The sequence below is a fragment of the Misgurnus anguillicaudatus genome, chromosome 7, assembly GCF_027580225.2.
Source record: "Misgurnus anguillicaudatus chromosome 7, ASM2758022v2, whole genome shotgun sequence".
Classification (NCBI taxonomy): Eukaryota; Metazoa; Chordata; class Actinopteri; order Cypriniformes; family Cobitidae; genus Misgurnus; species Misgurnus anguillicaudatus.
The window spans coordinates 36,570,316-37,511,346 of NC_073343.2; the positions used below are offsets into that span (position 1 = coordinate 36,570,316).

At 36.8% G+C, this 941,031-nt stretch overlaps 50 protein-coding genes and 4 long non-coding RNA genes across 94 annotated transcripts; 27 read left to right on the top strand and 27 right to left on the bottom strand.

The window, feature by feature from the left end:
• Window positions 1–4,002: 4,002 nt before the first annotated feature.
• LOC129416938 (uncharacterized) lies at window positions 4,003–17,910 on the top strand. Of its 2 annotated transcripts, XM_073869852.1 has the most exons (17): window positions 4,010–4,169; window positions 4,334–4,402; window positions 4,498–4,590; window positions 5,842–5,964; window positions 9,222–9,320; window positions 9,665–9,754; window positions 10,820–10,877; window positions 10,952–11,120; window positions 11,203–11,343; window positions 13,053–13,162; window positions 13,247–13,284; window positions 13,369–13,466; window positions 13,974–14,095; window positions 16,371–16,636; window positions 16,707–16,785; window positions 16,866–17,149; window positions 17,487–17,910. In XM_073869852.1, the coding sequence occupies exons 1-17, from the start codon at window positions 4,112–4,114 to the stop codon at window positions 17,624–17,626; spliced, it is 2,037 nt and encodes a 678-aa protein (XP_073725953.1). In that variant the 5' UTR covers window positions 4,010–4,111; the 3' UTR covers window positions 17,627–17,910. The 2 variants fall into 2 exon arrangements, with proteins under 2 accessions (XP_073725952.1, XP_073725953.1); XM_073869851.1 differs by having other exon boundaries at window positions 4,003–4,169; window positions 9,665–10,877.
• Window positions 17,911–33,069: 15,159 nt separating this feature from the next.
• On the top strand, window positions 33,070–36,393 carry LOC129417645 (cytochrome P450 1B1). Its single transcript, XM_055172465.2, has one exon. The coding sequence runs from the start codon at window positions 33,298–33,300 to the stop codon at window positions 34,891–34,893; it is 1,596 nt and encodes a 531-aa protein (XP_055028440.2). The 5' UTR covers window positions 33,070–33,297; the 3' UTR covers window positions 34,894–36,393.
• A 2,070-nt stretch (window positions 36,394–38,463) lies between these two features.
• Window positions 38,464–42,313, top strand: LOC129418098 (cytochrome P450 1B1-like). Its single transcript, XM_055173021.2, has 2 exons — window positions 38,464–39,981; window positions 41,576–42,313. Exons 1-2 carry the CDS (start codon window positions 38,857–38,859, stop codon window positions 41,996–41,998), a joined length of 1,548 nt encoding a protein of 515 aa, XP_055028996.2. The 5' UTR covers window positions 38,464–38,856; the 3' UTR covers window positions 41,999–42,313.
• Window positions 42,314–59,921: 17,608 nt separating this feature from the next.
• Window positions 59,922–62,807, top strand: gchfr (GTP cyclohydrolase I feedback regulator). Its single transcript, XM_055172852.2, has 3 exons — window positions 59,922–60,081; window positions 61,198–61,292; window positions 62,127–62,807. The coding sequence occupies exons 1-3, from the start codon at window positions 60,037–60,039 to the stop codon at window positions 62,263–62,265; spliced, it is 279 nt and encodes a 92-aa protein (XP_055028827.1). The 5' UTR covers window positions 59,922–60,036; the 3' UTR covers window positions 62,266–62,807.
• A 2,030-nt stretch (window positions 62,808–64,837) lies between these two features.
• dnajc17 (DnaJ (Hsp40) homolog, subfamily C, member 17) lies at window positions 64,838–100,365 on the bottom strand. The gene is made up of 11 exons (XM_055172951.2): window positions 100,169–100,365; window positions 97,679–97,748; window positions 92,726–92,784; window positions 92,545–92,632; window positions 92,369–92,445; window positions 89,731–89,824; window positions 89,284–89,333; window positions 88,561–88,638; window positions 87,069–87,149; window positions 86,128–86,250; window positions 64,838–65,151 (listed from the first exon to the last, which is right to left on the bottom strand). The coding sequence occupies exons 1-11, from the start codon at window positions 100,244–100,246 to the stop codon at window positions 65,035–65,037; spliced, it is 915 nt and encodes a 304-aa protein (XP_055028926.1). The 5' UTR covers window positions 100,247–100,365; the 3' UTR covers window positions 64,838–65,034.
• Window positions 76,247–79,745, top strand: LOC129418040 (cdc42 effector protein 3). Of its 4 annotated transcripts, none has more exons than XM_055172952.2 (3): window positions 76,248–76,679; window positions 76,894–77,063; window positions 78,514–79,745. In XM_055172952.2, the coding sequence occupies exon 3, from the start codon at window positions 78,564–78,566 to the stop codon at window positions 79,137–79,139; it is 576 nt and encodes a 191-aa protein (XP_055028927.2). In that variant the 5' UTR covers window positions 76,248–76,679; window positions 76,894–77,063; window positions 78,514–78,563; the 3' UTR covers window positions 79,140–79,745. The 4 variants fall into 4 exon arrangements, with proteins under 4 accessions (XP_055028930.2, XP_055028927.2, XP_055028928.2 ...); XM_055172953.2 differs by having other exon boundaries at window positions 76,977–77,063; XM_055172954.2 differs by having other exon boundaries at window positions 76,981–77,063.
• Window positions 100,366–102,377: 2,012 nt separating the features above from the next.
• inf2 (inverted formin 2) lies at window positions 102,378–123,948 on the top strand. Of its 6 annotated transcripts, XM_055172934.2 has the most exons (23): window positions 102,378–102,536; window positions 108,868–109,289; window positions 109,654–109,769; window positions 110,149–110,308; window positions 111,896–111,929; window positions 112,089–112,230; window positions 112,318–112,450; window positions 113,249–113,884; window positions 114,216–114,358; window positions 114,720–114,781; window positions 114,865–114,967; window positions 116,344–116,429; window positions 116,523–116,623; window positions 116,879–116,949; window positions 117,115–117,222; window positions 117,309–117,379; window positions 117,529–117,649; window positions 117,941–118,105; window positions 118,877–118,979; window positions 119,089–119,241; window positions 120,950–121,645; window positions 122,467–122,520; window positions 123,286–123,948. In XM_055172934.2, exons 1-22 carry the CDS (start codon window positions 102,400–102,402, stop codon window positions 122,517–122,519), a joined length of 3,816 nt encoding a protein of 1,271 aa, XP_055028909.2. In that variant the 5' UTR covers window positions 102,378–102,399; the 3' UTR covers window position 122,520; window positions 123,286–123,948. The 6 variants fall into 6 exon arrangements, with proteins under 6 accessions (XP_055028909.2, XP_055028910.2, XP_055028913.2 ...); XM_055172935.2 differs by lacking the exon at window positions 122,467–122,520; XM_055172938.2 differs by lacking the exons at window positions 120,950–121,645; window positions 122,467–122,520.
• Window positions 123,949–124,471: 523 nt separating this feature from the next.
• adss1 (adenylosuccinate synthase 1) lies at window positions 124,472–132,177 on the top strand. Its single transcript, XM_073869854.1, has 12 exons — window positions 124,472–124,776; window positions 125,407–125,509; window positions 127,073–127,135; window positions 127,380–127,430; window positions 128,711–128,777; window positions 128,862–128,969; window positions 129,318–129,399; window positions 129,478–129,604; window positions 129,688–129,842; window positions 130,279–130,403; window positions 131,151–131,248; window positions 131,373–132,177. The coding sequence occupies exons 1-12, from the start codon at window positions 124,594–124,596 to the stop codon at window positions 131,597–131,599; spliced, it is 1,389 nt and encodes a 462-aa protein (XP_073725955.1). The 5' UTR covers window positions 124,472–124,593; the 3' UTR covers window positions 131,600–132,177.
• Window positions 132,178–132,971: 794 nt separating this feature from the next.
• siva1 (SIVA1, apoptosis-inducing factor) lies at window positions 132,972–135,165 on the top strand. The gene is made up of 4 exons (XM_055172956.2): window positions 132,972–133,198; window positions 133,959–134,159; window positions 134,681–134,834; window positions 134,926–135,165. The coding sequence occupies exons 1-4, from the start codon at window positions 133,078–133,080 to the stop codon at window positions 134,972–134,974; spliced, it is 525 nt and encodes a 174-aa protein (XP_055028931.2). The 5' UTR covers window positions 132,972–133,077; the 3' UTR covers window positions 134,975–135,165.
• Window positions 135,166–139,793: 4,628 nt separating this feature from the next.
• Window positions 139,794–144,084, bottom strand: zbtb42 (zinc finger and BTB domain containing 42). 6 transcript variants are annotated; one of them, XM_073869855.1, is made up of 3 exons: window positions 143,202–143,876; window positions 142,941–143,017; window positions 139,794–142,721 (listed from the first exon to the last, which is right to left on the bottom strand). In XM_073869855.1, exon 3 carries the CDS (start codon window positions 142,705–142,707, stop codon window positions 141,157–141,159), a length of 1,551 nt encoding a protein of 516 aa, XP_073725956.1. In that variant the 5' UTR covers window positions 142,708–142,721; window positions 142,941–143,017; window positions 143,202–143,876; the 3' UTR covers window positions 139,794–141,156. The 6 variants fall into 6 exon arrangements, with proteins under 6 accessions (XP_073725956.1, XP_055028920.2, XP_055028916.2 ...); XM_055172945.2 differs by having other exon boundaries at window positions 139,794–142,724; XM_055172941.2 differs by lacking the exons at window positions 142,941–143,017; window positions 143,202–143,876 and adding an exon at window positions 143,926–144,084 and having other exon boundaries at window positions 139,794–142,724.
• Window positions 144,085–148,522: 4,438 nt separating this feature from the next.
• akt1 (v-akt murine thymoma viral oncogene homolog 1) lies at window positions 148,523–186,132 on the top strand. 2 transcript variants are annotated; one of them, XM_055172949.2, is made up of 14 exons: window positions 148,523–148,718; window positions 152,203–152,319; window positions 170,977–171,105; window positions 172,440–172,551; window positions 173,863–173,986; window positions 174,170–174,301; window positions 174,952–175,017; window positions 175,481–175,549; window positions 175,638–175,763; window positions 177,799–177,927; window positions 181,948–182,162; window positions 182,509–182,596; window positions 182,707–182,809; window positions 184,002–186,132. In XM_055172949.2, the coding sequence occupies exons 2-14, from the start codon at window positions 152,268–152,270 to the stop codon at window positions 184,079–184,081; spliced, it is 1,425 nt and encodes a 474-aa protein (XP_055028924.1). In that variant the 5' UTR covers window positions 148,523–148,718; window positions 152,203–152,267; the 3' UTR covers window positions 184,082–186,132. The 2 variants fall into 2 exon arrangements, with proteins under 2 accessions (XP_055028924.1, XP_055028923.1); XM_055172948.2 differs by having other exon boundaries at window positions 148,524–148,718; window positions 152,200–152,319.
• A 2,195-nt stretch (window positions 186,133–188,327) lies between these two features.
• Window positions 188,328–206,906, top strand: cep170ba (centrosomal protein 170Ba). 5 transcript variants are annotated; one of them, XM_055172932.2, is made up of 19 exons: window positions 188,328–188,587; window positions 189,754–189,887; window positions 191,809–191,898; window positions 192,807–192,885; window positions 193,200–193,258; window positions 193,400–193,517; window positions 196,437–196,550; window positions 197,940–198,392; window positions 198,470–199,299; window positions 199,481–199,645; window positions 199,941–200,073; window positions 200,176–201,726; window positions 202,940–203,072; window positions 203,166–203,295; window positions 204,086–204,217; window positions 204,638–204,726; window positions 205,737–205,830; window positions 206,021–206,072; window positions 206,305–206,906. In XM_055172932.2, exons 2-19 carry the CDS (start codon window positions 189,783–189,785, stop codon window positions 206,499–206,501), a joined length of 4,524 nt encoding a protein of 1,507 aa, XP_055028907.2. In that variant the 5' UTR covers window positions 188,328–188,587; window positions 189,754–189,782; the 3' UTR covers window positions 206,502–206,906. The 5 variants fall into 5 exon arrangements, with proteins under 5 accessions (XP_055028907.2, XP_055028905.2, XP_055028904.2 ...); XM_055172930.2 differs by having other exon boundaries at window positions 198,488–199,299; window positions 202,838–203,072; XM_055172929.2 differs by having other exon boundaries at window positions 188,329–188,587; window positions 202,838–203,072.
• Window positions 206,907–207,298: 392 nt separating this feature from the next.
• On the top strand, window positions 207,299–211,878 carry LOC129418035 (5'-3' exonuclease PLD4). Its single transcript, XM_055172946.2, has 12 exons — window positions 207,299–207,513; window positions 207,648–207,688; window positions 207,836–207,911; window positions 207,992–208,164; window positions 209,972–210,155; window positions 210,243–210,363; window positions 210,489–210,616; window positions 210,685–210,885; window positions 210,983–211,122; window positions 211,209–211,374; window positions 211,458–211,554; window positions 211,649–211,878. Exons 2-12 carry the CDS (start codon window positions 207,681–207,683, stop codon window positions 211,855–211,857), a joined length of 1,503 nt encoding a protein of 500 aa, XP_055028921.1. The 5' UTR covers window positions 207,299–207,513; window positions 207,648–207,680; the 3' UTR covers window positions 211,858–211,878.
• Window positions 211,879–212,598: 720 nt separating this feature from the next.
• On the top strand, window positions 212,599–215,498 carry srp14 (signal recognition particle 14). The gene is made up of 5 exons (XM_073869858.1): window positions 212,599–212,755; window positions 213,313–213,385; window positions 213,504–213,616; window positions 214,631–214,653; window positions 214,862–215,498. The coding sequence occupies exons 1-5, from the start codon at window positions 212,732–212,734 to the stop codon at window positions 214,959–214,961; spliced, it is 333 nt and encodes a 110-aa protein (XP_073725959.1). The 5' UTR covers window positions 212,599–212,731; the 3' UTR covers window positions 214,962–215,498.
• xgb (x globin) lies at window positions 215,292–224,180 on the bottom strand. Its single transcript, XM_055172983.2, has 5 exons — window positions 223,831–224,180; window positions 218,094–218,201; window positions 216,757–216,877; window positions 216,289–216,369; window positions 215,292–215,985 (listed from the first exon to the last, which is right to left on the bottom strand). Exons 1-5 carry the CDS (start codon window positions 223,998–224,000, stop codon window positions 215,863–215,865), a joined length of 603 nt encoding a protein of 200 aa, XP_055028958.2. The 5' UTR covers window positions 224,001–224,180; the 3' UTR covers window positions 215,292–215,862.
• Window positions 224,181–224,450: 270 nt separating this feature from the next.
• On the bottom strand, window positions 224,451–256,869 carry LOC129418043 (pleckstrin homology domain-containing family G member 3). Its single transcript, XM_073869178.1, has 19 exons — window positions 256,391–256,869; window positions 256,265–256,313; window positions 244,448–244,851; window positions 240,762–240,862; window positions 239,696–239,765; window positions 239,389–239,435; window positions 237,790–237,940; window positions 237,259–237,390; window positions 236,781–236,963; window positions 236,394–236,486; window positions 236,225–236,311; window positions 234,790–234,823; window positions 234,550–234,651; window positions 234,437–234,470; window positions 232,664–232,673; window positions 230,264–230,686; window positions 229,264–229,404; window positions 227,098–228,430; window positions 224,451–226,055 (listed from the first exon to the last, which is right to left on the bottom strand). Exons 1-19 carry the CDS (start codon window positions 256,391–256,393, stop codon window positions 225,358–225,360), a joined length of 4,095 nt encoding a protein of 1,364 aa, XP_073725279.1. The 5' UTR covers window positions 256,394–256,869; the 3' UTR covers window positions 224,451–225,357.
• A 10,273-nt stretch (window positions 256,870–267,142) lies between these two features.
• On the bottom strand, window positions 267,143–278,299 carry spint1a (serine peptidase inhibitor, Kunitz type 1 a). 2 transcript variants are annotated; one of them, XM_055172972.2, is made up of 12 exons: window positions 278,159–278,299; window positions 276,740–276,880; window positions 275,956–276,410; window positions 274,593–274,750; window positions 273,861–274,002; window positions 270,075–270,245; window positions 269,759–269,794; window positions 269,505–269,636; window positions 268,569–268,619; window positions 268,303–268,473; window positions 268,152–268,211; window positions 267,143–268,053 (listed from the first exon to the last, which is right to left on the bottom strand). In XM_055172972.2, exons 3-12 carry the CDS (start codon window positions 276,365–276,367, stop codon window positions 267,869–267,871), a joined length of 1,518 nt encoding a protein of 505 aa, XP_055028947.2. In that variant the 5' UTR covers window positions 276,368–276,410; window positions 276,740–276,880; window positions 278,159–278,299; the 3' UTR covers window positions 267,143–267,868. The 2 variants fall into 2 exon arrangements, with proteins under 2 accessions (XP_055028947.2, XP_055028948.2); XM_055172973.2 differs by lacking the exon at window positions 276,740–276,880 and having other exon boundaries at window positions 278,159–278,246.
• Window positions 278,300–281,293: 2,994 nt separating this feature from the next.
• On the top strand, window positions 281,294–290,351 carry ppp1r14d (protein phosphatase 1 regulatory inhibitor subunit 14D). Its single transcript, XM_055172984.2, has 4 exons — window positions 281,294–281,693; window positions 288,584–288,664; window positions 288,962–288,994; window positions 289,827–290,351. Exons 1-4 carry the CDS (start codon window positions 281,520–281,522, stop codon window positions 289,893–289,895), a joined length of 357 nt encoding a protein of 118 aa, XP_055028959.1. The 5' UTR covers window positions 281,294–281,519; the 3' UTR covers window positions 289,896–290,351.
• Window positions 290,352–293,143: 2,792 nt separating this feature from the next.
• Window positions 293,144–316,778, bottom strand: zfyve19 (zinc finger, FYVE domain containing 19). Of its 3 annotated transcripts, none has more exons than XM_055172976.2 (12): window positions 316,723–316,778; window positions 296,810–296,874; window positions 296,611–296,732; window positions 296,474–296,530; window positions 296,235–296,398; window positions 296,006–296,148; window positions 295,818–295,923; window positions 295,401–295,613; window positions 294,423–294,499; window positions 293,989–294,090; window positions 293,733–293,905; window positions 293,144–293,503 (listed from the first exon to the last, which is right to left on the bottom strand). In XM_055172976.2, exons 2-12 carry the CDS (start codon window positions 296,861–296,863, stop codon window positions 293,422–293,424), a joined length of 1,293 nt encoding a protein of 430 aa, XP_055028951.2. In that variant the 5' UTR covers window positions 296,864–296,874; window positions 316,723–316,778; the 3' UTR covers window positions 293,144–293,421. The 3 variants fall into 3 exon arrangements, with proteins under 3 accessions (XP_055028951.2, XP_055028953.2, XP_055028954.2); XM_055172978.2 differs by lacking the exon at window positions 316,723–316,778 and adding an exon at window positions 297,036–297,102; XM_055172979.2 differs by lacking the exon at window positions 316,723–316,778 and having other exon boundaries at window positions 296,474–296,527; window positions 296,810–297,149.
• Window positions 297,753–301,542, top strand: bub1bb (BUB1 mitotic checkpoint serine/threonine kinase Bb). Its single transcript, XM_055172981.2, has 9 exons — window positions 297,753–297,912; window positions 298,190–298,350; window positions 298,427–298,486; window positions 298,587–298,731; window positions 298,807–299,003; window positions 299,473–299,648; window positions 299,797–299,981; window positions 300,159–300,256; window positions 301,020–301,542. Exons 2-9 carry the CDS (start codon window positions 298,211–298,213, stop codon window positions 301,264–301,266), a joined length of 1,248 nt encoding a protein of 415 aa, XP_055028956.1. The 5' UTR covers window positions 297,753–297,912; window positions 298,190–298,210; the 3' UTR covers window positions 301,267–301,542.
• On the top strand, window positions 306,219–327,679 carry LOC129418047 (serine/threonine-protein kinase PAK 6). Of its 4 annotated transcripts, none has more exons than XM_055172968.2 (9): window positions 306,219–306,630; window positions 316,643–316,855; window positions 320,050–320,715; window positions 321,219–321,746; window positions 323,732–323,865; window positions 324,595–324,721; window positions 325,928–326,053; window positions 326,129–326,263; window positions 326,342–327,679. In XM_055172968.2, exons 2-9 carry the CDS (start codon window positions 316,652–316,654, stop codon window positions 326,507–326,509), a joined length of 2,088 nt encoding a protein of 695 aa, XP_055028943.2. In that variant the 5' UTR covers window positions 306,219–306,630; window positions 316,643–316,651; the 3' UTR covers window positions 326,510–327,679. The 4 variants fall into 4 exon arrangements, with proteins under 4 accessions (XP_055028943.2, XP_055028942.2, XP_055028945.2 ...); XM_055172967.2 differs by having other exon boundaries at window positions 306,221–306,630; window positions 316,630–316,855; XM_055172970.2 differs by lacking the exons at window positions 306,219–306,630; window positions 316,643–316,855 and adding an exon at window positions 317,640–317,761.
• Window positions 327,680–328,219: 540 nt separating this feature from the next.
• On the bottom strand, window positions 328,220–330,552 carry LOC129418051 (uncharacterized). Its single transcript, XM_055172974.2, has one exon. It carries the CDS (start codon window positions 330,131–330,133, stop codon window positions 328,637–328,639), a length of 1,497 nt encoding a protein of 498 aa, XP_055028949.2. The 5' UTR covers window positions 330,134–330,552; the 3' UTR covers window positions 328,220–328,636.
• Window positions 330,553–344,778: 14,226 nt separating this feature from the next.
• Window positions 344,779–365,935, bottom strand: plcb2 (phospholipase C, beta 2). 3 transcript variants are annotated; one of them, XM_055172965.2, is made up of 34 exons: window positions 365,796–365,935; window positions 364,526–364,714; window positions 362,282–362,338; window positions 361,703–361,780; window positions 360,905–360,973; window positions 360,006–360,143; window positions 359,075–359,154; window positions 358,925–358,978; window positions 358,739–358,814; window positions 358,565–358,665; window positions 358,325–358,488; window positions 358,045–358,191; window positions 357,782–357,939; window positions 356,470–356,552; window positions 356,289–356,373; window positions 355,978–356,146; window positions 355,719–355,795; window positions 355,378–355,474; window positions 355,129–355,213; window positions 352,956–353,080; window positions 352,718–352,869; window positions 352,465–352,629; window positions 352,275–352,374; window positions 352,009–352,113; window positions 351,860–351,915; window positions 351,541–351,610; window positions 350,351–350,713; window positions 350,070–350,247; window positions 349,840–349,966; window positions 349,112–349,176; window positions 348,901–348,927; window positions 348,430–348,472; window positions 346,152–346,235; window positions 344,779–345,920 (listed from the first exon to the last, which is right to left on the bottom strand). In XM_055172965.2, the coding sequence occupies exons 4-34, from the start codon at window positions 361,745–361,747 to the stop codon at window positions 345,750–345,752; spliced, it is 3,459 nt and encodes a 1,152-aa protein (XP_055028940.2). In that variant the 5' UTR covers window positions 361,748–361,780; window positions 362,282–362,338; window positions 364,526–364,714; window positions 365,796–365,935; the 3' UTR covers window positions 344,779–345,749. The 3 variants fall into 3 exon arrangements, with proteins under 3 accessions (XP_055028940.2, XP_055028941.2, XP_055028939.2); XM_055172966.2 differs by lacking the exon at window positions 362,282–362,338; XM_055172964.2 differs by lacking the exons at window positions 364,526–364,714; window positions 365,796–365,935 and having other exon boundaries at window positions 362,282–362,547.
• Window positions 365,936–366,092: 157 nt separating this feature from the next.
• Window positions 366,093–367,484, top strand: LOC129418056 (uncharacterized). The gene has a single exon (XM_055172982.2). The coding sequence runs from the start codon at window positions 366,093–366,095 to the stop codon at window positions 366,816–366,818; it is 726 nt and encodes a 241-aa protein (XP_055028957.2). The 3' UTR covers window positions 366,819–367,484.
• Window positions 367,485–370,742: 3,258 nt separating this feature from the next.
• Window positions 370,743–395,270, bottom strand: ccdc9b (coiled-coil domain containing 9B). 5 transcript variants are annotated; one of them, XM_073869861.1, is made up of 15 exons: window positions 395,204–395,270; window positions 394,560–394,612; window positions 385,910–386,023; window positions 384,677–384,781; window positions 384,378–384,533; window positions 384,187–384,309; window positions 380,952–381,008; window positions 379,327–379,511; window positions 377,685–377,734; window positions 377,503–377,550; window positions 377,173–377,263; window positions 374,871–374,895; window positions 374,062–374,674; window positions 373,831–373,890; window positions 370,743–371,752 (listed from the first exon to the last, which is right to left on the bottom strand). In XM_073869861.1, exons 3-14 carry the CDS (start codon window positions 386,009–386,011, stop codon window positions 373,853–373,855), a joined length of 1,593 nt encoding a protein of 530 aa, XP_073725962.1. In that variant the 5' UTR covers window positions 386,012–386,023; window positions 394,560–394,612; window positions 395,204–395,270; the 3' UTR covers window positions 370,743–371,752; window positions 373,831–373,852. The 5 variants fall into 5 exon arrangements, with proteins under 5 accessions (XP_073725962.1, XP_073725965.1, XP_073725961.1 ...); XM_073869864.1 differs by lacking the exons at window positions 394,560–394,612; window positions 395,204–395,270 and adding an exon at window positions 390,761–390,984 and having other exon boundaries at window positions 374,062–374,350; window positions 374,441–374,674; XM_073869860.1 differs by lacking the exons at window positions 394,560–394,612; window positions 395,204–395,270 and adding an exon at window positions 390,761–390,985.
• Window positions 395,271–399,660: 4,390 nt separating this feature from the next.
• LOC141365198 (uncharacterized) lies at window positions 399,661–401,334 on the top strand. Its single transcript, XR_012370375.1, has 5 exons — window positions 399,661–399,838; window positions 400,045–400,090; window positions 400,191–400,323; window positions 400,659–400,682; window positions 401,054–401,334. It is a non-coding gene; the product is annotated as an uncharacterized lncRNA (long non-coding RNA).
• A 2,178-nt stretch (window positions 401,335–403,512) lies between these two features.
• LOC129418053 (zona pellucida sperm-binding protein 3) lies at window positions 403,513–405,368 on the bottom strand. The gene is made up of 8 exons (XM_055172980.2): window positions 404,782–405,368; window positions 404,594–404,712; window positions 404,413–404,516; window positions 404,167–404,344; window positions 403,976–404,093; window positions 403,816–403,901; window positions 403,674–403,750; window positions 403,513–403,606 (listed from the first exon to the last, which is right to left on the bottom strand). Exons 1-8 carry the CDS (start codon window positions 405,328–405,330, stop codon window positions 403,548–403,550), a joined length of 1,290 nt encoding a protein of 429 aa, XP_055028955.2. The 5' UTR covers window positions 405,331–405,368; the 3' UTR covers window positions 403,513–403,547.
• Window positions 405,369–407,376: 2,008 nt separating this feature from the next.
• ptpn21 (protein tyrosine phosphatase non-receptor type 21) lies at window positions 407,377–443,990 on the bottom strand. 2 transcript variants are annotated; one of them, XM_073869866.1, is made up of 21 exons: window positions 443,816–443,990; window positions 441,283–441,580; window positions 440,502–440,671; window positions 440,323–440,420; window positions 434,246–434,313; window positions 434,087–434,157; window positions 433,367–433,454; window positions 431,335–431,423; window positions 431,122–431,210; window positions 428,955–429,033; window positions 428,767–428,874; window positions 426,935–426,995; window positions 424,527–424,605; window positions 423,548–424,431; window positions 422,036–422,566; window positions 416,541–416,678; window positions 414,900–415,118; window positions 414,596–414,724; window positions 414,275–414,509; window positions 411,734–411,894; window positions 407,377–411,598 (listed from the first exon to the last, which is right to left on the bottom strand). In XM_073869866.1, the coding sequence occupies exons 2-21, from the start codon at window positions 441,460–441,462 to the stop codon at window positions 411,470–411,472; spliced, it is 3,606 nt and encodes a 1,201-aa protein (XP_073725967.1). In that variant the 5' UTR covers window positions 441,463–441,580; window positions 443,816–443,990; the 3' UTR covers window positions 407,377–411,469. The 2 variants fall into 2 exon arrangements, with proteins under 2 accessions (XP_073725967.1, XP_073725968.1); XM_073869867.1 differs by lacking the exon at window positions 428,767–428,874 and having other exon boundaries at window positions 443,816–443,989.
• LOC129418154 (calpain-14) lies at window positions 427,565–570,364 on the top strand. The gene is made up of 23 exons (XM_073869868.1): window positions 427,565–427,637; window positions 561,229–561,287; window positions 561,573–561,822; window positions 562,068–562,137; window positions 562,967–563,085; window positions 563,161–563,294; window positions 563,373–563,547; window positions 563,830–563,904; window positions 566,245–566,330; window positions 566,430–566,501; window positions 566,599–566,759; window positions 566,848–567,011; window positions 567,098–567,109; window positions 567,193–567,401; window positions 567,503–567,536; window positions 567,616–567,672; window positions 567,921–567,978; window positions 568,111–568,154; window positions 568,289–568,357; window positions 568,441–568,519; window positions 568,600–568,716; window positions 569,940–569,995; window positions 570,080–570,364. Exons 1-23 carry the CDS (start codon window positions 427,614–427,616, stop codon window positions 570,104–570,106), a joined length of 2,151 nt encoding a protein of 716 aa, XP_073725969.1. The 5' UTR covers window positions 427,565–427,613; the 3' UTR covers window positions 570,107–570,364.
• spata7 (spermatogenesis associated 7) lies at window positions 444,742–450,002 on the bottom strand. Of its 2 annotated transcripts, none has more exons than XM_055173211.2 (11): window positions 449,748–450,002; window positions 449,039–449,131; window positions 448,903–448,950; window positions 447,994–448,109; window positions 447,456–447,901; window positions 447,316–447,361; window positions 446,822–446,910; window positions 446,678–446,728; window positions 446,486–446,563; window positions 446,067–446,124; window positions 444,742–445,893 (listed from the first exon to the last, which is right to left on the bottom strand). In XM_055173211.2, the coding sequence occupies exons 1-11, from the start codon at window positions 449,788–449,790 to the stop codon at window positions 445,375–445,377; spliced, it is 1,587 nt and encodes a 528-aa protein (XP_055029186.2). In that variant the 5' UTR covers window positions 449,791–450,002; the 3' UTR covers window positions 444,742–445,374. The 2 variants fall into 2 exon arrangements, with proteins under 2 accessions (XP_055029186.2, XP_055029185.2); XM_055173210.2 differs by having other exon boundaries at window positions 447,444–447,901.
• kcnk10b (potassium channel, subfamily K, member 10b) lies at window positions 451,259–460,758 on the top strand. 2 transcript variants are annotated; one of them, XM_055173270.2, is made up of 7 exons: window positions 451,259–451,754; window positions 453,605–454,014; window positions 458,151–458,268; window positions 458,560–458,720; window positions 458,937–459,126; window positions 459,240–459,382; window positions 459,461–460,758. In XM_055173270.2, exons 1-7 carry the CDS (start codon window positions 451,700–451,702, stop codon window positions 460,100–460,102), a joined length of 1,719 nt encoding a protein of 572 aa, XP_055029245.1. In that variant the 5' UTR covers window positions 451,259–451,699; the 3' UTR covers window positions 460,103–460,758. The 2 variants fall into 2 exon arrangements, with proteins under 2 accessions (XP_055029245.1, XP_055029244.1); XM_055173269.2 differs by having other exon boundaries at window positions 451,261–451,754; window positions 458,934–459,126; window positions 459,461–460,754.
• gpr65 (G protein-coupled receptor 65) lies at window positions 470,362–474,942 on the bottom strand. Its single transcript, XM_055173288.2, has 2 exons — window positions 474,797–474,942; window positions 470,362–472,489 (listed from the first exon to the last, which is right to left on the bottom strand). Exon 2 carries the CDS (start codon window positions 472,477–472,479, stop codon window positions 471,484–471,486), a length of 996 nt encoding a protein of 331 aa, XP_055029263.2. The 5' UTR covers window positions 472,480–472,489; window positions 474,797–474,942; the 3' UTR covers window positions 470,362–471,483.
• LOC129418186 (ovarian cancer G-protein coupled receptor 1) lies at window positions 475,118–477,716 on the bottom strand. Its single transcript, XM_055173128.2, has one exon. The coding sequence runs from the start codon at window positions 477,396–477,398 to the stop codon at window positions 476,448–476,450; it is 951 nt and encodes a 316-aa protein (XP_055029103.2). The 5' UTR covers window positions 477,399–477,716; the 3' UTR covers window positions 475,118–476,447.
• On the bottom strand, window positions 482,547–485,634 carry bdkrb1 (bradykinin receptor B1). 2 transcript variants are annotated; one of them, XM_055172604.2, is made up of 2 exons: window positions 485,444–485,634; window positions 482,547–484,727 (listed from the first exon to the last, which is right to left on the bottom strand). In XM_055172604.2, exon 2 carries the CDS (start codon window positions 484,708–484,710, stop codon window positions 483,628–483,630), a length of 1,083 nt encoding a protein of 360 aa, XP_055028579.2. In that variant the 5' UTR covers window positions 484,711–484,727; window positions 485,444–485,634; the 3' UTR covers window positions 482,547–483,627. The 2 variants fall into 2 exon arrangements, with proteins under 2 accessions (XP_055028579.2, XP_055028578.2); XM_055172603.2 differs by having other exon boundaries at window positions 482,547–484,711; window positions 485,444–485,633.
• Window positions 487,909–495,038, bottom strand: bdkrb2 (bradykinin receptor B2). Its single transcript, XM_055172574.2, has 2 exons — window positions 494,902–495,038; window positions 487,909–492,327 (listed from the first exon to the last, which is right to left on the bottom strand). The coding sequence occupies exon 2, from the start codon at window positions 492,311–492,313 to the stop codon at window positions 491,237–491,239; it is 1,077 nt and encodes a 358-aa protein (XP_055028549.2). The 5' UTR covers window positions 492,314–492,327; window positions 494,902–495,038; the 3' UTR covers window positions 487,909–491,236.
• On the bottom strand, window positions 498,115–521,242 carry LOC129418018 (uncharacterized protein C14orf132). Its single transcript, XM_055172924.2, has 2 exons — window positions 521,000–521,242; window positions 498,115–501,051 (listed from the first exon to the last, which is right to left on the bottom strand). The coding sequence occupies exons 1-2, from the start codon at window positions 521,024–521,026 to the stop codon at window positions 500,818–500,820; spliced, it is 261 nt and encodes an 86-aa protein (XP_055028899.2). The 5' UTR covers window positions 521,027–521,242; the 3' UTR covers window positions 498,115–500,817.
• tunar (TCL1 upstream neural differentiation-associated RNA) lies at window positions 535,485–544,192 on the bottom strand. The gene is made up of 2 exons (XM_055173271.2): window positions 543,401–544,192; window positions 535,485–537,188 (listed from the first exon to the last, which is right to left on the bottom strand). The coding sequence occupies exons 1-2, from the start codon at window positions 543,470–543,472 to the stop codon at window positions 537,003–537,005; spliced, it is 258 nt and encodes an 85-aa protein (XP_055029246.1). The 5' UTR covers window positions 543,473–544,192; the 3' UTR covers window positions 535,485–537,002.
• A 936-nt stretch (window positions 570,365–571,300) lies between the features above and the next one.
• Window positions 571,301–573,930, top strand: LOC141365388 (uncharacterized). Its single transcript, XR_012370625.1, has 2 exons — window positions 571,301–571,792; window positions 573,830–573,930. It is a non-coding gene; the product is annotated as an uncharacterized lncRNA (long non-coding RNA).
• An 82-nt stretch (window positions 573,931–574,012) lies between these two features.
• On the top strand, window positions 574,013–575,289 carry LOC129417859 (erythroid membrane-associated protein). Its single transcript, XM_055172727.2, has 4 exons — window positions 574,013–574,234; window positions 574,309–574,402; window positions 574,489–574,518; window positions 574,655–575,289. The coding sequence occupies exons 1-4, from the start codon at window positions 574,013–574,015 to the stop codon at window positions 575,206–575,208; spliced, it is 900 nt and encodes a 299-aa protein (XP_055028702.2). The 3' UTR covers window positions 575,209–575,289.
• Window positions 575,290–577,718: 2,429 nt separating this feature from the next.
• On the bottom strand, window positions 577,719–581,915 carry tmem151bb (transmembrane protein 151Bb). Its single transcript, XM_055173261.2, has 2 exons — window positions 581,262–581,915; window positions 577,719–580,362 (listed from the first exon to the last, which is right to left on the bottom strand). Exons 1-2 carry the CDS (start codon window positions 581,343–581,345, stop codon window positions 578,980–578,982), a joined length of 1,467 nt encoding a protein of 488 aa, XP_055029236.1. The 5' UTR covers window positions 581,346–581,915; the 3' UTR covers window positions 577,719–578,979.
• A 3,404-nt stretch (window positions 581,916–585,319) lies between these two features.
• napba (N-ethylmaleimide-sensitive factor attachment protein, beta a) lies at window positions 585,320–591,290 on the bottom strand. The gene is made up of 11 exons (XM_055172783.2): window positions 591,071–591,290; window positions 590,690–590,769; window positions 590,242–590,358; window positions 590,042–590,088; window positions 589,873–589,950; window positions 589,712–589,767; window positions 589,487–589,571; window positions 588,060–588,164; window positions 587,918–587,986; window positions 587,754–587,804; window positions 585,320–586,345 (listed from the first exon to the last, which is right to left on the bottom strand). The coding sequence occupies exons 1-11, from the start codon at window positions 591,166–591,168 to the stop codon at window positions 586,244–586,246; spliced, it is 888 nt and encodes a 295-aa protein (XP_055028758.2). The 5' UTR covers window positions 591,169–591,290; the 3' UTR covers window positions 585,320–586,243.
• An 854-nt stretch (window positions 591,291–592,144) lies between these two features.
• Window positions 592,145–599,481, top strand: mcm8 (minichromosome maintenance 8 homologous recombination repair factor). 3 transcript variants are annotated; one of them, XM_055172784.2, is made up of 19 exons: window positions 592,145–592,191; window positions 592,430–592,710; window positions 592,796–592,894; window positions 592,981–593,063; window positions 593,473–593,622; window positions 593,774–593,877; window positions 593,956–594,154; window positions 594,300–594,385; window positions 594,518–594,666; window positions 595,156–595,354; window positions 595,510–595,540; window positions 596,967–597,107; window positions 597,221–597,362; window positions 597,577–597,772; window positions 598,027–598,246; window positions 598,404–598,613; window positions 598,715–598,791; window positions 598,879–599,068; window positions 599,149–599,481. In XM_055172784.2, exons 2-19 carry the CDS (start codon window positions 592,458–592,460, stop codon window positions 599,239–599,241), a joined length of 2,622 nt encoding a protein of 873 aa, XP_055028759.2. In that variant the 5' UTR covers window positions 592,145–592,191; window positions 592,430–592,457; the 3' UTR covers window positions 599,242–599,481. The 3 variants fall into 3 exon arrangements, with proteins under 3 accessions (XP_055028759.2, XP_055028760.2, XP_073725971.1); XM_055172785.2 differs by lacking the exon at window positions 592,145–592,191 and having other exon boundaries at window positions 592,248–592,536; window positions 592,594–592,710; XM_073869870.1 differs by lacking the exon at window positions 592,145–592,191 and having other exon boundaries at window positions 592,248–592,710.
• Window positions 599,482–600,490: 1,009 nt separating this feature from the next.
• Window positions 600,491–603,814, top strand: crls1 (cardiolipin synthase 1). Its single transcript, XM_055173020.2, has 7 exons — window positions 600,491–601,141; window positions 601,415–601,552; window positions 601,682–601,811; window positions 602,623–602,708; window positions 602,957–603,025; window positions 603,293–603,384; window positions 603,469–603,814. The coding sequence occupies exons 1-7, from the start codon at window positions 600,683–600,685 to the stop codon at window positions 603,557–603,559; spliced, it is 1,065 nt and encodes a 354-aa protein (XP_055028995.2). The 5' UTR covers window positions 600,491–600,682; the 3' UTR covers window positions 603,560–603,814.
• Window positions 603,815–619,643: 15,829 nt separating this feature from the next.
• gdf3 (growth differentiation factor 3) lies at window positions 619,644–621,553 on the top strand. Of its 2 annotated transcripts, none has more exons than XM_055172538.2 (2): window positions 619,644–619,970; window positions 620,456–621,553. In XM_055172538.2, exons 1-2 carry the CDS (start codon window positions 619,703–619,705, stop codon window positions 621,286–621,288), a joined length of 1,101 nt encoding a protein of 366 aa, XP_055028513.2. In that variant the 5' UTR covers window positions 619,644–619,702; the 3' UTR covers window positions 621,289–621,553. The 2 variants fall into 2 exon arrangements, with proteins under 2 accessions (XP_055028513.2, XP_073725972.1); XM_073869871.1 differs by having other exon boundaries at window positions 619,769–619,970; window positions 620,460–621,553.
• A 343-nt stretch (window positions 621,554–621,896) lies between these two features.
• Window positions 621,897–624,532, top strand: bmp2a (bone morphogenetic protein 2a). Its single transcript, XM_055172823.2, has 2 exons — window positions 621,897–623,026; window positions 623,552–624,532. Exons 1-2 carry the CDS (start codon window positions 622,696–622,698, stop codon window positions 624,382–624,384), a joined length of 1,164 nt encoding a protein of 387 aa, XP_055028798.2. The 5' UTR covers window positions 621,897–622,695; the 3' UTR covers window positions 624,385–624,532.
• A 40,075-nt stretch (window positions 624,533–664,607) lies between these two features.
• Window positions 664,608–674,858, bottom strand: hao1 (hydroxyacid oxidase (glycolate oxidase) 1). The gene is made up of 8 exons (XM_073869872.1): window positions 674,674–674,858; window positions 671,915–672,066; window positions 670,944–671,199; window positions 667,930–668,109; window positions 665,853–665,940; window positions 665,259–665,417; window positions 664,934–665,003; window positions 664,608–664,786 (listed from the first exon to the last, which is right to left on the bottom strand). The coding sequence occupies exons 1-8, from the start codon at window positions 674,808–674,810 to the stop codon at window positions 664,719–664,721; spliced, it is 1,110 nt and encodes a 369-aa protein (XP_073725973.1). The 5' UTR covers window positions 674,811–674,858; the 3' UTR covers window positions 664,608–664,718.
• An 802-nt stretch (window positions 674,859–675,660) lies between these two features.
• Window positions 675,661–685,117, bottom strand: tmx4 (thioredoxin-related transmembrane protein 4). Its single transcript, XM_055172578.2, has 8 exons — window positions 684,914–685,117; window positions 684,357–684,472; window positions 682,152–682,197; window positions 681,472–681,600; window positions 679,743–679,788; window positions 679,481–679,582; window positions 679,026–679,089; window positions 675,661–677,502 (listed from the first exon to the last, which is right to left on the bottom strand). Exons 1-8 carry the CDS (start codon window positions 685,105–685,107, stop codon window positions 677,261–677,263), a joined length of 939 nt encoding a protein of 312 aa, XP_055028553.2. The 5' UTR covers window positions 685,108–685,117; the 3' UTR covers window positions 675,661–677,260.
• A 1,312-nt stretch (window positions 685,118–686,429) lies between these two features.
• On the top strand, window positions 686,430–747,455 carry plcb1 (phospholipase C beta 1). Of its 2 annotated transcripts, XM_055171445.2 has the most exons (34): window positions 686,430–686,863; window positions 688,787–688,864; window positions 699,015–699,083; window positions 700,793–700,817; window positions 701,869–701,882; window positions 713,853–713,993; window positions 714,389–714,468; window positions 716,374–716,427; window positions 716,509–716,584; window positions 717,397–717,497; window positions 719,281–719,456; window positions 723,166–723,312; window positions 726,961–727,118; window positions 727,526–727,608; window positions 728,178–728,262; window positions 728,339–728,525; window positions 731,091–731,167; window positions 731,451–731,547; window positions 731,638–731,722; window positions 733,019–733,143; window positions 733,223–733,377; window positions 733,910–734,074; window positions 734,167–734,266; window positions 734,350–734,454; window positions 735,690–735,805; window positions 736,586–736,721; window positions 737,590–737,643; window positions 738,089–738,308; window positions 738,405–738,585; window positions 739,230–739,306; window positions 739,382–739,471; window positions 741,285–741,342; window positions 741,435–741,521; window positions 744,967–747,455. In XM_055171445.2, exons 1-34 carry the CDS (start codon window positions 686,765–686,767, stop codon window positions 745,174–745,176), a joined length of 3,711 nt encoding a protein of 1,236 aa, XP_055027420.1. In that variant the 5' UTR covers window positions 686,430–686,764; the 3' UTR covers window positions 745,177–747,455. The 2 variants fall into 2 exon arrangements, with proteins under 2 accessions (XP_055027420.1, XP_055027421.1); XM_055171446.2 differs by lacking the exons at window positions 700,793–700,817; window positions 701,869–701,882 and having other exon boundaries at window positions 686,431–686,863.
• A 2,890-nt stretch (window positions 747,456–750,345) lies between these two features.
• Window positions 750,346–780,868, top strand: plcb4a (phospholipase C, beta 4a). Its single transcript, XM_055172539.2, is given in 36 exon segments — window positions 750,346–750,518; window positions 751,417–751,497; window positions 751,851–751,910; window positions 752,147–752,284; window positions 755,399–755,478; window positions 756,144–756,197; window positions 756,306–756,387; window positions 756,737–756,837; window positions 757,832–757,889; window positions 758,986–759,094; window positions 759,256–759,466; window positions 759,579–759,672; window positions 760,016–760,095; window positions 760,187–760,271; window positions 760,358–760,448; window positions 760,533–760,628; window positions 760,925–761,016; window positions 762,328–762,472; window positions 762,566–762,650; window positions 763,172–763,296; window positions 765,845–765,896; window positions 766,701–766,803; window positions 768,102–768,266; window positions 770,981–771,185; window positions 771,295–771,383; window positions 771,620–771,743; window positions 772,073–772,125; window positions 772,199–772,264; window positions 772,400–772,515; window positions 775,759–775,834; window positions 775,915–776,090; window positions 777,818–777,919; window positions 778,064–778,121; window positions 778,205–778,291; window positions 779,000–779,036; window positions 780,613–780,868. Coding segments are annotated over 36 exon segments (3,540 nt in total). The 5' UTR covers window positions 750,346–750,434; the 3' UTR covers window positions 780,693–780,868.
• A 5,453-nt stretch (window positions 780,869–786,321) lies between these two features.
• LOC129424491 (uncharacterized) lies at window positions 786,322–787,507 on the bottom strand. The gene is made up of 2 exons (XR_012370376.1): window positions 787,221–787,507; window positions 786,322–786,471 (listed from the first exon to the last, which is right to left on the bottom strand). It is a non-coding gene; the product is annotated as an uncharacterized lncRNA (long non-coding RNA).
• Window positions 787,508–800,635: 13,128 nt separating this feature from the next.
• On the bottom strand, window positions 800,636–829,295 carry tpo (thyroid peroxidase). The gene is made up of 12 exons (XM_055171448.2): window positions 828,939–829,295; window positions 827,380–827,478; window positions 826,234–826,318; window positions 823,953–824,116; window positions 823,340–823,463; window positions 819,426–819,555; window positions 816,471–816,677; window positions 811,847–812,350; window positions 804,870–805,128; window positions 803,965–804,135; window positions 802,818–803,055; window positions 800,636–801,011 (listed from the first exon to the last, which is right to left on the bottom strand). Exons 2-12 carry the CDS (start codon window positions 827,453–827,455, stop codon window positions 800,792–800,794), a joined length of 2,178 nt encoding a protein of 725 aa, XP_055027423.2. The 5' UTR covers window positions 827,456–827,478; window positions 828,939–829,295; the 3' UTR covers window positions 800,636–800,791.
• Window positions 829,296–831,582: 2,287 nt separating this feature from the next.
• sntg2 (syntrophin, gamma 2) lies at window positions 831,583–891,043 on the bottom strand. Its single transcript, XM_055172744.2, has 19 exons — window positions 890,762–891,043; window positions 890,461–890,654; window positions 889,171–889,605; window positions 881,195–881,332; window positions 879,682–879,738; window positions 879,432–879,489; window positions 878,258–878,301; window positions 877,762–877,803; window positions 873,656–873,743; window positions 864,604–864,695; window positions 858,815–858,942; window positions 851,329–851,458; window positions 850,381–850,419; window positions 850,000–850,116; window positions 846,468–846,539; window positions 845,656–845,853; window positions 837,121–837,213; window positions 832,390–832,500; window positions 831,583–832,281 (listed from the first exon to the last, which is right to left on the bottom strand). Exons 3-19 carry the CDS (start codon window positions 889,234–889,236, stop codon window positions 832,150–832,152), a joined length of 1,605 nt encoding a protein of 534 aa, XP_055028719.2. The 5' UTR covers window positions 889,237–889,605; window positions 890,461–890,654; window positions 890,762–891,043; the 3' UTR covers window positions 831,583–832,149.
• Window positions 891,044–915,367: 24,324 nt separating this feature from the next.
• Window positions 915,368–928,231, bottom strand: LOC129417048 (uncharacterized). The gene is made up of 12 exons (XM_055171480.2): window positions 927,943–928,231; window positions 923,616–923,786; window positions 922,683–922,811; window positions 918,965–919,804; window positions 917,640–917,759; window positions 917,380–917,480; window positions 917,228–917,275; window positions 916,762–917,149; window positions 916,503–916,625; window positions 916,041–916,288; window positions 915,717–915,759; window positions 915,368–915,545 (listed from the first exon to the last, which is right to left on the bottom strand). Exons 1-10 carry the CDS (start codon window positions 928,073–928,075, stop codon window positions 916,155–916,157), a joined length of 2,187 nt encoding a protein of 728 aa, XP_055027455.2. The 5' UTR covers window positions 928,076–928,231; the 3' UTR covers window positions 915,368–915,545; window positions 915,717–915,759; window positions 916,041–916,154.
• Window positions 928,232–929,590: 1,359 nt separating this feature from the next.
• On the bottom strand, window positions 929,591–932,463 carry LOC141365392 (uncharacterized). 2 transcript variants are annotated; one of them, XR_012370630.1, is made up of 5 exons: window positions 931,766–932,463; window positions 931,275–931,358; window positions 931,117–931,188; window positions 930,877–930,950; window positions 929,591–929,794 (listed from the first exon to the last, which is right to left on the bottom strand). It is a non-coding gene; the product is annotated as an uncharacterized lncRNA (long non-coding RNA). The 2 variants fall into 2 exon arrangements; XR_012370629.1 differs by having other exon boundaries at window positions 930,877–930,960.
• Window positions 932,464–941,031: the final 8,568 nt, after the last annotated feature.

The following is a 941,031-nucleotide window of genomic DNA, read 5'->3' on the forward strand; positions in this document are numbered from 1 at the left end:
ATGTGTGGTGTCAGCGTGGTGCATTAGCATTTCAATAGAGCAGATTATCAGAACAGGTTAAAGGTGACGGGACTCCTGTGGAGATGAGCAAGCGCCTAATGCACAGGTGTCAGAACACACACACACACACACACACACACACACACACACACACACACACACACACACACACACACACACACACACACACACACACACACACACACACACACACACACACACACACACACACACATATTGGCAGTCTTTAATCTATGAAAAAGTAACATTTATGTTTTTTAAAGCCGTTCAGTTTACGGGGACACTTCACTTACTATAGTATAAGAAACATGTCATTATACACTATTCATCTGAGATCTTAGTTAACCAGTTGTTTAATTAGTTTAATTTAATATTTTGCTTTAACTTTTATTAACTTTGTGTTTTTTCCTAATGTTGTGAAGTGTGGAAAACGCTCAGTTTTTTCCAACATATCAATAATGTTTATAAACTGTTTATCATATAACAGTGCACATGTGTGTCATCAGGACAAAATTAAACTTTCTTTCATTTGAGTGCTTTTATAAAGTTAGTGAAAGTGAATTGTCACACTTCTGGTTGGTTGGTTGTTTGTTTGTTTAAAGAGAAGCAGGATTGTAAGGTGCCACACTGTGACCTGGTTAAAGAAACCCAGTAAAATATTAATGTAAGAAACATGAGCACTCATTTAAAAGCTCCTGGACTATTTTCACTCAGTTTCTCTGCTTCTTGGGCTTTATGACAGTGATATAAAAAAGTATTATGGCCAAGTTCAAATTAAAGGTCATAATTTTTAAGATTAACATGACTGGAGTGATGTGAGTATTAATGAAATTAGAGACACACAGTCGGAGCAGCAGAGCTCAACATTATTATTCATGATTCATTATTTAAATAAAGTAATAACAACCTGTTTCATTCTAGAGAGAAATCCTAGGGTTTCTGGATCACTTAATAAAGCTACAAACCTTCTATGTAGATATCAGATAACAATTTAACAGATGATATCAATGCATTCTTTGGCACCTTTAAGCGTATTTGAATAACAATGATTCAAAAGGACTCCAGATGGAATAAACATTATTATAAATCTGCATGTTATTCATGATTCAGTTTTACTGAGACTGAAGACAGATTGATTTATTACAGACAGAGTTAGATGAGTGTTTGTTGACCTGTACAAAACTGATTTCCTCAAAACTCTGTTATTCATTTAATAAACAATGATGTATATATTACAGAGTCTTTCCTCAATTGCTTAAACACATTTCTATGCCTCATATTCTCAAAACTGTTTCAGTTTTTTTGTAGCCGTCAACTCAAACTTTACATTTTCAAAACAGTTAACACACAGACCTAAACATTGGCACTCGTGGTCAAAACGACACATTTTGTTTGCAAAAGTCTCTAACCATGCTAAAACATTTAAAATATGCAACAAAAGATAAATCTGCATTCAAACAACACAACTTGCACACAAGTATACACTGTAAAACATTAGCGGTAATTATGCAGCTGGTTGCCAGTAACTTACTGTAGAAGATAAATGTTTCATGTTCATTTAACTTTGAACAAACTGTTGCCAGTAAATAACATCAATGTAAAATCTACAGTAAGTTACTGGCAGCTAGTTGCCAGTAATATCCAGTAATGCCGTCATTTCTACAGAATTATTTTTTACAGTATTGAGCTCTTTCAGTCAATCATTGCACAATAGACAACAAAATACAGAACTCTACTGCTTCTCATTGTAGCCTTTTTGGCAAAGAACTGGATTCAGAATAAGAAAAGGTTTGATGCATTTTTATTGATTCAGTGACATTCATTTTTGTCAAACCGTGTCTGAAAATTGAAATACTGTAAATATTACAGAGAATACATCTAAACCAAAACACAGTAAAATCTATTGGAGTATAAAGCATAGCATTGATCTCTTCTGTCTTGACGATGGGCCACATGGCCTCATCCACATCACATTCAATATCCTCTCTTGCAATGCACCTATAGGGAAAAATCTTCTTGCATGTCTTATCCAACCTTGACATTCATATGCACAGAAGAACTCCTCTATAGCAGTGGTTTTCAAACTGGGGGCCGCGAGATGGTGCAGGGGGGCCCAGTTTTATGACATTTTATGAAATACATTAATTTATCATGAATTCTGTGTAATTAAACCTAAAAAATAAGGCTACTAACCAAAAGCACCACTTCTTTTATAATTTAATGTTTTTTTTTATTAAAAAGTTGAGTTTTAGAACAGTTTTTGTCAGAAATTTTCTTTGGGGGGCCGCGAAGGAATGCACCGTACACAAGGGGGGCCACACGCTGAAAAAGTTTGGGAACCACTGCTCTATAGGATTCAAAAATGAAAAAATGCTGGGAGGAACAGCATCATCATACGAGGGTATACCCCAAACCACTCAATGACAAGGCAAGATCGGTGGAATGTGTTAGACCTCCATCCTAAAAACAATTTAGGTTTCTGTTTGGTTAACATAACTAAAACAATAGAGTTTGCTTGAATGACATGCATCCGTGTTAACTGTTTTGCAAAAGGGTAAGAAAAATGTGTCAATCCAATGAGAAAGAGTTTTAACACATTTGTATGACGTGTCTTCTGCTTTGCTGAGATAGTGATGATGAAAACTGAGTGGATTGTTTCTTTAACCAGGTCAAAGTAATTAAATAAAAAACTGTAAATGAATACCATAGAAGAGGCCAATAGTAAAAGCAATGGCACTGTTGATTGATCATTGATCAGATCTCAATCAATATCTTGTTTACTGTACGGTGAAGTTTAATGTAATATTGTACACATGTGAACACATGGCAGGTGTTTGCTAATGGTTTTAGTTTAACACTATCATTTGGTGATCCTGTTTAAATCAGCTTACTGTTAACAAGCAAACCTTAATTTTGTCTTAGCATGTTCAGGGTTTACAGTATGTGTAATGATCATTTAATATAGCAAGAGGGCGCTGTTGGTTTATATTACAGTAGCTCATGATTCATGAAGAAGTGTGAATTAAACTACTAACAGTCTCCTGTCACAACGTTTGATCTTATGTGAGTTATTTTTATGTGTTATTGCACACAGTGATGTTGTGTGCTGAAAATGTGGATATTTTTGTAAAGTTACAGTAACAGCTTTCCAAACCATATTTAAGTATTACAGTAAACGTCAACTTTAAAAAAAACTGTTGAGTAACATACAGTAAAATGCTGTACTCTAATGTGGCAGTCTATCATTCATTATTTTATATGTATAAGAAATATAATGAAATACAAAATATACAGATATAATTCGCTCAGGTGTGCGTGCGTGTGTGTGGTTGTATTTATTCTGTGTACTTCTTTGTTCTGCTGCTTTGTTTGTATAGTGAGTTCCTGTTAAACTTGATAAAGTCAGTGAAACACTTCATCTATAGACTTTATCTCTAAAAAAACTATTTTACTTATTTAAGGGTCTTAGTTTTGCCTAATTCAGTTTGTTTGACATGATCATTAATGATGAAAATGATGAAAAATCCAAGAAAACTCTTGAACACAGAAAGCAAAGTGTCAGATATGGATTTGAAAGCCTGGACCAGAATTTTTTTTTTACTGAAACCAAAGATAGATCCTCTTTTAGGAAACAAATTTGCATTTTACCACAGAATTTTCTGATGTCAATAGAGTCCTTAGAATTTGCATGCATGTTTAATGTGTCAGCGCTCAGTCTAACTGTTGCACACGAACACACAATGTGCTACATATTTGCTTATAGAAAACAGATAATGCAAAATATTTTATGAATATTTTAAAAAAATGACTTTTATGTTTCTCAAATCTACAGAATCTGTGCTAAATGTCATCTTTTATTCACTGATAAAGGTTGGATTGTCATCTATAAACTCTTGTTGCAGTGTTCTGGTCATTGTGTTTATGTGGGAAGTGATGAAGAGGAGTGCGTGTAACTAAATGAAACTTGATTTGCATTTCTGAAAAGTAATTTGACTGTTTTGACTCGACACATATCACTGTGGAGGTGAAAATCATCTCTTTATAAACTTCAGCGTCTGATGTCTCTGACAGGTCGCTGTCATTGAGCACAATGTCCTGGCAGAAACAGACTTTTCTCTGGCTCATCTTCTGTGCTACATCTCAGATGAGTATGTTACTTTATAACTATTTAAAAGAAACAGAAAGTACTAGTAATGAATATGTGCTGTTTGCTTAAATTAGATCCTTTAGATCACATTTACATTAGGATATTTTGATCCAGTAAATGTACAAACATATTTACAGTCTTATAATGTAATGTGTTTTTGTGCAGCCACCTCTGATGGGACGGTTGTTTATAATATGTCTATTCAGATAAACGGCACAGGTTGTCCAGGTCCAGGTAAATGTCCACGCTCATGTTAGCTGAACTGTATATCTGAATTTATTTGATACCTGAATGTACATGTCAACTTCATAAAGGTTTTTTTGTTACAGCTATAAACATGATGCCTCTACCATACCAACCAACTTATATACTGACAGAGAATTCTTGCATTACTATATTCAAAAACAATACATTCCCCATAGGTAAAAGATATTATATTTCCTGCATTTAATATGTGACCTTGCAAACAGTCATACAGGTCAATTGTTTGAAGATTGAGATTTATACATTGTCCAAAGGTTAAATGGATACGCTTTCCATTGATGTATGGTTTGTTAGGATAGGACAATATTTGGCCGAGATACAACTATTTGAAAATCTGAAATCTGATTTAAAGATGTTCAAATGAAGTCCTCAGGAACACAAATTACTAATTGTACATTTGGATTTGATGTATTCAATAGGTAATTTACAAAATATCTTCATGGAAATTATCTTTACTTACAGTTTTTTTCGATTGCTAAACGACAGTGGGCACAACTGGAGTCACGTGTACAAAACTCTAACTACAGTCTGCACAGCAGCAGTTCATGTGGACCAAACTTTAGTTCATTTTTCATTGCTTGAACACAGTTTTCAAAACTCTACACACTTATCCCGTGACTTTAAACACAACCTGCAAGACTGTGAATTTACAGCACTTTGTTCAAATGCTAACACACTGCTGTCAAAACTGTCAACCACACATTCAAAACAGAATTGATTTCAGCCTTGTGCCTTTCAAACACTGCTGATTGCAATTTCTTATAAATTCCAATTTCATATATATATAATATTACCTTTCATGTACTTTTAGTTTCTACCTTTTTTTCTCATTACTGTAATTCTGTAAATTACTCCAGACTATTGAAGCAAACTGCTAATTTTCATTTACCTCAAAGAATTATGATGTTCTTAAAAAAATAATAAGTCATGTGATAAATCATTCTTTGAAGAAAACATTACTTTGTATGAAGTCACTGAAATTGTTGAAACTGTAAAGATAAAAAGTTAGTATTTTGTGTATTGGTGTTTGATGTTAGTGTTTTTGTTGTGAGTGACAGTGTGTGTTATCTCAGTGAGGGTTGTGTTTAGCTGTTTTGAGTCATGTGTTAAGAGTTGTGCTCACGTGACTTTTGGTAGTGCAGACTGTAGTTAGAGTTTTGGACATGTAGCTCTAGTTGTACTCACTGTCGTTTAGCATTTGAAAAAAACTGTAATATCCTAATGATTTTTGGCATAAAATATAGTTAATTCTGACCCATTAAATGTATTGTTGGCTATTGCTACATATATAGCCGTGCGACTTATGACTGATTTTGTAGTCCAGGGTCACATATGCAGTTTTTATTTAAATACATTAAACACATTGTAAGCAAATGTAAAAAGTTAAAAATTATCTTTTTGATTTTCAGGACTTTGCAGAACAAACGCTGGAAACGAAACATTCATTTTCAACAAAAATGAATTAGGAGCGAACCAGACATTATACATAAAGGACATCCAACCATTACAGCCATCAAATGCCAGTTCAGCAGGTCTGTGTGTGTGTGTGTGTGTGTGTGTGTGTGTGTGTGTGTGTGTGTGTGTGTGTGTGTGTGTGTGTGTGGGAGTGTTTTTTAGGAACGGCATTTTCCAAACTGTGACTCGTGGAGAAAAGCAACTTGGATTTCCGCTGCTGAAATATGTGACGCGGATTCTAAAAAAGTTTCCCCTTGAACAACAAACGTTGGAAACCTTGACAACGTCTACCATCGCAGACTGGATTGAGACGCAACTGCGTTTTATCCGCGATGTGATTCAACCACAGCTAGGACCCATCACAGCCCATAAACGTCAGAAACGAGTGAGTAGAAATAAGCTTGCTTATTTGTGGCAGCATAGGAAATCAAAGGCGATTCAGATCATCCTGAATAGTAGTGAGTATATTGAGCCACTCACCTGTCCTTGTGATACTACATTGATAACGAGTTACTATAAAAATAAATGTTTAAGGCAAACATCAAGCAACGACCCTCTTCCATCTCCACCTTGGAATAATAGTTTGCAATATGTAAGTCCCACTGACTTTCCAAACTCAATGTACTTTTCAACAACTGAAGTAGAGACTGTTCTACATAGTTTACCAAACAACAAGGCATGTGGTATAGATGGAGTTACATATGAAAACCTAAAAACTGCACAAATTTGTAACACATTAACATCCATTTTTAATGTCTGCCTGGAAAATAGGAGAGTGCCTGAGTCCTGGAAAGGAGCAATGATTTATCGTATTCCAAAAAAAGACAATATACCTAAGGATCCATCAACATGGAGGGATATTTCTCTCTTACCTACAATCTATAAAGTGTTCATGAAGTGTGTCCTGTCTCGCGTGCTTCCCTGGCTGGTTAATAATAGCATCTTGTCACCAAAACAGAAAGCCTATATTAATAGACAAGGAATGAATGAACATGTATTTTGTCTTAAAACTGGAATAGACGATTTTAAACATGAATCTTGTAAATTTTATTCTGTCTTTTTGGATTTTCGTGATGCTTTTGGAACTTTAAATCACAATGTTATGACTAAGGCTCTTGAGGAAATCCAACTACCTCAGGTGTTCATTGAAATAGTAAAGGATGTATATAGTTCATCCTTTATACAGGTTATCTGTGGAAAACAGCTAACAGATCCAATACCTCTCCAAGTCGGCATAAAAACAGGCTGCCCATGGAGTGCTGTGAATTTTGTACTCGCCACTAATGGGTGGATTAAGTGGTTGTGTGATTGTGCTCCACCCAACGTGTTTTCCCCTAACCCTGTACAAGCCTATGCTGATGACATCCAATTGGCCTCTCGGGAAGAGAGTGTTATTAAGAACATGCTTGTCAGAACAGACTTATTTACGAACTGGTCAGGTCTGCAAATTAAGCATTCAAAATGTGCTGTTTTCTACCAGAGACGAAGCGGGGGAAACCGTTGGTACAAATCCAAAGCTGATCGAATACCTGAGTTTACTATCAACACAGAACCGATTCGTGTGTATGACCTGCATGAGACGTACACCTATTTGGGTCATAAATTTAATATAGCAGGGGAGTGGAAGGAGCAGGTTGAGTACATTGTTACTGAGTATATTTCCAGGATGGACTTAATTGATGCCTCACCACTTCCTTTGCTCATGAAGCTGGAGGCCATTAGACAGATTGCTCTGTCTAGAATACAACATCTCTTTGCCAATGTCCACCTTATGAGTAAGACCCTGAGTCAATTGAATGATAAAACGGTTTCTTTAGTAAGAAAGTGGTTTGGATTGAACACTCATACTACTAGAGACATAATTTTCCAGTCTAAACAAGACGGTGGTCTTGGTGTTCCAAATGTGGAGTGGATATACAATGCAACAAGATTGTCACATCTTATTAAAATGTTAAACAATGATGACAATACTGTCAGAGAGCTTGCTAGATCCTCTCTGCTTCTGGACATGAAAAGACGCAAAGTCCCTTTGGCAGGAGAGGGAGAGTCAAGCTTTCTGGGTTTTAAGAGAAAATCTAATTGTAAGATGGAGACACATAGTGCTGGTTTCGGGGTCTGGTCAGATTGGCCTGACCTTAATGACCTTTGTGTAAAACTTGGAGTATCCCTGGACTGGGTGAAACCTGATATAGACACCATAATTGTTTCTGAAGATCTTATAACCGATCGTTTAACCTCAGCAAGGGCTATTGTTGTGGATACAGGATTTCACCTATCACCAGACAATGCACGAAGGTACCTTGTAAGGCTACAACAACAACGACAGCAGCAACACTGGATTGGTCTTAAACTACAGGGAAAGATTGCTTGTATTCTTACTGCAGACCATTCTGTTTCTCACTCAATACTCAGAAACTCTGCGGTTGATGAAGACATAATGACTTTTGCAATCAAAGCCAGATTGCAAGTCCTTCCAACTAGACTCAATCTTTCCCTTTGGTACCCTAATTCATTCTCTTCACACTGTTTGCACCATGATAACCAGTTAATCATTGAATCCCTGTCTCATGTTTTGAATGGATGTTATGCATATAAGGGAATGTATGTTGCCAGACATGACAGAATCGTTGACTTACTGGTTGAAAATATAATTCCATGTGTTTCACAGTCTACAAAAATCTATAAGAATGTATGTGTCTCACCTTGCATGTTCAAACTCTGTAATAGTGTAAATAATGTGTTTTCAAATGTTACTGCAAAAAAACCAGATGTTGTTGTTGTTGATGAGAACAGCAGAGAAGTGACCATTCTTGAAGTAGGTTGTACATTTGATTACAGTCTGGAAGAAGCCTACCTTACTAAGCTCTTAAAATACCAGCCACTTAAAGACATTGTTGCGCAGCTGGGGTACAAATGTAAGTTTTTGGTATATATATTTGGAAGCTTAGGTAATGTCCACAGACAAGTGGTCAGAGGTCTGCAAATTGCTGGTCTCCCTAAGCCAAGAGCAAAAGCTCTTGCAAAATTTTGTTCAATTTCAGCAATAATTGGTAGTCGGCACATATGGAGAAGGCGTTGCTATTTGTACCCATAAACTGAGACCAGAGGCAATGATTATTGGATTACAATGCTTGTATCTAAGATTGTTTGTGTTCAATGAAATTTATTGTAAAATGTGAACACAAATAAAATATTAAAATGTGTTACATAATGATGTTATCTTGGTACATTGGAACATGCAAAGTGTATTTCTTTGTTGGATATGTTTTAGATAAATAGTTAATTATGAGCACAGGTTTCTATCTGGAAACTAAAATAATGATTTTTTTAACAGCTTGCTCATGCCCCTCTTTTATCAACTTTACAAGATTCTCTCCTGATGACCTTGAGCAGATCTGTAATGTGACGGCTCAGTATGGATCTTTCTGCAACGGTAAATCTGTATCTTATTATAACATGCTCTCATGAGAAGTGTCACTTTTATCTCGCACCACCAAAAATGTCTTTCTGGTACTGTGCTGTATTCAGGTTAAATGTTTCTGTCATCAAGTTATATTGCTTCATGTTATGATGTATGATGATAACCCTGTTATTACTTACATGGGTTTATGTGGAACTATTTACATTTATTTAGCTTTGGTTTGTTTAATAAACTAAGGCAGAGACTTTCAGTAATAATAATCACAAACTTACAGATTTTCTGAGTTGTGTGGATACAGCAAAACAATGTTTCAATGAAAGATTAAATCTCTTTAAATCTGTTTTCATGAACTACAGGGAATAATGTGAGCTACTACGCTTTAAACCTAACCGTGACTCCAGTGACGTGCTGCATTAAACCAACTGATGCAACCTACACAACTCTCAGTACGACAACACCTGCTTTAAACTACACAAATCATAGTACAACAACACCTGCTTCAACTTACACAACTAAAAGTACGACAACACCTGATTCAAACAACACAATTTATAGTATGACTACACTTACTTCAACTTACACAACTAATAGTACGACAACACCTGATTCAAACAACACAATTTATAGTATGACTACACTTACTTCAACTTACACAACTAATAGTACGACAACACCTGATTCAAACAACACAATTTATAGTATGACTACACCTACTTCAACTTACACAACTAATAGTACGACAACACCTGATTCAAACAACACAACTCTCAGTACAACAACACCTACTTCAACTTACACAACTAATAGTACGACAACACCTGATTCAAACAACACAATTTATAGTATGACTACACTTACTTCAACTTACACAACTAATAGTACGACAACACCTGATTCAAACAACACAATTTATAGTATGACAACACCTACTTCAACTTACACAACTAATAGTACGACAACACCTGATTCAAACAACACAATTTATAGTATGACTACACTTACTTCAACTTACACAACTAATAGTACGACAACACCTGATTCAAACAACACAATTTATAGTATGACTACACTTACTTCAACTTACACAACTAATAGTACGACAACACCTGATTCAAACAACACAATTTATAGTATGACAACACCTACTTCAACTTACACAACTAATAGTACGACAACACCTGATTCAAACAACACAACTCTCAGTACAACAACACCTACTTCAACTTACACAACTAATAGTACGACAACACCTGATTCAAACAACACAATTTATAGTATGACTACACTTACTTCAACTTACACAACTAATAGTACGACAACACCTGATTCAAACAACACAATTTATAGTATGACAACACCTACTTCAACTTACACAACTAATAGTATGACAACACCTGATTCAAACAACACAACTTATAGTACGACAACACCTGATTCAAACAACACAATTTATAGTACGACAACACCTGATTCAAACAACACAACTCTCAGTACAACTACACCTGTTTCAGGAACCACAACTCCCAGTATGACGACAGTGTCAGAAGGAATGACTGCTTCAAAAGCCTTGTAAGTCACTCGTCATCATCATTTACTTGTTTAATCTGCTGCAGAGCATTAAGTGATTTTAAATCATGTTTCAGACAAATGATGGACGAACTCGAGGAGAAAATCCACAATATGACACAAGAGAATAAAACTACTGAAGCGATCATCAAAGATAATGTTAAAGGTCTTATCTACATACAGGACCCAAAGAAAGAGCCAGAAGATATGGGCATGGTGTGTTCATCAGATCAGGATAATCTAACTGTAAGAATTCAGCACCATGAACACCTCTTAAACATCTGTTCTGAGATTTATCATTTATTTGTAGCATTTTTTTCTTTTACAGATTAACGAGAATCAAAATATCTTGCAGACAAAGTTTTCCTGGTATGTTAAAATATCCAAGGAGGCCTTCAATAAATCCAGTTTGGAGAACAACGGAAGCACATTTGTCGGAATTCTACAGTTCAAAAACATGAATATCAATGTAATCCTACACATTTCTTTCTACACGAATCACTTGTTGTTTCTGTTTTTCTTCTTCATCATGTTCCTCTGGCTGATGTTTATGAATCAGATGCTAAACTTTGGTTCATCCATGAGAGCAGATCTTTAATATCTACCAAACTAAAAACTGGCCTGTTTCCTCAAACGTAAACTGAAATGGTTTAGAAATAAAATTAAAATGTTATTGATCTTCATGTAAAGCGACTATTTGATATTTCATAACTTCATCAGATTACGACTCAACTAAATGTATTACTAGATGTTAATTAAACTCCTCCAAGATCTTTTACTGGATAATTTCTTAATATCTGTTTAATATTACTTTGCTTCCTTAAATCTTTTAGTTTAAAGCTCACGTTCTTTCTGTGTTTATGAAGCTTTGATTGTGTTTACAGTGCGCAATGTGTTCATGTTTCACTTCTATGAAGTTTCTCCTTCAGAAATACATATCGAGTTCTGATTGTGTCGTTTGTTTAGTGTGTTGTGATTTGATAGCAGCTTAGCATGTCATTAGCTTAGCTGGCGACTGACATATTCCTGTGGGCGGAGTTTAGTCAAAAACAGTCAAAAGACGTCATTAAAGCAGGAAGTAGAGGACTGTAGTCCAATCCGGCTGTTTGCTGTAGGCTTAGAAAGACGAATTCTGTTAAAGAAAATAAATCGTCTGGCGGTGAACTTTGAGCTTTATCATTTTACAGCTATTATTTATGCTATTAAAGCAAAATGACACACTCACTAGGGTTTAAAAAATGGGATCAGAAAGAACTCAAAGTTACAAGTCATTTTAAATTACTATTATTTATCTTGACTAGAGTTGATTTGTTTTAATCTATAAAATATAGTCAAAATCAGTCAACTTCATTTTATAACTTATAACAACTCATCTCAGTTGATTAAAGGGATTGTTCATCCCCCCAAAAAACTGTCAATTTACTCACGCTCATGTTGTTACAAACCGATTATGAGCCCCATTCACTTCCATAGTAAGATAAAGAATACTTGGGCTCATGAACAGTTTGGTTACAAACATTCCTCAAAATATCTTTTTTGTGTTCATCAAAACAAAGAGATTTATACAGGTGAGAAAATGATGACAGAATTTTTATGTTAGGCAGCAACGTTTTTTTTACGGGCATGTTTAATATTGTAAACTGAGTGTATCGCACACCTCGCCAACATTTGAACAAAGTGTCCGTTCTACTACTGAAAGTGCTGTAACTGGTCCACTAGACCCCCACCCCTTAAAAACACAAAACAAAAGTTGCTGTCTGTTTACCTTCATCACTGCTGGTCTTCTTAAATCGTATGATTCTTCTTCATTTGTTGGGTTTACTGGCCAAGCTGCTTCTTCTTTTGCTCTTTTATTGTTATTGTGAGTCACATGCGTGCATACAGCGGTCTCCATGTGTGATTGCACGTCGACGCAGATGTTTATGTGAAAACCGATGCGTAGCCTACGGCGTTAAAGCTACATCGTAGGAACTACGCACAACTACAATGAGCCCTTAAAACATCAGTAAACAGAAAACTTATCTTCATCTCAGCAGTTAGTGGTGAAAGTTTCTTATTAATGTGCTTTCGTGTTGTATAGATGTGTTTCTAAATGATCATTCTGCTGTTTAAAGATGTTATCATCAGAGCTGTTTCATTTAAAGATGTTTGAATGTGATTGTATGATTTCTGTTTCAGGTGACAGATAAACATACTCTTTTGAAAAATGAAATGTATGGAATAACTATGGGAGCAAATATCTCAAATCTTACGGACAATATTGAAATATTAATTCGATCAGAAATTGTGAGTAATGAAAGTTTTTATTGCGATACCCATTATGAATGAAAAACATAACATGGTGATCACATGAAAATAAACGTCTTCTTACAGAGTAGTAATGCAACCTGCAATTCCTGGAGTGGCAAAGGTAAATACAGTTTTAAATCATTGCATTACACAATTCATTTACACCAAATCTCTCTCTTTCATCTTTATTTTCTTTACTGATCAGGAGAAGTGAAATGGACGACATTCGGCTGTGACACAAAAATAGTGAACAACCTCATCCAATGCTCATGTTCACATCTGACGTTCTTCGCTGTGCTGATGGTAAGATATTTCCCAGAAGACAAACATTCAACATTTCATAGCTCTCTCCTTTATGTTTTATTAATTATAGCTCAGATGTTTCTCTTGAGGAGTAAAGAAAACAAACAAAGTGGACTGCAGTAAGAGTGTAGAGAGATGTAAAGAACTGAGGTCAGATCAGTTTTTAACATAAAATGTTTGTGGTCATATATCAAGATCTTAGCAAATCTGAACTGTGTGTCATCATTGCTGAGATCTCTGATGTGAAACTTCAGCAAAGATCTGCATTTGCTCTTTATTGTCTGATCTCAGTCCAGTCATGGGAAAAACAACAGAGATATCAAAAGATCACATTTCTATTTTCTTTTGGAGTGTGATGTTGTAGTTATGTGTTTGTATTCCTGTTTCTCCAAACCAAATGTAAAATATAATTAATCAAGTCATGAATATTGGATAATATTGGATGTATTCTTGTGTAAAATATCATTCAGCTGATTGATGTCTGACTATCTGTTCTGTTATCTTCAGTCAATGCCTGATTCAAACATCACAGCACCTTACGTGGGGTCATTGACGTACATCACGTATATCGGCTGTGGTTTATCCATGTTTTTTCTGGGCATCGCTCTGTTCATGCACTTTCTGTTACGGTAAAGTATCACAGATATTACAGTTATAACACATTAGCGGGTTAATTAAGTCAGCTCTTACTATTTTGTCTTTTAAATCTGTCTGATCTTTACTGCAACTCATCCTCTGCACAAACATGACTGCAGATGTAATCACATCCAATCATATTTCTCAAGTCATTAGTTAGTAGGATTTTTACCTGCTGGAAAATACTAAATAAAAATAGAATTAAAATAAACCCATCAGATCTAACACTTACATGTGGGGCCTTTTGACTTGAAAAGCAGACAAGTTGATTCAACTTAAAAAATCCACTGAGAGGCGAGCGAGTTGGGAAGCCAAGTGCAGTTTATTAACATAAAAGAAGAACAAACACTAAAGCATGACATGACATTAAACCACCAGTAGATACATCACATTTACAAAGAAAGCTTAACAAAGAACAAAGTGAACGTGAGGGCTATATATAGGGACAGGGAACCAATCAGAACATGACACATCAAGGAATGAGGAAACAAGAGACAACCATGACAATGAAGACTTTCAAAATAAAAGACATAAAACAGAACTACATAATAAAAGACATGAATGATAAACATAACAAGACCACGAGACAAAACTGTGAAAAGCAGCCTGATTTCACAAGAAATCGTACATATTTTACCAGTTGGCTAATTCGTATCAATTCATATGAAGTTTATTGTGCAAAATCGTATGATTCTCATGAAAAACAACAAAACCGAACCCCTAACCCCATGCATAACCCCAACATCACAGGGGTCAAGGCAAATCGTACACTGTAAAAAAATACGTAGAAATTACAATGTTATTGCAGCTGGGCTGCCAGTAATCCACCGCAGATTCAAATGCATGCCATTTACAGTGGCGGCTGGTGACTTATTTTTTTGAAGCTCACGATGCGAAGTTCGTCACAACATGTATGTAGCTTGTCGTGTGTGTGGTTCATCATTTCAAAACATGTGTTCTGCGCTCTGAGAGATCGTGTGTGCATCACGTGTCATGCCAAAATAACTGCCTGCTGCCTTGAACTTGAACTTGAAAGGAAACGCTCGCGTGTGCCAGATCTCATGCGTAATCAGAGATTACTTTTAAGGGAGCGTCTTGCGTGTATTTAGGGAACGCGAACGTCTCTTTGATCATAAACGGTTTTGATGCGTCTCCAGCAGGCACTTATTTTGACAAAACACGTGATGCACACAGGATCTCTCCAGACGCCTGACACACACTTTGGAAAAGGGAACCACACACGTGACAATCCGAACACTTATTATGAATTAGCGCATCCTTGGAAGTGCATTCACAAGCCACCACTTTGCCACACTGTAAAAAATACTTTGCTGCCTTAAAATTTTGGTTAAATCAACTCAGATTTACAAGTCATGTCAATAAAGATGAGTTGTCACAACTTATAAAATATAGTTGAGAAATGTCAACTTAATTTAATAAGTTATAACAACTCACCTGTAGTTATAACAACTCATCTCTAGTCAAGATAAATAATAGTAAGTTGAAATGACTTGTAAATCTGAGCTGATTCAACAAAAAACCTTAAGGCAGCAAAGTATTTTACAGTGCAAAATTGACGAATGTGATCGTATGAATTATTACGAATTAGCCAACTCGCAAAATATGTACAAATTCTCATGAGATAGCATTGGACAAAGGGTAACTCGTTGCCCTAAAATGATAATTTTGCCTTGTTAATCAAACAAGTAGCCTAATTTTAAGTTAAATCTGCTTAAGATTGCTGAACAGGCAATTAAAAATTTTCGTTCACTGAACCAGCAATATATTCTTGTTAGATTAACTAAACATTTCCTCTTCTACAAATAGTCAGTTATGAGTTACAATATGAATAAACATCTTATTTTAACATAGTTTATAAAACTTGTAAAGTTAAGAGAACTCACACAGAGACCTCAACACACAAGTCTCAATAATGGTGACAGTAATCAAACTCTTAACTTCACAACAAAAATAATAAACAACAATCATAACAGCTGCAGTTATATAAATAAATACAACGAACAACAAAACAACACTCATATAACACAGTAGCATGAATACCGTGATGGGTAAAACTTTCAAAATTGATTCAACTTAAAATGTCTTGTTGAATGAGTGAAATCATGCAATTTGTACATTGAACTGAAACACTTGAGTAATGGAGGACATTTTTTTAAGATTTAGGTTAAGTGTACTTGATTTATTTGGGTAAAACAAAATGAGGGTTAACAGTCTGATTACTTATTGTGTCTTTTTTTGATTTAATAGGAAAAACAGATCCAACCACGCAACGAAGATCCTGATCAATATGTTTGTGGCTTTATTTCTACTGAATTTATCATTTTTGTCCAATGAGAATATCGCAAACACACAAAACAAGTCTTCGTGTGTTTTCATAGCATTGATCATGCATTACTCTATGCTGGCAACATTCACCTGGTTCTTCCTTCAAGCTCTTCATATGTATTTATGGCTCATCAGACAAACCGTCAAAATTAAAAACTACATGAGAAAGATCACAGTGTCAGCATGGGGTGAGTTTACATCTTAGTCAAATCTGTCTGTCTGTCATGAAAACACACAAACTATTGAATTTGTTTTCAGTGTTTCCGTCTCCAGTCGTGATCATCATCGCGTCTATAGGAGAGTATAAATCAATAAAGATCAGCTCAACATCACAAATGTAAGTTTGGTTTAAAGTGTGCTGAAAATAACAAAATGTTTAACTTTGACCTTCAACAGTTTCATACTTTCTGATTACAGGTGCTGGATTGAAAATATCTACATTCACTACATCGTAAACATCGGCTACTATTCCATCGTCTTCTGCTTTACTTCAGGAATCTTCATTATGATCGTCACCAAAATTATCCAAGCAAGAAACGTGAAAGTGGGTGACGTGAAGAGATTGACATTCAAGAAACAGATGTTGATGATCTTGAGTCTATTCTTACTCTTTGGTTTGACGTGGGGTGTTGCTTTCTTCAGTTATGGAAACATGATCATCCCGTCTTATTATATCTTCACTGTGTTGAACTCATTTCAGGGTAAGAAACTCTCTCTTCTTCATTACAGGTGACTGATATGTTGGGTTATTTTCTGTATATGTGAGTAGAGAATAATCCACATCAAGAAACTTCTGCAGATCTGAATTCTTGAATCAATTTTTATTTTCTTAAATCAATGTCAAAAATACCGAGCCCCTAAGGTAACATTGGAGTAAAAAATCTATACTTTAGTTCATGTGCTCACGCGAAACCTTCCTGTGCAGAATTTTTTTTAAGTTTAGAAACTAAACTTTATTGAATTTTTTCTCCATGTCCTCTTAGGGGCTCCGTACAAAAATATAAGAGTGATGTAATTGATTGTTTTGGTGTCCATCAGGTTTTTTCCTCTTTCTGTATTATTATCACATTCGTAATGATTTTGAAGATGGTTTTTCTGAAGATCCAGACCGATCCAGCTCCACTGCCACCATTACTCAATCCACCATAAGCACCGCAGAAGATAATCTTTACAGTTAAATGAGTTCAAGTAAAAGATTTCACTACTTTCACTTTAACTGCATTATCTCTATTTGTTAGTTGATAGTTAACATGAATGACAGAAACTGGTATACTTACTATAAAGGATTTTATTTCATCTGTATGGTTGCGGGTAATCTGTTCTGAAATCATTTTATTTAAGTATGAAAACATTTATCAATGTATTTTGTTTTAACTCTTTACTAATCATTATAATCTGTAGACCTCTGCAAACGTATTATTGATTGTAAAAATATGAATTAGTGCCATTAAAGAAAACTACATAGACCTGAGTTTGATTTGTTCTTTACAATTACTAACACTTTATTTGATTTCACATACAGTATGATTAGTTTAAGTGTCTTTTATATTGTTTTCTCAGTGTTAATTAATGTTACCTTAGGCACAAAATATAGATTATATTTTAAAAGAAAATGGAAATATGTAAGCGATGATGGGTGAGTAGACAAAGATGGACAAACGGATAGATAGATAGATAGATAGATAGATAGATAGATAGATAGATAGATAGATAGATAGATAGATAGACAGACAGACAGACAGACAGACAGACAGACAGACAGACAGACAGACAGACAGATAGATAGATAGATAGATAGATCCACAAGAGGGCGCTGTTTGATTTCAGATTTTGTTGTATAAATGTGAATGAAGCTCATGAATGAATCTCAGTGTGATGTCATTTGAAGTTGAGAGACATTAATGAGACACAGATTCAGTGTCTGTAAATCCTTTATTCATTCATTCATTCATTCATGACACTTTCAACCCTAGATATTGACTGCATGAGTGAATGAGTGAATCATTCAGTTTGTTGATGAATTCTGTGCTGATTTCAATTTGGTTTTTATTCAGTGGCTGGCAGCCGATGACTTCTTTTTCGAGGGCGCATGATGTGAAGCTCGTCACAACATGTATTTAGCCTGTTGAGTGTGTGACTCGTCATGTCAAAATATGTTTTGCGGTGAGTCATGTGCATCATGTGTCATCATGTCAAAATACATGCCTGCTGCAAACCCGTCGAAGGGGTTTATAATAAAAGACGCTCTTTGAGATTCTTACTTAATCTCATGTGTAATCAGAGTTTAGTGTTTTGCGAGTATTTTGTGAACATGAGCGTCTCTTTTATCATAAACCCAGTTTAGATGCATGTGCAGCAGGCATTTATTTTGACATGACGCATGATGCATAGATTCACATGACGCTCTGAACACATATTTTGAAATGACGAGCAACATGCGAGACGCTCTGAGTCTGAACACATATTTTCGTGCCCCTCAGAAGAGAAGTCACCGGCCGCCACTGTGTGGTATTAATGATGTAATCTCTATAGTGCCATCATTAGGTTGATGAGTAAAGATGAAAATCATCTTGTGTGGCTGGAGATGCTTCCCTCGAAATCATTTCTTTGGCGACAGACAAGGACCAGGAAATGCACTGCGGTCAATGAGAGATGTTTACACGGATCAGATGTGGTGAATGTGGAATAGGATGAGGAAATCTGCGGGAAAGTCATTGTCCGTGATGCGTCTGTTGAGCAACAGGCAGTGATGCAGGAGTCAGAGCTGGACATTAAACATGAGGGATACACACACAGAATGACAAATGTTTGTTTATGTACAGATGATGAACAGTCTGAAAATTCTCAGTGCCAAACCACAAGCTGAAGAAATGACTGCCATACAGGATTTCTTCTTTCAGTTAACAGTACGACATGTCTGACTATAAAACAAAAGACTATTAAAGCAAACAGTCTGCAGCTTTTCTACAAAAATGCAATACTAAAAAAAATCTGAAAACTTTTAATAAAAGTTTTGAAGGAAGTTTTCCGGACAGGCTTTAGATTTAGCCAGGATAAGGCACTAGTTATGTTAGGACATTTAAATAGTTTACCTTACAAAAAAACATTACATGCATCATGAGACAAAACAATGACACTAATATATTTTAATATAGTTTTTCAGACTGATCAAACGTGCATTATAGTCTGAAACTAAAATAGCCTTAAATCAACTGTGCAGTCTAAAAAAACAATATATTTACTGGAAATATTGAAAGAAACATTTTAGCAACTTTTCTTGAATTAGGTGTTTAAGATAAAAGTTAAAGATTTTTTTCTTACACCACTGGCAGATGTTTTGGCTTGTTTTATGAACAAATTCACTTAAATTGTATCTATAAACTAGACTTATTTTTTTGTCATTTTGCTCATCAAGAAAATGCATCTTCATTTAAGAATTTTTAGATATTTGTACTGAAAACAAGACAAAAATACTAAGTATAAATACTTTGCAGTGTGCCTGAAGAGATCGCTGAAGATTCACAGTTCGATCTAATCAGTAAATGAGTCTAGATGACTAAAGCAGTTTGTAATCGTAATTGAAATGTGATTTTTCACATCATGATCATTTATCATTTATGACCTTCTCTTGTTAAACATTTTATTATTTATGTTCATTATTCAAATAAATTCTTGTGTTAGTTATGTGCCCAAAGAAAGATTACGGGAACAGCATTGTGAGGGTGATGACTAGCAGGTGATGATGACGACAGGTGAGGGAGCATGGAGGATTATGGGAAATGGAGTTCCTATGGAGATGACTGGAGAAAACAAAGGGAAACAGGCAGGCAGATCAGATCAGTGGATGGCCCTGTCCCAAATGGCGCACTTTATGTGTACTTTCGGTCTTGTGGCCTTTAATTGCGCATGCTCGCTTAGTCTACGAGTCCGTAGGGTGTCCCATCTGTCATTTTTACACTTTAAAGTGTGCTCATCAGCGCCTCCTTTGCCCCCTTGATGCGGTCTTCAGTGAAGTCCGCACTGCAGCAGCCTTCGCGCACTTTACCAACCCAGAAGTCCTTGCGAAAGAGCAATCAGACCAATCAGACGACGGAAGGGAGGAGTTCACACTGACGGGCAACTTCTCTACCTATTTCTGACGTCTGTCCCAAAATAAGACTCCGGTGCAACCACGTGGACTCGCATCAAGGGTCCCTAAAGTCTGCACTGCATGATGTCATCAAAGTGTGGACTCTGAGGAGGACCACAAGTCCAGAGTGTGCCATTTGGGACAGGGCCATAGATGTCTATCTGTGTATGCAGCAATGCCTTGAATCTGTGGTCTGGACGGCCCAACACTATTTCAATGCTGGTGACCAGTAGTAGAGTCCATTTCATCCTTCTTTCATGAAAGAGAAAATGACTTGCAATGCATATAGACATTTATATTAAATATATAACATTAATGTATCTGAAGAAGACACAACGCTGATTTTATTGCATGTAGAAAAGTAATATCACACGCTCTTTAACAAATGCATGATCTGGGGGTTGATTCGTACATTTCTGCAGCACAGGCACAATGATATATCCCTACTAAAGTTAAACACTAAGCATCAGAAGTTTGTTTAAATCACAGACACTAACCTTTGCATCACTAACACATTGTTTAACATTCTGACCTACAGGGACACTCATCTAAAATCTAATACTTTACAGAAGCACTGCAGAAATGAAGATGACCAAGCACCTAACTAACCAGTCGTTCTGTCTGTCTGTCTGTGCACCAGTCCACCTCAAGATAAAAGAGATGCATTGGGGTGAAAGGTCAGAGCTTTACACAGTCAGAAGATCTGATGATCCTCACATTCGTTCTTCGTCAGTCTTCATCATCACTTGAGTTTCCTGATGTGAGATCAGCGGGGGGTTTGTGTAGGAACCTGTTAAAGTCTTCAGACCTCTGTGATCTCCTGCTGTTCTTCTCACGACAGAAGATACATCTGAGGATATCCATGATATGAGGATACCAACCAAAGTAAACTTTTAAAACACATGCGCACACACACACAGTATATAATAGAGTATTTATTTCTGTCTGTGTCTGTGTGTGTAGTGTTTCTGTATCATCAGGGTTATGGATCTGTTTCTAGTTTGTGCTGCTGCAGTGTGTTATGTCTGTACATTTGGCTCATATACCATCATCTTTATTGATCTTTTACACAATTAAGCACAGATTTCCGATACATAAGCCTGCATTTTCTGTTCTGGAAGATCGTGGGATTCTTTATCAGCTGTGTCCTAATACACATCTGTTGTATTCAGAGCTCTCATTATACGACCACCCGTTTGTTCCTGGGAGGAAAAATGAATTGGGAATGGGAGATTTGAAGAACAATTCTCATTTGTATTGTAGGTTTGTCTTTCGGATGTGGTCGGCTGGGCCTGCGGGGTATCGTGGCAAAACAATAATGTGGCTCTATTGAAATCATCATCAGGCAAACCACATTATCTGTGCTCGCCGATGGCTTTGTGTGCCCGAAATCACTCTGACATCATCACATTCTTAATTCACTCATTATATAAACTCATACGTGCCCTTCAGCTCCTCTTGTTGGATGATCATTTGCATAATTAAAGGGACAGCTCACTTCAAACTAACCTGAAAAGTCACTCCGCTTATAAAGGTGCTGTAATGTAAACTGTATTTATAGATGATTAATAAGAGTTGTGTACAAAATGACATATCAAGAGCCTCAAACACAATTGTTTCCTCCTTCTTATGTTAACCTCATGTATGCAAAAGATCGCTGGAAAATAGACCAATCACAACATAACACCAACTGTGACGTTAATTACAATGTTGTTACAATGTTATAAACAAAGTTGTGACTGCTGAGTTAATGCTATATGCTACTTAATGTTATATGCTAGCGTTTAGGCTGAAGTTCTACTATTGATGTTACAGTTATGTTTTGCAGGTCCATACTAAAAAAAACCACAAACTTACCACTCAGAAACGTCCATTAACAATCTCCAAACAATTAATTATTCCTCAAAATCTGATACAGACTCAAACGTAAGATCTGTTTACACACACACAGAGCTACTGAAGGAGAAACAGCCAATCAGAGCAGAGCTCAACATTATTATTCATGACCCTTTCAAGGTAATAATAGATCATTTCATGTGAAAGGGAAATCCTAGGGTTGTAAATGGACATGTAAAACTGACTCTGGATCATTTTTGCACTTAATAAAGCCACAAACCTTCAATGTAGATATCAGAGAACAATTGAACAGATTATTACAATGCATTCTTCTGCACCTTTAATACACAGATCATAGAGAAATGAACTTGTGCATATAAATGCAGTCAATTCTGAACAATCTGTAATTATGTGTTAAATATTCTGATGAACTCTTTTTGCTTCCATGTGATGAATTAATTAATGTGGCTTTATAATAAAAACAGAAAAGTCTTTGATTGACACATGCACATGTGGACTGCACGTATGCTCATATATGTTCTGCTGAATCCAGCCGCTCGCGTGCGGTTCAGAGGAAGTAAAGAAAGGTGGGGGGTCAAAGGTTAATCCACAACACACTGTTTAAAGTGCCAGACATTTCATCAAAGCGTCACAATTCATGTGATTTATTACTCTTCGCTTCTGGTTTCCAGTGTCTGTCCAGTTTAAAAGATTAAATTACACAACACACATAAATCTACATTTACATTTAAACGTGATTAGCGCTGAGGAACACAATAAAGCCATAAACATCGGTTAAATCTCTCTATTTAACAAATCATAACAAAAGCTATTCTCTTCAAATGAAAAAGGTTTATTTACATGTATTTATATGTTATACACTAAGACCTGCTATAAAGCTTCTTGTTGTAACTCTGATCAGACATTTCACAATAAAAAGTGGCTGGTAATTGAAATTATGTAATTACAAACGTGTGCATTCATGCTCTTGTGTACAGTGGAGAGAAGTTTAAATGATGAAACACTTCAATAACAATGATGACATTACTGCTAAACTCCAGAAACTACGACATGTCATATAAAGACTGGAAAATCTCAAATGAAAAGATGAAACTCATCGTCAGTGTGAGAAGATCTCAAGATGTTTAGTGCAAACGGTGCCTTACCAGTTCAGTTCTTTTGTGCATAAGTTATTCACCAAACTGACCTTCCTGTAATCAATATTTATACTTCTCATTTTCCACTGGAGGAGATTCAGGCAAAGAAGCCAAACTCAAATTCCCATCCAAGCCATCGTCCTGCTAGAAATGAGGCTGTTTTCAGACAATCACTGACCAATTCACGACTAACTACTTAACATTCATTACAGTACATCAAATTAATCTTCTCTTTCAGTTCTTGGCAAAGACCTTCGGTAATTATTTGATTTATAGGTTATGAAAGACTGACAATTATTCACTTTAATTTGACTTTCTTTTCCATTTTCTATCCAGAACACATCTTCATCACAGTTAAACAGACAATCATCACTCATTTCTTTATTTGAAGAATATCAGTAAAAAGGCATGAAGTAAAAAACTGAAGCACAACCCTGAATGTTAAAACAATGATGCATGTTAGGCTAATCTAACAATGTTATTGTAAATAATACTGCACATGACACTGCAAAGTGAATTTTTTTTAGAAAAATTCTGTGAAATACAAACAATCTCTGTAACTACACTGTTCAGCAATCATGAACGGCTTACAGTCAGGATTATGAAGCGTTTCTTCTAATATTATTATTAATTAATGTAACTATTTATTAAACATCTGTGTCTTTTATCATATTGCTGTTGCAGGTGGGCAATGCAAATGTCAACCTTATTTTGAAAAGTAAAGTTTTTAATCAAAATTTTTAACCATACTGATATCTCAGATGCAAATATTTGGGGGTAAATATCCATGCAAAGTTAAAGTTTTTAAAGTAATTTTAATTACTTTAATAATTTAAAAAATATTTTTTAGAGTTAAGTGCAAATTCATCTGGAATTGTGAACGCTGAACTCAAGTGTATTATAAAAGTAATAAATAATTTGCCTGTTGTTTAACCGAGGTAAAAATCAGTGCTTGCCACAGCACTATGTTTTATGACTGAGAACAAAAACATCATTAGACAGTTTTGGAAAAAAAACTAAATAAATTGGAAAGAATGAATATCTCAGTTAATGTGTGTGTTCTTGTTAATTCTTGTGAACTGAAACACTCACACATGAAAACTCTCAGCCGTCTGTCCTACATTCACTTTCTGCAGCCTTGAATTCATTTCACAGCGCTGCCTGAACACAGTGTGCTCTTCACACGGGCGACAGGCCAAAATAAGCAGTGTGTTGCCTAACTATATGAAAGTGACCCAAAGAGAAGCTGTACAGCAACGGTCAAGAGGTGAGAGACGGGTAAAACATGATCACGCAAACGAAAACTGAAGCCAGGATTGTCACATAAGAGTCCTCTTTACTCCGGTTTCATCCCATTACTCAGTTCTCACCATGAATATAGTCATGCTGGAATGGTGTGAAGAAGAAAGAAAGAAAGAAAGAAAGAAAGAAAGGACAGATCTGAGCCCTCTTCACACAGAGATTTCAGAAATAACACTGAAAATGTATCTGGGATCGTTTGATTTTTGGTTCATTCACACTGCCAATGATTTCCTGAAATGTGCGTGCATTTATACACATACTGTAAAGATCCCATAAAGAAATGTGACATATTTAAAGTAATGGGTTTTTTCCACAGTGTCTGAAGTTTGCTACTTATCCGTAATTTCTCTCTGGAGAAAACCACACGCATGCATTTAGGTTTCTGATAAGATTATAAAGGACCGCGTGATGCTCTGTTCTGTAATGCTGGTGAATGATCTCTGATAGTGATGAGCTACCTGATCTCAGTCCAGTTTGCCAACATTTCTCATTGTGAATGTTGATCTGTGTTTAAATCGCTGTGTCAAAGAGCTGAACCATAACTTCTTTTTGCAATGACACACGCATCCCACTACGGCACGCCCTTTACGGCATTTTTTCTGTCTCTGATTCATACAAAATGCTTTCTGTGAATGCTACAGCAATGTTACTACTATTACGAGAGCAATCCCAGAACATTTACAAGACGTGTTTGTGTTCACACAAAAGCCTCTCTGACAATTTTACAGAAATTTTCTGTGACCAAAGTGCCGTGTGAATGCGGTCATGGACTAAATGAGCGGAACTAAGAGTTTTTCTTACAGTATAGAGATCAAGACTGTAATGTCACACTTCATTTCAACACAAACACTGCTTTGTATCAGTTGAGAAAACCTCCGTTTAGAGACTTCAGATGAACAGATTGAGGAACACTGAAGTCATCTAAGTGAACATTTAAAGTAATTCTGTTTAAATGGTGATATTTAAACTAACATTTAAGTTGTTCCATTGACTTTGGAAAGATGTACACACCTTTCTCCATCACCTCATGATCTTTCCACATGTAAGTGAATGAGAGCAGACGAGAGCATGATGTTTAATACACTGGGATGAGTTTAGGATGAGCGATCATTGACCCGGCAGCACAGAGCATTCAGATCAAACCTTTTATTCTGGAAAGTTTTCCACAGACAGGAAAGAGACAAATGGAAAATTGGACAAATAAAGAACACCAGTGAGGACTGATGACAAATACAGCAATGTGACTTTTTTAGACAGGAGTTTGCAGCTATTCTTAAATACAAATGAGCATTATGATGTTGAGGTGGATTGTGGGATTGATGGTGGTGGCATTGGGCAGATGTTTTTTTGTTGCTGTGCAATAGACGATACAATAATCCCAGACGTGACAGAGAATGTAAAGAGTTATTACTGAATGACAACTAAATACATGAGCTTATTTCTCAATGTTTCTTATTTATATTTACAATCTGAAATTAGTTGACTTTACTACAAAATTGCGTGGAAACCTGTTGCAAGAAATCATTTTAGTTTTTACACAGGGTGTCAGAACTGTGAAGAGGAACACAAAATGTGCTGAACATGTAAACAGTGACTTCACAAATGTATCATTTACAACAAAACAACATCAATAATATACGTAAACCTTAAATGAACCTTAAATTAACAAATATTTAAGTAGTTAAAGTTCTTATCGGTTCTTATAATTTGATAAAGTTTGTCATTTTTGAGTAAAGAATATCTGGGTTAACAGTGTATGCAGATCAAACTAACCTTAAAATGATCACACTGACTCATGTTGGTTTCCTTTTGAAACAGTGGGTTTAAAGTCAAAACTAAAGTAAAAACATTTAACTTGTGCAAGGATGAGTTCATTCTTATGTCTATATGTGTTTCATTGAAATGCAGAATAAAGAGTCAATCCCTCGTTTTATAGTAAAGTGAAGCATGTAAAGGCAGATCTATTAAAACCATGAGCCCAGGATTTATTCACCAGACTAAATGGCTTATACATCTTCTGAACAGTCTGTGGAAACAATAAATTGGTCAAATAATAAATGAAAATAAAACGTTATTCCAAAGCACTTTGGGACTGATATTAATGATGTCATGATCCCAGCGATCCAATGAACAGGAGGACGGAGAAACTGAGAGCGCTGATACTGACACAAAGTCTTAACCACATGTTGGGCAACGCTGCAGAAAGCTTTTGTCTAAAGGAAATGGTTCATTATGTGAAGTGTCCCAGAGAGTTATTTAATTACAGTATAATAATGTCTGACTTTCTCAACCATCTGTCACAATCTCCCTCAGGAATTACAAACAGCTCAACAGGACAGAAGCAGGAGTCAAAGTCGGCTCAATGTTTGTGGAAATCAGAGTCGGAGCCAAAAAGATTTGTGAAACTCGCGCTATTCTGCATCTCATTGATGAAAAAACATTTCAGTACAGCCTTCAGTACAGAAAATTCTGTTCTCATTCTTACAAGCTGTTACTGTCCCTGCCACATCACTGCCACTTGATGATCACAACATTTATAGCCCATAAACAAGATTTGAAACAGACAAACCGCCGGTCGGTTAAGCAGACGTTTACTGCACACTTTCATCCCAGAATAAAATTCAGATGCCGGGATTAAGCGAGAGTGATGCTGGAATACTGTAGTGGATAATGAACTTTAATTACTGCATGTGTACATGGTTACATGTAAATGAATGTGGTTCATCAGTGTGATATTCATCATTAAAGATATAATCCACTGCAAAGACCACCCACAGTTACTGTCCCTGATCAAACCACAAATCCCATGATTCTCTGGGAGATTCAGTCCCAGTGGGTTCAGTGGAATAAATGAACACGATCCTTTTAGCTGTTAGTAAAACCTCTTAAAAGACACAACAAGGCAAGAGTCACATGACCATTACAAACTGAGCCAAGACTTAAACACATACAGGTGAAAATCACTCAGAGTTAAGTAAGAGTAAAGTCCAGTCAGTCAGCAGTAAATGTGTGATTCAATCATGATAATAACACAAACCCAACAACAAAAGAACACAAATTAAACTCTTTTACCTGTATGTTAAACACATTTATTTCTTATTACAACAGACTAACAGAACACTTTTTCGCTTTTTAGAAAATAAAAGAAATATACTTGTATAATGTTTTTATAAATAGAAAGAGGACATCACAAATAAAAATTAAGGAAAGGCTGTCACACACACACACACAAACACACACGCACACAAACACACACACACACACACACACACAAACACACACACACACAAATATAATAATGCATCCAGATTCATCATCATTAGCATGAACAATACAGCAGTCACATGAGTACCATGAAAGTTTAGTGGAGACAAACAAACCAAACACATAAAATTGTGGAGGTGATGGTGGAATAAAGTTAAATCTACTGTAAATATTTTATTATTTAAAAAAATATTAGTGTGTGTGTGCGTGTGTGTGTCAAATACACATGAGCTCACCCGGCTCAGATCATCTGGGGTCATCTGGAAGTCATTTCTCGCCCTATTTTTTACTTTCTCCATCTCATTTTAATCTCCTCCTCCTCCCAGGGGAGGTCGGCCCGGTGACCGGGATCTGTGCACGCTAGGTCGTTGTGGCACGCAACTCGTCCTCTCACGCAGATTCATTCTGCAGGATAAACCACAACACGCTGCACGCACAGACTCACTCATAAAGGAAAAAAAGTCATTCTCAACAGAAATGTGAAAAATCTCATTAATATTTTACAGTCAGTTTGAATGTGCTTAAGTTCAATATCATTTCCCATCTATCAGTCAATATTACCTCAGTTACAGCAACCTAAAAATAACCACATGCTTTAGTTACCTCATTGTTTTATCTGCTGAGGACAAACAAACAAACTGCTCTGAATGACAAGACAAGAAAGAAGACGGTGTGCTGTGCAATGCAATCTTTTTAAGAAACTCAAATTCATTGTAAGGTGCAAAAGTCTGGAAGGCGTTAAAATGTGGAATTCAACATTAAGAAATAAAACGTTTGGGGATTTTTAACAAAATGTAAAGAAGTGTTTTAATAAAGAATGAATTGACTTTGCACAAAAGGTCTGATTACGATTATAACATGACGGATCATCAGATTTGTCTGTGTTAAATATGATGATGTCACTTTATTGGTTGACTCTATCACTGTGGTATCATGTTATAGTAACTGATCATGTCCATCTGCTCACTACTGATTGGAGGACATACTCGCTTCTGCATTCTGATTGGCTCTTGGACCTTAAGTCAATTAAGCAGAGGTCACAGTAAGTAGAGATGATGGTTTAAGGTACCTGGCCAATTGCAGTTGGTCAGTAAAATCTTTGTGCACAATTCTTCCTTCAGGCAACTTTCTCTGGTTTAGTCCTGACCTCAATAATTCAATAAAGTTACCCGATTGAGTTATAGATAACTTGTGTTTTGGAATCATGAGAAAAGATTTGTATAATAAGAACAAAATGTTCATGCATATCAAAAATATGTCATCCGTACTGAATATTGGCCTCGTACACTTAGTAGTGCTTGTAAAATTAGAAATCACTGCTGTTGTTCATACAGCAGTAAAAATAAACCCTGCATTTGTGCTTAAATGATCATCATGTTATATTTTTAAACACCATAACAACCACAAAGCAATCCCTAAGACAAACCATTTCATCACACCTGAATCAGCATCAGCAATTTTAATAAACTCCATCTTCTCTTAACTTGGTCAAGATGGCATCGATGAGTCAAGAACACTTAGTTTGTGTCCTGCAGCGAGAGAGAGATTATAGATTTTATTTCCGTATGTGCATTTAATAGTGTAAGTCGTAGCTGGCACCGCAGATGTTTTATATTCTGGTTCATTGCTGGTGTCTGATCAATATTCACACTCTTACTGTTCGTTTCAGCTCATTCTTTTCCATTGGCTCCTAAACAACCCGCCGGACCCCTCCACCCTCCCGGGGCCGTGCGTGACAGTAGCTCACTGAAAAGTGGAAATGAGTGTAGTAAACAGTGATTAGCTCCAGACCGGGATAGGCCCCTGTCCACTGCGGCTGCCAAGACTTTGACCTTCCTCACCCGACACCCCCGTCCCCCCCTCAGAGTCGGCCTGGGGTCACGGCCAGCCTTTCACAGCCAGGTTAAAGAGAATAATCGCAGGCAAACACGCCAACCTCACGCAAAGACACACACACACACACACACCAGCTCACCGCAAAGCTGGCTCTTATTAGTGTGCATGTGTGTGTGTGTGCACAGGGGAGATATATAATCATGACATTCAGTATATCACATCACATGTGTAGTAAATAATGTCATTACACCATTTTTAAGCTAAAAAAAAATGTGTCTTCAAAATAACACTTGCACGCTAGTTTTTGCATCAATCCAAGATTTTTGATTTTTTAATAAAAAAAAAGATTATGGCATATTAAATTGGAAATATTGCGTAAAAGGCCTGCTTTATGTTGCAGTGATTTATTATTAAGTAAAACAAAATCTTCTCGTGAGCTTTTAATGCCCATGAATTCACATTTTATTAGTAAGATCTTAAACAATTTCTACTCGATATTAACCTTCATATAGCCAGTCCAAAGGGCTTTATAGTATAAAAAACAGGTTAGGTCTTATGATCTATTAGTGCCAGAAAAATGTTTTGCTCCTCACCAAAACATAAAAACAAATCTGGTTTACGATTACGCCGTATTATCGATAAAGAGAAAGTACGACTTTAACTTAATTATTGTGAAAATCATTTTATATATAAACAGAATCTCGTTTCTGAAGATAAGAAAAAAAATTATCTCCTGGTGATCAAACACACCAGAGACCCATACAGTCAATTCAAAGCAGACTGAAACTGATTATATTTGGCTGCATTTCTTTTCTCTCCTCACGGAGAATCTCATTGGATAACACACAGAAAAAAGTCAAGCTATCATCAAGAAATCAATGCTACTGTCTGTAGAGGTCTGGAAACACTACAGTGCTGCTATTAGAGTCATTAGATCCCTGCACAAATAAACTCCTCCTGCTGAGGAAACCTGGATCCTGACATACTGCCTGCCTGCCTGCCTGTGAGAAACCAGAATCCTTTTACATCAGGAACATTTACTTCTACAGCTTATATCATAATTGAATCAGTACTACTGAGATTTCAGAGATTTAACCCTTTATTGTTAATATAGATCACAGTAAATATGTGCAAGAACACGCGAACACGATCATATAAATAAAATATCCATCTTATATTTACATTATATACATTTTAAAGTAAGATGTTTTGAGACTTTTTAGTGTAGTGCATAAAACTCAGATCAGTGGAGGAGACAGAGGGGTGGCACTATGACGCGTTTATTTTGCACATAATATTGCTAATACTACACGATTTTAGTGTATAGCTAAATTAATAATGTGGATAAAAGCGTCAGCTAAATTAAGTACTGGAAGTGTGTATAGTACCTATATGTCTTTCTGTGGACTTAATAAAGTCTAGGAATGTCCTTTCTTTTTCTGTTTGCAGTGATTTTCCATCCAACGCTGTGTCTTTTTTTTTGAAATGATGTTTATAAGCTACTGTATGATTATTATTTGGACTGGATTGCCACCTTGAACTTGAAAACGCGCCGCGCATCAACCATCGGCAGCGCGCGTGCACAGCTATAGCTTTAACGAGTTCAGGTCTTTTTGGCTTAAACGGACAAATGCTCATATGCCAAAATAGCTGTCTTAGTGATTGTCATAGTAAACAATTGGTTAATGAATGTCTTAAACAGTTGAATGCCTGTTGAAGTCATTAAAGTTAATTAAATAATAAAAGAAGAAGAGAAAATCACTCACTGCTCCTGACTGACAAAGATTAATGCATATTTACTTTTAAATACATTTCTAAAAATCCTTTGTGAGTTGCTGTTTAAAGTACGTTTAAGTTTATGGAGTTTTGTTTCCAGAACAAATTTACGAAGGTTACTGCAGTTAACATATTTGGCTTCATTAACAGAAAGTAAATCAGATGTGAGAAATTGAAAAGTTTAAAATTCACCCTTACATGTTTACATCTAATGCATGCATTAAGGAATATTTATCTAATGTAGGGTAATGTGCAGTAGGCCTAATCAGTGATCATGAGATTCATTCATGCGTTTTGATACATTACACATCGTCTTCTAAAGTAGCTTTGGCAAAAATATAATAGTTCCAGCGCTTCTCACAATATGTAACTTTATGCAGCAGGTCACAAAACAAATGCTAAATTAATGCATTACATGAGCTATGAATATTTTCTATAACACATGACATGCAAGTTTTAATGATCTATCCAGCAGAATAAAGTTTCTGTAATCGTGTATTTGACATTATATAGGAAAGCATGCTTGCAATTAAGAAATCTCTCAATGCCCCCCAAAATACACATGTGAAGAATTATCTTGAATCTGTGTGGGAAGAATATAGAGACCTTGGCACGTTTTTTTGATGAGACTAGAGACCACAGAACGGTATGTAACATCTACATATACTGAATGTTAATTCACAAAATATATGTGAATTCCCTATCTGTTGTAGGAATGCTGACATGTGCAAAAATTAACTGCTTATACTTGGAAACAGCATTAATAAATACGCTATGGTTGACGAATAAATGATGTATAGATGCAGATATGCATCATAAAATGCATGTTGTAACCAATGATATAAATTAAATAAAGTCCAGTGTCTGTGAAACAGGGCGCCTGTCTGTTAAAAAACAAGTTTGTGCTCTTGGATGATTTCTTGCATCACGCTTATTATAAGAGTTTCATAACGCTTACTGAACAGACGTTTGCAGTTATTTCTCCGCGCAGAGAAAAAGCGCGCACTCGTCCAACAGAACCACCGACGCTCCCGCGCAGATGAATCGCACGATACGAATAACAATTGATAGTCGCATATACTCATATGGGCATTAAAGCGCAAAGTTTTGCACAGTAACATGACATAGCCCGAGCGCGTACGCAACGATTTTACGCGTAATTCTCACGGCAGGTAAGGTTTGTGTCTATCTTAAAACAGAAGTTGCGCTGCTGGATCTCTGCGTTCGGCTGCAGGTTCGGCTGCGATCTCTCAATGGGAGGAGTGATTTATCTCGGGTCCGGCCCCCCGTGTTACAAACATATATAAAAGACACTGAAGAAACAAACCAGCTCAGAGACGCATGTGAGCTTAAAACTGGAAACTTTAAACTGTGTCCTCTTCATGATCTTTACAAGCTGATGCTCCATGTGAGATGGAAGAAGTTGCATTGTGATTTTTGCCAGGGGAATATTAGATGATCCCTCTGAACAGGTTTTGTGTTTTTCTCTGTTTGGCTTTTAAAAGCTTCATCTAAGCATTAGTTGGCGTTTATAATCTTGCAAGAATTGATGAGAATGTCTCTGACGGACGCTGAGTTTGGACTCCAGGCGAGCAGCAGCATCACGAAGGAGTGGAGCGGTCAGGTCCAGCCGGCTCTGATAGCATCATTCATCATCCTCTTCCTCATGGAGGCGTGGCTGTGGATGAGAAACCTGACGTTCAAGAGGAGGCTGCCTGGACCGTTCGCCTGGCCCGTGGTGGGCAACGCCATGCAGCTGGGTCAGATGCCACACATCACCTTCTCCAAGTTGGCAAAGAAGTACGGCAACGTCTTCCAGATCCGACTGGGCTGCAGCGACATCGTGGTGCTGAACGGGGACGCGGCCATACGGCAGGCGCTCGTGCAGCAGGGCGCGGAGTTCGCCGGGCGACCGAACTTCGTGTCGTTTCAGTTTATATCAGGTGGACGAAGCATGGCGTTCAGTAATTACAGTAAACGCTGGAAGATGCACCGGAAAGTCGCGCAGTCCACGCTGAGAGCGTTCTCGTCGGCCAACAGCAAAACCAAAAAAAACTTCGAGCAGCACGTGACTGGGGAAGCCACGGACCTGGTTCAGATGTTCCTCAGGCTCAGCGCGGACGGGCGCTATTTCAACCCTTCTCACGAGCTGACGGTCGCCGCCGCGAACGTCCTTTGCGCGCTCTGCTTCGGGAAGCGCTACGGACACGACGACCCCGAGTTCCGGACGCTGCTAAGTCGCGTGGATAAGTTCGGAGAGACGGTGGGCGCAGGTAGCCTGGTTGACGTCATGCCGTGGCTACAGTCCTTCCCCAACCCGGTGCGCAGCGTCTACCAGAACTTTAAGATGCTCAACGAGGAGTTTTTCGCGTACGTCAAGGACAAGGTCGTGCAGCACCGTGACACATACGACCCGTGCGTGACCCGGGACATCAGCGACGCCATCATCGGCGTGATCGAGCACGGCAAAGACGGCGCGTCAACGCTGAGCAAAGACTACGTGGAGGGAACGGTCACGGATCTCATCGGAGCGGGACAGGACACCGTCTCCACGGCAATGCAGTGGATTCTCCTGCTGCTGGTCAAATTTCCGTCGATCCAGAGCAAACTCCAGGAGCAGATCGATAAAGTGGTGGGTCGTGACAGACTCCCCTCGATAGAAGACAAGAGCGAACTGGCTTACCTGGACGCGTTCATCTACGAAACCATGCGCTACACCAGCTTCGTGCCGGTCACCATACCCCACTCGACCACCTCAGACGTGACCATCGAGGGTCTTCGCATCCCCAAAGACACCGTGGTGTTCATCAATCAGTGGTCTGTCAACCACGACCCTCAGAAGTGGCGAGACCCTCACATCTTCAACCCGTCCAGGTTCTTGGATGAGAACGGAGATCTGGATAAGGACTTGACCAACAACGTGATGATTTTCTCCACAGGCAAGAGGAGGTGCATTGGAGAGCAAATTGCCAAGGTGGAGATCTTTCTGTTCTCCTCCATCCTGCTGCATCAGTGCTCGTTTGAGAGCAACGCGCCGCAGGATCTATCCATGGACTGCTCGTACGGTTTAGCGCTGAAGCCACTTCATTACGCAATCTCAGCAAAACTCAGAGGAAAACTTCTTGGCTTGGTTTCTCCGGCATGAGCAAAAGCATTACATCATCATCATCATCATCACCACAGTGCTTGTGTTGTGACTGAATGCCAGAACATAATGCAAAAACGTATATCCCTATAACAACGAGTATTGGTTTTAAGCTGCACTGAATGCTGTATTATTATGATTAATATTTAACAAATATTTACATTTTATATACGGTATGTTTGCATTGATCAAATGAATTGATTTAATCACATCCATAGAATGTGCTGTCAGGTAACTGAATAAGTTTAGCAGGGCTGCTTTCATTTAGTTTTTGTATGAAGTAACACACAATAGCCAATGTATCAGTGATTGTTATATCATATCATGTAATGGTTTGTTTGTGAAATTCAGAAGAACAGCTGTCAGATGTTTCTCTTCTTCTCATCAGCTTGGTTCATGTCTATGCAAAATTTGCACAGTAGTGCATATAATTCTGCTTATGAGAAATAAGCACAGTTATACAGTCTGATTATGAGCTTCAGGTAATTGACATATTAGACATTTATATTTATACCTACTACACAATTAGTCTCTATAAACATTAGTCTGTGTAAATTGATGCATTGTATGTGTTGAATGAGATTGTGTTGATTGAATCTGTGCAATAAGAGTGTTGATTGTGAAGATCTGCTATGGCCACTTGCATAGACTAGTCTTAAAAGTTAGTCATTTTTCTTTTCAAGACTGATCATAACAGTTTTAAGTGTTACATAAAGAGGTAGATCTCATTTGAATCCAAAAAGTAAGACTGATTAGCCCTAACTAATTGCTAGTTGGTCAGACACAGTCTTAACTTCACGGCTGTGTTTATGCAACCGGTCACTGATGAGATCTCAAATAGTGATGTTTACACTGAATGTTGTACAAGTTTTTAAAGTTGAAGTGCATGTCTTCAGGAAATAATACAATATTTTAAGATTTTATATATATAATTATATATATTTTCTCAAGGTAAATAAGCTATGTCTGGACTAAAAAAAGTACTGTTTTAACATGAAAATGTAATCTATGTCTTTGTTACTACCCCAAAATGTTTTTTTATATTAAAGGTGATCTAATATTTTACATCTCTCTCATGATCTCTCTCACATGCACAAAGTCTAAAATGGCTGTCCAAACTCATATTGTCAAGATTTATTTTTGCATTTAGTCAGAAACATATTTAATGTACAATAATATTTATTTTATAAAATCCATCAACATCCCTTTCATGCTAAATCCACACTGTTATACTACAGATTTAACTTCTGAAACATCATCATTAAACCTTCAACATTCATGAGTTGCCAACTGTTTTGTCACCTGTGATCATATTTTTTAAAAATCTAATTAATTTGGCAGAATTAGAGAATCTTTGTGAATGTACTGCCAAATAAATTTGACTTGAATAGACCAGGGGCGTAGCCACGAGGGGGCCTGGGTGGGCCTTGGCCCCCTCATTTACATGTCTGCCCCCTCAGATTTCCAATTGCTTAAAATAAAATAAATAAAATAAGAAAATGTTGATTTCTTAGTCTGATTGACAGCTGTTTTCAAACTTGATAGGATTAACTCATGCCACGTGTTGTTGTGCGTAACCTATGCTGTCATATTTGCATGAGAGTTCATTAATATTTGGTGACAATGGCAGCTGACGCGCAAAGTACAATATTACTCTTTTTCAAAAAAACAAGGAAAGATGAGCGAGAAGAAGAAAATGTGATTCAATCAGTGGTGGACAGTAACGAAGTAAATGTAATTCGTTACTGTACTTAAGTAGTTTTTTTGCGTATCTGTACTTTACTCAATTACTTTTATTTTGGGAGAATTTTACTTTTACTTTACTACATTTTAAAGTCAAATATCTTACTTTTTACTCCACTACATTTTAAAAAATCGGTCGTTCCTTTTTATTTATCAGTGAATAAAAAACGTAACTGGGCAAACTAAAGCTGCACAAAAAAACTAAGATGCAAACGTGATGCGTCAAACCACCAATCAGGGTACAGCATGCGCTTAGTTTCGAACTTGTTTTGGTTGCCGCGCTGTTTCACGTAAGCTACGCGAGTCACGCGAGTGCAGCCAGCCAATGCATCGTTTGGAGAATGAAACTGCATTCAAAAACAACGGAGGAGATAACAACAACAATGGCCTTATTTACGCGCGTTTTTAAGTCCTTGAATAAAAGAACGAGTCCTTCGTGTCTTCTCTGCCTGCCTTGAAACTGTGCTATTTCGTTTAAAAAAAATACTCTTTCAAATCTAAGGAAACGCGTAGAGGTAAGCCATTTTTATTCTGCTTATATTTTTAAATGAGCAATCTTAACAGTAGCTTGCAGAAAACTGTTAATAGTGTTGCTAAAATATATACGACGTTATCATGAATGAACTTTAAGCTATGCAGGCTGAAGCTATTTTTAACCGTATAGTTAGCTGTTTCACTTAAGTTCATTGTATTTGAAGCTCAGTGCTCTGTTATTTTGAAATGACAATTAATCACTATCAACACTGTTGTAAAATATAAATGACATTTTGACTAGCCATGCAGTGTATGATGCTTAAACAGGCTGGTGGATTTGAGTGCTCCCTATTAACTGAGATTGTTATTAATATTTTCAAAAGTTTTGCTTCCAAAATATATACATTTAATTATGTATTACAATATATGACATGCTTAAGCACATAAAACGTTTCTGAAATTATATTCTGTAAGGCTTGTTTTATTTGTCAAAGAAAGGGAGACTGATTTCTAGATAACGTTATGTATTTAATGTTTTGAAAACTATTGTGAACCTGTGCTTAAGTCAAGTTTTTATTACTGATAAATTATTTAACAAATAAATCTTGAAATGAGACTTACTGCTATCAAATCCTGTTATTTCATTTGATGCTAAAGGAAATTTTTTGTTTTTAAGGTTTTAGGCTTATGATAATTTTAATAGACATCAGTGTCTGATTTATTAATGTCCTTCTATTAATTGATTGGTTAGCCAAGAGAGTTATTTCACATAATTTGAATTTTGTGACAAAAATGATACGGCCATAATAAATCACAGTACTTTTGTACTTAAGTACATTTTGAGGCAGATACTTTTGTACTTTTACTCAAGTAAAAATTTTAAGCAAGTACTTCTACTTTTACTTGAGTAATATTTTACCCTGGGTATCTTTACTTTTACTCAAGTACACGATTTGTGTAATTCGTCCACCACTGGATTCCATACCATCTGAGTCTACTTCATGTTGTGCTGAAACGATGAAGTAAATATGCTGTTTTAAATGTGTACAGGTGTTAAACTGTTTTATTTATAGGTGTAAGCTATATATATATAGAGAGAGAGAGAGAGTTGCCCCCTCATTTTAAGATGGGACCCCCCAAAAATAAAATTATAGCTACACCCCTGGAATAGACAACTCTCACAAAAAACACAAAAAGCGTCAGCCATTATTATGAGCTGACTGAACTTGATGTCTTCTGAACCTGACCCTTCACAGCCAAAGTAATGACAGGTGTAGATGATGACATTAACTAGCAGATTAATGACAGGTGTAGATGATGACATTAACTAGCAGATTAATGACAGGTGTAGATAATCACATGAGCTTCAGCCGTGTTCATCTGCTCTTAAATGAGTTATATGTGTGTTCAGACATCTCCAGTTTTAATGGGAGGAGAGAAAGAGAGCTAGACGTAAAGTAAAGTACTCCTTTCGCTTAAACTCCTCCTATACTCTTGAGATATATAACAGTGTCAAGACTGAAACTCTGCACTCGTCTAATCTGGTGAAATACTGTCGAGTGTTTCTGTGATCCCGCAGTCGAAGAGGACAAACCACAGCAGGCCACTCAAGTCCTCACATTCTTCTGTGATTTCCCATTCTCAACCCTTCAGAATGAAAGAGATTTACTAATCCACACAAATTTCTTTCTTTTCTTAAAGACCCATCGGAGCTTCAGAATATCACAGAACCCTCAGACGTTTGACATGCAGGGCAGCAAGAACATCGAGGGATGGAGCTCACAAATCCATCCTGCTCTCCTTGCATCCTTCATCTTCCTCTGCTGTCTGGAGGCTTGTTTCTGGTTCAGGAATCAAAGAGTAAGGAAGAGGCTTCCAGGGCCCTTTGCTTGGCCGCTCGTTGGTAACGCCATGCAACTCGGCCCAATGCCCCACATCACCTTCTCCAAACTGGCTGAGACGTACGGAAACGTTTATCAGATCAGACTGGGAAACAGCGACGTTGTGGTCCTGAACGGTGAAGCGGTCATACGTGAAGCGCTGCTACAACACGCCGCAGAGTTTGCCGGCAGACCGAACTTTGTGTCTTTTCGCTCAGTATCTGGAGGAAATGGGATGACGTTCAACAGTTACAGCAAACGGTGGAAGATCCACCGTAAAATAGCTCAGTCCACCATCCGTGCCTTTTCTTCAGCAAATAGTCAAACGAAAAAAGCCTTTGAGATGAACATCACCGCTGAGGCTGTGGAATTGATTCAGACGTTTTTGAAACTGAGTTTAAAGAACCAATATTTCAATCCCTCTAACGAACTGATCATTGCAGCTGCTAACATCATTTGCGCTCTTTGTTTTGGGAAACGTTACGGACACGATGACCAAGAGTTTAAAGCTCTCCTGTGCAGAGTAAATAAATTTAGCGAGACGGTAGGTGCTGGAAGTTTGGTAGATGTTATGCCCTGGCTGCAGTCTTTTCCCAATCCTGTTAGGAATGTTTTTCAGACCTTTAAAGACCTCAACAAAGACTACTTTTCTTTCGTCAGAAGAAAAGTCATGGAACACAGGCAAACCTATGACCCCAAAGTCACCAGGGACATGAGCGATGCCATTATTGGTGCGATGGATCATGCGGACGCAGAGACCGGTTTGACCGAAGCCCACACTGAGGCGACTGTGGCTGATCTCATCGGAGCGGGTCTGGAGACCGTCTCCACCACGCTGCACTGGATGCTGCTTCTGCTGGTCAAATATCCGTCGATCCAGAGCAAACTCCAAGAGGAGATCGATAAAGCGGTGGGTCGTGACAGACTCCCCTCGATTGAAGACAGAAGTAACCTGATCTATCTGGACGCGTTCATCTACGAAACCATGCGCTACACTGTAAAAAAAGTCTGTATTTTTATGGGAAATAGTGTGTATATTTTACAGTTTCTTTCTGTTTTTGTGGAAAACAGTATTGTTTTGATAATAGTACAGAAATGTACTGTGGAATTAGATTTGTAATATAAAATTACAGGAAAAAACTGTTAATGTAAGTAATCATGATTTTCCGTTTTTTCAAAGAAAATGTCCTTTATTTCATAGAAAATGTCCTTTATTTCATATGAAAACACTGTTAAAATACAGGGGCCCAAAACATATTTTATTTACAGTTTGGGGAAATTAATTTTACAATGTTTTCTCTGTTTTTTTACATGACAGAAAACGTGTGTTCAAATCACAAGAATATACTGTTTAATAAAATGTGTAACATGATTTTACAAAGAAATTCTGTATAAATGTACTACACAAAATATCAGTTTTTAAACAGATTCTAAATGATTTTAACAAAGTAATCATAAAAATACAGTTTCAATTATGAAAAATTAACTGTAAAGTGAAGTTTACTCATTTGTTAATTTTACTTTTGGAAATAAGGCACAAGACCTTCATGACTATTGATTTGAGGGCAACTTGATGATAGTCATTTAGGCAAGACGGTTTATTGTTATTGGGTATATTATACATAACTTTGCTATAAGGTTGTTTTTCTTCCTCTGCTTTTCTCTTTTTCTCTTCAGCTAGGGTAAGGAACCATTTTGATGCCATAGTTTACTTAAGCCTACCACCGCAACATCACTAAAATAAGTCTTGTTTTTATCTTTATTGAAAGTAACATGAACATTACGTTGCTATACGATACTACATTACCCATAATCCCAAACGTTTCATTTCAAAGCATGCGCAATGAGACGTATTTGACGCACCTCTGCAAGCGCGTCATTAACATTATGCAAATGAGCCCACTCTGCTCCTATTTTGTAATGTTTTCTGTCTTTATTTATACTGATGTTTTGTATTTATTGTCACTTTACTGTCGATTTTGGTGTGGAGAGTTTATCCTGCTATTAAATCCCTGTATTTTTTTCACTCACCGTCTTTGTGATGCTTATGTTAATCAGTAAGGTCCCTGAGCATGCAGCGTGTGTACGCGCTTAGACCATAACAGACATATACATATGTTCGGAAGGTCTTGGCTTGTTCTGAAAGCTAGGCAATTGCCTGTGCTTCCTGATTGGATGAGGTTGATTTTAGTGTTTTGCATATAGTTTAAAAGCAAGTATTATTACAAGTAAATATCATTAATTAAACATTAAATGGCTGCATTATAGCAGCGTTTACCCGTATTTATAGTTTTTTTTATTGTTTTATACAAGTAAATATCATTAATTAAACATGAAAAGGCTGCATTGTCGCCGCGTTTACCCGTATTTATAGGTGTTTTGACTGTTTTTATACAAGTAAATATCATTCATTACACATTTAAAGGCTGTACAAATACACAAAAAAAACTGTTTTTGTACATTCGTTATTATACAGTCAAAATCTGTATTTTTACGTCACAGTTTTTCCCTGATATTTGAAAGTAATTATCTTGCGCCACTGCTGCCAGAAAATAACCGTTTTTTTAAGAGATTTTTTTACAGTGTACACCAGCCTTGTGCCGGTCACCATACCTCACTCGACCACCTCAGACGTGACCATCGAGGGTCTTCGCATCCCCAAAGACACCGTGGTGTTCATCAATCAGTGGTCGGTCAATCACGACCCTCAGAAGTGGCGAGACCCTCACATCTTCAATCCGTCACGGTTCTTGGATGAGAACGGAGATCTGGATAAGGACTTGACCAACAACGTGATGATTTTCTCTGTTGGGAAGAGAAGATGCATTGGAGAGCAGATCGCCAAAGTAGAAGTTTTCCTGATTGTTGCCACATTACTGCATCAGTTGAGTTTTGAGCGTGACCCTGCACAGGATTTGACTTTAAACTGCTCTTATGGTTTAACATTGAAGCCTTATTTTTATCAAATTTCTGTCAAGCCCAGAGGAAGTTTATTACCAGAGGTGTGAAAAAATTGTAAGGTTTATATCTATCTATCACTCCTTTCAGCATATAAACTCATGACAGGAGCTGTTTTATATACATTTCTATTTGGAAATGCCAAGAACAATCAAAGTGTATCTTAAGGGTTGTTTGTAAGAATGAAACTCAAATGTACATCATTTTTAGAAACTAGTATTCTGTTGTAAATACAAATGATTTTTAAATGGTGAAGCTGACAAAATGCATTTTCTTTTTAAATAAACATTGTCTTTTATATAATAAAATCTTTATATTTACACCCGTAATAATGTTATTTGCAAAAATAAATATGGTGTTAAGTTTATGCTTTTGCCTGCTGTGTCTGTTTGGCTAAAACACACATTGACAGAATGTGACAGACAAACAAACAGACAAGAGACAAAAGAGACAGACCAAGAGACAGACAAGAGACAGAAGAGACAGACCAAGAGACATACAAGAGACAGAAGACCTACAGACAGACAGACAAGAGACAGACAAGAGACAGATAGACAGACAGGCAGACAGACAGACAAGAGACAGAAGAGACAGATAAACAGACAGGCAGACAGACAACAGACAGACAACAGACAGACAGGCAGACAAACAGACAGACAAGAGACAGAAGAGACAGACCAAGAGACATACAAGAGACAGAAGACCTACAGACAGACAGACAGACAGACAGACAGACAAGAGACAGACAAGAGACAGAAGAGACAGATAGACAGACAGGCAGACAGACAGACAAGAGACAGAAGAGACAGATAAACAGACAGGCAGACAGACAACAGACAGACAGGCAGACAGACAGACAAGAGACAGAAGAGAGACAGACAGACAGACAGACATACAGACAGACAACAGACAGACAGGCAGACAGACAGACAAGAGACAGAAGAGAGACAGACAGACAGACAGACAAGAGACAGAAGAGCGACAGACAGATAGACAGACAACAGACAGACAGACAAGAGACAGACAAGAGACAGAAGAGACAGATAGACAGACAGGCAGACAGACAGACAAGAGACAGAAGAGACAGATAAACAGACAGGCAGACAGACAACAGACAGACAACAGACAGACAGGCAGACAGACAGACAAGAGACAGAAGAGAGACAGACAGACAGACAGACAGACATACATACAGACAGACAACAGACAGACAGGCAGACAGACAGACAGACAGACAAGAGACAGAAGAGAGACAGACAGACAGACAGACAAGAGACAGAAGAGAGACAGACAGACAGACAGACAAGAGACAGAAGAGAGAGATAGACAGACAGACAGGCAGACAGACAGACAGACAAGAGACAGAAGAGCGACAGACAGACATACAGACAGACAGACAGACAGACAGACAGACAGACAGACAGACAGACAGACAAGAGACAGAAGAGACAGATAGACAGACAACAGACAGACAAGAGACAGAAGAGAGACAGACAGACAGACAAGAGACAGAAGAGAGACAGACAGACAGACAGACAGACAAGAGACAGAAGAGCGACAGACAGACATACAGACAGACAGACAGACAGACAAGAGACAGAAGAGACAGATAGACAGACAACAGACAGACAAGAGACAGAAGAGAGACAGACAGACAGACAAGAGACAGAAAAGAGAGATAGACAGACAGGCAGACAGACAGACAGGCAGGCAGACAGAAAAGAGACAGAAGGGACAAAAGAGACAGATAGACAGACAGACAGACAGGAAACAGAAGAGACAGACTGGAGAGACAGACAGACAGGCAGACAGACAGACACTTCTTGAATACTTTTCCAGGATTACAAACAACTCATCAAGACTTTTTTATTGTGTTGCTCATTTGCTTTTAATCTCATATGCAAAGCAGCTTTATCTGTCATTTCAGATATTCAACACAACATCAACACCAGGAAGCAGTTAAGCAACAATCTTAAACTCAGACCATAGTTACAGGCACAGTCAGGAACAATTAACTAGTCGATTAGTTAAACACGGAGTGTATCTAGTGTCCTGATTGGCTGATGGGACAACACACACAAACCTTTATTAATGACAGCAAAAAATGGTCATGAATGGAGTGAGATCATTGTGTGTGTGTGTGTGTGTGTGTGTGTGTGCGTGTGTGCGTGCGTGCGTGCGTGCGTGCGTGCGCGTGCGCGTGTGTGCGTGTTTTTCTGTGTTTGTGTGTCTGTGTGTGTTTTGTGAATGAAAAGCTTTGAATTACTGTGGCAATAAAGCACATTGCTTTAAGCAGTCTGTGTGAGTCACAGTTTAGAGATGTCCCTCTGACTGGACTGTTCCTGGAACTGTGATTTAACTCATCTGGAAAAGTGAAAAGTCAAATGTGTCTGGATTTACATGGAATAGAAAATAATTCCTCACCGCATGATTACATCATCATGTGATAAACAAGAAAACACGTTAATTATATGAAAATGTGTTTGGAAATAGGAAACAGGGAAATGTGTTGTCTGACATCAATATTCAACAATAAAATCCCACATCATAAAATAAAATCAAATACATGTTTGATTACAGATACTGTGAATGTTTTCCTGAACAGTGTTCAGTTTATATCTGATGATATTGTAATGATTCTGAACGTGTGTCACTGATATTCATGTGCTGTTGATGTTATAGTGTATATATTCACACCTGCTCTAAACACCTTCACACAGATCACATCTCTGATGAGTAACTAATCTGATTTTCTGCAGAAATGTGTTAATGATTTTAAAAGATAAACTATTGGTCAAGTCAAAAGTTGATGACTGAACAGAACAGATCAGTGTAAAAACATCACAGAGTTACAGTGATTTACTCTTTATTTAAACTATCAGTGATCTCTAAATATTAAAACAACTTTGTACACTTGGATACTTTGCTTTTGATTTCCAAGACTTAATGTTCATATCAAGGTATCCTGAACTTAACCAATAGTCAATTATAGTCTATCCAGCAGTCTGGTGAATATTCATCATCATTATTTGACTGTAATTGTAAACTATATTAAACTTGCTTAAAACATTTAACTGTCTACGTGGAAAACATTACAGTCTATTCTTATTCTCTCTTAGCACGTGATACAAACAGAGGTAAGTCGTATTAAATCAAATATTTATTCAGTGTGATTCTTGGCCAGACTGAAGACAACATCAATCAATTTTGATCTGTCAATAATGTAGCCTAAATCTGCATTATTTCTTTATTTAGTCTGATAGTTTTGTGCAGCACATGAGGCGGTCGAGTCGAGCGTCACACAGAAGCTCAGGAAATTTGTTAAAGGTTTCTGAAGATCCCAAACGGAGGAAGGGTAAAACCTAACAGCATGATGGAGATTATAGGAATGACCTAACATACGCTGTGTGCTGGATACAAGGTTTACACAGCCAGAAACAATTACACACTACTGAAGAAACTTCAGCAGCCCACAATCTGTGACTTTCTCAAGTTAACAGTTCATCAGGTCTTATACAGAGAGTTTATTATCAACATTTGAATCTTTTCATGGGTAAATTACAGCCAGTAAAGTTGACAAATAGGATCATCTTTCCACTTCTGCTTGTACTGAATCCTCAGAAAGCTTTGATAAATATCGTCACACCTTCTGGTTTTAAATGAGATATAATGACATGCTTACCGTCTTCATTTTAATGTGAATGTTGAGATTTTAGGACCATCAGTCTCTTCATGTTGGACTGCTACACAGCTCAGAACTGCTACCTGCCAAAAAGAAAGATTTACCAAGGACTTATAAAAGTTCATTTCTCATTCAGATCTCACACACACGCAAGCACGTCCAAAAAAGCAAAGAAAATATGACTTTACAATCTCACATTCTCTTAGACAATAAGACAAAATTTGGCTTCTTAATGTACTGTAACGTCTAAAACTTGTGAAGAGATCTCAATAAAAACTTAAACATTTCTCATTAGACATTTTTCATCTCATGTATGCCCGATCTTACAGGAATTTGTACGTATTTTAAGATTTGGTTATAAATTCGTAAGAAGTGAATCACACAAAAACCATACATTTATCATAAAAAACAATAATGAAACCCCACCAGTATGTCACAGGGGCGAAGCAAATTGTACAAAAAATGTACAGGTGCGGATGTGCAAATTAATATGAATTAATATATGCACCGTTATTTCCTGGTTGTCGAAAAGCCAGCTCAGGATTTTCCGGTGAATTGTCCGCTATAAAACTCGCTGCATTTAAAAAAAGTTACGACTATTTACCTAATTAGACTCTGATTATAAACTAAGTATCACACTATTGATGCTACCTCCATATATTTAAGATATCATATCAACACACCAATGAAGTTTTCCAGCTGTTTTTTATTACTGCACGTGCTCCTGCATACTGTATAATCAATTAGCCACCTCATCAAAAACTTTTAATCAATTTGAAAATTTGCTATAAATCATAAAAATAAAGTAAAAATAAGTTCAAGCTCATGGTAATTCATACACAGTAAAAAAAACTTTCTAAGTTTAATCAACTTGAATTTACAATTAATTTAAACTTTCTTGACCAGTGAGGAGTTGCAAAATAAAAAAATAGTTTAAAAAATAATTGAAACAAAATCATTCAAGCTAACCTCAGCTAATTCAACTTTATTTTTATCATTTATAATATTTCTCACTGGTCAAGGAAGTTGAATTGATTAAACTTGTAAATGTAAAGATTTTTACTGTGTACGAATTGCCATGAGATTGCATTGGTCCATCTTTATGAAACTTAAGTAAAACAAAGCTGAACTGAGACTCCTGAGGTCTGAAATAGCAACCATTGAGCAATAAATGTATATTAATCTAAGATGTCATTGTGTTAACTAAGTCCAGTCTTTAAAAATCCCATCAAATCTCATTTAGTTGACTTCTAGTGGTTTAAATGTGAAATAAATGAAAGCAATGAAAGTCATGATGAGGGCAGGTGGCTGAGACGACGGCAGTTCTTCTTCTTTTCTGTGGAGACCGAGTGTCTGTGCTACAATCCTGAGACCATTAACAGAGCCTTGCACTTTGGCTGACTCGCCAAAAGTCCAGACCTCTTTTCCCCATCAAATCTCTTTCCAAATGAGGTTTTGGGGGGTTAAGATCTCCCCCCAGGTAGTGCTCGGTCATGCTGCCAGAACAAATAAACAGCGTCTGTTCCCTCCCATCAATACCAGCTTGAATCCCAGAACAGAGACTGTAGAGAATAATGTGCTGTGGCAAAGCTACAATCATGTTTGGTTGTTAGTAAAGGTTAAATGCTGTACTTATGGGTTTATTTATGTAGCCAAACAGGTTTGAGGGAAAAGTACACAAGAATCTGAGAGCAGACGTTAGGACAGACGTATACTGATGCATTTATTATACAATACAAACAACATGATCTGTTAAGAGAAGACCAGAAACACAGACGCCACGATCCTGGTGCAAGGGGGCGATAGAGTTGCCTTCAAATCTCTGTGTTATTATCCAGTGTTGCTCTGGCACTTCACAGTTCTTCACATCCAAGAGAAAACTAACCAGAGATGACACCTGTGCATATATACACTACATACACTGCATTATAAACTTAAATTAAAACAGTGAAAACAGTTGCGCTACACTGCAAAAAAATGACTTTTTTACACATATTGTGGACTTTCTTTTCCGTGGCATTCTCACGGATTGGTTACTCAACTGCTTTTTCCTATTTTCAAACCATTGGTGCTTCGGTTTAGGGTTAGATTTGGTGTTTGCGTTAGTATGTCACTTTAAGAAAGTCCGAAATATGTGGAGATCCGTGAGAATGCCACGGAAAAATGAGCAAAAAATTCCGTGACTATGCCACAGAAATTTGTGAGATCAGGTTGAAAAAAACCCACAAATCAAAGTAAATCAGATCAGTTTTAATCAGAGAGATAGCTCTGGTGTGTTATACAAAATTATTCATTCAATTTACTAAATTTTTTAAGGTAAGTGGTTGCAATCAATTTATTTAAGCTACATTTACAAAAAAATAGTAAAATAAAATTGAGTAAATTGAATGAAACATTTTGTTCAGTAATTGACACTGACTGTGTTCTCCAGCATGACCTTGTTCTCCTGGATTTATTCCAATGCAAATTAGTTTTGTTCAAATAAAATGAATAATTTTTTTGTCTTTTATGCATTATCAGCCTCTTGTTCTTATCTTTACCTAATGTAAAAATATACAAAGAAAGAAACACCTACCTTTAGTATATTATTTATTTTGACCACATGGTTTAAATGTAATTAAAGACCCTCTGTGACATTTCTCTGTAAAATGAGCAATGAGTGATTATAGTAAAAATTTGTTTTATCTCTATTATTAAATTTTTTTTTTTTTAAAGTGTTAAACTCAGTCAATCTTACAGCATCAAACTTTAAATACAAATCTCACAGACACTCAGATATCACCTGCCTTATTCATCCTATCAACTATCAATAATCATATTTTAAACAGATAGAAAATAAAGAAATGTTTTATTGTGCTGCAGTATCAAGACTTTCAATTGGTAGTCAATTTTAGTCGAATGTGCTTGAAGCTTTAGACAGACATTAGATGTGAGTTTTACAATGAATATAGTATTCAAAACTTGACATTTGACAAAATTTTGAGGTACATCACATATGTTATATTTATAGTGTACAAAAATAATGAAGAAACATTTTTGTCCTGCTGTAAAATTTTCAGTTGTATTTTCATGAAGAGTTAGTGGAGAGTTAACAGTGCTGTCTGATTATTTACACATGTAAGTAGAACAATAATCGAACTATCCAATTTTCAGGATAATTTTCCCATTGGAGCACAACAAATCAGACTGTAGTAAAAGGTTCATTTGCAAAGAGACAGAGAGCGAGTGAGCGAGAGAGAGAGAGAGATACATCATTACACCAGACTGCAGTTCACTTATACTGTCACCATTATGAGCATATAGTCTGTGTCAGATATACTATCCCACAATGCATTGTGCCCATTCTTTGACTTTTCACTTCTGACAACAAATGAACTGTTAACAACATTAGCTGTGATTTTAAGCCTTTTGGAAAAATGTTGAGTTAAAAGTGCAAAATAAGCAGATCTTTAGGATGATAACAGCACACCACACGCCAATGAAACACATAATACCCAAAACTTTCCAACTGAGCTCATGTCACAGAAATGTAGTACACTACCGTTTCAAACGTTTATCGTTGCGTTTCATTGCATACTCATTTATGTAGTAACAAACAGATAGCAGAAAATAATAAGACGGAGCTGTCAGTAAAACACTCAATGGTTCTGTCTGTAGCTCAAGGCAAACAGTTTTCTCTCTAGAGAAGAACCAGACGCCAATTCAAACAGTGCCGTTTCCAAAGGTGAACAAGGCTCCGGCGCTGGGAGTGATGTTATGCTGGAGAGCAGCTCTCTACAGGCTCAGGTCACCAACACCATTATATGACTTTACGAGATCCAGTTATTGAGAAATATGCCGAGAAAAATCCCAGCCCGAATCCAGTTTCATTCTCTCATGCTGACACCTGCGAGATGTCCAAAATGATGCTTTGCAATTTGGGTCTCTGGCCAATTCATACAGTCTGAGGAACATGGAGGTCCAGAGGTTTTTCCCAAGAGCTATAGGGGTACGTGACTGAACACATGTGGCGGTCATGGGAGGAGAACGGAGGACTCCTTGAGTTACGGCAAACGCAGATTGAGTAACATCATCTCTACACCAGACAATAAGTGCTCTGTGAAAGAGTCGTCTCATGTGTCTACTACACACACAGCTGTATGAGTTTCAGGAATGAATCATCTCCTCTTACCATAAAATACTGTAGGTCCGGTCAACCATGATTGAGCAAAATTCATCTCATCTGATAAAAAATGCAATTTGACTAACTACAGGATGAGAAAATAAACTAGAAAAGTTATGTAATGTGGAAATTCAGTTTACCTTTACTTTTACATTAAATTCATTTTTATGCATTTTTCTCACAAATGAACATCAACTATTACTGAACTTCTGTAACTTTCTGCTCTGTGTGTAAATCCTAGAAACCACTTTAAATAAACGACTCCTTTCAACATCTGACATCAGACTGCTGTGGATCTGTGAGCCATTAACTCACCACAGTCCATAACCTCACGCACGCACGCACGCACGCTTATCTATCTAAATGAGATGGTTGTTTAAATAGAGCACTAGTTAAAGAGCTCAGATGCGAAAGCCACCTCCATTAAACATGAGATAATGACATTAACCCAATGCTTTCAGCACGTATTATACCTTCATCAAATACTTTCGCTCCAAATCTACTTAATCTCTAGACCATCAGAAGTAGCCTACTGGTACTGGTTTTGCACAACGATTTTTCAGCAAAGTCCTCTATAAGTGCACAGAAGAATAATTTCATGAATGACAGCAGGAGTCTTATTTCATTTGTTGAGCTTTTATTACTTGGTTAAAGGAGGTTTACCAGATTAGGAGGACGGTGACTCCTTACGACTCCTTGGATAGAGAGAAGATGCACATGGATCAAATATGACTGGATTTATATACTTTGTTATGATGGTTACATTACAAATAATAATAATAAAATAAACACATTTTAAACACAGCAACATAACATTTTAAATATGCTAGTTTTAATCTTCATTTTAATGTTATTAAAGGGATAGTTCACTTTAAAATGAAAATTCTGTCATCATTTACTCATCCTCATGTTGTTCTAATATTTTGAGAAATGATGGTAAACACGCAGCAGTAAGTGACCATAGACTTCCATAGTAGGAAAAAATATTTTGGAAATATTGTGATAAATGATGAAGAAAATATTTTGATAACTGATGGTAAGCACACAATTGACGGTACCCATTAAATTCCATCATGTTTTTTTATTCCTACTATGAAAGTCTATGGTCACTATCTGCTGTGTGTTTACCATCATTTCTCAAAATATCTTCTATTGTGTTCATAAGAAAAAAGAAATTCATACAGGTTTAGAACAACATGAGGATGAGTACATGATGACAGAATTTTCATTTTAAAGTAAACTTTAATAGCCTAATAATGCCTTTTGTTTGATGCCTGACTTCACTTTTCCTAAAAAAAAGTTTGAATTCAAAGTAAACAATATTTGGAGGAACGCCAGTAATACCACAACGGACCCCCTGTTGAAGAAACTGTATTTGGATATTGACTGAATTTTGAGCTTTTACCTTTATTCAGAAAGGATCATTTTCAAACTTGGGTTCCTTGTGAGTATTTGGACCTGAATAAAATCTGAATGTGTGACTTCAGTTTCTTCATTTTTACCTTTTGAATTCTGACTTTCATCATTTGCAAACAATTATGGACTATATATTTATAGCGTTAACAAATGAGGACATCCCCAAAGAGAGGTTTTGCTCAGGTTTCTCAGGTTTTGCTCACTGATATAACCTTCATCAGTACAGCATCTCCTTCTCTGAAATTTAAACACGCAGTCACAATATTTACAAATATCTTTCACATAATAAAATGATTTGTCGGCACTGACAGCATCTTATATCATATCTTTAATGCTGGTCACTTTTATGTGTATTTTTCATCATTTCAGCTGTCTGATCACCTGATAAGATTGGAGAGACGTCTTACAAGATGTGATGGCTGTTCTGTGGCCCGAAGAGAAACTAAATATTAGCTCTGAAACAGCATCTTCATGTATTGTGTGTGGTCTCTCAGAGGAGAGATTCAGTTTCAGTAAAAACACAGATGAACATATTTTTGATGAGAACTGGTTAAAGGTAACGTCTGCGATTAGATCACGTTTTTTCACACAGCAAAATGAGTGACGTGTTCATAAACATCATGCTTTCAAAGAACTGTAACAGGCAGGATCTTAACTCCACACCTCCTCTACATGTGGTCTTCTGCAAGCCATGACCTCCAACAATCCCGTTAAACACACACAAGACGACACACGAGAGACGACACAACAGCTCCAGACAGATCCGTACGGTCACGTTCTGCAGTTCTGGCTTTGATTTATGAGTATGAGGGAGCGAGAACTTCACAGGCCCTTACAGACATATGGTTCTCCTTTAAAGCAGTAGTGCTGTTACATCATAGCCTCTTAACACAGACTGTCATCTTATCTGTCTGCTTTACCTCACCAATCCTGTGAGAAAACATCCGTGACCCATCAGAAGAGAAACCCATCAGATACGACAAGTGTTTCCATTAGGCCATTTTTAATGATCATTAGAAAACATCTTTACTGGTACACAAATGCTTATCTGCAATCACAACCAATGAAAGCTAACAAGACATGTCAAGTCTCTACCTTTACAAAAATTAACCATGTTTTTTGTGGTAAAAGTGTAGTAACCGTGTTTTTTTGGTGTATTGATTACTATTAGCAAAGCCATGTTTTTTGTGGTAACCATCAGTAATAAGAAAAATAAAAAGATATTAAAATAATGAGTGTGTGCCGTCATTTAAGATGAATAGCTGGAGGTCAATGCTATTCTTCAGACAGATGAGAAACCTCACAAGAGTCTCCATCCGTGTGTCAGTGTCACCATAACAATGACGTATTTCACCTTCTTACATAAACTGAGTCTCTGTTCATCTGCACCAATTCATCCAGTTATCTGTCGGTCTGTTCAATGTTATACTGAAGAGATTACAGACCCGTGTTGATTGTAAAACACATGATGTAAACCTGACTGAAGACTGAACACAGCCAACATCATTCATCAATATTAACACACAGATCTCCTTCATCAAATTAAAAGCACAATAACCTTTACAACATGTTGAAACAACAGCTACTGTATGTACGACATGTGCTGAGAATAAAGTCATCCATCTAAACCTTATAACGTGATTATGAGATGGAGTCATTTCCTGTCGGCTCTGATTCTATTGACTGTCACACAGATTCACGCTGATCCAGGAACAGAATCTCCATTTAATGAAGCTCAGTATGAGATGGCAGTTTGCCTGTAGCATCTGTATCTTCTCATCCGCCCTTAAAACACGCGCACACACACTTAAAGATGCAGATGTCTTCATCTCCTCGTGGCTCTGGTCCAGTGCAGATACAACTTACAAAAAAAAACTTCCCAAAAGGAAGGAAAATGAAAGATAAGATTGATTACAGATGATGTGTGGTGTACTGACATGCACATCATACACGTGTGGCTTGGATGCTTTCAGATGCGAGTTTGGAGACGAGCTACAATCATTGCAATCTCACTTATTGAGGAACATTACAGGAACATTATATATAAAATCTGAATTTTTAAGACACAAAGATGAGCAACCGTTCTCTTCAATTATAACAAAGCATTTGTTATTGGTCATCTTCACCTTTGCAAGAAAATAAAAGTATAAAACTAATACACTTACTGTACTCACTGCAAGGAAACAGCACAGATCTATAGATAGTGTCTCGATCTGCTAACAATAAACCTGATGTGCTGTCTTCACTTCCTTCATTAAGACAGGATTTCCTTTATAAATCTTTCAAAAGTCACAATATAAAAAGTGTGATTTCCTTTCACCATATATTTTACCAACTGTATTTATGAGTATAGTCCTACTGATGTACAACAAAATGAAAGAATAAAGCCAACATTAAAGTTAATAATTAACGTTTTATAAAAACATGCATGTGTGTGTATTTTAATAAACAAAAGAATTACACACAGTGCACACATATATATTATGCAAAAACAAACCTTTATTTTGTATGCGATAATTTGCATTAATCAGTATTAACACACAGATCTCCTTCATCAAATTAAAAGCACAATCGCGATTAATCGCATACAAAATAAAAGTTTGTTTATGCATAATATATGTGTGTGCACTGTGTGTAATTATTTTGTTTATTAAAATACACACACACACACATGCATGTTTTTATAAAACATTTACATGAATATTTACTTAGATTTGTATATATTTTGTATTATATACAAATAAAAAATATACATAAACATGCATTTTCTTAAATGTATGCATATATGTGTGTATTTGTGTAAATAATATTTACACACAATACACACACAAATATAATATGCAAATACAAACTTTTATTTTGCATGCAATTAATCGCGATTAATCTTTTGACAGCCCGAAGCAGTGCAGTAACAACAGAAATTCAGGGGGACATGTAGCACTACATACTAATACTGCAAATATATACATTTCTTTGGGCAAAAATCTGTTTCAAATATATTTTTGAATTTGTAAATATATTTACTTTTAACCTTCATATATTAACACATATTTTAAAATGTATCTCATTATATATATATAAAAGTTTTCATAAAATGTATGAAGTATAAAAGGTATAAAATATTAAATTATAAGTATATCTTTTAGGTTGAGCAGGTTAAATTAAATTTTAACCTTTTCAAACATGTTATGTTTACAGGTTTGTAACATACAAAGTCTTTCTTTCAATGCAATGTTGATATAAATGCTTTAAAATATTTCAAAATATACAAACAATTGCCAAACAACTTAAGAAACATTTTTGTTAACATATTTTAAAACATATTTCAGAAAATATATTTTTTGGCCATTTCATGTATATTTTAAAACATATTTAAAAATGTTTTTGCTGTATGGGTATCAGAAGAACCTGGGCTGTGTGAATTAAATTGATCACAATAAAACTCTATTAAACAACACATGGAAAAATCATAGTGTGAAAGGACGGACTTGACCTTTCCTCTAAATGTAAAGTGTTTCCTCCGGGCAGCCCATGGGAACAGACCTGAGATCAGCTCAACTGCAGTGATAGTGACCAGGCAGGAAGGAACTGTATAGGACACAAAGGAAGTTGGTAGCACTCCAGGAACATATTCTGGCACAACAATAACAACCCAAAAATTATTCTGGACTGAAGCTATAAAGCTATAAAGCTCTCCAGTTTCCTGTTTCCTTTATAAAATATTAAGAAGCACCAAAAAAACTTGAATATATTTGCCATCTATTTACAGACACAAGAAATCCAGATTCCAAAAGACATCAACTTGATGCACACATGCAAAAATTAAAGATTCGAAACTAAACATATCAAGACGGCTGCTCAGTCGCCATACAAGAACCAAAAAAATAGTAGTCAAGATGTCAGACTCTCCTCTTAACAAAAATATAAAGATCATTGAAGAAAGATCATATCATGATGAAAGTCTGTCATATAAGGCAACTCTCACCAGATACATCCACTTGTTTGTTTTACAGTTATTGTATGTAGTTCAGTATGTAAACCGTGCAAAGTATGTAAATCTATTGTGTGTACAGCACACCCGTATGGCAAACATTTGCCAAAATGTGCAGTATACAGCAAAGTACATTCACTGTGAAGAATAAATTATTCTACAATGCATTGCAACTGTCCTGATCTTCATCATTACTTTAAAGTACAAATGCGAAAATGTAAGAAAGCATAATCAGATGTTTACAGTGTTCACATACTCTAACTCGTATCTTCCTCATTTAATTGTTCATACATTTGAATGCCAATATAATAAAGTGTTGAATTGATATGTTAAAATGGGTTTTCAGGATTATTATTGTTAGTCAAGCACTGCATAAATACAGCACAGACAAAAGGTTTGATCTTATTGATGATGTTTATCAAGCTTACACTGTTTTTTAATGAGATGCTTTCATTTCCTCTGTGCTCCAGTAGATTATAAGCTCATATTAAAATGATAAAAGCTGCTTTCAGAAAGAAATAACCCATTTTAAACATTTAACCATAATACTCAAAGAACAAATTCTTAATCAAATAAATGTGAAACTTATTAAAAACTTGTTTGGGATCAGGAGTATTTTGGAACATAATGATTTAAATCATTCCCACCAACATGTCGCCACTATGAGATGTATCAGTAAATGTCCAATCAATTTGACAGCACAAACAAAAGCAGTAAAAGTGCATTGACTCTATGAGACCCTGGGATCAAACCCATGACCTTTGAATTCTTAAAAAAAAAGTGAGCTACAGTTCACCATTTTATTGATCTGTCTGTTATATATAGATATTTACTCTGACTGCACATTTATGCATATATTCATATTATTCTTGAAACATGTTACTTCATCTATTCTATTATATAATATTACCTTAATATACTTCATATATTACACATCCATTTTCTCATTTTCAGAAACAAGTTTCAGGCAATGAGTGCTATAAAACATAACAAACATTCAGAAATATGCTCTTAATCTTTAACTTTTCATTAAAGTTTAACCTTTAACACAATGTTAACAAAATCAACAGGATCATTTAAATAAATTATAAATAAAAACAGTGAAAGTTGACAGAATAGTGCAGAATGGTAAAATCATAGACACAACCACATAAACAAAACATAACACAAGAAATAAAATAAAAAGATAAATAATTAATAATAAAAAAGGGCCGTCACCTGAACATGATCAGACAAAGAGATCAAAGGTAGAGCAAATCCTAAGAGAGTCCTTAAAGGTTTCCATATTAGTAGATAATGAGATTACATTCAAGTCATTTTCCACATCTTTCAGGAAGACAGAGAAGACAGACAGGTTTAGAGTTGGAGAATTTACATTTGTGAATAATAAATAGATTGATAACTAAGCAAACATTATCTTTTGTGGGGTCTGCATCGTAAAAACCAAATCTTTATACGTACTTAGAATCCTGACAAAATCTTTCACTTGACAAACACACCAATATCTTTCCATATTGACAAAAATACAAGTTTGTATAACACTTATATGTATGCATGTATGTATGTATAAAATATTATATAATTATATAAGTGTATTTGTGTCAAACATGAAAACAAAAGTTTTTCCTATGCAAATGTAAATATAAATGCTTTAAAATATATTTTTGGGGGATTTAAGAATATATTTAAAATTAAATTTACTCGAATTGAGTCTCGAAGTGCATTATGGGTAACGTTATTCTGTAGCGTACACATGAGCCGTCCGCTTTGGTCTTAAACACCGCTACAAAATTATTATTATTTTTTTCAAATAGTGCAGGTATATGGAGCGAGATATGCGTCTTTATTACATGCGATAAATTAAATGATCTGAGAGAAATAAAACAATTTGAAAGAAAAAGTTATCACACTGATAGCAAAGAAGCATTTCATGAGAAAAAAAAGAATATTTGAGAGAAAACGTTTTTTTATACCAATAGCAAAAAATAATAATATTTGAGACTAAAAAAAGTGTTGAGAGAAAGTATTTTCTCATGATAGAACATAAAAAATATAAATTTGAAATTTTTAAAATTATTTCTGAGAAAAAAAATCTCTCAAGTATATGTTTTTTGCTATTAGTGTGAAAACATTTTCTCTAAAAAAAAAAGTGTTTCTATCAAAACGCTTTTCTTTGCTCTCGATGCAATTTCTTGCTCTCGTGTCAGGATTTTGCTTTCTCTGTGAAAATTGTGTCATGGGCGGGGCCACGTTCCTATTGGCCAGTCGGGTGAGCATCGTCTTGTCTTGGGAATCGCACTGAATCATTACACCGTTGTTCGGTTCACCAGATAGATGCCGTCTCTGCTTTTAGTTGAGCACGGACACTAATGTTTAAGTAAGATGATGACACACTCGATGGATAGCTGGCTGAGCAAGTTCACAGCACTGAAGATTAAACATTAAAAAATGAAATGGTACTCTTATTCATGAATGAATGTGTATTATATTGTTAGCTTGCTAATCGCTAATTAGCCATCATGCTAGGTAAACTTGCAAATGCCAAATAAATGTTTTGATTCATTCCTTATTTAGTGAGTAGTGATCTAGTTTCTACCTTTGCACTTGCTAGCCTCAAAGCACCTGAAGAGTAACTGCTTGTTCATCATATACAACCTCCTGTATAACTTTCAACCAACGCTAGTGTGCATGGAGGAAGTACAGGCCTAGCTGCCGCAGCGCGGGGGGCCACACACGTCGGGGCTAAGATGACCACAGTCTCGATGTCGTACGTGCCAGTGGTGGTATATCATAACTTAAATGTGTTTTTTTGTTTTCATAAAAATATTAACATTGATACCATTATAATAAGATAGCTGCTGTTGCAATCAGTGTGAACAGATGCACTCAGTCTCTCAATATCACAACTATGGTCATATTGAATACACAGCTATGACAATAAATAGGGCAACAAAGTAATAATAATAATAATTTGTTACACTTATTTAGCGCTTTTCTGCAACACTCAAAGCGCTTTACATATAAAAGGGAGAATAATAATAATTTGTTACACTTATTTAGCGCTTTTTTGCAACACTCAAAGCGCTTTACATATAAAAGGAAGAATACGGTAATAATAATTTGTTACACTTATTTAGCGCTTTTCTGCAACACTCAAAGCGCTTTACATATAAAAGGAAGAATCTCCTCAGCCACCACCACAAAAAATAAGCTTTGGAGGAACTTGTGAGATGTGAACCATATTTTTATTAACTTATTAAATTAAAAGATCCATAACTTAGTAATTATAGATTAAACATATGCTTTGATACTCAAAATAGTATTGGGGAAAAAATACTCGAGTCTCACGCATTCACAGTGAATAATTATTCACAGAAATAATAATTATTATTTTAACACATTGTTTTGTGTTAAACTATTCAACACATTATGTGTTATTTCGTATTGATTTTGAGTTCATGTAAATAAAACACTAGATGTGTTGTCCTTATAAGAAAGATGTCTCAATTTAACACATTCTTTTTAAGAGTGTATGTAAAATACGGGACAAATCGCGTCCCGTATTGATTTGATACGCGTCATTTTGCCTGTAAATACGGGATGATTCCGTGTTTCACGGGACAGGTGGCATTGCCACCTTCCATGCACAATAACGCTGGTTGAAAGTTAAACAGGAGGTTGCACATGATGAACAAGCAGCCACCCCCCAGGCGCCCCGAGGCCAGCAAGTGCAAAGGCAGAAACCAGACCACCACTCACCAAACAAGGAGCGACCCAAAACATCCACCTGGCACCCGCAAGCTCACCCAGCACGATGGCCAACCAGCGATTAGCAAGCCAACAACACAACACACATTCATTCATGAATAAGAGCACCATTTCACCCTTCAATGTCCAATCTTCAGTGCTGTGAACTTGCTCAGCCAGCTATCCATCGAGTTGTGTGTCATCATCTTACTCAAACATTAGAGTGTCCGTGCTCAACTAAAAGCAGAGACGGCATCTATCTGGTGAACCGAACAACGGTGCAACGACCCAGCCCGACCCCCAAGACAAGACGATGCCTTCCCGACTGGCCAACAGGAACGCGGCCCCGCCCACGACACAACCCCCACAGAGAAAGCAAAATCCCGACACGAGAGCAAGAAACCGCATCGAGAGCAAAGAAAAGCGTTTTGATAGAAACACTTTTTTTTTGGAGAGAATGTTTTCACACTAATAGCAAAAAACATATACTTGAGAGATTTTTTTTCTCAGAAATAATTTTAAAAATTTCAAATTTATATTTGTTATGTTCTATCATGAGAAAATACTTTCTCTCAAAACATTTTTTTGGTCTCAAATGTTATTGTTTTTTGCGGTTGGTATGGGAACTTTTTCTCTCAAATGTTCTTTTTTTTCTCATGGGGTGCTTCTTTGCTGTCGGTGTGGTGGCTTTTTCTTTCAGGTGGTTTTGTTTCTCTCAGATCATTTGGTTTGTCGCATGTGGTGAAGACGCATATCTCGCTCCATACAGGTAACTTAGAGGCTAACTAAGCACTAGTAGTTAAAGTGATTATAAAAGACAAACAGCATTGACATTGAGTAAAAATATTTATATGTAATATATAAATCTATATGTCAAAGTAAAACAATATTATAATACCTTATATTCATAAAATTCACTATGAAACCGTCTGATTTGCAAGACGCTGATTGGTGGAGAGCGATGGGCGTTTTCGCATTCCTCCGGGAGCGCGCGAGCGCGTGCACACGTACAGCACAGCGTGGACATCAGAAGCGACGCGGCGTTTGAGAGATCCTCGTCTTTATTCCGCTGGAAAGTTAGGTTTGGTGAATGAGAAGAATGCCGTATCTCCTCATCAGTACACAGATCCGACTGGTGTGTATGAGACCTGAATGATCATCTTTGTGATTATGATGATGTTGTTATGATAAATACACTCGAGGATAATACGTTAAATACTCAAGATGTTATATAAGTAACCTACATCTACATCTGATTGTATTTGTTATCACTGCGTGTTATTATCCCACGTGATCTGTCTGTCATTCATCACAAATGTTTTTAAATCAACAAATGTAGTTTGTAATACATTGTGATATTGTAGTAAGCTGTCATGTTCTGTAAGTTTACCTTTGGACCTTTAAACACAACAAAATGAAAATGAATTCATGTGTTTATAGATTCAAACTTTAGCATGCACACTAAGACAAGAACACATAAGTATATACTGTAAGAATTTACTCCTTTTTTCCTTCTTTACATTTTAATGTAGTTTTGTCTTGAAAGACGGCAGATGATCTCACAGATAAGCATCGTCACTGACGGATCATACTGTACTGTACCTTATGTTTCCTTAATGTTTATAAACCTGTTAGCTAAATATAAACAGCAGCTTTAGTAAGTGGTGATGAATTCACTTGTAGCATTTATTTAAAAGATAGGACACACACACACACACAGATAGGACATGCACAGTTTTAGGAAAAACACCTGACAGAAGTAATACAGTAGTCCATCATCCCTTGCCGCTTAATAGGAATTTTTGGAGTAACTTCTGTTTCATATAAACTTACTAAAAAACAAACTCATTGTTTGCCTTTATTATGCTCTTAGCACAAAAAATTATACTGATGAGGTGAAAGGATCAGAGACCACATCTCCTAAACAATGGATTTATGATTTCCTCTCTTTCCTAAAGTAAAAAATAGAAACTCCTTGAGAAGCAATTTAATACCATAATTAGTTCATCTTTCAGCTTCTTTTATTTTTTCCTTTTTATTTTTCTCAATTATTTCAGTTGTTATCAATTATATGTATTAAAATTGTGTATTTCTTTGTTAAAAAAAAATACTTGTTACTAGATTTTAAACATATCTTCAGTTGTGTTGTTTCAAACAAAGTCCATCATGTCAAAGGTTTCTTTCTTCACAATAAACATCACATTACATTTCCTGATTATTGTTAACTTCTTAAAAATCTTCTTGTTTTCAGGAGACGGGGCCAACCACGGTCGGGGACGAGTATTCCGATCCCGCTGTCATGAATTACCTCGGAGCCCGGAAAACCACCATGCTGGGAAACAACTTGTAAGTGTTAAACTTCTACTTTGGCCTTTGTGATCCTCACTGGAATTCTCCACACCAGTTCATGTTCAGCTTATATAACACATCTGACACACATCAGATCAATTTTTTTTTTTTGAAAATATGCAGTGCTATGAGTCTCTGAGTAAATGGACAAAAGCGTTTGGTAGCCTGATGTTGTCAGGTCTCATTTTCATCTCACACACATATAGGGTTGCAAAATTACGGGAACAAGGCTGGAAACCTTCCATGGGAATTAACGGAAATATATGGGAATAAGCTGGAAATTTTGCCTATAACAGGGAACATAAATGTAGTTTTTAAAAACAAATCTTGCATCATCATTTTCTTTAACACAACCAGATTTAATGCAATTTCAGTTGAATTTTTACCCTGCACCTGCTTACTGAAGGGACATTGAGGCCACACCCCCTGCATGTACTTGCATTCATCCATAATATGCATGATCATTTCTTGAAGCCAGTACACAAAATAATGTATGATATGTAAAATCAAATATTTAAATGTAAGCTAGCACTATTCTTATAATTATAATAATGTTTATGATGCTTTTGTGTTACTCAATAAAAGTATCATTTAAATCGGTCAAGTCGTCATTTAAATTTTTTTTTACCTTGCATGCATGTCTGCTTATGACCAATGGAAACTTTCCACTTGTGTTTCTGTCTGTTAGTATCAGGAATGCAGGCTAACAGCATGATTCTGTAACAAATAAAGTGCACGCTAGATAAGCTTGTTATATTTAGTCGGATTACATTAAGAACTAAACTGCTCGTTAAAATCATGATTGAGTAATTGTGTTTTTTTTACTCACAGCTCAGAGTACCACGTTGATGAACCTCCACGACTCGTCTTAGACAAACTAGAGAAGATCGGCTACAGGGTTGTTAACATGACAGGCGTGGGCCAGACGCTGATTTGGTGTCTTCATAAAGAGACAAGTGACACTTTGTGATTCTGTGTGTGTGTGAGGTAAACATGGTTAAGGTCTTTTAAGATGAGTTTGAGCCGAGGTTGCTGTACGGAGGTCTCGTGACTTCTGTGTGAATCTGAGATGCAGTTAAACTTACTGGCATCTCATGAGAAGTCTTATTGCCTTGCAAAAAACCTGGAGATGGAGAACTGACAGGTTTACAGAGTCATTGTGATTTTATGTATAACTAATACATCTGATCCATGGTCTTTAAATTCATTTAGAGACATTCTGTATATACTGTATGCTTATGTAAGTACATTGGGTTTGGGGTACATTATTATTGTTGTTGTTGTATGTTGTATAAAATTTCTCTATATATATTTACAACTTTGAATTGTAAGTTCAATTTGTTTTTTTCCCTTATTTTTTTATTTTTGCTTAAAATCATTTGATTATAAAAATATAAGAACATTCCAAATTTTTGTATTGTAAAGATGAAAATTGATGTACATCGCAGTAGATCTTGGTATATATTGTTTGTTTATGTGAGAATAAGTGTAATAAACAATATTTGAACTGGATTTTTAAAAGTATTCATGGGTTACATTGAAAATTCTGGGCATTTTCAAGGCTGGAAACTTTAATGGGAATTTCAATTTTTGAGCCCAAGGACTACATCAAATCAAGTAAGTTTTGATGATAAAACTTAAAGGGGCAGTTTCCCGGACCAGGATTAGCTTAATCCAGGACTAGGCCTTAGTTTATTTAGGAAATATAACTAGTTAGAACAAACATGCCTTACTAAAAACATTACCTGTGTGCATTTTGAGGTAAAACAAAGGGCACTGATGTATTTTAAGATATGTCAGTGCAAATTGTTTTCAGTTTGGACAGCTCTTAAAAGTGTTTTAGTCCAGGACTAGTCTAATCCCTGTCCGGGAAACTGCCCCAAATAGATATATTCGATCTATATTATAATAGTTGGTTACACTTTATTTTGATAGTCCACTTTAGACATTCTACTAACTATAAATACATTTGCAACTATACGTCAACTAACTGTCATTAGTGTATTAGTAGACTGTACGGGTTGGGGTTAGGGAAGAGGTTTGGGTTAGTGGAATAAATTGACATGCACCTGCTAAGATACTTACAGACAGTTGAATATCTGTTGAGATATCACAATAAAGTGTTAGTAGATATTAAGCAGACAGTCTACTAATTCTCTAAAGATTGGTAAATGATAAACTTATAATTAGTAAAATGTCTAACGTGGACTATCGAAATAAAGCGTTACCTAATAGTTTAACTAGCAAATGACAAAATATGTTTATACAGTAGCTAGCAAAAAGGTAAATCAGATATCTATCTAAATGTAAGCTAGCACTATTTCATTGAACATTTATTCTTCTTCTACATTCTGCCAGCCAGTTTTCTGTTATCATACAGAATTACTGTATACCATCCAAAAGTTTGGACCCGTTACTACTTTTAATGTTTTTGAAAGAAGTCTCTTATGCTCAGTAAGCCTGCATTTATTTGATCAAACATCCTTCAGAAATCATTTATATTAGAATGGGAATGGGCTTGATGAGCGGAAGTATCAGGAATCTTCAAAATATCTATAACTTGTATGAATGTCTGATTATGACCAAAGAAAATGTTTATTAATATTTGTATATGATATAGTTTATATAAAATTCCCTAAATTTCAAAAGAATTACCGTGAATTCCTGTTAAATTTCCAATTTGGAATATTTCTAAAATCCGTTAGATTAAGTTCCCATGAAACCTTCCACCCCAGTTACATGTGACGTCACATAATGGTGTGTTGGCCATTGTAGAGCGAAACTGCAACATGCTTCCATGCGGTTTTAAAATGAAAAGTCAGTCACTAATATAAACTTTTATATCTTTAGTGCGTGGATGTTTGTCCCCGTCACAACTGGGGATATACGCTGGGTTTGACACCCAACCTTTCATCTTCATTAATGATCCTCCTGTGATGTTCATGGTGAGTGCTGGAGATCTCTATGTTATACCTTTTCCAGGAATACCAAAGAACCGTGTAATGGCCACTTTGTGTCGTGAAAAGAGGAAATAGAGAGGATGATAGAGCAGAATGAATGTGTGGACCACAGATTGAAGTTCTGCTGATGCGAAGACGTCTGGAGGAGAGACTGCTTGGCTTTTTGATGGTGTGTAGACCACATGATAAAAGAATCAAAGATGATAAATACACTGCTCATGAATGGAGATCAACATAGAGCAACAAACATGAATGTTTCTTATGAACACAAATGTACAACACAGAAGGTAAACAGAACAGAAAGTCCCATCCACTGCAGCTGATTCTGGTCAAGGTCTTATAGAAACCATCTGACCTCCAGCAACTAACCAAAGTTTGTGTGATTTTTACATGTGTGTTTATCTGAAATACACACATATGACAGAATAGCTTTTACAAACGGTTAAGAAACGTGCACTGAATTTCTCCATCTGAAGACTAAAGCAAAACATCACAACCACAGACTTCTGTCGTTTAGCTGAAGGCTTCAGATATATGAAAAAAAAGACTGAAGCCACTGCAGGTATTACAGTGAGATCTGAGTCTCGTGTCATTCAATACTTTATCCAAAATGTAGTTTGAAAGCATTCACAAATCTGTCACAGCATTAAATAACAAAATATCAAAATGTTTGAATGTACATGCAAACTTTAAGCAAAACATAGAAACTGTGTTTAAAATTAAGACAAAAAAAGTTTTATTGATCTCTGGATGTTAAATGTAAAAAGATGTGTTTATGGTCACACCGTCTCCTCATCCTCTCTCTTCATCTCTTCTATCAATCTCTTTCTCTCTTCAGCCTGTCTCAGTCTCATCAGGACCACGCTCTCATAATCACGCTCATTGCGTAAAGGACCCTACACACAAAAAAACATATACGTCAAACAAACAAATGAAGTTATTGTAAATCACACATAATGAAATTACATTCAGCAGTACACATTTAAACATTTATACAAATAAAACTTCTGGTGTAAAGCCACAGCAAAAGGTAAATGCATTTTGTAACACCTGAAAAAAAGTTATTTAAAGAAGTTGTTTTAGATATGGTTCAGGTTATTGATCTGGAAAACAATCACAAGTGAAGCATGAAAAGGGTTATTTCATATCTATAATGTTCACTTTAGAAACACCACTGATAACAAACAACATTCACAGTCTTGTAGTATTATTGTAAAAATGTCCGAATCAATCACGGTGAGTTGTGTAAAAAAGAAGTTCATCTCTAGCCAGAAACTCTCCGTTTAATCTCTCAGCGGTTGCTGAGCAGAAATACAAATAGAGAAGTGGTTTGGTACGGTTTGTTTATACTCGTGGTCCTGCTTGACTGGCCTGTTTTAAATCACGCAAGAGCCTTTCAGAGAATCTGAGGTCACAATCCTGACTCAGGCATTCTGATGGACGCGTGTGAAGCTTTACTGGACTGTTTTGGCTCGCTGTTGCATAATTCAGAGTATTAGATCACAGACAGACACTCATAGTATTTTCTTCATTGATCCGTCGAGCCCTGAAGCAGAAAACATCACGGCTCACTGGAGTACAGTACTGATACAGTAATACTCAAACCTCACACAGACTCAATTGACTCGGTTTATAATATTGCATCATAGCCGTGGGATTACAGGAAATGTACCGAAACCTTGAAATATCGGTCAACAATTCTTTAGCATAATGTGTGTCATTTCTGTGAGTCATTTTTATCAAAAACGACTGAAAAAAATGAATTAGATGAAATATCTACTGCTTTGTTATTAAAACTGATCTGTAGTTAAGATCGATTATATAATACACATTTTGCACCGTAAGTGCATTAGCTATGAAACTAATTTAATCTACTTGTTTATTTTGCTTGTTATCAGAAATAAACTACTTTAAAACATTGTTATTGATTCTTTGTGGAGTACATTTTTGGTACATTTGTTCCACGAAAGCCATTTGTTTATGTTGTTACTGCTGAGACTGTCATTTCGGATACAATTGTCTGTCGAATGCATAAATGTATTGTAAAAATAATGACTGCTGACCGATGACAAAAAAAACGTTTGGACAAAATCCTGTAAAAAAACAGTAACATTCTCATAGCGCCACATTATTCTTTAAATGGTTTACTGCATATTAAACTAATATATGAGAAAGTAAATAATGTTTAAATATGCAGAATAAAATATATTTAGGATAATAGCTGTTGTATAAAGTCATCTGATGATATCAAGTGTCCTTTGAATTGACCTGATTTTCTTTCTGCTGGATTACGTGCAGCGTTCAGAGTTAAAAGAAGAACAGAGATTTTTCATCCGCGCTGAACTATAAATAAATAAAAACACAGCACGGCCGTTCTGCAAAACAAACGTGTTGTTAAGGTTTTAAAGCCAGAGATGAATCCGTCCAAAGGAACTCGTGTCTGGATTTGAGCATGTGCGTGTCTATGAAAACTAGGAATACCGAGAGAGAAAGTGATTGTGCATCTGGAAGAGATGAATGGGGTCTCTCACTTTAACCACTGTACAATGAATAAAGCAAGGAGAAAGAGAGAGAGAGAGAGAGAGAGAGACAGGGAAGCGTAGCATTCCGGAAGCAGGGCTGCCATTAGCATTCCAATGCCATGATCTCAGGCCTCCATCAAGCACCTAACCACCAAATATCACGCAAACTCAATGAAGAAAATAAACAACCTCTGCATCTTCAATAAACCAAACAACAGAGATAAAACGAGTCATGTCTTAACAGAGCGACTTTCCGAAGGGCACTTTGTTGAATCCAGGCCCAGAATGAGACGAAATGGCCCAGTTTTGTTTTATTGTCACGAGAGATAAGCAGAATCAGACGTGATATTCTCACGTGATAGTGTGTGCAGGTCTCTTCTGTAAGCAGGAATAAACAATGATACATCCAAATGAGATTCTTATCGGATTTGTTAGAAGAAACTTAAATGAAGCACATGTTGCGTGACATCCTCGAATACCACGAATGAAGCAATGCAAGGTCAAAAAAATATATAACCCAAACATAAATACGGGTTCACTAGCGGAGAGGACAAACATGTGAATTACTGTCTGCCAAGAACATGAAACCACTGAAATTCAACAACGTCAACGACAATTAGAAAGCAAACACTCGAGCTACATTAAAACTGCTTTTGCTTGGATTTATGCCCTACGTGATCAGTTTAGTCAAATCTTTTGAACGTTTGGATTTTATGCACATTCTTGTATGCAAAACGGTTTTGGCAACGTCACAAATTCCCAGGAGATTTTCTTTAAGCCATGATTTTCAGGCATTTCAATTAAAGAATGATGAAAGAAGTGAATTTGAGTATTTTAACATTATAGAACGCAACAAAGACATTGAGCTGATCTACTGAATAAAGCATAAAACTGGATTTTCTGTCTGTCAGGAGGAGCACAATAAAATACGACTAATGCAGTAATTTTACATCACATCTTTATGTAGAAAAGCCAAACGTTTGCAGGAGACAGCACTTCTGTTGAGTGTTTAGCCAAGATTTAGGTCTCAAGAGAAGATAAACGTGAAGACCACAGAGCATAAACTCTCTCTCTCTCTCTCTCTCTCTCTCTCTCTCTCTCTCTCTGCTGCCAGGTCGACTAATGCAACAGCACTGATGTCATATCTGAGCTCCAGGGCTTTCCTGTTTGCAGTCAGGAGGAGAAACCAATAGCAGCTTTGGCGATGACATCACTGTCAGCGTTCTTGTGCATTGAATCAGCCTGGGACTCAGATTCTTCCTTTACGCTTCTGACATTGTTGCGTGTAAAACTGTGAGTCACAAGCACCAAACGTATATCATCAGACCTCAGAGCAGCAGGAGCACCATCAACTGTCATCAAAACCTTTCTGGTGACTAATTGAACACATACTGTACAAGGGTTTGATTCCCAGCAGGACCCATGAAAGGTTTTGTGTTGTAGTGGTTTCAGCTTAGTTCACCTCTCATTTGCATAACCATCACCATACTGAACCTGAAGCTCAGGTGACTACAAACAGACTGTACTCAATCTGTGACAAAGAAATCTTACTGTTTCTAAATGTTCTTATATACAGAAATCTCACATGTAACAGACACAAACTAAGAGCAACAAAATTTCAATTATGATACAATTTAATTATTCTCTTGTATTGAGACATCTAAAGCAGAACAATGACGTTCATGCTTTCCATTAGTAAACCAGATCTTACAGCCACACCATCATTATTTACAGCACACACTAAAACGACATGTGCATTAATAACATATAAATCAATTTCATAATGCAAAACCTTTAGAAAGGATCACAGCGCCTGCATCTGGTAGCCATCACATCACAGTTTTCCCCCAAGGCCAGACAAACACAAGACACCCAAGACGTCTGGAGATAACTGGAGAATGTGAGAAGACTAAAAGGAATGACTGACAACCAGAAGATCTCACACTCATTCAAGTTAACATGAAAGGCATTGGATCTCTGGGAGAGTGTGAAGGAACCCAGCACATGGATGTTCTCAAACACGCTGAGGTACGAGTGCTGAAAACCCAAGAGCATTACACAGAGAGATGTTTCTTTCAACAACGTCCATAAGAGGTGGTCTGCTCACAGTCTGCTAAAGAAAAAACGTTCAGAAGTTATTTTTTCTTTTACCCTCATCCATATCTGTCGACAGACTGTGGTTAGCTTGATAAATGATAGCCCAACACTTTTTTAGAGGTTAAGGGACATGTGTGTCCAGCCCTTTACATTATCACAAAAACAAAATTGCAGCAATGATGATTACGAACACAAAAACAAAGAGCAACAGAGAGAGAAATGAGATTATAAAAAACAGATCATATGACCGCAGAGATAACAGAACAGTGTGACAATGTGACAAAAAACTTCCAAGATTTGTGTAACGACTAAGCTCCTTTCGCCAGCAAACACAAGCCCAACATTATAAGCCCATGCACGGACAACGCAGAGACAATGCAGAGACAACAACAGAGACAACACACGGACAACACAGAGACAACACAGAGACAACACAGGGACAAAACAGGGACAACACCAGGATAACAACAGGGACAACACCAGGATAACAACAGGGACAACACCAGGACAACAACAGAGACAACACATGGGACAACGCAGAGACAACAACACAGACAACAACAGAGACAACACATGGGACAACGCAGAGACAACAACACAGACAACAACAGAGAAAACACAGGGACAACACAGGGACAACACAGGGACAACAACAGAAACAACACAGGGACAACATAGGTACAACACAGAGACAACATAGGGACAACACAGAAACAATGCAGGGACAACACAGGGACAACACAGACACAACACAGAGAAAACACAGAGACAACAACAAAGACAACACAGGGACGACAACATAGACAACAACAGAGACAACACAGGGACAACACAGAGACAACAACAGGGACAACACAGGGACAACGCAGAGACAACACAGGGACAACATAGGGACAACACAGAAACAACGCAGAGACAATGCAGGGACAACACAGAGACAACACTGGGACAACACAGAGACAACACAGGGACAACACAGAGACAACACAGGGACAACACAGGGAGAACACAGGGACAACAACAGAGACAACAACAGAGACAACAACAGAGACAACACAGGGACAACACAGGGAGAACACAGGGACAACAACAGGGACAACAACAGAGACAACAACAGAGACAACGCATGGGACAACGCAGAGACAACAACAGAGACAACACAGAGACAACAACAGAGACAACACAGTGACAACACAGTGACAACACAGTGACAACACAGAGACAACAACAGGGACAACACAGAGACAACACAGAGACAACACAGGGACAACATAGGGACAACGCAGAAACAATGCAGAGACAATGCAGGGACAACGCAGAGACAACACAGGGACAACACCTGGACAACACTTGGACAATACAGAGACAACACCAGGACAACAACAGAAACAACAACAGAGACAACACAGGGACAACACAGGGACAACAGAGACAACAACAGAGACAACAACAGAGACAACACAGAGACAACACCAGGACAACAACAGAAACAACAACAGAGACAACACAGAGACAACACAGAGACAACACAGGGACAACACAGGGACAACACAGAGATAACACCAGGACAACAACAGAAACAACAACAGGGACAACACAGGGACAACAACAGAGACAACACAGAGACAACACCAGGACAACAACAGAAACAACAACAGAGACACCACTGGGACAACACCTGGACAACACCAGGACAACAACAGAAACGACAACAGAGACAACACAGGGACAACACAGGGACAACACAGGGACAACACAGGGACAACACAGGGACAACACCTAGCAAACCATCACAATAAACAATTCTTTCTTCAAGTAACTAACTGCAGGCTTTTATACAAATCATTTAATAGAGTATTATCTGTACATACAACGCTAAATACTAAATCTGCTCGTGAAAAAAGAAACCAGCAGCTTTGAGTCTTCACTTTGTTATTGTGTTGATTTACGCTTGATATAAAGAACTAAGAGATCAGACTGTAATGTCTTTTTGTGGACAAGCTGGTCATCATTCACTGTCTCTGATTGTTTTCAAAACATGCACGACTTTCTTTCATCCTCGACACGTTCATGGGATAAACTGCACAAATAGTTTCCAAACAGAAATGAACAAATAGTTTCATGACCCAGATTAAGCAAGGATGTGTTTATAAAGCCAACATTACCGCTTCTGTCGTGATCACACGGAGGAGAGCTGGGGTAAATTTACATGAAATATCATATGGACATAATTATATGATATTCCTTATAATTACATGGATAAAAGGAAGTATGTACATTTTTCAAAAAATACTCTGTTATGTCATGTGGGTTTGGAAGAAAGTGAAGCCAATGATGCCAATTTTCATTTTTTAATAATCAAAAATGTGATCTCCCCAGAATATTGTCTCCATGAACACACACAAAGTCAAAAGAGCAGAGAGAACATTGTCAATCTTCAATATAATAACTTCTGGATTTGAACCTTTAGCGCTGCTGTGGAACGGCTCCACATCATGTCCAGAAAGGCCAGCCAACAGCTACACGAGACAGATGCTTTGAAATATTCACTAGATCATATAATCGCATACTGATTTTTGATCCTAGCTCATTTATTTAAACCCTCAATGGCATGTCACATATAATGCAGTAGAATGGATCTATATACGGCCGCTATTATCCATTTAAACCTGGCACTGCTGTGAGGAATCACATGAAATAACCTTGACATCTCATCCCATTCATGCGCAATGAACAAACTGTGTATGAACATGAAGCCCAAATATTGTTATATCTTCTGCACGACTCCAAGAAAATCCAAACAGTACATTCTTGAATTTAATAATCACATATAATAGAGTGCCAGGAGATGTGGGAAGGCATACACACACACACACACACACACACACACACACACCCCACTATAAAAAGAGATTTCTAACGTTAACCTGATGTGAAATTAAAGAAATAAAGATTAGCAGTGCCAGTTGCCTATCTAGACAGGACTCACAGATGCCCTCTTGACACAAAGGCTAAAAGATAGTGAAGAAAAAGCAATCCCAGAATGCACTGCAATGAGAATCCACTCAAGATATATTCTTGACTTTTTCTACATTTTTTAACACAGTATTTTATGCTTTTTAGAGCAGGGGTTTTCAAACTTGACCTAAGTACATATAACTTTAAGTACATATAATTTAATAAGACATTTATTGTTTATTGTTGTTATTGGACCTTCATCTGGTTTTTTGCATATGGGTTCTCAGTTTTCTGATATAAGAGTCACATGACTTGCAAATTAAACAAATAAAATATATATTTTGTTAGCAAATGTTTTATTTAAAAAAAAAATAATTTTACATTTTATGATTTAATACATTTATTTATTTGTAATTTAATCAACCGTGTTTCATCAACACGCATCCCCCTGCAATTCCCTTACGAACATGCCGTGTTCAAAATATCGATACGGCGATACATCATCATGAACTCCTGATGATCGTCATGAACTTGTGCATCGATGCAGCACCTTTTGTATCGATTCTGATGCACTTTTAAAGGTAGAGTAACGAATCGCAGTTGATCAGTGATCCTATAGAAAGGACGCATGAGACTTGCATAGTACATAAATGAAAAGGTAACAGGTGTATACTTGACTTGGTTGGCGTGTTTCATTCTCTTTTAAAGATCGGATGGGGGGCCCCATAGATACTTTCGCCTTGGGCCCCCAATTTGCTAAATCCTCAACTGTGGGTAGCATACTTATGTTGCAATAGTTATGGCGCTTTTCCATTGCATAGTACCCCACGGTTTGGTTTAGTTTGGGTCAGGTCAGCTTACTTTTGGGAGCTTTTCCATTAGGTGCACAACGTGGTACCCGATACGTTTTTTCGTACCACCTCGGTTGGGGTTCCAAGCGACCTGAGCTGATACCAAACGTGACGTGAAAACACTGTAGATCACTGATTGGTCTGACAGAATCGTCACTACAGCGTCATCACTATATGTAAAGTTTAGCTTTACCTCAGTGTAATAGCTTGCGCTGTCTCGAGCAAACATGTTGTCTTCTGTGCTCTGCTAAGTTTCCAAACTCCATTTTAGCGATAAAAACATCCACAGAATCAGAGAATCAGGGACACCATAACAGTTTATTTCCATTCTTGCAGTTTGTGGCGGAACATTCGCGACGCGCACATTCGCATAGATGCTTAAATGCAACTATGAGGCTCAGCGGAGCGCCCACTGGTGTTTGAACAGAAACTGTCATATGAGACAGAGGTAGTGATAAACGCGATGTGCAAACATCTATTTGTGGGGGCATATTTTAATTGTGTGGCGGACTGAGAAATAAAGAATGTATGGGAATGTACAACAACGCTCTTACTTGTATGATGTCACAGCAGTAGGCAGCACAAATATAACGACATGCCTATTATCCCAACTATTGCGAAGTGATACTAAACTTGATGGAAAAGCTTACCACGCCAAAGTGAGGTGAGCTGACCCGACCCAAACTAAACTAAACCGTGGGGTACTATGCAATGGAAAAGCGCCATTAGCCAGTCTGGAACCGAGCTGATTTAAACCACATCTCTGTGTGACACTTGCATTACATGTGAACGGCCCCTACGCTAATTGGATTTTGTCTCTCTCCATGTCTCGTCCTCGACCTTGAGGACAATGAAACAAACAGACAAGTTCTGGTAAATGTGAAGGTCGGCACACCTCTGATCTACTGGCCGTCCTTCAACGTGATACCCAGCTGATGCCTGACCAACGACCACTGGCAGAACCCGCTTAATCTCCTTATTCGTTTACATTTTATATATATAAAATGTAAACGAATAAGGAGATTAAGCGGATTAATCTCCCAAGGGTTTTTTCCTCCTAGGACTTTTCCCCTGGCTAAAAAGTCAGGTTTTTCTCCTAGGGGGTTTTTCAACCCGGGGAGTCAGCCGTCATTGGCTTAACTTAGCACCCTCTTCTATACATTATATTATTAATACGCTCACTTATAATGTTGATTTATAGATGCATCAAATTCTGCTGCTTATGCTATCTGTATAATGTTATGCTATCTGTCGATTTTGTCTATGCTTTTCCCTGCTTCTATTAATGTAAAGCTGCTTTGAAACAATTACCTATTGTGAAAAGCCCTATATAAATAAAATTGAATTGAACTTTCCGTGTCCGTCTTGGGCATGCACATGTCTGCACATATTGCCTAACGCCACCTGCTCTCTCTGTAAAATTAGTATAAAAGCACAGACATCTTAACCTAAACTGCTGCAAAAAATTGCACATCGTCTCGTAAGATCTATTGGGCACATTTAAAATCAATAAAGCCCGCACTGCTTTATTAGTCGCTCTCTTATAATACAGTAAAGCATTTGGGAAGAAAGATGACAAAAAGTGTGTCTCTAAGAGAAGAGATATAGAGCTACTACAGCTATCACATTAATAATCTGATTTCTATAGAGAAATAGTATTTAGTCTGACTGTGTATATATATATTCATAGATATAGAGGAATGATATGAGAGAAGACTATAATGCCTAGTAAGGTACTATCTTTGTAAAATGCTCTAAAGCAATGTAAATTAAGTACTGTAGCTCTGAAATTGTATGTCTTTCTATGAGTTCCCCAAAAGCTAATAAATGAATGGCAAAATCACAACTGTCACAACACTGCTTATTCAATGTAAAATTAACAGACAATAATGTTACTAAATTAAATTCTGAACAAAAATGTCATTTAATATTGTGATGCACATCGTATAGTGGCCTTGTATCGGGATATGTATCGTATGGGGAAATTGTTGACGATACACGGCCCTACGAACTTAAGAGACAGTTTTAAAGTATTGTGTTAGCTTAGCAACAAAATGGGGCCTTGGAGGTCAGCTTGGTTTCAAAGCTGATGATTCTTGATTTTATGCGACTCAACAAGTCCAAAAAGTCAAACCTGTAGAATCAACATGAGATGGTTTTTATATAATCTCGAATTTAGGAACTGTTTAGGTGTTTATAGATGAACCCTTAAAAACTATATACAAAAAAGAACATCAACAATTCAAAAAGCACTCAAAGTTTTGATCTGCCAGCATTTCCCAGCAGCAAGAAAAACACTGTGCATTAAAAGGTACAAGAAGTAAAAACACTCAAGAGTCTGGATCAAACTCAAACTTATGATTCTCAATAATAAAGCCAAAGTAATCAAGCACTTCTCCAAATGCATTCCAGAAATAACATGAACATTTTTTTTTACCTTGAACTTCTGCCGCTTCTGCTGTGGACGTTTGGCCCGAGACAGCGAAACCCACTTCAGATACTGTATTGATTATCTGTTTGCATGAAAGCGTTTCATGTCGAAGGCAGGGAGGAGTCACCAGCTTGTTGAAATTCACAGTTCCAGTTCTGCATAAATGTTATGATGAAGAGCTGATGTTTTGTTTATGTGAATGATTGCATGCGTGGAGAAAGACCTGGTTCTTCTGAAGCTGATGAAGGCAGGACGGCTGTTTGTTTACTGGACGCGTTTTAAAGGACTCTGACCGAAAAGCAATTATGAGAAGAAAACTGCCACAAGATTAAAACTCTGAATCTGGCCTTCATCCGGAAACCGACCGGGAGCCATTTCATAAACTTGTTTAGAACAAAGAAATACAAAAAAATATATAATTATTACTTGAAGGTTCCTGTAACCAAGCCTCTTTATTTGTACAAGATTTTAGTGAACACAAAGAGAGCACTTGACAAACTGAGTCAGAAGAGCAGGTTACAGCCTCTCTCTCAGACTCATATTTCATCACTGGACATTGCACCATTTGGAAACAACATTGAGATGGGCAAAGTTAATGACAAATTTCCTAAATAGACTGAAAACGGCTGTTCACAGATGCAGACTGCACAAAAAAATTGAAATCAAATGCTCCAACACTGACCTATTATACAATATCAATAAAAAGATATTCTTTAACATCCAGTTTAGGATTAATCCACAGCTAAACATCACACTAACTACCTGCCATTATTTTACAAGTTAAAACGAGTGTCCTGAATTTGGCTGTGATAAGCTGCATTGTAAGTTAATGGTCTGAAGTTTGTCCGGGTGTATTTGAGAAGATCATCTGTGACTTTCGTTGCAAAACATTCCAGACATTTCCAACCATCAGCATGAGAAACTCCCTTTAAATGTCAGACAAAAATGACATGTTATCGATTCTACTAGGAAAAACAACAATAGTAACTCTTGAGACAAAAGAAATAGTATTGCATGTAACAGCGTGGGTGTGCGGGCTGAAATAACTTCATGTCAACAGAAATTGTGCAACACTGGGCGGCCTGTACATACATGTCCCAGAGCCATAAACCTCTTTCATTTTAACTTAATGCTGAAAGAGCTTAAACAAAGTCTACAGGGAACAGCAGAGAGACACAATGACATAAACATTAATGATCACAGACAGTCTCTTTAATCCTACAGCCTGTGCCTTTATCTCCTGTGAGGTGAGAAATCAGAGAGCAAGACAGCACAGGTGAGACGGCGCAGGTGAGACAGCGCAGGTGAGACAACACTTCCTCTAAAGACTGTTGCCAGGTGTGACATCACTGCAGATCAAACAAACAGCGAGGAAAGAGGAAGGTCTGGAGGCAGGACAAACTCTACCTCACCTGTAACTCATTCATTATGACTTCACCTGAATGACACAACAATCTCCCGACAATCTGTCTCTCTGGACTTTAACATCGGGATCGAAACAGGAATAAGCACCTGGTGCCATGAACACAAGAAGATTTCTTCCAGTAAAGAGATTTTGAGTTACGGTAAGAGAAATCTCCATTTGCCTGGAGTAACATTTCGTTTACTTCCACTATCTCACTTCCACCATCATAACACGCAATAAAAGTCTGTATTAATACGCGATTGTTCATATTCTAAAAAGATTTCATTATTTACTGGGATGACGTGTTAATGTTACTAGTTTTATATTTCAGCCAAACCAGTTTATCTTAACAATGCTTGATTGAATTATTTCAGGATGATTTAATGAGGTTTGTTGCGGTAGTGATTAAAGACTCAGATTCGGATTATAGTCTTTACAAGTCTGGTCCTGTTGGCAGAAAGGCATCAGGCGATCGCAGGTTTCAGTGTCTTGACATTTAGATGTGGGTGTGAGAACTTCACATTATACCTGCACACCTTTCCAGGTAAGACATTTCAGACAATTCCAGATAGAAAAAAAACGATAGATTCTTGATATGTGGATAATTCTTACCAAACTATAACTAATATAGACAAGTGAGTGTTTTCTCTATAATAGGTGTTTTTATGGTGGCAGTCCGTGATGAAGTTGTTTTAAGGCTTTATTAGTTAAAATACTACATTTCCTTCCAAAACAATCAAGCGTTTTCCTCCCTGCCGTGTGTTGCATGTTTCTAAAGGAATGTCATTATGTTCGGACTCCTCGTCTCCTGCTGATACTAAAGAGCAGATTAAACCTTTATTGGCCAACAAAACATGTTTCTGTAGTGCCGTACAGATTTAAAGAGCGAAGCCTGCGAGTCACGCACGCTGATCTAATGTGTGAGGAAGCGTAAAACGCATAAAACAGAGGTGTGACCGTCCGCTGCCAAATTCATACGTACTCTAGCAAAACAAATGGGACTCATTAACCTGTATATATGAAAATATGGATATGTTTAAACTTCACGTGTTTTATGAGAAGACTAGAACAAAAATATCATAACTTTACAAAGAAACACTTTAAAATTATTTATATGAAAACAAGACACTGAAGAATATAAATGACCTGTGGCTGGAGTACAGTGTGGTTCTGGTACCTGCGCTCAATTCTTGATTAAATCAAAACTTCATTCCTGTGCTGGTTTGGCAACTCTTTCCTGTTTCAATCCCACTCCTGGATCAAATCAAAACAAGTTCATGTTGGGAAGAAATACGAGGTTTCTTTTTAAAGCAGTCTGTCCCAAAATCAAAGGTCAATAATATCCCGCAGGCTGACAGCAATGATTGTTTGAGGAAATCTACAGAAAGTATTTAAATATATGGTGGAGTATTTTAAACGGGGCTGAGGGTACCGCTAGTAGCCGTCAGACATTTATTCAAAGCACATTTTTGGCTGTGCAGAAATCGTATGTGACCTTTACATAATACAAACACAACCAGGTTTCCAGCAACACGCATGTCTGTTTAAAATAAAAGAGAAATGTTGCACAATTATAATGGGATATATAGAGTAATAATCAAATGTGTGGCTTGAGAATCAAACCCATGATCTTTACACTGCTAGCACAGTGCAAGAGGAACACTGTTTGCTCTTTAACAGAAATGTCTTTGATGTGGTTTCAAGCGATTAGCACAAAATCTAGATTTATAGAAGAGATCGTTTGTTTTATTACTAGTTGGTTTATTGTGTCATGCTGGGTTAAGATGTAGTGTAATTGTTCACACTAAAAAGCTTATTGTCGTCGGAGCATGGGCAGTGGTGCAGATGCACTTTTCCCAACACGAGTTCGAGGCCCGGCTTGAGGTCCTTTGCCGATCTCGTACCATACTGTCTATCTAATAAAGCCAAAAAACAAAACTTAAAAAAAGCTTATTGTTAGTTCTGATAAGAATTCTGTTCTTCTGTTATTTCAGAATCAACATTTCTATCTTCAATGTTCTCAAACTACTAAAGAAAGATCTGAATGATTAAGATGCCACTGAGGACATCACTACACCGCAAACCAGAGTCTGGTAAATGGACAAGGAGATGGTCAAAGCGAAAAGAGGTTCTGTCAGTAAACATGATCAGTCTTCCTCTGGGAGACTTCAGACACCTCTCGCACATCAGTTCTGACAGCGGGGTGGACAGAAGCTTTGGAGATCTCTCTTTCTTACAGGCGGGTCACAGTCTGCTCCTCAAGAGCTCTCAAAGCGAGCAGAACCTCTTCCTGGCCTGCGCTCCGCCACCGAAGCCTCCCCGTCTGAACCCGGAGGAGGAACGCCGCAGTCCCGTATGGGAGGACGCACCTGTCGTTCAAAAGCAGAAATGCAGCTCGATGCCACTTCTGGACAGCGAGGAGGTGGAGGAGCAACATTTACACCGAGAGCCAGCAAACAGTCCCGGTCGTGGAAGTCTCAGTTCTGGAAGAGATTCCATGCAAACAAACTCGGAGGAATCACAGCCGGATGAGACGGATACGGGGTTCACTTTCAATCTGGATCTGGGACCCTCGATTTTGGACGCTGTCCTGGAAGTAATGGACGATCTCCACCATTAGAAGCGTGATGGAGTATGAACTGTGAACACTGTAGGACACATCTGATCCCGGGACAATAATAACAATGACACTGAACATTTGCTTCATATTGCACAACTAAGAATTTCTTCCAGGAAATGTATGACTAGAAAAGTGTTTTTCAGACTGAAATGGGCTTTTTCTCCAAACCCCACACCCTTTTTTTTAATATGCCCTTGAAATCTGGTTTGTGCTGTTATATAAAGTTGTGTAAGAGTTTGCTGACCGTCTCTACTGAAGTCATTTTTCATTGCAGATAGAGATATATTCCTGATACAGCATTAGTTAATGTGTGATGAAATCTAGCTAATAATTAACCAGATTTTATTTCACCAATTCAAATGTAAACTAGGTGTCTGTATTTGCTTCCCAAGCACCGCACCTTTACATAACCACACGATACTGTACTGTATGTCAAAAACACTGTAAAGATTTTAAAAATTGTGAAATTCAACCTGGATGGTAATAAGAATCTAATGTCTATATACTGTACTGTACTGTATATCATGCTTATCAGCTTGCCAATGGTTTTATTGCTTCAATAATTCAACAGAAGTCTAAAGGCCAAATAAAACACGCTTCATTTTATAGCCAGCAATCACTGCATGTAAGGGTGAGCAAGGCACAAACTAACGCAGGGTTAATTTTAACATGGCTACTTTATATATTTCTGAGAAATCTTTGGTCTTTTTGAGGATCTCCTGTGAATTTGTGAAAAGTTTTGATGTGTTTAAGTTAAGATATTCAACAAAGAGTGTTTTGGAGGCATACAAGTAAATTTCTTCATGTTATGGTTTTAATTTCTGAGTTGGGTGTGCAAGTCACCAAATCCAACCTTATATTATTTTAATCACTGTCTTGTTATCTAAAACATAACACCAATTTAAAACATGTCAACAACTCCTGAATGGATGAATGTGTGGAAATCTATCTATTATAGGCCGATGTAGAAACAATATCCATCTTTACTATATAGACAGAATCTGATTGAATTATTTGTGTTTAAACTACATTTTCTAGCAGGTGTAACAACAAACCCTCCGTTTCTTACAATGAACCTCACCTATGGGGTAACGTTTGCACTCCTGACACTTTCGGTGTAATTGTACGATAACGGTAGATCACACAAACAAACTTTAAGTGTTCATTTGTAGCAGAGATGTGTGTGTTGAATGTGTAAAAAATGATTCATCCAAATTAAATATTTTTTGAATAATAGAGACAGTCAAAATCAAAAAGCGTTACTCCTCCACATGTTAATATTTCTCAGCACTCCTCAGTTTCCTACATATGCAAGATGTTAAGAAGAGATTATCTGACACGTCTACCACCTGGCTGAAATGAATGTTTTGTCTGTGTCACCACCACAATAATAAAAGATTTTATCCATAGACTCTTTATACAAAACAATTGTGCAATCCAGAGACCAACTACATGATGCCATTTCTATAGCAGAATAACCTCCAGACTAAAGCATTAAGTAAATCTGAGTGATATCTTCAGATGTTTAAGGTGTTGTTCTGGAGACATCAGTAAACCTCATGATGAGGATCTGAACAAACACATCAGACTTCACATCATCATTAAACTTTCCTTCTTTTTTCTTTTTCTGCTTAACCACAGTTTTTTTCTGTAAATACAATGTAAAGTTATTATGAAATAAATACAATGTTTACTTGTAGATAAAGACATCACCATACAGTATTTGAAATCTGCTCTGCAGGAAAATAAGTTAAGAGCTGCCTGCTGTGACCTTCATGCATTAAAGGTAGGGTAACAGATTTGATCCTGAAACATTTTTAGTAATGCTGGTTAAAAGTCTCCTTACATCCTGATAGTAATCACTGTGTTAAGTTGTTTAAATGTATTTGTAGAAATTTATATTATCTGTGAAAGGCGTAGGACCAAAAAATGTTCAACAAATCATAGATTTCGGTCCGAACGGACGTTTCCATTTTTGTCCCTCATACGTAAGCGTAATTTGAATGCCAACCGCCCAGCGAGTCCACGCAGACACCATACGTCATCGGCGCGTTCACGTGCGCTCACCTCCTGCCTGTAAACAGTGAGAACAGCAAACTTTTCTGCTAAATTGACAACCTACACAGGAGGCACAAAACTAAAGGCATCTTTTATAACAACAACAGCAAAAACTGCCTGGATCAGCAAGAGCAAAAACCGAAATGAACATCGGTAACTTTACTGCTTTACCACGAGATGCAACAGCTGCAGGAGCTGCAAAGGGTCTGAAAGAGTCGTTGCACTGTTTATTTTGGTAAGGTAGGTACGCGATATGTTTGTATTGAGATGGATTCAGATATTCTACTTTGATGAAACATTGTGTTGCTTATGAAATTTGTGTTAGTTTACGGATTAGCGTAACGATATAGTTACTACGTCTACACAACCGAACGTGTGCTTAAACTAATTCTGATGTAAACCAGTTGTTTGGTTATTTTGGCAGTGTTATTCACTTTGTACTGCAAAGTTTTCTCACTGCTGAATGAGACATGAGATGTGACCTTCTGATTGTGCGTGTTCATGTGTTTTGAAAGAGGCGTGACTTTGGATGGCGATTTGACTTGAGGGTGGGATCGGGATTTCATTGCTAGGCGGCTACCATTAGCATTTTTCAAAATGTGTTACCCTACCTTTAATATTGCATGAGAACATGATGTACTTTTGAGGTACGAGTTATATTTTTCTTTGTGATTTATGTTTCTTGAGCACAGAAAAGCTCAAATCAATCAATCAATGGGTAAGAAGAATCGATAGAAAAATAAACTTTGAAAGAATCTGAAACTAAAGTCAAGAGGAACTGAAAAGCGATAACAGACCGCAGACAGGAGCAGCCGCTGTACTTCTTTACTACTGACATTAAAACAATGAACATCATGCAATAACCAGCAAAGGCCATTACTGAATTTGACCCGATCCCAAAAACCTCTCAGAAGCATAACACACGCTACGTGCTGTTCATCATCAAAACCAGGCCGTTTCCAGCAGAAACCCAACAGACTATGACATGCAAGATCCTCCACCGCTTACAAACCCAAACCCAAAACACGCGATGCAGTCGCACCACACGCATGGAACACAACACGACCCCTCGCGTGCTGATCACCTAACACCACATACAAATCATTATGAGATTCAACTTTAGCTTCTGCACGTCAATATACATCAACCTAAACATAGACAATATTTTCATTTCATGAAAAAAACTGTTTGCACATAAAGAGCCTGCCAGAGATCATGTTCACAACTAGACCATCAATTTCACAATTACAGCTGCATCATTTCATAACTTACTTATCTGATACTCTGGCTCGCGTCAAAATTTATTACCAACATACAAACTTTTGGATCCGCTCACATTTATCATATCTACAAGTTTTATAGTTTTAAAATATATAAAAATATAGCGTGGTATAACCTCACAGATTAATACAGTCAGTGAATAAAATCCAGAGAAAGCAGAGAAACACACAGATATGAATCTTTGTTTCTTCATTGAAGCGCTCAAGCATCGCCACTGTCCATCGCTGCTCAGTCCAAAACATTATTTAAACCACCACAAAAGCCAAACTAACCAGCGACCGCTAACACAAGGTCAATGACCGCGTTATTATTCCCAGAAACTTCTCTTGGATCTCAACGTAGGGAACGAGAACCAAACTTGGTTTCGGCCAAGTGCAAATCAGGACCCACAGCAGACAGTGAGGATTTATTTTGGGCAGAATTGTGTGACTGTAAAAGGAAAAGTGCTCAAATCCTTCTGCTTCATGTCATTCCTGGCAAAAATCTCGACGCTTTTGACAGGAAATAAAAACAGAGACAAAACATTAAAACAATAAACATACTGAGATCACAATCTCAATGCACAGATTCGCGGTTTTACACATCGGATTTTGTGATCTTGGTGGACGCTGTTCAAGATCTTCATATCAACCCAACATTTCAAATCTCTAAAAGACTAAAAAGTATTTTGTGTGTAAGTAACGCTGCTGCTAACCTATGGCTTGATAAAAACTGGGCTTCAAATGGTTTGGCTAATCAAGAACACTGCTGTTCGCCTACAAATGCTATAAGCATTCATTTAAGAAAATAAACAAAAATCCCAAAACCTCTTATTAGTCATTTATATCAGCGTCCAAGAAATTTCTCAAGCGTCCATAATTCACACATCACACACGCGCCTTGAGAAGCACAGCGCGGAGGAGTGATACAAAATACAGACAACTGCAGGGGTGAAACTAAATCCAATCCAAATAATGTAGATTTATTATCAAAGCCGTGCACAGGGAACAATTACACGTTACACAGACGCCATTAATTCAAGCTCAACTCGACAGGAGAACCAGAAAATCTCGCCGGAGGCTCCGACGTGGCTGCAGACGTTCAGTGTAAGAGACATACGAGAAGTGATTTACCTCAGATGTTAAATATCAAAATTTATTGACTTTCATGCTGGGATTATTTCTACATACTTACATCAGAACACTTAACCAAAAAAAACCTTAAAGGCACAGTATGTAAGATTTTAGCATTAAAACATCTGAAAATCAATAGCACAGCGGTAAATATTTTGTTAACATGGATAACTTTCATTATCCAAAATGTTTAAATCCAGAAAACTTGCAGCTCGTAGGGTCACTGTTGTTAAGGGTGTCATGTCCTTGTTTTTGATGTGACTGGACGTGGAACTGCGCAGACTTCTGAGACATCATGTTCATTTGACATGTGCCTCACAGTGAACTGGTAGCAGTTAGCCATTAAGATGCATTGTGGTGCATTATGGGTAGTGATTGACAATACAGATTTTTTTAATAACCGAAAGCGATACCAAATATTTGGTTGCTTATGTGCCCGATAACCAATATGCTGAACCGGTTTTTATTTCCTGTTATACTTCTTTTTGACACAATTACTCCAACACTACTGATTCTCAACAAACCCTAATAATAATAATAATAACAACAACAATCACTGCCTCTTAGCATACAACGTAATAAATAGAGGCGTCTGAAAGAGTGAAGATAATATTAATTTAATAAATAATATTACTGGAATAATACATTTTCAGGAAAGTAACAAACAAAACAACTTTTATGAATTTCTTAACTGGTATTTTATGTCAAAATAATTAATATTTTGATGTTATATTTTATGAAATGGTTGTTGACAAAGCGCTGTTTATTTATGCATTTACTCACGCATTAACTGTATTAAACTGACTGATCAGTTTACTTTCTTAGCCAAGCTGCATACATTGCGTATCAGGCATTTATAATGCATCTCATCTGTGCATTAATGTCTGTTATGTTAAATAAGTTGATTAATTAAAGCAAAGTAAGTATACGCAAAGTTCTTTTAATGAAGTCACACCACCATCATATTTGCTGTACACGCTGTTATTATTGTTGTAGTCTGCTCTCCTCAGACGCTGTGATGAAATGATAGACCTCTAACCGGGATCACATATTGTGCCTTTAAATGAGCTATTAAAGTGAATAAATGTGAAACCATATAGACAACCAGCTCCTCTAAAACCCTGCTGCCTTGCCAGAAGTCTGCTCTTGCTGACAGAAGAAGTTTCTCTATGTGTCTATGCCACTTCTCCAGAAACTTGGGGTTACATGGATTCTCTGCCAGACCCTTGAAACGCTTTCAGTTGACCTTGGCCAGCATGTAGAATGTAATCACAAACGCTCGCCTCTCCGTTCAGTGACACGACTCTTTCGCTGTGAGCTAATGTGAAAATGACCCCATTATAATCATGTTTTTCTTCACTAGCCTCTAGAAAGCCAAAAACTGATGAAGCGGTCTGAATATCGGCAACAAGAAATCAGTTTGCCATAATAGCGTTCGTGCATGCATGCATATTGTTCTGGGAAGTCCCAAAGATTGGACCACGACCCCAATCCAACCCCAAACAAATACGGACTATTAAAACATCTCAAAAGGGGAGATTATTAAAAGACAAATGGATTGAATTTTTTGATGTGCAGAGAATCTCCAGTGCTTGTGAAAAATCCTTAAGAACAAATGAAAATCTGGTTTACTGGCCGTAACACAGGCCCAAGACTAACAACACTCAGTTCATAAGGTTGAATTCTGGATTCACAATGCAACATTCATTTAGTGAAGCCATTTTCCATTAGGCTCCATATCTGCTAGTTTATTGGACATTATTAGAGGTCTGGAGGACTCCTGTCATGAGATCAGATCTTGAGATCTGTCCCAGTAAGTCGACTGACTCTAAAGACTGAGAAACGTGTGGAGGTACAAGGAGAGAAAACACGAGAGAGAGAGAGGCGGTATAAAGGAGAAGGGGGTTCAGGAGCCCTTCGGGGGCTTTTGGGGGGGTAAGATCTCGTGCCAGTCACACATTACACATGGCACTCCACCCCTCCCCTCCTCTCCCTCCTTCCTGCCGAGCGTTCAGTCGGAGTCTGGCGGGTCAGACATTAATGAGACGCGTGCTGGGGGTCCGGAGAGCCGCTCGCGTGCGTACAGCGTGAGCTCCAAGTCAAACAAACCCACCAAACACATTGTTCAAGGAAACTCACGGTCAGAGAACGAGAACGGTGGACATATTTGCACAGCAATATGAAAGCAAGACCTTGAATGTTTACATACTTTCCTTTGACAGATATATGAAATATGCTATTCAGCTTGAGCGCCAAATCCACGGGATCATATGGATGGCGGCAGTAACGTTACACTTTTAATACAATTTGTAAGACAGACACAGAAAGCCTCACGCACAGAAGCACGACCACCACATTTACGTGCACATTATTTTCCCATTAAGCCGTTTGTTCGGTTCAAGCCTGTATTTATGTAGTTAGGTTTGTAGCACAGTTCCACTGATATACAACATTTATCATCAGTTCTTCTTCTAACAGCATATGAATATTGTGCTTGTAAAGGTGGTAAATGATTGACAGGTAAACTGGTAAAATACCTGTGAGGAGGAGAAAACATCTGATGGTGTGTTAAGATGTGATGCTGGGTCAGGTTGACCCTCCAGCCATGTGATCTTCAGAGGATTTCCAGTCAGACCGCTCTCATTTCTGAACGCCAGATCCTGCAAATTAAAACATTCATTACATAAAACACTCTTCCTGTAAATTGAGGGTTTTTATCACCTAAAACTGAACTAGACAACCAAAACAAGATACATTAGTTACACACTTTTAAAGATATTGTGAGTGAGCATCAGATAATGAAAGTAAAAAGAGTAAAGATTTTAATGAATCAGTAGCCCCTATTTTTCTGATTAAAAAAATGATCCAATCTCTAACTGGAAAAACATTGTATGATCCAAACTTTGAGTTTTGTGACACATTAAACCACTATTAAATGGAGAATATATCCAGTGTGGAGATGAGCATGAATAGTTATCTTTTTTGTTTGTTAAAAAAACAACAGCATTAAAAACAAAACGACGAATAGCAGAGCAAACATTCTGGTCAGTGACCCTATAGGCTTTGTATTGGCAAAATTTGGCCCGTGGTGAAAACTAATTGAGTGTCCTTAACGTTGAGTGCCATTGTCTAATGTGATCTAAATAATATTTCAGAATCTGAACTTTATTGAAATTTCAGTTCAGTTAAAAGCAAATATTTGTGTTAATGATTGTAATTTCATTATTTTATGTATTATTTGTGTTTTGATGGATGTTTTGTCTCAATATTCTACATTAAAAGTAATGTCTTTTTTTATTCTGGCTACTTGCATTCATTTCAGGCTACCAAAAACGTGTGCCTGCCCCGAAGGTATTACAGTACTCAGAAAAATGGTAAGAGGGATTTGAGGGAAACAAACTTAAAGTCATTTGAAATACAATTTAGGCATGTTATTATGACATGAAACCAATATTGAACAATATGGAGAAATACTTACAGCCGATTTAACTGTGGCAAACTCAATGACAGCGCTACCGTTCTTCTTACTGGAGATTAAAATGTTCAACACGTCTCCATACTACAAAACAAATCATACAACACAACAGTTCACTAAAAACTACCATCAGTAGATATATTTAAGAAACATTTTTTCCCATCAGCCATAAGAGCATCTCTGTTTTTGTGTTCAGGGCCATGAGAAACCCTGGACCTGATGAGAATGTGTTCAAAAACCAGTCAGTATGTTTGAGTAATGTTTTGCTAATGGCGAGACTTTGTGTTTACTGTACTCCTGACAGAGAGCGAGAACATCCAGCAGGGTGGATGGGACTGAAATCAGCCGTTCTTCATCTTCAGATGCCTGCCAGAATGATTTCACATTAGGAATTCAGTATTTGACCTTCAACCCTCAGAGAGAAGAATGAAGTTCAGACTGACCAAACTCCTTTAAAACATCATAACAACGACCCGATACATTCTGTTCCTTCTTCTGAGAAACATGCGGGGGAGTCCATGATGGCAAGATTTTGAGGTGAACCGTTCATTTAATCCATTAGCATTTAGTTGGAAAAGACATTTCTGAGAATTTGAGGTCCCTGAGAATCTGTTTTATCGCTGTCTGGGAATGTATTTGACATTCAGAAGTAGTATGACGTGCCAACGGTGACACAGCAGCCAGAGAGTCCCGATGGATGCCTATTTCATATATCCAAACATTTCCAAAGCTTTCTTAGGCCTTGACCCGTGTTGGCAAAAGGCCGTACGCAGTAGACGTAAGACTCGAGGAGGCCAAAACACACACGGTTCAGCTCTCGCCGGAGTCTTTACATCAACTGTACTTGACATTTCCAATCGTTCGCTTAACGTGATATTTAGCGCCCACTTCGCTTCCATAACAGCACTATATTTTTACGAGTTGTTTACGCTGATGCCGACCAATAGATATGTGCGTGTAGAGGGACAATTGAATCAAACGAGAGACCTGACGTCATTAACGCCCTGGTTGGAGAGGGGGCGTCGGCGTACGGGGTGTGCAAGTGCGTGCCATCGGTTGCATGTGAAGAGCAGATTTCCTCGCAGATCTCCTGACGGTACTAAATGTGTCCGTGAAGCAGGGCAGTAACGGTGGCCTGCGCCGCTTTAAGAGGGCACTGCGCGGCCCGCGGCGTTTTGCTCTGCTACAAAACTTAATGGGGCTCACACACGGGGGGGAAATAAAAACTTTTTAATAGCTGACGTCATGCCAAGCCGAGACCCGCGGCGCTGGACACCAGACTGCTCTCATTAAGAACACAAAACTGTTTATTCACACACGAGGTCACTTTCTCACACCACTTTAAAACAACCTAACCTGGACTGGATAGACCTCCATGATGGCTCAGATTAAACCTCACGACCTTTAATCCGACCGGGACAGAAACACTTTTTTTTTAAACTGTGGCTATAAAACCAAATCTCCTGCAAACTAATGAATGTAAAAACTTTCTCACCTTCTGAAAGAGGTTTTGAAGACACTCTTGAGAATATCCTGCATTGCTTGCATCGTCTTTTTTACATTTCCACTTTAACTGAGAAATAAACAGAAAGCGAGAAAATCCGATTTGAATAAAATGATTGTTTAGCTCTGAATAAAAGCACAAATAAAACGAAAGATGAAATCTTACTGTGAGTAAAACCATCCTAAAAAATTCACATCCTGTAAAAAGATTTTTACTACAATAACTTAATTTCCCCCCTTGTCTTTCTGGGGTGAAATGCAATCCTGATTCAGTCTCCTTTGGCATCAAATTTAGTATGAACAAGATCTAATGAGAAACAGCAGAGAATCAGAGCTTTCATCTGAGCGTCTCCTATGAGAGTTAAGAAATAAAAACAATCATCTATAGATACGTCTGAAGCACAGATCTCTAAAGACAAACGCTGATGTAACACACCGTACATCAGCACAGAACTTATACCGGTGTTTATAGTTTCTAAAAGAGCAGACAAAGGTGAAGTGAATTCATCAGACGTGTTTAGATTTGTGTGAAATACATGAATGAGATTAAATACACTAACACATTAGCTAATGTCTTTTATTAAGATTTACTTAAGAGAACGAGTCCAGAAACATCTCATAAGACACCTGGATGTATACAGTGCAGTACGTTCACATTATCTCATTAAGTATTTAATATGAGATAATTGTGATTCATTATCAGTTAATCTTATACCTTCAGTTTAGGAGTCACATTACTGCTGTTCTTCCACCCCGATGACGAGTCTGCGAAGACAGAATAAAGAATATAAAGAAAGAGATGAGTTCAATCTAACAGGACACTCGTCTTCTCAGTTCAGGTATAAGACAGACAGACAGACAGACAGACGGCTGTCAGAGTTCATTCAGCACACACAGATACGGTCACTGTCGCTTTCTATTCAAGTTAAGAGTAGAAGAGAGATTGTTTCCAGCACGTCTCCTCACCGCAGACATTCTGACGGACCCCTGAGGGCCCCACTAGCGTGCAAACGCTCCAGTCTGAAAGAGGTGAGCCTGGTTTCACAGCTCACGCCAAGACCTCCCTCATTCTCACGCACACACAATCATTCACTTCTACTTCATTCTATATATATATATATATCATCCTGCATGTGTGTGTGTGTGTGTGTGTATAAATTACCTGTGTGTGTGTTTGTCTCTCTCTGGATCTGCTCTCGCACGAGTCTCTGTTGTTCTTGAAGTTCTCTTGAACCTTCTTCCCTCAGACGTGCGATCTAGAACAGACAAACAATCACACAACTTATACTCAATGAATCATGATCTCTAAATCAACCACATGATACGTAAGGAATAATTAATAATGGGCCGTTGAATTATCCGTCGTGCCGCATTACCACCTTGGCTGTGCATTATTTTCGAATAATTCAACGGCCCGTCAATTATTCAATTAGGAAAAGAGTTAATTGTTTACCACAAAAAAACATTTCTCTGGTGGTTATTTTAAGACATTTGATAGCTCAGGTGTGTGCTTATAGAAAAATAATGCATACCCGTACAACATTTCTCAACCAGAATCAGAACAAAGCATTCAACAGTTTGTGGTATAATCTAAAATAACTGTGTTGAGCTGTTTCACCAACAGTTTTTTCTTTATTAACACAGGGTTCCCACACCTTAGTTAACTTCAAATTCAAGGACCATTCAAGGACTTTCCAGGTCCAATACCCTCAAATTCAAGGACTAAATGTGGGGACACATTTCAAGTGAGATCAAGGTTACATTGGGTTTTCTTTTAAGATACATTGTTACAGTTCCCTTTCGAGGAACTCGCGCTGCGTCACTGAGGTGACACTTTGGGGACGCCTCCAGGGGTAAGTGTGTCTGAATGTGTATATCAAATTCAACCAATGATGAGGCTTAATGACAAAGACAGGGTGACGCAGGAGCCAGGAAGTATATCGCTATCTGAAATATTGCCAAAGACGGCGTTACAGGGATGCAGAAAGTATGGCAAGGGAGACGCAGCGTCTCGTTCCCTTCTCAGGGAACAACAGTTACATACGTAACCCGAGACGTTTTCATGTGTCAAACACAACTATGTAAAAAACATTTTGGTATGAATCAACATTCGCATACAGAAGATATAAGCATTTAAAGTGAACAGTTTAGCACGTGTGCTTAAAAAGTCAAAAATTTTATGATATTATCCTACACCAGTGGTTCTCAAACTTTTTCAGCGAGCGGCCCCTTGTGTACGGCGCATTCCTTCACGCCCCCCCCCCCCAAAGAAAATTTATGACAAGAAACTGTTTTAAAACTCAACTTTTGATTAAACAAAACATATGAAATGATATGAAGTAGTGCTGTTTTTTTAGTAGTGTTATTTTTTTAGGTTTAATTGCACAGAATTCATAATAAATTTATTTATTTTATAAAATGTCATAAAACTGGGGCCCCTCTGGCACCATCTCGCGGCCCCCAGTTTGAGAACCACTGTCCTACACTACACAGGGAATTATATGGATCTTTTTCCAGAAAACTTTTTGCATAAAATAGATTTAAGCACTTTCAATGACCTGTATCTGTGTATGTAGATTTTCAAAAACTTCCCAGGATCTTAATTATTTCCCCCAGATTCACAAACTCTCAAGGATTTCAAGGACCCGTGGGAACCCTGTGGCTATATTTATGGCGTGAGCTGGTTAATCTTTACACAAGTTAGGGGAGGACAATTTGGCATCTCCAATTCACCTAACCGGCATGTTTTTGGACTGTGGGAGTCCCTGGAGTAAACTCACAGTAAGAACACGCAACCTTCACATAGAAAGACCTCCTGACCCGGCTGAGACTCAAACTGGGAAACTTCATCCTGCAACAGTGTTACTCAAAGCAACTTACAAATGAGATCAACAGTATGAGCTTGATTAATACACAAAAACATAAGCAGAAAATCATTCATTTTAAAGATATATGGTGAGATATATTGTGTTTGTGAATGAGGTCAGTGTTTAGGGGTCACACACCGGACGAGAAGCGAAGCGTCTAGGACAAATCTGAGGTATCGTACACCGGACGTACACATTAAATAGCGCAAACTTAGTCAATGCAAAATATACGTTATCGCTAATGATTTGGGACAAATATGATGTTATTTAATGTTCAATTATGTGGCGCAGCAGGGATTTGAGCAGCGTCCAGAATCACAGTAAACAGCTGCTGTCAGGCGCCGCCGGTGTGCGTACATTCATAGAAAATAATGTGTTCTGTTTTTAGATTCGTGGCACGACGCAGTGTTTTTCGTCCGGTGTACGACCCCCTTCAGATATGCACACAAACTCTACACATCAAACATCGACCGGCTGAGATCACAACAACTCAATGTGTTGATGTTACTGCAGTTTTAGGACAGAAGTGCAGACACGTTCCAAGTAAATGAACTTATAAACAACATTTATCAACATCATTATTAAATATCACAAGAAGCTGAACGCTTCACAGAGTCAGAAACCAAATTCAGGAAATGTAATCTTTCCACATGAAAAGAGCAGCAAGTGAATAGTAATGAACTTCTTTAGTTCTGCTGGTAGAGCATGACGCAAGCAACAGTAAGGTCATGGGCTCGAGTCCCAGACAATACACAGAAAACTGGCACCGCAAATAGCGTTGAATAAGTCACCTCAAAAATCAGCGAAACACAGACGGAGAGATGTAATATTCTTAATATGAAACACGGCTCTGGACTCAAACCTGAACATTAATGTGCAAGTAGCCCATAACTTCTGATTGCTTCCAGTTAACAGTTATGAAAAGCATCTTTCCTCCTCTTCTAACGTACGGCTAATTTTGACTTCTTCGCTTTTCTGAGTCTCTGCCTGTTTCTCACGTGTCTCCAAATCTACACACAACGCAAACACAGACGACACAAATGTTACGTGATATGATGGACCGTGTGTGAGGTCATCGCTGTGAAGCAGAATGAGGAAGAGCAGCTGACCGAGTTTGATCTTCTTCCTCTTGTCATCTAGTTTTCGGTTTCTTTCCTCAGCTTGTTTTTTAGCAGCGCAGATCTTGTCGTAGGCAGCCTGAGAGAACAGAAATGATGAAGGTGTCGGTGAATGAGATGCAGATGAACGTGACAGTAAATGATGTATGGATAAATGAAATGTGATTCTTACCCTGGCAGCAGCGTCTGTCAAAACCTCCAAAGCCTGAGAGAGCTGATGAAAGAGTTCAGCTGTACAAGACAAATAAACAAACTCATTTTACTCAAACAGCTACAGCAAGAAAAATGTCTACCTCACCACTAACTAATCCACCAGCTAGTCAATTTAGCATTCTAACAGTGACATCAACGCTGCAAAAAAAAAACTTTCTTACCTGGTATGTTTGTCTTGTTTTCAGTACAAACAGCTAGAAAATGTTAAATTAAGATGCATGTTAAATTTTCTTTGAGAAAAATTACCCAAGAAATCAAGTCTAGTTTATAGACACAAAAACATAAAATTTAAGTCAATTTGTGCTTAACACAAGCAAAAAAATCTGCCAATAAGGTAAGAAAAAAAATGTTTGAATAAATTTTTTTTACCCCATTGGCAGATTTTTTTGTTTGTTTGTTTTAAGCCAAATTCACTTAAATGTTATGTTTTTGTACCTAAAACTAGACTTCTTTTCTTAGGTCATTTTGCTCATCAAAACAATACATCTTGATTCAATAATTTTTAGATATTTGTTATGAAAACAAGACAAACATACCAAGTATAAAAGTAATTTTTGCAGTGAAGCTAGAAATATTGAAAGCGTTCTTAAGCATTTTTAATCAGACTCTTATGTTTAGGTTATGTTTAGGTTATGTTTAGGTTATGGTTAGGTTAGTAATTTCACTTTAATGGCAGTGAAAAGGTTCATCAGTAATTAAAATGTCCTATTTTTACAAATGTCACCTTGATAGTCATTTCATTGCTATTTAACAAATTTGACTGTATTTCGCTGCAAAAGTGCAAGCAAAACCTCCACTTCTAAAAGGAAATCCACTTCTTTGAGCAAGACATAGTAAACAAGTGACTAAAGATACAACTAGAAACATTGCAAATGATGAACGGCAGAAACTTTAGCACACATTACGGGGCGCTGTGATCTGACACATTCAGGTCCATGTTAGGTCTGGGCCTGTATAAGATGTACCAGTATGATAACATTTAGCAAAAATACCACGCTTTCACAGTGCTGCAGTATTGCCATTGCAACACTAAAATGTGTTATTTTTAAATGTCAGGTAAAAAAAAACTTTAAATTATAATATGCTTTCAAAAAATATATAATATTTTCGTAATGTATATTGAATGTAAACATCAAATCATACATCAAATAATGAATTTTGTATAAACACAGCTCATAGCTTGGAGACAGTATCACAGAACATTTTAGTGGTTTTGAAACCTTGACTGTTTAAAACCTCAGTATACCTTGAAACCGGTAACCAGCCCATGCCTAGTCTATGTACTCACGAGCAGTGTTGGGTGTAACTAGTTACTTAATAATTAGTTACTGTGATTACATTTCTTTTCCCTTGATAAAGTACAGTAAAGGATTACTCAGTAATTTAATGACAGTAACTTCTGATGTAATTGAAGTAAATCCTGTGTATGGACTGTAGATCAATAATATATAACACAATAGTGGACATAACATTTAAAGTGTAAGATTAAAATTAGGGATGCACCGAAATGAAAATTCTTGGCCGAAACCGAAAACCGAATAAAGGAAACCATGGCCGAAAAACCAAAACCGAAACACTGGAAGAAATTATTATGCCAATTATTAGTACAATTGCATTTATGACTATCACTGTGTACTAACTTTACTAGGGGTGTGTGATGGATAAAAAAAAAGTTTTTGAGCACAGATCAGATTATTTTTCGGATCAATAAAAAGCGGGTGGGAAAAATCTAATAAACAATAAAGAAATTGCAAACATTTATAAAAAGAACAAAGTTGTACATTAATAAGGTCTGAAATTAGCATTAGGTACAGAAATCAAATTAAATGAATCATAACACAATAAATTAAATATATTATTATTTTTAGAGCTATTTGTCTCTTTGTCATGGGTTGTTTGATCAACATTAATGACACAGACTTAAGTAGGTTAATCTGACTGTACTCTATACATACACTTAAAGGCGGAGTCCATGATGTTTGAAAGCCAATGTTGATATTTGAAATCACCTAAACAAACACGCCCCTACCCCAATAGAATCTGGACCTTCTGTTGATAGACCCGCCCCACACATACGCAACCCGGCATTTGATTTGATTTGATTGGCTATAAGTGTGTTTTGGTAGTCGGCCCGTCTCCTTTTCCAACGCGTTTTTCAAACATCGTGGACTCCGCCTTTAAGACATAAACAAATGTTTTTATTAGAAAAAGAATACTGTCGAGATAATTTTGTTTATATGTGCCCTGTCAGTAACAGAGAGATGTTTGCTTGGTTTTTTTTTAAACGCGTCTCTCTCGTATGTGCACTATTGAGGGCACTTAAACGAGCGCGCACACAGAGAGAGGAGGGTGAATCCCAAACAGCACAACAGTCTCTCCACATAAAAATGTTACATTGTGTTTCGTTGCTTTATTCGCCAAATGTATGTTAATGGACTACAGTATGAGACACATTAGCGCGACTCTCTCTAAATCTTTGCAGACGCGTGCAAACAGCTTGAAACCTGCTTGAGCACGAAAGGGAGGGGTGGGTGACGACTGATCACCGTGAGTGAAACCCAAACACTAGCGCATTTTCGGCCGAAATTTTTGGTGACCGAAATTTCGGTGCACCCCTAGTTAAAATGCATGTATCCTTTTCACTTTAAATACTTTGGTGATTTAATAAGAGTAATGGTAACACACTACTAGTGTAGTTTACAATTCTCACTATTAACAAGTTGGTTATTAGCATTAATATATAATATATTAATCCTGATTCTGCAAAACCAGCTTGTCTGTTAAGAAAATGTAAGCATTGTGGAAATGTGTTTACTGACTGCATATTGTGTGAAAACAACATGAAATGTGTCAATTGTATGGGCACAAAAGACCGATGCTGTGCTATTTGTGTTTAGAGTTCTGAAACTGTTTGGACAAACGCTTGTGAGCGACTGAAAAAACTGTAATAAGCAGTAATTAGGAGCATATTGAGGCAAAAGTAGTGACCAGAAATTGTTTTTGTACTTTTATATGATTTATTCGAGCCATCTTTATATCATTTACTAAATAGGATTTAAAAAGTAAAGAGTAAGCTAATAAGTAATTAAATACTTTTAAGAGAGTAATTCATTATACAGTAATCTAATCACACGATTGAAGATGTAAACTCGACAACTGAAATCTGATATACGCGTGCTGACTTTCCTGAAAAATTGTTTAACGGATTCTGCCAATTCTGGGTATAATCAGATTTGAAGCTAAAATATTTGATGAACGTATCATATGTGCCAATATCATCTTTTCTTTGGTGGAGGTGCCGTTTAGTGCTTTATTTTCAGTGTGTGTGATCCCTGTGATCAAACCAATGCTGTATTAACCAAACTACATGACTACATGTGGGCAGCACATAAACCCTCTTGTTCTTCAATTTCAAAAGCTCAAGGAAAGTCTTTACCCAGGTATATTTTTCTAATGTTTCTCTCCTCTCTATCCTGTTAGCGAACACATTTCCTGAATTAAAGCAGGGTGCCAGCAGTCTCACGAAAGCCGTTCCCACTAATGATACCCTGCTGATTTCCTCCATGTAAACTTGGGGGTCCCCTGCTGCACCCCCACAGGACCACATGAGCAATCAAAGCAATCACACACTGTGGACCTCTAATGACTCACGGATGGCTGAAGAGCTCCTGCTCTCCGCTAACAAGCTTCTGCAAGCTCCGCTTTCACCCCCAAAGGAACCCAAGTTCAGGGTCCTGATGGGGGCTCCGGTTTCACGCTACCTGCGTGATTATAACAGAGCTCGTGTGTGAACGCCGGGCAGCTCGCTGGTTCGTCACGCGAGCAGGTTTCGTGACCCGGGACGTTGGCCTCCGTCTCACCCCCCGTGCAGACTTCAGCTCTTGCGAGGGAATAAACGGGCGCATGTGCGTCTGCATATCCCGCAGTCGTCTCCTCTTTCATTTCACGGGAGGCGAAGCTTCTCCGCTATTCCTTGTTTCCCATTTTTGACTAAATCAGGAATTGTGAAATTCATCCAGAGACCGCAGAAAAAAATTCCCTTTCAAAACACATGCAACTCTCTCCTAAGGTGCACGCTGTGTTTGTCCTGACACGGGCTGATTTTCCCAGCATTGATTATGTACATGTTTCTGTGTAGACCTTAAGAAAAGCCACATGCTGGAGTTTGTAGGATTTGTCGAGCGCTGTAGCCCTGAGCGTTTGTGAAACGTTGGCCAGGTCAAACACAACAGCTTGGCTTTACTTGTTGTCACACTGGATTTCATAGTGAGGGGAGATCAAGTTGTCAAACTGCCCTGCGTCTGTCTGTCTGTCTTGTGACTTCTCTCAGAAGAATACAATGGTGACATTGTCCAAAGACCAGAGATCAGTCTTTAATAACTGAGGAAGACTTTATTTTTTGTGGTAAATATCTGTATAAACATTTCTGATGGGTCATATAATGGAAATGTCTTTGCTCTTTTGAAATGAAAAGTTCTGATCAGAAAAATTCTCACATTATGCATTTGAAGTTAACTTGTAAAACAGTTATGGTTATTATGACACAAACATCAAAACATGTTCACTATTCAGTGTGAACTTAACCACTAAGCTCAGCCAATCATAACAGAGATCATTTGCAAGGACGTTAAGCAAAACCGACTGTTTGATTGTAAAAGGAGAGGGTGGCAGTGGTTCAAATATTTAATGCAAGCACCTTCATTAACATTATAAGTGGTTCAATATTCATGCAGAGCATACAGCAGATACTTTTAGCCAACTTCTGCGTTACAAGTATGCATTTTTAATGAGTATGTGTGTTTCCCTGGGTTCGAACCCATGACCTTACACACTGAGCTATACAGGAGCACAATGCATGAACTGTTAATGCATACAAGAAGTAAATTATACACAAAGATGAAACTTCACTGACCAGCTTTGGGATTGTCTGGGTTTTTGTCCGGGTGACATGATAACGCTCTCTGTCTGTACGCTTTCTTGATCTGTAAAACAGCAACAGCAAAAAAAATCACGTTTTGAGTTTCGTGCACACATCACCGCAAATAAAACATCAGGACCTTTAAATCCAAGTTTATTTTATTATCAAATGCTTTTTGACGCCGTGCCCAAGCCACTGTGTGTTTCTTTGCATTTTTATCTCTTTAATATTTCCGATTCTCTGTTGTATTTGGTGCAGTTATTACATAAAAAGTTATTGCACAAACTTTTACACAACCCAAGACAAAGCAAAGCGGGACCCACTGTTTCCTGGAAAGCATAACCCATTGCGGATGTTTTATAACAATAGATGGTGGTAACGTTCACCGCAAGTCCCACGAGACGTCCGGGCCAAGTGCTCGTCTTAAATCACAGCGCACACATTACTGTCAAACTGCACACGCATCATCCGGCACAAAACTAAAACCTGCATCTGCCAGCAAATTTCAAACATGACTTGCATTTTAGAATAACACGCACTGGAGTATGTGTACATTCTGTACGAGACCTCGGTCAGAAATCTGTTTTCACCATAAACTCCCAGGAGTCTTTGAGAATGTGGGCCGCAAGTCTCGTTGGCCGAGTTCACGACTGTGTTTTTCATTAGTCGATGTCTACTGCTGCTGACAGACGTCTCACAGGAGACAAAGACTCAAACTTGCTTTGGCATCATCTCACTAATACCTTACTAAAGCCTCAGTCAGCTGGGTTCTGCCAGTGCACTTTCACGCCTTTACGCATCAACAGTATTATTATTATTAACCCTGACAATGGTGATAAATTGATCTCTACAGAAGATGGTATGAAATCATCAGGAGCACAGCTGACAAATGTTTGTTTTAGAGACACTGTGAACACTTTAAATAAAACAACAAACACAAGAATGAGTCCTAAAAACATCTTCAGATGTGTGATTGCACATTGCTGAATTGCTGGCAGATACAGTAGGGGTGAGCAGGGCACAAACTAACACAGGGTTAAATCATTTAACACAGCTACTTTACATCTTTTTACAGGGCTAAGTAATCTGTGCTTTTGGTCTTTTTCCTCTTACTGTCAGAAGATCTCCTGTGAATTTCAATGTGTTCTGGAGGCATGAAAGTAAATTTCTTCATCTTATGTTTTTTTTATTTCTAAGTTGGGTGTGTAAGTCACCAAATCCAACCTTATATTATTTTAATCACTGTCTTGTTACCTAAAACATAACAGCGGGGTTAGTTGTTGTCACACAGCCTCAGGTATACAATGATAATAAAATGAAAACAATGTAAATACTATTCATTAAAATAATAACTATTAATACAATATCAGAGGAAATAACTCACTATATACTCACTATTATGATTTATTTATATGCATTGCTGCATAATACAATGATGTTTAGATGAAGGATGATGGATGGATGAATGTGTGGATATCTACAGATATATAAACAATATCCACCTTTAGTATATAGACAGAATTTAATTGAATTATTTGTGTTTATCTAATTGTTCTAGCAGGTGTTACAACAAACCTCCTGTTTGTTACAATGAACCCCACCTATGGAGTAACGTTTGCACTTCTGTCACTTTAAGTGTAATTGTACGATAAATTGTGTAAAAAATGATTCATATAATTAAAATATTTTTTGAATGATAGAGCCAAAGCCAAAAAATGTTACTTTTTTCCCTGCTCTCCCCTAATGACTTGTTTCTTCATTTGTAAGTCGCTTTGAATAAGCGTGTCTGCTAAATGAATAAATGTAAATGTATTTTAGCCTTTTATTTATTATTATAGTATATTATTTAACTTCATACCATAGCAAATGAAAAGCTATTTGAGTGCAAAAGACAAAATTACAAGCTCTCTGCTCCAACATGAGATTCCTGTAATGTAAACTCATCACCATTTCTTTGGCAGCAACGCCACCTACTGGTCATGAACTCCATTACAACACTGTATTTCCAGTAGATTATTTACAGATAATATAATGTGTTAGAAAAAATGTGTTGATTAAATCAAAACACAGCAATTTAGTACCGTAATTACGTCATTTATTGGTCTTACTAAAACAACTATTGTTTATTGGCTAACATCAGTCACTAGATCAGATGATGATACTGTTAGTTAATGTTAATCAATAGACTATAACAATCCTTAAAACAGATAAAAGTGAAAACATGCTCTTATTATGAGCATGTTATACAAAATTTTAAACTCTTTCCATTAAATAGACGAACCAGAAGTGCGTTCATTTAAAGAGATTCTGTGACATCTATTACGCTACATAAACTGTAATATAGATTATCAAATTTATAACAGGAAACATCCCCTCTTTCACCTGAACTTGTTATAAAGGTGAGATTAAAGTAATGTGTCCTTGAAAGGCATTAATGAGATAAAAATGATTATGAATACTGTGATATGTGCAGCTGAGACGCACCTGTTTCTGTGTAGCTGCAGATTCAACACCCAATAACGCGTAAAGATCCATCTGTAAAAGCTCTTTTGTTGACGCCATGCTTTTATTTGGTTGTGAAAATAAAACTATGACGATAATAAAGCTCTTGAGATGTTTAGCACGGGTTTGTGAACTTCTTCAGTGTAATTTTAAAGCAACAGATATCAACACATTACAACTGCACAGCGCCACCTGCAGTCTCGGATGATTTGATGAACTCGCTGTCATGGCATTATACGTTACATAACACTATTATACACATAAATATAAAATAACCAAAAGCACGTATTAGGTTTGATATTATAGATTGATTGTTAAAATAAAGACGTGTGCATATTAGGGTCAATTGCAGAACACTCTTTACGAATGCTTTTCAGTGTATCACTATAAAGATGCACTAAAATATTTAAGCTAAGTGCACTTACTAGATTGTTTGCTCTGTTGGCAGTTGCCAATGAATGCATTAGAAATGTAATTTACAGTAGGTGATACTGTAGCCATTTTTACAGTGAAGCAGATTAAAAAAATAGTAACAATACTTCAGTTATCTGTTCAATAACTTTTATTACATTGTTATATGCTGGTCTCACTCTGATCATCATGTTTTTCTGCAGGTGGGCTGTTTAAACTTGGTATTAAGATGTGTTTTCATCGATCGGATCACAAGTGGACGAGAGAGACACATTACGTTTACACCTGGTATTTAAATCCGTCTCTTTTGTCCACTTTCGACCGCTTCTGTGCTGAATACTATGAGGGGGTGGTCTGTGAGACGGTGGTGGGCGAGTCTCTCTGCTGTCATTCAAACCCGAGCGGGAGTAATTATGAGTTTATATGGACGCAAACTAATATAATGTCGGAGTGCACTGCTTGTTTAGCAAGTAAACATGCTGCACAGTGTTTTTTACATGAGTATGTAAGAGCTTTTGATGAAATTTCAGCGCAATTGATGAAATAGGATCGCGCAACTTTCACACGCTTTCAAAACGAAACTACGAGATCAGCCGCTTAGTTTTATCAATGAAAGGCTAAAAATAGCGCTGTTCACCGAATGTTCACGCCAGAAGTAAAAAAAGACGTAAAACTTGTGTTTAATGCCTCAGATTAGATAAATGGGCGGAGAGAAGGCGGTCGCGTGTGGCTGTTCGAACGCATTCAACCACATCTGCGTAAGTGGTTTCGACCACCTCTGGATGTGGTTGAAACTGAAAGTGGTCGAAAGTCGACTAGCTCAAAACGTATTGAACACCGTTTACACCTGGCATTAACGTCGTTCACTTGTGATCCGATCGACGAAAACACATGTTAATACCAAGTGTAAACAGCTGAACCTCATGCATGACACATAAAGGTCTCAATACACGTGCAACAGCATTCTTAAATGCAAAAGTTATTATCATGTACATTGACAACATTACTTTCTGTCAAAATTAAGGAGATTATGCTCTGTGATATTAGACTTTTGAAGTTTTTTGGAGTGTTGAAATATTTTTAAAGTTTTAGATATTTAGTATTAGTTATTCATTTAATATTGAGCATATATTTTTTATTGAACCTATACTGAATTAATAATTGGAAATATCTCTGAAATATTTATTGTTGCATAATGCCTCTGTTTTATACCATTTAAATATCAAGTATATACTGTGCAGAATAACATTAAGTAAGCCACAGTATTTGTATTATGATGATTCCCTACTGAAAAAAACTCAGAGTAACATTTTATCTTCTATTTCTTAATACATTATGTGACTTTTTGTGTCGAAATTAGACAATTTAGACAACAACAACAAATTTATGAAATGTGCAAAATAATATTTAGAATTTCTCAGACGGTGACGACTAGACAGCACTTAATGTTTGTAAGTTAATATCAGAGTATAAAGAGTGCAGAATCCTATTGAAAAATAAGCTGGTGAGCTGGTTTTAGCTGGGCTCCCAGCTTGGCTTTAACTGGTTTTGCTGGTGTAGCAACCTGGTCTAGCTGTGTTTTGGTCACTTTTTAGGATGGTAAAGCGAAACTGCATAACCAGTTGGCCCACCAGGTTTGCCAGTCTGGGGAGGATCAGATTAAATCAGCTACTGCCACCCTAAACTAACTACAACCAGCTACCAGTTTATTTGTGCTGGTCTTAGCTGAATTTTTCAGTGGTGTTGTAGTTTGATTGTTGAGTTGGACACGCCCACTATGGGGGGGAGGGGCGGAGTCAGGCATGTGTAGACACAGCAACATTTCACTCTCATCCAGCTCACGCCGAGTGTTACAAACTATCTGGAGAGACATCAGGAATGTGTTTCCTTACATCAGACCTCCAGCTTCACATCCTCAAGGACATTCAGTAGATTTCAGGTAACGTCCTCATGTTTACAACTCTAATGCATTTAGGCAAATAACGTGATTTATTAAAGCAAGACTTTTTGTCATAGAGCAAAAATCTGCTGTTTCTGAGTCAGTGGTTATGTGTATGTGGCGCTGTGGAGGAAAACTCGCCTCCATGTTTAGGAGAAGATGAGAAGATGAAGGCTTGAATTGACTGTCGGTGAAGAAACAAATGATCTTTCAGAGTATTTATTCAATAATAATCGCGTTCATGCCCCTTAAACTATTGATTATTGATCACAACATTACATAAACATGCCAAATACAATCACGTCTGTCATCTAAATCCTAACAGCTATGTATCAGATTAAACATGGCTGTGTTTTTGCGTTGAGATCGTTTATATCTCGATATAATGTAAATATAATATTTGTGCATAAGTTTGGTGTTAAATGACAGCTCATCACATGTAGAAGCAAATTATTTAAATTCAGACTAAAAGTTACTGTATCATATCTGAAAGATGATGCTATTGTAACAGAATGTAGACAACAGTTTACTTCTATGAGTGTTGAAATGGCGTTATATGGTAATGTTTACAGTAATGTAAATCAGATTTGTTTGTCATAGGCTGTGATTGTTTTAATATTGTTGGTCCGTGTGGGTGTTATAGAGAGAAAGAACAGCTGCTTGTGATCAGATGCAGAGAAAGTGTTTTTCTGTCCTTGATGTTAAGCAGATGTTGTGAGTGTCTCTGCTGCAGGACACAGCTTTATTTACTGCACCTCTTTCATTATTAAGTACATTGAAAAGCAGGATCTTGCATTCACACCCGTCTGATTTTGCTGAGTACGGATCGATATCTTCTTGATTTGTTAGAAATAGACTAAATAAAATTAGACTGAAAGTAGTTTTCTTTGCTAAATGCATGCCTGTGAAAAGTTACTGATGCAGTGCTAAGGTGCAGTGCATGGTTGGTTGCTATGACGTTGCAAGATGGTTGTTAGGGTTTGTGTGTAGTTGCTAGGTTAGCATGATATTCAGTCTTCGGTTCGGTAAACTTTTTCTCCACCAGATGCTTTGGAAAGTAACATCTTCACAATCTGAGCATCATTTATGTCTGAAGCTCACAGATACAAACAGTTACACAAGGTGTTTGTGTTAAACCTGTGACTGTAGCTCGGTAAACACTGTTAATGTGGTAATAGTTCATGTTTAAGGTGCCTGCAGAGATGCATATTTCATTTCCAAACATTATGTTTTGCTCACGTTATTTAGTTTCTGATTTTTTTTTAAAATGTGTAATTATGTGGTAATAAATAATAATAATAATGGATATAATAAAGGATGATTGAGGAGCACAAGAGAGGATTATTAATAACAGACTGTTTTCATTTTGGCACGATTCCTATTATGTTAGTTGATATTGTTTGTCAAGAGCGGTTATCAAAGGGCTGCATTTGCATCGGATGGGAAGCTGCTGTTGTTTGTCCCGTTAGATTGTGTCAAAAAAGCCTGATGCTCGGAAAATGAGGAAACTGTCGGACAGATCTGCTGAAGCTTGTAAATCAAGCATTCCTGTTACAGTAACACCCTAATGTTTGCACAACTCTTAATACATGAAATGTTTTATTGGTTTTTCATTGAAGGATTGCCAAGAATCTTTCAGCCGAAAGGAATGCAAAATCATTGTGAGATTGATTTGATGTTTACAAGAACATTGATTCTGTTGTTCAACCACAAGACTTTTACCCTTACAGGCATGTGAGACATTTGGCAGAGAAGACCACTATCACCCATTCTTCTGTTTGTTTAAAGCAAAACTAATCTCGTTGTGCGCATTAAGATGGTACAAATGTTGAATGCTCTGTTGTTTGTATTAGTTATTGGTTTCAAGGTATATCGAGGTTTTAAACAGTCAAGGTTTCAAAACCACTTAAATGTTCTGTGATACTGATGTCTCCAAGGTATGAACAAGTTTAAGTTTTCCTTCCTGTGCTGAACTCCTTCATAAACGTAATCTGTAGGAGACATAGAGGTGGAATGTGTCCAGGAAATTCCAAGCATACGGTGTAAAATTCCTTCTTGCATGAATATTTGCCTTTTCTGAGATTGTTTACAGGGCACACATGTGACTTTGTGATCGTTTTACTGAACAATATCATCATTGTGTGTTTTATGAGATTTTATACACCAAGTAAAGTTCTTCATTAAAATGTAATTTGTTATTAGGTATGTTTACATGCAACCAAATAATCCGTTTGTAATTGTATTATTGGCTCAATCGGATTGAAAAGCCTTCATGTAAACACCTTATTCAATAGGATTGAGGTCGATCCGATAAAAATTCAATCGTATTGAAAGTGGTGGCGTAGTCCGATCTGTGATCCGATCAGCAGGAGAAAAGTACTCGTGTAAACGTGTGAATCGTAAGATCATCTACAGCTTTTTATCTTCACTTTACCAGGCAGTAACTGGCATCCAAAGACGAAACGTTCATGTAACTGGAATTTCTGGAACGTTCCCAAACCTCCCAGAACAAACACATCCATAACTAAAATATCTTTTCTGTGAGGATGTTACATTTTCCTGTAGTCAAAATGTAGAAATAAATCTGATAGCACGGTTTGACATTTTGTTTCGATTTGTTCAGGTGTAAACCTTTATTGTGTAGACAGTATGGCAGTGATAATCTGTTGTGTTAAAGTGAATCAGATGGCTGATGTGTGTGTGAAGTATTTTGTTGTGTTTGTGTCTTTATATTGTGAGAAGTATTAGATAATCGGTGTGATGTTTGGAGCAGTGGAGGCTTTCGGTTTTTCGATTAAATGAACACTAAAACATAACAGTGTTACAGTACACAACAATATGAGTAGTTTGTTTGATGACCAGGACCGGATGTTTACCTTCCAGGCAGAAAGAAGGGTGAGGTTTGCCTTTCGACTTTATTAACAAAGGTTGATGCTTTCTAGTTAGTGATCACTATCTTTCAGTGAAATGTTAGTAAACCTGGTGAATAAAACATCAGGTGAATGTTTTATTGTAGATGGTGACTTTCATCTTCCCAGAAAAGTTCTAAAATTCTTCCTTCTGCTTCACATATGAGGAGGACAGACCGCTACAGATCAGCCACTCCTGGACAAACCCAAACCTGTCTGAAAACAAACACTGACTGAACGCTGACCTCACACACATTCACATCTCACTCTTCATCTGTATATGAGAGAGATTTCTGTACTGTTGGATGCAAGGTTGTGTTCTTGCACCTTAAGTCTGTGTTTACTTCATCATTTGTGCATGAAATGAGGTCTGTGTTCCAGCATGAGCGCTGACACATCTCTTGTAAAGCCGCTCCTGCCAACACTTGATGTTGAAAGTTTCTGCATGGCTGAAAATGTCAGCAGATCTCCCGGATGATTAAAAATAAGTATGAAGCAACCATCATATTTGTTTCTCACATTTGATCCTGCATGGAGAAATGTTGAAATGTGTTTGCTTTTGCAAGTCTGGACTGTTCGGTGTTTCTGCTCAGTGTGATGGTGGGTGCAGTTTCCTTCTGTTCCTCTCTTCTCGTTTCCTCTCAACGTGACCCCTTCTGATAGAGGTTATGTCCTTCCTTATGACAAATCGTATTGTATTTTTGTTCAATGACATCCTCCTTTTTCTATCCTTCATCCTCTTTATTCTATTTGAATGTGTCCCACTTTTATTATAAGGTGTGAATTTCACAAAAACACACCTAGGCATTGCAAAAGTTCTTATTGTTCGTAAAAAAGTAAATAGTAAAATGTATTTCTAATGAAAATGTGAATATGGTTTTGTGTGGTTAAAGACATACCATTTGGTTTAGTTGTGATACAGTATTGTCTATGTAGTGTTTAGCAGGGGTGAAGTCTACGGTTTAATCTCATCTGAACTAATGAGCAGACGGTTAATGGTTGCTATTATTAGACTCAACACTGTAAGCCCAGACATGTTCATTCAACTTAAAAAAGTATACTCCCTGCCCTAAACATTTGACTTTTGCTTTGCTAAACAAACAAAGTAACTTCACCTTAAATGTACTAAGATTGTTGAACAGTCAATTAAAATTTTCGTTCACTGAACGTAAAATGTCTCAACTCAGTAATACATTTTCTGTTCTACAAATAGTCCTTTAAAGGTGCCGTAAAATATAAAACTGTATTTATGTAGGCATAGATGAATAATAAAAGTTCTGTACATGGTAAAGACATATCATGAGCCTCAAACATGATTGTAAAAGAGCGCTAGAAAACAGACCAATCTCAACATAACACCAACTGTGACGTTACAGTCGAGATGTACACCCCAACATTAAATTCAGCACAATGTTCTTACAATGATAAAAACAAAGTTGTGACTGCTGAGTTAGCATTACATGCTAGTTAATGCTATAAGCTAGTTAGTGCTATACGCAGGCCCGGATTAACACAGAGTGAAGTGCCCAGGGTGACCACATTTCAAGTGCCCCCTCCCAAAAAAATTATACATTATATTCTATATATATATATATATATATATATATATATATATATATATATATATATATATATATATATATATATATATATATATATATATATATATATTATTGAACTCTAGTCATTCAGGGCTCCAGACTAACTTTTTTTATTAGGAGCACTGTAGCCCAAGACTGAAAATTTTAGGAGTGCCAGCAAAAAATTTAGGGCACACCTTAAATCAGCCTGCAATGCAATTATTCACATTTTTTCCAAAATAACTACATTACTGAAAAATACTAAATAGACTTACTTAACTCTGTGCAGTTGCTGCACATGTCATTATGCACAATTGATGAAACTTTTAGAATAGGAACTTATGAACCAAATAATCATACAACCCCCTTCACTAGGCATAAGATACATACATATACAATAAGTTATATATCCAGACAGCATACTGTAAAGAAATGAGTGGCAGGGCAATCTACATACGTTTCTCATCTTTTATCTGGTTTTCCTTAACTGGGCACTGATGTCTGAAACCTTTATTCTCATCTATAATGTTATTGGTGTTAATGTAGGCAAAAAGTTTTCCCGCTCTCTTTGTCTCTCATCTCTGCAATGTTTCATTTTAAATCTGCACCAGCGCGTCTCTTCGCGGTTCTGAGTGAGATGTGTTGACTTTACCCGGGCTGCGTAGACCCAACGGTACAATCAACTGAGCGCATGGTGACATAAAACGATATACGCGTCATGCAAATGAGCGTTTAAAACCCGATCGCGCATTCCGTCTTTTTGTCACGCACTTGTACAAGTACCTGTAAAAAAAGCATTTTGCCCGCAGTCTGGAGCCCTTGCTGCCCCCCATTGCCTGGTGCCCCAGGGCACTCGCCCAATCCCGTCTATGGATAATCCGGCCCTGGCTATATGCTAGTTAATGCTATATGCTAGCGTCTAGGCTGAAATTCTACTATTGACGTTATAGTTACGTTTTGCAGGTCCATACTGAAAAAAACACAAACTTACCACTCAGAAACGTCCATTAACAATCTCCAAACAACTGATTATTCCTCAAAATCTGTATCTTTATCTGATAAACATAAGATCTGTTTACACACACACACACACAGAGCTACTGAAGGAGCTGCTCTGAGAACGGCCAATCAGAGCAGAGCTCAACATTATTATTCATGACCCTTTCAAATAAGGTAATAATAGACCATTTCTTTCTAAGACAAATCCTAGGGTTGTAAATGGACTCTGGATCATTTTTGCACAGATTTAATTTAACAGATTATAACAAAGAGGCCACCTTGCAAAGCAAATGTAACTCCAAGTAAAGCAAAGCCATCAAATTATTGTTATCACACAGAGACCTCAACACTTTACACAGAAATCTCAATGACGTGACAGTAATCAAATCTCGCAATGAGCTCTTAACTTCACCACAAAAATAATAACCAACAATCATAATAAAAACAGCTGCAGTAGTATGAATAAAAACAGCAAAAACAACCCTCATATAACAGTAGCAGTATAATTTATGCACGCTGCAATCCATCATGGCTGAAATGTTCAAATCCACAGATTTAAATAAGCTAAAATAAGTTAATTCAACTTAAAAAGTCTTGTTGAATGAAAGAAATCATGCATTAAACTAAAACTCTTGTGTAATGGAGGGTATATTTCATGTACTTATTCATTTGGGTTAAAACAAAATCAGGGTTAACATGGCAACCATTGTGCTCTTGATCAAGACCCTCAGTTTGCTGTAACTACTTGTGTAATGTACACCGCCCTCAAAGTTGTGACAACGACTTGTTTTACCAAATAAAAGTATTTCATTATAACCCTTCTCTCTGTTTCTAACTTCACAGAATCTTCCTCATCTTCATCATCATGTCTGTAAAGACAGACGTAACCCCTAATAAATGGGCGATGGTGAGAGGTCGACTCGGCTCGTCTCAAGACTCCGACACTTCGCAGGATGCCAACCTGGAGAACGCAGACGCAGAACTCTGCATCCGTCTGCTGCAGGTGCCCTCCGTGGTCAACTACTCCGGTCTGAAGAAACGTTTGGAGAGGAGCGACCAGGTCTGGATGGTGCAGTTTCTGGAGCTCTCCGGACTGGACCTGCTCCTGGAGGCTCTGGACCGGCTGTCGGGTCGAGGCTGCTCTCGAATCTCAGACGCTCTGCTGCAGCTGACCTGCGTTAACTGCGTGAAAGCCGTCATGAACTCCTCAGCTGGGATTCACTTCATCATTGACAATGAGGGTTACGTGCGCAAACTATCTCAGGGTAAATCCACTCTTTATGTCCTTTAGAATCAAGATGCAGAACTACAAGAAAAGATTTTGATTTGATGATATGGTGAGTAAATAGTGAAAGATATGCAATATCCAAAGCCGTTTACTTTTCTTAGACTAAGAGGTCAGGATAGATTTGAGAACGCACATTCCCGTTGAGCAGAGCAGCGGTCATGGTATCTGCATTGCTCAACATTGTTCACACCTATCACATGCTTAGCTGTTTTTTTAGCCATGAGAAGTACAAAGTTCACATTACGTCCCCCAAAATCCTAACACATCCCATCAGTAAAGACGGAGGAAACGCATGGAGGAAAAAGCTAACAATGCGGTGGTACCTTTCCTCTTTCTTCCAGCTCTGGACACCTCCAACACGATGGTGAAGAAGCAGGTATTTGAGCTGCTGGCGGCCCTCAGCATGTTCTCTTCAGAAGGACACAGACTGGCTCTGGATGCCCTCGAACATTACAAGGCAAGTGTCTCTTAAACATACCGTACACAAGTGTGCACAGTTACTGTTTATGCACATTTAAGGGCTTCTGTGAATCTAAAGTTATTGATTTTAAGTCACAAAGCAGCAAATTTGAACCTTTAAACTTTATTGAAATATACTCAGTGAGTTGTTGTTTTGGTGAAGTGTGCCTTTTTTCTGTATTACATGACTTCATATCATCTCAGCTTGAGTCAAAAAGAGATTTATGGCCTGATTTTTCCCAAAAACATAAACACTGATTTTATGTCATGAGTTTGTTGGATTATTTGTTAGATCAGTGAGAGGTGTTTGAAAGCAGATATTTTGATGATGTTCAGATGACAACATTACTGATGATGTGAGTTGTTTTCTCTTAAAGTCTGTAAAGATTCAACAGTATCGCTTCAGTGTGGTTATGAATGAGCTCCAGACTACAGATAATGTGCCTTATATGGTGACTCTTCTGAGCGTCATCAACGCCTTCATCTTCAGCATCGATGACCTGCGTCAGAGAGACAAGATGCGCAAGGAGTTTATTGGTATGTTCAAATAAACAGAAATCTTTTGGGTGGCTACACTTGACATATACTATATATATTTAACATGTATTGTACCACGGGCAGTGGCAGCCGGTGACTTCTTTTTTCAAGGGCGCTCGATTAGCCCTTAATTTGTGTGGTACATAATTTCAAAAAACTTGTTCTGCGCATCGAGAGATCGTGTGTGCATCATGTGTCTTGTCAAAATAAGTGCCTGCTGCACATGCATCTAAAGGGTTTATTACCAGATACTCACAGAAGCCGTTTCTCAATACCAAGTACGCCAAACTCGGACTTGTGTCCTTCGTAGTTCGAATTTGCAAGTTCAGACTCGGAAGAACGAACTTCTGACGCGAAATGCATTCTGGTAAACTTCGCTGTCATAAGTCCACACAAGTCTCCTCTGATGCATCCTCGATAAAATGGGCGGATCAAGAACACATCCGGGGATTTTATGTGAACTTGGGCTTGATGCGAACTTTGAATTGGAACAGTACTTGGGCCGCGACTGATGACGTTTCACAAGTCCACAAGAACACAAGTACAGACAAGAACGCATATTGAGAAACGGCTATAATCTCATGCCTAATCAGAGTTTAGTGTTAAGGGAGTGTCTTTTGTGTATTTTGTAAACTTAAGCGTCTCTTTTATCATAAACGGTTTTGAGACGTGTGCAGCAGACACTTATTTTGCAAAACACGTGCTGCACATCACACAGCAAACATATATTTTGAAACCACAAGCAACACACATGACACTCCAAAGACATATTTTGAATTTGCGCACCTCGGATGAGCAGTCACGAGCTGCCACTGAGCACGGAGCTGTTGAATGCTTTATTCTGATTGGTTGAGAAATGTTCCACAGGTATGCATTATTTTTTGACAAACGCACACCTGACCTTTAAGATGTCTAAAAATAACCATCAGAGCAATTTCTAAGAGGAATAATTGACTCCAGTCCTTTAAATTGTTTCAAAATAATCCTCTTTTCATCGTGCCGCATTACCACCTTGGTTGTGCATTATTTTACAATAATTAAACAGCCCGTCATCAGTTATTAATTATGTAAACTACATTGTTTTACATATTGTCAGATAATCCCTCATGTATTTGACTGGTAGTATATATCAAAAATATTCACATTGTAAGTCAGTTAAGTTCTCAGAAAATTAATAGAATTACTTTCATTTTGTCATTTTTGCTCCAGTTTTGTTTAAAAATCTAAAAATGACTGGAAAAACAATATTTATGAAATAAAGTGGTGACATAAATGATTTGTAGTTCATGTGGTTACACACAGAAGATAAACAGAAGGTTAAGTTTATGTTTGCATGGTGGGATATATCATACAGACATTATACAGAAAAATCACACCTGTGTGCATACTATATAATGTAAAAGTAGTATGCATAGTATGCCAGTGTGCTATTCCAGACACAGCCACTGGAGTGATGATCATGTCTTAACTGTGTTCACCTGTGCTGTCAAGTTACCTGTGTTATGTCTAATCTGAGCTTTCTAACGCACAGTAGTGGAATAGTTTGTGTCTTAATTCATGGATATTAAATTAATTTTTCTCCACCAGGATTACAGCTGCTTCAGCTACTGCCAAAGCTAAGGTAATCTTAATTTGAATTCATTTAAGTGTGAAATATTATCTCCCGAAGAACTGCAAACTAACAAAGAAATGAATTTGACAATTTTACTGAAGGACAAATATCTGTGTGTTGTTCTTCACAAGTAGTGTGTGTGTATGTGTTTGTGTGTGTGTGTGTTAGGGAAGAGGATGATGAAGACTTGATCATTCAGTGTGAGGCGTTTGAAGAAGCCATGTCTGACGATGAGGAGGAGCTCCTGAGGGTTTATGGTGGGATTGACATGAGTGACCCTCAGGAGGTTTTTACATCACTCTTCAATAAAGTGAGTGTTGTATACTGTCACTCATCTCTGGAGATCGTTGTTTTTGAGGATATATGACCTACAGTTTCTCATCTCATGTGTTTGTAGGTTAGCAGTTTCCCATCATCCCTACAGCTGTTGTCTATATTACAAGCATTACTGCTGTTGGATCCTGAGCGAGTGGATATCTGGCAGGCTCTGGAGATTCTTAGTAACCGAGCCATTATGATAGCACAGACCTCTGAGTTCTTCTTCATTGATCACTTTGTCCTTTAGTATGAGGATCAGCTACAGTATGGGCTTACCAAAGCTTGGTAATGTCATTTACCATGTGTCCAGGGTAAATAAAGAGTAAAATGTTATGATTCCATCACTGAACCATCACATCAAATGAGATTGAATAAAGTACCAGAGTTTATCTAATCCAGTTTTTGGCAGCTTAGTTAAGACTTAAGTTGAGAAAAAATGTTCAGTTTGGTGTTTAATTAAGAAATGTGATGCTATAGTAGTCTGAATGTCTTACTTTGTTAAATCTTTAGACCACATTTCTCTACGAGAACTTCAGCTTTCAACCACAGAGCTGAAGCATCAATAAGTTCATGATGCTCTTCTGTGGAAACATTCAAAAGTTTCCATTGATCTGGTTGTTTTGTGGTTAAATTAATAAATAGTAGTGATTGAAATTAGTTTTTCAGAATTTTGTCCTGTAAGACAACTTGTGTGTTGCCAAACTGCTCATGAGAATGTGAACCTTGACAGAAAAATCACTTTTTTAAATTGCTTTTATTTTAAGTGTCTGCTAAAGTGTTTGTGTGATACATTTTTAATTTTTTCAGTTGGTTAACAATTACATTTTATACTCTTGCATTTGGTAGACGCTTTTAACATGCAGTGCATTCAGATGTGTTGATCAGTACATGTTCCCAGTTTTGGTAATATGTTGGGTTGCCATCTGAAGTCCATTAATGAATCTGAAGTTAATAATCACCACTTCTAAGATTCCAATAACTGAATTTATTCTTTGATGTATTTGTTTTAGCTGAGATGGAATCATGTGAGAAGATACTGAAGCGCCTCGTCTTTGCAAAGGAATCGTCCAACAGTTCTTTTGAGGTTGATAATCGTGTGCACCGCAAAAAGAATCAAGCCATTCAGACTGAGATGAATGATGAAAAACTACAATGTTCCTGCAGATCAACCAGTCAGGAACCACCAAGCAAGATTTCAACACCACCAACCTCTCTACCCAGTGTGGGTTCTGCTGTCATCTCAACAGTGCCTTTAAAAACAGGAGCTGTGCCACCACCACCACCACCACCACCACCTCCTCCTCTTCCAGGAATGGGTTCAGGAGTTCCTCCTCCGCCACCACCTCCTCCTCTTCCAGGGATGAGCTTTGGAGGTCCTCCCCCTCCTCCTCCTCTTCCAGGGATGGGTACAGGAGGTCCTCCTCCACCTCCTCCACTGCCTGGATTAGGATGTCCACCCCCACCACCTCCACCAGGTTCTGGTCCACCGTGCCCTCCTCCTCCTCCAGGTATGGGGGATGTGATTGTTGCAAAGAATTTCCAGGCTCTTGGGCATTGTTACAGCATGCCTGTGAAGAGTGGGCCCTATCCAACCCTACGAATGAAGAAACTCAACTGGCAGAAACTGAATTCCAGAGCGGTTACGGGTGAGATATCGCACTTATCAAAACCAAACAGCATGTAAGGGCATCTTAGACAAAACCAGTGAAGCAGTTTATTATCTGACGTGTGTATAATCAATCCTCTATCTTCTATGATGATCACCTTTTTTTTTATCTACTTCAAATCTCTTCCTGCATGTTAACATAGCTTTTTAGACATTGCTTACTGTTGGCTCTTTATGAGTAATGCTTTCTCATTTGGATAAATAGTCTGCTAAATGAGGTAATGTAGGTGTGTCTGATAGAATCAAAGTTCATATGAGGATTAAAGGTTGTAAGTGACCCATCTCACATAATTGTTGTGGTTGTTTTATAGATGGTGCTTCGATGTGGTCATCGGTTCCAGCTGATTCTCCGTTAGAGCCGAATTACAGCAGCATTGAACAGCTCTTCTGTCTGCCGGTGTCTGAACCCAAAGACAAGAGCACTGTCGCTCCAACCAGAAAAGAAACCAAAGAGGTTTAATAATCTTTATATAAATATATCCTGCAAATCGACTTTCTTTTTAAATGGAGCCCAGTTGAATTCTTTAATGGGTGTCTGGATTAATGCGGATGTTTGCGTGATGGGACTTGATTTAGCTATTTGGGAAGGTCTGTAACTGGGAATTGTTTAAGGATTTGTATGACAGTTGAAATTAAAGAGATTTATAATGACAGCCAGATAAAAGGAAAAGCTTTAGGTGGAGCAGGTTACTCAAAATGAATAACACATTCTGATGAAAAGCTTATTTCTTAAGAACTACATGCAGGTGTGATTTGTAGAATACACCATAAAGATTTATTGAAATATGATTCAAGCTTAACTTTCTTTTTTTCAGATATCCTTTATTGATGCCAAAAAGAATTTGAATCTGAATATATTCCTTAAACAGTTCAAGTGGTAAGATCCTGAACAAAAAAAAAAACTTCAAAACGTAATATTTTAACTGGACCTTCATAGATGTTTGGTTGTCTTCTGAACAGCTCTCATGAAGACTTTGTGATGATGGTGCAGAAAGGCGATTGCTCTAAATTTGATGTGGAATCCCTGAAACAGCTTCTCAAACTACTTCCAGAAAAACATGAGGTTTGTTTTCAGCTCTGAGTGTGTCATTCATGCACCACTAGGTAGGGATGCACCAAATGTACGGAAACCGAAATGATTTGGCCGAAAATAGCAAAAAACAAATTTTTGGTGTTCGGCCGAACAAGTGAAAAGACAGAATAAATTGTACCGAACAATGAGGTCTTTGACGACGAGTAGACCATTTCAAAAGATGTAAACAATACTGGTCCAGAAGCACTTCCTGTTTCAGTTTTTTAACATTAGATAAACGTTGGGATAAAAAACAACCAACAGAACATATAGAACTGAATCAAAAAATTAAATGAACATCTTAAAGATAATGAAATATGTGAAATAAAAAACAGTCACAAACTAAAACAGGAAGTATTTCTGGACCAGTAGTGTTTACATCTTCTGAAATGGTCTATAGCAACTAGCGGAGAATGACAGACGCAAATGCAGCAAACATGTTGGTAAAAGCATATCAAAGTGTCTGAGAAAGATGCAAAAACATACAGCATTACAAGTTTTATTTATCATTTAAAAGCAAGACATCCTGAACAGCATGAAGCGTATGAGAAAGACACAGCAGCGGTGATCCTGGGTATCTGCTGAATGCACAAGCACAGAAAACAAGAGACTTTAGACTCTCGTCATAGAACAACAAAGAGTGTCAGCAGTATGTAATAAAAAATTCCTTAAATCAGTAAAGTGCTACAATGACAAACACGCTTTTATTAAACAAAAAATAAAACAAAATTAATTAATTAAAAACTTCCTCTGTCATGCTCCTGTCAACTTTGCAGCCATCTCTCTCTCTCTTTGCTCGTGCTTGACCGTGCAAGCAGGTTCGCGTCTGCTGCTTAACATACAGTGCTATATAAGCATTGTTGCAAGTTTCTTAAGGCAGAGTAATGAATTGGTTGTTTGCATTTTGTGCAGGGATGAAGATCAGATTAATATCCGTTTAGCTAAGACTCATTTATGTGGTTGAATGTAAATTTTTAACAAGTCTAACTATATAGCTATCTGATCAGAGTGACCAGATGTAAAAGGCCTATAATAACTGCTGGAATGTTAAAATTTCAGTGTTAAATAATGTGAAATAAATGTAAGAAGGACATGAAAATGTAACTTGTGCAATGGTGAAATGGAGAAAATTGGCAAAATAATTCAATTGTGTTTGATTGTTCGGTCTTCGGCCAAGAATTTTCCTTTCGGTGCATCCCTACTACTAGAGTCAACGAACACAATCTGATCTTTATTCAGTCTAGGCAGGCCGGACGGATTAACAGATCTGTGTGTTTGAAATCATCAGTCTGACCCTTATACTGTGGTTAAACTGAGATTTAATAAAGTACTTTAACATCTAACACCTTTTAATTATATTTCTCTAGATCGACAACTTGAAGTCATTTCAAGGAGATCTAGACAAGCTGGCCAGTGTTGACCGGTTTTACCTCTTACTTTTGGCTGTACCATGGTAATATTACATGTGACCTGTTGAAGTATTTTAAAGTCATGAAGATGTGATGATATACTGATGAACGTGTGTTGTGTTTGTGTTTGTGATCAGTTATCAGCTGAGAATTGAATGCATGTTATTGTGTGAAGAGACTCAATCTACACTGGAGATCCTGAAGCCTAAAGTTCAGCTGTTGGAGTCGGGCTGTGAGAGTGAGTTTATGTCTGATCTGATCTCTAATCTGTCAGCTGGTTCCTGTACAACCTGAAGTCAACTACATCAACATAATGCTGTTATTGTGAATGACTCATTTTTAATAAGTATTTTGAAAGATCTTTCTTCATTGTGTTTATATTCATGACCATCCATGCAGAGTAGTCATTGAATGTGTTAATATAACTCTGTCTCTGTTACAATGTTTACCACAGTAAATGAATGAATGTTGAAGATGTGCGTTTCTCCTGTAGGTCTCAGACAAAGCTCTCTGCTGCCCAGTTTCTGTAAGCTTATCCTTGATGTCGGAAACTTTCTCAATTATGTAAGACGCTCAACGATCATACTCTTTATTATTGCTCAGTTGAAATGATTTAATTTGGTAACATTGGGATCAGTGGTTTGCTGGTCAGTTTGTGAGTGTTTGGTAATTTTGGCCAGCTTGACACTGAATTAGTTCCTCATCTAATAAACTTTTCCTTTTTTTCAGGGAAGTCACACAGGAAATGCTGAAGGATTCAAGATTGGTTCCCTATTGAAACTCACTGAAACTAAAGCAAACAAGAGTCGCATCACTCTCTTACATCACATACTGGAGGTGCTGACTGTGACATCACTGTTTTAACATTCATCCTTTCATCTTCTCATTATAAACGAGGAAGATAACATTGCTGTGTTTTTTAGGAAGCAGAATTAAACCACCCAGAGCTGCTGAATCTTCCAGATGATATTGAGGCCTGTGAGAGAGCTGCTGGGTAAATACAATTCAACACGCTGTTGTTGTGTACTGTGAATAGTTGTTTCATAAGAGAGTGTGTGTGTCACAAGATTAGCTTTGTCATTTTCAGTCTGAACTGGTTCTGTGTTTTCTCTCTTTCTCTCTCTCTCTCTCTCTCACTCTCAGTATAAATCTGGACTCAATCCAGGCCGAGACATCTGGGCTTCTGAAACGGTTGAGAGATGCTGAGAAGAAAGTTTCCTCTTCAGTTGATGATGTCAGAGATCAGTTCACAGGACTCATTCAGGTACAAACATTCAGAATTCAACCTTCATGTGTGAAGGTATAAGAGACCGAACGGCCACATCTGACCTCATTTCTGATCGCCAACGCATGTGAGAGTGAATCAGAAAGTGTTTGTGGAGTAAATGTGTGCATGATGATGTGATAGGCTGATGCTCATCTTCAGTAAAACATGCTACTTTATTTAATTCAGTGTTTGACCGGTGACTGAATGATAAATATGCATGAGGTCAGAAAGTTGTGTATGTGTAGAATTGAGTCTAAATGACTTGATGTTCTTGTGATGTTCCTGCAGAAGAACCTGATAGCGTGTGAAGCTCTTGAGGAGCGTTTTACTCGTCTAGAAAAGAGGAAGAGTGATCTGGCTCAGTATTTCTGTGAAGATGCTTCTCAGCTCTCGCTTGAGGAACTCTTCAGTAACATCAAGATTTTCCGTGTGCTCTTCGTCAAAGCACTGAAGGTCAGTCATCTGCTTCAACCCAAAATTAACTTAATAACGCCAAGATTGCTTCTGATATAAATACACTTGTGCTGGATAGTAGTCAGTACTAGGGATCAACAAATCAATATCTTTGTACATACCAGGGATTTGCAAATAGAGCAATGATTTGCAATAACTGACCATTTTACAGAATAACTCTACTTTCATAAAAATCCAGATAATTTACTCACCTCCATCTCATCCAAGATGTTTGTCTTTTTTGTTTAGTTGAGAAGATATTAAGTTGTTTGAGTAAAACATTCCAGGATTTTTCTCCATATAGTGGACTTTAGTGGACCTCAACAGTTTACAGTTTCAATGCGGCTTCAAAGGACTGTAAACGATCCCAACCAAGACATAAGGGTCTTATCTAGCAAAACGATTGTCATTTTTTTTGCAAAAAACCATAAAAAGTAAAGTAAACCTTTTAAAGTACAATTTCTCGTCTTGCACTAGCAGTGTGATGTGCCAGCATGACCTTACGTATTACCTAATCATGTGGTAAGGGCGTATGACCCCTGTATTAATTTAATTTTAACGTGAAGCATTATCATATCACATTGCATTTTTAGCAAGTTTTTATTTATTGTCTTTTTTTGTTTTAAATCAACCAATCTTAACCTTACGGTGCACTCTGTATACCCTAGCAAGCACATAGCAACGGTTCATCAGCATCCCCCAATGTTAAAATCTATCTGATTATCATGAACAGAGTTACTGTGACTGATGTTATTTTGTTTCTTCTTGTAGGAAAACAAGATTCGAAAAGAACAAGCTGCTAAAGCGGAGAAGCGCAAACAGCAGCTGGCGGAGGAGGATTCTAAGAGACAGAAAGGAGAAGATGGAAAGATTAGTGAGTTATTTCATTAACCAATCATGTGTCTGCGCTTCCTCAGAAGAAAAACAAATCAATCTTCAGTTATTAAAGCGCACAAGTGAGTGTTATATTTCTGTACCTCCAGTCAAACGAGGACCTCCGCCTCCGGAGGACGGCTGTATCATTGACCAGCTGTTGGCGGATATAAGAAAGGGTTTCCATCTGAGAAAGACTCGTCCCAGGTGCGAAATGGAAAGTGCGTCTTCTAGTGAAATTCATAGGGATACGGGAGAGCCTGGTAAGACATGAGGCTGTCAGACTCTCCACAGAAGTCTCAAACGCATCCGTTTCCTCCGGCTGTGTTGAGGTCATATCAATCCTGTTACTCTTCAATCTTTCAAATTAGAGTTCAATATATTATAAAAGTAAAAATGTTTGACACACATACAGATCATAAATTGATGCATCACAGCACAGTTTCACACTGATCAGAAGATGATTTCTGTCTGATGACAATATAATACAGTTCTATAGAGAGAGAGAGTAAAGTGTGGGATAGTTTAAACTACTAAACCCCCCACAGCAAACCTATTTAACTAAAATTAACTCAACAGAGCTGTCAATCATTCCACATGTCAGGAAGACATTTACTGTTGTCAGTATTTAAACTTTCATTATAAATCAAGATGACACAGAATGATATGACCCCTTTAAAGAGCGACTGTGTTGTCGTCCACTCACATTTAAAATCATTGCTGGACATGAAAAGGAGCGTTTGAACTTCTGGGGTTTGAGCCTGTTTGTTCACTTCCTGCCTGCTGGACCAATAGGAGGCTTTGCTGCTCACGACTCATCTACGTGTTAAAGCTTTTCAGCAAAGTCTGAAACCGCAAACGTGCATGTAAATAAATATAAATTAGTAGGGGTGTCCCCGAATAAAGATTTAAATATTCGAATCAGGATTGTCGAATCTTGCCTATGGTCGACTGATAGTCGGATCATCTGTGTGTGTGCATGGGTTGGGGACCAGACAAGGTAGTCAACAAATGGATAACTTTTATTTCTTTCAAAGTAATCATGACCAAAAAACAACAACAAATGACATACAATTCGGGATTGGTACAGTAAATGATTCCTTAAACGTTAACTTGATGGTCACTACTGATTCTTATATCATTTGTTTCAGGAATAATTTGAAAGTGAACATTTACCATAATATTAAATCACGAGAGACAATCCTGTCAGGCATAAATAGATATCATACCTATAAAAATACATATAAAAACATATAAAGATTTTTGTATCATCACTTAAATTCCAGGAACAGCTTACCTGTTGTGTAGCTCAACTTCTGACCACCCTGTTTTAAATACATTTAAAAAAATACATATGCTTGTCAAAAAAATTATCCTAAATAAAATCTTAAATGATACGCATTCGGCTAAATTGCATGTGCCAGCACGCAACAGCGCAACATCAATACATTGAAAAGCAATCCAACATTTACAGACTTAAATTAGATTAGAATTTACCTTAATAATAAAGAAATAAATAAAAAAGTCAGAATCAAGTAAGGTGCAGAACATGTGCAAAATGCCTTAAGTGCAGGGGGACAAAACACAAGCCACAAATAGTTAAATCGAAGATAAAAATATTTATTGAAAGCTACTTTTTTACACATTATTTAATATCAGATAATATGCACCCTTATATTGCCAAAACTGAATGATCCTCATTTCTGCGACGATTCCACCGTGAAACATTGAATCTTCGGCTATTCGCGGTCACCCCTATTAATTAGAAACATGAAAACATTATTGCTCATCACTCATCGCAGAGCATTTCATTGTAGAAAAGTGATTTTTTTTTTATTGGTACAAAAAGTGGTGGTTTTGTTAAGCATAATGCTTCTGCGCTTTTGCTGCTTGCTGTCATGTCCATTTCTCAACTCAACTCAAAAGTATAGCGTTGATGAAACAAATCGATTTCTTCTCGTTCTGATGCAGCAAGTGTCATGTCTGTAGAAGAAGCTGGCTCATCTGCCCTCGGAGCATCTCCAACAGTACAAGATTCTACTCAAGAAGATCCGGTCAAAGATTTCGTCTTCAGTCCCAGAGGTGAACACATATCGCCGGGTGACGGTGAGTCAGAGACTTGCTCCAGAGACGTACGGGAGATCCAGTCACCTGAAATCACGACCACAGACATCAACACACAGCACAACCCCTCTGTGAGCACTCAATCTGAGGAAAACACTTCATCATCATCATCATCAGCTCAGGACAATACCAATGTAAATCAGACTGATCCATTACCCAGGTGCCTTACGCCAAAAAATACAGATCAACCAGATGAAAACCATAATGGGAATAATATCCGAGCAACAGGAGAGGATTTAAATGCAAATCCAATAAAGACGCCTGACCCTTTAAATTCAGCTGCTTATGTGGACTCATGTCTTAATGGCGGCTGTGAAAATAATGACTCTATAAAAGAAAATAATGAAGAGCAAGTGGATGAAGCACTGCAGTCCCGTGATGATCGTGTAGACTGCAATGGAAACGAGTCGACTGAAATCACTGTTGAAACGCAGCGGTCGCATGATGAACTAGATGGAGAGCGCTCACAAACTCCGCCCAGTCCTGCTGTGAAAGCTGAAAATAATAAACGTTTCTTTCAAAGAAACAAAAAAAGCAGTGAAGGTAATCCATTTCTATATCTAATAAAAGTCGTATTGTTCAGCACTGGTGTTTGAAACCCAAAGTGTCTTTTTCTTTAAAAACACTAAATATAGTAATAAATACATTAAATATGTCCAGATGAACTGCTGGGATGTTTCTGGAAAACATGTTCAGGTCATATTTTACCCTACATCAAGGGCTGGTTTTCCAGACAGGGCTTATCCTAAATTAGTCCCAGACTAAAATGCATGTTTGAGCTGCCTTAATTTAAAAACACCTTGCATTGACGCGTCTTATCAATGCCATTGTTTTGTCTCAAAATGCAAAACAGTAAAGTTATTTTTTTCTAAGTTATGTTTGTAAAAACTACTTAAAAACTTTCTAGTTCTAGTTCTGCATTAATCTAAACCATGTCTGGGAAACTGCTCCCAGAAGAAATAAACATTTTCCTTAAAGTATGACAACTTTTTTAATATAATTTTATTCATTTTTTAAGATTTTTTTGTCGAGTTGTGGCATCATAGATGAAGAAAATCTTATTGGTCTTAATTTTCTATTTCTGTGGTGTTTTGGGTGAAATATGACAGACATGTTCATGAGAGGTTTTAAAACCATTCATCCCATACGCATCTCCTCATCAAGTTAATGGATCGTCATTCTTCACTTTTTATGACGGTCCCATTCAACTTTTAATTATCGTCAATACGAACAAGAGTTTGTCTTCATTGCTGTCATATATCTGTGTGAGGTTAACATCAACCTTGCACTGATGTCATGTTCTGCAGACCCATTAAATGTCAATGGTTCCTTTAGCGTTTGTCTTTTTCTTTAACCCTTTAAAGTGGAGGGTAACAGAAGGAATGGCCGCAGTAAAAAGGCGTGTGTTTTACAGTAAGGTAGGTCAACATCTCGCTGCCAAACTAACAGAGCGTCCGTTTAAACCCGTCTAAGTCATGTCTACTGTAACTAGACCTTTCTGCTCACCAACATGTTCATGACTTGTGACATAAACTTCTAAACGTTGGGATTTTATTGGATTTGGGGCATTCATTTTTGTAAACTACATTAAATCATGTTTACATGTTCAGTGTCTTTAACATATTAATCATTTCATGTCTTGATCATAACTGATTCAGATCTAACAAATGTCTTTATGGTCTTACAAAATGTTGCCTGTTTGTGATTTTAACCTGCTTCTCGTCAATGATCTCTGTCCTGAATTATATTGATATGATTTGTAATGATTTTCTTATGAAGTTCAATTCAGCAGTGAAACTATAATGAAACAGTGAGTTGTTTCTGACTGTATGTAAGGCAGTTGATGAATGTAAAGATCTGAAGGATGCTGCTGTTATGACCTTTGACCTTTGTGTCTGACATTCCTGTGTCTTCTGTATCGTGACTTTAATCTGTATGTCTGAAGAATGAAAGATAAGCAAAGTAAATATTTGTGTAATGGGTCAGAATGAAAACTTGTCATGCTCATCTTGTGGTAACAAAAAACTTCCTGTAAGTTGTTTTTTGAGCTGATGAGTGTCATGATGCTTTATCTCCCTAATGATGCCTGAACTGAAGGCTTTCTTAAAATTTCTTCATGATATCCGGGTTTCAGTCTAAAGATTGGTTTGTAGTTTAATTGTTTTTTTTTTCTCACACTGCAGGAAAATTGAGGAAAAAGAAGCTCAAAGGCAGAAGGAAATGTTGAGCGTGTTCCTCCAGTGATTCTTCTTTAAATCTCCGGAAGCCAACAGACTGACCTGAGATCAGCACACCACACACACACACACAATCTGCACTTTATACAGTGGAGGACCAATTTATGGCGTGCTTACGAGAAATACACATTGTGTATTTGTGTTTGGTTTAACAAAATGTGTATTTTTAAATGCAAATTTTGACCTAACTTTATTTTAAATATTTGCACACCATAAGATAAGTTTGATACACAAGAATTGTTTACATGCATTACAGTATTTAGGATTGTAAAGAGTTGAATGTAGAGAATAATCATTAATAATCATGGATTATAGCTGTGTTTTTACAAAACCTTTAACATGCTTTGCTACTGTACTGTTTACTAATAATATTGCTCTGAATGTAAACTTTATACGTTATGAATATTTTGGTATTACCAATTAAAGTATTAGTTTGTATAAGTTCTAAAATATTAATGTAATAAAAATGTCTAACAAACATTATTAGGATTTCTGGTGGATTATAAAACCAGTCTTGTGTGAGTTTCTTATGGATGTCATTGTGTATTTCATGCCTAACAAGAATATGCTCAATTTATAAATTATATAAATAAAAACGTGCAAATGATATTGGTTGAGGTTTGTGTTCGTGCATGTTGTTGATTTTAACATTGAAATTGAAGTTTATACAGTACAGAAGCACAAGATGTATCGTGCTGGTATAAATTAAGAGATTTGTAATGCAATACAGTTCATCTCCTGTGGGGGGCGCTTGATTTATTTCCTTTTATGGCGTATTAAAATATCGAAACACTTTTTGTTTTACTGTAGATCTAGAAGCCTCATTTTATATATATAACAGTGCCAATGATCCGTTAAGTCCATACTAATATAAAAACTATTAACAACAATCTTTAATTATTTTAAATGAATGCCTCGTTCACTAATCGCAAACTACTGCTGATTGGACAGCTCTCATCAGCGCGGAGAAAAGTAACAGGGATCACGTGATTAATGACGTATGACACTTATTTACTTGGATAATAAAACTGAAACTTTATTATACCGAGTGAGTTGGAAAAAACGCAGCAATGAGTTGAAACATGAAAATAATTTAAATTAAAGTGATTTAGACTTAAATTAGGTGACCATTACTTCCGTTTGACGTTGGGAGGTGTGACGATGGAAGAGCGCGTGTGCTTCTCGAGATCTCCTCAGACACTCCTCAGATGACAGCTGCTGTCAGGAGAAAGAGGAGGATTCATAATCTTCATCATGAGCTGGTCAGGAAACGACCACAAGAGCTACACGAACCCGACCTCAGCCGCCACTAAACGGCCAAGAAACGACAACGGGAACAAAGTGACGGTCGTGTTGGGAGCGCAATGGGGAGATGAAGGCAAAGGAAAAGTTGTCGATTTACTGGCTACAGAGTCTGACATTGTGTGCAGGTGTCAGGTAATAATAACAGACTCATATCATATTTTATATAATCATTTAAACGTATGCAGTGATTTCTCTGTGTAAATCATCAATGCTAGTCTAATGATGATGATTTTAGGCAAACTTATGCTGTCTTATGTCATAATTGTAATATACGGTATGTCTGTAAGCATGCATTTACAGTGCATTCAAATTATACGTTTTCATCAGTATGTGCGTGCTCTGGGATCGAAGCCATGACTTTGGTGTTGCTGACGATAAATAAATAACTTTAATGGTGTGCATGTAATGTATGCAGAAGAGGTTAAATATATCATATTCATAAAACTTTTGGTGTGAGAGTGAATGAATGTTGACAGACGTCATGTCTGTGGTCGGGTCACATTCTCCGCGTTTCTGGACATGTGAGAAGGCCAACAGGACACAGCACACAAACCCGGGTTAAAATAGGCGCCCTATCAGCAGATCTGCTCGAGTAAAGGGCAAACCAGTCAGCTAGCTCATATTTCCATCATGTTTCCATACTGAAGAAGAAAATACCCCAGTGAATTTAAACAGGGTTATTATAGAGATGTCCAGTTGCTCTCACGGTCATTTCCTCGATGATCTTTGGTGACGTCACTGACGTGTGTTTTTCTGTCACAGGGTGGAAATAATGCAGGTCACACTGTGGTGGTGGATGAGAAGGAATATGACTTTCATCTTCTCCCCAGTGGAATCATCAGCACGAAATGCACATCATTCATTGGTGAGATAGATACAGATCAGCTTTAGAAATCTTAAATTAGAGCACTTTTTACACTGTTGCTGCGTTGTTTAAATCAGGTTTACATCAAAGACAAAGAAAAGAAACCACAGAAAATGGGAAAACGAATAGAATACAGTATTAGGGGTGTGACGAAACACTGAGACCAGACGAGAAACGATATTGGGTTCACGGGAACGAGACGAGATTTTTACATTTTTTTTTAGAAATCCTCAATGATAAAATATATGATTGGGAAACTGAAATCACATTATTTTGAAATGTTTTAACTAATCTATGACTGTCCCTACTCCCTAACAATTATTCTGGTAATTGATAATAAAGATTGTTTGTAATAAAATAGACTCAAGTTAGCAGTAACCATTAAAATTGGATTAAATAAAGTATGAAAACCAAATGAACACATGGTTTATTAAACATTAAAAGTGCTGTGTGTAATTTTTAGAAGGATCTCTTGACAGAAATGCAAAATAATTTGCAAAACTATATTATATCAGGGGTGTATAAAGACCTTTTTTATAATGAACCCTTATGTTTTTATTACCTTAGAATGAGACGTTTTTATCTACATGCACAGAGGGTCCCCTCACGTAGAAATCGCCATGTTTTTTACAGAAGCCCTTAACGGACAAACTTTTTTTTTATTAAGTTGTCTCTGACGATGACATGTTTTTCCGGTGGCGGCTACTGTAGCTTCTCTATGCGTTTGAAAAGCGAGAGTTGAGCAGTGAACTGAGCCGTTAGTTGCAATTCGCAACCTCACCACTAGATGCTGCTAAAATTTACACACTGCACCTTTAATATGTAATAAAAACTAGCATTATGTGTTATAAAAAATTCCTGTAGAGGGCTCTAGTGGACTCGTGGATGTTATCTCTACTTTCATTTTAGATTGAGAAAATGCTTACTTGTAGCCAAACAATTTTTTTATTAATTTAAATCTTTAATATTTGTCCTATTCTTTACCATATAAATGATACAGCCACTAATATTTTTGAGCAAGAACATGCAGACATTAAATCATGTTAGGGTTTAATCTGCTGAGACATCTGACACTGATCAACAGACTCACATAAAGCGTCTCTGACTTTATATGAGTTCCCAAACAAACATTATTGGAAACCCAAACAAAAAAAGCACACACAGTAAAAGACAGAATATAATGCATGCACAGTAAAGATTTTGCCACAAACTCAACTTTATGCTGATATCAGGAGACAGCATTTGACCCCCACCAGAAATCTGCTGACATTATTAATCTTGCGAGACTTCAGCCCCCTCTATATAGTATTATTGCAAATTTTGTGTAGAGAAATTGAACATTAGCGTACCTATTTTAAGTATGATCAGATATGATGTTTGGAGTAGCATGCTACTCTTATTTTTTCTGTGTACTTTTGCAAATGTGAAGAATGCAAATTTTCTTTTTGCATGAAATGACCTACTGTATTTTCCAGAGCACATCAAACACCATGTTTCACAATGCAATGCTGTCAGCATGTTTGTAAGCTGGACAATGCATATGAATCTCTGTGTCATCTCCAGGTAATGGTGTCGTGATTCACCTTCCAGGATTATTTGAGGAGATTGACAAGAATGAGAAGAAAGGTAAAAATCACTCCCCTGTATTATGCAAGACCTGTTTATAAATCACATTTAAAAAGAAAAAAATCTCACAAACACATTCATACAAACCATAAGAACACAATTAATACTGCTTTAGAAGTTTTTACATTCCAACAATAATAAATGATCATGAGATCATATAATTCCTTTCATCAGATACAGTATGTACTTGTGCATGTGATATACTGTATGTTATATACAAAATAATTTTTTCTTTCACGAAAAGGTCTGAGAGGTTGGGAGAAAAGACTTGTCATATCTGATCGGGCTCATATTGGTAAATATAAAAATCACAGATTTGGGGCTGCATAACAATTAATCACAACTAATCATTTGCAGAATCATTTGTTTACATCATATGTGTGTGTACTGTGTATAATAATTATTTATATATAAATACACACACATACATGTATATATTTAAGAACAAAAAATATTATAAATTATATATAAAAATGTATATACACATGTAAACATGTATTAAATATATACTGTACATGTATCTATGTGTGTGTATTCATATATACCATATTTTTCAGTCTATAAACCACGTTTTTTTTCCATATCTTGGCTGGTGCTGCGTCTTATAGTCAGATGCGCCTTGTAAGTCAGTATGAATTAATTTGGACATTTATGAGGCAAGAGACAACATTACCGTCTACAATTGCGAGAGTCCGCCATATGCTGCTTCTGTATTTATGTAATTCAATGGATTCATTGATGTGGAATGACGAGTATGCGAACTTCACGTTAGTTGGCTTATCCGGTTAATTTAGACTATTCAACCTTCCTGTTAAGTTCTGTATGCTATGGTTTATCGTTTAAATAACTGATAATATTACTTTAAAGCAACACTATGTAGTTTCCATGTAAAAATGACTTACAGCTCCCCCATGTGGTTGAAAAGTGCAACAGTGACTGGTATCAGACACTCTTCTGCAGGCAGGGGGAGGGGCGGGGCTGTGTGCTCTACCCTCCACTGCCACTTTCAGCGTGTGCTTGTAGCAGCTAGGAGGCTGCTCAGGTTGCAGCAACATTACAATTTGTCCAGTTAAAAGTTGTTCTATCACTGAAATAATTTTAGAGGCATTATTTAAAGGTAAAAAAACTACATAGTGTTGCTTTAACGTACAGACATCTATTCAGCCTGCTGTTCTGTCTGCTATTGTTTAGTTAAATAACTTGCCTTTCCAGATTAAATGTCTGTTCTTCGTCTTGGATTTTGTGAAATCATTTTCTAAATAAATGCGACGTTTAGTCCACTGTGACTTATACATGTTATTTTGTCTTAATGACACATTTTTGAATGATTGTACTCCGGTGCGGCTTATAGTCCGGAAAGTACGGTACATAATTATTATACACAGTACACATACATACATATATATATATATATATATATATATATATATATATATATGATAAAAAAGTTTTATTCTGCAAACGATTAGTTGCGATTGATGGTTATGCAACCCAACAAAGATTTCTGAACTCTAAATACTGTTGTGATGTAAATATGATTGTGTGTGATCTCATGAGTCCATGGTTGTGTGTCAGTGTTTGATTTTCATCAGGCGGTTGATGGACTTCAGGAAGTTCAGAGACAAGCTCAAGAGGGCAAAAAGTAAGAACATGAGGACACCAACATGAACCAGGATGATTATACTGTAGCTAGACTCCTGTTATTTCTCTCTTTGTTTGTTTACAGCATAGGAACAACTAAGAAAGGCATTGGACCCACTTATGCATGTAAAGCCTCTCGTACTGGACTTCGCATTTGTGACCTAATGGCAGATTTCAATGACTTTTCTACAAGGTTAGACAATCATTCTGAAGAAATAATCGTATAATTATAATCATAATATAATTAGGGCTGTCAAAAGATTAATCGCGATTAATCAAATACAAAATAAAAGTTTTTTTTGCATAATATATGTGTGTGCACTGTGGGAAATTATTTTGTATACATAAACACACACACATGCATGTATATAATTAAGAAACAATTACATGTATATATATTTAGATTTTGATATATAGTATATTTTATATAATTTAAATTTATTTTAAGTGTATATTTGACTCTGTGTCATGTTGTTACAGTAGTTATATTATTTCAGTGATATATATTAAATGTACAACTCCCTGTTTTTACTCCTACAAGAGTCAAACACCTGGTGAAGCAGTATCAGTCCATGTATCCGACTCTTAAGGTGGATGCTGAGAGTGAACTGAAGAAGCTAAAGGTGTGAAGAAAGTCAAAATGAGCTCAGTATGTATCTTACTGTGTCTGTGTCTTAACTTCACGCTCCTTTCATTTGTAGGAGTATGCAGAGAGGATCAGACCTCTGGTCAGAGATGGTGTCTATTTCATGTATGATGCAATTCACGGATCGCCAAAGAAAATTCTGGTCGAGGGGGCCAACGCCGCTCTCCTGGACATTGACTTCGGTGAGGACGCTTCGGATCAGATGCTTCACAGTATGTAAACTTGGAAAGATGTCAGGTTTAAAGATTGTGCGTCTTGCGTCTAGGAACGTACCCGTTTGTGACATCATCCAACTGCACGGTGGGCGGCGTCTGCACGGGTCTCGGCATCCCTCCCGCGAACATAGGAGAGGTGTATGGAGTGTCAAAAGCGTACACCACCCGAGTGGGAATTGGGGCCTTTCCAACAGAACAACTCAATGTAAGACTCTGACCACACCATCATCTGCTATGAAGACACCACTGATTGGTGGATGTAATTTTACAGATAGATCTGCACTTTAAGACATGGTAATATCATCTCTTGTTTGTTAGAGTTATATATAGATCATGTAACTTTCACTCGTACGGTCATTTGGATGGAAAGGATTAGCTCTGTGAACCAGTTGTTCCCTACTGTTAACTACATGTGATTAAACAGCATCACCATTAGATAAATTTAGTCTCAGATACAGAGCTCCAGATAGATTCACCTACAGGACTCTTCATCTATTAATGTGGTTATCTGTCAACATGCATGTGTGTGTTTCATCTTAATTATTTAATCTATTTGATGCACAAAGTAAGTGAGACTGATGTTCACCTGATAATATTAACATTATGAATATAATTAGATATGTTTTTGTGTTTTTTCACAGGCTGTAGGTGAACTATTGCAGACCAGAGGTCATGAGGTGGGCGTGACTACAGGCCGAAAGAGACGCTGCGGTTGGCTGGATTTGGTCATCCTTAAATATGCGCATATGATCAACGGCTTCACTGCGTGAGTTTCTGATGCTTTATGAGCGCATGAATGTGTTCAGAGTAGCTTCACTGTGCTTTCACACAAAACATTGACATGTTTAACACTGATTATGTAATGTCAGATGTATCACATGACTGATTAGAGTCCTGGACTGAACACATCTACATGCCTATATCTACAGAAGCCAATAAATTGTGCTTTTCGCACGTTGTCCCTCGCTTCATTTGCATGTAAAATTCAGGCATGAATACACTAAATTTACCTGCTTTAGCTAGCTTGTAGACCTCCTCACTTACTTTTTTTTGAGCAAGATCCTTTTTGTTCCTGTTTTTATAAAAGTATGAAGATGTGTCGTCCACATACAACGACAATGATTTTAGTTTAGTATTTCTGCTTCCGCTCAGTACATTGTAATCACGTCACTTCTAAAGCAAGCTCCGGATTGGTTAACTCTGTGCAAATATCTGTTCAGATTTTTCAACTCGCACAATTCCCGCAAATCCCATGTTACGTGCATGAAACGCCTGAACGCTCAATTCACACCGCCTCATTTGCACACCACGTGATGTTTATTGCGGTTTTGCATTGACTTAACATGTAAATCACTTGTGCTTAAAGCTTCATTCACGTCTGGTGTGAACACAACATTACACTGTGTAAAACTTTTTAAGTGTGATATGATGTGCAGCAGTAAAATGTTTTAAACACTATATCACTGATGAAGGTGCGTTACTGCTTACAGCGTTTGTTTTCTCTTTTCTGTAGCATTGCTTTGACTAAACTGGACATTCTTGATGTTTTGGATGAAATTAAAGTTGGTGTGGCCTATAAGATCAACGGCAAACGGATTCCATATTTCCCAGGTGAAATTCACATTTAGATTTTAGATCAGTTGTATTGAGTCACATTCAGTCCTGTGTAAATATATGCAGAAGCAGATTTCAGTTTAACATCTTTCACCTGCTCTCTCTCTGTCTGTACGTTCAGCTAACTTGGAGGTCCTGCAGAAGGTAGAAGTGGAATATGAAACTTTTCCCGGATGGAAGACGGACACTTCAGCCACCAGGAAGTGGAACGATCTTCCTCCTAAAGCTCAGAACTACATTCGCTTTGTGGAGAATCACATCGGCGTTCCCATTAAGTCATTCAGACGGTTAACTGAAAAACATGATTGTAGCACAGTAAGAAACTTGAATGAAACCTCATGTTTGTAATCTCTTCACAGTTAAGTGGGTTGGTGTTGGGAAATCCAGAGAAAGTATGATACAGATGTTCTAGAGACCATAAGACATCACTTCAGCAGTCTGACCACATCGTGTTTCCTGACAAATAAATTCACTTCAAGACGCACATCTTCCAGTTCTGTCCATCTGCAGATGACCAGCGCACTAGGTCTCCTGGTTTACTGACTGCTCATTTAAAATCTTTAATAAATAATAAACTTGGTATTTATATTCAGGCATTAATATTGTGTATCTGTCAACTATATTTTATTGATTGATTGATTGATTGATTGTGTTTGATCAACAGAAGAAAGCTTTATATAACTGTTTGAAGTTCTTGTTTATTACAGTGGTATTACATTGTGTTCTTTAGAATTCAACTCCATTATTTTCAATGTTTATAAACTTTAAACGCTTAACTTTGCAAAGGGTTTTGTTTGTTTCATATTTTGTTGCAAGTTGTCAAAGCATGTCATTTTTCCAGTTTAGTTGCTGCAGCATAAGATAAAGTTTTTGCTCTTCACAGAATCTTTATCCATTAAAACAAGTTATTTTTCTTTTGTGCTAAATTGTTTTAGCAGATTTATTAATAAGATGAATGTTTCTCAGTGTTTTGTCTGCTGTCAGATATAATTAGATTATACAGAACATTATCTGCTTCAGAAATAGACACAGAGAACATTCAGTTCCTTTCATTTGTGTCAACATGATCCCATCTTATCAGTGCCAAAAACAACCCAGACAGAACCTGAACTGACCTTAGATCTCTGCAGAAATACCCATACGACAAAAATATATATTTTCAAAAATAATTTTCATATATTTCAATGGTCAAAAAATATATTTGCTGAAATATATTTTGAAATATGAAAATAAGTATAAAAAGCATTTATATTAACTTTTATGGGAACTTTATTTTTTTTACAAACCTGTAAACATAACAGGTTTGAAAAGGTTGAAATAAATATATTTTTGACTGCAAACATTATATTTTACACACAATTTATAAATATTTTGACCAGAAAAATATATTTTTGGCTGTATGGTTTGAAAATAAGAAATGTATTTGTTGCCCCTGAAATTCATTTTAAAATATATGTTAATATATGAAGGTTAAAACTAAATATATTTTCAAATCCCAAAATACTTTTAATTATGCTTTACTTTCTACAAAATGCATTTAGCATATATTTAAAACAGATTTTTTGTCCAGAGAATTTTTTTCACACATAAGTCAAACTTTTATTTTGAAGAGAAACTGCGGCGTCCTGTGGAGATGTAATTCTCACTCTTAGCAGCAGGTGGCGATGAGCGCGTTCACTGGACTGAGAGCGCGCACTCCTCGTCATGCTGAAGAAGAAGCGACTTCCTTAAAGCGTGAGCGCGCGTGTGTGATTTCCCGCTGTTTGTTTTGTTAAGTTTGTTTATTTGCTTTAAGTCGCGTTTTAAAGTCTCTGTGTTTTATTAAAATGCCGAAGCGCTCTTATCCGTTCAGTGAAACCTTTTCTTCTCAATATAAAGTTCATGTTGGTCAGAAGCAAATGAACCAATGCGGAGTTTTTGGCCTCAAATACAGACAAGAGGTTTACGGTAAGATGTCAAACATTAGCTGTAACTATAACATTTATAAACTTTATTTAGTAACTTTAGTCGCTATTTACTGCTCTTTTATGCTCGATGTTATAGCATTATAAATATGTTTACTAAATTTGGTCAATCACAGGTGAGTCGAGTTATCTAACGTTAACCATTAATCATCATCGATCTTCGGTTTATTTGTTTTAAGAGCTCATTTCTGTAATCCAGATATTTAATATCATATGATGTGAAAAGGATACTTCACCCAAAAATTGTCATTTTCTAATTCTCATGTTGACTTAAACCTGTATGAGTTTATTATTTTGATGAACACAAAATATTTTGATCAGCACACATCATTGACTTCCATAGTAGGAAACCACAAATACTATAGAATTCTGTCAGCTCATACACAATACATGACGATGTCTGATGATCTATACATGCATGTTTACTGTTAAATGAAGAAGAAAATGTGACATGCTGAGTGCCGTCAACTGTGTGCTTGCCATCATTTATCAAAATATCTTTGTGTTCATCAAAATAATAAACTCATACAGGTTTAGATCAACATGAGGAGGAGAATTTTTTTTGTGTGCTTTGGTTGTGATTTTTGGCGTTCTCGCTTATCAAAATATTAAACTTTGGTTTTTAATATTTACACATTAAAAGTGGTTACGAAACGCATCAGGTGATTCCTTTAAAATGTGAGATGTAGAAATCTGAATATGGATGATCTTTTTAACCCTTAATTGTTTTTTTGTTTATTCAGAGAAGACCAAAAATCTGCTCTTCAATGGCACCAAAGCAGTGATGGGTCGACTCTGGAAGGCAGATGGAGAGGAGAAGCTGACGGATGTCTCTGTGTCTGATGTGACTTCTGTATCCTCAACACCTGCACATCAAACTCTTCTGAAAGGACAAACGCTCATCGGCACAGACGGCAGATTAAAGAAAGCAAACAGTGTTCCAGGTCAATAATTATACAGTTTAAATGATGGCAATAATCAGATTTTGTATAACAGGGGGGTTTATAAAAGAGATCAATGCAAAGTCATTCTGAACTTCCTCTTAAGAGTGCGATACACTGCTCAATTTTTATTTGCTTTCCCAGACGAAAGGTTCCTATCGTGAAACAATCATGGTGATTTCTGTGATCATGGCTCCTCATCTTTGGTCTCGTGTATATAAATAAATGGAAGAAAATCACACATGTTTACAATGTCTATTATCAGCAACAACAAGTGCTAAAGCACAATAATCTCACATCCCTTTGACAACATGTAGATATTTTAACATTTTTGGAATCTCATCATTTGAGTTGTGCATGTGTGATGTTGGAACAAGTACATTAAAGTAGATTGTGGTGAACTGTTCATGAATCAGGATTGAATAATTTCTTTGTGTTCTTGCCATATGTACACACATCTATAGTCACACTGTTTTGAGATGTCACTTTGAGGAGGTATTCTGTTCTAATAACTGTGTTTTCAGGTTGTGCGTCAGGTCCAGCGGTGTGTTGTGTATGTCAGAGGGTCTCTGTGTCGAGGCAGTCCTGTGCGCAGTGCGATCGATCTGCGTGTCCTGCGTGCACCCAGCAATGCAACAGCTGCTCCAGTCACTGCTGCAACCTCTGCGCTGTTACCGAGTGAGTGAGCGAAGAGTTAACAGCTGCTGTTGTGTTCATCTCTAATGTTTGTGTTGTGTTGATCATCTTTCTGAAACTCTCTTTATTGCAGTTACAGCGAGCGCTACGACCGCGTCCTGTGTGTCAGCTGTTCATCCTGATCACAAAGCTCATCGAACACAGACCGATGGATACGTGCTCGGATGACACTGAGAATTATGAAATGATTTTACTGCATTACTGATGAAATGTAAATGAGATGACTATTTTATATACTACTGTTACTCCTGTCCTTCCTTTACTTGTGTAAATACTCCTGTGATTATTCAAATAAATACTTGACTTTCCTAAATATGACTTCTGATGGTTTTTAAAATGGAAGTTTTCTGTTTACAACTAAACTTTTTGTTTTAGTTACTGTTCTGTGTTTAGTCTAAAGCAGGAGTGCCTAAAATCCGTGTGCTCGTCAATATATGAATCTTAAGTTATCGCCTGATTCTCTGTGTGGTGTTGAAGAGATTTGAAGAATGGCATTAAACGGGTTGTTCACAATTTCGTCACGCTCATGTTTTAAACCTGTATGAAATTCTTTTTTATGGTGGATATTTTGATAAATGATGGTGAGCACACAGTTGACTAAAACACAATGGAAGTCAAATGTGTACCACAAATTGTGTGCTTGCTATCATTTATAAAAATATATTTAATAAAAGTAACTTGTACAAGTTTACAAGAACATGAGGGTGAAGAAGTGATGACTTTTTTGGGTGAACTGTCCCTTTAAGTCTTGCATTAATACTGTGGTGGTGTTCTCAGTTTTAGCCACTAGAGGGCAGCATTTTAATAGAAATCATGAATGGTCCAGAGGTGTGTGTGTGTGTGTGTGTGTGTGTGTGTGTGTGTGAACTTTCATTTCTCACTATCAGAGTTAAAGGTGCTTTTATTCTCATGCTTTTCTTTAGACTGAAAGGACCTAAATAGTGCAAATAAACCAAATGTTATCAAATGTCTGATGAAAAATGTTTCCTTATGCTAAGTGAATGTGTAGTCTTTGCTCTGTAGGCCTGTTTCACTCAAAAGTACCATGATAGCATTAAAGTCTGTCAATTTTATTATCTGCTAGCATTGCTGTACCATAGTACTGCTACAGTAGGTGTCTATTGTGAAGTTTTATTTTACTGTTGAGCAGTTTTTCAGCTGTTTTAACAGTAAACCTTTATGTGAAGTTGATTATGTATGATGTATGACGGTGAAATGTGTTTTATTTAATAGTTTGTAACATGCTGTCCACATTTAACATTGAGCACTTAAAGGAATAGCTCACCACTTTTCATCCAAAAAATATGTCCGTACATATAAGCCAGTTTAAAATTTTTATGAATTTCTTCCATTGACCTTAAAATTTTGATTTTTCTATTAAAATCCTTTAATGTTCTGATGGTGAATAAGTCAAATAATTATGTAGAATTCATTCATTGAGATCTCTTACTTCATCATATATATAGAAGATGAAGTCAAAAGCAAGTCCTCACCATACTCTCCTCACGTGTATGCGGTTTGTTGTTTGTGTTCAGCTGTTCTTCTCAACATCGTGAGTGTTTTACTGTAAAAGGTCAGAGCTGTGACTTCCTATGCGTCTCGTCTTTCTTTGTGTCACATGCCAGAGACCCCTGAAATCCTCCCGGGCCCTGCTGACTCCTGGATGGACTTAAGTCCAGGCGTGTGGCTCCGTATCCACCTCCCATTTGTGTAGGAACAGCTGTGCACAAACACACAGTCCTGTCTTACTGATGTCGTTCCTATAAATATGTGTGTGTGTGAAGGAGTGACAGCTGTGCGGATGGTCGACAGCTCCTCTGTCAGCTCATACACAATACATGACGATGTCTGATGATCTATACATGCATGTTTACTGTTAAATGAAGAAGAAAATTCTAATGTTGAGATTGTTGATAAGATATTTGAGAGTTGTAGTTCACTGCTATGTGGTTAAGTGATATTTTTCTCACCTAGCAGATTCAAATCTAATGATCACACCTGACCTCAACAATTCATTTATTTAGCAGATGCTTTTTACCATTTTGCTCTAAAAGCTGCATGATGGGCACACGTACGGGTTTAATACTGAAGGTTTTGTTTAAATCCAAACTGCTGGCATCTAATAAGAAAATACACTGTGGTATGTTATTATGTGCAATAGTAAAATACCTGAACACAGTAATACTATTGTATACATCAAAGTACCGTGACATTGTATGATAATGCCACATGCAGCACACACAGGACGAAATGTTTTGAAGTTAATTATATAAGACACAAAGGTCTCGTCTCTGACAGAGGGCCGCTTACTTTCTTGTTTTATGTGCATGAATGTGTGTGTGCGCGCGTGTGACCACCTGTCTTTTGTTATGAGGTAGGTAAATAAATAAATAAACCTGACCAGGCACCAGATGTCCCTGCTCGACCCATCACAGGTCAAGGTCTCCCACCGCTGGCCTTGTGAGGTGAAGACATCCAAGTTTCAACTTCACTTCTCCTACAAAGACTCGCTGTCGTCTGGGGAATACATGCAAATGTGCTAGCTGTGGTCAAATGGAAATTACATGAAGGTTTTTTGAGAAGCGAGGGCAAAACACACATCTAATTATAAAGTCAAAAGAAAGACAGCATGTTTATCAAAGAGGAAAATTAGTCACAGGCCGCTTCTTTCTTATTTGCTGGCTGTTTTGCTTTAGGAGCATCGATGGACGACCCGACACAAATAGTCCTTTAAATCAAACATTGATAACTGCCTGACTACTGTGCAAAAATCAACATTGACTAAATAGGGAAAAAAATCTTGTTTTTGCATTGTTTGTGAACATCCACACTTCAAGTGTCCAGGCCTGAATTTGTTTTTATCAAGTGACAGAAGAATTTGTGCAACAGCAATATAGTCTGATATTCTCTTTTTAAAGTTAAGCAAATGTGTCATCATCTGGTTAAATATCCTGAGGTTGAGTGACCCACCAGTTGCTACAATAATTAAATCATAATCCATTAGACCCCATAGTTAAAATTCTAGTATTTCTCAGCTATTCATCACACAAACACCTTCATTTACATGAGCTCCAGAGTCTACAGCAGTTAACTGAGCAGAATTTGAGACGTAAGGAGAACAATAGAGACGCTGAACTACCAACTCCAGACAAAAGAGTCAGTGGGATGGGACCGGGGGTATTTGGGAGCAGTTTTCTCTCCGAGCGTGTGGTCTCTTTGGGGGCAGGGTCATGGGAATCCCATCGCAAGGCAGCTGGATTTCTTTAGATGTGCAGTGGAAGAATAATTAGGATCTCATTCGGTAAGAGAACGACTCTGAGATTCCAGATTAGCTGTGGACTTCAGTTCTTCCGACCGGACCGATGGTTTGATCAGAATGCAAATGAGGATCCAGCGTGAGAGTTTCTCATGAAAGAAACATTCAGTGTAGAAATAAAGGCACAGTTACGTGCATGTGGGTGATTCATTGTTATTTATTGAATTTATCTTCAATTTAAAGAAATTTACAAACATTTTGGTGTAAACCTGTTTATTTGTCAGTCTCTATTCAAATGACGATCAAACATAATATAGTTATATAGAAATATATAGATTGATGAGATCCATAATTCATCATCTAGAAGCAGGAGTGTTTTCTGCACTGTAAAAAATGCAGCATGAAGTTAAAACTACTTGGTTTTGCAAGTCAATTCAAGCTACTATTTTAATTTTGACCTGTGATAAGTTGACATAACTTATAAAATCGAGTTGAAATTGTTTAACTTCATTTTTCAAAAGTTAAATATATTTTTACAGTGTACACAAAAACTGTCACACATTGGACACTGAATGTCATTGTTCCTCACGCTCACAAACCTTCTTACCAATGAATCAATTTCCTTGTTAGTGTGTAAGGATTTATTTTTATCATTTTATACAAACTGAAATTTACTAAAGAAATCTTGAAGAGCTGAACATAACTACAATCATGTATATGACTTCCCGTGACTTTTAATCATTCAAAATTAAGATGCTGTTATCAATCTTTTTAATGATCGGGGTTCAAAATATAGGAATGAGACACAAATCAAACACACTGATTTCACAGAAAATGCTGTTTAATCTAAGCTTAATCGAAATAAAGTTTGACATAAAGATTGTCATTTAACACACACATACACACATACGCACACACACGCAGGCTCACATCTCTAGTGTGCCCAATAATAAGAAAAAAAAAAAACACACAAAAAATGCCAGAAAATAAATTAAAGAATTCCAAGCAAGCTCAAATCAAACAGATTGTCATCTACATTCACTAAAGGATTTACAATGAAGCAACTCTTTCCTATAAAATATGTTTTTTGTTTTATAAAAAAAATTATATTACATCTAATGGCACTTCTACACGCTCTATGAAAAAGTCCTCAACTTAGTAACATCTCATATTTTACAAGTCAAAATTCTGAGATACAGTCAAAATTTGCACAAGAAACAAATCAATAAATATTACTTTTACTGTATGATTAAACAATTTCACAGTCTGAAAATGTAGAAGACAATAATCCAGTATTAATGTACAAAGACTGTATTGAGAAATTCATGTGACGTGTTTTTGAACACATTTTCTCTTATTGCATTAATCCATCAGTTTTCCTGATGTTATGATCTGTCATTACGACAGGTGCGCTTCATCCACAATTTAACAGCACATACTGTTTGAGTAAATACATTAAACAAACATTCAAGAAACGTTTTTTATATTTCAGTATGTTTTGTGGAAAGCACGAAAAACAAAGAAATACATCAGCAAGAATCAAATTCATCAGAATAACCAGCATGTGAAATCTCATGGATTTGTTTGCACACAAATTCCAGTGAAACCATTTGAAATATACACACAGACCTTAAAGTACAAAGATAGAGAGAGAGAGATGTGCATTAAATGTGCAAAAAGAAAAACCGAGTTCATTGCTTTATTCAACAGCAGATAAAGATGCACACTTGCTTTCATCTGAAGAAACAGCTTCATTAATGTGAGTCTTTCCCAGGTAGATTCTTAGTCTCCGGATCAATCGGATGTTTGTGCTTGTAAACCAATAGTATCTCTGATATTTAACAGATGTCAAAAACAGGGCTTTTAATCCCGGAAGACTCGAATCAATGTCAAATATTGCAGCTTTTCTGAGAAGTTTCAGTCGTACTTGACTCCAAATGAAATGTGACATAATGATTTCATCAAATACAATAATCTACAATAAATATACAGTTAGAAATAGCAGCCTAGAGTATATCAGTGTTGTAACTATAAGGTGAATGTGTACGCTGAAGAGAAGTGCTTATAAGTCAAACCTCATTTAACAGAGACAATGAAACCAGGTACCACATACAGCAATTCATCAATAATCCTATAATGTTAAAGAAAACGTACCGACACCATCTATAGATTCTACGTTAAACCCTGAACCAAAACAACTAATAAATAAACTACTCAAGTTTTCTCAGGACCGATGAAATATACAGCAGAACTTGGATTTGTTTAGTGCACACTACTGTTACTATATAACCATAAACACTTCACCGTCATATTCAATCAAAATAATGACAAGTCAACAAATCAATCGCTTCATTCAATCAGCAAATAAGAAAGACAAATCTGGAAGAATGAAGAGAAACTCTGTAGATATTAGAAGAAGACAGTACTGTAAAGTAAGATCAACCTGTCCTTCATTTAAACGGATCATCTGAAAAATGTCTTCAGTAGGTCACGATGACACAATCTCAAAAAAGAAAACAACCAACAAAGCAGACAGTAGCTTTCAATGTCTATTATAACATTGGCAAGTGCAGAAACTTCAGTAATAGATTTCAGTCGACCCTTTCAGTAGATTCACACAAAAACAAAGATCTCTAAAAATGATAAGTGAATAAATACAAATCTGGATGCAGTGAAAAACTTCTCTGTCATGGTGGTCAATCACATTTCATGACGTCTCCATCAATAAATTATAGCTGCAAAAGCAAATCCTCAAACCTCAGATCTCAAGGTTCATGAGCGATGGTTTAAATACATTACACAAACACACACACACACACACACGAGAGGTCAGCATCCAAGTGCATCAAACTTGTCAAAATGATTGCTGGGGTATTCTTGTCACCAATGAACAAACTGACTTCCCCCTGCAAAATACTGGATAACATTAGTAATATATTCATGTCACAACTTGGACACGTTTGTAAAAGTGACAATGAGTTTGTTGTTTTTATACAAAAGCGTGTGCCGCTAGTGTAGAGATGAAGTGATTGTGACACACAGGAGCTTTTATCCGATAGGAAGAGTTTTCACAAGGCCGCAGTGAAACTTGCGAATGTGTCGGTACAGATCGCCCGACTGAGTGAAGCGTCGTTCGCACCACTTGCAAGCGTGCGGCTTCTCCCGCGTGTGCACCACGGCGTGCCGGCTCAGGTTGTGGGAATACTGGAAGCTCTTTCCGCACTGGCCGCACGTGTAGGGCTTCTCGCCGGAGTGCGTGCGCTCGTGCCGCTTCAACGTGTACATGCACGAGAAGGTCTTGCCGCACTGCGAGCAGGTCGGCACGGAACCGTCGGGCGACAGTTTGGACCGCACGCCGTCTTTCTCCCGGAAGTGAGAGCTGAGGTGCAGCTGCAACACGTGGGGGCTCGGGAAGACTTTGCTGCACAGCGGACAGACGCACACCTGCCGACCCCCGACGGGTAACAGAACCCCGCTGGACGTGGAGATGTCCGAAGAGGCCAGGTCGTCCTCCTCTTCTCCCTCGCTGTCCCCGAGCAGGCGGCCGCCCCCCTCGCCCGGACGACGGTGAACCTCCACCCCCATCCCGTCCCCCTCGCCCTCCCCCTCCATCAGGTCATCGTCCGGGGGGAGCAGGGCGGCCGAGGTCGGCCCGCCGTTGCCGGGGAAGAGGGCGGCGAACCCTGTCACCACTGAGTTCCTGGTGCTATTCCCAAAGCGCCGGCTCTCGGGGCTCACGGGTTCGCTGTCGCCCTGCTCTGACAGAAAGTCATGTTCGTCTTTAACAAGTGGCTCAGTGCCCTGCTGCTGGCTGTCGAGGGCCAGCTGTCCCGAGACGAAGGAGGGGTGGAAGGCATCTCGGCTCGACAGAGGCTTGAAAGACAAATCCAGAGCGCAGTCCGTGTCATCCGACGCCCGGGACCTCTGGGACACGAGGACGGCCGAACCGCTGACATCGGCTTTTGTTTTTCCAGCTGTTTGGACGCGGGGCTCGGCCTCGGCTGACACATAATTGACACCTACATGGTCCGGGGACCCGTCAGGGTGACCGTTCGCCTTCTGCCTGACCGGCGTGAGCTTTTCGCAATGCGCGAGGGCGCTCGTGTCACAGTCGTCTGGCGTGTGGGCTCTCGGGGGGGCGTGCGTCGCCGACCCCCCCGCCCTGTCGGAAGAGATCTCCCTGTCCGAAGTGCCCGAAATCATGCCGTCTCCGATCCTGTCGTCCAGGGAGCACAGTTCCTTATCCTTTAACTTTCCTTTGCACACTTTCACGATGTCGTACATGTGCAGGTAGCTGGCGGCGGCCAGGACGTCCTCCACGGGCAGCGCTCCGAACTCAAGTTTTCCCTCGTACATAAATTCGAGGAGCAGGCCGAAAGCGGGGGCCGTGACGATGTCGCTGTTCAGATGCACCACCTCCCTTTTGTCCAGCTGGTCTCTGTAGAAGAGGTGAAAGTACATGCTGCACGAGGCCAGCACGGCTCTGTGCGCCTTGAAGCGAGCGTCTCCGACGAGCACGGTGCAGTCGCAGAGGAAACCCTGGAGCCTCTGCTGACTCAGGCACTGCAGTAACTGCCGGCTGTGGTCTGGGAACTCCATTCTTCTTCCGTAACCTGCTGGAAAACAGGAAAAACTGGATGTTAAACAAACGCCGGGTAGCCATTCACAACACGCAGACCTGACGACGCATCTACAGGCCAGTGGAGACAAACAAAAGTGCACCCAACCCACTGAGCGATGCATTAAAAATGAGAAAAAAAGGCAGACAATGCAGACAGAACTATTCAAATGAGCGCTTACAATGAAATCGTAGAGTTTCAATGAAAACCTACCACAACTTTCATCTCACAGAGAAACGTAGCACTCTTCAATCAGACTGCTGAAGAGAAACTCCAGCTCAATGTCATAACTATGTGTAAAAGCAGAAATGATACACGTACAGTTTTTGCTATAAATCAAATGTGCAGCTAAAGCCTGTCTACTGTCCAAATGTGCTCGATAGTTAAATCAGTTACGGTAGAACAAAGTCAGAGACTAAAGAAACCTCCTTAAACAGTTTATAAAGAAATAAATGAAACAGAGAAGAAACATACCGTCCTGTAGCAGAGCTTACAGAGGTTGATCGAGAGTTAGAACAGTGAATGAGAGAAATCCAGCCATGAGCAAACACCTCTCACATCTCCAAACACTTCACAAACATGAAGAACATCAGCAAACTAAACGCGTGAGAGCAGCAGACGCCTGAACGCGACTCTCTATCTCGCGTCCATGTGAGCAACTGAGTGTGTGAGCTCTGTGTGTGTGTGTGCGCGTGCATGAGTGGTGTGTGTGTGTGTGTGTAACTGGTAGAGTCAGCTGCTCTGACATCAGTCTCAAACCTCCAGCTGTGTTTTTATGCCATATGTTCTTTCGAGCCACAAACTTCTCTCACTTTACACATTTAACACTGTTATCATATAACATGAGACTTTATAAGTTTTGAAAACACTCATAACCAGATACTTTTAGTTGAAAACTAACTTATTTAAGGCGATTGAACGAGATTACATCACTCGACACCGTACACGGACTTTTCATTAAAATTATTTAACGCGTCTCTGTTCCTCTTTCATTTAGATGAAACATTAGGGAAACTCATAAATTCCACATTAAATCGATCAAATATAAAGTTGAGATATCGCGCAGTGTGATGTGAAGAACAGATGATCGCGTCACACAAACTCCAACAGTGTCGCGGATCAAACGCGCCCGCGCCGCGCCGATACAATGTATCACGCGTTCCGTTTACAATAACTTTACATCAAAGCAAATACTCACAGAGACACGAGACTGGTGCGGACTCAAATGTTCAGATCTTCTCTCATGACTCTCTGTCCAGATGTTTAAAGTCTCTCTCTCTCTCTTTCTTGTCCTCGAGTCCGGTGCGATCGCGCGCGCGCGTGTGTTTGTCAGGCAGGTTGTTAAAGGTCCAGTCTCGCGATAACACAGAGTGTACATTACTGCACACTCAAACTGACCCAGTAAGCAGCAGTGTTCACTTACAGGACACCTGGGCACTCTGTTTAGATTTATTGAAGAGAATTAAGAAATGTTTATTGTGCCTTTGAGTTAAAAATACACTCTTTTAAAATATAATATAAAAGTGGAATCTCAAGAAATGAGTATTTATTTATTTCTTCTGAACATAGTTTGTATAATAAAGTTTCTTTCATGTGCCAGGTGTGCCTTTTTAAAACATGTTTGTTGAACACAATGCTAGAGAAGTGCAGAGACATTTTCAAATACATGAAGAGGAACTTATAAGAGCATCAATATAAGAGAAAATTGGCTTTTTTCAGAAAACTAAGTGCTATTTTTTTGGAAAGGCCTCTGTGGGTGCTTAAGCTGAGAAAGTTATTCTGAATTATCACAATCCCATCCAGTCTAAATGCATTCCACTCATTCAATACATTTAAGTGTATAATTAGAGCTCTTTTGAGACACTTCCCCCTCCTTCTGTGGTCATTGTTGAGAGCGCTGATGTGTTGTGTGCTCCCAGTTTTCTGGGATCTAATCGAAGCTAATCCTGCTCTGAACTGGAATGTCTTGGCACTAACTTCTGTTGAAAATCTCTTTAAAGTTATTCTGGTTTAGATTGTTCATGTGGTCACAGCTGTATTGAGTGTTACATTAGGCACAAATCAATTATTTTAACTATTAGTTTTCAATGCTCTTCAGCTGCTTTAAATTGATCTTTTTTATTCTAAATACAAGTTTCTGGTTAAATATAAAAATGAGTGTTGTAGGCAAATATGAAAATAATGTTTTTAAATAAGTGCATTATGACATTTTTTGGCACACTTAGAAGAAGCTCCAAAATAGGATAAAATGCAAAAACACTTAACACATAATTTTTATATTCTGAAAGGTAGAAAATGTTTATAACATATGAATGAAAAAGCATATCCACACATTTAGGTGTGTGCATTATAACAATTGTTTTGAATGCCGTATATTACTTCTACATCTCTCCCTCATTGTTACTCTCAAACTTTTCAAGTGTTTCTGTTTTTCCAAGATGATTCGTTCTTGTGCTGGCAATCCTCATTTGTTTCTCCATAAGTTGGATTGTATAGAAGCATCTGCTAAATGAATAATGTAAATGTGATTCCAATAAAACTATCCACCAAAGATATTACAGCATCATGCAGCCGTCACACAGCAGCGCTATAATTCACAGAACCGCTACAGAACCACATAGTAACAGGGCTATTTTGGGATTTGTGATCTATATGAACGCTCAAACTGTTGTTGATCCTGTAGGCGCAGTGAAGACGTGAGCAGGGAGTTGCAGCTGCTAAGCTTTTGCCCTCTGCAACTGTTTGGGTCACCTTTTGCCCAAACTCCAGCTGTCCAACGCTTTGAAAGGGCCATTTAAAGAGTCTCAGAAGGGCTGTTTAAGAAGAATGTCCTTTACAATACTGTATTTCTCTTCTACTAGTGGTTAATGTGTAGATTTGGGTAGACAGAGGACTGCTCTTTCACAAAAGATGCCCCCCAAAAAGTTTTGCTCTTATACATTTTAGTAGAGAATTGGGCTTGTTGTCTTAAGTGTTCTTAAGTGAACTTTGTATATGAAGTTTATTGTCTCAATTTTATTTTAATAAATGTACAATATAAAGTTTTTCAAAGATGAATAATTAATTAAAAGGTTTGGTGGGTTTAAAAGTGCTGCTTTGGAACAAAATGAAAAACGCTCAGTGATTTAAAACGACGTCTTAAAATGAAATTTTGAGGGTTTTTGATTTATATGCGATTTTCTCCAAAGTTGACAAAAGTGATTCATTTAGCAGATGTAAGTTTAAAATGTATAACATGAATATACGGATCATCTTTCACACATGGCCAGCTGGGTTTATTATCATCTGCCTCTGACAGCAATAGGAACAAAAGAAAAAAAAACTGCATCCACAAACAATTTCATCTTTTTTGTAGTCTTTTATAGACTACCAAAATGTACTGTTGAATCAATAAATCTTTAATTCATTAAATTCACTAATTAAATGTTTATCAATGTAATCAGAGGGACTGTACATGTCAAAGTACACAAAAAGAGCAAATAACAGAATCAACATTAAGTCATTGACGGTTAAGCTGCTCTGTCTGAATTCTGTCTGAGTTTTTCACAAAACTTCTCTGAAGACTGATGGAAATGCAGCACTGTTGCTGTGAGCAGGAATGTCGGGCCCCTGCGTTTCATTCATCCGTCCAGAGAGAGAGAGAGAAAGAGAGAGAGAGAGAGAGAGAGGGAGTTTGGTTGTAGTTTGTGGACAGTGTGTTTACGGGTTACACAATGCTGTTGTTGTGTATCCAGAGCAGCTCCAAATGACAGCTCGAGGTTCTCACAGGACAGATGAAGGGAGGGGGACTCATTTTTTTCTCTCTCTTTTCTCATCAATGGCATTCCGATCCGACCCTCTCTTTCCTCTTCCCTGACAAAAGCATCACATTCCTCCAGTGTTCTCTGGCCCGGCCCATCTACAATCTCTCTGGGTCATTCACAAACACACACAGACAGACAATCTGCTTCTCAGCACTGAATATCTACTGGGAATTCACCCATCAAACAGTACAGATCCCAACTCGGTGCAGGATGCCATTCCACTCCTTAACCAAACTGATTATTATAAAACCACTCATTCATATTAGCACAAGAGCAAAATGTTTTAAGTGATATATAAAGCTTTGTTACTCACTGAAAGTCCTCATCCAGTAAAATCAAATACACAATTTTCAACCCATCGTTGGGTCAAAAAGGGACAAACCCAAACCAATGGGTTAAATTAACCCCAAAAAGTTTTATATTTTGGTTAAACAACGCAGCATTTGTTAAATTACAACGCAACGGGCTGGGTTCAGAAAATGACCCAACATTTTTCAGAGTGACACCCTTTCACTTTAATTGAAACCAATGTTTAAATTCATTGATGTTGAACCTCTGATGAATTTACTGCAATGCTTTTAAAAGATTTTTGTTAAAATATACTTTATTGATTTATTATATTTGTAAAATTTTATGGAAAAAAGTAAATATGCGTCAGAAAAAAATCTTTGCTCTTTTAATGATTACTTCACTTTGTCTGTCCAGAGGAGAATTTTATTGCTGAGAGTTTTCTCTTTTTTGATTCACGAGCCTTCGATGGATTTCACACCTCTGTCTCAGATGTTTCTGGAAATAAAGTCAATTGTTTAATGTAAAGTAAGAGTCTAAAGCTCTTTAGTTTCGCTTCCTTGGGTTATAAAATAATTTGATAAGAAGTTAATGTTTATGTGAGATTTTATTTAAATTATATTGAAGACATTTGGGTAGTTTCGATATTTGAGTCTTCATTTGCTCTCCATTTATTTTCATTACTGTCTTGAATTTTTTTTTTAATTTCTGTAGATTTTCACTCCACAAAATGAGTAATCTAGTAAGATTTAGCAAATACTGAATGTATACGTGATGTTATGCAGAATCAGTCTGTAAACAAGTCAAACAGAGGTAATATATTGAGATCTGCATTTTTTTTCTGCTCATAAGATCTGAAATAAATGTGATGCTACTATAAGGCCATTTTCAGCTCATGTCCATCTGCATCACATTATAAAAGCAGAGATCATTTGAACGAAAGGAGATCTTTGCTGTCGTTTCATTATGAACACATAGAGGCCACATAAAGACACAGCATACAGAATTATATATAAGAACATAATGATGAGCTTTAGACAGACACACAAAAGATAATATATTTAATGGGCTCTCATCTGGACAGACCCAATAGTGAATAAAGCCTTTAGACATTTACAGCATGAAAATGATAGATGCTCAGCAGAAGAGATGAGCCATAACTCTTTACAGCCAAGATTATATGTTATCATATAAAATAATGCCTTTGACCCCCTGAAATGTAAAAAGAATATAGGAAAAATGAAACATTATCATGAAACTAACCAAAACGTGTCCGAATGTAATGTTATTTCTTTGCTTTATCAAGCTCATGCAAATATTTCTAAAGCTAATGTACTATTAAAAATAGTTTTAGTCGAATGTGTTAAATATATATCTACTGTCAGACAGTATTTAATCTGTGAAGTAGAAATCACACTTCATGTTTGGGCTGTTAGAACAATACTCCAATAAACTATACTCTAATTAAACTCTAATAATTTACTCAAACTTTGAATGATGTTTCTTCTGTTTGATCTAAAACGTATTTTTTGTAAAGTTGCTTTGCAACAATGCAAAATGATGAAAAGCGCCTTAGAAATTGAACTGAAACTTGTATTTTGTATTTTATTTTCAGCCTGATGAATTGCTCATCTCTGCACTAGTCTACTGTACTGTCATCTGGTGTGTCAGTAATAGGGTGTGCTTTAGGACCCCGCGCGCTCTTCTCTCCGCGGACGCGCGCCTCGCGCTGTGGGCAGCTGTTGTGTTGTGGAGTGAAGGCGAAGACGCGCTCGTGCTCATGAAAACACTCGTGTCTGTTTCCCGTGGAAATAAATCAGGCAGCAGATCCGCGAGCTCATCCACAGACATGATCCGTGCTCACCTGTGATCCATCAGTCTGATCTCTCTCCTCTGCCACGTGAGTTATTAACAGACAGACACACACACACCGTGCAGGACTGATGCGCTTATTTCTCCCTCACAGGCCCCACTCAAACCTTTAACTCTCAAATTAAACTCGTTAGCTGCTGGTTAAACTTGTTAACATTAGTGTTGTGTTTAGGTGTCTTGGTTGTTATTGTGTATCACTTCAGAGCGCGTGCACGCGCAGGCCCAGTGTTACATTGTTTCTTTTTCTTCACTGTAACTTTGTACAGACTTGATAAAAACCGGATTTTCAGTTTCCTGAGAGTAGTACAGTGTTTACAAACTACATGTGTTGTAAAGTGGAAAAGTACTGTAACATTTCTTGCTTACAGAAGAGATTTGTACTACACTGTTTCTTCAACATGATGTATTATTTGAAGTTTCTTGTAGTGCCATGTAGAAAGAATGCTTCCTGTAGCTCTTAAAGAGATGCTAAATGATAACAGGGTTCACCTGTGTTCTTCACCTTGATGTGCACCGTAAATCACATTGAATAAAAGTGGTTGAAATGGTACATAAATTGTGATAGTACTTTGGTTCCATGATGTTATTGTATTTATTATGTATACATATAACCTAACCCTAATCACTATGTGACCATCATTCAGCCAAACTCTTGCACGCACAGTTACCAGCTCATTTACACATACACAAACAGGAACTGGTTTAGGTGATGTGTTTAGTTCTGTGTGTTGTGACTTCATTTGCTCACAATGGATCGTGTTACTTCTGCTTTGATTGATTGATTATTATTGAATATAGTTTATGTGGAGCAGGATTTTTGAATCTGATTTCATTCAGATTGCTTTCTTGATAAAGATAAGGTCTTGGTCTATTTCAGTGCACATTCACTGCCACCTGATGTGAGTCAGACAAAAGTGAGCAAGTAGAAAAAAACTTTTGTTAAATGTAAGTTCAATTTGTAAACATGGTTTGTGGTGACTAGTGTGGTGAGTTATTGGCTGTCTAAAGTATGAAACCAAGAAGTCAAAGGTGAATGACGATGTACAACTAAAAGTCAATTTTGCTTGAGTGCTCTCATGCATTTCTATATTAAATTTTAAGAATTTTTTTTTGCCTTTCTTTTATACAGCATCCTTGTGGATTCAGTTTAAGAACGAGAGCCTTTATAAGCTGCAGGTACAACGATTTCATGAGTATATACATTAAAAGTGAGTTATTCTGTATGACAAGAGTGCATTCCAAGTTTAATGAGGAATTTAAAATATAAATTCGCTTGTAGACTGAATGCATCACAGAAACAATATGATCATTTATCCACTATCAGTCTTATATGCAGAAGCATTGGTTTAATAGCCTTTTTAATATCTAAAATGTCTTTTTTCCTTTGCTGTTTTTATATTACATGTTCTTACTGATTTATTACGGCTGTATTTATTTGCCATTGTTGTATTCTAATGGACCTGGAGTCTGGAAAAAGTATTTATTCATTCATTTACTCTTCCATCTTCCGTTGTAAAATATCAGTAAGTATACTGTCTGTCTGTCCTCAGAAATGTGACATGAACGGCTGGATGATGGATGGCTGTAACTGCTTTTTGGCTAGCAGATGTAAAGTGAAGGTTTCCTTGTTGGAGTTTTTTTGGGTAGCGCTGATGCTAATGTGGCACCAGTAGTCATGCAGAATGTCAGGAATGCTGTTGGAAAAGTGCTTAGACACAGTAAGATGTGTTGTGTGCATTAGTGGTTAGGGAGACAGACTGTGACGCAAAACGGCATCATCTGACCGGCCTTGCCTCTTTGTTTGGGGAGAAAACACTTGTACTCGCTCTGAGGTTGATCTCACAAACGTTGCAGTGTAGACAGAACACAGAGCAGGTTGTGACTGTGAGTTATCTAGTTCTGGTTCAGTCTACTACAGAAATATATTACTGTGTATTATTATTATTATCAAAACATGTTTACAAACATCACGGTTATTGTTACTCTTACTTCAGCGTGTAAGTCGTCATTGACAAAAATGAGACCTTAAATTGTGCTGAGCTGCAAGAGGTCAGATTCAGCTGGTGCATTATAAAGTTTCAGCATATACAGTACGGTATGACCTGAGACTCTTCTGGAGAAAATATAATGCTAACCAGTTAGAGCTGAGAGATATTGAACAAATTCATATACATTTGTGTCTGTGCGTCATGTGAGATGTCACAAATACGTTTATTAAGACAGCGTATAACGAAAATCAAATTCAAAGAGAGAGAGTTTTATCTTCCTGTTGGAAAATATACAGCTGCAGTTTGTCGATGTTACGTTCAAGTACTCGAGTATTCATTCCCATCTCTACACTCCACCTTAGTTGCTATTTGATCGCATTAGGGGGCCACATAACAACTAATCGCAACTAATCGTTTGCAGAATAAAAGTTTTAGTTTACATTATATATGTGTGCATGGAGTATAATAATTATGTGTATATATAAAACACATGCATATTATATATATGTTTAAGAAATATTTACATGTAAAATACATGTATTTATTTATAATTGATATTATTAATAAATATGAATACTTAATATATATACAATTCTTTTTTTATTATTTGTGTGTATTACACACATATTATTGTGTACACAATACACAAACACAAATATGATGTTAACCGAAACTTTTATTTTGCAAATGATTAGATTCGATTAGTTGTTATGCAGCTTTAGATCGCGTCATCAAAAGCGTTACTGTTTTGTCTTTTTACTTATTTGGCCAAAATAAGTGCTATTTTTAATAATAAAATGCTATGTTGTTATTTTCAGATAAATAATTTTGGTTGCCGAATGTTCGATCCATCCCTGATTATGAATAAACTTTAATATTACTCATGATTCATAAAATACTAAAAAAAGAGTCTGTCAGACTCTGTATTCCTACTCATGGTTGCTGTCTATGTAGGCAGTTAACATCTGACTGTGAGTGAGGTCTTTCCTTAATGTTTCTACACATTTGCTTTATGTCTGTGCCCATTTTGGTACATTGTTGCCCATTTTAAATGAATGATTTAGTGTGAAAGGGTCAGACAATAGTCAACACATTTAGTGTCTATTTATAATGTTATCTTTCTTAAGCACAGGAAGTGTGAGTGATGACTGTAGATCTGCAATGAAACGTTTGTTTGTCTGTGTCTGATAGTGATTGTTATGTTGTCAATCATCGTGCATTAACTCATAGTGAGATACTGTAAGTTTGTGTAGCACATGAATTACTTCATGAGAGACAAAGATGAAATGTCTCATACAAGGTTAAAATGTGTTTAATTAAAAAAAAAAGTTTACTATAAATTCTGTTCATTACATTTATTTGACTGCTTTTGTGTTAAATTCCTTACTAGTTTATACAGACAGTTATTAACGATTGTTATATTTTTGTAACACACAAACAGTATATGACATATGTTATAAATATGAGATTTTAGGCATCAAGTGTTTTGGGAGCTGATATTTCTTGTATGATGTTCTCCAGCAGGTGCTCAGTGAGGAGGAGGAGGAGGAGGTGTTGTGCTGGAGATCTCATACGCTGGATAGGAGATCATGACGACAGCAGGTGTGGTGATTGTGAAGGAGGGATGGCTCCACAAGCGAGGTCTGTGCTTTGACTTCTCTGATCTGTATATCACGTGTGTTAATGCTGACATACGTCAAGATTCAGCTGCCGGTTCATACTGACACCTGCTTACTGATGGCTTATTTAATGTTAAGAATATATTACCATTGAAAGTGTTCAGGTGTTACATAATGGCTACTTGTAAAACAATTACTTCTATTATGGAGGACGAAATAGTGTAAATATATCAATAAATACATAAATGCATAAATACATTTGATAAATGTATAAATACAGAAATAAATAAATATATTTTTAGCTCTATTTATTATAAAATACAGCTATGACTGAAATACTGATATGTGGTATATAACGTTTGTGTTGAGTGAGGTAACCGTTTTATAAAAACAATAAGGTACTTGAGACAAGTGCTGTCTTGTGAATAAGTTTGAAGTGGCCCTTCAGCCACGAGTATCTTTGAGTGTATATTTATTACCAAATTTACTTCCCAAAAATGAAGGAAGTGATGAGCAATTTATCATTAAATCTGAGCAGTGTGACCAGAACAAACCTAAATGTAGAATTGTCTGTTTACACCACAGCTGTTTCCATTAAAGTCCTGTGGTGGTCAGTGATGAACGTTACATTACAGTCACACTGTTGAAAAGCTTAACAAACAGAAACATAACACAACATTTGTTAGTGAGCGATGTGAAGCTGCTTTTGCACTGATCTATCAAGTGTATCATTTATTTGTTATGAATAATCTTATAATCTGGTGTTCATCATGTCCCAAATAAAGAAGAAAATAATCACATATTAAAATGCTTTATTGATAATTTTTTTAGCTAGATTTAATTTGAACATTGTGATGGTTGAAGTGTCACATCACTGTATAAAGATAAGAAAGTTGTAGAATTACACCCCTGTGTGTTAAAATTCATCACAATTGCTCATACGCTTCACCTGCAAACAGATTTTTTTGCATACTCGCTGGTAAATATGGCTTTAAAGTTGAATCCTGAGCATTGAGTGACTTTGATTAAATGGGTCATGACATTAGGAATTAAAGTTGTCTTGATCTTTTGACGTATAACAGCTAGTTAATATATTCTGCATGTTTTATAGCTTAAAAGGCCCTCCTTAACAATAACAAAAGCATTTATGTAACCATTCTCCAAAAAAAATTTTAAATGTAAAATTTCTGGATTAGTGATGTAGATGTGTAGATTGTCCCAGAGAAAGACTCAGCACATCATTGTGTATATCCATAAAAAAATTAAACAATCTATCTATCCATATCTCTGTAAGGTCACTGAATGTACTGTCATATCAGCGTTGACCTGTATGTGCCTTTTGTTTTGGACTAAACAAGAATCCTGCAAACTCTGAGTAACGTACTTCATTTAAGTACAATTTTGCAACCAGTAACGACCCGTTTATCTGTGAGTTTTGAATTACATCGTGCAAGACAGAAGCTGGAGATCTGATATCATTATCTGTACACGAGAGCATATGGACTACAAAACTAATCATAAGGGTACATTTTTTGAAATTATTATTTATCATCTGAAGGAGGTTGAATAAATAACCATTGATGTGTTTGTTATATTTGTCTGAGATACAACTATATGAAAATCTGGAGGGTGCAAAAAATTGTGAGAAAATTGCCATTTAAAGGTGTGCAAATGCAGCAACACATATTACTAATGATAATCAATGAGTTTTGATATTTATGGTAGGAAATTTACAAAATATTTTCATTGAACACAATCTTGACTTAATATTCTAATGATTTTTTTGCTATTCAAATTTTTTAATTCTGACCCATACAATGTATTGTTGCTACTGCTACAAATATACTTGTGCCACTTTAACTGGTTTTGTGGTCCACGGTCACGCATGTTAAAAACACGCTGGTATTGTATTGGTTAACTGTGCTCATAGTTGGTGCGCATTATTCAAGCTGTCAATCATAGAAGTAGGCGGGACAACGAGCCAGGCCGAAGTTCTGCCGGAAAACACACAAATCAGACTGTTTAAGTCAGAGGAAAAATTTTAATAAATTATTTAAATGTCTCTTTTTTTCTTGCAAAAAACTTTAGTAATATTATAAGTACACCTCAGGGTACATAATAAAAAAAATTAAAAACCACATCATGACCCCTTTAAGATTCAAAGATGAGGAGTTAATCTGATCTCTGCTGTTGTCTTGTACGATGTTGTTTGAATTTTGTGAATTTTCCAACACTTTATGGACTTTACAACAAACTCATAACACATCTACTAAGCAGAACTTCGAGTCAGAGATGTCGGTCTAGTGATGGTTTTAGCTGAAGGTACTGTACAGTCCACTGTGACGTCAGGCGTCTGTCTGGTTAACCAGAACAGGAAATTGTGAAGAAACCGTTATTTCCATCTCAGCCTGATCTCAGAGAAAATATGAATGGATGCTTAGCAGACACAGGAACTGTGTTTTACATCACTGAACACATGAAAAATAATGTCTGCTTAAATGATCTGACGAAAACCTTTGAACATTTATGAAGTTTTAAACTATACTACCCTAGAAATATTTGGTTCAATGGCAGCATAATAGCATCGATTTACTAATAAATGTACAAATGCTGGGTTGAGTTTTAGCTTCAGTCAATTTCTAAAGCTATAAGGTTAATGTTTGGTCTCTTTATGTGCTGCATTATGAAGCTGTTTACTACAGTATATAATATATTTTAGCATCGCTGTAGCGTTGTATTGATCAGTTAGCATCTGATCTTACTGTATATTTCTTATTTGTAGCGTACTGTGCTCCGACACATGAGTTCACCGTTCACCTCTCTCCCCCGTCCTCTCCTTACTGTACTGTCAATTAAAAAGGCAAAAAAATCTCATATTTAACAGTTCACTGTTAAAATCTTGCAGGTTATTTGTCAGATTGAGCTTGCATGACCTTGGCTGTTGTTTATTTACATGTACTTAAAATATTCTGCATACGTTTAATTTGTGAAATTCTTGTCCGCGCACACACATCTCCATCTCTCTCATTTGTGTGTTTGGCAGGCGTGCTGTCATAGGTCCAGAAACTGCACTTAGTTAAATGTCACAGGAGTCTTTGTGTGCTTGGATTGGACAGCGTTCGTCCTCTCGGCGTTCTGGTAGATAGGTGAAGATGTCACGTCACTGTCATTTCACCTTTGCCACAGTCAGGCATGAGACAGACGGTGTGTTTAGTGTGTTTGACCTGCTCTCACAGCTCACTGTCCAGCGCCGTATCACACAGACACCAATGCTCTCGGACTTTCATGCATCACTGTGGAATCTGACAGCTTCACATCAGCGAGAAGATCTTAGTGTTCATCTGATGACTTCAGACTCGCTGATTTGAGCTCTTTTGCTTTCATGAGCAGACACACGCGCTTATGTAGATTTTTGTGCAGGATTTGAAGAAAGCTCTGCAGATTTTTGCTTTATAGATGGTAAATGTGTAATACAGAGCTATCAATGTTATTACACTTGAAAGCCCTATTTGGACAGTAATTGTTTCTCATGGAGACGTAAGGTATTTTCATCATTTACACGGGTAGTCTGTGATCTTATTGCCATCCGAATCCAGAATGTCTGTGTTTTTGTCCGACCACCCACATAAAAAATTCTGGCTTAATTATCTGTTTTTTGACGAACACCAAGGTTTCGTGTTTATTCTGCACCAGAAATGCATCTTTCTTTGCGAGTGTTTTAAACATTGACATCTTCATAACTGAAATGACAACAGTATATTCACACGGGGCGTAAGCATTAACGTTTGATGAAAGGTGTGTCTGAAGCGTGGCCAACAGCCAATCACAGTAGCTCCAACACATGCTCCTCTGTTCTCCAGTCTTGCATAAATGTAATTGGCTGGCTCTGCACTAATTCTGATTCTGAGGTGATCTGATTGGCTGACACATGTGTTGGTGCTTGAAACGTTTAGAAATGTTGAACTTCTACTGCAAGCAACGACAGTGACGCGACGGCGATGGATCCACAATTCAGTTCGGCCACACATGACGTCACCCATTTAAAGTAAATAAGAAGTGTTAATGCTTGGGCCCCTTGTGAATGTACCGTGAGAAACGTTTAAAATGTCTATTATCAGCAGTAACAAGTGCTATATACATTTTTTTAAATGTATTAAAGCTGCTCTGTGCATTTTCGACATTTTTGTCAAACAGCGACCCCTAGAGTCGCTGGAGAATACTTGCACCTGTCGTAATTTCCCACTAGTACACCTCTGAAGATAATGACCAGGTAATGTTTCACAATTTCCTACAAATATTAGGCTACTGCTTAGTCTACTAAACTACAGATGATGGTAATAGGATAATAAGAAGTTTATTCCAAGTGTAGAGTGCATATAATAATAATGTACCGTGTTTGCTGGCTTATAACATTTTTACATGATTGCAGCTAAATCACAAGTAAACAGTCTATAGTCTATGTCTACTGTATCATTTCATTTCTGTTCTTTTATTGTAATGTAAACATTACAAAATGCCATGACAAAGTTAATTGTGTACGTTGCATTATCTCATAACATTGTTCGTTATAATGTCACTATACATGATTATTGCTGTTGTTTATCATAATAGTTTGCAAATTGTGCATGTTTACACTATTTACAACCTCTAGGCTTATTTATGTGCTGATAATTATGTGAGATATTGACAGTCATGATAATCGCATGACATACTACAAGCAAGCGCAACAACATACAACATAGATCTCAAACAAGTTTACAAATGAGAGATTTACTTACTAGTCCATCAACAAGATTGCCAGATCAGCATCCCATCCAGTGCTGTCTTTTAGCCAACGAGTAAAAACCTGACCGAGTGGGACTCTTGTCCGGTTCCTAACGCGGTCAGATTCTCTTTTCCTTCTCTCTTCCAAACGCGCTTTCTTAACTTTTAAATCGTTTAGCCTCACGTCTCAAATTCGCGTGTGCAGTTGTTGTTATAGGCTTGATCGGCTTCATGCGGCACTGCAAGAACCGATAGCCGGATGACGTCAAAGTGCCGTCTCGGATCATTCTCGCGGTACTTTGGCGTCATCCGGCGGTCGGTTCTTGCGGCGCCGCACGGAGTCGAACAAGCCTGACGTGTGTGACGTCGTTGCCGTAAAGCAAGTTGTGATTCTCACAAGATTTGTCAGGGGCGATCCTCTCAAGCTTGCATTGCTGGTTTTTCTAGCAGCGTCCTCCTCGAGCTTTAACAGGAGGATGATTTGCCTTATTATGACTTTGTTTACCACCTAAATAACTTTGAAGCTGTTATATTAAGGTCAAATAACTGCATAGTGTGTCTTTAAATTACACAACTGTAGCTGTCCTAAATACATTATCAAGTATCTGGTTCATGTGAATGGTCATGTAATAAACCACTTTTAACCACCATTTTCAGGTGTTTTGAATTATAAACTCACACATCCACCGCAAATGTATCTTCATCCGAATGCATGAGTTTTATCGCGGAGGAGGCATGCAAATCCTGGCATGACATCCTCATAAGAAACAATTACCGTCCGAATAGTGCATTAGGGGAAGGACCTAATGAAGTCTGATCTCACAGGAATTCATATGAATTATTAATTCATACGACGTGAAAATGTATGATTATTAGAACAAAACAATAATAAAACCCCACCCTGGCTGAAACCCATTGTCACATGGTTGAAAACAAATCTTACAAAAACGTACAGATTTGGTTATAGAAATTCATACGAATTAGTAAAATATGTACGAATAGCTGTGAGAATGTGTTTGATCTGTTTTAGTTAGGTGTGAATATGTTGATAAGATGTGTTTGTGTGTACTTGTAGATCAGAGAGTTTGGACATCATGATGAGATTTGTTGGAGTACAGTGACCGATTGTGTCTGTGATATATTTAAAAGTGTGGCTTTTCATCTTGAATGAATCCAGGTCATTTTGTCTATAAATATTATTGCACCAGTCGAGGGATTTTGTTCATGTTATAAAGAGAATGTGAAGTTTGTTATAGTCACAGTCCAAAAAGAAGATTGCATTGACCTCCTGTTTCAGCTTTATATAACCTATCATCAGTCTCTCATTGATTTATCATGTGATCACATACTGTACATGAATCTGGGCATATTTCGTTTGGGAAATTTCTTATGAGAACAGCAGTAGGTTGTAGATTTTATCGCTGATTGAGTTGACTTACCTTAAAAGCACTTAGGCCCAGTTTCACAGACAAGACCTAAAGCACAGTCCCAGACACAAATACATCCTGCTCTGTCATATCTTCAAATATACTGCTGTTCAGAGATTCATGCATGTCTGTGCACTAAAGTGTCATATTTAAAAAATGCAAACAAAGGGTTTATTGTGTGTCTGTTTGATGTACAGCGTGTGTCTCATGTATAGTCAGGGTGACGCGTGTCATTAATGATCATCATGTGTTAAGAGATCACCTGAGGGGCTGGTGGTCTTTTCTGGGTGTGTCTGTATACAGTATGCATGCATGGGTGTGTCTCAAACTGAAATTTACACTCATCATCTATCTGTATTAAATTTCCATTCTGGTTGTAGTAAAAAATTGATGCCTGAAGCTTTGAATCTTTTCTGTAACTTACTATTCTTTAAATTCTGTCATGTGTTTGTTGCTCTGAAACACCTCTGTTAGTTAAAGCAGGTTTGTGACCGGCTACAGTTAAGACAGCAGGGTTCTTGTTCTCTCTCTCTCTTGTTTAATCTCTACCTCGTTCGCCCAGTATGAATTCATTCATCAATGCCTGCTTGTCAAGGAATGTGTTGAATTATTTTTCTGAATAGTTATTGATAAGTGTGTTTATTCTGACCTTGTGTTTTAATGTGCTGTAGCTCGTGCATCTTATAAGTTTTGTTTTCTGTTCAGTTGTCATGATGGTAAAGAGTTGGCACATGCAGGCCTTCAGCATCTTTACACTTCTTTTGACTCTACAGAGCCCTGGTGCATCTCACCACTGTCATCAATATTACTGTGATTCAACAATGAAGCGCTGTCAGATTTCTGGTATGTTTGTAATGATTGGTCTGTGCACATGCGTCAGACATTCCTCTGAAAGATGCGTCATGTCCATTCAAACGGTTATTCACTTCACTCTGAGATTTGTTATTTTAATCCCATGCTTTATTCTGGACCCAATAAATTATACAAATCCAGACGCAACAGAACAGCGCTGGTGCCATCATTGTGCCCAGTCGTGAACACGTTGCTCATGGTGCTTCATTTTGTTATCTGATCAAATTTAAAAAACACCATCACAAATGCTCGCAACACATTCAGCAGCATCTGCACTGTTTAGTTTACTCTACTTGTGTTTAAATATAATAGGTCAAAGTCCATTTCTCAATGTTTATATCTAGATTTACCCCTAGAGGGGGTGTTGAATCACATCTTCATGTGCGGGAAAATATGATGCAAAATACATTCCTCTAATAATTCTATATAAATATTTTGGCTAGTTCAAATGCTTTCAATGCAATTAAATTGAAATGTGAAAATAAACGAAAGCATTACATTAAGATCGACTTATATGCATCAAAGGTTTCTTTTTATTCTATTTTTGCAGTGTTGATTATTACAGCCAATCACAGACTTGACTGATAAGTAGTGTTGGGAAAGTTACTTTTGAAAGTAATGCATTACAATATTAAGTTACTCCCCAAAAAAGTAACAAATTGGGTTACTTAGTTACTTTTCATGTAGAAGTAATACTTACATTACTTTTAAGTTACTTTTGCATTACTTTTTCTTACTTGGCTGAGGTCAGATCTCTTTTAGGCCTTGCAGGTGTTTTTTATGACTGAGAAGAAGCTTTGCATTAAAAAAAAAAGCATTTTCCATTGCAAAAATGCGTAATGCTGTAATGTTCAGTTTAATTTAGTACATAATTTATTTTAAATCAAATTAATTAAACTGAAAAGTAACTTGCGTTACTTTTTTAAAAAAGTAACTCAAATATTAATTGTGTACATAAAGTAACGCATCACTTTACTCGTTACTTTAGACAAGTAATATTATTACATAATGCACATTACTTGTAATGTGTTACCCCCAACAATGCCGATAAGCACATCAATGTAACGTTTAAATGAGTTGTCGGTGTTAAAGAGTGTTTTTTTCTTTCAGTTTTTCAAATAATGTGTCAAATGGCAAATAAGTAAACTCCTCCTAAACGCTTCTTACCTTTTTGTTTGTGTAGTCGATGAGGCCTATAAAAGGTTTGAAAAGTATTATTTTAATAGACGTTAATAATTAAGATTACAGAATGAAGTGTGCACATTGGTGCATTAATATGCGTGAAAAAAGATTTTAAACTTTTTAAAATATTTTTGTTACTATATACTTGTACGCCCCAAAATGAAACCTTATATAAGAGAAGAGAGCGTTGTGTAAATAACTTCACACCCGTTAGACAGACATGTTTTGAGCGTTTTCAGATTGTACAAAGACAAAAGCAGTAAAATTTTTAAAAACACGTCTTTTGCATCCAGTTGTGTGTGGACACCATAATATCTGTTGCACCCTTTAAAGATTTCTTGAACGTCCCTCTTTGTTTTCTTAGACCCATCTCATCCTGCTGTCATGAATGACTCTCACGTTTCCATGCATTTCGGTCTCTCTTCATCACTGTCCAACCATGACAGCTGAGCGCTGTCATCAGAAGTGCTGCTTTGGCTTTAAGGTTCTGCAGCGGCGCTGGGTTCTCGGGTGGAGCGCGCTCAGTCTGCTGTCTGGAGGCCAGCAGGTCTCAGTGCTCCGGGTGATGCCATACAGACTCCTGCTAAATGTGCTGGGAGATGTAAATTGCCAGGGTGCAGCTGTCAGAAGGGAGGGCGATTAGATGAGTGTGTGTCTGTGCGTGATTTTGTGTGCACCAGCAGGGTCTTTTGCGGCAGCAGCGCGCCCGCTGTGTGCTTACTTTTCTGTGATGAAACCTCCTGCTCTATGATTGGGCTGCTCGTCCGGTTCATTTTTCTGCTGTTTTATTTTCCTCCATCAGCTTTAATCTCTCTGTTTTCCTCTTCTGGTCTCGAGCGCTCTCGGTTGTGCGCCGTCCTCCACACGTCTGCTCTGCGTTCCCCGCTGACTGCGCAGAGCGTCTGCGCGGGTGTGTTTCAGATTGCTGTGGGTCTTCTTATCACTGATATCCATCATGAGCAGAGATTTTCTGCTGTTAAGTCACTTTAAATTCAGAGAGGAAAGTGAGACGAGAGTTACTCTATTAGTTTCGGCTGTAGATTGCACACCTAAGTTCCCCAAAGTTGAAAGCAGGATGCCACAGTGAGCACTTTTGAGGAACAAATAGTTTTATGTTGTTCATGGCATCAAATCTTAGGTACATTCTAGAAATGTTTTCTTATGCTTATTATAAGAGATTATTCATTATCTGTAGTCTTAATATCAAGCTTGAACGTGTGTAAGTATATCTAGAAAACTACATCCTAACAAAGATAAGTTAACAATTTCACAGGGCTGGACTTTCACTTTATGCAATCAATTCAAAAGGACGTTCTGTTGGAGTTCACTCATGCATCTGTACCGATCGCTGGAAATTTTCATTCCTGTTTGTTTGTTTTCTTTGCCCTATCCCAGTAAACTAATCCATGGAGCGCTTGTTTACCGGAACGAAAGGGGGGGTGTCGGAATCTACAACACAAAAAGCAGCGGAGGGGGAAAAACTTCCCACTGTGTCTCTATGGTAATCAGCAGGTGCCACTGGCTGCTGAGAAGAAGTGGAGTCTTTCTTACGAGCGTGAGAAAGCACGGTCAAACCCGCACCTCCTCCCCGCGCCTCCGCTCGCCCCCTTTTCTCTCGTAGCGGTGGTAATACCCACCCCAGCGGCAACAGTGGTGCCTGCCAACCGCTCTGTCTGATCCAGCTGCAATGAAAACCAGACCAACAAAAGAGCAGAAGAAAAAAAGAGGAAGATGAAGTGACTGCGGAAGAGTTTAAGCTCCTGGTTGGTAATGCCAGGATGCAGGATATGGTGGTCACTGTGTCACTTATAGACTTTTATATTAAGTGGTGATATTTTATTTTCATCATCAGGCTTAATTAAAAATTTTAAGTAAGTTTCAAGAGTAACAGGCGAGTTAAAATGATTTAATCTAATTAAAACAGTTGCACAATTAACATTATATACAAGATAAAAACAAAAGAATTATGAATTATAAATGTGATATCAAATTTAAAAAGTCTTAGAACTTAAGATAGGAATTTACTATTACTGTATGGCGTCACTTTACTTTTTAATATCTGGGTGATTTTTGTCACTTCGGATGGCATTTGAATCCTTATTTCTGACCCCTCCGTTGGGCCTCCTTTGGACCGCTGGCAGACCGCTGGCTCATTGATATGCAGAGGACAGGCCGACAGGCACAGCTGCAGGATACTCGCTCACAGGGGCTCCACGGGGAAAGGGGGGCAACCCGGGAAAACCAACAAAAGAGCCCCCACCCCCCATTCCCGGTTTCCAAAGATTTTAATTCCCTAAATCCTCAACATCACCTAAATGTCTCCTTTCTGCACTCACACAGCCTGTCAGGCGTCTTCCTGTCCCTCCACTCGCCCTGATCCATGAATGCAGACACAGATCCTGCAGAAAGTCTCAGGCAGTCTCAAAATGGTCTTAAGCTGTCTCGGGCAGTCTCAGGATGTCTCGGGCAGTCTCAGGATGTCTCGGGCAGTCTCGGGCAGTCTCGGGCAGTCTCAAGATGATCTTAAGCAGTCTCGGGCAGTCTCAAGATGGTCTTAAGCAGTCTTGGGCAGTCTCAGGATGTCTCGGGCAGTCTCAAGATGGTCTTAAGCAGTCTTGGGCAGTCTCAGGATGTCTCAGGCAGTCTCGAGCAGTTTTGGGGAGTCTCGGGCAGTCTCGGGCAGTCTCGGGCAGTCTCGGGCAGTCTCGGGCTGTCTCGGGATGTCTCGGGATGTCTCGGGATGTCTCGGGATGTCTCGGGATGTCTCGGGATGTCTCGGGATGTCTCGGGATGTCTCGGGCAGATTTGGGCAGTCTCAAGATGGTCTTAAGCAGTCTTGGGCAGTCTCAGAAAGTCTCAGGATGTCTCGGGCAGTCTCAAGATGGTCTTAAGCAGTCTTGGGCAGTCTTAGGATGTCTCGGCAGTCTCAAGATGGTCTTAAGCAGTCTTGGGCAGTCTCAGGATGTCTCGGGCAGTCTCGGGCAGTCTCGCTGTCTCGGGATGTCTCAGGCAGACTTGGGCAGTCTCAAGATGGTCTTAAGCAGTCTTGGGCAGTCTAAGGATGTCTCGGGATGTCTCAGGATGATCTTGGGCAGGTCTCAGGATGGTCTCAGACAGTCTTAGCATGGTCTTAGGCAGTCTCAGAATCTCTTAGTTAATCTCGCAAAGTGCGCACAGATTAAGAATGTAATTTGGTCATATCAACTGATCATGCCCAGTCTTTTTCAGTTGTTCTTAGTCTTTGTTTACAGTAACAAAAAACAATCCTTAAATCTGTTGTGTCCAGTCTTAGAAAGTTTTAGAAACTTCATAGGGTTGTCCCCAGCTTTAGGCAGTCTCAGGAGTCTTGGGGTGTCTTAGGCAGTCTCAAAATGTCTCAGATGTCTTAAGCGGTCTCAGGTTGCCTCGTTTAGCTTCCTGATGGTCTCAGACAGTCTCAGGCAGTCTTTTGCTTGAGTTTTGTTGGATTTAAATGTTTTTTTTCTGTAATCAGACTCGGTCAATGATGGTGAGATCAGATCTCTATGTGACAGTATAGTGCCTGTCTTAGTTCAAACAAAAATGTCACAGTTATTGACTATTCGGTAATCTTTTTTTTCACTGACACACAAAAAAATCATACATTCAACTTTGTCCACACGGGGCAACTATTTAGAAAGAAACATAAGAAAACTTTACAGTGTTATAAGTAGCAATGTTTTTCTATAGTTTGTCAGACTGTTTCAGTAAAAAATCTAAAGAAAGTCAGTGCTGAGTGTGTTTACTGATCTATTGATTTTAGTCATTTATTTTAAGATTATCTCTTCATCTCAGATCTGATGTAGTTGCTTTTAGAGGTGATTTAACAAAACTCTAGTGTTTCTTCATGAGGTTTGATTGAGATGTTGGCTCTTGTGTGTGCGTGTGCGTGTGTGCGTGTGCGCATGTGTGCGCGTGCGTGCGTGCGTGCGTGTGTGTGCGTGTCTGTCTGCGGTCTGAAACAAACTGTTTCTGTGTGGCAGAGTTTGACAATTTAGTTTTTTTAGTGTTGCATGAACTCTCTCACACATACAGTTGACACATAAACCAGAACAGAGACATAACAACAGTAAACAAACCGTTCAAGAGACCGACATGCAGAAATCTATATGGAAATATTTTTGTCTTACAGACAATGCAAGCGTCCCTGTGATAACACTGTCTGTCTAACAGCTTCCTGTTTCTTCAGAATCTAATTTGGTTAGGACGGCCACAGAAACACACAAACATCTAGAGAAACAAAGATCAATCTGATATCAGTGTGCCACAGGTGATCGGAGTGCTGCATGCAGTTTACATCATTTATACAACATAACACAAAACTAAACGCACAGGTGTTTGTTTGTTTGTTTGTTTCTATGTGAGATTGTCATCACGAATCAGACCAGAAAACCAGAAAAGTGGAAGTGTTAAATGTGAGAAAGAGGAAGAAGAGTGCGAAGAAAAAGCTGTAGAATAGAAAGGTGTGTGCGCGTGTGTGTGTGCGTGTGTGTGTGCGTGTGTGCACATGAATGAATAGTCAGACAGCGGTTGTGTACCCACAATGCTTTGTGTTGCCATTTAAAAAAACAGGAAATTGGTTCTGATCGCTGAAACAGATGATTTATTTTGATTGCACTGTTCCTTTGTCATTGTTGAACATATTGCACATGTCTGATACAGAGCAAGAACAGATGATTTTGGGTTTTTTTTGTTTTTTCATGGCGTATTTGATAAACCTGTGTTTCAAAAGAAAATTATTATTTTACTCATAAAAATGATTTTAATGATTTTTTTAAAGGGTTAATGACTGAAATAGACATAAATAACTTGAGAGAAAATAAATGAATTGTTTAGCCAAAATACAGGACAAAACACAAAATATGTATTCATTTCTGATTTCAGCACACTCACGGGACATCACTGTGTGTGTTTGTGCATTGGAAACACTATTGAAGCCACTTTTTGGATGTATTTTAGTGTATGATGATGGGTGTGATTGGTGGTCTTGCCCATAATCAGTGTACGACCTGTTCTAAACCTGGGTGGGCAGCATGCATCAGTGAAGCTGGCATGAAAACTCTGGACTCTGTATCTTTCTTGGTTATATTACATATGCACACACACAAATGTGAAATGCAAAAAATAAAGTACTGATGCAAACAGAATTTAAAATTGATTTTACATGTAACTGCACGTGTGTTTGCAGAAACATCAAATAAATAACATTTACATTAATCATGGCACTTTTGGGGCCATGAGATAAATGTTCATCTAGTTTTAATAAAAAACAAGTCAGATTTTCATATAAAAACAGGATAAATCCGCAAGTCTCTGTGCATGTGTTGTGACTGTGAGAAATCAGGTGAACTTTATGACCCAGGAGTAAAACTTCACAGCAATCACTGAAGAAACAAACAGAGATTTAAACTCATCACATCACATCATTTCATGGAAAATTAATAGAAAAGATGGATCTGTTTAAAAGATCTTAAAAGACAAGTAAACATGTGTCAACTAGATTTCTCTAAATTGATTTTTTTTATTTTATTTAAATTCAGTCGGTGAAGCAAACACATTGGCACAGATATGAATGAATGTGTTATTGCTTATATTGGTTGATGCTGGACAGGAGTTTGAGAGCCGTGACACTGGCACAGTTAGACGGTAATGAAAAATGAGGCGGTAATACTAACCGTTGGACATTTTTATCACGGTTAACCATTAAACCGGTAATCATTACATCTCTAGTGACATTACATCTGTCTGTACCAATCAGGTCTGTGGTTTAATGCAGCTTCCTATTCAAGCAAGAGCCGTCTGTCAGTTTGAAACACTTTCACGTTAGTAAACACACCGTAATAAATGTGCCATTCACAAAGCTGCCTTAATCTATAAAATAATCAGATTGTGTTTTTGGTGCATTTTTCAATTGAAGCTGAAGACATCCCTAATATAAAAGTGCTGAGATACTTTGCGTGCGTGCGTGCGTGTATGTGTGCGTGTGTTCATGCATGTGTGCGGGCGTGTGTGTGGTTGTGTGTGCGTGCGTGCGTGTGTGTGGTTGTGTGTGTGTTTTTGTGTTATAAGATGCGCTGCGTTGTGGACATCCGCTCAGTTTTCGAGATGGAGTAAGAGACAGACAGGTGTTTGGCCAGGACTCTGTTGGTTAAATTTGTGGGCCGGCTTTTTCCTGCAGTACTGGCTGATGTTTACACCTCCCTGCTGACCTCAGAACAGTTATGGGTTTCTTTTTAATGGATGTGGTCTGGAAATGGGAACTGAAGTGCTTCTGGCATCACAGAAACCAGCTGTGTGAAACAGATATTAGGAGTTAAGTGTTAATCTCCATGTTTTTAAGTAATATTGTGTGTTTTTCAACTAGAGATGAAACGATTACCGGTTTAATGGTTAACCACAATAAAAATGTCCAAAGGTTAGTATTACCGTGTAGTATTTTAATTACCATTTAACCGTGCCAGTGTTAACCCCTGTCCAGCATCAACCAATTTAAGCAATAACATGAGGATTTACAGAAATCTAGTTGTACTGACACATGTTTACAGACAGATTCATCTTTTCTATTTATAATCCATTAAATGATGTGATGTGATGTGATGAGTTTGTTTCTTCTGTGAGCACAGGTGTTGTTGTGCTGCTTTACTCCTGGGTCATAAAGTTCACCTGATTTCTCATAACATACACAGACAGACTTGCTGATTTATCTTGTGAAAATCTGATTTACTCACTTTTGTTTTATTTAAACTAGATGCACATTTATCTGTTGACCCCAAATGATGCCATGATTAATGTTAATGTTATTTATTTGATGATTATGTGAACACACATGCACTCACATTAGGTATGTTGCTAAAAATATCAAAATGGTTAAATGCTAAAACTAGTTGTTCAGATAGAAAGAGCTTGAAGAAAGAAAGCATGTTTATGGGTTCACGAATAACAGAATACTGGCCATTTGAAACTCGAAAATCATCACTTTATTTTGTCCCGTGTTTTCCATTAAAATTCAAGAAAATGTGTGACCGAATCATGAAAATTATAAAGTTTTTTTTGCTATAACTTTTTTAATTTTTGAGATATTGATCTGAATCTTTCAGGATAAGCTGTTTGCCTTATCCTCTACATATTCAATTCTGAAAAGTCAGATATATAAAAAAACAAACCACTAATTACACCAAATAACACTCTTTATTCAGAATATCATTAATATATCCCCAAGATTGGCTCCAAGATCTCATTTGTTTTTAACCAAAGGGTTTCGTATCTAAACTCCTTTACAAGTTTTAGATTAAAAACAAAAATATTCAATTTTATTGTTTTACATTACATTTCGCACACATTCTAATATATACAGACATCTACTACATGGCTATACGTCTGCTTCACATTCTTTGTCCATTCAAGCAGATTTTGGGGGTGGTAAATCTCCCGTGGTCGTCATTCAAATTTATTAATATTTCGTTCACTTGTAGTTTAGCAATTAAACTAAATGTCTTTACAATACCAAGAATGTCTTTACTCAACTTCAGCAAAAACAATGACGATTTTACAAACAACAGACTTTGGCGAGCTTGCACGTCCAGTAGTTAAACATGAAAGGTGGTTACTGAAAATGTGAAGGTACCTATGCTTCTTCTGGTGGTGTTAACAATATAAACTCAGAAATTTCGCCATCAACAAACCAACAGAAGCATTATTTTCAAGAACAGCGCACACTGCCTGAGGAAATCTTGAGTTTCGTTGAGCGGAACCAAAAAGTCAGCCGCGACAGCGGAGTTAGCACCATATGCTAAATCAATTTTACATTTGGTTTGCATCAGTATTTTTATTACATTCGTAAAAAATGTTCACAAAACCATGATAATATTGATAATCGTGGTGATTTTGGTCACTAAAACCGTGATGCAAAATGTTCATACAATTTTTTTAGCACACTTTTTCATTGATATCCATCAGATTTTTGTTTACTATTATAAACATGTTAACAGTAGTACTGATATTCTAGTGAAAGACTCCTTTACTATGTGTGTTTTAATTGCTAAAAGGTCTTAACGTGCAGAACAGGTCTGTGTGTTCTCGTACTGTCACGCCACGATGAAAAATGGCACCAGCCGTTTAAACATATTGGGCATCTGGTGTGAATGAGAGTTTTAAGTAGACAGATGTTCTCTCGGCTGTGTCTCCATCCCAGTTGTTATGAATCAGGTGAAGTCATTTGTAATGCTTTATCTTTAGTGAAGTGCTTTAGTTTGAAGCCTGCAACCAGGATCTGAACACATTCAACACCATTGAGTTTTCACAATATCAGACTATTACTACAATTATTGTTTCGCCCCTCCAAAAAAAACTTGTGCTAATGGTATTAGTGCAATATCCATTTAATTGTAAGTAAATAAATACATAAAAATATAATCTTTAATTTTTTTAATTCATTTTTGGCCAATATAATATTTAATCAAAAGACAAGAATAGGGAGGAAGAAAAACCGTTTGTTACCACTGCGTATCTTAATGGGAAAATTTTCAATGGGCTGCTCAATTATGTACAATATGATCAAATGAGTAGTAGGGCTGGGCAAAAAAAATCGATTTTTCGATTAATCTGTTTTTTTACTTGGTCGATTCAAAATCGATTCTCAAAGGCCACGAATCGATTTTTTTTCCCCCATATTTATTTTCTCAAACATTGAACGTAAGATCAACTCTTCTCCATTAGATTTCACCGTTTTTTTTTGCTTTGCGCGATGTTACCAAGGAGCGAGAGGCAAGTATTCTAATCTATCTATATATATATATATTATTTTTTTTTTCCCCTCTATATTCATTGAGATTGAATCAAGAATCGAGTATAAAAATTGTCATGAGAATCTGAATCGAAAATTTAACCGATTTGTTAGCTTGTGAATTGAAATCGAATCAATCTGGAACATCTGAATCGATACCCAGCCCTAATGTGTAGTATTGACACAATATCGACAATGTTTTTTTTCTTGCAGTATTGTGACGATCTGAGCCGCATGTCTCAGTGACTAAATACAAACTTGAACTACTCTTTTCTGAATAAACAAATTAATTTATTATCATTTTTCAATGAAGACAACAGTGTGTTTGTAAGATTCGTATCCTTAAAATCAATCAAGTTTGATATGGTTAGTAGTAATGAGATGACATCTGTTGTTACGTGTGATGTCAGAGCGTCACATGACTGGTGTCGGTGTAAAGAATCGTGACACACATCACATTAAAGGTCCTGAGCGCTTAACCTCAATACTGACCCTCACTTCTGTATGTGACAATAAAGAAACATCTTCTCCTGAAAGTAAATGACAAAGTTTAAAAGTTGAAGTTGCTGTATGTTTGTACCTTTTCATGAAGTAAGATGATGACTTTATATGATGTATGTATCTGTAGTTTGCTGTGTTACGTGCCAATCTCTGCTCCTCTGGTCTGTCACAGTTGAAATGAGCCAAAAGCCGATAAATATGAGCGAGACAGACGTTTGCCGTGACAGATCCACACTTTAGCGATTGAGGAAATGGGCCAATTAGGGACAGCTTGCTCAGACCCTGCATGGGGTTAATATTCAACTCCCGTAATTAAAAATAAATTACACTTTTCCTGGATAACTATTCAAAGTGTCTCTGTCTTTCTGACGTGCTCCAGACACTATACGACTGCGTCTCTTTGCCTTTATTCATTTCCAATTCCGCAACATCTGGTGCCGCGATTCGGAGCAGAACTTCATTTCACTTCCAGAATCTGACAGTAGTTTTTGTTTTCCGCTGCCTTTCTCTCTCTCTCTCTCTCTCTCGTGCTGTTTTAGGAAAAAAGGGAATTTTTCCCAGGACTTCTGTTTTAAACTCAAACTATTATTATTTTTATTATTATGCAGGTTTTGCTTCCCAAGTTAATGCTTTTATCTGTAACAAAACCTTAAAGTATCATTACTCATCATCAGTCAATTGTCTTTAAGAAGATGCTTAGTTGTGATTAATTGCATACAAAATTAAAGTTTGTGTTTGCATAATGTGTGTGTACTGTGTGTAATTATGATGAATAAATAAATTAAAAAAACATTCATTTATATATATTTAAGAAACATTTACATTCTTATATATATATATAATTTATTTATACATCATAATTACACACAGTACACACACATTATGCAAACACAAACTTTAATTTTATATATATAAAATTTTTCTTAAATGTATGTGTTTATTTATTTATATATACATAATAATTACACACAGTACACATACATACATACATACATACATACATACATACATACATACATACATACATACATACATACATACACACACACATATATATATATTATGGAAACACAAATGTTTATTTTGTTTGTCTACATTAAATGAAACCTCTTCACTTTCTCTCTGTGTGTCTGTCTGTGTCTCTCGCCCACAGGAGAATACATAAAGACGTGGCGGCCGCGGTATTTTCTGCTGAAGAGCGACGGTACATTTATCGGCTATAAGGAGCGGCCGCAGGATGTCGATCAGCTGGAAACACCATTAAATAATTTCTCAGTGGCCCAGTGAGTGTTTTCCTGAACTTTTCCTGAAGTTAACTTGAAAATAAGCTAAAAAGAAATACTAATACACTGTAAAAGTTATAAATAAACTTATTATTTTAAAGATCTGTACAAGTTTATCTAAATGACGTACAATCCAGTTTTGTATGGCATTGTGACATTAAAATATTGAGAGTCAAGGATAGAGATTTCTTTTGCGTCTTCATTACGAGTACATTGGTCATCATGACTGGAGCCGATTAAACGATCTCTCTGACCTCAGTCATCGAAACAAACAGTGTTTTTGTTTCCTGGAGGGATGTGCAAAAACATAAGAAACAACACAGATTTGGACCATCTTCTCAAGTCATACCTCAGCAGAATTTCACGCTGCCACCCTGTGAAACTCGCTGAAATGATTGAACAGACTAATTAGACAGCCATAATGTTTGTTCATGAGAATGCTTCCTGTCTGACACTTGTGAAATATAGTGGTTATTAAGTGGCTGATCCTCATTATTTATCTCGGCGCTGACGGAGGGTCTGTTCCAAACGTTCTGGGCTGCTGATGATCCGCTCGGATCACAGTGGTGGTCTCACCTCGCTCCTCCATCTACTCGACAGGCCGATGGTGTCGTGTCTTCTCTGACACATGTCTCCTCCGCTGTCTCTCCTCGACATATGTTTGCGGGAAAATGCTGGTGGAAACGCTGCTGGATATGCGAAGGGGATTCTGCTTTGTGGCGCTGAACGCAGAAGTTTTCCTCTTTGAGTGAGCACTTTCGAAGGGAAAGAACACAGACGCAGCTTATTTTACTTGCCCCGAAAAGACGCCAGTTTGAGTTTTTTGCAAATGATGACACGCTTTTCTTGTTTGTGTCGGATGCAGTCATTGCACATTCATAGTGTCGGTGTGTAAAACAACAAGAATATCCGATCATCATCATCGCAGCTTTAATAAGGATCACTAGCATTTGAGAGTTTGTTAGTAGCTCGTGTTAGTATTGTGTTTTTTTGGCATCTTTGTTCATGACTCTCTTCGACCCAAAATTGTGTTTGCAGTAACGCACTCACAACAGAAGTAATGACTTTATTTTTTTATAAATGCCAAATTGTACACGACACAGATGTGAATTGGGTTTGTTCTAAACAGAGATTTTTAGATATCAGATGTTGCCTCCACTCACAAGCGGTTTAATCTGAAGTGAATGAATGAGTAAAATATGAATGTGTAATTGGAAGCGCACCTGTTCATTCCCAGCGTGACCGCTGCTCTTCCCTACTGAGTGTGCTGGAGAAACACAGAGATCAAGATAAATGATAGTAAAAGTGTCTGTTTCTTTCTGGATGTGTCAAGAGTGTCAGCTGATGAAGACAGAACGACCCAAAGCCAATACATTCATCATACGCTGCCTACAGTGGACCACTGTCATCGAACGCACCTTCCATGTAGAGAGGCCTGAGGAACGGTCAGAGACACACACACACACACACACACACACACGCATACTCTTATACTTGCTCTTTATTTACAGTATAAAATGTGAACTAATGTGTAAGGGTATGTTGAACTTCATATGTCCACAGCAACAGTCTGTTCATTGTTCATCACACACACTGTAAACAATCATTTGTTAGTTCCACTTAAAAAAGATGTTGGTTACCTGGTTGCCATAACATTTTGACTTAATTCAACTTAAAAATGTATTAGTTGTATCAACTAATATTTGTAAGTTGATTTATCTCAAAATTTTAAGGCAATAAATTACCCTCACTTTTTTTTTACAGTATACACATTGATTCGTATGTGGGAAATACTCAAGTATTTTTACTTTATTATTTATACTTTATTTTATTAAGTTTCTGTACTTTATCAGAATGTTCTTCTTCACTACATTGTAAAGCATAATATCATATTTTTGCATCCACACCATTTCATATTAAAATTTAATTTTATACTTGATTACATAAAATATCTAGTACTTAAATAGTTCTAGTTTACTCAAATAAATGTAATTAAAAGTTACACTTTAGCACTAATATGAAAGTACCACATTTTTAATGTACTTGAGTATTGAAGGTAAAAAACAGCTTATATGAAATGTAGTGGAGTGAAAAAAATAATAATATGCATTTGAATAAAGAGAAGTAAGAGTTTACCAAACAAAACACTCTGATAAAGTAAAGATAGTTGAGTATTGATTAATAATACTTCACTAATTTACACCTCTGTAACTTCTGCTTTTGGAGATTTACATTAAAAATTATATTTTTTTTCTCTGCAAAATCCCTAAAATCAATGTTTTGATGTTTCAACACAGAAGTATTTGAATATTCCAGCATTACAAACAGTATAATACCGCTCAGACGTTTGGAAACGCTTGATAGAAATATATGAATTGGAAGTTGTGTTTAAATTTTTTATTTACTTTTGTAGAAAAAAATCTAGTTGTGCCAAACATATACATGTCTTTCATTAGAAGACACTTTCTCAACTTAAGGAAAAGTGAACAGAGGTTGTTATTTTTTTGACAATATAAAGTTTTGATTTATTTTGGATGCTTTTAGTGACAACATATTTCCCAGTTATATTTGTTATTCCCTAGTTTGGTTGACTTTATTCTATAATGTGGAAAAATGTGTAAATAAAGAATAAGTGTTTTTAAACTTTTGACCACTGCTGTTTGTTGGAATGAAAAACACAATTTTACTTAAAAATGAACACACTTGTTGTATTTCTGATGATGAATTTAATCTGAGGGTTGTGTCTGTGTCTTTAGGGAGGAGTGGACCAAAGCCATCCAGGCTGTGGCCGAAAGTCTCCAGAAAGAGGAGGAGATGATGGACTCGTCTCCTGATCCCATGGACATGGAAATGTATTTGACCAAACCTCGACAGAAAGTGGTACGTGTCTTCTGTATTGTTGTTTTTTAAATATGAATTATGCACACTCTTAGATTTAATGGAAGAGTACACAAGAAACCAAGTTTTGTGTTGCCTCACCGCTCACGGTTCTGTCAGTGATCTGGTGGACTGATGCTGTATATCTTCTGCTGTAAATGTTGTGTCCGTGTTTCTCTGTTTCAGACTATGAATGATTTTGAATACCTCAAGCTCTTGGGAAAAGGCACTTTTGGGAAGGTGATTCTGGTGAAGGAGAAAGCGACTGGAAGATATTACGCCATGAAGATCCTTAAAAAAGAAGTGATTGTAGCCAAAGTGAGTCACAGCTGGAAACATCTGAATGAACGGAGAAATATTTCGTGTTAAATGTCTGACCAGCACTTCTGTGTCTACCACACTTACAAAAATCTAAGAAAACCAATTATAGTTTACATAAAGACTAATAAAAACTTTCTTTCATCATATTTTAATAATTGTATTAAATACAACTGCCTTTTATACTTCCCATATTATCATCACACACAATATGAATCCAGATGTTTCAGGTCACAGGATAATGAAATTAAATCATTTAATCATCAAATCATTTAAATCAAGTCATTTTATTTCCTAGACTCCAATGAGAATTATCATTCAGTAATTATTTATTTGATTTAAAACAAGCATGCATTTGTGTTAATTACAAAATGACTACTATGATTTTCAAACAGTTGAAGTAATTGATCATTGTTTTACATTACAATAATGAGAATTGGGGGAAATATTATCATAATGTTAATATTGTAAAGGTCAAAAAATAGATAGAATTACAGAATGAAACCAAATAATATTTTATATTTCATTCTTTTGACTTTGTGTTAAAATATAATTTTTTGTGAGATTCACGTGGTTGTGTCTTTGTCTGCATTTGTGTGTGTATGATTTTTTTTCATTGCACACACACTTTATATTATGTGCTTTTTAAGGATGAAGTGGCTCACACGCTCGCTGAAAACCGCGTCCTCCAAAACTCTAAACACCCGTTTCTGACGGTGAGCAACACACACACACAGACACACACAGACACACACACACACACACACACAGACACAGACACAGATACACAGAGATCACTTCTAGATCAGATCACTCTGTTCATGGACTAATCTATTTCACAGAAGCTATCAGTTTCTCTTTACATGATCATCTGTTGAAAAGGATACAGGTGTAATATATCATAAATATAATGTGTCATGTCTCAGTTTCATATTGATAGTCACTTCAATGAAACTGAAAAGCATAAATGTGACGCTGTACGTTTAAAAAAAAAAAAGTATTTTGTCAGCTTCTCAATCAAACAGTTTTTGGAGAAGGTCTCTCTGGAAACATCTGTATTAGTTTCACCCTCACTGGCACTGTTTTCTTGATGAGCTGTTTGTGCAGATGTATTTTTGGTCATGAGTATATTTATAATGCAATGTTTGTCTTTTGTATTTCTTTGAATGAAATGTTTAGGGTCTGAAGTATTCATTTCAAACTCATGACCGCTTGTGTTTTGTCATGGAGTATGCCAACGGAGGAGAGGTGAGATGTCCACACTACAGGTTTATCAAATGATGGATTCCCTGTAATGTGAAGCTCAAAATCTTCATGTATTTATTTCTTCCTGAAGCTTTTCTTCCACTTGTCCCGGGATCGAGTTTTCTCAGAGGAGCGAGCGAGGTTTTATGGGGCAGAGATCGTGTCTGCGCTGGATTACCTGCATTCAGAGAAAAACGTGGTCTACAGAGATCTGAAGGTCAGAGGCTTTATATGACGGATAAATCAAATGAATAAATTAAAAAAGTCTGGAAAAAAATAACATGTCTGTTTATGACCATTAAGATTTTTTCATTTCCCATCTACCCCCAATTAAATGTCAAATTAAACCCAGAAATGTTCTGACTTGTTTTGTGAGATTAAGAAGATAAACTCTTACCTGTAGAAACATCATTTTAATCCATCAGGACTGGTTTATTGCCTTAATAAGTAATACATTAAATTAAAGATAAATTAAAGTGTATTATCATTTATATCACGGGCTGTTGAATGCTTAATTCTGGTTGATTGAGAAATGTTCAACGGGTATGCATTATTATTTGATAAAAGAACACCTGACCTGTCAAATGTCTTTAAATAACCACCAGATTAATGTCAGTGCTATAAGAGGAATAATTGAATTATTTGAAAATACTCCGCTTTGTGTCTTGTCGCATTACCACCTCGGGTATGCATTATTTTTGAATAATTAAAAGGCACGGGTCAGTTCTTTGTGAAATAGTCTAATTGTAAGTGATATTTTAACACTGTAGACAGTTGATGCACATTCACCGGTACAGTTTATAAAAGCATAAGAAGAGCTGCAAAATGATTCATCGCAACTAATTGTTTGCAGAATAAAAGTTTTGTTTATGTGTCTGTGTGTGTACTGTGTATAGTATTTATGCATTTATAAATACACAAATGCATGTATTATTTAAAAATATATATTTACATATTAAGTATTTCTAATGATATATAATATAAATTATATAGAAATATAAAAAGTTAATATACTAGTGGTCAACCGATATGTTTTTTATGGCCAATACCAATATAACGAGGCCAATATAACACGCGTGTTTACAGTAAATAAGAGGCAAACTGAAAAATTGGTGAAACTACATAAACATTTTTAATGCATAACATTTAGAAATATACCCTTTTAAAGTACTTAAAACATATTTACATAATAAATAATTTACATAATAAGACATAATTAATGTGGATCGAACATCTCATGGTACTGTTTGAATAAATGTGTTGAACTAGTGTTGTGTTGTGTGTAAACAGCAAAACGTTGTGTTAAAAAGTGAATAATGATTGATTGATTGATCAAAAAAAATCTAAATGGCCTATCACTAATATAAACCTGAAAAATTCTTAAATATATACATATGTTTGTGTGTGTGTGTGTGTGTGTGTGTGTGTGTGTGTGTGTGTGTGTGTGTGTATCCATATACATTTATTTATATATATATATATATATATATAAATATATAAGTACATATATATCAGTATGCATAATTATTATACACGTTACACACCCACATATATGATGTAAACAATTAGTTGTAATAAATCATTTGCCGCCCTATTTCTAAGTCATCTTTAATACTGAAGATTGTTGTAAGAGAGACGAATCAAGACACATAAGCTTGATGACCATCCAGCAGATAATGATGATGATACTGTACATCTGCACAACAACCACTACAGTTTTCTCTCTCTCTCTATCTCTCTCTCTCTCTCTCTCTCTCTCTCTCTCTCTCTCTCTCTCTGAGCGCTGAGGATGCTCAGGTTGGTGGTTAAATGCGTTGCAATACGAGTGATTGTGCTGACTGCTGCTCTTGTGCCTCTGGCCACGTGTGAGATGCAGCTGCCAGGTGACTTTCAGCAGAGAGAGAGAGAGAGAGAGAGAGGACATGCTGATATTAAACTCCTGAAACGCACACAAACACTCGTTCAATTTGTGACACCCTGTATGACGCCTGAATTAAAAATAATGTACATAGTGAAAGTTTTCTACAATGCTGCTTTAGATGTACCACAGAGGTTGTTATATATGCAGTTATTTACAGTTTTGTTTAGATCTTATTTCAAAAGTTATTTTTCATCTATTCACTTGTTGTTATGTTATGATTGACCCCCTAAGATACTCGTCTTAGTTTATTACTGGAAAGCCTCAATGTTAATGAAGAAAATGAATCAAATGCTAGTGTACTATTAAAACTGAATCTCATTATTCCTCTCAGCTGGAGAATCTGATGCTGGATAAAGATGGACACATAAAGATCACTGACTTCGGCTTGTGTAAAGAGGGAATCACTGATGGAGCCACCATGAAGACTTTCTGTGGAACTCCAGAGTATCTCGCACCCGAGGTGATCAAACCTTACACAAACACAAGATACATCAGATCTGAAACATTCATCTTTTATACGTTTATTGTTAGTTAGAGGTTATATTTCTGTATAAACTTTTGATGAAGTCAAAAACGAATGCATGACTGATAAACTACGTTCTCACAGCACTTTGGTCCCAGAAAATGTCTGTAAAATTGTCAGAGAGGCTTCAGTGTGAACACAAACACGTCCAGTAAATGTTCTGCGATTGCTCCCGTAAAGAGGATCTAGTAACACTGCCGTAACATTCTTTCTGTGTGAACAAAAGGCAGAAACAATGCAATGGGGGGTGTGCTGTAGTGAGGATGCGTGTGTCATCACAACAAGAAGTTATAGTTCAGCTGTTTGACACAGCAATTTAAACACAGATCAACATTCATGATGAGAAATGATGGAAGCAGAGATCAGGGAGATCATCACTATCAGCGCTGAACCCGACATCAACTAAAATGCACGCTGTGAATAACTTACCAAGTGCAGGACTTTGACATCTTACTGTACTGCGTCATTCATTTAAGATGACCACCTTTAAAAAAACCATCACTGTGCTGCTGCTTTAAACAAACATAAAGAACAATGTGAGAAGTTTGTGTCAGACAGGTGTGCGTGCGTGCGTGTGTGTGTGTGCGTGCGTGTGTGTGTGTGTGTGTGCATGCAGTCTGAGGAAGAAGAGCTGCTCATGTTGACACAGTTGTGAGCTCATTGTTTTTAGCCCACCGTTTTGGAATTTGCTGTGAAAGAGGCTTGGCCGAGCTGCAGGAAACATGAGCTGTAACAGCTGCACAACACACTGAACGATACTCTGCCCTCTTGTGGGGAACGTGTGTGTTTGCATGTCTGTATGTGTATGTGCATGGGTAATTGTGTGTGCGTGTGTGCATCTGCATGAATAAGTATGTGTGTGTTAACTCAATCCATCTATTCTTTCATTGTTTTACTTTTCTTTCAGTCCAATCTAATGTTCAGTTTTGAGTGAACTGTTCCTTATTAATCATGTGAGAACTTTGTGTCACCTGTCTCTCTCTCTCTCTCACCCCATCCCGGCGGTTTCAGTTCAGTCCTTGTGTTGACATGACGACACGGTCTGGGTACGAGTGATTTCGGGAGGGGGTGTTGTCATGGAGACGTGTGGCCTCTCTGGAGTTTGGCCCAGGCAGTGTTACAGGTTGTTCTGCTGTAAACAATGACCTTGTTGTGTGTTTGCAGCTCTGGAATGCTGAACGTCTGGAAGTCTTCCACACAGAGAAAGTGAGAGAGAGTGAATGAATGAAAAAGTAAAATCAGGGAGCGAGTGGGAAAGAGAGAGAGCTGGGGTGGGTATGAGAATGAAAAAGAGGTGAATAGAAGAGAGAAAGTTGGATAAATGGGCATGACAAAGTGATTCCAGACATCAGCTGACAGAATGAATGTGATGATAGAGATGTGTGATGTGGGATTGATATTGATGTCTATAGAGGCAGTTGTTTGGCATGGTCACAAAAGATTTAGCATTTTACAGTAAACTTTGTGTCCAGACCTAAGATCAGCTGTCAGATGTAACCCCACAGTGAACTTTGAGATGTTATAGCTGGATTTTATACTAGAATGTGTTTCTGTAGATGTGGTAATACAGGGAGATATAAAGCTGCTATGTGAGACCTTTAGGAAGATCTCACCCCTCTGTTTCTGATGTCTTTGGACTCGGGTGTAACCGTACGCCCGGCTTGGGTCTGCTTACGTGGGTGAGAGCTCAGCTTTGGCTCCTCGGTTCCTGGCAGCTTCACAGCTGTGCTGATCTTCTACATATATGGGGCAGCTGCAAACCCAGCTGTCTCACTCTCAGCGAGCCACGCGACAGCAGCTCTGGAAATAGACAGCGGTCGGTAATTCAAGGAGTTCAGTGGCATCAGCTTTCCACTGAGAGCATGGACTGAGTCATTCTGACCCGAAGCCCTGTTCTCACACACACACGCACACATGCACGCACCACTTGATGGTCAGGGTCACAAACACATCACATCTCTTATGTACACAAAGCTGGGACACACTTGACTGAATTTATGATTCTCAAGATCTTAAAAAACCTTTCATCTAAATCTAAAGCTGTGATCAAGTTTGAAGAAGCAGAAATATGAAAGTTTTTTCAAGTGTATGCAGTTTTTATCAACTCTTTCCCCGCCAGCATTTAAAAAAATTGCCATGATTTTTACAAAAGTTTAATGCCTTCCAGAAAATTTCATTCAAAATTTATATAAACATACAATATATCAAAACAAAAAAGCAAAAAAAACAAAACATTTAATGATATATTGATTTGTTCTCTGTTTATCACCTCTTAAAAATGGGTAAAAATACAAAAATTTGAGCAAAAAGCTGAGATAATGGAATTTTTGTAAAGGACAAAACACAGGGTTTTTTTTACTGTTTTTGGATCAGTAGATGCTGACGTGTTTTATAAGTTGGGTAAGAATGTCACCTAGTGGATAATAGTGAAAATACAGATTACCAGAAAAACTTGTCAGAGAAGCGTTATTGGCAGGGGAAGTGTTTTCTCTTAATTGACAAGATAACTTGTCAATGGCAGAGAAAGAGTTAAACAACATCTTAAGCATCCATTTGTATTATTTTAAACTTCTGGGGCTGTTTTTCCGGACAGAGATTATCTTAAGCCAGGACTTGGCCTCAGTTTAATTATGAAATATAACTAGTTTTAACAAACATGCCTTAAACATGACTTGTGTACATTTTTGAGGCAAAAACAAAGGGAACTGATGTATTTTAAGATATGTCAGTGTAAGTAGTTTTAAGTTTGGACAGCTCTTACATTTATTTTAGTCTAGGACTAGTCTTATCCCTGTCCGGGAAATCGCCCCCTGATGTTTTTAGGGTAACTATTTTCCATATTTTAAACTAAAGATTGAGTAGGTGAGTATGCTGCGTCTGTTTAACAAAGAATAGTGAAATAATGTGTTTATATTAAGTGAATTTTTTTAATACAAAACCATAAATAACGTCAATCAACTCAAGATAAGCCTAATTGTGAAATCTATCTGGGGTTGGAATCTACTTTTGTCTCTCTGACTCCACACACATGTTTGTCTTCCAGTGTATGTTGTTATATGTTTGAATTCATCACATTCATGTCTCTGTCGAGTCTTTTAAAGTCCATCATTAAATCTAAGAGCCTCTCAGCTGCTCATAGAGTTATTTTAGGAGCGATCGGTCACTTCATCTCATTTAAAGCATTAGTTCACTTCATTCATGCTGTTAAACAGTTTCAACCTCATGTTGTCATATCAACATTATATTTACAGTATATGAGCAATTACAGCATTATGGATTTGACATTTTTAGTGAAAAATTCTAATATAATTTCTTAGAGAAAGCATTTATTACCAAAATGTTGAAATCTGTTTATATTTTCCTGAACCCTTGATTATAGAATCCAGACTTTAGAAAAATATCAAATATAAATGTGACAAAAAATATACACGTTTTTGGGAGACCAAATTCTTTGTAGGAATTCTGTGAATTAAAATGCAAAAACCAGAAGCAATAATGCTCAACATATGGAAAAAGGGCGCCTCTTCAAAGAACAAATCATATTTATTTTAGAAACAACATTATGGATGTGAAAAATCTGAAAGCTGCACTTCCCTAACTATGGAAAACACATCTTAAACCAAGACCTTGCATTGGTGTTTAAGCCACCAAATATTGACATGACAGATATCAGTATGACTGAAACATTTGGTAAAATCCTTATTTTTTTCATAGAAAATTTTCTTTTGCATTAAATTATAAAATATACATTTATATTTGACTATCATTTTATTATGATGTCTTGACGTGTTCAAACTTCACTTGACGTGTTCAGGACTAATTCTAAATGTCTACTTTTCAGGTCTTGGTGTGAACCTTTGGAAGTGTATTTATTTCATATGCAGTTATTGAGCACTATAAAGAAATGTGTTTTTTTTTTCAGTGGTTATTGATGAATCTGCATGTGTGTGTCTACAGGTTCTGGAGGATAATGATTATGGTCGTGCGGTGGACTGGTGGGGTTTGGGTGTGGTCATGTATGAGATGATGTGTGGACGGCTGCCCTTCTATAATCAGGACCATGAGCGTTTGTTTGAGCTCATCCTCATGGAGGACATTCGCTTTCCTCGCACGCTCGCTCCGGAGGCTAAATCTCTCTTGTCCGGCCTGCTCAAGAAAGACCCGAAGTATAGGTCCGTTTCACTACTCGTACTGTATCCCACAATGCACTGCACACATGCCTTTATATTTTCACTGTGACAAATGAATCAGCTGCTTATCTACAAATATTACTGTAATATTACATGTTTATAGTTACATATAGCAGACCCTATGACTGTAATCTTTTTGTGTATTACATGAAACACATAACGTCTGTTTAAAATGATCATTTTGGGTTCAAATTATACTCGTGTGAGTGTCTGAAAGCTTTTCCATGTTTACAGTCATATTTACAATTATGTACATTTCATGTGACTTTTTTGTGTGATTTATGTTTGTGTAATTTAACAGTAATTGTGTATGTTGTGTGTGTTTCAGGTTAGGCGGTGGCCCTGAGGACGCTAAAGAGATCATGCAGCACAAATTCTTCACTGGAATAGTGTGGCAAGATGTTTATGAAAGGAAGGTAAAGAATCGCCATTTGCACATCCATTATGTTGTTATTATATTATCCGTTTTTTAACAGCCTCTCTCTCTCTCTCTCTCTTTCTTTTTCTCTCTCTCTCTCTCTTTCAGTTGATTCCCCCATTTAAACCGCAGGTGACCTCAGAAACAGACACCAGATATTTTGATGAAGAGTTCACAGGACAGACCATCACCATCACACCACCTGGACAAGGTTCTCATTCATTTCACCTCATCCAGAGAAGTGACCAGCTGTCTGCTCTTACAGTTTGGAAATGGCTCAAATGTTTTGGGAATATTTATTTCCAGTGTTGGGTGTAACTGGTTACTAAGTATTTATTTACAGTAGTGATGACGTTTTCCTTGATAAAGTAAAGTGAGGGATTACTCAGTAATTTAATAACAGGAACTTCTGATGTAATTAAAGTAAATCCTGTGTATGGACTGTAGATCAATAATATTTAATACAGTAGTGGATTTAATATCAACATTTAAATGTTAAAATGCATATTTTTATGTATCCTTCTCACTTTAAATACTTTGGTGAGTTAATAAAATTATGGTAACATTACTAGTGTAGTTTACAATTCTCACTATTAGCTAATTGGTTATTAGCATTAATATTACTGAGATATTGGCTGTTTATTAACACTTATTAAGCACATATTAATGCCTGATTCTCCAAAACCTTATTCTGCATCATTAATCCTACACAATTTCTACCAATACTTTAACTTAACAACTACTTTACTAAGTATTAATAAGCAGTAATTAGGAGTATATTGAGGCAAAAGTAGTTAATAGTTAGTTTATAGTGAGAACTGGACCTTAAAAGTGTGACCAGAAAAATGTTTTTAATTAATAAGTAATTAAATATTTTTTGGAGAGAGTAATTCATACATTAATCTAATTAAATGATTCAAGATGTCATTAGTAACTTGTAATTAATTACTTTTTTGAGTAACTTATCCAACACTGTTTATTACATGAATACTTACTGGAAACCATCCTTGATAAAAAAAATTTAAGAATCAATTAATTTAGATTCTTTAAAGGCTGCAAACTATTTAAGACCCCCAAATCCAGTTTAACCAGTTGCTGTTTGCTCTTGTGCTGCGACATGCCCATTTAAAGTCTTAAAGTTCTTTTAAATCCTCATTAGATTCATTCACAGAAGTTAACACTGTTTGTGAAAGAGCTCAATCACAACAGTAGAGTGATACTGTACATTTATCACATGAGCGCTAAAACATCACAGATATCACATCCAGATATCAGAGCTATCATTGCAGTTCATTCATGAATGAAATATGCTCTAGAATTTTCAGAATTGATATCACTTCAGTGAAGTTGTTCATATGGATCTGTACGGATATTCAGATTTGGATGATATTTTCTCCTCACAGGTGACAGCATGGAGGTGTTCGACAGTGAGAGGAGGCCACACTTCCCACAGTTCTCCTACTCTGCCAGTGGAACATCATGAAGCGTCACGTCGTCTTCCTCTGGTCCTTCATCTCTCATCAGTCACTTTATGTAGATGTTGCATCTATTTTACTGATGCTAAATTCATGTTAAACCATCAGCAAAGGAACAGCAGAACTGTTCTGAGGTCAGTGGAAGGGAGAATATTTACCAGTCCGCACAATCGGTTCGTCTTTCATACATGTTTGTCTCCTCTGTGGCCTTTTTGTCTTATTCATGTTCTTCTGAGGATTTGCGAGGGAACACTAAATACATTTCCACTTCAACTGCCAAATGAATTGGTGTTAAAATACAGAATTAAAATATATTGTGTAGCACTATCATACATCTCTAAATATTTAGATGTAAAAAATAATGTAAATTTGACCATTTAAGAAACATTACAGACCTCTCAACAGCTTTGTGTAAAAAAATATATTTTTAATTCTCTGATTTTATGACATCAAAAAAGGACTGAATCTTTATTCCCAAAGTACCTTTATTGTGAAATGTCTCTTTTTAATCAATTGCATTGAAAGTGCAATACTGTATGAAAGGAAATGTAGATAAATATTTTTTTAATTATTCAAATGAATGATGACTAAACTCCTACAAATTAACTTTTTAAATTTTCAGCAAACATTAAAGTAGTGTTTGTTTCTAATGAAACTGAAAGCATTTCCAGGTCCAAGAAATCACATTTTATTTTGTGTAAAAAAGAGCAACAAGCTAACTTTATTTTAATAAAATATATTGTATTATATCATTTTAATGACAGTTAAGAACACCCCCTACATACTCACTGTCATTATTATTATTATTATGTTCAATTGTAATTTTCTAATCATAATGATCTTATAATTTATTATACCACGTGTCTGTTGAATGCTTTATTCTGATTGGCTGAGAAATGTTCAATGGGTGTTGATTATTTTTCTGTAAATCGCACACCTAACCTTTTAAATGTCTTAAAAATAGGCACCAGAGCAAAGTTTGTGTTATAAGAGGAATAATTGACTCCAGTCCTTTGAATTATTTGAACATAACACACACACCCGCGGTGTAACTCCGCTTTGTGCCACATTACCATCTTGGGTGTGCATTATTTTCTTATAATTCAACGTCTCGCCGTCAATTATTGTATCCTGCAGCTCAACGAGTAAAGCATGGTGCTAGAAACACTGAGATTATGTACCTTGAATGAAGTGTAAGTCACTTTGTATAAAGGCATCTGCTTTATATTTGTTATCAAAATATTCAGACAAACAGAAGAGTCTTGTATTGAATTATTCATTTCTGATATTCCTCTTTTTTTTAAAGCGCCTGCCAGTTAATTTTTATCTCATCATTTCATTTCTCCATCTTAAAGATCCTCTTGCTGTTTTCTTCTCCGTTTTTTTTTTGTGTGTGTGTGTGTGTGTGTTGTATATGTCAGCGAACAGTTTCATGGGACCACAGAGGTGAAGTAAATCTTACATCTATTTGAAATTACTTTTTTATTTGTTTATTATTTATATTTTAACCATGATGAGATTGGAGTGGTTTAACTGTGCAGGGTAAATTTTTTTGTTTTGTTTTACTCAAACCACATAAAGCATTTATACATGTCAGCTTTATGATACACATGACGTTTTTTGAAGGTTATTTAAAAGCATTTCTGAACATTGACTGAATCTGTGTAAATCCGATCTTTATACAGATATGAGAGTTTGGTGCAGTGTAATAATTGGTTTTATTTGGATTATTATTGTGAAATGCCACACAAATGTTGGTCAGTGTACATGAATGAATGTAAAGTCTTATCTCATTCATTTCTACTTTTTTATTTTATATGCAAGACATGTTTTGTTCCAATGATTTTTAATTTCAATGATGCTCTTTCATACCTGCTATCTTTTTTAATGGGAAAATATTTAAATTTTTTATCCTTCGACTTTTTCTAACAATGAACTAAAGAACGATGCAGCTTTAGGATACAACTTATATAACATTTTATATACTGTTAAACCGTTTTTATGGGTTAGACATTTTCATTGAATTGATCAAATAAAGTTTTGGCTTAAAAAAATAAAACTTTGTGTGATTCTCTAGCTCTGACAGTTTATAAGACATAGATCACATAGCTCATTTCTGCTGATAAAGTGATGACATCTGAGGTAAAGTCATGTCAATAACACAGACGGCAGCAGTATACAAGTTACTTTTAGGTTTTAATATCGTGTTTTTTAGGCAGGGAAACATATTAACAGATAATAACACCTTATAATCAGAAACATCTTTATAATTGGAGTAATTGGTGGGTAAAATGTGTGGAAACTCTTACAATTACATGGCATAATTTAATTTTTATTCTTGGCGTTTAGTCAATTTTAAAACCCAAGCTTTGAACAATAGTAAGAGAGTTTCTTATCTTGGTTTATGACGGTGATGCTGCCTATGCAGTCGCTCAGATGTGTAGTGAGGATTTTCTTCTTCTGGTTGGCAGCAGATGGTTGATTTTGTGGGCCAGATGTTGATTACAAACCCTCACAGCTGGATGGTGTGTATGACATCACCCTGAGGAAACTTTATCCTCACACCACACACCTGACAGCTTGCTGAAGTGCAGATAAATCACATACAGTTCAACAGAATTATACTGTCAGCTTTTTACACCACACTCACCTGACACACAAAGATCATGATTCATGTTTGTTTCGGCTTCCTGAATTGCAACACGATTAAACACCAAACACAAAGTTGCTGTTTATAAAAATTAGTGTAATTATAAACGTTCATGCCTTTGTTCTGCAGCAGGTTCTCAGAATAGACGTGAGTTTAATGTGCATGCTAGAATTTGGAAATAATGACATTTAAAGTTCATTGTGGGCTAGAAGGCATTTTTGTTACAAAACAAATCACAAATATTCTTTTATTATATGTTTTTATAATATATGATCTTTGGACCAAGTGATTTTTATGATCGTGGTATTTTTTATCTAGTTTTTATGTTACTCCGTGCACTAAAACCTTGGCTTTTAATTGATTCAGGACTTCGGTTTGATGAACAGATCAATTCTGTGGTCTAATCATGCTTTTTTCATCTAGGCCTACACCAGCTAAAGTTAAACCTTTTCTTTATCTTAAGAATTTTAAAACTGTTATTCATGCATTTATTACCAAACATCTTGACTACTGCAATTCACTTTATTATGGAGCTAATAATTTATCTGTTGGGCGTTTACAACTTGGCAGCAAAAAATACAATCACATTATTCCCATATTGACGTCTCTGTGTTGGCTTCCAGTTAAATTCAGAATAGAGGACAAAATATTAGTTTTTGTGTATAAAGGTCTACATGGCCTTGCTCCAAACTACCTCTCTGTTTAAGTGCACCCTCATAACCCGACTAAGTCACTTAGGTCTGGTGATCTTGGATTACTCTCTGTTAGCCGGTCTAAGCTAAAACATAAAGGCCCCAAACTATTAAACAGTTTCTATTCGAATGGTACCATCCCTTTCCACGTTTAAATTTAAGCTTAAATCTTATTTTTTTATTTATAGTGTTTAATAACTAATTTATTTTTACTGTGTGTATATTATTCTGCTGTTTACTCTTAAATGTTGTTTTTTTAATGTACAGCACTTTGGTCAACCTTGTGGTTGTTTTTATATGTGCTTTATAAATAAATGTACTACTACATAGTATTATAATAGCTTTTGAGTAAACAGGTGAATATAATGAAACCACATTGCTTAAAACAAAGTTGAACTGAAAGATTGAACTGTAGCCTACTCTTGTGTGTGTCAGACAACAGCGCCATCTATCGGAAACAAAAACAAAACTACAGACATCATTTGTAGTTTTATTGGTACACATGCAATTACTTTTTATCTCTATATTTGTAATGATTTACTATTATTATTGTATTATGTACAACACATTATTTATTAGAGTTCGCTTTCCACCGGTATATCCTTAATTCCTCTGCCAATTTTTACAGACTCTCAGATATTACTTGTGCACATACATTATTACTTTATTTCCTGAAAACTATTTAATTCTGAGAGAGACTCTAGAGTGATTTTTAGAATAAATTCATATTAATATAATGGATCATGCACAATAATGCATTCAACAAGTGATAATTTAGGCACAAAGCATTTTAACAGCAGATGTGGCGAACTGGCTTTTATTAAGCGAGTCAGTAAATTAAATTATTTTGTGCGTTTAATTTAAAGTGTTTGATTTTGTGTTGATCTTGTTTTTCAGGTAGAGGCGCTGCGGCGGCTGTGACGTCACCGGCCTGACCAAGCGTCACTCTCGTGAGGATTAACGTCCGTCTCTCTCTCTTCATCGGGACAAACAGCTGCTAACTCAGGATTTGGGATGTTGAGCTCGTGTTTCCTCATGCAATCGAGTGTTTGACTGTTTTAAAGCTCGAATCTGAGCATTATAAAGTTCTCGTGGATGTGTTCGGGAATGTCGGGAATGATGAAGTCACTTCCTGTTCAGCTGTAGAAGTCGCGAGCACTTTTACCTTAAAGGTGTGTGCGTTTACCTGTATGTCTTCTGTGTCAGAGCTTCACACCGGACTGATGTCGCCATTAAAACATTACATTCGTGTTATTTTCGTCAACATTGTGTCTTGTCGGTTGCGTCGCGTTTAGTTGTGAAAGAGTTTTGAGGCGTTGGGAGTCGCGCGACGGGACGCTGAGGTGACAGCTCGCGCTGTTAGTTTTTGTCTGGTATGTTTTTGTGTTTTAAAGTATTCCGATTTGATTTAATTTTTGTTGTCATGTTGTAAATGTGACCCAGGACACTTGAGGATTTGATTCTCATGCATCAGTTTGTCATACATGGACTTTTATTATATTATTATTGAGGTTTATTTGAGATGGTAGTGTGTTGTGTCTTCTGTGATGTGGATGTAAAGTTTGAGTTCACCTGTAGCTTCTGGTTTGTGCTGTATTCAGAAGGATGGGGGATTAAGTTTAGACATTAAACCAGGTGACAGTGACTTAAGTCCTGGATTCAGAACAAATCAATCAAATGTGTTGCCTGTAAAAAGAGTCAATTATTTTAATCTTGTCTGTTTCAATTGAAGCCATGAAATCTGAGCTTTTGTAGACATACTTGCTTTTGTAAGTGACTTTAAAAGTGCAACATGTGTCTGTCATAACTAATTATTCTCTATAATAGTTTTTTTTTTTTGTTAATTTGTCTCAGACTGTCCATTGAAGTCTTATGGTGGGGACACACTAAAGGACTTACTGAAACATTATAAGACTGAACTCAACACACTTAAAGAGTCTTTTTTGCGTGAATGATTTTTATAAACAAAGACTGTAAGAGATTAGGCATGATCAGTCGTTATGATCATATTACATTCATCTATCTATGCCTAAATCATTAGGTGTGTCTTCCACTTTAGACTCAAGTTTGTACCCCACTGTACGTTATTTGTAAGGGAAAATATAGATGCTTTCAATGCTGTAGCTGATTACCACATTCATCATTTAAAATATCGGATGTTTTGTTGTAGAATCTAAAGTGTTGTGACATTAATTTTCAAAGCTCATATTTTTATTGTCATCTCTCATTTAATATTGAGCATGTTCAGTGTTGTTCGTGTGTAAAATACTTTAAGAAGAATGAATATTCTGTGTATAGATAACAGGAATTGATTGTTTTTCTCCTCTGTCTGATGTAGGATGCTGAAGGAGTTTTGATGGTGTAAAAATGAGCGTGACATCGTGGTTCCTCGTGAGCAGCTCTGGCACACGCCACCGACTGCCACGAGAGATGATCTTTGTTGGACGAGAAGACTGTGAACTGATGCTACAGGTGACACACACACACACACACACACACACACACACACACACACACACACACACACACACACACTGGCATATGTGGTTTATGGGGGCATTTCCATAGACGCAATGCATTTTCTACTGTACAAACTGTATATTCTATTCCCCTAACCTACCCAAGTCCCAAACCCCAATGTTACAAAAACATGTTGGCAGTCTTTAATCTATGAAAAACTACCATTTAGTATGTTTTTTTAGCTGTTTAGTTCAAACCGTGTTTATAGCATAGTAAACATGTCATTATAGGCAATGCAAGGCCTATACACTTTTTCTAGTTTATACTCTTTTAAAATTAAAGGTGCTTGAAAGGTTTCAACTATTTCTTTCATACCTTTTTTAAATCTAAAGAACATTTATTCACATACAAATAACCTTTTGTGTAACAAAGTTCTTCAGATGTTAAAGGTGCTTTATGGATCCATTTACACAAAAATGGTTCTTTAGTGTCGTTGTGAAGCACCTTTAAGATTTGAATGTAATAGCACTTTGATGTTTTATCAGTCGACAGATGTTTTCATATAGATCTTATATTCAGCACTGAGCTCAGACACAGGGAATAAAGATAACAGACCGCTACAGGTCATCATTTCACTGTCATATAACTCCATAAGTCATATATGTTAGTGAATATTAGACAAACTCAAATCAAACCTACTTTGGCAATGTGACGCGAGTCTGAAAAAAATCTCTCTGTGTCTCTTTGTTCTGCTGACACCAGAATGCTGCTTTTCAAACTGTTTATACGTTTCTCTTCATCTGTGGTTAGTTTAGATCGACCCACTCACCACAACAGTCAAAAGACCCATCCTGTGTATTCACGTGGCCAAACATCAACCTCTCCTGGCCTGCTCAAACACATTATCTCATGTCACATTTCACAGTCACATTGTTTACAGGAAATGTTTTTGACTAAAATATGTTAGCTTTAAAATGATACAACTGTTGATATTGTGTTTATAATGAAGATAAACCGTATTGTGACAATCTGTGATTTAAACAGTTAGTGTAACATGTTCATAATAAATGTTATAATGTGCTACTTTTCTAAAACATCCATGTGAACTAAACCACTGACTTTAAAGCAGATATAAATAATGCAATGACAATCATCTTTTTTTTAAAGTATATTTTTGTGCCTTTATTTAGACAGAATAGTGGAAAGTAGACCGAAAAGTATTGCATGAAGGTAGGGGAGCGGGAGCGGCAAATGACCATGGGATGGGAAAGATGGGAAATGAGCACATTGGTGCTAAATTTTGGCGCACTAACCACAGAGCTATCAGAGCCAACGACAATCATCTATTTAAGAATTACTTAACATTTTGGGCTACAGTATTTTTTAATCTTGTTTTCAAAGTGCATTTAAACAAATGATGTCAGTATAAGCAGACACATGCGTGTATTAAAAGCATGGAGTAAAACAGAAGCCATAATGAAATGTTATAGTCTGTACTGACTGACCTCAGTTCAGTTGAGATGAGTACTGCTGATCACTAATGAGGCAGTAAATGAATGTGGTCAGATCTTACTGAAGCGTGAGGAATGCTGAATGTGTACACTGGGTCATCGCCAGGCTTTCCTGCGGTCGAATGTTTACTTGTTTATCTGTAAGTTTACTGATAAATTTCTTTCATGGAAACATCTTAAGGGCTTTTCTGTTTGACCGGCTCACACAGATAATGTAGCCACACGGTGTCTGGTCATAGTTCTGTTCCTCTGGATTAAACCTGCAGACGGGTCAATGTTCTTACAGCTGATCTCTGTCAATATCCCAGCAGACGTTTAAGGCTTAAGATTGTGTTCTGCTCCTTTATGTCTGTATTAGATTTGAGTTTATTTAATGATAAGGCTTTTCTCATGTTGCTAAGCATCTTCATGTACCCTCACAGTCTCGCAGTGTGGACAAACAGCATGCTGTCATTAACTATGACGTCTCCACAGATGAACATCTGGTCAAAGATTTGGGCAGTCTCAATGGGGTGAGTTTTGGTGCTTTTCAATTGCATGGTACCCGGCTGGTTGGGTTGGATCACGTAGTACCCAATACTTTTTTAGTACCACCTATTTAGCTGATACTAAAACGTGATGTGAAAACACTGTAGAAAGTCTGAGAGAATCTTCACTAGCAGGTCATTTCAAAATTAGCTTTACCCTGGTGCGTGCGCTGTCTCCAGCATGTTGTCATCATCGGTGCTTTGTTGTAAGTTCCCAAACTCCCTTTTAGCGATGAAAAACATCCACAGGATGAGAATCAGCAACACCAAACCAGTGTTTCCACAGACTTCCAGTTTTTGGCAGCCACGCGAACGTCTGCATGGCATTTTTGCAACTTAAATGAGGCTCAGTGGAGCGCGATGACTAATGCCATGTACGACTGAGGTATAGTGATAAATGCAATGTGCAAACATCTATTTGTGGTGGTCAATTTAGATTTTTTAGGCTGAATGTTTGGGAAGCACTGAATTCCAGTGATGCTCCCTCGCTCCCAATTTTTGTATGATGTCACTGCAGGCATTGCAAATATAACGACACGCCTATAATCTCTCCCACGCTGAAGCGTTACTCAACCCAGTGGAAAATCAAACCGAGCCCAAGTAAGGCAAGACGTGTCGAGCTGCATGGTACCAATCCAGTCAGTGGAAAAGTGGCTTTTGTGAATTTTACACCTCAAATGCCCCTTAGTTGCAAGAGTGGCTTTTGTTCACCAAATTGTTCACCATTATGTCAATGTTCTCTCACATCTTCCTTAAAAATGTCAATCTTATTGCCTGATTGTTCTTTTAAAAATATCAGTTCTTGGTGAAGCTTTAATGTTCTTCAGCACAAACTAGGAGATCCAGTTCAACATCTTGTTTTGTTTAATTGTGTTTTGTTTGTGTGTCTACAGACCTTCGTGAATGACCTCAGGATCCCTGATCAAACATACATCAGTCTAAAGCTCTCTGATGTCATTCGCTTTGGATATGATATCCTTCCTCAAACGATAATGAACAGAATATAATTCAAGTCTAAATCCTTTGTGGTTTGTGTCAGGAGTTTTAATCGCACCTTCGAAACCTCCCGGAAAAAAACTATATCCATGCAGAAATTCATTTGGTTATGAGCAGAAAGCAGATTTCTTGTTAATAGGACAGATTTGTTCAGGACGATGTTGTATCAGCTCATTAGAAATGATGGTACAAGCAGTTTGAAAGAAACTCGTTGATCTTGAGGTTTTGTCCTGCTGCTGTATCGTTCATCTGTTAGATTATTTTTGTGAGTTTTTCTTGACGTCTGGCACATTCACACATATATATTCTGGAGAGAAGTCAACACAAAGTGCCTGAAGAAGCCCTCAAGGTAAATTAGATTTATTCATAGTTTTTGTCATTTTTATATAGTGTCCCTAGCAATGCAAAGGAATATTCTGTATTGTGTTTCACTGTATTACATTGTGTGTTTGTTGAGCGATCACTCATTTGTTTGTTTTCTTAATATTAGCATGAAAAATACACAAGTCAGCTTCAGTTCAGTCAGGATCCACTGGAATCCAAGAAACACATCCAGACAGATGAGAGACAGATTAAACCAGACAAAACTGAACGAAAAAACATCACAGGTAACATGTTTAAAACTGATCCTCTTTATATTAACACATAACTCACCAACTCTTATTATTCTTTTACAAACAATCCTATTGTGTCTTTCATCAGAATTGGTTTCCTTGTTTTACTCCACTCTCATCAGATTACATGTGTAAAATATCTCACATCTACTGTATTTGAATACTGAAGTCTGATTGGTTGTCTCTCTTGAATCATCTCTGGTCACTGTTACATTTAGAAACAGACATACATGTGTTCATATTTGATGTGCAGAAAACAAAACGTGCTGTTTGTCATGACATCAGAGAAGCGCCTCTTAAGAAACGAAATCCTAAACTAACCACAACATTAACTACTATTTTACTATTGTGCTCTCATTTCTTTCAGGAAATGCAAATCTAGTTTGAATATTGCTGATGACTTCATCTGCCACTTATTAACATGATGGTTAAGTTATCTGTTAGTGTAATATTAACTCAAGCTTTGGTCGGAAGACACAGATGGTTGATTTGCTGTGGCTCCAGAAGTGTTTAATCTGTTTTACTTTGGCATGAACCTGTCGCAGGTGACTGCAGTGTCTAAACATACGACATGATGAGATTACGGCACGAGTTAAAGCCAGACTACTGTCACACTAGCTTGTCTGGAGCTCATCTGTGCTTCTCATTGGGAGATGTGCTTGCGTATTCATGTGAACGTGAAGGCTAAAGTAAAGCAGTTAGTGAAACAGGCTTTTTATTCGGTGCAACTCAGTTTTTCCATAAATATATAAAAAAGCATAATTTTGTAAAGCATTCATTGAGCAGAAACATGGAATAGAGTTGCTAAGGGAAAAAATGAGATGTTTCATCACTGACTAAACTAAAAGGTTTGAATCAGAACTGAGTTCTAGTTGCATCCGCTGTGTTTATAGGGAGTTTTATAAAGTTAAACAAACTCATTCAGATCAATGCAGTACATTTTGGATAATGTATTTATTTTTGCATATACAATTTTAGTATTACTAGTGTACATTAAAGTCTTCGTAAACAGGAAGTTGCGACCGAGTGAAACAGAATAGCACATGAGGAAAATAGTGGGTGTGGCTTGTGTTTTTCACTGTGAATTGATTGGATATAAAATAGACGTTTACGGATGCTCCGCCTAAAGCCGTCAAGCTGATGTCATCAGATAAGGGTCGAAATTAGATTTTCAGATTTTTGATTAAAGTTTATGAGGACACATTAATAAAAAAAACACATGGGTAAATTATTTATGATCACTGCAATATTCCCCAAATAAGAATTGTCAGTTTTGATTTCATGGGGACTAAAAATTCAGTCATCATTTACTCACCAGAGTTGGTGAACACAAAGGAAAATATTTGTAATCACCTTGAAACAGGAGCACCATTGACTTTCATAGGAGGAAAGAAATATACTATGAAGTCAGTGCTGCTCAGAGACTTTTTGCTTACAAACATTGCTCAAAATATCTTCTTATGTGTTCAGCAAAACAAAAAACATTATACAGGTTTGTAACAACATGAGAGTGAGTAAATCATTCATTACAGTTTTTATTTTTATCCATAAATGTCTTTGTCATAATGGGGTGAAGTTTATTTACATCAGCATTAACACAATTAAGTCTTTAATTTGCTGTAGAAACGTTTGTGTTTTCATTATTTGTATGAACTTCCTGTGTGGTTTGTAACCTGGTCCTGCCCAGCTGACTCATGATGGGATTAAATCCTGATGAGTCACTTTCACCTGCTTGTTTCCTTTTACACTTTCTTTACTTCATACTGTAACACATTTGACATTCTAATGTACAACAAGTAAAGACTCTCACTACAGTTTTAAATGTCAGTTTTTTGTGTTTGTATAAAGGCGCAGCTTTTACCTTCCTGTCAGTTTTGTGCGTTTGCTGTAGATGTTATAATGATCTGTTACAGACCTCAGTGACAGTTTAAACATATTATCAACACACAAACTTTTTTTTCCCTATTAAAGTGGCTCAAACTTAACATCAATAACATGGGGCAGGATTTTAGAAATATTTTGTATACTAATGTCTCTCTATCTTGTAGTGAAACTGGTGTTGTGTTCTTGTTGGTTTTGTTTTACTCTCTGTTGATACGTCACACTTTTAACATGACAACAATGTCAATGCTGTCGTATGACTGTTATCAGTGCTGACACTAAGCAAATAAATAACACAACAACTGACAGTTTAGATGGTTTTGATCAAACATGTCTCATTGGGTGGAGTCGAGACCGGCGCCTTTCTCTATGAGTTTGCAGCCAGACAGAGTTTTTTAAGCTGGTCAATTTACCATACATCCATTTGATTTGCAGTAATGTAGAATTTATTAAATGGAAGTTATCTATTGAAGCAGTTTTTAAAAGCAGAAATGTTCTACTGAGGTCTGCTGCAAAGCACTTGCATGAAAATGATAAATGAGATATAATATAGAGGCGTCTAATTCATCCTTTTACCAGGTGCACTACTTTTCAAGGCAGATAAACTTTACTAAAATCAATTTAGTGTTCCTATAGCTTGACTGGTAGTGAATTGTGTTAGCAGTGCAAAAGGTGAAAGGTTCAATCCCATTGTACACACATACTGATAAAATGTTGCTTTGGAGAAAAGCCAAATGCATAAATGTAAATGTGATGTAAATTTTGTGGGTGGAGTTCTGTGCTCTGTGTAAACTCTGTGTGTTTAATGAGTACTTGTGTTATTGTAATGTAAATATTGTAAAACTGGGTCTAACAAAGGTTAGTAAACAATTCTCTGAGACAAAGTTTTACTGTATGCATGACTTTACTTGCTTAACCTGCGGGACGATTCAAAAAGATTTTTTGTGGTAATCCCCTCAAAGTCTGTTCACGAGCTTAACTTGTATTAAACCTGAAATAGTCGAATAACGAGCTTCTCTTTCTCTCTCTCAGATCCATCTATCTCCAGACCCACTCCTCTATACGGCCAGCCGTCCTGGTGGGGTGATGCTGATGAGGATATTAAAGGTCAGCGTCGTGACCCAAGTGGTCATGAGCATCACTCAGGTCTGAAACTTTGTCTCCTGCTCCTGTGTTGCAACCTATGAAATATTTAAAGAGATTACAAAAACATTTATTGTTGTCAAAATGGTCATAGCCTGGCTCACACCAAGTTGACGGTCGGCAGTCAGGCAGTTCTTGAGCATCGTCTGACAAATTTTTTTGATGTTTCCACACCATCACTAAAGTCAGTCACTGTCGTCTTTGATTTGGCAAAACATCAAATCGGTGGTGGCGCTTGTCCGGAAGTCAAATCAGTCTGATTGGCTGTTCGGCATATCCAGTGCACAAGAAAAAGACAGAAGTGACGAAGCAAGCAAACAATGACATCTTTGGCCATCACACAGTTACAAAGTATTTCATACAAGTAATTTAATGAAAGTGACCACTGATTTTTCTCTTTTTGTAAGTAGGAATTAATTTACAACTCTTTTAAATGACAGCATGTAACAGAGATCTCATTCAGCTACGAAAAGTGAGAGCAGAAAATCTCATTCGGTGGGATTCAGTACTAAACTCTACATTGGCATGAGCTTTACAACATGTCAGAGTAACAAGTCCAGCCTTGTGATAGATTAGCAGTCGGCTTAGCCAAAAGCCTCATGAGAAGGTCACTGTTTTTCCCTCGTGTCTCAAGTGTCCTTTTTAAAGTTTTAGCAGAGATTAAAGGGTGACTACAGCAACTTTTTCCCCATTTCAGTTTTTTTCAGGTTTATGTTTTAGGCACATTTGGTGGCTTAGCCGTAGATTTAATATTATAGTCTGAATGTCAGTGTTTGACCACTTTTTCTTGATGTTGTTTATTTTTGGACCAGGTCTCTTTCATAAACACTCACCTTGTCCTAACCAGCGGTAACACAGCACAGAAACATTGACGTAAAGCATTGAATCTTAAGTTAATGGGTTAGTTTACTGGAAATTTGTTGTTGATTTACTTGCCCTCGGTCCGGCCATACGATATTTTGGTGACATTGTTTCTTTAGTAAAACAGTAAAGATTTTTAGCTGTGGTCCTTGGCGAGTCATAAAATGAAAGTCAAACCTCAATATATTGTCAGGTATGGTGAGGATTATTTTTGTGTTGCATGCTATAGCTTGTGTGTCTCTCAGACAACTTTAGCACTCGATTACTCCCATTTTTATGAATCACCAAGGACTACGGTTTAAGCTAAAAATCTTTACTGTTATACTGAAGAAACACTTTTATTGTCTTGTTCTGCTTTTGACTTGTGGACAGAATATGACACCTGGTTAACACTTTGTGAAAAATATTCATACAATTCTCTTACTAAGGTTCTTTCACAGTAGGTGTAAGGTAAGTATTTAAGTAGCTTTCCTACTCTTATCTGCGTCAACATGTAGTATTAACAAACTTAACTTTAATGTCCTTTTATAGAAAACCAAAGAGAAGGTACTGAATCGGCCTCTCCAGATGAACTTCAAGATGGGCAGGGGAAATCCTTTTACCGAAAAGAACCAAGGTACTTTGAGATCCCCACAAAGGAGATCCAGTCCAAACCCAAAACTGGAACGCTGGAGGTTCAGGAGATACCCACAAAAGACACAAACAGCAAAGCCCCTACTACACCATCAGTAGTGCAGGGTCATGCCTCCTTCACCATTGAGTTTGATGATCAAACCCCTGGAAAGATGAAAATCAGAGACCACGTCACAAAGTTCTCCGTTCGTCAACGCAAGAATCCCAGCAAGGAGTCGATAGCCACGCTTCCAGAAGTGCTGTCCGCAGAAAACAAAGTGGCTGATTGGTTGGTGCACAGTGATACAAGCATGCTGGACAATCGAGAAGTTCAGTCTGGGTCAGGGGACCACTTCAGTAAATCCTTCAAAGGTAAAGGCAGCTATCATTTTTGTAGTCAGAAGATAATCTTTGTTTAAATGTTGACGTTTTATTTGTGTTATTTTTAGATGGCTACCACCACAAAGATGATTTAGAAGATCCACATTCTGTCACCCCTCCGGATGAAGATGATTATCCTGTTAACTACACACGAGAGTCCAAAAGCCAAGAGAAACAAGACCCTCAGCAAGCATATGTGATCGATTTTTTTGAAGAGAATCAACAAAAGCGGCGTTCGCAGTCTTTCACCAATAACATAGCTTCTCCCGACTTCCAATCTGTCCTTAAAAACAAGTTGGATAAACGAAAAGGTACGACTACATCTAATAATCCACCTACGCAGCAGTTCACCGTTCCTCTCAAAGACTGTGATGGTTCTCCGAAGGCTGGGTCACTCCGACGAGAGAAGAGCGAAATCCGTATGAGTACCACTGATTTTCCTTCCCGGTCAGCGGGAAAACCATTCAGAAGCGTCGGACGCAAGTCTAAACTGGCACAGGACTTTGCGAGGGAGTTGCAGAGAATGTCAAAAACAAGTTCTGCCTCAACACGGGAGCAAAACTCTAGTAGATCGAACGACACATGGGTGAAAACTTCATCCTCCTCATCTGGGACATCCCCACCAAACGCACACAATGATTCCTCTGTAACACATCAGAGTCTTCCTGCCACATCATCTTATTTAGATACTCTGAATCAGACACTTTCCTCATCAATTTACCAACAGTCAAGACCTTCAAACTCTTCATCTGTGCCCTTGGAAGACGACAGCATGGAAGTCAAAGCTGCAGGTCCCAAGCAGGAGGAGGAGGACAGTTTAAGTGATGCAGGTACCTACACCATTGAGGGAGAGGGACCTGAAAAAGAGGCTGTGGATGCACGAACCATGATCGATCAGGTACAGTCCCTTCATTTAAGTATGAATTCAACACTTGAGAGCCAGTAAAAGTGCTGTAAAACTGATTCCTAAATAACATTATTAGGTTAAATTGAGAAGGTTATTATTTAAGTTGCAAAGTTCCAGTTGGTTGGGTAGACATAAAAGCCCCCTGTATTCATGGATGCTTTATCATTAACAGGTGTTTGGTGTTGCTGACGGCAGCCAAACCTCAGCAACCGAATTTAAGACTGTAGTTGGTCTCAGTGAGGGCCATGATAGCCTTCTACTTAGTGAAAATAGTTCAACCCCAAAACTGGGCCTATACCCAACAGACCATAGTGACACAGCCAAGGGTCCTGTACAGGTAACCTCTCACCTTAGTTAAAATGTTAGCTGGGCTCACTTAGGCTCATGGGAAGCAATCAGTCAATCTGTTCATCACTCTCACAGCAATTGATACGCCAACAATCAGATGTATTTTTCACCCACTGTCATTTTATCTGTGATCTTGGTGGGCTTCTTAAAGGCCATTTTTGTGTGTCTTGTCTCTTTTCTGCTTCATAAAGGGTGATTCAAATAATTAAAAGGTCTGGTCCCTGTTTGGATAAATTTACATTTTGTTTGTTCTTGTTCTTTTGGATTCTTCTGTACACATACAGTCGATGACGACATTGACACCTGGAGGCAATAGGTGGGTTTCTCGCTGGGCTAGTTTGGCTGATAGCTATTCAGATTCTGGTCCTTCATCAGGACTGTTTGATATCCCAGCACAGCCTGATCTTGTCAGCAGAGGTATAGATTACAGATCATTTTCTCTACGAGCGCTGTACCTATTTTTCTTTGTCTGGACAATTTCGATGCATCCCTAATCAGATTTTTGACATGCCTTTTTAGCTACTGGAAACCATCAAGTTATGCTTAACCAAAGTGCTGAGTCCTCAGAAGCAGTCCAAAGCACCAGAGCAAGACGAGTTCTGCCTCCAGTCCCTTCAGACAAGACTGAGACCCCACCACCTACAATACTCATCCAGTCCGACTCTTATCTTACTGCTGCCGAAAGGAGTTCACAAGTTCAAAAGCAAAAGTGGGATCCCCAAAAACTTGGTGTCCAAGAGGATCTGGACCCAGACAGCCTAAGTGATGCCAGTAAATCTGACGACGGTTCTGTAGTTGAGCAGTGTAGAGGAACTCCTGGCAGAATTCAAAAGGTGGAGAACCAGTCTTGCAAGACGCCAGCAAATGAAGAAGGTGACTCCAAGACTGCAAGAGACCAAGATTCATCTCCCAAATTCTCCACAGCTACTGTCACAAGACAGTACGCCAAGCTTAGCAAGAACAACCTTTCACCACCCAACATTGATCAGCAAAACAAGGTTATTTATGATGGTACGGATAACTCGGTTTCCTTTCTCAGACAGGAAAGTTACACCAAAGAAAGGGCCAGTGATAACATCCAGTTGTCCAGATTGCCCAAAATATCCAGTCAACCCCCTTTCAAGGAAAACGAAACAGCAGAAGCTTTTAAAGGTGTAGACACCCAGTCTTACCTCAAAGATACTGAGGATGTTTTAGCTGTTATGGAGGCCAAGCTTCTTGAGCAGCAACATGTAGACAATGCTCGTACACACGTGGATGATTCGATCTCTGGTGATTCAGATGTAGACACCTCTAGTACGATCAGTGGCAAAAATGCTCCAAATTCTGTAACTAAGAAACCAGTGGTCCTCAGAGGGCTCTTAAGAGATAAAACAGCCCCCATTCAGTATCCTAGTCGAGAACATAAGACTTCCGATGACACCTTGTCCAATAAGAGCCAGTCCAGTCTAAAGGACAATGATGAGCCAAGCAAACGTTTTCAGCTTCGACGGAACCTCACTTCTTCGGACTTTGGGTTGGATCATCAACGTTACACTACACCTCACAGACCTGATACAATGTCAGACCAGGAATCAAGCTCCTTACCTTACAAGAAGTCCACTATGCCCCTTCAAAGGAACAACTCCAGCAAGTCCAAAAGCACTGTAAACCAAGCACTAGCTCGCTCTAACAGCGTCTCTACTCCAAGACCCACAAGGGCTTCAATGCTTCGACGTGCACGTTTGGGAGAAGCATCTGACAATGAAGGTACAGAAACTGACCGTATGTCTCAGAACTCAGACGCCAACCCCTCTGCCAACCGAGTCACCCAGGAAAGCAAGAAGCTTTCACGACTGGACATTTTAGCATTACCTAGAAAAAGGACAGGCTCCTTCACTACACCCAGTGACACAGAGTCTTCAGCAGGTCGGACAGGCTTTTCAAATCGTAGTATAGAGGCGAGTAACTCTGTGCGGAAAGCTTCGGTGCCGGACCCAAAGGCTCTTCTGCGGAAGATTTCAGCACCCACAAACAAACCAATCATCCGAGGACGCTCAAGCAGTGCCAAATATGCCAGCAGTACTGCCAGTGAGTATGATACTGTGACAAATATGTTTTGTGATGTTGATGATATTAACTGTATTTGTACGTGACCAGTCGGTAAATTCTGTATTTGTCTTCATTATGAGATATTTACAAAAGATTGTATACTTATATGGTGGGTGGTTTTGGTTTTGTACCAATTTATCTGAGCGCTGAGCTTTCCAAATGTAAATAATCTTAATCCATTTTGGTGTCTGTAATTGACCACTGATTTTAATCATTGACTCGGTGATGTGTGTCCTACTGTTTATATCACCAACCCGGGTCAATGACTATACAAAATGTAACTAACATGCAGTTGGCCATGTATTTGGCCAATTTTTGTTTACTAATATTTTGGTTTTTAGACAACTGTATCACCACACTAAAACTCATTGGTTATGATAATCAAGATTATTCTATGAATTATTTTTCTCAGGGATTAACAATCAGTGTTGGGAAGGTTACTTTGGAAATGTATTATGTTACCGATTACAAGTTACTCTATTTTACTCTAAATTATGGCTGTTTCTCAATATGCGTTCTTCAGCCATCTTGGGTCCTTGTGTTCTCGATCTACGTCATCATTAACCATCGAAGTTCAATTCCAATTCTCAAGAATGCAAGTATAGAGGACGCATGAAAATACCAGAATGTGTTCTTGATATCGAGGATGAATCGAGTGCAGACTTGTGCTCTGAAATTGCTTGATGCCCCAGAAGTCATTGCGGCAAACCAATGGCGAAGCTCAGGTGACCAAGAGGAAGATCGCACATATCTCAATTCTCACAAGTGTGTTTTGTGTTCTCGCAAGCTTCTGAGTTCGTTCTTCCAAGGTCGTCTGGCAAGACCAATCTCCACAAGAATTCTCTTGTTCTTTGCGTATTTGGAATTGAGAAACAGCCTTTGTATTCTGTTACATGTAACTAGTTACTCCCCAACACTGTTAACAATTAAATACTTTTGGGCAACTGAAAATCAGTTCATGAATGGGAAGTGGTAGTTGGTTTTTGGTGTCTTTCTTACTTCTATCTTTCTGTCTTTCTTTTCCTACTTTAAATTTTCTCTGACAACGCGGTGTACCAAACTCCCATCATTCCCGATTACCTGGGCCAAGGCTCCAGGAGACGTCAGAAGGGTTCAGATTACGCCTCCACCTCAGATGATGAGTACGAGTCTAACCACAGTATCCCTAAACACAAACGCTCCCATCATTCAGGAGCCCAGCAGAACCCCAGACTTCATCCGTCAGGTCCGGTACGAGCCGGTCCCAGACAGAGAGACTCTGAAGGTGAAGGACATGAGAGTGACGCGTTCCAGAACTGGACATCTCACAGTGCTGAGATCGCTAGGTGCCAGTTTGCATCATTTTTACTTTCTCTTGATGTTTGGTAGTTTTTGTCTCCCTTTATCTTCGTTTAAGTGTTTTTAACACTTTCTGCTAGATTGAGTCAGGACCTTGCTAAAGATTTGGCCATTCTGGCTCAAGAGATTCATGATGTTGCTGGAGACACTGAACCTCAGAGTTCTGGTTCTGTGGAGATAATGGCACCTGCAATATCTGCCCATGAAGAGGTACTTCAGCTCTTATACACATTATTCAATACTTACTGTCTGCTGCTATCAGGCTGCTGGTGTACCGTTTTCATGTTACTTTATTAATACTAAACAACTGATCACTTTGTTGTTATTAAATGGGTTTGCATTATTTAAAGGTCACCTAATATGGCAATTATTCAAGATGTAATATTAGTCTCAGGTGTCTCCAGAATGTGTCTGTGAAGTCTCTTTCTGTGAAGGTATTTATTATAACATGTTAAAGGAGTAGTCCACTTTAGAGATGGGGTCCATTGACTTTTTATAGTAGGAAAAAAAATACTATGGTAAGTCAATGGGCCCCATCTATAAAGTGGACTACTCCTTTAAAGGCCCATTTTAGGTGTGCAGAAAAAAGTGCTGTTTTTGTGTGTGTGTCTCTTTAAATGCAAATGAGCTGCTGCTTCCCTCCCAGTTTATTGTTATCTATACTGAAAGCATACACCGTTCAATCACCTTACTTTATTGAATGTGCGGTAATGAATTATGTAATGAATAATGATCTAACTTTGGGCGTTTGTGGGCGGGGCTTGCACAAAGTGATGTCAGTTTGCTCAGCTTGTCCCATGACACTCTTGAGGTTTTATGGGATTAAACAGGAGTTGAGTTTTGTCATTACAGGGTGGTTGTGTACACAAAGGCGTTCAAATATAAAAGTGAATTTCTCATATTAGGTGACCTTTATATCTCACACATCTAAAGGTCTAAAGGTAATCGTTCTCCTGTTTAATATCCATTATGAGTAATCTGTTGTTTTGATTGGTTTTAGTTGCGGCATCAGATTCCCGAGGTTAGTCTGAATTTCCCTAAAGAGTCTTCAGGTTCTGTGCTGGTTGATGAATCTGACCAGACTGTGAGTTATCATCAAGAGGTCAGACAGCAGAATTTAAGACATGATGAGGTAACAAACTAACGTTTACTTCAGCTGGTATTTTATGTTTGTATGTTGTTATTTATTAAATGTCAGTACTGTATATCTTGTAGGAATAGGGTATTGTTAAATTTCTTTGTACAGTGTTGGTCCTGCTTCAATGACCGCTGGGATAAAGTGTTTATGTTTATTAAAGGTGGAAGTGTAACATAGAGCAATAGTCACCGTTTAACATTCATAACCCAGCTACTGTCTGTGTAACCAGACCTTATACTTGCTAACAAATGGCTTTTAAACAATGGACTGACCTCCTACTGGACAGCTTACAATAGACAGGATTAAAGGGTTTAAACGTACACAGTTACATCTGAAGAACATTAACAATATGAACACATCAGACTACATATGAGGTTAAAATCTTCACTAATGCATTGTTTTACTATCTCTCAGGTTTCTTTGAACAATGTGATGTTAAATCCAGTGTCACAACTTTCACTCGCTATTCGACAGAACACAGAGCAACTTACAGACAAAATCAAGTAAGACTTCTAATACATTTTTATTGATAATGTACACATGGGTATTTGATTGGTCCACTCACATACAGGTTTGATTCTCAGAGGTCTTGATCCTCGTGTCCAGTTTGTTTTTCATCACAGTCTCCACCTGCTCTCTAGAGGTCTTCACGGGTCCACTTACATCCCAAAACTCAAGGTCTGACCCGAGACCCAAGCCGATTTGGGTGTAAAAGGTTCATGTGTGCCTTGGACTTGGGTCGGTTATAATATTTGCAGCATCAGGTCTCGGGTAATTTAAAATTAATATGTTTTTGCCGAATGGACCTGGTTAGACCCAAACTATCTTGCATGTGTGCATCGAGTCCTTTTCCAGTCCCTCCTCTTTTTGCCATGAGCACTTTGTGTTGTGTTGCTGGTGTTAGGTTAATTTTCGTTGAGACACACCTGTCAATCAGTTTTGAATGCACATTAAAGCACTTACCTTGGTGTCTTCGTCAGATAACAAATGGAAAATAAATGTAATAAATAAAAGTAGTGGGCCAAATTGGTTGCAAGGGCAACCGGGGCTGCAGCCTGCACACACATCAGTGCCATTTACATTTGGGTCCAAATTTGCTGTTTACATTTGGGTCCAATGTTTTATGCACTTCATTTTGCAGTCCCTCCAGAAAAACGTGATTATGTGATCACATAATTCAATGCATAATCAGCCAAAGTCCTGTTGCCATGGGAACGTTATGAAGTGACGTGATTATGTGACCTGAACATCATTGAAAAGCTGCAAATAGTTTTTGCAAGTTCCTGCAATATCATCGCATAAAATTGCATAAATATCCCGCATATTCCATCGCAGTTTTATACAAAAACATGCCGCAAGTTCAAGGATTTCAGCCCGCAACAATCACAAAAAAAACTCTGGAAGGACTGATTTTGAGTCGGGTACATTTCTTTGGACCCAAGAAGACTTCTTCACTGCTCCTTCTGTATGTACACGTATGTGTTGGTGTCATACTATGATGTATTTTTTCCAGGGCTTTGTTTCATAATAAGACTGATGTTTTGGGAGAGATTGAGGCAAGAATCAATGCTGCTGATGATTCACCACCATTAAAAACCTCAAACAAGGTTTGTTACATCACTTCACTATTACACGCTTGATTCACATTTGCTCTGTATTTACACAAATCCTTTAATGGCATTAACTCATATTGTAGATGTAATGTTTTTAAAGCTCAGGTGAGTTAGGGGTCTAAAGAACACAACAGGTGAAACGAGTGTGTTTTCCAGTCTGAAGTAAATTTTCTCTTTCTTGTAGGAAATTGCATCAATTCTCAAAGAGCTGAGACGAGTGCAGAAACAACTAGAAGGTCAGTCAGTATATTAATATAAATGTGTTGGTAAAGACTGTTGTAGGATCCTTTCATTTACCACCTGCACCACGAAATCAGCTTGTGTTATTTGCTATGTACTAAAATCTGTGTTTCAATACAGTTTCAAGTAATGATCCTTTAACTGACTGCATGTCTCTGATATAATGTACTGAAGTGTATGTAGTCCGTGACAATAATCATGTGAATGATCTCTCCTGCTTCTCTTAAGTTATCAACATGGTCATAGATCCACGAGGGAACCCAGATGTGAGTAAGACTTTATCTGCAGGAGTCTCTTCTTCAGCTGTAGTCCGGAGCTCCAGATCTTCATTGAGGGATTTAAGATCATCTCAGCGTGGAGGTGGACCCACACCGAGCGCTCGACACACATTTAGAAGCTCAGACAGAAACGGTTCAATGGTATGACAGCCGGTGACATCATCACTAGTCACTTTCATGTTTGTTTTAAATCTTTTGGCACATTAATGTAAATCTGCATCAACACTTAGGTAGAAGGACAAACGTATGTCTAGATCAATCGCTGGTTGTGTTTATTTGTTCCAAACAAAGCGCTATCTTTATCATACAGACCTCAACAACATATGGCATTGACAATGAACTACGGCATTCAAATGACTATTGTGTTTTCATGAATGTTATTGACTGTAAATACACTGTTATTGATTAACTTTGTTGTTTTTTGATTGTTGATATGAATATATGGTTAAATAATTGACATCATTATTTAAATCACTTTTTGTTCTGTGTATTGATATGAATAGATATTTGTATACTGTATGTTAAGAATCATTAAAGGATTATTCAAAGTAACTTTTTTTGTTATCGTTTTACTTTAAGCAGATTTGAAGCTGTGGAAATCCTTCAGTTTAATAATCTCTGGGTTTTTGACCACGATCCTACAAATCAGATGGTGTGATGCTTAAAGATGTCTGAATGAATCTGTTTTTGTTTTGTTGTTTATTTTCTCTTGAGGACTTTAATGTTGTAGTTGTAATCTGATATCAGGTGGTGTTTGAAGGTTTTTAGTTTCTTTGAACAGATAAAAGCACTTAGATTCACAATGTAGTTGCAGTTATTCATGTATTTTTAATTTCGGAGAAAACACATGAAAATTGGATGTTTGTAACATAACCTAAATATATATATATAGTGTTTATATAAGCATGTGTGTCTGGTCATAGTTGTGTTTCTGGAGAAATGAAAGTGAAACTATAAATGAGAAAAATCAGGGAATTTCTCCTCCAGTGATATTTTAACACACTGAATGATAACGTAATAGATGAATACAGTAAATACATAAAACTCAATCTATTTACAATGCATGTTAATGCACTAAATGACATCAATTCCTGATTGAGGATGTTATGCCGGGATAACTCTGACTGTGTTTGGATGGTCATATACATCTGGCTTGAAGGTGAGTAAGCTTTATTTTGGGGTGTACTATTCCTTTAAAGCTTTAGATGTCTGTTTATAGCAACATAAAAAACAGAAATGAAATGAGAAAGAGGAAGTAATGAGAAGATATTTGTGATTGTTTCTCTCTGTCAGGACATAACGCAGAAGTTTCTCTCCTGGTTCATCATGGCTCTGTAAGTAAACATTAACTTATCATTTACGCTGTTTTCATGTTGATCCTTGACCAGAATAAATTACTTTCTGTAAATGAATTGAGTTGTCATGCTGTAATTCTTCTCTAACAGTTTGTCGATATGAAACATGTTTGCCATCTCCTTTAGATCCTCACAATTACAGGACACAGAGTTGACATCTCCATACAAGAGTTTACATGATAATTATGTGTCCCGTAAAAGAGTAAGTTCTGATTTGAATGTATATTCAACACAATATAACAACACTGATGTTTAATATCTAAAGTGTTTTGATCTTTTCAGGACTCAAAGTGTCCCACCACCGCACTGGCGGCCACTGGAGGTTTGATTGTGTTGGGTGTTTTATTGGCCATTACAGTAATCGAGAGATTAAATTATGAAGATGAGATTCGTGAGGCTTTAAATCCTCATCCGACTGTGACCGTCTCTAAACATCAGAGTCTCGAGCAGAGCAGGTGCATGAACTTCTCTTTCTTTATTTCACTTCTATATCAGTTCTGACGTTTAATGATGTTGATCTCAGGTCAGCAGTCCTGAAACACAATGATGTAAGTGCTTATAACACAGCAAACATTTCTTAAAGGGATAGTTCACCCAAAAATAAAAAAATAAATAAACACAAAAGAATATATTTTAATAGATGATATATCGCACACAAAACAAATATGATGATATTCAATGAGTACTGTCAACTGTGTGCTTATACCATCATTTCTCAAAATCTTCTTTTGTGTTCAACAGAAAACAGAAATTCATAGATTTAGAATGAGGATGAAAAAATGATGACAGAATTTAATTTTTGGCTGAATTATCCCTTTAAGTTCTGCTTACACTTTCATTTAAAGGTCATATAAACATTGAAAGATAAACTTTGCAAAGATGCAACTTAAGATTCCAAAAAAGAAGTTAATATAATAATGTAATAAGGACACAAGTGTATTTAAATGTGCGGTTTATTTGATGTTTAGAGCATTATGTTTTGGAGTGAATTAGTGCCTTTTGGCTATATGGGATTAAGAAGATTTAGAAAAACAAACAGCAGTGCACAAAACTGAAAGTGATTTCAGAAAATATCAGTATGATCATTTTTAAATCTGTGAAATTCAATTCAATAAACACTTTTTTTTTGTTGAAATTTCTTTATTAGTCTTGCATCCCATAGTGTTTTCTGTCTTACAATAATTCACATTAACAACAATAACAATATAATCACACATCCAAACACATTCCCTTTCAATCACTCATCAGGCCTAAACTGCAAAAAATGACTTTCTTATTGAGTATTTTTATCTTGTTTTTTTGGTACAAATATCTACAAATTCTTAAATTTTTTCTTGATGAGCAAAATGACCTAAGACAATAAGTCTAGTTTAGACAAAATATTTAATATATAGTTATATTTACACAATTAAATTTAGGTTTAGACAAAATGTAAGTAAAATTTGTGCTTAAAACAAGCAAATAAATCTGCCAAAAGGGTAAGGGTATTTTTTTCTTAAAAGTGAGATATCATGAAAATCAGACTTTTTCCACGTTTAAGTGCTATAATTGTGTCAACCTAGAAAATGTGAAAAAGATTAACCCAGTAACTTAGTTTTAGTAAACCATTCTGTGCAACCATGTGAAAAAATAGCTCATTGAAATTTGTCTCCCCTTGTGATGTCAGAAGGGGATCCTATTATAATAATTCCGCCTCTTAATCTGCACTATCCAATCACAACACTGCCATTTAGTGCAGAGATCAGCTCATTTGCATTTTAAAGAACACACCCAAAAACACCACATTTTTGCTCAAACCTACAAAGTATCAATTTAAAAATGTTATAATAAATGATCTGTGGGGTATTTTGAGCTAAAACTTCACATGTGTACTCCATTGGCACCATTAGCCCGGCCCTTGTGGTTAGTGGCCTGACACACAGCACCAGTTTGCTCACAGTGACCCGAGTTCGATTCCCGTCTCTAAGGTCCTTTGCCGATCCTGCTCCGCTATCTCCACCCAACACTTTCCTGTTTATGCTCCACTGTACTGTCTAAATAAAGGCCAAAAAAAATCTTCTAAAAGATCACAATTTAAACACTAAATTCAAGAAATGTGTCTTACCCCTTTGACAGATTTATTTGCTTGTTTTAAGCACAAGAAACAGTTCTAGTTGTATATAAGATTTGTAGAAACCATGAAAAGTTTGTTTTCATCTCTTACAGACACACCAGAAGATGTGTTCAGATAATCTGACTGGTTTCTTCTGTTTCTGTTGACAGGATTGTTTTGGTTGAGAGTATTCCTCTCTCTGTGGATTATGGGATGAATGTGACCTTTGGAAAAAGTCTGTATGAAGCCTGGAAAGATCTTCTGTCTTTGGCCACAGAGGAGATTGATGTTGCATCTTTCTACTGGTCTCTTACTGGTGAAGACATAAACGTCAACTCGTCTACAGACACATCTGTATGTGTTTACATCTTCACGTAATTTATTATGTCACGTTCATCTTACAAATAAAGTCAAGTCACGTCTGTTGTTTCTCTATGACAGGGTAGAGATATATTAGAAGAGTTCAAAGCTTTACCATCCAGAAATGTGTCTGTACGTGTGGTGACCAGCATTCCCACCCTGGCTTACAACTCAACAGACTTAAAGATCCTTAAAGAAAACGGTCAGACACTCTTTAATTATTTATGATGAATTCAGTCTAATACAATATAAACTTGAATATAAACTAGTAGCCTTCATTTACTTAGTTTTTCTATAAATTTCCAAACCGTGTATGTTTCAATGCAGGTGCACAGATAAGAAGAGTAAACTTTGGGCGTTTGACTAAAGGAATACTTCATACCAAATTCTGGATTGTGGACAGGAGACACATTTACATTGGCAGCGCCAACATGGACTGGCGAGCTTTAACGCAGGTGAAGATAAAGAGAAAGATTTGCATGATCTACCCGTCAGATGTTCACCGTCTGATGAATGTCTTTAGGTTAAGGAACTGGGTGTGGTGATTTATAACTCCAGCAGTTTGGCTACAGACCTGCAGAAAATCTTTCAGTCGTATTGGGTGATGGGTCGCTCCAACTCCTCCATCCCTGACCGCTGGCCGTCCACCTATGACACCAATATTAATGAAGAGCATCCGCTGCTGGTCGACCTCGAGGGAATAGCCAGTAAAGTCTTTATAACGGTGATTTGACCTTCATTAAACAAATCATTGACATGATCATTCATTCAGTGTGAAAGTTATTATTCAGTTTGTGTTGTCATCTCTCTCATGTTGTCAGGCGTCTCCACCTGCGTTCTGTCCGGACTCTCGCACTCGTGACCTTGATGCCATTCTGTCAGCTATCAGAGATGCCCAAGAGTTCATACACGTGTCTGTCATGGAGTATTATCCGGCTTCAAAGTTCTTTCATCGTCACGGGTGAAGCTCAGTGTGTCAGGATTAAATCACAGTGTTTTGGGCTGACGAGTACAGTGATGTTTTTTGTTTTGTATTTGTGGACACAGATATTGGCCGACCATTGAAAACGCTCTGAAGCATTCTGCCTTCGAGAAGAACATCTCTGTGTGTCTGTTGTTCAGCTGCGGTCTTGATACCGACCCGTCTGTGTTTCCCTTCCTCAGATCATTAGATGCTCTTTATTCCCCGTCAGACCGCCTCAACATTCAAGTGGTAAATCAGATGAAGTGAAATATAACTGTATTCCATATCAACTGTAAAATGACATTGTTCAAGTATTTGTTTTATTCTGTCAGAGGTTATACGTTATTCCAGTTGGGAATCAGTCACACATCCCATATGCCAGAGTCAATCACAATAAATATATGGTGACAGATAAAGTGGCTTATATAGGTGAGTTATAGACTAATCAATGTATTGTTTTCTAATGTATGAATATAATTCAAATTTTTAATCCTCTTGTTTTGTATTGTTTGTTATGTCACAGGGACGTCTAATTGGTCAGCGGATTACTTCAACACGACTGCTGGTGTGGGTTTGATGATTTCCCAGAATGCTTTGCGTTCTGCGTTACCAGAAAACTCATTTCATAGGCAGATGAGTTTGGTGTTTGACAGAGACTGGAATTCACAATTTGCAGTTCCACTTTCTGAACTCAATCAAAACCATGATTGTGTCTTTTCTAAATCCACATAATAGATCATAATTTATTAAAAATAGTTTAAAAATAAACTTGAATACAAGTGTTCATGTCAAATTTATCTGACAGTATTTGTAAAAAAAACCAGGATGAAACGATTAATGTGCATTTTAATCCTGAAATATTATTACATTTCATTAAAAACATCTTATGCAATAAAATAACTTTTGAAAATTGTCTTGTTCTTGGTCATCAATAAAATCTCATATATTTGAATCACCATGTCATTTTTTGATATAAGGATTTTATGATTATTTATCAGACTTTGAGATTTACAACTAAATTCATTAAATGGTTTTATTTTGTGCAAACTTTCCTGTTTTAAAGTTTGTGCTTTTATTGTGGCAAATATTTAGAGATAGTGTTATTTCATAAAATCATTGCCAGAATCATTTATGAATATTTTTGCTTTGGTTATGTTTTTGGTAGACACTTTTATCCAAAGCATTGCATTCAAGCTATACACTGTTTCTCTTGGGAATTTCATGGGAAATCCAAATGTGCCTTTATTGGTGTATTTTATATTTTTATTCATTATTTTAATCTTGACTTTATAGTTTTATATATTTATTGACTTTTAAATTAATTGTCATTATGTTCGCTGTCTTACAAACCCAAACTCTTGCATGCAAACTCTTGTGTCTCATATCAAACTATATTTATACTCAAGTTTCAGTAGTTTATAAAATCTGCGTAGTTTTCCTGACAGAATTAAACGTGCAAACACACTTTTCCCCGCTAGAGGGCAGTAGTGACGTCATGTGACGCTGTTGCGACCCGCGTGAAGAAGCGCATAAGGGGGCGGAGCTTTAGCGCAGCTGAGAGCGACGTGTTCTTACCATCAATGTGCTAATACTTCATTCACAAAACATGGTGTTGTTAGAAAACGACGCGGTAAGTTTCATTTCTTTTACAGATTTTGTGTTTAACAGCTGCAGAAATACACGAGCTGCACACGAGACTCTGAATGTTGAGGTTTTAAAGAGCGCGTGAAGTTAAAACATGTTAGCAAGCTAATAAGCTCACAAACATTTCAGACTCATTTTTGTTTATTTAAATAACTCAAGATGATTCTTTATTAGTTTTTAACCTTAATAAAACACAACTAATGTTAACCCTTCATTATTGTAGTTTCTTAAACTGTGTTTGTCGTGTTAGACTCGTTAAATCTGTACAGATGTGTCTGTGTTTGTTTGATAGAAACAAATCAGGGTATTGAACTTATTTGCGGATCATATTGAATGTTAATGTTATTGATCTTTATAAAAGTTCCTCTCAGACTGCTGGAGCTCATGAGTAGATGATAAACTGTAGATATGCAGGAGCTTAACTGTTCACAGATGTTAATGCAGTTTAATATTGTGTCATTATATATATTAGACTGTAATGGATAATGAAGGGAAAGTGATGTCAGTAATAATCTCAGTTTCTCATTTTCTTTCTCTCTGCAGTTTCTTACTGAACTCACGAGACTCTTCCAGAAATGTCGGACGAGTGGAAGTGTGGTCATCACTTTAAAGAAATGTATGTTCAGATATTCAAACCAAATCCCTCAACATGCCTAAATAATCATTCATCATTTCATGAAACTGTTTCATTAAATGTTTTTTGTTTGATATTTTTGATGTTGTTTTATTTTTAGATGATGGGAGAACAAAGCCGGTCCCCAGGAAAGGAAATCCAGAGACCTTTGAGCCAACTGACAACAAATGTCTCCTCAGAGCTTCAGACGGCAAGAAAAAGATAAGCACAGTGGTGAGAAGATTTGTGGGATTCATTTGCATATGCAGTCAGTCTATTAATATTCAAGTAAAATCTGTTAACTCAACAGACTTATAGGGGCGGTTTCCCAGACAGGGATTAGACTAGTCCTAAACTAAAATCAATGTAAGAGCTGTCCAAACTGAAAACAACTTACACTGACATATCTTAAAATCCATCAGTGCCCTTTGTTTTGCCTTAAAATGCACACAAGTAATGTTGTTAGTAAAGCATGGTTGTTAAAACTAGTTATATTTCCTAATTAAACTGAGGCCTGGTCCTGGCTAATCCCTGTCCGTGAAACCACTCCTAAGTGTATTAGATTTCGCTAACAGTTTACAATAAGGTTTCATTAGTAAACATTTGTAAATGCATTAACTAACATGAACAAACAATGAACAATATAGTTTTTCAACATTTATTAAGTAAGTTATAATTGAAGACGGCCCTTGAATTTTATTCAAAATGATGGTCACCCAAGGTGGTTATGCAGCACGATGTGGGTGTACGTTATTTTCAAGTAATTCAAAGGACCGGACTCAAATATTTCTCTTATAACACGGTTATCACAAACATTGCTCTGATGGTTATTTTAAGAAGTTTGACAAAGACGTTTGTTCATCTATAAAATTATCAACACACATGGAACATTAATAATAATAATAAGGTTTAATTTCTATACTGCCTTTCCCATGCTCAAGGACACTTTACAAAAACAGTTAGAGTACAACAAACATTATGAAAGAGTACAAAGAAATGGATAGTAGTCATTTGCTAGAGTCAAACATAAACGATTGCAGTTGCACATCCCAAGAGTTCAGATATTTATATACATTAGAATAAAGCATTCATCAGCCCTCTGGTAAAAATCTTGTTACTGTTACTTAATGTCAATACAGTTATTTATGTTAGTTTTATGTTAGCTTTATGTTGTAAAGCACTGTACATCATGTGTGGCTTTAGATGGAAGTGCTTGTGTAAAACTTCAACTTGTTGTGTTTCTTTCAGATTACCACCAAAGAAGTAATAAAATTTCAAATGGTAAGTCATATTATTTCTTATGTTGATGATGTAGCTCTTTCATTTGTCTGCGTTTGACGTGTGGTTCTTTGATATCAATCTCTTTAAAGCTTTTTAATACAAAACATTTTTTTGAATGAAATTGACATTTAGATTATTGTTCACGCTTCATTTGCCCGTGTACAGATGTCGTCCGTGACTCTGATCTGTTTTTGTTTGATTTCAAATGGCATATTCTAATTTGGTGAGAGCGCACATGGACGGGCTGAAGAAGAAAGATAAAAAGAGTAAAAGCAAGAAAACTAAAGCCACACAGTAAAAGACATGGAGAGAACTAATGGAGAGAGAGAGAACGAGCGAGAGAGGTGCGCTGTTAATATAACCTCTCCATGACATCAAACACTCACCTGTGCCACTCCATCTTCCCATCAGCCACTGCAGCGTTACAATCACAGACACCCGTATGAAACATCTGCTCCGGTACTGATGGGAAATCTGATATATTCATTATGTGTGGCGCTTCTCAGAGGACGAATGATCAGGAATAACCTGAAACCTGCCAACGTTTGATGTCTGCTCTTCAAACCAGATTTCATTTCGCTGTTATTGGACTGATGAAAAGATTTTGTTAATTTACATCATCTTAAAGTTTTTTTTTTAAGATGCTGAGGGTTTAATTGGGTAAAAACGAGTCTGAGTTTTGTTGGTAAAGTAATTTATGATTTAAAGTCATGTTTGGATTGCAGAAATGTTGCCTGTATGTGAAGTATCAGACGGTGTCTTAAGTTTATTTCATTGTTTTTAGGTTTAAAATCCCCCTTTAATAAAAGTTGCTCCTGTTATTGTGTTACCTGAATCACAACACTCATCTGCTGGTTTTGGTTTTCACAGTGGAGTCTCTACACAATGATGACTTTATTGAAAACATTTTCTTTGTCAGAAATGAAACAACTTTTGTAATTCATAATTTGACTTTGCAATGTTGCGTTTATTGCATTTGACGTGACAAACATTGGTTTCATACTGAGGGAGTCCCAAAAGTTTGAAGCCGCGAATTAAATTCGGCTTAATCAAGATAATGGACTTCTGTTTTCTGTTCTTCTACACGTACACACTTTTAAATAACATCTTGAAATAGCACTGATCAAATGAACAAGAAAAAACTATTTAAAGAAATAAATACACTATGTACACAACGTATGTTCAAAGGAGAGAAGGCGTTAAATGGCCGTGTGTTTCTTGTCTGGTCTTTCTTTGGTGGACGGCACTGTGGTGTTATGTTTGGTTTTCTCTTCTTCCAGATAGCCGTCCTTCATTATGTGGATGATGTACTGAAACAGCGCCTACAGAGAAAACACAATCACTTTGTTTTCCTCAACTTCTCCAGTACATCTAACAGCTTCTTATTGCTAAAATCCAAATGAAACCAAAATCTGAATCTTGTTTAGAGTTTATACAGAATGAGCTCTACTATCAAATTCTAATAAAAACACATATTTTAAATCAAAAGTCTATCTGGAAACTGAAGCAATGAAAATATATTATTGTTAGCTGATGCATTTTCTAACATTAGAACTAAGTGTTAGCATTGCTGTTTTTATTGGTTGATACTAATACTTAAAAATGATTTCTCTCTCTGTTTGTACCTTCCAGGCATCTTCCAGTTCATTTGTCCATTTGTCTTTTAGTATCGGCTGCACAGCACAAATAAACTCTGTTCCTACATACTGGAAACAAAACACAAAGATTTCACTTCTACAGCACTTATACATGCATAATAATTTAATAAGCATGCAGTGTAACAGATCTTCATAGCTCATACATTATTTGTACACTGTGAAAACTAAAAATAAAATGCCAATGACCAATGAAAAAAATGTAATAAAGTTTCAATTTTTACATTTAAACTCAATTTTAAAGTACAAGACACAACTCATCCAGTCATTATATTTACAACAAAGCTTTAAAGTTATCAAAATTGGTCATGGACATGCAGTAGGTAAAAATAAAATAAAGTGTGAGTTTCCCCCCAAAAAACATAAAGGACTTATGACTGTTATAGACAGACGAGAATCATGCTACACTTTTACAGACACACAAGGAAATGTTTTTACCCCATAATACTTTGGAGAGGCGTTATAGCGATAATGACTTCTGCCCAGTTCCAGCACAAGAGTCTGTAAGCGATCGGACTGATCGAGTCTCGCCACACTCTTCTCAATGAAAGACATCACACTGTACAACAAAATCAAACCGATTATTAACACAGAAAACATATAGAGTGTGTTTTAAAGGGGTTTATTAAATCAATAAAGGGTCATATCATGTGACCTTCACTTTACAAAGCTTGACCTTCACTTCACAAACACAACATACTTACAAAAGAAGCAATATTTACTAAAGTCCCCAGTGTGTGAACCTTCTGACCTAACTCATGACCTCACAGCAGAGGAGCAACAAACACATGAAATACACAGAAATGTCCCATATGGCCAAAAAAATATTTTTTTCAAATATAATTTTAAATATATTTCCAAATACATATGGCCAAAAATATATGTGCTGAAAAATATTTTGAAATATGTTTACAAAAATGTATTTTACCAATATATTTTTTTTTGTATATTTTGAAATATAGTTTAAAGCATTTAAATTCACATCACATTGCAATAAAAACTTTGTATGTTACCTGTAAACATAACAGGTTTGTAAAGCAACCAATCACATTTCAGCTTTGTTTCTAGACGGACGATTAAACACCACGACACAGACGATGACTTCACAACAGGTCACATGTCTGACATCTGAATGTCTTGACAAACGCCACTAATGATTCATTTTACACATCTAACACACTGATCGTAATGGAAAATATGAGCCTAAATATATTTCAGTGTTGAATGAGCATCATGATGATGTTATGAGGATACATCATGTAGATGAAAATCATTGTATGAAAATGACACTTCATCATCAGACACTTAAACGGACGTCCCCTTGTGTTTCTCTGTTGATATCAGACAGTTAAAGGGGCTAAATTGGGCGCAGCGGCCCGCGGGCAGGTCAGTGTGTTTGCTTGCCGCTGTGAAGAGTCGTGCAGAGACACAAGCTCATTATAAACACAAACACAACACAAACCCACTGAGACCTGCAGTCACGGACACAAACCCACAGAGTCTCAACAGCTGATGTCCATGAGTGCCGCTCGACAGACACTTACTTGGTCTTTTATGCCTGATGGAGAGCGACGCTGTACACACACGGAGCACACAGCTCCAAATCTAACATTAATCTCTCTAATTAAAGCTCATCCTCCACATTCATTCCTGTTATGGGTATTTAAGAGTTAATGCACTTAAAGGCACAGCAGCAAACACGTATGAATTAGTTTAACGTGTGGGTGTGTTATCAGATTCTTTGTTATTGAATGATGATGATGGTGAATACTGACCGGAGGCCGTGGGCACGGAGTTCCCTACTGGTCCGTAATCTCTCCAGATCCTCCACATCCCGAAAGAGGAAAAACACATCCTTACACTCCGGATGAGTCTCAAATAACCTGTTACCAAGACAACAGACGGTCAACATCTAGGATAACAAATTATCCTTCAACTATTAAAGGGGCCATGGCACAAGACTTTTTTAAGATGTCAAATAAATCTTTGGTGTCCCCAGAGCACATATGTGAAGTTTTAGCTGAAAATATCATATAAATAATTTATTATAACATGTTAAAACTGCCACTTTGTAGGTGTGTGCAAAAATGTGTCGTTTTGGGTGTGTCCTTTAAAATGCAAATGAGCGGATGAAGTCCAAACACTGATCACAATGATGGTGGTTTGTTGCAATTGAAACTCAATTGTGCTGTCAATTATTTTCTCTCTGCACTAAATGTCAGTGCTGTGGTTGTAAAGTGCAGATTAAGGGGTGCTATTATTATAATAAGAGACATCAATAATAATATGACATCATAAGGAGAGCAAAATTTCAACTACCTATTTTTTCATGTGCTTGTAGAGAAACTAAGTTACTGGGTCGATCTTTTTCAAATGTTCTAGGTTAATAGCAGCACTAGGGACCCAATAGCACTTAAACATGGAAAAAGACAGATTTTCATGCCATGGCCCCTTTAACGTGTTTTGAAACAGTTAAACCTCTCTGAGACACGGCCTGTAAATTCTTCCCGCAGATGAGTTTGACATCACATCTCAAGGAGGAGTTTAGATTTAAACATATAAGACACACACAGAAAGGGGATAAAGACCCTCCTCCCAAAAAAAAGGGTCTGTGGTGTTAATGTGGTGCTCAGTAAAGGAGATGAATAGTTTTACTGCTACATACATTGGTTAGTTTGTCTGGTATGAATCTTGTATAAGAGTTAAGATGGGGGATGGATCTTTCTGATTGTTACGCTGTATAAACATCAGATAACCTTCTTCATAGACCTAGTGATGTCTACTATAACTATAAACATAACTTACCTATAAAGTCTCCACCAGTAACATTCAACTTTACCCCTACACTGTAAAAATACTTTGCTGCCTTAATTTTTTTGCTAAATCAACTCAGACCCACAAGTCATGTCAACAGAGATGAGTTGTCACAACTTACAAAATACAGTTGAGAAAAGGCAACTTAATTTTATAAGTTATAACAACTCATCTCTAGTCAAGATAAATAATAGTAAGTTGAAATGACTCGCAAATCCGAGTTGATTCAACAAAATTTTTAAGGCAGCAAAGTTGTAATGTTTATCCATCATACAGTACATTACAGTATGTTTGGACATCAGCAGAAGATCACTGAGACACATTAATGAGAATCAGAGATGGGATGAAGACGCTGCTGAGATGATGAAGTCTGTAGAAGGAGTGAGATGTTATGAGAGGACACTGATAGTTGAGGGTTAAACCGATCGTCAAAATCAACCACACATTTGATCGACATTAAAAATAACTTCAGTACTGAGCTTGGCTTGTTAAACCAAAATGTTATGAATAATATGTTTATTATAAATGACAGATTGTTTTTGCTCTTTTTGGCAAGATGTATGAAATGATTTTGACTCAGTTGATTGATTTAAAGCCTGATGTTTTATTCGGGAGGAACACGTGCCAATAATCATGTAATTGTGAGCAGCAGTCAGTCAGTCAGTGTATTCATCTGATCATCATAAGTGGAGTCTGTCTGTATAGATACCTCACCTGTGCTCCTACACAGTTTTTACCGTCCCTTCCCTATACAACCCTGTCACCTCATACTTGCTTACTTTACGAACCAAAAAGAAGGGGCCAAAAAACACATGGACCATTCCACTGAATCAGTGCCATATGCATGTTATAACTCGTCAAAATTAAAAGTTCATTTTGATCTTTTTTAACACTAAATCCATTAACACACACATTTTACTTTTAAAAATGAGTATTGGTCAATCTCAGATAACTAGTTTATTTTTTAACCTGGAGGATGGAGGCATTTTGGTAACATGACTGAAAGTAACATGACTGAGTTTTTATAGATTTAGCAAATACCTGAAATATATCTGCATTAAATATCCACTAATAGCATGAAGATGCTCAGCAAATTCTAATGATTTAACAATTTTTTATTTTAAAATAAACCGATAACTGATCATAGAAATAATATAGGTACAGAACTGAACATTAAAATTGACATTCACATGTGACACTTGAAATATTTCTACATTTTCAGACCAGGTCGTGTTGGGTAACGGGACTGAGTGAAATTCTGGGGATGCGCATCTAAAACAATATGACTTTTTCATTTGTGAAAATATTTAAAGCAAAGATGGAATTATGGACCCACACAAAATGCAAAAAAAAATCTGAAGAATTTTAAGCTTTATATTTTAAAGGGTCTCAGGTATCCTCTGTAAAGTTTCAGCTCAAAATACACCACAGATCTTTTATTATACGATGTTGTGGCACCAATAAAAATGTGCTGTTTTTGTGTGTGTCTCTTTAAATTTAAAGAAATTTAGTTTTCTCCTCCCCGTATGTAAAGTATGGGGTAGAGCCCTTACACGTGTGCTTCAGACTTCATCAAAACACGTGTCTCTGGCTGAAGGTTAAACTACACGCTCATAAGGCAGAGTCTGACACCGATCATGGGTGGGAAGTAATCAATGTGACATCACATTGATATAGAGGATCCCTAACAGTGTGACTGTTGTGGTTTAAAGGAGAATACACAAAGAAGAAGAGATGGATTTGTATAATAAAAGGATGTTTCTGCACACACACACACTGGCCACTCATTTTCTGATTAAAAGTGCATTTTTTAGGTTGGGGGGCTGTAAGGTAAAGTATATGTTTTTCAGTGTTTTATGCCGTTTTTATTAATTTTTACATTTGGTGTTAGATTGACATACAGGACCCTTTGTTTAATAATCAAATGTATTTTACAGTTAATTTTCTTGCATTTTAAATCATATAATGTCATTGAAATGGCATTGATTCGGTATAATGGCCCCTTATATCATTCACTCTTTCTGACTTATTTGTAAGTGTGAACTCGTGACAGCACACAACAGACACTGACACTGATATGACTCCTAAATGCTTTGAAATGATTTTCTGAGAAATATCCACAACAGACTACAGACAAATTATTTCTCCATTAAGATAAATCAATACAAGAAATCAATCAAAGATGGGAGCTGATGATACACAAGTGTTTCTTTTACAGTCTCTGAGCTTTAAGTTTGGTGTCATCATCTTATATTCCCACATCTCACTCTTGAGCTAAAATCAAAAAAGCCCAATAATAATAATAATAAAATGAAAATATACAGGACACTTAGTTGCCACAAGATACTCTGAAACTATATAAGAGTTTTCAGTCAGTGCAATCTACTGCAAATGTCTTTAATTAGAATTTTTTTATTCTTTCCTCCAAACCAAAGTTTCAGTAATCTACATATTCTATAACAGCTGTTAACTGCATGATAAAGATATATAGAAGACTGATTTTTACCTGAATCAGTTTAACTCAGCTTTATATCATTCTTATGATTTACATCTTTCTACAGAGCCAAGTAATCTGTGCTTTTAATCTTTTTCTCTTACTGTCAGAAGATCTCCTGTGAATTTATGAAAAGTTTTGATGTGTTTTGGTTAAGATATTGAACAAAGAGTGTGCATGGAAGTAAATTTCTTATGTTTTTTTTTCTATTTGTTTGTTGGGTAAGTCACCAAATCCAACCTTATATTATTTTAACTAAAACATAACAGCATTTTGAAACATGTCAACTAGTAACAGATTGAAAACAGTTTTACACAGCGGGGTAAGTTGTCACACAGCCTCAGGTATACAATGATAATAAAATGAAAACAATGTAAATATTATTCATCAAAATGATAACTGTTAAAGCAATAACATATTATTTTCTTAAATCTATTTCTATTCAATGCTGCATAATATAAGGATGGTTAGATGAAGGATGATGGATGGATGAATGTGTGTATATCTATCTATTATAGGCAGATATATAAACAATATCCACCTTTAGTATATAGACAGAATTTAATTGAATTATTTGTGTTTAAACTCAATTTTCTAGCAGGTGTAACAACAAACTCTCTGTTTGTTACAATGAACCCCACATATGGGGTAACGTTTGCACTCCTGTCACTTTCAGTGTAATTGTAAGACCCTGCTCAAAAAACAATAAAAAACCATTACAGAAAATTCGAATGGTTTCCATTAAAATACCAATAGAAACCATTAGCTTTCACCATTAAAACCACTGCACTGTAGTGTGTTTTGGGCCATATTCCATTACAACCAATAACATTCCCAATAAAACCATTAGAATTGTCTGTAATGGTTTTATTGTTTCTTTCAGCAGGGAAACGGTAGGTCCCACAAACACACTTTAAGTGTTCATTTGTAGCAGAGATGTTTGTGTTGACTGTTAAAAAAAAGATGAAAACTGAAATGTTTTTTGAATATAGAGACAAAGGCAAAAAGCGTTTTTCCCCCCGATCTCCTCATGAATTATTGGGTGATTCTCACGAAACCATTGAAACACCACGGCACTAATGATTTTAGCTTTAAAATGTGTAATATAGTAACATTAAAAAGCATCAGAATTAACACAATACTGTGTTCTACCTTGCACATTGTGTGATTTCAACATAAGAATTTATAATTGTAAATTTTATCTCATTTTCTGCTGAAATTCTCATTACCGCAATGTGTCCGGCTGTGTTTGAACATGCGTTATGTTGTAATTTAATCAAATTAACACAAAAATATTAAGAAAAAAATTTATGGATGTTTTGCTAGACTACTTTAGATGACAGAAAAAATATTTACTGAATATTCCGCAACACACTTTGAGAACAGTTTAAGCACACATACAGAATTTTAATAAAGTTTGATTTTGAGTGACCAAGCACATGGACCAGTTACTTCAAGATGGCTACCAGGTAAGATCATTTTTTTACAGTTCATTTGAAATATTGTCTTGTCAGAATGCTTACACGACATTTTGATTATCATTACCGCAACAGATGCTTATTAAATGTTAATTTAATTAATAGAAGCATAATACTTTGATTTTAAATGCATGTGCAGAATCTCCAAATTATGTTCTTTCAGGTTTGTCATGTCATTTTGAAAATATGTCAGTGTTGATGTTTTCTGTTGCGGTAATGAGATTTTTTAGGACTAATTTTTTAAATTATGTTACAAAAAGTGTTAAATGATAAGTAAAAGTTTTTAAATTAATGTTCCCATTTACTCCAGACTTTGTTTTTCAATGTCTGGTGGGAAAAAAGTAAATTTAAGCAATTTTTACATTTTCATGCTTGACATTTTTAAAACCAAGTTTTCGTGAGAATCACCCTATTCTTTTTTTACATTTATTGTTACCATTTAATCGAGCCATTAACTTGAGTTTAAATACACGTTTATATAATACGCTGTATAGTATTTAATTTTACACACATGTACTCATATTAGTAGGTGTCCAATGTGACAACATGCCCCGCTACATACATACATACAGTACATGATGATGAGGTGTAAAGAGTGTGACAACTAGCCCCGGTCTCGCCTGCACTGTTGTTGCTTCTGGTTTGTATTGTCCGATGATAAATCAATTACGTATTAGTCTAAAATAAGTAGTATATGTGAGCTTTATAAAAGGAGAAATGATTTACCTGACAAACATGATGATTCCCACTTTAGCGATGTCCTCCTGAATGACTCTCCATGAATCTCTGATGATCTCAATCTGATGTTCATTCACATAAACTGCTGGAGTTTCATCTCTCATCTCTTGTGCTTTAGATCTCGATGTCAAATCTGAACCAGAGATCGCACAACCCATCCTTACCGCGACTACTGGGCGAGTGCTGGTTTAGTTAGTTATCACACAGCTGGTTTGAGTTGTCCGTGTCTCTCTAGTTGTCGCTGTTTGTCATCACGAGACCTTCAGTAAGAGATTCACAACCTGAAAGCTGCTCATCATCATGATGAGGGGAGGAGCCAATCATCATCATCATCATCATCATCATCATTACCACACTATAACACACAAAATCATCTTTAAATATTTTTTTCACAACCAATGATTTTACCCAGTAGTTATTATAACTTACTTTATATTGAAATGGTTAGGGTTCATTTATTTTTAATCCAGGATGAAATTCTTGCTGTTTTTCTACTCAACAATTATCATATTAACACTAATCATTATGTAAACTGCTTTTGTTACTGTGGTCTAGAACTGAGTCTTCAAAAATCAGGAAAAAAAGGACTTCAGAAGATATATTGATGATTAGTTTGAAAAAAATATTTTATTGTACATGTTTTATACAACAGAAACAAAACAAAAATTATTTTTACAAAAAGTCATAGCTGACAGAGGCACTGTGCATATTCACATCTTGTCAAATAAATAAGAATAAATATATACAATAACAGTGACATTAAGCCTAAACATCAACACACCCCATTATAATATGCAGAACATAGCTTATAATAATAATAATAATAAAAACTCCCAATATGAACGATTATTCACCTGAACACAGTGACGCCTCTTTTATAGCATTCAAATCTATAAAGTTTAACACAAATACAGACATTCAATATGGACATGAAACAAACTACAAGTGAACATGAAGAGAGACACAGCACACATGTACTACTGCCATCAATAATCCAGTTTAATTTGATTATAATCATCCAGTTTTCTTCTCATTAGTGTAAAATGACTTTAATAAGATGAAGTTGTTTCCTGCGGTCAGTGTTCAGATACAGAGACGACACATCTTTAAACAAACACACTTCATAACTGTGCTCCTCTGATAATCTGAAGGATTTTGTTTATTGTAATTCATTACTTCTGGCTTTTCATATCAATAAAGAAAAATGCACAATTAACCAAATCAAAATATAAAAGAGAATAAGTTACCGTAATCTGTTTAAACTGCAGCTAACACCTTTAAACAAATGCTTATATTCTGGTGAGAAGCACACAAATTAATGTAACAAAAATTCCAATGTACATAAATTTACATGACAAGTTTATAAATATATACTCTCCACAGGTTTGGTCAACTGAATGCATGCTTTATAAAAATGTAAAAATGCTCCAACCTGCCGGAGACAGGCTTTCCTTTTAATACAGGAACTAAATGTCTTTATACATTGAAATAGTTTGTCTTTGTACTAACTAAACCTCACGTGTAAGAACTCTGAATTTTTTCCCTCAGGTTTTTAACCAAACTAAGTTGACCGATCTCGGTTTCCTTCAGCGAGCAGGGTGGATCAAGAGCAAACATCAAGTCTTGTTCTTTGGTGTTTATCATTGCACGTTCACATTGTTTCCATCTTAATCGACTCTCACCGTCATCTTCTCTTTCGTTTTCCATGCCAGTTTCTTCTTGTTTCACCATACAGATCTTCTCAACCATAATAAAGTTCTCAGTGGGTGAGTTTTGATGAGCGGTGTGATAACAGCTATCCTGCTGTCCAAACGTGTGCTGTGTTTCAAAAGAGTTTACTTTACAAAGGTTCATGTTGGAAGACGTTGATGTTGAATCTGTGTTAGCAGGTCTGTACATTGTGAAACTGCAGGGGGATGAAGAACGTGAAGCTTTGGACCTCTCCGGTTCTGGACAGGAGATACTACGTCCCACTGGGAGAAGATGAGAGACAGTGATCTTCTGATCTTGGTTGTTATATTTGGAGCACAACTCCTTCACGTCTGGCCAGATGAAGCTTTCGCTTTGCACTGGGCTTTGTGATCTCTGGATGTTTAGTCTACACAAGTAAGGACTGCCTGGAGAACAGAGACTGGAGGATGAACTACTGGTCTTCGAGTCCTGCATAAGGTCCTGCTCGTTCAAATTCAGCGATAGACACCTGTCAGGAAACCCTATTGACAAAAGAGTACAAGTCAAATAAAGATGCTAACAACACAATAATGATGGTGTTCACACCAGACGCAAATGAAGCATTAAGCGCAAGTGATTTACAAGTGAAGACAATGCAAAGATTCAATAGACATCGAATGAATGAGGCGGCACGAACTGAGCGTTTAGTGCGTTTGATGCTCAAAATATGGCGAATACTTGCACCATGTTAACCAATCAGGAGCTTGCTTTAGTAGTGATGTAATTATGACGTAGCGAGCCGAGGCAGAAATACGAAACAACAATGAAGGAAAAATCATTGTCGCTGTATGCAGGGTTCCCACACCTTGGTAAACTTCAAATTCAAGGACCTTTCAAGAACTTTCCAGGTCCAATACCATCAAATTTAAACACATCATTTGGGGACAGCAAGCTTACATTGTGTAACCTTGTAAGATACATTGTTACAGTTTTCATGTGTCAAACACGACTATGCAAAAAAACATTTTGGTACTATGGATAAACATTTAAAACTAAGAGTTTAGCACGTTCCCTAAAAAAGTCTAGAGTATTTATGAAGTCATACACTACACAGGGAATAATATGGATTTTTTCCAAATAAATCGATATTTCTTGCACAACATAGACTCAAGCACTTTCAATGACTTAAATCTATTTATGTTTCTTTTAAAAACTTTCCAGGTCCTTGAATTTTTCCACCCAGACTCACAAACTTTCAAGAATTTCAAGGACCCGTGGGAACCCTGTGTATGTGGACACCCAAAGCTATACAGCACATTTTCGTACTTTTATAGAAACAGGAATAAAAAGGACCTTGCCTGGAAGAAAGTAAGTGAGGAGGTCGAAAAAAACGCTCTTTACTCAACTTGAGTTATATATATACTTTGCAAATTAATGACGCAAATAAAATCAAAGCGTTCACGCATCCAACTACGTGCAAATAGCGCCATTTATTCGCTTCATTCGCATCTGGTGTGAACGCACAGTTGGACTCCTATAATCCTGAAATCATCACTTACCCTTGAGAAACACATGTAATCTCACCTTTTTCTTTTCCCAAAGGTTTCTCCTCCATGACAGAAGAGAGATTATTGGGTATGAAGAGGTTTTCTGAGATTTTAGGTCTCTGTTTTACTACAGGTCTGTTATTTTTGATCCGCTGACTGTATTGTCTGGCCAGGTGGAAAACTTTCTTTTTCATCTTCTCCATATCTTGTAAGATCAGGTCATGTTCATTGGCAGACTTCAAGGAGATGATTCTGGGAAGAGGACTGTGGTTGATTTTGTGATGCTCTTGTTGGATTTGAAACTCGTGGCTGTTGTCCTTTTCCAAGCTGCTGTTGTTTTGGGAAGGTGTAGAAGTTTCATCAGACTCTTCCAGTATTAGTAAAGGTTCACCAAGTCCGCTATCAGAACTCGTCTTGCTGATCTCCGCGTTCTTCTCCTGATCAGGTGAAGCCATTATGGAATTCTCGATGCTTTCCAAAGAGTCCTGAGGTTCTCCGAGTGTCTTTACCTCCATCTCTTGCCACACCTCAACCATGTCAGATGCAGGCTGGAATTCCTCATCTTTCCTAAAAATTTCATCTTCAGTCTGAGTCTTGGAGTCAGAGCTGCACACTTTGGAAGTCTCGCTGTCCAAGCCCGGCAGATTAAAAACATCCCATGATGTTGGCCGTGTCACCTTCTTGCGTAATGCCGAATCATCATCTGACGTCCGGTCATTGAGCTGTTGACTAAGATTACGGACGAGGCCTGCAGGAATGTACGAAAGGCTTTCTCTACGCTTAATGGCAAAGCTGGCATCATGATGCTCGGCGTGTTCGTAGTATCTTTTAATCTTACGTATGAGCAATCGATCTTTTTTGGAAAGAGTCTCTGGTTTTCTTTGGTCTGGTTTGAACGGGGTCTCCTTTACTGGTTCTGGAGTGGATCTTCTGAAGTCTTTGTCGGGGGTCTCAGTATTACAGCTCAACAAACTGCTTCTCCGGCTTTCTGAACGAGATGAAGGGTCCAACTCACAAGACCCATCTGCTTCTAGACTGCTCCTGCGAGAGACTCTGTCTGTAAGCTGCTGTGAGATATCACCGGTCTGATCCAGGACAGATGAAGGCTGGAGGCTATCATGTGCTGTAATATCCATCTCAATGTCTTCCAAGAGGTGTCTGTTCGACGGAGTCATTTCTTTCATTTCATCTTCTTGTGTGGATAAGAAATGGACGCCGTTCTCCAAATCCTCTTCAACTTCTTGTCCTCCATTGCAGAGATTGTCTATCTCCAAATCTGTGGTGCATCTTAGATCTACTGTCCTACATGTCTCTGGATAAATGCGATCCTCAGGGATCTTCTGTGAACTTCTGTGTTCCTCAGAGGAGCTCTAGAAAGTCAACAGACAGCACAGATTTATTGTATCAAAAGATAACTTACAGGATGTGAAGATACAGAAATCATAACTAATATTCAATGGGTATGTATAAGTGTCGGATTCCTGCATGAATCACATTTAACTCTTTCCCCGCCATTGACAAGTTATCTCGTCAATTAAGAGAAAACTCTTCCCTGCCAATGACAAGTTTTTACAGCAATCCACATTTCCGATATTATCCACTAGGTGTCGCTTTTACCCAACTTATAAAACACTGAAATATCCACTGATCCAAAAACAATAAAAACTCTGTGTATGTTTTGATCATCGCTCTGAATCTGATGTCTAACAAAAGTCCTTTACAAAAACGCAATTATCTTAGCTTTTTGCTCAAAATTTGGTATTTTTGAAGAAACCTACCCATATTAGAGAGGTTTAAAAAGAGAAAAAAATTAAGATAGGATGGAACTTTTTTTGTGTAAAAGCAGACGGTATTTTCTTTCATTTGACATATTGTATGTTTATATATTTAAGGAAGAAAATCTGAAAGGCATTAAAGTTTTGTGGAAAAAATGCTGGCACTGGCTTGCAACTTGGGGCAAGAGTTAAAAAACATTAAACAGTCACGTTTAATTCACCGAGATGATTTACTTAAAAACTTCAACAACATTTAAAGGTAATCCTGATTTTCTCTGTGAGATTTGAAAATGCAATGCCCGACCACTGCAGAAAACGTTTCCCATTTACAATATGACGAGCTTATCTGTCCAATAACAGACATGAGACGTCCCCTTAAACTTTTAAAGCAGTAAATCTCTTAAAGCAGTTCACAGGTAAAATCTTACATATTCAGCACTTTTGCAGGAGTTTGCCAGCTTAGAAACACTCAGACTATCCAGGATCTGCTCAGATTTTCCTTCAAGAGATGTTTGATGGCTGTTGTCTGTTGGTCTGTTCTCTTGACTAACACAACGTCCATCTGTGTCCTACAAGAGCACAATACAGACAAATATAGTAAGAGATCTGCGCTTACAGATGTCATTTATTCTTCATTTGCAATTCATTTAAAAGAATCAATGCATTTCAATGTTTCTCCACAGACAACTGACCTTCTGAAATTGCTTTTGTGCACCATCAAACAAAAACACAATAAAACGGCAACCTTTTGTTTCATTTAATTACGGAATGTAAGCCATCCGACCTCCACCCCCGAAATTTGACAGTTAAATTTCCCTTTGAAGTTGAACTTCAATCAAGAAATCCCATTGTGCCTCTGCGTGCAAAAAACACTTTGAGATGCCCCGTGTCTTTTTTTACTATGCATGTGAACCATGATAGTGTAACTTTCTTATTATAGCGTCACTGTCAGTGATTCAATACAGCAAAAAACAACAACAACAACGATTTAGCCAGCGAGCACAGATACTGTAACACATTTATGCACATGAAAAGATTTGCTTTTAAACATTTATACAGCATGACAACATCCTACTTAGACAATAACATCCTACATTAGAAAAAAAAGAAACTTCAAACTTCAAACATTCAAAACAAATACATAAATCTTGAAGCACGTTTTTGTTTCAGGATCAATGCTAAATGTTTTAGAAGACGGCTGTATTAAAGCAAAAACATGTAGTGCACACTTAAAAGGGTTTTAATAAGACAGACTGATGGTTATATTAGTGATTAGTGACCATGCATGCATGCAGAAGTGTCCACAGATGAAAGGTTTCATGCAGATCAGTAGAATGTGAGATATATGAGAAGCATTGCTTGTTGTGTTTGTTAGATGAAGATCACAGAAGTGGATGCAGGAACCAGAAAGCCCAGACAGAGTCTCACCGTTGTGATCGGATGTGAAAGCAAAGCCTTGGCCCTATACCGCAGACATGAGAGAGCAGCCAGAACTGAACTGGTAAAGTCGACTACCTGCTCGTCCTCCATCAGAACCTCTTCCTCTCCTTCAATCCCATCATCATCATCTGCGTTCTGCGGTTCCCCTTCGTGAATTCGTTCCTCAGCGTCGTCCAGTGAGCCCGTACTGGACTCCAGATCGTGATCGATCCGCATCAGTTCAGGTACGACGCTCATCAGCTCTGGTGTAGATCTCAAGGCATTGGGTGGAAGTGAACGGCGATCTTTCTCTACTAATAGAGCACTTTCACTGTCTGCATGCTGGATGACACAAACACCTGTGGTGTGAAAACGCTTGTGCATTTTCATAGAAACCAGACTGGACCTGTAAAGGTACCACTGAACTGATTTCTACCTGGTTTTAGAATCAAATGTGTGATATGAGAGGTCCTTATATGTGTAATTTAGCTACAGACATGTAGCTTTATGTACTAAGATGTATTTTTCGAAATGGTATCGCCTCAATGACAGCTTTTGTACATTTTGTTCTAAGTGTGTCATTATTACCAATGAGAGATTCAAGATCATGACGCTGACTTTTTAGGGTGTGATTGTGTCAAAGGCTGCATTTACACTTCAAATCTTAATGCACAGATCCGATCTTTTGACCATATCAGATTTTTTTGTCCTGCCTGTTTACACATACTTTAGACACGTCTCATACCTGATGTCCGTGTTAACATTTAACACTGCAAACAATTATTTTCAAGAAAAAAAATCTTAGTATTTTTGTCTTGTTTTCAGTAAAAATATCAAAAAATTCTTAAATGAAGATGCTTTTTCTTGTTGAGCAAAACGACCCAAGAAAATAAGTCTAGTTTTTAGACCAAAAATATCAATTTTAAGTGATTTTGTGCATAAACAAGCAAAAAAATCTGCCAAAGGGGTAAGCAAATTTTTCTTGAATTTTGTGTTTAAGAAAAATTTTCAAAAAATTTTTTGCTTACCCCATTGGCAGACTTTTTTGCATGTTTTATGCACAAAATCATTTAAATTTGATATTTTTGGTCTAAAAACTAGACTTATTTTCTTGGGTCATTTTGCTCATCAAGAACAAGCATCTTAATTTAAGAATTTTTTGATATTTTTACTGAAAACCAGACAAAAATACTAAGATAAATGTTATCTTGAAAATCATGTTATGCAGTGAACTGCCCAGACAAAATGCTACCTTAACTGGTTATAGTGTTGGCTCTCTAAGGTTAATATTATCTTCACTTATTTAACATAATGGCCATTGTTAATGATTACCTTCGGCATCATCATCATCATCTACACTGCAAAAAAATGATTTAAAAAAAAAATTTCTTAGTATTTGTGTCGTCAGTAAAAATATCAAAAAATTCCCAAGTTAAGATGCTTCTTCTTGACGAGCAAAACGACCCAAGAAAACAAGTCCAGTTTTTACACAAAAAACAAAGCAAAAAAATCTGCCAATGGGGTCAGCAAAAAAAATAATTTTTCTTAATCACTAAATACAAGAAAAATGTGCTTACCCCATTGGCAGATTTTTTGCTTTATGCACAAAATCACTAAAATGTGATATTTTTGGTCTAAAAACTAGACTTTTATTTTCTTGGGACTTTTTGCTCGTATAAAAGCATCTTAATTTAAGAATTTTTTGATATTTTTATCGCCCAAGGTGTATTAGGTGTAAAGTGATGACTGTCAGTGCAAAATGTCATACAATACTGATGTCATAATCAAGCTGAATCGGATATGCCTGTTTAGACGCAGTTTGGATGTCTGGATATCAAAGATGTATCCACATAAAAATCCACATTTGGAAGTGGCTCAGATTGGATAAAAATCGGATCTCGGTACGCTTTTTGTGTTTATACACGTGCAGCAATAAATGTGTAAATGCAGCCAAACAGTTATAGATGAAGCAAATACACTTCATTCAGTTTACAGGTTTGTTGATAGGTGAAATAAACCAAAAGAATATGAAATTAAGTCCAAAATTTATACATATTCACAAATCATGTCATATTTATGAATTCCAAACAAGCAAGAAGAAACATTCAAGGAGGACTTAAAGGGACCGTATGCAAATGAAGCCCTTATATTTCTTCACATCTGTGGCACAACACAAATCAAGATTGAAGTGAGTGATACTTCTCTCTTCTCCCGATTGTGATTTCTATGCCGTGTCAGTCTAAGCACAATATTGGAAAATATTCGGTTTAGATGATCAAACCTCGCAACCACACAAATCTAATTGTAATCTGATTGATGCTTCTTAACATCCAGTACTTCATACTCATATAAACACTTGACAAACTAATGTGAGATGTGAAAGGCTTGAAGTGAAGAAACAAATCTTACCTTAAGACTTCATGAATGACATCCAACCATGAATAACATCATGCAAAAACAGAAAACACATGTCATGTTATTAATATGACAACATATCTTTGTTTACAATACAAAATCGAGTACAAAGTATGCAAGTTAAATCAAAATGGAGAAACAAGAAAGTCAGAGTTAGAAGTGACAGATTCATTAGATAGGATGTAAAAGTGCATGACAGAAAAAAAGAAACAATTAAGATTAAACTGCTCCGGTTTTCCTTTCATATCTGCAAATTAATATGCATAATGGACGAGAGCCAAAAATGGATTTGCCGTGGCACACAAAAAGCCCCTCACTGATGGGGTTCATTATTAGCATCATTATGTGTACGGGTGGAGAATAGGGGCTACGGCCTTTGATCTGACGCAGGAGGACCGAGTCCAGACTTAGAAACAAAGCTTTGATGCTAAAGCGGGCACAGGGGTGACCCACATAAACAAAACACAAATATGATGCACCTGTCATCAATCCATCATAAAGATCTGACTGGAAACTTTCTTCCTTAATCAACTGCATCTCTGATCTTTTGTTTATTAGCGGCTCTTTATTCAGTAGAGTCAAGTAGCTTTCTGGGTTATTTGGGTGATAAATAATATAAATTATGTCATAAGTGTTAACTTAAATTAATTAAACAGTTTTAGCATTTTTGACAATTTTTGCATACACATGACAATGCTGATGTAAAGTTTTGCATTTGATCTGCGTTGACAACTAAAAACCAGGCCAGTAGATGGCGATGTTATGTTGTAAAGAAACGCTAGAGACCTGCACACAAATGCATTCTTTTACAGAGTGCGATAACTACAAACAATCAAGACGACTGTTTAGATGAATGATAAGGTTTATTACTAGTGACCCTGGACTATAAAACGCCAAAATTTTGTAAACTTTGCTGGAGAAGTGTCAATAATTTCAGTAAGCCATTGTTGTTTTGGTTACACTCGTGCATGCCTGTAGACTAATAAACACATGCGCATGACATCACCGTTATTACAGATTATTTGTGGTTACATACTTTACACAGAGATGACAAAGGATTTTTTTTTTAAAAACGTGCACTTGAAACCTTGAAGTTTAATGAAAAAAGAAACGTCTATACTACCATGCACATGAACTCTTAAGGCATATTTCCACTGTATGCGACAAACACAAAAAGGTCACTCATCTTCTATGGAGATTCACCAAGGGGCTGCGTGAGGTGGCGACCGTCTGCGGATGCATACTTTTCAGATTCGTTTTGATTGTTGTATTTGTTAAAACTGTTTTACTTCTGCGTCTACACTACACCACAGGTGATATTCCAACCGGAAGTGATTTTTTTGTGTGTTTTCCAAACAAAAACTTTGTGTGAAATGAAAATGATTAATGCTTTTTAGTTTAACTTTATCAGTAACATCTGAATCCTTTAAAACCTATTTAATACTGATAAGTAATAAAATTAATAATTTAATATTTACAAGTTTTTTTTATCTTGTCTCAATATGTTCTCTCCAAAAATATTTTAGTCATATGCGTAGCTATTTATTGTTTTATTTGTAAATTGAAGGTCTTGCGCTAGAATGAGCTTCCCTCCCATGTTGGCACGGATTTACAATTAAACTAACATTTCACAATGACTGCCACTAGGGGGCAAACTCTGACAGTCGTGTCCAAATGTTGTGTACATTGGAAAGGCGGTTTTGAGTTTTCAGTGATTTCTTACACATGCGTATATGACACAGATGTTTTTGTAGACTGATCCATTTACCTTTGGAGCTTCGTGTGATCTGTTTTCCCGGTTCTATCAAACCAAACAGAGAAGAAGATGAGAAACAGAAGAGTTTTGGATTGGAAAGTGAACTTTAAACAGCACCACATACCAGATCTTCTCCGTTCCTGCAAAGCACCTGAAGAGAAATCATCACTCCGTCGGGATGACATTTTCTTCATTTTGTCTGGACTGTAGCGATGCTTTACCATACCTGTAAAAGAGACAGAGAGAGAAAAACACAGCAAAATACAGTAAAAGATTACCATTAGTGCTTGTGTGTTAATTAACAAGAACCATTAAAATCAGCCTGTCATGAGGTTAGATCTCAGAACCCAGACACACGACTCACATGTTGGATCCATGTCCAGTATAGCATCTCTGGCCTGAAAATAACATGAAAGCAGAGATAAATAACACACAGCTGATGGAGTGTAATATTCAGGCATGATCATCCAAACCGCGACTGAGGGATGGACGTCCAGAGCGGGTGCTTTAAACCTGTCGTTTATACATCGATTTCCACATTTCCACAGGACAAAGAACCTCAGAAAACAGCGATTGGTAAAAGTGAGAAGCGACATATGACCCCGTAAGAAAACCCATACCGCAAAAAAAAAAAACATTTCTATGGCCAAAAGTATGTTTTAAATATATGCTAAATACATCTTGTAGAGAGTAAAGCTTAATTACATATATTTTTGAATTTGAAAAAAAAAAGGGTTTTACCTTTTATATATGAGAATATATTTTAAAGTATATTTCAGGAGCAACAAAAAGTATAACATATAAAAAAAATATAAAATTGTAAGTATATTTTTGCAGTTGAAAATATATTTCATTTGAACCTTTTTATGTTTTTTACAGGTTTGTAACATACAAAGTTTTTCTTTCAATGTGACATGAATAGAAATGCTTAAAAATATATTTCAAAATATACAAAAAAAGGCAAAAAAAATTGTATTTTGAAATATATTGAAAATTATTTTTGAAAATATATATTTTTCCATATGGGTAGCACATTGTGTACATGATATCTGTTTTGGATATTAGCTTGTTGGGAATCACTAATTTCTCATGTTGTAAGCATGTTTACTTTTCTTTATAACACCAATATAGTGCAAAAATACAATATTTTAAGTATACATCTCCAGTGTGTATAGATCATAAGAGTATGTCTCGTGTATTTTCTCTGTTATGTTTTTTTTTACTGGAAAACGTGTGATTGACTTGATAACAACCTATTTACATTTGTTGAGCAAGTTTTGTTAGAGGTTAAACCCCATATGAACCCCTAAAGTTGTGTACAAATGTTATTTAGTTAGAAATGAAACCTGCATCTGTTGATTCGGTCTATGTACTTAATGTGCTCACCGGAAAAAAAGTTTTTAACATATTCATGGCTTGTATTTTTAGTAATCTGTATGAATTAGAGATATTTACTGGGTTATAGGGCTATACTAGTGTTTTAAAGTAAACATTAGAAATGAATGATTAGCCAACAGGCTAATAACAAAACAGATTTTGTGTGTACATTGCGCTTCTCTTTTCTGAAAATTAGCTCATGTGTCCCTTCTCATTTTAACAATACATGATTTCTGAAGTTCTTTGTTCTGTGGAAATTTGTAAATTGATGTATTTTCTGTGTTTTGATGGCTGAATAACAGCATCCTGATACAAAACAATAGCTGTAAAGCTCTGTATGTCCATCCCTCACAGCCTCAGTTTGAAATCAACATGGTGGTGGATTGAATAAGATGTACAGTATATACTGGATGTTTACTTACTTTCTGTGGAATAATAGCGTGATGATTCTCCAGAATGAGTCTCTTTATGTGATGAGCCCAGAGTTTCTTTTCCTCCACAGTTCTGGCCTGAGAAAGAGACAAAGAGATGAAACTCAGAGCAACATTCATGATGGTATGAGGGTCATGTGACCTACGATATCTCACACACCTGAACCGTATGAGGCTGTTTGGGGTGTTTGTAATGGGTCACACTGAAGCGCAGAGAGTCTTTGGCACTTTCGATCAACATTAATGTGGAACACTGAAAACAAACACAAGATTAAAAAACCGCATGAAGATTTACTGATGCTCTCCGTTTCTGTGCCAACGTCTTTCATTTCTCAGCTGAAACATTAAAGGTGCCAAAGAATACATTGTAATATTCTGTTAAATTGTTTTCTAATATCTACACAGAAGGTTTAGGTTTTATATTCTACGGCACCTTTAAAGCCATGAGAGACATGCATTAAATATGAACACAAGTTAGATTGTTTATATAATATTTATGCTGTTTATAATATCTATGATAGAAGTCCACTCAGCAAACAGCATGTACCGATATATGAGTCTTGTAGACATAATGTTCCCCTCGTTTCTTGGTAATGAGCATCATCTTATCGAACAGGAAGAGGGTTCTCTCGTTCTTGGCTCGGTGGACGTGGAACGTTCCCTCCAGAACCAACTCGCCATAGGTGGTGAGATCCGGACCCTTCCAGTTGATGAGCAGAGATTGAATCTCCTGTGGGCAGATGAGCACAACATGAATAAAAAGATCATCAAACACCATGACTTCGTTGATAATGAATCAAAGCTATGTTAATGTGTTAGCGTGAAGCTCATTAACCATGCAAATTAAATCCAATCATATTTCATTATTTGAGCTACTTTAGAGATCACTTGTTACTATGGTCATCCATTAGTACTACATTATGATGTGTCCTACACCCTCAGAAAAGAGCATCAATAAAGCTTTCACTGTAGCTTAAGCAATAAAACAAAAGGTGATGGGTCTTCATTCCTGTATAAATGCAGACCTGAACTCTGACAGCGTGCTCGTGTTTTCTCTTCATGTCATTGATGTACCAGGCGACTCCTGTCATGGTGTCTATGGCCTCGATCACCACATCATAACCGTCTTCATCAGGGTCAAAGTGTTTGGCTATTTCCTGCAAACACAGCCAGAGGAAATATATTTATATGTTGTGCAAGGATTATCAGACCGTGACTGTTACAGACTGTTACATAGTGACGTTCAATATTACTTCTAAAAAACCAAAACTATAGGCAAAAAAAAAAAGTGATGCTTGACCTAAATATATGATTCATAAAATTCAAGATGGTTGATAATAAAAGATATTTGTTCTGAGAAAATAAACAGTGCTTCAATGAAAAAGCTGAACACATTTATTAATAAACTTTAATGTTATTACAATAAATGATATTAGCCCTTTATTGACAAGACAACAACGCAGAAAGACCAAATGAATTTGTAATTGTTACTTGTAACACCTCATCAGGTGTGACGTGTTTCAGATGGAGCTGAAGGTTTGTTAAGAGGTCAATACCTGAAGCAGCAGGTGATATTTAAGGATCCTCTGAACGGGTTTAAGCAGATAAGAACCGAGAGGAAGAGACCGCTTGAGAGACGCCTGACGATCCCTTAAAAACTTAGCCAGAGTTTTATTCCTTAAACTATCTGTAAGTACTGCCACTGAACTAAACACACAGAGAGAAAGAAAGAGGGGGAAGAAAAGGTTATAAATTAATGTTTGTAAATGGACACACGGTTTCTGTAGGTCACAAATGAAAAATTACAAAATGATTTGCTTTGCACATTATTAGGGATGCACCGACACATCGACCTATAATCGGTAGTGGCAGATAAAAGTAAATTTCCAAAAATCAGACAATACCCATGATCAGGTCAAATTATATCCTGCCAATACAAATGCATCATAACTCTTACTGTGTGATTATTATGAATGGGGTCACAATGATGAGTAGATGTCTTTGTAAGTAATCAAATAATGTTTTGTATCGGTGCACTGCAAAAAAATGACTTTTTTACTTAAGATTTTTGTCTTGTTTTCAGTACAAATATCTTAAATTCTTATGCATTTTCCTAATGAGCAAACTGACCTAATTTATGTCTAGTTTTTAATTAAAAATGTAAAAAAATTAACTAAATTTGTGCTTAAAACAAAAAAAAATCTGCCAATGGGGTAAGAAAAAAATCTTGCATTTTTTTTCTTAAAAACTTAATTGAAGAAAATTTGTCTTACCCCATTGGCAGACTTTTCGCCTTGTTTTAAGCACAAATTCACTTAAATTGTATGTTTTTTGTGTCCTTTTTCTTAGGCTCATGAAGAAAATTCATCTTGATTTAAAAATGTTTAGATATTTGCACTGAAAACAAGACGAAAAAACTTCATAAGAAAGTAATTTTTGCTGCATGCATCCCTACACATTATGTCTAATCACAATAAACGAATTAACCCTTACATTCATGATACAGTTATGATGAAGTTATATCAGATATTAAGCAGCTGACTTTTACAGAGATCCACATGAGAACCACAAATCAAAGCTTAAACAACACATGAAGAAGAGAAACGTGTTGTGATGTGTGTTGTGTGTGTCTGATAGCAGTGAGTCTCATAGAGATGATGTCACTCAGCAGTCTCATGTCACTCAAACTGTCTGTCTGATCTTATATTTGAAGGTCAATATTGTCTTAAAGGTGCAGTGTGTATATTTTAGTGTCATCTAGTGGTGAGGTTGCGCATTGCAACCAACAGCTTAGTCCACTGCTCACCCCTCGCTTTTGAAACGTATAAAGAAAATACATTAGCCGCCACCGGTCAAACATGTCATTGTTGGAGACAACTTAGTAAAAAAAGTTTCTGTAGAAACATGGTGGCACCGAATGGCGACTTCCATGTAAGGGGACCCGCGGTGTATTTATGTAAAAACATCAAATTCTAAGGTAATAAAAACATAACGGTTAATAATGAAAGGTCTTTATACACCCCTGATCATATAGTTTTGTATATTATTTTGCATTTCTGTCAAGAGAGCCTTCAAAAAATTACACGCTGCACCTTTAAAGAAACAATCTGACGAGATGATCGCACCGGAGATCAAAATAGATGTTTTATACTTACTTAGGGTAGTTTGTACAGTACTGCGTGTAGATCTCAAAATACTCGCTCTAAAAAATTATGTAAACATAAAAATCAGTCAATACTTTAAAGTGGAAACAAAACATTCTTACAAATAAAACACATTTAATATTATCAGATGATGCTTAAATAAGTGTATATGGCAGAGTACTCATAATCACATTTCTATACTATAGTATTTAAAGTATATGCTTCATTAAATACCACGGTAATACAAAGATAACAGATTCATGTTATTACACCGGATGACAGTTATTGTATTTTAAAGACACATTTATGTATTTAATACCTTGTCTACAAAGCAGCGTGCGATGGCCACAGGATCATTGGCACAGGTGTCTAAACAGTGTAACAATTCACTAAACACAAAACACACAATAATATCATCAAACTTCAATACTTCAGTTACACAGGAGATGAAATGAAAAACAAAGTCTGTGATTAGATCACATTATCATTCTGATGTTGTTTAGTCACTGAAATGGGATCAACAAACACTAACAGTGCTGTGATTAAAGGAAATGTTTTGCATTAAATAAGCCGATAATCTACAAGTCAATGGAGAGAGGAGTGTGTGTAACTCCTTTAACCGTGTAGTAAAATCATGTTCAGACTGAATGTGAGAGTCACAATGACTATGAGATAATGACCAACACATCAGTTTACATTAGCCTACAGTCACATACTGTAAAGACACAACACACCTTCAATGCAAATATCACACTAACTCACTGTACAGCCAAACAAACACACACCTTACATTTAAAGACAAATATTTCATTACTTAAAGCAAACACTGTGACACTAAAACTGACATAGAGACAGAAAACCACAAACATGGAGCTTTATGCAAACGTATGCAAATTAGCATTCATAATAGATTTAGACTAGTTCTTCATTACCTTATTTACTATTTCAATATACATTTGTTTTTAATAAATGTTTGAATAGATGAACGTGAGAAAAGAATCGACAGAATCTCTCTACTGACATTGACTGACAAGAGTAACAATGACAGGATTAGACCCAATTTATTAAATAAAGGGTTAAAAACGAATCTTATCTTCTAATATTAGTTCAAATGTGATCTTGGTTTGCTGTCAAACACGTTTACAAGCGTTAAAGAAAATCGGATCGAACAGTTCGTCTCTGAAGCCCTCGGGTCGGGTGAAGCATCTTCTTCTTAAAAAAACCCAAGAAGGAGTTTATTTACATCACACATCTGAGACCAAACATCATCTCAGCTGCCCTGCGTGAATCTGATATTTCAATGTTTTATCTGATCATTAAACATCACATGTAATATCATGATTCTGATTTTCTGAACACGATAGTTAAATGATGCACAATCTTACCTGTTGAACTCGTATATCTGTTCAATATTCCCAAATAATGAGCACACTTGTTCTGGCTTGATGGGCAGATCCCTCGTGTCTATGACGTGTACAAGATAGTCCTGAAAAATTGACAAAAAGATATTAAAGCCAACTAATATCAAACAATTATTTGAACTCCTGACATGTAATACATTTAACTGATCAGTAGATGGCGATAGAGGAACACAGTGAACTGGACCTTAATGCACTATTCTACAATACTAGAAATAATTATTTAAGTAAATTCTGTTTCTCTTTTGATTAAGAGGCAAGCCTAAATGTCTTTTGATATATTATCTTACAAACACAGTGAACATTTGAATAAGGTAAAACATATTACTTGTAATGCATAATATCTTTTAAACTTTACTTCATTAAATCACCATACTTAAATAATCAAAACATCATTTCAGCATATAAAAGATGAAAAGAAACTCTGCTGTGCTGTTATGATGAAAAACACGTTTATTATCATGTTTTTATCAACTACACCAGTGTTTCACAACCACAACCAAAGAGTTTCTAAATGACTTAAAATCATCTACAATATGACATAAAAAGCATTAAAACAAGTAAAATATTTAGTGGATGGTTATACTGAATACACATCTTTATATCTAGCCAAGCTCAAGAATGTTTTATTAGGTATAAACTGTGAGGGGGACTTGTATTTAAAAAGGTGTACATTTATACATAGATATCATAATACTATTCTTGTATAATAAAGATGTAAAATAAAGAAATGAAAGATCTTTCACTGGTTTTATAATCAAATGAAAGCACACTGATGACTTTATACATCTTCATTCCTCAATGATAAAAGTCACTGAAGATTAAATTGCACTCAGTGAAGCAGACCAGATCAATGGTCACATGATTTTCTCATTTTGCAAATTTTGAAAGCTGCTTTACATGAACCTAAACCAGACTGGGTCGAGGTAAAGTCTCACTGGCAATGTCATAGCACACCACACAGACACACAAAGACACACAGACACACAACACACAGACACACCAGCTAATGGTCTTATTAGGAAATGAGATTCGGAGCGCTGTGTCTCTATGGGAGGAGTTCATTCAGTAGAGATGATCCAGAGATTTTCTTTATGTCATGACTGAAGTTCAGCTTCATGAGAAGATGCAAATAAAACCTCTGAGTGTTAGAAACTACTGGTTTAAAGTAAGTTTTAGATGTCACGATGCTCAGTTTAGGGAAGTTAGGTCTGGGTGTGGAGTGAAAAACTTTAACACTTTGTTGTGAGACCCATAATCCTTTGCGAGTGTTTGTGTTTATTTAACTCGGTTAACTGTTCTGCTTTGGTAAACACACAGCAAACCAGATCCCCATTCACACAACACTTTAGTCCCAGAACATTTCTGTGAAATTAGGTTTCTGTGTGAACACAAACATCTGGGATCATTCCTGTAAAGAGGACCTACAGTAACATTGCCGTAACATTCACAGAAAGCAAATCTGTGTGAACAAGAGGCAGAAACAATGCCGTAAGGGGTGCGATGTAGTGAGGACGCAGGTCTTCGACACAGGCATTTAAACCCAAATCAACATTCACAACGAGAAATGTCTGCAAACTGGACTGAAGCAAAGATCAGGGAGCTCCTCACTATCAGCACTGAAGCTGAGATCATTCATCACACGCTCATTATCATCTCATCAGAAACTATAATGCACATGCGTGGTTTTCCCAGAGAGAAATCACGGATAATTAGCAAACTTCAGACGCTGTGGAAAAAAACTACCAAGTGCCGAACTTTAAATACATTATGTGCCTTTACAGAAAATCATTGGCAGTGTGAATAAACCAAAAATCAAAATAATCCCGAACAAATCCCAGACGCATTTTCCGTGTATTTTCCGTAATCTCTGTATGAAAAGGGCTCAGGTAAAGTATCATATTTGAGCATTTAGTGTAGTTCACACAAGCCAACACCAAAATGTCAAGATCATGAGGGAGTATTAAGTCTTAAGAAAACCTGTTAGATTATCCAGGAAAATTAAAAGAAATCCATTTGAAGCCAAATTCCCAGAAAGTCAATATAACACGACTTCAGTTAAAGACTTACTGTGTCCGACACAGCTGTGAAAATACAATACTTCCTATGTTTAAGAGCCTCTTACATCTGTAAAACACCTCAGACCAAATTCAAAACCCCTACTTAAGCTTCTTTCTATTGCAATGCATTGTGGGATTGTCTCTATTACAAAAAATACATACAGTGCCTTTGATTTTGTCCATAAGATGACATCTTAAGACACTATAATTACACTGCCTACCTTCTGGAGCCGATCTGTCTATGATATATTAAAACACAGAGAGTATTTATAATCTGGGTGTGAAGGAGACGTAATATTTCTCAATGGAAAATCCACAATAAAAATGAGCAGGTCTGGGAAGGCATTCCTGCCTGGGGAGGGACACACCTGTGAAAACCTCCAAACTAAAAAAATCCCCAAACTCAGCAGAAACATCCTGCTGACATCACATTTTTACCAGACTAAAGCTACATCTGTCTGCGTACTAAACTAAAATAACAGTAACTAGTGAAAATGCTCACTGTTGAGTGTAGTTTATTGTGTTTGTAATCTCTGTGTGTTCTGCAGAAGTGTTACAAACAACATTTGTCTGTCGCGCCTGCTGAAGGTTTGTGCTGGATGGAAATGAACATTAACTTCCGAGACAAAACAGCAGGTTTATGAAATTTTTATCATTATATCAGATACACTATATTAACATCAAAGATACTATACTAACTAACTAACTAACTACAATACAAGAGTACAAAAAACCCAACTCACATAAAAAAATAAAAAGTCAACCCCCTGGTATGTAGTTGGTTAATACATTTTTTGGGCCATTTATTTCAAGAAGTAAATGAATTTACTTTCAACTTCAAAGACTAAATGTAGGGACACATTTGAAGTGTTACCTTTTAAGATACATTGTTACAGTTCCCTTTCGAGGGAACTCGCGCTGCGTCACTGCACTGGCACTTTGGGGACGCCTCCAGGGGTAAGTGCGTCTGAATGTGTATATCAAATTCAACCAATGGTGAGGCTTAATGACAAAGACAGGGTGACGCGGGAGAAAGGAAGTATATCGCTATCTGAAATATTGCCAAAGACGACGTTACAGGGATGCATAAAGTATGGCAAGAGACGCAGCGTCTCGTTCCCTTCTCAGGGTATAACAGTTACATACATAACCCGAGACGTTTTCATGCAACTATGCAAAAAAACATTTTGGTATGAATCAACATTCACATACAGAAGATATAAGCATTTAAAGCGCACATGTGCTTAAAAAGTCTCGAATTTTTATGATATCATCCTACACTACACAGAGAATAATATGGATTTTTTTCCAGAAAACTTCTTGCATAAAATAGATTTAAGCACTTTCAATGACCTGTATCTATGTAGGTATATTTTCAAAAACTTCCCAAGGCCTTGAATTATTTCCCCCCAGAATCACAAACTTTCAAGGATTTCAAGGACACGTGGATGGGAACCCTGCTTATGACTACTAAAAGTGTGAGGTTTGTGTGACCTGTACGATATCCCAGTCAAGAGTTGAGTTTGTATTATTGTGATTTAGTTAGATTTACACAATTATAACCTGCAGCTGTGAAACATCATCATGGCTCACCTCCACAATACTGCGCAGATCTCTGACGTACATTCTCTCCGTCTCTATAATCTCCATCACCACACGATCCACATAGCTAAGCTTTGGGTTGGGTGCCATGGTGCTGGCCGCAAATGGCGAGGGAGGGTCTTTGCAGTGCTCTGATGATGTAATCACCGGTTCTGATGTGGTCCACTCCAGTTCTAAATGGTCTAAGGGTCTCTCTGAAGGACTGAGCTCCAGGTCGATGTCACCTGATGATGGTGAGGGTCTCTGAGGGCTGCTGATCGTCTCTACAGAAGAACAAGAGGAGACTGAAGACACCAAACTGATGGGCCGACGGTCTTCGGTGCGCTCAGTACCGGAGATGGAGTGCGTGTCATGGCTGCCCGCGGACGAGCCCGTCGATAAACGATGACATTCTGCTAAAGACAAACACAGAATTAGATTGATTATTATAAGGTTTATATTTAGTGCCATTATAATGTTAATCAATAGATTTCTATAGTTGCACCAATAGAAAAATGTTTCATAAATCAGCTATTTTTGTAGTTTAGTTTCAATAAATATTTTTTTCCTTGTCAGCATCCCAGTATTTCTACTCGGGTAATACGTAATGCAAAAAAGCATTTCAAGCGTGCACACATTTATTTTAAGACAGAGTTTGTAGTTTAATATGACTGTTAAAATAGCATGTCTCAATTTCTTAAAATGTAAATCCGGCCGTGTTTATTCCTGTCATGGAATGATGTCGGATGGGAACACGAGTCTGGCAGGAAATAAAGCGCAAACTATGTGAGAAAGACTGATAAGAAGGATTTGGGGGTCACAGGTTGACGTCATATCAAACACACACATAACACAGGGAAACTATCCGACTTACAAAACACATGAAAACTGAGACATTGACACATTAGTAGAGGTTATTTATTTACTTGGAGAAATTGGATCTCATATTCTTATATGAAAGGTTTATGGCTAAAAATCAATAATTCAAATACTGCAAGCAAATGAATTTATGTACAATCTAGATTAATACATTGATAGACAAACAGTAGCTGGTTTGCTTAAATGAAAAGTCTAGAAGAGCTTAATTCCTGAAATGTCAATGGGACAGATCATTCATTATCAGGAATCAGGATCACATAAAAATAATCAAGTCATTAAAATAAATGGCTAGAAAAATATTTTGAAAGATGTACATGTTTCTAAGCCAATGGTAAGCTGTCATTACAAGATCTTTCCATGTCTTACGGCTCTCAAAACGTCTTTGTGGACTTGTAGACGCTTGATAAGAGTGAAGTCACAATGAAATCCAAACACAAGCCTACACATGAGCCGTACGACCCAATCTCATCTTTCCATCGGCTCTCCTGACTCACAGATGATATCACAACGTCTCTGATAAAAGAGAAATCTTTATGACATCTATGAACACACATTAAGTCTGTGGAAGGGAAGGGTGCTGTGACTAAAACCTTTCATCACCCCAGGAAAGTTTTTCAGTTTCCCACAGCTTCATACGAGTAATTTTATATCATTTTACACCTCATATAGTAAATGATTCAATTTAATGGCTATAAACTAAATTATTATTAAGAGTAAAAAACAGATGAGTCTGACATCAGTGCAAAAACAGCCTTACATTAAATCTAACATCTCAGTTGAAAACGAAATGCTCAAAACAATAAAACAAATCGTATTGTATTGTACCGGGCAGCTCTGTTCTGAAGGTTCTTTGGTTTGTGTTGTTTTGAAATCTTCTGGTTTTCAGTAAGTGTAAACTTTTGTTTCCTTCCTGTGTTTGGTAAGACTGTAGACTCATCATAAGTGTTTTAATAAAGTCAGTCACTGTATCATCTCACACACTTCTGGTGTTCAAGTCAAGATTTAAAACATTAGACAAAGAGTTTGGCTAAAATGAGGGCCACTCGTAAAGTGAATGAGTGAAAAATGAAGGAGAAATCTGTCAAGAGCGTTTAGATGTTTAATCCAGAGGTCCAGCTACTTAAACAAAACAACATGTTTGGCTAATACGAAAAGTTAAAACTAAAGGCAAACCCCCATATTCGCTATCATCTGGATAAAATCAAATAAAAATTCAGTTCTGAACTGGTACTTTGTCCAAACTCATGGTCACTCTTTTGTAAGAGCTTCATCAAGATCTCAACAGTGTTTTATCTCAACCATCTGCTTCAGAAAACAGAAACAAACTCTGGTTGTTAGAAAGTAGCTAATGTTTAAACTGTGTGACATCCATCCACACAGACAGACAGACACATTCCTTCAGATTATTAATGGAAACACACCTGAAGAGACATTTACATTCCTACACCTGATCTTCAGATATTTGTTTGACCTCTTCAATGATATTATCCTTCACTCAATAATATATCAAGTGTGAAAATATTCTCATGTGATGTGTGATCTTATCACAGAGCTAAAAACATATCGTCTGAAAACCATCTACATCACCTTTCATGACATAACATAAAAAACAGTGAGATTTAAAACAAGACTTTCCAAGCGACAAAGTATTACAAAATTCTGGATTAAGGAAACACAAAACATTTCAGCTTTATGAGTTTGTTTTAAACAATGAACCAATGTATACACAAGCAGTGACCCATACACATTTCCATTGGACTGTGAGAGTTTTACCAGAGTTTCTTATAATGATTAACTCACATCAAGGTGAGTATAGTATTTATCTGTACAAAACACATTCAACGACCAAAACACCTGGATATAATGATGAATCTAAGATCATAAGAAAATATTTGTGCTGCACATTAACCTTCTTTATACAGATTTCATCATGTTAACCTGATTTTTGTCTGAATTAATGAGATAGTTCACCCCAAAATTTTACTTCTGTCATCATTTATTATCATGTTGTTAAAAACGTGCATGAAAACAAACCTTTCTTCTGATATTTTGAGGAATGTTTGATCAGAATCCCCATTGACTTCCATAGTAGAAAAAAAGAATACTATGGAAGTCAATGGGGTTTCTGATCAAACATTCCTCAAAATACAAACTTATTTTATGTACTTGCCTTTTTTACTCATTTAAATTTGTCTGGGTTGTTAATAACACATTTTTGTGTGGTGTGACAAACACATGAGAAGACATTTAACAAACTTTACTAAACGTCTATGGTTTGGATTCCATGAATGTTTAAGCACACAAACCCTTAATTTGCATTGTTTGAATTCCTGAATCGTCATATATAACAGAGACTGTAAGGATATGTTAAAACACACAAACACAGGTTCCTGTTCACCTTATCATCTGTTAAAGTAGAAAAATGCAAATCATACAATGACATAGAGGTCACATTTAAAAAAACAGAGGAAAACAGACAACAGCTCAAATTATACAGATTCATGTCCAAAGACTTGAACACAATTTAAACGCGTCTCAAAACTTAAATAGTCATTCAGTATCACAAAACTGTGAAATATCTCACATCAGGTCAGGTGTTAGGGATTCAAGTTTTTAAATAAATGGCACAATGATCTCCAAACACTTTTTAACTAAATTACGCTGTAAAACATCAGACAGAGCTGATTCACAAACAAACCAGACTGATGTCAGATAGGCCTTCTTGTTCTTTTATAAATGCCATTTATCTATTATCTAATATCATCATTTAGGCCTGCACGAACTAACATTGCAGTGTTTTGTTTTTCTGTGATGCACGCTGTGATATGCAAAATACTGCATGACTTCACCAGATGACAAGAATGGTTTTATTGACAGAGCCTCTCTCAAAATTACACTTTTTCCTTTTGAAATAAATGTTTTGGATGTTCTGCACGCATTGCAGAGTCGCACATTGCAGTGTCGGTGCATAAACAATATATTGTGCAGCCCGATCATTGTTTTTCAGAAATGTTATTAGCGCATGTACTGTATAAATGCATGTAAAACAGGCTTACTAGTTTCCACCTTCATGTTTCCTCTGGGAAGCTATAGACTTCTGTAAAACTCTACTAACATCTGATGCACATGATCACATTAAACATTAAAACACATCACATCATATTTTTAAACCGGCGTCTATACAGTCAAACTTGTGACATCTAACATAAAAATACATCCACTGCTACTCTCTGACCAATGCAAATGACCCTCATAGATTTACATTTTATAACACGCTACCAGGAAACTAACATTTGTCATTACAGAACATCATAAACAATAACATAAAACATGAATTATATAAATCTATGAAGAATTTATAGAGAAGTCCGGAAACTTCACCTATCTGCTAATATTGCTCACCTGAGGGATGAAGAATTGCTGATATTAGTAAGCGTGTCTCAAACCTCAGACAGCATACAAGTGAGATCAGATGATATATGATTCATGTGTGAGTCTGACACTCCTTCACAGGTGAGACACTCCCTTTACAACATCATAACCAGGGTGGGATTTCCTGGGAAGAATGAGGGGGATTTTCCCCCCTCAGGTCTTTACTGTATATCCCTGCCTCTGATGAATTATTTTTATCCCCAATGGGGCCAAATTTATTCCCCCCATGATTAATGGTCATCAAACAGCTATAAAGATGGCCTGAAATAAAGACAATTTAATTTTTAAGAAGTAAAAACGCTGCCAAGCTATAGCGCAGACAACAGTAAAATCAGAAATGGAGTATTACTGTCAGCACTTCTGCTCCTGTGCCAATAGGTTATGTCATGATACTTCTTTTACTCCATGCCCGGATTTTCCAATATGTTTTCCATAAAGCCTATTTATTATTATATTGTATGTTGCGCATTGCGTTTTTTACTATTACAGGTGAAAATTTCACAAGACTTTTTTTAATTTAAAATAATTTTTGGTGTCTCCACAGTATGTATGTGAAGTTTTAGCACAAAATACCCCTCAAATAATTTATTATAACATGTTAAAATTGCCACTTTGTAGGTGTGAGCAAAAATGTGCCATTTTGGGTGTTTCATGTTAGATACAAATGAGCTGCTCTCTGCACTAAATGTCAGTGCTGTGGTCGGATAGTGCAGATTAAGAGTTGGTATTATTATAATAATAATAATAAGATCCCCTTCTGACATCAAAAGGGGAGCCCAATTTCAAATGAACTATTATTTCACATGCTTGCAGAGAATGGTTTACCAAAACTAAGTTACTGGGTTGATCTTTTTAGCATTTTCTAGGTTTATAGAAGCAACGGGGACCCAATTATAGCACTTATGGGAAAAGTCTGACTTTTTATGACATGTCTTAAATATTATGATTATAAATAAGTGTTTTTGCATGTCTGGCGTAAAGCATAAAGAAGAAATGCATTCTGGGATGTACAGTTCAGGTTCAGTAATTGCTTTATTAAGTTTCTGTAATGTAGGGCAGCTAGTCAGTAGTAGGACTGGTTACATTTCTATACATATTTTGTTTCAACAGTTATAAGAAATAGCTTAATAATCAATTAAGCTCATGGTTTATAATTTATTTTCTTAAATAAAAATATTTGAAAAACATCCCCCCACTATGAATTTTTACAAATTGCACCCTAATCATAACACACATGAAACTCTTTGCTCAAGATATTTGGCCACAATAACTTAAAAGCAACTGGTGTCAAGGTGAAGTGGAATGAACAAAGTGTATGCACTTATTGAGAGAAAGAGACAAGATTACTTCTGACAAGATTACTCGCGAGTGAAACATCAAATGACCACATCGGCTCTGAGTAAAGATCTTGAATAGATTTAATCTTCAGAGATATTCAGTGACTCAACACATCACAGTTTCACATAAACATGACACAACAGTTTGCATCTCACTTGCTAGATTCATGAGTTTGCAACCAAGCATCTTTGATATATCCATTGTAGTTCCTCTCCAGCAATGTCCTTTAACCCAAAGTCATAAGTTCAGAGCGTCAACTCAACCTGTGCATCATTTCTCTGCGTCTAACCGTATAATTTCATATGATTACAGGCTTTCTGTAGTGTCAGACTGCAGATAATCACAGAGAGAACACAAAAATATTTACATTCTGATAAGAGAAAGCATTTCTGTTCAAAATGAGCACTGATATACAGAAAGGCTTTGATACAGGATAAATCCAGTTTATCTGAAAATACAAACAGCTCACCCAAAAATGATAATCATCTTACTGGCGCTTGCATTCAAGACAGGTTTGATGTTTAAAGGTTTCTACTGAGACTCTTGACTGATCTGAAGTCAGAGATTTTCTCTACAGACACAGTCAGAGGCAATAAAGCCAATTAACCCAACAATCACTACACAAAACCCCTGAAGAGTCTCATTCAGAGCTCATTTCATCTGAACAACTCAAGCCATCTGTGCACGGAGATTTCTATAGTGTGACTCTATTGTGATGTTTAACACAGAAAGAGCTTTGATGCTGCCCACTACAAGACCCCTGCACAACGTGCAGCCTGTTTTTTGGCTCTAAAAATAAATTAAAGGGACACTCTTTGAGTTTTACCGGTCTGGCTTTTAGCATAGCTTAGCATAATCCATTGAATCTGATTAGACCATTAGCATCGTTCTCAAAAAAGAGTTTCGCAGTGCCCGAAAATAGTCCCTTGCTATTGAAAGTTACCAAGGAGACTATTTCAGGTGCTGTCTAATATCACTATGCTGCTGCAGCCATGTTACGGCAGCAAAGTCCTTGATTATTACACCAGAATGAGTGTATAGTTCCTAGCCACATCGGCCTAGAAAATCACAACTTTTTCGTCATTCTTAGTACACGATGTAACTGCAGAAGAGTCAAGTTTTAAATAGAAAAATGTAAACTCTTTGGTCATTTTTAGAGCGATGCTAATGGTCTAATCAGATTCAATGGATTATGCTAAGCTATGCTAAAAGTGGTAGCGCCAGACCCGGAGATCAGCTGAATGGATTCCAAAACAGTGTTCAACTCCAGCGGAAAAAGTGGCCATTTAGTTAGACATGCAAGGATTGCAATTTTCTTTGGCGATACAGATTTTTAAATTAAAAATCAGTATTGCCAAACCTTTTTTGTGATTCATTGTTTTCAACATAAACTCATCCTGCATAATATGAAGGCTATTCTGTACTGAAAATATTATCTTAATATCTTTAACTGACTGAGTAAGATTATTTCACAGATTGAAATCAATAAATGAAATCAAACTTTAATGCTCTTAATCTCATCATAAGGGATGTCCTCACATCCCTTTTCAAAAAACCCTTGTGCAAATTATTTTATATAGCACATATAATAAACAGGTAAGTTACATTGAAATTAAACCAGAAAAGTAAAAAAAATTGCCTTTAAATCATGAGAATGATGCCTTTATTTACTATAACAAAGGGCCGAAGGTTAACGGCAGGGTCAGTTTGAGTCTTTTGTTATTATAATTAGCTTAATGTAAAAACAACAGAAGTCAATGAAAAGTTGTCATTTATATCACTAGGTCTGTCTGTGTGTGTGCGCAAGTTAAAAAATGCCAAGGTTTTTAGGGGTTTAGTTAGGGGAAGGGGACAGAAATGATCATTGGCTCAGTAAAAACCATTACACCTATGGAATTTCCCTGTAAGCCTCACATGTCAATGTAAGAGGAATTTTCCTGTGATTCCTGTGCAGGACAAATTTCTCCACTTATCCAGAAGACAAATCTCCATGAACGGCTCATTAAACTAATGCCTCTCTATCTCTCTTTCTTCAGACAGATTATCAATTATTCTGTTCCTACAAAAGAGGTTACACAGCCAGGACAGAACGGATGGATCCCGCTAATCCGCTGAAAAGGAACGCCATTGTGAAAGGCAATAAAAATAATTCACTGAGGAAATAATGAGTTTTCTTAAAGGGACTGAAATCTGCAACCAAACCGTAAAACACCATAAATTTCCTAAACTTGAAGCCGTCTCTTTTCTCCCCGGGTAGATGTATTCATGCGTGAGAAATGCTTTGCAATGCTGCTGTTTGATTAAAGACAATGATGACCCAAAGGCCATCTTGCGGTGAATAAACACAACATTTATGCTTTATTTAGGAGAGGTATGATCACAATCAGACTTTTCATCTGAAGATAGTGCCATCGATGACTTGATAATCAACAATGACAACAGTGTTTAACTAATATCATTATTGACTAGTTTAGTCTGTGATGTCACCACATGAGCAGCACAGTTATAAAGTCAGACAAAGAGAAAGTCACTTATAATGTATGTTATAAAAAGGTTAATTTCTTTGTTTAAAAAGCACCTATTTTTAACTTTATTTTGTGTATTTGGTATCATACATTGTTTGCATGGTTTATGGTTAAAAAAACATTTTGTGTTACGTTTATTTTCCCCTATTCAAACTGTTCAAGCTGCAAACTAGGTGCGGTAGACGTGATTTTGACGCCTGAAATGCGGTTGGTGTAAACGCAGCATTAGAGACGATAACTCACGTCATGGTTTACTTTGGGATTTGTACCTTTTGCATCATCATATTAAGTAAGAGATAAGTAAGTGTGATCAGGACCCGAAGCGAAGCGCAGTGCTGTTACACCGCAGGTGTGCATTATTTTCCCGATAACTACCGGCTGCCTCTACATTATCCCGCTTATACCACGGTTACCACAAACATTGCTCTGGTGCCTATTTTTAAGACATTTGAAAAATTAGGTGTGCGGTTTACAGAAAAATAATCAACACCCATAGAACATTTCTTAGCCAATCAGAATGCAGCATTCAACAGACCCGTGGTATAACATGAACTAATACACACTTACACACCAAAGGAAATGTAAAATCGTGAATCGGACAATAGGTGCTCTTTAATATCTTGTGTCTGTGCCATTGTCCTGTCAATCATCACGCTGTCTCACATCATCATGTAACTCCAGCAGCTCTGTATTTGTATGATGTATGGAGCAGATGCACCTGACTTTATAACTGCGCAGCTCGAGCTGTTGCAATGAGCATGTGATGTCACAGACCAAACTAATCGATAATGAAGAGGCTAGTCTCATTGGTGAATTCATGAGCTTTTAAAGTCAACATCTCTGCACAAGATTCCTTTAAAGCTCAAATTCATCCATTTTCATTTGGGTAAGATTTACTCAGGAATGTTTCACACACACACACACACACACACACACACACACACACACACACACACACACACACCAAAACCAAACCATAACAGACCAAGACTGGGAAAGGTTTCTGATAAATCTGTGACACCATCTCTCTATAAAACAAAAGACTTCTTGTATATCAGTAACAGATACAAATCAAAGAAAAACAGAAAATACAAAACAATGATTGAAATCTTATGGATTCATAAATAAAAACACATCCAGGTAGAAATAAACGGAGGAACACATACTGTATAATATTTCTAAACAAATGAATCTACTCAAATACTGACAACCCTTTTGAACATTGGTCTCTGTTTGATGTTTAGATATGAACAGCACACACGGCCTGTGGAACGTCACAATCCCAATCCCACTCATCCGTATGCCAACAGACAAACATCATCACTCTCCAAAACTTCCAAAATAGGTCAAGAGAGAGTCCAGTTCACTCCTGAAGGACTACAACACAGGATTTGTTCAAGGAAAACCGAGCAAAGAGGGAGAGAGAGAGACAGAAGATGGCGTTTCTCCTCTCTTGGGCTCTTGTTTACAGCGTTTAGGATCTGTGCCAGGACCTGGAGCCAAACTGGCACACAAGTCTATTTTTCAGATTTGCAATATGACGTCCCAAAACTACATTTCTCCATTACACAACATTTCCACACTGACTGTTCTGCCACACTAGAGCCGACGAATCACATTCATCCGACTCTGTTCACAGACATTCCTGCTGTCGTTTTGGCAGAGCAGAGGACGGATGGAGGCCAAACTTGAGCTCACCGCCCAAAACGGAGAGCAGAAACCAAATACATATCTAATGTAAAAAGAATTTAAAAAAAATGGGGTGGGACTCTATTGATAAGATCCAGTAATCAACCATCTACAGTAGAATACCCTAGCAACCACACAGACACCGCATAGCAACGGCATGACAACCATCCAGAGCAAGAGATCTGAACAGGTAAATAACTCTCACAGTAAAAGTAGATACCTAGCCTTGGCCGATCTTTTCCATAGATCTCCAAGATCACCTATACAGATCATTGGGGGCGGGGCAAACGTTTGCTTATTTATTTCCTAATGTATCAATGACAAGCCACTGGATTGAGTGAAAAAACAGAAAGGGTTTTACTTTTATGGCAAACATAGCTAGAAAATACTTGTGTGACCACAACGAGCAATCCGTCAGCAAGCAACATCAACATAGTTACTCTCAATTCAAACCTTAAAACAGTAAAATAAACTATTGATGTAATTCGAATTCACTCATTGAAGCCCATGTGTTGTAAACTGCGCACAAAAAAAAAAACGAAAACTAAAATCTCGTGCGTGAGGAAAAATTGAGCTTTTTCTTGCATGAGAAAAGTTTAGGTTATGCGCTAATGTAGATGTGAAACTATGATGAGCACATTATAATGATAATATACCAGGGCTGTCAATCGATTAAAATATTTAATCTAGATTACTCACGTCATTGCCATGAGTTAAGTCTTGATTAATTCTTGATAAATTGCAACTTTAACACTTTGGCTTTTTTTAAATTCAGCTCTATTTTTTTACATTTTTGATTAAAAAAGTATTGCAATGTATCGCAACATGCAATGTATTGTATTGTATCGTGACGCATGTATCGTATCATGGCCCATGTATCATGATATGTATTGTATCGTAAGGCCCTAACCAATATATGTTAAACTTTTTTCTTTCTTTTATTGTTTGATTGACATTAAGACAAAACGTTTTAAGATCTACTGTAATTCTTGTCAAAACAGTTCATTTTAAAACGGTAATTCTGTCTATGTTTGCATATATCGGGGTCGCGCACCAGTGTGCCAGCATCAGATGTGTCAGTCAGCAGGAGGAAGATCGTTTTCAAGTCTTGTCGCTCTTAATAACTCTTTTAACATCAAGCAAGTCATGCACTTTATTTTCTAATTCCTGCGAGTTTTAAAACCGAAACCAAAATCTTGTGGAAGTGGATGCACGCATCATTTGTATTAGTTAAGCATTTAGGACAGTACACCTCTAAGAAAACGCACAAATAAAGTTAATTTTAGGCGTTTGATAACTATTTACTGTTAAGGCTGCATCTCAATTCATCCAACAACATGTTAGGCCAAGGGTCAAACCAATCGTTAAAATCAATTTAAGTTAATGTGTTATTAACATTTTAATTTTGACAGCCCTATAATAATTTAAAAACATTCATGGGCAAACAAGACAAATACTGTCAATAGCATGGTCTAAGGTTATCAGCGACCAGCAAATGTCTGACTTATTGTGAAATATGAGCAAAGAAAGCTGTAAAAAAACTGTTTTTCTGTTGAGCTTTATAAAATAAACAAAAATACACTTAAAGTGAAATAAAAGTTTTTTCTCTACACATGCCCTAGAACTGTTTATGAGTAAAAAATCTCTGAAGTATATTCCCATTGATATTAACATTTTCTGAGCACACCAAGCTGACTAGAAACATGATGTTGATTAGTCATAACTTCCAGTTACACGGGAGGATAAATATGAAGTAACAAAAAGCCCAAAATCCCCCTAATCATTCATCACAATGAATAAAACCAAAGACTATAGTTCTGTTGAGCTACACGAAATAGAAAGTGGCTTTAAGGAAATAGTTCAACAATAGAAACATCTATATGATCCACAATCAGGGCAATAATGCAGACGTTTGAATTGACTGGAGAGGCTAAAAGGCTGAACTGGTATTGACGGATGTTCTTACCTTCTCCCATTAGGCTTCTGTTGGAGTCTCCTCTCATCCCCTTCACACACTGAAACACAACACACACCTCATGAATACACAACTCACACAAACACTTTGAATACATTATAACATTGCTTTACTAACCATCACTGTGCCTTAAATAAATATTGTGTTAGGATGATTGATCCTGTGTCAGTTCAACAGCGAGATAAATGTGAGACTTCAGCTTTACTGCTGCCCTCGGATTTGCCCTCTGCATCCAGCCGAACAGTTGTTGAGTCTTATCAGTCAGACGGAGGAAAATTCCAACCATTCCGTTGGAAATCCTGAATCAGTCTTCTGTACTGGATCGTGCCAGTCGCTCGCCAACGTAACATCAGATATGAGACACCAGCAGACTTATCTAAACTAAAGCTCCTCTATTTACCTTCTAAAACCATAAAAGCCCTGGCCTAAATCCAACAGGAACTGAGTAAAACACAACACATAAGACAACACACAGACATGACAAATGTATTTATCAGCCCTACAAGTGCCTGTCTTTTGAAGACATTTCACCTTCGGCTTATAAAGTCCTGCTAACTCTCACATAACCAGAGCTTCAGACTGATGGCAGAACGTCTGGACTCCATAGTCTGAAGACCACCTAAGAGCTGAGATGTAAAGCAATCAATCACAGTTCAGCATGACACACACACACACACACACACACCTCTCTGAAAACACTCACAACTCAACCAATCAGATGAAGACTTTGAAACTCATGAAGTGTTTTTTTAGTTTGTCTTATGCAGCGGACATTCAACCAACAATCCACAAAAGTAGTGTCTCAGGTTAAGATTAGATTAACTAAGTCAATGTTACAGATGTTTATGCGTCTCATGTTGACATAATGAGATACTATAGCGGTTAAACAGTGTTTTTTACAGTATTGTAAGTTCCTATCTCAGCTCCTCACATTAACAGCGGCTTAAAACGGAGAACTAATTCATTAATCCTGAACAAATCTGATTCTGTCATTGAGAAACAGGATCAGAGATCAAAGCAAGATTCTTCCAAGATTAACAGAGACAAAGTCAAGATCACAGTCATGGGAAATCCAGAAAACATTACATATGAATGAATGGATTTACTACAGACGAACTGAAGAAACATCACAATCTCTTTCATTTTTAAACACAACAACAAAAAAAATGTTTTCCCAGTGAAATTATAACTAACTTAACTTATTTTGTGTTATTTTGGCTAAACGTTGTGGTAGGCAATAATGAAGACATTGGACTGGAAATATTTAGAATTTAACTTCTTGTATATTGACCATGTCTATGTACAGTCCCATATAGTGGATACGTAAGAAATAATTGACGACGGGCCATTTCATTTTAAGAAAATAATTGCCAAAGTGGTAATGCGGCACAACGCGAAGTGGAGTTCCAAATAATTCAAAGGACCGGAGTCAATTATTCCTCTTATACCACAAACATTGCTCTGGTGCCTATTTTTAAGATATTTGACAAGTTAGGTGTGCAGTTATCAAAAAATAATGCATTTCTTAACCAGTCAGAATACAGCATTGAACAGACCCGTGGTATAAGATTGTATTAAAGTGTGTGTACACTGAATGTAAAAGCCATTAAGTGTGCTGGTATGTAAATGTCCATTTGTTTAAGAATGAGTCCAACGCCTATGTGAGGAACTTTTGTTCTCACAGCTGATAAAACGTGCCGGCTGAAATCTGACCCTTAAAGTGAACTCCTGTAATTGAGCACAGATGGAGCGGTGTAACACGGACATTAGATTTAACCACACGGATCATTTCTGCTCATTTCCTAGTTTGTGTTCTTAATTTACGCCTGATGATTCCCTGCATGATCTGAGAACAGCTTGTGAGATTACAGAGGTCTTGGGTTTGTTAACACATTTGCTTACATTTTATTTGCGTTTTAGGAAGAATATTTCTTATTTTAGAAAGAAAGCATTTGGCAATGATTACTGAAAGATCTTTTTGCCTTCATAACTTCACAAGACTGATATAAAACCAAATAGCAGATTTTTATCTGATATTAAGAGGTATACACAACAAACAGTTAATTGGAAATTGTTTATGCATTTTGGCTGCTCATTTACACAACAACAGTGGTTTAGGGTCCTGAAAACGCAAACTTTTGAACACGAGGTTTAAAGTGCAAGTTTTTGAGAATGATACCTTGTCGTCTCATAGCATAATAATAATAATTATAGCATAATAATGCAATTCTAAGAACACAACTTTTAATTTTTAAGAATATTAAGACATTGAAATGTAATATAATGTTATAAGTAAGAAAAAGAAATTCTAAATAATTCAAAGATAAATAAATATTATAAAAGGTATAGTACCAGTCATTGGTTGAGCTGCTTTTCAGAGACAGACAGAAATGGCAGAATCAATTGCCATCGACTAAAACGCTAATGACATTAATTTTTATTCAAACAAACACACATGTAAACTCATGTAAAAATATATAAAAAACACCAAGGTCAAGTTCAAAATAATTACTGCGACAGGCCTACGTATGTGTGTAAAAAATATGCAGCATTTTAGTCAAATCAACACAAATTGTTACTTTAATTTAAAAAAATTAAGTTAAACAATTTCAATTTTTTGAATTTATAAGTTAGGTTAACTATTTAAACCAAAACTGAAATAGTAAGTTGGGTTGACTTGCAAAACCAAGTTTAACTTTGTGCTGCATTTTTTTACAGTGTGTGTAGTGTTTCTTTACAGGTAACATCGCCACCTACTGACCTGACACATGTCATTACGGCGTATAAGTCATCTTCGCAGATCGATGTAAACTAGTTGTCATATGTACAAGAAAAATCTCAAAAGCATAATCGAAAAACATTTCTGTTTTTTACTACATCGTTGTCGTGTAAACATAGCCTTAAGCTGAAAGTACACTAGGGAAGTCCGCGTAGGGATCGGCTACTTTTCTTCACCTATCCTAATGTTTTTATGTACTGTAAATGTCACCAAATCAGTGCTGCCCTGACGGCCTGCTAGAGTAATAATTTGAATAAGAAATATTTGTATTGCGTATAGTGTTGATTCGAACGCGGCCATCTGTGTTTAGCCGCAGGAGTATCATTGGAAAGCTGCGCGGACGCGTGTGCGAGCCAGATGCAGACGCAGAAAAAAGTTATACCCCGGCCTTTACAGATTGAAAAAATGTTTATAACCACTAGCTACGAATGAGCAAACTTCGCTGTGGTTCATCAGAGATTTATTTGTCAGAGGATTTCATGCCATCTCGACATAAATGTTTAGGGTTGGGACGATTTATCGTGCGACTTTACTTACTATGTTTTTTAATAAACAATGGTGAAATGCCGCTATACATCCAAAGAGGGCGCTCGTGCAGACACTCAATATGCGCCGCAGAAGAACCGGTTTACATACACAGCTTGCTTTTTATGTATATCGCTGTTCTTCAAACTTTTTCAGATATTTTCATGATAATAAAGAATATTTATAATGATTATTTTTGACGAGTGTTGCTTTTTCAAATGCATGTTATAAACGACTCGAACTCACAGTGATTTTCCTACTGATCAAAGAGTCGTAGTGCATAAAAGAGCTGTGCAAACATCGCCTTTGCTATTCAGAATCAATTTCAGACAGCTATTATTAGTATGAATCATCCCAGCCTTATAAATTCCTTGGGAACAATTTATCCTCATTGGAATTTTCATTCATAAACTTAAGGCTCAATCTAGTGGAATTATCCGCACTTAAAAACAACACACACAATTTGTGATTATCACTCAGTGTTTATCCTTAAGACTTGTCAAGGGGTGTCAAGCACACAGAAACTCCTCCCTCGTGGTTCCCACACACAGTTAAAACACAAGGCGACGATTACATCCTCAATTAAAACACATCCGACAGTCAAATACTCCCTGCGCTCCAACAACCCTAAATAAACCCCAATGACCCCACGGCCTGAAACCGCTGTCTAACTAAACCCGTGGGAGAACCGGAGTGATACGCTCAGACCCGATCCGACCACCACGGCCAAAACCAGACTCCACAAACACACAGAGCTGGAAATAAAGCGCAAACGCTTAATTGACAGACGAGCACAGTGTACCGCGGTACCTTACTGCAGACAGAGACTTTATTATTTCAGCAGTACGCTCTCTGTTTATCTTGGCTGACCTCGTTTAGAGTCTCACTAATCAAACACTCGCCCCTTTCAAGAGACTTTCCCAGAGAGAGAAATAATCAGACTAACAAAACATTTACCCACTAGTACTGGAGGAAAATATATCGAATCATTTGCATTGTCAGGATAACTGTATATGCTGCACAAATTAAACACGCAACATAAATAAACGCATAGGTGTATTTCATTCTGAACACGCCTCAACTATTCTTTTCAAAGCCGCACAACGACAAAATTGAATCGACGGGCCGTTTTCATGACAACACTTTCAAGCGAAACCTGTAAAGTTTTTATGCGCAATATGTGGTTTAGCTGTTTGTTTATATGATAACTCTGAAGACAGTTTTTGATAACATTGCGTTTTCTCTGTGTAAATTACATTAACGCAAATTTGTAATAATAGTGATGTCATGCACATGCATTCGTTCAGTCTGAAGACATGTTTGAGTACAAACTTCTCCAAGAAAGTTTACAAAATTTTGCAGCTTTACAGTCCAGGGTCACTTAATCTACCCTATCGTCCATATAAACAAAACTGCTTGATGTTTAGCTGTCTTGATTGTTTATATTTATCACTTACGTATCAAGTATGTGCACAGGCATGTGGTGTTTCTTTACAAAGTAACATCGCCATCTACCGGCCTGGCATGCATAATATTAGTTAGATCTGTGTAAACGTGGTTCCAGCTTTTTTTTTAAATCCTAACATACATCTAAGCATAAAGCGTCTGACCCAGTAACACAAATACTAGATAAACCAATAAGACAACTTTTCATTTGAACAACCATCAAACTCTATAAATAAAGTTTATACATGCGCACATCACATGGACGTCGTCTGTATTACTCAATAATCATTTCCTGAAGAAAAGCAGAAACACACAACACTATTAAACTTCTCTCTAAATACACAAACTGGCATGCTCCTGCATTTAACCAAACCCTTTAAATCATAATCAACTCATAACAGAGAGATTCACAAACTGAAGAAAAGGATTAAAACTTCACTAACAATCTCTATTAATACTGAGCTCTTCATATTAGCCAGATGTTAATAAACAGACTTTTCTTTAAAGGGAAACTTCACCCATTTGCATTAAGCTTTGTACCGTTAGAACCCCAGTCATGTTTTTGAATGGTCGTGCACCATTCCCTCAGTTTCCCCTGAGAGGGGAGAAATACTGATTTCAGTGAGGCACTTCCTTCTTTCAATGATGTAAAAATCGTCATTTTGCGTCATTGAAAGAAGGAAATCCTGTATCTCTATTGAGTGTGAAAGACTACAGACACTCATTCCTCATTTTTCCAAGGTGGGGGCTATGGGTGGGACCCACTCACGCTTCAGACCAATTACAGATAAGTGGGTGGGACTTATGAAAATATACGAACACAGACCGAAAAAAAACGACCAGCCGCCATCTTTATGCTAAGCTAAGCTAAACAGAAGTTGTGGAGCGAGCCAGAATTCATGTTACAATAACAGTGGAAGTTTATCAATATTACATGGAAGAGGGTGATTTTACAAGCGTGATGCTCTAATCCGCTGTTCATTGCACCTTTATGAGCCACAATACTGCAAAGAGCTGAGGCAGATGTAGGAACAGAAGCCCGAGGAGTAGGCCGGAGCCTGGGCGTCGGCTGGGTAGAGGAGCCCGGTGAAGAAGCAGCAACCATCGGCCTCTGCTGCGTAGAGAAGCTTGCCTGTTCTCTCGCTGTGTGGCTTCTTTATAACATTTCTGCATCAGATAAGGATATGGACGTTTGTTTGGTGAAGGTTTCTATGCAAGAGAGGAACTTTGCGCGCGTTTGGAACGTTTATTTCACGGACATGTTTCGGTTTACGAGCAGACGCGCTGCGGAGTATATAAGCTTGGACGGACTCGCGCCGTTTGCTTTCGGTTGAACATTTCTGGATCAGATAAGGATATGGACGTTTGTTTTGTGAATGTTTCTGGTCGCGTGCTTATTTCAAAGACGTGTTTCGGTTTACGAGCACAAGCTCCAAGAGCTGAGGCAGCGCGTCTGTGGAGAGACATTATGCAGGGGACGCGTTTGTGTGGAGGATGCAGGGATAAACGGACGTCTGACTAAAGTGAGTGTTTATATTTTCTTTGTTATTCTAAGGTGGCATTTATATACACAATAGCATATCTGAGCGGTGTTTTATATGTCTATATTGTGAGAGCAGTGAGGCCAATAATAACACAAATGTAATTACAGTAAACAAGAGACAAAAAGAAAATTGGTAAAACTAAATAAACATTTAAAATGCATACACTTTTTTTAAGTACTTGGAAAGACATTTGTACTGTGGATCTGAAACCGCACGTTACTGTTTGAATAAGACTTTGCTACACACCAGGCCAGAGTGTTATTGTGTGTACCACAATGAACATCACGTTTAAAAGTAAATCATGATTGGTGTCTGTCAGACACAGTGGTGGTGGCTATTTTCTTTGTTTTACTAACGTGGCATTTATGTACATAATAGCATGTCTGAGCCGTGTTCCGATTAATGGGAGTGGCTTGCAGAGCTGTGCATTGTGGTGCATAGTGGCAGTTGTAGTTTTTCATACAAATGTGCTCTAAAGTCACATTTTGTCTTTTCTCTGTCAAATAGGCACAAAATTCTACATTTATGTTACATTTTGACTACAAATATGACTCACTTTCCATAAAGATTAATGTTCCTATCGGTGAAATGGCCCTTTAAGTAATAGATAATGTATAGGCTGTAGAAATAAGCCCCGACAGCGTGATAAGTTGTATCAGACTGAAGGGACTTATAAGGACCCAATTCTTACACAACTATTTACCCCATAAGTAAGGTAAGAAATATTAATTAAATATTCATTTGAAATAATTTTTAACAAATGCAGACCTTCGGAGAGGAAAACGGTTTATTATTGATAAAGATAAGACGTTCAAATGTCGAACACACTATTTGGTTTAATAATTTGTAAATCTAATATCATAAACAGGGCTCAACATAAAGGACTGCCCGATGGCCCGGGGCCACCATGAGAGACGCTCGGGCCACTAAACAGTATAACTAAAATATATTTTCTGCCTGTGGTCATTTGTCTGTATGTATTCTTATGCAATGTTACCATCGAGACTCATTTCAAGTGTTGGGAACGTTAAGTTCTCGGCAATGTCATGAGGTTTCTCTTACCTTATTGGTTGTTGTGGACACTGTTGCATGTGTTTCAGAAGTAGAGTTTACATTTAAAATTGACAATTGTCTTAACAAATGATGAATAAAATGTATATGTATACAATTATATTTGACTTTTAAATCATTATTTTAAATACGTGACACTAAAATCTTTTTGTTTTGGTGGGGTCAGTGAAAACCTGAACCACTGGCTCGACTGGGAGCAGTATAAAAGTTATTAAAAGACATATTTACATTTTTTTTGCGTGTAATATTATTAAACTGTACCTATCAAAATGATTCGCAGCATCTGTGTTATCGCATGTTATTCGTTTTCAGTGGTTGTTATCTGTGAATAAAAATCCTGCAAATGCCGCGAAATGGCCAATCAGAATCCAGCCGTGTAATAAAAAGAAATAAACATGCTATTCTGGAAGTATTGTGAAGCATTTATAAATAAAACAGATTTTCCACAGACTTGTTGATATTACGGATAAAACTAAGAGACAAAAATCACACCACAGTGTTTTATAAACTAAAGCTCATCTGAGTATCATTGAAGTACATTTGGTAAAATGTACATATTTAAAAAAACAAACAAACATTGGCATCGTTTCCAAATAACATTATAAAAACAAATAACATAGTTGTGATGTTTTATAAGTTCACTTTGGATAAAGTGGCCTTAAAAATCCCCCTCAGTTTTACTCCTCGTCTTTGTCTTTGTATTTCATCTTAAAGATCCATAAATCTCTTGGTTCAGGATTGGGTTTAGCTGTTAAACTTTTACAAATGTGAATGCTGACTTTCAAACTCTTGACCTCTAACCCAGACAAGGTCAAAGTAAAGCAGTGACCCGTCCAAACATCTACTGTGTCTCAGACTGAAGCTAAACTAAACTAAATTAACTAAACTAAACTAAAAACTAAACTAAACTAAACTAAACTAAACTAAACTAAACTAAACTAAACTAAACTAAAAACTAAACTAAAAACTAAACTAAAAACTAAACTAAACGCTCAGAGAGAATGAGAGCATGTGAACACCATCAAAGATGATAATTACCACACAAATATCATCTCATAAACAGACAAACATATTTAAAACTCTTATGTTGCTACAGAACAAGAGTTTTGTTATTAATCCCGGTCAAGTCTTTCACTATTCATCAATCAAATCAATTTAAAATAAATTCCCTTATGAATCACTCAGAACAATTAAAGAAAAGAACAACACTTACTCATCATACAAATAAATCTTGCAGATAAAGAGATACGTGCATGTTTCTAACTGATTCAATCTGACATTACAGCACAACTTCAACACACACACACACACACACACACACACACACACACACACACACACACACACACACACACACACACACACACACACACACACACGATATTATTTATATAACACATCTTCTTTACATTTCAACTAAATGTTTTACAGCATCTGCTTAATGAGATTTGTGATGACTGAATATTTCAACAAAAGTCAATCAAAGTCACCATTTTAATAAAACACACAAGTTTCACTAAGGTTACATCTCATTTGATGGCAATGTGTTTTCAAACCTGATCAAAGTTCAGATGCTCTGGACAAATATATCCTCTTTACTGAGTACACAACTTTATCAGAGACACAACATTCAGTAAACTTCATGTCAGGAATCCAGAACATTTCTAACTTATACTCATCTCAGAGAAATTCGTTTTACAACCTTTATAACATTTATAACAAGCTTTTCATTGTGTTGTTTTTTAAGACAATCATCCAGATACTGAAACATTAAAGAAGCAAAAAGTATTCACCAGAAACCCATCCTCATAAATAAACCTTTCACTTATTTGATGCAAAGCATCACGATGTTTTTAGTCAGATCATCGTTACGTGTTAATATAAATCAATCAGTATTGTTTTCAATCTGTATTTGCACTGACACATTCACAAATGTCATTAAAACAAACTTGAGAATTCACATTTAAACTTCTTCAAATCTTTCGTAACTCTGCGCATCCAACACAAATCACAAACAAAACTTTTCAGCGTGAAAAAAATCCTCACAGAAAAACCCTTAACTTACCAGTGGAGTCTCCGGTTAATTTAACTAGTTTAAAGTCCCGTCACACATTGGCAGAAGTTTATTTTCAGCGGCTGCAGTTCCGACAGACACACGCGCGAAGAGTAAAATCATTTCAACTGCACGAGCTCGCCTCACAGAAATAACACACGCGCGTGGAAGGGAGGAAACTTATGTGATGTAATGCCCTAATGGGCGGGGACTGTGGCCCGGAAGTTGATGCTGATTGGCAGGAAGCGGCAGATCCGCTCTCTTCACATACAAATTTCAAGTTACGTTTTTCTCAGTCGCTTTGGAGCATTTCTCAGATAAGAAAATATTTTTTGAAAACACTTTGTTTAACATTAATATCATCAACATTGTGCACAACATTAAAGCAAAATCTAATAGTTTTGGACAAATTGCAAATGCTTGGTAGTATCCAGATGATTATGTCAAATTCGTCTGCTGTTTGCTACATTTTCAGTTGCTTATGTCATTTTCATCAAAATACATTACTCAGTTTAGTCATACACGTCAAAACATTTAGGATTTAGTTAGAATTTAAATTAATAAGTCATGTCATGCAAAATGGTATATAAGCATGTTTTCTATAGTTTTATTGTTTTTTTGCAAATGTGAGCTAAACTTTTATCATCTTTTACAGTGTACAGTGAACCTTTCTAATTTTGTATTTTTTATTTGTACTGTAAAATGTGATTTTCCATTAAAACATTAATAGCTTGATTATTTATTTAGACATCGCTGATAATCTACAGCCTCATTCTCAGCTGTTACATTTTTTAGCACTGTTGGAATGGACCAATCACAATGGTTTGTAGTAAGACATTTATGTTTTATCGTTTGTTAAGTTTGTATGTAATTGTTTGCATGTATATGCATTTAATAAAAAGAGGTTAAATGTTTTAATTATGTTTCATTGTTAAATTAAACGTTTAATCTTAGACACATCATTATTTTACTGTCTGTACATTTCTGATAACGTTGGTGTATGTAACTAAACTCATCAATTCCCATTTAAAGGGATAGTTCACCACCCCCCCCCCCCCAAAAAAAAAAACCTGTATGATATTTTGATGAATGATGGTACGCAAACAGCTGATTGTAACCATTGACTTCCATAGTAGGAAAAATAAATACTTTGATATTCAATGGGTACCGTCAGCTGTGTGCTTACCATCAAAATATATTCCTCATCATTTATCACAATACTTCCATAATATTTGTTTTTCCTACTATGGAACTCAATGGTTTCAATCAGCTGTGTGCTTACCATCATTTATCAAAATATCTTCTTTGGTGTTTATATATCAGTAACTCTTCTAGCTGATGTCTAGAAAACATGATTTTTGTGGGATTGTGATTCAATAGCGCCCTCTGTGGACAATAAATCCGTACAACTTCATAGATTATTTATAACATTAACACGTCCACTCCACACATCTGTACACTTTAGTTTTATTTAGACTTTCAAACATCAGTAGTCCATCATGCACGTTACAGAAACACAAAATAAAAACTATGTACAAACTTGCGTTGTGGGGATAAGATTAGGCTAGATTTCATACAGTTCTGAGCATTACTGATGCATTTAGAATGACTGCCTACTAAAAATAAAACTAAATAAAACAATTTAAAAAGAAAAATGTTTCTTCTAACGTAGCTGGAGTTTACAAACATAACAATAAAGAAAGCATCATCTCAGATCTACAACCTGATAAAATCTCTCACTGCTTTAATGCAGTTTACATATCTGTAAGCTTGAATGTTAAAAGGCAGCATTAGAGATTTTCACTAAAACACATATTGCTAATCTAAAAAAAAACAAAAAAAAAAACATTAAAATAACAGTTTATCCTTCAAATGTGTGTTTCCCAAAGTAAAAGTTTTGTTAATTTTTATGGTCACATTTTTGATTTTGAAAACTAAGATCAAAATGTATTTGCTATTTCAATACATATTTACCCATGAGCACAATTCAACATGCTAAATATAAGCTAAACAAAGACTATATAGTACTCTGAAAAATGATTAAATACATAGAAAAAAACGAATCAAACCGTTGCTTGATAGTTCTCAATCTATCCACTGAAAACAAAAATTATAGCATATACACGTAGATTATTCACCTTACACACCAGCAGCATCATATAGACACTGAACTGAATTCAAATGGGTTTAGTGGTGCTGTTGTACACGAGTTTCTCAGAATAATCATAAGTGTGACCGCCGTTCACAGCGACAGTCTGATGTTTGTTTCGACCCTTCTTCTTGCCTTTCAGGAGGCAACATACAAGAACAATCAGCAAGATCGCAATGCCAATGCCCAGTAAGACCGCAATGATAATGGCAACTGGTTAGAGACAGGAAGAGAAACAGGTCATGTTACATCATTGTTACATATGGGTAGATTATTTAGTTTCCTGTTGTGTTGATAATGTTTTGTTATACCTTTATCACTGGTGCCTTCCAGTCTCTCAAACTCAGCCTTTCTTGCAAACACATCAGATTCTGAAATACAAAGATGATGTGATGATTTTACAGAAGATAAATAAAACAGAGAAACTCAAAATAACATTAAGTAAAGAGACAGTTAACTCACCGGTCACTGAGCGACATGACTCCATGCATTCTTCCTCTGTGTCAAAGTTATTTTTATTTCCAACACAACCACTAAAGGTAAAGCGTTTACAGCTGCGTTCATATGGATTATAGTACCACTTAGTGTAACTGTTAGGACAGGTTCCTGTTACTGGGGGCTCAACGCAGTGAGCTGCAAGACGTAAACATTACTTGTTAAATCAGCAGAGAAAGAAAACACTGATGAATTTATAACAGACACACATCATAAAGAAAAATATCAATCACCTTTAGAAGTATCCAAAGGAACCTGTATTAATCGAGTGAACTTATTATTTACTGTACAGGAAGAGAAGAAAACAAACAAAACACAATTTAGGGTCACAACTTTAATATGTTGTTGTGTAACTATAACACAAATGATGTTTACTTGAATGTCCTATAAACTTATTCACACTTATAAGAATCGATTAAAACGCAGAAATCTGTCACAAAGAAGCATTGACTTCACAGATAAGATTTGAGCTACAGAGGATTTAACTCTTTCTCTGCCACTGATGAATTATCTCGTTAATTAAGAGAAAACGCTTCCCTGCCAATGACGGCAATCCATATTTCCGCTATTATCCACCAGGTGGGGCTCTTACCCAACTTATAAAACACTGAAGCATTCACTGATCTAAAAACAGTAAAAACTGTTTGTTTTGATCATCGTTCTGAATCTGATGTCTAACAAAAGTCATTTACAAAAATGCAATTATCTCAATATTTGATATTTTTAAAGAAACCCAACCATGTACGAGGTGATATAAAGAGAACAAATGAAGATAGGATGAAACGTTTTTCTTTTGTTTGAAAGCAGGGGTATGTTCTTTCATTTGATATATTGTATGTTTATATATTTAAAGAAGAAGATTTTCTGGAAGGCATTAAACTTTTGTGAAAATCATAAAAAATTCTGCTGCTGTGTGGGGGGGAAAGAGTTCAAATGCACATATGATAATGGTTTTAAAAAAACAACTTTTGCAGTTTCTCACAAGCTATTGTATGACTTTTGTGTTGGGGATTTTTATTTTATTTCAACTTTAATGACCTTCATTATCTCTCAGATTTCCAGAAACAAGCAAAATGATTTTACTTAAAAACGCTGGGTTTCACAGAAAATACTCTTATCGGCTTGATGTTTACGGTATGAATGTATAGATGAATGTTTAATATTCTTACAGCTGGAGCACTGAGCCTCATCTGATCCATCACTGCACTGTGTTTCTCCATCACATTCAAGATCTTTATCAATACAGCAGTTATTTGAACACATGAACTGCTCTGAATCACAGTCCTCATTACACTTTTCACCTGTCGTCAGAAAAAAAACATACAGATAAAACACACAAATGAGAAGTTCTTCACAAACAAACAATCTCCGAATAGCTCTGAAACACAAACATGTCATTAAATAAAACCTCACGAGAACTCACCAGGGATTGGACCCAATCTACCAGAATGTGTAGAATCTGTTGGAAAATAATGAATGAAACTAAATAAAACAAAACAAAACAAAAACAGAAGTTGTTTAGTCCAAGTATGATTCTGGCAAAATCATACGTCATATATCCAATAAAAATGTGTCTTCTCATTATGAATGAATATTTGGTTCGCTTCTGTTTTCCTCAGCAAGTTTCTTCTGTGTCATACTTATACTGACATTTTTCGTCATTCACCAATTAGCATTTACCATAAAGTTTGCACATCTTATTACATTCATTTGCAAACACGATCATAAAAGCTTAATACCTGAAACTTTGTCACAAGCGTTCTGGCATTCGTTGAGCGTCAGGTAGTTATTGCGATTCGGTTTGCAGCCTCCAAATTTGAACACCTGACACTTCTTAGAAGCTGCGTTGTAATGCCAGCGTTGGAACGACCCTCGGCACGGACCCTCTTTCTTAGGCACGAGACAGTGATCTGAACAGGAGAAAATAGATTAAAATTGCATTAGCAATGACAACGACCCATGTTTTTGTGTGTACTATCCCTTACATCAGGGGTCTCCAACGTGGTGTTAACATTTTAAACAATACTAAAACATATCAACAAGAAAAATAAAATAAAATCAACAAGTAAAACAAAAAAGTTTTGAGTAGACTATATCAAAAAGTAGCACTCCAGAATGTTTTATCCATTGTGGTAGACCTTGCTCACAAAAAGGTTGGAGACCCCTCCCTTACATAGACAATAACATCACAATAAAATGAATTTATTGTTAATGAAAATTTGAATGAAGGAAGTCAACATATCAGAGACTTTATCTAATATCACAGCCTGGAGATCACAGTGATCTTCTGAAAACTAACAGATGCACGCGCTTGAATGCCACACTTCAGATAAATATCATGAAATATTTACATCAGCGTCCTGAAGATTGTGTGATTGTTGACACTGAACGCAGGCTGATGTTCTCTCATTTTTGTTTTATGTCTCTTATATGCTGTATTCTGATTTGAGAAATGATTTACAGGTTTGCATTATTTTTCAATAACCACACACCTGACCTGACAAATGTCTTAAAATAACCACCAGTGCAAAGTCTGAATCTGTGGTAACCGTGGTATAAGCCGAATGATTGACGACTACGGTCCTTTAAATTATTTGAAACAGCCGGGGTGTAACGTTGTGTGCCCCATTAACAACTTAGGTGTAATTTATTAAGACTTTTTAAGAAATAAGCTAAACAATTTCAACTTGTTTTTATAAGTTGTGTCAACTTATCTCAGCTAAAAACTTAAATACTATGTTCAATTGTTTTAACTTCATGCCATATTTGTTTTACAATGTACTACTTATAATATGAAAGATATAAGATGATGATGATCTGTTTGTGATATGTTTGTATTCCTCAAACTGATACTGAATGTCAAAAGCCTCTTTTATACAGTTATTGTTAAATGATCATGCATTTACTAGAATTACTTTATCAGTAAATATAACATGTGTTGTTTAAACACGCAACAATGTTACCAGTAAGATATTATTGACACATCAGAACCAAAATATCTGTAAACTCTGTCAGAGAGCAGAAGTGGGTTATGTCTTTATATCTGCGGTCTGTATTTTTGTTGTTTCTACTTCTGTGGCAAACACTGACAGACAGTCGTGCACAGACCAAACAAGATAACTTCAAACTGAACTGTACAGAGAAAAGTCACAACACGCAACTAACACATCAGAAAGTAATGTTTGAACATAAGACAAATAGACAGTAAACAGTTTTAAACAACTGTGATGAAGAGATTTAACCGATTAAGCACTTAATGTGTGTTTGACTTCAAACAGCGTCTGGAGAGAAACTTTGGTACGGGAGATAAACACATCATCTGTGTCAGAGTGTTATGATTGGCCCTAACCCGTCAGCGCGTTCACGCATAGCATCGTACCAGTACATTAATCTTACAACCTCTCTTACTGGTAAATTGGCTGGTCTGATTTACCAGTATTTAAAAAAAGACTGTATGTGTGAAAGAGACTAAAGTTAAAGCAGTTTAAGACAGATCACATATACATGAGGCTTTCCTGCGTGCTTGTATTTTCTAGTTTAAACCTGTCAGTCACCATTATTGTGTAACCACACAGAATGTGAAATATGCATCATTACTTAAACAGAAAAACTATCGCTTGTAATAAAAACAATAAAATGACTTTCTGAGGTAAATACAAACTGTATACCTAAAACATCTGCTGTCAAATTACCACGGAAAACACATACAAAGAAACATTAAACAATGGACGTCTAAGGAATTTATGATTTATTAATGAAGTATGATTGACATGCATTCAAACATGTTTCTCTACTCTTGTAAAATGCACGGAATGATTAAGACAACAGTTAAATAAACACCAAACAAATAAATCATCTTTAAACCAAAATAAGTCTGAACAGAATTTATTTGTATATTTATCAGGTTTAAAATTTGCAAAAAGATCTTAACATCTTTAAATTCTGTGTTAAAACTCAAAACCAGTCACGCCAGTTTCACAAACCCTCAAAAGAGAAAACAGACCGATTACAACAATTTCCTGTTTCAACTGAAACAAATCACACAATCTGCCACAAACCCAAATTAGACACGCGATGATGCTTCTTCACACTTCCAAAAAAGCAAAGATTAAATGATGTGCAATTTATTTTAATACAAAGGAAAGACTAATCTGATTCTGTTACATACAACAGAAACATTTCTGTGCAGTAGAAGAAACCCTCAATGTATGCTAGACCAATAAATATTAGCTAATGACTAATCCATGTTTTCCTTCATTTTAAGGTAGTTTCAAAGCCTGTTAACAGTAGGCAAAAATGCATGACTATTTTCTTATATTTTTAAGTATAGTAAATGACTTAAAAATTTAATTTAGTTGCTAATGACCACATGTTTTATTTGAATATAATTTAGGGATGCACCGATAAATCGGACGATAATCTGTATCGGCAATTTTTCTGACTGAAAGTTTAAAAACAGCAGATGATCAGGTCAGATGATTATATCCCAGTAATCAAAAGGGCAGAAAAACCCATCAGAACTTAAATATTGTGATTATTTTGAATTGGGTCACAATGACAACAGAATTGCAGTTTGTACATTTTGCAAATTTAAGACTTCAAAACATCTTAATTTCAAAGGAGTAGAAAGCAAAACTATCGGTATCTATTAGGGCTGTCACAATTATGACATTTGGATAACAGTTAATTAATTGTGCCAATTATGACGATTAATTGCCTGTTTTAGGGCTTTGACGTTTAATTTTCATAGATTTTTTGTTTGTTCATGAAATAATTTGTACACATTGTTGTGATTATTTAAATTAAATGTTTACCTGTCAGTAAATATTAATACACATAACAAATATTTAAAAGTAATTATTTAATGAATATATCTTATAAAAACTGAAAATTCTTCAGAAGAAATCAACACTATAAAGTCTCTGAAAAGTAACTGAAAATAAAAATGAACGGACTATACCAGAACAGGCCTTAAATAGTAGGCAATCCTACTAAGGTCATAAGTACTGGACCACATGTCTGTAGTGGCTGCACAAAAATCAATTACTTACAGATTCTTTAAGAATAACATCCTTCACATCCCTAAATTTGCAATTGCTGTTTTGTAAATGTATGTTTTACCTGTCAGTTCATACTGCTTATCAAAGTTTTGCAGCATTTCTTTAAATGCATTTTTTTTCCACTGCATTAAATGGCTTTGCAATGTATCGTGTTACACTGTCAGTCAAGGAGCGCCATCTGATACTGTCTCGTTTATACAGGCGCTGCAGCTCCCCCTTGTGTTTTTTAAAGAGATGTGCAATCATTGCGGCGATCTGAAATTACCGCAATGAGGTCAAACAACTGCGACCAGACGATTATTTAATAATTGTGACAGCCCTATGGGTCATTCGAAGTAATCGAATGTCGATATAGGCACAGAAATGTTGTAACTGTGCATCCCTAATAAAAATATAGCCCATAAGAACACGACAGTGTGGTAATGATGTTAAAATATACGAGACAAAACAAACAAATGTACTCACGGAGGGACTGTTCTGGGGTCAGTACTAACACAGAAATGTCTGCTGAGTCCGTCTGTCCGGCCCCATCAGTAACAGTAAGTCTGAACTTGAACATCCCGGGAGAAAGATTTGAGATCGTCACTGCGTCCGGAAAAGTTGTTTTCTGAGAAAAGATTTTAAAGAAAGAAAAAAGATTATAGATCATGAAGTGCATTCTGGGATGTTTCTAAAGAGCATTAAAAGAGTTTTTCTTTACCATCAACATTTAACCCTTAGGGTTTGTAATGAATTTCTTTAAAACTCATTTTAAGAATTTAAACCTATAGATCAAAGGAGCGGTTTCCCAGACAGGGTTTAGACTAGTCCTAGCCGTCCAAACAAACAAAAAAACATTAACATATCTTAAAATACATCAGTGCCCTTTGTTTTGCCTCAAAATGCACACAGGTAATGTTGTTAGTAAGGCATGTTTGTTCAAACTAGTTATATTTCCTAATTAAACTGAGGCCTAGTCCTGGTTTAAACTAATCCCTGTCCGGGAAACCACCCCATGGTGTCTGAATATTTGTCTGGTTGTGTTTTAGTCTCTATCTGAATATTTGCTAATCTTCTTGTGTTCCACATAAAAATAAACATTATAAAGCTATATATCTATATTAAGACAAAACAAAGATAAAACAGGCACCAAATGGCCATGCAATCCAACACATTATGTTGATGAAGCATTAAACATCTTAATAGATCATCACATACCGTCATGACTACTGATGGGTCTTCAAACAGCATCTCCCACTCATACTTCTCAATCTTCTTATCATCATGACTCTCAATGCCGTTCAGTGTCACATCTTCTTGAGGTTGAACAACTCTGTCCTGTCCAACAACTGCGACTGGAGGTTTGTCCTCATCATCTGAAACAAAACAAACACCATCGAGTCAAAAAACATTATGCAATATCAAATAATGAGACGCCGACAGTGATGAAGTGATAAAGCAAAGCAGATCTTATGAGAGCACAATACAAGACAGATCTTGAGCTGAACTATCAGGTCATGCAGAGGAAATGAAAACCACAGACAGCACAAGAGACATTTAGACTGAAATTGGGTTACATAATGACACTGTTGACATCAGCATTATACTTTTTAACCCACATTGTAAAAAATACACAGCATTTTTGTCAAATCAACATTTATTTTGATGTTACTTTAACTTAACAAATTAAGTTGAACACTTTTAACTTATCAAAAGGCAAAACTTAAAGTAGTAGGTTAAAGTGACTTCCAAAACCAAGTTTTAACTTCATGCTGCATATTTTTACCAATGCAAAGAAAAAAAATCTTAATTTTATAAAGCCTCACACTTTAAAGGCCTCAATAAAATGAAGATGTGGTTTTTATTCAATATCTGTTAGCTTTAAGGTCATCTATAAGACACTGTGACATGACAAACTCATTTAACATCAACACACACTTTATTTTTTTCAGCACCTTTAAGGCCAGGAAGTGCCTGCCCAAAGTTTTCGTCATTTCCGAGGACAGCCATTTAACATGACATAACTTCGACATTAATATTTAACAAGACTTAACTTTAACAAAAAATAAATAATTAATAGATGTTAAAAACAATGAAAAAGTATTGCACGACTGATTCACTCGTTCCTGATGTCCTGACAAACGTCCGTCTTTAATAAGATATATTTTTCACACATCAACTGTCAATCATTTCATCGGGTCTTTAATGTGTCCCCATCTATTTTCGAATGGTTTCTGTGGTTATACGACATGCGAAATGACACACTTCTGAAGATTTTCAACAGGCCCTGACACGCAGGAGTAATTCATGCACGTGAGTCAAATAGTTTCAAACACTACATACTAAACCCTAGACATCTATACATCCTTACCTGGCACCTGTTGCTCAAGGAAATCTTAAAAAACAGACGTAAAAACATAGCCATCAACTCAACTATAATATAACATAAGCAGATGTTTTTCTTAGATCATTAAATAATCCAAGATACTATTTATTCTCGTACTATTTAATTGATTTCATTATGAAGATTAATAACATTTAAATACGCACACGTATGAACATGTACAGTTTATTTTCTTACCTGAACCTTCTTGTTCAAGGTAATCTCCAAAAACAGATTTCAAAAGATAGTTGCTGTATCTGGGCTTCTTCACAAACTGACAGACCCTCTTCTGTTTGTACAGGCAGTTGAAGATAAAGCACGAGTTGATGGTTGAGGAGTCTTCTGCCTCCTCCATCAGGGCCAGATTACAGTTTGGTTCTTTACAGCAGGCCATAATGCAATCCTCCGGCCGGGTCACTTGTGGAGAACCCAAAAATGTGGCTCCGTCCTCTACGGATTTGTTCGTCATCAACACGAAATCATCTTTTCCGTGGACGAATTTACTCATACATGTGTTCTTATCTTCAACCTGAGCCTCTGATGGACCTCCATAGAGAAACAACACCAGAACCACAGAGGGCCAGAAGATACTGAGGCGAAACAAAGTCATTCTCCAAAAACAACAACAGGCAAATCCTTTTATATACAGAGACCTGAAAAAAATTCAATTAAAACCATAAACACTCAAAAAACACTTGATAGATACAGATAGATAGACAGATATATAGATAGACTGATATATAGATAGATAGACAGACAGATAGACAGATAAATTACTTTCTTTAAACACTCCTAGTTCTGTAAAATGTAAAAATGTTTGACACAATATTAAAAATGTATGAACAATATCACGTTGAAAAGATCTTGACATTTAATCCGGTGAAACGAAGAATAAACAACAAAGGCCGCCGGGGGAAAACGCAGCACATTTTTTTGTTTTTTCCCGGACAGTAAAATGCTCATTTTAATCTTAACTTCTTACCTCTCAATCAGATATAAATGTTCCTCTTCTCCAAAGTGCTGCTATTCGTCATTGGACAAAAGTTAAAGCCGTTTAAAGTAAGTTTCGGTGAACTGGGTCGTGAAGTGTTTATTACAAGAATCCGCAGGTGTGTCCCGATACCTGCGAGAGCAGGAAGTGAAATTCAACACGTCACTGTGTAAATCCCGCCCACTAACACTGACCGCGGCCGAATCCCCGCCCCCTGGCGGTACCTTTCAGCGTAACAACAAAAACAAACAGCTTTCGTGGAACAAAACGGAACTTCCGGTAAACTATTAAAGATTTAATAACAGAAGAGTCCATTTAGAGGAGTTTATTTCTGATAACAAGTAAAATAAACAATAGGTAGACAGGTTACCTTAGTTCAAATCATAGCTAAAGTGCATCAAAGAGCTAACATCAAATATGGCAAAATATATATTTTTAAATATATTTAAAAATATATAAGAAATGGCCAAAAAAGATATTTGCGGAATATATTTACAAAATATATTTTTGGCCATTTGAAATATATATAAAGAAAATACATTTTAAAGCATTAAAAATATCTTTAGCCCCTCAATATATTTCAATCCAAGGAATATATTCACATCGCATTGGAAGAAAAACGTTGTTTATCTTATGAACCTGTAAACATAACGGGCGGTTTCCAGACAGGGATTTGCTTAAGCCAGGACTAGGCCTTAGTTTAATTAGGAAATATAACTAGTTTTAACAAATATGCCTTACTAAAAACATTTTTTGTGTGAATTTTAAGGCAAGACAAAGGGCACTGATGTATTTTAGATATGTCAGTGCAAGAAGTTTAAGTTTTGGACATGTCTTACATTTTTTTTTAGTCTAGGACTAGTCTAATCCCTGTCCGGGAAACCGCACCTACAGGTTTGAAAAGGTTAAAATTAAATATATTTTTAATTTAAAATATATACTGCATAAAATGAACTTGTATTTAGCATATATTTAAAATATTTTTGCCAAAGAAAACACATATTTTCCAAATGGAATGTAAAATTAAAAATTCATTTGAAATACATTTTAAAATATAGGTTGATATATGAAATAAAATAAATTTCCAAATTTAAAATATATATTTAATTGAGCATTACTATATACAAAATGTATGATTTTTGGCCAGAGAAATTCTTTTTTTTACAATCTTAACTATGGGCTGCCAAAGATCCCTTCACATAGCGGTGATCCATGATCGGTGTGTTTCCTCTTCTTTAGGAAACCAAAACATTTGATATTTCCAATGAGATATTTCTCACAAAGTTCAGTTTATCCTCTAGCCAGCCCAGACCATTAAACAAACAGAGCCGGATGTTAAGTTCTGTCCAGACACATAAATGACGCACATCCTATAAAACTGTATAAACATATAACTGTTTAGAAACGTACCTGTTGATGGAGCTGAGTGATGTATCAGACTTGTCTCTGTCTGATGTGTCTGACAAGACAAAACGCAGTGTCGTCTCGTGTAGGAAATCAGACTGACACGTGATGTCATGAGGTTTTTGTGGGTTTTTTGAGACTAACAAAAATGTAAACTATACAGACCTAATACTGAGCTCATTGTGTTAGATGGGTAAGAGCCGGATGTGTTTAAGGTGATAATGTTGTGTTTAATGAATGTATTTCACTTGAAACAGGATCGTGTTAATGATAAATATCGATGGGAACTTCCATTGCATGCAGTGAAATGCATCATTCACCACAAAAAGAGACCTTTGAAAGTTGCCATTTCAATATGTTTCATTTCCTTATCTCATTACCTTATTTTCTAAGAAAGAACTCACTTCACTCTTGGAAAGGTGCGAAGTTTGCATTATAATCTGCAGTATTACTAGTAAATCCTGTGTATGGACTGTAGATCAATGATATATAATACAATAGTGGATTTAACATCAACATTTAAAATCTATGGTTAAAATTCATGTTTTTTATGAATCCTTCTCATTTACATTTATGCATTAAGCAGACGCTTTTGTCCAAAGCAACTTACAAAACTTAGGAAACAGAAGCGGTGTGTCATAGGAAGGCAATAGTACAAAAGGTGCTTATAACAAGACAACAAGAAGTTTTCACTATTCCTAAACAATACCTGTTTGAGAGAAAAGAAAGAGTTAGTAAAGTCTTGAAGATAAAACGTCCCCCCGTGACAGACTCTTCACAGTTTGGTTTAGGGAGAGTTTGGTTTGGTTTCTCACTTTAAATACCTTGGTGAGTTAATACGAATAATGATTAAACAGTACTAGTGTAGTTTACAATTCTCACCACTAACTGGTTGGTTTTTAGCATTAATATTTCTGAGATATTGGCTGTTTATTAACACTTATAAAGCACACATTAATGCCTGATTCTGCATCCTTAATCCTTTCCGATTCCTACCAATAACTTAACACCTATTTTATAAGCCGTATAATTAGGAGTATATTGTGGGAAAAGTAGTTAATATTTAGTTAATATTGAGAATTGATCCTTGAAAGTGTGACCAGAATAATTTATAAATTATAATTTATATGATGTATTTGAGCCGTGTCAATCTGTGTATCAATAGAATTTATAAAGTGATTATTAGTAATAAGTAATTAAATACTTTTGTAGAGAATAATTCATACAGTAATCTAATCACATGATTGAAGATGTCATTAGTAACTATTTAATTTTTTTTTAAATAACTTACCCAACACTGATTAATACCAATGTATACATATCTGTATTTAAATGTAGGAGTGTTATAAGTACTCGACAACGAATGCCACAGGAGGGCAGTCACACATCATGTAAGACAAACTGATCAGTGAGATTGATAACACAGCCGACACTCGATGACTCACATGAATGCTTTCACATACTTTACCATCTGATCTGTTTTTCTTTTCAAAGCACTGATGTGTGATCAAGTTGATGGTTCCACCCATCAACCACCTAGCAACGACATCAACACCTTGGTAACCACCCAAACGACATCATCAACACCCACCCATAACCCCTCCTCTCATTCGGCTCTGACAGGCCGGGCCTATTTTGGCTGGAGTGAATGAATTTGTTGGCTGTGAAAGTTGAGCTGCTGTTGTTGAATAATTTAGAGTTTGTAACAGACGGCACATCGACAGGCGAACCAGCAGAGCTGCACTTGACTGATATAACCTGGCAAAACAAAGGGGAAATGAGGCGGCCTTTGTTTTTTATCGAAATCGGATCTTGGGATTATCCGAAGCTTGCCTTTTGTCTGGTCTCGTGCACGCTTTGACATGGGAATACACCCCACGATTCAGTTTAGACAGACTGACGGGTGATTCGATGCACAATAAATGTATTTCCCACATATCGAGTTTTGTTCTGTCAAAACGACTACAGGCCGCTTCGTCTCATTGTTACGTCCGCTCGTGCATTATTTATTAAGGTGCGTCCATTTAGTTCAGGCTTTATTGGTCACACACCTGATAATGGGGTCTATAAAAGCCAGGATTGGTTAGTGATGCACGTTTGGAGCATTTCTGGACACCCATGAGCACGATACTGACAAAAGATAAACACTTACACATTACACGTAAGGAATAATTGACGACGGGCCATTGAATTATAAGAAAATAATGCACACCAAGGTGGTAATGCGGCACGACGCGAAGCGGAGGTGTGCATTATTTTCAAATAATTTAAAGGACCGGAGTCAATGATTCTGCTTATACCACGGTTACCACAAACTTTGCTCTCTTGCCTATTTTTAAGACATTTGACAGGTGTGCAGTTTACAGAAAAATAATCAACACCCATAGAACATTTCTCAGCCAATCAGAATGCAGCATTCAACAGACCCGTGGTATAATCTCTGATAATCTCTAGATATGACCTGCATGGGTATACCCTACTATCATCTTAATATCCTGGAAATTACCCATTTCATTGACCTGGCTGATGTTTCTAGGAAAATGGTAGGAAACCTCTCACGATCTGCTCAACAATTGCAATGACAAATGAGTAACCAGTCAGATAAGTGAAAAAGATTTTGACACACGGGCCTCTTTGCGGGTCCTCGTTTAATCGAAACAGAGCAAAGTCGCATCCATTACTCTCAATTTCCTCTGGCACAGCAGAGGAAACTTGCAGTGAAAGCACCATTACCTCAGATAATGGACCAAAGGGTCTAAAGGGTCAACTAAAACCCTGCGTATAAATGATCATTTAGGTGAATGGTAAGCAACAAAGCAGGTCATAAACATTCAGATAGAGACGCACCAACAACATCCAAACAACTGAATAACAATGATGTAGCATCCGCAAAATGCATAAATTATATAACAAATCCAAACACAAATGCATCAAGACTTCATCAGAAATTCTTCATTTGGAGATTAATGAATCTATAAATAACTACATATGCCTTAAAAACAATGCTATCAGTGCATGTTATCAGTCTTGAGTTGAACTATGTTCTTCCTCAGTGCACACACACACAACAATTACACAAGTGTTTCATTACAGAGAGAGAGAGAGAGAGAGAGAGAGAGAGAGAGAAATAGAGAGAGAGAGAGAGAGAGAGAGAGAGACAGACAGTGTTAGTAGAGCACAGACAGAAGACAGCAGCTAAAGAAAGTGTTGGACTGAAGGAACACAAGGATGAATCAGAAACACACAGCAGCATAAAGAGAGATAAATAAACACAGGACAGACATCAAGAGGAAGACTCTGGACTTAGTGCTTCTGTTCCGATAGAAAGAGAGACGTCTCTCGTCCTCCGTCCGTGGTTGTGCCAGGCATGGCGTCGGAACCGGGCGCTCAGTCCAGAGTGATGTTTCAGACCAAAGAGGAGGTGCCTGCCCAAAGGAAACTGGGCAAACTAACGGTCAAATACAACCGCAAAGATCTCCAGAGGAGACTGGACATTGAGGAATGGATAGATGACCAACTGCACGTGCTGTATGACTGTGAGGTGAGACACAACATCACACTTTCCTCATGTCACATTGAGTTGAATAATAACACGAGACACACGTGTATAAAAGTTGATGAGTAATATCTAGTTGTTGCACATGATCATACAATGGCACATGGGAGTATCATGGAAATACAATGAGTTATCATCTTCAGCATCAATGGTTCATATTTATTTTTCAGAGGTTATAGAGATTGACTCTTTGATAGGGACTTGTAAAACTTCTTTTGAGGATATTGTTGATAGTAGGAGTAAAGGAGTCTTAATATCTTAAAATCTGGCTTTGTTGTCTTTTTATTCATTGTCATATTTCTTGTGTTTTGGAGCATATCTGTTTTTAGCATGATAAACATTTTATTACTGTTTTATTGTAGGGCTTCTTGCTGTTTTTTACTGCCTTTGCTCCACTTCACAGCTATAATACTAGATTCTGTTAACCATAAGCCATTTTATAGCTGAAAGCCTTGAAACTTTTAAAAATGTTTTACTCATTAAAGAGTTTGGTTCAAACACAGACCGCCCAACTGTGTTGAAAATACCAGCACAAGATGAGATAAAGATTAAAATACTGATTCTTTTGCATAAAGCATAAAGGTCTGAATTGGGTTCAGGTGCTGGACAACGAATAATAAATCACAAAAAGGCAGACTGATTAAAATGCTGCAAATATCATTTAATCGTGCAATTGACCTTCATCTCTTTGGTGTGCGGGCTTCTTTGTTGTTTTTTCTGTTTTGAAAACAGTGAACTTTACATGTGTAAAGATGACACAAGTGTGATCAAAATGATATATTTCACTGAGTATCGACTCTAATCTGCATCTCTACTGACGTCATGTATTGTGTAAAGTGATGAATACGCACAACATCTGTTGTGTTACATCACTGATGCTGTATCCGTGCTTCATTCTGGGAAACCATGGCAACAGGATTCTGGTTGGTTGAGGAGGCAGAGCAGTGAGCTGTGTTGTGATGATGTGAGCGTGATATTTATCTCCACCTGTTTTCATTGGAGAGAGAATGTGATGATGTTTCTGCACAAACCCGGTTAAAGTGATGTGTTTATTTCCCACGTTCACTCTCTGAGATTAAACCTCAAGAGTAGAATCCATCACATCTCACATTACATTGTGCTAAGTGCTGATTATAACCCCTCAACGCAAAACAAACCACTCGAAATCTGTGATCATTCATCTGCAACAATCTTAAAAACGAAAGGCTGAAATAAAAAGGTTTTTAGTGGAAAAAGATCCTATAATGATAAGAAAGAAATGGTTGTTTTACAGACCTTTGACTTGAAGTTCTCGGGAGAACCAGAAATGCTTTTTTCCCGTCTGGCATCACTGCAAAAAACCCTGAGTGCATTTCAGAGCTGATTTTAGGTTTTAACAGGGACCTCAGAGACTACAGACAGACATCACTCCGTGCAAAACAATATTATTAAATAGAACAAACATCAAGAAATAATATCTGTGACAAACCCTCATAAATGTCTGACCAGGTGCTGACCTTAAAGGAACAGATACAGTAGTATCAGATAATAATCACAAGTGTGTGTGTGTTTACTGTACAGCAGATAACATATTACCAGAAGTGTTTTATGATAATGTAAGGACATGAATAAAGATAGCTCCTCCCCAAAGGAGACTGCATGGGGGAAAAGTGAGTTCCCGGGAAAACAACTCTCTACGATTCACAGTGCACTTCCTAACGTTACTGAGACCATTTGGTTTTCAAAGATCATATATCTGTACTCTCATTATCTCTCAAAGCAAACTGTATATGAAATGCCACATTCTACATGCACAAAGAATCTGAAGCTGATCTTATTTGTTTTTCATTGAAATAACTCATTGCAAGTGGTTACAATGGTCTTACTCTTAGAATTCAATGTTAAAGTGTTAGGAAACTTCACTCAATGTTGATAGACACCTCCCATCTTAGACATAAACCAATCACCACCTGTATGCAAATTAAGGACAGCCCTGAGTTTTACAATAACCAATCAGTACCAAATTCCTATATGCTTTGTTCTTTGGTTATTTAAGGAGATGTGTAAAATTATCTAGAAATGCACCCTCATGATGTTGTTTCTTTGATATAGTATCATGTATTTCATTTTACTTTGAGGAATCTGTAAACAGATCTTCATCATTTGCCAGCTATGCAATATTCTCTTAATTGGATTGTGAATTGACTTTGAATTATGACCTTCCTACCTGGTTAATAAATTGTGTTTGGATTATTCTGTGTTGCTACGAAAGTTATTAACATAAACTTCAATGTATCCTTGTTACCACAATGGCTGAAATCATGCTAGTAACGGACTTAAATCCCAGACTAGATGGCATAGTAGTACATCAGCGGAGGATTTTGGAGATCCGACTAGCACTTGGTGTTAGTGTAAGTTAAATTAGATGCGTGGAGGCTAACAGATGTTGTCTGACCATTCTAAATCAGATGAGCTTCAAACTCTGGTTATTTCAATATTAAAGTGGCAATAAGAAGGATTTACCCCCATCTAGTGGTGAAATTGTATTTTGCATTCAAACGAACAGTGCTGTCTAGCGCCTCGCTTTTCCAAATGCGTGTTGCAACTATGGTAGCCGTTATGTAATCACTGATCTCCTTGTCCGTTGCTACTGGCTCCGAATGAAAACGCATTGTGGAAACGCGTTGGGCTAGTGCTTTTTGTCCCTCTCTGCTATTATAGTTTATCAATACGGCGAAACGATATGGATGCCTCCTTGGACTTACCCTAAAGAGGAGAAATTTTAAGCTTAGAAAAGTCAGATCACTGACAGAAGTCATTTGACACCAACGAGGACATATTTATGAATAAAGACATTGATTTTGATTAATAAAACACTTATAGTCCTACTTACAGTCCTTTAATCTATCTAAGTTGCATATTAAATTTTGACACGATTATACAAAGCTATCATTGGAGAAGTTTTGTTTTATGATAGTGGTCGTGAACCTCTGGTTAGAAATAACTACCTCTATGGGGACTAAATAAAGTATGTTCAGAGATGAGCACACATAAAAGGCGGCCTTCTGAACATACGGTCTAACCTCTAGCAGCGACCAAGCCTGATTCGATTGTGATCGTGGGCCCGCATGATTATTAAATATTAATAAACGGCCGGTGCGTGAGTCCAAAGCGACATGAGTAGCCGAATGAACGGACGCAATAACAAGTAGGGCTAAACCAGAATAACCAAACATCCACCCAAATTCTGCAACTGTTAAAAGTAATTAAAAATCCGATTTATATTAACTTTATAAGAGTCAGATAATAATACCAAATTGCGTAATGCCAAAACGTCATCTACAAGTGGCGGAAAAGACCAAACGCGCTAGAATCCTTCACTATTCCGTTAGTTACCACCATTGGGCCTACAGATGGATGGGGATTATAATGTTCCCCTTACAAAAAACACACAGAGAAACAGTTTTCTCTCCTAAGTAACTTTCTCTTATTTATTTTGAGCAGGATTTAAAGTGAAGATGTTTGTTGATGTTCATGTTTGATGTTACAGTTTTTGAGCCGTTCTCTGTTGTGTCCATGTAATTAACACTGTATAGCGGACAAGTTAAATTTACTTGACAAAAAATGAGAAAAGCTCTTGACAAAGCTGATAAATATCACATTATTTCATCATCGTTTCGCACATGTAGGTCCAGAAAGCTGTTTTTAACCATGATAAGTAAATTCCTAAAGCGGTCATTTTTTCTTATAACGTGTTTCAGGTGTTACTGATCAATCTACAGGTTATTTAGTGCTCTAACAGATCCTCAAGTTTGACTTCTCTGAGTTTTTTCAATCAAAAGTAAATCGTGTTTAAATGTCAATTCAGAGTTCTTGTTGGGATGAAAGAAACACTTGTTACTTTTGTCCCGCTGCATTAATACTGTGGCATTATGTTGAAAAAAAATTTATTCTAATTTTCTTTAATTTAATTTTAGTGTTCAAACTGTTGAAAAAAGTTTTATTCTCAACAGTTTAAGTTTGTAATGTCAGGTTGCTGTTGAAACATTTGATAAAACTGACATTTTATATGAAAATGTAATTTCATTATTTTTTGCAAAGATAAAAAACTAAATCTGTTTGCAGTTACATATAAACAAGGTCATAGTGTATATTTCCTAAAAATAAGTGTAACACAAAACTTTATCTTGTTCTGTTGTGTTACTTTTAACCCAGCTGAAGGGGTCAAGAGTAACAATGCGCTACAGTTATTCCACCTGGTATTGATAAAGCACACGTGTGAGCTATCGACCGCAGCAAAAATATATCTCTGACAAATACATTATTAACTGAAAAATGTTACTTTCGCCCCTGCTCTCCCCTAACTTTAACTTAACATTTCTAGTAATTCCAATATAATTCAGCAAGTGTATTTAACTTAATTTTATAAGTTGATTTAACTTGAAATAATTTGTTATATAATTTTCTTTGTCTAACATCTCCACTTAGTTAACAGTGTTCAATGATTTTTTTATTGTTAATTCATTGTATTACTTTTACTGTTATAACACGATGACTTCACAAAATTATCTTTTACAACAAAACAATATTAATAACATAAGAGCTTAAACCTTTTATGAACAACTATTTAAGTAGTTAAAGTTCTTATCAGTTCTTATTCTGTGAAAAAGCTTAAATAATTGAAATATTCAGGCACAAAGGATTATGGATATTCCTCACAACATGAACTGATCATTTTAAGTTCATTACACTTGAATGTTTTAGTTTAATGGATTTTATACGCTTAAAAGCAAAATGAACTCAGATATTTTAAGTCCAAAAATCTAAATATTAAGCGATGTTTACGTCATTGTTTAAGTAAAGACAATATCTGGGTTAACAGTGAATGTTTTATAATCAGTGTAAATGATTGAATGGGTCTTTGTATCTCATCCAATATCATTTGTGGCAGTATGCGGTACTTACATGCGTTTACATTATTTTGATGATAAAGTTTATAAGATGTTTTTCTTCCGTTTTGAACTCAGTATTGTCTATTTGAGATTGTTTAAAGCACTATTAGCCTACATAGATGGTTTTCCAGACAACTACAAAATAAAAGTTAAACATTTCTCATATGGCAGCAGTGTGATTGATCGCTGTAGTTTAAGGATTGGCTGTGAGTTTGTTCCACATTGGTAAAGAAGATTAATTTTGCATGAGCCACTGCGGGATCTCTGACGTTTCCTGTGGAAGTATCTGTAAGCCCCGCCCACTCTATCAACAGATGCATTATTCATGAGCACCTGTAATGAGTGAACTCATGGAGTTACTCTGTCCAGCCCTAACATTAAAATGCACACTTATGGCCTTTCTTAATAAAAATCATTCATGTCTAGGTTTGGGTAGAGGTACAGAAGGTCAGAAAAAAATGGTACAAAATATAGTCCTAAACTGTCACTGGGCAGTACCCTTTAAAAAGGCCCTAATATGTACCATATAGGTACAGAAATGTTCACATTTGGTACCAATATGTACCTCTGAGGTACTTATATGAACTCTTTAGGTATAAAAGTGTACTTTTTGAAGAGGTATCACCCCAGTGTCAGCTAGGGACCATTTTTCTGACAATGTAACAACACTTATAGTCAAGCTTGCTTTAGAAAACATCATTAATAAAATAATACAATAAATACACTACATTTAAAATTACCCAATGCTGGGTTGTTCTTTCAACCCAACTGCTGGGTTATTATTACAACCTGTGGCTGGGTAACAACAACCTAGCATTGGATAATTTTTAACCCAGCAGTGGCATGCGTTCTGTCCAATATTCATCCAGCATCTTAGCTGGATATGTGATCTTCTATCATGCTGAACCTTCGTATAACATTTTAATGAAAGTGGTGGTTAATCACATTTTTATTGCAATAACTGTGGTGTTTTGATATAAACTAGGATTACTGCGCTAAATGTTTGGCCTTAATTTATGGTTTGATACTGCAGTGTTCTTGTTTGCTGTCTCTACATTATGTAATAAATGTATTGTAATGTTAATGTACATCAGAAAGCTCATATTGAAGAAGATTTCCACAGTTTTGAAAAGATTTGATTGGCTCAGAGCCTGCAGCAGGAAAAAAGTGAAGATAGATTAGATTAGCAGTGGATTCCTGTTAGGAAATAAAACCTCGCCTGTCGTCCTGCATGTAATCTCATTCAAACCCAACAAACACAAACTGATCAGCTTCAGTCACTGAGACCAACAAACTTTCATTAACCATAAATTATACATTGCAATTGTTTGCATGTAGATACAGATACAGTATAGTTTTCGGCATCATAATGATACACATGTGACATGTGTGAGGAGGACGGCATCAGTAATGGCATCTGCCCTTGTGAAGTAATGATCATCCAGCTAACTGTGCAGTTTCATCTCTGGATTCCTCTAATATTCATGTGTGCAGCTATTAGTGCTGTGAGGTTAAAGTCAATCACGGGGTTTTAAAAGTGCTGTCACTCCGAGAGCCGTAATTTCTCTTTTCAGCTTGATGTGTGATGCTTTTAAGAGCGGATATCATTAAAAGCATCCAGCAGAGATGTAATGCTTCAGATTCTTCACAGACCTTTTAAAAGGACAATTAGGAACTTCACAGAAAGTAGATCACACATGACATTTCTAAATGATGAAATGGCTCCAGTGCACTCGTTTGATTGGACGATTGCTCTTCCCAGATTGATTGGTGGATTGATGACATCATCAGCGATGTCTTGTGTTCTGGATCAATGACTTTAGTAATTATGAATTGATTTGTTAATGCAATTAAAGGGAGCGTAATTAATGACATTATTATATGCAAAGTGCATCATTGGCTTCTGCTGAAGAGGACATTTTATTGATGTTGTTTGACTGTGAGGAGGAAGACATCCCTGAACTAGAGATTGACATTGATGAACTTCTAGAGCTTCCAGATGAAGAACAGAGATCAAGACTGCATGTATGTTCATCATCTGCTTGCTTAAGAAAGTGTTGGGATTGTGTCTATTGCTGCAAACTGTAAAAAGTTGGATCCACTTAAAAAAATGTATTCAATTAACAATTTTTTTTTAACTAAAACTTTCTCACTTTGAAAATTTTACATTGAAAATAAATGAAAATAAAATAAGTTGAAAATATATATTTTTTAAGTTGATTGAACTTTTTTACTTTATACAGTGCATGCATTTGATTGTATCCATATGCATCCTAAAAACAGGCATTAATGGATGGTGCTCATATTTGTTCTTTTTAACAGGAGCTTTTGCAAGAATGTGGAAAGCCAAAAGAGGTAAAACTGAAGTTTTTAAAGACCCATGACATCATAAACATTATATAGATCTTAAAAGGACTGTTGTCTTCTTGATGAAGAGACACTTTTTATGCTTTAAGCCTCTAATGATGATGATCTGCATTGTAAACACACATAAAAATATCAAACTACATAATACTGTAAAAAAAATTACAGTAGTTTCACTGTAAAAAAATAGCTGTAATTATGCAGCTGGTTGCCAGTAACTTACTGTAGATTTTACATTTATGTTATTTACTGGCAACAGTTTGTTCAAAGTTAAATGAACATGAAACATTTTCAGTCTCTATCTTTTACAGTAAGTTACTGGCAACCAGCTGCATAATTACAGCTATTTTTTTTACAGTGAAACTATATTAATTGCTCAACTTACTTAACTTACCAAATAAGTGGAAAGTGTATATAACGCAACAGTGTGTGTTTTTTGTTAATATTGTATGTTTAAGTTGCATAATTGTTTTACATTATGATCTACTTTATGGTGAAAAAATATTAACAAGATGCTACACGCTTTTAGCAAAAAGCTGCAAAAATATTGTCTATGTGTGGATTTTGCAAGTAGAAAGCAATTTTTATTTTAGAAATTACCTCATAAATCACATAAAATACTAGAGAAAAGTTTTGTAGTTCATAAAGTATATTGAGATTAGATTATTTATCATGATATGGTTATAAACTATAACATCTCTATAACATGTCTCAAATGTTGTTAATGTATTTTTACTGTAATAGTAACAAGATTTTTGGAAAGAGTTTTATGATCGTTCATGATCTCTCTCTCTCTTTCTTTCTTTTGTTTTCATGAGCACAGGACTTTATTAATGGGCTGCTTTATCGGATGAAGGGACTGCGCAAGATGTCTGGATCTCTGAAGAAATAGGATAGGTCAAAGTCTGGATTGTTCAAGATAATGTGAACTTTTCTGCTCCGCCCCCTCCCCATTCCGGCTGTAGCTCCGCCCCCTTTACCTCCCTGTATGTAGAGTCTGTGAGGACTATTATAATTCACCACACACACACAAACACACACACACACACACACACACACACACACACACACACACACACACACACACACACACACACACACACACACACACACACACACACACACACACACACACACACACGGGTCATTGATGGGAGCTTCTCTAAAAAGTGTTTTGCCCACTAATGTACAGTTTTAACATCCATCCAGCAGACGCAGGTTCACATCGCAGATCAAATGTATCGCCGACTACTTAAATGATTTTTTTGTGATGTACATTTGGTTGTCTATTTATATGTTTTCATTTTGACAAGTGTTGTATTTAACAATAAACCATTTCTTTTCAAGATTTAAGATTCAGACTCAACATTCAAAACATTTATTAGTTATAATTCATAAATTAAGAGGATTTCTTTCTTAGGTTTTTCTGGTTTCAGTTTGCAGATATGTGGGAATTGCTTGCCATCCACTTAACACAATGCAGGTGTTTTTAGTAATAAAATTAGAAAAATTGTCATTGGGAGAAACTTAAACAATGCTTAAAAAATGCCAACATCATATGCCAAGCCCTGAATAAACTGCATAAAATTTATGATAAAAAATAAATTTGTGATGTGCCATCAGTTGTGGTCTTGACCGGTCTTGAAATAAAATTCTGAGTCCTCTTGGTCTGAGACCAAGACCTTTAAAAAGACCGGTCTCGAGAACTACAAGACAAGTAAGAAAGAATAAAGATAATTGTTGATGGTTAACTTTTATATATTTTCTAGTTTAGTCATTAACTCTTGAAGTTCCTGAAGGGGTAAAACATCAGCTCAGGTTTAACCAGTGATGGTTAGTCTCATTTTCATGAGATTAAAAGCTCTTTCTGCAGTTTTAAACTGATGGGTAGATTGATGTTTTCTTTACTGTATAAATGAGACTCTGATAACAGCACAGATGTTATGAGATTTCTCCTAAATCTCTGAGGTGTCGTCTTTATACAGTTGTGTTCAAAATTATTCAACCCCAACTGAAATTGATTGTTTTGGCCGGTTTGACATTGATTTTGATCATTCAGTCATCCTGCTTACAATTACATCAAAGAGGCATGTGTAGGTCAGACAAATATAACATAACATTTATAATGAAATAACCACAAATGTCTTTTCTGTGCTCACATCATTATCAGTTTTATTCAACCCCCAAGTGACATTCAATCTAAGTACTTAGTACAACATCCTTTTACAGTTAAAACAGCTTTTAAACGTGAAGCATAGCTTGACACAAGTGTCTTGCAGCGATCTACGGGTATCTTCGCCCATTCATCATGGGCAAAAGCCTCCAGTTCAGTCACATTCTTAGGCTTGCGCACTGCAACTGCTTTCTTTAAGTCCCACCAGAGGTTCTCAATCGGATTTAAGTCTGGTGACTGCGATGGCCACTTCAAAATGTTCCAGCCTTTTTTCTGCAACCATGCTCTAGTGGATTTGGAGGTATGCTTGGGATCATTGTCCTGTTGAAAGGTCCAACGTCTCCCAAGCCTTAGGTTTGTGACGGACTGCAACACATTGTCATCCAATATCTCCTGGTACTGAAGAGAATTCATGGTACCTTGCACACGCTGAAGTTTCCCTGTACCTGCAGAAGCAAAACAGCCCCAAAGCATGATTGACCCCCCACCATGCTTCACAGTAGGCAAGGTGTTCTTTTCTTCATAGGCCTTGTTTTTCCTCCTCCAAACATAGCGTTGATCCATGGGCCCAAACAGTTCTAATTTTCCACAGAACACTATCCCAACACTTCTGTGGTTTGTCCACATGACTTTTGGCATACTGCAGTCGACTCTTCTTATTCTTTGGAGACAGCAAGGGGGTGCGCCTGGGAGTTCTGGCATGGAGGCCTTCAGTACGCAGGGTGCGCCGTATTGTCTGAGCAGAAACTTCAGTACCCACATCTGACAAATCTTTTCTCAGTTCCTCAGCAGTCACACGGGGACTTTTTTCCACTCTACGCTTCAGATCGCAGTTAGCATCTTTTTTCTGCCACGACCAGGAAGCGTTTCAACAGTGCCCTTTGCCTTGAATTTGCGAATGATGCTTCCTATGGTGTCTCTTGGTATGTTTAACATCTTTGCAATCTTCTTATAGCCATTGCCCTTCCTGTGAAGATTAATCACCTCTTCTCTTGTCTTCCTGGACCATTCTTTTGACTTCACCATGTTTGTAACCACACCAGTAAATGTTTAGAAGGAGTTGAGTATCACAGTCATTTTAAAGCTGCCTAATTGGTGCTTATTAGGCTTTATTGCTGTTCCCTGACATCCACATGTGTTTTTAGTACCTGATTGAAAACACTTCAATGAACCTCTGTTCTTCAGAGTGGTAGTTCTTTAAGGGGTTGAATAATTGTGTCAATGAAGAATTCACAAAAGAAACATTTACTACTATATTACAAAACCAATTGATGTCATTTTAGTTGCATATGGTTCTTTAAGAAGTCATTGTAGGATTTCATTCTGAATACAATTACAAATGTACACTAAATTCCCTAAAACCCTTAACAGCATTGGGGGGTTGAATAATTTTGAACACAACTGTATATGTATATCCACCAAAACATTATTTTGACAAAATATATGTATCAGCTCTATAGTTTGCTTTAAAACAAACTTGAAATGTATAAAATATATTTGCTTATTTGGCAACCTAAACTCCAGCTTCTGCGTCTACAAAAGGTACCAAGTAGTGTCAGGAAGCTTTCTGTAGCATCTTTAAATAATAAACATCTCCCCAGAGTTTATAAGTATTGTCTGCTCATATTGCACTAATGCATTCAACTTCCCAACATATCTCGATGTCGGTATGTGACAAACTTGCTTTCCATTCTGTCCATTTAATTATTTATAAGAACAGGAAACAGCAGCCGAATATAAACACAATGTATATGACTGTTCAAACTCCAACAACCTACAAAATGAAACCATAATCGTCCAATGAGTAAGAACAGCAGCTGTGTTTTAAAAAATTAATCTCAGATCAGATGTTTATATGGCTAAAGACCTAAATGTTTATAAGTGTCACACAAACAAATCAATACAACAAATTAATATAATTCACATGTGTCCATTTGTGCAAAAACCAATCAAGTGAAATTCATATATCACATGACCTGCTTCACTTAAAGTCTTTATTGACATTTTAAACATCCAGTTTTGATTATTGACCAATGAGAGTCTAAACTAAAGCTGTATGAGCACTTATTTCTGTTAGACTTTTAGTATTTTCAGATTATTTTGACTTTAAAGTCCTGTTTGACACGGTCTCATAAATTAGAGATATATTTTTAGGTAACATACAGTATTTTCTGTCTTTTTTTCAGAGTTTCCTACAGTAGTTTTGTAAATAACATAGTCATCTTAAATATACATTCATTAAAAATCATGTTTTTCTCTTGGCTTTCTGAGGTGCAGTATACGTAGATCTGTGATGATCTTTTCTGTCATATTCGTCATGACCTTCCCTATGGTTTAATAAAGGAATAAATTACAATAATAAATATTACTTTTTGTATGAAATACATGTAAAAAACTCAGTGAAAAACACACTGTTGGTTCACACACACACACTGTAATTTTATACATTTATATAATGTTATACAGGTTTCATACTTCACTACAAGTGCCACAAACAGCAACTGAGCAAACAACATTAATAACAGCAAGAGAAAAATGACTCTGATGTAAACGTACCTGAAGCAGCGTGTGCAGTACAGATCTCCATCACATGTGTGGCATCGGAGGGTGGCATCATGGTTACAGATGCAGCACCATGGCAACTCTTCATCATCTTCATCTTCATCATTTAAGAGCAGAGACTGTGAGGCTGCAGTGCGTGGTTTGGGTTTAGATGACTGCAATGAACTCTGGGACAGATGTAAATAAAGAACGCATCATTTAGCAACGGTTAATGCTGAATATGAAACGTGTGTGTTTGTAGACGTGTTACCGGTTTCCTGTTAGACGGGTTGTTCTCTGTGTTTGTCGGGCCCGTCAGTTCAGGTGGGATGTTGTAACCGCTGGCCTCATCAAGAGCTGCTTCCTCTGACATCTAAATGTATGAAGCACAAAACTGTTGATAAACAGCCATACAGCGGCCTCTTGTGGTTTGTGTGGGAATTACAGAAAGGTTACTCATTATACTCAAGTAAAGGAAACTATAAAATGACACAAAAATTAAAAAATGTTGTTACAAATGTGATCACACATTTTGCTGGCATTTGATAACCAATAATCAGAAATTTGGAAATTTGGAAATCCAACTCACATGTTGTATGTGTTTTAACCTGTAAAACCTATGTCATCAGAAACGTACATACATTCAGTCCAGATATTTGTCTATAATGGCTTGTTGGACAAACGTATCATTTGTATGTCTCATACCCTTTTCAGGACTCTGTTGATGGCCTCTTCCTCATTCTCCTCATCACTTTCTGCCTGCTGGAGGTCTGCCATTCGGACTGAACATACACAGACAATCTTGTGATGTTAGGAATCACGCAAAACACAAACAACTTTATATTCAATATAATGATATTCGATACACATTATGTAGGGGTGAGCGGTGCACAAACTAACACGGGGTTAATCGTAACACGGCTACTTTACATATTTCTACAGGGCCGATCAATCTGCTTTTGGTTAGGATGTTTAGATAAAGGATGATGGATGGATGAATGTGTGGATATCTATCTATTATAGGCAAATATATAAACAATATCCACCTTTAGTATATAGACAGAATTTGATTGAATTATTTGTGTTTAAACTAAATTTTCTAGCAGGTGTAACAACAAACTCTCTGTTTCTTACAATGAACCTCACTTCACTTATGGGGTAAGTTGTCACATTTGCACTCCTGTCACCTACGATGTAATTGTATGATAACGGTAGATCACACAAACAAACTTTAAGTGTTCATTTGTAGCAGAGATGTGTGTGTTGATTGTGTAAATAAATGATTAATCAAACTTAAATATTTTTTGCATGATAGAGCCTTTGTGCTGCGCTCTCCTATACTGCATTGTATGAAACTCAATAATATTCAGTTTGAAATTATGTAGCGTGGGATTTCATTCAATCATGAAAAATGGGCACGTTGTATTCTTGGTTAATTTTATTTTCCCCAAACCCATGGCCTAGATTTCTTCAGCAAAAAGAAAAATGGTTTCATAGGCAAAGAAAGTTATACGTTTTTTGATGAACGTTTATGAGATTTTTTTAATAATGTGAACTGATGATTAATGTACACCAAGACCAGGAACTTTTTTATTATAGATGTAGGAAAGAATGCTGAACTCATATCAGTGTGGTTGTAATTAAACAATGATCAGAGCAGCAGTGTTTGTGTGTCTATATTACCCTGATCTGGGTCTCGTCCCTGCAGTACAGCGAGTCTCTTAGCCATCTCAAGCATCTGATCCTGGTTCTGTTTATCTCTCTGTAGTTCCTTCACGGCTTCCTCCAGCATGCGAGTTTTCTCCGCCTCCAACTGTTTGACTGACAGCTCCGCGTCATCTACATTCTCATTCATGTTCCAGCCCTCTTGCTTATTAAGGTCATTTAAGGGTTCATCTGTGATAAGCAAAATATTTTAAGACTTCACCATTATTTCATCTCGGACAGCTGCAAGTGTCTTATTTAAAAGACCATAATAAACCAATTACACAAATGAAACAAAAACGTTCATTCACATACTGTATATTAATGTAGAAATAAAATCAGGTATTAAACTCACTCAAGTAAAAGAACATTTAGCCAATATATCTATGAAAGTACCGTCTGAAGGCTGATGCTGGTTGTCAATAGCAACTTCATCTGTCATCTGTTTGAATAAATCATTGGCCTGTTCTGTCTGAGTTCTGCTGTCAGGCGGCTGATGGACCTACAAACATCCACATCATCTACAGTGAAATTCATGACCAATCTCATAAGAAATATTTCAAGTAAAGATGATTTTGGATTACAGGACGTGGGGTTTGAGAGGGTGCTGCTCGGCCCTGTAAGGCAGCCAGACGGTCCTCCATCTCTTGAGCAGATGGCACGGGCTGAACCGGCACTTTTAACGCTGCGAGACGAGACTCCAGCTCTTTGTCTGATGGTATGGATTCTGCCAGGACATACAGATGATCTCTATTGCTATCATTGTAATTCATTAGCATGTATACATTGACGTTCAGTTCAAGCAGTTCTTACTGGGTTTGGTTTCTTCTTTCAGCTTTTGAAGTCTTTGTGCAATGACCAGGTCCTCTTTACTGAGACCTTGGGTTGAAATAAGACCTACAGGAGTCACCTTAACACTTCCGGGTCTGGACGTCGGCTTCTGTTGAGTCTGTTTGGCTTCAAAAGCAGCTACACGTCTGTATTACACAACATTGAAATGTTATTCCGGTATACACAAGTGCATTTCTCATGTGATGGTTACATGTTCTTACTTTTTATAGTTTTCTGGTGGGGACCATTTGCCGGCATCACTCTGGTTACTTGTACTGCTGTAAGTTACACACAAATAATGAGCTGTGATTGTGAAGTGATTATATGAACAGTGTTGAGTTGTGTTTGGCTTTCAGACCTTGTTAAGTTTCCATAACACTTTTTGCAGACCTTCTGCTGGATGTTTCCACATTTTGGCACTGAAGCGTTGAAGGTCAGACATCCAGAGCAGAAAGAATGACCACAGTTCTTACAACCCAACTGCAAACATGATACAAAACCGAGTCAAACACGTTCATTTCAAATAGTTCACGTAAACAATATTTAAAGGAGCAAACCTCTTTTCTGAAGAGAGTAAATTTTGAGGCACAGCCGTAACAACGATGATCCATGATGAAATTCTCTAGGAAACAGATGATGTTCGCCTAAATGCACTTTTATGTGTCCACGATTTAAGATTAAATATATTTATTTCCTAATATCATAAATTAGTAACGTCTTATAACTCGACACTCTATTTGTTTTATACACATGGTTGTTATAATCATATAAAAGCAGATTTACTCTATGTTGACAGTTCAGATACACTCCATTCAAGTTTATCATCAAAAACATCTAAACACCGGAAACACGGCGAGAAGTGGGATTGTGGGAAATGTAGTCGTTACGCATAGAGTTTGAAAAAAGTATTTTGAGTCGATCGATGCAAGGTGTATATAGTGTAATTACAGATGCCTATTAAAAGAAAAAAATGCTTTTTTAAATAAATAATGATAAACAAATGCTAAATATTAAATGCGTATAATTGCAACGCAATAGAAAAACTTAATCTCCCAGCATGCATCACGGCACGGGTATATGCTCACGCTGTCACTAAATAAAAAATAAATAAAATGTAAAAATATTTTAATTATGCCTTAAGTAACACAGAAACAGTTATGCATGTAAAAACAATAATAAATACAATAATAATTATATTTTTTTTTGCCGTTTCTCAATCCGAACACTGCAGCCTTCGAATGTCGCATTTGCAGGCTGCATACGTCATCGAGACTGTCTTATTTCAGACTATTAACAATTATAACGTTGACTATTAATTTTAATAAATTGTTGTAATATGTTTACAATTTGCGAATGTATGTTCAGTTATCTTAAATAAATAAACCAGGTTTGATGACGTATGCCACCTCCGGAGGCTGCAGCCTTTGGATTGAGCAACGGCTATTGGGTCACGTGAATGTCTCATCCAATAGGAATCGCTTTGGCGCGCTTCCGGTTTATGTTTAAACGTATCGAGCTGCGCACCAACAAGATCAACAGACAAGAGAATCGTTCCCAGACGCGTATTTTTTTGTTATAAAATTAACTCCGTTTTGTACATTTATACTCTGTATAAAGTCAGCCACTGTCGGCAATACTCGCCTAGCACCTGTGGGTAAAAGTAAGTTGTAACTTAAAGTTTTCTTTGTAACTTACTTTAAGTACCGCGTGTTGTGTTTTGCAGATTGTTAAGGTTGCTCATGCATGTGTTTCTGTCACTAACAGTGCATTTAAATTACAGTAGTGTTTTAAACTGGACCTAAAGGACTTCAATGTGTTAAATTTTTAATTTATTTAAATGTCTATCAAAAAGTGGCATTGTATTCTTTGAAGTGCTTTGATGACGTAAACAGCGATTCTCCCAAGCATGATTCTGATTGTGTTCCTTCTCTGATTAGATCTGATCAGCAACAGCAGGTATGGCAGAGTGCGATGCTGAATGGGAATTATGTAAGGAAAACATTCAGCCCCTCAGACAGGGTCGGGCAATATCTGCCCTGCATCAGGCTCTGTCTCAACAACAAGAGGGGAACAACACATCCCTCAATCAGAAGAAACAGTGAGTGACGTTTCATCTCAACACACCCACATTACAACATTATATATATTTAATAATGTTTTCTTTTCTGTTTCAGAGCATTTGAGTCTGAGCTGCGTCTGTATGATGGCGAGGACCCTCTTGATGTCTGGGTCAGGTGAGGATGCAGCATAAAATCAAAGTGGTTTATTTACTTACTAGTCTCTCATTACTCCTACAGTGAACATAAAAATATAAATGTTGTCATTTTTTTACAGGTACATAAAATGGACGCAACAGACGTACCCTCAGGGAGGCAAAGAGAGTAATTTCTCTGTACTTCTTGAAAGAGCGGTGATGCGTTTCACAGATGACAAAAAATATCACAATGATATTCGCTATGTGGAACTCTGGATTGAATTTGTGAGTGATAATCCTGTTATATCTGCACACATATTAATATACTTAAATTAATAATGTTCGTTTCCATGTTTTTAGGCAGAGGGTTGCTCTGATCCGATGGACGTCTACCGCTACATGCAAGCTCAAGGAATTGGAACGATGCAGGCCGCTCTTTACATCGCTTGGTCTGAAGAGTACGAGAAGAGGGGAAATGTAAAGATGGCTGATAGCATCTTTCAGAACGGTCTCAGATGTGGCGCCGAACCTTTAGATAAACTCCAAGCATTTCACAGGTGTAAGATCTATCCAATGAATCATGAATTTGTCTTACATGCGCCACCTTGAACATGACATCATCACTAATCCCTTTTCTTCAATGACCACATTTACATGCACCCTCATAATGCGATTATAATAGGATTTTGTAAATATTGCAATTATATTTTACCTCATGTGAACATAATACTTATATGAAAATAATGCGATTAAGCTCATAATCAAGCAAGCAAGTATAATTGTATTAAAACAGGTGGCGTACGCCATTATTAATCGCAGTATGCAACTATGTTAACATTTTAGTTGCATTAACTGAAGTGTGCGTGTGTCAAGCACCTAATAATCTGGTTATTGGTGTACATGTAAATGTAGTCAGTGTCTTTCCTCTAACCACTAGTCAAACTATTATTCACAATCCAAACAATAACCGATGCATAAAATTAGCATTTTGGAGGTCACATAATAAAAATGTTTGTTGATCTCCAGAGCTCTGCAGGCCCGTGTGTGCAGACAGATGATGTCATCCATGACTGACCCGCAGAAGGATGATGATGATGATGAAGCAACTGCAGAACCTCAGCGATCATCACTGACTGAGCTGAAGGCCAGAGGAAAGAAGAAAGCAGTCGTTCCCATCAATAGAGTCAACGCCTCTGTTGGTTGTGAGTATAAACCAATTACAACTTTGAACTGTTTTGATCCACTTCAAATGTTGACTGGTGTATTGAATGCGTATCTCAAAAGACCTCATGAAGTCATGAGTGGAGATGGAGGAATATAAAATAAAATACTCTTTGCTTTGTGACGCAGATGCACGCGGGTTGCAGTTAAAACAGCCGTTGGCTCCAAAACAGAACAGTCGTCTGGCGATATTTGATGAGAACAAAACTCAAGAACCTGAAGCACAAGAACCTAAACTAGAGATCTGGACAGCGCCACCTAAAGCCAGAGCCAAAGAAAACGAACAGAAGCCTGAGAAATGGACCAATGTAAAGGTACGAGTCTGCCTTCAGTAGTCAAAAACTTGTTTAACCTGTTGGTCCAACTCGTTTAAAGAGAGTGTCTTGGGGCAGTTTAAGGAGAACTGAAACCACAACACAAGCGTGAAGCAGTTATCTATCAGATCAACATTTGTTGTTGTGTGGTAAATACTGTTGTGTCTTTAATTCCAGTTTCCCCTGAAGTCGAGATCTGGGCTCAGTGTTGCGGTTCCACCTCCCGTCCCGACATTCCAGCCGTTTGTGGAGGAGGACGATCAGCCGCCCGCTGTGTGAGTTTCATCACTATTGCCCTTGTATAATCTTTTCTCTAATAAATGTCCCGCTGTACAGATTTCTATCATTTGCTTCATTTTTTTTACTTTTGTAATGTGACATTTTCTGGTTCATGTGAATCATCAGGTGGAGAAATGAAGCTTCTCAACGAATCAATTGAACCAATTGCTTTGAAAAATGATTCAGTGTTTCGAAGTGCATGAACGCATACATATGGCACCATCTGCTGGTGAAAACGTTGCAACAAGATCTCAGTCCAAACATTTTACACTTTTTTACAAAAATGTTTTTTAAGAAAAAAATTTTTTCAACTTAATTTAGCCATTAAGTAAAATTGTATTCAGTTTATTTAGGGCAAACAGATCATTAAACTCTTAACTTTCTTTTTAATTTTATGCACATGTTTGTCATTAAATCTGTTGACAAAGAAAAATTAGGAAAATGGTAGTTTTATTAGTCAGAAGGATGAATGTTATGAACTTGCATAATAAAACTGACCCAAGTTCACCTAACCATAAGACACTGGTCAATGGGTTCACTTTGTGATCAACTCCCCCTAGTGGTGAACCACCAAATTTTCAAAACGCTTTGAAACAACGTAATAAAGCCTCATTTGCTTAAAGTTTGAAACACGCCACTGATTCAAGCAAAAGATTTATAAATGTTTCGAGAAGCAGTGTTTTGAAATGGCTCATTGGGTGCTCTCGTGAATTCAGTGTGTGCTCGCTTTTCTCACTTCTTCATTTGTCTGTTTTCCAGAACCCCGTGTAAGATCAACCCGGCGGTGAACTCGGTGCTGTCGGCCCGTAAGCCCTGTAAAGTGGCGCAGACGCCTCTTAAGATGCTGCAGGAGAGGCCGCGGCCTGCGCAGACGGAGGAAGGAAAGAGCTGTGAACAGAGTATGTACTGCAAAGAGCTGCTGTACAGCGGAGTGACTGAGTTCTGCTTCGAGGAGCTGCGTGCTGAGAGATACAGACAAAAACTAAAACACACAGGAACAGACTAGTTAAAATACCCAATGCTATGTCTAGGTAGGCAGCTAGAATGGTTTTAAAATAAAGTCAGTATTTGTTTTAGATGTTTACTGTTACTGTTTTTGTAAATACTTTTTTTATGCACGTGTTTTGTAACATCTGATCACTTTTTTATCAGTCTGAGCATGCAGTGGACCTTAATCACTCCCTTTCGTTTTTTATTAGGAAGAAAAGCATTTGTAAATATTGTGATTTGCATATTAGGTTTGTTGAATCAATCTTCAATAAATGCAGCTCATTTCATCATGTTTAGTGATGTAGTTTCTTGTATTTGCATGTCACATAACATCACATCACTTGATAGGGAGTTTAATTGCACTACGTCACAAGATTCAACAGCAGGAATATCTCATCATGTGAGGAGGAGACAGGTCGATGTATGGATTCAATGATTTTCACATGATTATCAGTTTATGATAAGCATTCTCTAGGTTATCTGAGAAAAAAGAAATGCACAAATTGAAAATGTGTTGTTTAGATTCACTCAAGTTAGGTTTGTCAACAAACTCCTCTTCAGTATTTTTGTTGCCTGCTTCATGAATGGTCAGGCCAAATTTATAAATGTGATCATTAAAAAGTGATTTGTCAATCTACTTAAAGTTTATTTATTATTAGTCATTTGTCAAAACTTCACTCGTAGGAGAGTTGAACAATTCTTTGCTCAAAGATATGAGTATTTGGAGGAACTCCCACTCCTTCCAATGCAACTCATACATGCAATGAGTTTTAACCCACATAATAAATTACATGACACCCCCCCCCCACGGTCACATGACGTTCACTTAACACTGCTCCTACAACGCTATTTTCTCCATCACAAGCCATGAGTGACAATGTAAAAATTCAAGGACTGGTGTAGTGCGTTTACAGACCAGCAGGTGATTCAGATGAGTTTAAAGGTGGTCATCTCTAAAAGCCAAACTTTGCTGATTTATTATCTACTTTGGTTCAGTTTATAGACGTGCAGACTCTCATGTGATGAGTTTCTAAGTTTTAAATGACTTTAAAAAGTAAACCCCAGAGAAACTTAAAGCCAAAGAAATCGTAAGATTCTGTAAGTTTATAAAACAAAAGAATAATGAGCTTCTATAATTTAATAATTGATCTTAAAATGTTGAGCCGTCCTTATTTAAAAACACCTTATACTAACGTATCTTAACCTCTCCCTACATAATTTATTTTATAAAACACTGTTGAAACGTCTATTCTGGAGGCTTAGACTTTTCCAACGATATATAGTTTGTAGTGATAGATTAAACTTTATATCAACAATATTGATGCAAACTTAACACACTCTTGTTTTCTTGTAAGGTATGTTTGTAAAAACTACTTAAAGGGATACCCTACTGAAAAATCCAGCGAAGACCAGCATACGCTTGTAGCTGGTTTTAGCTGGTTTAAAGGTGGCAGTAGCTGGTCCTCCTAGCAAAACTGGTCAAGCTGGTGGGTCATCTGGTCTTCCAGCCTGACGAGCTAAGTCCAGCTAGACCAGCTTAAAAAGTGACCAAAACACAGCTAGACCAGCAAAAACCAAGCTGGGAGACCTCACAAGCTTATGCTAGTTTTAGCTGTTTTTTCACCCCAAAATGAAAATTTAGTCACATTTTTTTGATCCTCGTTTTTCTAAACCTGCATGAATTTCTTTTTTCTGATGAACAAACAAGAAGATATTTTAATAAATGATTGGCTTCCATAGTAAGAATAACAAATATATTCATCATTTATCACAAGACTTCCAAAATATTTGTTTTCCTACTATGAAAGTCAATGGTTACAATCAGCTGTGTGTTTACCATCATTTCTCAAACGATCTTCTTGTGTTCAAAAGATCTTTTGTGTTCATTAAAATAAAAAACTCATAAAGGTTTAGAACAACACGAGGATGAGAAAATGATGACAGAATCTCTTTAAAGCGCCACTATGTAAGACTGGCTCATGGCTCCCCTGTGTGGTTAAAAAGCACAATTATCTGTTATTATCGGTGTTGGAAATCTGGTGTTTTATAGGTAGGGCAATACATGTGAATTTGGTGAATGCAGATCCATGTTAAGCGAACAGGTAAAGTAGCCCGTAAGCAGGGGCGTTGCACAAGATCTCGGGCCCTATGCATAGACAGTCCTGATGGGCCCCCATGCCCCACCCCTATAATATATTCCAGACTTTCAAGGGCCCTCTCTTTCTTTGGGGCCCTGGTAATCAGAACTGGTTTTACCCCCAGTCCGACACCCCTGCCCGTAAGTTAAGTAGCGGGTCTGTGTGCTCCTATCTGAAAACACAACTTACAGAGTTTGCTTGTAGCCGCTTGGGTTGCGTTAGCAGAACTTGTCCAGTTACGAGATGTATATGAGCTACCACTGAAATCATTAAAATAAAATATTATGGGGCGGTTTCCCAGACAGGGTTTAGGTTAATCCAGGACTAGGCCGTATTTATATTAGGTCATTTAAGAAGTTTTTACAAACAAACAAAAAACACTACAGGTGTGCATCTTGAGACAAAACAATGTCACAGCTATATGTTAAAATTAGTTTTTAAATTAAAGCAGCTCAAACATGCATTTTAGTTTGGGACTAACATTATTTTAAGGTCAAAAAAGTGTTGCTTTAAATGTCCTAATATAACTGAGGCCTAGTTCTGGATCAACCTAAACCAGTAGCAGGTGCTTCAAAAGGGTTTATGATAAAAGAGACGCTCACGTTTACAAAATACTTGCAAGACATTCACTTAACAGTAAACTCTGATAACACGAGAGATTAAGTGCTAAAAAGCCCCGAAATGAAACTAATAATAAAATAATGTTTTGCTTCTTGCAACAGACTAAAAGACTTAAACATTTCCAGGCTATAACTCTATTGTCATTGTAAGCTCAGACTCATGTTTTTTTGCTTTGAAATCAGATTTCTGCATGATGAAGCCAAAATTCTGCACAGATGCCAGATCAGCTGAAAGCTTGAGTTTAGTGTTTCAGTGAATGCAGGACATCGTTGACTTCTGTTAATATGCTAAAGACAAACTCAAAAGCCAACTGGAGGGACATTGTTGTGAAACAAACGTACAACTCCTCCCAGTTCTGATGTCTTTGTTTCTAAGTGCTTATAATTCAGAATAACAAAAGCTTTGATGGAGGATAATTCAGATTCAACACAGAGACAGCCGAGGAACTGACTGGAGTTCAGTGGGTTTATGTGGGCCAATTTTCTATGTAATTTAGGCAAACATACACAGAAGGTATAAACACACGGGAGGTCATCTGCTTTAGTCTTTATAACGCATTGAAATGCAAATGTTCTTAAATTAAAATGCCACGTGGTTAAGATGAATGACTCTGAAGTATTGATTATTATTGTTGGCTTCTTGATTTGACTGTGAAAAAATAACATGGTAGATAGTTTAGCACACTTACTCCTGTAGCTGAATTAATAAGATTATTGTGTTTGCTTCATGTAGGTTTTGTGTTTGCTTCATACTGATGATGTACTGTAAACCACCTTGGCTTAAACACATGAATAAATGTCTTTAAAAAAAAACTGTTTTCTTCAAATGTACATGCATTTCAAATCCAAACAAAAAACATAAATTAATAGATCAATTTAAAACAGAAAACTACTCATGGAAACCTAAAAAATGACTTTCTTACTTAATATTTTTCTCTTGCTTTAAAGGGGCCATGGCATGAAAATCTGACTTTTTCTATGATTGTGCTATATGCTATGATTGGGTCCCCAGTGCTCCTATCAACCTAGAAAATGTTAAAAAGATCAACCCAATAACTTAGTTTTGGTAAACCATTCTCTACAAGCGCATGAAAAAGTAGGTTGTTGAAATTTGGCTCTCCTTGTGATGTCATAAGGAGCTCTTATTATAATAATACCACCCCTTAATCTGCACTATCCAACCACAACACTGACATTTAGTGCAGAGAAAAGCACAATTCAGTTTTAATTGCAACAAACCACCATCATTGTGATCAGTGTTTGAATTTCATCAGCTCATTTGCATTTTAAAGGACACACCCAAAACGGCACATTTTTGCACACACCTACAAAGTGGCAATTTTAACATGTTATAAAAAATTATTTATATGGTATTTTGAGCTAAAACTTCACATATGTGCTCTGGGGACACCAAAGATTTATTTGACATCTGAAAAAAGTCTTGTGCCATGGCCCCCTTAAGTAGAAATATCTAAAAATGATCTAGTTTTTAGACACAAAATGTAAGTGAATTGTTTGCATAAAACAAACAAAAAAATCTGCCAATGGGGTAACCAAAAATCTTAAACTTTTTTACTAAACATTGAATATTTATTTATTTATTTTTTGCTCATTTTATGCAGAAATTCACTTAATTTTTTTGTCTAAAAACTAGACTTATTTTCTTAGGTCATTTTTCTCATCAAGAAAATACATTAAGATGTTTAGATATTTGTGTTTAAAACAAGATAAAAATACTAAGAATTTTTTTGCAGTGAAGTTATAGGTGCATTTGTAAGTTACTTTGGACAAGAAAATAAATAAATGTAAGTTTAATGTAAATATAGTATACATTAACATCACAAATATAACAGTTAAATGTTAGTAAAACAATAGTAAAACGATAGTGAAGAAACCATGAACAATGGGCAAGATATTTGATGATGTGTACAGTGACTGCTGTTATTTCAGGGCTCATAGTTTACCTGCCTATAATGTCATCATCTCATTAATTATTCATGAACTGACCAGTTTATCAGCGCATGACACCTCACGGCCGATACCTGCCGTCTCAGATCACTTGCTCACGTGGAAACACTTCACCACGGCGACAGAGGGGGTGTGAACCGTCTCCTAGGTGATGCCTTCCTTTGCCATTTCTCTGATACACAACACACACACCTCGTGCTCAAAGTGTCTCTGCAAAGACAACCCACAGGAGAGAGAGAGCGAGAGAGAGAGAGAGAGAGAGAGAGAGAGAGAGAGAGAGAGAGAGAGAGAGAGAGAGAGAGTCATATACACACACACAGAAGGGAAGGGGAGGGCATCAGTCTGTTCTCATCTCCTCTAGATGTGGATTGTATCTTGTTTTCAACATGGCATCACAGCAGCATGGATATCAAGCTCTTCTGGGAGATCAGATGGGCTTTAAGCAGAACGTGTCATCTTCATCAAAGCACCTCTGAGATGGCCGTGCATGCGTGCAGCTGCAGGCAAAAATGCATCAGGCTCTCTCAAGCAAACGGCAGCCTGCAGTGGGAGGTTGATTGAGTGTGTATGTGTGCATGTGTGTGCGCGCTCGTGTGTGTGTGTTAATTCAGACCCACAAAGCCCGGCAGGAGAGGATCGCCACACAACGGCAAGGTAAGAAAATCTACATTTTGCGGCGTGCATGCAATCGATGCTCCCCCGCTTTAATGGTTACTAGGGAGGATGGCAGATAGAAGCAGATAATGAGGCTGATGTCCTGATGGGCTGCTTGGCTTTGTGTTGCATTAGGAGAGAGAGAGAGAGATGGTGGGTGATGGGGGAAAACTGATGCACAGAGAGCACAATAACACAGAATGAAAAGGCAGATGAAAAGGTAAAACCTTTGAAGGACTGCGGTGATGTGGAAACGCTTTACTTTCCCCCACCCAACCCCACCTCTCTCTCTCTCTCTCTCCACCCATCTTTATTGAGGCCACGTTAAGGTGAGACATCAGATCCTGGAGGTTGGATGAAGCACCTCTCATGGTAAATGTTTTGATGTGAACGTCCACATGGGTTATCTTCAGTTTAGATCTGGGTCGGTTGTCTCTGACACACTGTGTTTGTCTCTGGTCATATGCACACATTCATGTGAATGGATCGTATAAGACAGCTTTGCAAATGACAGAAACATCTAAAGTCATGTTGCAGACGTGTCTACAGATATCTTTTCTAAAGATGGTGTTTGTCTAGGTGAGCATTACTGTGATTTATGGTGTTTTAAGTGTTTGTTTTGATGTTAAACCTCGAGGAATACAATTGTGGTGTGGATGCATCTGTACTATTGACTTACATGATACTTGAAATAACAGGAGAAGTTAACTTTACTATGACTACCCTAGCAACACCGTGGCAACCATGCAAATACCCTAGAAACCACATACGACACCCTGACAAACAGCTATTAGAGCCCAACGACTTCTGCACTTTAAAACATTCAATTTTCTTAAAATAATGTGAAATAGTTTGCTCCCCTCATTTATCACAGGCTTATTTATATGTCAGAGACACATTTGCTGTGATAGTAAAAATTTCTTTGATAAAACTGCAATGGTCAGTGAGTCCACTCCACACATTGTCTTAATATATAATAAAAGTATGTAATAGTATGCATGGTTGTCACATGATGCATTATGCATTTCCAAATCAGTAAGTGCTGTCATTCAATTTTGTCATCGTGAGATGAAATAATGCATCAAGAGTATTCATACTACATAATTAAGTAGTAAGCAAGCGATACTAAACAGCCATACTATTCAACCACAAGTCTTATTTTCTGCACTTGAAAACATTACATTTTCTTAAAATAATGTGAAATAGTTTGCTTTCCTCATTCATCACAGGTTTATTTATATGTCAGAGACAAGTTTGCTGTGATAGTACAAATGTCTGAGTAATTTATGTGAGTCACATTTGCATGCAAAACTAGTTGTCAGGCATCAAAGTTGCTTGTTATAACAAGGTCAAGAACATTGTGCTTAAAGAAGCTGTTTATTAAACTAAACCAACAGCTAATATTACAATTTTCCACTCAGTTAAAAATCCAAATAGGAGTTTCTGATAAAGAGCTAAATATTATGAGCTAAAACATTTCTCTGACAACAAACGATCTCTAAGCTCTAAGCTAATACTATAGTGCTAAAAGACAACCTTGACTAAACTAGCATGATCTCTTATGCTAACACAGCATCTACATACAATAATACTCTGTAAGGATTGAGAGTTTTAGTAATTTTCAAGTCTTTCACATCACTCATGCTCACAGATATGACAAATGATCCTGTTTTTTACACGCTAAACATGAACAGGGAAAAGGGGTTTTGTTATGGGACAAAATCCAAACAATCCAAAGGGAATAAGGTGGTAGAAAGAAATAAAAACAAAGAACGACATGCACATTAAGGGCTAGAGATGGCAAACAGCCACATAATATATCATGATTTGGATTTTGGCACAAGCAAAAACCAGATTCCCAACTGGAGCTATGCATCTTTAAGCAGATTTACTGACTGTGAAATGATTTGACCATTTATGCCCTAATGCAATGCATGAAATTAAGTCTTTACTTCTGTAATGTGACATTTTAAAGCAAAGCAGGTCATTGATTTTATCTATCATCTGTGCAATAAAACTGGACATGATTTATATATTAACGTATTGACAGTCTGGATTAAATATTTAGTTATTATTAAGAATTTGATCAGAACTCTAATGTTTGCTTTAGCATCCACCTTACACCATCACTGAACATAACACATACAGGTACTTGCTTTTGGCTATAAACTATATTCGGAGACATCTAGAAACACATCAATGCTGAGAATTCTTGTTTTTTAAATTATTAAATTGATGCAAGTCTAACAATGTGGTAACACATAAAGCCATACAGGGCAAATGTTGAAACTTTGTAGCTGATGGGGTTAGGTAAAAAAATGTAATCATGGCCCCTTCATAGGAAAGTGATGTTTAGCCTCTTAAGATGCTAAGCACATCAACAGATCAAACCCCAGAGAGTCTTAGTGCTTTGCATGTTTATCTGCTGAGAGTTAAAGAGTATTTAAGACAGAAGCCCTCAACGTCTTTGATTAAACTTCAATGGGCTGTGAGTCCAACAGAGCAATATGTCTGAATAAATACATTAGCTTAATATATAATAATAGTCAAATGTAATAGTATGCAATGCATTGTTGTCACATGACCTCACTATAGCATGATGCATTTCTAAATCAGCAAGTGCTGTCATTCAATTTTATCATCGTGAGATGATATAAAGTATCAAGAGTATACATACTACATACTTCAATAGTAAGCAAGCGATACTAAACAGCCATACCCTTCTTCAAACATGAGTGTTATTTTCTGCAAAACAGATTTACCCCTAATGCCACTGTATTAACACCACAAATATTTGTGTAAATGCTGGGATAAAAATATATGAATTTACAAAGACATGCAATAAAATATTAATTTAGTCCGCTTTACAACCATCTACACAGAACATGGCAAACTGATTGTGTTTATAGTTGGATATCTGTATTGCTGCAATGATATCTATGTTAACACAAACATTATAACTTAGTTTATTTAATAAGAAAAAAGAATGAATCCTTAAACACAAATCTCACATTTAATAATGACTTCAATATCAAACTCAAAGTCAATTTTAAGATGATTTACATGCAAGAGATATCAAATCCAAGTTTGAGAGGTCAGACAACCTTCACTCCATGATTACAAAAGTACTCGTGATTGATGTGCTTGGTTTGGACTTTTCATCCCTCACACTTAACAAGATGTGTGATGTTGAGGGAGTAATAATTGTTAATGACAACATGACTCATTATTTAGCAGTCAGATGTCAAAATGTGATCAAAATAAAGCTGTCAATGAAAGAGATTAACAACAATTCTCTATGTGGATAGTTTGCACAAAATGAATGTGAAAGGATTCATCAATATCGCTTGCTGACAGACAGATGGTGGTGATTCTAACGCTTTAATAAATTATTAAACATTTATCAAGTAAAGCTATTATCCTGCCCGCTCATCCAGTGTATGTTATAATGAGATATTGTGTGACAGACATTAAATGATCGCTCTCTTTAGGTGCTTAAACAAGCAGAGCATCTTTATACAGTTTATAATCTAAAACTATAGCTGCTGATCTCTGGAGATTCTGTCATGTTCAGTAATTATATTACAGAGTTTGCCAAACTGCCTGCGGATTGCAAGGTGAATATGCATTTCTCAGAAGCAAAGATTGATGTGTAGATACCATCTATAGTCTACAAGCAACCTAATCTAGTGTCAGTGTTGAATAAATCAGATATCAAGAGTCAAAAAGGCAAAAAGTAAACACACAGGTAATATAATAGTAGGGTTGAGTCGGCACAAACTAACACGGGGTTAATTATAACACAGCTACTTTATATATTTTTACAGGGCTGAGCAATTTGTGCTTTTGGTCTTTTTCTCTTACTTTCAGAAGATAAAGATGAAAAGTTTGGATGTGTTTTGGTTAAGATATTGAACAACAAGCTTTTGGAGGCATGAAAGTAAATTTCTTCATCTTATGTTTTTTTTTATTTCTGAGTTGGGTGTGTAAGTACGGAGCCCCTAAGGGGAAATGGAGCAAAACTTAAATAAAGTTTAGTTTCGCGTGCGCATGTGAAACTATCGCGTTTATATTCGCCCACGCACGTGAAACTATCGCACACGCATGCACATGAAACTATCGTGCGCGTACGTGAAACTATCGCGAGCGCACGTGAAAGCAAAAGTTTCATGTGCGCACGCGAAAGTTTCACGTGAGCACGCGAAACTTAACTTAAAAAAAAAATTCTGCACATGAAGGTTTCATGTGAGCATATGAAACTAAACATTAGATTTTTTTACTCCAATGTCACTCATTGGCTCAGTAGTGTCCTGCTCTTCCCTATATATGTTCATAAAATACTTCCAATTCAAATCTGCTTAATCCTGGCCTCAGGTCATTCAAAGATACCAAATTGTTGGCAGAATCAATTAAAATTCTAATAAAAAAAATTGCAGTTTTGCATCTGCAGTTTATACATTTCGAATTGCGCTATTTTGTTCAAGAAATATAATCCTAAATATATATACTTGTTACATACATAAAAACAACCCATATTTGTAAAGCCCTCATGAGTGTGTCAAACATCATTCTTGTGTTTTTAGTCCTCAAAGCCTAAATCTGATAAACTAAAAATGTTGGGTTGTTTTAACTCATGGGTGAATATTGGACCAACCTTTGGGTCATGAATAAACTTTTGTAAGGTTGTTGTTGTTACCCAACCCATAGAATATAAATCTAAGTGTGTTGAAACTGCCCAACATAGATTTATAACCATGGTTGGATCTTTCCAATACTTACCCAACCATGGATTAAACCAACCCAGCATTTTTAGAGCATATGGCATTAGCAGATACTTTCATCACACACATTCAGTCTGCGCATGATTTTCTTCGTTCTTTTCTGACAGAGAGGATTAGCTCGAGTGCCGGCCCCACAGAGAAGCGCCTGACACAAATATTGCATAAATTGTGAGCGCTCGTCCAAAATTGGATCAGTGAAGAGGCGTGTTTTCAGTTGAGAGCTGTATGTAACACTGTTTACATAAATTAATAAAATACTCCTCCAAAACCAACAGCAGCGCTGCTGATACCATAAACCTGAAATTATGTACACACACAACCCTTCTGCAATTGACTGACATTTACTCCTGAGTCAAAGTAAGAATATGCAGCTCTATGTTGATAATATGATGCAATATGTTTGGACAAATTTGACACAAAGTTTGAGTCAAAAACAGGAGAATGCATCATATCTCTTTATTTTATATTGGGTACAAAAAAGCCCTGTGGTCATAATGTGTCCTCACAGAAAGCTTATCAACATAACTATAGGAGTTATCTTCATGATAATGGATTATTTTACCTGAGGGCAACACAAATGGACCAATAATGGACCCTTGTGGAACACTTCAGGTTTCCTGTTCTCGCAAGCACAAACTCCAGTATGAAATGTTTCCCTGCATGGCAGCAAGTAAAACCCAAATCCAAAGTTCTTTTAAGACAAAAATGTGACTTACAAAAATGTTGCCATTGTTTTGATTCAGTGAATATATATGCATTAAAGATACTGCCTTTAGTTAATACGTTGTGCAGTAGAGATGCTTCGATCGATCGCCTGCCGATCACCGCATGTATTGACTTTTGTCATCATAGGGCTCCTGAATGCAGGTGCAATTTGAGAGATTTTTACACAGTGCAAGCAACCCATTGCTCATGTGCATCCTGCAGATTTGGATTTCTCTCTTTGCCTTTACAGAGATATGTGTATTTTCTGAGAGGACGTGCTCCAGTCCTAACATGCAGCATGACACATCTTCACATCCCCATCAAACAGCATACAGCACATTTATCACAAACATTGCATCTGCATGCTGAAACTTTGTTATTTGCATGCATTACATTTTTTTGACAGTTTAAATATTTATTTTACTCGCAGCTGCTCTTGTCCGCGGCATGTACACTCGATGCACGAACACAGACACAGCCTGTCATTCAGTACGAGTACAGAGAAAAGATCTCTCTCAGGTCTTAAAGCTACAGTAACCTAATCTCTCAATAATATTAAAGAGAAAATCCCTCTCTGCTCATGACTGAAGAACTGTTATACTTTATAAGAATGCATCTATATTTCCTTCATACAATGAAGACTGTGCAGGGTTTGATTTTTTCATAACTTTTAACAGGCATAAGCCTTTTTAAAGACATATTAAATTGCTCTTTGTAGAATGAATATTTGTTGTGCTTATTTATTTGATTCTCTAATAAAACAATAATATACCTGGTTAAATAACATAAAGGCAACATCTGTGCTATTACTTTCTAGAAAAAAAAAGAGTTAACACTTACAGTCATTAAAGAGTGCACATATTAGCTTGAAGAATCAGTAGCGAGCATTGGTATTGGCCGATCATGACGACAAGAAACTGGCACTTGGTATCGGCTGCAAAAATCCTGATCTGAGCTTCCTATTGTGCATCATTCAAACGGAAATTTCCTTTAAATGAAAGTTTAGTCGAGGTCAGTGTCAGTGCAAACGATGCTCGTATCAAATGCTGTCATCGTATCAAATCTAGATTAAATGCTGTGACAGTGAAAACAGATTAGTCTTTTTGAAAGCTGATATTGCAGTATTTAAATGGATTATGATCCTCATGGGATAAATGTCCTGGAGAACCTTAAAATAGATAAATAAATGCAGATATTTTTGTAGCGGAGATTAACAGATGATGGTAGGTTTACAACTTTAACAAATACGGTTAAGAAGTAGATCAATACTGAAATCCAATTTCCCATTAACACCACAGCATGTTTTTAAGGCTAAATAAGATTACAGCTCATAAGAGTTTTACAGGTCAGGAATGTCAAGATGAAGATGTGTGTGTGTGTGTTTTCGAAATTCATTCATCAATACTTTGACATTGATGTACATATATTCATTTAAAATTCAGTCCATTTATATCCAAGAATTATAATAATACAAATCAACCAAAGATAAGAAATCTGTCAAAAGCTGATAACTCAAAAATGTGATGCTGGCCAAGGTTTAGGAGAGACAGTTTTGCTTCGGTTACGTGACCATGTCCTTAAAAAACTCAAATCAACAGAGACCCACTGTAATCTGCCATGTTGCATAAATCATGATATGATGTTGAAGATTCGTGACATGCCTGTTTTAAAGATCAGTCTGATAGATGAAGGTTCTGGGTTCAGTAACACACACAGATCAATAGTTTCCTCAGCATGAAAACAGAAACAGATACTCGTGTCGTCTACAGAAGGCTTTACTCCCAAAGGACAGCTAGTTGAGAAGGTATTTATTGTTCTTGTCAGTTTGTTATTGTTCATGTAATTGAAGGACTGTGACTGCAAGTCCTATATACTAACAGACAGAGATGAAGTGGAAAACAAAGATCAGATCTCTTTAGTCTTGGGAGAATTATTAAGGTGATTTGTTGGAGTTTATTTGACTTATGCATATCTGAACAGAATCTGATCTCATCTAAAACATAAAGATCTCTTTTAAACATGAAGCAGAAATGGTCTCTATTAATGCTTATTGATAGGAGATTCAACAAAGATCTTGTTCATTTCCGTCTATGGAAAAATCTAATTCAGTGCCATAAATATTTGGGAAAAAATTAATTTGCAAAAATAAATATGCAAAAAATATTCATTTGAAAAAAAAAATTAAAGAAAAAGGAGAGCATTGATATGGTCATAACGTATATTGAGTTATGCCATGATGTCTCTGTCAGATGCAATCGAAGAGTTCAGATGCAAAATCCTCTAAGTGCGTCTGATATGTTTTCATGTAAATCACATTTTTTATCAGACTCTTAATGCATTCTGCCAACAAAATGGTATTTCTGAATGGCCTGAGGCCGGATTTAAGCGGATTTGAAACGAAGATATTTCATGAACGTATTTAAATATGTGCCAAGAGCATCCGGTTAATCCCATACAGCAAAAAATACATTTCTCTGGTCAATTTTTTTTTTTTAATATATGCTAAATACATTTTGTAGAAAGAAAAGCTTGAGTAAATATATTTTTGAATTCAAAAATATATTAAGTTTTAACCTTCATATATGAGAATATATTAAAAAACATATTTCAGTGGCAACAAATACATTCCTCATTTTACAACCAATACAGCAAAATATATAAGTTTATATAAAATGTATAAAGTATAAGTATGAAATCATAGGTATGTATAAAATATAAAATTATAAGTAAGTTTTTGCAGGTGAAAATATATTTAAGTTTAATCTTTTGTGATGTTTACAAAGTTTTTCTTCCAATACGACAAATATTTTTTGGCCATATTTTGTATATTTGAAATATATTTAAAATTATATTTAAAAATATATATATATATACTTTTGCTGTACTCTCATTTTTGACGAAGGTGGCGTTTAGTGGCTTTTGCAGACTTATTGTGAGCCCTTTGAGATTCATTTTGGTTTACTTAAACAGGGTATGGTTTTGGTTTTGAAGAGAACTTTTGTGTGAGAGAAGTCAAACGTATGGCCCATTTCTTCACCCACAACAAGACAAGAAAATAAATGTTCTCTCTCTCTCTCTGTCTCTTCTGCCTGTACTGATATTCTTTTGTGGTAAAGTTGTTTTGCATTAAATTGAACTACTGATTTAGATTGAACAGGGCTGTTATCTAACTATAGACCGTCAGAGGACTTTTGACATTGGCTGAGACAGAGAAAACTGGAGGTTGAAAAAGTTTTCTTGATCTTTTAAAATAACTGAGTTTAAAGTACAAGGAAACTATTCAGATTTGAGAATACAGATCATTTTTTATTTGACATGAAGACTCAGAGAGATTGGGAGAGAGTTCATTGTGTGTTATTAGCAGATTGATGGGGGTGAGTGTTTTTTTGGGTCTTTTATCAAGCTAATGCACTTTGACCTAAAGGCACGAGCCACAAGCATTCAGTGTTCACTGTCTGTCATTTAAAGGGCAGACAGAATGAGTAAGCTGTAATTGAGCAGAGATACTTCACTTTACACAGAGGCATCTGAAAGCCTGCCGACAGCGATGCTCTCAAGCTTTAAACAGTCTTCAATGCTTGTAAAAGAAAGATCAGACCAAAGATGTCAAAGAGAAACAATGCTTTCTTCTGATTAAAAACGCTGACAGTAAGCCAGTAGATAAATGTGCAGGATTTTCTATTTTTAGAACAAAGATGACGTGATTTCCCCATTGCACTGAAGCGGCCAGGTTTAGTTAAATTTAGTGTAACTGAATCACAGAAAGGACAACAAAAGTAAAACAATAAACCTGCTGACTCAACTTGAATTAAATCATCCTGTTGCTTTAAAGGAGTTAAGTTTTATTAACACAAAGTGTCAAGTTAAATGCAAAAATAAGTCTTTAGGGATTAAAATGTTGCGATGCAAAACTCATCCGTGACTCCCAGAATGCATTGCATCATGAATATATTATACAGCTGAACTGTCATATTCTCTGTTTTTATTTTTGCTGCTGCTTTTGTTGTGCATTTTTAGTAGCTTGTTTTGTTCAGTTGTTTTCTGAATGGATTGTTGATTGTCATCACTGTTAAGTTTTGTATGATGATTGTTGACATGTGTGTTAGTAAAAACTAAAAGCTTTACCTTATCCCAGTACTTATCATGCATTGAAGTGATCAAAATAACAACTGCATTTGCTTTTAACAGACCAACATTTATCCAAATCATTTATTTCTCACTATTACTCGCTCCCTGTCACATCTTGATTTTATTACAGCCAGTTGAGTGTCACAAAAGCAGACAACTTCATTAATTAATGACAGTATTTTATCCCCATTTGTATCCATATTCTTTGAAATACATTGGAATACCAAAAATTATATGGTATATGAAAATGATTATCATTCAAATCTATCTGATAACATCACCACCACACTGCTTTTTGTCGTATGCAGAATTATGGCATATAATGGAATAATGTATAAATTCCTATCTATATCTCCTTTAAAATAATTTCTCATGTGTTTTTAAGGTCCCTGCTGTAGAATCTGACAATGTTTCGCAAGAAGAAGAAAAAGAGGCCGGAAATTTCAGCACCGAAAAACTTTGAGCATCGTGTTCATACCTCTTTTGATGCCAAGCGAGGGGTCTTTGTCGGCCTTCCTACACAATGGCAGAGTTTAATAGAGAACCTCCGCAGACCCAAACCGATGGTGGACCCATCCCGAATAACACCAGTGGAGCTCAAACCAAAGAAGGTACCAACTGCACACATCATGACACTGATGGATCCATCTCTGAAATGGAGAACATCATATATGAGGCTATACGATTTACACTGCATTCAAGTTATACACTTTTTTAGCCACTTGAATGAGTTAATGGCTCTCAGAAGCACTGTCACATTGTTTTTTTTAACAAAGGAAGCAAAGATTTATAACCCCAAACAGCAACATTTAAAAATGGCGCATGCAAGCCCAACATCACTGTGAGACCTGAAGATGTAAGAATTTAAAAGACTTGTTTCGGACAGTTATGTGAATTATTTTCAAAGAAATCAACATATATAATTGCAAAATCAACAAAATCTTTAAATTGTCTGAAAAATGTGAGAGCCTCTTGCCTTTGTAATCGTGATCACATGATGCTTGGCTCTGCCGCTGGCTGCTAGGGTGTTGTGGGTAATTTCGGGAATCATGACGGTCCTATATCTTATATGTCTCTCCTTAACTGGAAGTTTTAATGTAGATTAGGGTATAAAGATGTTCACTCACGATAGACATTCGCCCAAAGTTTGACACCGTTTTCTCTTTGTTGTTTGACTTAACCGACGTTTCCTCACAAGGTGTGTTCGGTCCGGCTTCATGCGGCGCCGCAAGAACTGACAGACGGATGACGTCAAAGTACTGCGAGAGCGAGTCGAAATATGATTTCTCAAATAACTCTCGCGGTACTTTGACGTCATCATGAAGTCTAACAAGCCTTCAGAATTTGTAGCGCCACCAGTGGAGCGGATTATGGGATCGACAGTGGGTAGGAGGTCTAAATAAATGCCTGGCTGTGTCCGAATTCAATCAATTATGCCCCGCAATACGAGTATACAACCGATTTACCTTTACAGCTAGCAGCGGCTACTCATCCATCCGTCCACTCTGTTGTTCTTAGTAAGTTACTGCAAGTGGACTATGTAGTGGACTAATGTTAGGGAGGTAGAACAAATGATTTTGTTTACTGAGCAGTGAGCACTCCACTCGGTTTATCTATTATATTATCATAATATTATCTATTATGAATTAATGACGATCGCTTTAATCGGCACAGACATAGATGCTGACGTCTGCACGGGTAGGCTACTCAAGTTTTTATTATATTATTTATAATAATAATATGTGTATATAGTGTAATAGTTCACATTATAATATACCTATGGCATTATATACACGTGTAGTTATTATTGTAGTGTTTATTTTCTCTCTCTCTCTCTCTCTCTCTCTCTCTCTCTCTCTCTCTCTCTCTCTCTCTCTCTCTCTCTCTCTCTCTTCTGAGCTTGTCTGAAACATGTTTCACATTCACATTAAGTGATTTGTACCTTGTGTGACTTCAATCAAAGCCACAGAGAAGATAGCATACGACAGCTGTCAGTATCCTTATAAAACCTGCAGATATAAAATGTTTCTGTGAGCTGCAAAGGTCATGGGTTTGATTCTCAGTGAACACACATACCAAAAATGCACTCTATTCATTTTGGATAAAAGCGTCTGTCAAATGCATAAAACCATAATTGATAAAAAAGTTAATTGATAAGAAATTCAGTGTGGTTTGGTCAAAATGATTTCAGGTCATTCCCAAGTGATTGTGCTATCTGTGGCTGAACATTAAACCATTAAAACATTTTTTGTTACATACAGCAAACATCTCCTCACTATCTGCTTGCTGCCTGTCCGCTGATCAAACTGTAAAAAAGACAGCTCAGGCTCGACAAACGGCAATATCAACATAGTGGCCAAACCTAGCACAACAAAACATAACAAAGTGTTCCAGCCAATAAACGAAAAGAAGGATTTGGGGGTGGGGGTTGGGCGCGTTCATGAAAGCACGGACGGGAGAGGGAGGGGGAGGCGTTAGCTACACTCCGTTTGTTTGAAAACATTTCAAACATCAACAGGAAGTGACGTCGCACATTATTCGCTTAGAGAGCCTTTAAATGGAGAGTAAGTAGGTTTTACCCCCATCTAGTGGTGAAATGCGTGTTGCAACTACAGTAGCCGTTATGTAATTACTGATCTTCTTGTCCGTTTCAGCTGGTTCACGTGTTCTGAACGAAACCGCTTTGCGGTAGGCTAGTGCTATTTGTCCCTCTCTGCTATTATACAGCAGAACGACATGGAAGCCTCCTTGGACTTACACATTCAATGTAAATAAAGAGAATAAATTCTAAGCTTACAAAGAAAAGTCAGAGGTCATTTGACACCAATGAGGACATATTTATAAATAAAGACATTTATTTTGACTAATAAAATACTTAAACTACACATTGTCCCTTTAAAGTGGTCATATTATGAGATTTTTTTAAGATGTAAAATAAATCTTTGGTGTCCCTAGAGTACATATGTAAAGTGTTAGCTTAAAATACCCCACAGATAATTTATTTTAGCATGTTAAAATTGACACTTTGTAGGTGCAAGCCAAAATGTGCCATTTTGGGTGTGTCCTTTAAAATGCTAATGAGCTGATCACATGCAAACACTGATCACCATAATGATGGTTTGTTGTAATTGAAACTCAATTGTGCTGTCAATTATTTCTGTCTCTCTCTTTATCAGCGCACTAACTGATAGTTGGATAGTGCAGATAAAGGGGCGGTAATATTGTAATAAGACTTCACCTAGATCACAAAACAGACGCAATCTGAATTAGCTATTTTTTCACATACTTGCAGAGAATGGTTTACCAAAACTAAGTTACTGGGTTGTTCTTTTTCATATTTTCTAGGTTGATAGAAGCACTGGGGACCCAATTATGGCACTTAGACATGAAAAAGTCACGCTATGACCCCTTTAAACTAAGTCACAGTTTGTTTGCATATTTTATGTAGTTTAATCAAATCCAAATTGACCATAATTACACTACTTACACATTGAGTCTTATTGTTTATACATTATTCTAAAAAACATGAACCTATGAACTTAATACTGAAAATGTTATCACCAATAGTAAGCAAGCAAATCACAGCCTCTTTATTTTCCTTTGTTTTTGTATGCAAGAAAAGAAATGCTTTGATATCAGACCAACCATTCTTCTGTTTTTAAACACACCATCAGCCAGAAATAGCCTCCTTAGAGAAACGTGTGATTTTGAGTTTATCCACACTCAGGTGAATTCACACGTGCTTTAAATAGCACTAGATTTCAGTGCTTATCATTAATCACAATCTTCTCCTCATCCTCCACAGACCATCGTACGAGGCAGTATGATCGGCCACGGGGATTACATCTCCGCCATGCTGTCAGACATGAGCCGCCTGTCCGTCACCAGCTCCAACTCTCTGCGCAAGAGCAGCCCGTCGGCACGCAAGAGAGCTCAGTCGCTGGGTCGCCTGGGTGAGGTGAACGAAGGCGAGGGGTATCAGTACGAAGGTCTGGAGCCCTCCCAGGATGAGCCGGAATCCGTCTGGGCCGACAGGTCACGGAACATCCACAGCGAGAGTGGAACGCCGTACATGGGTCTGAAGAGAAGCATCACGCTCCAGCCCAACGGTGTGCTGCCCAGAGCCAAGTCCACTTATGAGGTCAGCACGAGCTTCTTGGAGGGACCTCCGCCTCCTCCGTCTCTTCCGGCCCCTCCGCCACCCCCGATCCAAATCCCACAGCCTCCCAGATCTGTGTATCTTGGTGGAGATGTGGGAAGTCCGACAGAGAGACTCATGATGAGAAGAGAGTTTCCCATTGTGTTCTCCCACAACCACAGACCCATTTCATGTTTCTATAGCCCTACAATGCCCATGCATCAACCTCATGGAGACAGCGGGGGTCTTACTCCTGATATGAGGACTTCTAACAGGTTACTGGTACACCCTCAAAACAGCCCTGGAAGACCGTTCTCCTCATATGACCTGAAGGTAAATAAAACTGGAATTGTGACTTGCGGTTCTTCTATGGTTGACCAGTGTATCTTGTCAGCATTCCAGCATCTGACTTTTTGCCCAAATGTGACTCATATTTGATTTTCTTATACAAATCAGACCGTGGCCACTTTCATATATGGCCATAAATCGGATACATATCTGATGTATTGCAATTAAGGTTGCAAAGTTTGGGAATTATTTCAAGTTGGAAAATGTAAGGAATTAAAGAAAATTATTTGGAAATTTGGGGTTATTTATACAAGATGTATCACATACAAATTAGCTTCCATGACATCTGACTCATCTTCATCTGTGTATCACAATTCCCATAAATTCCTGTGTGAAAGTTTCCAAAATTCCCAAACTTTGCAACTCTAATTTCAATATCAAAAATAAAATAAAAATGTATTAAAAGAATAATAATTAGACACAGCCTGATTTTCTGTGTCAAATTTCAAAGCATTTACTTTTTTTAATCACCCACTCCAATAATACAGGCAGATGCAGCCATGAGACATCAAGTGGGATATTTGCACAGCGGAACCAGCAGTCCACTCGTGAGAGGTCACAAAACCGTCCGCTCCTCCTCCAGCTACACCATCGGACTCTCACCCAACATCAGTTATCGGCCCACGGGTCCAGACCCATTTATGAGACACTCGGGTTGCCCGAACCCAGGACTCTACCCCAGACAGGACAGCCCTTCCCAACCCAGACCATCACCCACCGGTTCCCTCGCCAACAGCCCTCCGGGAACCTGTTCCCCCGCGTTCAGACCCCCTCTGCACCCTTCACCGCGGCCCCCGCCCGATCCTCCTAAAGTCACCCACGAGCAGTTCAAGGCAGCTCTGCAGATGGTTGTAGATAAAGGAGACCCTCGGTCATACCTGGAGAACTTTGTGAAGATTGGAGAAGGCTCGACGGGTGTGGTGTGCATCGCCCGTGAGAAACACAGCGGTCGGGTGGTGGCCGTCAAGATGATGGACCTTAGGAGACAACAGCGACGGGAACTTCTGTTCAATGAGGTAAAACGGCATGTTAAACAAGAAGACACATCGGTTCATTAGAGTTATTCGGGTGTTACTTGAACAAGTCCAGATTGAAAAGATAAAACATCCTAGTTTAAATCCTACAGTAGGAGAAATACATAAACGGACGACTTATAAACATTACAATAAATATAAGACATTGGAGTTAACAACCTGTCTAAATTAAAAGAGTTTGGGAGTGTCACGCTTTTATTTGTGATCCTGTCTGTGAAATTTAGTTTAAGTCTGAGATCAGTTGGCGTTCCCAAAGTGTCAGCTTTGTGACGCAGTGTAGAGTTCCCTTCTTAGGGAACAGAGGTTACATACGTGACCTAGAGATGATTTCAATCATTGATTTCACATGACATGACTTTACTCAGATAATATTAAAGATATCAAGATGATATTTTTACGGGATGTTCTTCTTTTTGTAGAAAACAGTAAATCACAAAATGGCAGGCAGGGTCACATAGGGCCATTTCATCGAATCGATGCCATTTGCATGCCATTTACTTGTCAAAATTTAAGTCCATTTTGTATATTTTTTAACACTAAATCTAATAACACACATATTTTACTGTTCAAAATGAGTATTGGTCAATCTCAGGTAAGTAGTTTATTTTTAACATGGTTTCTTGATGGAGGATGGAGGACTGAAAGTAACAGGACTGAGTTTTTAGCATAGATTTAGCAAATACACGAAATATAGATGCATTAAATATGTGCTGATAGCATGAAAATATTGAGCAAATTCTAGTAATTTACCATTTTAAAATAAACCAATAACATCAAAGAAATAATATAGGCAACAGGACTGAACATTAAGATTGACATCCATACTCATAGCATCAATATCATAAAATATACAGAAAAGCAAATGAGAAAAGTAACTTTTGATCTTCGAATGGCTTTCAGAAGATCCAGATGATGTCACTTCCTCTTGAAAATGTAAACTGTGAAATATTTCTAGATTTTCAAAGGGTGGAATGTATGAAAGTAAAATCCTGGGAACATGACCAAAATGTGCATTTGATCTAAAATATTATGACCTTTTCCAATGGTAAAAAATATGGACCCACACAAAAATGTAAAAAATTAAGAATTTAATGCTATATATTTTTCTATGTGGTTTTATTAATGTTTTTAATTATATAGTTTAAATTTGGGGTTAGATTAACATAAAGGACACTTTGCTTAATCTCTGGACAGAAATGGCACCGATTCGACGTAGGGCTGTCACAATGATTAAATAATCATCTCATCGCGATGATTTCAGATCACCGCAATGATTGTACGTCTCTCTAAAAAAACATAAGGGGGAGCTGCAGCGCCTGTATAAACGAGACCTTATCAGATTACTTTTAAATATGTGTTATGTGTATTAATATTTACTGCCAGGTAAACCTTGCAAAAGATTTATTTAAATAATCACAACAATGTGTGAAAATTATTTCATGAACAAATAAAAAAGTATAAGAATTAAGAATGTCAAAGAAACAAAACAGACAATTAATTGTCATAACCATCAAAGCCCTAAAACAGGCAATTAATCGTAATAATTGACAAAAGTTATTAGACAATTAACTGTCAGCCATATCTCATAATCGTGACAGCTCTAATTCGATGGAATGGCCCGATATCTGATATAATGTTTTCCATCTGCATATTGAAGCAAAATGTGTCCTGATATGGTTTTAATGTTTGTATATTTTCTTGGCTACAGTTCTGATACCTGAGGTGTGAAAATATGATTTCTTGAAACGTTAAGCAGTTTCCTGAGAACAACTCTTTCTGTACATTTGCTTGCATTTTATACACTTGGCAGAGCCACAAAAGCATCTTACATTGCATTTAATCTATGCATTTTTGCAGAATTGTGTTCTCTGGGGGATCAAACCCATGACCTTTGCGCAGCTAACACAATGCTCATCCAGCTGAGTTACAGGAATAGTTGATGTAATTCTGCTGGTGTCTCTACACAGGTGGTGATCATGAGAGACTATCAGCACAGGAACGTGGTGGAGATGTTTAAGAGTTTTCTTGTTGAGGAGGAACTCTGGGTCATCATGGAGTATCTGCAGGGAGGAGCTTTAACAAACATCGTTTCTGAAACCAGGTATGAAGAACATTTACATTAACCTCAGACATGTAGTTTACATGTACAGAATGTATCTAGAGAAAGGATTTATTTAAAAGTGAATATATATGAACTGGACATTTAAGTTTTGAAAAATATTTTGCCCTTTGATTTCCACTGTGAGTGCAGTACTGTGAACATAAATTGTTTCTGTATTTTCAAGCATTTTGTATAGAAATCAACAATATTTTAAAGAAACATGTCTTGAATCTCTTTGTGTTGGGGTAGTATTTTATTCACACCACCAGATGGTGATACATGTGAGTGAATGAGTGAGATGATGCATTCAGCGTCTTTATTGACATTTCTTATCCTTTTATTTTATTAAACGATCAGATTAGCAAATTTTGTGATGAGATTTGATCACAATTAAATTTGTGATGGAGTTTCATATACTTTGGTTTTTAGTTGAAGTTCAATGATAGATTTTGACTGGAGATAGTCAAAATAATCCCTCCAGTTAAGTAAAAAGATTTCAAAAACAATCACAAGGTTTTTGGTTAGGTTTGTCGCTGTAGTTATTATTAATATATCATAAGATGTAATTGTTTATTGATCATTGCTGTCTGTTATGATATACTGTGGGCGTTTTGTACTGTCTGTGTTACAGCGATTTGAGAGTTAAAAAGCCTTATAGAAGTACTGATCCGTTATTGATTAGATATTGATTTAATTTTTTGATTTAATATTTTATTGTTTTACATTTAGACTGAATGAAGAGCAGATCGCTACAGTATGTGAAGCCGTCCTGCAGGCGCTGGCTTATCTTCATTCACAGGGCGTCATCCACAGAGACATCAAGAGTGATTCAATCCTGCTTTCACTGGACGGCAGGGTGAGTACATCTGTCTGTCTGTCTGTCTGTCTCTTAAAGGTGCAGTATGTACATTTTAGTGCATCTAGCAGTCTGGTTGCAAATTGCAACCAACGTTTCAGTCCCCTGTTCACCGAAATGGATAGAGAAGCTATGATAGCCACCACCGGACAACCATGTCATCGTTGCAGACAACTTAATAAAAATTTTTTTGTCCGTTTGTCTGTGGAAACTTGGCGGCACAAAATGGCCACTTCCGTTTTAGGGGTACCCTCTGTGTATGTAGATAAATAGTCTCATTCTAATGTAATAAAAACATAACAGTTAATTATAAAAGGTCTTTATACACCCCTGATAATATAGTTTTGTTTTGTATTTCTGTCAAGAGATCCTTATAAAAGTTACACACTGCACCTTTAACACTTTCCCCAATATGGCATTCTTGATATTTCAAAATATTATTACAAAGCAAAATGCATTCTTCATGTAAACATTACAAAGTTTCTGCCAGGGTCTAAAGGTCACGTGCACCATAAACATATCAGGGAATTTTAAAGTGGTATTTTCCCATATTTGTGCAAAACTCCAGACATTTGCAATGTTTCCTCCAGACGGATCCGGAATTTTGGGAGCCTGAATCTGCTATTTTTTATACCGGATCCCAGAGTGGATAAATCTAAAACCAATCCATACATTTCAGCCCTATTTCTCACACAGATTACAGAAAAAATACAGGGAAAATGTGTAAATGTATGTAAAAGTTTTTTTCTCTCAGGAGAAACTACGCACATGCATTTATTTTCTGATCTGATCATGAAGCTGGCGATCGATCTCAGTTTTAGCACGGATAGTGAGGAGCTCCTGATCTCTGCATTATTCCAGTTTGCACACATTTCTCGTCGTGAATGTTGATCTGTATTTTAAACCCTTGTGTCAAAGAGCTGAACAGTAACTTGTTCTGATGACATACTCGTCCTCACTATGACACGCCCCTTAAGGCGTTGTTTCTGGCATTTGTTCACACCTTACACATTTTTAGGGATGACTCCGAAGGGAAAACAGATTGGATTAAAAAAAGATTGGATAGGGGGAAGCATTGCCTTCTTGTGGATGTGGCCTTAGGAATAAAACTGCAATAAAAAATAATGAAACAATTTGACAGCTGTGAGTAACAGGATGTGTTTTTAAATATTAACTTGAACCCTGCTGCTGTGTTTTTGTCTTTAGATCAAACTATCCGACTTTGGATTTTGTGCCCAGATCAGTAAGGATATCCCGAAGAGGAAGTCATTGGTGGGAACGCCATACTGGATGGCTCCTGAGGTCATCTCCAAGTCACCGTACGGCACTGAGGTCAGAGCTCAAAACACAATGAACACTGAGATCATGAAAGTCATGCAGGTCATCATCTCTTGTGTTTAATCTGAGGTGGATGTTTGGTCTCTGGGGATCATGGTGGTGGAGATGGTGGATGGAGAACCTCCGTACTTCAGTGAAACCCCGGTGGCTGCGATGAAGAGGCTGAGAGATGAGCTGGCACCCAGCGTACGCAACGTTCATCAGGTACGAGCGCACACCAAAAAACATCGACTCTAGATTTCAGTAATGGACACATTTTGTTAACGACTCATATCTACGCAGGTGTCCCCTGTGCTGAAGGATTTCCTGGACCGGATGTTGACCCGAGATCCATTAGAGAGAGCCAGCGCCACAGATCTTCTGGAGCATCCGTTTCTTCTTCAGGCCAGCTCTCCACAGTGTCTGGTGCCTCTAGTGGAGCAATACCGCAAACGCATGTCTCGCTGCTGAAGTTTCAGCGCCGGCTCATTCGCATGAAGTCCCCTGAGGGACCCTGACAGTGGAAAATAAACAGATGTGGCAAAGCAGAGGGCATTTCCAGCTTAATGTGAAAAACACTTTTTTCCCCAAAGGGGTCAGAAGTTTAAGGAATGAAATGTTCCTTCTCCTTGAGGACGTCTTATTGGTGCTTAAACGGCAGCCATTTTAGGAGGAAATTGATCAGTTGTGTGTTTATTGAGAAGAGTCACTGGTTTTATTTGATGCTGCTCATATTTGATGTGAATCTGTGTCTACAGAGCCACAAAGACGTGAACAATCTTCATCCTCTGCCCTCAAATGAGCACTCTGATTATATATTCAGATTTTTGTTGGAAAGGTGTGTTGTATCTTTTACAGTAGGCACCTGTATTTTTACCAGAATAAGCTGATGGTTATTTAAGACTGGATTGCATGTGCAAACAGTGGCACTCAAAGCTTGAATCTTCATGTAAAGAAATCAAATTAGTTTTCATAAAAGACCGCAACAGTGAAATGATGTCACGAATTGTCAGTACCGACAGGTGCAAATGTTTTTAATGAGCCATTGTACATATTTTAATGACCTATTTATTATTTTTTCAATGGATGGACTTGAGCGCCTGCTTTTCAAAAAGGTGTTGTGAATGGTTTGTAAACTGTGTAAGTATTGCATCTGAGTTTAAAAGCTTATTTCTTAAACTTCTGATTTTAAACTACTAACCGTGTCCGAGGAACTAATAATGTACATAATCATAACTAAAAAGAAACCATATTTGCATTTGTTTAAGCGATGAAGGAAAGTTTTTTCTGACGTGTGCGTGTTTACAGTTTGGATGCAATGTTCATTGTGGATTTTTTGCATCCAGTTGTTTTGTGATGAGAGAGAGAGAGAGAGAGATTGAATGTTGTTTAGCTCATACAGAATGAGTCTGTGCCATTTTCCCTACGAAAATTAACCATGGTTTTACTACAGTGAATACCAAAAAAACATGGTTACAGTAGTAAAACCACTGCATTGCTGATTTTAATCAATACACCCAAAAAACATGGTTACTACACTTTTACCAGACAAAACCTGGATAATTTTTGTAAGGGTTTTGTTGTTTATGTGCACATTTTTAAAAGACAGATTTGGCCGGAGTGTCACATTTCATTTTTTTTTTTTAAAGAATAATTCACCCAAAAATTTGTATTGAGTCATTAACTAACCCTTTCAACAGTTTAATAATTCCTTTGTGATATTTTGTCCTTTCTTGAAGTTATTTTGACCGGTTGTTGTCCTGAAGTTCCTGCACAAGTTCTGCTTTCTCATAGAGTCACTGTACTGAGATCAGTGCACCTGGATTTAAGAGTTTAGGTGGACAGATCTGTGTGTGTGCATGCATGTGTGTGTGTGTGTGTATGCGTGTATGTATGTGCATCTGTGTGTGTACGTGCGCATGTATGTGCGTTTGTGTGTGTTTGTGTGTGAGACGCTGATGTGAAGCACCAGGCAGCTCAAAACGCTCAACTCCCTGATTTTCTTCACGTTTTATGTGGTGGTGTTTGTTTGAAAACAGAGAGACATTAAAGGTTTTTTAAATGAATAAATCATGCATATTAAAAATCTCACTGATAACGTTTTCTTTTTTCACATGCACACACACAGATTCAATGTGTTTTATTAATTTGATTGTCTTCTCATGCAAAGAAAACAAAATACACATTTTTTTCACCCAAACATGTTTTTCATGTATATTTGTTTTATTAATATATGTGTTTATCAAAAGACAAAACAAATGATTTACATTTTACATCTACAAAAAGCACATTTAAACAATGTATATAATGTTCTTTAGTTTTAAAGATAACACACACTTATAAAAATATAACATGATGAAAGCACTATATACTGATCACGGTGAAATAATCAAATCTGTTCATTAGAAGCAACATGAGCTCATCTACAGAGACAATAACAGCAGTTACAATTCTCAAGAGAGCAAAGCTTTTATATTCATTCAGTATAAAATATTAAACAACTGTGATTTGACATTTATATTTCTGATCATTCTAAACAGCCATAAATTAGGCTGAATATAATGCATTTATATATCTGTGATGATGATGATCTCTGGATTAGGAATGAAATGCAGCCGAATTATTTTCAAACTCACATCTCACGGCACTGATGCTGTCTACACTGGGTTGACTGTTGACTCTCTGATGTGTGTATGATAACGGAAAGGTTTCAGAGCGAGACATCTTGACTTTACTGTGACCCGCGTCGCTCGGAGAGTCTCGGATGTGTCTCATGAATTCTGGAGCTGTGAATCTGCGCAGTAATCTGGTTCCTAATCCGGTGAGACCCGAAGAATGAGATTTGAGCCTCTCGGGTTCCACTTCTGCTCGATTGAAGAGAAGTTTGTGCTGTCTGCCCGTTTTGGGAATCCCACCACAATTGTGAGCATCTTTGACACATTTCTCATCAACCCCTTCGAGATTTTCTGACTTGTTGGCATCGTTTTTATTGGTGTTGAGTTGGCAATAAAACTTTGCCACGAGAGGTTTCTCGTCCTGAAGAGATGCTCTTTTGAATTTACTGGCAGATCTGATTTCCTGAACGTCACCTTGATACGATTGTTTTCTGTTGCTCCTGAGGTCCAGGTTGAAGGATTTGGCTTTTCCCCAGAGAGGCGTCTCATCGCTCTCGTGCTTAACTGTTTGGCAGCGCTCTGAAGCGAAATCCATCTTTCTGGCGCTGCCGGTTTCTTTGAGGAGCGAGTTGTGAATTTGTTTCGAGGTAAATAACAGATCCTGTCCGTCTTCGGCCGGACATCTCTCCGGCATTCTGTTTATGGCTTGGCAATGGCCTGAAACCATGCTGTCCGGGGAATGGGGTGACCGTCGAAAGCGAATTCGCAGACCGTTGCTGTCTCCTACGCGCAGCTGTCTCTGAAACAAGGCAGGGAGCAGGTCTTCATTTTTGTTTTGAATTTTCACTCTTGTGAATTTCTCTAAAACCTGCTTGGGAAGGCGATTAGGCCACCTGAGATCTTCCGCCGGTTCTCCCGTGCTGTCAGTAGGACTGACAACCTTCTTTCCACCACCGTTAAGGGCTTGGACGCATTGGTTGTGGCCGAAAAAGTCTGCCACTTGGACTGCAGAATGGCCTGCGTGGTTCGTGCGATCCACCCGTAGGCCTAATTTCTTAAACGCCCTGACCAGGAACTCCAAAATGTGGTTGTGTCCTCCGCAGGCCGCGTACATTAAGGCGCTGTTGCCCCACGTGTCAGCGAGTTCAGGGTCAGCGTTGAACTGGACCAGGAGCTTAACGGCATCCAAGTGTCCTAGTTCACAGGCGAGACTCAAGCTCGTGCGGCCTTGCTCGTCGCGGATATTCACATCTGCACCTTTCTCCAAAAGCAAGTGGGTGAATTTTGACCTGGTCCCGTTATCCTGAATGCACACCGCGTGCATTAGTAGCGTACGCCCGCCGTCGGCCTTGGAGTTGATAATGCGTCCATCCAAAGCATCCAGCACGAAGCGAGCGAGGTGAACTTTGCCGCTCTGCATGGCTTCCAGAAAAGTTTTTGTGCCAGAGCCCTGACACAAATCTTTTGGCCTCAGCATCATCGGTCAGGACTCAAATGTTTGAGGGATTTGGATCTGAATGAGTTTGTAGTGGTTACCGGCAGGCTGCTCAGAGTTTCTGAGTCTCGTCTAAAGAAACAGCGTGTGTTTTATATCACAGCGTTCGCACAGCCTCCATGTGTTGCTATGGAAACAGCCATCTGAGAGCAGCTATGCTGCTATGGCGTCCATTCACAATCGCCTCCTCTTTCTGTGTCGGGCGGGGACAGATACACTAATTCAATGAAGAATTACTCAGAGATAAAAACATGGGCTTGTTTTATACTGCTGGTTAAAAGAAACGTTGAATATAAAAGAGCACATAAAACAGTCAGAATTAATGGCCATTTCTTCTAAAAAAACATGTAAGATGTGACTCTTTATTTACAGTAGAGATTCAAACATGTCATGCATTAATAAAGGTGTACAGTGTAGAGTCATGCTTTGTTTACGAACCTGCAGTGAAACTTTATTATGTCTGATGTTTATGCAAATTAATTTAAAAAGACCAATCTGATCTATTGAGAAAAAAGTTTTCACTATTTAATATTCATCTCTTTTATAGTTTTTAGTAAATTTCTCTGCTTCTTAAGGCCTTCATCACTTAAACTCATGAGGACAAATGTACTGTTAGTTTTATGCATTGTGCATTTGACTAAACACATGATTTTAAAAAAGACTTAGAAGTCTTAGCGTGTTGACAAATACACAACCTTAAAGATCCAGGTGACAAAAGTCTAAACTCTTGTTTTGTATGTCAGGTCACTTTGATCATTGCCAGTCAGCCAGATTCAGGTTATTACATTTCCCATAACCAGGACAACCTGTTGCTCAGATGTATGTGATTTTATCAATATAAATGACACACATGGCTGGAAAGGACTCTGTTTCGGAGAAACACTGCTGACTAATTCAATTCATGATCAAAATAATCCCCACTTTAAAATCTCTCCTGAAAAGAAGCTGGAGCTCTTGAGATGATCCGTGTATGAGGCCCTGAGCTTTCAGATTATTAAAACTGTGCAGCACAAGACTCCAGGAGCTTTCAGGTTATTTCTGAGAATAAATCAAAGAGATCAAATAAGATCATTACAAACTAAATAAACGCTTTGTGTCGTTTAAAATTACAGCTTGAAATATAACGGAAAGACTTCTTTATATTTGTTTATTAAAGGAATGGTTTAATTAAATACATACTAGTAATATTTACAGAATAGTATACTAAAAATACTTTATATTATATAAAAGTATATTACAGTATACAGTATAGATATCATATATTATATTTTGTATAATGCAAACAAATAACAGATATGATAACACAAACAAAAAACTCATAGGTGAGTATTAATTTATTTCTCTTCTTTAAAATGTGTTTTAATATCTTGTTTTAACACTAGCAGGTTTCATACATGCTCACACTACACATACTGTATATTATAAACATCATTAAATGAAATCTTATGGGTTGAAGTGTTTTACACACAATCTCAGGCAAAATTCAGAGAAAATTTACATTAATGTCTATAATTCTCTTACTTATCTTTGCTAAATTATACATAATTCTGAATTTTTGCACTTTGTGAAAATTATTTATTAATATGTAACTGTGCTGGATGCTGAAAAATCCACATTGATCACAATGTAAGATTGGAGATTTGTCATTTTGTTGGATGCATTTGACAGCATTCTTTAAAGCATATTTACTTTATATTTCATCCTTTTGCTCCCCCCCAAAATAAATAAATAAAATACTTCAAATATTTGCTGGGGGTCTCTGAGCTTCAAATGATTTAATGTTTTGTTTCAGTGCTAATCTAATGTTGGACTGTGCTGGACCATAAAGTTACTGTTAATTTGGGGGCTACAATTCAGATCTGTAAAATATTATGATGTATTGAATCAAACTTATCAGATCATTCTAAGAAAAAAAATCTCCTAAACAAAATCTATTTTGCTCTTACAACAATTATGTCTGATGTGTCTGTAAGGTGCCTTACATTAATATGTAAGGAGGTCTAAAGAAATAATATATAATCCAGTTTATATATCATAGGAACAGATGTCAATGTAGATGATTGTGTTAAAACTGTTTGAATTTAGTCGAGGTCATCAATATTTACAACATCAAACACCCACAAGAGCTCCATTCAAGAATTTTCTGTTCTCTATTTGGTGGTGAAGTGAGGCCATGCAAATCAGGATTTATAAATAAATGTCCTATTATAAGAACATCTATAGTTGGGTTGCAATGGTTTCATATAATTGGGCAGATGGATGCAGAAGACAGACACATCCAAATAAATCCCCAGTTTGTCATTCCTCGCTCGCACCGTACCTACGGCCCGCCGTTCTGAATCGATGATTAGAAATTAACATTAATTTTGAGTTAATGACTGATCGTCCATCAGGATTTACTCACTTTGTCACCACACATGGAGGTTTCTGCATAAAAGTTTCATTCAAGAGCATCTTCATATAAAACACAGAGTTGTAAAGTGACACGGTAGAAATTATTTCTCACTGGAAATGTTTGACATTTTGTATTTTAAGGGAGAAATGATCATGGTATGATTTTGTTAAAATAGGCCAAAGCTTGTGCGGCTCGGGCTGGGATCTTTTTCTCCATATTTTAATATATATAAATCATTCAGAAAAGATCCCTCGAACATCGTGTGATTTTAGGAATCATTCATTACGGGACAAAATAAAGGTAAAAGTTTGACATCTCTACCTGCTCATTCAGTTTCATATATTTTCTTCTGTCATTCACAGCAGTGCTACCCCTTCATATAGAGAATGATGCTTTTTTAAGGTTTTCAATCAATACTCCTAATTCAAGTTGTAGAGACACATCATGTTATCACGTTACAAACATCCACACGGCTCAGAACAGAAACTGCAAGTTCACAGCATTCGTAAAGAGCGCCGTACACCAGACAGATGAATGTGGCCTATTATGAAATCTCACATTCATTTCTAAAACATTGACGGTACATCTGGGCCGTTCTTTAGCAACATATGTTCTTCAGACACTTTTTATTCGATTCACAGCATGTGGCTGTTTGAAAACAGTTTGAGATGTGTGTTAGTGTACTGCAGCTGACAGACATCATCACATTCACATTATCTGCCTATAATGTCCTCTGATTTGATACAAGGACACATAACAGCTTGGCTTCAGTGGATTTTTCACAGTTTGTCATGTTGAATGCGAACAGGCAGCTGGGTTATCGTCACAGTTAGTCGGCCGTGTGTTCTCACGGGATGTCGTGAAAGGCCAGAGGACCAAAAACCCTTTAATCAACCCAACTTCATCCGTTCCCATTATCAGTACAGGTCAACTAGAGATCTCAGCTTTATCATACGAATGGTTACAGGGATTATGTGCATCAAACACAAAAAGCTGATCATGTCTACAAACATTTCTTCTGACCGCAGTGTTTTCTGGATTTTAATTCTCTCTTTTTAATTACGGTGAAGGTGTGACACCAATACAGCTCAGATCAAAGCCAAAAAATTAAAGTTCACTTAAACTCAGGATTCATCTCATGATCCATCTGTTGGGAACAAAGTTTTTGTGCTTTCCAAACAAAGTAATCCTCATCCAAAACAAACAAACGTGCCAAAGGAGACATGTTGTGACCACAACAGACAAAATAGGCATAAAATAAGATCATAAAATTAAACTGATGACCTTCTCATGCCACAGATCATCTAATGAAACATCTACCACACTAAAAGCTCAGCTTATAGTCATTTTATTAATGACACAGTGATTATTAGAAACTCTCTCTCATTGGTCAATGAAGCAGGTGTGTGCCTCACACTTAGGCCCTGTCCACACACCTTACTGAAAAATCCAGAAAAGACCAGCATAAGCTGGTAGCTGGTTTAAGGTGGTCCTCCCACCCTGGCAAAGCTGGTGGGCTCTTCCAGCATGACCATCTAAGTCCAGCTAGACCAGCTTAAAAAGTGACCAAAACACTAGACCAGCTTGCTACACCAGCAATACCAGCTAAAACCAACCTGGGAGACCAGCTAAAACCAGCTCTCCATCTTAAGCTAGTCTTAGCTGGATTTTTTTGTAGGGCATACACAGGATTTTTTAAAGCCGTACCTTTATCTATGCGGTTTGGCTGTCCATGCAAACGGAGTATCAGCCGACTGAAACCGAACTTTGTGTGAAGATTTTTAGAAATCCAGGTTGCTGTGTTGTTGTGTAGCCGGTGAAGCTGGAGTTGGGGCTGAGCGGGAACTCTGCAATGGCTTCTGATTGGCCATCGCGGCTTTACGGTTAGAAACATATCGCCATCTGTTGGTTTGGGATGCCCTTGACAGCTCTACATACCGAGTTTTTGTGTTTTTTTAAGTAGGATGAAAAACTCTGTTTATAAAAATGCCCGTGTATGTGTGGACTAGGCCTTACACTATGATTGCTTCTCTCATTTACCGCTCTATTTTTGCTGACGTATTACTGTGCACAGTATGTGAATTTATTAAAGATCAACCCAGTAACTTAGTTTTAGTAAACCATTCTCTGCAACCATGTGAAAAAATAGCTCATTGAAATTTGGCTCTCCTTATGTTGTCATAGGAGATCGTATTATAATAATACCACCCCTTAATCTGCACTATCCAATCACGGCACTGACATTTAGTGCAGAGAAAAAGAGAGAGAAAATAATTCACAGCGCAATTGACTTTCAATTGCAACAAACCACCATTATGGCAATCAGTGTTTGAATTTCATCAGCTCATTTACATTTAAAAGGAAACACCCAAAAATTTCACATTTTTGCTCACACCTACAAAGTGTCAATGTTAACATGTTATAATAAAATATCTATATGATATTTTGAGCTAAAACTTCACATGTGTACTCTGAGGACACCAAGGATGTATTTTACATCTTAAAAAGTCTTGTGACATGGCCCCTTTAATGTCTTTGTGTCAGTTTATAGTTAAAACGGTGTGTGTTTCACATATAAAATGCATGATTACATAATCTGTAAGGTCATGCTGGCACGTCACACATCTAATGCAAGAGTTGTGGTTTTTGGTGAAAATGACGATGTTTTGACGAAAATGACGAAGACTCATATGCCTTGTTGAAATCATTTAGATTCCTTTGAAGCTGCGTTGAAACTGCAATTTTAAACTGAATTGAAACTGAATGATTGAGGTCCAATAAAGTTCATAAAATTGAGAAAAATTCTGGAATGTTTTCCACAAAAAACTTAATTTCTTCTCAACATTTTGGATGACATGGGGGGATTTTTTTATGAAAGTGGAGTAATCCTTAACATAATAACATACTGAAGCATGTATGTGTGTGTATATTTGTTCACCAATAATGCATCAGCTGAAAGCATCCAAAAATCTTTCAACTATCTAAACTAACAATCTAAACTTGAGTCCATAGTGTTATCCCAGCAGGGAGACGATCGACTGAATTAGAGGGAAAAGATGCCAAGTTAAAAGATCTGTCAGTCACAGAGAGAGCAGACGTGTTATTGGCCTTAGAAGAGTCACATTTCCATATAACAGCCGTCTATTATAAACTCCCACAGTCAGGAGAACGGGCACGATGTCTCATTACTGATAACTTACAGACCATCAGGTTTATTGCAGAACATCTCAGCTGTTTATTTCATCTGTGTAAAGATTTTCTCGTCGTCGTCGTTGAGAATGTAAAGTCTTTCAAATATCACACATGGCGTGTTTAGATACAATTGCTAGTTTGTAATTGTGCTCTGTAAAATAAACTGCTATTGGCTTTTGAGACCAAAAAGTTATTATGAACTGAAAACAAACAAACCTACAAATAAAATAAAAGTAACAGATGTGGCAAGAATAGTAAGTAAAGAACAAACATAATAAACCACATAAGAAGTGAAACATCCCAGATAGCAGACGACTCTGAGCCGGATCTGCGCCGAACTCAGCAGCTCCGGTGTTGATTCGGCCCAGAGTCGTCTGCTGTCTGGGATTGTTTTTTAATGAATTTAATGTTGTCATCACATAAACTCGGTCATGACAGGTTGAATGAATCACATGACATTTCCATAAGACACACTTACACGCTAGCTCCATGTCTCTCATTGGTCTCCAGCTGTGTTTGAACTCTTTCTGCTGTTTATAGTTACATAACATGAACTATAATTGGGCATCAGGCCACAGAGGGCAGTTACGACTCGCTGCTTTGTTCTTCTGTGAAACCATCGGGGACACTTAATTGTTTTTAAGGAAAATGCAGATGGGGTGATGCAAGTGGAAACGGGATGAGAGCTCCACATGGAGCCAGAGATCAACAGGTGCGTTCAAGTGAACAACATAATAAAGGCATCTTATCCAGATCTTCACAACAGGTGGAATTCAGAGAATAAATCAACATACACAACAAACACACACTCAATGTGACTTCTGAAAAACAGCTTTTACCATAAACATGTCTAATGTTCATCTTCACTAACCGCTTGAGGAAAAATAACCTAGGAAATATCTAACCCTTTAGATGCAAGGGTTTTTATCACATTATTACCGAGAAGTGCAAAACATAACAACAAATTAAAACCACAAATGCAAATCTAAAAACAAAATGCCAACAACAAATCCATTGACAAAATAGCAAATCAGAAAACAAAATAACAAATCAGAAAACAAAATAACAAATCAGAAAACAAAATACCAAGTCAGAAAACACAACAATAAATTTACAAATATAATGCGTGAATGTAATTGTTACCGCTGATTGGACGACACCTCTGTCTCTGCATTTTTTTATTTGCATTTGTGGTTTTAATTTGATGTTTTGCACTTCTTGGCCACCGTAAATTTACCTTCTTATATTTGTCTCCCCATATGGCACACACACACACACACACACATTCATATATTCAAATATAATATAACATAAATATGTTTCAAGATATACAAAATGGCCAAAATATATGTACTAAAAATGTGTTTACAAAATATTTTTTGTCCTTTTTGTTGTACATTTTGAAATATATTTTAAAAATAAATATTTTTTAAATCATTTATATTCACATTGCATTGGAAGAAAAACTAAGCATGTTACAAACCTGTAAATACAATATTTAATTAAAATTAAACTGCAAAAAATATACTTTTTCACATACTTTATACATTTTGTACAAACTTTTATATTTTGGCAGGCATGTAAAAATAGAAATGTATTTGTTGCCCAACTTGCCGCTGAAATACATTTTAAAACCAAAAATGTGATGATTATTTCATCTTATATTCCAATAAAACTGTCTAATAACCATCCATGTGTGCCTAATGGGATCCCAGAAGCTGCATAAAGCCATACAATCAGTTTCAATGATTTCTTCATATATTACTCAAAATGTGAGTCATTATAATAGTGCTGTTTCTATAACACACACCTTTAATAACGACTGCATATAGCTGTGATAAAGATTTACATAAAACACAAGCAAAACCTTGAGGGAAAAATATGATTTTTAGGTCAGTCAGTATCAATACAGGCATGGTGTTGTCATGGTGAATTATATTGGATGTTTTTTGTGCAGATGTATTTTTGACATCAGGTACTGTGACCACAGCTCAACTCCAGCAGTTTGGGCACAAAAGAAGTCACTTTTTATAGCTCCAGTACAAAAAACTGAAGGTTTGTTCATTTATCTGACCTTCTTATCTTCACTTCTTTCAGAGGACACAAGAGATCGAACAATTTGTTTGACAGACACAGGGTTAGTTCTTGAGGTTTTGTAGATATCCGTCTCTGGTTCTGAGAATAGCTCACTTTATTAAGCTCAGAGAAGTCCAGCAACATACCGACAGACATCAGACATTAATCTCTGTGCTCTCTAAAAAAGGGCATGTATGCAATTTTAGTGCTTAATGTTTCCTTGGCTTACAAATGGAGTGAAAATTCAGTTATTTTGGACCCATCGCTAGGCAACACAGAGACCAGATGGCACATGGGCGGAAGAAGAGGGCAGCTCTGATGGAAGAGGCAAACCCATCCTGACAGAGCGGCCGGACAAAATCGGAGTCACAGGAGAAGCCTTGATGATGTGTACAGGCCTGGAAGACACAACGCTCGTAGGAGGTAGGACAGAATCTGAACAGGTGCCTGGAGGATCAACAGATCCCTTGTGTTTACAGGGGAAACTGAGTCAGCGTCCTATCGCAAAATGAAAACCATTAATGGTGAAGTGGAGAAGAACAGCACAGAGCTCTGGTTATTGAACAATAAGGACATTTAAAAGTGTGTTACTACTTACTTGTTTAAGCATAAATCAGGCACAGACATTTTTTTAATGCTCTGCAAATGTACATTCATGATAAATCATTCTGACACATGATCATGTTGTTGTTGCTGAACTGAAGAGATGATGAGTCACATCCAGATGGAAGATGTGCGGACCATCGCTGCTCTCTGTGTTTATCAGTGTGTGTGTGTGTGCGTTTCTGTGTGTGTTTGTGTGTGTGTGTGGTGTTGTGGGTGGGTGGGTTGACTGCTCACATTAACATGTTCATTAGTTCACGACAGAATTCACCCGTCTGTAGATGTGAATATTAGTGTTCAGAGCCCAGACACAGAAACCATTTGATATCACACACATACCAGCACATTATTAACTATTTCTCAAACACACACACAGTTGCATTTACACAAAAACACATATATACAATCATAATACATGGACCATTCTTTGACATAAATGCCATTGAGTGAGGCCATCTAACAAAAATAGCCCAGTGGTCTCCAACATGGGCACCAGATTGCCCGCACGAAGTCTGTGAGTTGCCATCCAAAGCACATTCTATTAATAACCTCAATATTAATATTTAGTTATTACATATTTTTTTTATATTAGCTTGGTTTCTTTTATGTATGTTAACATTTTAAACAATGATAAAACATACACTCTAACTCAATAAAATTAAGGCAAAATTTTCCAACTACTTTTTGTAAGTTTAGTGAACTTACTGATATTTTGAGTAAGGACAACTTAATAATATGGATTAATATGGATTCAATGAATGCGAAAATATTAAGTAGCATTTTAAGAAAAAGCAAATAAATTAAGGACTACCAAATATGTACTTAAAACCAAATATGTAATGTAAAAAATATTATCATATTATACACAGACTTAAATAAAATAGGTAACATTTAAATGAAAAAATAGCAGTTAATGTCTTCTGATTTCCTAATTAATTTTATTATTATTATATTATTTATGGTTTGTTGTCATTGTTTTATTCCGTTTGATGAGGGCACGTAGCGTTTATTCAATCAATGCACCCACTTAGTTTTGTTTGGGCAGCTTTAAAGCACAACATACTCCAGTATGCAGTCTATGCACAAGCACCAGTCTTCTGAACGATGGTAACTACAAAACTCAAAAGAAGAAACAGAAACTCTTCCAGATCTCGAAGATAAATGAACATTAAACACTAAAAAGTCTATCTTTGTTGTTAAAAACACATAAAATAGAGTTTCAATTCATATTATACTCTCCAAATGCAGTCCCATGCAAAGCATGCTGGGTACTACGAGTCCACTGCCTAGTTAGTTATGTTTAATAATAAAATCATTCATTTCAACACAAAATTATTAAGTTAATTTCCTTCTTACAAATTTAAGTGGATTATACATGATAAATTGAAGTTGAATTTACTCAATGATGTGTTCATTTAGAATTACTCAAATTATTCAAATTATTATGTTATTTTAACTCATATTTTAAATAAAAAATAAGAATTTAAAAATTTAAACACAGTTTAATTTAAACTCATTTTATTTTTGTTAAATCTAGCAAGGGCTCCTTCGCAAAAGAGACTTGTTCTCAAAGGATTTCCCTGGTTAAATAAAGGTTAAATAAATTAAATAAAACACACTTTTTACAGTGCTACAGGTCTCAAAATAGTTGGGACAGGGCATGTTTACCATGGTGTAGCATCTCCTTTTCTTTTCAAAACAGTTTGAAGACGTCTGGGCTGCGTTCCCCGAAACCTTCCTAGCTCTACGTCGTTCTTAAGTTGTACCTTAAGCTGTACCTTATCGTTAATACGTGTTTCCCGAAACGTTCTTAGTTACGTATCTCTTCTGTAAGTCGTTCGTTCGGAAGGTTGGTCTGGAGCACTCTTAGCTATACCTTATCCCACTTGACTCCGCTAGGGGCCATGACTGTGATAAAAGCTTGTGTAGATTGCAGTTTATATAACTAAATATCTGTTTAAAAAAAGTTGAAGTACACTCCGTGTTAAATTAGGCATTTTTTATTTATTTAAAGAATAAAACATTCACATAATTAGACATTATTACACTGATGGTTGTTAGATTTTTTATATTTTTTCCAAAGGAACATCAGCTGTGAACTATTATTACAGGCTAAAGAAACTATTAAAAAAAGATTTTGGGTGGCGGAGTTGGTAAAACTATGGCAGGCAGCTATACAGCGAATCTTACTATTTTATTTGTGCATTTCATATCCGTTAAATCTTTAGTTTACCGGCTATTTTAGCTGCAAATAAAACAAATCAAGTTAAAAAATTGCATGCCACGGGAGCACATTCATCACGAAATCATAATTGTTGATTTTCCTAAATATTATTATTGATGTTAATTCGACTTTGCATCGAAGTTTTCTTAATGTTTTATAACTTTGAGGCAACTGCATGCCATATTCTTTATAAACATTAAAAAGAAAATGCTCCACTTGATAATTGCTTGTATAAGGTCAACAAATTTTTCACATTAAAACTAATCAAAGCTTAAACCTAAAACAATCATACTATATATTTATATATCATATAATATATATTTTATGTTATATTTAAGGTAAACAGACAGGCGCGGCTCCAGAAATGCGTCCATTAAGCGTTATCCGCATTGTAAACGCGCTGCTTGCGCAGTGTCCAAACACATAAACGCGTGAACTAATGAACAACAATTTGTTTTTCTATATTTTAAGTGTAATGCCAAGCCAGGTGACTTGCACGACCCACCTTATTTCCCCGTGCAATGCATTTATTGGGAACCCCTAAAATAAATTATCCTTTAAAGTGAATGAATAATGGATGAATTGGAGCAGTTTATGCATTATACTTTTGGACATGAAGTTGCGAGTTTTGCACAGGTTTGATATAAAATAAAATATACAAGGTTTATATTTTAGTTGTTTGCAATTTGAAATATTTTTACCAGATATTCCTAATAAATGTAACTTGAACTATTTCTGAAATGTTTCTTTAATAAATAACACCGCTCTCTGATAAAGCAGCGAAGTACCTATTACATAAAGTGAACAATTGATTGTCGAGCAATCGATATCAACCTATTCAGCACCATCGCCATGGACAGCACCTGGTAACGTCGTACGTAAGAAAGTATACCTTAAGAAACCCGCTAAGGTACAGTTCGGGAAACACGCCTAGAAAAGGTAAACCTGTAGTGAAGGTTTAACTTAAGAGTCTTCGTAGCGCGCTAAGAGTCAACGTTATCGGGAAACGCAGCCCTGGGCATTAAGGCTATGAGTTGCTGGAGTTTTGGTGTTGGAATTTGGTCCCATTCTTAACCTCAATGCCCAGACGTCTTCAAACTGTTTTGAAAAGAAAAAGAGATGCTACACCATGGTAAACATGCCCTGTCCCAACTATTTTGAGACCTGTAGCAGAAATCTAATTTGAAATTAGCTCATTTTGTGCATACCATTGTAAAATTTCTCAGTTTAAACATTTGCTATGTTTTCTATGATCTGTTGTGAATAAAATATTGACTCATATAGATTTCCAGCTGCTGAAGAGTTTGTGGTCTTCTTTGACGTATTTTTGGTTTAATGATGCGCCAAATGTTCTCTATAGGTGAAAGCAGGCAGGCCAGTTCAGCACCCGGACTCTCTACGACGAAGCCATGCTGTTGTAATAGCTGCAGTATGTGGTTTTGCATTGTGCTGCTGAAATTTACAAGGCCTTCCCTGAAATAGACGTCGTTTGGAGGGCAGCATATGATGCTTTAAAACCTTTATATACACACTTCTCAGCATTTACAGAGCCTTCCAAAACATGCAAGCTGCCCATACTGTATGCACTTATGCACCCCCATACCATCAGAGATGCTGGCTTTTGAACTGAACGCTGATAACATGCTGGAAGGTCTTCCTCCTCTTTAGCCCGGAGGACACGGCGTCCGTGATTTCCAACAAGAATGTCAAATTTGTACTCGTCTGACCATAGAACACTATTCCACTTTGAAATAGTCAGTTTTAAATGAGCCTTGGCCCACAAAACATGACGGCGCTTCTAGACCATGTTCACATATGGCTTCCTTTTTGCATGATAGAGCTTTAGTTGGCATCTGCTGATGGCACGGTGGATTGTGTTTATCGACAGTGGTTTCTGGAAGTATTCCTGGGCCCATTTAGTAATGTCATTGATACAATCATGCCGATGAGTGATGCAATGTCGTCTGAGGGCCCGAAAACCACGGGCATCCAATAAAGGTCTCCGGCCTTGTCCTTTACGCACAGAGATTTCTTCAGTTTCTCTGAATCTTTTGATGATGTTATGCACTGTAGATGATGAGATTTGCAACGCCTTTGCAATTTGACGTTGAGGAACATTGTTTTTAAAGTATTCCACAATCTTTTTATGCAGTCTTTCACAGATTGGAGAGCCTCTGCCATCTTTACTTCTGAGAGACTCTGCTTCTCTAAGACATACCTTTTATAGCTAATCATGTTACAGACTTGATATCAATTAACTTAGATGTTCTCTCAGCTGAATCTTTTCAAAACTGCTTGCTTTTTAGCCATTTGTTGCCCCCGTGCCAACTTTTTTGAGACCTGTAGCAGGCATTAAATTTGAAATTAGCTAATTAAGTGCATAAAAGTGTTACATTTCTCAGTTTAAACATTTGCTATGTTATCTATGTTCTATTGTGAATAAAAAATTGGCTCATGTGATTTGAAATTCTTTTAATTTTCATTTTATTCAAATTTAAAAAACGTCCCAACTTTTCCGGAATTCGGGTTGTATATCAAAAAAGTAGCCCTCCAGATCATTTAACCCATTGTGGTACCCCTTGCTCAAAAAAAGGTTGGAGACCCCTGATCTTGAGTATAAATACTGTGTTAAATGTTTAGTTTAACATACTAGACACTATTTTACACTTGGAAAAGTAGTAGGCGATATGTAGAGTAGTATTTTGTTCATCTCTCTTCAATCTAAAGTCATGCACTGGAGAGTATTCATCAGATCTGACTCAAGATCTCACAGTCAGTGTGAATGTGTCAGGACATTTTAATCACACATCAATGTTCTTCTCAGAAACAGGCAACACAAAGACAAACCACATGATCTTTTCATTCACAGCCGTCATTTGTGCAAAAGTTAGAAAATTAAAGATAGACATTTAAAACAGATAGTTTCCCGGACAGGGCTTGGGTCTAGTCCCAGACTACAATGTATGTTTGAGCTGTCTTAAATGAAAATATTTGAACATATATCAGTGCCAAAAACAACAGTTGTCAAAAAACAACTTAAATGCCCTATTTTAAGGCCTAATCTTAGTTAACCGGAAATACAAATACAACCGGAAATCATTTTTTACTTATCTTACCTTTTGTCTGACAAAAAATGCCCATACTTCCAATAAAACTTTTAAATAATAATAATTCTTGAATTTACAGTTTAACTTTCCCAACCTTCATCACCTAAAGTTGTGTTTATTGGCTGTATCCTTTTTATTTTTTATAGTTCAGAGACAGAATCATTTCACAGAATCATTTTTGGGTCTCTAACAATCTTTTCTTTTTAAATCTCCTGTTCCAGCGCAGCTATTTAAAGACAGAAACCATTTTGACAATTGAAATCTTTACAGCAGCACTTCAGTCATTGTGTGTGAAATGATGTGAGAGCATCTCAGCAGAGCTTCTGTTTAAAGTGATCATCTCTTAAAGGACACACATTATGCCCATTTTTACAAGATGTTATATCTCAGGTGTGCATAATATGTGTCTGTACAGTTTATTTATTATAACACGTCCAAAAAGTGCTGTTTTCATGTCTGTACATTTAAATGCAAATGAGCTTCTGCTTTTCAATTTTTGGTTAAAAATAGATCTGATTTCTGTGAATATAGTCTGGGACAATAATATCTTTAGTCGCATTAGGGCTACAATGTCCTAACAAACACATATAGGAAAGGTTTGGGTAAAATTAACCAGTCAGTCAGTGCTGTGGGCGGGGCTTTATCAGTGTGATGTCACATTAACAAATGGATCAAAACAGCATCTAATGAGACTGCTTTGGTTTAATGGGGATTAAAAAAAGTGTGGGTGGATTTTTTCATTATAGGATGGTTGTGTTCACACACATTTATGTCCAAACAAAAATGATTTTGCATAATAGGTGCCCTTTAAATGCTCTGAGAACTTAGCATTGTTGTTCGATAAAAGACCAACATCCATATGATTTTCATACTGATGAGCTGCTTATCATATCAGTTATATAACATTTACTCAGTGATGGCCGGTGACTTTTTCGAGGGCGCACGATGCGAAGCTCATCACAACATGTATGTAACCTGTCATGTGTTTGGTTTGACGAGAGTGATTGATCAATTAATTTAAAAAAGAGCGAGACCAAAATGAAATCTTTTAATTGTTTTTAAGTGTACATATTTTATTAAGAGTATCTTACAATTTACTGATTGCCTACTTAAAAAAACTTTCTACCAAAATACTATAGTTACACTTATTTTTTGCTACTGTAAAATGACAATAAATTACACTTGGATCTCTTCTTACAGTGTATTCAGATTTAGCAGTTTTATTGTAGTGTTGTAACAATATGTATATTACAGAGAGAGAGAGAGAGTAGATAATAGACTAGAGGCTTTAAAAATACTACATCAAGTAACTTACACAAATAGTGAACTATGGTATTTTGGTGTATTTTTATCATAAAGTAAAACAGTCAAGGGAATGCATAAAATAAAACCTAACAACACCTAAAAATAATTATAAGAGCATGTTTGAATCTGTCATCTTTTATCTGAGATACAGGTCATCTGTTACCAGTAAAGGGTTAATGCTCTAGAGATCCAGATCCATTAAAATGTACCTGAGATTCTGTGCTGCATGAGAATGCATGACATGCGTTTATTATATCACCTCCACCATGATAAACCCAATTTAATATAATAAAGTCTTTTTTACAAAGTGCATTTATCATATAGATTTAACATTTCATGTGAATGTTACGAAAGTCCAAATCATATTGCACCCCAAAAATGATTAAAGGTTAAAAATCTAGTAATGTCTTTTCAGGACCATTCTAAATAAATGTGGGGGATTTGCCAAATTGTCATTAAACAATGTTTGTTTGTTTGTTTTATTAAATTTAGGGTGAACTATGATTCAGACAGTTTTCATACTGTAATTTAACCCTTTTATATACGCTTTCATTCAGTGATTGTTAATAAAAGGGTTCAGAGTGTCTCATTAAACTAACAGTATATACTGAATTATGAACAAGTGTGAAAGAAATGACATGTTAAAGATCAATCTATACTTTCTTTTAACGTAAAGGCCTTAAACTCATGTTATGGTCTTCATCCTACAAAAACTTGACTGAACTGTCCTCCAGATTCTGCACTTTTTTCTGCGGCCTTCTCCAGATGATCGGGGTAATGAGGTTTGATGCAGGAGTTTACACCCTCGGTCAGTTCGGTGGGCAGTGACCACATCTTCTTAGCGTGCTCAGAGACGGCATCTTTATTGAGCTGAAACCAAGATTAAAACTAATGAACTTCATATTCATCTAAAGCATTCATCTCATCGGTTTCTTTTTAAATTCACAACAGGTGCCATTAAAATGTGTGGCAGATATTAATGCACTATAATAATATCAATGTTATTAAGATATCTGGTGGATGGTTGAGATTTGTGTTTTCACTTTTCTGAATTGTGCACAATAAGACCAAGAAAGTATTTCTGCAGGAGTGAAGGTTTACCTGACTGATGAGATCTCTGATTTTACCAAGCGTAGCGGCCTGTCTTCTCTTCAGACTCTGTTCCTGAGGTGAACCCTCATCTGACTGAAAGATGAAGAATAAAACACATTATCATCACAGCAGTCACATGGACGTACATTCACTAAATGTGCATGAATATGCCGCTGGAAGCTGAGGACAGACGTGTAATTTCACTTCACTTTAGATCATGTGGATGAACATGTGTCGATGAGCACCAGCGTGTGCACGAGAGCATGCTCACAATCCATGTGCTGCTATTGTATAGTGTGGATCACGTTGAGCTGACAGACTCATCTGTTTGTACAGTTTTTGACGAGACTTTTCAGTTTCAATCTGTTTTGTGTCGATAACGTTTATAAAAGGTAAACCATGTGCAAAGTAACAGAAAAATTACTTTATATACATTTTTATTTACCTTATATAGGTTCATTTGTAACAGTTTCCATGTTTGATTATATTTAACTGTTTATTGTCAACATTGCTATGTTGCATTACATTATTAAATAATGTTCATCTTTGCTCATTGAAGGGTGAAACTCTGATTCTTTTTGTTCTTTCTGTTTTAATGTAAGGAGTTTTGTAAGGTGATTAAATACATATTTGCTTTGTAAATCTTCCACTTTCTTGCTACTGAGAACATTAAAACAGATTTTCTGTGACCTTTGTATGTTTAATGTAAAAGAGACGTTGTGTAGAGATTTTAAATTCATGTGCCGCGAGCAGAAATGTGAATGGATTTTGATTAGCTAACATAAGAAGAGTGAGTCAGATCAGATGTGTGTGCATGTGTTCATCTTTAACTGCACTAAACAGCACAAGTGTGTTAGTCAGGATGACCTGATCTCTCTCTCTCTCTCTCTCTCTCTCTCTGTCTGTCTGCTTAAAACACAGTGTTGTGTCCAACTGTTGCTATGGTTACTCGCTCTCATCTCCACTGCACTCTTTCATTCAGTTTTCAGCTCTCTAGTTTACCATGTCTGCTCAGTATATTCACTTACATGTTCATTCACTCACTCACCTGTTCACTCACTCACTCACTCACTCACTCACCTGTTCACTCTTTCATCTGTTCATTCACCCCTTCACTCTCACACTTAATCTTCTTTATATTTCTTTACTGATTCACTTGTTCATTCTATTGCTCACTCTCTCTATCACTTCACTCTCTGTTGCTCGCTCACTCTATCTCACTCTTTCACTCTCTCGCTCACTCACTCACTTTTTCACTCTATCTCTCTCACTCTATCTCACTCTTTCACTCTATCTATCTCACTCTATCTCACTCTTTCACTCTATCTCTCTCACTCTATCTTGCTCACTCACTCACTCACTCACTCACTCTATCTCTCTCACTCCATCTCTCTCTATCTCACTCACTCTATCTCACTCTTTCACTCTATCTCTTTCACTTTATCTCGCTCACTCTATGGCACTCTATCTCACTCTTTCACTCCATCTCACTCACTCACTGACTCACTCACTCTATCCCGCTCACTCTTTCTCACTCATTCACTCCATCTCACTCTTTCACTCTATCTCACTCACTCTATTGCACTCTATCTCACTCTATCTAACTCTTTCACTCTATCTTTCTCACTCACTCACTGACTCACTCACTCTTTCACTCTATCCCGCTCACTCTACTCTTTCATATCTCACTCTTTCACTCTATTTCACTTACTCTATCGCACTCTATCTCACTCTTTCACTTTATCTCACTCTTTCACTCTATCTTGCTCCCTCACTGACTCACTCACTCTTTCACTCTATCCCGCTCACTCTATCTCACTCTTTCACTTTATCTCACTCTTTCACTCTATTTCACTTACTCTATCTCACTCTATCTCACTCTATCTCACTCTTTCACTCTATCTTGCTCCCTCACTGACTCACTCACTCTTTCACTCTATCTCGCTCACTCTCTCGCACTCTATCTCACTCTATCTCACTCTTTCACTTTATCTCACTCTTTCACTCTATCTCACTCACTCACTCTATCGCACTCTATCGCACTCTATCGCACTCTTTCACTCTATCTCGCTCACTCACTCTATCGCACTCTATCTCGCTCTAACTCGCTCTAACTCACTCTTTTACTCTATATCGCTCACTCTATTGCACTCTATCTCACTCTTTCACTTTATCTCACTCTATCTTGTTCACTCACTGACTCACTCACTGACTCACTCACTCCACTCTGTCTTGCTTGCTCGCTCTCTCTCCACGCTCTTTCTCACTCACTCACTCACTCACTCACCTTATCATTGTCAAGCTGATCAGTACTTTTGCTTTTCTTCATTCTGAAATAGAAAATTACAATTATTCAAGAAATAATATAATTATAAAAACAATACAGTATTTATTACACAAACACAAGCTAAATCTAAAAATAGTGTGGATGGTCTGTTGGCAATTTAAAATTTGACACAATAAACTTTTAACATGTTTGCATTTGTAATGTATTGTCTTCTTTGATCATAATGTATGTTCATCTTCTGCCAAGTAAATCTGTTTTAATACAGAAAGTAAATAAATCTAACAATATTTTTCTTTGAATAATATTCTTTGCACCTTTTTTATTTGTAAAAACTCAGATTTTTTTTTTTCGTGATTATATTATATTTATTTAGTATACAAAAACTCTCTCCCTGTTTGTGTGTGTGTGTGTGTGTGTGTGTGTGTGTGTGTGTGTGTGTGTGTGTGTGTGTGTGTGTGTGTGTGAACTCACTTGTCCTTGTCTTTCTTCTTCATCTCACTAAAAGAGAAAAACACAAACAGTGTTGAGCCAAACTTTCTCATAATCATAAATATGCACGCAACAGACACTGCCAAATAAAGTTCTTGTTGATTAGCATTAATAGTCACATTTGTATTTTTTTAATATCAGCTGCTACATCCGGATAATCATTACATTCAATAAAGAAAAACACCTCCTTCACCTGTTGAGTGCCTTCAGTTCACTGCTGTGTTTCTCTGTGGCGATCTCCAGGAGTTTGGTCAAACGCTGTCACACAGGAAATAAAAGAGAGGGAACAGGAACTCACACTTACAAAACAAATCATCATCAGCAGAAAAGAAAAGAAAACACCAGCTGGAGTTTACAGCCGATCTGTGCTACCGCAAAATCCAAACACTTTACTGTCATATCCAATAAAACATTTTTGAATCATCATTAGTACTTTATTCACATTAACATATGATTTTTTAAAACATAATTACACAGAATAAATCTTAATACATATACTGTGCAATAAAGTGTTTACTTTACTGATGATGCAAACTTTACAGGCAGTACTGGGACAAAAGCTCAAAGCTATTATTGTGGTAATATGTAAGCACTGGCGTAATTTAGTTTAAAATCAACTGGCTAGGTCAGGTTGTAAAGTGACAGTAGTCAAGACAAGATTGACCTCTGATCCACACAGATCAACTTACTACACACAAACACTGAGGAATGATGGGTAATCCATATCTCAATTCTGTCTCCCAGACAATAAACAGATGCACTCAACACAGTGAGAATCAATTAAATGAGTCTGCTGTGTGTGTTTCTTAAAAGATTTATTTGATCATCAGTGTCAGATTTGCAGGACAGCGCAGGCCCGTTTCTCTGTAAAGTAAAACTACATTGAATGTAACGTTGGTTTATCAGATTTGAGATGTTTACCTCAGTGTTCTGTTGTTCTTTCTTAGTCTTCGTCTGATCGTATTGCTCGACCATCACAGCTCTGAGATCAGACTGAAGATTCTGCTTGATCTCATTGATCTGCTCAGTTGGGTCTGAAGCTTCTGACCTGAAGAAGAACCAGATGTCAACAATAAGACCAAAGGAGAAGCAGTGAAGCGAAGAGCTGAATGTAGGTTATTATTGTGAAAACAGTGTAATTAAACATTTACTTTTTAGCCGTGCTCTTCTTCTTCAAAGCTTTGAGCTGCTCAATGTATTTCTGAGACACATCGTCACGTTTCTTCTGATATTTTTTCTCCATGTCTTTAAGGTCTTTCTCTTGTTTCTTGACGACCTTCAGGAAGTTCTTGTGCTGCTGCAGTTCATCAGCGGTGACGGTGGGTGGATCTGAAATTGAATTTTATGGTGAGCAATAATGAGATCAGACTACATATGAACAGCTATATCAGTCATGGGTCTAGTATCAGATTCAGACGGGTCCAGGTCTCACCTGATGGGTCAGAAGGAGGTTCTTCAGCAGGGCTTGATTCTTTGGTTTCTGGCTCTACAGCGACCTCAGCATCTGCTTGTGGTTCAGGTTCTGCTTCTGGTTTTTCTTCTGCTTTTGGTTCAGGGTCTGGTTCTGGTTCAGGAACTGGTTCTGGTTCGGGAACAGGTTCTGGTTTTGGTTCGGGAACCGGTTCTGGTTCAGGAACTGGTTCAGGTTCGGGAACAGGTTCTGGTTTTGGTTCAGGGACAGGTTCAGGTACTGGTTCAGGAACTGGTTCTGATTTTGGTTCAGGGGCTGGTTCACTGGGAGCTTCAGTTGAAGGTTCAGCGCTGCCCTCTGCTGGAGTCTCGGAGGCCTTTGGTTCTGATATTATAACAGACAGCAGAGGATCATTTCAGATAAATCCAAAAAGTAAAGTGATGTATCAGATGGTACTGTAATAACACGGTATTTACATATTATGGTATTTACAATACTGTGGTATCACCATCATATGTGTGGTGACCAATGAGCTGCAGTCTGGTACTATTTAGTTAAAGATGTAATTAAATAATAATAATAATAATAATAATAATAATAATAATAATAATAATAATAATAATAATAAACCATATACACTGACACAGAAGTTTTGATTGGGTGAGTTATTTGTGTTATTAATACTATTATTACTATTGTTATTACATCATCATCATTATTATTACCGTTATTATTATTGAGATTACTGTCATCCCAACATATTATTATCATCACCATCTTTTAGTATGACATTGTAGTTGTTGTTATTATTACTGTTATTATTATTATTGACATTACTATTGTTATAATCATCATAGTTAGTATTACTTTTAGCATTGCAATTATTACTGTTATTATTGTTGTTATTATTATTATTATTATTGCTGTTTTTGCCATTACAAAATATTCCTGTGATCATAACTATCTTTAGAATTATTGTTGATGTTGTTATTATTATTATTATAATTTTTATGATCATCATCATCATTATTATCATTTTTATTATTATTATCATCATTATTATTATTATTATTATTATTTTGGCTTATTATCAATGATAATAATAATGTCATTATAATTTTTTGTGTTCTGTTTAATTGTATGTTGTATGTTTTGCACTTCTAATAAAAAAAGAGAGATATGGTAGCATTGAGTGTTGTATGAACACACACCTGCAGCGATGGCAGCGGCCGCAGCTCCTTCAGCGACAGGTAACTCATATTCACTCACGTATGTTAAACTCTAAAAAAGAGATCAGAAGGAAAACTTTCAGACACAAGACTTACATTTAAACATCTATAACAGCAGATGGACACAGTATGATAAAGATGGTACATAAATATACAATAATATATTGTACAGTATAACTAAATGAATAAAAGAATGTGAAATATCAACTAAATGATGAAATAAAGAAAAATGAATTAAGACAATAAAGAGTTAATAAGGAAATCTACAAATTAATCTCTTAATAACATTTTTTTATTCTACCTCTAACTTGGGAGGCTTGGTAGTCTTCACAGGATTGAAAAGTGCATCAGTGAAATCTAAAGGAAACAAGAGAGCATGAGACAAAAACTTCTCAGATGTCACGTTAACTCAAATGCAATGTACTTTAGGTTTATAGACAGTGAGTTTACCAGCGAATGCAGCAGGAATATATTCCTTTAAATCAATGTGAACAAACAGAGATGGAAGTGTGAGAGGCATATTACTCTCAGTGCGTAAACATATGTGCTGAAAACCTGCAAACACAAACACAGAGAGATGATTTCATTCACAACCACATTACTACAATAATTTCTCATGAGAGCAACAATAAATGTAGATGCTAGAGAAGGAGGGAAATGCGTGCGTCAAGTGAATCTTTTTTCCTATAAAGAAGCATTGAAGAAGCTCATCTGACCTGTTTGAAGAGCGTCCAGTGGGATGATCCTGTGACCTATGAACTTCCCGCTGTCCTCTTGAGCCACGATCCTGAGGTAAGCCATCTCCTGCAGCAGGATCTGTTGAACACAAAGACCTTCAAACTCTGACCATCACGTGTCATAAAGTCTAATAGATATCATCACAGAAAACAGCAGTGGATCACGGACCTTCTCAAAGACGAAAGGCTCTTCGTTCCACTCTGGGTTGATGGCGTTGGCCGTCGCCGACCATTTGGTACGAAACTTTTTCTTGGGGTCTTTCGGCAAACCGATGAGTTCGCACTCGACCCCTGTTTTCACGTTCTTTTCTGACAGGAACTGACCCGAGTAGATCTAAAATTAAAGACCACAGCTGTCAAGCACACAACAGAAAGTATCATAAATTCCTTCTGAAGAATCCTGCATGATGTTAACCATTGACCTTAATGGTGAGTGTGCAGGCAATGATGGTGTCGAATCTGTCGGTGAAGGGATCGAACTTCTTGTCGCTTTTGCGGAGCATCTCGTGTTTGAGCAAGTAACCCGTCCTCCCATTGAATTCAAACAGAGCCATGTTCAGCTGCATGGGGAGATCTGGACACACGCAATCATACAGTACGTTACACAAATCACATACATATTACAAGTACACAAACAAAAGTTTTGAAAGTGTCTCTCACCCATAGTTTGGTAGTTGAGAGCCACAAACTGGCAGCCTGCGGTCCAGAAGGGTTGAGGCATGTAGTTTGATGAGTCCACACGGGTTCCTTTAGGGTAGATTCGACTCATCTGTCTCTTATTATATCTACAGGCATCACTATAGGAAAACACTGACATCCATATATTAACCTACTACAGTATATCATCTGATCTCATCTCATCTATTACAGTACACTGTAAAAACTTTGCTGTAGTTATGCAGCTGTTACAGTAACTTACTGTAGATTTGAATTGATGTTATTTATCTTTACAGAATAAAACTAAAATAACAGCCTTGTGCAAAGCATTGTGGGAAGCAGAAATCCTCATCATATCAAAAGTGTCTAAAGGTGTTAGATCCTTTTCCTACTTAGTCCCTAAGCTCTGGAATGATTTGCCAACTGATGTCTGAGAATCAGACACAGTCGATCACTTTAAATCTAAACTTAAGACTTTTCTCTTTAAAGAAGCATTCACATAATTTGTCTAGTAAATGCACTTATCTCGTAATAGTTAGCCTCTACGGAACAAAGTATTCACATAACTCGTCTGGGTAATATACTAATGCTGCAATAGCTAGCCTGTCTGGAACCGAGCATATATTAAAACACAACACTGTGTGACACTTACATAACATGCGAACGGCCCTTGTTTCTATCTCCCTGTCTCGTCCTCGATCCTGAGGACATTTAGACAGACCCTGTTCCGGCTGCAGTGGAGGTTACAGTCAATATATATATCTCCCAAGGGTTTTCTTCCTCCTAGGACTTTTTTCCCTCCTGGCTAACCCCGGGGAGTCAGCCGACGTTGGCTTAACTTAGCACCCTCTTCTATACGATACATTATTAACATGCTCGCTTGTAAAGTTTATTCATAGCCGCTGTATTTTTCTGCTTATGTTGTCTGTCGATTTTTGCTTCGTTTAATGTAAAGCTGCTTTGAAACCATTACCAATTGTAAAAAGCGCTATATAAATATAATTGAATTGAATTGAATTGAATCAACCTTTTCAGTTTTTTCCCTTTAGATTTTGTTTCCCAGAATGCTTTGCACGAGGCTGACATCTTATAGTTTTATTCTGTAAAGATAAAGACTTGTTCATGTTTAATGTTCAGTAAATACACTGCAAAATAAAATAAAATAAAATAAATGTCTTACTTAGTGTTTTTGTCCTGTTTTCCAGCACAAATACCCGAAAACTCCTAAATCAAGACACATTTACCTGATAAGCAAAGTGGCTTAAGATACTAAAGTCTTGTTTATTGAAAAAAAGTATTGTTTATACCAGTGTTTCCCAACCCTGGTCCTCGGGCACCCCCTCCCAGAAAGTTTTAGATGTCTCCTTATTTAAAACACCTGATTTAACTCATGAGCTTGTTAGGGACACATGTTTACCATTTTGGAAGGAGGCTGATGAGTCGAATCAGGTGTTTTAAATAAGGAGACATCTAAAACTTTCTGGGAGGGGGTGCCCGAGGACCAGGGTTGGGAAACACTGGTTTATACTATCTGCCAGTGGGGTAAGAAAAATAAACTTAATTCCAGTTTCAACTTAATTCAATATTCAATTCAACAAAACTCAATTTAAGTTTATCTTTCTTACCCCACTGCCAGATAGTTTTACTTTAAGCCTTTGCATATTAGATTTCATAATTTAGTTCAGTAAACAAGACTTAAAGTCCTAACCCACTTTGCCCATCAAACAAATGCACCTCAACTGAAGAATTCCCAGATACCTCCACTGGAAAACAAGACAAAAATACAAAGTAAGACATTCACTTTTGCAGTGTAACATACATTTAAATCTACAGTAATTTACTGGCAAACAGCTGCCAATAATACTGTAATTTTTAACAGTGTATATAATCTGATGTATACTATTTCAACTGATCCCATCCCCTATAAGAGCAATTCCAGCGTTATGGATGTGACAATTTTGAAAGCTGCACTTACCTTACTATGAAAATTATTTGAAAACTTAAACAGAGACCTCCATATGAAAAATCAATATGCTTAAAAACATTGGTAAAAACTTTTTATTATTTGCATGGAGTCATTTATATATGATCTACTAATCTGATCGGATCCAATATATGATCAGATCTGATCTGTTTGAAGATTATATTTATTTATAGTTGAGATAGTGAAGGATACTCAACCCAATCTACAGCGTTCTTAGCGATCAAACTCTCTCCTTTGGTTTCCACGAATGAAGAGATGACAAAACTCTTGTTTTTTTCTATATTTGGACAAAAGTAGACAACATGAAACATTTAGTTAAGTCGACAAGGCATAAAATAGTGTTTATTATTAATGTCATTTCAAGCATTAAGAGAAAGAAGAAGATTTAAGTATTGGACATTCATTTATCTGACAGATCAGAGACTCATCAGTTTGACTCACTGGCTGCGTTCTCAAAAGAGATGAATTTGTTGGGCTGAACGTAGTTGACTAAAGCCGACATCTCTTCAAAGGCTGTGACCTCCTGACCGGCCGTTCCCTGAGAAGAGAAACAAAATAACACAAGCTCAAGCAGCTGAAAAATCAAGAAATCACACAACATCCAGATTTATTCTTTATTACTTCAGTTCAGTTCAAAGCAATGTCAAGTTTATCTTTATGTTACAGAGAAAATCTCACTGATGTAAGCATCATAAATCCCTGTCTGAGGTTTAAACCTAATTATTAGATAACCAGCCATGAGTGAAAGGACCCTCAATCGAGTTACATGTACAGGACTTCACCTCATCAGAGTTCTTCATCTTCTCCTCATCTTGTTCATCATGGTCATCGTGTTCTTCAATCTGCTCCTCATGGGTCTCTGAGAAACACAACATCAGCTTGTTCAAGTTTTTTTGTCAGCAAATTATTCCAAGTATTCTGAGACGTTACATTCATAAAAACACCTCAACCTTGCTTTGATATGCTTTTGATACTGTACAGTATATCCTATAAACAGAAGTGTCCATGCTTATGGATCAGATCAAGAGGTGACTTCTTTACCTGGACTGTTTGGGTCAGCTGCAGGAGTCTCAGATCCTTCTCCTGGTGTCGCCTCTTGAGGTTTCTTTGCATTGTCTTGTTTGTTGGCAGGCGTGCTGCTTTTCTTATTCTTGATGAGAATTTTACACATCAGCTCGGATGGACTCGGGATTTGCTGGCCTACTTTAAGCTGAAAACCAAACACACACAGGCCAATTATGAACCAGCTGCCACAGGTGAATGATACCAATACTGATGGGAATGTTGATGGAAATGCTAATGGGAAAGGGAATGTTAATGGGAATGCTGGTGGAAACGGGAATGTTACTCACTGGATATTTGTCCAGCAGGTCTATGAGCAGCTTATCTCCAAATATAGTCCTGCAGTGCTGAGCCATCTTCTCCTGTTGCTTTACTCTGAAGAAATATCACCATAAAAACACATCAGACATCATGAGCTGTGATGATTAATATAAGCTGATTTATGCTTTAAACGTTAATAATGTGTTTTACGTGTCGACGTGGTTCTCAAATGAAAGGACGACTGGGTACTTTGAGGTTTTGAAGGCACTCTCAGCGATAGCTTCAATGACATCCTGTCATAAAGACAACATCATTCAAGAGATGAAGGATTTCTCTTTAATAGCTCATTGTCATTTAAGTATTCATTTTCTTTCAGATTTTCTTGGGTCAAATGTTGACATAAAGTGCAGTACAGTGCAACCGTTTAATAAAACCATTCAATACATGTTCATAGCACAGCGGGCAATCTGGCTTTTAGAAGAATTTTCTGAGAAATGTTTGAGTTCAAAATGAGATCTTTCACTTTTGACCTGAGACTTTAATATCTCATCAAATCTGAGTATTGAAAGTTTAAAAGAGTGTAAGATTTCTAGATTTTTTAACCGCCACAAAGAAAGAAAGATCTCACTTTTGCACTGCAAAAAATAACTTTCTTACTTAGCATTTTTGTTTTGTTTTTAGTACAAATATCAAAAAATTCTTAAATCAAGATGAATTTTCTTGATGAGCAAAATGACCTAAGAAAATAACTCTTGTTTTTAGACCAAAAACATAAAATGTAAGTAAATGTGTGCTTCAAACAACAAAAAATCTGCCAGTGTAGGGCAAAAAATTATTTAGTATTTTTGTCTTTTTTACAGTAAAAATTTGCCAATGGGGTAAGCAAATTTTTCTTGAATTTTTCTTGAATTTAGTGTTTAAGAAAAATTTTCAAGATTTTTTTTTTTGCTTACCCCATTGGCAGATTGTTTTGCATGTTTTATGCACAAAATCATTTACATTTTTTTTGGTCTAAAATACCAAACTAGAATTATTTTCTTGCTCATAAAGAAAAGCATCTTAATTTAAGAATTTTTTGATATTTTTACTGAAAACAAGACAAAAATACTAAGAATTTTTTCTTGAAAATCATTTTTTGCAGTGTGGGTTAAAACAAACTTTTCATTTTTAAACATTTAATTCAAGAAACATTTTTAAATTTTTTGCTTGTTTTAAGCACAAATTCACTTAAATTCTATGTTTTGTCTAAAAACTAGACTTATTTTCTTAGGCCGTTTTGGTAAACAATAAAATGCATCTTAATTTAAGAATTTGTAGACATTTGTACTGAAAACAAGACAAAAATACTAAGTAAGAAAGTCATTTTTGCAGTGTGGAGACACAACTTAAATTGTATAATATATAATTGTGAAGGTTATGATTCTCACAAACTGACTCAAATTTAGCATCTTCTCAACAAGCCTGACTTCTCCTCGGACATCCCATAATGACTGACAAATGAGTTCTGATTGGACAAACAGACCTTAAAGAGGATCTCAGTTGTCATGGTGAAGCCGTGGGTGATGATTGGTTCTTCATCTGGAGGTTTGCCTTTCCAGCAGTCGAGCTCCAGACAGCGACACCCGGCGAGCAGACACTGACGGTACATCTCAGGAGAAGAGACGCCTGTCAGCTGACCCGCTGCGCAAACACAACAACATCACATTATCAGAATTATTTCATGTTTGTCTTTTTAATGGCTGATGACAAAATCTGTGTAAGTAGCGTGATGATGATATGCTGTACCTGTGAGATATGTGTTGTGAGATGATTTGACAAAGTAATGTGGGATAGGCTGTGTCATGTCGTGACTCTGTGCCAGTTTGTCCAAGTTCACCACAGATGTTTCACTGCCCATCAAATAAAACATCAAACCCTCTGGAGATATCTGACCTGCAGTAGCACAAAACTTCTCATCAGTCTTCACTTAAATGTTCACTAAACAAACTTTTTAAAACCGTTTTCTCTTAAGATTTAAATGTTCAAAATTGTTTTCCAAACACAGAATAGCATTGTGGATTCTCACCACGACTGGCATTGGAGGAGCTCGGCTCATATTTGTCAATGAGAGTCTTCATCTGATCGGGTCTGGCGGGTGGAAACAGCTCCTGATTGAGACGTGGATCTCTCTGTTTCTCATTTAGGAACTTGGCCAGCATCTCTTTTGTCATGAAACCTTTGCCCTTGGTGCTACGGGTGCCATAAGAAAACATTAAATGAATAATAATAATTCATATGAATTGATATTTTTAAGACGTGAACTCACAAGGATGTGAAGATTTCATTGATTTCTGGTCTGGGACAGAGATGCATCAGAAAAGTTTTAAACGCCGCCTCGGTGAACACATCCAACTTGATTGAGTCAAACTACACAACACAAGATACTTGGTCAGAAAATATACACAAAGCAATACACAACTACACACAAACACACACACACCTTTCCTTTTGGTAGATTGGCTGCTGACAACGCTGTTTCAACTCTTTTCTTATCAGCAGGAAACATCTTTAAGATACTGAGATAAATGAATAAGATCATTATCATAAACACAATAAACATTCATCTGATATTACTGAGATCATTATAGTTGATCAAAGAAGGCTGACATTTATATTGATTTCTTACTTTTTAACAGGGATTTTTCCATCTTTGTTGGTCTGCAGTGTGAGCCGAACATACCTGTACATCACATTAAAACAAGATATATAACATGGTATAGAAAACCATATTTGTATACATTAAAGTTTTATTTAAAAAAAAGTAAAAATTCCTCACACTTTCTCCAAATAGACTTGTCGGCAGGCGTTTGCTCTCATTGTGTTATATGCAATAGCGAGGATGTCATCGGCCCATTGCTGCACCGGAGTAAAATTAAGGTTAGATGAAAAAAAGCATGAGAGATTTTGGTTTTAGAGATGTTCAATTTCTATTTTATCTATGTCATCATCATTTTGTTTTAAAATATACCACAGTAGGTGTTATTTTCATGGTATAGACGGTTTCAGCAGTAACAACATAAACAAGCGGTCGTGGTCCGCACGTAACTTCCGGTGAACTCCGCTAAGAATAAATAACAACAAAGTTCTTAAAACGTAGTTTATTTATATAACAAGCAAAAAACAACACAGATTACCTAGGACACCAAAACATTTGCTATTTTCGACGAGGCATTTGTTCAAGAGATCAGTGTAGCAACTAGTCAAACCATTAAAAAAAAAGTGAAACCGGAAGTAAATTTCGGTTCCAGACGTGTATCGCGTCACCGCACGTGCGTCCGATGAAACCGTCTATACTCCAGAAAAGCACTGTATTACCATTGTTGTGCTGTCCATTGAATAAAACATTGTCCTTTCTGTGTTTTGATACAAATGTACAAATATGTTTTCTATACACAAACAACACTAACATTAAATTCAGACTTCATTTCTTTAGTGACAGTGTAATTAAAACAATCCAGAACTGAATGTGACGTACAGTGAAGGTTATTAGTGGCAGGATATGAAAATCATCAACTCCATTACCAAACCACAAAGACCAGAGGCTGCTTTCAATAAAACATTAGGCTTCATGATGTGCGGCTGATCTCAGACTCATATGAGATTAGAAAAACGCTTTCCTTTTAGTCTGAGACTTCACATTTGACTGTTTTTTACATTTGTAGTCTGATTAGTACAGGGTTATTTTTGAAATATGGACAGCTTCATACCTGGGCGACTTCTTTTGAGGCAAAGAAGTTATGATATGTGAGATTGACCATGTCAGTGCCGGTGACGATGGTGAGCACTTTGGCCAGATGATGACTGTCAGGAAAATCCATGTTGAAGACATTGCGGACTTTTGGGTGCTGTAAAAACATTCAATTATATTCAATTATATATGATTTTAAAACAAGTGCATTAAAAATGCTGCCAGACAGACAAAAATGCAGACAAACAAACAGGCAAACAGACAGACATTTATCAATTACATGACAATAGATTTATAAAATGATAATATGATATCAGTATACACAAAGTTCTAGGTTAAATATCTCATGCATGACTTCTGCTTTCCATACATAACCCATCAACACGAACAACTCAGACTGGCAAACAAATCCAGATTCATGCAAATGTGCAAAGGTCAACAGCTGTGTGTGTGTGTGTGTGTGTGTGTGATGGAGAGACATTGAGAGTAAGATGAAGATAAAAGAGAAAAAAATTCCCCATATATTTACACAAACAGAAAACATTTCACTATAATTGAGGTTTCAAAAGGTATTTCAACTTTTCAAACTAGCAGCTTCAGTTTAAAATGTAAGAAGATTGATTTAAAAATCAGGGAAGAGATGCTTTTTATTTATTGTTTTAAAACGTGTAATGTGTGTAAATGTGTAAAAGAACAAAGTGAAAATTCGAGACACATCATGATTCTGGCTCATGCTGTGTAAATACATTATGACGGTACATTGGATGTTGCGTTTGCAAGGCAAATTCACACAAATACCCAAAAGCAACACTCCATTCAAACACTGACACTCAGTCTTAAGGCCAACAGGTTTGTTCAATCGTGAATTAACATAGTTATGCAATAGAAGCACATTATATAACACAGACTCGCACATACTTTAGGGAGTTTGGCATATTTTCCTGATCTTGTGTCTCTGATGGTCGCAACATCCAGAAATTCAGTTTCCTACAACAAAACAGACATGACGGTATGATATGACATACAGGATACCAAAGATGTATAAGCTAATTATATAATATCCTTTTTAAATATTGGTTATTGATTAAATCTGCTAAAACATGTTAAATAAGTGGTTCGTCCAAAGCAAGGACAAAAATTGTGTTTGTGCGTGTACTGAATCATAAAAACAGCAACTTTTGTGTGTGTATGAGCAAACATTTATGTGCACCTAAGTAAGGAGTCTCATGTTAATGTGCACCCTTGTGTCTCTGCCCACAGAAGCTTCTGGCTAAAAACCTCAATGAATGCAATTCTAAAACACTTTAAACCCACACCAGTACAAATCAATAGAGAGAGAGAGAGAGAGAGAGAGAGAGAGAGAGAGAGAGAGAGAGAGAGAGAGAGAGAGAGAGAAATAATTCCTTTATGAATATGATGTTTAAAGGTCTAGGATTAATCTGTTTTTTATTTAAAAGATTATTTAAAGGACATAATTCCTAAACTAAACAGACAGATTGAAAACAATAATGACCATGATATTGTTAAACATCTTTGATTATGCAAATCTTGTGGTACATGAATATGGTAATCATTCATTTGCATATGATATAAATAAACGGCATGAATATTCAGGATCATCGGTATACTATGGTTCTGCCAGCATTATTTTTGGTAAAATGCTTTAAATAATTTAGTGCAGGGATTGAGCTGTCAGGTTCAGTGTAAATCTCTTACCTTACTCTGATTGGTCCAGTAAAGGAAAAATCCTTTTGGATCCATCTTCAGGGTGACCGGTGAAGTTTTTTTGGAGTCCTGTTAGGGTTAGAGAAACTATTAAACCTTACACACACAACAACAATTATTATTATCAAATTCAACTTTGACATCAGGTGACGGTTTCCGGGACATGGCTTATCCTAGTCCCAGACTTAAATGCATTTTTTTTAAAACACCTTGCCTTGAATAATTTTAACATATATCTGTGACATTGTTTTGTATCAAGATGCACAACTGTACGGGTTTTTTAAGGTTTGTTGTGTAAAACCTTCTTAAATGTCTTAATATAAATAAGGCCTAAGCCTGGAATAACATAAACCCTGTCCTGCCCCCATATCATTAAAAAGTAACATCAAATAGTCCACATGTATATTCTTTAATGTCAATTATTGTTTTACTTCCGATAATCGTTTTCTTCTTTTACAAGACACAAGACAAGAATTCAATCTTTATATGTTACATAATTAATTTGAATGGGAATAGTGTGAAAAGTTTCGTTTTATTGACTAATTTAATTTAATTAAATTTCCAACATACCTCCTTCCATTTTGTAAATCTGTCTCCCTTCACAAGATATTCTTTGACATCCGGTTCCTGTAGCGAATATCGATTTTTACTCATTTTGGACAGATTACCACACAATGCTGTGGTCTAACACTTTCATCCTAAAGTCATAGTGCCGGGTTATACTGAAGGATTTCGGAAAACTCCCCAGAAATCGGTTTGTAAAAGGTCCAGCCTTTAATATGCATTGCAAATGAGGATTCTGAGCCAGTGGGGCCCAACCCTGCTCAGGTTTACAGTATTTACAGTACATACACGATCATTAAATAACTTTAAAGATCTAAGCATACAAGAGATTGCCTGTATTGGAATGTATATATATGTGTATGTATTATTATTGTTAATTACAATATCACAAAACAGTTTACAATTATAATGATGACAAGAATAGTTATACTGTAGTAAGACTATTACATTTCAAATAAATGAAAACAGGCATGAAATGATTGGTTATAAAAGTATATACACTAGAGAGATATCTCAAATCTATCACAGTGAGGGTTTTGTATTAAAGGGTGTGTCACAGAGTTGTGTGAGAGAAGATGTTTCATAAATATACAAATTAAATAAACACCAATAAGAGTTTTAGCTCATGTATTTATTTACAAAAGTGCTTGTGGTAATATTGCCACATTAAAGAGATTAAACTAGACTAAAATGTGAGGTGAATTAGAAGACTGTGGTCAATGATGATGTGCATATAGTTTGGCTAATAGTCAAATCTCCAGAGCAGACAGATGTAAATCATTGTAAAGGACAATACCATGGTAACACACAAACTACATAATATCTCAAATATTCAACATACAAAATAAATATAGGCAAAATCATTTTCATAAACGAGAATACCAGGAACTATCTTTAAATATCACACTGACAGTATAATATTTCTGTGGGTATTTTGTTAGAAACAATGATATTTTATTATTGAATATTAATGAAGATCTTACATAGATTGTATTACATGATTGCGTCTAATTTAACATTACCTACCTACCCCACCAATAAACCAAACCCTCACACAAACCTATTAACATTTTTACATTTAAATCTAAATATAGTAGGGCTGGGCAAAAAAAATGATTTTTCGAATAATCGGGGTTTTTTTTAAACGTGGTCGATTCAAAATCGATTTTTAAAGAGCATAATCGATTTTTCTTTATTTATTTCGGCAAACATTGATTGTAAGATTAACTTTAATCTAATAACTAGTCTTCTTCACTAGATGTCACCCTCTTTTTTGCCTTGCATGATGTTACCAAGGAGCGAGAGGTGAGCCTGTCATTCATTCATTCAATACTTAAAATAGCAGTTTTAGGTGCTTCATTGACGTTGATGCCACCTTCACATAAAAAGTAAGAGGCATTAGATTTCGCAAGCAAGACAACAACAACATTTCTTTTTATTAATTACCCACTTGTAACCTGCTGTTCACTGTTCTTTTTATTAATATAGTATTTGTATTAAATCTAGATTCATTGAGTTGAATCGAGAATCGAGTATAAAAAACGACCCGAGAACCAGAATCAAAAATTGAATCAAGAATCGAAATCGAATCGATTTGATAGTGTGTGAATCGAAATCGAATCAATCTGGAACATCTGAATTAATACCCAGCCCTAAAATATACTGTGACTGATTTACAAGCTTTTTAAAATAATATTCATTTGTGTCAAATATTCACAACATTTTATTACACATGTTGTTTTCTATAATGTAGCATATTTGAGACTTATATATCCTTGTTTTGGACACACCCAACCACGCACGCACGCACGCACACACGCACGCACACACACACACACACACACACACACACACACACACACACACACACACACACACACACACACACACACACACACACACACACACACACACACACACACACACACACACACACACACACACGCACACACACACACACGCGCACACACACACGCACACACACACGCGCACACACACACACTCTGGTTTCCATGTTTTGTGCGGACTTCCGTATACGTAATGGTTTTTATACCGTACAAACTGTATATTCCATTCCCTTCCCATCAAAATGTCCCCACAAGGTCAGGAAAATCCTGGTATTCCTATCTTTGTGGGGATATTTGGTCCCAGCTACGTGATAATTTCCAGGTACACACACACACAGAGCAAATGGTAAAAACACAATGGTGTGTTTTTTAATTCAAACATATACTTCAGTGTTAAACTGACCTGAATCTCACAGTGAAGGTGTGCCCATCAGGGCTGAAAGTCACAGTGTGATTGGTTCTTGCCACTCATCCAATCATAGCTAGACATCATGATGCAAGACTGCAAAGCCTCTTTATCTGATTGGTTCACCAAACAACAACACAGCTGACTGCAGGAACATTCCAGCCAACACTGCGTCATTCCAATGAGCTGTCCAATCAGATGAAAGGATTACATGAACAACATGTATTTGAGAAAGTCAAATTATGTGGAAAACATACATTGTACAAAACTGTGCATGTGTTAAATCAAACAAAATGATGTGTTTTATTAATGCATGTGTTCTGGTGAGATAGTGTTTGATTGACAGTTGTGTTTAGATTGTAACTCTCCATGGTGCTGAATTCATCACAGCTCGTGACACTTTAAAAATCTTCATCAAAACAATTCAAGACATAAAGAGTAGGCATATTACCCTTTAATAACTTTTATGTAAATGATATTATTTGTATTTTATAAATTACCTGTTTTCTATCATTTTGTTTTTTCTTATCCTTGTTATGTCTTAGCCTACATTCTGTAAATAAACATATATAAAAGTGTGGAGATCTTAAAGGTGCCATAGAATACATTGTAATAATCTGTTAAATTATTCTCTGATATCTACACAGAAGGTTTGTGGCTTTATTAAGTGCACAAATGATCCAGAGTCAGTTGTACATGTCCATTTACAACCCTAGGATTTGTCTTTAGAATAAAATGATCTATTATTACCTTACTTAAAGGGTCATGAATAATTATGTTGAGCTCTGCTCTGATTGGCTGTTTCTCCTTCAGTAGCTCTGTGTGTGTGTAAACAGATCTTATGTTTGAGTCTGTATCAGATTTTGAGGAATGATCAATTGTTTGGAGATTGTTAATGGACGTTTCTGAGTGGTAAGTTTGTGTTTTTTTCAGTATGGACCTGCAAAACGTAACTGTAACGTCAATAGTAGAACTTCAGCCTAAACGCTAGCATATAGCATTAACTAGCATATAGCATTAACTAGCATATAACACTAACTCAGCAGTCACAACTTTGTTTTAGCATTGTAACAACATTGTACTTAATTTAATGTTGGGGTACATCTGGACTGTAACGTCACAGTTGGTGTTATGATGAGATTGGTCTGTTTCGCAGCGGTCTTTTGCATGCTAAAGGTTTACATAAGAAACTCATGATATGTCATTACCATGTACACAACTCTTATTATTCATCTGTACATAAATACAGTTTTGCATTTTACTGCACCTTTAAATGAGCTGAAGAGTTGTGCTGGCCCTTTAAGAGCCCCTCCGCTCCTGTATTTTTAGCTGATCAAGCCTCTTCTTCAGCTGAATAACACTCACACGCACACACATACTCACAGACCTCTCTCATCATCCTCAAACCTCTCTAATCCATCCCATGATATTTGATTCAGAAACATTGCTGTCTTTAGAGAGAAAGGCTGCTCTGGATGAGGGAAAACACCAGAAGGTTCATCATCATTCGCCTCGAGGTGCATCATCATCTTAATGGATCTTTAAGACATTTCAAGTGCCACGGATGAAAGGAGATCAATGTAACCGCAAACCAAACCCGATTCAAGGCGAATCCACTCTTATCTCTGCGCAATCTGACCATCAACATCTTTCCAAGACGGACGGGCTCGTGGAGCATCGAGGCAAAAACCGGGCCAATCGGGACAGGGACTTCATGCCCAACATGGAGAGGGGGAAACCAGCCACCTATACGGGCGACAAGAAGGCAAAGATGGCTGCGAAGACCAATAAGAAGTGGGTAAGACTGGCCACCGTGTTTGCCTATGTTTTATCCGTATCACTGGCGGCGATCATACTAGCCATCTATTACAGTCTCTTATGGCAACCGACCAAAAAGGAAACCGATTCCCAATCCAACATCACCACCACCACCCTAAGCAATCTGGAAACGAGCAACGGGACTGAAATCAACGGCACACAGGCGGTTCTGTTCAGTGTCAACAGTACGGGACTCAATGCGTCTCAGGCGCATCAGAGGAAAGCCCGGTCCCTCTCCGAAAGTGCGCACTCCGAATCCGCGGATCTTTACAAATACACACTTGTCCACAACTCAGACGGACAGACTGATGTTAAAACCCAGAAAGATCAGACCCTCTCCACTAAAGATGTTCACGAGGAGGTCAAGAATGCGCGCTGGGATGCCCAAGACGAGGACGAGCCATCTTTTGAGGACGCTTCTCGATCGAGAAGACAGAATCAGTTTGGGTCTAATACAAATAACCAGCAATAGGACCATTAAGCAGGGCTTTTGTTTATCCACATCAGTGATGTTGGACAGTGCTGCGGGTCCAGCAGGAGACAGGCCGCCGTCCGGAGCGCACGGAGACGCGGAGGCCGCAGCGGGTGCATGGACACCAACTTTACACCATAGCAAAGAAAATAGTGTTTAACCCTTTCAAATGTTCGTATAAATTCACATATAATCATAATAACTTGATTGTTTTGCCTTAATCTGGCATGGTGGACATTTGCAAAGTTAATAGGCTTTATCTTTTGGAGCATCGTAGTCCAGAATCACCCGCTGGCCTGCATGCCTGTTAATCGCACATTTATAAGAAACTTTCATTCAAACCGAAGACTGACCATTCTTCACAATGCCTTTATTTAAACAGCCATTTTTGGGCAAGCTTTAAAAAAAACTATAACTCTAAAAGCTTGCATGAATTTCAGCTACTGTATCTTTACCAAGTAATCAGGATTCTTATGTTAGAGGAACCTGTGTCAATGCTCAGGTATGTGCAAATATTCATGTAAATCTACTCTGGTTTAGTAATGTACATACTTGCTCAGATTATGATGGAAACTTTTAGCACTACTAGATCATTTTTACAACATTATTGTACCATAGGTGTAGAATATATCACCGTAATGGTAAATAAACTACCTTATAAAAATACATGGTAAGCTTGCATGTTTTGTGACATAAATATAAGGAGGGCTTGACATTTTTTCTTTATTTACAAAAGGCAGAAAACTGTTCTAAAGATAGAATGGGAACACTGGAATTTGGGGTATTTTGATGGCCCTTACTATTTATAAACATAGAAAAATGAAGGGCTGAACAAAAACAAACCAAAATACGCACATAAAAGTCTAAACTGGGCAGCACACCCATCACTAGATTAAAACACTGTTTATATCACAATGAAGTTAAGCATAGATTAACCCCCTTAAAATCAGATATTAAAATGTCTTTATATTGACCTCAAATGCTTCATATAGGATGAGTTATGTTAAAATACAACATGGAAACAAATCAATATGCTAAATTGTTCATTAATCCAGTTTTATTCAAGTCAAGTAAGTTATTCATAAAAAATCTGATTACATTTTAATAGGTTAAACCAATAAAAGATCAGACAACGGCACATTTTCTCCCGGTCTACATTGTATTTTGGCCTTGCAGTGACCTGCATGCACACTTGTATCTTATCAGCTTTATCTGTTATCTAATACAGTCCTACTGTCAGATATTAGTGATTTGCTCTAGCACACTACAGCGAATGATGAAGAATTATTGATTTACTCAAGTCAAGAGCAGGACTTACACAACGCTGCTCTATTTTCAGCAGTGCCTCTGTGGCCCAGTTTAGTGTTTGCTTGTGCAAATGTTGATGTGATGTTGTTAAAGCGTAGTGGTTGATGCAAGGGCTTATGGTTGCTAAGGAGTTCTGGGTGGTTGCTATGGTGTTGCCAAGATGCCCAAGTCAAAAGGGCACACGTCTCTATGATAATCTGGTCTCCGGACACGCTCAGGACCCTCCCTTAATGTAAAAAGAAATCTTGAGTAAATCTGTCAAATCTTTCACTGGAATTTAGATTCATGAATCCATTCACCTGGTGCACGATGAAGGTTAGGGGGTTAAACCCAGTATAGATGATTAGTGACACATAGCTTAACAAACACAACTATTAAACTGTAAAGCTATTGACGTCAGAACCTTTAACTTAGTAGCAGCGTCCTGTAAACAAGATGTTTTGATGAAGACTTCTGAATCGATTCAACAGCAGTGCAGCTACAAATCAATGCTGACCATTAAGAGCGTTTAATAGTTGAACCTGAACTTTATCTGCATCTCCATATGTGCTAAACATATCAGAATTAGCACCTTAATTACTGCTGAATAAACTGTTGGTTATTGAAACAGTAAAAACGTACAATTTAAAGAATGAGCTCATAATGGGATGAAGGATTTACAGCGCATGGACCTGACAGAGAAACATTATTAATCAAACAAACAGGAGGAGAGAGGGAAAGAGGTCACTGCGGTACAAGAGTGCTGTAACCCAACCCGTATATCCCATCATTCACTTAATAACTGATCCTCATTTCCCCTCAGTGATGAAGAACGACAGCACGAGCGTCTCTCAAGCGTTTCTCTGCTGATGGTCTGAGCTCACAGCGGTTGCAGGTGCACATAATGTTATCAAATATATATGCCAGGACATCTGGGGAGCCATTTTCAACCACACTGCAGTACCAAACACACTGCCAAAAACAAACCTGTACTCAAACCAAATGAATTTGAGGATGCTTTTTGTCTTATTTACTAATATATGACTGCTGATATAAACACAAGAACCTTGTTTACTTCATGTTAAATGTTCATTATTTTACTACAAACAGAAACGCTGCAAAAAATGGTTTTCAAGAAAAAAAATCCTAGCATATTTGTCTTGTTTTCAGCAAAAACATCCAAAAAAATTCAAATTAAGATGCCTTTTCTTGATGAGCAAAACGACCCAAGAAAACAAGTCCAGTTTTTAGAGCAAAAATATCAAGTTTAAGTGATTTTGTGCATAAAACAAGCCAAAAAATCTGCCAATGGGGTAAGCAAAAAATCTTGAACATTTTTCTTAAACACTAAATTTTTGCTTACCCCATTGGCAGACTTTTTTGCTTGTTTTATGCACAAAATCAATTAAATTTGATATTTTTGGTCTAAAAACTAGACTTATTTTCTTGGGTCGTGTTGCTCATTAAGAAAAAGCATCTTGATTTAAGCTTTTTTAGATATTTTTACTGAAAACAAGACGAAATGCATACGCTGAAACACTGAAACTCATCGAACAATGAAACAAATATACTGTATATATTACGTACACTGTTATGTCTGTAGAAATTACTGTCAGCTGTTTGCCAATAACTTACTGAAGATTTAAAATGATGTTATTTACACTGAAAAAAAGATTCATTCAGTTTACTCAAATTTTTTAAGGTAAGTGGTTGCAATCACTTTATTTAAGCTACATTTAAACAAAAAAATTAGTAAAATAAAAGTTTTTTTTATTTTACTATTTTTTTTGTTTAAATGTAGCTTAAATAAAGTGATTGCATCCACTTACCTTAAAAAATTTAGTAAATTTAATGAATATTTTTTTTCAGTTTGTTCAAAGTTAAACGAACATTAAACATTAAAAAGTCTTTATCTTTACAAAATAAAACTATAAAATAATTGTCTCATGCAAAGCATTCTGGGAACCAAAATCTGAAAGAAAAAGGTTGATGAGGATTTTTGGTTCCCAGAATGCTTTGCATGTTGCTGTTATTTTATAATTTTATTCTGTAAAGACAAAGATTTGTTAATGTTTAATGTTAATTTTAAGTAAATAACATACATTTAAATCTACAGTAAGTTACTGGCAAAAGCTTTTTTTGTGCATTTAATAAGTGAATCAATCAAATAAGATAATAAAAACAATAAAACCATTTGCTTTTGAAACCATAAACAGCACAAATTAAACAAAGCTAAATTAATTAAATAAAAAAAACCAATCAACTAATACTGACAGCATAAGCTGTTAGTGAGAGCCAAACCGAAGGATCATCATAAATCATGTGATCAGGGCCCCGCTGAGGACCCCGGGGACGATGCTGTCCCTGAACACGCCTGCTGAGGAGAGAGTAATTAAAAGAGTAACAGAAGAGAACAGTATGTTTGAAGAGGACAGGGAGAGATTTCCAGAGCAACAGTCCAATGGGATGCTTTTAATATAATAAGACACAAATCCCATCTGATCCACAAACCTCCTTCACTTACAAAACAACTTCACACGAGTGCTTCACAAGTGTTTTAATTGTTACTTTTTTAGCTTGATTATTTTCAATTAAAGTGTCTACATCACTGAACTCATAATGAGTATGAAAACTAGGAAAAGTTTTCATGTTTTTATTTTAATATGTATTTTTTAACATTCCTTTCAAAAACAAAGAAACACAAAATGCTTAGTGACAAAGTAACAAAAAACAATAAATTCCAACCTCGGTCACCTACAACCAATCCTCGCGTGCCTTTTCATCTTCCTACATCAAATAAACGTCCAACTCATTTGGACTCATAAATACTGAAACATCATCAGTACAATCATCATTTACTGTAACACAGTACAGTGAACAATAACAATAGCAGTAACTTACTGTATATCAGCTTAACATACAAGAAAACTTTCCCTGTCTGTTACCGTAAGAATTGTAAACAATTAATTCTGTCAAAGTGTTGTAGTTTTCTGGTAATGCTTCATATATAACATTCAAAAAAGATAAAGTGCTAGGTAACAAACTCTAACAGTCTTGTGAACTTTCAAACTTCCACACAACCTTCAAAAAACCAATAACTAATGTGCGTATATGAGTGGAGATATTAAATATATATCTGTCTTTAACAGCATCCAAAAGTCCTCTGGCGGGTTACGTTTGATTTTATAGACGTATCTCTGTTGAAGAGTCGTACTGTATAAGACTTTCATTCTCAGGTTAGTTATTGTAAATAATATTGCTGCTATCTTATCTAAGTTAAACATTCAAGTAGCTTTGTAGTGCTTTAGCTAATATTAAACGTCCTCCACCAAACCATCAGCAAAGATCTGAAGAACGTCTGAACTCTGGGTTTGGCAGCTTTAGTGCATTATAGTGTCTGTGAGAAAACAGATTAACTATCTGAACAATCACAATCTCACTTTCAGTCATAAAATATACAATGCTTCATTCTTAATAATAAAATATACTTCAAATACAAAGTCATAACAACTCATATTAGCAACTTTGTACCGTCAGTAAGAAACTCTCTGTAGGCTAATGACATTTTTTGTTTTGGTTTCAGTGTCCATTTTGCTTAAGATGCAAACATCATTTCCCATCCGAACAACTTTCCTATTTTCTTTTGCCTAGGCGGGGAAAAAAGAGAGATGAATCAATCATTTATCATTAACATCTTATTTAATTATTTTATTCTTACAAAGTTTACTATGGTATAGTCTTACTGAAGAATCACACATTCATCAAACATCATTTTTCTGCAGTTCAAATAGATGATTAGATTATAACACAGCATGTGAAGATACACTACAGCAGTTCATATATTTAGATGTTTTAAACTGAGGATTGATGATGGTAAAGAGGAACAGATTCAGTTTTACTTTATTTTAAGGATAAATGTCTGCAGACTGAAATCATTTCATTATTTTATTCAATAGATGCAACACAAGATGAATAAAGTCTGGAGTGATAAGATCAACATCTTTCTTCATGATTCTCAGAGCATAAAAATGCCAAAGGCAATGAAGGATTGGATGTTTAAAGTGTACAGTAAGAGTGCTGAGGTGAATATGTGGCCTGATTATAAATATAGAGGCACTTTTCTAGGTACTTCTACAGCTCTGTGATGGAGCTTCAGTGGGCCGCTAAACACGGTGAGGTGCGAGACTTTAAATCTGGAAGTCAAATGAGAAACTCAAACTCTAATGCAACACACGGGAAATCAATTCACCTGCAATACACACAACATAACACACACACACACACACAACAGAACTATAGTGCTGCAATCACAGAGACTACATAGATGCATGCATGCACACACACACGAGCGCGTGCACACACACACACACACACACACACACACACACACACACACACACACAACAGAACAGAACTATAGCGCTCCAATCACTGAGACTACACACATGCACGCACATGCATGCACACACACACACACACACACACACACACACACACACACACACACGCGCGTGCACGCACTCACGCACACGCACACACAACAGAATTATAGTGCTCCAATCACTGAGACTACACAAAAAAGCATGCATGCACACACACACACACACACGAGCGAGCGTGCGCGCGCGCGCACACACACACACACGACAGAATTATAGTGCTCCAATCACTGAGACTACACACATGCACGCACATGCATGCACACACACGAGCGAGCGTGCGCGCGCACACACACACACAACAGAATTATAGTGCTCTAATCACTGAGACTACACACATGCACGCACATGCATGCATGCACACACACACATGCGCATGCCACGCACACAGACACACACACACACACACACACACGACAGAATTATAGTGCTCCAATCACTGAGACTACACACATGCACGCACATGCATGCACACACACACACACACACACACACACACACACACACACGAGCGAGCGTGCGCGCGCACACACACACACGACAGAATTATAGTGCTCCAATCACTGAGACTACACACATGCACGCACATGCATGCACACACACACACACACACACACACACACACACGTGCACGCACTCACGCACACGCACACACAACAGAATTATAGTGCTCCAATCACTGAGACTACACAAAAAAGCATGCATGCACACACACACACACACACGAGCGAGCGTGCGCGCGCGCGCACACACACACACACGACAGAATTATAGTGCTCCAATCACTGAGACTACACACATGCACGCACATGCATGCACACACACACACACACACACACACACACACACGCGCACACAGACACACACACACAGACACACACAGACACACACACACAGACACACAAGCGCACACACTCACAAACACACAACAGAATTATAGCGCTGCAATCACAGAGACTACACGCACACAGACACGCACAAGCACGGGCACACACACACAACAGAACTACAGTGCTCCAACCACTGAGACTACACACACACGCGCATGCCACGCACACAGACACACACACACACACTCACACAACAGAACTATAGTGCTGCAATCACAGAAACTACACACATGCACACAGACACACACCCACAAGCAAACTTACATACAACACATATCAAAACTAGGGCTTTGGTTAACAAAACTCATCAGGGTCCAGATTTACCCAAAACTCACATTACACAAACAACACACAAACTAACACAACACAACACAACACAACACAACACACACTTACCATATCAGAACTGGTGCTGCAGTTACTGAGGAGACTCATCAGACTTCAGATTCAGTTCTTCTGTAAACACACACATGTACACACATGCACACAGTGTTTCAATCAGTCATCATTCACATAAGTGTGTTTGTTTGTGTGTGTGTGTGTGTGTGTGTGTGTGTGTGTGTGTGTGTGTGTGTGTGTGTGTGTGTGTGTGTGTGTGTGTGTGTTATCGTGTGCATGTTCTCATACCAGTTCCTCTTGAAGAGCAGCTCTCCTCCACAGTCACTTCTGTTAGTAGACAAACATCTTCTCCATTAACTGAAGTGCTGGTGGAACACAACGCTTTACTGGACTCATCTTTAGTTCCTTCAGTTATCAGAGATGATCCTGAGAGTTTCTTCTCACACACGTTCTTATCTACTGAAGGATCATTCATCTCCACACTCGTCTGGGTCTCGTTTGCTATCTTCTCTTTATCTTCTTCTGTCTTTTGTCTTTGTGCGGTTTGTCTTTCATCATGTACGGAGTCGCTCTGAACCTGTGAAGATGATTTTAGTGAGCTGGTTTCTGTGGTGACACTGTTGAAGATCTTGTGAGCTCGGTCATGAAGCTCTTCTGAGAAACAAACCTTCTTCTTTGCGATCTTCTGAGCCAACATCTCTAAAGAAATTTCTGCGTTCTCGTTTTTCTCCTTGTCAGAGGTCACGTCACTGATGGCTTCCTCCGAGTTTAATGGCACTTCAGATGTTGTGTTGAGGACATCATCATGGTTTTTAGTCTCTGGATTGATGTTTTTCTCCTCAGGAGCACAAAGAGCATCCAGTTCCTCCAGGAACTCCTTTAGACTGCTCTCTGGATAAGCCTTCAGATATTAACAAACTGATCAATAACATCACAAATACATGACAATTTAAAGAAACAGTTTGTCTAAAAAATGAAAATCCTCCGTTTATACACAATGTTTCTTTCTGTGGGACACAACAGGATTGAATTGAAGTTTGAAATGATATGAAGGCAAGGATACGATGACATTATTCTCATTTCTGGGTGATTCTTACCTTTAAATGTTCCTCCTGTTCTTTAGCATCCCATCTGTAAACAGAAGAAGATCATTATACTATCAATTCATCAGTTATCATGTAAATACACGACACATAAAGACCTTTTAAAGATTTTCATGGTTAATATTAATTAAACATGGTAAGCATGCCCAAAATGTTCTGTCATCTCACCTACAACCATTTACTACTTATTTTTATTAAATATAAATAATACTACAGCTATTATAAAACACGTACTTTATGCAGAAAAGCTGTTTTTATTTATAAATGTAATAATTTATAACACACAGATGTGACTGTGTGCTTTAAAAAGCATTAAGATTTACAAAAAATTTTCTAATATACATTAGAAACAAATAGCAATGTGGATAAGCATTTATTTCAACCTATGTGGTGTTTTTAATATGGTTTAATGTGCAAATTCATCACATTCTCAACACCAGTATAGTGGGTCGTATCGTAGGCTGTATGACTAAACTATGATTAACTGCTAGTGGTAAAAGTTTTACATTTATATGACTGAACGCATGCACAACACTTAGCAGAGGTCCTTCCATAATTCAACCTGAAGGGGGCGTTTTAATGCTGATTCATTTGTTTTTAAGCCCTTTCAGGCAAAAAAGCTTAAAAAGACACAAATCCACGCGTCCCCATAAGAAGAATGAAAATGTGAGGATGGAAAATAAAACATTTTATTCCGTTTAGCACAACCAGACAGCCAAAGCTTTATGTCATCCCACGGCCCTTTAAATGCCCTATTGAACGACCATTGGTTGTTCGGCTGTTGCACATTATTTTTTAAATCTGTCTTGTCAGGGCAAAGTTGTCTGATATAAATTTTCTTATTAACTCATTCACCGCCAGCCTTTTTGAGAAAAGTTGGCCACCTGCATTTTTCTGATTTTAACAAAAGTTTCACAAAATTCCTTGCAGGAAAATTTTTCTTTTATAAATATATAAACATACAAATTATATCAAATTAAAGAACACACCCTCTGCTTTCAAACAAACAATAAACAAACAAACAAAATGGGGAAAAAAACTTTCATTATATATTTACTTTTTCCACTTAATTTAACAACTGAAATATGGATATTTCTCTTCAAAAATACAACATTTTGAGCAAAAAGCTTAAAAAATTGCATTTTTGTAAAGGAATTTATGTTAGAGATCAAACTCAGAATGACTATCAAACATAAAGGCAGTTAAAATAAATCATTAAATCTTTTTAACTTCCGTTTTTGATATATTCGGTTTGGTTTATCTAGTGGATAAAAGTGGTATTACACTTTCACTTTAAAATTCGTCCAGAAAGGCATATTTATTAGTTAAATATTAACTCATAATTGACGAGATAACTCGTCAATGGCGGTGAATGAGTTAACTGACAATATTTCAGATGAATTCTGTAATAAAACTCTTACAGAATAACTACATGATTACAATCGGGTTAATTTGTACCACTCGTCTCGCACACAATTCAATTCAATTCAATTCAATTTTATTTATATAGCGCTTTTCACAAGTGTTAATTGTTGCAAAGCAGCTTTACATGAGAAGATGTAGAGGAGAACACAGAAAATCAATAGATAATATAAGAAGTAGAGATAGCGGTTAAACCGTACAAGCGAGCATATTAATAATGTAACGTATACAGTAAAGTGCTAAATTAAGCCAAAGTTGGCTGACTCTCCCTGGGACAAAAAAAACCCCTAGGAAAAAACCCAATGGGAAAAACTCCTAGAAGGACAAAAACCCTTGGGAGGAATTAATATATATTTATATATATATATAGATACGGTAGGGATAGGAGGCGGGTAAGCGAATTAAACTGGTTTAGCCGGTGGTCGTTGGTCGGGCATCGGCTGGTCATCACGTTGAATGACAGCCAGTGGATCAGTGGTGCGATGATGCGATATTTGCCTGAAGAATCAAAGCCGTACTAACACTGTCACGCAGACTCTGATATGCACTTTGCTTACTACGTTCACGTAACGTAAAAGCTATAGGGGCAGATTCAAATCTGCTCGTATGACTCTCTATTAGGGCTTGCTGTATTTTCATTTTTCACCACAAATTTACATGGGAAAAATGTGGGGAGCTGTGGAGCTTGATGGGGCAGAGGCAGCATCTGCCCCTCTTAGCTCGATCATTACATACAGTAGCCAAACGAGCAAAACCATACAACTTTATTAGTATGTGTGTTCACTAGGAAATGAACCAATAACCTTTTGTGCTGCTTATGTAAAATTACGCATGTTCGCTTAAAGACACATTAAGCAGTTAATGGAGATGATGTGCATCCCATCGTCTGGCTCGGCCCGTCAGACGCTCTTTACCCTTCGCTTTACTGCTCACCACTGGAAGACTTTTCCTCTTTTTCTCTCGTGCTTGATATCAATGGAGAGAAGACAGAAATAAATCAACACACAAAACACAACTTCAATGACTGAATCATGTTAAGCAACACAGATAATACAACACAACATTATCAATGTGTTATGAAGCTCATAATGTACCTGTTACAGTAAATGTGGACATTTATCATCTTAATTCCCTAAACTCATTAAAGATCATTATTCTGAGCTTTCATTCTTGTGCTGGCTGTTTTAGGGTTCAAGTTTCTCACCTTTGGACTCTTCTGATCTTAAATTTCCTCTTTTGCTGTTTCTAATCCCTAACAATCAAACACAATTTCATGTGTAAGACACAAAATACAACCACAAACACGATCATCTGATGACCTTCACTGTTATACTTTACACCATCAGCTACATGAAAAAGTCCTAAAGTAAAGAGTTTGTGACTCACCTGTGTTCTGCGTGTCTCTGTCTGGCCCTTCATGAACTTTGTCAGAAAACCTACAGATGTTTAAAATGTTACAAACACACAGCTACTAAATACACAACAAGCCTTCAGAATATCAGGAATACCTGTGCAGGTGCTCCAGTCATGCAAATCAACATTGCTGTGTTATCAAACATTTAAATGAGCTTGTGCATTACTGACAGAATTAGTTGAAGAGCTGTGCTTTTCAAAAACGGCAGCAGCTAGTGGGTTTTTATCTGCGGCGCTCATTGTTTTTCCACACCAAAAGTTGAACAATCACAGTGGAGGAGGAGCGGGACAAATATCACAAATATTATGTTGCATTGTGATAAACTGATAAACAAAGCAGAAGTGTCAAAGCAACCAAAGCACTCAACTAAAAAAAGCTGGCAAGCACCCAGAGTCTGCGTCTGCCTGGCATTTTCAGACGCATTTAAACACTTTGGTGTGCACGCCCCCTAATGGTTTAGTGCTAGTCCAGGTTGATTTATACTTGGTAAATGCTTTAAAGGTGACATAGAATGGTTGAACGGAGTATTTATCCTTGTTCTGTGATGTGACATGTAGACAAAAAATTTTGTTTGGGTCTGTAATGGCTTAGAAGCTTCCTAAAAACCTCTCTCAGATAGCTCTATTAGGGTGGGGGATTTTAAACAAGTAGTTTTGCACCTATTTGGCTCCCCCTACTGGCTTAACTTGCAATCTCATTACTGATTGGCTGACTTTGCTGCCACTCAAAAAAATGTAGCCAATTATTTTAAAGTGGAGGGGCAGTTAGATGCCTGTGATGTCATAAGCATCAGTTTTTCAGATTGGGCTGTTTTCTGGCTGACATTTCCAAAAAATTGAATTTCTGTGAGACTGAGATGTTTAGCACTTTTTGTATGTTTGTGAATGTGGGTAGACTACCATTATTCAACAAAGACAAGGTAAAAATGTTTTTTCATTCTCTGTCCCCTTTAAGCTGGTTGACCAAGTCTTATTGGTTAAATGAACATACAGAATATTCATACCGTATTCTACAGAAAGTCCTTTAAACATTCATAACCATCAATCCTCAGATATGTGGTTTTATTTAAGGAATGAGAGTTTCTGATGTACTGAATGTTCAGTCCTCGACTCTTATTATTCAGAAAACGTTGGGGTTGACGCATCCAGCTGCCCAGGATAATCTCTGGTGTTCACAAACGCTGCCAAATAAGGCAAGGCATTTATACAACCCTAAAAATATCCTCCAGTGCACTCAATAGTGCTCACAGGGGAAGGTTATTTATTCCTGAAGAAAGCACCTCAAACGCTGAAGACTTCCAGACGCCGATTAATGTCTGAACTGAAGTCGTGTTTGTGAACAGTACGTTCAGATCTACGAATGACGTCTTTATTAAGTCTTATTACAATACAGAAATTAAGATCAGATTAAATGAGTACAATTTTCATTTCAAGTGACTTAAAGGTCTACAAACACAGAACGTATAGAAAACATGTAAGAGATTATTAATAAATCAAAACAACACTGATGACTTCAGAAAGTCTGTGAGGACTTTTCAAGAAGCTTTTGAACACGCAAGTGAATATTTATCCTCTTAAAAATAAGAAGTTAATCTAAAAGTGAATGTGTACTTACATCAGATCAGGTTTCTCCACATCCCAGGCTCTCCTCCATTGGCCTTTAGCGTTTTTGTGTCGGGCCACTCGTTCTCTGTCGATCTCCTCTCGTTCTTTCTTCCAGCGCAGGTACTCCATTTCGTCTTCTTTGGATGTTAGGTCGTTCATGTCGTTGACATCCGGCGGTTGTGAGATCTCCGTGCCCTACAAGAGAGAGATAGATGATCTGAATTTACACACAAAAACACATTTACATCATCATCTATTTAGTCTATTGAAAGCTTGATCTGATCTGATGGATGACATGCTGATGTTAACCAATCATAACAGCGCTTATTCGAACAACTACAGTAAATGAATGGTAAGGGTCAGTAATAGAGAGATATCTACTAGAGTATGATTACAATAATGACATGAAACCAAGAGTAACATGTTACAGGGGACATATCATGAAAATCTGACTTTTTCCATGTTTAAATGCTTTAATTAAAGTGCTTCTATCAACCTAGAAAATGTGATAAGGATCAACCCAGTAACTTAGTTTTAGTAAACCATTCTCTGCAAGCATGTGAAAAAATAGCTCATTGAAATGTGGCTCCCCTTGTGATGTCAGAAGGGGATCTAAATAAGTTTTTATAAGCTGTCGAGCCATAAAACCCAGCCTTTAAGGAGAAAAAAAGTGGATCGCGGACTACGTTTCCTTCTAGTGGGCGCAGTTCTATCTATAGTAGTACTATGACAAGTTGCCTTTTTACACTTTTGTGTCTTTAAACGCTCGTTTTCTGGGGTCGACAGCTTATAAAAACTTATTTCTGGGTTTTTTGGCTTGTTAGCTGTACATATTGTCACACAGCAGCTTTTGGGCATTATTCTCTTTTTGTTATAAGCCAGAAATGAGAAGGAGGCGGCCTCTCGCAATACAAAGTCAATGGAGACGGATGGATTGTTTCCCCCCGGTGGGCCTGGTTTTCAGGTTATGACGCCTTGCGCTCTGTCTCTTTCCAAACGCAGCACTGTCATTTAGAGACGGTGCTCATTTGCATTTTAAAGGACACACCCAATGTCACATTTTTGCTCACACCTACAAAATGTCAGACATGTTATAATACGTTATTTTGAGCTAAAACTTTGCAAATGTACTCTGGGGACACCAAAGATTTATTTGACATCTTAAAATGTCTTGTGAAATGTCCCCTTTAAACACAAAAGTGTAATATCTTATATATACGGAGGATTAGGGCCAAATTAAAATAAAAATACCTTGAGATTCAAGTCATCATAATGCAAGATTTAACTAGTAGTTCTTTGAGAAAAAAGTCAAAATAAGTCAAATAAAGTTGTAATATTGCGAGAACAAATATAACACACTGAATATAAAGGCGTAGGGTTTCGGGAATAAAGTTGTTATATTTTGAGTATAATGTCATACATTACAATTAACGTGTTTGAGTGATGTAAACAAGCAGATCTGGAAAGCAGACACCAAATTACATACCTGCATTATTAATAAAACAATACAAGTAAGATTAAAAACGCATCACGTGTGTCTTGCTTCTTTGAAATTGTCCCCGTAAACCACATATGCCAACATGTGTGTGTGATGACAGATAAACACACACAGTAAAAGAGACAAAACATTCTGACCTGATCACACTGTGAATCTTTACATATGATCTTAACATCTTGTTTTCCTGTGTCCTCCTACACAAAGAGAGAGAAAGAGAAAGAGAGACTTGTTTTTCATATCATTTAAATGCAGGATTTCCCTTCTGAGACTGGAAAACTCAAATTTTGCACAGATGGGAGGTTTCCCGGACAGAGTTGATCCTAGTCCCAGACTAAAATACATGTTTGATCTGTCTTAATTTAAAATCATCTTGCACTGATGTATCTTAACATATATTAATGCCATTGTTTTGTCCCAAGATACACACCGGTATTGTTTTTTATAAGGTTTGTTTAAAACTACTTAAATGTCCTATTATAGTAAAATAATTGATTTTAAATAACCCCACCCGTAAATGTTATGTAAATACCAAATAAATTGTGGTTGGCTGTCAGAAGGTCTGTTCCTGTTAAGATGGGCGGTTCTTGGTCAACTGTCAACTGCTTGTCAAGATGAATTATTTTTGTTAAAATATTACTTTTGTATAACAATATTTTGCACATTTGTCAAAATGAACAAGTAATAAATCTGTTAAAGTAAAAAAAACTTGAACAAACCCTGAAAACCACACAGAAAAGGAATAAACATGAAATCAATATAAAGACATTGGTGTGACTTTAGCGTCCTCGTGTGGACAAACTTTAGTACACTTGCTGTAGTGACGTCATTGAGTACAGCTGTCACTGTAATAGCATCCAAACTCACAAAAATAAAAATTCGTATCTGGTAAAGATATATTTTTATATTATAAAAGTAACGGAAGGAGGAAGACTTATTGATCAACTTAAAAATGGGCAGATAACAAACCTAACAGCATATTATTCAGAACAGAACTAAGGCATTATGTTGAGACTTTTAAAAACCTTAGAAATAAAAAACAAAATAAATGTACAATATTTTTTAAACCTTTTCTTTTACTAATTCATTGTAAAACATGGGTCTTCAACAGGGGGTCCTCCAAATATGGGTTGAATGCAAAATATATTAGTTTTGAAAAAATAAAATTAGGCATAAAACATAAATAGGTCAAAATTACGCAATAAATAAACAAATAAATAAAAACAAAATGCTCAAAAAAGAGTAATAAAAATATTTTTTTAAATAAAATTTTCACAATAACATCTATTTAGTTAATTTATAATGTTTTGTAGTATGAAAGTAATTATTATTTGAATATTTTTGTAACATAACCATCATATGTAAATCAATACATAATATGTACTGGGAGTCTCTGCTCCTCCTTAATATCAATTTAAAGGATCATTGGTCCGAAAAAGGTTGAAGACCTCTACTGTAAAATATCCCCATGTTGTTGTTTTTATTCTTTTTTATTCTTCTTTTGATTTAATTAAAATTTGTAGACATTTTGAATGTAATATTAAGCACATTGTGATCCTCTTTATATGCATTCAATGTTTTTGTTCTATAACAATAAAATAAAACATTTAAATACAAATCATCTTGTATATATCATATCATACTGTACAGCTTTATTTAATAATTCAGGGATGAAAACATTAGAAAACAAATTCAATATAAGATCACTAAAAGAATAATCTGATCTTGAAAAGATTTTTTTAATGACCTAATATCTGTAACGTTTAAAACTGCATCACTATCAAAAGTGTAGCACAAGCTTTGACAGGTTAGGTGACGTGCTCTCATTCTCATATAAAAAACACTGAAAATTATTATTAAATTAGTATTATAATTTGGATGAAAATACATTTCGACATGTATTGTAAAATGAGCCACTGCTTCAAAGCACAACATGCATACAAAATGCACGCACGCACGCACGCACGCACGCACGCACGCACGCACGCACGCACGCACGCACGCACGCACGCACGCACGCACGCACGCACGCACACACACACACACACACACACACACACACACACACACACACACACACACAAAAGAGTCATTCAGACACCAAACTGCAGTCCCATCAGCTGCATAATAAACCCATTCAGGACAAATGTTAATTACATTAAATCATACAGCTTATTATGAGCACAAACAATGAACCGGGAGAGAGAAAGAGAGAACAAGAGAGAGTGAGAGAGAGAGAGAGAGAGAGAGAGAGAGATTTTCATTGCTTAGTGCAGTCGACTCTGTCTGATGTTCACATTTTGTCCTCATGTGAGTGTCTATGCTGATCAGTCAAAGCCACACAGATGACAGAGAGTCGTCTCGTCGTGTTGTGTCTCACACACAATAGTGTGTATTATGTGGGGCTTGGCTTGACGTGTTTGTCAGACAGACAGAAACAGACGGTTCAACCCCGCTGGGTGTAAACACGCCCTGAAATTCTTAATCAGCGATGAGAATTACAGCAGATACACACACAGATATAACTTCAGCTGTCGTGCATGACAGGGAAACAGAAAGTGTCTGTATTAAATCATAATCATATCCTGAAAAGCACGTAAGTGATTCTTGACTATGACATGGGATGGTTTACAGGCTATAGCTATGTGGTTGCTAAGGTATTTTAGGGTATTCTGGGTGATCGTCACAAGAGTGACTCTATGCTATTCTGGTTTGTAGATGTAGCTCGTGCATCCACAATAAAAGTTTTCATGCATTTGATTGCACACCAGAAATTCTAAGTTTCGATATTATTTAGAAATTTAACGATAAACTTCTCAACAAGCTGTATGATTCAAGTTACAGTATTTTAACATTTAAGATGTATTCTAAATTTAAAGCTTAAATCACTAAAAAAGGCTGGATATCAAATGTGTGAGAAAGCTTTATAGAGAAAATAGCCCTGATGAATATTCACAAAGTCTCTCCTGAGGTCTTTATGATCAGAGGAGGCGTGACCCATAAAATCTGACGTCTATTTAAAGCATTGAGATTTGAGACGAGAAGGAGTGACACACAGCAGAGGAACGCTGTTAAAGAAACAGCATCACGGGAAATCTGACCAGAAACTGTTCGACTGAAACAAATTAACCTAATCAAATCTGAAAACAAAGAAAGATAGACATGCTTTATCAGCACATAAGTCATCTTTATCAGGCAATAATTTGTGACCCTGTTTGTGAAATCCAGACTAAAAATGAGATTAAGAGAATCAAAGTTTGATTTCAATCTTTGACATGATCTTCTTTGGTCAATATTATTAAAGATGTCAAGATTAGATTTCATGATCATTTAAAAAAAACATATTATAAAGAGGATTTCTTTAAAAACATTTACCTGTATTTCTATGATTGTCTTTGTTGATGAAGTTGTCTCCTGTTCTTCCTCAATAGAGACTTTCACCCTCGCTGGACTAACAGGACGGTTTCTGTCCTTTCTTTCACCAAACACCTTTTTACCCTGAAACAAAAATCAGGGTTGAAATGTTGTAACTTTGATATTATTGCCATTCACTATGTCAGTCTTGCCTTTATATTTCCAGGTGTTGTGATGAGCAGCTGTCTTCTCTTTCCTCTCCCAACACAGAGAGTGGATCTGGATCCAGGATCACATGAATTCTGCTCCTGATCAGATTTGGGGTTAGACACTCTCGGCACTGACTTCTTAGTAACAACACGCTGCTCCTGAAACACCAAAAACAAACATTTTCATCTCCATGTAAAAATACTTTTTTTTTTAACAGTGTCATTCTGATATATGACACGTTGATGACATCATCAGTGTGGGAGTCACTACTGTTTGTGTGTAAAGGAATCGAGCGGCTCACATTGGAAGATTTGTTGAAAGTGATGGTGAGATCATCAGGTTTCCCTTTCCTGCTGGGTAATGACATGCCTTCCTGCTCTGCCCGCTTCTTATCCTCCTCAACTTCCTAAAAAATACAAATAACATGACCATTACTAACTCATAGACCAACTAAAACGAGTGAAAAAAGGTCAGCTTAAACCAGCGTAGGTCAGCCTTACCTAGCCCAGGTCAACCTAAACAAGTGCAGACCAGCCTTAAATAGTCCAGGTCAGCTTAAACCAGTGCATGCCAGCATTAACTAGTCCAGGTCAGCCTAAACCAGTGCAGGCCAGCCAAAACCAGCGCAGGTCAGCCTTAACTAGTCCAGGTCAGCCTAAACCAGCGCAGGCCAGCCTTAACTAGTCCAGGTGAGCCTAAACCAGTCCAGGTGAGCCTAAACCAGCGGAGGTCAGCATTAACTAGTCCAGGTGAGCCTAAACCAGTGCAGGCCAGCATTAACTAGTCCAGATGAGCCTAAACCAGTGCAGGCTAGCATTAACTAGTCCAGGTGATCTTAAACCAGTGCAGGCCAGCATTTACTAGTCCAGGTCATCCTAAACCAGTGTAGGCCAGCCTTATCTAATCCAGGTCAACCTAAACCAGCGCAGGCCAGCCTTAACTAGTCCAGGTCAACCTAAACCAGCGCAGGCCAGCCTTAACTAGTCCAGGTCAACCTAAACCAGCGCAGGCCAGCCTTAACTGGTCCAGGTCAGCCTAAACCAATGCAGGTCAGCCTAACCCAGCGCAGGTCAGTCTAACCCAACGCAGGTCAGCCTTAACTAGTCCAGGTGAGCCTAATCCAGCGCAGGCCAGCATTAACTAGTGCAGGTGAGCCTAAACCAGTGCAGGCCAGCCTAAACCAGCGCAGGTCAGCCTAAACCAGCGCAGGCCAGCCTTTTACCAGCGCAGGCCAGCCTTAACCAGCGCAGGCCAGCCTTAACCAGCGCAGGTCAGTCTAACCCAACGCAGGTCAGCCTTAACTAGTGCAGGTGAGCCTAAACCAGTGCAGGCCAGCCTAAACCAGCGCAGGTCAGCCTAAACCAGCGCAGGCCAGCCTTAACCAGCGCAGGTCAGCCTAAACCAGCGCAGGTCAGCCTTAACCAGCACAGGCCAGCTTTAACAAGCGGAGGTCAGCCTAAACCAGTGCAGGTCAGCCTTAACTAGTCCAGGTCAGCCTAAACCAGCACAGGCGGTTACTGTATGTTCTCCTCACCTGATAGCGTTTCATAAGAGCTTCATTTTTCTTTCGTAAAGCTTCAATCTTTTTGTCGAGTTCAGCGTCTTTCTGCATCTTCATCATCATCACGCTCGTCATCTCTGCTGGACTCTAAACACACAACAACACAATCACTTTGATTTACTGCTGAACTCTAAATTTACACAATATCACAAACCCGTTAGTACTCATGAAATTACACAACATAAATATCATCAAATCAGCTGCTAATAATCCATACATCAATACAAACACTGAGCAAATGTGACACTGCATTTCAGATCAAATGAACACAATGTGTCTGTGTGTGTGTGTGTGTGTGTGTGTGTGTGTGTGTGTGTGTGCGTGCGCGCGTTGGGTTGGTTGTAATTTTTGATGAACAGGAGATTTATCATCTTCATGTGTGTGTTTGTGTGTAGTTGTGTGTGTCGGTCTGACTGTAACATTATTAGCATCAGCTGCTGTAACAGCAACCTGACCCCGGCCCATGCATTAAACCCGCAGTATAATCTCTGAAGGACGGGTTTGTTTAAATCACTAACCAGTATGACTACTAAATACTGTGCACGTGTGGATTGCAACACTAACAACTACATAAACACACTGTTAGCACTATCTAAACACACATCTCTAAGTATCACAGTTTTTTAACACGACATACAGCTGCACATTTAAGTTCACAAGATTTGCTTTATTTCTCCTGATCTGTCTGTATGAGGATAAATTCACGCTGAAGTTACTCAAACAGGCAAATTCTGGATATGCCAGCAAATAGCCACTGAAGAGAAAAACGCTGCTGGCGGCATTTTTAAGTTTTTGCTGGTGTGACAGCGTGAAGCTCCTGCTGTCTATAGTACTAACAGACCTCAGATCAGTGTGATTCAAGTCACAGCTCATTGAAAAACAGCTCAATCGACCCAACCGACCGCAGATCAGCAGTACTCCTACACAAACTATTTCTGCAGTAATATGTGAGCTGCTGATGAAATCTCTCGAGCTTTGAAGAGAGAGAAACTCATCAAACCTCACACAGCAACATGCAGATGACATTACACTAAAGAAGAAGTTTTGGTAAACCATTCCGTGCAAGCATTTGGAAAAATAGGTCATTAAAATTGGTCTCCCCTTGTGATGTCAGAAGGGGATCTTATTATAATAATACCGCCCCTTAATCTGCACTATCCAACCACGGCACTGCCATTTATTGCTGAGATCAGCTCATTTGCATTTTAAAGGACACGGCACACTTTTGCTCACATCTACAAAGAGTAAATTTTAACATGTTATAATAAATTATCTAGATCATATTATGAGCTAAAATTTCACATACGTACTCTGGAGACATTAAAAGATTTATTTGACATCTTAAAAAGGTCTTGTGAAATGACCCCTTTAAAGAAGCTAACAAAACGTACTAATAAAATTATGTCTGACCAACTTCATGTCTGTAATCATATTGGCCTTCAATCCATCACAACGCCCTATATATGATGTTTAAAATTTGGTCTGTCTTTCGTAATGATTAAATGAAATAGAAACTAAACATAAACAACATTTTATATTTTAATATTTTAAAAAAACATTTAAAAAACAAATAAAACAAAAATATAAAACAGACATGTTCTCTATTAGAACATATGTTGAAAACAATCTGATATAGCGTTTATAATAGTTGGTTGCACTATGTTTATTATTTTGTGCAAAACCTCTGTTGCAAACCTCAAATAAACTGAATAAAATCACTTTCACTTGACAAATAATGCACTCACTGTCACGTCTACGTTCCTCTACACTGCAGCGGAGATCTCAAACTAAAACAGGGTCTTGCTGTATTTACCAACGACTCCGTTTATGAGGGTCAAAAACGCTGGAGTAGTCTGGATGAAAGGCGTAAATGTGGCAAAAGTATAATGCGTTTTAAAAGATAAAAGTGTTACCACTAAGTTCACCCCAAAATGAAATTAAGCCAAATATCACTCCCCCTCAATCCATCCTACGTGTATATGACTCTCATCTTTCAGTCAAACACAGTCAGAGTTATATTAAATAAAATCCTGTTGGCTTTATAATGCTCCATTTTTAAATCTACAAAAAGCATCCAAACATTAAAAACTAATCCATACAGTTCGTAAATATCTTCTGAGGTTTTTGAAACATGGGGTCAGAGGTCAAACCTTCACCTAACCTCAACTTTTTCATGAACATTTGTACGGCTGTAGTTTATAAAGTTATCTTACAAAACACCTCAGAAGACATTTAACAACTGTAGGTATTAGTTTTTGATAAATGGATTCACTTTATAGAGATTTAAAAATGGGGCACTATCCAATGTCATTACAAAAGAGTCAAGATATTATTTAATGTCTTTTGTGGAAAGAAGAAAGTCATTTACACATACGATGGTTGGAGGGTGAGTAATATATGACCTAATTTTCATTTTGGGGTGAACTACTCCTTTAAGTTAATAACGCAGAATATTGCTTGTTTGGTAAACATCTGATTTTATCTCATAAAAATATTTAAAACTCTGTAATCGCAGATGTGGATTTCATCTACAGACACAGACTAAAGTAGAAGAAGATAAAACCAACAATGACTCGACATTCATATAAACCCACTTAAACACTGACAGTCGGCACACGACAATCAACTATTAACATCCTACAGCTCCATATTATATAAAAAAAACAAGACATTTTCTGCTTTTCACAAATAACAGAGTAAAGTCAGCAGGGATCATTTACAGACAACTTTGCAAAAAACTTTAAGATTCCCAGAATTCCTGCAAGTTTGAGAACACAATGAGACACAATGACATTATTAAGCATATTATGAGGGTCTAGACTGTGATGTGATGTCTACTTGGTCTCAGCTGAAGACACATTGAGTTCACACTATTAAAGTGTCTTACTAAATCATGCCAGTCCTTAAAGGGACAGCTGACCCAAAAATAAAACTCCTCATTCACTTGTGCTCATACAAAACCTGTATGACTTTCTTCTGTCAAACACTTAAAGTCCACATGCAGTCAATCATTGTATCATTTACAATTCATCTTTGAGCATACTTTAAAAGTTTCACCTGTCCCGGTCATCTCTTTATGCTTTAAAACAGCTTGAATGTAACTCTACACCCTTGTTTCATTTAGTATACTATGATTAATGAATATGCAAATTAGTCCCCACCTTCACTCTTTCGCACCAACCCGGGCCATATTTATGTATGTAAATAGATGCTTCATTCGGCAGTTTCAGTGCATATGCAACATCCATACATGATATATCTATGGCTCAAACTACTGATCCATGCATTTAACTGATGATGTAACTGGTGACATGTTTGTGATGTAGGAAGCTGAGGAAATTTAAAACTGCAGGAATGAGAATGCATATTTGAGCATATTTAAAACACCACTTCACCATATAAACAACAATAAAAAAATTAAATGTGGGACTTTAAAGGCAGGGTGCATGATTTTTGAAAAACACTTTGGAAAAGTGAGTCAGGCCGACTACCAAAACACACTTGTAGCCAATCAGCAGTAAGGGGCGTGTCTACTAACCGTCATCGTTGCCATGTGTGGGGCGTGTCTATCAAAAGAAGGTCCAGATTCTCTTGGGGTAGGGGCGTGTTTGTTTAGGTGATTTCAAATATCAACATTGACTTTCAGAGATCATGCACCCCGCCTTTAAGTAGCCATTTTGTAAATGTCCAGGTTGCAGTTTGGACAACGTAAAGCAGTAAATTCCAAGACATTAAAATATAAATGCAACTGGCTGTTGTGTGTCATGTGACTGATGACATCACAAATTGTAATGCTTTACTTAATCAACTTTTTGCAGTTTGCATGAGATTTTATTTCTTTATCTTTTTTTAAAGTCATGCCAGCTTCCATAGGTACTGTATGATCATGGTAAAAATTTCATTTTTTTAAAGAATAAAACAAATAAGTTGTTTAAGAATTTTTTTTCCTAAAAACTCCAAAACTATATCTGGATTTACTTGGTAAAGACTTTTTCAAAAGTATCAACATAATGAAAAGCTCCTCACAGAGGTAGAAGTAGATGAGTGGTTCCCACCTTGGGACACCTCAACGTACATATACAAAAATCTGAGCACCAAACGCAACCCTCCACATCCTTTTGCTTTTGCATTGATAAGCATGTGAGATGATGCGAGCAAAATTAAAATAATTATTTCACATGAGAAAATTATTCACAGATCTTATCTTGGCATTGTAAGCATACAGTTTTTTTTTACTTTTAACAATATTTTATATAAAGTTGTTAGTTGAACATTTCATGCATATCATTATTAACTGTTGAAGTATTTCAGATCCCACGCCCCCCTCTGAACTCTGAGGACCCCAGGTTTGGGAATGACTGTTCATCTTAAGATTTCTTCAAAACATTTTCGCTAAGGAAAATCATACGACATGAGAGGAAGACAGCATTCATTACTTGTGAACTTTCTATTTAAAGATCATTTACAGTAAACTATTACACTAACAGTAAGTGTGGTTGTCAGGGTACCAAAACAAAACCTTGAAGAGAATAAAGACACACAAATCCAATGAGACGGGAGAGCCAAAATGACTCATCAATGGTGTTGAAGGACCGGGAATATTCCAGCGTTCCTGTCTCATATTTACAGATCACATGTCACACACAGCAGATCAGACTATAAACTGCAGTCACACAGAGGCCTGGATCAGCTCCTGCGCACGCGGGGTCGCAAGATAATCTGACAGCAAGCTACCATCTCATACACAAAAAAAGGAAAACTCAAGAGAAGAGAAATAAGTGACAGACCGAGAGTAAGAATAAGAAAAGCTTGAGAGAGACTCACAGCGTTGTGCATGTCAACAGGGAAATGCGAATTCCTTCCAAACGGCAGACAGCCGACGCAGCTCAGGGAAACGCACGGAGTGCCGGATCATGCCTTGATTACAAAAACGCCAGTCGGGCCGCGAGCCAAGTCAACCAGCAAACGCAGAGAAAAACCCTGCTAGCGGATCTTACAGCTACCGCCTGCTCGCCCGCGGTGCAGTCTCTCTCTCTCTCTCTCTCTCCCTCCCTCTCTCTCGCTCATAGTTAATTTTACCCCTCGCTCCCCACCCTCGCTCTGCTGTCATACCCTCTAAAACTCTTTAGACACGTCTGATGCATACTATGAATCAAATCACTCGTTTTATTTTATTAGGTTTTACTAAATCTGTAAGAGTCTGTGGGACACAGAAGGAGAAATTCTCGAGTATGTTTGGGTCTTTTATTGGTAATGAATTAGGGCAGAGGCCTCTAAAGGATTTAAAAGCCCTCAATGAAAGCAGCATTATATAAAGCAGTGATGAGCTTCTGAAAACACAGAGAAACATGCAAATTTATCATTATTCACTTCTAATCTCACACTCCAGGGGCCTCATGTATAAAACTGTGCGTGGGATTCTTACTAAAACTCTACGTACGCACAAAAGCCAAAAATGGCATACACCAAAAATTATGAAGACTTATAAAACAAAGCAATGTTCCCTTTATAAATCACAGATCACATGCAAGTGTGTGTACATGAATCATCCTAATATCCCACCCTGCAAGCCCATTCTCCCATCAAGTTTGTTTTTTTTATAAATCACAACCTTTGCGTGGGAACTGGCGTACGCACGTTTCCAGCCCTGTTTTGTGCGTACGCATGCTTTATACATGAGGCCCCAGATGCCTGTTAAACGATGTAACCGGATCATGAGATTAAAAAAAAATCATTCAGATCAGTCTGAGAAAGTTTTGTTTAAGAAACAGACGTCTCACAACTTCAATATTGCTCTGTGTTTCTCAGACTTGGAATTTATAAAAGTATTCGTTAAACTCTGGTGGATTTTTGCAGTCTGAAAGTTTCAATCATTGTGACTGCTTGAAAACAGCGTTTCCCCTGTGGTGAAAATCTGGTTTTATTGTTGTTTATATGTGTCTGTAATGTTTTTGATACGCTTTAAGACAAACCATGTGCAAATTAATTATTAAAATACCATTGCTGAGAATTTTCTCCATACAATTGGAGACAGATTCATTCCCGCGGTTTACATCACCATGGTGTCCTACGTCACAAGCATGTAACCAATCACATTATCACAGCTGAACAATAGGGCTGGGTATTGGCAAGGGCCTCCCGATACGATACGTATTCCGATACATGGGTCATGATACGATACGTATCACGATACAATATGATGCGATAGTTAGCTGTATCGATATTTTTGCACAGCCCTATTGAACAATATTATGCATGGATGCACGCTGAAACGATCACAGCACTGCTGCTTCAGCTTTATCTATCCTGTTAACATTAACAATAAAAACATAAGTGCTGCAAATGTGCAGTTATGTGTCTGCCAAATTTATTGCATCTATTTACATTTACGAGTAGGGGTGTCCTGGCCAAACTTGCCCATTGGCCTACTAATCATCCCCATATATACTAATTGGCTATATCACTCGGCCTCTTCTCCACTAATAAGCGGGTGTGTGGTGGGCGTTCTGGCGCAATATGGCTGCCGTCACATCATCCAGCTGGATGCTGCACATTGGTGGTGGTTGAGGAGATTCCCCCGTTCATATGTAAAGCACTTTGAGGTCTGCAGAAAAAGCGCTATATAAATTTAACAAATTATTATTATTAATTATTACTACATTTATATCTATGGTCCAAAGTGGTGCGAAAGAGTGGATGTGGGGACTATTCACAGATCCACATACAGTATGTGAGGCAAGGCTGTAGTGTTATATTCAAGCTGTTTTAAAGCATGAAGAAGTTACTGTGATAGGTTAAACTTTTATAAATGCTATTATGATGCACAAAGATGCGATTTAAGTGATAAAATTATTGAGTACAGGGGGACTTTTCCTCTTATGGTGCGTTCACACCACACCAAATGAAGCGTTAAACGCCAGTGATTTACATGTTAAGTCAATGCAAAGACGCGATAGACATCCTGCGGCACTAATGACGCAATGCAATTTGACATTTAGGGCATTTGACGTCGAAAAATCTGAACTTTGATGAATATTTGCACTGTGTTAACCAATCAGGAGCTTGCTCTAATAGGGATGTAATTACAATGTAGCAAGCTGACGCAGAAATACGAAATAATAATAGAGAAAAAAATCATTGTTGCTGTATGACACATATTCATACTCTTTTATAGAAACAGGAATAAAAAGGATCTTAGAAGAAAGTGAGTGAGGAGGTCAGACAATCAGGTAAGTTGTAAAAACCGCTCTTTACTCAATTTGAGCTTATATAGAGAGAGAGAGACTACAAGCGAAAGCCAGCATATTGAGCGTATTGGCGTCTGAATTTCAGAGGCGAATAACGTGAATTAAACGCACGAATGACGCGAATTTCACTCAAAATGTTCATGCGTCCAACTATGCATGAATAGGGCAATTTATTCGCTTCACTTGCATCTCGTGTGAACACACGGTAAAGTGTTTCACAGGAAAAAAGTTATACAAGTTCGGATCAACAGACAACCTGATAAACATTTCACATGAAATGAAAACTCAAGACTCTTGCTATGAGTAGGTTGGTATTAAATGAACATGTCAATAAAGTTAATAATTATAATGAACAAAAATTTACCATGAAAAAGAGATTTATACAGATAATTTTTTCTGTAAGCAAATATTATGTTCCACAATTTAGCTTTAAAATGCCAATTTAATTTATTGCATTATTTAATTTATATTAAGATATTATTAACTAATTTTAAAACACTGATAGTAGTGATAGCGGTGCATAATTAATACCTACAGTGAAAAGTCTATGAGAGTCACCTGTGCTTTACAATTAAAGGCGGGGTGCATGATTTTTGAGAAACGCTCTGGAAAAGTGTGTCAGGCCGACTACCAAAAGTAAGTGGCGTGTCTACTAACCGACATCATTGCCTTGGTTGTGTATGTGTGGGGCGTGTCTATCAAAAGAAGGTCCAGATTCTATTGGAGTAGGGGTGTGTTTGTTTAGGTGATTTCAAATATCAACATTGATTTTCAGAGATCATGCACCCCGCCTTTAACAATTTAAAAGCTCCTTAATAAGACATGTAATATCAATATCAAAGGTGACGTTCGTTTTAACATTTAAGCTTATATAACTACACATGCTTTTGTTTAGCCTGATGTAAATGTGTTACCCATTAGACATTTGTGCAGATATACTGTAAAACACATGGCATTTTATTACATATTACACATCAGATTTATACAGTGGGCTTATGTATCATATAAACATAATGTTGTGAATATTCAGTACTTTATATCGAGGGTTTTCAAACTTTATGATGCAGGAGCCCCAGATATGATAAACTGTTTCTGAGGAATCACAATATCATTTAGATATTTTTTTATGAGTGAATATAATTGGGTACACTTAGAGTAATGCTTGATGTATAAACCTGACGAGAAACTGTAAAGAACCGATTCTTGGAAACGACTCTTTTGAATCAATCTTTAAAAAATTGGAATCAAACAGCCCAGATAGACTGAAGGCAAAAGAGCAGCCAATCACAGAGTGAAACGTCACTGCTGTGTAACGCTATGCATTGCGGGAGTTGTAGTTCTGTATTATAGATCTATATAAAAGCTTTGAAACTCACATGATGATCATGATATGATGTTCATGAGCAGGATAAGATGATCCACATTCACACTGTAAATACAAACAGATACTGTCAAAAACAACATCATGCACAATTAATATCTAACACATTTATTTAATATGCTCACTTACACACATAACGTTACTTTAACACAACGGTGCACACTATACTAGACTGGTTCATCAGATAGACACCACAACTAACGTTAACCATTATCTAACCAACAAAAAGTCAAATGTATCATCAGTAACAGTTTAACCAGCAATAACCACCACTGACAAGCATAACCAAACACTCACGGTACGGATATTCATAATGAGAAAATGAACGAACGACTCTCAAGAACGCGTGCTGCGTGCATGACACGTGTAAACTTCAAAAGTTGTATATTTCATATACTTTATTTGCTATACAAAAAGTAAAAACTTTTTATCATCGCCTAACATCACAGAGTTTCTCTTCATTTGTATTGAAATAGATTTGTGATTTCTGTATATTTGTAGCGGATGAAAACCACCTGCACCCTGTCAACAAAACCGCTTTATATTGTTCAGATTTTAAAATCAAATTTAACTCAAGTAGATAAGGGATCTACATAAAGTGGTATTCTGGTGTGAATGATGTGTGGGTGTTGACCTTACCAACAAACCAGGTAAACGATGCGGTAACCACCGGAAACCACCAGCCTTCTGAAACGCTCGGTACACTTATTCAGGATCTGGCGACACCCGGTGGTCAGTGGAAGAATTACAACCAAAAGTGTATTACAGTCAAGCCACACAGAAACTCTGAATTTATCACTGTATTTGATAAAAACAAATCATGCTAAGGCTCTATATCATAGTTTCTCACCCAACAATGTTTTTAATTAAATGGGGAGATATTTTTATGTGTTGACTCTGTCATGTGAATCATTTGTGTCTGCTGAGAGATAAATCTAAGAGAATCTCTCACACTAAACATGAGCAATACTAACAGTGAATCTTAACTTAACTACATGCAACATACATAAAACAAAAGAATAAACAACACAGTTAAAAAAATTAGTAGGTTATCTATAGGAATAGCAGTGTCAGTTTAGTCACTTAGCAGTGAAACAGATATATGCAGACATCTAATTTTTTCAGTCTCTGTGTGGTTTATTGGGCGCACCTAAATCATTCAGCGACAACCACACCTGCTGCTCGAGGGGAAAACTAACTAGTACTTTGTTGAATGAGATGAGTTACATTCATAAAGCATGTTTCTGTAGTACACTACACGTGTCATATTACTCTACAGTGAACTTTGTACATTTATTTCTGTGGTATGAATGCTGTGTAGTAAAAAAAATAATTTCTCACATAATAATCCATTAACTTGCATTAACCAGAACCATGAATATATCTGTAGATACTTGAATTGTGTTCAGAAGTAATGAAATTTCTGCTGCTGTATAATATAGATATGGCACGTTTAGCCTACATTATGTAATGTCATATTGTGTTTGGTTAAATGTTCTGTATTATCTTAAATCAAATGCAAACATTTACCAGTGGGTTAAAAGACATTTAACAAAGCTTTAAAACTAGTGTAAACAGTAGTAAGTACTGCATGCTTATTTAGGTGTGGATCAAAATCTTTAAACCGGTAAATATGTGGTACAACGAGTTTTTAAGAAACTTAAAACTTATAGTTTGCTGTACACTGTAAGCCCAACGCTTAAAATAATGATCAGGTTTACTGCTGGTCTGATTAATGGGATATGTTTACCGGAGTATTAAGTGTTTTAGAAATAAATCTGCACTTTCACTGTCATGTTGGTTACATAACTACAAAACAGCTTGGCCCTGTTGCGTTGCACCATTCAAACTCTGTAACTTTAAGATAAATGAATGTGCTGGTGTTGTGAAGATGAATTGTAAAAATTTCAAAAGGCAAAAGACTTTCAGCAGTATGATCAGTTCAATCATAGACACTTCACCTTTATTTATTCAAACTTGATTATTTACACAAAGACAAAATAAACACGATGCATAGCCGGATGAAAATGCAGAGCTGATTTTCGTGATCTCACAATATAACACACAATGAGACCTGACAGAGAAACACCGGCTATTGTTGCCTCACATCAAAGTTTTAAGCTCTGGGGCCTTTCTGTGGGAGTCTGCAGGATTTTCCCATGTTGTCATTTGTTTTATTTGCAGTCCAAACACATACAGGTCAGATGAACTAGTGCCTGTAAAATAAATGTATGAATGTATGAAATGTGCATTAAAGGACACCTATTAAAAGATTTAATATAAGTCTCAGGTGTGCGCCCAAAATATATATGTGACGTTTCAGTTCAAATTACCCCACAGGTCATTTATTATAACATGTTCAAAATACCCCCATTTTGGGAAAATGTGCTCTCCCCACACACACATGCATGCACAAACACAATAGTCTTCATTTTTCTTATGCAAAATATAATTTTTTTTTGTGAAATATGGCCCAGGCATGTTTTGGTTCGATTCACCTCTGGTTCCCCTTAAGCTGACTGCATGAGTTAGCATAATCAAATCATTTGATGTGTCATCTCTAATAGCTTTGTATTTTCACAAAACCAGGCATGCATAATAATCGATGAGTGTGGATTTACATGATCTTTTAATAAGTATTGCATGTATAATATAATGATAATTCCTTATTTTTTATAATCGTGGTCTGGTGAAGTGATGTTGCATTCATACACCCTTCTTTAGAAACCATGAGCGAGTTAGTCAACATTCAGAAATACACCCATAATGCTTTATATTTACACAGAACAAACAAATAACAACAATTCAATAAACACACCGTCAGTTTACAGTCACTTACCCGTAGATCCTTAATTCTTACTTTAGTTTTGAAATGATACACAGCAAATAAATATTTCCATTCACTCTCACGTATATTTAAGTTATTGTAGCAGCATGTTTTTTTATTGGTAACTTGTGGGTAACTATGGTAACCAGAATCTGTTTTACCTTACAGGCGGGCGGAGGCTGCTGTAGATTGTATCTATACTATAGACTACTGTTTTTATATTGCCTTGTTATTTAACAATATCAGCAATGATTCATCTCAATTATAGTGAAGACGAATCCCATCTCAAAAGACACTGCGGATTATTGCAACACCCATCTGACAAACTGCCAACCAACACCATTAAGTTTCTCTGTTTACATACCTCATACACAACATAACAACTTTTTCCTTCTGGTGTCTTCAATGTAAGGTAGCTTCCTGAATCTTTGCAAAGTTTTATGAGCTTCAACACTTAACTCTAAACGGGTCAGACTTGTAACACAGCTAGTCGATCATTCAAAACCCACTATTGTACTTCATTAAAACAGTAGCCTGAATGTTTCTTTTCACACAGCATACACTAATAAGAAGTTTTTGGCTTAAACTGTAAAACATTAAACAATTTTGTAAAATGTTTGTAATGTGTGATCAGTCAATAAAGATCTGACTATGAGCAGGTTAATGTAATGTTATTGCTGTAAATGATACTGTAAAATGTCATAACAGTAATCTACACAGTTTACTGCTCTTAACTGTAATTTCTACAGTTACTTACCACAAAATGCCCAGTAAAATACAATCATTGTCCTTTCCAGTTCATTACTGTTATATGCATTGGATTATGGGTATTAACCTTTAATTTACAGTGATTTACTGTATGTTTTGAATTTGCGGTAGACTGCTGTAAAACAACAGCAGTAGTGCTACTGTAGTTGAATAAAATAGTGTTATAAAAGCATATAAAATGGAAAAATAAAATATATCTATTTGTTATGCTTTTAACAGTGAAGCAAATTTCAAAATGTGAATTGTTTTTCAGCTGTGTAAATAATTTATTGAGAATTGTAGATAGAAACAAGAAAGGGGATAAATGCTTGACCGTCAGATTTGAATTTGACCTCAAGACTTCAAAACGCAAGTGACACCAAGATTTCGCTCCTCTGAGTGTCTGGAGAGTGACAGAAGAGGCTACTTGGGGAGTGTAGCGAGTAACTTCTATTAAATGACTCTGTGGCACTGTGATATGGACCTGTGACACAGATGACACGGGTTTGATTCCCCTTCAAGATAATATTTTTTAAACTAGGTTACAGTAAGAGTATTATACCATAAAATGGAACTGCTGTAAATGTATCATACTGTAAAAAACATGTACAGTTATGGTACTGTAATGGGGCAGTTACAGTAAGTTACCGCATATATACAATAAAAAGCCTAATAGTGTTGCATGCACGCACGCTATATGTACATGGTAAACCATTTTGCTTACCTTGTGAGATAAAATGACAATACTGTGAAATGAATGAATTATGTTTGGTGATCTTATTTCAATCGAAATGATTTATTGCATTTAAATGAAAGTTAAGTTCAGGTGAAAAACCAACTTTATGCTCTTTGCATATTGCACATACACTGTAAAAAGTGAACGTTAAACACTTAAAGTGAAAATGTTAAGTTGAAAAAGCTTCATTTTTTTAGGTGTTACCAACTGAGGTAGCCTATATATTTTTAAGCAGATCCAACTTTCACTCTTTACAGTGTGCAAAATACAAGTTTAATGATCTGTCAAACGCTTCATCTGCAGCAATGAAATCTATTCCACAATGTTTGGACTTAGCTGACACCTGAGATGATCTTTTCCTTGTAGGACTTTGGTGGATTTTCTGGTTTTGCAAACAAAGGACACCCCAGCCATAGTAACATTTCTTCTAACTGTCTGTTTCTGTTCTGTCTCTTACCTGCCAAAATATTTTGGGTGTTCCATGATTTTATCAAAGGTACAGTTTTCCACATGACTGAAAGGGGAATATATAGTCCATTAACATTTATAATCCTTTAGGCTACTGATCAGAGATATAAACCCTGTTTATAATTTTCAAAACAAATAATTCCATTGTTTTATATTTCACTACATGTTCATTACAGTGCACCAGCCAATAGTAATCTTAATACAATGTTAATGAAGTTATAAAGACTCGAGAGATAATTGTTTACATCTATTTGTACGTCTGTTGTAGCCTGCTGCTATTTTAATGTGTAAACACACAAACACACGCGCGCGCGCCCGCACACACACACACACGCGCGCACACAGACCTGACCTTACATGCACACCTGTTTATCCAGTGTAGGGTGTGGACGGGCAGGTATGTGTATGTATCACCTGAGGGAGGATCTAATATAGACCTATAAATACAGATATGAAAACAAATATTTCACATTGAGAAGCAAGACAAAGACACAAGGTAAGAATATTTTCCATCGCAAACATTTCTCAGTGCGCATGTGTCAAATAAATGATAAAAAGAACCTTTATAAATGACAAGGATTTCCTTTCGATGTGGTGCTTGATGTAAACACTAATAAAAATAAATACAATTGTATAAAATAAAAATGTTGAATGTATGTACGCATTTGCTAAAGTGCTCATGGGATTTTTTTCATTGCGCAGTTTTATTGCATCATCACATCTGATAATCTCAACATGAGTGACGAAAGTAAGTATGATATTTTATAGAAATAAACATTGAAGATATCTTTAACGCGTACATTATACCAATTAATTATATTATTTCCTTTCTTAATTTTTTTTCATAGAACCAAAGGTAAGATATTGTTATTTGCTTGCAAATATAAAAACTGCACATCAATGATTCATTCACAAAACTCATTGCTTCATTCTCTTGTATGTAAACAGTGTGATAAAGTTCATTCAAGCTCTGGATCAGAGGTGAGAAGAAGATTATCATCTTTATTTACTGCACACATATATCTGCATAAATGAAATGAAAATGGCTTAATGATATCATTTTTGTGCATGCATATATTTTTTTAATATTTTATAAATCATAACAAACAGAGATAGAGTCTTAAAAACAGATTTATAATGTAAAAGCTGGAAGTACCAAACAAATGTTTGAAGTACTTCACCCAATAATATCATTTCTTATTCAGAAAGTGCTGCTTTCTACACATTTCTATACAAAAATAAATAGTCTGATACTTATAGATTCACTTGAACTGTGACATTGTGTGCTAAACATATACTGTAATGTTTCCTCATAGGGCTCAGGAGATGAAACAGGAAAGGTAAAACCAATGCATATCTCTATTAGATTTACCTGTTCCAATGATGGCCATTAGGCTTCACTAAGCTCCGCCCACCCAGCTTACATCACAGACGCCCTACAGAAATGATGTTGAGATCATGTGCTCATGCAGTTGTAATAAGAGATTATTCTCAAATAAGAACAAATGTGGATGTCCTTGATGTGATATGTTTTGTGATATGGAAATAAGGGCTGATTTTGTAAAAGAGCACAATAATTAAATGCATATTTGGATAAAATGTACTTTAAAATGATTAAAAAGTAAAATCTTTGAAAAAGTTGAGATTGGTCAGCAACATTTAAGGTGGAGCTTTGCAGTCCATTACTCATTTTACTTTTTTTTATTGATAGAAAAAGGGAAAGGGAAAACATGGAAAGGGACATGAAAAGGGATGTGAAAAGGGAAAAGAGCACGGAAAAGGTCACGGTCATGGACATGGACAGGGTGAAGGTCAATGTCATGGTAAAAGTGAGCATAAAGGAAAGAAATAGGAGTCGTATGGTGCTAAACACGGAGGAATCCTGCACTGAACATCGCTGGATATCTAGTGCTCTGTTTTAAAAAATGAAAAGTTCTGTAAACAATTTCTGTTTTTGATTATGTTGAAAATAAACTTGCTTATGTGAATAAACTTGCTTTAGTCAAAATTATTGAATCCACACTGAAGTGTTCATATTAATAAAATGAATACAGACTTACAGTCCTCCAGTGAGTGTTAAAATTCTTTTATAGACAAAACCAGACAGATTTAAGATTGTATCTGGGGTGTTGTCTTTATAACACGCCCGAACAAAACCAATCAAATAAATCATGTGAAGACACGTATTGGTGACAGATCACAATGTGTGCAGCCAGACCGAGATGCTCGTGTACTCTATAGTTACAGCTCATCACTTCCTCACCCAACAAGACAGCTTTCAGTTAAAATAGATAAAATTCCGGTGGCTGTGGGCAGTGCTTTATCAGTGTGATGTCACATCAACAAGAAAATAAAAAAAGCAACTTGACATCAAATGTATCATAGATTAAGCTCAATTTGCACTAAAAACAGGCTTTTAAGGTCATTTCAGCTGCTGGGCACGTGCACAGGTTTTCAAGCACATCACATGACTCTGTACAATCACCATAGTAGACTGCGCTTAACCCTGATTTATCTTTGTTCTAAACCCTGCATTAACCCTGGGTTAAGGACCGTTTCACACTTGTAATTTAGAAGCGGGGTTATCCCTGAAATTAACAAGCTCTCATTCTCACGAATAAGGCTGCATCGTTATTTTTGTTCTATTATCAACACATATCCAACAATCGGTGAATGAATAATGAGGTAAAAAGGGTCCATTCACAGCATTTTCTTTGGTTGTGTGCATGAATTATTCCTTGCTATTTATTGTATGTGCAAAACAAAAGTATTTTTATATGAAAAAAATTTTTCACACCCTTCAGTAAAATAAGAATAACTTTTGAAGTCGACATGCTAAAGAGATCCTTCATTTTTGTGTGTTTACTGTCTGCTGCTGGTAACAAACAGAACTGTCTGCAGTCTGCTAGAGCACACAGAACCAGAGTTATACACTATCAAAGACAGTGTTTACAATCATATGAAAAACAAAATATTTGTTACAAACAGCAGCTTTTTATGTAACTTCAAAGGGTTTTCTGTAAAAAGATATTAAGATATTGCATTTATTCCACTGTATGTGGTTATGGGGACACTTCAAATGTTTTAAGGCAGAAATTGAATACAAAAAGGGCATTGCTCCTCCCTTCAGTTGGAGTAAAATTACTTTTGCATACATTGATGTATAGAGAAAAAAATCCTTTTCCTCTGCAAGCTGAAAACAAAAACTGTCTGCAGGTTTCGTTACACCCAGGTCCAAAGTTATACACTCTTAAACTTTCAACAGTGTTTTATGTATGTTCAAAGGCTTTCCTGTAAAATGATACCAAACTTTAACCTCTGCATGTGGGTATGGGAATTGAAATTGGGTAGGCCAAATCCAGGCCGAAATCCCCAAAATAGCCTCAGGGTGTAAGAAATTAAAAATATTGCAAAGCTTTTGTTATATTCAAATAAAGACTTTACAATCCAAGTCAGGATTCAAACAAATGCTCAGTTAATAGTTAGTATTTTACACATCTGTATCCCAAAGATCAGACATATGACTACAAACCACCTTTAATGAACAGAATCATGGCTGACAGAAAGACATGCAAGGAAAGGAAAACCAGACTGGATTCATGGACATGAGGACTGCCAGAACAGACACTTTTAGGACTGTTTGGGATTTCTTTTTGATGACGTAAGAGTGACTTGAGAAAATAAGCAGAGGCACATTTGTCCTTAATGACTCTTGGCTTCACTTGCATTTATTGCTTAAAACTGAGGTCTCAACTGTGCAAAGAGGTTTTTAGGAAACTTTCCAAGAGATCTTAAACTCCAGCCCCAAATTCCTAATGGAGATGGCTTGAGCTGGACAAGCACTATGAGATTATCCAGCAAATAACAAAGACAGTAAAATGACTGGCTAACTAGACCCAATATAGTCTGGCTATAAGTAACCCACCTCTACCATAAGCTTGAATTTGGTTATATGCCACTTTTTGGCAAAAAAGCCCTAATGAGATAAGATATCCCATCATGTAAGTAAAGTCAAGAGTTCAAGATGTTTGCTCTTATTGTTTAAGCTCATCTGTTCTTGGGCTATGGTTAGATGTCAATTAGACTTTTACTGCAGCCCAAATTTTGCCTTAAGCCAGAACTGCTTTCTGGGTAGAATCACAAACAAGGAAAATGAAACCAAAGACAGAATAGTGCTAACTTTTCAACTTTTATTGAGAACCAAACTATTGTTGTCCCTTAACCATGAGGGGACCAACAGATGCCTTGCCTTCCCACTGAACATCTAAAAAACAAACAAAATAAAGTCAGTCACATACATTTAAAAAGAAAACCATGATAATACGACCTACCTGCAGATGTTGTCTGAGGGCCACATGTAGCGTCACAGCAAGCACAAACCTGGTCATTACCATCAGCAGCAAACCACCTACAAAAACACCACATGAGATCCAAAACTCTCAGAGAACACAAGTCAGACTGACAGAAACTGACCTATTGCCAATGTAAGAACAAGACTTATGCTGGGCGTCGGTGGAAGCGACGGCAGCAGTGGCCCTCAGGAGACACGTGATGTAAATCTGGAAGAGGAAAAATAAGTCAAAGCAAATGTAATAATGTTGGGAGGGACCAAGAACATCACATCATTACGTACAGATGGACTGGTATGCTGCTGGAACATGAACGCCTCCAACTGAAACTGGATTGCATCGGTCCGAGTGCGAGGCAGAAAATGAGAACTGGACCCGGTGTTCTTAGCATCCACAAAACACCTAAAAAAAAAAAAAAAAGGGTTAAGCTACCCATCACAATACCCACAAAGACATCATACAAAAGGATTCATACCCATTATTCTCAATGAACGAGTATTGGGGAGAAACTCTGGGATCAGGCACTTGAGTGGCCACACATCCATCCACAAACACTCGCAGAGGAACGTGATTATAAACCTTCACAGAAGCTTCAATGTTAATGATGTCACCCAGGTAGTACTGTGCAGAAGGCCTCTGATACAACCAGTCATCTGAAAGAAAAACTAAGAGTTACAGCAAAGTTCACATATCTGAGGTTGTCTTGAGAAACCATACAGACCGGTCATGAGCTTCAGGGAGAAGAGCAGAACTTCCTCTCCAACCTCGGTTGTGTAGTAAGGGACCCATGCAGGATTCAAAACATTACTGCTCACGTTGTAATGTCTGCAGGTTATAAATAAAAGCACAAGTTTTAATCACACCCCTCAAACTCAGTCAAAGTGTACCCAAAAAAACGTTACCTTTGATAGTGACACTGAATGCCAACCGAAGCACCATCGGCTCTGTTGATTGACGTGCCAGCGAGAAGCTGAGGGGTGTACGTGAGCACAAACATGTAGACGAGCTCATCTTCAGTCATCTGAAACCAGTTTCAGTAGTTAATCGCCAGTTGAGAAACATCAAGCAAGCATTTGTTCACAATACTTACCATCAGTACGCTACCACAGTCCTGGAGCGCATATTCAAAGATGAGGATCTTTGAGTCAAAGTCCTGAGCAACTGGAGAACATCCACCCAAATGAAGACCTGATGGATCGATCAGGTGGCCGTTACTAAACAGATCTTGCTTCACCTCCACGAGTATCGAACCCTCTCCACACTGGATGGCAACGCTGTTGGGCGTCACAGGCTGTTTCTGCTGAAAGTCCACTGCCACGTTGGCCTGGATTTCTGGAACCACAGGATACCTCCAGTCCAGAGGCTCCACAACAGCCTGCAACACCTGCTTAGACTGAACACCAAGAGGGTCTTGTGCCAATTTTTTGGTGTTAGAGCTCAATGGACCAGGATACTGAAAAGATGTTTGTGAAGGGTTCCAAAGCCCCAGAGGCGATGGCACCGGCCCTCGGGATACAGATGAGAGAGGACCTGTCTTCGGTTGCATACTCCAGGGACTTCGACGCTGCCTCAAATTTCCCCAAGCATCACACAAACCAAGCACAACAAGGGTAACAATCACAACTTGATTAAGCTCCATAATTACAAACCTTCACAAGAAACCACAATAACACGATGGCTTTGTTTGGTCATTTATACAGCTGTGAATTAGGGTTTGGGTTGCTCCTCCCCTTTCTGATTATTCATTAACTTAATGTGCCACCAGACCTGTAGAGTTTAGGTGTTTAAATGACGTCTCATCATAAAGGGTCTGCAAACTTTTAGCTAGTGATAATCAATTGAACCAATTGCTTCGTAAATTGATTCAGTTTTTCGAATCGTTCGAAACACCATACACACTGGCGACACCTGCTCGTCAAAATAGTGTAAAAGCAGCAAGAGCTGTCCAAATATTTTACACTTTTTACAAAATAATACCAAGATTGTTCTAAAAATATGTTTTTAAGAAAAAATAATTATTTAATTTAATTAAGACATAATTAAAAATGTATTATGTGTTTTTAGTTTTATTTATGGGAAACAAATCATTAAAACGAACTCCTTTTTTTATTATGCACATTTTTGTAATTAAATCTGTCTATAAACAATAAGTAAACAAAATGGTAGTGTTATGAGTCAGAAGGATGAATGTTTAATAAACTTTTACAATAAAACTGACCCGAGTTCAAATACACTGGTCATTTGTGATCAACTCCCCCTAGTGGTGAATCGCTAAAATCACGTGACTTTGGCCAGTTTGAAACAAGCTCCGAACCAATGATTCAAAACAAAAGATTCGTAAATGTTTCGAAGCCTCATGAAGCGTGCTTCGAAATCGTCCATCACTACTTTTAGCGAACATTTCAATTTGTGATGACTATATGTAGGCTATTTGATGTTTTTATAAACACTTTTATTAAGAAGAATTACGAATGAAGTTTAATTAAACGCAATGTGTATGCTACAAACATGTAATGTGAAAAAAAAACAGGCCTCAAGTTTTTATTTTACTGCAGAGTTTAGTTCAAACCCTAAACAATCTCACCTTAAATTCAAGATTACTAGACAAGGTACAGGCAGGCGAAGTTGATCATTATTTGTATGATTTTTTTCTGCATGCTGCAATAATTGTCACGTTATATTTATATGTGTTACTGAAAAAACTTCATGTGGCAGGCGGATGACGTCATAGGACCGCGAGAGCGATTCGAAATTAGCTTTCTTCGGATGATTTCTCGCAGTGCTCTCGCGGTACTATGACGTCATGAAACAGTGTTACGGCGCGGCATGAAGTCGAACACATCTAAACTCTACAATTCACAGTCATAAATATTTAAGTACTGTTTAAAATACTCGCTAAGGTTCACTATGTCACGTCTAATACAAGTCATGTGAATAAAACAAGATCTGAAATAATAAGAAGCGTACAGCGTCCACTGGAGGAAGACTGAAGTAAACACAGTTTAAACTAAAACCTCTATATAAATCCTCTAACCTCGAATATGTTAGAAAGACGATCTGCTCTTCTGACACAGAGTTAATAGCTTTGATTCAAGTTTAAACATATCCAAAACCTTTTCAGAAATTCTTAGTATTCATATCATTTTAAATCCCTTTTATCCGATGAATAGAGTCATGGCGCCCTCTTGTGGTATGGGCACGTTTGGATATCAGAAAAATAACAATTCTGTCATATTTACTTTACTTTTAAACCTGTATAAGTGCACAAATAAAGATATTTTGAAAAAGGTAAAAACTAATCAGATCTGGGTCACCATTCACTTCCATAGAATTATTTTCTCCTACTGTGGAGGTTAATGGTGCCCCAGATCTGCTTGATTACAAACAGTCTTTAAAATATCTTTACACCCTTTAACTTGTATGTACACAGAATGGGTTCTAATCTAAGAACTGTCAAAAATAATAATCTTATGTTTTTATGACAGATATATCATGTTGTACTAGAGATGTGGGTAATGTAGTATGAAATAAAGGCCATGGAATCATTGTTTACCATAATATACCTTCAATATACTTCTTTGGAGAGGAAGTCTGTCAATGCATTCATTTTCAGCTTGCTTTCTACCAGCAAGTTTCTTCTAGTCATATATAATATGTAATAAACAGAAACGGAGCAATACCTGAATCATTTAAAATATTTATTTTCTGAATGAAAAATATAGCTGTTTACAAAGGGATATAATTTAGCTCTTCTGATACCGGCACATCAGCTGAGATCTCAAACCACACAACCAAACCTGATGAGATTTCATTTAACCTCAAACTTAACATGGTTAAAGTTAATAACACACTCATTATCAGCAGTATAAACAGTATTGTCTATTAATGTACATGTAACACTCTGGAAAGGGTTTGTAAAGTCCAGTCAGCTCATAAAATGTCTATAAATTTAATTATTTTTTTATTTCCAGTTCAAATAAAGACTAATGAATGCTATAACCTTACACATCACAACAGTTTCACCATTTCATTGTGCTTTTATTTTAAAACACTTCAAAGATTTTCAACTCAATGTAATGAAGGATAAATGCCAAGAGAAGCCATCGTCAATATAATAACTGTTAATATGTTTATAATTGTGCTTTTAAATGCTATTTATGTCTCTTTTCAAATTCCATTAAACTTCATGATATGCAGAAACCAGATGCACCGTATAGTGTGTTAAACAAAATGATTGTCCTTCACAAAAAGAAAACACTTCTATATTATAGCATTTAACCCAACAAGGACACACTGTAGGCACTATTCAGAACAAAAAATATGGTTTGTGGGTAAATTTCAGAAAGAAATACTTGGGTCATATCTCAAAACAGAAAATTCAAATAAGCATGTAAGAATCTGAAGTCTATGCATTATGTTATTAACCAGTGTGAAAATGTAACATTTCAGTCTTAAAGGGATAGTGCACCAAAAGTGAAAATTCTGTCATCATTCACTCGCCCTCATGTTATTCTCAACCTGTGTGAGTTTCTTTATTTTGATAAATGATGATAAGCACACAGTTGACAGCAACTATAGACTTCCATAGTAGGAAAAACAAATAATATGGAAGTCAATGGGTACCATCAACTGTGGCTTACGTTACTTATCAACATCATATAGGTTTAAAACAAAATAAGGGCGAGTGAATGATAGAATTTTCATTTTCGGGTGAACTATCCCTTTACAGTAATGAAAATCAAATCATCCTGCAACAAACAATGTTGGTACTGTCATGATGTATATTTGCAATTGTACTTCACAATTTAAATACATATTTATTTCACACTAAACACTTCTTAATCATGATTATCAGGTGAAATATGACCCAGATATTTTAGGATCGAAGTAATAGAAGAAACACTATTCATATTCTGGCTCCAAACAAATTTATATTACATTTTAAAGGGGACATTTTTACGATGTCAAATAAATCTTTGGTGTCCCCAGAGTACATGTGTGATGTTTTAGTTCAAAATACCCCACAGATCATTTATTATGACATGTTAAAATTGCCACGTTGTAGATGTGAACATGTGGCGTATTTGGGTGTGTCCTTTAAATGCAAATGAGCTGATAATAATGCAAACACTGATCGCCATAATGGTGGTTTGTTGAAATTGAAACTCAATTGTGCTGTCAATTATTTTATCTCTCTCTTTCACTTTCTTTCTCTCTGCACTTAATGGCAGTGTCTGGTTTGATAGTGCAGATTAAGGGGCGGTATTATAAAAAGATCCCCATCTGACATCACACGGGGAGTCAAATTTTAATTAGCTATTTTTTACATGCTTGCAGCAAATGGTTTACCAAAACTAAGTTACTGGGTTGATCTGTCTCACATTTTCTAGATTGATAGAAGCACTGACGACCCAATTATAGCACTTAAACAAGGAAAAGTCAGATTTTCATGCTATGTCCTCTTTAAACCAATATTATATGTGTTACATTATGTCCCGTCACATCTGCTGATGGAATGTAGCTTATGTTTGCATCACTTAAGTGTCATTAAAAATGATAAGACCTAATTGTCATTTTAAATACATTTACATACGAGCATTTAAACTTTAACTATGGCACTACTTAATCCTTCAAAAAATTAATTCTTTTTGTTCCTCTTACAAACAGGATTTATGTAATTTCACAGTGTTTTAAGACTTTAAGTAAAAACATGATAGGATGAATATTCTTTGGTAAACTATCTTCATGTTTAATGTGGTGAGCTCAACAATAAACCGGCCGTAGTCGCGTGCGTGACGCTCTTTGGTGTGTTGGGTTCGAGAAAGCTGGTGGAAGCTGCAGATATACAAAAACATCCCTAATGCAAAAAGAAAGCCTTTCTGATTATATGAGTTTCACATACAATTTGAATACATAATATAGTAAATGATTTAAAGGTTGTGTCTGCTATCACAAGTAAACTGTCCCGTCTTTGGCTTGAGACTCAGTAAACCATACCGAATCATACAATCAGAGTAAAATCTCACAAGCTTCAACACGCCATATAACACTGCATGTGATACTTCATTTCAGGAAACCGTCACACTCCTGGTACACGGGTATCAAGATTCACTAAAAAAGTAAATCTCACGAAATCTGCTATGAACTCGTCTGGGTCACATTTCACCCCACAATTAAAACACAGAAAAAAAATTATATTTTGCTTAAAAACCTTGAAAACGGTAAACATTTTGTGCATTGTGACTTTTCATGACAATTTAACTTCATAATATAATATAAAATAATATAATATAACTCTAAGCCATAATGTTATTAAACTTTAAAGGACTTATACGTCATTATTTGATGTATTGCATTAAATTAAGATTAATTATAAAAAAAATCAAATTACAGAATCATTGGAAAAATTGAGAATTACATAAACAAACAATTAATTTGTTTTTTATAAAAGTGAATAATTGTCATGAAAATATCCCAATGTCAAAAACAGGAGGTTGCACACCGGGCAACAAGCGCATCGCCATGTATCCAAAAATAAAACACATTATTTACAATAAATGTACACGCACTGGTGTCATCTGACGGTGACTGTCCGCTGTTGCTCTAGACACCCTACCGCTCGAATAATAGTTTAACGTTAAATAACATCATATTTTTCCAAAGCGTTAGAGATTAACATAGGTTGCTAACGCATAGTTTTAGGGGTGTAGCGATTAATCGCGATGCACACTAATAATGCTTGTCTGATATCGATTCTGAATGACAAAGGCGATAATATGCACAGCTCTTTGATGTACTACAGAAGTACTTTTCAATCTAAAATCACTAGCTGCGCTTCCATTACCCTTCAAATTGCGCAAATTTACACTGCGAATTAAAAATACAGCCAATAGAAATTTTCGTCGCAATGTCAATTTACGCAATTTAAAGGGCAATGGAAGCGCAGCTACTGTGAGTCGCTTATAACATCAAACATAATCATTATAAATATTCTTTATTATCATGAAAATACCTGAAAAGGTTTGATGAACAGAAATATAAATATGCGTATAACCATTTCCTGAAAATGGGCGTGTAAATGGTACTTCTTCTGCGGGCGCATATTAAGTTTCTGCACGAGAGCGCCCTCTGGCTTTTGGATGTAGCGGCATTTCACCGTAATTCATTGAGAAGCACAGCAAGCAAACCGCACGATTTATGGTTACACCCCTACACATTTTGCATTTGGAAGTCAACTCTGTGTGATTAAGCTCGCGCTATTGTACGTGCACGTCCGGTGTGCGATAACTACGAGTTGTCCTTCACGCAGCGCTTCTTGCCCGGTGGTGTGTGACCTCATTAATGCTACTAAACCAGGGTTTATGCTACATTTTGTATGTTGTATTCGTGAGATTCACCTTAAACTTCCCACCTGTAACCTTCACAACCGCTACACCTTCATGTAAAAATGATTTGATATTTTGAGTAACCCAGTAAAGAGGAAAAAACGTCGTATGATGTAACAGTTGCAGCAGTTTGCTATATACAGCTAAATAAAAAGTGCCGAGCCCACACGTGTAATCGAGTGAAGCCCACGGTAAAATCCTTGTATAATACTGGTAATAGTGAGCGAGTCCACTGCGTGTGCGCAGAATCCTTCATACTTGCCCCGGCTCAAGTCCAGGCCCTTCACTAATACTGTGAGCGAGCGAAGCAAAGGACGCTGCCGGTCTGAACATCCCACAATCCCATTTACAACAGCGGGATGAGAGACAGAGATCACGGTGCCATCGCTGAACTCAGATCAGTCTGGAGTTTTTCAGGAACTGAATGAGGACTTTGTAAATAAAGGTGTACTGCGAAAGCGTCTGTACCATCATCATACGCTGATGACGTAGCAGGTTCAGAACTGTTGGGACGTCCAGCATCTGTCAGGAGACAAAAACAATCATTGAGACATCAGATTACTGCGGTGGTCAAAAGCACCAGAGACCGGCCATACTCTCTCTCTCTCATAAGAATGTGTGCTTCCACTTTACTCTGGTAACACAGGACATATGTACCTCATTATGTTCCAGACATGCTATCATGATCTCAGACAGAATGACCACACCAGTGCGTCCCACCCCAGCGCTGCAGTGCACCAGAACCGGCAGATTTGTGTTCTTTGGATCGCTGGAGCTGTTTGTGTGTCGTCTCACTGACTGGATCTCCTCCAGATACGCTAGCACACAGAAATAAAAAACATTTAACACAACCACACACACAATGAAGATCAGAAGTATACACTTAAAAGACTTGGAAGTCAATAACTTCAAAAATTATTTTTCTTCACTGTTTTGATCCATCTGTGCAGTCCCCCATACTGGAGGTCTTTACGGGTCCACTTAAAGCGCTTTTCCATCACATGGTACCCCACGGTTTGGTTTGGTGCCATATCAGGTCACCTCACTTTGGCTTGGTTAGCTTTTCCATCGAGTTTAGTAACACTTCGCAGTGGGAGGGATTCTAGGCGTGTCGTTATATTTGCGCTGCCTGCTGTGACATCATACAAGTGAGAGCGTCCTTGTACATTCCCATACATTCATTCATTTATCAATCCGCCACAAAATTAAAATTGGCCATCACAAATAGATGTTTGCACATCGCGCTTATCACTACCGACAGTTTTTGTGCCATCAGTCAATGCGCTTCGCTAAGCCTTATTCAAGTTGCATTTTAGCATATATGCGGACGTGCGCATCGCGAATGTGCCACAAGTCTGGAAAAAAACTGTTATGGTGTTCCTTGTTCTCAACCTGTGGATGTTTTTCATCACTGAAAGGGAGTTTGGGAATTTATAGCAGAGCACAGATGACAACAGGCTTGCTCGAGACAGCGCAAGCTAGCAGGTAAAGCTAATCTACATGATAGTGATGACGCTGTAGTGACGATTCTCTCAGACCAATCAGTGATCTACAGTGTTTTCGTGTCACATTTTGGTATCAGCTCGGGGCGCTAGGAACCCCGACCGAGGTGGTACTAAAAAAAAGTATCGAGTACTACCTAGTACGTACTGTATCCAGTGGAAAAGCTCACAAAAGTAAGCTGACCCAAACCGACCCAAACCAAACCGTGGGGTACTATGCAATGGAAAAGCGTCATTAGATACCAAAACACGAGGTCCTACCCCAGCGGGTTCAGGTGTAATGCTGCCTTTACACCAACAGCGGTAGAGGCGTGAAGCGATTTCAATGTTAAGTCAATGTGAAGACACGTTGACGCGCGTCAGGAGGTCCCGCGGCGCGGAAGAGGCATTTGGCGCGGAAGACCCATTTCCGCCTCATTCACACGTGAAGCTTGCGCAAAAGGCGAGGATTGAGCGCTGTGCGCGGTACGCGCGAATGGTGCTTTTTGTGCATTTTGCGGTTCACGCGAATTTGCGGCTGACGCCCGAGTTGAACAATTTGAACTTTGGCGGATTTTCACGCCGCGTTAACCAATCAGGAGCCTGCCTGCTTGCTGCTGTGGTGGCAGCCCCGCCCAGAGTCACTCATTCAACCAACGCTTGCTTGATATTGTCCATAAGCAGTCACCCGGAGCTATACGACACAAGTTCTTATTTCTATAGAGACAGGAATAAAAAGGACCTCGCTTCGAAGAGTGTCAGTGATGACATTGGGCAACCTGGTAAGTTGTAATACACATTTCACTTTTGAGTCACATGACATTTATTGACCCAAGCCGTTTATTTTCCCCCTATAGTAAGGTTACCAAATACAAGCTGGATCAGATAACAAATTAAAATAAATGGAGCAGCGAAACAAATTGGTTGCAACGGCACCCGTCTGCGTGCAGGGCTGCAGACTGTACACACATCAGTGCCGTTTACATTCGGGTCCAGTCGGGTTAAAACAAATTGCCACTGTGTCGGACTCTGGTCTAATTTTCTCAGGTTTGTCTTGGGTCAAGTCTTCAAAAAAAAAAAAAAAAGATTTATGCACGTCGGATTCGGATAAAAAGTGATTCGTCATTTCTAGGGCTGTCACAATGATTAAATAATCGTCTCATCGCAATTGTTTGACCTCATCGCGATGATTTCCGATCACCGCAATGATTGCACATCTCTCTAAAAAACACAAGGGGGAGCTGCAGCGCCTGTATAAACGATACAGTATCAGATTACTTTTAAATATGTGTTATAATATTTACTGCCAGATAAACCTTGCAAAAGATTTAATTTAAATAATCAAAACAATGTGTGAAAATAATTTCATGAACAAACAAAAAAATGTATAAGAATTAATATGTCAAAGCAACAACAAAAAAAAGTCAATAAATCATCATAACCGTCAAAGCCCTAAAACAGGCAATTAATCGTAATAATCATCACAATTTCTTAGACAATTAAACGTCAGCCAAATTTCATAATCGTGATAGCTCTAGTCATTTCGGGTCGGGTACATTTCTTTGTACATGAAAACACCTCTACCCCATACAACATTAAACCAAAAGTTATTTTGTTAAACTACATACATTCACTTTCTTCTTTGAAGAAACAAATTCCATATTTTTGGAGTAATCTGGTTGAAAGGTTAAAAAAAGCAGAAAAGTTTTGTACTAACAGAGAAACCCTTTGAAATCCTCTGGGCAGCCGTGGTCGGGCCAGTCTGTGTACTGGAGATGCCAGACTGTTCGCTCTTGCCCCGTCTGAATATTTTTGATCTTCAGGCCCGTCGTGGCGTAACATCCAGAGTCTGTGCGGAATCGTGTGGTGATCTTATAGCGTCCGTAAGTAACTGTGTTGTGGCGAGAGCCCAGACGAGGCCAATAGCGGCAACTCTTTTCCCGACCTCCTTCCTGCAGACAAGAAAACGAGGTGCTTTAACTAGGTAGAGAAAGACTAGTCAACTCAAGCCAAGTGTGGCAACCAGTTTAACAATCACCTCTTCTGCTGTAACCATGCCGATGATGGCGACTCCTTGTTCCCAAACCATTTGCCAGAAGTCTTGGCAGGTGTTGGAGAGAGGACCCTGAGATGCGATGTAACTCCATTCCTTACCTTGAACCGTAATCTGAATACAGAGACAGACAACACATCACATTAAGACACGCCGGTTAACTGAAACCACATCAGACTACAAAACATTGGATTTGGGACAAAAAGTTTAGTGTTTTTGGCAGTGTCAAGATTGATTTAATGTTAATTGCAGTTAATGGTTTTAAACTGGTTTTTAAACTGGAGTTTACCCTGATGTGAGATGCATTGATGTATCCCGTGTTGTTCTCTTTAGTGGGCACGAGCTCCACACGCGTGTCATCGTAAGGCAGAACGTCCTGGAAACGGTTCCTTTCGCTGTTCTCCTGCATCAGAGCAATGCTGCACACACAGTTCGCCCGTTTCTTGGGTATCTGCTCGTACTCTGTGAAGACCAACTTCTGCTCCACGCGATGCTCCAACATCTTACACTGCACACAAAACACACACTTAATCCAAAATGACCAACACAACAAACCAACAGACAAAACACACACTTAATCCAAAATGACCAACACAAAACACCAACAGACACAACACACATCACACATCATGACCACCAAAAACACACTACCACACACACAACATACACAAACCAAACACTTAATCCATCACGACACACACGCAAGCACTTGCATGCACGCGCAAACACACGCGCTTGCATGCGCGCGCACACACAAGCGCGTGCATGCGCGCGCGGGCACACACAAGCGCTTGCATGCATGCACGCGGGCGCGTCACACAAGCACTTGCATGCATGCACACGCGCGCGTCACACACTTCAACAAACATGACTACCAAAACCACACAAACACACACAACATACACAAACCAAACACTCTATCCATAACAATCCAGTATGACATGCACGCACAAGCGCACTCGCATGCACACACTTCACCCATCATGATTACCCAAACCACACACACAACATACATAAACAACACAATCCAATCAATAGATTATGACACGCACACGCAAGCGCACGCACACAAGCATATGGACACACACAAAGGCATGCACACAAGCATACGGACACACACAAGCGCATGCACACATGCACAAATGCACACACACACTTCACCCATCATGACTAGCAAAACCACACAAACATACACACAACATACACAAACCAAACACTTAATCCACTATGACAAGCACACTCACAGCCGCACACACTTTAGCCATCATGACTAGCAAAACCACACAAACACCCACACACAACATACACAAACCACACACTTAATCCACTATTACACGCACACACAAGCGTACACACACACACACGCACACACACACACACACACACACACACACACACACACACACACAATCCACTATGACACGCACACACACACAATACATATTTCATCCATCATGACCACCACAAAAGACACAACACAATCCATTATGACTACCACACTGCACACAAACCACACACATTGCAACTACCACAAAACACACAAACCAAAACTTAAATCTATTATGACAACCACATGAACAACACACTACACACATCAAGACCACCACAAAACAAGCACAAACAAGCACACATGAGCGAACACACGCGAGCGAACACACGCGGGCGAACACACGCGGGCAAACACACGCGGGCAAACACACGCGGGCAAACACACGCGGGCAAACACACGCGGGCAAACACACGCGGGCAAACACACGCGGGCACACACACGCGAGCACACACACGCGAGCACACACACGCGAGCACACACAAGCGAACACACGCGAACACACACACAAGCGCACACACACAAGCGAACACACACAAGCGAACACACACAAGCGAACACACACACACACACTTCAGCCATCGTGATGATTTCATGTCTCACCCGTTCATCATTGGATGTGTTCTCTGAATCGTCTTTAGTGTCATCAGGTAAAGGTAATCTGGCCACGGTCAGGCCATTCAGAGCCGCCAGTTTCATGGGGCCGACCTTCTTTACATCTGAACGTCCCTTCTTCATACCCTGATGTGAGATGATAAGTGACGGAGAGAAAAAGAAAACAGAGGATCTGAGAAGAGTAAAGATAGACAGCGTTTAGTCGCAATCTTCACAGGAATGCGGCTGTCAGGTCTGAACGGCTCGTTCAGCAGCATTCTTCAGTTGACATGTGCAACGTGTTTGGATCCACCCAGAATACAAAAGACTCGACGTGCACTTAATACAAGATGAAAACTAAAATAGCAACACTTCATGTTACAGCAGCAGCTGGATTGTGTTCAATCTAAATTAATCATCTAACAAATTAACCTTAATGATCATCATCATCATCATCATCATATCTGAATCATTCAACAGACAGATGAACTGGTTCTCAAAACATTCATGCACTGTGTGTGCATCAAAACAATATTGACTACATTTAAAATAATAAACAGAGAGACAACATTACTCATTCATGGGATGAGAAGGAAGCATTAAGTTCCTGCTAATTTTGGATTCACGCCAGTGAACTTCACAGAAAGTATAATTTTAACTTTGTGGGTGGCAACACACAGTGTTTTTATGTTGATTGTATTCATCTATACTTTACATTACAACAAAGGCATCAAGTAACCTAAATACCACAGTCGTAACAAGATTAAACAAAGACTCAACAACCAGGAAACAAATGAACTTAAAGATGATGATGTGTAATGTAAAGCATCAGCTACATCTACTGTATACAGATCAATCTAAAGTAAAACTTCTTTCTTAAATTTATGTCAACAAATCTACATAATAAAGACTACTGTTACCTACAACAAAACACAAGTAGCTCTACACAAGTAGTTTGGACATACATGTGTGTTGGCAGTAGGGTTGGGCGATATGACCAAAATCTTATATCAAGATAGGATTTATTTTATATCATGATACATCATACAATATGTATCACGGTAGAGTTTTCTTTTAATAAGGTTTTTTATAGTATTAAAATCTTTAACGCAACAGAATTTTCATAATTCTCACAAAAAAACACGTATACATAAAAAAGAAGACAAAAACAAACAAAACTCAATCTCACTAAAGATAAACAGTCAGTGATGAAATATAGGCTGCAGTGTGCGCACGCAGCGGAAATTGAGGAAAATTAAAATTTAAAAGCTCAAAACTTTAAAATGCGTGCAAATAATAAACTTTCGGCATGAGGATGCAATTTTCTGCAATAGATATGTGTTGTATATGCTGTTTGATGGGCCTGTGAAGATGCATTGCGCTGTTGACCGATCAATGCCGATCTCCACTAATAATACGTGGCCGATCACTATTCTGAATCGGACATCCGATCTTATTACAGCTATTTCATGTACTACGGCTTTTGATCAGTAAGTCCTTATCGATCTAAAATCACTGTTAGTTTGAGTCATTTATAACATGCATTTGAAAAAGCAAAACTCATCAAACATAATTATTAAACATATTCTTTATTATCATGAAAATACCTAAAAAGGTTTGAAGAACAGCAATATAAATATATCCTTCAGCCATTTCATGTCATCACAGTTGCGTGTGTATTGTTTTTCGTCTACAGCGCATTTTGAGTTTCTGCACGAGAGCGCCCCCTGGCTTTTGGATGTAGCGTCATTTCACCGTAATTCATTGAGTAACATAGCAAGCATTATCGGCCAATCGATTGGAGCATCCCTACTCATAGACAATACACACATCTCTGTAAAGGCAGAGAGAGAAATACAAATCTGCACGTCCCACATGAGCGACGGCTTATAAAAATGCTCGCACTACGTAAAAAGTGGTCTCTAATTGCAGCCGCATTCAGGATCCCTGTAGTGACAAAAGTAAACAGAAAGATCGGTTCACGAGATCTGGAAATTTAGCAAGTACCGATCGAGTCATTTAAAGCCATTATCGGCTGATACCGATCGGCGGACGATCTTTTGGAGCATCCCCAACAATGTGACGAGGGTGCAAAACTTTCGATAGAGACGACAGTCCAAAATCTCTACTGGTTGACTAATTTCTACCGTTTTATCATACCAGCGTTTTGATCATACATCATGCCGTTTTGATTCTCTTGTTAATGTGACATCACACTGATAAAGCCCCACCCACAGCTACTGACTGACAGTCCTGCATTACCCTAGTTTCCGCCCTCAGTAAGTTGTACGCTGTCTGCCATTTATCAATAGTAAGATACTATTGTCTCAGGCTGCGTCCGAAACCGCCTACATCCATACTATATAGCCAGTGTTGGGGGTAACGAGTTACAAAGTAACGGATTACAGTAACTACATTACTTTTTTGGGTAACGAAGTAAAGTAACGCATTACACTAATAATATTGGTAACTACACTACTTTACTAGACTATAGGAACGCGCTTTCCTGCGTTACCCAAGCAGTGTTTGCCTGGGTGTAAAGTTCTGTCTGTTTAAGTGGTGCGTGCATGCGTGTCCCTGTACGTGTGCCGTTGCCATAGACATTGATTTGACGTAGCTGCTGGTGCAAAGGGGAGCGGGAAATGAAGACGGAGGGTTTCAGCCACTGGGGCGATATTCACATTACTTTCAGCGTATTGCTCGAAAGGACAAAAATATTCGTGTGAAATGCACACTATGCCCACACGACAAGTGTCTTTCAACTGCTGACAACGCGATGAGCAACCTGTCTGAGCATTTGTAAGCCCAGCATGGCAATACAACCCTTGTGGCGAAAGATCCTGTTAACTTACCGGTCAGGGCTCGAGAGGTCCGATCCCGAAGACGGAATTAGGTAATGAACCTCAATCGAGTCAGAGCCAGAGCATAATTCTTTTGAAGGAAATTATTTGAACGTAACCCGAACAGCAATGTCGCGTGCGCTCAATTTATAGAAAAAAGCCAGGAGTCAGGACCGCTGTTTTCTTCATAATCTTACTTCCAAATCTAATCCTATAAACTTTTCGGTGTTTGATGTATCACTGTTACCGCCCTGCCAGACTGTCTTAAATAGAGAAATAAGTTAATTCCTTGATTTGCGTTGTTGATTCATTTATAAATAATTCCCCCCAAGGGTTTAGTTTATGCGCAAAAAGCATTAAAATGAATAGAACGTGATGATTATTACGTCTTTCTTTGGTGCAAAAAATAATAAAATAAATAAGCCTATATGAAATGTGTTTCCCTTAAATAATTAGCAAATTAACAAAACGAATTCAAAAGTAGCCTATACTGTATGAGTTTATTTATTGTGTGACGCGCTCCCAAACCGATGCAGCAAAAAACACTTTTTACCTATTTAAAAAAGCACAATGTTTTGTTATTATTGCGAGTGTAACTTTACATAAATAAATTTACACATTACAGTTTTGAATGTTGTTTTACTTTTATTTGTATGACCATAATTTAAGGTAATTTAAGGTAATGCAAAATGCAAGCTCCTCACGCGTTTCATGCCATCACCCGCGTGGGTTTACACAGGGCAGCGAGAAAGAGACATTAAACTTTAAACATTTAACATTCTACTTGAGTTTTTTTGGACATCCCTTTGGAATCACTGCAATCATATCATCAATTTATAAGGTAATAATAAATATAAGCGCAGCGCTTATGAGTGTTCAAACACTGCTGTCCGCTCAGCTGTCAATCAGCCGACCCTCACAAAGTTTCACATTAAATGATAATATATTTGAACAAGCATGGTCCTGTGCTTATTTCTGTCAATGTTCTGCATGAAGATCTTTAAAGGTTTCTACTTACATCACGATTTGCCGTGCGGCCGGTCGCAGTCTTTATGTAAAACGGGTATGAAATAAATTGATGCTGATGTCGGATAACGGGTCAACTGTTATTTTAATCGCGCGGATGCGGGTTATCAAACAGGACTGTGCATGACTCGTATAAGGAAAATGGAATGACAACATGAAAATTATAAAATAGCCTACATGTTTATATTCTGTATGAAACCAACATGGGCGCTAAACTTGCGGTGTTAAAGGGACAGTTCACCCAAAAATAAATTATACATTTTGTTACAAACCTGTATAAATATCTTTGTTCTGATAAACACGAAGCAACATATTTTGAGAAATGTTAATAACCAAACCAAGCATGAGCCCCATTCACTTCTATAGTAGGAAAAAATAATACTATGGAAGTGAATGGGGCTCATGAATGGTTTGGTTACAAACATTCCTCAAAATATTTTCATTCATGTTCACCAGAACAAAGACATTTATACAGGTTTGTAACAACATGAGAGTTACAAACCTGATTTACAAATAAATTATACAGAATTTTAATTTTTGGGCGAACTATAAATCCGATGGGGTCAAAAATTAGGGTGCACCTAACTTTTGTGCTGGTGCACCTAACAAAAAATGTTAGGCGCACCAGTGCAACCAGTGCAAAAAGTTAGTCTAGAGGCCTGGCCGGTCATTTAAAGTAGTCACTCATCATCAGCCGACCCCACCTAAACCATGTCCATGTATCTATGTGGTAAATTAAGAAAAAGGAAAGTAAAGTAATAAGTAGTGAAGTTACTTTTCAAATGCAGTAACTAGTAAAGTAATCTCATTACAATTTTAAGAAGTAACTAGTAACTAGTAACTAATTACATTTTTTGAGTAACTACCCCAACACTGTATATAGCAGGCGAAAAGCAGTAGGCGAGATGAGTATTATTTCCGAATTTATAGTATTCCAAAAACAGTGGGCGAAAAGTACCCGGATGACGTACTACTTCCGGCAAGATCCTGAAGTGTTCATTCAATGGACCCTTTACCATCCCATGATCACCCAGGAGAGAAGTTATCCAATAAGAAAAAGACGGAGGGGCGTTGTTTAGTTAAAAAATATCCAAAAGCCGTAACGCAGCTTTATTCAAATGCAAATACATCTATTAAACAGCTGTCCTTTGTGGTTAAGTTGCGCTAGTTTAAAATCATTCCAGTTAATGAGTAACTTGTGGTTATGACAACGTATGTCACATGATGCATCAACATGCCGAATGTAGTACGTCCGAATTAATTAATACGATCCATTCATACTATATAGTACCTACTGTTTTAACAGTACTTTAACTATTTCAGTACCTACTGTCCCAGTATGCAATTTCGGACACAGCCTCAGATTCTATTCACATTTAAAGGTACAGACACGAAAACAATGCAATTTTGGTACCACCCAAATGTGGGCATTTTGGACAACATGCTATAATAAATGATCAATGGGGTGTTTTTTTAAGCTAAAACTTCACAGAAACATTTTGTGCACACCTGAGATTTAAATTGACATCTTGTAAAAAAAGTCATAATAGGTGCTCTTTAACCAATAGCCTGTACAGCCCTGGTGAAGTCAGCCAAAAAAAAGTAAACAGGCTCAATTGTAAATACTGGTGAACTTACCGGTGGTGGAAGACCTTCAATGTTTCTTCTCCCAGATGGCACATCAGAGACAGGTCTTTTAAACATGTCCCTCTTGTATTTCGACCGTCCCGGTCCGCTCAGATCTCCTTCAGATACGGAGGGCACCATGTGTCCAGGCTCTGGAAGAGCGGGCAGAGGACTGAGAGAATGGGGCTGGTATGAGAGAGGGCCCGTCAGGACCGTGTCCATGCTGTGGCTGAAAGGGTAAGCGGGCGGATCTACGAGGGATCGACCGATGGGTGGGAGGTGATGCTCAGGTCCGCCCACAGCATCCTGAGACTGCGGTGTGTGTCGCCCGCTGTCGTCTTCAAACTCCTCTTCCTCACCGCTGCTGTGCACCAACATCGTGGCATCGGACAACGACTTTTTGTGGCCGTAGCACACGTCTTCCTTGATGGTGGCCTCCTCTGGCTTTGTAACCTCAAGAACGATGTTGATATCAGAGTTGGGCGTGGTGGGGGACATCGGCTGGGGGACGGGAGGCGAAGTCTCGGCCGCAGACGCCGATACCTGTTAATGGTTGAAGATTTGATGTTAAAATGTGTAGATGCTAAATGCAGCAAAAAGTCACTGCTTACGTTTCAAGCACTTTTACGCCAACTTTGATTTTATTATTATTATTTCAATTGTCATGCAATGTGATGAATATTTAAAAATTAAGATAAATTCATGAAAACTGCATAGATAAAACATATGCTATCATCGGGAAAATGCAGTGCAGTAGATTTAAATAATGCTGCATGCCATAGACAAATCAGAGACATTTTAGGACAGTTTTTCCACTGGGTGGTACGACGCAAATCAAAAATTACTCGCTTTACTTTAGATTTTTGTCTGCCATTTTATTATTTGGAGGGATCACACGGCAGTATAAATGAAAATATAATGCAAAACCATTGCACAATAAAAACATGCACATTTGACTTGATTTAATACCAGGGTTCCCACACCTTAGTTAACTTCAAATTCAAGGACCTTTCAAGGACCTTCCAGGTCCAATACCCTCAAATTCAAGGACTAAATGTGGGGACACATATTTCAAGTGAGAGCAAGGTTACATCGTGTTACCTTTAAAGATACATTGTTACAGTTCCCTTTTGAGGGAACTCCCGCTGCGTCACTGCGGTGAAGCCTCCATGGGTAAGTGCGTCTGAATGTGTATATCAAATTCAACCAATGATGAGGCTTAACGACACAGACAGGGTGACGCGAGAGCCAGGAAGTATATTGATATCTGAAATGTTGCCAAAGATGCTTTACAGGGACGCAGGAAGTATGGCAAGGGAGACGCAGCGTCTCGTTCCCTTCTTAGGGAACAACAGTTACATACGTAACTCGAGACGTTTTCATGTGTCAAACACATCTATGCAAAAAAGCATTTTGGTATAAATCAACATTTGCATACAGAAGATATAAGAATTTAAAGTGAACAGTTTAGCAGTTGTGCTTAAAAAATTTCTAGAAAAAAAGTCCAGAAAAAAGTCTGCTCACCTTTCTCTCTTTGAGCCTCATGTTCTCCAGACCGTATGCCAATCCGGCGATCTCGATGGAGTTCCTTTTGTTTATGTGCGGGCGTCGTGTGGTGATCAGGGGCTCGCTCACCTCCTGCAGCGAGTGTGCGACAGGCAGACTGTCTTCCTGGAAGGTCTGCACCGAGTGGTGAACGCGCCGCGTGATCAGGTCCGGGTTACTGCTGCTCACGTACAGGTGACGGGACAGATCCGGAGTGCTGTTGGCGGGTCGAGGGTGAGGGTATGGATAAGGGGGCGGAGGCCAGTACACCTGATTCCTAATGATGTTGGGTGGCGGGTATTCTTGGGCCTGCTGGAGTTGGACGTTCGTGAGCTCCGGGACGCTAACGGCACCCACTACCGGGCGTCTCTCGGTGGGGTACGGGTACGGAGAGGGACTGTGGAAGCTGTAGTTGAGGTGGAACGGGTACTGTCCCGCCCCGTGCTCGCGGATCTCGGGCTGGCTGTACACGAGCGGATCGGGTCGACTGTAGGCGTAAGAGTTGCCGATGTTGAGGTTCCGCATGGAATGGCTTTGACGCTCGGCAGGCGGTACCATTCCGATGTTCTTCTGCCTCATGACAGTCTCGTAGTCGGGCGTGGCGCGGTAGGAGGGCGGGATCAGAGCGCTGTGGCGGTGGGATGGCACATAGTCGGGCCGCATGAGGTCACTTCCTGTGATGCTGGGGTTGGAAGACATAGGTGACGGTTGCAGGTAGTGCTGCGGGTTGTTGAGAGAGCTGGTGCTCTGGGCGCTGTACACGCTGCCGTTACGAATCCTTCCGTTGTACTCGTGCGGCGAGCGGTCCAGACTGGTCTGAGAATGGTAGTAGAAACCGTTCTGATTGTTGACGTAAAGGTTATCTGTAGGAAATCAAGCAAATGTTTGGTATAACATGAGCAAGACTATTTTCACTGTCTTGTAAATATGGTGAAGCTGGTTGTGGGAGTTGTTTTACCTTGTGAGGATGTGTATGGTTCATTATAATGACCATTAAAGTGCATCTGTGGTGGCAACATGTACGGTTGAGGTTTGGGCTGCACAAAACATGAGCAAAGCATTATTCAGTTGTTTGATACCTTAACTAAAAATCAGACCGTTTAAGACGTCACAGGCACGTTCCTGTCCTAAACAGCACGGTAACCACGCTACTAAGATTTAGAGGTAAATTTCAAAGCAGAATTGGATGTATGCTTTGCAGAGAAAGCAATCCCAGAATGCACTGCAACACATTTTACTGCATCTCTGATATATGGCACAGAAACTAAACTGCAGCTTTTACACTGAGAAGTTGAACATCCTTAACTCTTTCCCTGCAATTGCAGTTATCTCGTCAATTAGAAAAAAAATCCCTGCCAATGATGAATTTTTACAGCAATCCATATTTCCACAATTATCCACCAGGTGGCGCTTACAAAACACTGAAGAATCCACTGATCCAAAACAGTTCAAACTTTGTGTATGTTTTGATCATCGCTCTGAAACTGATCACTAACAAAAGTTTTACAAAAATGCAATTATTGTATTAAAATTTTGTATTTTTGAAGAAACCTACCCATATTTGTAAGGTGATAAAAACAACAAATGAAGATCTGATGAAAGTTTTTTCAGCAGAGGGTCTGTTCTTTCATATAAGTTTCAAGTTTATTGATTTATATAGCACATTTAAAACAACGCACATGCTGACCCAAAGTGCTGTACAGAAATGCATAAAAAAAGAAAAGGCAAAAATAAGAACAATACTAAAAAGAGTATTATAATATTATTATGTTACAATATTAATATAATATTTTATGTTTGGTAATGCTTTACCATACGAATTCCAGAAAAGTTGGGATGTTTTTTTTTTATTTGAATAAAATGAAAACTAAAAGGAATTTCAAATCACATGAGCCAACACTTTATTCACAACAGAACACAGACAACACAGCAAATGTTTAAACTGAGAAATTCTTCGTCGTAGAAGAGTCTGGGTGCTGAACTGGCCTGCCTGCTTTCACCTATAGAGAACATTTGGCGCTAGCCTGGTCCAACCAGACTCTTGTACATTCATTTCATTTGTACAGAGAGTCTGGTCACGCTCCATTGCAAAGCGTTACTTCCGTTAAGGAGGGTCCTCTGTTAAAGTTTAAAACTATTGGATCTGCCCAGAGTCACTCAGGATCTGCCATAACCAATCACTAATGTTTGGTCGTTACGTATGTCATGCGCCGAAACCGGCCGGAAACAACAAGTCAGAATGATCAGACCAACAAAACTTAGCAAACATTGTTCTTGCTCCGGCTTTAACTTCTATATATTCGGCAGTTTTGGACCGAATAGCTTTTCTCATGTCTTTCTCCGCTGCCATTACTGAACTACAACTCAAACTGACGTCAACGTCATCGTTCTTAGCCAACCCCATCTGTTCGCTGATTGGTCCTGCAGGTTTTTGCAGAAGAAAACGAAACTCTACACAGCAGTCCCAGACGTAGTACTGAAGCGAAATGAAAATTAAGCGGAAGCATGTAGGAGGGCGCAGCCAGGTTAATTTGGCGCATCATTAAACGAAAAATACGTCAAAGACGACCACAAACTCTTCAGCAGCTGGAAATCTATATAAGGCGAGAATGGGACAAAATTCCAACACCAAAACTCCAGCAACTCATAGCCTTAATGCCCAGACGTCTTCAAACTGTTTTGAAAAGAAAAAGAGATGCGACGCCATGGTAAACATGCCCCATCCCAACTACCTTGAGACCTGTAGCAGAAATCAAATCTGAAATGAGCCCATTTTGTGCCCAGAATTGCAAAATTTCTCAGTTTAAACATTTGACATGTTATCCATGTTCCGCCGTGAACAAAACACCGGCTCAAGTGACCTGAAAGTATTTTAGTTTTCATTTTATTAAACGTCCCAACTTTTATGGAATTCGGGTTGTACTTGAAGGGGAGTTCATAAGACTGACATGACAGCTTCATAATCATGACATGACACAGTTCATAAACATGAAGGAGATTTTATGACAATCACTCAATTATGTCAAGTTGTCATGACAAAGACATCTCAAACAATGTCATCTTTGCATTAAAATCACATAATTGAGCATAATGACACTTAATGACAGTTGTCATAAATGTGCATAAAATCTCCTTCATGTTCGTGACAAGTGTCATGTCATGATTATGAATGCGTCATGTCAGTCTTATGAACACCCCTTAAAGTAAAGTGTTACCGAATGTTTATATATTAAAAGAAGAACATTTTCTGGAAGGCATTAAACTTTTGTGTAAATGTTTTTAAGATCGCTGGCTGGTAAAGAGTTAAGGACCATCTGCAATGTAAAACTGATTTACAGTCACTTAAATGATGAGGTATATGCTGACCAGAGACATCCTTGTAGAGGATCGTCTCCTCACCGGGTTCACTGGAGCAGGCTGGGTTTGTCTGGAAAAAACCCACAATAAAAGAAATGTTTGAAATAAACTCATATTGTTTCTGACAAAAGGGCTGTACATTCTGATTTCAAAGTGAAATATAATCATGAGGCATGGGCTGGTTACTGGTTTCAAGGTCTACCGAAATGTTAAAGGAATAGTCTACTCATTTTCAATATTAAAATATGTTATTACCTTAACTAAGAATTGTTGATACATCCCTCTATCATCTGTGTGCGTGCACATAAGCGCTGGAACTATATTTTATGGCGTAATAGCACTTTTGGGAGTACTTCGACTCGCCTGAAAAATCCGCTCCCCTTCTCCCTTTCATAATGGGAGAGGGAGGGTGTTACTGCGCCGAGTCGAAGTACTCCCAAAAGTGCTATTACGCCATAAAATGTAGCTCCTCTTTTAAATCAGCTTAGAAAAGCGCTACCTTTTATTTTGTACCACCAAACATGCTTGTATAACTACTCGTCTTAAATAGAAAAAAACGTTGATGTGTTTGGTCACTTCTAACTTTATCTCTAAATGGTACCATTGAATGAATGGGGCTAAGCTAAATGCTATCGAAGCGTCGCAGCGCGCTCCAGCGCTTACGTGCACGCACACAGATGATAGAGGGATGTATCAACAATTCTTAGTTAAGGTAATAACATATTTTAATATTGAAAATGAGTAGACTATTCCTTTAAAGCAGGAGTGGGGAACCCTGGGTCCTGGAGGGCCACTGTCCTGCATAGTTTAGTTCCAACCCTAAGCAAACACACCTGAATTTAATTTCCAAGTGATCCTAAAGACTTTAATTATATTTTTCAGGTGTGTTTAATTAGGGTTGGAACAAAACTTTGCAGGACAGTGGCCCTCCAGGACCAGGGTTCCCCACCCCTGCTTTAAAGAGTCAAGGTTTCAAAACTTCTAAAATTTTCTGTGATACTGTTTCCAAGTAATGAGCTGCGTTTACACAAAATTCATTAAATATTAAGGACCCGTTTCCCGGACAGGGAGTAGCTTAAGCCAGTGGCCGGTTGCATAAAACTTAAAGACTAGTCTTAAAAGTTAGTCATGAATTTTTTTTCTTCAAGACTGATCATAACTGTTTTAAGTATGTTACATAGAAAGGTAGATTGGTCTAATTTAAATCTAAATAATAAGACTGATTAGCCCTAACTAATTGCTAGTTAGTCAGAATCATTCTTAAGACGCAGTCTTAATGTCACGGCTATGTTTTTGCAACCGGCCCCTGGTCTATGCCTTAGTTAAATTAGGATATTTAAGTCATTTTTAAAAGCATAATTTATAAATAAACATTACTGGTGTGGATCTTCAGACACAACACTCACACTGACATATTTTAAGATATGTCAAAGCGAGTTGTTTTTGGTCAAGACAACACTAACATTTAAGTTAGTCTTGGACTAGGCTTAAGCCCTGTCTGGAAAACCGCCCCTAAGTCATGTAACTGATTTGATGTATACATCTAATATACACCAAATATATATATATATATATATATATATATATATATATATATATATATATATATATATATATATCTGAAAGAATATTACAATTTAAAGGCTTTATTTTACCTGGCATATTTCTATGTTGCTTAAAAAATAAAATGTATTGTGTCAAGCTGAAAAGTGTTGCAGACATTTGTAAATAACACATTTTAGTGTTGCAATGGCAATAGTGCAACACATTGATATTTTTTGCTTTGTACAGCCCGTGAGGCTCTGTGTGTTCATCATGAGCCCTCATACAGTCCTGCTCACCCCTTGTTAGAAGGAAGAGAGGGACGCAGGAGCGTCGGAAAGCGAGGAAATGAAAGAGTAAGAATGGACCTCTGGGAGCCGTCAGAGGACGGACCGTCAGACGGCTCTCTGCAGAGAGTAAAGAGACAGGAGTGAAACCACAAAGACACACAAACACTACACAAAACCAATCACACACAGTAACTCACAGACTGCTGTTGTTAATCTTGTAAAACTTGTGCCGCGCCAGCCACATTCTGCAGACGTATTTCGATGTCTCCATGTCCTCGGTCTGAAACAGAGCAGGAACATTTTAACGCAATCGAATCAGTCTGACTGGAGTCAGGAACACAGGCTTGAGTTTTTCAGGGAATAAATGCGTAAAGTTTGGCCACACTGACGCATCAATTTCTGCCAACAATTATTTACCTGTGATTACAAGATAAGATTTTAAATCATGCGGGTTTTTTTTCTGATTTGATAACGAATCATTTAAAAGATTTGTGTCATTTAAAATGACGTGATGGCAAACCTGACATTACTGCGGCCTGCAACCAAGTTTCTCTAACAGAAGAGAAATATATGAGATATAGGCCTCATACACACTTCATTTAAATTCAATTGTCACTTAATCTTTTAGTGCTTAACACAAACATTTAATAATTTACGGGACTGGCAACTGCATTTGACAACCAAATTAACTCCTGCAAAATGCAGGTAGTGACAACCACATTTACAGGAATTGTAGTGTGTGCACATAACCGAACTGAACAACTAGTTGTTAATGAAGTATTTAAAATTTGCATGATGCATGAGGATCTTGCATGAAAAATACAGCAAACAAGAAAAATCCAAATGCTTTACCTTAAAGATCAAAATATTGGGACAGGCAGCTTCTCACTTTAATAACACCAAAAACTTGATCACTACATGAGCAAAAAGCCATTAACGGTTAAGCGCCACAACAGTATGTAAGCGCAAAAAAAGACGAGGACCTGGCAACACTGCAAGACAGCGCTGAGAGAAGAAGCCTCACAAAATCGTACGACGCACAATGCCAAGACAGAGGTTTATTGTGATACATAACGCTGTAATATTATTTTGGTTAAAGCTGTGAATGATAACCACACGAGACGGCAAAACGTTGCTATGTTTGCAATTAGGGGTGTAATAATACATGGATATGTCCTCATTCCTTGACGTCATGACCATCTTCGTATTTCCGCCAAAGTGAGCATTTTCGTGTGTTAGTATCAAGTAAGTGAATGAGCCCACAGCTAGTTAGTGTTTAAAAATCATATCACGCTGTGTTTTCAGTTTGTGTTGTTTTCACTACCAAAGAATGAAGATATATGAAGAATCTGTGGTTAAAATTACTTTTTCATGGAGGGATTTACTAGACGTTTGGCAATAAAAGATGGTTCAGTACCCACTTTATTTGGAACAACATGCGTCTCCTAACCACAACCTGTAAGTATGATTATAGCTACATACTTGCTTAAATGAGTGTAAAAATGTTAATGTCTGTCGTCGTTTTTATTACCTGGATTAATGATGTGAATTGATGTTGTTTTTTATACTCTTAATATACTGTCAGAGAGTCATGTTAGCAAGCGGCAACGCATGCTCACGGTTTTGGGATCTCTAAGAAATGGGGTAATTTTAAATTTATATTTTGAGAAAATGACAGTGTATTTTGACCTTTCATGCATTTAAACCTGTTGTCCGGGACTTATAAACAGTGATAGGACGCTTAAAATTGGCACCTTACTGGCCCTTTAAAAATTCTTAGTTTGTTGTTGTAAATGTCCCAATTGGGGCGGAAATTGTGCCCTTTTTAAAGAGTTTAATTAAAGGTTCATGTTATATATTTTGGTTGCATTCGTGAGTTATTAAAAATGTAACTGCTTAACTAGGCACGTATTATTAAAGTATCGATAAATGACTCAAATCGAATCATAATTGCATCGAAGAAAAGTTTGGATGCATTGCCAAATATTGCATCGCTAGTGGAGATAACATAATCTTTATCGAATCACAATAGACTGTCTGAGTTTTTATTTTTTAATCGCATTTTCAAGATTGAGTCTGTACAGAACAAGACATTGAACGATCATTTAGGAGATTCACTCTTGAATGTTTGCAGCGTGTACAGGACCATAATTATGATTTAATTTCAAAGATTCGTTTAGGTCTGTAAAGCACTATTTTAAAACTCCCCAGGCCTCCATGACCCTGAGAGACCTGTGTCCATTAATATAAACAGACATACACATGGACATATGTGATGGCACAACTCCAGACACATTTAGTCTCTGATCTATTTTAGGCACAGAGAAGCATGTGAAGTATCTGAGACGAGGCGGAGTGGACTTACGGTCTGAAACTGGACGGTCTCTTCTTTGTTGGCGAGCTCCAGGGCAAAGAAAGACTTATTATGAGTCATGTTATTAATGTCATTCCACCTGCAGAAACAATAATGGTTTCCAGTCAAACATACACAAGATGAATCCAGAAATAAAAAACAAATATGAAATAAGCACGCAACAGTCCGAGTCATCTCACACAGACAGAATGAAACAAACATACCGAAAAATGAGGGGAGGTTTTCCATTTTTGTGTTTCACAAGGATCCCATCCAGAGATGAACCAATAATCACATCTGTGCTCTGACCGTCCTGTTTTCATGTAAGAATAAAAATCACAAAAACTTTGTAAAATTACAAGAACAATGCATGAATTTTTTAAAACAGTAATTAATCTAGGGCTGCAACTAACTTTTCATAACCGATTAATCGGGTGATTTTTTTTAATTAATCGACTAATCGTATAAAACCTAAATATTTACTTAATTTGATGTAAATTTATATTGCTGTTCACTTATTACAGCTAAATAAGACACTACATTAGGGTATTCACATGTAGAAGTGTACATTTAAAAGTGCAAAGTTACACACTACTACAGTTTTACTAATCGAATCATTTTGATTTTGATATGTTAAGCCTTAAATAAAAAAGTTTGTGCAGGTTTTAATTAGTAAAACATCTTTAAATGTGTTGGTGAATAAATGTAGCCACAGATTAATAAACTCATTTTAATCTAGGACAGCAACTTACGATTATTTTGATAATCGATTAATTGACGATTATTTTCGATTAATCAACTAATCAGATAAAATATAAATATTCACTTAATTAGATGTTTTCACATATTATAGCGAAATAAGGCACTAAATTGTACTTTTAAACGTGCAAAAGCCACACACTACTACAGTTTTACTTAGGAGTGTAACAATTAACCGTGCAAATGCGCGTTTTCTCAATGAATGAATTTTAATGAATCCAAAAGCCAGGGGGCGCTCTCGTGCAGAAACTCCCTTTGTGCCACAGAAGAAGCAGCATTACAAACGCTATTCCAGGAAATGTTTACAGGAATATTTATATATTTATATATCAGATTGTTTCAGGTATTTTCATGATAATAAAGAATATTTTGAATGATTTTGTTTAACGAGTGTTGCTTTTTTAAATGCACGTTATAAACGACTCTGACTCATAATGATTTTAGATTGATAAGGACTTCCTATTGACCAAATGCCGTAGTACACACACAAGTTGTGCATGAAACAATGAATTGCAGCCTTGTGATTCAGAATCGATTTCAGACACGATTAATCGTTACAGCCCTAGTTTTACTTATATAAATATTTTAAGCCTTAAATAAAAAAAGTTTGTGCAGCTTTTAAATAGTAAAACATCTTTAAATGTCAAAATATCAATTAACAAACTGAATTGAGTCTTTAGGGATGTGCTGAGAATTTTTCCACAGATTAATAAACTAATTTTAATCTTCAGCTTTAGACCTTGATGAATATAAGATTAAGATTATTTGTTATTGACAAAATAAATAAGCCATTATGATATGAAAGTGGTGATACACATGCGTTGTTACAGTAATAAAAACCTGGATTTCCCCCTTACTATAAAACAGATGCTTGTGGTTCATTGCTATTTTTATGAAAACCCAACAACAATTAATACAAACAAATACAAACTCACTTATATTAAAGGACAAAATTAATCTTTATTAACCAGCTTTTGTTTGCGCTTTTGCTTCAGTCATTGTCCTGTCTGGGTTGCCAGATCAGCCTAACCAATCCAGCCCAAAGGCCATTCAAAATTAGTCCAAAAGCTTCTCAATGACAATTCACAGCCCAAATACCAGCAACTAATGAACCAAATCATTCCTGTATAAGCTGACAAGTGTTTACGCTGGTCACAGACCAACTAACCTATCATTATCAATTTTATTGATTAGTTGTTGCAGTGTTAAATTTATCTCATAATAATTTTGGATGTGCAAGTTTTTGATGTGCCATTCTTATCATTTATCTTGTGAGAACCCAAGCATATTTTAAGCACGTGTTAGATTTTCCCACATTACAGTTTCTGTTTCCGACAGCAGGTTTGTAGTTAAAATCTCTTATCTTAAAGGTCACCCTTATAATGCTTGAATTTTGCATTTGGCAATGGCCACAAGCTTTCACTATGAACTCAATGTTTGAGTTTCACACAAAACAAGATGAAGCTTGTTTTCCGGTGATGGATTTGAGTGGCGTACCTTTGCTTGGATGCTTTCCTCTGCGTACCCCTCCATCTTTTCAACCTCTTGCATATAAAGGAGTTCGGCCTCCGGAGCAGACAGACCTCTGTAATAAACATACACATACATCAGAACTGATCTGAACCACTAGAGCACAAAGGTCACAATCAACACATTTAACAGTGTGTTTGATATCTGATCTAAACTATCAGTCTTATCATGAAATGAACGAGACTGCATACTTTCATTTATATGCACCAACATAACAATCCATTAGATAGAAACCACAATATTTACTGCATATGTGCTTATGCACATACCTTAACAAAAACATTTAGTTTAATTAAGAATGCCACATAATCACTAATGGATATGAACCAAATTTATCCACAAACGTACTAACAACGTTTGACAAGAAACACGAAACTAAGCTATGGACCTGTCTTTAAAAAAATGATTGACCTAATAGAGTAAATTCGAAACATCAATATACTCAAAATAAAGTAGCCAAGCTCACGCATACCTTATCGAAAGGCCCATGTGAACCTTCCACATGAACGGAAAACATTCTAAGAGCCAAAACCAGTGGATATACTTTCAGTCTTAGGTAGTAAATTATGTGTGACAGCAGCTCTTGAAATGTGGCCATCTAATAGAAACCATCTGAACGTCTGATAACTATGAAGAATCGTCTGTAAACCTTAATGGAAAAATAAGCTGACGTTCAGGCTCTCTCACCTGTAGTTTTGATAAAGCATGGTGACTTTCTGAGTGGCTTCCTCCACAACCCTCTCATCCTGGATCCATGGCTAAGAAAAGCACAGAAATAACAGGCGTATCGATATCTTGCAGTCTATGACAGTGAACGCTAGATGAACAGGTTCAAGGTTTACTCACCATTGGAAAAAGCACGATTTTTTGAAGGAATTCCTGAGAGTCAATTCCTCTGAAGTCTCCGAGATCAGCTGCAACCAACCACAAAAAGCAAGGTCAGATTTAGATTAAAGAGACATAAAATGCTAAATCAGCAGTGATATTGAGTTTATCATTTTTTTTATATTACTTCAACATTTAATTCATTATGTAAAGAATGGTGCGATTCTTGCTGTCACAATTCTGGGATGCTGTAAATCTTTGGAAGGGCATTGCACTGGTTGCTATAATGTTCTGAGCATCTTTTAGCCAGTTGCTATGCAGTTGCTAAGGCAGGGGTACCCAAACTCGGTCCTGGAGTGCTGGTGTCCTGCAGAGTTAACCTTTAACTTGCCTCAGCACACCTGCCTGGAAGTTTCAAGTATGCTTAGCAAGACCTTTTTTAGCTACTTCAGGTGTGTTTATAATGAGGGTTGGAGCTAAACTTTGGCTGCGTCCAAATACCCACATTTGCACTTACTTGACCACTGACTACTTACCTGACATATTTCCTGTATTTGCCCAAGTGTTTTATTGAGCATGAAGATCCCAATTGTGCATGTAAATTTATTCACCCGATGGGACAAAAATATCAATCCAGGTAGTGGCAGCAAAATGTATTTGTTATTTATTTAGGCAACTTAGAATTAGAGCTGGGCATAGATGAATCTAGATTAATCTCATACAAAATAAAAGTACTTTTTTTGCATAATATATGAGTTTGTGCTGTGTGTAATTATTATGTATATATAAATACACACACATTCATGTATGTATTTAAGAAACATTTACAGGTGAATATAGATTTATTCATATTTTTATATATTCTATATTATATATAAATAAAACATTTCTTAAATGTATATATATGTGTGTGTGTGTGTGTGTGTGTGTGTGTGTGTGTGTGTGTGTGTTTACATATACATATACATAATATTTGCACACAGCACAAACTCATATATTATGCAAAAAATGACTTTGGTATGAGATTAATCTAGATTACTCTATACCCAGCTCTACTTAGAATATATATTTTTAAGTTTCAATAAAACGAACATATAAACACTCATAAACATAAAGGTTTATTATCTTCACTTCAGAAGCTTAATTCTTTGCACAAAAAACCTCTTCATGTTGTGCATGCAGCATTATTAAAGTTTATTGTTTACTCCCTGAAGAAACACAACAAAAATAACATTGTTTCTAATTATGTGATAAAAGTAGTTGCAGATGCTTCACAAAATACATGGCACCAATGAAATGTGCAACACTTTCCGTTTTACGACCAAAGTATGTAACTTACAATTAAAGGTTTCTGCAACATCTCGCGAGGTCTGGGCAAAAATCTCATGATTTACATTCAGAAAATGATGCTTGATGGGATACGCTTAGCTTTGAATACTGCTTCTAAGTGATATTCAAGATGGTGTGGGTGTAATGTGCATTAAGGGCACTGGACTTTGCCAGTAATGGCTGCATCCAAATACCCACGTCTGTGTCTTTGCACTTGACCACTTGACTACTTACATGACGTATTTACTGTATTTTGCCCAAGTAGCCAAAAATTATTTACACGATGGGACACACTTAGCAAGTGTAAAAATGTCAATCCGGGTAATAGCAGCAATTTGCACCAAAACGTATTCGGTTTTTATTTAGGCTACTTAAAATATATATTTATAAGGTTTTCTTTAAATAATATGAACGCGCAATCACTCTGTCTGAAATGAACATTTGCTAAATTTAAAAGATTTTCTACACTTATCTGAATCTTTCAGAAGCAGAACTCTTTGCACCTGTAAAAAACTCTTAATTTTGTACATGCAGCTTTATGAAAGTTAATTGTTTATGTAGTAGTCCCTAAATAAACGGCACCCATAATGTTGTTTTAATGCTATAAAAGCAGTTACAGATGTTTTACAAAATACATAATGTTTGCACCAATAAAATGTGGAACACTTTCTGTTTTACTACCAAAATATGCAATATCCATTCATAAACTTACAATTAAAAGTTTCTGCGACATCTCGCAAGGTCTGGGCAAAAATCTCACGATTTACATCCAGAACATAATGCATGATGGGATACGCTTAGCTTTGAATACAGCTCCGAATCGGTATTCCAGATAGTGTGGGTTTAGTGTTGGTTAAGGGCACTGCACTTTGCCGGGTTTAAGATAGTCTTGTGCGTGTAATTCCTGTCGTGTGCACGCACTCTCCCGTGGCCAAGACCTCAAGTGCGAGTATTTGGACGCAGCCTACGCAGGACACCAATCCTCAAGAAGCGAGCTTGGGCACCCCTGTGCTGGGGTACTCTTGGTGATTTGCAGCCTGCTATGTCTTGCTAGCGTTTTCTAGGTAGTTGGCAGGTGGTCCCTTACTGGCCCAGGTCAAACATGCTCATCAAAGTCTCTGTGATATTCTGGTCATTTAGAGCAATTGCACATCTAAATTTAGAAAACACTTCTCTTATGAAAGGAATCGATTTAGCCTTTGTAACCGTAGTAGTTCAACATTAACAGCATTCCTATCCGGGCCGTTAGAAATGTTTGGAGCTATGCCGACAATCTCAAGCATTAGCATCGCGTGAAACTTACATACGCAGCAATGCTGGTACACAGAAATAACTTTAGCCGAGATGAAAAAGAGATCTTTCATGGTGAAAACATGAGCATACGTGATTTCCTTGTGCGTGACACAGTTTCAAGTGAGTGATGTCAGATCTGATACTGTATGTTAACAACGGTCCTGTAACTAGTACAGCTAGATTTATCTTTCCCAGCAGCGTATGAGATTCTTCTAAAGCCGGATGAGTCGAGTCTGATTAATGTTGCTCTCATTTTCTGGACTTATGACCTATAGTCAAATCATTCCACTGCATGATGAAATTTCATAACCCTTGCACCAATAACCCAGCAGCTGTCTAAGTGTCATCTCAGGAATGTTCAAAACAAATGTTCAGGTTAAAATATCCTATACGAGTTAGTTGATGAATATGAAAATTAAATTTCTCTTTACTTGCATGTGTCACTCCAAACACATATGATCTTTATCTTAAAACATAGGGTTCAACTAAATATGACCAGCACTAAAATAACAACAACAAATAACACCATACAAGTGGAATTTAAAAAATCTAATTCAGGTATTTTTCCAGCGAGTTACAGGATGAGACACTGCGTCTGTATCAGTATGATCTCATCTGACCCTTCTTCTTTGCAACAGAAGCTCTGCCAGAAATGTACACGGAGGTCAGACGTCAGCTTTCCAACCAGCTCACATGTTGTGCAGCTGTATATTTTAAAAAAAGGAGTCTTTTAATTTATTTATTTTTATATAAAAGTGACATTTGTGTGACATCTCACATGAGGCTTTGCCTTGCATTTATACTCTACTTTTGTAGAAAATACCCAAATATTTATCGCGCATTGCAATCCATCCACAAACTTCCGAGATATGAAGTTTGGTCAATATTGTCCTGCCCTATGTTTCACTAAAGAAAAATCACACAGGTTTTAGAGCAACGTAAACGGCAACTCTTCCTTTTATGGGCGGTACAACATATTTGTTATTATTTCAAATATTTGTTAATAATCAAACATGAAAACCGTGTTCAACGAATGTCACCACCGATCAGTTATCGATCTGTGACATCACTTGCCCACCTCTACATCACAACAGCGAGGGCTCCTTGTTTATACAGCATGCTGTACAGAGCATGCCGACATGAGACTGCGTGATGATGATTGACAGGACCATGGTGGAGGCAAAAGGGCAACTGTGTTAAAAAAAAAAAGTTTATTTTACTGCTTAATATTTGTAACTTTGTCTTTGTTTGGAGCAGATGCACCTAGGGCTGTCACAATGATTAAATAATCATCTCATCGCAATTGTTTGACCTCATCGCGATGATTTCCAATGACCGCAATGATTGCACATCTCTCTAAAAAACACAAGGGGGAGCTCCAGCGACTGTATAAACGATACAGTATCAGATTACTTTTAAATATGTGTTATAATATTTACTGCCAGATAAACCTCGCAAATGATTTAATTTAAATAATCAAAACAATGTGTAAAAATTATTTCATGAACAAACAAAAAAATTATAAGAATTAAATGTCAAAGCAAAAAAAAAAAGTCAATTAATCATCATAACCGTCAAAGCCCTAAAACAGGCAATTAATCGTAATAATCATCACAATTTCTTAGACAATTAAACGTCAGCCAAATTTCATAATCGTGATAGCTCTAGATGCACCTGACTTTATTCAGGTCAGCAAGTGACATCACAGAGCAAACTAAACAATAATGACATATGTTGAACACTATTTTCATGATCAATTATTATTGATTATACCACGGCCCTCATGAATGCATTATTCTGATTGATTAAGAAATGTTCCACAGGTATGCATTATTTTAACTACCAGATAACTACCAGAGCAATGTCTGTGGTATAAGCGGAATAATTGACTTAATTTAAATTATTATTTGAAAATAATGCATTACCTTGGGTGTAGTGATAAGGGCTGGGAAAAAAATTGATTTGATTTCAAAATCGAGTTGGTAGGTCACATCGATTCATATTTAAAAAAAAAAAAAGATTTTTGTTAGATCCCCCCCCCCTCTGCAGTATAGCGCAGTACATACATTTTGCATTCGCCAAATCTTCCTACAGGGTTACCGTAGCACGCTCCCTGCGGCGCAGATATCGGACCGATTTTTGCGAGTTTTATGTGTCGGACGATATGTGGCTGCTGTGTTTGCCGATAGTTTTTTCCGGTATTATTTACAGACAGAGTGCTGGAAGCCGCAAGCGATTGCAGGTCATGTGACTAAGACAACCAACCTTTCCATGACAACATTGAAAGCTCAGCCTAACAGCTGATCATAGCTGGACAAAGCGGAGTTTTATTTCTCATCTCTATATATATTTGTAGTAGTAAAGTGCTAGAAATCAAAATCCTTTGCTGATAGTTCATGGTTCCATATCACCCTCACCTGTTTTTACTATTTGTTAAAGGTGCAGTGTGTAAATTTTAGGCATCTAGTGGTGAGGTTGCAAACTGCAACCAACAGCTCAGTTCACAGCTTACCCCTTGCTTTTGAAATGCAAAGAGAAGCTACGGTAGCCGACACAGGACAAATATGTCATTGTTGGAGACAACTAAGTAAAAAAAGTTAAGAGTCCGTTAAGAGCTTCTGTAGAAACATGGCGGCACAAAATGGCGTCTTCCATGTAAGGGGACTCTCTAGACGTTTCTCAATACCAAGTACGCCAAACTCGGACTTGTGTCCTTCGTAGTTCGAACTTGCAAGTTCAGACTCGGAAGAACGAACTCCTGACGCGAAATGCATTCTGGGAAACTTCGCTGTCATAAGTCCACACAAGTCTCCTCTGATGCATCCTCGATAAAATGGGCGGATCAAGAACACATCCGGGGATTTTATGTGAACTTGGGCTTGATGCGAACTTTGATTTGGAACAGTACTTGGTCCGCGACTGATGACGTTTCACAAGTCCACAAGAACGCAAGTATAGACAAGAACGCATATTGAGAAACGGCCTCAGTGTATGTAGATAAAAACGTCTCATTCTAGGGTAATAAACACATAACCATTCATTATGAAAGGTCTTTATACATCCCTGATAATATAGTTTTAATATTTTGAATTTCTGTCAAGAGATCCTTCTAAAACTTACACACTGCACCTTTAAATATAGTTTTTGTTTTGTTCAATAAATGTTACTTTTTTAAATGGAGATTTGTAACATTTGGCATTATCATTGTGTCATTTTTATGATGTAAATTGAGTGAGCAAAAGCAGTATCGGCTACAAATACTGGCTCAAGAAAATCGGCAGCCTGTATCGGTAATCGGCTAAGGCTGATAAAACAAAAATTGGTATCGGCACAAAAAAAAAATGCATGTCGGTCGATCCCTACTTGAGTTTGCATTATTTTTTAATAATTTAATACCCCATTGTCAATTATTCCTTACTTAGTAGCAACTATTTGATAAGCTCTATTCAGAATCTATGAAGAAACATTGAAAATACCTTGCACCGCCAAGCTGGCCAGATGAATGGCTTGTTCGATTGAGCAAGGAATCTTTCCCTCCAAAACATCTTTCTTCAGTTGAAGATAATACTGATATCTGTATAGAAGAAAAACAAGTGAATTAATGGCCTTCAACAACCACTGGAGGGAATCAATGTGAAGAGTATCTGTCATTAACCTGGTGATCTCTTGTTGTAACTGGGTAACAGATGACACGTAGAAAACCACTCCAAAGTAAACAGTGGACTCCAGTGCATACTTGTCAAGCTGTTTCTTCAGTGGCTTCTCTAAATCAATCCATCTCTGCTGGTTTTGTTTGTTGCAGTACCAGAGACTGAAATATGTTATCTGAAGAATGAACAGAATTTTACTCATGAGACAGAACAGGGCTCTTTAAAATGTACGATACAGCATATATCATTTCAGGAAATCTTGATGGTCAACAGAAATTTTACGGGCATAACATCTGTCAACAACATTTGTATTGGTTTTGCGACTATAAGCACACTTCTACTACTGCTGAATAAATCATAAAAACTTTACGAAAGCCACATAAGCCGCATGTGAGTGCTGATTGAAATAAAATGAATCAGTGAGACTCATATGATGGGTTTAGAGAAATTAGATGGTTAAGGATGAGATGTCTAAACTCCATGAACCTCTTTGGTTTGATCCTGGGAATGATAATTAGAAACTGATGGTGAGAAAATCTGATTTTAAGGTAAAATACTCAACTGAGCTGACTGCAATAAAATGAACAGCGCATATTTCAGGCTTAATTCTTGGCACACAATGCATTTGACAGCAGTTTGGTTGCAGTCCTAGAATAGCCGAGACTCCGGACGGTGCCACCAGGCTAAAACAAACACACGCCCATGGTGCTTTCTGCAGTGATTCCGACCCGATTAAACCAAGTTTATGTCTCAGCAACAAGAAAACAACAACAACAGGCAGCCCACCTCTCGTAACTCCAGTCTCTGAGCGACCGCCTCCAGACATTCCTGTCCTGTGCTCTCCACCGACAGCGTAAACTCAACATATTCACCGTTCAGCAGCTGTATACGGGTCACCAGGCAGCTCTTGCTGGATACGGTGTATCTCCTGGTTCGCTTGAGTTTTAATCCGAACGGAAGGGGCATGTTTCGATCGTGCCGTGACCTTCCTTCAGCAGAATGACTTGATTCAGCTTTTCTCTACTGGTAATCCATGGAGAGAAGCTGGATTATACAGAGCCCCACAACACACACACATGAGTCCCTGATAAAGACAAACCAGATTACATATGAGGTTTACACACACAAACAGCATAACATTCACATGTCATGATATTATTATCCTCATTTCAAACACAAAACATGCTGAATACAAATATTAATATAACAATCACATGCTCCTGAATAGAAAAATATAGCCTTATAAAAGAGATGACAAATCACTTGTAACCGTGCGTTCACACCAGACGCGAATGAACCATTAAGTGTGAGTGATTAAAGTCAATGCAAAAACATAATAGACATCCGGCGGCACGAACTGAGTGTTTCGGGTGTATGACGCCTGTTGCACGTGATTCAGGCGAGTTTAAAAATCTGAACTTTGGTGAATATTCGTGCTGCATTAACCAATCAAAAGCTTTACCGTCGTCACCGACCGTATTCGTCACCCGGAGCTGTACGACAGATTTTCATACTTTTATAGAGAAAGGGAGAATGGGACTGCAGATGAAAATAGCTCTTTAGCTAACTCTGGCGCATTTACATTTTGAGTGCAAACAAAAAATGTTAATTGATGTGCATTGTCCCTTTGAAATAAATAAAGGGAAAAAAAGAATAAAAAGGATCTTGCTTTGTAGAAAGTGAATGAGGTCAGATAAACCTGTAAGTTATAAAAAATGCTCTTTATTCATTTTGAGCTACATTTATACATAATGAGACTACAAGTAGTTAGCTAAAGCCGGCAAATTGAGTGCAATCGCTTTCAATTATTTTCAAGCGCAAATGGCGCACATTTCATGCGTGAATGAAGCGAGTTAATTCAAATGTTCAAAAAAAAAGGTGATTTATTCACTTCATTCGTTTCTGTTTCTGTGAACGCACAGTAAGGATGCACCGATATTCAATTACTTGGACTGTTATCTACCGATAAATACCCATAGTTTTAATTTTTACTCCTTGCTTCAAAATATTATGTCGTAAAATAATCACACAGTTTCAGTTCTGATGTGTCCCCCCCTTTTGATTGCTAGGACATAATCTGACCTAAACATAATCTGTTTTAAACAATCAGAAAATGTCTTTTATCTGCTGATACAGATTATGGGCCAATATATCGGTGCATGCATGTAACTAATATATTTGGTTGTTGATATCTACACATCTAATTGAATACCAGTGCAATGTTTAGTGTAAATTCATTTGGCATACAGGTTAATACTATAACTTTTATACCCACTATTGTTATAACTATTGCATGTTCAATTATATAATAAATCAGACTTTCTGTTACTTATAAATTCACAACACTGTCAGAAATTGCTTGACCGGACTATATTATGTTAATATTGATACATTTCCAGGGCTCCAGATTGCCACCAAAATTTCAGAGTGTGCCACTGAATTTTACATCCAGTCGCACATGTGCGACCAGTAAATTTGATCATTTTTTGTGATGTGACAATGAATTTCAAACAACACATTGTACTTTCTGCATCTATCATTAAAGTATTTATTAGTAATAGAGTGAAAATTTGTAGAAATGTGAATATTTGGTTAGTATGTTGACTTACGATCATGTGTGCCCCTAAATTTTCTGGTTGCACCCCTAAAATTTTCAGTTGGGGGCCACTATGCTCCTAGTGAAAAAAGTTAGTCTGGAGCCCTGATTTCATTGGATGTTTTAAGAATGTTAAGGTAATTTTGGTACAAAAAATAATAATTGTGGTACTGTGTTAAATCTCCACATGATGTCAAAGTAAAATCGCTGGATTAATGCATCATTGTATACTGTGTATTTATAATTGAATATAACACATTTTATACAAATTATTTCGCACACATCAACGCACATTTAGAGCTCTGATTATAATGATGCGAGATGAAAACAATGACACATTTAGACAAAGACAGACAATTTAAAGTCACCTAAAGCGTACTAATGAGCATTTAAAAGCCAGATAAACTCTTAATATGCTTTAACTATCAGAACAAACAGATTTCTGTTACTTACTAGACATAAACAAAAACAGAAAGTGTCTGACTGACTTCTGAAGCAACAAGTGATCACAAACGCCCATAAAACTAGCACATATAAACACTGAATTCATTTAAACTCAAGTCTCTTTAAACATAGGGTTAAACGTAAAAAATAAATGAGTAGTTTAAACAGATCGTTGTGTTTTATTACACTAAGTTTTAAGAGCGCGCGACCGCTAACTCTGCTAACACTTTTGAGAAAAAATCTGGAAAAGTGTCATTTAAACAGCTCGCACGCGCTTACCTGATAAACTACACTGTTCGCCGTATCCTTGATCTAAAACATGAAGGTTTTTGATGCAGAGACGAAAGTTTACCACAATAATAATCCGACATTTGTTGAAGTTTGTTTTTCTCGGGATTGACGCATGTTTGAGGTTCTTTAGGTCACACTCCTGCTGCTGCGTCACTTCCGTTTGGAATACCAAAGGAAAGGGGAACCGGACGATCGGGACGGTAACCATCCGCGGATCTATTTTCTCACTACACGCTGTTTTCTCTTTTACCAGAGTCCTAAAGTAGGGACGACAGTAGCGATGTTCGGAGAAGCAAATCATGAGTAAATATGATAGCAGATTGTAATGAAAATAATAAACTGAACAACTGAGTTGATGTCGACCGCGCTCGTGAGCACATTACGTCAGAGTTTTGGAATGCGTGGAATGAGCGCAGCTGCTCTAAAGCCACGTGAATATAGATTTACATTTATTTATTAGATTAGTACGTAATTACTACAGTAAAGCCACGTCAATATAGTTTTACATTTATTCATTAGATCTGTACATTATTACTACAGTAAAGCCTCGTGAATATAGTTTACATTTGAAGAGTTTCGTTGCAAAACAAGATAACTCCGTTTTTTTATTAGTCAGAAATCTTGTTTTTTGGTTGTGCATTTCAATTTATATATCAACTGCAATTGGTTTGTTTTGATTAAACCTTCATAACTTAAAAAATACAGCTAAGTAACACCATAAAAAATAATAACATAATAATAAACATGCATTTGACAAAAATGTTAAAAACGGAGTTTTGCAACGAAACCCTTCATTTATTCATTAGATCTGTTCTGTACATTATTGCTACAGTCAATCTGGTGTTTTAAATCCCAAAGACTTAATAATGCACAAAAATAATTCAAAATATCAACAAATGTTTCATATTGTTTTTTTATTTCTATTCCGTATCATGAAACAAAGATGCATTTTTTCCAAGTAATTTAAAACACACACAAAAAAGTTCCCTTTAGCTCTTAGTAGTTAGTGTTAAATCAGCATTTGATTCACCTCTCATCAGTTGAATGGTTTTGAAAGAGATCCTAATAGTTTAATAAAATAATAAAGTAAATACACATATCAGAAAGGTAAACTCTTCTTTTACAATACTTAGTGGGCAATAAAGCAGAAGGTGCAAAAGTAAATATTAATGTTAAAATTTTCATCGTTAATCCTCTGCGATATGACCATATTAATACTGCAACTGTCTTTGTCATGTGCTTTACTAACTAAAACATAAAAAGAAAATTCACATTATAAACATAACACCTTTAAAATAATATATGCATGGCATTTGATTCATATATTCTGACTACATAACCCCCCCCAAAAAAATGCCCAAATTAAGAGCAGCAAACTTCCGAAATGTAATAATGCCTCGTATAATAACTTAACCACGATACAGCAGATAACAGTGTTGAAAAATACTAGAAAAAATCTTTATGAAAATAAAATTCTAGAAAGTTAAATATTTTGTTAACAGTACAAAAAAACTAAATTTGCACAAAAAAAAAGATCACTGAACAGTTTAAAACTCATCATCACTGTGTATCTCCGTTATCTGCTCCTCCTCCGACTGATTCCTCTGAGTCTCTGACACATTTAACAACTCTGTCATGTTTTTTCCAAGTTTATCTACCTGTTCCAACAGATCATTATCATCTGCAGCGTTGCTGAGATGTTCTTCAGCACATGTGAGATGTTCATTATCATTCAGAGAGATTTCACAGCCTGTGTTATGGTTAAGCGTCTCGTTTTCAACTTCTTCCAAAAGAAGTCGACTGGAGCTTCTCAGCAGGCTGGTGTTTACTGGTGTGGACGTTAGGGAAGGTGTGATGTTCTCTCTCTGACGTCTGGTCTTATCAAAAACTGTATGAGCATTAATATCAACATCGGTCAATGACGACAGATCTTGTCTAAAGTTTGAAGAATTATCCTTCAGTTTTAAGGGATCATCAGATTCATTAACACTCAGGAATGAGATTGAGGCATCAGGGGGGTTTTGCAGATCATTATGTAGGTTGTCCAGAAGGTGGCGCATTTTATTCTGTTGGAAATATTAAAAAGACGTCTTGGAGTTAATACCTGGTGATCTAAAAAATATTGTCAGAGCATTAACAGTGTAAATTCAATACAACGTAATTTACCTGTTTGACTTAATATTATATTATTTGCATTAAAGCTGAATCAATAAAAATAGATAAAACAGATAATTTTCACCTCATCTAGTCGATGTTTGTTCATATCAATGTGACGTTCAAATAGTCTCTTCAGGACCCTGTTACACAAGACCCTTCATTTAGATTCACAAGAAAAACATATAGACAAACTGCACAAAATAAAAAACTTTGAAAGGTTTCATGAACTGCATTTTTAAAAAGTTCTCTAAAGTTTACTTAGATCCAATTTAAGCAAAATGTTTACATCAAAAGAATGACATCATTACTTAGAATAGGCAATTTCCAATCCTGTTTCTGACCCTCTCTTTGAAATACACCATTGTGATATCACATTCAAGACTTGAAATTCAAGGGACACTTTAACTTCTATGTTAAGCTAACAGTTTTGCAGGTTATTTCACAAGTTCCCATTAAAAAATCTAATTTATGACCACTTCAAAATGAAGTAAACTCACTCACCTGTCAGAGTAAAGACCCTGTGCTAAGATCTCATTGGTGACGTCTGTAATGAACTCCAAGTACATTAATTCTTCTTCCCTGGTAAAAACAAAACAAAACAAAACATGTAATGGTAACATGAATGACCTTAATGCCACTGTAATTTCTCATGATTACATATCAGAGATGTAAAACAAATAAAATAAAACTCACTCTGCTGTAACTTTTTTCATTATGGGAGACCTCATGCCTTCTGGTGAAACCCTGCAACAGACATCATAGTGTAATATTTGTAATGCCAATATAGGAACATGTGACATTCTTCTGACATACACAGTAAACTGCTGGAGTCTTTACCTGGAGGACGACAGAGGAAAATCTGCTGTCCGGTGACGTCTAATTGAACCTGATTCTTCATCTGACCACTCGTGATCAACACTAAATGTCTGTCAAAAAATAAAGACGCACTTAAGATATGTACTTTTAGTTTACATTATACACCACCAGTCAAAAGTTTAGACTTACACATCCTATATATACTTGACTATTAAATAGTAGTATCATGTAGTGACCAAATATTTTACACAAAAACATTTACTTACATTAAAAAATGTGTTATAATTTCCTTAAGATTTTATGGATTTTTATCTTAGTAACATTTATTCATGTAAACATTTAAGTCTTCATAAATGCAGTCAGGCATGTAACTGCCCACTGAGCCATTTTGAATGACATGTAAAGCGACCAATCAAAGATTGTTTTACATTATGCATGATTGAAGGCTTTCTGACTTTTGACTGATACTGTGTAGATGATATTATCATTGAGAAAAAGAAATGATGATGACTTGCCTGTGGCGATTGTAACTGTGGAGAAAATCCTCGCTTGGACTGTGTGCTGCATGCAACAGAATAAACAAAACATTAACAAACTGAATTTATTGTAACTAATTCCAGTATCAGTAGTTATGTGTCTATACCTCCTCTGGTACATCTCTTGTCGAGTCATCTGTAACGAGGAAGATCTCTCATCTTTATCTTTTCTCCGTGGTGGTGTGTAATAGCGATATTGTAAAAGTGTGGACTTGTGATCTGACTTCAGGGTTCTTGGTGTGAAGGGTTTCTCCTGCGTGAAGCGATGAGCGTGTTTCAACAGCACATCACCGCTGTAAGTCTTCTGTGTTGGATCCTGAAAGCTTTTGTATCCTCTCTGACTACCTGATGATAAATGTCCCGTATGTTCCCATGAGAGGTTTGGACTTCTGTATCCCTGTAAGTCCGAGGAAGATCGGAAATGATTAGCAGCGCTGCCAGATGTATAAGCGGTTTGAGACGGATGCACAATTTGCTTGGAATGAAATGAGGTGCTGATTCCAGGTGATGACATCACTGATTGGTTCAGGTAATGATAGGTATCATCTTGAACGGACGGTTGACTCTAAAAAACAGATCAATTACAAAGAGATTTTGTGTCTGGATATCAAACATTTTAGCACTGTCATGTGATATAAAGATCTTTACACTTCTTACATTCTTAGAAGAACAGGAGGCTCTTGAGTTTATCCTGGTGCTCCTCTGTGAATCCGATCTTCCAGATTGACTCAGTGTGCCTTTTTTCAACTTCTCACGCCGTTTTTGATCAACATCTACGGTCATAAATATAATCCCAAAGTCAAATGGAAATCTGAGCACATGCACCGTGATTCTGATTCTGCAGTTAGGGTTGCAAAGAGGAGGAAAGTTTCCAGTAAATTTCTGGTAAAAATACCCCCAAAACTTTCTATAGGAACTTAATTTGGGGAATCTTGGAAATATTCCAAATAACGGGAATTTATGGGAATTATATGGAAATGTAGGAATATCTATATAAACTAACTATATCATATACAAACCTAAATAAACATTTTGTTTGGTCATACGCAGACATGCATGCAAGATAATACAAATTTTAAAAAAATGACGTCTTGACTAATTTAATTGTAAGTAGAACTTTAATTGACTGAGTAACACAAAATCTCACCCAAATATTTTCTAAGTCAGTGTATTTTTGATATAATGTTCACAATGCGATAATGTTGTTGCACACAGCACAATGATGTTTTAAACAAATTTATGTAATTTACCTAAATACATGAAAGATGGACATTTTGACATATTTTTTTTGTGCATGATTTGGAAGAATGCAAGTACATGCAGGGGGTGTGGCCTAAATGACCCTTCAGGAACGAGTGTGCAGGTGACTGAAGAATGTGCAAGGTAGAAATTTAACTGAAATTATGCTGCAAGAAAGTTTTTAAATTACATTTAAGTTCCCTGTTATATATTCATTCCCATATATTCCCGTTAATTCCCATGAAACATTTCCAGCTTTGAAAATTCCTAGAATTTTGCAACCCTATCTGCAATACATCCAGGAACCTCTTGAAAAGCAAAACTTACATTTGACATTACACTGCATGCTTTTAGGCACAGAGCAGTCAACCGCAGCTAGAAGAAAACAAAGCATATAGACATAAAAAACATGATCAGGTAATACTTTCTAATAATGAGTGCCTATTTTTAAAAAAAGATTTACCTTTCGCTGAATACAACTTTTTATAATGCGACAGCATATGATCTTTAATCATGTATTGAGTCATCAGTTTACCAGATGAGCCATAACAAAAGCCTGAAAGAAAAATATTACACCCATAATAATAACTTTAGTGATAAATTAATAATGCAAAAGTACCACATATTATTTATACATATCTATACTGTTTGTACGAATAAGTATTCACTAAAGCTGCTTTATTACGGGGCAAAATTTTTAAATGTGCTATACAAATAAATTTGAATTAAACAATCAATGATCATCAGACATACAATAACAAATAATATCAATAAAAAACTCACATAATCTACATATATCTCAATCAGTTATAAATAACGACAAATAATTATTATAAAACCATTATACGGTACAGTATTGTACAGTATATGATGGCATTACTATAGTAATATATGTAATTTGCAATGGTACTGAATGATTACTATGTCCACAGCCACTTAAAATACACCTAAAGAAAATTTAAAAGAAACCTAAAGAATATCACTGTATTAGCATGATATATACTCTGTGTAAATAAATCATGGTAATACCATAGTATGCGTCTAAATACCACGTTATTTGTTAGTGTTGTAAAGGAACATGACTTGACGTATTTAGCTCTTAAATTCAAACTAGTCTAAACTAGTTTTAAACAAATGATTACAGTTTAATAATGTAAGTTAACATCGTTTACCTGGTTTTGTATCCATGGTGAGAAACTTATAAGAGAGTCCCATTCTCAGAGCGCTCGTGTTTTACAATAAATCAACATTTTCAACATTTATAAAGACCTGAGGTGTTGCAGTGACCGTAACAATTATGCTAATTAAATAAACATTTCAGTGTTATTTTACTGATTTCATAGTATCATCTTTCAGCCCTCGCTACAATGAAGCTTCTCCGCCGCCATGATGGTTGCTATGCGTGCGTCTGACGTCACTTTGGCTGGTCACGCAATCACGCACAGGCTTCAGCCACAATAAAACAAAACAAAAATTATATTTTTAAATAATGTTATACAATAAATAAAATGCAATATATAACAAACCACAGTTATTATACCCTTAATTATTAAAAAATAATGTGAATATAAAATTAACTACAAATAATGTGCATTACAAAACACAAGAGGAGCAGACGCTTGTATTGTAACCAAGTTAAAACGCACTTTTGGGTTTCAATCTTCACACCTCAGCAACACTTTTAAATATAAAAATGCTAACATAATTTTTACAGCCATACCATACAGTAGTATAATTTTTTTTTTTTGGTTGAAACTGTTAAAGAGTGTATAACACATGCATATATAAACCTTAAACATTACATTGATGGACTTGTGAAATATCTTATGTTACTTGTGTTCATATAATGGGTTAATGGTATTGTGAAATATTTTTTGCCTACATTCTTTATCAAAAGAGACCACATAAGAATAAACAGGTTTATTTACAATATTTGGTTTGGTTATGATTTTATTCTGCAGTGCCATTTTATGACTAATCGATGTTGAGTCTTAAGGAACAGCTGTACAGTTTCATTCATAATTAATGAGGAAACTCTTGGTGGTTACAGCTCAATACATGCACCACAAACCTAGCCTACATTATAAGGGATGAATATGATTCTTTACTGTAAATCTGTATTAAAATAAATTAAAGTGTGAGAAAGCAGATAATTATGCTAATAATATCCCAGCAGCATAGCACATTTTTTTTCTTTCTAATTAATAACCAATATACTTAACTAGCAATAAACATCAAATTATTAAACATTTCACATAAATATACTGTTATCTATATGTGAATTTATAATACAGGAGAAAATAAGTAGCCTACACTCAGTAGGCTAAAATGTTTATAATTAAGGTTATGTTATTATTATTAATATAGAATATAATAGGCTACTAAATATTACAAATATTATTGTTATTCAATTACTATTTTAAAAAGTACAAATAAATAAATATTAAGGATCTAGCTATATTTTTGTACTTCGCTCGTTGACTTACTGTGCGGTCATTGCGCGCAGTCTCTTTCTGTGCACCTGCTCTCCATGTGCCAACCACACCGGCACTTCAGCCGCTTCTGTACACGGCATAAAGGCGATGATCAGTAAGTAACACTATTTTTAAACCTTACACGACATTACACCATCTTGTTTCTATTATAACGACTACCAAAATTTACTGAAATCTCCTGTATAACTAAATGCGTAAAGGATGCCTGAAACAAAGGATGAGACACTGAAACAAAGGAAACTGATTTACGCGCAATGCTGACGCGCACTTCCAGATTTTGTATTGTGTTAACGTTTGTTTATTTTTTCTTGGTGTATTGGGTTTGTGTAAAGTGCTGTGTGTGTGTGTGTGTGTGTGTGTGTGTGTGTGTGTGTGTGTGTGTGTGTGTTTGATGGGTTGGGTGATATTGGGTTAGGCTATATGGAGAGAGTGAGGCGTGATCTCTCATCAGTACCACTGAACACAATGCGCTCTTGCGTTTTCCTCAGCATCTTGCATGTTCCAAAGGATTGGATAAGCCAAAAGACGCGAGAATGTACAGTCATTTGGACTCGTGGATTTGTGCGAATGTTTGGATAGGTTTATTGTCTTATTAATTACCGGAACTCTTAAAGTGCGACGTGACCATCATGAAATTCCCTTTAGAAAATCCAAAGAAACAGGTGAACTGGGATCCGGAACAAGGTCTGTTAAATATCATTATTTGTTTAAAGTTATGTATTAATTTTTAACTGGTTTGATGAGGGAGAGAATAATTTAATCAGCAGAGAGTTTACATTTGGTCTAAGGTTATTGCTCATGTCGTAAATTTTCCACATGTAACCTCAAGTATAACCTCATGTTCATGCACTTTAACTGTATGGTTTTAAGAATTGGTTTAGTCAAATAATAAGACACTAATTAGGTTTGTAGAAAACATGTGAAATGGATTAGGTCTATATATTAATAAACAAGTAGGCTATTATATATTATACATTAATATGATTGTATAATATTGTATGTTATTAATTGTATAATATCATATAAAATTATTAATATAGTCATAATAAAGCATCATGGTTAACATTACATTTGCTATAGTTTCTCTAAATGCAGTTTCTCAGATAAACAGTAACATTTTATAAAGTCTTTACACTTAAAGTTTCTGTAAAGTCTAAAATGTTGTCATTACTGTAATTAGCATGTTTCATAAATCATCAAGCGAAACAAACAAGCGTTGTTAAAGTCTTTAAATAGTTCTGGTTGAATGCTCATGGGAATGATTCAAATATTTGTTAGCGACTTTATTAGATATCGATTGGAATAGGGTGTAAATCGTGATGTCAGTTCTCTGGCCGTCCTTTAGTGACTCAAAGTCAAAATTTATTGTTGTCCAAGTGTATGTATTGATTATTGGGCCATGCATTGCTGTAAAATTCACACATACATATGTGTAGATCTGCTCAACAACAGATACTGACATTAAAACAAGCAAGTTTATTGAAAAACACCACTCAAAAATAGCTTTTCTATTTAGTTTTATAAACAGAAAGGTAGAATCTGCTGAAACATGGTAAAGGGTGGGGTTTGCATAAATAATGGGGTGGGATTACATCATTCTGACTCACAGGCCCCACCCCCTGTCCCCCACAAAGACAGCAGGGGTTTTTCTTTATACAGGGGTGACTGCACACAGCTGCGCTGCATGTTGTGAATATATAAACGATTCTTGATCTAGACCCTTCCTTGACTCTACTCTGAATTCATACTATACGCTCTTAAAATCTAATTATACAATCCATTTGTCTACTAATGTGTCTGAGTGGGTTATCATCTCTTAAATGTCCTTCAGATGTCTGTTCGTGAGAATGAATCATTGGGTCAAATTCACCCCATTTACAATCAACAAGGAATTTAACTTGGTGGGTTGCCATTTATTATTTAACATCACAAATAAGTACTTTGTGTTCAATGTTGTATACACAGAAGAGGGGTACAGATGTCTATGACAGAGTAAAACTTTAGGACAGAAACAGATCATGCTGAGATAACATAATGATCAGGATCAAAATTGTTATTTTTCATTTCATCCACTTAGCCAAATTGCCATTCAATGCATTGTAATTTGCCTAACCTCAATGATATTTTTGTGTCTAAGATAAACCTAATAAAATGTTTAAGGTCATCATGTGGGAGAATTGGCAAAAATAAGAAAAGAAAAGCTAAGTTTCTTCTATATATTTATATTAAACGAAGATCAAATAGAGACTTCAGTCAAAAATCAAATCAGGCCATCAAACACCAAAAGGATTAAAGTGAGAAGGGTCGATATTAACTCGATGATCTCTCATCACATACTTTCAAGACCAGATGATCTAAGCTCTACTCTCCACATCCATTGTATAGATCTGTTCTCCTAATGCATGTCTATGACACCTGAAGGAAATCGAGATCTCCCCGAGTCTTCTGAGCTACTAAAATGTTTGTCATATGACCCCTGTAGTTTATATCTTCCAACATTATACAGTATGTTTTTTTTTTCTGTGTCTCTCCAGTGGCTGTTCAAACAAACATAATCCCACCAAAGAAGGTCCAGGCCGGTGGAGTTCAGTCCAGCTTGGTTCAAGCCAGCGTGGCTACCATGCAGAACCCTATGGGCTGTGAAATTAAAACGAACGGCCACTGTCCCCTACCACGTCTCTCCATCACCTCTCGTTCGGCCAGCGTGGTCGCAGGTATGGACTCCGGAGGGGACGGATCGACTCTTCATTCTGTCATGAAATGGAAAACGGTCCTGGCTGTATTTGTGGTGGTAGTGGTCTATCTAGTGTGCGGTGGTCTGGCTTTTCGTGCAATGGAGCAACCTTTCGAGAGTAACAAGAAAGACACCATCGCTCAAGAGAAAGCTTCGTTTCTGCAGAGGAACCCGTGTGTTTCCACAGCAGAGCTTGAAGATCTTATTAAGGTAAGATCAGACTGTATGATATTCAATTCTATCTATGAGTGACAAATGCTTGTTCTTTTAATTTTTTTTATTTAAATAATTTGGAAATAGACTGTAATGTATTCTGGTGATGCAGTATTATATGTAAAGCACTTTTAGTTTCAAAAGGTTTTTCTGGTCACGTATAAGTGCCGTCAGTGCTGAATATCTAAAACTTTCCAATGGTGCGTGTCACGAACATCATTCCCACAGTCTCTTTAACCGAATGACTCTTCTGCTGTTCCCTCAGCAAGCGTGCGCCTCTAATCGATCAGTAAATGTCACTCCAAGACAGACATGAACTCCTTCTGGCATCTCACAGGATTATTGGCTGTGATTGTGCCAGTTCTCATTTTAAGCAACATTTTGTGTTATGTGATCCACCAGCACGACTCAGTAAGGGGGTGTGCACACCAAAGCGTGCAGACGTCCTGTCAACATACGTGCCTGCTGCACGCACGTCTAAAGGGTTTATGATAAAAGAGACACTCACGTACACAAAATACTTACAAGACACTAACTTAACACTAAACTATGATTACACATGAGATTAAGCGAGTATCTGGCAAACGCGAGCGTCACTTTTATCATAAACCCTTTAGCAGCACATATTTTGACAAGATGCATGATGCACATGGTTCCCATGACGCAACACATATTTTGACATGACGAGCCACACACATGACGGACTAAATACATGTTGTGACGAGCTCGCATCGTGCGCCCTCGAAAAAGAAGTTACCAGCCGCCGGTGCTCAGTGTGGACAAAACCCGCCAGCTGCTGGCATTTTTAAAAAGCTGCGCTTTCATTGGAAACATTTGAAAACATACACCGCATAAGGTGTGCACGCTAACTAAGACTCATATCTCATATAAAAAGAAATGAAAATGTGTTGCCGTCAATTAAAGCTTTGCATTGATTTCTCACAGAGCATCCTACATACCGTACATCGGCAAAGAAATTACAGGAAGGGTGTATGATATGATAAGACATATTTCCATTCTATAATATAATCTGGAACAGCATCAGATACTTAAATAAGATGTAAATGTCCAGGGATCTTAGATGTCAGGAAAGCAGATGGCCACTTGAGAGATCAATAACTATGTTCAGAATGGATTACAATACTGTGTATTGACTACTAGCCTACTATACACAGAATCATCTGAATAATAAAAGTCTATTAGCCAAAGATAGTGTTTAATGTTAAATGTTTAAACTTGCCTTATCCATTAACATTGTAGTAGATATTTATTTAAAGTGATTTACAGTAGACTTAAGCTATGCCATTTATCAGTCCCTGCTTTCCCCAGGACTCAAACCCAAGACCTTGGCACTGTTACTGTAGTAGATTAACATTCATCATGAAAAAAAGAGTTTATTTACAACAAAATCACACAAATTATTCATAATTTACCTGGAAACATGCTAACTGTGACCGCTCAATAAAGAGTTTTAGTTAGCAAAGCTGACATTCATGCCTAAGCAGACAGATGATGTCTGTGATCACATGCTTCATTTTATAAAGCTTCCATTCATGCAAGCATCTAACAGAAACCTCCATATCTGCTAATTACATTTCCAAAAATCAATTGAGGTGATGTAAAACCTCAATCAAAAATGAGACAATGATAGGCTATATTAACCAAATGCTCTCTGCATGTAATATTCAACAAATGCTTTGCTTTAAATCCGCATAATTTCAGCCTCAGATGAATTAGAAATACAGATTTGTTGTCAGAATCCATTAAGAGTCTGATTAAAAAAATGCTTATTTACAAGAAAACATGTTAGTCCCCTTTACTCTCAGAAAAAAGGTTTACAAGTTGGCACTTGGACTTTTTAAAAGCTCCATTTTGGTACAGATATGTATCTTTGAGATAGTATGCACATTTTAGGTACACAATTGATAACTTTTGTACCTTCTTGTACCTTTTTTGACATGGTGTTTTTGGGAAAAGGCTTCACATACATTTGTTATTGTTTGTCCCATTAAATGGCATAGACCCTCAAGAATAAAACCCCACTGAAAAGTCAACATGACACATGCTGAAACTGTGTCTCGATGGACCATTAGGATTAATGTCATAGCATCGACAGAATTCATACAATGTAATTTACATACTGTATTTATGTTTTTGTTGTTATTGCATGTAAGCAAAAAATGTTGTTTCTGTAATCTTTCAATAAACTGTATTTACTTAAGTTATTGAAATTCTCAGTTAATATTCTAAAGCAATTTTATATCCAAAGCAAAGGACCAAAACAAAGATGAGACCTTATTTGTGAAATAGTTTCAAAGATTTTTAATACATTTCTCTCCAGAATTAGATGTATATAATGTCAGACATGTTGTTGATGTCATGAGTGACAGCAGGCTGTGTGTTGTTGTTCTTGGCTATGAACAGACTGACTCAAACTCATTTTTCCATCAGGACACTTGGCTATTTCTATCTGAAATGGAGAAAGATTAATCAGAGAAAATGGCTTTCTCAATTACAACAATTTTACTGTAAAAAAATAACTTGTTAAAACAATTTGGTTTTGCAAGTCAATTCAAACTTTTATTTTAAATTTTGGCTTAAAAAGTTGACATAACTTATAAATTCAATTTGAAATTGTTTAAAGTAACATAAAAATACATGTTAATTTAACAAAAAAATGCTGCATATTTTTTACAGTGTTGTTTTATTGAATATTGCTTTAATCTTTTATATGATATGATTTATGTTTCGCAATAGTTTGCATGGAGTGGCCATTATTTGCTACTATAATAAACAGAAATGGTCAGACCACATTTATATCTTATAGTGATGCCAAAAGAGCGATAAGATTTAGGGGAATATTATAAACATACCAAAGCTGGCGAGCATGCTCAGACAGAACATACCGATATATTGAATTTACTCATCATTAAAGAGTAACTAAATCCTAAACCAACTTTATTTAGTTAATGATCTGTAAGAATGATCCTTTATTAGTGCTGTTCATTGATTTTAGTAAGTTTTTTGACATTAAGATATACAGTGTTTCAATACTGCAATATATGGTGTAAAAACGTCTGAGTGCTGCCCTCTTCAGGTTGAACAGTGGCTACTGCAGTTGAATTTTCCTATTGGATGTTGGGTCCAAAAAATGACTCGTGACGTAAGCAGGTTCAAGCTCACCACGCCCTTGTTACGATCTCACCACACACTTGGTATGAGCTTAGTTCCTCCCCTCTATCTCCGTTGGGATCTGCCCACTTTTCTTGCATTTTTCAAATATTGCCAGTGGGTGGAGTCAGGCTTTGACCAGGGGTTTAGTTACGCTTTAATAATGGAAATAATGGAAAACCCATAATTTTATTAGGAGGAAAGAAACAAAACCCTTTAAGAGAGAACCAGACATAGAGGATATAATATATATTAGATACTACATTATACAATTTTTGGTAATTAAAACATTTTGCCCCTTAAAGACCTCCATTTATTATCCTAAATTAGATGCACCTGTTTAAGCTGCATAAAGACACCTGTCCACCCCATACAATCAGTAAGAATCCATATATATATATAGTTATAGTTATAGTTATAGTTATATAGTAGATTAAATGGGAAGCGGTCAGTGGTTGCTGGCCAGACATCTGCTGGGAGTCATGTTGAAGCGAGGCCAGTAGATAAGGGGTGTAATGAGGTTCACGGAAGCAGGAACTAGGTCTGTTAATCTCAGTGTCCTCGGGTTCAGGGACCAGACACATTTATCCTTTTATTCCTAAACAAGTTTGAAAAGAATCACACAACCTGATCTAATTATAAAAGACAAAGAGCACATTGATCTTCAGTACAGAGACACAGAGCATCTTTGCCACTGAAGCACAATAACTTCACCGATGTGACCTGAAGCTTTAAGAATAATGATGCTATTGTGCAGAGGAATAATCGATCACCGAGTCCATCCACTCAATTCACAGCCCTGGAAATGACTTATGAAATATAGCAAACACTGGGATTAGAGTCTTGTAAAACACAACCTTGTTTCCAGAGCTCTGATATAAATCATGACCGCTTGATATCTTGTAATCTAGTAATCTAGCTTTTAAATGTAAGCCTGAATTTGTTTCTGTATCTTGACCCAGCATGCTGTAGATGCGGTCAGCGCCGGAGTGAGTCCGATTGGAGAAACATCTTATAATTCCAGTCACTGGGATCTCTCCAGTGCCTTCTTCTTCGCTGGAACCGTCATTACCACTATAGGTACAAATAACACTTATCATTATTTACCATTCCTCATCATCTTCAATGTAGGTAAAGTCTTGATGGATTTGTCTAGATGCTGAGATTTGCTCACCGAAATAAAGGCAAATTTTAAACAGTTTACACCTGTCAGACTGAAAATGTCTTGAGTTTGTCTTTAGTTAAAGCATCTATAATTACTGCCATGTTCTCTCAGCCCAACCCAACAATTGTCTTGTTGTGTGTCTGTGTCTCGCTGGTTTGCTGTAGATGTGTTAAATAACCTCTTGTCTTTAACACCCACGTCGTCAGGCTACGGAAACATCGCTCCAAGCACCGAGGGCGGAAAGATTTTCTGTATTCTCTATGCCATATTTGGCATCCCTTTGTTCGGCTTCCTGCTGGCTGGGATCGGCGATCAACTAGGGACCATGTTTATAAAGAGCATCTTAAAAGTGGAAAAGATTTTCAGGGTAAGCTGAACTTATTTAAAAATATTCAGCCAAGTATTCTCTGCTGCTTTTTCAGCAAACGTGAAACATAAAATCAATATTGACTTTCCAGGCACACATCAATACGTCATTCTAAAGAATAAAAATGTCTGTCTTTGCAAATTTTCATTGAAGCTTAATTGGCTTATGTTTAACCTTGTTTTAAATGTATTCTGTGTTATCGATCCTCTACAGCAGAAACACAAACAGATCAGTCAGACTAAAATCCGCGTCACCTCGACCATTCTCTTCATCCTGGCAGGCTGTATCGTGTTTGTCACCATACCAGCGTTTATCTTCAAACACATCGAGGGTTGGAGTACTTTAGAGGCGATATACTTTGTGGTTATAACTCTTACGACTGTTGGCATTGGAGACTACGTTGCAGGTATGTGGACAGATGAAAAGAAGTGATTTGAAGTTTTGTTGACGTTCATGTCTTATTTATATTGATGGATTTAATCAATGTTGTAATCAATACCGTACCACATTGATATGCAGGTGGGGATCGTAAAATCGAATACATGAAATGGTACAAACCTCTGGTCTGGTTTTGGATTTTGGTGGGTCTGGCGTATTTTGCAGCGGTTCTGAGTATGATCGGAGACTGGCTCAGGGTTCTGTCCAAGAAAACTAAAGAGGAGGTATGATTATGTATCGTATGATCTGTGCATTATAACATCGTATATGAATCACACATATAAATATGATCTTTATCGCAGGTGGGAGGGTTTAAAGCACATGCAGCCGAATGGAAAGCGAACGTTCGGGCGGAGTTACGAGAAACACGCAGGCGTCTGAGCGGCGAGATCCACGACAAACTGCAGCGTGCCGCCACCATCCGCAGCATGGAGCGCAGACGTCTGGGACTGGAGCAGCGCGCTCACTCGCTCGACATGCTGTCGCCTGAAAAAAGAGCCGTCTTCGCCAGCCTGGACACCGGGCGTTTCAAGACCTCCTCGCATGAGAGCATCGACACCAAACTGAACAACCTCCGTCTCAAAGCCGAGAACAGCGGACAGCAGATGTCCTCGGAGGAAAACATCTTCAACCGTTTCGGCTCGCTCAACAAACTGGCCAAACGCAACAGGGTTAAAGATCTCAGCAGGAATATCCCAGAAGACACGAGCAAAGCCGACGAGGTTCTCAGCAGTAACAGCAGTAACGTCACACTCGGAGATGACAGAAAAGAAGATGAAGAGGAGGAGGTAGAGGAGGAGAGGATGGGAAAGGAGGTGAACACTAGCTTCACGTGTTTGCCTCACTATCCTGAAGAATCGAAACAGCAAAACGGTTTTGCACCGGCTCAGGCCAGAGAACAAGAGAGGAACAAAAGACTCGAGCAGAAAGAACATCAACCCTAGAAAGACAGAAAATAGCAGTAGGCAAAGGGTTAAAGGATTCATTCACCCCAGAACCCACATGACCTTAAAATAACAACAGATTAAGGGAATGGACACTAGGAAACTTCAAGATTCAGCTACAGGTGTTTTCATTTCTTAAGCCGTATGAACCGCTATGTGTGGAGCAAAACAACATTTAAATGGAAATTCACTGAAAACTTTTCCCTTTGTGTCCAAAACTTTTTGTGCTCTTTAGATATAAAGTCATGTGGGTTTGGAACGAGGATGAAGACAATATTTTTAGTTCAGGGAGAATTATATCTTTAACTGATGTCAGAAAATGTGCCTTTCTGTTTGGTAAGCTGTTACTTGACCGAAAACGATGAACTGCTGTTGCTTTACTTTTTTCTCAAATGATCATTTTCAAATTGCCAAAAATGGACACACAGAGAGGTCAAAGAACACACTGACATCACTTAAAAAAACTGTCTACATTTTTTCTACAATATGAGAAATAAGTACTCATCAAATGGTAACAAAGACTTATATGGACCATTTTGATTCTGGTTTTGTAAACAGAATTAAAAACCTGCATGAGTATCTACTGACTCGCTGCTTAGATAACTCTATGTATCAGACGAATGTGTGTATCAGACAAATGTGTGTATCAGACGAATGCATGTATTAGATGAACGTGTGTATCAGACGAATGTGTAAATCAAATTAATCTATGAATAAGATGAATGTGTGAGTAAGACGAATGTGTGAATCAGACAAATGTGTGAATCAGACGAATCTGTGAATCAAATGAATCTGTGAATCAGATGAATCTGTGAATCAGATGAATGTGTGAGTCAGATCAATGTGTGAATCAGATGAATGTGTGAATCAAATGAATCTGTGAATAAGATGAATGTGTGTATCAGACGAATGTGTGAATCAAATTAATCTGTGAATAAGATGAATGTGTGAATCAGACAAATGTGTGTATCAGACGAATGCATGTATTAGATGAGCGTGTGTATCAGACGAATGTGTGAATCAAATTAATCTATGAATAAGATGAATGTGTGAGTAAGACGAATGTGTGAATCAGACGAATGGGTGAATCAGATGAATCTGTGAAACAGATGAATCTGTGAATCAGATGACCTGTGAATTAGATGAATGTGTGAATCAGACGAATGTGTGAATCAGACGAATGTGTGTATCACACAAATGTGTGAATCAGACGAATCTGTGAATCAAATGAATCTGTGAAGCAGATGAATCAGTGAATGAGATGAATCAGTGAATCAGATGAATCGGTGAATCAGATGAATCTGTGAATCAGATGAATGTGTGAATCAGATGAATGTGTGAGTCAGATGAATGTGTGAATCAGATGAATGTGTGAATCAGATGAATCTTTGAATAAGATGAATGCGTGTATCAGATGAATGTGTGAATCAAATTAATCTGTGAATAAGATGAATCAGACAAATGTGTATATCAGACAAATGTGTGTATCAGACAAACGTGTGAATCAAATGAATCTGTGAGTAAGACGAATGTGTGAATCAGACGAATGTGTGAATCAGATGAATGTGTGAATCAGACGAATGTGTGTATCAGATGAATGTGTGAATCAGATGAATCTGTGAATCAAATGAATCTGTGAATCAGATGAATGTGTGAGTAAGACGAATGTGTGAGTCAGATGAATGTGTGAATCAGATGAATGTGTGAATCAAATGAATCTGTGAATAAGATGAATGCGTGTATCAGACAAATGTGTGAATCAAATTAATCTGTGAATAAGATGAATCAGACAAATGTGTATATCAGATGAATGTGTGTATCAGACAAACGTGTGAATCAAATAAATCTGTGAATAAGACGAATGTGTGAATCAGACGAATGTGTGAATCAGACGAATGTGTGTATCAGATGAATGTGTGAATCAGATGAATCTGTGAATCAGATGAATCTGTGAATAAGATAACGTGTGAATCAGACGAATGTGTGAATCAGATGAATGTGTAAATCAGATGAATCTGTGAATCAGATGAATGCGTGTATCAGACGAATGTGTATATCAGATGAATGTGTGTATCAGACAAACGTGTGAATCAAATGAATCTGTGAATAAGACGAATGGGTGAATCAGACGAATGGGTGAATCAGACGAATGTGTGTATCAGACGAATGTGTGTATCAGACAAATGTGTGAATCAGACGAATGTGTGAATCAGACGAATGTGTGAATCAGACGAATGTGTGAATCAAATGAATCTGTGAATAAGATGAATGCGTGTATCAGACGAATGTGTATATCAGATGAATGTGTGTATCAGACGAACGTGTGAATCAAATGAATCTGTGAATCAGACGAATGGGTGAATCAGATGAATCTGTGAATCAGACGAATGTGTGTATCAGACGAATGTGTGAATCAAATGAATCTGTGAACCAGATGAATCCATGAATCTGTGAATCAGATGAATCTGTGAATTAGATGAATGTGTGAATCAGATGAATGTGTAAATCAGATGAATCTGTGAATCAGATGAATCTGTGAATAAGATAACGTGTGAATCAGACGAATGTGTGAATCAGATGAATGTGTAAATCAGATGAATCTGTAAATCAGATGAATCTGTGAATAAGATAACGTGTGAATCAGACGAATGTGTGAATCAGATGAATGTGTGAATCAGATAAATCTGTGAATCAGATGAATGTGTGAATCTGTGATAAATGTGTGAATCAGATGAATGTGTGAATCAGATGAATGTGTGAATCAGATGAATCTGTGATCTATAAAGGATGTTTAAGCAGGCAAATTTCAAAAACAGTGATAGATTTGGGGAAGTGAGGGATTGATTATGTTCATGAGTGTGCTTGTGTCTTAAATGAGTTTTGTTTAAGGCTTGTCAAACTATATCAACAGCATGACTATTATTACCACACAACATAATTTCAAATCTTTGGTTGCATATCAACAAATGCGTAAACATATTAACCCAAATGTCTTGTACATAAACAAGTTATACTGATGAAAACACTGATGAATGAAAGCTCTTTCTCCTAAGGTTAATACCATGGGTGAGTGTATGCACGCTGTAAAACAGACATCAGGGAAACAATATAAAGATGCACCACTTAAACAGAGATTTTAATAATATTACTTTATACAGAGTAGTTCATTCAAAAACCCATCATTAAGTCAAGACATCAATATTTGCATTAAGGACAGATTTAATTTATCACCTTTTATCTAAAGTAAACGTTAAAACATTATCTGAACCATTTTTGTGACAGTGAAGTTGACATATCAGCAACCAGCCAAAGTGCTCGGTATGGCTTAAATGTATGTTTATGGTAGCAAATGTGTTCATATAGACTTGAATGTGGTCTCTTTTAAATTGGCCCAATAAGCAATACATTTTGCTCAGACGAAAACTGCACAAAAACATATTTTTGCTACACTTAACAAAGTCCTTTTCTTGTAAAATTAAAAACCTGATCACATTTTTCTTTATTATGTAAAATTTTATGGGTACTTAACAAAAATATGTAATAAAAAAAAAAATAATTTGGCTTCAATAGACCATATTTTTTATATATATATTTAAATAAAAAGTGATAAGAAACGTATATTATATATATATATATATATATTAGGAGGAAGCATTACAGTTTCTACTAATATACTATTTGCTCTGTTTAAACATTTATGCAACATTTACTGCTAAAACGAATGCAGTGTTGTTGTAAAGCAGATCAGATGTGTGAATATAAAGCTCAAGTGTGAAGTAAAAGTGAGACAGCAGGAAATAGAAAGAGTGATATTTTCTGTGATCTTCAGGTGAGATGTCACACTGTGCATGCTAAGATTGCAATGTCTCACAGTCAGTTCTCATTGTGTTTAGGAATATAAGATGAACTGAATGGCAAGTACAGATGTTCACAGAGAGCTTTGGTTTCACCATTCGCTATGTCTGAAACATCTCTTTTTTCGGTAGAATCAAAGAAAAGCGACCAATTGAAAGCAGAAGGTGGATTTGTTCAAGGTTAAAGGAACCTTGATTTTATCTGTCTGTAATAGATCATGTTTGTGTCCTGGTTTAGATCATTTCATGGCTGAGGTTTTATTGGCTCATTTTCAGCAGACGGTTGGGGTGTTAAATGTGGTGTCATAGAATCGGTAGCAGCGCTCATGAAAATAAATGGCACCGCACAGGTGATAATTTACTGCATTGAAAGGCCTCGGCCGTTTCCAGTCCACTATAACCTGACATGACATTTGTTTGGATAAGCAAATGCTATACAAGCTCAGTTTCACAGTCAGAATGTGGGATTAGAATCTGAATTTTTATTTTGAGAAATCCTCTTTCTAATTCCAGAAGGAGGATCTCAAATGTAAGCTAAACCATCTAGGCTGCATGTTTGAAGTGACTCAATTCAGATTTTTTCCTCACCGGATATGGCGCACAAAGGTTTAAGCAGAAAAAAGTGCATAGATTGCAATACTCTTTGATCCGTTTCAGGCCTCAATCATTTGTGGAAATAAATCGAATATGAATCGGATACATGCATTTGCGTACGCAATGTAAGTGGACGAATCGGAAATTCCCATCTCAAGATGTGTCATGCGTCATTGAAAATGCAATGATGGCAAATGACGTCAACTCAGGTGGACACCACCTGCATCACATCATCGCAATGGAGGACGACGACTACCCTTAGTGGAGTAATGTTGAAGTTTTATGTCTTGTATAAAGCCCTATAATCTTGTACAATCATCTTGTCTGTGTCCATTGCATATTGCGACATTTTACTTCCTTTGTGGTTTAAGCTGTTCTAGGTCAGTATGTTTACCTTGAATTGTTTTGCCAAGTATTTTGTGCAAATGCAGATATCAGATACAAGTCACTTTTACCAGATGATGTAAGCGGGTCGTCCAAAAAATCAGATACAGGCAACAAATTGGAATTGGGTATAAATCCAGCCCAAGTGTTATGGAGGAACAACCATTTCAGCAGCCTGATTTTAAAGAATTAGTCTTCTGAGATTATTTCTGTGCTTTCGCTTAGTCTAACTGACTTGAGCTATTTTAGTGACTAGTTCACATGCAAACTCAACCATGAGATCTGCTGCTGATTTCCATGTGTGCATGTCAATGACTATGGATCTGGTCTTTGAAAGCTTGCTGAAAAGGGTTTTGTGAGCTTTGTAAAACACGAAAGACGCACAATATTTATGTGGAGACGTTCCCATGGAAACCATCATTTATTTTAGGTTTGCCAAAACACATTTGTCATACACTGAAGAGACTGACAGACTTTCATGAGCCAGACAAACTGTAAAACCACATTAAAGTCTACTTGAAAAATCATCCAAGGTCTTAACTTATATGTAAGTGTACAATGATAAAAACTATTAGCATAACTAGAACATGCTCTTGTGTGCATTCAGTCATCACAGGGTTAAGTGCACTCGACTGTGTACCTTGGCAATTTAATTGGCCAAACATATTTGCATATTCATTATTTTATTTTCAAATCTCTGTAATATTTACATTTTCTGTAGCAGTCTTGCAAACCTGCTTATTTTTAGTAGACTAACTGCAGTGCTTAAGAAAATGAATAAAATAGTAACTAGTTAAATGCTTTGTAATTTTGCACAGTCCACATTTGACCAGGCTGCTGTGTTTGTGCTTAAATTGACAATTTATTTGTTGGTCCTAGAATAACTTCCCTGTCAAAAAATATGCAGTTCATGCCATGACCACCTGCCTAATATCTTGCAGTCCCTGCTTTAGCCTGAAAAACAGCAGCTATGAGGCGAAGCATTGATTTGACAAGGTGCCAATAGGTTTCCTGTGGTATCTACCACAAAGTCAAGAATAGCAGGTCCTCCATTTCCTGTATATCGCAGGGTGGCGGTGATGTAGCGCAAACATGTTTTCCCAAGTCAAACCACTAATGTTCAATTTGGTTCATGTCAGATGAATTTAGAGGCCAATGCATTAACAGAAATTCACCATTATGTTCTTTAAACCAACCCTTGACGATTCTGGCAGTGTGGCATAGTGGATTATCCTGTTGGTAATTGCCATCAGCTGCAGGGAACACAGTTGCCATGAATGGGTGCAATTGGTCCACAACAATGTTCAGATACCTGGCAGCTGACCAGGATGGTGCAAATGTGTCTGAAAGTGTCCTCAGAAAATATTGCACAGCCTCCATTTAACAGTTCATCCTGGTGCCATAGCCTCTGATGGTAATTGCCGTATCTGCGCTCGACCATCAGTGTGATGCACCAGGAATCTTAAGTTGTCAGATGAGGCCACTTTCCTTCAAACATCCATCACAATGATCTTGGGTCCATTTCATGCATTATTGGGGTGCAGTTAGCATGGGGACCCATACGCAGAGGTTTGCAATGAACTGTGTGCTGTGACACATTGCCCTGGTCGTCACTGTTGTAGATGTTAGTGATTTGTCAAACTATGGTCCTGCTGGCATCAATGAGCTTCATACGACACGCTGGATGCCAATGTACTCACTATGTAAAGCTGGTGCTTGGGTAATATACAGTTGTGCTCAAAATTATTCAACCCCAACTGAAATTGATTGTTTTGGCCGGTTTGACATTGATTTTGATCATTCAGTCATCCTGCTTACAATTACATCAAAGAGGCATGTGTAGGTCAGACAAATATAACATAACATTTATAATGAAATAACCACAAATGTCTTTTCTGTGCTCACATCATTATCAGTTTTATTCAACCCCCAAGTGACATTCAATCTTAGTACTTAGTACAACATCCTTTTACAGTTAAAACAGCTTTTAAACGTGAAGCATAGCTTGACACAAGTGTCTTGCAGCGATCTACGGGTATCTTCGCCCATTCATCATGGGCAAAAGCCTCCAGTTCAGTCACATTCTTAGGCTTGCGCACTGCAACTGCTTTCTTTAAGTCCCACCAGAGGTTCTCAATCGGTTGTAAGTCTGGTGACTGCGATGGCCACTTCAAAATGTTCCAGCCTTTTTTCTGCAACCATGCTCTAGTGGATTTGGAGGTATGCTTGGGATCATTGTCCTGTTGAAAGGTCCAACGTCTCCCAAGCCTCAGGTTTGTGACGGACTGCAACACATTGTCATCCAATATGTCCTGGTACTGAAGAGAATTCATGGTACCTTGCACACGCTGAAGTTTCCCTGTACCTGCAGAAGCAAAACAGCCCCAAAGCATGATTGACCCCCCACCATGCTTCACAGTAGGCAAGGTGTTCTTTTCTTCATAGGCCTTGTTTTTCCTCCTCCAAACATAGCGTTGATCCATGGGCCCAAACAGTTCTAATTTTCCACAGAACACTATCCCAAAACTTCTGTGGTTTGTCCACATGACTTTTGGCATACTGCAGTCGACTCTTCTTATTCTTTGGAGACAGCAAGGAGGTGTGCCCGGGAGTTCTGGCATGGAGGCCTTCAGTACGCAGGGTGCGCCGTATTGTCTGAGCAGAAACTTCAGTACCCACATCTGACAAATCTTTTCTCAGTTCCTCAGCAGTCACACAGGGACTTTTTTCCACTCTACGCTTCAGATCGCAGTTAGCATCTTTTTTCTGCCACGACCAGGAAGCGTTTCAACAGTGCCCTTTGCCTTGAATTTGCGAATGATGCTTCCTATGGTGTCTCTTGGTATGTTTAACATCTTTGCAATCTTCTTATAGCCATTGCCCTTCCTGTGAAGATTAATCACCTCTTCTCTTGTCTTCCTGGACCATTCTTTTGACTTCACCATGTTTGTAACCACACCAGTAAATGTTTAGAAGGAGTTGAGTATCACAGTCATTTTAAAGCTGCCTAATTGGTGCTTATTAGGCTTTATTGCTGTTCCCTGACATCCACAGGTGTTTTCAATACCTGATTGAAAACACTTCAATGAACCTCTGTTCTTCAGAGTGGTAGTTCTTTAAGGGGTTGAATAATTGTGTCAATGAAGAATTCACAAAAGAAACATTTACTACTATATTACAAAACCAATTGATGTAATTTTAGTTGCATATGGTTCTTTAAGAAGTCATTGTAGGATTTCATTCTGAATACAATTACAAATGTACACTAAATTCCCTAAAACCCTTAACAGCATTGGGGGGTTGAATAATTTTGAACACAACTGTATATATTCTGCTCTATGAAGTCACCTGTGCCAATTGGTTGCCGGGTCTGCCGTTGATGGGTGTGGTCATAATTTAATGGCTCATCGGTGTTGTCCTTAGCTAAACCCTTTTCGGATGTCTTGATTCACGTGTGAACCAGTGTTTTAGGCTGATGGATGTTATGGATTCTGTACAGGGTTTGTAACCTCACAGCATAAGGACATATGAGACTGTATTTAAAGGCCTACATGTAATGTAATGATGACTCAAAGAACTGAAAGTTTTATCCAGCAAATGAGAAAATCAATAAATCAATAAAAGCACATATAGGGGCAGTTTTCCAGACAGGGCTTATCCTAATCCCAGACTAAAATGTATGTTTGTGCTGTCTTCAAATATCAGTGCCATTGTTTTGTCTCAAGAAGCACATCAGTATTTTTTTGTAAGCCTACAAAAACTATACTAATGTCCCAATATAATTATGCTTAGTCCTGGATTAATCTAAACCCTGTCCGGGAAACCGCCTCATAGTGAACTCAAGGACCTTTAACATCATAGATCAGTGGTCTCAAACTCCCGGCCCGCGGGCCATTTGTGGCCCGCCCTCCCCCTCTCTGCGGCCCGCGTCACCCTTCAACAATATAACGTAATCTGGCCCGCAGAAAGATTTTTATTTAAATTCGTTTTTTATTTAAACGTTTAAGGGTCCGGTCACATGTCGCGTCTAACAACGCGAGTTAAAACGAGTCGAGGCGTTTCTTAAAGTTTGTTTACTTTTCAAAGTGCTTGCTTGGGAGCGGAGGTTGCGCAGCGTGGGGTCGCGTCATTCGTTGCTACGCAGCCACGAGCGCGCGCTCCGTGATGGCGAGGGTAACGGAATGCGTGATCGGATTTTAATTCCTCTCGCGTCAATCATATCATTGTCACAATGCGATCAGTTCATCTGATCGCGACTTTGTAGTGTTTGTCCAGAGAAGATTTGTTACTTCCGGGTGGATACTCTGTTACTCAGAGAAGAGCTGCTGTGGGGTTATTACCGTAGTTCACATCAAGTCACAGCTTCTAATGGAGACACCGCAGTGAGATGTAGTGCAACAGTTTAATATTAAACTACGGATGAGAAAATGACCCATCAAAGTGCCCAGGTTAGGAAAAGAGGAAAGATGAGGAGAAATTACAGAGGATACAAGTACTTCTATATGAAATATATATGAAGTATAATACATTATTATCTTGCTTGCTTATACATAGAGCAGTATTATTTATTTTTACTGTCCAAGCTTATGTAACATTGACTACCCATCCAAATGTTTTAGGATCACTTTCACTTATTAATATTTTTCTAAATATAATAGCAAATTCATTAAAACGGTGGAATAACAAAAAGGAACATAATAAAGTCAATACTATGACTGAAAACAGTCAAAAATAAATAAAAACAGAAACACTTACTGTTGGTACATTTTTTATAATAGTTTATAAATGTATAGGAATTAAATTTGTTAGTTTTAATAGGCCTTAGTTAATAATTCAAAGCCTAATAAGGTTAAAAAAATTACTTACTTTTATAAAATAATGTATATTAATAAATAAAAAACACTGTTTATATATTTTCAAGTATTATTATACATAAAAAAATATTTTAAAGAAATATTGTACTTTTTTGAACGTTAAAATAGCTCTGCGGCCCTCTGATGAAATGTCAGTCTCAGAAATGGCCCCAAGCCAGTTTGAGTTTGAGACCCCTGTCATAGATGAAGCTCACCATGCATCCCTATATCATGTTTCCCATCCCGTGTGTTTGATTGATGAGGCTGTCCGGAGTGAAGTCGAAGGTGTGGGCGCTCGATTAAAAGCCAGTGGATTCTCATAATGAAATCTTCCAGTATGAGTAAGCTGATGTTCTGATTAATATTAAAACAAGAATGTGACTCATTCAGATCAGTCATTTACAGTAAGATGCTGCGTAGGTTATGGTGAACTCACAAACAGCAAATCAAATCTTTGAATTTTGGCAGGACATCGCTGTATAGTTGCTGATGTGTTATGATCAAACAGATTTAAGATAACCTTTACAATAAAGAGAAAGAGCAAGGTAACTAAAACACAAAAATACAGCTTTATTCTGTAAATGGATGACAGCAAGTTTAACAATGAAGCATTACATTTCAAATCTGGTGAGAAATATTTGGTGCCTAGATTTATATAAGCGTTCAATACAAAGTTTAGTGCAAATTTAAAATAGTTAAAAATGCAATTTTGAGAAAGCCACTTTAAAACAATTTTAGCGAAACTGCCATCAAGAGTTTGAAAAGAAACATTAGCTTATGACTGAAGCAACTTATGGTAACATTATTTGGCTGACATAAAAATAGAAATCCACACATGAATTACAATGGAATGTAACACTTGTAACAGGGACAATTATCTTCAAGCAGAAGTCATTTTTATGTCACTAGTGCCACCAAGTGGAATTATATGAACATTGATCTCATGGCTTTATAATATAGTGCAAGGTGTATGAACTGACCTTCATTGTGCTTTTGTGTCGGTCCTCATTCACTTAAAGATGCCGTAGAATAAAACTGTATTTATGTAGATGAACAATAAGAGTTGTGTACATGGTTATGACATATCGTGAGCCTCAAACAAGATTGTTTCCTCCTTCTTATATAAACCTTGTGCATGCAAAAGACCGCTGGAAAACAGACCAATATCAACATAACACAAACTGTGACGATACAGTCGAGATGTACGCCCCTAACATTAAATTAAGTACACTGTTGTTACAATGCTATAAATAAAGTTGTGACTGCTAAGTTAGCGCTATATGCTAACATTTAGCCTGAAGTTCAAGTATTGACGTTACGTTTTGCAGGTCCATACTGAAAAAAACCCCACAAACTTTCCACTCAGAAACGTCTTACAAACAATCTTCAAACAAATGATTATTCCTCAAAATCTGTCTCTTCATCTGATACAGACTCAAACAGAAGATCTGTTTACACACACACACATAGAGCTACTGAAGGAGCTGCTCTGAGAAACAGCCAATCAGAGCAGAGCTCAACATTATTATTCATGACCCTTCCAAATAAGTTGTTGAAATAATAGACCATTTAATTCTAAAGACATATCCTAGGGTTGTAAATGGACATCTCTGGATAATGTCTGTAGATATCAGAGAACTATTTAACAGATTATTTCAATGTATGCGCTGGCACCTTTATTTACAACATAAACAGTCTACAAAATAGTTTCACCCATTAAACCATTTGAATGAACAATTCCTTTCTGTTTTTCCGTCTTCCGTGTTCTCCTGAGAACGATTAAAGCATTTAAAGCGCTCGCCTGACCCATTCGGCTGCTGAAGCAGTAAAGCAGCGGGTCAGCCAGGCAGTTTAGTGTAGACAAGGCTATGGTAATCTTAAAGCCAATATAGAGCCAGCTGGGAGAGGAACATACTTCCAGTAGACTTCTCAAAACCAACATGATGTGAAAAGGCCCGAAACAAAGGTAGAGAGTTAACAGAATGCTTCCCAAAAGCTTAAAGACGTGCCGACGTTCCGCCACCTCAATCGATTGGCTCTTCTTCACGGCAAGATAGATTCGCCAATAACAAAATCCCACGATCACGGCGGGAACGAAGAAGCCGACAATGAAGCGAGCATAATTCCCCCGTCTTTGTCTATCTTGCAAAGGAAATACGTCCAAGCAGATAAAATTCTTTGCATCATAAATTTCGTCTGAATCGACAGTAATCGCGTTAAAAATGACTGTAAATATCCAAGCTGCGATGCTGACGATGACGGCCGTTCTTCGCTTTCTAAAGGCTGAAAACTTGAGAGGATGAACCACGGCTAAGTAGCGATCCACGGCGATGCAGCTGAGCAGCACTGTGCTCGTGTAGAAGTTTGTGTAGAGCAAGAAGACGCAGACGGCGCACGCGATCTTGCTGTAGGGCCATTCGTCATTGAGCATGAACTCAATCCATACTGGCAAACACATGATGTACAAGAGGTCAGAGAGAGCCAGGTTAAACAGATAGACGCCCAACTCGTTCTTCTGACGGATGTGCTGGCACGACACAAACAAGAAGAAGGCGTTGGCTGGAATGCCGAGCAGAATCACGACCAGGTGAAGGCCCAGGAAGAAGTTATTCTCAAACTGTATACTTGGATAGCAATCTTCTGAATCATTTTGGCTAGGTGTGGTCATCCAATTCACTGTGGTTATGTTCATCTTGAGGCAGCTGGGTTAAAGAGAAGAGAAAACATCAGTGTTTATGGCATGATATCATTTTTTTTGTTGATGTGTTCCTTTAGCTTGATTGGTTAAACATTGTGTTCGCAGCCCTCTGAAAAGACAAGCTAGGTGGTTAGCTGGTTTAAGCTGATCTTTCAGCCTGATTTTAGGTGGTTAAGCTGGTGTAGCAAGCTGGTTTGAAATAGGTTTTGACCACTTTGGTCTTAGCTCAGGTTGGGACACCACCTGACTCCCCAGCTTAACAATCTTAACCAGCTTTAACCATATTAACCATGTTTATTGGGGGTAAAAGTGTAGTAGTCACCATTGTTTTTTTGGAGTATTGATTCCTATTAGCAAAACCAATTTTTTCTACACTAACCATGTTTTTGTTTTAACTGTAGTAAAACCATGGTTAATTTTTGTAAGGGTTGCCAGGCTGGGAGGACCATCTTAAACCAGCTACTTCCATTGTAAACCAGCTAAAACCAACCAGCTTAGCCAAGCTGGCTTAGCTTCCAGCATGGTCAAGGTGGTTTAAGCTAAAATACCAGCTAAAGTGTCCAAAACCCCTCTAAAACCAGACTGCTATTAACTAAAACCAGCCAACCACACTCTTAGAACGAATGTGTTAAAAACAGAGACAACACACTAAATGCGTTGTCCCAGAATCCACCTATCTCTGTGTTATTATTGAAACAACACATTTTGTGTTCCTTTAACACAACTTGTGTTATATTTGAACACAAAATCAACACAAAATTACACCTAATGTGTTAAAAACTTAATGCAAAAAATTAAGACATCCTATCTAAGAGTGCAGTTTAGGCTGGTTTTTGCTGGTCTTTTCTATAGGGGAACAAAAAGATTCTGGGTTCAATCCACTGATCTATATAAATGACTGGATTGCGCATAGAACGCTTAACGTAACAGCGTGAGGTGAAGCCAGCGCAGAGTTCGAGCCGCCATCTTGGTATACCCAACCGGCAGACGGCGTCATTGAATTTCCATTCAAAATCATGTTTTAAATTCACCCGCTTTACAGCGTATCAGTCACGCAAGATTATTTTTAGGATATGTGTACGTAAATTATCTGTTAATTCTGGTGTTATTTGCAATGTTTATGCTTTAATCGGGCAGGAAAATGGATTTATAAAAAACCGTTAAGGTGAGTGTCTGCTGCGTTCTGTTAATGACACGGGTATAAATAAAGTTTTTTTGACATTCAGCTACACGGTCAGCGTTATTTCTCTAAATAAGTTGAGGTAACTTGTAAGTTTAGATAACATAAAACCAGCTAATTATTGCATGCACATACGGTACAAAGTATGATTATTTATTTAGATTTCAGAATGAGCACGTTTGTCATTAATACTAAATATGTTGCGGTCTGTCTGCTGATCTGATACTGTAATAAAGATGAATGTATAATAACTGATTAAAAACTAAAATGTACAACTTTCAGTAAATAACTATGTACATGCTTAGGACGTTTGTGTTGTAATAATGTACAGGGTAACTTCAGATATAAAAACGAAGACTAGTAAAGTGATGTTTTATCATTAAAATCTGAACACGTCCATTGATTTAATAGAATGTTTGGGTATACCAACATGGCGGCGCGGTGGCTTCACAGTTGTGACGTCATGCGCAATCCAGTCATTTATATAGATCAGTGGTTCAATCCCAGATAACATGCATACAAAAAATGTTTATCTTGAAAGAAATGTGCGTTACTTTGAATAAAATCATATGCCGAATGCATAAATGTACACTCAATGTGTTAATTTTTAACACATTGGTTTGTCTTATCCTATTTAAAACATTATGTGTCCTTTCGTGTTGACTTTGTGTTCAAATAAATAAAAGGGACAACACAAGATGTGTTAAAACAACACAAAATGTGTTGTTTAAAAAATAACACAGAGATGTGTCAAGTTAAGAACAACACATTCGATGTAATTTTAACACACTTGTTTTAAGAGTGTAGCGGGAAACAGTTCACCCAAAAATAAATACTGACATCTACCGAACTGTCATGTGTCCTTCTGCTTCTAAACTACTTCTACTTCTTTTTTTTAATAAATTCATACATACAAAAACACTCTGACACAAGTCAAGTTAGGGTGATATTGAGTTTAAACGTTTGTAAATAATTGCAGCATTAGTACTAAACAGTGTTTGCTGAGACATATACTGTAAATGTACACATCACTTTTGCAAGAAATCATCCGGACTCAAGACATGAAATGTTTTTTTGAATAACAAAACCACTGAATAATAAATCAGCATGTGTGCTTATTAGTCAACATACCTGATGAAGATTTCATAAAAGTCACCATAAGAGCAGATGATTCAGGTTCCTGTGTGTTGGATGTGAAAAACGTTAAAATATCGACAGTCACAAATAGAGGAACTACTGCAGATTTCTAAAAACTACCCCAGATGAGAGGAAGCGTGTAGGAGACATCACTTCCTTATTGGTTTTCTTGATGCACTTGAACCTCAGACAACAAACCAAAAGGTATTATCAGATAACGGCATGCGTGTCTGTATATCTGTGGGTGTGTGCATAATAATGAGTTTTACAGACATGAATGTGTCATGCAAACATAAGCTTTATGTGCACAAACACCAAAAATACATTATATATTACTGTTAAAAAGTATATAGAAAATTACACAAGAATGTATTTGCACTAATATTTTATAAAAAATGTACATGAAAAAGCATATTTGTTGTGGTGTCCTAGCTTAGATAATTAAAGTACTCCTCCCTCCTTAACTGGGAAAGATATACCAGAAGAGAGTAAGAGGATGTGGTGGAGGGGGGCAGCCATATATAGAGAACTCTTTGTGCTGATTGGTTGGTTGACATGACCACGCTCCTCCCAAACTTGGTTCACAGCAGTATTTTTGTCTCATGATTTGCATGTTTGTTGTTTGTCCTGATGCTTAGATAACAGATTTGCATGCATGTCACATCTAATATACTTTCAAAAAGGTACCTTTGTACCCAAAAAGTGCATATTAGTACTCCAAAGGTACATATTGGCAGTTCAAAAAAATACATATTTGTACCTAAATGGTGCACTCAAAAAAAAAAAAATTAATTGGTTTAACTCAATAAAATTGTGAACAGGATTTCCATCCAATATGAATGTGTACCCCTAACTCATAAAAAACTGCTTTACACAATACAAATATATTGAGTTAGTCCAACTCAATTTAAAGTAAATGGCAATACTCAATTAGTTGCCTCAACTCAATTTAGTGTAGTCTGAATAACTCAATTCTGTTATTTTAGCCAAAATATTGGACACATCTACTCATTTATTTAGATATTTATATTTTTTTCACATGCTGTGAAATTATAATAAGGTCATCTAAACAATAAAATATCCTGGACCACAAAACCAGTCATAAGTAAAACATATTTCCAATTAAGATTAATAAATAAGCTTACTGATGTTTGGTTTGTTAGGATGGACACCATTTGGCTGAGATATATGAAAATCTGGAATCTGAAGGTGTAAAAAAATCGAAATATTGAGTAAATGCATCGCTATCTCATGGCAATTCGAATGTATTTTATGAGACGGCAAACTTGTAGTAATTTGTACGACCACATTCGTACATTTTAGTATGTGCTGGACATTTTTATCAAAAGCATTTTGTTTAAAAACAAAACTGGGTTACACTTTATTTTACGGCGTCACTGTTACAGTGTATATATTTAAGTACTAAGTAATAATAATTAACAACAACATGTACTTACTATAAGGTTGGGGTTAGGATTAGGGTTTGGTTTAGGATTAGTTGCATGTAATTATGCACAATTAACTGTTTTCACTATAATAATTACAAGTAACATGTGTAACAAAGACACCGTAAAATAAAGTGTTACCCAAAACTGATATGTAGGCACAGAGTATCAATATCAAAGCTTTCACTGTTTCTGTAATCTCAGGGTTTAATTATTGACATGGACATCCTGCTTATTTGTTTCTTACAGTTTAAAAAAAGTTTTCTCATTTCCATTTTGGCACTTTCACTTATGAGGCAGTAAATGATGGGATCTAAAACGCTATTAATTGTTGTCGTTGCCACAAACACCATGTAAAGGTCCCTCATATTTTTTGCAGCGCTGCAGTTGCCGGGTTCCTTCAGTCCCCTGAGGAACATCACCACCTGGAACGGCGTAAAAGACACCAGATAAATAAAGAGGAGAGACAGGAGAAGAAACCAAATCTTCATGCGTTCACTGACAACGGTAGATGTGCTTTTGCGGAGCGCCCTGATAATCTCCAGGAAACAGAAAGTCATAATGAGAACAGGAATCAGGAAACCTGTGACCGCTCGGATTATGGCCTCGTGACCGGCGTTTCTGCTCATTGGAATCGGCGCATCACAAATGCGATGGCTACAAAAATGCAGGATGTCACCTGTGTAAGCCCGAAGGCTGAAATGAAGCACGATCTCCAGCAGCCACACGACAGCGCTCACCTGCGCAGCAGTTCTCACCTCTCGCACCTTGACGAAATATAGTGGAAATGCTATTGCTAAATATCGGTCCATAGAAATGCAGCACAGAAACCCCGAACCCACATAGAAGCTGTTGTACATAATAACCGCAATAATGCTGCACAGACAGTCGTTCACTGGGTATCCGAGTGCCATAATGATCCAGACAGGTAAAGTTAAGATATACAGAAGATCTCCGACAGTCAGATTGATGAGATACATCGCCACACTGTTGCCTTTCCTCATAAGTATCCAGGCCACGTACAGCGACAGACAGTTTGCTGGAAATCCAACTATGAAAAACAAAGAATAAAGCGTTGGGTACGCGTATCGCTCCACTGTGTTGGGATGTGTGCAATCCGTCGAGTTTGACGACACGTTGTCAGCCATCATATCTCTCGTAGAGGTCTCATTGTTCTGAACAGTCTGTATGCTCTCACCTCTTATTTAATTTCACATGCAAATCATGTTTTGTAAACATCACACAGAGTTTTTGTGAATTTCCAATTAACTGTCCAGGAAGATGATACTGGAGAATGAAATGTAGTCCTCCGTGCTAACAAAATATATGTCTCAGGTTCAAAACAAGTTTAAGTCTATGCCAGTATGCCATGCTGTCAAGTACCGCAGCAATAGAGAACCAAAAGGATGACATAATTTTGGAGGCAAAAACAGGAAGTGAGAGAGTATTTTAACACTTCTGCTTCCACTGCCATGAATGTTTGAGTTTTTTATGGGGTTTTGGTTGAACGCCTTAAATAAGATCTTGGGTTAACATATTTCTGTGAAATAAAACACATCAGTAGTACCCTCACTTTTTTAAAAGTGTCTTTAAAAAGGCAATGCTTCATAGGGACTACATGATGTTGTCGTGTTCGGGGACTTTAAACATCAAGCATGAAGATCTCAAAACGAAAGCAAAATTTTCCATAATTCCCAACAAACATTCATCCTTTGAGTATTTCTTTATCAGGAAACATGTTTTTGAACATTAAAGGCTCTCTAAGCGAATCTGCGAGACGTTAGTTATTGTTGACGTTTGAAACTGTTGTCAAACAGTTAGCTAACTCCTCCCCCTCCCCCTCCCTTCCGTGCTTTCATGAACGCGCCCAGCCCCCACCCCCAAATCCTTTTTGTCGTTTATTGGCTGGAATACTTTGTTTTGCTTTGTGATGCTAGGTTTGGCCACTTGTTGATATTGCCGTTTGTGAAGCCTGGGCTGTCTACAGAGATTGCGTTTTTTTACAGTTTGATCAGCGGACAGGCAGCAAGCAGATAGTGAGGAGATGTTTCCGGTATGTAACAAAAAAATGTTTTATGGTCTAAAACGCTTCAATTCGCTTTGAGCACCTTTAAAAGAGCTTTCAAAGGCTTGGTGGTAATGATGTTGATGTCGAGAGACATGTAGATTAAGGTTAGCTTTGATTTCTATTAAATGCATTTAGACTTTCATAAAAGTTCATAAAAGTTGTGTTCATCTGTGAAGATTATCTAGTTGGACAAAATGCATAAGTGTCAATTTTTTATTAAGAACAGAGCTTATTATTTACAATAATCAAGTCTATTGGCAAAGTCAATGGGCTTTTTGGCGAGGGAATCAGTGTCCGCTTACTTCTGGGTTGGCTTTCGAAAACATGTCATCACTGTGGCACTTTATAACATGAACCACAACAAGAGACATAATCAAACCCAGGTCAACCATGTCGTAGGTCCGTAACATTACCACAGAGTCACTTGGTAAAAGTTATTTGCTACACTCACCAAGTAGCCTCTTCTGTCACTCTCCAGACACTCAGAGGAGCGATATCTTGGCGTCACTTGTGTTTTAATGTCTTGAGGTCAAATTCAAATCTGATAATCCCTGCTTGTTTCTATCTACAATTCTCAATAAATTATTTACACTGCTGAAAAACAATTCACATTTTGAAATTTGCCTGCTAAAAGCATAACAAATAAAATTTTCATTAGATATATATATATATTTTATTTTCCATTTTATATGCTTTTATAACACTGTTTTATTCAACTACAGTAGCACTACTGCTATTGTTTTACAGCAGTCTACCGCAAATTCAAAATATACAGTAAATCACTGTAAATTAAATGTTAATACCCATAATGCAATGCATATTACAGTAATGAACTGGAAAATAAAATCACTATGCTATTTTACTGGGCATTTTGTGGTAAGTAACTGTAGAAATTACAGTTAAGTCTAACAGTGTGCGTTGTGCCGCAGTACCACATTGGGTGTGCATTTATTTTAAATAATTTAATTATTTTTTACTAATTTAATTACTTATAATTTAATTTATTTTTTTCACTTTTTTACTCGAGTTAATACTCAAGCTCTACCTACTGCAATACAATATCTTCAATGCCCTCCCACATATTTTGCTATTATAACTGCGCTTATTCCCGTCATTGGTATAAGTAGCAGACGTGTGGTTATTGGCAAGAAATACACAGTTTTACATCATCTTGCTGGTAAATATATATATACAGCTTGAACATGTGTGAATCCACCTTTAAACTATCAACTTCCTCCTTTCACAGAGTGAGAAGTTGTGGTCGTCCTCCTCGACAAACTAAAAAGTTTTTTAGAAGATGTTCAAGACATGTTTTTTTAATAGACAGTTTGCATCAGTATGAAACACTTTTTACTTTGCCCACATCTAGACATGAGTGAGGGTCAGAATAATCAATTTATAATTCAATTCAAATGGCGTTTTGTAATCAGACGTCATTTTTTAATCACCAAAGTAAATGACAGTGGTCGTGGCAATATTAGATTGTTGTATGCATACTTTATAATTCACATTCAGGCACCTTTAGCACCTGGTCTGTTATACTGAACTGATATACAAACCAGAAACCAGGATATTTTCTTCTAAACACTGCACAGTTGAGGTGTGAGTTGCTTTTGAAACTACTTTATTTATATTGATAGATGTAAAGATATTCAAGCCTGGATGTGGTTTGAGAACAAGAAGGCGTTTATTTCACTTCACCGCTGTTGATTTAGTGTAAATATTATCTTTAAAAGTGCTTTTTGCCATATTTGGTTTATTTCTGCAGTTAATCTTGAGTAGACCAGATCACAAACTTCAACAAAGTTTACAAACAAATGCACAAATGTATGTTGGTTTGATTTTGCTCAAAGAAGTAAAAGCTTTCATCATGTCTTGATCTGTAAACATCCTGTTCAGCTGCTGATTTTACATCTAAACTATTCATTATTTCATGCAAACACCTTTAAACAGGATATCAAAAAAACTTCAACAGGATACGATTCACAAAATGAAACTCGTATTTATCTTTATCTCTTTGCTCTAGACAACATCTTACCTCAATATCTCTCAATCTACCATTGAGGTTTCTGACTGCAGTTGCCAAATTGTGAATAAGAAAACTATTTAGCATTTCATCTAACAGGCATCTGAACCCAACCTTGTCAAACATTCACCTATAATAAATGTAATTCTGCTTACTGTTTTCAAACACCAATTCACTGTGCAAGGCACCTACAGTCAGTGAATAGCAAAACATAAATCTAACTTGAGATGAAACATAAGTGAAACATTCGCAGGACATGTTTACTTCACACATACTTCAGATAAAGAACTCATACCACATAGACAGCATAGCAAGGCATCATAGCCCTTATAAAAACCTTAACATGATGCTGCCTTCTAAGGCTAAAATATTTATCCTTCATAACAGTTTTATAACAGTTAGGGTGTTGCCCTAGAAGTGAACTGCATATGCAGACAGCAAGGCGTCTCATTGGGATTTGACACACAGCAGTAGTACTGTATGTCCAAACATGTTTTACATATTTCCAGCAATATTTGAAGAGCTCAGATGCAAAAGCCTTTAAGTGCATCTGACATGTTTTCTTGTAAATAATACAACCCAGTATTACGAAACTGCGTGACCACTTCACGCATGGACCAGCGCGACAATGTCACGCCCCGCCGCGGTTGAGCGCGAGCATGTCACACTTTCTGTTTGTGTCACTGTCACGTATTGGTTACTCAACTTTTTTGTCCTAATTTCTTACCATTGTCGCTTGGGTTTAGGGTCAGATTTACATAAAATGACACCCTTACCTAAACAAACTCTAACCCCAACGTCAGGTGACAATTGGTTAAAGTTTAGAAAATATGAAAGAATAAGTATTGTATCTTTTTTATAAACCAATACTTAAAGTGACAAATACTTAAAGTGACATATAACGCAAGCACCAAATCTAACCCTAAACCGAAGCGACAATGGTTTGAAAATAGGACAAAAAAGTTGAGTAACCAATACGTGACAGTGACACAAACAGAAAAGCGTGAGATGCTCAAAACGTGACATTGTCACGCTGGTCCATGCGTGAAATAGTCATGCAATTTCGTGATATAGGGTTGAAATAATAAGTATTTTATATCAGGCTTTAATAATTTGACTTAAATGCCAATAGGCTTTATGCCCAGCCGCACCACTTCCCGAACCTCAGCCAGCTCCTTGTTTCCTGTCTGCCATTATTGGACAAACTGATTATTCCAGGTGTGTCTGATTATTGTTGTTGTGACTATTGAGGTCAGGCTGGATTAATCAGTTTGTCCAATAATGGCAGACAGGAAACAAGAAGCTGGCTGAAGTTCAGGAAGTAGTGCAGCTGTGCATAGAGCCTATTAACTCATTCCCTGCCAGCCATTTTTTTTAAATTTGCCCCCCAGCATTTTTTGTGGTTTTCACAAAATGCCTTCCAGGAAAAAAATCTTCTAAAAATATATAAACATACACATATATCAAATGAAAGAACATACCCTCTGCTTTCAAACAAACAATTAACAAACAAACAAACAAAACAGGAAAAAATGTTTTATCCTATCTATATTATTTCTCTGCTCATAAACTCTTAAATATGAGTATTTTTCTTCAAAAATATTTTTTATAGCAAAAAGCTGAAATTATTACATTTTTTTAAAGCAAATTTGTTAGAGATCAGATTCACAACGTTTATCAAAACATACGCAGAGTTTAAAATTAGTGAATACTTTTTTTGGCATTCAGTTTTTTTATAAATTGGGTAAGTACATCAGGAACACCTTTTTTAAATTTTTAAAGGTTTTCTCTTAATTAATTGCCGAGATAACTTGTCAATGGCGGGGAAAGAGTTAAGAGGTTATCAGATCGCATTATGCAAAAAACTTAGTGCACAGCCAGCCAATAAGGTTTATGCAAGAGGAGCATGTGTTGAGGCCACTGTGATTGGCTGTTGGCTACGCTTCAGACACGCGTACGCCACGTGTGAATGTATCGTTAAGGGCCTTTTTATTCCTGGTATTAAGATGCATTTTGGTCAATCGGATCACAAGTGTACATTCAGTAAGACATTCAGTCCGCTGCTTGTGTTATAAGTGCTGCACAGTGTTTTGTACATGTTTATGTAAGAGCTTTCTCAGATATTGATGAAATAAACTTGCGCCACTTTCACACGCTTGCAAAATGAAACAAATGAAAGAGGTTTCAGTTTCATCAAAGAAGGTCACGCTAAACACTGTGGGATTGCACTAGTAATCATGTCTTATGCAAAAACATTGTGCTTGTACATTACATTAGATCGATAGGCAGAAAGTAGATGGTCTTTTGTTGCAGCTCGAACACTTTTGACCAAAGGCGTCATCCCCATTCAAACTGAGGGGGCACGTGCCCCCTTGTTTTTTTTTTTTTGCCAAATGGATTTTGCATGCAACCTAAAAATCAAAGAAGCGTCCATTAATATGTTATTTTTCTTTTAAATGTGCTCTAAGCCAATTCATGCGTTTTAGACCATAAAACATTTTTTGTTACATATACAGCAATCATCTCTTCACGATCTGCTTGTGCCTGTCCGCCGATTAAACTGTAAAAAAACGCGATCTCGGTAGACAGTCTAGGCTCAACAAATTTCAATATAAACACAGTGGCCAAACCTAGCACAACGAAACAAAACAAAATATTGTAAGACATGTCTGTGCTCTGTGCACACTGTGCCCCCTTAAAAAAATTGATGCATGACGCCCCTGCTTTCGACCACATGGTCTACACCACAAAAGCATTCTGGTTGAATGTGTTTTTGACTGCCTCTGAATGTGGTCGAAAGTGGACGAGCTCAAAACCTCATCATTTACACCTGTCTTTAGCATCATCCGCTTGTAATCCAAATCGACCTAAACCCATCTTAGTATCAGGTGTAAACAGCCATGCAAAAAACTTCAAAAAAGTCTTCAGTCACTCTTCACTGTCCTTTCTGAATAAAGGAAAAAAGACTCAAAAGTTCGGTCAATATCCTAATATATTTGTCAATTGGGTAAAAGCGTATGCACGCCATTGTGCAATTCTTTTTCCGTGCATTTAGAGGACTTTTTTGAAAACTCAACAAACTAAATGACCTGAAACCAGTATTAAACGGATTTGAAGTGAAAATATTAGATGAACGTATAATACGAGCCGAGAGCTTTTGGTTAATATCATTTATCTCATTTTTTTAGCAGCTTTTGCTGTTCTTCATTTAGTATTTAGCAATAATACAAATTTCAGCAAGTTACTGATGGTGGTAAAAAATCTTTACTGGTTTCTAAATAAAACACTAGACTTTCTCATATAACACAACAGGTTTGATTTGATTGGTGGTGGTTGTGCTTGTTAAAAGTGTCCGCTGCATTGCAGTAACATCCGATGCGTTGGATTGTTTTCTTCGATTATAGATGCTGCTCACTTTTCTCCTGAAATAATTCCCCGAGCAAACGTACAACACCGGATTCAGGCAACTGTTTGAAAAGGCCAAGTAGACGGAAAACTGATTTCCGATTTCCAGGACATCAAGCCACTCCTCCTTATCCAAAACATGGAAATCAGAGAGTATATCTAGGAAAGTGAAGATGTGAAATGGACCCCAACAGATGAGGAACAACAGCGTGACCGTACACACCAGTACAGTGGCTTTCTTGTCGTTTCTATCCTCCCAGTAATTGTCTCGACGTCGCTTTAGGGCCAGAAGAATATTGACACAACAGAATGTGATGGCCAGGAGAGGCAAAGCAAAACCCAACACAATCAGTTGGATGTGATGGGCAATCTTCCAGGAGTCACTGGGATAATGCAGGATGCACTGGAACGCTTGGTGACCGGGGATGCCTTCCAATGTTCGGAAAATGCCGGTCGGAACGCCCATTCCCAAACCGAAGAGCCAGAAGGAAACGCTGATGGCTTTAGCGTAACGTTTGCGCCTAAGCCATCTGGCCTTCATGGTCAGGACGAGGGCGAGGTAGCGGTCCACGTTCACCATCACCAGCATGTAGATGCTGGTGTACATGTTGACGAGGATGGAGAGATTGACCACCTTGCACATGAACTCTCCATACGGCCACATGAAATACTCGAGGATGTTCATGGCCCAGAACGGGAGACAGATGAGCATGATGAGGTCGGCCAGCGCGAGGTTACCCAGGTAGATCTCAGGTACGGTCCATCGGTTTCTCTGCAGCAAGAACACCAACAATACAAATGAGTTACCCAGAATCCCTGTCAAACACACCATGAAGATGTACGGTGGGATGATGGAGTAAACGAGCTGCCAGTCTGTTGTGTTGAAATAATCCAGATATGACATCGTTACGTTTGTTTCTGAAGGTTGAAGCGTCGCCGATAACATGAGCTCTTCCAATTGCATCCTACAAGAAAAAAAGTCTTCAACATACAGATGTTATGTCATTTTATGTTATATTTTTATATTTCGGTGTCATATTAATGTTTCTCAATTACAAATATCCTATATATATTTTTTGTATTTTTTCATCCGAATATATTTAGTTTATATTTTATGTATTTCTGTACATTGTAAAGTTTTTATTTACTGTATGCATGTCTGTACATTTTGTATCTTTTATATTGTATTATATTGTAACATATCAACATTTGGTCACACTTTATTTTACGGCATCACTGTTACAGTGTAATTATACATTTAAGTTCTAAGTAATAATCATTAACAACATGTACTTACTATAGGGTTAGGATTAAGTTAACCCTAAGTTAGTTGCATGCAATTATGCATAATTAACTGTTATTACTATAATAATTACATGTAACATGTGAAACAAAGATACTGTAAAATAAAGTGTTACGCAACATTTTAAAGAAGTAAAGAAACATTTCTGAAAGTTTCTTATATGTTTTTAATAGAAATATGATTGTCATGTGTTAGATAATGTTACATGTATTTTAGAAAAAGTACAGTAATTAAAAACATCTCAGAAAAGTGAATTTAGCTCCGAGAGAAGATCAAACATTATTTGTTTGCAGATTACACTTTGATATTTTAGATATTCAGACATGTGTGACTTTAGTATCTAAACACATTTTGGGTTATTATAAACTGTATAAAAGAATAAAACATTGCTTACCTTACAGGCGAAGTCTTTTACAGTTTATTTTAGAAGAGATTTTGTCTCTGATATTCCTCACTTGTTTTTGAACAAAGAGATGGTGAATAGTTTTGTCTACATGAGCACTTTCTCCACCCACAAGCCGATGATTTAAAATCTGTTTATATTTCAGACGTGAGCTTCTCAAGGTTACCATTTAAATCTCTGAACAGAGACAAATGAGACTTTAATTCTGCTTGTCATGTGTAATTGTTTTCTCAAAATGTTTGACTTTTAGACCTCATTGTATGTATTACCTTTGCATTAGATATACTTTAAATTGTTCTATTACATTGAAGGAAAAATAAACTTTGTGAAGGTTCATAAATGTCTCTCACTTAAAGCTTTAAATGTTCTGTTTTTACATATGAAACACATGCATGCACACACACACAAAATAAATATTTATAAAAGGGCTATATAAAATATTTAAAAGCAAAATGTCAAATACAAAAATATCTGGAAAAGTGTATGATTTTGATGAGCATTTAAATGTTTAAAGACTTCTGCCACAAGCCATTTAGATTCAACTGTAATGTGAAGCATCTACCAGCAGAGGTCGACCTGATTCATCAAAGCTGTGGTCACCAACCCAAACCTTAAAACTAAAAGCTGTGATGTAAAGGTGCTTTTGTATATCAGCTAATGGTTTAAGGAGCAGAAATAAGCAGATGGTTGATATCTGACACACATTGATATATCACACATGTGCTCTGCTAAATACTAACAATAAAGATATTTTACCTGTGATAACATCTTGTTTTTACCTGCTATTTATACCACAGGCTCATTGAATGCTTTATTCTGATTGGCTGAGAAATGTTCCACAGGAATGCATTATTTTTCGATAACCGCACACCTAACTTGTCAAATGTCTTAAAAATAGGCACCAGAGCAATGTTTGTGGTAGCCGTGGTATAAGCGGAGTAATTGAATCCGGTCCTTTAAATTATTTGAAAATAATGCACACCTGCTAGTTAATGCTATATGCTAGCTTTTAGAATAAAGTTCTACTCAGTGGCGGTTCTACACGGAGGCCAAGGGTGGCCCGTACCTCGGTAGACATGTCCCTGGCCACCCCGTGCTGACCAAATAAAAAAGTATAAATTCATTTTGATTTTACACGCACCTAATCACTGTAACCGCCTGCGGGTGCTGCTCGGCGAGTGTCTCAATTCGTTACCAATCTCCCGATGTTGAGAATGTGTACGCAGGTTTGGGCACTGGTAAGGACTCTAGCTGACTTGACATTGGGACACTGTTCACTTGTTCTCCTGTGACCTGGCTGCATAAGCGCGTTGTGATCATTCACAGCGGTTACTCATCAACAACCGGCAAAAACAATACATCTCGCTAAGTTTTTAAAGTTTACACATTGTAAAAAGCGCTGTAATTATGTTCTTACATATACATGCATAAAATTAAAGGAATATAATTAAATGTTACATATAAAAATGTTCACAATTTAAAATAAATATTATTTTAAGTACTGATTAGATTGTGGTCCCTTACTGTCTAGCAATATGTATTTATATGTAAACTTAAACAAACGTTTTTCTTTATAAAAGTTTGCATTTCATAAAGTTTATTGAGTAGGCTCGCATGATTTTCAGTTGGGGGTCTTTAGAAAAGAGCCAAGCTCCCCTTTTGCACCTGCACTCACTCTTGTATTAAATAAATATTTATATGATTGTAAAGTAAAATAAAGTTTATGGGGCAGTTTCCTGGAAAGGGATTAGACTAGTAAAATAAATGTAAGAGCTGACCAAACTGAAAACAACTTGCAATACCATATCCTAAAATACACCAGTGCCCTTTGTTTTGCTTTAAAATGCACACAAGTAATGTATTTAAGGCATGTTTGTTAAAACTAGTTATATTTCCTAATTAAACTAAGGCCTAGTCCTGTATTAAACTAATTCCTGTAACCAACCGTATAATCTTTAAATATAATTTCTTGCCATTTTTAATGTGCCCCTTTGGTAAAACACTGGCCCCTCCTTGGCCCCCCTAGTGAAATTTGTCTAGAACCACCACTGGTTCTACTATTGACGTTACAGTTACATTTTGCAGGTCCATACTGAAAAAACACAAACTTATCACTCAGAAACATCCATTAACAATCTCCAAACAATTGATTATTCCTCAAAATCTGTATCTTCATCTGATACAGACTCAAACAAAGATCTGTTTACACACACACAGAGCTACTGAAGGAGAAACAGCCAATCAGAGCAGAGCTCAACATTATTATTCATGACCCTCCAAATAAGGTAATAATTGACTGTTTCATTCTAAAGGCAAATTCAAGGGTTGTAAATGGACATGAAAAACACTTTTTGCACTTTATAAAGTCACAAACCTTCAATGCATTTTATGGCACCTTTAACGTCAGTTTATTTATAATGTCAAATGCAGGTGTCTTGTGAATTATTTACATCTACTTTGGTGTTTTTATTGATAAGATTTTATATTGAACAGACATAATAGTTTACCTTAATAATTAATTTAAATTGATTTGCATGATCAAGGTATTTGACAGAAATAGATGATGTGTGAATGGGAAAAATGTGTTTAATTACAGTGTGGGAAATCATAGCCTTAAATAAAATGAAACAGCTTTTAAAATGCTTACAGACACTGAAACATTATATTTATAAGTGTAGTGTTTAAAAGAGAAATATCTGGTTAATGTGGAGGAGTTACAGAACTCACACATAGTTCATAAAATCATCACTTAGCTGTCCAGCATTATAAACCACAGTCCTCTTTAAAACCAGTCAGACTCCAGAGGTATTACTGGAAAAACACACTTTAGGAGTTTGTTATTCACAACCACACAAAGACTGACTGCTGGAAAGTCTGTAACACATTCATTCATTTAACCAACAAGCTCATTTCTTTTTACTTTAAACACACGGCAATATCATGTTTTTAAAGAAAACTATGATAATATGCTTTAATTTACTGTATACAAACATGTTAATCATTTAGAGTAAAACATTACACACATTTATTCAAAAAGACATACAAAATATTAACAAGAAAATGAATACAATCATGAAAATGAAGAAAATGCTTTCAAGGGTCCAGCGCCATAAAAAACCTCTTCAGACAAAAAAAATTTAAAGACAGAGACATGATGTGTTGTATAACACTACAGACATTAAATCTTCAGACAAACTAGAACATACATGTTATTTATAAATAAATAGTAAATAAATGCTTTCAGCAATTCTGCTATTTTGACAAAATGTCAAATATATGTGAGCAATTCCAGCATTTGCAGTCAAAACTTGTAATATAGTTTCTCAGAGAATGCATTTTTTATTATAACCTTAATTATATCAGGAGATAACACATACAATAGGTGTGTTCGACTTCATGCGGCGCTGCGCAGACCGATCGGCGGCTGACTTGAAGCAGTGCATTCCGGTTAGTATTTTTGTCCGACTTCAGCTGGCGCTGCAGGCACGTGACTGTGTCATATGGTTTTTAAGTACCGCGAGAGCGATTCGAGATCGGCCGCCAGAGTTAGCCAGCGCAGTTCGCGAAGAGGAGCTGCACGGGCTGTAATGACGACACAGCTGTTTCACCATTGGTCGGATTCACCACATGACAACAATCACGTGTATTTCGTGCTTATTTTCACGCTCTCAGTTCCACAAATGCTCACAAATCTGTTTTTTTATAACAGTTAAAGCTCTTTTTTTATGTAGTCGCGATGTTATATTGTGTCATCTTCATCAAAATAAAATGGAAATAGAAATGAAAAAACGTAGACCCCACTACATTGGTATTTAAATAATATATGCTAAACATTCCTGTAAAAACAGATGCTGTAAGCCTCTTCAGTTCCACTCATGCTCATACACGGACATCCAAAACAGTATAATTCACTTTTTATGTAGTTTACATCTTACAAATCATGTTTATTGCGATAAAGCAAGCAAACGGCACGTGATCAGGCATGCCTGACGTAAATGCTGCAAACTACGGGAAGCACAGCGCGTCCGACTTCACGTCTCCGTTTTCAGCGCCTCCCCGCCTGCACGCGGCTAATCTCGCCGATCGGTTACATCCAGCCACAGCCGATGTCGAACACACCTAATGCCTTTCCCCCAACTCAGTGTGCACTAATGGAACAGATACAAATAAAAGGTCCTGTGAGTACCTGAAAATAATAAGACTAAGAAGATAAGATAGCACTGAAAGCTAAATGGATTTATAAATAAAAACATGCCAGTAATATAGCCTATGGATGGATAAAGCAAGCATAAAATAATAAAATACACAATGATCAGTCTGAATCTTAAGGCACCGTGATAAACAACATGAAGAGCAGACAGACACACTGTGAAGAAGCTTGATGTCACAATAATCAAGTACGGACATGAAGGTGCCATAAAAAGCCTCTCTTTAGGACAGACTTAATTCTAAAATAAAAACACAACTTTACTTTCAATCTTTTCACCAGTTGCTGAACATGAGGGACAAAAGAAAGTCATCTATTAAAAATCTGTTTATATTTTTCTAAACATCTCTGATGAACGACACCAGAAAAATCTATTTACAAGTTTTCTATTTTAGATGAGGGAAACATGCATGCATTATGGATATGACAAAAAACACACAGGATTAATAGCAATAATACCTAAAGGATATGGCTCTTCAAAAAACATTTTATATTTATTTTAATTTAAGTTTTTTTTATGCACATTTATGAGGAAGAACAGCGTTATGGATTTAAAATTGCACTTACTTAAGTATAAAAAATAATAAAAAATGTTGTAAATACTGTACAGACTTTTCACAGGTATTTACATAAATATTGACTAAGATCTAAGATATCAGTATGGTTAAAAAGTTAACTTTTTATGATAAGGTTGACTTGGAACTGCACATGCATGGTTATATTTACTGCCAAATTGCTGTACACACACTGTAAACCCGGATAAGTTGAGTTTACTTAAAAAATGAAGGTAACTTGTTGCCCTAAAAAACATAAAAAATTTAAGTAATTATTACTTAAAAACTTTAAGTGAAGTTAACTTAAACATATAAGTTGTTCTAACAACAATTTTAAATTGAATAGACTTAATGTTTTAATTTCTTCCAATACTTCCAATAGTTGACATTACTAGAAATTTATGTTAGTTTTTATCACTTTATATTACTTTTGATGTTATAAATGGTATTATAACACAAAATTAATGAATGATTTTAAGTCAATCATTGAATTAATGTGATTATTGAGAGAAATACAATAAAATGTTCTGAACATGTACGGAAACACTGATCACCTGAACGGTGACTTCACAAAATTATAATTTAAAACAAAACAACATCAATAATATAAGAGCTTGAACCTATATGACATTTTATTAACAAATATTTGAGTAGAGAAAGTTCTTATCAGTTCTTATTCTGTTAAAAAGCAGAAAATAATCAAAATATTCAGGCGCAAAGGATTATGGGTATTGCTCACAACATGAACTAGTTCATTTTACTCGAATGTTTTAGTTTAATGGATTTTGTAAGCTTAAAAGTTAAATCAACTAAACTTTTTAAGCTTTGGCTTCAAAACAGAAAATATTAAGTGATGTTTACTTGTTTGTTTAAGTAAAGACAATATCTGGGTTAACAGTGGACGGTTTGTAATTGTAATCATAATGCATCGCTGTATGTTTCAGCCAACTCCATATCATTTAAGTTATAATTATTTCTGAATTGTAAATATGTGCCTGTAAACTTTATTCACACTTTGTGTTGTTAAAGTGTTGTGAGGGTCTTTACGGTTGATATGGTTTGTGATCGTGTCGATCCTCCAATATCTTTTCTCTTTTCTGTGAGTTGCTTTGCTAATTCTTTGACCTTCTTCCTGAAGTTCTTACCAACAATCACATACAGTATCGGGTTCAACACGCTGTTGCTTAAAGCCAAGTATGTGCTTATTTGATTAGAGATGTCAATGGCCGATCCCACGTCGCATCCGGCCAAAGCCCCGACCCGGAACAGAATATCCAGCAGGGTCACCACGTGGAACGGCACCCAACACAGCAGAAATGCTATCAGCACGACCAGGACAAGAAACGTGGCCTTGCGCTCCGTGTTCTCAGCGTTGAAGCGGTCTATAATCTGCACGTGAAGAGCTCGGATGATCTTAATCGTGCAGTAGGAAATCACAATCATTGGCACTATGAAACCTAGCAAAATGAGTACAACGTCACAAACGAGGCCCACCTTTGGAGTCGGGTACTTCAAAATGCAAGCCGTGATGTTGAACTCGGGCATGTATTGGGTATCTCTGAAATGAAGCGTTGGGATGTTCAGGAGCAACCCTAGACCCCAGACAGCCATGCAGCTGAGCTTGGCACAGCGAGGTCGCCTCATTCTCCCGCGGGACATGGCGTGCACCAGCGCGATGAAGCGATCGCCGCTCACCAGCACCAGTAGATAAATACTGCAGAACATGTTCATTCTGATGCCCGTGTTGACCAGACGGCACATCAGCGAGCCGAACTGCCAGTCGAAGCCGTTGGCTATGTTGAGGGCCCAGAAGGGCAGGCACGAGACCAACAGAAGGTCCGCGGCGGCCAAATTTCCCAAATAGATCTCGGCCACGGTGCACGCTTTCTTATGGAGGCCGAAAACCAACAGGACAAAGACGTTGCCGAGGATTCCCAAGACAAATATGATGAACATGTAAGCGGGCTGCATGATGTACAACCAGTCCCATATTTCCCAGTGTGGACACTGAGTATCATTGGTCAGGTTGTTACCGGAGATGCCCGTAGAAAGTGTAGCAAAGATTGATGGTGTTGTTACTGGATTGTTTTCCGCCTCCATATTTCTAGGAATGGCTGTAAAAAATGTATTTGAAAAATTAATAAAGTCTTACCCATTTTATATAATTTTATTATTATATATATATATATCATATCAACATTAATTTTATGTTAGTTTAACTTAACAAATTAAGTAAAACAATTTCAACTTGTTTTTCTAAGTTATGTCAACTTAAGTCAAAATTTAAAAATAGGTTGAATTGACTTGCATAATTAAGTTGTTTAAACTTCATTTTGCATTTTTTTACAGTGTTCTTACGTGTCTGCAGAGCTGTATAGATTACTTATGAATTGTAATTTGTTACTGATTACAAATTACATGACAAAATTTGTAGTCAGTAATATAATCTCTTAGATTACACATCGTTGGTAACGTAATCTGACTACTTTTGGATTACATTTAGATTACTTTTGACATCTTATTTGATTTCAAATATATAAAGAGGGGAAAATATATTCTATTTCACCAACAAGAGCCTTTAAAACTATTTTTTAAAGTGCAATGTACAGACAATTAATATTTTGCTATCAGTGTCAACTGATAGTAACACACTGAATAAAACAAAATCACTCTTTATGAATTTAAAACATATTTGCTGAATTTTAAGTAAATTAAAACAAAACAGCTACATTGCAAAAAACTTTATTTAATTTCAAAAAAAGAACCGCAACAACACTGCTAGGGCTAAAATTTTACCTCACAAATAAAACTGAAGTGTTGCTTTAAAGGTGCAGTGTGTAAATTCTAGTGACATCTAGTGGTGATGTTTGCGAATTGCAACAAACCGCTCAACCCGCTGCTCACCCCTCGCTTTTGAAACGCCTAGAAAAGCTACAGTAGCCGCCACCGGAAAAATATTTTATCGTTGGAGACAACTTAGTAAAAAAGTTAGTCCATTAAGGGCTTCTGTAGAAACATGGCGGCACAAAATGGCGACTTCCACGTAAGAAGACCCTCTGTGTATGTAGATAAAAACGTCTCATTCTAAGGTAATAAAAACATAACGGTTAATAATAAAAAGGTCTTTATACACCCATGAAAATATAGTTTTGTATATTATTTTTCATTTCTGTCAAGAGATGCTTTAAAAAAATACACACTGCACCTTTAAAAATCTATAAAAATGAAATGGTTTCTATACATCCAATAGGTTTGATTTTGACATTGATGGGGAAATAAATAAACATTGTGTCACACTGTCATAAAGGTTTATCGCTGTTTACTTGAACAATAGTTAAAATCGTATTTTTGTTATCATAATTTTATTTTTTAAGGTTACAGGCCAAAAACAACAAATATACAATATTCTATTTTATGTATTATTTTTGATTAATTTTAACTTTTTTGTGATCCCAGTAAACATTCTGGCATGGCAAGTTAAAAACTGAACCAAAATATTTCCCCAAGATCTGCTTTATTTTAAATAATATAAGTTATACATAAAAAACAGACATCAGTGGTTATCATTGTTTGGTCGAAATTATTGCTAGGGACAATTCAGTGTTCCCTGGATATTGGTAGGGACATGTCCCATCCCTGTCGAAATCAGCGCATTTGCATCCAGTGAACAAACGCTGAGTACTGCTCTATTCTGCATCATGTCTAACGTAAGCGGTACGTAAATTTATTATGAAAAATAAGACATTTACAAAATTGTGAACATCATACATGCCATCATGTGATTAATATGTAATCATGTTATCCATAAAAAAGTAACAGTAGTGTGATTGCGAGTTTTTTAAAATGTAGTTTAATCCAATTACAAGTACTTGATTTTTGGAATCTGATTACGTAATCCAGATTACATCTAACCCAGCTCTGCGTGTCTGTATCTTAAAGATTTGCCAAAAAACTTGCCTAACATCAATGTTCAGTGATGCTAACAGAAGTAACTCTGTACTGTAAGTCTGTCTTGGAAATTCCTGGATATGAGTGCATCATCATATGAGTTGCATACTATTAGATGATATCAGTTTGACTTGAGGAAATTGTCTGGCAGGCGGCTGACATGGAAAAAATAAATGGCAAGAGACGGAAATAAATCAGTGCATGGTTCAAGTGGTACCATGATGTCCAAATACATTTTAAATATCACAATACACTGTAAAAAGTTAACTTCAGTTGGCAACACTGAGTTTATTAAACCTAATGTGAAACTTACGTGAAATTTTAAGTTAAATAAACTTGATATTTCTCTTTTTAAGTTGAATTAAAAAAAATTAGGTGTTACCAATTTAAGTAATTTTGTAAGTTGATCCAACTTTTCACTTTTTACAGACAAAGAAAGAAACACAAATCAATATATAAATGTAAGCATTCACTGATTGACAGAATTTTTTATTGATATCTTACCGAACAGCTCGATTTCCAAAAATACGTACAACAACAATAAATCACTAAAACTAAACTTTTTTCTCACAGTGGACATCCATCCATGCATCAATGAAATATTTTGCTATAATTTTCACATTTGAAGAAGAATATGAAGAAAGCACATTCTTTATCAGTTATCTTATCCTGATCAAAAGCATTACAGAAATGTTTTTATGTTTTACTTGTAAGAACATTTAGTTTAAAATGACACTTACATGTGAAACTGGAGCAGTTGCATAAACCTCTTTCCTCGCTGAGCCTCTAAAAGCAAATCCAGATGTGTTATTTTTTCTCCGGATGTTCAGCTCGCCTGCGCCGTGAGCTTTAGTGAACACTCGGCTCGGCCTGTCTCGCTTAAAAAGAGCTGAAGTGATGTCATTCTGTGATCTCCTCCTGCCTGCCTCCCTTTCCTTCATTTTTTTTAATTTGAATTTATATTATATTGTTATGCTATATTTACTCATTGCTTTTAGTGAGATACAAGCATTGCTACCAACTTGCTTATATGTTGCCTAACCATTTATTTGTGACTTTAATGATGACACGACCTTTAAAAAAGTGTTTGGAAATTCATCCAGCTGATGTTTAGTTACTTATGTGCTTGAAAGCAGAAATGTGAGTATTTGGCTTGAGTTTTATCATTATTAGTTTAGGTAGTGTTTTGAAATATTATTATGAAGGTGTGGAGTCTCTTTTGAATTTAACATTAATAATTCACCATAATTGGTCAAAATGATCAATTTTGGTGGGAATATTTTGCTTTGCTTTTAGAGTTTGATTGAAGTAAAGCATAAGATGAAGACTTTTCATTTCCCTAAGATCCAAGACAGTATTTATTTGAATACATAATGAAACCATTAGTGATTACTTCAGAGACCACCGTCTGCATCAATATGAGACCCTGCTTTTAGCACTTGTCCAATATTTACTGTATACTGTACTATAAGTGGTTTGATTTCTCTGTTGGGAATAATAAAAGCACAATGCAACAGCCGGCAGCTGTGAAACACTGCAAATATTAATCCAAAGTATGTGGACAGACACCCATTTTAATGATCAAGTTTGGTCAGAACCTCGAATCCCCCGAATCCCTAAAATGATCATAATGTGTTAATAATACAGTCACATTCTTTCAAACATATGACTTCAATCTTGTCTTATTTCAGACCGGCCTGCACAGAATCACAGATTACACAACTCACTGATAGTCACTTCTTCACATTCAAACATCAAATAAAAAATCTTATCAGAAGAAAGGAATCTGTATAACAGAAAGTAATGATATCTACTGGTTTTGGCATGAAACATTTAACAGACACATATGTATGTTTGGCCATATAATGGTGGTGAATGAGTTTATTTTGGGTGTGTCTTTAAACAGATGTTCATTTATTTCCATGCTTCAGTTTTAAAAAAATTCCCTAAAAAAGAAAAACTCACAAAATAGCTTTGACTGGATAATGGTGTAGTAAAAAATGTCTGTATAGAAATGACAGAATTACTGCATCTGTTTGCCAGTAACTTACTGTAGATTAAACTTTATTTTATTTACTGGCACCAGTTTGTTTAAAGTTAAATGAACATGAAACATTAACAAGTCTTTATCTTTAACTAAAATAACACCCGCATGCAAAGCATTCTGGGAACCAAAATCTGAAGAAATAAACAGAAAAAGGTTGATGAGGATTTTTGATTCCCATAAAGATGAAGACTTGTTGATGTTTAATGTTCATTTAACTTTAAACAAACTGTTGCCAGTAAATAACATCAATACATCTACACTAAGTTACTGTAACAACTGCATAACTACAGCAATGTTTTACAGTTTGTGTTGTGGTTTAAATAAAGTTTAATCACAGTTATCAGTATTTCTGATGTAACTGTGTTGGATCACATTGAGAGGTTTGTTTCTTAATGTGTTTGTTTCAGCTGGATTTAAACACAAATGATGTTAAGATGACCGAGGGTTAATTGTCAATGAAGTATCTCATTGGATCATTACGACATTAAAGTGTTCAGCCTTTCAAACCATCAGCATTAGATTTATTCACATAATATATGTGTTAAACATGACAGCAGATTTACCAAACTAATCAAAGTTATTACAATTTAAATGCCCTGTGGATCTCATTCACATGCTTTTCATGCTATATGTATCTGAAAACAGCACAGACAAATGATCTAAAACTGATGATTTAAGATTTCACTCAACATTACAAAACAACTAACAGGGATTCTGTTTTGTCAGCTTAAAGTATTTTGAATAATACATGTAGTATATCTTGGCCAAAAAGAGAAAATGTTGAAATATGTTATATGTAAGTTTCATGTCAACTTACAGTCTGGGAGATATTTTTAAATGGTCATTAAAGCAGATTTTTTAAAAACAGTCACATAAAGACTCTTGAGTTTTGGAAAGTTTTGAAACCCAGACATCCAGTTGACACGTTCAGACATTAAACAAACACAACATGTACAGTACAGTTAACAAACCGGTGACACACAACAACACAGATCATTTATTAAAGAAGCCTCATAGAAATATTCAGATAAAATACATAAAGAATATAAATCAAAATCTAGACAAAAACATAGACCAAAAACACCTCTGTCTTTTTCCAGCAGTGCCACATTTAACCCAGCAGACAAACCCACAAACTCCAGCCAAATACAGCGTCTGAAATTCATAATTATGGGTGTGACTAACAAAACTGTTCTTGTCTGGATGGCATGGAAACATGGAAAGCTTGTCTGTCCATCGTAAGGATTTCATATATCTGCTGTCTCTGACTAAACCGCTGTTAACATAGTAAACTTCTGCTTTACCCACAATGCACTGTGGATCTCTGCCAACCCGACCTCAACACCCAGACAAACACACATTTACATTCAACACTGGATTTCTCTCACACTCATACATGAAAATCACATTTTCCTGGCTAACTCAAGTGGCGTGGTATTGAGTTTAATTTAAACATATTGCATTTTTTATTGTTGCAAAGCAGAAAATAATTTTTTTGCAACAAAAAAAGACAAGATTTTTTTTTTTAAATGCATAAGATATACTTTAACAATATTTTTTAATATAGTATTACCACAGCATTGTTTTTTGACATGTACACCTTGCTATTGTAAAATTGTAACTATTACCAATTCAACACCATGTCAAAATACTACAGTATTACCCTTATTTTACTACGATATAGTCGCACTAAGTGAAGTGGCCTCTAGTTTTCCTTTAAACATAAATGTTGTGTTTTCTAACATTTTACGCTGTGTACACTGACTAAGCACAAAGTTATGTGAGTGTTTATAAACAGAAGATGATGATGTGATGGAAAATCCCAACTCTTCCTGTAAAGTGTAATCAATGATATTTGTTGAATCATGCCATCATGCAGCAGGTCATTTGATTGTATTTTTGGTTTATTCAAAGTAAATTTATTGTACAACAAATATGAGAGCATCTTTATTCATAAGTGCCCTCTTCTGGAGGACTGCATGTGCACATTAAAGATTTCTGTTTGTGTACAAAAGCATTTCAACACTGAAGTCACATTTCTCAAATTATATACAAAAAATACATATACAAAAATGGCCAAAATATATATTTGCTCAAGTATATTTTGGAATATGCTTACAAAAATATCCAAGCAAATATATTCACGTTACATTGAAAGAAAAAGTTTATTATATAGCCTACCTGTAAAGATAAAAGATTTGAAAATCTTCAAATTAAATATATTACAGAAATATACTTTTAAAATGAACTTCACTGTTAATAAAATGTTTTTAGTGTATATAAAATATGCTTTGGCCTGGAAAAGTGGCCATTTACTAAATAGTAATGTTTTCTTATACAGTCCAAAAATGTTATTGTTGAATAAAAAGGCTAATTTGTATTTTTTCTGAAATTGGCCAACAAAACCAGACACAAACAGTCATCCCAAAATGAACTTTATCATCATTATTTACTAATTACCTCATGTCATCTCAAATGATTTACTTTCTTCATTAGAACAGAATCAGAGATATATTCAATAATATCATTTGCTTTGTTGTGGATTTAAATGTGGTTCAACATTGTAAAGCTTCAAAAAGCTAAAGAAAGTCATAAACACCTGAGATCATGGCATGATGTTGTGTAAATAATGAGATCATTTACATTTTGGCGTGAAGTGTTTTGGTCTGACGGCACAGGTGCATTTTGTGACATCCAGACTTCAAGTTACAAGCAATCCATAATGCATGCGTTATACTCGAGAGGAAATATTTCTGAGGATTCATCATCTCATCTGTGAATAACTTCAATTTTACAGTTTATTAGTATGAAACTGACAGATCTAACACAGTCTTTATGATTTTATTACCTAGAGAAATAGTCTAACTCTCAATATGTATTCATTATCAGACTATGAGGTTGATACTCCATCCAGCTGAGCTCAATTAAAATATCATCAATGTTAATGCAGCACAAACTCTATATACTCCAGATACAACAGCAATCATATTTACATCATTGTTTATTTTAAAGTACTAAACTGGGAAATACAATGATATTGACTATTAAAATTAGAAAAGTAAACTTCCCTTCCCAAAACACCATTGATAAACTCTTTAAATAAACATACTAAACAGTTTTCATAATATTATACTGTAACAAGATCTACATATTGATTTTCTGTCATAATCAAAGAATATTTTTTTGACTTCAAACATCTGTGCAAAGATATCTGTTAGTCACATGAGCTTTATAATGAAATCTATAATCATTTTATATAAAATGTATTTCTGTTCAGATAAATTTTGTACATTATTTTTAATATGGGTCTGAATGTTTAAACACATTTATTATTGTTTTGAATATTGCAGACTTTATGAAGGACCTTTGCATCTCTTTAATACTTAACTGTACTGGGCGTGCATGCCAAGACCCTATAAACTGGATAGTAAATGCATGAATACTGCATACTGAATTTCTTCAATGGAAGTGCACTTTTAAATATGAAGTTACTTCAAGACAATATCCTGATTCTCAATTCTTAACGTGAGGACCTGCCAGTGTCCCAGATTCGTGGTCCCCATGGAAACAAGAAAACTTTATGCAGTTATGGCAACTTGAGTTCATATCATCACTGTTGTATTCAAAGAGAGTAAATAACGAGACATCATATCAGCATCACATGAAGAGTCAGTTCATTAAAATGGTTTTATCACCACGGCAACAGCTTCCACTGGACCACAGGTGATCAAAACCAATTTACACCGCAGGAACTGTTTCAGTCAAACAGAATAATACTGAAGAAAAACATTAACATTTTCATTTAAAGTGACTTGAAAGTGTATCTTTCAAATAAAAGATACAACAAAGTGAATCATCCTTGGAGGCGATTATATGAGAAGTGTTACAATACAACATTTGAAACAATTGTTAAAAAGAGAAAAAAAAGTACTGTAGAAGAGAAAAGAGATATCAAATGATATTTTATATTATTATGTCTATTGTAACAAAGAAAAATCAGTAATCACAAGACTACATACCAAATAAATAACTGGAGATCATATAGTTGAGTGTATTATGTCAGAAGAAGAATGTGGAGTGATGCTTTAAACTAGCACAGATGACAGTCAATTATACAGTATAGTGACATCAGAAAACATTGCATTCACCAATCAGATTCAAGTTTTTCTGATCACTGACGTTTCATTTTGTGGCAGTGCGGGTACTGTAGTCCTATTACTAGGAAGAAATAGATATACAAATAGAGTCACTCGAGTAAAGGAAGTCCCGCCTTCCAGTCAGAACAACCAATCAACTGGTACAGTTTGATTTATGGTGCTGTTGATGTCACTGTTGGTCTGAAATATTGCTTTATTGTGACTTTGGCCTACGATCCTTTAAGATTAATACCGGTCATCCCCTATTTAGTAAGGATTTGATCTTGAATGATGCACAGTAGTGTTTCAAATATGGCTGGTAAGAGCAGACGCTTTCCTAAAAGATCTTTTGATCCAAATGTGTCATCTTCTTACAGGGAGTGAGACCTGCAGGTCAATAAATCCAGTGAAACGCTGCATCTGTTTGTGACATTTGGAATCAACACCTACAAAAAAGTCACTTTGCCAAAGTGTCAGAAAGTAAAAGCGTAAACCACACCGACCACCACAATGTTTCCGATGGTGGCAAAAATTGCGATCCAGAGCCAGACTGCGTCGCTGGACACGCGCTGCTGATCTTCCTGTTGCGCCTGCGATGCGGTGAGAGGAGGAGCGTTGACGCTGGCGGATGAATTAAACAGAGAATGATCAGTGCTGCAGTCATCCGCAGGTGATGCGTCCATAAACGCCCCGCTCATCACAGGGAGCTGAAAAATAAAGAGAGAGATGAGCAGTGAGCTCAAATGAGCAAAATGTATGCTTTGTAATGCCTTGAATAAAAGCATGACAAAATGCATAAATATTGAACACTATCTTGACATGATGTCATCAACAGACACCTCAAACAAACACAAATATTGTGCCGACTGCTGATGTAATTATAAGGCAAGATGTTTCAGCAGAAGCATGCATTATTTATTGGCAAAAACAATGTTAGATAACAGTCTGAACTCATGGAGACCTTATATTACAAGTATGGAAAAAAATCCACATTAAAACAATATGAAGAATAGCAGATGATATGATGATATTTTTAACATTAATTTGGCAAACTTGCACAGATACCGAAGTGTTCTTAACAAAATCATATTTAAAGTCATATGAAATTAAGATCTTTTAAGGGCGCCCTGACATTTGAGTCCTTTCTAATGTAACTTAAAAAGCATTCAGCTTCATTCATTTTAATGCTTGTAGACCTTTCCAAAAGAAATGCCCTACTTCTGTCTCGTATAAAACTCCTCGAGTGGAAAATTCAGAAAGAAAGTTTGGCTCTTAAGTCTCACTGAAACATATCTGAGTACCCTGCATTAAAAAATAAAAACTTTTCAAGCCAAACATTTTACCGTTGTCCAATGACTTTATCATTTCTATATAAATGTTGGAGTAGAAACAGTAGGAATGTCCCTGTATGTCCCAATGCATCATTCTAGCTGTTTAGCATGTTTATATTTTGCATAAATATAGTAAAACTTTACATATGAATAAGATCAGGAGACTTTCTTTTTTTTGGTTCTAGCCTGAGATTTTATAAATAAGAGGAAGAAACTTCCTCCTCTGGGATAAAGATGGACTCTCCGCACATCCTCTGTGTCCTGAGCAACTCATGTCATGTTTAAGGTGTATCAGATCTTGTTTCAGGGTAAACAGGGTCCTTTAAGGATCACATAGCACAAACAGTGTGTGAAGTTCGCTCTATAGGGTTACAGCTTTGCATTAAAGGGATACTTCACCGATTTAGCATTCAGCTTTGTATCTGTAGAAACCCGGCAGTATTACTGAATGACCATGTTTCCCTCCCTCATTTCCCCCTGAGAGGAGAGATATCTGCATTTTGGTTCTGCAAAAAAGTCCTCCGATGATGTAATATGACGATTTTTGCATCATCGGAGGACTTTTTTGCAGAACCAAAATGCAGATATCTCTCCTCTCAGGGGGAAATGATGGAGGGAAACATGGTCATTCAGTAATACTGCTGGGTTTCTACAGATACAAAGCTGAATACTAAATCGGTGAAGTATCCCTTTAAGGGGAAATATCATGAAAATCTGGGTCCCAGTGCTTCTATCAACCTAGAAAACATGAAAACGATCAACCCAGTAACTTAGTTTTGGTAAACCATTCTCTGCAAACATGTGTAAAAATAGGTTATTGAAATTTGGCTCCCCTTATGATGTCAAAAGGGGATCTTATTATAATAATACCGCCCCTTAATCTAACCACAGCACTGCCATTTAGTGCAGAGATCAGCTCATTTGCATGTTAAAGGAAACACACAAAAACATCACATTTTTGCTCACACCTACAAAGTGGCAATATTAACATGTTATAATAAATTATATGGTATTTGGAGCTAAAACTTCATGTACGTACGTCATGTAAGATTTCTATTTCGAGGGCCGTGAATTCAAAATATGTGTTCGGTGCGTCATCATGTAAACAATATAAAAATAAGTGCCTGCTGCACACGCATCGAAAAGGTTTATGATAAAAGAGATGCTCGCGTTTACAAAATACTCGCAAGACAACGAGGCTGAATCTAGCTTCTTATTCGCAGCTTCTTATTGACGCTTTTCGTTCCACCTTAAAAGACGCGACGCTTCCGCGTTAGCAGTTTCTTTTTCACGCACAGCTTAGGGACCGTAGCGCATTATTTCTTATTCGTGCTGTTTTGAGTGATTATGTTTATTTTGTTACTTTGAGAGTAATATACATTTGAAAATAAACAGAATAACAGAGTTATGAAAGAAAATATAGTGTCACTAAATATGTTCATGTAAAATTAAATTGTTAAACGTGTCATCTTTGTATTGCATTAATGAATGATCCCAATATGTATGTCTTTGTGATGTTTGCGTGTGTGAGTGTGTGTGTGTGTGTGTGTGTGCGCGCGAGTGTGTGTGTATGTGTGCGGGCGCACGCGTGTGTGCTTGCGTGTGTGTGTGCGCGCGAGTGTGTGTGTATGTGTGCGGGCGCACGGGTGAGTGTGTGCTTGCGTGTGTGAGTGAGTGAGTGTGTGTGTGTGTGTGTGTGTGTGTGTGTGTGTGTGTGTGTGTGCGCGCGCGCGAGTGTGCGTGTATGTGTGCGCGCGCGCGAGTGTGTGTGTATGTGTGCGGGCGCACGCGTGTGTGCTTGCGTGTGTGTGTGCGCGCGAGTGTGTGTGTATGTGTGCGGGCGCACGGGTGAGTGTGTGCTTGCGTGTGTGAGTGAGTGAGTGTGTGTGTGTGTGTGTGTGTGTGTGTGTGTGCGCGCGCGCGAGTGTGCGTGTATGTGTGCGCGCGCGCGAGTGTGCGTGTATGTGTGCGCGCGCGCGAGTGTGCGTGTGTGCTTGCTTGCGTGTGTGCGTGCGTGCGTGTGTGTGTGTGTGTGTGTGTGTGTGTGTGTGTGCGCGCGCGCACGTGTGTGTGTGTGTGTGTGTGTGTGTGTGTGTGTGTGTTTGTTTGATGTTTGCAGATGACTCTAGAAATGATGAATCTACTACAGAAGTGAGGCTGGCTGCTCGAAACTGTGGAGATGAGGGTAGATTTCTGGAGGAGCCCCGGCCCTCACTTCCTCTCACCATTCTCAAATGTACTCTGCCAGAGCAGTTTTTCCACCAAGACATCTTCACCTTAAGCAGTTATAGTAGCACATTTGCTCCAATCTTGCTGTTATAAAGTATTGAATATTACAATATCCCATAGGGTTTAACAGGGTAACTCTGTAAATACATTTTGTATAATGTACATTATATGCAGTTTTATAGACAGTACTTCTGTAAATAGATATCTGTATGTTAGATATCTGTAAATAACTCTCTCACTTGCTTCTTATCTATATTATTGTTTTAATTTTTAATTTTACATGAAATTTTGCTTTTTTGCCATTTAAGTTTACTGTATGTCTGTAAGTGCGAAACTAAAATGAATTTCTTGTGCATGTGTGAATAATTGGCAAATAAAGCTAATTTTGATTCTGATACTTCTTATAGCTGTTTATACTTTACCAGAAGTTATGACACAACAACACACTCTGTTTTTAATGTCCATTCATTATACAAATTATTGCTTATACTTAGCACTCTCAATTTATTTTAAAGACTCAGTTCTAGGCACTATATCTGAGCTGATTTTTGCGGTGCGTTTAAACTTTCACTGAATGGTCACACTCAGTGCTCTTTGACTATCCTCATGAAAAAATCTTAAAGTTATGGTCCCATAAACTTGCCATTTTTGACAATACAGATACGGACATTGCATTTTAACCATATTTGAGGTGCTATATCTCAGTTGTCCTCTTGGGTGCGTATAATATTACACTAAAGGGTCACAGTCAGTGCCCCTGTCTATCACCATGCCAAACATCAGACTTATTTACAGCAGCATTTTAATGTTATGGTCCTATAAACTTAGAATTTTTGACAATAGTTACAAACACTGCATTTTAACCAAAATTGAGCTGCTATATCCCAGTTGACCTCTGGGGTGCGTTTAATATTTCAATGCAGGGTCACACTCAGTGCTCCTGTCGATCACCATGCCAAACATCAGACTTATTTACAGCAGCATTTTAAAGTTATGGTCCCATAAACTTGGCATTTTTGACAATACAGTTAATAGACATTGCATTTTAACCATATTTGAGGTGCTATATCTCAGTTGCCCTCTGGGGTGCGTTTAATATTTCAAAGCAGAGTCACAGTCAGTGCTCCTGTCTATCACCATGCCAAAAATCACACTTATTTACTGCAGCATTTTAAAGTTATGGTCCCATAAACTTGGCATTTTTGACAATACAGTTAATAGACATTGCACATTTACCATTTTTGAGCTGCTATATCTCAGTTGCCCTCTGGGGTGCGTTTAATATTTCAATGCAGCCTCACCCTAAGTCCCCCCGTCTATCACCACCCCAAAAATCAGCCCTATTTACTGCAGCATTTTAAAGTAATGGTCACATAAACTTGCCATTTTTTGACAATACAGTTACAGACAGTGCATTTTAACCATATTTGTGGTGCTATATCTCAGTTGTCCTCTGGGGTGCGTTTAATATTTTAATGCAGGGTCACAGTCAGTGCTCCTGTCTATCACCATGCCAAACATCAGACTTATTTACAGCAGCATTTTAAAGTTATGGTCCCATAAACTTGGCATTTTTGACAATACAGTTAATAGACATTGCATTTTAACCATATTTGAGGTGCTATATCTCAGTTGCACTCTGGGGTGCGTTTAATATTTCAATGCAGCGTCACACTAAGTCCCCCCGTCTATCACCACGCCAAAAATCCGACCTATTTACTTCAGAATTTTAAAGTTATGGTCACATAAACTTGCCATTTTTGACAATACAGTTACAAACATTGCATTTTAACCATATTTGTGGTGCTATATCTCAGTTGCCCTCTGGGGTGCGTTAAATATTTCAATGCAGGGTCACAGTCAGTGCTCCTGTCTATCACCATGCCAAACATCAGACTTATTTACAGCAGCATTTTAAAGTTATGGCCCCATAAACTTGGCATTTTTGACAATACAGTTAATAGACATTGCATTTAACCATATTTGAGGTGCTATATCTCAGTTGCCCTCTGGGGTGCGTTTAATATTTCAATGCAGGGTCACAGTCAGTGCTCCTGTCTATCACCACCCCAAAAATCAGCCCTATTTACAGCAGCATTTTAAAGTTATGGTCCCATAAACTTGGCATTTTTGACAATACAGTTAATAGACATTGCACATTTACCATTTTTGAGCTGCTATATCTCAGTTGCCCTCTGGGGTGCGTTTAATATTTCAATGCAGCCTCACACTAAGTCCCCCCGTCTATCACTACCCCAAAAATCAGCCCTATTTACTGCAGGATTTTAAAGTTATGGTCACATAAACTTGCCATTTTTTGACAATACAGTTACAGACAGTGCATTTAACCAAATTTGTGGTGCTATATCTCAGTTGTCCTCTAGGGTGCGTTTAATATTTCAATGCAGGGTCACAGTCAGTGCTTCTGTCTATCACCATACCAAAAATCACACTTATTTACAGCAGCATTTTAAAGTTATGATCACATAAACTTGGCATTTTTGACAATACAGTTAATAGACATTGCATTTTAACCATATTTGAGGTGCTATATCTCAGTTGCCCTCTGGGGTGCGTTTAATATTTCAATGCAGCGTCACACTAAGTCCCCCCGTCTATCACCACGCCAAAAATCCGACCTATTTACTTCAGCATTTTAAAGTTATGGTCACATAAACTTGCCATTTTTGACAATACAGTTATAGACAGTGCATTTTAACCATATTTGTGGTGCTATATCTCAGTTGTCCTCTGGGGTGCGTTTAATATTTCAATGCAGCCTCACCCTAAGTCCCCCCGTCTATCACCACCCCAAAAATCAGCCCTATTTACTGCAGCATTTTAAAGTTATGGTCACATAAACTTGCCATTTTTTGACAATACAGTTACAGACAGTGCATTTTAACCATATTTGTGGTGCTATATCTCAGTTGTCCTCTGGGGTGCGTTTAATATTTCAATGCAGCGTCACAATCAGTGCTCCTGTCTATCAATATACCAAAAATCAGAATAATTTACCACAGCATTTTAAAGTTATGGTCCCATAAACTTGGCATTTTTGACAATACAGATACAGACACTGCATTTTAACCATATTTGATGTGCAATATCTCAGTTGGCCTCTGGGGTGCGTTTAATAACTAAATGCAGGGTCACCCTCAGTGCTCCTGCCTATCAACATAGCAAAAATCAGACTTATTTACAGCAGCATTTTAAAGTGATGGTCAGATAAACTTGGCAATTTTGACAATACAGTTAATAGACATTGCATATTTACCATTTTTGAGCTGCTATATCTCAGTTGCCCTCTGGGGTGCGTTTAATTTTTCAATGCAGCGTCACAATCAGTGCTCCTGTCTATCAATATACCAAAAATCAGAATAATTTACCACAGCATTTTAAAGTTATGGTCCCATAAACTTGGGCATTTTTGACAATACAGTTACAGACATTGCATTTTAACCATATTTGATGTGCTATATCTCAGTTGTGCTCTGGGGTGCGTTTAATATTTCAATACAGGGTCACAGTCAGTGCTCCTGTCTATCACCATGCCAAACATCAGCCCTATTTACTGCAGCATTTTAAAGTTATGGTCACATAAACTTGCCATTTTTTGACAATACAGTTACAGACAGTGCATTTTAACCATATTTGTGGTGCTATATCTCAGTTGTCCTCTGGGGTGCGTTTAATATTTCAATGCAGGGTCACAGTCAGTGCTCCTGTCTATCACCATGCCAAACATCAGACTTATTTACAGCAGCATTTTAAAGTTATGGTCCCATAAACTTGGCATTTTTGACAATACAGTTAATAGACATTGCACATTTACCATATTTGAGCTGCTATATCTCAGTTGCCCTCTGGGGTGCGTTTAATATTTCAATGCAGCCTCACCCTAAGTCCCCCCGTCTATCACCACCCCAAAAATCAGCCCTATTTACTTCAGCATTTTAAAGTTATGGTCACATAAACTTGCCATTTTTGACAATACAGTTACAGACATTGCATTTTAACCATATTTGTGGTGCTATATCTCAGTTGTCCTCTGGGGTGCGTTTAATATTTCAATGCAGCGTCACAATCAGTGCTCCTGTCTATCAATATACCAAAAATCAGAATAATTTACCACAGCATTTTAAAGTTATGGTCCCATAAACTTGGCATTTTTGACAATACAGATACAGACACTGCATTTTAACCATATTTGATGTGCAATATCTCAGTTGGCCTCTGGGGTGCGTTTAATAACTAAATGCAGGGTCACCCTCAGTGCTCCTGCCTATCAACATAGCAAAAATCAGACTTATTTACAGCAGCATTTTAAAGTGATGGTCAGATAAACTTGGCAATTTTGACAATACAGTTAATAGACATTGCATATTTACCATTTTTGAGCTGCTATATCTCAGTTGCCCTCTGGGGTGCGTTTAATTTTTCAATGCAGCGTCACAATCAGTGCTCCTGTCTATCAATATACCAAAAATCAGAATAATTTACCACAGCATTTTAAAGTTATGGTCCCATAAACTTGGGCATTTTTGACAATACAGTTACAGACATTGCATTTTAACCATATTTGATGTGCTATATCTCAGTTGTGCTCTGGGGTGCGTTTAATATTTCAATACAGGGTCACAGTCAGTGCTCCTGTCTATCACCATGCCAAACATCAGCCCTATTTACTGCAGCATTTTAAAGTTATGGTCACATAAACTTGCCATTTTTTGACAATACAGTTACAGACAGTGCATTTTAACCATATTTGTGGTGCTATATCTCAGTTGTCCTCTGGGGTGCGTTTAATATTTCAATGCAGGGTCACAGTCAGTGCTCCTGTCTATCACCATGCCAAACATCAGACTTATTTACAGCAGCATTTTAAAGTTATGGTCCCATAAACTTGGCATTTTTGACAATACAGTTAATAGACATTGCACATTTACCATATTTGAGCTGCTATATCTCAGTTGCCCTCTGGGGTGCGTTTAATATTTCAATGCAGCCTCACCCTAAGTCCCCCCGTCTATCACCACCCCAAAAATCAGCCCTATTTACTTCAGCATTTTAAAGTTATGGTCACATAAACTTGCCATTTTTGACAATACAGTTACAGACATTGCATTTTAACCATATTTGTGGTGCTATATCTCAGTTGTCCTCTGGGGTGCGTTTAATATTTCAATGCAGCGTCACAATCAGTGCTCCTGTCTATCAATATACCAAAAATCAGAATAATTTACCACAGCATTTTAAAGTTATGGTCCCATAAACTTGGCATTTTTGACAATACAGATACAGACACTGCATTTTAACCATATTTGATGTGCAATATCTCAGTTGGCCTCTGGGGTGCGTTTAATAACTAAATGCAGGGTCACCCTCAGTGCTCCTGCCTATCAACATAGCAAAAATCAGACTTATTTACAGCAGCATTTTAAAGTGATGGTCAGATAAACTTGGCAATTTTGACAATACAGTTAATAGACATTGCATATTTACCATTTTTGAGCTGCTATATCTCAGTTGCCCTCTGGGGTGCGTTAAATTTTTCAATGCAGCGTCACAATCAGTGCTCCTGTCTATCAATATACCAAAAATCAGAATAATTTACCACAGCATTTTAAAGTTATGGTCCCATAAACTTGGGCATTTTTGACAATACAGTTACAGACATTGCATTTTAACCATATTTGATGTGCTATATCTCAGTTGTGCTCTGGGGTGCGTTTAATATTTCAATACAGGGTCACAGTCAGTGCTCCTGTCTATCACCATGCCAAACATCAGCCCTATTTACTGCAGCATTTTAAAGTTATGGTCAAATAAACTTGCCATTTTTTGACAATACAGTTACAGACAGTGCATTTTAACCATATTTGTGGTGCTATATCTCAGTTGTCCTCTGGGGTGCGTTTAATATTTCAATGCAGGGTCACAGTCAGTGCTCCTGTCTATCACCATGCCAAACATCACACTTATTTACAGCAGAATTTTAAAGTTATGGTCCCATAAACTTGGCATTTTTGACAATACAGTTAATAGACATTGCACATTTACCATTTTTGAGCTGCTATATCTCAGTTGCCCTCTGGGGTGCGTTTAATATTTCAATGCAGCCTCACCCTAAGTTCCCCCGTCTATCACCACCCCAAAAATCAGCCATATCTACCGCAGCACTTCAAAGCCATGGTCACACAAACCTGCCAATCCCTGACAATACAGTTACAGACAGTGCATTTTAACCATATTTGTGGTGCTATATCTCAGTTGTCCTCTGGGGTGCGTTTAATATTTCAATGCAGGGTCACAGTCAGTGCTCCTGTCTATCACCATGCCAAACATCAGACTTATTTACAGCAGCATTTTAAAGTTATGGTCACATAAACTTGGCATTTTTGACAATACAGTTAATAGACATTGCATTTTAACCATATTTGAGGTGCTATATCTCAGTTGCCCTCTGGGGTGCGTTTAATATTTCAATGCAGCGTCACACTAAGTCCCCCCGTCTATCACCACGCCAAAAATCCGACCTATTTACTTCAGCATTTTAAAGTTATGGTCACATAAACTTGCCATTTTTGACAATACAGTTACAGACATTGCATTTTAACCATATTTGTGGTGCTATATCTCAGTTGTCCTCTGGGGTGCGTTTAATATTTAAATATTTTAATATTTTAATATTTCAATGCAGCGTCACATATTTTAACCATATTTGAGGTGCTATATCTCAGTTGCCCTTTGGGGTGCGTTTAATATTTCAAAGCAGGGTCACAGTCAGTGCTCCTGTCTATCACCATGCCAAAAATCACACTTATTTACAGCAGAATTTTAAAGTTATGGTCCCATAAACTTGGCATTTTTGACAATACAGTTAATAGACATTGCACATTTACCATTTTTGAGCTGCTATATCTCAGTTGCCCTCTGGGGTGCGTTTAATATTTCAATGCAGCGTCACACTAAGTCCCCCCGTCTATCACCACGCCAAAAATCCGACCTATTTACTTCAGCATTTTAAAGTTATGGTCACATAAACTTGCCATTTTTGACAATACAGTTACAGACATTGCATTTTAACCATATTTGTGGTGCTATATCTCAGTTGTCCTCTGGGGTGCGTTTAATATTTCAATATTTTAATATTTTAATATTTCAATGCAGCGTCACATATTTTAACCATATTTGAGGTGCTATATCTCAGTTGCCCTCTGGGGTGCGTTTAATATTTCAAAGCAGGGTCACAGTCAGTGCTCCTGTCTATCACCATGCCAAAAATCACACTTATTTACAGCAGAATTTTAAAGTTATGGTCCCATAAACTTGGCATTTTTGACAATACAGTTAATAGACATTGCACATTTACCATTTTTGAGCTGCTATATCTCAGTTGCCCTCTGGGGTGCGTTTAATATTTCTATGCAGCGTCACACTAAGTCCCCCCGTCTTTCACCACGCCAAAAATCCGACCTATTTACTTCAGCATTTTAAAGTTATGGTCACATAAACTTGCCATTTTTGACAATACAGTTACAGACATTGCATTTTAACCATATTTGTGGTGCTATATCTCAGTTGCCCTCTGGGGTGCGTTAAATATTTCAATGCAGGGTCACAGTCAGTGCTCCTGTCTATCAATATACCAAAAATCTGAATAATTTACCACAGCATTTTGAAGTTGTGGTCCCGTGGACTTGGGCATTTTTGGCAATACAGTTGCAGACATTGCATTTTAACCATATTTGTGGTGCTATATCTCAGTTGTCCTCTGGGGTGCGTTTAATATTTCAATGCGGGGTCACAGTCAGTGCTCCTGTCTATCACCATGCCAAAAATCACATTTATTTACAGCAGAATTTTAAAGTTATGGTCCCATAAACTTGGCATTTTTGACAATACAGTTAATAGACATTGCACATTTACCATTTTTGAGCTGCTATATCTCAGTTGCCCTCTGGGGTGCGTTTAATATTTCAATGCAGCCTCACCCTAAGTCCCCCCGTCTATCACCACCCCAAAAATCAGCCCTATTTACTGCAGCATTTTAAAGTAATGGTCACATAAACTTGCCATTTTTTGACAATACAGTTACAGACACTGCACTTCAACCATATTTGTGGCGCTACATCTCAGTTGTCCTCCGGGGCGCGTTCAATACCCCAATGCAGGGTCACAGTCAGTGCTCCCGTCTATCACCATGCCAAACATCAGACTTATTTACAGCAGCATTTTAAAGTTATGGTCCCATAAACGTGGCATTTTTGACAATACAGTTAATAGACATTGCATTTTAACCATATTTGAGGTGCTATATCTCAGTTGCACTCTGGGGTGCGTTTAATATTTCAATGCAGCGTCACACTAAGTCCCCCCGTCTATCACCACGCCAAAAATCCGACCTATTTACTTCAGCATTTTAAAGTTATGGTCACATAAACTTGCCATTTTTGACAATACAGTTACAGACATTGCATTTTAACCATATTTGTGGTGCTATATCTCAGTTGCCCTCTGGGGTGCGTTAAATATTTCAATGCAGGGTCACAGTCAGTGCTCCTGTCTATCAATATACCAAAAATCTGAATAATTTACCACAGCATTTTAAAGTTATGGTCCCATAAACTTGGGCATTTTTGGCAATACAGTTGCAGACATTGCATTTTAACCATATTTGTGGTGCTATATCTCAGTTGTCCTCTGGGGTGCGTTTAATATTTCAATGCGGGGTCACAGTCAGTGCTCCTGTCTATCACCATGCCAAACATCAGACTTATTTACAGCAGCATTTTAAAGTTATGGTCCCATAAACTTGGCATTTTTGACAATACAGTTAATAGACATTGCATTTAACCATATCCGAGGTGCTATATCCCAGTTGCCCTCTGGGGTGCGTCCAACACTTCAATGGAGGGTCACAGCCAGTGCTCCTGTCCATCACCATACCAAAAATCAGCCCTATTTACAGCAGCATTTTAAAGTTATGGTCCCATAAACTTGGCATTTTTGACAATACAGTTAATAGACATTGCACATTTACCATTTTTGAGCTGCTATATCTCAGTTGCCCACTGGGGTGCGTTTAATATTTGAATGCAGCCTCACACTAAGTCCCCCCGTCTATCACCACCCCAAAAATCAGCCCTATTTACTGCAGCATTTTAAAGTTATGGTCACATAAACTTGCCATTTTTTGACAATACAGTTACAGACAGTGCATTTTAACCATATTTGTGGTGCTATATCTCAGTTGTGCTCTGGGGTGCGTTTAATATTTCAATACAGGGTCACAGTCAGTGCTCCTGTCTATCACCATGCCAAACATCAGACTTATTTATAGCAGCATTTTAAAGTTATTGTCCCATAAACTTGGCATTTTTGACAATACAGTTAATAGACATTGCATTTAACCATATTTGAGGTGCTATATCTCAGTTGCCCTCTGGGGTGCGTTTAATATTTCAATGCAGGGTCACAGTCAGTGCTCCTGTCTATCACCATACCAAAAATCACACTTATTTACAGCAGCATTTTAAAGTTATGGTCCCATAAACTTGTCATTTTTGACAATACAGTTAATAGACATTGCACATTTACAATTTTTGAGCTGCTATATCTCAGTTTCCCTCTGGGGTGCGTTTAATATTTTAATGCAGCGTCACACTAAGTCTCCCCGTCTATCAACACGCCAAAAATCAGACTTATTTACAGCAGCATTTTAAAGTTATGGTCCCATAAACTTGCATTGAAATATTAAACGCACCCCAGAGGACAACTGAGATATAGCACCTCAAATTTGGTTAAAATGCAATGCCTGTAACTGTATTGTCAAAAATGGCAAGTTTATGGGACCATAACTTTAAAATGCTGCTGTAAATAAGTCTGATGTTTGGCATGGTGATAGACAGGGGCATTGAGTGTGACACTGCAGTGAAATATTAAACGCACCCCAGAGGACAACTGAGATATAGCGCCTCAAATATGGTTAAAATGCAATGTCTGTAACTGTATTGTCAAAAATGGCAAGTTTATGGGACCATAACTTTAAAATGCTGCTGTAAATAAGTCTGATTTGTCCTATGGTGAAAGGCAGTAGCACTGAGTGTGACCCTGCATTGAGATATTAAACGCATCCCAGAGGCCAACTGAGATATTGCACCTCAAATATGGTTAAAATGCAGTGTCTGTAACTTTATTCTCAAAAATGCCAAGTTTATGGGACCATAACTTTAAAATGCTGCTGTAAATTATTTTGATTTTTGCTATGCTGATAGGCAGTAGCACTGAGTGTGACTCTGCATTGAATTATTAAACGCACCCCAGAGGCCAACTGAGATATTGCACCGCTAATTTGGTTATAATGCAGTGTCTGTAACTGTCTTGTCAAAAATGGCAAGTTTACGGGACCATAACTTTAAAATGCTGCTGTAAATTATTCTGATTTTTCCTATGGTGATAGACAGGAGCACTGAGTTGACTCTGCATTGAATTATTAAACGCACCCCAGAGGCCAACTGAGATATTGCACCGCTAATTTGGTTATAATGCAGTGTCTGTAACTGTCTTGTCAAAAATGGCAAGTTTATGGGACCATTACTTTAAAATGCTGCTGTAAATAAGTCAGATTTTTCCTATGGTGATAGGCAGGAGCACTGCGTGTGACCCTGCATTGAGATATTAAACGCACCCTAGAGGCCAACTGAGATATTGCACCTCAAATATGGCTAAAATGCAGTGTCTGCAACTGTATTGTAAAAAAATGACAAGTTTATGGGACCATAACTTTAAAATGCTGCTGTGAATTATTCTGATTTTTGCTATGGTGATGGGCAGGAGCACTGGGTGTGGCGCTGCATTGAGATATTAAACGCACCCCAGAGGCCAATTGAGATATTGCACCTCAAATATGGTTAAAATGCAGTGTCTGTAACTGTATTCTCAAAAATGCCAAGTTTATGGGACCATAACTTTAAAATGCTGCTGTAAATTATTCTGATTTTTGCTATGGTGATAGGCAGTAGCACTTTGTGTGACCCTGCATTGAGATATTAAACGCACCCCAGAGGCCAACTGAGATATTGCACCTCAAATATGGTTAAAATGCAGTGTCTGTAACTGTATTGTCAAAAATGCCAAGTTTATGGGACCATAACTTTAAAATGCTGCTGTAAATTATTCTGATTTTTGCTATGGTGATAGGCAGGAGCACTGAGTGTGACGCTGCATTGAGATATTAAACGCACCCCAGAGGCCAACTGAGATATTGCACCTCAAATATGGCTAAAATGCAGTGTCTGCAACTGTATTGTAAAAAAATGACAAGTTTATGGGACCATAACTTTAAAATGCTGCTGTAAATAAGTGTGATTTTTGGCGTGGTGATAGGCAGGCTGAGTGTGACCCTGCATTGAAATATTAAACGCACCCCAGAGGGCAACTGAGATATAGCACCATAAATTTGGTTAAAATGCAGTGTCTGTTACTGTATTGTGAAAAATGCCAAGATTATGGGACCATAACTTTAAAATTCTGCTGTAAATAAGTCTGATGTTTGGCATGGTGATAGAAAGGGGCACTGAGTGTGGCCCTGCATTGAAATATTAAACGCACCCCAGAGGGCAACTGGGATATAGCACCTCAAATATGGTTTAATGCTATGTAATAAGAAATAATTTGTATAATAAATGCACATTGAGTTTGATGTTGTGTCATTACGTCTTGTAAAGTATAAACAGCTACAATAAGTTTCAGAACCAGAATCAAAATAAGCTTTATTTGCCAATTGTGCACACTTGCACAAGAAATGTATTTTAGTTTGGTACTTACAGACAAACAGTATATAGATAAACCGCAAATAGCAACATTTAATGTAAAATTAGAAATTAAAACAAATAATATAGATAAGAAGCAAGTGAGAGAGTTATTTACAAATATCTATAAGTACTGTATATAAAACTGTATATAATGTATATCGTACTGTATATTTACACAGTTAACCCTATTAAACCCTAGTGTGGGATATTGCACTATACAATACTGCATTTTAAAACAGCAAGGTCGGAGCAAATGTGCTACTGTAACTGCTTAAGGTGAAGATGTCTTGTGGAAAAAAAAATCTGGCACAGTAAATTTGAAAATGTTGAGAGGGAGTGATAGGGGCTCTTCAGAAAATCTACTCTCATCTCCACAGTTTGAAGCAACAGGCTCTCTAAGCTTCTGTATGTATAGATTCATCATTTCTAGAGTCATCTGCAAACTTCAAACAAACACGCATTAGCAAGCACGCACCCGCGCACACACACTCGCACACGCGTGCGCGCGCACACACACACACACACACACACACACACACTCCCAAGCAAGCACGCACACACTCGCAAGCATGCACGCACACACACCCGCCTGTTCGCTCGCTCACACACACACACACACACACACACACACACGCACGCGCACACACGCACACACACACACGCGCGCAAACACGCCCGCGCACACGCAGGGCCCGCGCGGCCCCACACACATACACACCCTCGCGCACTCTCTCTCTCTTTCTCTCTCTCTCTCTCTCTCTCACACACACACACACACACACACCCGCGTGCTCACACACACACAAATGCACGCACCCGCGCGCACACACACACACACACACAGACGCACATCCACACACACGCAAGCACCCACACAAACATCACAAAGACATATATATTAAGATGATCCATTAATGCAATCCAAAGATGACACGTACAATGTAAATTTACAACATATTTAGTGTATCTTTACATTCTGACTATCCGTTTTCTTTCATAACTCTGTTATTCTGTTTATTTTCAAATGTATATTACTCTCACAGTAACAAAAGAAACATGATCACTCAAAACAGCACGAATAAGAGATATTGCGCTACGGTCCCTAAGCTGTGCGTGAAAAAGAAACTGCAAACGCGGAAGGGTCGCGTCTTTTAAGGTGGAACGAAAAGCGTCAATAAGAAGCTGCGAATAAGAAGCTAGATTCAGCCTCGTCGCAAGACACTCATTTAAACTCTGAACTCTGATTACACGTGAGATTAATCAAGTATCTGGCAAACACAAGCATCTTTTTTATCAAACCCTTTAGATGTGTGTGCAGCAGGCACTTTTTTGACAAGAAGCATGATGCACATGCGGTTCACATGACTTGAGTCACACATGACGGGCTAAATACATATTGTGACGAGCTTTGCATCATGCACCCTTGAAAAAGAAGTCACCGGCCGCCACAATCTTAAAAAGCTCTTGTTAAATGTACCCTTTAATTCCAATAATAAAATTATATAATATTATCTCAGAAAATACCACTTAAATTAGACCTGCAATACAATTAGGACTTCCAGAAAAGTTTGCACATTGCACATTACTATTTTTCTAAAAATATAAAGACTCCTTAAAAAATAGAAAAAAATAGATGTAAGATATTTTTCCTGTCAGACTATCATGAGTTTCCTACACGTGTCATTTAAAGCTTTATGCTTTATTCTCTTTAGCAATAGATTTCAGAATAAAGATGGGGCTCTGTAAGGTGTTGATTTGCTTTTACATTAACGGTGAAGTTTAGCGTCATTTCATCAATAATAAATCATCAGTGAGACGTTTAATGTTTGTGACTACAGCAGAATGAAGTAAACATGATGAAGAGTGATGAAAACAGACCTTAAGCAACCCAATGACCGACTTCCATTAGAAAAAAGACAAAAGGTTGGAGGGCAATAATGATATTTACTTTAATACATCAGTACGTCACAGCGAGACGTCTGTCTGATATTGCAAAGGGCAGAAACATCTCCAGCTACAGAGACATAACATGTTTCAAATGTTTCATTTATATCCAATGCCATTGATTAGAGATGATGTTTTTGACATAATTTTGACTCTAAACCAAAGAGACTGTAAATGAATTTTCCAATCATTATTCAGACGTGTCAATGAATGGAGTATGACATGTTGATTCAGTTAGTGATGGTTCAGTCTGTTGGGAAGAAAATGTTTTGTTCTTCAGATTGACTCAAGAGGACTCTCTGAGATTCAATTAAGTGAAGTATGACATGAATGAGAAAATAAGCCATCACTGTTCTCTACAGTCTGTCATTACAGTCATATGAAGAGATGCTGTGGTGCCAGCAGGCAATCTGCCTTTCAAAGAAACACAAAAGGCATCTTTAGTGCTTCACTGCTGGTACTGTATAGCAAAATGAACCAAGAGAAATGACAGAATAAATCTCCTTAAAAGGTAAACAGATGGAGTTTCCTTTCAGAAACAGACTGTATGTCTCCTTAAGAAGAGATCTCAACAACGCCACAGATTTGTGAAAAGGTGTTTATTTATCAGGCTGCACTAGAAGTGTTATATGAATGAATAGTTACATCAACTGATGTACAGATATTCCGGTAGCACTTTATTTTACAGTACGTGTACTTACCTTGTACATATATGGTAAATATGTTGTACTTACAGACAAATGTGTTGTACTTACTTTTGAGTATCTACATGGTAATCATTACTGTACTTACCAGTGTTATATACTTGGAAGTTATTATGTAACTCTAGATAAGTACTGGGTGATACCAGATACATACTAACAAGAAACACTACTGTACTTACAAATGAATGTACAATATAAGTTATACACAACAATGCATCATATTTAATGCATAATGCATTATTGAATTATGGTTTTACTAGTTAATATAACTCCCAGCTGGCGTATGTATACTATGGTTTATCTTAGGTGGTAGTTCCTATGTTAAAAACGGTGCAGCACTTTATTTTACAGTCCTGTTTTCATGCAGGTACTATGGACCTACTAGTAAATGTACCCAGTAGTTAATGTGTACGGTATGTAATGGTTGGGGTTGCCTCACAGTGGCATATGTACAGTATATTATGCTAAAACTTAGGTGGTAGGTCCTATGTAATAACTGTGTTATATGCAGCACTTTATTTTACAGTCCTGTTTCCATGCATTTACTATGGACATACTAGTAAATGTACCTAGTAGGTAATGGGCATGGTATTTAATGCCTGGGTTTAAAGGGTACAATAAAGGACAAAGATATTGAGTACAAAAATGCCACATCAGTAATGTTTGTTATTAGTTATCATATACATACACTATAAGTACCTTTCATTTACTTACACTGACCTGTAAGTACTACACACTATGTATATAGAATTTGTAAGTACAGTAATGTTTCTCGTTAGTTAAGTATACACTATATGTGCTGGTCATTAATGTACACTTGCCTGTATGTACTACACACACTTACCATATACATACAATTTGTAAGTACAGTAGTGTTTGTTATTAATGTTATTATCATATATGTACACTATAAGTACCTGTCATTAACACACACTTACATGTAAATTTTTATGGTATATTCATTTGTAAGTACAGTAGTGTTTCTTGTTAGTTACAGTATACATACACTATAAGTATGTATCTGGTATTACCCAGTACTTATCTAAAGTTACATAATAACTACCAAGTATGTACCACTGGTAAGTACAGTAATGATACCATTTAATTACCATGTAGATACTCAAAAGTAAGCACCAACCATTTGTCTGTAAGTACAACATATTTACCATATACAGTATGTACAAGGTAAGTACACGTACTGTAAAATAAAGTGCTACTGATATTCCTCTTGAAGACAACACAGAAAACACAACCCTGATGAAAAATACCGTTTACCCCACCACTACCATGTAAAATAGTCTGTTACAAAGAAATTCAGATTGTTTGTATGATTTTTTATAGCTTATGCAAACTTTATTATTACCATCTAAAATTAAATTAAACATTTTTGATGTTTAAAGCATGAGATGTAACCCACGTTCCCATTAAAGAGAGATGTAATTGTTTTGACTGCGCTCTCAGCTGTTTTATAAGACATCAGGTCAGGGTGTCACACAGTGTGAGATATCACCGCTAAAGGTCACATCTGACCACACACATCGTAGAGAAATAAAAATATGAAGATCCACAGAGACACAATAGTATGTCTAAACCATCACAATAACACATCTGGTGGAATGCAAAAGACAACAAAATCTGCATTTATTCAGCCTCTTCATGCTGGCAGCAATAAACAAAACAGTGAAGAAACTCATGCAGGGATATCTCTGATGAAGATTCATTTCTTTAACTTCATACATAAACTTCTGATTATTCACCATCTGATGTTAAGTTGTGTTGTTGTTGTTGTTGTTTTTATGATGACAGTAGATGCAGAATTGAAGACGTCACATTTATTAATGTAGATGTTCATGATTGACAAATTATCACAGACTGAAATATATTTCTTCAAGCAGGTTAATGGAGGGCATTGTGTTCATTTGTAATCGCTCAGTCTTTAAATGACAAACAGATGCATTTGTTTGCAGACATGCGTCTTAAAGATCACCAACTAGATGATAAACAGTCAATCTTATCCTGATAAAACATCTCTCAGTGAGTCTGTAAATGTCTGTTTTCGGCTTCATTGATGTGTTCATAAATTCTGTCTTAACTGTGATCAATGCTCCATCATATTTCTGTCCTGATGAAAAATTATTGGTGTCTATCAAACCAGACATAACTGCTTCATCTTTAAAATAATAAATCTGTTGATTTAGTGTTTGCGTAAAGAAGTGAGTTGACTTTCTTTGAAGAAACTTTAAGATTATTAAACAGCTGATGATTTTACGATAACATAAACATGTTTCACTGATGTAAAAAAAACAAAAACTAGTGATCTTGTTTTGTGTTATCAGTTTTCTGTTAAATGATAAAATTTGTTTCTTTTAGAAAACTAAATGAATAGTTTTAAGAGAATCCGAAAGAAACAAATAAGAAGCAAACCAAACATTTTTACAGAGCTATGAAATGAAATATGTAAGCTATACAAATGTTTTTAAGAAATCTGCAGATATAGTGAATGCTGTCAAAACTCAAACATTTACAGATCTTTGAGCTGTGACTCTCACATGTTGCATCTCTTCAAAGTAAAGGAGATTTGTGTCTAAAGCAGCAGGAATAAAATACAAAAATGAAACCATCTCATACCTGTACAGCCATAAATGAAAGATCCATGATGATAAACTCTGAATGTTTTTTTCAGTTTTACATGAGATCTTCACAGCAGATGTTGAGACAAACAATCCTGATGTTCTCACACGTCATTGATGAAGACTTTAAATGATCCTTTAACTGCACAGATTCATCATTTAAACACAGAAAGCAAAAACGAGAGAACAAGAGAAAGAGAGAACAGGAACAGACCAGCAGCATAGACAGTGATGAGTGTTGTGACTCTCTCTCTCTCTCTCTCTCTCTCTCTCTCTCTCTCTCTCTCTCTCTCTCTCTCTCTCAGTCTCTCTCTCTCTCTGTGTGTGCTGTATAACATGTATGATTGATGCACCATATGCCTCAAAGGCTGAAAGCTGGAGCTATTACAGAGCACTCTGATGCAAGATTACATTAGATTGTAGATGTCTGATGTTGACTTTTTCAAGACCCTCGCAGGCTTCAAATAGGCAATTATTACTTTTTACTAACAGCACTTCACTTACAACCCAGAGGGGAACTTTCATAACTCTTAATGGAATTAATGGAATTCTCTCCAAATATTCCTTTAGGAGAAATGAAAATATTAATGCACATTTAAAACATTCCTCAACTGCTTTGTCTCGAATGAATCCTGACATTTTAATTCAAAATATAAGTTATTAGCTTATATTATATTATAGCTTAGTTATTACTGTAAGTCTCTTATATTCAATCAAAAAAGGCATGATCACGATCTCTGTTTAAATCTCTTTTCATCTGCCTCAAAATCAGTTTTAAATCATATAAAATCTCTATAATTCAATGCTTCATTTTAACCAAAAGTGCAGCTGTAGCATCGCCGTCTCGGCTAAGTCTGGTTTCTCACAAGGTTTTTTTCTCCATAAGTTTTGGGTACCTGCTGCTGTCGCCCTCACTGTTGGGGAAAGTTACTTTTAAAAGTAATGCATTACAATATTAAGTTACTCCCGAAAAAAGTAACTAATTGCGTTACTTAGTTACTTTTCATGGAAAGTAATACTTATGTTACTTTTAAGTTACTTTTTCACTACTTTTTCCTACTTGGCTGATATTTTTCAGGCATTGCAGGTGTTTTTTTATGACTGAGAAGTTTTGCATTCAGAAATTGCATATTTACATTGCAAAAATGTTAAGCTCTTGCCTGCCATATCCGTTTCCGACTCAAACTGTTCCCACTCAGGCGTGCATGGGCAGAATGCATAATTCTACTACATTCAGTTTAATTCAGTACATTATTTTTTTTATCAAATTAATAAAACTGAAAAGAAACTCATATGACTTTTTTAAAAAACTATAAAAAAACTGTTATTACTACTCAAAAATTACAGGCAGAGTATCTGAAAAATATATATGAAAAACGCTTTGGAAAGAGGCAGGCCGACTACCAAACACACTTGTAGCCAATCAGCAGTAAGGGGCGTGTCTACTAAATGAGATCATGGACCCTGCCTTTAATGTGTACGCTGCTACCCAGTCTCACGAGGTTTCGTGATATAGTCACATAATTTTTAATTCTTTTTTCGTGATATTATCACGAATTTCCGCGTTTTTCGTGATCGTATAACGAATTCCTGTTTTTGAGTGATTATCATGTATTGGTTACTCAACTGCTTTTTCCTATTTTTAAACCATTGTGGCTTCGGTTTAGGGTTAGATTTGGTGCTTGCATTTGAATGTCACTTTATGTATTGGTTTATACTATTTTTTCTGATTAATTTTTTTTATATGTCGCCTGGCGTTAGGGTTAGAGTTGGGTTAGGGTAAGGATGTCATTTTATGCAAATCTAACCATAAACCGAAGCGATAATGGTAAGAAAATAGGACAAAACAGTTGAGTAATCAATACGCAATAATCACATGAAAACAGAAATTCGTTATACGATCACAAAAAAAATCAGAAATTCGTGATAATATCACGAAAAAAGAATCAAAAAATTCCGTGACTATATAACGAAATTTTGTGAGACTGGGCTGATACATTTATAAAGTAATGCTCTACTTTATTTGTTACTTGAGAAAAGTAATATTATTATGAAATGCAGGTTACTTGTAATGTGTTACCTCCAACAGTGGTCCCAATGATGGCTTGCTTACAGAGAGAATGCTGATTAGATTAGATAAGGTTTGGGTTTTGTATATTTTATAAGTACAGCTTTTCTTGTAATAATCTGGCTATACAATCTCAGTAACTCTTTTAGTTCTGTAGGTGTGTGCACTTAATATTGTCGCTATCATTTGTTTCTACAATTGGGTCAAAAAGGGATGAGCCCAGCCCGCTAGGTTGTAATTAAACCCATGGTGGGTTGTTTCAACCCAAAATATTGGGTTGTTTTAACCCATTGTTGGGTTAAACATAAACATTTTCAACCCAGCTGCTGGGCTCATCCCTTATTGTTGTAACGCTGGATTGAAAATAACCCAGCATTTTTACATATTCTTTATGTCATTTATTTTCTTCTTCTTTCATGTTAAGTTGTGTTGAAACAATGTAACATTGTAAAAAAGCACTATATAGATAAATTTGACGTGACTTGAAGGTCAGCTGATCATTATGTTGGGTATCTCCATCAGCATCCAGCTCATGTCCTCCTCCAGCAAGCACTGCAGGTTTAACCGTTCGCTCTCTGACCGCCGATGCTCTCCAGTGTCATTTATCATCATTCTAAAAAAGGCCGTCGTGTGCTGAGAAGTCGGCCAAAGGCGCAGCTGATAAAGTCACATATCTGTCATAGTTTTCTGTTGACAGATCACCTTTGCATCTACTGCATCTCGTGACTCCTCAGGGCCGTATAGGAAGAAATTCACGCTCTGGCAGATGTGCCCCGCACGCTGCAAACGGTGACTCACACGTCGAGATGATTTCACGACTCAACGGTTTCATTGTTAATATGACACTGCTAGATCTTCATGTTATCTCATCAGTTTTTCATTATTTTTTATCTTCCGTTTAATCTTATAACATCAGCTTGTTGATGATGGGTTGATATTTTCATGGATGAAAACATTATAAAAGTGATAAGAGATGAACAGATGCAATTATGTTCTTAATAAATGATACATAGCAAATTAGGCATTTTTCTCTTATTATATATTTAATTTGTAGGCGATAACCATCAGATGATTTGTGAAGGTCTTCATCATAAATGGGAATTGCATCTTAAGCTTTGTTTAGAAACATGTTATCTGGTTTGTATCTGGTTTAAGCATGAACTTAAGACAATAAGTAATAATCACTACTATAAGTAATAACTGATGACGGACATTAAATTGTGTGCATTATTTACAAATAATTCAAAGGACAAAGTCAATTATTCTGCTTTCCACATCTGACAGGTCAGGTGTGCGTTTATCAAAAAATAATGCATATCTGTGAAACATTTCCCAACCAATCAGAATAAAGCATTCAACAGTATTAATGATACCGTATTTTTCGGTATTTTGGTATTTTCCGTATTTTTTTCATAACTTGGCTGGTGCTGCGTCTTATAGTCAGGTGCGCCTTGTAAGTCAGTATAAATTAATTTCGACATTTATGAGGCAAGAGACATCATTACCGTCTACAGCCGCAAGAGTCCGCCATATGCTGCTCCTGTATTTATGTAATTCAATGGATTCAGTGATGCGGAATGACGAGTATGCGAACTTCACGCTAGTTGGCTTGTTGGGTTAATTTAGACTATTCAACCTTTCAGGTATGTTCTGTATGCTATGGTTTAAATAACTGATTATATTACTTTAACGTACAGACATCTATTCAGCCTGCTGTTCTGTCTGCTATTGTTTAGTTGAATAACTGCCTTTCCAGATTAAATGTCTGTTCTTCAGCTTGGATTTTGTGAAATAATTTTCTAAATAAACGCAATGTATAGTCTACTGTGACTTATATATGTTATTTCTGTCAGGAACTGGATGAACCCAAATGCAATCAATGTTGGGGAGAACAGAAAAACACTTTATTTGACAAACATAAAACAAAAACCCACGAGGGGGTACACAACATGAAACACGGTATATAATTAGAAAACACTAAACTTTGACAAGATGACTGGGCTAGACCCACATAAACATGAAAACAAATACAAAATGAAGCAGCACAGGGCCATGGATACAAAGGGATTAAATAGGAAAAACTAAACAAGATAACAAGGAAAAACAGGTGAGGGGAATGAACGAATGATTACAATGAATGGAGATCATGCGCCTTCACATAGAACATGGGACTGCCAGAACCCTGCCATCATAACAAGACATAATATAAAACAAGACTCTATGGCAGGATCCTGACAATTTTTGACTTAAAGGGACTGTAAGTAAGATTAAATTTTTTTTTTTAATCAAAATCAATGTCTTTATTCATAAATATGTCCTTGTTGGTGTCAAATGACCTCTGCCAGTGATCTGACTTTTCTTTGTAAGATTTGTAAGATTTCTTCTCTTTACTTACATTAAACAGGTAAGTCCAAGGAGGGTTCCATATCATTCCGCCGTATTGATAAACTATAATAGCAGAGAGGGATAAAAAGCACTTGTTGCCTACCAATGCGTTTTCATTCAGAACACGTGAACCAGCTGCAACGGACAAGGAGATCAGCGATTACATAATGGCTACTGTAGTTGCAACACGCATTTGGAAAGGGGAGGCGCTAGAGAGCAGTGTTCGTTTGAATGCAAAATACAATTCCACCACTAGAGGGGGGTAAATCCTACTTATTGCCCCTTTAATGACACATTTTTAAATAATGCGGCTTATACTCCCATGCAGCTTATAGTCAGGAAAGTATGATAATAATAAACATTTAAATTGATGTAAACACCCACAGTTGATTCATTGTTTGAAAATACCCTACTTGTTTTTATTTCAGTCATAAACCCAGCAGGGAAATGATTTTATTGATGATGAATGGAAAATAATCTTGATGTGTAAAGTTTAATGCTGCTGAAGATTTTCCATCTGAGATTTCGGATTGAAGCTATATGAGCCTACAGTACATCTCTCATCATTAGGCCCTTTTTGATATTTGTCTGGATTTTGTGCTGCAGGATCTGTGCAGGTCCCATGAGCAGCTGACACATGACACCCTGTATGCGCAGTCAGCCGTGACCCACCTTTCACATCAGATACAGCGACTACAGTTCAACTCCACCTCATGTGCTCACTACAGTACACATGAACATGTTTTCATGACATGTTACAACTTTACATTCGGTTGCAATTTTCCGTGTCCAAATCCATGGTTGGACATGACAGGAATAACATGTAGAGACAGATGTGGTTAATTTCTCTAAGGATGTTGAATTTAAACTCATTTGTGAGAGAAAATGCCTGAATGAGGGAAAGATGAATCACCAGAAGAAGCTTATTACTTGGTTAGTGATTTAAAACAATTTCCTTACATCACTAATGAGCAATAGTGTTGCTCACATCTGCAAAAAAGCATATAAAGAATATAAAGACATAACAACCAGTGCATGTTCATTTTAATCGCATGCTTCCCTTTGTCTTTAGACTTAAATGATGATGCTCATTGTTCTTGGGACAAATCTTGTTTTGATAATGATATTAATGAATGTCTGATTATGAGCCTCCTCTCATTTAGATGCAAATGTGTTCACAACACTTCATCAAAATAAAACATGACTTTTCATCTTACCTCATCAAATAATGGACAATGTCTTCATTTTTAATGTGGCGAGCATCATTACGGCAGCTCTCAGCATGCTGTATGCACTTTTTGTGTTTCTTGCAGTGGTGCATAAAGCATGTTGACAGATGACGACGGCCAGGCACTCACAGAAAACGAACACATCTCTTTTGAAACAATCTGCGCTTCTGTTACCAGTGGATCTGCTGCCATGTGGGAAAGCCAAACTATATGAACGCCTCCAAAACACATTAGTTCATCTCACTTTGACCTTATATAAATGTTCTGTGTGAGCAGTTTAATACCCAAGAGATGATACTGCTGATATGCTGTTCATTACCATAGTAAATCTTTTTTACAAGTACTGTAAAGTCTATGGGATGATTAAGTTTGTAAGGTTAGTAGGTAGCCATTATTATACAATAAAAAAGATACTGGGTTATTTTCATTGGATCAAAAAGGGATTGGATCAAATCTAAAAAAATCAGGGTTTGGGCTACCCAATGCTGGGGTAAAAATGTTTTTAGTTGTTTATAAGGCTTGTCAATATTGTGCATTATTGTAATCTTGATTTTTGATTTTGAAGGATGATGGATATGAATGGAAAACGCGTCACAGATTGTCAATGTGAAGTTTTGAACTTGAATAATTTCTTTAACAAATACAGATTTGTTAAGGACTCCTCAGATCTTCTGATGCGGCACCAGGTTACGGTTCACAATCACTCAACCACAATCAACATGAATTCAAAGAGTTAAATATTTATATCTTTCTCTTTTTATTGATCAAATACTTAGACAGGTCATGCACAGATAACATTGCACTTCAGATGTCACCAATTGAAAGTTCAAATCCACTTCAAACTTTAGCTCATTCTCAAAGATTTCTCATCAAACTCTTTCAGAATCAAATTATCTGAGCTTTGCTATTCACCAACAACATTAGGCTACATTTATAGGTAGAAATAATTTTAAGAGAAACATTTGAGACAAAGCTGACACTTTAAAAACATCACTGTCTTATTTATCAAATCTGTACTAACATGTAAAAACATTAGTGTTTTATTGTTGATAAATTAATTTGAACTTTGGGAAAACACTGCATCTTTTTTTGATAATTTGATCATGTTTTCACCATTTCAATTTTCAGTAAATAAATGCAAATTAAAACATATTTTTTATTAAGAATCTATTTATATATATATAGATATTATATACTGACTTTTTATTTTTCACAGTATTTGATTTAGCCACGTCATTATTTATTAACACGTTGTAAACATGTTTACATGAAACTGTTAGAGTGTAATAAATACTGTGAAGTGAATTCTGTGCTGCTGTCACAGATTTGCCACTAGATGTCAGAGATACTTTATTCATCTTTGTGTGTTTGCAGCTCTTATTCTCCCTCATTTGGATAAAAAAATTTTTTTGTTAAATAAATAAATGTAAATGTTGACACGCTTCACGTGCAGCTTCTGTACTGTGGGTCTATGTGGATTGCAAGCAAAGGCTATACAGAAACTTTGTTGGATACTATGTTTTTGAAAGCGCACGTATGCATTAAATAATAGACCATTGAATTGATTTATTTATTTTATAATAAAAAAGTTTATTATAAAATTGTATTTGATACTCATTCAAGCTAAACACGTTGCATTAGTAGCATTACATAAAGCTAAAATATGAGTGAACCGAGGAGACAGGTGGAGCTGCTCAAACTGATTTTGCCAAGTGGTTGATGTCCTCAAATAAAACCTAAACCCACCCAAAACCCCAACCCAAACCATAACCAAACCCTAAAATCAGAGGTACATGATAAGTGAAAAACAATTGTCTAGAAACAGCTAATCCTGGTTGTAAGCTTAACCTTAAAACAAACTATAAACTAAGTTCTGAAATCTGATTGGTTGATTGAAATGTTGTCCCAGGGTCAACATAATAATGCCCTGAGGACATCAACCACTTGGCAAAATCAAAAGAGCCAGGTGGAGCTCGAGTGAAAGTTTTCCAGCAGAGGACGCTGTGTTTCAGGACTCGTGTGTTTCAAACAGAGGAGACAATATTTACAAAACTGTGAAAACTGGGTTTCTTCTATGAAATCAAAGTGACACATCAAAGAAAGTCTCTCTCATCCTCATCTCTTTTTAAAATCTGACTCATGGTATGAGCCCAATCTGTTCAATAGAGCCACTATAAACCCTGCTGACATCTGATGAGAGAATCAGGCTTCTTTGGTCCCTGATGACCTCATTACAAAGTGGCTTGCAGCCAGGGACGAATGTCATTTTTATTTACTGCTTCATATCACAAAGTAAATGTGACTGGACGCGTTACGTGCAATTTCTGTGTACCTTATTTCCACCCAAACTATTTTTATAAAGATGTTCAATTCATTCAGTTAAATGGATCCTGATTAGCTGTCTGTTTTTGGGGAAGATTCTCTGGAGGTTATTTTCATTATCTGTCATCAAGGACTTTTTTTATATAATGGCTTTTTCAATCTGCCCTCCATTTTGGATGACATCACAAAACATTCATATTTTTCAGCCCCTCAATTCCCGGCCACGCCTCTCACAAGATTTTGTTTACGAATGTCATCACACATGATGTGCGGTGATAAATTAGCTTGAATTAAGACTAGGTTAAATCGGTTTGACATGCTATCGTTGTAGTTTTTGCCATGGATATATTGCCTTAACATTACATTTCCTCATATTAAATTTCAATCCATGTTTATTTTGACCATGATTAGCGACATTTGCGGTCCTGATGCTACTGCGCCGACGCGATGCTTTGAATAAATGTAAAAAAAGTGCTGCTTTTATACTGCCCTCCAAAGGCTAAGTGCAGTATCTACGCAAACACTGAAACTGAGAAAAATGGCTTTAAAGTTTTTTACACCAGCCAGTCAAACATGTTACTGCAATTTTGGCACACACATTTCTCTGAAATGGGACAAAATTTAACCAGGAGACTTTGTCACAAGACACAACAGATCTCACAAAGCCCATTTTAACCCTTAACTCAATTTTGACCAAATGCGTAGTTACTGCGCTTTCGCTTTGTAGGGCAGTATATTTACTTGATTATTATATATGTTATGTTTTTTATAATACCTTCTCTTCTCCTCCATATTATAGAAGTTTTGTATTTTTGTATTTTTGTTATTGAATAAATTAAAGAGTTTGTGAATTTCTGTCACTATGTAATATTTCTTCAAATGTACAGATTTTTACACTTTACATTATACCACCTCTTAACCCAACCTATAAGTTTCACTACAAACTTTATACTAGGGCTGCAAAATGATTAATCACAACTAATCGCTTAAAGAATAAAAGTTTTTGTTTACATCATATATAATAATTATGTATATATAAACACACACGCACGCACGCACGCATGCACACACACACACACACACACATATACAACCCCAAAACAGAAAAAGTTGGGACACAGTAGAAATTGTGAGTAAAAAAGGAATGGAATAATTTACAAATCTCATAAACTTATATTTTATTCACAGTGAATATAGATAACATATCAAATGTTGAAAGTAAGATATTTTGAAATGTCATGCCAAATATTGGCTAATTTTGCATTTCATGAGAGCTACACATTCCAAAAAAAGTTGGGACAGGTAGCAATAAGATGCCAGAAAAGTTAAATGTACATATAAGGAACAGCTGGAGGAGGACCAATGTTTAGGAATAGGAATGTTGTCCCATTCTTGTCTAATACAGACTTCTAGTTGCTCAACGGTCTTAGGTCTTCTTTGTCGCATCTTCCTCTGTATGATGCGCCGAATGTTTTCTATGGGGTAAAGATCTGGACTGCAGGCTGGCCATTTCAGTACCCGGATCCTTCTTCTACACAGTCTTGATGTTGTTATTGATGCAGTATGTGGTCTGGCATTGTCATGTTGGAAAATGCAAGGTCTTCCCTGAAAGAGACGACGTCTGAATGGGATCATATGTATCTAGAACTTGGATAAACCTTTCAGCATTGATGATGCCTTTCCAGATGTGTAAGCTGCCCATGCCACACGCACTCATGCAACCCTAAACCATCAGAGATGCAGGCTTCTGAAAAGAGCACTAATAACAACTTGGGTTGTCATTATCCTCTTTAGTCCAGATGAAATGGCATCCCAGTTTTTCAAAAAGAACTTCAAATTTTGATTCGTTGGACCACAGAACAGTTTTTCACTTTGCCACGGTCCATTTTAAATGATCCTTGCCCAGGGAAAACGCCTGTGCTTCTGGATCATGTTTAGATATGGCTTCTTTTTTGACCTATAGAGTTTTAGCTGGCAACAGCGAATGACACGGTGTATTGTGTTCACTGACAATGTTTTCTGGAAGTATTCCTGAGCCCATGTTATGATTTCCATTACAGTAGCATTCCTGTATGTGAGGCATTGCCGTCTAAGGGCCCGAAGATCACGGGCATCCGGTATGGTTTTCCGGTCTTGACCCTTATGCACAGAGATTGTTCCAGATTCTCTGAATCTTTGGATGATATTATGCACTGTAGATGATGATAACTTCAATCTCATTGCAATTTTTCTCTGAGAAACTCAGAAAACTATTTTTCGCTGCAGCATTGGGGGAATTGGTGATTCTCTGCCCATCTTGACCTCTGAGAAACACTTCCACTCTGAGAGGCTCTTTTTATACCCAATCATGTTGCCAATTGACCTAATAAGTTGCAAATTGGTCTTTCAACTGTTCCTTATATGTACATTTAAATTTTCTGACCTCTTATTGCTACCTGTCCCAACTTTTTTTGGAATGTGTAGCTCTCATGAAATCCAAAATGAGCCAATATTTGGCACGACATTTCAAAATATCTTACTTTCAACATTTGATATGTTATCTAAATTCACTGTGAATAAAATATAAGCTTATGAGATTTGTAAATTATTCCATTCCTTTTTTACTCACAATTTCTACAGTGTCCCAACTTTTTCTGTTTTGGGGTTGTATATGCATGTATAATTTTAAGAAAAATAATCTATTTATATATTAAGTATGTAATGATATATAATATACATTATCTATAAAAAAAATTATATACACATGTACATATTTCCTTATATATACCTGCATCTGTGTGTATATACATAATCATTACACCGTAGTACAAACACATATATGATGTAAAAAACAAAAACTTTTATTCTGTAAGCGATTAGTTGCGATTAATCGTTTTGCTCTACTTTATACCATCTAGTAACTCGTTTTCGGGATCATATTTATCATATTTAATACCACAAATATAGGTTACTGTATTTCAGAATAATGTTTAGTTTGTAATGAAAGCTTTTGTCACAAGTTTGTTTATGTTTATCAGAGTACTGTTCTTAATTAGTACTCATTTAATTTTAGGGTTCTAGCACATAATGAAGAAGATCTGTTTAGATAAAAGCAAAAGTGTGAACTGAGTAAAAATCAAACCAATCCTGTGTAGCTTGTGTGAATAAATATTAACATAATTAATTATCATCAAGTCCATAGTCAAACATAACAAAAGAGCTCCCGTACGATTTCATATCCGCCTTCAATCCGCCCCTCCTGTACTGAAAGTGTCAAACTTTAATTTAGTCAAAGTGATCAGATCTGTGTTTACAGTTATAAATGTTGTGTTCAGTAAATTTGTGTCTAAGCTTTTAACTGCTCTCTAGACGATTTACTGTATGTTTGCATCCTGCATTTATTCGTTTTGCAGATGCTTTTATCTTAAAACAATTTAGATTTTGTTATGGTTAATAAACGTAGACTGTAAAGATTTAGGGATGCCAATTATTCATCCCATATTCACGCTGAACACATTGAGATGCTGTTAGTTTTTTTTTTTTACATACTTTCAACTCTTTTCTATCTTTTTCCTTCTTATTCAGATTTCCTTGATCCTTCTGTCTTTTTTTCTGGTTTATGTTAGATTTTGGATTTGTCACGGGTATCAGCATCGCTGGTTTAGATCAGGATTTTTATCAATGCTTGAAGAAGTTTTGAGAGGAACGAGAGCAGATGAGATGTGTGCGGTCTGCATGAAATTTATGTAAGACACCGAGCTCTCCGCAAATCCATTTCACTCGACTAACACAGCCAGATAGATCCACTGGTGACCTGTAATGTTCTTCTGATTAAACCAGAACCTCCATCACCTCACAGGTGTGACATAACCCAACCCGTTCAGATGAGCTTTCAGTGCATTACCAAAGATTTTCAATATGCACACATACAAGATATGAACCAAACAAGATGGATTACATTTAACATTCATTATACAGACACTTAGAAATGAGAGAACATTTAAACATTTTGTTTAAGGAAAACTGTAATACTACATGGCCACAAATACTTCATGCATTTAAAAGACAATGTGCAATCTGTTTACGATTTCAATGTTATGACAGTTTTGCTCTTACTTTGTTCCAAAGCCATAACCTTAGAAATTAATCTTAGAAAAACAGGTACAAAATTGTCACTTAGACGATACCTTTTAAAAAGGTCCTAATATTTACCATTTAGGTACAGATATGTATCTTTGAGGTACCAATACAGGTATGTACCATTTAGGTACAAAAATCTACTTTTTAGGTACAAAAGCAACGAGAGTGTATCCCAGTGACAACTTGCGTTATACTTTAGAAACACAAAACTGAAGTGATATAATCTGATGTGCAGTCTTCATCTGATTTGGTTTGTTAACTAAAGAAATTGGTCAATAGTCTCCCCTCAGTCAGTTTTCTGTAGTTTGTTCATTTATGTGTTAAGCATCTGGATGCTTGTAATTCAGGTAAAACAACAAGAGAGAGAAAAAGGCTCCTGGGCTCATTTGAGTTTCTGCAGCTGTGAATCTTCAGATGACATTAATCGCTTGAATGAATCATTTCACAGAGTCGAAGAGTTAAGCTGTTTTTACTTCTCTTACACTTTCTTCATCTCAGGATTTTATTAAAAAATGTTTAACCCTCATATATCCAAAGTCATGCAGTTAAAGAAATCATTTTTTTTTATATTCTTTTCTTTATATTTTACTGTCGACATACAGTGACGTGGGTGGCGTTTTTAATGCATTAAATGTCTCACTCATCTCACTTTTAGTTTAAATATTAAAACTCCACCCATCAGTCAGTTTCCTGACTTTAGAAATACTGAATACTACGGAGCCCGTAAAGGGACATGGAGAAAAAATTAAATAAAGTTTAGTTTCATGTGCACACGCAAAATTAAACTTTAAAAAAATTCTGCACATGAATGTTTCGCGTGAGCACATGAAAGTTTTCCCTAACCTTAACATGAAACTAAACGTAAGATTTTTTTTACTCCAATGTCACCTTATGGATGGTTAATTTGTTTCTTATAGACCTTTTGCGTGTTTGCAAACAGAGATGATGTTTTTTGTGGGCGGAGCCCAACTGGTGGCAGAAAGTGAATGCTTCTCAATAGCTGTGAGAAGTGTTTTGGCGTTAAACTGTGATTTTTATGGATCCGGTGTTCTGTAGAAGTCTGTTTCCCCTATATTTCTCTTAAGTGTAATGTTTCTTATAACGTTTTCACCAAGTTACGTTTATTTTTAAATAAATTAAAAGTTTAAATGGCTTGGCTACTGATATGTGTGCATGTATGTAATGTATATGTATTGTTCTTTATTGGTAAATAAATTATTTTTACAGTATGAATCGCTGAAGTACTTATAAGAGCAATACTATCATGTATTCTGTATAATATCATTTATTAAATATTTCATAATTTTCCTTTTTCAATTTCTTCCTTATATTTTTAGCCTATACGTGTTTGATCTAAAACTATTGTTTACATACAAATTAATTTGTATAGCCCTGTTTATATATTATTAACACTTTACATCGTGTGTGTGTGTGTGTGTGTGTGTGTGTGTGTGTGTGTGTGTGTGTGTGTGTGTGTGTGTGTGTGTGTGTGTGTGTGTGTGTGTGTGTGCTATGTTTATATATTTATTAGTTATTTAGAATAAACAGGAAGAAGACATAGGCTAAGATAGAAGGTAAAAGGAAGTAGATAGGAAAAAAAATAGGAAAACTTTAATAAATGGTGATATTATTGATATTATGAACTCATTCAAATCTTTAATCTTTCGAAATAAATTATAAACGTAACATGATGAAAACGTTATAAGAGACACATAGAGGGAACAGACTTCGACAGAACACCGGATATCTTCTCAAATTATTTTCTATTGTAATTATTAAAAGATTTCCAGATGATTTCATCACTCCAGTCTGTCCGCTTGAGGGCTTTTATTGCAACCATAAACACCTACGTTTATCTTCAAATGGTGTCTTCGACGACAGTATACTATAAAAATGAAGGTCATTTATTTTGTCATTCCTATTCTGACACTCAACAGCACAAGAAGACATTTTCTAGTGAGTTATATTGTTCGTTCCACTCGTGTCTTATTCAATTCCACTGTTTTTCTGCCACCACATGCCCGCGTGACGTAACTGTGACATCGACTCGCAAAAGGTCTATTTGGAAAATGGCATGTCTAAAATTTTGGAGATTGCTAAGTTAACTATGAGTTGCTAGGCAACTGTGCATTACATCGATATCATAGTTAAAATAAAATTAGCCACAGCCTCTTCACAAGTGTTAAGTTTGGTCATTTTTAAGTGTATAATAAAAAGAAAATAAAAAAAATTACAGGTTGTCTTAACCCTTACTGTACAAATAAAGCAATTTTCCCTCACGTGCATTTACTAGAACAACAACAGGTTTCTGCAAAGGTATGGGAACCACTCAACATAAAAAAGAAATGAGCAAGTCAATGTATTTTACCAAGAAAGTTTCATTTAGTTTTCAGCAAGTCGTATCAATATTTACAAAATCTGCAGTAGGAAGTAAAAGTGTAACATGAAATACATAAAAAGAGTTTCGGACAAGATTCCCCCATTACGAAGGAGTATTCACCTTTCTGTCTGCAAATATACAGTAGTAATAAATAGTAACCAATTAAATTCAACCATATGTCATATTAATATTATTTCAAATGATTGAACATTAAACTGAACATTAAAGCCAATTAAAGACATGAAAGATTAACACTGATGATAGTTTTAAATACATTCTCATCATTTCTGTTCTCATTATGTTTATAATTTAATACATACGCTGCAATGAAGAAAATCCTGGTTAAAGTTTTTATACATTTTGAATATTTATTGAAAGATTATCTTAACTGGAGGAATATTTTGCAAACAACAGGCACTTTATGCATTTCGCAGCTGGATGTCATATCAGAAATATATTTTATATGATGTACATTCATTTCTTCTGCTAATATTCCTGCAGCTCTTGTGCTTTTATGTTAATACAAGTTTCACGTTGGCATTAGGAAAAATTTAGGAGAATCTAGGACAAATTACAAATTCTATACATAAAGCAGATTTACTGTACCACAAATTTTCCTCCATTTGCAAAAGGATATTTTATAAATGTTTTGTCTGAAATGGCCCATTTTTATATTGAGGGCTCTCTCATAAGGCAGTTCAGCTTATATTTATGCTAAACTATCTGTCTGCTTAACCCTTTTAATCCCGAGGATTTTAATTTTGAAAAGAAGTCGTATATTTTACAGATACAAGATATACGATTCTTTAAAGGAGAATGACTATAAAACTAAGTTTCAATACATGATATACTGCACCATCAATACTAAAGAAACTACTAAACAAACTTTATATAGGTAAAAGGTCAATGCATGGGTTTAAACTAGGTAAAACTTTTTCTAATAACACCAAATCTACTTTTAATTAGTTTTACAACACATTTTGAGCCAAACCACTGAATGACATACAAAGAATATAAATGGCATTACAGATAAATATGTATTATTTAAGGGTATATTAAAACATTATTAATGACAAAAACATCTACAGTAGATGGATGCTCAGGTCTAATAAGGTATTTAGGGAGGAAGATATACACTGTGAACAAAAACATTATAAATTCTGAAAGATGAAGTACTGTAATAGTTGTCTGAAGATGTTCGACTCTCGAGTAAGAAATGTCAGTGATTAATTCCAATTAAAAGTTGAAATGAAAAGTGCATCATGCATAAAAACCATCCTGATCTTCTGGAAATATGTTGAGTTTAATATGCATATTTACAGTTGAATGTTTTCTGTGTTTGACGGGAAGCCATGAGGGATCTGTGCCACCGAGTGCTGGGACACAGACACACATCCCTGTGCTCTCCCGGTGGACCGGACGGGTTTTTCCATGCCAGCATCTCTCATGAAATATATTCCAGTATCTCTGAGGAAAGTGAGTCCTTGTGTTCAGGATGTTACAGAGTTGTGTAGATATACACAAAGATGATGACGACAAGATTAAGGATAGTCCCGATGATTCCCAGCATGGCCAGAATGGATTCCTCTTTGCTTTCCTTGTCTTGAATTCTCTTTTCTTCCTCACTTACAGCAGTGTTTAACATTTTCCTTGGAGAAGTCTGCAGTTTGTCTTTCACACCAATCTGGTAAAACACACAAACTGGATATCAGGAGATATGGAAGATGTGACTTTAATAACATGTTGTTTAAAGGAATTAAAAGAGGAACAGTCCTTCCCAAACTGGAAGTATCAAAACCTGTTTATTAGAAGACAACATTGCGTATAATGCATAACCTGTGACTTATATAACCTTCCTGCGGTTGTACTGTAATATATATGCAGTGTAAAATAAACCTAATGAAATCAGGATCGTTTTTCATTACAGTATGCACACAAATGCCTGTGCAGCATCTTATTGCTCGGTTGGTTTTCCTCAAGCTTTTATAAAGTTATGATTTATTAAGGGCCATGAAAGAGATTTGTCATCAAAAATATATTCATTTCTATCATCCCCTAAATAAAACAGTAACCACTAGAAAATGAGCTTAACTCATGGAAAATATGTTATATGTGCATGTATTTGTAAAACGCTGTTGCCTTTCCTACTTAGCATTTATGCCATCTAATTATTAATGGCTATGATGAAACATCAAAAGTAAACTGAGAGGAAATGTTTTATACTTTCATTAGGAAGTTAAACTGATGCGGTCAGTCTGATCTTCAGATCCTCTGACAATCATTGATGTTGTAGATTTGTGATGAGTGTGACTCTTTATCTACTTTGACATTCAGTCCACATGAGTAGAGCAAAAACCTGCCCTTCGGTTTCTTATACGTGTTATAAATAGATAGTAAAACCCCACCCTGTGTTTTCCTTAATAGATCATATGTCAACAGATCTTGTAGAAATGAAAATTGATCTAGCAGGACTTCTTTTAATTCCAATGCAAAATGAGTTGCAATGCGCACCGTATAAATTTGAGCAAGAGGCAAAAGTATAAATGAAGAGTTTCGTTGCAAAACGAGATAACTCCGTTTTTTTATTTGTTCAGAAATCAAATTTTTTGGTTGTGCATTCCAATTAATATCAATTCAACTGCAGTTGGTTTGTTTTGATTTAAACCTTCATAACTTAAAAAAATACAGCTAAGTAGCACCATTAAACAAAATAATAATATAATAATAAACGGGTTTCGACAAAATTTTTTAAAAATGGATTTATCTCGTTTTGCAACGAAACTCTTCAAATGTTGATTTTGGTCGAAATTGAGGTTTTTCATGAAAATAAAAGTATTAAAGGGCCGCTAACTTACTGTAGGTGTTTTCAGCAATATAAAAATAGTCTCTGGTATCCACAGACTGTGTCAATAAAGTTTTGCTTAAAATACACCACAGATCTTTCATTGTACGATGTTGAACATTTGTGGCTGCAATGAAACAGGTTGTGTTTCTTTAAATGCAAATATAGCTTCTGTTTCCCTCCCCGTATGTAAAGTAGGGTGTAGAGAGCTTACATATGTGCTTTGGGCTACATCAAAACATGTGTCTATGGCAGAAGATTGAACTACATGCTCATAAGGCGGAGTCTGTGATGGTCATGGGTGGGGCTTAATCAATGTGACATCACATTAATAGGGGATCCAAACAGCCTGTTTTGTGTGACTGTTGTGGTTTAAAGGAGATCGCACAAAGAAGAAGAGATGAATTTGGGATGTTTTTGCACACGCACACGTAACTCATTTTCTGATAAAAGTGCATTTTTTAGATTAGGGAGGCTTTAAGTCTTGTCTAGTGATCCTATAATGGCCTAAATGGCCATTAAACATCTAAAATGATTTTTATTTGTATGTTTTCTGAGAGGTGTACCATCCTAAATGCTTAATCTAATACAAAGATGTGTCTCCATCCATATGCACATTTGACATTTTGGTTTCGGTTGCAGGAATTAGAAAATAAAGTGCAGGACTTGCTTGATGTTAAATAGCTATTAAGAGAGATAAAGTTTGGGACTGATTGATGTTTAAAGAGACATTAAGAGAGATAAGACATGTAAACAGATCTGAAGCATGCACAGACGTGCAAGCACGCTACACTGATATATAGACATCTAAACAGAATTACAGTTTTAAGAATTATGTCTTAAGTGGTATTGGGAAAAGTATTTGATGTTTAAGATTATATTAGATCCTTGCATTTCAGTAGATCTTGTCTGTCTCCATGTCAATCAAACAATAAAAAAGAGAAAAGTTGAACATATTGATTTTTTTACTTTGTGTTGCCGAATCATTGCTGAATGCAGTGATTTTGCTTTTGAATCTTCAAGATCTTTAACTCAAAATTAGCTTTGCTGCCGCTGTCAACTTCAAACAGGGTTTTTGACAGATTTCAATAAATCATACATTGTTTTAAAGTTGTTGTGAGAATGTCAAAATATAAATGACTCATTCTTGAAAATTTGTTCATTCCGACTCATCTTGCCAGCACGGGTCTCATTTGATGTTTTTAATACATATAAACCTGAATGTTTTGGTCCCCCGCAATCTTTAAGGTGTGGTTACGGCCTTGTATGGTCGATAATAATTCTTGAAAACTTTTGCATTAACAAGATATTTTAAGAGTAAGCAGAATAAATCGTTGCACAAAGAGTTATATGTAAGGAATAATTGATGACGGGCCATTGAATTATAAGAAAATAATGCACACCAAGGTGTTACACCGCAGGTGTGCATTATTTTCAAATAATTCAAAGGACCGGAGTCAATTATTCCTCTTATACCACGGTTACCACAAACATTGCTCTGGTGCCTATTTTTAAGACATTTGAAAAGTTAGGTGTGCGGTTTACAGAAAAATAATCAACACCCATAGAACATTTCTCAGCCAATCAGAATGCAGCATTCAACAGACCCGTGGTATAAAAAAATATATATGATTCTCAATGCAAACATTTTTAAACATGTTTAACATTTAACATGCATTTCATTTGTTCATCATATTACCTGCAGAAACACACAGGTTATCTTCTGCAGTTTTTTGTGATTCACTTTAATGTTTAGGTTCTCCAGGTTTATATGCAAGATGCAAATGAAAGCTTTTCAGGGCTGTTAGACTTCACAGCTCGTATTTCATACAGAAATTAAGCTTATCATGACATTTTTACTCACGCATTTTATTTTTTTCTAAATACTAAACACAAAATGTAAGATACATTTCAAATGTAATGTTATTTTTTTGCATAAAATGCACGTTAATCCTTGAACTGTCTGTGATTGTTGTTTTGTGTGAATCTCTATCTGTCTGTAACGTGTCACCTCTGCGAGATAAACAGGGCTTCCCTTATATTCAACCATCCTGTTGTATACTAGATGTGCACTCATGCATGTGGACAACTGCTCTGTACTGATAGAAGACACGCTTTCGGGAAAGATACCGAGCATCACACTTGCCAAAATGGGGGTTCTGGAAAGGGCTTCACTAGAAGGAGCAGCTGCTCTGTGTTCAGACACTAACTGGAGGATTTCCAGCAGTGTTTTACCAGCAGGCCAGTTGGGTCGAATCCACAGTCAGTCAGCCAAACTGTCAGACATAAGTCCAAGAACATTGTGCACGGGGATGTCAAGTCAAATCCCTCGAAACAAGACTTCAGAATTAACAGCCAACCATCAGTACAATTATTAAAGGTGATGTCAGTTTTATGTGTTTATATATCTCATAGAAAACTGTAAAGATTGTGGTCATTGTAAAAGCTTTGATCTGTTTCTTTATTAACCAAAACACATCAACATTGGCTTAACCAATAGCGTGAGTATGGGGCGGGGCCACTGTATTATCATACATCCGCCGCAATGCGCGACTCAAGTCTTTTTTGCTAGTTTCAGTCCGACACAGTTATCATATTTATGCTCAGTGCCAGGTTGTTTAAATAGCAAACACATTTGCGCCCATGGGTGTTCTGGTCTGAAAATGAGGTGGAAATTCGTGACAGTATCACGAAAAAGAATAAAAAAATTATGTGACTATAGGTACGTAATGTCGTGAGACTGGGTAGTGTGTTTAGGCGCATTGTTGGCGCATTGCTATTTTGAGGCGACTGCGCCATTGACCAACTAAAACCTGCTCTAAAGTCTAAAGTCAATGGTGTAATATTGTTTTTGTTATTTAATGAGCACGTTAGTAACATGTGGACATACAACGTGTGTTTGCTTATCACACGAATGCGCAGCAGCACACAAACATTTTTAGGTATGAAAAATTAAAGGGTTAAAATGTAAAAGATTATTATTGAGTCTCTTGAACATAAATGAGGACGGACTAAGAGACGTTAAAGGCGTAATGAGATGCTTCACCTGTAGCCTGGTAAGTAGTTAAATGTTTTGCTTTAAACAAATGCAAAAATTGCATTTATTTTAAATGTTTTTTTAAATGCTGTGTTTGCAAATTCTTTATCTCCTGTTTGTTACCAATGAAGTATTTTTAGAGTGCAAAGCTTTTCTTGCATATTTGTAAATTATTCTTTGAGATTTCACTGATCATAAGGGCTATCCATAAATTTACATCAATTAAAAGCCTGCTATTTTACTTTTAAAGACAATCAAGGTTTTAATACAAAAAATAACAATTTCAATGAAAATACAAACAACACAATTTTTTAACATCGTTCTTAAACTGGTGATCTTCTTCCTTAGTTTTTCAGTTTACAAGTTCCACCATCTAAATAAGGAATCGGCATGGCATGAGCACAACTGGCATTTAAAGGGGATGAGAGCTGAGACTCTCATTGGTTTTTTTGCACATTATGCCCAAAACACACCCATTACTCATTACAAAAATAGGAACAACCCTTTTAGACTGTGTGCTAGGCGCACAAACCATTTTTCCTGTCGTTAAATTAGCAAAAGTGGATTCGAACACGCCCGTATAGACAGTGCACCGTGTGCTTTAGACATGCGCTTAGATTGTTAAAATAGGACCCTTAATCTTTAAAGTGCATTAATATGTCAATCTTGAGGGTCACTGTTTAGGTTTAGCACAGGTTCAAATGTATGTGACAGACGTTTTAAAAAAGCTGTAACGTTTTATTGATAATCAAAAGTAAAAATGACTTTAGTTTGTATATATGAAGAGTTTCGTTGCCAAACGAGATAAATCCATTTTTTTTACATTTTTGTCAAAACATGTTTATTATTATGTTATCATGTTATTATTTTGTTTTATGGTGCTACTTAGCTGTATTTTTTAAGTTATGAAGGTTTAAATCAAAACAAACCAACTGCAGTTGAAATGAATTGGAATGCACAACCAAAAAACGAGATTTCTGAACAATTAAAAAAACGGTGGTTCTCTCGTTTTGCAACGAAACTCTTCATATATATATAATAATTTATTATTTTTTATTAATTTTTATGTTGTTGCCAAAATTGATAAACGTTACATGTACCACAAGGAACCAAACATAACCAGACCAAAGACAAGTTTCCAGTCAATGAAAGACAAATATTAAGGTTTAAGGTGCGATACATATACTCTTTTGCTTTTAGTGTTTTGGGATTATATTTTGGTAGGGGTGTTGAAGACATCACAGTAAAAACATCAGTCTTGACTTCACTTGCAGTATTTGCAGAGAAGAATTAACCCCTCACATTGGTGAATGGTAAAATCTTTTCCACATGAATTATTTCTGGCATAAAACTATTTGAAGATAATGTCTTCTGACAGACAGTAATGCTTTAGGTGTTGTTTTAAATACAGTTCAAATGAACAAACCCTCATACATACAAACAAACAAACAAACAGATCACCCCTGAGCAAATACATCTTCAATGAAAACAAAGCCCACCGGCCAATGTCTCTGTGTTTGTTCATCTATGTCGACTCGTGTTATTCATGTCTGTGTACAAAAGAATTAATGATGATCCGTAGCTACTAAAAGTACAATGACTTTGTTATAACACACAAATAAATCTGATATCAATGTGGTATGAAGTATAAACACAAATTTAAACTATTTATTTTAATATGTCACTGAATAAAACATCCTCTATGTGTATCATAAAAGTTTAATTGATTTCACTATTATACAACATATTTACCTCTACCTCTTAATATTTACCAATATAAGATCTTTAATGAAAATATATAATATGTGCAGAATATTCCTTAAATATGTCAAAAGTTAACTGAAGTAGAAACTTATCGCATTAGTTTTAAATATTGATATGATTATGCTCTTTAATGCACTTGTCAAAAGCCACAATGTAATGTATAAAATGATCTTTTCTCAATAAAATCTTTTGTTTTACAGACAGGAATCCGGATCATCTGGATTGGACGCCTGACAGACGGGATTTGTCTTACCTTGCACAGCATCAGGAAGAACATAGCATTGGACATGATGAGATGGATGGGCTTTCCGAAGCACACTGACATCCGTGGAAACTGATCGAGAAGTCGAATCCCCACATCCTTTAGCTCAGAGGGAATTCCAGAATTACGGAGCGTGCTTCAGCTTTCCAGCCGTCTGACGTTTCTCGTTTCCCTAATGTTTTCTTGCCCGCGTTCATCTCACTTGTTCCCGAGTTCAGCTGCTTGTGAAAAATGCTCTGTCTCTTTTCTTTTCAGTTCTGCTTGCTCTTTCTCTTGTGAGACAAAAATGAACAAAAGAGTGAAGGTGGTGAGATCAAGTGTTAAGTTTTATCTTCCTCTTTTTAATTAGGCAGAGATCCAGTAACAAACTAGATGACCTTTATTCCTGTGGAAGACCGAAGGATGAATTCTGTGTCTTAAACTTCAATCATAAATCTTGCCAAAGAGTTGCTGGCCTTGTTCTGAATCTCGAAAACGATAAAAATATCGTGCCTGAGAGGAAGACGGCAGGAAAAGTGAGATGAAAAATCTGCTGTTGTTGATGTGAAGTCTCGACCGCGCTTGTATTCGGTGGGTCGTTGTGAGGGGGAGTCGTACCGCTCGACGTGATGCTCCAGAGGCAGGCGGCATCCCCTGATTCCCTCTCTCTTGCATTTCAATGCAGAGCGGGTTGCCTGGCAACCGTCTCAGGACCGCTACAGGAATGCCTCACGACAAGAAGCGTTTATGACAGCGGCCTTAATGAGGGGGATGGTCTCAGACAGTCGAATCTCTCCGCTTTTAATTTTTCTATCGTGTGGTGTGAGATGTCGTTACGAGAGGTTTTTGGGGGGGTGGGATTGTGGCACCCGTGACACACACTTGGGGTGCGCCACAGTCTCTTTCTATGCATTCCCTGCTCATCAAAGGCAAGTTAATAATGGGTTGAATTCCTCTTGAGGGCACATGAGAACCCTTAACCGGGTCGACACCCCAGAGGGTCATCTGATGTTCATTCCTGCCAGTTTTATATAGCAGACACAAAACTCTGGAGTGAAGCTTGTGTTAGAATTTAAAAGCAATGACACCTAAATTAAACCTGGCACAGCAGTCGCACACAACCTGTCAGATTCAATTAGTGAAGGCTAATAGCTTCAGTGAATGCTCTAAAACATCCCTTTAAAACACAATGAATGAGGTACAGAAACATGCCTCCTCTTCTTACATTTATGCATTTGGCAGATGCTTTTATCCAAAGTGACTTACAGTGCACTACAAGATATACATTTTTTTATTACCACTCCGAACCCTTGAATATTTGCGCTGCTTACGCAATGCTCTACGATTTAACTGTTATAAATGTATAAATAATGTATCGTGTGTGTGTAGAAATCCAGCTTCAGGTGAGCTCAGGCGTCTAAACTACTGGATAAACACACAACCATCCCTCTGAACCATTTCTCATGTTTGTATTTTTGTTAGAAAGAGTTAAAATTATAAGTAAAAGATAGCAGAAGTGTCATATTTCTTTAAGGAACTTGAATGTGTTTTTTAACCTTGTTGTATAGTACAGTCAAGTTTCTGCTTCATAAAGTTAATACAAATTAGACAACAAACTCGGTGATCCCTGATGTGATTAGATTTGCGCCTGTACGGCCAACATTTTTAAATGCACAGTAATTGATGTGGCCGGGATATTAAATAGGAAGTTCAACATCCAGAAAAATCAAAACAAATTGGTTTTAAGCTTGCGTTGTGTCGCCTGTGCAATGTCACGGCAATAAAAATGGAAATGCAAAGGAAACATTTGCTGGACTAAAATCACTAGCAGGCATAATTTTATTGCTTACACCGTGTCCTGTCTCAGATCAGCTTACTTTGAACGTCCAGGTTCACGGGTATAACAATTAATCAAACCAGACAGAATTCTGTTGAGTAAACCTCTCAAGAGTTTTGCTGTTTTAATCACAACACAGATTGATTTAGAAATGCAGGTCAGTCAAATTTCATGCGAGCAGCATTCCTGTAATATAAAAAAATAAATAATTCTCACGCATTTTCATCCTCAGCCCAGTGCCGTGGGACTCACCTGCCCGAGATCGCCTGGACCCACGCAGCAGAAAGAAGTTTGCATGTGTTTGCAGAATAAAGACAACAAGACCTTGAAGTGGCCCAGAGCAATGCGATTAAACCTTTCATCCTAAGTGTTTCTGACCAAGTTGAAAAGGGCATCGCCGACATTAGTTCAGGATGGAGGGGGAAGGCTTTAGTTTTACCACATCCAGCACAATTTTCACTTGGTCAAAGATTAAAACACTGACCTTGCTGTAAGACCGAAAAAAACCCTACCATAGACGTTTCAGGGCCATTTCCCTAAGATGGTAGTGGGAACAGTTCTAGAAAGCCTGAAACTGCAGGAATAATATCATTCTTTAAAGCTGTCAGTCAGCTTTTGCTAGCAATTCAATTTATAATGTCAAATAAACTTTATTTAATTTAGTCTTAAGTTATATTTCTGTTTGTTTTTTGAACCGGTTTATGTTTGCAGTTGCATCATTTAATCAAACAGATCTTCAATAGATGAATCTTCTGTAAAATACTGAAGAGTTTGATTTGAGGCACTGCGATTGACCTCAACAACAATTTTTTCGTTCTTGATTTATTCCCAATCTTAAAAACACATTTAACTGTTATTATTCTCATCTTTATTTAGTAATATTTCTTTATAATATTGCATTCCTTTACTTCTCTAGTCTGGTTTATTTCTTTAAGCTTTAGTTACATTGTTGAAGTTCTGTATCGTCTTGTGAAGATCAACTTTATTGGAAATGTATTGATAAGAAAGTAAAGTGTTGGATGTGTCTAGTTGTAGTTGAATAATCTGGAGAGCAAATATTATAAAACCTGAATCTGTCATATAGCAGGATTAGTGAAAATTTTGAGAAATTTTTGAGAAACTAAAAAAGGAATGTCAGGCCTTCAGGATCATTCAAAGGGATTAACACTTATCCATGTGAGATCCGATCAGGGGTGTGTTTCCCGAACAACGAGGCAACTCGCTGCTGAACCAACATGGTATGATGCATAGTTGGAGAAACAAACTACCTTGTCACGACTGTTTCCCGAAAGCATAGTAACTTTGTCGCATATTCATCGTTTGAACCATGTTGGTTTAACAACATAGCTGATGATGTCACGTGGGAGGTGATGAGTACTAATTTAATCTGTGCAAATTGATTTAATGTCAGATTATTGCTGTAAATAACATATATTGCATCAGAAGACTTATTTTAGTTATCTGTTGTTTATTTTCAAGATATTTAATTCACGTGCAAGTTCCCTCATACGTCACTCCTCCCAGGGATTCCCCAGGGTCTTAAAGCTCGTAGTTCACAGCCTGTAAGTGATCTATGTTTTCCTATTTAAAGAATTTACTGAACAAACCATGAATCAAACTCAAGTTTTGTGCAGTGTAGAGTAACGCTTGTTGTTTGTCATTTCATCACAACTGCAGACATGGTTTTAATGTTTTAGTATCCTTACCATATCAATCTGTTACGTTTTGCTCAAGCCACGCTGGTAAAGTCTCTTCTAGAACTTTAAACGAAACACCTGTGAGATTACTGGTGACTTATAGACACCACTGAGCAACGCAAAAGTCTCCATATGTTAGGGACAGCTAAATTACTGAAGGTCTGTGGATCTCGTGTTGATGGTCAGATCTTTCAAAAGCACATCAAAGCAGATGAGCGACTGACTTACAGCAGTGAAATATGCAGCGCTGCATTTGATTCTGATAGAAAACTCAAGCGCAGTCAGCACATAGGAGCGCCTGTGAGATGAACACAGAGAAACGTTTACTGCGGCACAACCTCCTCACACTCGTATACATATTCACTTAAACATGCTGGAGTTCAACATGATCTCACAAAGTTCCGTGGGATAGTCACAGAATTTTTTGCTCATTTTCTGTGGCATTCTCACGGATTGGTTACTCAACAGCTTTTTCCTATTTTCAAACCATTGTTGTTTCGGTTTAGGGTTAGATTTGGTGTTTGCATTAGTATGTCACTTTAAGTATTGGTTTATACTATTTTTTCTGATTTATTCTTTTATATTTTCTTAACTTTAAACAATTGTCACCTGGCGTTGGGGTTTGAGTTGGGTTTGGATAAGGATGTCATTTTATGTAAATTTAACCCTGAACCGAAGCGACAATGGTAAGAAAATAGGCCAAAACAGTTGAGTAACCAATACGTGACAATGACATGGAAAAAGACAGTCCGTGGCTGGGCCAAGGAAAAATGCAGAGATCCGTGAGAATGCCACGGAAAAAATGGTAATTTCAACTATCCTGAACTGTTTCAGACACTACTTTACTTACGTCTGTGAACTTTAGTGTTGTGGTCTGTAAGTGCTGAGAGAAAGCAGGACGTTGATGTGATCAGCAGCAGATTCTTCTCAACGTAATTACACATTGAATAAAGCTTTAGGATTTACGCTGAATGTGCTCAGCAGCTGAGTTAAAGCTTCAAGAGAAATGTGATTACCTGGAAAAAAACACACAAAGAAACAATCAGACTCTGTGTTTTTTCTTCTTACACACTTGATGATTCATGCTTTAGCAACTTCTGAATGAGACATTATGTGACATACAGGGATTAAAAGATGCTGATCAATTAACCATTTTGATTTGATTTCAGATTGAAAGTGAAATCACTGGCCTCAGAAAAAGAAGTTTTTCTTTTGCATGCAATGCGAGTTTGTTTGTGTGTTTGTGCGTGTTTGTGTATATGTGTGTGTCTATCTTCAGTGTTTTAATGAAGTCCTCTGACAGCAGATAATAATGAGCAGGAGTTTTGAATATGTCACACTGAATTTCAGGTAAACAGCCACTGAGCTTTATTTTAGACCGAGTCCTTATCCATAATTTATCAAGAGTCTGTATCAGCGCTAACAGCTGCCTCCTTCATTAATATTCATTGTGAGAATTTTTATGCTACATTATTTGGCCACTATCAATCATTCACAACATTTGGTGACTGTTTTCAAATGAACAACACATTCAGCATTGGGTTATTAAAAATAAGCCATATCTCATTGAGTTAGATGATAAAAGACTGACGTATATAAGACAGCAGGTTTATCACAGCAACAAATGATCAATGTTCAGTCTGTCCTGGATGTTCATGAAAAAGTCTGAATATTCTTTAATTTCTGTAACAGTGAAGACTTTGAAAAACTGAAACTTCTTTCATCAGCACATTTTTAAAGAATTCATTAAAGGTCTGTAATCATCCATATTTGTCAAATAAATATTCAAGGAATAGTTGTGAATAATTTTAATGTTTGTGACCCTGTCTGTGAAATCTAAAGTCTCATGATAAGATTATACATTGATTTCAATCTTTACTCGGTCAATATAAAAGATATCAAGATTAGATTTTCACAGTATGAACTTTACATTATGTAGGATGAATTTGGTATCTGTAGGTTTCTCAAATGGAAACATGCAAAGTTTATATAAGTAGAGAAGGAATTGCAGACACTTTTGTTTATCATAGTGTGTTGAGATCACATATCACAGCATACAAATAAGACTCTTGAAACAATTTCTCAAGGGTTTGTTCATTTCAGCTATAAATTGAAATGTGACTGACACAATTATTTCAGACGTTTTTCATTGAAGGTCTGGTCTGTCTAATGAAGAGGTGACTATTAGCTCAACTCCACCGAGGATTTGAAGTTCATGTAGAAGAGGAGAGAAATCGACAGCAGACGGGCACGTCGCTCAATAACACTAAGCCAATTAAAATCACTCTTCATTTAGGCTGTGATCTCTATTGATCCGCCTCTCAATTCTCATCCATCAGAGCCACTGGACTCACCTGAGAGGACTTCTGTGATTTCATCTGAAAGTGCTCACCAGTACCAGACCAAGTTTATTTCTTAAGGTTGTTTGGAGGTGGTTTAAAGTTGCATGCTGTTGTTTAAGATCAATTGTAGTTTACTGACTTTAACCAGTTCAATTTGTTTGAGTTCAACAACCATAGTTAGCTAACAATGCTTTTGGGAAACATACAGAATCAACGTGATCTTACAAAGTTCCGTGGGATAGTCACAGGATTTTTTGCTCATTTTCCGTGGCATTCTCACGGATTGGTTACTCAACTGAGCAAAAAAAATAGCAAAAAAATTCTGTGACTGTCCCACAGAGGTTCGTGAGATCGGGCTGTGTTATTTTCTTGTGGCTGCACCGTGTGTGTGTTGATTTGTTTAGCTGGCTATAACCACCTACAGTTAAACTAACTTTAACCAACCAGAAGCTCTGCTACTTTGTCATTTGATCTAAAAGAGAAAACTGATAATCGATGTACATCAATGCACAGTGGCGGCCGGTGACTTCTCTTCTGAGGGGCGTCAATTCAAAATATGTGTTCGGAGTGTTGTGTGAACCCATGTGCATCATGTCAAAATACGTGCCTGCTGCACACGCGTCACAAGGGTTTATGATATATCTGTGAAACGTGAGTGTCTTTTTTATCATGAACCTTTCAAAGCATTTAAAGGAACAGTATATGTAAGAAATTTATATCAATTAATCATAAAATGTCCCTGATATTTCACTAGACATTAAGAATATTTTTTCATTTCAAATACTTGTGGAGTTGCAGCCCTCAACTGATGTTTATGTTGTCATGTAGTGTTTTGGCCACCCGTTGTGTGATTGCAGTACCAGTTTTAGCCACAAGTTTTGTGATTGCCTTTAAAAGTTTATTTGACAAGACACATGATGCACATACTGTAGATTCACATGATGCACAAACACAAATTTTGACATGACGAGCCACACACATGACGTGCTAAAAAGCAGTGGCAGCCGGTGACTTCTTTTTTCGTGGGTGCACGATGCGAAGTTTGTCACAACATATATGTAGCCCATAATTTGTGTGGTTCGTAATTTCAAACTATGTGTTCTGCGCTTTGAGAGATCGTGTGCATCACGTGTCTTGTCAAAATAAGAGCCTGCTGCAGATGCGTCTAAAGGGTTTATGAAAAAAGAAAAGACGCTCACGTATGTCAGATACTCACATAATCTCATGCGTTATAAGAGTTTACTGTTAAGGGAATGTCTTGCGTGTATTTTGTGAACGCGAGCATCTCTTTTGTCGTTGACGGTTTTGGCGCGTGTGCTGCAGGCACAAAACACATGATGCACATGGTTCACATCACGCAACAAACATATATTTTGAAAACACAAACAACACACATGACACTCCGAACACTTAATTTGAATTTGCGCCCCTCAGATGACCAGTCACGAGCCACCACTGCTAAAGACATGTTTTGACAAGCTTCGCATTGTACGCCCTCGAAAAAAAAAACAGGCTTCCACTGTCAATGCACGGATCACGGAGAATGTTCCTGGTTTATTCAAATTCAACACAGGTGTCTCTGATATCAAACTTATGAAAAGATTATTGGGTGGTGAATTATTATTGACTGTCATGAGAAATTATCCAGATGTTGACTTTAGAGAGTTTAAATCAGATTCATGCATACAGCATCACGATTTACAGCACTGCCTTCTTTTCTCTCAGCTTACAGTTTTTAATACTTTGCACCTGAACGTTACGTTAATGATCATTTTTTGCCGACTGCAAGGTCTCAGACTGTCAGTATCTTTCCCTTCAGGAGCAAAAGCAAGGTTCTGCTTCAGTAGGTCTGATTATAATCTGACCTCATCTGGTTTGGTTAGCTGTAAGTTCACAGTCGCGATGGGTTTGTCATTTTACAATTTTACAGATATCACACATGTGAACCGTAAAACACATTTAAGGTTGCTAAAATATCAAACTCTGTGAGTTTTCTTTAAAAAAAAAATCATTTATGTCAAACAACGTGCAGGATCTGATCATTTATTACACGCAAACTAGAAGAATGTGTTGACATATTTTGATATCACAGTTGCACAGAGAGTAAAGCATTTTATTGCTGCATTTCTCTATGGATGTGAATTGTGACCTAATAAAAACATTTGCCCAAACATTCACATTGCAACCATATACAGTTTCCATCCTGGAAAGATCTGCATTAGCCTTGCAACATGTGGGTGGTTTTTGGGAAAGCAGCAGTTATGATTGATGTAAAAATGTCTAAATGTTGTTTAACATTTGCACACAGAAGTTCACAATGCTCTTCAGCTCCTGTGTGTCATTATTCATCTATTGATGGAGAGCAAACATTTAAACAATATACGAAAAGGTCATGACCACCAAGTGACACCCTAACCAGAAAATACACCCGTCATGTCATGAAACATTATGTGTCACTTAAAATAACTAAGATTGATTGTTTTGTTTTTCACATTTTTTATTTGTGAAATGTTTTTGTGTAGACAAACACGTGCGGTACGACATGAGTAAATCATTTCACACCGTTTCACACCATTCCTCAATATCTGTAGTTTAGCTAAAAATACAGCAGATAGGAAACTTTGTCTGTGGATGACTCCTGTACTGTATAATATATAAAAATAAATCAGTAATGATTGTTATAGAGGTGATATAGAGCGTTAGATAGATTATTAATGATGATGATGATGTGACAGAGCTCAGAGCTCATGAAGATCTTCATATTACACAAGGGTCTATATACGGATCTGGAACAGCTGGTCAACTGTCAATGTGACAAAACCTGGTTAACTAACACAATTAACCTGAGTTTCAGGATTGTCTCAATATAGAGACTTATTTAAATCTGTGGCCTGAAGAATTCTTGATGGCTCATGGAAATGTTGGTAAAGTTTAGTAAAACTTTATAATAAATTAATAATAAATCATAGGCTAAGAACAGATGGGAATATGTACAGTGAAATAAGTATTTGACACATCAGCATTTTATCAGTAATTTTTACATGGGCTATTGACACAAAATTTCCACCAGATGTAGCCATCAAGCCAAATATTGAATTCATACAAAGAAATCGGAACATTTAAGTATACAAGTTGAGTCATAATAAATAAAGTGAAATGACACAGGGAATAAGTATTAAACACACTTTATTAAATTTTGTTTCAATAGCCCACTTAGAAATCCCCATACTGATAAAAATTTAATCTTTTATTTTTCCTATTTTATCCCGTTTGTTTGTTCTGTAAATCATCTCTATGTGAAGCACTTTCAGTGTGCTGTATAATTAAAATTGACGTTGTTTTTATTGTTTTATTTTATTGAATTGCCAAATGTCTGCAAAACCTTTAACCCGAAACAGGGTCATGAGGAAATAATTGAATATTTAGCTTGAAGAGAAACAGTAAATTTCCCAGATGATTTCTTTTGTTTACCGAAGACATGCAGCGAAGGTTCAGCCGTAGTTCTGACTCACCGGATCCATCCAGCAGAGATTAAACACACAGTCATGTCTATGCTTTACTTGCTGGACTCTTAACAAAAACCTTGTGTTTATTATCATCATCTCTTATCTTCATACAGAAGATCTTTAAACAGCTGATAAAAATAAAGACTAAAGTGAGAGGTGAAAAAGTCACAACCTAAAAAAACACAAAAGACTTAGAATTTAGTTTATGCCACACAGCACTTCAATTTAAAATCAATGATTGCTGGCCATAACCTCATAACACAGTCTCATTCGTACATATTTTATAAAGTGCCTAATTTGTATTACTTTCCCTGCTGAAAAAAACAGCATACCAGCAAGACCAGCATATGTTGTGTTTTGGTGCTGGTTTGCTGGTGAACACCAGCTAAACCAGCATCAAACCAGCATCAGCACCAGCATTAGCACCAGCTAAACCAGCACCAAACCAGCATTAGCACCAGCTAAACCAGCATTAGCACTAGCATCCCATGCTGGTCATACCAGCATATGTTGTGTTTTGGTGCTGGTATGCTGGTGACCACCAGCTAAACCAGCATAGACCAGCATAATTCCCATGCTGGTCCATGCTGGTTTGTTGCTGGTTTTTCAGCAGGGTTGGATGTTTTTGTATGCTTTTGCACCTGTGATGTTGGATAAGGAGCGTGGTTTCATTATAGTTTTTTTTTAATCTAATTATTCATTCCATACAAATTCATGTACTGTCAGGTCCCTGCTGATAAAACCAGCATACACACCAGCAAGACCAGCATATGTTGTGTTTTGGTGCTGGTTTGCTAGTGACCACCAGCTAAACCAGCATAGAGCAGCATAATTTCCATGCTGGTTTGATGCTGTTTTTTTCAGCAGGGGTATTTGAGGACCGAACCCAGGCACAGATGGAAATAAAATCCTTTATTAAAGACAAAACATGGAAAACAAAGGCCCAGGGAAGCAACACAACTGGGAACAAAACAGGCACGATAAAACTAAAACTAGACTAGACAATGCATAAAGACAGTAAACTAGACAGGAATAAACTTGACAAAGTAACAGGATCTCAAAACTCACAAAGTAGCACAGGTCAACACACAGGTCAACACAGCAAACACAAGGGCATTAAATAAGGGAGCAGGTGATGATCAAGAAACAATAATGGGATCATTAACAAAGAGAATGAGGGGATGGGATCAGGAGACAAGACAGGAAAAGCACATGGCCTGATTAAAAACAAACCAAGGCCACATGCTTTCACACCAAACATGATCCTGTCACAAAGAGCTAAAAAAAATGTGACGTGAAGACAGGATCATGACATACACGAATTAGCCAACTTGTAAAATATGCACAAATTCCCGTGAGATCAGGCTGTGTCATATATGGAGAAGAGCATCTACACCATCTGAATAATAAAGCAGCACACTTGTTGTCCATGTTAATGTATTATGTTTAAGTTCATGTGAAGTCTCACTCATTTTTAATGCATCAGCTGTGTTTGTCTTTGGAGTGTAACCTCTAACAGTGATTTAGTCCTTTTGGTCTTAGCAATTTTGATGCAGAAGTTGCATCAGCGTCTGGAAAGCAGACAGCTGCCCACAGGCTACCAACTGATCTGAGATCAGACCCAGACTTTCTGGAGTAGAGAAACAACCCTGCTGGAGGTTTATTGCACTTTATTGATCCGTTTGGTAAACAGGGATAAAACAAGCAAACTCTTTAAGTATTCTCTCTGCCTATTTCTTTGGTCTCCATCTAAATCTACACTGTAAATAATTAGCTGTAATTATGAAGTAACTTACTGTAGAAGATAAAAACTGAAAAAGTTTAATGTTCATTTAACTTTGAACAAACTGTTGCCAGTAAATAACATAAATGTAAAATCTACAGTAAGGTAAATACCCAGTAATACTGTAATTTCTACAGATTTTTTTACAGTGTAGCACAGTAAAATGACGCTTTACAGCTTTATTTATGTTTTCTATAAACATTTCTGAGTATTGAAGAGATTGGCCATATAATCGGTGTTATTTGCACACTATTTGTTATTCCTGCAAAGTTTGTATAATCCTTTTCATCACAAAAACATATTTACATGGATTTTGTTATTTGGAAACGTCTTAGTAAAGATGCAAGATGAAGTAGTCTTTGTATCTTGGCTACATGACAATATCACGCCTACTGATCAAAGGTTACGAGTGTGAATCTACTCAGCATTTCAACTATGCTTTCCTAAATTCAAACCATATATATTTCATCAGTAGGTGTGTTCCCTGGGAATCAAACCCACAACCTTTGCCCTGCTAACACAATGCTTTACCAATTAAGCTATACATCTCACTTTCACTTTCAAGCTGCGTTGAAGAAATACATCTAGTAAACCTTAACATACAGTTGTTTCACTAGACCCATATATGCTTCTGACATCTATATTAAAGGCCCCCTTCTTGTTTTGTAGCTTTGATTGTGTTTACAGTGCGCAGTATTTTCACACAATTTACTTATCTGAATAGCGCTGTTTTCACGGTCCTCAAAACGTGCTGATGTCTTCCTTGTTCTATGAAGTCCTTCCTTCAGAAATACGTATCGAGTTCTGATTGTGTAGTTTGTTTAGTGTGTTGTGATCATAGACCGTAAAAAAATATGGACGTCGTGTCCGTGACGTCACACATTGGTTTGTGAAGATCGTTTTTGAAGCTTAAAGTAGGCATTGCCTGCCGTCGCCATCTTGGCCGCGCGTCACCACGAATCACTCGCGGAAAACCGGAAATGGGTAAAGAGGCGGGACATGGGTGAAGCTGGGGTGAAACCACACCCGCCTAGCGCAAATTTAGTGACAGTAGTGGCTGTTCAACCGTCACTCAAGCAGCCACGGCCTTAATTATGCAGAAGTTTAAGGTATAAGTTTAAGTTTGTATTCTTGCAATTGGCAAAGGCAGATTAGCGCCACCACCTGGGCTGGAGTGTCTATTATTCAAGCTCTTAACGGAAGAATATATGGGTGTGAGGCGTTTGGAAAAATAGGTCCACAAGTTAACAACGAATGCTAAAACAGCTGTTGGAAAGCATCTTTTGCAGCGATTTTTGTGTGAGCATATCAGTGAACACCCCTGACCACTCGCTGAGTTTCACGTCTTTGTAAACTAAAGTTTAATGCATTTTAGAAAGGATTGTTCCTGTGCACCTATACACCCATTGTAGAGGCGGTGGGGTAAAACATCAAGCACCCGAAAATTCTCGGGGCAGCCGCATATGTAGAAAACAGGGCTTTAAGTGTAAAATACCCAACTTGTCCTTTAATATAATTTAAACGGATGAGTTACAAAAAAATTCACCCCCCTCACAGTTGTCATGAAGGGCAAAATTAGCTACACAGACCAAAAATACTTTTTTTACTAAGCTGTAAACATATTATTTTCTACTGTAAAGTTGGGCATTTTTAACATGGTGGTCTATGGGAATTGACTCCCTTTTGGAGCCTCTAGTGGCCAGTCGATGAATTGCAATTTAAGTCACTTCCGTATTGGCTTCATTAGTGAGATCGGAAGGTTGCCCCTCGGTTGTGATTCGATAGCAGCTTAGCTTAGCAGAGCCGTTTGAGCTTAGCTGGTGACTGACGTATTCCTGTGGGCGGAGTTTAGTCAGAAAACCGTTCTAGTGACGTCATTAAAGCAGGAAGTAGAGGGCTGTAGTCCAAACCGACCGTTCACAGCTGTAGGCTTTGAATTCTGTTAAAGAAAATATATCGCGTGGCAGTTCACTTTGTGCTTTATCATTTTACAGGTATTATTTATGCTATTATAGCAACATTACACACTAACTAGGGTTTAAAAAATGGGATCAGAAAGAACGTGACTTTTAAATAGTTATAGCTTTAGATACAGTGTGGCTTTCATCAATGTGTTTTCTGAAGGCTAGAGAATGAGATAACTGACAGCATGTCCATGTCTCCTCTCTTCTGAATGTGACACCAGGATATGAAGAGATGTTATACACTGATCTGAAATTATGAGCGTTGTTACAAACAAACACACAGCTTTCTGCTCAAGCGTCAATGTCAGAAGATCACAAATATTGTTTATTTATACGCTTTCGTGAATAATAGAAGGCTGTAACCACAGTCGAGGCAGATGTTCAAGAGATAATCCACCTATAAACCCATGTTGATCCAAACCTGTATGAAGGTATAATAAGCTATTTTTAGTGCTATTTTTTGTTTTTGCTAAGTTCAGTGAAATAAAAATAAAGATCTGAGCAGGTTCTTCAGGTCAGGACCGTAAAACTTTACCTGATGGTTTGTGCTTTAGTTCGAGATCAATGTCCATAAATCATGTGGAAAAGCTTCAGTGAGCAGAACATGACCCAGCACATCATCTGCACACCAAAGCACATTAAAACACACATTAACCTCGGCAGGATTTAACACTATACTACTGAAAAATTCTGTGTTGTTTCAAACCAAGCCTTTTTTAGAGTAATATTAAAGTAACTGGATATGTTGGATTTGTTTTTATGTTGGATTAGACATTAAGGATTTAGCTTAAATAAAGCAAATAATTCAAAGCTTTTAGCGTTAATATGAAATTAAAAATTAATTCAGTTTACTGTTTAAAACAAATGTTTCGGGTCTTACTGTAATCCATTGAGTAGTGCTCAATGAAGATGAATGATGATGATGGGTGTGGTTCAGGTAAGAGGGGCGGGGTCAGCATGCACTTCTCTCCTGGTCAAAAGGGGTGGACCCCTTTGAGCTCAGCATCACCTAACCATTATAAAGAGTGAGGAATGAGCACAACACAGATTTTATTTGTAAATAGACTGATAGACAAAAAACCCAAGGTGGCAACAGTACATCATATTGATATAACATGTCAGGCTTAAAAGAAGTGTAGAAATAAATCAATAAGAGAGAAAATGTTGTTTTTGCTTCAAATTACCACTACCTGGATTTTCGCTTTTCCTGGTGTCATTAAACCATCAGCATTAAAAACCTCTTTCCAGTTATTTTGACACAAAGGCAGATGGTGCATCCGCTCCAGAACAAAGCCGACTTTATTGGAAATTGTTTTATAAAAAGATGACATACAGTACAGTATGTATGATGTGTATAAAATCCTGAGAGGAGAAACACAGAAAGCTGAGCAGATACAAATCAGTAGACCTGCCTGAAAGCACATACAGTATCAAAAAAATCACTTTATGGTGCATTATAGGGTTTATTTTCATATTTTACCTACTGATAGAGCCGCAGTCTTGTACTCTGTACTGTGCACTTTTTGTTGTGAAAGATTTTTCACACTTCTTCTTAAACGGCTATAATCTGACTATGGTTAAAAAACTCGGGACTTCAGGAGGAGATTTCATACAGTTCACTTTAAGTTTTTTATTCACTTACAAGGTTTTAGTAAACATCGCCAGTGCAAGTACTGCAGATTTAGTTTATCTGTTTGTCCTGTGACCAGTTTGTGATCTGTGTGTGTCCATATAGAAACTAAGATGTAGATTATAGGACTGCAAGCCAATACAGTGATGGTGTTTAAGTTGTGCAATCACACATGTGAATTTTATTAATGAATGAAGTTATGACAAGAACATGTATGAGGATGTATGAGGAGATACAGTGTGTTGCTTTAATAAATGTCACCACCTGTCTTATGAGTTTAAACTGAGGATCACTTCTGAGCCCAGACTAATAAAATGCGTTTAAAATATACTTTGTAATAAAAACAAGTCTATTAGTATGATCTTGTAATGACATTAAAAGATCAAAATCAGTTTTTAATTGATATGTACTTGCAAAACATCTGGTGTGCATTTATAAATACAGTTTCAGTTTCACTTCACAAAAGTACGATATTACTGAATTCTTTTACTACCAGGAATCACATCAGAGTTGAAAAACTTCACTTATGTCTCCTCCATAAAATGTAAGTCTGTCATGACAGCATCTCTCATAATGGATCCATATTTACCTGCCTGCTTGCACTGATACTGAAAGTTTGATAAATCTGTAGAGTTTATTGACAGGATGATCCAGAAACTCAATAATGATCTCATGCACAGAGCAGCGCATCTACAGAACACAAGTTGATTTTGAATAATTCACACTAAGTCTGTTTTATGAATCTGAATTTTTATTATCACACTTACAGTAATACAGCTTAGAAAAACAAAATCAAACTGTGAAATGATCCAAAACAGAAATAAAGATTTCGTCAGAGCCTCAACTTACCTTGCGTGTTTTTATCAGCTGTATAGGCAAAATTAAACTTAAAGGGAACATATCATGATAATCTAACTTTTTCTATGTTTAAGTGCTATAATTGGGTCCACAGTGCTTCTATCAATCAGTAACTTAGTTTTGTAAACCATTCACTGCAAGCATGTGGAAAAATAGATCATTAAAATTTGACTCCCCTTGTGATGTCATAAGGGGATCTTATTATAATAATGCAGCCCCTTAATCTGCACTATCCAACCACGGCACTGCCGTTCAGTGCAGAGAGAGAGAAAATAATTGACAACACATTTAAGATTATTTTCAACAGCTCATTTGCATTTTTCCTCACACCTACAAAGTGTCAATTTTAACATGTTATATTAAATTATCTGTGGGGTATTTTGAGCTAAAACTTTAAAAGTCTTATTGGAAAAAATGTATTTTACACAACCTGATCTCACAAATTTCTGTGGCATAGTCACAGAATTTTTTGCTAATTTTTCCATGGCATTCTCACGGATCTCCGCATTTTTCCGTGGCCCTGCTACGGACTGTCTTTTTCCGGGGCATTCTCACGGATTGGTTGCTCAACTGTTTTGTCCTGTTTTCTTGCTATTTTTGCTTCGGTTTAGGGTTAGATTTACATGAAATGACATCCTTACGCAAACCCAACTCTAACCCCAATGCCAGGCGACAATTGTTTAAAGTTTAGAAAATATAAAAGAATAAATCAGAAAAAATAGTATAAACCAATAGTTAAAGTGACATACTAATGCAAACACCAAATCTAACCCTAAACCGAAGCAAAAATGGTTTAAAAATAGGAAAAAGCAGTTGAGTAACCAATCCGTGAGAATGCCATGGAAAAAGACAGTCCGTAGCAGGGCCATGGAAAAATGCGGAGATCCGTGAGAATGCCACGGAAAAATGAGCAAAACGATCCGTGACTATCCCACAGAACTTTGTGAGATCATGTTGGTTTTACATCTTTAAAAAAGTCTTGTTAAATGTCCCCTTTAACATTAGAGAAATTACGGTTTCAACTGAGGGTAAACAAATACATAATGTAATCAGAATAATGTTGTATATGTTTTGGTTTGGATCTAAGAATTATGTTTTTTCATACACGCTTCTCTAATAAACAGATGTGCTAATCATATGTGTATATCGTGTTCATTTAATGTTACTAATAAGCACATATATAACTATGTGCTCTTATAATATCTGTCATATTGAAATACAGTAAGGTCATTAAATGTCACTTTGAATGTACAACAATGATTCAATGTTCAGAACTTGATTCTTAAGAGTTTTGGTAATGGACTCTTGTTTATCTTTGTTCACAGCTCCACCTACTGACAAACTACTAGCACTAAAGCAGAATTTGATCCTTTCAGCATGAAAAGATTAGTTTTCTTTTCCATGAACTATTGTGCAATAAAAGGTCACAGCAGGTAAATCTTATTGTGTCATTTTACATTAAAACAACACCCAAAACATGTGTCATACTCTCTCTGTCTCTCTCTCTGTGTGTGTTTTACTGCAGGTGTTAAATTTGCATCAGCTGACATGCAAAATCCAAGTGTTTTTAATTCAGTTAATCGTTATCTCACATACAGAACAGACAATGTTTAACGGCAATGAAATTATTAATTGTTGTCTTTGTTAAATGGTTTTGAGAATTGCTCAGTTTTTAAATGCATTTATCTCTTTAATTACACAAGACAGTATGACTGATGCAGGTATGAAGCTGTTGAAATGTTTTGTATGTTCTGTTTAATCCAGCTGTGCCAAACAGTATGAAAAACAAATATTGCTCTTGTTTAGGTAAATTCATAACCTTGAATTCCTATTTACTTGTTTTAAGCTTTAAAACCGCATTAATACACAGCATTTTTGTCAAATCAACATACATTTTTAAGTTACCTAAAACAATTTCAACTTGCTTTAATAAATGATATCAAACATCACAAACCAAAACTTAAAATAGTAGGTTGAATTGACTTTTTTTACAGTATACTGTATGAGTGTCCATATCATTATATGTTTTATCTCTTGGTTATTTTTTATGAGGAAACGACATGTGATGTGATGTAAAAGTGTGTTCTTGATCGTTCATTGACCTACATTGTGTCTGTGCAAATATTGATCAAACAACCAACCAACAATATACCTGGAAGAGGGTGGAGTCTGACTTTACAAAGTCTCTCCTGTCACGCCCTCGTCTCTGCTTTATGTCTTTAGCTTTACTGCAGGAAACGACACAACAATCTACCTACATACAGTACACCTCAGGAGATCAGGTACTGTACGTCTTATAGATATATCTTTTGTTTTTTACACACACACACACACACACAGTGCACAGACAGTAGGGTTTAATTTCTGTTCATCTCAAATTGAATCTAAACCAGAAAAACAAGTCAATGCATGTAGTTAACAGTATTGTATTTTTAGTCTTTACTGTACACTGTTATTTCACTGACTGTACTTGTACAGTATAGTAGCGCAACAAATTTATATAAAAAAACAAGATACACAAACTGTACCTTGGCAGAAGATAAACTTGATTGTTTTGGACTCAACAGATTTGGTGTCAGAATGCCTCCACCTGGTGTGTGCTTAGACATTTTGTCCGAGAGGAATCTAAAGGATGGACGGGGAACTTCCTCAAATGCAGACAATTTCTATGGTCAAGATTTCAATGAGCTGAAGCGATACTGTTTGAAAGAGAGACTGCGGTTTGTAGACAGCACGTTCCCTCCAGATATACAATCCATTGGTGTGGGACTCCTAAAACCTGAGATTGAGAGAAGAGTCGTGTGGAAGAGACCGGGGGTACGTCAAACTCATTTCAGCACTTACAGTACAATATACTCTACAATATATAATGATCATTTCTGTCAGGTAAATATAAATGAAAAGAACTATAGTACTTGTTGCCTTTAGTTGCGTGAGACCTGTTTAGTAAACATTGTAACATTATCTATGGAGGAAAACTTCACTTATACTATACATGTATTTCTGTTTAGTTAGAAATCATGTCTGACCTTTCAGCATTTTGTATGATTTGCTCTCTTCAGGAACTGGTGTCCAACCCTGTTTACATAGTTGAGGAAACTTCAAGGTTTGACTTTTGTCAGGGTGATATAGGTGGGTCTCCTGCGCTGACTGACTGACTGTGTGTCATTTACACAAGATAACATTGCACATACAGTAAACACTAAGTCATGAATGATCTATACATGATTGAACTGCTAAATTGAAATGAAAATATAACAAGTATGAACAAAGTTTTGGTTGTTTTCACCTGTGGGTAAATAAAAACAGACATCAAGTAAAAAAAGAAAAACAAAAGAAAAACAGATGGCAGATTTCCAACTATTGACAGTAAATGCAATGAGATCAGAGAGGTTAAAAATCACTTCTTTTATGTTTCGTATAATTTTACAACAACACTACAGTAAGCTCTTTAACAAGAACTGCATATCAGAATTATGCAAACCATGATCAAGTATAACACGTTCAATATTTACATCATGCATGTAAGAAACATAATCTATAGTAACTGTTTAAAACTTTTTGATTTACCTTCAACTAATTACATTAAACCTTCTCTGTAAAAATTCTTTGCTGCCTTAAATGTTTTTGTTGAATCAACTCATATTTACAAGTCATGTCAACTTACTATTATTTATCTTGACAACATGATGAGTTGCTACAACTTCATTATTATAACTACAACTTATTCTGCAAGTCAACTTCATTTTATAAGTTATAACACCTCATCTCTAATCAACATAAACAATAGTAAGCTTGTAAATCTGAGTTGATTCAACAAAAACATTTAAGGCAGCAAATAATTTTTTTACATTTTTTTCCTTGTAAGCCGCTTTGGATAAAAGCGCCTGGTAAATGCCGAAATGTAAATGTAAAATGTAAATGTAAGCTATGGGGTGTTTAAACTGTGTATGTTTGACAGGTAACTGCTGGTTTCTAGCGTCTGTTGGAGCTCTTACATTTCAAAGACAAATTATGAAGCAGATTATTCAGCCTGAGCAACGCTTCTCTGTGGATTATGCAGGAATATTTCACTTCAGGGTAAAACCAGTATGACATCCATTGAATGTTTTTTAATTCTCGATCAAGAGTTAATGATTCATTTTATATCTAAAGTTCTGGAGATTTGGAATATGGGTGGATGTTGTTATTGATGACAAGCTGCCAACCATTGATGGACAGCTGATCTTTGTTCGCTCCAAAACACCGAACGAATTCTGGCCTGCTTTGTTAGAGAAAGCCTATGCTAAGTATGTTTTATTTTTACAAACAATTTGGTTGTAAGATGGTGGTAAAATGGATACTGAAGATTTTATTCATGTTTTCAGAGTCTGTGGATCCTACAAAGATATGAACGCTGGAAAGATCTCAGAGGCTTTGAAGGACTTTACTGGTGGACCACACGTGACCTTCAAACTAAATGAAGCAACAGAAAAACTCTGGGATGTCATGAGACGAGCCGGAAATTCAGAATCCTTAATGGGATGCAGCACTGCTGGAGAAGTAAAAACTAAACCGCAAATATTAAATTAAAGGTTTTAAATACATAAATACACAAACGTACACTAATAGACAACTGGTTGGTTTTAAAATATTCAATTACAGTGGTTCAAGCGTAGAAAACATACTTTTTGAAACAGATTTTGATGGAATGCATGGATAATGACATCATGTTATTTTAACTATGCATTATTATTGATGCGTTTTGTTATTTGCATTTAGCACTGTAATACATGTGTGTGTTTACATTCATCTAATATCCTTGATGTACTCTCTTCTTTTAAGGGAGCGCTAGTAAACACAGTGTTGCCTAACGGCCTTGTGAAGATGCACGCTTACACGGTCACAGGAGTTGCAGAGGTGAGATATAGTTTTTATTAAACATAGCAGAGCTCATATGCAAACCATCTAAGTGCATAGCACATGTTTTCTTGTAAATGAGCATTTTATGTTTTTTTTAATTCTGCCAACAAACCGGTATTTCTGAATGGGGTGAGGCTGGGATTTAGTGGATATGAAGTACAGGAATTTGATGCACATATAATACGTGCCAAAAGTTAATGGGTTTCCATTGAAACGTACAGTAAATCTTTTCAAAATTCACAGAAAAAGAAAAACAAACAAATGTGAATTAGATGCGTTTCCATCCAAGTTGTTCAAGGGAATGATGGTGGTATTGATAACCTAATAATCAACAGTAAATAAAACAAGGCGTGTTTAGAAAATTGAGACAGGACTGCGTTTAGTTACGATTGGGCAAGTTATAAATTTACTAGCAGTGCAGCTTGTTATTGCCAAACTGAATGCTGTGCACAGAAGAAGGAATGCTACATTTTTGATGCAGGCACTAACAGCAAGGGCATTATGAAGACGTCGAGCCACATATATGGGAAAGACAATGTCAGCGGAAACAGCTAGACGATCAGTCACGTGAGTTAAATGTTCGCTACGTCAGAATTTATTCGGCAAATGTTTTTCCATCTCCTATAATTCGCATTTGCTCTTTTTCACATAAGTTAAAAACCACCTCAAATGACAACCCAATATCACAAAATTATGTACATATAGTCATGTAAATCTTTTCCGTGACACTGACACGTTTTTTTGCCTTTTTGCGTTTCACTGTCACGTATTTGTTACTCAACGGTTTTGTGCTATTTTCTTACCATTGTCGCTTCGGTTTAGGGTTAGATTTACATAATATGACATCCTTACCCAAACCCGACTCTAACCCTAATGCCAGGCAACAATGGTTTAAAAATGATAAAATATAAAAAATAAATCATGCAAAAAAAGGTATAAACCAATACTTAAAGTGACATCCTAACACAAACACCAAATCTAACCAAAGTGTCAATGGTTTGAAAGTAGGACAGAACAGTTGAGTGACAAATACATTGTGACACGTAAACAGAAATGCAGAGTGGAGGAACGTGTCAGTGTCACGGAAGAGACTAAAACATTTACGTGATTAGAGGTACATAATTTTGTGATTCAGGGTTGCAAATGAGCATGAAAACTTTTTTGTACAAATTAGGGATTTTTATTTGAAAATTTGGAGTTTTCATTACTCGTTTCTTATGGGATACTTCAAAGTGTGCCTAAAATCAGGTTGATGGAAACCAAGCAATTGTCTCATTAAGTGGCTGTTGCATCTGAGCTCCCAGTTGCAAGTATCTTTAATGTTCATACGTATAAATAATATTCAAAACAAAACCTTGAGTAATAAACTGTGGTTAATAATCAGTGTTGGGGGTAACGCATTACAAGTAACGTGCATTGCATAATAATATTACTTTCCTAAACGCATTACTTTATAAATGTACACATTAATATTTGAGTTACTTTTTTAAAAAAGTAATGCGAGTTACTTTTCAGTTTAATTAATCAAATTTAAAAATAAAATAATGTACTGAATTAACCGTAACATACTAATGTAGAATTACGGACTCAGAGTTTGAGTCAGAAACGGAGATGGCAGGCCAGATGTTGACTTTTTTGCGATCAAAAAAACACCTGCAAGGCCTGAAAGAGATCAAGCCTCAGCCAAGTAAGAAAAAGTAACGCAAAAGTAACTTAAAAGTAACGTAAGCATTACTTTCCATGGAAAGTAACTAAGTAATGCAATTAGTTTTTGGGGAGTAACTTAATATTGTAATGCATTACTTTTAAAAGTAACTTTCCCCAACACTGTTAATAATATATCTAACAGACTGAATGATCTGGGCTTTTTAAAGAGAGACGCGATGAAACAATTAGAGCAGATGATTGACAAGTTACTATAAGTGTTTCATGTATAGAGTCATCATCAGAAATATAAGTGACAGAATCAGTCAGTGTGTTTTTATTTTCATGTCAGCTGTACAACAATGTTCCTCTTAATGCTACAAAACCAAACTTTCATTTAAATGATATAAGGCTAAAACAAAAGAGCTAAAATAAGTAGATAATAATTAAGTTGAAAAAATCCAGAAGTCTGATGGCTTGATGAGAAAGATTCTGATGGTGAGAGCTTGAATGCTTCTGTAACTTCTGCGTGTTGGTGCACGAGGTGTCTGGAGTCAACCGCAGTACTGACAGCTTTGTGGATATTACGTTTGGTGTAAATGTCAGTGATGGAGAGAAAAGAGACCCCGATGATCTTCACTATCCGCTGCAGGGTCTGTCTGCTGATGATGATTTGATCTTTGTTTCTTCTAGGTTTTATGTAGAGGTCAACCAGTGAAGCTGGTGAGAATCTTTAACCCCTGGGGATATGGAGAATGGAATGGAGACTGGAGTGACAGGTTGAACTCTTTCTTAATATATGATAACCGTCTATATTTATTTATAGATTTACATTACACTATATATCTTGTAAATGTACTGTAATGTGGTTTCATTAGATCACCTTTATGGAGTCTGGTACGTCCTGAGGAACAGAATTACAACACCGTGCGTAATAACGGAGAATTCTTGTCAGCATAACAATTCATTCGATCTACTAAATCATTGTTAGTTTTCTTTACCTCCGTTGTATGTCAGTATTTCACAGCAAGTTATCTGTCTCTTCAGGATGTCCATGGAGGACTTCTGTGGGAACTTTTCAGAAATAGATATATGTTGTTTAGACATGAACGTTCTTGCTGGAACTCATTCGTCCTCCTGGAGGACTGAAGCTTACAGTGCTCAATGGGTGATGGAAACAACAGCTGGGGGTTGTCCAAATTTTGCAGGTCATCTTACCTTTATTAACATTTATCTTTAAGAATTGTGATTCATGGCAAAATACCAACCTGCTGATTACTTTTGTTGCATTTACAGACAGTTTTCCAAAAAATCCTCAGTGCCGTGTGACCATTCAGGAGAATGCTGAAGATCCCAGAGACGCAAACTGTCCGAATGTCCTCGTGTCACTTCTGCAGAAACCTCTTAAAGCACACAGACACTTGGCAGAAAATTTCCACATTGGCTTTAACATTTATGAGGTTTGTAAAGCAATTATTTATTTTATGTTTGCAAACGATTTGATGTTATTTAGTTGCTAAACATCTGTTGTTCTTTACTCTTCCAGGTGCCGGCTCATGTATGTATTTCAGCGTTTTCTTTGAATTGCTGGGCTTGTTTCAACCTGCAGGAATGATTGATGTCGTTTTCATTATTCAACAGTTAAAAGACCTGAGGGAAAAAATTCCTGCTCCGTTTTTCAAGACAAATCCTCCTGTTGGATACACCAAAAAATTTCCTAATGCTCGGGAAGTCACCGAGTTTTTTAGACTAAACGCAGGCGACTATATCATTGTACCTTCAACATATAGTCCTAATGAAGCTTCAGCCTTTATTCTGACGGTCTACTCAAAGACTGAGACCCACATGAAGTAAGCATCAACATTATTAGCAATGTAGTATATTTTATGCTGTTTAATGCTGATTTGGAAATCAGTACCGCTTATTAAAGATTTTGTCTTTGTGTATTTAGAGACATATCTGAAAATAGCTTGAAAGGAACAAAGGTACATCAATACAGTATTGCTTGATCATATGCATTTGATAGAATCTATGCAATATTTATTCAAACTCTTTTTATCACAGATTAATCCTCGAGAAATTGATGGATCCTTCTTGCTCTTTATGCAATATGCAGATAAGGTGACTCTTCAACACTTCTGGATTATAACGTTGCAATCATTTTTTGTTTACAAAATATTATGAATGATCTCAGTACGAATACTGTTTGTTTATATTGGAAGAATATGCCCTTTACATGAATTCAGATACTAATTTTTGCCCTGGTACATTCATTGCACCTAATATGCATGCATTTTATTTTAATCCATACTTAAAAATGCTGACTCTTGTGTAATTCAACCCACGCCATAATTGTCTGTTTTTAAAAGTACCGAGAGATTGATGCGGAGCAACTTCAAAAACTACTCAATGAAAATCTTCATGCAAGTAAGGTTTCAAATTCCTCAAAGGTTAAAGTCGAATACAATTTATTGCTAAGCTCTTCTTCTTTTGTATTTGTAATCTGTGATTGTATGTGTTTTTTTCTTTTTTCTTTTCTTACATTCAACCATACAAAAGAATTCAGTTTGGATCTGTGTAAGAGCATGTTGGCGTTGATGGACGTATCCTTAAAAAGTCCTGAAGGTTCAGACTGAAAACTGCTTCATGTGCTTTCTGTGATTTATTTGTTCTTTTGTGAATTCTTAGACAAACAAAAATCCATGAATCATATATTTACTTTAACACAACAATGAAGCTCAGTGTTACTGGAAGACTTAGTGAGTCTGAATTTCTTCGTCTTTGGAAACGAGTTATTTGGCTAAAGGTATCTTTTACTTTTACAATAAGTACTGCATTTATGACAGCTCGTATCATGAGGTCTGGGATTTAATTTGTTGATCTTCTCAGGATGTTTTTAATAAGATGGACATCACAAACACTGGGACTTTGTTACTGAGGGAACTACAGAATGCTCTTCATGTGGCAGGTAACTACGTGTAATGAAATGATCAGCTGACTCAAATATAATCTCATATTTACATTAAATCCTGTTTGTGCTCATTGAAGGGTTTGGATTGAGTGACAATATGCTCAATCTCATGGCTATGCGGTACGGTCACTCCAATGGACAGATTACACTTGAGAACTTTATTTTCCTCGTTCTGCGCATGGAGAGCATGTCAAGTAAGTATTTTCTGATCCAACACATTTCCTGATCATTGTGTACAACACTATCCGGGTGATTCTCACGAAAACTTGGTTTTAAAAATGTCAAGCATGAAAATGTAAAAATTGTTTAAATTGACCTTTTTTCCCACCAGACATTGAAAAACAAAGTCTGGAGTAAATGGGAACATTAATTTAAAAACTTTTACTTATCATTTAACACTTTTTGTAACATAATTTAAAAAATTAGTCCTAAAAAATCTCATTACCGCAACAGTCAGAAAACATAAACACTGACATATTTTCAAAATGACATGACAAACCTGAAAGAACATCATTTGGAGATTCTGCACATGCATTTAAAATCAAAGTATTATGCTTCTATTAATTAAATTAACATTTAATAAGCATCTGTTGCGGTAATGATAATCAAAATGTCGTGTAAGCATTCTGACAAGACAATATTTCAAATTAACTGTATAAAAATGATCTTACCTGGTAGCCATCTTGAAGTAACTGGTTACTTTATTAAAATTCTGTATGTGTGCTTAAACTGTTCTCAAAAAGTGTTGCGGAGGATGAGAACATTTAGGTATGGACACATCATTTTCCTTCATTATTATTATACATGAATATTCAGTAAATATTTTTTCTGTCATCTAAAGTAGTCTAGCAAAACATCCATTTATTTTTTTTCTTAATATTTTTGTGTTCATTTGATTAAATGACAACATAACGCATGTTCAAACACAGCTGGACACATTGCGGTAATGAGAATTTCAGCAGAAAATGAGATAAAATTTCCAATTATAAATTCTTATCTTGAAGTCACACATTGTGCAAGGTAGAACACAGTATTGTGTTAATTCTGATGCGTTTTAATATTACTATATTACACATTTTAAAGCTAAAATCATTAGTGCCGTGGTGTTTCAATGGTTTCGTGAGAATCACCCATCCAGTGTGTGAGATGTCTTTGCAAGATTAAGTTATAGATTATTTCCTTGAGTCATAGGTAATGCATGTTTTAAGTTGAATTTTTTTCAAGGCCTGCCTGCTTTACCTCTTTGTGTTTCATCTAATAACCAATAAAATGTTTAATCTCAAATCAATGACCAGATAACAACATCTACTTTAAGTCTAACCTTTGTATTGTGTTATATCACTGCCAGGTCTGTTTGATTTATGGTTATTGATATTTTTGATTAATATTTGACTTGAATGTAACTTATTATCAACAGAAACATACAAAAAACTGGCTGCTGGAGGACTAGGCATGATGCTGCAAGAAAATGAAGTAATCATTTTAAAATCATCTCTATTGTTAATAATATTTAAGAAATGATTTATTTCTAACAGTTGTGTTTTTGTTTTTGTATAGTGGATGTATCTTACCATGTACTCGTGAGTCAACAAACTGTATGAGATTGGATCCATTGGAACTCATTTCAGCAAAAAATCCACATCGCAGCTTCACTGTCATACTTGAAATATTTCTTTAAAGTCTGATTTATTTGATATGCATTTTAAGAATTGGTGCTGAGAGGTTAAGATGCACAAACAGATTAAGTAGGTTAGCTGTTGCTTGAAGGATGACTCAAACCAAATTAACTTTTATTATCCTCACAATCAGTTTTGCACTATTAAATAAAGTTTCATTTTAGCATCTTTAGTGTTTTATTGATTGTCTACTCATTTACTGTGAGCTGCAACAAAAGCACAACTGCTCAGTGGGTATATACAGCACAAACGTTTGCTCCTCTGAATATTTTAATATGATAATGTGAAAATATACAATATTTCCATGTAGAATATAAACTGTTTGTGACAGTAATTGTGTCTTATTGGACTCAATTAATACCTTAATCTGTCCCTCACTTTCTTACTATGACAACACTGTGGCGCTTTTATTTATACAGCATATTCTTACATACACTTTAATCTTTTATTGAGTGTTTATGTTTGTTTGTTTAAATAAACACAATTAAAATCCTGTGCAAATCCTACTACGACGAAGGGTTAGAAAGTTAATATTGATTAGTTCCACAAACAATACTGACGTGGCTTAATTATTATTAATGAGATGTACCCTTTCCATAGTAGCATTCGCCTATTTACACCCATCGCAAAGCCCCGCCCCCCCTTGTTTATGTTTGTTTATGTTTATTTATTTATATAGCACTGTTAATACAACTCACGTTGCCCAAAGTGCTTTACAAATCACCACTCAAACACAAAACATTTAGAACAGGAAATACAAGACAAGTTTTAGACATATCCTACTCACATACACAAAACATTTAAAATAAACCCATTTAAAAATGCTCTCCATTTGAATTTAAAAGATGTTGTTTTAACGCAGCCTTAAAAAAGTACAAAGATTTGGCTGATCTAATAGCATAGGGAAGGTCATTCCATAATTTAGGGCCTGCTCGCGAAAAAGCTCTATCACCTCGATGTTTATATTTTGTCCTGGTAGTACACAGTAGATACTGATTTTCAGATCTAAGAGATCTAGAAGGGGTGTAAAATTTCACCAAATCGGACAGATACACAGGGGCTAGATTGTGCAAGGCCTTAAAAACAAGTACCAGGATTAGTTACCGCTTTCATTGCATATTTATGCAAATATGGGCGGGGCTATAACATCACTCAAGATAAGTAAACTGATTGTGGCCCAGATACATAGAAAAAATCTAACAGACAAAAATAAGACTTTTACTTAAGGCAGTGGTTGGTTTCCAATCTGGGAGGTGCGGAGTTAAAATGCTTTGTGTCTCTTACTGCAGTCAATTTGTGTGGGCCAGTGCCACCCTTATGTAGCCTCACCACACAATTTCTCCCAACATGTATAATCTGTTAATATGATGTGTAATCACAATGGTAATGTGTGTTGTTTGATATTGATTTATTCTTGTTATAATGAAATGATGATCTTGTGCTTTTGATGGTCTGGGGGACTTTGAAACAAAACACTTCAGCCAGTAGCGCTTGCAAGTTACCATAGTGATGTGTTGTGTTTACTCCAGAGATGCTAAACAGAGAAAAGACATTAAATCTGCTTCACCCTCTTTTGTTTCTTCAGAGAACTCAGGTATGTGATGTTACTGTAAAAAGTGAACACTGGTAAACATGCAAGTACGACCATATATTTAATGTGTTTCACGAGTGCGCATGAACATGTAATCGATGGGGAATAAGATAAAGATAAAGAATAAGATAAAGAATATTTGGTTCACCAAAACTAAGTTACTGAGTTGATCTTTTTCACATTTTCTAGGTCGATAGAAGCACTGGGGACACAATTATAGCACTTAATCATGAAAAAAGTCAGATTTTCTTGATATGTGCCCTTTAAATGAAAACTTTACATTTTAACCCACAATAGTGTTAAAATAACACTAAAACGGATTCAGAAAATCAACACTGTTCAGAGTTACGTATACTAGTTTAAAGGGATAGTTCACTTTAAAATGAAAATTCTGTCATCATTTACTCATCCTCATGTTGTTCTAAACCTGTATGAATTTCTTTTTTCTGATGAACACAAAAGAATATATTTTGATAAATGATGGTAAACACACAGCAATAAGTGACCATAGACTTCCATAGTAGGAAAAAATATTTTGGAAGTATTGTGATAAATTAAGAAAATATTTTGATAAATGATAGTAAGCACACAGTTGACGGTACTCAATAAATTCCGTCTTATTTTTTATTTCTACAATGGAAGTCTATGGTCACTTACTGCTGTGTGTTTACCATCATTTCTTAAAATATCTTAATTTGTGTTCATCAGAAAAAATAAATTCATACAGGTTTAAAACAACATGAGGATGAGTAAATGATGACAGAATTTTCATTTTAAAGTGAACTATCCCTTTAACACAGCACAGAGTTAAAGGATTAGTCAATTTTCTTAAAAGAAAAATCCAGATTATTTACTCACCACCATGTCATCCAAAATGTTGATGTCTTTCTTTGTTCAGTCGAGAAGTAATTATGTTTTTTGAGGAAAACTTTGCAGGATTTTTTTCATTTTAATGGACTTTAATAGACACCAACACTTAACACTTAACTCAACACTTAACACTTAACTCAACACTTAACACTTAACTCAACACGTAACAGTTTTTTTCAACGGAGTTTCAAAGGACTATAAACAATCCCAAACGAGGCATAAGGGTCTTATCTAGCGAAACGATTGTCATTTTTGACAAGAAAAATAACAAATATACACTTTTAAACCACAACTTCTGGTCTGACATGGTGGTGAGTAAATTATCTGGATTTTTCTTTTAAGAAAATGGAATATTCCTTTAAATATTTAACACGATGCCAGAGTTTTTTTGACTCACAAAAGTGTTATATGCTATTTTCAATGATCTGTGGGGTATTTTGAGCTAAATGATTTGAACACTAGAACACTGTCTTTGGATCAAGATGGTTGGAAACTCAGAATTAGAGAAACTCCATTTAAAATTTCATTTCAGTTTTAACATAAAGTTTCTGGTGCAGTCTGAACAGTATAGATATTACATCCCAAAAAGGGAAAATATCACAATCGAGTACCTTCTCTGGATCTACGACAAGATCTGCTGATTCAAGAATCGGCTAAAAACCCATCTTATATGCTAATATGCAGTGTGCATTGTGTAATTTTTATCTACATACACCGAGGGTCCCCTTACATGGAAGTCGCCATTTTGTGCCGCCATGTTTCTACAGAAGCCCTTGACGGACAAAGTGTTTTTATTAAGTTGTCCCTGACGATGGCGTGTTTATCCGGTGGCGGCTATCGTAGCTTCTCTATGCATTTCAAAAGCGAGGGGTGAGCAGTGGACAGAGCCATTGGTTGCAATTCGCAACCTCACCACTAGATGCTGCTAAAATTTACACACTGCGCCTTTAATATCTCTCTCTATCTTTATCTTTTCTGTCTTAAAAAAAAAAACGAGCCCTTGGCTATGTCCACGATGTTAGACTTGATGTTCTAGTGCACTTATGTTCTGTCCTTGTGTTGTGTTGTGCTTCTAAGGTAACCACATTTGTAAGTCGCTTTGGATAAAAGCGTCTGCTAAATGACTTAATGTAAATGTACGTGACATGAGGACATTATTTGTCTTTTTAGTCATGACGTCCCCCAGTGGTCCACTAAACAATGTGCAGCTCATGATTCAGGACAGAATCAGGAAGATTAAAGACATCAGAAACTCAGCAGAGCTGATAAAGGTGAGTGATAAAATGATTATAAATGTTATGTTTGATGTGAAGAACAAACCATGAATTCATCTTATGTCTGATATATGATCTGATGCATCAGAACAACATAGATAAAGAGAAATCAGACACTGTGGAGATGTTCACCAATCTCATCCGCTTCATTGAGAGACATCAATCTGATCTGCTGGAGATGATGGAGGAGAAACAGAAAACATCAGAGAAACAAGCTGAAGATCTCATTAAAGATCTGGAGAAGGAGATCAGTGAGCTGGAGCAGATCTCAAACACTGAAGATCATCTTCATCTCATACAGGTCTTCATTATTCAAAATACCTTAAATCATTAATACTTCATCTTCTGATGGATTCCTCCTCTCTTCTGCTGTAGATTTATCCATCTATGAACTGCTTTGACACTGCCAGTCTGGAAGAAGATGACACTGAACTTGTGAAGACACTGGAACATATCCTTATGTGTTTCTGTAAGTTATAGATGTACATGTGTCAGACTTGCTTAATCTAAAAAAGCCCATAATATTTCTAAAAATCCTCTTATTTGTGTTTTCAGTGTGGTTGGGGGTGCGGTACATGTGTGCAGGTATAGTGTCTGATGACATGATCTCTCATATACACTTTATTTACTCACAAATCACCTGCTGCAATTCAATTCAACATTGTGATGAATATTATGCAATTGTTAAGTTATGATTTATTTCTATTCTGCGATCTCTCAGAGGATGTGACTCTGGATCCTGACACAGCTCATCCATATCTCATCCTGTCTGATGATGGAAAACAAGTCAGATATGGAGACATTAGACAAGACCTCCCAGATAACCCTGAGAGATTTGATACAAGTCCATGTGTTCTGGGAAAGGAGGGAGTCTCATCAGGATGCTTTTATTTTAAAGTGCAAGTGACAGGAAAGACTGAATGGGTTTTAGGAGTGGTCAGGGAATCTGTTAACAGGAAAGGAGAGATCGAACTGACACCAGCGAATGGATTCTGGACTTTGGCTCTGAGGAATGGGAATGAATATAAAGCTCTCGCTGGTCCTGATGTCTTGCTGTCTCTGAGAGAGAAGCCACAGAAGATTGGTGTCTTTGTGTATTATGAGGAGGGTGCCGTGGTTTTTTATGATGTGGACTCCGGTTCTATAATCTACTTGTACAGGGATCAATCCTTCATGAACGATGAAACTCTTCATCCATACTTCAGTCCATGTAATGATGATAATGATAAAAACACAGACCCTCTGATCATCTTACCCTATAGCGTAAATGAATGAAAATGAAACAATGTAAAAAGTAAAGGAAAATCAATAAACCCTCATATCATTCCAGAACAATAAACATATGCATACACAAAAGAGGAATTTTGTTTTGTTTACATATAATACCACACCAAAAAAACTGTGTTGCAATTAATTTCAACAACTATTTGCGAGCAGGGCATTTCTGGACCTATAATAACCTACGACTCTTTCAAAAGAAATGACTTATGACCAGTGTTGGATAAGTTACTCAAAAAATTAATTAATTACTAGTTACTAATTACATCTTCAATCATGTCATTAGATTACTGTACAAAAAAATCTCCAAAAATATGTCACAAATGCTACAAATGAATAAGGTGTGTCTAAAACAGGGTAATACCATGGTAAATGTTGGTGGTTTAAATGAACTTAAAGAGATGAAAATTCTGTCATCATTTACCCACCATCATGTTGTTTCAATCCTGTATTCATTTCTTTGTTTTGCTGAACACACAAGAAGATATTTTGAGCAATTTTTGTAACCAAATCGTTTTTGAGCATCATTGACTTCTATGGTATTTTTCTCTGTGGAAGTCAATGGTGTTCTGTTTACTGCTTAATCTTCTTTTGTGTTTAGTAAAAAAAGACTTTTTTTGGGGTGAACTATCACTTTAAGTGTGTTTGATCTTTTACCACTAGGCCACACCATCATAACGCACTGACAAGTTTAGTACTTTTATCATAATAAACGGCTTTAAATCTCACAGAGATCATGTCTGGGTATTACTGCAAGCATTCGAGGAAATATGACTCAGACTTGCTCAACTAGTTTCTTTATTTGCTCATATAATGCTGTTTGCATATATGATTTTACTATAGATATTTAAATAAGAGCCACTCTGTTAGTAAAGAGTAAATGACAGGGAGTTAGACCTGATGAACCTTGTATTAAAAATATACAACCTTGCCTTTTCATCACATTCAATCTGATACTTATTTACTGATTTCTCTGTGCAAACACGTGTATATGAAAGGAGAGGTGCCTGATAACAATAACATTATTCCGGTTCATCTTATGTCATTGTTAATCTATATTTGATTAGACCGGACAGAGCATTTTGAATAGGACGTCTCACAATAGGTTATATCGGCACTGAACCATGTACACTTTTTAAACATAAAATTCAGGCTTTCATTCAAAACAACAAGTTATACTTGCTGCTTCCTTTCTTCTTTGAATTCAAAAGAAAACATTAGCAGAAAGTCACAAGTATTGTTTAAACAAATATATTGGATCAGATTCAAAAAACAATCTCATAAGAAGAAAATTATTATTTTGTATCCTCCAAAATAAAACTTCAGTTCTTATTTTTGAACTAGGAGGTGAAATACTTCAGAAATCATAAAAATATCTTAAATAACATCTTAAAGTTGCCTTCTCAGTTGTTTTAAACCTCAAGATGTTTTATAAGTTAATTTAGTTGTTTCAAATGTATTGTGTAGTCAGAAATGGCACTTTACAAAGATTTAAAAAGATTAGGTGGAATTTCTTACTCATAATAATAATGTAATGGCTTAACTCATAAAACATAAATAAAGTATACAGTGATAATACTAGCTAACATTTGACTTCCTCCTTCATAAATTCATTGTGAAATTACTGTTAACAGCTCTATAAAGATGTCAAACCCGCAATCGGTCCATCATGCAAGTCGAGTGCTGTGTCATGTATGATTTAATAGATTATCACTGGGATTGGCAATATGAATGTGAAAATAAAAACAAGATGTTGGAGTTTTTTAAAGTAGTGAAAATATTGAATGTGTTTTTTATCAATTAATTTTAGTAGTTGAAGGCAAATATAAAGTGTTAAAGCTTCATAGTCAGGGTACCTTTTAAAGGGGACATACCATGAAAATCTGACTTTTTTCATGTTTAAATGCTATAATTGGGTCCTCAGTGCTTCTATCAACCTAGAAAATGTGTAAAAGATCAACCCAGTAACTTAGTTTTGGTAAACCGTTGTCTGCAAGCATGTGAAAAAACAGATAGTTGATTTTTGGCTCCCCTGTGATGTCAGAAGGGGATCTTATTATAATAATACCGCCCCTTAATCTGCACTATCCAACCACAGCGCTGACATTTAGTGCAAAGATCAGCTCATTCGCATTTTAAAGGACACACCCAAAATAGCACATTTTTGCACACCTACAAACTAGTGATAATTTTAACATGTTATATTAAATTATCTAGATGGTATTTTGATCTTAAACTTTAGAGACGTACTCTGGGGACACCAAAGATTTATTTTACATCTTTAAAAAGTCTTCTGAAATGTCCCCTTTAGGGTTTAAAAGAATGCTCCTTTATTTTATGTCTTGAGGTTTACTGCCATCTAGTGCTTTGTCCATGTCAATACACTTTTAACTACACAGGGTTAACCCTCTCTCTCTCTCTCTCTCTCTCTCTCTCTCTCTCTCTCTCTCTCTCTCTCTCTCTCTCTCTCTCTCTCTCTCTCTCTCTCTCTCTCTCTCTCTCTCATAAAATGTGTAGTCCGTTCTGCGAATCAACAAGCAGTTTATTTGGTAAGTTTACATCCATTTATTGTAACAATGTCTGATTTAATGTGTGCTACATGAATGCAGCACAGTGGTGGCCTTTTACTCATTTCTGATATGGTGATCTTGGCAGTATAAAAGCGAAATGATGCAATGTGGATAAATACATTGCTCAAAAAATTGTATTTGGAATGCTCAAGACAGTTTTTAAGGGTCTTTCCAGCATATAATCAATAATTGAGCCATCATAAAGTATGCACCATATAATTTATGCAAATCATATGAAATCATTTATAGTTGCATAAAGAAAATGTATAGATTTATTCTCCTGTATGTTGCACCATATAAACTGCATTAGTTGTATGTAAAGAGTTTATAGCAGTTAGCCACTAAATCCCTATAACATTCACTAATTGTTAACTCAGTTCATGCACACGCATGACTCCTCCTCCCTAAATAATTCAGTTCTCTGTTGAATAGTTTGTACAGTTCATTGCAAACATAAAGGAAAGCTTCAACAGTCGTACATTCCATTATTAAGTGAAGGCTATATACATTTTAGGCATAACATACCGGAGGTTCATTGTTGCATAGCCTGAAATTTGTCATATATTTTTAAAATAGTGTGAGATACTTATTGTTGTGGACATCGCCATTACAGACATAAATCTGTTTAACAGTATATTGTTCAGCCTTATGCAGTTAAATCACATTATAAGTAGAAACAGCCCATAATACTTTTCTTTTTAAGTGTTTGTATATGAATGTAAAGCAATTTGCAGACCATACAGTCCACAGTGGTCCGATGAAATCCAATGATTTTCACAAGAGAATAATTAGCACATTCATTAACAGATGTTGTGACTTGATTGCAAAAATGACCAATAAAAAGTTGCTTACTGCATATTTCTTTCTGCATATCTATAGAGAGAAATATCAGGTTTTTGCTTGGTTGATGTAATCCTTTGCTCTTTAAAGCTAACAAACAATAAGCGCCCACAAGTGTCTGACTCTCCTGCGTGGCCACTGTCTGAACATCATAATCCCAATGCTTTGTGTTCATTATTGCTATAATTCTGCATTGGAGTTGTTTCTAAATCCATTAATGATAACAGACAGTGAAGAGGATATGAAGATTAATGCTTCCTGAGTAACAGGATATGTCTTCCATTTCAGAAGTTTATCTCAACCAATCCGTGGCAATCTTTAGGCGACATGTGCGTCCAACTCCAAAACCAGAGGCCCATCATAAAGACGTCTCCACGCAAGAACTGTTCCTGTGGAAGGAGCGATGGTTTGGGCAGCTCTCGCTGCAGTGCACGATAAGAACCGGAAAGTAAAGAGCATCTTGGTATGGCGGCGGGTCCTCCTCATCTGCAACGATTCGTCCGGACAGGCATCGCGTGTTCTCGCTGGGGCTCTCGGGTTCATCCAGGCTTCCGCTCCTCCAGAAACAACTGCGACGTGAGCCGTACAGCCTGCCCAGAGAGAAGCGGCTGCCGCTGAAGGGGATGCGTGGACTGCCGTTGCAGATGCTCATGGCGCTGCGGGAGAAAACGGATGAACTGCTGATCGCACGGTGACAGCGTTCGCAGTTCTGCCTGACACCTCCCGAGCGCTGAGCGAGGTCCATCAGACCCGCCTCGGAGTAACTGGGCACCAGCTGCTGGTTGGAACGAATGTGCCACTCCAGTTCGGTGCTGTCTATGGTGTTGACCCTGGGGATGCGTCTGCAGTAGGGTCTCTCGTCGCACGGCGTCACCGGGACGTAGTCCGCACCGAAGAGCTTCTCCACGCGGAAGTGGACGTAAGCCGTGCGGTACTCGGTCAGCACCCGTAAGGGCCACGACAGGGTCAGGAAGGCGGCTGTCCAGAAGACGTAGTTGGAGACGTACCAGGGGTGGTGGTCCGGGTCTGAAAAGGAAATCATGTACTCCCTGAAGTCCACGTTTTTCAGGTGCATCCCTTCCCGGGCTTCCATGTAGTCGTCCAGTCCTTCGTTATCGGTGAAGAACCTCGCCCGTTGGGTCAAATAGGAATTTTCGGACTCCACGTTGGCAAAGCTAAAGCACTTGGTGAACCTCAGCTTGGTGATGGCTGACCTTTCCAGACCCAGTAGCTGCTTGGAGACGTCCTTAACTCCACAGTGGCCGTAGTCGAATTCCGCCTCGGCCACGTGCGTGTTCACCCTCTCGTGATAAACTTGCGTGGTGGTGTAGGCATCTCCGTTGCGATAGCGAGTAACCTGCCGTGTCCGCCGCACGTAGTGGTAGCTGATGGCCTTCCACCAGATGCAAGGTTTGGCTTGTTGCATCCTCTGGACCCTTTCGTAAATTCCCTCCACGTGCACCTTGTACTGAAGCTCGTTTCTGGCGTGGCAGTGCCAGCATTCCACCAGGTACACGATGTAAAGCATGACGAGGAAGGCCAGCGGAATGTAGATGTAGCCGTCGGAGCAGGGACTGTCATAGTAGGTCACGGGCGTCATGATGGTCGAGCGGGTGACCCTGGAGACGTGGCACCAGACCATGGCCCCGATGCAGCCGTACATGAGCATGGAAAGCAGCAGGCATTTCCAGAATGCCTCTCTGCACATGGACTTACTCAATGATTGCTTGACGGGTGTCTGCTGCACATGAACCGCAGAAGAGAACAAATTTAAAATCCAATAAAGTACACTTACTAAAGACTAAGTGTACTAAAAAAAGATAATGCAATGCATGCTGCTGCTACTATGTAAAACAATGTGGAGTACTAAATGCATTCTCATTATATTTTTAAATGATACTATGGGACATAATAATAGATTCAATTCTTAAAAATAAGTAATAGATAAACAAAATATAGTAAAAAAAATAATCACTACTGAAAAAACATTTTTAGTTCCTCAGGCAAAGGTTCTTAGAAGACTTATTTTTATCTTTTAAAGAACCTTTTTTCACTACAACCTTTTTCCTTTCATGCAATAGGCTTATGGTTGTAACATAGTATTGTGTACCACCTTAATTTTAAAGATTATGGTGATACTGATATATAAGTAGCAGGGTGGTCAGTTATAATATAATGCTGATATAACCAATATTATAATAATGCAAAGTAAAATTGCCTTTAGTTCTTATTGCACAAAAATAGCATGAGCACTTACAATATATGCATGTGAATGTTCAACATTTCTTGATAAATATGTTTGTAGATTTTTATACCACCATGTGTGTGTACTTTAAATAACATTAAAATTGTAAAATTAAGGATATTTGACTTCCACATATGCATAAATACATTCTGTAATCATTTGATTTCTAAAGCTTTCTAGTATTCTAGAAAAATGAAGATGTGGACCAATTTATATTTATGTGTTCTTATTGACGAATTGTCTTTGATGTCGTTTTGGCCATCTGATCTTTGATAATAAAGCCTAATCTTACAGCACATGCTTCAGTGTTACGCGTTCACGGTCACGTTTACGCACGGTTGGATTTCTTTTAATCTTTGTCGTTAGAAAATGAGATGAGATGTTTTTGTGAATACCTCCTCTCTGGGACTGTCTGTGTCCTCGCACACGGTTGTGGTGCTGGTGTCGCTGGCGGTCGCCGCGGATGCTGGAGGGGACATGGCCGCAACAATAACGGGTGTGGATCCCCACCGATAATAAAGACAGCAATGCGTCCAGCCTCTTCACATCACCTCCCTTTAGATCTGTCCATTACCTCATGCATTTTACAACCTCATAATCCTGTTTACAAACGCCGTCTATTTGATTAAGCAATTTGCGCACCATTCGCGTCCTGCGGATGCCTGTGAAACATCTAAAGACAATAACATAAATGCATGCATTAAAAACCTGAGGCGTACGCCTTTAAGCCTTTGATTAGCCGCCATACCTACTGCGCCAAATAAGATGCGCTTTTGACGCCATTGAAGAAATAACAATGCGCTTTGTTTCCTGTGCGTCTTTGGCGCGTATTTACAGTCCTTTATGTTAAATTAAAGGGATGATACTGTGGTTCCTGCAGGGGAGACTCTGAGGGGTGCTGATGATGCTGAGGGGTGTGGATGATGCTGCGGTACCCGCTGAATGTTGGTCTGTGAGCAGACAGCAGATGTCGACAATTGAACATTTTTGGGTATTATTCAGACCAAATTAATTTGAACAAATAATAGTTGTGTTTTAAATCTAAAAGTACAATTCACTACATTGCACTGATAAAAATGATTCATTGAATTTAATCATTTTTTTAAGGTAAGTGGTTGCAATCAATTTATTTAAGCTACATTTAAACAAAAGTTTTATATTTTATTTTACTTTACTAATCTTTATTGTTTAAAGGCAGAATAGGCAGGAATTATCTAAAAAAACTTTTTTACAAATTTGTTTAAACTGACTTTATATATCAATACATAAGTAAAATGTAAGTACTCTGAAAAAGAGAGTATAAAAATCGAGTGTCTGTAGACCTCTCATGACTGTTTTAAACACAGCTAACTTTTCCATTCACTCCACCCCCTCCCTTCTGGGTTTCTTCTTAAGCCACGCCCCCAAAACACATGAACGCGCGAATTACCCCAGACAAGCGGAGAGGAAGGAGCGCGGTGCATGTAATAACATCAAGTCACAATCACATGTCATTATATAGGAATATAAACAGATGGCTTTTATAAACGGATGGCTTTTAGTACTCACTCAGCCAGTGTTTTGCATGGAAGAGTTTCTGTGATGAAAGCATTGTTGACTCTGACGAGGACTACACTCCGCAGACAACACCGCTACCGCATCATCGACTCGAGGAAAAGCCACGCGATATTTCCTCTCGTTTGATTGCTTCATTTATTCCTTTTTTGCCTTCGCTGACTGGATATGCAGGTACTGTAAGATGTGAATGCAGTTTCTGTGAGTTGTGAGTGCTATTTCTCTGCTGTACTATTGCTCTTCCTATTGCCATGTGCACGTTCAAATCAATCGGGTGTGCGCATGTCTGGGCAGATCCCATAGCAACGGGTGGAGCCATGGTCGCGAGAGAGAGTGATATTTGAGCAAGCTAATCATGTGTTTCGTCCCGGATGGAAATAATGAACTGTGTTTGACACGGTCGTGAGAGGTCTACGGACACTCGAGTTTTGTGCTCTCTTTTTTAGAGTACTTACATTTTGATTATGCATTTGTATGTGGGGACAGTTTGGACAAACTTTTGGGAAGGTTTTTTGGATGGTTCCTGCCTACCCTGCCTTTAAATGTAGCTTAAATAAATTGACGCAACCACTTACCTTAAAAAAAATATTAAATTCAATGAATCATTTTTTTCAGTGTGGTCAAGTTTAATAATCTCATAATTATAAAAAAACAATACCTTATTAATTAATCAATTAATACAGAAGTTAGATTAAATTAAATTGTATTCAATATTTTTTTCTGGTTATAATTATAATTTTTTTTATGTGATTTATGGATGAATGGTTCCATTAAGAAACTTTCACATTTTCTGTTAAAAGGGTTCCCTAATCTATAATCTAAAAGGGTACTTTAATTTATAAAATAAGAAACTTTGACTGAATGTTTTTTTAAGAAACCAAAAATGGGTCATATGGCACCATAAATCTTTTGTGCACCTTTATTGTTAAGAGTTTGGTAATTATACTTTTAACAAACATCATTTAAAATGAATCAAAACTTTTCATAAAAGTTGTCTTTGTGTTTTGACAAATTTAAATAAACTTTTTTGATCTACTTTAAAAGTTGACTAGTATACTTATACAGTTATTCTTGTAACCAGTGTTGTTTCAAAGCATTAAAGTATAAAAGGAATAATTTTACTTAAAATTACAAAGAAAATATGTTTTATTTGAACTTAAATATTTCTTGAGAGATTTTTTTTGTTGATTTGAAGTAAAATTATCCAAGTTGGAATTACTTAAAAAGCGTGATAAAAAATATTGCATATATATTTTAAGTACATCATTTTTAGAGTGTACACTGTTAAAAGACATGGTCAAAGTACCCCTGCTGTCAGTGGGGCAGTACTCTTCCAGGTCACCCATTGGCTAAAATGATTAAAAATAAATAAATAAATTATATTCCAAAAGATTCCTATACATTTTAAAATGTTACTTAGTAAGATACTTTGCTACCATTTATTATTTACCAACAACCTAAAAATTAAAGGCAGGGTGCATGATCTCTGAAAGCCAATGTTGACATTTGAAATCACCTAAACAAACACGCCCCTACACCAATAAAATCTGGACCTTCTTTTGATAGACCCGCCCCACACATACGCAACCCAGGCAATGATGTCGGTAGTAGACACGCCCCTTACTGCTGATTGGCTACAGGTTTGTTTTGGTAGTCGGTCTGACTCCCTTTTCCAAAGTGTTTTTCAAAAATCATGGACCCAGGCTTTTGATGAACCACCCCATGCATCTTACAAAAGTATGCATTAAATAAACGCATTATCTACAAAATCATAAACTTATAAGACAACACTTTCTCAAATGTTTCATACTATTTAAAACAACATCTGCACGGCAAATCACCAGTGGTGTTTATATGAGTACCACCAGACCTGGTACCCATATAGGCTACACCAGCAGTGTACATTTAACACAAATTTTGCTGTGTGGTGTGTAATGACCTCTCATCAACTGCACAAGTTTTCAGTGTTTAATTTACGCAGAATTTAATCACTGCTGTCTGAAAAATTTTGCTGTAAAAGAGTTTGAATCACTTTTTTAAAATCATGTCTGAAACAAGCCAATGCAAAGCTTTTAAAACTCTCAATGCCAGACACCATGAAATGTGCAAAAAATTAGAAATAATGATAATCTTGTTTACTTAGTAAACCATACTGTGATTTGGGACTCTGGACAACAAAACATACGGGTGCATGTTTGAAATTGAAATTCATAGTCATCTTAAAGCTGAGTAAATAAGCTTTCCATTGATGTTTGGTTTGTGGGTATTTGGCCAGTCTAAGGATGCAAAAAAATCGAATTATTGTGTAAATTGTCTTTTAAGTTGTGCAAAGGAAGTCGTTAGCAACACATATTACTATGATTACTAATGATAAATTCATTTTTATATATTTATATATTTTTTATAAATTTACAAAATATCTTTACTTAATATCCGATTTTTGGCACAAATAAATAGATAATTTTGCCCCATACGATGGATTGTTGGCTATTGCAACACATATACAGGGTCACATTTATTAACTGTGTAAAAGATTTGTAATGGATGTGTTTTGTTTTTTAAGTTATGCTGCTGACTAAATTTCTTTGGTTATTGTCGAGTATTGTTGTAGTGCTTTGGTTTACTTTAAGAGTAGCATGTTTTGTGTCCATGTCAAGGACTGATCTGTCATGTAATGTGTTCATGTACACAGAAGATGTCTTTAATAGTTCATGAATAAGATGGTGAGCTGTGAAATGTGTAAGGATTCAATGAAAGAGTATTTTAAAAGTGAACACCCGAGCACCGAGGAGCAGGCCAGTGGCCTCTATTGTTTTTACTGTGTTTATTCAGTTAATTTACTGCAAACTTTTAATTTAGCAAGTCATCTAGTTTCCGTGTGCAAACACAAGACATGGTGTAGATGATAATTTATTTATTTCTCATTGAATTAAATAGAACATTGATGAATTTTTTGCCATTTTAAACTTCCATTTGTGATTCTCAGACAGTCATACGACATATGAAATGCTTTGATACTGTAAATCAGACACCATAGATGACTTAAACAATAAACTCTTACATTAGTCTCCAAAAATCTTTTTTATGTTTCAATATATGTATGAAACAACACTGTATCTTAGCACAGAATTTTAAGTTCTATAAAAGAATCATCATTAGAGAATCAAAGCTTTCTGTGATTTGAGATGATAATAGCAGATCACTTTAACACCATTAGTGAGTAATAAACATGAGTGAAAAAGCAAAATGTCTGACTGATTCACCAACTAAAGCAAATATTCAGACTGAACTGACACGTATGTATTGACAATACAAGTAAAGATGCATTTTCGAGACCAATGGCACAAAAAATGTTTAAAAACCAATAAAAAGCAGCGTGTTTCCCATCTAAACAGACATTTGATAAGCTCTGAAATAAAGTGCACTCACAATATCCTGATATTAAACACCACACTAACACACTTACAACATTTATCGTGCATGACAACATTTAGGCGAACAACAGAGAGATCTGCAGACTCTTCATGCCACGCACAGGTATAAACAAAGGTGTACAATAAAGTTTTCGTTTTGGTGAAGTAAAGGGACAAAGAAATGTCTTTTTTATACCTTGTGACCCAGTGAGCTAACAATATATCAACATCATAGATTTTCTAAATGCCTTAAACCTGCAATGTAAATTACCTGTGAACATTTCTGAACAAACTGGTATCAGGTTGATATTTGAGCTACGGTAACGTCACACCGGATTGTCACACACATACAGTACGGTAAGAAATGAAACTGAATAAGATGCCACATAAGATGATTTCTCTGAGACACATCACTTTAGGTCTCCGGCATCACCCTGAATGGTCTTCTTGATACGCAGCAGCATCGTGGTCTGCCATTGGTCTAGACGAGAGATCGAATCAAACTCCTTCACCTGAAGGAGAATAAAACATATGAGCGACATAATGAAACTCTAAAGTAAAATGCACAGTGAACTCACAAAAGTGTTCGGATGCTTACGTCACACAGAAAAGTCTGCATTTAGGTATGAACATATCATCATAGGTGACCTTGTAAAGTAACCACAGGTGTAGATTATTAGATTTAATGACTCTTAGGGGGGCGTGTACACCAAAGCATTTAAACTTGGCTAAAAATGCCAAGTGGATGCCAACTGTGGGCGCTTGCCAGAGTTTTATCAGCTGAGCACTTTGGTTGAACGATGCGCAGGTTCGTTGTTTTGATATTTGTCCCGCCCCTCCACAACTGTGATTGGATGGCCGAGTGAGAAGTGACATTGACGAGCTGAGTATAACACCCAGAGTTGAACATTTTCAAAAAAATACCCAGCTGCTGGTTTTTTAACTATTTACCCGCCATTGACGAGTTATCTCGTCAATTAAGAAAAAACTCTTCCTTGCCAATGACGAGTTTTTATAAATGAAACCTACCCATTTTTAATAGATAATTAAAAAAGAAAATGAATATGAATTGTTTTTTTTTTTGTTTTTTTTTTAAAGCAAAGGGTATGTTCTGTCATTTTAATATATTGTATGTTTATATATTTACAGATCTTACACTCTTACACTTTTGCCAATTTTACTTAATCCTTTCATGTTGTGATTACTTAAAAAAAAATCCATTTAACATTGTAAACTTAATTTAATCTAGTTCATTTAACAAAAAAGTGTGTTTTGTCAGCTTTACTTAAAAATTATTTGTTCAACCAACATAACATTGTTGCATAAAAGTAACAGATTAATAAAACCAATACAGACTTGCATCTCATTGGCTGAGGATTTTGCAGTGTAATTGTTGTTATGGCAGAACTGTTGTTCCCTCTTGCAGAAGTGTAGCACCAGACAGGTACGTGAGTAATAAATGACCAAGTATAAGTAAATGAACTTGTTCTGATACTGTATATTTTAGAACAAAACAAACAAACAAACAAACAAATTATTTAAAATGTAACATTAAATGTCAAATATGTTTGTGATATGTTTGATAAACTGTGATTAAAATTAGGTCTATGAGTTGTATTGAGCATCTGCACTCTTGATTGATTTAGTGTTATGGACTTATTAAATCCTAATTAAATGTGGTGGAGTTCATAAAATGCCATTATTCAATTTTTTGTCATCATTAATTAAAGTTTTCATGTTCATTGCACTCAATTGTTGTTTGTTGCCTATTCTAAGGTTTGTTAAGTTTACTTAAACTTCTTTTGTAAAATTAACAAAAATATTGTTTGTTGAGATTACTTAAACAAATTGTGTGGAACCTGTTGACATAATATTTTTTAATTAAAACCAACATTTCATTTTTTTGACTTTTGAACTTACTGCCTCAGTAAATGCCTCACAGTTCTGCTCCTCATAAGCCTCCAGAAGTTTCTGTAGCAGGAAGAAGAAAGAAAACAATCAGAGCTAAACTAAAAACAGCAACTCCATCTTCACCTCATACCGATATTTCAGGCATTATTACTGTTTACTGCGTCAGCGCTTACTTTCAACAGCTTACATTCTCTTGAGTCAGAGAACGCAGGAAACATTCCTTCATATTTCTCAATGGCAAGCTGAAAGACAGCAAACATCAGATCATGTGCATCACAGATGAGCTGGAGGAGAAATAAAATAAAATCTACTGACCTTAGCATTTAATTCATCCACTATAAAGTGACACAGAGCTGCTTTCCAGAAATACTCTTTAGCGTTGTATTTCAGCAGAGGATTATCCATCGTGCTGCCTGCTACCTGAATAAAGACAGACCGGACACAGCATATTTGTTGTCATCTGTAATCTGTAATGTAAGCTTTATGTCAGGCACCTGCCCCATTACCCCTGGATGGCCAAAGTGCCCTTTCGTCAAGGCATTTTTTGTTATTAAAGGCCTCCCTAATCTGACTATTAGTACAATTAATAAATAATAATTTAGCCATAAATAAAAAATCACTTTTACCGGACAGGTAGGATATCTTTGAGTCAGCATTTAGGCATTAAGTGAAGGGGTTTGCTTGTTTCTTATTATCATTTTACAAGAAATACATGAAGAGAGCATGCACAGCTTTTCTTTATATTATTGTGTGTAACGTTAACTAGAACTTTAGATGCAAGTAACGTTAATTTAAATTAATACACACAGCATACATTAAACGCATGATGCATGCATGTTCACCCGCTTTGTTCTTGCTGTTTTGGGGAGAAAAAATTCACAAGCTTCAAGGGGCCTGGGGTTTCATTTATAAAACTGTGCGTAGGATCCTTACTAAAAGCCTACATCTGCCCAAAAGCCAAAAATGGCATATGCCAAAAAATATTTAGCCTTATAAAACGAAGCAATGTTCCCTTCATAAATCGTAAATCACATGCAAGTGTGCGTACATGAATCATCCTCAGATCCCACCCTTCAAGCCCCTCCCATTAAATTTGTTTTTTATAGATCACAACCACAACGTTTTGTGTATACGTACGCTTTATAAATAAGACCCCTGGTCTTTTTGTTATTTGACTAAACTAAAAACTATTTATGCTTTGAATTACTATTATAGCAGTTTAAAGTTCCATAGAAATATTTTTTACAACACTGGTAAACAGGCTCATACTGATTTTCTAATCCTCTGAATTATCCTCATAATTGTTGTTTTATTTTTTCAAATAATTAACAAAAGATTAAATTCAGAACAATATCAGAATAAAATTATATTTGAAATATGACAAAAAATGTAACCGCAATAGTCTGAAAACATAATAATATCTTATAGTCAGAATGCAATATATGATATCATTATCACTGCACACACATGTCTGTATAGACTTTTTTGTATAACTCTATTTGCGAGGAAAATAAAGAAAAATATTTAATTGACATGGTATTTTCTTTATTTACATCCATATTATTGTGTTGTGTCAGCAAGTTATGTTTCATGTGCCTTTTTATACTTTGAGCACCTGCCCAAAGGTCTCTGCACGGCCCTACATCATGTTTATTCTTATCAACTTAATGATGTGCTCAAATTTGATTCATACAATATACAGTAATCATCTTATGTAGTTACAGTAAGAGGCTGTAAGTTACCTGTTCAAAGATCTCAATGGCTTTGGGGTACAGCTCCAGCTGGGCGCTGTATGAGCCCACCTTCAGCAGACATTTATTGGCGGAGCTAAATGTGACAACAGAACATTTTAATTTAATATCGATTCTTTTGATAACCCACGAGATGGAGGAAGGAAATCAAGGACGATTATAAATATTTAATGAACTTTAGATTACATAAGATGTTAATGACTGAGAAATGCAAACCTGTTTGACTCCTCTCCTTTGTAATAATCTGCGGCCTGCTCGTAATGGGCAATTGCCTAAAACAAGATCACAAAGTTCATGCTGGTTCCACTGCCATTCAGCATTCTTTGAAAATGATATGCTTTGTATTATATATAAAGAGATATAAAGGCAAACTGCACCTTTTCAATATCCACAAGCTCAGATTCATAAATCTCTGCTATGGTCATGTGATGCTTTGCGGCGATCGTGAACCTTCCCTGTCAATTAAACAAAACAAATGAGAACAAATCAGTATAATAGACCCGTACAGCATGTAGCACAATACATCTCAATCTCGTATATTCTTACCATGTCTGTGTAAATATCGATGGCTGCGTTTAAACAGTTGATAGCCTCTGTGCGATACAAAATATCACAGTGAATCAAATGAAATGATTATGAAGAAAAAACTCATTCATTTTATCCAACCTTTGGGAAATTAGCTTGTTTATTAAAACATAAAAATAGCTCTCGCCATCTTTGTGTTATTGTGCAAACATCGCTCCCACCTTGAGGATCTGCCTTCTTGTAAGCATTTCCTGCATCAACAAAGCTGGTGGCCGAGTCCAGTTTGTTCTGCATCTGCATGTGAAGTCTTGCGGCCTGGCAAAACGCATTTCCTGCGGCTATAACAGCAAAAACATTCAAAATAAAGATGATAATTAGCTAGTGAATGGACAACAGTTATTGTACTTGAATAAGGCCACTTAAAATACTTGAATTACACCACAGTTAAGATATATATAATAACAAATGTACGAATATATAATCAGACAATATGTCATGTGCAATATATCTATGCATGCATATTGCATAAGTTAAAATGTGTCCTAGATTCATAATTTAGACAAACATGTAAAAATCCAACAGCAGCACCAATATTAGCTCACATGCTACTGTACATTATAAGGCATGCATCTTGTTTTAAATGTAAGTGTGATTTATTGTTATTCATACCACTCCAGTTTTTAGCCATCTTGAACATGTTGGCAGCTCTTGCATACATTTCACATGCATCTTCTACTTTATGATTACCCCTGTAAAATATGGCAACATTTCCTTCATTATGATTGTAATGAGCATTTCATCATGACGATGCATAACCGATTCATTGAAATGAGTCATTAATGCGTAACGCAAAATGAAAATATTTGACATTGAACAGTCATACTGAGGTTTAATAAAGTATCTCATAAAATCGTTTAATATATATGCCCACATAATAAAGTATTTAGATGAAAGGAGCACATTAATAACGCAATGCAATATAGGATTGGATGTATTTGAATGTCAAATCGTGACCAGCATCATGTCAATGGCGGCTATATGCTGTCTCACCTGAACATCCCTCCGAGAAATGAACCAGATGATTTGACTTTTTTATCCGCCTCCGCCATCAGCTGCATGGCTTCCTTCTCTTTGCCGGAGTTATCCATGATGTGATGTGTGATATGCGGGTAGATCTGCTGTTAGGCCCGGGGTTTGTTGATAGAGAGGCTATGTAGCGCAGGATCATGAAAGATGCTCTCTCTCCTCCTTCAGTGATGCAGATGATGATGCTGCGCGAGTGCACGTCAGAGGAAACCGCGGAGCCTTCTGGCGAAAAGACGAACTGCAGTTGAAGCTGCACCAGTCGTAAATCACTGAAAAGCTGAATTCAAATATCTATAAACATTTATTAATACAATTATAAATAAATGTATGGATACATAAATTTCGTAGAATTTTAAATACATTTATTTGTACAGCTTTCCGAACTATGCATTTCGCTTCCGGAAAGCCTGCTTTTTTCCGCATTTTTTTTGTTATCATTATGCCAGTAACAATTGACATTTGAGAACATGGTATTATACAATGAATAAGAACAAACATTCTGTTATGAGGGATTTACAATAAATAATAATAATAATAAATAAAGTAAAAAAAAACATACATACACATAAAATAATTAATAATTTTTTTACTCAAGTAGGGGGTAAGAGAGTTAATCTAAAGATTTTATCTCAAATTACAGGTGATTCAAAACCTTATTTAAAATCTGGTAAGATTTAACTGCTTTTTTGTTTTGCTTTAATTTACACAGGGATTCAGTTAAACTAATGTCTGCATTTAATTTAAACTAATTTTAAATTCTGCATTAACATACAATTACAATAAGGCAAACATATATTGTAAGTTAAGATTCTCAACAAACAAAGCACATTTAAAAAAAAAAAAATAACTAAAAGACAAATAAAAAATAAAATGAAAATAAATAAATAAACTCAGTCCTTCAACAGGTTAAGTAATCTAATTTCACTTTTCAGTTATACTTTTTTTTTAAGATTTGCAGTAAATCCAATTTTTTTTCGACGAACTTTAATCTAACGCACCACCTAGAGCAGACCGGAAGTGTCGTCACTTTAGCGCCAAACTTGACTGGCTGGCCGCGTCACTGAATAAGGAAGTAAACAGTAACTGTAAGTACGTCAGATTATTTTTGTTCAATTATCTTTATTTAATAAGATGTATGATATAATGCGTTTCAGTTATTGTTTTTGATGTCATGTTCTTTCTGTTTAAGTTACGTTGAGCCTATAAAACACCAGTTTAATAGTACAGAGATCAGATTATTTGCGTTCAGTTCAGTTTAACGATAATTATCAGACGATGTTTATTAGCCAACATACCATTATAACGCACAGACATGTGTTGCAGTCATTATAGATTGATGAAACGTTAAAGGATGAGCAGCCAGACTGTTCCTGGAGGCTCGTGGAGAGGAGGAGGAAGAGGGTGGAGAGGAGGAAGAGGAGATGGCTCAGGTGCTGGATCAAGAGGAGGAGGGTGGAGAGGAGGAGGAGGAAGAGGAGATGGCTCAGGTGCTGGAGGAGGATGGAGAGGTAGAGGATATAATGCTGGTCAGTATAGAGGATGGAGAGGTCGGTCATGGAGCAGAGGAGGAAGAGGAAACTATGACAGCAACAATACACAACACAGTGAGTTATTCATTGTATGTAAAGATAAATAATAGTAATCGATTACTGATTTGAATGTATTGTGTGTTTGTGTGTTTTGTCATAGGGTCAGGAATAACTCCACATGTCAGTCAAGCACGGATCACACAATCGACTCTTGATATCACATGTCCATATAAAGGCTGGAGACTTTATTTCTCTGAAGGTTTTGTTCAATTATGTACAATGAACTCATCTGACAGCCTAACTTGCATAATTGTATTAAATGGTTGATTTTGTTTTCTTTTACAGGTTTTGTTCAAAGTTCACCTTATGTTGAGAAGATAAAGGTGTTTGAACAGTACTTCACATCACAAATTGATCTTTATGATAAGGTGATAATGCAGAATTTTTAATTTGTATGTAAGGGAAATGTATGCTTTTATGACTTTCAGATTATCTCCATGCATATCGTTTTATATCAACTTAAAGGGATAGTTCACCCAAATATGAAAATTCTGTCATAATTTTCTCATCCTCATGTTGTTCTAAAGATATTTTAATAAATGATGGTAAGCACACAGCTGATGGTTACCATTAAATGCCATTTGTATTTGTTTTCCTACTATGGAAATTAACTGTGTGCTTACCATCATTTATTAAAATATCTTCTTTTGTGTTCATCAGAATGAGGATAAGAAAATAATGACAGAATTTTCATTTTTTTAGGTGAACTATCGCTTTAATGTCCCTTTTTTATGTAGTAAGTAGCCATGTAATAAAACTGGATTTTCATGTCATCAGGATGAAATCGAAAGGAAAGGCAGCATTTTGGTGGACTGTAAAGACCTTCTCTCAAACAAGCAGATATCACAGACTTTGCCTGATCTTGCTAAAGATCTTAAAGAAATGCCAGAAAAGATCCTGGACTGTTTGGGTTTAGCAATTCATCAGGTCTGTGCATATATTGTGTGTATGCTTAAAAATGTGTGTTTCTCTGTAGAGCACATCTCATCAAATAGATTCATTCATAACTTCAACTAAGTATTTCAGTGTAACACTTTTGTAAATCAGCTGTAGATGAATCAAAAATGTCTTTTTTCAGGTTTTAACTGTTGATCTTGAGAGACACGCAGCAGAGCTCCAGGGTCAGGAGGAGCTGCCCGCGGGTCTAAGACCCATAATCAACATCCCTCATATCAGCGCCAGGTCAGACTGTTTATTAAAGTAACTTGAACAGTATAACATAGAAATAGATGTTATAATAACTTGCTGTTTTTGTTTTAGGCTGTATAATGTTGAGCCGCTGACTCCTTTAAAAAGTCTGAGAGCAAATTTATACGGCAAGTTTGTTGCGATCAGAGGTACCGTGGTACGAGTGAGTAACATCAAACCGCTGTGTATTAAGTTGGCCTTCACCTGTAACACCTGTGGAGACACACAAAACGTGACACTGCCTGATGGGAAATACTCTGCACCTATTAAAGTACAGTGTGAATTACTTGTTACTCATTTACCAATGACTTTTAGTTTAGTTTAACTCCATGCCAGCAATCCAAGAATTAAAAAAATAAACGCACTGCATGTAAAAAAGTATTTGACATTCATTATTAATTTTATATTTGTTCCAGTGTTTACAAGCCGAATGTCGTGGCCGAACGTTCACACCAAACAGAAGTTCGCCTTTGACCCTCACTGTCGACTGGCAGACAGTCAAGTAAGTGTTCAGATGTGTCAGTGAGGATTTGCATTAGCAAAGCAGATTGTCACATTTATTATTTTACTACACAACGTACTGTATGTGAGATGTTTAATATACAGTGACATCTATTGGGTGTTTTCTGCACAGAGTTCAGGAGTTGATATCAGATGACCAGCGTGAGTCCGGTCGAATCCCGCGGACCGTCGAATGCGAACTCACGCAGGATTTGGTGGACAGCTGTGTGCCTGGAGACATGGTCACCATCACAGGCGTTATTAAAGTGTCCAGTGATGACGGTATGAGACATTGTCACGGCAGAGCTCTAAGACACAAATACATGAGGTCACGGTAAAAAATATGGTAGGAAACTGATATTATATTATTCATGAAAACAAAACAGTGGATGGTTGCCTCCTAACTCATTTATGATGTATTAAATAAGAACCAAACAACATGAATTTGACAATTTGGTGAAGTTCAGCCTATTTTTACAGCTGTACTGAAGCTTATGTCATTGTTATGTAAAAACAGGACATCCCTTGGTAACTTTCTGTCAGAATTAACTTGTAGATGGTACTCATTTTCTCTAAGAAAATGGGAGAAAAATCACTGTGCAGTAAACATATATTTGATAAACTCCGATTATCAAATTTATCATTTATATATTATAAGACCGTAAAATATAGTAACTGTATTGTAAAAGCAATGTAACTCAACTGACCTCACTGATTATTTATAATGTCATGAAGTAAATCAGAAATCTCATACTGTGTTTTCTTTTTTAGGAAGTGGAAGAAATAAAAAGGACAAGTGTATGTTCCTGCTGTACATTCAGGCAAATTCTGTGAGTAACTCGAAGGGTCAGAAAAGCAAAGCGTCCTCTGAAAGCGAAGGTCAGGGACCGTCAGTGGAGTTCTCCATCAAAGATCTCTACGCCATCCAGGAGATTCAAGCTCAAGAGGATCTCTTCAAACTCATTGTGAAGTGAGGAACTACAGTATTACTCTACTTTACTGTACTTTTACTATGTTCATGACATGAGATTAACATGAGAGTTATACAGCAACAGTGACTGTCAGTGGCTTTGCATTACTGTGCATTGCATTTCATATTTGTAACATATTTCTTATGACTTTCAGCTCACTTTGTCCTGCTATTTACGGCCATGTGGTGAGTGTCCAAACGTTGTATTATATCATTACTGATGTAATTTTTGTCATCTGTGTCCTGATGGTTACATCAATACGTTTTATTTAGTCACATGCGTTTTAAACCTACACTGCAAAAAATGATTTTCAAGAAAAAAAACAGTATTTTTGTCTTGTTTTCAGTAAAAATATATCAAAAAATTCTTAAATTAAGATGCTTTTCTTGATGAGCAAAACAACCCAAGGAAATAAGTCTAGTCTTTAGACCAAAACTATCAAATTGAAGTGATTTTGTGCATAAAACAAGCAAAAAAATCTGCCAATGGGTTAAGCAAAAATCTTGACATTTATCTTAAACACTAAATAAAAAAAATTTGCTTACCCCATTGGCAGATTTTTTGCTTGTTTTATGCACAAAATCACTTACATTTGATATTTTTGATCTAAAAACTAGACTTAGATATTTTTACTGAAAACAGGACAAAAATACTAAGAATTCTTTTTCTTCAAAATCATTTTTTGCAGTGTACTGTTTTGTACAATACAGAAAATACATCGTTTTACAAATTTCCACAGGACAAAGAACCTCAGAAATCATAGATTGTTAAAATTAGTAGGGACATATGAACTAATTTGAGATAAGAAAATAGCACATTGTGTACATGATATCTGTTTGGGATATTAGCCTGTTGGCTAATCACTAATTTATTTTGTTGTAAGCATGTTTATTCAGTTTGTATAAAACATAAGTGTATGTCCCATGTATTTTCGCTGTTATGACATGAACATTGATTTAATGTTATTGACTTGATAACAAGCTATTTGAGTGATAGTTGGCTGTCCAAGTATTGTTAGAGGTTAAACCCTATATGAACCCCTAAAGTTGTGTACAAATGTTATTTAGTTAGAAATGAATCCTGCTTCTGTTGATTCGGTCTATGTGCTTACCAGAGAAAGGTATAAAATAGATATATGTACTTAGTTATAGGGCTACGTTAGTGTTTTAAAGAAAAGTAAGGCCAATAGCAAAACAGATTGTGGTGCTCTTATTTCAAAATGAGTTTATATGACCCTTCTCATTTCAACAATCCATGATTTCTGAGGTTCTTTGTCCTCTGAAAAAAGGTAAAATGATGTATTTTCTGTGTTTTGATGGCTGAATGAGCAGCATCCTGATACAAAACAGTAGGTATAAAGCGCACACCCTGGATGTCTATCCCTCACAGCCTCGTTTTGGATTCAACATGACGGCGGACTGAATAAGATGTATAACAATGATGATTTCTGAATGATCTGTTTTTCTTGCTTAATTTCAGTAAATGTTTTGTAAGAACTGCGTACATAAGTCTACACATATTAAATATTACATTAAATCAGTATTTCTAAGTGCAAGAACATTCATGATCTTTATAACTTGACTTCTCTCTTTCTCTCTTGTTTCTGATTAGCTTGTTAAAGCAGGATTAGCTCTGGCTTTGTTTGGAGGATGTCAGAAATATGTTGACGATAAGAATCGTATCCCAATAAGAGGAGACCCTCATATACTTATCGTTGGGGACCCTGGACTCGGCAAAAGTCAGATGTTACAGGTACATGATCACATCATATATCTCTTATGGTCTGAAATCCTCCTGTTAGGAGATGTTTGTAGATGTTTACTAATGATCCAAATGTGTATTTATGTTTTGGTTTGGCTCTTCAGGCTGTGTGTAACGTGGCCCCGCGAGGTGTGTATGTTTGTGGAAACACAACCACCACATCAGGTCTGACTGTATCTCTGTCACGGGACAGCGGCTCTGGAGATTACGCTCTGGAGGCCGGAGCTCTGGTGTTAGGAGATCAAGGTATTAAAACTTCACTGGCATCACCAGTGCAAAAGGTCATAGGTACACACATACTGAGAAAATCATGTATACCTTGTAATGCACTGTGATTCAAGTGTACATTTTATCTCGGATGAAACTTTGTTAAAAAAGATACCTATGGCAAAATTGGCAACATCCACTCAAAACCAAAAACATTGTTTTGTGGACTGATTTAATATTAATTCTGTGTCAGGTATCTGTTGTATCGATGAGTTTGATAAGATGGGCAGTCAGCATCAGGCTCTGTTGGAGGCTATGGAGCAGCAGAGCATCAGTTTGGCTAAAGCTGGGATTGTCTGCACTCTTCCTGCTCGAACCTCCATCCTCGCAGCGGCCAATCCTGTGGGAGGACATTATAATAAAGCCAAAACTGTGTCTGAGAACCTGAAGTAAGTGTGTGTCTAAAAATGTTACACAGTCTTTGTTAGACATTTATTATAGAAGATATGGCTGTTTTGCACTGTGAATAACAATATTGATTTTACTATGGTAAAATGCACACGCCAGGGGGTTGTTTAATAATAAATAAACAATAATTTGTGATGTCATATTGTATAGATCGTAAGCTATATTAACGGTGGTCTCTTTATGCTTGATGTACAACGTACTGATTCAACATTATGTATTTCTTGCGTCGCTCTAGAATGGGAAGTCCGCTGCTGTCCAGGTTTGATCTTGTCTTTATCTTGTTGGACACTCCTAATGAAGATCACGATCACCTTCTGTCCGAACACGTGATGGCCATGCGTGCAGGAAAGACGGGAGCGGTTAGCAGCGCTGCGGTCACACGCTGCAACACGCAAGAGTCCAGCATCTCCATCCTGGAGGTGTCTGTGGAGAAACCTCTCGCTGACAGACTTAAAGTATTTACGTCTTCTGCAGTTCATTTATTTTCTGAAGCAATTTAGAAATATTGTTATTGTTGTACTTCATATGGTTTTAATGATGTTTTAACATAAATGTCATACATTAAACTGTACAGCACTGTATTGTATGTCACAGCATTATTTTTATTCACAGTTGCATCCTGGAGAGAATTTTGATGCCATTCCACATCAGCTCCTGAGGAAGTTTGTGGGTTACGCCCGACATTACGTTCACCCCACGCTCTCCACAGAAGCTGCGAAGGTCCTGCAGGACTTTTATCTGGAGCTGCGCAAACAGAACCAGACAGCCGACAGCACGCCCATCACAACCCGCCAACTAGAGTCTCTCATCCGTCTGACAGAGGTCTCTCATAATGTCCTCTACATTACTCTTCTTTAAATATTTATAACATGATAATGTTTAATATATCTTTCAAGCTGTGTTGTTTATTTGACCCTCTGCAGGCCAGAGCTCGTCTTGAGCTCAGAGAGAAAGCTACACAAAGTGATGCAGAGGATGTCGTTGAGATCATGAAACACAGGTGTCTCCTAAAAACAGCACTTTATCTTATGTACAATAACATGTTAATATCTTTGTTTAATGCTTTACTTTTCTCTTCTGTGTTCAGCCTAATCGACACATATTCTGATGAATTTGGCCGTCTGGATTTTGACCGTTCTCAGCTCGGGTCTGGAATGAGTAACCGCTCCAAAGTCAAGAAATTCATTACAGCGTTAAACAAGCTTGCTGAACGCACACACAAAACCATGTTTGAGGTCCAGGAGCTTCGACAACTCGCCAAAGATCTACAAATACAGGTAAACACAATCTTTTACTCTACTTTACATTATCGTACATGTAAATTTACACCATGATTTTTCTTTCGTTGTTTCCTCAGGTTGTGGATTTTGAGGGATTTATCAGTGCTCTCAATGAGCAGGGTTACCTTCTAAAGAAAGGTCACAGGACCTATCAGCTTCAGACTATATGATTTACACATATACGTGATTATACTCTGTTTACTGTTTTGTGTTTTACATAAAAAATATATATTTATAGCCTTGTTTAATTTGTATGTTAATGCGAATGTTTCAATATTTCAGTGTTATTAACTGTACAATGTTTGTACATCATTGTTCATGTAAATAAATATACAGAATTCTCACAATTTTAATATTAGATAAACTTTTAATTAAGACTGTATGTCTGGTTATTAAAACAGAATGGTTTAGTTGTATTGTGTCATTTATTTTCATGTAGCTTAAAGGGGACATATCATAAAAATCTGACTTTTTCCATGTTTAAGTGTTATAATTGGGTTCCCAGTGCTTCTGTCAACTTGATAGAAAAACCCAGTAATTTAGTTTTGGTAAACCATTCTCTGCAAGCATGTAAAAAAAACTCATTGAAATTTGGTTCCTCTGTGATGTCAGAAGGGGATCTTATTATAATAATACTGGCCCTTAAGCTGCACTATCCAACCACGACACTTCCATTTAGTGCAAAGATCAGCTAATTTGCATTTTAAAGGACACACCCAAAAAACGACACATTTTTGCTCACACCTACAAAGTGGCAATTTTAACACTTTATAATAAATTATCTATATGATATTTTGAGCTGAAACTTCACATACGTAATCTGGGGACAACAAAGATTTATTTTACATCTCTCTGAGCAGATGATGTAATGGGCAGTGCTCCGACATGTGGTGCTTTCGCACTTTCGGTGACCCAAGTTCGATTCCCGGCTCGTGGTCATTTGCCGATCCCATATCCCAATCTTCTCCCTGTACTTTCCTGCCCTCTCCTCATTCACTGTTTAATAAAGGCACAAAAAAATTTAGCCTATATATATATATTTATCTTAAAAAAAAGTCTTGTGAAATGTCCCCTTAAATTGGTGAAGAATTGTGCAGTGCAGAGGTCATATGTTTGAATGAGAATGCACATACTATATATCTTACTGTAAATCTGTACACATCTATATATTTATACACATATAAAATAGTGTTTAGATTACTTAGGAAAAATCTATTAAAGAAAACGTTGAAGATTTATATAAAATTCCTGAATAAAAAAAAATCACGAATTTATTATAATTTGGCATAAGTAATTATTATTTTTGGTAATATTATGCAATGAGCAATAAATTAAATAATTACTGTAATTTAATAATTACAAGTAATTAAATTAACATTAAAAGATTTTTCTGAAGCGCTTTGATTTCCGCACCGCCCATTTTACGACAGCTGTCGTAAACACGCAGGCGTGGCGCGGATTACGGCAGGACAAAAATAACATGTGGGACGCGTTTAAATCTTTAAAATAATAACAAAATGAACGAGTTAATATCTGAAAACATGCACGAATCGACAAATGCTGCTCAGTTAAAGGAATCGATGACGAGTGTGATTGAGTAAAACAGCTGACATGTTTTGGGCCGCTTGTACTAACAACTTGTTGGGCTGTGCTAGAGGGCACGCACACAGACTGACTGTCAGCACTGCTGTCAGGTACCACTTTAATAAAATACCTCCAAACAAACAGCTGAGAAACACTAAAACAGAGCTAAGATGGCTGAAGACCAGGACCATTTACACATGTGGACCTTCATCAACACATCTGGACCTTCACAGAGGAATACATCAACAATCTGAACTTCTAACATCTATATGTCGATCAAAACTATATAACCATCACTACAATCTTCCCGTGTTAAGGTCTGGGCTTACTCCAAGTGTTTCAAATGCGTTTTGTACAAAAGCATCTAAAAATGATGTTTTGGGAGAAAAATCTTCAACACGGGATCCAAGGGAAACTGAGGAAGATGATGGAGTCTCACCTTCATCACCTCCAACTAATGAGGGACATTTTCAGTTTACAGAGCTGGTGAGTGAATCAGTCTGTTTAACTAATGCTTTACATGTATAAACTATAAACATTGTCTGACACACCTGCTCAGTCTTTATACTACAGATGAGCTTGAATTCAATTGTTTTCAAAACAGATAAACACCTATTTAATATTTTTTATTTATTTAATATTTTCTCCCTCCCCCAGTTAAACATAATAACAACCAGTCATTTTATGTACTTGTCAAAAATTTGTGTCAATGCATTTCATCAATGCACTTGCACATGTTTTTGTGATTTTTATTGACAGTATGAGAATCCATGGACGATCCCAAATTATCTTTGCATTGCCCGGATTCTGTTGTCTCCAGTCCTGGGATATTTAATCATGGAGAAGTGTTTTCATGCCTCTCTTGGACTTTTTGTGCTGGCTGGAGCAACAGATTTGGTAAGCAAAAGTAAAGAAAAGTGATTTATAATAGCATGATCTGATCTTATGATGGCAACGTCTGGTTACTCTCTTGATGTTTTTCCTGGTTTTAAAAATGTTTTTATTGATCTATGGTTTTTATTTCAGTTGGACGGCTACATCGCACGTAAATGGCCCAGTCAGAAATCGGCTCTGGGCAGCGCTTTGGATCCATTGGCTGATAAGATTCTCATCAGTGTGCTGTATGTTAGTTTAACGTATGCACATCTCATACCAGGTGAAATCATTCGCATATTTCATAAAAATGTCACAATTTAGCTGAGACTTTTACACAGCTTACAGTACATACATGATTTTTAAAGAAATTTCACTGAATTATGCTGTTTTATATACAGAAAGAAATGTTTTTATACAGTGATATTCTGATATAAATTGTTTGATATAAGTATATCCTGATGTATTTTTATGTTTATTTGAATTCAAATAAAAATATATACACTACCAGTCAAAAGTTTTATTTATATATTTTTCCACAATACAGAAAAATAACAATCACCAAATATATAGTCCAAATAATGGCGTAACACACATGTAACTGTGGGAAGGACATTCTAACTTAAAGAATCCAAAATAAATCAAAACTGTTATATTTTATTATCATCTGAAGTGCAGTCACCCTTTGCCTAGAAATTACAAAACTGACTCATGTCAAGAAGTTTCACTTTAGGATGAATTTTAAAGAGTATCGAAGGAGCTCACATTTAATCTGGGCTCTTATTTCCTTTAATATTCAGTCTTAAGTAATCTATTTAAAAAATAAAATGTTCTTTTTGTAATAACAGAACTTATTTGGCACCGCTATATTTTTGTCTACAAAAGTAATTTCATGCATTTAACCATACACCTTCAGATGAAAAGATGTTTAAGATCGTAGTTAACATTTCAGTCAAGTGTTTAAAAACTTTCGACTGGTGTGTATATTTTTAATCAATATATTATTTTCTTTCTTTGGGTTGACATGTTTGTGATGTTTTATGGTGTTTCAGCTTTGAATGACTCTTTAACATCTCTTCTCGTCTCATTTAAAGCTCCGCTGACAGCATTGATTATATGCAGAGATGTTGGGCTCATTGCTGCTGTTTTCTACGTGCGCTATAAAACTGTTCCTGCACCAGTAAGTGTAAACAGCTTTTATAGATTTGAACAGATTTGTGGGATAAATTGTAAATGGTAACAGTTTAAAAATGTGCTTCATAAAAGTGCATTGTGAAATCAAGAGTCAGATTAGTATTTCATCGATGTGTCATGTGGGTATAAATGGTTTTCCTCTGACACAGAAATGAGCAATAAAATGTGACATGTAAGATGTTACCTGCAGTTGTTATATCATTTTTGTGTCTGTGTGTTTTTGTGTAAAATCAGGTGACACTTAGTAAATTCTTCAATCCGTGCTACAGGACAGCTCAGTTAAAACCAACGCTTATCAGCAAGGTGAGGTCTTTATCTTTTACTACTTTCATATTTCTTACTTTAGAAAACTCTGTTCATAAATGTTTTATCTTTAGTAATGTTTGAGTTTGTGCATTACCCAATCTTAAAGGGCTCACATCTTTATTTCTTTTATTCATGAATGCGTTTCAGCTTTAACTATGAATCTGTAACAATATAATTCAGCTTTTATAATATAATAAAGCTGTTTTATAGAAAGTGCAGATTATGAGCAGTTAATATTAATATGAATATGGTCTTAATTTACAGATCAACACAGGGGTTCAGTTATTTCTGGTGGCTGCGTCTCTGGCTGCACCTGTGTTTCATTACACAGACAGTGTTTTACTGCAGTCACTGTGGTAAGAGTTTATATCTCTCTCCATTTATCACGATTACATCAGCACCGTTCAAAATAAACCAAACGCTCTTAAATTTGTTTACAGGTACATTACTGCACTGACCACCGTGGTATCCGGTTACAGCTATTATCATTATGGTAAAAAGACTGTTGAAGTGCTGAACAACATTAAATAGTTTTACAGTCTTCTGTAGGACTGGGATTTGAACTTTGGGAAGTCTGGGAATCACTCTCTGTTGATACTGGAAATTGATGCCATGAGACAATGAAGTCTGTATAAAGAGAGAAATTATTTTGATTACGTTATTAAATAATGTGATGTCACTTCTGATCGGTTTATGCTATTCAACTTCACAAGAAGTGTTATTTTAAATCACTTTTAATAAACCCCGGATCGATTTTCAGAATAAAAATAAACATCAAAGACACAATTTTTGTGTTTTTATGTGTTTTTAACACATCATTTGTTCAGAAAGATAAACGAAGCGTATTATTAACCGAAATAATTCATACAGGTTTACCAAAATGTTTATACTGTAGTCTATATTGTAGAGAGCGAGTGTGTATTTTGCATTCGTATGGTGAACATGAGTGATGTGTAAAGGGTGTAAGGGAGTAGTGACCCAACACCTCGCTCACCCTGTACACATAATGACTTTCCGTCTGCTTTTTTAACCGACAGTCACACTCATTGTTCCAATATGTCAAAGATTATGGAGGTCCCCCAGCTAAGCCCCTCCCCTCAGCCAAGCTCCTCCCCATCATTATAGGGTCTCCATGTTTTCACAAAGTAAGAAGTGATCCTAGTTTCAATAAAAAAAAACCCAGTAACCCGTACTCAAACCCTATCCATTTTACCTCTCAAATTAGTGTGAATAGTTTGACATAATTTTTTTTAAAGCACCTAAATATAATATCTAAAGATTCTTGCCGTCAACAAGGTAAAAATAATTCACACGAAAAGACATTGACTCGTCTGTCAATTCCTTTAGAAAACAGCGTGAGGCGCACTTGAGAGTTTACATTTATTTCAGACAGAAATCTTTTGGATTAGATTATTGAGAACAAATAATAGACTGTATCACTTTGTGGGAGCGCAGCATTCATTTTTTTTTTATTTGAATAAAAACCAGGGGAACCCCCCTAATTTATATTTTGTTTAAAGGAGGTCCCCCAATGTTTATAGGAGGTTTGGGGCCACCCTAGCCCCCCTTCAATTGGAACGCTGGTCACACTGATCAGATATAACTTCTAGTCCCAGTGTCATCTAAAGATAGTGTCATTATAATGATTCTTTGATTTTACATGTTGAATATAAAGCTTTTTGGGGGTAAAATTGTCATTATAGTGTAAAACGGCCAAAAAGAAACATCTTGATTTTTGCTTGTTTTATCTTACTTTAATACTTGTCTTATTTCGCCCCCTTAGAAAACTGCTAAGGCCCCCGGTATTGATCTAACTCATAAATGTAAGTTTTGTTTAAGTCCGTGACAATATTTGATTCTTGAGAACATTTTAAAATGAAAACAAACAAATTTACTGTATCGTGTGAAGGATTTAGTGTTGCATTCAGAAGAAGAGTTCTGGAATATCAGGATATTTTCTTTGCTGATCTGAAGGGAGTTTTAGGGGAATCCGTAAAGGCTTAAAGCAGGTGGGGGGGGGTGATCTACTGCCCTGTAATTCAGTCACGTTTTATTAAGATCCTAGGACAAATTTAAACATTTACGTTCACACAGGGGCCCTCATTTGCTTTAAATGTTGTTTTATGACATTTGTACAGTTTAAAGCGTGGCTTACGTGTCCACATTGGACCAATAAATAAGTTTGCCACGGGATAGATGTGTCGTTCTTTAGTCAACAGAGGGCAGCAGTGTTTTATGTCCTTCTGTTTTCTTTCTTTTGGTGTCTTTTAATGTCAAGAGTTGTTGGGTTAAGGTTACGTCGAGTTAATGACACACTGTAAGGTTTTTTGATACACAAAAGATTCAACCCACATTTCTGTTAACATCTTGAATTTACATTTGGCAAATGCTTTTATCCATTTGCGACTCACAGTGAATTTAAGATGTTCGTTTTTCATGAGTATGTGTGCTGTTCTCTGAGAATTAAACTCACAATCTTTGTGCTGCTAACACACAACTCTCAGTTGATCTTCAGGAACACATACAGTATCAACATGGAGTCTGTGAGTGTCCCGCTAAAGCACATTCTTTTAATAGCCTCAATTTTAATATTTGTGTTTTATATTAGCTTGGCAACTTTTATGTAAACATTTTGAAGGAGACATAATACGAAAATCTGACTTTTTCAATGTTTAAGTGCTGTAATTGGATCGTGCTTCTATCAACCTAAAAAATATAAAAAAATAACAAAACAGTAACTTAGTTTTGGTAAACCATTTTCTGTAAACGTGAAAAAGTAGCTCATTGAAATTTGTTTCCCCTTGTGATGTCAGAAGGGGATCTTATAATAACAGCGCCCCTTAATCTGCACTATCCAACCACGGCACTGCCATTTAGTGCAGAGATCAGCTCATTTGCATTTAAAAGGACACACCTAAAAACAGCACATTTTTGGTTAAACCTACAAAGATGCAATGTTAACATGCACTGTAAAAAATTCACAGCATTTTTGTCAAATCAACACATACTTGGTTACTTTATTTTTACGTTAACTTAAAAAGTAAGTTATACAATTTCAACTTGAATTTATAAGTTATGTCAACTTTTTTTATGCCAGAACTTAAAGGCGCAAAAGAGGTATTGTGTTTATACGAGTTTTAAGGAGTTTTTAGAGCTTTTAAGTGGGTTTTGGAGCACGTTGACTGCCCATTTATTGCCATGTGGAACTTTGCATTATCCGTTGGATTACTGTTATTATTACTGGTTTCATTCTGGAATCTACTCTCCTGCTGCCTCTTAAAGGAACTTCATCGTTGTGAGGTTCCACCCTACCAGTTACGTAAGGCTGGGTCTCTAACATTAGATGTGGATGGCTCTTCACTGGACTTTAAAACAAAACTGAAAAATATAGGGGTGATCTTTGATGCTCATTTAACATTTATTCCACATGTTCAGAAGACATCTTTTTTTCATCTTAAAAGTATTGCTAAATTGCGTCCGATGCTGTCACTTCCGGTTGCTGAAAAACTGATCAATATCTTTGTGTTTTTGCGCATTGATTATTGTAATGCTTTATTGGTGGGGGTCCCAAACACTACTCTAAATAAACTACAGCTGGTGCAAAATTCAGTCATCCGAATACTGACTGGAGCCAAGATGAGGGATCACATCACTCCAGTCTTGAAGTCTTTAAAAAAAGTAGCCCTCCAGTTAGTTTTTATCCATTGTGGTAGCCCTTGCTCACAAAACTGTTGGATACCCCTGGTATATATTAGGTATATATTATTGTGCAAAAGTTTTAAACCACCACCAGCTTTGTTGTTTTAGCAAAGTTTTAATGGCATCCATATTTATATTTTGCCCTCTTTATTAAGATAAGTACATGATGTAAAAAGTCAGTATTTAGTGTTGACCTCTCTTGGCACTAAACGCATCTAAATGGCAACACTTTTTTGAGGAGACTGATGTTAAAAGAGAATTATTTGACACTTTATCTTATAATTTTATTGTTTTTAATACTGCATAAACAAATGTCCTATGATCATAAACAGAAATACTGCAGTTTTATTGTTAAAATGACACAACTGTCATCAAAGTAATAATGCTAGCTGTCATCCAAGTAATAAATGTGACAGAAAAGTTTTATACTCTGTCTAAAAGTCTTTCCATATCAATCTGTTATGGTCTTGCAGAAATGACAGGATTTTGGTGGAGCAGGTTACTATATTACATTTCTCTAAGGGGTGGTACGGTACACGCTTACATCATGACCACATCCATGTGACATCTGCGGCCCATACGCAAGTTTCCAGTCAAACACTTTCATTCAATCCATCAAAATCTCCATAATACCATCTGAACTAGACTCATGTTACTTTATAGAGTAGTCAGTTCGTTACCATTGTTAAGATTTGAAGATTGCTTTCTGAAACAGGTCAAAATGTTTTGTGATCTCTCTAATCTCTTATGTAAACCCATATCATGACATCATTTCAACATTATCTCTGCAACCAACAGAAAGATGACTCAACCATCATTGAGTATCATCACAAAAACGTCCCTCGCCAAACCACCTGTGAAGCTTGGTAGGAAACGCACATTCATAATAACAGTATTGTTTGACTAACCGTTATTCTTTATGGATACAATGGGCACAAATCCAAACTTCTAGGACTTGGGTGTCTTAGTTTGCATGGTTGGTAACCTGAAGCCTCACGGCTCCTATTGTCTTTCCAAGCAGAATCATCTGGCAGCTGTCCCGACCCCGCGGCCGCAGACACCTGCCCGTCGTACACGAGATACGCGGTGGCAATGTGGGACTCAAGCTTCTGCGTGTTTCGGGTCCACTGAGAAAATGTACTTTCCCTATTTTAATAATGTATATTCATCATCAGGAGAGCGATGACAGCACGCCGTGCTCCGTTTACTCACCCTGCCCACATCGCGTGTCCCAAGCTGCTTTAGGACGTGTGTGGCTTTGGACACAATGGAAACTTGTCTTTGTATTTTAACATCTCGTGTCAGGTCGTTCTTGGCGCCGGTGATTGGCAGCCCATTGTGGCGCTTTTACTTTCGTGCGACTTGTGCGTAAAAACAAACGCTTGCCTCCACATGCCGGTCTGTAAATCCTCAAACGGGTTGCATCACATGTAGAGGAGACAGTGATGATTATATCCTTGCTTTTCGTTCAGATCTTCTCTTTTAACTTTCTGTGTAATTCTGGGCCTGCGTTGTAAAAATGGGAAAAACAGCCGTGGGAAAACAGAAGTCCGGTCTGTCTGTTGCTGAACTTTATGCATGGTTGAAAGAGACGTGGCCTTGGCCATTTTCATCATACAGTCCAGAAGTCTCAACTGAAATACTTTTGTATGACTTTTGGACAGCAGCACAAAACCTGATGTAATACTAACGTAACTTTAGGGAATTAATATTTTATATCTCCATCTTCTCAGAACTTAACTCTTCGTCTTTTATTATAATTTAGTGAGACAGAAGGTCCTGGAGGATATGAATAAAGATGAAAATAAGGGTTGTGGTTGTTCGATCCCGGTGATAAACGCTGTGGACCTTGCATGCACCGTAAGTCACTTATGCCAAATGCATAACTATAAATGACCCACGTGCAAAATCTAATGAAGGTTATTTATTTGAGAAGATGCAAGTGACATAAATGACCAAATGTCGGCGTGAAGGGCAACGCGGGTGACATCAATTATTCCCCATCATAAACTAACTGCAATGAAATGATGTGTTTGATGATTTTAAATGTGCAGTGACTGTTTTAGATCTCTCATTGACAGATAAGTGTGGCCATAAAGTTGTCAAAACATTGAGTTGGAGGTCTTTCAATAGAGAGCAGATGTAATAATTACAGTAGAAGTGAATGTTTAACGGTAGCAGCACCACAACACAGCTGAGGACATCAAACAGACGCAAGAAGGAAATAATTGAGTTTAAATCAAAGAGAAAAGCACTGCTTAGAAGATTGGAAACGCGATGGATGTGCAGAAGATCAGGTGTGGAGAAACTTACTAAAATGGCAAAAAATATTTGTTGCAAACATCAAGAACATGCTTAGATTATATTTTATATATTAAAAATTGTAATACCAACATTTATTAATCCAATAAAGGCTGATGGTTTTAAATAGGGGAGATCGGGGCACAAACTAAAGCTTTTTGGCTTTGGCTCTGCCATTCAAAAAATATTTAAGTTAGATGAATCAATTTATTTATACACAATCACCACACACATCTCTGCTATAAATGAACCCTTAAAGTTTGTTTGTGGGTCCTACCTTTATCATACAATTACACTGAAAGTGACAGGAGTGCAAACGTTATTAATTGTAAGAAACAGAGAGTTTGTTGTAACACCTGCTAGAAAATTTAGTTTAAACACAAATAATTCAATCAAATTCTGTCTATATACTAAAGGTGGATATTGTTTATATATCTGCCTATAATAGATAGATATTCACACATTCATCTATCCATCATCCTTCATCTAAACATCCTTGTGTTATTATGTATCAATGCATAAAGAGATTTTTTCCAAATGAAAAATTATAATAGTGAGTTATTTCCTCTGATATTGTATTAACAGTTATCATTTTAATAAATAGTATTTACATTGTTTTCATTTCATTATCATTGTACACCTGAGACTGTTTGACAACTAACCCCGCTGTGTAAAAATGTTTTCAATCCCAGCTATAAGTTGCTGACATATTTTAAAATGATGTTATGTTTTAGGTACACATAAGTAAATAAAATAATATAAGGTTGGATTTGGTGACTTACACACCCAACTCAGAAATAAAAATATAAGATTGAAATTTACTTTCATGTCTCCAAAACACTCTTTGTTCAATATCTTAACCAAAACACATCAAAACTTTTCACAAATTCACAAGAGATCTTCTGACAGTAAGAGAAAAAGACCAAAAGCACAGATTGCTTGGCCACGTATATAGTAAATATGCACTGCAAATTTTTTTAAATTTTTTACACATTGTGTGTGTCATTCCATTTAATGCGTTATTTCATGTTAAAATAAATGAAAGGGACAACACAAGTTGTGTTAAAAACAGTGACAGGAGTAATGGTTACAAAGTAATTCTGTTACTGTAATTCCACTACTTTTAGCGGTAATAAACATTAAATGTGTCATCCCTATACTAACACACCTTCTGTGTTATTATTCATTGTGCCGCCCACCACGGTCCTGCGACATTAGATCAGAAATGTCTTGTCTGCAAGTGTTCATTTATCACAAAATAGAGTAACACGAGTAACCAACTCATTTAAATTTCACTAAATGTAACTGCGTTACTTGATTTAAAAAAATACTTTGTTACATGTTTATTACCGCTAAAAGTAGTGGAATTACAGTAACGGAATTACTTTGTAACCATTACTCCCGTCACTGTTTTTAACACAACTTGTGTTGTCCCTTTCATTTATTTTAACATGAAATAACGCCTTAAATGGAATGACACACACAATGTGTAAAAAATTAACACATCATTATTTGCTGTGTGTAAAGTAGCCGTGTTACAATTAACCCCGCGTTAGTTTGTGCCCCGCTCACCCCTGTTGGGATTTTAGCAACTCTGTCTTTATATTAACATGTGGTTTCTTGATCTCTTCCAGTTTTTCAGCTACAATCTAACCACATGTTTATCTGCAAAAATATTTGATATAACAAAATTGAGCACTGCTATACGTTGTGATTGGCCAGAATATCTCTGACGTCAGCCGGAAATGTGACACTCCTTACCATGTTTGAAAGATTTGCTCACAATGCAATGCTAACAGCTAACAGTTAATTTCCAAGTGGGAGGAATTATGATGCACAGGAAATAAATTGTGTTTGTTGGTGTCCAAGACAAAAGATTTATGTTGGAGACAATAACTCACGTCATCATTTACTTTGGGGTTTGTACCTTTTGCATATCGTTAACATGTACAATTACACACGAAAGGAAATGTAAAATCATGAATCGGACCATAGTAGTCACCATTGTGGTGATCAATGTTTGTTTTAGTTGGACTTGACTCTTAGCTTGTTAGGTTTGGTAACACTTTATTTCGATAGTCTGCATTTTATAGACAATTTAACTGTCAATATGGCCTTCCAGTTAAATGAACCAATCATCCATCAATAAATACTTATGATCTAATGTAGATCTCCATAGGTGATCAGTTAGAAATCTCCAAAAATCAGCTGAGCATCACGAGCGACAGCATGTGTTTCCAATATGTAGCGTGGCGGAAGGGTGGCTACTTCATTTAGTGGCAAAAAAGTACAGCCTACTGTATCTTTAAATAACCTGCGGGTTTGGGCAGGACGGATGTGTGGCTTATTGTTGTATTCCAGATTCCATGAATCTAGACTACGGCTTGTGTCCTTTGAAGACAACAAGTGTACAATTAGAAAGGAATGTTTGTAATGCATCTTTGTAGCCCTTGCGCCGGACACAGACGCAGCGAAGAGCGTCCGCAGGGTAACGTGCGTTCGGCCTCTCGCCTTCACCACATGAAAGCTCGTTCTGACTCATTAACCTCCAGCTCTTTCGAAGCCTTTGATAGAGATAATAATTATAATTTACTGCAAGAAGGAGGCCGGACTTTTGCTGGGCGCTTATAGACGCTGTGGTTTCACCGAGAAGAGGAAGTGGAAGTTCTTTCATGATGAGAAATGGAAAACTGAAAGTATCTCTCTAAAAAACAACATGGCATGTTATGGGCTCCACGCACCGCTAATTTCCATTAAATGTGGCTTAGTTTTCCTTAAAAGCAGGAAATTCCGATCTGACACAAATGGATGACAAATTCACACAATATAACACACAGCGGCCACAAGAGAAACATCTGTCCGGTTAAAAATGATGCCGAGCTCCTCCACTCAACCGGCAGCAAATATATCATTACTGTCGCTCATACTTACAGTGATTTAAATAAACTCATAACCACTCAGACATTGACACGTAACCTACACATAATGGTTATAATGTCTAAAGTTACTAAGTGTTAAAACAGTCTGGATAAAAATAGAAAACACACAGAGATGAATGTTAAACTGTCCCAATCTATCAAAGCATGAGAAATCTGTAGACGGTCCTGAATTTTTTTATAAACTGCCTTTATCCCAGCAAGCAATTTGGTATTTTAAAGACATCTAATAGCCATCCAAACAGAGCTCGGATAGCTAAACTTGGGCCAAATTTGGGCTGTAGCCCTAAAATAAAATAAATAAATGTAAGCAAAGCACAATGGAATATCAGACATCTCTCAAATTATTTAACCAAAAACCAAATCAAGTTTATTTTAGGTTACCCATAGTTGTACTATGTTAAGTCTATGGGTTAGGGTTACAGAAGAGTTGTTATAACTTATTAAATATAGTTGAAAAATATACTATACGTAAATTAGTGCTGGGCAAAGATTAATCGCGATTAATCGCATACAAAATAAAAGTGATTTTTTTTAGCATAATATACAAGTGTGTGCTGTGTGTAATTATTATGTATATAAATACACACACATGTATGTATTTAAGAAACATTTACAGGTGTATACATATTTATTTATATTTTTATATATTCTATATAATATAAACATTTTAAAATTTTGAAATGTATATGTATGTGAGTGTGTTTAAATATACATAATAATTGCACACAGCACCCATACATATATTATGCAAAAATGAACTTTTATTTTGTATGCGATTAATCGCGATTAATCTTTGCCCAGTGCTAACGTAAATAGGTTGTAGCAACTCATCTCTTGTCAAGATAAATAATAGTAAGTTGACATGACTTGTAAATCTGAGTTGATTTAACAAAAAATTTAAGACAGCAAATAATTTTTACAGTGCATGTTTTTTAAAACCATGATATTCAAAAAACATGGTTTTGCTAGTAATCAATACACCAAAAGAAAATATGGTTACTGTTAATTTTCGTAAGGGAACATAAAGCTTAAAGGTTTGTATGTTTACGTCTTTACAGGACAGCTTTGACATAATGCTCAGGTTGGTCTATGAGGGCTTTGAGTCTCTGAAAACACGCCAATGGCTTGAGAGGAAGGTTTTTGACAAAATGTGATTAATGGCACATTGTTATTCATTGGTGGTGGTCCGGACACCAGAAGACGTTTTGACGTTCAGCAGGCCGCTTCAAGATAAGATGATAAGTCTTTCTTTTCATGATCTGCTTTTAATCAATGCAATATTGATAGATGTAACTTACAGCCTGGCCGATGTCTAAAACACATCTGACATTATATATCAGACAAGTTAAAACATGAGCGCAGGTACAGATGAAATGACTGATGACAGATACTCTAGATGCTTTAAGATGATAAACACAGTGTTGTCAATGCTTAGATTTAGATATTATATAAATATAGTAATATAAAGTCACCCAACAGCAATGTAGAAGACTGAGAGCATGCCAAGGCATGTAAACGATGTGAAGAAAAATCAGGGTTATTACGCCAAATATTCATTTTTGAACTATTCCTAAAATACATGTTAGTATTGTTGAAAAATAAATTTTTCCTTATTTCATTTTTTCATTAAATAAATGCAAATAAAACATGAATTTTATTAGGAACTTGGCAGAAATGTTGGCGATAGTGGGCATAATAAAACAAAAATTATCATTTTACTTAAACACATACATATAAATAATACATTTAGAAAAACAGAAGATAAGAAATAACTGAAAATTTATTTTTTTGTTATATTTCAGATCGAATAAAATGTATTGATATCAAATAAAGTATATATCTATTATTTATTTTATATTTTATTCTGTCTGAAACAGTGGCAATAAATGGATATAATAAATAAGAAAAATCACTCTTTATTTAAATAGAAGCAAGATGTATAATGACATTTACCTTAAAGATTTCATTTTTGGTCTTAATTCTCATTAATGCAATTAAGTATTCATTTTACAGTAAAAGTAGTATACACAAAATGCAGTGATGTCATAAAAGAAAACATTTTTGCTTCTCCAAAGAATCAGTCAAACATTCATAAAACATCTTATTTTTTATAGTCTAAAAAAATATTTTTTTTCACGAACAAAAAATGATTTGTGAAACAGAAAGGTTCTTAGGATGTTAAAGGTTCTTCATGGGACCATTTAACCAAAGATGCTTCTTCTATCTTTGTATGCAATTAGAAAATATTTGTTTGATGTGCTTGATGTCACGAAATGCAAAAATGATTAATGTCTATACAAGCTTTATTTGTGAGAGTATATAGCTAGAAACTATAATACCTTCCACCGAGGTGTAGCAATCCACTTAACCCAGCTGGATTGATTTAAATGTTAAATGATCTGCTGTAAAGATCACTTCAGATTTCAATCTCTCTCTCTCTTTCTCTGGGTTTGTTCAGCTCACTGCTCTTCATTTTTCACTGTAGAGAGTTTAACAAATGGAATGCAGCATTTGAGTTCAGCCAAGAATCTGTTATCAGTAATGGCCTAATGGATCAATGCAGCGTGTGTCCGACTCTTTACCATGATCTACAGGAATGTGTCTGATGAAGAACATCATCTGATGATCCTGAACAGATGATGAGGAAGGTAGACGTGATTTCTGTCATGAATCCACAACACAAACACGCACAATAAAACGTTTAGTAATTTCACCCAAATAGATCAACAAGACACAAATCAGATCTGTTTAACGTCTCGGGTGTTTCTCCAAGACATCAGTAATGTTAAATGATGATTATTTAGATGTGAGAGAAAGGCCAGTGATCTCACTTCTGCGTGCATATCATACTCTTTCCATTCACTTATTTGGTGTTTTTTTGTGTCATTTTATGTACTGTATTGGTTTCTCATTGTTTTGGATTCTCATGTTTTGTCTATTTTTAAACCATGGTCGCTTGGAGTTGGGGTTAGGATGTTCTTTTATGTAACAAAAACTTGCAATAACCCCAAACCCAAGCGACAATTGTAAAAAAATAAAAGAGAAACCAATACATAAAGTGATACAAAAAGATGCGCCGTATAAGTGAACGGGAAGGACTGGCGTATTATATGCATGCAAAATTGGAATTTGGTGTATCTATTGTATGACTTTTTACAATGCATGCTATTTGTTCGCATTTCATGACACTAGCGTAGCCAGGATTCACAATGTGGGTGGGCCCAGAGAAAATCAGGTGGGCCTTAACCAAAAAAGCATCTGTTATCAAAATATACAAACACACAACTACACCAGTTTCAATATATCACCGTTTAATAAGAACAAAAGCCTGTATGGGCCCTATTTTAACAATCTAAGCGCAATGTGCAATAAACCAATAAGAGTCTCATCTCCTTTACAAGCCAGTTGCGCTTGCGCCATCCCGATTCCATATTTTGGCAGAATTTGTAAACTAATAAAACTGAGCAGAGGAAGAAGACCACCAGTTTGAGATTGATATTAAAAAATTGCGTTGTTTTTATTTGTAATGAAATTGTTATTCTTTGGTATTAAAACCTTTAAAAGTCGTTTTCTTTCAGTCATGATCATTCAAGTAAAAATAGCAGGCTTTTAATTGCTGTAAATGTATTGATAGCCCAGATGATCCGTGTTATCTCAAAGAATAGTTTACAAATATGCAAGAAAAGCTTTGTACTTTAAAAATACTTTAAATAGTAGCCTAATTTGTTGGTATTTGAAAAGATTCGTTGCAAAAGAAATCTCGTTTTTTGGTTGTGCATTCCAATTAATATCAATTCAACTGCAGTTGGTTTATTTTGATTTAAACCTTCATAACTTAAAAAATACAGCTAAGTATCACTATAAAACAAAAAATAACCTGATAACATAATAATAATTTGACAAAAAATTTACAAATGTAGTTATATTGTTTTGCAACGAAACTCTTCATTTAAACTTTTTAAAGTCGTTTTCTTTCAGTCATGGAAGTAAAAATAGCAGGCTTTTCATTGCTGTAAATGTATTGATAGCCCAGATGATCAGTCTTATCTCAAATAATATTTTACAAATATGCAAGAAAAGCTTTGTACTTTAAAAATACTTTAAATAGTAGCCTAATTTGTTGGTATTTAAAAAGTTTCGTTGCAAAAAGAGATAATTCCGCCTTTTTTCAGAAATCACGTTTTTTGGTTGCGCATTCCAATTAATATCTATTCAACTGCAGTTGGTTTATTTTGATTTAAACCTTCATAACTTAAAAAATACAGCTAAGTATCACTATAAAACAAAAAATAACCTGATAACATAATAATAATTTGACAAAAAATTTACAAATGTAGTTATATTGTTTTGCAACGAAACTCTTCATTTAAACTTGTTAAAGTCGTTTTCTTTCAGTCATGGAAGTAAAAATAGCAGGCTTTTCGTTGCTGTAAATGTATTGATAGCCCAGATGATCAGTCTTATCTCAAAGAATATTTAAAAAATATGCAAGAAAAGCTTTGTACTTTAAAAATACTTTAAATAGAAGCCTAATTTGTTGGTATTTAAAGAGTTTCGTTGCAAAAACAGATAATTCCGCTTTTTTCAGCAATCTCGTTTTTTGGTTGCGCATTCCAATTAATATGAATTCAACTGCGGTTGGTTTGTTTTGATTTAAACCTTCATAACTTAAAAAATACAGCTAAGTAGCACTATAAAACAAAATAATAACATGATAACATAATAATAATTTGACAAAAATGTTAAAAACGGAGGTCTCTCGTTTTGCAACGAAATTCTTCATTTAAACCTTTAAAAGTCGTTTTCTTTCAGTCATGGAAGTAAAAATAGCAGGCTTTTAATTATTGTAAATGTATGGATAGCCTACATGATCAGTAATCTCAAAGAATAATTTACAAATATGCAAGAAAAGGTTTGTACTTTAAAAAGTTTATTTGTAACAATAAATAATTTATAAACGCAATTTCAGCACGCACAGCGCTGTGGGTGTTTTGAAATTTAAGCATAACATTAAAACGGTTCTCATCTCATCATATCCACAGGTACAAAGTCATCATATATAATAAATCTTTGGGGTAGCATTAAAAAAATTCTAAATAAATGCAATTACTTACCAGGCTACAGGTGAAGCAGGTTTTTACGCCTTCTAACGTCTCATAATGGGTCCTCATTTATGTCCAAGACACACAATAATAATCTTAAATCTTAAACATTTTAACATTTTAATCCTTTGATTTTTCATATTTTAAACGTTTGTGTACTGCTGCGCATCCATGTGATAAGCAAATGCACGTTGCCGTTTATAGGTGCAAATGTGCGTTGCCGTTTATAGGCGCGTATGCGCTCATTAAATAACAAAAGCAATATTTCTCCATTGGCAGGTTTTAGTTGCTCAGTGGCGTAGGCTAGTCTATTTTATTTGCCTCAAAATAGCAAAGCACCAACTATGCACACATCGTTTTCAGACCAGAAGGCTCATGGGCGCAAATGTTATCTGCAAAGACTTTCCTTTTTTTAGCTGCTGAACCAACACCTCAGGTTCAGAAACCTCAATGGTAATGTTAAAGGGTGCACCATCAAGCTGTAATAAAGTCTTCTCACCGAAGGTCTTCGTGACATTCATTCTAAGACAATGAAGCAGCGCAGCTTTCATTATTCCTTACGTGTTAATTTCTATGATGTGGGGTGTAGGAGGGGCCAGGAGGCTGTTCGAAATGCGCTATTTATTGCACTACTATTTACAAAATTAACTTATTTCTTATTATAATAGCAAACAAGAGTTTAAAAAAAAAAGATTTATTTTATAGTGATAAATGCAACATAATTTACTCTTTAGGATAACTAATAGGCTTTACTGGATAGGCAGGTGGGTGGGCCTAGCTGACAGGTGGGTGGACCCAGGCCCACCCAGGCCCACCCATAGCTACGCCACTGTTTCATGAGAATGGTTATTCACACGCTCCTGTATAGCTCAGTGGTAGACAGTGCCAAAGGTCATGGGTTCAAACCCAGTTAACATACTGATAAAACTGTATATATACTGGATAAAATTGTCTGTAAATGTCAACATGGACTGTAAAGATCTCTCTATATGTTCTCCATAGATCTTTACTCTTAGTGTCTCAACAATTGTTTTGTTTGCACCCATTGTAATTTCACGTGGAGAAAAACATCTGAAACAAAGTTTCAAATTTGTGAAACAGCCGAGATCATTGATAATACTTTAGAAAAGCGTCTCGTAAAACGTTGGCAATAAACGCGCACGAAAAACGTTGCAGTGTTTAAAGACCTTTTGTTTAATTAGGAAATATAACTAGTTTTCAAAACATGCAATAAAAACATTACTGGTGTGCATTTTAAGGCGAAACAAAGGGCACTGATGTATTTTAAACAGTGTTGGGGTAACGCATTACAAGTAATGTGCATTACATAATAATATTACTTTTCTGAAGTAACAAGTAAAGTAACGCATTACTTTATAAATGTACACATTAATATTTCAGTTACTTTAAAAAAAAAAGTACGTTATTTTTCAGTTTAATTAATTTTATAAAAAATTAAATAATGTACTGAATTAAATTGAACGTAGTCATGTAGAATTAGGCACTCTTTTGCCCCTTAGCAGAAACAGTTTGAATCAGAAACGGAGATGGCGGAGATTCTCAGTCATAAAAAACACCTGCAAAGCCTGAAAGAGATCAAGCCTCAGCCAAGTAAGAAAAAGTAACTTAAAAGTAACGTAAGTATTACTTTCCATAAAAAGTATACTAAGTAACGCAATTAGTTACTTTTTTAGGGAGTAACTTAATATTGTAATGCATTACTTTTAAAAGTAACTTTCCCCAATACTGATTTTAAAATATTGTTTTCAGTTTGGACAGCTCTTACATTTATTACTTATCCCTGTCCGGGAAACCGTCACTTAGGCTTGAAAAGAAACATGAAAATATTTTTCTGACTTTTTTAAGGAGTCGATTGGTTTGTCAGACTTCATTAATTGACAGCTTGTTGGATTGGTCAGATTAATATATTAAATAACATTATCTTCTTAAACCTTGCATTACATTTAGGTCTGGTTTCACAAACAAGGCTTAGCTAAAGCCAAGACTAGGCCTTAGTTGAATTAAGATGTTTAAGCATCTTTAATAAACATGCCTTAGCAAAAGATGTTACTGGTGTGTATCTTGGGACAAATCAATGGCACTGGCTTATTTTCAGATGAGACAGCTCAAACGTGTGCTTTAGTCTAGCCTTAAGCCTTGTCTGTGAAACTAGGGGTTAATGTAACAATAACCTATCGATCACATTTATATATTTATTTTTTCCTTTTCAATGCTTTCTATTTTCTATCTGTCTTATAATTGACCACTTGCCGTGTACTGGTATTCCAAAGTGCTTTAAAAATACCATAATGCATGTCGAAAAACATGGTATTTTCACACTACTCACATTTAAAAAGTGACTAAAATATGCAAGCACTATGTGTGTGTGTGTGTGTGTTTTGTGTAAATAAAAGTTAAGCAACAAGTCAATCTGATCTCATGTACACATCAAAGGCACTTAGCAGCTCATTTACATAAGAATCAGATGTGCCCTCCCCCATCAGGCATATCTTCATCTCCACCAATCAACTCGCAGGTGTCAATCTTCACTCACATCTGATCTTCATCAGGTTGAGTTTTAAAAAGCTTCACTCAAACTGTGTCTTCTGTTTGACTGTGTGTTGTTTTCATTAATGATGCTCGCTGTCTTCATTTTAACCTCAGTTCTCGGTTTTCATTCTTTTATAGACGCACAAAATGTTAACCTTCAAGAAAAGTTGTTTTTAAGTTCGATGGGTCTCTCAAGTCGACCCAAACCATCACCTCACACGCCGGTTCCTTCTCTGCTGTGGAAAATGTTCAAGAAGAGCTCCAAACAGCCTTTAACATCAGAGACGGATTCATGTGTCGTTTCAGAGTACGGGGTGCGAGGGAATATTGTGAGATTTATCCAGGATCAAGGTGAGGTTTATTTAAACCGGTTTGTTTATATGTTGTACATCGGTGTTCAGGGTTAATTGTGTGTGCATATATAATATCACACATCTTGTTAGTCTTCAAAAAGATCTGGCTCTTTAATGATATCATCCAGGAAGTGACATCATTTTGGGTGGGAAAACTGCACAAATGTCCATGAGTATTAGCCGTGGATTTGACACAATTATTTTTGTTGGTTTGTCTCAAGATTTGGCATAATTAATTTCAAATTGTGGTTAAATAAGAAATATTTTTTGTAATCATTCATTGAGCCGTGTAAAGACCGTACTGATACAGCTGGTGATCATTTTCAGGCCATTTAGCACATTCATGGCATTTATTAAAACATTATTGACGTACCTAAGCTCAACAAAAAATGTCTGAATCTTAAACATTGAAATGTTACAGTTCAGAAGGTGCTACTATATCTATAAATTACCTATAAAGTGGCTACTTTCTTTCTCCGACAGGTAGTTTGATCTCTGTGCCGGCAGGCCGCTGTTTTTACTGCGTTAGAAAGCATCTGTTTTTCAACATGTCAGTGCTGGAGGATGTTGAGCAACTGTCCTTCGCACAGCTGGAAATAAAGTTCAAACAGGATCTCTCTCACCTGGGACGGCATGCGTTCAGCATGGACCTGTACCGGGTTCTTCGGACCACACTAAAGGGAGTGAATCACGAGTCCAGCCGTAAATTACTGCAGTCTCAATCGGTGGCATATGGCACACACAGCTCTGTGCATTTCAATCTGACAGACCTGGCTGAATCCTGGAGAAAACCAGCTAAAAATTATGGGCTGCAAGTGGAGTTGCAGCTGTCAAACGACGTGCTCGATGAGCACGTGTTCGTTACGGAGAGCGTGCACTTGGGCATCCGTGACGTGCGTATCCCAGAGTTCTCTGCGTCTCTGGTGGCGGTTTCGTTGAACCCTTTGCAGTGCAGGTCCAGAAGAAAGCGAAGTGCTTCTTACCCGCCGGTGACCCCCAGTAACGTCTGCAAGCCCAGGAGACTTTACATCGACTTCAAAGATGTCGGTTGGCAGGACTGGATCATTGCTCCCCAGGGCTATTTGGCCAATTACTGCCACGGCGAATGTCCTTTTCCTCTGAGTGAAAGTTTGAATGGGACAAATCACGCCATTCTGCAGACTCTGGTTCATTCGTTTGATCCGAAAGGAACCCCACAACCCTGCTGTGTTCCCATCAAGCTCTCCCCTATCTCCATGCTGTATTATGACAACAATGATAATGTGGTTCTTAGACATTACGAAGACATGATGGTGGACGAGTGTGGATGCAGATAAATGTTTTTTTTAGGCAAAAATAATGTTTTTGATCTTACTAATGAATTAAATGGCTGATTTGAGATTTTATTATGGTTCTTAAACATGGGTGTTGCATGCATTTATTCAAACTTGACCTTGATTTATAATGCTAATGTATTTTATCAAATGTGAATTAAAGACGTTTTGATGGTTTTGGCTGTTGTCCTGTAGACATTATGAAAAATGGAGTACAAGTTTGTGGTTAAACAGAAAATGAGCTTCAAAAATAAACATCTAAAAAATATTCGGTCCAGGTCTGCCTCACCTCAAACCAAATGTTTTTGCGTGCTTTCTCCACATGTTGGCGCACTGTGTCTGAATTTGAACACTGAACACCGAGTGAGAGGTTATATATTTAGATTCTTGTTTTGGGATTTAAATTTATTTTATATTTTAAAGGGACACATGCTCAAACGATGTAATGTCCTTGTTTATCTGTTTAACTAAATTTCAAATGAAAAGTTTCTCCGGATGCATGTCTGTTTGAAAGCATCTGAGCTCTCCAAAGCGCATTAACCACATGAACATCTCGTTCTTCAGACTTCATCAATTGTGTCACGACTTCAGAGAGTTAAACGAGAGAGAGAGAGAGAGAGAGAGAGAGAGAGAGAGAGAGAGAGAGAGAGGCTGTTACACACTTGCGCACTGTGCGTAAAGGACACAAGTATCCAAACCTTCGCCTGGACTTGTTTCGGACACACCGTTTCAAATTAAACTTTTGGATTTTAAAAGAGGACTTTTTAATATGCCTACACGTGTACTTCTGTTACCGCAAACAACACCTACAAACAGATCTTTGTATAACAGATGTGTGGAAGAAGAATACTATGGAATATCATGGAATATAGTGCACGGGGAATTATAAACATTGAGCTTCCGATGCGGCATGGATAGAAAAAGAGTTTCGTGTCGTCTGGAGTTTTAGTTGGACTTTATTTGGAAATCCTTGTAGGTTGCAAATGCACGGATGATCTCGAGTTTGTGTCCTTATCATATGGACTATTGCTGATGCGTTAAAACATCTCACAAGACGTTCATAAGTGTGAAGTATTTAGGCAAGTTTTGGGGTTTGGATTCTAATGTATGCGCATTTTTATACTTCCCACTTTAATTAATCCTCGTACCTCCAGATTATATAATTTTTTAGTTTTTGTTTTCAAGAAGGGGGCAAGAACGATATTATGACTGACTTTCACTCATGGACTCTCCAAATGGATCGAGCGCAGGTTTGCGTTCCTCCTTAAAGCTGCCCATAAGGTGGCTGTGCGGCACGAGGAATACTCCAAAGTCTTATCATGGCTCAAACAAACACGGAATATGGTCACATCTGCTGGCCTGAGCCCATCTGATCTTGTTCTTGGCTGATCTGTCAGGTTTAGCGTGATCATGGTCTCCTCCGGCTGCGCGCTCATGGTTCTGATGGTCGCACAGGTGCTCTTTGGAGACTCCAGTGGACTCGTTCCTCAGGTCGGTCGCTCCTCGTTGTCCCAGGACGTCTTACATGCCTTTGAACTTCGGCTTCTGAACATGTTTGGACTTAAACACAGACCTGTTCCCAGCAAGTCTCCGGTGATTCCGCAGTACATGCTGGACTTGTACTCGATGCACTCGGTGAACGCGGAGCAGAGTAACAGCTACCGACCCAAAGTCTCCGCGGGGAAAGGTTCAGAAAGATCCGCGAGCCGCGCAAATACAATCAGGAGCTTCCACCACGATGGTAAGCAAACTCAAGTTTGGAGTTTCAGTTCATCTGTTCCCTTCTTATCAGCTTTATCCTTCATTTCTGGCAGGAGTTGAGATTAACTAGAGCATTTGATAAGGAATTGACAAATTCCCATGTTGAGACAGCTTGCTTTTTAAACAAAATTCGTTTATTTATTGTAAACAGTATTATTGTTTTGCACTATAAGTTGCAAAGCATCTCCAGTTAATTTTGTGATGTTTCTATGAATATAACTAGTAACAGAGATGAAAAATTATTTATCCTGAGGTTTATCACAGTGGTTTTAGCAAAGATGTTGAATTAAAGGGTGCATTGGATTTTATATCTCCAAACACATAATGCTCATATGTGAAATGACATGCAAACTTTAGAAATGTACCAGAAATACATTTTAAGTTTTTTTTAAAGTGTCAAGTTATCATTTCTTTTAAACAAAACCTGTAAGAAGAGTTTTGACACACAACAAGTAGTTGAGATTGATTCAAAAGGGCAAATAGATTCAAATCTTGTATCTTTCAGAATCCATGGAAGATCTGTCCAGTTCAAGTGGAAAAACGACTCAACGGTTCATATTCAACCTGAGCTCGGTCCCCAGCGAGGAGTCGGTGACATCAGCGGAGCTGCGGATATTTCGAGAGCAGGTGACCAACGGCAGCACGGGATACCACCGCATAAACATTCACGAAATCATCAAACCTTCCGGAACCTCTAAAGAGGCAATCACGAGACTCCTGGACACCCGGCTGGTTCAGCACAGCTTGAGTAAATGGGAGAGTTTTGACGTCAGTCCCGCCATCCTGAGGTGGACAGCGGACGGGCACCCTAACCACGGCTTGGTGGTGGAAGTGGTTCACCCGGACGGCGAGGAGGAGAACTCCAAAAAGCACGTTCGCGTCAGCAGGTCCCTGCACGACAGGGAGGACACGTGGCCACAAATGAGGCCGCTCTTGGTGACCTACAGCCACGACGGCAAAGGCAGCGTGCTTCACGCTCGTGAGAAACGCCAAGTACGGACAAATAAACAGAGGAAGAAGCACAAAGCGACCTGCAGGAGACACTCGCTCTACGTGGACTTCAGCGACGTGGGCTGGAACGACTGGATAGTCGCCCCGCCGGGTTACCATGCGTTTTACTGTCAGGGGGAGTGCCCGTTTCCTCTGGCGGACCACCTGAACTCCACCAACCACGCTATTGTACAGACACTGGTGAACTCCGTGAACAACAACATTCCCAGGGCCTGCTGCGTTCCCACGGACCTGAGCCCTGTTTCTCTGCTCTACCTGGATGAATATGAGCGAGTGATCTTAAAAAACTACCAGGACATGGTTGTGGAGGGCTGCGGGTGCCGCTGACCCCTCAGACATTTACAGACGCTTGAGTTTTCCCAATACTAAACTTTATTTATAATAAAGTCAAACACATATTTTGGAAAAGTATATAAAGATATATTTATGTTCACTACTGGGAAAATAAATATTTTAATCAGAGTTGAGAAACTGATCAGTTCCACCGCATTTATATTCTATATATTTATTTATTTTATAAATGTTTTTAATGCATAAAGTTGAAAATTGTACATGTTTTTAAGTATGCAAGAGCAAATGGACTTGATGGCAAAGCTAAAGTAAGAAAGCAAATTGACTATCCAAAACGCTGGGTTTTGAGTAAAGCTGCTGTAAATGTGAACGTGAGTTATTTAGTAGCAATGTGACGGGTAGTTAACACTGACTGTTCAGGTAATCAGCCGGGTGAGTCTCAGTTTAGTCTCTCAGAATGAACTCTTGAGATCTCTGAGACAATGAGTGTGTGCCAGCCGGGTCGGTTGTGTGATTTCCTCCAGCTTTATATTGAGGTGAACTAATGAAGAGTCGTTCACAAGAGCCGAGTTATATTAGAGGGATGTTGTTTAACGAGTAAAGACAGACATGTCATTAAACTGCCCAAATAAAGGCTACAGACTGAGAAATGTTTATACTGCCGGACAAATACAGTAGGAAATGAACTAGAAGCTAAATATACTTTGGTAGTTTAGCAGCTAACTATGTTTCACAAGTCAATCCTTACGCAAAGCTTTTAGTTGGAGTCAAATGGAGTCGGCCAAAACTACCTACCTGTACATTTCTTTTTATGTTTTGCTTGTCTGTGTCACCATTACAATGCAACCATGTCCTGAACGGTTGCTATGGTGGTGTGAATGGTTGCTGGATGGTTTCTAGTTGGGTGCTTATCCCTTACAAAATTTACCACGGTTTTACTACAGTTTAAATTTTACTATCGTTTGCCAATGGTTAATTTTTATAAGGAATTGGTCAAGGTAAAAAAAAAAAGTTTCTTTTATATTCAAGTTTCTAGATATATACCGTGGGATGGTTGTTTAATCTAAAATATATATATTTTTTGGCTGTTTTATCATTAGCTGGGTAAAGTTCATACACCTGCTCAGTTAGCAATGACTAAGAGCGTGCACACTTCAACCGATCAGATGATCTGAAATGTGCATTTACATTTATGCACTGGCAGGTTTACATTTTATCAGTATGTGGATTCCCTGGGAATCGAACCCATGACCTTTGCACCGCTAACACAATACCAGCAGATTTACAGGTGTAATTCTGCACACAATGCAATCGAGTTTATTATGTCAAGTTAAAGATTTGAGCAAACATCTAAACGCACTAAACTTCAGATCAGATATTTAAAGTCACCTAAACAGCGAGAGCCCTTAAGCAACGTCTATTCAGCCTGTGGGACTCAATCTTTAAACTAAACCGAGTTAAAAAAAACTTTTATTGGGTTGTGTTGAGGTTAAACATACATCAGAAGAATCGCAACATGACTTTCTTATGGATCATATAAAGCAGAACTGTGGGAAGTGTCGGTCTTCTCATCGAATGTAACGTGTTACGCACCGCTGCTAAAAATGCCTTGATGTCCAACCATTTGAAAATGGACAGTTTGAGTTCATTATGGGGCCACTAACAGTATGGTGTCTCACGGCTGTGCTATAGGGCATGTGGACACTTCTTTAAATGAATGTGTATGGCGTACAGATGTTGGACGGCAAACTCTACCTATTGTCACATCTGCCACTGATCTCTAAACGTTTATTCTCTTGACGACGCTCCATCGTTATGATGCCCTGGATTCCTGTGGCATTCTTGAGATAAGGTAGCCGAGATGATCATCTTTATGATTCATAATTGGTGTCGAGATTACGTTAATGACCGAGATAAGAACGCAAGACGTTCCCATCCGCGTGCAGTGCACAGAATCATCTTCTCTGATGGGAGGGACGATAATCATCTGCTTTCATGTGGTTCACAGGCAGTTCACAGGAAAATATTGCTGATGACGCATATCGTGCCAAGTGAAAACCTTGACCCGAGTCGAAAATGCTAAAGGTTTCTTTTCATTTACAAATGCATCGACATCTATGTTGTATACTTAAAAATAGGTTGCAGGTATGTTGTGATTGGGTCACTGGGAAAACAATGGCAAATGGGAATGATATAACATAATGATACATGGTTAGGAGTTATAAAATTTTATGAAGAGGCAAATGAATGCTTAACTTATACTGGTGTCCAAGGGAAGATTTTTCAAATGAAACAAATTCTAAGAATCTGAAAACAGATCGGGTGACATCATACAAAAAAAACATGAACAAAACGGCACAAGATAAAAGAAACTGTGACTCGGATTACATTATGATAAATGATCATGGTGGGCCACCACATAATGTCCAATTTAAAATTATGGAGCATGCAGCAAAAAAAGAAAAAAAAAGCCCATAAATGTTTTTACTTTATTTAATCTTTAAATTAACCATGTTAGCTTTGCTTTGTTAGTTTTATATTGTCTTCATAGTTAATCTGCCTGAATGATTTTGTTTGCATATCAGGTTGATTGATTCTCTGATAAACCACAGATTGATCATAAAGATAAAGTAATGACTCAGACTTAAATATGAATATACACCGGGTGAGAGTCTTCTTCATTCAATCCTGCCAAAAAATGCACTTTTACTCGCATTATTTACAAGTCCGAGTTTAACTCACCTGTTTACCAATTTAACTAGACAACCTTTGACCTTTCAACAATAAAATAAAAGATATGGTATATGCCTTTACGCTCAGTTTTACAGCTAAACGCCTATTTATAAAGCTATTACGTGGAATTATCCAATGCACGATTACACAATGCATGCATATAACCGAGCAGCGCCCTTGAATACATAAAGCACATTTGGCATCTGTTGTGTTCCTGTGATCACAGTCCAGTTCGTCCCTTCTCATTCTTTTACCCTCGGTGTCACGTGACCCGCGTCTGCACATGTGCACATGCGACCGGCTTTCGCTGGGACACCAGCAGGCCTTGATTTCAGACGAGTTTGATGGAGGGAATTTGTCCCGAAGCCTCTCATTTAGCTCATAACCATGAACCAGGAGCTCATCTGGACTGCATTTGCACCGTAGGGGCCGACCACAGTGCAAGGAAATCACAGAGCCAGAATTACTGTGCTGCAGAGGCAGCGGCCAATTGCTGGTATTTTTATTTACTTCAGGAGGCAACATGTTAATTTATACGCATGCAAACTTTGAATAGGACTTGCAAGGCCAGCACCAGAAAATAGGCTCTTGCCTGTGAGGGTATTAGACTTTTGCTCATTTAATTGTTTGTTTTTAATGCCCAAGTGTAGCCTATAAACTTTGCACGAGCCAGCGACTGTGGAAAATCGTGAGCGAGCTCGGACATCGAGTGCCACAACGCTGACGGGTCAGAGATTGCAAGGATAGAGATTGCAAAGGAGCTTTATGGTTGTATTTCTGTCATGGCAACAGAATGAATGAAGTTTGATGACTAATAGAGTTGAGGCATGTGCAAGAACCTTTGTACTGCAGGATGTTTCTTTCTTATGGTCTTGGGGAAGAATAATATTGATTTCTCCATTTCATTCCCAAGACATTTTGGAAGCCATCCTCAGAAGGTGATGCACGTTTGCATTCCAGCAGTCGCATTATAGACGTGGGTTTGTTCTGCACGCTCTCCAGGTGCGGAGAGATCTCACAGGTAATTACAGAGGAAATTCCCTAACCACAGTGACACGGCATGTGTGATGATCTCTTACCGTGTCATTTGACTTTTCTTACGCATAAATCCGCAAATACCACCCTGTGCATGAGTCAAAAACTGTCTGTTTGTTCCTGGTACACACCCTTCAGCTGAAGTTAAAGTCACTTTGATGTGCATTTCTTGGCATGCACTTCAAAACATTTGCATCATTGCTTTTTGTATGCAACAAACTTTCCAGTGGGGTATTTAAATGTTTATTTAGCAGTTTTATGTTTTCATTTATTATTTTATGTTTTAAACATATTACTAATGTAGTCTTGAAAAATTCTTATTTATTTGAAGTCATAATAATTATGGTAAAATCCTATTTATTTCTGAATTTCTGTTTGGGTGCTTTAGACTTTTGGGCTCTACTGTATCTCTTGAATATCTCAAAGGTTGATGTTTACATATATAAGTAAGGTCAAAGGTTGCACCGTCTTTAATGCATGACTCTGCAAGATGCAAAATGTGATTCATCTGAATTGTGAAAGATGTGTTATGATGACGAAAGCATGATTCAACTCCAGTCCTTCTAATTTGGCCCTTTAATGCAGATGAGTCATAGCCGAGATAAAAGTGATTCTGTGAATCCACAGCAGTGCATGATGGGTAAAATGCCTTCTGCTCTTTTGCAAGTGCTTCTCCGGTTAAGCTGTCAAATGCAACTTTCCAACATAAACATCTGATGTCAAGAAGCAACCATGGGAACATAAACAAATTATATCCTTTTTTTTGTCACTGTCAAATCTGGATACGGGCACTTTGTGCGAATCATTTTATTAACTTCAACCTTGCCTTTAAAAAAGCAGCCGCTTGCCAAGACCCGGGAAGAGCGTTCCAGCGGTACTGTTCTCCCCATCAGCTAGCAACAGGAACCTCCAGCATAACAAACACAGCCAGGTTCTCTCAGTCAGATCTGACAGTCAGCTGTCCTGCTGTACATACAGCAGACCTGTAATTTCATGTGCTGTTAGTTGTCTCCGTGGAGATTTATTTTGTGTAAATACATGCTTTACTTCAACTGCATCTCGCCACCAGATGGCAACCATTAGTTCATCTGATTTGAAACAAAACACAGGCCGATATAAATACTTTTGTGCCGACCGCTTCGACGTGTGCGAGCAGAGCTTCAATCCAGAGCTGCATTTGGTTCGTCTGAGGCCAAAAGTTCCTTGTAAGGATTTCTTGAGTCATGAGGACTCGAGGTTTGTCCAGCATTTACACATCACTCACGTCAATGCACCTGTGTCTGGTCAGGTCAGGTCGGTTAGTACTGGCAGTTAACCTTGGCAGTAAATCATTATGTGGGCAAAAATCATCTTCTTCATTGAAGGCAATCAAAAGATGCATGCACTCTTGACTAAATACAAGATTTTGCAAGATGCATATAAACTGCAAATTTCTTTTCTTTTTTTGTGGGAATTTTAAATCTCATCTGTAACCTTTGAATCACAGATTGGCATTTGGTGAAGTTCTTATAGTGCTGTCAGCCAATCGGTGTAGTGTGTGTGTGTGGTGATGTCATCCCATTCCTCTTGAGTGATTGATGACATGCCATTTGAGCTCACATCATTGGCTAAAAATATTTTGGAACTGGGTGCACAGAATTGCATTTGCCAAAAGCAAACAATTAAAATGTTCCTTTAAATGCCACACGCATTAAGAAGTGCAGACGAAAAGTCAAGTGCATTTACATTGAGCAGACGCTTTAATTCAAAGTGACTTACAAAAGAGGATCTTTCAATAATGCATGAGGCATTTCAAAATGCAAAAGCATGTCACATCGCACGTCAAACATGTCATTCGCTCGCCCTTGCACGATGATGCATGACATCAGCATAACAACACGAGACTGTTTTAAACCACTGACTACCTTTAATTATATAATCAAAGACTTGAAGTCTTCCTAAAATCCTATCAAAGTGAAATTAACCTCCGTCTTAGTCTGTGACTAAGAGTTAATGATCCCAGGTGCTCAGTTTGTCCAGGTATATAAAGTGTTTAAGGGCCACACCCCTGACGTCCTGCCCATTAAAAACAGGGCCTGGTTTCAAAGGAGTTTAATGTTGGCGCTGATGTCCGTCTCTAGGCTGTGGGTTCTGCATTAGTGTCAAGCTCTCAGCTGGATTTGCCCTTGAGAGAAACGCAGGCATCTTACACCCTGTTTTTGTGCCTCATTACGCCACGTCCAGAGGCAGCTGGGAGGGGCGAGATCGGTTTCCCTGGGTGGTGGTGCACATTTTCCAAAAGTCTCCTTGTTTCTAGAAGCTGGAGAAGTGTTATGAGTCAAATCAGAATAATGGTTTCTAATTTACTCTGTTTAAAGGGTTAATGGTTGATTTGAATCATAGTATGAAGATCTGCCTGAATGAAAGTGGGCATGTTTGGGTGTCAGATTGCACATTATTTTAGTATCCTCCTAAGGCTGAGCTCTTGGATTTAAATGCACTGACGTAATGGTTGATAGATGCATGGCATAGGTGCAATGGATTACTAGATTGATGGTTGTCTTGATAAACAGTAAAGTGTATTTTTTAGCAGTTCTGATCTCATGCACTTTAATTGCATGAGCTTGTGTGTTTTTGCAAACCCGTGGCAGTAACAAAATTTAGTGCTAGTTTAGTATTTTAGTACTAGCAGGGAGTAACCCTTTAGCTTTATCCATGGCAACAGTTTAACTAGTTTTAATTAAATTATCCTGAAACGGTTGCCGTTGACCTGAAAGAGAAACAGAGAGCAGACGTTCACGAGATGACTTGTATGCATCCACCGTAAGAATACGTATAATATTTCACAAGCTGTCTTTTTTGAACGCCCTCCTCCCCGAGTTGTCAGGGTGCTGTTGTTTAAGACGTGAGTCAAGAGTCTGTAAATCGTCATTTCCTTACCTAAGTAAGTCGTAATAATTCTAAATGCTTTACGATTCTTGTTTCTGCGACATTTTAATGGCGCGCTCGAGTGAGTAATGGGGTCTCCATCTGGTCCCTACTGTTTTACTAGCTCTTATTTGGCTCACTTAATCACATCTGCCCTGAGAGTCGGCGCACAACACAATTACAGCAGCCTGTGAAGTATTTAGTGATCTTTCAGTCAGTACGCTATTAGATAATGGGTGACAGAACCGAAGGCCGAGCTTGCCAGTGATACTCCTCACTTCTCAAAAAGTTTGACGGTGGGTAAAAAACTAAACGAATGCTTATGCATTTAATGTGACATTGGAGGGTGAGGTCTTGTAAGTGCACAGTTGGACACCTCGCAAACACAGCTGGATATCATTGAGATATTCTCTCCATGAAATTGATTAGCGGTGTTTACAAATGTTTACTTCAAGACTGCGCATGAATATAAAAATGGTAAGAGACCCGACACGGCCTGCCAAAACTGCGGAGGCTGAAAAGATTGCTTATCGGTTTATTTTTCATTTCCTTTCCGGAGATTTGCTCGGTCGAGCTTTTAATCTGAACGAAACGATATGCACGCTTTCCAGGTCGTTCAGTATTCATTTCTGTTTTGTTCACGTTACGCTTATTTTATCTTTCCACGAAACCGTGCATGTAAAACTGTTCAAAAGTGACAACTGTTGTTGTGGACATTTATCAAAACCAGCTTGCGGGGGCAAAATAGTTTAGAGGTTTAGAAATAAGCAGATTTATTTAAATGAAAGGATTTTTATCACAGCCGAACAAATCCAATCATGAAGAATGTGGGTCATTTCATTCATGAGACTTCAAACCTGTGCTGGATTGAAAACGGTTTCTTTAAACAAACACAATGGGTTTATTCTGCTTTTTTTAAAATGTTTCAATTAATTCTGTGCTCAGCAACGTTAGCTTAGAGATAAATAAGCGTCACAATCCTGAATAAACACAGAGGTCATTGATAAAAAAAACCTCTTATTAACTTAACAAAAAAAAACTTAAAAAAGTAAGTTACCTGGTTGCCTTAAAATTTTTAGTTATTCCAACTTAAAAATGTTAGTTGACACAAAATTTTTACACAACTTTTTGTTTAAGCTCCTAAGAACCGAGCTTTGGTTTAGCTTGCATTTTAGATTTCTTCCAGCTATTTGAGGTTAGGAATAACCAATAATTATATTAACCACACTGTAAAAAAATTCCGTAGAAATTACAGTGTTACTTGTAGCTGTTTGCCGGTAACTTACTGTAGATTTTAAATTTATGTTATTTACTGGCAACATTTTGTTCAAAGTTAAATGAACATTAAACATTTACAAGTCTTTGTCTTTACAGAGTAAATCTAAAATAACAGCATCAAAGCAAAGCATTTTGGGAAACAAAAATCTGAAGCAAAAAACAGAAAACGGTTGATGATGATTTCTGGTTCCCAAAATGCTTTACTTTGATGCTGTTATTTTAGTTTTATTCTGTAAAGACTTGTTAATATTTCATGTTTATTTAATTTTGAACAAACTTGCCAGTAAATAACATAAATTTAAATTTACGGTAAGTTACCGCCAACCAGCTTCAAGTAACACTGTTATTTCTACTGAATTTTTTTACAGTGCAAATATTTGTTTTTTTTTTTGAACATGAAGCAGTGTAATTGTCCATGTTTGTGTACAACAGGTTACATTACACAGAATTAAGTATTGTGGTGCACACAACAAAAAATGTGATGTCCACATATGTGGACACACCAGGTTTTAGGAGGTTAACTAATATTTTTATGTTCAATTAACTAATAATGTTTGGTAACTTAACCCTCATTGGTAACTTAACCCTCATTGACAGCACTCTGTTCCCAGAAAATTTCTGTAAAATTGTCAGAGTCTTCTGTGTGAACACAAACATGTCCCGTAAATGTTTTGGGATCGCTCCCGTAAAGAGGACCTAGTAACATTGCCATAACATTCACGTAAAGCCTTCTATGTGAACAAATGGCAGAAACAATGCTGTACATATGGACGTGCCATAATGAGGACACACGTTATTACAACACAAAGTCATAGTTCAGCTCTTTGACACCGAGATTTAAACGCAGATCAACATTCACGATGAGAACTGACAGCAAACTGAACTGAAGCAGAGATCAGGGAGCTCGTCACTATCCGCATTTTCTTTGTATTTTTCATAATCTCTGTGTGAAAAGGGTTATAGTTGTTTTTTTGTGTTCCCATTCACAAATTATGATTTTCAAACAACGCATATTTTAGTGATGCTAAATCATAAATTAGTCCACAACAGAACAGACAGCTGCACACATTAAACATTACTACATGTAAATATTCAAATAGGGTGGCATTAAAATCATATGTGTGTATTCATAGTCAGTTGTTGTTGTTGTACGACTAACGTCCCGCCAGATACAGCCATATAAACAACATCTGGCTTATGTAATGAATGTGTTGATGTAATATTATTTTTAATTTAGCTTTGATGGTTGTTTGAGAAAGTCTGAAATCTTCACGTTTTTCATACCAAAACCAATGATGACGACTTGGATGAGAATGAGTTCAATAAATATTTAGACTTTTGAATAAAGTATAAACTATATTGAAATTTATACTGAAAGCTATACTTCCACTGTTGCTTACAGTCATAACTTCACATAAATTATTTACTACTAGTAGTATTTCTGATAGGGCTAAAGATTATTGCAATGAAAAACACTGCGATCTGTGTTTGTTTCACTTCTTCTCCAAACTGCAGCCCTGTCAATTATGTGATTAAACGAGGAAGATATAAACAAAAGGAAAGAGCAAAAGAGGAAAAATCAAAGAGGGAGAAGATTATATGTCTTTACAGTCAACGTATGACATAACCTGTTTAATTTAGAATATACCAAGGTCATAGTCTGCCTATAATAACTTGGAAGTAACCAAAGACAAACAGGAACCTTTAATCTGACTTTCAAAAATAGAGCGCCGACTGATCAGACGACGTGCCAGGCGGGCGAAGCGTTTGCGTCCGTACGGTCATATGTTGAACACGCTCGGCCACATGAAAGAGAGCTGATGGAGGCTGCCGCATCACAATAAGGGAAATGCAGCGTGCCACGGTAAAATGGATTTAATAAAGTCAGCGTGTGCGAGGAAGTGAAGTCTGTCTCCACGTCTTTCTGCCACATTCACATTTGGACCGGAGCATCATTTGATAGCACGCGAGCGTGGCTGTAGGGAAGATGGAGCCGGATATAAAACTCTCCCGGGACCTGTTGGACAACATTATAGAGATGTCAAATCTGAAGGAAAGTTTATAAATACATTTCAATTACTGCCAAACCCATAAACTTCCATGAAATGTTAAGTAGCACAGAATGATAAAAACAACTTTTTAACTTAAGCTTTAATAAAGATTGCAGCTCCAAAGGTTTGCTGGGGTGTAGCTGTGCAGTCGCCAAGGTGTTGTCAGTACTTTTTAGCATGTTGCTATGCAGTTGCTAGGGAACTTTTCTTCTGGGATGTTACACAAGGATTTGGAGTGGATAATAACCATATAAAAAGTATGGATGTAGTGTCCGTGACATCACCGATATGTTTGTGAAGGAGTAGTTGGTGGAGCCTGCCGTCGCCATATTTGCATCGCGTCACCTCGCATAACCCGCGGATAACCAAAAAGGGGTAAAGAGGCGGGACCTGGGTGAAGCTAAACCACGCCTGCCAAGCTTGAGGGTAGTGACAGCAGTGGCAGGTCACCCATCACTCAAGTAGCCACGCCCCTAATTAAGTAGAACTTTAAGGCTTAACTCTCTCACCGCCAGCGTTTTGAAAAAAAAGTTGCCAGCCAGTGCCATCTTTTTTTTTGATTTTCACAAAAGTTTAGTGCCTTCCAGAAAATGTTCTTCTTTAAATACATAAACATTCAATATTAAATGAAAGAACACAAAAAAAGTTTCATCCTTCATTCACATGTTCTCTTTCTATCAACTCTCAAATATGGGTAGGATTCTTCAAAAAGATAATAGCATTTTTGTAAAGGACTTCTGACAGAAATCTGATTCAGAGCGATGATCAAAACATACATGGAGTTTTAACTATTTGACGTGAGGGGTTGCTTCTGGGTTGTATAAGTGGGGTAAGAGTGCCATCTGGTGGATAATATCTGAAATACGGATTGCTGGAAAAACTCGTCATTGGCAGGGAAGCGTTTTCACTTAATTGATGAGTTAACTCGTCAATGGCAGGGAAAGAGTTAATATAATTTTAACAGATGAGTTACAGAAAATTCATCCCCCTCACAGTTGTCAGATAGGGTACCAAAATACACCAAAAACACTTTTTGTACCAGGCTGTAAACCCATTTATTTCTGCTGTAAAGTTGGGCATTTTAACATTGGGGTCTATGGGGTTGACTTCCTAGTCACTTCCAAATGGGCTTCACGATAGAGATCGGAAAGTTGCCCCTTGATAATTACACAATTATGCAACTAAACAACCCAAACCTAATTAAAGTGCCTGTGTTGCTAAATCGTCAATTTTCACCTTCGGCACTCTAAACAACTACTAGTTTCTCTAGTTTGTTAAATTTGTTTTCTCAAACCACTTCATCGTATGTGACTTATGATATCATTTTGTGTTTCATTGGTTTGACATGTGCGTCATTTCCTACTCACCTTTTTTACATACAACATCCAGTCATGGTTTTCTCTTTGAAGACCTGCAGAATGAGATATGAAACAAACAACTATCAAAACGGAAGGTGAAACTGTTAATTATAATGAATCAGACAGCAGGTGACTGCATGTGTTTACTATAGTAAGAGTCATTCACACGTGAGTCAAACTACATTTGGGCAAATCCAAACTACAGTGATTCACACCAAAGACTCTTATTCTTAGGGCATGGAAAATAAACTGGGGTAAAGGTTGAGTAAAACATGATGAACAAATGTAAATATATAGTAGAGCACAGACTGCCTTACGTTCCCCCTATGGCAAAAAATATATTTTTATTTTAAATCTTTCAAAATATAAAAAATGGCCAAAAAATAAATATACTGAAATATATTAAAATATGTTTACAAAAATGTATTTATAACCAATATATATTTTGTTATTTTTTGTATATTTTTAAATATATTTTGAAAATAAATATATTTTAAAGCATTTATATTCACGTAAAAAATAACACGTCTGGGTTATTTTTTACCCATATTGGACAGAATACACTGCTGGGTTAAAATTGACCCAATGCTGGGTTGTTTTAACCCAACTGCTGGGTTATTATACCCCATGGTTGCATAACAACAACCAAACATTGGGTCATTTTTAACCCAGCATGTGTTCTGTCCAATATTTACCCATTATGGTTAAAAATAACCCAAATATTTTTAGAGTGTAACAGGTTTGAAAGGGTTAAAATTAAATATATTTTTAACTGCAAAGTGTATACTTTTAATTTTATATTTTATACATACTTATACATTTTATACAACCCTTTATAGTTTGGCCAACAAAAAATGACTTTGTATTTGTTGCCCCCGACATACATTTTGAAATATATGTTAATAAATTAAGGTTAAAACTACATATATATTCAAAAATACATTTAATTAAGCTTTACTTTCTACAAAATGTATTTTGCATATATTTAAAAATATTTTGGCCAGAGAAATGTATTCTTTTTTTGTTGTATACGAGTCATTTCAAAGCAAACGTTCACCCTCGTGTCATTTTAAAACCATATGACATTCTGTGGTTCTTCTGTGGATCACAAAGAGGTTTTAGCAAACTAGTATGAAGTACAGTTTTTTCTATTTCCAAAACTAGATGACTTCTTTTGTATATAACAAAAGAAAGCATGTAGTAAAGTACCTGTGTGTGTGTATCAATAAGCTAGTGCCGATTCAAACGTATCCACAACCACAAGATAAGTGAGCTATTAGTCAGCTTCCAAAAAGAAATCCAACAGATGTAAGGTTTGGCCGTAGACATTGACCGGTTGCAACAGCTTCTGTTGAGAGTCTATCCAAAAGCGATTTCACAAGCACCCGGTGTCAGACACAAATATCTAACATGCTAAAGTCCAGTGAATTCCTCCCGAGACCTCGCGGCCAAACAGACACATCTTTGTCTGAACTGGTGCTTTCATAAGAGCAGTTAATTTGGTGAAAGGCTTTCTAAAATGTTTATGTTCACACTGGGGCAGCACGATGTGTCAGCAAACCCCTCTGACCTCTCCGCTTCCTAACACATCTAACACTGTGAGAACAACCACACTCCGTACTCAATTAGTTTACAGGTCAAACCTCGGAGCAGGCTTGGATTTCTCCTCCCAAACCCAAGATATATAAACATCCTGTTAACAAACCCATTGTGCTGATAGGGTAACTGTGACAACCAACATGCACATATCTTTCAGCAGATTGTTTGTTAAACTGTCAGCTGAAGTCATCTGTCCTGAGGCATCGGATAATGTCATTGCCCAATCCAAGAGCTTAGATGCAAAACCCTCAAAGTGACATGTTTTCTTGTAAATGAGCATTTTTTTGTGCTAATAAACCAGTATTTCTGAATGACTTGAGGCCGGGATTAAGTGAAAGTATTCAATGAACGTATAAAAGCGTCCCGAGAGGATCCGGTTAATATCATTATCTCATTTTTGGCGTTTAGCGGCTTTTGTTTCAGAGCTCCAAATATGCTTATGGTTTTAGCTTTTCACTTAAAAAAAATCTATTACTACATATTTATGACCCTTTCAAAAATAAATGTAATTGTGCCTGAGAAACAACATACATTTTTAACTACGAGAAATATTTCGTAAAGTTAACAAAAATGTAATGATTTAAATTTGCCAATGTGTCATAAGCATTCCCTGTTCAAAATGAGTTTAAAACTCATGAAATTTCAATAATGAATATCTTTCTACAAATAACATATTTTTCGTATGCTCTTTAGACACATCCTAAAAAAAAAAGGTTAAAGTCAGCATAAAAATGGAAGTTGCGACTCTCTTTTTTCACCACTTCTGAAATAAGGAAAAATAGGACGGGAGTTGATTTTGTCTATCGGGATTTGTATAAACCGTAGGAAGTTGGCTCTTGCTTACAAAACACAAAGCTAAAAAATGATTCATTGAATTTAATCAATTTTTTTAAGGTAAGTGGATGCAATCAATTTATTTAAGCTACATTTAAACAAAAAAGATTAGTAACGTAAAATAAAATATAAAACTTTTGTTTAAATGTAGCTTAAATAAATTGATTGCAACCACTTACCTTAAAAAAATTGATTAAATTCAATGAATAATTTTTTCAGTGTGTGTCCCATTTTACAAGTTGCTAATTCGTATTAATTCATACAAACACATTTGTAAGTTTTGCTATGATTTACCTTGACCCCTGTGTCGTTGGGGTAAGGTGCAGGGATAAGGGTTGGGTTTCGTTGTTGTTTTTTCATGAGAATCGTACGTTTTTGCACTATTAACTTCGTATGAATTCATACGAATTAGCCAACTCATAAAATATGTACGAATTCTCATAAGATCGGGCTGTAAAAACTAACATACTTAAAGGTGCCATAGAATGTAAAAATGCATTTACGAAAAATCAGGTCTAGTCTGACGTAACATTATGCCGCAACATTAAATTACACATTAAATTAATTACAATGTTGTTACAATGCTAAAAACAAAGTTGTGACTGCTGAGTTAGCGCTAAAAAGCTGCTGAAGTACTGAATGAGCTGCTCTGAGAAACAGCCAATCAGAGCAGAGCTCAACATTATTATTCATGACCCTTTCAATTAAGGTAATAATAGACCATTTCATTCTAAAGGGTTGTAAATGGACATGTAAAACTGACTCTGACTGAATCATTTTTGCACTTAATTAAGCCACACACCTAAATATCAGATAATAATTTAACAGATTATTTCAATGCATTCTTTGGTACCTTTAATGTTTTTATAAAGGCACATGATAATTATGTGCCCAGATAAATGATTTATTTAAAACAGTACAATATTCCCAAAAATATTAGTCAATTTTAACTGACTAGAAGTCAAGTCAAATTCCTTGTTGCAGACCCCCATATCCCAGAATGAGGTTTATTCAAGATATCTGTTCAGTGTATCATAATCGGCAACTCTTTTGTAAAAAGAAAACCCTCAAATCTCATTAAGGGTAACGGGTGGTGACGTAAAAAAATAACACGCAACACATGTAAAAACTTACCCTAACTGATCATAAATGCGTCTTTCTACGTGAACTGGAGACTGAACCTTTTTGATGTTTTCTCAACCTGTAACACATTTGTGATATTACTACAGAATTTACTATTTTCAGATAACAAATTGTCCTCTGGTCTGGAAACTATTTGAGCTTAATAAAGCGCGACAGGCACCTGCATTGTGGTTTCTCTTTGTGGCAGAAAATGTTGAGTTTAATCATGTATATAAGAGCCTGCAGGATATTACAGCTCAGACTATAAACAGATCTTAACTCAACTATGGCAGCTCAGTCAATATTTACATAAGATATATCAAGTTTTCTGTGTGGATGCTTAATAACCAAAATCTTGTGTTATGCGTGGTGAATAAAGAGTTTAAAACCAATCCTGATTTTATAGGTTGAAGGTCATCCCTAAATGGTTATCCCAAACCTCTCTAATACACATTTAATACATTTCAAAGGACGAATTGGATTTTATTGAAATGTCATGTGAAATAAACACACAGTACAGAATGAGTTAATGAGTTAGTGGTTTGTTCATATCATGAGGATGAGCAATTGTGTTAATACATCAAAACCTGTTTACTTGCATATAAACCTACGGAGATGATACGCTGTTTAAACACACAGAAACTCCCACATTCCTAAGAGCCTCCGATAAGTCCATTAAAAGCGGGTAAAACTCTCACGAGGGCAGTTTCCAGGGGCCGGGGCGGGTGGTGGGAAAGTCTTGCATGCCTTCCAGCTTGACAACAGCAAGAGACGGCAGGAACGGCGCGAGAAGTCAAAGCCGGGCATGACAGCGGAACAGAAGAGTCAATATTTAATCAACCACATGCCGCGACGGCTTTTGAATATTTGATGGCGCTTTTCTTCGATGATTACCTTCCCATTATGGTATCTTGTCACCGGTTGAAGGGAAAGGCTTTGGTTCCTATTGTCTGGGCTCAGCACAGGGTTGGTGTCCTCCAGGGCTGGACTCTATTGTCAGGCTGTCAGCTGGCTGCTGTCCTGTGTTACCCCACTGTATACTCTCAATTTCACCAGCCCGCGGTCTTCTGACCTATCACACCCGCCATTCACACGCTACCGTTCCCTGTTGCCGCAATAAAAGCGAAGAAAAGGAAAGTTATGGAGCGAGAGTTTGTACCGCACAGACCGAATGAATGAACACCGTCTTGATCCCACAGTTTAATTTACTGCTCTACATGAGTGAAAATGGATTATGAGATGCCATGTTTCATAGAGAGAAAGAGAGAGAGACAGATGTACCCTGTAGAGAAGCCCCTCAGCCAGCCGGGGCTAAATGACAAGTGAACATTCGGCCATTGTGCTGGTGATGTTATTAAAAAGTCAGAGTCCAATATATTTCTGTAGCATACATGTTTTAAGATCTTGACGTGTGTTTCTAATGTCAGTCAAAGTTTTTAAGTTCAAAAACAACTTGTTTTAAGAAAGACCTCTCTCAGGATCACAGTTGCGATACATCATGGTATTGAGTAACTGTAACAATATCAGGCCCTGATTGGTCATAGGGAGGACCAGGAGAATTCCCGGTTGGCTGGTCTGTTTTTTTGGCCACGAGGGCCGATGTTATCATGCCACCAGGTTGAAGCTGTCAAGGTCGCTTTATGCCCAAGTTGACTGTGCCCCAATTCCCAACCACGCGTGGACAACACAGGACACGCCGCTTTCTTCTGCCAGCGCAGGACACGCTCGCCTGTGAACACGAGTTTTGTTTTAGACGTGCCTATATTTGAGTGTGCTTGCCGGCGTTTAGATTTAAAGGTGCAGTGTGTAAATTTTAGCGGCATCTAGTGGTGAGGTTGCGAATTGCAACCAATGGCTCAGTTCACTGATCACCCCTCGCTTTTGAAACACATAAAGAAGCTATGGTAGCCGCCACCAGACAAACATGTCATCGTCGGAGACAACTTATTAAAAAAAGTTTGTCCGTTAAAGGTGCAGTGTGCAGTTTTTAGAAAGATATTTTGACAGAATGAGATGTTTTTATCTACATACACCGAGGGTCCCTTTACATGGAAGTTGGCATTTTGTGCCGCCATGTTTCTACAGAAGTCCAAACTTTTTTACTAAGTTGTCTCCAATGATGACATGTTTGTCCGGTGACAGCTACCGTAGCTTCTCTATGTGTTTCAAAAGCGAGAGGTGAGCAATGGACTGAGCCGTTGGTTGCAATTCGCAACCTCACCACTAGATGCCGCTAAAATTTACACACTGCACCTTTAAGGGATCCGTAGAAACATGCCGGCACAAAATGGCGACTTACATGTAAGGGGACCCTCAGTATGTAGATAAAAACGTCTCATTCTAAGGTAATAAAAACATAACGGTTCATTATGAAATGTCTTTATACACCACTGATAATAGTTTTGTATATTATTAAGCATTTCTGTCAAGAGATTATTCTAAAACTTACACACTGCACCTTTAAAATAAACTTGAACGCGACTTGATACAAATGGCCTCTAAAAGGAAAATGATCAACAAATCGTATTTTTTTAGTTATAGATGTAACAATGAATCATCCATGAATAGTTATTCTTCATCTATTTCAAGAGTAACAAATCTATTTCATGCAAAACTCATCAGTTTATTGGGGAAAAAAATATGTTTATATCAATATGATGTTTTCTCAAGTAAAATGTTGAAAGTCCATTATATATTTGTTCTTTTTGACACAAGAGAGGCCTACAATACATTATTTGGCAATATACCGCATCTAAGTAGTATACTACTAAACAGATTAAGATAAGGATTTTATTTTCTCATCTGTTTCCTCTGCATACTTGATAAATCTTGCTTTACTTTTTCAACCCAACAGGTAATCTCAAGACCCACCATTTATAAAAAATAGAAATATAGGGGAAAACACAAACACATTTGTTCCTTTTCAGTAGTTTAATATTAATATTTAATTGCATAATATTAAAATACCTTATGGTAGGGCTGCACGATTATGGCAAAATCATAATTGTTTAGACTGTATTTGCACTGAATTGGAAATGATATTTTTGAAAAAATACAATGAATTGCAAGGTTACAGAGAACAGCGCACTATTGCAGACTTAAAATTATTTTAATGTAGTCAATCGTGAACTAAAGTGGGCCGGTCTAAGACATGAAACTCAAGAGCTGAAAATGAGTCCCACTTGGCCCTGAACAATATAAAGCTATATGAACAAGACTGCAGGTGCATATTTAACAACAATACATGCGAACCCCAAATAAGATTTATTGTGTTTCTTTACTGTGGTTTAAGCAACCACAACACTTCCGGCAAAGGAGAGACCCCGGGTCGTACAGATGACTGAGCTCCAGACCAATAAAACGGTCCCAAACTTTCTGGTTAGTATAAATGTGCTCCACATCGGCCGCGACCTCCTGATGAAAGACCGTGGGCCATACGCGATAAGATCTGTTTGTGTAGGCTTCGCTCCACCAACCCGAGACAGAAAAGAGCTACGAGCCTGTAAAAGGAAATCTCAAACACTGCTGATGTCGTTTCAGAGGAAATACTTTTGGCTGGTAATTATTGGCTGGGCGTAAGCCTTTCCTGTTTGATGAGCCACTCCACAAAATCACTACAAAGCATCGTTTCCGTGATGTAAACTGTGTATTTAAGATGTATTTACTCTAAGGGAAGAATTTACAGATCTTTTTGCATGTAAAATCGTCTAGCTTAAGTGAAGTTCAAAGAATTTACATCTAGTACCATCTAGAAAAGAGCAAAATAGTATCAAATCAGTAGCCTATATGACTCTAACTTATTATAAATTTACACTAGTGGCACAAGATAATTAAGTCACGTTTACAGTAGTTTGTAAGAAAAAGAAGGGAAATAAATGACAAGTAAACCTTCATTCATATATCATATATCTAATGCGTATCAACACCCTGAGCTACAGTAACGTTACTGTGTTGAATTAATGTATACAATGATAGCTACACGTCCTTGAATTTCAAACCTCTCCGCATAGTTGTGATTCATGCTCGGCATCTCCCATTGTCTTTTGCAATTTAAAACATTTTATTTTCAACAAGATATTTCTTTTAGAGATCAATTTAGCCACTACCTAAACCGATAAATAAATAAATCGTAAATACAGACTGCAAGTTCACTTTGGTTCAACCATGACAATGCATGTGCGTCTGATGAAATTACTAAAACTAAATGCATATCTAACAGACAAAAAATGCATGAGTGCCTTTTTAACTATTGCCCACAACAATATTTTATAATATATTTCCCCCCAAAAATACTCTAGACCCTAATTAAACACTAAGAAATATCTTGATTTTGTTGTTTTTTTAGCTTATTTAAACACCTGCTTTCTGTTATTTGAAATAATTTTAAGTCACCTTAATAACAAAGTGAGTGAGCGTCATTCATCATTTATATATAAATGTAGGCCTATTATCTTTAAATTTTTTGTCACATGCACTTGCACTAGTTGAACTTGTGATTTCTAGTATAACACGACCGCGTCCTTTATCTTCAGCGGAAGAAATCCACCTGATGATGCTCACAAGCACTGCCGTCAATCCCACAATTCACCAGGGCGCGGCATGTCACAAGACTTTTTTAAGATGTCAAATAAATCTATGGTGTCCCTAGAGTGCGTTTGTGAAGTTTTATCTCAAAATACCATATAGATAATTTATTATAAGATGATAAAATTGACACTTTGTGGGTGCGAGCAAAAATGTGCTGCTTTTGGATGTGTCCTTAAATGAGCTGATCTCTGCACTAAATGGCAGTGTTGTGGTTGGATAGTGCAAATTAAGGGGCGGTATTATTATAATAATAAGATCCCCTTCTGACATTACAAGGGGAGACAAATTTCAATGAGCAATTTTTTCACATGCTTGCAGAGAATAGTTCACCAAAACTAAGTTACTGGGTTGATCTTTATCACATTTTCTAGGTTGATAGAAGTGCTGGGGACCCAATTATAGCAGTTAAATATGGAAAAAGTCAGATTTTCATGATATGCCCCCTTTAAAAATGCTCCGTCGATTTTAGGGAAATGGCAGTCTCGAGTGTCTATTTGTACCAAAACCTCTCAGAAACACCTCATACATGTTTGCTCCCAAGTATAAGAGGCTTTTTCTTGCCAATAATGTTTGGATAACATTCCTACTTTTCCTTTGGATAAAATAATGTCTTAAAATAACCAACTTCCATCAATGTGATTTTTAAAATGACTCGCGAAAGGAAAAACTATGTTTTAGTGGCAAATCATTGTTTAGTGGAAACACTGTCATTTCACAAATGTTTTTATCAACATTTAGAAAATATTACATAAGTTTTGCGCAAATCTGTAGTGGAAATGCAGCTACAGGCACTCAAAAACCATGGCAAATACAATACAAGAGTCAGGATGCATAAACACATTTGATAATATGTACATTTACTGAATGATCATTTTAGGAAATTATTTTTTATCACATCAGTATAATTTCCTCAAGCGAAGGCTGTCCATGGCTTTATCAGCGCTGTATTTTTGAAAGCCATCCGGTCTGCGACAGATCTCCTTTCCTGTCCCAAAGGATTTACTGTAACCGTATCCACTTGACCTCTGCCACCACCGTCTGAAGATATGACACTATTGTTCTCATTTACTATTGTCAAAGACAACATTAGAAAGAGTTATGTATGTTTTTGTTCACCGTTATTGTGTTTTATTTTTTCCAGTCAAGCATTGTGTCCTGTGCTGTCGGCGCTAATAAACGTTAGTGAAATATTCATGTAGTGTTCTTTAAAGTGAACTCTGATGTCCCTCTACAGCAGTGAATAAACTAATTGAACCCGGGTCACGACCTGCATGCTGAATATAAACACCAGGATCTCTTTCAGGTAAGCTTCAGATGATTGACACCTATTTTTCTTCTAGCATTTTATCATGGATTAAGTACACACAGATACACGCTGTCATTATGTGTCATTCTGAAATTTGCCAATTATATGTTATTAATATCTCCCCTCCTCCAGACTATATTTCTTAGATCAAAGCCGGCTTGTTTGGAGCGTAGACGTCCGAGTTCAAAGACCAGGACGAGTCTAAACAGAAACCTGGCTTAATCTCTGTAATTACGGTGGTTTGACACATAACTGACATCACGTATCTGTATCTGCTAATGCTGATGAATGTTTCACGGGAAGACAAACTCTCCGGCCCTCGGAGGAGTGTGTTTCCAAACAGGTGGATGGAAAAGCTCAAAAGCTTGACCTGAGGTGAAATTTGCATTTAGACGACTGGATGTGCAGTAACACGGCGAGCACGTTCAAACATGCGTGTTGACTCACAGCGTCCAGCACTCAAAGCCTGGATTCCTAACGAAGCCCTCGCCGGAGCGTCATCTGACGCGTCCACCTGCCGGCCCCGATGACCGGGCCCGTTTATCGGGTCCAGGTGGCCCATCTGCGCTCATTCACTCTCGTGTTTGCCCCGTGATGTTTCTGACCCAGAAACCGTCGGACTAATTATATCACATTATCAGCCCCACCGCTTTCCTTCTCTCCGATTTCCGGAAAGGTTGCGAAAATCCCAGCCACCCGAATCAGAGAGTCCACATTAACCTCTGCCCCCCTTCTGATGTGTGTGGCTTGGAACGCTCTCACACCCAGCCGTGGTCCCGTGGACACATCGCTGCCGAAACAGAAGCTGTTTTGACGGCCTGAAATTATCCCTAAGTGACGCTCGACAATGTCCTTCATTGTGTCGGGCGATGAGGAGGGTGCTCTCCCAGCTGACATTTTCTGCAATATGAATGTCCGGGCCCCCACCTCCATCCGAGCAAGTGGCGTTTTCAGCAGGACGCTTCGCTGCAGAACTGAGATAATGAGAGGCCATTCACCAGAACAAGTCCAGTGGAATTACACGCTCCACGTCGGCAAACGCTAATTAAGTCGTCAATGGCGATTCCCATTCACGAGCGGCCCAAAGCTTCCGCTCCCTGAGGAATGTAATTAGTTTATGTTCACTGGTAAAGGTTAAAGGCTTCTAAAGGGCACGGTGAGTGTTTTCTCTGTGAGGTTTTTAGGCGAGATGTTGCCGTAATTGCTGGATGTTTAGATCTGCAGGTGCGCGCTGAGGCTCATTTGTGCGTTGGCAGTCGGAGCAGCGCCCTGACCGCGGAGATCGAGGGTGACAAGGCCTGTTTGTCTGGCTGGCCTTGAATGAGTGCTCAGTGTTTGTCTGCTACCTGTTTTGTGCTTAAAAAGTCTCTCAGCCCTTGACACAGATTTCCCATGAAGTGATTAAGGACGATCGTGAAGCCTACGATCACACAGCGATAAACCTGCATCATGTTTCCTGCTGAGTCTGCAGTCTGAACATGATGAGATACAAAGTCATTCATGCATTTTTCAGAGTCTTTTCCCCGAAGCACAGGGGTGATTTTACAGTAGGTGTTTCATCTTAGGGGTCTCGGTCCCAAATGAAGGTATAATAAAAAAAAAGAGAGATAAAATTGTTTGAATACAGTATAAGGGTAGGCCTATATACGCAGAGCTACAATTAAATGGGTTGGCCACAATGTGCAGTCTGTATCAAAGAAGAATGAATCTCATGATCGACGATTACTTCATATTATACCACAGGTCTGTTGAATGCTGTATTCTGATTGGCTGAGAAATGTTCCGTGGGTATGCCTTAATTTCTGATAACCACACACCTAACTTGTCAAATGTCTTAAAAATAGGCACCAGAGCAATGTTTGTGGTAACCGTGGTATAAGAGGAATAATTGACTCCGGTCCTTTGAATTATTTGATAATAATGCACACCCGCGGTGTAATAATGCACACCTTGGGTGTGCATTATTTTCTTATAATTCAATGGCCCGTCGTCAATTATTCCTTACTTATCCCACATTAGATAAATATTTCTATTTATTGGAGTATTCCAAAGATGGACTGAATGTGCTAAACGGGTGTGCCTCATACATCTTAAAAAGTCTACCCAGTCTCACAAGGTTTCGTGATATGGTTACGTAGATTTTTGATTTTTTTCCCCGTGATATTATCACGAATTTCCGCATTTTTTCGTGATCGTATAACGAATTCCTGTTTTCGTGTGATTATTACGTATTGGTTACTCAACTGCTTTTTCCTATTTTTAAACCATTGTCACTTCGGTTTAGGGTTAGATTTGGTGCTTGCATTAGAATGTCACTTTATATATTGGTTTATACTATTTTTTTTATTTTTTTTTATATGTTGCCTGGCGTTAGGGTTAGAGTTGATTTGGGTAAGGATGTCATTTTATGTAAATCTAACCCTAAACCGAAGCGACAATGGTAAGAAAAAAGGGTTAGGGTGTTAGGGTTAGGGTGAGTAACCAATACGTGAAAATTACACAAAAACAGGAATTCGTTATACGATCACGAAAAAACGCAAAAATTTGTGTTAATATCACGAAAAAAGAATGAAAAATGACATGATATAACGAAATTTTGTGATACTGGGCTTAAAAAGTGAAGCCGCTGGCTCTTTGATCGCCCCCTGGTGGCTGGCTGCAGTACAAGTCATAAACCCCGCCCTCTCCATGCAAACGAACGGGACTCGGCTCTAAATAAAAAAAAATTTACACTTCCAATAACATTTTCCAAAAGATGGTTTTGGTTCTTTAAGGTCGTTGTTATCACGCCGATATATGTTCAGGTGTTAATTTTTGTGATAAGTTTCATTTTAACTATAATTTGATGCTAGAAACGGGGCGTGTCGTTATCATTAGCGTGGTTGAATTGGCTGCGTAAGCTTTTGGGCGGAAGTTTGATACTGCGGCTCCGCCTCTTGCCCCACGGACGATTCCTTCTTCAATTTATTACAATGGAAGGAAGCGACATCTTTTACAGTCTATGGTGCTGAAAGTCACAGATGGGAAAGAGCTGAAGTGTGCCCCGCTGTCATTTTCATATTAAATTTAAAAGGGACTGAAGCGATCACAAATCCATGTTCAGTTTATGGAGCTAACATAAAGCCCCCCTAAAAATGGCATAAATGCCAGAGCAGTTGATTAAACACCCTTAAAAATTAGGATTTCAAAAAAGTTATCTTTGTCTGGCTGTATGCTTCCATAAAGAACCTTTAACATTCACAGACCACCGGTACTTTGTAGTAAAATGAAGTTATTCAGACTATTCAATGATAAGAAAGAAATAGTCCTATTAAGCATGTTTGACTTTAAGATTCGTTAGAAAATCAAAATTGGTTCTTTTATCTGCCACCTCTGATAAACCTTCACATAGCTGTATGTCTTATCAGTGTGTGTGTAATGGGATTTGACCCCTGACCCTGGTGGTGTTGGCACAATGCTCAACCAGTTAAGCTAAAGGATCAAAGACACAGAATAATCAGAGCTGTCAACTGATTCATAATTCATTAAAATATCATTATTTGTAAGAGAAACATTAAAAGGATTTAATAAAAACTAGTTTTTTTATAATTTAAGATAAGTCTTCCGCTGGCGATTGATTTGTAAAACTGGTTTGAATTGAATCAGTCTTGTCATACTGAATGTGTTAGAACGGTTAAGAAAAAACATTAGATTGACTAAACTGTGGCCTTATTTTCATTTTTTAAGGAACTAAACCTTTAAAAAAACATCTCTCTCCAATGACAGCTATCCAAAGGTGGCATATGTTTATTGTTTTGTTTATCATAATTATAAGTACTTTTTTTACATGAAACATAAAAAATAACAATTAGGATACAGATGTGACAGTCAAGTCAGGTTTTTTTTATATACAGTAGTGCACTTTACACTGTTGCATTGTTTCAAAGCAGCTTCACATGAAAGACAAATGAAAGAAACCAGGGAAATTATTAAATATATGGTATTTTGATGTCCTTATGCATTCGATTATAATCTAATAGTTTCTTAATAGAAGAGTCAAATAATATATGACAAATAACAGAAATCATCATTAAATCATTAAACTAGACATGTCTTTTCATCTTACATGCAGTCTGATATGTGCAATAATAGACAGACAGACAGACAGACAGACAGACAGACAGACTTGTCTTGAATCCATTTGTGATTAAATTGTGAATTGTGATACTGTACGTCAGATTCTGTAATGAACAGTCAGATAAACTCAAGTATTTCTTGAACTTTCCTTTGCCTGAATAATTCACACCTCTGTTCTAAAGTCTTTATCTGTCAGCAGTAACACAATCTCATTTGATTTGATGACCAGAGTCACAATGGAGGAGTAAAAGGAAATTGATTTAACAAGTTGACTCATACTTGAGAGCGACCCAATAAGTAATAAATGTCAATGGCACCCGGAAGTGGTTAATCCCGAAACGCATGCTAATGACTGAGCTCTCAGCATCAAAGAGAGAGACATCACAAAAACCACATCAGTGCACATACAGACACCTCACACCCGCGTTCACCCGTGAAGCGTAAGGAATCGTTACCGGTTAACTGCCGCGTGTGATCTGTATGATATAATAATGGCCTGTGACAGCAAACACAGAACTCACAGATGTACAGTAATCTCTAGTTAGCTAAACTAATCTTGTAAGCCAACACATGTATTTGAAGTCTTGTTAACTCAGTGTCAACACATGCAAAATCACTGGACTTAATGAAGAAAGCTTTTGATATTGTTTGTTAAGTGGAAAAATTATTTACGATCTGCTGTTTGTTTTCTCTAAAAAGGGAAATATAATAGATTTGCTTTTATTTTGTGTGCTGGACAGCCAACAAGCTTGCTTTGCTGGGTTATCTAGTTGGTCTGCTAGGCCATGCTGACAAGTTCCCAGAACCTATTTAAATCCATCAAACAAATCCTAAAACCACTAGACTGAGCCTAACTTGTTAGCTAAGACCAAAAAAGTGGCATTTTTTAGCATGAAAGATTTAATATCATTTATGCATATGAAACCAAATTCAAATGTTTGATAGTTAATAAAAAAATGTTTTTTTTGTATTATCAATAATCAACTATCTGGTGTGAGTTTTCTGGTACAACATTCTGAAAAATGGTGGGTTATTTTTAACCAAATGTTGGGCTAAAAAGTACAAACCCCAACCATTGGGTTTTTATTAACACACATTTTTTCATTTGACCAAAAATGGGTTAAACATCTTGGGTTGAAACAATCCAACATAGTATAAATTACAACCCAAGAGGTTTGGACTCGTCCTTCTTGTACATCATACAGTACAAAAAAACAAATGTGTCTTATAAAAGTCACTGGTGTGATAGACGAAAGGCTTTTAAAAATGCTTCAGTGAGATGAATGTGTCTCTTTATGTCTCCGGACCAGGTGCTGATCCATTCACACTAGAACTTCTGTCCCGGGAGCCCCAGACGATGATCCTTTTGTGCCTTTGTGTTTCTTTGTTCCCCCAACTCAGTTCTTCAGTAGGATTGAAATTTAGAGCAAAGAAAAAAAATAGAGCAAAAACATTGTTTAAAATGTGTGATTGATTTTCTTCAAAAGTGCAGAGTATTTTGAACATTATGATCAGTATTTTTTTTAACTAAGTTTCTCTGTAATCCTCATTTTATTTAAAACACTTTAGCAAATGATTCCCTGATATGCCAGAAGAGTTTTAATCAAGCAAACAGTATTTTTGTATTTATGTTAAAGTTTTTGTCTGCCAATTGTTTAGTGGGCAGTCATCACATGTGGCACAGCTCTGCTGAAGAAACAGCATAGACCGGCGTGATTCCTGTGCTGGTTTGCTGCTGGTTTAGCTGAAGATCACCAGCATACCAGCACCAAAACATAACGGTGAACGTGATTTCACCAAGTAGGATGTGATCCTGGATCAACACCATTGTTGGTCCTGGATAAACATTTTCCTTAACCAATCAGATTGCAGGATTAGGATTAGTGTATACCGTAAAACTTCAAATAATAGCCCGGGCTTTTATTTTCCCAAACCTATCATCACACCAGGCGTCAAAAAGAGACAGGCGTCTATAAGAGACAGGCTTTTAATTTAATTGTTCCAGCATGACAGCAGGAGGTTACCACATATTACGTTTTATTTTTAATTTGAATGTGTTTAACAAATTAGTTCATGTAATAACAACAGTCTTAAATTATTGGCAGTATAAATAAAGCAAACAAGGATATGTTTTTTTTTATTTGTTGTTGCATGAAATCATACCCAGATACAACAGTGCTATTTTCTGATTGGCTATTGTGTAGCCTCTTTCTCTTTTTTTTTGTATTGGCTCGCTCGACTAGAACTCTAGGGAAGACGGGCTTGATAGAGAGAGAGAGCAGTGCGGCCAGATACATTTTGGGCGCTGCAGCATATTAAATATGATAAATAGTGTTTCCGCGCGAGAAATACAATGTGTGGCGGGAGTGCATGCATGACAAAAGACTGAAAGCCCGGCTATTATTAGTGGGCCTCAAAACACTACCGGCCCACCGGGAAAAGTCCCGACTCTCCCGATTGCCACTTCGCTACTGTCATCATCACCTCAATCCTGGCGACGAAGCTTGTTGTGTTGTCATAGTGATGAGTAACGGAACGACTGCGTCTGTCACGTGACATCTACCGGTAAGCAAAAAAAACTTTAGCGTGTTCAATCTGCACCATAGAACTGTCTTAAACAGACTATCTGACGGGTTTTAGAAGATTAAATACAACCCGAAACTAAAAAACAGACCAGGCCTTTATTTGAGGCAGGCGTTTATTTACCCAAACCTGTCGTCACACCAGGCGTCTAAAAGAGACAGGCGTCTATTTGGGACTAGGCTATTATTTGAAGTTTTACGGTATGTTAGGTTTAGGATTGGGTTAGGGGCTTTTAAGAAATACTCCTCAAACTATTATTTCACACTAATTTGAGGGTTTAAAAATGGTTAGGGTTTGAGTTAAGGGTAGGTTGGGGTATCTTTGATTAAAACATTCATCCAGGATCAACAAAAAATGTTGATCCAGGATCACATCTTACTTGGTGAAATCATGGCGACCAAAACATAACATATGCTGGTCTTGCTGGTATGACCAGCATGGGATGCTGCTGGTGCTGGTATGCTGATGACCACCAGCTAAACTAGCACCAAACCAGCATGGGAATTATGCTGGCCTATGCTGGTGGTCACCAGCAAACCAGCACCAAAACACAACATATACTGGTCTTGCTGCTATGCTGGTTTTTCCAGCAGGGAGATGGGCTTTTGACAACCCGAGTTCCCAGCTTGAGGTGGTTCTTTGCGGGACCCCTCTCTCTACCCTGTACTTTCTTGTCTTCTCCTAAACTACAGTACTGTCTGTCAAATAAAAGCACTTTAAAAATAACTTTAAAAATGTTTGTCCTCTTTTCTTTAGGTCAGGGGTGTCCAATCCTTCTCATGGAGGGCTGGTGTTTCTGCAGAGTTTTGCTCCAACCCTAATCAAACACAAATGATCTTGCTAATCAAGGTCTTACTAGGCATAGGTCCTGTCCCAAAAAACGCACTTTATGTGGACTTTCGGTCTCACACGCTTAAATTGTGTATGCTCGCTAAGTCTACGAGTCCATTGGGTGTCCCATCTCTCATTTTTACATTTTAAAGTGTGCTCATCAGCGCCCCCTTTGCCCCCTTGATGCGGTCGTCGGCGAAGCCCACACTGCAGCAGGATTCACACACTTTACCAACCCAGAAGTCCGTGCGAAAGAGTAATAAGACCAATCAGACGATGAAAGGGAGGAGTTCACACTGACGGCGACCTCTCTTCCTATTTTCGGCATGACGCTCGAGTCTGTCCCAAAAAACGACTCCTGTGCACCCAGGTGGACTCGCATCAAGAGTCCCTAAAGTCTGCCGACATGATGTCATCAAAGTGTGGACTCTGAGGAGGACCACAAGTCCGGAGTGTGCCATTTGGGACAGGGCCATACTAGAAATTTTGAGGCAGTTGTGTTGAGGGAAGTTGATACCGGCCCTCCAGGACCGAGTTTTGACACCCCAACAGGTAAGCAATTACAAGGCTGCTTATTTTTCAGGGAAAACCATCCCATCCGTTCAGTCATATTAGACAAACAAACATAAGGACACTTGAGCAGCTCTTGTTTGCCTGTCTAACGGTTCGTCTTAATCGCCAAGAAAGCAAAGAGAGATTCAATTACAGCTTACATAGTTTTCAGTTTGTGTTTGGACACATGGTAACGCTTCCTTGTGATGAAAAACAAGCAAGTGCAAAGTAACGGTGAGCTTTCACGGTCTGGAGATGTTGATTTCTTTCAGTGTGTGGTGTGTAAAATCAAACAGGTTTGTGCTGGGCATCAGATGAACTCTGTTTTGTAGTATCGTGTTCGCTGATGGGCTGCTTTCACCTTGTGAACTGTTCCATGAAATGTGCATTTGGAACAGTGTAAACCTTCTCCAAACAGGACAAGCACTGTTAGACAACAGAACATTCATTGTGTGAAAAATGGCAACGCTATAGACCCTCATAATCTCTCTTTTCATCTCGACCCTCAGCTGTGAACAAACAAAGCTTGCTTGAAGATGCGAAGACGTTTTCAAGTCGACATGACAGAGCTGTGATTAGATGGAGCATCGCGTCCCTGCGTCCGTTTCTGTTAAACATGCAATGTGAGTGCTGATAAATGTTAAGTCCACTGGTACATAAAAATTCAGTCTTTATTTGTATTCATGCATTTGGAAGACGCTTTAATGCAAAGTGACTTATAACTTGAATGCACTTGTACGGTTTATCAGTTTGCATGTTCACTGGGAATCAAAACCATGATGTTTCTCTACGGTCACAGTACTTAAGCTACAATAACATTATTTTCACATTTAATCTGTTTGGACGCTCTTAAAAATTTATTTAGGAATACATTTAGATGATTTTAATAGATTTGTGTATTAAAGGAGTAAATGGTCCCTATTGACTTGACCATAATCATTTGGGCCCCATTTTTAGGGCGGACTACTCCTTTAATTTATATGCTGTAAAATATACAACTGTTAAGATTTCAGAGTCATTAGAGTCGAAGGAAATGCCACAACTCAAAATTATGGATACACCTCATTTTAGAATAACTGCAAAATAATCAAAACTGTCATCTGGTAGTTATCTTTAACCACAAAAAAATGTGAACAAATCAACCTTATCTTATATATCAGCTTTTCAGTTCTGCATGAGGGGCATCATGGGACATTTAAACAGTATTGAAGGAGTTGTCGTGTGCCGCACACTTATTGTTTTTCTTCTGGGCAACGATTTTTAAGATCATAGAAAACAGAACTTCAGTGTAACGAAAACTTTGATTCATGACTATAAAGTCTCAATGTTTAGTAGATAAGCTGCAAAATTAAAGGTTCCTGTAATGCATCACTTAGTTAGATGTTAACATCCTCTCATGAGGTTTTGTTATGGTAATGAAGTAAACCATTAATCAAAGCAAACTGTGATTTTAAAGGGCACCTATCATGCAAAATCCATTTTATCAAGGTGTTTAGATATAAATGTGTGTTGGCATTGTGTGAACACAACTAACCTACAATTTAAAGAATCCACCAACTATTTTTTTAATCCCTATTAAACCAGAGCAGTCTCATCAGACATGACGTTTTGACACTCTTGTTAATGTGATGTCACGCTGATAAAGCCCCGCCCACAGTCACTGACTGACCATTCTGCAATACCATATCACTGTCTGCCATATCTCAAGAGTAAGATACTCTTTTCTCAGACTGTATTCACAAAATTCAGATATATTTTTAACTTAAAGAGCTCACTGTCTGTTGGTAAGAAGCTGTAGCTCATTTGCATTTAAATATACATACATGAAAACAGTTTGGGGCACACATGAGATTTGTATTACATCTTGTAAAATTAGACATAACAGGTGCCCTTTAAGTGTACCTTTAAGGGTCCCCAGTGCTCTATCAACCTAGAAAATGTGAAAAAGATGAACCCAGTAAATTTTGATAAACCATTCTCTGCAGAAAAAATAGGTAATTGAAATATGGCTCCCCTTGTGATGTCAGAAGGGGATAATAACGCCCCTTAATCTGCACTAATACCATTTAGTGCAGAGATCAGCTCATTTGCATTTAAAGGACACACCCAAACATCACACTTTTGCTCACACCTACAAGTAACAATGTTAACATGTTATAATAAATTATCTAGATGATATTTTGAACTAAAACTTCACATATGTACTCTGGGGACACTTAAAAAAGTATTGTGAAATGTCCGCTTTAAGAGTAAATAAAACTGTATTACCGTATGGTATTTGTTTTGCTAGAAGTTTGGTCTGTGTAAGTTCAGACAGTTCAGCTTCATGTCATTTGACATTGCCTTTGCTAGCATAGATTCATAAAGACACAATAAATGAGATCTGAGCTCCACACTAATAGATGTCACATGTGTGTTGGTTTGAAGATCATGAACTGTTAGTAAACCACACGAGCGTTTCACTGGAGCCCAGCTGCTGAGGTTGGTGAGCAATTCTCAGAGTCATTTATTAGCACATGTGGCATTCATTATCAAGGAATTTGTTAAATCGAAATGGAAACCGGTAGCAGTTGAATAGTCAAATCCAGCGGGATACACCAGTGTTCCTGTAGTTTACACCACCGGCTCTGTGTTTGTTGGCCTCACGTGTGTCTACAGACCTCTAGGTCTCCTGGTCTGCGCTTTTGAACTTGTCGTTTATGGACTTGAAGGGTTAATGCAAAAATAATACTGCCATCATTTTCTCACCACCATGTAGGTCCAGATTCGTACGGCTTTCTTCCGTATGTAAAACACAAAAGATGATGTCAGGAGAAAAACCTCCTAAGGGTAAGTTCATGATGACACGGTTTTCATTTTTTGGCAAACTTCAAAATAGTTTCCACATACTTCAAAAACTCTCACCTCACATCATCAAAAGTAAAACTGGGTCCAGGTTAGAGGCACATTTGAGAGGATTTATTGTGACACTTTGTTTATGAATGCTGTGTAATAAAAGGGCCAAGTTGTTCCTCGGAGGAGTTGGCAGAGGACTTTGTTTGTTTGGCAGTAGGTTCAAGCCTGTGTAATTGGTCAGCTTTACACCTGCACTGTAAATGTTCAGCTTTACGTAAGAAAGAAAGAAAGAAACAAAGAGAGTCAGTCAGTTCTCCTGTTGATGTGCGGATGTGGTAAAGGCTCTCTGCAGGTGCACGTCTAGTGTCATTTCTGACAGCGTTTAATGGCTGCTGTATAAAGAGGTTTCTCTTGCAACTCGCTGAGCTTGTGTTGGGAAAGAATAGACTCTTGCGTTTACTGAGACTATAAGCCACATGGACTCTGTGTGGACCGGGTTACTTCAGCGTTTTTACACTTCTATATAATCCAAACCAAACTTCTGCGCAAGCGCACAGCCAGGGTTGCCAGATTTGCATATCGAACTCAGCCCAATGGACATTCAAAACTATCAAGCATACCAATGACAATTAAAATCCAAATTACCAATAACTAATTAACTAATTTTTTTCATCTTTAACCCATTAAAAAAAACTTGCTGAAATAGCAAAAAAGTCTGCAAGGATCTGGCAACACAGTGCACAGCACCTCTCTTCATAATCTCTGGATAAAAAGTCAAAGTTGAGTTGGAGAAAGTTGTTCTTAAGAAGTTTTTAGATATCAGCAAAGAAAAGAAAACGCTGCAGAATGTACAGCATGTGACCCCATTGCCTTAATAATGTGTGTTGCCATTGCCTTGCTTTTGCCTGTTTCTGTGATGAGAATCATGTCATACGTAAATATGAGGTAAATATAAGACGTGAACTTAAGCACAAGTCCTCTGCGCATGTGCACGAGATATTTTTGCATCTAATTTAGAAAATACTACAATTCACACGTCTACATGCATACTTTTCTCCTGATGATCAGATCACAAATAGTAATGTAAGGACTATAACGCATTATAAATCTCCAAACATGTTGACAAACTATATATCATAGGGAAGGTCTAATAATGTAGTTTTCATATTTCAAAACATTGTAGCAGTAATAATAATGCAGTGACTGTAATTTATTAATTTGTGACAAGAGTATGTCCGTTGTTGGTAAACCACTGAAAGTGTGACTCAAACCTAATTTTTTGTGATTTTGGACCACAAGTAGTTTAGACTTATGTATTAAATTTTGTGAAACATTTTTTTTAATAATTTTTTATGTATAAAATATATACTATATTGTATTATTTTTTACTTATTACAATAAATGTAATCTGCTGTAACAGTTTATTAATTTAATATTTTCAACTCCAGACACTTCCGTGAAAAACTTTATCACAGTTTATGTAGTAAAAAAAGGTGTTGTTTTCGATAACTTGCACTTTGAAACCTTTTATTATAAGTTTATGTTTTTATTACTCCAAAACACTGTCGCTGTGTAAACAAACAGCCGAACCACATCAAAACTTTACAGTTGAAATAGTTGTCATGTAAAAAGCCCCTATTTTATTGAGCATAGGTGTTTTAAATGTTATCACAGATATAGCTTTAAGAAATCAATGACAAATTTGGTACTCATGGATTTCTTTTTGTGTTGTGCTTGAAATTAAAACCTGTGTAAACATTTTTTTTTTGCACCAGTCCACTGGATCAGATCCAAAGACACCCGAGCAGAAAACATGATGTCTTCTAGTTTGTGTTTATTTGTGTATTATGGCTGATGTTTTCACTTCCTTTGGGTTTTCTTGTTTGCAGTGTTGCCTGCGAGAGAGCCAATGTCCACACATTTCAACATCTCAGTTTTTCCTTGCACACAGATCCCACCCCAACTTGTTTGTTGTTGTGGATACATGTTGTGTGTGTTTTCCTTTGGGGTAACAGCTTGTTTGCCAAATTCTAATTCAGGTAATGGTTTCCAACACATCATGACCTGAAGTGAAAGTGTGGGTCATAATGAAAGTTACATCATAAACATACAACTTTATATGCCGTGCGTCACGCTCTGTTGACCGCTGTCCAAACCACCATCACATCACACGATAATCACCTGTTCAAAGAATTCGCAACTTGGTAACCACAAAACTAATGCCAGATTAGCTTGTCACCTGAATGAAACGTCTTAGAAAACTTTATGAAAGATTTAATCAGACAGTAGCCAAGCTTGTCTGTTTTGAGCTTACGTAAGATGAGAAAATTTTCCATACCAGCGGGTGGCAGTAGTCGGTATTCATTATTCAAAGCGAGAAAACGGAAGAGCTACAAAACATAAACAAAGTAGCGCTTGCTACCAGTTTCACACAAATCTCACTTACAACCATTGTTGGGGGTAACGCATAAGTAACGCGCATTACTTAATAATATTACTTTTCTGAAGTAACGAGTAAAGTAACGCATTACTTTATAAATGTACACATTAATATTTGAGTTAGCTTTTTAAAAAAGTAATGCGAGTTACATTTCAGTTTAATTAATTCAATTTAAAAATAAAATAATGTACTGAGTTAAACTGAACATATTAACGTAGAATTAAGGGGGTCGCACACCGGCCGTGCAGCTCAGCATCGCGCCACGTTGAGTTAAAAATGCAAAATATATACGTTAGCAGCCAATGTTAATCGTTAATGATTTGGGACAAATATGATGTTATTTAATGTTAAACTCTGTGCGCTACGTGGCGAGACAGGGATTTGAGCAACTTTCTGAGTCAAAGCTGGGTGGCGCAGACAGTTGTGTATACTCATTGAAAACAATGTGTTTGATTTTTTTTAGAACGGCCGGAGCTTGACCAAAGTAACTTAAAGGTAACGTAAGCATTACTTTCCATGAGAAGTAACTAAGCAATTAGTTACTTTTTTGGGGAGTAACTTAATATTGTAATGCATTACTTTTAAAAGTAACTATCCCCAACACTGCTTACAACAGATGGCTCGTGATGTATCTGTAATGTCTTATGATCTTTTTAAAATATTCACAAATTCAAAAAATGAGATAAGCGTTCTGTGTGGACTTGCTGCTTCACTTCCGGTTTTCTTCTTGTGCACTGCTTGGCTAACCCAAACAGCCAATCAGAATAATCAGAACTCCCAAACGAGTCGACGTGCTGAATTGGCCCCAAAAACGTGAACTTTAGTAGCCACCCAAAACACCATAGCAACCATATAGCAAATGGCTTACAAACACTATTAGAAACCTCACGGTCGTGACTTAGCAACCTCGTAACAAGTATCACATGCCGTCGGAGCGTAGCGCTCTGTAACAAAAGCGTTTTGTTATATTCATTTTGCCATGTTTCTTCTATTGGGACCACAAATCAAAAATGATATTCATGTCTTCTCATGGGCTTTTTACATGTTGTTCGCTGGAGAATGTCTCTTATATCCTTCTCCTCCAGAGGAGTTTGGATGATTTAAACATGCTCATCGTGTTCCAAGTGGACTTCAATCCCAGACGTTCAGATGCATAACTGTAAAGCATTTCTTTACGAGACACTTTAATGCATTTCTTTAATATGCTTCTTTTCTGAGTACATCTGCAGTCGTGAGTAATCCCTACAAAATATTTTTCAACTAATTAAAGTCGTGAATCAGCACGCATGCTTAATAAATTCATTCTTTGCTGATTTTTGGAAAGCAAGAACGCATTCCACCTGCGTGATGAGCACATGCTCGACTTAATGAAAGACACTAGCGTACTGCTTACTACGTACTGCACTGTTTGCGTTGCATACTGTTTACTGTTGATTTAAAAATAGTATGTGAAATACTGCTTTTGTAGAATGAAACAATCTTTTGACAAGCGCGGGACACGGACAATATTCAATGCAAAATGTTCTTGTGTATATTGTACATTTGGACAAAGTTTATCCAGCTATATGACGGAAATTTGCATATGTGCACTGCGTCCACAAAAGTATTTACCCCACACACAAAAATGCCATCGCAATGGATAACAAAGATCAAAGCAAGTGTCTTCAAATAAATGATGCTTGATGTAACTTTTCTGAAGTATTTTATGCAGCTGGTGTCCAGGTGATGTTCAGTAGATGTATGAAGCTCACACACAGGTGCTCAGCAGAGGAACTAAATGATTGGGACGTGTCAGCATAACTTTACACGGTCTATAAACTATACATGTAAATCCAACTAAGAACTTCTTGTGAAATGTTTGGCCTTCAAAATAAATAGCACTTGGTTTGATGTTAAAGTCATCTTAAGACACTTTATGGGCCGGCGTACACCGCAGAGAATGGTGAGTATGCCGTAGATGCGCACACACAGGACTTTTATATTTCTGAACATCTGCACATCTGCTGGTAAAAGGAAGAAAACAGGAATGCAAATCACAGCCGAACATCTGCTGACCACAGGCCAGAGCCCAACCCAAGAAGAATAAATAGTGTTGGCCATAATCATCAACAGATATTGATTTTAGATGGATATCGAACAGACGCAGCTGCGTCAGGCAGAGAGAAAGAGACCACATACAACGGCATGGCTTTCATGTCTTATGGATTCGAGCGCTAAACGTCCATGAATTGACAAACAAAACAGAGAGATCTGTGGGAAATGTTTCGTAAAACAACAGGCCCAGATGTTGGACTCGGACTCGTGGTAGTAAAACACCACAATGACTGAAAAAAGAATTCAAGGTTCCACAATTTTGATGTCAACAGATGTGTGCGCTCTCTCTCTCTCATTCGTTCTTAAACTAAATTTACTCGAACCGAACCCCCTCCCTCGACCGTGGCCTGCTGCAGCGTCGCACATGTAGCTGTTATTAATCGTCCGCAGCTGTGAGTTGCATATCTGAAAACACGTACTGTCACCGGGCCTGTACAAAAATAAATGGATAATTTGGGGCAATTGTCACTGAGTGTTAAAAAGACACCGAGTGCCGCAATCATATTTCTTCACCTGGTACGACTTAAACACTCATTTGAAAAACTCATACATTCTCACACGTAAGGATAAAGAAAACAATGAATTTAAACGTTGTGTCTGACAAACACAAGAGGTTAAAAAACCTCAAAGGATGTGTTTGAAATTACATACTATCATACTTGTACTGCTTTTGCAATATGCTCTGCAAAGAATGCATGACATAACCGGATTAAAGTTGCATAATAGATGTGCAGTGTATTTAAAAATAGTATGCATTATGTATATTTCCACACCTTTGTGGGAAGAACCTCGAATGTATACAATCACAACATGCACTGTTTATCTTTCTCCGTTCTGACACCAGAGATCATCTCGATGCCCGTGCGTATGTGTCAGTTCAGAGTTGTTTTAAGTACCCGGGTGTTAGCCCTGTTGAGTTAACAGTCTCGTCTGATCCCCGGGCAGATGACTACTGTGGGAAGTATGATGGAGTAATTACTTGCACATTGATATGGTTTTCCAGGTCATTACTTTCTGTGGCACAGGAAGGAACTGCCGTGTTCTGTTTGCTGTATCGCCCAGGCCCGATCTTTTAACTCGCCCCATTTTCCATCAACAGTTGGCCTTAAAAGAGCAATAAAATTGGTAATCAGATGCATTTGCTGACATCTAATGAGGATATAACTCAACACAATCTGCACGCCGGGTTTGTTTCTTTTGTGTTTAATGCGTATTTGTTTAATCCCTCATTGTGGCTTTCATTTGGAGCACATTAATCGCATCCTGCAAAGATGTTTACCCAAAAATAAGAAAAAGATGTTTGTGCCGATGTGAAACAGTTGTTTTAAATGAAAACACGCTTGTCTGCCGTGATTGTGCTGATTTGATTCGTTTTGGGGTTTTTTTATAACTCGAAGATCAGACAGACGCTTCTCAGAGATAAGAAGCTAAATGTTGCCCTCTCCTGGATGTGTGCATTGAATCTCCTGGGTAGATTTGTAGTATCAGTCCTGAAATCTAGTAGATGTGCCACCTACCCAGGTTCAGTTTGGTCCAGAAAGTTGTATTGCAGTATTGCATGCATGCAATTACAGTGACTGCAATGCATGCAAGAGGACCAATATATACTTGTATTTGATTCAATACTGAGTAACCTGGTTGATGATAAAATCTTCCTGATGATTGCCTACATTTGGCCAGGAGCAACACCCAAACTTATTGTTGACTCTTTAGACAAAATGTCAAATGCTTTCTCATTTGTAAGTGCCTTTAAATAAAAATGAGTACATGCAATGTATTATAAATGAAGCAATCTTCTAGCAATGCCTTTGCAACCACCCATGATCACGCTGGTGACTTTTTCTACCTTTAAATGACACACGTTACATTCAAATGCAGCATGAGGGATGAAATTATATGTTAGACCTTGTAAGCAATGTAAAATCTCCCTGGATGTCCTCCTCGGAGGAACGATGGGCTTTTATCCAGCTGAGAGATTCGCTGTCTAGACACACAGGTGCAGATCCTTATTCTGTCTGAGCGTTCCTCAATTCTCCAGGCCTGCGTTCAGGGACCTTGGGTCAGTGTCTTGTCACTACGGCCGCAGCCTGAGCGAGACACACCCTGTCCCAAAGTGACTTCCCCCAACAGCCTTCAGTGTGGAAAACCAAAGCTAAAGCCATAGATGCTGGGCTGCAGCCAGAGGCCGTATTTCAACAAAACAGACCGACACGCAACACGCCTGCCAGATCACGACTGAACGAATCAGACTCAGCAGACTGCAGCTGAGACAGATGTGATACTAAAGACTCGGACATTACAGATAAAATCTGTAAAAGGAATATAAAACACGAAGTTTGACCATGTTTTAAAAAATGTAAAGTAAACTGCAGTTGGACGGATAAATGGAGAGCTGTCAGAAATAATGGTAAAAATGGTCCTTTGTAGCTGTCATTGGGGCAGTACCATTTTAAAAAGTACACATTTCCATCTAAAGACTTCAAATTGGTACATATTAGTATCTTAAATTGTACACAAATGTATACATAGTATTGGTCCCTTTAAAGAGTACTGCTCCAATGACAGCTAGGGGCCATTTTGTAGATATGATGTGGGGTTTATCATATTTTAAGACAAATATAAAAGTAATCCTGCATCCTGCGAAACAACTGCTGCCTTTGAAACACTGAATATCTGCTTTACTTGGTTTGTGTGTTTGAACAAGTGCCTTCCTCTGGTCAGACAAAAGTGCCTTGTTAAGCAAAATCCTCTGCTAACTTTTATGGGCGATGTGGTCTTGATGCTATTTACAAACTCTCAAACTGCAATAACAGCTGTGTGACTGTGTTTAATGTGATATTCTTCAGTACGGCTCTTTCTCTGCGTATGCACTTCGTATCTTACTGTGGTTTGATGTAAATTCTTGCTCTGTCAGCATTTTCAACATCAAATCGATTATGCATAAACTTTTTTTAGATAAAACAGTACTTTGTGAACGCGAGCGTCACTTTCATCATAAACCCGCATGTGCAGCAGGCAAGATGCATGATGCACATGATTCGCATGACATGCCGAACACATATTTTGAAATGCGCCCATCTGAAGAGAAGTAACCAGCCGCCACTGAGATTGAGACTTTAGCCTGGACTTTACAGACAGGGTTGCATATTATTTTTAGGATCTGCATGCTAATAATACATCACTTTTTTAAATCTGTAGGTTTTGTTTGACTTCCTCTTCCTGGCCTGTACACAAGGAGGCGGTTTAAACAAAGTTGTAGGTGCTAATGAACAGAGCTCTGACAAAGTTTGTTTTCCTGTGGAGTGTCGATGAGTATAATGGCTTCATTCAGGTCCTGTGCCTCAGCCACAGAAAGAGCGAGTAAAGAAATCCCATGGCTTGCGTGTGACCTTTCTAAACCTCTCACAGACCTGTTTGCTTTTTAGGCCCCGTTGAGGGAATATAAATAATCATGAGAGATTTTCTACAGTAACCGTACGGCGGGAAATCTTTTAAAAGCCAAGTGATTATTTGTGAAAACAAAACTGTTAAAGTTTAATATGGTGATGATAGCTTGTATGAGCTCCTGTGAGAAAAAACACGAAAACATAAACTTAAAAAATATATGAATAAATGATAACTAAATGTTAAAGATATTTCATAAACAGCTTTTTTATTGCCTCTTTTTATTGGCACATCATGCTGCAGAATACTGCGCCGGCTTCCACCTTTCAGCATCTTCAACCAAATTATTTTGCACAAATACATTCAATTGGCTGATTAAAAATGCTTGCAACTATTGCAAGTTGAGTGCTCACCGCGAGCGTAATTTTATTAAAATACATCTGATGACGGCAGAAAAATGATCAACGTACCAGCTGGAAACTAGACATAAATACTGAGGGATTAAAGTCCCAGTATAGTCTGAGAACCGGAAAAGATAACTAAACCTTACACGCTTCAAGTAAACAGGAAGGATTACTGCTGAATCTAGTAAAAATAAACACATGCGGTTTCAATACTTTTTTGTATTTTTTGTTATTTATTCAGTTTTTCATGACTCTAGGAACATCAGTTCATCAGTCACGGTTCAAGCACACGTGTTATTACCCAGCATGCAACAGTTTAAATCAGATCTTTGAAATGAGCTCAGATCTTTTTATGAGAGATCTATCCACTTCCTTCAGTGAACGACACCCTGCCAGAAAACAACACGTTTAATATCAAATTCCTTGGCTGTAAGCAATATACTTCACAGAAATATTATTTGTACTGTAAACTATACAATAATTATTGTAACACAAAATACAATAATCATTATATTGCATGTGAAATTAAGCCGTACCTGTCAGCGCTAATGCACGATGAAGTTCCTCTCTCAGTAACTGAAGGACATTACTAACACCTTTTTCACCCTGAAGATAGAAAGAGACTCTTTTTACATTTTATAATAATAACAAAGTAATGAAAGCAACTAAATAACACCATTAGAGAATTATAAACGATACAGAGACCTAAACGATCAAATATTAAATAATCTAATCTTATATTTGAGCTTCATTGTGTATATGACACTTCTTGGCTGCCTTACTATCTGGTTCCTTTTCCAGCACATTTATTTAATAAACTTTTATTCATACAAATATAATTGTACATTTACTGTGTCATACCTCACAAGCCAGTCCCCACAGGATGGGTCGCCCTACAAACACAGCTTTCGCCCCCATCGCCAGAGCTTTCAGCACATCTGTACCTGTACGTACACCTCCATCCAGAAAGACCTCCACCTTCCCTTCCACAGCCTCCACAATCTCAGACAAGACGTCGATCTGCATCGAAACACACATTACATGAACAGGTGCTTAACCACAGCAGAACATTAATAATACAAAGTATAATCTTCATTTGATCGTCTTTCTCTGACTTTTTTGGAAGAAATTGATGTGTTTATGTTGACTTTTGATTGTAGACTTTTGTCTAGCTACTATAGAGCTATCACACACATAAAATGCGAGTGTTATGCCGTCCCAGCACCATTTCTACACCACATCAAATGCTCTTCGGTTTGGACCACTGAAGTGCTTCAATTTTATCATAAAAGTTGAGGTCGCGTCCAACCTTTGTTTGTTGTCCATATTGGTAAACCAGCAAGCATATTTCAAAATATCAAACATGTAGTTTGCAGACCGCTGAAGATAGTTAGTATAGAGTATTTATGGGATGAGGGTCTCTTGAGAACAATAGTTTCTTTAGGAGACACTTACAGTAGCTGGAACGCCATCAAGTTGTCTTGCTCCGTGGTTTGACACAAGTATTCCATCCACGCCGTATTTCATAGCTTCTCTGGCATCTTCAGCTGTAAAGAGATTCATCATAAGAAGGATATCACACCGACTGTGATTCTTCTGAAGCGGTTTTACACTTTCTCTGTTTTTAGACAAACTGGGCTGCGATTTAAAGCCGTAATGTTTTGTGTGAATGTACTTAACAAAGTTATGAACAAAATAGTTGTACTTGCTAAAACGCTACTATTAATGTTTTAAAAATAATTTTTGTTCAAATTAATCCACTGAAGCCATATTTTGGAACTGAAATATAGAAGGTAGGTGTTCACAAAACAATATGCAGCATTTTTGTCAAATCAGCATATATTTTTGTTACTTTAACTTAAAAAATTAAGTTAAACCATTTCAATTTTATTTTATAAGTTGTCAACTTTTCACAAGCCAAAAATGTAAATAGTAGATTGAATTGACTTAAAAAAGTTGTTTTAACTTAATGCTGCATTTTTAAAGGGTGTAAAAAGATGTGTTGGATCAACTTAAAAAAGTAAATTACCAGGGGGGTATTCCATAAAGCTGGTTATGTGACATACCTGGGTGGTTTAAATTTAAAAATGTCTTTATGTATTTCCTGTGTGCGTGCATTAACTCTAAGTTATCAGTAGGAGGTTGACTTAACTAACTCTTATCAGGTGTTTTGGAACCAACATGATCAGGGTAAGCAGATTTTGGTTTAACCAACCAAAAATTCAGGGTTTCGCTAATGTAAACCCTGCTTTCTGGAAAACACCCCTGGTTGCTTTGAAATTTTGAGTTAATTCAACTTAAAAATATTAAGTAACTAAAAAAAATTTGTTAAAATGTTGTCAACTAATATTCAATCCTTCAGAAAAATACTGTTTTTTATTATTGCGGGCAAAAGTCCTTGATCTTGCGGCACGTTTCCTTAAAAAAATTTGATGAATTATGCAAACCTGGCATATTTTGCGTGCAGAAATCTGCAATTTATACGGCCAAAGTGCGGCGTATTTGTAAAAATGTGGCCCCTGCATAAATATGCAGACTTTGACTGATTATGCATTGAATCGTGCAATCACATAATCACATTTTTCTGGAGGGACCGTAATATTTTAAAGCAACCAGGTAACTTACTTTATTAAGTTATACCTACTTAACAGTTCCCAGTTTGCTTAGCATTCACACAGGCATTTTTAACAGTTAACTGAACCTGTTTTGGTTCCCTAACTATATCAGCGTTATGTGAAGGGAGGTTTTGCAGCTGATCTGTTAACATTGTATAGATTATATATAACAAATTTTACACAGTAATGTTAGCTCAGTGTAGATTTTTATTCACTTTAGCTATGATTTGAACTAAGGTAATCTGCTTATTTTGCTTGCTATCAGGAGTAAACTACTCTAGAATGTTATTGATTATTTGCAGAGTTTACCGGAAGTTACGTTTGTTCCACGAAAGCCGTTTGTTTATGTTGTTACTGCTGAAATCATCTATGCATTGCTAAGTTTTAGAAGCCTCACTTTTATTGTTTGCTCAGAGCTAAGACATGGTTAATATGTTTATTTAAAGAATCTGTCATTTCCAGAGACTTGAAAGATTAAAGTTTATCTCAGAACACAGTAACACCAGTAAAGTCTCGAGACATTTTGGAGATAACCTCTTCGGCAGAGAATCTGACTGCTTTTTCCTCCCGGCTGATAAATGACACATTATCTGTTCATTATCGCCCCGCTGTTGACGGACGCTTTGACCGCCCGTGTGTTTTGATTAGATTATGCAAATGGGTGTTTGTGTATCAGTGAAGGGTGAGCATTCCTAAAAAAGACATGAAATCTGAGAGAAAACAGGGCAGAACTTCAACATTTGGGGCTGTTAGTTCTGAGGTCATTAAGTGTCTCCTGATTAAAGTTTTAGCAGGTATACACAAGATGTGCCGTCTTAAAAATAAAGTTGCTTCCAGTTTCTTTAGTCATGCACATCTGCATTAAGATGCAGTCATGCAGTATTAAGAGCACAGATAACACAGACACAGAAGATCTCTCAGCTCTTAAAACTCCTTTGAGCACCACGGGCAGAGAGGTGATGGTCTTGAGCCAAGCGATGTCGTCCCATGTCACTGTGGGATCTATAGCCTGCGCCACATAGACCGCCAGGCCGCTGTCCTCCCCGTAACCCTCTTTTGAGGCGAACGCTAAATCAGGGGATTCGAAATTGGCCATTCTGGGAAAAAAGAAAGTGCAAAATGGAATTAGTCCTGGGAGTGTTGTTTTTGGTCAGCGTATGCAAGCTAAGCCGGGTTTCAATCCAAACACCAGCGCCCAAACTGAATGGCACCTTGTTGCCGCTGGTGCGCTTTGATTTGTGGGGCTGAGCTGATGGGCTCTCCAGGAGGGTTGAGATGAAGTTCATGTCGTGTCACCGCTGATTGAAACCGAGGAACTTGTGTAGAAATATACGACTGAAGCGTGAGGCTTTTTTAGACGTGTAATTGCCGCAATTCACCTCTTGGGATGCTTTTTAACAGTTGTGACGTTGTTGGCGTATCTGAAGAACTGCTGATAGCTGAATGTTTCCTTACATAAAAGCCCTAATGTATCAAGTGTTGACTGAGGTGGACCGGTTAGCATGTGTGATCTACTATACGCTTCATGAAACGCTTCCCTGGTTTCCATAAATACATAAAGCGCTTTGATTTTCAAGAAACTGTTAAATAATCTGTCTATGAAGAGGGAAACCAGAGGTTTTGTCAGGAGAATTATAAAACTAGTTGTTGGTTTTTATCACGACTTATCACTTATCAAGGTTTGTTTAAAAAAAGAATGTAAATTAATAAGTTGCTTTATTGTAGTTAACATAGTTACAGTATAGCCAACAAAACATTTTTACATATTCAGAATATAAGGTTTTTTGGTCGGTGGTAGGAGGTTGCTACTGTAGGTGGTTGCTATGTTTCGAGGTTTCTATTGTGTTGCTATGTGGTTGCTAAGGTATTCTGGTCAGTGGTAGGAGGTTGCTACTGTAGGTGGTTGCTATGCATTTGCTACTTTTCGAGTGGTTTCTATTGTGTTGCTATGTGGTTGCTAAGGTATTCTGGTCAGTGGTAGGAGGTTGCTACTGTAGGTGGTTGCTATGCAGTTGCTATATTTTGAGGTTTCTATTGTGTTGCTATGTGGTTGCTAAGGTATTCTGGTCGGTGGTAGGAGGTTGCTACTGTAGGTGGTAGCTATGCATTTGCTACTTTTCGAGTGGTTTTTATTGTTTTGCTATGTGGTTGCTAAGGTTTTCTGGTCGGTGGTAGGACATTGCTACTGTAGGTGGTTGCTATGTTTCGAGGTTTCTATTGTGTTGCTATGTGGTTGCTAAGGTATTCTGGTCAGTGGTAGGAGGTTGCTACTGTAGGTGGTTGCTATGCATTTGCTACTTTTCGAGTGGTTTCTATTGTGTTGCTATGTGGTTGCTAAGGTTTTCTGGTCGGTGGTAGGACATTGCTACTGTAGGTGGTTGCTATGTTTCGAGGTTTCTATTGTGTTGCTAAGGTATTCTGGTCAGTGGTAGGAGTTTGCTACTGTAGGTGGTTGCTATGCATTTGCTACTTTTCGAGTGGTTTCTATTGTGTTGCTATGTGGTTGCTAGGGTATTCTGTTTGATGGTAGGACATTGCTACTGTAGGTGGTTGCTATGCAGTTGCTATGTTTCGAGTGGTTTCTATTGTGTTGCTATGTGGTTGCTAGGGTATTCTGTTTGGTGGTAGGACATTGCTACTGTAGGTGGTTGCTATGCAGTTGCTATGTTTCGAGTGGTTTCTACTGTGTTGCTATGTGGTTGCTAGGGTGTTCTGAGTGGTGGTAAGGCATTGCTAGGTAGGGGTCATGCAGTTTTTTGTGGTTTAATGGTTTATTTTTAGTTGCTACTGTATGTAGTTGCTAGGGTGTTCTGAAAGGTGGTAGGGAATTGTTAGATAGTTGCTAGGTTTTGAGTGATTTTTATTGTATTGCTATGTGGTTGCTAGGCTGTTCTGGATGGTGGTAAGGAATTGTTAAATAGTTGCTATGTTTGTAGTGGTTTCTATTGTGTTGCTATGTGGTTGCTAGGGTATTCTGTTTGATGGTTGGGGAATTGTTAGGTGATTGCTATGCAGTTGCTATGTTTAAGTGGTTTCTATTGTGTTTCTATGTGGTTGCTAGGGTATTCTGTTCGGTGGTAGGACATTGTTATGTGGTTGCTATGCAGTTGCTTTGTTTTAAGTAGTTTCTATTTTGTTGCTATGTGGTTGCTAGGGTGTTCTGTTTGGTGGTAGGACATTGCTAGGTTGTTGCTATGCAGTTGCTATGTTTTAAGTAGTTGCTATTTTGTTGCTATGTGGTTGCTAGGGTGTTCTGTTTGGTGGTAGGACATTGCTAGGTTGTTGCTATGCAGTTGCTATATTTTGAGTGGTTTCTATCGTGTTGCTATGTGGTTGCTAGGGTATTCTGTTAAGTGGTGGGACATTGCTATGTGGTTGCTATGCAGTTGCTCTGTTTCGAGTAGTTTCTATTGTGTTGCTATGTGGTTGCTAGGGTGATCTGAATGGTGATAGGAAATTGTTAGATAGTTGCTATGGAGTTGCTATGTTTGAGTGGTTTCTATTGTGATTCTATGTGGTTGCTAGGGTATTCTGTTCAGTGGTAGGACATTGCTATGTGGTTGCTATGCAGTTGCTATGTTTTAAGTAGTTTCTGTTGTGTTGCTTTGTGGTTGCTAGGGTGTTCTGGAGAGTGGTAGGGCATTGTTAGGTGGTTGTTGTGCAGTTGTTATAGTGTTTCACATGGTTTCTAATGTGTAGCTATGGTGTTCAAATGGAGGTAGGGAATGGATACGTGGTTGTTATGCACCAAAGAGAGCAAATTCTTAATTTAATAAAAATAATATTAATCATAATTGTTATCACTAACCGTGACCTATTCTCTTGAAATATCTGCTCATATTTACAGTCTGATAAAGAATCTACTCTGTTCTGCGTGTAAAGCATTCTCTTGGCGCACTTGCACGTCACATGTGTCTGTTTCAGCATTTACCTCAAATGAGAGGGCAGCTTAAATCGGTTGCGCACGTCATCGCGTCGTCTGCCAAGATAAGGTGTGTCCACTGTGACAAAGATACCCTTATACCCGGCCTTTTCAGCCCTCCTGACCAGAGACTGAGTCAGCGCTCGGTCTTTATAAATGTACAGCTGCGTCCAGCGCACAGCTCCAGGTGCGGCCTCCGCCACTTCCTCTATGGTGGAGGTGGACCACGAACTCAACATCATTCCTGTGTCAGAGGACAGACAACCTACAGATGGACACACAACACAACAGACATCACAACAGCAGAATAAAAGTGCTGGGACATAGTGGTTTCAAGATCTGAATCTATGAACTATCTGAACTCAGAAGATAACTTCCAGTTAGACAAATGCATACTCCCAGTATAGTGGACAATAACATAAACTTCTTTTCTATATCTCTTCTTCATCTTCTGTATCTCACATGAAAAAATAGTGTAGTATACTGTAGTTTCGATTATAGCTCTAAAGTAAAATTATAAGATACTATAGTGTGTTTGTACCTTACCATGGTAAATATTAAAGTAAAGTATACTTTCAGCAGTTATTACTACATTGTAGTAACAGTCATGCAGTGAAGTAATGACTATAATATACTACAATATACTACTAACATTTACTATAGTAAATACCAATACTGTATTTTGTCTGTCAGGTCATAGTGGTGCTTTGGTTTGCTTGTTAAACTTGCTTTGTAAGTTAGTTAAAGAGGACTGTGTTAACTGTTTCAATCCTTATTGAATATCATTCAGTATGAAACCTGCTGAGCGAGATAAGTTTTCTATAAAAGAAGAGACTGTATGCCCAAACCCTGGAGTTATTATAAGAAACTGATTGTGAAGGACGCAGTAAAGATGTATGGCTCCACCATGTGGTTGTTTATAATAATGCTGAGATGATGTGTAAAATGTGTAAATCTATCATGATCATTTGGTGTCGGACCTCTGGCCGTGGCCGTTTCTCCATCTGGATGTGACATTCGTTGCATTGCAGTAGCTGCCACACAGATGGGCATACTGACTCTCTGACCCAAAACTGTGGTAGACATATCCACAGAGGACACATCTCTGAGCACACGAGGATAAATACGCCACCTAAACAGACAGAGAAGAATACATAGAAACAGATTATTTACACAAACAAGAAAAATGAACTTTTATTACTGCCCAGCAAAAGAGATACAGTACAGCCTTTAGTGTAGCATGCTGTTATTTTGTATGGGGTAAGTTGTCACAGGAGAAATTTGTAGTTTATTAATACATATTTTTCACAACATTTCTGTATTCCAGAAATCTGCCTTCATTATGTAAATAATTAAATAACTGTTATTGTCTGTAATGTTTATTGTTTTGTCTTAATTGTGTAACAGCATACATAAATAAAAAAAGAGATCTCTAGTAACTCCATAGCCGTGTGTCTTCAGAACTTAACCCCTTAATTGTTGATGTCCATCTTCATATTAATATAACTCTGGCTTTTTTTTGTTTATAACTTAGGTCTAGAAGCCTAATCTTGGTCTTGTTTTAAAGAAGACACTTTTAAATTTTTCACTGGAGTTGAAAATATTAACTTAAAAAGTTGTTATAGTAGCTCTGCATTTATTGTAATAAATTAAAATGATTCAATAAGGTATACTATTTTATACATACAATTTTCACTCCAGAAAAGTTACAAAATTTAAGACACAAGTCTAAACTAGATGTGATCCAAGTTAAAATCACAACAATTAGGTTTGTGTCATACTTTAAGTGGTTTTACCAACAAAGGCCACTAGGTGTCGATGGGTTGCTGCATACTCTTGTCACAAATTAATAAACGACTGCCACTGCATTATTATTACACCTAAAACATTTTAAAATATGAAAATGTACACTTTCCAATCATATATAGTTTGTCAAGATTGTTTAGGTTTAGAACAGGGTATTAGTGCTATACATATTTTAAAACAAATTGGGTTCACCTGTGTCCCTGACATTTTAGAAACTGACTCTCACTACGTCATAATTTTCCCAAAATCTTTATGAAATATGAAAACTACACTCTTAGAGTTTTCCAATGACATATAGTTTGTCAACATTTTTTTAGGTTTAGAATAGGGTATTAGTGTTACAAATATATAATAACAACATGGGCCCACCTGTGGCATTTTAGAAAATGGCTCTCACTATGTCATTTCTTTCCCAAAATCCTGATGATAAATAAAATCTACACTCTTAGAGCTTTCAAATGATATATAGTTTGTCACGATTAGATAACAATTCATATGCAAAACACTGAAGTAAATGAAGGCGTCCCGCTGGCTGGACATTGACATTTAGCATGAATGTTTTGCATGAATGTCTCTTCATAAATACTCTCCACACATAATTTATTTTATGAAACACTGTTAAAATATGTATTCTTGAAGCTTAGTCCAACCATATATAGTTTGTCATGATAGATTAAAATTTACATCAAAAATATATAAGTAAACTTAGGTGTCCTGAATACAGGACGGGTGACTGTTAAAGAAATGAAGCCTGTGTCTTAAGAACTAGTCTGACCAAATTTTAATATGCAGATGTAAATAAGACCAGTCTACCTTTTAATGTAACATACTTTGAACAGTTATGATCAGTCTTGAAAAAAAAAAAACATGACTAACTTTTAGGACTAGTCTAAGAAGTTCAAGCAACCGGCCACAGAAGTGTTAAAAAGTGTTATTGTTGGATCTTTGGCTGACCACAACCTCAAATGAAGACATTTTTCCTCATTTCTCAAGTATATATGTATATATGTATATATGTATATGTATGACTAATAAAGCATTATTCATCAGAGTAATTTTGCTAACATTACTGCAAGCTCTTCTGCTGGCTTGTTTGGGTCTCTGTGGTTCATCCACACACCCACATAAACGCTCAAGGCCAAGAAAAATGCACATAATTATAACTCACCATAACTGAACCCGTATAACCCAAGAGAGAGAGAGCGTCCAACTAAAATTAGGTTAAAACATTTAGAAAACATGTCATTCTTATCAACACACCGATGCTGATGTAAAACTGACTCATTTATTGACTCCATACCTCAAATTACCTGCTTATATTTTTTACATTTATCTGAGCATTTTATTTAATACAGCTGCATGTAACACAGTTAGACTTCTGTAAGGTTTTAAGGAAATGATAACTGAAGGATGTTGGGGCTTGTTGTCACATAACTGTAAGCTTTTGACAAAATATAACTAAAATATCATCATGCATCAAAACAAAATTTAATATCATCAAATTTACTGTAATAGCTGTTGGGTAAAGAAGTCAACACAATAACACAAACTGACATACAGTTAGACAGTTAACTATATAATAAAGGTACATTTTACTGACATGTTAAACTGTGTACTCAGGACAGAATAAGCTGAGTCACATTTGTATTTTGTAATTGTATGTAAATAATTTTGTTTATTTTATTAAATTAGTGTCAATAAACATCTGTTTATTTTATTGCAACAGCTTTGACACTACAGAGCCAAGATGTGTAACACTTTCAGGAAAACTTGACTTCCTCTTAAGTTATTTTGTATTATTTATTTATTTTTCTCATGTTGATTTTAATTGACAACAATTTCTAATTTATTTGATTTAAAAGTCTCATATAATGTATTCTAGATGATGCACATCTATAGCATAGTCTGTATATCTATATGTGCCGTCACATACCTTGAGAACGCTGCTACATTATCATAAAGAGTTTGCTGCTCATCTGCTCCTGAGAAATAATAGTCAAATACTGCTTTGGGTAAAAGTTGTTTAGCCTGAAGCTCATAATCACTAATACACACAAGCTTGTCAGACATTTTCCACACGTGTAACTCTTAAAACAACTTCTGCCTGCCGTATTTCACGAGGATCAGAGAGATTTCTAGAAATAATTAACTTTCCAAAGTTTTTTTAACTAATGTTTATCTGGCCACGGTTCTTTGCCCCAGAAATCCTTTAGCTTTAGATTTTTCCATTGTTTGTAAAGGGCTTATGTGAAACAATGTATACAGAACAGAGTAATAATCAATACAGCCAAAGTTTCATGGTCGATTCTTAAGAATTCTGTGTCATGTTTCATCCCCACAATCGAATGATGAAATAAAAATACTTTAAGATTGCATGAAGGAAAGCAGCAGTGATTTTCATTAGATTCTCACTTCTGTAATGTTTTACTCTATCACATGCATGAGTGCATGAATGCACGTGCTTGTGTGTGCATATATATATGCGTGTAGGCTGTTGTACCTGCTATGGTATAGTTCAATGGCTTTTTTCTGCCTCTTCTGCAGTTTTATGTAACAGTTCTGCAGTGTTTTAGTGCTACACACACATAAGCTGAGCTCACGACTACACAGAATATTTAAAGAATCATGCATTAATAGGTCGCCATAATCTATCATAACTGTTAGATTAAATACACTAAATTATACTACTAATATTTTGGATGCATGTTGGTTATTAGTCTTAACAAAATATAAAAAAAAATTGACTTGATAAAAGCAAAAACTTCACATGCATCATTTCAATTTTTTGTGATTTTTACATTCATGTTATTTTGTTATATTACTGCATTTTTGTAACATTTACTGGACAGATCAGTGACCTGCCATGCAAACATCTGCATTTCCACTGTTTTACTTTAGAGATTCAAAACACTCACAAAGATTCAAGTTAAACTGCTTTATGAACACATCAAGACAGCAATGAACCTTTTGCAATGAACAATTTAAAATCCTATGTCACACAATACAATGAAATTGGCAATAAATGTTTTGGTAGAGCATATGATAAATGAGAATGATCCTGCTGGTGCGATCCTGTGCTGGTTCCTGCTTATAAAACTTACAAAATTCAGCAGGCAAACATTGATTTGCTACACAAAGTTTCAACAGTCTGTCAATAGTATAAAAAATTAAAGGCAATTGACAGTCAACGCTGTAAGTTAAGGAGTGCATTGGTTTTCAATACTGAAGACACCGTCAATGTTTGTTGTGCAAATTATCAATTCAATTTGCAATTCCTGACAAACCTACATTGTACAAACAATGCATTTACGCTGAGAAACGCTTATCCTGAGACCTTGTACTGTATGTGAAACACTCTCGCATTTACGTGACTATGGAAAGTTTTACATTGACTATATGCATCATGTTTGGATGATAGCAGAAAGTCTTCATGTACGTTATATAAATATTCACTGAAGACATGTTTACAAGTGCAGATACAGGAATGTCAAACATGAAAACATCAAGGCAGTAAATAAAGAACAAAAAAACTGTGGAAGGAACTTCATAGATGAATCTCACAAAACAAGAATCCATAAAGATGCGTGCACACCGCAAGCGACTAGCAATTTAATGGAAGCTTGGCGACAGGGAGTGGGCGTGTCCAACTAGTAAAGTTTAACTTTATGCAAATGATGAGCGACTTTCAGGAGCGACAACCAATGAGAGTGAAGCAGTGGTGTTCACGTCATCCATCTTTCGGCAAACATATTTATAACTATAGTTGTTACTAGGACAACCAGAATTAGGAACGCCTCCTAGCGTCCTCATTAAAAGAGACTAGCAAACCCAGCGACAAAGTCACTGGCAGTGTGCACAAACAGTAAATCTGAAATAATAGTAAATGTTGTATTTCGTATTAAGAAAATTAACGTGGCTTTTTTTAATGTAAATTAAGCACCCACCATTTTCATGTTTTGTTATTCTGATCATTGTAATATATTATTTATACAACATTATATAGTAATTTTATAAAACAATACAATATATTACAGTAAAGAAATACTAAAGTTCAGGCAGTACGTCATAATGTAGAAATACAGGGGAAATGTGCTTGATCGTTAAGGACAATGTGATAATGCACAAAATTACGATATTTAGATTTTATTTGAGCAAATTATGACCTAACTGTTTCTTGACAGCTCTTGTGAGATTCACCTTAAAATATTGTAAACATGCTTTTACATTTTGACAACAGCATTTAAAAGATCCAAAAATTCACCATATTTTCTGTTTATACAAAATATAAAATCATCAGATCATACATGATGGTCTATCAACGTTTGGCACCAGACCTCCGTCAATAACTTTAAGCGACATAAAACAAACACAATCACAGGAGGAAGCAGATAAAAGCATCAAACCGACAATTCACGTTCTGTACGTACGGCGCATGTAAAGCTGGCATCGCTTTGCATATCCGGTAAATATGGACATTTCCTCTCTTTTTGATGGAAAGTGAATCGGTGTACGGTGTAGCATTAGGTGCCCTCTAAAGCGTTCGGCCCCTGTGGTTTACGTTTCCTCACTGAGCTCTCTGCTGCCCCCGCTGGTGAAGGTTGATCACTGCCACTGATTGCTGTATCGGATGAAAGACCCTCTTCCTCAGTAGACTCCTCACCTGAGACTCTCTCGCTTTCATTGTCCAGGTCAGATGTGCGTTTCTCCTCCGTGACCAAATCGTCCACTTCCTCCTCCGACATTTCATCCTTTAAAATCACAACTGCAGACACAAAGAGATGCAATTTTAAAAGCGATGGCTAGTTACAATTGCAGTAATATTGACATCATAATGATACACATCATACTTAATGATACTTAGTTGCAAACACTCGATGAGCTCATTGCAGTCGTCCAGCACCGATGTAAAAGTTTAACGAAAGTTTCTGTCTGTCTGTCCTCATTATACTGTCTGTGGTGTCACATAGACAGCTGGGATTTGTACTATTTCACTGCGTACAGCACTTTTAAGTCTTTAAAAAATGGTAAGGCCAGTGGGAATCTTAAATAATATTTTGTCCTGGGCGTTTCGCTGATGTAATGTAAACATATGGGCCCGTATTCATAAAGATTCTTAATGCAAAGAGTAGCTAAGCAATTCTAAGAAAATTCGTAGAAATCTGGGCGTTTATTCCTTAAATTACAATCCTAGTAAAAAAAGTAATTCAGAAAGCATTTTAACCCTTAAAAGAGGTCTCAAGGTCAAAATTGTTGGACGAGGACTTTTAAGAGGCTTAAGAGTTTTTTTAGCAACCACGAAAGTGGACAAAACACGTAGAGGTAGACAAAAAATGTCGCACACAATGCATGACAGTAAGTTAATAACATAATAATATAATAAAACATAATTAAAGACATAATAATATAATATAAATAAAAGTAATCACTACATTAACTACAGTAACAGATTCGGTAACTAGAAAAAAATGCAACTATGCAGCAAATATGATTTAGGTCTGTTACAGACGTCTATAAGCAAAATCGTTTACAGAACCTTGTGTCGCTGTTTATTTCCTATCTAATACATTAAGTTTGACATTAATAGCACAAAATATATAAGTTTATACTTTTTTATATAAATATAATATATAAATATTGATTTTTCTCAAATATTATATATATATATTTGTGTTATATTATATATTATATTTATATGTGTAAAATTGTTTAAGCTAAATTAAGAGTTTTTTGAGAGGACTCTTAAAATCTTTAAGAATACAGGCCCTGAAGTTTTATGACAACATTCAGTGTCACTAGAAGCTGGGTTTCCATCATGCCGATTTTATGCACATTTTGAAGTATCGCATAAGAAATTAGTGATGGAAATGCCAAATTTCAAATAAAAACCCCTTCATTTGCAAAAAATATCACTTGTTTGAGGCGGCTTTTGACTTGTGCAGAAAACAGTAAATGTGAATAATGGGAGATGGAAACGCATTTTTAGAATAAAATCTGGCGTACCGATTATTAAACCAAAGTGACTGATCGTCTAGCTGTTTCCGCTGTCGTTGTCTTTATCCGCTGTCGGTGTCGCAATGCCCTTGCTGTTGGTGCATGCATCAATATTCTGAATTTTTTTGCAATTTTTAAAAGATTTTTCTTCAAGTTTGGATGGACACTCTACTTATGATAGTGACTTTCTTTGACTATTCAAAACACCCCAAATATTTCAGTCACTGTTCATTATCCACACTATAACATTTTATGTTAATGTGTTTAAAATGTATTTGTTAAGGTGGTCCTTACCTTTCTTGTCTTGTCTGTGCTTTGGTCTCGACGGCCAAATGCAGTCAGCGATCAGAACAAGCATCTAATGGAGATATTTAACATTAGTCTTAGAAAGTTATAAGTTTACTTTTAAAGTATATGTGAAAACCGCCCACTGTAAAAGAGCCACAGAATCCACAACTGTTACACAACTCAGAGTTGTATAATCCAGCAGCTTCTTGATTTCAATATGCATTATATAATTCATTCTGGTGTATGTGATGGAGCATCTCTCTACTGTACATGTTCAGCATCGTGAGCTTTTACAGTACAAGGAAGTCAAGTGTACTTTGCTGGTTTAGATCTGTACCACCAGAGATCCAACCACAGAAAAACTCATGCATTAAATACTTTTATGCCGAGCAAAGCATATCGCTCAGTGCTGGAAAAACGAATAATACAATAAAATGTAAAAATGATGTTTCTTGACTTACCAGGCCGAGAATCAGTCCCATAAAGAGAGTAACGATGGCAAATATAACATATGAGCCCCATGAAGGAATTCCCAGCGTGTTGGTCAGATATGTGTGGATTTGCTGTCAAATTAACAAAAACATTTAGAAATATACCAGGTTTAAATTGTTCTGTTTTCCTTAAATAAGCTAAATATGATAAATATACAGTAGTTTGGGTTTTAGAGTCGAATACTGTCTATTCATTTAAGCCACAACTATAAAAGATTTAAACATTTCTTACTCTGATCCACACTGACAAGCGGAATAGATGAGCCGTTCCTGACATTCTGTAAAACAATAAAACCATTTACTATTTTTAATCATTAAATATAAAACATCTCTTACCCTCGTACCTGAATACAACATTTCATTTAAAGCTCAGATGCAAAAGCCGCTAAATACAATCTCTGTTAAATATTAGTACTTACTATACAGTCATCAAATACTTTCATGTCAAATCTGCTTAAGTCCGGCCTAAAGTCATTCAGAAATACGGCCTTGTTGGCAGAATACATTTAATGCCACAAAAATTTTAGTAAAGTCCTCTTAAAGTCCCCATAAACCAGAAGTTGCGATCATGTTGTGACGTATTTCCGATTGCAACTGAGTGTCCAAAGAAGTGTTTTTTTTTTTTTTTTTTACAAAAAAGAATGCATGCAATTAGAGGTTTTTGCAGCAAAGAGTTGTTAAATACCAATGAAATTACAATGAAAGTGACATTTGTGAAAATAAGGCATTTCAATTACTGACTAATAACCTTTTCATTGCCATTAAAGTGAAATATGATAAAAAATGTATTTACAAGAAAACATGTCAGATGCACTTAGAGGGTTTTGCACCTAAACAGATTTTCATTACTCTAATACATCTTTAACAGTAGAACAAATACTCAAATGTTTTATATACTTTACAATATAAATAAGAAATAAATCATTAATAGGGCTGGGTATTGGCAAGGGCCTCACGATACAATACAGATCATGATACATGGGGCATGATACAATGTATCACGATACGATACAATACGTTGCATGTTGCAATACATTGCAATACTTTTTCTTTTTTTATCAAAAATTCAAAAAATAGAGCTGAATTTTAAAAAAACTTTTTTTAAAGCCAAAGTGCTTCCACACGTCATCTTTGAAAGCTGAAGGCGTTTTAAAATTTTCTTTAAAATATTCTCACTCCCGCTAACTTATGAGACATTGGCTGAATGGCCATATATGACAAACAACTGGACAGCGACAACTATGGCAGCGCGTAGGAGGTCGTTTGACGCACACAGAGGGATTTTTTTTGTTAAAGGTGCAGTTTGTAAATTTTAGCGGCATCTAGTGGTGAGGTTGCAAATTGCAACCAACGGCTCAGTCCACTGCTGAAAGAAGCTACGATAGCCACCACCGGACAAACATTTCATCATCGGAGACAACTTAGTAAAAAAATTGACCGTTAAGGGCTTCTGTAGAAATATGGGGGCACAAAATGGCGACTTCCATGTAAGGGGACCCCCGGTGTTGTAGATAAAACGTCTCATTCTAAGGTAATAAAAACATAACGGTTCATTATAAAAGGTCTTTATACACCACTGATAATATAGTTTTGTATATTATTTTGAATTTCTTTCAAGAGATCCTTCTAAACATTACACACGGCACCTTTAAATATCGACAGTAGAGATTGAAATATCGAAATAAGTAAAAAATTATTATGATAGTTAGCTGTATCGATATTTTTGCACAGCCCTAAACATTAATGTCATCATTGTCTTTAAATTAAAATATAACTTTTTTCTTTCTTTCAATTTTGGGATGACCTATGGAAGTGTTGTTCAACAATTCTGCCATATGCTATATTTATGGAAAGAACAACTTCCTCCTTCATAACTATTTCGAGATAAGACCACGTTGGCAGGTTTTCAGAGAGAAAAGGTTTACGGCATTAATATTCATTATAAAATGGGGCATATTTACAGCAGAGAAGACGGTGACCTCCATCCTGGCACAGGTTCAACTGACGCCCACTTTCTCTCTGCAACATATGCTTGAAGATCCTCAATGGTCCGTGAAGAAACATATTTCCGGAAACTTCCATCTTTAGCACTGCAGATGAGTAGGTGAGAACCGATAAAACTTCTCGACATCATGCATATTAAGAAACAATATTTATTACTAATGTAAGAGCCATATATGGTGTTATTCTTATTTGTACACTAGGTGGAGTATTGAAAATGTATAAAAAAGGTAAAGAGGAAATGCTGCACATGTGCGGTAATGAGCATACCAGTTTTGACCGTGAGATTGGCGCATGGTATTGGAAAGCCATATGTAAGATCTGTATGAATTTGTGACTTTGTAAACTCTTTTTAATATTTAAACCATATGTGAATAAACAAAATATAAAACATGAGCGTCAAGATATGGACATAGTTATTCAAACAGCATTTGCACACAATCTCTATGAGTGACTGATTGGCAGTCACCGCAGCAACTAATATATTTTAATAATACAGTAAAAGAGACTGCACCACAAAAAACTGATTTCTTATATTAAAAATAAGACATGAAATGACATTCCATGGGATATTTATCGGGTGTGTTTTGCTATAGCACCTGAGGGAATTCATCTTCACAGACATCATATGAGGACTTACTGAAATATAGTGGGCAGTGTTGTAACCAGAAACCTCCCACTCAAACCTGCAGAACACAAGAGAAATACGATGATACATAAATCCATATAGGACAGACAAAAACCTCAACAATCCCCTCGGCATGAAAATGCGGTAAACTCTCTATAGCTGAAGTGTAATCAGAGAAAAGGCCTGACAGCTTTCTGACAGTCAGATACAGTAAGAGGCGTTTTCACTTCAGCAGCTGAAATCTCCAAAGAAAATCTTCACATTCTGTCATTTTAAAAGTCGAAACGGCTTTGGTCCAAGACGAGCTGAAAATCTTTAAGAGACACTGATTTACACATACATCAGCAGATTAAATGCAAAGACAATCTCTGCCTGACTTTAAAGTATCATTCATGTTCTTTTGCATATAATGATATTACTCATAAACTGGGTTGTGAATCTTTAGATAGACAGTGAAAATTCAAAAAATGACTTTTGCTAATTTGTACATGAAACAGAAAATGGTTTGCAATTAGAAGAATATGTTGTTGAGTTAGTATAAGAGATGAAGTATGTAAAGAATGTATTGTGCATGTGCAAACTAAATCCAACATGTGAGTCTAAGAGCGAAAGGGTGATGTACTGCGACAGGGTTATGGGAGGAGCACTGAAGTAATTAAATGTTCAAAATGTCTAATTTTAGTTTTGTAAATCAATTACTGACCAAAACAAATCATTCACAATGGATGAATATGATTTAGATTGATGCAGGAGTTGTAATTAATGCATTGAGGAAACGAGTAAATCGTTACTTCTTCCATACTAATAAATCATTTCATCGCATTATAATGCTAATACAAAAAACACAGGTGTGTCCTGGATCTTGTCAAGCGTGAACATGCTAATAACCTTAAAAAGAGCATAAAAGACAAAGTTACAGGATGATGTATTGGGCAGTGATCAAATCCTGTAGTGTTTGGGGAGATGTGTGCTGATACTGAGCTTTATCTACAGATAATAATAACACAGATCCTCAGGGCTCTTGGCCTCTTGCGACTTGGGCCAGTAAACAATTACCCATAACACCCTAGCAACCACATAGCAATCATTCAGGACATCCTAGCAACCACACAGGAATGCCTTGGCATCCCTTAACGCTTTAGCATTGTGGCAGCAAATTTTGCATGGCGAAACAAAACATCTTGTTCCTATTAAGTCCTACTGAAATAGATTTGATCTGTCTCACATCACAAATCTTTAAAAAGAGACTGACAACAACGATCAAACATTTCTGTAGGGTTCAGTTTTATAGAATATGCTAAAGATTACATCGACTTCTGTTATCAGGCCACAGAGATATAACAATTATTTTTAATGGGGACATATCATGAAAATCTGACTTTTTTGTTTAACATTTTTAAGTGCTAAAATTGGGTCCCCAGTGCTTCTATCAACCAAGAAAATGTGAAAAAGTTCAACCCAGTAACTTAGTTTTGGTAAACCATTATTTGCAAGCATGTGAAAAAATAGCTCATTGAAATATGGCTCCCTTTGTGATGTCAGAAGGGTATCTTATTATAATAATACCGCCCCTTAATCTGCACTATCCAACCACAGCACTGTCATTTAGTGCAGAGATCAACTCATTTGCATTTAAAAGGACACGCCCAAAAACAGCACATTTTTGCCAACACCTACAACATGGCAATTTTAACTTGCTATAATAAATTGTCTATATGATATTTTGAGCTAAAACTTCACATATTTACTCTGGGGACACCAAAGATTTATTTTACATCTTAAAAAAGTTTGGTGAAATTAAATTAAGTTTATTTAACTAAGTTTGGGAGGAGCATGGTCATGTAATCCAACCAATCAGCGCGAAGAGGTCTCTATAAATAGCCGTCCCTCACCTCTGTCCCATGTTTTTTGTAGCATCCCTCCTCCACCCCATCGCCTAAATTAAAAACCCATTTTTTAGATTCTTTGTACAGTATTTACCCCATGAGCCTTCAGGCAAAAATCATAAATATGAACACTAAGAAAAATAATCTACTTCAATAAGCCAAACAATCCGAGGTGGAAAATGCTGAAGAATATGATCAAATTTATACCTATTAGCATAATCTAATATTACACATAGTTGCATACTGTGATGTAAAAAAGTTGATCACACCACCCAACCTTAAGCAAGTAAAAACATTATCATAAGTAACTCTAAGTAAGTAATAGTCAAACCTGGTTGTTGTGTAACATCAACTCTTCCCACTGATATTCCCAGACTTTCACTTTGACTGCCAAGATTCTCCCAGTCATTCTGTAAATGTTGACACGCCGGGCACCATGGGGCATAACTGCAACAAAAATTACATTAATAATTTTGCAAAAATATATCAGAACCTGCCATAGCAAGCAGAGTCTCAAATAAACATGCAGTGAGTCCTGCGTAAATGTGGGCGTTAACTTTAATGCTGATCATAGGCCAATATTAATCACAGTATTATTATTATTATTTCAAAAAATAAACAAATATATTTCAACAGTTAATGCCAAACACGATCATTTGCAAAGATTTTTTTGGAGAACATTGCAAATCTGGACGGTAACACATTACATTTCCGATGATAAACCACAGCAGTCGCATCGCGTCACACCATCATCATCATCATATCTTACACTTAAATGATACATTGTTGCAGTTTAATAACGCGACGCGGCAGATCAAAGCGTCATAAAATCACGCGCTGTGTTAATCCCCCCATTCACACAATACAACATATGGATCATATACGCACAATTTAATCATCCACTCTCCCTCCAGAACCTGGGTCCAGTTCGCGTCTGCCACTGTCACGACATTATCACCGCCAACGTGCGCGTTCACACGACACACATACAGCAGTAAAAGAGAAAAGATCCAGCGTACATTTATGCCAGATTTCTGCATGTCAATGCGTCTCTGTCCCGCCATATTGAACCCGGAACACATGATTCAAAACAAGCAGGAAATACAGCAGCGCGTCTTAAAGCGGAACACACCAAATACTGCCTCCATACACTATACTGCACTCATCTATCTATCTATCTATCTATCTATCTATCTATCTATCTATCTATCTATCTATCTATCTATCTATCTATCTATCTATCTATCTATCTATCTATCTATCTATCTATCTATCTATCTATTCATTCATACATTTTATCCTATTTATTAATCCAGCTATTAATCCATTACATACATACATTTACAGATTTATCCCTTTATAGAATTATTTATTTATTTATGCACCCATCCATCCATCAGTTCATTCATACATTAATTTAAATACATTTGTTCATTCTTCACCTATCCATCCCTTCATATCCCTACTGAAAAATCCAACAAAGACCAGCATAAGCTAGTAGCTGGTTTAAGGTGGCAGTAGCTGGTCTAAGCTGGTCCTCCCAGCCTGGCAAAGCTGGTCAAGCTGATGGGTCAGCTGGCCTTCCAGCCTGACCATAAGTCCAGCTAGACCAGCTTAAAAAGTGACCAAAACACAGCTAGAACAGCTTGTTACACCAGCAAAACCAGCTAAAACCAAGCTGGGAGACCAGCTAAAACCAGCTCACCCGTTTATGCTGGTCCTAGCTGGATTTTTCAGTAGGGATGGCATATGCCATAGCCTATATATGATGCATGCCTTACTGTCTGTCTTAAAAATCAAGTCTAATCATAGAAAAGTGTTATTTTTGGTCTGTTATTTAATCCGGCCCACACAGTATAGATTTTTATAGCATTACGTTACTGACTCTATATGTGGACTCTGTACAGAAACCTTATATAACACATAAAGTACAGAGACATGTGCTAGCTTTTGAGATATTAAATATGATTTTAATTTGCATCCTTCTGTGATTGATATAAGCTGTTATAAATCACATTTTTCAAACTGAAGGTCAATAACAAACAAATTCATGATTATGGAACATTTACATGTTCTTGATCAGCGTATGGCAAATATTATGACTAAATCATGTTAGCAATAGTTAACATTTCATTAAACATTTTTCATGCCCAGCTCAAATTTTTAAATGTGAGTTTGCAAAAATGTAACAAAATGTTACAGCTGATCTTTGGCCAAATTTGAAACCCAATAATATTTTTTCCAGTTTAGTTAAAAACACAACACAAACAAATGTTCCTGTTGTATATGTTTTAATGCTGATTTCTAGGATTAACATAATGCGTTTCTTTGCAGTGGTGTTATGAAATGTTGAAATGGTAATGGCAAAGATACAGTACACGCGTGTATCCAGCAGCAGCAGCAGGGGAGAGACGCGCGCTAGGAGGCGCTGGCTCTCAGTGCGCAAATGAGTCAGTCAATGTGTGCGGAGGTCGTCCAGTTTCTCTCCATCATTTATGATCGCTGTTTCCTCCGATCACTCCTGCCATCCTGAGCGACAAAACTGCGACATTCAGTCCAGTGAAAGATCATGCACAACATTCACTCATGTTCCCGGGGCTCCTAAATGCCCAACCGCGTGCGTAAAGGCTTTCCATTCACCAGAATTGTTTGGCTGTCACTCCGTGCGCTCTGCTTCGGAGAAGAAAGAAAGAAACTCTGATTTTTTAAAGCTGCTTTGGGGTTAAATGTTGAAGCTGGATGGCTGGAGCTCAGCCTGGCGTTCATGCGCTTCAGCTCAAGCCGGTGTGCGTTTCGGAGAGTCTGAAGCGAGGCAGTAGATTTATGAAATGGGATGAGGTAAGTGTGTGTCTGTTTGTGTGTCTCTGCGGTCGTTTGGTGTCTTTTAAGTCATAATGTATACACTTGATGCTTCTGCGGTGAGCTGCTGCATTGCTCGTGGGTTTAGTTTGTTGGATTAGATCTGGTTACATTTCCCCCAGTTCAAACATCGAGCTAAACAAACACTGGAGAGCCGCGCCAACACGCGTTTGATTGATTTTTTCATCGATGTCAGCTGGTGTTTATAGAGAAACGCACTTACAAAGATCAGCTTTGGGTTCCCAAGTCCACCAACGTCTTCGAGCACCACAAACAACATCGAGAGAGGATCTGTGCTGTCGTGTTGCAGTGGCTGTTGGAAATGACATCAGGTTACTTTCTGTGCAGTAATGTATCAATCTGACCTGCTGCTTACCAGAAACCTGATTGCGCAAATGGACACGATCATTTAAAATGTGCTGTGTATTATGAGAGCTTTAAAAGAGGCAGACATGGAGACTAAGTGTGTCGCATTGAATGTTGCCATGAGCGCATTATTGTCTCACTGTAGCTGATGTTAGTGTGTCACCTGTTGGATGAGAGAGTTCCTCAACACCCCAAGAAGGAAAAACTCGCTTCTGCTGGGTATGAGATCAGATTAAAGGTCCATCAGTAAAGAACTGAGACTTCTGGTCCCTGACAATCTTGAATGTTTAAAAAAAAAATAACACGTCGTTCTATAAATTGACTAAAGCAAAACGTTTGCTGATGTTGCCATTTCTTGGGTTCTTTTCTTTCATCAAGAACCTTAACATCCACTGAATCTGGATGTCTTGTTCACCAAAGGTTCTTTGTAGTGAAAAAGGTTTTTATTAAACTACTAAAAGATGACTCAATGCTATGCACAGTTCATTGCATTGCATTGCTGTGAAATACAATTTTTAGCATCATTATTTTTAAAGATGAAGTTTAATAGAGAGATTAATGAATATATACTTGAGTATTTAATGTTTCCCCTATTTCTTTAAAGACTTCAGCACTCCAGCAGGATCTGAGAATGTTCTCAATGGATGTGGAGAAATCTGACCTTTTGTACAAAGTAGTTAACATGCTTAATGTCACCAATATGCTTAGTGACCTAGTAATGGGTTTTCTTTCCATTTTACATCACATTTTCAAAACCCTTAAAAAACTCTGATGTTCTTTATCTGGTTTTAGACAGTTTGCTGTATATAAGTTGTGTTTTTCACGAGCTGTCATCGCTTTAAATGAATGCAGTAGATAATGTAGAGGTCTGACTAATGTCCCTTTACAGCTTTACCATAAGCTTATGCTGAAAATGTTGAGCATTTCCCAGCAAATAAAACTGGATATGTTGGCCTGTTGCTATGGTTACTTTCATGCTTTAAATCACTGTCTTCTTGCCTGCCTTACATTAGCTAAGACACGCTCAGCCGCCCAACTCAGACGTGCAGTAAGAATGCAGGCAGACCCACGCAAGATCTAAAATAACACAATCAATTACAGATCTCTTTACAAAGAGCCCGCTGCTGTCCTGAGTCTCGCTTGAGGGGAAAATGCTACCTTTCTTTATCAGACATTAGCCTGTTCTTTATAGACAGGCACGGCCGTGTCACCACGGGCTGCAGTTTCAGCTTGAACAGTATATGGGGTGTTTTGGATACATTATAGGCTGCAAGAATATTGTGACTTTCACCTGTGGGGAAATTATGAGCCAAAATGATTCCTACTAAGATAGGACTCTTATGCAACGTGTGAGTCAAACCTCAAATTTTGAGACTCTGGATTGAAAGCATATAGCGAGAAACATGTGGATTGCTATAGAAATCTTATGTGTCTTTCTAGTGCCAGAATTACTTTTATTCCTTCTTTAGAAACACAGTGTAGGTTCTTTAACTTCATATAAATATACTTGTATTATAATTTTCATTTTCTCCTCAGGATTCGTCTACGGTGACCCCGGTGACGTTGCGTGTCGATCCGCAGGGCTTCTTTCTTTACTGGACCGACCAGAATAAGGTAAAATGTCTCGAATCATTTCAAGGCTTGTAACAGAGTAATGAAAATCAATCATTAAAAGCTCATCTATTATTTGAATATATTGAGCCGAAAGGGGCTGTGCTGTTTGTAAAACCTTACGAAAGAAGAACATTTCAAGTATGTCCGAGATACAAGCTGTCAAACAGGTTAAGTGACCGTGACAGTCGATGTGACAGAAAATCAAGAACATCACACACAATTCATCAAAAACAAAGCAGTTTATTTCCTTTAAGGAATGGTGTGACTTTTGAAATCCCTTTAAGCTGAAGTTTACCCGGAGGAAATGATGTAGATGGACTTTATTGTCCAGATGGAGCGCTGACAGCCAACTGCTCACATAGCCTCAGAGTTTGGCTTGTAGAGATGTCCCATTTTTAATCCGGTTTTGTTTTCAGAGCCTGCAAGTCATCAAGCTGTCTGTTTGTCTGTCATATATGTTATTGTGATATATACCTGCTCATTCTTTATGGAGGGTTAGTTTGAAATAGCATCTAATAGGTTGTGTTGAATGATAATTGCTTTGAAATGATGTGACTGGAGTTGCGTGTGGGTGCAGCGCAGGAAGTCACAATGTATTAAAAAGCAGAATTGTTTCTCTGTGGGAAGCCAGATGGTTATTACAGTCTCATTTCACAAGAATCTATTTGGTAAGATAACATCCAGTTTATTTTACCTTTAAAGAAGCCTTGGAATTTTCAAAAGCATTTTATCTTGTCTAAATCATTGAGCGCTACTAAAGTTGATCTTATCGGTTTTGGGCAAGTGATGTGCTCACCTACCATGACCTTGATTTTGGCTCAAAACACTGCCTGAAATGCATGAACTCGCTGAAAGAATTTGTCTTTTAGCTTTGAAAGTAATTTCCTTTTAAACTGCAGATTTCTTCATTGGATGTAAATGTTGCGGTGCATTATGGGTATTATGGGTTTCACTGTCTGGCAGGAGTGTAACACCATCAGTGAGGTGCTTCTGTAAGCTGTGAACTTTTCAAGATTTTTCTGTTACATTCCTAAACAGACAAATGCAATGCTTTTGTAGTTTTTCCTAAATATATTATTGGGAAAATGTTATAGTTTTATAATGCACACAAACATAGAGTAATAGAAGTCTATAATGTAACTGTGGGTTCACACCAGATGCAAGTTCAACGATTTGCGCGAGTACATACAAAGTCAATGCAAAGACGCGATCAGATGCATCCTCGCGTGGATGACGAGATATGGGCAGCGAGTTGCCGCGAAAACATGCGCTATTCGCCTCAAACGCGTCTTCGCCCAAGTTGAAAATATTCAACTAGAGCGGAAAATTTGCATGACACAAAGTTAAATCCCATGAGTAATATAGTGCGAGTAACACAATGCTGCGCATTTAGTGTGTTATTGTGACAATCTTAAGTGGTTTGCATTTTCCAAATGTTAACAAAATGTTAAGCCTGATTTATACGTCTTGCTCCTTAGCTACATCCTAATGTGCTCCTCTTAAAAAATGTAACAACGTGTCAATTTTATGCAGAGTGATGTGATTGGTCCGCTTAAACCCCTCCTCTCAGATAAAAATATCTGCGTCACATTTTTGCTTGCACGAGTAAAACAAAGATGGACCAAGTTGAGGAGCGATATTTAACAGAAGAGGCTGTCCGTTTTAGGGCTGCTGGATTATGTAAAAATCATAATCACGATTATTTAACACGATTACTTAATGGCTGTAAAACATGCATTTATACATGCACACATACAGTTAGGCTTGGACTGTATCCAAATTTTGATACCGTCAAACCTCCTCCCTATTTTACCTCCGTATACGGTATTACCGCGAATAATTCTAAAATAATGATGTAAGGCTCAGACAGCATCACCAAACTGTTGGGTTGTGTCTTAACCCTTCAGAAATGAATACCAAAAACTAATACTGAAAAAATAACAAGCACAACAATATTAACAACTTTTATTAGCAACAAAGTGCAATAAAAAGTGCAAATACAGCAGTCAAACAGAATTAAATTAACATAAACATCCAGAACAGTTTTCGCGCAAAGACACGCACACAAATCAATTTAATTAAATCGCACCACCCGAACAACTTTTAATAAGAAAGAGAAGCTTATAAAAAAGTGCATATAGACCCATTCGCGGTGACCTTTTTGTTGCACAATTTGCTAATTGCCTCGTCTGTATTTACCGCCTCTCCCTTTTCGTTCGGTCGAAACCCGAAGAGTGGTGCATTCAGAAGTGCATTAAACACATCGGTCCAGCAGAACGCGAGTCATATTTAAAACACCATCGTTTGAATGCATATAGATTTACAAACATAAACAGGATTATTACTTAGTGATCTGATTTATGACAGATGCATGAGCGCAGCTCTCTGCGCGTGCGAGAGAGACTGAGACGGAGAGCGATGCCACGAGGCAGCTGATTACATTTTAAACGCGAGGGATAGTTTGCCTCTGCTCGCTTGAAACGCATAAAACTTAACAAATACATAAAGAATTATTACTTTGTGTTCGGACAGATGCGAGAGCGCGTGCTTGAGAGAGGCGCAGCTGCATAATAGAGACAGAGCGCAGTTATACTAATTTGAAAACCACGCCCACCGGGGGGAAAACAATCAATCCGTCTCCATTGACTTTGTATTGTGAGAGGCCGCCCCCTTGTCATTTCTGGCTTATAACAACAACAGAATAATGCCTAAAAGCTGCTGTGTGACAATATGTACAGCTATAAAAAAGTGGATCACCGACTACGTTTCCCTTTAGTGGGCACAGTTCTACTAATGGTAGTACTATGAAAAGTTGCCTGTTTCCACTTTTGTGTCTTTAAACGCTCGTTTTTTGGGGTCGACAGCTTATAAAGCTTATTCCTGTGTTTTTTGGCTTGTTAGCTGTACATATTGTCACACAGCAGCTTTTAGGCATTATTCTGTTTTTTGTTATAAGCCAGAAATGACAAGGAAACAGCCTCTCGCAATACAAAGTCAATGGAGACGGATGGATTGTTTCCCCCCCGGTGGGCGTGGTTTTCAAATTAGTATAACTGCGCTCTGTCTCTATCATGCAGCTGCGCCTCTCTCAAGCACGCGCTCTTGCATCTGTCCGAACACAAAGTAATAATTCTTTATGTATTTGTTAAGTTTTATGCGTCTCAATGGAGACGGATGGATTGTTTTCCCCCCGGTGGGCGTGGTTTTTAGGTTATGACGCGCTGCGCTCTGTCTCTATGCACTTTAATGCAACAATGAAGAAGTATAACAGAAACCTGACGCATACTGTGGAGAGGCTACAGGGTACTATACTGCCCTAAAAGGCTAAGTGCAGTAACTACGCAAACACTGAAACCTAGAAAAATGCCCTTAAAGTTTTTTACACCAGACAGTCAAACATGTTACTGCAATTTTGGCACACAAGTTTTTCTGAAATTGGACAAAATTGAACCAGGAGACTTTGTCACAAGACACATCAGATCTCAAAAAGCCCATTTCAACCCTTAAAGGCAAGTATATATCGCTGCAGCCCGGAGACTGCAGGTGGGAGGAGCTTATGCCGCAAATAGGAGGAGCTTATGCCGCAAGTAGGAGGGATTTCAGAAATGTGCAAGTAGGAGGAGTTTACGCTTCAAATGGGACGGTGGTGAATCCTCTGGAAGTTTGTACAGCCCACTTGCAGCTAAAGCTCCACCCACTTGCTGCTAACCCACCCATTTGCAGATGGCTCCGACCTCCGTTTATACCCCTTTCCTTAAAGGGGCAATAAGTAGGATTTACCCCATCTAGTGGTGGAATTATATTTTGCATTTAAACAAACAGTGCTTTCTAGCGCCTCTCCTTTCCAAATGTGTGTTGCAACTACGGTAGCCGTTATGTAATCACTGATCTCCTTGTCCGTCGCAGGCGGTTCACGTGTTTTGAATGAAAATGTGTTGTGGAAACGCGTTGGTAGGCTAGTGCTTTTTGTCCCTCTCTGCTATTATAGTTTATTAATATGCCTCCTTGGACTTACCCGTTCAATGCAAGTAAAGAGGAGAAATTCTAACCTTACAAAGAAAAGTCAGATCACTGGCAGAGGTCATTTGACACCAACGAGGGCATATTTATGAATAAAGACATTGATTTTCATTAATAAAACACTTAAAATCCTACTTATTGCCCCTTTAACTCAAATTTGACCAAATGCGTAGTTACTGAGCTTTGGCTTTGTAGGGCAGAATAGGTTAGACGCAAAACTATGAATTAGGCTTAACTCAAAACTTGATGCATGTTGAGGTTTGAGGGAAATATAACCTTTAACTTTTTTTTATTAAACTGTCTCATTGTCTTATAAATCTATACTTTTATTATTGGTAAGAAATAGTTTCATCTGTGTCTGTTGGTATCGCCTCTGTTGTTGAGGAACATCTGTGACAAAGCTGATGCTTCAAGTGAATTCAGCTGAAATCTCCAATAAGTCTCTTAAGCTTTGACGGGATAACTCTTAAGAAATCAAAAGTTTCCCTTGAGGCAGTAATGTGTGTCACTTGATTCTTCACAGTTCAAACCAGACAGTATACTCAACAGGAAGTGAGGTCACATAAGTTAAGTGTGAATTTAATGTCATATCCTCTTCCTCATCCATTAGATCAATTAGGACTGAAGCCGCAAACTTTATCATGTCACTTTACTTTTCCGACAAGACGGCGGAAATATCAGATGGGCACACACAGTGAATAATGTTAGGATAATATCATCTGAGTGACTCAATGCTTCCAGATGGTATTGAATAAAACGCTGCTAATTGTGATGGACTGTAAGATGTCCTTACACGAGCGGGAAACAATGACATCTCAAATGACATTACAGTTTAATGGTCTTATAAACACTGATGGGTACCAAAACACATTCCTAATCATAAAGCCAATTAGATTTCCATTACGGAAGTGGGGAAGATTGTCACAAACATAACTGTTTTCTTGATGATACATTTCTTATTTCCTTCAACTATGACCTGGATATGTATGAGATTAACCCTGAATATGTTTACTTGATAATCTACTGACAAAATCAATGAAATCAGTGAATATAATCCCAACAGTTAAACCTTCAGTCCATAAAACGCACAGTGAATTCCAGTACAGGAGCCACTGGCCAATAGTAATATTGTTATGCAAACCAAGTGTCTTTGAATCAATACATGTGAGTCTATATTTAGAAACACTGCAGGCCTGATTGTCTCCAATGAGAAAAACATGGCAGTCACTCACAACCGGCACTGTTATTGAATATTGCCGCACATTTGAAGTGGATACAGAGTGAATAAAATGCATTTTTTTCGCTGGACTAACACAAGTTTGATCATATAATCTCAGTGGATTTTCATCCTGCACAGAATCAAGCGTCTGCGCTGACTGACTGCAGAACCTGCGAGCTGATTTCAAGTGGGTCTGGTGCATGTCTTGAAATTGCTTTAACCCGAGTCCCCTTCATAGACCACCACAATCCCCTGTTGCCATGGAGCTGGTGAAGCTCGCACCGACACACTTGAATTTTCACCGGTGTAGAGAGAGAGAGAGACAGACATGACATGACAAATGCTTTCATTATTCAGACGGCCGTGACCTGTTATTTGCAATTATTGTAAATATCATACGGTCACATTAGAAAGGGAAACTTCTGTTGTTTGTGGTGTTTACCAAGGCGAAGGTCACTGTTCCTCTTGCTCATGGTTTGTGATTGATAGTCTTCATGTAGCTCAATTGTTAAAGGAGCAGTATGTAAGAAAATTTATATCAAATAATCATAAAATGGCCCTGATATGTCACTAGACATTAAGAAATAATTTTCATTTCAAATATTTATATCACTGACAACAGTGGTCTGGCCAGGATATTGTCATTTAAAAAGTGGAGTTGCAGCCCTTAACTGATGTTTATGTTGTCATTTTGTGTATTGGCCACAAGTTGTATGATTGCAGTACCAGTTTTAGCCACAAGTTTTGTGATTGCAATACCACTTTTGGCCACAATCCTACATACTGTTCCTTTAATGCTTTGCATTAGCAACACACATGCCATGGGTTTGATCCGCACATACTAACTACACAGATGTTTTGGATGATAGCTTCTGATGAAGGCATCAATGTTAATTTAGTTCCAATAAGAAAGTTTGTCTTCATTTGCTGATTGTCTAAAATAACCAGGCGAAAACAAGGAGGGTAGCAACATTTAATTATATCTTATCACTTTATCATCATACAGACTGTACTGTGTGTTTTTAAAGATATTTATAATCACCTATTGTCCACAGGTGTGCTATATCAGGCATTCTAAAACGAGGATAGACAGTTTTAACATTTAAACTAGAGATGTAGAAATAAACAGAAAACACATCTTCACTTTAAAATGCATTACTGAAATCTTTTTTACAATTTACAAATGACTTGCGTCAGAGTCTCGCGCTACACGTGATTGTGTGTGTTTGTAAAAGCGAGTTCAAAATTTACTATCATGAAGAATAAATCTGAACCTGGACCACAAAATCACAACGGATGTATTTGTAGCAATAGCCAACAAAATTTTGTATGGGTCAAAATTATGGAATTTTAGAAATGAAGATATTTGGTTATTTTCCTACCGTAAATGTGTAAAAAAATGTATTTATCATAAGTAATAGGTGTTGCTAAGGACTTCATTTGGACAACTTATATTCCTTAAAACTACCACTCCAATTCTCTCCGATACATCATAAAGTTATTTATCTTTGTCAATTCACGCACATGCACCATTCTTATCAATAAGTGATTGTGAATGTGTGGTGTAGTTTTTATATTAATATACTAAATGTGATTGTACCCTGCTATGTGCTAATTAGGGATGTAGCGATTAATACCGAGTTCAGACTGCACGATTTTAGCCCTGATTTTGACTCGCCGACAGGTTTTGAGAAATCGCCGACAAATGGCCGAAATCACAGGCAAATCGATGCTCGTGCACGCGAGTGACAATCACACAGTGTGAATTATAAAAGACGCGTTCTGAGAGGATCGCCGACGAGTCGCCGACCCCCGTGAGATATTTGGCATGCTAAATATCTGGACCGGTCGGCAATTCAAAATCATGCCGTGTGAAATGTGTTTTGACTGACAATAACATCGGCGATGACCTACAGCCAATGAGAGAGCAACATACAGGACAGCTGGAAGTTCGGGGAGGAGTCTCTCAAAACATTTCCTCCTTCATAATTTTTATTTCTTCTTCTTTCTGCTGCAAATGAGCGCACATGCAATTTGTATGGTAAACTTCTTGCGGGTGACCATTTTTAATAATAATCCCAGTCTCACGTGAGAACTCCGGTCTTGCACGCGTGACCTCGCGTTGTTTCCTTCGCGTCACTTCTCGCGTGCTTTTGGTTGTGAGACGAAGTTTGCGGACCGGGACAAAGTTATCAGCGATTTTTCTTACGGTAAAGTCATGCAGTATGAAAACCTTTGTCGCCAATCCATCATGCAGTCTGAAACAGCAGCGACTAAAGGCTACCCCAGATAGTCAAGCAGTGTGAAAACATCTGTGACCCGACTAGTTTGAAAATCATACAGTCTGACTAGTTTGAAAATCATACAGTCTGAAAATTTCTCAATTTTTTTGTCTATTTTTAAACCATGGTCGCTTGGAGTTGGGGTTAGAATTGGGGGTTGGGTTAGGATGTCATTTTATGTAACAAAAACTTGCTTTAACCCCAAACCCAAGCGACAATGGTAAAAACCAACCAAAAATAAAATGACGCGAAAAGATGTGCGGTATTAAGTAAACGGAAGGACTGGTTTATCTCATGCATGTAAAATTGGAATTTGGCATAGGCCTATGTATTGCACAATAATCGTGTTATTTCTATGCATTTCATGAAAATGGGATGATTTTAACATTTACATATAGCTTAATGTATGTACACCGATCCAGGGGCATTGCACAAGATCTCGGGCCCTATGCATAGGCAGTCCTGATGGGCCCCTATGCCCCATTCCCATAATATATTCCAGACTTTTCAAGGGCCCTCTTTTCCTTTGGGGCCCTGGTAATCAGTACTGGTTTTACCCCCAGTCCGATGCCCCTGCACCGATCAGCCATAACATTATGACCTAATATTGTGTAGGTCCCCGTTTTGCCACCAAACAGCCCTGACCCGTCAGGGCATAGACTCCAATAGACCTTTCTATCAGAACCAGCATTCACTTTTTCAGCAGTTTCAGCTCCAGTAGCTCATCTGTTGGATCGAAACAACACGGGCCAGCCTTCGCTCTCCACGTGCATCAATGAGCCTTGGCCGCCCATGACCCGGTCGCCGGTTCACCGCTTTTCCTTCCTTGAAGCACTTTTGATAGAATCTGACCACTGCAGACCGGGAACACCCCACACGAGCTGCAGTTTTGGAGATCACAATTTGGCCCTTGTCAAGGTCACACAAATCCTTACATTTGCCCTTTTAATCTGCTTCTAACACATTAACTCACTTGTCCTCAAAGTCCAAATCTGCAGAAAGTTTTAGTGAAGTCTATTCATGCCTCGACGAGTCGGGGCTGTTTTGGTGGCAAAAGTGAGACCTACACAATATTAGGCAGGTGGTCATGTAAGGAATAATTGACAACGAGCCAATGAATTATAAGAAAATAATGCACACCCAAGGTGCAATGCGGCACGACGCGAAGCAGAAGTATTACACCGTGGGTGTGCATTATTTTTAAATAATTCAAAGGACCAGAGTCAATTATTCCTCTTATACCATGGTTACCACAAACATTGCTCTGGTGCCTATTTTTAAGACATTTGACAGATTAGGTGTGTGTTTATCAGAAATTAATGCATACCCATGCAACATTTCCCAACCAACCAGAATACAGCATTCAACAGACCCGTGGTATAAAATGTTATAATGGCTGATCGTTGTATAAGACTATTTTACTCAAAACTTGCCACAAAATAAAAACAGAAAAAGTACCGTTTTAATAAATAATTGGATGTTTGTAGATTTTTGTTGGACACGAAGGAAAGCTATGGGAATGCATGTGTTAAGCACAGGTCACTAAAACATCGCTACAATTAAACAATCATGACTTTGTGTGTAGTGATGCACCGATGTATCGGCTGCCGATTTTTGATGAATTTGAAACCATCGGCATATCGGCATTAGCACGAGAAAGGCCGATACCGATTGTTTATTACTTAACTGCATAAAGAAATCCATTATATATAAAAAATGAGCTAATGTTGTTAATAAAATAAATGCTGAATAGCAAAAACCACCTTTGAAGGTTGTTATGCTGTCTTATTATATTTGTTTTAGCTTAATTTGTGCCTCTCTTATTATGTTGGTCAGTTGAATGTTAATTAGATCAAATCCATTTTTAGTAAAAATAATTTGATGCAGAAATAAACTAGCTAATAGACCAACTGTATAGTATTGTATTAGTAGTGTTTAATATCGGTATCGGCATCGGTATCGGCCAGAGTTGTCTATTTAAATCGGTATCGGCCCAAAAATATCCTATCGATGCATCCCTTGTGTGTTATTATGAATGATTATAGAATAAATATACACATGTTCTTTAGATTTTGTATATCCTGTCATACTGCAGTACACTAAGGTGATTGTTATTTAAATATTTGATAAGTTGTTTTATTCACTGGAACATTTGAGGATACACAAGCAGCTTCTATTATTATCCTCCAATCATTTGCAGTCTTGCATAAATGATATAAAGAGAAAATGGCTTTTCCTTTGTTCCAGCTCAGCCGCGCCACAAGATCGCCATCAGCTTTAGCTTCGTCTGCAGCTGTCAGAAGTCATATCTGTCATCCTGTGCATTACACACTACAGATGCAAATATTACAGTGGTCTAAATTTACATCATCTCAATAGGAGTGTGTGTGTTTGAGAGAATCATTTGCTTTTTTCTTGTTAATATTTGATCTTTGTGCATGAATTGCTCTATTTAGTGTGCATCTACTTAATTATTGATTCTTAGTTTCCTCTGTCAACATTTCCAGTGACGTTCCCTATGACTTCCGAATGGCTTTTGTGGTATTTAAAAACATATTGATTTATCATGCAATGTGTGACATTTATATTGAGCTGTAAAATAAAATGCATATGCCCCTCCCCTTTTCAGGAAACTGACCTATTGGACATCAGCCACATCAAGGATGCAAGAACAGGAAAATGCACCAAAACTCCAAAGGTAAAACTTGATTTATATCACTTCATCAAACTGAATCAATAACAGTCAATGTTACCAATGCATTTTGATAAGTTCTTTAGACACAATGTCATAATGTCTTTTTAATAGTGTTTTATATGTTCTGACATGAACGATCACAGCCTTTTGCCTCTTTCTGCTTTATCAAAATGTTGCGGTTCATCTTAGAACAGGTTGGTTCAGTTCAACCTTTATCAACCCATCATTAAAAAAGCGTGGGAAAGCCGGTTGCGCTCCACAAGTTAGCGGTAACCACCTGACTGTTCGGTTTCTTCCATTTATAAGTCTGTCCTTGTTTAAAGGAGTTTTGGGCATTAATAAGTCACCGTATTCTGTTTCCTATGCTGTATTTAGGTTAATAGCTCTTGTGGGTGATAAGGATCTCTCTATGAGGGTAATGGTCTGTTCAGCTTGGTGTGTAATAGCCACAGGCACACAGACACCCATGTACCCATGCTATATCTAGATGAGTCCAGAATCTAAATCTGAAGCCTGAGGGCCAGGGGTCTGTCATGTGAACTCATTTCCCACTCAAAGTCACACATTATGTGTCTGAAACATGAGTAAATATCAGTTTTAGTGAAATGTGTTTCAGTAGCTCAAATGCTAGAGCATTGCATAAGCATCATAAGGTGATGGGTTTGATACCAGGGATCACTTTAAATCCGTCATTGAAAAAAATCTGTTAAATTATTCTCTGATATACATACAAGTTTTTTGGCTTTATGAAGTGCAAAAATGATCCAGAGTCAGTTTTACCCTATAGGATTTGCCTTTAGAAGGAAATGGTCTATTATTACCTTATTTGAAAGGGTCATGAATAATAATGTTGAGCTCTGCTCTGATTGGCTGTTTCTCAGAGCAGCTCCTTCAGTAGCTCTGTGTGTGTGTAAACAGATCTTATGTTTGAGTCTGTATCAGATTTTGAGGAATAATCAATTGTTTGGAGATTGTTAATGGACATTTTTGAGTGGTAAGTTTGTGTTTTTTCAGTATGGACCTGCAAAACATAACTGTAACGTCAATAGTGGAACTTCAGCCTAAATGTTAGCATATAACATTAACTAGCGTATAGCGCTAACTCAGCAGTCACAACTTTGTTTATAGCATTGTAACAACAATGTACTTAAACTTAACACAGTTGGTGTTATGTTGAGATTGGTCTGTTTTCCAGCGGCACGAGTTTTACATAAGAAGAAGGAAACAATCGTGTTTGAGGCTCATGATGTCATTGTTATTATTCATCTATGCCTACATAAATACAGTTTACATTCTATGGCACCTTTAAATGTAAATGTTCAAGAATCCATTGACTAATGTGAATTTTAGGCAGCCGTGCTATCGGAATACGAATTTTGTGTGTTAAAAGCTTTTTGAGATCTTTGTTTGTTTTAGAGTAGCCATGTGTTCTGAAGAAACCCTTTGACAAATGCAGTTGTCACTTTAGTAAATGACTGAAGTGTGTGTGTGTGTGTGTGTGTGTGTGTGTGTGTGTGTGTGTGTGTGTGTGTGTGTGTGTACAGAACAGGATTAAGCATTAAAAGGTGAAGTGACAAACGATGTGTATGATGCCAGTGATGTTGCTATAATTTCTCTCAAAGCTTTTCATACTCTTGGTTCATAGTATTTTTGCAATTTCGCTATATAATGTCAAACTTCTGCTCTTATATATTTTTGTTTCTTCTTTTAAGGGCCATTTCCATGAAGGATGCAAAGGCAAGCATATTTTAATATGATGCCTATTATGTATTATATTAATTGACTTAATGTTTGATAGTCAAAGAGAAAGTATACTGAAAAGTAGAATTTACTTAATTTCCATATGTGTGAAATTTACTTAAAAAATATTTGTGCAAAAAATCTACTTGGTTAAGTAAAATTACACATATGTTATTTAAGTGGATTATACATGATGCAATTAAGTTGAATGTACTCAATAATATTTAGTTGAATCTACTACGGCACATATTCATTTTTTACAGTGATATACCATTTTATAAGATTATAATCTAGTTATAAATATAAAAATAAAACTATATATTCTATTCTATTATATATATATTTAATAATTTACACATTCTTCTTTGGGGTTTTTTCCGTCTTATAAGTAATTTGAAACAATGAAACATTGTAAGCGCTCTTTACTAGATTTATAAATAAATGTGACTTGCCTTCACTTATTAAAGGTGCAGTGTGCACATTTTAGCGGCATCTAGTGGTTGCGAATTGCAACCAACGGCTTAGTCCACTGTTCACCCTCGCTTTTAAAACACAAAGAAGCTATTGTAGCCGGCACCGGACAAAATGTCATCGTCGGAGACAACTTAGTAAAAAAAATTGTACATTAAGAGCTTCTGTAGAAAAATGGTGGCACAAAATGGCGACTTCCACGTAAGGGGACCATCGGTGTATGTGGATAAAAAGGTTTCGTTCTAAGTTAATAAACACATAACGGTTCATTATGAAAGTCTTTATACACCCCTGATAATATAGTTTTGTATATAATTTTGCATTTCTGTCAAGAGATCCTTCTAAAAATGACACACTGCACCTTTAATATTTTGTTAATGGCTACTGTATATTCAGTTTAGTAACTTGAACATAAAAATGTTTTGTGTATGTAAAAATGAAATTACCAAGATTAATGAATAGTGTAACAGTACTGTTTTATTATATTATAGTACGCAAAACATAACTTATTTTCTCTCTCTTTCTCTCTGTCTCTGTCTGTCTCTCTCTCTCTCTTTCTCTCCACTATATGACACAGATCATCTTTTCAGAGTGAGTGCAGGATGACTTGGGTCTTATGATTAAGAGTGTTTTGGGGAAATGCAGTGTGCGAGTGTCAAAGCCGGCTAAATAAATCTTATAGCACCACAATTACATGAAAGTGTCCATGCGCCACAACAAACCGTCCATCCACCCTTGGACGTAGAGGTCGGAGCCATTTACAAAGACAGAGATGCTGTATCATTTTGAAGGGGTTACAAAGAGACGTTGCCAAAATGAAAGATATTGGGCCTTTAAGCAGCCAATAAAACAACAAATGAAGCATGCAAAAGAAAAACACAACACTGCTGTTTTTTATTTGTGGAATATTTACACTTTATTAATACTGTGAATGTGTTGTCGCTCTGATGTTCATATGTGTGTTTGTGTTGGTTCATACGATGCGTGATGGCTGCTTTAATATCAAGAGAGACTGAAAGATATTGAGATCATTTTTATCCGATGTCACTGTGGAGTGTGGCGCGAGTGACGACAAGCTCCAATCTGGGTTTTTCCGTCCCAGAGCAGTCGTCAGATCCTAATTGCAAGCTGTTAAATTTTACCGGTTTGTCAAGGAAAAGAAGAAGATTTCATTGCTAGCACACTGAGAAATATCCGCTTGCTTTTGTTTCACGATTGCTTTTTGTATGGGGCGGTTAAAAATGTGTTGTTAATTGAAAAGAAAAGCTATTGAATTGTGTGGTGCTTATAAAGCTGACAGCACATGAATGCCGAATCGGAGGAAGAATTAGTCATCTTATCAGGAACATATCCCTCCCGTACGGCAGATCTTTAACTTGTTCAGTGCGGTCGTGGCATCTTGTTAACGTACCGAACGAGTAGAAAAGCTTCCTGTTCATTACTTCATTGAAAAATGGAAAAGATGATTAGATATGAATCACACACATGCATAAATATTGCAACAAAGTGATTTGTTTTAATAAGTAGAGCGATGTTTACATGAGCCCATCTGTTGAAAAACAGCCAAAGCTTTGCTAATGACCGTATGTTTGAAATCTCAAAGGATCATGTGGCTCGTCTTAAGAATGTTTTTGGACATTTGCACAATAATATTCTTAAAATCTTATAGTATAGAGGGGAACGAGACTTTCATTTATATTATTAAAAGTTTCATTTAATGAAATTGATAGCAATGGTTCTTGCAGTAGTTCATATAGAAGCATTAACTGATGGAGAGGTGCGGTTTATCCGGGCGTCTATCCAGACTTTCAGCATTTTAAAGAGCTGATGTAGGAGTTTGTAGTGAAGTGATGCGGTGCAGGTCTGATACAGTTCATTTCTCAAAACCTGCAGCTCTTAGGAAAAGCCTGCAGAATTGCACCCACCATCATTTTTTGGGTGTTAAAACAGTGCAAACGTTGAGTACAAATAAATGGCTTTATCGATTTTGGCTCTCCTTTCTTTGGGGTAATGAGGCGTTCGAGCAGATTGAGAAACGGGTGGTACTGCAGGCTGAATGATGTGCATGTAAACCAAACAAATGCCTGGAGGAGGATTAGTGCCATGAAATCAATCCACCCATATGCCAGCAGCTGCAGTGACTGATGCTCAGATCTTCAGCCTACGCTCAGGTTTAACTTCCCAACCTGCTCGTCACGTCACGTGTTACAAAAGAAACTCAAGTGACATGTAGATACGCTCATTATCAGTCTTTCATATACCTCCTGTTTAGGGTTAGTGGTTGGTTTTATTCAGTTTTTGATTTAATTTGTCTGGTGGACAAAAATGGGAAATAAAAATGGATAGACCTGCATTGACAGATAGACCCAAGCAATACATTATCTTGAGATAATCCTAAGTACACAATGCAGCTAAATTCAGCTTTCACTCCACCTTTAAGTGCCGGTTTACTGGACAGAGCTGATCCTAGTCCCAGATTAAAATGCATGTTTGAGCTGCCTTCATTTAAGGGTGCAGTGTGTAAATTTTAGTGTCATCTAGTGGTGAGGTTGCGAATTTCAACCAACGGCTCAGTCCACTGCTCACCTCTTGCTTGTGAAACGCATAGAGAAGGTATGGTAGCCGCCACCAGAAAAAAAATTCATCAACGGAGACAACTTAATAAAAAAATTTGTCCGTTAAGGGCTTCTGCATGGCGTCACAAAATGGCGACTTCCACGTAAGGGGACCCTCTGTGTATATAGATAAAAACGTCTCATTCTAAGTTAATAAAAACATAACGGTTAATTATAAAAAGGTCTTTATACACCTCATATAATATAGTTTTGTATATTATTTTGCATTTCTGTCAAGAGATCCTTAAAAAAATTACACACTGCACCTTTAAAAACACTAGTTATAGGCCAATATATTGCACATGCCGATATTTTGATTTTTTTATATGCATCGGACGAAAAATTGTTTCGATTGGTCAATTTCTCTATTACTTAAATTTGTTGTTTGTAATGGAAAGACATTCAGTGTCAATGTAAAGACAAAGTCTGACAGACAGTAAAATAACCAAATATTATTCACTTTATAAGACGTTATGCTGTGTCACACACACTAATTCAAAACATTTATACAAACAGTGCTATGAGATATCAGATCCACATTAATTATGTCTTGGAAATATATTTTTTTGTGCTTTAAAAAAGTATTTTTTATAAATGTTATGCATTATTTAGTTTCACCAATTTTCTGTTTGTTTCTTATTTGTTATATCGGACTCATATTGGCAATACAGCTTTCGTAAAGGTGGAGTGCACGATTTCTAATAAATGCTATGGAAAAGGCAGTCGGGCTGATTACCAAAACACACTTGTAGCCAATCAGAAGTAAGCGTAGCGTGTCTACTAACTGACATCATTGCCTGGGTTACATATATGTGGGGTCTAACTCTATAGCACTAACTGTAAGGAAGAGCTCTTAAACTTCTTTTGTTTATAACTGTTTATCACTTCCATAAATTGTTAGATTTTAAGTATTCACAACATATAGTCAGTCTTCTCCTAATGACTAAAATGGTACTTTATCTTTTCTTTTCTAATATTTTAAAGATAAAGGGCTAAACCGCCTTTCAATTGTACACTATCCGGACACGACTGTCGGAGTTCGCCCCCTAGTGGCAGTAGTGAAATTTTAGCTTAATCGTAAATCTGTGTCAAGGCAAGAGCTTTTAAGCTACGTATGTGTTTATAGTAAATAATTTGATTATCAGGAATCAATTGTTTTTAAAGGATTATAGTGTTTCAGATAAAGTTAAGCAAAAATGATTAATTATTTTCAATTTGCACACAGTGTTTTTATTGGAATGCGCTGAAATACATCACTTGCACAAGTTTATTTTTTTATGCATTCAAAGCTCAAATTGTATCCGAAAATTACGCACTCGCAGATGGTTGGCATCCCACGCAGCCCCTTTCTGACTCTCTTTCCGGCTTATCTGCCATTATTTGTCATGTACAGTGGAAAGGTAAAAGTAACCACACTGATTTTAAATCAGACAAAGATGCCGTGCACACAATTTCCAGGAGTGACATCTGCATTGTACTACCGAATGAACTGCTTTAAAATGCAGGTAGTGGCATCCGCATTTACAGAAATTCTTCACACTAAGTACAGAATCAAACTAAACAAAAGTTGTTGATTGTTTTATTTAAACGTTCATCGGGGATGTTTTAATAAAGAAGAGAGGGTCTCACTTCTGTATGCACCATGCAAAAAATCGCAGGAAAAAAGTTAGAAGCATGTAGTTCTGATTTTGCATGGAAAACAGCAAAAAAGAACACACCATTAATTAACGGAAATAAATCCAAATGCTTTACGTTAAAAACAAGTATGCTTTAATAACTCCAAAAAATTTGCTTTAAAGCCAAGCTCAAAAATGGTTAAAGGTGCAGTGTGTAAATTTTAGCGGCATCTAGTGGTAAGGTTGCGAATGGCAGCCAACGGCTTAGTCCACTGCTCACTGCTCGCTTTTAAAACACATAGAGAAGCTACGATAGCCACCACCGGACAAACATGTCATCGTAGGAGACAACTTTGTAAAAAAAAATGTGTCCATGAAGGGCTTCTGTAGAAAAATGGCGACTTCCATGTAAGGGGACCCTCGTGTATGTAGATAAAAAGGTCTCGTTCTAAGGTAATAAACACATAACGGTTCATTATGAAAGGTCTTTATACACCCCTGATAATATAGTTTTGTATACTATTTTCCATGTCTGTCAAGAGATCCTTCTAAAAATTACACACTGCACCTTTAAGCTCCGACATTGTTAAGCCAAAAAATACACAAACTATGCTATGCAAAGCAGCTGCACACAAAACACTCGTCCTCTGTAAACGGTTATTTATTAAAATTGCACAACATAGCACTGTGAAGATAGCAGAGCGTTGCTATGGTTACCTCTGTGTCAATCATTGCAGTTTTGGAAGTGAGTTTTGGTCCACACACACGGAACGATAATGTAGAGGATTTACTCCCGCATTTAAATGCGTCCTCACTCCTGATACCCAAGAAAACCAAAGCAATGACCCAACAACTACCCCGAAGACCCTAGCTACCAAATTAAACACTTCAGCATAGCAACACCCTGACAACAATCTTTAAAGTTTTTTATGTTGTCGATTTGCCAAGTCCTGAGCTGTCAAAACCTAAAATCAAATAAAAAAAATTCCAGCAAAAATATTTGCCTACTGATTCATTTTTAACAAATAATCATTTTTTTCTCATTATTTCTGAAGTTTTTTTCTTGCATTTAATATTTATGTTTATTTATCTTCATATATTATGCATAAAACAGTAAAACTGATAGTTTTATAATTATTCAGTTCTGTTCCCAATTTATAAATTCTGATCCGTTGAGGCGCGTGACCGTAATAATTTCACATCTGAACTGTCTCAGGATTTTGACGTATTGTTTGCACATCTGCAGTTTTACGCTACCACCCAGCCTTCATCTAAACCCAGTGCTAACACATGATGTTTGTTTGTCTTCATCATGAAAAGGCCGTGCTGTGTATCACAATGAAACGCGTTAAGTGAGGTCAGGCGCTTTGATTGTAAGGGATGGACTGAGCTCAAAGCCAACAACCTCGGTTAAACCAGATCCAGCGTGGCCCTTTACTTTGATATGACACAGTTTGGTTAAATCCCGCTGCCAAAGGCTGCAAGGCCTTGATGCATGTTGCCATAGAAACACTTGTGGAAAAGCTCCCTGTATGTGACCGAAGGCAAAGGCACCGGAGCTAATGAGGTTGCGAGAAAGGACATCCAACATGGCGAGGAGCCTGACAGAGGACAAAGTGACGACAGCGACAATGGTTTAGTAGTGCAGAGCACGGTCCACCCCGCGGCCCGTCGCCGCTGACTCGTCCGATTTTTAAAACCCTCCTGCCGTCAGAATAATGAATATCCGTTCTGCAGAACTCTTTTGTGAGCGGGATAAAGCCGAGAGGAGTGTAGTTGTGTAGTTCAAATTTATGCGTATGGTATGTTTTTTTTTCTGCGTTTATAGTTTTGGATCAGGATTGAGCGAACCTTTTCCTGTGGAGGTTGACACTTTTGGACTGGTAAACAGCCACACAGCATTATCAGCTGAATAGCAATGACCTGGCAACCATCCACATTACCCTAACAACCGCATAGCAATGTGCTATAAAACACAACCAAGCGCTCACAAGCACAGCGCTGCGTCTGCACGGTCAAGTGCCTCTCATTTTCTTCAGCAAATAAAGTCAAATAATGTTTGACTTGTGCATTACCTTACCGTAAATGTTTAGCTGGTAGTTTTTACAGTAACGTGCACAGTACCCGAGTATTGTTTGATCACGAGCAGCACCGAATTCCAAAAGACAAATGGAAAAATGCAAAGGTCCTCGGTTTCATTCAGAGTAATTACCACGGCCCTCGGCGCGTCTGTCAGTTTGCCGGCGAGATGTAATATATGCAGGTGTGCAGATAAATCTAAATCCAATTTATTTCCCTCTCACCAGGACCTTTCATTCCGACCGCCCATCCTGGGGAGAATCAAAAGAAATATGCATCAAACATGCAAACGTGAGAGAATTGCTGAGTTTATGGAGATAATATCTGTATTCAAGAGCTTGACAGCTAAAGGATGTGTTGAAAACTGTGTCATTCAAGGATTGCATATTGACATCTTTATGATTTATAAAACGATTTTTGTTATCATTCTGACCATAACTTCATACATTGTGTATTTATAAAGATAGTTGTGCATTAACACCTACGTGATTTACTGCGATATTTACCGTGCATTACCATCCCCTTTCTGGTTTTACCAAGATCAATATTTAATAGCTAAAACATTAAAATGAATCCTTTAATGCATGTTTTATGCAGGTAGAAAGCTAAAAAAATTAGGCTGTACCTTGTTCTTCGGCTTTAATTGTGCACATCTGTCTGGTTCACACATATAACTCCCCTTTTAAAAAGTCACTTTAATATTCAATAGCGGCATATATTATTCATATGATATTCAGAGCTCGTGTCTGTAGTACACACAGCATCTTTCTCTAATGAATCCCTGTCATTTATCACGCTGTCGCTGGCTTTAAAAAGAAGCGCAGCCGTGGTCGGTGTGTGCCGTCGCCAAAAGCCCCGCGGTCAGAAACATGAGACGTGGTGACTGCTGGAAAAGCCCTAAAAGAGAAAACATTTATAATCATTTCAATAATCTCGTACACTGTCGTTGGCATCTCTCTCTCTGGCGGGCTGTTTAGCTATATAATGGACTTTAAAGGTCTCATTTAATTGATTTACATCATTTACCAATGCAGACCTGAAAGACATTTGTCATCTTGTGGGAAGCGACATAAAGTCACAGATGACCCTAATAAATTTTCTGTGTTGGTATTGAGTTCTGCATGATAAAAATGACAGCATGCAAAAATAAATCAATTTTTGTTTCTTGGTAAATAAACTGATACACAATAAGAAGTATTATTTAAACATTGATCAAGAGAAAATCTTTTATTAATCTTTTAGTGAAAAAGTTGCTATAATTCAAACGAATGTTGATCGTTTGTATGTTTGGTGTGACTGGACGGTTTGTTGTTTTTTTTTGCATGAATAAAACATTGATGAATGTCATTTTTTAATGGATGTAAAGTGTTTGGAGTGAGATGTTGGCAGTTTGGAGACAGTGGCACCAATGAATCATTTGTCTCCTCAAGTGGGCATTTGAAAATATATTTCTCATTAAAGCCGCACTTTAATGACTAAAGCGTTTCTGTATCATTGATGCATTTTCCTCTGAAGTGCATTGTGGGTATATTGCTTCTTGTAAGTCACAGCAGAAATGGATCAAACGTTGGATGGAAAATCGTTGAGTGGCTTCTGAGATGTTTCATGTGGGATTAGGTTGCTTTTCTCGGTTTCTCATATTTATGCCATCTAAACATCTTTGAATCGGCTCGTGTTTGGTACTCTTGATGAAGTGTGTAAGTGCTCGACCCATCAGCGTTTGATTGAGGAGTTTTTGTGTAATGATCCACCTGGAGCTGATTGGAGTGTGATCCACCTGTCGTACACCTGCAGGTGCTGGAGAGGGAAACCTTTTTGAATACATAATATTTAGATTGAAATTAAGTCATTATGCTAAAACACTTTTTACCCAATTTTTGTGTTTTATGTACTATAGTTTTCTTAAATATCTAAACATCACAACATCGCTAAGCCATGCCTGAAAAACTTCCACTGGACAATTGTGGTTTAGCAACCGTAACCAGGCTCGGGATAGTCTCAGCCTCAGACGTCACGCCCACAAACTGTTGGCTGAACCGATGTCAGTATTGAAGGTCTGGCTACGCGAGACTAGGCTCGGGATGTCTGTCAAGCTTTCGAGCGAAGGAAACATGCAGAAGCGTTGTGCGTATGGATTGTTTAAATCTGATACCTGGTATCCTAAAAGTTTGGATAAGGTGATGGAATGTTTCCCTATCTCAAAACCTAAAACCCAAGGGGAGAAATTTAGGGGACCAGTAGGCTTTAGCTTCAATTTTGATAAAATTATTTTCTAATCGGTTCCATATTGTTTCGTGGATATATCTCTTGAATGCCTACTACAATCGCTTTTGTTTTGCTCTCTTAGATATTTCATCTGTTTGCCAAAAAATGACTAATTATCTTCTTGTGAATGTCTGACTGACACTGGTGCATACATACTGTAATAGAGGGTATGCATTGACGTCACTTTTCCACATGACTGACCACACGAGAGTTTGCCCGGTTGAGTGGCAAAACGTGCAACAAAATGGCTGGCTTTCATAGCGGCTGCTGCAAAAATCCCAGTAAAACTGACTATTATCAGCTTAAATTAAATTTAGTCGGACTTGATAGCAGAGATGGACAATACTTAGTTAGATTAGTTACATTTTCCAAGCATCTGTTGTTTATTAGGGTGTTTGTATTGGGAAAACATTTACTTCACTACATTCTAAAGCATATAAGCATACTGTGTACTTAATACCTAATTACATTAAAATTGTGTACTTTTACTTGAGTAAAATTACGTTAATGTACCTAAATATTAAATGTAAAACAAACACGTGTATTTATGAAATGTAATAGAATAAAAATTATAATATGCTTTGGAATGTGTTTTCAAAAGAAAAACACGGATAAAATACAAATACTTGAAAAAATACTTTTAAGTAGAAACTAAAACCTCTGCTTGATAGTGACCCTAGAAACTTATCAACCCACCTGTGGTCTATGGACGTTGGCATGAACAATCAATTTATTTCTCCTTTCGGTGTTTTTGTCAGTCTGTAAAACGCTAGCTCAGAATTATATCTTGTTAATCTGTTAGTACAGTCTATTGCACAACTGCTTTTTCGCATTTCAACGCGTTTTTACAGTGTTTTAGTCAATGTCACGCTGTACTCAAATGCTGCCGCTCTGTCTTTTGCCACTCAGTGGGTAAAACCGCAGTCCCTCTCGCCGATGGTGACGTCATGTGCATACCCTCTGTAATAGAAAGCTTGAAAGGCATAGCAACAGTAACTAAGGAGGGCGGGGCTTAGCGAAGGATAAATTGTGCCGCAGTGTTTTATTACACGGCTCCTTGGAATGCTTGATTTTGATTGGCCAGATTTGCAGGTTTGTTATTCCCAGATAACGACCACTCAAGACTAATAACACACGGTAACTCGGCTGCAGAAAATCATTTTGACAGCCAGGTACAGTTTAATAATGTAATATAAATATGTCTTTTAATGATAAAGCGCATACGATAGTCATGCAAATCTCGTCAGTAAAGCCGGTTCCTTGATTACTAGTAAATCGCCATCACCGTGTTCACTGACAATTGGGACAATTTCACATTTATTATCTCTGAAATTTTTTCCTGTGATATGTATGCGATATGCCCGAGCTTGTCAGTGAACTTACAGCTTTGTGGAGTAAATGCGGTTCCATTGGAAAGCAGGTGATGGCGATTTACTACTAATCAAGGAACCGGCATTACTGACGAGATGCACATGACAATCACATGCGATTTATCGTGCAGCCCTACCAAATAGTGTGTTTGTGATATTTGAACATCTTGTCTTATATTTAAACCGAAAGTAAACACGTTTTTCTCTTGAAAGGGCTGTATTTGTTTAAAATGTGCAAATAAAATATTTTAAATGAGTATTTAAGGTTTTTTACTAAATAGCCGTGTAATAAGCCCCTTCGCTTTATGTCGGGTCCTGATCACACTGTCAGGGCTTATTTCTTTGATACTGCCTATGCATTATCCCTTACATCTTAACTGTGACCCAGTATGAGAAAACCCAGCTTGAGCAAACCCAATTCCTTTTCTTTGTGATCTACTGTTTTCTACATAAACTCATCATAATGTAAAGAACATTTTGTGCTGAAGAAATAACCTTGCTATCTTTAATATCATCATTAAATTATGAGACTTCAGTCTGGATTTTATAGTCAGGGTCAGGGGCGTAAATCTCAGTGGGGTCGGAGGGGACATGTCCCTTCATCTGAGGGTTGTCCCCTCTAAAAACACCATGCATATTATAAATAATATAAAGATATATAAATAATTGTGTATTAAAAGTAGGAAAACAATACAAATTCAAATGGAGAAAAATGCTTTATAAATTTACAAACATTTAAAGGCAGGGTGCATTATCTCTGAAAGCCAATGTTGATATTTGAAATCATCTAAACAAACATCACGACTCTACCCCAATATCTGGACCTTCCTTTGATATGCAACACATATGCAACCTAGGCAACAATGTCAGTTCGTAGACACGCCCCTTAGTGCTGATTGGCTACAAGTATGTTTTGGTAGTCGGCACGACTCTCTTTTCCAAAGTGTTTTTCAAAAATCATGGATAAGTGTCCCCTCCCTTGCCTCACAGTAGTTTGTCCCACAGGGTGCATTCAAAACAAGATCGTACATCCTCTGAAGGGCACAATTGTGCAAGAGACACAATTGCGCAACTCCCTTTAGAGTTTATTCATTGAGAGTTTTTGATCTAGGAATACTTCTACAGTAGTTACAGTAAGTAGACTGTCAATGCAATTTTATTCAACATCGGATGAAGTGATTCTTTACTCTTTAATAGAGATGATGCAGAGTCATTAATAAATTAGACATGACAAAAAATTATGTATTTTTCACAAGTGCACTGGTGATTATAACGCTAGCTAACACTGGCCAAAAACTAGACTAGTCCTAGACTAAAATAAATGTAAGAGCTGTCAAAACTGAAAACATCTTCCACTGACATATCTTAAAATACATCAGTGCCATTTGTTTGCCTCAAAATGCACACAAGTAATGTTTTTAGTAAGGCATGTTTGTAATATTTTCTCAAATATCAAAGAAGGAGCGCATCCCGGACTAAAAAAATACGCTTACGTCGAGGTGATCTTTGGATAGGAAAATAGTAGTATAACAAACCAAAAAAACTCCAAGGCACTCCCTTAAAAAAGTAAATTATTACCTTTTTTACCTTATTACCTTTATTAATATGGCTTGGTCATAATAAACCTAATAAAAAACTACTACGGACATGGTAAATCCGACACGTTTCGGCAAACAAGCCTTCGTCAGGGGGTAAACACATATCAAAAAACAGGAAGAGACTTATAAACTTTGATATAATATTTTCTATTTAAACTAAGCCTAGTCCTGGTTTAAGCTAATCCCTGTTCTGGAAATCACCTCTTAAAGTTAAAAGTTCAAGTTTAATTGGTGGCATATTTGTAAAAAGCTTCAAAAACATTTCAATAAATGGTTTTAAAGAATATTAGGCACTTCTCTGTGTACACTTATCCTTACAAGTATTTGTTTTCTCTTCAAAAATTGCTCTTGAGAAATTTTGCATTTATTGTCCAGCACATAATTTACGCTCATGGACAGGGTCCCATATTTTAAATGAATATTGATTAGATTTGCAACAAACCTCTTTACTTGGAGTGTATCACTTCAGCGGGTAAAAAAACGGCACAGATAAATCTCTCATATTCTGCTCAAACTTCTCAGAGATGTGTCAGGAATCGTGATGTGCAGGAGAGGATTTGAATGCATTTCATAATTACCTTAATTCTTTCAAATTGAAGCTAGTTTCTCTTTCTGTAAATCTTTCTGAATTGTCATTTGTTTTGCAATTTAAGAAACAGGAGAAGAAATTGTCATTGCCAAACCTCCGAACCAAACATGTTGTTTCTAAAAAGCTCAGAATGTTCTTTTTTGAAGATACACCGTACACCAATCTCTCGTGTCTCCGTGCAGTTTATTTCCTTCAAGCGTGATGACAGTGAGTTTCCCGTGAGGTTAACTGTTTATCACCATCCATGCTTAGCATCTCAAAAAGAGTTTTTAACGGACAGATAGAAGTGCTTATGGGAAATGATTGTGGATGAAATCACAACAAGAGCTAAGCAGCTGAAGAGGCTTAGTGGCTTATGTTGAGATGTTTTATGAATATATTATTCCCCCCCTCCATCCCTGTCTCTCTCTCTCTCTTTCTCCCTCTCAGGAGGCGAAGCTTCGAGAGCTACTGGATGTCGGGAATCTTGTGGGACGGATAGAGAACAGAATGTTAACAGTGGTGACGGGTCCTGACATGGTTAATATACAGTACCTAAACTTCATGGCATTTCAGGAGGACGTCGCCAAGGTCAGCTTACATTAGCTCAGTGGTAGGGCATTGCATTAACAGCGCAAAAGGTCATGGGTTTAAACCACATGATAATTGTATATGCACTTGGATAAAAGCGTCTGCCAAATGCATAAATATAATATAAAGTATAAATATAATAGAAATGTGCTTCTAATATAAACTAGAAACAGAGCATTTAAAAAATATATGTTCTGATATTGATGTGAAAGGAAAACATAAAATGTAAGTTTTTAACTACAAATCTGTAATAAAAATATAATTATTCAATTATAAAAATGCAGAATAGACCTTCTATTATCGAGTAATGTGGTCATCACAAATGTAAGTCTGAGTATCAGAGAGCAGATTTGCTTTAATGAAAGTGTCTCTATTATTTGTGTTGTGTCATACAGGAGTGGGCAGATGAGCTTTTTAGTCTGGCGTCCAATCTACTCGCTCAAAACATGGGCAGAGAGTTGTGTCTGGAGAAAGCGTAAGAAACTGTCCTTCACACTTCAATCACATTTCACATACTGTAAAAAATAGTTTAAAACATATTTAAGTGATATAAAAATGGCAAAAAATTTGTTGTAACGGTGGTCGCCTAAACTCAATATACACCGTTACAAGGTAAATATAATTAGCATTTTTTATTTCAATTTGACAGGGACAATGCATTATCACTATAAAAATTAAAGTAACATTTTTTTTTCATTTTCAATTTTGGGTACAGTTTTCTATAATAAAGTGGTTCATCTTGTTTTTTATTTCATCGTTTTATTAATTTATTTAAAATGTACAGAAAATGCCTTCCATAAAAGCTTGAATGCGTGCGAAAGACATTTTATATAAGAAGTTAAAGCTTTAATAAATCTTTTTTGTTATATCAGGCCATTAAAGTAACAGTGATAAATAAGGATGGGGTGTGACAAGACACTCAATCCATGAGACGAGACGAGACACGAGACTGGGTTCACGAGAACGAGACGAGACAATATTTTTACACTTTTTAAGAAATCCTCAATGATAAAATAAATGAATTTATTTAAAAAAAAATTAACTATTCAAGGACTGGCCCTAAAAATTATTTTGCTAACTGATAATGAAATAATTTTTTCTTTTTGGGTAATAAAAATAAACCCAAGTGAGCAATAGCCTTTAAAATTACATAACGAAAATGCAATAATAATTGGTTCAAATAAAGTATAAAAACCAAGTTACATTAAACAACATTACATTAACAAACGCATTACATTTGTGGTCTATAAATAAAAATCATTATGTATGTATTATAACAAATGCCTGCAGGGGGCGATAGTGGACTCGTTTCGCGGATGCTATCTTCACTTTCACTTTAGACTGAGAAAGCTTATTTTAGCCAAACAATGTTTAAATCCATTTTAATATTTAATATGTCCATTTCTTTACACTAGAAATGATACAGTCACTGTCAATTTTGAGCAAGAACATGCAGACATTAAATCATGTAAACTCTGAGTTAATCTGCTGAGACTTCACACTGACACTGATCAACAGACAAACACAACGCGTTCAGACTTCATACGAGTTCCCAAACGAACTTTATTGGAAACCCAAACAAAAAAGCAGACGCAGTAAAAGACAGAATATAATGCATGCACTGTAAAAGGTTCAAACAGAAAGCTGCGTCCTCCGGAGGTCTCATATGCAGGCTGCATACGTCATCAAGGTTTATTTCAGATCATTAACTGAGCATTACATTCGCAAGTCATGGGCATATTAAAACGATTTGCCATTAACTAAATAATGAGTAAACTTTATAATTGTTAATATTCTCTAATAAAACAGTCTTTATGACGTAAATGTAGTCTACAAAAACCACCTCTAAAGGATGCAGTCTTGTATTTGAGAAACGGCCAGCATTTCACCTCCACGAGAAATCTTGTGACATAATTAATCTCACAAGACGCATGTAATCTCGCAAGATCTCGCCGTACGAAATCTCGTCACACCCCTACAAAATAATAATGCTTTTTTATACCACGGGCCTATGGAATGCTTTATTCTGATTGGTTGAGAAATGGTACATGGGTGTTGATTATTTTTCTGTAAACCACACACCTGACCTGTCAAATGTTTTAAAAAATAGGCACCAGAGCAATGTTTGTGGTAACCGTGGTATAAGAGGAATAATTGACTCCGGTCCTTTGAATTATTTGAAAATAATGCACATCCGTTTCTTGTCGTGCAGCATTTTCTTATAATTCAACGGCCCGTAGTCAATTATTCCTTACTTGCATGTCTTTTGCATTGCACACAAATAAACCAATCAGCTATATAAATCACTGGATATGAGGCACAAACCTCGTGTGAATGTGTTTTGTAATGTTTACGTGAAATAATTTTGGTTGCTTTTCAGTTACACGAGACTCAAACTGCAGCCCAATCAGGAGTCTCGAATTCCTGTGAAAAAGTAAGAGAGAAACTCTTCTCACTTACATTCATACTCATACATCTTTTTTGCTCACATGTCATCTCTCTCTATTTTATGAAGCATATTTCGTATGTTTTCGGCTGACCGGAAGCGTTTGGAAACGGCACTTGAGAGCTGTAACCTCCCGTCCGGCCGGGTAAGCATATGTTCAGATAATTGCTCCAGAATCCCGCTGGCAGAAAGGAAGACCTCATGTTTCCGCAGGAAGTGAAGCGCCACATTTACCCAAAACCCTGTCTGCTCAAATCAATGTGCAACACCTTTCTAGAGATGCACGAGTAGACGTGCATTAAGGGGAGTCTTATTTGTTTCACGGTCAATCTCAGGTTGAGCGCTACGCACGGAGAGATTTTGAAAATCCATAATGTTAAAAGGTCTCCGGAGGGCCGCAGAGAATAAAGTGTGTAGTTAATGAGAAATGATCGTCTACGCCGTTCTCTCTGTTCCTCACCTCTGAGTCACCCGCGCTCAAACCTTTCATGTTTTTTTGTGTCCTGCTTTTATATTTTTGACCAGCGAAGCATTAATCAGCCTCGGGTGCTGTCGGTCTTTCAGGCCGCCTGTCTCGCTTGAATATTTTGAATGTTTACTGCGAGAGATGAATGTTTAGCGTGAGTAATGCTTGCTTTCAGACAGCTTCATCCATTATTGGGTTTGTCGTAACAATCCAATTGATTCTGTGGCAGGTTAGGACCAACTCATTCAGTTTAGGGCTACCTCATTGTTATTAACAAGAGACACGAGTCATCAAATGATCTCCTCTTTTATTTTAGTTTGGGCCTCAGATATATTTTGTATGATGGAATGATTGATGGAGTGTTTGATGGATTTGTCAGTGTGCGGTACATAAATACAGATTAAAGTCAGATGATCAAAGTCCAGAACTGATGCATGTAGAAGGATAAATGTATGAAGTGTCTGACTGTCTGTGTGCTTTTGTCACTTCAGAACGACTCCATCCCTCTGGAGGATTTAACCCCTGAGGTTTACAAATCATTTATCAACAACCTTTGCCCGCGATCTGAGATTAACCAAATCTTCACTGATCTGTAAGTCTTTATTACATCATGGAGTAGTAAACTATTTCAATTTTGACTTGTGAGTGCTTTCATGTCAGAATGATTGGATGTGTGAGATAAGCGATGAATGCCACCATCATCTTGTAATTACAAATGCAAATTTGTCAAATTTGGGGCATGTCAATTAACTCTTTTCCCGCCATTGAGTTATCTCATCAATTAAGAGAAAACGTTTCCCTGCCAATGACGCTTCCCTGACGAGTTTTTACGGCTATTATCCGCTATTATCCACAAGGTGGCGCTCTTACCCAACTTATAAAACACTGAAGCATCCACTGATCCAAAAACAGTTATACTCTGTGTATGTTTTGATCATCGCTCCGAATCTGATCTCTAATAAAAGTCCTTCACAAAAATGCAATTATCTCAGCTTTTTGCTCAAAACTACCCATATTTAAGAAGTTATAAAGAGAGAACAAATGAAGATCTGATGAATTGTTTTATTTTGTTTGTTTGTTTGTTAGCAGAGGGTCTGTTCTTTCATTTGATATAATGTATGTTTATATGAAGAGTTTGGTTCCAAAACGCGATAAACACCATTTAAACAAAAACGAGTTACTGCCCAAATCAGAATTATATTAGGTCAGTATTTAAAAGTAAATTCAAAATTTTACGCAAAATACAATATCCATGTTATTCTGTCATCTCTTCCCCCTTTTTTCCCAAAACGCAATAAACGCCACTCCTCCTTTTCTGCAGAATGCAATAAATCCGCTCAACCAATCACAACACATTAATTAATGCACTTAATGTTTATTTTTTTATCAGCGTATATACCACTAGTCAACTAAATGAATATAACATGGCAAAAATGAATGCACATTTATAGATTGATTTAATAAATTTATTGCATTTTGCAGAAAAAATAATTTGTTTTTATAATAAATCTTTGAAAAAAAATTATGGATTTGAATTTTTTATGTTTTTATAACCTAAAGATGCTATGTGAACAGAAATTAGTGGTTTTCATCTTGTCATTTTCTTGGTATAGAAAACATTTTTACCGAAATGGATTTTAGTCAAAATGGATTTATTGCATTTTGGAACCAAACTCTTCATATATTTAATAATATTAATATTAATTTTTTTTAAATCATAAAAAATGCTGCCGCTGACTGGCATTTAAAAAAATGCTGGTGGGGAAAGAGTTAAAGACAGAAGCTAATTGATATCAGTTTAAATTTTGTAATCCTGAATGTTTATAGTAAAGTTAGTATGCTTTTTTGTAATAAATAACTGAGATTAAGCTTGCTAGAAAATACTTCTCGTATAGGCGGTTAACTGGGCAACAGACTGGGGAACAAAACTACATTTTCCATGATTCTCTGGAGGAGCGCTTTAAAGATAAACTCATCTTTTGACAAATATCATCCTTTAAAATTCATTTTTTACTTTTTAAGTAAAGATAAAAAATAAATATAAAATTAGTTTGATCCATTATTGAGCGCCTTAAGTGTATTTCACAAAGTATGTAGCAACTTGTTCTGAGAGCAGCGTAACACATAAACAAGCAATAAATCACATCACTTCCAATGTTAAACTGTTTTTTTTTTTTTGTACAAACTGTTCTGTTCACACTTGATTATGCTGTAAGGCAATATGACATCATTGTTGGCAAATTAATTATCAATACACTGAATTCACAAAATGTGACTGCTACATTGCACCTCTCTCTCTCTCTCTCTCTCTCTCTCTCTCTCTCTCTCTCTCTCTTTATCTGTGTGTCTGTCTCTCTCTCTTTCTCACTGTCCAGTGGTGCAATTGGTGCAAAGAACACAAACTATCTCACCATGGATCAGATGACTGACTTCATCAATAACAAACAACGAGACCCGCGGCTCAATGAGATCTTGTACCCACCACTGAAGCCCGACCAAGCCCAAATGCTCTTGGAGAAATTTGAGCCGAACCCAGAAATGATTCAGAAAGGTCAGTGTGAGATATTAGCACTGTGTCTTTCAAACATAGTGAACTGCCATTTTAGGACACCATAGGTTCACCTGTGAGGCTGTTGCACATGATTATTTTGTCTCTTAAGATATTATTTGAGCCGATTTTAAGACTGCATCTTCTTTGCAGAGAAGGCAATCCCAGAACGCATTGCATTTGATTGTGAGTGAAATACCCAATGAGCTTTGTGAGCCTATATAAAGTGTTTCATATCAGACACGTATGAGATTTCATTTCATTTACTATACTGCCTTAGAAGTCAGCTGACTGTGTAGGGAGCCGAAGGGGTTTTGGGAGAGAGGATGGTGGTTTTACTCTTGGATGACAATCTCCTAAAGATTTAAGGGTAACACAGTGTAACCAAAGAGCCGAATGAGCTGAGATTGAATGTGTTTATGTATTGATCGCTGATAAATGCATGTTAATGTAATTGTTTATTGCAGGTTATTACATAGGAGATTTTTCCCTTATGGTGTTGCATTGATTTACAGTAAATGCAAGTGATATGCAACAATGATTTTGCTGGTGATATAAAACAATGCATTACAGTTATAATTTACTTGTCTATTATATTTAGTAAACAATAGATTTTTAGAATCGCCAAATATAACCTGTAATATTTGAAAGCACTAAGCCAAATGTATTAATGGTAGAGATGCACCAATGTATCACCCAATAATCAGTATCAGACAATAAAAGCCATTTTTAACACTATTGGCTAACGGCCGATAGTTTAAAAACAGGGGATAGTCATGCCCAATATATCCTGTCAATCAAAAGAGAACAGGAAAATGCAATGAATTTGAGCTTTGTGTATAGAAAATGTCAAGAAACATCACTAGTTTATTGTTTAATATTAATGGTCATTATATAAATGAATAATATTTAGAAAATTTAATTTTCAGAATTTAGTTAATGCAAGTTAATATAACCACCTAATTATTGGTATCTGTATTGGCAGATATCAGTTTGAATAACTGTCTGTCGGTGAAAAATGTAATATCTGTGCACGTCTTATTAATAGCATTTCTGATTTTAATTATTAGCAGATTATTTATAGGTAAAAATTAATGTTTTATAAAATGTATTGTTTTCAGGGTTCCCACGGGTCCTTTAAATCCTTTAAAGTTTGTTAATCTGGTAAAAAAATTCAAGGCCCTTGGAACTTTTTAAAAATATACATACATAGACACAGGTCATTCAAAGTGCTTGAATATATTTTATGCAAGAAGTTTCCTGAAAAAAAATCAATATTATTCCCTGTGTAGTGTAGGATAATATCATTAAAATTCTAGACTTTTTAAGCACACATGCTAAACTGTTCACTTTAAATGCTTATATCTTTTCTATGCGAATGTTGATTCATACCAAAATGCTTTTTTGCATAGTTTTGCATAATGTCTCCGGTTACGTATTTAACTGTTGTTCCTTGAGAAGGAAATGATACACTGCGTCTCCCTTGCCATACTTCCTGCATCCCTGTAATATTTCAGATAGCGATATACTTCCTGGCTCCCGCGTCACCCTGTCTTTGTTTTTAAGCCTCACCATTGGTTGAATTTGATATACACATTCAGACACACTTACCCCTGGAGGTGTCCCCAAAGTGTCACAGCAGTAACCCAGCGCAAGTTCTTTCAAAAAGCAAACTGTAACAATGTATCTTAAAGGGTAACACGATGTAACCTTTGCTCTCCCTTGAAGTGTGTCCCCACATTTAGTCCTTGAATTTGAGGGGATTGGACCTAAGTTGCATGAAATAAATCCTGATGTGAGGAAAAAACATAATTCCTGTTTTGATAAACGTTGGAATCAACTTATTCATACAAGATGTAGAATAGGACATTCAAAAATGACACACCAATTTTTACTCTCAGGAGAAAGCCATCCAAAATGTTCATCTTGTCAAAATCCATTACATATCCTTCTAGACTGTATTACGTTTACCCCTGTGAGAAACCTTTTTTACTCTGTTAATACTTTTGAAAAGGTTTTTAATCAAGTGAGTCCAAACATGGTTTTAAGATTTCTAGAGGAAATAAATCTTTTTTAATCTTCCTTTTATTTAATTATAGTTTATTCTCGCCATGAATATAGCCTTAGAAGCTGGTATGGTGTTAAAAAAAAGGAAAGAAATAAAGTACTGGACCTGGAAAGTCCTTGAAAGGTCCTTGAATTTGAAGTTAACTAAGGTGTTGGAACCCTGATAGATGAACTCCTGCAAACAAATTCGTGCCAAACCCATCAGCCGATTTTGAATGTTGGTATATGTTGGTGTTTGTTGGCATTCATCAGATCAGTGTGAATTAGCCTTTAGATTTGGTTTTGGTTTCATTGTAACATTTTCCACCTTTCTCTTCGTTTCATTACCATAGCAACAGTAACTCCCGAGATGCAGTCCGTGCCTTCAGACGGCGCAGCCCAGCCGGTTTATTTATATCTCTCAGAGCACAAGGCTCCACGGGCAAACTGGAGATCAGGTCACTGGATGATAATGTGCGGGAGGCCGCCGGCTTGTGACAAGTGATTGATTGGACACATTGAGACCAGAGGGTCCAGTTATAGAGACAGATAAAGATGATCAGTGGGCTCTTTAGATGTGACACTTTCATGTCAGACAGATAACGAACTCTATTTTCTTAGTCGAATCTCAAAGACGAGTGAAGGACGGTCAAACAACCACATCACATATAGTATGCATTGTATTGATTGTAGATTTGAAAGAACAATTGGTATGTAAATGCAAAAAATTCTGCTTCAGTCTGAGTAAAACATGTTTCCCTGCTGGATAATCAGTCTGGTTTATGATGTGTTTGTTAGCTGGTGACCCAGCTTCAGATGGTTTAACTGGTTTTGCTCTCCTTCCATTAAATCATTTTAAAATGATTGAAATAGTTTTTCTTTCTGTAGTGCTGCGACAGCATTCTACAATCTTATCAGCGTTCTTCTTCTGTCCTCCATTTAACCCGACAAGACAATTGCAGAATATCTGCCGGCTGCAGTAATTGTAGTCTTTAAAAACCGTTTGACTCCCCTTTTCAGGCACAGCAAAGGTGGTTTGTGTTATTTTGGTGTGTAAATCAAAGGCTGTTTGCTTTGGAATGACAGGAACGGTGTCGGTCCCGACTGAGTTCCCTCTGAAACATTTCATTGAGTCTGCACATCGCCTTCCTGCTATCAGAAAAGGGCCACGGTTAATTACCTTTAGAGCTCTGCAAAGAATGAGTTTAATGAATGTAAACTGCCAGTGAGAATAGTCACGGGGGACGTCCGTACCCGACTGTCTCTCCCTTCAGCTGCGACTGCTGCTTAGTGAGTCTTGATCTTCCAGTTTGAGTTTAATTTGAAGTCTGTTTGCAATTGCAGTGCTAATTTACTCATCGAGACAAGTTGTTAGTTTAGGTGCGAAAGGAACAGGGATCATTTTCTCTTCTGAGGGAAAATAAACGTGGATCTCCTTTAATTTGTTCTGTCAGAAAATACTTCCAGATTATGGCAACATTTAATCATAATGTATAACATTCCTGTATGTAGCAACATTTAGAGGGAAGAAATGTACAAACAAAATGTAGTTTTCATTAGAATAGCGTATATTGATTACTGAGTCATAATAAGACCGGGTCCATTTGTTTAGAAAGTACACGGGTGAAAATACTGATTATATGTTAACTTGTCATTTGTGAAACAGGGCAAATCTCTGTTGAGGGCTTTGCAAGGTATCTGATCAGTGAAGAGAACAGTGTCATACCTCCAGAAAAACTCGACCAGAGTGAAGACATGACTTACCCCCTGTCTCATTACTTCATCAACTCATCCCACAACACATATCTCACAGGTAACACAGCTCATACCTCACAGGTAACACAACACATAACTCACAGGTAACACAGCACATGCCTTACAGTACTTATCTCACATATAACACATCCTGTACCTCACAGGTAACACAGCACGCACCTCACACCTGAAACACGACACGAACCTCACAGGTAACATGGCACAAACCTCACAGGTAACATAGCATGCATCTTACATGTAACACAGCACATACCTCACAGGTAACACAGCACATGCCTTACAGTACTTATCTCACATGTAACACATCCTGTACCTCACAGGTAACACAGCACGCACCTCACATGTAACACGGCACATACCTCACAGGTAACACGGCACATACCTCACAGGTAACATAGCATGCACCTCACAGGTAACACAGCACATACCTCACAGGTAACACAGCACATACCTCACAGGTAACACGGCACATACCTCACAGGTAAAACGGCACATACCTCACAGGTAACACGGCACATACCTCACATGTAACACGACACGTACCTCACAGGTAACATGGGACATACCTCACATGTAACATAGCATGCACCTCACATGTAGCACAGCAGATACCTCACATGTAACACGGCACATACCCCACATGTAACACAGCACATACCTCACAGGTAACACGGCACATACCGCACATGTACCACGGCACATACCTCACAGGTAACATAGCATGCACCTCACATGTAACACAGCACATACCTCACAGGTAACACAGCACATACCTCACATGCAACATGGCACATGCCTCACATGTAACATGGCACATGCCTCACAGGTAACACGGCACATGCCTCACATGTAACACAGCACATACCTCACAGGTAACAGAGCACAGACCTCACATGTAACACGGCACATTCATCACAGGTAACAGGGCACATACCCCACATGTAACACGGCACATACCTCACAGGTAACACGGCACATACCTCACATGTAACACAGCACATACCTCACATGTAACACGGCACATACCTCACAGGTAACACTGCACATACCTCACATGTAACACGGCACATACCTCACAGGTAACACGGCACATGCCTCACATGTAACACAGCACATACCTCACATGTAACACAGCACATACCTCACATGTAACACGGCACATACCTCACAGGTAACACGACACATGCCTCACAGGTAACACTGCACATGCCTCACAGGTAACACGACACATGCCTCACATGCAACATGGCACATGCCTCACATGTAACACGGCACATGCCTCACAGGTAACACGGCACATGCCTCACATGTAACACGGCACATACCTCACATGTAACACAGCACATACCTCACATGTAACACGGCACATGCCTCACAGGTAACACGGCACATGCCTCACATGTAACACAGCACATACCTCACATGTAACACGGCACATACCTCACATGTAACAAAGCACATACCTCACATGTAACACGGCACATGCCTCACAGGTAACACTGCACATGCCTCACATGTAACACAGCACATGCCTCACAGGTAACACGGCACATGCCTCACATGTAACACAGCACATACCTCACATGTAACACAGCACATACCTCACATGTAACACGGCACATACCTCACAGGTAACACGACACATGCCTCACAGGTAACACTGCACATGCCTCACAGGTAACACTGCACATGCCTCACATGTAACACAGCACATGCCTCACATGTAACACGGCACATGCCTCACAGGTAACACGGCACATACCTCACAGGTAACACTGCACATACCTCATAGGTAACACGGCACATACCTCACATGTAACACGGCACATACCCCCCCTTACCTCACATGTAACACGGCACATGCCTCACAGGTAACACGACACATGCCTCACAGGTAACACGGCACATACCTCACATGCAACACGGCACATGCCTCACAGGTAACACAGCACATGCCTCACATGTAACACAGCACATACCTCACATGTAACACGGCACATATCTCACATGTAACACAGCACATACCTCACATGTAACACGGCACATGCCTCACAGGTAACACGGCACATGCCTCACAGGTAACACGGCACATGCCTCACATGTAACACGGCACATGCCTCACAGGTAACACGACACATGCCTCACAGGTAACACAGCACATACCTCACATGTAACACGGCACATGCCTCACAGGTAACACTGCACATACCTCACATGTAACACAGCACATACCTCACATGTAACACGGCACATACCTCACAGGTAACACATACCGCAGGTAACACAACACATACCTCACAGCTACAGGAACACAACACATACCTCACAGCTACAGTAACACAGCACATATCTCACAGGTAACACAGCACATCCCTCACAGGTAACACGGCACATACCTCACAGCTAACACATACCTCAGGTAACACAACACAAACCTCACAGCTACAGTAACACAGCACATATCTCACAGGTAACACAGCACATCCCTCACAGGTAACACGGCACATACCTCACAGCTAACACATACCTCAGGTAACACAACACAAACCTCACAGCTACAGTAACACAGCACATATCTCACAGGTAACACAGCACATCCCTCACAGGTAACACGGCACATACCTCACAGCTAACACATACCTCAGGTAACACAACACAAACCTCACAGCTACAGTAACACAGCACATATCTCACAGGTAACACAGCACATCCCTCACAGGTAACACGGCACATACCTCACAGCTAACACATACCTCAGGTAACACAACACAAACCTCACAGCTACAGTAACACAGCACATATCTCACAGGTAACACAGCACATCCCTCACAGGTAACACGGCACATACCTCACAGCTAACACATACCTCAGGTAACACAACACAAACCTCACAGCTACAGTAACACAGCACATATCTCACAGGTAACACAGCACATCCCTCACAGGTAACACGGCACATACCTCACAGCTAACACATACCTCAGGTAACACAACACAAACCTCACAGCTACAGTAACACAGCACATATCTCACAGGTAACACAGCACATCCCTCACAGGTAACACGGCACATACCTCACAGCTAACACATACCTCAGGTAACACAACACAAACCTCACAGCTACAGTAACACAGCACATATCTCACAGGTAACACAGCACATCCCTCACAGGTAACACGGCACATACCTCACAGCTAACACATACCTCAGGTAACACAACACAAACCTCACAGCTACAGTAACACAGCACATATCTCACAGGTAACACGGCACATATCTCACAGGTAACACAGCACATCCCTCACAACACAGCACATACCTCACAGGTAACACAGCACATACCTCACAGCTACAGTAACACATCACATACCTCACAGGAAACACATAGTTGATTAATACATGTTTTAGTTTTTGTTATTGCTGAAACAACATTTAAATGTACTACAGGAGTAAGATGATTTTGCAAGGACCCTTTAATAAAAATGATATAAAATAATAGTGAACAAAATTTCTTTATGCAAAATTATTTATAAAGCAACACATTTATCCCATTTTAAATGTTCACGAAAAAAGAAAACTGGTTACAATACTTGTTTTATTTTGGTTCAGGAAAAGAAAAATAAGGATAAAATTGCATGTTAGTTGTTGTATAACAACTGTGTTTTTGTGTGTATGTGTGTGCTAGCGGGTCAGCTAGCAGGAAACTCCTCCGTGGAGATGTACAGACAGACGCTTTTATCCGGCTGTCGCTGTGTGGAGTTGGACTGCTGGAAGGGTCGTACGGCAGAGGAGGAGCCGGTAATCACCCACGGCTTCACCATGACATCTGAGATCTCATTCAAGGTGAACCGGATCCTCCACAGTCCACTTACACACTAACACAAGAGTTTAGGTTAAGATGTGAGCTTTTTCAGTGAAGTACTGTACTGCTTAAATTGTTTAGTCTGTGGTTTATTAAAGGTTTTGTGATATTACAATCAATAGTTTAAAGATGCCCAACAGATGATTTTTGTTGTTTTTGCTTTAAACAGAACCTGAATCCCAAATTGCCAGCATTCACTTTTATTGTTTTTTTATATTTTGGGTTTTATTTAATGCTTATACTTGCCAATAAGAATAGAATAGTATCTGCTGCATTATGAAAAAGAAGAGATCTTATACACCTTTAGTGTCTTGAAATATTTGTACAGTTATTTAATGGATTGCTGAAATAAACTCATTTAAATTCAATCTGTTCTTTCTCATTCAAGGAGGTGATTGAAGCTATCGCCGAGTGCGCTTTTAAAACGTCTCCCTTCCCCGTCATCCTGTCCTTTGAGAATCACGTGGACTCGTAAGTGTGGACGCACGCCGCGTGTCTCCAGAGCTCACTCTTACTTTCGGCTCGTAGCGCCGCTGATCTTTAGAGCCGACTGCAACTATGGCAACGAGGAGCGAAGAGATTATAGCATCTCAGAAATGCATCATTAATCTGCAGTCATCATTGTTCTCCAGTGAGGCGTCACGCGCAGCCGACGCTTTATTTTCTGCATGAAATCAAAGATGACATGATGTGCGCGCCGTCAGGCAATTTCATTTCAATAACATCACAGGTGGTTGCGTAGATTCTGGGGGAAAAGATGCATGCAGATGTCAGGGACCTGGAACAAAAATCATTGCCTTATTCAGGGTTTATCTGGTTTTCAAAATTCATTTCCACGAGAAGTGAGAAATTGCACGAGATGTCAGAGAATATTTGTTGAATTGAGTTTATTTTCTATCTACATTGGCAAATATTTTATGGGTGCAAGGAAAAACTAACTTAATATATTCTCTAAAAAGATAGAGAATATGTTTCATGATATTTTTAAACACTGATGTACTGAAAAGAGTTTTTGCTGTTGTGTTTTTGCTATATTTCAGTCCTAAGCAGCAAGCTAAAATGGCAGAATACTGCAGATCGATATTTGGAGACGCGCTGCTGACCGAACCCCTTGAGAAATATCCGGTGAGTTTATTATTCTCATATTCATTGACACTCTTTACAGTCTCATCGGTGTCTCATCACAGCTTCTCTTCTGTAGTTGGAGTCTGGAGTTCCTCTGCCGAGTCCTCACGAGCTCATGGGGAAAATTCTCATCAAGAACAAGAAATCTCACCCTAAACCATCAGACGGAAACACAAAGAAGAAGCTGTCTGAGCAAACGTCCAACACCAACAGTGATTCGTCCAGTGTGTTTGAACCGTCATCACCCAGTGCAGGACCTGCAGGTAATAAAACACAAAATCCTGCGGGTGGTGAATGAACGGTGCCTTGTGGGTACTCTGATAACACGGCAGAAAATCCCTTTTACTGTTCCTCACTGATGGATGGAGCAATCTTAAAAACTCAGATCAACCACGTACCTCACAATTTTCACATATATATATATATAAACCCACTCCTCTGTGATAAGATGAAAAATCATGCAATTTTATGGCTGCACAATTCATCAAAAAAACTAATCGGGATTACAATTATGAGTAAAGCGATTACATAATCGCCAAAAGCCATAATTACAGCTGTCCATTTGTACTAAGTTGATACGTTGACGTGTCCTTTGCTCATTCGTTTTGGATTTTTTTACTTACAACATACTCCCATAATTATTTTTTATTTACATGATATTTAGTTTTGGATGTTTAGAATTTACAATGCAGCTGCTTTACAGAAAGTTATAAAACACTTCAAAACTTTAACGTAAATTCTATTAATCAACAATAATAATCACAATAATAATAATAACAACTCCTTGAAAAACCAAATTGGGTCCTCGCACATCGGTGCTCAATATCAATGTGCATTTTTGTCATAATGGTGCAACCCTACACAAAATCAGGGTTCCCACAGGTCCTCGAAATCCTTGAAAGTTTGAGAATCTGGCGGGGATTCAAGGCCTTGGAAGTTTTTAAAAATATACATAAATAGATACAGGTCATTGAAAGTGATTGAATCTAAGTTTTCTGGAAAAAATCGTATTATTCCCTGTGTAGTGTAGAATAATATCATAAAAATTAGACTCTTTAAGCACATGTAATAAACTGTTCGCTTTAAGTGCTTATATCTTCTGTATGTGAATGTTGATTCATACCTTTTTTTCATAGTTGTGTTTGACACATGAAAACGTCTCGGGTTACGTATGTAACTGTTGTTCCCTGAGAAGGGAACGAGACGCTGTGTCTCCCTTGCTATACTTCCTGCATCCCTGTAACGCCGTCTTTGGCAATATTTCAGATAGCGATATACTTCCTGGCTCTCGCGTCACCCTGTCTTTGTCATAAAGCCTCACCATTGGTTGAATTTGATATACACATTCAGACGCACTTACCCCTGGAGGCGTCCCCAAAGTGTCACCGCAGTGACGCAGCGCGAGTTCCTCGAAAGGGAACTGTAACAATGTATCTTAAAAGGTAACACGATGTAACCTTGAGATGTGTCCCCACATTTACTCCTTGAATTTGAGGGTATTGGACCTGGAAAGTCCTTGAAAGGTGTTTGAATTTGTTTTAACATTGGACATGTGTTTATTATTTCTTTGTTTGCACATTATAGAGCAACTTATACATTTTATAAGCTCTTCGTGAATTTTCCACGAGTAAAAATACCCTCATACATGTATGTACACGCATACAATGGCCATTTAGCTAAGCACACTGCATTTTTTTGGATGGCGTCCAAAATCCATCGGAAAATACACGTCATAAAAGCTAACCGATCAGATTGTGACCTTATCCTTATGCGTTTAGGTTCAGTTTGTGTTAAAAATGCGTGAACGCTAAGCAGTTTGAAAAATGTTGTTGCTTTTGGTCCGGTCCAAAAGAAACGAGAGAACTGAACTACAAGTGTGAACACATCCTAAATTGTTGAAGCTTTGTATTTTACCACTTGTCATGCTTCCATGTTTTCTTCGCTTTTGTAAGTCACTTTGAATAAAAGCATCTGCTAAATTTCCAAATGTAAATATTTTATGATTTTTATTAGCAAATCGAACATTTCTACTGTAAAGAACGAATCTGCACAGCATCGCTTATCTAACACTACAGTTTATAAAATAGATATAGATTTGACTTTACCCAAATAGAACTCTGTCATCCAATCCTGCTGATATGGAGAATCAGGAGATATAAAGGACACTGTGCTATATTTATTTATTTATAAAGCATGTACTGTATTAAAACCACAGGGTTGAACTGAAGTGCAGACACACAGTTTTATTTCCTGATATATCTTTAGCTCGCCGAGCACAAATAACAAACACAGTCTATTAACTCCCACCAGTCTCTGTGAATAGCAACATGGGGAGCAGGTGACATTTCAGACGGTTTGGGTAGCAGGAGACCCTCGGCGGGTCAGAGATGTGGGCTGTGTTTCTGTCTGATGGAGGTGTTGTGGTGATGGATGCGAGGAGATTTTAACTCGGATTACTCAGCACGATCCTACATTACAGACTATTACTATTGTGTGGCTTCAGAATGACTTGAATGTTTTTTTTTCATTATTATGAAGCTTGTGCTGAAGTGAAGCTTGAACAAATGAAGTGTCATTGTAAAGAAAATAATGGCATTGAAATGTTTTATTAATGTTCTAGAGGAAACTGCATTTGGGTTTCGATCGCTTTTTTAATATTTTTTTGTTCAAACTCATGGATTTTCACATTTAAACGTCACATGACTTCCTGACAACTAAACTTAATCTCCATCTTCACATCTCATGTTATCCTGTCTGGAGTAATCACTGCACATGATTGTGATGTATGTGAATCAGATTTGATTAAAGAGTCTTTTGTTTCTGTTCAGCGTCTGCAGAGGTGGATGCAGATGAAGATGATGAGGACGAGGATGAAGACGATGACTGCAAGAAATCAATGGATGAGGTCAGAAAGCATTTACTCAGATACATTGTGTAGGCCAAAATGAGTAATTACTCAAAATTTAGCCAATTTTATATAGATATTGACCTGTGTGGCATGTAAGATTATTGCAGTACATTGGTACAGTAAATACACTAATAGTATATCATTTGTTATGCATTAGTCAAACACTACTGTAATTTTATTATTTGAAAGTGGGTGATAGTCTTGACTTTATCTTATTGTAAACATGTAAGATTTTAATGTAAATCTTTCACCTAAGTTCAATCTGTTGCTGTATTCGTAGGGAACGGCGGGGTCCGAGGCTTTCGCCACTGAAGAAATGTCCACGTTAGTTAATTACATCCAGCCCACCAAGTTTCATTCCTTTGAGATTTCCAAAAGTAAGACAATCACATGTGACCGCGTGTTAACTGAGATCCCATCAAAGTAAAGATGTCACTAAAACCTCCATACCTGTTTGTGTTTGTCAGAAACAAAACGCAGTTATCAGATGTCATCGTTTGTGGAGACAAAAGCACTGGAGCAGCTGACAAAGACCCCTGTGGAGTTTGTGGAGAATCCTTTATCTTGAATCGTACGGTAACCCACATATCTCATGATGGGAAGAGAGAGAGACGGATTCATCTATTATTTATGCAAACTTATGACCTAGATGATCAAATCTGTCAGGCTGACATAGTCCTGCACAAAAATGTCCATGCTAGCGGCTGTCAGGATTTATACAGGGCAAACACTATTAATATGACATTTAATATACACTACAACTTCTGAAGTCAAACAAAGCTTTGTGTCAGTGCATAAATGCACTCACCTAAAGGATTATTGGGAACACCTGTTCAATTTCCCATTAATGCAATGATCTAATCAACCAATCACATGGCAGTTGCTTCTATGCATGGTATGATTGTTGGTGCCAGACGGGCCAGTCTGAGTATTTCACAATCTGCTCAGTTACTGGGATTTTCACACACAACATTTCTAGGGTTTAACATCCAGCATGCGGCAGTCCTGTGAGCGTAAATAACCACTCGTTACAACCGAGGTATGCAGCAAAGCATTTGTGAAGCCACAACACGCACAACCTTGAGGTGGATGGGCTACAACAGCAGAAGACCCCACCGGGTACCACTCATCTCCACTACAAATAGAAAAAGAGGCTACAATTTGCACAAGCTCACCAAAATTGGAAAGTTGAAGACTGGAAAAATGTTGCCTGGTCTGATGAGTCTCGATTTCTGTTGAGACATTCAGATTGTAGTGTCAGAATTTGGCTTAAACAGAATAAGAACATGGATCCATCATGCCTTGTTACCACTGTGCAGGCTGGTGGTGGTGTAATGGTGTGGGGGATGTTTTCTTGGCACACTTTAGTTTCAATTGGGCATCGTTTAAATGCCACGGCCTACCTGAGCATTGTTTCTGACCATGTCCATCCCTTTATGAACACCATGTACTCAATATGGGCCAACATTTCTAAAGAATGCTTTTGTTGAATCAATGCCATGTAGAATTAAGACAGTTCTGAAGGCGAAAAGGGGTCAAACACAGTATTAGTATGGTGTTCCTAATAATCCTTTAGGTGAGTGTATAATATACTGTATAAATATACTATTGAGAATAATGGAAATTATAAAATACTTGAATGTTAAAAATAGTCTTGTGCATTATAATAAAGTTGTGTAAATGAGGGAAACATGATCATACTCGGGTTAAATGTTCTTCTTGTGCATTGGTATTCTTTTATGGTGTTAAACATGATCAAGATCATCTTACTGTGAGTTGTGCATTTCTATCAAAGTGGTTACACATCTGTTAGTTCAGTACTCTTTGACCTTAACCATGTGCATGTAGATATAACAAGTTTCAGCTGAGCAGAATTTATCCTAAAGGAACGCGTGTGGATTCCTCAAACTACATGCCTCAAGTCTTCTGGAACGCTGGCTGTCAGCTCGTAGCACTTAACTTCCAGACCATTGGTAAGCAGATGCATGGTGAAAAATTGAAGAAAAATATCGTAACATCAGTTTTAATCTCGTCTCTCTCTTTCTGTTTCAGATCTTTCCATGCAACTCAATCTGGGCATGTACGAGTACAACGGGAAAAGCGGTTACAGACTGAAGCCGGAATTCATGAGACGGCCGGATAAGAATTTTGATCCGTTTACGGAGAGCACAGTGGATGGGATCGTAGCCAATACTTTATCAGTAAAGGTTAGACGCGGTGTATCGGTCATCTGCTGCTTTAATCCAGACTCTGATCTTTATCATAGTACATATTACAGAATCGGAAAGCTCGTAAGTGGTTTCTTATGTTGCCGATTTGCTTTGAAACCCAAGTTACACTTTGGACATCAAAAATAGTTTTTGTTTAGTTAAATTGCCAATGTTCACTGCGCACATGTGTTTGGCACAAACCAGGTGAATACTTGAATGTTATCCAAGTCAACAAGTAATATTGTACAAAGGTCTGTATTGGTTTTAAACCTGACTGATTCTAGTTAAACCTAGTTTAGTTTTCTTAATGGTTTATGTGGAAGATTGTACCTCCATGTTAGTTTAATTCTGTCTAAAACAACACATAGGGTTTTGCATTATAAAGTTTGATTGGACAAAAGATATGGAGAGTGTTTTATAATGCCTCTTTATTTTGCTCTTATTTATTATTGCATCAGATCAGACGTCAATGTGGAGTCATGACTCGCTGTCTCGGTTCTTATTTATATCTTCTTGTCTTTATCAATAGATCATATCAGGACAGTTTTTGACAGATAAGAAGGTGGGTGTCTATGTGGAGATTGACATGTTTGGACTTCCAGTTGATACGAGACGTAAAGCTTTTAAGACAAAGACGTCCCAAGGCAACGCCATCAATCCTGTGTGGGACGAGGAGCCCATCGTCTTCAAAAAAGTAAAGGATATTTTTGGTGCATTAAAATAGTAAATCAATGTTTGAGCGGTATTCAGGGGAAGTAAATAATGTTGTTGTTGTTTATTTCTAAGATCGTTCTGCCCACTCTTGCGTCCCTGAGAATAGCTGTGTTTGAAGAAGGTGGAAAGTTCATCGGTCATCGTTTAATTCCCGTCTCCGCCATCAGACCAGGTAAACTAGTCTTACTTGTGCTACTTTTTGTTTTTGGTTGTCCGCATGCAAATGAGGATTTCTTGTGTCATGTTTTCTTTCAGGTTATCGTTACATTGGTCTGAGAAATGAAAAGAATCAAGCGTTGACTCTTCCAGCTTTATTTTTGTATATTGAGGTCAAGGACTATGTACCGGATACGTTTGCTGGTAAGAAATAAACAATTATCACCTTTCAGCTTCTTGAAGGTCTTCTAAAACATCTTCATTTGTTATTGTTTTATTATTTTTATTATAATTTTTTGTACGTGTACCAGCGAAATGATCTTATGTAAATAACAATATTTTCTTTTGCAAGCCTATTTTAGTCTATTTTTCATATTTACTTTCATTTCAACAAACATTTAAATTTTCAAATGTATAATTTTGTTTTATAATAAATATAATTTATCAAATATCATTTAATGATTTTTTTATTCTTTTTATTTTAAATTGCCATCTTGAATACATAATACTCTCCTTTGACTTTATGCTGAAATAATTTATTAATATAGTTATCATTCAGACTGATTTTATGTGGTATTTTTTCAGGATCACTTTAATCTTTATCACAGCAGATGATTTCGCAATGATGCTGATTTTCATTTCCATTCTTAAACTAACAGCCGAGGGCTTGTGAGACTATACCCATAATGCATCTCTTCACAATTTGCTATAGTTAAAAGGTGTTACACCACAGAGGAAAAACAACACTGACCTTCTCAAAAGCATTTCACACTTTTGTTTACACGCTGTTCCCATTTGAATGAAAGTCTTGATGTCTTCACTTAAAAAAATGATGGCTGGGTAATACAAGTGAAAGGTTAAAACAACAATATTTAAATTAAACATTGAAAATAAGGTAAACACATGAAAGATTGGATTGGATTGTGTTTTTCATATAGGCATAAGTGATACAGAAAATTTCACTCCTTTTTTTCAACCAACAAACTGCTTAGCAGTTGTCAGACTTTTGGTAAAAATGTGTGTATTAAAAATATATATATGCATACATAAACTCTTTGGCCACCAGTGTGTTTTTATGCCTTCCAGAAAATGATCTTCTTTAAATATATATATATAAAAAAGTTTTATCCTATCCTCATTTTGTCTCTTGTTATAACCTCATAAAAATGGGTTTCTTCAATAGCAATTTCATTTTTGGAAAGGACTTCAGATTCAGAGCGATCATCAAAACAATCACCAAGTTTGTACTGTTTTTGGATCAGTGGATGCTTCAGTGTTTTATAAGTTGGATAAGAGCTCCACCTAGTGGATAACTTGTTATTGGCAGTGACAGAGTTAATGTAGACATAGTTTAGCTAGCAGGATTTGTGTTTTTGCTAAATGAATCTGTTGTGTGTTTTGTTTGATTTTGACTGATATAATGTTTGTCTGGTGTACAGATGTTATTGAAGCGCTCTCCAACCCCATCAGATACGTGAACTTAATGGAGCAGAGATCCAAACAACTGGCTGCTTTGACTCTAGAAGAAGGAGAAGAAGAGAAAGACAGCAAAGAGGTGTGAAAACTTTCACATTTATGTTGGAAACGATCAGTATTTTGTGTGTCACAGGTGAAACACTGTACCTCCTTAAAGTTCACTCTTTATGTTGAGGTTGAATCTAAAATGATGTTTTTTTTTGCTTACAATGTACTTTACTACAGTACTCTGAACTAGAGGTCTTCTCTGGTCCAAAAAAATGAAGTTTTACCTGAACCTGAGGTGAACAAATATATTTTTTTGATGAACCCGAGCAACCCGACTGGACCTGAATGTATACAGCACTGACGTGTGTGCAGCCCCGCACGCACCTGTCAGACAGACATCAAGGTCAAATGTGCTAAAATATGCATTCAAAATTGATTGACAGGTCAAGCTCAATAAAAATTATAGCGCCAGCCACACAATTCTCAAGCGCTCTTGGCAAACCGAGGTGGGGTTTGGATTTGATCCACACACGCAAGATAGTTTGGGTCTTCTCTGGTCCGTTCGGCAAAAACACATTCATTTTAAATTACCCGAGACCTGAGGCCACTAAATATTATACTGGACTTGTGTCCGAGGTGCAGATTAAACTTTTAGACCCGAACCTGCTCAGGTATTTCGGATCTAAGTGGACCCGTGAAGACCTCCAGCATCACATTACTCATTCATTTACATGTGAATTATAATATGAAGTAATTTTATATTCTCCATCAGCAAAACTGCTTTTAGTCAGCCTTAAGCCAGAAGCAGAGATATTGAGAAAGTCAGAGAGATGTTCTTGTCAAGATCTAACAAAGAGTTCTTGTTCTTCAGGCTGAAAGCAGCGTTGAGCACCCTTCAGAAGTTAATACCGAGCCTCGACCCGCCCCAATAGAGAACGGCTTGAGTCACACGCCCAGCGCCGCTCCTAAACCTGCTTCTCAGATCAGCGCACAGCCACAGTCCACAGGTAATAACATCATCATGAAACTCTTTCCTCATCATGCTGACCCTATTTAAACAGACATAAATGTGTCCTGGCACTGTGTGAACACAATAACACTACAATAAAAAAATAGTTTTAATCCCCATTAAACTAAAGCAGTCTCATTAGACATGCTGTTTTGATTCTCTTGTAAATGTGACATCACACTGATTAAGCCCGCCCACAGCCACTGACTGACTGGTTAATTTTACCCTAAAGATTTTTTTAAATGTGTTTGTTAGCACAGTGGTTTTCAAACTGGGGGCCGGGAGATGGTGCCAGGGGGGCCCCAGTTTTATGACATTTTATGAAATACATTAATTTATCATGAATTCTGTGTAATTAAATCTAAAAAAATAAGGCTACTAACCAAAAGCACTATTTTTTTGTTTAATTTAATGTTTTTTTTATTAAAATTATGAGTTTTAGGACAGTTTTTTGTCACAAATTTTCTTTGGGGGGCCGCAAAGGAATGTACCTTACACAAGGGGGGCCGCACGCTGAAAAAGTTTGGGAACCACTGTGTTAGCAGATTGTAGCGCTAATGCAGCTAAAGATAATATTGTCCCAGACTGTATTCACAGGAATCAGATATAATTTTAAAGTAATTGGTAAGTGGGAGGAGCTGTAGCTCATTTCCATTTAAAGGTACAGACACGAAAACAGCGCTTTTTTGCTCCCAACCAAAAATGGGCATTTTGCTATAATAAATGTATTAAGAGCTAAAAATTCACTAGGCACACCTGAGATCTTGTAAAAATGGGCATAATATGAGCTCTAAACTCATGAGAAAAGACAGGACTGAATATTATAAAGCATAAATCTCATCTGTTGAGTTCTGTGTATGTTTCAGGCTCATTAAAGCCGGCTGTGAAGACTGAAGATCTGATTCACAGCGTTCTTACAGGTCAGTAACACTTTACATACATCTGTACATCAGCTATTGGAGAAATGTAGTCCAAATCTTTATAGCGCTTGAATATCATGGATATCATTATGAAATTGCCAGATAAATCATTCAATAAATTCCATTAAAGGAGTTTTTATACATGGACACCTGCTCTCATTATACTCTCCAACTTATCATTATGAAAATATGACTTCGTCTACAATAACTTATTTCAAGAATTAAAGCAAAAGCAAGATTATATGTTTTTGAGATCATCAGAAACATTTAGTAAACATACATGCAGTATATATATTACAGGTTATTCACAATTTAAAAATATGCAAGTACCTACAGAGAATATAATGTTTCTGTGGGAAATCGTTTTAAATTATCATCATTTTGAAGATTTCTGGTGAACAACTTGAAAAACAAATTTTGAAACATCTGTCTGTTTGTTCCTCAGAGATCGAAGCTCAGTCCATAGAGGAATTGAAGCAACAAAAGGTGTTCGTTCGGGAACAGAGACGACATTACAAAGAGATGAAGGACCTGATGAAGAAACATCACAAAAAAACCACCGAGATGATCAAAGAACACACGGCCAAATACAACGAATTCCAGCACGATTACCTGCGCAGACGCGCCGTCCTCCTGAAATCTGCCAAACGAGACGGTAAGAGGAGGTAAGGTCCATTTCTTCTCTTCTACTCCCTGTTTTCCATCACATCAAACATCGTTTGGTTTCTGTGCTAAGGCGATACGCTCGTGTCTGTCGTCAGGTGTTTGTCGTCCAGTCCAGAACACGGACCTTCGTTCTTCGAGCAGGAGGTGGCCAATCTGGATCAGGAGAACCGACAGAAACTTTCTGAACTGAAAGAGCAACAACAACAGCAGCTACTGAACCTCCGTCAGGAACAATATTACAGTGAAAAATACCTGAAGAAAGAGCACATCAAACAGGTCTAACTCCTAGAATGATGTATTGCTTGATTTTACCTATAGTCTTAAAGGTGCAGTGTGTAGATTTTAGTGGCATCTGCTGGTAAGGTGGTGAATTGCACCCCTCCCTTTCGAACACGTAGAGAAGCTACGGTAGCCGTCACAGGACAAACATGTCATCGTCTGAGACAACATAGTGACAGACACGCTCTGTATAACTTATATATAATATAAGTTTGTCCATTTAGGGCTACTGTAGAAACATGATGGTGCAAAATGGCAGCTTCCATGTAAGGGGACTTGTGGTGTATGTAGATGAAAATGTCTCATTCTAAGATAATAAAAACAACCATGTGTTTAGTGGTGTACAAAGACCTTACAAAATGAACTTTATTATCTAAATTATATTGCATTGCTGTCAAAAGATTCTTCTAAAATTTACACACTGCACCTTTAATACAATTTTGTGTATTCCCATACTAAGATGCGATTTGATGACATTGCAGTCTGTCCATCTATACAAATTCAGGGATTGAAACTCCCGTTGGACACTTTGAAAGTTTTTAATGAGGAATAAGACAAGATATCGGGAGTTTCCTCTGGTGTTGAGCTTTATTGGGCAGAAGTTGTGATGATTTATTTATGAATCACTGCTGTATTCGTAGGTTATTGAGAAGCTCACCGTCATTGCAGAAGAAGGTCAAAGCAACCAGATGAAGAAGCTGAAGGAACTGTGTGAAAAGTGAGTTGATTACAAACATCACAAGCATCTTCATTGAGATGTTCGTGACCTGATTGTAACATCTGTCTTTTACAGAGAGAAGAAAGAACTGAAGAAGAAAATGGACAAGAAGAGACAAGAGAAGCTGAACGAAGCCAAAACTAAAGAGAAACATCTGACAGAAGAGTAAGAATTCAAAACACACAGATGAGGGATTTAATACACCAAAACCACATCAGAAGAGTTTCATCAAACTTTCATGCTGCCTTTATAAAATTATTTATAAAAAAAAGTTTATACAGCATTGATATTTTAGCGTAAGAAATACAGAAATACAGAATATATGTGACCTGTGTTGGCAAAATGAGTCGCAATGCGCACCATCTTATTTTGAGCAACAGACAAAAGAAGTATAAATGTAAAAATATAAAAGTGTTTTTTTATCAAAATAAGTAAATTATGCCCTCATCTAGCAATCTAAATGCTCTAAATAGTCATTAAACATCTAAAATTATCTTTTATTTGTATGTTTTCTCAGAGGTGTACCGTTCTAAATGCTTAATCTAATTTAAAGATGCTTCTCTGACATTTTGGTTTTGGTTTTAAAACATGCAGGAATTAGTAAAATAAAATAAAGTGCAGGACTTGCTTGATGTTAAAATAATTATTAACTCTTTCCCCGCCATTGACGAGTTATCTCGTCAATTAAGAGAAAACATTTGCATAAAAAACGTGTTTCTGAGTTTTTATGGTTATCTGTAATACAGCGATTATCCAAAAGATGTCACACCCACCCAATATATGAATAAACTGAAGCCAAAATGTTATTTACTAATTTTAAACTCTGTGTATGTTTTGATAATCCTGAATCTGATCTCTAACAAAACTCCTTCACAAAAATGCAATTATTTCAGCTTTTTGCAAAAAAAAAAATTTATTAAAGAAAAATACCCTTATTTAAGAGTTTAAAAGCAGAGAAAAAATATTGATAGGATTAAAAGTCGTTTTCATGTTTTGTTTGTTTGTTTGTTTTGTTTTGTTTTTTAAAGCAAAGGGTTTGTTCTTTCATTTGATATATTTGTATGTTTATATATTTGTAGAAGAATTTTTTCCTGGAAGGCATTTTGTGAAACTTTTTTGAAAATCACAAAAAATGCTGGCGGGCAACTTTTCAAAAAAAAAAAAAAAAAATGGCTGGCAGGAATGAGTTAAGAGAGATAAGACATAAAAATGATTTTCTTCACGCTGACTGACATAATTCATAATCTGTTATGTCTTAAGTCAATGTTTGGTTAACTGTTGAGAAAATGATCTGATGTGTAAGATTATATTAAATCCTTACATTACAGTAGATCCTAAAGCTGTCTCAATGTCAATTAAACAAAAAAAGAAAACACATATTTTTTGCTCTAGCCAAATCTATTAGTTTAACCAGTGATGTGGATTTTAAGATATGGATGCTATGATTTTGTTTTTGAACCTTAAAAAATCTTTAACTGGATTTTTCTCAAAATTAACTTTGCTGACTCTGTCAACTTCAAACTGGTGTAGCTCTGTCATTTTTTGTCAGATTCAAACAAATCATACATTGTCTATAAAAAACTTTAAAACAATGTCGAAATATAAATAACTAATTTTAAAAAATGTGCTCATTTCGACTCATTTTGCCAGCACGGGTTACAAATAGAAAGATAAGTGCTTTTCTAAATGATTATAGTTTAACACAGAATTAGGGACTTGAGTCATCTACTGTAAACGTCTTTGTCTGCTGTAGACCAAACTTTCATAACTTCAGATCAAACTGAGATCTTTTCATTGATGTTATATAAGAAATGGGAAGAATTGTACATAAAGTGAACTCTAGATGGCAGTAAAACACTGTTAAACCATCTCAACACTACAACAGTCTGTCCTGACGTGACGTCACATCATCTGTCTCTCTGTCTGTATATAATGTGAAAGAATTTGTGTTGACGTGTTTTTTATTATTATTTTTTAGAGAGAAACTGGAAATCAACAGGTCGTATGTCAATGAAGTGGTTCAGCATATTAAGAGGGTAAAAGAGTTTCTTCATTTAGTGTCTGCTTAAAGTAAATAAGATTATTATGATGTCACTCATTATCATTTATTTCTCTTTTCTATCATCAGTTGGAAGATGCCCAAACCAAAAGACATGAAAAGCTGATAGAGACTCACAAGAGCATTCTGCAACAAATACTAGATGAAAAACCCAAGGTATGAGTTCAATGTGTCTTACTAAAAGTGGTCATGGTAATACTGTTTTACAGTAGATATGTAGCCTACCATAAATATGTGCCATGTAAAGAAAATGATACAATCTCATATTGTCTCTGTATTATGGTAGCATCCAGATCCTCTTTCCAATGAAAGAGTTTTTTTTTACAGCAATGACGGAGTTATTGTCAGCCCAATAGAGCTGCAGCAGAAATGACTGAATGTAATAAACTTGATGAAAGTTTTAAGACTTAAGACGTTTAAAAGATAAGATTGTATATTAGCACTACATATGAATCAAATCACTTTGTGCATCAATGCGTTTAGTGGATTATTTCTCATTAAATTAGTAGATTTAGGGGATGTTAGTAGAAAACTGATCCGGCTAGGACAGGCTGAGGAAATGTTAGCAACACATAACAAACCACAAACAGCCTTTTAATGGTAAATTTCATTTTCTTAATGCAGATTCATCCATTATTTTGTAATTAGAGAGGCTATTAAACGCAATGGTGGTACATAGTGCATACTGTATGCATAAAACATATGGCTGAAGTGTTTTTGGCACTGTAATTCTGCTGGTTATGAAATTAAATGCAATAATTTAATTGATTAATAAAATGCATATATTAGTACATTCAGGGATTCATAATAATTAAAAGTGATGAAGATGGCATTTCCCATCAGATGTTCAAGAAGAAAACTGCACTGAGCCAGGGGTATCATTATAATTTACAATAAATTAAACGTGCCTTATTAGTCTTTTTTAAATCTTACTTTTTTGTATATTTATAAATCAAACAGGTATGAGATATATACACAGCACACAGTCAATACATTACATTATAAACATGCATAAACATTATAAGCTTACATACTACAAAGTGTGATCCATTTTAAAGCTTTAAAGATGTTGTAGGCAGCATAAAACATTAACAAGGCTCATACCAACAGCTGGCCACACTAATCGTTCTATATTAGGGGATTTTATTTGTCAAAAAAACATTGTTGATGTCACTACATAAAAATACTACCTACACATATTGGTTATAATAGCTGGTTGGTAGATGTTTACTATTTTTGGCAAAACCTCTGTTGCAACCTCCATTTACCTGAATAAAAATATTTTTACTTTGAAAATGATGCGCTGTCACATTAACATCAGCTGTTCATTAACATAAGACTCTGTCTACGTTCATTTACACTGCAGTGCAACGCCTGAGTTCCCAAACTAAAACAGGGTCTGCAGCGTTTGCGAACGAATCCATTTATGAGGGTTGAAAACGGTGGTGTAGTGTAAATGAAAGGGGTAAACGTAGCAAAAGTAACGCGTTTGAAAGGATAAACGCATTAATGTAAACATAGCCTAAGTCTCCATAAATCACGTGACAGCCAAGCTTTTTGTCAGAAGTCTATTCCTAAAGGGGTCTGGTAGCACCATAATACTTTTTCTTTTTTAACATATAATACACAAACATGCCTTGCATCTGAATTTTTTTTCTACAGTCGGTAAAAACTGATTGGATCATTTGACTGAATAGTGTGATGTAATTCCTGAACACTGCAGTGTTTGATCTGATGAATATTGAAGTGTAGCTGTCAATACTGTCTAACATCACATTACTGTGGAGGTCAAAGACTGTGACCGCTCAACATATCGACTGTACTGACTGTGTCACGTCATCTGCGATCAATGACTAATAAGACAAAGTACACCCACTTCTTATTAGATGGCACAGGGTATGCCCACTTCTTCATTAGAATGCACAGGTTTGCCCACGTCTTTATTAGATGGCAGGGGTATGCCCACTTCTTTATTAGAATGCACGGGTATGCCCACGTTTTTATTAGATGGCACAGGCAGGCTATAGACACTTTTTTATTAGATGGCATGGGGTATACCCACCTTTTATTAGATGGCACGGGTATGCCCACTTCTTTATTAGATGGCACAGGGTATGCCCACTTCTTTATTAGATGGCACGGGTATGCCCACTTCTTTATTAGATGGCACGGGCAGCGTATACACACTTTTTATTAGATGGCATGTGCGGGGTGTACCCACTTCTTATTAGATGGCACAGGGTATGCCCACTTCTTTATTAGAATGCACGGGTATGCCCACGTCTTTATTAGATGGCAGGGGTATGCCCACTTCTTTATTAGAATGCACAGGTATGCCCACGTCTATATTAGATGGCAGGGGTATGCCCACTTCTTTATTAGGTGGCACTGGCAAGGTATACCCACTTTTTTATTAGATGGCACAGGCGGGGTATACCCACTTTTTATTATATGGCACAGGCGGGGTATGCCCACTTCTTTATTAGAATTCACGGGTTTGCCCACGTCTTTATTAGATGGCAGGGGTATGCCCACTTCTTTATTAGGTGGCACTGGCGAGGTATACCCACTTTTTTATTAGATGGCACAGGCGGGGTATACCCACTTTTTATTAGATGGCACAGGCGGGGTATACCCACTTTTTATTAGATGGCACAGGGTATGCCCACTTCTTCATTAGAATGCACAGGTATGCCCACGTCTTTATTAGATGGCACAGGCAGGCTACAGCCACTTTTTTATTAGATAGCATGGGGTATACCCACCTTTTATTAGATGGCACGGGTATGCCCACTTCTTTATTAGATGGCACATGGTATGCCCACTTCTTTATTAGATGGCACGGGTATGCCCACTTCTTTATTAGATGGCACGGGTATGCCCACTTCTTTATTAGATGGCACGGGCGGGGTATACACACTTTTTTATTAGATGGCATGTGCGGGGTATGCCCACTTCTTTATTAGATTGCACGGGTATGCTCACTTCTTTATTAGATGGCACAGGGTATGCCCATTTCTTTATTAGATGGCACGGGTATGTTCACTTCTTTATTAGATGGCACGGGCAGCGTATACACACTTTTTTATTAGATGGCATGTGCGGGGTATACCCACTTCTTTATTAGATGGGACAGGGCATGCCCACTTCTTTATTAGATGGCACGGACGGGGTATAAAGACTTTTTTATTAGATGGCATGTGCGGGGTATACCCACTTCTTTATTAGATGCACTGGCAGGGTATACCCACTTTTTATTAGATGGCATGGGGTATACCCACTTCTTTATTAGATGGCACTGGGTATACCCACTTTTATTATAAATGGCATGACCACTTCTAAACTCTTAATATGAATAAATTATATTAATTTGATAATTATCGTTAAAGAGTTAATCCATTTTGAAGTGAATTAAATATCCAAGACTAGACTTTCATGTCACTGTAACACATGGCATTCAACCTTAGTTGGGCCACATTAAGGGGGGGCATAAATTAAGAGTATACACACTTCTCCAGGAAACACTACACCACTGAGCAGAAGCATGTATTAAGATCTTGTGTTCAGACTGATATGTTGATATGTTGGCCTCTGCTTACAGCTTCAGAACGATCTGGATCAGGAATACCAGGATAAATTCCGTCGGCTTCCGCTGGAGATCCAGGAATTTGTGCATGAAAGCACCAAGAGAAAGACTGAGGATGGAGATCAGGAGGTTCTGCCTTCTTCTGCAACACTGGAGAAACTCATGCAGAAGGGCGCTCAGTCTGAAGATGACCTAGAGGAAGAGAAGAAGGATTTAACCGTGTGATGTTTGAAAGGCTTCACGATCTCCTTCCGCTTCACCTTTACTTTCGATCTTTTACATATTTGACGTTTTTAAGGATTGCGTTTTCTCCAGAAGATATCAACAGCAGACAGCAGGAGAATTTGTGGCAACAAGCCATGGACCTTCTCACCAGAAACCCATGGCTTAATGTCATACGGAAAAACATTTGATTAGGAGTTCTTTATCATTTTATTTTATTTTATTAACTATTTGTCTACTTGATCTAATTCTTTTTAAAACGAGTAAAACCGAATAGTTTTATTGTTTTTGGCAGGTGCAGGTCATCAACACTGTACAGAGAGACTGTAGTCATGATGATGATGATGATGAGTGATTCTCATTGAAACACAAAGGTCACATTTCACTCCAAAATCAAAAGAAATAAAAGTGTAAAGGATTCTCATTGGATTCTTAAAAAAAGTAATGCTATTTTATATTCTTTTTCATCTTGAAATCTGACCTGTACGTTTAGTGAGATTCACCCTTACATATGAGAGAGTTTGTGAAAGTCGTCTGTTTTATTTGCACTGAAATGATGATGATGATGATGTTGAATCATCTGTTTGCTGCTGATGGTTAATTTCATTCTCGAGTGCTCTGTTGTGTATATTACAGAAGCGCTCACAGGTGATTTTTACACCCACTGCTGGACATGAAACCGAAACCGAGATGCTGAAACACAGAGAGCGGTAACAGTTGTCAGGGACGCATGCTTTCAGCCAATCAAACGCTTCCTGCTTCTACACATACATGTATATGTCAGCAATATAGCTCGTGTTGTAATGTGATAACTATCAATTTGTGAAGATGTGTTTAAACTTATAATCATTATTTATTTTTTAAAGCCAATAACAAACATACATCTTTATTAATTCTGTATATTTCTGTTTTATTTGCTGTTTAAAGGGACCATTTTAAAATCTTCTTATTTATGTTTAGGAGGTTTTATGAAGCTCTACTGTAATGTTTTGTTAGTTAATAACTAAAGTTTGTAATGTGGGCAGAATTAGCATAAAAGTGAATCTCATGAGAGCTCATTTCAACCCAACATAATAATAAAAAATCTTTATTCTGCATAGATAAAAATGAGGCTGTGTAGTTCTCGATAAAGAGAATCACTTTAGGGTGAAAAATGTTAAAATGTGCATGATGTCATGATCAAACAAATTCCTGTAAGCAAAAAAAAAAAAAGCATCTTTATGGGGTGATTACACAGAGTTCCTGAGATTCACCCCAGTGTTTATGAAATACAGATAAAGAAGGCAAAAAATGATATTGGATATGCACTTTGGAGGTATTTTCATGGTTATGCAATCTTTCTATACAAGTCAAATAGCATGTGATTTTCCTTTATAATATATCATCTTGTTATGGACATTTAATGCCAAGTCAAAGTTGGTTGTTGATTTTTTTTAATATGTTAGGTCATATTTCTCAGATTACTGCTTTCTTTAAGCACCTTGTTTGGCTGTTATTTTACCTCTTTATTTCATTAATATACTGTATGATGTAAATCACTGAAAAGTGCCAAATGTTTTTTGTTTTCTATTTTATGTGACTGATGGTTCAAGAAAACCACCAGAAATGATAAAAACACATTGCATGTTGCATAACACCTGTTTAGTCTATTTACAGACTAAACTACTGGACTATTTGCTTTAAAGAGACTCAAATGTTATTGGGAAATTGATGCAGTTGCAGCTACTAAAGAGAGTTTATCATTTATTATCATCATCCCTGCATTATAGTTTACATGTAAAATCAATCCTTGTATATTCACTTCTAGGAGTATTGTATTGAATTTTTACAACTTTCAATTGATTCTGTGCCATTGTTTCCTTTTGACCAAAATCTTTTTGCAATGTAAAATTACTTGAATTCCTTTTATGACTAAGATTATTTTTGATGGGTTTAAAGTGAAGTCCTGTGCCTTTGAATGTTTAATCTATGTTAGATGTGGAATGTAAAGTGATGATGAATAGATGCTCATTTTTGTATAAACCGTAAGCGCACTTTTAAGACATTTGTACAACTAGGGACTTAGAGATAGAGGTGACGGGTCAAACTTTTCACCATTGTTTCACTGAATGCCACTATATTGTTTTACATTTAATTGATTTCTGATTTTAACATTATGGAAAACATTTTGTTCAGTTTGGTTGTTAGTCTAACCAATATCAACATCTTTGAAAGACAAATATTGTTGAATGTAAGTTGTGCTTGTGCTGTGCATTGGTTTTAATAAAATGGTTATTGTGAAATTTGGTCTTTGAAGAGTATGAAACATTAAATATATATTTATATATAATTCATTTCAAGTATTGCTATTGGGGGATTTTGCGTCAGCTAAGAGTGAACCTTTATTAAAATAATATATATAGAGCATGAGTTTTTAACAGGCAGCATCAGTCGATGGTTATTACCAGTTTTACTAAAAACCTATTCAATAATGTCAGTAAAAAACATTATGTAATGTTTGACAGATCAATGCTACAATAAACAAATACAATTAAAGTTTTAAGAAGTGTTTATGAAGTATAAACACAAGTACAAACAAAAGTATTTGTTTAGCACAATTGCAAGAGCATTGTCTTCACACTGCCAAGGTCATGGGTTGGATCCCAGGGAACACATATGGCACATGTACTGATCAAGTTGGTAAGCATTTTGTCAGATTTTCTTTAAGCAAGATATAGAAAATACATTTGAAGTACCAAACAAAGCAGAAAAAAACATAAAAACTGCACTAAATGTATTTATTCTGAAGTGCAACCATAGGGTAAGTAATATATAATTTATCTTTGATAAAGGTTTAAGTATGCCAGTATTATTAAAATGAAATCTTTCTTGTAAGACCCCATACAGCCAAATATATATATATTTTCAATATAATTTTGAATATATTTCAAAATGTACAAAAATGGCCAAAAATATACAGTATGCTGAAATATTTTTGAAATATGTTTACAAAAATATATTTATCACCCATATATTTAGGCCATTTTTTTGTATATTTTGAAATATATTAAGCATTTATATTCACGTCACATTGGACGAAAAACTTCAAATTAAATATATTTTCAACATACTTATAATTTTATATTTTATACATAATACATTATATACTTATACAAATGTATATATTTTGCAAGGAAAAATATATTTTTTGCTGTATGGGTTGTAAAGGTAGAAATGTGTATTTGTTGCCCATAAAATACATGTTATAATTTATGTTTTCATATATAAAAGGTAAAACTAAATATATTTTCAAATTCAAAAATATATTTAATTAAGCTTTACTTTCTACAAAATGTATTTTGCATATATTTAAAATATATTTTTTGGCCAGATAATTTTTTTTTGTATTTGTTTTTGACTATTACAACAGTCATGAGGGCAATCAGACCATTAACAGAACATGAAAGTTAATATACGTTAATCTCAATCATTATTATAAAATATAATATTTTTGGTTGATGATATTCTTAATTAATATTAATGTGACAGTGATGTAAGATGAAGGCCTGCAGGTGGCGCTCATATCACATCATTCAATCGTTGCATGGAAAGTCAATCTGCTTAAAGCGACTACAGTACTGTACGTGGATAAACTAAACGTTTAACAAATAAAAGTAAGTTGAATTTAAATAAGAGAAGTCATTTGTTTAATATGTGCTGGATTACTTACGTGTAGTTTGTATTAAAGTGGATGAATGTATGTGAATTAAGTAAATAAACAAAATCGTGTCGTGCAGCCGTCAATCAAACATCACATTCACCTTCATTCTGCTTCATTTTCTGTATAATCTTTTATTTGCATGACGTAATAATGTTGAGATTGATGATAACCGAGTTTACAGTAACAGTGAATGTAACAGAAAATGTTACAATGTGATGATCAGCATAACAATCGACCTTCAGTAGATATTAAACTTTAATGTTTTAATGTTCACTGAAATACTGAGACAAAGTGATTTCTAATAGTTCATGTAGCCATTTAATATGAGCTCATGAAAATAGTTCAAAATATGTTTAATAAGGTTAAATATAGCACATTCAAATTCATCAAATGCCTAAAGACACTGTATAAATACTTAAGACATAGCATGCTGTATCATATATATATATATATATCTTTCTTGATTGTTTTATAAACTGCAACATTGAATGTTCCTCTGTACAGTTTATGTGTTTCCATAAATCTCTTTCATTGAATGACTTTGATTGGCAGTGAGTAGTATACACTGACTGTAGTACAGTATCTTTATTATAGCTGTGTGTGTTTACATGTTAAACTGTGTCTGTATGTTTGTTGTTTGTTTACAAGTGAACTGATGTGAGTTTGAGTTTCATCTGAGATGTTTTTTTCTGCTCGCTCCCTTGAAGTTCTTCTCCTTGATTTACAGGGTGAATGTGAGAAGTAAGATTATTTTAAAGTATAATTCTTGATCCTTGCTTGAATGAATATCAGTGCAGAAGAGCTCAGATGATTTGTTTGTCTGCTTATAATGGCTTATCCTAAAAATAGATGAAATGACAGAAAGACGACTTACTGTGTGTGGATCTCAATGTCCTAAAGCTGCTGTGAGGATGTAAAGGGCTTTCTGCAGTGCTGTTTCTCATTGTGCTTTACTCTGCAGGTTCTACGATGTTCTGGGTGGTTGCCAGGTCATGGCTCTGTGATTGCTATAGAGCGGATTATTGCGTGATGCTGCGCGGTTGCTAGGGTGTTTTGCATGGTTGCTAGGGCAGTGAGGGTTGGTTGCTATGTAGTTATACTCTGGATCAGGTTAAAAAGACCTTGCATTTTGAAGTCTCTGTGTTATATTCTAGATGTGACTCAAGCCAAGTGCAGCCTTGTTGGACTTTTTATCACGTTAAATAAATAACATCACACATCTTCTGGACAAGATATCATTCATGTCTATAGAATGAATGTAATTCTTAAGGTTATGGGTTTGTTTAACAGTATAAGCAATAAACAAGCTGACTTTTCAAAAAGAAAACATATCAAAGCAAAGACAGAAGACTTCCTCTTTTGGTCAGATTGAGGTCATTATCTCAGATTTACTCTATTGGTGTGGTGTAGGACAGCAATGCTTTCATTTAGGGTTGGACCTTCAGATTTATCTGGACGTCCCACGCAGGACTGAGTTCATTATTTTGATGGGCTTTATCTTGCATTTGCTCACTACTGTATCTGTTTATTCTGCAGGTTACATCACTTCATCTTATTTTAAATGGCAAAATCATACGAGTTCAAGTGGCGAAGGTCTGTTCCTGTCTTCATGCAGGAGGGGGAATATTTTGACCGATTCGAGGAGGTATGAATTAGGAATTCTCACACTGATTTTTCACTGACAAACCTTTTATGTGTGTTTGCATTACATAGCATATAATATGAATTTTGATGATTTTATTGTGTAGTCGCTTCAATTGAATTAAAATAATGTGACATAAACATATAATTCATTTTCTTAAAGCCAAATCAAACTGTTTCATTTGAGTTTTGGGTGAAATGTGAGATGTATGTCACGTTTATGTCAGATTCAGTGGTCTAATAAAACAAACCATTAGCGTATCGGCTGTACATACAGTATGTAACGTGTTTAATATTATCTTTGAAGAGAAGTTATCATTCATTTATAAAGATGATGCTCAGAAATCAAGAGACTCTCGCTGTAATGACTGAGGATATTGTGAACATCTGTGTTCTCAAAGTATTCAGTCTCCCGGGAATATTCAGTCAGATTAGAGAAGTTTTTCTTGGAATGAGTAAAGTTTTTTCTGGAAGGTTGTATTCTCATGAACGATGTGTCAGTGTCTGAGACTTTGACTTGTTAAACTAGCGTCCAGATTTCCCATGAGGCACAGAGAGCGCTCGGGATGTCCTGCACTTTTTGTATTAAATACAATTATGCTGTATTTGTTTATTTATAGAAATTTGGCACTTTTATTTGGAAAATTTAAATGACCGCAGAGAAGAATCATATTCTGTTTTATTCTCCCTTGTTTATATTTACCATGTTTTCCCAACATAAACATTAATTCAGTTAAAGATAAATAAAAACTGTTTTACCTTTTTTATAAGGATGAATTTATAAGATAACATAATCGGATTATGCACCATAAATAAATGTTTAAAGTGATATTTAACTTTCAATCAATCACAGCTTACCAAGAATGAAGGTTAGATAATAATATTTATTTATTGTTTTGCAGGATCCATTTATTTTTGAGGCAAACTGTTTCTTCAAAGTTGATGCTTTTGGATTTTTTCTCACATGGGAAAGTGATGGAAAGGTAACACACGTGTCGTGTGAGAAAGTTTTTTCATTTGTGCTTCTCGCTTTGTCCCATATTTTCACACACTATAATGAACTCTTCCTTTGTCGTGCAAAGGATTATGGGTAATATTTGCTGTAAAAGCATGTCTTTTCCCTTGTAAATAGTAGATCAGATTCAGACACATCTGGCATTTTATTTGTTGTGTATTATCCTATGGGACACACGGTAAGCAAGCCCGATTTTACTCACTGTTAAGAAGAGATTTGATGCACAGGCTTATGTCACATCTCCTTATCAGATCAGATTAAAGATGTGAGATACCTTAAATATTTATTATCAGCAGTGTCTTCTTCTCTTTTTTTTCTTAGGAAGGTCAAGTTCTGGAATGTTCACTAATCAACAGAGTATATGAAGCAAATCTACCCAAGGTAAAAGGATTCAAATGACACTCTGAGTAAGAACTAATTGGTAATGCTGGGTTATTTTCCAACCATTGGGTTAAATTAACACAGAAAATGTTTCTGAAAATGTCACAACCCAGCAGAGGCTAAATGACATCCCATTGGGTTGAGTTCGTCCCTTTTTAAACCCACCGCTGGGTTGAAAATAGCCCAGCATTATTGGTGTATGTGTGAATATGTATAATGTGCTGAAATCTCTGTAGGACCCAAAGATAGTTTCAGCTCTGGAGGCGTCGGGTCACGGTCATCTGGAGGGCAGAATCATGTGTATATGCAGCGGTACAGACCTGGTCAACCTAAACTTCATGTATATGATCACACCTGACTCGAGCACAACCAGGGTAACATCTTTACTATCTCAACACAATATAAACCATCGCCTTTCAAACAACCTAAACATGTTGCTAATTAGTACAGTAGACACAAAATTTGCTTACAACATGAAAACTTACACAAGTATAAAAAATTTTTGTGAAGTTTTTAAAAAATATCTGATAATATCGACATACTGTATATAGACTCTTAAAAGGGCGGTTTAAAGCTATTTCATGCATTGTGACTTATTAACACTGTTTAAGGCCTAGTCCTCACGGACACTGTATTTTTATAACTGGAGTTTTTCCTCTTGCGTTTAAAAAAAATCCTGTCACACATGCTTGGTTTAAAAGAAATCATGAAAACGCAAAAACACTCTTTCACATGCTGTCAAGAGCATGCCACACCAGCAGGCGATGATATAATGCTAATTGTAAAGCCATGTTGTCCAATCAGAAGCCTTAATCAGAAGCAAAAACCCCAGTTTTACTGTCTACACGACAAAATGTTTGGTTTCAGTGGCCTGATACTGCGTTTCCGTGTGGACAAACGGCCGAACCGCATAAAAAAGTCATGGTTATAAAAATACCCATGTCCGTGTGGACAAAGCCTACTGCTGCGTTCACACCAGCCACGGTAGAGGCGTCAAGCGCGAGTGATTTCAATGTTAAGTCAGTAGCTACGTTTACATGGACACATTTTGCCTTCATCGGATTAAAATCCTTCCGATTAATAAATCCTATCATAGCGTTTACATGAACACTTAATAATGTGATCGGATTGATGTGCGTGTTTATATGACACAAGATTTAAATCAGATTTGATCATTTGACATGCGCACATTGCACAAATATAGTTTCACGCTGTTTCACGCTTGCTTTGTGCAACAAACTCGAGTTATTTGCGTCACATGTCATTACGGCAATTCTACGTCATTGCACGTGTGAATATGCTCCACACTCCCGTCCTGTAGGTGGCGGAAATGCGCCTTTCATTGGGTTTGCCAACCGCCATTAAAAAAAGAAAAGATAGCACATGCACAGAGCGTCCCAGTTTCAGTTATCCATCCGATCAAGTGTATACATCCTTTTGAGCGTATTACAAAAGGTATAAACCACCCCTAACAAGCGGATTAGATTTTTAATCAGATTGGCACTTTTTAGTCCGATTGAGGTGTTTACATGGAGCATTTTTATTCAGATTGATCATTTAAACGGATTACAAATGTCCATGTAAACGCAGCTAGTGTAAAGACGCATTGACGTGCGTCTGGAGGTCTCGTGGCGAGAATGAGGCGTTTAGCGCGCAAGGGTAGACGCTATTCCGCCTCATTCACCCATCTAGTTCACACAAATGGTGCGAATTGAGCGTTGCCGCGGGAAACATGCGAGTTGAAAAATGTTAACTTTGACGGAAAAACACGCCACGTTAACCAATCAGGATCTTGCTCTAGTAGTTATGTGATTACATGAAGCGAGCGGAGTCACAGAAGCCCCTCCCATGATGCGAATTTGTGTGTGAATGTCTCGATGACTAGATTTTCACCTGTGGCTTTCACGCGCGAATGTAGCGAGTAAACTTAAAATGATTAAGCGACAAACGACACGCAGTAGACGCGAATTTGACGCATAACTTTAACGTATAAATCTGATTTTATTTCTTTTATGGGCAGTTTGGTGCAGGAAGTACAGTGGAAGTCCTTATATGGGCACTTTAACCGGAATAGGGCACGCACACACCAAAAAAGAGCTGACACAAAATCAACGTCACCAAAGAAGTGTGTGAGGAAAATTTAAGCTTGTTCAGCGTTCCAAAGAACCCAGTCTGATGGAAAAAGTTTGTTTTTCCGGGGTAGCAGCTGAGTTGTGCATGTGTTTGTATTTTGTCCCAACCGGGTCATGAGTCGCAGGCACAAAGTAAAACTGCATCAAATGTCTTTGTTTTTCGTAAGTGCTTATAATGTAAACGACACAAACATGCAGTGAATCATAAGTTATCCAGAGAAAGTGGGATAATGATTTGTGTCTGTTGTTTGCTTGTGACTCGCTGTGCCCGCGGTACGCCTCCAGGAACTCCAGGAGCTTATTTTGAAAGAATCGGTACAGCTGATCTGTCCTTTATAGTGTAGTTGAACCTACTGTATGATGGATTGAATTATAATTACATGCTTTTGAGAAAACAGTAAGATGAGAAAATGAGCTTGTGTGTGTATTTCTTGAGAACATTCTTCTGATCATATCTGATTCATTACTGCATGTTGTTATTTTCAGATCTGACATGTTTGGTCTCCAGATATAGAACAAAGCAAAATCTAACCCATATGAAGTCTCATCCTCAGGGATTTAGACTAAAGAAGGATCATTAAACTGAAGTTTCCTGACGTCTGTCTGACACTGTTCACTGATAGCGTCTGTGTTTGAAAGCGCTGCTGGTTTTTCTTCATCTCTCTTGAGGGTCTCATGATGACCTCTGGGATGTGTGCACTTGTGTTGAACCAGCATGCAGCTGCTGTTTTAAAGCACTGTTAGTGTCACGCTCGTGTTTTTGACTGTAACATGTGCTTGAATGATTACTATATGTCCGGGAAAGAGCCTTTGTTTCACATGCATTAGAAAAACACGCAGATTACTGTAAATGTCGCTCTGTTTATGCAGGAAATGTTTATAAAAATAATGCATTCATAAAATCTAACACGCATTCAGAGCTGATAGAGAAACACGTGAGAGCACTATGTTTACAGCTTTTAAACATCAATATAAACTCTTAACTTTAATGGTTTCTATTCTTTAACAGCCTTGTGATAACTTGTGATATTTAATGTGTGATAATATTCTGTACACAGCGATCAGAGTCATATGGGAATGAGATTAAATGAACACAAAATCTTCATGTTTTTGGACAGAAATGTTGGTTTTAAATAGTGTAATAATAATAATAATAATAATAATAAAACATTCTTGCATAGAATATCTTTGATCTTTCTAAGATTTTTTTTAAAGTTTTGAGATAAACATCTTCACATTGCATTAAAAGAAAAACTTATGGGAACAGTGCATTTATATGATCATAATGTATATGTAAATATTTGAACAGGAATAGTTGTATACTTTGTGTATTTGTCTCTGTGTTTGTGTTTACAGCAGTGGACAGATGGCTTACGATCATTGATTCATAACTCTCGTGCCAATAATGTTTGTATGATGACCTGTCTGAGAAAACAGTGAGTATCATCAGCTGGTGTGTGTGTGTGTGTGTGTACTTGTACAGCTTTGTGAGAACCAATTTTTTGTAAGACCATCAGAGAGAGGACAAAGAGAGTAAAGTGTACCTCTGCAAAAAGACAAAATGTAAAGTGAGGTATGGTCCTCCTTTTCTAGCACCCCCAAAGGACAGTTTGAGGCTTAATGGGGCGTATATACCAAACGCGCATTCAACGATTTGCACGAGTAGATTACATACAAAGTCAATGCAAAGACGCAAAAACTTGCAATGATGCAAATGATGTGAATTGGGCTGCGCAATAGGCTTTATGCCCAGCTGCACTACTTCCTGAACTTCAGCCAGCTACTTGTTTCCTGTCTGCCATTATTGGACAAACTGATTAATCCACGTGTGTCTGATTATTGTTGTTGTGACTACTGAGGTCAGGCACACCTGGATTAATCAGTTTGTCCAATAATGGCAGACAGAAAACAAGGCGCTGGCTGAAGTTCAGGAAGTAGTGCAGCTGGGCATAAAGCCTGTAGGGATTGCATTACGTCTTTGTGTCCTCACTAAGATAGCTGTACAAATCTGTGCGTATGTGTGTGTTTCCCAGAAATAAGCTGGGAATGCAGATGTGTCTATCTATTTCATTTCTTTCTTATGTCCATGTGTTTCTTGTAGTTGGATGCGGTTGTCATTTTTGACCAATGTGAATAGGAAAATACCTGTCAGGAGGTACAGTACTACATATACAGTATATATATGAATGATCATTAACATTCTGTATCTGTTCAGTATTTAATCTTCTTTACAAACTGTGATTGTGTTTCTTATTGTCTTCAGTATCACAAGAACGTTTGCTTCAGGCAAAACTGAGAAAGTAATTTTCCAGGTGCTCAAAGATCTTGGTTTACCCAGTGGAAAGGTACGGTAGACATCTGATGTAGTTTAACTCTCAGACATCATTACAGTACATGAATGAATCTCAAGAACAGAGAAGTAAATCAAGATGTTACAGTACTGAGTTTATCACGAATGTAAAATGTATTTTGCCCTGTTGAGAATAGTTCAGAATAGACATTAAAGTATGCAGTGTTCTAGTGTACTTCACATTTACTTCAAAATACGACATATTGTAAAAACATGTAGTGTAGTATGGTAATGTGCTACACTATTCTGAAAAGCTATTGGTTACTGTCACACGTGTCTGAAGACTATAAGCCCACACAGGTGCTTGGGTTTTGTATTAAAGATTTACTCTGCTGTTTTTACAGAATGATGAAATTGAGCAGGAAATCTTCACCTTTGAGAATTTCTACAGCCTTACACAGAAGATTTGTCCAAGAACCGACATAGAAAATCTCTTCAAGAAACTGTAAGCATGCGATGATATGTCATATTTTACTTATTATTCACATCATAACTTCATTGTAGTTCATATTGAATATCATTTTGAAAGATTTTTTCCCATGAGTTACACAACAGTAACTAAGCAATGTTATTCTTAAACATCCATCGCCTGAAGAGTTTAACCATTAACCTCTTAAATCTAACTAGGGCATGAGAGAGCGAGAGATAAAAGTGCTATTTGCGACCAATGTGTATTTTGTGATGTGATGTGTTATTGTGTGGGTTCTTTAGAAAATAAATAATAAAAAGACAACAAATTTTATAACATGCACTAATGATGTTGCACAACGTACGCACAACCGGCGCAACGTCATAAGCTAAGTTTTCATCCACTCATCAATTAAATTATCTGAAGTTCGGTAAAAAAACTTGAATGCAAACAAAGCTGGTGAAAGTGTGTTTCCATCCAACGGCTTTAAAGCAAACAAAAACCTGTGCATAATGACGTCATATGCTGGTTTGCGATCAAATTGGTATATTGAATTGATTTGAGATATTTGAAGGTGTTTCTATTCATTTTCGCACTGAATCACACAACATTCAAGCAAACATATGCAAACAAAGTTTTGCTACACAAAATGGATTGCGCAGTTTCACAAGTTATAATAGTGCTTATGTGCCAGCTGATATTGACATATCAAGCACGTAAATGCCTGAGACAACGGAGGCGAAAAATGACCTAAAACTTTTTCTTCTTAGTTTTTAATGCATATAGCCAAATGCGCATCTGCGCTTATTTTAATAAGTTGAATATTGTGCAGCTGATGCATTATATTTACATCATTACATTTACATTCAAATTTAGGCTTTTAGTAAACAGTTTTAACCAAAGCGAGGAATTAAAATAAAAACTCCAGGAACGTGTATTAAGAAAGTCAATCTGGTCAGTGTGATTTTCTTGTGTTAGTTATTAATAAAATCTTTCTGTGTAAATAAATATGTGTTGTGTTTCTTTTCAGCATGGGAGACAAAAGTGATTATTTAAGTGTAGAGCATTTAGTGCACTTTCTGAATGAAGTAAGAGATTTGATTTCACTAAATGTCTGAATGCCAGTGAATGTCACAATCTCACCACAGTTACCACAAATCTGTCATCTGTATTTACACCTCCCGTTTACAGACCGCATGTTTATTTTGCATCTTTACAGCTCCAGCACGTCTTCATGCACAGGAAATAAAGCATGTCATATAAGTTCATGCATGAAATCATGTCCTGATATAAAACATTGTGCATAATTGCTTTTGCTCTTGTGTGTCTTTTGTTCGTGTTTTTTATGCGGGAGGTGAGCGCACGTGAATGCGCAGATGGCGTATGGTGTCTGTGTGAACAAGCTGTGCGGTGGCATTCAAATTACGCTTGCGGATGAGGGATAAAAAAGGAAACGTCCGTTCGGACCGCAATCTATGATTTGTTGAAAATGTTTTGGTCCTACGCCTTTCACAGATGACATACATTTATAAAAATCCATTTAAACAACTTAACATAGTAATTGCTATCAGGATGTGAGGAGACTTTTAACCAGCATAACTAAAGTGTTTTTGGATCAAATCAGACACTCATTTGAGGTTTACCGTTTTGGAATCCATTCAACCGATCTCCGGGTCTGGCGCTACCACTTTTAGCATAGCTTAGCATAATCTATTGAATCTAATTAGACCATTAGCATCGCGCCTAAAAAATAACCAAAGAGTTTCGATATTGTTCCTATTTAAAACTTGACTCTTCCGCAGTTACATCGTGTACTAAGATCGACAGAAAATTAAAAGTTGTGATTTTCTTGGCCGATATGGTATATGGTATATCTGGCGTAATAATCAAGGACTTTGCTGTCGTAACATGGCTGCAGGAGGTGCAATGATGCCCGAAAATAGTCCTCTTGGTATAATTCTATAGCAGAGGACTATTTAAAAAAAAAAAATGTCCAGTTAACAGCATACGACTTTGCATGCCAAGCATGATTATTGTTATGTCTTTGTAATGTAAGCATCTTAAAGAATATCAACTTATTTGAATGACACTATTCTGGCAATGCCTGAAATGTTTTATTTTATTTAATATGAACCAGGGCTTTGAAAATAAAACTTATTCTTGCATATAATAATCATTTGACAGAGTCAACGAGATCCACGTCTCAATGAGATTTTATTCCCATTCTGTGACTTGAAACGCGCTTTGCAGATCATTGAGCGACACGAACCCAATGAGACATTGAAAAGAAAAGGTATTTGATGCCAATTCATACATATTTTATTATTTGTTAGTGTACAGCGTTAATGCCTAAAGTAAATATTAATTCATTGCTTATTTCAGTCAACAGACAGAATAGTTTTAAAACATCAGTTGTGTATTGTGTGAATGAATAATGGTTATTATATGATGCAGGTCTGATGTCCTTTGATGGTTTCTGTCGATATCTGATGTCGGATGAAAACGATCCTGTGTTTCTGGATCGCCTGGAAGTTTACCAGGAGATGGATCATCCTCTGTCTCATTACTTCATCAACTCATCTCACAACACTTACCTGACCGGTCGACAGTTTGGCGGCAGATCTTCAGTGGAGATGTACAGACAGGTGCTGCTCTCTGGCTGCAGGTATAAACATTGGACGGATTTATTTCACTGGAAACCTGAAAAATCATTTTGGCTCTTTTGTCTTCTTGTGTGTGAATTTGCCAGGTCATGTGGTTTTGTATTGTATTGTCAGGTGTGTTGAATTGGACTGCTGGGATGGGAAAGGTGAAGATCAAGATCCGATAATCACACATGGGAAGGCCATGTGTACAGATGTGCTTTTCAAGGTGAACACAAACTTAGAGTTTCAAGGATTCAGTGCTCAATTGTCTGTTTAGCAGCATTTCTGAGAAGTCAGAATGATATGACATTCCCTTTTTACTCTATATTGTGAATGAAATTGGTTATTTGACTGACGCCAAAAAGACTAGACCTTTTACTTTAATTATATTTGATGAAAGATTGCAAAGAATTTTGTTTACAAAACATTTTATGTCATGCACACGCTTAAATAGTACATAACGGGACCTTTTCTTTTTTGTCAACAATAAATCCTTACCTTGCATTTCTTTTAGTAAATGCATTAAATATTTGTATTGAAAACAATATTTAAACCCTTCTTTAATGCAGGACGTTATTCAGGGAATTAAGGAAACGGCCTTTGTAACATCCGAGTTTCCTGTGATTTTGTCTTTTGAGAACCACTGCACGTATGTATGATACATTTTCTATGTTAAAGACTGAAAATATATTTACAATAAACTGTAAACAAGCTTTGAATTTACTTGTGTTGTGTTTCAGAAAACCTCAGCAGTATAAACTGGCCCGATACTGTGAGGATATTTTTGGAGATTTGCTCCTAAAGCAACCGCTGGATGACTTCCCGGTGTGTGCTTCCTTCAAGATCTCTTTATCAATATTGCCCTCTTTAATACAGATTATCATTTTATTTAAAATGAAGTTGTCTTGTAGATGGAGCCCGGTCAACCACTGCCCTCTCCCAATGACCTCAGGGGAAAAATTCTCATTAAGAACAGACGATTGAAGCCAGAGGTTGAAAAAAGTAAGTTGAATTCATTTTAGTAATGCAGGGTGTTTTTTCCAAACATTTTTTCACATGAAATGAACTTTCACCTTTGGTTTCCAGAGCAGCTGGATCATTGGAAGAAGCACATGGAGGCTGGAGAGCCAAGCGTCTCCACAAACATCTCTGAAGATGAGACCGAGGAGGAGATGTCTGCTGGTGAGAGAAGCACATCTTATCATTTCATCAGTGTTGTGATATTTGAATTATTTCTTGGTACCAATGAGGTTGTCAAAACCGTTTTGTTTTATCTGCAAATTGAGAATGTTTGATAACTCTCCGGTCTGGACCCTTAGAGATTGGGGTGCTTTATAATGCCATACACACAGGGGTACTCACACTTGGTGTCCTGCATCTCCAACTTTGCGGGACACCAGCTATCCAGGACTGAGTTTGGGTACCCCTGTCATAGAAGAACCAGTTTTGGCAAAAAACATTTTTTGTTTGTATTTTAGAGCTGTATAATGAAGCTCATCCTGAGCGGATACACGCATGTTTGATCAGCGAGGAAGACCGTCAAGATGAAGAGCCGCAACCACACACAAAGGTTCTTACATCAATCTCATATATTGATAGTTTAAAGAAATTAAGAGTTTCGTTGCAAAACGAGATAAATCCGTTTTTTTATTTTTTTGAAATCTATTTTTTTGGTTGTGCATTTCAATTAATATCAATTCAACTGCAGTTAGTTTGTTTTGATTTAAACCTTCATAACTTAAAAAATACAGCTAAGTAGCACCAAAAAACAAAATAATAACATGATAACAGAATAATAAACATGTTTTGACAAAAATGTTAAAAACGGAGTTATCTCGTTTTGCAATGAAACTCTTCAAATATTAACAATAAGGCTTGTCAATATGGTTGTGTCATCCAATACACTGCAAAAAAAAATATTTTCAAGAAAAAAAATCTTAGTATTTTTGTCTTGATTTCAGTAAAAATATCAAAAAATTCTTAAATTAAGATTTTTTTTCTTGATGAGCAAAACTATCCAAGAAAATAAGTCTTTAGTTTTTGACAAAAAATATAAAATTTGAGTGATTTTTTGGCATAAAACAAGCAAAAAATGTGCCAATGGGGTAAGCAAATGTTTCTAGAATTTTTCTTGAATTTAGTGTTTAAGAAAAATGTTCAAGATTTTTTGCTTACCCCATTGTTAGATTTTTTTTTGCTTGTTTTATGCGCAAAATCACTTAAATTTGATATTTTCTGTCTAAAAACTAGACTTATTTTCTTTGGTTGTTTTGGTCATCAAGAAACAGCATTTATATTTAAGAAACAAGTCAAAAATACTAAGACATTTTTTTCTTGAAAATAATTTTTTGCAGTGTGGAGTTTATATTTGTGACCCTGGACCACAAAGCCAGTCATGAGTCGCACGGGTATATTTGTAGCAATAGCCAAAAAATACATTGTATGGGTCAGAATAATAAATTGTTATGCAAAAAAAAATAAAAAAATAATTAGGATATTAAGTAAAGACCATGTCCATGAAGATAGTTTGTAAATATCTTACCATAAATATATCAAAAATGTATTTATCATCATTAGTAATATGTGTTGCATTTGGACAACTTTAAAGGAAATTTTCTCAATACTTTGATTTTTTTGCAGCCTCAGATTCCAGTTCTTCAAATAGTTGTATCTTCGCCAAATAATTTTCTATCCCAACAAACCATAAATCAATGGAAAACTTATTTATGCATATCAAATATTGACTCTTATGAGTGGTTTTGTTGGTCACATTTCTGCTTGATTTAAAGCTTTCTGCTGCATCCATAAAGTAAAGCTGAGACGGCACAAAGATGAAAGTTTCCTTTCAGTTATTGTCACCGAATCTCTTTTGATTTCACAGGCCGGAGAAACAAACGTAGCAGATGAACTTGCTTTGATTCAGTCGTACACGTACGTCGCAGCAACCACAAATATCCACCCGTATCTTTCCAATATAGTCAACTACGCCCAGGCGGTGAAATTTTTAGGTTTTGGTGAAGCTGAGGGTCAGTACATTTACAAACTGGAAGATCAAATCTGGTTTATTATGAAATTATTGAATGATTTTAACAAATGTTTTCTTCTGTGTGTGTTTACAGAGAAAAATATCCACCACAACATGTCTTCCTTCAATGAATCTGTCACTTTAGGGTATTTAAGAACAAACGCCATTGAATTTGTGAAGTATCCTTTTTATTTTCATAATAACTATGAATTATGTTTCATTTGAGATTTGACAACTAGGGAATATCGCAGTCATGTTATTCTTGTTGTTTTGTTAACCAGTATATTTGTTGTTTTATGGTTTCATAGGCCACAGTGTGTCACATTGAAGTGAAATGAAAGATGTTTTTATCCAGAAAAATCTCTGTAGAATAATAAAGAGTCTTTGAAGGGTCAGAAAGTGTGTGTGCGTGTGTGTGTGTGTGTGTGTTTGTGTGGATGTTGAATCTGAAGTGAGGTCTGTGACTGAAGGGTCTGGAGTTTATAATGAGAGATCAGTCACATCTCTTTTCTTATTCCCACCACTTTCAAAGTACTTTTGTGGTGTAAAAACAGCCATATACCTACTGAGTCAGTAAGCCCTAAAACTTTACTGGAGGGGAAAGCTGTGTTTAAAGTGTGAAGATCTAAAAAATAAAAGACCGATTCTTCAGAAATCCCTGAAACCTTCCCAGTCTTATTTCCTTGAATGAGATCCACAGCTACAACAAACGGCAGATGAGTCGAATCTACCCTAAAGGAGGACGAGTGGACTCGAGTAATTATATACCTCAGATATTCTGGAACGCCGGCTGCCAGATGGTTTCTCTGAACTTCCAGACCCCAGGTAATGCACACAACACACACAGATACACAAACACACACAGACACACATATGTCGTCTGCAGCAGAATGTCCGTCTTGGTAGGCGTATGTTGCCGTGTCTGGCGTCCATCTGCGCTTTCATGAAACATAATCTCTGTCACATCAGCATATTCTTTTTGACAGATCCTTCCCAAAAGCTGGATTCATAATAACAGGATAATTTCACCTCAAATCCAATGTTAACATTTGATTTTAAAACAGTGATTTTTTTTACAGTGATTAAAAACAAAAAGGCGCTAAAGTGAGCAGTATACATACAAATCCACATGCGGTTGAATGTGTCTGTCCAGCTCCAGTCAGACGTCATCATCCTTCAAGATCAGCAGATTCAGAACGCTTAATGTGTAAACTTCAGAGAGTTGCGTTACTGTATCTCATACTGTAGTGTATTAAAATACATTTGGCTATAGTGCAACGAAAAACAACATAACGTTTTTATGTGGGACGACTGTTTACAGTATGTTGTGCTGTTTGTAATTCGCCCTCTGTCTGTGTGTGTGCGCGTACGTAAGAGCACTCAGTACTGCACACACGGAGAGACGCGTTTGCAAAAGCAAGCGGACATTAAATATTTCTGTGCTTGACAGGGCACATACAGTACAAACAAAATTATTTCCAGTATTCTTTTTCTAATAAAACTAATTTTATTTATGTCTTAAGTGTATGTATAGATTAAAAGCAGAAACCAGTCTGTGCTTATTTGTTCTTAAAGAGAAAGTAACCTTAATTAACCTACTTAAGTCTGTGTCATTAATGTTAATCTAACAACCCAAGACAAAGAGAAAATCACTTCTTTAGCTCTAAAAAATAATAATTACATTTAATTAATACAATAATTACTGTACAGTGTTATTATTTAATTGTAAATAATCAAATTAAATAATCATTCGTTTTTTATGTACCTAATGATAATTTTAGATCTTACTTAATGTGCAACTATGTTCTTTTTTTATAAATGTTTGTTATTTCTTGATTTGTTATTAGATTTTTCCCATCCTTTTTTTGCTGATCTGAAAAATTATCCAATCCGTGCCTCAATGTGATCCGAACCTGATCCGAGTTTTGTGATTCGTCACACCCCTACTTGATTCGTTTTTTCAGGCGAACACAGCAATCGTGCTTTGACTCGCATCAAATAAGGCCTGATTACTAATAAATTGCTAATGAATTGTGATTGTCACAAGCAGCATTGTTTTTTTGCAAATAAGATCAAACATATTTCAGACCAACTGTCCAAAATGCATAAAAATACAACATTTACAAGGAGTTTAGCGAGCATCTCAAAAACCTTTTCACACAGATATTACAGAAATGCGTCCGGGATTTGTCTGGAGATCGTTTGATCTTTTTAAGTGCATGACTTTAAATACATGTCTTCACGTGCGTGCATTTTTGTTTATTTTAACATCATAAGGAGCGTGTGATGAGCTGTTCTGTCATGCTGGTGACTGATCTCAGCTTGAATAGTGACGGGCATCACCACCAATGCGGATGTGCATTATTTTTCTAATAATTCAACGACCCGTCATCAATTATTCCTTACATAATAGTGCTGCAGTGCTAAGACTCTTTGGAGAATAACAGTTGTCTCTGGCTTTAGGTGATTGTAAAAATTATTTTAACATTCAAAATGTTGCATCGCACTTCACATTTCCCCCAGAAATAGATCTAAAGTCAAGCATAAGACGAATGTACAGGTGAAATACTAAACAGGAGCTCATGTTGGAAATGTTTTGTGGGATTTAAAGATATTATGAATGAGAGTGATCCTGACACAGAGATCATGCTGTCTGCTGTCAGGATTTCATTTGTCATTCATGATGTCAACATTCTGCCTTTTAAATAGAAATAAATCAGGAAAGAGGCAAAAAAGGTGATGAATCTAATATTTAGAAAAACTGTTGTAAATTATTAAGTGTTTGTATTTGTGCCAATCCAAATGTGGTGTTACCATGGTACAGTGATGGTAAAGATCAGATGGTTATCCCACATTATACCACGGGTCTATTGAATGCTTTATTCTGATTTGTTGAAAAATGTTCCACGGGTATGCATTATTTTTCGATAACCGCACACCTAACTTGTCAAATGTCTTAAAAATAGGCACCAGGGCAATGTTTGTGGTAACCGTGGTATAAGAGGTATAATTGACTCCGTTCCTTTGAATTATTTGAAACTAATGCACACCCGCAGTGTAATGACACTCCGCTTCATGTCGTACCGCATTACCACCTTGGGTGTGCATTATTTTCCGTCGTCAATTATTCCTTACTTACTGAATGATGACTTTATTCCATGTCTGGTGGAGGAAAATCTTACAGATGTGTGTTGAAGAAAGTAACCAATAAGATAGCAAGATTTTTTTTATTTTGCCATTAAGCAACTAAAACCACCCAGCTTAGTGTATTTCTTTAGGCGCTTTAAGCGCATTTTTTCATTGTTGCAAAGCATCATCACAGGGTTAGGGTTAAATTGGCATTGCGTAAATTTCAGTTTATTGTTTCTTATAGATTTGGCCATGCAGCTAAACCAGGGCAAGTTTGAATACAACGGCTCATGCGGGTAAGGACACACAAATATCACACCATTCATTACTTAAATCCAAATAATTCAGATGTTTGACAGTCAAAGCTTCATTTCGAGCCTGCACTACTATTGACTCCTCAGTTTCTGTACAAACTATTCAGATAAAAAAAAACGAATAAATCAACCAGTTATATTTGTTATATATATGTATTCAACATAGAGATAAACAAATCAAAACTCAAGTCATGATGTTAAAGCGTTTTCTGGGCGATGCTTACTGGCCTAAAGCAAAACACACAAAAAAGACTTTAATGTCTAGAGATTTCCAGGAATCTCCTTCAGTGTGAATGTGTGAGATTTATTCAGATTCAGTCTGTGGCCCTCTTGAATACACCGAATGCTCTGAGGTATTAAGGTTATGTATCGTAGTATAAATACTGCAGGATGAGGTATGAATGTATTCAGCTGATCCTAGTATGAGATGCTTGACTTATACTGTAACGTGATACTACACATTCACACTTCACGTTTGCGCTGCTTACTTAACACATCAACAGTTGGCAGTGTTAATTTCCTCTCATCAGATAGTGCCATCATGTGATCCACGCTGTGAGTCGAGTCACGGCGGTGTGAAACTCCAAACATGTTAATCAACACATTAATCACGGTGAAGCAGCGCAGTAACCATTAGAGATCTGTTTAGTGGTGTAAATTCAATATGAGACATGAGGGACGTTATTAAATGGATCATTGCTTTAAGGTGATGCTCTTACAATGAACAGCTTTCTTCTGTCTTAAAATGTGTCTGTTTGAGGTGAACTGCTCACTTGCGTTTGTCAGGTATCTTCTGAAGCCAGATTTTATGCGTCGACCGGATCGCACCTTCGACCCGTTTTCAGAGACACCTGTGGATGGGGTCATCGCAGCCACCTGCAGTGTTCAGGTACTGATGTACGATTTTTTAAATAACTAAACTCGAACCTGTTAAAGGCGGAGTCCATGATGTTTGAAAGCCAATGTTGATATTTGAAATCACCTAAACAAACACGCCCCTACCCCAATAGAATCTGGACCTTCTGTTGATATACCCGCCCCACACATACGCAACCCGGCATTTGATTTGATTTGATTGGCTATAAGTGTGTTTTGGTAGTCGGCCCGTCTCCTTTTCCAACGCGTTTTTCAAACATCGTGGACTCCTCCTTTAAATTTATATATGAAGATTTTCATTGCTAAATCTTGTTTTTTGGTTGTGCATTCCAATTAATATCAATGCAACTGCAGTTGGTTTGTTTTGATTTAAACCTTCATAACTTAAAAGATACAGCTAAGTAGCACCATAAAACAAAATAATATCATGATAAACATAATATTAAACATGTTTTGACAAAAATGTTAAAAACGGATTTATCTCGTTTTGCAACGAAACTCTTCACATAAGATCCTTTTAATTCCTATAAAAGTACGAAGATGCATCATCCAGCTCTGGGTGTCCACATACAGCGACAATGATTTTATTTAATGATGTTGTTTTGTACCTTTGCCTCTGCTTGCTACGTGGCAATCATGTCACTACTTCAGCAAGCTCCTAATTGGTTACCGCGCTGCGAATATCACAAACGCTCAATGCACACTGCTTCATCCACGCAAATTGCGTCATTTGCACTGCCTCATTTGCGCAAATTGTGCCGCATATTGCATCTTTGCATTAAATTAACATTTAAAACACTTGCACTTAACGCTTCATTCGTGTCTGGTGTGAACGCACCATAACTCAATAAATGATGGTGCACTTTAAGGGACAGATTTACTAACAGCTTGCGCCAGCGCAAACCATAATTCTGTCGTTAAATAACGACTGTCAGGAATTACTAAAGACGCACAGTGGATAATCATTCACTAGGTGAAGTCACACAATACCAGACGTTTCAAAACATCTTGTAAACCATTTATTTTTTGTCCTTACACACCCCGAATTTTCCGCTGTGATGTCCGTGGTGCTAAACTCAAGATCAGCTTTGCTTATTTGCAACCCTGAACTAATTTGCGCTGCTCTTAGTAGATTGTGTTGGTCATTATGAAAATAAGCTGTTGTGTCTGTGTTATTTAATTCGCACCTGTTTAGTAAACCACTTTTATTACCACTCCCATTTGCGCTTCTTGAAATTCCGCTCTCGCGCTAATTGCCCCATTTAGGCCTTAAATGTGTTTGTTATAACACTCGGATGTTTTGTTAAACAGGTTATATCAGGTCAGTTTCTGTCTGATAAGAAGATCGGTACATATGTTGAAGTGGACATGTACTGACTGCCCACAGACACCATACGGAAAGAGTTTCGCACGAGAATGGTGATGAACAACGTTCTAAACCCGGTGTATGAAGCAGAACCCTTCGTCTTAAGAAAGGTAACCTTTAAAAGTCCAGGCCAGTGTTTGGTCTCTTGATGATATAATGTAATATGGCAGTACGAATGTTCTTTGTACCCTAAAGAGTGGAGGTCTTGATTCTTTATGTTGTTATATCATAATTCAGAATAACAATGATATGTATGACATTTTCTAAAAGCCCACTATTATTATACAGAAATTATACCACATGAACTTTAATTATATAGAAACGTGCTGAATGAAGATGTTACTATAGAGGTCGCCATTATGAAAACACTACAGTCTAATGATTATAATACATCACCTTACCTGCTAAATGTAAAGTCTGTGAATAATGCTGACAATGTGTGACTGTACAAAACCAGGTAAGCCAAACTATTACTAAAGGTGTTAGCCAAGACAAGCATTATTGATTATGACCTATTCGTTAACAATTTATAAAATATGAATTACTTCAGGATAAACTTGCGGACAATAAACTGACACAAAACATTAATTATTATCATGCCACAGACAACAATATCTGAGCGGTCTCTTTTTCTCCACACTTATAAACACTGGAGTATTAGTTTCGCATATGTCATGCATGACCTTTCGACATGATTATGTAATACGTAAGGTCATGCTAGCGCATCACACGGCTAGTGGAAGACGAAAATTTGTGGTTTAAAAGTACATATATATAATTTTTTTTGTCGAAAATGACATCGGTTTGCTTGATAAGACTATTATGCCTCGATTAGTCCAATAAAGATGGAGAACAATTCTGGAATGTTTACCTCAAAAAAAAATAATTTCTTCTCGACTGAACAAAGAAAGACATAAACTTCTTGGATGACATGGGGGTGAGTAAATGATTGAAAGTGGAATATTGCTTTAAGGCATCTGGTGGAGCGTTAGTTCATCTTAGAATGAATGAAGATTTTCTCATTAATTTCTCACCCTCATGTCGTTCACACCTGTAAGACCTTTGTTCATCTTCAGGACATAAATTAAAATATTTTTAATAAAAACCATGACAGTTTTGAGCCCCCATTGACAGCAACACAACTTACAACTTTCAAGGCACAGAAGGACAGAAAAGACATCATTAAAATAGTTACGCATATTAATGAATGCAGATTTTTTTAAACATCAGCAATAGACATATGAAGAGTTTGGTTCCAAAACGCAATAAATGCCATTTTTGGAAAAAATGAGTATTTACAAGTAAATTCTTATTTTTACGCGAAATCCAATATTCGCCATGTTATTCTGTCATCTTTTCTCCCTTTTTTCCCAAAACGCAATAAACGCCACTCCTCCTTTTCTACAAAATACAATACATCTGCTCCACAAATTACAGCGCAGCATTCCACGCAATGTAAACAAACAATGGCGGCGCGTTGAGTACACAGAGTCCTAGTTTTTCTCATCTACTTTGTACTTCATGATCAACAAACAAACAAAAACAACCTGTGGTTTTCTGTGACGGGAAAGCCATCAACATCTAATAATTTACGTGAGAGGCACTCGGGAGGCGGGTGCTTGTTCTCCCGACAGCATCAAGCTTCTCTCGTGCTAACACATTGACCCCAGAGGATCTTATGAAAAACTTTCCATTATTTTACTCAGTCAACGAGAATCGAGCAGGACCAAAACATTTTACAGCTGATCGCTGTGAAAAACGTTAAGCGACAACCTCAAGTATAACCGCAACAATGACAGTGTTCTTATATGACAAAGTAAGTGTTTTGATTAATGCCATTAATGTTTATTTTTTTATCAGTGTGTACAACTGTTCAACTAAATGAATATTAAAAGGCAAAAATTAATGCACATTTATTCTGATCCAATAGATTATTTTGAAAAAAAAAATGGTCATGGATTTACTGCATTTTGTGGAAAAAATAATCAGTTTTTACAATAAATCTTTGAAAATCAAGTTATGGATTTGAATTTTTATTGTTATTATAACCTAAAGATGCTATGTGAAAGTTTGTAACAGAAAATAGTGGTTTTCATCTTGTCACTTTCTTGATATAGAAAACATGTTTTTACCGAAATTTGTCAAAATGGATTTATTGCGTTTTGGAACCAAACTCTTCATATACACTGCAAAAAGGGTCTTCAACATGGAGTCATGGTGGTATTACTGGTGGTCCTCCCATTATTGTTTAAATGCAGTTTTTTATTTGAAACATGAAAATAAAAGAGGCATCAAACAAAAATGCATTATCGGGTTAACAATATAAATGAAAACTTATATCATGAAAGCATGATATTCACATGAAAATCAGTTCAGTTTAACTTAAAATGTTATGTAATATGCAAAAAGTGATTTTTTTTACTGTAATATCTTTGTAACGTAACCATTGGTATTTATATATGACACCACACCGGTGTTTAACACATGCATGATATTGATTGTGAATTACTTCAAAATGTGGAAAAATATTTAGTTGAAGGGATGCTAAAGCAACATCCTGGCAACAACCTCTTGTAGAAATCACCTAGCAATGTCCTTGCATCTACACTGTGACACCCTAGCAACTGCATAGCAACACGCTGGCAACCACCAGAAACACACTAAATCAGTAAATCACAGCAACACAATGGTTTTAAGTTTTCTGCATTCAAGTGCATCTCAATATTAACTTTAAAAAAATGTAAAAGTCGATGTCAGTCACAGTAGTTTTGGTTTTGAAAGTCCTCCTGTGAGAATAACAGAAACAAATACCTGATTTTCACAGGTAATCCTCCCAGACCTCGCTGTCCTCCGAGTGGCTGTGTACGATGATAGCGGTAAACTGATCGGCCAGAGAATTCTGCCGCTGGACGGGTTGCAGTCGGGTTACAGACACATCTCTCTGAGGAATGAATATAACAAACCTCTGTCTCTGGCCACGGTCTTCTGCAACATCATCCTCAAAACATACGTGCCTGACGGTTTCGGAGGTTAGGAAACCTTCAACTTGACAAATAAAAGCTTAGTGTGATGCCGAGTTCAGACAGGTTCATCGAGTCCTGTCACAAGTGTCACACATGCTGTATAATGTCTTTTCAGCTATCGTAGATGCTCTGTCGGATCCCAGAAAGTACTTATCCATCTGTGAGAAGAGAACCGACCAAATGAAAGCCATGGGCATCGAAACAGTGAGCGTCTTCATTATTAATTCACAAGACCTTGAGACATAAGGCATTCATTTTATTTAATAAGCCCTTTATGTACTCTGCTTAATGTTATGAATCGGTTATTATCATTAAAACTTTGCATTAAAGTGACTCACTGGTGCAAATTCTCCAAAGACCTTCATGATGTAGTTTTTTCTTGCGTTCCTGAAACTTTATTATCTGTGCATTTATTTAGTATAAATTGGATGTTTATTCAGTCAGATATCGCTGATGTGCCGAATGACAGCTGTATGAGAAGTAACAAACGGACCGCGATGTTGCCACAGAAAGAGAGGCAGAAATCTGAACGCAACCAAAGTACTGTCAACTGTTACAAAGAGGGTAATATTTACTCTTATACATCTCAAATAAATCACAGGACTAAACGTAACGAACTAAATAGTAAAACAGTGTGAAGTTGAATCCTGGTCTAAAATTTAATTCTCACTGACTTTAACTAAAACATTTGCTCAAAGTTGGTTTGTTTTTGTGTGCATGTGTACGCCAAACACGTTCAGCTAAGAAATAATACAAATATCTGAATTTTATTCATTATAAACACAATGCCACTGCTGACACCAAATGCATTTGGATCAATTTTATTAAGGACATAGCTGCAGGTTATTTTCTGTTCAGGTTTTTACAATATATTTGTTGATTTAAACCTCTAGACACATCAATGCTGACCCCACGACTGACCATCGATGATTTAAAGCAGTCAAAGGTAGGAAACAGAATAAGGTGTTGGATTTTTTGTATTTGTGAAATGTGTTGCATTCATGTTTGTGTCTCCCCAGAGCTACTTAAAATTAGTCAAGAAGCAGCAGAAGGAGGCAAACGCTTTGAAGAAGAAGCAGATGAAGGTGACCCGGGGTCTTTGTTGTGTTTAACTTTATTGAATTGATCCTGTAGTGTCACAAAGACTGAAGTCAGACAGGCTGAAAGCCGACGGCACAGATAGAAAGTCACAAGAGAAATGATCCTGCTTCATATTTCAGGCACACGCCGCACTGCAGAGTTCACACAGCGCTCAGGTGGACAGGATTGATGCTCAACATGCTAAAGAGAAACAAACTCTGGAGAAACAACTTTTCAAAAGCATCAAGAAATCCAAGTAAATGTGTTTAAATCAGTTTATCATCATACTCATGTACGATACTTCTGGTGCTTCTGCTAGCTAAGATTCAAATTTTAACATTTTTCATTATCATACAAATCTTCTTCATTTTTACCTTTCGAATTTTGACGTTTCTAGTTGCATGCATGCACGCATGCACTTTGAGGTGTTTGCAGTCAAATTTGTTAAATACCAATAAAAATGACTTAAGTAAATAAGGCATTTCATTTACTGACGACTAACCTTTTCCTCTGCATTAAAATGAAATCACTACACCTAAAAATAAGAGTGTGATATAATATACACATTTACAAGAAAACATGCCAGACACACTAAGAGGCTTTTGCATCTGAACTCTTCATATAATGATTTAACAAAGTATTTGGACACTATAAGCTACACCTACAGTGTCCTACACTGACACCTCACATTTTAAGGTGATTTTTAACACATTTTGGGCCAGATTTACTAAACATGGCAAATTAGCATGAGAGCACAATTAAAAAAAAAGTGCAGATGGAAGTGGTAATATAATAATAATAATAATAATAATAATATCTGTGGGTTATTTAGTAAAAAGGCGCAAATTAAATAACACGGGTGCAACAGCTGATTTCCATAATGAATAACGCAATTTACAGTATTAAGAGCAGCGCAAATTAGTTCAGGTTCGCTAATAAGCAGAGCTGATGAGGTGCTGGTGATCTACTAACACCTGATGTGCTTGAGTTCAGCACCACGGATATTGCAGCGGAAAATGCGGGGTGTGAAATTCCAGATAATGAAGCCATAGTACACTGAAAAGATAGCCTGGCTAACACCAGACCAGTCTCACAGAGAATGAGAACCACATGCTCATTTTCTCGTATTTGAGGCGTGGTTTACGAATGCCCAGAGGCGCTACGAATGTCTATCAAATGTGTCTGTACGTAGCTCATAGCTAATCGTTTCAATTATACCAAATGAATTCAAACGTAAACAACTTTTATCAGTTCATGTGCACACAGCTGGAAGCTATGCAACTAAACCAGTAGCTGTATATTGATATTGAAAAGCAACTAATTTTAATGACACCGTGACAACCACAGTACAGGCATAATGACAATATGATATTAATAAATACCACTTACCATTTATAAGTTAATTGTACTTCGTCTACGACGATGCCTAGCAGGTTGGTCCTATAAAACTTCATGGCTATCATGTCTTGCTATATCCAAACATCCTTCTTGGATATAAAATTGTTTAATGCCAAAAGTTGCTCTTTTTTTTAAATAAACTTGCGCTCAAAACTACTAAGAACACTATCTAAGGCTGCATTGAAAAGTAACTTGCCATCTGCTGCTCCCGCATTGGATAAACAAAACTGCCTCGGTGTGTCGTATAGACGTCGTCATCGTCTTGCTGCCCCCTCCCCGTTCTGTGATTGGTTCCCTATTTCAGGGGCAAAAAAGGTCCGTTTCCATGCTAGACTTGGAATGTGAATAAATTTGCGCCCAAGGCAGCATGGGAAACCCAGGCTACTGAAAAGAACCAAAAATGAAGGTTTACAAGAACTCCAGCAATTTAACATGGCTTGGCAAACAACATTTTTGAATAATATATTCATCTGGCATTCCAAATAAAGTGTTACTTGTTAAAACAATCCTCTGCCTTGTATCACACGCTCTCTGTGGCGCCTCTTTAGTTAGCAACAATTGCAGCCATTTCAAGTGTAAAATGATTTAAAGGGGCCATGACTTTTTAAGATGTAAAATAAATCTTTGGTGTCCATGTGAAGTTTTAGCTCAAAATACCATATCTATAATTTGTTATAACATGTTAAAATTGACACTTTGTAGGTGCGAGCAAAAATTTGGTGTTTTGGGTTTGTCCTGTCAAATGCAAATGAGCTGATGAAATTCAAACACTGATCACCATAATGGTGGTTTGTGGCAATTGAAACTCAATTGTGCTGTGAATAATTTTCTCTCTCTCTCTCTCTCTCTCTCTCTCTCTCTCTCTCTCTCTCTCTCTCTCTGCATTGATAGGGCAGATTAAGTGGCAGTATTATTATAATAAGATCTCCTTATGACATCATAAGGAGAGCCAAATTTTAATGACCTATTTGTTTACATGCAGAAAAGTGGTTTACCAAAACTCAGTTACTGGGTTGATCTTTTTCACATTTTCTAGGTTGATAGAATCACTGGGAACCCAATTATAGCACTTAAACATGGAAAAAGTCAGATTTTCCTTTAAGCGATGCTTTTTTGGCATTAAATTATGACGCAAATACCAGTGATATCAAACATGCCAACATTAGTAAATCATTTAAATAATCTACTCCCATAAATTTTGCGTCTGAAAGGGAAACTCCTAGAAATGCATTTGCAATAAGGTCACATAAATAACTAGACCACACCTTTTCAGCACTAATTCAAAAGAGTGATCCGTGATTTTGTGTCCTCGCGGCTCGATTATTGTAATTCCCTTAATATGGGAATAAGTAAAACAAACATAACTCGACTCCAAATGGTTCAAAATGCGGCTGCCAGACTTTTGACTGGCACGCACAGATTTGATCATATTTCCCTCGTATTATTCTCTTTGCACGGGGTGCCGGTCTGTTACAGAATCGAGTTTAAAATCGTAATGTTTGTTTTTAAAGCTCCAAGTGAAACGGTTTCTGAATACCTGAGTGATCTTTTAAGCCAAAATATATCTGCTAGACCGTTGAGGACTTCTGAGAAAAGAGTGCTGATGGTTCCTAAATCTAGACTGAAGCTGAGGGGTGATCGTGCCTTTTCAGTCATTGGGCCAAAACTGCGTATTAGTCTCCCAGTCTCCCTCCGATTAGCACCATTAGAATATGAATTTAAATCAAAGTTAAAAACGTATTTATTATCTAAAGCTTATAATCCTTATTAGAGTATAAGTATCTTTTATCATCATTGGTTTTATTTGTCCTCCTTATGCTCTTTTTAGCAAGGTTTGTCCAGCACAGTGGTTGTTTTTATTGTGCTTTATAAATACATTTTGATTTGATTTTAATTATCCACCGCGCGTCTTTAGAAAATCCCGCCCGTCGTTACTTATCGCCAATATGATGGTTTGTGCTGGAGCTAGCTGTTAGTAAATCTGGTCCTTTGTTATTATTTTAGACATACTAATGTATAATTATATTTAAATTCTATATTTAATTGTTTTTTCTCCATCAATGTGAAATATGACTCACTATCATTATTTGTTCATCTTCAGTGAGAGTCACAGCCATGAAATGAGAACAGACATTGAAATGCAAATCAAGGCTTTAATCACAAATCACAAAACAAAGGTATTCAGTTCATTCTGATCTCTCTGTAAATCCTTGCTTTACATCAGATTTAAACAAACTGTTGTGTTGTGGTGTGACAGGTGAAGGACGTGGTCAGCGTTCACGCGCTCGAGATGACAGATTTGATCGGACGTCACTCGAGCGAAGAGCAGAAACGGAAAGAGCAACAAATCCTTCAACGGTGTGAAGAACTTCACAGGCTGATGCTGGAGGAACAAGAGGAACAAACCCGTCGACTTTCTGCTCTCCATGAAAGGTCAGAGGTCACAGAACCTTGTTTATGTGAAGGATGACATGTTTTTATCAGTGGGATCGGGACAATGACCTGCATCATCTCTGCTATAATGTTGTCTTTTCTGATGTCTTCCCTGGCTGAAGTTTCATGATGTTTTAAACGGACTGGATTTGGCAGATGCTTTATTCAAAGCGACTTACAGTGTATATCTTTATGTGTGTACTGGGATCAAACCCATGACCTTTGCGTTGTTAACATAATGCTTTACCAGTTGATCTGCAGGTTCAGCTCTTTGATAAAGTTGTTCAGTCTTATGAATGTGTATGAGATTGTGTTGAACCTCAGTCCTCAGACGCAGGGCTGTTGGTCGGGGAATTACCCCGTGCAAATTGAAATCAGGTTTAATTTTGTGGGCGGGTTTGTGCTGTTATTTCATTTGCATAATTCCTTCAGTGAATTGGGCACAGAAACAAGAAGCTATCAGCAAGAACGATTCATTCGTACTGGATTCCCTCCTGTCAGTGTTTGTGATGGGCTTTTGTTTTACACAATGTATGTGTGTGTATGTGTGTGTGTGCGTTCTTGTTCCCTTCATAGGGCGTATCTGTTCTTACAGTGTTGAATTATTGTAAAATATGTAATAAAAAAGCAAAGATATCACACTTTTATGGTTGTAAATATTTACAATATTAAAAGATCACACCATGAGGAATAATGAGGTAAAAATGTGCTTACTGATTTTACTCAAATCTAATCTGGCAAACAATGATGCCTGTCCTGTGTTTAGACACGTTGTCTGTCCAATTACATAGATATTGTTACACATGCATTATTATTATGATTATAATTAGGGCTGTCAAAAGATTAATCACAATTAATTGCATACAAAATAAAAGGTTTTTTTCGGCATAATATATGTGTGTGCACTGTGTGTAATTCATTTTTATATATAAATACACACACATGCATGTATGCATTTAAGAAACATTTACTTTATATATATATATATATATATATATATATATATATATATATATATATATATATATATATATATATATATATATATATATATATATATATATAATTTATATATATTTTTATTTTTATATAAATAAATAAAAAATGTACATAAATACAATTTTTCTTAAATGCATGTGTGTATTTATATGTACATAATAAATGCACACTACACACACACACATATATTATGCAAACACAAACTTTTATTTTGTATGCAATTAATCGCGATTAATCTTTTGACAGCCCTAATTATAATATGATATTATAACCAACATCAGAAGATCTAATGTTACGAGTAACAGTTTGTCAAATGTTATTTTGTTTCTGTGTTTTATTGTACAGAATTAGTAAAAGAGGATTTATTGCATACTAAAGGCACAACAGCTAAAATGGCACAAAGAAGAGCAGTCAGCGAGAGATTATATTAGACATCAGAGAATTAAGAGTGAAATTATGACTTTAATAACATTTGTTCAACTTTTTCATTGTTATGTTTAGTTTTAGGTTTTTTACATTGTGCAATAACATTATTACTTACAATAAAAAGCTGCACTCAATGTTTGTCAAAAATACAAATTAAAAAGAAGATTTTTTATGTAAATATGTGCAGTTAACACTTATTTGATGTTAGTTTGTTAAGTTTAAAGTCTATTTAATAACATGCAGCTTTTAGCAAAAAGCAATAAAAACATTATAAAGCAAACAGTGAACGTTTGTCCATACAGGGAGTGTAAGGAGATGAGAAGAAAACAAGCCAAGATCTCAATGGAGAGCAGTCGAGCCATCAGTCATGACAGAAGTATTAAGATCAAAGCTGAACGAGAGCGGTAATATCTGCTTATACCAGCAGATCCCTTTACAATCCTCTCTCTCTTTCTCTCTCTCTCTCTCTCTCTCTCTGATTTTATGTCATCTTGTGCAATTTCACTTGGTTTCTTTTCTCTTTGGTTTTATGGGGCACGCTCATACAGACGGGTTCGAGAGCTAAACAGCACTAATACCAGAAAGTTTCTTACTGAGCGAAAGAAGGTAAAGCTTTTAATTTAGTTTCATGTGTTTATGTTTAACAAAGATTTGTTTGTAATGATGTATATTCATATTGGCATCGACAGCTCGCATTGAAACAGTTAAAGGAGAGCAAGCGACTTCAGGAAGATCAACAAGAACAACGTGAGAAACTCGAGAAACACAATCAGGAGGTATTTTACCATCTGTGAATTATATTCTATTTATGCAATAATACTTTATATTTTATTACTCTATGGGGTGGTTTCCTAGTCCCAGATTAAAATGCATGTTTGAGCTGTCTTCATTTTTAAAACACCTTGTACTGACATATCTTAACATATATTAATGCCATTTTTTGTCTCAAGATGGACACCAATATTGTTTTATGTAAGGTATGCTTGGAAAACGACTTTAATGTCCAAACATAACTAAGGCCTAGTTCTGGATTAAATTAAACACTGTCCTGGAAACTGCCCGTATGTGCTATATATTTTATAATTCTTCCATTTTCTGTGATTTTTTCTTTTTATGTAAAGTTGCTTTGATACTGAGCCCCTAAGGGGACATGGAGTAAAAATTAAATAAAGTTTAGTTTCGCATGCTCACGTGAAACTATCACGAGCGCACGTGAAACTACCGTGTTTAGTTTCACGTGCGCGCGCGATAGTTTCAAAAAATTCTGCACATGAAGGTTTTGCGTGAGCACATGAAACTAAACTTTAGATTTTTTTACTAAACTTTAGACTTTAGACTCCAATGTCACCTTAGGGGCTCGGTACTTTGAAACAATGACCTATATTAAGACGCATGTCATTTTATGCAACATGTTTCAATCACATGAACAGTCATAACTATATCATCTCTCATCCTGCGTGTTATTTCTCTCATTTTTATTTTAGCTGTTGAACGCATGTTATGGAAAATCATCATGGCCAGGTACAGTAAGACTTTACTACACCAATCAATTCTACACCACTTCCACTTTCCCATGATTATTCATTTCCCCGTACAGAAATTCAGTCTGTCGAACTTATAAAATATATTGCACCATTTCTCATGTTCACAGACTGCTGAGCAGATAGATGCACTCATTTCTCATCATATTTGCTCTCTATATATTTAACCTGTCAGTCATCTGCAGATCTTACACACACACAAACATAAACAACTGTGTATAGATGGACTGAATGAAGAACTTGGCTTTTAGACCTTAAATGTACCTTAAAGGTGGCGTATCTAGAGTAATAAGAGTTGTGTACATGGTAATGACATATCATGAGCCTCAAACACGATTGTTTCCTCCTCTTTATGTAAACCTTGTGCAATTCAATAAAAAAAAATAAAAACAATTGTAAACTTCGTGCATGCAAAATTGGTCTGGAAAACAGACCAATCTCAACATAACACCGACTGTGACGTTACAGTCCAGATGTACGCCCCAACATTAAATTAACTACAATGTTGTTACAATGCTTAAAACAAAGTTGTGACTGCTAATTTAGCGCTATATGCTAGTTAATGGTATATGCTAGTTAATGCTATATGCTTGCGTTCTAAAGTTCTACTATTGACGTCAAAGTTACATTTGCAGGTCCATACTGAAAAAAACACAAACTTACCACTCAGAAACGTCAATCAATAATCTCCAAAATATTTGATTTTCCTCAAAATCTGTATCTTCATCTAATAAAGACTCAAACATAAGATCTGTTTACACACACAGAGCTACTGAAGGAGCTGCTCTGAGAAACAGCCAATCAGAGCAGAGCTCAATATTATTATTCATGACCTTCTCAAAAAAGGTAATAATAGACCATTTAATTCTAAAGGCAAATCCTAGGGTTGTGAATGGACTTGTAAAACTGACTCTGGATCATTTTTCGCCCTTAATAAAGCCACAAACCTTCTATGTAGATATCAGAGAACAATTTAACAGATTTTTACAATGCATTCCTTTGCACCTTAATTCGAAAAACGAACACCGTGGTATCATCTATTCAGCTTTTGGCCATTTCAGACGTCTTTCTTAATTCGGTGGAAGCCAGATGAAGGTTTTGCTTAATGTCTATACAGCTAAAACTGAGTTTATATTTGAGTGAGATTCACCTTAGTTTTACTTATTTAAATGCAGCGTATAAATGAGTTGATTTTCTGTTAAGATGAGCAGCTATCACAATCTCTTCTGTATGTCAGACTGTGTTTTACTGATGGATCGTGCCGGATCGGACTAATAGGCTGTAGAGTTGACGTGAATGTTGAATTCTGTCAGGGTCTGAAAGCCTTATCACACTGAAACAGATGCGATGGGACTTTTAAACCCAATACTGTTTTCCCAAAATGCTATTTGTGATCTTGCAGTTTTCTTAGTTCATTCAGGTTTTGTGAAAATGTTTATTTCCCATCGCACGTCTCTGGTTGGATAAGTAGGATTTGTGAAGTCCAGAGCAGGTTGAGAGTTGTGTCTCTGAGGATGTTGTGTGTTGTGTGTTAATGTGATTGACTGTCATCACAGGCCAAACAGACACGATGCATGAAGAGAAGAAAGAACGTGACGCTGACCAATCAGATGAGAGCTTTTCATCAGGTCACTGAGATAACCCAGACTGTTACTGATGCTCAGAAAGCACTGAAACCACTGTAGTTATTACTGTTGCTTTAATGGCTGTTACATGAAGGTCTATGTTTGTAATGAGTTTGGTATTTATATACTTACTGTAAACATATTACAGCACAAATGTTTAATGGCTTGTTAAAACTCATGTAAAATATTTACTCTACTGGCTGTCATTTCATTAGTACTGTATAAACATGTTCCTATCTCAAATGATTATTCACTTGAAATTAATTAAAGTAAATTTCCGGCTTTACCACGAGTCTTTGGACAATGAGCTGTCTTATGCTGCGTTCACACCAGTGTCAAGCGTGAGTGTTTTCAATGTTAAGTCAATGTAAAGACACGTTGGCGCGTCTGGATGTCTCGCGGTGCAAATCAGGTGTTTAGCATGCCGCAGTAGATGAGATTCTGGTTCTTTCACGTGTCTAGTTCACGAGAATGGCGTGCATGGAGCGTTTCCGTGGCAAACGCGCAATTTGAAAAATTAGAACTTTGGCGGAAACACTCCCCACATTAACCAATCAGGAGCTTGCTCTAGTAGTGACGTGATTACTGGAAGCGAGCGGAGTTGCAGAAGCCCCTCCCATTACGCGAATTTCCATGTGAATGTCTTGAGGACTAAAATTTCACACACGGCTTTCAAGCGCAAATGAAGTGAGTAAACTCGAAATGTTCAAGCGGCAAGGTAGACGTGGTAGACACGAATTTGATGCCTCAGACATGGCTGTTGTAAACCCACATTTATAAACCCATCTTATGCTGCGTTCAGACCAGCCGCGGTACAGGCATCAAGCATGAGTGATTTTTAATGTAAAGACGCGTTGACACGCATTTGGAGGTTTGCGGTGCGAATTAGGTGTTTAACGTGCCGCGGTAGATGCGATTCCGCTTCATTCGCGCGTCTAGTTCACGTCAATGGCGCGTATTGAGCGTTGCTGTGGCAAACACGCGAGTTGAAAAATTTGAACTTTGGCAGAAAAATACGCCACATTCACCAATCAGGAGCTTGCTTTAGTAGTGACATGATTATAGGAAGTGAGCAGAGTTGCAGAAGCCCCTCCCATGACCTGAATTTCCACGTGAAAGTCTCAATGACTAGAATTTCACACGCGGCTTTCACGCGCAAATGAAGCGAGTAAACTCAAAATGTTAAGCGGCAAACTAGACGCGTTAGACGCGAATTTGATGCCTCAAACGCGGCGGGTGTGAACCCACAGTAAATGATAGCATGAACGATTACCATACAGAAAAAGTTTAAAAATCGTTTTACATTAAGATATTAAAGACGTTCACTCCACAACTATAACAATAGCAATACAGAGAAAATATATAAATTATATATTGACAGCCAATTGAAATCTTTTTGAATTGATCAAGCTGTGTTAGGCATTGAACCTGGATTTCTTTTTTTTAAGTCAATGCTTTCCTGATGAAGACATTTTTAACCTTCATTAATAATTTTAACTTATTCATAAACTACTATATATTTATATTCTAAAATAACAACCTGCTGTAACAAAATGTATTTGATGTTTCACATTCTGTATGTAATTATTATTAGTAATATTGCAGAAAAATAAAAGTCAAAAGTATTGCTTGTTCTGGAAGCGCGTTTTATTTTATGCTACATTCGTAGGCAGAAATACCAGGTGGGGATGGTGCCCCCTTCCTAAAATTATCAATAAAGCTATGTGTATTATAAATAATATAACACGCACACACACACACACACACACACACACACACACACACACACACACACACACACACACACACACACACACGTATATAATACTATATATAATATGAGTAGTAAAACAATACAAATGCAAACAGTGCAGAAAAAAGTTTACCCTCACTTGCCTCACAGTAGTCACACACAAGTCCGGTGAGAGAGAAATGTATTTTCCATGAGTTCGCTATCTTATAACATTACCAGTCATGTTATAATGACTGTAGCAGTAATTATTTTTTAATTTCTTCGGTGGCTTGACTATAAACAGCATAGAGGTCTTCTCAGGTGCAAAGAAATGTACCCAAACCCAGAATGACCCAAAGCACTTTATACCCGAACGTGCATAAATATATATATATTTTAAGAAAGACCCGACCCAAGATAAACGCTAGAAAATTAGACCCGAGTCTGACCTAAACCAGTGGCATTGTTTTTACCCAACTGGACCCGAATGTAAAGGCACTGACGTGTGTGTGCAGTCTGCAGCCCCGCATGCATCAGTCAGAGAAAGACACCTGTGGCCTCGCAACCAATTTGGCCCACTGCTCTATTTATTTTCATTTGTTATCTGAAGACGACACCAAGGTTAAAATGTGCATTTAAAGTTGATTGCAAGCGCCCTTGGCAAACAGAGTAGGGGTTGGAAAGGACTTGATGCACACACGCGAGATAGTTTGGGTCGTCTCGGGTCTGTTCGGCAAATACACATTTATTTTAAGTTTGGGTCAGAGATTGGGTTTTTAGATCTAATGACGCTTTTCCACTGCATAGTACCCCATGGTTTGGGTCGGGTCAGCTTACTTTTGGGGGCTTTTCTACTGGGTACAGTAGGTAGTACCCGATACTTTTTTAGTACAGTACCACCTCGGTTGGGGTTCCTAGCACCCCGAGCTGATACCAAAACGTGACATAAAAACACCGTAGATCACTGATTGATCACAGAGAATCGTCACTACCAACGTCATCGCTATAATGTAAAAGATTAGCTTTACCTTCGTGCTAGCTTGCACTGTCTTGAGTAAACCTGTTGTCATCTGTGCTTTGCTGTAAGTTCCCAAACTCCCTTTTAGCAATGAAAAACATCCACAGGTTGAGAATCAGGAACACCATACAGTACAACTTTATTCCAGATTTTTGCAGTTTGTAGCGGCACATTCGCGACATGCACGTCCATATGCTTAAATGCAACTTAAATGAGGCTCAGCGGAGTGCGTCGACTAATGCCACGGGTCTTTATACAGATACTATCATGCAGGGGCGGACTGGCCATCTGGCACACCGGGCAGTTTCCCGGTGGGCCGACGTACATTTTGGGCCGATCCATCTCATACTATCTTTAGTCTGAGCAGCCCAGTTAGCGTCTTTTTTTTCTAAACAGACCGGCCCACTGACATTTAAGCAGCAGCCCATTGGTTATTTTCTTTTAAACGACATTACGCTGGCCCAATGACTGACCAGCCCAGTCATCGTCCTTTTTTCCCAGCTAGACCGGCCCACTCAGCAGCAGCCCATTGGTTATTTTTTTTTAATGACATTAAGCTGGCCCAATCACCGCTTTGGTCTCTGTGCAAGCGAGCGTGCATCGTCGGTCAGTTCACGTGTCAAAACAGAGAGAGAGAGATGGAAAAAAATGCAAGGGAGGTGCAGAAAAACTGCGCGACAAAAAGAAACAGGCTCTTCAGGCAGACGCCGAAAAACGTGTTAAAATAACACAAATGTCGATCTTCAACTCACGTCGCTGGTGATGATGATGAGGGCGGTGGTGGTGGCACTGGCAGCACCAGCACGCAAAGTGTCAGAGAGACGAGGGAGAAGTGAGTGTAGTCCCTGCGGTAAGCAGAACTGCTTTCAAAACACAAGTTTAGATTGATACCCCTTGATAAACACAAAATTATCACAAAAACACAAAATTATGGTGACAAAGCTGCAATAAAATAGTTTCAAAATGTATCATTTCTCTTCAAGCAAAATCAAACAATCCAGGAGATCTGCTTACAGACAAAATATATGTTTATTGTATATAACAACACACTTGACAGATAATGTAAAAAATATCTTACTGTAATCACAGTAGTTTAGTTCAGTGAATGTAGTGAATACTTTCCTGTAAGTACTGCAAGTAATAATCAGTTTTCAATATTACTGTAAGGAGGACTTGTATTTTGTAAAAAGTCAGCAATTCAATGGCAAATTTTGCCAATTGCATGAAGCTTGTTTTAGGATTCATAAGTGTGGATTACTAAACTAAACTAAACTAAACTAAACTAACAAATAACACGTTCTAGAAGTGTTTGTTGTGTCAACTCTCGCTCTTTTCTACCTGCTATTAATTGGGTTTAGTGCTTTTATGGAATTGGAGTTGCTATTGCTATACATATTTAAAGGCATGCAAAGATGGGTGATATTTGTAATTATACACTGCAAAAAATGAATTTCAAGAAAAAATTCTTAGTATTTTTGTCTTGTTTTCAGTAAAAAATCTAAAAATTCTCAAAATAAGATGCTTTTTCTTGATTAGCAAAATGACCCAAGAAAATAAGTCTAGTTTTTACACCAAAATTTTTAAATTTAAGTGATTTTGTGCATAAAACAAGCAAAAAAATCTGCCAATGGGGTAAGCAAATTTTTCTTGAATTTTTCTTGCATTTAGTGTTTCAGAAAAATGTTCAAGATTTTTTGCTTACCCCATTGGCAGATTTTTTTTGCTTGTTTTATGCACAAAACCACCTAAATTTAATATTTTTGGTCTAAAAAACTAGACTTATTTTCTTGGGTCATTTTGTCCATCAAGAAAAAGCATCTTAATTTAGGAATTTTTTGATATTTTTACCGAAAACAAGCCAAAAAAAATTATGAAAATTTTTTCTTAAAAATAATTTTTTGCCGTGTATGTTGTGTGGGCCGATTTGGGCCAAAATGCCAGGGCCGAATTTTTGTCCCAGTCCAGCCCTGCTATCATGTAAGACAGGTAGTGATAAACGCAATGTGCAAACATCTTTTTGTGGTGGCCAATTTTAATTTTGTGGCGGATTGAAAAATAAATGAATGTATGGGAATGTACAAATCCTGTCTTAAATGTCTCTTGAGTTACTGTAGCAGCTTGAACATAACAGACACCTGATGAAATGATTCAAGAAAATGAGAGTAAAAGTGTTAATTTTAACAGTGATGAGACAGTGAATGTGTTTCTCTCTCTCTTTGTGTCTCATGTTAGCGCTCTTAATTGGCTGTGGATGTTTTTGCTGTTATAACAAATCTTTATATGCATGAGCAGTCAGTATGCTGTAATAAATCCTGGCTCATGGTTTGTTTGTTTTTGTCTGTGAATTTGTCTTACAGTTTCAAGTCTATTACAGTATGAGTTAATTTAGTGGAAAATCAAAGCTGGACTGTGTTCATTTGTCTTTAAACCTGATTCAAACTTTGCATTTCTCATACATCTGCATGAAGGTTTGTGACTTACAGGAATACTCCAGGTTGTTGTTAATGTGATTACTAGTGTTGAAATGATTGTATAGCGGAGTACACTGTAAAAACTATTACTATTACCTACTCAATATTTTTGGTGAAGCATTTTTACACTTAAAAAAATTTAGTAAATTTGAAAGCTATGAAATCGATTAGATTTCATTAATTACATTAATTTCCTATCACAAATTAAATTGAGTAGATGGAATCAAAAATATAAAAGCAAATCAATAAAAAATCACAGTGAAGTCTACTAATAAATTAAGTTGATATCATTAAAAATGTAACTTAGATGTAGCTGAAAATTTTGTGAATATTATTTAACTAAAATAAATTATTTTTATTTACTTAATGTTATACATTTATTTCATACTGAACCATCAATTATCAATGATAAACAAAGCAATTTGTATACGTTGTTTTATTGAAAATGGCAAACATTGTACATGTTACAAAAACAATCAGCTAAATAAACTCTGAGAGGTCTCTCAAATTCACAGCATGCAGAATCCACACCTCTTGAACCCGGACAGGTGGACCACCAGCACTTGTACCTGCAACAAAGATAACTTTATTTAAACGGCTGTCCGCTGTGACTCTGGACGCTGCCACAGAGCGCCACTTAGTTTAACATTACAATAACATATTTGTCTCAAATCTGTAACGATTAACAAAGGCTACGAATGCATATTTTATATCTGGAAGTACACTTTGTCTGACTAAACTCGCGCTATTTAATGCGAACGTCCGGTGTGGTATCAGAAACTGCGAGTTGTCCTACACGAGACGCAACGCATCTCCACCGGTGTGCGAGACCCTTCACACAAAAAAGGAAAATAAAGCATAGGCATATGGAGTCGAGAGATAATTAATATAAATGTATATAAGCGTGTGAGCTCTGTTAAGCTCTGTTGTGTTCCGCTTCCACGTGAAAGGTCTAATAAATCCGGGTGGAGCGAAACTGAGGACCGGATTTCGGATCGCCTGACTATCAGCCAGTACAGATTTACACGTGTTTGTCTACACAACCACTTTATGCAGTAATAAAACGATCAGAAATTATTATTTTACACACATTTCAAGTGGCACAGCTGTATTAATACTTTGGTGACCTGAATAAATACGTAAAATAAAAATATTAATGATTAATCTACCAGTATGTGCACAGAAAGCTGTTATTGTACCCAGTTTACAGTATGGCTCCGAAAGTATTCAGATAAATACACCAACAAGTTGTTTACGCAAGGACACATCAAATATTTCATTAAAAACAAGTGTAAATATTAATAAACTCAACACTTACCAGGATTTTTGAGGAGTTTTGAGGTTGTTTGTCTTCCTGCAAGAGGCGCTGTTTCTTCTGCTGCTGATTAAAAAACCGTTGGCTTTGTGATTTTTAAATTTACATCTGATTTAATGAATTTTTTTGCCTACATTTACTCAAATAATACAATGTAATAATGTTTCACCAAAAATATTCAGTAAATCATAGTTAAAGTTATGCATGAAATTTACTATTTTTTTTTGTTGATGTTAAATACCTATGTTAACTTGAAATGGGCAATTATAATAGTTTTGAAAGCTGAAATATATAAGTGTGACATTCTCAAATATATTGATTAAAATTTACAACAAATATTAAGAATATCTATAAGAAATAATCTGTTAGTTAAATACTTATTTTATTTGATGTATACAACTAAATAATATCTGTACATTTTACACACAAATATATGTTTATTTTTTAGTCATTAATTTTGGTTTGTCTAACTCAAAAAATCAACTTAGTGACATAAAGAGATTTTATTAAGTTATTTTAATAATTTATTTTTGTGATATTTACAAAGCCACTGAATTATTTTTTACAGTGTACAGAACGAATAAGGCCGGTAATACATAACAGACACTAATGCACCAGGAGTGAATTGCATTTGATTTCTCTTGAAAATATGAGCGAGAGAGATTGTTAGGCAATTCTCTTCAGAATATTCAACAGTTGGGTTAAATCTGGAAAATTAACTGTGCCTGTCAAGCAGCGTTTGAGGTTAAATATCCCTCTGACTGTGGGGAATATTTTATAAGCCTGAAATATAATCACAGGCCATAATAAAAAGGATGATAGAAGCAGTGGGTGTCGTATGGTGTGAGATATTACTGAGCAGCAGAGAGACCCAGAGCTGTTGTACACTCAATAAACCAGGATTATGAAGGAAGAAGTGTATGATCCTGTCATGTTACACACACACACACACACACACACACACACACACACACACACACACACAGTCTTTTGCTTACTGTGCAGCCAACACAGAGAGAGAAAATCATCCGGCAGTATTTCTGTGCATCCTATTCTCACATTTCAGTATCTGCATTTCTGTCCATTGTTATTGAAGTCAACCTTGTTTTTTTTAGCACAAACATGATAATTTTGTTGTAGATTACCATAAAACCATTTTTGAATGAAAGAAATTATTTTTCTGAGAACATTTGACTTAAATGGTTCTTCACAGCGATGCCATGCTTTATTTTAAGAATTCTTTACAGGGATGTCATAGAAGAACCATTTTTAGTTCCCCAAACAACCCTTTTTTTTACTTATTCCACGACACAGATTTCGGAGTCTATTGCTAACTGGGTTTACACAAATGGACCCCTTTCAAGCATCATTGTTTTTAAGTGCGGAGGATTAAGGAATCAATCTTAACTTGAGCTTTTGTTATATATGAGGTCATCGTACTGAAACAAAGTTTTAGAACTGAAACATCCTTATTACTGAAATATCCTACCTTATATCAAGGCAAGTCATTTTGTAGTTGCAAAATATTTGATAAAATTGATTAATTTATTTGTGTCAATGGCACAAAATTTTGCTGTTTTTCGTGCCACTGAGAACAAACACTTTTTTTTCGTGTCATTTTATTCTATTTTTTTTTTTCTATTTTTAAATCATTGTCGCTTGGGATTTGGGTTAGGATGTACTTTTATGTATTGGTTTCTACATGTTTTTCTTCCGCTTTTAAACTATTTTCATCTGGAGTTAGGGTTAGAGTTGGGGTTTGGGTTAGGATGTCTAATGCTGCGTTTACACCAGCCGCGGTAGAGACGTCAAACGCAAGGCATTTCAATGTTAAGTCAATGTAAAGACGTGTTGACGTGCGTCTGGAGGTCTCGCGGCGCAAATGAGGCGTTTAGCCCGGCGCGGTAGACACGATTCTGCCTCAATGGCGCGAATTGAGCGTCTGGCGCGGTACGCGCGAATGATGCTTTTTGTGCATTTTGCGTTTGACACGAATTTGCAGCTGACGCCCGAGTTGAAAAATGTGATATAAAAATAAAAAGGACCTCGCTTGGAAGAGTGTCAGTGAGGACTTTGGGCCACCTGAGAAGTACACATTTCACTTTTGAGTCACGTGATTTTGAGACCCGCGCCATTTATTTTCCCCCTATAGACCAAATACAAACCAGTAACTCTCTCGATAAATGCACAATCAACATCAGCCATCTTGCAAACAGACAACCGCATAGCACCTGCCCCTCCCACAAGGAGGGCGCTACACGCCTCATTTGCGCCGCGAGACCTCCAGATGCACGTCAACGCATCTTCACATTGACTTAACATTGAAATCACTCGCGCTTTACGCCTCTACTGGGTCTGGAAACAATGACAATACATAAAATGACATGAAAAAAAGTCATGCCACGGACACGAAAAACTATTTACAGACATTTGTGCTGGATGACACGAAAAAGACATTCATGCTCAGTGGCACGCAAAAAAATTAATAAAATTTTTTGTGACTATAACACGACTTTCCGTGAGATTGGGTTGGAAAATCAACTGTGGAAATGTGACTTTTGCGTCACCATATGCACACAGATTTCCCCCTCAAAACGCTCGTATAAACGCGGAATAAAAAGTGATAAGGCAATGTCACTTTTCTGTGTTTTCTTTTCTTTTTGAGAACGACAGAATGTGGGAATGTGTGAGAATTTTGGAATGTGCCTTTCTATGACGTATTTGATAATTTAAACACCACCTCCACAAAAATATAAACGTCTACTTCGGAAGCTCTGCCCACTGTTTCCCGCATGACATCGTAGGGAAGTAAAACTAGTTGTGCGATGCAAATCGGATAGAGCATCCAAGCAAACAGGTCGACTGCTAACTACTCTGCATTGCCTGTGGAAGTCACTGTCGCTAACCACGGATGTTACACTTTTTTAATTTACTAAAAATGTTGAACGAATAATAAAGCCAATAAGAGCAACCCCACAAGTACATTGAAAATATACAAAGTAAGTAAAAAAATCGTACAATGCTGTCAGACGCTGGAGCATCCTTGGTATTATGGTCAAGCCAGCCGCGGTTTAGATTCTGATGCATGCTAACCGTTTTGTTTATAGTAGGCCCGTGGCATTTGGAGATTTGTTGGAGCTTCAACCATGTGCCGCCTCTTTACCCATTTTTGGTGATTCGAGGTAACGCGCGGCCAAGATGGCGACAGCAGGCAGTGCCTACTTTAAGCTTCAAAAACCGTCTTCACAAACCAATGGGTGACGTCACAGAAACTACGTCCATATTCTTTTACAGCTTACGGCTCAAACATATATGGGTTAATCCCTCCGGCTGCCTATTTTCCTCACCAAAAGTTTTCAAACAATTTTCCCCACGAAAAACTGTTATCCAATCCTAGCAGTGGGCGTTTACTTCCAAGTCTTCAATGTGCGCCGCCCATCAAAACATAATAATTACTTATTACTTTTGATGTTTTTGAATGTTAATACCACGCAAATGTCATAAGTCAGTCCTTACAGAAAAACGCGGAGTTTTTTTGTTATTGTTGCGGGCAAAAAGCCTCGATTTTGCGGCACGATGGAATATGCAGGATATTTATGCAATTTATCCGAAGGAATTGTGGAAATTTTTGAAAATTGCAAAAACTGCGGAAACTTGCAAAAGCTGCAATGATGTTCACGTCACATAATCACGTCACTCCATAACGTTCCCATGGCAATAGAGGACACGGCTGCGCTTTTGGGTAGTAAATGCAACATTTTTCAACTTTCTGCTAATATATATGTGACTTTTTGCTACAAAAATGCAGAGATTATGAAATCATGCAAGCCCGCATATTTTGTGCACGGAAATTTGTAATTAATTCGGCGAAAGTGTGCCGTATTTGGAAAAATGCAGCCCCGCATAAATGTGCGGACTTTGACTGATTATGCAATATATTGCGCGATCGCACAATTGCGTTTTTCTGGAGGGACTGATAAGTAGACATCAGACAACAGTATAAAACAATAAAAACACCTGATTCACTGCACCTTTAAGAGTGCACATTGTTTATTATAGAATTCATAAAGTGTGCTCTGGTTGTGTTCTGCACACTATAGTAGGTGATTGGTGCAGTGACCCACATTTTACATGCATACTGCATACCATGCTCAGTATATACAGTATATATTGTACAAGCAGTATGGTAATATATATCTCAAACTCAACCTTTATCTTCTCTCTCTCTCCTTGCCGTGCCCTATGGAAAGATAGATTTAGAGATGATATTCAGCACAGAAACTCTCAGTTGTCAGGGCAGCGTGGGGGCCGACGCAAAGCTCAAGTGGAGGAAACTAAAAATACAGCCAGCACTCCATTGACGAGAGGAAATTTCAATTAAGACACAAGCACTTCATCATTATTCCACTTGGCCGACGATTATGATCTGACATTTTAACACACGCAAACACGTTGATATATATTCTGCCACTTTCTTGGCAAGAGGAAGAGGGCAATCGTGCAATTATCACTTCAAGCAGTCAATCATTTAACCTTTTCTTTGATAGACTGACACAGCTGTCACCAAGCCATAATAAGAGGCGGTCAAATGATACGCTACGCCATGAAACAACAGCTTTGAAAGGAAGGAGATCGCGGTTGTGCCCAGTAAAATGTAAGAGAAAAGGGAAGCGTTCAATGAAATGGCCTTTAGGGCTTTTAAGAGGATAAAAGATGGTTCGGTTAAAGACGATTGAAAGATAATTTCACTTCTCCTGGAGATTAAACTGCTTTTAAAGATTCGACCGATCGAGCTGCTGTTCAGAAATGTGTGCATGTTTTTTTTAACCGTGGACACTTTTATAATCCAATGGCAAATTTTTCATTAAAACAAACACTTTTCAATTTCCTTGATATATGCAGGTCACAGTATAGTGTTAACTGCATACAGTATCATACATCATTATGGGTAGATTTTATTCTTTTAGCCAAAGTTAGATTTCTAATAACCAACTTTCCAATAATTCCCCCCCCCAAAAAAAAAAAAAATATATATATATATATATATATATATATATATATATATCTGAAACTATGATCATCTACACAGCAAGTGAAATAAACGTAAACTTTAATAATAATAATAAGTCTGTTTTGTTCTAAAAATATTTGAAATTTGTATTATTACAGTCTGTCATTGTCAAGTTTTATAAATAAAATAAAAACATTTTTAGATACATGAAAAAGTACTGTAACTAAGAAACTCACTTTAATGTTTTGAAAGTCTTTCCCATCACAGAATAAAAGATGATGACAGAATTCACCTTTGTGTGCATATGTGTGTATATATACTGTTAGACATTGAATAGATAATATAAATTCTAATAATGATATAGTGAGCGTGTGATAAAGGTGTTTTACTGAAATTCATTTCTAAGGTCCACTGAATCTGATGATATGAGGATTTATGTCTGCTGCTCTGAAAAGATACGGTACACTACACTACACACATACTCTACTACAGATATATACACACTACTGTATATTTGTGATAACAATGTTACTTCACTGATTTTATTATCTGGATTTTAGATGTACAGTTGTATCTGGAGTTTTAGATTTCACTACAGACAGAGCTAAGCAGAAAGCATACAACTGACAAAATGTTTATTATGCATGCAATCTAAAATACTGAATACATCTCGTTGTTATAAGTAACATGAATAATGTAAATATTTCACAGAGTAACATTGACTTGGATAAATAGCTTATCTTGATAAATAGCATATACTGTAGGAAAGTCACAAGCAGGTGATGTGTCATCCACTTCAGGGTTAAAGACAAAATTGTCGTTTTTAATTTCTCCTTTCTCATATAATAAAATATTCAATATATGTAATCTTAACTTGATGCATCATGATTTTTCTCAAATGAGTTCTGAGCGCACTAGATTAATCCAGGACTAGGCCTTTGTTATTTTCGGACATTTAAGTAGTTTTTCAAAGATACCTTACAATAAAACATTACTGGTGTGTATCTTAAGACAAACTTATGGCACTGATATATGTTAAGAGGTCAGTGCAGGATGTTTAAGGCAGATCAAACATGTATTTTAGTCTGGGACTAGATTAAACCCTGTTCGGGAAACTGCCCCATTATCCCGTAAGATTTACCTAACGGCAAATTGCTGTAATTTTTATTTGCTCATCAAATTCATCGTCATTTACAGTATCAACTGTGTTTATAGACGGTTTTAGTATAAACAACATAAACAAATGGCTTTCGTGGAACGAACGTAACTTCCGGGAAACTCCTTTTAGAGTAGTTTATTTCTGATAATCAAAATAAACAAGTAGATAACCTTAGGGCCTGTTTACATGAGAACGCTCGAGGGTGAAAACGTAAAAATATTTTATTGGATGTGCTTTTCATTATCACACACTTTTGTGTCACCATATGCATGCAGATGTCCCCCTCAAAAAGCTAGTATAAATGTGGAATAAAAAGTGATAATGCAACGCCACTTTTGCGTTTTCTTTTCAGATCGTTTTCGTCTAAACGTAGCCTCAGTTCAAATCATAGCTAAAGCGTATCAAAAACTACACTGAGCTAACATTACTGTGTTAAAAGTGTACTATATAATGTATAAAATGTTAACAAATCGGCTGCCAAACCTCCCATCACATAGGACTGATCCATGATCGCCGTCTCTCATTGTCTTTCGGAGATCAAAACATTAGTTATTTTCAACAAGATATTTGATCCCGAGTTCAGTTTATAGACCATTAAACAAACTGAGACCATAAGTGAGGTTCCACCCAGACGGGTAAACATGAAAATTACATGTGCCGTCCTCTATGAACGGAAAAATTACTTTCCAAAAGTTCCTTTTTTACAAGTCAGATTAATATGCCGCTTTATGGATAATTATGCCGTATCTTGTACTTTCCAAGATACGTGTGGATCTTTGCTTTGCTCTTCTCTACAGTACAGTGCACATCACACAGATCTGTCCTGAATAAAGATAAATCCAGGAGCAATAATATACACATGAACATCAGTAAAACTCAGGGAGAATGCTAAACACTTTGAGTTTGATCAAACACACATCCTATAAGCTGTTATTAGATAGATGAGCTGCTTTATTTCAAAGACTCAACTGTGAATGTTGAAAGCTTTATGAAAATCTAAATCCAACATAATCCCTTAAAATATGATGATGACATCTGACGTTTTAAAGAGTTTGAGACACTTGGTAACAAGTGAACTACACATTCATGAGCAGATATACAGTGGCAAGAAAAAGTATGTGAACCTCTAGGAATTAATTGGTTTTCTACAGTGATTTGCCATCACGTGTGATCTGATCCTCATCTAGGTCACAACAATAGACAAAAACAATGTGCATAAGCTGACAAACAAATCATTTTAGTTTCTTTTTTTAATAAACACTCATTAAACATTCACAGTGCTGGAGAAAAATGTAAGTGAACCCATAGACTAATTACTTTAATGAAAGCTAATTTGTGTCAGAAATAATATGAGTTCAAAAGTGTGGTTTAGCGATACTTTTATTGATAAAAGACACTTAAACATTTTAAGATTGCTGTCCTTAAGAAGCATCAGCTCTTATAAACCATTCCTCAATAAAGATATTCAATCCTAAAAGGGATACAAAACAATCTCAAAATGTTTAGACATCCATCAGTCGACAGTTAGACAAATTGTCTATAAATACTGTAGCTACCCTTTTTAAAAATGTGTGCACAGCCAAGACTCCTAACCCAGCAAGCAATTTTGGCTAAAACAAGGCTAAATTTGGGCTGTCAGGGAAAGTCTAATAGACGTCTACCATAGCCCAAGAATAGGCGATACGTATACGTTTAAAACAAATGAAAGCAAACACCTGAACACCTGTTGACTTTGCTTACATGTTGGAATCTTCAAGTTATTTTGGCATAAATGGAATGTAACTAAGTTCAAGTTTATTTAGGGTAGAAGTGGGTTACTTATAGCCGGACTAAATTGGGTCTATAGTTAGTCGTCATTTCAATGTCTCGGTTTTTGCTTGATGGGAAGGCTCAACACAGAAAACTCAATGAGGTAAAGAAGAACCCATGAGTATTAGCTAAAGGTTTGAAGACATCATTGGGACTGGCACACATCTCTGTTCATGTGTCTACCATACGTAAGACTTTGAACAGGCATGGTGTCTATAGCAGAACACCACGGAGGAACCTGCTGCCCTCCCGAAAAACATTGCTGTGAGCCTGAAAAATATTTTATGGACTGATGAAACAAAAATTTAATTGTTCCTCAGGACCTGGACCATGCCATCATCGAGGGGAAAATGAATTTTTCAAGTTTAATGCAGGACAATATCAGGGTGGCTGTCCGTCAATTGAAGCTTAGTAAGAGTTAGTTGATGCAGAAGGACAATGACCTTAAACATTGAAGTAAATCCAACTCAAACTGGCTTAAGAATAACAAAATGTGCCATTTGGAGTGGCCTTGTCAAAGCCTAGACCTTAACCTCGTAGAGATGACCTCAAGAGAGCGGTTCACACCAGACATCCAGTTCATTCCTAGGGGTTCACATACTTTTTCTTGCCACTGTATATACTTTATCTGTATACCGTATAATCTGATGATCTAACACTGTAAAGAAATACCAACAACTGCACAATTCACTATGACATGCACACGCTCAGGTTTGCTCTTTTGGATGTGAGTATACAGATCAAATATACTCAATCAGAAATACGAGTGTGAAAATAGCGAGATCAGTTTAAGAGCGCTAGAGGCGTTAAAAATTCTGCTTTGAATTACCGGCTGAGCTCCAGAGACTCATAATTGGTCAACGCATCAGAAACGCCAATGGTTTGCCTAAAAGGCCCAATTTCGTTTAATTCAGAAGATGAGAGAGGCAGACTCGCTTTCCACAACTGATTGCTTTTGTCTTCCATTATCTCAAACAAAACCAGGACAAGAGACACTGAATGCAAATGCGATGCCTATTTGTGTCAAAACATAGGAGTCCCTACCCACCGAAGAGTTTAATTTCAGGTTTAAAATGTAAATGTAGCCTACATCCATTTGAATACATTTGTATTTATTTATCACAAAGAAAGAATTTTCTGCATTGCAGTATTTGCCCTGTGTTGACTTCTGAGTATAAAACTGTAGAAAGTTTTTTTGCATACAAGTTGAGTTACACTGGTAGTCTTTGTACAGTACTAGTTTAAAACTACATAGAAAAGTTTGAAGGTAGCATGATGCTAACATGATTTAGTATGGAGTTAGCATGAAGCTACCAGGATTTAACGTAAATTTAGCATGAAGCTAACATGATGTTAGCATGATTTAACATGAAGTTAGCAGCATGATTTAGCATGATGCTAACATGATTTAGCATGAAGCTAGCTTGATGCTAACATGATTTAGGATAAAGCTAGCATGATTTATCTTGAAGTTTACGTTAACATGTTTAACATGAAGCTAAGATTATGCTAACACGATTTAGTGTGAAACTAACATGATTTAGCATGAAGCTAACATGATTTAACATGAAGCTAGCATGATGCTAAGATGATTTAGCATAAAGCTAGCATGATTTAACATGCAGCTAACATGTTTTAACATGAAGCTAACATGATGTTAACATGATTTAGTATGAAGCTAGCATTATGTTAACATGATTTAGCATAAAGATAGCATGATTTAGCATGAAGCTAACATGATTTAGCATGAAGATAGCATGATTTTGCATGAAGCTAACATGATTTAGCATAAAGATAGCATGATTTAGCATGAAGCTAACATGATTTAGCATGAAGACAACATGATTTAGCATAAAGATAGCATGATTTAGCATGAAACTAACATGATTTAGCATGAATAATAATAATATCTTTGAAGAATAGTAATAGTAATGCTTTGCATAAATGCAAAGCACCACTAATAAGTTTAAATACAATATCAGTGTGTTGGCTTTGTCAAGCCAACATAATAACTCAGCATGTTAATCTCTTCGCCATAAACTAATGCTTATTTTCTTCATCTGATATCTAGTTGTTAATCTAGTAATACACCTTAAACATTCATAAACAGGAATTTCAGGAGTTTGTTTTAGTTTTAACCAGCAGTCTTGAATTTTGGTGGTAAGTTGGTCTGGGCATTAGTTTCACATCCCTTCTTTTAAAGTTAAGTACATTTTCCACATGAATGGAAGCTACATATATTTCAGGAAGTGCATGTAAAATAATCAAGAGAAATGAACAATGCAAGTGGTGAATATATTCAAAGGACCGGCCGCTGTGTATTCATATATACAATACGTTTTTTTTAATAGTGCTGTAGGACTTTTGTTTGAGTCTTTTGTAGTTAATTAAAGCCTCTCGTTCATACAGGTAACCTGAACAAATGTATTACATAGCAACATAATAACCCTGTGGTAATTCAGCAGCGGGCCTGTGGTTATGTTCAGGAAAAGTATTGTTAAACAGAGTGGCTTTATTCTCTAAAGGTGTGCGATTACGTGACATCTGTTCTGATGTTATAAATGTGCTGCTGCTGTTATTGATGGTCCTGATGTCCACAGTTCTGATTAAATCTGTCATACGCATCTTTTAGTGCTGTCAAAGTCTCTCATAGATTCATTATTCAAACACAGAGTTTACAGCAATTTTACAACTTTATCCATTTACTGTCAAATAAATGAGATAAATCATTTATATCAAATAATTCTCTCAGATTGGTCAAGCTGACCCATTTAGTTTAATATTGGTTATAGTTCACCCAAAAATGAATATTCTGTCATCATTTCTTTACCTTTATGTTGTACCTGTATGAGTTTCGTTATTCTGTTGAACACAAAAAAATATTTTGACGGTATTGACTTCCATAGTATTTGTTTTTCCTACTATGAGTAAGGTTACCAATAACTGTGTGCTTACAATCATTCATTGAAATATTTTCTTTTGTAATATGATAATAATGATCAATGATGACAGAATTTTCATTTTTGGGTGAACTATCACTTTAAAGTGGGTCTGAGAATGTCCCACCTTTTCCATAAACGTGACCTTTAGCTTACAGAAATATATTGAAAATGTAAAAGAATTGGATCAATGTTAGTTAATGTAAACTAAGGTGGCTGCATTTTCTGATGTTGCTTTTTTGCGTCGATCGGTTGACAATGAATAAACTTTTACATAACTCTACCTGATATTCAATTTCAGCGTTTATTTCTCCAAAGATGAACGAACATTATAATCTCATGACAGCAGATGTTTTGTGCGATCACAAGTTTTATCTGGCGTTTTACTAACAGTAACCCGTCCTGTTGAGAATGTCAAACCAATCCTGTTGGTGAAAATGAGCTCTTGTTGTACGCCATGAGACGAATGCAGATTGATGCCCTGAGGACCAAACACAACTGACAGCCATTTACTCAATCCTCAATCTCCTCCAGAGAGCATTATCACACGTCACGGCACTCACGGCAGTCTATTTCATAGCCAGGTTAAGATTTAGGATTGAATAAACAGTGTAGATATGACTGGAATGGTGCATCACGCTGAATGTCAGAGGTCGAGCTGATGTAAACCTCACCGCTTTCGCTTGTTTATTTCAATCGCTTTTGGGAATTCCCAATGCAAAATCCTGCGGCTTCTCTTGGACTCTTGAATACATCATCATGTGCCCGCTGTGGGATTTGCCTGATATTCATTAGAAAGATTAATTTCTCAGCATGTCACAGGTGTGATTACTCATGGTAATTGTTTTGGCGGCATCACAGCTTCATAATGGATAAAGATTTTTAGGCGGGCAGATATAATGTCTCCATAAATAAAGCAAAACTTTCCACGGCGGAGGACTGGTGACTTCACTTAACTGGGATTTCTCCTGAACTCTCTGTGGTAGGTTTTTCATCTCCAACACTTTAAGAAGGGATGTGTTCATTTTTTGCACATTGTTTTGTGTTATGCTATTTAGCACATTACAGTACATGTCATTTCGTGTTGATTTTGTGTTCACATAAATAAAAGGGACAACCCAAGATGTGTTGTTCCAATAATAACACAGAGATGTTTGTAGTTGATTTTGCGTACGCACACTTTACGATCAAATCTGTGCATACGCACGCTTTATAAATAAGGCCCAAGACACGTAACCGCAACACACACGTGCATCCGATGAAACCATCTATACTCTTTTTAAGTGCGCTTAAGCACTACTAAAGTAGTACTATACTATTAATTAGTAAACTTATAGTGTAAAACACTTTTATTAGCACAAACATAACAATGTACTACAAATGTACTTGCTGGTACTGTATTTAAATATATTTTTAGTATATTCAAGTATACTTTATTTTTACATACAGTTAGATTAGGTCATTACGGACCCCCTAAGGGGACATGGAGCAAAATTAAATAAAGTTTAGTTTCGTGTGCGCACGTGAAACACGCTTTCACGTGCGCACACGATAGTTTCATGTGCACATGCGAAACTAAACTTTAAAAAAAAAAATCTGAAGATTTTGCGTGAGCACATGAAAATTTCACGTGAGCACATTAAACTAAACTTTAGATTTTTTTACTCCAATGTCACCCTAGGGGCTCGGTAGGTCATATCAGTTCAGAAAACGACATAAATATAACAACTATCTGGAGAGCTTTCATGACAAAAAGGATATTAAGGGCCAGATTTACTAAACGGTAAATTAGCATGAGAACGCAATTTTAAAATGTGCTGATAAGACTGGAAATTTCTGCAGGTGCTACTGACAATGCCACATTAACTCTTTCCCCACCAGCATTTTTTTAAGTTGTCAGTCAGCGATAGCATTTTTTTGTGATTTTGACAAAAGTTTATTGCCTTCCAGAAATTTTTCTTCTATAAATATATATAAACATGTAATATAACAACTAAAATAACAGACCCTTTCAAACAAACAAACCAATTTGTTTTTAACCCATCTTCATTCATATTTTAATATCTTCAAATATGGGTTGGTTTCTTCAAAAATACAACATTTTGAGCAAAAAACTGAAATAATTGCATTTTTGTAAATACTTGTTAGAGATCAGATTAGAGGGATGATGAAAACATACACAAAATTTTTACTGTTTTTGGATCAGTTGATGCCTCAGTGTTTTATAAGTTGTGTAAGAGCGCCACCTAGTGGATAATTGCGACAAGTTACAGATTATTACAAATTACCGTAAAACCCGTCAGGGAAGCGTCGTTGGCAGGGAAGCTTTTTCTCTTAATTTACGAGATAATTGTGAATGGCGGGGAAAGAGTTAAACAACACAGCACTAAACTCTAATTTTCATAATGACCAATGAAGTTTAAGACTTTACATTTAAGAGAATTTATGTTCTTAAGGGTGTTAAATTATGGTGTAAATGTTAGTAAATAGTGTAAATCACACAATTTATTTAAATCCTATCATCCCATAAATATAAGGCCTGAAAGGGCAACTTCTACAATTTCATATGCAAGAAGATCAGTCGCAATAAAGTATTGGGACAAAAATAACTCCAGTATAGTCATAAAGTAGATTTCTCTGATCTGTCCCATCATATCTAAACAGTGCAGTTGTCTGGTTTCTCTCTCCAAGCCTCCAGGTTTAATGATGGGATGTCAGTACAGAAATGGAAATCCTCTGGGTAAGTTCCTACCCTGAACGAATCGAGAGGAACCTCCATCACACCGCTGTTATCACAGATGACACGAGACAGCGAATGCGTTTCTAGCTCATGTCTTTGCTGTTGGGTGAAGATACCAGGATTTTCCCACCAGAACCTGAAACAGATCCAAAATATACTTATACCTGTACGTTTTCATGTTCCACAAAATAAATAAACCAGGTCAAAATGGGTTTAGCACAGCCTGAGGATCAGTAAACCATTACAGAAGAGTCATTTCCCAGACAGCAGATGACTCAAGGCTGGATCTGGCCAGTGTCGGCGCCAGAGAATACAGAATGAGGGGGCCTCCTATTTTACTGGTGGGGCACCTGGTTCATCTTATTATTTTATTATTATTATTATTACTACATGGCACTGTAAAATGCTTGGTACTGATTGGCCACTGGCCAGTCGCAACATTCAAAGGTATTTTATTCCTTGAACAACCGCCTGAAACACAGCCTCACCCGGGTACTGCGAGTGCGAGCGAGTCACGTTAACAGGGACAGTTTAATACCTACGAATTAATACAGAATAAATATGCATAATTAATAACGTATATGAGATTGTATTTACAATGATTAAACCGAATGTTCCTCTTTTGACTTTTAACTTGTTTTAACGCGTCTGGAAACGTTTTGCCAGAAGGTTTGCATTTCTTAAAAATAAGCCGCTAAAAAGCAACATCAAATCAAAATGTTATGTCTATATATTTACTCATATAGCAACTAGCCGTGAAATTAGCAGGATTGATACAGCCAGCCAAGTTGTTGTCGCAAATAAATCCCTCACTATAGTAAAACCATAACTTATAATGACGTTAAAGTGCAAGACTGGATAACTCACGCAAATAATAAAGACCAGTACATAACCAAATAACAGCAAAATAAAACAATGTTACTGACATATCTAACACCAGAATGAACTATGCGTTTACCTTCAGAAGAGCTGCAGGCGACGAGAGGACTTTTTAAAACTTTTTAAGAAGGTCCTTTTATTTGTCGCGAAATTTCTTCGTCTTGCTCAAATGCCAAGACTTACAAGTATACATTATTTAGACAGAAAATGAGTTGGCGATTGAGCCCCCGAACGTGACAGTAACTTTCAGTGCAGACAAAACACTGGGGATACCTTTAAGAATTTGTGTTGTTCAAATGTAGTGGCTGCGTGTATGTAACTGGCTGACTATGTTAGCATTTGTTACCTTTTTATCATCCGCATCGGCTATCGTGACGGTAGTTGTAACAGTTCACTCGGGTTTGTTTACACGCAGTGATGAGCAGACAATGTGGTTCCGAAGCACATTTTTTTATTTCCAACGAAACAGTCTCCATCGCTTTCTTATCAGGTTTACATCATCTGAACACCCGGGTGGCAGGGCAAAACTTGCAAATAAACTTGAGATAAACATGAAAACGCTCGTATTTCCTTCTGTGTATCACTATTAACAACGCACATGCGAACACAGCGCTCCTCGACTACATTACCCAGAGTTCAGCACGGTCTGCACTACAAGCCCCACATTCTTAAACATTGTGGGTTAGTATTTTAATTATTATTTTTTATTAATTATACTCCGAATTTTATTCAGTATTCATTGTATAATTAAATGTATTTGCAGCACATTTTTTAAATTATTAAGTTCATTGTTATTTTGAGAAGTAAGGGGGCACAGTGACTCAAGTGGCCGGGCCATGCCCCCTAGGGCCCGCTCGTGGCGCCAACACTGGATCTGGCCCAGAGTCGTCTGCTGTTTGGGATTCTGTTTCTTTAAGAACAGCAAAGCTTTGTTTTTATGTAAACAGAAAAGAATTGCTTGACACTGATTAAACATCGCAGGTCATTGCAGTTTCTTGCTTTACAAGACGTGTCACTGTAGAAACTACCCAGAACCTGCGTAAGATTATTACAGCGAGCCCACCTGTCACCTTCTCTTAACATCTTCATCTGTTTTCCGATCAAGCATGCAAAGAGCGGACCGGTCCGAGCGCCGGGCAGCGGACGCTCCATCAGTCCACCCAGCCACACATCAATATTATTTGGATGTCCGTACACTTCCATTATTTTCTCTGCCAAAACAGCATTGCCGATCGCCTCTGTAAGATCTGATGTAGTTTCAACTCGAGTGTATCTGCAGAAGATCCTCCAGTCGTTGTAACCTGTGTAACACACAGCCATCAGTTCACATCATTTTAAAGGTGACGTTTGAATCCTTGACGACAGGATGTTCAGTTATTGAAAATAAAATGTGAGGTGATTGTTCTGGGTGGTCGCTTACAAAATGTAATAGTGATGCTTACTATACCCAGGGTTCCCACACCTTAGTTAACTTCAAATTTAAGGACCTTTCAAGGATTTTTCAGGTCTAATACCCTTGAATTCAAGGACTAAATGTGGGGACATATTTCAAGCAAGATCAAGGTTACATTGTGTTACCTTTTAAGATACATTGTTACAGTTCCCTTTGAGGGAACTCGCGCTGTGTCACTGCGGTGACACTTTGGGGACGCCTCCAGGGGTAAGTGTGTCTGAATGTGTATATCAAATTCAACCAATGGTGAGGCTTTATGACAAAGACAGGGTAACGCGGGAGCCAGGAAGTATATCGCTATCTGAAATATTGCCAAAGACGGCATTACAGGGACGCAGGAAGAATGGCAAGGGAGACGCAGCGTCTCGTTCCCCTCTCAGGGAACAACAGTTACATACGTAACCCGAGAAGTTTTTATGTGTCAAACACAACTATGCAAAAAAGCATTTTGGTATGAATCAACATTCGCATACAGAAGATATAAGCATTTAAAGCGAACCGTTAAGCACGTGTGATTAAAAAGTCAAGATTTTTCATGATATTATCATACACTACACAGGGAATAATATGGATTTTTTTCCAGAAAACTTCTTGCCAAAATAGATTCAAGCACTTTCAATGACCTGTATCTATGAATGTATATTTTCAAAAACTTCCCACTCCCTTGAATTATTTCCCCCAGATTCACAAACTTTCAAGGACCCGTGGGAACCCTGTATACTGGTATGAATGGAGACTTCAACAGTGTTCAATGTACCTGGTAAGCCGTGATCTCGTCCCCTCTGCAGATTTAGAGAAGCCAAATCCAGAGATTCTGGGATGTTGAGAACCACGAGTCTTTCTGTTAATTCCTCCGTCATAAGATGATCTTGATTTTGAAGGGCAGCTGGTCGTCCCAATAGACCACGCAGAACCGGATCCAAACCTCCTGTAGTAAAAAAAAACAGCTGTGAAATTTCAACAAATGTAGATGACAGTGTTTGAGAGTCGTGACTAAATTAACTTCATTTATAGAGATGTGTCATCACATGGCATTTAGATTGTTGGTGGATCAAAATTTCCCATTTCTATTCTGACCAAAATTACGGAAAATCAGCTTTTCTTTTACTGAATGTTATCATATGGTGTTTTTATGATGTCCTTAAAACTGGGATGTAAACAACATGAGTGTGTACGTATGTGTGAAGTTACACCGTAAATGAGAGAAATGTTGTCGGGTGTTTATTTATGATGCTGTCAGTTCCAGAGTCAGTCTGATGTAGACATGCAGTAATAATTTAATATTGACACATTCAATATTTCTGTCCCTTGCCTGTACATGTCTGAATGAATCAGTTTAATAATGAAGTCGACTCTCTGTGGAGCTCTTTCGCTCTTTCTTATCAACACGGGAACCTTTTCAATATTTTATAGAAGTAGAAAGTAGCTGGTGTCAGCAACGGCCTGATTCTCAGAAGACACACCTACATATACTCGACATTATATCTGTAAGAGCTTTCCAGAAACCAAGAGCAGGTAAGAAATAGATGCAGAATTTTCAGGCTATTTATGCTTCACTTGAGGTATAGCAGTAAGATATTCACTTGCACATCAGGTGGTCTCCAAGTGGCCCCTTTTTATCCAGAATAAATTGTAAAGTTGACCAGAATAAAATCAATGTACCTTCTTTCACGAGTCTCCACGGGCTGAAGAAAGTCTGATGAAGATTCAGAGAAGAGAAACGTTCATGCTCCTGAAAGCTTTCATTCAGTCTCCTGAGCACCGGTGAAATGGTGGCGTGGCCGAAGCGAAACGCAGCGGTAGCAAACACATTCGACACAGATGGGTTCAAAACGACGTCGTAACCCTTGTACGGTCCAAGATGGTTATCAAACGATTCCTGTCCGATGATTTTTGGAATATAATCCCTCATGGTTATAATCTGTAAAAAGCACAAATAAGTCAGGGGGTTAAAGGATCTCCGTTTCAAAACCTAGGCATTGCCATCATTCCAGGAAAGACTTTTTAGAGGAACAGGAACATTATTAGGCTGCCCAGTGCCGCCGCTCCCATAACGCGGATCACGTGCTGTGCGTAGGGCACCAAGTGCTGAGGGGGCACCAAAAATAATAGCCTAATGAAAAAAATTATAATGCCAATATTATTTCATTAGCCTATAGAAATATTATTAGGCACTTTTTAGCCATGTATATGTAAAAAAAAAGGGGGAACAAGATAATTTAATTGCTCTAGTCTAGAAAGTATGCCCCCCTCGCCTTGGATGGTCTTCGCATGGGTGCCTGACGAAGTTTGACAGACAGTAGGCAACTTTTATGGAAATGGACCCGAAAAGACAGCAGGAGTCAGGATTTGAGAAAAGAAAGAACAAGAAACGGAAAAAGGTACGTTTATGTTTAATCATGGGAAATGTGCATGTGCTGCTGCTAATCGTATGCGCAATAATGCGCCTCGAACTTGCTGACGTTATTGTAAACAAACGATGTTGCTATAACTTCGGTGCAAGCTATATTGAGATTTTATGGTAAAACATTACCTATGCATATGCATTTTAAAAATAACTGACGCCAGCTAGCTGTTACTTTCTTTACTAGCAGTAGTTTATGGTTTATTTTGACATGACAGTTGGTAATACTTTCTCAGCAACAGTTAACGTTAGCAGTTAGTGCAGTGCACATGGTAGGCTAACAATTCCTGTTAAATATATTATCAAAATAATACAGACATGTTTTCACAAATTAAATGTCACTTTGAATAAATTAATAAGTAAGCAATAAGGTACGAGAGGCAAGTGCTGTATCGTGAATAAGTAACGGCTGAAGGGTGTTGTTAGGCACGACGCCTGCAACCCCTTCAGCCGTTACTTATTCACGATACAGCACTTGCATCGAGTACCTTATTGCGTTTATAAAACGGTTACTACACAATATTAAAGTAAAAAAAAAATTAGTGCAACTTTCATGAAGTTAAATCAATGAAAGCATTCCTTCCGCTAGAAAAAATAGTCCCTGACTGCGAACAATAACATGAAAGCTCAAATAAAAACAACAAACTGTTCTCAAACTTTGTCTCATTATATGTTTATGTGTTGCTAAGGGTGTTGCTAAGGGCACAGTGATATCAAATAGAACTGTTGGGTGAAGCGGTCATAGCAGTGCTTTATCGTGAATAAAGCACACCTATTGACCAATCAGAATCAAGGATTGGAACTAACCGTTTTATAATCATCAATAATTACAAACAAGAATAGCCAATCTTCTTCAATAAAACAAAGATTTAGAGGACTAGAAGTCACAAATTTACTTACTTTGTAAACACAGTAGGCTATGTAGAACAGCTAAAACATCTAAAAAATATAATATTAAAGCAATAAACCCCAAGAAGCAGTGGGTTACCAGTGCATTTTATAACAGCTAAGGGGCGTTGTTAGGCACGACGCGAAGCGGAGTGCCTAAACCCCCTTAGCTGTTATAAAATGCACTGGTAACCCAACGCTTCGAGGGGTTTATTGCATTTATAAAACGGTTACTTCATATGCATAAAGTTAGCGGGATTTTATAAAATAAAACACAAATAAGTTGTAATTATATTAGTACAAATATTACTCTTCCGCCAAACAAAGTAGTTCCTCAGAATCAAGTGTGACTGAAACAGAGCGCAGTTCACAAACAACACAGACGCAGCAAAGATACAATGAAAATATGATTAAAGACGGTGGTGTTTATTTTATAAATCACCATTCATCTAATTTATACATTAACATTTATATTGTGCTGCTGAAGTGATGATCAAATATGCTTGTAAGCATGCTGAACTCTTTCCCCGTCAGCGTTTTTTTTAAGTTGCCACCCGGTTTTTTAATGCCTTACAGAAAAATTATCTTCTTTAAATAAACATAAATATAAAATGAAAGAACAGACCATCCGCTTTCAAACAACAACAACAACAAAAAGTTTCATCCTACCTTAATTTGTTCTCTTATCAGTTATCACCTCTCAAATTTTCAGCTAAAAGCGGAGATAATTCCATTTTTGTGAAGAACTTTAGTAAGAAATCATCAGATTCAGACATGAACAGTAGTACACGGTGTTTTCAGTGAATGCGTCAGTGTTTAAGTTGGGAAAGATCGACACCCAGTGGATAATAGCGGGCGTATGAACTTCAGTTATAAACTCCTCAGACAACGTTTTCTCTTTATTGACGAGATGACTCAACAATATTTATTGACATTTATTTGGATATCGCCATTAATTGTGCAATTGTAGACAAATTAAAAATATGATTAAAGACTGTTGTGTTTATTCTCATAAATCAGTACGCAGCAACAGTGGCGCAGTGGTACTTATGTAATGTGGTCTGAACCGTGAGGTTACCGGTGTATTTTATCACGGCTTAGAACGCGTTTCAACCAATCAGAATGAAGAACCAGAACTGCCCGTTTTATAAAATATAATTAGGGCCGAGACTTTAACACGTTATTTTTTGTGTGTAATTAATTAATCTTAATTAACGCGTTAAAGTCCTGGCCCTAATTAAGATGTTAAACATTTTTAACGCACTTTAATCACACTTATTTTTGCACCGCGAAACATTTCTCATTGGATGTGTTTCGGCGGACCAAATATACTGGAGCACCAACTATCGTTTATCATAGCGTTTCTCAATATGCGTTCTTGTCTGCACTTGCGTTCTTGTGGACTTGTGAAACGTCATCAGTCGCGGCCCAAGTACTGTTCCAATTCAAAGTTCGCATCAAGCCCAAGTTCACATAAAATCCCCGGATGTGTTCTTGATCCGCCCATTTTATAGAGGATGCATCAGAGGAGACCATAGACGGAGGAAACTTATGTGGACTTATGACAGCGAAGTTTCCCATAATGCATTTCGCGTCAGGAGTTCGTTCTTCCGAGTCTGAACTTGCAAGTTCGAACTACGAAGGACACAAGTCTGAGTTTGGCATTTTTGGTATTGAGAAATGGCTCATGACTTCAGACAACAACAAACCACAGTGAACATGAACGAAGAAGCTGATGAGATCGCTTTGGTTGGCCCCGTGGATGGGAATTTTTTTTATAAAAAACGAACGGATGGAAACGTCAATAAGAGCATGGTTGTGTGTAAGCTATGCAACAAGGAATTCACATATCTACGCAGCACATCGAGCCTCAAGTATCATCTCAATGCAAAACATATAGCACATGGACGTTAGCCTGACTCCGAGTACAACGACTTGGTTGAACAAAAATAAACAATATTTTGTTGCTTAAATGTATTCAGTCATTATTCATGGTATACTAAAAATCCATGTGAAAAAATTACTTCTCAATGTTCTCAGGTCAAATATTTATATGTGATTAAAATGTGATTAATTTCGATTAATTAATTACAAAGCCTCTAATTAATTAGATTAATTTTTTTAATAGAGTCCCGGCCCTAAATATAATATAATATAATATAATATAATATAATATAATATAATATAAAAGCATAATAGAATGAGGTGCAATAATGCACCGAATTCAATAGTAATGTTTGCTTTATATCATTCATATTTTTGACATTTTATATATTATTATATATTTTATATATTATTTTATGTATTATTTTCTTTTTCTATTTACTGAAGAAAAGTTTGCACTTTCAAATGTATAGTGTGTGTTGGCTATTTATTTTACAAATATTTACAAGATTTTACTTTCTCTTTTTACTGTTCTTAAGTTTTATAGGCTACTGTGATGCTGCTATTGTGTTATCGGTATTGAGTTATATGTTTAGTAAAAAGTTAAACTGGCAAAATCAAACTTTTTTTTCTTAGGGTCCGTGTGGGGTGCATCATAAAGGAATTATGCTTAGGGCACCAAAATGGCTAGCAGCGGCACTGAGGCTGCCCGTCTTTAAAATAAATGGCTCTGCATTGGGAACACATCTATAATGATGTCTAGATATCAAGCTCACAGCTTTGTGGCCGGTCTGTTTTTTAATGTTGCTATAGATAGATGACACATGTAAAAACTGTCAGTCCTTTACCAATGTGTTCATTTCTACTTACTAATGTGAATAAAACCGCTTTTTAGTTGAATATCTGTCTCAGATGGTCATATGGGACATATGTGCCTGGAGATAAAATTATATTTTATAGCCTTTCCTGTGATCATACACCTCAAATTCATTCACTCTTATCTAAACAGTGCAGCTTCTTCACCTGGAGGAACGTGCACAAAGACATTACAGCGTGTTTTATAAAAGCGTTTCTGACTGACGGCTCGCCCCCTTCACAAAGAGAACATCTAAATCAAAACTCACTGTCCATAACAAGGTATTACAGGAGCTTCTCGGCGGTCTGGAAGCGGTTTTCACTGACTGTGTGAAGCCAGGCCCTGCGGGACTTTGTTAAAACACATGCGATCTGTCTGACGGGAGCCGTTTCCTTCACTTCTGTAGCGCTTTAGAGACACTTGGCACTTTAATTTATGGGGACTGAGCAGCATTCAACCTTAGAGATGCTTGTGAAAGCCATCAAATGTCTCTTTGATTTTGTTCAGAGACGAAAGGCTTTAGATCTGAGACTCGAGACCTTTAATCCCGAATTTCTTCTCAGCCCAGTGTAGTGAATCTGATTCTGTCTGTGCTCTTGTGAATGACAGTTGAGAGATCATGTTTTTAATAACACATGCACTACACTACACTAAATGGCCAATAAAGACACCTCTTTAGTTATTGCAAATGATTTAGCAGTCGGTTGAGATATTATGTATGTTATGTTATGTTTTGTATATGTGGGGGTATACTGTACAATTTGATCATTTATATTGATTGTAATAATGTGGTGACATGTAGACAAAGTCTGACTACACTGTAAAAAAATGCAGCATGAAGTTAAAACAACTTATGCAAATCTGTTCATCCTGGTATTTTAAGTTTTGACGTGATAATTTGACATAACTTATAAAAACAAGTTGAAATTTTGCAATTTAATTTATTAAGTTAAAGTAACTTAAAATATATGTTGATTTGATTTTTTTTACAGTGTAGGACTTTTTTTCAAAGGGTTTTTTCTTCTAGGAGGTTTTTTCAACCCCTTGGAGGTCAGCTGACATTAGCTTAACTAAGATCTTTCTTCAGTCCTTCCAGTTTTTTTCTAAAAGTTGCGGGCAAAAATCCTTGATCTTGCGGCACGTTTTCGTAAAAAATGCGATGGAATTGCGGGAACTTGCAAAAACTGTTTGCAGCTGTCAATGATGTTAAAGTCACATAATCATGTCATTTCATAACATTCCCATGGCAACAGTGAACATGGCTGCGCTTGTGTGAAGTAAATGCAACATTTTTCAACTTTCAGCTAAGATATATGTGATTTTTGCTACGAAAATGCGAGGATTATGAAATTGTGCAATCCCCACATATTTTGCGCACAGAAATCTGCAATTTATGCAGCAAAAGTGCAGCGTATTTAAAATATGCAGACTTTGGCTGATCATGCGTCGAATCATGTGATCGCATAACCACATTTTTTCTGAAGGTACTGTTTCTTCTATACTTTACATTATTACTCCGTTCACTAGTACGGTTTAATCTTAGCCACTTTGCTACTATTGTTGTCCTCTAATTTTCTACGTTTTTTCTTGTTTTTATTGATGTAAAGCTGCTTTGGAACAATTAAACAATTGTGAAAAGCGCTAACTAAAATTAAGTTGAACATACGTTGATGCTTTTGAACAAAATAAGCAAGCAACATGCACTACATTCGATATCTATCATTCAAAATATATACACATTTTTGTATTTAAGACCCTTTAAGACCCTGGGGAATCCCTGGGAGGAGTGACGTAATTTGCAAATGAATAAAATATCTTAAAATACAAATCAAACATAATAGTAGCCGTCATATACAATGTTACTATTTACAGCAATAATCTCACATTAAATTATTCTGAACTGATTACTTAGTACACTAAAAATGTTGAGTTGTTTCAACTCAAAATGCTGAGTGTTGGGTCAAATATAAACATTTTCTGGGTTAATTTAACCTCATCCCTTTTTGACTCAATACTGGGTTAAAAATAACTCCACCTCCTACAGTATGTGACATCATCAACTATATTTTTCAACCAAAATTGTACAAATGACAGATGAGTGAAAAAGTTACTATGTTTGTAGTGACTAGCTAGTTAGTTTCTCCAACTATGCATTGTGCTACGGTGGTTCAGCAGCAAGTTACAGTACGCTACATAATTTTTCAACTGTTCACACTGAAATCACATCGCAAATCAAATGCATAGTCAGTTTATTTGTGCATATAAAAGTGGGATTAAAAATGTCAGATTTGGTGGAATTGTACAAACCAAAAAAAGTTATATAATAAATGTAAACTTTAAAATAGATCTGTAAAATTACTGTACCCTAAACAATCACACTGTGCTAGTACCACGGTATATTGGTGTCAGATGGATCATTTGATTACCATATTTGTGTTTGGTACTGGTATTTACATGGTACATTACTCCAAGGTACTTGAAGAAATATCTATCATCATATCCACTAAATCATTGGTTACCATGATAGTCTTCAAGATGTGAATTAAGAGATTTACTAGTCCTTTAACTAGTCACTTCTTTATCCAGCAATGCAGGGATGTCTGTTACCTGATGCAGCGCTCCAACGATTTTGCGTGTCTCCTGATAGATGACCTCTGACCTCCAGTGAGGATTCAGTCGTCTCAGGTGTTTGGCCACACGGTTGTGTTCTCTCATCCAGAGTGTGTGAAGGGCCGACAGGGACAGAATCTCGTTGACTCTGCTGTCTCCAGCCACGAAACAATCCACCCGTTCATTCGCCGCTGAGCCGGGCTTCTGAAAGCACGCGGACGGTCCGGAGGTGACGGACGGCAGGTACAGCCTCCCGTTATCAGTGTGTTCTCGATTGACAGCCAACAGACCTTCAGGACTTGAGAGATTTCTGAGGGTTTTCTCAAGCTGCTCTGAATGACCGTAAACGGTAGACGCATCTATGAAAGAAGTGATTGAGTTTATTTGTTGACGTTGTGTTGTGTTTTGCAAATTGGGCTGCAGATCCGCTAGGCAGGCGGGTGAAGAACGGAAAAATGGAAGACAACCTTTACTGCCGGAGAGTTTATCAGTCCTGGATATCTGGTATAGAGAGAGACAATTAATCATTTTTAACAATGAGTAAAAATAGATGAATGACTTTGTATGGTTTTAACATGACATACAGAATTATTACATTGATGTCAATGAAACTTGGCATTTGCTCCGACTAACGTCCATTTGAATTTGTAACAGCACAAATAAATTTCATGGTTTGGTTCATTTAATTGGAGGCTTAAAAATTGGATCTTTACTAGCAAACATCACCATTTAAGAGGATAATCAGACCTGATGAAGAAAATGTTGATGAAAAACTCTTTCAAACATGATTATCAGCTCAACAACATTGACATTTAAACACGTCCCTTAAAAGTCAAGAGATTTTAATGAAATTTAGTCAAAATCAACAAAGGAAATTGTGTGAAATCACTATTAGGGGCTGCATGGGTTGGGGGGTACGATAACTTGCTAAATGATGTGATAAACGATATGCAATACGATAATGCTTTGAGTTTGTAAAATCTATTTGGACTTTTGGACTAAAATATGTTTAAAATACTGAAAGTTATATAACAAACACACACGTTTAGTGTGTTTCACTCTGAAAATGGCTGGGTTATTTTTGACCCATAATGGGTAAATATTGGACAGAACACGTGCTGGGTTAAAAATTACACAATGTTGGGTTGTTGTTATGCAACCATGGGGTATAATAACCCAGCAGTTGGGTTAAAATTAACCCAGCACGTGTTCTGCCCAATATTGACCCATTATGGGTCAAAAATAACCCAGACCTTTTTAGTGTGTTCTGATCGTTGATCATCTTGCACACATCACAGCACACACAAGCATTAATTCATTTGGCAGTCTCTTTGCTAAAACTAACATAACCTCTGGAAGTATTAAAAGTATTTAGTTATTGCAAACTAATGCCATATGCACCCCCTATCATTTTAAAATATACAGTGCAGCAGTGGCGGCCAGTGACTTCTCTTCCGAGAGGCACGAATTCAAAATATGTGTTCAGAGTGTCGTGTGTTGCTCGTCATGTCCAAATACGTTTTTGTTGCATCATGTAAACCATGTGCATCATGCGTCATGTCAAAATATGTTTTTGTTGTTGCATCGTGTGAACCATGAGCATCATGCATCATGTCAAAATGCGTGCCTGCTGCACACGCATTAAAAGGGTTTATGATAAAAGAGATGCTAACGTTCACAAAAAAAACTCAAGACACTAACTTAACACTAAACTATGATTGCACATAAGATTAAGCAAGTATCTAAACATCTGTGTCTATTTTATCATTAACCCCTTCTAAGCTTCTGCAGCAGGCATTTATTTTGACATGACACATGATGCACATAAGTTTACATGACGTGCCGAACACATATTTTGACATGACGAGCAACACACTTGATGGGCTAAATACATGTAAATCATTAGGAGATCATGTTCTGTGAAGATATTTAGTACATTTCCTACCATAAATATATCAAAGCTTTGTTTTTGTAAGTGGATGCAGGCGCTAAAGACTTCATTTGGACAACTTTAAAGAGAATTTTCTCAATATTTAGATTTTTACACCACCTGATTTTCGAATAGTTGTATCTCGGCCAAATATTGTCATGTTCTCCTAACAAACCATAAATCAATGGGAAGTATATTTTTTTAAATTCCACAAATGGATCTTTATGATATAAGGTCCAGGATCACAAATCATCAGAGTTACAATCAAAGCAGTGTATAAAACATAACATCAGCAATATCACAGATTTCACATCAGATCAAAACACTGGACCTCTGAGAAGACAAAAATCAATAATCTCTTATACTGTATACATATATATTGATATATATATATATATATATATACTGTATACATAAATGTGACTATTTACACAGAATGCATTACAAATTAAAAACTTTGGCTGTGATAAGTATGCAAGTTCGGTAACTTCATGTGAAAATAATAAAAAATTTAGATTAATAAACCAATATCAACAAGGAGTGAATCTATAAGGGTAAGCGAAGCACAAACTAACACAGATCTTTTACACAGTTACAGGGCTGAACGATCTGTGTCTTTTACTCTTACAAGTACTTAAAAGTCCTCATATTTTCATTTCATCCCTTCTGTTGTTGTTTGTGCATTTAAAGAGAGATTTGTGTAAATGAGAACAGATGCAGTGCTGTAGCTCAGGGCAGAGCCTCAGAAATAAAGGACAAATCTCAGTGTGAAATTACAGATTCAGTTTTCATCTTTTCAATTGGTCTGTTTTTACGATGTAAGGCTTGGAGCAGAGTTCATTTGCTTAAAATAGCTCTCGAGCCTACAGGGTTTCATGTTTTCAGAAGTGTTCAAACATGATGTTATACGAATGAAAATCTGTCATTTTCCATATTCATGCTGTATTTTAAAGAGACACTTCTTGAGATGATGGTTATTATTAGGTACAGTACTGTATATAAGCAGATACATGAATCTTATAATACTGTACGTCTGATTTGGAGTTTCAGATGAGATCTCGTCCATGTTTTTATTATGCTCATATTTACCACAGTCACATATTTTTTGTATAAGCTTAAACATTTCGTGTTTTTTAAGAATAACAATATGGGCTATGCTGTTTAAAGAGGACATATCAAAAAGTGCTATAATTGGGTCCCAGTAACTTAATCAACCCAGTAACTTAATTTTGGTAAAGCATTCTCTGCAAGCATGTGGAAAAAATAGATCATTAAAATTTGTCTCCCCTTGTGATGTCAGAAGGGGATAATACCACCCCTAAATCTGCTGTATCCAACCACGACACTGCAATTTAGTGAGAGATCAACTCATTTGCATTTTAAAGGACACACACAAAATCAGCACATTTTTACTCACACCTACAAAGTGGCAATTTTAACATTTTATAATAAATTATCTATATGATAGTTTGAGCTAAAACTTTACATACGTACTTTGGAGACACCAAATATTTAGTTGTCATTTTAAAAAAGTCTTGTGAAATGTGTCCCATTTAAGTTCTTGCCAAAGAAAAAAATGTCTTATTGAATATTCAGTTTCATTTGAAAATCTATTGACAAAGTTAAAAAGCTTTATTTATTTAAGTCTTTTGAGCATTGAATGAGTTATTACATTTTCTCTGGGATGGACTGAGTTGAAAGATTAATCATAAATTCTTCTGTTTTTTTGTCATTTACAGTCCGATGCCGAGAGCACCGAGCATCTTGTATTAGTATGCAGCATACAATGTGCACACGGTCTCAGGGTGGACAAAATAAAAACACTGTTTTGTATATCTATGAAAGTCGACTCTGCGCCCTCGACTGCGTTCGGGCGGAGAGATGAGATACAAATCGGCATTCCCAAACTCTGCAATATTTCTCACATTTTATGAGCAACTGCTGCCCTGAAGGATTCAATATGACTGCAAAAAGCTTTGGCAGCAGCCTCCATTTTCAGAAGCGTTTATGCTTTGCCAGAGATAAAGAAGTAATCATTTAGATATATATATTTATTTATTTATTTATTTGTATATATATATATATATATATATATATATATATATATATATTTATTTATATTTCAATTGCAGGCTCAGCCACATTCACGGGTTCATATTCGTTGTTCCAAACCAAGAGTTTTGAACTGTCCTCTGAGTCGAATATATCCAGACCACTGACTCAAGAGAGACCGTCAACATCAGACACAGAAAAAAACACGAGACAATAACTTCACCCCGGAGGAACAGCGTGACATTTTATCTATTCAAACAAAACCACTTCTGTCAAAGCATTGAAAAAATGAACAGTCAACCTGTTTCATGACACTGAATGTCAAAGCAAGAGATAATTGTAATGAAGTCTCCCAGGCAATGTTTAATCCAGAGAATACAAGAAAACGCACTGCCATCTGATCTGAGACGTAAACAGATGATGCATATATGATTTATAACACACAATGCCAGAGACAGATGGATCATTTGTGGAAATATAAATGGCATAAACTGTGACACATAGTGGCTTTAGAAAAAAGAAAACTTTTTAGATTTTTCTAGATTTAGATGTTCCTTGTGTCCCCTACTGTATATACTTACACTATTCTGAATGGTTCAATGTTTTGATAATAATATAATAGATCATGAATGGTTTTACCTGAATAGGGAAACACGGGTTGGCATTTCTACAGGTGTGGAGACAGTTCAGTCCGTCTGTAAAAGCCATTTGACTGGAGCTTTGAGGGGTGAAGGAGATGTCATGGTCGATGTACTGACCCCAGTCCACCAGCATCTGGGAATACAAGTTATCCTCCAATACCGGCACATTAGAGCTGTGCATCAATTTTTCACTCACGTCCCGAACCTTTAAAGATTGAAATGAAGAATTCAGATGCAAACCCTCGTCTGACATGTTCTCTTCAAAATAGATGAAACTCTTATGTTTAGGCTCAGTTATTTCACTTTAATGTTAATAAAAACGTTTTTAGTAATGTCATTTCAGTGGTATTTAACAAATTTGACTCTTTTGCTGCAAAACTCTCAAAGTGCATGCAAGCAATTTTGTCAAAATCTTTTTGGACATGTCCCCACCACTTTTTGAAATGGGTGATTCACTTTTTGAAAGCATTTGGTTAAAATGTTCTAAAAAATCAAGCGATATCTGTGTGACTTAAGACTTGGTTTTGTGGTCCAGGGTCACATATGTTGCATTGTGTGCTTACAGTGTGTATTATTTTACATATGTAATGTATTTTTTAATTGTAATCATTGACTTAACGCGCTGTTGTTTCTACAGTATGGTGCTTTGGCCTGTTCAGTTAAGCTGGTGTTGCAGGGACTGTTACATGTGCAGTCGACATTGTTGAGGGTTTTATGCTGAGTATTTTCATGTTGTTGACTGGCCTACGCTATGCCCATTTTTGATGCACGATTATTCAATATTTTTCCCATCCTGCTGTTATGTTTTTTTCATCTGATCTTTTGTCCCCACCACTTTTCAACACAAACTGACGCCCCTGATGCGCTGGTCATCTCACTTTATTGTGGACTGGGTTGGGGTGGTCATTAAAATCAAAATAGGAAAAACCTTGTATGTTGCATGCAATATATATATACTGGCAACACGTCACAAAGCACCAAGCAAGATGGAAGACGAGGGAGCGGTTCTCAGAAATATTTGCAACAAACGCTACTTTGTAAATGTTGAAAATGTTTATCATTATCTTATCTTGTTATTAATATGACCTGGTTTCTATGATTCATAAGCGTATGTTGCCAGTTTACAGGGCGATGTCATCTAATGGGTGTTTTCGAGCCCATTTAGACTGAAATAAAGGCGGGTTGTAAAAATAGATACGGGGTGCAGGGCGAGTAGCAGGGCAGGCCAAATAATTTCATAAAAGTGGGACCTTCAGGTTGGAAAAAAACAGACCCGTGCATCACTAGTATGCACCACATGGGTCATTCTACAAAAAAGGTGGGAATGCTTCTCCCTTGCTTTTGCAGACCCCTTAATCATTTAATTTTACCCATTAATTCCATAATGATATATATTTAATAAATATAGACTGTCCTTAATGATGAAAGAGTTTATTTAATTATTTAATTTTATTTTTTTTCCTTTTTTAAAACTTTTTTTTTTAAATGTCTGATCCTGAAAATTGCCCTGTCCCTTTGATCATACATGAAAGTTGAATTGTGTACTTATTATTTAAAACCACGTTTTTATAAAACAAATCTAATTTACATTTACCTTTAACCCTGTATGAATTTACTACAACACTGAAATGATAAAAATACACTATTAATATGAATAATATCAAAATATCTGTCCACCAAATTTATGTCATTGTAACATTACCCAAAACACTTTTATTTTGAAACAATGCATCAGCTCTTTGAAGTTTTTCTTGGGTCAAGAGGTCAGAAGTGCAGTGGAGGAAGGCAAAAAAACCTTATTTGTCTAAAATATCATGATATATCTAAGAATTTTGAGATAAGATTTTTTGGATGTCATTAGTGTTAGGCCTACTCTTTTTTTTATAGCTGGGAGTGTTAAGATCTTTACATAAAAATACATTATACTGAAAAAGTATGTGATTGTTACATCTCTGATGAAATAGCACATGGCTAATGGCAGCCATTTTGCAAAAAATTTAGTTTTTTTTCTGTAAATTGTCATTGATGTTACTGTCATTGGTGTTACTGTCATTGGTGTTATTTCTTTAATGAGTACTTCCTAAGCACTATTCCTTTAACTGACCAACATAAAAGCATAAAAACAAAACAAGATGGAAAAGTTTATAAGTTTTATCATATTCATTATTATATTCTCATTTTGTCAGGTATTGAAGATACAACGTCATGGATTTTTTATTAAAATGTATTAAAAAAGTTAAACATAGATTATGCTCCCCGTTTTGCGGATTCATAGATTTGACTTGAAGTTAATTAATGCTATTAAAGAAGTTTAGGGTATGTTGAAAGAAGTTCATTTAAGCAGATTTCCATTACCTGAATTCCACCTTTTCTGTAGAATGACCCACATACTGTAAAGAATATGGACGTAGTGTGAAGCCATTTTTTGAAGCAAAGGTGTGCCTGTCGTTGCCATCTTGGCCGCACATCACTCACAGATAACCAATAATGGATAAACATACATTTACACTGAAACAGATGTCTGTAATATTTAACTTTTTTTATGTTATTTTTAAACATCAGAAACCTGAGGATTTCCTCTGTAGAGAACAGAATGATGTGATATCTGAATGGTTTGTGTTTGTGTGTATGGGCATTCAGGGAAATCTCATTAAAGCCCTCTGGCAGTATTAGTTTACCTGCTGAAATGTCATTAAAAGCTATTAAACTTTAATTCACTTCAATTGGATTGAAGTCTTTTTTGTGAGCATTCAAGTATCATCAGAGATAAATGTAAGAGGAGACTATATGAGAAAATGTCATGCAAGTTCTTGAATTAAAAAACTAGTTTCACTTACATTGTTTTTATACTTATAAACTCATTTAAACTGATAATATCATATAATTTGAATGTTGTTTGTTGGTATTTCCTTCATGAATCTTGTGTTACAGAAGATGTTTCTCCACAGCTTACCAGAGGAAGTTTAAAGCCGTTGTATTGACGGTCGATATTCCAGCCTTTAGGTTGAATTTCATTGTCTTCATATTCAGCTGGAAGCCATCTGAGCAAACCGCTGTTAGCAGATCCCCAGAGAGGATTTTGTCTAAATAACACAATATTATTAGTGCATGTGTCATGAACATCACATATTTAAAGCAATACAAATGCAAACATACTAAATGATTAAAATGACACATGCTTTGAGAAATCTGTCAGAAATCTTTTAAGGTCATGAGCAATTATATGCAAATGTCAACCTTACAATGAAAAATAAAGTTTTAACCAAAAGTTTTTAATCATATTGATATCTTGTGTCAATGTTTGGTGGCTTAATACCAATGTGAGGTCTTTATTTAATCAAGTAATTTCCAGAATCTAACTTTAACAAAAAAAAGGACAGTTTTTTTGTGAAAGATATCAACAACTACAAGCTGTAGTTGTATGGTTGCCTGGCTGTTATTTTGTGTATTAAGTCACATTGTTTTTTTTTTAGATATAACTCTTGTTCTTTTACCCACCCTTCTGACCAGGACACATGATTTAAGGTGGTTAAAAACCATTTGAGATGAAGAACAGCGTGTTAGGACTCATGCGACCCTGCTGTCATTGTGTGATATTTTAATAACCCATCTTACAAGCTGAGCTGGAAAGCTAAAATGATTTTCAATGAATGTAAATCACTCAGTGTTCCCGAAAGAAAGAACAAGAACGGATAAGTAATTTTATTCTGAAATAATACATCAAATTTTTGAATACTAACCAATGTGATCTGATGAGAATTTGGGTGTGTGTTTTATGGTTGTACCCGTACATTTAGTTACGTTTTCATACACACTGAAACGTATAATATCAATGTGTTGATAGGACTAATACATTATTTATAAAACAGCTTTACAAACGTACAGATTTGTACGTATTTCTATTCAGAAATATTCAAATCGGGCATTGCATTTCTTAAACATGTTTTCAGTCAACTTATTTATTTAAGACTGTTTACTCATTTACTTAATAAAATGTTCATGACTTTACACAATAGGCCTATTAAACAAGACTAGACTTTAAAACTTTAAAATGAATAACGTTTCTGTAAACATTTAACAATTTTGTAATATTTAGGCGTTTTCTCTTATGCAACAATAATTACGCCAATTCACAAGATGTTCATTTTATTCATTCGCTGTAATCCACATCTTTAAAATTCATATGATTGTGAGTAACAGATCCAAATTCAGCCCTTTATCCAGCGATCTTGATCCCAGTTCTCATCGGTGACCGTAAACGTCAATTCTTGCATTTGTTATTAATGATTGTGCCTCAATAAGCTTTACGACACATTGCTTTACGGCAGTGATATCAAAGCTCATTGGCTGCGTCCGAAACCGCATACTGTATAGTAGGTACTGAATTAGATGAAGTACCTACTTACTTGGCGTTAAAACAGTAGGTACTGTATAGTATGAATCCTGGTAGTATGAATGAGGTTTTTTACATTGCATAATATAAAAAATAATACATTACGTATTTTAAACATTTTGTTTTTAAAGGGTTTGAGGTAGGGTTATGGTCAGTGTTGGGGAAAGTTACTTTTAAAAGTAATGCATTACAATATTAAGTTACTCCCAAAAAAGTAACTAATTGCATTACTTAGTTACTTTTCATGGAAAGTAATGCTTACGTTACTTTTAAGTTACTTTTGCATTACTTTTTCTTGGCTGAGGCTTGATCTCTTTCTGGTCTTGCAGGTGTTTTTATGACTAAAAGTTCTGCATTCAGAAATTGCATATTTCATCACAAAAATGTTGAGCTCTGTCCTGCCATCTCAGTTTCTTACTCAAACTGTTTCCACACAGGCGTGTACGCACACCCGTCGCTATGGGCGGGCCTTAGGGGGCCAGGCCCGCCCTCAAGGACGCTTGTGCCCCCCCCAGTATTTAAAAAAATACTGTCATTTTAAATTATTAATGTTGCTAATTTTGTGTTGCATTAATGTTGTATTCTTTATAATTCAAACATTAAAAATATAAAAAACAATGGTGTGATTTTGTTTGATTGATGGGAATCTAGCTACACTGCAACAGCCTATCACGAGGCTACGTACGACACGTACGTGACGTAGCCTACGTCAGTGTAGCCGCTCAACAGTTACCGCACTTTTTTTAAACTGGATGAGTTTTCGCTTAGCTATACATACTGCTTTAAGATGGATATTATCCGCAAATGGTTAAAAGCCCAACAACAGTCTCCAAAAGACGCGCAGCAGTCAGACAGAAAGAAACTCCGGTGGCCTTGCAACCAATTTGGCGAGCTGCTCCATTCGTTTTACTTTGTTATCTGACGACGACACCAACGTAACCGCTAAAATGTACATTTATAATTGACTGACATGTTTGTCTCAACGAAAATGAACCTTCCGACAACCACACAATGTCGCAAGTGCTCTTGGCAAACAGATGAGAGGTTTGAAAAGGACATTGACGCACACAGGCCAGAGAGTTCGGGTCTTCTCGGGTCCGTTCAGAAAAAACACATTCATTTTTAAATTACCAGAGACTCGATGCCACTATTATTGTACCCGACCCGTGTCCGAGGCACATGTGAAACTTTTAGACCCGAACCCGATCGGGTCTCGGGTCGGACCTCGGGTTTTCGGATCTAAGTGGAGCCGTGAAGACCTCTACCAGAGAGGACTCTGTTTTGGGTAGGTGGTATTATTGACTTAAAATATCTTTTAAATGCTATGTTGTTACAATTTTTTTAATTCACATTTCTGTTTTTTACATTGCATAATATAAAAAATAATACATTACGTATTTTAAACATTTTGTTTTTAAAGGGTTTGGGGTAGGGTTATGGTCAGTGTTGGTGAAAGTTACTTTTAAAAGTAATGCATTACAATATTAAGTTACTCCCAAAAAAGTAACTAATTGCGTTACTTAGTTACTTTTCATGGAAAGTAATGCTTACGTTACTTTTAAGTTACTTTTGCATTACTTTTTCTTGGCTGAGGCTTGATCTCTTTCTGGTCTTGCAGGTGTTTTTATGACTAAAAGTTCTGCATTCAGAAATTGCACATTTCATCACAAAAATGTTGAGCTCTGTCCTGCCATCTCAGTTTCTGACTTAAACTGTTCCCACGCAGGCGTGTACGCATAGAGTGCATAATGTGACTATGCGTTCAGTTTAAATCAGTAAATAAAATCTAATTTATTAAACTAAAAAAGTAACTTGCATTACTTTTTTTAAAAAGTAACTTAATATTAATGTGTACATTTATAAAGTAATGCACTACTTTACTCGTTACTTCAGAAAAGTAATATTATTACTGTACATAATGCACGTTACTTGTAATGCGTTACCCCCAACACTGGCAACATTATCGATAAAATGGTTAAAGACAAATTACACAGCAATCTGGTATGAAAGCTTTGTAAATGTTTTACGTTTTATAGCTGTAATTAAATGTTGCAAATATGTCTACATTGTACCCTTCAGCATCTATTTAAACGTACAAAAAAGCATGTTTAGTGTTTTTGAAAGTTAAGTGTTAATCCTATTACTAAAGAGAGCAGTAATACTGTAACACATTATTTAGGAAGCAACAGATGATGCAATAAAATCAATCATGACAGAGAGGCAAATTTCTCCTCTGTGGGGCTTCAGTAACATATTGTATTATTCGTCTACTCTTTAGTAATATTTTCATTTGGCCTTCATCTGGATCAAGCTGTGACCCTTCTACCCGTCACAGGTCATCTTGTCATATCAACTCATATCCCGTTCACTAAAGGCCACATTTCAGTTGACTCTGTAAGGTCTGAGTTTTGTGTTTTCAATCAGCGAGTCGAGGTTCTTTCTATATAAATGATTAAGATAGGAGTCAGATGTACCTGTTATTACAGACTCCTGAGAGACTGCGATATTTGTCTTCTCCGATGCAGGTGCTGGGATGAACAGAGCGAGGACATCCAGACAGGTCGGCGATTCGCTCGACTTCTTCCACAGAGAGAAGATCTTGAAAAGAAGTTGATGTGTTTACGAATGCAAATAAACATACAAGAGTAAACACTCAGTCCTCTGAGTCGTCTTATCGTCTCTTCTGCATAGATTACATCTGACATTTAAACTCCTCTCCGGAGAGCCACTGCATTAATCCAGTTGTGCACTTCACATGACACAGAGAATAATACTGAAGTCAGTCTTTACCAAAGTATTGAAAAATTACATTAAAACAGTCATGAACGTCTGCGTATTACAAAATATCAAAGCACGTGAGGTGTCAGCTACAGTTAATAAATTATGTCGGAGCTTTTAAATGTGACTTTTATTCATTAGCTTTAACATTTGTATAGGGGATGTTTAGTGGATGTATGAAGTCCTTATTCTAAAATTTGGACATTTGATATTTTACGTGAGAACCGCATGTGCTATGACTTAACAATACATAATGTCTAATGAAATTGAAACATTTAAGGAGTACAAACTGTTTTATATGAGTCTCACCAGAGACATGAAGTGATCTTTTCTGTCTCCTGTTTGCTTTGTCTTTTAAAACTTGTAAAGTCGTTTGAAAGATTTCAGCGGCTTTGAAGAGGTCTTGGCTTTCTGATGCTGCTTGTCTGGAGATCATAAACATCTGTTCAGGGGACGATGGAGAACGTGACCTGCTATTTAGAGAAGAATTCATTATTCATTCAATTTGCTCAATTTTTGTAAGGTAAGTGGTTGCATGCAATTAAATGATCTAAATTTAGATATACAATATGTATTTAGTTGAACTTAGTTAACTTAGTAGAATTGAGTTCAATTCACCAATGTTACTATTATTTAATCATGTTAGTTCTACTTAAATTTAGTTAAAAAGTTAGTAAAGTAGCAACAGCAAACATTAGCAATCTAACCATAACTAACGCTCAACTGAAACAAACAATTGATCAGTGGCGGCTCGTGACTGCTCATCCGAGGGGCGCAAATTCAAAATATGTGTTCGGAGTGTCATGTGTGTTGCTTGCGTTTTCAAAATATGTGTTTGTTGCGTGATGTGAACCATGTGGGTCATGCATCTAGTCAAAATTAGTGCCTGCTGCACACGCTTCAAAACTGTATATGATAAAAAAGATGCTCACGTTCACAAAATACACGAAAGACACTTCCTTAACAGTAAACTTTGATTATGCATGAGATTATCCGAGTATCTGGCAAACGCGAGCGTCTCTTTTATCATAAACCCTTTAGACGCGTCTGCAGCAGGCACTTATTTTGACATGACACGTGATGCAAATGGAATCTCTTGACGCGCAGAACACATATTTTGAAAAAAAAAAAAAACACACACATGACGGGCTACATACATGTTGTGACGAACTTCTCATCGAGTGCCCTCGAAAAAAGAAGTCACCAGCCGCCATTGCAGTTGATTATGGCATAAACATTTCCAATTTAAATGCTTCCAAAAAAGACATTAACACTAACAATGCTTTCTGTTCAAAACAACATTAAAGACGACATATCATGAAAATATGACTTTTTCCAAGTCCCATATGCTTCTATGTGAAAAAGATCAACCCAGTAACTTAGTTTTGGTAAACCATTCTCTGCAAGCATGTGGAAAAAAATAGCTCATTGAAATTTGGCTCCCCTTCTGATGTCAGAAGGAGATCTTATTGTAATAATAACGCCCCTTAATCTGCACTATCCAACCAGGGCACTGACATTTAGTTCAGCTTATTTGCATTTTAAAGGACACACACAAATCGGCACATTTTAGCTCACTACAAAGAGGCAATTTTAACATGTTATAACAAAATATCTATATGACATTTTGTAACACGGTCTCACACCCATGGCGTCAATATTTGACGACACTTGACCATGCGTCAATATGTTGACGCGGAGGGTATACCTTTCGCGTCATTTTTTGACGAACTGGGGACTTCAATACTATTAGGTACGCGAAATTAAACAGTTGTCGCCTGGCATTGGGGTTAGAGTTAGGTTTGGGTAGGGATGTCATTATGTAAATCTAACCCTAAACCGACGCGAAAATGGTAGAAATGGTAAGAAAATAGGAAAGAGAATGCAACGGACTTAATAGTATTGAAGTCCCCAGTTCGTCAAAAAATGACGCGAAAGGTATACCCTCCGCGTCAACATATTGACGCATGGTCAAGTGTCGTCAAATATTGACGCCATGGGGTGAGACTGGGTTGCATTTTGGGATAAAACTTCACATGTACTCTGGGGACACCAGATTTATTTTACATCTTAAAAAAAGTCTTGTGAAATGTCCCCTTTAAATAACTTATAGATGTCAATGAGACTGTTCTCATCCTATAAGCAATTGTCTGCACAATGGTAACCACTTAAAAACCCAACAACAAAACAAAAACTCTTACATTAGTCCCCCTCTTTTCTTATCTTAATTAAAAATGCATAAAATAACCATTTATTGTGATATTTACTCTCATTATTCAGTTTCATGTAAAGCATGCTGGGAACTGGAAATCCCCAACCAGTTTAAGCAAAATTGCTTTAATACAACACAAATTATTCATGTAGTCCCAACTTAAATGAGTCAAGTTCACCTAAGTTGGTTTTAAACACATGTGACATGCCTAGAAAGTTAATATTTTTTCATTAAAACCAAAAATGACATTGTAATGGATTATAGAAGCAAATCTGAATTGCGTCAAATTAAATTATGGTCAGAATAATTTTTTATTCAGTGTATGAAAAAGATTTACTGCTGTGTGTCTGATAGAAATGATTATAGATGAGCATTTACCTGCGTGCAGTTTGATTCAGTGCATTGTTTATCATGTTAAGACTCTCCTGGAATGAAGATCTGATTTCAGACATGATTTGTTTCCCTGAAAACATCAATAACATCAAAAATAGTTATAAACAAACTAAACTGAATGAATATTTCATATTTTTAATATTATCATACCTGTATTTATACTGTTATTTTCAACCCAGTGCTGGGTCAAAAAGGGACAAACCCAGCCATTGGTTTAAATGAACCCAGAAAATGTTTTTCAAGAGCATTTTAAGAGTCAATCCCATTTGTGTTCCACCAGTAAATAAAAGCTATGAAGTTGTCTGTCAAGAAATCAGATTTGTCGCATTATTGTTCCCAACAAACGGTCTGGTTTCATCTGTGTTCTCCATTGAAGTTTTATAGGAAACATTAAGATTCAGGTTTGAGATGAATGTTATATCTCTAGGGTGGGCTTATGAATATGGGACTTATTTTGATGCTTTGGTATTCATGCCTTCTTAAGAAAATCTGGTGCCAGCGTCCCCACTTCACCCCTGATTATGCTGCCCGCACAAGCGCATCAAACCCGGAGAGATCACGCCGTGGGGTCGAGAACATAAACAAAACCGGAGCGCTTTCACAGATGAGTCCGCTGCCCAAATTCTGCACTGTCATGTGGGTTTGGTCTGAAAGTAATGACATTCCCCGCTGGAGTTACATAACACACATTACAATACCAGCTTAACAAGCTCATCCACTCTTTAGACACCGATAGCAGCTGAGCTTTCTCGCCGTGGTGTCCGCCATCATTTGACCTTTCCTACTATATGTGGGGACCTGCAATTTCTCAGGCAATGTCCCAAGGGCCACCACAGGAGATATCATTACAGAAATCTGGCACCAGATGTCATGGACCAGATGTGCTTAGAAAGTCGAGTCTGGAAATGTTCAAACTAAATGTCAGCAGGTAGAAAATAAGCCGTAATGAATCGGTCACCAGCTGTTCCTCCTGTTGAGTTCATTTCCACAAAACTCTTTACTGGTGAAGTGTTATGAAAGAATGCCAATTAATTACAAATTCATTGAAATCATGTTATATGCAGAACATCTTATACATCTATAGACTACAGCATATGCACAGTATACAGTAAAAAAGAAATTTTCACATACACTCGAATGAGTTTGATGATTTTGTGCCCAAACACAAAAGACTGCCGAACATCAGGACGAAGGTCAAATGCATCATTCTGTCACAAACGTTCACTTAAGCTGAAAGAAAAATGTGTGCTTTAGTTTGCAATGACACACACACAATGAACAGTGCAATATTTTTCAAATCACAACAAGGGTCCATGAATCCTAATGAACTAAGACATAAATGTATTTTTACTTAATCAAAAATAAATTCAGTGTTGAGTAAGTTACTCAAAAAAGTAATTAATAATTACTAGTTACTAATGACATCTTCAATCATGCAATTACATTACTGTACAAATTAAGCTCTACAAAAAGTATTTAATTGGTTACTACTGATTACTTTTAAATCATTTATAGTAAATGATACAAAGACAGGCTTGAAATGGCTTGAATAATTTCCATTAAAGTTACAAAGTACATCAATTATTTTGCTGCTCTCACGTTTTAAGGTCCAATTCTCACTATTAACTAACTATTAACTTCTTTTGCCTCAACATACTCCTAATTACTACTTATTAATACTTAGTTAAGTAGTTGTTAAGTTTAAATATTGATAGGAATTGGATAGGATTAAGGATATAGAATAAGGTTTTGTAGAATCAGGCATGAATATGTGCTTTATAATGAACCAATATATCAGTTATATTAATGCTAATAACCAACCAGTTAATAGTGAGACTTGTAAACTACACTAGTAGTGTGTTACCATTAGCTTATTAACTCACCAAAGTATTTAAAGTTAGAAGGATTTATAAAAAACATGCATTTTATCCTCAGACTTCAAATGTTGATGTTAAATCCACTATTGTATTATATATCATTGATCTACAGTCCATATACACAGTATTTACTTCAATTACATCAGAAGTTACTGTCGTTAAATTACTGAGTAATCCCTTACTTTACTTAATCAAGGGAAGTCATTAAATTACAATTAGTTACACCCAACACTGGTCTTGAGTCATGATGACTCTTCATTAGTTTTCATCATGATTCATGGACCCTTATTATAAAGGGTAACCAAACATTTAAATGTCAAAACTACAGAGATTGAATTATATATATACAAATTTAGATTAATTTATATACTCTGCAAAGTAAAATAAACCAAGTGGCACTTAAAGATGCAAAACATTTAACATAAAAATGTGTTTGATAAAAAAATACATATAGTGTTATAAACGTATTATGACACATTACATAACATGGATTAATGTAATATATACATACTTAGCAACTTATTCTCTATTCATCGTGCCATAAACAACATAATTGTATACAGATATGAAATAATGAAAGTATAAAACCATACATTCTCAGAAATAAAGGTACAAAAGCTTTTACAGGCAGGGGTGGTACCCTTTCAAAAAGTGTTTTTGTACCAAAAGGTTGCAAATTAGGACCTTTTCAAAGGGTACATCCTAGTGACAACTTTAGTATTTTTTACTGAGAGTCTAATTAGATTAACAGATTAAAATAATAAGATACTGACCAATGCAACGTTATATAGACAGTATATAATGTATCCATACCTCTTTTCTCGGGTTCTGGTGATCTGTTGTGAGATATTTGTCTGTATTTTTCCAGTTGACAGTATTTTCTCTCTCCTGTGTTTTTGAGGGTTTTGTTCACCGACTGAAAACAGTCAAACTCTGCTGATTTTGCCCGCAGGACTCTTGATTCTCAAGGCTTTTGTTGCTCTGAAGCGTGAAGCTTTAGTGCCCTCAACACAAGATCATGTCAAGCATCTGTCAAGAGCAGCAAATCCTGATTATCTACTCGGAAATTCATGAATGTTGTAGCTTGATATAAAAATATAATTCCATTACACCAAAAGATGTTGTGCATTTTAATATTGACCAAAACTTTAGAGATTTACAGCTTTTGAATCTCTCAAGCTCACTGTCGACTGTTTCATAATAATGACATCACACCAAATTTTGTTGTTGTATCTGTACATGATTGGAGTAATTATATGAAATGAATAAAGATTTGAAAGTCTAGACGTGTGACTGAAAAACAAATCTATTACATTGCTTTAAAGATGCAGTATATAGGGGTACTGAACACTTTAATAGTATTTTTTGTGTTTTAAAACATCATCGTATTTTCTGGAAAATCTTTATCTATTTACCCTTAAAATACAGGGTTACACTTTATTTTACAGCATCACTGTTACTGTGCAATTACACATTTAGGTACTAAGTAATAATCATTAACAACATGTACTTACTATATGGTTGGGGTTAGGATTAGGGTTTGGTTTTGGGTTAGTTGCATGTAACTATGCATAATTAACTGTTATTACTATAATAATTACATGTAGCACAAAGACACCGTAAAATAAAGTGTTACCAAATGCAGTAACTCAATTGCTTGCTGTAATATTTTAGCTGTATGATCCAGTGTTTATACCATAACTCATAAGTAGTCCAATTAAATGTAGTATTTGGCCGGGCTATGATCCATAATTTAAGTCAATCCATTAATCTAGACTTCATTATGACCAATTACACCGAATGTAAAGTCTTTGTACAGGTAAAGTTACTCTGCTGTTCTTTTTTATGTTGTTGTTGTTGTGTAGATAGTTTACCAGCACTGTAAAAAATCCAACTTTAAAATGTTCATTCAACAAAGAACATTAAGTAACTTGAACAAAGATTTCTTTGTTGAAGGGCATCAATTGATTATTTTGTGTTCACTGAATGAAAAGAGCATAATCATTTAGCTAACAAATATTATTTTGTTGACTGGACTTAGATGTATAAGGTTTTTGTCCAATTCGTTCACCCAACTTGCCAAACTAAGTAATCTGAACAAGCAATTTAAAAAAAACAATGGTCGGAATGGTTCCCAGCATGCATTGCGACATGTCCACTTCTTTGGTTTATATTCACTAAAAAAGATGACTGTTTTAATGTTTGCTGGATTTATTTATGTTGTTATGTTGTTAATGTTATATGTTGTATTTAGAGTAATTTGGTGTAAGTTGACATTACTCAGTAAATTGAGTTAGGTGAACATCATCCAAGAGTTGAGTAAACTCAAAAAAGCTGTGCAGCAAGTTGCCTTGAAAATTTAAGTTAAGTCAACTTTTTATTTTTTACAGTGAGGGTGATTTTCATTTATAGATCATAAACAAGCTCTATACAAACTTGATTTTGTGCATCGTTGCATACTGAAGTGTATCAGATCATAATTCATAATGCAACATACACATTGCAATCTCAGCATTGCTGCGAGGGATAATAGCTGTCAGTATTAACAACACACCATAGGCTTAACAAAAGAAACATTTGAAGATACATTTCAAGTATGTCTAATTGTGTATACTCAGGGATTTGTTCAAATTACTAAGCCTTAATAAGTAGTCATAGGAACTATGTGCATTAGACGTCTGCACAGTACTGTACATCTCTAACAAATCAAGTGCATTATATAATACGATAAATATAATAATGCATATATATAATCCAACAAAACTTCTGTACTGTATGCAATGTCATGGTACTTACAACTGGACAAAGAGCAGATGATGTGACGTAAGATACTGCAACACTTCACTGTGATTCAAGGGCACTGAAGACGGGACAATAATTGAGCAATGACATGTTTATAAATCTCTCACACTACAGGAATGATGGCTGAATAAATCTCTTAGATATGTGATGTTTATCACTGTAAATCTTTCGTATTCTGTCTCTCTGTGGTTTAAATCAGCAGTGATTCTCGTCTCCGTTGACCGTGTCTGATACCCAGAGGACGTCAGACGTCTTTGAATGCAACACTGAGAGTTGTAACTTCAGAATTCACTCAAGTGAGTGTTTCTCATCCGAGTGCTTCAGATGCTCTTGCTCTTCAAAGCTCTTTGTCGTCGGCCTCTCAGCAGCGTGTGGAGTACTGTACGTGACAAATCCTAAATTACATAACAACCCGAGTGAATTAAAAAAAGTTTGGCTGATTTACAGTTACGTTTTTTCAGTCACATTGTGCTTTATATGGTGGTGTGGTATGATTCACGTTCATCTAACTAAACAAATCAATTATAAAGCATTTTATAGCTAAAGCTAAAAAAAAGTGAAAAAAAATAATAATTTTCATTCATGCACGCACGCACACAAACACATAAATAGTTTTCAGCATTCATTTGGATCAAGGATAAAAGATTAATTTCTTTGAACAAACTGTTCCTTTATTTGGAAAATAATTGAATTAACACCAAACTAAACAGCAGATCAGGGACAATTGTAAGAAAATGGACCGATAATTACATTTCTGAGTGTGAACAGTAGTTGGTAAGACTTCTCAATTAAACAACTACAAACTATCAATACTGACTTAAAAATATCCTTCCATTTAGTTCTGCACTAAATACACAGTTTCTTCTTTTGAGGTGTTAAATAAAACATGAAAAGGGCAACGTCAAAAGAACAGCAAACGTCTGATTGTTTGGTTGATATTACAGCAGGAAGTGTCTTGAAGATTCACCCGTTTTGGCCTCTGTGAATGGTTAAATATAGTGCATGCATTAACTAATAATGCGTAAACGTCTGCTACATAATCAATATGAGTTCATTTAAACACATAATCCATCATATTAGTAAGAAATCAAAACTCAACGCATGATCATCTAGATGTTTTTTTCTGAATTGAGAAGATTCATACAAAAATAACAAGAACTAGGTTATATCCATGGATGCAGTGCATAAAATAGACACGTTGTGGATGTAAAGATGAAAGTCTCTAGCTGTTGTTGATGTATTTCTGTGTGATGCTTTGATTGTTGACAAAGACAGGATCAATGGTTGCCACTCGAGCAGCGATGAATGAATGAATACAGTGAAGGACGGCGGTCAGGTTAGCAAACTCCAACTCCTAAAAGCATGAAAAATACATTTATTTAGTAAGGTAATAGCACTTAGCATTAACAGAATAATACATATATGCTTATTGGTAAATATTTACAAGTGCACCAAGTCTGACCTTCATCTCAATCTGTTTGTTTTCTGAATTCTGGAACAAGAGTTTGACTCGTGTTTTGCCATCATCTGAGGAACCTTTCAGCTGAGAGAACTTATATTTCCAAATAGGTTTCTGTAAATAAGAAAATAGCAAAACATTGTGATTGAAAGTTGTAATTTGCTTTTATAGCACAGTGATCTCTTATTTCAAAAGATCAAGGTTATTTGATTTACTCGTGATGACCTCTGTAAAGGCAAAGGTTTAGATGATAATATGAGCAGACGTCTAACATTTAGTTGAAGTCAATGAAAGCAGTTTCATTAGAATGAAGTGAACTGTGTTAAAACACACAAACATTAAAGTAACAGCCAATCGACTTTAACTGCGGTGTGTGCGCGTGTATGTGTGTGCGCTTGTGTTTCTCAATTTGCATTTGTACAGCTGCAAGAGTCCAAGAGTCATTTAATGAAGTGACTCGGTCCTCTAATCCAGTGTTTCTCAAGCAGGGGCCGGGGCCCACAGGGGACCTCAAGATGACTTAAAGTTATTCAAAATAGGACAAAACAAGAGTTATAATAAGCTAAATCAATAAAAAATCAAGAAATTTCTTATAGTTTGGTTATTTTTGTAACAAATTTACATTGTCATGCCAAGCTGTAGTTTTTTTTTGGGGGGGGGGGCTTGAAATATTGTTGTGGACAATAGGGGTGCCCTAAAATGAAAAAGGTTGAGAACCACTGCTTTAATACACCACTTTTTCTACTTACATTTATATATGCTTAACTTGATTTTTTACTTTTTTAAATGTATTTATTTTGACACATTTTTTTGAACTCCTGATAAAAACGATGACTTTACTGTGTGATGCTGGATAATCATTGAGACAAACAGACCAACACAAACTCATGGCAGTTCATACTTATTTTAAGAGGTGGCTAATTATTATTAATTTTTTACAACCACATTTAGAGGTGTTTTGTATTATTTGCTTTTACCCCAGTTAAGTTGGGGTTAGGGGTACGACTCACATCATACCATAAAATACGTTCAGGCTGAAATGTGACCCTGGACAACATAAGTCACACGGGTAAATATGTAGCAATAGCCAACAATACTAATTGTATGGGTCAAAAATATCAATTTTTCTTTTATGCAAAAAATCATAAGGATATTAAGTAAAGATTATGTTCCATGAAAATATTCAACACATTCTCACTTCCCAAGGCATCAAAATCTGAAGCATGTTCAAACGCCTTCAGCGTCAGTATGAAGACACGAAGGGTGCCCCTATGCGTCACTATATCGACGAAATGGGAATTCCGTTGCTTTCATGCTAATCCCTCAGCGCCGGATATAGACGAAAGGGAATCCCGGAAGGTGATGCTGTCACGTTATGCGACGATCGGCAGGATCATGATGCTTCTGGACGTTAACTACTCAATTTTTTTCCAATTTTTAAACCATTGTCGCTTGGGGTTGGGGTTAGATTTGGGGTTTTGATGTCAGTTTGTTTATACTTTTTGTCTTCTGATTTTTAAGCCACTGTTGCTTGGGGTTAGAGTTCCGGTTTGGGTTAGGATGTCTGTATTGGTTTATACTTTTTGTCTTCTGATTTTTAAACCATTGTCGCTTGGGGTTAGGGTTAGAGTTGGGTTTGGGTTAGGATGTAATGTTATGTAACAGAAAGTGGTTCTAACCCCAACCCCAAGCGACAATGGTAAAAAATTTGGAACAAAAATTGAGTAGTTTCCGTCCAGAAGCATCATGATCCTGCCGATCGTCGCATAACGTGACGGCATCACCTTCCGGGATTCCCTTTCGTCTATATCCGATGCTGAGGGATTAGCATGAAAGCAACGGAGTTCCCATTTCGTCGATATAGTGACGCATAGGGGCACCCTTCGTGTCTTCATACTGACGCTGAAGGCGTTTGAACATGCTTCAGATTTTGACGCCTTGGGGAGTGAGAATGTGTTGAAATATTTTGTACATTTCCTACCATAAATATTCTGGCTGCCAAAATGAATGCATTAATAACGTATTGACGTAAATTCATTTTAACTAGACTAATTTTATAAATGTGCGATTATCGCAATGCGCAATTTCTGACCCTATAGGCCTAGCACGTTGTTGGATAAATGAAGATGCAGCCTTGGACAGTAAATAGTCATCAAACTTCTAAAATTACGGACTGTCCTAATACAAATGATGCGTGTCCATTCACTTGTGCGTCTGAGATTTTGGTTTCAGTTTTAAAACATGCAGGACGTTAAAATAGTTATTAAGAAAGATACATTTCGGGATCTTCTTCGCGTTGACTGACAGATCTGAAGCATGCACACAGGCACGTGACCCCCATGCATACATAGACAGAATTACACTTTTAAAAATATCTGTTTTGACAAGAATTCATGCAGATATAATCTGTTCTACCAGTCTCATGAGGTTTCGTGATATAGTCACGTAATATTTTTATTATTTTTTGTGATATTATCACGTATTGGTTACTCAACTGCTTTTTTCTATTTTTAAACCATTGTCGCTTCGGTTTAGGGTAAGATTTGGTGCTTGCATTAAACTTTATATATTGGTTTATACTATTTTTCGGATTTATTTTTTTATATGTCGCCTGGCATTAGGGTTAGAGTTGGGTTTGGGTAGGGAAGTCATTTTATGTAAATCTAACCCTAAACCAAAGCGACAATAGTAAGAAAATAGGACAAAACAGTTGAGTAACCAATACGTGATAATCACACCAAAACAGGAATTCCTTATACGATTCTGAAAAAACACGGAAATTCGTGATAATAACACGAAAAAAGAATCAAAAAATTACGTGACTATATAAAGAAATTTTGTGAGACTGGGCTGATCTGTTATGTCTTAGATAAATGTTTGATTAACTGTTAAGGGAAATGTCTGATGTGTAAGATTATATTAGATCCTTGCATTAGATCTTAAAGCTGTCTGTCTTAATGTCAGTCAAAAAATAAAAAAGAAAGAAAAAAGTTAAACATATATAGATATTGTCATCTTTGTCCATGCCTATGTTGATTAGAGTTTTAAAAACTTGAAAAGTGTTAAAAACGGTAAAGAATAGAACATATAAAAATGTAGCCTGGGTGCCAGCCGATCTTAACCCCGCCCACAACATTTTGAGAACGGGAAGATGGGTCTGGGGTTTCTGCGTTGAGGAGCTGCTATGCTAGACCCAAAGCTGGTCGAACCAATCAAATTGTCAGGGCGGGCTTTATACGATGATGGACAGATAATCTGCATTAACGTAATGAACCATGTCACCAAAGAGCACGTGTGTTGAATGGCTGCCGCTGTAGAGTTCAGATGTGTGGATTCTGACATTGAGTCTGTTCTAAAAGATATCGACAGAGCATTGACTTTTAAAGAGGAACAGAGAAACGCGAGCAAGGCATTGGTTGATGTTTTTGCCATCCTTCCTACGGGATTCGGCAAAAGTTGGTCGCAACGTTATCACGGCGATGCAACTCAGCGTGCATGACGAGATGGATATAATTAGCGGTCGTTGCCAGCTTTTTTTCGGAAGCCCAGAATCGTGGTTGCTGAATAAGTGGAGGGACATGCTAGGCTCCAATATTTTCAAGCAAACGTAATGGGTATCGTCGTGGATGAAGTTCACCTAACGTACAAATGGTAAGAGATAGTCTTACTCTATGACTTAGTAAATACTTAATGTTGTGATATAAACTAAATGTTGTAAACATAGTAGGTGTTGATGTACATTCGCTAACTCAGACTTAGTATAATCACAATGTTAGTGTCATTGTAGCGAAATAACTAGCAGTTCGGTCAGGCTGCAAAAGACGCCTCACACCCCGTTGCTCTGATTGGTCGTATGTCTATCCAGTTGAGTGCAGAGGCATTTTTCGGTTGAGACACGCCTCATAATTATAGCTCAATGGAGCGGTATCAGACTCAAATTCTGACTAGAATTGAGTATGACAACGTCAGGCTAATAAAAATGTGCGATTATGTTGCGAATCAAAAGTTAACTCATGACAATCATGCGATTAATCTAGATTAAATATTTTAATCGATTGACAGTTAATATATAAGAAAAAAATATTTTTGTAAGTGGATGCAGTTGCTAAGGACATTAGGACATTAGATATTTTTCAATAATTTTCCTATAATAACAAACCATACATCAATAGAAAGCTTATTTATTCAACTTTTAGATGATGTATCTCAATTTTAAAAAAAAATGACCCTTATGAGTAGACAGATGGTCTAATAAATGTGTTAAGCCCTGCATGTAAAAATGTGTTTGTGTAAAAATATACTGGGATCAGAAATATACAGTTAATTATATACTTTAATTTTAAATTTAATTTTAATTTACACAAATAAACAGAATGAAAAATAGAGCTCGATTTAGTCATTACTTTATGTAGGGTTGTCAAAACGTAAACTTTATTTAATTAATCGCTTGATATTTTGATGTTATATTAATTACTGTAGGTTATTGTTATCACACAGAAGCACAAAACTTTACCGGTTTAATGAAATCACAGCAGGAATAAAGTGCTGGAGATATTGTTAGTATTGAGAGTGACTCATAAACGTTTGCTTATAAAAATAGCTTCTGAAAGAGCAAACTGTCTTTATGTGATACAATCAACATAAACATAAGCCTGTTTATTTAGTTTTGTGCTTATTTAGATACATGTATACATGAATTAAAAGCTGATATTAACATCACGCTTGTCATCTTACCTTTGAAACATTTTCTGAGCAGGAGAATCCAGACTGAAAGTCAATGGTAAAGCACTGGATCTTCCCTTGACTGCTGCATGTGTAACTTTTAGACTGTTGATGAAAAACATTTTTACAATATTATTAAACAATATAAATCTTTATGATTCACAGCGGTTATTGTTTTCTATAACATTTTTATTAAAACAGCTAAACATTTTCAACAATCCCATACAACGATCTCAACACAGTGTGCTTTTATTCCTCCAGAAATAGGACGGGTGATGTTCAGTTGCTATAGCAACCGCTGCCCAACACTTTTCATAACATCAGCAATAACAAATAACATCTAACAATTTAATTGAATTTGCATTAAAACAATAAAGACATTTTATATCTTTAATATCTTTTAAAGCAAAGTTGGCAACATTTTGTAAATTCATTCAAGAGTTTTTGCTCATGCAAAACGTGCTGCCAGGAATCTGGGATGTTCTGGGTGGTTGCCAGGGCGCTGCTATGCAGTTGCTAAGGTGTTTTGATCGGCTTTTAGTGTTTAATGTGGTTGTTCAATCATTAACACAGACACACACACGCACAATGAGACACAGACATAAACACACACACACAAATCCAGACACGCACATCTTCATACACACAGGCATGCACGCACACACACACACACACACACACACACACACACACACACACACACACACGCCCTGAAGCAGTCAGGTACAGTTTAAGTATTTCCATTTAGATGAATTTATTTATTAAGCTTTAAGTTCATTCAGGTAACAGTGTCCAACTAAAAAGCTTTTAGTTAATGGACTGACAGAGATACCAGCAGCACCTGTAAGATGATGTTTCTCCTCCCGTCACCTGATCATGAAGAGCAACTTTAAACTTTATAATTAGATTTTGAAAACTTTCTATTCCTAAGCAATGTGATTGAAAACACAACAGCATTCACAGCACACTGTCTCTCAAAATCATATTAGCTTACAGCCGTCTGAGATACTGTACACTTTCTGATTATCACTAATTCAAATCACTAATTCAATCTCTTATGTGTTTTTCAGCTCAGGTTCTCTAAAGATGAAACATTAGTGCATAATTATGCATATCATGTAAAAGTATTATTCGCAGTTTTACAGTTAGTGGTTCTTGAAATCAATTAGGCCTGAAAAGGAAAGAGATATTTTTGGACACCCAACAGTAGGAACCAATTAATGTTTGTCAAAACTGAGCTGACGTCTACAGTGGGAAACATTTTCACGTATCCTCACATTTCTCTTGGGTCTCTATTATTTTTCACATTAAACTCACCCACACTGTTCATTAGCGCTGTAATTTATACCTGTATATAAACTCTGAAAATAAAATCTCCACGATTCTTACAGAGTTTGAATAAATAAATATCCATGTCACGTGTGATTTAAAAATCATCATGCAAATTGAATTTTCTAGCTGATGAAATATTTTAAAGCTGAACTCTAAAAACTGATGCATACTATACAACTTTCAATATGACTTTTTAATAACATTTTAAATTTTTATGAACTTCCATGACCTTTCCAGACAGAGACCATGCAATGTTAATATTCTCTGATATTTCCAATTCACAGATCCCCTACAGTTTGTTCTCAATGCTGAGCTTTATCTATATGGCATTGCTTCCCAAATCTTATACAATAATAAAGATTCCTCTCTCTGGACTCACACGCACACACTATAGTCACAAAAAGCATATAGTTCACATACAAAGACTTTATTTATATAACAAAAAGTTTGCAACTCCCATTGGAACCACTATGCAATCATACACTTGTTGTCTACAAAGATTTGGGAAGATGTTTTCTTTCCGCCGCTCTCCTGAAGCACCGATGTATTTTAATATTATCACACCTCTGAGCACACATAAGGCCTTGAGCTTTAATGGTCTTCATCTGTTTGAACTGGAGTGGGTGGGATGTCACTACATTCACAGATGCAAATGTCGTAGTGTTTTAAATTCATCTGCTAGGGAAAGCGAACGGATTTGTCGCGCTTACCGTCGCCTTGCGTGAGCGCTGACTGTCAGATGTGAAGCGGCGACTATGTGCCACTAATTGGAGAGTTTGCTCGGAGGGATTTAAAAAAAAACACACACTGAGGTTTGTCAAGAATTTCTGTCTCACAATCTGTAAATACAACACATTTCCACAGTCAAACGTCTGACTGTACCTCACAATTCGTCTTTATACAACAGTCAAACAAACTGGAGAAGACTCATGATGATGTTATACTGTATCTGATGAAGTTTCTTGAGGGTCTAAAACATACTAAACTCAAGCATGTGAATGCATACAGTACAGTAGCTGTAATCTCTGTTTAAATTAAAGATGTTTATGGTTTCTAAAAGACTGTGAAACAGCTAACTGAGATTTTATTATCACATTTAGTGGTTGTGTTAATGCATAAAGGTGCCAAAGAATGCATTGTAATAATCTGTTAAATTTCTCTCGGATATCTACACAGAATGTTTGTGGCTTTATTAAGTGCAAAAATGATCCAGCCACAGTTTTACATGTCTATTTACAACCCTAGGATTTGCTTTTAAAATGAAATGGTCTATTACCTTATTTGGAAAGGTCATGAATAATAATGTTGAGCTCTGCTCTGATTGGCTGTTTCTCATTCAGTAGCTCTGTGTGTGTGTAAACAGATCTTTTTGAGTCTGTATCAGATGAAGAGACAGATTTTAAGAAATAATCAATTGTTTGGAGATTGTTAAAGGACGTTTCTAAGTGGTAAGTTTGAGTTTTTTCAGTATAGACCTGTAAAACGTAACCATAACGTCAATAGTAGAACTTCAGCCGAAACGCTAGCATATAGCATTAACTAGCATATAGCGCTATATAGTCACAACTTTGTTATTAACATTGTAGTTAATTTAATGTTGAGGCGTACATCTGGACTGTAACGTCACAGTTGGTGTTATGTTGAGATTGGTTTGTTTTCCAGCGGTCTTTCTCATGCACAAGGTTTATATAAGAAGGAGGATTCATGTTTGAGGCTCATGATGTCATTACCATGTACACAACTCTTATTGTTCATCTATGCCTACATAAATACAGTTTACATTTTACACCACCTTTAACATCAGTTTTAACATCATTAACACCGAATCTCACAGATCTTTAGACCTGATCTTAGTTCTCACAGACATCAGTCAATCCAAAAACTAAAGGGGCGTGCACACCAAAACTTTTAAACGCAGCTGAAAACTTCTGGAGGACGCCAAATGTCAGCTGTTTCTTCAGCTGAGTGCCAGCTTTCTTTAGCTGAGCACTTTGGTAGATGTGATACTTGAGCTATGAGCCGGCTGGTTGTTGTGATATTTGTTCCGCCCTTCCTCCGTGATTGGACGGCCGTGTGAGAACTGACATTGACAAGCGGAGCTTTTCACCCAAAGTTGAATATTTTTCGGAAATACAGTTGAGTGCCAATTTTCAGTGCGGAAGAAAACCGCTAGCTGCTGGCTTATTTGAAAAACGCTGAGCTTCCATTGGAAACAATTGAAAACATGCGCCGGCCGGGCGCGTAAAAGCTTTGGTGTCCACGCCCCCTAAATGAGCAATTAAAGCCTGCAGATCATGCACTTTATTCTTTCATTCATTTGAATTCATTCATCACCCAGCTCGTATACGATGTGACCTAGAAAACACTTCTGACTTGTAACTTTTGCATCACTTGTGTAAAGACATACTAATGTTGAGGTAGTTTTCTACACATGCATTAAACATCCAGACGTCTCCCATTTCTCATTCTAGCTACAAGTAAGTGAGTGCGATTCAATCTACAGTATAATCTCCTTGTAATGTGCTGAAATATCAAATATCAACCAATTTCAACTGTGGACATTCACAGAATATTCAATTATGTGTGTTGCAGATTGTGCACTTATTTGAAAAGGAATAAAATTAACCTGAGATAAATTGTGATCCTGCACTCCTGACCTCCTTACATGAATGATCCACAAGAATAGCTTTAATAAAATCTGGCAGTGTTTCATAAAACCGTCGCATTGTCTCTGTATAATAAAATCTTTGCTATATTTACTGCACGCTGCAGACTGTGATCCCTATAAATAGCACACCATGTGAAAAGTTGTGCGATACATATGCAAAACTCCAATTTTGCATGCATATGATATATGCCAGTCCTTTCCGTTCACTCAATACATATGCGTCTTTTCGTGAAGTTTTATGTATTGGTCTCTCGGTTCTTTCTCCATTTTTAAACCATTGTCGTTTGGGTTTGGGGTTAGATTTGGGATTTGCTTTAAGATGTCATTTGGGGTTAAAACAACTTTCTGTTGCATAAAATGACATCCTAACCCAAACCCCAATTCGAAAAAACATATTAAGTCGTATTAAGTGAACGGGAAGGACTGGAGTATCACATGCATGCAAAATTGGACATTTGTATTGCATGACTTTTCATAATTGTGCTATTTATACGCATGTCATGAGAACGGGTAGGTGATTGACAGTTATGACTGAAAAAATTAAACAGAGGAATTTGTGGGTTTTGCGTGTCGCCCCATTCTGTATGTCACGCTGACAGCTTTTTATCTTTGTATTATTATAAATGTCTCTGGTTAAGAATTGTGGGTAATACAGCTTAAACTCTCATTACTCTTTCTTTTTTTCTTCTTTGGGTTAGGAAAAAAATGCACCAAGCTTTTTGTTTTGATGTGCCTGAACAGACATAGACAAGAGCTCTGTGATACTGTTCAATCAATCAATCAATCAATCAATCAATCAATCAATCAATCAATCAATCAATCAATCAATCAATCAATCAAATCTTACCATTGTATTCCCAAATTCTGCCATCAAAATATTTAACGCACACATACAGGAACTTTTATACAATCTTTACATACACTAATGAATAGTGCACAATAAAACTGTAAACGATGTTTCAGACTTTTTGACCTTTATATAATACATCTCATTATTTGTGGCGCTCCTCACATCATGGTGATTTTTAAGACACTTTGTCAAATATTAAGAGGTCAAACTTTAAAACACTTGTCTCAAGACTGACGTGTTATATCATCTGTGACATCCAGCTGTTTTTAGATGCAAATATGATCCGTGTGATCGCCCACTTTACCATCAGGATGAATTACTGAGTTGAAGAACATTTACAAATTTCTAGCAGTTTTTATTAGAAGAATCTTCCATCACAAAATAACTGAAGGGCAAACCATCATGTTACAAACCATCATCTGTGCATAAATGTCTCTTTTGTGCTTTTAACTTTGAGCTGTGATATCAGCATTTTGATATCTTGCAAGAAATATTAGTAATTTATCCAACTAAACCAGAATATGAAAAAATGATGCTGAGTTTGTAACACTAAACCCACATAATCCTCATGAGGCATAAATAAATGTAGATATGCAGACACACACACACACACACACACACACACACGTGTTGAGTATTCATGAGACACAATGTTGTTTTGCTCTTTTCGAGCTGTATAATGATGCTCTGCGTTTGACCTCGTATGGTTTATAAGAATGAATTGAGTAACATAAATCTCTGAAGCCTTTGAAACCTAAATCCCTTCATCCTGTGAACGTCTGTTAGCATATACTTCATAATAGCGGCGTGCAAGGTCTGATATACAGACAGCAGAGATGCTGCAGGTCTTTGTGGAGTGAAGATAATTTAACGGCTCAATGAGAAGATCCTGGAGAAGAAGAAGCTCTTCAGAGAAATTTAATTAAAGTGATGATCAGACACAGACAGCGCTGATGCTGGTTTAACATGAGCTGGACTCCAGTAAAGAGAGATACACAAATCAAAGCTTTGTCTCTCTGAAGTCTCATTGTGAAGTCATTATACAATAATCTTCATTTACATTTGAAAGTAAATGGATCTCATTATTGTTTCTGTTTTTTTATTTTTATCATATCTTGTCACACATCGTATCTTATAACATATAGGGGTGGTTTCCCGAACCAAACTTATTCTAGTCCCAGACTAAAATGCATGCCTTAATTTAAAAGCACCTTGCAGTGACATATCTTATGTTTTGTCTCAAGATGCACAGCAGTAATGTTTTTTAAGGTTTGTTTGAAAAACTACTTAAATGTCCTAAAATAACTAAGTTAAATAACCTGTTTGGGAAACTGCCCCAATATACAGTATTAACTTTACTGTATTATGGTATTTTCTTTTAAGCCACAATATGTAAGATTTTCGGCACTTGGTGGCATTTAAAAGAATAACAAAGGCAAAGCTTAATGATGTTATGAAGGAGACTCTGGAACGATGGCAGATGTTGTTTTTTAGAATCATTATGAGGTAATGACTTAATGTTTTTTTTACCTGTATGGTTGATGACATTATTTTATGTCATCGCAATGAATTAACTGCAAGGCACAACAGTCGTGTTTAAGATGCTGTATAGCCGCCACTTATGCATTTGTACACTCATGTGTCGATAGTTTCTACATCCAGAAACCGAGGATAGCGCGGATATTACTTCCCTGATAGGTGATATGACAAGGGATGAGCCATTATTTAAAATAGGAATTTCCCTGGATTTTTACAAAGTACACTGTCAAAAAAGTTGATTCAACTTAAAAAAGTAAGTTACCTGGTTGCCTTTAAATTTTGAGTTTTACACAACTTTCTTACACAGCGTTACACAACGCTCCTTAGCTGTTATAAAATGCACTGTAACCCCACTGCTTCGCGGGGTTTATTGTGTTTATAAAACGGTTACTTCTTATGCAGGGTTTCACAAAATGCAACACAAATAAGTTGAAATTTTATTAGTACAAATATTACTCTTCCAACAAACAAAGTAGTTCCTCAGAATCAAGTGTGGTTGCAACAGAGCGCAATTCTCAAGCAACACAGACGCAGCAAAGAAACAATGAAAATATGATTAAAGACTGTGGTGTTTATTTTATAAATCAACATTCATCTAAAATATACATTAACATTTATATCGTGCAACTGTTGAAGTGATGATCAAATATGCTTGGAAACATGCTTAACTCTTTCCCCGTCAGTGTTTTTTTTTAAGTTTTAGTTTAATGCCTTACAGAAAAATGATCTTCTTTAAATAAACATAAAATATCAAATGAAAGAACAGATTATCCGCTTTCCAACAACAACAACAACAACAAAAAAACAGTTTCATCCTACCTTCATTTGGTCTCTTATCAGTTATCACCTCTCAAATTTCCAGCTAAAAGCGAAGATAATTCAATTTTTGTGAAAAACTTTTGTAAGAGATCAGATTCAGAGCCTGATCAAAACTTACACGTCATGCTAAATCCACCACAATGCTGTTGTGTCGAGTGAATGCGTCAAGTGTTTAAGTTGGGTAAGATTGCCATCTAGTGGATAATAGCGGAAATATTAATTTAAGACAAAAACAACCCAGAGATCGTTTTCTCTTTATTGAAGAAATTACTCAACAATATTTACTGTTATTTATCTGGATATCACCATAATTGTGAAAATGTTGACCAATAAAAAAATTATTAAAGACTCTTGTGTTTATTTTCATAAATCAGTATGCAGCAACAGTGGCGCAGTGATACTTGTGATGCGGTCTGAACAGTGGGTTTACCGGGGTATTTTATCACGGCTTAGAACGCGTTTCAACCAAGCAGAATGAAGAACCAGAATGAGCCGTTTTATAATAATACTTTTTAGTTAAAACAAATTTAAGGCAACGCAGTTAATCACGGTACATTTATACGTGGCATCAGCATTAATACTTGATGGAGGGCGTGTCTGAAGCATGGTCCTGATGCATTCGTCATAGTGACAACAGCCAATCAGAACACATGCTCCTCTGTTCTTCGTTCTTGCATAAAACGTAATTGGCTAGCGTCTGCACTAAGTTATTTGCACAAGGTGATCTGATTGGCTGAGGCCAGCGTTGGTGCTTGAAAAGTTGAGAAATGTTCAACTTCTGCCGTGAGCAACAACAATCATGTTACCCTGACGGATCCACAATTCAGTTCGGCAACTCATGATGTCACCCATTCAAAGTAAATGAGAAGCATTAACACTGACGCCCCATGTGAATGTACTGTAACTTTTTTAAGTTGAACCAACAAATCATTGCACTGCATGAAATATATCACACTGTGCAAGTGGTTTTTGGATATTTTATTACCAAAATGTTACATATTGTGGCTTAATTAATGCAAATTATAACTAAATAAAATATATTTGTGTTACAGTAATGGGAATAAAAAACACAAACTTTGAAATCCACATGGGTGTCCATCTGACTGTTTATGACAATACTGGCATTGTTTTAAAGAGGATAACACTTCCAACACAAACAAAAATATTAAAATAGTTAAAAAAACATTCACTAGTTAGATGACTAATCTGGCTGACCATCATGACCCATGAAACATGACAAATGCACAGGCAACCAAGTTTTCTTCTTTGCCTAGAAATGTTTGGTTCTTCTGTTCTTGTAATGTTTCTGTTTAATGTCAAGTTTTACCATGGTACTCACCTGTACTCTCTGTACCTCCATGAATACAGCTCTCTGAAAGGCTTTCTCCCAGAAAACCAGATCTGATCCCAGCTCCACACTGAAGCAAAGACTCTGACCGTGACCCACCAGAACGCTGAAGCAGAAGGGTTCGCTGTCCCGCAGTTCACCCACACTAAACTTCTGTGTCTGTATCCAACAATCTTCACCTATCCACAGCTAGACAATAACACAGAGATACACAAACTTTAGTTTTCAAGACCGCCTGCTGTCTATGTTACATATGTTGTAATGGTATGCTTAAAATAGGAGGGCTGCAGACAGTTCACTCCATATTTTCATGTATAAATAAAATTATATACATTTTTTTTAAAGGTGCAGTGTGTAACTTTTAGAAGAATCTTTTGTCAGAAATGCAATATAATATACATAACTATATAATCAGTGATGTATAAAGACCTTACATAAGGAATCATATTGTTTTTATTAACTTAGAATGAGCCGTTTTTATCTACATACGATGTGTGTCGTCTTACATGGAAGTCGCCGTAATGTTTCAGTAGCCCTAAACGGACAAACTGCTCTACAGAGCACGTTTTATCCCTACGTTTTCCTGTAGCAGCGACTATATGCGTTTTGAAATTGAGGGGTTAGCTGTTGGTTGCAATTCAAAATCTCACCACTAGATGCCGCTAAAATTTACACACACCACCTTTAAATAACAATTTTCATTTACAAACTATAGGATGAATAAAAACTAGTTTGGTCATAGAGATAATCCTGGAGCATTTCTTTAAATAACAAACACAACTAATGGAGGACATTTCATGTACCTTATGAACTTTAAACAGAACCTCACAGAGGTGATATCGGGCCTCAGCTTCAGTCCAATCAGACGCCGTGATCTGACAATAACAGACAAAATCAAATCATCATAACACTACAATAACAATCCAGTGCATTGAAGCTTGCAATTTTTCATGTCTCTGTCAGTTTTGTATGCATCAGCATTCATTTAGCACAATGTTTTATCCAGTGTGACACTTATTACAGATTTACTCCTGTTAAAGTATCCAGAGATTGAGCGTTTTGCTCAAGACAGCCAAGATCAATAACCACTATGCTATATTATATTTCTGCACTGAAAAACTTGTTGTCTTGTAGCTTGGCTTTAGAAAAATATTTGAAGACTGAGACTTCAGTTCGTTATAAAATAATGCATGAAAATAATGCATGCCTAATTTCCTCTTTGTGACCTAGAAACACTTATATAGCAGCCTATTCTTACTGTAAACACACAACAAATAAATCAGATTTATAATGAGAAACTATTTTAGTGTTTGAATGTCTCTCGTGCCTTTAAGGCACGTTAAATGTTTCCTCTATATTTATTCACTAATGCTAATATAATAAAGCAGCCAGAAATACCAGCGCATGCTGTTCAGTGTTAGTTTTGTCACAAAGTTCATCCAAATCTTTGATAATAATGTTAATGCACCACAGACGAGACACGCAGAGGACGACTGTGAATAGCGGTTCAATAGCAGACTCCATTAAAAGCACAGACGCTGTAATGGCCAACAAAAACACTGCCAACACAATGTACAAGGTTATATTTCATAACTGAGGAAACCTCTGCCCTCTGGCTTAATGGCCAAGATAAAAATATTTGTCAGATATAACTTATGTGTGCGAGGTCATGTTGGGTAATAGCTTTCCTCCATACAATCCATTAAGAAGAAGTAGATTAATTATAAATAATTACAATGAATGTCCTGTGACATAAGCACAGGTACTTGCTCTTAATCCATAATGCAAGTTAGCAGACAAAACACACAAGTATATTCAGAACAATGGTTGACCCATATAAACTCTTCAATAAGTTGTGTTATAGTCACGCAAATTTTGATTCATTAATTCGTGACCATGAAACAAAATTCAGCTTTGAGCACGAATGTCTTTTTCAAGACACTCGCACAAATTTCTACAAATAGTTTTTCGTGTCTGTGGCATGACATTTTTCATGTCATTTTATATTTTTTTCTCATTGTTTTTTCCTGTTTTCTTACCATTGTCGCTTGGGGTTAGAATCACTTTCTGTTACATTTTTAAACATCCTAACCCAAACCCCAATTCTTACCCCAACTCCAAACGAGAATTATTTTAAAATAAGAAAAAAACAATTAGGAAACAATTCATAAAAGGACACGAAAAAGAAAAACTATTTATAGAAATTCGTGCAAATGTCACGAAAAAGACATTCATGCTCAAGGCACTAAAAAAGCTAAATTTCGTGCCATGAACACAAATAAATGAATCAAAATTTGCATGACTATAACAAAACTTTCCGTGAGATCATGTTGCAAAAAAAATATAAGTTATTTTTAATTGAAACAATGTATGCTTAAAATGTAAAATATTTGAGAACATTAATTGTGCATTACTACAATGATTAATAATACAACCTAATTACAGCATAATTACAACCTACAAAATAATAAATAGTATGAAGTATGTAGTAAATACAGCACAGTATGTGAGCTCTCAGTAGTGTCGTATTGTATTGCAGGGTTCACACCAGATGCAGTAGAGGCGGCAAGGGCGAGTGATTTACATGTTAAGTCAATGAAAAGAGGCGATTAGACAGTACGCGTGAATTGAGCGTTGTTGCTGGAAACGCGCAAGTTGATTTTTGATTTTCGCGCCACGTTAACCAATCAGGACCTTGCTGTAGTAGTGACGTGATTACAGGAAGCAAGCGGAGTTTCAGCAGAGTCACAGAAGCCCCTCTCATGACGCGAATTTCCGCGTGAATGTCTCGAATGACTAGACATGTTAATGAAGCGAGTAAATGTTTAAGCGTCCAACTACTCGCGAATAGCGCGTTTTTGCTGCCACTACCGCGGCTGGTGTGAATGCACCATTAGAGCTCTCTGTGAAAAAGCATTTGTGACCCATGCTGGCAAAATCAGTCAGAATGAGCACAGAATTTTCAAAATGAGTTATTTATATCTTTAACTTTTATATTTAAACTTCAAAACGATGCATGATTTGTTGGAATCTGGAAAAATGACACACCTGCTACACGTGTTTAAAGTTGACCGAACAAATTTAATTTTGAAAAAAATCCAGATAAAGATTTTTGAAGGTTAAAAAACAAAATCACAACATCTGTACCTTAAAATTGCTGATAAAACTAATAGATTTAACACACACAGTGTCAAAAACAATATCTATAGGAAAAAAATGCATTTTTTATTGTTTGATTGACACTGAGACAGACAGCTTTAAGATCTACGTAATGCAAGGATCTATCTAATATAATCTATCTTACACATCAGATATTTTTCCTCAACAGTTAACCAAACATTTACTTAAGACATTACAGTTTTCATCTGCGTGAATTCTTGTCAAAACAGACAATCTACTTCAGGTCTGTGTGTGCACACTTCAGATCTGTCAGTCAACTCAATAAAAATCGTTTTCGAGTCTTGTCGCTGTTAATAACTCTTTCAACATCAAGCACTTTATTTAAGTCCTGTTTTAAAACTGAAGCCAAAATGTCAGACGGGCATGTGGACACGCATCTTTGTATTAGATTAAGTATTAAGGACAGTACACCACTCAGTAAATTTACAAATAAATAATTTAGATGTTTAATGACTATTTAGAGCCTTTGGTATCGCTAGACAAGGCTTAAGCTTAACTCTTTCACCGCCATTGACGAGATATCTCGTCAATTAAGAGAAAACGCTTCCCCGCCAATGACGAGATTTTCCGTCTTTCCGTAATACCGCTATTATCCACCAGGTGGCGCCCTACCGCAACTTTTTAAACCCGGAAGTAATGCCCTATGGCAAGCAGCTGCATGTCTGTGTCTGTTTTAAAGATCGCTCTGAATGGGATCTCTATGAAAAGTCCGTCACAAAAATGGAATTATCTCTGCTTTTTGCTTAAAATGTGGTGTTTTTACAGAAACCTACCCATATTCAAAAGCTGGTTACAAAAGAACTACTGAAGGTAGGATGAAACGGGTTTTTGGTTTGAAAGCAGAGGGTCTGTTCTTTCAATTGGTATATTGTATGTTTATATATTTAAAGAAGAACATTTTCTGGAAGGCATTAAACTTTGGTGAAAATCATGAAAAACGCTGGCGCTGGCTGGCAACTTTTTAAAAAAACGCTGGCGGTGAAAGAGTTAATGTACTTCTTTTTTTATAAAAAAAATTAGACCAAAATCGTACTTGTATTTGTACTTTCTTTTGCCTGTAGCTCAAAAGTAGACGCATTCTGACTCATTTTGCAGCACGGGTACATTTTTCATTAATGAAAGAGTTTGAATGTTTCTCAACGTCTATGAGCTTACAGGAGGATTTCTAAAGATGAGCAGTGAGCCGCCTCTCAACGCCAGAAACCTACAGCTGTGAATGTGATCCACGTCGCTCCCCTGGAGATGTTCACAAACCCAACCCATATGGACGATCTGCAGTAGAAACAGAAAATCAATGAATTCACACTTGTGTTTGTTCAGTACACATAGACAAGTTTCTTCTGCCAGGAACAGATTTCTCTTAAAGTCAATATGTCATCGAATTTTCTCTGCTGCTTATGAATTTTTTCATAATTTTGTCTGAAGTTATTCAAATGACTACAATGAGATATTGATTGTCTTAAATATGACATAACTCATCCATTAATAATAAAACCATGATATGACACAGATTATACCAGAGTGAAAATGACTAACCTGATCATCAGGAGAACAGTATTTGTTTGCCGTTTTAATCTGAAACAAAATAATGCATACTTTAAAATATGAACATACTGTATAAGATCGTCATGTTTTCTTGCATTTTTTAATATGCAACCAACTATTTTCATCTATTCTGCGGTAACAATGATTTGTCAAATAATAAAATGCACAACAATATGGTACTAAAAGTATATCAACAGTGACTGACAGCATTGCCGTATATCACAGTAAGAACGGCTTTATCAGCTCCCGGGTCAGAATGTGTCAAACAACATCCATCTCCCCATCATCCTCACCGTTCAAGCGTGTGCGCCTCCATCTATTTATAGGTTATAGGTCACCACAATAACAGATCCGCTGCCACTCTCACACACACAATCAGCTGCTAATTGGACTTTTAGCAATCAGAATCTCTGCGGTCGTCATTATGTGACGCAAGCGCAGTAATTGCACGTAAAGCACGCAGCTGTGCGGCAGTCATTTAGTCTGCTGCAGAAAAAGCCCATTGGATCATCAGCGCTGTAATTAAGACAACGCACAGGAAATGAGATCATTAGGCAACATTCTTGCCAAGTGCTTGGTTCTGAAACGGCAAACTTGTGAATCGGGTCCAAGGCCGAGCAGACTGCTCTGCTTCAGTTTCGTAGGAAAGAAAATCTATTATTAGTGAGATCTGGGAGTACCGACATTCTCATGAACATTGTCAAGAAATAACCTGTGCGTATTTCACCTCAAAAATCAAGACGGAGATATAAATGCATACATGAATGAATGAATAAATACATAAAATCAGTCTACTATATATCACATTAGCATCTTAATTGCATAGTTATATTTCAGGTCTGCCTCAACAGTCCAGCACATTCAGTGCAAATATGTCAATGAATAAATGTCATTTCTCTCATGCACTAATCTGCACATACAGTGATGCAGGTTACTTACGCTCTCGTGGGTCAAATCATTGATATTGGTTGATATTGCTTGAAGCCAATCTGAGCTTTCTGCCGCAGTGCAAAATTGCAGATTGTGGGAACAAACTCCGTCTAAGGCAACGACTTCAAAACTGCTCGATCTGGTGGAAGATAAGAGAAAATGAAGTCATTATATTTTCACAGAACAATAAAGGTAAAATGAGAAATATTCAGAATGACTTTCAAACATGCTGATCATACCAAATTTGCAGATGAGCTGCAACTTCTGTCACATGTATCTTACAAAACAATGCTCACTTGTACATTTGAAATAATAAATAAAGTCTATAATATCAAGCATAATGTAAAGTCTGCTTAGCTCATTATTTGATTTGACTGCTTATAGTAAGTCATTTATACACAACAAAAGATTATAATAAATATCTCACTCACTAACTAAACATGCAACATTAAAGTCAAGTGTCAAGTGTACTGTTACAATGTACTGTACTATTATTGTTACATACTGTTATTATATTGTACATAACAACATTTGTTTGGATTGCCCGCAAACTATGTTGTTATGTACAATATAATAACATCTGACAGTGAAATCCTGAAAACAGTGTACACTGCAAATTTTTTCGTTGTAAATTCACAATAAATAATTGGATAAATTTTGCATGACTTTCACAGCAAGGATTACAGCAATATACTGTGAAATATACTCACAGCAATTTACTGTAATGTTATATCTGTGATAATACAATGCATTGATGTAAAAGCACAACTGTATACTGTAACTTCACAGCTTCAATGGGAAAGCAATTACTGTGATATTACAATACATTACTGGGGAATTCCAATCTTTTGCTGTACATCATTACAACAAGGCAAATTTTACAATTTTATTGTCACCATGGTTGAGATTCATAGTCTGATTCTTGATGTTTGTGCGTCCCAGTCACACAGCGGATATTTTTGTCCAAAGTTTCTAAAACTCCTTAATGACAAACTGCTGTTAAAGCACTGGATCTCATTTACATTATTGACAGAAAATAAACTTTTGATTAGTAAATTAATTAGGTGATGATCTTTACCATTATGTACCAACCACCTCAGAATTACAATGTTAACTTTACATGTTCATAACAAATGTGGTGTATTAACACAAAGTTAACACAACCAGGGAAAAAACTAGCAAGCAAAGAGTCAAGGGTCAAGAGTCCAACTAAAACAAACACTAATCACAATAACGATGACTATAAATGAAACAAAACATCAACATCTAAACCTAATAAGTGAATTGTGTTTTCTACAGCAATATATTTACTGAACTTTCAGAAATAATGTTTTATAAAATAATAAAATGCAATGTTTCTCTATCATTTACATAACAATCAAACAAGTCAATATAATAAACAGTTGTGGTTTTAAACATTGTGTGAACATTAAAACATGACATTGTCATAACGTTTAAAAATGTAAAATGTAACATTCCTCTAACGTTCAGACAACACAAAAATGTTCTTAGAACGTCAAGAAAACTGGACACTTTTTACGTTGGCAAAACGTTTTTGGGAACCTTGGGAACTTTCAGGGAACGTTCTTAGAACTTTTTTCTATTAGCTGGGTTCATCTACATTAACGTGCCATATTTTTTAAAATAAATTTATATTTTTCTGATTCCATATTTATTTTAATAAGTCAGACTACGTCCATGTTTTTATACAGTCTATGGTTCAAAACAGTTCGGTTATGTCATGTGACTTCCCAGGGCATATTTCAATACAATATTTCACTGTAATAATACAGTTTAATGCTGTGAAACCCTTAATTTTTTTACTGTGTTGCTATGATATTACAGACCTTTTTGTGATATAACAGCAGGTTTTAGATTGCAAGATTTTACTGTAAAATAAGAGTTAAATGCTGTAAAATCCAAGGATACTATAGTTTTCACATGTATTCATTGGGATATTACAGGGAAACTTAATTACAACAAGTTATGGTAAAATAACACTGTTAATGATTGTAAAATGCTGGTAATTTCTAACAGTGTACAATATGGGAGAACCGGGGCATTGCATTCCAAACTATGACAGCATCTTTAGCACGCAACCCTTGACAGAGCTGACAAATATTGCGTTACTTCATAATCGTTTTCCAAGTGTAGGTCCAGAAATCTGTTTTCAACCATGATAAGTAAAGTCCTTAAGCTGTATTTTTTTTCTTATAACATGCTGTATTTCTGGTTTCATGTGTTACAGTACTGATCAATTTAGAGGTTATTTAGTGCTGTAACAACATTCTGAATTTTCACTTTTCAGAGTTTTTCAAAATAAAATTAAATCGGGTTTAAATGTGAGGAGATCCTGTCAGGTAACACTTGTTACTCCTCTTCTTCCGCTTATACTGTTGAATTATGTTGAAAATGTATATAATTTAATTTAATTTAATTTAATTTTAGTGTTCAAACTGTTAAAAAAATTATTCTCAACAAGTTTGTACTTTCGGGTTGCTTTTAAAACATTTGATAAAACTGAAATTTAAAATGAAAATGTAATTTCATTTTTTTTAAGATAAACAACAAAATCTGTTTGCAGCATATAAACAAGGTCATAGTCAGCCCAGTCTCACGAAATTTCGTTATATAGTCACGTATTTTTTTGATTCTTTTTTCGTGCTATTATCACGAAATTTCGTGTTTTTTCGTAGTCGTATAACGAATTCCTGTTTTCGTGTGATTATCACGTATTGGTTACTCGACTGTTTTGTCCTATTTTCTTACCATTGTCGCTTCGGTTTAGGGTTAGATTTACATAAAATGACATCCCTAACCAAACCCAACTCTAACCCTAACGCCAGGCGACATATAAAAAAATAAATCAGGAAAAATAGTGTAGATCAATATATTAAGTGACATTCTAATGCAAGCACCAAATCTAACCCTAAACCGAAGCGACAATGGTTTAAAAATAGGAAAAAACAGTCGAGTAACCAATACGTGATAATCACACGAAAACAGGAATTCGTTATACGACTACGAAAAAACACGAAATTTCGTGATAATAGCACGAAAAAAGAATCAAAAAAATACGTGACTATATCACGAAACTTTGTGAGACTGGGTAGTCATAGTCGTGTATATTTACTAAAAAACCAATGTAACACAAACATCTATCTTGCTTTGTTTTGTTACTTTTGATCCACCTGTGTGTTACTACGTCCAAGCTAAAGAAATCAAAGGCAACAATGCGCTACTTATGTTCAAAGTGAAATTATACTGAAGTCCTTTTACATTTGTTCAAAATTACATCTGGTATTCATAGACAACACTTGTGAGTTATTGACCACTGCAAAAATATATCTCTGACTAAAACATTATTAAAGGGGGCACACCATATAATGATCAGCATTTTGCATGTTTAAGTGCTATAATTGGGTCCCCAGTGCTTTTATCAACATAGAAAATGTGAAAAAGATCAACCCAGTAACTTAGTTTCGGTAAACCATTCTCTGCAAGCATGTAAAAAATAGGTCATTGAAATCTGGCTCCTCTTTTGATGTCAGAAGGGGATGATACCGCACCTACAAAGTTGCAATTTTAACGTGTTATAATAAATTATCTATAGGGTATTTTGAGCTAAAACTTCACATACGTACTCTGGGGAGACCAAATATTTATTTGACATCTTAAAAAAGTCTTGTGAAATGTCACCTTTAGCTAAAAAGTGGTACTTTCGCCCCTGCTCTCCCCTAGCGTACGTAGCACAGTTTGATTGTTGCATACTGTTTCCCAAACTATTAAAAAACAAAAACAAGTAAGCACCATATATACATAGACTGTCAGGGAAAAGATAAAAAAGTTATCACTGGGATGGCACCTTTTAAAAGATCCTACCATTTAGGTACATACAGTATATGTAAGTTTGAGATACTACTACTGTATGTTGATTCTGATAGGGTAGTATTTTGAATATAAAGTAATCACTGATCCTCTTATGGTTTTTCTCAGTGTGCCAAAGACATAATTTTAAGTTTATAATGCAAGATATATACAGAAATAGACAAACTTCCCCCCAAAACCCTCTTTACTGTCATGCAGGTTTATTCTGTTTTTGATGAAATACATTAAACATCTGAGGTTCATGATTTATTACAAGAATAGAAAGTAAATCAATAAGTACAGAATCATCCTACAGATGATAATCTGTACTGTATGAATTCCTCAACATTACTGATGAATATCATAAATCATGCAATAAAAATCAAACTGTATAAATCTCACAGTGCACCTGTTTATTGCTCTGTGTTTAAATGTGACGGGTATCAATATGAATTTCGAGAATGAAATCTGTTTTTGTTAAAAGGTAACTGATGTCATGGACGCTCTACCATCACTAGTTGTGTATATACTGTATATAACAGGATGACTTGACATTTCATTTCAGCGTGTGTTTGAAGAGCAGATGAAAATCACTGTAATTTTCTAGGCTGACTTTATAATGATAGCAGTCAGTTGTGTTCAACAGAAAGTGTGACCATCAGAACACATCATCCTATGTGATGGATGAGCAGGCTATCATTTATTATTGCGGCATCTGAGATATAGATTGAACTTCTGCTGGTTTGATCTATGTGCAGCATCTACAGCGTCACGTATGAAATACAATGACACACAGCACCAGAAGGCAAAACTGAAGTCAGTCATAAATATTTTGATTGCATTAAGTTTAGCTGTCAATACAAAGCATAGCGTCTCTATAGATACTGCACAGTATGTATTGCATTAATCTTATATGGATAATTCGGTCCGCCGTCATGTTGATTTCAAACCGAGGCTGAAGGGATGGAGAGCATGCACTTATTGTTTTGTATCATGATTCTGGTCAATCAGCCATCAAAACACAGAATATACATCATTATAACAATTTCCACAGGACAGAAAAACATTAGAAAAGTGGATTGTTAAAATGAGAAAGTACATATGACCTAATTTTGAGATAAGAGCAGCGCAATGTGTACATAAAATCTGTTTTGTTATTAGCCTATTGGCTAATCATTCATTTCTAATGTTGTGCCCATGCTTACTTTTCTTTAAAAAACAAATATAGTCCTACAACTACAGTAAGTACATATCTCAAATTCATACAGTTTACAAAAATGCAATGCATGAATATGTTAAAATGTGTTTTAAGCACATTGACCGAATCAACAAAAGCAGGATTAATTTCAAACTAAATAACATTTGTACACAACTTTAGGGGTTCATATGGGTTTTACCTCCAGTGTTGGGGAAAATTACTTTTAACAGTAATGCATTACAAAATTAAGTTACTCCCCAAAAAAGTAACTAATTGCATTACTTAGTTACCTTTCATAAAAAGTAATGCCTGTGTTACTTTTAAGTTACTTTTGTGTTACTTTTTCTTATTTGGCTGAGGCTTGACCTCTTTCAGGCATTGCAGATGTTTTTTATAACTGAGAAGTTTTGCATTCAGAAATTGCATATTTCCATCACAAAAATGGCCTGCCATCTCTGTTTTTGACTCAAACTATTCCCGCTCCAGTGCGCACGCATAGTGTGCATAATTCTATGTGACTATGTTCATTTTAATTCAGTACATTATTATTTTTTAAATCAAATTAATTAAACTGAAAAGTACAGAGCCCCTAAGGTGACATTGGAGTAAAAAAAAATTAAAGTTTAGTTTCATGTGCTCACGCGAAGCCATGTGCAGAATTTTTTTTAAAGTTTAGTTTCGCATGCTCACGTAAAACTTTCGCGTACGCACGTGAATCTATCGGGTGCCCACGTGAAACTATCTTCATGTGCAGAAATTTTTTTTACGAAATTTTTATTGCGTGCGCATGTGAAACTAAACTTTATTTGATTTTTGCTCCATGTCCTCTTAGGGGCTCCGTAGTAAAGTAACTTGCACTACTTTTTTTAAAAAGCAACTCAAATATTAATGTGTGCATTTATAAAGTAATGCGTTACTTCACTCGTTACTTCAATAAAGTAATATTATTATTTATACCACGGGTCTGTTGAATGCTGCATTCTGATTGGCTGAGAAATGTTCTATGGGTGTTGATTATTTTTCTGTAAACCGCACACCTAATTTTTCAAATGTCTTAAAAATAGGCACCAGAGCAATGTTTGTGGTAACCGTGGTATAAGCGGAATAATTGACTCCGGTCCTTTGAATTATTTGAAAATAATTCTGCTTCGCGTCGTGCCGCATTACCACCTTGGTGTGTACTATTTTCTTATAATTCAATGGCCCGTCGTCAATTATTCCTTACGTAATGCACGTTACTTGTTACTTGCATTATCCCCATAACTGATTATAAAGTCAATCAAACGTTATTAAGTCTTGAAAAAACATGAGACATACTCTTATGATCTATAGAAACTGGAGACTTAGTTGTTGTCTGTATTGTATTTTATATTGTATTGTTCCACTATATTGATGTTTTAAAGAAAAGTAAACATGCTTACAATACGAGAAATTAGTGCTAACAAGCTAATATCCAAAACAGATTTTATGTACACAATGCGCTATTGAAAATCTCAAATTAGGTCATATTCCCCTTCTCAATTTAACAATCCATGATATCTGAGGTTCTTTGCATGTGAAAATTTGTAAAATGATGTATTTTCTGTGTTTTGATGGCTGAATGAGCAGCATCCTGATACAAAACAATAGGATTGGATATCCAAACCTCCTCAGTTTAGAATCAACATGGTGGTGGACCGAATAAGTGATATCAAATAGATAAAAACCAAGCATTACTCCGTTTCAGCACTGGAGATTCTTCACACCATTGAACTTTTTAAATACAGAAATTCAATAAATGCCATCGTTTCAATTAATGCCAACCATGTGTGACATCAGCCGTTGAGCGCTTGGCCTTTTTCAGACTGAAATTGCCTGAAGAATGTAATGTTCTGCTTGAACTACCAGCAGACTGTAGCCAAACGCTTTGATATCCAGAAGTGCCTGTGTGATTGACGCGCACAATGAAAAATCTATTCATCTGAAGAGTTGAGTTTTCATTGGCCACTGGCATACATACAGATCAGATGAAGTCTTAGAAAACAAGATGAGGAAAGAAAACACGATAAGTAACAACAGCTTGCTCGTTTGGAGATACCCGAAGCCAACAACAAAACGTGTAAATTATTTCATGAAACTGTTCAGAGCTTTAACTTTTAATGTGGATATTTGATAGATTTCTGGCGGCCAGCAAACCGAATGGCCCTAAAAGTCACGAACTTCAAGATTTTTCTGCTTTCCCAGCCGGCTAAAGTTAAAAGCACTTGTTTGTCGATCTGCGCTCCTCTCGGTGGTAACCGCATGGCTGACCTTTCTAGCCGCTGCATGTCTATGCATAGATATTGGATTTAACATCCTCTCACCTAAATGAAAAATGCTTGCAAAACCAACAGTCGGCCGAGCGTGTGGGACACCTCGCACCACCAGCACCGTCGAGAAGGATTAACGTACCGTAATTTGTCGGTTCCAGCTTTGCGTCTGGAGATTCGGGCCATGAACAGAGGGAGGGTGACGGCATCGAGCCAGCGCTTCTCATACTTTGGTTCATTATCCGAAGGTGAACAGGGTGACGACGGGGCCTGGATGGCATAAATGAGAGCAAGAAAGAGAGAGAGAGAGAAAGTGTGAGAGGTCAGAGGAGAAACATTTCATTTCTGTACCGATCTTCTGCTCTTTGATCATTGAGGTATACTTCATAACAGCCGTGTCACAGGAAAGTATCGGCAGCGTGAGGCTTTTTCTCAGATAGATATAACTGCTGTGCTATTTTACAAATGAATGAGGGTTACAGTAGCCTTAAATACATGACATTTTTATGCATATTTAAATGATTTAAGAACTTAGTCATTGCAGAAGTAGTATAAAAGTCTAAAACAGATGAACGTGTCTAGAATCATCATTTCACAAGTAAACAAGGCCTGTATATTAATAAATTATATCTGGTTTAGCACCCAGTTTATAGTTTTAACATGCACGTCACTTTGATACTCAATGCACATTGCTCACTTTAGCTGGGAAATCCTGTAAGTCATATCAGCATTACCATAATATTGTGCATGACAGGAGCGATTCACTCACAGAAATACATATTCAACGAAGCCCCTAAACGCCAAGTTAATCTGCTCTTTTGAAATCAATCTCAAAATACCTCCTTCAAAACAATGCAGGACTGTTAAGAGAACGCTTACCATGAGGATCACGATTTCTGATCTTAAATCTAAAGTTAATCTACAGTGCTTCAGTTTATTAGCTCACCTCATGTTTATTTGAACAGACGGTAATTAAAGTTAACCAAGTGAAAACTTTTCATTTATTTGCTTTCACTTTCTCACAACCCTGTTTATTTTTTAGAGTAACTATAGGTCATTAGTAGGTCTTGACTTTGTATCTCAACTGAAAGATCATTAAACTAGTCAGTTTAGGTCATATGTTTGAAACTGAGAACACTGTCAACATTTGGCTCAACCAATGACGAGAGTTTGGGGTTGAAATATCTTTTTTTAAACAATGGTATTCAGTGGGAATTTATACAGTGAAGTGAAGCTGCCAGTCGAAAGGAATCAATAAAAGCCCTCAGTCCAAAATCAATTAATAATTTAAGTTCAAGTTCAAAGTAGTTGGATGTAAAAACTCTCTCTTGATGGACAGAATGGATGGTTTGAGGTGTTAACCTTCACTAGTAATACAATGTATGTTGTTGGTCATATAAAACAAATATTTTATTGTAAGCATTAAACTGAATCACTTTGGGCTTTGAATGATGAACCATGTGTCCTGTTGAGAAAAGGTGTGCTAATACTCTTCAAAGTCAAAAAAATCAAACCAAGCAACCACTTCACAAATTTTGCACAGTCAATCTGCACTCATTTCCATCACTGTTGGTTTTGCAATGCATTGCAACATACTTCAGCTTTAAGCAATGAACTGATAAGACAAAACTACTTAATGCAAAAAAGCTTCATGTGGTTCTTCCAAAGTTTTAGCACAAAAGAAACGTGTGCTCGGGGCATTAATGAGATATCTGAGAGGATTTTTTGACTGAAATGAAAACTTGAAAGTTTTACCAATTACATCCCAACACTTCCTGGAGTGATATTCTTCACACGGCTCTGTTGTACGGACCGAGGCTGGATAATTAAAAACCTGATTTGACTTTCATGTGCTGCAAGAGTCCTGATATGACAGGCAATAAAATATCACCCATGTGTCTGGACGGATCACGCTGATAGAGCCAAACTCCAGGTCTTTGGTTTTATCTGAAGGCTGTCAACATACTACGATCTCCAACAGTCCATATCAATACTGAATTCACTTTCTATATCACAGCAACACAAATACTGTTGTTAAACAATCTACTTTATAAAAAAGTAAATTATAAACAGACAACACTTTATAGCATAAGATAATTCAATAGTTTACAATAATAACGAGTATGACCAAAGCATTTCTTAATCTTTGTTAATGTAAGTCAATACATTAGTTGGTTCATGTTAGTCCATTAAAGGAATAGTTCACCAGAAACTGAAAATTACTCCATAATTTATTTGCTTTAATGCCACCCTATGTGTATTTGACTTCCTTTCTCCAGCCAAACACATTTAGAGTTAAATTAAATTATCCTTCATAGCTTTGAATTTTTTTTAAGGTAAGTGGTCGCAATCAGTTTATTTAAGCTACATTTAAACAAAAAAAGAAAAAATAATTGAAATACAAAACAAAACAAATAACTTTTCTTTAAATGTAGCTTAATTGCAACCGCTTACCTTAAAAAAAATAGTAAAATGACTGAATCATTTTTTCAGTGTATGCACAAAATATTAATCGTTTTCTCTCACAAATGTATTATTTCACTTCTTACAGTACATATATTAACATATACTAAGTTATACAATACTAATGCCATTACAAAACTATGAACAGCAAGATATAAGAAAATGTAAAATTTTCTACTTTACAACTATTCCGTTAACTAATCTATAAACTAATGCTACCAGATACAACTTTTGATTTTAAATATGTATTAGTAAATGTTAAAATTAACATCAGATAAGATTATTAACTCTTTCCCCGCCATTGATGAGATAACTCGTCAATTAAGAGGAATTGCTTCCCTGCCAATGACGAGTTTTTCCGGCAATCCATATTTTCGTTTTTATCCACCAGATGGCGCTCCTACCCAACTTATAAAACCCGGAAGCAACCCCTTAGACCAAACAGTTCAAACTACGTGTATGTTTTGATCATCGTTCTGAATCTGATCTCTAACAAAAATCCCTCACAAAAATGTAATTATCTCACCTTTTTGCTCAAAATTTTGTATTTTTAAAGAAACCTACCCATATTTGAGAGGTGATAAAAAGAGAACAAATGAAGATACATTTTTTTTAAAGCAGAGGGTCTGTTCTTTCATTTCATATATTGTATGTTTATTTAAAGAAGAAAATTTTCTGGAAGGCATTAAACTTTTGTGAAAATTATAAAAAAGCTGGCGCTGGAAAGAGTTAGATAGTGGAACCTTATTATAACCTTAAAAAGATCAATACTTCATATTAATATCTTAAATAAATAAAGATTTCTACATTAAACTGAAAGCCGGTTTATTTTCAGCAGGGTGGTGGGTGGAATACAGATGTTCAATTAATATCAATGACACAATAGACTGCAGTAGCAGTGCATCTGACAGCTCTCCCTCCAGGTATTATTATTATCAAAAAGAGCCACGACTCTAATTATCGAAGGGCATGTAAATGAATTAAAGCTAAACCACCAACACACCACTTGTGGCACAAACGTGATGAAAGCAAAACGCTGTCAGTCAGCTCAATGTCACAGCACCCTGGAGGGCAAGATGAGCCGAAGAATTCAAATCACCTGCGGGAAAAACGCTCAGCCGCTCAAAGAGAACTAGGAAAAAAAACTAATTTGAAAAAAAACGCAAGTATTGTTGACTCAGCATCAACAAGAGTTTGGCTCAAATGTGTGTCTACAGCTGGAAAAGACAGAGTCAATAGAGGAATACAACTCATTTGTTTACTGTAATTGGATACAGTGCTTTCTGTTTAATAATGAATAATGTGTAGATACATTCGGGAAAAAGCCTCATTTCCATATTCATCACTGTTTCTCTTGGAAAAGAATGGATTTCATCTGAAGGCCTACATTATAAAGAGCTTTCTCAACACACAACTGATAAATAACATAATCACAGATAACAGATTATGTTGAGGTGTTTACTAAAAAAGAAAGCATCAATGTTTCTTATTTAAAGGGTTACAGTATTAAAAAGCGGGGCACAATGAAACACTCTTTAGCTTTGATCTATTATTTAAATTTTTTTAAGTTAAATGAATCATTTTTTAGATAATCAACACACATATCTGCTACAAATGAACACTTAAAGTTTGTTTGTGTGATCTACCGTTATCGTGCAATTACACCGAAAGTGACAGGAGTGCAAACGTTACCCCATAGGTGAGGTTCATTGTAACAAACAAAGGGTTTGTTGCAACACCTGCTAGAAAAATTAGTTTAAACACATTCTGTCTATATACTAAAGCTGGATATTGTTTATATATCTGCCTATAATAGATAGATATCCACACATTCATACATCCATCAGCCTTCATCTAACCATCCGTCTATCAATGCCTATAAATAGATTTATTTGAAAGGGCTGCAAAATTAAATAAAAACTCATATGTGTGAGTTATTTCTCCTGATATTATATTAACATTATCACTTTGATTAACAGTATTTACATTGTTTTCATTTCATTGTCATTGAGGCGTAATTGTAACACTGTGTGACAACTAACCCCGCTGTGTAAAACCCCGCTGTTTTCAATCCCCTCTATCAGTTACAAGGAGTTGCTGACATGTTTCAAAATGTTGTTATGTTTTAGGTAACAACATTAATGATTAATATAATATAAGGTTGGATTGGGTGACTTACACACCCAATTCTTAAAAGCTGTACACACACAACCCAAAAACTTAAGATGAAGAAATTTACTTTCATGCCTCCAAAACACTTTTTGTTCAATATCTTAAGCAAAACACATCAAAACTTTTTACAAATTCACAGGAGATCTTTTGACAGTAAGAGAAAAAGACCAAAAGCAAAGATTGCTCGGCCCTGTAGAAATACATAAAGTAGTCGTGTTACAATTAACCCCGCGTTAGTTTGTGCCCCGTTTACCCCTACTACATATTTTTCAACTCTTTATGATATATCAAAGATCAAACTGTGCTGATTTGAAGATCATCTCACTATTTTAGCTAAAAACCCTCCAAAAATCTCACAGACACACTGAAGGAGAACATCATACACCTGGGAGTATCTTCTCAAAACACCCTAGCAACCACATACTGTAGAAACACCCTAGCAACCATATACTGTAGCAACATCCCAGTTTTGCACAGTCAAGCACAAAATGTAAAAATGTCCTTAAGCGTCATCAGAAAGATTTTTGAGCTGTGCTCTATTTATAGTCGTCTCTCTCTCATCCAGTGTTTGAATCTTGACGTGTCGACATTTTGAGCTTTGAATGTCTGATCTCTCTCACATTGTGGTGCGTGTTCATGTGGCTGAATGCAGATAGCAGAGCGTCGCATTACTGCACATTTGAAATAAAGAGATTTGCAGCTGTCGTGCAACGGACTGTAAGATACAGTCAGATCGTGTCATCATATTAACTCCAGTAAATCTCCGCTAGATCAGTCTGTGATAACGCTAGATGACTGCCTAACTTTTGCTGTTTGTTGAACTGATGTCAAGCTGTTTTCACAGCTGTCTCGCAGTAAGCATAGCTGTGGCCCTTAGAAAGGTCAGATGTGTGAAATGACAGCGGATCCTTTAAATCCACGACCTCTACAAGCACCTAAAATGGATCATCATTGTGAACATGGCTTTTGACAACTACAGTCTTAAACTGGACTTTCTGTAGGAAGTGTGAGGGATGTTTGTCAGCCTCATATGTTCAAATCATTAACCAAGTATGAGCAATAAACAAAAGCTTTAACAAACATTACAAACTAACAGCACTCACATTTACATTTACAGTAGCAGACACTTTTATCCAAAACGACTTACAACATTTATCAAAGGAAAGCAATAACACAAGCGTTCAGAGTCTCTTGGATTAAAAATGATGTATTTTTAAATCTCATCCTGTTATATGGAGTATTTTCAAGTATTATAAATAAAAAGCAATGCTCAAAATGATGCTTAAATGAACTTACCGTGTTGCTTGAGTTGCCATTTAAATGCAAACCGCTGTCAAAAAGTGGTGAAGATGCTCTGCTACTCTGATCACTAAAGTGTCCAGGAGATCCTGTGAAAACAGCAAAGATGATCAGAAAAATTGTGCAATACATATGCCAAATTCCACTTTGGCGTGCATATGATATGCCACTCCTTCCCGTTCACTCAAACGGCACATCTTTTTTGTCGTTTTATTTATTGGTTTCTCAATATTTTTGCTATTTTTTACAGTTTAGGGTTAGAACTTTTTGTTATATAAAATGGCATCCTAACCCAAACCCCAATTCTAACCCCAACTTCAAGTGACCATTGCTTAAATATAGACAAAAGCATGGAGAAACCTGTATTTTAAATAACCTCCTATAGCAAATCTCAAATCTGACCCTAAACCCAAGCGAAAATGGTTTAAAAAAAAAAGAAAAAAGATGCACCGTTTAAATGAATGGGAAAGACTGGCGGCTGCTACCCAGTCTCACAAGGTATCGTGATATAGTCACGCAATTGTTTTATTCGTTTTTTCGTGATCGTATAACAAATTCATGTGATTATCACGTATGGTTACTCAATAGCTTTTTCCTATTTTCAAACCATTGTCACTTCGGTTTAGGGTTAGATTCGGTGCTTGCATTAGAATGTCACTTTATGTATTGGTTTAAAATATTTTTTCTGATTTCTTTTTTTATATGTCGCCTGACGTTAGGGTTAGAGTTGGGTTTGGGTATGTCATTTTATGTAAATCTAACCCTAAACCGAAGTGACAATGGTTTGAAAATAGTTAAAAGTATTTGAGTAACGTCTCGGTTACGTATGTAACCCTCGTTCCCTGAAGGAAGGGAACGGAGACGTCACGTCGTGACCGACGAATTGGGAACCGCTTCGCGGGTGACCTATCTACTTCGAGAACTATCAGAAACGCCAATGAACTTGGCATGCAGGTATTTGCATAATGCCGGCGCCGCCCCGCCAGGTGCGTATATAAGGCGCAGGTGCATAATACCAAATCAGCTATATTATTGCTGAGAAGCCGAGCAACAGTGCCCGGCCTGAAACAGCAATGGAACAGCAAACTGTGGCGACGGGACGTGACGTCTCCGTTCCCTTCCTTCAGGGAACGAGGGTTACATACGTAACCGAGACGTTCCCTTTCAGTCGGTCACTACGACGTCACGTCGTGACCGACGAATTGGGAATCCCTACCAAAACGCCACTGCAGCTGAACCCTTCCAGTGCCTGCAAAAGCCCTCCGCCCTCCACATAAAGGGGCGGAACCTAAGGCAAAATGCAGAAGGCCGGTCACTACCTGTTCCTTAACCCACGATAGTGAAGCAGCGAACTGGGGAAGCATCTAAACTGAGCGGAGCTAGAACACTGCGGAAGCCATCCCCTAAGAAGGTTAAATGGATGACATAAAAATATATGAAACAACCGACAGGTTGCTCAAAAAAGTCTCTGAACAATACATGGTATGTTGAGAGGTGCAGAGCAGGCTCTGCTAAGGAAAAACGTGGAGGATTAGAACCCCACGGACTATACACACAAATGAACCCCACGTAGGGGACAAATGTGGACGCCTAGCCTACACAAGTTTACAGAGAATACAACAGTGATAGGTTGACAGCGGATGGTCCGCAACACCAGCTATCAGGGCGGTGGAGGAGAGGCAAAAACAGTTTTTGTGACGTTTTTGCCCCGATGGCCTTCCATATTGGTGCAACTGTACAGCACTAAAATAGAGGCTCCAAGCCGACACACGAGCCAACCCTCGGCATTCTTAACTAGTTAGTAGAAAGAACCCGAGTGGAAACCGGCTCGACACGAACACTATAGAATCTTGTGAACGTATTAGGTGTCGCCCAGCCTGCAGCTCTACAAATATCTGTTAGCGAGGAACCGCGAGCCAGTGCCCAAGATGATGCCACACTGCGTGTAGAGTGAGCACGTAAATTAAATGGACAAGGCACATTCTGCTTTTGATATGCAAGGGCTATAGTATCCACAATCCAATGGGACATCCTCTGCTTGGTGACAGCTTTTCCTTTCTGCTGACCACCGTAACAAACAAAGAGCTGATCTGAGGTCCTAAAACTTTGCGTCCTGTCTATATACACACGTAGTGCACGGACAGGGCATAACAAAGCCATGGCTGGGTCTGCCTCCTCCAAAGGCAGCGCTTGGAGGTTCACCACTTGATCTCTGAAAGGAGTGGTGGGAACTTTGGGCACAAAGCCGGGCCGGGGTCTCAGTGTTACGCTGGATGCAGCCGGCCCGAACTGAAGGCACGATTCATCGACCGAAAATGCATGAATATCCCCTATCCTCTTAACAGAAGCCAAAGCAAGGAGAGTTAATGTTTTCATAGTAAGACATTTAACACTCATACTATGCAGAGGCTCGAATGGGGCTTCCTGGAGTGATTTCAGCACCAAGGACAGGTCCCAAGGAGGAATAGAGGGAGGACGCGAAGGATTCAGTCTTCGAGCGCCTCTGAGAAATCTAATGACTAGGTCGTGCTGACCCACTGTTCTACCGTTTACGGGTGAATGGTGAGCTGATATCGCAGCGATATCGACCTTAATAGTGGATGTTGACAGCCTATTCTCCAAACGATGCTGGAGATACAAAAGCACAACACTAATCGGGCATTCTCGGGGGTTTTCACTTTGGGAAGAACACCAGTCGACAAACAGATTCCATTTAAGCGCGTAAGCCTGTCTCGTAGACGGCGCCCGCGCTGCCACAATAGTGTTGAATACCTCTTGCGGTAAATCACTCAAATCCTCCGTGCCCCGTCCAGAGACCACACATGGAGGTTCCACAGGTCGGGGCGCGGGTGCCATAATGTGCCCTCTTGTTGAGAAAGAAGGTCCTTCCTCAGGGGAATCTTCCAAGGAGGGGCTGTCACGAAGAGAGAGAGTCCTGGAAACCAACTCCTGGTTGTCCAATATGGTGCCACTAACAGCACGCTCTCCTCGTCCTCCCGGATCTTGCATAGGGTTTGCGCAATGAGGCTCACCGGAGGGAACGCGTATTTGCGCATGTTTCGCGGCCAGCTGTGTGCCAATGCATCCACGCCGAGCGAGTCGTCGGCTAGTGAATAGAACAGGCGACAATGGGTCGTCTCTGGGGAAGCAAACAGATCTATCTGCGCTTTGCCGAAACGTCTCCAAATCTGCTGAACCGCTATGGGGTGGAGTCGCCATTCGCCCGGGACGCGCAGCCCGAGAGAGCGCATCCGCCTCTACATTGAGCGTGCCCGGAATGTAAATGGCACGAAGAGACCTCAAATTCTTCTGACTCCAAGTGAGGAGGTGACGGGCGAGATGCGACAGGTGACGCGAGCGTAAACCGCCTTGACGATTGATGTACGCCACGGTCGCAGTGTTGTCTGTTCGAACTAATACATCTTTGCCCCGTAACTCGTTGCTGAAACGGACGAGCGCAAGATATACAGCCCACATTTCCCGGCAGTTTATGTGCCAATGCAGCTGGGGTGTCGTCCAGACCCCCGAAGCCGCAAGCCCATCGTACGGGGCCCCCCACCCCGTGTCTGAAGCATCTGTGCATACTATTGCATGCCTGGAGACCTGTCTCAGAGGCACACCGGCTCGGAGAAACGCACGGTCTAACCACGGAGTGAAAGTGCGACGACACGCAGGTGTAATGATAACACGGTGAATGCCGCGCAGCCACGCTCTCCTCGGGAATAGATCGTGAAGCCAATGCTGAAGCGGTCGCATATGAAGCAGTCCGAGCGGAGTTACAGCTGCGGCTGCTGCCATATGCCCCAAAAGCTTCTGAAATTGTTTCAGCGGGACCGCGCTCTTGCTCTTGAATGTATTCAGGCAAGTCAGAATCGACTGTACACGCGCTTCTGTTAGACGAGCTGTCAAATCGATCGAGTCCAGTTCCATACCGAGAAAAGAGATTCTCTGCACGAGGCAAAGCTTGCTCTTTTCCCAGTTGACCCGAAGACCCAAACGAGCGAGGTGTTTTAAGGTTAAATCTCTGTGATCGCACAGCGTCTGACGTGTTTGAGCTATTATTAGCCAATCGTCCAAATACGCGAGAATGCGCACACCTCTCTCTCTCAGGGGTTTTAAAGCCCCCTCCACTACTTTGGTGAATACACGGGGCGACAGAGAGAGCCCGAATGGGAGGACTTTGTACTGGTATGCTCGCCCCTCGAACGCAAAGCGGAGAAACGGCCTGTGCCGGGGGAGAATCGATACGTGGAAGTACGCGTCCTTCAGGTCGATAGATGCGAACCAATCGTTTGGACGAATGCATGGAAATATGCGTTTGGGCGTCAGCATTTTGAACGGCAGTCTGTGAAGTGCACGGTTCAGCGAACGCAGGTCCAGGATCGGTCGCAAGCCGCCGCTTTTCTTGGGTACAATAAAGTAAGGGCTGTAAAACCCCGACCTCATCTCGGCTGGAGGGACCGGCTGGATCGCGTCTTTCGCCAATAAGACAGCGATCTCCGCACGGAGGACGTGCGCATCGGCAGCTCTCACCGTAGTGAAACGAACGCCGGAGAATTTGGGGGGACGCCGGGCAAATTGGATCGCATAGCCGAGACGAATCGTGCGTAAAAGCCAACGCGACGGGCTGGGAAGCTGTTCCCACGCCCCCAGATACCGTGCGAGGGGGACTAAAGGCACGATCGGTGTACCCGCGGCGGGCGCAACGGAGGTGATCGCCGGTGTGTGCGTAACGGCCGCACCGACAGCAGTGTTGTGTGTGATAACACTCACCTGAGTCCGTTGCTGGGTGGTTGAGTAAGGGAGGCTCTGCTGAAGACACCTCACACCACTCGATGCACCCTCTGGCGAAGGAGGAGGAAGACGATGGGTTATGAGCCCGTAGCTGTCTCCTACCGCCTGAGAAGTTGGAGAGCGCGGTGGGGTTATGAGCCCGTGCGTCGCTCTCGTACTCCTCTGATGAGTCGGAGAACGAAGGGGGGGTTATGAGCCCGCTCGTGTCTCCGGCGCTCATCTTAAGACCTAGAGATGAAAGTGGAATTCACTCTTTCTGTGTCTGTGTGGGTGCCGACTGGAAAATCGGGGAACAGAAAAATGAAACAAAGGGTTCCCCAACCGGCCCTCCTCCGGTGGGGGGAGTGGTGCCTTTACCATCTCCCGAAGAGCGATCCTCTCCATCTCTAGGTCGCCCCTCTCAGGGCCGCTTCGACTTCCTTTTCCACCCTTTGAAGCGGGCTGAGCAGGCGGGGCGGACTGCTGACGACCGGTTCCTCGCTTCTTAGAAGAGCCCCGGGGAGGAACGGAGGCGGCCGCCGCAGGACGCCCTCGGCGAGGAGCAGGCTGAGACGCCGACGTGGATGGGCCAGGCGCAGGACGCTTCCGACGTGGCATGATCTGAGCGATGGCCTCAGTCTGCTTCTTGGCCGCGGAGAATTGCTGGGCAAACTCATCGACCGTCTCGCCAAACAGGCCGGCCTGGGAAACCGGAGCATTCAAGAGCCGGTTTTTATCAGCGTCCTTCATGTCCGTCAGGCACAGCCAGAGATGTCGTTCCTGAACTACCAGGGTAGACATCGCACGACCAACGGCACGTGCGGTGACCTTGGTCGCACGAAGCGCCAGATCAGAAACCGCACGGAGCTCGGAAAACTCCGCCGAATCGTGACCTCCCTCGTGCAGATCCCTCAGAGCCTTAGCCTGGTGAACCTGCAGCAATGCCATGGCATGCAGGGCTGAAGCTGCCTCCCCACAGGCTTTGTAAGCAGCGCCGGTTAGAGCGGACGAATGCCTACAAGCGTGTGAGGGGAGAGTAGGCTGGTCCCGCCAGGAGGAAGCGACACCGGCCGGACACAACTGCATCGCGACCGGCTGCTCCACTGACGGGATACCAGTATACCCCCTGGCATCTCCACCCTCGAGAGAAGTGAGAGGAGAAGGCTGAAACGGCCGGTTCCGGGCGGAAAACGGGGTTTTCCACGACCGCGTCAGCTCTTCATGCACCTCGGGGAAGAAGGGCACCGGGGGCGTGGACTGAGAAGCCCTGGCACCCCCGAAGTGCCAATCATCGAGGCGGGACGGTTCGGGTGGGGGAGGTTCAGTCCACTCCAAGCCGACCGCCGCCGCCGCCCGAGCGAGCATGGCTGCCATCTCGGGGTCGAACGCAGAACCCGCAACCTGGCCCGAAGGCGGGAGCGGATCCGGATCGACGTCCGAGGGTGACAACCCCCCCTCCGACGTTACGGTGGACATCGCGTCAGGTGGAGGCTCGACAGAGCGCGAGGACACCGTAGAACACGGGCCGCTCGTCTCCATCGGCACCTCCGCTGGCAACGGATCAGGGCGCTGGGAGCTACTGGACGAACCAGCAGACCGACCCAGCACCGTTATACGGAGATCATCCTTCGCAAGTCTGGTAACTGCACCCCTAGCAGCACCAGACTTGGAAGGCGGGGGCCGTTGCCGGAGGAACGACACCCGTCTCCGCAAATCCATCATAGTCATACCCTCGCAGACGGAGCATGAACTATCACGCAACGCTGCCTCTGCGTGCTGGAGCCCCAGACATGAAAGACAACGCTCATGGCCATCCCGGGGAGCGATGAACACACCGCATCCAGCAACGGAGCACGGACGGAATTCCATCTTTAAAAAGACGAACCCGACCGTGACACGAATGAGTGGCTGTCTTTAAAAAGACACAAAGCTCAAACGTGCTGCTCTTTTAGGGAAATCACTCTTTTGTGCGAGCTGGTGAAACACACAGGGAGAGGCAACGCACTCACTCGAACTCAAGTCCTAAAGAGACAGAGAGAGAGAGAGAAAGGGTGGAGAAAACACTGCGAGCCTCCGCTGAGGTGTCTTTGCCCAACCAACTGCAGCAATCTGAGATTTTTTCCTTTTCCTCCAAAAGAACAGGGATCTACAAAGATCAGTTTAAACAGCTTCTCGAGAGCAGATGTCTGCCGGCTTCGAAGCAATAAAGCTGATTTGGTATTATGCACCTGCGCCTTATATACGCACCTGGCGGGGCGGCGCCGGCATTATGCAAATACCTGCATGCCAAGTTCATTGGCGTTTCTGATAGTTCTCGAAGTAGATAGGTCACCCGCGAAGCGGTTCCCAATTCGTCGGTCACGACGTGACGTCGTAGTGACCGACTGAAAGGGAACCAATACGTGATAATCACACGAAAACAGGAATTCATTATACAATCACGAAAAAACGTGAAATTTTTTAATAATATCACGAAAAAAGAATCAAAAAATTTCTTGATGAAATTTCGTGAGACTGGGCTGGGCGTATCATATGCACGCCAAAGTGGAATTTGGCGTATGTATTGCACGATTTTTACACTTCGGGCTATTTGTACGCATCTAGATGAGACTCGGTAGGATATTACACAGATTATAGTCAGTCTGCTTTATATTGCATCTTGATGCCATGGACTTAAATCACAGCGGATTATGATGGAACGTACAATAAAAAACAAGAATGTAAGAAATATACATTACATTTCTGAGAAGCATCCCCCCAGCAAGCAATTTTGCATTTATAAGACACCTAATAGCCATCCAAGCACAGCCCAGACATCTAGACTAAAACGAATTTTGGGCTGTCAGTGAAAATAGACATTTAGCCCAAAATGTGAACCCTGGACCACTGGACTAGAGATTTATACATCATCTGAAAGCTCTTGTCAAGATAAATAATAGTAAGTTGACATGACTTTTAAATCTGAGTTGATTCAACAAAAATTTTGATTTTTTTTTTTTTTTTTACAATGCATACATCAATGGAAAGCTTATTGCTTCAACTAAAATATAGTTGAAAAGTCAACTTCATTTTATAAGTTATAACAACTAATCTGTAGTTGTAGCAACTCATCTCTTGTCAAGATAAATAAAAGTAAGTTGACATGACTTATAAATCTGAGTTGATTCAACAAAAATTTTGATTTTTTTTTTTTTTTTTTTTTACAATGCATACATCAATGGAAAGCTTATTGCTTCAACTAAAATATAGTTGAAAAGTCAACTTCATTTTATAAGTTATAACAACTAATCTGTAGTTGTAGCAACTCATCTCTTGTCAAGATAAATAAAAGTAAGTTGACATGACTTATAAATCTGAGTTGATTCAACAAAAACATTTAAGGCAGCAAATCATTTTTACAGTGTGTTTTGTTAGGATATAGAAAATCACCTTTAAATGTGTGCAAATAAAGTCCTTAGCAACACATATTACTAATGATAAATACACTTTTTATATAGGAAATTTACAAAATATCTTTGTGGAACATAATCTTTAAAATAATATCCTAATGATTTTTGGCATAAAAGAAAAATAAAAAATGTTGGCTTGCTACAAATATACTCAAGCAATATGACTGGTTCTGTGGTCCAGGGTCACAAATAAATAAAATAAATAAATAAATAGATGAAACAAAAAATCTCACAAGCTATTCTGGCAAAAACGACATGTACCACATTCAAGTTTATTTTGGCCTGAAGTGGGTTACTCATGCAGACTATATGAGGTCTATGGTTAACATAGACGGTGAAATGACGCTATTGCTTGCTGGGATGCTATTCATATCATGAAAACAGAAAATAGATTCAGACGGTAATCTCACAGCAGACTAAATCTGATGTGTTTCTGTGCCGCAATGCTCGACTGCATCCCTTGACTGTTTACTACCTTCAAATGCCATCAGAAACTATTGTGGCCTTCATGTGCACTCAAATCTCATATTATACCTTAATTGAGTTTCCATTTGAACCAGTTGTACTGTACTGTATGTATATCACAGTTTCAACACCTATGCATATGACAAAGCAAAAAAATTTTTAGCAATATAATCTTCTCTGAATTGTCAATAACAACTTTTTACAAAGAAGAAATAATTCATTCAGAACCAAGTTGTGCAGTTCCTCTGCTTTATGAGGAGCGTTATTTATGTGTTCTTTATTAATCCCAAAGGGAAATAAGCATGTAAAGCGTTTCACATCACTCGCTTCAGCGTGTTTTAAATCAGTGAAGTTATTTTTACCTAAAGGGAGTTTTAAAAAGGCCGGCGCTTCCCTGAGGTAGCGAACGGTGATGGTGACCTCATCTCCTGCCGTTCGCAGAAGATGCACCTGCATAAAACACACAAACAAATAAAACAGTAGAAGAAAGAAACAAAGCAGCCATTTGACATCAGCATGCATCATAATTAGAAAATATGTTTAAAGGAAACCATGTGAAATGGATTTAAATCACTGCTTCACACTTTACTGGAGTCTCAACATTTGTATTAAATCAGCATGTAATCTCTCCGAGGTTATGAAGTTCAGAGGATTTCTCATAAATGATTACGAGTGTGACGGAGCATCAGATCATCATGAGCTCGGTTCAGGTCGACTAACTGCTGCTTAGACGGCCAATTACCACACCAGTGTTTCATATCATCACATTTCATCATCTTACACATGATAACCCGATTTAGAAACAGTTGAAAATTTATGGAAAATGAAATGTTATCTTTCCAAATACAAGAGACTGATTGATTTAGATGTTGTCCTCTTGTACATCATTTGAATAATGTTATCATGAGGACTTACAGTCTTCCTAAAATCATCCTCCAATGATGCTTAACTGTCACAACCCCCCCCCCCCCCCCATTGAGTGTGTGGGTGAAAAGTTCATGAGCATCTTCAAATGAACATAACTCTGGCATTTTTTTAGTCTAGAAGCCTGATCTTGGTCTTGTTTTAAAGAAGAAACTTTTAATAAATATTAAAATATATGTTTAATGGAGTTAAAAATATTTAAATATATATTTTTTAATAGTAGTTTATTTTAATAATTAAAAATTATTAAGGCTGTATAACAACTAATCGCATCTAATTGTTTGCAGAATAAACATTTTTGTTTACATCATATATGTGTGTGTATTGTGTATAATAATTATGTATATAAATACACACACATGCATGTAAAATTTTAAGGAAAAATATTTGTATATATTAAGTATTCATATTTATGTAAAAAAAGATAAAAATGTACATACACATGTGAATATTTCTTAAATATATACATGTATGTGTGTGTACATATATTTATATTTATATACATAATTATTATACACAATACACACACTTTCATTCATTTTTCAACAAAAAATTGTATTCTGCAAACAATTAGTTGCAATGCAGCCCTAAAATAATTCAATAAAGTATATATTTTATACATAAATTATCAATATAAAAATGTTTTACCTCAGAACCGCTACAAAATTTTAGTCTAAAGTAGTTGTGATACAAATTTCAAGTTAAAATCACAAAAAATGAGGTTTGTGTTACATTTTAAGTGGTTTTACCAACAATGACCACTAGGGGCCCTATTTTAACGATCTGAAACGCAAGTGCGAAGCGCAAAGCGCAAGTGACTTTGTGGGCAGATCTTGGGCGCTGTTGCTATTTTCCTGGTGGGAGAAATAACTCTTGCGCCAGGCGCAAATCAATAAGGGGTTGGTCTGAAGTAGGTTCATTACTCATACAGTAGGTGTGGTTTGGGCGTAACGTCAAATAAACCAATCAGAACATCATTCAACATTCCCTTTAAACGCAAGTGCGCAAGTTCCATAGCGGGTTGCTATTATTATGACGGATTTACCAGGCGCACGCCAGGAGCGATTCACAGTCGAGGAGACCGACGTTCTTGTAAGAGCAGTCAAAGACAGAGAAGTTGTTTTGTATGGGAATAGGAGAAACCCGCCCAAATCAGCGTCGGTTAAACAGGCGTGAGAGGAAAAAGCCACAATTGTCTCATCAGCTGGCATCCCCATCGTTACGCCACGCGCTACAATGATGTAAGGAGACGGGGGAATCCCAAGCTTGTCAGCATAAATCGGGCACGCCGTGTAACGGGAGGTGGATCTGCCCATAGATATGTATATAAAGGCTAGATGGCTCAAGGCGGAGTCCCTAACGGCATCACCTGGCGGCCATCTTACGACAGGGCGCTCGCTCACTCGTAGCATTGAGTTTAATGGTGCAGGTACTTTTAAATGACCATAACTTGCTCAATTTTCTACCGATTTTCAAACGGTTTGGGTTTTTACAAACGTTATTAACGTGGCTATAATTCTGGATGCTTTAACATGTTTCATGAATTTATTTTTTATTTTTAGTATAGGTATGCAGTGTCATAGGTACATCTTTGACGTTTATAACAAACCAAACCGTTTGAAAATCGGTAAAAAATTAAGCAAGTTATGGTCATTTAAAAGTACCTGCATCATTAAAACTCAATGCTACGAGTGAGCGAGCGCCCTGTCCTAAGATGGCCGCCAAAATGCGGACGTTGCACTCAATTGGCCAGCAGCGCGGACGAGCCATCTAGCCTTTATATACATATCTATGGATCTGCCTCTACACATGACCTGACGCCAGCAAAGGACATCGCTGCGTCCACCCTCACCGCTGAAAGCCAAGAAACGCAAGCAGTCCAACCCCAAAGTACACTTACAAATCAAGTTCACATACATTAAGGTTTCTTATGAAAACATTTTAATTATTATTTACATAAAATAAACGTAATACAGCCACACAACAAACTTATGAAAATATTTTAATCATTATTTGCATGATCATTTTTTAACGCAGCCACACAAAATAAATAAAAACTATCACCACAATGCTCACCACAATGACTTCCCTTATCTCATGTGTTAATATTTTTTATTGTAACAATTTAGGATTTGCAAAAATAACTGTTGCATCTGTGTAGATTAGATAAGCAAAGTGTGTGCGCGTTGTGCACGCTATACATCAAGCATGCGCCCTTAAAATAGCATAATGAACCACGCGCAACGCGCCACTGACTTTAGACTAAGGTTTTTTTTTGGTCAGTGGCGCGATTGTTTTTTGAAACTGCAAAATAGCATCAGGGATGGTTTGCACCGGAACATGCCTCCTTTTTTACGCTGAACTGCCCAGGGAGCGCAAGTTCATTCCCTAGTTTGCCGACGTGCGTCTGTGGAGGGAAAAACCCGCTGTGCGCCGGTGCAAAATACGAATGATACATGCGTCACTGACAAAGTCAATTTCGCTGGGCGCAAGATAGGGCCCTAGATGTCAACGGTTTGCTGCGTACTCTTGTCACAAATTAATAAATTACTGTCACTGCATTATTATTACTGCTAAAACGTTTTAAATATAAACACTACACTTTATGAGCGCACCAGTGATATATATTTTATTAAGATTGTTACGGTTTAGAACAGGGTATTAGTGCTATACATATGTAAAAACCAATTGAGTCCATCTGTGGCACCCGTGACATTTTAGAAACTGACTCTCACTACGTCATAATTTCCCCAAAATGGTGAGGAAATATAAAAACTACATTCTTAGAGCTTTCCAATGATGTATAATTAGTCATGATTGTTTAGATTTAGAATAGGGTATTAGTGTTACAAATATATAATAACAACATGGGCCCACCTGTGGACCCACAGCATTTTAGAAAATCCTGATGATAAATCAAATCTACACTCTTAGAGCTTTCCATTGTTATATAGTTTGTCATGATTGGATAAGAATTCACATGCAAAACACTGAAGTAAACGTAGGTGCCCCGTTACATTAACTAGCATGATCTGGGTGGTTGCTAGTGGATGGATACTCGGCTCATGTGAGACTGATCTTTTATGCTTGATCTCTTATCATAAACAAACATCCCAGTCATTTACAGTTCCTCTCTCTCTCTCTCTCTCTCTCTCTCTCTCTCTCTCTCTCTCTCTCTCTCTCTCTCTCTCTCTCTCTCTCTCTCTCTCTCTCTCTCTCTCTCTCTCTCTCTCTCTCTCTCTCTCATATGTCTCTCATCATCACTCAGACAGTGACAGCTTGTCTTGGTTAACTCGAGTCAAATCATGATTCTGCTCAAAGCCAAAAAGGAAATGAACAACACTGAGCTTCTCGCTCGCTCACAGACCTGCGCATGACAAATCTACCTGCTATCGATCACCCGGTAGGGAAAAGAAACATTCATTACTGATACAGAAAAAAAAAGAATCGAGCAGTTCAGTGTGTGGTAGCTTTAGTTCAACATCAATGTCATTTCGACACCAAGGGCAGAAATAATAAACAAAAGGATTAAATGAACACTCACAACTTCCTCATGGGTGCATTTCTCCACGTTTATACCATTGACCTGAATAAAGAACAAAAACAGAAAGACTTATAATTACAACTCATGTGAAGTCACTAAAGCTAAAACATGCAGTTTCATGTTCAGATGTGTCATTTACATTTAAGTAATTATTTCACTTTCTCACAAAACGTGTTATTAATATTAACAAACCTTGCATTCAAATTATTAAGTGGAATTGTGGACTTTCATTTAAAATATTGATCATAATCAGTCTTGTTCATAGATATAAAGAGCTCTACTGATATGAGACCCAGAAACAAGTAATTTGTTTAGTTCTCTGCCGGTGTTTCCACTGAGCTATGATTCAACTTCTATTGAAAATGAGATAAAGGCTAAAGCTGGAGTAAAGCTGAAGGAAATGAATCAGAGGGAAGCATCATTAAAATGCAAAAAGAAGGGCGCTGCACTTTTGACCTCCGGGGGCGACTTCAGACAGAAAGCATCAAATACTAACCTGCAACACGGCGTCGACGATAAACAGCATGCCAGTCTGATCTGCTGCAGATCCTGCCGGAAAGTTCTAAGGTCAATGTAAAGATTGGGATATAATTACTCTTTTAATAAAGCTTATGGGATGACATGGCAGTCAGGTTTTTCTCTGATGAATCTTTCAGTCTAACATTAGTGAAAACATGATGAATTTGACATGCATCTGGATTTTAGCTCAGTGTTTTCTGACAAACATAATGAAGCTGTCTGATGTCAAGCAACTTGGATACGTATATGTCTAGATTAAATTTACATAAGAAACTAATATACGAACTAAATGTGACATGGCCCGATCATAAAGATTATAAAGATTGAGCTTATTTTACTTGATTAAAATAGATTTATATAATGTTATACTGTTCACAGAGTGTTTACAGAATATATTGAATCTGCATAAATTACAATATAAGATCAGAAATGCTAAAAATAGACCCAGCTCTTTATTATAGACAAACAATGACTAACAGCTAACAAATGGACATTGCTTAGATTAAACAGTGCAGAAACACAATAACAAGGAGGTACGACACAATCTTACGACACTTTGAATGTGTTTTACGAGGTGGATAATTTGTATTCATTTGTAAGACACATTTATGCATTTTTGTACAATATGTTTTCACCCCGGTGACATTGGGGTGATATGTGTGGTTTCATTATTGGTTTTTATAATAATCTGACATATTTGTATGAATTCATACGATTGAGCAAACTTATAAAATACATACAAATTCCCGTGAGATCAGACTGGAAGGTCAGACAAAGATGAAGGACTATAACCTGAAAATCTAAATGCATTGACTTGCTAGTTCATTGCTTTGTGGTTGCTGTTGGGTTTTGGGAGGTTGCTAGATTATAATTTACAGGCATAAATCTAGAAACCACACCCCAAAATCTTTACATTTTTATTTTCGTTCCTCCGTGTTTTTTATTTTATTGTTAACCAAACAAAAACTGTAAGTCTGATCCTTTAAGCAACATCATCTGTCTTCACAAGCATCGTGGTTTGAGGTTCATTCATCAGTGTCATTAAGATTATTAACCCTAAATATAACCTCAACATTGAGCAGATTATGTTAACTATTATCACAATGTTAATCATTATCAATGTCTGATGGGAGGAAATTTTGTCATCTTACCTACTTGATCTTTGAAAATCTTTGAGATGACCACAGGCACTTTATGTTCAGCTCCCCCCTGAAATACACAAAGATCTGTCAAGATCATGCACTTATTAATCTATTGCCTTATCAAAGTTTCTTCTGGATAAAATAATGAAATTTGAAGCTGCTTTTTAAACGAGTGATATTGTGAAGTGTTTATCTGGCCTCCGGATAAATACTTCAATGTCTACAAAGACTCAACATATTACAAGAGAAAACAACTTACTTTGATACTTAAGCCGAGACCTCCAGTCAGCTGTCTTCGAAGTACAACGGTTCTGTGCTTTAAAAAATGGGAATTTAGTTGGTAAAGTATTCACGACATCAATTATTAAAGCAATCAACATGAAGAAAGACTTGACGCCTGTACATACAATGCATTATAGAGGCATTTCAAATGGTTTATAATATACCGTATGATCAGTTTTACAATATGTTTTCACAGATAATTTACCCAAAATAATAAACAGCCGTTATGAATTATAATACATTAAATCTTATGATTGACTCCATATGTCTTATATTAAGTGTCATAATCCATCATAGGCTTTAAAAATAAAACCTAAATTAGATAACCACGTTAAAGGGATAGTTCGGCCAAAAATGATATTAAACCCATGATTTACTCACCCCCAAGCTGTCCGAGTTGCATATGTCCATCGTTTTTCAGACAAACACATTTTCGGATATTTTAGAAAATATTTTAGATCTTCCTTTTGATTAAATGTAATGTTACGGGGTCCAGCAATAGTCCACGACCTTCAAGTCCAAAAAAAGTGCGTCCATCCTTCACAAATTAAATCCAAACGGCTCCAGGATGATAAACAAAGGTCTTCTGGGGGTAATCCGTGCGGTGTCTATGCTGCGTAAGCGCTCATCCTGAATGCATATGACTCTAAAATGGCGGCGCTACCGGAAGCTAGTTAATAAAGTTAATAACATTTTAAATATGGATATTTCTACAACAACACCGCACGGATTACCCACAGAAGACCTTTGTTTATCATCCTGGAGCCGTTTGGATTTAATTTGTGAAGGATGGACGCACTTTTTTTGGACTTGAAGGTCGTGGACTATTGCTGGACCCCGTAACATTACATTTAATCAAAAGAAAGATCTAAAATATTTTCTAAAATATCCGAAAATGTGTTTGTCTGAAAAACGATGGACATATGCAACTCGGACAGCTTGGGGGTGAGTAAATCATGGGTTTAATATCGTTTTTGGCCGAACTATCCCTTTAATACTTTATAGTAAGGAAAGAAATAAAGATTTAAAATCTATACAATATACACAGTTATAAACACTGCAAAAAATGACTTTCTTACTTAATATTTTTGTCTCGTTTTCTGTAAAAATATCTAAAAATTCTTATAAATAAAATGGATTTTCTTAATTAGCAAAATGACCTACCAAAATAAGTCTAGTTTTTAGATAAATAATATAAACTTTAAGTGAATCAGGGCAAAAAAAATCTGCCAATGGTGTAAGAAAAATATCTTGAAAAAAGTTAACTTTTTTCTTAAACACTTAATTCAAGAAAAAGTTTCTTACTCCATTGGCAGATTTTTTTGTTTGTTTTAAGCACAAATTTGCTTACATTTGATATTTTTTGTCTAAAAACTAGATTTATTTCCATTTTGCTCATCAAGAAAATACAACTTAATTTAAGAATGTTTAGATATTTTAGATAAGAGATGATCTATGATGTGTTTTACAGGTAAAGTTTTAGTACTTACATTTAAATGTGAGTCACCACCATTAACACAAACCACATCTTGCTTCTGTATGATTAATAATTCTTTTGTTAATTTTAAACGAATGTCATAGGCGTTACTCGTGTGCTCATCAAACAAAAGGGCAAGTCCGGTTTTTGTCTGTTGACAAAACAAAGAGAAACAGTGAATTAGTAACAAATGTCACACAAGGACGTCATTTCTGTCATAAGTATATAAGTCTACAGTTTGAAAAAAATAAAGTTGCACATCTCCCATTTGAACAAAATAAGGAATACGTTATTTCTCTTTAGATTAGAGATGAATAAACCAAACTGTCCTTCCACTTGAACAGCATAAATGGGAGAGCAAAAAGTGCAGGCCATTTTTGGAAACCTGAACTAGTATTCTCATTCCCATACTGCAGATTTTGTAGCCTTTGGCTCTGACATTTTCTCAGCTGTACATGATTGTAGTCTAAGCAGTCAGATGGAATGAAGTTGCGTTGAAGTTGCATATGTGCAGCAGTGCAGCTGAGATCTGATTTTATTTTTCTCCCATCTTATGCTGAGATGTTGGTCTTTTTTCCAGCTGTCTTTTGCATGCACAAGATTAACATAATAAGAAGGAAACAAACATGTTTGAGGCTCATGTTAATACCATGAACTCTTATTATTCGTCTATGCTTATGTAAATGCAGCACCTTTAAAGTGACTTCTGTCTGGTAAAAGCATTTAAGCTTAACATATGCAATGGATTTCACCTTGAGAAGACAAAAGGCAATAGGAAAGCTACCTGTGGATCTTTCAATTACTTTCACATTTCACATCAGTCAACATGGTGCAAAATTAGACAGCGGTGGGTTACCTCAGTTCTCCTGAACAAAAGCAACTCTTACACACTTCTTAAAAAATACTAAACACTTTATCACTACACAACAGCATAACATCATCATAGTTCAGTAAATGCAAAAAACAGCCTAAATGAAATATAATAGAACAACACAAAAAACATCTCAGGCATTGACCGTAGCAAAAGTAACATTTTCCCTCTGTGACAAAGCCTCAGTCTCTTTCTCTTTCTCTTGGCCTACTTGGACTACTCTCTCTCTCTCTCTCTCTCTCTCTCTCTCACAAATATAAATATACTTTGATGGCATTGATAAACCTGTGGTGGTTTTCTGTGACGGGAAAGAAACGTAAGCATCAAAATTGAATAATTTACGTGAGAGGCACTCAGCCGAATGAAAAATGCCAGCTGTTGCTTGTTCTCCCGACAGCGTCAAGCTTCTGTCATGCTAACACATTGACCACAGGGGATCTTATGAAAAACTTTCCATTATTTTACTCGAAGCCAACAAAAATCGAGCGAGACCAAAACATTTTACAGCTGATCGCTGTCAAAAAAGTTAAGCAACGATGTCCCAAGTATCCGCAGCAATGACAGTGTTCTTAATATGACAAAGTAAGTGTTTTGATTAATGCCATTAATGTTTATTTTTTTAATCAGTAAATACCACTAGTCAACTAAATGAATATAACATGGCATCTTCACATCGTGCCACATTACCACCTTGGCTGTGCATTATTTTCGAATACTTTCATGGCCCGACGTCAATTATTCCTTACATATAGCAACATAAAAAATGTGGATCATGGATTTATTGCATTTTGCGGATAAAAATAATCTGTTTTTATTATAAATCTTTGAAAATCAAGTTATGGATTTGAATTTTTAATGTTATTTTAACCTAAAGAGGCTATGTGAACGTTTGTAACAGAAAATATTGGTTTTCATCTTGTCACTTTCTTGGTATAGAAAACACATTTTTACCCAAATTAGTCCAAATTGATTTATTGTTTTGGGACCAAACTCTTCAAACATTGCTGTAGTTATGCAGCTGTTTGCCAGTAACTTACTGTAGATTTACATTTATTTTATTTACTAGCACAGTTTGTTCAATGCTAGATGAACATTAAACACTATCAAGTATTTATGTTTACAGAATAAAACTTATATAACAGCCTCATGCAAAACATTGGTAACCAGAAATCCAGCTTTCAGTTTTTTTCTTCAGATTTTGGTTCCCAGAATGCTTTGCATGATGCTGTTATTTAAGTTTCTTTTATAAATCTACAGTAAGTTACTGGCAAACAGCTGCTAATAATATTGTAAATTCTACTGAGATTTTTACAATAACATTGTGGTTTAGCTGCTAAAAATCCACTGTGTTCTTGCAGTGAATCCTGTCCTGGTGTTGTGTTAAATATCCCTCAGCGTTATCTTTCTAAATCAGTGTTTTTTTAATGGCTTTAAGGTCAATTATCTGCTTCAAACTATTATTGCTTTTAAGTGTTTGATGTTGTAATTGTGAAATATTGCTTCTAATTTGAATTCACTCCAGAGAATAATAAGTGAGCCACTGAACTGCTTCAATCCAGATAATAATTAGAAGAAAAATGAAGGTCAACCACTGTCTGGAGATCAGATCACAGCTGATAATGTTAAACCGCTCCAGGGCTACATCACAGACTTGCCGCCAACAGATATTGTCTTTCTCCCGGCCAACACCACTGCAAATAGAGTCAATATACAGTACTGTAGCTTTAGCCTGAATATGTATGTCTGTACTTTTAGTAAAGCATTTAAAAATGAGATGAAGTTTGAAGCTGTGGTTCTGATGATCTAGAAAGTGTGTGGAGGAATCAAATGAATCTGATTAAGCTGCAGACAAACGAATTAGATTAAAGCTTTTAGACTTGTTAAATTCAATGGATTTACATTGTGCCAACTTTCGGCAGGGATCTCCACCAATGTTGTGGAGCGTACCGTATTTACTGTAATTTTACAATAAACTGCATATTAAACCATAAGCATCATTACTTAAAGTACTTTAAGCACTTACAGTATAACACAGTTTATTATAAACAATTTATCTGTGTTGGTCATTCATTTAAAAAAAATCATAAACTTCAAAATCTAAAGCTGATTATGTACATCCGCCCCTTTGTAGCCATCCTTCTTTGATGATGTCAGCTAGATGGCTTGGGCGGAGTATCTGTTAACCCCGCCCCCTACAACTGTCAGTCTGCTGTGAGTTCAGTGTGATTTACACTTTTGTATCGGACCTACGCCTCTACACACCGTAGGCCATGCGTCAGTTTTCATTTATACTTCTGCGTCGTTGTTTGCATTGTTTGCATGCAATTACACATGCAAATTGCCACAAGCCACGCCCACTATTTTCTGAAATATGTCACATGCAGGGTTAAAAAATAAGAGGGCTTGGTGATGTCATGTATGTAATAAAATGTATACGTTTGAAAAACATTTTCTGATGATGTGAACAAGACCAGCAATGAAGAAGAAACATTAATGAAACAATACAGAGTTTAATGTACTAACAAGGTTATTTTTGCAGATTGAAGTTGACATTATGAGTGTGAACTTGAAATGTTTCCAAATGATTTTTAATGAATTTTATTCGCTTGGCATAAACAAGAATGTCATGGTAAAGATGCAATAAAAAGCCTCACAGACACACACAAAACTTTCTGTGCGACCTGCTGTAACATAAATCATTTCAATAAAATGGTAAATGTCAAAATGTCCCTAACTGGCTCAGCATTATATTACATTATTTCATATGTCCAACTCTTTCTCTCTCAATAACAGATACATGAAAGCAAATGAATAAAACTCAAATTCCTGATTAAACTCCAATTATTTGATGATTCACATCATAACCAGTGCTGTCTCTAAAGACATTTCAATCCTTGAACTCTGCATTATGAAGAATCTAGGCGAGGTGAGTTTCCAAATGCTAAATAGAGCTCATTAAAATTCATACCTGTCGTAAATCAAAATGGAAATGAAAAGCTGAAGCTGGAAACGGTGACAAAGCTGCACTAGAGGTGGAAGATTCTTTATACAGGCGGAGTAAACATATCACAAGAGTATGAAGAGAGTCATCCAAGAGTTTGCTTTTAAATGAAGTTATAAACACTGTGATGGTGATTTTAAAGAGATAAAGGTGATAACTAGCAGGTCACGTGCAGTTTAAAGACACACTAATTGCTCTGCAGTGATGCTAATAAACTCTGTCGTATCACACGACCTCAAGTCTCAAGACTACATTTACACTGTGCATCTAATTCACTGTTTAAATAAAGTTCACATCAGTGATGCTTGTCCACACTATTGCCTGCACAAATAATAAACCTTGTGTTCAGTAAAACCTCTGGAGGACACACATTTAACTCTTCAAATCCTAAAGAAAGATCATAAAATCTCTGAAATATCTTGGGATTTATTCAGATTTTAGATATTTTTATAGAAAAGTATGACCTTACTTGAACTTTTGTACAGGTATCCTAACAGATGTACTGACAAATGACATGAGCCAATTTGCTAATACATATTGTCTCTCTTCATTATTCCTGACATGGAGCTAAATCCATTAAAAAACATCTTAGTCAGTATTACTAAGTGATGATGTTTATTTCTCTCACACACACACACAATAATATGCTGTTATACTCCATATAACTTCATGTACAAGCCAGAAACTAAGCTTTGTTTTTGCACAGGCCTATCTAATAGCGCTTTTCCATTGCATAGTACCCCATGGTTTAGTTTGGGTCGGGTCAGCTTACTTTTGGGAGCTTTTCCATTTGGTGCAATACGTAGTACCTGATACATTTTTTAGTATCACCTCGGTTGGGGTTCTAGCACAAATATAACGACACGCCTATAATCCATCCCACTGCGAAGTGTTACTAAACTCGATGGAAAAGCTAACCAAGCCAAAGTGAGGTGAGCTGACCTGACCCAAATCAAACCAAACCAAACCGTGGGGTACTACGCAATGGAAAAGTGCTATAAAGGGTTAATGATGACACCTGGTGATCAACAGTATAAATGACAAATTTTACCTCTTTGCAACAGGGAAAACCACAAACAATCCAGAATGCAATCAAAACAATGTCGTTATAATGGAAGTCAATGGGGCAAAAACAGCCATGAACAGTAAATGAGGGAGGAAAAAATAAAATCTGATGCTACACAAAAACTAACAGCGCATTAAAGCCAATGTTTTTACTTGTCTTTGACATGTCCAAGACCGTGAAAAAGGTTACAAAAAATCCAGTCCACAATCAATTTTTATACTGAAAATCAGTCATTTTGTGTGTTTTTCAGTGACATCATTTATGCACTTGGCAATTAAAGAGGGTTAAATCCTGGAATTGAGTAGTTTTGAGAGGTTTTTATGCAAAAAATGTGATTTATTTTTACAGCAGTTTAATTTAGTGGATGTTTTCATCTTGAACAACACGAAAGGGTACACTGTAAAAATAAGCTGTAATTATGCAGCTGGTTGCCAGTAACTTACTGTAGAAGATAAAGTTTCATATTAATTTACCTTTGAACAAACTTTTGCCAGTAAATAACATAAATGTAAAATCTACAGTAAGTTACTGGCAGCTAGTTGCCAGTAATACTGTAATTTCTACAGAAATTCACAATGGTTCATCAAACTAGCTGTGCAAGTCATCATTTAAAACACTCTTTTCAATTTTGGCTACACTTTAACTTATCATGCAACCCAGTATCACGAAATTACCTACCTATAGTTACGTAATTTTGTGAGTGTTTTCCGTGACACTGACACGTTTTTCCGTCTTTTTGCGTGAACATGTCACACATTTCTGTTTACGTGTCACTGTCATGTATTTGTTACTCAACAGTTTTGTTTTATTTTCTTACCATTATCGCTTCGGTTTAAGGTTAGATTTACATAAAATGACATCCTTACCCAAACCCAACTCTAACCCTAATGCCAGGCGACAATGGTTTAAAAATCATAAAATATAAACAAATAAATCATTAAAAAAAAAAGGTTGAAACCAATACTTAAAGTGACATCCTAACGCAAACACCTAATCTAACCCTAAAGCGATGTGTCAATGGTTTGAAAATAGGACAAAACAGTTGACACATATGCGTGACATGTTCACGCAAAATAGGCAGAAAAACGTGTTGGTGACTATAATTTCGTGATACAGGGTTGCAACATGATAAGTTAAACAACTTTAACGTGGTTTAATGAGTTGCTATAACTTATAAAAATGAGTTGAAATTGTAAAATTGTGTCAAGAAATGAAAAATAAACTCTCAACCCATACAGCAGCAAAATCTACAATCCTCTAATTATGAATTATGAAACTCTGAGCTGTCAGTTCAGCACAAATCATTCTCTCATTAATAAAGAAAAATATTTTTTTTTTTTGCCTGAAATCCTTCGAGTATCCAAATATCAACAGAATGATTTCAGTTTCTGTCTCTTGTGTTGACTGTACCGGCTAAACCTCAAGAACAAATTCATGAAGAAAAATCATTATTGATTTCTGTTCTCACAGACATCCAATCTTTAAAGGTTTCCCTGAGGTACCGCATGTGCTTCAACTATTTTTGGGCGAATACTGCAGGTTATCCTCAGATCTAAAAGTGGTGAGCCAGCATTTACTGTCGAGAAACTTCATGACAGCCTTAAAAAGCTTCAGTCCAATAAAGTTACTGCAGTGCAACGGGAAACACTTCAGTAAGCAATTATAAAAACAAAAAACAGAGCATAATGCCTTCAAATAAATACACGAAGAAAGTCTAAAGGCGAGCCGAATGGATTTTCTGCTCTTCCAAAGAAAATCCTTCGGGAGGGCATCTTTGAACACCTCGAGAATTGTGCGAATGAAGCTCCAGCACGCTGTCACACATCATTATCTCCACAAAAAGGAATCCAGCAAATAGGAACAATAGCAGAAAAACTCATTTTGCATTGAGATTACACTGTCGTCTCACATCTCCGTGATGTCTTCTGTCGGTTATGTAACCTCCTTTTGCATTGTTTGGTTAATTTTTTTAACCATGACTATTGTGGAAATAATGAGATTTATTTTACAGTTATTTTACATTATATTTTAATAGCTCGTTATCTCCAAATGTCCCCTCTTACTTTTTCTCCCACACATCTCATTTACATTAAAACATAATTATTTTACTCTCCCAGGCTGTTCTTTTTCCAACTGCACCAGATATCATAATGACAATTGCATACCAAAAACACAACAAGACACATCTGTGCATGTGTGTACATACAGATAGTGGGATGTAAATGTCTGAAATCAGGAAATATTTCTGCATCATTTATCACAAATTTGAGTGAAAATAATGGGGCGTCCTAGAATTTTCTACTTCTTTTGCTTTGCTGCACATGAGCTTCAGCAACAAACCCTGATGTTCAATGTTTAACAGCACAATCAGAGAATAAACTAGAGTCTTGTGGATGTTAGGGGACATCTGACCTTCAGTATAAAAAGAAAACTTTTATTGTGCACAAAAGGTTCTTTGGAGAACAGAATAAATAGTTCATTCAAAAGAACCATTTAGCACCTATATTTTTAAGACTTTATATGCTCAGTGTCTCAATCCTCAATAACCATATTTCTATATCACTGATCAAATCAATGTGTCCTAAAATTACATTTTGAGTATGATTTCTCACATATACAGTACATATGCACAACTTCATATCTGCAATAAATAATATCAATAAATGCTGTCACCAGTGCAACCAAGTATACAAAACCCCTCACCAAATTTCTGCAGCAAACTATGTCTAAGTGGAATAGGCTATTCATTAGTTTAAAGTGATTAACAGAAAAGTAGAACTTTACTTCAACTAAATCAAACATAAATGCATCAAATGTATATATTAAAACCCATCTTACTGATCCTCTGAATAAAAAGAGCAGAATTCCTCACAGTGCCCAATAAGAGCCATATCTCCAGCTGTAATGTCGTCATTACAAAGTTTCTTAACCTTTTATTTATTTCACTGAAGCAGCTACAAGCGAATAAAGTCTCTAATGATCCCAACCGCATCTTTCTAACACGCCCGTTATCATTCCACAAAACTCGCATAGACTCTCGTCTCTTCTTACCCATGTCGGTACTAGCAGGCTGGCCGGTCTCTCTAATAAATCAGGCTGATGTTTGGCTGCGTTCATCTCCCATGCAGCCTGTGGTTCGGTCCACTGAAGTCACACACACACTTGGATCAGTCATTTATATCCAGTGATGCCCGGGCATCGCGCGCAACCGGGTGGGAAGGACGCGCCACCGCTCCGTGCGCCAGCATCCGAAGCTCTTTCTCAATCAGTGGAGACGTTTTTTGGGGAAGGGTCGGAGCTTAAAGAGACATCGACAGCTGAAGTGACGGAGAAAGTGATGAGGTTTACTCCTTCGGATGCTCCAGCTTGGGTTAGTTGGGATGTAGATGTGTAATGCTCGAGGTTCCGAGCGCAAATGTTGCGCGTCTTTTCTCCACCTGCATCCTCCTCCAGCTCGGGCTGGGCTTTAACCCATCACTGACTGAACTGGAAAAATCACAATTGTGCATTTATTTGCAATGATTTTCACGGTGATATTAAACATATCGAGAGGGAGTTTATTAAACATTGTCAAAATTATTTCAAGAAACGCGTTAGGACAGATGTGCGTCTTTAAATGTAAACTTAATTTAGTCGGTAAATGTGATTAATTCAAGTGCATCTGTTCACACTGTCTGTTTAAAATTTCAGATTAAAGCTTATTTTCCATAACCAGCTTGTCACTTCAGTGTGAATATAACTACTCACTGATCCATTTCAATTCTTCTTTTCATTTCCCAAACGCACTTGTAAAAGTGGAAAAAGGTGTTGTCAGTGCTCTGTGCATGTTAAATGTATGCCACTTCTCTTTTAATTTCAGTGATCAGTTAACAAAATGTACATTTACAGTATGCATTTGGCAGATTTTATCCATATTTTATGTGTGTTCCCTGGGATTGAACCCTAATTGATAATGCAAAGCTCTATAAAGCTACACAAGATAAATGTCTCATTGACCTAAATATTGTGTTTTGTTTCAGGTTCACAGCCACATATCCTCAGTTACAATCTGATAATAAACACAGAGGATTAACAAGAATCACTATAATGTAATGCCATAGTGCACCTTGCATCCAATTATTGAAGCATTTTGAAGCCTTTGGACTCTTGTGTGGTTTTATTAAGGAGCGTTTTTGTCTTACAAGGGACCCAAACCATATAAAAGCCACCCACTGCAATAAAGCAATTTATTGTTTGCCGTGACACAAACACTTAATAATAGCTCATCACATGATGTCTGAGCTGTCATACTTTACTGACCATTTCTAGGTACCCAGAGCAGTCACCGTTCCTTTCACAAACCTTCACGGCTGCTGTGCGCACAGCATGAAGGGCTCTCAGCTTCTTGGTTTTGCCTTCCTAAAGCAATCCCACATACAGGGCGGCGAGGGAGGTGAAGGCACCCGGGCATCGGGCCAAAGTTACATCCAACAGTGCATCTCCTTCAGAAATCGCCTAAATAGTCGTACTGATAAACATTCACTTCACACGAGCACCTGGCAGAAAGACAACAAGGCAGAAAACCGAAGGAGGTCAGAGGAGGGCAGCGGGGAATAAAACTCACATCACACTTGACTTGAAACCGTGATGACAAAACACATACCTGAAAAGATGTGCATGCGGCTGTTTAAGGTCGATGGTCACTGTAGGGAACAACCTTCACATTTTCCTGGAAATCTGAGTTAGCATCTAAGCATAATTATCCCCTTCACTGGCAAACTAATTAGACCGCAATCTTCACATGCACCGTGAAATAACATTTTCCTGGAGACTTCAACAAATCGCTGGCAACTGTTTTGAAAAACTATATTATTGAAGAAAAGTGTGCACTTACACAGAATTGTCTGCATGTTCTGGTCTTATTCATGCCAGCAGCATGGACATCCAGACTCCTTTCTACAGCATCAAAAACACATGAATATATTGATATAAGAGGATGTGGGTGAGTATTTGCCAAGAAAAAAACATTAGCTATAGTAGGTGGTAGAAGATGGTGGGCAGAATGTTAAAGCAAAGCCTCTTAAGAAATGCACTTTATTTAACAAATGCAAATCCTGCCCTTGACACCGAGATCTCAAAATCTTCAAAAATTTATTTTTTTTTACAACAAAAGATCACTGATTTCCTTAAAAACGTATCTGTTTTCAATATTGCAGTCTCAATGCACAAAAGGATAAACAGCTTCACGGTTTGAATGTGATGTAAATGAAGTTTCCTCTTTAATTTGGTTGCTTATAGCAGTGGTTCTCAAACTTTTTCGGCGTGTGGCCTCCCTTGTGTACGGTGCATTCCTTCGCGGCCCCCCAAAGAAAATTTATGACAAAAACAAGTTCTAAAATGTAACTGTATAATTTAATATGTTTTGTTTAATTAAAATAGTGTTGTTGGTTAGTAGGCTTATTTTTTGGTTTAATTACACATAATTCATGACAAATTAATGTATTTTACAAAATGTCATAAAACTGGGGCCCCCTGGCACCATCTCGCGGCCCCCATGGGGCCCCCGGACCCCAGTTTGAGAACCACTGGCTTATAGGACACATGAGCTCTTGTGTGCAGTCTTTAAGGTTAAAATTTGTGAAATATATTCTCCATTTTTTTCTTGTAGATGAAATTTGTCATCTCATCCAGCGGTGTCATGTCTCAGGCAGATTTTTATCACAAGTACTTTCAGAGCTTCCTCTCTATTCCAGCAGAGACGGGATGGACCTCGGCTTTTCTGAGCACTGTCATTTACACCGTCAGCGGGGGTCTGTTGATGTAAAACCACCAATTTGATTGAGGATTTTGTTGCTTGGAGGAAAGAGGGGAAAAAAGTCTGTTGTTGCAAAGTCGAGAGTCTCATTTTTGGATTCTCTGAGGTGAAAATAAAAGCCAGTCCAATCTCACATATTTTCTTGGAAATTGCGTCCTATTATGTTGATCATCAAGAGAAAATTCTGAGGCAGTGACCTCGAGCAATTTAGACAGCATGCGACATCATCTCAGCATCAGTGAGCGTCTTGCAATTATGGATGTTGTTGGAAATTATATGTGACATGCAGTTCATCACCTGTCAGGGCATCGTATCCATCATCATCCATTAGAGTCAGAGACAATATCATTACCTTTAATTAAAGAGCATTGGGTCTTTAAATAAGCAAAAATACAAGAGATAATAATGTTTAGCAAAACAGTAAGCAGACTCATTATCGTATATAAACTGATTCTTAACTGATGGGACGTGCAAATCAAAGCTTAATATAAATAATATGCATCTGAGCACATAATTGTCTAGCAATTGAATAGCACAATAAACAGACTAATTTGAATATGAGAAAAGGTTTTTTAGCTGCATCACTCCTCCATTAACTCTTTCCCCACCACCGTTTTTAAAAAATGTTGATTTTTACAAAAGTTTAATGCTTTGCTTGTGTGTTTGTTTTACGCTGGATTTCATTGAAAAGTCCCAACTGGATCACGAGTTGCATGTGGTAAGTAAGACTTCTGTCTTATGTTGGAAATAGACGCATGCATATTAAATAAATGACAGGAACATGTAGGGAATCATAAGTTAAACAGTGTTGTATAGTGTTGCATGACTCGTACTCGCTCCTCCTGCGCTAGTAGCTCCTCCTTCTACATTTTTTCATATGTTATCGGAAAGATTCAGTAAAGCTAATCTTTAAGACCCTTCGGAGATATAAAGGATGTCATACTACTCTATAGGTACTCCAGATTAACATCAGAAATGCAAAAACAGCGTGTGTTATGTGAGCTTTAAAAAAAACTTTTCATCCTACCTTCATTTGATTTCTTTTTATCACCTCTTAAATATGGGTAGGTTTCTTTAAAGATACCAAATGTTGAACAAAAAGCTTAGATAATTGCATTTTTGTGAAGGATTATTGATAGAGATCAGATTCAGAACGATTATCAAAACATACACAGAGTTTAACTGTTTGGTCTAAAGGGTTGCTTCCGGGTTTTATAAGTTGGGTAAGAGTGCCATCTAGTGGATAATAGTGGAAATACGGATTGCTGCAAAAACTCGTCATTGGCAGGGAAGTGTTTTCTCTTAAAGGGGCCATGGCATGAAAATCAGACTTTTCCAATGTTTAAGTGCTATAATTGGGTCTCCAGTGCTTCTATCAACCTAGAAAATCTGAAAAGGATCAACCCAGTATAGTTTTGGTAAACCATTCTCGAAAAATAGGTTGTTGAAATTTGGCTCTCCTTATGATGTCATAAGGAGCTCTTATTATAATAATACCGCCCCTTAATCTGCACTATCCAACCACAGCACTGACATTTAGTGCAGAGAAAAGCACAATTGAGTTTTAATTTCAACAAACCACCATCATTGGGATCAGTGTTTGAATTTCATCAGCTCATTTGCATGTTGAATGACACACCCAAAACGGCACATTTTTGCACACACCTACAAAGTGTCAATTTGAACATGCTATAATAAATTATTCATATGGTATTTTGAGCTAAAACTTCACATATGTGCTCTGGGGACACCAAAGATTTATTAAAGTCTTGTGCTATGGCCCCTTTAATTGACATGTTAACTCGTCAATGGCGGGGAAAGAGTTAAAAACTAGAAAGTAAGAAGAGCCAGACTATATTAAATACCACTTAAGGTTTGACATCATGTCAGGTCAACATTTAACATGGGTTTTAATTCGGCTGGGGACCATGTTGTCACAATCCTGACACCAGATCAGAAAAATCATGAACAAGGATCCAGGATCGTGATAGATTGAACCGTGACACATGTAGGGTAATAGTAAAAGATGCTTGGTGTTACTTGGTGTTAAAGGATTGTCTAAAAAAACACAAATTATTTGTTAAAGTCACAATGAAATTGAAAACGCACATTTTTTGGAATATTGTGGTATTTAATTTTTTACAAATGGCTTCATTATTTAAAAAAAAATTCATGTAGTATGTTGTGGCTTTTTGTCATATATGAGAAAGTCTAAAATTATACAATAATACACTTTCTATTCATAGGATATTAACACACATATTTCTGATTTTTTTAATATGTATTTCGCTGTCAAGTCAGTATTGTTGAGCAGAATCAAAGGTTACAGAAAGAGAAAATTATTATTCTTAATAAATGTGATGAAGACATTATAGCTTTGATTTTAACAGCATGAAGTGATTTAAATCAGAAAACCGCAAGCTCTTGTATAATACAACAAAAAAAAATCCCTGCTGCTTTGATAAATAAGACATCAAAAAATCTTGAAGAGTCACAAACTGTGAGTTTTGAAGAGAAAGGACCTGCTTAAACCTTCAAGTAATCGGATATGGGTCCGTGTTTATGGTACGGTTGGTCCTGACAGGTGAATGACCTTGAGTTGGAGGAAAAAGAAGATCCTCTCAGGTGCTTGAGGTTCAGCGATCATTAAACACTAAACTGCAAACTCCTGCCATCCCTGTGCTGCTGTCTTAAAGCCCCAGAGCCTGCTGGGATTAAATGTGACAGAGGCAAAAGTTCAGTCAGTCCTGACAAACAGGAACATCTTCGCTCTGTATCTTGACACTTTCTGACAGCGCACGGATAACTAAGAAGCTTTGCTGGCACACATGCGGACACTTTGATAAAATCAGCAGAAAACACTGCAGTGAATCTGCTGATCTAACATATTTCTTTCATAATCGATGTACTACAGTATTTGCAACCAATTTCACTTTTGTAATGTAAAGTACTTAATAAGGTTCTGTTTTTATTCATAGGAACGATGAAAGTTGATGATCAAGGTCATCCTACAGATCATCATCATCATTCATCTATTATTTTGTTAAACATTAACATGAATAACCTTCACAGTATCAAAAGTATAAAGCTTGGGTAGAAAGTGATTTTAGAGAAGGCAGGAAAACCATGTTCAACTTTGGATTTGTTATTTCAAGTCGATTTTGATTGATTTAAATTTGTGCTTGGAAATGATTAAGTAAGGAATAATTGACGACGGTCCATTGAATTATAAGAAAATAATGCACACCAAGGTGGTAATGCGGCACGACGCAAAGCGGAGTGCCGTTACACCGCAGGTGTGCATTATTTTCAAATAATTCAAAGGACCGGAGTCAATTATTCCGCTTATACCACGGTTACCACAAACATAGCTCTGGTGCCTATTTTTAAGACATTTGAAAAATTAGGTGTGCGGTTTACAGAAAAATAATCAACACCCATAGAAAATTTCTCAGCCAATCAGAATGCAGCATTCAACAGACCCGTGGTATAATTGCGATTAATCGCATTCAAAATAAAAGTGATTTTTGCGTTATACATATATACATACATATACATATATAAACATTTTAAGACAACTATTACGAAAGTTTTTTATCCACCTCAAATGTTTACTAATGTATATACTAGTGTTGTCTAGTTGTCTTGCATGTCTCAAGACCACTTTTTAAAGGTCTTGGTCTCGTCTCGGGTCAGACAAAGAGGACTCAGAATTTTATTTCAAGACCGGTCAAGACCACAACTGATGGCACATCGCAAATTTATTTTTTATGATTAATTTTATGCTGTTTATTCAGGTTTGGCATATTATGTTGGCATTGTTTAAGCATTGTTTAAGTTTCTCCCAATGACAATTTTCTAATTTTATTACTAAAAACACCTGCATTGTGTTAAGTGGATGGCAAACCATGGAAAGACAGTTCAGATTAAATTGTTATGTCGCTTTTATTTGCACATTCCCACATATCTGCAATGCCTTTGATTATTTTATCAACTTCTCTGATGGCACACACACACACACACACACACACACACACACACACACACACACACTCACACACACTCACACACACAGACAAGAAGTGCCTAATCATTTGCATATTCCACATTTTATTTTAAGTGTTTTAATGCAGTGACTTGCACTAGTCTTGGTCTTGTCTCGATCTCAGCCTGTCTTGGTCTTGGTCATGACTTGGTTTCGGTTTAGGTGGTCTTGACTACAACGCTAGTACTGTATTTATATATACAATACAGTATGTAAGGTACGTGATGTGATTTGTAACACATTGCAGTTTCGCTCTCAACATTGCCTCTTAAAGCAAGAAACTTTCAAGAAATCTAATTTTTTTTTCTTATGAAAGATTAAGTTGTCTTATGTTTGACTCTTTCATGTCTGATCTACAGTTTGCCAATAAAACAACACATCAATCCATACGCACATCAAGAGTAGAAATCATTCAAAAAAATTCATAAACGTTTTTACAGAAGGCTTCAAAGCTTTAATGCCGTATATGTGTTTCACTTGTTATGTTTTCATGTTCATTATTTTTCTCTTTAACTTTACACATTCATGGGATTCTTGCATGTTTTAATCCTCGCTGCTATAAAACATCTCACACACACAACAGAACAGAATGTGTTGGTTGTTTATAAGGGTTTCAAGCTAAATGTTTGTAATGTACTACAGCTTTGAAGACATGGTTTGATTTCTTTCATAACCCACAGGACTGTTTGAGATAAACAGACACGTCACTGTTAATATATCTTACACATTCACTGCTGTATATCAAAGAGACTGCAGTTAACTACACAACACATATCTTGTTATCAGTGAAGACAAACACAACATCAGTGCTGGAAGATAAGAAATTCATCTTCACACTGCATGACTTTGTTCAGATAGGCAACAAAAATAAGTTTTGTCAAAGTAAATCTCTTTTTTTTGTAGTCTGAACAAAAACAAAACAAAAAAGTTTCACCCGTTACGACCAACAACAGTACAACAACAGAAACCTACTGGATTTTAAGATAAACATTTTTATGGTTTAAGGTATCATCATATACTGTATGTGAGGTCCTGAAGTTGATCCATATCTGGTTCCCAATCGACTCTATTCATGTTGAACATCACCGCAGGATTTAGACACAGATAACCTGCTGTGAAAGAGGAAAAGAGAAACAGATTAAAGCAAACTCACTGGAAAATACTGTAGTGGCCAACTCTTTTGTGTTTAACTTGTTTTATATGAGCACGTGAAAGATAATGCATGTGTTGTGTTCGTCCAAAAACTTTACACACACTCATGTTGTTTCAATATGACCACCCATTCAGTTCATGAGAGTGAATCAATGATGTTTAATTTGTTGTGAATTGTCTTATATTCAGGTATTTTATGACAGGTGGGATTGGACTGCTGATTAAAATAATTAATGTAAAAATATCAATAAAAACAACCAACGGCGTGAAGATCTGATGAAAGTGAACATCATGCAGGCATTAGATAAACTGGAATGACTCTTGAAAATAAAGCACGAGTTAATGAGTTTAAAAGCATTATTTTGAGTTTTCTCCTCAGGCTATGAGCAGATCTCACCTCAGTGTTAATGAATACTGTCATTTCCTCTCAGTGGGGCAAAAAGTGAAGTTAATATTAAACTTTAGTATCATTTCCTTCTTCTTTTTTCACTGTAAAAAAATTCCGTAGAAATGACAGTGTTACTTGCAGCTGCTTGCCGGTAACATACCGTAGATTTAAATTTATGTTATTAAAGAGTTTGTTATGGCAAAAGTTTGTTCAAAGTTAAATGAACAATAAACATTTACAAGTCTTTGTCTTTACAGAGTAAAACTAAAATAACAGCATCAAGCAAAGCATTCTGGGAAACAAAATCTGAAGAAAAAAACAGAAAAAGGTTGATGATGATTTCTGGTTCCCAGAATGCTTTGCATGAGGCTGTTATTGTATAGTTTTATTCTGTACAGATAAAGACTTGTAAATATTTAAAATGTATTTAACTTTGAACAAACAGTAAATAACATAAATTTAAATCTACGGTAAGTTACCGGCAACCAGCTCCAAGTAACCCTGTAATTTCTACGGATTTTTTACAGTGTAAGTACACTGACAACTATAATAAAGTGACTAAACTCATTTGATTGAGAAAACTCATTCCCTTAATCAATTGAGTAATGGGTCTCCCGAAAACTTCACTGAACTTGGTGGTCATGTAGACTGAACCTAAATAGTTAAGGTCACCAAACGTGAAGTTTGTACAGTGTTACTTAAACAATTAAGCTCACTTGATGTTCATAAAGACTAAACTTAAATTGTCATTTACATTTCATAACAAAATGAAATGAGACATTTATGACCAACTTTGTTTCTTCATTATTTCACACAGATCTTCATTTTATTGGAGAAAAATAAAGTTGAACAGGGTCCATGTATACCAAAGTAAACACTGATCACCAGACAGTATCAATAATACTACAAAAGCCCCATTCACACAGGATGAGTATGATGACCTTTAGTGATTTGTAATAATTGCGGAGGTTGTATGAGCAAATTTGCCTTGTCCATAATTTGTAAAGTAAAAATTCCCCCGAAAATGGCCTACCATATGTCCCCAAACACCAAGGTCCTGTGGTAATATTAGTTCAGTGTGAATCGGCATCTCTGTAATTTTGCGGGACTGTATATATTTTTCAAGACTGTGCACTTTTTTCCGTGCATGAGCAAAATGAACTAGGAAATTAAGTAAAAAAAACTAAATTTAAGCAAATTTATGTTTAAAACAAGCAAAAAAATCTGCCAATGAAATAAGAAAAAAATCTTGAGTTATATTAAGTGTTTATGAAAAAAGCTTTTCTTGAAAAATACTTATTTCAAGAAAATTGCACTGTAAAAAAAAATCCGTAGAAATTACAATATTATTGCAGCTGGGTTGCCGGTAATTTACCGTAGATTTACATTTGTGTTGTTTGCTGGCAATAGTTTGTTCGGGGTTAAATACATTTTGAATATGAACAGGTCTTTGTCTTTACAGAGTGAAACTATACAATAACAGCCTCGTGCAAAGCATTCTGGGAACCAGAAATCATCAACAACCTTTTTCTGTTTTTTGCTTCAGATTTTGTTTCCCAGAATGTTTTGCTTGATGCTGTTTTTTGGTTTTGCTCTGTAAAGACAAAGACTTGTAAATGTTTAATGTTCATTTAACTTTGAACAAAATGTTGCCGGTAGGGAGCATGGATTTAAATCTATGGTGGGTTACCGGCAACCCAGCTGCAATTTATACGGAATTTTTTTTTATTCCATTGGCAGATTTTTTGCTTGTTTTAAGCAATAATTTACTTAAAGGTTATATTTTTATTTAAAAACTAAACTTATTTTCCTAGGTCATTTTGCTTATCAAGAAAATACATCTTAATTTAAGAATTCTTTGATATTTTTACTGAACAATACAAAAAAAACCTGTGTAATCAAAACATTTTCGTGTGCAAAGGCTTATGGGTATTTCTTGTGACTTCTGTACTGATAATTGTAAGTTTATTGCACTAACATTTTTTTTTACTTTAGGGTTTTTGTACATTAATAAATTAAACGAACTTAGAGTGTTAAGTTATGGATCCAAAATAAAAAAAATTAAGTAATGATTACTTGTATTTTTAAGTACAAACAACATTATAGTATGGCTGTTTTAGCACATTCTAAAGTATGTAATAGAATAAAATTTTTAGCAAGACAGGCTGTTTACTTAGATAAACAAACTTTAAAAATGTTAGCTGGGGCATTAGTACAATCATATTTTGATTATGCGGCAACTTTTTGGTATAGTGGCTCCACGAAACGAGTTAAGAGTAAATTACAGACGGCTCAAAATAAGTTGTGTAGAGTTATTCTGAGGCTTCATCCACAAAGACATCTGACTAATAGTCATTTTAAGGAACTAGGGTTTTTAAAGGTGGAAAAAAGGGTTACTTTTCTTAAATTGAAGATGGTACACAAAATATTACAGAGAAATGTTCCAAAATACTTGTATGATTACTATGTGTTTGTAAGAGATGTTCATGGTTTTTCTACAAGGGCTAGGATAAATAATATATATTTGTGTTGGTTTAAAAGTTTAAGTGGGAAAAATTCTTTTTTGTATTCTAGCGCAGCTGCTTGGAATGAATTGCCTGACTGTTTAAAACAAATTAAGGAACAAGGTCTTTTTAAAAGAGAGGTTAAGGAATGGCTATTTAATTAGGTTTTTAAATAGAATATTATATCAAATGTTGATGTGCTGGTGTTGATTTCATTCCCACTATGAACTGTTTGTCCATTCTTGAATATATGAGGACCACAATGGAAATAAGCCTGAGGCTTTTTTGTGTATTTTTATCCTCCACAGTTTATTTTAAGATGTGTATGAACAGGTCTTTTGGGCTTGATTGTATCTGTTTTAACTTTTATTGTCAAATAAAAACAAACAAACAAACATGGCACAACAAATGAACAATAGTAAGTAACATTAATAAAGATGATAAATGTTAGTACATGTTAACTTATGTTCATAAATGAGGCCTTAAGTCAAATTTAAACTTCTACGTCAGGTGTACTGTGTAGCCTATGCATAGATAAGCACCTTTACAAAAAATGTAACAACGCATCAATTTCACATGGACCGCTAGCGCTGTAAATGGTCCACTAGTTCCTCTCCCTTTAACAAAAAAAATCTGCATTGCATTTCCTCATATTGTGGAATAAGTCTGCTGTGAAGCTCACACAATGTATGATGTGTTCTAAAAAGATATCTGGTCTGGTTGTGGTCACCTAAGGGAATCCCATCATCACATGACGACACGGATCCCATCCCAAACATCAGCCACAATCACAACCTGCTCATAATGTTTTTGACTGCACAACTGCACTGGTTTGACGCGTTTCGCTGTTAGATCTCCAGCCGCACAAACACATCAAAGTCGAGTTTCTCTTTGATATAAAATCTTCAGTCACGCAGCGAGCATTGAATATAAATTTCCAGCGTAGTCTGCATTGTGTTGACAGAGGGTGGTGAATCAAGAGTTTTACAGGCTTAAAGGATTACACACCAAGTTTATATGAAAATATTAACGGAATTGGCTGAGCGTAAGCCGCAGTCTCGGTTTACAAACTGTCTTAATAGTTTCACTGCAAGTTTTTTCCTAAAATCTCTTCTGTACAGAAAGCCTCGAGTCCTTGGTGAAAACATGCATTTCTTACATATACTCATGATATGCATATACTCATGCATAATAAATAAAATCATCCATGCACATTTAAAGGTGACAAACTCAATGTTACTTCAAAGAGGAATCTTGAATTTTCTTATATTAATTTGCCCCATCTCTAATATTACTTATAAAGCATTTATAGGGGTGGTTTCCCAGAAGGGGATTAGCTTGAGCCAGGACTAGACCTTAGTTTAATCCGGAAATATAACTAGTTTTAACAAACATGCTTTACTAAAAAATTTCTGGCGTGCATTTTGAGGCGAAACAAAGGGCACTAGTTGTTTGGACAGCTCTTACATTTATTTTAGGCTGGGATTAGTCTAATCCCTGTCCTGGGAAAGTATCAGCATTTACTGACACACATTTAACAGCCTGAATATCATTTTAAAATAAAACACAAACAAGTTTTAAAAGATAATAAACATCTAAACTGTCCTGTTTCAGTAATATTTAAAATGTGATTAGTATTTCAAAATCAATGTTTGGATTTCTTACTGTTCTCTTTGGATTCATAAAGTCATGTAATGGAGTCCAGCAACTCCAGTATTGGGCTCTGGGCTGAAAAACGGTGTTTTTATAAACATGCATATAGTTCTGCCATTGTAATACAATTTACAAAACAGGCCAAGCTGTAATGAGAAACAAAAACCTCATACAGCATTAAGCCAAAGGGGAAAATGTGATGATTAGTTCTTCATAAAACTCCAAGTAGCCACCAGAATGTGCATCACATATAGTGTATAGACATTCAAAGCTCTTTAATGAGTATTACAATGTGATTATGTTTTTACCTCCCTAATGAATAAACTACTGTATGTGGATGAGACTTTGCCAAGCGTGTATTATCTAACTATACTTAGAATGAGAAGCAAAGAGATCTTGTAAAGTGTTGGGACTCTTGTGTGATGCATTATGTATGAAGAAGGGCTGAAACAGAGCGCTGTTGATAAATCATTGTGCATTAGAAAGCCAAGCCCTCCGTCTGCCCAACATCAAATGTCCTGCTTTTCTTTTGATGCTAAATGCCCTCAAACTTAAGCTGGAAATAAATTAGACTTACCTAAAAACAAAAAATATTCAAAAATATAGTCATGGGGAATGAAAACGAAATCTTTACACTTTTTTAATCATCTGACTTTCGTGTTCATGTGTTGATACAGTTCTCGCCCGAGAGTTTTAAACTAAAAGTGTCTGAGTCCTCACATGAACTTTATATTTCCTATTTTGACATCCATCTACTATTAAGGACCTTCATGTAAAGGGTTGTCCATAACCCCTGCCTGGTTTAAAATAAAAAAGGATGGAACTGACTAACTGGAACACCTCCAAATAGCTAAAAATAGCCATGTTTTCAGACAGGCCTTGGGTTTTTGTCCAAAACAGGGACGGCTGAAGATTACTTACACCTGAGCCCATGCACTCATTTAGGTTTAATGAAATAGCAATTCTTTTTCACATTCACAGCACTACTTTAGTCCAACCAATCAAAACAGACAGGACCTAAATGACTGATCTCAAGTCATGTTCTTGTTTTTGGGTCATTTATTAACCATGATGATGTTCAAGTCATTACTCAATGTGAATTAAAAAGCATGTTTTAACATCTCATTATCACAACACTGCCAAAAAAGTCTTGGGGTATATGGTGCATCAATTGTTTATAAAATGATACTGCGGGATTACAATATGTTTTAGGGTATTTGCTAATTAGAAATATCATTAAAACAAACATGCTTGCAATCAAGTAAAAACACATCTTTTATTGTTAAAGTCAATGGTTGTGCACAAAAATCAAATGCCGGCATATTTATCCATCACACGAAGCTCAGAAAATGTAGCAGATGTCAAAATGAATAGATTTTCTGACATTGCTTCATGAACAAAACTACTTGAGCTAATAAAATTGTATATGTGCATTCATTTGCAATAAGAAAAAATCTTGTTTGTGTGCTTTGTGCCATTATGAAAGTACGTTACCAAAAACCATTGCACTATCATGGTATTTTCTGTTGTGAACAACATCACTTCTTCATCGACATTGAGGATTCACAGGTTTGCTTGTTCAGTCACTAGAAGTAATGTGATCTTTTTTGTGCCTTTGCACATGACTGCCAATGTACAAATCCTCATCTAACATCTGATGGCTCTAGAGAATCAAACATACTACATGTTACACACACCGCTTTCATACAGCTGACGCCGATCACAAAATCATTCGGTGATCACTTTACAAACTGAGAAACTGGATTCAGTAAAGCAATAATAAAAATCATGACAAGAGCAGTCTGGTTCTGGTTGTTAGTTTGTGAAGGATGCAGTAAAGTAATGTCACAGTATCTGTATAGCATCACAGACACATGAATTTGCACTTTAAAGTGCTTAAAGTGTGAACACAAGCTAAATATATGCTCAGTTATTGAAGACCTTATATATCATTTATTGATAAATTACTGCTGCCAAACATATCAGTACATCAGCATTACAGCCGTGTAAAAAGTGTCTAGTTAAACTAGATTGCGGGTGGTGTATAACTACAACACAGGTGTTTGTGTAAAGTCAAGTCTTTAGTGACCTTGCTTCATATGTCAACAGCTTCACATCGCCAGTGATATATTCTGAGATTTTTTTGTCTTTTATTTGATGTTTAAGGTATCCAATATTTGCATAGACTTCTTAATTTGTCAACCAACTTCTTATAGTATACTGCAAATATCAGCATTAGCTATTGAAAACCATTTAACTCATTCACCGCCATTGACAAGTTATCTCGTCATTTATGAGTTCATATTTAACTAATAAATATGCCTTTCTGGACGAATTTCAAAGTGAAAGTGTAATACCGCTTTTATCCACCGAATTTATCAAAAACGGAAGTTAAAAAGATTTAATGATTTATTTTAACTGCCTTTATGTTTGATAGTCATTCTGAGTCTGATCTCTAACATACATTCCTTTACAAAAACGCAATTTTTTAAGCTTTTTGCTCAAAATGTTGTATTTTTGAAGAGAAATTTCCATATTTCAGTGGTTAAATTAAGTAGAAAAAGTAAATATATAATGAAACGTTTTTTCCCCTATTTTGTTTGTTTGTTTGTTTGTTTATTGTTTGTTTGAAAGCATGCGGGTGTGTTCTTTAATTTGATATAATTTGTATGTTTATATATTTATAGAAAATAATTTTTCCTGCAAGGAATTTTGTGAAAATTTTGTTAAAATCACAAACATGCAGGTGGGCAACTTTTCTTAAAAAGGCTGGGGGTGAATGAGTTAACAGGTTAAAAGCATCTCACTGCTTAGAAGGTTCAGAATTTATCAAAGGTCCAAATGTTAACAGAAACATGATTGTAAAGATCTGAATGAAGCCTGGCAATGCAGAAGACATATACCCCATTCACACAGACCTTTGCTCCCAGAAAAAACCCGTAAAATTGGCAGACAAGCTGAACGCAAACATGTCCCGTAACTCTTCTGGGATCGTAAAATACATGGAAAACCCTCTGTGTGAACAAGAAGCCGAAACAACGAAAGTTCTGGTTCAGCTCTTTAAAATGAGATATTTACATGCATATCAACATTTACGACCAGAAATGTCGCAAACTAGATTGAAGCAGTTATCAAGAAATGAAAAATGAGACGCATAAACAATGACGCGCATGCCGTAGTGAGGACGTGTGTGTCATGGCAACATGAAGTTGGTTTAACTCTTTAAAATGAGGGATTTACAACATTCATGACGAGAAATATCAGCAAACTGGACTGAGGCAGATAAGGTGTGGAGTTGAAACTCAATAAGAGACGACGCTCAGGTGTTGTATTTCTATTGTTAGTGAAGTCAAGTAGCTGTAAGATCAAACAGTGCTCCCCGCTGTGACCTATATAAGGTCGAGATTAGTCTCATTCCTCTACAATTAACCCACATTTCATTTCCCCTGCACAGAGCAACCAAATAAAACTTACTGCTGCCGCTGTACACTGACAGCAGATACAAATGACATCTGAGAGAGAGAGAGAGAGAGAGAGAGAGAGAGAGAGAGAGTGAGTGAGAGAGAGAGAGAGAGAGAGAGAGAGAGAGAGAGAGAGAGAGAGAGAGAGAGTGAGTGAGAGAGAGAGAGAGAGAGAGACTGCAAGCGAGTGTGAGAGAGCAATACATCTTAATTTTCAAGTCAATCCTGCATTATGATTGTGAAAATGTATTTGAGTAAAGTGAGTGATGAGGTTTTATTTTATTTTCAAAGTTTATTTAAGTTGTATTCAGTGCCGGTAGATGCTGGGGGGCCCCCCATCGGTGCATTCATAAAACCCATTTATTGTTTCTGCTTATCCTAGTTAGTTGTTAACTAGTAACCACATATCTTATCTCAGTGGTTTTCAAACTGGGGGCTGGGGCCCCCAGGGGGGCCACGAGATGGTTCCAGGGGGGGCCCAGTTTTATGACATTTTATGAAATGCATTAATTTATCATGAATTCTGTGTAGTTAAACCTAAAAAAATAAGGCTACTAACCAAAAGCACTACTTTTTTGTATAATTTAATGTTTCTTTTAATAAAATGTTGAGTTTTAGGAAAGTTTTTTGTCACAAATTTTCTTTGGGGGGCCGCGAAGGAATGCCCCGTACACAAGGGGGGCCGCACGCTGAAAAAGTTTGGGAACCACTGTCTTATCTTACAGCTGTACATTATTGCCATATGGGCATTACTTTGACACTCTGATAAATGAATACTTGCTGATTATGAAACATTCATTTGCTGTAAAGCTGTTTTGATTCAATATGTGTTGTGAGAAGCACTAAAAAATAAACCTGATTTAAATTTAAATTCATTTAATGAATCACATTAAATATAAATACATAATGGTAATACAAAGACTTTAAAAATCCCATTTATCAAACCTAAACAAACTGAAAGACAAACACATTAAAGTGCATAAATGTGGTTTACTATATTTAATGACATAAATGATTACTTCATTATTTATAATAAAGGGCAAATAAAACAATTTGAAAATATGAATATGGAAATCTGTATTGGATTATTATTTTTTACAATAAATATTACACTGCTTTGTATGGCAATACTAACAAGACTTTAAAACATTACAAACACATATCTTCCTCTTGTCCCCTTGCTTCACGTTGGCATTTTTCTTTTTCTTTTTTGCTCCAGACGGATAGCTCCATTTTGAATCGGGCATAGGATATGTGCATCCTTAAGCACATCACTCTCCTGCGTCATATCACGCATTGCATGTTGTCCGAGTACATATCAGTAATTAAAAAAAAAAAAAAAAACATTTTTAAAGAAGTATTTTTTAAAATCCCCATAATATCGCATGTTTGCAAATTATTACAATTATAGTGTCTTATTTTCATTAAACATAATAATCATTTTGATTTGTTATAATGATATTTAAAATATTTTAAGATCAAGGGGGCCCCTAGTGGTGTGGGGGTCTTATTAAACTTGTGTAATTTGCATATAGGAAGGACCAGCGCTGGTTGTGTTTAGTTTACAGGTTCCTTTGCTGTTCAATCATGCAGTTTAGACTGTATAAAACTATACTGTCTAACACCTTTTGTAGTTTTTATCACTAAATAAGTACCAAATTGATATATTTTCTCTTTAATATCATGCCTTGTTATACAAAATCAAAGTCTAATGCTCCACGCACACAGCCAGTGCTTAACAATGGCGGAGCGACTCCCATCTCGCTTATTTCACTGGAAGCTTGGCGACCTCCGGCAACACGAGCGACAGTGACCGTCAGCGAGAAGTGGGTGTGTCCAGCTGCACAAAAAAATTTGAGAACAGTTCAACTTTATCCAAATGAAAACAGGTGTGAGTTTGGATATAAAATGCCCCAGACATTGAAAACCTCGGTTCCACACTAAGTAAATATTTTATATTTTCTGTCAGTTAGCACTTTTATTTGAAACCTTTGAGCCAATATAAACTGATCAAAAAGTGTTGAATCCCAATGCCACACAATAAAGCACCGAGCGTTTAAAACAGAGACGGTTTTCAGAGCACGGCAGGAGTTCTCCTTGAACACGTTAAAGTCTGACAGCACTGGAAAGTTAAAAAGATCGAGCTAAAAGGGATGAAACAGAATACCCCGCCAAATATAACACCTATTAAAATGTGCTGTAAAAGATTCCCACCTAGTCAAGTAATTTTTATCAAAGCTGTGCTATAATCCCGATTATCATTACTTGAAAAGCCCTTCGATGTCAGTCAGGAGTGAAACGAAGAGAAATGGTGCTCCATAAGAAACGTTCACTCGTATCCGCATGTCTCAAGGACAGTACAGAAGGTTTACAGGGCAAACCTATTTATAAAAAACTGTGCGTTATTTTCTCCATCAAATGAGACGCTGTGCTTCAGTGTAGAAGAGAGCTTATTAACATTAATAACACAATACTAACAACTAAAAGAAACATTACATTTAAAGGGACAGCTGTTACGACAGACAAGACAAGACAAGACAAGACAAGACAAGACAAGACAAGACAAGACAAGACAAGACAAGACAAGACAAGACAAGACAAGACAAGACAAGACAAGACAAGACAAGACAAGACAAGACAAGACAAGACAAGACAAGACAAGACAAATAGATAATTAAATAGAGAGATAGACAGATAAACAACATGGACAGGACGATATATAGACAGTATATAGACAGGAAGACAAGAAGACAGACAAGATAGACAGGAAGACAAAAAGAGAAGACAAGAAGACAGATAGACAAGATAGACAAGCAGACAAAAATACAGGAAGACGAGAAGACATGAAGACAAGAAGGCAGATAGACAGATACAAAATAGACAAGATAGACAAGAAGAGAGGAAGACAAGAAAACAAAAAGAGAAGACAAGAAGACAACATCATAGACAGACAGACAACATAAACAACATAGACAAGAAGACAGATAGACAGGAAGACAAGAATACAAGAAGACAAGAAGACAAGACGACAGATAGACAGATACAAAATAAACAAGATAGACAAGAAGACATATAGACAAGATAGACAAGAAGACAGGAAGAGAGAAAGACAAGAAGACAGATACACAAGATAGACAAGAAGACAGGAAGACAAGAAGACAAAAAGAGAAGACAAGAAGACAACATAGACAGATAGACAACATAAACAACATAGACAAGAAGACAGACAGAAAGACAGACAGATAGACAGGAAGACAAGAATACAAAAAGACAGATAGACTGATAGACAAGATGACAAGAAGACAGAAATACAAGAAGACAGGAAGACAAGAAGACAGCCAGACAGACAGATAGACAGGAAAACAAGAATACAAGAAGACAGATAGACAAGAAGAAATACAAGAAGACAGGAATACATGAAGACAGACAGACAGATAGACAGGAAGACAGGAAGACAAGATAGATAGACAAGACAGACAGATAGACAGACAGACAGACAAGATAGATAGATAGACAAGATAGACACATAGATAAATATGCATATAGATAAATGGATAGATAAATAGACAGACAGATAGACAGAGAGGCAAGATAGATAGCGAAGATAGACAGATAGATATATAGACAGACAGACAGACAGAGAAATAAATAGACAATACTAATAATATAATAATGGCAGGCAATATAAATACTAAAAATAATAAACGTAAATGTAAATTTAAAAAGTCTTATGCATAAGTTTTTTATTCTGTGTAAATTTTTATAAAAATGCAAAGTGTAGATTGTTATTATGATTTAAGTCATCATGTTTTAATTTTTCCTTTCAATTGATCTTCTGATGTCCCTACCCAAACATTCTGGGAAGATTTGTCTCTGGCACGACCCTTTGACTCTGAATGGACTCACTGGCTGTAGGGTAGATGCCCTTTACAGACGACTTGGCCTGGACGGCTCCACAGCCCATACAGCACATAAGTAAAAAGAGGCTTTCACACAGCTTTCAGACTAATGTTAATCCCAACCCAGAAAAGAGAGACTATTAGCAATGATTGTCATTTATATACTGTAAGAGGACATGTGTTTATCTGTACGGGCAGGTCGACATGTTCCTCTTCCACTTTTAAATCACTTCACTGGCTCTCTCCTGCTTGTCGTCCATTTGCAGCTTTGTGTTCGCCTCTCACGGGCCCAATTTTTTGACCTGGTGAAGCCTTGCATCAAAAAAACTAACAGAGCAGATCTCTGGTGACTATGTGCTGAGAAACAGATATACTGGAATGTGTCTAATGTTGGTTTGACATGATTGATTTCTGCGATATTAAAACAAAAGCAATAACCTTTGGCTTTAAATATGTTGATCTCTGTATTGAGAGGAGAAATGCATCTCTGTGGATATTATGACCGAGTCTGGAGAGTTTATTGTCTGTAAAAACACAAACTTACCTGAAATCTGCTCAGATCTAAAAACAAACGCTAAAAAATCACGGAAGTAAGATAACTTGGATTGTGCGACTGATTCGTAAAAAAAGTCAACCATTAAAGCGGTTATATTTCTCCACAAAATTAAATTAAATGGTCTTTTCTCGTGTTAGAGTCTTTTATTTTGAAGTCATAGTTTTCATCTTCATGTCTTTAATTTTGATATTGTTTATTGTCATGATTGTCTCTAGTTTCCCTGATGTGTCATGTTCTCATTGGTTCATTCTCTGTATATATAGCCCTCATATGATCATTGTCTTTTGCTGTTTATTGTTGCTTGTTGCCATGAGTTCTTGTTTTTGTGTATATATATTTTTTTAAGTTATCTGCATTTAGATCCGTCTTCTCATCTCATTCTGTTTGGACTACACGTTATGAGTAGATGAAAAAATTATATTTTTCTTAAAGAAATCTTAAGGGTCATCAAGATTATTTGTTGAGCATTTTTAACCTCCCAATTCCTGTTTAATTTTCAGTACATTACAGTAGTATGTGCTGTATTGATATTCATTTATGATGAAAACATATACCAATACATTACTATATTACAGTAATGAGGAAATAATGAGGAAACTGCCATGACAATAATGAAATAAAAACCTTCATGTTCCATCCTATGCTTCATGTTTTGCAAATGTTTTTTTTTTAGGTTCTCATTAAGTCTCAAATTTCTCAGATCTCCTGGTGAAATAAATGGGAAGAGCTCCAATAATACCTGATATCTCAAAAACAGAAAAGCGATACTTTAGTTCCACCGATGGAAGTGAAACTTTAGAAAAGCTGGAATTTATAGCATCACCTAAAAAGCATGTAGTGCCCAGTTTCCATGGGAACGGCAAAGCAATTGAGATGAGGTTTCCTACCTGACATCCATGAGATTCCAGAGTCAGGAACCTTAAACCTTATGACTCCTGAACAAAGACAACAACATCAGATCAGGACAGAATAATTGCACAGAGATTAGTTCATGTTTACTGATAAGACAAATCCATCACAATGTAATCTAACTGATCACACGTGATGGACCTTCTGTAAAACTGTGATTAGTTGTACATCTGACCTAATTGAAAGCAGGCAGACTCATCTTCTCCTTTGTTGGCGTCAGCATTTATCACAGTGTATTCAGCGTGAAACGAATGATCTCTGAAAATCTACCGCTGTGGATCTCTAGTACCATAGTAAGATTCATTACAGTATTAATGATTCATTAACTTCACTAACAGAATGAGAACTCTGTCACAGTGTGAATTATAATAAACCTTAAGAGTATCAGGTGATTTCAAAATGGGAAAGAGCCGCAACCTGCATCTTAAACAGCAGTAATGTTTACATGGATGTGGGTAATTCAGCAAATAGATGCTAAACTCTTTTAAACAACTTTGGTGAAGAGATGTGGACGTTAACTTCAGGTGCGCTCAACTTTAAGCGTTGAGCAACGTCCGTACGTCCAATTGTTGTTCTAATGCCAGTAATCCTTATTCTCTGTCTACACGTAGCACTTCCCAGTAAATTACTGGTAACCTCACAACCTCTCTTACTGGTAAAAATTGTCAGCACTGATTTAGCAGAAAGGTTCTGTTCACACATGACCCGTAACCTGCAATTTACCAGTAAAGCCTGTAGGCTATGTGTAAAAGGGACTATTGTTGCACGGCAGAGACATTTTCACCTGAGGCTGAGATTATTATCTCTATCCCTTTTCACACAGACAGTACAGAAAATGCACAGAAAATGCATTGGGGATTTGTCCGGGATAACTTGATTTGATTGATTATTCACACTGCCAATGATTTGCTGGAATCTGTGTTCGTTAAAGATCCTGTAAAGACACGTGGCGTGTTTAGTCCTGCAATTCATAGTTTGTTTCTCTGTAGCATCTGAAGTTTGCTTATTATTGGTTATTTCTCTCTCCAGAAACCACATTTTTGTTACTGATGAAATTATAAAGGAGCGTGTGATGCGCTGTTCTGTTATGCTGGTGAATGATCTCAGCTTTAGCGCGGATGGTGACAAGCTCCCTGATCTCTGCTTCAGTCCAGTTTGCAGACATTTCTTATCATGTTTGTTAATGTGCATTTAAAACCCCATTTTAAAGAGTTGAACGATATATCTTAATTGTTGCAATGACACATGTGCATTTTTGTTTATTATAAGAACATATGAGCACGTGATGCTGTATTCTTTTATGCTGGTGAATGATCGAGGGTGAGAGGTGCACAAACACAAAAGAGACAATAGTCCCTTTCACACATACAGTCTTTACTGGTAATTTACTGGTAAATTGCAGTTAACATGTCATGTGTGAACAGAACCTTTCCGGTAAATCAGTGCTCCCAATTTACCAGTAAGACAGGTTGTAAGATTGTTTCATGACTTTTAATGTCGTTGATATATGTTTTCTTTAATTAAAATAGACCAGTTTCTCTGATTGGTTGTATTGCGGAGTCTCATGCATCTTTAAAGCGTAACTAAACCCCTGGTCAGAGCCTGACTCCACCCACTGGCAATATTTGAAAAATGCAAAAAAAGTGGGCAGATCCCAACGGAGATAGAGGGGACGAACTAAGCTCGTACCAAGCATGTGGTGAGATTTAGAACGAAGTTTAAAGTTCAAAATAGTTTAACTTTTGCGCATAGTTTGTGATCTTCTGCACTTTATATGGGAAATGAGCTGACAGTCTGTACCAGTTGAGTGTGTGCTTGCACTGTATTTGTTGTTTTAATGCCTTGTTTTTGCTAATTGCGTGCCCCCCTGTTAGTTATGGTCTGGCGCCGGCTTCGGTTCCAAACAACAGTAAACTTCTGTCAACACAATGGAAGGCCCGCTTCTCTCCTCATTCGATTGGACAATGAAAGAACTTAGATGACATCGGGTGCTCGGCACTCCTTTAAAAATGCGTGTTGCAGCAGGCAGCAAAATATGCAAGGCTTTTGGCGCAGATGAACAGTGCACATAACGCTCACTGCCATAGAAAATATCCAAAAAAGGCACCTGCAACTGCCATAAATGCGTTTGGTGTGATCGGCCCCTTACTGGGTCTTCTTTCCGGGAGAAATCCCAGAATATTTACAGGATGTGTTTGCATTCACACAGAAGCTTGTCTGCCAATTTATTTTGGCCACCAAAGTGCTGTGTGAATGAGATTATAGTCAGGCAAACCTTCCTTTCAGAAGAAACCTTCCATAAAATACTCCAAATATGATTTAATTTTATGCATGAATTTAATTAGAATAATTTGAATTTGGAAAAAACTGAAACCTTTTCTTCATTATGAAACTGCTATTATTTTCATCTTATTCAAGGATATGTTGGGCTGTAATATGAACAACAATGAAAAACTTCAACACAGAGCCTGTAGAGAAACTAAATCAGAAATCAAAGTTTTCTTTGTGATATTTTCCTTCAGTTCCTTGTGATACTGGAATTCAGAGAATCTGTTTATACGGATCCACGACAAACAACTGCGCTGAACTCAGATGCCACAGTACATCAGATCATGACTTTCATCTTTAACATGTCACAGATCTTTTCTCTAAACATCAATGTCTCTTTTTTCAAGAAGCTCTGTGTTGTCTGTCACTAATCATCTGAGAACGGATAAAAACATGGAATGTGGCATCACTTAAAGGAAAAGTTCACCCAAAAATTCTGTCATTCTCACCCTCATGATGTTTTAAACCTGTATGAATTTATTTTCTGATGAACACAAAAGAAGATATTTTGATAAAAGATGGTGAGCACACAGCTGCTGTACTCATTGACTTCCATAGTAGGAAAACAAATAATATGGAAGTATTGTGATAAATGATTAAAAAAATATAGATTTTGATACATGGTAAGCACAGTTGACGGTACCCGTTGAATTTCATCGTATTTGTTTTCCTACTATGGAAGTCAATGGTAACAATCAGCTCTGCTTACCATCATTTATCAAAATATCTTCTTCTTTTGTGTTTGGTTTTTTTGTCTATGTTTTGTTGAGTGTGTGTGTTTGTACAAAAAGAAAAGTGAAAAATCAATAAAACACATAAAAAATCATCTTCTTAGTAATTCATACAGGTTTAGATCAACATGAAAAATGAAAGATTTACATTTTTGGGTGAACTATCCCTTTAAGATGCTATTTCATGAAAGGAATGCTGTATGTCATATTTGAAATAGTTGGTCTGTTTCATAGGTAAAAATGTCACAGCAAAGTGAGCTAACTCAAAGTTTGAGATGAAAAAGAGACAGAAAAACAGAAGAAAAGATTTTAGAAAGACTAATGCGCTCTCTGGTGGACAATTGATAAACTACACAAACTAATGTTTGCACACGATTGTCTGGGTATTTTCTGTGCTCATCACATATTAAACTACTGAAAAAAGCAGCCACATGTTAGAGTCAACCCTAAGTGGCACAAAGACAACATAATATAATTGATTGAGAACTGAACTAAAGCTCTTGAAAGTTACCTTACAAATGTTCTTAATTTTCTTAACCTTAAATAAATTCATTGTAGTTGTAATGTCTTGTCTGCATGACATATTTAACATTTTGCGGTCCATTATTTCTCTGTAACTATTGATGTTAACTCTGTGGTATTCATTTTTTTTTAGGTAAGTGTTTAATCACTTAAAGGGCCCCTATATGCATCAGCACCCCCTTGGCGCTCGAGTCTTACCCCAAAATACAACTCCAGTGTGCCCTAGTGGTCCCTAAGGTCTGCACTACATGATGTCATCAAAGTGTGGACTCCGAGGAAGTCTGAAGTGTGCCATTTGGGACATTTATACATTTTAAAGGATTCACCCATTCCACAGAATTCACACCGATGTCACTTCCTCTTAAAAAAACTGACTTGTAGAATATTCCTAGATTTTCAGAAGGGGGAAATGTGTAACAGGACTGAGTGAAATCCATTTTATCTAAAATAATATGACTTTTCGAATGGTAAAAAATATTAAAAGCAAATATGGGATATGGACCCAGACAAAAAATAAAGATATCTATAGAATTATATGCTTTATATTTAAAGGTAAAGTACAGAGATAAAAACAGGGACGGATATAAAATGCTGTTTTTCAGTGTTCCAATTAGTTTTATTAATGTTTTAAATGACAGCATAAATGTGGTGTTAGATTAACATGCAGGAAACTTTGCTTAAAGGTGCAGTGTGTAATTTTTAAAAGGATCTTTTAACAGAAATAATATTCAAAACAATATTATCAGGGGTTTATAAAGACCTTTCATAATGAACCCTTATGTGTTTATAACTTTAGAATGAGACGTTTTATCTACATACACGGAGGGTCCCCTTACATGGAAGTAGCCATTTTGGGCCGCCATGTTTCTACAGAAGCCCTTAAGAGACAATTTTTTTTACTAAGTTGTCTCCGACCATGACATGTTTGTCCGATGGTGGCTATCATAGCTTCTCTGTGTGTTTCAAAAGCGGGGGGTGAACAGTGGACCGAGCCATTTGTTGATATTCGCAACCTCACCACTAGATGCCGCAAAAATTTACACACTGCACCTTTAATAATAAAATGTATTTTAGAGTTAGTTTTGCATTATAATGTCATTGGGACAGAAATGTCACCGATTCTGTGCAATGTCCCTCAAGGGTTTTGTGAGATTCTGGCTAACTTGTAGAACCTTTAACTGTATTATCAACACAACGAAGACACAGTTGTAAAAATTGAAAAAGTTGGAATTTATTAACAAAAGATAAACGAGGAAAACTAAAAACAATACTAAATACTAAAGAATAGCAAGGATTGAAACTCAAGTGCAAAAATTCAATTTATGACAGAATTATCTGTTAAACATAAATAAAAAACATCATATTCAATACTGAACAGCATCTATGGTAAACAGTTACTAACAAAAATACATTAATGTCAAAGTCTCTTAAATTCTGTGCGGTCGACTGAGTGGCGTTGTCTTCCACGGATCAGCTTTGTCGACCTGCAATGGAGAAGAAGTCAGAATCAGTTTAACAAAGTGCTCAGTGCAGAGTAAACGTTTTTTACTCTTTGTAAAGTAGGTTAATCACAAAGTTATTAGTCTGTAATAATTACACTAGTAAATACTAAAACAACTAACTCTTCATGTGTTCATTAAGTTATGGCCACTTACCGCTTTTTCGCGTCTTGTTCCTTAAAACGCATTTGACTGCCACCTGCAAAAGTAAACTTAATTATAATTAGCTTATAGACCATCTACAGTCTGTAACATATAATATGATTCTTAGTTTATTCCTTTGACTTTTTTGACTGAAAAGATGAAGAATATTAAAATGCTATGTATGGGATTAGTAGGATAAGAGGTGTTGGAAATAATTCATATAGTCCTGGGACAGGTTCATCTTATAAAAAAAGGCTATCAGCTTTACTTAGTCTTCAAAGCCATTCTTAGAGGATTACAAAATAAGATTTCATGCAAAACTGAAAGTGGCCTTACCGTCAGGGCTTAAGGCCCATTGCGGGTGTTTCTGTGGCAGGTTGGAATCCAAAGCATCAGGCTTGATTTCGGATGGCACGGGGACTGGTGCGTCTTAAGCATCAGTGTATTTCTTCACAAAGCAAGTCTTGGGACCTGACTGCCTGCGTAGGACCATTCATCTTGTGCCATCCATGGATGTCTTAGGATTCTGTCAAATGCGTCATGGAAACGGTAAACCGCTAAATGACGGCAGAGTTCACGGCATTCTGTTTTGGAAAGACATGAAATAGATTAAGCAACTTAGTGAGCACACAGAGGCAGTCCCATATGTTTTGCTGTAATACATCATCTAGATTTTACTCATCGTCTGTCAATTTAAGAAAGATACATTTGGGTAAAATCTAAAAAACTAAGATACATTATATAAAGCCTCTGTACGTGAAATTAAATTTATTAAATAAAATAGTGCTTTTCACTTACCATCAGATACAACGAGTTCCCCATCGGTATGGGTCTCGTTGTAGATAACCATGAAGTTTAAAACACTTCTCAATGCCATGAGAGGAATCAGCATCTTATCCGGTCTGCTGTCAGGCTCTGGATCTGTTTAGCAAAACATTTCATTTACAGTCATCAGATCAAAAACATTGAAGTGATCGGCATTCGGTCCAAGGCTGCATTACAATTCTGCGTTATGACTTTAGGATTTATTTCTAGGAAACTCATAAAGGTCACTTACCAATCAGATGCGGTTCACGGGAACTAACGGGAGCCAAACGCCCTCCACCAAAGCCACAAAGCTTAAGCTTCATGGTCTTGATGTTAACCATTATATTTTCTTGGTAAGAAAATAAATGGTACACCCTGTGCTCCCAACAATATTTGGTGGCTAACACCAACTGACGAAATAAGTCTCTAATCATTCTCTCGCTGATCCGATCGTGGTGTTTTTCCAAGAATTTGTCCAGCCTCATCCAGGGATGTGACAACATTTCATAAACGACAATGTATCCATCGGGAAATTCAAACCACTCGTGCATATGTATCATGCGAGAGCACAGGGGAGGGTGTCGTTGCAGTTCCAACATCATAGCAACTTCTTGTGGCACGGGTGTGCGAAAGCCAGGCTAGGGATAAAAAGTCATAATTAAACTAGTAAACACCAAAACAACTAAATATATGTTCATAAAATTCTGCCCACTTACCGATCTTTGGCTTTTATATTTATCTTTTGCTACACATTTGACCGCCACCTGCAAAAGTGAATTTAGGTATATTTAACATTACGGTCTTTAATTTATCTCGACACTGGTTTACAAAAGGACAAATACTTTGATAAATAGATAATAAATGTTACCCGTTCGCCATCAGATAAACGAATCGCAGCAAAAATCCTTCCTGTTCTCCCTGATCCAAGCAACCAGTTTGGCACCACTTGATATCGAGAAGTGAAAGACCCTAAAAAACATGCAAAACCAATCTGTCAACAAAGAAGATGCTTCATTTTTTTTTCTTTTGTCTTTTTTTGACTGAAAAGATAAACAAAGAATATGCAAACGGTATATGCATAATAAAACAAGACTATAAGATTAATATATAGATAGCTGGTAGACGCACAATTAGGAGTTGGTCTTGATCCAAATGGTTCAAATTGTATGCCATTAGCAGGGTTAACAGGATAAGGTGCTGCTACTGCGAGATCTTCATCTTCATCAGATTCTCCTTGACTGCTAAAATCTTTTTAAAGGAAATGCAAAATATTTAATGTTTCATAAACATAAACGACTACAACAATAATGACACTATATGATGTTTGTGTTTCAATGTTTAATTAATCACAATGTAATCAAACATGACTTTATACAGATTATTAATCTTATTATTACTAAATTATTTCTAAATGTGTCTGATATGTTTTCTTGATAATGAATTCTGGAAAAAAAAACTGTACTCTGAACGGGTCGAAATTAAGTGGATTTGATGTGAAAGTATTGGATGAACAGACTGCAAAAATGGAATTCCAAGAAAAAAAACGTTAGCACTTTTGTCTTGTTTTTAGTAAAAATATCTAAAAGTTCTTAAATTAAGATGCTTTTCTTGATGAGCAAAACAACCCAAGAAAATAAGTCTGGTTTTTGATACTTTTGGTCTAAAAGCTGGACTTATTTTCTTGGGTCGTTTTGCTCATCGGGAAAAGGCATCTTAATGCAAGAATTTTTGGATGTCTTTACTGAAAACAAGACAAGAATACTAGGATTTTTTTTTTCTTGAAGATCATTTTTGCGGTACATATAATATGTGGCAAATCATTCAACTAATATCATTGATGGAGGTGGTGTTTAGGCGCTTTTGCATCTTAGCTCCTCAAATATTACCCGGGTAATTATAATTTATTATACCACGGGTCTGTTGAATGCTGTATTTTGATTGGCTGAGAAATGTTCCGTGGGTATGCATTCATTTCTGATAACCGCACACCTAACTTGTCAAATGTCTTAAAATAGGCGCCAGAGCAATGCTTATGGTAATCGTGGTATAAGGGGAATAATTGACTCCGGTCCCCCGAATTATTTGAAAACAATGCAGACTCCACTTCGCGTCGTGCCACATTGCACCTTGGGTGTGCATTATTGTCAAATAATTCAATGGCCCGTCGTCAATTATTCCTTACAGAAAAAGCTATAATGAACAATGATGAAATTTGTTTACGTCAGAAGATTTTCATGTATAATTCATTCTCTTAACAGGACTATGATGTTATAGTTTTACTGTGTCAAAAAAACTGTATAATATGTAATGAATAAATTCTTTATAAAACTTTTTAACCCTTGTTGAGAACTACTGTATTTAAAATATCCTTTATAAAAACTACATCCTATGCTGATACTTTCATAATGATACTAATACTTTTCAAATCCAGGACATAATAACAGTATACTCACCAGCAAACAGAAAATCTTCCTCATCACTCAAGTCCAGGCCAGATGGACCTGGCTGAGGATCAGCATGATCATTCGGAGCACCTGGCTCCTGGTCGAACGGACCATGTTCAAGATCAGCTGCTTCTTGGGACTCGGGTGTCTCCAAGGTACTTGGACCAGACTGGCAATAGTCTAGTCCTTCATAGCCCGCCGGCTCGAGTCCGAAGGGACTATCCTGCCGATTAGCGTAACGGGCCCTCTGCAGGCCAGAAAGGCATGACTGACTATCAAACTGATCCGGTTGGGCATCTCGTTCCCGGTCGAATGGACCGTTTTTGGGATCAGCCGCTTCTTGGAACTCGGTTGTTTCCAAGGTACTTGGACCAGACTGGCAATAGTCTGGCCCTTCATAGCCCGCCCGCTCGAGTCCGAAGGGACTATCCTGCCGATTATTGTAACGGGCCCTCTGCAGGCCAGAAAGGCATGACTGACTATCAAACTGATCCGGTTGGGCATCTCGTTCCCGGTCGAATGGACCATTGTTGGGATCAGCCGCTTCCTGGAGGTTGGTTTCCTCCAAGGTATTTAATAAACCAGGGTGGCAACAGTCTGGTTTATGGCAGCCCGTTGGCTTGAGTAGATCGGCATGATCACTCCGGGCCTTTGGCTTCAGGCCGGATGGGCCTGGCGGAGGATCAGTTGGATCAGATGGATCCAAGTCGTCCTCATTTTGGCAAACACAGCAGGCTTGCTTTATAGTTCGCCATGTATTTTGGAAGAAAGAACGGATAGCCGCTTTCTTCCCCTTTCTCTTTCTCTTTCTCTTCTTCTCCTTCTTTTTTTGTGATTTTGTTTTTTGTTCTAAACGATAGAAAAGAGAAAAAACAGATCATCATATAACACTTATCAGATACCTGCCAGTGTAAAGTTCCTTCCAGAAAATATTCTTCTTTAAATATATAAACATACAATATATCAAAGGAAGGAACAGACCCTATGCTTCCAAAAAAAAAATTCATCCTATCTTCATTTGTTCTTTTTTTTATCACCTCTCAAATATGGATAGGTTTCGTCAAAAATACCAAATTTTGAATTTTTTAGTTTTAATTGTGATTTTGTAAAGGACTTCTGAACTGAGTGAATGCTTTAGTGTTTTATAAGATGTGTAAGAGCGCCACCCAGTGGATAATAGCAGAAATATGAATTTGTCAGTGGCAGGGAAGTGTTTTCTCTTAATTGACGAGATAACTTGTCAATAGCAGGGAAAGAGTTAACACAAATATATTTTTCCTGCATTTCAAGCCACTAAAACTCATTTGATTTTCATGATCATTAAGTGGCTTTAGAGTTTCTGTCCCTTTGACTGTGTGCGCCCGTCTACACTAGGGTTGTGCCGATAGTATCGTGTCGTCAGACATATCACTATTAGCAGGCTTTCATGATGGTAGTTGGCGATAGTTATCGTCATCATCATTGTTTCACATTAACATGGATATTGTATGCTTTTCCTTGCATGAGAGTTTGTGGGCTTCACTTGGCGTGAGAGAACTTTAACACGCTTGGATTCCTTCTCGCACGCGGACTAGTCTACAAGCTTAGAAAACAGCTCACTTTAGCATTTTTGGCACTCAAATAGTCTTAAATCGCTTAATTGTTAACATTTGCAGGGCTTATAAAACTCATGCAAATTCTAAATCAGAAATAACACTGCAAAAAAATTATTTTCAAGAAAAAAAATTCTTAGTATTTTTGTCTTGTATTCAGTAAAAATATCTAAAAATTCTTAAATTAAGATGCTTTTTCTTGATGACCGAAACGACACAAGAAAATAAGTCTAGTTTTTAGACCAAAAATATCAAATTTAAGTGATTTTGTGCATAAATCAAGCAAAAAAATCTGGCAATGTGGGTAAGCAAAAAAATCTTGAACATTTTTTTAAACACTAAATTCAAGAAAATTTAAAGAAAAAATTGCTTACCCCATTGGCAGACCTTTTTTTGTGCTTGTTTTATGCACAAAATCACCCAAATTTGATATTTTTGGTCTAAAAACTAGACTTATTTTCTTAGGTCATTTTGCTCATCAAGGAAATACATCTTGATTTAAGAATTTTTAGATATTTCCACTGAAAACAAGAGAAAATACTAAGTAAGAAAATAATTTTGTGCAGTGTATATGTTTTATTGATATCAATGTAGAATTCTGATGCGTCAGTAATAAGGTTTTTACAGCGTTTTGTGTAGTATACTAGAAGGATGACTCGACTGATGAGCGATTCGAAAGCAGATTCCTTATAATTTCTCAAATCACTCTCGTGGTACGGTCACCTGCCGGTCGGATACATGTTGATGACGGTGAGGCTCGCATCTACAAACAGCACATACCCCTACAAAGAACACATCATGCATACCCCCTTCACAAAAATAAAACCCATTGGCAAAAATGTAAAAAAACAACAACACACAATTATGAAACAATGTGTACATGTCTTGATTGTTGCTGCGTTTTTAAATCGTCCGATTAGAGAATGACATTTAGCCTTCATGCAGCCAAGAGAAAAGTACAAACAGTTAAGGTCTGATTTCAGCTCATTTTTATCATAATTGATTTTATAAGATAAATGTGCTCACAGGACTCGACAGTGAAATCGAGCTGCACAGATGCGCATTTATAAAGTCATTTATAAAGTTATTTTAATTGGCTTTAAGATTTGTTGATAGTTAATAAATATATATATATATATATATATTTTTTTTTTTACTTTAAAGTACAAATTATTTTGACAATTCTGTAATCTAATTTTGCAATAAAGATTAACAAAACTTTGTGTTGTGTTTGAATTCACTTAACATTTTTTTTTATCAGTTATCGGCAGTTACTGCCCACCTTAGTTATTGGCAAAATCCATAAACACAAAAATTCAAAACATAGGACCAGATTTACTAAACAGGACTACTTAGCATGAGTGCGAATTCAAAACTGCACAGATGGGAATAGACACTTCTGAAGGTGATTCGGTAACAACGCAGACGTTTAAAAAACACAGGAACAACATCTCCTTTCCATAACAAACAACACAATTTGAAGACATTATTTTAGGCATTAAATGTCGCAAATATCAGTAAATTGACAAGCACAAATGTTAGTAATATTAGGGCATTTAGATCAACAACATCTGCGTCAAACATTATAAACATGATGATCATCTGCCAAATCGACTATTTCAGCACGTCCTCTACGTTACTACAGAGAGTCCGTTTTATTGACAGCTTTTTCTCGCTCCGCATGAGCAAAACGTTTTCATTCTGTACTTTTTAACTTGCATATATTCTTACATATTTTATTACTGTTGGGTGACTGAGGTTTGCTTTTTTCAAACAAACACTGGAATGACCATACAAGAAATGAAGAGTTTCTTTGCAAAACGAGATAACTCCGGCTTTAACATTTTTGTCAAAACATGTTTATTATTAAGTTATCATGCTATTATTTTGTTTTGTGGTGCTACTTAGCTGTATTTTTTAAGTTATGAAAGTTTAAATCAAAACAAACCAACTGCAGTTGAATTGAAATTAATTGGAATGCACAACCAAAAAACGAGATTTCTGAAAAATCTAATTTTGCAACGAAACTCTTCAAATGATAAAGGCAAAATAAAAGCAAATTGTAGTGTTCTTTTAAATTTCGCAGAGCTAAGTTAATATATTTATTTCCGTTGCATTATATTTGAAGCTCATACCCATAGTGTGTGTTGTGTTGTGTTCTGAATCCTCAGAAGACACAATAGACTCTTGATCAGCTGCAGATGAGGAGACAGACAACCTCCGTTGAGCGTCTCGTTCTCCGCTGCCGGCCATGAATCTATGAGCTGTGTGGACATAAAGACATACACATGATAAACTTCTCTAACACAGTTTACTCTATAGAAACAGTTTATGTGGTATTTTGAAAAAATATGTTTTGAAATGTACTTGAGCTGATATAAATAAGTTGGTAAAATTAAATTTCCACAACCACTTTAAAGCAAAAATTCTGTCAAAAATTGTCCTCATCCAGTGAAATGAATGGGTCTCTACGGGCATCTGCTGGTCAAAATGATTTATTTCCTAATCTGTAAATCTTGTATGTTTTTTCTAACCAGCAGATGGCCAAATTCAGCACATAACATCTAGATCAATACCTAGAAATAATTTAAATCAAATTTAGATAATAATTTATGTGGATTTTTCATTAAAAATTCATATTTTACAGGCAAGCTAATGGTGTAGTTGAGGAATTTAGTGCTAAATGGGTACAAAAGTACTTCATATCGCCCAAAACACAGCATTAATGTATAGATGGGAAATAGACAAAAAATAAATATTATTTTTATCATTAAAAATTTATATATTTTTATATTATTTTGCATGCCGTCAGATGACCGATTGGCCTATGACGTTTTTTATCCATTTTACCATCCGAGAGGATAAAAAAATTTAAATAAACATTCAAACAAAGTCATGTGTAAGTCCATATAGTTAATTTAAATGTTATTCTTTTAAATCATCATCAACTAAATCACCCAATACAGGCTGTAGAAATGTGAATGTTATACTGTGGGTACACAAAAATCTCATAATTTACTCCCCCTGATATTAATTATATTTGAGGTGTCAATAATGGTGTGACTGACCTTCTGGGCTGCACTCATCCTCCTCTTCCTCCTCTATAGCCCCAGGAAGAGTAAATCTTGTGTAACTGGCTGCAGGTGCAGCGATGTTCAACCTCTGTTGAACACAACTTGCACTGCTGCCAGTCACGTGCCCACCAGCTGAATCAGACAAGATGGTATTCTGTCTTACAACTGGAAAGATAAGACATAAACAACACATTATAAACAGTTAGTGAGATATTTTGACATTATGATCTATTTGAACCCTTTGAGCCTTGAGCTTTCTCTTGTAGCGTGATGCGTATCATGGCAAGGCAAAAATGACTTGCTTACTTACTATTTGTGTCTCGTTTTCAGTACAAATGTTTAAAACTTTCTAAATTAAGAAGCATTTTCTTAATTAGAAAAACAAATCTAGTTTTTAGTAGGGATGCACCGAATCCAGGATCCGGATTCGGCCGAATACTGGGCTTTTTGACGGGGTTCGGCCGAATCCTAGATTTTTTTTCCACCGAACCGAACCCTAGGTTTGCGCTATGCTGGTCGACGTCACGTGGCCGTTGATTACACACATCAGGTGCTGACGTGGAGATGAGCTTTTTCTTTCGGTGAGCCTACGGGGCTGGACACACCAAAACTTTTAAACACGGCTGAAAACGCCTTGAGGACGCCAAATGCCAGCTGTTTTTCAGCCGAGCGCTTGGTAGCTGTGATGCTTCAGCTGTGGGCCGGTTGGTTGCTGTGGTAATGTCCCGCCCCTCCTCCACTGTAATTGGATGGCCGTGTGAAAACTGACATTGACGAGCGGAATTTCTCACTCAAAGTTGAATGTGGTTTTCAGCGCAGAGCTGCTTGCTTATTGGAAAAACGAGCGTGTCGCAACGCATCGCTTTTATTATGCATAGGCTTATGGTAATTGTCAAAATAGGTTTTCCAACTTGTCATCCTGTCATAATGTACAGTTAAAATTAAATACAATGAAAAATACACTGCTGTGGATGTTGTTTACTTTATTAATGTGTTTTACTGTGTTAATGGAATAAGGATGCGAGTAGGATTCGTTATTCGGTTTCGGCCGAATCTTAAACGGTGGATTCGGTATTCGGCCGAACCCAAAAAATCTGGATTCGGTGCATCCCTAGTTGTTAGACAAAATAATAAACATTTTATATTTAAGTGAATTCGTGCCTAAAACAAGCAAAACAATCTACCAATGGGGAAAGACATATTTTTGAAATAAATTACATTTTTACTTAAACACTTAATAAAAAATAATGACAATTCTCAAAACAGATTTTTTCTTGCTTGTTTTATGTACAAATTCACTTACATTTTTTTTTTTGTCTAAAAACGTATATTTGTAATTTTGCCCTACAAGAAAATGAATCTTGACATTTGTACTGAAAACAAGACAAAAATACTAGGCAAGAGAGTGATAGCAGTGCAGGCTAATGATAACGTTAGCAACACATAACAAACCATGAACAGCCTTTTAAAAGTAATTTTGTTTTCTTAGTTCAGATTCATCTATTATTGTGTAATTAGAGATACAGTCTATTAAACGCGTAGGCGGGAAACCGGGGCAAAAAAATATTGAAGTTAGATTAATCGTTTTTTACACAATCAACACATACATATTAGCTAGAAATAAACACTTAAATTTGTATGTGGGACCTACAGTTATGGCACTGAAGCAGGCTGAGGGTTGCTGGATGGTGTAGGTTATGTTATTCACGCGCACACTTGGCTTTCATTTACTTAATGTCCACTCACCATTTGAATGCTCAGAGTATTCATTTAATTCAGGGCTCTCAAGTTTTACCAAAAGTTTGGTTAGGGGAGGGGGTATTTGTGACAGCGACCCCTCGGCCCCACCCAATTCTCAAGTTTTTGCTAACAGTTTAATTTCACATTATGTTTTGTAAACAAATTGTTAATGAGCCCCATTGACTTCCATAGTATTATTTTTTCTACTATGGAAGTGAATGGGGCTCATTAAAGGTTTGGTTACAAACATTCCTCAAAATATCTTCCTTCATGTTCTTCAGAACAAAGATATTTATACAGGTTTGTAACCACATGACTGAGAGAAAATTATGACAGAATTTTTATTTTTGGGTGAACTTTCCCTTTAAAGTGCTCTATTTTCACACACTACATCAAAATTTATTATTTAGTACTTAAGATAATCTTAAAAACATAGATGTCCTTATCGGTGTAATTTTGAGAGGTCATGAATATGAACTGAAATGCATTTAACATACTATCTTGTATTACAAAAATGTATTAAAGTAAACCTGTACTCATCTTTCATACAAAGATGGGTTCAAATGTATTACAAGTGGTACCTAAATACATTTTAAATTACATTTTAGCATATTTCATATGAATGTACTAAAGAACAAAACAATTTAGGCTATATTAAGTACAAAATTAGTACATGAAAATAGAGCACTTTAAGTAGATTATGGAATTGTACTCTTTTAACTTGAGCTTATTGTACACTTACAGTATTTCAGAACATTTAATGATGAAAGGGCAATAATAATGAAATGCATCTTACATTAATTAAGCCTCTAAGTTAGCACTTTTATTAGTTTCAGGCAACTAAAGCTTCTGGTTGCAAAGCTGTTGGAGTTTTTGACTGAATCAATAATTATTTAGCACGGATTTGGTTTTATTCCCCAATATTAGCTCTCAGTGTCTTGATCAAAGGAAAAGATTTCGTCCAGGAATCGTAAAATCAAAATGCTTTAAAAATGGATTATATCTACCGCATTCATCAAATCTTGCTCATCCAACTTCCACTCCTTTAAATCCATGTTAGTAACGAACGTGCTTGCAGCGGGATAATATAATTTAACCAGAAACAACTTCTAATTTTTTTCTGATTGCCTGGTAATATGCATCAATAAGGCGCTGCAGGAGACGACAAGTGGATGACATCAGAGTAACGCGAGAGTGATTTGAAATCAGCCACCTCCGAGAATTCTCGCGGTACTCTGATGTCATCTGCTTGTCAGTTCTTGCAGCGCTGCGTAAAGTTGAGCACATAAGCAGCCGAACTCGCTAGAACTGCCAGCGTATGCCTGCGTCTCTTCTCTTCTCAGCGTGAGAAATACAAGGTGTGGAGTGTGAGCGTGTGAACTGACTGAAATGCGCGTTTCTCACGGTGAATGCGTGAGACTTGAGAGCCCTGTTTAATTTAATTTACCACGTTGGTAACCATTGGTAACCGCATAGCCTCGTGCAACGGACAAAAACCGTCTGCACCTTCCTCCAGCAACACCGGTCACTTGAAGGAAGGTTCCTACCTATATTCACTCATTATAAAAGAGTGACCCCTAGTGGACACCTTTACAAAGAAAAAAATAGCTCTTACTGGTGGGGTTCATTTGAACAAACATGGTGTTTTTTTAAACGTGTTTCAAAATGGTGTTATGATTAAGGGAACAAGAAGGTGATTAAAATAATATATGGTTGCATTTGTTGATGTACACACCCAACCCACAAATCGAAAAAAAAAAAAAACATAAGAAATGTACTTCCATGCACACTCTTTCTTCAATATCTTAAAATATAAATACAAATATTGTAAATCAATGCATTTCTTGACTATTAAGAAAATTACCACTCTTTGCCTCGAACTTTCTAAAGGGCTAGAATATCACACAGCGCTACCAATCAATTTCAAAAACCCAAAATAACACTATACTTAATATAACACTACATATCCAATACAGCGCGTGTTTAAATCAAGCTGGTAGGCTATAGCATTCATTATCTGTGCTAATAATCATTTAACGGAGCAAAGGAAAGCTGGGGCCCGTACCATGAAAATGGTTAAACAAACTCAGGTTTACAGGATTAGTTTCAGGTTGACAAAACCAAGCCAATGTTCAGGCCTTGTTGGTACAAGCTATTTTCATGGTACCCAAAACCCAGGATTTGCACAAACTAATCCTAAACAAAGCTGGCTAACCAACAAAACCAGCTTCATGGTATAGGCCCCAGGTGTTGTAACGTTTGTTTTCCGACGCTGTCTGGCAGCTTTTCCAGTCACAGTTATGTGACAGTGGCCGTTTTTAAATGCGAAGGCTGCAGCCTCCGGAGGTCCCATGTGTAAGCTGGGTCTTAATTCAGAATATTAACAATTATAAAGTTGACTATTACTCTTATTTAATCGTAAAATGGTTATGACTTGCGAATGCAATAATACTCAGTTAACTTGAATAAACCGGCTTGATGACGTATGCGGCCTGCATATGCGGCCTCCGGAGGCTGCAGCATTCAAATTGAAAAAAGGCCCGTAAGGCTCAAAAAGTTAACGAGTTCAGTATTTACTAACCTGTTGGTGGGCTACATTCATCTTCCGGAATCGCACCGGGTAGAGAAAAGCTCATTCGGCCAGCTGCACTTGCATTGGTGTTCAACCTGCGTGCATCGGTGACCTTCACTAGCTCATCTCTTGAAGTAGACATATCTACCTCCGTCAATTTTAAGGACTGTCAGGTGTTAATTGACTGGTCGCTTTAAAAAAAGACGTTAGGTTGATTGTTTGGAACAAATTGTATACTGACTGTAAAGTCCGTAAAGTGCTGCCAATGATTTCGTTCGCTTTCGCTCAGAGAATCAATGATCTGAACAGAATCTGTCAGAGTTCGGCTTTATATGCGTTCTGTTTGTGAAGTCAAACATTCCATTCACCATGGCAACGAGGTAATTGAATGATGTAATAAACGATGATGTAATAAACGAAGAACTCACAGGCGGATGACGTCAGCTACCCTCTACTGTTATGATATTTATATATCTATATAATCCATCAAAAACCCTTTAATACGCCATATTCTTATATACAATACATGACAAAACAAGATGAGAAGCGTTTATGGATTAATTTATTTGTTATCTTATAGTAAAAATTATTTTGAATTTACTAATATCATCTACAATAAAAAACATATGAGTTTGTGCTGTGTGTAATTATGTATATATAAATACACACACACATTCATGTATGTATTTAAAAAACAGTTACATGTGTATATAATTTTTTATATATTCTAAATTATATATAAATAAAAAACGATGTTTAAATAAAAAAATTCTTAAATGTATATATATATATATATATATATATATATATATATATATATATATATATATATATATATATATATATATATATATATATATATATGTATGTATGTATGTGTGTGTGTGTTTAAATATACATAATATTTTCACACATCAAAAACCCATATATTATGCAAAAAAATACTTTTATTTAGTATGAGGTTAATTTAGATTAATCTATGCCCAGCCCTAGTAAACACTAACGTTAACTGTAATTATTAACACGCCATACTTCACCTGACAAGTTAAATAGTGTAAATAAAGCAATAAAAATCAAATGCAATAGTGTACTTACAAAACATTTGTCTTCAAGAAAACAACATTTTTAATATATACAATAAAGCATCATGAATTGCAACTTTATTATTATCCAAGATTATGCACTCTAAATAGTTATGTAATATTAAAAACACTTTGTTTTTCAAGTAAATACACCTATGTATGTCAGCTATAAGGTGATATCTGTGTATATAAACAATTGTATTTGTTTTGATGACATTTGACTATGTTGCAGGGAGACACTGATAGCTCTTTACTGGACTTATCCATGTTAAAAGCTGACGAGATCTGGTGTCAGAGCAGCTGGCATGAAGCATCACGGGGAAGAGCTAAAGGTGCAGACACAAGGAAAAAGGGACAGGAAGAGCCAAAGGGATGGGACATGCAGCAAGATGAAGACCAGCAAGTAGACGGGGAAGGTCTACAAGGGGAAGACGGGCAGCTTCACCTGTTCTGGATATATATTAAATAAAACTATAACAAAACATTTACGACAATTAATATTAGCATGTGCTGTTTATTACTATCATTTTAATTTGATCTAAAATAGGTGTAATGACAATGAGTGTGCCTAGAAGTAAAAAACAACAATAGTCAGTCATTTTATTATTCTGACAGTTTATAATTCTGGTTTTACATAATATGTCTGCTTTTATCAAGCCAAAACAACATGATACTTGCAGACAAATCAAAGACAGATAGACGGGACAAAGTCCTCGTCAGAAGTGCTGTCATCACTGTCTATTCCTCATGTTGAATCATCTGGGTCTTTGCAATCAATCCTGCAAATGTTATAATAATAATACATATATAATTATAATAGTATTACTGACAATAATAAAAAGCAACATTTTTTTGTAATTCACTGTACACAATATTCCAGTAGGGCCAAGCTCAAATCGTGGCAGTGGCAGCTAGTAGTGGCACTTCTCGTCACAGCCTGAGCTGCCAGTGACTTTCTGAGGCAGCTGACAGTTTTTGTGTCATTTAGGGGTGGCACTTCTGGTTAAAGACCCTGATTGTGTGCGCTTGGTGTCATCATTTGTAGGTATTGGCAATCGTTCTGTGCCCTTGTTGTGTAGTTTGCTGTTAAATTACGCGGCTTGTGGCTGCTGTCATAATGTTTTCATGCTGGCTGTCAGTTGTGTGTAGGTGCGGGCATTTCAAGATGCCTCAGGAACAAGATGCCACCACTTTGGGCGCTTTGAGGCATACGCGCCGACCATTTGTGTAATTCACGTAGCTTGTGGGTGCTGTCATTATTGTGTGTGCTGGCTGACAGTTGTGTGTAGGTCCCGGCATTTCGAGATGCCACGGTTACCCTTGAGATGCCACCACCACTACAAGGGCAGAGCCAATTATGAGTTTGCCTGAGCTATGAATTAATAGAAAAAATAGAATTCTTGCTTCTCATTTTGTTTACCTTATTATTTTAGCTGGTAGACTGAGTAACGTGGCTAAAATATTTCTAATTTATTTAAACAATATTTGAAAACCAGGAAGCTCTTAATTCTTACAAACACTATCATGTCTAAGGGCACAACCTGCATCAGTATTTACAGTCTACCCTCTAAAATAATAAGATAAGATAAACAAAATTCAGGAATTCTATTATTTCTATTCATTCATAGCTCAGGCAAACTCTCAGACAAACAACTATCAGCCAGCATGCGCACATTCATGACAGCACCCACAAGTGTAGTGTCCAGAGAGGTGGCACCTAGTTCCCGAGACATCTCGAAATGCCCGCATCTACATACAACTGACAGCCAGCATGCAAACATTATGACACCACCCATAAACCACATAATTTTACAGACACAAGCAACAAAAGAGTTTTGTAAGATTGTAATACAACACTTACACAGTTCTGAAGATCACTGGCATCTCCATTCACAGTAATGGTGGACTCATCATGGAAGCTCATCTTGGGAAAAACTACACAACACTCCACAGAAAAAAATGTATTGGTTTATAATGGCAGGATGCATAACACTGGCTGTGGTTGATTATGCAACACTGTAATCTGTTGACTGTGATGCTCGCTTTTATGATAAAATAATTACAAAACACATCTTAACATAGTAAAACATCTAAGATTCACCTGATGTGTAAGAGCTGCATCACTTTCTGCAATAGAAACATGTTTATTCCAGGCTCCTGAAAACACTGATCTCTGTAAAGCATATTTTAGCAATTTATTCAATGTTACTCTATGCAACCTTTATATTACTTATATAAATAATATTTGGTAATGCCTACCTGTCTGATAGTGAGTCAATGGACGAAGCTGTGCTAGATAAGGTTTCCAGGTCTTTTGTAAGGAGTTGATGTTGATGGTCCACACTTAAAAAATGATTTTGACATTTGAAATATAACTAGATGTTCACTAAAAGCTACAGTATAACAGCACACGTACAATTTACAATGATTTTTCATATCATATGTACTGACAGTACAATTCGTATTGTTCTGAGGTAAAATGATGATAACGTTAATCTGTAGCTTAGACAATTTGACATGACACTATTGAATGTAGCGTCATGTTATATTGCAATACAATACAGCAAATATTTAATGTTTAAATTGTAAAATTAACTGATTACTGTTTAGTCAGATCAAATGATAGTAAAACGATTAACGTTACCACTTGTTCAACAAATATATACACTCGTGTACATTTAAATAAAGACTAATCTTGTTAATCAGCATGGCATAGGTTTTATGTAAGAATACGAATTAAAACAACTCACCTGTCGAGTAATAAAACACAAGCAAGATCTGCTTCTCTGTCTAGTTCAAAGTTTGTCGAAGCTCTCCATCAATAATCTGCATGATGCGTTGAATTTAGCATGTCACATTCTTAATATCATATTCGTTCCTACTTAAATTATAATTGATGATATTTTGATTTAAGTTACTGCTTGAAATAAGCTAATGGTTTGCTAGATACTTCCCCATTTGTCCAAAACACTAGGTTTGATCGGCAGCTTGCTGTCAGTGCAGCCAGCGATCAACAGCGCACACCATTGTCAAAAGGCTTGTTCGACTTTCATGCGGCGCCGCAAGAACCGACAGCCGGATGACGTCAAAGTACCGCGAGAATGAGTCCAGAAATCATATTTCGTCTCGCTCTCGCGATACTTTGCCGTCATCCGGCTGTCGATTCTTGCGGCGCCGTATGAAGTCGAACAAGACTTAAATGTTGACTTATCAAAATTAAAGAAGGCGGGAGTTTCTGTTCACAGAAGCCGCGAACGACTTCCAGACTATCGAATTACAAAACCGAGCAAGAATTTTAACCAACCAAATGTAAAGAGTCGGGTGTTTTTTAAGACGAACGCGATTTTCAGCCAATCACATTACAGAGCTGAGCAGAATTCCAGCCAATAATATAAAAGAAGGCGGGAGTTTGTGTTAACTTGAGTTACAGGTACGTTTTTTATTTAACTTGTTAATATCATCATGAATGGAAATGTTAAGATGTTCAACGGTAAAATTACCAGAAGATTAGTCATTTGCGCGCTGAAAATATATTGAAATATATTAACTTCCAATCTTGTTATTTACATGGCTGATATTTATGAACAGTTGCTGTACGTGAGGGAGCTGAAGTGACGCGTGCGCGCGCGCGAGAGAGAGCAACGGTTGCTTTACAGACGTGACGTGAGTAAAGCTCGATGTGGTAAGTTATGCTAGATATAATCACTTTTTTCTTGCATTTATCTGTTGATATATTTAGTTTTGTGTTAGAAGGATCAATTTTATTATTATTATTATCATACCGATTCATATTAACGTTTGCCTTTCCATGGGCATTTTTTAATTTAATGTCTATTTCGGGGTTTAAATGTTATTTGTAATATGACTTGCATATGAAGTTAAAACAAATGACAATTAAGATAAACATCAACGGCTGTGTTTTTATTTTAAAGAACTTGTTGATTTTCTCTCTTGAGTGTTTTATTGAATGTAAACAGAGTCTTGTCTCTGTTTTGTTTAGTGTTGATGATGAGAGATGAGATGGATGTGATGTGCTGTAAATCAGTAGGAACTGATCTGTCTATGCTGGATATTGAGGATTTCATCACAGAAATCTCTCAGCTGAAGAAAGAGGTGGCGTTACTGGAGACAAAGCTGATGTTAAGAGATGAAGAACTGATTAGAGAGGTTTGTACATCTTAAACATCCTTTACCTGTTTGACAACATCAAATCATTTATAATCTTACTCTGTGTGTATGTGTGTGTGTGTATGTGTGTGTTTGTATGTGTGTGTGTGTGTGTGTGTGTGTGTGTGTGTGTGTGTGTGTGTGTGCGTGTGTGTGCGTGTGCGTGCGTGTGCGTGCGTGTGTTGTGTTGTAAGGATGTGGATGTGGTTTGTTGTGAATCTTCCACACAGGACTCCGAGCTCAGTCTGACTTTACTCGGTTATACTGAGTCAAAGCACACAGATGCTCATGACACTACAGTGTGTGACAGTAATGAGGGCTTACAGGAGGATCAAACCTCTACAGAGTCTCTGGATTCTGTCTGTAACGCTGGAGAACAGCAGCAGATCCTGCAGACCAAACTCAAGATGTGTTCAGTCAAACTCATCGACTGCAGGAACCTCATGATGGAGATGAGAAGAGAAACCACAGATGAGGAACATAACACTGATGAAGACAATCATGATGACAAGGATTTTATTCCTTCAGGTTTGTCTCTTCTATTGTTTCACAATATTTTTCAGCTTCAGTTCTATTAAAATATGCTGCATGTAAAAAATTGGGTGTGTATTGACACAACATTTGATACTCGTGACGCTAGGGTGACCAGACGTCCTGAAAAATTTGGGACAGTCCCGAAATATAAGCTGCTGTCCTGAATCCCGAATTCTGCTCTAATTGTCCCGAAAATTATACTGAAGCAAAATCTTAATCCCGAATCCTGCTCTAATTTCCCTGAAAATTATACTGATGCAAAATCTTGAGTAGTTATTGTCTGATAAAACATGCGCGAGGAGTTTAAGTCATCCTGCAGCCAGCCCCCGCCGGCTGCTCATTGGCTGCAGCATCTTTGTTTTTTATAGGCTGTAGGCGTACATTAAGATAAGGCATGGGAGTGCTGGCCGCAGTTAAAACCTCCGCTGGCGTCGAGCCTCCACAACCTCGGTAGGCTATAGCTCAAGTGTGAATTTATAGTTGTATTGTTTCTATTAATTTATCTAATTTGTCTATATGCACAAAGACAATATGAGCTTTTTGTTTTATAGAGTAGATTAAGAGAGTGAAAGTTACAGCAGATAGTTGAAAGTGCAGGCAGTAACAGTCAGTCGTGTGAAGGAGTCATATTGGTTGAGGGCGAGTCACTGTGTTAAAAAAAACTATTTCTATAAGTATAGACCCCTTAATCGCCAACGTCACTGTTACGTCATTGCTCTAGCTGGAGGCAAAAAATATGTAGGAACTCATAGCCGGCGCGCTAAAAGTTTGAGTTTTTGACTTTAAAATGTCATCTTGTTGTGTTTTTGGCTGCCGGATTAGAAGGAACAGCACTTTTGGTTCAAAAATAAAGTTTTACCGGATCCCGGCAGACATTTCTTCACAGAAATCAGGAAGACAATTGTGGTTGAATGCAATACGGCGTACAGACTAGACGGAGACGATCATAAATAATGCTCGTGTTTGCAGTGCACACTTCATATCAGGTAAAATAATCTATGCATATGTACTGGTGTGTTGGTTTTATCTAGTACAAATCAGCAAGTTCTGTTTTATAGGTGAAAAGTCGGCAACCGCACTTTGTTTAGCTTAAATGTTAAACAAACATACAGCGATAGATGTGTATGCCATCGTTTGAATAGTCTCTTAAAATAATCCACATTGCTAATCATAGTTACCCCAGCGATAGGTTACATAAGACAATAAGCCTAGACAAAATTGCCCAAACCACCTGAAAGTATTTCATATGTTGTCTAGGAAATATCTAAAACCTGGTTAAAATCGCAAGATTTAATTTACAAAAATACCTGTCACGGTCCCGCAGAATCAGTGAATGTACATATTCGGACACTTCCAAAACTGCTTCTGCATCCATGTTTAATAAATCCCTCCTAAAACGTGCTATCTTAAGCTTGTCAACATTGCCTCTGCGGCTCTTTTTGCCTCCAGCTAAAACCCCGCCCACACAAATATGTCACAATGTTTACCAACTGTAAAAGGGTCTATTATATAAATGTATATGCATGTACTTATATTAATAAAAATATGATTGGTTCAGTAACTTCAGTTTGAAATTCATTGTCTTTTATAAGTACATTAAATAAAGAAAACTATTGGATTATCTAACTATTATTGTATGAAGTATAATACTTCTATAGCCTACGTATTACATACATTTATTTGCTTATTGCATATGTACTTATTAATATGATTGGTTCAGTTTGAAATTCATTATCTTTTATTATTAAATAAATAAAACTATTATTGGATGATCCGCAAACCAAACACCCCCTGTCCCGAATTTCAGTCAATCTCATCTGGTCACCCTACCTGACGCAGTCAGGAACTGAGGGTGTATGGACAGTTTTGTCATAGTGGCACCTTGTGTTTTACGTAGGTATTAACTTTAGCTGTTGTTAAAGGAGTGGTGAATCAAATACTCAATTTTAACTTGATAATTTGTTATACAAGAGGTCATCATACTTAAATGAACATCCTGCAAGTTTCAGAACTGAAAATGTCCGTGCTCTGAAATATAACAGTTTTTGGCACCGAGCCAGTATTACAACCAAGTGTGGAATTCGGAGAAATATGACGTCAAAGTAAAATTGAAGCACCTCCCCGAATCCAAATAAAATGACCACTTTTGTAGCCCCGCCCACAGCTTCTCATGACGCACGTGTGTCTCAACAATCAGTAAACATGTCTTCAAAGATTGCCAAATGTAACCAAAATGACTTTTAAATAAAATTTTTATTTTGACGCGGTGATCTGTTATGATAGAGAAACCATGGAAACGCATTTCGGTTGTGGAAGAACCGTCTATGGCAGTAATTCTCAAAGTGTGGTCCCCCAGTGGTCCGCCAAAAGATGACCTAAACTAGGCAAGTGTTTATACAGTCATCACTTATTTAAGTAGATTTTTAATGCACTTGCGAAACTGTGATATCAAGTCTTGCCTTTCTGTTTTAATAACGTAAAAATGGATCGGTTGGCTAAACCAAAGAGGAGTCAAAATAAAAGATCAAGCGTCAAATGAAAGCAGCTAAAATCCACACATCTATTCGTTTTGTATTTCATGTGTAAAATCCCTGTAATTTCAGTGATTTTGGAAATTAAGGGGAACATTTTTTTTCAGTATTTTATTGTTACCATTGTTACAACTATAGAGTTCATATACCCACCACCTCAGTTTTAAACTATTGGCTCTTTGGAATGACATTAAGTGGAACGTAGGCGTTTACAGTATGTTTAATTGCATTTTTTTCACATGTGCAGTTTGTTGTTCATATTAAGCTGCAACTCATTTCATTTAATTTTTTAAATGAAATAAAATTCATATAATAATTTCTGAACATAGCATTGCATTTGTTTAAAGAATATTTAAACTTAAACTTAGCTTATCCTTCCTATTTTGTTGTTTTTTGGGGGAGTGTTAGAGTGGGATTCTGTTAGGTGGTCCTCAGAAAAAAATTGGAAGATAAAGTGGTCCTTGGGCTGAAAAAGTTTGAGAAGCACTGGTCTATGGGAACAACACAGACGCTGGATAACGGCTCAGAACATAACATTAGGAATGCGTGGATAAAGTTTGTTTTTAAGAAGTTCCAGCTCGCGTGGGGAATGTTTGATTACTTTGTGTACTGCGGATTCATTTGTAAAGAAGCAAGTCGATGCTGGATTTGTAGAGAGACTGTGATTAAAAGCACCACTAATATTGGATCTGACAAAAATGACACAGCAGTATAATACACAGTAAGTACTTTATTTAAGTTACTGCGTTTCACTATTGCTTTGTTAGAAGAGATCGCTTGATATGTCCTGTTGCAACATCCATGTCTAAACACGTATGTTTGACTGTTTTAATTTACTTAAAACATTAAACGATTAATAAAGGTGCAACACTTAACAATACGACTGTAATATAACAATAGAAATATGCTAAGTTAGTGATAAGGAAGGACTTACCACCCGCAATTTAGATTCTGATGCCCGCTTACTGTGTTGTATACGGTAATTTTGGCGAGTTGCGTTTGAAAGGTCAAACACTCAACAAAGCTTTTTTTTATCATATAACTGTGGTATGTAACGTTATATCTAAAGGGCGATTTATAGTCGTGCGTAGGTCCTACGGTGTAGCAGCGACGGCGTAGGTTCCGCGTCGGTTTTCATTTATACTTGTGCGTCGCCGTCCGCGTCGACGTGCAAACACACGCGAAACCGCTGGTTGGCAGTAATCACGCGTGTAACCACAGTAGCAGCAGAAGTCGTCACAGAAGAAGAAGCTAAGCAAGTAAACCCACAAATGAAGAAGAAATAGCAACTTGTTGTGTATAATTTGAGAAGACCAGCAATGATGGAAGTAAATAAACAGCGACTTATGTTTCAGTTTGAGTTAAATCACTCCTCAACTTGGCTCATCTTTGTTTTCACCGTCTCAAACGGAAATACCTATGACGCAGTTTTTTTACCTGACGGGAGGGGTTCTGGTGGACCAATCACAGCGCGTACGGTCCGCGTAGAGCCGACGCGCTGTTACAAATTTTGTGAGGTGCGCGTCAGGCTACGCACGACTATAAATCGCACTTAAGAGCAACCTCACAAGCACAATAGAAATAAACAAAGTTATTGATAAGGATTTATCAGCCGCAGTTTATAATCTGATGCGCGCTTACTGTGTTGTTTACGGTAATTTAGTCACGTCGAGTTTAAAGTTTTGTTTATACTTTACGTATTGTCATTTATGTGTATCATCTTTAGCACCCAGAATCTTTTGTGGGTCAAACATATATGTGTTCGGCTGCTATTTTTACACATTAATGTTTTTTTTAAAAAGTGGGTAATTAATAAAAAGAAATTAAAAGCCACAACGTAATCTTATGTTCAATGTTTGCAGAAAAAAATATGGGGGGAAAAACATGACCGGTAACCTGCAATTTACCAGTAAAGCATGTAGGCTATGTGTAAAAGGGACTATTGTTGCACGGCAGAGACATTTTCACCTGAGGCTGAGATTATTATCTCTATCCCTTTTCACACAGACAGTACAGAAAATACACAGAAAATGCATTGGGGATTTGTCCGGGATAACTTGATTTGATTGATTATTCACACTGCCAATGATTTGCTGGAATCTGTGTTCGCTTCACATAACGTTACCGTAAAGATCCCGTAAAGACACGTGACGTGTTTATAGTCCTGCATTTGGTAGTTTATTTCTCTGCAGTGTCTGAAGTTTACTTTTTATCGGTTATTTATCTCTCCAGAAACCACTCGCATGCATTTTTGTTTATGATAAGACTATAAATGAGCATGTGATGCACACTTCTCACCGATTACTTTATATGAAGAACTCTGTGATCAAAACACATCAGATCTCTATAAAACATAAACCAGCATGACGTAGTCGGTCACAAGAGCCAATAGCGTTTCACATTCTTAGCTAACGTAATGATACGATCGGTCACGAGACACACAAGAGCCAATGGCAATCATAGATGACATATCATCGCGTCTTCTGGCGGTAGTTTTTGAATCAGATCTGATATTTACAGCAGATTGTCATCACTTTTGCATATTTTCTTCAAATAAAACGACTGTTTGACCTCGGTACACTTGGTATACTTTAAGTACATTTTTTAAAAAGTTGTTGTTTTGTATGCTGTGTTTATTTCATATAATAAATAAATGGGTAAGTTATTTGACCTAAATGCCTGAATAGTGTAATGTGTAATAAAATACAATTAATCCTGGAGGTTTAAATTGAAAATCTTATCCCAGTACATGTCATCACAGCAAAATTATACCCCAAAATATCATTTTATACCCTAATATATTAAGTTTTACCTGCTGCCAGTAGAGGCACTAATTTAGTAAATGCCTCTATTGGTCGTATTTGTTGAAATGGACAAATGACCAAAGCAATTGTATGGGTTGGAAAATAGGTTGAAAAAATTTGCCTGCAACTGCCATAAATGCGTTTGGTGTGATCGGCCCCTCATTAGATCCTCTTTCCGGGAGCAATCCCAGAACATTTATGGGACGTGTTTGCGTTCACACAGAAGCTTGTCTGCCAATTTAATTTTTTGCGACGAAAGTGTTGTGTGAATGAGATTATAGTCAGGCAAGGAGTTTCAGAAGAAACCTTCAACAGGATCTCAATAAAATACTCAAAATATGATTTAATTTCATGCATGAATTTAATTTGAATTTGGAAAAAACTGAAACCTTTTCTTCATTATGAAACTGCTATTATTTTCATCTTAGTCAAGGATATGTTGGGCTGTAATATGAACAACAATGAAAAACTTCAACACAGAGCCAGTAGAGAAACTAAATCAGAATTCAAATGAAGTTTTCTTTGTGATATTTTCCTTCAGTTCCTTGTGATACTGGAATTCAGACAATCTGTTTATTCGGATCCACGACAAACAACTGCGCTGAACTCAGATGCCACAGTACATCAGATCATGACTTTCATCTTTAACTTGTCACAGATCTTTTCTGTAAACATCAATGTCTCTTTTTTCAAGAAGCTCTGTGTTGTCTGTCACTAATCATCTGAGAACGGATAAAAACATCACTTAGTGTGGCATCACTTAAAGGAGCATTTCACCCATAGAAACATTAATCTTTATTGAAAGTGTGTCATATTTGTAGTCGAAATTTAACATACATTTAGAATTTGGTGCCTATCGGACCGAGAAAAGAGGTGTTCGTAGTCTCACTCCCTCAACAAAGATATTGGACTTCCTTCTTTCAATGATGCAAAATGATGATTTTTACATCATTGAAAGAAGGAAGTGCAACACTGAAATCTGTATTTCTCCTGTCTCAGCGGCAACTGAGAAAATGAAACTGCTATTATTTTCATCTTAGTCAAGGATATGTTGGGCTGTAATATGAACAACAATGAAAAACTTCAACACAGAGCCAGTAGAGAAACTAAATCAGAATTCAAATGAAGTTTTCTTTGTGATATTTTCCTTCAGTTCCTTGTGATACTGGAATTCAGACAATCTGTTTATTCGGATCCACGACAAACAACTGCGCTGAACTCAGATGCCACAGTACATCAGATCATGACTTTCATCTTTAACTTGTCACAGATCTTTTCTGTAAACATCAATGTCTCTTTTTTCAAGAAGCTCTGTGTTGTCTGTCACTAATCATCTGAGAACGGATAAAAACATCACTTAGTGTGGCATCACTTAAAGGAGCATTTCACCCGTAGAAACATTCATCTTTATTGAAAGTGTGTTATATTTGTAGGTGAAATTTAACATACATTTAGAATTTGGTGCCTATTTGACCGAGAAAATAGGTGTTTGTAGTCTCACTCCCTCACCAAAGATATTGGACTTCCTTCTTTTCAATGATGCAAAATGATGATTTTTACATAATTGAAAGAAGGAAGTGCAACACTGAAATCCGTATTTCTCCTGTCTCAGCGGCAACTGAGAAAAGTATACATGACCATTCAAAAACATGACTGGGGTTCTAACTTTACAAAGCTTTATGCAAATGGGTGAAGTGTCCCTTTAAAGGAAAAGTTCACCCCAAAAATTCTGTCATTTCCCACCCTCATGTTGTTCTAAACCTGTATGAATTTATTTTTTTCTGATAAACACAAAAGAAGATATTTTGAAAAAAAGATGGTGAGCACACAGCTGACGGTACTCATTGACTTCCATAGTATAGGAGAAATATTATGGAAGTATTGTGATAAATGATAAAAATAGATATTTTGATACATGGTAAGCACACAGTTGATGGTACCTGTTGATTTCCATCGTATTCGTTTTCCTACTATGGAAGT

Coding starts and splice junctions, on each gene's coding strand:
- LOC129416938 (XM_073869851.1), top strand. CDS start 4,112: ATGTCCTGGCAGAAACAGACTTTTCTCTGGCTCATCTTCTGTGCTACA. Junction 4,591..5,841: donor AAACAATACATTCCCCATAG/GTAAAAGATATT, acceptor TTTGATTTTCAG/GACTTTGCAGAACAAACGCT. Junction 16,786..16,865: donor ATCAGCTCAACATCACAAAT/GTAAGTTTGGTT, acceptor TTCTGATTACAG/GTGCTGGATTGAAAATATCT.
- LOC129417645 (XM_055172465.2), top strand. CDS start 33,298: ATGAGAATGTCTCTGACGGACGCTGAGTTTGGACTCCAGGCGAGCAGC.
- LOC129418098 (XM_055173021.2), top strand. CDS start 38,857: ATGCAGGGCAGCAAGAACATCGAGGGATGGAGCTCACAAATCCATCCT. Junction 39,982..41,575: donor TCATCTACGAAACCATGCGC/TACACTGTAAAA, acceptor TTTTTTACAGTG/TACACCAGCCTTGTGCCGGT.
- gchfr (XM_055172852.2), top strand. CDS start 60,037: ATGAGAAGAATGCCGTATCTCCTCATCAGTACACAGATCCGACTG. Junction 60,082..61,197: donor TCAGTACACAGATCCGACTG/GTGTGTATGAGA, acceptor TCTTGTTTTCAG/GAGACGGGGCCAACCACGGT. Junction 61,293..62,126: donor ACCATGCTGGGAAACAACTT/GTAAGTGTTAAA, acceptor TTTTACTCACAG/CTCAGAGTACCACGTTGATG.
- LOC129418040 (XM_055172955.2), top strand. CDS start 78,564: ATGATTAAGATGCCACTGAGGACATCACTACACCGCAAACCAGAGTCT.
- dnajc17 (XM_055172951.2), bottom strand. CDS start 100,246: ATGGCGTCAACAAAAGAGCTTTTACAGATGGATCTTTACGCGTTATTG. Junction 89,825..92,368: donor GCCGTACGTTAGAAGAGGAG/GAAAGATGCTTT, acceptor TGTCTGTTCTAG/ATCGCACGTCTGAGGGAAGA. Junction 88,639..89,283: donor ATGTGACTCCTAAACTGAAG/GTATAAGATTAA, acceptor TTTATTTCTCAG/TTAAAGTGGAAATGTAAAAA.
- inf2 (XM_055172934.2), top strand. CDS start 102,400: ATGTGTAGACACAGCAACATTTCACTCTCATCCAGCTCACGCCGAGTG. Junction 112,231..112,317: donor TTACATCACTCTTCAATAAA/GTGAGTGTTGTA, acceptor ATGTGTTTGTAG/GTTAGCAGTTTCCCATCATC. Junction 114,968..116,343: donor TACTTCCAGAAAAACATGAG/GTTTGTTTTCAG, acceptor ATATTTCTCTAG/ATCGACAACTTGAAGTCATT.
- adss1 (XM_073869854.1), top strand. CDS start 124,594: ATGAGCTGGTCAGGAAACGACCACAAGAGCTACACGAACCCGACCTCA. Junction 125,510..127,072: donor GAAATGCACATCATTCATTG/GTGAGATAGATA, acceptor TGTCATCTCCAG/GTAATGGTGTCGTGATTCAC. Junction 129,400..129,477: donor GTGAACTGAAGAAGCTAAAG/GTGTGAAGAAAG, acceptor TTTCATTTGTAG/GAGTATGCAGAGAGGATCAG.
- siva1 (XM_055172956.2), top strand. CDS start 133,078: ATGCCGAAGCGCTCTTATCCGTTCAGTGAAACCTTTTCTTCTCAATAT. Junction 133,199..133,958: donor ATACAGACAAGAGGTTTACG/GTAAGATGTCAA, acceptor TTGTTTATTCAG/AGAAGACCAAAAATCTGCTC. Junction 134,160..134,680: donor GAAAGCAAACAGTGTTCCAG/GTCAATAATTAT, acceptor CTGTGTTTTCAG/GTTGTGCGTCAGGTCCAGCG.
- zbtb42 (XM_055172941.2), bottom strand. CDS start 142,707: ATGGAGTTCCCAGACCACAGCCGGCAGTTACTGCAGTGCCTGAGTCAG.
- akt1 (XM_055172949.2), top strand. CDS start 152,268: ATGACGACAGCAGGTGTGGTGATTGTGAAGGAGGGATGGCTCCACAAG. Junction 171,106..172,439: donor AAATAATTTCTCAGTGGCCC/AGTGAGTGTTTT, acceptor GGATGTGTCAAG/AGTGTCAGCTGATGAAGACA. Junction 175,018..175,480: donor CTAAACACCCGTTTCTGACG/GTGAGCAACACA, acceptor TGAAATGTTTAG/GGTCTGAAGTATTCATTTCA.
- cep170ba (XM_055172929.2), top strand. CDS start 189,783: ATGAGCGTGACATCGTGGTTCCTCGTGAGCAGCTCTGGCACACGCCAC. Junction 196,551..197,939: donor TGGTCATGAGCATCACTCAG/GTCTGAAACTTT, acceptor GTCCTTTTATAG/AAAACCAAAGAGAAGGTACT. Junction 203,296..204,085: donor CAATATCTGCCCATGAAGAG/GTACTTCAGCTC, acceptor GATTGGTTTTAG/TTGCGGCATCAGATTCCCGA.
- LOC129418035 (XM_055172946.2), top strand. Junction 211,123..211,208: donor AAGTTCTTTCATCGTCACGG/GTGAAGCTCAGT, acceptor TTGTGGACACAG/ATATTGGCCGACCATTGAAA. Junction 211,555..211,648: donor AGATAAAGTGGCTTATATAG/GTGAGTTATAGA, acceptor GTTATGTCACAG/GGACGTCTAATTGGTCAGCG.
- srp14 (XM_073869858.1), top strand. CDS start 212,732: ATGGTGTTGTTAGAAAACGACGCG. Junction 212,756..213,312: donor TGTTGTTAGAAAACGACGCG/GTAAGTTTCATT, acceptor TTCTCTCTGCAG/TTTCTTACTGAACTCACGAG. Junction 213,386..213,503: donor GGTCATCACTTTAAAGAAAT/GTATGTTCAGAT, acceptor TTTTATTTTTAG/ATGATGGGAGAACAAAGCCG.
- xgb (XM_055172983.2), bottom strand. CDS start 224,000: ATGGGTTGTGCGATCTCTGGTTCAGATTTGACATCGAGATCTAAAGCA. Junction 216,878..218,093: donor CTCCGTGCCCACGGCCTCCG/GTCAGTATTCAC, acceptor TTTGTTGTACAG/TGTGATGTCTTTCATTGAGA. Junction 216,370..216,756: donor CCTCTCCAAAGTATTATGGG/GTAAAAACATTT, acceptor TTTTGTTTCCAG/TATGTAGGAACAGAGTTTAT.
- LOC129418043 (XM_073869178.1), bottom strand. Junction 234,471..234,549: donor GCAGGAACGGAGAAGATCTG/GTATGTGGTGCT, acceptor TTGGTTTGATAG/AACCGGGAAAACAGATCACA. Junction 226,056..227,097: donor ACCTTTGGGAAAAGAAAAAG/GTGAGATTACAT, acceptor TTTTGTCAATAG/GGTTTCCTGACAGGTGTCTA.
- spint1a (XM_055172972.2), bottom strand. CDS start 276,367: ATGACTTTGTTTCGCCTCAGTATCTTCTGGCCCTCTGTGGTTCTGGTG. Junction 274,751..275,955: donor CCTTGAACAAGAAGGTTCAG/GTAAGAAAATAA, acceptor GTTTTGTTTCAG/ATGATGAGGACAAACCTCCA. Junction 268,212..268,302: donor GTCATGTCGCTCAGTGACCG/GTGAGTTAACTG, acceptor TTTGTATTTCAG/AATCTGATGTGTTTGCAAGA.
- ppp1r14d (XM_055172984.2), top strand. CDS start 281,520: ATGGCGTCGGAACCGGGCGCTCAGTCCAGAGTGATGTTTCAGACCAAA. Junction 281,694..288,583: donor ACGTGCTGTATGACTGTGAG/GTGAGACACAAC, acceptor TTTGACTGTGAG/GAGGAAGACATCCCTGAACT. Junction 288,665..288,961: donor AACAGAGATCAAGACTGCAT/GTATGTTCATCA, acceptor TCTTTTTAACAG/GAGCTTTTGCAAGAATGTGG.
- zfyve19 (XM_055172976.2), bottom strand. CDS start 296,863: ATGGATCATCGTTGTTACGGCTGTGCCTCAAAATTTACTCTCTTCAGA. Junction 294,500..295,400: donor GGGACGAGACCCAGATCAGG/GTAATATAGACA, acceptor GTGTATGTTCAG/TCCGAATGGCAGACCTCCAG. Junction 293,504..293,732: donor TACTGCACACGCTGCTTCAG/GTACGTTTACAT, acceptor ATTAAACCATAG/GGAAGGTCATGACGAATATG.
- bub1bb (XM_055172981.2), top strand. CDS start 298,211: ATGGCAGAGTGCGATGCTGAATGGGAATTATGTAAGGAAAACATTCAG. Junction 299,982..300,158: donor AGAAATGGACCAATGTAAAG/GTACGAGTCTGC, acceptor CTTTAATTCCAG/TTTCCCCTGAAGTCGAGATC. Junction 300,257..301,019: donor GACGATCAGCCGCCCGCTGT/GTGAGTTTCATC, acceptor TCTGTTTTCCAG/AACCCCGTGTAAGATCAACC.
- LOC129418047 (XM_055172968.2), top strand. CDS start 316,652: ATGTTTCGCAAGAAGAAGAAAAAGAGGCCGGAAATTTCAGCACCGAAA. Junction 316,856..320,049: donor TGGAGCTCAAACCAAAGAAG/GTACCAACTGCA, acceptor CATCCTCCACAG/ACCATCGTACGAGGCAGTAT. Junction 326,264..326,341: donor GCGTACGCAACGTTCATCAG/GTACGAGCGCAC, acceptor ATATCTACGCAG/GTGTCCCCTGTGCTGAAGGA.
- LOC129418051 (XM_055172974.2), bottom strand. CDS start 330,133: ATGATGCTGAGGCCAAAAGATTTGTGTCAGGGCTCTGGCACAAAAACT.
- plcb2 (XM_055172964.2), bottom strand. CDS start 362,365: ATGAGTAAAAATCGATATTCGCTACAGGAACCGGATGTCAAAGAATAT. Junction 355,475..355,718: donor AGATGAAGAACTCTGATGAG/GTGAAGTCCTGT, acceptor TTCTCTTCTCAG/GGAACGGCCGGTCAGGAGGT. Junction 348,928..349,111: donor GAACTGAAGGCACTCAACAG/GTGAAGGAGGTG, acceptor TTTCTCTTTTAG/TGAGATGAAGAAGAAAGACA.
- LOC129418056 (XM_055172982.2), top strand. CDS start 366,093: ATGAAAGGAGATCAATGTAACCGCAAACCAAACCCGATTCAAGGCGAA.
- ccdc9b (XM_073869860.1), bottom strand. Junction 381,009..384,186: donor AGACAATCATAGAAATACAG/GTAAATGTTTTT, acceptor CTCTTTGTGTAG/GAGGACACAGGAAAACAAGA. Junction 377,735..379,326: donor GTGGAGAAACCTGATCTGAT/GTAAGTACACAT, acceptor AAACATCTGTAG/GTTTTCTGACAAAGTTCATG.
- LOC129418053 (XM_055172980.2), bottom strand. CDS start 405,330: ATGGAGCTTAATCAAGTTGTGATTGTTACCCTTGTTGTGCTTGGTTTG. Junction 404,517..404,593: donor ATTCAGTGTCACTATCAAAG/GTAACGTTTTTT, acceptor TATAACCTGCAG/ACATTACAACGTGAGCAGTA. Junction 404,345..404,412: donor CTCCCTGAAGCTCATGACCG/GTCTGTATGGTT, acceptor TTTTTCTTTCAG/ATGACTGGTTGTATCAGAGG.
- LOC129418154 (XM_073869868.1), top strand. CDS start 427,614: ATGTATCAACAATTCTTAGTTAAG. Junction 566,331..566,429: donor AATGGAGACTGGAGTGACAG/GTTGAACTCTTT, acceptor TGGTTTCATTAG/ATCACCTTTATGGAGTCTGG. Junction 569,996..570,079: donor TGATGCTGCAAGAAAATGAA/GTAATCATTTTA, acceptor GTTTTTGTATAG/TGGATGTATCTTACCATGTA.
- ptpn21 (XM_073869866.1), bottom strand. CDS start 441,462: ATGCCCCTTCCGTTCGGATTAAAACTCAAGCGAACCAGGAGATACACC. Junction 434,314..440,322: donor GGCCAGCTTGGCGGTGCAAG/GTATTTTCAATG, acceptor GGTTGGTTGCAG/CTGATCTCGGAGACTTCAGA. Junction 415,119..416,540: donor ACACATCCAATGATGAACGG/GTGAGACATGAA, acceptor TTTTGTGTGCAG/TGTAAGATGTTGGAGCATCG.
- spata7 (XM_055173210.2), bottom strand. CDS start 449,790: ATGGGACTCTCTTATAAGTTTCTCACCATGGATACAAAACCAG. Junction 446,911..447,315: donor CACAGTTACAATCGCCACAG/GCAAGTCATCAT, acceptor ATTTTTTGACAG/ACATTTAGTGTTGATCACGA. Junction 446,125..446,485: donor CAGGGTCTTTACTCTGACAG/GTGAGTGAGTTT, acceptor CTTGTGTAACAG/GGTCCTGAAGAGACTATTTG.
- kcnk10b (XM_055173269.2), top strand. CDS start 451,700: ATGAAATTCCCTTTAGAAAATCCAAAGAAACAGGTGAACTGGGATCCG. Junction 451,755..453,604: donor GAACTGGGATCCGGAACAAG/GTCTGTTAAATA, acceptor GTGTCTCTCCAG/TGGCTGTTCAAACAAACATA. Junction 458,269..458,559: donor AACCGTCATTACCACTATAG/GTACAAATAACA, acceptor CCACGTCGTCAG/GCTACGGAAACATCGCTCCA.
- gpr65 (XM_055173288.2), bottom strand. CDS start 472,479: ATGAACATAACCACAGTGAATTGGATGACCACACCTAGCCAAAATGAT.
- LOC129418186 (XM_055173128.2), bottom strand. CDS start 477,398: ATGATGGCTGACAACGTGTCGTCAAACTCGACGGATTGCACACATCCC.
- bdkrb1 (XM_055172604.2), bottom strand. CDS start 484,710: ATGCAATTGGAAGAGCTCATGTTATCGGCGACGCTTCAACCTTCAGAA.
- bdkrb2 (XM_055172574.2), bottom strand. CDS start 492,313: ATGGAGGCGGAAAACAATCCAGTAACAACACCATCAATCTTTGCTACA.
- LOC129418018 (XM_055172924.2), bottom strand. CDS start 521,026: ATGGATCTTTCATTTATGGCTGTACAG. Junction 501,052..520,999: donor TTTCATTTATGGCTGTACAG/GTATGAGATGGT, acceptor TTTATTTTTCAG/CTCCCTGTGATGAGCGGGGC.
- tunar (XM_055173271.2), bottom strand. CDS start 543,472: ATGTCAGTGTGCTTCGGAAAGCCCATCCATCTCATCATGTCCAATGCT. Junction 537,189..543,400: donor TCTTCCTGATGCTGTGCAAG/GTAAGACAAATC, acceptor GTGTTTTACCAG/ATTGGTGTGAAAGACAAACT.
- LOC129417859 (XM_055172727.2), top strand. CDS start 574,013: ATGCATCAGAACAACATAGATAAAGAGAAATCAGACACTGTGGAGATG. Junction 574,403..574,488: donor ACATATCCTTATGTGTTTCT/GTAAGTTATAGA, acceptor TTGTGTTTTCAG/TGTGGTTGGGGGTGCGGTAC. Junction 574,519..574,654: donor GGTGCGGTACATGTGTGCAG/GTATAGTGTCTG, acceptor GCGATCTCTCAG/AGGATGTGACTCTGGATCCT.
- tmem151bb (XM_055173261.2), bottom strand. CDS start 581,345: ATGTCCCCTCCAGCATCCGCGGCGACCGCCAGCGACACCAGCACCACA. Junction 580,363..581,261: donor CAGACAGTCCCAGAGAGGAG/GTATTCACAAAA, acceptor GTTCATGTGCAG/CAGACACCCGTCAAGCAATC.
- napba (XM_055172783.2), bottom strand. CDS start 591,168: ATGGATAACTCCGGCAAAGAGAAGGAAGCCATGCAGCTGATGGCGGAG. Junction 590,359..590,689: donor GATGGCTAAAAACTGGAGTG/GTATGAATAACA, acceptor TTGCTGTTATAG/CCGCAGGAAATGCGTTTTGC. Junction 587,987..588,059: donor TGGATGAATTAAATGCTAAG/GTCAGTAGATTT, acceptor GCTGTCTTTCAG/CTTGCCATTGAGAAATATGA.
- mcm8 (XM_055172784.2), top strand. CDS start 592,458: ATGAGCAGCCAGACTGTTCCTGGAGGCTCGTGGAGAGGAGGAGGAAGA. Junction 593,878..593,955: donor ATCCCTCATATCAGCGCCAG/GTCAGACTGTTT, acceptor TTTTTGTTTTAG/GCTGTATAATGTTGAGCCGC. Junction 594,386..594,517: donor GTCGACTGGCAGACAGTCAA/GTAAGTGTTCAG, acceptor TTTTCTGCACAG/AGTTCAGGAGTTGATATCAG.
- crls1 (XM_055173020.2), top strand. CDS start 600,683: ATGTTTTGGGCCGCTTGTACTAACAACTTGTTGGGCTGTGCTAGAGGG. Junction 601,553..601,681: donor TGGCTGGAGCAACAGATTTG/GTAAGCAAAAGT, acceptor TTTTTATTTCAG/TTGGACGGCTACATCGCACG. Junction 603,026..603,292: donor AACCAACGCTTATCAGCAAG/GTGAGGTCTTTA, acceptor CTTAATTTACAG/ATCAACACAGGGGTTCAGTT.
- gdf3 (XM_055172538.2), top strand. CDS start 619,703: ATGATGCTCGCTGTCTTCATTTTAACCTCAGTTCTCGGTTTTCATTCT. Junction 619,971..620,455: donor GAGATTTATCCAGGATCAAG/GTGAGGTTTATT, acceptor TTTCTCCGACAG/GTAGTTTGATCTCTGTGCCG.
- bmp2a (XM_055172823.2), top strand. CDS start 622,696: ATGGTCTCCTCCGGCTGCGCGCTCATGGTTCTGATGGTCGCACAGGTG. Junction 623,027..623,551: donor CAGGAGCTTCCACCACGATG/GTAAGCAAACTC, acceptor TGTATCTTTCAG/AATCCATGGAAGATCTGTCC.
- hao1 (XM_073869872.1), bottom strand. CDS start 674,810: ATGTCTGACAAGCTTGTGTGTATTAGTGATTATGAGCTTCAGGCTAAA. Junction 668,110..670,943: donor AAGCTGCCCTCTCATTTGAG/GTAAATGCTGAA, acceptor CTTTTTTCCCAG/AATGGCCAATTTCGAATCCC. Junction 664,787..664,933: donor TCGTGCATTAGCGCTGACAG/GTACGGCTTAAT, acceptor GTTTTCTGGCAG/GGTGTCGTTCACTGAAGGAA.
- tmx4 (XM_055172578.2), bottom strand. CDS start 685,107: ATGTGTTCCGGGTTCAATATGGCGGGACAGAGACGCATTGACATGCAG. Junction 679,583..679,742: donor GCTTGTCAGTGTGGATCAGA/GTAAGAAATGTT, acceptor TTAATTTGACAG/CAAATCCACACATATCTGAC. Junction 679,090..679,480: donor TGGGACTGATTCTCGGCCTG/GTAAGTCAAGAA, acceptor TATCTCCATTAG/ATGCTTGTTCTGATCGCTGA.
- plcb1 (XM_055171445.2), top strand. CDS start 686,765: ATGGCTGGAGCTCAGCCTGGCGTTCATGCGCTTCAGCTCAAGCCGGTG. Junction 733,378..733,909: donor CCAATACTTTATCAGTAAAG/GTTAGACGCGGT, acceptor CTTTATCAATAG/ATCATATCAGGACAGTTTTT. Junction 738,586..739,229: donor AGAAAGAGCACATCAAACAG/GTCTAACTCCTA, acceptor CTGTATTCGTAG/GTTATTGAGAAGCTCACCGT.
- tpo (XM_055171448.2), bottom strand. CDS start 827,455: ATGATGCATTTGACCTTCGTCCTGATGTTCGGCAGTCTTTTGTGTTTG. Junction 824,117..826,233: donor CTGAATCAAACTGCACGCAG/GTAAATGCTCAT, acceptor TTCTCTAAATAG/CAGGTCACGTTCTCCATCGT. Junction 823,464..823,952: donor AAGATCACTTCATGTCTCTG/GTGAGACTCATA, acceptor CTTCTTTTCAAG/ATCTTCTCTCTGTGGAAGAA.
- sntg2 (XM_055172744.2), bottom strand. CDS start 889,236: ATGAACGCAGCCAAACATCAGCCTGATTTATTAGAGAGACCGGCCAGC. Junction 850,117..850,380: donor ACTGTTCTCCTGATGATCAG/GTTAGTCATTTT, acceptor TTTCTACTGCAG/ATCGTCCATATGGGTTGGGT. Junction 837,214..845,655: donor TGGAGGTACAGAGAGTACAG/GTGAGTACCATG, acceptor TTTCATCAACAG/TCTAAAAGTTACACATGCAG.
- LOC129417048 (XM_055171480.2), bottom strand. CDS start 928,075: ATGTCTACTTCAAGAGATGAGCTAGTGAAGGTCACCGATGCACGCAGG. Junction 923,787..927,942: donor TGAATGTAGCCCACCAACAG/GTTAGTAAATAC, acceptor TTATCTTTCCAG/TTGTAAGACAGAATACCATC. Junction 919,805..922,682: donor CAACACAACACACACTATGG/GTATGAGCTTCA, acceptor TCTATCGTTTAG/AACAAAAAACAAAATCACAA.